Genomic DNA, 1,153,433 nt, shown 5'->3' on the forward strand with positions numbered 1-1,153,433 from the left:
TCGTGTCCGACTCTGTGCGACCCCATAGATGGCAGCCCATCAGGCTTCCCCATCCCTGGGATTCTCCAGGCAAGAACACTGGAGTGGGTTGCCATTTCCTTCTCTAATGCATGAAAGTGAAAAGTGAAAGCAAAGTCTCCCAGTCGTATGTGACTCTTAGCGACCCCATGGACTGCAGCCTACCAGGCTCCTCCATCCATGGGATTTTCCAGGCAAGAGTATTGGAATGGGGTGCCATTGCCTTCTCCACTAGATCATTTAGGTATGCCCAAAATCAAATCCCTTATGATTATACAGTGGAAGTAACAAGTAGATTCAAGGGATTAGATCTGATATATTGTCTGAAGAATTGGGGATGGAAGTTTGTGACATTGTACAGGAGGCAGTGATCAAGACCATTCCCAAGGAAAAGAAATGCAAAAAGGCCAAATGGTTGCCTAAGGAGGCCTTACAAATAGCTGTGAATAGAAGAGAAGCGAAAGACAAAGGGGAAAAGGAAAGATATACCCATTTGAATGCAGAGTTCCAAAGAATAGCAAGGAGAGATAAGAAAGTCTTCATCAGTGCTCAATGCAAAGAAATAGAGGAAAAGAATAGAATAAGAAAGACTAGAGGTCTCTTTAAAAAAATGAGAGATACCAAAAGAACATTTCATGCAAAGATGGGCACAATAAAGGACAGGAATGGTATGGACCTAACAGAAGCAGAACATATCAAGAAGAGGTGGCAAGAATACATAGAAGAACTATACAAAAAAGATCTTCATGACACAGATAATCATAATAGTGTGATCACCCACCTAGAGCCAGCCATCCTGGAATGTGAAATCAAGTGGGCCTTAGGAAGCATCACTATGAACAAAGCTAGTGGAGGTGATGGAATTCCAGTTGAGCTATCTCAAAGCCTAAAAGATGGTGCTGTGAAAGTGCTGCACTCTATATGCCAGCAAATTTGGAAAACTCAGCAGAGGCCACAGGACTGGAAAAGGTCAGTTTTTCATTCCAATCCCAAAGAAAAACAATGCCAAAAAATGCTCAAACTACTGCACAATTGCAGTCATCTCACACACTAGTAAAGTAATGCTTAAAATTCTCCAAGCCAGGCTTCAACACTATGTGAACCATGAACTTCAAGATGTTCAATCAGGATTTAGAAAAGGCAGAGGAACCAGAGATCAAATTGCCAACATCCATTGGATCATTGAAAAAGCAAGACAGTTCCAGAGAAATATCTACTTCTGCTTTATTGACTATGCCAAAGCCTTTGACTGTGTGGATCACAATAAACTATGGAAAATCCTGAAAGAGATGGGAATACCAGACCACTTGACCTGCCTCTTGAGAAATCTGTATGCAAGTCAGGAAGCAACAGTTAGAACTGGACATAGAACAACAGACAGGTTCCAAATAGAGAAAGCAGTATGTCAAGGCTGTATATTGTCACCCTGCTTATTTAACTTCTATGCAGAGTATATCATGAGAAACGCTGGGCTGAAAGAAGCACATCTGGAATCAAGATTGCCAGGAGAAATATCAATAACCTCAGAGATGCAGATGACACCACCCATATGGCAGAAAGTGAAGAAGAACTAAAGTGCCTCTTGATGAAAGTCAAAGTGGAGAGTGAAAAAGCTGGCTTAAAACTCAACATTCAGGAAACAAAGACCATGGCATCTGGTCCCATCACTTCATCGGAAATAGATGGGGAAACAGTGGAAACAGAACAGACTTCATTTTGGGGGGCTCCAAAATCACTGCAGATGGTGACTGCAGCCATAAAATTAAAAGACACTTACTCCTTGGAAGGAAAGTTATGACCAACCTAGACAGCATATTAAAAAGTAGAGACATTACTTTGTCAACAAAGGTCTGACTAGTCAAGGCTATGGTTTTTTGAGTAGTCATGTATGGATGTGAGATTTGGACTATAAAGAAAGCTGAACACCGAAGAATCGATGTTTTTGAATTGTGGTATTGGAGAAGGCTTTTGAGGGTCCCTTGGCCAGCAAGGAGATCCAACCAATCCATCTTAAAGGAAATCAGTCCTGAATGTTCATTGGAAGGACTAATACTGAAGCTGAAACTCCAGTACTGTGGCCACCTGATGTGAAGAACTGATTCATTTGAAAAGACCCTGATGTTGGGAAAGATTGAAGGTGAAAAGAGAAGGGGACAACAGAGGCTGAGATGGTTGGATAGCATCACCGACTCAATGGACATGAGTTTGAGTAAACTCCAGGAGTTCGTGACGGACAGGGTGGCCTGGTGCGCTGCAGTCCATAGGGTCACAAAGAGTCATACACAAACTGAGCGACTGAAATGAACTGATCAAATGGACTGAAATACAAATTATAGAAATTCCAGAAGGAGAGACAAAAAAGGACAGAAAGCTTATTTCAAAAGTAATGGCTGAAAACTTCCCACATCTGATGAAATAAACTGATGTATAATTTTGAAAACCTCAAAGACTCACTTGGGGTAAATTCAAATAGAACTGCACAGTTACACATTCATTTTAATAAACTACCAGAAGTCACAAAGAATCTTGAAAGCAGCAAGAGATAAGTGACTCATCACATAAAAGAAAACTTCCATAAGATTGTCGGCAGATTTCTCAGAATAAACTTTACAGGCCAGTACAGATTGGGATAACACACTTAAATGCTTAAAGACTAAAACTGTCAACAAAGAACATTAAATTCAGGAAAAAAATCCTGCAAAAGTGAAAAAGAAATTAACATATTCCTAGATAAACAAAAACTTAGGGAGTTTATTAACACAAGGCCAACTCCATGTGAAACACAAAAGGGAACCAAAGGATGCTAGATGGCATAAAGCTATAACTTGAAGCTAAACGAAAGTATAAAGTTTTGTAGTAAATTTAATACATGGATAGATATAGTAACCTGTGTTATTAAAACTTTGGTGCCTAGAATATGTGACAAAAATATTTTTTAAAACTGTAAGTCTATCTTAATGGGTACACAATATATAAATAAATGAAAGGGGGATATTACTACTTATGACACAAGAAGATAAATGAATTATAAGATAGTGTTATGAATAATTGTACACCAACAATTTTGATATCCTAAAAGAAGTGTATAAATTCCTAAAAACACCCACTTACCCAGACTGAATCATGAAGAAATAGAAAAATCTCAATAAACTAGTAACTGGTAAGTAATTTCAATCAGTAATCAAATCCCTTGTCACCCTGCAACCCAACAAAGCCTAGGTTCACACAGCTTCACTAAACAGATTTACCAAACATTTGAAGTAGAATTAGCACCAATACTCTTGAAACTTCAAAGAAATTAAAGAGGAAGAAATAAGTCCTCATTTTATGAGGACATCATTACTTTGATGCCAAAGCCAGACAAAGACAATACAGGAAAACTATAGATCAATTTTTCTTATGATTATTTGTGTAAAAATCTCAACAATACACTTGCAAACTGAATTCAGCAGCACGTTAAAAGGTTTATATTACATGACAAAGTGAGATTTATTCCTGGAATTCAAGTACAGTTCAACATACGAAATAAAAAATGAAAATCAACCAATGTAATATAGCACATAGTGGAATGGACAAAAAAAAAATTATATCAATTGATGCAGAAAAAAACGTTTGACAAGATTCAAGACTTTTTCATGATAAAAACACTTAATGAACTAGTGGTAGAAGAAAACTACCTCAACATAATGGAATCCATCTATAAACAGCCCATAGCTAACATCATTGTCAATGGTGAAAGACTGAAAACTGTGCAAATATGTATTGTTTAGCCATAAAAAATAAGAAAATGCTATCATTTGCAACAATATGGATGAACTTTGAGGGCATTATTCAAACTGAAATAAATATGAGAAAAACAAATATTGTTTGACCTCAATTATACCTCTAATCTATACAACCCAAATTCATAGAAACAGAGAGTAAATTGTTATTGCCAAAAGAGGAGTGAAGGTAGTCAAAGAGTACCAACTTAAGTGATGAGATGAGTAAGTTCTGGGGATGCAACACAAGGCATAGTGACTACAGTTAACAGTATTAGATTTTGTACTTGCAAATCATTAAGATAATAGGTATTAAAATTCTTACATGAAAAAAAGGTAACTATGTGAGGTAATTGATGTATTGACTACCTTCACTGTGGCAATACTTTCACAGTATGTGTTTATCAAATCATTGAGTATTATACCTTAAACTTACACAACTGTATATGTTAATTTGTCTCAATAAATCTTGAAAAAAATAAAATTAATACAATAACAGTAGCATTTGTGGTTATATGAATTAGAATTGTGTTCAAAACAGTCTAAAGAGTTTATTTTCCCTGAGTGGGATTAAATAAGAATGGCAACATGGAGCCAGAGGAAAGCAGTGCAGAAGGGTCTTAGATTTAACAGAAGTTATACTGATACAATTTAATTCATTAATGTGTGCATGAAACATTGGTAGGATATATACATTATTTGGGGGCTTCCCCAGTGGCACTGGTGGTAAAGAACCTGCTTGCCCATGCAGGAGACATAAGAGACATCGGTTTGATCCCTGGATCAGGAAGATTCCCTGGAGAAGGAAATGGCACCCCACTCCAGTATTCTTGCCTGGAGAATCCCCATGGACAGAGGAGCCTGGCAGGCTCTAGTCCATGGGGTCACAAAGAGTCAGACACAGCTGAAGTGACTGAGCACACATGCATTATTTTAGAGTAAAAACAGCTGGGTTTTGGCTAGAATACTTGCAGTATAAAATGGATACGTAAGAGATGTACTCTATAATGTAAGTATTCTATACTTGTTTGATTAAGAGATTTGAAAGATAGCATACATTGATTTACCAACTCATGTGTCAGATTTGCATGAGTTTTTCTTTAAAAGGCCACTACCTTACTGGGGAGTGGCTGAGTATGGATCAAGGAGAAAAGGGGTTCAATAGCAATTCTTTTGTTTAGATTATTGAAGAAGCAGAAAACTACTCATGGGTACTGTGGAGGACAGAGCAGAGACAAGGATCTTGACATCTCTTTTCTATAAGATGTAGAAATCAATAAAGGGTAAATAAACTCAGACAATGGCACCAACCTCCACAGAAACTTTAAACTAGACATCTTTGCAAGAATATACATTCACATTCTATGAATAGGTTAATATTAATTGATGAATTGCTAATTAGCAATTAACATTTAAACAAATAGAGAAAGCACTGTATTTGTCTTAATTCTAATACCTACCTGTCTTTTAGCTGTTCTCCTTTAGACATGTAATTCCATCATTTATGAACTTTTCTTAAAAAGTGAAGTTTCTTTTATTGCGCCACAAATATTAAACTATTTTTTGTGGTTATATTTTCTTTCTGGACCATCTGCCTACAAAGCAAAAATTCAACAAGTTTGAGCTCAAAATAGTACCACTATCTCTGAAATCTCTCACCTTTAAACTCAAATGTCCCAAATTAAATTCATCATCTTCCCATAGTTCCCCCTCCTCCCTCACCACCAGGCACGTTCAGGATGCCTTCCCTAGAGTTATCCAAAAACAAATCCCTTCATCTCGGGCCTCAATCTCCAATTTCTAAATCTCTGTCTCCATTCTGTCACTTTCTTTGCTGTAACTGTTCTCTCAGAATAATTTTTATGCCCAGACATCTAAAAAATTGCAGCAGTGCTTTTACTTTTACTTGTGCTTTTGCTTTTACTCCAGTTGTACCCTGCTCAAACCCATGCCCACAATGCCATCAAAATAATCTAATTACAAACCAAATATGTGCCTGTCTCTCCACTGTTTAAAATGACACTCTTTTAGCTTCAAGATGAAAGTGAAGCATTTAGGATAGTTTATAAAGTTTTCCATGGTCTCTGTCATTTCTTTAGCCCTGCTGCTCTTGCTCTCACTGTGGTAGTGATGATGGCCATAACATCTTTGTACTCTTCCCATTGAGAGGGGGTGTCCAGTCACTGTCACCGTCATCATAAACTTATGACTGAATTTCTCCTTTAGAATATGGTCAAAGTCATGCTGTTTACCTAATATCTAAATTCAGTTAATGGGTTTACATATATTACCCTGTGTGTCATCTCTATGATGTAAGCTTACTAGTACCATTCTATAGATGAAGAAATTAAGGCCCAATATGGTTTTTCCAGTGGTCATGTATGGATGTGAGAGTTGGACTGTGAAGAAAGCTGAGTGCCGAAGAATTGATGCTTTTGAACTGTGGTGTTGGAGAAGGCTCTTGAGAGTCCCTTGGACTGCAAGGAGATCCAACCAGTCCATTCTGAAGGAGATCAGCCCTGGGATTTCTTTGGAAGGAATGATGCTAAAGCTGAAACTCCAGTACTTTGGCCACCTCATGCGAAGAGTTGACTCATTGGAAAAGACTCTGATGCTGGGAGGGTGGGGGCAGGAGAAGAAGGGGACGACAGAGGATGAGATGGCTGGATGGCATCACTGACTCGATGGACGTGAGTCTGAGTGAACTCCGGGAGTTGGTGATGGACAGGGAGGCCTGGTGTGCTGCGATTCATGGGGTCGCAAAGAGTCGGACATGACTGAGTAACTGAACTGAACTGAACTTTACAGATGTGACTAAGATTCAAACCCGAAAGCCAGTCTTAAAGAGATTTGCTTCTGCTTTCACCCTTGTCAATAATACTCATTCTTAGAATCCAGTTTTAAGGTAGATCTTCTGGAGAGGTCCACATGGAGGAGAACCCCAACTTTTAGCAAATAACTTCAGCTGAGATGCCCCCAGTGACCAGCTCCAATGGCCAGTCATATGAGTGATGCTTGTGCAGCAGATGATGTGTCCCTGCTAAAATATGCCCTGATTATATAATCATCAACAAGGAAATGATTATTAGTTCATTTGCCAAGTTAACAAAAAATCAAAATACATATGATTAACAAATTATATATACATATATATATATATAATTTGTATATATGTGTGTGTGTTATTGTTGTTATTCAGTTGCTAAGTCATGTCTGACAATTTGCAACCCCATGAACTGCAGCACATTAGTCTTCTCTGTACTGCACTATCTCCCTGAGTTTGTTCAAACTCATGTCCATTGAGTCAGTGATGCCATCCAACCATCTGTCTTCTGTTGTTCCTTTGTTGTCTTCCTGCCTTCAAACTTTCCCAGCATTGGGGTCTTTTCCAATGAATCAGCTCTTCATATCAGGTGGCCAAAGTACTGGAGTTTTAGCTTCAACCCCCAGCCCTCCCAATGAATATTTAGGGTTGATTTTCTGTAAGACTGACTGGTTGGATCTCCTTGCAGTCCAAGGGACTAGTAAGAGTCTTCTCCAGCACCATAGTTTGAAAGCTTCAACTCTTTGGCACTCAGCCTTCTTTATGGTCCAACTCTCACATGCATACATGACTACTGGAAAAATCATGGTTTTAAATTTCTGGACTTTTGTTGGCAAAGTGGTATCTCTGCTTTTTAATATGCTGTCTAGATTTGTCATAGCTGTTCTCCCAAGGAGCAAGTGTCTTTTAATTTTGTGGCTGCAGTCACCATCCGCAGTGATTTTGAAACCAAAGAAAATGAAATGTGACACTGTTTCCACATTTTTTTCCGTCTATTTGCCATGAAGTGATAGGACCAGATGCCATAATCTTCATTTTTTTCAATGTTGAGTTTTAAGCCAGCGTTTTCACTCTCCTCTTTCACCTTCATAAAGAGGTTCTTTAGTTCCTCTTCCCTTTCTGCCATTATACACATGCTTTAGTTCCAAACACAAATAGTTCTTGTTTATACCTCTCTTATTCTATAGATTTTTCTAAAATGCCTTTCTTATCTACTAACTCATTTTAAAGATAAGTGAAGGAATAAAAAAGAAAAAGAAAAGAAAATTTTAAAAAAGAAAAAAAAGAAGATAAGTGAAGGCAAAATCTTCACTCAGATGCATTCTTTGACTCTACTATCTCATCCTATCTCACATTGCAAAGTTGGGCTTTGTATCCTTCCTTAGTTCTTCTCAATATCTATTAAAATGAAACTTTCTGAGAACGGGTGGTGTGTATTATTCACTTTCATTATATTTTCTTATCACCTAGTCTCCCTGTCACTTGTACATGCCCAGACAAAAAATCATCAGTTAAATATTGAAATAACTAAACTTTCTTATTGTGTTAGCTGCCTGAATTGTGAACAAACGATCTTTGCAATAAAATGAGAACAGGGAGTTAGGAGGAAGGTGGTGAAGGAAGGAGGAATTAAAATCTAAATGCAATGCACGTAATTACATGTATTTAACCCTTATAGGCCAATACTTTGGCCACTTGATGCAAAGAGCTGACTCATTTGAAAAGACCTTGACGCTGGGAAAGATTGACCTCAGGAGGAGAAGGGGGTGACAAAGGATGAGATGGTTGGATGGCATTAGCAACTCAATGGACATGAGTTTAAATAAAGTCTGGGAGTTGGTGATGAACAGGGAGGCCTGGCATGCTGCAGTCTGTAGGGTTGCAAAGAGTCAGACGCAACTGAGCGACTGAACTGAACTGAACCCTTATAGGATAATTATGAAGCAATGTTAGTCCTCTTATTTTAGAAATGAAGAAATTGAAGTTCAAAGAGTTTACAGAGATAAATGAGATTCAATCTCAAGTGTAAGTGACTTCAGAGTTCTTACTCTTTCTACTATACTGTTGGGCCTTGTGTTCCCATGCAGTCTTCTAAAATTATTAAAGTCATATAGAATCAGGAAATTTACTAAGTAAGTATATTGTTCAAGGTTGAACTTAGCACCATGCTGATGCCTGATGTTTCACAGTGTAGCGCTACAAAAAGTGTTTTCTGGAAAACCATTTATCATCATTACCAGGGTACTTGTAAAACATGTAAATTCATGACCCTCACCCCTGAATTACTAAATCAAATCTTTGATGTGGGGCCCAGGAATTTGCATTTAAGGAAGCCCCGTGAATGATTTTAATGTTTTCTTATTTGAGAACCACTATCTTTGAATATCACAACCTTTGTGATCATAGCCATTTAACATGATTTTCTCTTTTCAGAGATAAAGAAACAGAGGGTAACTATGTCTGGCCTTGTGAAGTCATTATGATTAACAAGTGGCAAAGCAAAAAAATCGAAGTCAGGATATCCTGATTACCAGTTAAAGGCTTTCATTGCATTTCAGTGAGATTTTACTTATAAACATGTCAAATTTTGACTATCAGTAGCATAAAAGTTTCAGTTTAAACAAAAGAAACAAAAGTACGTACATATATATAGTTATCTAAATGCACTGAGATGACAATTGCTCTCAGAAAGACATGTGCTGAAAAATGAATCTCAGCAGGCTCCCATAGCCAGCTGGAGTAGGGCAACGACAAGTGAGGTTCACAAAAGAAACACTCCAAGGATACACGGAACCAGCGTGAATTGATGAGGCATGATTATAGAGTGCTGAGACATAATCATAGCATAAAGAACAGGCTCAAGTACCAAAATCAGAAATGTGAGAAAAGCTCTGCAAACATCTGCTTTCACCCAACTCAAGAATACTAGTCACATTGCCTGGGGTAAAACAATCTGCTGGTCACACTTTGTCAAACTTAGATAGCAATTCTGAAACATGAGACGGCCAAGGAAACGGATCTGTGCCCAATGTACAGAAATACCCAACACAAAACTTCATAAATAAAAAAAAAAAATATATATATATATATATATAAATGCAGATGAATTTAGATACATGTCATTTTAGCACTCCCAAAGCCATAAAATATCTTTTCATATTTTGAAAAGTTTAGGGAAAAAACTGAGAATGATAATAGAGTTCTGCCAAGAGAACACACTGGTCATAGCAAACACCCTCTTCCAAGAACACAGGAGAAGACTCTACACATGGACATCACCAGATTTTCAACACCAAAATCAGATTGATTATATCCTTTGCTCTATACAGTCAGGAAAAACAAGACCAGAGGGTGACTGTGGCTCAAATCATGAACACTTTACTGCCAAATTCAGACTTAAATTGAAGAAAGTGGGGAAAACCACCAGACCATTCAGGTATAACCTAAATCAAATCCCTTATGATTATACAGTGGAAGTGAGATATAGATTTAAGGCACTAGATCTGATAGACAGAGTGCCTGATGAACTTTAAAGGGAGGTTTGTGACATTGAACAAGAGACAGGGATCAAGACCATCCCCATGGAAAAGAAATGCAAAAAAGCAAAATGGCTGTCTGAGGAGGACTTATAAATAGCTAAGAAAAGTGAAGTCAAAAGCAAAGGAAAAAAGAAAAGATATACCCATTTGAATGCAGAGTTCCAAAGAATAGCAAGGAGAAATAAGAAAGCCTTCCTCAGTGATCAATGCAAAGAAACAGAGGAAAACAACAGAATGGGAAAGACTAGAGATCTCTTCAAGAAAATGAGAGATACCAAGGGAACATTTCATGCAAAATGAGCTCAATAAAGGACAGAAATGATATGGACCTAACAGAATCAGAAGATATTAAGAGGAGGTAGCAAGAATACAGAGAAGAACTGTACAAAAAAGATCTTCATGACCCAGATAATCATGATGGTGTGATCACTCACCTAGAGCTAGACATCCTGGTATGTGAAGTCAGGTGGGCTTTAGGAAGTATCACTATAAACAAAGCTAGTGGAGGTGATGGAATTCAGGTTGAGCTATATAAAATCCTAAAAGATGATGCTGTTAAAGTGCTGTACTCAATATGTCAGCAAATTTGGAAAACTCAGTAGTGTCCACAGGACTGGAAAAGGTCAGTTTTCATTCCAATCCCAAAGAAAGGCAATGCTAAAGAGTGCTCAAACTACCACACAATAGCACCCACCTCACACGCTAGCAAAGTAATGCTCAAAATTCTCCAAGCCAGGCTTCAGCAATATGTGAACTGTGAACTTCCAGATGTTCAAACTGGTTTTAGAAAACACAGAGGAACCAGATATCAAATTGCCAACATCTGCTGGATCATTGAAAAAGCAAGAGAGTTCCAGAAAAACATCTCTTTCTGCTTTATTGACTATGCCAAAGCCTTTGACTGTGTGGATCACAATAAACTGTGGAAAATTCTTCAAGAGATGGGAATACCAGACCACCTGACCTGCCTCTTGAGAAACCTATATGCAGGTCAGCAAGCAACAGCTAGAACGGGGCATGGAACAACAGACTGGAAAAGGAGTACATCAAGGCTGTATACGGAGAAGGCAATGGCACCCCACTCCAGTACTCTTGCCTGGAAAATCCCATTGATGGAGGACCCTGGTAGGCTGCAGTCCATGGGGTCAGTAAGAGTTGGACACGACTGAGCGATTTCACTTTCACTTTTCACTTTCATGCATTGGAGAAGGAAATGGCAACCCACTCCAGTGTTCTTGCCTGGAGAATCCCAGGGACAGGGGATCCTGGTGGGCTGCGGTCTATGGGGTCGCACAGAGTCAGACACGGCTGAAGCGACTTACCAGCAGCAGCAGCAGCAAGGCTGTATATTGAAACCCTGCTTATTTAACTTATATGCAGAGTACATCATGAGAAACGCTGGGCTGGATGAAGCACAAGCTGGAATCAAGGTTGCCGGGAGAAATATCAATAACCTGAGATATGCAGATGACACCACCCTTATGGCAGAAAGGGAAGAACTTAAGAGCCTCTTGATGAAAGTGAAAGTGGAGAGTGAAGAAGTTGGCTTAAAGTTCAACACTCAGAAAACTAAGGTCATGGCATCCGGTCCCATCACTTCATGGCAAATAGACGGGATACAATGGAAACCATGACTGACTTTATTTTTTTTGGCTCCAAAATCACTGCAGATGGTGTTTGCAGCCATGAAATTAAAAGACGCTTACTCCTTGGAAGGAAAGTTATGACCAACCTAGACAGCATATTAGAAAGCAGAGACATTACTTTGCCAATGAAGCTCCATCTAGTTGAGGCTATGATTTTTCCAGTAGTCATGTATGGATGTGAGAGTTGAGCTATAAAGAAAGCTGACTGCAGAAGAATTGACACTTTTGAACTGTTTTGTCGGAGAAGACTCTTGAGAGTTCCTTGGACTACAAGGAGATCCAACCAGTCCTTCCTAAAGGAAATCAGTCCTGGGTGTTCATTTAATGACTGATGTTGATGCTGAAACTCCAATATTTTGACCACCTAATGTGAAGAGATGACTCATTTGAAAAGACCCTGATGTTGGAAAAGATTGAAGGCAAGAGGAGAAGGGGACGACAGAGGATGAAATGGTTAGATGGCATCACCAAGTCAATGGACATGAATTTGAGTAAACTCCGGGAGTTGGTGATGGACATGGAGGCCTGGCGTCCTGCAGTTCATGGGGTCACAAAGAGTTGGACACGACTGAGCGGCTGAACTGAATTGATGCTGTGAAAGATTGAGGGCAGGAGGAGAAGGGGACGACAGAGGATGAGATGGTTTTATGGCATCACTGACTCAATGGACATGAGTTTGGATAAGCTCCGAGAGTTTGTATGGACAGGGAGCCTGATGTGCTGTGGTTCATGGGGTCAAAAAGAGTCAGACATGACTGAATGACTGAACTGAACTGAACTGAATCTCCTCTTGGAGGTTTACATATGCTTTAGTGTATCAATACCCTTAGGTGTTTTAGAGGAAATCAAACCTTCTTTAAGTCTTTGTTACCCATTCTTCTTTGAACCAAGATTTATAAAACAAATTCTAGTAAGTGTACAGTCTTTTATTAAGGACTAACCCCCGTCCTCTTACTCTCCTAAGATATCATTGCCTCTGTTGCCTATTCTGTTGGAAAAGAAGCATAGGCTTTATATGTCAAAACTTTTCACTTTCATGCATTGGAGAAGGAAAGGGCAAGCCACTCTGGTGTTCTTGCCTGGAGAATCCCAGGGACAGGGGAGCCTGGTGGCCTGCTGTCTATGGGGTCGCACAGAGTCGGACACGACTGAAGCAACTTAGCAGCAGCAGCGGCAGCAGCACTAACACTCTTGTGGGAAAGAAATCACATGCTGAAGAGATTATATATAAAATTTTGGGGTTTTGCCTTCTCTTGGAAAAAAAAAAGTCTGAAAATATTTCGCTTACATTCCTACAAAGCAACAATTAACTCTTGAGACAAAGGTTTTTGTGTTTGTGCAGTGGAACCAGAGATGAAATTGCCAACATCCGCAGGATCTTTGAAAAAGCAAGAGTGTTTCAGAAAAACATCTACTTCTGCTTTATTGACTATGCCAAAGCCTTTGACTGTATGGATCACAATAAACTGGAAAATTCTGAAAGAGATGGGAATACCAGACCACCTGACCTGCCTCTTGAGAAACCTATATGCAGGTCAGGAAGCAACAGTTAAAACTGGACATGGAACAACAGACTGGTTCCAAATAGGAAAAGGAGTAGATCAAGGCTGTATATTGTCACCCTGCTTATTTAACTTCTATGCAGACTACATCATGAGAAATGCTGGACTGGAAGAAGCAGAAGCTGGAATCAAGATTGCGGGGAGAAATATCAATAACCTCAGGTATGCAGATGACACCACCCTTATGGCAGAAAGTGAAGAAAAACTAAAAAACCTCTTGATGAAATTGAAAGAGGAGAATGAAAAAGTTGGCTTAAAGCTCAACATTCAGAAAACGAAGATCATGGCATCTGGTCCCATCACTTCATGGGAAATAGATGGGAAAACAGTGGAAACAATGTCAGACTTTATTTTGGGGCTCCAAAATCACTACAGATGGTGTTTGCAGCCTTGAAATTAAAAGATGCTTATTTCTTGGAAGGAAAGTTATGACGAACCTAGATAGCATATTAAAAAGTAGAGACATTACTTTGCCAACAAAGGTCTGTCTAGTGAAGGCTATGGTTTTTCCAGTGGTCATGTTGGATGTAGAGTTGGACTGTGAAGAAAACTGAGCACCAAAGAATTGATGCTTTTAAACTGTGGTGTTGGAGAAGACACTTGAGAGCTCTTTGGACTGCAAGGAGATCCAACCAGTCCATTCTAAGGGAAATCAGTCCTGTGTGTTCATTGGAAGGACTAATGTTGAAGCTGAAACTCCAGTACTTTGGCCACCTCATGCCAAGAGTTGACTCATTGGAAAAGACTCTGATACTGGGAGGTATTAGGGGCAGGAGGAGAAGGGGATGACAGAGGATGAGATGGCTGGATGGCATCACTGACTCAATGGACATGAGTTTGGGTGAACTCCGGGAGTTGGTGATGGACAGGAAGGCCTGGCGTGCTGAGGTTCATGGGGTCACAAAGAGTCGGACATGACAGAGCGACTGAACCAAATTGAACTGAACCACTGTTTTATCAATTATTTTTAATAATTTACTCAGTTATTTTTATCTGCTTGACCCTCTAAGTTACAGAATTTGTTATCCTTCCTCTGGGACTTGGGGGGGAAAGGGTCATTCACTTTGGGTGACAGGATATTGCTAGTGATTTAAGTAGAGATTTGCCATTAGTTACTTTGCAACTTTGGCTTCCCTGGTGGTTCAGACAGTAAAGAATTTGCCTGCAATGCAGGAGACCCGGGTTCAGTCCCTGGCTCTGGAAGATCCCCTGGAGAAGGGAAGGGCAACCCACTCCAGTATTCTTGCCTGGAGAATTTCATGGACAGAAGAACCAGGTGGGCTACATACAGTCCATGGGGTTGCAAAGAGTTGGCCATGACTGAGCAAGTAACACAAACACACACTTTGCAACTTAGTGGATTTAACTTTTGCTTGAACTACTTGCTGATGATATTGATAGGTGAGAATGCCAACACTCACTCATGTTGTTTTCTTGCATCCTCACTCCCATTCTATCAGGTTATGGATGAAAATAATGAAGTCAAAGAACTATTGATAATTTGTGGCCTGAAATATGTGTGTAAATGAAAAAAAAAAAAGTCTTTTCCTCTACATTTTAATAAGATGATTTAAAAATCATCTCATCTCTGCTCTTTGGAAACCTCACCTTCATTAGTTAGCATTCCAGGCAGTGCTATTCCCATCTTCTCCATGTACATGAGGGAATCAGATTGCCATTTGCTTTTATTCTGTTTAAACATCTATGAGGAACAAGAGTAAAATGATAAATATGCTAAACTTATTTGAACTGTGTTTAGTACAATGCCTAGATTTTGTTATTTGAAGACTATTCCTCCAGCAATAAAATTATTTTTTTTTAAAGTGTGGAAATAATACATCATATTCAGCATTTCTCTCTTCTGGTTTCTAAGAGCTGCTTTTCTTCTTCCTTCTGGGCATGAAAAGAAGATAAGCCACTCTGACTTTCTCCTTCTGCTCACTTTTCGCTTCTGGTTATGTTTGTTCCTCAAGGGAATAGAAAGTGTCAGTGGGCTTAGGAAGCAGCTTAAGGGTTATTTAGGCTGGTTTGTCCATTCTCTGCCTGCTTAGTAAGGAACTATGGTGTATCTGTTAGCCTCCTCAGTATTGTTAGGGACTTCTTGGACAAAGGAGAAAAGGTAAGGTAATAGAGAGCATTAATTAAAAAAAAATCTTTCTATGACTAGATAATTTTACATTCACTGAAGAGTTGCAAAAATAGTATATATAATTTCTATATATATTTACACTAGTTTTACCTTATGCTAATACATTTATTTAACCATAGAATATTTATCAAAACTAAGACATTAACACTGATACAATGCTATTAACAAAAATATATAATTTACATGAAAATTTATGTGAATCTCATCTTTTTTTTTTTAACTATTGTCATTTTCTTTTCCAGGATTCAGTCAAGGATCTTGCATTGCATTCAGTTGTTATGTCTCCTTAGTTTCCTGTAATGTAGGAGAGTGCCTCAGAATTTTCTTTTCTTTAAAAAACCTTATGCTTTTGAAAAGTACTATTTGTTTTATAGAATGTCCCTTATTTTGGTTTTTCTGATATTTTCTCTTGATTAGATTGAGGTTATCTGTTATTGGGAAGGATATCTCAGAGATCACATGCCTTTCTTAGTCATAGCAGGGGTATATGATAAACGTATATCTATTACTGGTGACGTTAACCTTGCTCTTGACCACCGGATAAAAGTGGTGTTTGCTTTCATTTTGTAAATTTTCTTTGTTTTCCCTTTTTCAGTATTAATCATTTTGTAGGACATACCTTGAGACTGCACGAAGATCCTATTTCTGCTAAAAACTTTTGTCCACTAATTTCTGCATCCACAATTACTAATTTTCAAATTGCTATTTTCCTTCTGTCACTAATATTTGATACTCTTCTGTAGGGAATATGTGTCTTATCTCCTCTGCTTGTTACTTTATTTTGTTATTATTGTATCATATGGAATCATGCATCTTGTAAAGTGACTTGACAGTCGTTCAGTCATGTCCGACTCTTTGCAACCCCACAGACTGTATACTCCATGGAATTCTCCTGGCCAGAATTCTGGAGTGGGTAGCCCCTCCTTTCTCCAGATCTTCTCAACCCAGAGATCGAATCCAGGTCTCCCGCATTGCAGGCGGATTCTTTACCAGCTGAGCCGCAAGGGAAGCCCAAGAATAATGGAGTGGGTGGCATCTCCCTTCTCTGGGCGATCTTCCCAATCCAGGAATTGAACTGGAGTCTCCTGCATTGCAAGTAGATTCTTTACCAACTGAGCTATGGGGGAAGCCCTCATGAATCTTATTGCAGCACAAAAAAATCATATACACCACAGAAATGAATAAATGTGATTATGTTCTAATAAAACTCTATTTATGGACACAACTGAATTCATATGACAGTTATATGCTATGAACTATTATTTCTTTTATTTTTTCAACTATTAAAATGTAGGAATAATTCTTAGGTTACAGGTGGTTTAAAACAACCAGTGGATAGAATAAAGCTCACAGACTATAGTTTGACAATTTCTGGTCTAATTCATAAATTTAACCTTTTTGAAATACCTGATGCAACACTTGTGGAGGAAATCCAGAGTAACCATGCTAAAAGTATCCAAGGAAAGAGAACTCTGACTCAAAAATATAATATTTAATAGCTTCCAGAATGGGAACAGTGAATCTCACCAGTGTTTATTTGTTAGTTTGTCTTCTTTAACAGATTATTCTCACTGGAAAACTTTCTTATTTTTTTAATCAATTAATTTATTTGTCTGCAGCAGGTGTTAGTTGTGGCACGTGGGGTCTTCTAGTTGTAACACTTGGAATATTTAGTTGCAGCCTGAATACTCTTAATTGTGACATGTGGGAATAGTTTTCCAACCAAGGATAAGACCTGGTCCCCCTGTATTGAGAGTATGGAGTCTTAGCCACTGGATCACCAGGAAAGTCCAAGACTTCTTTATATAAAGTCTACTAGAATCACCTTCTGAGAACGGAGTTGTAGTTTTGTTTCTTATTTTCCCTGTTGTGACATTTATTTTTCAATAAGTCTACAACAGATATCTTTGTCCAGAACCTCTAATTTGCCAGGAATTTTTCTAGACTCTTGGGATATAACAGTAAACAAAATAGGCAAAAATCTCTGTATTCATAAAGCTTATATTCTAATGTGTCCTTTGATGAGAGAGGGTAGAGATAGACATCAATAAATAAAACCAATACAAAATTAAGTAATGAGATACCTGTGAAGGATTAAATAGTATTGGAAAAAAATGATCAAGGCAAAAGAGAAAGGAGTAATGAAGTTGGGTTAGTTCAATTTTAAATCAAACAGAGGAGATCTCACTGAGAAGATAACTTGAGAATAAAAGATTTGAAGGAGGTTAGTGAATTAGCCTTGGAAAAAGCTGAGAGCTGAGAATTCCCAGTCTTATGGACTCTGTGGGAGAGGGAGAGGGAGAGGGTGGGAAGATTTGGGAGAATGGCATTGAAACATGTAAAATATCATGTATGAAACAAAAAAAAAAAGAACCAATGGGAAACCTGTAATTTCCCAAGGCCTATACATCTGCAGCAGAGTGAGGCAAGACAGGAGTTGCTGGAACAGAAGATACAGGGTTGAAGTGGACTGTTTGTCTTGATTTAATTCTGTGAGGACAAATAGCTTAGCTAATTAGATGCATGTCAGAATTTAAGAGAGAGAAAGAAAGATCGAGAAGGGAATAAGAGAGAGAGGCAGTGGGAAGAAGTGAATGAGATGCTAAAGTAAAATGAAGGCCAGGCTTGAAAATCCCTCAGACAAAACCAATTAAACCATATAAGCAAAACTAAATCTAGTTTATGTTGTGACCAAGGAAAATTTAGGTTGTTTCTCCAATGATAAATAAAAGAAACTTAAGCTATCTTTCTAAAGTGGCATAAGATAGTCATTTTTTTTAAATTTTATTTTATTTTTAAACTTTACATAATTGTATTAGTTTTGTCAAGTATCAAAATGAATCCATCACAGGTATACATGTGCTCCCCATCCTGAACCCTCCTCCCTCCTCCCTCCCCATACCATCCCTCTGGGTCGTCCCAGTGCACTAGCCCCAAGCATCCAGTATCGTGCATTGAACCTGGACTGGCATCTCGTTTCATACATGATATTTTACATGTTTCAATGCCATTCTCCCAAATCTTCCCACCCTCTCCCTCTCCCACAGAGTCCATAAGACTGTTCCATACAACAGTGTCTCTTTTGCTGTCTCGTACACAGGGTTATTGTTATCATCTTTCTAAATTCCATATATATGCGTTAGTATACTGTATTGGTGTTTTTCCTTCTGGCTTACTTCACTCTGTATAATAGGCTCCAGTTTCATCCACCTCATTAGAACTGATTCAAATGTATTCTTTTTAATGGCTGAGTAATACTCCATTGTGTGTATGTACCACAGCTTTCTTATCCATTCATCTGCTGATGGACATCTAGGTTGCTTCCATGTCCTGGCTATTATAAACAGTGCTGCGATGAACATTGGGGTACATGTGTCTCTTTCCCTTCTGGTTTCTTCAGTGTGTATGCCCAGCAGTGGGATTGCTGGATCATAAGGCAGTTCTATTTCCAGTTTTTAAGGAATCTCCACACTGTTCTCCATAGTGGCTATACTAGTTTGCATTCCCACCAACAGTGTAAGAGGGTTCCCTTTTCTCCACACCCTCTCCAGCATTTATTATTTGTAGACTTTTGGATCGCAGCCATTCTGACTGGTGTGAAATGGTACCTCATAGTGGTCTTGATATGCATTTCTCTGATAATGAGTGATGTTGAGCATCTTTTCATGTGTTTGTTAGCCATCTGTATGTCTTCTTTGGAGAAATGTCTATTTAGTCATTTTTAACCAATCTCCTAATGTCTGGAACCCCTATTGTAACACCTCTCATTGTAAAGGTTAAAATAACTTCTTATTTTCACTTTATAAGCCATCCTGTAATATTACACTTCTAAGTTTGTATCCCTTTTAGATTTGAAAACTCCCAGTTTATGAGGTGTTCTTATATGTGCACTATACTCTTAACAAATACTATTTTACTCATCTGGTTTTAACATTTACTGTTCCTGGATTTTTGACAGAGGGAAGACTGAAGATAAGGAGTAAAGGTGGGAGGAAGGGAGGAAGCAAAGAAGGAATCAAAGAGTGAAGGAAAGAAAGGAGGAGAAATACATTAGTTGGCCAAGAGTACGTTAATCTTCTAGTGTTGTATACATTTTATTTTATTATACTTATTGATACTGTCTACTATTAATTGGAGATTTAAGAATTCTGTAAAGGTAGACATTGATTTGAATAAAATTGATAGTAGTGCACATGTTTCATGTCAAATAGCAATGCAAGTGAATGTTCATATGCAAATAGAAATACAAGCATGCTAAAGACCTCCCCACAAAATTTTACAAATTTTTATTGTCCACTAGGAAATCAGCCTCTTTTGTTCTTTTGTGTGTGATTCTGAAATGTTATTCTAGCATTCTATCTTTCTAAATAAAAATAAATACTTTGAATAGAAACACCTTTATTTTCCTCAAACTTCTAAAAGTAAGGTTTCTCATTGAGAAGTTTAATAGATTTTGACAATGTTTATTCCATATTTTTTATAAGAATTATCCTTTTAATCTTTTGAAAGAGAATTTAAATGACATGAGTCATTAAATGGTATTCCCCTGATAAAACCTAGATGAACAAAATAAACTCTCAAATGGCTGAAGCTGCAAGAAAGATTCTGGACCTGTTCTTGACCATATTTATTTCTGTGGACCAAAATCTGTAGAGAGTATAGTCTACAAAAGCAGAGAGATAAAAAAGAAGATGCATAAGGAAGATTGAAAGGATGATGTGGAAAGAATTTTGATATTGATCAAGTACTAAATTCTACTTTACTCTGAAGTCTAGCTCAGATCCTATCCTTGACTGTACAGCCTAGAATAATTATTTATAAGTGCACTATTCTTAAGCTAATTTAAGTGCTACTGTTATTTGGTTGTTTGTAATGCAAACCCATATTTTTAAAAAAAATGTAAACCATAGTTCAAAATGTAGAGGCCTGGGCAGTAGATTCAACTAAGGATTCTTTCACAGTGGGTTGACAGACACCAGTCATTTTGATATTATTTATTTACCCTAAGGCACATGCTAGGGAACCACAGGAATGGTAGAGTTAAGGTGATGTCAGGCTACCAGCTCACATATATTGTCTGATATGGGTGAGCTCTGGTCTAGAAACCATGGAAATATTACCCAAGTAAACTGACGAAAATCTTTTACCTCAGAGGAGCTTATATTTTGTTAAATAGTTGTTCACAGGGTAATTTTGTTATCTTTGGAATGGCCTGCCTGAAAGTAATTAAGAACTTACAACTGAAGCTAATTTTGTCAAAGGAAACTCTTTTTGCCTACCTTCAGATATATGTGGGAGAATGTGAGATTACCATGATCAAGAAAGACATTCTGGGAAATGGCAGGGGAAATTCTTAGTCTCTTGAGGCAATGCCATTGCTATGAATCCTTGCTAGGCAGCAAATGGCAGTGTATCTAAAAACAGAAATACTGAGTCTCCATGCTTATTACTAAGAAACAGAGCCAAAAGAGTGAGGTCCAAATCAAATAGCAAGATTTCACAAGATTTCTGGATTTTGGCTAGCAGCAAACAGAACTCCTTCAAATGAAATTGCTAATACCAAAGTTTTAAGGATTAAAAAGTTTAAAGTTAATTCATACAGTTTATATTATTTTTGAATGATAACTATTCTATAGAAGAATCCTCAATTTACTGAAAGCTTTAATTAAAATATGGAAGTGATTCATATGTTTGAGGAGTTCATAATTAGACTGTGCAAAGCTGTGAGGAAATAAATAACAGTCCAGAGTAGAGAAGAAAAAAGTCCAGAGGGATGTGCAAAATCATAGATACAGCAACTGCCAAAGGGCCCAGATTTACTCTAAGCCTGAATCTATACACTTGACATTCAGAGCAAAGCTGAATCTCACTTTAATGAGACAATTTTATCATCAACTTCTGCCTTCCTCATACAAGAAGCTAGCTGCTAAAAGCATTATGTTAATGATTGACTTTAAAACAAACCTTGAAATAAGAAGTCCTAAAACTACTACTTTATTCTTACAATTTTACATTTATTTGGTGGAAAAATTTTTAATCATTCTCTATGCATTCTACTATGAATGCATTTGTAAACAGTGCCTTAGTGTCTTGTGGAAAAATAAACACAAAATTCATCCAAGAATAACAACAATAACATAATAGAATAAGATAAGGAGACCTAATCCATAGAATCTCAGACTTTAGAGCTAGAAGATAATTGAGAGATTATTTAAATCAATTCCCTTCATTTTGAAGAAAAATAAAGTCCAGATAAGTTAAATGCATATACAGTGCCAGGAATAGATTCAGATATTCCAAACGAAAGTGGCAGCCAGACTTACAGAGGAGCCAGAGTCTATACAGTCTTACAGCTAAAGAAAACATGCATACACACACACACACAAACATACATGAGGTCCACTTTCAAGTGTTATTTGTTCTTATTTTTGTTTAATGCACAAAGCACTACATTTTATTGATTCATAAATATATATTGAGAACATACCATATACCAGGCTTTCTATTAAATGTTAGCAAATACAGTGTCTGCCCAAGTATTTGTCTTCTAAAACAAATAAACCTACATGACCATGCTTTGAAATAAAGGTTATATTAAATCAGATTTTATCTATGCCATGAAGCTATGACTCCTAATTCTCACTAAAATTATAATTCTAAAGGCATAGATATTGCTCGAAATAGTATTTTCAGAAAATTGCAGTGGATGACATAAATAAATAGCATGCCATGCTAAACTTTCCTATAAGAAAGAGCAGATCAAGTTATGATTGCCACGGGATGGGAATCTGAGAAGCTGATAAAGAGGTATTAGTCTCCCTGCAGGATCAAGCCATCAGTTCAAGAGAAAGGCATAGAGAATTCAAATACCATCCACACTTTTCCAGTGGCCAGCGATGTTCCCTCTGAGATAGTAAAGGATGACATGCATGGGTGGATTTCTGTAGGACAGTCATTTTCCACAGCAGCAATTTTTACAAGTTACCTAGTTAATTAGAGGGATACCAAAAGATGGCAGTATGATGGAAAGGTCCTGGAAAGCAGAGAAATATGTGAGGAAGTCAAAATTTCTAGATAAAATCTGCCTGAAGACCAGGTTCTATATAACATTCTATATAATCCTTAGGACATAGTAGGCACCTCATCAACTTGGTGAATTATTGACTAAATTAATGATATTATTATCATTTGCCATTGTAAGTAACATATTACATTCAGTCTTTCTTTGAATACATGTTGCTTTGATACCTATCATATTCAAAGTAATCTGATAAATTCTATTGATAATAAATACAAAGTAAAATGGACACAGTTCTGAACTCAAAGACTACAGAGTATAGTCAAGGACCCATAACAAGCTTACCCATATCTAATTTATAAAGAACTATAATGAATGCAAATACTTGACTGACGTAACATTCAAAGGAAAAAGTCACTATCATCAGAAGAAAAACCAGTATCTACAATTTGATTATAAGCAAGAAAGAACTGAGATGGAAAGAACAGAGGGGCATTGGCTTCTAGGAGAAACAGTGCAGAATATGGTTGGGCCAGATTATAATGTATAGAAACAATGAATAATCATAAAAGGGGTTACAATTTACACAAGATCAAATCTTGAAAGCTTTGTAAATTATTCTTAATTTTCACTTTACTTGATGGTATAAAGAATCTGAAGGTCTGTGAGCAGTAGGGTCAGAATTAAGTGGCTGTGTAATGTTTAATGCGACAGCCATTTGTGATAGATAGAAAAGGAAGAATTCAAAAACCACATGCATATAAATAAATTTGATGGCCTAACAGAGGCCCATATTAATAAACTTTTTAAAAACTATTATCTCCCATGAATTTTAATGTAGGAAGATGTAATTGCATAAAAATAATACCTTGGTTCATATAAATTGGATATTTTATAGTAAACTCTTTAAAGTCAAACATTGTGTGTTTTAGCAATGTCAAAGGAGTAATAAAAAATCAATGTAATATTAGTACTCCTACCTTACATTATAGCAAACTCATAGCTATTATCGACTAAATGCTTTGAAAGTTCTTTAAGGAACATTATAATAGAGTTTTTAATGGAAAAAAAGAAGGTCAGTTTCACAGCAAGAGAGGTCTGCATCAAATGATGGAAGAAATTCACAGTTCGCTGCCTTTTCTATAGTGCATCTTCTGTTTCTTGCTTGAGTTTGGGGCAGATAACAGTGGCAGGTGGAGGTGGCAAAGGTCGAATTGCTCTGAAGGTGTTGAACTAAATCATTATATATATACAAGAAATGATAGAAAAGGCATGAGCAGAATTCTCCAGGGAAAGAAACATTAAAATAAAAATTATTTGCCTCTGTCCTACAAAAAGCTAGATCTCTGTTGTCCTAATGTTGCAATCAGTTCTTGATTACCCACACTAATTGAGAAGTAGTGGCACATTAATCTCAAGTTCGTTTATATGTGATGACTGACTCAAGGACACTTGATAATATCCATGGCCTGTTGAGCCTCTTTGAGGACCATGTTCTAATGATCCAATACCAGTATTCTATCACCAATTCTTAGGACTTGTAGAGTACCCTTGAGAAGACTGAAAAGGAGTGAAAAAAACAGAAAAAAAAATGAATATTCCATTTTACTTCATTAACTATAGAGAACCAGGAAGGGCATAACAACAACTAAAATATAATTTTCACAGAATTCAGCTAAGATATACTGCCAAGGCAGCTGTGAATTTCATTCTATGATGGAAACAACGTTCTTTTCTAAAACTACAGAAAATAGAATAAAATCTAAATCTACTGTACAGTAGGTGCATTATGGTAGCATACTACCAGAGTGTGCTGCTTAAGTCGCTTCAGTCATGTCTGACTCTGTGCGACCCCATGGACTGCAGCCCACCAGGCTCCTCTGTCCATGGGGTTTTCCAGGCAAGAGTAATGGAGTGGGGTGCCATTGCCTTCTCCGCAGTTCTACCCAGTAGTTAGCAAAGCCTTGTGCTATGGAAAACAGACTGCCTCTGAGTGTGTCTGTCTTTCAGTATGGATGTCTAGGAAGTGAAAGTAATCATAGTCATACTCATAATTGTAAAAATAATAAATGCGACACCAAAATCTGAAGATTATATTTAAACTTCTTAATTTAAGCCCTTTGTTTAAAATAACGGGGAAACAGTTGCTTTATAAGTGATGAATAGGAAATCTCAAGATTTTTTAAAACTATTTAACCCAAGATTGTAAACTTAATTTAAACATCCCTTTAGAATAGGAAGTTCTTAAAACTGAACCTGTTCTGTTTTAACTAAAGCAATGCTTTGCCCATGATGCAGTTTTCCATTAAATCTTAACACATCTTTTCCTCTAAGTTTAAGTTCTTTATCATTTTAATATCTGGTTTTGATAGATATGTGGCTTTGTGATACACAGGACAGTTTTGTTATTTCTAGAAGAGAGTCATATAGCCCCAAAGCCTGTCAGGGAAGCCTAGGGGAGTGGTAAATGTGGTTCACTTTTAAGGGAAAATCTTCCAGTGTGCCTGGTGTTGCAACCACTGACTTGCTCAAGGGGCAGGTAGAGAGATGGAAAGCAGAGTCTGCAAACTGGTTGAAAGATAAGCAGTTGGGAAGGTAGAATCCCTGCTGTGAGAATGACAAGGCAACTTCTTGCAGGCTTGATGAGATTCTCACTTAATCAGGTGGCATCAAAGCACTGGGACCTGAAGACTAGGGAGCTTGTTCTCCCAGAAGGGCACTGCTGCATGTTATTTTCCCATGTATAAAGAAAATTGAAGCTTTTGAAATAGAAATGTTTAGGAATTTTGGAATCTTTTTTCTTAAACATTACCACCCTTGTAACAATCCAGTTACACATCTACTTTAATATGAATTAGAACAATATGGGAGAAGGAAATGGCAACCCACTCCAGTGTTCTTGCCTGGAGAATCCCAGGGACAGGGGAGCCTGGTGGGCTGCCATCTATGGGGTAGCACAGAGTCGGACACGACTGAAGCGACTTAGCAGCAGCAGCAGCAGAACAATATGGTCCCTCTGTACATATTTTGTTATTGTTCCTGTTGTTGTTGATAAAAGTATAGATGGCATAGAGATATGGTGAAAACTTAATTGTTTTAACTGAAGATACTAAATTTGGGAAAGTGATAAGGCATTTTTCAAACCAAGGTTACTCTTCTACTTCATCCATCACTCATATAATACCTTCTATATCCTTGATGGTGGCTTTCTCCCATTATCTGTCTTTAGCATACGTCTCAAGATTGTATCTTTGGTCCTATTCTTATTGTTCCATCAGTTCAGTTCAGCTGGTCAGTCATGTTCGACTCTGCGACCCCATGAATCGCAGCACGCCAGGCCTCCCTGTCCATCACCAACTCCCAGAGTTCACTCAAACTCATGTCCATGGAATCGATGATGCCATCCAGCCATCTCATCCTCTGTTTTCCCCTTCTCCTGCCCCCAATCCCTCCCAGCATCACAGTATTTTCCAATGAGTCAACTCTTCACATGAGGTGGCCAAAGTATTGGAGTTTCAGCTTTAGCATCAGTCCTTCCAATGAACACCCAGGACTGATCTCCTTTAGAATGGACTGGTTGAATCTCCTTGCAGTCCAAGGGATTCTCAAGAGTCTTCTCCAACACCACAGTTCAAAACCTTCAATTCTTCAGTGCTCAGCTTTCTTCACAGTCCAACTCCACATCCATACACGACCACTGGCAAAACCATAGCCTTGACTAGATGGACTTTGTTGGCAAAGTAATGTCTCTGCTTTTGAATATACTATCTAGGTTGGTCATAACTTTCCTTCCAAGGAGTAAGTGTCTTTTAATGTCATTGTTCCATACCTGGAGCCAAAACAAAACATGACATAACAAAACAGAAAAGAAAGAACAATAAAAAACATTGACTATTTGCTCAAAAAATGTGGATGAGTTTCCCATTTGGGGTACCTGCTATCCACATAAGCATAACCTCTCACTCAGATCCAAGCCCTGCCATCCACAGTGCCTGGAGGTCCACCCCTCTCCTTACTCCAGCCTTCAAGTCAGTCACTTCTTTGTACAAAAGCATCTAATAGCACAGAATGAATTCTAGAGGTTATAGCACACCTTGAAATATTCGAACTTTATAGCCCTTTCAATAAAAATATATTGATGATTTTCTTGGCATCCTGCATATTTTTATTTCCAAGCACACCTAGAACTCTCTTCTCAAACCTTGTCCTGCATTTTCGTCTTTGCTCCCACTTAAGATGCACAGTCTCCTCCCTCTATCTGGTGCATCCTCTATTTTCTTTCATGACTGATTCTTTCATTAATTCCTGCATGACTTTCTAGGTCATAAGATTCACTCTATTCTCAGTGTCCACAGTACTGTATTTAATTTTCCACTTCTATGTTCATTATGCATTAAATCTGCTTAGATTCCCTCCCCTTTTTGAAAGGCTTGCCATTTAAAAAAATATTTAAATTTGTGCCATTAAATTGGCATTCACATTTCTTCATTGCTCTTTGCTATTTTTACTTTCAACTTATCTTTTGTACCCCACTTTTTGTCATTACTTTCAGTCTCAGGATAATTAAAGAACTATCCAGTCATATTTTTTTCTCTTCCCTTTTGCTTGAAGGAGGAAAGTGCTAGTGTAATGAGAATGAATGTGGTCAAAACATTTTGTGATCAGACAGAGCTGGGTTTTACATCCAGTGCTATCTAGATATATAGACTTAGTTACTATTCTTATCACTTTCAGCCAATAGTTATAATACTTACAATTGAGGATTTTTAAAAGATAAATGTGTTAGGGGAAGCAAACCGACTGAAACCACCCACCCTGGCCAAGCACCATAGTAACCATTTGCATGAGTTGTTTTAGGACCGGAAGTCCTGGTAAGGAACATGGAACTAATAAGCCACCCCAACCAGAAGAGTTGAGGAAAGGTCAAAAGGAGACACCACATGTCCAACCATCTCCCAGAATCCTCCTCTTTGGCATCCATCTTGGCTGAACAAGGCATTAACCACCAGGAAAGATTCTGAGTCAGATGATTGGCTAAAGACAACCCGGAAACTAATCCCATCACCATAAAACCCAAGACTTCCAGCCACATGGCAGAGCTGTTCTCCTGAGTTCCTTTACCCTATTGCTCTCCACTCAGGTGCCCTTTCCCAGTAAAATCTCTTGCTTTGTCAGCAGATGTGTCTCCTCAGACAAGTCATTTCCAAGGGTTAGACAAGAGCCCAGTTTCAGGCCCTGGAAGGGAACCCCTTACTGCAGCAAATGCATTATTGCATGTTCAGTGCTTGGCCAATTAGAGGCATTAAAGTACATTATTTCCTTTCTTCTCTTGTTTATGTCTCAGTACAAGTAACGAAATAGGTAAACTTAATTATAAACCATGTAGAGAAAAACTCCCACTCTGGGCTTTAATTACAGCATTAAGAATATTATTTTATGATTCATACTTAACAATGTTAATATCCCACATGTTTGCTTGTGAAGAACAAGGCTGTATGATGTAAAAGACCTGAGTTCCAATCCCAGCTATGTCACTCCCTTGCTGTACGACTGGACAAGTTAATTAAACTGAATTTCAGCTTCAGTTCAGTTCAGTCGCTCAGTCGTGTCTGACTTTTTGCGACCCCATGAATCACAGCACGCCAGGCCTCCCTGTCCATCACCAACTCCCAGAGTTCACTCAAACTCATGTCCATCGAGTCGGTGATGCCATCCAGCCATCTCATCCTCTGTCGTCCCCTTCTCTTCCTGCCCCCAATCCCTCCCAGCATCAGAGTCCTTTCCAATGAGTCAACTCTTCACATGAGGTGGCCAAAGTACTGGAGTTTCAGCTTTAGCATCATTCCTTCCAAAGAACACCCAGGACTGATCTCCTTTAGAATGGACTAGTTGGATCTCCTTGCAGTCTAAGGGACTCTCAAGAGTCTTCTCCAACACGACAGTTCAAAAGCATCAATTCTTCAGTGCTCAGCTTTCTTCACAGTTCAACTCTCACATCCATACATGATACTGGAAAAACCCATAGCCTTTGCTACATGGACCTTTGTTGGCAAAGTAATGTATCTGCTTTTGAATATGCTATCTAGGTTGGTCATAACTTTCCTTCCAAGGAGTAAGCATCTTTTAATTTCATGGCTACAATCACCATCTGCAGTGATTTTGGAGCCCCCCAAAATAAAGTCTGACACTATTTCCACTGTTTCCCCATCTATTTCCCATGAAGTGATGGGACCAGATGCCATGATCTTTGTTTTCTGAATGTTGAGCTTTACATATCTGTAAAAAGTCAGTGTAATAATGCTTATCCCTCAAAGAATCTTTTGAAGATTAAATAAGATACAGTTTGATTCACATTCATACCTATGCATGTATTGATCACAATTCTTGAAGGAAATAGTCTATTGTTTGATTATTGCATAAAGTTGAGTAACATAGCATTCAGAATTAACATGAAATTTTGTAAAATAATCAAATCAGTCCTAATAGGAGTCTATAGAAAACATTTCTCTCTATAATGTGCTTCTCTTATAGAATAAGAAACAAATGGGGCGGGGGAGGCTCAAGAGGGAAGGGGTAATTTATATACATATATATATATATATATAAAATTATGACTGATTCACATTGTTGTATGGCAGAGACAAACACAAGAAAAAAAAAGAAACAAAAGCATAGCCTATTTAATATCTTACAATCTTGCACACATTCTTTTCTCTTCATTCTATTTTTATCCATTTTGCTCTAGTTCCTTGTGAATTTGACTTCACATAGGCATCTACTTCTTACTACTGTCTTCTGATATTTTCATGGTTTACAACTCTGACTGCACATTAGAATCAACTGAAGAACTGTAGAGAAAATATGAATATCTACATTTTAGATAAATTGGGGATCTCACCAAGGTTCTTAAACTTTATTATGAATCAGATTCATCTGGAGAGCCTCAGAAAACATAAGTTTCTGGGATTCATCCCGAGTTTCTGATTTAGTAGGTATTTCCAACAAATTCTAAGGTGATGCTGATTCTACTGGTCCAGGGAATGCTTTTGAGAACTACTGCACTAAGGGGTAAGACTCTGATGTTAATATTTTTATAAAAAATTCTCTCATGATCCTGATCATACCCAGAGATGAGAATTCCAGTGTTAGCCTTCACTTGGCTTCAAAATCTACTGATTTTACCATTCATTGCTGTGCCGACCATTACCCACAGCCTGGACCTGCTGTCTTTGGTTGTCAAGATAGTACTGTCAGCATATCATCCATGCATTAATCCACTCATCCATGCAACCACCTGTTCAATAAACACTTACAATGAAATAAACTTCTTACCATGAGAATTTCAGGAGCTGGTGAAGAAGACTAACAAATACAAATTTTAGTATAATATAAATGTGTTTAACTTGGGATATTGTTATTGTTGTTTAGTCACTAAGTCAGGTCCAACTCTTTGTGACTTCAGTGACTGTATCCCTTCAATCTCCTCTGTCCATGGGATTTCCCAGGCAAGGATACTGGAGTGGGTTATTATTTCCTATTCCACGTGATCTTCCTGACCCAGGGATCAAACCTGCATCTCCTGCATTGCAGGTGGATTTGAGCCATCAGCAAAGCCCCAATTTGAGGTGCAGGATTGGAGAAAAAGACTCTTTCTGACTTCATAGATCTCATGATGTTGATGTCAATTCTCAAATTATAAGTACAGATTCAACAAGTTAGCCAAGTAGGGCATGGCACTAAAACACTTTTTGGTTTTGTTTTAATGTTTATTTGCTTAGAAGAATGGCACAAATTAAATTATAAATATTTTATTCCTTAAATGATAAATTTTATGATGAAAGATGTTAACTATGTCATCTAGGCTGACTGTGAGATACTTGGGTGGGATATGGGTGAGAAAAGGAAAAATAAATTTTTTGAAACTGTACTGAGATTCAGTCCAAGTTTTAACATCTGTCAGCACAAATTCACATTCTATAACTCAGAATAATCCTTACTTAGCAAAAAGAACAATAGGACAGAAGTGCAACAGTTTTCATCTAAAACTTTATCATAGTTATTTATCACTGAGCCCTTCCAGTGCCCCCACTGTACTTGGCATCTGGAGTTACTTATGTTTGGTCAATGCTATGAAGATAGGCTGTAAATCAGCCTCCACTTTCTGACTCCACTGGTGCCACTGAAAAAATAATTAGCACCTGCACCCCAGGCTCAGATTGCAACTCCACTGCCTGTGTATGCATCATTCCAAGTACAAACCAAACTGTTTCTGCTGCCTGCTCTGACTACCTGCTATCCCGACCCTACACCATTTATCTAAACATATGGCTCAGAAGTCATCTAAGACGTGACAGACAATGTAACAGCTTTTTTGAAAGGTTCAGTTCATGTGCCTGTTCATTTGAATGCTCAGTGCCAATTCTGTGCTCCTTTGTAGTGCTGTCTGCCTACCTGCTAAATTGTTGCTGCCAGTTCCCATATTCTTGCTATTAACAATGGCTGCTGTTGCCATGTCTTCATTTTAAATATCTGAGGTGACTACACAGTTCAAATACACTTGTGACAAACATAAAAATGCTTAATTTGTTCCCATGACTCCAGTGCTGAAGTAAATAATATCTGCATTGCTCCTGTCTGACACCTGCAGTGAACATTCAAATGTTTCACCTGCTTCAGTTTCTAATTCCATTTCCCAGAAACATTTAACTTGTCTGTGTGTGCCAAGATGTTTTCATTAATAATCTCAAATTAACCTCAATTAATTTACAGTATAAGAAAATAATAGTGTACACATTTGTTTGTAATGCATGCAATGCAAACCAAGTATTTTGGGCATATATCTACAATACTAAGTGGAACACTTACAGGATCAAAGAATCACAGAGTTTTAGAAAGACCTTGAATATGATCTAGTAACTTATATACACATGAGGATATTGAGATGCACTAAAGTTATGTAACACAGACCTTTAATAGAACTGAAATTCAACATATTCCAACTTCGCATCCAGAAATCTTTTTATTAAGCTCAATTTTCAAAGTGCTTTTAAAAACAAAACCTTCCTAATATGGCAAAGTTAATGTGTAGAACTAACCCAGAGATTGAACCCAGGTCTCCTTCATTGCAAGCAGATTCTTTATCATCTGAGCAACCTGGAAGCCTAACATTGGCATGCAGGTTTTCCGGGGTCCAGCCCCGGCTGATCCAGGGTATTTGAAGGAGAGACGGTGTAGGCGACCTATTTATTTAAATATTTATCAAGGATATAAAGAGTAATAGAATGAGGATAGCTCAGTGAGGAAATTCAGTGGAGAAAAGAGGCTGAAATAAGGATAGCTCAGCAGGAAAATTCAGTGAAGAAAAGAGGCTGAATAAAATTCCAAAGCAGGGAATTAACGTCACCTACGAAGGCCACAGGCGTCCTCCTGTTCTCCCGAAGGAGAGGAGACACTAAGGCCTCCCCGGTCAGATCTTAGAAGCCCAGGCAAAATTAGTAGGCTTGACGAGCTTCCCCGCCTCAGAGGAAAAATTCAGCCAGAAGGTGAAAGAAGGAACGACATGGGGAGACCAAATTTTGGTGAACAAAAGGGTGTACTTTATTTTCCAAAGTAGTTTTATACCTTAAGTTGTGCATAGAGGATAATGGGGGAAGGGGTGGAGTCATGCAAGGACAGCAGTTCCTGGTCCTAATCGAAGCCAGGCTTTCAAACTTATCATATGCAAAAGTTCAGGTGATTTACATCATCTTCTGGCCAGGAGGCCTGTTAACATTTTAAGAAACTTATTTTTCTCTAAAGGTGATTATTCTAAAGTCAGGCGCCAGCCTCCAAAAAAGCACTGGACAAAGCTGCATTCCTATAGGGCAAAGGTGAGGTGGGCTCAATCAAGAAAAGAATTAACTCAAGGGTCCAAGGTTACAAACATTGAGGCTACTACTTACATTTCTATACACCCATTATATCAGTCCATACACTGCCAAGGACACAGTAGGTAAGGGGTATGGAGACTTGGCAGCAAACATTGGCCCAATAAGTGAAAAACCCTTCACAAATACAATTTCTAATCAATCTTTTAACTACTCAAAGGAATCTGTGTTTAGACAGTTTAGAACATCTCCTGCCTCTCACAGTTGGGAGGCTCTGAACAATCACATATGGCCGGAAAAACCTATTCAGGCAGGCTAGAGGATTTCCAAAGGAGTTTGTAGGTTGAAACACTGTCACACCCAGGAATTATTAACTGGAGCTGTAAGCTAACTCTTTTTTCAGAGAGAGGTAGTGGGGGACAGCCCCCCATAAAGTCAGAGGTGTAGGTGAAAGCACAAAGCAGAAAGTAGGCAGACTCTGGTTTGGGGGGTAGATGCTCGAGAATTTCCAGGGGGACTCCTGAGGCTTGATCCCGCCTTTGCGTATGCCAAGCCTCCTTCCTCATGACCTTTGCCACGGGCGGAGTTCCTCATGCTGGCTCCCGGCAGTGATAGAATTCCAGTTGAGCTATTCCAGATCTTGAAAGATGATGCTGTGGAAAGTGCTGCACTTAATATGCAATATGCACTCAATATGCAATATGCCGGCTCCCAGCATCGGTTCTTTACTACAAGTGCCAACTGGGAAGACTCAAAATAAAATTATATATTATCTAATTAAAATGTCTACTTCTAAAAATCTTCGATGCTGAACTCCTGCAAAATCAAAAGTGTATACTTTTAACTCTTATTCATGTTCATTTGTTAAAGCTGCTTGTATAAGGTCATTGTAATTTATTCATTCTGCTTTAATGATTCCATTTCTCCACTTTTTATTTTACAACAGTATTCACTTGTCTCTTTGGAGCATCACAGACAGCTGCAGAGGAGAAATCCAACTGCATATTGGCAGGAACCCACAGACATATAAGGCTGTTTGGGGTACAATCATAGTTTAATTTAGGTTAATGAGAAAACACATCAGAGTTTGCTTGTCAGGAATCTGGCCACCATTTTTGCTGAATATTTATGCCCTTTCAAATATCTACTATTCTTAAGAAAAAGAAGTTGTTTTTTTTTTAAATCTATTTAACACTATATATATTTAAAAAGTGGGAGTTTCCTCACTGTTCCTTTCCACTTTAGAGACTAAGGTTGTCTAGTTCAAGCAGAAATTTTGCAGATGAGAAAACAAATCCTGAGAGATTAGGGATACTGGCAAGGTCACACAGTTACTTCATTACAAAACTAAATTTCAGGATCCTCAGTTGATTCTGATTACCACTGGAATATATTGTTTTTAACAGGCATTATTAAGCAAAAATATTTCAAATTATTTTTTCTGAATTCGTAGACAAAGTAATGCAAAATCCATGACTCCTACTTCCCTCTCACCCACTCACTTCACCTAAACTACCACAATGCTCTCACAATATACTGTGATGATCTAAAGCCATTCAATAATTATTTTCTGCTCTATTTTTTTAAGGACAGAATGGTATGGACCTAACAGAAGCAGAAGCTATTAAGAAGAGGTGGTAAGAATACACAGAAGAACTGTACAAAAAAGATCTTCATGACCCAGATAATCACGATGGTGTGATCACTCACCTAGAGCCAGACATCCTGGAATGTGAAGTCAAGTGGGCCTTAGAAAGCATCACTACGAACAAAGCTAGTGGAGGTGATGGAATTCCAGTGGAGCTATTTCAAATCCTGAAAGATGATGCTGTGAAAGTGCTGCCCCCAATATGCCAACAAATGTGGAAAACTCAGCAGTGGCCACAGAACTGGAAAAGGTCAGTTTTCATTCCTATCCCAAAGAAAGGCAATGCCAAAGAATGCTCAAACTACCGCACAATTGCACTCATCTCACACGCTAGTAAAGTAATGCTCAAAATTCTCCAAGCCAGGCTTCAGCAATATGTGAACTGTGAACTTCCAGATGTTCAAACTGGTGGTAGAAAACACAGAGGAACCAGAGATCAAATTGCCAACACCTGCTGGATCATTGAAAAAGCAAGAGAGTTCCAGAAAAACATCTCTTTCTGCTTTATTGACTATGCCAAAGCCTTTGACTGTGTGGATAACAATAAACTGTGGAAAATTCTTCAAGAGATGGGAATACCAGACCACCTGACCTGCCTCTTGAGAAACCCATATGGAGGTCAGGAAGCAACAGTTAGAACTGGACGTAGAACAACAGACTGGTTCCAAATAGGAAAAGGAGTAGGTCAAGGTTGTATATTGTCACCCTGCTTATTTAACTTCTATGCAGAGTACATCATGAGAAATGCTGGGCTGGAAGAACACAAGCTGGAATCAAGATTGCGGGGAGAAATATCAATAACTTCAGATATGCAGATGACACCACCCTTATGGCAGAAAGTGAAGAGGAACTAAAGAGCCTCTTGATGAAAGTGAAAGTGGAGAGTGAAAAAGTTGGCTTAAAGCTCAACATTCAGAAAACTAAGATCATGGCATCCGGTCCCATCACTTCATGGGAAATAGATGGGGAAACAGTGGAAACAGTGTCTGACTTTATTTTTTGGGGCTCCCAAATCACTGCAGATTGTGATTGCAGCCATGAAATTAAAAGATGCTTACTCCTTGGAAGGAAAGTTATGACCAACCTAGATAGCATATTCAAAAGCAGAGACATTACTTTGCCAACAAAGGTCCATCTAGTCAAGGCTATGGTTTTTCCAGTAGTCATGTATGGATGTGAGAGTTGGACTGTGAAGAAAGCTGAGTGCCAAAGAATTGATGCTTTTGAACTGTGGTGTTGGAGAAGACTCTTGAGAGTCCCTTGGACTGCAAGGAGATCCAACCAGTCCGTTCTAAAGGAGATCAGTCCTGGGTGTTCTTTGGAAGGAATGATGCTAAAGCTGAAACTCCAGTACTTTGGCCACCTGATGCGAAGAGTTGACTCATTGGAAAAGACTCTGATGTTGGGAGGGATTGGGGGCAGGAGGAGAAGTGGATGACAGAGGATGAGATGGTTGGATGGCATCGCCGACTCGATGGACGTGAGTCTGAGTGAACTCCGGGAGTTGGTGATGGACATGGAGGCCTGGCCTGCTGCAATTCATGGGGTCACATAGAGTCAGACACGACTGAGCAACTGAACTGAACTGAATTGAATGTCATCACTCAATTGAGTGTCATCTTTGTTTTTCTAAGAATCTTAAAATTAGACTCTATTTCTAAGAGTTTGTCTTGTATGATCTCTCTCGTACTTTATTAACCTTCTGCATTTTCCACTGTATTATTCAACTAACCTCTCCTTGAACACTTTCAGTAGCAGGAAACTTTGTGAGGCAAGCTTTCCTTTGTTAATCAGCTCTAACAGATTTTTATTTTATTTATGCTTACTATGAGCAAGGTGATATACTAAAGCATTATGACAATTAAAAAGGAAATTACAGTTGGTGATATCAGTAGTTCATAGTCTAGCTGAGGACAAAAGAAGGCTTGTATGTACATAAGCCTGATATGAATTAAAACTGGTAAGTTCCATAAAGGATTTAGATGAAGTAACAAGAGCTAGAATTTCTTGAGTCATTTCTCTGTGCCAGACACTGTCCATGTAGCTGTGATGTGGTAAGTGCTCATGGAGATAAAGACAGCCATCCTCTAAATATTACTCATGAGGAGATCAAAGCTTGGAATGCCAGATGCTATCTCAAAGCCACACAATGTGTTATTGGTGGATCTAGAATCTAAACCAAAGAAAGAAAGAAAGAAAGAAAGACAGTCGCTCAGTCGTGTCCGACTCTTTGCGACCCCATGGACTGTAGTCTACCAGGCTCTTCTGTCCATGGGATATTCCAGGCTGAATATTAGAGTGGGTTGCCATTTCCTTCTCCAGGGGATCTTCCCGACTCAGGGACTGAACCTGGGTCTCCCACATTGTAGGCAGATGCTTTACCATCTGAGACACCAGGGAAGTCAACCTAAACCAAAGTCTGTGTCTAATCAACATTTTGGCACTAAGGTGTTTTGCCAATCTTAAAGGGAAAGGGTGATTAGTAGAATTGGAGGTGGGGTTAAACAAATTCACAATGAGAGAATAAAATCCACAAAAGCAGAAAGAAAGAAATATTTGATCAGAAACAATAAAAGTGTTTCAATTTCAAGAAAGATGAGTGTGAAGGGACAAGTAGGAAACATCGGCTGCTGTCAGATTACAGAGAACCTGGACCACCCACCCACAGTATGTGTTGGTTATTGAGGAGCTATTATAATTTTTGAGCACAAATGACATGGCAGAGTAAAATTCAGGGATAGTAATTTTGGGGGAGTTTAAGAAAAATGTTGGGTTAAGCCAGAGACAGAGAGGCACATAAATTCAGTGGTGGCAGGGACAATGAAAGTGATTTTTTTTTTCCATGGACCAACATATTTCTCACCACATTTTTGTATTCTTGATCATATTTATGACTTCTGGGATGACAGAGGATATGTGCTCTGATATTTTTTAACAACCTAATACAAGGTTATAAGAAAAACAATATATTTTAATGTATTTGTTCCAAAATGTCAAAGTTGTCTTATGCCCTACTTGTTAAATATTCTATTCTGGAAACCTGGCATATAAATGAATATGTATTTTATGTACTTTACAATAATAGCACCTAGAAAGCAACTATATAATAGATATGGTAATACTTTCAGGATTTATGCAAAGGCATGAGAAAATTTCCTAAATGCATAGGAATGCATGATTGCATTTGATTAAGTGATTTATGATACAGATATATGAAGTGTTTATGGTTTGACAACAGAAGTACAAAAATTTTTAAGTCCAGTACTATAGTTAAGTAATAGGAATGGATTATACCATTATTAGACAATTTATAATATTAAAATGGATATAAACTCTTATCCTTAACCTGTATCCTGAAACCACTTGTCAGAATACAATAATAAAACCATATATAATAAAAACTATATTTTGATGACCTTTATGTATATATATTTATATTTCACATGAAAGCTGGATGCTAAGACAATTGTTTTGTTACCAATTGATCCTTGTAAATACATTCAAGATTAAAGTCAAAATTCCTAAGAATGTGCACACTGCATGAACCATCAGGTTCCAGCCTTCTAAGTACACAATAACGACTATATGCCAGAATGTAGCTGCAAGCATGTTTGTCATACCTTTGCTAATATTAAAGAAAATTTGAGGATTCATTGAGTAAATGATGCTCTAACACCTTAGAGATTATTTTGGTTTGCACTTAATAAATAGGAAAGTATTTTAAATAATCCAAGTGAAGAATCTAGGCAGTAGGATAATAAATAGGAAACAATAAACTGTATCATTTCTAATGCATTTAATATGTTAGTACCAGTTTTCACTGTTTGGTAGTTTCATAGTTTTTTATGCTTTTATTCATTTAGCAAATTTTCTCCATTGGGACATATCTTGGAAAGGTATCTTTTAAGACTTTTTGTGTGAACTACAGTGAATCCTTTTGGTTTCCATCTTTGAGGCTATTTAGTTCACTGCAATTTTCTTCAATCATGTTACTGATTATCACTTTCACCCCAAATTTTCTATTTCAGATATTTGTTTTCTCCATATGTACCAGCTTCTCACTGGTTATTTTCATTCATTCTTAAGCATTCTGAAGAAATAAATTATACTTCTAAACTACTCATTTAGTTTTCTATATTGTTTACTTATCTTTATAAGTCCCTTGATAGTCATATTTCATTGTGATACATTTAGTTCCTTTCCGTCATCCATGCCGCACATATTAAAGTGGTATTTTTTTCATCTCCATGTATATCCTCTTCATGGTGTTTGTTTCTCTCTCAAGGTAGAACTTCTATGTGTTATTGAGGATGCTAGTAGAATTCTGAGTAATTCTCTGAGTCTTTAGTAAGTAATTTTCAAAAGAATATATGATCCTTACTATAAGTCTTCAAGATTATGTTTCCATTTTTAGATGCTCATTATAGTTTGTCAGTTGCTTTGCTTGTTTAAAAAAGAGATATGTATACTCCATTTGGCCTGAGTCCTTATTCAGTTGTGTCTTGATCACATCTTTTTCACAGACGCAGCTTAATAAGCATGTTTAAATGCATAATTTCCAGCTTGATCTCTAGTGTCTAATGAGCATTCTTGGATCAAGATTATCCTGTTAGTATAGTATAGTTGTTAAGAGCATGAATTTTGAAACCGGAGCTTGAGTTATTTCACTAGCTATTTGAACGTGAACAAGTTACCTGAACTTCTCATGACTCAATCTCCTCATTTAAAATAAAAATAATAATCCCTACTTTACTGGTTGTTCTGAGAGTTAACTATGTTAACATGCATAAAGTGCTTAGAATAACACTTGTCACACAGGAAACATTACAAAAAGTGTTGACTACTATTTTTACCCCACCCCTCATTCCTTGGCTCTCTAAAACTCTAATCATGAGTTAGAAAGGAGAAGAAAAAGGATAGTCTCAAGTATACAGTGATCTCTACCCCAACCTGTAGCATAAGGATTGCTGAGCCCAAACCTTTGGAGAAGAGACTTGGCCATCTCACCCAACACTTTTCCATCTACTGTACTATGTCTTATCCAGATGCATTTTGCTATGTAGCATTTTAAGGTGGTTATTTAGAGGTACTCATGAAGATAATGATGGTAGTATGAGGACAAAACACTTTGGGTCACTCAGTATGCAGCATATACACTATAGGAATAGCATGCATTTTAAATGTTTATTTCTTCTTCTTTTTTTTTTTTTTTTTTGAGCCAAAGACCATACCTGAGGAAGGAGTAGATCCATTTCTTTTTTTTTTTTAAATTATTATTTATTATTCATTTTATTTTATTTTTTTAATTTTTATTTTATTTTTTTTTTAACTTTACAATATTGTATTGGTTTTGCCATACATCAACATGAATCCACCACAGGTATACATGTGTTCCCCATCCTGAACCCTCCTCCCACCTCCCTCCCAATACCATCCCTCTGGGTAGTCCCAGTGCACCAGCCCCAAGCATCCAGTATCATGTATCAAACCTGGACTGGAGACTCATTTCATATATGATATTATACATGTTTCAATACCTTTTTCCCAAATCATCCCACCCTCTCCATTTCCCACAGAGTCCAAAAGACTGTTCTATACATCAGTGTCTCTTTTGCTGTCTCGTATACAGGGTTATTGTTACCATCATTCTAAATTCCATATATATATGTTAGTATACTATATTGGTGTTTTTCTTTCTGGCTTACTTCACTCTGTATAATAGGCTCCAGTTTCATCCACCTCATTAGAACTGATTCAAATGTATTCTTTTTAATGGCTGAGTAGTATTCCATTGTGTATATGTACCACCGCTTTCTCATCCATTCATCTGCTGATGGGCATCTAGGTTGCTTCCATGTCCTGGCTATTATAAACAGTGCTGCGATGAACATTGGGGTACACGTGTCTCCTTCCATTCTGGTTTCCTCAGTGTGTATCCCCAGCAGTGGGATTGCTGGATCATAGGCAGTTCTATTTCCAGTTTTTTAAGGAATCTCCACACTGTTCTCCATAGTGGCTGTACTAGTTTGCATTCCCACCAACAGTGTAAGAGGGTTCCCTTTTCTCCACACCCTCTCCAGCATTTATTGCTTGTAGACTTTTGGATCGCAGCCATTTTGACTAGCGTGAAATGGTACCTCATGGTGGTTTTGATTTGCATTTCTCTGATAATGAGTGATGTTGAGCATCTTTTCATTGTTTGTTAGCCATCTGTATGTCTTCTTTGGAGAAATGTCTATTTAGTTCTTTGGCCCATTTTTTGATTGGGTCATTTATTTTTCCGGAATTGAGCTGTAGGAGTTGCTTGTATATTTTTGAGATTAGTTGTTTGTCAGTTGCTTCATTTGCTATTATTTTCTCCCATTCTGAAGGCTGTCTTTTCACCTTGCTTATAGTTTCCTTTGTTGTGCAGAAGCTTTTGAGTTTAATTAGGTCCCATTTGTTTATTTTTGCTTTTATTTCCAATATTCTGGGAGGTGGGTCATAGAGGATCCTGCTGGATCCATTTCTTTTTTTTTTAATTTTATTTTTAAACTTTATAATATTGTATTGGTTTTGCCAAATATTGAAATGAATCCACCACAGGTATACATGTGTTCCCCATTCTGAACCCTCTTCCCTCCTCCCTCCCCATACCAACACTCTGGGTCGTCCCAGTGCACCAGCCCCGAGCATCCAGTATCGTGCATCAAACCTGGACTGGTGACTTGTTTCATACATGATATTATACATGTTTCAATGCCATTCTCCCAAATCTTCCCACCTCTCCCTCTCATAGGATGTCACTTTTGCCATTGTTGTATGTTTGTTGATTGAGTCCTGTTTTTGGTCATTTGTTGATTTTTTAATTAGATTCACCATAATTTTTATTAGTAGAAATGTTTCCTAAATATTATTAATAAGTTGAATATCAGGTCTAGTTTTGGAGTTTCATTCTTTTTTTTTATTTGTTCATGTTTTTATAAAATTTTAATGGGAATTTGGAAGAAGCAGTAGCAAGTGTTGCTAGTTAGATGCAAATGTAACAGGTTACCTATAAGGTATAGATTTATGCAAGAGTTTGGAATGAGATTTTCTTTACCCTCTCTCAAAGCAAGAGAAATGGAATGAAGTGCTAATGATTTATACTGCAAAACATTTCACACTCCTTAGGAATATTGCATTTCTGATGCTTATTAACTTTCTTGCCAAGAGTCCATTAATATACCCAGTATGAATTCTGTAGTAAGCTAGATGAAATTTAAGCAGATAGACGATTGATAGATAGATAGACAGGTAGATAGATGATTGATAAGATAGATACTTAATGACAATTGATTATAGATGATCTATTTATAATTAATAGATAGATATAGATAGGTAATTGATAGATACTTGATAGAATTAGAGAATAAATGAAGGAGGTGGCTGAGAAGGGGAAGAGAAGATTCCTGTGTTTTTAGTTTCAGCTATTGGGTCCTGCATTGTCATTTAGTGGGATAACAAATCGTAACAATCTGCACAGAGGTTTGATGATAAGTCAAATTTTGAATATTGGAGGAGGAAATGGCAACCCACTCCAGTGTTCTTGCCTGGAGAATCCTATGGACAGAGAAGCCTGGTAGGCTGCAGTCCATGGGGTCACACATAGTTGGACACAACTGAAGCGACTTGGCAGCAGCAGCAAATTTTGAATGTACTGAATTTGATATGCTAGTAGGGCATCTTATGGAAATTGGCAGTAAACTATTGGAAAGGAGAAGAATATGATCACATTAAATCACAAATTATTTAATAAATACTTACTATAACATAAATGTGTCAGACACTGAACCAAGATCTGTGATATGACAAGACCTAAGACAAAATCCACTCTTTCTCTTCTACTGGAGACTTATAATTCAGCAGAACAAGTCAGGACAAACTCTGCAGGATGCCATTGACAAAAATAACAACTTAGGTTTTACTGATTGCTTTTTTGTTTTTGCTTTGTATTATTTACTTGTTTGTTTATAAACCAGCGCAGAATATACCAGAGGTTGTAAAAGGATATGTAAGAGAAAGTGACAATCAGTTCCTTCCAGTTTCTTGTGGATATGAACTCAAAGTTCTAAATATGTGGAATGAGAGATAAGAAATCTTCTAGGAAGAACAACCCCAAACTGAGGACTCGCTGTGTTTTATAGCACTTTAGGCTGAAAGTTCTACATTAACTCTCAAGGGTCTATATAAGGGAATTTTTGTTGTATCACAGTTACACATTTGCATTCCACTTCTTAACATGTCACTATTTCTACTTAAAGTTTCAACAGACAGTCCTGGTCATCTAATCACAGACAGTCCATAGGCAACAAGCATCCTAATAGGTTATATTCTTTTATATGTTTCATATAAGACAGAGTAGTACAGGGGGCTAGAATCTAGTGCCTGGCTCTTTCCTTAACCCAATTCCAATTGGTTACAATACTTACTTATTGGAAGACCTCAAGGATCTGAAAAACTATATTGATGCCCTCTCTCTCTTTTTACTCTCTCTCTCTCTCTCACACACACACACACACACACACACACACACACACACACACACACTCACAACCTGGAAGTCTAAGCTCTTTTTTCAGGTCTTCCAACTGATTGTCAGACCATGCAAATGCAAATTATTCAGGATAATCTCCTTTACTTAAAGGCAACTGATTAAGGAGTACATTTACATCTGCAAAGTCCCTTCAGCAACATATAGATTGTTGTTGCTCAGCTGTTAAGTTGTATCTGAGTCTTTATGATCCATTGAACTGAAGCATGCTGGGCTTCCTTGTCCTTTACTATCTCCCAGAGTTTGCTCAAACTCATGTCCATTGAATTGGTGATGCTATCTAACCATCTCATCCTCTGTCATCACCTTCTCCTCCTGCTTTCAGTCTTTACCAGCATCAGGGTCTTTTCCAGTGAGTTGATTCTTCACATCAGGTGGCCAAAGTATTGGAACTTTAGAATCAGTTCTTCCAATGAATATTCAGGGTTGATTTCATTTAGAATTGACTGATTTGATCTCCTTGCAGTCCAAGGGACTCTCAAGAGTCTTCTCCAAAACCACAGTTCAAAAGCATCAATTATTTAGTGCTCAGCCATTTTTATGGTCCAACTCTCACATCTATACATGACTACTGGAAAATCCACAGCTTTTACTACATGGCCTTTGTCAGCAGAGTAATGGCTCTGCTTTTGAAGACACTGTCTAGGTTTGTCATAGCTTTTCTTCCAAGGAGCAAGCATCTTTTACTTTTGTGACTGCAGTTAACGTCCACAGTGATTTTAGAGCTCAAGAAAATAAAGTTTGTCACTGTTTCCATTGTTTCCACATCTATTTGCCATGAAGTGATGAGACTGGATTCCATGATCTTCGTTTTATGAATGTTGAGTTTTAAGCCAGCTTTTTCACTCTCTCCTTTCACCTTCATCAAGTGGCTCTTTAGTTCTCTTCACTTTCTGCCATAAAGGTGGTATCATCTGCATTTCTGAAGTTGGTGCTGTTTCTCCTGGCAATCTTAATTCCAGCTTGGGATTCATCCAGTCTGGCATATCACATGATGTACTCTGCATATAAGTTAAATAAACAAGGTGACAATATACAGCCTCGTGGGTCAGATGGTAAAGACTCTGCCTGCAATGTAGGAGACCTGAGTTCAATCCCTGGGTCAGGAAAACTCCCTGTAGATGGAATGGCAACCCACTACAGAACCTTGCTTAGAGAATTCTATGGACAGAGGGGCCTGGAAGGCTACAGTCCATGGAATACCAAAGAGTTGGGCACGACTGAGCTACTAACATACTACATATGTAAGGTTACCTGAAAACTTTACATGTTAATTCCACTAACTTTTCACTAGGAAAAATGTAATCATAAGACCCTACATTGTTACAAAAGATACAATGACTGGCAGTCTTCAACTGATAGTTGTGTACCCAGCTAAAACTCCATTACCTGCATTGATTATAAATTGCATATAAAACATTTTATAAAGTCATGTTGCTTTGTCTAGTAAAGATCCATCTCTCTTTTTTTTTTTTTTTTTTCCTTAATCTGGTTCTTCAATATAATCATTAGAATTTCTAATCTTTTCTATATAGTTTTCTGTATAACTTGCTTCTCCCCAGCTGCCATTTCTGGACTTCCTTCTTAGCCGTCTTTCACTATGCCTCAATTTTTCCCTTTCTGGTAATACAAATATTTCATTTTTTAAAACAAAATTTATAATGAAAGCATCCACATCACATATTTCAATTAATTTTGCCCCACATCCATCCTTCTATCATTTATATCCTTTAGAGCTCAGATAGTAAAGAATCTGCCTGCCATGCAGGAGACCCAGGTTCAATACCCGGATCAGGGAGATACCCTGGAGAAGTGAATGGCAACCAATTCCAGTATTCTTACCTGGAGAATCCCATGGACAGAGGAACCTGGTCATCTACAGTCTATGAGGTCACAAAGAGTTGGACACAACTGAGCGACTAACACACACATACATACATATATATGTATATATCATTTTAATTTTACTAATGTATTATTTACTTTCTTTTTCAAAGTTTTTATTGGTATTAACCAAATGAAATTTTCTCTCTTCTTCTTTGTCTTCATCTCTTTAGTAAGATAGAGTAAATAAAACAAAATTCACTAGTTTAATAAGATATTGAAGTTTTGCTATGGTAAACATCCTTAGCAAAACTTTATCTTATAGACACTTCATTAGAAAGCTAATTTAACATTTAAAGTTTCCTCTTAGTATAATATATCCAGTAAATACATGGTAATATCTTGCTGGATAGAATGAGTAATTACAGCCAGCACATCAGGATTTGTTGATACCTTTTTTCTGAGACAACTGGCTCTTTGAGAGGAGGATAAAAGATGAAAAAATACTGACATCATGATGGTGGAGGTAGGGGACAGGAAAGAAAAGAAATGAAAGGAGAAATCATGTAGAGAATGATTTTGCCAGAAGCCCATCTGAGATTTATCCCATTTGGACTCAAAGAGAACAATCCTAGAAGAACATAAAAGCCTTTGTAATAACTATTGACTTCTTTTTTATTAATGGTTTTAAGATTGTTTTTATATTGGTACCTCACCAAACTTTGATGATCTACCAAGAGAATTACATTAGAATTCTTCATCTTCCCCAGTGAAGTGTAACCTTCAGAAGAATAAAGAGCTCTCTTTCATTTCAACACTTAGCACTACTCCAGGCACTATTGTATGAAATATTTAATAAATAAATCATTCATGAAGTGGACCAAGTTTTGAGTCAGAACTCCAGGATGATCCTTGGCTGATATTTATCTCTCTGATGACTTGATTTATATAAACAAGACACTTCTTTCCTCCACTTGACTTCTCACAGTGTTCACCATAAGATGCAAGATTACCAGAGGCATTTTGGACTTTTTTTTCACATTTTGTTCCCCAATCACAAGGAAAAAGAATTGAGTCCCCTCTCCACATGAAAACTAAGTGCTGGAATACTGTGTCCTCTCCCCACATCTTTACTGGGCTTTCCTCAAGTAAGTAAAAATTGAACATCTTATTAGTCCAACATTCATGAAGTCATATATTACAAGTGTAGTGAAAGTTAATGCATATTCATGAATTCATTGTCTTCTGTTTCCTCAGTAAATAAAGGGCTTACTAATCAAGCTGGCTTACTCCAGTGTTTTAACTACCCTTGATCTTTCCAAAATCATACAGTGGACGCTCTTCCATTTCCTGCTCTTCATAGTAAGTACTCCCTTCTTAGGGTCTGGTTTCTCTTCAAGGAGTAAATGGACTTTAATTTGCAAAAAGGAGATCAATGAGATCTTAATTATACTCTCAGGAATCCATCCTACCTCCCAGAAAAATTGACCAGAGAAGGCAAGCCCTTCAGTAGGAGAGGAGAGAGCCTATCTGAAGATGTGGCATATCAATTGGTGTCCCCAGACATACTTTATTTCATATATCTCATGTTAGAATATATTTGATGTATATGGAAATCCTAAAGTAGAAGGATAAATTACTGGATTAGGAAACTAATTTTCTATCCCTGACACCTACCAGCAAGAGAAGTATAGAAGTCCTTTGATACAATTTACAAACTGTCAGAGATAATCCTCATCAATTTTTTTCCTACCCTCTTTCTGATAAAATTTTTATATAACCTATTGTCTTATCAGAGAACTCAATTAAGGGCCCTGCAAAACTGAAGTTATTTTTATTCTCACTGGCATGAGTCAATTATTTAATTTGATTGGTACCACAAGAGCCAGACATTTCTATCATAATATCCCTGCAAAGCTGTCACACTACCATTTTCATTATTGCACCAGTCTCTTTTATTCCTTTATCCCTCCCTACCTTCCATCTGCTTTCTACAAACTTCATTTTCTCTTTCCCCTGTGAATCTTTATACCTTCCTGGAGAACTCACAGGAACCGCTAAACTCCGTGGTTGCCTCTTAAGGATAAAGCAGGTGTGTACCTAAATTTAGCCCAAATGTTGACTGTACTTTGTGATTCTCAACTAGATGATTTTACATCTCATAAACACCATCCCAAATATTCTATTATTTGTGATCCTTTTTATTATGGCAACCACCGGGCAATAAATTGGCTATGTCAGTCCCCTCAGCGCACTTCAAATGAGGCTCCTTCAGCACTGTGCGTGAGTTGGCAGCACTTCAAGAGGCCAGTGATATGGCAGTGCTTTGCAGGGGGATTAGCAAGGCATGTCCACTGAGACTGAAAGATTCTTCAGAAATACTGAATGGAGAAAATTAGACATGAACTAAGAACCCAAAGGATCATGTTACTTAAGAGCCATGGCTGGGAAACTTAATTATGAAAAGGGATGAGATTATTCTAGGGCAGGAGGTCAACTTAGCCTCTGATTTTCAGTCTTATTAATATATGGAAGAAAATTCCTTTTATGTGAGATGAAATTTGCTAAGCAACTCCCTTAAGTTTCTTATTATGTATTTACTAATTAAAAGCCTTTTCTAACCTTTAAATGATGAATGACCAGTAAATACCTCTATAAAATTCACATACCTGCTGTAATTTCTTTTAGAGCAAAGGCAGCCTGCATAGCATTATTTGTTAAGAGGAGAAATTGAGCTCTTCACAAAGTACTGATAATGTGTTCCTCTGGCATAATCTAAACACAGATCCTTGAAAACACTCAATTAATAATGTGTTGAGATGTATCAGTGCCCTACCCACTAATCACAGGATGAAAACATACATTCTTTCAGTTTTTTTCATTTTTAGTGTTTAATCTCAAAACTTAAATTTTCCCCTACAGAGAACATCAAAAGACAAATTCCCTTAGTGGCATTTTACAATTAATTTTAATATCCGTGAACTAAGCACATAAATTTTTCCAGTCGTAGCATATGCAAATGTGTTTTTGCATATCTTTGAAGTAGCTGTTATTAAATGCAGATACCATCTCTGCTTGGGGCTAAGTATTAAAATAGTTTTTACAAAAATAACAAAATATGTTGTATGTTATTTTCTAGATGGTTTGTTTTAGTCAATAAATTTCCTTAGACAGTAAAAGTGAAGATGCTATAACTCAGATTCCATAACTTATACTATGGAATGCAAGTCTAAGTATTTATAAAAGCTTCAAAATAATTAAAGTCAACTCCTCAAACTAGAGAGAAAAGACACAATAGAGAGTAAAGCCTGGACAAAATCCACTCCAAACAGAAAAATTCTAGTTAGCAAATTTGAATTAGAAACATGAGGAAATGAATGATCCCAAGTTATGAAGAGCTTGTGGTATTTTATGCATCTCTGTGTCTGTATTTTGGTAATATCCCTATGTATTTAGTCAGGGTTCTCCAAAGAAAGAACAATAGGAGACCATATATGCATAAATGGGATTATATATATTAATAATGCTATCCAATTATATATTGTAGTATTTATTTACATAATACATTATATTTTATTTATATTACACATGTGTGCATTTATAATATGCATAGTTGTATTTTATATGTGTGTGTGTGTGCGCTCATTTTCTTCTCCAGGGTGTTGGGGGAGCATGTAATTTCCTCGGTTCTGTCTCATCACAACAAAAATTTGAAGTGACAGACCAGCATTACAGCCTTCGAATGGACCAGTGTTACAGCTCTCAGATGGACCGGTGTTACAGCTCCATGTTTCAGCTCAGTTTTATTTAGAAAGTAAAGGAAAATACATCCTTGAGGTATGAGGGCATGCTGACCCAAAAGACATGAAGAGAAGAGAGAGAGAGAGGAGAGACCCCCAGCCATTTGGCTCCTCTATTTATATATTTTTTCTTCTCGCCCTGGACCTGCTGTATGTAGAGTGGGCTAGTCAGGAATGCCGTTTGTTCTACCTGAGGTCCTCACTCCAGTCCTCAGATCTTCCTTTGTTCTATTTTCACGGGCTTTGCCCTTCCTTGTCTTTTAGCCACCAGATTCTGGACTGCTTTTCCTATTCTAACTACCTAACAGGGGATCTTTCCAACCCAGGAATCAAACCTGTGCCTCTGACACCTCCTGCATTGGCGGGTGGATTCCTTACCACTAGTGCCACCTGTATGCATATACATAAGTATAAAACAAGAAATTGGCTCACACATTTATGCAGGCTGGTGCATCCAATCTACAGAGTGTGTTGGTAGGCAGAAGACCTGGGGAGAAATGTTGTTTTACTCTGAGGGCTTTCAGTAGGAAAGCCCAATGTGATGTTGCAGATAAGGTTTAGATGCAGTCTGCTGGAAAATTATCCCTTACCCTGGGAGGACTTTTTGTTCAATTTAGGCTGTCAACTGATGGAATGGAATCAACTTGAGTTATAGAGAGTAATCTGCTTTAATCTACCAATTAAAATGTTCATCTCATCTGAAAATACTCTTGCAGAAATGCCCAAAATATTAAGGCCAACTATCTGGTCTTCCCAAATGAACCCATCAAGTAGACACATGAAATAAACTGCCATCCCCTCTAAGTCATTTAAAATAAAAAGTTGGTATTTAGCAAGTTAAAAATTGTGCAGATTTTCACATCAGAATGTCTATTGGAATAAAAAGTAATAGTCACATTGGTAAGTCTGATATTTTCTGTACAAAGGTCCATCTAGTCAAGGCTATGGTTTTTCCTGTGGTCATGTATAGATGTGAGTTGGACTGTGAAGAAGGCTGAGCACCAAAGAATTGATGCTCTTGAACTGTGGTATTGGAGAAGACTCTTGAGAGTCCCTTGGACTGCAAGGAGATCCAACCAGTCCATTCTAAAGGAGATCAGCCCTGGGATTTCATTGGAGGGAATGATGCTAAAGCTGCAACTCCAGTACTTTGGCCACCTGATGCGAAGAGTTGACTCATTGGAAAAGACTCTGATCCTGCAAAGGATTGGGGGCAGGAGGAAAAGGGGACAACAGAGGATGATATGGCTGGATGGCATCACTGACTCGATGGACGTGAGTCTGAGTGAACTCTGGGAGTTGGTGGTGGACAGGGAGGCCTGGCGTGCTGTGATTCATGGGGTCGCAAAGAGTCAGACATGACTGAGCGACTGAACTGAACTGAAACTTAAAAGTGTGGTTGCTTATCTAACCAAAGTTGGAAGAAACAGTCATTAATTTTAAATTGGAAATCTTGTACCATAGTCGGTGCACAATGGGGATTAAAAGTTTGATATTAATCTAGAACAGTGTTTTTCAAATAAGTAACTCATTCAAATGAGAAGTACTTGAGAGTTTTCAGGAAATCCTAAAATTCAGACTTTGCACCCTGAGTTAACGTAATGTGGTACACATGATGAGCTTGATTAATGTTGTTCTAGGAGAAGAGTTAAGATGATAATAGAAGTGTTATTGATAATCCTTGAGGAAAACACCTATGGACTAGTAGAGAAAGAAAGCATTGATGAATTTGAAAAATGGCTTGTCTTCTAAAATTTCAAAAATTCTAGAATTTGTTATCAAGTGGATGGACTGAAGGATACATTAGAAGCTGTTAAAGTAGTATTAAATATCCTTCTTTTTAAAGAATTAATAAATTAGTATAGCAAAACATTGCTGGTGTTCAGTCGTTCAGTCATGCCTGAGTCTTTGAGACCCACCCCATGGACTACAGTACACCAGGGTTCCCTATCCTTCACTATCTCCCAGAGTTTGCTCAAACTCACGTCCATTGAGTCGATGCTGAAATCCAACCATCTCATCCTCTGTCCTTGCCTTCTCCTGCTGCCCTCAACCTTTCCCAGCATATTATCCAATGAATTGGCTCTCTGCATCAGGTGGAAAAAGTGTTGGAGTTTCGGCTTCAGCATCAGTCCTTCCAGTGAATAATCAGGAATGATTTCCTTTACTATTGACTGGTTTGATCTCCTTGCTGTCCAATAGACTCCCAAGAATCTTCTCCAGTACCACAATTCAAAAGCATCAGTTCTTTGGTGCTCAGCCTCCTTTACGGTCCAACTCTCACATCTGTACTTGACTACTGGAAAAATCGTAGCTTTGACTTTATGGACCTTTGTCAGCAAAGTGATGTCTCTGCTTTTTAATACACTGTCTAGGTTTGTCACAGAGAAGGCAATGGCAACACACTCCAGTGTTCTTGCCTGGAGACTCCCAGGGACAGCGGAGCCTGGTGGGCTGCCATCTATGGGGTCACACAGAGTCGGACACGACTGAAGCGACTTAGCAGCAGCAGCAGCAGCAGCAGGTTTGTCACAGTTTTTCTTCTAAGGAGCAAGTGTCTTTTAATTTTGTGGCTGCAGTCAACACCCACAGTGATTTTGGGGCCCAAGAAAACAGTCTCTCACTATTCCCATTTTTTTCCCCATCTATTTGCCGTGAAGTGATGGGACTGGATGCCATGATCTTCGTTTTTTGAGTGTTGAGTTTTAAGCCAGTTTTTTCACTCTCTTCTTTCACCTTCATCAAGAGGCTCTTTACTTCCTCTTCCCTTTCTGCCATAAGTGTGGTGTTACCTACATATCTGTGGTTGTTATTTCTCCCAGCAATCTTGATTCCAGCTTGCTCTTCATCCAGCTGGGCATTTTGCATAATGTACTCTGTATATAAGTTAAATAAGCAGGGTACCAATATACAGTCTTGATGTACTTCTTTTCCAATTTTGAACCAGTCTGTTCCATGTCTGGTTCTAATCAAGATGAAGATAAGCAATACAAAGATATATAAATTTCTATAAAGGATACAGCAAGAATGTATTAGACAAGTGAGAATTAGACTGAACAAATATTCAGTTTCAACTAAGGGTAAAAAATTGGTGGAATCACAAAGATATTCTCCATGTCTCTGCTCTGTTTAGTATATTTGCAATGAATACAATACAGTTAAAGGGACAGCATTATGTACATAGGTAGCTTTCAAAAGAGTGGAAAGATTAATTATTCATTAGAGTAAAAAAAAGAGTAAACAAGGATTTCAAAATTACAGCAGCACATTTTAAATTAATTTTCACAGAAGTCAGATATAGTGTTTTTTTTTAATTGGTATATAACTGGCATTCAATAAACTGCACCTTTTTAAAGTATATGATTTTAAAACTTTTGAAAATTGCATAAATTACAGTTTACCACATTTAAAATAATGAATTGTCTATCTCTGTAACTGTTTCCCCATGACATTTTTGTAGTCCCTTCCTGCCCCCCCACCCAGGGCATCACTGATTTGCTTTGTCACTATAAATTCATTTGTTTTTCCTGGAATTTTATCCATCTTAAAGCATACATATGTACTCTTTATTTGTTTATTTGTTTGACGTCTTTCAGTCAGAGTAACTATTTTGAGATTCATCCATGTTGTGTAGTTCATTCCTTTTATGCTAAGTATTATCCTGTTGTAGAAGTATTCTATAGGTTGTTCACCCATTTACCAGTCACTAAACACTTGGGTTGTTTCCAGTTTGGCTCTTTTGCACACAGAGCTGCAATGTACACTCATGTACAAGATTTTGTATGAAAACATGCTTTTATTTCTCTTATGTAAACAACAAAAAAATAGGATGATTAAATCATGATGTAAAGGTATATTTAACTTTTTAGGAAACTGCAGAACTGTTTTCTAAAGTAGTTGCAACATTTTACTCTTCTAGGAGAAGTGATGCAAGCTTGATTTTCTCCACAGCTTTGTAAACACATTTATGACTACTCTTTCAATTTTTAGTCAGATTAATAGTTTTATAATGATATTTCTTTGTGGTTTTTGTTTTCACTTTTCTAATAATGGTGTTGAGCATCTTTTTATTTGCCTATTGACCAGCTGTATATCTCCTTTGATGACAGGTCTATAGTAGTATTCTTGATGAAGTGTCAAGTCAAAACTTTGACCCATTTTTATCAGATTGTTTTTCAATAATAAACTGAATTTTCAGAGTTTTAAAATTATATATACTGGTTATAGGAAAATATGGCATATGATGAGGAGAAAACTCAAAACTTAAAGATATTAGAGTTAATAGTTTTGAATGGTTGATTTTTCTCCTTCATGTATCAAAATTCCCTGATGTTTTCATGACCTGTTATTTTTTTTTACTGCAGTCATTATAATTTTACTCTTTCAAGTGTTTTATATTTCTGTATTCTGAGATTTTTCCTGTGATGCAGCTAAATTACTTGGAAGCCATCTGATCTTTTAAGATTTCTAAATGGCTGCTCAGTCTAGGAATATTTATTTCTCTCTGCAGAGTCAAGATCCTTCTCCTTACTCTACACAGTTTTGCATGAAATGGGACTTTTTTCAGGCTATCTGAAGGGAGCAGGCACTATTCCTGACCCTTCACATGCAACAGTGATTGCTGCCTCTAAACTTTAGAAGAGTTTTGCTTAGCATCAGATGTCCTCATACATATATACTGATCAATATTCAACTGAATGCTCAAGGGGAAGTCTTTATAGATCTCTGGAGTCATATCTCTGTGCATCTCCCTCTTGTTCAGCATTCGCTCCTGTGAATTGATAATATATTGACTTTCCCCAGATTCTCAGCTGCATCTCCTTGATTCAAAGAGTCCTCAAACTCTGCTTGGTTTCTCCCTCCCTACCCTATTACCTTGAAACTCTCTTAAGACGGTATGCTGGGATAATAGTAGAGAGCATTGGCTTTTATTCACAATGTCCAGCAGTGAATCAGGGATGTTTATCTTTATTGCTTGATCTTCATTGTTTTAAGCTTGTTGTTTCATATGTTTTGGATAAATATGGTCATGTTATCCCATATTGACTAGGACTTTCAATGGACTAATTGAGGGGACAAGAGAGAAACCAGTGTTTACACAAGGTCAGAAAGTCACAATGGAGACTTCTGCATAAAACTGGAACTCTTACAGCAAAATTCTGTAAAGCAATTATCCTTCAATAAAAAATAAATTAATTTAAAAAAATAGAGACAAAAAAAAATACCTGGGACTCCTAAATGCATATCCTCTGAAGAAGGCTAAAAAAAGACAATATATTGTCCTTAAGAGAGATGATACAGAAACTTGCCTCTTTGGATATTCTCTTAGATGAGAGGGACATAATTAGAACTGAAGTTATATTTTTATTAGCCATATTTTCATTATATTTTCAGAATCAAAACCCCTGGTTCAGAAAAATCCAAGCTAATAATTTAATCTAAAATAATTATCTAACAGTAGTGAGTTCAGATATTTGGAAGAAATATAAGCAAATGCCCTCAGGAGGAACATAGGTTTCAGTTGATGACATTTGACACCAAGACTAAACTAGATGAGCAAAGGATTTATTTGAGAAAACTCCTTTGAAATGTAAAGAATTTGGTAGGAAATTTATTTAGAAAGAAGAGTTTCCTGTTACTGAGACCTCCCACAATCTTGTGTAAAAATAAACACTGTCTTTTCTCTTGTTAAAAAAAAAAAAAAAGATGTTTAGGAAGAGATTTCAAATTGTGATGCAGGTCTGTCGCCTGTGAAAAGAGCACGAGACAGAAATATGGGGTATAAAGATTGTAGTTAAGCAATGGCTGGTTTGTGTCTGGTTGACTTCCTTAGAGAATAGTGTCCTACCAAGGGCTTAGCATTGTTCTCTGTTGCTCGTAGTTTGGATGTTGTGAGTCAGCAGTAGCTTCCTATTGGCATGTGGATTTTCACATTGATCAAGAGGAATAAGTGTGCGTCAGAGACAGAGTCTCATGGGTGGATTACATATATATAATGAGTCAGTATTTATGATCAGTAGGAAAGAAAGGTATTAAAAGAAGTGCTATAAATCTTTCATAATAAAAGTGTTGTCCTAATAAAACAAACAGAAAAGGAAAATTGTATCTTCTCTGACAAGGCTGAAAATTCCAGATAGATTTCAAGCTGAAATGTGGAAGGCAAAGGTTTAAAAGTCTTCAAGACAACATAGGAAATATATTCATGACTCTGAGGAAAGGGAAGATTTTTGCTTTGTTTTGTTCCATTTTATAAATAAGATAAGCAAACTATCATGGGAAAAGTGATAAATCACAAAATTATGATTGTGATACTGTTGTCTTAAGACACTATACTGTTGTCTTAAGATACTATAAGAAAGTGAAAAGACCAGTTCTCAACCAAGAGGCAATATTTCAGCAGACGTAACAGAAAACTATAAGGGAAGAGAAAATATACAAATTTTGCAAATCCATATGATAAAAAGAAACATCCTAATAGAAACTGAAGAAATGATATGAAAAGAAATTTTACTCAAAACAAAACACAACTGAACAATAAATATAGGGACTGATACTCAATGTCCGGAAATGCATAATAAAAGTACAATGAGGAAAGAATTCATAGTTAACAAATTTGAAAAATTTTTAAATATGCTACTGTGATTGTAGAGTAAGGTGAATCAATATACTTATAGTACAATTGGATATCGTGTAAGTACTTTGGAAAATAATTTATTATTAGCTCTCACAGTAGACTGCATACATACTCTGGACAGGCAGCAGTACAGGTACAGCACAGTGTCCAGAAGGAATGTGAAAACTCCACTAGACAAAAACAGAACCTGTTGATTAGAACCTGGTGGTAAAACTCAAGGATGACGACAAGTTGAAGAATAACAGCTCTCTATCACAGGCATAAAAAAGGAGCACCATCGTTACCACTCACTGTGCAAGAAACAGTGACAAGACCTAAAGAAGCATTTTTAAATGTTATTAAATGTTTTTAAAAATTAAGAGTGTTGTCTGTGGAAGAAGTATGTTTACTTTGTTTGGTCACAGCAGCAAAAAAAAAAGCCAGAAAATGAGTGTTCAAAATGTAATTTTTACCTAATTTGAAAAGAGAGAGAGAAAAGAAATATGTTTGTAATATAAATGTACATGGAGAGGTTTCTCTATGTCTTTCTCCATCTCCCTCCCTCTCTGTCTTTCTTTCTTTCTCTCTCTCTCTCTCTCTCTCTATATATATATATATATATATATATATATATATGTATATATGTTTAAAGAAATACACAGTATATATATATATATATATATATATATATTTATTTAAACAATAGGATGCTGAATAATGTGACTAGTTTTTTACCATATTTTAGAATAACCTTCCCTTGTCCCAAATGCCAAAATATATCTAAAGGGATAATATAATTTAGTGTTTCTTTTATCCCTCAGGCAGCCTTTATAACACATTTCCAGAATCACATCATTCCACATAAGACATTTTAAAAATAACCATTTCAGAGTTGCTCTAATATTCCATGCAAGGATCAAAGACTATGTGGTTCCAAGGATAACTTCTGCTTTAGCATGGCGGTTTCTGTCTGAATGAATTTATCAGCAAGAATGTGGTGTGGACAGGGAAGAATATAGACCCAGCTTAGACACTTCTTAGAGGTATCATCTTCTCTGAGCTTCTCCTTTTTCATCTGTAATATAGGATAATGGTATTGACTTCAAAAGACTGAGATGGATTAAATGATGATAGAAATCTTGGCATCTTGTGTATAGGACTTATCATAGAGTAAGCTTTTAATCAAGTTATTATTAACAATGCAAGAATTGAAATCTCTTTTTCCCCCCTTATTCACAGCATGAATCTTATGGAAAGTTTTATTCCACACTGAAAAATGTTAGGAAAGAAATTTAAACACCATAGCAAGAACTTAAATCAAAATATAAAATTCAGATCATTCCCTAAATTTTTAGGGAGTTTTTATAAAGAGCCATTTTTACATTTTATTGGCTAAATGAAGAGTTGATTAACACCTCCTATAAAGCATAGCAAATGTATCGATAGTGGAATTTCAAGTAGTAATGGCACATTGAGGCCAAGCAAGAGACATGCACTTTTGTATCTGTGGTAGGCAGAGAGACCAGGATTCCCACCCACTAGTGGGGACAGCTTACAAAATCCCTATGCCTTGAGTGTTGGCAGAATATGAAATACTGGGCTACTAATCAACTGACTTTGAGTTAGTCGAAAAGTAGATGATCTGGTTGTGCCTGATGTAATCAGGCCAGCCCTTTTTGAAGTCAGAAGATTGGAGGGAACCATATGGCAAAGACCTAAAAAGTGATAGCTAGCAAAAGAATGGGGATATCTATCTGGTCTGTGATTTCAAGGAACTGAATTCTGCTGATACCCTGTAGCTCTAAAAAGGATCCAAGCTTCAGTAAAGAGAATAAACACAACGAACAACTTGACTTTAGCCTTGTGAGGGGGACACTGAGCAGGGGCCCAGTGAACCCATACCTAGACAAGAGACCCACAGAAACTGTGAGATAGTACATCTGTGTGTTATTCGCTGTTTATGGTAATTTATTACCGCAGCAAGAGAACATCAATGTGACATTAAAGCCAAATTAGAAAGATGATTGATGCCAATGATCTTAAAGAGTTCAGTTCAGTTCAGTCTTTCTGTCGTGTCTGACTACTTGTGACCCCGTGGACTGCAGCACACCAGGCCTCCCTGTCCATCACCAACTCCCAGAGTTTACTTAAAAGGTAAGATTGTGGGAAATGGTTTGCATAAAGGAAGAACTTGGGCCTCTAGTGTCCTTGAGTGTCAGGTTTTATGGTTTGTTCTGATTCAAGTAGTGCTAGTATTAAATACAGTATGCCCATACAGTTGGCATAAGTCTTTCAGAATTTTTTCGGAGATGATCGTGTTTCTACCACCCTTTCATTTATATATAATGTCCAAAGACCCCCAAACCCTACCTACCCCTATAGACAGATCCTGCAGATAACGAAAGCACAGGCAAACTTCTCAAACTGAAAAGAAAAAGATTGTAGCTTTCAAGTAAGACTACTGAAATGAATGGTGTTTTTCTAGCACTGTACATCTTAAGAGTTTAAAATATGTCATGAAATTTAGATTTTCTGGTTCAATATTTTAATAAATAAAAAATGTACTTCCTAATGTTTCCTCCCCTGCAAATTTTTCATCTTTCTCTCTCACAAACAGTAATGACTTACTGCTGGATGGAAAAAAGTGAGCACTTCAAAGGACTTGTGGTGTATACAGCATGGTAGGAGGTACATGAAATCCAGCTACTTGAAAGACACAGTTTGTCTTTCATGTTAGTGGAAAACAAATAATTTTAACACACCCCATGGTAAGGCCAATGGGATTTTTATGATTATTACTGAAAGCATCACACTCCCCATTACCTTTGTTTCATTACAAATATTGTGTCTGGTTCTTAACTCCTTTCTGTGTTGATCATTTGGTTATGACACTGAAAGAAACTGCTTTTCATGATCCTCCCCACAAGCACTATATTTACAAATAATTTCATACAACAGTTGAGAAAGACCACCATTGATTTTTTCACATAGTCTTCATAGAAACTGCATATGGTTATAATCAGCTAAAAGAAAGTGTTGGAACCTACTTTTACAAAAACTTTCCCAGATATTTCTTGCTCCATTAAGAGGCTAGTACTGTTGCATGCTCATTTGAATTTTAGCAGATATCAAAGCAAATATCTGCTTGGAACTAGAGGCACAAGATATTGCCAGTTCATCCTTGAGAGAGTTTGTACAGTTTTAAGCTCACCTCAGCACTCAGAATGCAAATGTGTTGTTCACCATCAGCTTATAATTAATCTGCTTATCATCATTTTAAAAATTACTTCGTGAGGGAGTCCCCTGGTGGTCCAGTGGTTTGGACTTTGCTGTCCATTACAGGGGATGCAGGTTTAATCCCTGGTCAGGGAGCTAAGATCCCACATGCCTCACAGCCAAAAAACCAAAACATAAAACAGAAATGCTACTGTAAAACATTCAATAAAGACTTTAAAAATGATCCACATCAAAAAAATCTTACAAAAAAAATCACTTTCCAGTCTGATGAACAACACAGATCTGAAAATATTTTTAATTTTATATTTCTTTCATTACTAGTATCTGTATGCAGGTCAGAAAGCAACAGTTAGAACTGGACATGGAACAACAGACTGGTTCCAAATAGGAAAAGGAGTACATCAAGGCTGTATATTATCACCCTACTTATTTAACTTATATGCAGAGTACATCATGAGAAATGCTGGACTGGAAGAAACACAAGCTGGAATCAAGATTGCTGGGAGAAATATCAATAACCTCAGATATGCAGATGACACCACCCTTATGGCAGAAAGTGAAGAGGAACTAAAAAGCCTCTTGATGAAAGTGAAAGTGGAGGGTGAAAAAGTTGGCTTAAAGCTCAACATTCAGAAAACTAAGATCATGGCATCCGGTCCCATCACTTCATGGGAAATAGATGGGGAAACAGTGGAAACAGTGTCAGACTTTATTTTTCTGGGCTCCAAAATCACTGCAGATGGTGACTGCAGCCATAAAATTAAAAGACACTTACTCCTTGGAAGGAAAGTTATGACCAACCTAGATAGCATATTCAAAAGCAGAGACATTACTTTGCCAACAAAGGTTCGTCTAGTCAAGGCTATGGTTTTTCCAGTAGTCATGTATGGATGTGAGAGTTGGACTGTGAAGAAGGCTGAGCACCAAAGAATTGATGCTTTTGGACTGTGGTGTTGGAGAAGTCTCTTGAGAGTCCTTTGGACTGCAAGGAGATCCAACCAGTCCATTCTGAAGGAGATCAGCCCTGGGATTTCTTTGGAGGGAATGATGCTGAAGCTGAAACTCCAGTACTTTGGCCACCTTATGCAAAGAGCTGACTCATTGGAAAAGACTCTGATGCTGGGAGGGATTGGGGGCAGGAGGAGAAGGGGACTCCAGAGGATGAGATGGCTGGATGGCATCACTGACTCGATGGTCGTGAGTCTGAGTGAACTCCGGGAGTTTGTGATGGACAGGGAGGCGTGGCGTGCTGCGATTCATGGGGTCGCAAAGAGTCGGACATGACTGAGCGACTGAACTGAACTGAACTGTATATATATTTCGTATTCACTTATATATTTCTAGTCATTTATAGCTTCTTCTGCCATGTATATATCTCCTAATCATTTCTTAGTCATTTATTGTTCATAATATAACACATTCACCTTAATTTGATCACCCTGTAGCTCAGACAGGATTCTCAACATATTGCTCAAATATTTTCCTCTTTGTTTCTCCAAAAACATAACTCATAAAGGAATTTTTTTTGGTTTTCTCAGTAGGATCCATGTTAATACATTTGAAATAATAAAATGTTTTAAAATTTTTGTATTATTAAATTAATAACTGTTCATTATAGCAATTACCAATAGACAAAGGCTCATAATTTGTTCTTTTAAAAACACATATTACCTGAAAGCTATTATTCAAAAGATAAAATGAATAATCAACGTTAGTAGAAAGAACTGCTATATAATTGCAGGGATGATAAAATTTAGTATCAGTAAGATTTTTTCCATGTCTTAAAGGTAAAAATTGATTTTATTCAATATAAATTAGTTCTGTCAAATTTTAATATGTTTGTTCAATATATGAAAATAATTGCTATATTTTGTGTTTAGAAAATTCATTATTTTTATAGATGTATTTCTTATTACAGTCTTTCTCTAAGTTTCACTTCTTCCTCAATTTAGACATGCTCACAGTTGAAAAAAGAAAAGTGATTGAGACAAAATGAAAATGTTTTTAAATAAACAATTTGCTTTAATTTACTAGGAGTGATTATAACTAGATAACTCTAATCTATGAGATAAGTCAAAATAGCATATTTCAATGAGTGTGTTTATTAAGTTCATTAAAATTAAACTCTGTACAGTGCATTTTAAATGAAGCTATTTATATTCATCTCAAAAATAATATTTTTTAAGTAATACTTTTATCATAATGAAATGGGCTTTTAAAATGGTCTAAGTTTTACCTAAGCATAATGTATCAATAGATTACAATATTTTTATCATGCATATTTCAGCCTATTTATAATATATATTTTTCAGATTTCAGGATATATTTATAAAACAACTGTCCTATAGATTTTCACCTTAAATTACTTAAAACACTTAGATAAATAAACATCAATCACTTTTTTCAGAAAAAAGTATGTTAGTTTTCTATTGTTGCTGTAATGAATTGCTACAAATTTAGTGGATTAAAACAACACAAATGTTTTTTCTTTTATCAATTCTGAAGTCCTAACATTCAGAAGGTGTATTACAGGGCAGAAAACAAGAAGTTGGCATTCTTCTAGATGCTTCAGGGAAAAATCTGTTTCACATTCAGTTTGGATTGTAGTCACATCACCCCAGCATCTGCTTCTTTGGTCACATCGCCTTTTCCTTTCTGTGACTTCTCCTGCCTTCCTTTGAGGATCTTTACGACTACACTGTGTCCGTGGTTAAGTCACTTCAGTCACGTCCGACTCTTTGCGACCCCATAGAGTGTAACCTGCCAGGCTCCACTGTCCATGAGCTTCTCCTGGCAAGAATACTGGAGTTGGTTGCCATTTCCTCCTCCAGGGGATCTTCCCAACCCAGGGATCTAACCTGTGTCTCTTATGTCTCCTGCATTGACAGACAGGTTCTTTGCCACCAGCACCACTACATTGGACACACCCAAATAATCCATGGAAATCTTCTATCAAAATCGTTAACTAAACCACATAAACACCTCCCCTTTTACCACTTAAGGGGTAATGTAATCTGATTTTAGGGCATGGACAATATGTGGGGATGATTTAGCCTAACACAAAAAACATCTATTTATCTTTTTTAGTGAGGAAATATATAAAGCTGCCATCCAGAAATCAGTAAAATTTTACCTACTCTTTGAAAAAGGAATATTTTTGGAGGCAATAAGCCTGTATGAATTGTACATTGTACAAGATAGAATTCTGTGATAACATTTATTTTTACCCACAAGCATTACTGCCAAAGCACTATTAGTAACCCAAGAAGAGTTTGCTAGATTTATAATTGACATACTTTTGTTCCGTGCTAAATATGTATTATTCTGTTTCATATATTGAAATATGCAGAAAAATAAATGTTTTAATAAAGCAAATGAAGGAAATTCACCCTCAGCTCAGTATACATTGATTTTCAGCTTGAAGGCTATCTTGACCACCAGAAGAACTGTAAAGTGCACTTTAAAAGAGAGCTTATATATAGTATGTGGAATCCATAAAATGCGAGGAAAATACCTTAATCTAGAATTCGGGGATTTTCTACCTCTGCCTATGCTTATCATTCCACTTGGCTTTCAAAGAAAATTATCAGCAAGGTTCTTAAGCAGGTAATATTTCAAATAAGTTAATAAATGTTTATATGAGAATACTCTCAAGGCATTTGGATGCTTTCCTGTTGCACTTCTTAAATATCCCACTTTGCATTATTCTGCTCTGCCTTAGCTACTCTTCTGAGCCCAGAAGATGAATACAATTAATCATATTTCAGAGAATACAGTCCCTATTGTAACTCAGTGACATGATGTTTTTGGTATGAATCAACTGTTAATGTTTGCTCTATTTCAATATTACTATTTGCTCCATACTTGTAGAAGTTAGTATACTAAAGGAGAGAGGGAGAGAATAAATATAGGAGAGACAAAGAGACCTTAAGGAGTTGGTTCACAAGACTGTGAGGGCTGGCAAGTCTCAACCTGCTGGGATGACCATCAGGCTGGAAACTTGGACAGGGTTTGTATTTTACAGTCTTCGGGCATGATTCCCTCTTATTTGGGAAACATCAATTTTTTCTCCAGCAAACTGACTGGATGAGACTCATACATGTCATGGAGGGCAATCTGCTTTACTTACAGTCTACTGATTATAAATGTCAATCACATCTAAACAAGATTTCACAGTAGTAAATGTTTTGCCAAACAACTGGGAAGCAGAGTCTAGTTGAGTTGACACATAAAACTAACCACCAGAGTCAAAAACTAAAATGTCTATAGAATGAAGATGATAATGCCATGGAGGTGGGATATTGAAAGAAGAGGGTTAGCAGGTGGCAGGTCTAGACCAGGAGATCAGAATCTCAGTGCTGAGGAACAAACTTTCCATTCTAATTTCTAAGTGAAAGTAGCCAATCTGGAAAGGCTACCAACTGTGTGATTCCAGTCACAAGACATTCTGGGAAAGGCAAAAGTGTAGAAACAACAAAAAGATCAGTGGTTGTTGGTAGTGGGGAGGGGTAGGAAAAGGGGAGAGATGAATAGGCAGAACTCCGAGAACTTTTAGGGCAGTGAAAACACTATGATGTTATAATGATTATGATGGATATGTAATTATACTTTTATCCAAACCCACAGAGCATACTCAGTATGACTGAACCCTAAGATAAATGATGAGCTTTGGATGATTATGATGTATCAATGTAGGTTCATCCTTATAACAAGGTAAGATTTCTGTGAGTGATATTAATAATGGGCTGGACCCGTGTGTCCCAATGGAACATCAGAATCCTCTGAGGACATGTCCAAAATATAGCTTCCTGGGTCCCACCTCAGCCTCTGGGTCAGGAAGCTGTGTATCTAACAAACTGCCAGGGAGATCCTATTTACAAGTGCCACACCATTGATGTTCATGACCCTGACCGCTAGACCATCTTTTATTAACCAAACAATTATGATTTTTTATCTTAAAAAGAGGCCTGAGGTGGGAGTTAAGGGACCCAGTCCTCAACCCAGCTCTGATGTGGGTTAATTTTGCTGAGAATTTCCCATAAGCACTGAAGCAATTTACAATCTTATCCAAAAGTTCAGTAAAACAACAGGGAAAAAAAAAGTTAAAAAAGCAGGAGGAATTATCGTTCCCCAAATCTATCTGTCTTCCTAGGTGGCACAGTGGTAAAGAATCCATCTGACAGTGCAAGAGATGCAGAGACGTGGGTTTGATTTCCGAGTCAGGAAGATCTCCTCGAGTAGGAAGTGGCAACCGATGCCATCATTCTTACCTGGAAAATTCCACTGATAGAGGAGCCTGATGGCCTGCAGTCCATGTGGTCACAAAGAGTTGGACATGACTGAGCATACATTGATAATAGGGGAGTCTGTGCTTGTGACGGGGCAGAGGCTATATGAGAAATATTTGTACCTTTCTCTCAACTGTGTCATAGATCTTAAAATACTCAAAAAAAGTCACAAACAAACCAAAGAGAGAAGCAAGTGAGTATGGTTTAGACGTAGAAGCACAAATAAGAAGTAAGTAGATCAGTTAGTTGAATAGTACTCCATAGTTTACAGCTTGCTTTTAAATGTATTATTACTTTTAATTATATTATTGAAGCATTCCTAAAATTGAGGTAACTTACTCGTTACTCATTCACACCACACATTACTGAGTGACTGACATGTTCCAGCTCACATGGGAGACAGTAGAGAACAGAGACTCTGCCTTCTTGAAGATTGTTGAGGAACAAACTGACATACTAAGAGAAGAGATGGCAATTAAAAAGCTTTTCTATAATTAAAAACAATCCATCTCCTTTCATAAGGTGTTTTTATTGTTATCATTTCACAGTGTCCTATGTATTTTTGAGCCTATGTATTGTTAGATGAAGAACTGAGATGTACAGATTGTCACATTATAGACAGGCATTCTCAATTTACCAATCACTTTCTGATTTTATCCTCGAGGCCATGCATTGAGATGATTTCAAAATTGACAGAAAAAATTGCCTTAGGGATTCCAATAAAAATGAAAGAATTAGAATTCATTGTGATTATGGTCTATTGAGAATGGTTTAATAGCTAATACAAAATGATGTAGTTGTGGTTCAAGAAATTTTAGCATTTAGTTTTATGTCTGTAAATTTAGGATTATAGCACCAGAGTTTATACACAATTTTGCAGAAATGTCAACATGTTACTTTAAAATATACATACCCTGTGGTTTGGGGAGAAAAAAGTGACCCATGAGATCCATGAGTCCACTTTACCATTTTAAAGATTTAAGAGAAGTATAATTGAAATGTTTCTAGCTTGCATTATATTGAAGGGCAGAAACAAAATTCTCTGGGAATACTTCTGTAAAGTAAAACTTTCTCAATATCTGGATATTATTCTTTATTCTCAATTTTTGCTTAGTTTACAAAAGTGTTAGAAATAAACTAGGGCAGTAAAAAATTAAGGTCAATATAACTACCGGAATAATAAAATTCAATATGTTTTATTTTTTAAATTCAGTTCAGTTCAGTCGCTCAGGCATGGCTGACTCTTTGTGATCTCTTGGACTGCAGCATGCCTGGCCTCTTTGTCCATCACCAACTCCCACAGCTTACTCAAACTCATGTCCATCGAGTCAGTGATGCTATCCAACAATCTCATCCTCTGTTGTACCATTCTTCTCATGATTTAAATCATTCCCAGCATTGGGGGCTTTTCAAATGAGTCAGTACTCCACATCAGGGGGCCAAAGTATTGGAGTTTCAGCTTCAACATCAGTCCTTCAATTGAATATTCAGGACTGACTTCCTTTAGGATGAACTGGTTGGATCTCCTTGCAGTCCAAGGGATTCTCAAGAGTCTTCTCCAATACCACAGTTCAAAAGTAACAATTCTTCAACATTAAGTTTTCTTCATAGGTTAACTCTAACATCCATTCGGACTATTGGGAAAAAAACATAGCTTTGACTAGATGGACCTTTGTTGGCAAAGTAATGTCTCTCCTTTTTAATATGCTTTCTAGGTTTGTTATAGCTTTTCTTCCAAGAAGCAAGTGTCTTTTAATTTCATGGCTACAGTCACCATCTGCAGTGATTTTGGAGCCCCCCAAAAATAAAGTCTGTTATTGTTTCCTTTGTTTCCCAGTCTATTTGACATGAAGTGATGGGACCAGATGCCATGATCTTCGTTTTCTGAATGTTGAGTTTTAAGCCAACTTTTTCACTCTCCGCTTTCACTTTGATCAAGAGGCTTTTTAGTTCTTTTTCACTTTCTGCCATAAGGGTGGTGTCATTTGCATATCTGAGGTTATTGATATTTCTTCCGGCAATCTTGATTCTAGCTTGTGCTTCCTCCAACCCAGAGTTTCTCATGATTCACTCTGCCTATATGTTAAATACGCAGGGTGACAATATATAGCCTTGATGTACTCTTTTTCCTATTTGGAACCAGTCTGTTGTTTCATGTCCAGTTCTTTTTTTTTTTTTTTTTTTTAAGTCAACAAATATGTATTTCTCCAGTTTCTTTTTTTTCTTTTATTTTTATTATTATTTTTTTAATTTAAATTTATTTATTTTAATTGGAGGCTAATTTCTAACTGTTGAATCTTGACCTGCATACAGATTTCTCGGGGGGAAGGTCAGGTGGTGTGGTATTGCCATCTCTTTCAGAATTTTCCAGAGTTGTTGTGATCCACACATTCAAATGTTTTGACATAGTCAATAAAGCATAAGTAGATGTTTTTCTGGAACTCTCTTGCTTTTTCCATGATCTAACGGATATTGGCAATTTGATATCTGGTTCCTCTGCCTTTTCTAAATCCATATTGAACATCTTGAAGTTCACAGTTCACATACTGTTGAAGCCTGGCTTAGAGAATTTTGAGTATTACTTTACTAGTGAGTGAGATGAGTGCAATTGTGTGGTAGTTTGAGCATTCTTTGGCATTGACTTACTTTGGGATTGGAATGAAAACAGACTTTTTTCCAGTTCTGTGGCTACTATGGAGTTTTCCAAGTTTCCTGGCATATTGAGTTCAGCACTTTCATAGCATCATCTTTTAGGATTTGAAATAGCTCAACTGGAATTCCATCACCTCCACTAGCTTGGTTCCTAGTGATGCTTCCTAAGGCCTACTTGACTTCACATTCCAGGATATGTGGCTCTTGGTGACTGATCACACCATCATGGTTATCTGGATCATGAATATCTTTTTTGTATAGTTCTTATGTGTATTCTTGCCACTGCATCTTCATATCTTCTGCTTCTGTTAGGTCCATACCATTTCTGTCCTTTTTGTTGCCCATCTTTGCATGAAATGTTCCCTTCAGTTTTGTTCAGTTCATTTCAGTCACTCAGTAATGTCTGACTCTTTGTGATCCCCTGGCCTGCTGCTCACCAGGCCTCCCTGTCCATCACCAACTCCCAGAGTCTACTCAAACTTATGTCCCTTGAATCGGTGACATCATCCAGCCATCTTATCCTCTGTAATCCCCTTTAGCTCATGCCTTCAATATTTCCCAGCATGAGGGTCTTTTCAGATGAGTTGTCATTTTTAATTTTCTTGAAGAGATCTCTAATCTATCCCATTCTATTGTTTTCCTCTATTTCTTTGCATTGATCACTGAGGAAGGCTTTCTTATCTCTATTCTTGGAACTATTCTTTGGAACTCTGCATTCAAATGGGCATATCTTTCCTTTTCTCCTTTGCCTTTAACTTCCGTTCATTTCTCAGCTATTTGTGAGGCATCCTCAGACAATTATTTTACCTTTTTGCATTTCGTTTTCTTGCGGATGGTCTTGATCCTTATTTGGCAATAAGGAATTCATGATCTTTGCTACAGTCAGCTCCTGGTCTTGATTTTGCTGACTGTATAGAGCTTCTCCATCTTTGGCTGCAAAGAATATAATCAATCTGATTTTGGTATTGACCATCTGGTGATGTCCATGTGTAGAGTCTTCCCTGGTGTTGTTGAAAGAGGATGCTTGCTATGACCAGTGTGTTCTCTTTCCAAAATTCTGTTAGCCTTTGACCACCTTTGTTTTGTACTCCAAGGACAAATTTGCCTGTTACTCCAGGTACCTCTTGACTTCCTACTTTTGGAGGGATCCCCAATAAGGAAGAATAAAAGGACATGCACTCAGCTTCTCCTGTGAGAACTCTAAAATTACAACTCACTGCTGAACAGCCATAGACAGGAGAATGTTTAATCCCACCAAAAAAATTTATCTCATGTCCCAGGATAAAGGAGAGGCCCCAGCAAGACTGTAGGATGGGCAAAATCATGTTTAAAATCATGCAAGAAATTCTCAGAGGGCTCAAACAAACCTTGTGTGCACCAGGACCCAGAGACTCCACAGAGACTGAGCCAGAACTGTGTCTGAGTGTCTCCTGTGGATGTAGGGGTCAGTAGTGGACTGCTGCAGGGGCAGGGGCTCTGGGTGCAGTAGACCTTGGTATGGCATAAGCCCTCTTGGAGGAGGTCACCATTAACCCCACCATTAAGTTGCCAGAACTTACAAAGAATGCTCAAACTACCACACAATTGCACTCATCTCACACGCTAATATAGTAATGCTCAAAATTCTCCAAGCCAGGCTTAAGCAATATATGAACTGTGAACTTCCAGATGTTCAAGCTGGCTTTAGAAAAGGCAGAGGAACCAGAGATCAAATTTCCAACATCCGCTGGATCATGGAAAAAGCAAGAGAGTTCCAGAAAAACATCTCTTTCTATTTCATTGACTATGCCAATGCATTTGACTGTGTGGATCACAATAAACTGTGGAAAATTCTGAAAGAGATGGCAATACCAGACCACCTAACCTGCCTGATGAGAAACCTGTATGCAGGTCAGGAAGCAACAGTTAGAACTGGACATGGAACAACAGACTGGTTCCAAATAGGAAAAGGAGTTTGTCAAGGCTGTATATTGTCACCCTGCTTACTTAACTTTATATGCAACTACATCTGGATGAAAGTGAAAGTGGAGAGTGAAAAAGTTAGCTTAAAGCTCAACATTCAGAAAACGAAGATCGTGGCATCCGGTCCCACCACTTCATGGGAAATAGATGGGGAAACAGTGGAAACAGTGTCAAACTTTATTTTTCTGGGCTCCAAAATCACTGCAGATGGTGACTGCAGCCATGAAATTAAAAGACACTTACTCCTTGGAAGGAAAGTTATGACCAACCTAGATAGATGTTCAAAAGCAGAGACATTACTTTGCCAACAAAGGTTCATCTAGTCAAGGCTATGGTTTTTCCTGTGGTCATGTATGGATGTGAGAGTTGGACTGTGAAGAAGGCTGAGCGCCGAAGAATTGATGCTTTTGAACTGTAGTGTTGGAGAAGCTCTTGAGAGTCCCTTGGACTGCAAGGAGATCCAACCAGTCCATTCCAAAGGAGATCGGCCCTGGGATTTCTTTGGAAGGAATGATGCTAAAGCTGAAACTCTAGTACTTTGGCCACCTCATGCGAAGAGTTGACTCATTGGAAAAGACTCTGATGCTGGGAGGGATTGAGGGCAGGAGGAGAAGGGGATGACAGAGGATGAGATGGCTGGATGGCATCACTGACTCAATGGACGTGAGTCTGAGTGAACACCGGGAGTTGGTGATGGACAGGGAGGCCTGGCGTGCTGTGATTCATGGGGTCACAAAGAGTAGGACACGACTGAGCGACTGATCTGATCTGATCTAATATGACATCATGAGAAACACTGGGCTGGATGAAGCGCAAGCTGGAATCAAGATTGCGGGAGAAATATCAATAACCTCAGATATGCAGATGACACCACCCTTTTGGCAGAAAGTGAAGAAGAACTAAAGAGCCTCTTGATGAAAGTGAAAGAGGAGAGTGGAAAAGTTGGCTTAAAACTCAACATTCAGAAAACCAACACCATGGCATCTGGGCCCATCAGTTCATGGCAAATAGATGGGGAAACAGTGGCTGACTTTATTTTTTTTGGTCTCCAAAACCACTGCAGTTGGTAACTGCAGCTATGAAATTAAAAGACGCTTACTCTTTGGAAGGAACTACTAACTACTAAGGATTCCTTCAGTTGTGTCCGACTCTTTGCGACCCTGTGGACTGTAGCCCACCAGGCTCCTCTGTCCATGGGATTCTCCAGTTATGCCCAAACCAGAGACATTACTTTGCCAACAAAGGTCCGTCTAGTCAAGGCTATGGTTTTTCCATTAGTCATGTATGGATGTGAGAGTTGGACTATTAAGAAAGCTGAGCAACAAAGAATTGATGCTTTTGAACTGTGGTGTTGGAGAAGACTCTTGAGAGTCCCTTGGACAGCAAGGAGATCCAACCAGTCCATCCTAAAGGAGCCCAGTCCTGAGTGTTCATTGGAAGGACTGATGTTGAAACTGAAACTCCAATACTTTGGCTACCTGATGCAAAGAGCTGATTCACTTGAAAAGACCCTGATGCTGGGAAAGATTGAAGGCGAGAGGAGAAGTGGATGACAGAGGATGAGATGGTTGCATGGCATCACTGACTCAATGGACATGAGTTTGAGTAAACTCCAGGAGTTGGTGATGGACATGGAGGCCTGTCGTGCTGCAGTCCATGGGGTCACAAAGAGTCAGATATGACTAAGCAACTGAACTGAACTGAACTGAACACAGGACTGGGAAAAAGACTCATGGAGTGCACAAACAAAAGCTTGTACACACCATGATCCAGAAGAATGGAGCAGTGACCCCACAAGCGACTGAAGCAGGCTTTCCTGTTAGTTTCCAGGATTCTCTGCAGAGGCATGGATCAGCAGTGGCCTGCTGCAGGGATAGAGGCATTGAGTGAAGCAGTATCTTTTACACCCAATGATAAATCTGACTTTGGAAAAATACTTGACTTTTTGTAATTATTTTTCTCCAACTTAAAGGACTAATGTTAGAGCTAAACTTTAAAATATAATTTGTTCTGTTACTCAGACTATGTAATTTCTATTATTTCATCTTCTAGTTTATTTTGTCTTTCTATTATTTTGTCTCCTTCAAATCCTTTTCTCTGTATCCTTAATTCCACTGTTGAGCCCATTCATTGAGTTTTAATTCAGTTGGTAGTTTGGGTTTCTTATTTTTGTTTTTGCTTTCTCTTTAGTTGCATAATTTGGTTCTCCTCTATGTGTTCTATTTATTTGATGAGATTTTCTATTTCTTTGGTGGTGTTTCTATTTTTTTTTTCAAGCTGTTCATAATTCCTGTTAAAACATTGTTATCATGGCTGCCTTATTTATCTTTTTCAGATCATTCTAACATCACTCATCTCAGTATTGGCATCTTGTTGAGATCTCCCTGTTTATTGATATAAGAGACGATTTCCATTTCAAACTTGAACCATTTCATATTATGAGACTCTGGGTCTTAATTACATCTTTGTTTTCACTGGATTTCTCTGACACCATGCCAACAGGGGCAGGAAACTACCTTCTCAGAAGTCTTCAAGGAAACAGAAACCATTGATTATCCACTGTATTTCCCATACAAGCACATGTTTGTGCACTGGAGCCAGTCAGAAAATGTGTTATGTGAATGAGTGAAGGATGAGCTATTCAACTATAAGGAACATTCAGATAATTAAACTGAATGTCAAGTGGAGGTAGAAGCCCAGTTTTTCCAATTAACATCTTCTACCACCCTGTTATGGGAACAGGGTGGCACTCTTCAAAACTTCTAGAATAGGACGAGGGTTACAGCTTTTCATATGGTCTCCACAGACACTGTGGTGAAGGACTCCTCATTACAAGTGAGCAACAATGAAGGCCTTGATCATTGGACTAGGGCTCCTCTGATATCACCCCAGTGGGGGAGAGAGGAGGGGACACCTTGTGACTGCCAAATGGAAACCCAGGCTCCTCATATAGCCTCTACTGACAAGAGGAAATGGTGGCCTCATGATCAGCTGTCAGGGATGAAAAGTCCAGGCTTTCTCCTTGGCCTTCTCTGACATTACCATCTCCTCTCCTAATGTTGGGAAACCTCATTACAACCTTGCAAAGGTGGAGATCTGACTCTCCACTCGACCTTTGCTGGCACTGCATAACCACAGCTTTCCCTGTGGTGTTTGCCTGGAATACAAAGATAATTGTTTCATTAAGCTGAACCCTTTCCTGATCCTTTGGTGAGAGACAGCAGGCTTCTGTTTGGAATTTTGCTGGTCAGTGCCTGTCGAAGGTTCTAGGTTGCAGATCTTCAGCTCTGAGGATCCCAAGGTCTCAAGCCAGTCTGCCTTCTCTTCTTATGTTTATTTTTTATATAATGTCCAGGAATTTTAGTTTATTGTAGGTAGAAATAGGGAAAAATTGATCTTTCTCTTGATTTATTTTTATATTTTGATGTATTGTTGTTAGTGTGATAAGTACATTTTAATCTATTTTTTCTCTGGTCTGTGTTGCCAGTCTTTATGGGTCCACCTTTGCTTGTATGCAGAATGACAGAAATTTTTAGTTCTGTGAAATTATTAAATCTTGACAAAAAAACAAATGCTTGTTTGGCCCACCCCAAGGCGATCATATGGGGATAATGTATCTGGCTATCAAACAATAAAGCAGGGGCCTGTGATTAATATGAATATATTTTCATGCAACTCTATGAGAAATAAGCTGAAAACATTAAATTTTGGTGGTCTATTATTAGGAAAAACAAAAGTAAATTGCTCATATCATAAAGTATTTGCTTTTACCAGAGTTGTAAAAATCTAAAATTAAAGAAAAATAAAAAACTTACTTATATAATATAAAGGAAAAATGATTTTCATATTTCAAATAAGATAATAATGAATTTCTTTATCAAAGCCCTCAGCAAAAGACTCTGAAATGTTTTCAAGGAGAATCTCATTAGCAGTATAAGACTTTAGGGAAAACATATTCAAAGCCAGTCAGCCCAGATAATAGATTCTCATGCCTAAAGTAAACTGTGATATCAATTGCAAAAACAAAAGCAAAGCTGCTGGCCTGCACTCACACATGGAAAAGTCTGGTTCTTTACAGCCACTTGAAATATTTGCCCAAATTTGATAGTCTTATGATTCATAAGCCAAGTTGCATCTGGGTTAGACACTCACTTATGTATCTTTCACATCATAAATAAATTTTCAATCAAGATTTTTTCTAAAGATCAGATTATAAAATAGCCTTGATGCATATTCAGAATAAAATATGGTCTCTTAGTAACCTGAAAGTGTCAAGGCAAAAATAGTCAAGAAAAGAGGCTAAAGTTGTTTCAAAATGTTAAGCATGCATACTAGACTTTTAATCAAGAAAAAGTGGTTTAAGTTCTAGTTCTGTCATTGAATGAAGTCACTTAGCTATTCTAAGATTCCTGCTTCTATTTGGAAGAATAGTTTTTACTGTTATATATTGCAAATTGTTATCAGTCATGTCCAGTATGTCTCGGAGATCCAGTGAGAAGACCAAATAAGTTAATTTATTTTGTTTGAATACATAAATATATTTTCTCAAACAGATAAATATTATTTGCTCCTTACATGATGGACACTGGAAAATCAGAAGCCAGGTGAGCACAATCTGGGCTCTCAAGGTGATTTTAGTGTCAGAGGCAGTAATGTCAAGAGATGAAGGCTTCTCAGGAGGGTAGCACCCCACTCTAGGGGTAAATAGAGGAAACAATCTTCTATATAAGAGTAGGTTTATGGGGAAGATTAAGGCCCACAGTCTTTCTAAATATGGTGCAAAGTGCGAGTATACTTTTTCTTGAGAATGATCCCATAGCTTTTACCTGAAGAGCAAAATGTCACCAACTCCCAGCATGTCAGGAACTATTGCCTTAAAGGAAGAGTAGGATTTAACCTGAGCAGAGGGTGGGCTAGTGAGGTGTCGTAGGCAGAGGACCAACATGAGCAAAGATCCAAAGAATTAGAAATAGAGCTAGTGGGAAGCTATTGTATAACACAGGTAGCACAGCTCGGTGCTCTGTGATGACCTAGAAGGATGGGATGGGAAGCTGGGAAGGAGGCTCAAGAGAGGGGAAATATGTGTTATATGGCTAATTCATGTTGTTGTACAGCAGAAACTAACACAACATTGTAAAGCAATTATATTCCAATTAAAAAAGGAAATAGGTCCCAGAGCACAATGTGTTTATCTTTAAGAGGAGACTTTTTCTTATCATCAAAAAGGGAGATATTTAAAAGTTTTAAAGTAGAAAAAAATTCAGATTTAGAATTAGAAAAATCTTTCTGACAGTTGCATGGATGATGAATCCAACAACTAAACTAGAGGAAGAAGAAACCTAATATTCTATTCCAGAACAGAGAGGGTGATGGCTGTTATTAAAGCAGTGTGAGCAGGAGAGGAAAGGAAGAGATGGATTTCATAAAAATTTAGAAAATGACCAACGTTGATACGATTGATAAAATTAATTTACTGAAATGTTTAAAAATCTATATAACAGTGAAGCTTCCAACAGAGTTTCTCTCTTCTCTATGGAAGAACAGAGGTTCTATTTTTTGGATGGTTTCACTAGAAAACAGAACCTGAGGCGAAGCTTATATGCAAAGATTTTACTGGGCCCCTAGGCAAGGAAGACAATAATGAGAGGCAATTACTTGGAGGAAAAGCAAATACAAAGTGATGAGCTATTAAACAAGCCCTGGCCTCTTGGAAACATTACTGGTTGATCAGTCATGTGGCATGCATGGGAATACTGCACCTCAAACACCTGCCAGTGGGGAGGACAAGGCACTTACTCTCTCTTTCCGATCATCTGCTTTTTGTTGCCCACAGCTTTTCCCATGGAGCATTAACTCTCCTGTTCTTCCAAGAGTGTTACCCGGACACTACAGTCTGATGCTGGAGACTTCAGATGCAGAATGAGGCACTTCGTGTAAGTCCAAATGTGTTGGGAATTGTTAGAGTTTCCTTGAAGCCTGGTAGGTGTAGCCTGGGTACTGGAGTTTCTTGGGATCCGCCAGCAGACATGATGGACTTCAGACAACTACTGGGCTTAAGAGATGCAGCAGATTACCTCTCATATAGGTCACTGGTGGCTGGACAAGATCTGGATCTCTCCTCTTCTTTTCTCTCATCTCCTCCCTATCTACACCTTCAACCCCCAATCTCTCCTTTTCTCTGCTAGGTAGTTAGAAAGGGAAAAGGAGTCCAGAAAGGTGGTGGCTAAAAGACAAAGAAGGGAAAACCCTGCAAAAATAGAACAAAGGAAGGTCTGAGGACCAGAGTGAGAACCCCAGGTGAAAGAAAGAGCCCTCCTGGCTAGCCCAATTTACATATGACAGGCTTGGGGTGGGGGATGGGGACATAAAAAGAGGAGCCAAAATTGAGCCTCTGGCCTCTCTTCTCTTCACATCTTTTGGATCAGTCCGCCCTCATGCATCAAGGATGTATTTTTCTTTGCTTGCCAAATAAAACAACTGTAACACTGGTCCATCCGTTGCTTCAATTTTTTGCTGCAGCGAGACAGAACCGAGGAAATTACAAACTTCCCCAACAAAAATGGTGCCCTGACTCAGATTTAACCTGGCTGAAACAACCTCTGCTTGGCCCCTTTGAGGCTGAGGCCAAGCACAGCAAAAGCCCAACTTAGAGAAAGTTCCCACCATGGAAGCTGAACATGAAGAAAATCCAGCGCAGTCGAAGTGACAAGAAGCCCAACATGCTGGAAACCAGGACAACAAAAACAAACTCATCAGAAAGCTCACACGGTTCAGTCTCTGTTTCCAGGAGACCTCCGGTTAAGGTAGGAAGTCCTCACTCCTATGGTTGGAAGGACATTTGGCTAACAAAATCTTAATTCCTTTACAATCTCTCACTTCTTGTTTCCTCAACCCCCTCCCCCCAATAGGTGAACAGCAGTGGGTGCAATTGAGGGACTCTGGAGAGGCTACTCCCCAGTGTGTCCCAAAGGTTCCACTATCTTCTGCCCTCTTGTAGCTGTTGCCCAAGTGGGTGCGGGTTCTTCTGTCCTTAACTTCCTTTGTGCCAAGGATCAGGCCAATGAAAACTGTGAGCACAGGTCAGGTATTTAGCAGATTTTCTGGGAGGTTATAAAGGGGATTCCTCAGCACATTTTTCCCACTGATTTTTCCTCCTTTAGCTCCTCTCTCCATCTATGCCACTGCTTACAAAGTATTGGGCAAGTCATCATCTTCCCATTTCTGAAAGTTGTGCTTGAAATCGTTTATCTAAGATTGGGACTCAAACCCACGTGGCAGGGATTCTGTGCTATGCTGAGTCACTCAGTAGTATCAGACTGGGACTTGAGCCCGACAAAAACCCAAGGTGCCTGGTTTTAGGACCTAATGAAATTCAGGCTCTTGATGTCTCATTGCAAAATTTCGGTGAAAGACACAGCAATAGGTAAGAGTTGGATTTGTTCAGATTTGGAGAGAGGCACACTCCAGGAGTGTGGGCCATCACAGAGGGGAGTCCAGCGGCCATGGAATGTGGTATGGTTAGTTTTCAATAGCTGGGTGATTTCACGTGCTAATGAGTGGGAGGTTCATTCCAACAATTGGGGAACCATCCACTCCTTGGTCTTTTGACAGTGCCTTGAAACTGTCCTGGCACCTCTGGGTGTGTCATTAGCTAACAGATCAAGAATTAAGGTTTAGTTAAATTTGACTTGTCTGACATTTTGAACGCATTTGATTTTATTCAGTTTATATTATGCCCCTGGGCTATGTCATTCTTTCAAAAGTTGTGCCCTATCCCTTACCTCCTGTTTCATGCTCTTTTCCTGAGCCCTGTCTGGGCCCACAATGTTTCCTCTACAATCTTCTGGAGGGACAACCAGAAAATAGCTGGTCCTTGAGAGAAAAATACTGTATAATATCCAATCCCTCTAGATATTCAAGCCCTCATCTTCCAGGTTTCCTACAACGTATGCAACAACAGCATTTCTCAGTGAACCCTCTAGGGCAGGTGACAGGTACACAATGCCTGCTAGAAGTCCATCTGTTGGTGGCATCACGTCAAGGGCAATTGGGCTTCCAGGGATGTTTGCCACTTTAGGAATTAGCCCTGCAGGCTGCTTGGGCCCAAACCCTTACCACCCTTCTCCTAAAATTACAAACCTACCCCCAGATCAAATCTTCAGTCCACTTTTGTGGAACATCTGGCTTTTTTGCCTCTCACCAATTTGTTCTTAAGCCATTTACTAACTCCTAGAATCAGGACCCTGACCCTTTGTAGGCAACATCACTCCATTCCGTTTATTATTAAAATAATCTTAATGCCTCTAACAGGACCAGATAACCTATTCCTTTGTCATTACTTCTGCTATCACCTAAAATGGGTCTATGACAATGAAATATTTACATTGGAAACACCCTAAGCTGTTCTTATGGAGGACTAGCGGAAGAAATTGGTGACTTACTTTCCCTTAGAGCAATAAGAAGATAAACCATATGGCTGTTTCACCAGGATCCCAGTCTCAGGCCACAGACTTGGATTGCTTTACATCATGGTATTTATTCCCATCTGCGGTGGACAAACCAGCAATGAGTGCAGATTACAACCCCTTAATCCTATGCAGCACTGGTCATGCTGGAGACATTGGGGATGACTAACTCCAGTCCCGGGGTCCCAGGAGGTCAACTTGCCTTGACCTGCCTAGGAATCTGGTCCTCAGAAGGTTGTCACGCCTCAACCTGCTCAGGGATCTGCCAGTCCAGGGGTCCCCAGGAAGTCGACATGCCTCGACCTGCCCAGGGACCCAATTCTCGGAAGGCCAACCTGCCTTGACCTGCCCGGTGATTCAGTCTCCAGGAGGCTGTCACACCTCAGCCTGCCTGGGGGTCTGCACCCTGACCCAGGGATGCCTGGCTCTCAGGTTTCAACAATACTGGGTAGGTTAAGTCTCAAATAGACTTACCCCTAAGGAAGTCCACGCATAATAATAGAAGGAGGCCTATTAGTTTTTGTTTTCTTTTTTCTTTTCATCCCTGTTATCACTGTCTTTCAGATGGGAAATAACCAATCCACTTCCCAACAGATGCCCTTGAGATGCATCCTTGATAACTGGAAGATTTTTCATCCTCTAACTCTAAGGAGAAGTTGCTTAAAATTCCTTTGTGCCAGTGTGTTGCCACAGTATCCTCTGGGGGACAAGGAACACTGGCCTGAGGATGCGAGTTTAAATTACAACACCATCCTTCAGCTAGACTTATTCTGAAAAAGATGAGGGAAATAGACAAAGATCCCCTATGTCCAAATTTTCTTCTGACTAAGATATATGAAGGAACTCTATCTTAAGTATGGGATTGTTGTATGTCTTAAAAGTAAGCCTACAAAGCAAATGGTGTTAGGCACAGACAACCAAGAGAAGGAAGTCCCCCATGCAGGCTTACCTCCCATGGCTCCCGAGTTGCCTGGTGCTTCTTTCCTGTATCCAAAAGTGCCTCCATATCTGGGAGCACCCCCTCCACAAAAGCCAAATCAAGTAGGTACCTTAGTTGAAACTGGAGGAGAATTCAGACCAGCCGAAGCCCATAAGCCCTTCTCCCTCTTAGAACTAAGACAAATCCAATAAGACCTGGGAAGCTATACAGATGACCCAGGCAAATATATAGATACACTCCAACACACTATCTTGGCCTTTGACTTGATGCAGAAGGACACCATGGTCATATTTAGTCAAACTTCATCTGACCCTGAGCATGCTAGGGTCTTAAAGGAAACCCGAAGCTATGTTACAGGACTTCACATTTCAAGTGATAAATACCCAGTAGGGGAAACTGTGGTCCCCTCCTCAGATCCTAATTGGAATTGTAATGACCCTGAGCATATAATGAGAAAGGGATCATTTTCTGATCTGTGTAAAGGCAGGACTAAAAGTAGCCCAGCAAAAAGTAATCAGCTATGCCTGGCTCTCAGCAATAACTCAGGAGCCCAACAAGAACCCCATTGCCTTTCTGGAAAAGCTAAAAGAGGCCCTCCAAAAGTTTACCAATCTGGACTTAGACTCTTACGAGGGACAGGTGATTCTAAAGGACAAATTCCTGTCCCAGTGTGCATCGGACATCAGGATAAAGTTACAACTGCTACAGCAGCAGGATCCTGCTACCTCTTTAGATGAGATGTTCCAGACAGCCACCAATACCTTTTATAACAGAGAACAGGAGAGGGAAGCCAAGGCCCAGGAGAGGAAGAGAAGGAAAGAGACAAAGCATGCCCTGATCTAGCTGCCCTCCTGGGAAGCCCTATGGAAAAACCTGAGTCCTTAAAAGACAAGGCACGAGCAAATGTCTAATCTGTAGACAGGTGGGGCATTGGGCAAAAGAGTCTCCAAACCATGGCAAGTCTCCTAAAATGGCTTGCTACAAATGCCATCAATTGGGACATTGAGTGGCACTCTGCCCTGGGGACCCAGGAGCCTCAAGATCAAGTGTCAAGCCTTCCCTCATGATAGTTCAACAGGACTGAAGCAGCCCACTTCAGCCAGCCCACCTGTCACCATCATGAGGCTAGAGCCAAGGATGCAACTGCATGTGGCAGGTAGGCCCAAGAATTTCTTAGTTAACACAGGAGCTACCTACTCTGTCCTGCCTTCCTACTCTGGAGCCTTCTCCTCCCAAATCTGTACCTTTTGGGGTGCTACAGGAAAAACAGTTACAAAAAGATTCACCCAAGCACTTCTTTGTTGCTGGGAAAGACAAATATTTTCCCACCAGTTTCTGGTGGTCCCTGAGTGTCCTACTCCCTTATTGGAAAGAGATAAACTCACTAAACTGGGGACCACCCTTTTGATAGGAAGCTTTTTAGCCCCTGAAGTCCTACAGCTTCTGGTTACTACTGAGGAACCCATTATACCCTCTCCAATAGGGAGGGACCAAATACTATGGGAGAACAAAATTAACTCCCAGGTATGGGGCCAGGGGACTCCTGGATGAGCCCACCAAGCTGAACCAGTTGTCCTTGTCCTCCGAGATCCCACTCAGTTTCCAAACTGAAAAGTACCCCCTCAGAAGAGAAGTTCAGAAAGGACTACAGCCTCTAATAAATAAATTCCTTGCCTGTGGGCTATTGGTTACCACCAATTCTCAATGTAACACCCCGATCCTCCCTGTAAAGAAAAAGGACAGGACCTGGCAAATGGTTCAAGATCTCTGGGTCATAAATGAAGCTGTAGTCCCCCCACTCCTTCCCACAGTACCCAATCTGTATGTAGTCTTGGGAGAAATTCCACCCAGTGCAAAGTGGTTTACAGTCCTTGATCTCATAGATGCATTCTTTTGCATACCACTGGCTAAAGAATCCCAATCTTTTTGCCTTCTAGTGGGAAGCTCCAGGAGAAAAACACCAACAGATGACTTGGACAGAGGTTCAGAGATAGTCCCCACCTGTCTGGGCAGGCTTTTAACTGGGATCTCCTAGATCTGGACCTGAGACCTAATGAGAAAATATTAAAATATGTACATGACCTATTAATCTGCTCTCCAGATGAGATAAATGCCCAACAACCTGCAATTCAAGTTCTAAACTTCTTAGCAGAGAAGGGATTATAGTCTCTCATGCTAAGGTGCAGATGGTCGAGACAAAGAGCACTTACCTGGGAGTTCAGATTACACATGGGTCCAGGAGGCTGTCCTCTGATAGAGTCCAAGGAATCCTCCAGTTGTGCTCCCCCATGACTCAAAAACAATTGCGAGCTTTCCTTAGGCTAACTGGATATTGTAGAATCTGGATACCCAACTATGGGCTAATTGTCCAGCCCTTATGTGAAAGCTTGAAGGGATAGGATGATTCAATCCCACTGATGTGGGGAACTCCTCAAAACAAGGCAGAGGCTACACTAAAACAAGCCTTAACTCAAGCTCCTACCTTGAGGTTGCCAGACTCAGAAAAAGCATTCCAAATTTATGTCCATGAAAAGGAAGTAATAACCTTGGGAGTGTTAACTCAAAGGTTGGGACCTGAGCCCTAGCCTGTAGCTTACTTATCCAAGAGGGTCAACCCAACCGCCCAAGGCTGGCTTCCCTGCTTTCAGCATCTTGCAGCTATTACAATCCTGATAGATGATGCTTTAAAATTCTTTTTGGGGGGCAAACTAACTATTTTTACCAGCCACCAAGTGAAACAATTCCTAAATGAGAGGCCATTTATGGATGTTTGACTAAAGAATCCTCAGATATCAAGTAGTGTTGATGGAAAATCCAGGCCTGACTGTATCCCCTTGTGAGGTTCTTAACCCAGCCACCCTCCTGCCTACTCCTGGGGGCTCTCTCCCCTTTCACTCTTGCCTAGAAACCTTGGACCACCAGACAAAACCCCGAGAGGGAGTGTCAGAAGATCCTCTGACCAATCCTGAGGAAATCTGGTACACTGATGGAAGCAGCTTTGTCTTGGATGGAAAAAGAAGAGCCAAATATGCAGTAGTCTCCAATTTTGAGCCAATAGAGGCTTAACCTTTTGACACCATGTACTTCAGCCCACTTAGCTGAGCTCATAGCCCTGATTCGAGCTTTAGAGCTAGGAAAAGGAAAAGGAGTAGCCATTTACACTGACTTCAAGTATGCCTTTCTGGTACAACATGCACATGCTGCTAGCTGGAAAGAAAGAGGCCACTTGACCACCTGAGGGTCCCCAACCAAATATGGTGATCAAATCCTTTGGCTCGTGGAGACAGTTCATCTACCAACTGAGGTTTCAGTCTCCCATTGTAAATGACACCAAAAAGGGAGCATGGAAGTGGCATGAGGGAACCTGGCAGCTAAGAGAGCAGCATTACAGAAGAATGGCCTGACAGGGGATTCTACCTTAGTTCCACAGGCTAATTTGTCAGAAACTCCTTCATATACTAAACGTGAGACTTAAAGCCAAGAGTGGGGGCTTTCAAGATGATTATATGGGGTAGTTCCAAAAGGAGGGACTCCTTTTTCTGCCTGGGAACCTTCAGTGGAAGTTGGCTAACTGATTACATGCCACCACTCATTTAGGGGAGAAGGCCCTCCAAAGATTACTACAAAGGACTTTCAGAGGAATAGGCCTTCAAATGACTATAAGGCAAGAGATCTCCTCTTGTCCCACTTACCAATTAGAAAACCTCCAAGGAACTCAAAGACCCTAACTGGCTCAGCGCATCCAATGAAATAAGACCTATCCAGGAGAGGTAGGCAGATGGACTGGCAGATGGGCTTCATCCAGATGCCAGTTTTTCAAGGGTATAAACACCTGTTAGTCATGATAGATAACATTAACAGGAAGGATTGAAGGCTTTCCAACCTGGACTGAGAAGGCTGAGGAGGTGTAAAAAAAAAAAAAAAAAAAACTGCTGCATGAAATCATTCCAAGGTTTGGTCTGCCCAGGTCATTACAAAGTGACAATGGGACATCATTTAGTTCTAAAGTCACCCAAGAGGTCTCTATAATTCAGTTCAGTTCAGTTCAGTCACTCAGTCGTGTCTGACTCTGTGACCCCATGAATCGCAGCACGCCAGCCTCGCTGTCCATCACCAACTCCCAGAATTCACTCAGACTCACGTCCATTGAGTCAGTGATGCCATCCAGCCATCTCATTCTCTGGCGTCCCCTTCTCCTCCTGCCCCCAATCCCTCCCAGCATCAGAGTCTTTCCAATGAGTCAAGTCTTCTCATGAGATGGCCAAAGTACTGGAGTTTCAGCTTTAGCATCATTCCTTCCAAAGAAATCCCAGGGCTGATCTCCTTCAGAATGGACTGGTTGGATCTCCCTGCAGTCCAAGGGACTCTCATGAGTCTTCTCCAACACCACAGTTCAAAAGCATCCATTCTTCGGCGCTCAGCTTTCTTCACAGTCCAACTCTCACATCCATACATGACCACATGAAAAACCATAGCCTTGACTAGACGAACCTTTGTTGGCAAAGTAATGTCTCTGCTTTTGAATATGCTATCTAGGTTGGTCATAACTTTCCTTCCAAGGAGTAAGAGTCTTTTAATTTCATGGCTGCAGTCACCATCTGCAGTGATTTTGGAGCCTCAAAAAATAAAGTCTGACACTGTTTCCACTGTTTCCCCATCTATTTCCCATGAAGTGATGGGACAAGATGCCATGATCTTCGTTTTCTGAATGTTGAGCTTTAAGCCAACTTTTTCACTCTCCTCTTTCACTTTCATCAAGAGGCTTTTGAGTTCTTTTTCACTTTCTGCCATAAGGCTGGTGTCATCTGCGTATCTGAGGTTATTGATATTTCAGCCAGCAATCTTGATTCCAGCTTGTGCTTCTTCCAGCCCAGCATTTCTCATGATGTACTCTGCATATAAGTTAAATAAGTAGGGTGACAATATACAGCCTTGATGTACTCCTTTTCCTATTTGGAACTGGTCTGTTGTTCCATGTCCAGTTCTAACTGTTGCTTCCTGACCTGCATATAGGTTTCTCAGTAGTCAGGTCAGGTGGTCTGGTATTCCCATCTCTTTCAGAATTTTTCGCAGTTTATTGTGATCCACACAGTCAAAGGATTTGGCATAGTCAATAAAGCAGAAAGAGATGTTTTTCTGGAACTCTTTTGCTTTTTCCATGACCCAGTGGATGTTGGCAATTTGATCTCTGGTTCCTCTGCCTTTTCTAAAACCAGCTTGAATATCTGGAAGTTCACAGTTCATGTATTGTTGAAGCCTGTCTTGGAGAATTTTGATCATTACTTTACTAGGGTGTGAGATGAGTGCAATTGTGTGGCAGTTGGAGCATTCTTTGGCATTGCCTTTCTTTGGGATAGGAATGAAAGCTGACCTTTTCCAGTTCTGTGGCCACTGCTGAATTTTCCAAATTTGCTGGCATATTGAGTGCAGCACTTTCACAGCATCATCTTTCAGGATTTGAAATAGCTCAACTAGAATTCCATCACCTCCACTAGTTTTGTTCGTAGTGATGCTTTCTAAGGCCCACTTGACTTCACATTCTAGGATGTCTGGCTCTAGGTCAGTGATCACACCATCGTGATTATCTGGGTCTTGAAGATCTTTTTTGTACAGTTCTTCTGTGTATTCTGCCACCTTTTCTTAATCTCTTCTGCTTCTGTTAGGTCCATACCATTTCTGTCCTTTATCGAGCCCATCTTTGCATAAAGTGTTCCCTTGGTATTTCTAATGTTCTTGAAGAGATCTCTCATCTTTCCCATTCTGTTGTTTTCCTCTATTTCTTTGCACTCATCTCTGAGGAAGTCTTTCTTATCTCTTCTTGCTATTCTTTGGAACTCTGCATTCAGATGCTTATATCTTTCCTTTTCTCCTTTGCTTTTCGGTTTTCTTCTTTTCACAGCTATTTGTAAGGCCTCCTCAGATAGCTATTTTGCTTTTTTGCATTTCTTTTCCATGGGGATGGTCTTGATCCCTGTGTCCTGTACAATGTCATGAACCTCTGTCCATAGTTCATCAAGCACTCTATCAGATCTAGTCCCTTAAATCTATTTCTCACTTCCACTTTATAATCATAAGGGGATTTGATTTAGGTCATACCTGAATGGTCTTGCAGTTTTCCCTACTTTCTTCAATTTAAGTCTGAATTTGGCAATAAGGATTTCATGATCTGAGCCACAGTCAGCTTCTGGTCTTGTTTTTGTTGACTGTATAGAGCTTCTCCATCTTTGGCTGCAAAGAATATAATCAGTCTGATTTCAGTGTTGACCATCTGGTGATGTCCATGTGCGTTGGGCATTACTTATTATATCCATTGTGCCTGGAAGCATCAGTCTTCAGGAAGATTAGAAAGAGCCAACCATTTCTTAAAATCAGTGATAAAAAAGATAACCCAGGAGACGTCCCTGGGAAGGAAAGAGGCTTTACCAATAGCTTTCCTCTGTACCCGTATTTCCCCTAAGGAACAGGTTAGCCTTAGTCCTTATGAGACGCTATATGGGAGCCCTTTTGTTTATGTCAGTGACCTCTTCCTAGATCCCTCCAGTCTTATACTATGGCCATTGAGCAATTCCAACAGAATATATGCTTGTGGGGTATCAAAAAGGACCCACAAGTTTCTAAAAGCCACCACTATGTTTTCCAGGGGATCAAGTCATAATGAAAGTCTGGAAAGATGGGTCACCAAAGGCTCAACTCCAGCCCACGTGGAAGGGCCCCTACCCTGTAATACTTTCTACCCCCATAGCAGTCAAGGTAATAGGACATGACCCCTGGATTTACCACTCATGAGTCAAGCCATGGAAAAAAATAGAGGAGGACATTTGATACATCTGTGAGCCCCTGGGAGGTCCCAGATATCTATTCAGAACTACAAATCAGTGTCATTCTAATGAAACCCCCAAAATTAGTTTTCTGGGGATAAGGATAGCTCTAAAGAGGTAACACAGCTTGGCAGGAGTTGTACTCCAAAATAGACAGGAGATAGATATCCTGATCGCTGAACAAGGATGGACTGGAGCCATCTGGAATGAGATATGTTTTTTCTGGGTAAATACTTCCAGCTAAGTTAAAGAACGTCTCACAGTCCTTAAGAAAAACATTCAGATCCTATAGGATCTCAAAGAATGAGCTGGAGAGTTCTTGGGGTGACTACAACCTCTCTTTGGAGGATATGTCTCCCAGCAATGAGGAATTTCGAGTTGGCCAATGCCCCTACTAATCCATGTTATCATCATATTGATGCTGTTTATGATTGCTCCATGTATTACCAATTGTCTAACCCATTTTGTCTCTGCCCAGGTCAACAAGCTACAACATGCAGTGCCAGTTCAGCAAGGATATATAAAACTATACCCGACCATGGAAATTATCACTTACCCTTAGATGGACACTGCTATAAGGACTCTTAGGCTTGAGACTAGCAAGAGAGGGAGGTCCAATGCCCCTCGCCATCCCAGTTCAGCAGGAAGTAGCCAGAGAGACCTTTATACCCCTCTACCCAAAGAATTGGGCCTCCCATCTCTTGAGGAGGGAATGTTAGGTAGTTGTAATAGGAAAAAAAAGGAGTCCAGAAAGGGCTAAAAGTGGGGCCTAAAAGAAAAAGGGAAAAGCCTGCAAAAATAGGACAAAGGAAGGTCTGAGGACTGGAGTGAGAACCTCAGGTGAAACAAACAGCCCTCCTGGTTAGCCCAATTTACATAGGGCAGGCTCAGGGGAAGGAGAAAAAAACATAAAAAGAGGAGCCAAAATTGAGCCTCTGGCCTCACTTCTAATCTTTTGGGTCAGCCCACCCTCACACCTCGAGGATGTATTTTCCTTTGCTTGCCAAATAAAACTGAGCTGTAACACTGGTCTGTCCGTATCTTGAAATTTTTGCTGTGGAGAGACAGAACCAAGGAAATTACAAATTCCCCCAACACTTCTTTTTTTCCATGACCATAATGAAAATCAAGGAAGTCAAACTAATCACTATTATATTGAATCTTTGTCCACTAACTGAAAACTATAGACATAATCCCTACTTTTTCAACCATTTACCATAGTTACTTGGATCATTCATTTTTCCCCCTTTGATCTGGTTTTTATCTTAATTTTTAGATTTCAATGAATTGAATATATTCCACAGAATTTTTCTCTACTTTGATTTGGTATTTTCACTCTCAAAGTTTAATTATTTGAGGAAGGTGATTTTCTTTATTTTAATCTCAAACAGTGAAGAAAAATAAATGTTTAGTTGTACAGGATGAGTTTTGGAAAGTTCATGAAAGAGAGTTTATATGTGTGTGTGTGTGTGTGTGTAGGGGTATATTTGTTTTTCATTCCCAAAGCATAGGAAAGTAAAATAGTAATGGTGTAGGCAGAAGTGAACTAGAAGATATTTAGACACTGATTAGTTTGAATTTCATGAAGAAGAAAGAAAAAAAGTCAGTTATGACAACAGGCATTTTGAATTGATGGAAGTCAGAAAGATATTGTGTAAACAAACTAGAGAGCATTGTTGAACTTGGAAAATCAAGTAGAAATAGATTAACACTCTCCCTATTTCCAACAGAATTTGTGCTATTGTGGAAGACAACCAAATAAGTTCAAAAGAGGTCATATCTTGTGTATTTTTTAATGATATGATGCCAATTGTCTCAGAGACATACAGAATATAAGTACTTAATATTATGGTTGTTTATTTCACTTTGTTTTAAATATTCGTAATATTTGTCTATTTATTGTTCTTTTTTTTTTTTTCTTCTAAATTTGCTTGACTAAATTTTGTATTTTGCAATAGTGTTACCATGCACTCTTAAGCTCCCTGTGTCTTTTAAGGGCACACTGCTCTTAGGCTGGCATGTTGGGCAGGGATTCAGTTGGTACCACTGTGAATGTTCTCCCTCAGCTGAACATCAGTAAGGTGACATCTCACTTTGCCAAGCAGTCCATAAGCCATAAATAGGCTCATGTCTATTGTTCTGTCATAGTTATTAATAGCACATTCACTCACTCTCAAAAGTGTCCTGGTTTGGATGATAAATAAAAGAAGTCCAAAATGAGGGCAAGAAGACTGCTGCCAGGAAGTTAAAATAGAGATTTAATAGAAGGGATCCATTCAGAGACAGGCAAGTACATCTTCTGGCCAGAATTAAGGTCATTGGAAAGTAAGAGCATATCCAAAGAAACAGTATTTCAATCAGAGAAGAGTTAGTGAGTAAACTAAGTCTAGAAAAAAGAATTGTCACAGATTCTGCTTGTGCAAGCATGACCCAAGTGCAATGATATTGGGTCAGGATATTTCTATAACTGTTTTTGTTTTTGTTTTTTAGGCTATACCATTCAGCATGCAGGATCTGAGGTCCCAGACCAGGTATCAAACTCTTGCCCCCTGCATTGGAAGCATGGAGTTAACCACTGGAATGTCAAGGAAATTCCTGTATAATGTTTTAAGCACCCCAAAGTCCTCATTTTATTATGAACATGTGTGAATATGCCAATCATAGCATGATGACATTAATCATTTGAAATCTACAATTTTATTTCCTGTGCTCTAATAATGTGTCTATCAATCAGTCTTCTGGATTATCTTTTGACTTTTCTTGTAGAGCTATATATACTCATTCTTTTATTTAACTTTTATCTAGCATGTACCCTGTGTCAAGATGTGTAATGGTCAGTGGGGACACCAAGACAGATCATGCTGTCAAAAATCACTGCCATGATGAGAGAGAGAGTGAGAGACTGGAGGAGAGAAAAGGACAAGAGAGAGAGAAAGGTGAGGGGTAGGAAGACAGAGAGAGAACAATAAAATATTATTGTTTAGTGTGACAAACATGAGAGTATGGGAGCATCAAACCATGGGAACTGAGAATAGAGAGAGAAGAAAGTCAGGAAGGCATCCTAGAGAAGGTGACCTTTAAGTGAAGTTAAGAATATTGTTGTTTAGTCACTACATCATGTCCGATTCTTTTGCATCCCCATGAACTGTAGCCTGCTGGGCTCCTCTGTCATGGGATTTCCCTAGCAAGGTTACTAGAGTGAGGGGTTAGGAATAAAATGAATGATAACAAGCTGATCAGAGGAAATAAAACATTGTATGTTATAGGTAAAGGAGGACAAAAGAAGCAATTTACATTTGAAAATGCAGTAGCAATGGTTTTATTTTTTGCTTTTTAAAAATATTTAGATTCATTTCTTAGCTGATCTACATAGTCTAGTGAGGTTAACAACTATATTTCTCATGATAAACAAATTGCCTTTTTAGTGTTTTACAGCTTAACCTATGGGACCTTGGCTAGGGGGAAAATACCCTTGATTAGAATTTTATTGATGTAGAGAATTTTATTCTCAAAATGTGAGAAAAGTTAAATATGGATTTAATGGTGAAATTTTGAAAATATATCCACTTTCCTTATGAATAGATCCCTGGCATCCATTCCTATGTCATGGACCTAGAAAATGGGAGGAACAGTAACATGCAAAAAAGGAGTTTTAAATATTGGTTCCCATAAGGTGTGGAAGAGAGTCAGAATATTGCAGAAGCTTCATGAAACAGTAAGAAGACAGCTGATAGAATAAGGTTTACCTCTAGAAGAGACAAAATGTTTCTCACCAGACTAAGGATTAACATCAATCACAAATGTCTATGTTACCTACAACAGATGAAGTGGTACCAAGTGATAGGAAAAGACTAGTGGTCCTTAGCAAACCAAGAGAACAACTAAAAATTTGCCAGCTCTAGGCTCGACAGTGAGTAACATCTTAAGAAAGAGAAATCTGAGAGAAATCGAGGGCAGAAGGCGGGTATAAATCTCTGCCCGGCAGCATCATACCTTCTTTACTAATAGCTCATTGACATCTTGGGGAAGAAGAGGTGATGGAGAAGAGGTATGGAAGCCTGAACATATACCCAACAGTGATCAAAGAACCCTCTAAAAGATAATTTAGAGAATTCCCTGGTGTTTCAGTAGCTAGGACTCTCAGCTTTCACTGCTGAGGGCATTTTGATTGCTGATCAGGTAATTAAAGGACTTCTGTGTAGCTCAGACAGGTAAAGAATCTGCTTGCAATGCAGCAGACCTGGGTTCTATCCCTGGGTTGGGAAGATCCTCTGGAAAAAGGGAATGGCAACCTACTCCAGTATTCTTGCCTGGAGAATCCCATGGACAGAGGACCCTGGAAGGCTACAGTCCAAGGGGTCGCAAAGAATCGTACAACAAACTAAGCAACTGAGACTAAGCAACTAACACTACTACTACTACTAGGTAATTAAGATGCTACAAGCTGTGCCAAAAAAAAGACTATCTAAATCACAGCAGGGACTTTCCTGGTGGTCCAGTGAGGAATCTGCCTGTCAATGCAAGGGACACAGGTTCGATCCCTGGTCCAGGAAGATCCCACATGCCACGGGGCCACTAAGCCCTTGCACCACAACTACTGAAGCTTGTGTACCTAGAGCCTGTGCTCCCCACTGCAAAGAGAAGCCTTCACCCCACAAGTAGGGAGTAGCCCATGCTCACCACAACAAGAGGAAACCCTTGCACAGCCACAAAGACCCAGCATAGCCTAAATAAATAAATATCACAACACAAGGGTCCAAGGATAAATGAACAAGCACATGTCTGCCCCCGCCCATCTCTCATTACAAACAAGTGAATTACATGAGTTTGTATTCTTATGTCCTTCCATTCCATGAAGCATGGGACGGATGCAGAAATTCCTCCATATGTGACGGTGGTAACAGGTTGAAGTGTGGATTGTGGACAGTGGCTGAGCACAGAGCCAGAAGGCTCTGTGGAACTGTTCCACAATTGTGGAATTGCTCCATAAGCTGTTGCTACATTAAAAAAAATAAAATAGTAAACAAGGCACATTTATTACTTTTCACATACAGTAGCATTTTAAACAGTTCTATTGGATTTACCTGGGATTCCTCATGCACCTGAACTCATACCAGCTCTGTTGGGGTGGGAGGGTCCAAAATGTCCTCACTCACATGCCAAAAAATGGGTCAAGGCTGTCAACTGAGTATCTTAATTCTTTTCCACAATGTTTCTCATTTTGCTGCAGGCTAACCTGAACTTCACAGCATGGCGATGTCAGGATTCCAAGAAAGAAGTAAAAGCTGCAACAGTATTTTCACTGCATCCTATGGATCAAGGTTGGCCACAAGACCAGCCTAGATTAAAGAGAGTGGAGAAACTGTCTCTTGAATGGAGGCACAAATTTGTCACCTGGATGGCAAAGGCCTGTGGACACAGGAAAACAGACTTTGGGGAGGTTTTTATTAACTCTCTCCAAGTAAGGAACAAGGCGAGTGCATTACAGAAACTGTGGAGATTTTTAAAAACCTGATGGGGACCATGAAGGATCTGCCATACCCACACACCAAACAAGGGACTGATGAAGCCAAAAATACTGACAAGAACTTCTCTCAAAATGTCAGCAACAGTTGCACCTATGGGACTACAAAATACAGCTTCCTTGTTGGTGACAAGAAGAATCCCAAACCTCCTCTTTAAGCTTCATCTTGTTAAGTAAGTCTGCAATTCTTGCTCATGAGGGCATCAGTACTCTCATTCAGTCCATGCTTCCTCCCACCCTTTGTCCATTTCCCCTCACCAATTTCCCCTTCCCCTTCATTCCTTTGCTCTCTCTACTTCTCTCTCTGCCCTCTCCTACTTTTTTCCTGCCCTTCTGAGAGGGTGGATGTGGGGTAGTCACTGCATCACTCTTCAACTGCTCCCTCTGGCCAGCACCTACTAACCTGGATGCGTGAAAAACAGGGCAGGGAGAGGCTGGCCTCCCACCCTGAACATCTCAGTCCTACAGGCTCTCCTTGATGGGAGATTTCTGAGTGATAGAGGTTCACTCCTCATATCCTCTAGTAGCTGAAAGTCTTATTCTCAAAATATTATCATTTTTATTTCCCTGTGTCCAAGAGAAGTCCCCTTGGGAACAGGCGGAAGAGGCAGATATTCCTATATAAACCTGTGGGTCAGAGTTCAACAGACGACTTACAGAGAGCTGGTTTCTGGGCTTGATGCCCCTAGTGGGGAATGGACAGCATGTTCCTCCTTCACTGGCTCTTTCTGGAAGTGTGCAGACTAAAACTTGAATTGCCACTCACAGGGATAGAGTTGAAACCACAATCTCCCTCTTTCTCTTTTTCCCTCTTCTCTCTACCTCTCTCCCTTGGTCCTCACCTATACACTCTGGGCTCTTTCATTCTGCAGACTCTTCATCTATCTCAGTAATTCTGGACAGAGAATTCTGTGAACCTTTTTATCCTCACTCTGGACCTCAAGTAGCTAGTTTTCAGCTCCCAAATTTGTAAGTAAACCTGGAAAACACCTAGGGAATGTCCCAAAACTCCCCTCTGAGTTGGATTCTTGACAACTGAAGAAACTTTAAATTAGAAGATTTTAAAAGGAATAAGCTGACTTTCTGTTGTAATCAAGACTGGCCCCAGGTGACAAGGAGAAGTGCCCGTGGACTCGATCCCTTAACTTTAATACCATTTTACAATGATGGAATTATTTTGTAAGCAGTCCCAAAGATGGAGAGATGTCCTGAAGGTGCAGACCTTTAGGAAACTTTATCAAGACTTTGGTCTGAGGAATTCCTATAGTGTGTGTGTAGCCTCTATTCCTGTGTTGCCCCCAAAGGATTTGGAGCCAGACCTTTTCACAGATGCCTACTCAGCCTCCAGCTAGCCATGTGCACACCAAGCTTCAGTCACTGGCCCTGGGTTCTTCCCCTTCAGCATCATTCTCAGTCCCCAGACCCCCATTTTACCCTGTCAAGCAAAAACTCCAAAATCAGAGCCCCCAGTGCTTTCCCTAATGGTAGTCTGATCAAGTTCAAAGTTATCCCACATGGCTTTTACCCCCTCAGGAAGTAGCTGATGGGAATGGAGGGATTACTTGAGTGTAGGTCCCCTTTTTGATGGGGGACCAAGAAATCTGTAAGGAGAGGTTTGGCAGATTCTCAGAATACTCTGATAAGCTTAGGGATGTATTTTTCAGTCCGAGTTTAACATTTTACTTGATCTGACAAGACATTGTAGTTATTCCTGTTGCACCCCAAATGAAAAGGAGCTTATATTGAGAAAGATCAAAGGAGACATGAATGGCCTATTGGCCACCAATCCACACAACCAAATTTATCAGCCAGGTGAGGATGTAATCCCAGAACATAACTACACTGGGACTATGATGATCACGTAAGCTAGGCTAGGATGACATATTATATTACTTGTTTATCAGAAGGAATGAAAGGTGTATGGTGAAGCCTGTAATTTATAATAAGGTCTGAGAAGTTACACAGGAGAAAGATGAAAACTAGAGTCTTCCTGAGCCAGGTGACAGAGGCATTCAGGAAGGACACCAATACAGACCATGAGTCTGCAGAAGGGAGGTTGTTATGGCCAGGCATGTTTTCAGCCAGTTCATTCCTGATTTTCAGAATAGATTTACAAAATCTTGAGGCTGGGCCCCACCCGCCCTGCAGAGGGTAGATGTAGAGGAGGCCTTCAAGGTCTGTAATAGCCAAGAATTAACAGTGGTGGCTAATAAGGATAGGAGGCTAATAAAAAAAAAAATGCTGTTATTCACCAGCCACATTCATGGGACCCTGGAGTGCTGAGACCAAACACAGAGCCGAGAAGTTACATGGGCTAGAAACAGTTTGTCTTCTGTCAGAAGGAGGGCGCTGGAACATGGGGGGATATCCAGAGTGCCTTCCTGTGGAATGCCCACAAGATAACCCCAACTGGCCCCAGTTCCTCTTGAATCTCTAGGGTGAGAGGTTCCCTGCACACAGATTGATGGAGCCTCAGTGTCTGTCTGGCTTCAGATACTACTCAATCCACCCTCATCACATGGCAGAGCCTCCAGTCACCCTCGACGTGGCATGTAGGAGAAGGACACTGGAACCACCTACTCTGCTGTGACTAGGCTGGCTACCCCCTCGTCAACCATTAGTACTGTGAAGGGAGCTAATGGACAGCCAAAGGTAAGGCAAATTACATCTTCCCTTGCCTGCATGGTTGGTTCCATTATTATTATTATTATTACTATCATTATTATTACTGAAGTACAGTTGATCTGGGGACTTCCTACGGGGTGCAGTGGTAAAGAATCCACCTTCCAGTGCAGGAGACGCAAGAGACATAGGTTCAATACCTGGGTCGGGAAGCTCTCCTGGGGTAAGAAATGGCAACCTGCTCCAGAATTCTTGCCTGGAAAGTTCTATGAACAGAGGAACCTGGTGGGCTACAGTCCATGTGGTTGCAAAGAGTCGGACACAACTAAGTGACTGAGCACAGCAGACACATAGTTTATTTACAGTTTTGTTTTAATTTTTATTGTACAGCAAAGTGGCTAGTTATATGTTGTGTGTATACACACACACACACACACACACACACATATATTCTTCCTCATATTCTTTTCCATTAGGGTTTACTACAAAATATTGAATATAGTGCCCTGTGCTATATAGTAGGACTTTATTTATTTTATATATAGTAGTTTATATATATTGGAGAAGGAAATGGCAACCCACTCCAGTGTTCTTGCCTGGAGAATCCCAGGGACGGGGGAGCCTGATGGGCTGCCATCTATGGGGTCGCACAGAGTCGGACACGACTGAAGCGACTTAGCAGCAGCAGTTTATGTATGCTAAGTCGCTTCAGTCATGTCCCACTCTATGCAACCTCATAGACGGCAGCCCACCAGGCTCCCCTGTCCCTAGGATTCTCCAGACAAGAACACTGGAGTGGGTTGCCATTTCCTTCTCCAATGCATGAAAGTGAAAAGTGAAAGTGAAGTCGCTCAGTTATGTCCGACCCTCAGCGACCCCATGGACTGCAGCCTACCAGGCTCCTCCATTCATGGGATTTTCCAGGCAAGAGTACTGGAGGGGGTGCCATTGCCTTCTCTGTGTTTGTATATGCTAATCCCAAATTTCTAATTTATCCCTCCTCCACCCCCTTTACCCTTTGGTAACCCTAAGTTTGTTTTCTATGTCTGGGAGTCTGTTTCTGTTTCATAAATAAGTTCATTTGTATCATACAAGGAATATCATATAATATGTCTTTGACTTACTTCACTTAGTATATGATAATCTCTAGGTCCATCTGTGTTGCTGCAAATGGCATTATTTCATTCTTTTTAATGGCTGAGCAGTATTCCGTTGTGGTGTGTGTGTATAGTGTATATATATTGCATCTTTATCCATTCATCTGTTGATGGACCACTTTTGTATCTTGGCTCTTGTAAATAGTGATGCTATGAATATTGAGGTGTATGCATTTTTTCAAATTAGTTTTCCCTAGATATATTCTCAGGAGTAGGATTGCTACATGATATGACAACTCTATTTTTAGTTTTTTAAGGAACTTCCATACTGTTTTCTATAGTGACTGCACAAATTTACATTCCTTCCAACCACTTAGGAGAGTTTCCTTTTCTTCACAGAAATCATATCTGTTATTATTACTCACAGCTTTTTGAATATGCCAGAATGACCTGTCTCACTCCTTGGAAGATATTTGCTAAATAAATTAGGAGTTAGTATATTCTTAGGAAAAGGTGAAATCCAAAAATGAAGAGAATTCAGAGAACACATCTATTAGTAGCCCCAGATGACTTAACTGCTGGTCATCAAAATAGTCCCCAAGAAATTAGAGAACAGGTGGGTCCTGTAGTTTGGGACACCTCAGCACCAGGACAGAAAAATGTATACCCCCAAAAGAAATAAGATTAAAATCTAGGGTAAAATACTCTGGGAAGGGACAATAATGCTTAAAGGCCTAGGGAGATTCAAACACTGCTTACTAAATTCCTAAAAAACCTAGTCATTAGACTCTGCCAATCCCTGGGTAACACCTCAATTCCCCCCTATTCAAAATCTGACAGGAAGTATTGGTTTGACAAGACTTAGGAGCGGTAAGTGAGGCAGGCATCTATCCACCCAGTGGTACCAAACCATATTCACCCAAATGTCACAGAGGGACCCTGACACTCTGAAGCCTACTCCATGTATTTGGACAGTGCTTCCACTGGCTTGTAGGATAGCACCCATCTTTTTGGAAATGCCTTAGCAAGGGAACTGAGTCTTGCAAAGGGAATTCTGCCACACTACATCGTTGATTTATTGATAAATAGTGAAACAAAGCAAGATTTGCGTCAAAATACTTTTAAGGCCTTATATTTTTTGGAAGAAGAGGAATGTAAAGTCTGCCCAACTAGGCTCAGATCTCACAGCAATGGGTTAAGTATTTAGGATTCGTTTTAACCCAGGAGCAGAATCCTGGGCCAAGGATAGAAAATAATCTGTTTGTGCATTACCGCCTCCAACCACAAGGTGGCAACTCTGAGGCTTTCTCAGGATCTGGCATCATATTAAGTAATCAGCCCCCACACCCACTCAAGGGTGGAGCAAGGGAGCATGCTACTTGTTTCCACTCCCTTGTGCTGCAACACGGTTCCCACAGCCTTGTCTGAATGTCTTGTCTGGCCTTGTATTAATGTTTATTGATGAAATTGTCCAAGAACCTGGTGGGTAACACAACCACTTGTATATGTATATTAGAATGTATTCTCTTCCATCATTTTCATAATTACCTTATAGTCTTCTCCTTACAACTTACTTTAAAACTCTATATTAGATTTTTGAACTTACAGAAAATGTTTCATATTTGATGATTTTAAAATCACACTGTGTCTTTTTGGTCACAAGACAATCCAGAGCAGAGAACAATTTAAAGATACCATGAACGGTTTCTACTTTCAAAGTTAATTGTTTAAGCAGGAGGTTTTATCTCTATTACAGATAGTTCAATAATTGAAAGCTGTTTGCATTTCCCACTAGAGAGGTCAAGTTTATATTCACAGGAACATCTCAGATTAAGAAATAGACCAAAGCTGAAGAAAGAATTAACCTGGAAAATAGAAATTTGTTCAAAAGCACACTTTGTGATTTATTTTTTCTATTAGGTGAGCCTTAGCCTTTTAAAAAAGGGGGTGCAAAGTCAGCCTGAACACACACTCTCCCAAGCCAACTCTGCTGCTCTGCATTTTACACACACTCACACAAACACACGACCCACTGATTTCCCCAAGGCCTCTCTGATATAAAGGCAATTTTCTTCCTTTTCCCTCATGAAGTTTGTATTTTCCAACTGCTGTGAAACCATGCATTCAGTATAGCTCTTTTCATTTCTTTTTCAATTACCTAAAAGAAATCTCCATGTTTTAAGTGAATTTAGGAATGTATCATCATAGGTCTAATAAAATAGATATCTTGTACTGACTCCACTTCTTATAGTTAAGTTTGTAATTGATAAGCCAATATATTTACATTGAAACTGATTCTCAGATACTGGCAGTTCTATATAATTTTACTTATATTTACTCTGAATGTCATTTGTTTGTGCACAGATTCATCACCAACCTTAATGTAGTATTTACAAATAACTTCTGAGGTGATAATATTTTGCTAATAAATTCTCTTTTTAATCACATTAAGTATAGTAACATTTAATATAATTAATAGTGTTTACTGGGCTGTTTACATTTGTTGTGTAAGAAAATACTCTAGGTTTCTTTTTATGTTTTGTGAAGAAAAATATTTCAATTACATTCAGAATTCATATATTACAATATTTTATTTAAATAATTACATCATCTTTACATTCTGGCCCTGGATGATGATTCCAAAGTGAGTATCACTAGTTTAAAAACAAAATATAATTTTGATTATACAATTAGAAGTTGGACATTGACTGCAAATAGTAATTTACATGTGAAGAGTAATGCTAACATGCTAGTGTTTGTTGTTTTGATTTTTTTAAATCAAGTAACTTGAAATCCGTGTGCATTTTTTTCTCACATGAGGAAATCAACAACTCTTGAGTAGGATAATAATCTGATTAGGGTGGCACTAGTGGTAAAGAACCCACCTGCCAATGCAGGAGACATAAGGGACTTAGATTTGATTCTTGGGTCAGGAAGATAACCTGGGAGGAAATGGCAACCCACTCCAGTATTCTGGCCTGGAGAATCCCACAGAAGAGGAGCCTGGCAGGCTACAGTCCACAGGATCACAGAGTCGGACGTGACTGTAGTGACCTAGCACAGCAAGCAAAGCAAAGGAACCTAATTTAATCTAAAGGGTCCAGGAAGGATCTCTGGAGGAAGTGTAGAAGATAAAATGTGAATAGTGAGGGAGAATTTTTTCAGGCAGAGAAAAATCATTTTAAAGAAACTAGAGGAAGATATTGTATAGCATATTCTGAAGTATGTTCAGAGCTCAGCTTGCCATGGGTGGAGAAAAGGAATGAGGTGTTTCAGAAGATGGAAGTTAGATGCTAGCAAGAGATAAAGACAGAGATTAAACAATGTATGGACCTAATATAAGTCATTCTTAACCAGTTTGTCATGTAGAGTCAGTGAAAGTCTTAAAGTGGGGAGATGGAATATATAAACTGATATTTAGAAAGAAAGAGCATTCTGGTTCAGTGGTGTCTTAGCCTATTCAGTTTGTTGTAACAGAATTCCCTAGACTGGGTGGCTTAAGAACAGAAACATTTCTCACAGTTCCTAATTCTGTGAAGTCCATGATCAAGGTGCTGTCAGATTCAGTGTTTGGTGAAGACTTGTTTCCTGGTTTAGAGATGGATATCTTCTAGCTAAAAATTAGAACTTCAGGGCACCATCCCATCTTGTGAGGGCTCCACTGACATGATCTAATCACCCCAGGATGGCCTTACCTTCAAAAGCCATCACATGGAAGATTAGCTTTTTAACCTATGAATTTGGAAAGGGACACAAACATTCAAGCTACAGAAAATAGCTAGGGAAATTCTTGGACCTAGAATCCAGGATGACATTGTCCTTTTTTCCAGGATATATGTTATTTCTTCACTTCTTCACTGAGTAAAAATCTCAAGATTTCCTGAGATATGTATCACTCATATGATATTTTCCAAATAATATTTTTCTCACAATATAATTTAGATGCTGTGTGATATATAGATTCTGACAGCTTTTTTGAGGTATAATTGAAAAACAATAAACTGAACAGGTTTAAAGGGTATGATTTGACAAGTTTTGACATACATTAACACTTGCAAAACATCAGCACAAACAAAATATGATCATATCCTCCAGAAAAACGTATTGATGGTATAAAAGGTTGGAGAACAGATACCCTGGTTCTGTTGCTGATCTTAGGGAGAAAACATTCATTCTTTCACCATTAACTTTGATATTAGCTGTAAGTTTTTTGTAAAAGTAAATATTACCAAGTTGAACAACAATCTAGGATTCACTTCCCCTTACTACTGAACAACTATTGTAAACAAATTACATAGAAACATATTTATCTAAAATAGTGCATATTTTATATTTTGTGGGCCACACATGGTATCTGTCTCAAATTCTTCATTTGCGTGTATTTTGTTTATTTATATATCTTTAATATCAAAAAATCCATTTAGCTCAAAATTAATATCAAAATAGATCACAGGTCAGATATGGCTCACAGGTTGTAGATACTGAATACAGCTCTAACCAAGCACCTGAATTGTGATTTTCCTGTCTCATCTGTTGGAAACAGCTGCCCTGTGTGAACTTTATATATTATTTCTTCTAATTCTCTTTGGTGATTTTTTTCTCTACCCTTCGCTAGTTTCCTCATATACATTTTTTCATTAGTACTCAGCTGAATAATTGAAAAGCACCCTTTGTAAACATCTCTAATTTTCTTTCTGTGTGTGATTTTCTAATTTTTAGAACTCTGTCCTGTGAACTCTACCTGTGTTGGCATCTCCAAACTCTCAGTTCCAACTTCTCGACTCTGGGAGACTGTTGGGGTCTATCTACTCAGTTGCCACTCCCTGGGCCACAATCTTTTATCCTTCTTCAGGCAATAAGCTAGGGAAATAATACAATTCACTTTTGCTGTTTCCCTTCACTCAGTTTTCACTGTCATCTGCTTTTGATCTGCTTTTCAAGATCTTGAGTGTTATTATTTCATATGTTTTACCTATGTCTTTAAAGTAGGCAGGAAAATCTGATCCCTATTACTTCAGTTTTCCAGAAGCAGAAGTATAGTATTATAGATCTTGATATAGAATTTAATGAGTTTAGACACACAAACACACATATATATATCATATATGTCTGTATATATCATATATATATATATCCATATATATATAAACCTATGTAACTGCAACCTAAATAAAAATACAGATCATTTATATTGTGATGTAAAATTTCTCCTTGACTCCTTCCAGTTAATCTCACCTCCATTAGAAGAAAGTGTTAACATAAATTATTTTGCATGATTCTGTATGGGATTTTGTCTATTTTCCATAGTTATTTACTTATTTAATCATAAATTTATTTCATTTAGATGCATAAATTTTATTTAATACTTGGCATTATAATCCAATACTATTTTATTTACTTTGTTGTTCAACTTGTTCCAGTTTTGCTACTGTGGGCTCTTTTGACTTGCTTTTGTGTCCTTTGACACGCTGTGATCATTGCCCTTTTTTCCCTTTTGTTATCGCTGTTGTTTTCTCAACAACAATAAGTGTCTTTACTTTTTGGTACTCCAATATGCTTCCCAGTTTACCTTGTATATTCTTTGATCTAGTCCTAGAATCAGCCATTTCACCAACAATCCCTAGTTAATTTATTGGATAATGACATTAAAAACAAGATCTGGTCTCTAATAATGTGCTCATTATCATTGCAGTGCCTTATTTTCTAAATCTCTTAGATGGCAAATCTTGGAAATATGTGTGCATATTAAAGTAGAGTGAAAGTGAAAGTTGCTTAGCCATGTCCGACTCTTGAGACCCCATGGGCTATACAGTCCATGGAATTCTCCAGACCAGAGTACTGGAGTGGGTACCTGTTCCATTCTCCAGGGGATCTTCCCAATCCAGGGATTGAACACGGGTCTCCTGCATTGCAGGTGAATTCTTTACCAGCTGAGCCACCCAGGAAGCCCAAGAATACTGGAGTGGGTAGCCTATCCCTTCTCCAGCAGATCTTCCCAACCCAGGAATCAAACCAGGGTCTCCTGTATATTGCAATCAGATTCTTTAGCATCTGAGCTATGAGGGAAAATCTATGTATACTAAACTGTGTAAATAATATACATAAGCATAAATATGTCTTTACTGATCCTTCTTTATATGTATTAAGCTAAACATGCTACTGATGTCTCCAATTCGAATCTATCCACCACATAGATCATTCTAGCCCTTTGCGTCTATGAATAGCAAGGAGAGACAAAAAAGCCTTCCTAAGTGATCAATGCAAAAAAATAGAGGTAAACAACAGAATGGGAAAGAATAGCCATCTCTTCAAGAAAATTAGAGATACTAAGGGAATATTTCATGCAATGATAGGCACAATAAAGGACAGAAGGTATGGACATAACAGAAGCAGAAGATATTAAGAAGAGGAAGCAAGAATACACAGAAGAACTGTACAAAAAAGATCTTCATGACACAGATAACCACGATGGTGTGATCACTCATCTAGAGGCAGACATCTCGGAATGTGAAGTCAAGCGGGCCTTAGGAAACATCATTACGAATAAAGCTAGTGGAGGTGATGGAATTCCAGCTGAGTTATTTCAAGTCGTAAAAGATGATGATCTGAAAGTGCCGCAAATTGTCAGCAAATTTGGAAAATTCAGTAATGGCCACAGGACTGGAAAAGGTCAGTTTTCATTCCAATCCCAAAGAAAGGAGTGCCAAGGAATGTTCAAACTGCTGCACAACGGCATTCATCTCACATGCTAGCAAAGCAATGCTCAAAATTCTCCAAGCTAGGCTTCAGCAATATGTGAACCAAGAACTTCCAGTTGTTCAAGCTGGATTTAGAAAAGACAGAGGAACCAGAGATAATTGCCAACATGTGTTGATCATATAAAAAGCAAGAGCATTCCAGAGAAATATCTACTTCTGTTTCATTGACTACGCTAAAGACTTTGATTGTTTGGATCAAAACAAACTGTGGAAAATTTTTCAAGAGATGGGAGTACCAGACCACCTTACCTACCTCCTGAGATATCTGTATGCAGGTCAAGAAGCAACAGTGAGAACGGGACATGGAACAATGGACTGGTTCCAAACTGGGAAAGGAGAACATCAAGGCTGTATATTGTCACCCTACTTAATAACTTAAATGCAGAGCACATCATGAAAAATGATGAAGCACAGGCTGGAATCAAGATTGCAAGGAGAAATTTCAATAATCTCAGATATGCAGATGACAACACCCTTGTGGCAGAAAGCAAAGAACAACTAAAGAGCCTCTTAATGAAAGTGAAAGAGGAGAGTGAAAAAGCTGGCTTAAAACTCAGCATTCAAAAGAATAAGATCATGGCATCTGTTCCCATCACTTCGTCACATAGATGGGGAAACAATGGAAACAGTGATGAACTTTATTTTCTTGGGCTCCAAAATCACTGCAGATGGTGACTGCAGCCCTATGAAGTTTAAAGAGATTTGTTCCTTGGAAAAAAAGCTATGACCAACCTAGGCAGCATACTAAAAAGCAGAGGCAGTACTTTGCTGGCAAAGCTGGCAAAGCTATGGTTTTACCAATAGTCCTGTATGGATGTGAGAGTTGGACCATAAAGAAAGCTGAGCACCGAAGAACTGATGCTTTTGAACTTTGGTGTTGGAGAAGACTCTTGAGAGTCCCTAGGACTGCAAGGAGATCAAACAATTCAGTCCTAAAGGAAATCAGTACTGAATACACATTGGAATGGTTGATGCTGAAGCTGAAGCTTCAATACTTTGGCCACCTGATGTGAAGAACTGACTCATTAGAAAAGACTCTGATGCTAGGAAAGGTTGAAGGCAGGAGGATAAGGGGCTAACAGAGGATGAGATTGTTGGATGTCATCACTGACTTGATGGACATGAATTTGAGGAAGTTTGGGGAGCCGGTGATGGACAGAGAAGAGGCGTGCTGCAGTTTGGGGTCACAAAGAGTCAGATATGACTGAGCAACTGAACTGAACAACAATAATCAGTCTCCAACAATAATCAGTCTGATTCACAACATCCAAAATCCACTTACTTCCTCACTTAAACGTACAGTGGTTTCAGGATTGTTAACTAGTACTCCAACAAGTACCCCAATGTTACTTTCAATGAGAGGTAAAATTCAAAACTTCACCAGCTAGAATGAACTGAAGTGAAGTCGCTCAGTCATGTCCGACTCTTGTGACCCCATGGACTGTAGCCCTCCAGGCTCCTCTGTCCATGGGATTCTCCAGGCAAAAATACTGGAGTGGGTTACCATTTCCTTCTCCAGGGTATCTTCCCAGGGATCGAACCCGGGTCTCCTGCACTGGAGGCAGACGCTTTAACCTCTTTTGTATAATTCCTTTTCCCTTAATCTTACAGAATCCAATCATTTCCAAAGTCACATAAATGAGCAAGTTTTTACCAAACCCTGTGAAGTTATTTCATTCATTAAAACAGATTCTTTTGTCAGAGTCTGTGTTCCATCTTGGGACTGCAGACCGAATTAAAGATTTATTTAAAGCCTTTATATATTAAGATGTACTCTTTGTAGTATAAAGTTCTATGCATTTTGACAAACGCATGATCATGATACATGGTCAGGTTAATTTTACCCCCCTAAAGAATCCTCAGTGTTTGTTTAATTCTTCCCTTTGCCAAGTACCCAACAAGCACTGTTCTGTGTATTATCTCTAAAGTTTTGTCTTTTCCAAAATTCCATACAAATATGCATATCATATGATACTATACAATGTGTAGCTTTTAAGATTGGCTTCTTTTGCATAGCAATGTGCATTTAAAATATTCTCATTATTTTATGTGATTGGATATCTCACTCCTCTTTATTACTGAGTAATATTCCATTGTATGAAAGTATTGTTTGTCTATACTCCCAACTATTGAAGTGCATCTTGGCTGCTTCTAGGTTTTAGTGATTATAAACAGAGCTGCTATAAATATTTGTGTTCAGATTTATGTTTGGACATAAATTTTAAAATCAGTAGGGTAAATACTCAGCAGTGTGATTGCTGGATTGTATGGTAAAACTATGCTTATCTTTGCAAGAAACTATTGAACTCTCTTCCACAGTAACTCGAGCACTTTGTATTCTCACCAGCAATAAATGAGAATATCCATTGCTCTTCATCTAAATCAACTAAAAATTACTTTTGATTGCTATTGAATTTTAAATAAATAAGAAGCATACGGTATGTACTGTTTTGTGTCCTTTTTTCCCCCTCGCTTTAGAGTTTCAATCATGTTTTTGCGTACCAGAAGTTTTTTTTTTTTAATTAGTTTGAAACATTCTATTGTATAAATATACCAGACCTGGTTTATCTATCCTCTTACTGATAGATATTTGCATTCTTTCCAGGTTTGAACTATTCTGAATGAAACTGCTATAAACATTCTTATCCAAGTATTTATATGAACATTTTATACTTTTGTTTGTCTTATACTAATGTGTAATATTACTGGATCATAGGGTAATGTGTGTTTAAGTGTTTAAGAAATTTCCAAAAACTGATTTACTGAAGGAGTAAGTCTCTTACAGCTCTACCAACAAATTTTGAATGTTAGGTTCTCCAACATCACACTATAATTTGGTTTCTCAACATTTTAATTCTTTTAACTGTAGCTATTTTTATGAGTGTGATGTGTAAATTTTTAATTTCTGGACAAAAATGGATGATTTTCATGTACTTAGTCATTTTTATATTTTATTTATGATGTATGTATTTGATACCTTTACTTGTTCTTTTCTTTATCTAATTTTTGTTACTGATTTCTGAAGTCCTTTATATATTCTTCATATAAGAACTTGAATGATTTATAATTATTTTGCATATTTTACTCATAATCTGAGGTTGGTCTTCTCATTTTTCATTAGTGTCTTTTAATAAGCAGAAAACATTAATTTTGATAAAACAGCATTAATATTTTCTTTTACATATAGTTACTATTATGTTTGTTCTCTCAAATATAATCTTACATTTTATCTTAGAACCTTCATAATTTTAGGTTTAATGCTTAGGTTTGTGATAAATCTGTAATTAATTGTTGTGTTTGGAGTGAGTTAAGGTTTGACAGATTTTTAATATGGATTTCTAGTGATTCTAACATCGATTTAAAGAAATTCTTTTACTCCTCAAATTAACTAAGAAAATTGGTCCAAAATTAAGTTTAGATCTACTTCAAGGTTCTCAATTCTGTCTAGTTCATTCACTTGTTTATCCTTATGCCAATATCACATTATCTAAATTACTATAGTTTTATGTTACATCTTAAAAATTCTTCAATTTTAGTGTAAAGCAGTTTATAACATTCCTGTATTAACTTCATTGTATAAAAATCTAGCTATATTTTTATTTGTTTATTTATTTTTAGCAATATTTTTAAATCATGTATGTTCTTTCTTTGTTTTCTTGCTTGGTTTTAATTGACATATTTTATGTTTTGTCAAAGAATTTGCTCTTGGTTTTTAAATATTTTCCTAATGATTATTCATTTCTCATGTCCTCAATTCCAGTGTTATATCTCTTATTTTTAATTTTTTGGATATTATTTGCCCTTTTCCCCTTGCTTCTTAATGTAAATAGATCATAAGTTTATTTATAATGTAAGCAATTAAAATTGCAATCTTCCATAAAAGACTTTTTTAGATTTGTCCCAAAGACTTTGACATTTTGTTTTCATTTCCTTTGAATATAAAATATATTCTAATTTCTTTTGTGTTTCCTCCTTTAGCTTATGGATTATTTATACCTGTTAGTTAATTTTTAATTATTTCAGATTTTCTAGGTAATTGTCATTGATTTTTATTGGTCGTCTTGATTTCTAATTTAATACTCTTGTGATCAGAGATTACATACTTTTCATCTTATCAAAAAAAATTTAAGACCCAGCATAGAATCTATTTTAGTGACTGCTCAATATGCACATTTAAAAGAACATGAATTTTGCAACTTCTGCATGTAGTGTTAACAAAAAGGTCAAATGGATTGATAATGTTCACATTTTCTATGTCTTTACTGATTTATTTATTTGTTCTATGAGTTACCAGAAGAGGGCATTAAAATGAAGATTTTAGCTATGATATGCTTTTCAGTTAGATTATTTTCAGCTGTCATTATGGCCTAAATTTCTCTATTTTTCCCCTTAGTTCTAAGATCTGATAATATATACACATTGTATATTATTGTATCTTCTTAGTACATTCATCTTCTTATCATTGTGAAATACCCACCTTTTTCTTTGTAATATTCCTGTTTTGAGGGATTTCCCAAGTGGCTCAGAAGTAAAGAATCTGCCTGTCAGTGCAGGAGACCTGTATTCAATCTCTGGGTCAAGAAGATCCTCTGGAGGAGGGCATGACAACTGACTCCAGTGTTCTTGCCTGGAGAATCCCATGGATAGAGGAGCCTGGAGGGCTATAGTCCATAGGGTCACGGAGTCAGATATGACCAAAGTGACTGAGCAAGCATGCACATGCATTCCTGTTTTGAATCCTATTATCTGACAATAACATAGCCTCATCAATTTTTAATGTTATATAGTGTATATAATCAGAGAAGGCAATGGCACCCCACTCCAGTATCCCATGGATGGAGGAGCCTGTTGGGCTACAGTCCATGGAGTCGCTAAGAGTCGGACACAACTGAGCAACTTCCCTTTCACATTTCACTTTCATGCATTGGAGAAGGAAATGGCAACCCACTTCAGTATTCTTGCCTGGAGAATCCCAGGGATGGGGGATCCTGGTGGGCTTCCGTCTATGGGGTAGCACAGAGTCGGACAGGACTGAATCGACTTAGCAGCAGCAGCAGCAGCAGCAGTGTATATAATGTAAGGGTTTCCCAGGTGGCTCAATGGTGAAGAATTGCCCTGCCCAGCAGGAGATAAAGATTTAATTCCTGGGTTGGGAAGATCCCCTGGAGGAGGAAATGGCAACCCACTCCAGTATTCTTGCCTGGGAAATTCCATAGAAAGAGGAGACTGGTAGGCTACATACAGTCCATGGGGTTGCAATGAGTTGGACAAGACTTAGCAACTAAACCACCATCAACACCACAATATATAAGTATGTATGATACATATGTATTATATATAGTACATATATCCTATGTACGCTATGTACTTTATATTTCTCTTTAGTTTCAATTGAACCAATATTTATGTTGGGTTACTTATTGAAAAAAGAAAAAAAAAAACTTGAGGATTGCTTGTATATATCATGATAAACTTTGTTGTTAAGTGGAAAATTTGATTATGCTGGTATTATCAGACATCTTCCATGAAAATTCCTTAGCTTGCAGTCATGTGCAGTTTCAAGTCACAGTTGTATCACAAGAGTCTAAAAAAGTAGTTAGTAATCAAAGTAAAGATGGGCTCGATAAAGGACAGAAATGGTATGGACCTAACAGAAGCAGAAGAGATTAAGAAAAGGTGGCAAGAATACACAGAAGAATTGTACAAAAAAGAGTTTCACAACCAAGATAATCACAATGGTGTGATCACTCACCTAGAGCCAGACATCCTGGAATGTGAAGTCAAGTGGGCCTTAGAAAGCACCACTACAAACAAAGCTAGTGGAGGTGATGGAATTCCAGTTGAGCTATTTCAAATCCTGAAAGATGATGCTGTGAAAGTGCTACGGTCAATACACCAGCAAATTTGGAAAACTCAGCAGTGGCCACAGGACTGGAAAAAGGTCAGTTTTCATTCCTATCCCAAAGAAAGGCAATGCCAAAGAATGTTCAAACTACCACACAGTTGCACTCATCTCACAAGCTAGTAAAGTAATGCTCAAAATTCTCCAAGCCAGGCTTCAGCAATAAGTGAACCACAAAATTCCAGATGTTCAAGCTGGTTTTATAAAAGGCAGAGGAACCAGAGATCAAATTGCCAACATCCGCTGGATCATCGAAAGAGCAAGAGAATTCCTGAAAAACATCTATTTCTGCTTTATTGACTATGCCAAAGCCTTTGACTGTGTGGATCACAATAAACTGTGGAAAATTCTGAAAGAGATGAGAATACCAGACCACCTGACCTGCCTCTTGAGAAAACTATATGCAGGTCAGGAAGCAACAGTTAGAACTGGACATGGAACAACAGACTGGTTCCAAATAGGAAAAGGAGTCCGTCAAGGCTGTATATTGTCACCCTGCTTGTTTAACTTATATGCAGAGTACATCATGAGAAATGCTGGGCTGGAAGAAGCAGGAGCTGGAATCAAGATTGCTGGCTGAAATATCAATAACCTCGGATATGCAGATAACACCACCCTTATGGCAGAAAGTGAAGAGGAACTAAAAAGCCTCTTGATGAAAGTGAAAGAGGAGAGTGAAAAAGTTGGCTTAAAGCTCAACATTCAGAAAACGAAGATCATGGCATCTGGTCCCATCACTTCATGGGAAATAGATGGGGAAACAGTGGAAACAGTGTCAGACGTTATTTTTTTGCGCTCCAAAATCACTGCAGATGGTGACTGCAGCCATGAAATTAAAAGACACTTACTCCTTGGAAGGAAAGTTATGACCAACCTAGATAGCATATTGAAAAGCAGAAATATTACTTTGCCAACAAAGGTCCGTCTAGTCAAGGCTATGGTTTTTCCAGTATCATGTATGGAAGTGAGAGTTGAACTGTGAAGAAAGCTGAGGGTCGAAGAATTGATACTTTTGAACTGTGGTGTTGACTCACTGGAAAAGACCCTGATGCTGGGAGAGATTGGGGGCAGGAGGAGAAGGGGATGACCAAGGATAAGATGGCTGGATGGCATCACTGACTCGATGGACATGAATTTGAGTAAACTCCGGGAGTTGGTGATGGACAGGGAGGCCTGGCGTGCTGTGATTCATGGGGTCACAAAGAGTCAGATACGATTGAGTGACTGAACTGAACTGAATCGAAATAGATCTCCACTTGAATGAAATCTGAAGTTTGTCTTCTAGAATCAGAATAGAGGTCTTTCTGACCATCAACTAATTTCTTGGTGCTGATATTCAAACAACTTTTTTCCACATAGTAATATACTTTCTTATTAATGTCCCATCATAACATCCCTTGACAGTTTTCCATCTATACAATATGGCTTACAAAATCATCTTTAGTAAAAAAATTTAATCTCTTGTATGAATTTTTAATATTAAATAAAGCAATAGTCATAAAGTATTTTTTCATTACATATAAATTACAATGTACTAACAGTTAATTCTTAATAAATATACAAGTGATTTGAAGAAATTATAAGACAATATATTTTGTGGCATGTGAACAAGAGAACAATTGCTTTTACACATTTGACACTGTTGATACATGGCACTGTAATATTTAATATAAGAGTTTTGTCATAACTCACTCTGTTTTATTTTCTGATAAATTTGTAATTGATTAGACAATTTCATTAATGCCCTAGCAATAGTATAACATGAGAATTTGAATCATCTTTTAATGCTTTTCTGTAAGCAATATAAGTAATGCCTCTTTAACTCTATAGTGCCTGTTTGACTTTAAAGGAGAAATTAATTATAATCCATATTCTTAAAATGGAATTATTCTGAGTTTGTCATGACAAGCTATACAGTTTGTCTTACCTGCTTTCTTGCTCTGTCATACCTGATAGCTAAAATAAAATATTTGATGGCTTCAATATACTTCACAAAATATTTTATAATGGGCAATACTTCAGCTATAGGAAATTAAAAATTGTCAACTTTTTGACAATGAAATCTAGTTCTCAAATCCCAGGAAATCTAATTCTCAAATACTCATCAGTATATTTTTTTTTCTAACTCCCTGAGCAGAGTCTTTCACTTTTACCAGAATATACACATTTTCATTCTATATTTTTCCTGTTTAAGATTATGATGCCACTCTACATTATAATGTTTAATGACTATATTTATCACCATATTTATATGTCATTAAATAATTTTGGATCATTTACCTATTTCTGTGGAAGGAAATTAAAATTCTACACAATGATCACCATTATTATGCATTAAAAACAATTTGAAATTACCATAATTCACATAAGTCAAAACTGACTGTAAATTCTTTCCTGAATACAAGTATGTAGCAAATATTCAAACTTTTAAAACTTTTGTTGTTAAATATATTAAAAAGTTTATGGAAACTAATAATTAAAATTTTACCATATTTTGAAATTAATGTAAACTTTTAATTGCATTTCCTATGAAGCAGCTAAACTACTGAAGCACTACTGAGAAACACCAAGAATTGAATTTTAATAAGGGTTTATAAAGAATTCATTTCAGAGTAATGGCTCTAAATTTTTCATTGATTAAACACCTGAGAGTATTGCCATGTAAAATGTTTTCCCATGAATAGTTTTTTTTTTTTTTCAGCTTTATACAAGAGAGTTTGTGTACAAATTTCTCTGATCTAATTGTAATTTTCTTTCTCCAACCCAGTTGTGTCATGGATTTAGATGGTCATCATGGTTTAAAGAGTTATTGTATTTTGAAGATTAAGGTTAACATTTTCATTGGTCTGACTTTTTTATGGTATTCTTTTGAGATATGCCTTGGATTATTCTCTTAAAGAAGAGAAAGCTGGAAAACAAAGGTACTCCCTGAAAAGTTCTGAGAGTTTTATGCTAGGTAAGTTTAAAATGATTTATAGATTTGTCATATAAGCTCTGGTGTTTATATGTGTTCATTCACATGTTATTTATGATTTATTCACATATATTTACAAATAAGTAGCTGCCCAAACCCAGTTTAAATATGTTCACATTCATATATTTTATTTGTTTTATTTCATAATTTGTTGTTCCAAAATACTGAATTTTGGAAATTTATTGCAGTAGATTTCTAGGGAAATAACCTTATTACTATATTTATTAAATTCAAAATTCATTTTTTAATAATCTACTATGATGTCACTTATATTTGAGATGCATAATAATGATATTCTTCACCAATTACTGACCAGATCAATGTTAATTATTCTCAAGTGTAGATTTATGGTTCATAGAGAATTTGGACCATCTTGATAGAACTTAAAGTATTGCTCACAATATTGCATTTGATCTGGTATCTACAAATGGGAAAGGTAAATATGAAGAGGGTGAAAAGAAGTTCCCCACAGATGAAGCTTAATTTTCTGCTTATACTTCTTTTAAATCATTTGTTAAATCATTTAAGTTTACTTGACACATCAGGTAAACTAAATCTAGTGTCCTGTGATTTAATCACTCAACTAAGTTGAAACATTTGAGAAATGTTGTGTATGTAAGCACGACAAAAGCCATAGAAAAGCTTAAGAACTTGAAACTTGTAAATAAAGATGATACCTGACACCTTCTGGCATGAAAACGAGACTGAGAATAAACAGATGTGACAGTTGTTTTACCTCAAAGGAGAAAATATGTGTAAGAGAAAGGATTTTAGCAAAGCTGAACCATAGAAAATGGAGATTCCCAAAATAAGTTAAAATCTGTGTCCCTTAAGCCGTCTCCCAGGAGATGACCTGCTGTCTGCTAGTAGAACTCTATCTCTTCTGAGGCAGGCACACAGAGTGGAGATCTCTGATGAAGTCTGAGGAAAAGATAACCTGATACTCCAAGCTGCTCAGATTTACAAAACTCAGTACCTGTAATCTGAGTTTTGTATCAACAGCAAGTCCTGTATCACTTCCTTAAAAAAAAAAAAAAATTGGTTTCCTGTGTAGTTGTTCTCAAAGGGTAGAGAGTACCTGACAAACCAACAAATATTCTAGTTACACTTACAATTTTTCATTCATGTTAAAACATAAGTATATGCTTTATTGACTATGCCAAAGCCTTTGACTGTGTGGATTACTATAAACTGTGGAAAATGCTTAGAGATGGGAATACCAGACCACCTGACCTGCTTCCTGAGAAATCTGTATGCAGGTCAAGAAGCAACAGTTAGAACTGGATATGGACCAACAGACTGGCTCCAAATCGGGAAAGGAGTATGTCAAGGCTGTATATTGTTACCCGGCTTATTTAACTTATATGCAGAGTACATCATGAAAAATGCTGGACCTGATGAATCAAAAGCTGGAATCAAGATTGCCGGGAGAAATATCAATAACCTCAGATATGCAGAACACCACACTTATGGCAGAAAGTGAAGAAGAACTAAACAACTTCTTGATGAAAGTGAAAGAGGAAAGTGAAAAAGTTGGCTTAAAACTCAGTATTCAGAAAACTAAGATCATGGCACTGGGCCCATCACTTCATGGCAAATAAATGGGGAAACAATGGAAATAGTGACAGACTTTATTTTGGGGGTGGTTCAAAATCACTGCAGATGGTGACTGCAGCCATGAAATTAAAACATGCTTGCTTCTTGGAAGAAAATTTATGACCATTCTAAACAGCATATCAAAAAGCAGGGGTGTTATTTTGCCAACAAAGGTCTGTCTAGTCAAGGCTATGGTTTTTCCAGTAGTCAAGTATGGATGTAAGAGTTAGACCATAAAGAAAGCTGAGAGCAGAATTGATGCTTTTGAACTGTGGTACTGGAGAAGACTCTTGAGAGTCCCTTGGACTGCAAAAAGATCCAACCAATCCATTGTAAAGGAAATCAGTCCTGCGTGTTCATTGGAAGGACTGATGCTGAAGCTGAAACTCCAATACCTTAGCCACCTCATGCAAAGAACTGACTTATTTGAAAAGATCCTGATGTTGGGAAAGATTGAAGGCCAGAGAGAAGGGGATGACAGAGGATGAGATGGTTGGATGGCATCACTGACTCAATGGACATGAATTTGAGTAAACTCTGGGAGTTGGTGATGGATAGGGAGGCCTGGTGTGCTGCAGTCCATGGGGTCACAAAGAGTCGGACACGACTGAGCTACTGAACTGAACTGAACTGAAATGAATAGTCATTTTGGGGTAATGCTGACCAGCACACTAAGAATCCACATGTGGAAAAGATTTGGCTGCTAGGGGTAGGGTGATAGAGTTGAGAGCCAGATATGGAGCTTTGGACTAGACAATGCTTAATACCAGAGATTCTCTGTAACTGAGATTGGCAGCAGAGGCAGTGAAAGAGATCCAATTTCATTTTATTAGATATGATTTAAAAAAAAGACAAAGGCAAACCAGACGCATAAGCAAAACCTGAAGTGAAAAAATACATATAATTTTATACTAAATTCAGATAAGATTCAATAAATAACTTGGGAGAAAAATTTCACCTAATAAGGACCTACTTTATAGCACAAGGAACTCTTCTCAATATCCTATAATGACCTATATGAGAAAATAATCTAAAAAAGAGTGGATATATGTATAAATATTGCACTTTGCTGTAGAGCAGAAAGTAACACAATGTTTTAAAACAACTGCACTCCAATAAATTTATTTAAAGTTTAATTAAAAAAAAAGAAAAAGAAGAATTTCCTTATTCTAAAGTTGCACTGCACAATAAAGTCACCACAAGTTAGCTGTTACTATTTACACATATTTGACACGATTAAAATTAAATAAAATTCAGTTTTGTCAGTTGCACATATCAATGCTCAATAACCACATGAAGTTAGGGGCTACTGTGTGGCATGGTGCAGGTCTATGGCATTTCAGTCAATACAGAGAGCTCTATTGGACAGTCCTGATCCAAATGATGGCTTCATACATTTGTACATAGTGTAGCAACTTGTATTTGTAAGGATATGTCACCTTAGTTTACAGGTACCGCTTCTGAAATAACAACTCTGTGGAGATCTACAACTCTAATACAGATAAAATAAAATTCTGGACTTTCAAAACTTGTGACTAGATTTTGAACTGTAACGAAAAGATCAAAGTCTTGTGGAACCACACTTGTTCGTCTTTTCTCACTGGTGTCTCTAAAACTCCAACCGAGTGTATTTCTGTTAGTTATTCATGAATTCATTCATTCACTCACTCATTCAAATACATTTGTAGAAGTAACATTTGTCACTCCACAGCAGAAGGTCAAAATGCAAAGAAAACAGAGATACAGACTGTTGGCATAAGAATCTCACTGCCGAAAAGTGGAGAAACACTGTTAGTGTTATACTGGAAAATAGTTTTAGCTGCTTTCAAAAAGGTGATTCTCCCAGAAATTTTGAGTTATTTAAGGGAAGGTTAGTTTGGGGGCAAGAAAATAGTTAACATACCCAGTATGAAGTAAGGCAGTATTAAAGGTAGTGGAAAGAACATAAATTCAAAAATAGTCACGAGGACATTTGCCTACAAGTTTGTTAGAGATAGGGGCTAACACTTAGTATGTTAGCTCAAGTATATAGCTCTTAGTATGTTAGCTCAAGTACATTTACATCACTAAATAATCACTGGAGGAATGAAAAAAATATTCAGGGAGATAAGTTAATACAGTTAATAGTAGAGGTTAATATAATTGAGTATGAGGTAATGGAGAATGAGGTGTGAAAGATAAGTCACAAATCCCTTTGATCTTATGTTTTCTTATCCTATTACACAATCCTTGATGCTGCTACAAAGCCAGAAAGCTGAGAGTCATTTTTTGTTAATCCCTTACCTTTTCTCCACAGGCAATTATATCTTTTAACTTTTTAATTCTTTAATTTCTCTCAAAGTTGTTCAAATTTGGTCATCCTCATATCTACTGGGGTTTTTTGTTATATTGTGTTGTCCTTCCCCCCACCCCTTTCCTTACAGGGATTACAATCATCAATTTCTTTTTGTTGTTGTTTTCTTTTAAATATTCCAATCTAAGTTTCCTTCAGACCAGTTCTCACCCTGCCACTAAGGTGATGTCTTTTCCCTAAAATGCCAGTATACTCAAATCATCCCATTAATGTTTCAACGCCTGCCCATTGTCTAACAGGTAAGTATAAATGTCTCAGAATGGCATATCTTTAGATTCTTTCTTCCTTCCCTGATGTATTTATAGCCTGAAAGGTAACCTTTGAACACTTTTTTAAGCTTTCACAGTTTTCTGAGTGAGGTGAACTTTTTTCCTCTTTAACATCTTTAGCATCAAAAAGATGTTCCTCTTTTCCATATTTAAACATATCCCCCTACTGGCAAGCCTTCCCACCTCAAGCAACATACTTTGCCACAGAGGTTCCACTAGGCAGCTTATACCTGATCTCTTGAGGAGCCTTTCCCTATTCATTTTTCCCAACCTCCTAGGTCTTCCCAGGTGGTACTAATGGCAAAAAGCAGGAGACATAAGAGACCCAGGTTCAATCCCTGGGTCAGGAAGATTCCCCTGGAGGAGGGCATGGCAACCCACTCCAGGATTCTTGCCTGGAGAATCCCATTGACAGTGAAGCCTGGCTTGCTACAGTCCACAGGGTCACAAAGAGTTTGAAGCAACTTAGCACACACCCACACATTCTCAACAAGGTCATAAAATCCTGTGAAAGAGGACCCTTTACAAAGAATTTTGAACTGTTTGTTGTAATATACTTGATTTCAGTTTTTTAGCATCTAATAGGATGCTTAGCCATGATTCTAATCAGGATGTGAAATACAGAGGGAGACTTGGAAGAAATCTCTAGATGTTTGGTTGGTTACTTAGAGATGTCTGGCAACCAGAGAATTATTCTAGGCTCAATATAAATATGAGAGTCACTGAAATCTCATTAGTAACATAAGCAATGAGGTGGTTGTATAAAATATCCATGGAGGATGAGTGTGTGAGAAAGAAAGAAGAAAGGCAGAGTCTCTAGATGATTTCTTGATTTTCCTTTCAGTCCGTAGTTCAATATTAAAAGTTAAAAGACTCACAGTAACCCATGTTTTCTCCCATCTTTCTATATGATCTTATTACTAGCTTAGAATTTAATATTTTATATTTTCATAATACTATTTATTTTTAATGTTCAACTTGACTCTCCTAACATCTCATTATAATCAGATCTCCAAAACAGCTTCCTTCATCCTTCCAATCATTCTTTTCCAATAGATTTTTGATTATTAATTAGTACCTTGTTATTTTTTTGAGATGCATTATTTTTTTCAACAAATATTTATGGGAAGTCTAAGCCTTGAAAATTTTCAACAGACACAAAAACAAATAATGTGAAAGAGAACAAGACACAAGACATTGCCTCCTAGCTTCCTATTGAATAATCAGGAAGGATTTGTTCTACTAGTAGACATAAGATTTCTTTTTGTTTTTTTTTTACTGGGAAAATCAGCAAAGTAAGTCTTTGTGTATTTAGATCCATGAATTTTCTACATCTTAGTGTTGAAGGCTCATAAATGTCCTGAAGAGTCATTGGATAGTCTTTCAGGAAACACAACTGCCAATATTGTTTATGAAAATCTTGAATTTGAACACATAACTCCTCTATTCAAAAACTTTTAATCCTTCTGACTACTAAACATATACAATTCTTTACATGAGCATCAAAACCTCTAATGAGACAGTCTATGTTAAACTGCCAGTCTTACTCTCAAGTCATTCTTTTCCTTGCTCACTGTGCTTTGGTTATACAAGTCTTTTATCCTCCTTGCCTCAGTGTTTCACACATGCTACTTATTTATTTTTAATATTTTATTTTATTTTGTTATTTATTTTAAATTTATTTTATGTTAGAGTACAGTTGATTTACAATGGTTGTGACCCATGCTATTTATTGTTATCCTTTCCTAGAATTTTCAGCTTTACTCTCTTTTCTTATTCAGTTCCAATTTTCATAGTTTAACTTAAAATTTCATTTACTCAAAGACAATCTTTACTCATGAATGTAAATTACACTCTCTGTTATGTTCTGTACTCACTCTACTGGGTAATTGGTTTTAATATATAATAATATACTGATCTAATTATTTGTGCAACATTTGCCTATGCACTGTACCATAGCCTCTATCAGAAAAATCCAATCTCCTTGCTACCTGTTGACTCCTTAGTTAATGGTATATAAGAACTTTTGAGGAAATATTTGTGGAATTAACATGCTTCAAGTTATTTTCTTTAGAAGGAAGTCAATCATAAATCATGATCTATAGACTCTCAACTAGCCTTAACAGAAATATTACTGACACATATGACAAATAGGATTTACTTCAGGAAGGACTGAATAATTAACAAAATACAAACATGGCAATGTGGAAGCAAATCCCTAAAACATATCATTATGCACTTGAAGCTGTCATAAATGAACTATGTACGTGAGTTCTGTATCTGTTGCCAATACGGCCATAAGAATATTTTAAAATTCTAGTTTTATACTTCCCTTACTGAAATTTAGCTAACTTTAAAAAGTTATTTGTTTAATTTGTTCAGGCTATAAAATAAAAATTAAACTTTTTTCTGAAAGAAAGTTTATATATCTCAATAATTGAACACTTACTATGTGAAAGACACTAATGCTAACTCCTAGAAAACTTCAAAAAGAGATCTTAGATACATTTCTACTTGTGAGGAGACCATGAAAAATACGCAGAAACTTTTGTAGGGGGAGAATGAGATAAGAACTTTTCAGGTACAGCAAGCGTAGAAAATGAGAAATTTTGCAGCAAAATTATTAATTATTTGGTATGTTTGGAACATGGCTTCCCAAATGACACAGTGGTAAAGAATCTGCCTGCCAAAGCAGAAAACTCCAGAGACTCGGGTTTGATCCCTGAGTTGGGAAGATCCTCTGGATTAGGAAATGGCAACCCAGTCCAGTATTCTTGCCTGGAACCTACCAGGCTACAGTGTGTGGTGTCACAAAGGGTCAGACACGACTGAGCACGCACGCACCCACACAAATTTGGAACACAGAGTTTCTGGGTGCAGAAAGGAAAACAGAGCAAAGAGGACAGTTTAGAATCAGTTTATGTGAGTTCACAATGTCTAAATGGCAGGTCAAAAAGCTCCTGTTTATGTTGTAGGTTACAGAGAAAACAAAGACTATTTTGCTCTTTGCAGCAAACACATTATTTATCAGCTCTATTTTGTCAAACAAACAAACAAACAAAAACCAGACAAAAACTCTATTGGGAGTGTGAGGAGTGAATTAAAAAGCAAAATACTGGAGAAATGGAAAAGCTAGGTAGAAAGTACTCGCAAAATATAATAAGTATCCAGCTTCCGTGTGTGCACACACAATGAATTCAAAATATCTGAGGGCATTTACTTGTTTACTTTTGTAGCTCCACCACAAAGTCTGTCCCTGAGGACAGAATATAGTTCAGTTGGTATACTGTATCTTTGTAACTTGAACATCAACAGTCTTCAAAATGTAGGTGGAGATCTAGACAAATGGTAAGGGGAAAGGGAAATTTTTAAGTAGAAATCATGATTCAAGCAGCAATTTAGGAAGACTAAGGAAAAATGAATAAGGTCAAAAGAGGTTGGAAACATTTCCTTTAAAGTCAGGAAAACACAAAGATGTCTACTGCCACCTAGTATATTCAGCATTGTATTGGAGGTCATAGACAGCTCCATAAGACATGAAGAAATTGAAAAACAAAAGGAAGAGGAAGACACTCATTATTTGCATTTCATGTGGCTGTTTACATAGAAAATCCGAAACAACCTAGAATGAAATATACAGAAATTAAAGGAGAATTTAGCAAGGTGGTTGAATGTAAGATATATTGAATATAAGCTATATATATATATTATACATATATAATCATTTCTATGTACAAGTAACATACAGTATAATTACAACATTTTTAAAAAGACATCATTTATAATAGTTACAAAAACTATAATCCCATGGGAATAAATAAGTGTGTGAGAACTATAAGCAAAAGCTGTAAAGGACATTAAAGACAAATATATGTCTATGAGTAAGAAATAAATTCTTTGCAAATTGATACAAAGATTTGATTTCATTCTGATTAAAGTTCCAATGTGTCTATGTATGTTTATCTTGAATGGTTGATTTTGAAATTTATGTGATATGACAAGAAATTCCTTAAGATAAAGTATAAGAAAGAATTAAATATAAAATCCAGAAATGGATGGATGCTTATAGGAAATCTTAATATGTTCCAGATGCAGTATAGCAGACCACTTAGAGAAGACACCATGTAACAAATTTAGGAGTAAAATAGTTATACAGATGGGGATGGGGGGAAGCACACATCTGAATTTACTAAAAGTATAAAACAAAGCTAAAATTTTTAGAAAAACACATAGATGAATATGAACAATGATATTTCATTGTTATCACTAAAGAAAACATTTCTTAAACAGGGTACCACAAGTACTAACAATAAAGTAACAGAATGATAAATTTGGCAACATTAAGATTAGCAACCTCTTTTTATCAAACAGCCTTTAAGAAAAGTGAAAAATACATCAATAACAAATGGGAGGTGTTTCCAGAAAATAAAATCAAATAACAGATTAGATAACATCAATGCTATATAGACTTCTAGAAATCATTAAGAAAAATAATTCAATAGAAACCTTGGTAAAAGACCTGAGTAGCTAGACACTTCAAGGAATGTGAATACACATAGGGGAAGGTAAAAGTTCTACTAATCAAGAGGAAAATGACAATGACATTTGGCACATTTGAAAAGCGAAATTTTAAAAAAATATGACAGAATCCCAGAGTGTGAAAGGGAATGGATTATCAGTTTCTCTTACATATTGGTGATTAAGATGTTGATTGGTACAGTGGCTTTGGCAGTGTTGTAGAGCAGAACACTGACATACCCTGAGGCTGCTCAGATATGCAAATCCAAGAAAAAGTTTAACAGATCAGTACCAGATGACAATGCAAAAATATACATACTAGCATAATATGCAGATTAGAAAGAAAAAAAAACAATAAATACCTACTATCTGGACAGTAAATTATAGTAGGTGCTGTCAATATTATACAGTTAAAAAAAAAGGAAAGAGAAAAAGATGAGAAAGAACTCTTAGGAGAAACATAAAAATATCTTAGTAATATAAATTCCAGTTTAAAAAGAGAGCTTCAGAAGACATTCTGGAATGTCATCCTTGTTCTTTCTCTTTCTATCCCTCTGTCTCCCGGAAATTCTCACTTGCACTGTGTATTGATTGAATAGTGACTAAGAGTTATCTGCCCCAGTTCGACTACAGTAATTCTTTACAAATTTATTTAAGTTCCCCTGTCTGTGGTTTAATTGTCTATAAAGTGATAATAATATTAGCCCTAGCCCATAGTGTTAGAGAACTGGAAGAAATAATTCATATAAAATACTTATTATAAATTATGGCAAAAATATTAGCAACCTTTTCACTAATTATTGAATTTATAATGAAATTATGTGAATATTTGCCTAGTAAATATTTTTAATATCTCTGTCTCTTCTTTAGTATTTTTAATATTCTGTCTCTTTCTGTTGATCTTCATAGCAACCAATCGGGTTTAATCTAAACTAACATAGTATTTTACCCAGACTGCTTGTACTCAATCGCATGAGACTCTTTGCAGCCCTATGGACTGTAGCCCACCAGGCTTCTCTGTCCATGGGATTCTCCAAGCAAGAATACTGGAGCGGGTTGTCATTTCCTCTTCCAGGGCATCTTCCCAACCCAGGAATTAAACCCACATCTCCTGAGACTTCTGCAACGCAGATGGATTCTTTACCACCGAGCCACCTGGGAAGCCCATCTTGCCCAGACTACTTATTGATATTACTTCTTCACTAATTTCCTGTAACCACTGTGGTACCTACGTAAATCACACTGCCAATTGAAGCCTGAGTGTTCTTTCCAAAATGCAGATCTTATCCAACAATCTGGTTTCTGCTTAAGAGATGTAAGTGGTTTTCATTGCTCTTTGGATAAAGATCAAATTATTAAGGTCACTGACCACCTGGCTAAGGTCCAGCTTTGACCTATATTTTAAATGCATCCTGATACATATCCCTGTGCCTTCCCTGTGCTCATCAACACTGGCTGCTAATCAGTTTCTCAATGCCATGCCCTCTCCTATCACATGACTCTTACATGTACTTTGTCACAGGCGTGTAAAACTTTTTACTAAGTATGTGTTTCTCATCATTCATATTTCTGCACAATCACCACTTCCTCAGGAAAGTCTACCCCATTTCTCTAGTCTAAGTAAACGTTCTTTTATTATGAGCTCTCATAAAACACCATACAGTTTCTTGCCATAACCTGTGTGAAAGAGAGTGAAGTGTGGTTATGGGAAGGAACTGTATGGTCAGAGAAAAACTTAGGTAAAGTTATGGTATCATATTTTGCATGTGGGACATCACCACCCTGAGTAACAGGATGACAATAATGGTCTAATAGAGTTTACATCTCAGTTTTTGCTCTGCAGACCTGGAAGAATCCTACTTTGTGCCATGGTTTGAAGCCAACAGAGGCTATGTAGTCCTGGGAAGAAGACACAAACCAGTAGTGTGTTTCATGATACCAATAAATGCTTCCCTGTGCATCCTTTATACATATAATCCAAGTTTTCACATTTTCAAGTATTAAACTGTACCACTTGATATCAAGTGAGTGAACTTTCATCATTCATCTGAATCTGACAGAAAGGAACACTTCTTGGTGACAGCACTTTTCAGATTGTATTTACATATTTAACACATTTGATTAAGGTCAATCTCCTCTTCTAGACTTTGGGTTACCAAAGTAAGCACCATGTCTCTTTTTGATTATATTGCATACCCAGCATCTAACACAAATCTTAGTTTATAATGTAGATTTAATAATTATTAAATATAAACAAATGGGTGCATGTTTAATTGATTCATGGTAGTGGGGCAGAGAGTAACAAGTCAACTCTAATCAAGGTGTCTGGGTTTTTACAGAATGAGAAAGAATATCTTGGGAATCAAAGGAATGGTTAATGTAAGCTAGGTCTTTGTCTATAACTAAATGAAAGGTATTCTGCAAAGAAATTACCAAATGCTTCTTCCTTTGTTGACTGAGGACAAAAGATGTCCCTTCAAGTCTGTTTATACATTTTAAAAGTAATAGAACCCCTAGACACATGGCTGCCTACATTAGTCTATTTCCAATTCTACCTTGCAGCTAAGTGTGAACATATCATTATTTCTGCCACCTTAATGTACAACTTGTGGTATGTATCCTTACAAGGAAGGCACAAGACCTTTTAAATTTCCTTTTGTTCTTCCTCCTGGTGGAAATGTGATTATAGTGGCTGAAGCTACAGTATTTATTCTAAAGTATTAATATATGAAAACCCTAGATTATGAGCTGAGATACAAGGCTATAATTGTTGTTGTTGTTTAGTCCCTCAGTCACGTCTGACTCTTTTGTGACTACATGTAGCCTGCCAGGCTCTTCTGTCCATGGGATTTCCCAGGCAAGAATACTGGAGGGGGCTGCCATTTCCTTCTCCGGGGGATCTTCCCAACCCAGGGATCAAACCTGCATCTGCAGCATTAGGTGGAATCTTTACTGCTGAGCCACCAAGGAAGCCTTGATATACAAGATATATGTTAAAATGTAATTTAAATAGTGTGGAAAGAGCATTGTGTAGTGTGTCTTTTATTTCCCTTTTTAACTGATGAATTTTGATCAAGGTGAGTGGAATTTATGATTTTAGATTTTTCAGTATATCAATGATATTAGATTAGATATTAAGCTCTACAGACTGACCTTAAGGTTAACTAATTGGTAATTGAGAGTGTTATATTTTTGATGATGTGATATTATAGAAATATCTAGTTGAAAGGTATGAAAATAGCTATTCTCCTTTGTAAAGAGGCAGGGATATATTTGTTTATTTTTTTAATTACATTCAATAAATGTGAAAGCACAGTATTGTGTAAGGCAGTACATTAAAGTGGATTCTTAATATCTTACAGTTCATCATGGTTTGCTTAGAAAGTGTTCCTTATCTACTATATAACGTGTTTCTTGAGCTTTGTAAAATAGAAGTTGGAATGTTTTGAATTAGACCTAAGCCTTTGGGGTATAAATTACATTGGATTCCAAATTTAGCATTATTTGACAAGCACAAGGGGAAAATTAAAATCTTCTCCACCTCAGAAATATTATTGGGATCTATTTTGTGAAATTCATTTGTATTGTAAAAGTATCCCCTTAAAAAAAAAAAGTATCCCCTTTACATATTGAGTTAGAAAAAGCATTCGGTAAGAAGAAAACATGGGCAATATTACATTCTTTACAATGATAAGAGCAAAGTCTGTTCTACCTCCATTATCTTTGAACCAGAATAGTTCTGGTTTTTATTTGCTTCTATCCTGGATTTCGGCACAATATTTTCTTTAAAGACAGGGTTCTTGATCAAAATAAGAGTGAAGGGTTGAGTGCATGTATCAAAAATTGCTCCCTACTCAACCATAAAAATTACAGTAGAGAGTTTTTTGTTTTTTTAAGTATTAAACTCCAAGAATAAAGTGAACAAGAAAGGTGAAAGTTTCAACAACATTTTTGGAAGGAGAAAAGCATATGAACAAATGATGGGTAATCAAGCAGACTAGAAAAAGTAGAATTCCAAGTGGTCAGTGTGAAAAGCTTTGAACCAATAGGATGACATCACAGAATCCTCCAAGGCACAGGACCTAGCTGTGCAATGTGCATTAATAACTGATAATGCAGGAGAGCAAATACAACAAGGAGGGCCTCTTGAATGTAGTTGGAAAACAGTGGATCCTTGTATTCTTTTCCTTCTTCTCCCCTGCAAGACCATTCTTCAACCCATCAAAGTAATAAGGAATTATTCTCAAAAGGGAAAAAAAGGAAGGACTCCAGACTGGAATATGCTAGGTTCAGTTGAAAGCCTGAATGCTAAATTTTTTTTTCATTTATTTCTTTTTTAATTTATTTATTTTAATTAGAGGCTAATTACTTTACAATATTGTATTGGTTTTGCCATACATCAACATGAATCCACCACAGGTGTACATGTGTTCCCCATCCTGAACAGTGTGATTAAGTGACCTAGATCTCCTTGCATTTATGTTATGACTTTGTGTTGTGTCAAATTTGAATTATATGTACGCTTATTAGTGCTCAGTCACTCAGTCATGTCTGACTCTTTGTGACCCTTGGACTATAGCCCACCAGGCTCCTGTGTCCATGGGATTCTTCAGGCAAGAATACTAAAGTTGGTTGCCCTTTCCTCCTCCAGGGGATCTTCCCGACCCAGGAATCGAACCCTCATCTTTAATGTCTTCTGCACTAGCAGGCGGGTTCTTTACTCCTGCTGCTGCTGCTGCTGCTGCTAAGTTGCTTCAGTCGTGTCCGACTCTGTGCGACCCCATAGACGGCAGCCCACCAGGCTCCCCCTGAGCCACCTGATAATAAGTGACCTTAGTCATTTTGAATGCAGAAAGTAGCGATCTCAAGAGCTCTTAACAAAAAAAAAAAAAAAAAGCTCTTAACCAGTGATTAGCAGAACACTGGCAGTTGAGGCTTAATTTCCAGGAAGAAAATTAAAAGATACTCCTGGGGAAATCAAAGGAAAGATCCAAAGATAGGGATGTTTCAAAGTATTCATTAATAAATAGTCCATCTAGACTTATCTGTGGTAAAACTCTAAATAGACGCAAAGTCTCCCCTACCCTGTTGTGCACATAGAACTCCCAAATCAGACTTTAGTTCCCTTTTCTTAATCATTAACAGGTTGTGAAGAATTAATAAGCATCTGAAGAAAAGCTCTAATACAGAAGATAGAAATCCAGACAAGCAACTTGTTTGGAAAAAATGCAACTGGGAAAAAAAAAAACCAAAACTGAGGTCTTTTCCGGAAGAAGGAAATGTCTTAAGATTACTGTTACTTGCTTCAAACATATAAGAGAAATTATTACATTCATAAAATAAGAATTCATAGAAATTAAAATAATTTGGTAGAAATGAAAAAACTCAATTCAGTAATTTGGAATATAAAGATGACAGAAATGAGAAATAGGAAAGCAAATCTTATAGATGTACACTCAGGAGTTCAGTAGCTCCAATATTTTAGGGTAATCTGGACAATCAGAAGAAAAAAAATTTAAGAGAGAATAAAAAAAAAAAATCACAAAGAATTGGAGATCTGAATGCCTTCACATTTGCACAGGGTGAGTTGGAAGTAAGAAAACAGTTAAAGAAGGTTTTCAAATTTATCTAAGAAAATTATTTTCAACTTAGAATTAGACACCCCCAAAAAACTAATAATTATTTATATGAGAGTAGAATAAAAGCATTTTTTAGACTGGAATATTAAGAAATGACCTCTGAGGGAGTCCTTCTTTATAATTCATCAAAATTAGAGATAAACCTAGGAAAGGGAGAACATCTGTTAGAAGCAACAGGGGATCCAACATGGTAGAGAAATTAAGGAAATCCCCAGAAGGCAAGAAAATAGAGAAATCTCTCTATAATGATTGTGCTGCAAACAGAAAGGGCTCTCTGAGAGTAAGTCAATAGTATAGCAATAGGATTCAAATTACAGATACACTCAAGACCTTCAAGACCAGGTTCTCCTTGCCATTGTGCCTGTGTGCATGCTCAGTCACTCAGTTGTGTCTGACTCTTTGCCACCCTATGGACTGTATCCCAATAGGCTCTTCTGTCCATGGGATTCTCCAGGCAAGAATACTGGAGTGGGTTGCCGTTTCCTACTCCAGGGGATCTTCCTGACCTAGGGATCAAACCCACAACTCCTGAGTCACCTTCATTGGTAGGCAGATTCTTTACCCCTGAGCCAACTGCTATTGTACCATCTTTTAAACTGAGGACAAAATTCCTAAGTGAGCCTGGCCCATATTGTTTTCCATACCTTACTTGCCTTGATCAGAAACAAATGAAGTTATTCCTGTAAATTTCATGCTCTTTCCTGAAAGAGCTGGACACTCTCTTATCTCTATTGAAGTATTCTGCTTATATTTACACCTCAGTGTTGGAAGTGACTGTCAGTAAGCCTAGTCTTGGAATAGAATAGCCCACACCCAGTGACAATCTTTGCTGCACACTACAGCCTGATGCTATGATTCTATTGTACATCTGATGCCATGATTCCCTTTATATATATGCATTGTACACAATTGGCTGTATTCATATTTCATAATAAACAAACATTTAGAAGCACTGTGCTAAAATTCTTTAAAAGCATTATTGTTTAGTACATAAACTCATTTAATAACAAGAAACTTATTCTTAAAAATATACAACTGAAGTGAAAAATATTTGAAATATTTTAATTTATAAAATATCCTTATCCATTTTACATGTTTGTAAAATAGAATCTATTTCCTTGGTGCTCCCATAATTATTAGGGTTGCTGCTGCTGCTGCTAAGTCGCTTCAGTCATGTCCGACTCTGTGCGACCCCATAGACGGCAGCCCACCAGGCTCCCCCGTCTCTGGGATTCTCCAGGCAAGAACACTGGAGTGGGTTGCCATTTTCTTCTCCACATTATTAGGGTTATTCAGTTGTAAATATATAAATATATCTCTGGCATTCTCATAACTGTTAGGATTAATTATCTATGAAATATACTGAATATAAATCCTTGATGTTTTCATCTGATTGGCATTATTTAGTGGTGATATATATAAATATATCCTCCTGCAGTGTTCCATAGTGGCTACAGTTGTTTATTTGTGATGTATGTAGCTCCACTGATTATCCGGAGTCATCAGGTTATGTTGTCAACTAGAACAGGCATTTCCTCTTTTTCTTACAATTTGAGTGGTAGACACTGGAAAATAATCTTATGCCAATACACTGCTTTTCCACAGAGAAGAGATGTTCTTTCACAGGTTGAAATTATTTTGAAAGTAACCAAATTTTAATAAAATTAAGAATAGTACTCCATATATGTATAAGTACACAATGAATAGAGCAATATCTATTTTGGCAGTAATGTAGAAACCTTTCAGAAAATGGATAAAAGTTGAATATCATACATCATTTTTATATTCTAAATAAACTTTGGAGTTAAAATACAGCAGAATCTTTTATACTTTTTGAATTTTTTAAGTTAATTCTTAAATTATCAGATCATACCAAAGATATAAATAATTATTCCAGACTATTTAAAAAATAGTCATCATTTTCTGCCTATTAAGTTTGTAATATAATGAAGAATTGAAATTTAAAAGTGCTTTAAAATCTTATTAGAACCTAATTGAGTAAAAGCTTAATATTCAGACCAAAATCTGAATATTTTATGAGCTATGTTATTTGAGGTTATTTACCAATACAAAAAAAAATGTTGAGATTTGTAACAGCAACTTGTGCAACTTCCTAAAATTAAATTTTGGGACATAATTGTCCTTGAAATATAAAATTTAACTTAACCCTGACTCTAGAAATTTTGAAAACACTTAGAAATTGAATTTTTAAGTAATGGCTATTAGAAATTTATGTTGTTTTTTTTTTTTTTTTTTGGATAAGAGTTCTAGTTAAAATGAGGTGTTTTGTTTTGTTTTTAATTTATTGTTGATATTGAGCCTATCTCTTCCTCTCCCTTTGCTGAATTAAATCATCAATGTGCAATGAATTCGTAAATTGGACATGAGTTGAACTTCACATATAATATCATAATCACTATACTGTCTTAAACAACACTATGGACATAATCAATGTCCACTCACAAGAGCTAAGATCATGATTGTATCCTCTAAAGCTGTTCTTTTTCACGTTTGAACTGTCCTAAGCCTGAAGATTACATTTTATATGCTGGTCCAGCTTTTAGCCTGATCTTTCTTCTTCTTTTGTCCAGGCAGTTTTGAAGTGGTCATCCTTGATGACCTGGAAGGTTTCAGGAAGTGAACTTCCCTTCATGCAGACAACAAATAGTGCGCTCATTTACCCATACTAGAGAAAAATGAAAGTCAAAGCTGAAAGTAAAATGGACATAATTTTAATGATTTTTTAAATTTTGTGCATTGGATTCAAACAGCAAACTGTGTGCACTCAACTGTTATCACAATGTTGTCAAGAGGTCTGTGTCTTTTACCATTTTACACACAATTGTTCATTACAGTATGTTATCAGCCTCGTGGAAACCAGGGGTGTGGCATGGTAAGCACTGGTGGTAGTGCACCTAGCTTTTATATTATCTAACTTGAAAATATTTCTCTTCTATGACTCCTTTTTTTCTTGATAAAAATAGTTTTCACCAAACGTTGGTGGTGCACACGCACTACCATTCATGCTCGACATCACACCCCTGACAGGAACGCATGTTCTTATTTTGTTGATAAAAAGTATTACAAAAATTTCCATACAAAAACTATTTTCATAGAAATCTTGCATTTCCACAAATAAACCTGAACATTTTTTGAAAAAAACTGCTCAAGAATTTTGTTCATTTAACATTGTGACTGTATTGATAAATGCAGTCCACGTCAGAGTTCACCACACATACTTCTCTTTAGATGACCAGTCCCCTTTCTCCTTTCACTGAGATCTGCCCAGGCTCCATCAAGTTCATTTATAGCAGGAAGGAGGTTTTGGATTAACATGTCTGAATGTTAGAATGAAAGTTGCAGTCTTCCACAGAACTATCAATACTCAGCCCTCTTTTACAGCTTAAGAAAAAGATTGCAAAACATCATCCATTTTAATTCAGAATCTCTGAACCAACTGTTGCTTTTTTATTCTTGGTGTGAGGTTGGGGAAAGGGTGGCTGGAATAGGTAGGGATTTGGTAAAGATACATGTTAAATCTCCTGCCACAGTGAATATAAGAAAAAACATTATTGCCTTGGTAATTTGACACTTCTATTTCAATCAGTGACACAGACTGTCAAAAAAAAACAAAAAGAAAAGAAAGAAAGACACTGATGAAGATCTGCTTTATATTCCACTTGCCATGAAATTCAGATTTGTTTTGCTTTACATTTCTTCACATCCTATAAGCACATATTGTCTATTCAGATGACCATTATACTGAGTAGCTGGGGGCTAGTGACATCATCACCCTCTTATCTGGGTGTTCAGAAGACTTAACTGTGTCTTGTAACACTACAGTTTTTGCTGATTCCAAGTATTTTTATTCTTAATGATTTTTTTTCCTCTGGTTACCCTTGGGGCATTGATATTCCATCTCCTGGCAACAGTTGAACCTCAAAAGGAACCTGTAATTTCTTCCTGGACTGCATTTGAAACCAGCCACAAAATGGTTATGTAACATTCACTCAGAAGAAGGGAGGAACCCATGATAAACAGTGTAACCCCGTGTAACTTGGTTGATCCATGATGTTTATAAATCAAGTCTGATCGTTGTAACTGCTTAGATCACAGAGTCTCTAGTTCATAGACACAGCGGCATGAGGTAACTCATTTTATTTTGCACAGGTTGCATATTTCCACAGGAAACATTCTCGCTAAATTGTTTGGAAAAAAAGACGACAGTTTGTGCTTGGGTGTTTGGCCTCCCAGCTTTATGCCATGGTTTCTTTACCTGGCAACCGTCTGTCGTTAAATGTGTGCATGTTGATAACTTCTTCTGTTTTCACAATAACTGGGGCCTGTGGCTTGTGTTTTAACCGACGCTGGCACTTCAGGGACATCCTCAGTTCCTCTACCATGGCGCTACAGAAGGACCTCTACAGAATAACACAGAAAAGGAAATATTACAAACACATCAAGTGCAATGGTCCTGAAAAATATTAAATTCAGTTTCAACAGACTTGTCAACATAGCAGCCTTGAAGTTTTGAAAAATTCCATTATAATGGTTATATCAAATTATTCCACTTTTAATACTCAAAACATGATAATTAAAATATTTTATCAAAGTGGGCAAGTTTAAAGAAAATCTCCACCTGATAGTGAACTGCCAGCTAGGAATGCATACATTACACATAATTTGAATGAGGTTTTAAGATATATAATTGATTAACATGATAAGATATAATCTACCTTAAATTTAAATACAAGCACAAATAAATCAGTTACCAGAAATCCATCCATGCTATTAAAAAAAATTAGACAAAATATACTGGCTTTTAGATCATAATGTAAGATATGAAAATTTTCTTTAAACATGGATTCTTCATTTTGTCTTTCAAAACAGAACAAAAATAGCACTCACACATTTAGACATAAAATATGGAAAATTATTTTTGGTATTCATTATATCTTTTTTGTGATCATGCCTATAAAACTATTGGTGAAGATTACAAACACATATGACCTAATCATGAAATGACATTGTATCACATTTAAAAATCCATGCACAAATATTAACTACACTTTTGGTATCATCAACTTGGTAACTGAGACTGATAAATAATTTATTTCATGAAGAAAAAATGACCCTATATATATTTTTTAATTCCGATTTCATTGGCAATAGATTTGCCAGAAATTCTATATATCTGGAACTTATGACACACTCCTCAAATTCCTATTACAGAGTGAAAACATAAGACAGAAACTTGTTAGTCTCCCTTTCCATCTAATTGAGATACATGTGTTAGTTACATATAAATCAGATTCATGAGCTAGTTGCATATTGTTGTTAACATTCAGATGGTCTAAGACTCAGGCTATTTTTTTTGCAAGGACTAAAAATGTGGACAACAACTAAAAATGTGGACAAGAATGAAAAATTTACACAATTCCAAAAAGTGATATGAAAACATAATGAAATAAACCTAATCAAATATGCATGAGAAGTCTTTTTTGTTTTGCATTTTGTGATGCTTCTTTGTTGTTTATCATCTTAGGCTAATTCCAAAATCCAAAAGGAAGCTTCGGGAGTTGGTGATGTTCAGGGAAGCCTGTTGTGCTGCAGTCCATGGGGTTGCAAAGAGTCGGACACAACTGAGCGACTGAACTGAACTGAACTAAATTCCAAAATAATGTAGGATAAAAATGGTTAATACCATATACATGCCTTATACTTTTTAAAATACTTTTCATATATCACTTTTTGTGACACAAACTAACACTGAATTAAGTTGGGCATCTATATGACAGAGGATAACTCACTTTCTGCAGCTCACAACTGCACCTCCAGCAAGATATTCTGATACCCAATTTTATGTATTTTGATCCTGCACTGTTAGCTTCTTGTCCATTCCTGGCTATATTCTCATTTTTCTTCTTTAGGTTGCTGAAGAGTTTCCTTAGTGATCATCCCAAATCTATGCCTTGGCTATTGCTGAAATTCTCACAATTATCAGCAATAATCTATTGTTTTAAACATCAGTTATTAATAGTATTTTCTTGTCCAATAAACAGGTGAAATCCAAATCTCTTTTTTTCATCATGACCTCTCTGAGTTAATTTTACCTTATCTCTCCCCCAACCTATTCCTCTTCCTCTTCTTTTTTTTTTCTCTTTACACACATGCTTCTCTTTGGACCGCCAAAGTTTTTCTCCTTTGTTTCTTTTTGCTCTGGTACTTAGCAGAGTTCTTTCATCTTTCACATCAGTCCAGCTTTATCCCTTACCTCCAGACATGACTCAAATTTTAACTTATTCAGGAACTAGTTTCCAGTTGACCAGGCTTATTATTTCTACTCAGTTTACTACTTTCCCCTCACTATCATGTTTCTCTGTCTGACCTCCAGGGCTTCCATGTTTCCCTCTCATTGAATTGTAAAGAATAGAGATCAAGTGCTCACAACACTGTTGTACGCATGTTGACTGAATTAACAATAGCCATACATGACCTTAACATTTTAATTCTTTTTTAATAATGTTTGTAATTCAATTGCTTAAAATTTTTTTTCAGAATCTTAGTAAAATACATTGTGTACAAGTGAGCTAATTAATCAGATAAAACTTTGTTATTTGTTTAATAACATTAAATTCATAAAAATATTAATTTATTAGTGTTTGTCATGGGAGATGATTAAATGCTACACATGAATTCCAAACTAACTGCAAGTTATCTCTATGTATTATTTATTATGTGCTAAATTATACGGTTTTGAAATTCACAGATTCTATTTCTGTTAAAAGATTTATATGACACCTGATAGCCAGTATATGGACACAGTGTTTCTTGTTGCTTAATACCTACTATTAGATGTACTTATTAAGAACATGATGAAAATGATGATGAAGATGGTGATGATGACAACACTGTAGAAATGGAAAAATCTGACTCCAAAAGAGGGAGGAATACATAGTCTTGAGGTAACTTAGTCTTGGTTCTCTGTTGAAACATTTAACAGAAGAATTGATTAGATAATATAACAATGTCAGAGCTTGATGCCATCGACACTTTAAAAATGTTATAGGATGTGAATAATGTTGAATTGTTTGAAATAAGCCTTCATTTAAAATAACTAAATTTCCCAAATTTATAACATTCTCTTTGGCAAACTCAGTTTTTAGATATCATGATTATATTGATTTCACAAGTGATAAAATAGAGATATTGTTTTATCCATAGTAATAGAGTGGTCTAAACAACTGATTTTCTCAGGAAAAAAATCTCACAAATGTACATAACTATTCAACCATGAACTGATTCAGTTTTATTTCTAGTTAGTTAGGGCAAAAATTTGGAGACAATATTGACAAATTGTATTAATAGCCTATACTTAACTTCAGACTATAAATGCATTTAAACTCTTTTAAAGCAATTTTATGTAATATAACACTTGTAATACTGATTAATATAAATTATAAGCATATATCCTGCCCCAATCAAGCATAAATAATTTAAAATTATCTCAAGTAAATGATATTTACAAATTTATAAACTCTGAAAATTGTAAACATGTAATCCCACCATTATCATTTTAGGCTATCTCTATTTTCTTAAGCCATTAGAAAGTAAAAAATTTAATCAAGCAAGCTTTAAGCAGTCAATCAGTAGTTTTGGTTATAATATCATGTTACCACTTTTGTTAACTTTTTTCTCTAAATAAGTTGACTTTGACAGTTTTTTTTTATTTATCAATATGTTTTATCTAAAAAAAATAGTATTATCTTAGGTTCTAATACAGTCACCATGAAACTGTAGGTTCTTTTCTTACTTATATAATATTTCCAATCCTTCACAAAACTATGAAAATCTTTAGATTTGAGCAAAAATTTGGAGACAATATTGACAAATTTAAAAAATTTAATGATACCATAAAGTATGGTTCATTTGTATCACTAAAGAAAACACAGTTTTTAAAAATTTTTTAAAGCTTTAAAATGTAAATTCTGTATCTTGATCTCTGTAAGACCTGAAGTTGAAACTGTACAGACGATTGTGAAATACAGCTGTTTCTCTGTGTTGTACGTCGCCAAAAAATTACTATGTCTGATTTTTAAACTTCTAACTTGTCATTTGATAGAGACAAATAGTGTTTCCTAATTCATATCATGATCAGAATTTTTCACATGTCCTTTTATTGAACTATGGAATAAGATTTTGAAAAACCTAAATGCACTTGACAGGAATTTTCAGAGTTATAATGAAGAAGAAGGAAACTGAGGAGGAGCGAGGAGGAAAAGAAAGAATAAAAGAGAGAGGAAGAGAGGAAAAGGGGGTGGGGGACTTAAGGAAAGAAACAGCGAAGGAAAGAGGGAAGAAAATAAGGGAGAGAGGAAGTGAGAGAAAGATTGAGGGAGGAAGAAAGAGAAAGAAAACTACCATGCTTTTCGAATCACTTCTTAGGGACAGAAACACACAAATTGTGTCAAAGAAAGTTCCTTAGGGTGAAAACAACAACAAAAATGTTTCTGCACAATATGACAGACTACAAAAAGAAAAAAAGGTGCAAGGATACTAACCATTATTAAAAACCTCTTTTAGTAAGTTTCAAAAGTTTACTAAACAGTGTCTGGATTGTAGGGTGGCACTAACCAAATAGAAGATTCCTGAAAATGAAAATTTAAATCTTTGAGCTGTTAGCATGTATAATTGCATTTAAATTAGTTAAACTCATTATAAAATTCACTATATTTAATGAGGCAACCTGTATTACACATCTCTAATTCTTGAAACAATGAAGGTTTGGAAACCTTAAAAATAATGAATTTGTCTAAATGTACATTGCCTTTTAAACAAGCTATTTTTTTATGTATAAGACAACACATAAATAGTCCACAGATAAATGTTCTCAAGAATATCATTCGTGGTGTTATAGAATAATTTAATCTTAATAGCTTGACTTTCTAATTTATAAATATGTTTATATGATACATGATGTGACAGCACTTTGAGAAGCACATAAATTTTTTTAGTATTAGAAATCTAGTTGCAAACATGCTCCACATTAAACAGTGATATATTTAAACTTCATTTTTTAGTTAAATCCTTTATGTTTAGCAATGTCTTTAAAAAAATAGCAACTGATGAAAAATAAGTTTAATTTTTTAAACTTTGAAACTCATCACTTTCATGTTGAATATATAATAATATACCAATTGGAGAAATAATCATAAATATTATATGCTATTATTAGATCTCTATTTAGTACATATTATGTAAGGAGGAAACTATGCTATATATCTTACTGTCTTATTTTTTAAGGGTATGCTGCTGCTAAGTTGCTTCAGTCCTGTCCAACTCTGTGCGACCCCATAGATGGCAGCCCACCAGGCTCCACCATCCCTGGGATTCTCTAGGCAAGAACACTGGAGTGGGTTGAAATTAACTAAATGATATTCCAATATTCAGAACAATTTCCAACCATTTTTGTGTACAGTTTCTATTTGAAGCCTATTAAAACATCTTTGACTTCCCTGGTGGCTCAGAGGTTAAAGAGTCTGCCTGCAATGCGAGAGACCTGGGTTCGATCCCTGGGTCGGGAAGATCCCCTGGAGAAGGAAATGGCAACCCACTCCAGTATTCCTGCCTGGAGAATCCCATGGACGGTGGAGCCTGGTGGGCTATAGTCCACGGGGTCGTAAAGAGTCGGACACAACTGAGCGACTTCACTCATTCACTCAAAACATCTTTAAACTCACTTCACTCATTCACTCAAAACATCTTTAAACTGTTTATAAGAGACTTTGTAGTGCAATGTCCTAATATATACTAGCATCTCTCAACGAAAATGTTTTGTTTTTTCATTTAAATTATTTGTTCACTGATTATGGATACCTCATTCATTCTTAGACATTTTCTAATTAATTTCGGATGCTGTAGGCCATTTGACCAAGAATTCCAGATCACATGTAGTAGAGACAAATCCAGTCACTGTAATTAATCCCTGTGGAAAATTGCTCCACTTTAGGTAATACTTAAATTAACTAAATAATAACTAAAGGGAAATAAAAAGTATATTGGATGCAATATGCAACATTTTATATAAATGTTGGTGTTCTAAATAATGAAGATAAATGTCATTTAACAAGGCCCATTTCTTTTGATTTTACTCTTTAATTAGCAGTCTTTTAAAAATATCAAATAGCTAGTGCTATCTATCAGAAGTATAGATTTACCTAAAGCTGTATGAATGTAACAGTGAAGCAATGAGAGATGAAAAATGACTAGCCAAGGTACTCATGTCCAAAATATATATATATAATATATATATATTATATATATAAACTTTGATCTTGATGCTTAGTCTTAGAGCAGCACTCTTTTTAAAAAGTCCATATATACATATATATATATATAATTTAAATATGCTGTGCACTAGTCAGAGAGGTATGTACACATTGATATTCTAACTGAAAAAGGAATACTGTTCTCTTGACTTCCATTCTGTGTGTTATTATATTAGCCTGCCTCACTAACAGTGATTTGAATTTCAGCTAAGTTCTTTTACCTGGACTCTATTCTTAACAAATGGTAATTTTTGAATACTAAATAATAAATCAGACAGAAAAATTATGGCACTAAATTATTTTTTCTTAATAAATAAAATGACAAAGCTTCCTATGTTTTAGCCTGGATTATTTTACAATGATAAACAAAACCAAAGATTAAAATACTCTCAGAAACCTTGACTCTTACTGAATAACTTTATATTGCATTTTGCAAATAAATGAGACAGAGAAAAATGGGGCATCATTATACATTTTTACACTTCCCTTACTTAAGTTAGAAAAATCAATAAATTAGGTCTGACAAGCTTCAACACCATTTTAGTCAACACAGCTGTGAAATGAATTTTAAGAAAAAGCAATGTTAATCATATTCTTGCCAGTAGTCATAATAATAACAATTTTTCAACAAAGTATGTAACATCCAAATAACTAATGTTTAATTCCAGGAAAGCTCTCTTTCCTTTAAAATACAGCAGTTAAAATGTATCAGTTTTATAAATAAAAATAATAATTATATTATAATGAAAGCTTCTTAGTATATGCCAGACATGCAAAAAGCTCTATATATGTTAACTATATTAACTTCTAAAGCATTTTAATTTATGGTGTATTTGTAACCCATTCATTTATTTAAAAGATGTATAGAAAGATTAATATAACACAGAGTTGAACACACTTGAAGAATGATTCCAAGTCTTTTCTTTTTTTTTAAATTTCAAAACTCATGCTTAATGTCCAGGAAAGTGAAATAACTATACAGGGCTCACGATCAAAGCCCAGTCTGTTTATCTAACTCAAACTCCCACTCCATACATTTTGTCAATACAACATCAGGGATAAAACCTGCCAAGAAAAATAGCTAAATGTTCTCCTTCCATGTCCTGTAGTGTTCTGTGGTGTAAACAGAATAGGCATATTTCAACTTGAGAAACATACTTGACCCTTGATATACTTATCCTCTTCTGCTCAATATGGATAATAATCTTTGCATAGCTCTCAGAGTAACTTTGTACCACTTTAAAAATTCTAAAGTCATTTATGAAAACCAGCTATAATCTTGTTTTAAAACATTATGGGCATTAAAAGAGTATGAGTTATCATAAACAAATGACTTAAAACTCCTTTTGCTGATTTGTAACTACTTAGTGAGCAAAAGGAAGATTGGCAATTGAAGTGTTATTTTATATTTATTTATAAAAAGTTGTGTTTTTTTTGAGCCATCCAGTTAGTCCCTATAGAGGTTATTAGTGGAAATTGAGAGATGTTCTGCTTTCAGAGAAAGGCAGTAATATAAAAACAAGACAAAATACACTTTTGTCCAAAGTTTATTTGCCACTTTTAACTTTTGAGTAGCAACATGCTTTATAGCTAGATTTTAATTAAAAATGTACTTAGAAAGTTAACAGTTAAAACCCCATATATTAAATACAAACTCCCTATATGAAAAGTACAAATATTCCATGGTTTGTAAGTAAGTATTATTTGGAAAAATGTAAATATTGTAATAAAATTTTTACTGATAATTTAGGACAATGTTTGCTTTCATATATCTTCTCCAATAAATGTATTCTTTTATGAAGCATTACTTCTGTTAGAACTAATTCTTCAGCATTCTGGAAGCAATTTGTGCATAAGGATTTATGAACAACTTGTTTTAATTCTCCTGATTCCATGAAATACAGATTCAGCCAGCTTTGAAAAGTATTTTTCCTCTGAATAATCTTTCATACAGAATCTCTAGTCTTGCAAGTTTAAATTAAACCAATATGATTTTCTTCTTATTCCTCATATTGCCTTGTTTCATTCATTTGTCCTTCTATGAGTTACAACTGCCTTCTACATTTCCTATTCAACTATACACTGAAGAACATTCTATGTACCCACAACACTTTTTTTGAATTTTCAATGACTGAAAATCACCACATTATATAAAGATTATTGTTGATAAGATTAACCGGTGTTCTATAATACAAACAACTATGTACACTAAAATGTACTATGTCCTGAAAAACAACTGTACAAAATAGCTCTTAAAATGTACTTTAATCACCTTGCAGGAAAGCACATAACATGTATCCAAGACACGGAATGTAGCTTAGAAATTCAATATCCAGCAATACTTTATATATTTTTATTTCTAAGATATATTTACTGTATTTTCTTTATGCTTAAATAATAGAAAGGGAATATTTTATTATATTTTCATATCAAGAAATGCAAAGATTCATATTCAACCTGATGTTCAATAAGGAACAGTTTGTACAGGCAAATCTATTTCAGTTATATGGAAATAAATCTATTTATAGATGTATCACACAGAAACAAAAGGTGCAACTATGTAAGTTATATTACCATTCTCATTGGAAATCAAAAGAAGGCAGAATTATATATAGCTTTTAAAAGTGAAAATATTCAAAAATTTAAGAAATGATTAATAATTCCAACATAAATTAATAAACAATAATGATCATAAAATAGTATTATAAAAATTCTTACAGCAACTTATAACTCATACTTACAAAAATCAATGTATTATCATAAAAATATATTACCAGAGAAATTAAAATTACAAATATTAAGCAAGTTTTTTCAGTTATAAGTAAGATTTAAAGGTAAACACAGACTATTTCAAACAAATCTATGTTATCTGAAATGCATTGATAATTGCCTAAGATATGCAACAATTTTTTGAATTGCTTACTGAATGAACCTCAAGTACTAATGTTTTTAAAAGCAAGGAAAATATAAGGCAAAAAGAAAATTATAAAATGCACATGTTGATTAGTTGTTTTTCAAACATGTTTAAAATGGAAAAACATTTTAAGTAACTTTCATAATGGCCAGGTTATATGGTGAAAACCATCAAAAAAAGAAAAACAACTATTTAGTTTACAAGTTTGAATAAATGTGAAAAGCAATATGTCCTTCAGGCATTAATATTTGCATCAAAATTAAAACCACTAAGTATTTTAAAAATTATAATACACCATCTTGTGGTTATTGGAAAGGAATGCAACTTATAATTTTTATATTTTTATAAGGTCTACATATTTCAGCATTATATTCTCTTTTTAGTTTAACCTGCCCTCATTTAAAAATAACATTCTTATAGTACACTTAATTCTAAAATAGTTCAGAAATATAAAAACATTATAGTCATTAAGACTATAAAGTGTGATCCTTTAATATCTTACAAAATATATACTATAAAAGACATATTATTTTCACCTTTAATAATAATCACTAATTTATTATCATTATTAGAGATAAGACTTGAAAGGTAATATATTAATTATCCATAAACTTTATAAATAAACTTCATTTTCAACTAGATTGCATGTATATCATATCCACCAGCTTATTTAGATAAAGATAGAAATTTTCATTTGTTCTTTTTAAAAATACTAGAATATTATGAATTAAAGAAAGAAGAAATACAATGGAAAAAGAAAAAGAGGTAAGAGATAAAGTATATGGGAGCTGGAATTATGAATAATATATACTTGCGTACTTCCAAAGTGCAAATAAAATTCGTTGCACACTTGGTTCTCAATAAATAATTATTGACTAAATGAATAATTTTAAAAATATTTACTTTGGTTTTAAAATCCAAAAATCTCAATTAAAGACACAAATCCTAAGTGCAAATAAAATAAATTTCTGTATACTCACATGCATATTTTACAATAAAATCTAGGACTATTTCACAGCTAATTTTAATAAATTAACTAAGGTGTTAAACCATATTGCCCAACAAAGTAAAATATTTTTCTCAGGAAAAATGAAGAGGAATGGAGCTCAACAACATAATTTATCACAATAAATACAATATATAACATCTAATAAACCTATTATTTATTTACTTTATAAACATATTTCTTTTGAATTATGTGAAAACATAGCTCTTTTTTATTGTTTATGATCAACTTTCCTAAGTTTCTGGAATCAGTTTCATTATTTAACAGGTAAAGAAAGAAAAAAGGAAGGGAGGAGAAAAACAGAGAGAAATATAAAAGGAAGAGTCTTATGCCAACAGGAACTGCCTGAGATATGAAGATACATCAAACTCACTAGTCCTTTTTCCTAAAGGAATTAAGAGGTAAGAATCTAATACGGAAGGAGAGATTCCTCCCCCTACCCCCCACAGAAATCAGCAAATATGAATAAAATAGTGAGCAAAGTTTCCCTTATGGCCTAGATGGTAAAGAATCTGCCTGCCAAGAGGAAGACCAAGCTTTGATCCCTGGGTGAGGAAAATCCCTTGGAGAAGGAAAAGGCAACCCACTCCAGTATTCTTGCCTAGAGAATTCCATGGACAGAGGAGCCTGGCAGGCTACAGTCCATGGGGTCATAAAGAGCTGCACAGGACTGAGCAACTACACTTTCACTTTCACTTTCAATGGAGAACTCTCATCAGAGGCTTCACAAAGGAAAGAATGGACCTTGTTTGAAATGGATAAAACTCATTCCCAACTTTCTCAAGGGGCAGCAAATATTCTTTTTTGTTTGTTTGTTTTAGCAAATATTCTTGGAATGAAGATAGTTTCTGAAGTTAGCTAAGCTTTTTTAGCATCATTCCTTCCAAAGAACACACAGGGCTGATCTCCTTTAGAATGGACTGGTTGGATCTCCTTGCAGTCCAAGGGACTCTCAAGAGTCTTCTCCAACATCACAGTTCAAAAGCATCAATTCTTCAGCACTCAGTTTTCTTCACAATCCAATTCTCGCATCCATACATGACACTGGAAAAACCATAGCCTTGACTAGACGGACCTTTGTTGGCAAAGTAATGTCTCTGCTTTTCAATATGCTATCTAGGTTGGTCATAACTTTTCTTCCAAGGAGTAAACGTCTTTTAATTTCATGGCTGCAGTCACCATCTGCAGTGATTTTGGAGCCCCAAAAAATAAAGTCTGACAGTTTCCACTGTTTCCCCATCTATTTCCCATGAAGTGATGGGCCCAGATGCTGGGAGGGATTGGGGGCAGGAGGAAAAGGGGACGACAGAGGATGAGATGGCTGGATGGCATCACCGGCTTGATGGATGTGAGTTTGAGTGAACTCTGGGAGATGGTGATGGACAGGGAGGCCTGGCGTGCTGTGATTCATGGAGTCACAAAGAGTTGGACATGACTGAGCGACTGAACTGAACTGAAGCTTTTTTTAAAAAATGAGATGTACAGATAAAGTCATATGGTTTTCTTTTAAATCAGTCACTCAGTTGTGTCCAACTCTTTGTGACTCCATGGACTGCATCATGCCAGGCTTACCTGTCCATCACCAACTCCTGGAGTTTGCTCAAACTCATGTCCATCTAAACGGTGATGACTTCCAACCATCGCATCCTCTGTTACCCCCTTGTCCTCCCACCTTCAATCTTTCCCAGCATCAGGGTCTTTTCCAATGAGTCAGTTCTTTGCATCAGGTGGCCAAAGTATTGAAGCTTCAGCTTCACAACCAGTCCTTCCAATGAATATTCAGGACTGATTTCCTTTAGGATGGACTAATGGTTTGATCTCTTTGCAGTCCAAGAGACTCTCAAGAGTCTTCTCCAACAACACAGTTTAAAAGCATCAATTCTTCAGTGCTCAGCTTTCTTTATAGTCCAACCCTCACATCCATACATGACTACTGGAAAAACCATGACTTTTGGAGATGGACCTTTGTTGACAAAGTAATATCTCTTCCTTTTAATATGCTGTCTAGGTTGATCATAACTTTTCTTCCAAGGAACAAGCATCTTTTAATTTCATGGCTGCAGTCACCATCAGCAGTGATTTTGGAGCCCCCCCAAAAATAAAGTCTCTCACTGTTTCCACTATTTTCCCATCTATTTAGCATGAAGTGATAGTACTGGATGCCATAATCTTAGTTTTTTGAATGCTGAGTTTTAAGACAACTTTTTCACTCTCCCCTTTCACTTTCATCAAGAGGCTCTTTAGCTCTTCTTTGCTCTCTGCCATAAGGGTGGTATAATCTGCATATCTAAGGTTATTGATATTTCTCCCGGCAATTGATTCCAGATTGTGCTTCATCCACCCTGGCATTTCACATGATGTACTCTGATAACTGTTGTTTCTTGACCTGTATACACATTTCTCAGGAGGCAGGTTAGGTGGACTGGTATTCCCATGTCTTTAAGAATTTTCCACAGTTTGCTGTGATCCACATAATCAAAGGCTTTGGCATAGTCAATAAAGCAGATGTTTTTCTGGAACTCTCTTTCTTTTTTGATGATCCAGCAGATGTTGGCCATTTCATTGTAATAGAAAATAAAAATCTAACACCACCTTGTGGAAATAGTTGTGCCTTGTATGCAGGTCAGGAAGCAATAGTTAGAACTGGACATGGAACAACAGACTGGTTCCAAATAGGAAAAGGAGTACGTCAAGGCTGTGTATTGTCACCCTACTTATTTAACTTATATGCAGAGTACGTCATGAGAAACGCTGGGCTGGAAGAAGCACAAGCTGGAATCAAGATTGCTGGCTGAAATATCAATAACCTCAGATATGCAGATGACACCACCCTATGGCAGAAAGTGAAGAGGAACTCAAAAGCCTCTTGATGAAAGTGAAAGAGGAGAGTGAAAAAGTTGGCTTAAAGCTCAACATTCAGAAAACAAAGATCATGGCATCCGGTCCCATCACTTCACGGGAAATAGATGAGGAAACAGTGGAAACAGTGTCAGCCGTTATTTTTCTGGGCCCAAAATCACTGCAGATGGTGACTGCAGCCATGAAATTAAAAGACACTTAACTCCTTGGAAGGAAAGTTATGACCAACCTAGATAGCATATTCAAAAGCAGAGACGTTACTTTGCCAACAAAGGTTCATCTAGTCAAGGCTATGGTTTTTCCTGTGGTCATGTATGGATGTGAAAGTTGGACTGTGAAGAAGGCTGAGTGCCGAAGAATTGATGCTTTTGAACTGTGGTGTTGGAGAAGACTCTTGAGAGTCCCTTGGACTGCAAGGAGATCCAACCAGTCCATTCTAAAGGAGATCAGCCCTGGGATTTCTTTGGAAGGAATGATGCTAAAGCTGAAACTCCAGTACTTTGGCCACCTCATGCGAAGAGTTGACTCATTGGAAAAGACTCTGATGCTGGGAGGGATTGGGGGCAGGAGGAGAAGGGGATGACAGAGGATGAGATGACTGGATGGCATCACTGACTTGATGGACGTGAGTCTGGGTGAACTCCAGGAGTTGGTGATGGACAGAGAGGCCTGGCATGCTGTGATTCATGGGGTCGCAAAAAGTCAGACACGACTGAGTGACTGAACTGAACTGAACTGTACAAGATTCATTATACCTGTTGATTAGGAAAACCTTTCTTGGCAAGTTGATGCCTAGTCCTGAATCCCTAATCTAAAATAACTAGTAGGAATTTGCCAGGTAGAAAAATGGACAAAGGTTGCTCAGGTCAAATGGTAAGAGTATTTTAAAAAGCTGGCTGGCCTTGGAAAATAGAAAGCAATTTAGTGTGGTTATAGTACAAGCACAAATTGGAGAGAAGCAAAATATGAAACTACAAAGATGAACAGAGAGAGATCCTAAAATGTCTCCTCTGAGAAGCTAGAGAATTTGAACTTCATTACGGAAGCTTTGTGGAGACGTTGACATCAGAGGATGTGATTCATATGCTCATGTCCTATCAAAACAGCTCTTTTTTTCCAATATAATATTTTATCTGCTTCAGCCCAAATAGGTCAATTGATTCCAACTTTCTAATGTTTAAGAAGGTCATAGAAATCCACAGAAATTGAGAACTGGTTGATATGTGAAAAATTCAACTAAACTAGTTATTTATAAGAACAATAAAGGTGAGTATACAAAAAGTAAATCCCCATGTCCTTTAAAAACACCTTAAAGCTATAAAATAATTGTACATAGAGACAAGGCCCAGGGAAATCATACAAACAGGATACAAAGAGAAAAGGGCAATAGACTATCATATTTTAAATGTTTTATTTTAAACCAGAGCTATAAGTGAAAGAAAACTACTGCATATGGATGATGTGAAGTTCTAACTAGACAACCTAAGGTCCTTATACTACTTTGGGACTCATTTTAAGCATAAACTAACCAAATATCACATTTGTTGATAACTTATAGTAAATATGAAGACTGAAGACTTAATCACTTTCATCTTTGATTAGTTCTTAGGATTTGAGCCCCAAACTCATTTTGACATCGTAATAAAATCATAATATAAAAAGTGTACTTAGACCTAATTTTCAGTCACACCTGTAGCAAAAGATATTTGATTTAGTCAGATCAGCAGATACAGCCATTAAATAAATCATATACTTGTCCAAATTTCTCAAACTTTTTAATTGGTTATTTTACTCATAGAATGGTACTATCAGAATAGTCATTTAACACTATTTCAAGGAATTAATTACCTTTCTTAATTAAATTAAATGAAGTAAATTGAATTTAGTTATTAAGTGAAGTAAAATGTAAGGATGCTGTACCCAGAATTTTGATTTCAGAAAAGATAACTGTACCATAAATTATTAAATATGAAGGAAATATCATATTTCTACTTTTATATTTACCAATAAATGTTTATAAACCATTAAATATTTAAAGCAATATAATCTCACCTGATGCAGCATCTAAAAATTAAGATCTAAAAAACTGCTTTTCAGTTATAAACAGAAGAGATGTTTATATGCTAAAAGACTAAGTTCCAAAAGGCTTAAAAATTTTAAAGCCAAATTTTATGTTCCGAGTCATACATTTATATTAAAAGTAGCACATAATATCAGAAAGATTTCTTTATATTTATAGAACTAATGGAATTATAGCACTAGAAATGTATAATATGAACTAGGTTCAAAATTTTTTTAAAGAATAGAATGTAAAGATATTTGTTCAAAGATTAAATATATTAAAATCCTAAGGAAAATTGCAATAATCTCAATATTTTGAGGTTTATATATATTCTTCTGAAGACTCAAGTGCAAAACAATAAAAGATGCACTAAGAATAATATTAAGTGGCAAAGAAGAAACTCACAATATTCTCACATATTCATTAATGTAGAATATCCATTAAAATTTCCACAATGTGCTTTGAGATTGTTCAAATAGAAATGTATTGGCAGCAAAAATCTTCAAATAAAAATTATATTTACTTTCTAACTTGAAACTATTAATGAGTATCGTATCTTAAAGCACTTTACTGCAGAGAAAATTTATTTCTTCATATAACAGTTCCTGAGTTTTACTTCATTAATTATATTCGTCCAGTAAACTAATCTCAGTGAACTTCAAACAGCAAAAGTTTTTCCAATTTCAGACTTTAATACGAGGGAAAATAGTTGCTGGTTCTGAAACAGTTCAATTAAAAATATTACCTTTAAATTAAAAGCACAAAGTTAATCCTGAGTTCTATGAACCTTTGTATATAACGAGTGACAGAAGATCGTTAACAGTCACAGTTCTAAGTATTACCCTTGGTTGGCAAGATAAAAAATAGTTGGCTTTATTATAACAACAATTGTTTTAAGTTGCAAAAAAGTGACATTTACCTTTTCCAACTGAGCGTTTTTTTTGGATTTGTATAAAAACTCTCCCACTGCCACAAAAACAGAGAGCACCAAGCCGGCTGCCAGAACAATGAAGATGCCACCAATATTTTGAACCCCCAGGGCACTGGCCTCCTTGCTCTCCTCCTCTGGACACCCATTGCCCCTCCACCACTTCTCCTTCATCATGTGCAGCTTGCCTTCCTCTTGCAGCTGAAGAATTGCTATGGTGATTTTGTCTCTATATGGAGAACCTAAGAAAAGAGAGAGTTTGTTAATGCTTTCCAGGAAACCAGAATTTCATAATTAAAGGTTAACATGATGAAAGAACAGAGCTCTTTCCAAATACTGTGAAATATGCCACTATTTATTTTCAGCAGGAAAAATCAACTGGAAATGGTATAAAATACAAGCTTAACAAAATAAATAGAGGTGGTGGCCTTTCTGATTTTGAAGGTTAAAATACATTTTATTTTGAAAGAGGAAAATATCTCTTGCTAAATGCAGGCTCAACTCAGAGAATTGGGAAAATAATAAATGGTAAGTAGAAATCTACAAAAAAGAAATGCAGAGAGGGCAAGGATATTTAGTTAATGGCTAGGAATCGTTCAACACTGAAAACAGGGCTTTGATCAAATGGTAACCTTGGTTTTTAGGAAAGTTGTGCAAAAAATGGTGTTTCCCATGATTAAGTTGCAACAATTTGAAGCAGTCATGATTAACAAGTTCTGTTCAGTTCGGTTCAGTCGCTCAGTCATGTCCGATTCTTTGCAACCGCACAGACTGCAGCACTCCAGGCTTCCCTGTCCATCACCAACTCCTGGAGCTTGCTCAAACTCATGCCCATCAAGTCTGTCTGTCATCGGTCAACCACCTCATCCTCTGTCGTCCCCTTCTCCTCCTGCCTTCAATCTTTCCCAGCATAAGGGTCTTTTCCAATGAGTCAGTTCTTCACATAAGGTGGCCAAAGTACTGAAGCTTCTGCTTCAGCACCAGTCCTTCCAGTGAATATTCAGGGTTGATTTCCTTTAGGACTGACTGGTTTGATCTCCTGCCTGTCCAAGGGACTCTCAAGAGTCTTCTCAAAAGCATCAATTCTTTGATGCTCATCTTTCTTTATAGTCTAGCTCTCACATCCACACAAGACTACTGAAAAACCATAGCTTTGACAATATGGACCTACCTTTGTTGGTAAAGTAATGTCCCTGCTTTTTAATATTCTGTCTAGGTTGGTCATAGCTTTTCTTCCAAGAAGCAAGCATCTTTTAATTTCAAGGCTGCAGTCACAATCTGCAGTGATTTTGGAGCCCAAGAAAATAAAGTCTCTCACTGTTTCCATTGTTTCCCTATCTATTTCCATGAAGTGATGGGACTGGATGAACTATGGATGGAGGTTCGTGACATTGTACAGGAGACAAGGATCAAGACCATTCCCAAGAAAAAGAAATGCAAAAAAGCAAAATGGCTGTCTGGGGAGGCCTTAAAAATTGCTGTGAAAAGAAGAGAAGTGAAAAGCAAAGGAGAAAAGGAAAGATATAAGCATCTGAATGCAGAGTACCAAAGAATATCAAGGAGAGATAAGAAAGCCTTCCTCAGTGATCAGTGCAAAGAAATAGAGGAAAACAATATAATGGGAAAGAATAGCGATCTCTTCAGGAAAAGTAGAGATACGAAGGAAACATTTTATGCAAAGATGGGCACAATAAAGGACAGAAATGGTATGGACCTAACAGAAGCAGAAGATATTAAGAAGAGATGGCAAGAATACAAAGAAGAACTGTACAAAAAAGATCTTCACGACCCAGATAATTAAGGAGGTGTGATCACTCACCTAGAGCCAGACATCCTGGAATGCAAAGTCAAGTGGGCCTTAAGAAGCATCACTATGAACAAAGCTAATGGAGGTCATGGAATTCCAGCTGAGCTATCAAATCCTAAAAGGTGATGCTGTGAAAGTGCTGCACTCAATATGCCAACAAATTTGGAAAACTCAGCAGTGGCCACAGGACTGGAAAAGGTCAGTTTTCCTTCCAAACCCAAAGAAAGGCAATGCCAAAGAATGCTCAAACTCCTGCACAATTGTACTCATCTCACACGCTAGTAAAGTAATGCTCAAAATTCTCCAAGCCACGCTTCAGCTATACGTGAACCATGAAGTTCCAAAGCTATGTGTTTTTTTTTTTTTCCAGTAGTCATGTATGGATGTGATAGTGGGACTATAAAGAAAGGTGAGCACCAAAGAATTGATGCTTTTGAACTGTGGTGTTGCAGAAGACTCTTGAGAGTCCCTTGGACAGCAAGGAGATCAAACCAGTCAATCCTAAAGGAAGTCCTAAATATTCATTGGAAGGACTGATGCTGAAGATGAAGTTCCAATACTTTGGTCACCTTATGCAAGGAATTGAGTTACTGGAGCAGTCCCTGATGCTGGCAAAGATTGAAGGCAGGAGGAGAAGTGGATGACAGAGGATGAGATGGTTGGATGGCATCACTGATTCAATGGACACGAGTTTGGGTAAACTCCGGGAGTTGGTGATGGACAAGGAGGCGTGGAGTGCTGCAGTCCATGGGGTCGCAAAGAGTCGGACACGACTGAGCGACTGAACTGAACTGAACTGAACTATTAGGACCAGATGCCATGATCTTCATTTTTTGAATGTTGAGTTTTAAGCCAGCTTTTTCATGTTCATCAAGAAGCTCCTCAGTTCCTGTTTGCTTTCTGCCATAATTGTGGTGTAATCTGCATATATGGGGTTATTGATATTTCTTCCTGTAATCTTGTTTCCAGCTTGTGCCTCATCTAGTCTGGCATTTTTCATGTTATACTCTGCATATAATATAAGTTAAATAAGCAAGTTGACAATATACAACTTTGATGTACTCCTTTCCCAATTTGGAACCTGTCCATTGCTCCATGTTCGAGTCTAACTGTTTTTTCTTGACCTGCATGCCGATTTCTCAGGAGGCATGTAAGGTGGTCTAGTATTCCCCATCTCTTGAAGTATTTCCCACAGTTTATTGTGATCTACACAGTCAATGGCTTTAGCATAGTCAATGAAAGAGATGCAGATTTGGGGGGGAATGTTTTTGCCAACACATGTTGGCATCTTGATCTCTGGTTCCTCTGTCTTTTCTAAATCCAGTTTGAACACCTGGAATTTCTCAGTTCATGTACTGTTGAAGCCTAATTTGGAGAATTTTGAGTGTTACTTTGCTAGTGTGTGAGATGAGTACAATTATGTGGTAGTTTAAACATTCTTTGGCACTGCTTTTCTTTGGGATTGGAATGTAAATTGACCTTTTCCAGTCCTGTGGCCACTGCTGAGTTGTCCAAATTTCCTGACATATTGAGTGCAGCACTTTTACAGCAATATATTTTATAATTTGAAATAGCTCAGCTGGAAGGAGTGGTTAACATTTTGCAGATAGTAATGATTTATATTTGTTATTTGAGATGAATACCAGAAGTAATGGTTTGTACAGACTTGGATCATTCAAAAATCATCATGGTGACGCGTTGTAAGATTTTTTTTGGTTGTTTGTTTATCATTTTGCACTTTGGAAAGAAATATTTTAATTGTAAGCAACAGTATAAATGAAATTTAGTATATATGCTAATGGGGGTAGATGTTCATCTGCATTAGTGTTATATGATAAGTAATAACTTTTCTAATTGGTTGCCCCAAAGCATGCAATAATACTGAACTATATGCATCTTTCAACATCTGTCCCAAAGGATCAGTCTTATTGCTTTCTCTCCTCCAGAAAATAGTCTGTTATTAGTGTTTAATCATTCCTAAACTCTAATCTTTCCCTAAACACTGCACATTACAGTTTTCTGCACAAATTCATCCATAAGTGTTTTTTTCTGCTTGTAGAAACATACTGATTTCACCTTGCATTCCATGTTGTCTGTGATTTTTGTCTTGATTTAAATATTCCTGCATTTACACCTAAAGATTATTTTTGCTAAGAGCAATTAAAAACCTGATCTGGAAACTATTTTGCCCCATAAGGAACAGCACTATATGTCTTCTTTTTACTTGATTAGTATAACAGGACTAATTCAGCACTGCTCTTTTACCAAGAACAGGTAAGCTAAAAAGCAGCCATACAAGGAAAATCATGAAAAGTTAGTACCTAATTGAAAAGTTGGAGTGAAGATATACCAAGTCCAGGTAGAAAGCTGTTTCCTTAATGTAATCCTCAATTTATGTAGAAGAAATGTTTAAGTACATGGCTTCTATATATCTTTTTCACTATCTTCCTAAAAGGTGCATTATCCATTCCTATAATTAGAACTAATTTATTTTTTTAACTATGCAAAATCTAATTATGGTAGGAAAATTTATTCTCCTTAGTTTCCTTCCTCTGTCCTCTTCCAAATACTACTCTGATGAAGATGCTCAGTTTAAATTCTTCCCCTTAGCCCTTCAGATTTCAGTGGATTAGCCTAGTGCATACTATTTTCTACCTTGATCATTTACTGGAGACTCAGCTTAGGTCATTAAGTATCACTATTATTTACCTTTTAAGATGTGATCTATTTTCCTAAGTAGATTATAAATTCTAACAGACTGTAAGAGTGACAATGAGGTGTATTTAGTCTTCTCTGGCATGTATTTAAAAAATATAAATGAAGGTCATCTGGTTTGGCTATCCAGTTTTCATTAATTCATCACATCTAGTCTAGAACCAGCTTTAAAGTCACGTGTACTCTGAATTACCATTCTGATTAACCATGTATGTCCTGGGCAACATAAACATTGATTGAGAAAAAATCACTTTAGGTTATCAAATATATCCTTCCATTGGAAAAATAGCATCTGAAACAAATTTTGTACTTTTAGTACTTATAGAAATGACCATAGGTGGCTAATATAAAAATATAGCCTGAATATAAACAAATGTTTGGAGGATACTGACATGAAATGTAGACTTTGAAATATGGAAAATTCTTGATCTATTTAAGTAATATTTTGAGGCAGGTCATTTTTCATCCTGAGCAAAATTGAAAGAGTATTATTTTATTGCCAATTCACCAAAACTCCTGAATTGCATTATGATGTTTATTCTATATTTCAAACACCATATTCTCTACTACATTCTCAAAATAAGGTACAGATAGAAAAAAAAGTAAACCAATTTTCAACAAATGATGGACACATCTTGATTTCTTGTTGGTTGGGCTTATCCTCAGCACTTATTGTAAATATGAAAATGTCCTGTTGCTAGCACACCTCCCCACACTTGTTTTCCAATGTAAACACAACATGTAAATAGAAATCAGTTCAAATAAAAGCTGAAAAACTAATATACCTCAGTTTGAGTTTTTTAACAGGGTGAAATAATACAGTAATATCATTGATGACACTAAATCACTGCAATGCTTTGCCATTCTATTATTGACTTATTTTAAAAACTAATAATTCATCAATAATGACATTACTTCTTTGGTGTGTTATTTGATGCTCCTTGGGAAGCATTTCTAGCAGATACCAATAAAGTCAAAAGTGGTTTGAAACTTTATCTAGTTGAAAAATTTCAAGGAGATATTAAGATCAATGAATAAAAGCATATTTTATCTTCTTTCAACATGAATAATCATGCACTTAGCTCTAATAAAGTGAACAGCCATTAGTTAGAGTCTAAGTTTTGCTCAAGTATGAACCTAGCCTCAATCCATAGGTTGTCAAGACAAGAACTATGAGGCCATTGAGTGGCAGCTGTGAGAAGCTAGGGTTAGGTACCATAAGCTTGCCTTCAAGGAAGATGAGTACCTTTGCAACAGGGCTCTTAAATTGGATTAGAAAACTACTGAGGAAATTGTAAATATGTCTAATATAACATATGCTTTTGCATCTAAAAGTCAGTCCTCAAATGCTTAAGAGGGAAACAGGTAACTTGTGAAGAAACAAGTTTGACAAAAAGATCTGAAAAATTGTAACATCAAGTATGGAAAGATAATTTTCAGTTCAAGTTTTATTTAAAAATCTGTGGGAATTTCAACACAGGGTTCCCAGATACTTAAACCTTTATTATATCCCAGGAAATATTTTGTCTAAAATTCTCTACATTAAGATTTTGGCATATAAGTTACTTTTTAAAAAACACCATGTGAGATAAGGCAAATACCTCTTAAAGCTGAATTTAGCTCTCTGATTTTCACTATGCAATTTCTGGTTTTTATTTCATTTGTATTTCTGCTTACAATGAGACTTTCTTTGGTTGTTTAAACATATGCTCCATTCTGACAGTAAGGAACAATTATGTTTAAAAATGGTCTTTTTTCAAGTTGCTGAAGGATCCCATTTACCAGATAAAACCGTTTCTAGCTTACATGAAAGAAAAGGAGAGTGAGAGAGAAAGAAAGGGAAGGAGGAAGAAAGGAAGGAAGGAAAAAAGACATGTGATTACTACATAGTGAAGTCCCTCCATAAGCCCTGGGGCTCAAAAGAACACTCAAGAAGACATAAAGGCACTTTTGAGCGACAAACAGCAGCAATATGTATGTGTGCATAAATAAAACCTACAAACACACCTATTCAGAATTCATCAATTAAAAAAAAAATTACTCTCCAAATGTCCCCAAAGGTTAAATTTTGATCAAAGGACTTTACATAAAATTATAATTTCATGAACATTCCTCCTAACAAATAGACTAAAAGCTCCTTAGGAAAATAAACTGTGATTTGTTATAAACAATATAAATCTCACCAAGTAGTTCTGAGCCAACTTGCTGGGTTTACTGAATTGAGTTGACTCCCTTCTCTTACTTTCTTCCCTCCTTCCTCCTCCCTACCTCCCTTGTACCTTTCCTTCACTTTTTTTCATACATTGTCGCTTTGCTTTCCTTCTTCTCCTTCCTTCCCCCTCCCACTCCCTTTCCTTTTCTCTCCCTCCTCTCCCGCCTCCACCCCCTCCTTCCCTTCCTTTCAGTCCTTTGATGTTTCTTATAGAACAGAATACACATGTAGTTATACATTTTTGGTTCTAAAGTTTAAATCTGCTACACATAAATTATCGATTTGCTCATTTGATTGTTTTGTTCATGCTCTTTACAAACATACAAATTTAAGTGTGTACCAAACATTTTCCTTATCTTATTCAGGAAACATAATATAGAAAAGATTAAAGAAAGGGGATTAGCTTTACTTTTAACTCCTGAAGAGGCTTATTAATGGATATAAAGCTTTTCTTTAAAGGTTGCACAGCAAATTTTCTAATACCTATCATGCTTTAGTGAAATATTTTAAAATCACAATATCCATATACCAGCAATCTCCCATCCATCCTGCCAAAAATGTCTTTACTTTCAAATTAGGCTTCTGCATGCTTTAATCGATTACTAAGGTCAGGGGAAAAAAAAATCACTTTCTCTCTAAAAAAAATCTCTTTCTAAAACTTATTATAACAATATTTCTTAAACTGTCTTTTTCCCATACACTTCTTTTTTGGGAAGTGTACATCTGTGTTTCACTTTTAAAGAATTCATCGTTCAAATAAGCTTGAAGAATACCCCATAACAAATATATCTTTTGTATACTTTATACATTAGCAAAATAAAAGGCTGCTATCTCTCCAATGAAGGATAAAGTTTAAAAATGTCTTAAATTATTACATTTGTTTTATTGAAGAATTTTTTCTTCCTATCTATTAATGTTCCCATCAATTATTTTGTTTTAATCTCAATTTGAAAAGCACTGCCTTCAATAACAGTAATTACTACTGTTACTACATAAGCTCTCTCTGTCAAAAATAAGCTGTTTCTTGTTAGATCTTAGCTTTGAATTTACTCATCACAGGACTACTGATCAAGTCACATATTTTTTGTATGTTCTTATTCATCTCTTCATATGCTTCATGAAGCATCAGCTCATAAGAATCTACATCACAATACTTTAGGACATGTCTTCACAGCTGGCTTTTAAATCCCTTTACAAAATACATTTGAGTGATAATAGTTATGAGTTATTTAAATCTATCTGTATATCAAAACTGATGAAACCAATTCTGGGGGAAAATACACTGTCTTATTTTTCCTAATGGTACCCAGATCCTTTAAATATTTTGTTAAAATTATAATAGGCTGGCTAGGTATTTATGTTTCTCATAATAACAAATCCCCACTGTCCACTTCCTAAAGGACTTTAGTGTCCTTTGTTTTATATTTCATAGTTATTCAACTCATCATAATGATATTATGAGCTGTGTATTACAGAGATTTAGGTAACATCCTGGTATTTGTTCTCTTTGGGTCTGGGAAGATATTTGTACGAAATAGACTACTCATAATTTTAGGTTTCCTCTAGCATAGCATGTCATTTCTCCAAGATACTGTGCACTTTCTGAAGTGCTTACACATCTTATGGGTATGTGACTATACTATATTCACTACGTATATATAATTTCAATGATTTGACTCAAAGAGTTTCAATAATTCCTTAATTATTCCTCTTCTTTGAAGGTGTTTAATATGATAAATATTTCTAAGACACATACCCAAATACTTGAAGTGCTTTAAATAACGACTTAAAATCAGGCTACCTGTCAGTTATAGGTAATCAACCATCCATTATTCATCTTTTTTCATCCAGCATCTAGCACAGTACCTGTCACAAAGTAAGCATTTAACAATGCTTTTTGAATGAAACATTGAATCAATTATAAAAATCCATTATGATATAGTCAAAATATGTTAAGGTATAACTTCTGATATTGACATCTTCTCAGTTTCTTATTAAATTCAGTAGAACACAGAGTTCATAAACATATGAGTTTCACATTTTTAGTGTTGACCATCTAGGATAAGTTAGGATGATAAACAAGTTCATACATCTTTATGCCATCCATCAGCTATCAGAGGCGTCCCTTGGTCAGTGCCTTAATAAGTGAAAGAACTGTTAGCACAAAAGATCTGAGGCTATCTGCTGGAACCATCAACTTTCATTCTTAAATTACAGTGCTTCTGGCAATGTTATATTTTATGAAATTGCTCCCTGCTTCCTATGCTGAGATGAGAGTTGGGTGCCCTAAATGCACAACATATTTTGGGTGCTTTTAGAGCTTTATCTCTTTTTACCATTATTTCCATGATAAAATCTTCCAATAATATTGGAACTAGACCACATTTTCTTAGAGCCTTTTTTTCTCAGTAAAAGATGGGTTTTATTATCTCTTAGGACACTGCCTCTCTCATATTTGTTTTTAAGAAGTGTTAAGTTAAATTTTATATTTACATTTCAGATTCAATTTTACATTGCTATTCTCCAGTTTTATTCTGTATTCAGTCAACAGTGCTGTTAAACAATACCATAGCATCACTGTTCTTTTCCTCTATAGAACTTGTCTCAGTTTGTAACTAAAAATAATTTCTGGGACTATTTAATGTTCATTTACAGTAACAGGCTGTAAATTTCATAAAGACAGGGGCTATTTCTGCTTTGTTAGTAGAATACCTGGCACACTCATTTGTGCAAGAGTGTGTGCTTAGTTGCTTCAGTCATGTCTGAATCTTTGTGACCCTATGGACCATAGCCCACCAGGCTCCTCTGTTCATGGGATTCTCCAGGCAAGAATACTGGAGTGGGTTGCCATGCCCTCCTCCAGGGGATATTCCTGATCCAGGGAATGAACCTGCAATCTTGTGTCTCGCAATTGGGAGGTGGGTTCTTTACCACTACCACCACCTGGGAAGACCAAACATAATATTTACATACATGAATAAAATATTAATCACTTTACAGCTGGTCATGCATACCTGCAACTTTACCTTCAATTATTTCTTATGAACCCAAACTATATATCTTTAATCTATATGCAATAATTATATTTATTTCAAAGGAAAAATTTAATATATATAGCAACTAAACACTCCATGGGACCCATTTCAGATTTCCTATTAGATAAAAGCTAAACTAGCGTAAAGTTACGGTCATCACTCTTTGTATTTTATTTGAAGGTATTCTATCAAAAAAATCTCAATTTGATAGGCGTATGAAGAACTCACAAGTGATAATCATAAAAATTAAAGATTAATCTCATCTTGAAAACAAATTACCAGCTCATAACATAATCACAGAACAGTAAATGAGTGCTATACGTGATCATTTCTCCATGATAACTTATGATCTTTCCACACTGGAAATCTATGAACATCATTTTCCTGCTTAAATATTTTTAGTGGTGCTCTAAAGCTATTGAACAAGTTTCCCTGGTGGCTTACTGGTAAAGAATCCACCTGTCAATGCAGAAGATGCAGATTCAGTCCCTGGGTTGGGAAGATTCCCTGGAGAAGGAAATGCCAACCAACTCCAGTATTACTGCCTGGGAAATCCCATGGACAGAAGAGCCTGGTGGGCTACAGACATAGGAATGGCAAAAAAGATATGACCTAGTGACTAAAACAAAACAATAAGTCTATAGACTACAAGCTCAATTCGTAATTATGTCCATTTCTTCAACATATCACAGACTTCTCAGACTGTATACTTCTCAGACTGTATTTCATTAGTACAAACTATGAAGTTCTATTTCTCTGGAGAGCCCTGTTTTCATACTTTCTCCAATTTTCTGGTTGAACATCCTCAACCAGATAATCTGCTGCTCATCCTTCCCTAACTTTGTACACTTTTCTTTGGCTGTCACAGAGATATACAGGATCCTTCTTCTTTGGAGTCATAGCACATAGCAGATACCCTAGTACAACATTTGGTATGTGGTATTCTAATGTTTTGCTATATATCTTTTCCTATTGAATAATTATATGAGGGCTTCCCTGATGGCTCAGATTGTAAAGAATTTGCCTGCCATGTGGGAGACCCAGGTTTGAGAGCCATGTATGAATTTTTTTTATTATTAATTATTACATGTACCAAACACAGGTGATAGATTCTACTCATTACATATATATACACAGGTGCTAGTCATATAGGGATGAACAATGTAACATGAATCCTGCCTCAGTTGAGTTTTTACTGTAACACAAAACACATGTATTAAATAACCTTTGCAACTATGAGAATGACTATAATGAACACCATATTATAGAAACATGTGACAGATGGAACTATGTTAGTCTGCTGACTTTGTATGCAAAAAGGGTTGCATTATTTTGAAGATCATAGGGACAAAAACTCTTCTTTCTCTTTGGCTGCCTTTCACCTATTTCCACTGTTTCCCCATCTATTTCCCATGAAGTAATTAAGCTAAATACCTATATTCAAATTCTATAACTTGCTTAAATTGGATAGAGATTATTTTTTTTTTTCCCTCTGTTGTAGACCTCAAAATTCAAAGTGTTAAGACCTCTATGGAAAAGGATTCTACTTAAAGGAATATTTGTAGAATCCTCAGGAGAATATTTAAGCATCTAAGATCACAAAGGAGATGAGTATATGAGGCACACAAAATGTACCAATGCATGTGCATGCTGTCTCTCAATCACGTCTGACTCTTTGTGATGCTGTGGACTGCCATCAACCAGGCTGTTCTGTCCATGGTATTTTCCTGGCAAGAACACTGGTTGGGTTGCCATTTCCTACTCCAAAATGTATCAATAAAAACCAAACCTTCAAATTATAGAGTAGATATTCTATCCAGTTGCCTTTTATTACTATTCTGAATATTCTTTGACTTGTGTGAAAAAAGAATAAGAAAGGCAAATATTATCAGCACATAATGAAAAAGTAAACTATTACCACTTGTTCTGACCTATTTCGTGCTGCTGCTAAGTCACTTCAGTCGTGTCCGACTCTGTGCGACCCCAGAGATGGCAGCCCATGAGGCTCCCCCATCCCTGGGATTCTCCAGGCAAGAACACTGGACTGGGGTGCCATTGCCTTCTCCGGACCTATTTCATACATATTAGTTCAAAGTGACTGGTGAAGTAGATTTGTAGTCACATTGCTACATATTAAATCATGAAACTCTGATATAAAATATGAAAACAGAAATAGTTTCATTCTAGAAACCCTGTCTTCCTAAAAATTTTTTCATCTGCATGATAATCATTTGAATAGTGGTAAGAGCCATAATGTCAGGAATACTTTCCTCACTACGATGTTTTTGTTCCAAGTTCAATATTAAACTTTGATGAATGAATTATAATAGCTGGACAATCTGAAATAAAATCATCAACCATAGCCTTGACTAGATGAACCTTTGTTGGCAAAGTAATGTCTCTGCTTTTGAACATGCTATCTAGGTTGGTCATAACTTTCCTTCCAAGGAGCAAGCTTCCTTTAATTTCATGGCTGCAGTCACCATCTGCCGTGATTTTGGAGCCCCCAAAAATAACGTCTGACACTGTTTCCACTGTTTCCCCATCTATTTCCCATGAAGTAATGGGACCAGATGCCATGATCTTCGTTTTCTGAATGTTGAGCTTTAAGTCAACTTTTCCACGCTCCTCTTTCACTTTCATCAAGAGGCTTTTTAGTTCCTCTTCACTTTCTGCCATAAGGGTGGTGTCATCTGCATATCTGAGGTTATTTATATTTCTCCCAGCAATCTTGATTCCAGCTTGTGCTTCTTCTAGCCCACCATTTCTCATGATGTACTCTGCATATAAGTTAAATAAGTAGGGTGACAATATATAATCTTGACATACTCCTTTTCCTATTTGGAACCATTCTGTTGTTCCATGTCCTGTTCTAACTGTTGCTTCCTGACCTGCATATATGTTTCTCAAGAGGCAGGTCAGGTCTGGTATTCCTATCTCTTTCAGAATTTTCCACAGTTTATTGTGACCACACAGTCAAAGGCTTTGGCATAGTCAATAAGGCAGAAATAGATGTTTTTCTGGAACTCTCTTGCTTTTTCGATGATTCAGCAGATGTTGGCAATTTGATTTCTGGTTCCTCTGCCTTTTCTAAAACCAGCTTGAACATCTGGAAGTTCACGGTTCACGTACTGTTGAAGCCTGGCTTGGAGAATTTTGAGTATTACTTTACTAGCGTGTAAAATGAGTGCAATTGTGTGGTAGTTTGAGCATTCTTTGGCATTGCCTTTCTTTGAAATTGGAATGAAAACTGACCTTTTCCAGTCCTTTGGCCACTGCTGAGTTTTCCAAATTTGCTGGCATATTGAGTGAAGCACTTTCACAGCATTATCTTTCAGGATTTGAAGTAGCTCAACTAGAATTCCATCACCTCCACTAGCTTTGTTCGTAGTGATGCTTTCTAAGGCCCACTTGATTTCACATTCCAGGATGTCTGGCTCTAGGTGAGTGATCACACCATCATGATTATCTTGGTCATGAAGATCTTTTTTCTACAGTTCTTCTGTGTATTCTTGCCACCTTTTCTTAATATCTTCTGCTTCTGTTAGGTCCATACCATTTCTGTCCTTTATCGAGCCCATCTTTGCATGAAATGTTCCCTTGGTATCTCTGATTTTCTTGAAGAGATCTCTAGTCTTTCCCATTCTGTTGTTTTCCTCTATTTCTTTGCATTGATCACTGACATGTCTAATTTACACATGTTTGTGTGTGTCTAAATTTGAACTAAATGAATTGAACTCATATCATGCAAGGACAAATCAGTTTAAAAATATAAGCACCTTAATTCTCCATGTTGAAAATTAAGGGCAAGACCTTATTTCCCCCTTTTCTAGAGCACTTGGCTTGGAAGATTGTGTTTTATAAGTTTTCTTTCCCTATAGCTTCAAAATGTATATAAATCTTTTTAGGAGCTAAATAAGCCACTTTTCAGTTTTAAGGAATGTCTTCCTCAAGGACTTGGGACCTGTCTTTTTTTTTGGGGGGGAGGGGATTGGGGGGAGAAATACAATCATAAGGAATCTAATGTCCCATCTTCTAGTTTCTGTGAAAGAGTATCAGCTTACTTTGGTGGGACCTCACTCCAAACTGCAAACCCTCCTCTTGTCATAACAAAAGTTAACTTAATTTTTCTTTGGATGAATTCAGTTAGCTAACACAGATATTCAGTGCAATCATCAAATCAAATTATCTAATCCAATAATATAAACATGATTCTACCCATGTTGAGTCTTAGAGAGGCTTAGTGACTTCACCTATGACTCCTGGGACACTTAGGTGGAACAAAGATTTGTTTTAAGTCATGTCTACAATGGCCACATATTACAGAAAATATGGTAGGGCAACACATGCAAGGTACTCATCTTTGGAATTTAGTGCTTATACATTTTACTTCTGTGCTTTGACTTTTTTTCTTTTCCCTAATACCAGTGATTCATTGATCTTACTTAGTCATGCTAACCAAAGGATGACAGCCTGGCACAGTCAATCAGGCTAACTAATCTATAATGTAATTTGAATCCATGGCCTTGGAGTAATCACCACAAGGCACCAACAAAATAAATTCATGGTCTAATGTTTGCATATAAAATCTATCAGGACAAACTGTTTTCATGAGAATTATCCATGTATTTATTGTTTAGGGACCATGTGGTCAACATTTACAATATTAATGAAGGCTGCTCACATTGGTGCTCACAATTCATCAAATTCCCTCTGGAAACTTCCTAGATTCTAGCTTTCAGAGTTTGTTGATGATGTCTGTGGAGCACGCATAGCTTATTACAAAGACTCATCTGTTTTCAGTGACATGAAATCTAGGCTGTAGCAAATACACCAGGAAAATACAGGTGTATTTTGGCTTTTTGTTTGTTTGTTTGTTTAATTTAGGCTCTGAAAATTATTAGATCTCGATTGAGACTTGCAAAATCACTTCACCAACATTAAAATTATGCTGCTTGTGCAATGAAAAAATGGAATGCATTTTAATGGAAGGTTTGACCTGCAGAAAGATGAATAATTTGCATCAATTTTTGTGCATTATGTTCAACTAATGAAGACAAATGTATTCATTCATTTTAGTAAAGCTGAAGAACTAAAGACCAGCAATTTTATGCATCTATAATGATGAATATTACAGTACTTATTGTATGATGAATTGGGAATTCTAGAATTGGAAGGTGAGCAAAACAGGGGAAAAACATGCTTCTCATACTGATTTCTATTTTTATAAAATGGGCATCTGCCTTAAACAAACAACATGCCTCTTTTTAGTACTGATCCCAATCTCTCACTTAGTCAAATAACAAGAAATAAAGAAGCAGTGAAATCTCATGCATTTAACATTAGAAAATACAAGAAAGAAATTTTACATTGTTCACATGTCTAAGTGATATCCTTCTAACATAAAGAGTCCACGATACAACCTATTGTAACTTTAGGCTGATTATGTGGAAGGACATTATAATGAGATAAAAGTAACTTAAGAATTATTAATAGAGCTATAGCTATTTTATATTTGTTAATATAAAATATGTTAGAAAATAGTTTACAAAGGTAATATTAAATTCCAATTGTGAAGTAAGAATGTATCTTATTTATAATTGCATATGAAAGAAATAAATATATAATAGAAATAAGATGCAAATAATTTTGTGTAAATATAATAGAAATAAAATGTAAATATATTTACATAGAAAATTTAATAGAAATATAATGTATATAACAATTTTGTGTCTGATAAAATTGTCTTTAAATTTAACCCTAGTATTAAAGACATATATAAAAAATAAGAGACATTTATAAAGCCAGTATCTTTGCATTCATCTTTACTTTGTCTCTTTATTGCCTATTAAGTTCTGCATATATTACATATCAGTAGTTTTCTATGATATGAGTAATTTAATGTGGATTTAGTTCACAGAAATAATTATACATTGACTATTTAAACTTACTATTGATGTAACCCCACAAGTTAAGTAGGGATACATAAGGTTATAGAAAATTTTAGCATTGTGGATGATAGGCACATAAACAGTATTTCCTGCATCCCCTTTTCAGTTGACTGGTATTTCCCATATGTTATTTACTGGTGGAAGCACCAATAAATGGATGAACTGTACCACTAGCTTACTTTTAAAGATAGAAACAGTTTTAATGGGACCCTACAGACACTTTACAATATTTCTATCAAACTGAACACAGCAAAGCAAAATAACACCAACTGGCTCTAATGGATTTCTCTAGATTGCTGCTTTCCTACCAGCTCACAACTGCTGAGTCTGCCTAGTCCTCAAAGTGCACTATGCACTCAAAATTCCAAAGACAGAAGCCAAGAAGGCTTTTAGTATGGGTGGTCAGAAGGGAGACAAGGCAGCTGAAAATGCCATTAAGTAGAAATGCTCCCCATTCAACTTCATAGATTATAACCTATGCTGAATTAACAAGCAAGACTGCAACCTCTCACACACATTTTAGTATTCCTTAATGAAAACTGCTGTGATTTGTTTTTTGCTTTATCCAGTTTTTGTTGTTTTAATTTGAATGGATGAAAAGGAATTTCAGTTAACTTATTATAAGAACATCAAAACTTCAAAAATCTACCATACCATAAATATCACATTAAAATAGCACCACTGCATTCTGAAAAACTATGAAAGGGATTTAATGTCACCATGAGCTTAATTAAGCCAGCTTATGCTTATTTAGCATTTACCTTCGAATCATTGTTGATTGCTCCACTAAGGTATTTTGTGTAAACAGAGCTTCCCTAATTAAATAGCTTCTATCTGAGTCATTCAGTGAGTCCACAACATGCTTTGGGCGGTAATAATCACACTCAGAGTGATGAATGGTCACAGCAGGGCCCTAGATGAATCACAGGAGGCCCAGAAGGCTCAAAGGACACATGGATTTTTGGGGGAAAAAACGGAAAATATGCATGAGTTTTGAAATATTTCTCAATACTCAGTTCAGAAGAGACATAGTATTTCTCTTTAACCTCCTGCACTTAACCACACATGCCTCTATGACAGTAACTAAAAATCTGAGTAACAGTAAAAGCAAGGGAAAGGGAGTTCCTCTTTGATCACATTTACAATATTAATAAAAATAGAATTTTCATTTCAGTTTATGGCTCCTGCAGGTATAGACTCAAAATCCTGAGGAATTTCTGGTATCGATCTAAATTTCCAGAAACGGCCTGCATTGCTTTGCTTTGAACAGAGTATCTCCTTAACTTTTGTTGGGAAAAGAAATTCAAATACCCTTTTATTTTTCACACCTAAAAACATTAGTTTTAAAAATTTATTCCTTATAATTAAACAAAATTTTAAAATTAAATACAAGTTATCAAAAAATCATCACTATTCTTGAACAAGATTATATAAAAGGGAAATGTTAATTAATGAGTTGAGATATTCAGGTTATGATGTTGGTTGAAAGTTTATGGTATGTCAGAATCTCATTCAAGTACTAGAGTTGCATGTCATTTCATTTATTAATGACTTAAGTAATAATTCATGAAGTTATATTTTTGGCAGAGCTATGACATAAAAAATCATAAATTACTGCCTGATTTTTTTTTTTCCTCAGAAGCATTTGAGGGGTTAAAGTGTGAAATGCCTTTTTCTAGATTATACTACTTTGATGAATTTATATGAGTTAATAAGACTCATCATGTATTGGAGACTCAAAATCATTTAATTTTGTGCTATGCTTGAATGAATAAAATAAAATTTACTAAGTTAAGAACTTAATATTATCAAGTCAAACAGAAGAAAACAAGTTATCTGAACAAGAGAAAAAAAAGGATATCGTAATACCTGCAGGTGACTGATTTGAATATTTATTCCTTTAAGTGTAGTTATGTTATTCAGAATTAGGCTAAAAATAAAGTGTATATTGAATATATTAATTAAGAGACATTTTAATAAATTTAAATTCAATATTTTTTGGCAGTGAAAATAAAAATATGGTGAAATGTTCTTCCTAGTCTATAATTTTGCTATTTCAAAGTATTATTAGATATTTTGAATTTGTATAAATATATACTGATAATTTTATATTAAAATTCCAAGAAGGTCCTTATAAAAGAACTTTATCATGTGCTAGCTTCTAATTTTTAAAAATTCTCTATTTAAAACACTAATATATTACACTATTACACCACACTAACTACATACTACAAAGATGATTCCACATAGATATATAATCCAACTTGATTTCTATAAGTTTCTTGTGCAAGTGACCTGGCAAATATCAGTGACAATTTTTTTGCAATAACTAAGCTTTTTCAGAAGGGCAAAAGTTGATTTGATCAGCTGAGCTGAGTAGATAAAAAAAAAAAAAAAAAAGACTATATCCTAAGGCTTATAGCTTAATTTGTTTTGTTATCTCAATTTATCTATAAGGTTAGAATGAGAAGAAATAGAAATTCCAAATGTTGTGTATTTTTGTTAATTTAAAAAGTTACATTAAAACTAAAGTATATATATTATTTTAAATTGTTTTATATTTTGCTTATAAGTCAATATCTTACAGTAAACACTGTCAAGGGTAGGAATAAAAAATCTGCTCTTTGTATAGGTCCCATAAACTATCACAGGGAGCTTCCCTAGAACTGATTCAACTATTATCTTTCCTTTTTAAAATAGCTTTCACATCCGAAATATCCCAGTGAGTTTTTGAGAATTATATACTATTTTGATTGATTGGGCTTCCCTTGTGGCTCAGCTGGTAAAGAATCCACCTGCAATGTGGGAGACCTCGCTTAGATCCCTGGGTTGGGAAGATCCCTTGGAGAAGGGAAAGGCTACCCACTCCAGTATTCTGGCCTAAAGAATTCCATGGACAGTCTATGGGGTCGCAAAGAGTTGGACACGACTGAGCAACTTCTACTCACTTTGATTGATTTGTAGCAAGTGAAAGTGAAAGTGAAGTCGCTCAGTCGTGTCTGACTCTTTGTGACGCCGTGGACTGTAGCCTACCGGGTTCCTCCGTCCATGGGATTCTCCAGGCAAGAATACTAGAGTGGATTGTTATTTCCTTCTCCAGGGGATCTTCTGGACCCAGGGATCGAACCCCAGTGTCCCACATTGCAGGCAGATGTTTTACCCTCTGAGCCACCAGGGAAGCCCCTGATTTGTAGCAAGCATGTCCTCAAAGCAGAACAATATGATAGACACAGTCTTGGTACACTGATACATTGTATTTACAACTCAAACAAGCAAGTAAACAAAAAACTCTCAAGCTTAAGGTTTTATATTAAATATAAGTCAAATTTCTTTATTTTAATTATTTGAAATTATGAGTGTTATTGCGTAACTAACATTCATGAAAAATATCTGTGCTATACTCCAAAGAGAAGCAAGTTAACTCCAACAGTTAGAGTTACCCCAGGCGCCTGTACAGTGATGAGGACAGGAACCAAAATGAGATGTCCCAGGCCCCATACTCCAAAGAGGGCCTCCCCAGTGGCTCAGCCTTGAAGACTTTGCCTGCAGTATAGTAGATGTGGTTGAATTCCTGGGTTGGGAAGATCCAGGAGGATCCCCTGGAAGAGGGCATGGCAACCCACTCCGGTATTCTTGCCTGGAAAATTCCATGGACAGAAGAGCCTAGTGAGCTACAGTCCACAGGGTCACAAACAGTCGGACCTGACTGAGAGGATTTAGCACGCATACTCCAAAATCCTTATATATCCTCCCCAAATCTTATTTAATTCTCACTACCCTGAATCACTCTTGTTCAATGAGGTCATCACATTGAATAATGTAAGATGCTACACTGATCATTAGCTCCAAAAATTATTTGTTTTCTCTGTTTATAAACCTTGCTGCACCATCATATTTTTAGATGTAGAGTTCATTTGCTCAACAAATAATTGAAAGTCCACGGAGTGCAGGCAATAAACTTGTATAGGCTTACAACAACTAAAAGGCCAAAATCTCTGTCCTCCTCCACATAATGTAAACCAAAGGGGAAGGTATGGATATACAGGAATCTCACTCCTTTCAGAAACAAAATGAATTTATTTTCTTCAGTTCTTTCCAAATGAAACTGTGAAGCAATAGGAACCTATCAATCACTGCTTCCATTCTTCATATGTGTTTAAGGTGTTTGATTTTTAAAATTTGTTCTGAGACATCAGCAAACCATATTGCTTCACATAATAGTTTCCTGCCCACTTTAAATCAAACTCTAGGAATCTGTCAAGCATATTATCTGAAACACCATATTTAGCATTAAATAGACCTTAGGTTTTCCTAGTCTAACTCTCTAGTTTTACTAATTAAAAAAGAGAAATTTAGAAAATGTAAATTTCATGTCACTTGTCCAAGATCACAACAAATGATAAAACTAAATATAGAATATCAGTGTGCAAAATACTACGTGATGATAGTTTTGAGCATATAATCAGCCTCTTTTCTAACATATCATAAAGATCTGCCAGAGATTCTTGCAAGAGACTTGAGTTCGATCCCTGGGTCGGGAAGATCCCATAAAGGAGGGAATGGCTACCTGCTCCAGTATTCTTACATGGAGAATCCCATGGACAGAGGATCCTGGAAGGCTATACTCCATGGTATGGCCAAGAGTCAGACACAACTGAGTGACTAATATTTTCACTTTCACTAAGCTTGAAAATTTATCAAAGTTGTTCATCATAAACTCCAAATAAATGGTACATGAATGCATGAAACTGTTGAATTCTTGAGGGAAAGAACCATATGGGATCTAACTAGGGAGTATGCTAGAATTTGAACACATGATCAAGACAAAACTATCCCAATAAACTCAATCCTTATCATGAATATAAGTTAAAACATTTTGAAAAGACATGTTCCTTAAGCTTATTATAATTAGGATAACTCAATCATCTTTATATGTTAGAATTAATTATATATACTTTGGCAAAATAATGGCAAAGCTTTGGATGGTCTGTTCCCAGTGTGAGCAGTAAAGGAGGTTCATTTTGTGCAGAGAATTTTAAAACAACAGTAGCAACAACTATCACCCCACACTGGCAAGTCAATTAAAAAACATCCCTCCCTGTAAAATATCTTTTGTTCATCTGAGTTCTAAACACTTATTATAGAGTTTTAACAACCCTACTTATTGAACTTTGAATTAGCAAATATTTATTTTTTATTCTTTAATAGACATTGTACTCCACTTGGCAACTAAACTGGAGAATCCTCATTATACAGCTTAAAAGTGAAAATGAGACACTCAGTCCTGTCCAACTCTTTGTGACCCCATGGACTATACCATCCATGGAATTCTCCAGGCCAGAATACTGGAGTGAGTAGACTTTCCCTTCTCCAGGGGATCTTCCCAACTCAGAGATCAAACCCAGGTCTCCCATATTGCAGGCAGATTCTTTCTAGTTTTGTTTTGTTTTGCTTTCTTTATTTCAACAGTGACTGTGGAATCATTATTTTTAGTCTACCATATAAATGCTATGCAATGTTACAGGAGTGAATATCTCAAAATTCTCTCAGAGTCAGTTCAAACTATTTTTAGCTATAATGAATCTGAATAAACTTTTTGAAGTTATTATGGTGGAAATTTTTGGACTTCCTAGATTTTTGAAAGTTGTTAGAAATGATCCCAAAGAAACAAAAACATGGATAGTATTGCAATTTCTAAATTTATCATGAAATGGAATTTTTTATGAATCTGTGCCTTACTTTCTAATTATAGTATACATCTTTGTTGATTTGAAAGAAACTTTTCAAAATTAAAAGCAATAAAATTATGAATGAGGATACATTGAGAAATATGGCTATACCATTTATTAAACGCAGTTACATGAAAATCAATTTTGACCCAGTTGTTGAAAAATTTGCAGAAGTTTCAAAACTATTATAGTGTCATTGTTCACTACTGTTTTTCATGCACTCAGTCTCTGGTATTTTGTTTCAGCAGCCCAGGTGGAGTAGCATATGCACATTCATTTTCTCACTACTTCTGTTGTGGTATCTTCTTAATTCTGACTCTGACACCTGTGCCTCCTTCTTATATGGACTCTTTCAGTTACATTGGACCAACGTGGTTAATCTATGGATGTGTAAGTTGGACTGTGAAGAAAGCTGAGCGCCAAAAAATTGATGCTTTTGAACTGTGGTATTGGAGAAGACTCTTGAGAGTCCCTTTGACTGCAAGGAAATCCAACCAGTCCATCCTAAAGGAGATCAGTCCTGGGTGTTCTTCGGAAGGACTGATGCTAAAGCTGAAACTCCGATACTTTGGCCACCTCATGTGATGAGTTGATTCATTGGAAAAGACTCTGATGCTGGGAGGGATTGGGGGCAGGAGGAGAAGGGGATGACAGAGGATGAGATGGCTGGATGTCATTACCGACTCCATGGACATGAGTTTGGGTGAACTCTGGGAGCTGGTGATGGACAGGGAGGCCTGGCATGCTGCAATTCATGGGGTCGCAAAGAGTTGGACACTACTGAGCAACTGAACTGATGTGGTTAATCCAGGAAGATTTCCCAATTTTAAGGTCCTTAACTTAATCACATCTGCAAGGTCCTTTTTAGCAATAAAGGTAACATATTCATATGCTTGGGGGATTAAACCAGGGACATTTGGGGGGAGCCATTTTTATGCCCACAGCATGTATGTATGTACTCTAATATTATGTATTTATTCATTCATTAACTTATCATATAAATATATACATATCCATATATTATACATAAATATTAAGCTCAATAAATGTAAATTTTCATTGTCTTTTCCGGCAACTATTATTATTTCATTCCATGATTGTTATTGAAACTAGTTTTATCATATAGAAGAAAGAATGTTAAATAGAATCATTCCTAGTGTAAATTATTCTATGTATTTTACTGGTAAATCATCTGCCAGTACTCTCAAATAAAATATATTTCTCTTAAATAAAATGATTACTCACAGTAACCATTTGCAGCTCATTCTTTTAGTCAGCAAAATCAAATACTATATTCATATACCATTAATCCGAAAAAAATAAAGTTCCAAAAAATTTATTTTATTCATCGAACTTTTTTTTAAGTGTAAGATTAAAGAGAAGGTCCTTTATGGGGGGTGTTGTGGAGTTTTTCAACTCTGATATAGTAAAAATGTCTACTGACCATTTTAGTAGAAATCATTTTTTCTTTTGTAACTTATTCCTTTAGAAGCAGATGTCCAACTATTTTCCTGTTTTTATACAGTCACAGAATAGAGCAAGATACATTTGTTTGAAGCAAAATTCCTAACGGCATATGGAGGCACTGTTTTTTCTCCCTTCTCACAGCAACTAGGATTAATGAACAAAGAGCAAGCGGCTGACATGAAACCTACCCATGGGGGTGCCGACGCCATAACCTTTGGAGTCTATGAGGCCACCAATCTGTGTCAGGTTACAGTTCCGCTGGGTGACAAACTCGATGGTTGTTGACTCCATTAGGAAAGCATAATCAGAGGTGAGGACTCTCTGGATTCCTTCTTCATTACTTTTGACGAGCACAGACTGCCTCCTGCTACTCATAAAGGCCCACATTTTGTCATATGTGGAGATTTTTGATTTCTGGGGAAAAACAGGATACATAAGAAAGATATTCCTTAGTTTCCATGTGACCCTACAATATTTTGATGAAATTAACTATATTTAGTTTGCTCATAATACTGTATAATTGTATTATTAGTAACAGTGATACTAAACAACAACAACAAAAAATCAAAATCTGTGAAGAAACATTTCTCTGAGCAATTCCTCATCGTATTTCCAGGCGTGGAGCAGATTTATTTAGCAAACATATAAAAAATGCCCTAAGACTCAAAAGATCACAACTAGTAAATCATAGGAGGCAATAAAAAAGAGAGAATAAAACAGACTAGTAAGGGATTTTTGTGTTTGTATCTCACATGCGTATCTCATATGTACAATTTTATTTTTCAACATTACTATAACATCAAATTTCGAAAATGCAGACACTGGACACCGATTGACACTATAAAAGTGTAAGAGATTTTTTTCCCCCTGAATTCAGTTGTTGACTATAAGACAGATGTTACATTATCCCCCAAGGACACATACAAATATAAGTTGAAGAGACGAGAGGAATTTGTTACAAATAAGGATATTACAAGTAAGATGACTACATTTCTGCTGAGACACAATCTGGACACCATAGAACTTCTTTTAACCTGCCTCAGGACAACAGGAAATCAATCATCCAGGTCTTACTAACTAAGGATTCCTGGACCAAGAAAATAGAAGAGTTTTTATATCCAGCTGGAAATTCTCAGTAGGGCTTCAGTACGACTTATTGCTAAAGGAAAGGAATGGGTTTTGTTCAGAAGGCACTGGTAAAACATAAACAGGAAAAAGGTTAGCATCTGCTTATGGAAAGCTCATTTGTGAAACCCTTACCTTAGTTTCATTCTTATACCAACACAAAACATAATATTCCAATTATAAACACAAGGAGGATTTTCACCTCATTGGTTGTTCTGCCATAAAACATTGAAACTATTTTCCAATAAATAGGTATACAGTCTTTTGCAGTTTAAGCATGTATTTAGTCCTACATGTTCCAGGACATAAACGTGATATTATTCCTTCCACTAAAGGTTAGTACAGAATAATAGTTTTAAAAATTATGGCACTATTTCAATGAAAACATGGAAAGAAAAAATTAATTTGGAGATGGGGAAATATCTAATAGTGCATTATGTGCTTTATAAAAACAAGTATAGCTTTAGAGCTAAGAAGCAATAAAAATGTAAACCTCTGCTCTCCAATGAACGTTAAAACATGCTGAAAGGCCAGTCCTTGAAAGAAGGCAGCTAGAGTACCCAGAATGAGATTGGCATGATAACAAATTTGGGCAACAAATTGCAGTATGTCAGTTGTTTTTAAGGAAAATATTCAAATGTTTGGAGTAGAAATGGGAAATGAAAGGAATAGTTAAGACTATGGTGATATTCTTACTGGAATAATTATGACCAATAGTGAGGTTTTGCAAAGATACATCTTGCTATCCAAATTAGGAACATAATGAGGCTAGCTACAACAAGTTCATGTCCTTTCAAAGGTAAAAAATATTTTCTCCTAATGTTTTGGATTAAGTGAGGTCAAAATACAAAATAAAATCAAAATCAGAGCTTACCTTCAGGTTAAAGAGATTTTATGTAAAAAATAAAATTGGACACAGTTTTTGATTTAGTGAATCTGTGACTGATAATAAACACAATCCCATGGATGTAATACTAAAAATTCATGTATCAAAACTGCATGTTCATTACTTGACAATTTAAAATGTAACATCTTTGTTGTTGTTTAGTCGATAAGTTGTATCTGACTCTTTTGCAGCCCCATGGACCTGCCAGGCTACAGTTTATACTTATATACACTCTCTTTTAGATTCTTTTTCCATACAGGCCATCACAGAGTATTGAGTTCCCTGTGCTATACAATAGGTCCTTATTAATAACTTCCTATCTTCCATTTTTACTTAAATATCTCTTAATATACTTCTGGTTTTCTTGAATTTATTGTCTTTGATTTTTGTACAGCTTCAATCATCTTTCCTGTCTACAGAAAATAAACCTATTCCTAGTATTCTTATATGGGATAATAAGTTTTGATAGAAAAGTTACCCAAATTGTTTTGTTTCTCATAATAAACACCCAAATATTTTAATTTAGAAATATTGACTATCTGCTGCTCACTCACATTTTATATGGCTTGCTTGCTAGTTTGGCTGGCATTCTTTGACTACAATTTCCAACTGAGCACAGTCATCTATCAATTATGGCTATAAAACACAACACTGTGTAGCCAGATATGGGAGATAAGATTAAAGTCTTTGTAGATTGCATGTATGTATGTGTTGGTATGCGATGCCTTTAAATTCAAACTATTTTTATAGAAAGTTAAAATACAAAACTAGTCTTTAGGGTCACCTGGAAATTTTATTACTTTTATCATTTTCAGTAGTGAAGATAGTATAGTCATCACTAGTTTAAAAACAAAAGGCTTGAACAACATGAATTTCACTGAAACTCTTAAGTTTAAAGCAGCTAAGATTGCTTATAAAGTATACGAAGAAAGTATCTGAACAAAACACAGGCTGAATATGAAGTTTACCATGTACTTTTCTCTATAAATATGGCCACACATGAATAATTGATTACCTATACTTAACTAATATATAGATAAATTCTGAATGATGTAGGTCCAAGTCAGAATGATCACTAATTCTTTATCTCTTGTTAAAAAAGTATGTTCTTATGCAAACTAACTAATCTCTTTTTAGTTTATATGGTAGTCAAATATCTACCAAACTTCTAACGTTTTTGCGAGGATTAAATAAGACACTACATGTAAAAACACCATGCAGTAGTAAGACGTTTTTGTTACTCTATTTGTTAAAAAGAGCTTAATACTACCCAGTGCTTGTGTTTTATTTTTCTTAAAAAACACCAAGTAATCTGGTAAAGATGGAAGGTTGAATATCATCTTTGAACAAATATTCTCTCCTATGGCGTGAAACTACAAGGCAAAAGACAATCAGATGAAATGCAGCAGAAACAAAATTTTGGAAGGAGCAATGCAGATAGATGAATTGCAATTGAGCTAATCAACCTTTGAGGCCCCCTTTTCCCCTGCAAAAGTTTCTGAGATTAGCATTTCTATATCCCTCTCAAAGCCAGAATGATTAAAGGTCTAACAAAAGTAGAATATATTGGAAAACTGTCTTAAAAACAACTATCTTTGTGATTGCTCCATCCCACCCAAGCAAAGGCCAAGAGGTTTTATTCTGTGGGAAGCAAACAAGAGTACACTGGATGAGTTGATCTAGGCAAGCCACACTGAAACCAGAAGGAATATGTTGGAATCTATAACCAATGTTGAGATCAGTCAGCCCTCGTCTGTCTTCGATCTTTGAATTCCTCCAGGAAGATATTTTTAAGCAAAATTGAACTTCTCTAAAGAGATAATAATAATATTAATAAAACAATAACAACAGAAAAGGTAATAATAGCAGTTAACACATATAGAGTTCAGCATGTGCCAAATATTATTATACATTATTTATACATATTAAATCATTTAAGTCTTTTAAGATTTCTATTAGGTGGTAGATATTTTTGTCCCCATTCTAAAATTAGAAAATGAAAACACAGAGCAGTTAATAGTTCACCTAAATTCATGTGGCTTCTTCCTGGCAAAAGCAGGAGGAAAACTTGGGTAAATAGGCTACCAGTTCATAGTCTTAATTATTGTACTATAACAACTACATCTAAAGGCACATATCATGGATTTACAAAAAAATGAACCACTACATCACCCTAAAGTGAAGCTCATAGTTTTTCATCCTTAACTAAGCACCTGTGGCTTGCAATGAGTCTCTAACATAAAGAATAAAACATAAAGATAAATAATAAAACAAACAAAATGACATTAATGTCCTTAGCAAGGTAAAAGATATTGCATAAATTCAAAGAAAAATTCTAAATTGACTTTGTTGAAAGAAAACACATTCAAAGATCAGATACATATTAAAATCTGATATAAAAAAATGGAATCCTCAAGTGAAATGTAGAATAAAAGAGGATTTTTAAAACAGTGCGACTGACTTGACCTCTAATGGCCTATTTCAAAATATATATATTAAATACATATGGAATTGTGCTAATACTCTAAGATCTAATGCATAAGGAGGAAATAAGGAGACTCAGCTAGTTTTATTTCTAGTAAAATAGAAAATTGTTGAATACTTTCAAAGTAAAAAAGACCATAGGATCTCTAAGGTTAAAAATAGTATATGAAAGCTTTACAAGTGAAATACTAAGAGGAAGAACTCATTTAAAGTCAGTAAGCAGGTAATTAAAAACAAAAGTAATAAATATTTGTGTATTGTCTGAAAGTTTATGTTCACTTATTTAGAAATAAGGAAATATCAAGTTGCCATGTGAACTAAAGCTCATAGGTGGAAGATGGGGCATGTTAAATGATTGATCGTATATTATATCCTCTCAATCTCCTCTTAGACTAAGGTTAGCTTCATTCCACAAAGTAGCTGGTGATCATTGCCAAGGGACAAGATAAAATCAGGGATGGAGAATAAGCTGCTGAACCAAATGAAAACAGTCTTTGAAGGTCCTCCAGCAACAGTGACATAGAGAAGTGAAGACCTACACAGAGCACCAAAAAAGACTAAGGAATTGGAATATAGGTTGGCACCACTGATGCCAAATTTATTAGGAAGGATAGTCTAGAATAATGTATTATTTAAGAGAAACATGAAAAATGAAAGCCAGGTAATAAACTAAGCATGAAATATTATAAATTTTCCGTAAGGCAAGAATTAAGATAATGGCAAATTTGTCAAGTTAAAAAATGAATTAGTGAAAAAAAATTAAACATAAGAACATCTTGGAGAAATGTCTATTTAGTTCTTTGGCCCATTTTTTGATTGGGTCGTTTATTTTTCTGGAGTTGAGCTGTAGGAGTTGCTTGTATATTTTTTTTTTTTTTGCTTGTATATTTTTGAGATTAGTTGTTTGTCAGTTGCTTCATTTGCTATTATTTTCTCCCATTTTGAAGGCTGTCTTTTCACCTTGCTAATAGTTTCCTTTGATGTGCAGAAGCTTTTAAGGTTAATTAGGTCCCATTTGTTTATTTTTTATTTTATTTCCAATATTCTGGGAGGTGGGTCATAGAGGATCCTGCTGTGATGTATGTCAGAGAGTGTTTTGCCTATGTTCTCCTCTAGGAGTTTTATAGTTTCTGGTCTTAACGTTTAGATCTTTAATCCATTTTGAGTTTATTTTTGTGTATGGTGTTAGAAAGTGGTCTAGATTTGGGAGAATGGCATTGAAACATGTAAAATATCATGTAAGAAACGAGTTGCCAGTCCAGGTTCGATGCAGGATACTGGATGCTTGGGGCTAGTGCACTGGGACGACCCAGAGGGATGGTATGGGGAGGGAGGAGGGAGGAGGGTTCAGGATGGGGAACACGTGTATACCTGTGGCGGATTCATTTTGATATTTGGCAAAACTAATACAATTATGTAAAGTTTAAAAATAAAATAAAATTAAAAAAAAAAAAAGAACATCTTGTTTCACTCCTTTCCTTCACAGGTGAGTATACTAAGGCTACTTGATACCATAAAAAAAAAAAAAAAAATAGTAGTGAAGGCAGATTTTAAATAGAAACTTGCTGATAGGATTTATGACATCATGATTTTAATGAAGAATTTTAATTTCATAATGAGACAATAATGTCTTTAGCAAAAATGAAAAATATTTCTAAGTATTATCATTACAGCTATGTTGTACACAGTAATATAAAGTTAAGTACATAAATTAAATCAAGTCTCATAGATATTGTTTGAAATGAATAGTAAAATCAAAGCAATGAAAGGAAAAGTGTTAGTTGCTCAATCGTGTCCAGCTCTGCGACTCCATGGATGATAGCCCACCAGGCTCCTCAGTCTATGGAATTCTCCAGGCAAGAATACTGGAGTGGATGGCCATTTCTGTCTCCAGGGGATCTTCCCAAGCCAGGGACTGAATCTGGGTCTCTTTCATTACAGGTAGATTCTTTACTGTGTGAGCCACCAGGGAACTATATTTAAAATATTCGAAATAAAATATTCTGATTTTCTCACACAACTACACTGCCACTCTAAACACCAGAATAAATTTCTTTCTTTTGGGGTGTGTGTATATGTGTGTGTGTCCCATATTAAGGACACTTTTCCTTCTATATTACATTGGGCAGATTTAGGATGCCAACGTTTAGCAGTGTTTATTTTATCAAAATGCTGAGGCTTGTAAGTTGACTTGGTTTTTGCTATATCAGCATAAAACCAATAAAACAAATTCATAAGGCACTGTCTCTTTATCATAGCAGTTTTCAGAGGGTATGAAATGTAAACAAACCCATTAAAAAATTCTTGTTAAGAATAAGAAACAAAAGACTTTTAAAAACTTCACAGATGCCAAAAGATGTTGGGCTTTAAAAATAACATTCAGTATACTTAAAAGCTTTTAAATATATAGATGATGATTCCAAATGTAAACATATATAACTTTAGTTTCTGACAGAACTCAAGATAAACTATGCAACCTGAAATTACCTGACTCTTTGCAGATCTCCAATAACTAATGGGTTTTAGGCAACATTTTTCCTGAGCATTCTAGAGAGAGACATTTAGAACTGGTAAGATATTAGTGGAAGAATGTTGTTGTTGTTTAGTCGCTCAGTAGTGTCTGACTCTTAGTGATACCACGAACTGTAGCCCACCAGGCTCCCCTGTCCATGGAATTTTCCAGGCAAGATTATTGGAGCAGGCTGCCATTTCCTTCTCCAGTGCTTTGAAATTTTGTTTCTATCCCATCTAAAATGTTATGAAAGCCAATCAAGTAAGGGTTATTCTTGTACCACTGGCATAGAACTTTTATTGTGAACAACATATTTTACAAATTCAAAGCCATCTTTAAAAAAATATCTTTGACTTAAATTGTTTAGCATGCAAGTGAATTATTCTCCCCACTCCCTTTGCTTGATGTCAAATACAAATTAAAATTCAAATAAAGCACAAGGAGTTCAGCTGGGTGCTCTGTGATGACCTTGAGGGATCGGATGTAGGGATGGAAAGGAGGTTCAAGAGGGAGGGAATATGGCTGATTTATTTCATGGTACAGCAGAAACTAACACAATATTGTAAAGCAATTTATTCCAATTCATTTTTAAGTAAATGCAAAACCAGAAAAAAATAAAATTCAGAGACCATTTTGTGTTCATGGACCTATAAACCTATCCAATACCCTAAAAATGGTAAGAAAATGTTTATGAGACCCCTGGAAACAAGAATTTAAATTAACTTTTTATGCCTGTTCTAGAGGAAAGCTTATTTTATTGAATAAGACAAGAAATCTTTAATATTAATCTAGTTTGAACTCTTATGACCACAAAGCATCAATAATACAAAGAAAATCCAGTACTATTTTGTAATGTTTTTTAAAACATAATATTTGAGGTTTTGGCTACAACTCAGATTCTTTAAAAAAGTTTATAGAGTAGTTGTTGTTTAGGGCTTTTTGTCCAACTCTTTGTGACAACATGGACTGCAGCCTGCCAGGCTTCTCTGTCCATGGGGTCCTCCAGGCAAGAATACTGGACTGGGTTGCCAGTTCCTTCACCAGGGGATCTTCCTGATCCAGGGATCGAATCTGGGTCTCATATTGCAGGCAGATTCTTTATCCTCAGAGCCACCAGGGAAGCCCTTTTATCTAGTAGCATAGCACCTAAAATATCTTGAAGTAACTTTAAAGATATACTTCATTTATGTTAAGAACCTGTTTATTTTTATTTTAAAATATAAAACATTCACGAAACAATAATTTATCTCCTAAACCATAATGTATAGCAGAATTAGTTGAACTCTGATGTATGAATGGATATGATGAAGTACTAGAAGAAGAGGCAGTAATCTCTGATGATTTTTCAAAATTACCAAAGTAAACTTGGTGTCATTGGCACTTACTCAAAGTATTCCTTTTCAATAAATTCCACATTAGCAATTTTATTTCTAATATTAACAAATATTTGATAAAAATGCTATAATAACATTTTTCATATTGTTATGAAAAAGTCAGTATGTAGTCATTCCTAATATGTGATTTGAAAAAGCCCATACCAAGGGAGACCTTGGTAAAGGAGAATCTGGCTGAGATTTGCATTTTAATTTTTTATTACAGTAAATAAATTACCAACAACACTGGAACATATGTGCTAGGTAAGAACAGCTGAGCCCTATCTGGACTCATCTGACCTTGGTCACTAGGAAATTAGAGTTAATTCAGGAAAACAGGACTGAAGCCATATGTGGTTCATATCAAAGGTGGAATCTGAGGCAAATGCAGTGATCTGAAAGCATTTGGTTGTTAGCAAACCTGACAGTCCTTGGAATAATCCTGGCAGTTTTATCTCAAAGCATCTGCAATCTCTTAAAACAGGTTATTTGAAGGGAAAGACAATAAAACAGGGAGAACTGCTCTTCTTAACATTATTGAAAGTTAGCAGAGGAATAAGACAGAGAATTATGACTGAGCATAATACGATGTGCAGCAAGTTTAAAGTTATTTGGTAAAGTTATCCTTTAGAGGAAGATGAGTCAGGATTTGATAGTTCATTCTACCCTGTTTAGAATTCCCACTGATGATTCTTCTGACCATTGCATTTTATTCTTTAAATGAGATATCTTGAAATTTCATGGTCAAATATTTTATTCTCTCATAAATAAAAGCAACCAGAAATAGATTTTACTGTCATTTGGTCAAATTTAAATAAAACTAGAAACCATCTTCACTTGGTCAATGGAAGACCATGAACCACAATTTCTTGGCCATATTGAATAAAATGCTTAACAATTTCACAGAAATGTTAAGGAGGAATAAATGAGAAAATACATAAAGTCACTTTGATTAGCAATAAAACTCTCTAGAGATATCAGGATTTTATTCTTGCTGCAAACTTATATAATCAATCAATGGAGAAACATAACAACTTTCTTCTAGGATTGCAGCATATACCTATTACATTCTGATATCCATTCCTTTGCCTTTGGAATAATTTATAATTTATAGGAACATGGAAACATTCACTTGCTTACCCATTCATTCACTTGTTCTTTCATTCCAATATTTATTGAGTACCAGCTTAGTAAAAAAGACCATACCAAGCACTGTGGATGCAAAGCTTAATATCTCATAAATGCTGGAAAAGTAAACTAAGAATTATGAAATGGTGTGACAAATGCCATGACAAATGACAGATGAGGTGTAACCTAAATTGATGAGGGCATGTATGACAGGAAGTCAGAGGAAATAATTCCCTTTCTTTTAGGATTAAAATTAATTACAGTTTTGCTAGGTCTCTGCTGCTGCTGCTGTTAAGTCGCTTTTGCTGCTGCTAAGTCACTTCAGTCGTGTCCAACTCTGTGAGACCCAATGGATGGCAGCCCACCAGGCTCCCCCCGTCCCTGGGATTCTCCAGGCAAGAACACTGGAGTGGGTTGCCATTTCCTTCTCCAATGCATGAAAGTGAAAAATGAAAGAGACGTCGCTCAGTGGTAACCAACTCTTCGCGACCCCATGGACTGCAGCCTACCAGGCTCCTCTGTCAATGGGATTTTCCAGGCAAGAGTACTGGAGTGGGGTGCCATTGCCTTCTCCGACTAAGTCGCTTCAGTCGTGTCCAACTCTGTGCGACCCCACAGACGGCAGCCCACCAGGCTTCCCCGTCCCTGGGGTTCTCCAGGCAAGAACACTGGAGTGGGTTGCCATTTCCTTCTCCAATGCATGAAAGTGAAAAGTGAAAGTGAAGTTGCTCAGTCGTGTCCAACTCTAGGGACCCCATGGACTGCAGCCTACCAGGCTCCTCCATCCATGGGATTTTCCAGGCAAAAGTACTTAAGTGGGGTGCCATTGCCTTCTCTGTGCTAGATCTCTAGCTCCTCTCTAATTGAAACTCTGAAATATAAATAGGTGTGAGGAAAAAAAAAATCATCAACATTTGAAACTCTTAAAAGAACCATCATTTTCTAATACAATGGACCAGTTAGACCTAATTGATATCTATAGAGCATTTCACCCCAAAACAATGAATTTCACCTTTTTCTCAGGTGCACTTGGAATATACTCCAGGATAGATCACATCCTGGGCCATAAATCTAGCCTTAGTAAATTCAAAAAAATTGAAATCATTTCAGGCATATTTTCTGAACACAATGAGGTAAGATTAGATGCCAACTACAGGATAAAAAACTATTAAAAATACAAACATATGGAGGCTAAACAACACACTTCTGAATAATCAAAAGATCATGGAAGAAATAAAAAGGGAAATCAAAATATGCATAGAAACAAATGAAAATGAAAACACGACAACCCAAAACCTATGGGATTCAGTAAAAGCAGTGCTAAGAGGAAGGTTCACAGCATTACAAGCTTACCTCAAGAAACAAGAGAAACATCAAGTAAATAACCTAACTTTACACCTAATGCAACTAGAGAAAGAATAAACAAAAAATCCCAAAATTAGTAGAAGGAAAGAAATCATAAAATTCAGAGTAGGAATAAGTGACAAAGAAACAAAGAAGACTATAGCAAAAATCAACAAAACTAAAAGCTGGTTATTTGAGAAAATAAATAAAATAGACAAACCATTAGCCAGACTCATCAAGAAAACAAGAGAGAAGAATCAAATCAGTAAAATTAGAAATGAAAATGGAGAAATCAAAACAGACAACACAAAAATACAAAGGATCATAATAAACTACTATCAGCAACTATATGCCAATAAAATGGACAACTTGAAATGGCCAAATTCTTAGAAAAGTATAACCTTCCAAAACTGCACCAGGAAGAAATAGAAAACCTTAACAGGTCCATCACAAGCCAGGAGATCAAAAGTGTAATCAAAATTCTTCCAACAAACAAAAGCCCAGGACCAAATGACTTTACAAGTGAATTCTACCAAAAATTTAGAGAAGAGCTAACACCTATCCTACTCAAACTCTTTAGAAAACTGCAGAGGAAGGTAAACTCCCAAACTCATTCTATGAGGCTACCATCACCCTAATAAAACCAGACCAAGATGCCATCAAAAAAGAATACTACAGGCCAATATCACTGATGAACATAGATGTAAAAATTCTCAACGAAATTCTAGCAAACAGAATCCAATAGATCACATATCATGACCAAGTGGGCTTTATCCCACGGATGCAAGGATTCTTCAATACTTGCAAATCAATCAATGTGATACACCACATCAACAAATTGAAAGATAAAAACATGATTATCTCAATAGATGTAGAGAAAGCCTTTGACAAAATTCCATACCCATTTATGATAAAAAAAAAGAACCTCTGAAAAGTAGGCATAGAAGGCATATACAATATAATAAAAGCCATCTATGATAAAACCCACATCAAACATTATCCTCAATGACAAAAAATTGAAAGCATTTCCTCTAAAATCAGAAACAAGACAAGGGTGTCCACCACTACTATTCAACATAGGTTTGGAAGTTTTAGCCACAGAAATCAGAGAAGAAAAAGAAATAAAAGAAATACAGATTGGAAATAAAGAAATAAAACTCTCACTGTTTGCAGATGACATGATCCTCTGCATAGAAAACCCTAAAGACACCACCAGAAAATTACTAGAGCTAATCAATAAATATAGTAAATTTTCAGGATATAAAATTAATACACAGAAATCCCTTGCATTTCTATATACTGACAATAGAAAACAGAAAGAGAAATTAAGGAAATAATCCCATTCACCATTGCAATGAAAAGAATAAAATATGTAGGAATAAATTTACCTAAAGAAACAAAAGACCTGTATATATAAAACTATAAAACACTGATGAAAGAAATAAAAGATGACACAAATAGATGGAGAAATATACTGTGTTCATGGATTGGAAGAATCAATATAGTGAAAATGAATATACTAACCAAAGCAATATATAGATTCAGTGCAATCCCTATCAAGCTACCGACAGTAATTTTCACAGAACTAGAACAAATAATTTCACAATTTGTATGAAAACACAAAAAACCTCAAAGAGCCAGAGCAATCTTGAGAAAGAAGAAAGAAACTGGAGGAATCAACCTGCCTGACTTCAGACTATACTACAGAGCTACAGTCATCAAGACAGTATGGAACTGGCACAAAGACAGAAATATAGATCAATGGAACAAAATAGAAAGCCCAGAGATAAATCCACACACCTATGGACACCTTATCTTTGACAAAGGAGACAAGAATATACAATGGAGAAAAGACAATCTCTTTAACAAGTGGTGCTAGGAAAATTGCTCAACCACTTGTAAAAGAATGAAACTAGAACACTTTCTAACACCATACACAAAAATAAACTCAAAATGGATTGAAGATCTCAATGTAAGACCAGAAACTATAAAACTCCTAGATTAAAACATAGAACACTCTCTGACATAAATCACAGCAAGATCCTCTGTGACCCACCTCCCAGAATAATGGAAATAAAAGTAAAAATAAACAAATGGGACCTAATTAAACTTAAAAACTTTTGCACAATGAAGGAAACTATAAGCAAGGTGAAAAGACAGCCTTCAGAATGGGAGAAAATAATAGCAAATGAAACAACTGACAAAGTATTAATCTCCAAAATATACAAGCAGCTCATGCAGTTCAATACCAGAAAAATAAATGACCCAATCAAAAAATGAGCCAAAGAACTAAGCAGAGATTTCTCCAAAGAAGACATATAGATGGCTAACAAACACATGAAAAGATGCTCAACATCACTCATTATCAGCGAAATGCAAATCAAAACCACAATGAGGTACCATCTCACACCTGTCATAATGGCTGTCATCAAAAAGTCTACAAACAATAAATGCTGGAGAGGGTGTGGAAAAAAAAGGGAACCCTCTTACACTGTTGATGGGAATGCAAACTAGTACAGCCACTATGGAGAACAGTATGGAGATTCCTTAAAAAATTGGAACTGCCATATGAACCAGCAATCTCACTGTGGGACATACACACCAAGGAAACCAGAATTGAAAGAGACACGTGTACTCCAATGTTCATTGCAGCACTGTTTACAATAACTAGTGCATGGAAGCAACCTAGATGTCCATCAGCAGACGAATGGTAAGAAAGTTGTGGTACACGTACACAATGGACTCAGCTATTAAAAAGAATGCATTTGAGTCATTTCTAATGAGGTGGATGAAACTGGAGCCTATTATGCAGAGTGAAGTAAGTCAGAAAGAAAAACATAAATACGTATATTAATGCATATATATGGAATTTAGAAAGATGGTAACAATGACCCTATATGCAAGACAGCAAAAGGGACACATATGTAAAGAACAGACTTTTGGACTCTGTGGGACAAGGCAAGGGTGGGATGATTTGAGAGAATAGCATTGAAATCATATGTGAACTAGATGACAAGTGCAAGTTCAATGCATGAAATAGGGCATTCAGAACCAATGTACCGGGACCACCCAGGAGGATGCGATGGGGAGGGAAGAGGGAGGGCGTGTTTGGGATGGGGGGACACAGGTACACCCATGACTGATTCATGGTGATGTATTTCAAAAACCACCACAATACTGTAAAGTAATCAGCCTCCAACTAAAATAAATAAATTAAAAAAAAATAGTACCATCATTTCACTTTCATCCAATACCTTTTCCAGAATTTCTAAACTTTACTGGGAAATGATACAAATCTCATCAAAATATTTTAAGAATGATGTTTATATAATGTCTGTATTGCTGTTACCATATACATATATATGTGTGTGTGTATATATATATATATATATATATATATATACACAAAATGGATTATTTGTTTCTAACTTGTAGAAAAAAAAAAAAATCAGTCAGGCCACAGGGAGGAGAGAGAAACAACTTGAATTATTTCTCCATCTATTGGCTAATCAAGTCTACTTAATCACAATAATCATGAATTTAATATGTATAAGGTAATTACATCAATGATTATATAAATCATTAACCTGAGGTACATTTTAATTAGAGGAGCCATATCTAACCCAGATGCTTGAACTTGCCATTTTCTCTAATACTACGATACTTCCCTTGCATATCTGTGTGCCTCACACAGATTTCATACACACTTTCACTTCCTTTCAATCTTTGCTCGAACATCACTTTTTCAAAGGGACTTCCCTTATTTATTCTCTTTATAATGCCATTCCAAGATAACACAGATGTGCTTCCTGTTTTATTTTTATCCATAGCACTTAATCACTATGCTGTATGCTGCTAAGTCGCTTCAGTCGTGTCCGACTCGGTGCAACCCCATAGACGACAGCCCACCAGGCTCCGCCGTCCCTGGGATTCTCCAGGCAAGAACACTGGAGTGGGTTGCCATTTCCTCCTCCAATGCATGAAAGTGAAAAGTGAAACTGAAGTCGTTCAGTCGTGCCCGACTCCTAGCGACCCCACGGAATGCAGCCTACCAGGCTCTTCCATCCGTGGGATTTTCCAGGCAAGAGTACTGGAGTGGGGTGCCATTGCCTAGTATATTACATATTTCCTATTTTTTATTGATGTATTAGTTCTGTTCCTAGCTCCTTTTGTTATGAGATAAACTACACAAAGATGGAAAATTTTGCCTTGTTTTGTTCATCATTTTATCCCCTTCTACTTAGAATAGTGCCTGATGTACAGTAGGTACTAGAAGCTACTTATAGAAAGTGTGTGTGAGTGCATGTGTGTGTGTTAGTCATTCAGTCACATCCAACTCTTTGTGACCCCATGGACTATAGACTGCCAGGCTCTTCTGTCCAATCAGTCATTTCAATTATATGTTAGGTGTCTTCCTTTCAATACCAGTACTAGGTGTAGAGATACACTAGACACCACCACTCAACAAGAGTCATGAAGAATACAAAAAGCAACCAAATAGTCATTAAATAGAATATATACCTAAAAATTGCAAAGGTTGGCTACAGTGTTCTATTAGAACATATAATTATGTTAAAAGTTACTGGCTTAAATGTGTAAAGGAATATTGTGTGCATGCATGCTAAATCGCTTCTGTTGTGTCTGACTCTGTGACCTTAGGGACTGTAGCCTGCCAGACTCCTCTCTCCGTGGGATTCTCTAGGTAAGAATACTGGAGTGGGTTGCCATACCTTCCTCCAAGGGCTCTTCTAGACCCAGGAACTGAATCTGTGTATGTTATATCTCCTGCCTTGGCAGGCTGGTTTTTTACCACTAGCACAACCTGGAAACTCACCTAAGCTCCAATGGAAAGCTGCTGCTGCTGCTAAGTCGCTTCAGTCATGTCCGACTCTGTGCGACCCCATAGACGGCAGCCCACCAGGCTCCGCCGTCCCTGGGATTCTCCAGGCAAGAACACTGGAGTGGGTTGCCATTTCCTTCCCCAATGCAGGAAAGTGAAAAGTCAAAGTGACGTCGCTCAGTCGTGTCCGACTCCTCGAGACTCCATGGACTGCAGTCCACCAGGCTCCTCCGTCCATAGGATTTTCCAGGCAAGAGTACTGGAGTGGGGTGCCACTCAGCCATAAAAAGGAATCAATTTGAGCCAATAGATTTTTAAATCATTCTATGTTCTCATAGTACACTGTAGCCAACCTTTGCAATTTTTAAGTGTATATACTATTTAATGATTATTTGGTTACTTTTTGTACTCTTCATGATGGCTGTTGAGTTACAGTGTCAAGTGTTTCCCTAGACCTAGCACAGGTACTGAGAGAAAAGCATCTGATATGTATTTGAAGGAATGAATAGAGTGCACTAATGAAGTGGTGAGCAATTAGATATGAAACACCAGGTTATTATAAAAAATATAGTATTGCTGAAGAAGCATGCCCCCAAATTTAGAGAATACATTTTTATTAATTCTAAAGGTATTAACTACATATGAAGTTATTATAGAATAACTGAAAGAAATATTCAGATTGATCATGAAAATGTACTAAATCTAATCTTCATGCAGGTAAGTTTAAATAATGGGCTAATTACCATCAACATAAGGATCCTTTAAAGGAAGGCTCAAATTGATATTGCTATGTATTTTCTCTGCTACTTTTCTTAAAACTACTCCACTTAAAACTTATTATTGTGTGAATCCTATGCTAAGCATTTTAAGAACATAATGTTATTTAAATCTTCTTCATGTCCCTGTGATATAGGTTTTGGGATAGCCATCACAAAAATGAGAAAAGTGAGATTAGGGTAATTAAACATCTATCCCAACATTTAAGGCAGACTTGCAACTTGCATACTAAAGCAACTTGCTGTGAGTTTTAACAATGGACACAATTTTGCTGAAATTGCTTTTCTGTAATTAGTTGTTGGTATTATTTAAGGCAGTGATTTAGAGACACACCAAAATAAACTTTCCAAAATAAGTACTGTAGGATGAAGCAAAATAGATGCAAGACAAAATCCCATGGACAGAGGAGCCTGTCAACTACAGTCCATGTGGTCACAACAGTCAGACACGACAGCAGTTAAACCAACACCAACAGGTTAAACAATCAAAAGTTTAAAAGGAACACCATCTATTAGTGTCCTCTTTGATTTCTTTCACCAGTGTTTTATAGTTTTCTATATATAGGTCTTTAGTTTCTTTAGGTAGATATATTCCTAAGTATTTTATTCTTTCCGTTGCAATGGTGAATGGAATTGTTTCCTTAATTTCTCTTTCTGTTTTCTCATTATTAGTGTATAGGAATGCCAGGGATTTCTGTGTGTTGATTTTATATCCTGCAACTTTACTGTAGTCATTGATTATTTCTAGTAATTTTCTGGGATCCTCTATGACCCACCTCCCAGAATATTGGAAATAAAAGCAAAAATAAACAAATGGGACCTAATTAACCTTAAAAGCTTCTGCACATCAAAGGAAACTATTAGCAAGGTGAAAAGACAGCCTTCAGAATGGGAGAAAATAATAGCAAATGAAGCAACCGACAAACAACTAATCTCAAAAATATACAAGCAACTCCTACAGCTCAACTCCAGAAAAATAAACGACCCAATCAAAAAATGGGCCAAAGAACTAAATAGACATTTCTCCAAAGAAGACATACAGATGGCTAACAAACACATGAAAAGATGCTCAACATCACTCATTATCAGAGAAATGCAAATCAAAACCACTATGAGGTACCATTTCACACCAGTCAGAATGGCTATGATCCAAAAGTCTACAAATAATAAATGCTGGAGAGGGTGTGGAGAAAAGGGAACCCTCTTACACTGTTGGTGGGAATGCAAACTAGTACAGCCACTATGGAGAACAGTGTGGAGATTCCTTAAAAAACTGGAAATAGAACTGCCTTATGATCCAGCAATCCCACTGCTGGGCATACACACTGAAGAAACCAGAAGGGAAAGAGACACGTGTACCCCAATGTTCATCGCAGCACTGTTTATAATAGCCAAGACATGGAAGCAACCTAGATGTCCATCAGCAGATGAATGGATAAGAAAGCTGTGGTACATATACACAATGGAGTATTACTCAGCCATTAAAAAGAATACATTTGAATCAGTTCTAATGAGGTGGATGAAACTGGAGCCTATTATACAGAGTGAAGTAAGCCAGAAGGAAAAATATAAATACAGTATACTAATGCACATATATGGAATTTAGAAAGATGGTAACAATAACCCTTGTACGAGACAGCAAAAGAGACACTGATGTATAGAACAGTCTTATGGACTCTGTGGGAGAGGGAGAGGGTGGGAAGATTTGGGAGAATGGCAATGAAACATGTAAAATATCATGTAGGAAACGAGTTGCCAGTCCAGGTTCGATGCATGATGCTGGATGCTTGGGGCTGGTGCACTGGGACAGCCCAGAGGGATGGTATGGGGAGGGAGGAGGGAGGAGGGTTCGGGATGGGGAACACATGTATACCTGTGGCGGATTCATTTTGATATTTGCAAAACTAATACAATTATGTAAAGTTTAAAAATAAAATAAAATTGGAAGAATAAAAAAATAAAAAAAAAAAATAAATAAAAAAATAAAAGGAACACCAAAAAATACTTATGCAAATGAATATATGTAATGGAAAACAACAACAAAAATCCAGTAGAAATACTAAAAGAAGAAGAAAAAAAGCAGAATTATACGCATAAGATATAGTTGAAGAGTTTTCACGAAACATCCTTTGAAGTTAATTCAAAAAAATGATGATTTTAGGTATCTATTAAGTGATTCCTAAATAAAGCTAAATTTAACCTTAAATTTAAAAGGATGGTAAGAATATTTGTGGTTTGTCTGTGTGTGTGTGTGTGAGATAGAGAGAAAGAGAGAGAGATGTTGTCAACCTGTTCAATTCCCATTTTATCACCTGAGCAAACTTAAATCCACTGGCTACAAAAAGAATATTTTAAGCAGTTAGAGGCTAAATTCAAACCAATTCCAGGATAGTTTACAAGGAAAATGAGTAGGTATCCACCATTAACCAGCACATGGTTTCGTCCAGGAAGGAATGTCAATAACTACATGCTTTATTTAACACTGTCTATCAAAGGCATGGCATAGACAACTTGCATGTGTTCTCCCCATAACTCTTTTGTATTTAATTAAAATTACTTTTGTCAAGAATTCTTTGTTTTGATACAAATCTCTATTAGAATCTTCTGCATGTACCTTCAAGTAGAAATAGGTCACATGTGGCTATATCTCTGATTAATTCCTAGCATTCAATAATCATTTCAAGTTAGAAAAGCATAGATTTGGAGGTTGTCTTTTAGGAACTTTCTCAATAAAACTGATAATTAATTTTTATTTTTCCTTAGTCCAAACTTTATATTTGGTATATACCTTTTTTTTTTCTTTTTGTTTTTTCATACTGATCATGGAGTTCTCAAGGCCAAAATATTGAAGTGGTTTGCCATTCCCTTCTCCAGGGGACCTCGTTTTGTCAGAACTCTCCTCATGACCCATCCATCCTGGATGGCTCTACATGGCATGGCTCATAGTCTCATTGAGTTAGACAAGGCTGTGATCCATGTGATCAGTTTCTTCAGTTTTCTGTAACTGTGGTTTTCAGAGGCTTGTGGAAGCTCTCTGCTGGGAGAAACTGACCATGGGGGAAACTGGGTCTTGTTATGATAGGCGGGGCCAAGTTCAGTAAATTTTTAATCAAATTTTCTGTTGATGGGCAGAGCTGTGATCTGTCCCTGTTGTTTGGCGTATGGTGACCTCCAAAAAGCTGGCTTAAAACTCAGCATTCAAAAAACTAAGATCATGGCATCCAGTCCCAACACTTCATGGCAAATAGATGGGGAAACAATGGAAACAATAACAATAACAATAAATAACAATAACAACATTATTTTCTTGGGCTCCAAAATCACTGTAGATGGTGACTGCAGCCATGAAATTAAAAGACGCTTGTCCTTCTGGTTTCCTCAGTGTGTATGCCCAGCAGTGGGATTGCTGGATCATAAGGCAGTTCTATTTCCAGTTTTTTAAGGAATCTCCACACTGTTCTCCATAGTGGCTGTACTAGTTTGCATTCCCACCAACAGTGTAAGAGGGTTCCCTTTTCTCCACACCCTCTCCAACATTTATTATTTGTAGAGTTTTGGATCGCAGCCATTCTGACTGGTGTGAAATGGTACCTCATAGTGGTTTTGATTTCCATTTCTCTGATAATGAGTAATGTTGAGCATCTTTTCATGTGTTTGTTAGCCATCTGTATGTCTTCTTTGGAGAAATGTCTATTTAGTTCTTTGGCCCATTTTTTGATTGGGTCGGGAAAGAGACATGTGTACCCCAATGTTCATCTCAGCACTGTTTATAATAGCCAGGACATGGAAGCAACCTAGATGTCCATCAGCAGATGAATGGATAAGAAAGCTGTGGTACATATACACAATGGAGTATTACTCAGCCATTAAAAAGAATTCATTTGAATCAGTTCTAATGAGGTGGATGAAACTGGAGCCTATTATACAGAGTGAAGTAAGCCAGAAGGAAAAACACCAATACAGTATACTAACGCATATATATGGAATTTAGAAAGATGATAACAATAACCCTGTGTACGAGACAGCAAAAGAGACACTGATGTATAGAACAGTCTTATGGACTCTGTGGGAGAGGGAGAAGGTGGGAAGATTTGGGAGAATGGCATTGAAACATGTAAAATATCATGTATGAAATGAGATGCCAGTCCAGGTTCAATGCACGATACTGGATGCTTGGGGCTAGTGCACTGGGACGACCCAGAGGGATGGTATGGGGAGGGAGGAGGGAGGAGGGTTCAGGATGGGGAGCACATGTATACCTGTGATGGATTCATTTTGATATTTGGCAAAGCTAATACAATTATGTAAAGTTGAAAAATAAAATAAAATTAAAATAAAAAAATAAAAGACGCTTGTCTCCTTGGAAGAAAAGCTATGACCAATCTAGACGGCGTATTAAAAAGCAGAGATATTACTTTGCTGACAAAGGTCCATCTAGTCAAAGTTATGGTTTTTCCAGTACTAATGTATGGATGTTAGATTTGGACCATAAAGAAAGCTGAGCCCCAAATAATTGATGCTTTTGAACTGTGGTGTTGGAGAAGACTCTTGAGTGTCTCTCCCTTGGACTGCAAGGAAATCCAACCAGTCCATCCTAAAAGAAATCAGTCCTGAATATTCATTGGAAGGACTGGTGCTGAAGCTGAAGCTTCAGTACTTTGGCCACCCAATGCAAAGAACTGACTCACTGAAAAAGACCCTGATCTTGGGAAAGATTGAAGGCAGGAGGAGAAGGGGACAGCAGAGGATGAGATGGTTGGATGGCACCACTGACACAATGGACATGAGTTTGAGCAAGGTTCAGGAGTTGGTGATGGACAGGGAAGTCTGATGTGCTGCAGACCATGGGATCACAAATAGTCAGACATGGCTGAGGAACTGAACCATTATTTTTAAAATAAGTTCCTGACTTAGCATTCCATGCCTAGGTAGCTACAGATCTTATTCCATTTTATTCCTGCTTGCTAATGTTTAAGATTTAATTTGTTCAGTAGGCTCTGCAACAGGAGCTCCATTCCAGATCTCTCTTTCTCCACAGACACAATCACTCAAGAACAGTAGACCATGCCAAGCTTTCTATACCAGTGATCTAGGTTTCTTTCTAAATAGGTCCAATCTTAAACTTTATTTGATCACAGATAATCTATGTAATCTATGAAACTTCAACTATTTTTCAGAAGGAATATCCACATTTTTGAATGAATTACTAAAGTATAAGTAGTAATAGTATTAAAAATAAACAAGCACTCCAAGTAAGTAAGGTTTCAAAAGTGTAGTTACAAAAAAATATTTGTGGACGTGTTTGTGTTCATGTGTGTTCCTAATCAGTCAATTTTGTTAAAATTAGGAATAACTATTTAACTGAAAACCCTACAGTTGGTGGATCAGAGGGTAGAAAATCTGCTAGCCAATGTAGGAGACCTGGGTTCAGTCCCTGGGTTGGGAAGATGCCCTGGAGAAGAGAATGGCAACCCACTCCAGTATTCTTGCCTAGAGAATTTCATGGACAGAGGAATCTGGTGGGCTACAGTCCACTAGGTCTTAAAGAGTCAGACATGACTGAGCGACTAACACTACTAATACTTTTTAACTGAAAATCTGTTTTTCCTCTAATTCATTTAACAAAGTACATAAAATTATTTATCATGGTTTATGGACTTTATTTTGAAATGTTATCTATTTAAGTATATGTGAATGATTTTTGAAATTATTACAAATAGATTCATTCAAAATGAATAGAAAAAAGTTCACTTTAAAAGCTAGAGAGGAGAATTGTTCTTGACAATGCCAATGAAATTAAAGAACAATATGGATTGCTTGGATAAATATGTGAGTCTAACTATACTCATAATAAACGAGAAAATTTTCTGAATTGTTTGTATACAGAGCTTTAATCTTTAAATGTGGGAACACCACCTTGGCCACACTGTGGTTGTAACAAATAAAAAAAGGTATATGCTAGTATTTAAAACACAAACTTATTCACATTCACAAAACTCACTTTTTAAAATTTTGAATTAATTTTGGATGTGATTGAGGTTTCAAGGGCAATTTAAAAAATAACAACCATAATTCAGCCTTCTTAATACACAGGCATGGGAGTTCAGCTGTGACTAAAAATGCATGAAATTAGATATGGATGGATTTAGTTAAAGAAAAGAAACATCAAGTGAAAATATGGTACAAAATAAGAATATTAAACCTAAGGAATGTGATTAAGAATTTCAATGAACCTCTAAAAAGACTAAACAGTAAAATTTTAGGTCTTTATCTTCACTTTCATTAATAGGCATTAAAATTTTATTATAATATAAATTAGCAAATTCCTACCTGAAAGCTAATGAATATCATTAGGAAAATTGCATAATAAATAATATAAAAATGATATGAAAAGAAACTAAAATTCAGTAAATATAATGTAGATGGACTTTTTATTTCTAATATATATGTATGATTACTCACCCTCTGGACAGTATATTTTTAACCATGTAATCTCTATCAGGGAAAGTAAAACTGAAGGACTAGTTAAACTTCAATATGCATAAGTAATGATAATTTGGTACTCACTTTTGAATTCAAGAATTTTATGAAAAAAAGCACTTCTCTATTACAATAATAGCTGGGAAATTAATAACAACAATAATATTAGAAAATATAGTGCAATATTATTTCAGTATTTTCTGTTTAGCCATCTTTCTTTATCAGACATGCTTTCTATCATGCCTTAGAAAATAAAAAAGTTTTTTCATAAAGAGTATTAGTGTTTTCAATAGAATGAATTTGTCACTTTATTTTTACTTTCCATATGACTGTGTCCATGTACAGAAAGCACACAGTTCTCCATAAATAGAAAATGAATCAATAACTTATTAAATGAACATTATCCAATCAACAAATCCAGATGACTCTTGCATTTTCAAAATAGTCACTTTGTCTTAAATTTGATGAATTTTTAAAGTACTTTTTCTAGAAATGCCTTCAGATGTTATACTATGTCCTTTCAAATACTTTCATCATTAACAATGGTGGCTCAGCCAGTAGAGTCTTCCTTCAATGCAGGAGACCCAGGCAATCCACTCCAGTATTCTTGCCTGGAAAGCCCATGGACAGAGAACTACAGTCCATGGTGTCCCAATGAGTCAGGCATGACAGAGCAACTAAACTATCATACCTATTGGGATAAATTTTCTTTGGAAAAGAAGAAAACATATTTGGAGTAAAACAATGTTTAAGTGTAAGCTGTACACTTCCTTTGTTGTTGTTCTGAGAGCAGGGATAGTTTTAAAGCAACTATAAAAGGAGCTGGTTTTCTTGTGCTGTATATAACTGTGTTTTAAAAGTAACTCCAAAATGAATGCTCTAAGAATTTTTTTTTTTTTTTAGCAAACCGCAATATTGAAGATAATCTCTTGAGGGGTTTCCTTTGCTAAATGGTATTCATTTCATGGATACAGTCTACAGGATTTGCACATAATGTAGTCCTCTTAAAGATTGTTTTATTTATTTTTAATATTTTTTTATCTATTTAGAGGAAAAATATTTATATAAAAACTAAATCTGCCTACAATCTCTTTAACATCTGTATGGGTAACATGATGTTCAATTGGATATTTCAGTTGGACACCAAGAAAAAATTGACTTAAAACACAAAGTGTGACATATACAATCAGAGGGCATTTCATAGCACCTGTGTGTGTTCAGTCACTTCGGTCATGTCTGACTCTTTTGACTCTATGGACGGTAACCTGCCAAGCTCCTCTGTCCATGGATATTCACCAGGCAAGAATACTGGAGTGGGTTGTAGTGCCTTCCTCCAGGGGATCTTCCCAACCCAGGGATCGAACCTGAGTCTCTTATGTCTCCTGCATTGGCAGGCAGGTTCTTTACCACTAGAGCCACCTGGAAAGCCCGATTCATAGCATATCTAGACGCTATTGGGCTTCCCTGGTGACTCAGTGGTAAAGAACAGACTTGCAAAGCGGGAGACATAAAGACACAAGTTCAATCCCTAGGTTGAGGACGTCATGGTAACCCACTGCAGTATTCTTGTCTGGATAATTCCATGGACAGAGGAGTCTGGTGGGCTATAGTCCATGGGGTTGCAAAGAGTCAGGTGTGACTGAAGCGACTTAGCACACACACACACACAGAAGCAATTAGATGATTGATCTGCAGAGGATATAATAAGATAATGATAGAGATTAAGAACAGATGTTTTAAGGATAATTTAAGAAAGATTTGTGTTCTGACTAGAATTCTCAACACTCTTGCCCTGGTTTAAGTGGGATGTATCTCACATTCCCATGTGTGTAATGTACCTCATATTCCAAACTGGTTGAGAGGCAACAGTTTGAAGAGGTTGGTCAAAATCCACTACATCAATTGACGTGGAAAACTGGTGCCCTTCTAACAGTTAGGAAAGCTAAAGAATAAATGCCTATAGATGAGAAATAACCACATCCATTTCCAGGGTGACACAGGGGTTTGAAACTTCAGGATGCAATGCAGGTATCTGAGTAAGAATGTGAATCTTCTCCTAAAGGGGCAATTGCCATGGGAAGAAGTAGCTTGCTCTCCAGTTCTCTCAGACTGAGCACTTGCTGACGTAGGTGTCACAGCTACCCCAGCAGAACCCTGTTATTGATTCTAATGAAGCTGCAGATGTTGAGGAATGCCGCCTTTGCTGATGGCAAGTTTTTGTTACATCCATCAAAAAGATATTATGTCAAGACAGCATCAAACCAGATGGTAAAGACAAGTTTTGAGATGGCAGTTTGACTGACTCCAGTCCTAAATTTTGGCTGATGACATCTTTTTGACTTGATAAAACTAAGCAGAACTGCTAGCATAACCAACTAATTTGCCTGAGCAAATGCTACTAATGAAATATCCATTTTAATGATGTCAAGGAAAATTTTATCTTAAAAATTGATGCAAAAGAGCCAACTGGAAACATCATAAACCATTTCCTAAAATCCTTCTATAGGAAAAGAGAAGCTAAAAATGTTTGAATGTGTATTTTGAACAAAAGAAAATGCCATTAGAATGACTCATAGAATTTTTTAGAGTGTTGCTTAGTTACTTTTAGAAAAGGTGCATTATTAGTAAAATAATTAAAATTAAGTTTTATTTAAAGCCTTTCCTAGCAACGTTGCCATTTAAAAAAAAATGTTGCTTAATTTGTCATAAAGCTGTAGTTATTCACTACACTCAAGCTAAGTAATCTAATACACAGGCATGTGCCTTGCTCAGGACTTCCCAGATGGCTCAGTGGTAAAGAATCCACCTGCCAATGCAGGAGATGCAGGAAATGTAGGTTCGATTCCTGGATCAGGAAGATTCCCTGAAGGAGGTAATGGCAACCTACTCCAGTATTCTTGCCTGGAAAAATCCCATGAACAGAGGAGCCTTATGGGCTAGAGTCCCTGGGGTCACAAAGAGTTGGACATAACTGAGCACACAGGCATGCTTTGCTCTAACTTTTCATGATTTCCAAACTCTCCTATTTTTAATAATTTTATCTCAGGAGATTGCATATACATATTTAATTATGTATTTGACTTACAAGAATACAGTTTCCTACCTAAAATAATACACAATGTTCCTGAATTTGCCCACAAAACCCATATATAACAGACATTAGATAGTTGTGGGGAGAATGTTCAGAGAAGTAAAGCCAAGGACGGGGGAATAGGTCTAGGCAGAAGGACAGTCATTAACGCAGTAAAGGAACTTAAGACATCAAAAACATGAATATTTCTGTATATAATGGTTTACATAGTAATTAATCTGGAACTCATTATCTTCTATTCAAAGGCTTGGTCAATCTATAACTTTCCTTTACTGCTACCACTGGGGGAAAAAAGAAGTTTCTCTATGGTGTTGGTGGAAGGCATTCCAGAGAGTGAAGTGTACCATTATGTTTAAAAAAATCACATTGACCTAAGTGTTAGTAAACTAGGAACAGTAATAGTGTATGATTATAGAACTACTTTTTTTTTGGAGATGCACACATCTCTCAAGTAACTGCAAGTGGAGACCAAATACACTTAGAGTTTATATAAAAGCCCTGCCAGGATTAGCCATTACAATGAAGACAAAGTGGGGCAATGTTCAAAGGGATGGACAAAAGTAAGTCCATGATACTGAACTACATAATTTTAAAAGTGTTTCATTAACTGGATCTGTTAATTCTTTTTCATTTTGTGTATTCAGAGAACATAGAAGACACATCTACATGACCATGAAAATATCCAAAACAAAAACTGATTAATGCATGCTGAGATATACATTTGTTGTCAAAATAAATGATTGGACTAGTTTATTTCAATTAATTTAAACAATCCTTAGTGAGCTTACTTCTGAATAATTTGATCTAAGTACTCGTCTGTAACTTATAATATAAATCAGTTTTTCTGATATGTTTCATTATAAATATATATGTATACATACACATGCATGCATATGCTACTTAATATGTATAAAATATCATGCACAACACAGTATCTCATAATAATGCATTATTCTAAAAATTTTCTTCAGAAGTAATAATATGATAGTAATGGTTTTGACTATTCATAGTTTTACAGTAATTTGTTCTTTTTCAAAATCCTGAAGCACTCTCTTTCAGTAAGATTCACTACGATTCATAAGAAGTTTATCTTGGACTCAGAATATAAAATCATTTTTAGAAAAGAAATGAACCTTTAGCAGGGCTTCTCAGGTGATGCTAGTGGTAAAGAACCCTATGCAGGAGACATAAAAGACTCCAGTTTGATCCCTGGATGGAGAAGATCCCCTGGAGGAGGGTATGGCAACCCACTCCAGTATTCTTGCCTGGAGAATCCCATGGACAGAGGAGCCTAGTGGACAGTCCATAAGGGTCACTAATAGTTGGACGTGACTTGGAATGCATGCAAGCAGATGCCGTTAGAAAACATTTTACAATTGGAAAGCCAAAAGTAAAATCTTAAATAAGTCATCTAATATTTATATATCCTATGTATTTTATGTTTTAGAGGCAGCACTACTTCCAGAATTCAACCCCCCAAACTAACGGCCTCATTTTTAACCTATTATTTAACCTATCAGTAATAAATCTCAGAGTGTATTATTAATGATAGGTCACCACAAACAGACCTCACATGAGTCTTTTTTGTTGGTTATCATTTTTGTTAACCTCTTTCTATGGCCATAGAAAATGATTATATACTTCTAAATCATCAAAACCCATTCTTGTTTTTTGCATCAGATGACCTTGTCTCCAATTTTGCTGAAGCCATTCATGTCAGTTCCCTCAAATTCCTCTTGCCTACCTTGTGTATTATTAGAAATATGTTTCCCTGTATCACACCTCTATGCTGTTGCTTGATCATGAGCTATTATACTTCTCCAAGTCCTGACTTAAAAACTATGCTCTCTCTCCCTTGTCCTTCCCATCTCTACCTTTCAAATGTGTTTTGGTTGCTCAGTCTTGTCCAGCTCTTTGAGACCCCATGGATTGTAGCCCACCAGGCTCCTTTTTCCATGGAATTATCCAGGCAAGAATACTAGAATGGGTAGCCATTCTCTTCTCCAGAGGATCTCCCCAACCCAGGGATCGAACCCAGGTCTACCGCATTACAGGCAGATTCTTTACCAACTGAGCCACCAGGGAAGACCAAAGCCTTTCAAATAACTCCATCCTATTTGCACAGTAAACACAGCAATGGCTTTCTCACTTTCTTTACCCAGTCTTCTTGACATTCACTCTCTTCTCTCGTGTTATATAACATTATAGTTTAATGGTTCCACCTCTCTAATCTATTTTAAGATGTCATTTTCTTTCTTTCTTTTTATCCCTCCCTTCTGCTATTGCCTTTTCAAACTTTACCTTTGGTGAAAACTTTAAGAGTATGAATAACAATACATTAATGGAATGCTTTTCTCATCTAAGGTTCTCTTGGTAAGCCAAAAAGGAAAGAGTCTATTTATTTAACAGTGCCTATCACTTGTAGTTCCAGTCTCTTAAACTCAAACCAGTTCAGAGCCACTGAAACTTTTTCCCCAAGAAAATTTTGTTTTCCCAGCTTATGTTCATGCATATGGGATTACCTCTTTCTACTTTCTTCCCTCACTATCACCTAGAATCAAAACTGTCCATTCCATATATTTTAATAAAATTCAACTTTTAAATTATAGTAAGAATATTTTGTGTAAATTTTCTCATGCTATTTTCTGTGAGAAAAATAAAATACGTGCTACATATTCTGCCTCATACAGCTTAGATTCTAATAGGAGGGTCAAAAGAATACAGATTTTGATGATGCAAAGTAGATAAATAAAGCCACAAAGTGAAGGTGGAGGAAAAGGAATATTTTAGTAGATTACAAACTTCATTTCTAAATGTCTTTGTCATTTACCATTCCCTTATCTATTTCTCAAATGTTATTTGATTTCACTACCTTATTATGTCTCATTCAAACTCACACTATGAATTCTTAAATTGGTCTATTTCCCTCAAATAGCTCTCTTTTTCAATTATCTTCTTTAAATATATTTTTTGATCACTCCACTTTGCTCCAACAGTTAAGGTCATGAATTTCTACAAACCTCCTCATAGGTTGTAACCACACTTCATGGAGTTTTACCTTTAAGGAAACTTCCATATTCAAATAAGCATACAAGTTTTACTAGGACCAATTGTTTTAAAAGCCAGAAATAAGTTTTTCTCACATTTGTATCATGCACGGCACCCAAGGCAGTATTTTATACATCAGAGGGACTCAACAAATATTCATTGATTTCCACCAAATTCAGATACTGTATAATTTTCAAATTACTGAAAAGCCTTATGTAAATTTTCCCAACAAAATTAATACAACTTATTTTCATTTAAAATGACACATGGAACACATATTTCTTTTTTATCAAAAATGTGCTGTATGAACCTGAAGATAATTTTTAATAATGGTAGTGATAATAATAATGATTTAATATCAAATGATAATGTATTATTTACAATTATAGTAGAACTTGCATATACATAACTCAATTGATCTTTCCAAACATTGCTCTACTAAACATATTATGAGAAAGAATGACAAGACTTAGAGGACTCAGGAGCTTAATAAGGATCATTAGTTTAATAAGAAATGATGCTGAGCCTAGAAGTCTTGTTATCTGTTCCCAAATCAAATATTTTTTTCTACTAATATCTCTTAATTAGTTCTACCAAAGAATAATAGGAGCTAGATTTATGTATTTTCATGGAGTTGCTCAGTAATTTACTCTCCAAAATAAATGTTTTGTTTTATTCCTTAAGACATGATTCTTATTTTTTCTCTACATTCAGTTCAGTTCAGTTCAGTCGCTCAGTCCTGTCCAACTCTTTGCAACCCCATGAATTACAGCACGCCAGGCCTCCCTGTCCCATCACCAACTCCCGGAGTTTACCCAAACTCACGTCCATTGAGTCGGTGATGCCATCCAGCCATCTCATCCTCTGTCATCCCCTTCTCCTCCTGCCCCCAATCCCTCCCAGCATCAGGGTCTTTTTCAGTGAGTCAACTCTTCACATGAGGTGGCTACATTACTATTACCCAAAAACATTTACTTCACAGAAATTTTGGTATTATGGGCTTAATTTTGTAGCATCAAAATTTATATGTTGAAATTCTAACCCTCAGTACCTCAAAATGTGACTGTATTGGAGATACAGCCTTTAAGAAGTGATTAATGAAAAATGATTCAATTAAGTTGGGCCCTAATCCAATCTGACTGTTGTCCTTATAAGGAGAGGAAATCTGGACACAGGAAGACGCATGAAGAATGCATACACCCAGCGGGAACACTGGCTGAACACACAAAGAGAAGTCAGCCAAGAAAAAAGGCTTCAGAAGAAACCAACTCTAATAGCATCTTAAGCTAGAACTTCAGCCTCCAAAACTGTGAAAAAAATAACTTCTGCTGTTTAAGTCACTCACTCTGTGGTATTTTATTTTGGTAGCCCTAACAAATGAATAAAATTGAGTAAGATAGAAGACATTTTAATTTACTATATTTGAAGCTTTAAAGATAGTTGACTGAACTAAATGTAACGCTTTAGCATTCTAAACAATAGTCCAGTAGAAAGATTAATGTATCAGGGAAGTCTCTAATATATAAATTATAAAGCTTATTTATCTGAAAAGATTGGGTAAGTGGAGAGATTTATTCCTTTAACTGATGCATGCTGCTGCTGCTGCTAAGTCGCTTCAGTCGTGTCCGACTCTGTGCGACCCCACAGACGGCAGCCCATCAGGCTCTGCTGTCCCTGGGATTCTCCAGGCAAGAACAGTGGAGTGGATTGCCATAGGACTGAGTAAACCCTCTTTTGTTATTCCTGGTTCCAATACTTACTTATACTTAGACCTGGAGCTCATAGATTGGCTTGTGGAATTTCCCTAACTATTATAATAGAAATAAAATTATATGATTAATTTATAAATGATGCCATCCAAAATATATAGCAAAAAGACATATTACAATTTTAGATTATATATTAATCTTTCATTTAAAGATCAGCATTTTAATGAACATCTTTCATATAATTATATACTGTGGATATGAGTACGGTTATATGTGCGCATTATATACGTATAGATATGGTCATGTCCTAGAGTAAATTATAAGCCATTAACTATATAGTTAGTGGCCTACAATATAATGGGCTATACATATATATAATATTTCTATCTCTGACAATACAAATGTAACTATCAAAATGTCATAAGTAAAGAAAATGTAGAAAAAGGAGAACTTTCCTGGTGGTACATCAGATAAGAATCCATCTGCCAGTGCAGGGGACATGGGTTCAATCCCTGGTCCAGGAAGACTTTACATGCTGTGGGGCAACTGAGCCCATGCACCCCAAAAACGGAGCCGGTGCTCTAGGGCCCACAAGTCACAACTACTGAGCCCATGGGTCTAGAGCTTGTGCTCTACAACAAGAGAAGCCACTACAATGAGAAACCCATGCACCGCAACCAGGGAGTAGCCCCTGCTCACCACAACTAGAGAAAGCAGCAATGAAGACCCAGTGTAGCCAAAAATAAATACACACATAAAATTAAGATTCATAAATGTCCATATCCATATTCTTGAAAAAAAAAAAAAGAAAAAAAAACACATGAAAATCTGTTAGTTCTTGTCAAAAAAGTAGATAAACACAAGCTGTTGAAAATGTGCACTTTCCCATATAAGTTAAGAAGAGATTACTGATGCCATAAACTAATATTAAAATTATGATAAGCTGTTGGGTTCACAAAAAGAAGTGAGTTCTGTTATGGAGGGGAAAACTTGAATCTGAGAAAATGGGGTGGTGCTGTTTATCATCATAGGGTATAATATAAATACTTTATATTATGTGTGTATACATATATACACATTAATATATATATTCTGTTCCTTCATATTGACTATATCATAACATGCTCTACAAGGATTCTAAATAGGAGAAATAATGACAGCTGAGCAAGGTGAGATGGAGAAAACAACCCCACACCAGAGGCCAGTGGAATGAAGATGTGCAACAGATACAGACAGTGCTTTCATCTCTGAGAACTGAATTGCTTCTATTAATAATCATCTCTTCACTCATTATGTGGGATTAAAGTTACAACTTTGAAATGTGGATCTTAGAAATAGCAGGCCTTGAATGTAGGTATAGAAAGAGTCTCCCAAGGGATGCTCCACTGCAGTCAGGAGAAGCTGATGGACAAATAAGAACAGATTGCAAAGGCAGTAGATTTGTCCAGGGGTACAGCTCACCTTTCTCTAACCTCCTAAAAGACTCTGTACAATGTGAGCAAGAGACTACTCTTTTTTTCTTCCTCTGTTTCTTATTACAACTTGAGGCAGATAAAGTTTCCAGAAGAATATAAAATTACAGGAAAAAATATCTGCTCTAAAGAGAATAAGAAACACTGTTAAAGACACACTGAAAAGGAGAGACCAAAATGAAGAGAATTAGTGGAACAGACACATAAGAAAGCAAACAAAATATCAATATAATTAAATAAATAATTGATGATATTCACACAAAGCAAAGAAAGATTGACCAAATATAGGCAAATATAAAAAAGAAATTAGAAATAGTAGGTAGTATAATGTGATATTGATTTAAGGAATGTATAAATGTATAAAGAACTACAACTAAAGAATGCTTACATGATTAGAAGTCTTTGAGAACAGTTGGTTTAACTGAAAAAGGGAAGCAGGAAATAAGGGAAACAAAAAAATGTAATTCTAGTTAGTAGGATAAAAACAATGTCAGATTAATAGAGCTTTTAGAATGCTAAGCAGGATAAAAATTTTTAAATCTACTTCTAATTATACAGTGTAGAAAATTTTAAATACTATCAAAAAAGGAAATCAAATCAGTACAAAGAAACAACTATTTATAAGTTTTCACAACAGTAACCCTATATGAGAAGACAAAGGAATACATACACATATACTAGAAAAGAAAAACTAAATCGATCACTTCAATTTTTCCTGTAAGAAGTAGAAAGAGTCAATGAAATCAACAGTAAGCAGAGAAAGGAAATAATATATTGAAAAGAATTTGGTGAATTAGAAAACAGTAAATGATAGAAAAAAATCAATGAGATTAAAATCTAGCTCTTTTTAAAAGTCAATAAAATTTGTAACCTTGAAGCCAGAGTGATCAGGAACAAGAGAGAGATGAAGAAAATTCCCAGCATCAGAAATGAGACAATAGACACCACTATAGATTTTATAGATATAAAAAGAAATAATAATTAGGCAATATTATGGGCTATAGTCAATGGGGTCGCAAAGAGTCAGACACAACTGAATGACTCACACTTTTATTTCCTTAAACAATTTTATGCCAATAAGTTCAATAATATGGATTAAATGAACAAATTTCTTGAAGGCAAAAACTACCGAAGTTTACTAAAAATAAGATATCTAGAGCCCACATCTACGAAAAAATAAAATTAGTCATTAACATTTTTCCGCAAAGAAAATTCTATGCCTAAGTGACTTCACTAGTAATTTCTGCCATACATTAAAGATAGCACTAACATCAATTCTAAATACACTCTTCCAAAGAGTGAATATGAAATGCTGCTACTGCTTACATGCTCAGTCTTCCCTGACTCTGCGACCTCATGGACTGCAGCCCACCAGGCTTTTCTGTCCATAGGATTCTGAATACTGAAGTGGATTGCCATGTCCTCCTCTAGGGAATCTTCCTAAACCCAGGCCTCCCACACTGCAGGCGGATTCTTTACCACTGAACCACCAAGGAAGCCTAAAGATGTAATATTCTTTACTTATTCTCTAAGATCCTCATTACAGTAATATCCAACTGTAGACCAATATTCCTCATGAATATATGCACTAAAGTTCTTCAGAAATTTCTACCAAATATAATCCAACAATGTACAAAATGGATAAAACATAAAGAAGTAGGGTTTATCCCAAGAACAGAAGTTTGCTTTCATATTAGAAAATAAAAAAAAAAAAAGTTGTTCACCATGTTACACATATGATCATCTCAAAAGATGCAAAAAAAAAATGGGAAAAATTATTCCTAATTTTAAAAACAAAATTTTTGTAATAGCAGAGAAGTTCATCGACCTGATAAAAAGTTTTAATAAAACCCTGAAGATAATATACCACTGAATGGAAGACTGAATGCTCCCATCTAGGTTCACAAACAAGAAAGAGGTAATGTTGGCACTACTCTTAGTCACCGTTTTAGTGGAGATTCCAACCAGTGCAGGAAGTAATAAAATACATAAATAAATAAATTATACTCATGTTGAGTGAAAAGAACAAAGTAATAGAGACAAATTTCAAATATAAATTAAAACATATTAAAATGGAAAGATACACATAAAAACCACCATATATTCTTAAAGGTTATACCCACAATTAAATATAACTATTATATACATTAGATCTGCTTGTTGTGAGGAAAAAGAAAGAAAGGAATAGGGGCTTGGGGCTTACTGGAACTGAGAAGGTAACAAAATAAAATTAAAAGAGTATTTTTAAAACAAAGGGTCTGCATAGACTAATAATAGTGTAGCTGAAGAATGAGACTAACCTAACTTATGCTTTTAAATAAGAGAAAGAAACCCAAACTGTACTATTTCTTACCCTAGTTGTTTACTGTAGTTTCCCTTTAAATTCTTGCTTTTTACATAGATGAAATAATGAAACTAATGATTGTAGCATTACAAACACTTCTTAAAAATAGTACAGAAAGAAAGCACAGCTGACTCTGCTTAGTTATTTTTTGGTTGTGTGAGTGCTCAGTCGCGTGGACTCTGTGACTCCATGGACTGTAGTTTGCCAGATTCGTCCGCCCATGGGATTCTCCAGGCAAGAATACTGGAATGGGTTGCCATTCCCTCTTCCAGAGGGTCTTCCCAACCCTAGCTCCTGTATTGGAAGGCATATTCTTTAAGACTGAGCCTCCTGGGAAGCCCAGGAATTTTTTTCGGTTCAGTCGCTCAGTCGTGTCCAACTCTTTGCGTCCTCATGGACTGCAGTATGTCAGGCCTTGCTGTCCATCACCAACTCCCGGAGTTTACTCAAACTCATGTCCATTGAGTTGGTGATGCCATCCAACCATCTCATCATCTGTCGTCCCCTTCTCCTCTCACCTTTAATCTTTCCCAGTATCAGGGTCTTTTCAAATGAGTCAGCTCTTTACATCAGATGGCCAAAGTATTGGAGTTTCAGCTTCAACATCAGTCCTTCCAATGAATATTCAGGACTGGTTTCCTTTAGGCTGGACTGGTTGAATCCCTTTCAGTCCAAGGGACTCTCAAGAGTCTTCTCCAACACCACAGTTCAAAAGCATCAATTCTTCAGGGGTCAGCTTTTATTATGGTCCAAATCTAACGTCCATAAATGACTACTGGAAAACCATAGCCTTGACTAGACAGACTCTTGTCAACAAAGTAATGTCTCTACTTTTTAATATGCTGTCTAGGTTGGTCATAACTTTTCTTCCAAGGAGTAAGCGTCTTTTTATTTCATGGCTGCAGTCACTATCTGCAGTGATTTTGGGGCCCAAAAAATAAAGTCTGCCACTGTTTCCACTGTTTTCCCATCTATTTGCCATGAAGTGATCAGACCGGATGCCATGATCTTAGTTTTCTGAATGTTGAGCTTTAAGCCAACTTTTTCACTCTCCTCTTTCACTTTCAAGAGGTTCTTTAGTTCTTCTTCACTTTCTGCCATAAGGGTGGTGTCATCTGCATATCTGAGGTTATTGATATTTGTCCTGGCAATCTTGATTCCAGCTTCTGCTTCTTCCAGGCCAGCGTTTCTTATGAGGTACTCTGCATATAAGTTAAATAAGCAGGGTGACAATATACAGCCTTGACGTATTCCTTTTCCTATTTGGAACCAGTCTGTCATTCCATGTCCAGTTCTACTGTTGCTTCCTGACCTGCATACAGATTTCTCAAGAGGTATGTCAGGTGATCTGGTATTTCCGTCTCTTTAAGAATTTTCCAGTTTGCTGTGATCAACAGAATCAAAGGCTTTGGCATAGTTGATAAAGCAGAAATAGATGGTTTTCTGGAACTCTCTTGCTCTTTCTATGATCCAGCTGATGTTGGCAATTTGATCTCTGGTTCCTCTGCCTTTTCTAAATCCAGCTTGAACATCTGGAAGTTCATGGTTCACGTATTGTTGAGGCCTGGCTTGGAGAATTTTGAGCATTTCTTTACTAATGTGTAAGATGAGTGCAATTGAAGCAGAAGCAGAAGATATTAAGAAGAGGTGGCAAGAATACACAGAAGAACTGTACAAAACAAGATCTTCATGACCCAGAAAATCACACGATGGTGTGATCATTCACCTAAAGCAACAACTGGAATGTGAAGTCAAGTGGGCCCTAGGAAACATCACTATGAACAAACTAGTGGAGGTGATGGAATCCCAGTTGAGCTATTTCAAATCCTAAACGATGATGCTGTGAAAGTGCTGTGCTCAGTATGCCAGCAAATCTGGATTACTCAGCAGTGGCCACAGGACTGGAAAAGGTCAGTTTTCATTCCAGTCCCTAAGAAAGGCAATGTCAAAGAATGCTCAAACTACCACACAGTTGCACTCATCTCACACGCTAGCAAAGTAATGCTCAAAATTCTCCAAGCGAGGTGTTTTTAAAAGGAGTTCAAATATGAACAAACAAATATGTCTGAAAGTAATGTTTTCAACAGAGTTAAATCCAGGGTTTAAAGTAATTCAAGGTATTTGGAAGATTGGCAAATTCTACCACTGGCAACACTTATCAAAATAGCCCAGTGGTGGAGGAAACTGGGTTTCTAAGTACTGATTCATGCAACAAATCTTGCTGAGTAAGTGTAAGCAGTACAGGTCTGCAGGCGAGCGTATCCAAGCAACAAAACAAACCACGAGGCCAGCTAAAGAAGTCTATCGCTCTGTGTCTGCTTTCTGAAGCAAGGACATTCTGATGAGAGCATAAGAAGATGCAAATTACAGTGTCTAATCTTCAGCATTAATAACCTCTTTCTTGTCACTGATGAGGCTCCGTTTTATATTGGAAATTATGAAAAATAGCACTGTCAAGTTAACATCTCAAGCAAATGAAAGTACCTTTGTGCAAATATGAAGATTGTCCTGCTGAAAGATTTCAGTAGAAACCGAATTTTTTGACATCTTTTGGCTATATACAAAAACTGAACAACTGGACCATGCTTATCCAATATAATGGAAAAGAAATAAACGTGATTGTAGTAGTTGTAAAAGATTATTTTCCACCATTTGAAACATCTTGCCTTATTCACTTTGTTATCAAGTTTTCCTTTCAACTATAATGGCCTCTTCTGACAGAAAATCTAATGTAATATCAGAGAATAAGATTAAAGCAGTTTTGATTAAAAAAATAATTTTTGCCAAACTTCCCACTGACAGGATTATATAAGGTTTTAGAAGTGGACTTCAGTACAGTGAGAAATTTAGAATAACTCAAGAACTCAATTAATCAAGGAGTATTATGGTATTATAGCAGAATTTCCAATAATAGTTGAAGGAAACAAAGCTGAAAAAATTTTGTTCAAATAGCTAACTATGGATTTTTCTCTAGTCTAATTCAGTGATGATACATGGACACTATAGTTTTTATATTCTTCTTAAAATATCTTCTTGTATTAATAACACATTATATATATTATATAAAACATACTATGAACTTATCTAAATGGGTGTATAAATTTTAAGCCAATATAACTGGGATAATAGTTATGTTAATATCTTGTATTAAAACAAATATTTAAATAATTTCGTGAACCGGCACATCCATAGATTTGTTATTCTTGCCCTGTGCTTTCCATTATAGGATTTTCAGGAGCAATTTTCTCTATGTTCTTTGGAAGGATTGTGTGTCCTTTACACACACACACCCACACACACCCCACAAACACACACGCACCCACACACATAGTCCTTTCACATCTCACATATATATTACACACATACACTGGGCTTGAATAAATTTGAACAAACATCAACTTCTGTCAAATTGTTCAACATTTGGAAATCGGTTTCTAAATGACTTATTTTGAAAGGATGCTGAGCAGCATTAAAGCAGTCCACTATTTTCTATAAAATAGCAACAATAATTATAACTTTCTAAACCAAAAAGATCTTTGAAACTGGACAAAAGAGCCAAGTTCATTAATGTCAAGAGTTCATTTCTGAAGAGAAATATGTGAATTACAAAATAAGCATCTATCAAAAAACACCCAGTTTTCATACCACCAGTTTTAAAGTTACAAGATCAAAGAAAATTAGAAAAATGTTAGCTTAGTAGTCAATTATTAATTTATGTAGGGAACACAGACTAATGCTCCTTTAGCCTCTTGATGAAAGTGAAAGGAGACTGGAAAAGTTGGCTTAAAATTCAATATCCAGAAAACTAAGATCATGGCATCTGGTCCCATCACTTCATGGCAAATAGATGGGGAAACAGTGGAAACAGTGGCTGACTTTATTTTGGGGGGGCTCTAAAATCACTGCAAATGGTGACTACAGCCATGGGATAAAAAGGCTTCCTTACTCCTTGGAAGGAAAGTTATGACCAACCTAGACAGCATATTAAAAAGCAGAGACATTACTTTGCCAACAAAGGTCTGTCTAGTCAAGGCTATGGTTTTTCCAGTAGTCATGCATGGATGTGAGAGTTGGACTATAAAGAAAGCTGAGCACCAAAGAATTGATGCTTTTGAATTATGGTGTTGGAGAAGGCTCTTGAGAGTTCCTTGGAGTGCAAGGAGATCCAACCAGTCCATCCTAAAGGAGATCAGTCCTGAGTGTTCATTGGAAAGGACTGATGTTGAAGCTGAAAATCCAATACTTCAGCCACTTGATGTGAAGAACTGACTCATTGAAAAAGACCCTGATCCTGGGAAAGATTGAAGGCGGGAGGAAGAGATGACAGAGGATTAGATGGTTGGATAGCATCACCGACGCAATAGACATTAGTTTGGGTAAACTCTGGGAGTTGGTGATGGACAGGGAGGCCTGGCGTGCTGCAGGCCATGGGGTCGCAAAGAGTTGGACACGACTGAGCGACTGCACTGAACTTAATTGGAATTCTGTTTAATCAGAAAGAATCTCTCTGATTTCACTCAATCTGATTCAGCTGTTACATGGCATGTGACAAAATTCCCCATTTTGTCCACTGGATGGTATATCAAACTTGATTGGTTTGGATCTATCATGGGTCTATTTTCACATGTTGAAACATCTTAATATTGTTTAGACAACACTTAGAGCCACTGATGGCTCAGAAGTAGAGTCCGCCTACAATACAGGAGACCCCAGTTGGATCTCTGGGTCAGGAAGATCCATGAGCGAAGGAAATGGGAATCCACTTCAATATTCTTGCCTGGAGAATTTCATGGACAGAGGAGAGTTGCAGGCTACACATGTCGATGGTGTTACAAAGAGTTGGACATGACTGAGTGACTAAAACTTTCACTTTTTTCAGAGTTTGTCATAGATAATTCAGTAGTGTTTAAATAATAGATAAAACAATAATAGTCTATCCCAAAGTAGTTAAAATATTTATATGTTTTCTACCCTTTATGTCATTTAAAATAGAGTATTATATCATTAATGGTCATAATCTAATATCTGATCAACATTGACAGCAAAATAACTTTGGTATAGTCTAATCTATTTCTGATTTTTTTCTTATTTCTCACTGAGCAATAGTTATGATAACCTTATGATTTATTGACACTATTAAGAGTGAAAGAAGGCACAATTAATGATTGATTTAAGACATTAGATATTAGGTAAGACTTCCTTGGAGAAATTGGGGTATATTTTCATCCTAACTGTAATGAAAAAAGATAAAGAATTTTTAACCAAGAGTCCTGGATTTCATTGCTAGTTCATCATCTACTAGGGTAGGAATCTTAGGCAAATATGTTTATGGTAAAATTTCCCCTCTATAAATTTAAATTGTTTTCCTGCTGTGTACTTTCAAGAGTACTGTGAAGATTTAATATACATTGAGTGCTTTCTATCTTCCAAAAAATCAAAAGTGTATTTAAAACATTAGTTCATTTTTATCATGATTTTCTGTAATTCTGGAACAAGAGAATATACTTAGGGCTGATTCACTTTGAACAGCAGAAACCAATTCAACATTATAAAGCAATTATCCTGCAATTATAAGTTAAAAATACAAAAGCAAATAATTGAGGGTAGAAATGTTACTAAGTGTCCTAGCATGTGGGAAGCTCAAAAAGTGGGTGTTGTACCTGAGATCACTGACAGGTTGGGAATGATTATGGGCAGAAAGTCCAATTGGGACCACAATAATCCAGGTGGGTTAAGTGAACTAATTAGTGGCAATGTGAATATAGAGAATGGAACATTAGCTTAGTAGAATAAGATTTTTATATATATATATATATATATATATATATATATATACACACACACATATTTATATATTATTTCCAATATGATTCAGACATATGCCAGTATCAATATATTCAATTACATTTATTTTCAAGGAAAACTATCTATAGATAAATAAATATGTTGGTATTTCTAAAGGAAAAGGGTCAGGAATTGAAGTAATTTCAGTACAGAGCTATCTATTAAGTTTTAAGTAGCTACTTGCATGGTTACTATTTTATTCTAGATTCCAGAAAATGCCTGAATTTATGCTACACTTATTAAAGCTACCTTTAATTATAAAGCTATGAAGCACAGACCATATATATTTTATAATCCTTGAAACCTTTCTACTCCTTGAAATGTACGTTATCAAATAAGCTTTGAGTAAATAATTGAATTAAACAGTAGTAAATATATTTGAAAAGAAATCCTGAGATAAAATTGAAAATGCCTCAGCAAGAGAATTAACAAAGAACTATTTGTATCAAACAGCAAAATGTGTGTTTCTGTTCCTGTTTCCCTCATCCTCCTCTTCTTTTTTCTTGTCCTCCTTGTTTTCAAATGTGGTGTGGATTGCCTGATGGAGTCAATATGGTTAGGGAAAGAACTTAATTGCTTCTCTCTCAGAATTTGTCAAAAAGGAGACCTCTGAGGATACTATTTACAGAAATATTTTTAAAGCCTTATAAATATGTACTCAATTTAATTACAGAAAGTGTCATATCTCTAAAAATATATATGTACACATATTTACATATTGCATATTTGTAATATGAAATGATATATAAATTACCTGTACTAAGTAAAACTTGCACACATTTTAAACCCTTTTTACAAAAAAGATACTATAATCAAAGTAGCTAAATGCCCTCCATAAAGCAACTTATATAATTTCATTTAATCTTCAGAATATTCCATTTATTTTCCTGTTGATAAAAAAGTCTAGTTTGTCTGGACAGTTCAAACTGGAGTACTTCACTTAAAAGGCTCTGCTGAGAAGTCATTAAAACTTGCCCACTGTGCTTCTGCAAACTGAATCTGATTTTGCGACCTTTTATGTTTCACTTTTAAAATTTCAATCTGCCTGAAATCACTAGCTTGGTTTTTCTTTTTGCCTTTACCAGAATCCTCTCTATTGACCTCAGCTGCTTTGACCCTCACCCACATACAGTATAATTAATGCTGAAGTGGAGATGCATTAAGCATTTGCTTCGACGGGCTCATTATCGTTCCTTTTTGCTATTTTCCTTTGAGTCCTTTCTGATATGTATGAATTCTTTGGAAATTGACAAGAGGCTTATGGTGATCTTATGCCCCCCCCTTAATAGGCTTTTATCTATGCCATTTCAAATGCTCCAGTAATATTAGAATGTATCATCCTTTTTACTTTGAGGACATAGCACAATCTATTTATCCAAAAAAATCAAATAATAAGGAAGAGACTAATCTGAGGTCATGTAACTGTCTTTCCTTGGGAACAACATCATGAATCTCTGTGGAAAAGCTGTTTATGGCTGATTTCTGAAACTTCCTGATCTACTACTACTTTGCATCTACTTATTTTTCTAGAAATCGACTCCTAATTTCTTAGTTAACATAAAAATAACATTATTGATTATATGGACATCTGTACAAAAATAAGAAATTTTCAGTTACTGCAAATGTATGAATCTTATATACAGTAATACAATGCTAAATGACTTCAATGCAAAAATTTTTCTACCATTTCTACAAATTCAAAAGCAGTATAATTTCTATTAATAAATGTAAAATTATATGTTTGTATACATATATATGTATCCTCTTTTTCTTCAGTTATATAATTGGTGTTTATCATGTGCATAAATACTCCCAGAAATTAGATTACAATATTGAGTAAAATAGTCTGACTCTCTGATACATGATATATAACTTGATACTGCTAATTCTGTAAGTGCAAATTGATACAATTATTAAAGAAATATGAGGAGAATGTAGAGTTTTTAAGGTCAGTTATAAACCATGTTTACAGAGCCTTGTCTATTACTTCTAGCAATAATGACAAAATCAGACATACAGAATTTATTTTTATTATCATTAATCCAACTGCCAAAGTATAATTATGAATATAAAACATTTTTTAGATTTCTATTTCTCAGAGAATTGATTTGACATTAAATAGAACACCATGAATAATTACAATGACATTTGCTGTATATTTCTGAATTTCCTTTAATTTTCCATTGGTCCATTAAGTAGATAAAATAAATATATTATCCTTCTGAGTATTGTATTTTAGTTCACTAATATAGAAATCTGGGCTCAAAAGCAGCTATATATCAAAGTCCTCTAACATTGTCATGAAGTGATTCATATTTTTTCCTTATTTTTATTCTTTATAAAATAAAAGCAATGAGTAGCAAGCTATAGGAAACCACAGTAAATAAGATTTGGGGCTTTGGAGTCAGATGCCCTAGTTTCAAACTATTTGCTTGTCGTTGGGTGAATTATTAAATTTCTCCAAGCTTTAGTTCCATCATCTATGAAATGAGAATGAAGAACTAAGGAATATATATTATGCATTAGGCATTCTGCATGGTGCCTGGCACATGGGAAATACTCAGTAAAGAGTCCTATTAATAATCATTGACTAAGGACTTCTCTGACTTCCCTGGTGGCTCAAATGGTAAAGCATCTGTCTACAATGTGGGAGACCTGGGTTCGATCCCTGGGTTGGGAAGTTCCCTGGAGAAGGAAATGGCAACCCACTGCAGAACTCTTGCCTAGAAAATCCCATGGACGGAGGAACCTGGTGTCCATGGGGTCGCAAAGAGTTGGACACGACTGAGCGACTTCACTTTGACTTTGACTTTGACTTTTGAAGGACTTCTCTGGCAGTCCAGTGGTTAAAACTTTGCCTTCCAGTGCAAGGGGTATGGGTTTGATCCCTGGTCAGGAGCTAAGATCCCACATGCTTCATGGCCAAAAAGAAACTAAACAGAACAGAAGCAATATTGTAACAAATTCAATAAACATTTTAAGAATGGTCCACACCAAAAAAAAACAACAACAAACATTACTGAGATTCATTATCACCAATGGCTAAAGTGGGACTCCACAGAGAGGAAGAATGCGGTCAAAATTATTATTTTTGGCAATATTACTCTAGCATGTATCAACAAAAGCAGTTTTTAGAATGGTGGTTTACACTTTAGCATATGCATCTCACACCTGCAGGAGCTTCAGTGAAACATTTTATTGAATGTAGAGCTACTTCATTTTATTTAATTTATTATTTACTCACCATAGGGCATTTGGTGTGCATATTTACAATTGAAATGAGTGAACACTGTATTTAAAAACCTTCCATTTTATAATTTATTCCCTAAACTAGATAGATCTAGAAAAGAAATAAGAAATTAATTTCAATGAAACATGTATCCCTACATGATGATCATTTTTCAATAGTCGCTTACTTAACTTGGGCCTGAAGAAAATAATATTATTTCCTGAATAATATACTAAGATTTTATTGAAAATTTGGAGTAGACTTAAAAATCCCCTCTTTAGCTGTTATTTACTCAAATTAGAATAAGACTTTTGAAGCAATTTCTCTTCATAAAGCCATCTGAAACGGCATGCTTACATTCATATCATTTTCTAAGTCTGCATATACAAATCTTCCATTTCCTCTCAGAGGTAGTCAGACTTTAGAATGTGTTTAATATCATTTGTTAGAGTTACAAATGATCAAACCCATTGATTATTTTCAGAGAAATGAAATATTAAGTGGAAATTTGAGTTAGAAAATGAACAATTATAGCATATAGAAGTTTGAATTGATGGTCTCAGCTCAAATCTTAGCTCTGACAATTTATATCTGCATTTTCATCAATTTGTTAAATTTTATAGATTTTAAATTCCTTACTTTTATGTGTGGAAAATAAGAGCATCAAGATCAGAGCCTGATTGTAATAATTATATGAAATAATATCATGAAAAGGGCCTATCATCATATATATTCAGTATAGAGTGAATGCATATTAAGTTACTTCAGTCGTGTCTGATTCTTTGTGACCCCATGGACTGTAGCCGCCAGGCTCCTCTGCCCATGAAATTCTCCAGACAAAAACACTGGAGGGGGTTGCCATGCCCTCCTCCAGGGGATCTTCCTAACCCAGGGATCAATCCCACATCTCTATGTCTCCTGCACTGGCAGGCAAGTTCTCTACCACTAGTGCCACATACCCATTAGGTAATCTTACCAGTGTGGCAGAAATAAATCATTCCTACAAATGAGAGGCAATTCACATGTTGGTGACTCCTTACGACTAAAAATATTGTGATTAATAAATGTATTATTAATTAATTGCATTAATAATTAATTAAATTAATGAAAAAAGTGATAGTTTCCTGTTACAAAGAAGAAATACAGAGTAGGATAAATATCTATATATTTAGGAGAATGTTCCTGGAAGATGCCTTATTTCTTTGAATCTATCTCATATTTCCTCTAATAACTCAAGAGGAGTCATGAATTAAATTCCCTGTCTGTTGTAATCATATTTTTAGTGAATGTCTGTTTCTACAATCTAATAATCCAAAATAACAAATGTACTTTTAAAAAAATCATGGCTCCCACTAAGGAAATAATGACTCTGAAATTTATTGTGTATCAATAAGCAGCTTGACCCTCTATTAAGTGTGTTTTTTAACTCCCAGGTATAAAGAATCCTGCAAGGTAGAATTTCTTAAGTTCCATGATGTATTGAGGAAACTGAGGTTCAAGTGAAACAATTTTTTCCCAGGTAGGATCAGTGATAAACAAAGGCCTGTGAGTTCTTATGAAATAAAATGTTACTTACTTAAGATAATTTAATTTTCTTATTTGAACAAAGCCATTGTTAATCCAAAATTTATTAGCTAACTAATTTTCCTAACTCAGAATTCACTTGCATTCTTCTCCCAAATGAATTGACTAGAAGTGATATGAAATAAAAATGCCCTAAGTGATATGAGGAGTTAAAAAATCTGATGTTCTTAATCCATAACATACATAACACACTCAAAGACTCAATTAATAAATGTCTTTGATAAAGCAAGAATCTGAAAACATCAAAACCACTGTGAAGTATTCATGTAGAAAAAACTTTGAGGTGTGAGGTGTGCAACAGAGGGGGGCTGTTTGCAAGGACATCCAAAAATAATTAACAAGCTCCTTAAGGTTCTTTTATAAAAACATAAAAAGTCAATGTACTTTGATTTCAAAATTGGGAGTAAAAAACGCATGGTATTTATTCAGTGCACTATCTGATTTTATTGATATTTAACATGCAGATTATCAGTTTAGGATGTAAATTAAGTTTCTCTTCAGATCATCAGCAACGTATTAGCATAGGTTTTAACTTAAGTTTAAGATTCATTCTTTTCAAGTCAGTTGGTTGCATCTGTAATGTGATTTGGGGTTGCTAGGTGGATCAGTGGTAAAGAATCTGCCCGCCAATGCAGGAGATGTGGGTTTGATCCCTTGGTCAGGAAGATCCTCTGGAAAAGGTAATGGCCACTCCAATATTCTTGCCTGGGAAATCTCATGAACAGAGGAGCCTGGCAGGCTATGGCCCATGCGGCTGCAAATGAATTGGACACTACTTAGCGACTAAACAGCAACAAAGTAACATGCATTAGCTATATATTCTAGGTGCTTACAGGAATTAACTCATTATAACCCTATGCATGTGCATGTGCCATTGTGACTTTTTGCAGCCCTATGGACAATAGCCCACCAGGCACCTCTGTCCATGGGATTCTCCAGGCAAGAATGCTAGAATTGGGTTGCTTTTTCCTATTCCAGGGGATCTTTCTGACCCAGGGATTGAAACTGTCTCCTGCATTTACAGGAAGAATTTTTACCACTACCACCTGGGAAGTCCTATAAGACTATATTCAGTTCACTTCAGTTCAGTTGCTCAGTCGTGTCTGACTCTTTGTGACCCCATGAACCACAGCACATCAGGCCTCCCTGTCCATCACCAGCTCCTGGAGTCCACCCAAACCCATGCCCATTGAGTCAGTGATGCCATCCAACCATCTCATCCTCTGTCGTCCACTTCTCCTCCTGCCCTCAGTCTTTCCCAGCAGCAGGGTCTTTTCAAATGAGTCAGCACTTCGTATCAGGTGGCCAAAGTATTGGAGTTTCAGCTTCAACATCAGTCCTTCCAATGAACACCCAGGACTGGTCTCCTTTAGTATGGACTGGTTGGATCTCCTTGCAGTCCAAGGGACTCTAAAGAGTCTTCTCCAATACCACAGTTCAAAAGCATCAATTCTTCAACCCTCAGCTTTCGTCACAGTCCAACTCTCACATCCATACATGTGAAAAAAACAATAGCCTTGACTAGACGGACCTTTGTTGACAAAGTAATGTCTCTGCTTTACAACATGCTCTCTAGGTTGGTCATAACTTTCCATCCAAGGAGTAAGCGTCTTTTAATTTCATGGCTGCAATCACCATCTGCAGTGATTTTGGAGCCCCAAAAAATAAAGTCTGACACTGTTTTCACTGTTTCCCCATCTATTTGCCATGAAGTGATGGGACCGCATGCCATGATCTTAGTTTTCTGAATTTTGAGATTTAAGCCAACTTTTTCTCTCTCCTCTTTCACTTTCATCAAGAGGCTCTTTAGTTCTTCTTTGCTTTCTACCATAAGGGTGGTGTCATCTGCATATCCAAGGTTATTGATATTTCAGCCAGCAATCTTGATTCCAGCTTGTGCTTCTTCCAGCCCAGCGATTCTCATGATGTACTCTGCATGTAAGTTATATAAACAGGGTGACAATAAACAGCCTTGATGTACTCCTTTTCCTATTTGGAACCAGCCTGTTGTTCCATGTCCAATTCTAATTGTTGCTTCCTGATCTGCATACAGGTTTCTCAAGAGGCAGGTCAGGTGGTCTGGTATTTCTATCTCTTTCAGAATTTTCCAGTTTTTTGTGATCCACATAGTCAAAGGCTTTGGCATAGTCAATAAAGCAGAAATAGATGTTTTCCTGGAACTCTCTTGCTTTTTCCATGATCTAGCAGATGTTGGCAATTTGATCTCTGGTTCCTCTGCCTGTTCTAAAACCAGCTTGAACATCAGGAACTTCACAGTTCACGTATTGCTGAAGCCTGGCTTGGAGAATTTTGAGCATTACTTAAATAGCGTGTGAGATGAATGCAATTGTGTAGTAGTTTGAGCATTCTTTGGCACTGACTTTCTTTGGGATTGGCATGAAAACTGACCTTTTCCAGTCCTGTGGCCACTGCTGAGTTTTCCAAATTGGCTGGCGTATTGTGTGCAGCGCTTTCAAAGCATCATCTTCCAGGATTTGAAATAGCTCAACTGGAATTCCATCACCTCTACTAGCTTTGTTTGTAGTGATGGTCCTAAGGCCACTTGACTTCACATTCCAGGATGTCTGGCTCTAGGTGAGTGATCACACCATTGTGATTATCTGTTTCATGAAGATCTTTTTCTACAACTTTTCTGTGTATTCTTGCCACCTCTTCTTAATATCTTATTCTTCTGTTAGGTCCCTACCATATCTATCCTTTATGGAGCCCATCTTTGCATGAAATTTTCCCTTGGTATCTCTAATTTTCTTGAAGAGATCTCTAGTCTTTCCCATTCTGTTGTTTTCTTCTATTTCTTTGCTTTGATTGCTGAGGAAGGCTTTCTTATATCTTCTTGCTATTCTTTGGAACTCTGCATTCAAATGATTATTTCTTCCCTTTTCTCCTTTGCTTTCTGCTTCCCTTTTCACAGCTATTTGTAAGGCCTTCTCAGAGAGCTATTTTGCTTTTTTTCATTTCTTTTTCTTGGGGATCGTCTTGATTCCTGTCTCCTGTACAATGTCATGAACCTCCATCCATTATATCTACTACTGTGGGCAAGAATCCCTTAGAAGAAATGTAGTAGCCATCATAGTCAACAAAAGAGTCCAAAATGCAGTACTTGGTTGCAATCTCAAAAATGACAGAATGATCTCTGTTCGTTTCCAAGGCAAACCATTCAATATCATGGTAATCCAAGTCTATGCCCTGACCAGTAACGCTGAAGAAGCTGAAGTTGAATGGTTCTATGAAGACCTACAAGAAGTTCTAGAACTAACAGCCAAAAAAATGTCCTTTTCATTATAGGGGACTGGAATGCAAAAGTAGGAAGTCAAGAAACACCCAGAGTAACAGGCAAATTTGGCCTTGGAATACAGAATGAAGCAGGGCAAAGGCTAATAGAGTTCTGCCAAGAGAACACACTGGTCAAAGCAAATACCCTCTTCCAATAACACAAGAGAAGACTACATATGGACATTACCAGATGGTCAACACCGAAATCAGATTGATTATATTCCTTGCAGCCAAAGAATGGAGAAGCTCTATACAGTCAGCAAAAGCAAGACCGGGAGCTGACTATGGCTCACATCATGAAGTCCTTATTGCCAAATTCAGACTGAAATTGAAGAAAGTGGAGAAAACCACTAGACCATTCAGGTACGACCTAAATCAAATCCCTTATGACTATAACGCTATAAGGTGAGTACTTTTATTATGCCTCAGTTACAGAGCATTTAGTAACTTGTCCAAGGTCAAACAACTATTATGTGGTGGAACTGAGATGCAGATTGACAGTAGAGCCCCAACACCTAAATTATTTTTCATTGAATTATTTTGCAATCTCTTTGGCAATCTTAAATCTCAATCTGCAATCTCTCATAGTGCAGATTAGACTTAAAAATAACTGCAAACATATCATCTAATACAAACTATTATAATATTGCATATATCTCACTGGTGAAATACTACATACTATAGATTCAGATGTTAGAATACTCATAAGATAAATTTTCTCAAACTTCAATTTTTAGTCACATGATTAACTCTTTCAAATAATAATAGTGTAAAGCAATATATCATTAATATATATAATGTCATTATGCTCAAGTTTTATAAATCATCCACAAAACATACACATACACACATACACATAGCCGTAACACTGGCATAATCTCTGAGATTATCAGTTTCCACAACACTTAGTTATTTGAAGGAGATGAAGGAGAAAGAAGGCAGTTTTATGATCTGATAAAAACAAAGAATAAGGAGAATATATTCTTCAGATAAGTTTCCAAGGTAACTAGTTATGGACTTGCATCTATAAATCAGGGTACAGAGAATTTTAAGCCCAAGAACAAAAAGGAATTAATGCTACCATTTCACAGAAATGAATGTGAATCAAGCAATAGATTAAGCCTGTAGAAAACAGAAAACAAGAAATTAAAAAATATTTACACTGACTATATACAGACGACATAATGTACATTACAAATCTATACTGATTAGAACTTAGAAAAATGAATATATTAAAATGTAAATCTATAAGTATAATTTGATCAATATATACTTATGCAGTTAAATATACTATGTTATTACTTTTATATTTTATTGTGCTAATAATGAATATGTATCTAATAACTATAATACAGGAAGCTAGTGGTGTTTAATATGAATTCATTAATAGGATTTAGTATATAATTAATCCTGTATGTCTTATATTAAGTATCAAATACCTAATAGGAATTTAATAAGCAATTACATTTTCATTACATTTATATACAAGCCAAACTTACTATTAAAAGTTGTCAAAGATCCATCTTCATTATGCTTAAAATTTAGATGGAATAGAAATTATGAAGTCAAATTATGTGATTATTTTGGAGGAATTATTATTAATTATTGGAGGAGTAATCATTAATAAAGGATTACCACTTATCTGTTTTTATTTTGTTTCCTCACCATTATTATTCCATTTGCTATGATTATAAAGAGTCAACCTAATATACAGCCACTCTGAATGTAGACATCTGTCTTCACAATGTCTTATATAGAAGAGCTTCCCCAAATTAGTATAGAGTGAGTAACAATATACCTCTCATATAGTGATAAGCAGACTATCGTTCTTGAACTGAAAATGGCTTTTACGTGTTTTCATATATGTAACAGATTTTTTTTCACAGATTCATTTATTCAAGCAATAAGCATTGACTTTTTTTCATGCATGAATTGTAACAGAGTGATTCTTTGCTAATAGTCTGGTATAATATCATACTCAGGTCTAGATATAGTACTCTTCCACAGCCTCACCAGCTCAGGCAGCGAAGTGAAGTACCAATGAATCAAAACAAGAGAGAACAAACAGGCATATATGCTCAAGCATGTCTGATAGAGAAAGCAAATAAACCTCAAAAATTTTCATCAGGACATTATTTAAAACAGTTATGACTCCTTATGACATATCTCCTTATGACTATCAAGGCTAGTGTGATGACAAAAGAGAGCTGTCAAGTTCAAACGATGCAGAAAATATGAAAACTGACTAATGTGTGGTTTGTTCAGGTAAAGTATCCAGTCAAACCATACACATTCACTAACTGTTAATTCACTTTTATAATTTTGAGTATGAGGCATAATTCTCACACATACAGTAAAATATAATGAAAGTAATATTAAAATTATATTTTAAATATAAATCTCTATTGTAAATTCTGAGGTCTGTATTCCTTTGTCAATTGGAGAAATAAAAATCAAGTTTTCATTTTTTGAATTCATAATTGTAACCCACTAAAATAAAATGATCCTATTCATGAGTGCTCTGAAAAAGAATCAAATGACATTTAAATCATATCAGAAGTACGTTTAGTTCAATTTAATTGCTAATTTGTAAGACTGAAATCCAGACATTGAGATAAAAGTGCATAAATTCATATTCATATGCAGTTCCTCATAGCATAAAATGCATATGACATGAACCTTATAAGAGAGACACGTGTTTCAAAATAGCATTAGTATAAAATATGCAATAGAGTTTATATTACATCTTTTCAATTTTTAGACAGAAAGTGTAAGATGTAATTATATAATGGAGGCAAAAATACTACATACACCATACACTTTGATATAAATTAAGATACTAACATATGTGCACCTTAGCACTGCCTTTCTTTTCATTTTCCATTCTGTTTCATTACCATTTTCTTTTCCCCCTTTCTTCCACACTCTTCTATTACAATGGATGCTCTCTGCATTGATTCTAAGAACTTTCTTTTAAGTTCATCCTGGGCTATCACTTTGCATTCACATTTTTTTGGCATCTAATGATACCTTTTGGCTTCTTTTATTAAGGGATAAGAATATTATGCATATTATAGTCCTAGAGATTGGCTAATGGAAATCAGTCTCATTTATTGATTGGTTTTTGAGTGTAGCTAACATCTATGTTTTCAGAATAAGATCAAAAACCTGTCCATATATATCAGAAGGCAATCAATCTCCAAAATTCAAGAAAGAGTTCACATTTTATTCAAAGAGGATGCAAAAAGCCAGAATGTGACTGAGATGTGGAATTACTTCTCTAGACTGCTGGAAGGAGTTAGGACTTTATCATTTTATTGGACCTGAAATATTAAAGATGGTGGTGGCTTTTCAGATAAATGTTTCATTATAATAAATTAACAAAATTTCTTCTAACAATGTAACAATGTCTAATCTGGAATACAGCAGAAAAGCAGTCCTCAAGGACAAAATATTGGATAATAGGAAGTATCAAATTCATTTCAAACCTACCACTGCTGATTATCTAGGTCTGGCACAATTGACTTCAATTGCTTATTATCTGACTAGTCACTGAGTTTGACTTCTACCTCACAGCAATATATTTTCCATAGTATCTAAGGAGTCCTTGGGTTTAATAGAGACATCTCTTATGTTTCTGGAGAGGAAGGTGTGGAGAAGGTGGCAACTATGGGACACTGAAGAGCTCAACTTTCATACATTTTCTACATTAGAGAGTATGCTACTTTATTTGAAAAAAACATGTTGTTTCCTTCAAGAAAAAAAGATGCTTTAAAACTACTATTCTAAAAATGTAGTTTAATTTCATTATTGTTGCTATGTCGCTTCAGTCATGTCCGACTCTGTGCAACCCCATAGACAGCAGCCCACCAGGCTCCTCTGTCCATGGGACTCTCCAGGCAAGAACACTGGAGTGGGTTGCCATTTCCCTCTCCATTGGGGTCTGACTTTTGGATTGGCTTCTGGAAAATAATCTTATGAAAAGACACCTTCTTGCTTCCAAAACTAATTCTTTTTGAATTGATTCCAAAATGGAGTTGCCTTTGATCAAATCTCATTACAGAGAAGATGATGTTAAAAGTGAAAATATGCATGTGTGTGTATGTGTTTGATGTGTTTGCACGTGCATAAAACACAAAGATATCTGTGATTCTACTAGATTAATTGTTTCAGTTTAACTATTTCTAGATAACTGCTGAGCAATATTTCAACACTGGAAGTATCCTTTAAGATACACTGAGATCCAGAGAAAATAAATTAATAAGGGTTCCAATGTCCCAGTCAAGAGGAAAGCTATTAAAGACACATTTTGTGGGGGATAGTTCTTTGCTAGCCAGGCACTACCTCACACAGAAGAAGGGAAATTAGTACCCCTTGTCCTCTGTGTTAGGATGCAGCCAAACACTACATCTCATTTCACACATTTCCAAGTGACTTTTCTACTGGGGATGGTAAACTTGCCAGTTTAAAGTTAACAGATTACCACTTAAAACTGAATATGAGCCAAAGGTCTGTGATCCCTGTTCTGTTCTTTCCCCATTATATAAATACCTGTCAAATTAATACTTTAAAAATATTTGAGAAAATTTGGTAATTTTACTCATTTGAAACTTGACTATTTTTTCTAACTTATAAAAGGTTCCTTTCCTGTAGTTGTACTACAAGTAGAACAAACAAGATTTTTCTTTGAAAAATCCCAGTTTTGATCTACCTATGAAAATATTTAATTTGCTTTTATTTCACTCAAAATAAATGACAAAAGATGGCCATGTTATGAGCAATATAACAAACATGCCTTCCAAATTTTTAAAAACTATGGTTATTCTCAAGTTGATATTCTGAAAATAAAACCAGGATATGATTTGGATTTGACACTTGAAACCTAAGTTTTTTTTAAAAAATCAACAAACCTAATTTAAGGAATTGCAGGTAAATAACCACTATGCTTTCCTAAGACAGCATTATTCAACACAACCTATTCTCTTTGAGATTGATAGGAAAATGTAGGGTACTTTCAGATGAAAAAAATTTAATTTGTTTTAGCCCTGCTTTATATGAAATCAAAGAGTGATTTCAAGTAAATTTATCACCAAGCAAGATATTTTGATCATTAACCCAATAATTACATTAATATGCAAGATCATAATAATTTAAGCCAGTGTCTAGTAATATTAGAAACTCAATAATACTGAATTGCATTGACAGACACATATTAGTGCATAATATGTTAATCAGTAGAGAGATATCCTAGGTTTACAGTTGTATTAGAAAATTTTTATGAATACTCTAAAAGATGATGATGAGAAAATGACAATTAGAGACACAGCAGCAGTTCACACTGAACAGTCTACCCAAGGTTGATACAGAGGCTTAAAATTTAAACATTTAAAGTAGTGTGCAAAAATAACCTTGATTTTCTATAGTTAATTTTGATCTGAGTTTGAGTTTCCTATGATAGTGCAATATGCAGGAAATTTGGAAGGATGGAGAGAAAACCAACCAAAAGACAACTGCTAATTAACTTTCTCAAGTTTACTCTTTTCAGATTAAAACCATAACTTTAGTGTATATAGGCTTCCCAGGTGGCTCAGTAGTAAAGAATCTGCCTGCCAATGAAGGAGATGAGGAAGGCGTGGGTTCTAACCTGGGTCAGGAAGGTCTCCTGGAGAAGTGAATGACAACCCACTCCAGTATTCTTGCCTGGGAAATTCCATTGACCAGAGAAGCCTGATGGACTACAGTCAATGAGGTTGCAGAGTTGACACAACTAAGCGACGGAGCATGTAAGGGTATAAAAGTGGAAATGTTAGTCTCTTAGATGCATCTAAGCAACTTTGGGACCCCATGGAGTCTAGCCTGCCAGGCTTCTGTCAATGGAATTTTCCAGGAAAATACATTTAAGGGATTATACCTGATAGACACAGTACCTGAAGAACTATGGATAGAGGTTTGTGACATTATACAGGAGGGAGCAATGAAGACCATCTCCAAGAAAAAGAAATGGAAAAAGGCAAAATGGTTGTCTGAGGAGGCTTTACAAATAGCTGAGGAAAGAAGAGAAGCAAAAGACAAAGCAGAAAAGGAAAGATATACCCATTGGAATGCTGAGTTCCAAAATATCAAGGAGAGATAAGAAGGCCTTCCTCAGTGATCAATGCAAAGAAATACAGGAAAACAATAGAATGGGAAAGACTAGAGATCTCTTCAAGAAAATTAGACATACCAATGAAACATTTCATGCAAAGATGGGCACAATAAAGGACAGAAATGGTATGGACCTAACAGAAGAAGAAGATATTAAGATGAGGTGGCAAGAATGCACAGAAGAACTATACAAAAAAGATCTTAAGGACCCAGATAACCACGATGATGTGACCACTCACCTAGAGCCAGACATCCTGGAATGTGAAGTCAAGTGGGCCTTAGGAAGCATCACTACAAAGCTAGTGGAGGTGATGGAATTGCAGTTGAGCTATTTCAAATCCTAAAAGATGATGCTGTGAAAGTGCTGCACTCAATATGCCAGCAAATTTGGAAGGCTCAGCAGTGGCCACAGGACTGGAAAAGGTCAGTTTTCATTACAATCCCAAAGAAAGGCATTGCCAAAGAATTCTCAAACTAGCACACAATTGCACTCATCTCACACAATAGCAGAGTAATGTTCAAAATTCTCCAAGCCATGCTACAATAATTTATGAATCTTGAACTTCCTGATGTTCAAGATGGATTTAGAAAAGGCAGAGGAACCAGAGATCAAATTGCCAACATCCATTGGATCATTGAAAAAGCAAGAGAGTTCCAGAAAAATATCTACTTCTGCTTTATTGACTATGCCAAAGCCTTTGTGTGGATCACAACAAACTGTGGAAAATTCTTAAAGAGATGGGAATACCAGACCACCTGCCTCCTGAGAAACCTGTATGCAGGTCAGGAAGCAACAGTTAAAACTGGACATGGAACAACAGGCTGGTTCCAAATAGGAAAAGGAGTACATCAAGGCTGTATATTGTCACCCTGCTTATTTAACTTACATGCAGAGTACATCATGAGAATCGCTGGGCTGGAAGAAGCACAAGCTGGAATCAAGATTGCCGGGAGAAATATCAATAATCTCAGATATGCAGATGACACAACCCTTATGGCAGAAAGCAAAGAAGAATTAAAGAGCCTCTTGATGAAAGTGAAAGAGGAGAGTGAAAAAGTGGGCTTAAAACTCAACATTCAGAAAATGAAGATCATGGCATCCAGTCCCATAACTTCATGCAAATAGATGGGGAAACATGGAAACAGTGAGGGACTTTATTTTTCTGGTATCCAAAATCACTGCAGGTGGTGACTGCAGCCATGAGATTAAATGACATTCTTCCATGGAAGAAAAGCTATGACCAACCCAGACAGCAGAAAAAGCAGAGACATTACTTTTCCAACAAAGGTCTGTCTAGTCAAAGCTATGGTTTTACCAGTAACTATGTATGGATGTGAGAGCTGGAATATAAATAAAGCTGAGCACTGAAAAATTGATGCTTTTGAACTGTGGTGTTGGAGAAGACTTGAGAGTCTCCTGAACTCCAAGAACATCCAACCAGTGCATCCTAAAGGAAATCAGTCCTGAATATTCACTGGAAGGACTGATGCTGAAGCTGAAACTCCAATATTTTGGCCACCTGATGTGAAGAAGTGACCCATTGGAAAAGACCCTGATGCTGGGAAAGATTGAAGGTGGGAGGACAAGGGGATGACAGAGGATGAGATGTTTGGATGGCATCACCGACTCAATGAACATGAGTTTAAGTAAGCTCCAGAGTTGGTGATGGGCAGGGAAGCCTGGCATGCTGCAGTCCATGAAGTTGCAAAGAGTCAGACATGACTGAGCGACTGAACTGAACTGAAGCAACTTTGGGGCCCCATGGACTCTAGGCCACCAGGCTCCTCTATCTATGGAATTCTCCAGGCAAAAATACTGTAGTGGGTTGCTCCACCTTTCTCCAGGGGATCTTTCTAACCCAGGGATCAAACAGTGTTCTCCTGCTTTGCAGGCAGATTCTTTACTGTCTCAGCAGGCATATATTAAACCAATTAAAATTTCAAGCTTTTTGTTTGCAAGATGGCCATTTATTGTCCAGTGGAAAAGTTTTGAGACTGAAGAGTGGGTACTAAAGCAATTAAAATACTAAATTCATTTAAACAGGTGGGACTATCCTTGGACACCTTGGTATTTGGATTCTATCTTTTAGAGGTGTTTTTCTCTTTTCAAGGGAACGTCACTCTTCTTTGTTCTAAAAGCAACATCTGAGTGAATAAAGACATAGATTTATCTTTATAGACATAGAGTTAGGGGTCTGGTTCTCATGCTGACCCCAGGTCTTACATGTCACTGCTGAGATGCCATTCATTTTATAAGGTCATCAACATCTTAAGGTATGTGCACACGGTGCCATACGGATCTTTTGGAGCATTTTGCTGTATGTAATCTGCACTTTTTGTAATTCTAGGCACCTTTTATCACTGTAGCTGATTCCTGTACACAACATAAAGGGTGATGATAGCAGTTAATGATAAGAAAATGGCCATGGCTTTTGCATTTCCATTCTTGCCCTTTTCAAGTTTCACTTCCCAAGACGTACTTCTCTCCTTCCTGCCTTAAATTACATCTACAACTTATATGAGACTAAAGAGAAGCCACCCTTTAACTTACCTTCCTTCACATTTAGATTAAATGGATGATTATTCAGTCTATCATTCATGATCTTGTATATATGGTACAAATAACCATAAATGCAAACATCATGGTGTTGTAGCTTAACTCCATACATTTCATTTTTACCTATGTGGTAGCACTAGTGGTAAAGAACCTGCATGCCAGTGCAGGAAATATAAGAGACACAGGTTCAATCCCTGGGTTGGAAAGATCCCCTGAGGAGGGCATGACAATCTGCTCTAGTATTCTTGCCTGGAGAATCTCAAGGACAGAGGCAACCATTGAGAACCATTTGGAAAACAGAGTCATTAGAGAAAGACACAGAAGAATGACATGAGAGTTATTTTCACCCTAAGAGAAAGAGAGTGGGCCCAAGTTATATGAATAGGCAAGGCTAAGGATCAAAAAGACCAGTCACCAATCATTTTTGCTGAACTATGATACAAATTAATTATAAATGGATATTCCTAACTTCATTGCAAATTCTAATATTCCAGTTCCCTTTTGTTCTTTCAATTTGATTTGAAATTGGGGGTGTGATAATACACTGCCTGGGCAAAACTAAGAATTCAATAAATATTTGCTTCCATAGTTTCTATATTTCTTTGTTTCCATCCATCCATCCATCCAAACATTCACCCAACTAACCCTCCTAGTTTTGATCCCTACCTCATTCTCACTAACCATACAAATCTGTCTTCTATCTACTCACCTAAGAAAACCAAGACAATTTAAGTGAATTCTATTTTCTCAATTCCATTTCAAAATACTTTTTAGCCTCCACTTTTCTTCTCTTTCCATTTCATCCCAGAGGAAGAAGAATTTTCTTTTCCATTGTTCTTTTTTTGAAACTTTTGTTCAAGGTATTGCTTAAATGATAACTCCACTGTAAACTTACTGCCATATCCCTCCTTTCTTGACTTACCATGATAGAATGAACCATCATTTCTTTGAATTCCTAAAGAACTCTGGGTGTATTATCATTATAATAATTTCCCCTGTCATTGTATGTTAATCTAAAAGACTGAACACTTCTACTACACTGTAAAAGTTTGAAGTCAAGGATCATTTACTTCTGTATATTGACTATTAGTGTCTAGTAGACTTTGAGCATTAAAAATGCTCAGTTGATGATTTTTGAGCTGAGTGATGTTGATGATGTAGATACTGTACCATAAGTTCTTCTAACCTTCTATATCCCTGTACCTCCAAATAAATGCCTGGGCTAGTCTTTCTCAGGTATCTAAGATGTTAAACTTTAGTGAATCTGTTGTATAGAAAGTATTTTTCTTAGATAAGAATATAAGTTAAGAAACATATCAGGATTTTCTGGCAATGCTGATATTATAAAAACAAAATTCTAAGTCCATGATGCTAAGAAAAGAGAGATATATTAATAAAGTTGAAACAAAAAATATAAAGCAGAGTAGAGAGGGTGGATTGGTTGATTCCACCAGACTGGTTGAGTTTGCATCAGGAATCAGGCAGGGATAGCTGAGAATTCAGCTCATGTTGTAAGTGGAACACAAGTGTTTCAGGCAAAGTGGAAAAATGGAGCTTGGTTTGCTGTTTGGCATGATAGATTAAGATGCAATTCTACTGCCTAAAGGGTATGGTTTATAGAAAGCTACCTGACTAAGGACCCAAGAAGATGTAGAGACAACCAGTTGGCCAGGAACTAAGCCAAACCACCTGTCCCGAAAAAAATGAGAGGGTCATGATGAATTTGCTGCTTATAATCTTTTATTTTTATAAATACAATTTTAATTTATTTATTATATGCTCTATGTTATGGACTGAATGTTCATGTTCCTGCAAAATTCATGTATTGAAACGTTAACCCCCAATGTGATGGTATTTGGAAGTAAGGTCTTTGTGAGGTAATTAGGTTTAAATGGTGCTAGTGGTAAAGAATCCATCTGCCAAGGCAGGAGATGCAAGAGAATTGGTTTCAATCCCTGGATCAGGAAGATCTCCTGGAGTAGGAAATGACAACCCACTCCAGTATTCTTGCCTGGAATTCCATCTCTATTTTTATTTTCTGTGTGAGGACATAGAAAGAAGGTAGACATCTGCAAGCCGAGAAGACAGTTCTTACCCAGAGCTGAACTGGCCAGTAGTTTGATTGTGGACCTAGCCTCCAGAATTGTGAGAAATAAATATCTGTTGTTTAAGCCACCGAGTTTATGATATCTTGTTAAGGTACTTGGACTGTAAGGAGATCCAACCAGTCCATTCTGAAGGAGATCAGCCCTGGGATTTCTTTGGAAGGAATGATGCTAAAGCTGAAACTCCAGTGCTTTAGCCACCTCATGTGAAGAGTTGACTCATTGGAAAAGACTCTGATGCTGGGAGGGATTGGGGGCAGGAGGAGAAGGGGACAACAGAGGATGAGATGGCTGGATGGCATCACCAACTCGATGGACATGAGTTTGAGTGAATTCTGGGAGATGGTGATGGACAGGGAGGCCTGGCGTGCTGCGATTCATGGGGTCGCAAAGAGTCGGACACGACTGAGTGACTGAACTGAACTGAACTGAACTCTTTCTACTTTCTTTTAACTAAGGCAAATCTTTTAAAAAATTTCAGGTAGCATTACAATTATTTCAGAGGAACAAGAGTAAACTGTATAGAAACATGATAGATCTTTTTTATATACTTAGAAACACAAATGGGGTAAATTCAGAAATCCTGATATTATATAAGCACACATATCATATCTTTGAAAAAGTGATATTGACCAAAAACAACATGTATTTTTTTTGGTGGCACAGAGTAAGGGATAGATAAATATTGCCGACTTACTATTGTGTAAAGATTGTTTACCGTACAGAGTCTATTATATGAAAAGGAGCAAATGGTTTTTAAAAGACCCGAGTAAGTCTTGCTATTGCTTTTATATTTCTTCTCAGTTCTTTGAATTCTTTTGCCATTAAGATAAGAAATTACTTTAGAAATATAGCAATCTCCAGTTCTACTTAGGGACCTCTAAGATACTACTTCACTCAGAAAGAAATTTCCATTTTCTTCAGATTCAAGCAAAACAGTTAGAGAAGTGTGAACAATGGTAAAACATTCTTCATTCTGCTGAAAATAATCATTTGTGAAGTTGCCTTATAAGGTTTCAAAAGACATTTGCTCTTTTCAACAATCTCAGAAGCTACAAGCATAAGGAGAGTGTATGCAATTTAATGGGAAGTTCAGGGGAATTTTACAGAGTGCATGAAAAATACCAAGCTTGGGGCTGCCTCAGTTCCATAATTTCCTCCTGCCTGACATGTTTGCCTACCTCACCGGAACCCTTTCTAAAAATACTAAATGTCATTTTTTTTTTTTTTCAAAGAAACCCCTCTGACAACAAAAAACAAATCTCAATCTCCAGCTATATGCTTTTCTGACAAATGCAGTTTTCCTCTCTGGAAACTGGTATAGCTTTAATTGGTCATTATTTGTGAAGTAACTTGTTTGTCTCTCCTCTGCTCTTGACTGCAGCAGGACAAAGACTAAGCACTCACTACGGCCTCCGATGCTTTGGAGCGATTCAGTGAATATTTACTCAGTGAATAAGGAGAAGGTAAAATATTCAGAGGAGTAAGAGACACAGAATATACAACTTAGACAACCACATATACTTTTTAGGGTTTCCTGTCACCAAAGAGAAGTGGGAGTCCACATTCTGCCAGATTGCTTCAAATATATGACACAAAGATATTGAAGACATAATGAGCTTAAAGAGAGCAATAGTTAAAGAGAAAAAAAAATAAGATAAGTGTAAGTATCCAACAGCTGTCAATCAGAATTAAATACCCTATGATTACTATCTGAGTGACAAGAAAAAAGGAAAATTCAACAGCAATGTATAATTCTATATTCATTCAGGGTCATTTGAAAAGATCCTGATGCTGGGAAAGATTGAGGGCAGGAGGAGAAGGGGACAACAGAGCATGAGATGGTTGGATGGCATCACCGACTCAATGGACATCAGTTTGAGTAAACTCCAGGAGTTGGTGATGGACAGGGAGGCTTGGCGTGCTGCAATCCACGGAGTCGGACTTCATGAGACTCCAGAGAGTCAGACACGACTTAGTGAGTAAACTGAACTGAACTGACTGTAACACATGACATTTTTTTAAGATCTTGGTAATACATGACAGACAAGTGGGCATACTATTCCTAAACTTTTCATAATTAGGGGTGGAAATGTGTAATCAAGTATATACATCTACCATCAGTTCTCTAATTAAGAGAGTCTTGTCCCCGTTAAACTTGAAACACCTGTGATGTATGTGTAGAATTTCAACTCATCAGATTTGATCCTTAACATGCTGACATCTAAGTCATACTCTGCATGAAGATAGGAAGCTAACTGGTAACTAAGCTTATGGATTTAAGTCTTGGAGGATATAAATACTTGGGACTTAGAAAATGTTTCATCTGCAGGAATGCAACTGTCATGATTTTTAAAAACATGTTTAGATCCAGAAAGGGATTACAATCATTTTCTACTACGAGCAACAAATGCATTTAACTCAGAAGAATAAATCTGTCTAAGCCATTTCAAGTATATCTATCATCTAAAATGTTCTCCTATTTAGTTCACACTATGAAAGTCAAAGTTGCTCAGTTGTGTCCGACTATTGTGATGCCATCACTATACAGTCCATGGAATTCTCCAGGCCAGAATAATGGAGTGGGTAGCCTTTCCCCACTCTAGAGGATCTTCCCATGCCAGGGATCAAACCCAGGTCTCCGACATTGCAGATGGATTCTGTACCATCTGAACCTCCAAGGCAGCCCAGTTCACATTATAAGGTTTATAAATTCCTCTCTCTCCTCATTACCATCTCTACCTAATTCCTTGTAACTCCTTCACTCATTTAAGATACTATGACCTATGACACAGTGCTCTCCATTCTTTTTTTATTATTATTTTTATTGAAAGATAATTGCTTTATAGAATTTTGTTGTTTTCTGTCAAACCTCAGCATGAATCAGGCATAGGTATACATCTATCCCCTCCCTTTTAAACCTCCCTCCCATCTCCCATCCCATCCCACCCCTCTAGATTGATACAGAGCTCCTGTTTGAGTTTCCTAAGCCATACAGCAAATTCCCATTGGATATCCTTTTAACATATGGTAGTGTAAGTTTTCCTGTTACTCTTTCCATACATCTCACCCTCTCCTCCCCTCTCCTCATGTCCATAAGTCTATTCTCTTTGTCTGTTTCTCCATTGCTGCCCTGTAAATAAGTTCTTCAGTACCATTCTTCTAGATCCTGTACATATGTGTTAAAATACAGTATTTATCTTTCTCTTTTGGACTCACTTCACTTTGTATAATAGGTTCTAGGTTCATCCACCTCATCAGAACTGACTCAAATATGTTCCTTTTTATGGCTGAGTAATATTCCATTGTGTATATGTACCACAACTTCTTTATCCATTCATCTGTTGATGGACATCTAGGTTGCTTCCTTGTTCTAGCTATTGTAAATAGTGATGCAATAAACAGTGGGATACATGTGTCTTTTTCAATTTGGTTTTCTCAAGGTATATGCCTAGGAGTGGGATTCCTGGGTCATATGGTGGTTTTATGCCATTTTTTAAGGAATTTCCATACCATCTCCCATAGTGGCTGAATCAATTTACATTCCCAAACCAACAGTATAACAGGCTTCCCTTTTCTCCACACCCTCTCCAGCATTTATTGTCTGTAGACTTTTTGATAACGGCCATTCTGACAGGTGTGAGGTGATATCTCATTGTGGTTTTGATTTGCATTTCTCTAATAATGAGTGATATTGAGCATCTTTTCATGTGTTTGTTAGCCATCTGTATGTCTTCTTTGGACAAATGTCTGTTTAGGTCTTTTTCCCACTTTTTGATTGGGTTGTTTGTTTCTCTGGCATTGAGTTGTATGAGCTTCTTGTATATTTTGGAAATTAATCCTTTGTCAGTTATTGCATTTGCTATTATTTTCTCCCTTTCTGAGAGCTGTCTTTTCACCTCATTCTAATTCTTGAAATGATACCAGCAGCTATACAGAAAAAAGGTTAAAGATCTAACTTGTTTTCTGAAAAATCTTATCCACTCCTCTACAGCAGCCTCCATTCCTTTAGTAAGTTATTCTACTGCACAACTACAAACTTTCACCTTTCTTGCTTATCTGCTCAATTTAGTCTACTGCACCTTTTTTGGTGAGGAGTACTGACTACTAGCCTTTCTTTTCTCACCCTATCTTCTAACTTCTAATGTCCATTCCAAATCGTGATTCCACAGAGCATTTGGGAACCACTATTATTTCTCTTATTTTTTTTTAAAGAAACACAAACTCATCTTCTTCATTATCTACATATAATTTTTTTCATTCTCTGGAGAACCTTAACTGATACAGCTATTATAGCACCTGCTATTTTTTATTGAGCATTAAATACATATCTAATTGAATCTCTCTCTCTCTCTCTCTCTCTCTCTATATATATATATATATATAGTAATGCTCAAAATTCTCCATGCCAGGCTTCAAAAGTACATGAACTGCGAACTTCCATATGTTCAAGTTGGATTCAGAAAAAGCAGAGGAACCAGAAATCAAACTGCCAACATCTGTAGGATCATAGAAAAAGCAAGAGAGTTCCAAAAGAACATCTACTTCTGCTTTATTGACTACGCCAAAGCCTTTGACTGTGTGGGTCACAAAAACTGTGGAAAATTCTTAGAGATGGGAATACCAGACCACATGACATGCCTCTTGAGAAATCTGTATGCAGCTCAGGAAGCAACAGTTAGCACTGGACATGGAACAAGAGACTGGTTCCAAATCAGGAAAGGAATATATCAAGGCCATATATTGTCACTCTGCTTATTTAACTTATATACATGGTACATCATGAGAAATGCTGGGCTGGAAGAAGCACAAGCTGGAATCAAGACTGCTGGGAGAAATATCAATAACCTCAGATACGCAGATGATACCACCCTTATGGTAGAAAGCAAAGAAGAACTAAAGAGCATCTTGATGAAAGTGAAAGGGGATAGTGAAAAAGTTGGCTTAAAACTCAACATTCACAAAACTAAGATTATGGCATCTGATCCCATCACTTCATGGCAAATAGATGGGGAAACAATGGAAACAATGAGAGACTTTATTTTCTTGGGGTTCCAAAATCACTGCAGATGGTGAGTATTACCATGAAATTAAAAGACACTTCCTCTGTGGAAGAAAAGCTATGACCAATCTAGACAGCATATTAAAAAGCAGAGACATTACTTTACCAACAAAGGTCCATCTAGTCAAAGCTATGGCTTTTCCAGTAGTCATGTACAGATGTGAGAGTTGGATTCTAAATAAAGCTGAGCACTGAAGAATTAATGCTTTTGAACAGTGGTGTTGGAGAAGACTCTTGAGAGGCCCTTGGACTGCAAGGAGTTCTAACCAGTCCATCCTAAAGGAAATCAGTTCTGAATGTTCATTGGAAGCTCTGATGCTGAAGCTGAAAGTCCAATACTTTGCCCACCTGATGGTCAGATGGGCAGATGGTCAGATGGTCAGATGAGTCAGATGCAAAGAACTGACTCATTTGAAAAGACCCTGATGCAGGGAAGATCGAAGGCAAGAGGAGAAGGGGATGACACAGGATGAACTGGTTGGATTGCATCACCGACTTGATGGACATGAGTTTGAGTAAGCCCCGGAGTTGATGATGGACATGGAAGCCTGGCATGCTGCAGTCCATGGGGTCACAAAGAGTCGGACATGACTGAGTGACTGAAACTGAACTGAACTGATATATCTAATTGTGTGTTTAATATTTATCTTCTCTTCAAAGTTACTAATCTCCAGGAGGGCAGGATATAACTCTCTTATTAATCAGTATCCCTAGAATCTAGCACATTTTCTAGCACATACTGTATATGCTTAAAAAACATTTATTGAAATAAAGTATAAATAATGTTGCATGTCTCATTTATTTTAATTCTTTGTAATACCCTTTGGTATCACATATATTTTTAAAAACGCATTTATTATGCAAAATTCTTTACAAAAAGTCAAGTTTGATACATTTCCCTAGACGCAAGTAATCAAAGTTATAGTACAGAATCAATAACTAAATAAAACTTCCAGAATTTGATTTGGTATAATTTAAATATGGTATCTTAATGGCTAATTTAAAAAATAATTAATGATGCACATAATTTAATTTAGTTTTATATTTCTTCAAGCTCCATTATATTAAGTGACCTTGGTTAGGTTAAATAGTATTGGAACAGATTGCACTATGGCATTTCAGGACTTCTCAGAGGACTTTTCTGGGGGTCCAATGGCAAGACTCTGCCGGCAAATGCAGGGGTCATGGGTTCGATACCTGGTCTGGTAAGATTATACTGCAGAGCAACTAAGCCCATGTACCACAAATACTGGGCGCATGTACGTAGAGCCAGTGCTTCACAAGAGAAGCCACTCCAAGGGGAAGTCTATGCACCTCAATTAGAATGTAGCCATCCTCCCGGCCACAACTAGAGAAAATCTGTAAGTCTATGCACAGCAATGAAGATCCAATAGAGCTAAAAATAAATAAGTAAATAAAATAAAATAACTTCTCAGAGCCTTTGATATGTCAACATTTACTGTGACACTGCACTGAGAAGTGCTACACAATGCAGCACTTCTCACACTTGATCACGATAAAGTTTTTGGTTCACATTGTGTCCTAAGGAATGGTGTTCTGAAAGTTTGCTTTGAGTAAAACTGATGATTTAAAAGCCACTTGGGAACGATTTTATATACTCCAGTCTTATCACATTCTTAATTCTTTAAAAGCATTATTTAATGCAAATAATGTTATAATTGGAAAACATGATCAAATGAAATAAAAACCAGGACACAGCTTAAGTCTGACAAACAGTTTGAAAAATCCTACTGATTTTAAATTGCCAAGAAAAGTCAACAAACAAGTTTTTCCAGATAGAATTTTTCTGAGTATACATCTTTCATTACAAAAGGCACCTAAGTTGTTGGACTTTTAGATATTATATTTGCAACTATAAGCACAAATGTATTTAAAAGTAGGTGTCTACTATTAAAGAGTTCTGGTTTTAAAATTAAGAATTCATAAGCATCACTCGGAGTATTTGCTAAAACTGAAAGCTTCTAGATCCAAAGATAAGAGTTTCTGATTCAGTAAACTGGGGAAACGGCCCAGATTTTTATCTTTTTAATAAACTTACACTGGTGATCTTGCATCTTTTTTTTGTGCCCTAAGAAGATTATAAACATAGAGGTTCTATTACAACTCTAGTCTCTCTCTTCTCATTCTCACATCAAGAATTTACTGTCCAAACCCTGATGTCACTGTTTACCATAACTTTAATTTACATTTCACTTGGGCTTGCATGAGACACATTTATTAAAATTACAACTGGAAAGACTATGTATTGGATTAAAGATATGCACTAAGACCAAATGTATCTTACAGATGCAAGAAAAGAAATAATTCTACTAGAGAGTAAAACTTACATTATATTTTTTGAAATAATTATTTATGCCATTGAGGTGACCATATTCTCTACAATAGTTTTTAAACAATAATAATCATTTCAATACTACTCTTTGCTGTGTCTCCCATTAAGAAAGTTCATGACTTCTACCTTCAGAGGGTATTGAAATGGTATTGATTCAGTGTTGATAGTATAAAATAGCATCTCTTAAACTTAAACAAACACTATTCTGATGAGTTTATAGAAATAAATAAGTGCTTACATAAAACAATATTCTTAAATACTCAGAAAATAATAAACAGAATATCTAATGCATGAATTGTGATAATCTAAAAGATGCTTATTCAAAGGTCATTTTCAATAAAAACCCAAATAAGATTGGTTTAATAATTATCCAAACAAAAATGGTTATCTGATTTTACGTAAATTGTCAATGTGATATAATATACAAGGACATAACTCACTGTTATAAGATTTAGGTTTGATTTCTCAAGAAAAATTATATTTAATATAAATTTATGAAGTTATCATGGTTTACTGATCAAATAAACTAAATTCATTCCTATATAAATGCTTAATATTATTAAAAATATACTTTTGAAAATGAATTATGACTCTCTCAAACTTTGTATATGAATAATTTTATATTCTGTAGTGTGTTTGACAAAATTTCCAAGATATTTAGGTAACTTAAACCTTAGATTAATATTACTGAGTTAGCTAATGGGTATTATTGAGTACAGAAATAATTTCTAAGATAAAATAATGAAACATTTAACACTGAATATAATAATGTTGTGGTTTAGTTGCTAAGTCATGTCCAACTCTTTTGTAACCCCATGGACTGTAGCCCGTCAGGCTCCTCTGTCCATAGGATTTTCCAGGCAAGAATACTGGAGTGGATTGCCATTTCCTTCTCCATAGGATCTTCCCCACCCAGGGATGGAACCCATGTCTCCTTCATTGGCAAGTGGCTTCCTTACCATGAGCCACCGGGGAAGCCCCATGAGTATATTAATTAAGCATTATTTTTTTTTCTGATATAAATGTAGCCACTCTAGGTTTCATTTGCTACAAGAGATATTTAAAGTAACATTTAATATGTATGTACTTATTGATATTTTGTTAATTGTTTACTGGTTGCTTTTATAGTTCTTGTTTCTTTCTTTTTCTTTTGCTCAAGAGAAGATTGAATATATTAACCCCTCTCACACTCTTCAAAGAATCGAAGAAGAGGGGACTACTCCAAACTGACACCTGAATGAACCTTGAAAACATTATGCTAAGTGATAGAGTCAGTCACAAAAGGCTGCATGTTATGACTTGACTTGTATGAAATGTTCAGAACAGGCAAATCTGTAGAGATAGAAATTAGATTTGTGATTACCAAGAGCTAAGGGAAGAGTAAATTTAAAAAAAAGTAGGAAATGATTAGTTAGGCTTGTTTCATATATTCCGTATTGCTTAATTAGTTAAGCACTGAGTTGACTGGGAAGAGCTAAACAGCAATGGGTTTCAAATTAAAGAGGCACTCATCCTTAGTTAAGCTATACTGCTTCAATCTTATTAGTGTAACTATTAAAGTGATTTTAAGTTCCATCTGAGTCCCTGGAGCATTCACAGTGCCCTCATTATCTATGTAATTTTGTTACCTTCAGGAGAAATAGTGATCAAATTTGTATGAAATAGCTATGTATTGGACCCTAATAGAGAAATTTTATACCTCTCCATTTTTTTTAACATAATTGGTTACTAAAACAAATTATTCAGACTCTGATGCATATCTAAAGGCTCTAATATAAGATATGAGATGAAAATTTTATCTTTAACAAAAGGCCTTCACAGAGCTTCATGAATAAGTTCTACAATGTACTTTGAATTCTTAACTCATTAAAGAATAGACTCCTGGATATAGGCTTTGGGTTGTCATTACTACAAAATATTCAGACTGTAACAGTGAACTGAGTCAGAATTTTTATATCTCTTCTATCTATCCCAGACAGGCATATTTCATGGAAATAGATCAGAATTCCATAATTAAAAGGTATAAAAATTGGTTACAGAAGAATGAATGAACCAGTGAAGAAAATTTAAATGTGACTGTTCAGCATATTGTCAGTATTGTCTTTTTCCATTTTTGTGGCTATATAAGGAAACCCTTTCTCTTCCTTCAGTAGTTTCTCTAACATTTGATTTTTTTAGACTTTGCTTTCATAAACGGACATGAAAATATTTAAATATTATCTGATCATGACTTATCCTCTGAAATTCTGAAACTCCTTTTAAGTCCCCTTTGTGTGTGTTAGTCACTCAGTCATGTCCAACTCTTTGTAACTCCATGGACTGTAGCCCACAAGGCTCCTTTGTCCATGGAATTTTCCAGCCAAGACTACTGCAGGAGGTTGCCATTTCCTATTTCAGGGGATCCACCTGACCCACAGATTGAACCCATGTCTCTTGTGTCTCCTGCACTGGCAGGCAGATTCTTTACCACCGCACCACCTGGGAAGCCTCAAATTTGTCCATATGCATTTTTTAAACTAAAAAGATAATTTCATTATTTTTGTTTAAAATAATAGCATATATTTCAATTTAAATACCAGATGGATTATATGTCAGTGTAATTTATGCCATCTGCATAAACTATTCAAACAAGTATATTACAATGTTATACCAGTACACACAAGAAATCATTTTGAACTGAGTCACTCCATTGCTGCTGACTGTATCACTGCTGTGTTAATTTGCAATAAAAATTACACAGGTGCTAAATCACTTGCTGTACAGTACAACATCATTCATGATACAAAGTTTAAAATAAAATATAATGTTGTATTTAATGGGAAAATATACAGCCTCAGCTTCATTGTTTCGATTAAATTAGTTACATTAAAAAAATAAAATTATATTTCTCAGTTCCACTAGCCACATTTCAGGTGATCAACAGCCCTGCAATTTTATGAAAAACCATAATAAAAAAATCCAGGCCTATTTCTTAGCCTGAGACAGTAAAACTTATTTGAGGAGTTTCATAACAAACTACTGATACTGTCAAAATATTCCTAAATTCAAGAAAGAATCAAGGACAAAATACTCAAGTGTTTCTCTAATGACTGCCGCTGCTACTGCTGCTGCTGCTAAGTCACTTCAGTCATGCCCGACTCTGTGTGACCCCGTAGACGGCAGCCACCAGGCTCTCCCGTCCCTGGGATTCTCCAGGCAAGAACACTGGAGTGGGTTGCCATTTCCTTCTCCAATGCATGAAAGTGAAAAGCGCAAGTGAAGTCGCTCAGTCGTGTTCGACTCTTAGCGACCCCATGGACTATAACCTACCAGGCTTCTCCATCCATGGGATTTTCCAGGCAAAGTACTGGAGTGGGGTGCCATTGCCTTCTCCTTCTCTAATGACTACTAATAGTAAATCATTGTATCATTATTTTCAAGAAATATCATTAGCAATGTATTAGGCCTGAGATTTGGAAAGAAAAAAAAACTCTGATAAGGATGATTTAGGGTTCAGTTCAGTTCAGTCGCTCAGTCGTGTCCGACTCTTTGCGACCCCATGAACCGCAGCATGCCAGGCCTCCTTGTTCATCACCAGCTCCTGGAGTCCACCCAAACCCATGTCCATTGAGTTGGTGATGCCATCCAACCATCTCATCCTCTGTCGTCCCCTTCTCCTCCTGCCCTCAATCTTTCCCAACATCAGAGTCTTTTCAAATGAGTTAGGGTGAAATTAGTGAAAGTCAGGGAAGCCTGGCTTGCTGCAGTTCATGGGTTGCAGAGTTGGAAATGACTTAGTGACTGAACAACAACAATAAGGATGGATAAGGCAGCTACTGTGGGTCTACTGGCAATACAAAAAAAAAGTAACTAGGGTTTGGCTATCACTTTTATTTTCAATAGACAATTAATTTTGCTTTTCTAACCACAAGAGTTTTACACTAAGAATGGCATACATTACTGTATCAGTGTAGAAATAAAAGGAAGCAAAAACTTGCAATGGTTTGACCCCAAAGAGCAGCACTGAAAGTGAAGCCTGGCAGACTTGATGCTTCCTCAACTGCTTCATTTAGACAAAGTCTTCATAAATTGATCTGAAGACTTTGGTTTGCATAATATTAGTTCTCAGACACCTTCAAATGCAGATACAAGTCTTTTTGTCTTTGGAAGATCACCCTTTACCTAAGGCTAGTTTATTTAGCCTCTTGAGAAGGAATGTTGTTGTTGTTTTTTTTTTTTCCCTTAATTCTTTTTTTTTTTTTTTCTTACAAATGTAAATAGTGTTTTTCCTGGATTTCAAGGGGATCTATGTCAGATATTCAACACCTTCAACATAATCATTGGAATTGTCACCAACATATTTATTTATGAGATCTTTTATAAAACATATGCCTAAGGGTTATAATATTCCAGGCAGGCCTGAAAATGGTTGTATTTAACCATGTTCATTTCTTAGTCATGGCCAACTATGCCATCACTTCATTCCATTTTGATAACATGGATTCTGAATTTGCCCAGTGAAGTTCTAATTATTTGTTGGCGTCAGGCTGGGGTCCCTGCTGCTAGCATGTCCTGAGCAGCCGAGTATCAATGAGAAACTGAAGTCCAACCCAAATGCATTCAACGTTAACTCTGTGAGAGGGGCACAGGCAAACAAGCGATCTTTCTGATTCATAGAAATGGAAAGGCTGGATAAACTACAGCTAATAGACAAAGAAAAATGTTTCTATGATCATTCCTCTAAATGTTTATTAATATAATTTAACTGAAGAACGTTAACGATTATTTCTACTACATATCTTTTTTCCTCTTTCGTCTGAAGACAAGATTATATTAGGAAGCCTAAACAGATAACTTTTAATATCATCTCTCTACTGATGTTACTTTAAGTTTTGTTTAAAAAAATTATTAAATTTAAATATCTTAAAGCATTGAATTTCTAATATTTTAATGAAATGAACATTAAAAATGAACATCCCAATTTCTTAAATATTTCAGTTAAAAATGATTTCTCTGCTGTATATGTGCATTTATATATGAACATTCTTCACAATTATGCAATGACTAAATTGGGTGGGTTTGGAAATTAACAAAAGACTATTTTTTGTAAACTATGCCTCAAGAAAAAATATTTCTATACATATCATAAGAACATTCTCATAACCTTATTCTACTAAATCTTTAAAGTGTATTCCTGAAAAGAGCACCATTACCTGTGCTCAGTAAAAATAGAAGAAATTGTGTAGCTGTATTAGTGCTAAAATCTTTAATATTGAAATAAGAGGAAAGCCAAGAAGATCAAAATATATCTATAGAAAAAATGCTGGAGGTCATTGTGACAGGATATTAAGAATTGTCTTTGGAGGTTGGACTTGGGACATTTTCCCCTTCTTTTACTAAAATTCTTATGAGTCATATACATTATTTTCATAAGAGAAAAAGAAATTTGTTAAAAATACAATGACTAAAATTTATAGAGAAGAACAATTAAAAATGGGAGTTTTTCTTCTATATAAGCAAAAATTCTGAACATGAATTTTTGTCAAAGCAAATCTCACATGTTAATTAAAAAGACCATTATTTAAACTATTAATATAAACCATTAATTAAAAAGCTATATGTAAGTTATGGATGGAAATGCATTCATGATTAGTTTTATTTTTTAAGCAGTACAAGAACTGAAATAATAATCCAGAAGATTATCCTTAAATAAGTATTTGAAAATAATCTACAATCAAGATTAAATTATTAATGAAACAAAAATGCAATGAAGTGTCAGATCCTAGCATTAACAGTAGGTAAGTTGGGTATATTTCCAGGAATTCAAACATTTATATTCGGGGAAATCGTTTCACCTGCTACAGAGTTTAACAATTCAACTATTAAATTCCATACATAAGAATTGTAGTAAGTACATAATGGGAATTTGTCACATGTTCAGGTCTCTATGTAAACAATCTATGAGACCCAAATTTACACCCCTAGTTTAACCTATAAGAACATAGAAACCTGGAGAGCCTGGCTAAATAATCCCAAGTGGGAGGCAGATGTAGGATTTCATGCCACAATCTAGACTATGCACTTAATCATTATGTTAAAATGCATTATAGTGGCTCAACAACTCTTTATATACATTATTAATACTGTTTTCTGTTTCTTTGGTCTGTACTTAATTGTTTTTGTAGTAAATTAAAATGAGGCACAAATTCACAGTGTTCTGAAAACAGTCAAGGGACCTACAAAGCAAACTAATTTATGGTGTAGCCTCTAATTAGCTATAATTACAATATTTAATAAATGAAACACCTACTTTTAGAGATAATCAAATCTTTTCACTATACTCCACTAGTATAGGCTAATAACAATCAAAAGCATTATTCAAATGCTGTCAGGAAATATAAAAGTACAATTTATCGCCAACCCTGTTAACATTTCCTACCAAAACAGATTTCATATGGAAACTGGTTATAAGAAAAATAAATTATGTAATCATCAATAATTTAACTTCAATTAAGCTGGCATGTTTTATTCCTAAATAACTCATTCATTCAAATATGTTTGCACATATACACATACATTCACTCATCAGAAATGTTCTTTATTTATTACCATTAAAGAATTTCTCTGAATATTTGAGTCCAATAAGAGTGCTCACCAGTAAGCATTAGAGATTTTAACAATTGTAGACACTGCCAGGATCATTAATATTAAAGAAAAAAAATGAGTTGACTAAGACATTTAATAGTAATGTTTAATCCAGTTTTATTTTTAAAACAATATTTTTAGGACACTATTATTCAGCTTGCAGTTACCAATGCCTATTAACAAGTTCTGAAGTTTATTTTGTCCTTTTTTTCCAATCTATGTGTGGGTTAAGCAGAAGGATATAAAAAACTAGGAATGAGTTATGACTTCTTTACTCCTTGTGAATATGCATGATAATTGAGTATCAGATCACTGAGTGTCAGAATGACTCAAAACCATACATTATGTTTGCTTCCAAAGGGGAATAACCATTGGCAGCAGCATTAATAGTAAACTTCATTTTACTTTATGATATAATGAAAGGACTAACTTAACAATCATGTGATGTCTTAAATCAGCTCTTAATGTCAAAGAACAAAGTGATATTACTGTTATTCAGACTTTGGGAAAGGAATAAGGTACAAATGAACAAAAGAAAATTCAGCTGACCAAAAATCTAATTAGTGTAAATTCCATTTGCAGGGAAAGAACAGCTTCTCTCCAAAGAGACATTACAGTGCATGCAAAATCAAGAACATTAACTGCCAGAGATATTCTGGATTTAGTAGAGGTTTCAGTGTTGTCACTCTAATTAACAGACAATCCAGAGGACTAGAATAATATGTCTTTTATGATATTTTAAAGTTGGATGCCCCCCAAAAAACCCATAAAAAAGTAAGCATGATTAATAGATCTTAGCCTCAATGCCAATAAATGTAATTTCCTAAAAAAATTTACATAACAGAGTCTGGATTTTTTGTTCATACATTTGTTTTCAAATCATTCTTGTATACGGTTATGTATGTATATGAAATCATCACTTTATTTTTAAGAAATAAAACATGATAGTTTTTTTTATATTTATCTCAAGCCTAGTTTTTGTGTGTCCAGAAATGCGTCTTTCTTGAATTTCTTTCAAATTTTTGCCTAACCAGTGGCTATAAACTCTTACAGTGACAACTATTATCCATTATCCAGCACTTGACATGTCAGCTCGACATCACTATATTAACTGATTTTCAAGTTTTCTCATTCCCTGGGGGGGCCTCTCTCCTACGATTGATGAGGTACAAGGCAGTGTTTGAGCTGCCATCCTGACCTCACAAACAGCAAGAGTCGTCCCTGCACAGAGCAGAGAAGGGAAGGCAAAGGAGAGAGAGAACCACAGCTATCCTGGAATAACAGGAGATCCACATACTTGCTTTCCAAGGCAATTAAAACATTGTTTCTCAAACTTTACACTTCAGTGGAATACATGACTTCTTTCTTTCATTCAAGTGCTGCAAGTCCTCATTGGTACATATTGAAACTGTAACAATTAGAGACTAAATTTTTGTCTCTGATATTTCACAGAAGCTAGAATAAAAGTGGCCGCTCCTTCCAAGTTTAAATACATTGAAACTCTAATCACTTATAATTCCCAGAATGGTGTTATGGCTTACTTTTTAACTACTGAATTCACTCTGGCAGAACTTGGGTAATAAAAACCATCATATTCTAATTTTCAGACAGCTTGATAGAACCTCTCTTCTTAGTATAGATAAAGTGTAATGGAGCACTTTCTTTCCCATAGGAAAGTCTTTGACTCATATGCTCTGATGCCAGCTAGCCTTCACATCTGCTGTTTCACAATTGATAGCTGTAACTTGGCATGCTAAACTAGTGTCTGATGAAGCAGCTTTCCTCAAAGGCACCATTTTATTTCTTGCAATGGGAACATAGTAAAATGGTGTTGGTTTTCTGTAGGCCTTATGCAAATCCCTGTAATAAACATAGGATTGGGCCTCACATACAATAAATTGTGTGTTAGATGAGGATGGGGGAAGGAGACAACCTCTTTGGGTAAAAATCACTTCTTTATTCTGCCAATAAATTAAATGCATCATAAAGACTTGGTTTAAATATTTCAAACTTGACTAATTAATATCAAAGCCATACTAGACACTGAAAAGAATACAAAAACACTTCAAAAATACCAACCATATAATATTAAACAAAATATTAGCATTTAAACTAATGTGATCCATTACCTATAATCAATATCTTGATATCATTAATAGACAAAAAAATAATTTTGGAGAGTCAGAGAAATAATATGGCTACAAAAATCTGTGTTGAGTTTTTTTTTTTTCCTAGAAAAAAGTATCTGATGAAAAATACATCAACATGAAGAAATGAACATTTCAGTAATAGTATTAATCACTAATCTAAACTGACTACTCAGATATGCTGGTCTTCAATCATACAAAACTTCTAAGTTTTGTTTCACTCTTCTAAGCTTGTAGAAAAAAATTCAAAGTAAACTAAATTATCCCCAAAGTTGAATACCCTAAGTAAACAAAAAATTTAAAATGAAGTCTCTATTTATTCTGAATAACCACAGAGTAATTGCCCAGGTAGGACTTGCAAGCAAGTTATCAAGAATAGATTTCGGCCAAGATTTAAACTATCTGGTTTTCCCATTTCCCAAGATAAAGCAGAATGTCAGGTTTGAGAAACATTTTGCTTCAGTTTAGATCCATAGGGGGATACTGAAGAATTATAGTGACACAAAGGAAGACTTCAATTTTAATTATGTAATAATTTATTCCCATCCATTAATGTAGGTACATTTTTTTTCCACAAGGAAAGGAGTGACAGTGGCTCACCAAATATTATAGAATTGTACAATAAGCTCAGGCAAGAAAACTGCATGAGCCTAAATTTCAAATGGTTCAGGTTGGGAAGTTCCCCTGGGGGAGGGACTGACAACCCACTCCGGTATTCTTGCCTGGAGAATCCCATGCACAGAGTAGTCTGGTGGGCTGTAGCCCATAGTGTCAATAAAGAGTCAGACACAACTGAGCAGGCACACACACAGTGTGAAGTATTTCATCTCTTCTTAATCTCCTCCCCATTCGGAAAACAGAAAAGTCGCATGTATTAACACAGTCCTTTCAAGACTCTAGTATGCCCTGTTATAGGTCTCTTCTTTAATTGCCCCTCCATCCCCGCCTTGACAGAAGAAACTGCAATAAAGGTCTATAAAAGAAAGGTGAATATATTCACTGCTCAGTTCCCATAAGACATATGCTTTCTCAACTTGTTAGGGACACAAACAAAAATCAGGATTTACCCCACCATATTTCTTTGAGCAAGGAGAAAGTTCTAACCTTCTTCATCCAGCTACAAGACAGTTCTTATGCACACCTATCAAGAGCCTCCAGGAATTGTGTCAAAAGTGAAGATGTAATTATACTATTTATTCTCAGCAAACCTGTTGAAAAAGGCTTTAAACAGAATTCATGTAAATAATCTAAAAGAAGTAAGAATGTGGTCAGCAGAATTACCATTTCATGCCTTTGTCTGATATTTTGCAATGTCTGAGTTGCAGAAGAGAAAAATGCCAACTGTAAAATGAAAGAAGTAGAAGTGGATGCAATTAGTTAATAACAAGTATTACCAATAAACAAGGGGCTATTTAAATATCAAATTAACTCTTTCTGCACATTAGAATCACCAGTGGAGGTTATAAAAAAGATGCCCAGGATCCTGCCTCAAGGAAGTTTAATCACTTGGCTTGGAAAGAAGTGCTCTTTGAAAGCTCCCCAAGTGATTCTAATGTTCTAATGTGCAGATAGGTTGAGACTAATGATGTACACGAATGGATATTTTAAAGATGTTTACAACTTAGAGGATTGTATATCCAATAGAACAAAATAGTGACACTATCCTTTGTAAAAGAAAAATTGATAAGAAAACCAAGACTATTATTCATCAATGATATGATTGTCACAGACAAGACCATATTTCCATATGCTATGCATGTGATTTAGTCCTATAGTTTGCCATATTTTCTAGGACTTCATTAGATAAAAAAATAGCCCCATGATTTAAAGTAGTGCTTTAACTGGGGGTTCTAATAAAGTAGTCAGTATGACTAACTTTACTGGGCTATGGTCTAGAACAGGGGTCCCCAAACTCTCGGATCTAATGTCTGATCATCTGATGTGGAGTTGATATAATAATAATAGAAATAAAGTGTACAGTAAATGTAATGTGCTTGAATCATCCTGAAAATATCCAGACACCCCAGTCCGTGGAAAAATTGTCTTTTGTGAAACTGGTCTCTGGTGTCAAAAAAAGTTGGGGACTGCTGGTCTAGAATTTTTGATGCATACATAGGGAGGCATACTCTTATCAATGAGTCAAACATTTTTATCACAAAATTTGCTGCCAATATAACTATTCTCATATTAATATTTTATCTTTAAATTATTTTATAGTTATAGAGAAAATATTTCCCATGTGAGACAGAAAAATAACATTTGAGACCTTTTTTGCTAGGAGGAGAAAGGGGGCTATCATTACTAAGCATAAATTGATTCCAAGTAGGTTAAATTAACTGTGAACAAAGCTGTATGCTGGTTAGTGATACCTAAATAAAGGGGGAAACCCTTAGATTGAGCAAATATTTAAGAAATAATCCCTGTACTTACTAAAGTACCATATGAATTTTCCAATTATTATATTGTCAAAGAATCCTTTCTGGATAATGGTAGAAATCATTAGAATATATTAAATAGTAAATCTGGTACATAATGAAAATCATACTCAATTTCTATCCATGTGCAAATAATTATTGAACCTTTTTTTTGTGATCACCATGCTTAATTAAGAATTTGCCATATAAAATACAAAGTCATTAAAGAATAAGTTCTGGAGATATAATGTGAAGCATATGATTATAGTCAACAGTACTGCATTATAAACTTCCAAGTTGCTAAGAAACTAGATCTTGATTGTTCTAACCACAAAAAGGAAATGATAATTATGATGTCACTAAGATGTTTTCTAATGCTATAGTAGTAACCATACTGCAATACATATGTCTCTCAAATCAATAGGTTTTTCACCATAAACTTACACAATGCTGCATGTTGATTATATAAAAATTAAAAATAAATAAAATAAATTCAAAACTAATGTTAAATACCTTTGCCACGTCCAAAAACTATTCTAGGTCAATTTCCTGAATATGCAAAATGGAAATTCCCAAGTATTTTACCATCAACTTATGGGGAAAATAAGCATTTATTTCAGAAAACACTTTTTGATCTAAAAAATAACTATAGATGCCATGTTAAGAATTTACTTTTCTAATGTATAAATCTCTTTATAGTAAATATATTATAATTCCATTAGCACCACTATTCTCAATAAAAATAACAGAATTTATGTTCTGCAGAAATTAAGATCTATGAATAGTATGCTTCTAAATCCATTTATTAAGTGCATGCAGTAAACTGTCAACTTTTTACATTCTATCCCTTGACTCAGAAACTACTTATGTTCTTTTGGCATTTAAGAAGCAAAAATCAGTCAAGCTTTCAGAAAATCATTACAGGCATGCCACACAAGCAATTCAGCCTTAAAAACCTGTACTGTCACCCCAGCATAATTTAATTTTAGAAGACCATTGAACTGATAAGCTCAGAATAAGTAGCAGACTATACAGAACATGCTATAGTTGTATCTGCCCCAATGGTTTAAGGCAAATATTTTAGAAACTTAATATGATCAAACAGTTGAGGTCATGTGGGTTAGCCCAAATGACTAATGTATTTAGCTCTTTTGAGTAATGATGGTTATGCCATGATGTCTTTGGCTATTACTTTTATTGTCAATATTATGAGTTCCTTGGTTATTGGTTTCATAATTAATAAGTCACTTAACCTCTCCATGGCCCAGTTTCCTCATCTGTTAAATGAGCATAATGATAATTGCTTCCTACCTTGATAGGGGTTGCTGGCAAGATTAATGAGTTGGCATTTAGAATGTACTTTGAATTCTTCTAAAGAGGGAAACTATGCATTAAAAAAATGAAACTAAATAATATCTTCTTTTTTACTAAGTAACAAAAGATAAAACTACCCTCCCCAGATGGATTAATCCATTTGCTTGCATTCCTAACTCTGTAACCTTCATACACTCTTGAATAAATTGATTTTTTAACCTAAGGTTAAAATGAAAATACTATGGAGGGCTACATATTTTGAAGAAACCTTTCCAACTCTCTACAGAATAGAAAATTTTTCAAAGTAAACGCATATTCTAAACATAGCTAAAATCCTTCATCACAGGTGTTGCATCAATGAATGCAATTTTCATTGTTCCAAAAGATAACTGTACAGAATTTGGTTAAAAAAAAGTGAGTTGTGCCGTAAAGGAAACCTAACTATGTAACACTGATAGTAGATGGTGGAGTTAGGAATTAAGCTCAGGTTTCTCTGATTCCAGTTTCCTTCCCTCTTAACTATTCTAAATTGTAGAATATAGGTTCAGAAGTATTAAGTGATTTACATTAGATATTTGATACTACTTAAATGTTCTTTCAACATACGGCAGAATTTATTAAATAACTATAAAAGAGGACATGTATTTCCTGTGATATCTTTAGGAAAGACAGACTATATTAGTGTATGTAACAAAACCAGAGATTTCAGGGAGACCAAACCCAGAGAGAAAATTTCAGAAATTGAAAAACCCGAGTCACGAGTTGCACAGAAATGTGATTTCAGCATCATTTGTAAAACACATGATTCACTTTGAAAATCTAGGGATTCTCAAAAGAGATCATAATACCTACCGGCTATAGCCGAGTTATTTTTGAGCTGATAATCTACATGTACTCATTCTCCTAATCTTTATACTTCAAGGAGAAAAGCATTTGCTAGTTGCTTGGTAACATTCTGTACTGTGTTGGGGTGAGGTTTCAGTTTGGCTGCACTAAGTGCCTAGATTCTGAGAAGAATGGTTTGACTCCTACTTTATTGTTTTTCAATAAGATCCCTGGGCCCTCAGCTATTTTATTATCTAAATATGACTGTGAACATATTGACGATGTCATATAGCTTTCTATTGTTTTACATGAGATTACAATGAAGAACCACCGTCTGCTCAGTTTTGAATTATTTTCCCAGCCATTGCTTTACATTTATCCCTGGAGAGAATATGTGTGGCGTGTAATGGATATAGGGGAAATGAATGAAATCTTCTTGACAACAGTATACATGTAAGGTCAATGAACAAAGTCAGGCATGTTCTTTGGAAAAAGAATTATTCAGTGCTGTAGAATGACTGTGTAACTCTGTTTCTGCAATACTGAACACTCACCCCTCCTTTAAGCCCAGATATCTTAAGCCAGCTCTTGCTTGTAGTAATACATTTTTACCATTCTTTAAAATAATTTTTGGAACTGAGCTGTTCCAGAACAATTAGCTAACAGCAGGGTCTTATTCAATTAGTAAAAACAGGATGAAAATTCCTTTAGAAAGTCAATGCCTTAAGGGTGCTTCCTAGAGTGTTTGTATGCATTGCTGTTAATTAAGAAATAAAATAATGGTATCAGATGTAAATTGACTATACACAATAGTCTCTGATTCATTGTAGAATTTCAAAATGGGTGTGCAATTGCTTAAATTCCAGATTGGTAGGGATTTTTTTTTTTTTAATTCATACTAATAGCTGGTATAGAAAGTGAAAGTGTTCATCTCTCAGTCATGTCCAACTCTTTGGGACATCCTGGACTGTATCCCGCCAGGTTCTTCTGTCCATGGAGTTCTCCTGGCAAGAATATTGAGTGGGTTGCCATTCCCTTTTCCAGGGGATGTTTCCAACCCAGGGATCGAACCTGGGTCTCTGGCATTGCAGACACCAGGAAAGGAGCTTTCATATGAAAAAAAATTCATACCAATAGCTAGTATAAGCATATAGTTTAACAAGCCAAAATATGTAGCTGAAATTAGTATCATTTAGGGATACACTAAAATAACTAAAGAAAAATCAACATTTACTAAATACTGTATCCTTTTAAATTTTAATGCCTTTTCAAGTTTCAACAGTAAGATGTCAGCATGTGATAAAACTATCAACATAATTGTCACCTTAGTGATTATCACTGTATGGTTTTTATTGTGACTACTGCACATTCCCAAAGGCTTCAATTTTACAGAAAGAAAGTCTGTGCTGCTAGAAACAGAAAGTTGTTTCACATCAATTTTCTCTGGGTGCTAGAGGCACTCCCATGTATGAGAAAGGAAAACTAGAGATGAAAGACTAAGAAGAAAACTGAAAAGCAAAGAAAAGTGAAGTTAGGTAAAATGACACTGCAAGAGAGCAACTAAACTAAAACAACAGCAGCAGCAACAAAAAGCATAGCAGAAGACTAGAAAGATTGTAAAGAAAAGAAATGGAGAAATAAGCTCAAAGATGGGGAAAAGGTGAAAATTTTCAGTGATTTTCCCAGAGGTGTATCTTGCTATAATACACAAGAGCTTTGAAACGTGATATATGAGCAATCTAGAAAATAAAAACAAAATTTGAAGTATTTGTGAGGCTAAAATAATTACTTCTGGTATCAGACCACTTGCATTAGTACTTATATTCATTATTGTACAAACTCAACTTCAAAAGTCCCTCGAATACTGTGATAATTTAAATGCACCACATATTCACTCTCTACAAAGTTACTAACACTGATGATATACATTTATAATTTTAAACAGCTAGTCTCTTTTTTCATTAAAAAAGGTTTTTTTAATAAGAAAAACAATATTAATATGTAATACTCAATTGGGAAAAATGATCAATTGCAATTAACATAATCAAATAGCACCATATTGATCTCAATGACTTGCTCATACTTGATTATTCAATAAATTTAATTAAATGATAATAATTTTCCAATTAAATGTAAAATATGCATTCAATCTTTAAGCTAGCCATTAAAAATATTCTCTTTGAAAGCAATTTAATTTCAAGAATTATGTGTATTTGACTAAAACATTCAATAAATCTCATTCTTTAGGCATTGGTGATCTCCAGAACCCCCTCAAAAGCTGATTTAATTTGGTAAGAATTTTTACAAAGAAAATTATATAATTATTTGGCAAGTTAACTCATATTAAATCCTGTTATATGATCACTGATCCCATCTCCAACAAACTATAAGTTTCTTAAAAGTGAGAATTAGATATCATTTGCTCTAGAATACCCAATGTATAGCACAGTTTCTGGTACTTGGTAGGTGCTTCCTGGAGGTTTGTTGAAATAATTTATTTTATAGCTTGAGTCAGTTATTTTTTAAAGAGAAAAACAATCTACCACTTCTGCACACTTGAACTGCCAATTGCATTTGTGTGAACAATGACGGAAACTACCAAGGCTTAAAAATTTGCTAAATTTCAAACAATATAAAAATAATAAAATAGAAAATAAATTATGACATGATACTGATTCCCTAAAGTGGAATCTCCTCATTGGCTCTACTCTGACCCAATGAGATCAGTGGAAGTAAGGAGACAATCTGAATATTAAAGAGGAGGACAAGATGCTATGCGCCTGGAATTTGGTGCCACCATAATTTCCGTTAAATGTTTAACAGACTTCCCCACTGGAAACCACTGCATGCCAATGGGGTAGCCCATTTTGAGATTCTTCGCCTTCCAGAATATTAGATGGATGATTGTCCAGCGAATAGGAACTGTTTGTGCTTATTTTCCTTGTTTTTCTGTAGGCTCTCAACAAGTAAAACCTGTTTCATCTTAACAGAAAGAAATGCCTATATGGAAAACATTCTTACATATAATCATTTTATTCTTCTGGAATATCCACACCTTGTAGAGTCTGAATCTCCCACTATTCAATTTTCAGTAGATATAGTACTTTGTCTAGTTACATTCAATGACAAAACCTTGGTGGGGAAAATAATGTTACTTCTGAACAGATTTTCCTCCAAACAAAGATGAAATACTTATAAAGCAACAACTCCTTGCCATTTGCAAGTATTAAAATTATTTGCCTTGATGACCATATATTTAGTTGAATATGTCTCCAACCCATGAGAAATATGCTATTGATTATTCTCTACAAATAACAACGTTCCTATGCTCTTACATTCATTAACAAGAAAATGTTTGTTTGTATTCTATCATTTTAATACATAAATTTTAGATAACCAGTAGGACTTACCTTGAAAAAAGTCATGGTTGCACCATCCTCTACTGCTCCATACTCTATCTTGGTTTGTTTAGCTAAATCATCAGCAGAGTCAATAGGGGATTCCATGCGCTCCACTGTCAGAAAGGCGGCTAAGTTAGCAGTATACGAAGAAATGATGATAAGTGTGAAAAACCACCAAATGCCTCCCACTATCCTGGTGGAGAGCGCTTTGGGCATGAGCTCAGAACCTAACAAAGATTGGGGGGAAAAGGTAAGACGAATACAGAGAATTTGATCAGCAGTCAGGTACTTTTGGTCACAGTGGAAGAATGGAATCACTGTGTAATAAAAGCTTAAATCATAGATTTACATATCACTTTAGTAAGCAAGGAACAACCCCGTGGGAGAGCAGAGGCTAATTTCAGATAGCATGTCTCTTAGGACATCTGTGTTTACATATAGTGACAGGAGACTGGAGCTCTACCTGAGACAGTACAAAATAAGAATCACATATTAATGACTGGATAGCCTTTATAAAAATAGCATTAGAATGGAGAATATCTCTCCTGTTTATAAACTACTGTTATAGATTATCACATTCTTGTTAGTTAAGTAGGTTTTAGAAGAAATGATTTAATGTACATTTTGATCCATTTCTTAACAAGCTTTATTTATGAGAAGTTTCATTATTCATGTATATGAAGCCCAAAAATCTTGTCTATACTGCCATTTTAAAAAGTAATGTACGAAAACAATTTCAGTTATCCACATTTTTTGAGCCAGGGGGCTTCAGTCCAGTTTTTATTTTAAAATAGGTAGTAAACTATTTTTTATGCATAAACAAATGTCTCCTGTCACTATAGTTAGCTTCAGTGAGGGAAATCAGAATAAGAATAAATAGTTAAATTGGCATAAATTTATTTTTACACACATATACAAATTTCATAGTTATAGTACAATATGTGGCTGGAGTTGCCTGCTCATGGTATTAATAAGAGAATGAGATCTGATCATTACATATTGCTTTTGATTATTACTAATTTTAATTAATTTAGATTATACATTAAAATTCTAACACTTTTTAAGTTGAGTCTATTAGTTTTACCATGTTATTTATAGCCTTAATATGTAAATGTATAAATATCAGCATGTATAACTTTTTAATAAGAAAAGTATACAAAATTTATGTATATATATTACTATTTACCCTTCAACATTTTGAACCTATAATCAAGAAAGCACTGTCTACAAATAAATTAATTTTAATAAGGTTTGAGTAAAATGGAATGAAGCAAAGATGGACTCCATGTTTTATATATTTTTAAATATAATAATGAATCCAGTAAGATAACATATCTCTATATGCATTAAACATACAACAAATTATTCATGCTAACATTGAAAAGAAGTGGTATCATGACTTGGTTCTAGCAAAACAGCCCATCTTATACTGCAGTTCATCTTACCCTTCCAATTTCAAACAAACAAACAACATTTTAGAAAGCAGACAGACTTGGACATGACAGCCAACTCCAGCTCCAGACTCTTGCCTACCACTCTGTAAGAAAAGCAAAACAAAATAAAACAGAAAAGTACCTTTCTGATGTAGTTGCTCCTAGGCCCTGTCAGACACACACTTGGACACTGAAACACTAAAATATTCCCACCATGATCAGCAGCTTTGGCTGCCCAGTCTACCATTTCTTTTCTTTTTTTTTTTTTGAACAACACCACCAATAAAGTCAAACAAGACTGGGAAAGAAAAGAACAGTGGAGACATTCGACAAAAATGGCCCAATTACCACAAGTTCATATCTTACCCAAGGACTTAAAGTGAATACCTCTTAGGCTAGTGAATCAGAGCCTGGTTAGGGGCTGACTGTCATGTACTCAAGGTAACGTCATGTCCAGCACTATATCCCACTAATTCCTGGGGAGCTGGGCATCAGCCAGAATAGTATGGGTTCCTCTTTCATGTATCCACCAGCAGTGAAGTAGTTATGTGGCAAAGCAAATGTACATTTGAATTTTTCATTGCTTGGATTGCTTGTCATCATTTTTAGAGATATTAGATATAATTTTATTTCTTATTGCTAGATTTTATAAATATCAAGTTATCTCACCAATATAGAAATTCAAAAATATCCAAATATTTTATAAATTATACATAAAAATAATATCCTATTTTTTCAAAGTGGTAGGAAAAATAATTTTAAAAACTTTATTATGGTTAGATCTTTACTATGAGAATAATTCGTTCCAGGCTATCAAAGTTAGTTATTAGCAGGTTACTAGCAATGTGCCTGGGTAAATCACATAATCCAGTGCTACTTGGAAGAGATTCCTGTCTCATGTGATTTATTTTTATTCACTTTTATATTTTTTAAAATAACTCCAATATTATCTTCCAACTGTAAATAAATTAAGGGGAAAAAAAAAGCCACTGAACCCAAAATGTAGGAAAGGGCAAATACAGTTATTGATTATTCATTTTATTTGGAAAGAGATGCCACACACTTAATTAGTTTATGTAAGAGTTCTCTGAACTTTCAAGTTTCAGATTTAAATACGTATATATCTGGATGTTCATATTTTTAAAAGCAAAAATTATCTAATTAGTAGGACTGCTTGCAACATGAATTTAAGTTAATTTTTTCCTTTTAATATGCAATATTTACTTTTAGTTTAGGAAGTAGTTTATAAATGAAACAGTCAGAAATAATGGATTTATGCATAATATTAAACATGCAAAAGGAAAGTATCTATTTTATTAACAACAGCTTATAATTCAACAATAAATTTTCTCTTCTTCAGTGCTGTAATGCAATTGCCAAATGAATTTCTTCAATGTGGATCATAAATATACCAGTAAAATTTAAGGTAAACCCTTATATGGGTGTAGTAACCCTTATAAATAAGTATGTTTTCTTTCCTTAATCCAGTCACTGTCAGTTGTTAAAGGGCATTTTGATTTATTTACAAAATTTTAAAACTTAAAAATATTACATTTTAAATGCATAAAATAGTCTGGTTTTGAAATCTTTTATATTGAGTAGTAGATCTGACATATTAATTTACTGAACTTTATATAAATATTAAAAGATTAATAAAAGAAATCACAGCAGCAAAAAAAAAAAAAATCAGCTTGGGAGAACTGAGACTAAAATAATAAATTCATAATTATAAATATACCATTAAAACATATTGCATGTATTATGTCATTTTCTAAGAAATGTAGCCTTTACTTTTAACATTAATATTATAATTTTTAAATAATTATAAGAGTATTTTTGCATGCACTTCTGAGCATGCAATACTTTATATTCTTATATACTATCAGATGCAGCTAATATTTTACTTGTAAAGGTAACTCTAAATGGTTAAATATTTTATTTTTACAAATTTATATGCAGTAGATTTACTAATCATGCAATACAAAGGCATCTAATCATCAAGAATTGATAGGAAAGGGAATTTTTTACATCAAAATGAAACAGGAAACAGGAGCAATACACTGTATTCTTGTCTCAAGAAGATGCAGTCTTAGTGGTGCTTTAAACGCAGCTTCTAGCTAATGGATCAGGTTAGCTTGGTTATCTATGAGATAATGTATCTACTATAGGTTAAGAAAGTTAGATGATATACTTTATGTGCAATTGCAAAAGCTAATTATTTTCTCAGAATCTCCCTTGGATGGGATTTGAGAATGCCTAAATGCATCAGATAGATGGAGAAGCTGGATTATGGTTACATGCAGAGAGGCACCCATGCAAGCGACTTGTGCCAGCGAGAGCTGTCACCCCCAGCAAAGAGTGGGACATGGTGCCCAAGGGAAATAGCAGGCTGAATCGTATACCTTGCTGCATGAGAGCTCCAACTCCAAACCAGAAACTATTTAGCAAGGTGAAATTGTTTTCCACCACGTCTGAGTCAGGGTTGCAAGGGTGTGGGTTATACCACTCATAGGGACTAAACCTGTGGTAATTGACAGAAGAAAAGAATATATTTAAATGGCAGTAAGAAGACATTCTATCCAGCATTTTTGCTGCAAAAGAAACAGAAAGACAGGTAAGATTAAGCAGAAACCAGAAATCAGCATTTTTATAGTACAATTTCATATTCATGACAGCAAATTCTAGTTTTTAAAGATACCTATCCTTATCAGCTGATTACATATTAAGATGACTAGTAGCATTTCTTTACCATATATGACATAAGAGAAAAATGTGTATCAGTAAACAAAGATTTTTAAGATGTAGGCTTATCAAGAGAAGGATTAACAAAATTTTTTTTAAAAACTAGAAATTCATTAAAGAAGAAAAACAGGTATGAAATAAACATTTTTAAAACTGGAAAAATTGTTAAAGACAGGAGAAATGATACAAAATCACTTTGAGAATTTTTATGTTATAATAGAAACTACCAAAGTGAAAGAGATTAAGTAATCAGTGAATAATTATTTTTCATATAAGAATACAGTACCATGTATTTATATCTTTATGTGTGACAAACTCAAATCCAAACAGAAAACCAAATCAGAATGAACTACACTCTTATATATGCTTCTGACTTCATTATGTGTTTCAGAGAGGCTGGCTATATGCAAGATATCAAAGCAGTGTGAGAAGCAGGAATACATATGGAGACTGGGTGTCCACATATTATTTGTTTTCAAATCTACAATTAATTTGAATCACTGCTTTAAGAAAAAGAAAATTAATCTAATTTTTGAGACCAATTATAGATGGTTTTAGAAATATAAACAAAATCTCTTAAAAAATTTAAATTAAGAACTTTATAAATTGTCATGTGTACACATAATTTATCCTAGTTATAATCCAGATATAATTTTCAATTAATGGTACTATCAAAAAATAAACTAACAAAATATTTTCCCTAATATCTCAAATTTTAAAGCCACTCTTTTACAAATCAAAATTAGTGTGCGTGCCCTTTATGAAAGCATTAAAAAATCTTGCATTCAATCAAAGTTACTTGAATAATGTATCTGTCACTTCAGAAAGCCCAATTTTCTTCACAATAATCTTTCTGACATATTAAAATTCAGAAGATCAAACAAACCATTTACATCCTCCTAATGCAATTTTTAGAACACCCTTGTTTTAATAGCCTATCCTTGACAAACGAAGGAATGTTTTGTTTGGTTCTCTAAGTTAAACTGACACACTGAACAGAAAGGTTGATTGGATAGTAATTAAACATTCTGATCTGATTTTTTATGTCTGACTGAAGTAGAACTAGCTTTGGTTGTAAACATTTTATTTTTATTTAAATGCCTTTATTACTTGTACCCTAGTAAAAATAGTTATATACATTTTTAAAAGTACTTCAAAGTATTAGAATGTTGGTCATCAAACTTTATCCAAGACTGTCTTTTTTAAAAAAGAAAAATATTATTAATTTTCAATTAACTATCCATAAACAATTCGCTGTTCATCAGAAGAAAAGTGATCTAGTAATCAGATCACAGGCTCTGAAGCTGAACCATGCATCTCCATGGCCTTGGACAAGTTCTATAAACTCTATTTTTAAACAATAAATATTTTAAAATGTGACTTTGCCTGTAGATACATATTCTGACTCCTATTCTGATTCCTGGAAAATTAAACTTTTCTTTTCCTACTGTTGACAGTATATCAGCTATAAACACAAAGCTGGTCTGTAAAAGCTGAATTTAGTTTTTGTACATAACAAATCCTAAAAACATAACCACAGAGATTGAGCATGTAAAACCTGGCTAATCAAGATCTCTGATTTTTACACAGAATCCCATGAGCCCTTGAATTTTATAAGTGCTTCAAGGGATTCCATTCAATGGGGAGAGGGAGATGTAGTTTTGGGGGTTGCAGAAATGGAAGTATAAATATGGAGGATTTTGCCCTTCCTCTCCATGTGTGTATGTATTTATACATGTGCATATAAAAATATACATATATTTTTCATTCTGAGAAGGTAGGAAAGGAAGGAAGGAAGACAGGGAAAGAGAAATGAGGGAGGAAAGTGGAAAGAGAAATGGCAAAAGTAGGGGGGAAAAATCTGGAAATACACTGGTTTCAAGAGACTAATAACTACCGCAGTGAGTGATTCTTATATAATTTAATTGAAAGAAAGGAAAAAATGTATGACAAACTAATACTTAAATTCAAATTATGTACACCTTTCACCTTCTCCACTCTGTCTGCTTTTTACTTTAGCATGAAGATCTCCAGTGGCCCCAAATGAGGTAGAATTAGCTTAACAAAAAATGCTATCTAATTGAATTTGCAATTTATTCTTCATGGTGACACTCAGAAAGCTTTTCTTCTGTCTCCATTTGATGCAGTAACATTCTTCTAATGGTGTGATGTAAGTTATCCTTCAACACATACACACACACACACACACACACACTTCACTGGCCTTCCACTGTCCTTTATCTGCTTATCTCCCTCACACTCAAGTCAACACAGCTCTGATTCTAGTTCCAGTGTGTTTTGTTTTTTTCCTAAAGTGAATTACCTCTCCCATCTAAGATTAACTGCTAGCTTAACTCTTTCCTTTGTATTTCCAACAGATCTTGAGTCAATATGGATTAATATTTCTTCCTTCTAATTCTTCTGATTCACCATTTTTTAAAATTCTATTGACTTCCACACTTTTTTCTGCCCATCAGAAAAATTTCAATCACCTCAAATCTATATTTAACCCTAATCACTTCCTAGATCTAAAGTGAATTTCCAGTGGCCAGATAATTGACTTTTCAATGCTAATATGTTCAATACAAACCCACAATCTTTCTCCCTAATCCTTCCCTTTTATTGTCTTCTCCATCTTTGTCAATAGCATCACCTGCTGGCATTCCCAAATCAAGTTACAAAGGTCCTGCTCTTAGTCCTTAGTTCACTTATCCTGAACACTTTAGAGTAAACTTCAGTTCTTTACATTCCTTTTCTCCTAACACTGACCTCCAGACAGATGTCAATTTAAATCAGTCTACCTACAGAAAGACTTTCATTTCCTCCTCTCCTCCTTCCCTGTTTATTTCCATTGGCATTAATGCCAGTTCAGGTTGTCAGATTCTGTAGCTATAGTCTCCGAGATGGTCTTTCCACCTTGCATTCCAAATTTAAAAGCTCTAAATATTGCTTCCCAGTTTATTGTCATGTAGAATAATTTTTTAAATGATACAACCCTATTAAAAACAAAACTTCAATCATGTCTACAGCCTACATACAAAATACCAGACATTTAAGCATGGAATTTAAGATCCTCTGCATTGTGCTCCATAATACCATTCCAAGATTGTGTTCTACTGCTTTTTTTTCCTACTCGCCAGCCTCCGGCCACTTTCCCCCAAATCCTATATTGATTCTTACCCATTTCTTTGATCATCTTGTCCTTTAGCCTGTAATACCCTCTCTACTCCCTCCACTATTCAAACCCTATTCCCACCCTTCAATTCCAACTCACTGCCATCATTAAGTTTGACCTTTCCTGATCTTTTCTTGGAGTATCTAAGGTAGACACTGGTTCACTGTCCTGCCTGAGTTTTACTAGGGACATTGATGCCCTCCTAATGAAACTATACTTTCTTCCCTTGAAAGTAACTAAATAAGAGCCTTTGCAATATGAACAGACGTGATGTATATAACTTCTGAGAATTCTTTTTAAGGATATTTGCCTTGGACTTTCTTTGCCTTCTTCCTCTTTTAGGAAATGGTGATGACTACAGATTATTAGAAGCCCTGGCTTGAGGAAGACAGAGATGCCCCATGACCCTTATACTACACTCCTCTAGGCTGCACAGTAGGAGAAATAAATGCTTTCTGAATCAAGGCACTGTATTTTTGGCTATCTTTGTTAAAGAAGGTTCACCACTACTTGAATGACTCAAGTACTCTGCTCATTTTTACATATCTATAGTTCTAAAAGCTTCAAGTTACATTTATGATAGCCTGGTTTCTTCATTATAATTTAATATACATATCTCCCCTCTTTTATTAATTGTGAATGAGTACATACAAATGCAGTGTCTGATTAATCTTGTGTCTCCTACAATTTCTAGCACAAGGTGTTAAACCTAGTGGTCATCTAAAGCATATTTGAATTATTCTGAAGATCTTTTTACCTCTCTTTCCTTTTCAATCTCAGGCTATACATCTAAAATTATAATCCTCCTATTTCTCTATACCTAATATCTCCTTCACCCTATGCTTCCATCTCTGTAAAAGTCTTTTTGAATGCATCATCTTTTTCCTTAAGACTATCACTTAATCATTCTGCAGCTTCTAATGAAATTCTCACTGAATGCCAGCCCTTTGATATCCTCTCTTTTAACTCTGTGATGTGTTCTTCTGATTATTTGCTCTCTGCTCCACTAACAGAAGATCCCTTTTGGCTAAATCATGGCTCTCAGATCTTTCCTCCCTCTTTAATGACTTAACACACTCACTGCTTGAACTCCTGTGCTGATAATTACAAAATCTTCTTAATTTATAGCCATAAATTTTCTCTCAAAGCATTTCCATCCATTTTTGTATATTCCAACTTCGGCAGCTCACCATTACCTTACACTTAAAATGCCTAAAACAAAACCCAAAAAATTCAACCATACTTTCCTTCACATTTTTTTTTTAGCTCTATAATGATGCAGCACTTCTCTGAGTTGAGATTAAAAGCTTATTTCCATTTTATTTTAATCTATCTCCTTTCTTAAATACAAACAAATGTGATACACTTAAGCCATATCAACTTTTGTTTTATAATGCCTCTTTGTTTTATTCCATCCATGCACTTTCACCTCAGTTCTGAGTAGATGGTTTTAGGACTCAGTTCCTATGTGTTTCCTATTTTCTCTATTTTGTTTTGCAAACTGTCTTCACGTTAAGTTTTGTACCTTGCAACTCCAGTTGTCTAGAACAAATCAATTCTATTAAATACTGAATCAGGTTTAACCTTCTATGCCTCTGAATTTCAGTGTTCTATATAATATGACTCAATGTGTTTAACCTTATTCAAACTATTATGTAGACTGGCCAATTGTCTCACTGTCTTTGTATATCCTGTTCTTGTTAATAGAAAAATCCTCTTCCCTTCAGTCGATTCACTCAGCCGTGTGTCTGTGCTACTCCTTTCTGAAATTCCATAGTGCTTACTTTTCTCCCAAAGCCTAGTTATTTCAAATCTCTATATATTACATATTGCCTTGTGCTCTACTATTGGCATTTTGTATACTAATTTTGTATCAAAACTTCATGAGGCCTTTTAGATAGGCTGTTTATCAATATAACTATCATTATTAATATTTTATTTATTTTAAAATAAAATATTTTAAAATAAACAAAATATTTTTAGTGCCTAAAATTGCCTAACAGAATGCCTACAGGATTGGTGACTATAAAACTTGAGTTTCAGCCACATGTATATTTTGTACTTGATGACATATTGCTAAATCTCTCTGAGCTGAAGATTTATTTCTAAAGAAGAGCAAAAAAAACTAAACTAAGTATGAGAGATAATATATGCAAAGCACTTTGCAGACTATACAGTGCTACAAAATGTTAACTAAAAGTGTATAATCTTTTAATGATTTCTTACTCTAGAGTCTTATATCAAAAATAATTTAGATTATATATGAAATAATCTGCTCATTGAGGAAATACTTTTACCATATTATGCAAAATGCTAATTTAACATTTATTTGAACATCTTTTTATAGCAGAGGCAAATTTTACCACAACCAATATGGAGAACACAACTAATTTTTATATTACATATTATTTTGAACCAATGAGCTATATACTTTCACATATATGAATACTATTTTTGTGCTGCTTCTTTAAGCTGCAGTGACCTTTCTGCAAAGTGTCTCATTTATATTTCAGGATTTAAATTCAACTAAAGTTCATCATTGTTATAATAATCCTCAGCTTTCATCTGCATCATAAATTCAAAACAAATCTTTTTTGAAAATTCACCAGAAGTAACTGTGATATTATGAATTTTTTGCTCTTCTTTACTCTGCTTAATTATCTACTGAGATGGCAATTCTTCACCTCATTTTAAACTTGGGGTTAAACTGGTTGTAATAGGGGAATTAAACAATGTTCTAACTGAAATTTTTTTTAATAAAATAGACATAACCATTTCCAAAATCAAGTATAAATAAACATTCTAGCATGAAAATACAATGTTTTAGCACTATATACTATTTACATATTGACTATGCTTTTTTTTTTTTCAGGGGCATATAATTAAACTGAGGATGTAATAACAAATGATCTTTTGATACTTTTCAGTTTAATACCCAAATAATTTGAAAATCTAAAATTTGGTATTCAAATCTTCAATATTACTTCTTTGATTAGTGGGGAAAATAGACTATTTTAAATGATGGTCCAAGGATTGATACATTTTACTGAATAAAATGTAGAATTCTCAAGAGGACATAAAATTATCCTTTTGAATAAGAAAGGTTACAGAATCCAAATTTGTTCTCCTTTTTTTTTTTAAATAATCAAGTGACAGGTGATGCTGGATTGTTTAGACAAGAAATGAGAAGCAAGTAAATGCTATATAAAAAATCAATATACATTAAAACTGTTCACAGAATAACTATAGCCCATGTTTTCAGCAATAATTCTGAATTTTCCAAGAATCACCCCCCCCACACTTCAGCTATGTTCAGCTATTCACTGCACATAAATGATATAATTTATTGAAACATTTAAATGACATACTTGGTAAAAAGAGGTGATTAGGATAGGTTTGCACTAATACAGGTTAGCATGGAGCCACCAGTGTATTTGGTACTTACTTGAGAAGCAGAACATGGAAGTGGGTGTCATAACCATCCCCAGCATTAAAGCAAATAGCCATAAATGTGAGAATATTTCTAGAAATTGGATCTAAATGGACTGAGAGGTGCTAAGGTCACTCCATTTCTAGGAGTTGAAGGCACCATTAGTTTAATTCAGGAATGCCCTGAGGAGAGCTAGCTATAAGAGAGCCCATACTTGGGCAGAAAAGCAGATTATAATCCAGGAAAGGGATAAAGCATGTGTATTTATTGAAAGTATGCCATTTTGATGACATCTCCTGTGGGAGCAGGCATAATGTGGGAACTTTTAAAGTCTCTGAAAAGCAAGGTAGCCTTGTAGTAGGAAGAGTTTAAAGCAAGGCACCAAAGAACCACTTGATTTACTTGAAATAAGTCAAGGTTAAATAAAACACTATTAGAAATGAAATATAGAATTAATAGCAATAATATCAGTTTGTGTCATACTTGCCAATTACAAAAACAAGCGCAGCTATATTCTGAACTGCCACAAATGACCAGAGAGAATGACAATGTTATTGTCATTATTATTATTAAAAGCTGAGATTTAGATAGATCAGGGATCTTCCCAAGATACAAAGAAGGCTAGAGTCAGCTGTGAAATCAGGTCCCTTTTACCTCATTTTGCAGTGTCCAATCGTTATCATATCTCATCAAAAAGGAAAAGGGAATTCTTATGTTCTAATTCAGTTCCCTGTGATAGCAGTGAGAAACTGCTTGATTTGCGTTAGGGATAGAAAAAGACTTTTTATTTTATTACTTTTTAGCATACTTATATCTTGCACTCTGTAAAGTCAATTCTTGCACATTCAGAGCATTTAAAAATTAATATTTAGTTAATGGCTTGATATCACTGGAGCACAAAAAATATTCCCAAATTTCTCAACAAAAGATCACATTTTGATTAACAGAGGCATTAACTACTCTCTGATTTCTATTCAGAAATATTGAAGAAAGAATGTCAGTTTTTAAATTTGCCACCCAACTAAGCCTGATAATACACTATAAATGTTAAAATGTAATAATATGTGCATAAATATGAAATCCTTAAGGAAAGTTGAAATTCACCTAAATTTAAAGTACTTTTACAATACTATCTTTTCTCTATAATTTTACCATCACCACTTGAATTCTAGCTATTTTGAACACGAAATATAATATTGCTTGTCTTACACTGTCAGGGAAAGATATATTTTTGAATCCATGAAAAAACACTAAAAACAGGAGCCTCAGCAATTTTTGTGAACCATCACAGTATCTTTGAGATGACATAAATCAAGTTAAGGGAATTTAATTTAGCATATTGGAAGAGGAAAAAAATGTTCTAGGGTAGATGCTTATTTTTCAAAATAATTTATTTTTAATTAACTTTGATTTTGGAAAAGAAAATGTCAAGAAGTAAACTTAAAATATTTTTGTGTGCATATTATCAATCATTATGGCATTATGATCAGATAATGCCATATGACTTTGGGAAAATACTGCATCCAACAGTGCTGTTAGGTTCTCTTTCTGACATCTGTAGAAAACACAGGGCTTCCTGACAAGAAACTTCTGTAAAAATGCACATGTCATCCTAAAATTCAACCTGCCCATTATCTTTTATCGTCCTGAAAGTCTAAGATAGAGACAGTTTCCTCAAACACTAACAGTTTTACTCCACAGCAAACAAAACAGCAGTATCTTAGTAGTAGGCTCCACCAACAATCAAAACTGATTCTGACCAATTGCTTAAAGGGCGTGATCTACTTATATTCGAGGAGTATCATTTTACTTTCAGTTTTTTTTTTTAATTTATTCAATTGCTTTTTGCTTTCTGAATCCTTACTACCAAATAGGCCACTTTAGGTGCATAATTAATTCTAAACACTATCTCTTGCCAGAAAAGTAGTTTTGTGATCATTCCAAATATATAGTTTATATAAACTAAATAATTTATTTTGACAAATACAGATGACTGATATCCTATAGCAGTTGATACTGTATATTTTATGTTGATAGCCATCAATAACAAACACATATCCTGAAATAGTTCTTATTATTCATTAAATTAAATTTGTTTTACTTGAAGTGACTGTGTGTGCATTGGATTATGAATCATACAAGCTCATACTGGAATATTTTAATTGTGCATACATTAAGGACTACAAGAATTGGTTTTTAAGGAAAAGACTTTCATGGTTATAGTTAATTTTAGTTACCTTCCAAATCATTAATGAGCAGGATATTAGTTAAGGTTGTATTGTGTTTTCAATGCTCAGATGTAAAAGGTTTCATAATGTAATATGATGTGGTGAGGGTTTGAAATTGGATGGAGTTACACTATGATTAAGAAAGAAATGAAAGGAACAAAACATTTGGAAATCATTATTACATAAACTAGGAGGTAATATGAGTGGGCAATTTAGAAAGATGATTTTAAAAAATAAACACAATTCAACAAAATATACTTAGTTCAATTAAATATATCTTAAGGAGTAAGAATTAGCTGTTATTCTTATATTCATGATCACATTTGATAAAAGTAGATAAATTCTATTTTAGTATATTAGCCAGTTAGCACTGTGTCAGAGGATGCCCAAATAGAGTGATGATCAAAAAAAAAAAAAAAAATGAGAGCAATAACATGACTTCACACTCCAAACCAAAGTAACTTCCTTATTGCAAAAATTATAATGTCGAAGATTCTCTGTACAGTCATTATACTCCAGTCCTGTGCTCTATTCTTGGTATAATCCTATATTGACTTTAAATTAACTTGAACATCTATGTATCTGATTCTCAGTTAAATCTCATCAGCTCTCTATCCTGTATTTCTAGCTGCCTATGGGAGATTTCCACCTGGTTGTAAAGCCATACCTCAAACTCAGCACAACTAAAATCATACTGGTCATCTTTCCCATACCAAAACAACCCAATGTCTATACTCAACTGATTTTAAAAATAATCTAGGCATTTTCCCAAGCTCGAGATGAATATTCTTGAAGTCATCTGTCATCCCTTCAATGTCTTTATTCAGCATATCACCAAAGTTTACTGGATTTTTCATCAAAATAACTTTTGAATTTGTCCTTTATTTCCATTTTGCAATGCCCTATTACTAAAATTTTAGCTTAGGCTTTATTTATCCCTAATGCAATAAGTCTTCCTGACTTTTGATTCTCCCAACACCATCTCTCTTGTCCATCCTACATATAATTACCAGGTAAATCTTCCTGGACCTTAATATTGTTAGTTCTGTCATCAAAAACCTACAAGAAATCAATATTGCTTTCCAACCTTTTCTGTCCAATTTTCACAGCTTTAGAAAGCTGAGCCTTCTCACCATGTTTCCTATCGCTGTTGGTTAGTTGCTAAGTCATGTCCAACTCTTTTTCGACCCCATGGACTGTACCCTGCCAGGCTCTTTTGTCCATGGAATTTCCCAGGCAAGAATGCTAGAGTGGGTTGCCATTTCCTTCTCCGGGGAATCTTCCTAACCCAGGGATAGAACCTGCATCTGCTGCATTAGCAGGCGGATTCTTACTATTGAGCCACCAGGGAACCCCATGTTTCCTATTATATCCCAACAAAAATCTTATAATCTATTCAAATAAACCAATAAATATCTCATATAAAACATTCATATTAACATCTCCACATTTTTGCTATTGCTGTTCCTATAGCTGAAATATTCCATTACAGTCTGTTAATTAAAACATACTTTTACTTAATGGACAATAAATCTTTTCATAGGAGAAGACATACTATGTTTATTTTAATCTCCTCCATCTGAACTTTGTTCAGTATTACTTACAGTGTGTGATACCATCACTTCAAATGTCAGATTCTGAAGAAAAATGACTTCCATTGGGTTAGATTCAAGATGAAATATAAGGTCAATGTAAAAAAATCAATTATCTAAATATATTTATTAAAATGTTTAAACAAAAAAGTTGCAAATAATGATCACTTTAAAGGATGTCTAGGTCAATCTTTAACTCAATATCTCATAAAATAGCACATTCGAAGTCAGTAGCAGATAGACTAAAACTATCCAGATAGCTTTTATTACATTTATAGGAAGAGAAATATTTTTTTCCTAAACTCTTTAAAACTTTAAATAAAATTTTATGTGTATTTATGGGTCTTTTCTTCAGTCAATACAGTGAGTCCTACTTTTATACTCTACATGGTATTAAACTATTCACTGAAATATTTACAAAATACTGCCACAGGGGTGCAAAATTTATGTATATTAACTCCTCAAGAATCAGAAGTCATTATTCAACATCATCCTTTGCAACTCTAGAAGTATGTTATAGATTATTTAAAGTTTTAAGAAAATCTTAAAATTTAATTGCATTCAATTTTATCATTTTAATTTTATTATTCACAAATATTTTGCCCGTTAAATATGGACATCAGAAACATTTTAAATTTAAAATATATGTCAAATACATAAGACTGTATGTGTGCAGACACTGTTGAACAAATAGATAAAGAAATAATTATTGCAAAAAATTTTCCATTACTATTAGTATTCTTATCTGTCACCATCACTACATCTTATCTTTCAACTTCAGTGTCTTTATCTGTAGAGTTAGGAGGCTGCCCCAGGTCATCATTACAGCTTCTTTCAATATTAATAGTCCAGGATTTCATTATTCTTTCAAAACTATGTCCATTAACTATCTACCTATTTGTACATATTATATGAGTAGTTGGGGCTTCCCCAGTGGCTCAGTGGTAAAAAATCTGCCTGCAATGCAGAAGGCTTGCAGAAGAGACGAGGTTTGATCCCTCAAGTAGAAAATGGCAACCCACTCCAGTATTTTTGCCTGGAAAATCCCATGGGCAGAGGAGCCTGGAGGGCTTCAGTCCTTGGGGTCACAAAAGAGTCCAACACAATGGAGTGACCAAACAACAATAATGTAAGTAATTATTCAAATAGGACAAATAGGTAGTCTTTAAATATATAAGCAAATTTGTGTAAAAACTTTACAAAGTAATGCAATTTAGGCACATTTCTTTCAAAATGCATATTTAAATTATGATCTAATAACATAATTGCATAAATTTGATCTAGATAAGAACTTTGAAAACTGTCATTCTCCGAGTATAATTTAGTGCAGATTTGTCATTTACTACTTATGGTTGTATTTTAGAGGAATAGAAAACTGGTTTAGCTTGCACAAATTTTTACTGTGATCAAAATATAGTTATTTTCCTTTGTTTACTTAGTGGATATATGGATAAATACATAAATATCTGAAAATATCAATATATAAGGAGATATATACATATATAGGAAATAAACAGAACTACAATAATGAAATATATTTAATCAAATAAATACAAATAAAACACCTACTGATGAAATATCATTATAATAATTAATTAGATCTGAACACTCGACCCATAGGCACAGAGACAAATGGTTTTGTGGTTGTGGCAGGCACCCCACATTGGCAAGAAAGGGGCAACTCCAGTTAAAGCACTTTGTTACAGTTCCAGCCTCCTCATGAGGGTATTAATTACTACTTCTACCTTCCTGTCTATTTTTTTTGTATGATCAACTCCCCTAAACTGGCTCTGATTTTTCTGGATACAGTTTGACCTCTCCTTTCCAGCTCATTTCTTCCTTGTTTACTATAACCCTGATGGAAGACAAAATAGCCCTCACATTTAAATGGCAGTGACAAGAGGGCAATAATGCAAAGACAGTGATTGGCTGCTTCTCTAGCTCTAAGGGACCACTATACTTACAGGTGAAGTGAATCCCCTAAAGGGCAAAACAAAAATGCCATCTAACAACGCATAAAGATACCTGAAAAATCATTAACCTGGTAACGTGTGTGTGCTGTATATGGGTGTGTGTGTGTGTTGTGAGTCTGCAGTATTTTACTGTTATTCTCTTTAGTTATGGTTATCCAATCATTTCGCTAGAATGTTTACAGCATTCTTTCACCTCTCAACCATCTCATTTGTTTAATTATGACTCTTTGTGACCCTTTGGACTGTAGCCCACAAAGTTCCTATGTTCATGGGATTTTTCAGGCAAAAATACTGGAACGGACTGCATTTCCTTCTCCAGTGTATCTTCCCCACCAAGGGATCAAGCCAGTGTCTCCTGTGTCTTCTGTATTGCAGGCAGATTCTTTACCTGCTAAGCCGTTGGGGAAGCCCTCAAGATAAATGGCAAAATCTATTAATTAAAAGGCAAGCCTAGGTGGTTACTGTAATTTTTACAAAATTAAGAAAATGAAAACATCTGAAAGCCATGTTTTTTCAATATATAATATGCTCATATATACATATACAACATGATTTAGAGCTATGTGCCTTATGTATAAAACCGTGCTACATATTTATCACCAAAAAAAAAAAAATCTCACAAAATTACAAACTGCTTAATTCAATAAGAGCTGATGACATGCCATCTTTATCTATTTGTCTTCTATCTGTTATCAATTTAAGTCTGGAAGAATAAATTTAGTTTGTTATGTTTTCACTTAAGGCCAAAACAAAGCAAACATTAGATTAGTTTGGGTTTTGCACCTGGTTAACTTACTTTATGCTCTAATGCATGAATCACTAATATGTTTAGAGCTTTTATATTCACAGTAAAATGCTGCCAGTGACTCAATCAAAATACCTTTTCATAAATATGAATAAAACATTCCTTATTTTAAAACAAAGAGAGTTAAGAATTTAGGACTAGGAATATACAGCAACATTGATTCATAGCCACTGTGAGATTATCTGAATATTGTAAAAAATATGGATACATTTAATGGATTTGTATGTAAACAATGGTTGAGAAAACTTAAAACATTAATGATATAACTTATTATGTAATTTGAATATCAAGACTTAAAATAGCATTTGGCACGTTTATTTAATGCCAGAAAAAGAATCATTGCCTTAGATTATTTTATAACATTGGAACAAGCTCCAGAGTATGATGATATTCTATTGTTTGGATAAAGGCATTTTATAAATTTAATACATATAAGAAGGTGGATCATCTTTCTAATTACCTTTACACACATAACATAATGTGAACCTTATCATTAATAGATACCTTCATACCTATGTTTAAAAATTTACCCTGTAGCCCTCCTTATGATTCAACCTGCCTATTCAAGTTTGCTTCTTGTTTTGGGCATTATAGTAAGCTACACTGATTTGGAAGATCACCTATGAGTTTCTACTATTTTTAAAATCAATTCATAGCATGAGTGTGCAATTATTTTAATAATTTCTTAGAATCTGCCATTGGATATAAACAGGAGGGATAAATTCAGATTATGGATACATTTTTTGTTTGCTCAAAACAATTCCTTAAACCTTTTCTTAAACTTGAAACTAATATTGTCCAGCCTTGTTCCCTAAAATCATTTCTTTCAACTGTACAATCAGAAAATAACTATCCATGTCTAATATTACTTATATATTTATTTTAGCTCTACTATATTTTATTATCTCTACATCTATATCAATGCAATATGTGGTTGTTAGAAATGTTATACAAAATACATACTATATAATGAGATGTATTTTGTATAAAGCCAACCTTTACTTTATTACCACCTATCCTGTATGTGATTTTTGTCTTATTTTGTGGGCAGAGGAAGCAGCTTTAACTTCTAAAACTGTATGCTAGAATAAAATCCTGGAGTCAGAAAGGCAAAACAGAGTATTAGTTAACTTTAACTAAGAAAGCATGCATTTAAAAACATCTTATATTTGTAGGACACAAAAGTAGATTAGTAGAAAGTAGCAATAAACAGTAATAGTAGATTAGTAACTGTTCACTAAAATATAAATCAGGTTATGAATTCTCTATCACTAAATTATGAAATTATTTTCCTTTATATTAGTTCCTTCTATGTTATATGTAAAATTTTAGAACACATTTTATAATTTTAAGGAAAATTATAATATTTTCTAAAATATACTATTATTTTTTCCAGAGAAAATTCCTAAGCATTTGGATTTTGAAAATGGCATAAGAATTATATTGGCCAAGAGTTCTGAAAGTACCGTTAATTCACAATATTTTAACTTGTATATAATAATTTTGAGTGCAAACAGGGACTTTAAACTATTTAACAAATACAAAATACTTATGTATTAGATTAAAATAACGTCTTTCTTTTGTTCTTTGATATAGAAAAATATACTGCTTTTTTTATTCTTTGCAAAATACTAAAGTTTAAATAATTCTGCTTAATTCTCAAATTCTGTAACTGCATATAACAGGTGAGTTTTATACAATTCACATCTTAAAAATAATCATATCTGAGCTTACAAACTTTATAACATTTATATTAGTTATGTGTTCTCAAAATTTTAAACATTTCTAATTAATCAGAATTTTTTCTCTCACTGCTTCTTATATTGCATTTATATAAATAAGATTTTGTTTTGTCATGCAATTAAGAATTGTTTTTAACTTGCGGCAAATGAGAATGAATATATACTTGCATGCATATGCATGCCTGCATGTGGGCTAATTCGCTTCAATTGTGTCAGATTCTTTGTGACCTCATGAACTGCAGCCCAACCAGGCTCCTCTGTCCATGGAACTCTTCAAGCAAGAATACTGAAGTGGGTTGTATTCCCTTCTCCAGGGTATATATGTGTTTATATACACTCTTCTACACACATATATAGCCATTTATTTTTAGAGAAAACTGTATCTTTCCAAACGATGAATTTTTCTTCTACATTTTTATTCATTTAAATATATTTACTTATTCTAAGCCAATAAATTAGGAAATATGCTCATGAAAGGTGGCCAAGAAGTCCATCTGTCTGTTCATTTATCTGAGCTATCAGTTCTTTAATTTCTCAAAATATTTTTTATCTTAAGCTCAACTATCTGATTCATCCAATAAACTGTTCCAACTTCTAGCAATAAATAACTTTTAAACTCAATCCCAAGTGAACTTTTTAAAATAAGAAACTAGCTTCCTCCTTCAGCATCTGAAAGTTTTCCACTCAATTTGAAATCACTTTAGTATATATTTAAAGCACTTAAATTATCAATTCATACCCCTCTTTGTAGAAATTTCAAGTACATTAGCTCAACTGAATTCTATAAACTACATAAAGCTAGTTCAGTTCAGTTCAGTTGCTCAGTTGCATCCAACTCTTTGCAACCCCATGGACTTCAGCATGCCAGGCTTCCCTGTCCATCACCAACTCCTGGAGCTTACTCTAACTCATGTCCAGTGAATTGGTGATGCCATCCAACCATCTTATCCTCTGCCGTTCCCTTTTCCTGCCGCCTTCAATCTTTCCCAGCATCATGGTCTTTCCCAAGGAGTCAGTTCTTCGAATCAGGTAGCCAAAGTATTGGAGTTACAGCTTCAGCATCAGTCCTTCCAATGAATATTCAGGACTGATTTCCTTTAGTATTGACTGGATGGATCTTCTTGCAGTCCAAGGGATTCTCAAGAGTCTTCTCCAACACCACAGTTCAAAAGCATCAATCCTTAGGCTCTCAGCTTTCTTTATAGTCCAACTCTCACACCCATACATGACTCCTGGAAAAACCAGAGTTTTAACTAGACAGATCTTTGTTGGCAAAGTAATGTCTCTGCTTTTTAATATGCTGTCTAGGTTGGCCATAGCTTTTCTTCCAAGGAGCAAGCATCTTTTAATTTCATGGCTGCAGTCACCATCTGCAGTGATTCTGGAGCCCCCAAAAATAGAGTCTCTCACTGTTTCCATTGTTCCCCCATCTATTTGCCATGAAGTGATGGGACCAGATGCCATGATCTTAGTTTTCTGAATCTTGAGTTTTAAGCCAACTTTTTCACTCTCCTCATTCACACTCATCTTCGATTTCTGCCATAAGAGTGGCATCATCTGTGTACCTGAGGTTATTGATATTTCTCCCAGCAATCTTGATTCCAGTTTGTGCTTCATCCAGCCCAACATTTCTCATGATGTACTTTGCATATATGTCAAATAAGAAGGGTGACCATATATAGCTTTGACATACCCCTTTTCCAATTTGTAACCAGTCCATTGTTCTATGTCTAGTTCTAATTATTGCTTCTTAACAGGCATATAGGTTTTTCAGGAAGCATATAAAGTGCTCTTGTATTCCCATCTCTTGAAGAATTTTCCACAATTTATTGTGATCCACACAGTCAAAGGTTTTTAGCATAGTCAATGAAGCAGAAGTAGATGTATTTCTGGAATTCTTTTGCTTTTTCTATGAGCTAATGGATGTTGGCAATTTGATCTCTGGTTCCTCTGTCTTTTATAAACCCAGCTTGAACATCTGGCAGTTCTCAGTTCACATACTGTTGAAGCCTAGCTTGAAGGATTTTGAGCTTTACCTTGCTAGCATGTGAAATGAATGCAATTGTGAAGTAGTTTGAACATTCTTTCGCACTGACTTTCTTTGGGATTTGAATGAAAACTGACCTTTTTCAGTTCTGTGGCCACTGCTGAGTTTTTCAAATGTGCTGTCATATTGAGTGCAGCATTTTAACAGCATCATCTTATAGAATTTGAAGTAGCTCAGCTGGAATTCCATCACCTCCACTCGCCTTGTTCATAGTGATGCTTCATAAGACCTACTTGATTTCATACTCCAGGATGTCTGGCTGTAGGTGAGTGATATACCATTGTGGTTATTCCAGTCATTAAGATCCTTTTTGTATAGTTCTTCTGTGCATTGTTGCCACCTCTTCTTAATATCTTCTGCTTCTGTTAGGTCCATACCATTTCTCTCCTTTATTGTGCCCATCTTTCCCAATATGGTATTACTTATTAATAAATTGATGGACATAGAAAGAGTTTTGATAGATCTACCTGGTATAATTTTCAGACAATGAAAAGACCACTGAACTTAAAATCATGGTGGATTGTTGTTTAGAACCTATTCTGAATTTATATAACTTCAATCTTGTTATAAATTATGACCATAGACTTTTTTGTATATATATCATCATATGATCATAAAGTAAATAAATGTTATATTTGCATTGATTCTAAAAAGCAAATAAACAATACTTGGTCTAAATTAGATGGTGTAGCTGCCATTTATGAAGCTTTTATCTAATAGCATTTTTCATTTAAACTAGGCTAAGACCTAACCTATAATACTTTCTATTAATATAAATGAGAGTGTGTAAGAGGAGCTAGAAGGCTGCAAACAAAAGATTAAAATGAGCAAATATCTTGCAGGATGGACCATATCCTTTAATAATTGCATTCATTTTAAGATGAGCCATTCAAAATTGCTACCTGTCCAACCTGCATACAATGAGAAAACTAGAAGCATGTAAAAAAATTGCTGTTTGTCCCAAGACAGGTCATTTTAATATCACTGTAGCTGAGTTTTAAACACTTCAGGCTCACATGTCTGCTAAATTAACTACTTATTTTCTGGCTTTCTGCACATATGGTACTTGTAATCCATATTAAATTAGAGCCTTAACAATTATTTTTGATGTTGTCTAATATGTAAGTTAAATTTAAAATACAGTGACCATTCAGCCTTGTTTAGAATATAGGTCATAAGCTAAACAAGTAAAATTTTAAAAAGGTTTTGCCCTCATAAAAATATGTAGCCTCAAAAGTATGTCTCAAGTTAAAAATCTATATAATTCATCTACCTCGAGAGTGCTGGTCATTTATATACAAAAATAGATAATTAATTCTATCCTTGCAATAAATACAAAATAGACTATCAACTATTTTATAAAAATACTTTCTCCTTAAACACATGAAGTAATATTAACAAAGCTGGAATATATTTAAGATACATGTTTGCACTCAACTCACAATTTCCCAGAATAAAAAACAGAGTTTGTTTGGTAAATTTATCATTATTCCAAATAAAAAATTTTCCCAATTACCTAATTATTTTATAACTTTTAACAAATGTAGGGAACTATTTTTTGAAATTCAATGAGTATCTTTCTGATAATATAATAGAAAAACTTGATTTTCTAATCAAGTTCACAAGTAATAATGAGTGTCACAATATCAGACATTTTTAAACTGAAGAAAAAGATTTTAATTACCTAATAAAACTTAAAATTTTCACATTTATTATATGACTTTTAAAAAGCAGAATATTAAAAAATGGAAAATTATAAAAATAATTTATAAAACTTTCAATGCTAATTATTAATATAATACATTTCCACTTAATAGATGTGAAAAAATCTTATCTTTATAAATAAGCAAATGAGAGCTGATAACAACTCCTTGAGGAATGGAGCATGGATACTAAATCAGTCTGGTAAAGGTGATTCAATCTATACAGAATGGGTATGATAAAAACTAAAAATTTAAATACACTTGTACATTAAAGCAATTCTTCACACCTTTCATTCAGCAAATTAATTGTCTGGCTATTAATGGAGAACATATAATAAGAGAGAAGGTAGAGATTAAAAGAAGAAAAATGTCCACGGCCAAAAATATTTGGAAATGGCTTAAACTAACACAATGTAATTTTTTTTTTTATTGCAACCCTTTTCAGAGCCTTTAATTTGCTAATAGCAAATCTCCAAGAAGAGGATGTAGTACACAATTCTCCTGACCTTACTCAGTTGTAGAACGCTCTTGGGTTCATTTTATTCCCTCTAGAAAGAGTTTAGCGCCTAAGATTTTGTATTATCCCTAAAATATTGTATAATACATTTATATAGTGTGCTATGGAGCCTACACATTTTTTAAGGCTCCAACTTCTTCCTTTGTTAGAAAATTTAGGGAAAGCACTGATGTGCTGGAATATTCTGTATCAATAATAAAGCAGAGTATTTTCTATAGGAATGAAAATTTGCATAGGGTAACAATTCATGCTTCCTATACAAAATTAATTTGGTGATTTCATGTATCAAGAATATTTGCCAGGAGAAGAGAGAAAGTATATGGGACCTCTAAAATATGAAATATTTACACTTCTTTTTCATACATCTAAAGACAAGCTTCATTAACTTGTGTAAAAAAAAGAAAATAACAAAACAGGAAGGAGATAGTCAGGCTGGTTAGAGACAGGCACCCTGAAAACAGATGAGAGCTTCAGTCTAAGAATAGTGTAGCACAGAGATAAAAGGTACCAAGTTTCCTGATACCACATTTAAGCAGCTGTTTCAATCTTGCCCTTCTTGTAGAACAACGATTCTATTTATTTACATAACTGTTTCATCAGATTTCCCATTACCCACACATGAAATAGTTCCTACTAGCATAGGTCTGAACCTATTACTTAAATTTTCAGAGGATATTATTGATGTTTATATTAGTACTGAATACTCTTAGAAAATGTATCTTTTAAGATTTTTTGATTAAAAATTATAAGCAAGGAAGACCATTTTTATGATCAAACATTTTCCATGTAAAGAGTTAAGGTTTTCTAATAGGATGATAAAATTGGCACCCACAATAACAAATTCCATGAGACTGTCAGATAGCTAACATATTCCTCAGTGCATTTTCTCTTCTTAGTTATTTTAATATGCAGTTGACTTTAAAAATTATGCAAATGGTTTTGATATCAAACCAATCATAATTAAAGGGATAAATTGATATTTAAGTTTAGAATTACTTCAAAGGTTCTAATATATTAATAAAAACCCAACTGTTAACTTTTTCTTTTGAAGTTTTTTGGTGGTGGTTTAGTCACTAAGTCCTGTCCAACTCTTGCGACCCCATGGACTGTAGCCCACCAGGCTCCTCTGTCCATGGGATTTCCCAGGCAAGAATAATGGAGTGGGTTGCCATTTCCTTCTCCAGGAGATCTTCTGGACCTGGAGATTGAACCCCTATTTCCTGTATTACAGGCAAATTCTTTACTGACTGAGCCACCAGGGAAGCCCTTTGCAGCTAGCTTTATAGTCTTGTGTTATTGGGAAGATTCTTGAGAGTCCCTTGGACAGCAAGGAGCTCAAACCAGTCAATCCTAAAGGAAATCAACCCTGAATATTCATTAGAAGGACTGATGCTAAAGCTGAAGCTACAATATTTTGGCCACCTGATATGAAGAGCTGACTCATTGGAAAAGATCCTAATGCTGGGAAGATTGAAGGCTAAAGCAGAAGAGGGTGGCTTCTCCTTTAGCCTTCAAAAGGAAAAGAAGGGCAATGATGAGATGGTTAAATAAGGATCACTGACTCAATGAACAAGAATTTGAAAAAACTCCAGGAGATAGGGGAGCACATATGAGCCTGGTGGGCTACATCTGTCCACTGGGTTGCAAAGAGTCCAACACAACTTAGCAACTGAACAACAAAATCATCCTCATCTTTCTGATACACCCTGCATATATCTATAAATACATTCCAACCAGATAACTTGCTATTAATTTTTATGACCTTTGCTTCCCCCTTCATTTGAACCTGGTACATACCTAGCAGTATGCTGAAGGCAGCTCATACTGGCTTGTGAGACCTATTAATTTTCCACCTGTCTTCCCAACTCCATGTTCAGTGAGACTCCACTGGTAACTTGATATTAGCCACAGTGGTAGTATTTAATACCATGAAAATTGGCAATAACTACAAATCAAACGGAGAAGGCAATGGCACCCCACTCCAGTACTCTTGCCTGGAGAATCCCAGGGACAGCGGAGCCTGGTGGGCTGCCGTCTATGGGGTCGCACAGAGTCGGACACGACTGACGCGACTTAGCGGGACAAATCAAAGCCTCTCTCATTGGTGTAGTCAGTTATTAAACAATTTTTATCACACCACTGAATAATACAAATCATTCATGTTAAAATTCTACTCCTTACATTTTTCCTTAATTAATTTTGGCACTGAGTGAAGCACAAGGATTATCTGTACATTAATGCTATAATAATATGTTATTGAACATATTATTTACTAGATCTAAATGGTTTGGAAGGGTTTAATGAAATGGTAACAATGATCAGTTTCATTGATTTGTAATTTAATAATGACAAATTTAAATTGTAATTAGTTGTATTAAAAATGGAATCAAGAAATACTAAATATCACTATCAACTATAAAGGGATTACTAGAAAAAATAAATGTTTTCAAAATGCAGGACTTCCTACTGATTTCCATTTGAAATTTATATTTGATGTAGGAAATTAACTTCAACAATAGGCTGATTTCAGATTCTTATGACCTACATTTATTCTAAGGAATATTTTTTAAGTAAACAAGTCATAAGGATGTACAACAACTTACTTGTATTTTAAACTATCTCAGACTGTTTTTATTATGTGGAATAAGAAAATACCTTATTATAATCACCTATGGGTTATTTTAAGATTTCTGAAGGAAAGGCATTATTTTGGGTTTCCATAAAATCCAGACTTAATTTTACAAATGTAAGATTAAAAATATAGATTTCTACACTTAAAGGTGGAACCTTTATTTTTTAATTATACAATGGCTTTTCTGTTGTCTCATTAAATAGTTAAAATGCCATTTTTCAAAAAACAACTGTTCAATCAAATTAAACTGAGTGGCTTTAAACTGAGAATAAAAAGGAAAATATCTAACATGTCAACATTGTATCAGAAAGTATGTTTGTTCTATCAATATCTTACTAATATAGCTATATGTTTGCAAGTGAAGTACCAAATATTAAAAAGTAGTTCTATTAAAATCAATATGAGCATAATTTACAGTTTAAAGATTCTGTCTTAGATTTACACATCAGAAGCAAGTGTTTAGCTTGCAATACACTTGCTAAAGATTTTAAAAGAAAAGTCCTGTATTAAAAAGCTCAAAGCAGACTGTCCTCTGATCAGTCTCATGGTTATGTGGATCCTATACTGGAAAATGAAACAGACTATGCATTTTTTTTAAAGGACATTCAGTAAATGAAGTTATCAACAAGAGTTAACAAGAATTTGAAGCCAGCATTAAAATGGTAGCATTTTATTTTTTAAGCATCAATTGAACATTTAAATTGCTTTAGATAATATGCAAATATCTGGAATATACCAAAATACCAAATAAGCTACCATAAACATGCAAGGCTCACAAAGCTTGTTTTCTCATTGAATTTTTAACTATAAAGTGACTTTAAATAAAATTTCACAGGTGGGCTTTCTGTTCTTCAATTAAATATCTTTTGAAATTTAATCTAGTGTACCAACTATATCAATAAAATATTTTAAACTTAAGTGTATGCACCATATACATAGTAGAGTATCTAAAACAACTGAAGTATGTTTGGAAAGCATTCACTATCTTTCTTTTCAGCTCAAATATCTGAATTTTTAAAAATCAACATAAACATTTTAATTTTTTTGGCAGAAAGAAGACTTAAAACATTATCTTTAATATCTTCCTAATTTAAAAATTTTGAAGCCCTATTTGAAAACTGAAGCAGTAATATGAACATTTCAAAATCAACATGTTTCCCTGAATGTAAATTGTTTTTGCATGTCCTTCTACAAGCAAAATTTTCATAATTTTCCATTTCTTTTGGTAAAATCACCTTAGTAATATCAGTTTCCAAAACATACCTTCAGTCAGTCTAATGAATTGCTAAACTTATGTTTAACACACCTCCCAGCACCCCCATTTTCAGTACCAGTAATAGTAAGGGAAGCAGGGAAACACTTACCTAAATTTTATTATGTTAAAATAATATTCAGGTGCATATTCTGAACCAACTTAGATGACAGTTGTAGCCCTATTCTGTTTATAAAGTTTATCATGCCAGTAACATTCAAAGCCTACAATTTCACCTTTGCTTCAAATATCAAGTCCATTAAATTAAAGGGAAAATCTATTTTAAATTTATTCACCTCATTTTATCATCTCAGGAGTAGTCAGGCCACATGACAATGGGTAATGTTTTAAAATAATTTAGTGTTAAGCATCTCTCATAAAGAATAGCAGGAAATTAAGTTATATCCAGATTTGGGGGTGGAAGAGAAGTGGGAATGATTTTTATATTTGTTGTAAAGTATTGAAACTGAAATTCTGCTTCAATTCAATGTACATTAGATAAATAGAATTATCACAGTTTTAAAATGCAAATGTGTATAACTTGTATAATTACTTCACTAATAAGGTTTTTTTTGGGGGGGTCATAAAGTCATTAGTTTAGTTTCTGGGGCTTCCAAACAAAATTTTTAAAATAGATATAAAATCCACATATTTCTAACAGAGATAACATCACATTTTTACAGTGTACCTTAGTATGCAATGGTTGAGCAAAAATATTTAAAACTATAGGTGTTGAAAACTAACAGAATAGTTTGTGTCGTCACTTGTTTTACAAATCCTATTTTTATATAAAATAAATGATTTCAAGCTCATTCCATTCAAATATCACATTGAAATTCCTATTGCTATTTGAAAGAGCAATATTTTGTCTTAAAAAATATACATATATATACCCAACAGGATTGATATGAAAACAATTTAAGTTGAATGATGTAATTATGTAATGGAATGTAAAAAAATTATAGCAATTAAAGTGTTGTGACATGCTCTAATGAATGAAGTTACATTGGTTGATGACACTATATCTCCTACTCATTAATTATTTGGATAGAGTGCATTAGGTTACATAGCATGAAGAAATAAAGTCATAAATTACCACTAAAAATTGCATCCATACATTTTCATTTAATATTGATGATATTTCTCAAACATCCATAAATTATTTTAAAAAATCAAAACAATATCAGTAGCACTTTGTATTCTCCAGGAAAGCTCGCAACATGGTTCAGTTCTTCACTGTAGGCAGCTAGGGATTTTCAGGGGAAGAAAGTTCGCATTTCTAGAGAGTAAGTTTATAAAGCAAATTTACACATGTATGGCCTGTGTCTCCTGCTTAGATTCCCAAGTGACTGGAAATATTTTGAAAGCTTTCTTATTTTCAGATCTAAAGAGAAAATACATACTTCTTACATGTAGGGTGTTTTTCACCCTAATTAGAGTGACATATTTAAGGAATCACCCGTTATTATAAAGCAATATACCACTAACAAATAGTGCAAATGTTAATAATAGTATTTTAAATATTTTTAAAAGTAGCCAAGGTCTTCTTTCTTTTTCGGAAATTTTAGAAGGAAAAGGTGGAAGATGACTTTAATGTGATAGGCAGATAGACCCAAGTGATAGAAGTACCTTTTTTAATTTTGTTTTCTCATTTCTTCTAAATCTGTTTTCTTTTCTCTAGAACTTCCTCTGTATAATAAATTAGAATTTTTAAAGTATAACAGTAATAGTATTAAACAAACAGAAAACATCTCTAATCTAATTTTTGAGAAGCATGGGAGCAGGAATGATGTATACCTATTTATTTCTTAAGCCGTAGAAATATTTACTGAAAAAAAGCTAATAAATTAATCTCTTTATGGTTCTCAAATTTGACTATTGTTGACATGTAGTATTTATTAGTTTTCCTCCTTTTTCTCTCTCAATTACTTCCTTCACATCATGCACCAGCCCAGTACAAGACTATAAAAGAAAACATCCATGTAAAAGAACTCTTACTCCAAGGAATTGACAGCAAAGGGACAGCTTCATCCAAGTAAAAAATGTGACTAGTTCAGATGCCATGCTTATGATTAAAATTTAAAAATATTTATTTCTCTGCACTTAAGACAACTACCTTTTTGAGCTAGTAGTCTCAGTCATTGTACAAATATGTAGAAAGAAACAAGCTCCTAGAGAATATTTCCTTACTCACTATCTTTGTTTCACTGGTGTCCTGCATAGCCTCTACTGTTTCAAAGTATGTGTGAGAGCTTTGATTTGACAAGACATTGTAGTTTAAAATATTTTATAATGAATATCATTAAATTATTTTAAAAAGATACTGACTTTTCTGGGATAGTTTCAGATCGTGAAGACCTGTCTGAAGTGGCTGAGAAACCTCCCCAAAGCCCAAGGGGACCACTGGAAAGAGAGAAGTGCAATTTTGTTTGGAGAATTAACACAGACAAAATGTGCCTGTGAAACAGCTTCTCACAAACAATTACAGTACTTTGTGGCTGTGGGAGAAGGAGCTATTGAGAAATTGCAAAATATAGAAGTGTATTACTTGGTGAAATTCTGGGTTCTTTTTATCTTGTAGGCTCTTTCTCAAGAGTCATCTCAAAGAATTTCTTTCTAATGGTCATAAAAGGAAAGAAAAGATAAGAGAGCAAAGAAAAAATAAAGAGAAAGAAATAAGCCAAGAGAGTATTGTTCTTCTCCTATTAGTTTTTTTTTATCTGAATTAGCTAATGAGAAATGTACAAGGGACATGGTAGCAACTGCCAAAAAGCTACCATACTCCTTTTCCAAATATTTCAAAGAAAAACATAATTTCTTACAAAGTACTGCTTCTCATCAGGATGTGTGCATATATGATAAAGTATCTGTGTGTGCATGAGTATACAAAATATGATTACATGTTCCATAAAGGATTCATTAAGAACAGAGATGTGCTATTTTTGGCAGCAAATAAAATAATTTAATAAACATCCAATTCTGAGTTTGTTTTTTTTTTTAGCATTCTTAAGTTTCTTAATGTGAGTCTATACGTTGTAACTTATCGAAATAAGTTTCTATGATTTACTGAGATAGGCACTGTTTCAACTGCTAAATTGAAATAAATCACCATAGGGTGACCAGAGTTCTCAGAAGCTTATTGTCTGAGATAGGTATTGAATGGACACACTTAAGCGACTAGACAGAGGGAGCTTTTTTGCTTTTAGGGGTATTTGAATTCAATTCAGTGATGGAGGCAAGTAAAGACACAGAGACAAATAATTTATCCATAGGATACAAAAAGTGTAAATAGACTACCAAACATCTTGCATTTATACTTAATTTTGTCCTAACAATCAAAAAAATGTGAAAAAATACTTTGGGAAGAGATATGGAAATTGTAAAAGATAGTCAAGCATAATTATCTTTAAAAGAAAATGCCATCAAGCATTTGATTACAGAAGATTACCAAAAAATCACTTTAATTTTAAATCACTTTTGTCTTTATCAACTTTTTATCGTATCTTTTATCCTTGTAAATGTCTAGCATAATTATGAAATTGAGAAGTAGAAAATGTTTATCTTCTTTTATGATGATTGAGAGTCTGTTCTTTATCTAATACAGATAATTTCAGTCAAAAGCTCCACTGTGTCAATTGTCAAGATACAATATTCACCATAGGTAAAAAAAGTCACTGATTCAACTTAATTTCAATTGATTTTTTTCTATCAGTTTCAAAAACTATTTTTTTTCTTCATTAGTGACTTCATTTATACTTTAAAACCATGAATATTATTGGAACCGTTAAAAATAAAGAGGTAAAGTATTTTATAATTAGTTTACCAAATAGCAATTGTGAAAAAAAGGCCTGTTAACACAGAAGTAGCCCTAACTTGTATGGAAATATAATTTGAATGTGCATTTAGTTTTATTCAATGTGACTTATAGGTTCATAACTGACATATTTATTAGTATAATCAACTATAATAATAACTTCACAGGTGTAAAAGGCATACTAGCAGAAGAGGACTACTTCAAGCCAAACTTTCATTAAATTCTAGAAAAAAAAAATCTAAATAGGAAGAGGAACAACAGATAGGCTTCTCTGCAATTTACTTAAGTTAAAAATTACTGAAAAATAAAAGCAAAATATATCTAAAATTATGGAGAGGTAAACCTGAAATGATATTCTAGTAAGAGGTGGGAGAGTTGGTGGCAAAGGCACGCAACAAAATTGGCATTTCATTTCAGTGTGACAACAGTCTTTCTGACAGCAGGTTAGTTTAACATTGAACATCCCACCAAAACAGTAATCCATTTCCAAGTGCATAATAATTCATTGTTGCCCTTCACTGTATATTAAATGTCACCCATCATTGTGACAGGAATATAAAAGCTACTGCACACTAGTCAGGAGCCAAAATCAAAGCTGTTAATGCAAGCACTTTGGACAGGGTTTTCCAAACCCAGTTAAACCATCAAAAACCCCACTAATGTTTACAACATCTTTACCCCTGAGCTCCAGGAGAAATACAGACTATTTTTGCAAGTATGAGGACTCTCAGTAAGGCAATAGCCTTGTCATCTTGTGACTGCAGACCATGTTAGAGCCAACACATATATCAAGACTGTCCTGGCAGTCACTGTAATAATAACAACAAACCCTTGAGCAAGTTCTAGGCAGACTAAACCTTGCTCCCCTGCAACCTAACCCAACAATACAATAGTTAATACTCTAATATCATAAAAACCATGCAAAGTAATTCAATACAAAATTATATAAGAAATTCCTATATTCTTTTTTAACTAAGAAAATCTAATCTTATGTATTTAACAGTTTGAGTGTCCCTGATTTGCTACTCTTGATAAGAAGGCCAGGTTAGTCAATATTGCTTGGTTTCTTTTACTCTTTCTCCTATATTTGTCCTATTCATTTGCTCATTTAAGTAACCTAAGAAATTTTTCTGTATAATAATATCCTTACTACCAAATTTGGTATAGTATTATTTTTCTTCTTCAGAATGTATTTGTATCTAATTTTAAAATGCCAATTTCAGAATAAAATATGCAATGTTCTTATATACTTAGTGAATATTATTAAATTTACATCAATCCTGTTGGAAGGAAATGTATATGCCATTATTACTTTCTTTTAGGTTCAATTTTTAGTTCTTAATATCTATATACCAAACTACAAAGGACCTCAGACCAAGATTTACATGCTAAATTTCTAAACAGCTCTAGTTTTCTTGGAAACAACTATAGCTAAAAGAAAATTTCAAACTCTCTAATATTATAGGGATTTAAATTGACTCATTTTATGAATAGGACCTATCATATCAATACTATCTATATTTTTTAAAAAGGAAATATTTGAAGCAAGGTGAAAAATAATCTCTCATTAGTGCAAAGGGTGGGTTCCCTAAGTAGGCTTATTATATGACTAATTGCCATCCCTATACTAATATACCTAGATTAAAGAAAACAAAAGAATAGAAAGAAAGAGAAAAAGATTTAGGGGCACATATGATTAAGTGCAAGTCCATCACGGACAAGATTTCTTCCTAATCCTCTGTCAGCCAAGAACTATTGTTAGAATACCTAGGGTAAGGCCATTGTATGGCTAGAATGTAGTAGCTCATCATTTTTACTCTTTAATAAGAGTTCTTACTTAATTAAGATAAGCATGCTGATTATGCCATTATGCTATAAACAATAATGCAACTGTGTGAGAGATCATGGACTATAAAGCCATTCCAGGACAAACAAATAAGATCATATATCTTGATTTTAATACTAAAATAAATTTAGAGAATTTTCAAGTATTTCTTAGAATTTTTCTTATAAAAAAGTGTAGGGAAATATTAAAATGGTATCATGATTTACCTTTAAATTTAATTTTAAAAATATAAAAATCTAAGAATTATTATCATTTATCAGTTTATCACAAATTTAATGTTGTTAATACTGTGATACAACAGATATTCAATAAGACTCAAATCTAGTATTCTAATGATAAATAACAAATTTCTTTATGTCTTATTTCCTTTATAGTTGTATATTTTTCAGTGAAACATACATTAACAAGTCATCTTTAGATAAACATATATAAAATATATGTAATCATTAAAATGTTGGATAACTATAAAATATTTTCACCACTTTCATTCAAACCCAAAATATATGTGTCAAATAAACACGTTGGTTAAGAGTTTTTAGTCAATAAATGTATCAAGTCATGTTTGTTCTTGGATTTGAGCATCTGGTACAATTCTTAGAACATTATAGGTATCTAGTAGATAATTGCTGAATAAATTAATCTATAGATGAAGGGTATAAATTAATGTTTAATACTTTATGGAATCCTAATTGTCCAGTGTTCACTACAGGTTTAAGAGATATTTGACTAATCGAGTGAATGATTGATGGAATAATTAAAGTGGAAACAGAAAACAAACTGAAGGTGTGGCTTGATAGCTAAAAAGATAAAGATTAATTACAACAATAATAACTGGGACACTGTCATCTGGTGACTGAGAAAAGTAAAGTAATGCCAATTAAAAATTATAATGATATTTCAATCATTTATTATATTTTAATTTTGAGATAAAATTATTACATAGTTTCTCAAAATATCATATAAAATAATATTCAATAATTATAGAAATATGAATTCTGTTGAAGTAATATTACTTTAGAACTTTGCATTTTTGTGAATTTCAGTGGAAATAAAATGATATCTGAGAATTTTTAAATGTAATTTGTCTTTCTCTGTTATCTTATGAGGATAAGGACAAAGAATATGCATAAAGAAAATGTGATTTTAATTTTGACATCAATAATGATGTTAACTTCATCAGTGATCTCTATATAGCATAAGATACAGTGCTTATTCATAGATAAAATTAAAATGCTATGCTTATTTTGAATTGATAATAAATGATTATAATGCCATTTTGGTTAGAAAGGTAATTAAGTTCTTTGCAATTGAAATTCAGACATTTTGCTGTTATTTGTACATCGTGAACTTCTTTCACAGTAGCAGGAGTTCAATACAATGTCAAAGTGGATTTTAGTTATCCAAAATCATTTCGTTTTGGAGGTTCAGTTTAGAATTTAAACTGACTCTATTCATGAAATTTTCTTTTCATTTGAGTTTTAGTGTTTTTTTTTCTAGTTTGACAATATTTATATGAGATAACAATGTTGAGAATTGAAGGAAATATTCTGAGATAATATGTAAAGAATTGATTTTCACTATGTATACTTTTTTTAAGAACATCAAATATATTTCTTAATAGAGGATACCCTATATTATTTTAATAGAATATTTGTTAATTTACCCATAAATGAAGATATTAAACTTAATTTTTCAAACTATATGAAACTGTATCTCACTATTGAATGATGTGCTGAAATAGAATCATTTTCAAGTCCATTCATTTAATCACTGACAAAATTCAGCAGTATATTCTAAAAGTCAAAGACACTAAAAAATGGCATACCAGTTAATGGTATGTTTTCAGATAGAAGGACATAGATGGATTTCTTTTGTGTAAAATTTGTATAGCTTATCATAATTCTACACATATTATATGATTTCATGTTTATCAAAGTAAGAGCTATAGAAAATTTTAGAAGTGCAAATCAATATCACATGATTCTATTTGCTAATACACTTTTAAGCTGGAATTATATTCAGATATCTCCGTATTTGCTTTTGAACCTAATTTTAGAAGATTTAGGCACAGAATATTAGGAATACCTAAAATTTCTAAGTTGATTTTAAAGTAATTCAATAGTCTCTGCTAAGATCCCCTGGAAACTGATATTAGAACTTAATTTAGCTTGACTGATGCCCACACAATTGCCTCATAACTATCTCAGGACATTTTCCTCTAGGCTTTGTTTATATCCTTCCTGAGAATTTTGTTAATTTGATTACGAGGGAACAGGTGTACCTGCAGACATCAAAAAAATTTTTTTCTATACTTCAGAATCTTTGTTTATTACTGTTTGTTCTGTGGGTGGGCTGCAGAGTTCTTTACTCATTGAATTATTTAAGCTGTAATCCATGAACTCATTTCTCTGAACACATATAAACCAGGACGGCTTGTGTTAGACACTATTAAAAAAGATGTAATTGGTCCAAAGAATCTCAAACATGAGGTTGGGTTTTATTTGCACAAGATATGGAAAAAACTGGACCTAAAAATTTATGAGCTTCATACTCCAAATTCTCATTTTGGGGGGAAACACTCTAAAATTCAAATAAAAATTTTAACTCAGTCTACCATATAACTACATATGTAATATGAATATATGATTCTAATACAGATTTTCAGTCAAATACAACTAATAATTTTCTGAAGGACTCATATATTAATACTGAAATTATTAGGTGGAAAATTATAAGTCTATATAACATTTATATGTAAATATATACACATATATTTCAGATATATATACACATACATTTCATAAATATGTGTATTATAAAAATATAAATATATGATAATAATTTTATTCTTTTCTTAACTGAATAAGCTAAGCATTTTTCATTGCTAGGAAAAATATATGACTTTGTTAAAAAATGTTCAAGGAATGACAAATGTTCTTAGTGATAATTGATCAGAAGACTCCTACATAATGTAATTGAAAAAAAAATAACCCACATATTTAATACTTAAATTTGGATTTAAGCAAAAATATTTATAGTTGTACTTTTTAAGTGTTATTATCAATGTGAAAATTGGATTTAGAGTTCTCTTTTTGATATCTGGTAGAAAATAAATATTCAAAGACTACACTAAGTATTGACTTTGAAAGTCATTTGAGTAACAACGGAGCTCTGAGTCCAGGGATAGTTTTAATCTCCTTAATCAAGACCAAAAAAAAAACAAAACTAAACTAAACCATATCAAAATAATCTATCTGTTGAAAATTTGATAGTAAGGTAAACAGAAATAAAAAATGACCATAAATATTCATTTCCAGAGTGACAACAGAGTAGCAAAAACCACATATAGTGAGGTATATCATAGACTTTAAAAGTCATTATAAGATATAAACATATGCATTTTTCACTTAGGCAATTGAGTTTCTGATCCTGTGGCTTAAATATACCCTACATGTCAACAAATACAATGTAATTTTTTGTGGTGATGTGTTTATTATGTGCAAAAAATATATACATTTTATATAGAAAATCATGACAGGTTTTTATACTTAAAAAGCTTATTTTTAATCAGCATCTTTTTTTTAAAAACCTCCTTTTAAATTTTATTACTTTGGTTTTTCTTATAAGTATTTCATTAATTTAAATTAGTAAAACATTGTTTTGCTCTCTGGTCCAAGATAAATTTTCAAAATGAGGAAATACTTTTTATATCATAGTGATCTGAACTGCTTTTAGTTTCTGATTAAGAAGAGTAATCTCTAATGCATCTATAGCTTACTGACATAACCAGCATGCTTTCTGCCCCAAAAGGCATCACAGTACATTTTAATAAGCTATATGACTTAAAAGTTCATTATTCTACAGCACTCCATGGGAAATAAAGAAAAAGAAAAGTAAAATTGATTGTGACTTTTGACAATTATTAGTTAGAAAAAAGAGGTAACAATTGCCAAAAAAATCACAAAAGTGAGCATGTTACCTGGCTATGACAAAGAGCACACAACTGACACCCAAGTAAGCCAGCAGAATATACATCCAGATATCAGGGGAGAGAGGATTCAGGAAGGAGAAGACGCCTGGGTTTGTACCATTGGGCTTGCGGTACAAAATACTTATTCCAAGTGTCATAAAGGGCTTGGAAAAGTCGATGACCTTCTCTCGAACGTAGGTAATAGCCAGTGGAGCAACTGCAAGGTCAGCTTTCTGTAGAGAGAAACATAAAAAAGGAAAAAAAATTGCTCTTAAGTCATAAGAAAGTAGCAATCATATTAAATAAAACAAAGACTTTACACTTCAGAATTGTCTCAAAACAGTCACATTAACATTTAAAACATTCTTCACTCTGAAGTGAAGTATTTGATTTACTCTGCTACTCATTTCTATGATTCTAGATTAGCAAATCCGCAGTTATGGCAAGTACATATAGAAATAAAAACTGTATAGGATGAAAAAACTGAAAAAACTATCATACATTTAGGACCTGAATTATTATGCTATTAAACTAGCTCATAATACTTTTAAATTGAACTTTATAAACAATATCAATTGTGATTTTCCAAATACTATGGTCAAATTGTAAACAAGAATAATAACTACCTCAAATTGTTTGACTGATAATCAGGAAACATTTCTTTTACTGGTTTTAAAACTATTTAGTATGGTTAAAATGTTTTAGTCTTTAAACAGTTAACATCGTGAAAATCCTCTTTTAATATGATTGTGTTTACTGCCTCTGAGTTTTGTTTCTATCTCTCTAATTTGTTTTATATTATTTAATGAAAATCCTTGCAGCCTTGCCTAAATCACATTAGGAAATTAGTTTTTCAATTTTCACAAAGTTGCTAATTTTCCACGGTAGCTTAAATATGTTAAATTACTAATGCTTTTCACTCACCATGTTATAACCATCTGTCAGGGATGAACTTAAGCTCTAACGTGTTTCAAAAAATAATTATAATATTTTGAAATAACCAAAGCATTTATTTCAACCTATGATGGGAACCTATATTTCTATATTTCTTTTATGTTTATAAATATATGGAGCTTTCAGAGAATATATAGAAATGCTCATCTGAAAGAGCTATAGAAAGGTGTACAACAAAATGAAATTGGTTGGCCCTTTACTGTTTCCTTTTCTCAGGGATTGTTGGAGGACTTAAGCAAGAAATTTCTCTAAGAGGCTAAGTTTGTTGACAATATTATTCTGAGTATGCGTTTGTGTGCATTTGTGTGTTGTGGGGGGCCGTGGGAGATGCTTGGATAGAATACCTTTGACAGTAGCAATGAAGAAAGACAGACATTTCCTAACAACCAGAAAGGAAAAACAGATCTTCAGGGTCCTGGGAAGAGTACAATCATATTTCACATCCATAAGTCAATGAATATCAACTTATCCCTGGAGCATTTGCCATGCAACAGGCATTGTGCTAAGAAGGCTCCTTGAAGTGTTATATTTAATTTTTACACAATCCTACTATTAGTCCCAGTTTCAGATATGGAAAGTGAAACCGCAGATGTTAAAAACTTGTTCATTGTCATAGTGCGAATTTAGCAATGGAACCAAGGGCATAAAACTAAGCTTTTGGAATCTGTACTAAAACTAACTAAGACGTGCATCTCAGAAACTGGAAATGGAACCGTGGAGACATCATTCATTCATTCATGATAGAGTTTGTAGAACTGGAAAGGAAACAAGAATGCACAGAAGCAAGGGTGGGAATTGATAGATTATAGTGTCAGAATTTAGAGGGTCAGGTGCAGAGTTCAAGAAAATAGAGTGTTTTCCACAAAAGAGATAGCACTTCCTCCAAGACAGAAGAAAAGGAAGTAAAGATCATCTGAAAAAATAAACAAGTTAGGAAAGGAAAGTGATAATTACAAGATTTATATATATATCTATATATGGTTTTTAAAAAAGGACAACATAGAGTGGTGGTTTATTCCTAATTTGGTGATTGAATTCAGCAGTTTTATCATGTGTCACTTAACTTCATAACCTGCCCTCCTCCTAGGCACATAGAAAGCAAAATTTTGTCACATATAAAATGTGTAAGTGAATATGCTTTAAACTTATAAAATACTTTTTAATTCATAAAATATTACCAAAAGTTAAGAAACAATTCAAGTAACATATATTAAGACAAATTTACTACATTATTCCAAAGATGTTGTTCCATAGGCTTATATTAATATGATTGACAAAGCATACATCAAATTTCAAAATTTATTCAGCACTGCCTAAAAAAAGTTATATTCCAATTATTAAAGGAAAAAAACCCACAAATATGTGTAGTATGCTTTCAATTATAAAATAAATCAATTATTTGAAACAAAAGATACAGATACTTTTAACCATTTAATTAAAAAAAATGCAGAGTGGTACATGTGTAGAATAGAATATTATCCAGCAACTTAAAGAAATGTGCTGTGTGTTAGTCACTCAGTTGACTCTTTGTGACCCCATGGACTATAGCCCACCAGATTCTTCTGTCCATGGAATTTTCCAGGCATTAATATTGTAGTGGATTTCCATTTCCTATTCCGGAGGATCTTCCCAATCCAGTGATCCAACCTGCAACTCTTGCATCTCTTGCATGGGCAGGTGGACTCTTTACCACTATGCCACCTGGAAAGCCCTCAAGAAATGTGCTATCAAGCCACAAAAAGACATAGAAGGCCCTAAATACAAATTGCTAAGTGAAAGATGTCAGTCTGAAAAGACAACATATTATATAATTCCATACATATGACATTCTGGAAGAGACAAAACTATAAATACAGTGAAGAGATCAGTGAGTACCCAGATATCCAGAGATGAGACAGTAATGAATAGGTAGAGCACAGAACATTTTTAGGGCAGTGATGCTATCCTGTATGACACTGTAATGATGGATATATGACATTATGCATTTATCAAAATCCATAAAACTAAAAGGAATCCATAAAATGGAAGATCCAAAGAAGAATGAACCTTAGTGAAAAATATGGATTTTAGCTAATAATATCAATAAAAGTTCATCACTTGTAACGAAAGTACTACACTCATGGTATCTGATATTAAAAGCAATTGTAGGGTTAAGGGAGTAAGATAGAAGAAGATATATGGAATCTCTGCTTTCTGCACAATTTTACAATAAACCTAAAACAGATTTTAAAATGCCTATTAACTATTTTTAAATAAGAGAGCTTTTAAACCATATCCTCAGTTAGTAGAATTCATGTTATATGTTGATTAATTAAAACTAGGTTGTTAACTATTAAAAATAAAACACAAAATTTACTGAACATCACTTGTCAAAAATAAGCCATATCTAATGCACACCAATAAAGCAGAAATAGATGTTTTTCTGGAACTCTCTTGCTTTTTCCAAGATCAGCCCTGGGATTTCTTTGGAAGGAATGACGCTAAAGCTGAAACTCCTGTACTTTGGCCACCTCATGCGAAGAGTTGACTCTTTGGAAAAGACTCTGATGCTGGGAGGGATTGGGGGCAGGAGGAGAAGGGGACGACAGAGGACAAGATGGCTAGATGGCATCACTGACTCGATGGACGTGAGTCTGAGTGAACTCCGGGAGTTGGTGATGGACAGGGTGGCCTGGAGTGCTGCGATTCATGGAGTCGCAAAGAGTCAGACACGACTGAGAGACTGAACTGAGCTGAACTGAATGCACACCAAAGATATGTTAAAAATCCATGTAAAAAATGAGACCTCAGAACTATCTTGCAGCAGTAAAGATGACCACTTACTTATACATTATAGCATTATCTGTTAATAAGCTCTGACCTCATTAGAAACCCATTAATAATATAATAATTTTGGAATCTAATCAAGATGTTATTATATTAAAGATGTTTATAATGAGAGCTGTGGTATTTTTCCATCAAACATCATGTTATTAAAGATTGAGCATTTGGAGAAAAGACCTTGATGGTAAACCAGAATCACCCCAGAACTTTCAATCTCTGTAGAGAGAGGTTAATATAATTTAATGAAAATTGATTTAGTAATTGATTTTATTTTAAAGAATAAAGTATTCCTGGATTAGCAAGAGCCAGTAGTCAAAATTGATTTTTAAAAACAATTTCATCACAAGAAATATAAATAATTAAATTGTTATGTGTCACATGAATAGTACAAATGAAAGGGAGAATTCACTTCAACCACCAGATTGGGTCACAGAAGACCTTTCCAAACAATTATACTTGCATTACAGCTTGAAGAAAGAGCCTGAGATGACAAAGGTCTGAATTAGGAGGGTGATAATAGCAGGAAAAAGGAATATGTTAGCAGTAGCTAGCTTCAGATGGATTCATCCTGGGCCAACACTATACTGCATACTTTGCCCATAATAGTTACATCAATTCTCACAACAGATAAACCAAATTTGTAGTGTGATTTCTTTTCCATGGATGAAAAAAACAGAACTGTGAGAGTTTCAACAGTTTGATCCCAAAGATGATTTAACCATATTAATTTCCCACCATTTTCTGTACAATTATCCAAATACATCATGACTAATTCTTCTGCTACAGTTCCTATATTCCCATACCCCAAATGATCTCCCCATTTCTCCACTATACAAATTCTATGACACGTCTCTGATTCTTTTCCTCCAATGTAGGCATCCCTGAACATTCTGTACACATTAAGTTATCCTAAGCAAATATTTATGCACTTATAAACTTATCCATGCAGTTTAACATGCAACAATACTTTGTTGTGTTATTTCTGAGTTTTTCACAGGTAAGTCACCTAATATGAGAGTTTTGAATGCACACATTGTTGCCATTGTATTATCAGAATGTAAGCACTTTGAAGCCTGCAGGCATTCTCTTCAATCAAAGCACATCGCACTGAACTGAGAGAATGGTAAAGTAGCTCTCCCTGGAAATTTCACAAAGATGTCTAGGCAGTACTATTTTATTAATTTAATAAGGATTAATTTACTATCATTCTATGTGAAACTCTTCCAAACTGTCTTATTTAGCCCTTGATCATAATCAATCTAACATCTCTAGGGTACTGGACAAATCTGACACCAAGGAATAGCTTAGCAAATGTTTGCTGAACAGTTTCAATTTAAGTTACTTAAATGTTAAAAGAAAATTAAAAGGAAATCACTCAGAGAATTTTAAAATTAAACTTTTTTCTGATCTCATACTAGAAATGAGATTTATTTGTACATTAATATAATTCCTAGTGAACTAACCATCTAGGGAGAACAGAATAATTCTTTTTGTGGAGTTATATAGCTAATAGCAGTCCTTTGATTAATGTCTCATTAAAGATCAAAGAAGAATGGTAGAATTTATTGGTGTAAGTTCTAATTCCATAATACAAAAATTCGATAATGAAGTATATCTTCATGAATGGTACAATGACCCCAAATTTGATCATGTTAAGGAAATTTTTATTATGAAGTCCAAGAATCAAAAACATAACAATGTTATGTTATTTGTGACCTGATCAGTGAAACATCTTATGCATACTTCTGAAAGTTCTTGCAGTTTAACAATGGAAAACCAGTTCTAAACATTTTCTTTTCCATAGTTTTCTGAAATGCTTAGTAAAAGGGTAAAATAACTAAAGTAGTAAGTGCACATGAATAAATTGGAATGTTTTTAGTTAAGACATTTAAGCTAGTTAAAAAATGATGTGTATTAAGTTAAATGTCACTTATCAGTGGTAGCACACTTTCCCAAATTCTTCACAATGTATAAATGTGAACAAATGCTTTGCCTCTGTGTGTACTTTCAGAGAAACAGTTCATTTTCTGTAAATATGGTAGAGAATCCTCCCGGTCAGAATGTTGCATGATACCTGCTTTCAGTCTTGCGCAATTAGTATCTGTTCTTCATCTGAAAACCAGAAAGGTTTTTAGATTGTTTTTTCCAGTTGTTTCTTTCTTTTTTTATTGAAGAATAATTGCTTTACAGAATTTTGTTGTTTTCTGTCAAACCTCAACATGAATCAGCTATAGGTATACATATATCCCCTCCCTTTTGAACCTCCATCTCCCTCCCCATTCCACCCCTCTAGGTTGATATAGAGCTCCTGTTTGAGTTTCCTGAGCCATACGGCAAATTCCTGTTGGCTATTTTAAACATGGTAATATAAGTTTTCATGTTATTCTTTCCATACATCTCACCCCCTCCCCACCTCTCCCCATGTCCATAAGTCTATTCTCTATGTCTGTTTCTCCATTGCTGCCCTGTAAATAAGTTCTTCAGTACCATTCTTCTAGATTCTATATATATGTATGTTAGAATACAATATTTATCTCTCTTTCTGACTCACTTCACTCTGTATAATAGGTTCTAGGTTCATCCACCTCATCAGAACTGACTTAAATGTGTTCCTTTATATGGCTGAGTAATATCTCATTGTGTATATGTACCACAATTTCTTTATCCATTCGTCTGTTGATGGACATCTAGGTTGCTTTCATGTTCTAGCTATTGCAAATAGTGCTGCAATGAACAATGGGATACATGTGTCTTTTTCAGTTTTGGTTTCCTCAGGGTATATGCCTAGGAGTAGGATTGCTGGGTTGTATGATGGCTTTATTCCTAGTTTTTTAAGGAATCTCCATAACCACCTTCCAGAGTGGCTGTATCAGTTTACATTTCCACCAACAGTGCAAGAGTGTTCCCTTTTCTCCACGCCCTCTCCAGCATTTATTGTTTGTAGACTTTTTGATGATGGCCACTCTGACTGGTGTGAGGTGATATCTCATTGTGGTTTTGATTTGCATTTCTCTAATAATGAGTGATATTGAGCATCTTTTCATATGTTTGTTAGCCATCTGTATGTCTTCTTTGGAGAAATGTCTGTTTAGGTTTTTTCCCCACTTTTTGATTGGGTTGTTTGTTTTTCTGGCATTGGGTTGTATGTGTTGCTTATACATTTTGGAAATGAATCCTTTGTTAGTTGTTTCATTTGCTATTATTTTCTCCTCTTCTGAGGGTTGTCTTTTTACCTGCTTATAGTTCTCTTTGCTGTGCAAAAACTTTTAAGTTTAATTAGGCCCCACTTCTTTACTTCTGTTTCATTTCCATTACTCTAGCAGGTGGGTAATCATCCATTACTCTAGAGATCTTGCTCTGATTTATGTCATCAAGTGTTCTGCCTACGTTTCCTCTAAGAGTTTTATAGTTTCTGGTCTTACATTTAGGTCTTTAATCCATTTTGAATTTTTCTTTGTGTATGGTGTTAGAAAGTGTTCTAATTTCATTCTTTTACACATAGCTGTCCAGTTTTCCAAGCACCATTTATTGAAGAGGCTGTCTTTGCAACACTGTATATTCTTGCCTCCTTTGTCAAAAATAAGGTACCCATAGGTGCATGGGTTTATTTCTGGGCCTTCTATCTTCTTCCATTGGTCTATATTTCTGTTTTTGTGCCAGTACCATACTGTCTTGATGACAGTAGCTTTGTAGTATAATCTGAAGTCAGGAAGGTTGATTCCTCCAGCTCCATTCTTTTTTCTCAAGACTGCTTTGGCTATTCGGTGTCTTTTGTGTTTCTATATGAATTGTGAATTTTTTTATTCTAGTTCTGTGAAAAATGCCATTGCTAATTTGATAGGGATCACATTGAATCTGTAGATTGCATTTGGTAATATAATCATTTTCACAATATTGATTTTTCCTACCCAAGAACATGCAATATCTCTCCCTCTGTTTATGTCATCTTTGATTTCTTTCATTTAAAAGATCTCTCTGGTCTTTTTCTTTTTCAAATGTGCATTTCTTTAATTTTGAAAAATATACACAGGAGAAGCCATGTGTTTTACATAGGAATACACACATTAACAAAGCATTTCTTGTATTTTCCCAAAACTCTATTATATCTGTCTGAAATTTAAATTAAATATATCAGAACCTTTTAAGTTAAAATGAGATCCCTGAAACTACTGGATACACTCAACTTTTTCTCAAGATTAAATGAACAGAGAATGTGAATATGGTTTATGTTAAATAAGGTTTATTGTTAGCTTTATTGCCTATAGACTATAAGATGCAACTTTATTGCAGCTTTGCAAACAGGATACATTTCTTAAAAAAAAAAACTGATCAAAATTTTCCAAATACATATAACTCTATATGATAGAGTGCAACACTGTTGTTACATAGTTATAGAAATACTATAGAACCCAAGAGCATAGGGTAAGCAAAAGAAATGCAATCCTGAGGCATTTGAAAAAGATGATTTGATGAATCCTTTTAAGTGTAGGTTTAGAAAACATGGAGGAGGGGGAAAAAATACATGCACACTGCAGTCAGGAGTGAAATACATTAAATACCTATTCAGCAAGACACACGTGGGGGCAAATGGTGAATTTCAGACACAGGCACACTCACTCATTCTCCTGTTTCTTCTCCTGCTACCAGAACGACCTTTCTGGTCTTTTACATGTACAAACCAAATTATCATTTCTTGCTCAGAATCTTCTACTGACTTCCAATACACGGAGAATAAAATCTAATCTCAGCCTACACCACACTGGCTACCTCATCAGTATCAGTTCCAGTCACCTGCTGGTCTTAGTCAGATTACTCTTGTTCCAACAACTCTGGTCCCCATGCTAATTTTCAAACCTGTGCACACATTTCTGTTCAAGATCTTTCTACTTGCTATTCCTTCTGCCTAGAAATCTTGTCCCTTACACTTCCACATAGCTTATTCTCTTCTTTCATGTATGTGCCTGTTCTGATGTCAGTCACTCAAAGGGATCTTTCCTGACCATTCATTCTATCACATTTATTTACTGACCATGAAGCAGAGACATTACTTTGCCAACAAAGGTCTGTCTAGTCAAGGCTATGGTTTTTCCTGTGGTCATGTATGGATGTGAGAGTTGGACTGTGAAGAAGACTGAGCACCGAAGAACTGATGCTTTTGAACCGTGGTGTTGGAGAAGACTCTTGAGAGTCCCTTGGACTGCAAGGAGATCCAACCAGTCCATTTTGAAGGAGATCAGCCCTGGGATTTCTTTGGAGGGAATGATGCTGAAGCCGAAACTCCAGTACTTTGGCCACCTCATGTGAAGAGTTGACTCACTGGAAAAGACTCTGATGCTGGGAGGGATTGGGGGCAGGAGGAGAAGGGGACGACAGAGGACGAGATGGCTGGATGGCATCACGGACTCGATGGACGTGAGTCTGAGTGAACTCTTGGAGTTGGTGATGGACAGGGAGGCCTGGCGTGCTGCAATTCATGGGGTCGTGAAGAGTTGGACACGACTGAGCGACTGAACTGAACTGATGTTTTCATTTTCTTAATAAAACTTATCATACCTGCAATTATGTCACTCATTGTCAACCGGTAATAGAATAGAAGTTCCTTTAGAATAAGGAGTTTCTTTTATTTTGTACAATTCTGTATGTCCAGTACCTAAGTACAGTGCCTGACACAAAGTAGTCATTAATTAACAAATTAATTAATCAGATCAGATTAGATCAGTCGCTCAGTCATGTCCAACTCTTTGCAACCCCATGAATCGCAGCACACCAGGCCTCCCTGTCCATCACCAACTCCAAGAGTTCACTCAGACTCATTCCACTGAGTCGGTGATGCCATCCAGCCATCTCCTCCTCTGTCATCCCCTTCTCCTCTTGCCCCCAATCCCTCCCAGCATCAGAGTCTTTTCCAATGAGTCACCTCTTTGCATGAGGTGGCCAAAGTACTGGAGTTTCAGCTTTAGCATCATTCCTTCCAAAGAAATCCCAGGGCTGATCTCCTTTAGAATGGACTGGTTGGATCTCCTTGCAGTCCAAGGGACTCTCAAGAGTCTTCTCCAACACCACAGTTCAAAAGCATCAATTCTTCAGCGCTCAGCCTTCTTCACAGTCCAACTCTCACATCCATACATGACCACAGGAAAAACCATAGCCTTGACTAGACGAACCTTTGTTGGTGAAGTAATGTCTCTGCTTTTGAATATGCTATCTAGGTTGGTCATAACTTTCCTTCCAAGGAGTAAGTGTCTTTTAATTTCATGGCTGCAGTCACCATCTGCAGTGATTTTGGATCCCAGAAAAATAAAGTCTGACACTGTTTCCCCATCTATTTCCCATGAAGTGATGGGGCCAGATGCCATAATTTATAATAAATAAATTAATACACATTTTAAATGGATGAATAAATGGATAAAACTATAACTATTGTTAACTCTACCCCCAGCACTCCCCAAACTTCTTTACAGAAGATAATATTCTTGAGGTTCATCTTTTGACTGATTTTTCTCCTAAAGAATTCTTCTAGATTGGTTTTGTATCATTGTTGTCATAAAGACCATACAGTAATAAAAATAAAAATATTTAGCGAAAACACCTGCTTCCTTTTCCTTCAGACCACTGATATTTCTAGGTCTCTATTTCTGGCAGCATGAAAGAGAGATGTATAATTTGTATAAATTTCATATCAAAGTTTAAACTTCCATCAACTGTATATATAACACACTGTATACAACCTAGTATCCAATTTTTAGATTTACAAAAAAGCTTATATTTGAAAAATATGCCTTATAGTTGCTTTTCACCGAAGTAGCAACCACAAGGTCCACAATGGAAAGTAAAGTAGTCAAATGAGTTCTTAAAATAAGGATCATTTCACACCTGAAGATCGGACTAAGGACAACAGAGAGAGAATTAAGAGAATTCTGGTTATGCAGTGGCTAGGACATTGCACTTCCACTGCAGAGGGCAAGGGTTCAGTCCCTGGCTGGGAACTAGGATCTCAGGCTGTATGGAGCAGCCAAAAAAAAAAAAACCCTGCAAAGTCAAAAATTAAACCGTAACAGTAGTAGATTCAGCTGCTGCTTCAGCAGCTGTCACTTTATTAGTGCTTAAGTAAGCCTGCTGATAATTTCAAAAGATATTGAAACCTAAAGATACCAACCTTGCCACTAATAACAGAATGAAAAATGAACTTCTCAACCGATAATTCTTTAGAAGAGCCATGACTCCAAAGCAATGATTTTTCTTTTGGTGGTGAGAGATAGGTGGTTAATTTTCTAAAATTTTGTTTTCCATTCATTCCCATCCAGAATCTGATTTCATTGTAAGCTCTCAATTGAATGGTTTAGAAATTAATATTCCTATACTAAAATTGTTACCTCTTTTCTCACTGCAATATTTCCATGAAATTTATGTATTTATGGATTAATTAAGCTTTACTTAGCTCCCTCAGGAAAAAAAAAATAGGTTCACAGAAATTGAAGTTTTTTTTTTTCACATTGAGAGTTTCAAGAAAACTAAATTTCTAATAAAAAGAGTTGGAAACATGCATATTAATATTTCAAAGTGGAATTTAGTATATGTATTATATACATAAGCAAAGCACTGAATGATGGTGTCTCTGACATTTTCTTTCTGCATTTTTGGTATTACAGATTTCCTGATTTTAAAATAATATCTTTTAAAATTATGATTTGAGTTAAAATATTTTATTCTGCAAAAGACAATCACTTAAGTAGGAATGACATTCTATTACTTTCTACAATTCCTAAGGTTATATTTAAACATACAGTAAAAACAACACAAGGGAAAAAATCCTAAAATATTATTCAAAATGTTATTCTATATTCATCCAACAAGTACTTGAGAAGTGAGAGATGTTGAATTGCAGCTTTGACACAAATTTATATGGAAGTTTCAAACCAGAAACTAGAAACATGTCAACATGACATTGAAAATCTCAGGTTAGTTCTTTAGCCTATAAAACATTCATACAATTCATTTTTATTGATTTAAGCTAATATTTCCCCTACGTATCTTCAGCTAAACTTGTTTTCATACCCCAGTTTAAATGCTCTGGGAACAGAACTGGTGGACCAAGGAAAAAGTACCAGCACTAGAATGGATGACTATAAACTACAAGGAGCCGTCTTAATGGAACTGTGAACTTATAATTCTGCTCTAGTAAACCATTCTTCAATGGACAATTGATTAAGCACGCAGACTTTCCAGGATCTATTTTAAAATAATAGATAAATTATAAAAGTTGTAAATAAACAATATTATTAAATTTCCCAGTTATGAGCAGTTAGTGTTAAAATGGACATTACTTAGTTTAAAATATTTAGAATTAATTTATTCAGACTATTTCTTGCAATAACATTCCTTCACAAAGGATTATCAAAACCTGACTATGCACCAGGCCTGAGCAAAGTTTAGGATACAAAGGTGTTTATGACAATCTCATTTCTCAGGTGACAGCTGCACAGGAAAGATTAACATAGAAACAACTGGAAACATATAATAACTTCTTCAGTTAAAGTATGTATACGGTGTACCTGTACTATAATTTTACTGACTTGCCCCATTGTTACTCTAATGGGTTAATATAAATGATATTCATTACCAGAATTTACATTAATCCTGTAAAACCTGGAGTTGAAATTGGACGGATACATAAATGCTCCATCAGTAGTAGTATTAAAGGAAGTGGGATGAACTCAAAAAGGAAAAGTGAGGGGCATTATAATCCATCTTAAAGCTCCTACGGAGAAGGCAATGGCAACCCACTCCAGTACTCTTGCCTGGGAAATCCCATGGACAGAGGAGCCTGGTAGGCTACAGTCCATGGGGTCTTGAAGAGTTGGACACGACTGAGCGACTTCACTTTCACTTTTCACTTTCATTCACTGGAGAAGGAAATGGCAACCCATTCCAGGGTTCTTGCCTGGAGAATCCCAGGGACGGGGGAGCCTGGTGGGCTGCTGTCTATGGGGTCACACAGAGTCGGACATGACTGACGTGACAGCAGCAGGAGCAAAGCTCCTAATAATTCATTCTCCATCACAGGATTAACAATAGCTATGCTGAGGAGGTTAAAAATTAAAGTGATCTTTATTTTTTTTGAAGTGATCTTTAAAGAGATTCATTCTTCAATACATTTGTTCAGTCACCTCAGTTCAGTTCAGTCGCTCAGTCGTGTCCAACTATTTGCGAGCCCATGAATCACAGCATGCCAGGCCTCCCTGTCCATCACCAACACCCGGAATTCACTCAAACTCATGTCCATTGAGTCGGTGATGCCATCCAGCCATCTCATCCTCTACCGTCCCCTTCTCCTCCTGCCCCCAATCCCTCCCAGCATCAGAGTCTTTTCCAATGAGTCAATTCTTTGCATGAGCTGGCTAAAGTACTGGAGTTTCAGCTTCAGAATCAGACCCTCCAATGAACAGCAGGACTGATCTAATTTAGGATGGACTGGTTGGATCTCCTTGCAGTCCAAGGGACTCTCAAGAGTCTTCTCCAACACCACAGTTCAAAAGCGTCCATTCTTTGGCACTCAGCTTTCTTCAGAGTCCAACTCTCACATCCATACATGACCACTGGAAAAACCATAGCCTTGACTAGACGGACCTTTGTTGGCAAGGTAATATCTCTGCTTTTGAATATGCTATCTAGGTTGGTCATAACTTTCCTTCCAAGGAGTAAGCGTCTTTTAATTTCATGGCTGCAATCACCATCTGCAGTAATTTGGGGCCCCCCAAAAATAAATTCTGACACTGTTTCCACTGTTTCCCCATCTATTTCCCATGAAGTGATGGGACCAGATGCCATAATCTTCGTTTTCTGAATGTTGAGCTTTAAGCCAACTTTTTCACTCTCCTCTTTCACTTTCATCAAGAGGCATTTTAGTTCCTCTTCACTTTCTGCCATAAGGGTGGTGTCATCTGCATATCTGAGGATACTGATATTTCTCCCGGCAATCTTGATTCCAGCTTGTGCTTCTTCCAGCCCAGCGTTTCTTATGATGTACTCTGCATATAAGTTAAATAAGCAGGGTGACAATATACAGCCTTGACGTACTCCTTTTCCTATTTGGAACCAGTCTGTTGTTCCATGTCCAGTTCTAACTGACCTGCATATAGGTTTTTCAATAGGCCAGTCAGGTAGTCTAATATTCCCATCTCTTTCAGAATTTTCCACAGTTTATTGTGATCCACACAGTCAAAGGCTTTGGCATAGTCAATAAAGCAGAAATATATGTTTTTCTGGAACTCTCTTGCTTTTTCGATGATCCAGAGGATGTTGGCAATTTGATCTCTGTTTCCTCTGCCTTTTTTAAAACCAGCTTGAACATCTGGAAGTTTGCGGTTCACATACTGCTGAAGCCTGGCTTGGAGAATTTTGAGCATTACTTTACTAGGGTGTGAGATGAATGCAATTGTGTGGTAGTTTGAGCATTCTTTGGCATTGCCTTTCTTTGGATTGGAATGAAAACTGCCCTTTTCCAGTCCTGTGGCCAATGCTAAGTTTTCCAAATTTGCTGGTATATTGAGTGCAACACTTTCACAGCATCATCTTCCAGGATTTGAAAGAGCTCAACTGGAATTCCATCACCTCCACTACCTTTGTTCGTAGTGATGCTTTCTAAGGCCCACTTGACTTCACATTCCAGGATGTTTGGCTCTAGGTGGGTGATCACACCATCGTGATTATCTGGGTCATGAAGATCTTTTTTTACAGTTCTTCTGTGTATTCTTGCCACCTCTTCTTAATATCTTATGTTATTGTTAGGTCCATACCATTTCTGTCCTTTATTGAGCCCATCTTTGCATGAAATGTTCCCTCGATATCTCTAATTTTCTTGAAGAGATCTCTAGTCTTTCCCATTCTGTTGTTTTCCTCTATTTCTTTGCATTGATCTCTGAGGAAGGCTCTCTTATCTCTCCTTGCTATTCTTTGGAACTCTGCATTCAGATGCTTATATCTTTCCTTTTCTCCTTTGCTTTCCACTTCTCTTCTTTTCAGAGCTATTTGTAAGGCCTCCTCAGACCTTTTGCTTTTTTGCATTTCTTTTCCATGGGGATGGTCTTGATCCTTGTCTCCTGTACAATGTCACGTACCTCCATCCATAGTTCATCAGGTACTCTATCTATCAGATCTAGTCCCTTAAATTTATATCTCACTTCTACTGTATAATCATAAGGGCTTTGGTTTAGGTCATACCTGAATGGTCTAGTGGTTTTCCCCACTTTTTCAATTTAAATCTGAATTTGGCAATAAGGAGTTCATGGTCTGAGCCACAGTCAGCTCCTGGTCTTGGTTTTGCTGACTGTATACAGCTTCTCCATCTTTGACTGCAAAGAATATAATCAATCTGATTTCAGTGTTGACCATCTGGTGATGTCCATGTGTAGAGTCTTCTCATGTGTTGTTGGAAGAGGGTGTTTGCTATGACCAGTGCATTGTCTTGGCAAAACTCTATTAGCCTTTGCCCTGCTTCATTCTGTATTCCAAGGCCAAATTTGCCTGTTACTCCAGGTGTTTCCTGACTTCCTACTTTTGCATTCCAGTCCCCTATAATGAAAAAGGACATCTTTTTTGGGTGTTAGTTCTAAAAGGTCTTGTAGGTCTTCATAGAACTGTTCAACTTCAGCTTCTTCAGTGTTACTGGTTGGGGTATAGGCTTAGATTACCGTGATATTGAATGATTTGCCTTGGAAACGAACAGAGATCATTCTGTCGCTTTTGAGATTGCATCCAAGTACTGCATTTCAGACTCTTTTGTTGACCATGATGACTACTCCATTTCTTCTAAGGGATTCCTGCCTGCAGTAGTAGATATAATGGTCATCTGAGTTAAATTCACCCATTCCAGTCCATTTTAATTCACTGATTCCTAGAATGTTGACATTCACTCTTGCCATCTCCTGTTTGACCACTTCCAATTTGTGTTGATTCATGGACCTGACATTCCAGGTTCCTATGCAATATTGCTCTTTACAGCTTGGGACCTTGCTTCTGTCACCAGTCACATCCACTACTGGGTATTGTTTTTGCTTTGGCTCCATCCTTTCATTCTTTCTGGAGTTTTCTCCACTGATCTCCAGTAGCATATTGGGCACTGACAGACCCAGGGAATTCCCCTTTCAGTATCCTATCATTTTTCCTTTTCATACTGTTCATTGGGTTCTCAAGGCAATAATACTGACGTGGTTTGTCCTTCCCTTCTCCTGTGGACCACATTCAGTCAGACCTCTCCACCATGACCCTCCCATCTTGGGTGGCCCCACATGGCATGGCTTAGTTTCACTGAGTTAGACAAGTCTATGGTCCATGTGATCAGATTGGCTAGTTTTCTGTGAGTATGGTTTCAGTGTGTCTGCCATCTGATGCCCTCTCGCAACACCTATCATCTTACTTGGGTTTTTCTTACCTTGGACATGGGGTATCTCTTCAAGGCTGCTCCAGCAAAGTGCATTTGTTAGACTCCCTTAAACATTACAGAGAATAAATGATAATAAGATCTTCTGTATATCTTCCATCAGAAGAGAGACAGTTCAGTTCAGTTCAGTTGCTCAGTCACGTTTGACTCTTTTGGGCCCCATGGACTGTAGCACACCAGGCTTCCCTGTCCATCACCAACTCCAGGGTTTACTCAAACTTATGTGCATTGAGTTGGTGATTCCATCCAACCATCTCATCCTCTGTCATCCCTTTCTCCTCCCACCTTCAATCTTTCCCAGGATTAGGGTCTTTTCAAATGAGTCAGTTCTTCACATCAAGTGGCCAAAGTATTGGAGTTTCAGCTTCAGCATCATTCTTTCCAATGAATATTCAGAACTCATTTCTTTAGGATAGACTAGTTGGATCTTCTTGCAGTCCAAGGGACTCTCAAGAGTCTTCACCAACATCACAGTTCAAAAATATCAATTCTTCAGTGCTCAGCTTTCTTTATAGTTCAACTTCGCATCCATACATGACTACTGGAAAAACCATAGCTTTGACTAGATGGACCTTTGTCGGCAAAGTAATGTCTATAACTTTTAATATGCTGTATAGCTTGGTCATAGCTTTTATTCCAAGGAGTAAGTGTCTCTTTATTTCATGGCTTCAGTCACCATCTGCAGTGATTTTGGAGCCCCCCAAAATAAAGCCTGTCACTGTCTCCATTGTTTCCCCATCTATTTGCCATGAAGTGATGGGACCAGATAACATGATCTTAATTTTCTGAATGTTGAGCTTTAAACCAACTTTTTCACTCTCCTCTTTCACTTTCATCAAGATCCTCTTTAGTTCTTCACTTTCTGCCATGAGCGGGGTATACATATACATATGTATATGTATACATATATATACGTATCTGAGGTTATTGATATTTCTCCCGGAAATTTTGATTCAAGCTTATGCTTCATGCAACTCAGCATTTTGCATGATGTAATCTGCATATAAGTTAAATAAGCAGGGTGAGAGTATACAGCCTTGATGTACATCTTTCCCGATTTAGAACCAGTCTGTTGTTCCATGTCCAGTTCTAACTGTTGCATCTTGACCTGCATACAGATTTCTCAGAAGGCAGGTCAGGTGGTCTGTATTTCCATATCCTGAAGAATTTCCCACAGTTTTTTGTGATCCACATAGTCAAAGGCTTCGGTGTAGTCAATAAATCAGAAGTAAATGCTCTTCTGGAAATCTCTCACTTTCTTGATGATCCAGCGGACATCGGGAATTTGATCTCTGGTTCTTCTGTGTTTTCTAAATCCAGCTTGAACATCTGGGTGTTCATGGTTCATGAACTGTTGAAGCATGGCTTGGAGAATTTTGAGCATTACTTTGCTAGCGTGTGAGATGAGTACAACTGTGCAGTAGTTCAAATATTCTTTTGACATTGTCTTTCTTTGGGACTGGATTGAAAACTGACCTTTTCCAGTCCTGTGGCCACTGCTGAGTTTTCCAAATTTGCTGGCATATTGAATGCAGCACTTTCACAGCATCATCTTTCAGGATTTGAAATAGCTCAACCGAATTCCATCACCTCACTAACTTTGTTCGTAGTGATGCTTCCTAAGGCCCACTTGACTTCGCATTACAGGATGTCTGGCTCTAGGTGGGTGATCACACCATCGTGGTTATCTGGGTCATGAAGATCTCTTTTGTATAGTTCTTCTGTGTATTCTTGACACCTCTTTTTAATATCTTCTGGTTCAGTTAAGTCCATATCATTTCTGTCCTTTATTGTGCCCATCTTTGCATGACATGTTCTCTTGGTATCTCTAATTTTCTTGAAGAGCTCTCTAGTCTTTTCCATTCTATTGTTTTTCTCTATTTCTTTGCAATATCACTGAGGAAGGCTTTCTTATCTCTCCTTGCTATGCTTTGGAACTCTGCATTCAAATGGGTATATCTTACCTTTTATCCTTTGTCTTTAACTTCTCTTCTTTTCTCAGCTATTTGTAAGGCCTCCTCAGACAACCATTTCACCTTTTTGCATTCCTTTTTCTTGGGGATGGTCTTGATCACTGCCTCCTGTACAATGTCATGAACCTCTGTCCATAGTTCATCAGGCACTCTGTCTATCAGATCTGATCCCTTGAATCTACTTCTCACTTTAACTGTATAATCATAAGGGATTTGATTTAGGTCATACATGAATGGTCTAGTGGTTTTCCCTACTTTCTTCAATTTATGTCTGAATTTGGCAGTAAGGAATTTATGATCTGAGCCAAACTCAGCTCCCAGTCTAGTTTTTGCTGACTGGATAGGGCATCTCCATCTTTGGCTGCAAAGAATATAATCAATCTGATTTTAGTATTGACCATCTGGTGATGTCCATGTGTAGAGTCTTCTCTTGTGTTGTTAGAAGAGGGTGTTTGCTATGACCAGTGTGTTCTCATGACAAAACTCTATTAGCCTTTGACCTGCTTCATTTTGTACTCCTAGGCCAAATTTGCCTGTTACTCCAGGTATATAATGATTTCCTACTTTTGCATTCCAGTCCCCTATAATGAAAAGGATATCTTTTTTGGGTGTTAGTTCTAGAAGTTCTTGTAGGTCTTCATAGAATTGTTCAACGTCAGCTTCTTCAGCATTACTGGTTGGGGGATAGACTGGGATTACTCTATTGAATGGTTTCCCTTAGAAAAGCGATCATTCTGTCGTTTTTGAGATTGCATCCAAGGACTGCATTCTGGACTCTTGTTGACTAGGATGGTTACTCCATTTCTTCTAAGGTATTCTTGCCCACAGTAGTAGATATAATGGTCATCTGAGTTCAGTTCAGCCATTCCAGTCCATTTTAGTTCACTGATTTCTCAGATGTCGATGGTTACTCTTGCCATCCCCTGTTTGACCACTTCCATTTGCCTTGATTCATGGACCTAACATTCCAGATTCCTATGCAATATTGCTGTTTTCGGCATTGGACTTTACTTCCATCACCTGTCACATCCACAGCTAAGTGTTGTTTTTGCTTTGTCTTTGTCTCTTCATTCTTTCTGGAGTCATTTTCCCACTGATCTCTAGTAGCATACTGGGCCCCTACCAACCTGGGGAGTTCATCTTTCAGTGTCATATCTTTTTGCCTTTTCTTACTTTTCATGGGGTTCTCAAGGCAAGAATACTGAAGTGGTTTGCCATTACCTTGTCCAATGGAGCATGTTTTGTCAGAATTCTCAACCGTGACCCATCCATCGTGGTTGGCCCTACCTGGCATGGCTCATAGTTGCATTGAGTTAGACAAGGCTGTGGTCTATGTGGTCAGTTTGGTTAGTTTTCTGTGATTGTGCTTTTCATTTAGTCTGCCCTCTGATGGATAAGGATAAGAATCTTATGGAAGCTTCCTGATGGGAGAGACTGACTGAAAGGGAAACTGGGTCCTTGTTATGACAGGCACAGCCATGCTCAGTGAATCTTTAATCCAATTTTCTGTTGAGGGGCAGGGCTGTGTTCCCTTACTGTTGGGGCTTCCCTGGTAAAGGCTCAGCTGGTAAAAAATCCAATTGCAATGCGGGAGACCTGGGTTAGATCCCTGGGTTGGAAAGATCCCCTGGAGAAGGGAAAGGCTACCCACTCCAGTATTCTGGCCTGGAGAATTCCACAGACTGTATAGTCCATGGGGTTTCAAAGAGTCAAACACAGAAGATAAACTCTATTCTTATCTAAGAAGAGAGATAACATTTTGCTAGGTAGAACATACCTCTCTCCCAGAACTTACTTTACAAATAGATTTACCTCATATGCTGAATTACTAAGCAAACTTAACTAAGTGGGTCAAATCTAAATTATAAATTTACTTAACTCCTTACATTTAAAAGTCTGTGTTATATGCTTAGAACAAATACAAAGCACATATTAGTATTTGTTAAACAGATAAACAGGGCTTCCCTGGTGCCTCAGTGGTAAAGAATATGTGTGTGTTAAGTCACTTCAGTCATATCAACTCTTTGTGACCCCATGGACTGCAGCCCTCCAGGCTCCTCTCTCCATCGGACTTTCCAGGTAAGAAAACTAGAGTGGATTGCCATGCCGTTCTCCAGGTGATCTTCCTGCCCCAAGGATTGAACCCACATCTCTTATTTCTCCTGCATTGGCAGGTGGGTTCTCATCATTAGTGTCATCTGGACACAACTTAGTAACAACAACAACAAAACAGTTAGACTGTTATAATAATATACACAGTAAGAAAGAACTTTGGGCAATAAAATATTCAGATATATCTAAATAGCTAGCCTGTATTGCATGTAGACGGAGAAGGAAATGGCAACCCACTCCAGTGTTCTTGCCTGGAGAATCCGTGGGACGGGGGAGCCTGGTGGGCTGCCATCTATGGGGTTGCACAGAGTCGGACATGACTGAAGCGACTTAGGAGCAGCAGCAGCAGCAATGCATATAGATATCTTTATAATTGATACTCTAATAAAAAATACTTTGTAATATGTTTTCTCTGGTTTCCATGACTAAGGAAATTCCTTTGTTGCTGTTGTTTAGTCGCCTAGTCATGTCTGACACTTTTGCAACCCCACAGACTTTAGCAGGCCAGGCTCCTCTCTCCATGGAATTTCCCAGGCAAGAATACTGGAGTGGGTTGACATTTCCTTCTCCAGAAAATCTTCCCAGTCCATAGATGGAACCCATTATCTCCTGCATTGGCATGCAGATTCTTTAGCCACCTGGGATTTCCAGTGAAATTCTTTAAATCTGCATTACTTAATTGCTTTAAAGGTTTTAACTGTTTATTTGATATTTGTTAAAATGTTTGATGGAGAAGGAAATGACAATCCACTCCAGTATTTCTTGTTTGGAGAATTCCACAGACAAGTCTGGTGGGCTACAGTCCATTGGGTCACAAAGAGTCAGACATGACTAAGTGACTAACTTTCACTTTCACTTTCAAAATGTTTGAGGTATGAGGGAACTAGGAATCCTGAAATCTATCTGAAATCATTCACTCAATTATTTAACAAGTTATTTTTGAGCAATTCACCAATTTATTTAACAAATATTTATTCTTGAATGACTGCTTTGTAATAGGAACTGTTCTAGATGCTCATAGTACTTCAAGGACAGACAAAGTGAAGAAAACAGCCACCTATCAAAAAACAATTAGACGCGATAATGTCAGAACATGAAGAGTGCTGAGAAGGAAGATAAATCAGGTTAAGAGGATCAGAGTGTGACTAGGGAAGAAGGGACTAAGATGAGCAAAGGAAATCTCCCCAAGGTCCTGAAGTTTGAGTCCAGACCTCAGTGAAATTGGGGATAAAGCCCTGAGATATTCTGATCAGAGTTCCCTGGCAGAGGGACTTATAAGTTACAAATGCTCTGGGGTAGGTAGGATCTGGGTATGTGGAAGGAGTAGTATACATGTCTCCACTTCCCCCCACCCCCCACAAGTTTCTCTCACTAAATCATCCTCTTGAGAAAGTCCCATGGAAATATAGAAACATCACATGACACACACTTCAAACCCTAAACAAAAGGTGTCAGATTTAGAAAACTTTTGTTATTGCACCTCTCATTTCACTCTTGTTTGGTTTTACCAATAAAAGGAAATAATTCCATTTATATTTATGCTCTTCTATTTATGCTATAAATGTGGTTCTATAAATTCTTTTATTCAAATTAACTGCAAAAGAGCTGTTTAGTTGTGCCTTAGAATTTGTTAAAATATTATAATACCAATTAAATATTTAAGAAAAACCTTATGTTTGTGGTAACTCAGTTTTATATAAATAATACTAGAAAAATAGGTCAATAATACTATCCACAGTAATTCTGAATCTGTGACATGACCTTACTCCTATATCCACCTATGTGATCACGGACGCCCTATAGAAATCCGTCAATTAGTAAAAATAGCTTTATGATTTTCTGTAAATATCACTGAGGAACAGCAATTTCCTTTCAGAATAGTTGATTTTCCTAATAATCCAGGTGTAATGATTGAGCTGATACCACTTCCCCGTGTTTATTAATAATAATTGAAGCTATTCCCATATTTGTTAATACAAGTTAATAACATATTCCCATATATTTAAGGATGCTTGAATAACTCACAGTTAAGTCTGAACAAAAAGGTTAAATAAGAAAAGTCCTGTAAAGCAGCAAACAAAAATCTCTCTAATACTGCTATAGTTGCAGTAGTGTTTGATAGTAGAAAACTGAATGCAATATTAAGAAATAGATCCATAAAACAAAGGTTAGAATTTTCCATTTATTGTTTTATCTAAGCTCCCGCCACTTTGGTCCTTCTTTGTCTTCCTTTCTTCTTTCCTAACTCTTTCTCTTTCTTTTTACTTCCCTAAAACCAGAACAAATGACTTTTTGTGTGTTGCCAAAAACTTTATGCAATAGAATTAAATGTCTAATTTCAGATGTAGAAGAACTTGATGGAAATCATAAGCAAAAATGTTTGTATTGAATGAAAAACAGGCTACTCTTCCAGGCTGCTTAGATCTTATATCTATCCATTGTACTAGAATTTCACATCTCAAATTTTTAGAAAATTTCCAAATTCAGAAACAGGCTGATACATAAAGGTATTTTCTCAAGATCACCTGTAATCTGGGACTGTGAGTAGCTTTCACGCCTTATAAGGGAATAATTAATAAATTAGAATATAACTAGAAAGAATTACTATACATTATTAAGCAGCATTTTACAAAGTTTCCAATGAAACTGCCTGAACACTGAGAAAGTGAAAGTGAAAGGCGCTCATTTGTGTCTGACTCTCTGCAACTCCACGGGCTATAAAATCCATGGAATTCTCCAGGCCAGAATACTGGGGTGGGTAGCCTTTCCCTTCTCCAGGGGAAGAGAGCCTTTCCCAACCCAGGGATCGGACCCAGGTCTCCCACATTGCAGGCAGATTCTTTACCAGCTGAGCCACAAGGGAAGCCCAAGTATACGGGAGTGGGTAGCCTATCCCTTCAATGGTCAATGAATATAGAAACACATATTAAACATGAATTCAACTCAATAAAAACATAGTAAACGTAAAACCTATAGATTATATGCATCTTGAGTTATACCAACTAATCACAAATTATAGAGCATTTTAGATCTCAATTTAAGTAATTACGATAAGACAACCAGGAAAATGTAAATAAGTACTGATTGTTGGGTCCCTGATGTCATTAAGGAGTCATATTTTTCTTATGTGATAATGAGAGTGTGTCCATTTTTTTTTTTAATTTCATTTCCTGTCTTTTAGTGGTAAATACCAAAGTGTACATAACATGATATAAAGTCTTAAGATTTGTTTCAAAATAATGCAGGTGGCAAGCAAGTGTGCAGGAGCAGAGATGAAATAAAAATGGCCATGTGTTTATAATCCTTGAGGCTTGGTGATGGGTACATAAAACTTCATTTTACTTTTCTGTTTGTACATTTTGAGAAGCTGTACAAAACAATGTTTTGAAAGTATAGAATCAATGTAAATAAACTGAGCAAAATGTTAATAATGCATATTCCATGTTAGAATAACAGTTTTTTTATATTGTTTCTCAATTTTATAATTTTTATCTACTGAAAATATATTTATTCCAAAGAGAAATAAAAATATGTGTCATTTAAATATATATGTATCCTTCCTTGAAAACTTTTACTAATCAAATGAAATGCAACTATGAATAATAAGTTAAATCTAGAGAATTTTTGTTGTCATTTTATTTAAGAATATAAAGACTGAGATACACATGAAAAGTTCTACCTGACCCAACTTACCAGTTAACTTTAGTACAAATACAGCTTTCTTTTGATAGTAAATAATTTTAAAACATGAAATGTGTAAATAGTTAAAGGACTCTTTAATTTTAATTTCTGAAAAGCAATCAATGTATTTGAGGGTAATGAATAATAAGCTCCCCTTTCATAATAAGTATTTTATCCTGAACAATTCTGATGAAGTATCCGATATCAAATATTAAATAACATGTTGAAGAAAGTACTATTATATATCATAGCTACTGATTCTTAGCTTTATATATATATATATCTCCATGGAGTTTTTCCAGGAGTAAGAGGGAACAATACTCAATTTGATTATATTTCTGAATCTTTCCATATCTACATAAAAACTCAGAACAATGACTAAATTATAAAAACATTAGATATTCATGACTTCAGAAGGTAATTACTATTCATTCACTGGTTTAAAAGTTCACATAAATATATCTCATAGTAGAGTAAAATAAGTTTCTATTTTCTCATCTGTGAAACAATATGACAGGCTCTATCAATCACTATTTACTGGTAGACTAGGCAGAATGGGGATCTCTCCCAGAATTTATATAAGATTCCTTGAAGCAAGAAATACCAAAGGAATGATAAAAACATAATGAATTGTATGAAGAAAAGATCAATGGAGTTGTTAGGAGAAGATGCGGGGAATACTTTGAGACTTAAACTATGAGCAAGAAAGACCAATATAGCAATTAATAACCATAGATTCTGGATTTATTAGTGACCCAAACTTCCTGATCAGCATCCAGAATCTATGTCCATGGCAGGTAGCTGAAGAGAGGGGTATATTTAGTCTGCCAGAATATAGTTTTCCAAAATAATGGACTAAAACATAGGGCACTGGCAATAGTGGGGGTCATACAGTTATAAAAATGACCTTGACTTTTGCCCACTTATAAGAAAGATCACATCCAGTTTGGGTTCTATTTAGCTAGCACTAATAATGGATATTCACAGGAGCCCAGCAGACAACATCACGTTTCAACTTGTCAGTGAATCAAGTCTAGGCATTTAGAAGAACTGCTATGAATCGAGGGCCCTGGTTAGTCAGCAGCTATTTTAAGCTGTGAAGTGGAGGATAAAATTTCCCCCAAAGGTATAGTTACCTCTTTTCAGATAAAGCCAAGATGTCACTCCTGCCTGGATGGCTGAGTTCTTCAATACGTTATTTCCACTTGATAAGTGAAACTTTCAGTCTTCCCATATTGTTAGTTACTAAAGCCTAAGTTCCCCTACCTCAAAATAGGACCATCAAGCCACAGAGTCACAAGGTTTCTATGGATCAGGCATTCATTTTCATCAGTGGTCTAGCTGCAAACTAATAGCTGCTTTTAAAAGGATGTAGATGGTGGCCGTGTCTAGAAGATGATGAGTTCAGAATTCTAAGGCAAAACTTCAGGTATACAACACCAAGAGGCAAAAGCATCAGCCACCAAGACTTACAGTCTAAAGGGGTCACTAGGATCATGGGATTGAAAAGTACTAGAACTTTTCTACATGTAACTTTTTATGATTGGGAAGATTCCCTCTGGGCCTTAAGAAATGACATATTACAGGCAAACTCTTTTATTACATACATATGTAGAAGCAACAAACACACTATGTTGAATTGGTCCAAAGGTCCCTTAACATAAGGCCATGTTAGATTCCTTCCTTTATTGTGGATCCTGACACTGATCAGCTGCATGTGGATGACTCATGATACCAGTGAGACTAGGCAGTATGGTGCCTTGGTCACCTGTATCCAAATAAGCCATACAAATTTTCTTACCTGACCAAAGTTCTCAAATATACACGAACAGGTGTTTGCAGTCTTTAGTCTCTCTGGAAAACAGAAAGACTTTGTTCCAATCTCTGCCAATTCTTATTCTTGAGTAAACTGGGATTGAGAGAGATGGTGAGAGGGATCAGGGAGAATGGAGGTGGAGAGCAGCTCCCCATCAGGAAGCAAGACTCATTTATCAATACTTTCAGTTTTGAGCAGTGTGTTGGTTGTTTGCTAATCACTCAAAGTTCCCATGTTTTTGGCCAGTCTAGTGATCTATATTAGATAGCAAGATCCTTAGTTTGAAATTATCTTTTTCACCAATGAGACCCGTTAATGCAGCAGCCACAGATACATTCATTGCCTTTCAGCTAGAACCATGGGGATTTCTGTATTAAATTCATGATAATGCACTTTCTTCTACCTGATCAATTCACCCTTTGGACAGTATACCTCAGTACTATTTCCTGCTTTCTAGGCTCTAACCATTCATCAACAGCAAAAGATAGCCCCTTAATCTTTCTTCTTGCCCACTATTTGGATAAAAGCATTTGCTCCTAGATCCTAGGAATTGGTCTCAAACCATTAAACCCAGCTCATAGAGGCTGTGGCCTTGAAATTTTAGAAACACATATCTCTATTCTTATCCCATTCTCACTGCCTATTCGCAGAAGTTCCTGTAGTCTGAATACTTAAATTCCTTTGTCAGTTACATGCATTAGAAATCAGTCTGTTCTTTAATTTTTTTTCTCTCTGTATTGTTCACAATGGGGTAAATTTATTCATTTTTTTAGCCTATCCTATCTCTTAGAGTATATTTTTTAATTTATTGGTAAATATTTTACCAAAATTCCAGCAAATTCTCAGGTATTATCTTTCTAAATATTGCTTCTTTGCAATTATTTCCATTGTTTTCTTCTGGAACTCCTACTCAACATATGATGAAACTTCTCAATTTATTCTCCATTTCCCTTATCTATTCTTTCAAAAAGTATATATTTTTTATTTATCTATGGTTTTTGTGTTGATTAAATTAATCACTATTTTTAACTCATTCTCTTTTCATGTTCAGTATACGTAGTCTCGGAGAAGGCAATGGCACCCCACTCCAGTGCTCTTGCCTGGAGAATCCCATGGACGGGGCCTGGTAGGCTGTAGTCCGTGGGGTCGCTAAGAGTCAGACACGACTGAGTGACTTCACTTTCACTTTTCAGTTTCATGCATTGGAGAAGGAAATGGCAACCCACTCCAGTGATCTTGTCTGGAGAATCCCAGGGATGAGGGAGCCTGGTGGGCTGCCGTCTATGGGGTCACACAGAGTCGGACACGACTGAAGCTACTTAGCAGCAGCATACCTAGCCTACTTTTTTTAATGACATTTTTGCTACTTGTTAAACATTCATTATTTTTATTTTTCATATTTTCATATATAATTTTACTATATAATTTCTTTTCATGCATTGTATATAATTTTAAAAGATATTTTGCCTTTACTTTTTATTTATAAAATATTGACAGTTGTACAAAATGTATTTTGCAAGGATAAAACCATGTTCTATTGTGTTTTTTTCAATATAAGCTTGCATTTTTTTTGGGTCATTTTTACCTATTTCATTCCCTCTCTCACTCGCTCAAGTATCCTCACAGATTCCTTTCAAGTGGTCCTATTATTTCTTTCATTCTGTGATCCCTTTCTCATCTTCCAATCCATAGCAATGTTTCAAAAGGATAGTTTGAGTTTCACATCCCCTGGTGATATTGGTGTTTGAATCTAGTTCTGAAATAATCAGGTAACTTGACAGAGTTCTTACTTACCTGACAGAATCTGCGCCTTTCTGTTTACCTAGGATCACAACTTTCAAATAAACCAAAGCCTCCAATAGTAATGGAGAAGGAAATGGCAACCCACTCCAGTATTCTTGCTTGGAGAATCCTGTGTACAGAGGAGCCTGGTGGGCTGCTGTCCATAAGGTTCCATAGAGTCAGACATGACTGAAGCAACTTAGCATGCTCGCATGCATTGGAAAAGGAAATGGCAAGCCACTCCAGTGTTCTTGCCTGGAGAATCCCAGGGACGGGGGAGCCTGGTGGGCTTCCATCTATGGGGTTGCACAGAGTCAGACATGACTGAAGCGACTTAGGAGCAGCAGCAGCCAGAAGTTTAATGCTGCTTTCACAATGAACCACATCCAAGGTTCTGGTTTCAAGCAGTAAATATGTCTTTACACTTAGATTTCACACAAAGTACTCTTGTATTGTTGATCCTGTTCATGATGCCAATTGTCTTGTTGTTCACACTGTTTGCTGAACGCAGGGTAGGCAAGGCATGAACTAAGAGGCTGGAAGAAGACGTGAGGAGCCATAGGAACTGCAGGCATGTCTATTCTCTCCTGGCTGGCACAGAAGCCATAACACAGCCTCTATCCTGGCTGACACAGCAGCTTTAGAAGCAGCCATAACATAGCCATTATATAACCTCATATACCACAACCATGATGTGGCTCCAATGTAGTAGCCCCAATGCAGCAGCAGCCAGGGCTTTCATGGTGAAGCTCATACAGGCATACTGCACAAAGTAGCCCATGACCAAGCAAATACCTTGTGATGCACATGTGCAATGCTATAAGTAATCTCAGCTGTTACATAACTGTGCAAAGTCATTGTTACAGAACATGGGGTGAGAGCGCATGAGAGCATGGGGTGAGAGTGTCTGACTGGCAACATCTTGTTGATTTCCTCACAATTTTTAATCAATGGATAATTCTAGACCAACAAGCTCTACTTATGCATCAGGGCCCTGGGGTTGATAGCTTTAGCTGGGTTTATTCTGCTTATTTTGCATGGATTTTTGTTTTGGGTATTAATCAAGGAGGAGGCTTAATTAGTTTTGGGGTCTTAGAGGAGTCTTCAAAGCCTGATATTTCTACATCATCTTGACAAGAAATAAAGGAGTAGGGTTTTTTTCCCTAAATTTATTATAATATACATTCTTTCTGGCAAGATGGTTCAAAGAGGTAAAGATAGCAAATAGTAACCTAAGAGGGAAAATGAGGAAAATTGTATGGAAACCAGTGGCAAAGAATGCTTCAGAGTAGGAAGTTGAATAAATAGCTTTTTACAGATCAAATAAGACAAAGCCTGACAAATATCTATGGGATTTAGCAACTTGGCAACATTAATAAGAGCAATTTTTGATGACATGTTTGCTCAAAAACAATTATTGGTGAGATATGAGATGCACTGTACAACCAAATAAAGAAGGAAAGGTAAAGATGATAAGGACGTTTGCCTCAGAGGGTAACTTGAAACATTGGGTGACTGCTGAAATATATTTTTCTTAATGAGAAATCATGGTCCTTTAAAAACACAAATGTAAATTGATCAGAAGTGAAAGGCTTAGATGTCTAAAGCAGAGAAAGAAACTTAGATCTAAAAATTCCTGAACACACAAGCTAGAATGGAAAAGAAAGATGGAAAGATAATCCTTGAGAAGGACCAATCTCTCCATCAAACCCACAAGAGGACAAAACAGCTGTTAATGAGCAGTGCTTGTAAATTTGATGATCAGCATTGAGGTAGGACATTCTTATCTAATGATACTATTTCTCTTAGAAGCAGGAGAGCAGGTTTTCTGTTTAAGTTGGAGAGGGACTGGTAGACTTGAGAAGCAGAAAGAAACTTTAAGAACAGTGTTGTAGAATGTAAGAGAATGTGGTAACTACAAAGAGTGTGTAGCAGTTGTGACAGAATTGACAGCTCATTTGGGATTACTATCAGTTATAGAGGCTCCACTTTTCATGATGGGTTGATTTTCTCCAGCTGAGTTTATTTTTCTGAGTCAGGCCCAGTGGAGAAGATAATGACACAAATACAGGGTCAAGTTTTCTGTAAAACAACAGAGGAAAAATAAATTCAGTACTAGAGAAGAATGTCTGTGACAATAAAAGAGAGAAACTAAGCTGGATATGGAGAAATACAATGAAGGAAATAACTGATATATGAAAAACAAATAGATGATTAATCAACTCATAGGTTCGAGAGGGTCAAAATCAAGTGTAATGGGGTCAAATTTATCTAAAAGTAAGAGGAAAGGAGTTAAATTTCTGAATTACTGATCTAAGAGTTAGTGTACTTTGAGTCACAATAATGATTGTGATGCAATTGTGTCCAAGGGGACACAAAAAGTTGGACACGACTGAGTGACTAAGTACAGCACATAGGCATATATAAAACGTGGCTAAAAGGCTCCTGGAAATGAACAATTCAAGAAGTCTGGGTCCGTGGTGATGAATGGGTCATCTATAAAGACATTGAAGACATAAAGACATAAAAACAAAACAAAAAAAAACAAGACAAAAAGAATTTATATAAAGACATAAAATCAACTATCTTAAAGTGATCCAGTGGTTAAAGTTAACAGTGGATGAGTAACTGTGATTAAGAAGTGGGTGGAGGATAACTTAAAAAAGAGAAGGAAGAGTATATCCAGGGACATGCACCTCAGAGAAGCATGGCTTTCCTGGAGCTTAGAGAATTCATGAACTGGGAACAGCAATAAGGAGAGTGGTATTGGGTATTGAGGTATTCAATTATATTCTGGTTTTTCTTTTTCTGAGCACATAGTTGACTATACTCCTTTCTTGCCACAAGGTTGAGCATACTCAAATGCTACTTTGGTTAATGGAATAAAAGGAGAATCAGTATGCTCTCATTTCTAAGAAGAAACTTTTAAGAGACAGTGTCCAGTTCACCATGTTCCCACTCTTTGCCTGATGTGATCAATCAGCAATGCTCACATGGCAGTGGCCCCATCAGCTTGGCTTCTAATGAGAAAATATGGAGCAGAATATTCAGCTGGCATTTAATCCATACATAGTTGAAGTGAGAAACAATTTCTGTAGGTAAAAACTGCAGACATTTGTGTTTAGCTCGTGATGCCTGATCCAGTCTTTCTTATCAATCTGACCCAGCCTTTTGTACTGGAGCACCAAAGAACTGAGTCTTTCAATTTGTGGTGCAGAGGACTCTTGAGAGTCTCTTGGGCAGCAAGGAGATCAAACCAATCAATCCTAAAGGAAATGAACCCCAAATATTTACTGGAAGGACTGATGCTAAATCTGAAGCTCCAATACTGTGGCCACCTGATGAGAAGAGCCAGCTCATTGGAAAAGACCCTGATTCTGGGAAAAATGAAGGGCAGGAGGAGAATGGGGTGACGGAGGATGAGATGGTTGGATGGCATCACTGACTCAATGGACATGAGTTTCAGCAGATTCTGGGAAAGGGTGAAGGACAGGGAAGGCTGATTTGCTGTAGTCCATGGGGTTGCAAAGAATTTGACATGACTTAGTGACTGAACAACAAAAATAGCCTCTCAAGATAAGTGAGGTGAGACAGAGTAGCCATCATGGACAGGGCTACAGAGAGAGAGCAATTTGAACAGGAGAGAGGCCAAACATTGTAGGAAACAGCCAAGGAAGAATATAGAAATGAAGGAAGATTATTAATGATGGAGGGGTAGGGATACAGAGAATATAATAAATGGCTTGTGAGAAAGGAAACAAGGGGTAACATAGGTCAGAGCAAAGTCAAAATATCCCAGCACATTGTACAGATAAAAATGCAGGAATAATTAAATAGACCAGTTAGTCTTAGAGTGTTTATAACGTCTGATAATAAAATCGTGTGGTACATTTTGTTTAAAAAACCTTTTCATGTTTAAAAAATACACTATTAAGGACACAAATTGCAAGTTTTCATGGTTTTCCACAAAATTCTGACACACACTGCTTGTTTTAGGAGTAGGATCCGGTGCCAACCCTCTCCTCTTCCTTCTCTCTTGTCACAGATGTATTAGGTGAAATAGGCATAAAATTTGACATTTGGATGGTCCTGTCCATAGATTCCAGAGAAGATGTGGACTTTTCCTTATTTGTTTATCCTATTGATAATTTCAATAGGAAGCAGACTGAGTAGAAGAGGCAGTGAGATGTCTGGGTTTATGTTTTCATTCATTTCAGATACTTGCTATCCTTTCTAGCAGAAAAAAAAAAAAAAAAAAAAACTACTAATGACAGGTAACACTTACTGAAAGCTTATAATACACCTGGCCGTATTCTTAGAGCTTAGGATGTTTTATGTCATTTAATTTTTAGCATGAAGTTTATGCTTTGTTAATATTCTTTTTCAGGTTAAAAAAATAAAATAAAAGTGAGGCTCAGGGACTTAGGCAAGTTGCTCAAAATCAGCCTATGATAATAAATAGAGGGGGATTTGGAAATCTGGCCCGTTGCAGTTATTCTACTGGTTGTAATTTTAAAACATTTTTAATACAAAAATATATTCGATGGACTGATTATCTTTCAACATAGAATGAAAATGTATTAAGGAATAATGAATTGAAGAATAGATTTCACTGAGGATAGCAAATGAAGCCATGATCAAATCTCCACTAAATTATCTAAGTTCGTATTGAACTTTAACCATGAGAAATTGTCCTTGACAACAACACTGAATCTTAATTCATTCAAACAATACCTATTTTTTTACTCAGATATTTTTATTCCTTTAAAATTATTAATATACATATACATATTTTTATACTGCTTGTATAAATTAATAGACATATATACCACATGCCTATAAAATATATGTAAACATGCATGTTTGCCTATGTGTAATTGTACTATTACAACAATTACTTTAAAAAATTATGAAGGTCAAGTTTACTTGTCTTAAAAAACACTTAAACAATACACCATGACTTATACAGAGACAAAAAGAGAACACATCAAAACATTAGTATTATTTGTATGCATATTACATATTCTGTTTTAATTAGAAAATTCAACCTTGCCTGCTATGACAAACTACAACATAAATAATTTATGTAAAGAGATGCATGGGAATGAATCTGTCTACCTTAGCAAATACATAAAAGCAACGTCATTTACTTCAGGTCTTAGAATGACCAAGTACTGCCTGGCAACAAGATTCATCATAATTCAAAAAAATTCTTTAAACCGTGAAAGATTGATTTGAAAACAGAAGGACACTAGTTGTTTGGTTACTATGGCTTTTCCTGGCAGGAATCCAGGTATTACAACTGCACAGCCTTACAAACAGCATAGGAATTGACTGTTTTAACAAAGGGTCTCAGCTGGGTCATGAGTGGTGCACATTAATTCTCACTGTGCATTGATGAGCTCTCTTTGAACTTTGCCAAGGTTTAAACAATGATGACAGGCCTCTGGCACTGTCCGAAAAGATGGGCCTTGAACTATACTTCAAGAATGAAGCTTTTCGTTTGTTTTTGTAGGAAACCACATTTTGGTCATTTAGACCAGTTATCAGTTTTCATTAGATCTAGAGTCTTAAGGAAACTTGAAAGTATCAGAAAAGAATTTTTTGCCACATCCATCTTCTAAAGCAAAGAACCTAATGTTGTTTTTAAATTAATCCTTAAAGGTTATATATTTAAATCCCATGGTAAGAAAAGTGTCTGCAAACCTTTTAATGGTATGATAATAAGATGAAATGTATAGATGGAATCAAATGAAATCTGTGGCATTTCATTTTATGTGGTATTTCATTTTAATGTATAAAAATACCAATTTTATGTTTCAACCTAATATTGCTAGTTACATAATTAATTGATTTGCCTAAGCATTTTTTCCTTACATTTTGACTTCTAAATACTGACACCTGATTACATTTTTATTTGTAATGTTGATCCCAAGGTAAGAGATCATTATACCCTATTTTAAAACATTAATTAGCTTTTTTAAGCAAGGAAAATGAAACAAAATAGTTACATGTGTATGTGTGCACACTTGCATATACATATTCCTGCAACTGATTCATCATAATTGTTGACTGATAGATGTTGTTGACTAGTGAATAATATTTTAGGAGAAAGTGATAATAAATAATTTATACTGATTTGTAAACATTGTTTTCTTTTACAATGGTGACTGGTGTTTATACAAAAACATTTCTTGAACACATTTTCTGATTCACAACTCTGATCATGTTAGATCTTTCATGACGCATTCACAATGCCATCTCACCACACACTTTTAACATGCTTCCAATCTTAGATATTCTCTCTTTGCGCTGGATTTACTCCCCAGCCCTCCTGGGTGCATCATGACATCTGATTCTTTAATCAGTCGCTTGTGGTAATTGTACATTCATATCTAGTTTCTGTACCACATTACACATTCTAAAGGGAGGAGTGTGACACACACTGTGACACACAAGTCTATCTCTGTGGCACTGATAGTGACTGGCACACAGAAGAGAAAAAAGCAGCAGTCCTTCAATGAATAAATGAAATAAAACTCCTTTGGGCTTCTTCTTGAATATGTTTATTCTCAATGATATTAACAACATTGCTCTTTCTTATAACTCCTATGGTTTTGTTTAATTAAATATTATGTATTTAATTTTGATGTTTTCTCGTTTGGGAATGGGGTCGGGAAAATGTCATTTCCCAAAGAAATAAAATCGACAATACCGAAATCCAATATACAATGAAAAGGACTAAGTGTTTGTGGAGATATCCCTCCAGTTGCATTTCCAGAAGGATTAAATGATCAGAAGAATAGTTTTAATTCTGAAACTAAAATGAAGGAAATACGAAGCCAGAGATTTTGAGCTGGCATTTGCTGAGTACACTGCCAACTCTATCATCCTCATAGTCTAGCTCTGAGGTAGACTTCAAAGCTAAGAAGCCCAACTTCAAAGATAAGGCCTGGGTCTCAAACAAAATGCGAAATGAAAGATCAGATGTGAGCCTTTTGTATAAAAGCAACATGCCCTAGCACACTCATACTCAGTGGGTCAACTAAAATAAAGACCATGCCAGAGTTTAACCTTTCTAAGGTCCTTGCACAGTTTTGATATTGGCAGCTTGTTAAGCATGCTTGCTAAAATAGCCACTAAAATAATAAAAAGTAAATAAAGGTTATAACTTTAGACTAATAGAGGAAGAAAGGATTGAGACCAAAGAAAATCCATTCAATCCAAAATAAATCAAGTAAAAAAGAAAAAGGGAGCAAATTTAGATGATAAAAATGAAATTGTCTTGAGAGATTATCATTGTGTCTTAATTACTTATCCATCTAATCAAGAAGCTACCTACTTTTTCTAAGGTTCTTATCATAACACATGCCCTCCTACTATTTCATCTTGTATTACCTGATATATCTGACAATATTTGCTTGAGAAACATTTAAAACTGACATTCCTATGTGCCTACATTTGGGATACAAAGTATTTCAGAATGCTTTTATCTATTACTCTCTAGCTGTGACTAATTTCTCCATTTTTAATTTCTCATAAATTCGACAATCTTACCCCAATTTTTTTTTCCTTTTCAGAAGGAATCTGTGATGATAGGAGAGCTATGGCTTAGAATAAAATCACAGGTATGATGTGAAGTTTATTACACTTCGCTAGTGTACTGAGGTGGAGAAGGAAATGGCAGCCCACTCCAGTGTTCTTGCCTGGAGAATCCCAGGGACGGCGGAGCCTGGTGGGTTGCCGTCTATGGGGTCGCACAGAGTCGGACACGACTGAAGCGACTTGTCGCACAGAGTTGGACACGACTGAAGCAACTTAGCAGCAGCAGCAGCAGTAGCAGTGTACAGAGGAGTAGAGGCAAGACGGACCATTTATACCCATCCATCTATTCTATGAATATTGTTTAACCATCTCTACTCTGTGTGTTGAGTGTTATGGGACGTACCAAGAGGAAGATGAAATCATTCCTGCCTCAGTGAAGGTACTGACACCTGCATGGTGGAAACAAGGCATGCAAGTTGACAGCCAGAATATGAGTGTTGGGGAAATTAATTTGAGGCATATCCCTATTTATAAGTAGTTTTGTAGGTGGAGTTGGTCAAACTGACATGGATGGGAAAATAGGGTTAATTTATTTAAGAAAGCCTCATTAAGAATCTGGCAAAGGACAGGGAAGCCTGGTGTGCTGCAGTCCATGGGGTCACAAAGAGTCATGAATGAGCAACTGGACAACAACATTAAAAATCTATTTTGTCTTAGGCACTGTGTTAAGTCCTAGAGATACAGATTATCCCAAAGCTTATATCATAAACAGAGAGAAAAGCCTGAAGATATATCTATTGAATAACAGAAAGTGACATCAGAGAGAATATTTGGAATCTAAATGTTGCTAAAAAAAATTAATCTCAGGTGAAAGAAAAAACTATAGTGCATCATAAGGTATCAAAGATAATCATTTCTAAAGAGAAGAAAATATAAGGACTAAATATTTTATATTGTCTAATACTAAACAATTGACACATAAAGAAGTATAGATTATACATTTGTACTTGAATACATCCCATATACAATATCTTTGATATTCCAAAATCCAACTTGAATCTTGATTTTAAAAATTTGACCCAAAATATCATCCTAATTAAATATGTGAAAAATAAACTTTTCTCTTCAACGACTTTAGCAAACTGAATGTCCTTGAGGAACCAGAAAACCTTAAATATAATTAAAAATGACTAGGAAATTCTATGGGTGAAGACACATGCTTTAGCATAAAACAACATTGGTTAATGTTAGTGTAATTACATACTAACAAATAAATGCATTCTCAATAGGCTGTTCTTAATTAATAAAAATAAACCCATCTGGCAAAGAGATATAGAAATCTTTTGTTAACCCTGTCTTCAAAAGTATTCTTAATCAGATCAGAGTTATCTTAAATTGAATTGTTTTTCAATGCACTTAAATGAACCTGACCAAGTTCATTCTTTTAGTCATGTGTGATGTTATATAAACTAACATCTTTTAGGTAGAACTACATTCTAAAATTAAATTAACTGCAGTGCTAAATATAGTATATTGGAAAAAGCATCTGTCATTTTCTCACAATTTAAGCTTAAAAACTTCCTTGATCCTTCTCCTTCCAGGTAGGATTAGATATATACCCCTCAATTTTCCCAAATATCTTGCAAATATCTCTATTATTGTATTACCTGAAGTATATAAAATGTATTTATGTGTCTATGTCACCTAGGATTCATACTTATCTTTAGTCTTCAGTGGCTAAAATTAGGACAGACTGAAAAATGCGGAGTTACTAGTACTGAATTATATTTTTATTTAGGGCAAAGAGTCGGACATGAGTGAGAGACTAACACTTTCACTTAGGGATATACTGAAGAATATCATTTTTTGGCCATTGCATTATTTCCACTATTCAAGTTTACTTTGAAAAGCAATTCCACATAACTCCTGTGGAAGGAAAATCCAGGCACAGTTAAAAAAATGGTATTTATTCTATTAAGAAAATTCATTCTATGGTTGTATTTTTTAAATTATTTTAACTTTTGTTTAGAACTTTGTTATTGTTTAGATTTGTTTTATGTTCTAAAGAAAAGGTCACCTTAAAAAAAGTCGCATTTATTTAAAATAGAGAACCAACAGGGACCTACTGTATAGCAGATGGTACTCTGCTCAATACTCTGTAATAACCTAAATAGGAAAAGAATTTGAAAAATTATAGATACGTGTATATCTGTAACTGAATCACTTTGCTGTACACCTGAAACAAACACATTGTTAATAAACTATACCCTAATATAAAATAATTTTATATCTGTTTCAGTTACATTTATTCTGCTTTTCTTATAATAGATGCAAGTCAGTGATTATGATTAAATAACACCTTATACCACAGACAAATGAAGTTTTCAGTCTACTGCTTCAACAGTGTCACTGTAAATTCACTCTCTGAGTCAAATATAAACTCCTTATTATTGAATTCAAATAATTCTAGATTTTTGATCTGTTCCTGTGGGCAATTTTCTCCCAGAATACCTTTGCCCTTATTGTTCTACTTTCATTTTTATATAGTACTTACTTGTTTGAGTCATCATCACATCCTCAGTTTCACTTTTTTCATTCTAATCTGTTTTCTCCTGTTCATTTAAGAAGCTTTTAAAAAAAGTTTTCTTTCTTTTTTAAGAAGCTTTTCCTGACTATGTCAAGGAAAAGTTTCGATGCCCGGCAGTGTGAGACTGATTAGCTATGCACTGTTTTGTCAGAGGCAAAATTATATATAGGAGTGTATAGAAGTCTCCATAAATCTATAGGAATCTCTATAATCCCGAGTTAGCTTTTTACTTCTTCTAAAGTTTCTAATTATGTCTTATGGTATTTTTTCTGATAATATTTATATCTAAAATATTCATTTTACCAAATTTTAAGTATTATAAGTTCAACAATCTTGTTTGAAGAAAGTAGTAATAAAAAGTAGTAAAGTAAAGAAAGTAATAATAAATGGGGGATATTTATTCAATAATATATAGTTACAAAATAAAATAATCCTTAAGACTGGTTTTTACTATAATATTACAACCAAATAGTAAATTGCCAGGAGTTCATTATTAGGGAAATAATTAGGGAAATTTAAAAAATCTTGAGAATACATCAAAATTTTTAATTTGTTTTTAAATTTATGTTTAAAAAACACAAATATTTCTAAAGATAATGTCAATGTTACTGCAAAAGTAAACAGAAAAGATAAAATAGAACCATTATATTTAAAAGATACTATAATGCTGTAGTTAACACTCTTTCCCAGGAGAGATATTCAATAAGCAGTTGCTATTAAGTAAGTATCAACTATGGGATAATTTCTTGTGAATAGTAATCTATTATACAGTATAAATCAGACTTGTACTAATCTATGATCTCCTGATTGTGAAGTAACTTCCTCAATAGTTTGTCTCTGAACTACTTAACAGTACATTTCCACTTTCAACAACTTGCTGTTTTAATCACTGAGAAAATAGTTCAGTTACAGAGAACTACATTAGTCCTTCTTAACATGTCATGCACTCTTCCAAGTACTTAGTTCTAATGTCTGAGTTAACAGAAGATTTCTCATTTAAAGTAAAAATCAATTTTTTACACTGCTTTTTTTTTTCCAAAGGAAAATTATTAACTAATATGTCTGACAGAGGATGAGATGGCTGGATGGCATCACTGACTCGATGGACGTGAGTCTGGGTGAAATCCGGGAGTTGGTGATGGACAGGGAGGCCTGGAGTGCTGTGATTCATGGGGTCGCAAAGAGTCAGACATGACTGAACGATGGAACTGAACTGAAGTCTGACTTAGACTATTTGGTTGTATATCTTCATGAAGAGAGTGGAAAGAATTCAGACTTTTACTTAAGTATAAGTCCAACCAGTGTGGACTTAAGTCCATATTGGTAGACTTACTGAACAAACTGCATGTGGTAAAACAACTAAATATGAAAAACAAAAATGTTAAGACTCTTAAATAATAGAATATCTTAATGAGTACCTAAGGAAGGATTTCCCCAACAAAGAAAGGAAAACATCATAACTCTGGGAAAAAATAAGTAAATCAACAAACTCAAACTTTAAAAAGTCTATTCCAAAATTCACACAAACACAAACACATACTTTAAACAAATTAAAAGACAATATTCTAACCAGGAAAAATATTTGCATTATTAGTATACAAAAAGTATAACAAATACTATATATCAAAAAGGAAAGGTGAAGGAAGTAAGTGGGAAAATCAAAGGAGGAGAAACTAACTAAAAAGTCAATCAACATGGAAGGAGTGGGGGAAGAGACTACTAATAGAGGAATTACAAGTTAAAGCAATGGGATTCCTTATCTCCTGACTGTGTTTTAGTCCCTTATTTTTGTCCAATTCTTTGCGATCCCACGGACTGGAATCCACCAAGCTCCTCTGTTCATGAAATTCTCTAGGCAAGAGTATTAGAGTAGGCTGTCATTTCCTGCTCCAAGGGATCTTCCTGACCCAGGGATTGAACCTGAGTCTTCCGCATTGCAGGCAGATTCTTCATCATCTGGGCTTCCTTTGTGGCTCAGGTGGTAAAGAATACTCCTGCAATGGATTCAATCCCTGGGTTGGGAATACCCCTGGAGAAGGGAAAAGCTACCCACTCCAGTATTCTGGCCTGGAGAATTCCATGGACTACAGTCCATGGGGTCACAAAGAGTCTGACATGACTGAGCTACTTTCACTTTCACTTTTCTTTATCATCTGAGCCACCAGGGAAGCCCTGACTGACCAAATTAAAATAGTGTGAATCTCAAGTTAGTGATTTTGCAGAGAAACAGAAACGCATAAACTACTGGTAGAAATGCAAATCGGTAAAACAATTTGGAGAATAGTATTTTCAGTATCTAATGAAATGTAAAACATAGGTAAACTCTGACAATTCCTTTCTTAGTGCATCTCTTAGAGCAGCTCTTGCATAGGTGCTCCAGAAGACAAGACAGCAAGACAAGACATGGCTCTTCTGACAGCATCCATTTTCACAGCATAACACTGGAAATAACTTGAATCTCTCTCCACAGGGACTGGTTAAATAAAAATGGTATGTTCCTAGTATCAAATATTAAAACTATTAAAAATTTATACATAATGACCTGAAAGAATATCAAACAAGAATAACTGCATGTAAGGAGGAATGAGGGAAATGTAATTATATTTTTGTAATTGATTTGGAAATCACTAAATTGACAAATTTTATGGTGAGTATATGAAGAGTCTGTGTGTGTGTGTTAATTGCTCAGTCCTGTCCAACTCTTTGTGACTCCACTGACTGTAGCCCACCAGGCTACTCTGTCCATGGGATTCTCCAGGTAAGAATACTGGAGTGGGTTCCTAAGCCCTTCCCCAGGGGATCTTCCCAACCCAGGGATCAAACCCAGGTCTCCCAAACTCTGGGCAGCTTCTTTACCGTCTGAGCTACCAGGGAAGCCCAGAGTAGATCACACAAAATGCAGGGCTGGATGACTCACAAGCTGGAATCAAGATTTGTGGGAGAAATACCAACAACTTCAAATATGCAGATGATACTACTTTAATGGCAGAAAGTGAATAAAATCACCTTACCTATCTCCTGAGGAATCTGTATACAAGTCAAGAAGCAAAAGTTAGAACAGGACATGGAACAACAGACTGGTTCCAAATAGGGAAAGGAGTACATCAAGGCTGTATATTGTCACCCTGCTTATTTAACTTATATGAAGAGTACACCATGAGAAATGCTGGGCTGGAAGAAGCACAAGCTGGAATCAAGACTGACGGGAGAAATATCAATAACCTCAGATAGGCAGATGACACCACTCTTACGGCAGAAAGCAAAGAACTAAAGAGCCTCTTCATGAAAGTGAAAGAGGAGAAGTGAAAAAGTTGGCTTAAAGCTCAACATTCAGAAAACTAAGATCATGGCATCTGGTCACATTACTTCATGGAAAATAGATGGAGAAACAGTGGAAACAGTGGCTGACTTTATACTTTTGGGCTACAAAATCACTGCAGATGGTGACTACAGCCATGAAATTGGCTGACTTTATACTTTTAGACAGCATTAAAAGCAGAAAGTCACTGCAGATGGTGACTACAGCCATGAAATTAAAAGACATACTTACCTTGAAGGAAAGTTATGACCAAACTAGACAGCACAGTTTAAAAATAAAATAAAATTAGAAGAAAAAAAAAAAAAGCCAAAAAAAAAAAAATCAATCAATGGGGAAACATTGTAAAAAATAAAATAAAAAAATAAATAAATAAAGCAGCAGAGACATTACTTTGTTGACAAAGGTCTGTCTAGTCAAAGCTATTGTTTCCCAGTAGTCATGTATGGATGTGAGAGTTGGACTGTAAAGAAAGTTGAGCGTCAAAGAATTGATGCTTTTGAACTGTGGTGTTGTAGAAGACTCTTGAGAGTCCCTTGGACTGCAAGGAATCAAACCAGTCCATCCTAAAGGAAACCAGCTCTGAATATTCATGGGAAGGACTGATGCTGAAGCTGAATCTCCAATACTTTGGCCACCTCATGCAAAGAACTGACTCATTGGAAAAGACCCTGATGCTGGGAAAGATTGAAGGCCGGAGGAGAAGGGGATGACAAAGGATGAGATGGTTGGATGGCATCCACCGATTCAATGGACATGAGTTTGAGTAAATTCCAGGAGTCGTTGATGGACAGGGAAGACTGGTGTGCTGCAGTCCATGGGATCGCAAAGAATCAGACATGACTCAGCAACTGAACTGAACTGAACTGACGAAGAACCAAAAAGCTTCTTGAAGGTGAAAGAGGAAAGTGAAAATGATGACTTTAAATTCAACATTCAAAAAACGAAGATCATGGCATCCGGCCCTATCACTTCAAGGCAAATAGAAGGAAAAAAGTGGAAAGTGTCAGAGTTCATTTTCTTGGTCTCCAAAATCAATGCATATGGTGGCTGCAGTCTCGAAATTAAAAGAATCCTTGGGAGAATAGCTATGATGAACCAAGACAGTGTATTTAAAAGTAGAGACATCACTTTGCCGACAAACATCCAAATAGTCAAAGCTACGGCTTTTCCAGTAGTCATGTACAGATGTGAGCTTGCTTGCTTGCTTAGTTGCCCAGTCGTGTCTGACTCATTGACACCCTATGGACTGTAGCCCACTAGGTTCCTCTGTCCATGGAATTCCTCAGGCAAGAATACTGGAGTGGGTTGCCATGCCCTCCTGCAGGAAATCTTCCCAACCCAGGGATGGAACCTAGGTCTCCCACATTGCAGGAGGATTCTTTTACTATCTGAATCACCAGGGAAGCCCAAGAATACTGGGGTGGGTAGCCTGTCCCTTCTCCAGGGGATCTTCCTGCCCCAGGAATTAAACTGGGGTCTCCTACATGTGCAGGCAAATTCTTTAACAGCCTAACTACCCAGGAAACCCATGGATGTGAGAGTTGGACCATAAAGGAGGCTGAATGTCAAATAATTAATGTTTTCAAAATGTGGTATTGGAGAAGACTCCTAAGAGACCCTTGACAGCAAGGAGATCAAACCAGTCAATCCTAAAGGAAATCAACCTTGAATATTCATTGGAAGGACTGGTGCTGAAGCTGAAGCTTCAATACTTTGGCCACCTGATGCAAAGAGCTGACACACTGGAAAAGACCCGGAGGCTGGGAAATATTGAGGGCAAGCAGAGAAAGGGCCAACAGAATATGAGATGATTGGATGGCATCACTGACTCAATGGACATGAGTTTGAGCAAAGTCAGGGAGATAGAGAAGGACGGGGATGCTGGAAAGCTGCAGTTCATGGGGTTATAAAAAGTCAGATACAACTTAGTGATTGAACAACAACAGCGACTTCAGTACTATCTGTTATGTTTTATAACCTTTATGCTAAAATAAACTTAAAACAAAGTCAACAAACATGTGAACAGTTGCCACTTTGTGTCATGGGAAATTATAAATAAATTTACAGTTCTATGTTTTAGTGATTTTCCTCAAATTAAAAAAATAATAACAATAACAATATTACCCTTGCCTAACTTTTTAAAACTGAAATACCAGAATGCTTCCAGTAGAATGCAAACTTGAGGCATCATGCTATCAAAATTCAAAAGCTATGGTACAATTCCCATTTAGTAGAAACTGGCTTGACTTAGGCTTCCCATATCTGTGATAATACCTGGAGACTTCTTAAGTTCCTTGATAAACAAATGTTTGACTCCCTCCCTGGTATATAATAAAAGAGCAATCAGAAGGCAAGGCAAAGTACAGTGAGGTCCTCTCAGGCTCATTTATGAAGTATAAAAGCCTTGATAGTGTTAAACACCAATTGTGTTGTTGAGCCAGCATGCAGGGAAGCATTCAGGCAACTGGGAACCATTACATCACTGGTCATAAAAATTATGGAAAAGAAGAGGGAATTAGGTCCTAAAAGACTACCCACTTTGTAATACTTGTTTTATAAACTATAACCTATTTTTTCTCATCCTTTTCTTAATCTGTCAAATGCTTTCAAGTTTTGTTTGCTTTTAAAATTTCGGTGGGCTCTTTAGAAGTGTGAAATGATCGGGAAAAGCCTTGGTGATCAGAGTTCCAACATGGAACCCTGTAGGCAAACTTTAAACAGGGAACAAGGTGAAAGAGCTTAAGGACTGCATGAATCATCAGGTGTCAGGGGACAGTGAGAAATAAATTAGATGTCAACACGTATATTTAACATGTTGGGATTCCCTGGTAGCTCACTGGTAAAGAATCTGCCTGCAATGCAGGAGGCTCTGGTTCAATTCCTGGGTTAGGAAGATCCTCTGTAGAAGGGATAGACTACCTAATCCAGTATTCTTGGGTTTCCCCGGTGGCCCAGCTGGTAAAGAATCTGCCTACAATGCAGGAGACCTTGGTTCGACCCCTGGGCTGGGAAGATCCCTTGGAGAAGGGAAAGGCTACCCACTCCAGTATTCTGGCTTGGAGAATTCCATGGACTATATAGTCCATGGGGTCACAAAGAGTCCGACTCTTTGTTGGACTACTGAGCGACTTTCACTTACATGTGTATTTGAAAGTTTATACTACAATCTATCAGTATCTCTGCAGTACTTTGAGTGACCCGGCTTTGAGAAAACACTGGTGATTAAAGAAGAATATGACTATAATGTGTAGGTACATTCCTAAAGAAGAGGCAGGGAGTACATAATAAAGACATTGTAAGGTGGCAAGTGTCTGAACTAAGTTGGCGAGTGTAAAACTGGAAGATAGGGACAGATCTGAGGCCTATTTTTAGCCTGCACAAAAAGAGACTTGACATCCTGCTTTATTAGCTTATGTATGGATATTTACCAGCACATCTTCCTAGATTCCCACTGCTAAGGCAAACATCATCCAAGATTGGAAAGTAATGCAACTGCCCTTGCCTCCTTTAAGGAATCCCATAATAATATGTGCTGCTAGTTTATTGTAGCTTAGATGTTTCCCTTCAAACTTATGAATAACTCTAGCTGGATTTATGAATAACATACAGCAGCTGTCTCATGAGCCCACAAATGAGTTATCAGCCATAAGAAATTCATAGCCCAGAGCTACAAGTAAATGTATGCTCAACTTATTACAATAGTTGCATCACCAAGTTTCTGTGTACTCATCTCTACTGCCAGGTTCAATAGCTAAGCTTGATTTTAATAATGAAAAACTTGATCAAATATTTCATAAAATATTATACAAAAAGCTGTGATGCTTTAATTTCCTGAGGAAAATGTGTCACTGTTTATTTTGTTCCTTGGAGCTTGAATAGACACTCTCACTGGGGCCCTTGGAAGATAATATAAGAAGAAAAGAATTTGGAAAATACATTGCATATTCTCTAAAGAGCAAGGTGTTTGAGCGTAACATTTGTTGTGGCACACTATGGACTATTTATGTCATTCTTTCATTCTTGAGTACTAAACACTTTCTCTCATCCTATTATTTGTGTCTCCTAGTTATTTTCAGTATATTTGAAGCACATGAATACTACCATGCATGTACCTCAATACCAGAGGATTTACGGAAGCAATGAACCGATACAGTAAAAGTGTCCTGATGTAGATTTTAATCAGTTTGGTGACTCACAAAATTTTCAGTTTTTATAGCTGCCCAGCACATTTCAAATAGAATGGCCCAACAATCATCATAAAAACTCAAATGATGGCTAACTTGATGAATATTCCTCTTAGCATTAAAATACTAAAAAGAGTAGGTCATCTATGTTAATGAAAAACTGCATAGATTTTACTTCATTTTCTCTGCAATAGTACCTACTATTAATATATTCCATGAAACATTCAAATAATATGACTCTGGAAAATTTTTATTTTAAAAATATATATTTGAGAAATGTCTGTTTAAAGGATTAAAGCAAGGAAGATAAACCTTTTAACATTCAGTCATACATTTAACTCAAATTTGACACAAGACCAAATTATACAATAAATATAAGAAGATCCAAAAACATTTTGACTTTTCCAATAATGATTTATTTGTTTTAAAAATAATATTAAATAGAAATTTTCAAAAGAATTAGGTGTCCCTGCTTTGCTAAACATTTCTCCCCTTTATCCTACCTATTAGTAATCTAACATTGGATTTTATTTCCTATCAATTCTTCCCTATGTTTAATTAATTCTAATATAAAACTACCATTCACAAGACATGGATCATTTAGGTAGGAAAGCACGGAGATATTGGAACATTGAAGGTTCCAATGAATAAATTTTACATTAAAACAACACTAATTTTACTATGATTTAATATAACACTAATATCAATAGCAGCTATAATCCCTACATCTTTCTCATTATATAGTGCCTAAATGTTATGCTTTTTAGTCTTCAAAAGTAATACTCATAACTATAATAAAAACAGAATAAGAAGAGACGAACTTTGAATTTATTAGTTCAAACTTATATATCTGTTTCTTGATTATCTATTATTTGTCATATACTGCATTAGAAAACATATGTGTGTATATAATTCATAATTATTAATATGATATTATAACTATTTTCTTTTTGAGAAGACTAAGGCTTAGAGAGTTTGAAGCAATGGGACCAACGCATATATAGTGAAAAAATTAGGACCTGAACCAACATCTGTCTCACCAAGTACTTACTAGGACACTTTCTGTGCAGCCCTGTTTTGGAAATGATGGGGGAGGAAGGTGTTTTAAGGGGAAAAGCTTATCATTTTCCAAAGACTAACAAGGCTTCAGGGAGCCACTCTCTCCTAATAACTTTCTGAGGTTGTCTTCATATTGCACCATCAAGAACGGTCCCTGGTTAGATTAAAATAAATTTAGAGATCATATCAAACCCTATACATTGAGGATCCTCTCAAGAATGAATGAGAGAGAAGAAGTGGGTAAAAGCAGTTATTACCAAAATAGACTTTCAACTGTCAGGGCAAATTAAAATTAAACATAAGAGACTCAATCCTCTCTACTGAAAATTATCAGAGACCCTTCCCCTTTTCTTAGAATATTTACTTAAGAAAACTTATAATTTTAAGTCTTATCTCTCTCTCTTTTTAACATTTATGAAAAAGTGAAAGTTAGTCAATCAGTCTATTAACCTTTGTTGTTTTTCAGTGCTGAGTTGTGTCCAATTCTTTGCAACTCCATATGTGTGTTTGTCATTCAGCTGCTTCCAGCTCTTTGTAACCCCATGGACTGTAGCCTGCCAGGTTCCTATGTCCATGGAGTTCTCCATGCAAGAATACTGGAGTGGGTTTCCAGTTCCTTCTCCAGAGAATCTTCCCCAGCCAGAGATCCAAACTGTGCTGTTGCTGTGCTTAGTCATTCAGTCATGTCCAACTCTTTGCAACCCTATGGACTGTAGCCCGCCAGGTTTCTCTGTCCATGGGATTCTCCAGGCAAGAATACTGGTGGGTTGCCATGTCCTCCTCCAGGGATCTTCCCAGCCCAGGGATTGAACCCAAGTCTCTGGCATTGCAAGCAGATTCTCTACCGTCTGAACCACCAAGGAAGCCCTTGGAACTCCATAGACTGCATTAATCTTTACAAGTCAGGTAAGCCTCTTGCCAGGTTTCCCACTAGAGGATGCCTTTTTTAAGGACCTTTGAAGTAACTATTTGAAATAGAATCACCAGGGATGGGAGAGAGGCTCAAAAAGGAAGGGATATAAGTATATATATACATATTAGATTCACTTTGTTGTACAGCAGAAAATAACACAACATTGTAAAACAATTATATTCCAATAATAAAAATTTTAAAAAAAAGGAATAGAATCACCCAGGAGGAGTGCATCCTAATTCCAAATTTCTGTGGAAATTTCTGTGGATGAGTGCCTAAAATCTACCTGCTGTCATAAAGGTATGAGAAGCTCGTTCTTCTACAGTATAATGATCTAACACAGATGGTTAGCCCAGTTTAGTGCAGTCGCTCAGGCATTTCTGACTCTTTGCGATCCCATGAACTGCAGTACGCCAGGCTTCCCTGTCCATCACCAACTCCCAGAGCTTGCTCAAACTCATGTCCGTCAAGTCGGTGATGCCATCCAACCATCTCATCCTCTGTCATCCCCTTTTCCTCCAGTTACCAAACAAATTTAATATGAACTATGTGTGATGAGTAGTACTTTCAAGGCTTCTTGAGGACTAATTTTTTCTCTTCAGAACACATATGTACTATAATGGGTTGCGTCTGCTTGGCTATATAAAAGGCTGATTTTTTTTCTGTCTTTGCCATCTCTTAGCAAATTGCCTACAGTGCACATCACATTCCAGTTTAATGTTTTTCCATAATATTATTTTCTTTTTCTTCTATCTTTGTGAAGACATTTTCTGGGTTGGAAGAAGATATTATTTGTAATTACATTTCTTCATCACAACACCTAAATAAATACAGCCTCTTTATGGTTATGCCCCCTCTACTCGACCATAAATTCAAGAAAGTCTACAAAACTGGATTGGCACATATCCCGTATAATATAAATATCACTTGCTTCTGCACCCCAAGTTCACATACAAATGATAAGTACCATAATTCAGATGCGGCTGACTCTAGCCCACAATTCTAGATGTGGACATACGATCCAGGTGGGGCCATTCCACTAACCACCTCTGTGGTCCCAGCCTTATGGCTTAGTTCACAGATGGGGACATGGTCCTAGTTGGCCCAGTGACACCCCTCCCCCCTCGCCCCAACAAACTAAAAATAGGTTTTGCCGAAACTTTGGCTAAAGGAGATCACTCTCTTTTTAGAAGGAGGACTCTAAGAAATAGATAAACCTAGATTTCTCAGCCTCAATACTACTGGTATTTGGAGCAAGTAACATTTTGTTCTGAAGGCCTAAGTACATTATTCAGAGGCTAGTATTTCTAGCCTCTACCCCTAGTGATAGCAGCAACACCCCTCCCGCCTCCTTAAATTGTGACAATAAATATGTCCCCCAACATTGCCAAATGTCTCCTGGAAAAAAAAAAAAATTGCCCCGAGTTGAGAACTACTGGCCTAGCACCAACTTGAGCCACCTTTTTGTCACCATGTAGAAAGAAAGTGTTTAAGAATAAAATCAATAAAGAGAGTAAAGCCAAGAGATAACAAGGCAGTGAAAGAGAGACCAATGTATGCAATGGCCTGCTTTAAGCCCCTGGAAGTGAAGTGAAAATCACTGTTGAATGTTTTTTGTAATGCAGGGCTTTAAAAAAATATGTGTTTGTATAAGCTCTATTTAGCCAAGGTTCATACACTTGCAACTCATATAGCCCCAATTGATATTAAAACTACTGTACAACTTTGTTATTGTTTAATCTCTAAGCCATGTCTGAGTCTTTTGAGACCCCAAGGACTGCAGCCCACAGGGCTTCTCTGTCCACGGGATTTCCCAGACAAGAACACTATACAAATTACATGCAAGTAAATAGTATAGATATTAAGTTGGTAATTAAAATGTAATGGTGTTATACAATAAGAATTATGTGGAAACTCATTGCAGGTGGAATTGCTGGAGTCAAGTGAGGAAGCCTCACTGGTGAAGTGTTTCTGAAGCTGAGCAAAAGTAGTTTGGATCAGGTGAGCTAGATGGGAGTTGAGAGGGCTCTGGAGACAGAAAACTAGACTGGAGGCAAAGGAGAACAATGAAAAAAGCCCACATGTGGGTGGAGAGAGCAGAGCAGATGAAAATATACAAAGGTGTGTCAGTTAGAATTTCAACAGAAAATAGGTGCACACTCATATGAGGATACATGAGCAGGATTTATTTACAAAAGGACTAACAGATTCTCAAACTTCAGAGAACATCAGAATATCATCAGGGAGGCTTGTTAAAATAGAGAGTGCCAGATTTCACCAGTTTCAGATCAGGTAGGTCTAGAGTGGGACCTGAAAATGTGCATTTTTCAACACGTTTGAAAGTGATACTGATTCTGCGGGTCTATGGAATATACTTTGAGAACTATTGGTAAAGGGAATTTTAAGGAATGGTGTAAGAACCCAAAGCCATTAGCAGCTAAGCTGTAACCACCGCTAAGATCAGAATAAACACAACTATGTAGGGTATAAACTGGAACTGAGAGCAGAACAGAGATTTGTGTAGAGCAGACATGATTGCAAGAAACTGGCATACAATGTGAGGACACAAGCCAATCTAAGACACTATCTCAGAGAATGGAACAAGGAGCAAAATAAATACCCTAACCTTACTCTCCTCTCTGACTTGGACCTTTGGTTGGGAAGCTCTGTTGATTTATTCTATATGGAACAACCTCCCAATACAAAAAGCAGGGTGGAGAAGGTCTGAGGGTCTGTCTGAAGGGTCAAAAAGATTTCTACAGGAGATAAGCAATAATCAATGCAGTTCAATTCAGTCGCTCAGTTGTGTCCACTCTTTGCAACCCCATGAACTGCAGCACACCAGGCCTCCCTGTCCATCACCAACTCCCAGAGTCCACCTAAACCCATGTCCATTGAGTCGGTGATGCCATCCATCCATCTCATCCTCTGTCGTCCCCTTCTCTTCCTGCCCTCAATCTTTCCCAGCATCAGGGTCTTTTCAAATGAGTCAGCTCTTCGCATCAGGTAGCCAAAGTACTGGAGTTTCAGCTTCAACATCAGTCCTACCAATGAACACCCAGGACTGATCTCCTTTAGGATGGACTGGTTGGATCTCCTTGCAGTCCAAGGGACTAGGGCTTGTAAATATATTATATAGTTGGTTCTATATCCTTCGGACAGTGAAAACTACTGAGAGATTGTGTGCAAAGGAGGGGCATGATCAGATTTCTCTTTCTTAAACAAGACTAGTTGAAAATATGAATAGATACCAGATTAGAGAGCTTCCTTGGTGGCTTAGATGGTAAAGCATTTGCCTGCAATGCAGGAGACCTGGGCTTGATCCCTAGGTCAGGAAGATCCCCTGGAAAAGAGGATGGCTATCCACTCTAGTATTCTTACCTGGAGAATTCCATGGACAGAGGAGCCTGGCAGGCTATACAGTCCATGGGGTAGCAAAGAGTGGGACACAACTGAGTGACTAAAGACACTTTCACTAGATTAGAAGGAAACGATTCTCATATGGGGCTCTTAATCCATGTAATAATGGAGCTGGAGAGAAGTGGGTAGCTTTCAGAATCATTTAAGAAGCACACTTAATATACATTGCAAACATGATACTAAATTTTTGGCTTGGGAAAACTATTGAACTGTTCATGCCACTTATTGATATATGAAACTCTTCAGAAGGAACAGATTCAGAAGAAATGAATAATACCTTTAGCCTGGAACATGCTTCCTTTGAGATGCTTACGAGACATTCACATGGAAAATATACCAGAGGTAGTTAGATATATGGGTTGAAAGCTCAGGGCTGAAGATATAGAATGGAGAAATTTCAGAATGAGAATGGTAATCAAGCTCTGAAAGAGGATAATTTTATCTAAGAAAAGTAAGGAGTGGGAGAAGTTCAGGGTGTTGATTAGTAGTTCAGTTACTACTTTACGTTGAAATTAGCATATTCATGAACATGCAAACTAAGTTGAGGTGGTACAAGGAAAAATACACTGACTACAGTCATCATTCTAGTTTAATGTGACATATGCTAAACATTAAAAACTAAGGCTAAGCCAACAGTATGTGTCATGAGGAAAGTATCAAGAAAGGGTATATTGAAATAGGATAGTACTTTAGCACAGAAAAAAATAGAAAGTGAAGTGACAGGTATGACACTGAGAATAAAATGATTAAATAACTTAAAAGCTTTATCAATGGTCTCAACTCAATACCAAAAATACTTTTTGAGAAATAAATATCAAATAATAAAACCTTCCTTACTATCCCTTCATTTGGTGTATAGTTATCTTTTATGCTATAGCTCTATTCATATAACCTAACCTTCATTTTCTACTTTATAGTTCTCTTAAAGGAACATGCAGGTACAAAATCAAGAAAAAATAAATTCTAGAAACATAAAACTTCTAATCAATTTTGAATCTCAAAAAACTTAAATAAAAGAACATTAATTAAGCACACATGACAAATATAAAGCATAAAGGGATTGGTTTGGCATAAAGGCATTAGTGATATAATATTTTTGTGTTTTGACTAAAATAAAAGTCTCCCATAAGTTAGTTATTCATATAACTCTATAGTGAATATTCATTGTATTGGTCTGTATAGCATCCAGTCCACTTTCTTCAAGTATAAGCAACCTAATTTTCCTCTAAAAACCCAGTTTCCCAACTCCATATAGTTTTAATCTTCACTGGTGGTCCAGTGGTTGAGAATCCACCTTCCAATGCAGTGAAAGTGGGTTTGATCCTTTGTCAGGGAACTAAAGTCCCACAAACCCCAGGGGGAACTACGAAGATCCCTCATGCTGCAACTAAGCCCAGTTGCAGCCAAAAAATTAATTAATTAATAATTAATTAATTAAGGTATTGACCCTACCTCCTAGTTTCTTGTGAGTATATTCCTAGAATAATCAATGAGAATACCATTTCCCTCTGAATTGGATAATTGGCACAGAATTTAGTTTATGAAATGGCAACTCACTCCAGTATCTCTTGCCTGGGAAATCCCATGGACAGAGGAGCCTGGTGGGCTACAGTCCATGGGGTCACAGAGAGTTGGGCAGAATGAAGTGACTTAGCACTCACAAAGGTCAGGAAGGGGCTTCCCCAATAGTTCAGCAGGTAAAGAATCTGTCTGCAATGCAGGAGACACAGGAGATGTGGGTTTGATCCCTGGGTTGGGAAGATCCCCTGGAGAAGGAAATGGCAACCCTCTCCAGTAGTCTTGCCCGGAGAATCCCCCAGACTGAGGACCCTTCCAAACAGGTGTAAACAATTGGACATGACTAACTACCCACACACACATAGGTCAGGCAAATAAAACTGAATTTGGAGTTTTTGATAAAATTATACCTTCTGGGTGTTCTATTTCTACCTAGATGGTTAATCTAGAACTGCTGGTAGCAATTGTTGTTGTCACCTACTGAGAAGCCCATGTCTAAGAGTAAGACAAATATAAGGAAGTGAGAACTAAATTGAGGCAAAAGATAAGAGAAATGAACTATTAATATTCCAAATCTAGCCACACTACCTCTAGACTTCACAGAGATGCAAACCAGTAAATTACTTAAACCATCTTGAGTTAGGTTTATGAAAGTAATTGTTATATTAATATAAACTAATGGAAGGAAAGTTATGACCAACCTAGATAGCATATTCAAAAGCAGAGACGTTACTTTGCCAACAAAGGTCCATCTAGTCAAGGCTGTGGTTTTTCCAGTGGTCATGTATGGATGTGAGAGTTGGACTTTAAAGAAAGCTGAGTGCTGAAGAATTGATGCTTTTGAACTGTGGTGCTGGAGAAGACTCTTGAGAGTCCCTTGGACTACAAGGAGGTTCAACCAGTCCATCTTAAAGAAGATCAGTCCTGGGTGTTCATTGGAAGGACTGATGCTGAAGCTGAAACTCCAGTACTTTGGCCAATCATGCAAAGAACTGACTCATTAGAAAAGACCCTGATGCTGGGAGGGATTGGGGGCAGGAGGAGAAGGGGATGACAGAGGATGAGATGGCTGGATGGCATCACCAACTCGATGGACATGAGTTTGGGTAAACCCAGGAGTTGGTGATGGATAGGGAGGCCTGGCATGCTGCAATTCATGGGGTCGCAAAGAGTCGGACACAACTGAGTGACTGAACTGAACTGAACATACAGTTTAAGGTTTTATATTTGATCCCAAATCATGTATATGTTCATCATCTTTCAATGTATTTTACAAAGTTAAAACATAAATGTCCCATATAAGGAGAATTTTTGAGAAATAACTGATCAAGTCTAGGAGTTCAGGAACTTACAGAGTAAATTCCAAGTCATTAGAAGAAATATACTGAAATTTTGAAGAAAATTGGGGTTTCCTTGTGGCTCAGCTGGTAAAGAATCTGCCTGCAATGCAGGAGACCTGGGAAGATCCCCTGCAGAAGGGAAAGGCTACCCACACCATTATTCTGGCCTGGAGAATTCTGTGGATTGTATAGTCCATGGGGTCACAAAGAGTTGGACACGACTGAGCAACTTTCATTGACTTCACGTTGAAGAAATTTTAAAATGGTAATCTGTTCCTAACCATTGTCTAATATCCCTTTCTTGACAGATAGATAGGTAGATAGCTAGACAGATCTCCTTTATTCTTTTTCTTGATGATGAACTTTGTAATTACTGGCAAAGAATCTTCAAAATGTTTTGAAAATTGCCTATATTTGCTACTTCCATTAAGTAAGAATTTTTATTTAGGATACAACTCACAATGTTTTTTAAAAGAAAATTATTTAAATAACTTTGCAGAATTCTTTACAATAATTATGTGCCTTAATATTAAGGAAAATGTCAAAATATGCTTAAATGCTACAAAACACATAGTCAAATATTATGTTATGATGTTTAAAAGAGTTTTTTCAAATAGACGAATTAATTAACACTGCCAACTGACAAATTATGAAATAATGTTTTCCTGACCAAGAATAAATGCCTGAATTATTTCTTAAAAAATAAAATATCTAGGGGGGCTCAGGATGGTGAAGACATGCACACCCATGGCTGATTCATGTCAATGTATGGCAAAAACCACTACAATATTGTTAAGTAATTAGCCTCCAGTTAAAATAAACAAATTAAAAATAAATAAATAAATAAAATATCTGTCATTCTGCTCTAATATGCTTAATATTTTTGCTTTATTTTTATATAGTATTTGATTCTAGATTTTTTTGTACAGATATCTTTCATCTTTAAAGACAATAAATATCTTATCCTAGTACAGAAAATTTTTATCATGAAATTTAGAATTTGTACCACCTATTCTCTCCATTGATTAGAAAGCTAATATTATGAAAGTGAAAAAGAAATTTATTATTAAAAAACTGAATTCCATCTTATAAATCAAGACCAAAACTTCAAGATATTAAACCACTAACTACTAGTTAATTTAAGATAGACACATGTCTCTAATAGAATTATATTCATCCCTTATATTCTTTATGCTTGACAAAAATAATATATACTTTGAATAACATTATCAAAAAAGTAAATACATCACTGTTCTTTGACTTTATTAACCCTTGACCATCAAAAAAAGGTAAATCTAATAAACATCTTCCAAAGGTAGTAAGAATGAGAAAAGGGACTTACATGATCAATTAGTTCACGGACCATTCCATTCCATTGTCCATTGGCATCATCCTGGGCTCCATATTTTCCATCCTCCACAAGTCTAATTTCATATGTAAAGCCAAGGATTGTAGATAGCTCTCTGAGGAGGTCAATGCAATAGCCCTCAAATCGATCATTTCCATAAAGAGGTTTGTCAGACTTTTTAAACAGAACATAGGGTTCCTCCTGGAAATAGTGAACATGAAGGTAGGAAGTGTCAGTTAATCATGAAACTATTACAAAAATTATAATTTTGGTAATAAGTTGGTAAAGAGAAAAAATTCCACATTAATTTAAAGCAGTCAATTTTATTTTTTTTCTCATTGTGATTAGCATAGGTTGAGACACTAAGAAGGCATATTACTTTGAGAACACTTATGTCTCATAAGAGATATTTTAATATAATAACATCAACACAATTATATAATAAAATGATATGTTATATATATTATACCACATCTTATATCACATATGATAAATAATATATAAAATGATTACATACTATATAATATATACCAAGATATAATTTCAATATATTATATTTAATTACAATATATGATTACAATATTCCAATTTGAATTATACCAAATAATTAATTTCAAGTGCACTGTTTTAGTGAGATTTATTGATAAAAGAATGAAAAAAGTCATTATCTAATTGCCTACCATGTGCTAATAACTGAATTAGGCACTTATATATACATTATCTCATTCTTTATCTCATTCTGTTCTAAGAACTATCAACATTACAACCATTATAATTATAAAAGAAAAAACAATAGCTTACTTTAGAGGATAGATGAAGAAACTAACACATATCAAGTGATTATGCATTCATCCAACATTTTATTGAGCACCTAATATAATTCCTGAATCATGAAGTTTATGGTATAGAAGAAGAAACCAATAATAAATGCCTAAATGAACAGAACCCATTACTTCTGATGCTGATCAATCGTATAAAAACATAAACTAGTACAATAAGACATTGAATGAAATATCAAGGTACTTGCAAGATAAGAGAAGACAAAATTGACTAATATGTCTGGAAACCTTTTCTGAGGAGATGAAACATGCACTAGAACTTAAAAGACGAGAAGGAGTCTAGCCATTTGAAAATCTGAAAGAAGAGCATTTCAAGCCAAGGACACAGCAGTAAAAACCTGAGATCAATATGACACTAGAGTGTATCAGGAAGAGGACAACAGCTATCAATATGATTGAAGTCACATGTAGTAGGTGAGGGAATTAGTTGAACAAGGTAAAAATGAAGAGCAAATGAAAGTGAAAGGCGCTCAGTCATGTCTTACTGTTTGCAACCCCATGGACTATATATTCGATGGAATTCTCCAGGCCAGAATACTGGAGTGGGTAGCCTTTCCCTTCTCCAGGAGATCTTCCCAACCCAGGGATGGAACTCAGGTCTCCCCCATTGCAGGTGGATTCTTTACCAGCTGAACCACAAGGGAAGCCCAAGAATCCTGGAGTGGGTAGCCTATTCCTTGTCCAGGGGATCTTCCTGACCCAGGAGTTGAACTGGGGGCTCCTGCATTGCAGGCAAATTCTTTACCAACTGAGCTATGAGGGAAACCCAATGAAAAGCAAGTGAGGAGCCAAATCTTATAAGGCTTTACAAAGCAGGCCCTATCAAATACTGTATGTTTAACCAAGCACTAAGAAAATCCACTTATCAGCATATTTTATTGGAAGTGGGTGGAACATGATATGACAGATTGTCCTATAACTAAACCAGGGAAGTTTAGTTATTATTCACAGGTCCACCTATTTCACAGTGGACAAAGCCTCTGGAAGTTTCTCTCTAGAGTAAGATGTTGCAAAGTGAAAAAGTTTAGGAGACCCCCATGCCAATCCATTTAGCAAGCAATCACCCTCTTCCCAACCCCTGGAGAATATCAGTCATCTCATAAAGGCCATCACACCAAAAGATGTTTTGGACCAACAGCAATGTGTCAGCTTGCCCATACTCATCTCAGAAACAAGACTAATTCCATCTCTCTTCCCATCTCCTTTGACCTGGCTTATCCCTACTGTTTCTTGCACACTCTAACTTTCCTGCTCTTCTGATACTCCATTGTGTGAAAGAAGTCCTGCTCAAAGACCAGCACCTTATTCCACATCTCACTTCCCTGGAATATCATATGCACATTGATTCATTATAGTATCTCCATGCTTAATACAATACTTGGCACATAATATGTGCAAAGAAAATATTAATTGTATAAATGATAAATTAACTTTCTGACTCAGTTTTCTTGTCTCTAAGTTGATTCAACAATGCTTTTAAGTTGTTTTGAGAATTCAACAAAAGGAACATAGCAGATATAGCTTAATATTATTTCATTATTTTAGATGCAATAATTTTCCATGGAGTCTAATAGACTTTATTTCTATAGCAGTTTTAGATTTACAGTAAAACTAAATGGAAAGTTCAGAGTTCCCATATACCCCCTGCCATCATGCATGCCAAGCCTCCTCCTTTACCAGCATCCCCCACCAGATTGATACACTTGTTATTTTTAATGAGCCTACAATGATACATAATTATCAGTGAACACACATAATTTATATTAGGATTGTATTTTCTATAGGTTTTATCAAGTATATAATGACATGTAGTTCACCATTATAGCAACATACAGAATAATTTCACTGCCCAAAAAGTCCTCTGTGCTCTATCTATTAATGCCTCCCTCTCCTCCAAACCCTGGCAATTGCTAATCTTTTTTGTCTACAGTTTTCTCTTTTTCAGATGTCATATAATTGGATTCATACTATACTAAGTATGTAGCCTTTTCATATTGGCTTTTTTCACCTAGTAATATACATTTATGTTTCTTCCAAATCTCTTTATGGTTTGATGGTTCATTTCTTTCAAGTGCTGAATAATATCCCATTATCTGAATGTACCACAGTTTGTTGATCCATTCATCTACTGAAAGACATCTTGGTTGCTTCCAAATTTTGTCAATTATGAATAAAGCTGCTACAAACATTCATGCGCAGGTTTTTGTATGGATATAAGTTTCAACACATTCGGATAAACAGAGGTGCATTCAATTGTTACATCATACAAGAGTATATTTAGTCTTGCTAGAAACTGCCAAAATGTCTTCCAAATTAGTTGTACCAGTGGAGTTCGCCACCAGCAATGAATGAGAGTTCCTGTTGTTGTACACCCTCAGCAGCATTTGGTGGTGTCAGTTTTCTGGATTTTATTCATTCTAACAGGTATGTAGTGATTTTTCAATGTTTCCTTATTTCACAATTCTCTACAGAAAGATGATATTGAGCATCTTTCCCTATGGTTCAACTGAGTTTCATTAGGACTCTTTTACAATCGTCATTTTTCAAAGAGGTTAATTTTCCCAGGCCACACAGCTGATAAGAAATAAAGAACACCTAAGAGGAGTCAAAAGATAGATTTGCACTCAGGTTTTCTAAATTCTGAGATGCATACTTTCCCACAATCTCACATTTCTTTCTAAACTATTTAGGTAATTTGTGGAACACCCACATATGCTGCTTTCCTGGTGTCTTAGAGGGTAAAGTATCTGCCTGCAATGCGGGAGACCCGGGTTAGATAGGAGACCCAGGTTAAATCCGAGAACCGGGTTAAATCCCTGGGTCAGGAAAATCCCCTGGAGAAGGAAATGGCAACCCACTCCAGTACTCTTGCCTGAAAAATCCCATGGATGGTAGAGCCTGGTAGGCTACAATCCATGGGGTCGCAAGGAGTCAGACACAACTGAGCGACTTCACACTTTCATATACGCTGCATTTTTAAATGGAATTAGTTAAAACACATAGAAATCAGAAATTAATATGTAATTAAATTCAAAGTTAGATATTTGGGCTTACCAAAAGGTAAAAAGTACATTTAGGATCCTGTCTAATTTTTATATGGGGTTACCTGGTGGCTCAGTTGTAAAGAATCCACCTTCAATGCAGGAGATGCAGGTTACCTTCAATGCAGGAGATGCAGGTTGGATCCCTGGGTTGGGAAGATCCCCTGGAGTAGGGCATAATAACCCACTCCAGTATTCTTGCCTGGAGAATCGCAGGGACAGAGTCCCTCGAGGGCTACAGTCCAAAGAGTTGGACATGACTAAAGCGGCTTAGCATGCACACACTAATTTTTAGGTACTATGTGATCACGTATAAAATGTATTTCCCAGGGATACAGAGTGCTGCAAATCTGACAGATATAGTCCTCTTGCACCCTTAGGGATATTATACTCATTTTCCTCTCTACACTTCCTGGCCTTCTAATCTTTAAAGTTGGATAACACATGTTCGTGGATCATAAGTTAAATGCCCTTGTTACCTGGGGAGAAGAGGGAAGCCCTGCAGCTGAACAGCTTTCTTGTGCTAGGTATTCACAGTTCAGGCACAGTCAGTTAGCTCTTTTTCTGCTGCCCCACAATAATTTTTACCATAATATTTATCATATTGAGTAGGGAGTGCTGATTTACATATATATCTTCTGAACTAGAATTGAGCCATTTATATGGCAAGATAGGAGCCATTTATACAGCAAATTTGCATCAAAAGCACCAAACATCACCAGGCACATAGCAGGGTTGCAAATAAATGACTGTGTAATGAACTGAATGGAAATGGACTGCTATGGTCAACTGCAGAAACCAAGGCAACTTGAACTTGAAGGAAACATTTTATAAGACAGCTAAGTTCTATGGGGTTTGGGGATGGTGGTAACAAATCCTCAGGTTCCTAACCAATGGCCAGGGGTTTAGGGACTTGAGAAGAACATATCATGTTCCCCTTAAGAGGAAGGAACAGCGAGAACATTTCTGGCTGGTGGAATGCGGGACAAAGAAGCATTTTGGTACAAAAATTATCAAATTCATATTTCGGTTGCAGTCAGTTTCTGATTTATAAGTAAACAAATGTGTATTATTTTTATTTAAAAGTCCACAGGTTGACCATTTTTCAAGCTCCAGACACTAAGTAACAGCACTAACATTTTCCAAGTGTTTAACTACTGCCCATTCCTGTTCTAAATGCTTTTCCTTGGATTAATTTATTTATTTCTCATTACAGGCAAGTGAGGTCAGTGATATTATTATTAATTTTTATATTTTACAGATAAATAAACTAAGGGCTGGGGTGCCAAGTGTTTTGCCTAAGGTCAACAGCCAGCATACAACCTAGGCAATTGGACTACTGAATCACTTACCTTTCTACTATACTTCCCACATTAAATAGTTCCTAGTGATGGTTTCCAAACTGCATATAAATGCATAATTATACAGGGCTCATTAGCTAACTTAACTTGTATGGTCTGGTTTTATTATTACTTTTTCCATCAACTGGGATTAGTCATTAGTATACTGCATGCAAAATGGTAATACATTTATTAATTGTACAATGCAATCAAAATGAAATTGGTGAACAATAGAAGTAAATATATAATCCTAAGACTTCATTTTCTACATAATAAATTATTTTCTTTCCAAATAAAAACACATATTTTTATCATAATATTTGAAGAATTTGTAAAAATAGGGAATTCCCTGGCTGTCCAGTAGTTAGGATGCTCTGCTTTCACTGCAGAAGACACAGGTTCTATCCTTGGCTGGGGAACTAAGATCCTGCATGACAGTGCAGCCAGATAAACAAATAAAAATAAAATATAATAATTTGTAAGAATAGCATATCTTCAGCCCAACAGATTTAGGAAGCAACATATTAGTGTCTAAAAAGTGTTTTCCCCCTATTTACACTATTAAGTTATGATTGTCTCTATTTAAAAATTTTGCTCCAAAATATTTATACTTTTCATACAACCTTACCTGAACATTGGAGAAAATATGATAAACGTTAGTGATTACTTAAAAGTGCATAAGGCAAAAAGACATACATGTACAAGGTACAAAAGCAGAGCAAAAATTCCAAAAATTATTGTGCTATTTAAATGTCACCCATCCAGCTTTTTGTAGTAACCATCCTACCTATTAATTTGATTTCCTTCACTTATCAGAATAAGAAAACCTCTGTCATAGGCAAATAAATGTGTTGATCTGTGTGAGATTAAAAAGCCTATTTAAATGTATATTTTAAACAGGTTTTCATATCACTAGGAAAAAATATGTTGTCTGAGTGCATCTTTTTAGTATTTATGTGTCTCCACAGTGTCTAATATCATTCTTCCCGTATTTAATTCTGAGAAGTAAGACACTCTTTTCCAGCTGTGATTCCTATCTCCAGCTACACTGTGTCACAAGATAGTTTACATCGAGTTATGACTCTCCTTTAGACTCTTTCTCTGTTTCACACAGCACAAGGATAAATAATAACCTCGTGTAAGAAAAGAAAAATGATACCAGAAGCAATTACTGTACCACATACTGAGTTCAATGAATAATATGATAAAACTCTCCTGGGCAACTTTACTGGTTTTTCACATAGTCTTAAATCTCCACATCAGCATTTGCCAGAGGTAAAGGCACTTCATTCCACTGGCATCTGTAATAAGGATTTGTCAGCATTTCTACTATCAACCCCAGTTTTAAGGAACCTAATAACTCATGTATTTTTATCTGTATTAGACTGGGATTTGACACAGAATAAACCCAAAATGAAGTTCTGAAAAAGTAAAATATGTTTAAGGTTAAGGGTAACAAAATGTTTTATTTAAATATAATAAAATTTTATACTTTTTAAATGTATAACTCATATATCCCTCAGCCCTTGTCTAAAAAGATATAAATGATCTTTTTCATGTGTGTTAACCCTTGATTATCATTGTCTTAAATAATTTAAAAACATTAAAGATACTAAGATGCAAATTAATTTTCTATGATATGTATAAAATATCCCCTACTATTACAATGATAAGAATAATAACTAATTTATTTATTTATTCAAACATATATCAAACTCTTATTGTGATACGTACTCCTTTAGGCTCCAGGCTAACAATGAAAATCAAAACAAAACAATACCTAAAATCCCAGCCCTTATGGAACTCTCAATCTAGTGATGAATTTAAAGTTTTTATCTATTTTAAATAATTTTGTATTATTTAGTGGCTACTTTGATTCGTTAATTACCAGAAGAAAAATATCACTAGAGAGTACGTTTTTGAGAAACATGACTCTGTCTTAGAACATTCGAGTGTGTATCAGGATCTATGACCCTCAATTCATTTCTTTGGAAAGACAGAAATGGATATTTGGTTAGCCCCAATCAGGTTTGGAATTTACCCTTATAACCAAAACTCTTTTAAAATGTGTTTGCAGAAGCCAGCTAAAACTGCATTTGTTTATGGGTAACAATATCCTTGCCTATGAAGTATTTATATTTTATGAATTTATATTTATATTGTTAATGCCACTTAAGGGCTAGCAAAAAATACCTTTTTAATAGTATTCATATGAACCAAATGAAAAAGACACATGTTTATACTAGTAATATCATGTTAAACTTATGGAGATTAAAACTTAAAACTGAACAGTTTATATTTTCCCAAGGAATCATTTATTTCTTTCTATTTTCTGACCTCTATACTCTTTGTGTCCTATCACTGCCCTCATACTGAAAGAATTACATAATAAATAATAAGAGAACAACCTAATTAACAGAGTGTGGAAATCAAGTAGGTGCCACAAAGTTGATTAGAAGTAAAAGGCAAATGACTGGGCAGCATGAACAGTGGCGGAATGATGCTGATGAAGTTGAATTCTGAGGGCGGTGAGTCAGTTCTTTGAAAGTGTAGAAAGTATAACTTAATATAAGAAAAAAAAAAAAAAACTCAACATCTGGCCCTGGGAAGCTCGAAGAAGGCAAATGAAGAATCATGCTTTCAAAAGGGAGATTAAGGATGAAAAAACACTATCATACACAGCAATACCAAGAAGATGGATATTTCTTTAACAAATAAGTTATCAACTCACTGTAACTATCTGACCATGACTTATCTCATTGCTCAAATAAACAACATCCATGGATAGAGTAAGAACACATAATAAATAATGCAAACATGTGAAGAAAATGCTTATGATAACAGTAAGGATGTTTTCTCATTACTAAAATATGCTCTCAGTTGGCATGTTTTGATTTTAACTGGCTATCACCATTCTTAAATGGAATAGTGACCTAGAAGTAAAAATAGCAACTCTGAAGATGATCAATGAATGACCATGCTTCTCTAACACAGTATATTACACGTTGTTAGATGACGTTTAACAAGATGCATGTAGATATCTACATTTAATAATCTAATGTTAAAATATAAATGTAAAATAGTTTTATTGTTCATCCATCCATTCATCCACTAATGCATCAATCATGCATGCACTAATGAAATATTTGTATGCAAATTTTGTATACCAATTTTCAAAACAGAGGTCAGCAAAGAGTCTCTTAAAAAACAAATAGTAAATATCTTTGGCTTTGGGAGTAATACATTTGTAACCATTCAACTTTACCATGGTAGAAAATCAGTCATAGAAGCAATGAATAGGCTGGCAAAAAGTGTCAAAAATCTTTTAAAATCAATTTTTTAGACTCTGGAATCTAATAAAAACTCACAACAACCAAGAGAATGCTTTGTGAAGAGGAAAACTCTAGAATTTTGATGGGAGAGCTCTGTGGCATATCAATTTACCCAGTTACTACTGACACTCCCCAGCGCTGCAGCAGCCTTGAAAATGGAAACGTATTCCTGATGCAGGTCGTGCAGCACCACAGGGAACACTGTGGACCTATTCTCAAATAATGTAGTAGTTCTGTGTTTTTACCCTTGTGGTGGTTCCCTGAAGAATCAGCTCAAAGATTTGTCTTTGTTTTGCTACATAGCAGCTTCCTAGGGTTGAAGCTGCTTCCTGGATGTTTTCATAAGCATTAAAGATGAATACACTTAGCCACTACCTTCTGAGCAAGAATAAACTGCAGGAGCAAGAGATAAACTAAAAAGCCTGGGATAGAAAGGACAGAATAGGCTCAGGAAAGAGATACTTGGGACAATTAGGGTTATGAAAAACCCCAGCATATTCAAGGAAACCTAGAAAGTCACATATGTGCCTGTGGAAGGGTGTCGGCTCAGAAAAGACCTTAAAAGACTGAGCATTTTTACCTCTGGCTGGACTTCAGTCTCTGTGCAACCAGAAAGGGAAGAAGGCAGAATTGTAAACTGCCTGGATAGTTACCTTTATTCTATTACTTTGATCTAACAAACAGCTAATAACAGTTCATTACTTTACGACACTAGTTTCACTAACAAGCTCTACAGTACGTTCAAGAAAGAGTCCTCCACCACAAATACATTCCCTTAATTCTCAACTATGATAGATATATCTCAGGAGTGATTACTTTTTCTTTAATTCTATCAAAAATTCATATATCTCCTTATATTTGTTTTTTTCCCTCAACACTGAAAGTTTAATGAGTAATAGTATAAATAAAATAAATTTCCCACTAAGCACAGCATTACAGGGCCTATTGTGTGGGTCAATCACCTTGTTTATAAGAAGATTAATTATTAGATATAATTTCTCAAATCTCGTATTTTACTCCATTCCAATCTCTTCAAAGACCCTGATACTGGGAGAAATAGATGGCAGGAGGAGAAGGGGATGACAGAGGATGAGATGGTTGGATGGCATTACCTACTCGATGGACATGAGTTTAACAAGCTCCAGGAGTTGAAGAATAGGGAAGCCTGGCATGCTGCAGTCCATGGGGTCACAAAGAGGTGGACATGACTGAGTGACTGAACTGAACTGAACAGAATCTCTTCAAAGAGCATGTTTTCTCTTTTTATTTTTAAATTATCACCAATAAGTCTGTTTTTATCTTACTTTTTCCTTATTATCTATAAAATGAATAAACAAGTCATATCACTCTATCCATTCATTTATTCAGTCACTCAACAATCACTTAATAGATGTCTATAAAGCTGCAGGCATTGTTCTGTGTCATGAACATAAGACTAAGAAAACATGGTACCTATTCCTAAGAAACATTACAGTCTAGTGACAGAGACAGAGACTAGGACAAATAAACAGATAAGTAAACGTGAAGTCTTATGGAAATAGCACTTGAATTCAGTTCTCAGCCGTGATTGTACATAAAATTTAAATTAAATATTTTACAATTAAAATTATAATACTGATGTCTGTGCTCCATCACCAGAGATTCTGAAGTCAATTATCTAGGATGCTACCCTGGCATTATTACTTTTCAAAAACTTTCTAGATGATTGTCATGTATGGCTGGGGCAGTTTATGAATGTGTGATCTGTGTAGTTTCACAGGACCCAGAACTCTGAAGATCTGTGCTAGGTTTAATATTCTGCTGGTGCCCTTTTGAAATTCTTATCAATTTTTAGTAAGAGAGTCTTGTTTTTGTTTTGTATTTTGGGTTGAAATGTGTAGCTAGTCCTATATGCAGTAAGCATTGAAAACTACTGTCTTAAACTGGTCTAGATGGTAATATTTCAGAGCAAGAAAATTGTTCATGTAGATGCTGAAAAGAATAAAGAGCTTTGTATGATTTAAGTAAAAAGAGAGTGTGGGACAAGAAAGATACAGGGAATTAATATCATGAGAGTCTCAGTAAGGAAGCAGACTTTATTCCTATAAAATTCTGAAATACAACCTAACTATAATCACTGTTGATCATCAGTGCTTGAATTTATATCCTGCTTAGAATGGCATTTTCTTTCCTAAGATTATTTTTAAGCATCTACCTAAAACAAATTTTGATGCAGGAAATTAAGTTGAGGGTTTTTTTTTTTCTTTAATAGTCTACCTTTAGGTAATTTCTTACTATTTAGACATTAGATGAATTTGGATGAATGTTTGGGAGATAGAGAAAGCAAACCAAAAGGAGGAAGATATGATTTGCTAAGTGACTGCAAAGTAGAGTTTTCAAACCTTAGGATTTGGTTTCTTATAATTTAGTGAAATGATTAGAGGTTAGAGACTTTTTGGTTTTAGAAAGGAGGACCCAATGTTAACCATCCACTAACTCTACTTATGCTTCTCCAAAAAAGGCTGAAATACACTGATAGAAAAAATGAATTAGAATGAAGAACTAATACTAATTGGGTTTCTACCCTTATCCTATCCAAAGTTGATCAAATACTGACAAACCTTTCAATGTTTCTGAATATGCATGCAAAACATGTACAATAAGGATTAATCATCAGTGATTAACAGTAGTTAGCATTCATCTGCTGAAAGTTATTCTTTATACAATAAACAGTGAGTATAACTTTCAGCTGCTGCCTTTTGTAATCAATAAAATCAATAAATGTTTATTGAGTATCCATCATTTAAAAGAAAATACCCTGCTTTAGGAAAATGGTGCATCTCCTAAGCACCTTTTAATCTAATTGAAAATACAGAACTTGTACAGGAAAATGCAAACTAATAATACAAATTTTCATGGAAGTGCCTAAGAAATAAGTTGTACAGATAAAAGGACCATTAGGTGTGCCCATTAAAGGGACATAAAAATGTCTCAAAGTAGTCAGATAAATCATCCTAGAGAAAAGGGCAGCAGAAAAATGGACTGTACAATGAGTATAAATTAGATAAATGTGGAGAAGAAAAAGTTGTTCTCAGGTGGTGCAGTGGTAAATAATTCTTCTGCCAATGCAAGCAACACAAGAGACACAGTTTCCATCCCTGGGTTGCGAAGATCCCCTGGAGTAGGAAATGGCAATTCACTCCAGTATTTTTGCCTGAAAAATTCCCTGGACAGAGAAGCCTGGTGGACTATAGTCCATAGCGTTGCAAAGAGTTGGAATGGACTGAGTGACTGAGCACAGCACTTAAGAGTTGTTCAGGCAAGAGAAATGAAGAAGAGGAATGACAGTTTCTAAGAGGAAGATATTCAAAAACATGCTAGAAAGCCTTATGGGAAAATAGTAAAATGAGAACTATTCATTACTTACTAATTTTTGAATTACTTTATATCCATTGAAGTTATCACTTACTGATAACCTTGTACCAGGAACTATGTTCATATTTTCCAAATTTTTATCTCTACTACACACTTTAATTTGCATACTATTTTATTATCCTCATTATTAAATTATGGTAACTAACCCAAGGTAACTCATCTACTAAGTGGCCAACTCAAGATTCAAACCTAGATTTTCTGACTTCCATTTATCCCTTCAATCTGCAGAAAAGCCCTTTCTTAATTAGGTATTAAACTCAGTTACCCAGTGTCAACAAGCCATAGAAACTGTCTGCTCCTCCGCTGAGGATTGATGGGGTAGGTAATTTAAGGATTTTCATACATAAATAAATTTCATCATAAAAATCAACAAGTACCTAAAAATCATTATGATTAAACTTAAATATAATGTATTTGTACACAGTGTATTCTTCTGGAAAATTATCCCACAAGTTTTATTTTCTAGAAAAGACTCTGCAATTTAAAATATTTAGAAATTCTACATAATCACATCCCTTTGAGATATCCAAGATACATATGAATTTATTAAAGACTTGATGATAAGGAAACCTAGCGAATTTGGCTTAACTAAGGAAATGGCAACCCACTCCAGTGTTCTTGTCTGGAGAATCCCAGGGACGGAGGAGCTTGGTGGGCTGCCGTCTATGAGGTCGCACAGAGTCGGACGCGACTGAAGCGACTTAGCAGCAGCAGTATTTCTGAAAATCTATGAACCACAGAGTCGTTTTAGGGCATGCCTGTATCATATACCTATCAGAATTGTGGAGTATAGTCCAACATTCTTATGTAACCAAATGTGTGTGTGTGTGTGTGTGTGTGTGTGTGCTCAGTCATGTCCAACTCTTTGTGGCCCCATGGACTGTAGTGTCCCAGGCTCCGCTATCCTTGGAATTTTCCAGGCAAGAATACTGGAGTGGGTTGTCATTCCCTATGCCAGGGATCTTCCCAACCCAGGGATTGAATCAGCATCTCTTGTGTCTCCTGCTTTGGAAGATGGATTCTTTGCCACTAACACCACCTGGGAAACCCGATGTAACAACAAAAAAAAAATTCTATTGCTACACACATAGAAAGTGTAAGCTATAATGTAAAAGCAGTGCTTTGTTTCTAAGGTCAGACTGTATCATATTTGTCAAACAATTGCAAATGTAAAAGTTCCAAAGAGGAAATATAAATTTAGATTTTCTTTTTAAGAGCACAAAGCTATGACAAACATGATCAAATGTATGGCCTTTGACTCTAATTACACTTGAACGCAGTATAAAAAATTCTCCATATAATATGAAATGCTTTCCAAACAGCTATGTGAAAAAGGCATTTTTTTCCTATTAGTTCTGAAATGAAGTGGTTAAAAAAAATATCCGTTTAGTTGGTTTCTTTTACCAATATGGGTTTAACTCAAACAAGGTGATGAAATTCATGAGTTATTTCTTTTAATTAATGACCACATAGAACTAAAACTAAGAGAACTCAGAACATAAAATTTATAAGATCCTAGTTAATGGTATTCATTTTTATTTAGGTGACTAATTAGTGGCATAAATGCCTTATGAGTAGTAGACCTAATAAAATACATTGACTGATAAATGGGTAAGAACTGGGGGAATCAAGTGTTATCCTGGATTTTTAGGCAAAAATTACTCACTCTAGTGATGCCAGGAAAATGAAACACGTGTGTGTTTTATACCATGGAAAGAGTTCTGTATCTTTCTTTCTTGAGTCGCTGTAGTAGAGTTAATTGGAGTTACGATATAGTTTGTCACTAAGAGTACCATTTAAATCTCAAATAAAGAGAAGTAATTAGGAATCAATGTCAAGAAATCAAGTGTGGTTCAAAACCACAGATATCAGGACCTGAGTATCAGATACTAATGATCAGAAAGGGAAGTTAAGTTGGAAGTATCTGCCACGATTCAGGACTTAACTGGTCTTGAAGGTCTCATGATTGTCATCTGACAACCACAATTTCCAAATATGTGTAACGTATTCTTGAGTCTGACTCAAAGGATAGTATATTTTTTTCTCCTAGACTGTTTATATTCCTGGGAAGTCCTGAATTTATAAATATTTGTCAAGCCAAACAGAATACAGCAGGTGTCAGGACAGAAGCAACAAAAGCATCAGGAAAGAAAAAATGTTCAGTGGTATAGATTCACCAAAAACACACACGAGTTCTCTACATGAACAGTATCACCAATATTCATGATTCAAACCACCCTCTATTTTGATAACTCCAAATATGATTTCTAATCCAGACCATTCCTTTTAGGTATGGAACTACATGTCTAACTGCCAACCAGATCATATACCATAGAAAAACTAAATGCTGTATGTTCAAAATTAAAATTCAATTGTATTATCCCAATTTGCTATTTTATGTCAATTCTGCTTCCAGCCACATTTACCAGAAAAATAAAGGTGCTCTTAACCTCTGACCTCTTCTTAAACTCCAATTTGCAAACCATTACTCCCCTTTATCCCCCTTTCTTCACCCTATATGCCTTGGAAATTTCATTTCTTTCCCCCATCTTTGAACAATGCCATAGTTTGAAACTTACCATCTTTCACTCTAGCAATATTCTCTTGGCTGGTCTCACTAAATTCTATCTCATGAACTACACACAATTCTATCTCCAATACTAAGAAGGATTTTTTAAAATCTCAAATTGATTATATCAATCATGCACTTAAAATCCTTCTAAATTGTCTCATTGTGAATAGCAGACAGTCTTAACTCCTTTAGGAGGCCTACAAGGCCTTTTCTCTGCTGTTGCCTGCCTTCTACCTTTCCCACTACTTCTTGAGAGAGTCAGTTCCTAGGCAGGTTGATAGGGAGTCTAGGGGTCCCCAAGGAGAGAGGGGTCTGGAATTCTCAAGGAGGAAGAAAAGACAAACTTTTTTTCTTTCTCCACATTCCTTAGGATTATATAACAATAATGTATCCTGCCTAAGGACAGTCTTGGGATTAAACCTTCTGTTATCTTAAACTGTAAATTATGGGAGTAGACCTGGTCTTTACAAGGATGTATCCTGCCTGAGGACAGTGTTATCTTAAAATGTAAATTATGGGAGTAGGTCTGATGAGGTCTTTACAACCTCCAGATATTCTTTGGATTATATAACTTCATTGTTAACACTAGCAAGCGGGTACTCTTTTTGCCCCCTTCTGATGCCTATGTCAGAAGCTTTCTCTCTCTCCTTTATACTTTAATAAAACCTTATTACACAAAAGCTCTGAGCGATCAAGCCTTGTCTTTGGCCCCGGATTGAATTCTTCTCCTCCGGGGGCCAAGAATCCCGGTGTATTTGCATGATTCAACAACAACCTTTCATTCTCTCACACACTGGCTGTGCTCCATCGGGAGTGGACTACTTACAGGGAGTTATTCATATGCTCTAAGCTCTTTCACATGTCTGCACCTTCAAACATAGGCTTCCCAGGTGGCTTTCCAGCTGGCTTCCCAGGTGGCTCAGTGGCAAAGAATTTGTCTGCCAATGCAAAAGATGCAGGAGACACAATACCTACCCGGGTAGGTAAGATCTCTTAGAGTATAAAACGGCAACTCACTCCAGTCCTTGCCTAGAAAATTCCATGGACAGAGGAGCCTGGCGGGCTACAGTCCATGGGGTTGCAGAGTTGGGTATGACTGAGCACAAAGGTTTACAGTTTTCTGCCTTCAAACATACTTTTCCCACAGCCTGAAATATCTGGTATTCTTGACCTACTAGAGCCCTACTCCCAAAGTAAATATAGCTCAAGATTTGTGGAAAGGAGGCAGTGGCAGCCCCTCTCCTAATTCTTTACCAAAGTAGTTATTAGGTTTTGGGCAAATATAAAAACTCCCAACAGTGAAAAGTAAGAGTAACAAAGTCTCACTAAACGTTGGAACCTAGATATGTACAGAAAATTACATATGGAAGATAATTGCTAGGTTGCAGACAATGTGTAGGGCTTCCTATGTGGCACTAGTAATAAAGAACCTGCCTGCCACTGCAGCAGATGTAAGAGTGAGATGCAGGTTCAATCCCTGGGTTTGGAAGGTTCCCTGGAGAAGGGCATGGCAATCCACTCCAATATTCTTGCCTGAAGAATCCAATGGATAGATGAGCCTGGTGGACTACAGACCACAGGGTTGCAAAGAGTCAGACACGACTGAAGCGACTAAGCACACACACACACACACACACACAGTAAATGTTGTAAACACAGTAGGGCAAGAGCGTGAACATGTCATCAAAAAGGGTTCCTTTCTACTTGAGAGATAAAGCATGTTCTAGATGGCTCCTAAGAAATAATTTGTAGAAAAGCAGAGTGAAAAGAGAGGACTCGTTTTTGATGATGAATTCTATTTAAAAACAAAGAATGGATTCTTGGAAAACTGTATGTAGATCCAAAATTCAGTGTATTTTCTCATTTAGATGTAGAAAATGCATCAGTATGTTGCTAGGGCAAGCTGTCCTACTCACATGACTAGAATTCATGACTTTTAAAAAATAATTCTTGAAAATATATGCTTATAAGGCAATTGATGAGGAAACTTGACTATCATTTTGAAAGAACTGACACTAAATGTAGACTGCAGGAAACCAAGAAGCTTTGGTCTCCTAAAGGCAGCTGAAAGGAATGCTTTGTTTTCCTCATCAGAAGTTCTTGCTCAGAGGTCCATACTCCATGCCAACCAACTAGGTAGATTCTCCAACACATTTCTGGGGAAACTACCCACTTCCCTTGCCCTGACCCTAGCAGAAAACTGAAGGAAAATTGAATTAATGTGACTCTGGATTAATCATGCTGAAATCTAGAGAACACAATTAAAGTTTGCATCAGTCAAAAGTTCATTCTACAGCTTGCTTTTCCTTCCTGATTGAGAATGCTAGCACCGAAGATGATGTCACCTGGACTACGGGTTGTAGGATTTCTTTCAGAAATTATATAACATGGAGAATAGATATATAGATGTAAGTGTTTATTAGACCCTCTAGATAGAAAGTCACATCCCCTCAAACAGTCCTTTATTATCTGAATTTCAAGCCTGATGTCATTTGAGAGATGATGGTTCTGCATAACTTCAAAGCACTCTGGTAAACATTAAGCTGTATGATGCAGCTTCTATTTTAAAAGTGTCTTCAAAGCACTTTTCAGAGAAAAGCTCAGCCTTATATAAATTTGTCATTAAACTATTTAAAACAAAATAAATAAATAGAACACTTAAATAATAAGAATAATAATGGAAGACATTATGCAAAACATAAGAAAAACAGGAAATAAAAGAAAAATAAGTGAAGTAAAAAACAGGAAAAAAATGGCTAAATTATAAGCATGTATTTTAGCAAAAATAATATGTCTTTTGGTAAAATTTAATGAACCAAATTTAAAAAAAAAAGAAAAGATGAATAGAACTTTACATGAGAAAGTGACTCAGTAGACAAAGTTTATAAAATTTATATGATGATCATATTTGAATACCTGATATGCATCAATGCACCATATAAAATTGACTCAAAAAGAGGTGACAAAATGAATATGTCAACAACTACAAAATAAACTGTATCAGTTATTAAATAAATCTTCCCAGAAAAAATCTAAATACTATAGTATTTTTAGTTTTGACCTAATATGAAACAAATAACCTCAATATATGGACTGCTTTAGAGCACAGCAAATACTGTGGGCCAGTTACTTTCTTTTTAAATGCAGTTAGCATAACCTGACAAAAACAGCCAACAAAATAGTGAAATACTGTAACTAAGGGTCCTAGTGAAGTCGTAGTGAAGCCGCCCAGTCATGCCTGACTCTGGACCCCATGAACTGTAGCCTGCCAGGCTCCTCTGTCCATGGGATTTTCCTGGCAAGGATACTGGAGTGGGTTGCCATTTCCTTCTCTAGGGGACCTTCCCAACCCAGGGATTGCACCCGGGCCTCCGGCATTATAGGCAGACGCTTTACCGCCTGAGCCACCATGGAAGCCCAACTAAGGGTCAGTCACTATCAGATGTTCCTAAAAACAAGATATAACAAACAAACATAGCAGTCCATTGAAATAATTTTTCACCATATCCAATAACAGTTTATGTCTGGAATATAAATATTTTAATATTCAGAAATTGACTAACACATTCATCAGAAAAGTACAACTAGAAAAATTAATAATAATCTCCACAGATAACTAATGTATTCAATAATAATTAGCATTCAATCCCAAGTGGCCCTAGTGGTAAAGAACATGCCTGCCATTGCAGGAGACATAAGAGACACAGGTTCAATCCTTGGATCTGGAAGATCCCCTGGAGGAGGGCATGGCAACCTACTCCAGTGTTCTTGCTTGGAGAATCTTTTGGACAGAGGAGCCTGAAGGGCTACAGTCCACAGGGTTGCAAAGAGTTGGACACGACTGAAGTGACTTAGCACAGCACAGCACGATTTTGAAAAATAATAATATTTTTGAATAAAAATAATTTTTATTCATAGTTGGAAAACTATGAATAAAAAGTATTTTTGAGAATACAGCTATATTGTAGTTAATAATAAAAAGTACAATTGAAACAAGGAAAACAGATAACAAAGTTCTCATCAAATACAAGTAAAAAATAAAACAGATAAAGGCAATGAAAACCAGTAAAGGAAGAGATGAAATTAGAGCTCTGTGTAAGAAGCATGATAAAATAGCTAAACTATCAAGAAATAAAAATAAATTAAAAACTACTAAAGAAAATTAACTGTAAAACTCTTAAATACAGGAATATTTCAATAAAGTGACTCAAGTTAAGGAAAACCTTCGAAAATAAATTATTTTCCTATATTTATATCATAAAAAACATAAAATCACATTGAACTCATAAGTAGAGCCCACTCAGTTCAGTTCAGCCGCTCAGTCGTGTCCGACTCTTTGTGACCCCACGGACTGCAGCACTCCAGGCTTCCCTGTCCATCACCAACTCCTGGAGTTTACTCAGACTCATGTCCATTGAGTTGGTGATGCCATCCAACCATCTCACCTTCTCCAGGGGATCTTCCCAACTCAGGAATCGAACCAAGGTCTCCTGTATTGTTGGAGAATTCTTTACCAGCTGAGCTACCGGGTAAGCCCGTAGAGCCCACTAATGCTGTTTTAAAAGACAGTCAACAGTCTGTCCTCACAAGCTCTGTATAACAGATATTCTATTGAAATTATGGCATTTGGCCTTCTATTAACTTTAGCTTATTCTATCACTGTTTTTATTGCTTTTTGTGTTTTTTTTTTTTAATATTCAATGAGAATTTTATTGAAATGCTAAGAAAAAACATATCTTTTACAGTGTTAATCAGAATAACTTCTATTATGAACAGAATCTAGTGAATACTTTGATTATAGCTTTGCAGACAATTCTAACTGTTAGCACTGTAAAACTAATACCAGAATAAATAAAAATGAGCACTAATACTGAAACAGTAGATTAAAGATGAAAAATAGAGAACATGTTTAAACAGAAAACAGGCTCTGAATGAAGAGGACTTTTATGCTTTATTCCTTCAGGTCTGTTTTTATTTAGATCTGACTTGGGAACATCGTAAGTAGCTTTCCTAAAGTAACTTCAGCTCTGTCTCCTGCTTGACAGCTGGTATAGGGGCTCCAGACCATCTGCCAAGTGAGGAGCCAAGTCATGGTCAGACATCTCCAAACAGAGAGAACCAATATTCTCATGTCCTGATTTTTAAACAGTTTGCATTTTTTCCCACTGAAAAACGTTGGTTGTTCTTATGTTTATCCTAAATTGCTTCCAACATATATATTATATTTTATTATTTAGGAAAATTTCATGGAAACATTTATTATGACAGTAAGAAAAAATACAGATTTATAGAGCTTTATTCTAACTTAGCTAACTTTTGGTTAATGGGTATGAAAGAAATTATGTATCTCATAATTGGAAGATGATTTAAAAAGAAAAGAATTTTATGTTTATCAATATTATACCAAATACATATATAAGTGCTAATTTAGTTGATATGTTTTATACATTCTTTCAAAATAAATTCAGAAGGTTGCTACATTATATATAAATGATTCATTTTAAGGTATTTATTTGCATTCATCTTGTTACTTTATTTATTTATTTTTTTTTACTGTCTCATCTTAAAAGACTCTGATGCTGGGCAAGATTGAAAGTGCTAGGAGAAGGGGATGATAGACGATGAGATGGTTGGATAGCATCACTGACTCAATGGACATGAGTTTGAGTAAACTCTGGGAGTTGCCGATGGACAGGGAGGCCTGGAGTGCTTCAGTCCATGGGGTCACAAAGAGTCGGACACGACTGAGCGACTGAACTGAACTAAACGGAAAGACTTGCCAGAATTGGAATCTACATTCCAGAAAAGGAGAAGAAAAGATGATCTTTCAGGAAACAGTCTTCAAAGATCCTAGCCTATTTTCATGGCAGGGGGTACAAAAAAGGGGACCACAAATCCTAGGGAAGTTAGGATTTGTGAAGTTAAAAATTGTGAGCTATTTAATGCACAGTTTCTTTTATATAAAACTACCTATTGCACATTTTTTTTAATCAGACAGTTCAATTCAATGTATGTTATTATAGCTTTTCTATAATAGAAAAGAACCCTTACAACTGTGTTAAATATAAACACCAAAAAATGGCTCTTTTCATCCAATTGTTATTAAACTGTTTTTAAAAGTGTTAATGTAGTCAGCCACAATTACATTTTATTGATTTACATTTTTAATTACACATTGCATGACTAAAAGTTAATCTGATGATGATTATCCATTGAGTAAATATTGGGGAGTAATTAAAAGATTAGACTTTCTCCTCTGTAGTGGCAGGCACGGAAGGAATATTATATACCATTATAAATGTGTAATCGCCATAAAGACTATGAAGATTGAGCAGCATTTGTTAGCAAGCATACAGATCAGGCCAGGTCTGTGTTTTCATCAGGAATCCTGAACTTAAAGCTGTAGCTTGACATGCTGAAGAATATAGAAGAAAACGTCTGATTGATAGGAATTGAGAACTGGTGTAGGTAAACCTAAAAAAATAGGACTTGTATTTGCCTTTAAGTCAGAAAATCCTTTTTGATTAAAGGCATTGTCTTCCTTACCCTTTTTATCTGGTAATCATGAAGTCAGCTAAACTTGTTATTTGGCTCATATTTTTTTTTTAATTTTATTTTATTTTTAAACTTTACAAATTGTATTAGTTTTGCCAAATATCAAAATGAATCCACCACAGGTATACATGTGTTCCCCATCCTAAACCCTCCTCCTTCCTCCCTCCCCATTCCATCTCTCTGGGTCATCCCAGTGCACTAGCCCCAAGCATCCAGTATCGTGCATCGAACCTGGACTGGCAACTCATTTCATACATGATATTATACATGTTTCAATGCCATTCTCCCAAATCTTCCCACCCTCTCCCTCTGCAACAGAGTCCATAAGACTGTTCTATACATCAGTGTCTCTTTTGCTGTCTCGTACACAGGGTTATTGTTAGCATCTTTCTAAATTCCATCTTGTTACTTTAAAACAATAAGATTTAATCAGAATCCAGTATCATTAACATCTTTGAAGTTTACTGAGTACTTGGTTTTATAACTTATATTATCTAAGGCCTGCAGACAATGTCACTTTTAATAATACCACCACTGGTCTAAACCACATTTTAGTCATTCTAAAATAATTGTGTTATTTTTTTCTTAGCTCAATTAAAGAAATGTTATAAATGCATGTAATAAACTTTGATCTTAAAAATGGAAAGGGGTCATATTTAAGGGAATTATTTAAGAATAAACTTAACTATTCTTTCATTACATTTTAATAATTCAGATTACCCTAAATGTAGTTGGAAAAATACATAGAAGCCTAACAGATCAAAAAAAATGTTCCATTCTTTAGGCAAGAAATGACCAATAACAACTGTAAGCAACAGATAGGCATAAATAATAATTACACAGTTGAATGTTATCAGTCCATTGATTGGACAGTATTATTTATTTCTTTTTTTGGCAGACTCATGCTTTTACTGCTGTAGGGCTGAGAAATCTTCCACTGTCTGAGTCCCAGTCTTTAAATTTCCTTCAATTCATCATGGCTTCTAGAATCTGAACTCTGCCATCCCTAATTAACATGCATGTCAAAAGCCAATGTGCACTACAGGCTATCTCAATTGAAAGTGAGAATACCAGGAGGGAAAAGTGAAAACCCTAGCAGCTACCATCAAAACAGCTTAATGTTTTCAAGAAGAGGCAATACTAAAGATGACTGGCTTGTTAGGATCAAAGAGTACTGATAAGAGTCTCCATCTGAGCTCATACAGTGTTCTCTCGCCTGGGAAGCAAACCTGCTTGTGACATCTCAAGACATTATAAAGGCACTTTCACATGAACATGCTGGATTGAAAATAAATAACTATCATAATCTGGAGCTTTTGTTTTAAAGAAACAACAAAATAGTGCAGCAGGCATATAGAGCATGCCTATTGAGGTAGAATTGTTACCTTAATTTTTAATAAATTATGTTTATTATTTACCTTTTATTTTTTTTTCAAAATTCAAGTGCATTCTGAGGCAAACTACAAAGTTATTCTTTTATTTTGTTTTGCAAATCTACTAAGGAAAGGCATGCTTTTTAATGCCTGATTCTCACACAACCACACAAACACACAGACACACACACATCCCTTTACTACACTACTGCAGGCACAATCATCACACTCTTTGCTGCTGCAAACTGTGTTTACCTCTTTGCAGAAGAATAACTTCAGAGAACTTACCTAATGTTCAAAAAATCTAAGTTTTATTGGCCTTAATTACCATTCTAGAGAGTTTTTGTTTTTAATCGGTCTATAGAAAATCTCCCAGAATTTGGAAAGGTGAGAAGAATATCTTTCTCTCTGAAATGTAGTATTCAACCACCTGAAACTGTAACTGACAGTGCAGCTGATTGAAACGAACTGTCAAGAAAAAAGGACTAGAGTTCTGCTGGTTGTGCTGTTCACCAACATTTCAGGAAGGATGCTTCTGTCAGAGCAAAATGGATTTAAAGGAGGGCTTGGCTTAGTGATTATCATTCATTTTATAAAAAAAAAAAAAAAAAACTGGTATGCTATTTAATTCTTACACTTGACTGATCGGTTTAGATTGGAGATCTGGGTTGTTACTGTCTTTCTGCTGGAATTTGTATTTTAGCCATTAAATATTTCATCAGCTTAATTCACAAGTGAAAGAAGAAAGAGGGAAGAAAAGAAAAGCCAAAGCTCCAATCAATCAAATGTGCCATTTCACCGCTCTTCCAGTAAATGGTTTGATGGGAAGGGAGACTGCACCTATTAGCTAATCTCCAAACTGCATTTCATTTCTGAATCTAATTTATTATCCCCTTACATGAATAATCAAGATTTGACTACACAAAATTACTGCCAACATCTCCATTCAGATAGGACTAAATAGAACTCATTATCTCTCTTTCCAACATCCTTATCATGCTTTGTGGTAATGCTAATACTCCGCCTCATGGGCTTTTAACCTTGAAGTCCTTGTTCACCTTTCTCAATTGTTTTTGCCCCACATGTAATGCATTCATGATAAATCTCATACATGATATTTTGACGTTGTCTTCTCTTTCCTGTTGCACCTGGATACAATATCTCTCAAATCAGACTCTATAAATATCCTATTCATCAGTACCCATGAACAAACCATACCTCCCTTGTTCAAAATGTTCTTTGACTCAATTCTTTGTTAAACTGTCTTAGAAAAGGACATTCATGGATTCATCCTGTCTTTCTTTTTAGAAAGAAATTTCTAAAAAGAAATTATTAATTATTAATGTCTAAATTATAAATATGGGATTTAAAGAGACTAGGGTATCCACTCTGGCTGAGTAAATATAAAATTACTGGAACCATAAACAGAGCTTGGAAATATAGGAGAAACAGATATAATGAGGCCTGAATTGAAGAAAGATGTTTGAATCGTGTTGAGTTTGATCTTTAACATGCAGCTAGATATATGTCCTGAGTAGTTACATCTGAATCTCAGATCAAGGACATAGTTAAAATTTAGATTATACAATTTTTACAAGGTACTATCATGATGACATCTTTGAGAAAATTAAAGCAAAATTATTTCATTTCCATGTAGTTTTCTGTGGTTAAACTGAACCAAAAATTCATATTTCTCCAATCATTTCTTCTAGAAATATACATGTTATTTATAATAAATATATATGAAATATATATGTTATTTATAATAAAATAATCTCTAACAAAATTACGGTATTGATAATATGTTGACAACTGAAAAGAATATAACAACAATGAAAACACTTAAGGGTTTTATTATGGTAGCATTTTAAAATTAGATTTAATAAAGAAGGATGAAGGAAGCAGATGTGTGTATGTGTGTGTATGTGAGATTATGTGCTAAAACAATGAGGTTCTGGTCACTTACAAAGCCCTTAAAGATTGAGACCCTAAGATTTTTAAAAGTATGCCTAATTTCACATTAAAACAAATAAAATAGTCACTGGTGCATTAAAATACTACTAGTCATTAAGGGAAAGAACATGTTTCTTTCTCTGTGATATAGCTACTGATAGTTTTATGTTAATCTAGCTAATCTGGATGTCTAAAGAATATGAGAATATATTTGAAATAAAATACAACAAGCTACTAAAACAAGAATGAAAACAAAAGCACAATCTCTGAAACAGAAGACAAAAATATGATGAAAAAAGATTTGCTTCCTTTTGAATATGGTATGAGCAGCCTGAGTTTGAATGAGGCATTCATCTCACATAAACATTTAAGTAATACTTGTACATGCATATCTACTGTATCTCCCTTAAATTATGTTGATCTTACCATCTCCAGAGCACATCATTAAAACTGCTTAGAAACTGTATAGGGATTGATAAAAATGAAAAACCTTTTTCTTTGTAAAGCACCAGTGTCTGGGTTTCCAAGCCTGAATGCTAGTAACTCTCTAAGAAGAACTACATGCTTGGCAGTCACCCTGTGACAATGGGAAGATAAGAATCAGAGGGAAAACTCTATTGCAGGGACAGATGTGAAGCCTTAGAAAACTTCTTTTGTTGATATGATGGAATAAACTGCAGAACCATTTAGGGGATATCTGGTCACTTCTCTCTTTTGTACTGTGCTTCTTTCCATTGTTCTTGGGAGTTTGCTTCCAGATAAGCCACCTGTAGGCTGTGTATTCCAACAATAAAGCTTAATAAGCCTAAGCAAGTAAACTCAGCACTGAAATACACAACTTTTTAGGAAGTGCTAGGAAAATACAAAATAAGACTAAGTTGCAGATGCAAGCACATTTGTTCAATTCATTGAGCAACTGGGAAGAAAGAATCTCCTTAGAAGTGATTTTTCTGAAAAAGTAACCAAATTTCATAGTCATTGGTATGCTTAAGTGCTACTAGTCGTTCAGGGGAAGAACATGTACAGTGGCATTTAGTGCTAGTAATCTTTTGATGGACAAAAATCAATTATTATAGAGGAGCCACAGAGTGGGAAGCACTCAACATATTTAAACAGGCATGAAAAAATCAATTGAAAACCCAGAGCACAGAGGGGAAAATAAGCATTCCCTCTATGAACTTAAATAAATATCCAGCCACCTGATACTGTCCCTTGCTAGTGTACCCAAGGTAGTAAGGCCAACAGGATGAGGCTGAGAAGCTGAAAATAGAGCACATATTGGTCTTCAAAAGCTCTCTATATCTCATCCAGAATGAGTATTTTTGTTATGATTTTGGTGATTATAAATTTATATTTTAATAATTGAAAGTGTTAGTCACTCAGTCATTTCAAAGTCTTTGCAACCCCGTGGACTGTAGCCTGCCAGACCCCCCTGTGCATGGAATCCTCCAGGCAAGAAAACTGGAGTGGGTTGCCATTTCCTCCTCCAGTAGATCTTCCTGTCCCAGGGATCAAACCAGGGCCCACATGGCTGGTGGATTATTTATCGTCTGAGCCATGAGGGAAGCCATTTTACAATTTTATGCTCATTTATGCTCATCTATGAAATCACCATAGATGAAAATGTGATTCTAAGGTTGAAATTTTAAAATTCCATTTGTAATGATACAAGAAGCAAGGGAATTTTAACAACGACTGAATTTGAAATTCTAAAACCAGAGAGGTAATATGAGGAACATTCAGAAGATCGCATGAGTAGACTAGAGTTTTAGGTCTAGCCCCCTCCTGCAGAAGAGGCTATATAATTTCCAAATTATATAGCACCATATAATTAAAAACTAAAAAAAAAAGGAATTACAAATTTAAAAATTGTTTAGAGCTTCTGAAAATGAACACTTTCTATGAAATAACTATATTCTATACCCATTCAGTGTATTGGGCATAGATTATGTTGTTGAAGAGGTGTAAAAAATATTTGTAAACAAGATGCTTAATCTCAATTTTTAAGAGAAAAAGTGAGTTAAGCGCCTTTACTCTTGATTGTCCAGAAAGATCTGAGATTATGGTTTAAAGAAGCTGAAAAAAACCCAAGTGCCAAATTAGGAGAGGAGAGAAACAAGAAGATCAAGGCATCCAAGCGAGAGTAACCTAAATCTCGGTCCCTGAGGAAATGTCTAGATGTCTGGGGACACACCTATAATGGTATCGTGGTACTTTAGCATATGTGGTATTTCTGGAAGAGAAACTTTCTTTGGGTGAACAATTCTCAGTCAAGATACTATTTTGGTCATAAACTATAGCTGTTAGACTTTTCCAAGCTGGGACACTGGAGATTTCATTTTACAGTATTGGTTCCTCAAGGAGGCTACAGATTGGTTAAAAAAACTACTGTTCTACTTTCTAGCTCTGTGGTCATGAGTTGGTTACTTGGACAATCTGAATACCAGTTTTCCTACCTGTGAAAGAGTATGGATAATGGTGTCTAACAAAAAAGGTTATTATGACAATTAAATGAGTAAATCGATGAGTAGTGCTTTGAACATTGTCAAGTACCTAGCAGGCATGCCAAAGATGTGTGTTATTAATTTTTGGTAATGAACCATATTCATATAGCAGTATTTCATGAAGCTGAGAAGCATATAGAAAACTGGCCTCAGTCATTATGGTCTTCTTTGAATTTTGTAACTTTTTCAAGATCTTTCTTGCTTCAGGGCCTTGCATATGTTGTTTTATCTGCTGAGAATACTCATTCCCCCTCCCTTTACTTTGATAATTTCTTCTCAAACTTCAGCTCTCTATCCTTCTGCAGTGAAGTCTAACCTGATTCATCCTTCCACACCTGATCCTTCATGTCATTCTTGATCATTCTGTAAAAGGCAGCATGCCATGCATCTTTATTTCATATCTAGTCACAAGGGCGTATGTCTCTGTGTGTGTGCGTGTATGTGTGTTTAGTTCTCCTTATGAATTCTACCATTTTCTAAGTTTCATAAAGGCAGAGACCATGTCTATTTTGTCCATTAAATACAGTGGTTAGCATAAACCCTGGTATATCATTATCATTAAGTACATATTTGTTAAATACAAAAAGAATGATAAAAAGTAAAGTAAATAAAATCTAAGAGAAATGGAGCTAATTATGATAAGCACATTGATAAGGTCAAATTTTAGAATATTTCACTGTTTGTTTTTTTTTTTTTTTGACACATAATAAAAATGTCAAACAAGAAGCATTAAATGAACTTCTCTTTTTGAAGATATCATTATTTACAACATAGCTAGAATCTCCTCTGAGATTTTCGAAGAGAGAAAGGGAAAAAATAACCATAAAATAAATCAAATGATCATACTTCTTTAAAAATATAAGTTAAGCATCAATAAATTATATCAAGCTAGCTTATAAAAATAAGGGAAATAATCTCCTCAAATCTTTTCCTAATTGTGGCTACTCAGTGATCAGACTGTTCAGAAAAAGATTTTTCAACTAAGTGATATAAAATAATAAAGTACCTTTTCTTTTGAAGAAAATCACAATAACTTTGAAACTAACACAGTGACATAGTCTAAAATATAAGTGACCTACTTATTATTTGTAAGCTTAGAGTCCTTGGAAGGAAAGTTATGACCAACCTAGATAGCATATTCAAAAGCAGAAACATTACTTTGCCAACAAAGGTCCATCTAGTCAAGGCTATGGTTTTTCCAGTGGTCATGTATGGATGAGAGAGTTGGACTGTGAAGAAGGCTGAGTGCTGAAGAATTGATACTTTTGAACTGTGGTGTTGGAGAAGACTCTTGAGAGTCCTTTGGACTGCAAGGAGATCCAACCAGTCCATTCTGAAGGAGACTAGCCCTGGGATTTCTTTGGAAGGAATGATGCTAAAGCTGAAACTCCAGTGCTTTGGCTACCTCATGTGAAGAGTTGACTCATTGGAAAAGACTCTGATGCTGGGAGGGATTCAGGGCAGGAGGAGAAGGGGATGACAGAGGATTAGATGGCTGGATGGCATCACTGACTCAATGGACGTGAGTCTGAGTGAACTCCGGGAGTTGGTGATGGACAGGGAGGCCTGGCGTGCTGCGATTCATGGGGTCGCAAAGAGTCAGACTCGACTCAGAGGCTGAACTGAACTGAAGCTTATAGTGTATTTCAGAATTGATCTTACATGTTGGTTATATGGAGTAATGATCTGAGGAATATGTCTCAAACATCATTATAGATCAAAAAAAAAAAATGTCCAAGATCCAAAGCCTGATAATTTTTAAAAAGTTTTCTCTGGCTCTGATATTAAGATTTAATACCACTTGTTTATGAACAAATATAAAATTGTTTATTAGTGAGAAAGATATTTGACTACTTCTTACAAAATAACTCTTGAGTAATCAAGCAAAACTGAGAAATTGTATGGGTAGTCTAATCACCTGCTTTGTTTGGACAAGAAGTTTGCAATAACCTGCACACTTGAAAAAATATTTAAATACAGTCATTTGAAAAGTGTTTATGCTCTCTAATTTTCTGCTTAATTAAATACCAATTTTTAAAATTTAATTTGACAAATATTATTGAGTGCCTGCTATGCCCCAGGCACTTTTCTCTGACACTGAGATCTAAAAAGTGTAAAATTTGATTAGATTTGTATAGATTCTTACCAAAATCTTGTATAGATTGTATAATCTTACCTTGTATATATTCATACCAAATAGAGATCAGATAAACACAAAATTTCTAACATTAAAAAAAGTAATGTATGGTAAGTAAAATGATAAAGTATTATGATACACATGTACACTTCCCTGCCTGCCCCAAACATACACAACTGAATGGAAAGATCAAAGAGTTTCACAGAGTGCATGCAAACTGAGGTGGGTCTGGAAGGATGAAAAACTTTTCACAGGAGAACATAATGAAGTGGGCAAAGATTTGAAGCCATAAAATAAGTGATGCATTTGAGAGTTTGGCTGTATCAGGGAGAACTGAGAAAGTAGTACAGGGGCTAGTTGCTGAAGACAGATGCCCTTGCCCAGCACACTTTATTTTGTGAGCATTGTAGAGGCATATATGGTATAAAAACAAGAGACTTAGTCAGATCCTAATTCTCAAAGCAGTGGTCAGTGATGTTTGGAGAAATATTGTACACATGAAATAATTCAAGAATAGTATAGTGTTAAGCTTAAATATGAAGTACTGACAAGTTCTATATTTCAGGAATGGAGAGAAACATATTGCAAACAAAGGGAACGGGGCTAACACAATCACAGTAGTGAGCTAACTGGTTACCCTAGATCAGTTAAAATACAGGATTTCTGAAAGGGAGAAATGGGAAATGAGGATAGAAAGATGAGAGAAGACAAGACAGTAAAAGGCTTTGAATAACAGGGTCAAGATTAGGGGACCTTTTTAATGTCCGATATGGACTCAGACAAGAATGTGTCTGCAATACAGGAGACACAGGAGACACGGATTCAATCCCTGGGTCGGGAAGATTCCCTGGAGGAGGATATGGCAATCTGTCCCAGTATTCTTGCTGGAAAAATCCTATGGACGTAGTAGGCTGGTGAGCTACGGCCCATGGGGTCGCGGAAAGTCAGACACAACTGAAGCGACTGAGCGCAGCACAGCAGCAGGGACTCACTAAAGACTTATAAGCAGAGAAGCAGGGAATGACAGAATTAGATCTTCACAATGGACAGTGAAATATATTATAAAGGGGAAAGGTTGTCAGCAGGAGGAAGTTACACTGTTACTGTAACTGTTCCAGCAGCGGGTTATGAGATCCAAGATATACTGGCAGAAAAAGAACGTAGTAGTGTCCTGTGCGTACATCCATCTGAGGAGCACGGCTGGTGGATTTGAGAGCTAGCTTTGAAAAGAGATGGGGATACAAAATTAAGTTAAAGGGGACCAGAGAAGTTTGGATATAGTGGAGCAGGTATTCACTGAAGTTCTTAGCAAAGGAGTTATTAAAAAACACCTCATGAACTTCTATCACCATCATTTCATGATCACCAGCTTGCTTCATTATCAAGAGTCTTTAACCCAAGCTGTTTTGTTTGGACATGTTTTGATCTAACATCCTGTATTGCTAGTAAAAGGACAAGATTATGAATTCCTCCTGGCTTGATGTTCTACCATAAATCAAATTTAGAAATCATGTAAATGCTAAAAGTATGTGGAGGTTTGTTTTGGACATTAATCTCACATTCTTACTGGCTACCTGGAGAAATCAACATTGATAAACTTATTCTGTAGGTGAAAGTACTTACTAAATTATATAAAAGTTCCTTGCTTGTCCTAAAATTAAAATTCTTATTTGCAAATGGCATAGTAGGCATACATGAACATTATTGTGATTTAATTAAAACATATAATTGCAAGAGGGGTAAAAATATCTAGCTTATCAGTATTAATTTAATTCTGTTGGTAGTGAAAATATTTCTGACTTAAAACAGCACTTGTCATTTGATTTCATTAGGGAGATTAGTAAAGTAAAAGTGATTTGCCATGATGAAAACAATTAAATTGAAAGCAAGGTTAAAACATAATTATAATAGAAAAAAATCTCAAAAATAAATGGCATGCCCTCTGAAATTTATTTGCAGGAAATGAAAATGAAAGCAGAAGTAAAGTTCACATGCAGCTCCTCACATAACTATATTTATATAACTGCTTGTCCATGTATTTTTAAAATGTTAGCATTCACAATTTTTCAACAGCAACTAATTTTGTAGAAACATAAAGATTCCCAGTAATAGATAAAGCTGTATTATTAAGCAACACAAGCAGCCCAAACATTAATATAATTTACATCATTAAAAGCTAACAAAATAAAACTGACTAAATTAACACTGACTCATCCATTATACAGCAACTGCTAAATAACTGTAAAATATATTACATTCTGTTCATTACTACTCTAATTATAATGTCTTTTTCTATCCACTTCCATGTTTGTCTGCATTTATCTAAAAAGAATGGGAAAACTAATACTTACCAAAATGGTGGTAACGATCAAAGAACGATTGGATAAGGAATCTGTGATGTTGGCTGGCTTTCCTTTTTGACTTTCTGTCATATTCAGGCCACTGGCTGGATCCCAAGTTCCAATCTATAAAATAGCATATGTACTCTGTAAATCATCCATCAGACACCTGGAGAGAGCACTGCAGAGAAAGTTAAGACTGCTAACACTTATTATTCACCTCTGCTACATTATCTGCTGTTGCTGAAGTAAAGGCTGCTTGTTTTAAGCATGATTCACTGCTTTGTGAAGTGTGTCCAGCGAAGTGTGACATTAAAGAACAAAATGATCCATTGCACTTCTACAGTCAGTGTGGGAGCTTAATTTTCCATTCAAACTTTCATTCACCAAGATAAACTACAGTTGATGATACCTTGATAGTTGGCTGGAAACTCATTAACAGCATATATCTTTTATAGTAATGGATCTATCTTATCCTCTCATTATGATGGTAACATGCCATATTATATGGACAAAGCTAAAAGAGCAAGACCTGGGGATCCAGGATAAATTAATAGGTAAAGGCAACTTAAAAGGGGCATTTATTTGTATTCACAGCACCCCCAGTAAGGTGAAATCATACCCCAAATTACCTCTGGAAGTTTTAAAAATATACCTTTGAAGCTTTTAAAATACTCCAAGAAAGGAGATTACAGCAAAATCTCATCTGGATAACCTATTCTAATACTATCACTTGTATTCTACACTCACTACACTCACTACACACAATACACTCACTTGTATTCTACTATCACTACACTTCTGTTCAGTGTATATTTTAACTATTAGGTTGTTGCAAAAGTAACTGTGGTTTTGGACCATGAATTTTAAATCATTATAACAGGTTCAAACACATCTTTAATAATCAAAATAGGAACCATTACAATCAACATATTTTTGCCAGCAATATGTTGGTTTATTCCTGTAACATAAAAATCCATGCTTCAGAATTCTATGAATTCTTAGAAAGCATTTTCAACCTCCTGCTCATTGTGGAAGCATTTTCCCTGCAAAAAGTTGTTGAGATGCTTGAAGAAGTGGTAGTCAGTTGTCAAGATGCCTGGTGAATATGGCAGATAAGGCAAAACTTCATAGCCCAGTTCATTGAACATTTGAAGCACTGGTTATAAGATGTGTGGTCAGGCCTTGTGGAGAAGAATCAGGCCCTTTCTGTTGACCAATGCTGTCTGCAGGTGTTGTGGTTTTGGTGCATTTCATCCATCTGATGAGCATACTTCTCAGGTGTAATGGTTTCGCTGGGATTCAGAAAGCTGCAGTGGATCGGACTGGCAGCAAACCACTAAACAGTGACCATGACCTTTTTTTGGTGCAAATTTGGCTTTGGGGAGTGCTTTGGAGCTTCTTCTCAATCCAGTCACTAAGCTGGTCATTGTGGGTTGTTGTATAAAATTCACTTTTTGCTGCGTGCCACAATCCAATCAAGAAATGGTTCAAGATAAGACAACACTTCAAAATGACTTTTTTTTTTTTTTTTTTTTTGCCAGCTCACGAGGCACCCATTTATCAAACTTTCCAATTTGCCTCAAATGCCAAATAACCATAGAATGGTCAAGGCTGAGTTCTTCTGCAACTTCTCGTGTAGTTATAAGAGGAACAGCCTTCAGTGATTGCTCTCAGTTGGTCACTGCTGACTTCTAATGACCAGCCACTACACTCCTCATCTTCAAGGCTCTTGTCTCCTTTGCAAACTTCTTGAACCATCACTGCACTGTAATACTGCACCTAATATTAATAATGCCCTCTGAAAGGTTAAGCCAAATGCTGTGTTCAGATATATTATACTCAGTGAACACAGTTTATAAAATGACCTCTGGAGATACATAAAAGCATAAGATACAACTGTATATGTAGATTGGTTTACAGACAGTAGTTACGTAAGTGGTTTACATATCTGCACTATTGCATGCCATGTAATAATAGTGACCACTAACAGAAAGCAGAAGCAAAGGAGACACAGAGTCAGTGTTTTCATCAGCATTAACTTTTCCTCACCCTCTCAAACCTGGGAGTCACCAGTAATGAAATTTGTCTTTCTTATGTCCCTAGCCAATTACCCAAACAAAGCTATAAATTATTAATTTATTTTAATATAAAATTTTGTACATAAAGAGCTTTCTCAATTACAGATGAACCCATCATAAGTTGAAATATTAAGTCAAAAATGCATTCACTATAACAACCTACCAAACATCCTAGCTTGGCCTCAGTCTTGTCTGACTCTGTGCGACCCCTTAGATGGAAGCCCACCAGGCTCCCCCGTCCCTGGGATTCTCCAGGCAAGAACACTGGAGTGGGTTGCCATTTCCTTCTCTGAAGCATGAAAGTGAAAAGTGAAAGTGAAGTCACTCAGTCATGTCCAACCCTTAGCGACCCCATGGATTACAGCCTACCAGGCTCCTCCGTCCATGGGATTTTCCAGGCAAGAACACTGGAGTGGGGTAGTTGGGCAAAATCATCTAACAGAAACCTTGTTTTATATAAAGTGCTGAATATATCATATAATTTATAGAATACAGTATTGAAAGTGAAAAACACACTGGTTGTATGTCCAACAGGATGGTTGTAATGGTACTGGTTGGTTATCCCAGTGATGGAGTGGCTGACTGGGAGCTGCAGCTCAATGAGCTGCCAGCATTACAAGAAATTGTCATACTACACATCACCTGCTCAGGAAAAAAAGATCAAAATTCGAAGTATGGTCTCTACTGAATATGCATCACTTTTGCATTATCACCATTATAAAGCCAAAAAATCATAAGTTGGGAACTGCCTGTAAATTAAATTATTTTTAAAGTGACATTGATTTGAAAGTGAAAGTGAAAGTCACTCAGTCATGTCCAACTCTTTGTGACCCCATGGGTTACAGAGTCCATGGAATTCTCCAGGCCAGAATACTGGAGTGGGTAGACTTTCCCTTCTCCAGGGGATCTTCCCAACCCAGCAATCAAACCCGTCTTCCACATTGCAGGCAGATTCTTTACCAGATGAACCCCCTACCTAAATATGCTAATAAAGATCTCATTGGTTTAAATCCAAATTAAATGTTATTATCTTTTCTATTTTCTTTACATTTTACTGTATGTGCTCTTTTGGATCTCTCCATTTGTATAGCTTTATCAGTAACTTTTTAAGGTGTTTATCTTCCTTTAATTGGAGTAGTACAAGAGTAGAAATGTTAACAATTTCTGTTCTTCATAAAAACAAATGTCATTCTAATAGTTGTATATAAATATAGACCCCCATGTATTTTTTTTCAACAACTCATTTGGGGATTCAATGTAAATGTATTTAATAACGTAAAAAAATCTTGTCATATTTTCTAATACTTAATTTTCTTCTTACCACCTAAAACTATATATTTCTGGTATTTTTGTCAATAAAACAAAAAAGTCAAATAATACAATAAGGGGAAAAAAGAAAACAATCTTGATTCAGCATTCTTTCCAAAGTAAATTACATACTGGTCAATTAAATTACTTTAAAACTGTGACTACCTTGATGTCATAAAGAGACTAATTACAATTTCGATTCAATAATGAAAGGTTTTCAGGGGCCAGACGGGTAATATCAATGTGTAAAGTGAAAAGGCATAAGCCAGTAGTAAGAATTTCTAGGCTAAAATGTGAAGTTTCTAAATCTCAAAAACATCTCAAGGCAGAAAAGTAACTGCGGCCCACTAACCCAACCTGCTCGGCTGTGTGCCTTGGGCTGCACACCCAGAATAAGTACTTTTTTCAAATCTCTAACAAGGCATCACCAGAGTTAGAAGAGGCCCTGCTGAGGACCTGGGTGGAGGACAGAAGGGAGGTCAAACCTAGAATTCCTGCTGACCTGCTTAAATTGTTTCAAATTCAAAATCACTAAAAAAAAAACAAACCCAAACAAAAATGCCCTGTTGGCTAAATAGACATCTGCAGACTGTATTTTGCAGTGACTGGTACTTTTCTGATCCTGATCTATGATTAATACCTATTACACATTTGTCCCTTAGATTTAATTGTCTTTTTCTTTCCCCACTGTTGGCTAAATAGTTAGATTTTTTCAGACATAATTCTGTTAGCAAAGCACTGGCAGGCATCATTTGCCCAGTGTCATCTGCCTAATGACAAGCTTGACCACTAAGTTTTTCAACTTTCTAACAAATCACTAATACAAAACATTGTCCATTTCACTTACTGTTATCTTCCAGGATTACACTTACAAAAAATAAATTAGCTAAATGTTTACTCATCTAAACCTACTAATCTAGGTTCATTTTCTATTGGTTGTTTTTCTAGCACTCTTTGGATGAAGGGGTTCTGGCTCATGAATCCATGATCACCTATAATCACAAATATTAGGTATCCCTCTTTATAAGTCTCAGGTTTCTACACAGAATATTAGAATATTTCAGAAATTTCAGTGGCATAACAATTTAAATCAAATAAAATTTTGTGTGATTCCCCGATTTTTAAGTTTCTTAGAACTATATGATTCAAAAATTTCTATTGATTGAAGAAATTGCCACCTGTGGGGCTTTTTGTTTTGTTTTAATCACAAGAGCCATAGACTAAATCAAGACAATCCTTTTTCTTGCAATGTATCTTCAGAACCATAATTTTTTCATTATATTATTCAATCAAGTCATTTAACATTATTTTCAGTTTCAAAATGTAATAAAGATATCTAAGTACTCTTGACCTCAAAGAGTTATGTTAAATAGAGTGAGTCTATCTGTTGGTTTATGTGAATACTTCAAGTTTACAGTTATCTTCGTGGTATAGCAACCCTCTTTACAATTTAAAATGTCATGGTTTGGATAAGTCATAAGTTCACTTTACTTATAAGCATAAAATTAGATAGAAGTAATACAAAAGTACTTCAGAAATCACAAAGAACAATAGAAAATCATAGTATTACTCATTTTTCTGTTTTATGTTCTGAATAGTTCTTAAATTTGCTCTTCTTCATAAAATGATTGTATATTATTGATATCAAATTATAAAACATACAAATAGAAAGGAGAACGTCAATTTAAACTTTGAAGCTAAGCACATACCCATGTCAATCATAGCTAATGATTTAATGTATTTTCTTTAATTCTTTTATCTTTATATGTATTTTCCTTACATAATTTCCAATACAGTCTTGTAGGTAATCTCCCAGACTCGGAAGGGTGTGTCAGATCACCAGGATCCTATTACATCTACACAATTATCACCAGGGGACTGGGGCACATTACTTCTCTCCGACTCAATTTCCTCATCTATAAATGGGGATATAACTTTGTCTACCTCAAAGAGCTATTGTGAGGATCAAGTGATAAACACTGTAATGTGTTATATAGTGAAGTCCCTCAGTCGTGTCCGACTCTTTGCAACCCCATGGACTGTAGCCCAACAGGCTACTCTGTCCATGGGATTTTACAGGCAAGAGTACTAGAGTGGGTTGCCATTTCCTTCTTCAGAGGATCTTCCCAACCCAGGAATCAAACCCGGGTCTTCCGCACTGTAGGCAGACACTTTACCATCTGAGACACGAGGGAGTCGCAATGTGTTTATAAGTGGGCTACAGTTCAGTTCAGTTCAGTCGCTCAGTCCTGCCCGACTCTTTGCGACCCCATGAATCGCAGCACACCAGGCCTTCCTGTCCATCACCAACTCCCGGAGTTCACTCAGACTCACGTCCATCGAGTCAGTGATGCCATCCAGCCATCCCCTTCTCCTCCTGCCCCCAATCCCTCCCAGCATCAGAGTCTTTTCCAATGAGTCAACTCTTTGCATGAGGTGGCCAAAGCACTGGAGTTTCAGCTTTAGCATCATTCCTTCCAAAGAAATCCCAGGGCTGGTCTCCTTCAGAATGGACTGGCTGGATCTCCTTGCAGTCCAAGGGACTCTCAAGAGTCTTCTCCAACACCACAGTTCAAAAGCATCAATTTTTCGGTGCTCAGCCTTCTTCATAGTCCAACTCTCACATCCATACATGACCACTGGAAAAACCATAGCCTTGCCTAGACGAACCTTTGTTGGCAAAGTAATGTCTCTGCTTTTGAATATGCTATCTAGGTTGGTCATAACTTTCCTTCCAAGGAGTAAGCATCTTTTAATTTCATGGCTGCAGTCACCATCTGCAGTGATTTTAGAGCCCAGAAAAATAAAGTCTGACACTGTTTCCACGGTTTCCCCATCTATTTCCCATGAAGAGATGGGACCGGATGCCATGATCTTCGTTTTCTGAATGTTGAGCTTTAAGTCAACTTTTTCACTCTCCACTTTCACTTTCAAGAGGCTTTTTAGTTCCTCTTCACTTTCTGCCATAAGGGTGGTGTCATCTGCCTCTCTGAGGTTACTGATATTTCTCCCAGCAAAATTATTATATAAATTAATATATCCTATTTCCATACTATTATGAGTATTTTCTTCTGGCATTAAAAATTAATTACATTCAAAATTTTAATGATTATAAAATAGGAACATTATATAAACATATCACAGTTTACCTAAGGCTGTTGATGCTTGACAGAAAATCACAAAATTCTGTAAAGCAATTATCCTTCAATGAAAAAATAAATTTTAAAAATAAGTCTTTAGTAAAACACAGTTATTTACAAATATTTGCCCACATATTTTAGTATTTTAAAAACAGATTCCTAGAATTGGAATTACTAAGCCCCCCAAAAAATAAAAATGAGTCAAGATTGTTAGTACATGTTGCTATATAGCTTTTCAAAACTATTACTGTGTTCATTATGATCCACCTGACCATATATAGCATAATAAAACTTCCTCACAATTCATTTTCTACTTTTTTTTCTGATATACAATGGGTTCTTCATTTCTTTTTTAATTGAAGTATAATTGCTTTACAATATTATATAAAGCAATTGTATAAATTGCGTAGTTTCTACTGCACAATGGAGTGAATCAGGTGTATGCATGCATATATACCTTCCCTCTGAACCTCCCTCCCACCCATCATGTTAAAATATATATTCATAAGAATTTTATATATACACAATGTGCTTTACTTTTTATATTTCTCAGGATTTAAAAAAAATTCTTCATATAATTTTGTGTGGTAAACTACATTTTATCTTTTGTTGCTTTGATTTATTTTCTCATGTAGAAAAACATTTATTTATTTTTTTTTTAGAAAAACATTTATATTCAGATGATTTTAAAGTTATTTATCTGAGTATCTCATTAATTAGTTGATGCTTTACTTATTTATCTTTGTTTCTGACAGTTTTCTCAGCATAAATTTTCTTTGTTTTGTACTTTATATTACTCCTTTGGCTGAGATAATGTTTTCTTTCCTCTCCTGAGATATATAATTGTTTGCCTCATCTGTAATTAGCATTTTGACATTTCTTCTAAACATGTATGTTAGTACTTTTCCTTGTGAGCAGAATCAGTGGGACAGGTTTTTTAATTGTCTGTGGAATTTGAAATAATAATTTTTGACAAGTATACCAAAAACTTTCTCAGGTAGAAACAAAACAAACACTTCCAGCAGGGTGTAAAATATTAGTTATATATGAAGTCAAGCTCATTTAAGGTTAAGAAATAATTTATCTACTAAAAAACATTTGGCATCATAGAATCTATTAAAATTCTATTTACACTCTCCTCTTGGCATTTGCTAACAATATAGTCATGGATGTTGGGGAATAAGGAAAAGAATGATACAGTTTTTCATCACAGAACAATATAAAAAGGAAAACTTCTCTGATTATACATAATTTTTACTTAATTTTAGACAAATATGTCTTGAGCAAAGAGCATAACTGGCAATTTTCTAAAGGCCTGTTTGGTGATCATGAGAAACCACACTGTACATTATATACAGTCTTAGCACAATGTGGAGTCTCTATCAAAAAATAAGGTTGCTTTAAAAAAAAAATTCTTCCTGATTTATAAAAGAATGATATTAGAACATTCTCTAACACCATACATAAAAATAAATTAAAATAGACTAAAGACCTATATACAAGACCAGAAACCATACAACTCCTAGAGGAAAAAATAGGTAGAACAATCTTTGACATAAACATAGCAATATATTTTTGGATCTGTCTCCTAAAGCAAAGGGAATAAAAGTAAAAACAAATGAGTCCTAATTAAAATATTTTTCATAGAAAAGGAAACAAAATTATCAACAAAACAAAAAGACAACCTACTGAATGGAAGAAAATATTTGCAAATGATATGACCAATAAGGGTAGTTAATATATATGTGACATATATAAGTGTTAGTTCTCAGTCATGTCTGACTCTTTGTGACCCCATGGACTGTAGCCTGCCAGCCTCCTCTATCCATGGAAATCTCCAGGCAAGAATACTGGAGTGGGTTGCCATTCTCTTCTGTAGGGACTCCTGACCCAGGTATTAAACCCATGTCTCCAACATTGCAGGTGGATTCTTTACCTGCTGAGCCATCAGGGTTCCTTAAATAGCATGTTCAATTCAAAATCAGGAAAATAAATAACCCAAATAAAAACTGGGCAGAAGAACTGAACAGACATTTTTCCGAAGAAGAAATGCAGATGACCAACAAATATATGAAAAGATGTTCAACATCACTAATCATCTTGGAAATGCAAATCAAAACCACAGTGAGATACCAACTCATACCTGTCAGAACTGCTATCATCACAAAGAACACAAATAACAAATGTTGGTGAGGATGTGGAGAAAAGAGAATTCTTGTACACTTTGGTGGGAATGTAAATTGGTACAGCTACTGTGGAAAAGCTATGGAACTTTCTCAAAAAAACTAAAAATACAACTACCATAGAATGAGCAATTCTGCTCCTTGGTATATATCCCAAAAAAAAAAAAAAAAGACCAAAAAAACAAAACAGAAAACACTAATTCAAAAAGATAAATGCACCTCAGTGTTCACCGAAGCATTATGTACAATTGTCAAGACATGGAAGCAATCTAACTGTTCATCACAGATAAATAGATAAATAGATTATATTATATATATATAAATACATATATAATTATTATATATGTACATATATATATATATTTACATACTCTCTCTCTCACACACACACAGACACACACACAAACATGCAGAGACCAAACCTGTGTCTCCTGCATTTGCAGGCTGGTTCTTTACCACTGAGCTACCAGGGAAGCACCAGTGTAATTGGTGGGCTGCATATTTCTCTGTTAACTAGTGCATCTATTCTTTCTAGATAACTTGCAAACTCAGGTTTCTCAAGCCTACATGGAACATGAATAGTGGGCACTGAGTTTTTTCAATATAGCAGTTTTCTTACTATGTATTAACAGGTAGGTAATTGGAGAAGGAAATGGCAACCCACTCCAGTACTCTTGCCTGGAAAATTCCATGGACTGAGGAGCCTGGTAGGCTACAGTCCATGGGGTTGCAAAGAGTCGGACATGACTGAGCGACTTCACTACTATTAACAGGTAGACAGTTTTTGCCTTCATTTACTTCACCCCTTCCAGTGTTAGGGCTTCCCAATGGCTCAGCGATAAAGAATCCATCTGTAATTGCTGGAGACACTGGTTCAATCCCTGGATCAGGCAGATGCCCTAGAGAAGGAAAAGGGAACCCACTCCAATATTCTTGCCTGGGAAAGGCCATGGACAGAGGAGCCTGGTGGGCTACAGTCCATAGGGTCACAAGAAAGATGGACATGGCTTAGTGACTAAACAAAAACAGTAACACAATGCAAAGAACTCCTCAGTTAATGACTTTTCTAAAACTATCAACCAGTTAACATAAGTCTGGAATTTCACCATTTGAGAACTATAGCATTAATATGAGAACAGGAAATCAATGAGTATATAATGATCTTACAGAAAGGGCTGAATAATCTAAACATGGATTTTTTTTCACCACTGATTTTTATTTTTGTTTAAGACAAAGTCTAAACATAATTAAAGAGTTAAGAGACAGGTGATACTTTTGATTTTTAAAATACAATTTGAATCAATGAATTTACTCAAATATAACTGTGATAACATTCAATTAAGGGTCATTGTTTTGCAAGGATAAAAAAGTACTTCAGAGATGACTTTGAACTCAAATCAATGCATTATAATTATGTTTAGTACACATGCATGCTATTTGCTAAATTGCTTCAGTTGTGTCCAACTCTGCGACAGTTATGAAGCAAAATAATAACTATAAATACACTGACACAAACTGAAAAATATCAGTACAGTTATGAAATTTGGCATGTAATGATTCTTTGTATAACTCAGACAAATTAAACAGTAAACATCTTCAAAGACAGACACTAAGTTTGGGTCCTTCCTAGGATCAATTTTTGCTTTTCAAGAAGCAAATGACACATTTACCACAGGTGTAGAGATTGTTGGTCAACATCATCATTATCATTGCTTTCCTAAAGACAGGAAAAAGAAATCTTAGCTCCTAGGAAAGTTAGGGGTCATTGTTGCCATGGAGACCAAGGTGTATGTACCAAGAGTCATCAAAGAGAGAAAGATAAAAGCTGCTATGCATTATGTGAAGTTGCTCAGTCGTGTCCCACTCTTTGCAACCCTATGGACTGTAGCCTACCAGGCTCCTCAGTCCATGGGATTTTCCAGGCAAGAATACTGGAGCGGGTTGCCATTTCCTTCTCCAGGGGATCTTCCTGACCCAGGGATCGAACCTGGGAATCCCGCATTGTAGGCAGATGCTTTACTGTCTGAGCTACCAGGGAAGCAAATGCTATGCATTAGGTGTTTTAAAAAAAAAAAAAAAAATCCTCAGTGATCTAATGTAGATTTTCAGATTTAGATAAATTTTGGACTGTAAATCCATTCAGATATCTTTTCAGAGGGGGTTAATGATTCTTCTGACAAGACAAAGATCAACAGTAAAATTTTATGCAGAAATTACCACTCTTTCTTTAAATATATATATATATTGTACAAAAAAGTTTCTTTAAATGCACTTTGAAACATGTTCTCTTTCTGGAACATCAGATCAGATCAGATCAGTCGCTCAGTCGTGTCCGACTCTTTGCGACCCCATGAATCGCAGCACGCCAGGCCTCCCTGTCCAACACCAACTCCCGGAGTTCACTCAGACTCACGTCCATCGAGTCAGTGATGCCATCCAGCCATCTCATCCTCTGTCATCCCCTTCTCTTGCCCCCAGTCCCTCCCAGCATCAGAGTCTTTTCCAATGAGTCAACTCTTCGCATGAGGTGGCCAAAGGACTGGAGTTTCAGCTTTAGCATCATTCCTTCCAAAGAAATCCCAGGGCTGATCTCCTTCAGAATGGACTGGTTGGATCTCCTTGCAGTCCAAGGGACTCTCAAGAGTCTTCTCCAACACCACAGTTCAAAAGCATCAATTTTTCGGTGCTCAGCTTTCTTCACAGTCCAACTCTCACATCCATACATGACCACAGGAAAAACCATAGCCTTGACTAGACAAACCTTTGTTGGCAAAGTAATGTCTCTGCTTTTGAACATGCTATCTAGGTTGGTCATAACTTTGCTTCCAAGGAGTAAGCGTCTTTTAATTTCACAGCTGCAGTCACCATCTGCAGTGATTTTGGAGCCCCCCAAAATAAAGTCTGACACTGTTTCCATTGTTTCCCCATCTATTTCCCAGGAAGTGATGGGACCAGATGCCATGATCTTCGTTTTCTGAATGTTGAGCTTTAAGCCAACTTTTTCACTCTCCACTTTCACTTTCATCAAGAGGCTTTTTAGTTCCTCTTCACTTTCTGCCATAAGGGTGGTGTCATCTGCATATCTGAGGTTATATGTTTGTAAACTCAGACAGGCACAGTCTCACTACTAATCCTCACTCTTTCCATATATTATCAAAATATTTGAGTTTTTAGCAAGAAGTCTATGGATTGTTGATAGCAGTTCCTCTACCAGTGGGTAAAAATGCAAGTAGTGAATATTCAGAAAGCACAGATTTTAGAAGTTGAATCTTTATTTGATAGTAAAATATAATGAATTCAAACTTTGGCTATACTATGCTAAGTCACTTCAGTCGTGTCCGACTCTGTGAGACCCCATAGACGGCAGCCCACCAGGCTCCCCCGTCCCTGGGATTCTCCAGGCAAGAACACTGGAGTGGGTTGCCATTTCCTTCTTCAATGCATGAAAGTGAAAAGTGAAAGTGAAGTCGCTCAGTCGTGTCCAACTCTTAGCGATCCCATGGATTGCAGCCTATCAGGCTCCGCCATCCATGGGATTTTCTAAGCAAGAGCACTGGAGTGAGGTGCCATTGCTTTCTCTGTTCAAACTTTTACAGGTTTGCAAATATGGGTCATCTTGATTTATGCTATTTATATAAATTTTTAGTTTTGTAGAAACTGGCAAACATATATTCCATAAGATGGCTCTTGATAGCCACTTTTCTTTCTCAAGATTGTCCCTAAGGGGGCTAATTTTATTCTAAAAGCATGCTGAGGCTTAGTTTGATCTTTGTGTTTTTTCTAGATTAATATAATATTAATAAAACAGCCACATTTCAATAAGGATTTATTAGGCCTTTGCACTGAGAAGACAGAACATTCTATTCTCTAAGTTCTATTTTACTATATTAAATATCACATTTAGGAGACTATCAGAAAAATAACCAGAATAGATAGGAAATTCTGATGCTACACAAAGGGCAAGAGACGTACACAATTATGATTTTAGTTTAACATTTCTATTTAGATGAAAATTTTAAAAAATCCATTTAAATAACAAATAAAATATAATAGCAAGAGATTGATTTTTTTTTTTCTTGGAAAGCTCATGATGTACATAGTTGTCACAAAGAACATTCAGTAAGAAAATTCAATCAGGCGGTAAAATAAAGCAATTTTATTATTGTACTTATTATTGTACACAGTTTCTTGGAAGGAATTGTTTTTAAAGTCTAAGTGTTTTTTTAATGGCCTTTAGATAGCTCATTTTGCAATGGAAATGAACCATTATCATGTACTGTCATCAACTCAGTTCAAACCTATTTGTGTAAAACCCTCCTAACTGTTTTTGCTCTAAACAGAATCTTTTTGATATCATATTCTAAGAACCACCTGAATATTTCTTAATATCTATTGCCATTAGTCATGTTTTTGTTCCATCTGAAACTGGTCTTTCCTAAAATATAGCTAAGTCTCAGAGTACAAGATAAGTAAAGTCAAACCATTTCCAATGGTAAATCATATCATAGTTACATATCCTTTAAAAAATCTATTAATTTTATTGTCAGTTATAAATAAATTTGTATATCTCCAATGTAGTACCCAGGTGAAGGGTCTCCTGGTTATAATTATAGCAAAGGATGTGGAGGGAAGTAGATGGATTCTAAATGTATTTTGAAAGTGAAATATACAACATGATCTTTGGACAATGATTCAAGCTGGGAAAATCATTTATTGTAATTTTCCTTTTTGTACTGTTATTAATCTCAATTGTTGTTCAGTCACTAAGTTGTGTCCAACTCTTTGCAACCCCATGGACTGCAGCATTCCAGGCTCCTCTGTCCTCTTATCTCCTGGAATTTGGTCAAATTTATGTCTATTTAGTTGGTGGTGCTATCTAACCATTCATCCTCTGCTGCCCTCTTCTCCTTTTGCCTTCAATCTTTCCCAGCATTAGGATCTTTTCCAATAAGTCAGCTCTTCACATCAGGTGGCCACAGTAATGGAGCCTCAGCTACAACATCAGTCCTACCAATGAATATTCAGGGTTGATTTATTCAGGATTGACTGGTTTGATCTCTTTGCTATCAAAGGGACTCTCAAGAGTCTTCTCCATCACCCAATCCCAAAGCATCAATTCTTTAGCACTTAACCTCCTTTATCATCCAACTTTCACATCCAGACAACACTACGGGAAAAACCATAGCTTTGACTATATGGAACTTTGGAGGCAAAGTGATGTCTTTGCTTTTTAATATATTATGTAGGTTTGTTTTAGCTTTCCTTTGAAGAAGCAAGCATCTTTTAATTTCATGGCTGCAGTCACTGTCTGCAATGATTTTGGAGTTCAAGAAAATAAAATCTATCACTGCTTCCACTTTTTCCCCTTCTATTCACCATGAAGTGATGGGATCAGATGCCATGATCAATACCAGGCTCTTAAAGAAAGAAACTGTCTTAGCATTGCCTGAGGAAAACAAAGTCATTTACTGTCTTATATTCTTAATCTTCTTCCTCTGTTTCAGAGAAAGGACTGCCATGTCCCAAGGGCTTTTTTGGACAGACATGGTTGGATGTGTATGCAATATTCTTGACCTTTCTTATACCTGACCAGGTACATCTGTGAATGACTACAGGAAGGAAGAAATTAGCACCTCCCCTCTGGAAGCTGACCCGATCCAGGAAATATTTGACTTTAGCTCCTCCCCTTTCAGTACAAAAGAAGTCTGATCTAACTCCTGGCTTTTTGAGTAAAGACATTATTTCTTGCCCCAATTAAACCAATAATAATAATAGATGTGACTGCTTGTTTATGCAGCATGGCTGACCCTTCTTAGACCATGACTAACTGGGGTGGGTTCTTACCAAGGTCCCTGGTGAGCCAAAGGAGAAGGAATTCACTTTGATTTATGATTCCTAGCTAAGTGGAAAGCTGTATCCAGAGTAGCATTTTAACCCCAAGTTCAGTTCCATGAATATGTCCTACTTCTATTTGTCAGAAGTATACAGGAAGCTCCACAGTCACAAATATCAGAAGTATGTATTATACTGTCATTAACTGTTTTAATCCTAAGATTAACATTTGAGAAAACAATTCAAAATATATCTGTTTACTGTACATACAAACAAGAGGTCTTTATTTTAACATATATGACTGTCCAATCCTTTGTTATAATTTTATGCATTCATTTATTATTGGCAGGTTTTCTTCACTAGAGTATAACCATTGTAAAGGCATAAAATAGATGTTTATCGAATATTTGTTAGGGAATTAAATGAATAAATAAAGTCAAAGATGATAAGAATCAAAAAAGAGGCAGTAGCATGAGCAGATAGGATTGAGGATAGTTAAAATTCCTAGCCTTATTCATATTAATGTAGTATTTTTAGGTTCTTTTAGAGACCACGATATCTTTTTCTTCAGCCAGTACAACAGGGAAGTCCATTTCTCTCAGCTTTTTTTGAGATGGGGAATTGGGCATAGAGAAGTTGGGTGGAAGGATGAAGTTCATACACTTGTGATAGAACTGGAATTGTAATTTAAGTCTCCTGAATTACCATTTATTGAACCTTTCAAAATGTGAACTCTATCAATGTAGGAACTCTGTCTTTTCATCTATGAATTGGTAACTATACTATTTAGGAAAAGACAAAGGTAAAATCAGCAAGACTTATGAGCCTTCAGGAGGCAAATATTGCTATTACCCATGATATAGTTGGAGACACTGTATTTTGAGGGAATAAGAAACCTGTTTGTAAATAGTAAATGGTGGAACAAGGATTTGAGCCCAATTCTGTTTGAATTTAGTCCTTGATCTATTAATCAGTCTACTAAATTAAAAAATGAATATATTTCACTGGTTTCTCTGGTGGCTCAGATGGTAAAGAATCTGCCTACAATGAAGAAGACCTGGGTTCAATCCCTGGGCTGGGAAGATCCCCTGGAGAAGAATGGCCACCCACTCCAGTAGTCTTGCCTGGAGAATTCCATGGACAGAGGAGCCTGGCATGCTACAGTCCGTGGGGTCACAAAGAGACACACAACTGAGCAATTTTCACTTTTCATTCCTACAATTTCAAAGTCAAGTCAACCATAATGGCATTTCCAAAGTATTTCCACTATTTGGAAAATAGTGACTAAACTAAAATACCGACTAAAGTAAATTCCACTTCCCTTTTTTAGCTGATGACTAATTTTCAAAGGTTCTGAAACAGTTTGATGTGAACTCTAAGTTCCTTTTCCCTATAGCTTACCTTCACCCACTCTTAGGACTTTGTCTTCTCAGGAGATTTGTGCCAATTTCATTCTAAAGTAAATTTCCTTTCCTATTTTTTTTTTTTTTTCTCCAGTGTTTGATTTCTAGCTCTGTAACTAGCTCCTTCCACTTTTGCCATATAGGCACCACCATTATCCCTTAAAAACAGAGTCCCAATAGTCTGCTCTTCTTTAAACTAACACTGATGAAGGTTCAGTTAATACCATCTGTCACTGTTTACTCTAAATTATACTCTCAGAAGAGTTTCATGGCTTCATAGTAAAGTTATTCCAAACTATATCTTCCCAAGCAATCCACAGGACTCCAGGCTATTCTGTCTTTGAAATCACAATGTATACATTGCAAATATGATTGCAAATATCTTGACAAGGTGTTCACAGTATGACACAAACCAGCATTTTAGCTCTATTTCCCACTTCTACAGTATGTGAGAGAATGTGTGTGTGTATATAATATGTATGTGTGTGTGTGTGTGTGTGTGTGTGTGTATATATATGGCTCATGCTTGGTCATGTCCAACTCTTTGTGACCCCGTACACTGTGGCCCTCCAGGCTCCTCTGTCCAGGAGATTTATGAGGCAAGAATACTGGAGTGGGTTGCCATACCCTTCTCCAGGGGATCTTCCCCACCCAGGGATCGAACTCAGGTCTCCTGCATTGCAGGCAGATTCTTTACCACTGAGCCACCTGGGAAGCCCTATGCATATATATATATACATATATAAATCAAATAAAATATTAGTGCATATAAATTATCAAGTGAAAATATATGCATATGTGTGCTCAGTCATATTTGACTGTTTGTAGCTCCATGGACTGTAGCCCATCAGGTTCCTCTGTCCATAGAAATTTCTAGGAAAGAATACTGGAGTGGGTTGCCATGTCCTCCTCCAGAGGATCTTCCCAACCCAGTGACAGAACTCAGGTCTTGTGCACTGCAGGCAGATTCTTTACCATTTAAGTCACCAGGAATCCCAAGAATGCTGGTGTTGGTAGCCTATCCCTTCTCCAGGGGATCTTCCCAACCCAGGAATCAAACTGGGGTCTCCTGCATTGCAGGTGGATTCTTTACCAGCTGAGCAACCAGGGAAGACTGTGTATGTGTACATATATATGTATAAATCTATATATATCTATGGGAGAAGGCAATGGCACCCCACTCCAATACTCTTGCCTGGGAAATCCCATGGACAGAGGAGCCTGGTGGGCTAAAGTGCAGGGGTCACAAGAGTGAGAAATAACTTAACGACTAAATAACACCAGCAAGTGGATCAAAAGGCCTGCGTAATATGGCAATGGCATCCCACTCCAGTACTCTTGCCTGGAAAATTCCATGGACGGAATAGCCTGGTAGGCTGCAGTCTATGGAGTCGCTCAGAGTCGGACACGACTGAGCGACTTCACTTTCACTTTTCACTTTCATGCATTGGAGAAGGAAATGGCAACCCACTTCAGTGTTCTTGCCTGGAGAATACCAGGGACGGGGGAGCCTGGTGGGTTGCTGTCTATGGGGTCTCACAGAGTCGGACACGACTGAAGCGACTTAGCAGCAGCAGCAGCATACATATCTATGATCAAATGAAACATTATGCATGTCTTTCCTATATTGTTACATCTTTTAGAAATTATTCAATTCCTACTAATCTATAAATTCTCTATTATTCTAAGATAATTCTAAGAACCTTGTATGCTGTAATATACTTAATTATACTCTTATCAGAAATATTCTTTTATTACTCTTTTGAAACTTGAAACAGATTTTCCATTGTATTTACTTACAAATGTGTGTTACCTGATCATTCTATAGAAAAAGCCTCTTGAGCCTCTTAAGGATAAGGACTATGTGTAATTAATTTATCAAAACAAATTTTCAAATTTCAGTTAAGAACACGAAATATCGATGAAATGTTAAGGCAACATGTATAACTCACATTATTATACTCCGCTTACCAATAGGATAGATCATAACATATACCTGGTAACTATTACATTCAGGGTATTTCTGTAATTCACATTTCAGCCTGAAGAAACCTCTAATATTTTCTTTATTTTGAGTCTAAGATAGGACTGGGTCTATGGTAACATGAAGAGCATCACCATTTTTATGTTAATGTGTTGACAAGCAGTGCTTGAGGCTCATCCTAGTGACCTGAGTACTTTCAAAGAATAAGGTAATAGGATTCCCAGTAAATACTGAGATTAGTCCATATGAGCTGACTGAACTTCACCATTATCAATTCCAGCCTTGGGTATCAAGTAATGTTCTCAGTCTTGGAAGCAAGGTAATTAGGAAGTGACAGTCTCACGAATATTTTAGTTTCAGTTTATTATAAGATTCCTGATTTTGCATGGTCTTGACAAAGGATACAAACCAAACTCTCAATGAAAAGAGGTAATACTCCTATTAATTTTACTCATCAATTTGTCATGATATACCTCTTGTCTTGTACAAGAGGTATATACATATGAACACATACAAATATGTGTTTTCTCTCTCCTGCATCATTTAATCAACATTTATATATATTTTGTTTCATTTCAGGCTAAAAGACCCCTTATTTTGATTCAATTTCCTTCTTTAGTTTCCATCTATGAGTGATGTTCCATGTTCAATTGTTAGATGAAATATAACAATATCTTTAAAGTCATATTATCGCAAACTTGTTTCCTAAAGTTCTTATCAAAATATCTATTTTAATTTGTAGCTTTCAATAAATCCATCAAAAATATCTAAATACATATATTAAAAATATAAGCAAACTTCTATTAAAATGTTCTAAAAGTAGCACACACACCCAAACTCTGTACATCACCTCAGTTGTATAAATAAAATCAAGGGAGACAGAGTCAATGTAATGTGTAGCATTCATGTTCATATCTAATTTACTTGAGCAGATTAATTCAGACATTTCTCTTGAATATGGCCCAGCAGTGGAAACATGTTTTAGTATTTAATCGTTTTATATGGTCTGCTATAAGTGGGAAAGTCTATGCAGGCACATGTGATTATAAGTTACATATATAAAGACTCATACTACACCAAATATCTTCTAATTATATCTTATAGCTAATTAGGATTATATTAATACATTAATATACCTTACATTAAATGAAGATTACATACATTATATGCAAAGAATCAGAAAAACCTGATGAGAAAATAAAAACATAAAATATCTTAAAAGACATCTTTATCCTTGAGTTCTAATTGCCAATTATTATGTCTAATGTAATGAATTGAGAACACATTTCTTAGAGTCACTGAATAAATTTAAAAGTCAATGAAATGTGGCAATAGGAAATATTTACTTCTTCATTAGGATATGTTTATTTAATAATTAAAGTAAATAAACTGAATGTTTCAAGTACCTTTTCCAGACCTTCTTCCTTGAGGCTGATCACATCCAAATCAAAATCTGTTCGCAAGCCATTGGTTTTGTTGAAAGTGATTCTGCCTGTGAGGCCTTCCCAATGTGCCTGTGGGGAAAACCAACAAACAAACAAAAACCATAGATTATTAAATATGTAAAGGATGAGAAGATAAACCGTTTTTGTACAAGGAAAAAGAAACACTATTTTTGTTACTTCTCATAAATTTACATTGCTGTCCATTTTTAGTATTTAACATTTTATTCTCTTCTGAACTTCGAAGGATGTTTTTTCCAAATATGCTATCCAAGTCCCAGGGAAAATTTATTGTAAATTTTTCATTTTAAATACTGCATTTGCCAGGTATAACCTTCCTTTATGAGAAACTTGTGGCTTATGTTTTAAATAGCAAAGCTCTTTCAGCAAAGTAAGAACTTAAAATAGTAAATATCTCACTGGGGATTACAACTAGAAATACTATTATAAAATACCACTCCTAACATCAAACTAATACAAAATAAATATTTTATTACAATTAAAGAAACTGAATCTAGGATACATTTTGTTACATTACTTCAATCATACACTTTATACTTAGAATAATTAACATTGCTTTATTTTACGCTGTGTGCTATTTGTGCTTCATTGACTATGCCAAAGCTTTTGACTGTGTAGATCACAATAAACTGTGGGAAGTTCTGAAAGAGATGGGAATACCAGACCACCTGACCTGCCTCTTGAGAAATCTGTATGCAGGTCAGGAAGCAACAGTTAGAACTGGACATGGAACAACAGACTGGTTCCAAATAGGAAAAGGAGTACGTCAAGGCTGTATATTGTCACCCTGCTTATTTAACTTCTATGCAGAGTACATCATGAGAAATGCTGGACTGGAAGAAGCACAAGCTGGAATCAAGATTGCCGAGAGAAATATCAATCACCTCAGATATGCAGATGACACCACCCTTATGGCAGAAAGTGAAGAGGAACTAAAAAGCCTCTTGATGAAAGTGAAAGTGGACAGTGAAAAAGTTGGCTTAAAGCTCAACATTCAGAAAACAAAGATCATTGCATCTGGTCCCATCACCTCATGGGAAGTGAAAACAGTGTCAGACTTTATTTTTCTGGGCTCTAAAATCACTGCAGATGGTGACTGCAGCCATGAAATTAAAAGACGCTTACTCCTTGGAAGGAAAGTTATGTCCAACCTAGATAGCATATTCAAAAGCAGAGACATTACTTTGCCAACAAAGGTTCGTCTAGTCAAGGCTATGGTTTTTCCAGTGGTCATGTATGGATGTGAGAGTTGGACTGTGAAGAAGGCTGAGCGCCGAAGAATTGATGCTTTTGAACTGTGGTGTTGGAGAAGACTCTTGAGAGTCCCTTGGACTGCAAGGAGATCCAACCAGTCCATTCTGAAGGAGATCAGCCCTGGGATTTCTTTGGAAGGAATGATGCTAAAGCTGAAACTCCAGTGCTTTGGCCACCTCTTGTGAAGAGTTGACTCATTGGAAAAGACTCTGATGCTGGGAGGGATTGGGGGCAGGAGGAGAAGGGGACGACAGAGGATGAGATGGCTGGATGGCATCACTGACTCGATGGACGTGAGTCTGAGTGAACTCCGGGAGTTGGTGATGGACAGGGAGGCCTGGTGTGCTGCGATTCATGGGGTCGCAAAGAGTTGGACACGACTGAGCGACTGAACTGAACTGAACTGATACTGGGAGAAATGTATCGAAATTACTTCACATCAATGTACACTTCCTATAGGAGCATTTCTTCAGGTAGAAAGAGGTGAGAATATAATAATCTAGATACACAATGGACTATCCCTCAAGAGTGAGCAAATATCTAGGTTTTTTAATACAAAAAGATTTCTCATTCTGCTGGCTATATAGCCAAATTAGATGTTATATATGTTATTTGCAAATAGCTTGGAAAAATAGTTACATGTGAAAATTTTAAATAATGTAACATATACTCATAATTATGTTTGAATATATACTGAGACTCAAAACAGGTAAAACCCAGTAGATAAAGGGTAACATTTCAAAAAGTATTACAAATGTATATAATTATTACTATATTTCTAAGCTCCCTGTGTTCCTTGGATACTTATGTGTAGAAATTCTAAAACAATTTTAGGCTAATAAATTATAAGTAAATTTTTTAAAAAACTATAGTAGATATCTCAGTGCATATTGCAAAAGGGCATCCTTGAGGTTACCATGTGTCAACAGTTGTCCAGTAAGGAAGGAAAACATTTTGAACTTAATTTTTTCCAAAGAAAATAACTGTGGGCAGTGAACAAAAATCTATAGTAGTATAAAAATAAATGGGATCAAGAAGTACAGAAGTAGAAGTACAGAATAGTCAAAGAAATCTGGGTTAAAGACAGCACAGGGAAATATACATCAAGGAAACTGTGCAACTAATAAAACCAATCACAAATTGAATTCTGAACTTTCCAGCAACCAAAGCAAAGAAGAAAATATGATGAAAATACAAGATACAAGACCCATAATTTAAGACACATCAATTGCCCAGGAGAAACTCAGATTTTCCTGGTACTGAAACCTGACAGAAATCTTTTTGGTCTTCATAAGAGAGACCCTATGTGATTTAGTGGACAAGATCCTCAATAACACCCTACAATGAATACAATAGCGAATTCAGTTTCTTACAGGGCTGTTTGACACATGTCTCAATTGTCAAGTGCTTCATTCAGAAAAAGCTCTTCTTCAGCTAGCCAAACCAATATGCTCTGTTAGCAATCCTCTGAGACTTAGTTTTACACCAGAAGTAAATGCAGAATGTGGAGTAATAAGAGAACAATATGCTGTTACAGGACTATCATTCCACCTATCTCAGAGTTCAGTAATAATTAGACAAGGAACTCATGAATATTCTTTGCCAAGGTCCTGATGATTCTTAATTATGATTCTGTTTGCACTTTTATTTTCATGATAAATAATTTATTCTATGATGAGCTGATGATTTCCTTTAAGCAATAAATGAAAAATCTTATATATGGTAATAACAGCTGTGACTTTGCATAGTGAAGATTAAATATTCATAGTTAACCTTTCATATAAAAACTCATAAATCAAATGTACTTTAATAAAAAATAAAAAACTCCTGCTGTATCAAATAAAAAATATCCTTAACTGACAAAGGTATTTCCTTCATGAGAAGATGAATAGAAAGAATATGTGTGTGAAGTAAATGTGTGAGTTTGCATGTTTGTGTATGACATTTAAAAATTCTCCATTTTTATCCTTACTATGAGCATACGTGGTGTTAAACTGTAATAATTAGAAATGATACATTGCCAAAAAATGGTTATACTATGCAACATGAAGTAAACTTTGGACTTTTATGACTCTATATATTTTGTTTTATGTTAATGCTAATACAATTAAAATAACTAGATGTTATACTTAGCAACCATAGCTCTATAAAGTAATTCTTGAAAATGTACAAATTGGGTGTAATTTAGTGTAGTGCAAAGGGCATTCAAGTTAAAAATTCATTGCATATTTTGTGAGCTATGCTATAAATATTCTTTAAATATCTATTTTTCCACATAAATGAAAAGTAACACAATTGGATATGACTGAGCAACACAACAACAACATACATAAAGATTCCGAAAGGTGAGGGGCAAAAATGTCATAAATCATATGTCACTGGTTCTCATCTGTACACACAATCATAGATATTTTGTAGAACTTCATTTATTTATCATGGAATTTTTCCCTTTCTTCCATATTATTTAGTAAAAATGCTAATTTTGCTTGTATGGGAAAAATAAGAAAGTTTAATTTAAAAGATACAAGTAAAAGATTACCTGTGAGGGAAACTGTAATAATCTCAATTCATTCAACTTGAGGACAAGTGAGACAGAGCAGAGGTACTTCTCCTGACTCACCTCTTTAATTAGGCTCATGAAGCGGGTCCCAAAGCGCCAGGGTTTGTGTCGATTGCACTGTAAGGAGCTGACTGTCATCTGGGGAAACTGCTGGACGCCCACAGACACCACGTGCACAGCATCATACATGAGAGCAGCATCAGTCTTAAAATGAGACAAAAGGAAAAGCGGCATCAATACATGTGAAACCCAGGATAGGAGGTTTGTAAGTAGAGATAAAGAGCCAGTGAGAGAAATAAATACCCAGTTTTTCTTCATGTAAGGGAGAAAACAATATTTCCACATGCTGTGTTTCTCTTAAAGAAGCTACTGTGATTAGATCCCTTCATGGGCTCCATTAGCACATCTGACCTACCCTCCCTTTCCTGAAGTGATAACAATTTCATATCATCCCACTATCTCTGCTTAAGTAGGAAATGTGTGCAGACATGCATTATTTAATTTTTTGCCCACCCTTTGTCTCTAGCTTTCTTTGTTCCTCTGTACACATGTGTGTGTGTGCGTACATACACAAGGAATGCAAATATGAGCATTTTAATGGTTCCTTAAATTACATATTGTGTATAAAAGTAAATGAGTAAATAATTTCCTTTCATAGAAAGAAACAAGAGATTTGAAGAGATTTACCTAAAAAGCTTAAAGATAAACCCTAATTTTTCCTGCAATTCAGCTTTTCAAAAGGTTCAGTCTCAGAAATGATGATACAGTTTTGAATCTCAATACATGTGTTAATCCCTTTTCAAGAAACTAAGCTTAATCCCCTGTACTGTTTTCTTTTCCCAAAATTTCCATATGAATAAAAGTTCATTTTGGCTTCTCAAGCAAAATGAATATGAATTCTACTGTGTTTGCACCTGCTCAAATGACTGGCCACTTTAGAGGTGAATGATAAAAAATAAACTGTTTATAAGTCATAGCAAACCAGAGGCTCAGTAACTGTCAAGCGCTGTGTTAAATGGCCCCTCACATTGTGTTTGACGGATCTATGCCAGGCTCACTACCTACAGAAGAGAGCCACTCTGACAATGAGGGTAGCAATGAACTTTGGGCCATCTGCTTGGCATGCTTTGGAATAAAAGCATATATTTCCTCTTCTCATTCACACAATTAGTGAGCTGTGAAATGAATTCCAAAATGAATAGGAACCCTGTAGATTATAGCATTTGCCACAATGCAATACGAAATGAGTACACACAGTAGCTTTCATGCAAATGGATCCTCAGGAACTTAACCACATAAAATGGAAGGCGGCTAAAGAGCCCAGTGCAATGACAGAACATAATAATAATACCATTTTATAGTTCATAAATCTTTGGGGAATATAGCTCAGATTCATAACCTTCGTTTGGTAAATACCAGCTGACTACTTTCACACATTGATGGCTGCAGAGTGAAAACTAGAGAAGTGGTGTTGATACAGGCACATATCATGAGCCTGAGGATCAGGCTGATATTTATCTTGGCCTGAGTTAACACTCAGAGGACATATCTCATACACCACACTGGTGGTTATAAAAAAAAGTTAACAAGATATGAAAGATATGTTTGACTTAAAAATAAAATGAATTTTTTAAAAGTCACTATCAACAAATGTATAGAGATATGAACACTTTAAGAGACTACTAGAGAGAAGATAAAGGGCAATTTTGCAAGTTGCACCACAAGGGAATTTTTTAAATATTCATTTCTTTTTTTTAGCCCAGTAATTTCTCTTTCTGGAATTTGCCCTGAGAAAATAAAAGATAAGAACAAAAGCTACACACAGTATTTGTTTTAATAAATAACAAAGAGTATAAATCAATAAATGTTCAAAATAAGGAAACAGAAAATCACAATGATACTTTATGTAAACATTAAAAATCATGTTTTAAAAAATAATCATTTAGATGAGAAACTGCATGTGATATAAAGCTAAGTGTAAAAACAGATTATACAGAACTGTATTTCCAGCATTTGTGTACTTAACATATATGCTATTGAACTTATTTCTCACAATAATAATTTAACAAAAATACTGATATTGTATCCATTTTACAAATGATGAAACCAAGGCTGAGAGATGTTATGTAACTAACAAAGTCATACAACTAAGAAGTCGAGAGGCCCAGATTCAAACAGCCTCATTGGTCATAGAAAGTATTCTTAAACATCATAACAATAAAAAAAATTTAAAGTGAAGAAAATACACTAAAATGATACTACTGATTACTCTTGGGAGATAGCAGTGAATAAAATTTATATTTTTATTGTTTTTCTTTATTTTTTACAGTTTTTTTTTTTTTTTTTTAAGATGGAGGTTTACTAAATACCATTGCAATTATTTCCAAGATGAAACTGTCATAAAATAGCTAAAAGAACACAATCTATGATATTCCTGCTATCCTGCCAGGACTTACTGCCTTATATGATCTTATGTGACCTATTTGAAAATTTTAGAATTAGCAACCTTATCTATTAATGACAACACTAGGAAAGAATTTTACCTAATTAAAAATTTGAAAATGATTTTTGGTACATAATTTCAGCTTCTGGATCATAGTGTATACTAGATGACAATAAAACCATTTAAGATCTGTGATTTTAAATGTAATTACAAAAGGGAAACAATATTTATTAAGCTATAAGGTAAAGATAGGAGAGAAAAATTATAGTTAAAAAGTTGCTGTTTAAATATCTTCTTGAATTTCCAGTTTAAAGTATGTTGATTTATTATAAAATAATAACTTTTATTTATTATATTTATTATTATTTTTATTTAATATTATATTAAATAATAAAAATAAATATAAAATAAAATAAAAATAAAAATAAAAATAAAATTTTATTTAATTTTATTTATTTATTATTATTATATTTATTATAAAATAATAAAAACAGAACTTCTGAAACTACTCTCTATGATATTTTCATCTGCTTAGGGTGCTTTTTTCATCTTTTAAACTAGTTGCTTTATGTGATAATATGGAATTGTTTTCCATTTAGACTTCATATCCTGTCAGACTTAGCTTTACTATCTTCACAAAACTGTACATATGTCAATTCTTTCAACTTTGAAAAATTTTGAGAAAGCTCCAGCTTATCAAAAATGTTTTTCTTATTTTCACAAGAATGCATATATGCTTGACAATTTGCCTTAATTTAGTAACATTAGTAATGTTCATTCAGTATTTACTTTGTGTGAGGCACTTGCCCTAAATCATTGCCTTTAATTCTTATGCCCATCATGCAGTTGGAAATTCACTGATGAATTTAATTCCTGTATAAAATAGGAAGTTAACTCAGAAGACAGTTAAACAACTGGTTTGAAAATCAGAGCATGTAGAGATGGAGCTGGATCTGAATCCAAAAATACTACCCAGAGTTTACATCCTTCTCTCTGGTTTTTGTTCAGTGTTCAACTTTTAGTAAAGGAAAACAATTTAAAGTTTCAAAACATAAGAAATATCAATAAGTACTTGAATACATTTTTATATATAATTTTTGATAAACAGTAAATATTTACATAATGAAAATTCACTATAAAGTAAGGAAATTAGATTGTGGAGAGTTGGTAAATATAAATTCACAAAAAATAAATACAATGATGTATGAGATTGAGTCAATAATAGGTTAGTGAGAAGGTTAGTATTAACCAGGAACGAGGTTGTGAAAGAGGTAGATTTACTCTATACAGTTGCTGCTCAGTAGATTTTCACAAGGCAAAGGTCCAAGACTATCTTTTAAGATCACGCTGAAGAGGCATCTCTACTTCCAACTCTAAACTGTAGAGTTTTATCGAGCTGTTCTGGCTAAGTCTTCCACTCTCTCATATTGACTCTATAATCCTTTGCCTTGACTCTTCTCTAGAGGGAAAATATGAGGAAAGATGGGAGGATTAGAAGAGAACAGGAGAAAAATGAAAGAGATACATGGGTTCATTACTTTGTCAATATCTTAATAATATTACTAACAAGCTACACTGCACACTTACTCTATGCCACACAACTGTCAATTTCTTCACACGTATTTCACGTAGACCCTATATTTTAGTTGATACTACTTTTATCAGAGAAGAGAAAACTGAAGTTTAGCAAGTTTGAAATAATCCTCTCAAGGTCTCATCACCTTGAGAAACAAGACTCAGCCAAAACTTAGCTCTTAGAATGACTCTCCAAAGTATCATAACAAGACTGGCAGAACTAAGACTCAGACAAAGATTTTAAAAACAAGATTCAGACACAGTCCAGTTCTTAAAACCACTGTCCTAACCACCATAACCAATTACCTCCCTTAAACCAGATTCCCACTGAAACTATGACAGGCAATGGAAGGCAAAGTGACAGCAGTGGATCTCATATTTCTGGAGACTCTGCTGAATACCAGAAAATGATGTCCCATAGAACACGTCTCTGAGCTGAGATTCAAACAAAAGTTCATTAATCTTCCAGGTTAATTTTTTTTTCCTTACACATCATAGTACCTCTAAAAAAAACTTCAGCTACATAAACATAAATGTGAATTAACCAAATCTATACAGAGTATGTGTACAATCTGGTTATTAAAATCCATAGGAGGGGGTTAGAAAAAGTTGTAGTTATTTAGATCCTAAACTGCTAAGACAAAAGCTAAGCAGAGAAAAAAATAAATAAATCAGCAAGGAAGAGAAAACAGTTTATCCTATTTTCTCTCTTTCAAGTATAATTGCTGCTGCTGCTGCTGCTGCTAAGTCGCTTCAGTCGTGTCCGACTCTGTGAGACCCCATAGACGGCAGCCCACCAGGCTCCCCCGTCCCTGGGATTCTCCAGGCAAGAACACTGGAGTGGGTTGTCATTTCCTTCTCCAATGCATGAAAGTGAAAAGTGAAAGTGAAGTCGCTCAGTCGTGTCCAACTCTTAGCGACCCCATGGACTGCAGCCTACCAGGCTCCTCCGTCCGTGGGATTTTCCAGGCAAGAGTACTGGAGTGGAGTGCCATTGCCTTCTCCGTCAAGTATAATTACTTGTATATAAATAGATCATACTTATTGTGTGGAAAGTTAGAATATCTGTTCACCCTGGGAATATACCCCAGAAGGAAGTGCAGTCTAGGAAAGTATAGTCAGATCCAAGTGCAGCCCTCCCTATTTCACTACTAGGTCAAGCATCTATCAACAGCTATATGAGCCCTCTTGAGACCCTATCTCAGATTAGACTGGAGTTGGAACTTTTTCTTTCCAAAATAAGTTAGTTAACCTACAAAGCATGTCCATCAGCCAGAAACTTGTTTTGCAAACCTTTAAAACTGTGCATTATAGCCCTACACATTTCAGTAAAACAACAGTGATCTTTTTAAATGGATGGCTTGAAGAGATCACAAGTGCCTTCTCATATATTATAAATATGCATTAACCATCTCCCTAACTTATTGCTGGGTTTATCTTATACCCAGTCTAATTACTTTTAGGCATGGAGTATGTAACGGGGATGCAGGTGGAAGAGTGATGAATGCTAATTTCTATGGTTGAGCTATTGCCACAGAAACCGGTTTAGTCACCCCGTACTTTTTTCATCTATTTCAAGTAGCCTCATGTCTGATGAGACTGTAAAGCATTGAAGGAACAGTGAATGTATGTACGCTTACATTTCTTTTATGCTTGGAAAAAGTCCACTGCATATTTTTAAATAATTGAAAACTCAGAGAGATTAGATGCTCTCAAAATGATAAGAATTACCATTGCTAAATACTTTTGATTTACGATATATGATTGAAACATTTCAAATAGTAAAAACAGGAATATTAATGGATTCCGTGAAAAGCTAAAATATTTCTATGCACTTAAATTTCATTTACAGAAGAATCTGGTACTAAGTGCTAATTACCAAGCATGTCCAGGGGAAGTGCATATGTTATTTCAGTTTCTGATCACTATAATCATCATCATTAAACATTTTCTTTGTAAAGTTCTGGGATAGATGTTCTAGAGTTATAAAAAATTAAAACAAAGCTTTTATTTGCATGAGGGATGAAGCAATTAGTTAGAAATGAGCAGTTTTGAACTATACAGGATCACAGAAGCAAACATCACTGTATTAAATCTCTTCAGTACACTAAATACACTAAAGACTTCTCTTCACAAAAGCTATCAAAGGTATTTACCTTTCTTCCCAGTAGGGAGGCAGCCTTTTGGAATGCTCTGTCCCCTAGGATATAACGCTTTTGGGCATTCCATTGAGTTTTGCCTGGGAGAAGTTGTAAAACAGCATTTTCCAATTTATTTTCTCTATTATGCCAGCAGATTTACATTTATACAAATGTCTTTCTGCTTAAGCACTTTTTACATACTTGGGCTCTTGATCCGGGCTTCAAACACACCCAGTATTGTATTTAATAATTTACATTTAAATGTAACTAAAGAGTGATGTGATACATGATATATATAAAGTATATATATATATATGTATTAGTTACATAAATAATATGTGACTAATACTAAGAATTTTGCCATATCTTGATTATAGTGATACTTATATGAGTGTATCAGATCAGATCAGTAGCTCAGTCGTGTCCGACTCTTTGCGACCCCATGAATCGCAGCACGCCAGGCCTCCCTGTCCATCACCAACTCCCGGAGTTCACTCAGACTCACATCCATCGAGTCAGTGATGCCATCCAGCCATCTCATCCTCTGTTGTCCCCTTCTCCTCCTGCCCCCAATCTGTCCCAGAATCAGAGTCTTTTCCAACGACACACTCTTCCCATGAGGTAGCCAAAGTATTGGAGTTTCAGCTTTAGCATCATTCCTTCCAAAGAACACCCAGGACTGATCTCCTTTAGAATGGACTGGTTGGATATCCTTGCAGTCCAAGGGACTCTCAAGAGTGTTCTCCAACACCACAGTTCAAAGGCATCAGTTCTTCAGTGCTCAGCCTTCTTCACAGTCCAACTCTCACATCCATACATGACCACAGGATATACTTAGGTCAAAACCTATCAAGTTGTACAGCTTAAATATGGCAACTATAATACATTAATTTTACTCTAATACAGCTATTAAAAAACTCATAATGCATTTTTCTGGGAAGACTGTAGATTTCATTTTATTCTATAGATATCTAGAATTCTCACAAATGAAGGATCATTGATCTGTATCTTCTTTCCTTCTTGACAATTCTACTTTTAATAAAATTCTTTACACTTTTCCACATTTTATCTTCCTTTCTAGACACAAACATCTTTTGTATAATAATCACACCTCTCTTCATAAAACTGTGCACAGTATTCCATATATTGCTTCGCCCACGCTTTTTTACTATGGGCATGTATAAAAGGATTTTTCAATAAGTTGATGATTCAACCCAAAAGTTCATTTACACCATAAAAGAATAGGCTTTAGGAAGCTCTGAATAACAATCACACTTTGCCATCTAGCTAGAATGTATTCCCTCCCAGAGGTACAGTGAACCAAATCTGCCAGCAGCTCAAATCTGGGAGGAATGTGAGTGCAGCCTCTGTCCCGTTTCTAAATGAATTTATAGTAACAGCTTCATGAACACATTTATCTTTCCATTAAATAAGTGCAGGCAGGTCCCCTTTGAGATCTGAATACTAGCTGGCAGGTGGCAGATCTATTCTGGAACTCCTGCATCTCAGATTTTGCTCATTTCTAAACTCCCATCTGAAGTATGGTGCACAGCACAGACAGCAGCCTGGTTGGTCTAATACATGGAGTTTAAGTTTATGAATCCTGGCTATTTCATTGTCTTGATCTTTTATCTAAAACAAATAATAAAAAAATACTTAAATCCCCATTTGCCTTGTTTCCTCATTTTATAATTGGAAATGAAAACTGATGATCTGCCATATCTGTCTCTTGTTGGGAAAAAAGTCACTTTTATAAACCAGATAGTTCCAAGAGAACAGTTACAAATATTGATTCTTCTATTAGAAGATGTGACTATTAAGGGTAGTGGAGAAGGGACTAGACTCTGACCTCTGGAGCTCCCTCCCACAATCAACACAGGCCTAAATGAGACAGAGAATCACCCACCCCTCTGAGCAAGGGTGAGGGTCACACATGGAAGGCAGGATGGTGTTCGCTCATTCAGCTGGCACACTGCAGCCAGCGCTCTGCCCGGCACAGAGCAGGTGCACAGTGGCTGGTAACGAAACCGAGGGATGGAAGAAGAAATGCCCTCAGACCCAGTCGGGAGCCAATTGTCAGAGACAATTCTCCCAGTTACATTGCAGCTGCCATTATGCTTACTGTGTTGCCGGCTCTTTGTACTGCTCTGAAACGGAGTTCTTTACCAGCAGCTGCCTGGACTACACAGACGGCATGAGATAATACATTAAAGCAGTTTGCACAATCCCTGGCTCGTGGTGCATAGGCAGGTGTTAGATGATGATGATGACGATCGCCAGAAGAGCGGTAATCTCATCAAGATGGATCCTATCCAGAACAAGGAGCCGGTTTAGAAAGTAGAATGTTTCAACCCTTCTGCACCCACTGTTAGCCTAAATGAGGGAACAGGCCTCATGCTGTTCAAGAGAGCAGATCAAGTTCTGGAGGGAGAAGGAGCAGGAAGGAAATTAACACACAACAACATGATCCCTATAAAATGTGGTGTGTACACAATGCCACAATTCAGTGCTCAAAAAAAAAAAAAAAAGTTCCTAAACACACACAATATCTGATAAGTCTGGAATTTAAATATAAGTGGTGAAATATTACAGCATCTTGAATTTTGTTGCTAATTAAAGGACTGCTGTTGGACAGATAATTACCCACCAGCAATGTGAACCTGGACAAATCTGCCTTGCAGTTTTTTCTAGTCTCAGTTTCTTCATCTGTAAAAGGAGGGCAGGAACCAGGGAATTTTCGGGTGCCCTGTAGTTTACATTTGCACTCCTAGAAAAACTCATCTTTTATTTTGATTTTATATTGGCCTTTATAATGCAATCATAATCCTAATTTATCCATCTCCTCCCCATAATTCTTTATGCTTTCTGTACTTTTTCAATAAACTTTAATACTAACATTTCATACACATATATAAATAAGGGAAATCAAAGTTAACTTTTCTTCAATCATTTGTCTGTGTTCATACTCTATCCATTTCCTCCCTGATCCAACAAAATCTGCCAATACTTGTATTATAGTTTCTCTGTTGTTTCAACTTCACTGTTAAAACTTATGCACATTAAACCCAGCTTGGTTTCCTGATACTCTGCAGAGAAAAACTAAAGCCCCTTCTGTTATTCAAAGTCATTTACTAAACTATCCCAGGATTTTATCATGTTTTGTTCCTCTTTACAGTTAGGATATAGATAGATATGCCCGTTCTTCATGTTTTTTAACTAACCAGAATGATGCCTGTATTACAGATTAGTTGAAAAAAAGGAGGTTCCAGAAACTGCATGGTAAACGACCTTTAAAAGGAATATGGATTTTTGTAGTTACCTGTATGGCATTTGGTACCCATGAGGGCTAAAACGGAATAAGAGCTTAAAGGAAATATAAAGAGAAGAAGGGAAAAGAATAGAATGAGTTCAGTATTACAGTCAAATTGATGAGTTAGGAAGAAAATTCAAGTTCAGCAAAGCTTTGAAGATTAAGAAAAGGAAACAGTATTGGATGATAGTGCTGCTGGGATTCAGGTAAAAAAAAAAAAAGGCCTGGTCTAGGATTAGTGCAATGAGTAATTAATGGATCTGTTTGTTTGGTGTTCCTGTAAATTTGTGAATTTAAATAAGTGTCTATGTTTTCTCAAACCAATACTCTCTGTCTTAGGCTTTAAAAGCTACCCCAAAAACTGTGGCAGCAATTTCACCTATTTTGAATAGGCAATCTAAGTGTTAATTTTGAGAGTAAGAGTTTTCGTTGGCTCTTAATGTTTCCATTACAAAATTTTCTATTATACAATTTCAATCTTGCAAGAACTCTTGCCGGATGCAGTTTCTTTAATAACAGTCAACAAGATAATTTTACAAAACAACATTATTTCTCTGTAAGCTTTTATATCTTTATAAGGTACGAAATTCAGTCCATGGAATTTTAACGTTAGAATTCCGAAAGCTTTAGATGACTACTTTGCATTCTTTCCAAGAATTATATATATCCATCTCAAATATTTTCTATATAATTTTCTTTCTTTCCTACACATATCTTTAAAATGCACCATTTCCCAAGCAGAAAATCCTATTTGTTTTTACTGCCACACTCTCTAAAGTACTTTAAACATTTATATACAAATTCCAAGATGTTTAGATGTTTCTCAAATACCATGTAGAGAAACTTTTCATTTTTTGAATATAAATGATTAACAAACAGCTGTGAAGCAGGTTAGAAAATGCCAACAGGTTTTCAATTAAAAGTTTCATTTAACTAATGTAATTATTCTTACCTAATTAAATTTTTCCACTAAGATCAGTCCATTGAGATATCTCATTCTCTTTTAAAATGTTCCACGAAGCTCTTACTAGCGCCCATGAACCACACTGTATTGATGGGATTCTTAATGAACTCTCTAGCAACAATGCACTGGCCTTAATAATTTAGGTCCTGTTAAATCGTGTCTGCTTCTTTACTACATTTGGAACTGCTACTGATCTAGAAAAGAGTCAATATCAAGGGGAAGTATTCTCTGCACTTCCAGCATATGTCCAGTACATCCAATTATCCTGATATTTGGAGCTCAAATTAGCTTCTTACATTAAAAAATTTATATTCCTCAATATTGTTTATATTTACTTTTCTCAATGTAATGAATTAAAATTGATTTTATACTGTTAACAGACTGATTCTTTCTAATTTGAGACCCAAGACTACGCAAACCAAAAATATACCAGAAATTTGAGTTCATGTAAATACTAGTTCCAAATGCCTACAAAAATTGAGAACCTGATACTTTATATATTATTTACCCAAACCAAAAATTAAATGATAGTTAAGATCTATTTTAAGCATGATTTGAAGAATAAAGTTGAAGTTTATATCAATGTGTGTATGTTAGTCGCTCAGTCGTGTTTGACTCTTTGTGACCCCAAGGACTGTAGCCCCCCAGGCTCCTCTGTGCATGGAATTCTCCAGGCAAGAATACTGAAATAGGTACTAATTTGCTTCTCCAGGATATCTTCCTGACCCAGAGACTGAACTTGGGTCTCCTGCATTGCAGGCAAATTCTTTACTATTTGAGCCACCAGGGAAGCCCTTGGTATAGATATTTCTGAATAAATAAAATGATATCCAAATAAATCATACCAATATGTGTCCAAAACAAATTTTATGCTCTTCTTGTGAGTCTAGCTTTTTACATTATGCTCTGTATATAAAATTGTAATAGTAAATTCTCATAGGGGCTTCCCTGGTGGCTCAGTGGTAAAGTCTTCTCATAGAAATGTGAAAAAAAAGTAAAGTTTCACAGAAATTTAATGGGACTTACAGCTTTAGCTTTGTAATGTATTAGTCCCTATTGTAAATCATGCAATCTTTCTTAGCTTCATTTTTTTCATCTTTAAAATAAGTAGAATAATGATGTATCTCACATTATAAGGATCAAATTAGATAAATTTAGAAAAGTGAGAACTATAAAGATTTTAAACGTGTCATAATTACAGAGTGGGGTAAGTGAGAATCTCAAGAATGTTAACACTAGTAACATCAATTTAGAGTAGGATTCAGTCTTTGAGGAAAAAAAATAATAAATTGATTTGCATGTTCACATTTCAGTGTACCTTAGATCTTAACGTGAAGATTTCCTATCTCTTCACTACTTTTAATAACCTGGTTGATTCCTACTCTAAAAGTGCATTGATTTAACTAATTATTGTTTTTTTTTTTGCCAAGAGGAAATGTCTTTGCTTGCCCACTCTTGGGTCTCATGAATATCCCTTTTCCCATATAAGCATATGCTTTTGCAATTACATTTTTTAATTTAATTTGTCTTTATGTGATTTTTAGTTTGATTCACTCATTCAACATTTATAAATATTATTGTGTGATTAACATCAAACACAATTATGAGTTTGGATAATAAGACTGAGAGGTCAATTATTTAGACAAACAAATCAACATTCTTAATATACTGCCCCATGGTGGGTAAAGGAGAGGTATCTGATTTTGTCTGGAGCAATGCCTATCTATTGATATGTTAGAAAATAGGTATTGTATGAAAGATTTTCCTATTAGCACTTACAGCTTCAACAAACAAAAGGAGTGGAGAAAAGCTTAGAAAGCAGAAGTTGGAAAGGATAGTAGGATCAAGGGAAAAAGTCAAACCAGAATTCTCACTAGTTTTTTTTTTTTTTAATATTATTTGTTGTTGTTTAGTTGCTATGTTGTATCTGACTCTTGCGACCCTATGGACTGTAGCCTACCAGGTACTCTGTCCATGGGATTTCCCAGGAAAGAATACTGGAGTTGGTTTCTTTCTCCAGGAGATCTTCCCAACCCAGGGATCGAATCCACATCTTCTGCACTGCAGACAGATTCTTTACCCCTGAGCCATTGAGAAGTCCTTTTTAAGATTATACTTTGTTCATATCCTGGGATTCCTAACATCTCCTTTCAAGACAATTAAAATATGCTTGTACTTTAATGAAATAGATATTAAAGAGTTCTCCTAAAGTTGAGTCGTTATATATCAGTTCATTTTATAACTGATCTAAACAGGAGATTGAAAGAATAGAGAATGGAACTCGGAAGACCAAGAATATGATTTTATTAAAATAATGTAACTATGTTGATGGGATTCTATTGTTATGCATTCTCAGCATCTCTTCCTATTACAGCAGAATATTTTTCCCCTCCCAGTTTTTCCGTGACCCAGTCTCCTAGCCCTATGCACTATAGGCCTTACTGATAATTACCACTGCTTCAGGCATGGCCAAGTTAAATCCAGGCCTTTTGTGGGAACCATCGGGAAAGAAACACAGTCCTCCTCCTGAAGCTCTGTCCCTGTGTTTGAACTTTCATGGAGCCTCTGCACCCTCTGTCTGAGAACGGAACCAATGCAAATGAATAAGGGGGAGTGATGGAGATTAGCTTGTTTATGACTTTATGACCTGGAACCAACTGGATTCAACTGTATCTGAGGACAGATTATCTTGTACTTCTGAGCTAGAGATTCAACATGCTTTCCTTTTGCTATTAACTAATTTTCAGGGAATTTTAGGCAATCAGAATTGAAAGAATCTTGAATAATGAAGGTCTAGGCTTTGGTTTCCTCAAGGCAAAATGTGATTACTACTTCTATCTACTCACAGCGTTGGGATATAAATTTAGAAAAATAGGAAGATATATGCAAAAGAGGCCATATGTAATATTACAGATGCAAATACTAGAAAATGTAATAATCATGTTAAATAAATACACCAAATGTATAATTACTATCTTCTATTAATAATTCTTAATGCTTTGTAGAGAAACATTTAATATAGTAGGAAATTTGGGGGTAACTACTAAGATATCTACAGTATTGGGAATTGGTTACACTAATAAAAACACAAAATGGAGCAACTGTAAGATGTATACACTCTGCCTGCCAAAATTTGTCTCAGTCATTACCATTCCTACTGTGAATTATACAGGTTCAGGGACAATCAGAATGTGAACTGAAGCAAAAAACTTTAATGGTACACTGCTGAGAACATTATTAAGAAGGAAATCATAGAGGACTCTAAACCAAATGTAAACTAACCCTCTGCAATGCCCTTTTAGTCAGTAGGTTAATAGACTGACATCAAAATTGGAAATGACCGATTAAACTGTATCAGTTAACTCTTGACATTTATACTTTTGAGTTTTATACTTGATGAAACAAATTATAAATCACAAACCTGGACATAAAATACTTTCATTACAACCTTTTTCTGTGTATGCTGAATCCTATGCCATTCAGGAAATTAATTCAAAGTAGACAAAGAGCAAGAGGTGAAGGTGATATCACTCTACTCAGAAGACAGTTTGATAAACTTCACCTGATGGATTTTACAACTGAATAATGGCAGCCAAAGTAAGACTAGAGGGTGAGAGGCAGAGACTCAGAGGAAAACCAGAAGTAACAACATTTCCACAGAGAAATTAGCCGCAAAAGGATGCTACAAATGTCTTATAAGGCATAAAAAATGATCATCTGAAGAAACAAAAAGAAATTTAAGAAGTGATGAGGCAGTAAAAAAAGAATAGCCTAAGCATTCTGAAAATAAAAGAGCTTAAAATGGTTTTCCTTCTTAGTTGAAAGAGAAACTTGATAAATTTGTGAGGAAAAAATTTAAATAAAAAGACATTCCATATTTAACTTTCTCCTTGAGCTTAGCTCATTTATAGGAGTTCTATAAAGCATGCATTGACTCAAAACTCACTGTCGGCATCTGAGTAAGTACAGTGAGGCTCAGTGCAAGGCTGTTAACCACTGAGTAGGCTCCTGTGTTTCCGGAGTTCATAGCATCAGATAATATTTCTTCTGCTCCTTTGCAATCCTAACCCCGAGTCCCTCCGTCCCTCTCTTCCCCAAATGTATATCCTTCAGGGCCTTCTCTTTTCTTTCTCACCTTGTAAATACAAGCCACCTAATGAATACCCACAGATACTTTGAATGAATACCCACAGATATTTTGAAGGGAAAATTACTGCAATTATAAATATAATTCTATGTTAAATGTTGAACAGAATTTGACAGACTTTTTTATAATTAGATATTTGCAACTACTTTTGTTCTCAAGGAAACCAATACAAAGGTATTATACACATCATCATGCAAAACAGAAGAATAAAATTTACTTTATTTCTTTATTCTTTGAAATTAGGTGAAGCACAAGGACAATCCTTGACCAGAATGTAAAAGAGAGAAATTTACTATAGATATGAAAAAACTGGGTAATAAGCATATCTGTTATGACATTGGCATACTATGTCGATTTTTAACTATATCCCATGAACGATGTTTTGCCTTTTTAAGTTAGAAAGTAAATACTTCACAAAGAAGTTATTTAATTACTTTCTACAACTCCTACCATATGGCATTGTGTAGGCACTTTTCAGATATGATTTAACTTAATTTTCTTTAACAAGCTAATGGTGTGGGTAAAAGATTCTGAAGAGTTGAGGCTTAAATCATCCAGTAAGGGGCACACTTGAGAGATTCTGCTTTTCTGAAGCCATGATACATTATGACAACATCAATTGTGGCTATTTATAGCAGTGGCTAGAGAACACAAGTTAACATCTATTTTAGAGACTAGCTCCACTCCTCTTAAGCTAATGCAGTGTGCTCTATGAAACAAAGATCACTGAAAAGATAGCTTTTATCCAAAGCTTTTCATCATTGAAAAGTCAGCTTTCATTTCTTGATGACATGAAGTTATTTTTTTCAATCCAGAGGTGAGAAAGAGTCAGTAAAATTTCTAGGTAAGAAAAAAATCACAATTTCCTCATGAGACATAGGTGCATAAAGATGTGCTAGTACCTATAGTTGAGTGCTAGAAAAAACAGTTAATACTATTCCGGAAAACAATCTGGAAATCAGTGTCAAGCATAAACTGGGACATTACAATTTCTCTTTGGAAATTTTACTCCACTGAACAACAATACAAGATCACACAGATGTATATACAAATACATGCATAACACACGGTTTATACTTTTTTTTTTTAATATAGCAGCCTGAATTTCAAAGCTAAGAAATTAATGTTATATAACTGAATATTGTAAAACTATTAAATTATTATCTAGAGCTATATGTATTGACATTTAAGTATAGATGTTAAAATTTAGATATCCATGCTATAAAATAATATATTCCTCTTGTAATGGATTATAGCATATAGCCTTACATTCAGTAAAACAATTTAGAGTCTGCCATCCATGCTCCAAACTTTGAGGTAATTATTCTCAATACCATTGATGTATAAACACAAACCCACATATTGCACTTATTTCTATTGTTTTAATCAAAAGTGGAATAGTCTCAAGTTTCTTTAAAAAGAAAAGAAAAAAAACAAAGCTAAGAATATACCCTTCCAAGTTAGTGTTAGGTTCTGCCTTATCATTTTCAGCTACTGAATAAATTTCAATTATGGATACTCTTAAGATATAAATTGTTTAAGCATAGAAAAATATAGGTTATACCTCTCATAAGGCACAGTTGTACTCATGCATGATAGTGGATAATTATGTGTTGTGCCTATAAACAGCAGAATTTTAGGCATATTTTACTTTATTGTACGTTGCAGATACCATGCTCTTTATACATTGGAGGTTTGCGGCAACCTTGTATCCAGAAAGTTTATTGGTGCTATTTTCCAAAAGTATTCACTCGCTTTGTGCCCGTGTTGCATTTACATAATTCTCACAATATTTAAAAGTTTTCCTTATTATTACTTGCTATGATAATCTGCAAAAAGATTAAAATCTTCAGTTTGCTGAAGATTCAGATAATGGTTACTATATTTTAGCAATTAAGTGTATTTTGATTAAGGTTGTGCCTTGTATTTTTAGACATAATGCTATTGCACACTTAATAGACTATAGTATAGTAGAAACATAACTTTTATATGTACTGGAAAATTTTTAAATTCCTATAACTTTTCTTTAACAGTGGTCTGGAACTGAACTTGCAATAACTTTAAGGTATGATTTACTGAAACAAATTCAAATTTTATGTTTTTATTAACAGTAGCATGTTTAATGAACTTATTTACAAAACAGAAATACAGTCACAGATATAGAAAACAAATACATGGTTACCAAGGAAAGTGGGGGGTGGGGAGGGATACACTGGGAGATTGGGATTGACATACACACACTACTATGTCTAAAATGGATAACTAACAAGGACCTGTGGTATAGTACAGGAACAACACTATTAGGTACACTGTAATGATGCTTTCGAACTGTGGTGTTGGAGAAGACTCTTGAGAGTCCCTGGGACTGCACGGAGATCCAACCAGTGCATTCTGAAGGAGATCAACCCTGGGATTTCTTTGGAAGGAATGATGCTAAAGCTGAAACTCCAGTCCTTTGGCCACCTCATGAGAAGAGTTGACTCATTGGAAAAGACTCTGATGCTGGGAGAGATCGGGGGCAGGAGGAGAAGGGGATGACAGAGGATGAGATGGCTGCATGGCATCACTGACTCGATGGACGTGAGTCTGAGTGAACTCTGGGAGATGGTGATGGACAGGGAGGCCTGGCGTGCTGCGATTCATGGGGTTGCAAAGAGTCGGACACGACTGAGTGACTGAACTGAACTGAACTGAACTGAATGACTTACGTGGGAAAAGAATTTTAAGAGTGGATATACGTATATTTATAACTGATTCACTTTGCTATACAGCAGAAACTAACACAACATTTTAAATCAACTACACTCCAATAATTATCTTTTTTAAAGCGTATTTTCTTCTGAATTCTAGGTAACTCACTGTTTACACGAGCCACTTCTAATTTCCCTAACGTTTTCCACTACAGATTTTTCATCTTCATGCATGTAAACTCAACCAAAAGTAAAGGTCAGGCCCCAAGACTGTCAGGTGAGAGCTGCCTGGATGACTTGTCATTGTTTTGGACAACTTGCCCGTTTTGGACAACTACAAACAACCGTCAGGCCATCATCTGCATCAGTGGACATAAAGAATTATTTTCTAAATATGGACATCAAAAGGAAAAAGTGATTAATCAAGTCATATCTTAAAGCTTTCCTACAAGCATTGTGCTGTTAATTAACATGGTATCTGCTTCCTGCAAATGAAGCCCCAAGCTATTAAATAAAATTACTGTGGTGCTCCCTAAGTGTGAGGCTCATTTGGAAAAGCACTAATATGCATTTTTTTCTGTCTTGAGCTAAGTGATTAGCAGGCAACTAGCTCTGGAAGATGATACTCCCGGAAGTCATCTGATCTGAAAGACATGCTGTATTTACCTAAAAAACAGTTTGACAATTATATGCCATGACTGCTGCTGCTGCTGCTGCTAAGTCGCTTCAGTCGTGTCCGACTCTGTGTGACCCCATAGACAGCAGCCCACCAGGCTCCCCCGTCCCTGGGATTCTCCAGGCAAGAACACTGGAGTGGGTTGCCATTTCCTTCTCCAATGCATGAAAGTGAAAAGTGAAAGTAAAGTCACTCAGTCATGTCTGACTCTTAGCAACCCCATGGACTGCAGCCTACCAGGCTCCTCCATCCATGGGATTTTCCAGGCAAGCGTACTGGAGTGGGGTGCCATTGTATGACTAGATGTGTTCAAACAAACATAGTAGTTTTATGTATAGCTGACTTTGTTATAAAAAATATTTGAGGTAAGCACAGCCAATCTTTTTCTCCCAATTGAATTTTACATAAATCCAAATGTGCTCATTTATGTCAAATATGAGGGCTTCCCTGGTGGCTCAGATGGTAAAGAATCTGTCTGCAATACAGGAGACCCAGGTTTGATCCCTGGGTCGGGAAAATACCCTGGGGATCAGAATAGCAACCTACTGCAGTATTCTTGCCTGGAAAATTCCATGGATAGAGGAGCCTGGTGGGCTAGAGTCCACAGAATCACAAAGAGTTGGACACAACTGAGTGACTAATACACATACACAATATGTCAAGCATGACTTTGAGGAAGGTTTTAAATATTTCAGGAGCTGTTTAGGACCATTATTTTGATATTATCAATGATATCACATATTGAACCCTAAGATTTATAAAAAATATTCAAGAATAATTATTAAAATTTATAATTAATACTATAGCTATTTGGTCTTAAAATTATCTACTAATATTGATTTTCTCAGTTTTCTCTAAAATCAAGTCCCAAATCAGTGAGCTATCATTTTAAGCATAAGTGGAATAAGTACATAAATTTTACCAGTAAAATGTTGTTTCAATGATGCCAGTCTTTATCATTTCCTTAAAATAAGTGATTTCTTGATATTGAAAATGCTTTACATTTATAAATTAATATTTGGTGACTTATTCCAATCAATGCATCTTGCAAAACAAAGATAGCTTAAAATGTTGTTTTAATCATTTAATTTAAATTTTAATGGAATTAAACTCACATACAACATTTTGAAATTTACCCTCAATATTTGTAATGCAAAAAAATGGATTCCATATAAATGTATTATAGAACCTTTTTGAGAAATCAGACTTCAATAGATGTATAGGAAAACGCAAAATTGATATGTTCCTAATTTCCAAATAAGAGGTCACTTTAATCATTACACACCCAGATTAACTTCATTTAAAGGTAGTACCTGCCATTTCTATAGACTCTGAAGAATGGGTTACAAGATTAATTTCTGTTCCATGGAGAGGAAGCAAGAAGGGCTAATTTCCTAAGAAAACACTTCCTCCCTCAAGGAAAAAAATATCTTGCTTCTGTTTTCATGTGCCTTCTTTCAGCAGTATATGAAGTCTCTACCTCTGGGTTAGGCAGAATAACTCTAAGACTAACCAAAGTAGCTTTTGCAAAGAAGGACGCCAATGCACTTTCTAAAACTGAAACACAGTCTGAAATAGTTGAATCATTCACTCCACTATTCTTCCTAGAAAATATGCCAACTATTAAAATCCAAATGATGTGCCCAGTTCTATTTGTATTTACATAATAGTGCTTCCCTGGTGGCTTAGATGGTAAAGCCTCTGACTGCAATGCGGGACACCCAGGTTTGAGGCCTGGCTCTGTAAGATTCCCTCGAGAAGGAAATGGCAATCCACTCCAGTAGTCTTGCCGGGAAAATTCCAGGGATGGAGGAGCCTAGTAGGCTACAGTCAATAGTGTCACAGAGAGTCGGACACTACTGAGTGAGTTCACTTTGACTTTTACATAATAGGGCATGGTTGTTTAGTTGCTAAGTCACATCTCACCCTTCTGTGACCCATGGACTGTAGCCCACCAGGCTCCTCTGTCCATGGGGTTTCCCAGGAAAGAATACTGGAAGGAGTTGTCCTTTCCTTCTCGAGGGTATCTTCCCAAATCAGGAACTAAACCCATTTCTCCTGCATTGGCAGGTGTATTCCTTACCATTGAGTGACCATGGAAACCCAATAGTACATTAATACAGTCATAACATATTTAGAGTCAGAAGAAAATCAGAGAGGATGGACAGCAATACACACATGCATTTCATAATCAGCTACCCTATGGTAGACAAAGAGAAAAATGAATTAACTCATGAAATACTTAGATGTAGACTTTACCATTGATTGATTATTGAGGAGATGAAAGGAGTGATGACAAGAAGAAAGGAGGTTACAGTAACTCTCAGGTTTATTATTATTGAGGCTAATAGAAGATGATTATGATCAGATCAGATCAGTTGCTCAGTCGTGTCCAACTCTTTGCGACCTCATTAATCGCAGCACGCCAGGCCTCCCTGTCCATCACCAACTCCCGGAGTTCACTCAGACTCACGTCCATTGAGTTGGTGATGCCACCCAGCCATCTCATCCTCTGTTGTCCCCTTCTCCTCTTGCCCCCAATCCCTCCCAGCATCAGAGTCTTTTCCAATGTTTTAGCTCTTCCCATGAGGTGGCCAAAGTACTGGAGTTTCAGCTTTAGCATCATTCCTTCCAAAGAAATCCCAGGGTTGATCTCCTTCAGAATGGACTGGTTGGATCTCCTTGCAGTCCAAGGGACTCTCAAGAGTCTTCTCCAACACCACAGTTCAAAAGCATCAATTCTTCGCGCTCAGCCTTCTTAACAGTCCAACTCTCACATCCATATATGACCACTGGAAAAACCATAGCCTTGACTAGACGAAACTTTGTTGGCAAAGTAATGTCTCTGCTTTTGAATATGCTATCTAGGTTGGTCATAACTTTCCTTCCAAGGAGTAAGCGTCTTTTAATTTCATGACTGCAGTCACCATCTGCAGTGATTTTGGAGCCCAGAAAAATAAAGTCTGACACTGTTTCCACTGTTTCCCCATCTATTTCCCATGAAGTGATGGGACCAGATGCCATAATCTTCATTTTCTGAATGCTGAGCTTTAAGCCAACTTTTTCACTCTCCAATTTCACTTGTATCAAGAGGCTTTTGAGTTCCTCTTCACTTTCTACCATAAGGGTGGTATCATCTGCATATCTGAGGTTATTGATATTTCTCTCAGCAATCTTGATTCCAGCTTATGTTTCTTCCAGTCCATGTTTCTTCCAGTTTCTCATGATGTACTCTGCATATAAGTTTAAATAAACAGGGTGACAATATACAGACTTGATGTACTCCTTTTCCTATTTGGAACCAGTCTGTTGTTCCATGTCCAGTTCTAACTGTTGCTTCCTGACCTGCATACAAATTTCTCAAGAGGCAGATCAGGTGGTCTGGTATTCCCATCTCTTTCAGAATTTTCCACAGTTTATTGTGATCCACGCAGTCAAAGGCTTTGGCATAGTCAATAAAGCAGAAATAGATGGTTTTTTGGAACTCTTTTGCTTTTTCCATGATCCAGCAGATGTTGGCAATTTGATCTCTGGTTCCTCTGCTTTTTCTAAAACCAGCTTGAACATCAGGAAGTTCACGGTTCACATATTACTGAAGCCTGGCTTGGAGAATTTTGAGCATTACTTTACTAGTGTGTGAGATGAGTGCAATTGTGTGGTAGTATGATAGTGACTTATAATTATACAATGGAAGTGAGAAATAGATTTAAGGGACTAGATCTGATATACAGAGTGCTGATTAATGATGGACAGAGGTTCGTGACATTGTACAGGTTACAGGGATCAAGAACATCCCCATGGAAAAGAAATGCAAAAAAGCAAAATGGCTGTCTGAGGAGGCCTTACAAACAGCTGTGAAAAGAAGAGACCCAAAAAGCAAAGGAGAAAAGGAAAGATATAAGGATCTGAATGCAGAGTTCCAAAGAATAGCAAGGAGAGATAAGAAAGCCTTCCTCAGTGATCAATGCAAAGAAATAGAGGAAAACAACAGAATGGGGAAGACTAGAGATCTTCAAGAAAATTAGAAATACCAAGGGAACATTTCATGCAAAGATGGGCTCGATAAAGGACAGAAATGGTATGGACCTAACAGAAGCAGAAGATATTAAGAAGAGATAGCAAGAATACACAGAAGAACTGTACAAAAAAGATCTTCACGACCCAGACAATCACGATGGTGTGATCACTGACCTAGAGCCAGACATCCTGGAATGTGAAGTCAAGTGGGCCTTAGAAAGCATCACTATGAACAAAGCTAGTGGAGGTGATGGAATGCCAGTGGAGCTATTTCAAATCCTAAAGGATGATGCTGTGAAAGTGCTGCACTCAATATGCCAGAAAATTTGGAAAACTCAGCAGTGGCCACAGGACTGGAAAAGGTCAGTTTTCATTCCAGTCCCAAAGTCAATGCCAAAGAATGCTCAAACTACCTGACAATTGCACTCATCTCACACGCTAGTAAAGTAATGCTCAAAATTCTCCAAGCCAGGCTTCAGCAATACATGAACTGGGAACTTCTAGATGTTCTAGCTGGTTTTAGAAAAGGCAGAGGAACCAGCGATCAAACTGCCAACATCTGCTGGATCATGGAAAAAGCAAGAGAGTTCCAGAAAAACATCCATTTCTGTTTTATTGACTATGCCAAAGCCTTTGATTGTGTAGATCACAATAAACTATGGAAAGTTCTGAAAGAGATGGGAATACCAGACCACCAGACCTGCCTTATGAGAAACCTATATGCAGGTCAGGAAGCAACAGTCAGAACTGGACATGGAACAACAGACTGGTTCCAAACAGAAAGAGGAGTACATCAAGGTTGTGTACTGTCACCCTGCTTATTTAACTTATATGCAGAGTACATCATGAGAAACGCTGGGCTGGAAGAAGCACAAGCTGGAATCAAGATTGCCAGGAGAAATATCAATAACCTCAGATATGCAGATGACACCACCCTTATGGTAGAAAGTGAAGAGGAACTCAAAAGCCTCTTGATGAAAGTGAAAGAGGAGAGTGAAAAAGTTGGCTTAAAGCTCAACATTCAGAAAACGAAGATCATGGCATCCTGTCCCATCACCTCATGGGAAATAGATGGGGAAACAGTGGAAACAGTGTCAGACTTCATTTTTCTGGGCTCCAAAATCACTGCAGATGGTGACTGCAGCCATGAAATTAAAAGATGCCTCCTCCTTAGAAGGAGGGTTATGACCAACCTAGATAGCATATTCAAAAGCGGAGACATTACTTTGCCAACAAATGTCCGTCTAGTCAAGGCTATGGTTTTTCCAGTGGTCATGTATGGATGTGAGAGTTGGACTGTGAAGAAAGCTGAGCACCAAAGAATTGATGATTTTGAACTGTGATGTTGGAAAAGACTCTTGAGAGTCCCTTGGACTGCAAGGAGATCCAACCAGTCCATCATAAAGGAGATCAGTCCTGGGTGTTCATTGGAAGGACTGATGCTGAAGCTGAAACTCCAATACTTTGGCCACCTCATGGAAAGAGCTGACTCATTGGAAAAGACTCTGATGCTGGGAGGGATTGGGGGCGGGAGGAGAAGGGGACGACAGAGGATGAGATGGCTGGGTGGCATCACTGACTCAATGGACATGAGTTTGAGTAAACTCCAGGAGTTGGTGATGGACAGGGAGGCCTGGTGTGCTGCAATTCATGAGGTTGCAAAGAGTCAGACACGACTGAGTGAGTTTACTGAACTGAAGATAAAATAATGTACATAAATGCTATCAAAAATATGCCCTCACAATCATCTTATTCTCTTAGCTTGTCTGGTTTTTCTTCAGAGCCCTTGTCATGATCTGACTACACACACATGTGCACACACAGAGTGTAGTTCTCTTTCCCTCTGTTAGAACATAATCTCCATGGGTACAGAGACTTCACTGCTTATATCCATGAGTAGAGAAGAGGTTTCAGGTTGGATGATAAGGTTGAATTGTTTCTGAAACCTACAAGTAGAAATGTCTGACAGATGAGTTGGACACCTGAATTTGTTTCAAGTTACAGGTATGAGCCAGGGATTTAAATTGGGAAATCACCAACAAATGGAGAAAGATTAAATAAAACCTAGGAGCAAATACTCTTGCCTGGAAAATCCCATGGATGGAGGAGCCTGGAAGGCTGCAGTCCATGGGGTTGCTGAGGGTTGGACACTACTGAGCGACTTCACATTCACTTTTCACTTTCATGTATTGGAGAAGGAAATGGCAACCCACTCCAGTGTTCTTACCTAGAGAATCCCAGGGACGGGGGAGCCTGGTGGGCTGCCGTCTATGGGGTCGCACAGAGCCAGACACGACTGAAGCGACTTAGTAGCAGGAGCAAATAACATTCAGAAAAAAAGTAGAATAAAAGAAAAGCATCCTGATGTTCAAGGATATTTAAGGACTGAGAGAAGTATCAGAGGGAGACCACAGGTAGAGAGAGACAGGAAATAGTGGTGTCAGGGAAAGCAAGTTCAGTTCAGTTTATTTGCTCAGTCGTGTCCTACTCTTTGCAACCCCATGGACTGCAGCATGCCAGGCTTCTTTGTTGGTCACCAACTCCCAAAGCCTACTCAAATTTATGTCCATCGCATTGGTGATGCCATTCAACTTTCTCATCCTCTGTCGTCCCCTTCTCCTCCCACCTTCAGTCTTTTCCAGCATCAGAGTCTTTTCTAATGAGTTCTTCACATCAAGGGGCCAAAGTACTAGAGTTTCAGCTTCAATATCAGTCCTGACAATGAATATTCAGGACTGATTTCCTTTAGGATGGGCTGGTTGGATCTCCTTGCAATCCAAGGGACTCTCAAGAGTCTTCTCCAACACCCCAGTTCAAAAGTATCAGTTCTTCGGCACTCAGCTTTCTTTACAGTCCAACTCTCACATCCATATATGACTACTGAAAAAACCATAGATTTGACTAGATGGACTTTGTTGGTAAATTAATGTCTTTGTTTTTTAATACGCTGTCTAGTTTGGTCATAGCTTTTCTTCCAAAGAGCAAGCGTCTTTTAATTTCCTGGGTTCAGTCACCATCTGCAGTGATTTTGGAGCCCAGAAAAATAAAGTCTCTCACTGTTTCCCCATCTATTTGCCATGAAGTGATGGGGTCAGATGCCATGATCTTCATTTTCTGAATGTTGAGCTTTAAGCCAATTTTTTCACTCTTGTCTTTCACTTTCAACAACAGACTCTTTAGTTCTTCTTCACTTTCTGCCATAAGGGTGGTGTCTTCTGCATATCTGAGGTTATCAATATTTCTCCCGACAATCTTAATTCCAGCTTGTGCTTCCTCCAGCCCAGCATTTCTCATGATGTACTCTGCATATAAGTTAAATAAGCAGGGTGACAATATGTAGCCTTGATGTACTCCTTTCCCGATTTGCAAGCAGTCTGTCGTTCCATGTCCAGGTCTAACTGTTCTTTCTTGACCTGCATACAAATTTCTCAGGAGGCAGGTCAGGGGGTCTGATAATTCCATCTCTTTCAGAATTTTCCACAGTTTGTGTGATCCAATCAAAGGCTTTGGCATAGTCAATAAAGCAAAAGTAGATGTTTTTCTGGAACTCTTGCTTTTTTGATGATCCAGTGGATGTTAGCGATCTGATCATTGGTTCCTCTGCCTTTTCTAATTCCAACTTGAACATCTGAAGTTCACTGTTCATGTATTGCATTGAAGCCTGGCTTGGATAATTTTGAGCACTACTTTGCTAGCATGTGAGATGAGTGCAATTGTGCGGTAGTTTGAACATTCTTTGACATTGCCTTCCTTTGGGATTAGAGTGAAAACTGACCTTTGCCAGTCCTGCGGGCACTGCTGAGTTTTCCAGATTTTCTGGCATATTGAGTGCAGCACTTTTACAGCATCATCTTGATACAAGAATTAAAACTTTTGTAATTTTCCAAATTTGCTTTGACCTTGCTTAAAAGTAAATGTTTATCTCTTCCCCACTGTCAAGTCAGACAAAATTCCTAAGTTGTTTTTGCTTTCCACTGTGCAAGTGACAAGTCTGTAGCAGTACTAGCAGCAATCAGGACTGGTTATATGATTTGTGGGGCCCAGTTTGACATAAAAATAGATGGCCTCGGGGCGGGAGATGGGAGGAAGGTTCAAGGGGGAGGGGATATATGTATACTTATGTCTGATTCATGTTGAAGTTTGACAGAAAACAACAAAATTCTGTAAAGCAATTATCCTTCAGTAAAAAAAATAAACTGAAAAAAGAAAAGAAAAAAGGCATATACTCAAACACTAAAATTGCATGATGGCAACAGCATAGCATTAAAACAAGCAGATGTCTCTTCTAATAATTGGGTCCTGTGTGACTGTAAAAATCACATGCTCAAAAAATCGGCTCTGGAATCAACCTTCATCTTTTAGTTTCAAATGGGTTCAGGTGAATGAAACAATAATATATTATTTTCCACAAAAGACAAAACATTTCATCTGGAAATTTTCTTAAATCTTTAGTGGGAAGAGAAAAGAATCCTGTGATGTTTGAGAGTTATTAGCAACAGAGATATATGACTTCTCAATCAAAAAGGATTGATTTGAGTAGAAGATACTGATGATTTTGACTGGTTGAATAAACCAAGCATGATCATAGGGTGGTAATTTCCTTCCATTAAAAAACTGGAAATGAAATGTTTATCTTCTGGGATACATAAGCATTAACAATATATCCAAATAGCCAGCTAATTTGAGTTATTTATTCAAATAACTGACAGTGATCAAATAACAGACAGTGACTAAATAAGGCCGATATTCCATTTCTAGAAACCTCTGATTCAGTCTCTTTCAGGATTGAGTGAATTAGGACAATTACACCAGCCCAGAGCTTTGGTGCTGAGGGAATCACTCAGTTGTTAAAAACAAATCCTGTGACTCCAATGTTCTTACCACATTGTCAAGGAATCAAAGTAGTAGGCACAGCCCTTTGATTTTCTGCCAAGACCCTCGATCTTTACATTGTCCTTTTGTCATTATTTGTTTCTCAGGAGGATGGCCTTGATGTTCTTTGAAACATTATTTCATTTGTACATGAGCGTCTCCAAGGAACCCCCAGCATGATTTGTCCTGGCACTGCAGCCTCTCGCAGACAGTGCTGGGATCAGTACCTGCTGCTGAGACAGCCCGCCTGACTCTGGGAGATACAGTTAAAAGCCAGTGTTTTATGTCTGATGATTCAGTCATAACAAAGTTTCTCATCCAAATGATTATGCCAGAAAAGAATAGCAGAATGTATGAAAAGATTAGACTTTGATGGTGACTCTAGTTAGCTGTTAGATTAATCTCAGGGGTGTCTGAAACTGCCCCATAGGACATATCTACTTTTTAGCTGAATATTAACCAGATCTGAAAGCTGTAATTAGCGTCTTGAATTTGGACAAACCTCAAACCCTGTCAAGTCAGGTACCTAATGACACCATTTTAGACTAAGTCATTTATCAAACTGGACCCAGGAAACACTGGTCTTATTACTCTGAGTACCCAGATTCAGAGGCATATATAGACCTAAATCATCCCCTCTCCTTCTGAGGAAGATTAGGAGGTACCCAATTAAGAAACGAAATAAGAACATCATGGAAAGATGTGATTAGGTAAAACCTTTGCATCTGGTTTTGTTAAAAAATATAACCCTGAAATATTCTGGCCACAAAAATTTTTACTGTGAATCTGAAGAAAAGCAAAGACTCTTAGAGTCCTATTCTAGTGAAGTACTTTACAAGTTTGCTGATTTTAGAGTCAGGAGAGGAATACTGCAGAATGACAATGAGACTATAAGCATAGCCACCAGGGAAAGAGCATGTGTACTGTCAGGAACTCTGAGAAAAATGAAGGGGCCACAATTACACAATTTTGTGTTCTCATCATTTTGCTAAGTTCCCTGTGGGGACTTGTTTTAAAAAAAAAAATAGTTGCTTGAACAACAAAAAGAAGGGCAGATGAAACCATCAGAGTCACATAGATGTAAATGCTCCTGCTTCCTTTTACAAATGATGTGTGTGTGTGTGGTCAGTTGCTCACTCGTGTCTGACTCTTTGTAACTCCATGCCCTGTAGCCCACCAGGCTCCTTTGTCCACAGAATTTTTCAGGCAAGAATCCTGGAGCAAGTTGACATTTCCTACTCCAGTGGATCTTCCTGACCCAGGGATTGAACCCACGTCTCCGGTGTCTCCTGCATTGTTAGGCAGATTCTTCACCGCTGAGCTATCTGGGAAACCCTTACAAGTGATGAGTATCAGTCAAAACAAAAAAGCCACCCAACAGTTGACATTACTTCTCTTTGTAGCCAGAAAATATAGAGATGCTGGCCCTAAGGTGATTTTCACATGCAAGTGAGCTTGAAAAGATTAATGGGTGATCCACACTTCTCTCCAGACTGATGGATATGATGTTTCTAAATGGAGTCAAAAGAAGACATTCAGTATATGAATTCTAGGGAGGATTTAACTAACTTAAGAGAGTTTACTCAGGTTCACTACTAGCACATCACTGAAACTGTGGCATCCATCGACTAACAGCTGACCCTTGATTCTCATTACTGTTTAACATATAGTAAGTATCTCATATGAGACAGATACTGTACAGATGATGTAAACACATGGCTATCAAAGTCAAGAGAGGAAAAGTTAACTTTGGCTGACAGTGTTAACTTTCTCAAAAATTATACTCACTAAGCAAGTATCTCAAAATGATGCACAGCACAGGAGGCATTGTTTGTGTTAACCCTGTTATGTATATTTTTAATTCTAAAATCTCACTCAATTTAGACAATAATCTATAAAAACTTTCATAGGTATCTCTTCACTCAAGGATGTTAAACAATTTAAAGTGTTTTTGTTTAAAAATTAAGTGTGGTGGTGATCTAGCTAGTAGTCACTAAAAGAGAGACCTTATTCTAATGAACTGAATATTGTTGAAGTTGCTCACAGATTTTGAAATAACTACTAGGGAAATTATAATGCAAATAAAAGTATCTAAAGCCTCAAATATTAATGATATTAATTGTTGCTGTTTAATATACAGCAAAGGACCCTAATAGTGTTTTTACAACTTTAACCCAAATGACCAGCACCGAATCTGTTCTGCAGTTAATAGCCCTATGTCCCCTGGTAAACTGTAACTTCTCCAAACCCCATCTTTCTCAGCTATAAACTGGGAGCAATAGTACCTGTTCCACTTAGTAAACCATGGTGTAAGGGAGCTTAAAGGACATAATGTATGTAAAAGCACACTTAAATGTCTATGCAGTCATTAGCTGCTTCTTTTGTTATTCAAATCTAGATACTTCCATCTTGGGGGAAGGCTCTTTCTTTTAATCATAATTTTTTTTTCCGAACCCCAACAACAATAATAAAAAACACCAATTTTAGGTCTTACATTGAAGGAACTCATACAATTGTAACTTGTATTCTTTAATATCATATTCAGATTTTAATACTTCTTTAAATAACATCAAAGTTAGGGAAAACAAAGTATGTATTGTCCGTTTATCACAAAGCTTCAGTGGAGTTGATCATTATAGATGTAGAAAATAAGCCTAAGAATTTTTTAGTATGCTACTTGATATGCAAAAATGAAATTATCTGAAACTGCAGTGTTGTCAAGCATCATTTAGTTTGGGGGCACTGTAAATGGACTTAAAAAAAAAGAAAAGAAAATCAGTCAATTCTACTTGAATACAGAATACTTTAACTTATAATTTAAAATATTTCTGCCACAACCTCCATATGATTTCAGTGGGATAGTTTTATTCTTTTGAAATGAAACAAAGTTAAACAAAAGCTTTTATTTGTTCCCAATTTATTTATCTTGTTTGCTAAAAGCTTTCCTATGTAAGCCAATTATTTCCAAAGAATGAATTAAGAAGAAATAGCTTGGAAAAAAAAAAAGAATACTCCCCCCAGTTTATCAGGTAATAAAATCTATTACCCCTGAAATCATTTGACTTAGTTCTCACTTGCTCTTGTATCCCATACTCCATTTTGCTAAGTGAAATTTAATAAATCTCTCAGTCCAGGATTAAATTTTACTGTTTTATGAACTGTTAAATTGCATTGTATGCTTATTAAAGCTGGCGTTCTCTCACTCCTAGATCCTAGACACATTCTCGTCTCTACCCTATGGCACAATTAAACAAACAGCAGAGATTTTGTTTTCACCAGTGGAGTGTCTTCCAACAGGGAGTAATACATGAGCATCAGCAAGTCATTTAACTATAAACAATGTGCACTTAATCTGCACATGCCTTGAACTACATAAACTGTATTTTAAGGAGGATAATACATCAAATGAATAATAGTCCCCACATTATGGACTCTGACTAAAACAAGGTAGCTACTAAAATACACTGTAATATTAAAATACTATATATTATCTATATAGTATACTTTTTAAGCAACCTACTGAAGTTTAGTTACATTTTCATATTCACACAATGGGTTTACCTATCAACTCCAGGGATGAAATTGGCATGTACATTTGAGGTGCCAATTATAAACATATTGCTGTATTGGAGGCTTCCCTGGTGGCTCAGTGGTAAAGAATCTGCCTGCAATGCAGGAGATGCAGCAGGACCTGTGAGTTGGATCCCTGGGTCTGGAAGATCCCCTGGAGTAGGAAACAGCAGCCCGCTGCAGTATTCTTGCCTGGAAAATCTCATGGACAGAGGAGCATGGTGGACTACAGTCCTTGGGGTCACGAAAGAATCAGACATGATTTAGAGACTAAACAACAGAAACATAGAGTGGAGTAAGTAAAGGATAAAACTTTTAAAGGAGATACATTCAAAAAAGAAAACGCTTGAATGCTCTTTTCAATCTGTAGACCATGAGTTGTCCTACCAAACTATACATGGGGAAACGTCAATTCTCTTAATGCATGGTCTCCAGAGCTTGTGCCTTGACTTAAAAGAGGCCCTTAGAATTCAGATGGTGAGATAGAATGGGAAACAGACTTCATTGTTTGAACCTTGAACTATGCAACCCTAGGCAATTTGTTCCCTTCTCAACCTCAATGCACTACCAATAAATAAGAAAATTGTGTTTACCTCAAGCAGATGTTGGGAAAATAAGTTAATTTTGATCAGTTTGAAAATTTAAAGGAAATAATGCTTCATTGGACTAAACACTCATGAAAGCTTCGCTGTTATTATCATCATCACTATATGTAATAGGATAAGAATCATCTGATTCTTAATGTTTACATTTTAATAATTAATACATTCATGATTTTCCATACTTACTATATTTTATGTTCCAGGAAGAAATTAATATTTTGAACCTGTTTATTTTCCCCATAACATAGATACTATATAAATGTCTATTGGTTTAGTTAGAAAATTGTAGTCTAAACCTGTTTCCCTGTTTGAAAATGCATTTCTTTTGATAAATGATGTAAAAACGTACTTGAACATATACTGAGCCAAAGGCAAGAAGAGCATGATAACCCAGCAATGTGGTATCAATAACTGGGTAAATATTTTCTGTTCTCCTTCCCTGATGGCCTGTCCCATCAGCTTTTTAAAGCAAACTTTTTTGAAACTTGAACACCAGTCACTTGAGTTCCTTAGCAAGTAATTATAAGATTTCAGGATCTTCAAAATTAAGTGCATAGATACAAAAAAAAAAAAAAAAAAATCTTTGCCCTTAAGAACAATCTACTTGATTTAAAGATTATGGGAATTGAACTCTTTATAAGTGCCATAGCAAAAACTATGTCTAACAAGTTCTAATTCTCTGGTATTTTCAGTTAACTCAGGATGGAAGTTGCAACCCACTCCAGTATTTTTCCCTGGAAAATTCCATGGACAGAGGAGCCTGGCAGGCTATAGTCCTTTACAAATATACATTATGTGGGAAGAGGAAGCTTATTTTCCTAAGAAAAATTATCTCCATGTTTCTTTTAGGACAGAGACACTAGATTGCCAGGTGGGCTCCTGGTAAAGAACCCACCTATCAATGCAGGAGAGGCAAGAGAGGTGTGTTCAATCCCATGGTTGGGAAGACCCTCTGGAGGAGGGTATGTTAACCCACTCCAGTATTCTTGCCTGGAGAATCCCATGGACAGAGGAGCCTGGTGGGCTACAGTCCATGGGGTCACAAAGAGTCGGACATGACTGAAGGGACTTGGCACACATGCCACAAAGGGCACACAGCAAACTTGGTTCTCCCCTGCTTCTTGCTCATTTCTGTTCTCGCCTGTGTTTGGTCTTGACTCTAATTTCTTTTCTAAATAAGCCAGTGCCTTCCTCCATTTAATTAATTCTCTAACTACTCCCTCAGGGAAACTTACCTCTTCTGCTAGTCTTGTCTGAACTGTGCAGCAGCTGTACTAACTAGGAATGGCATCATGTTAGCCTCAGATGTTATTAAGGAACACAAAACCTGGAGGGAGAACGCTGTACATCACCTATAAATGGCCTCTAGTATAAAAACTTCCTAGTGTGGTATTACTTGCCCTCCCTCACCAGAAAGTATTTCTTACAAACACTTTCCCCCAGGTGTTCAAAGCTTCAGGTTCAACAACTAATTGAAACAGTATAATTCCCTTATAACAATGTTTCTAAGCCGCTTTCCTAGAATAATATTCACTGCATACATCAGGTTTTCCAATAGGTCAGGTATACCTACAGGTATACCTATAAGAGAACAGAATACTTCACAATCATCAGCGCATGCTCAGTCATGTCTGACTCTTTTGCACCACCATGGACTGTAGCCCTCCAGGCTCCTCTGTCCCTGGAATTTTCCAGGAAAGAGTACAGTAGTGGGTTGCCATTTCCTTCTCCAGGGGATCTTCCAGACCAGGGAGTAAACACGCATCTCCTGCATTGGCAAGAGGATTCTTTACCACAGGCCCACCTGGGAAGCTCAAATTTGCAGTAATTAGCTACTATTTTTGCATATTTTATATGATCTATATGACAAGCGACAGCAAATGACACACGAGTTTACCTGGAAGACAGAACTAGTTTCCTTTCATTATGTCCCCACCGGGGGAAACCTTGAAAACTCTGTAGCCTCAAGACTAGGTAGAAGAGATTTGAGATTCATATAGTGTTAGGAGTGATTTTAGAGACGATTTATGCTAGCTCTGTCATGAGGGACAGTGAGTTTAAACCAGGTTTTCCTGTATCTTCCAGTGTTTCTGGTATCAATTTGTTGAAATCTATTCTCCAGACTTAAGTCTGAATTTTAAAACTTTTCAGAAGAACCTCATTACTGACTGGATCAAGTCCACATCCTCCATGTGGCTTATGAGACCCTTTATGTTCTAGCCTCTTCTCATCCGGTTTTTACCATGTCCCACTCTCTCTATCCCCATGATTTCCATGATCCAGCCATACTGAATGATGCTTTATTTCCTCACAGGACCTACATTTTCTTACCTCTGAGCCTTTGCCCATGCTGCTTCCATCAAACAGATCATCCATCCTTGTTCCCCATTGCCCAGTTCCTAGTTAATAGAGGTTTCATCTCCCTGAGAACTCAGGGTATCAACCTGAAGCCTCTGCTTTCTGCTCATCTGGCAACCTGTCCTCCCTTGTCACAGTACTTGCCACACTGTATGGAGATTAATCATGCATTTGTTTGTTTCCTTCAAGAGACCTTAAACGCTGTGAGAGAAAGATCATGACTCCTGTGGTTGCTTTTATCATGGTGGCTATCATGGGTCTGGTGTATGGTACTGCTAAATCACTTCAGTCGTGTCCGACTCTGTGCGACCCCATAGATGGCAACCAACCAGACTCCCCCGTCCCTGGGATTCTCCAGGCAAGAACACTGTGGATTGGAGTGGGTTGCCATTTCCTTCTCCGAGGTGTATGGTAAGTGCTCACTAAATTAAATGTTAGTAGCTAACTGAATGGGCTTCCCTGGTAGCTCAATTGGTAAAGACTCCATCTGCAATGCAGGACCCTGGTTTGATTCCTGGGTCGGGAATATCTGCTAGAGAAAGCACAGGCTACCCACTCCAGTATTCTTGGTCTTCCCTGGTGGCCAACTGAATGGCCCCAGGTCAGCGAGAAAAGTGGGTCAGATAATCTGAAATAGATCCCATACCCAGTGTGTTGTACTGGCTCTTATACTCTAGTATCTTTGTTTCCTTAAGCAAATTTGAGATGGGACAACCAATCATATACAAAACACAATTTAGACAGCTATTTTATACATTGTGTATATATATACACACACACGCACACAATGGAATACTGCTGCTGCTGCTAAGTCACTTCAGTCGTGTCCAACTCTGTGTGACCCCATAGATGGCAGCCCACCAGGCTCCCCCGTCCCTGGGATTCTCCAGGCAAGAACACTGGAGTGGGTTGCCATTTCCTTCTCCAATGCATGAAAGTGAAAAGTGAAAGTGAAGTTGCTCAGTCGTATCCGACTCCTAGCAACCCCATGGACTGTAGCCTCCTCGGTCCATGGCATTTTCCAGGCAAGAGTACTGGAGTGGGGTGCCATTGCCTTCTACCCAGCCATAAAAAGGAATGAAATTTTGACATTTACAACAACATGGATGAACTTGGAGGGCAGTATACAAAGTGACATAAGTCAGACAGAGAAAGACAAATACCGTATGATATCACTTATATGCAGAATCTAAAATGTACAACAAATTAGAAAATAAAAAAAAAAAAGAAGCAGACTCACAGAATATAAACTAGTGGTTACCAGTGGGAGGATGGAAGGGGGAAGGTTTCAATATAGTTTCTGAGATTAATATTTGAATATGTAGAATAAAGTAAGTGATTTGCTATGGAATAGTCTTTTTTATTGGTTTATAACATTATATAAGTTTCATGTTTGCATTATTATACTTTATCTTGTGTTTACACAACTGTGTGCTCACCACCAAAAGTTTAGTTTCTATTCATCACCATAAAATTGAACCCCTTTACCCCTTTTGGCCTCCTCTCACACCTCTTTCTACTCTAGTAGCTACTACTCTGCTTTCTCTATGTATGTTTCTGTTTAGTTTGGTTTATTTATGTGGTGGTGGAGAGTTGTGTTTTATATTTATATATATATATATATATTCCATAAATGAGTGAAATCACATGGTATCTGTCTTTCTCCCTCTGACTTATTTCACTTAGAATAATACCTCCAAGTTTCATCCATGTTATGGCAGCTGGCAAAATTTCACCTCTTTTTATGGCTGAATAGCTGTGAAATTACAATTCTATAATTTCTGGTAATATTAAGAAACTAGATTCTCACTTTCAGGAAGAGAACAAAAAGATATAAAATAGAAGAAAATAAATAAAAATACTGTAGTTGTAAATTTGAATTCTCAAAATAAACATATGGTAGGTTTCATAATTTTAAACAAAATAAATATTTCCCAGTTCTGTAGTAGACAGAAGATACTTATAAACAATAGTACTTCAATAGCAATGAGTACCACCAAAGTCCATAATATTCTTGATACACCATTTCCTACTAAAAGGAATCAGACTCCTTGAATAAACTGCTACTTTTAGGACTGGGACAAAATAAAATAAGATAAACCTGGAAAAGCTTGTTATTGCTCAATAAAGGATGTTGTAGATGAAAAATAAGTCTGACTCAAAATTATTTAGAGTCTTCTCTTGAAGTAATCACAATTGCCAAAACAAAATAACTTGAAAATTAAGAATACTGAAATAGATTGAAATAGTAAATATAATTAATTATAGTTGGCAATAGTATAAAAAATAAGCTAACTGATTAGTATTGATAGATGATAATGAGATAATTTACTAATTTGGAAACTGATAAGTAAAAGGAAATAAGTAAGCAACTATTATTTTCCTTTCCTCCAGAAAATTGCATGACTAGGAATCCAAATACATAAGCAAGGTTCTTCTTTCAGAAGCATTCCAGCTAATAAATGATGAAGAAATGAAAGAACTAGAATCTCTTGATCTTACCTCTCTGAATTAATGGATCTTGGCACTGATCATTCTAACACTGCAAGAGGCAATCAAACATCAAGTGCTTTCTGATGGAAAACTACAATATTACCTATGAAGTAATTTTGTCCCCAAAACAAACTATCTGACCTAAATATAATTATCTATCAATTTATAGAAAATACAGAGGACAAATGAATATGTCAGAGATTATCATGTGGATGCAATCAGTAAAATTCAGACTGAAATAATGTCAGCCTATTATAATGAATGGATCTTATTTGGACCCCAATCTAAAAACTCATCTGTAAAGAAAAATGTATATAGAATTCATGAGGCAATTACAAATTAGAACATTGTGTATTCGATGATTATAAGAATAATTCATTAATTTTAGGTACTAAACTGTTAATTAGATCACATTTTTAAGAGTCCTTAATTTTTAGTGATATATAATATAATATTTGTGAATAAAATGATGTGATATTTAGGAATGAGAAATAGAAAGGGATAATGAATTAAAATAACATAGTGAACTGATAATATTTGTAGTTACAGAGAGTTCATGAAGATTTGCTATTACTAGTTTGCCTATTTCTGTATATATTTACCATTTTAAAAAAAGTAAAAATGAAAAAGAAAAGAACATAAGATGTTTATAAAATAGAAGTGACTTTGTGTATTTACAGATAGTAAGAAAGGGATTGCAATATTTTGCTTCTGAATCTAGTACATTTTTTCACTGTTTCACAATATTTTATAATGGTGAAAGAACTTTAAATTAACTTGAAATTAATGACAGTATCCTTTGGAGAACAGTCTTGAAACATTTGGCCTGTTAAGTCTAGTAAAGTCATAAAAAATAAATGAAAAAGCAGTGAAGGAAATAGTCAGTGGGCTTGTGTGAAATAGAGCATGGGAAGTCCACCATTCTAGGGATCATATGTCCACAAGCCTTGACCAAACTATTTGCAGTTATAAAACTACTCCATCTTGGATCATTCAGTTGTTAACATTCCAAAAACCAGAAGCCTGGCAATATAGAGAAATAATTGCATCATTCTTCCTGAATGCTTTTTCTTGCCATAGCATTGAGACATTGATAAATCTTGTTACTATAGCTGATGCTATAGATATGGGCAACAGCCATGCAACTTGTGTGCTATTAATCAGTGCCCGTGGAAGAAATATTGGTTATGCCATTGAGAAGAGAAAGGATTCTGATAAAAGTTTGATACTTTTACTATCTATTCAATTTCTGATGAATATGATTGAATGGTTTTCACACCCATTTATCTGAGCTTCTGGGGTGGGCTAAAAAAAAGATGGCATCATGGACACATCACAAAATTTGGCTCTTATAAGGAAGGAAGCATTATTTATTGTGATTATGGAATATGGGCTTTGGATTTTAAGAAACTTATGCTCAAATTCCAGCCCTACTACTCACCTACTATGTGACTCCACCCTACTTAGCCTCTCTAAGCTTAGACATATTCAACTGCAAATTGGTGAACATAATACAACTAGAAAACTATGGGTTAAATTAAGCAATTTCAGTAAAACATTTCACAGAAGCTGGAACATATAAATGTCCAAAAAACAATAATCTGTGTTGCCATTGATGTAGCTATAGGAAAAAAAAAAAAAAAAGTCACATGTGAGGCTTCATTATCAGCCCAGGTTTCAGGCCAGTTTCTGGACATAACCTCTCAGTCTCAGCTTGAAATCTATTTACTAGAAATACACTTGCTTCCTTAAACAAAATTAGAAAAACAAAAAAGCCAGATTTAAATTAGTCCACTGGTTATTTTTAAGCACTTATTGCAAATTTAACAACTAGTTTTAGACTAAAATTTTGGAATTTTTCTAAACCATTGTCATCTTCTTAGACAAAAAAAAAAAAACTTTCAAAATTTTCAACATATATGTGTATGTTTTTATATATATGTATAAAACATTGTAGCGAATTGGAACATAATCATAATTAACATTTTTTAAAGTTTTGGAGACAGTTACCCTGAAGAAGAGTCTCAAGTTCTTATCCAACTAATACCTTCGATTCAACATTTTTTATGTTTCATTTTTAGTATCTACAGGGTGTCAGGTTCTGTGATAAATTCTGGCAATAGATACATCAATAATTCTGACCTAGTGGAACTCATAGTCTGGCAAAAGGAATAAATTTACATAAACATTTATGATGTAAATAATGTATTAAAACTATTTAACTTGAATCATTAAATTATAGATACCAACCATTTTTGACTTATAGAAATGGCAATTTCATATGGTTTAATTAATACATTTAATGTCCTCCTTAAAGTCTTTAGTTGTACAAGAATTTCCTAATTCTGTACAAGAATTTCATTAATTTGTCCATTAATTGAGCAAGAATGATTAACTCCCAGAATACAAATTTTATCACTACTAAATAATTTTTATTTAATTATCTGCTTTGTGCTAAATTGATCAGAGTGGTAGAACCTAATTAATTATGACTGTATTCTATGACCTTTTCTAATAGAAAACATATAATAATCTATTTTATTCTAATAACTTTTAGCATAAGAAATAGCTATGTCCAAAGTATTTACTTATTTTGCCTATAAAAATATTATACACTTTCCATTTTCACATCATCCGATTACCTACGTTAACCCAACCAGAATTTGTTCCCAGTTTTACATGGTAGCTGCTATGGTATATAATTTTATTTATTTTTCCTAAAACAATTGCAATGCCAGGTCCCTTTGGCTGGTATATCTTTCTGACTTGGCAAAATTTGAAATCTCCCTGCAGAGACTCTGGCTGCTGGCCTCTTCAGCACACGATCTGCCAGCCACAGAACAAAATAAGATATTATTGTTGTTTAGTAATATTCAAATATAAATTCTGTATCACAGTTCTCTCTTTTGTGCCCTGTGGCCTCAAAAAGCCATAGAAGTAGTCTTTTTCTCTATTTTCATCTGAATTTAATTAGTATTCAGATATAATTTAAATAACCCAAACAACAGTGTGTTATGTGTCTATCAACACTAATGTCTATATTGTTATTACAAAAGTGTTATTAATATTAATTTTCAGATTATTTTTAAGTATACTATTAACTCAATAAAGACAGCCATACATTGATGAATCTACAGACATCAAGCACAGAAATTTCAAAATATCCAAGAAACTAGGTATTAATGACTTAGGAGAAAGTAAAGATCTATTTTTCAAGAAAGAATGAGGGCCACAGATAAAGGCTGTCATTCACCAAGGAGAAAGAATACATTTTATGTAGACTTGACACGGCCAAATAGAAAGTGCATTCTTTCTGGAATATGTGAACAGGACATAATAGAAAAACTGCCAAGATTTATCACACCTGCTGACAACTACCCATGCTCGCTGGTTCTGTGGGTATGAATGATGTCATCATGAGAAATATACAAATCATTCATCATGAGAAATATACAAATCATTTCTAGAAGCCATAATATCTTAAGCAGGAACTGAAGGGATCCTGGGACCCACATGCTGTTTTAAACTCTTTCTCCAATTTAATGTATGATTTCAGTTCAGTTCAGTTGCTCAGTCATGTCTGACTCTGTGTGACCCCATGAATTGCAGCATGCCAGGCCTCTCTGTCCATCACCAACTCCCGGAGTTCACCCAAACTCATGTCCATCGAGTCGGTGATGCTATCCAGCCATCTCATCCTCTGTCGTCCCCTTCTTCTCCTGCCCCCAATCCCTCCCAGCATCAGAGTCTTTTCCAATGAGTCAACTCTTTCCATGAGGTGGCCAAAGCATTGGAGTTTCAGCTTTAGCATCAGTCTGAAAAAATGTTGAGTTGCTAGTAAAATAGGTGGTGACAAAATCATGGCAAAATCATGATTTAAGATGCCAAAATTGGTGGGTCTTGGCCAAGAAAATAATAGAGATTATTATTTCTCTGGTGAATTGCTGATCTAACTCAGAGTATTTTGAAGTAAAATGTACAAGGAGAGGAAAATATTATCAAATATTAATAAGGATTATAAAAATTATAATAGATGTGACACAGAAAAAAAAAAATATTAGGGAGCTTCCCAAGGTGTACATTTGTTGTTTAGTCTCTCAGTAATATCTGACTCTTCATGACTCCATGGACTGAAGCCTGCCAGGCTCCTCTGTCCATGGGATTTCTCAGGCAAGAATATTGCAGTGGGTTACCATTTCCTTCTCCAAAGAATTTTCCTGACCCAGGGATTGAACACACATCTTCTGCATTGGCAGGCAGATTCTTTACCACTGTGCCACCAGGGAAGCCCAAGGTGCTCATAAAAGAACATAATTGGATATAGAAAATATCTGTGTCCTCAGATAGCTATGTATCAATGGCCAGAGTGTTATAATAAAATGGATATGGTTGGTTGTACATGTCCTTTCTCTTGTGTACATGTGTATTTGCCAAGGGAAATTGAGGGATTCAATATTAGAATGCCCCAGTGCAAGTGTATATTTTAATTGAAGAAACTATTTTATTAGAAGAATGAAATCACAAAATCTATCTTATCTGCCTAGATAGAAATTTGAAGGCAGCAGGACTTTACAGTAAAAGAAGAGTGAATTGTACATGGTACCATCTGTGAGACTGATATAGATTATTTGGTTTGATGATTGAAATAGATGATTATTTCACATTTACATCCCCCAATACTAAAGTGGTTAGTTATACAAATGATCAGAAAGGGTGCTCAACTCTCCTTGGAGTGTCATTTAGCTGAACAAATTATTTTTTTGTTTGCTGTCAGCATAGCAATTTAATGCCTTAGATGTCAGAGGAAGGAGTACAGTCACTCTGGATCAATAAGAAGAAGCTGGTGGGAAACCTGGAAAGATGAGATTCCATGAATATTACTTGCCATCATAAAGTTCAGATTAATGTTCAGAAAGGGTGGCTAGGAGGTGAAAATTACAGGATACAATGAAAATTTAGTCTACGTTTTAACAAGCCAGATTTTAAAAATTCAGAAAATAGGAAGACCTAAGATTTTTATATGGTGAAATAGCTCAATCAGAAAGGATTGAAAAGAAATTACGTAAACGTTGAAATTAAAATGTTATAATAGTAAATGATCCTGATGAGGAGGGAAATTGGGAAACATATAAGAATTATAGCTGCCTGGGAAGCACGGTGAAGAGCTAAGGTTTAATAAGACATTTATAAGAGAAAAAGAAAAACAGGAGATATGGCTAAGAAATTGTTCTTTCCTTATTTTCAGTTTTGCAGGTGGTACCATCAAATTTGAGACCAGTTTAAAAAAAAACCTAAATTTTACATGTAACTTCCAAATGCCCATCTATTCTTAATAAAATGTGCCTCTATCCCCCAGGGTAAGAATACCAATCAGCTTTTTTAATGTCCATAACTTTTCCAGGTGCTTTTTAAGCACTGACCCTCTTGGTAATCAGCAGTAGAAAAGCAGATCCATCATATTCAGCTGTTTACCATGTGGGTGTTGTCAAACACAAGGAGGGGAACTACATGACGTGGCAGCTAGCCACTCTGATATATTCTCTAAATTGTACGTTTGAATTTTAGATTTTGAGCAATTTTCTGCTAGAGTGTAAGATGAGTGCAATTGTGCAGTAGTTTGAACTTTCTTTAACATTGCTTTTCTTTGGGTTGGAATGAAAACTGACCTTTTCCAGTCCTGTGGCCACTGCTGAGTTTTCCAAATTTGCTGGCATACTGAGTGCAACACCTTAACAGCATCATATTTTAGGATTTGAAATAGCTCAACTGGAATTCCATCACCTCCACTAGCTTTGTTCGAAGTGATGCTTCCTAAGCACCACTTGACTTCGCATTCCAGGATGGCTGGCTCTAGGTGAATGATCACACCATCGTGGTTATCTGGGTCATGAAGATCTTTTTTGTATAGTTTTTCTGTGTATTCTTGCCACCTCTTCCTAATATCTTCTGCTTCTGTTAGGTCCATACCATTTCTGTCTTTATTGAGCCCAGCTTTGCATGAAATGTTCCCTTGCTATGTGTGATTTTCTTGAAGAGATTCTAGTCATTCCCATTCTGTTGTTTCCCTCTATTTCTTTGCATTGAGCACCGAGGAAGGCTTTCTTATCTCTCCTTGCTATTCTTTGGAACTCTGCATTCAAATGGGTATATCTTTCCTTTTCTCCTTTGCCTTTAGCTTCTCTTCCTTTCTCAGCTATTTGTAAGGCCTCCTCAGACAACCATTTTGCCTTTTTGCATTTCTTTTTCTTGGGGATGGTCTTGATCACTGCCTCTTGTACAATGTCATGAACCTCCATCCATAGCTCTTCATGCACTCTATCTATCAGATCTAATCCCTTCAATCTATTTGTCACTTCAACTGTATAATCGTAAGGGATTTGACTTAGGTCATACCTGAATGGTCTAGTGGTTTTCCCTATTTTCTTCAATTTAAGACTGAATTAATTACACTCATCTCAAACGCTAGCAAAGTAATTCTCCAAATTCCCCAAGACAAGCTTCAACAGTACGTGAACAGTGAACTTCCAGATGTCCAAGCTGGATTTAGAAAAGGTAGAGGAACCAGATATCAAATGGCCAAATTCTCCTGGATCATTTAAAAAGAAGAGAGTTCCAGAAAAACATCTGCTTTTGCTTTATTGACTACACCAAAGCCTTTGACTGTGTGGATCACAACAAAGTGTGGAAAATTCTTCAAGAGATGGGAATACCAGTCCACCTTACTTGCCTCCTGAGAAATCTGTATGCAGGTCAAGAAGCAACAGTTAGAATAGGACATGGAACAACAACTGCTGCTGCTGCTAAGTCACTTCAGTCATGTCCGACTCTGTGCGACCCCATAGACGGCAGCCCACTTAGCTCCTCTGTCCCTGGATTCTCCAGGCAAGAATACTGGGAGTGGGTTGCCATTTCCTTTCCAATGCACGAAAGTGAAAAGTGAAAGTGAAGTTGCTCAGTCGTGTCCAACTCTTCAAGACCCCATGGACTATAGCCTACCAGGCTCCTCTGTCCATGGGATTTTCCTGGCAAGAGTACTGGAATGGGTTCCCATTTCCTTCTCCGATAGAATAACAGACTGGTTCCAAATAGGGAAAGGAGTACCGTCAAGGCTGTATATTGTCACCCTCCTTATTTAACTTATATGCAGAGTACATCATGAGAAATGCCGAGCTGTATGAAGCCCAAGCTGGAATCAAGATTGCTGGGAGAAATATCAATAACCTCAGATATGTAGATGACACCACCCTTATGGCAGAAAGCGAGGAACTAAACAGCCTCTTGATGAAAGTGAAAGAGGAGAGTGAAAAAATTGGCTTAAAACTCAACATTCAGAAAACAAAGATCATGACATTCAGTCCCATCGCTTCATGGCAAATAGATGGGGAAACAATGGAAACAGTGACAGACATCATTTTTGGGGGGGGTCCAAAATCACTGCAGATGGTGACTGCAGCCAGGAAATTAAAAGACTCTTGCTCCTTGGAAGAAAAGCTATGACAATCCTAGACAGCATAAAAAGCAGAGACATTACTTTACCAACAAAGTTCCGTCTAGTCAAAGCTATGGTTTTTCCAGTAGTCATATATGGATGTGGGAGATGGACTATAAGAAAGCTGAGCGCCGAAGAATTGATGCTTTTGAACTGTGGTGCTGGAGAAGTCTCCTGAGAGGCCCCTGGACTGTGAGAAGATCCAACCAATCCTAAGGGAAATTGGTCCTGAATATTCATTGGAAGGACTGATACGAAGAACTGACTCATTGGAAAAGACCCTGATACTGGGAAAGATTGAAAGCGGGAGGAGAAGGGGATGACAGAGGATAAGATGGTTGGATGGCATCACCGACTTGATAGGCATGAGTTTGAGTAACCTCAAGGAATTGGTCATGGACAGGGAAGCCTGGCGTGCTGCAGTCCATGAGGTTGCAAAGAGTCAGACGTGACTGAGTGAGTGAATTAAACTGAACTGAACTGAAACTTTAGATCTCCAAAATCTAGCTCTTATTTGACACTTTTCATTACCAGTAGATATTCTTTAATTGAGTAACATGTCGATATATTCTTATCTTTTATCAAAAGTTGAAAAAAGATAAATTCTATAAAGAATGTTGCATGTACTCTTTTAAGACCATGTTGTTTGATGTTCCTTATCTAAGCACTAATTTAGTACATTTCTCTTAGAGCATGAAATTCTCTTTTCAAATGAATTAAAGAAATACTTTTCCTTTAATTATAGAAATTGCATAAATCATTTTACCTGCTTTTTGCCCTGCCTACAAGGAGACTCAGATTAAAGCATTGTTTAAATAAAGTAACTATAATGTCTACTGTAAAATTTGCCTTAATTGGCCTTTTTTATCACTAAAAATAATGTATTAATTTTTAAAAGTAAATTAACATTTACAAATAGAATACCAAATTAAATTTAATCTAATATACTAACAAAAGCATGATAAACTTTAATAAACAAGGATTCTTCAATTTATGGTATAGCTAAATGAGAAATAAGTCAATTAAACACTTGGTTTAGCAAACATCAGCCACTGCTACCTGATTGCATAAATCCATGCTGTTTCACATTTAAGAGGAAACTCAGCTGAGGGACCTCCTTGTCCTTTCCGTTAGAAGTGCCCTTAAGAGTGACAAGCCCAGAGAATAAAAACGCTATTGTAGCAAGTTGGAGCTGAGGTCAAAATTTACTCCCCTTACCTTAGGGGAAGTGGAAGGGATGTGTTACTTCACCAGGCCTACATGGAAGACAGTTTGATCAAAACAACCCAGGGTAAGATTTCTCATGTGCAATATGGTGAGCATGATCATGTCATAATTCTGAAATTCAGGAAGAACGTCTGTCATGTACCCATATTGAGAGTTGACAGAGATGCTTACATTTAAGTGATAAGGGCTAGGCTCTACTTAAGAGCCACTTAAACTTTGAATTTATTTTTTGAGAAAGGAAAAAGTTATGAAAATTATAGAACCTACCACATAGGACCCATTGTATCAATATTAAAGGAAAGGTTGATGTTGATAGGATTCAGGATATGCTACCCCCAAATACAACTTGTCCTTTCTATATTTTAAGCTAAAGGAGTGTGAGTAAATGTGTGACTAAATGGCAGAAGCAGGAAGGATACTCTGACTTCCTCCCCTCACCTCAACCTTCTTCCCAGAAACAGGATATAAAACTTCCATGGAAGAGGTGCCCTTCTTCTACTTGGAAAGAAGGAGCATCCTTATCTCTGAAAAGAAAAGGATGCCAAGAAGAAACCTAGTGAACAGGCCTTGCCAAGTCTCCCTCAGTCTGTTGCAATTACCTCATACTTCTTAACCTATCATATTCCTCCACAACTGCCCACTCTTCATCAAACCAAGCATAAAAATACTCAAGTCTATTTCTTAGGTCTTCATTTCCTTATGTAGGCTCCCATGTCATGTAAAACTTTTATTAAATAAACGTGAATGCTTTTATCCTATAATCTTTGTCCATTTAATTTTCAGAACCTGTCAGAACCTAAAAGGGCTGAGGAAAAAACATGTTCCTCCCCTACAGTATTATTGTCAGGGAATAGACAGAAAGAATAGAAAACCACGGAGTTCCAATTTTATTTCTTTTTTCCTTTGGCAAAGAGAAAAGCATTTAGATGGGAAAAGATGAAAAAGACTATGGAAAGAGGCCTCTGAAGACCAACATAGAGAGTCATTAGGAAGACAGCACTTGGCTGTCTAAATTCAATGTTTCTGCACTCAAGTGAACTTCATCCCAATGTACTGAGAAATTTTTCAAACAAGATGTTCAAGCCCCTCTAAGATACTGAAAGCTGTAAAAAAAAGTCAATTTGCTATTTCCAGATATAGAAGAAGGTATACTCTAATAATCATCCCAAGTAAAATTTTACAATGCATTATTAACCCAATTAGAATCTAACATAAGCAGAAGGAAATGGCAACCCACTCCAGTATTTTTGCCTGGAGACTCCCATGGACAGAGCAGCCTGGCAGGCTACAGTCCGTGGGGTCTCAAGAGTTGGACATGACTTAGCGACCAAACCACCACTACCAGCACCACCTCACCTATTCAAGGGTGTAACTCTAGAAATGTTCCCATGTAAAGAATAACATAATATAATAGAAAATGTTGACCTTGAAGTCAGGTAAACCTAGAGTTAATCCTGTCTCTGCTGTTTATTAGCTTTTGACCTTGGATAGAATATTTGTCCTACCTGAACAAAAAATGGGACATAGTAAGCATTCAAATATGACATAAAATTATATAATTTTTTTTTGATGCAGCTGTGGACCATACTATATTTGTCTGGTTTTAAGAGCTATCAGATGAATGCATCAGAGTTTAGGCACAAAGATTATTTTAAAGTGAAAATAAAGTGAAAAATATACACAAAAGATATGGAAAGAAATTTTTTCTGAACTTGCCTCATTTGACTACAGCCAAGTCTCCAGAAAACACAGCTTCCATTAACCCCTTTCTATGGGAGTTTCCTGTGAATTCAGCTGCCTTGGAAAAAGACTTCCCACTCATTAGCATAAAAAAGCCCAATAAAACCCTAAATGATTTCCCACTGAAGCTCTAAACCTCTCTACCTTTTTTCTTGTGATGGTATATAAACCTCTGGACTTCCCAGGTGGCATTAGTGTTAAAGAACCGGCCTGCCAATCCAGGAGACTTAAGAGACACAGGTTTGATCCCTGGATCAGGAAGCTCCCCTAGAGGAGCCTGCGTCAGTATTCTTGCCTAGAGAATACCTTGGACAGAGGAGCCTGGCGGGCTGCAGTCCATAGGGTTGCAGAGAGTTGGGCACGACTAAAGCAACTTAGTACACATGCATATAAAACTTCACTTCTGGCCATTCATCAAGTTACTAATCATAATACTTATAGTCTCATGTGTATATGTTCATGTGAGAGTATTTTTTTCCTATTAAACTGTCTGCTGCTGCTGCTGCTGCTAAGTCGCTTCAGTCATGTCCGACTCTGTGCGACCCCAGAGACAGCAGCCCACCAGGCTCCCCCGTCCCTGGGATTCTCCAGGCAAGAACACTGGAGTGGGTTGCCATTTCCTTCTCCAATGCCTGAAAGTGAAAAATGAAAGTGAAGTCTGACCCTCAGTGACCCCATGGACTTCAGTCTTCCAGGCTCCTCCGTCTATGGGATTTTCCAGGCAAGAGTACTGAAGTGGGGGTGCCATTGCCTTCTCCGATTAAACTGTCTATTGCCAGTCAATTTGTGGGTTCCAATCTTTTAAGCCTAAAGGTAATAGAGGAAAAAATTTCTTTCTGATAGATAAAATCTGTAGACAAGTTATATCTGGATTTCAACAGGAAATTATGTGAAAAGTCTAGTAATACCCTTGTAAGGAGAAGGAGAAATCTTGGCGAAATGGCCTACGTTATTATTGGATTCCTTACTATTGAAATATACAGTGTCACTTGACCATGCTTCACATTCTGATCACCTGGTAAATATTTCACAGTTTCAACACTGAGGTCACTTCTCAGTCTAATTTGTATAGCGGAGGTTAAGAACCACTGTCCTAAGGGAAATCTCTAGTTGGATACTTGTGTGCTTGTGCCTTGCCCTGACCTTGCCTTCCCCAAAGTTCTAGTTTGTTTATTTCATCTTGGATGAGAATCACAAAAGTCAATTAAATTTTCAGATGACAGGCTAAAACATGGGGTCAAATCTAACAACATAAAAGAAAAACAAGAGCAAAGGTTAAGTTCTCAGCCTAGTCTAAAAAATAAAGTAAAAATCAGCACTGCACAAGTATAAAACACAGTAGTCTGATGTAAGAGCACTAGCCTCCTACCCTTTTCTGTTTCCATTTTGTTTTTAGGTATTAGTAATAAAGAACATTTGTGTTTATTGTGTGCCATGCACTGTCCTAAGAGCTTTTAGGTGTGATTTCACCAATCCCACTTCACTTAATCCCCGCAAAAACTCAGAAGTAGTGAATATAATGCTGTTTTCCAGCCAAAGAATCTCTCAGAGACATTAAGTTCATGAAGTTATGACCATTCTCTAGCATAAAAAAGTCCAATAAAATCCTCAGTAATTTCCCACTGTAGCCCTAAACCTCTCCCTCTTCTTTGTTGGGATAGTATATAAGTCTATACTTCTGGCTATTCATCAAGTTACTCATCCCTTGAGAAGGATAAACCCACCTGGAGTGCAGGGGTTTAACATGAGATCCCATTAGATGAGCCACTGTCCCATACTATACAGCCACAGTGGATATGGACTGGATTGAATCTTTAAAAAAAAAAAAAAAAAAGCTCCTGGGAATGTATATTCCAACTTGGAATCTAGAAACACTAAAGCATGTCTTCTCAATGAGGTGGGGAAGGAAGGACTTTGCCACATCAAGCCCAGGAGGCAAAATTGGTTGTTGAGCTGGAACAAATGTGCAGCATTAACATTTCATGGGGTGAGCAGTTAGGAAAACAATGTCTAAGAAGGCTCCTGGGGGGCTGAGGTCTGGTAATGAAAACGAGAATCACTGCCCTAGAACAAAAGCTGTAAGAGTCTTATTGTAGTTTGTTAGGTAGGGCACAAGTAACGGAAAATTATGGTAAATTTCCTGTGGAAAAGGTAAACATGGCAGCTGCTGCTGCTGCTGTTGCTAAGTCGCTTCAGTCGTGTCCGAATCTGTGCAACCCCATAGACAGCAGCCCATCAGGCTTCCCCGTCCCTGGGATTCTCCAGGCAAGAACACTGGAGTGGGTTGCCATTTCCTTCTCCAATGCATGAAAGTGAAAAGTGAAAGTGAAGTCGCTCAGTCGTGTCTGACTGTAGCGACCCCATGGACTGCAGACTGGAGGTAAATTTACCAGATAGTGCAGGAGGCTGAGAAAGTTAAAGATGCTGATCCAAAGAAACATTGAGTAATATGAATAGTGACATTTGTTCTCCCTTGGTTTCAGTAGTATCTGAGAAATACAAATTACCTTTAATATATTTGCCTGATTTTTAAAAAGATATACATGGAAACTGAGGCCCCCTAAAAGTGTATTTCCCTTCCAAGTTTATAATTAACCTATCTAAAATCTTATTCCTTTTCTTGTCCTACTCCTATTCCCTTCAGGATTGAGAAGTACCAAAGAAAAGGAGGGACTAAAACTAAGCAGACACTGCAGGGCCCTCCTGGGTACAAAAACTCCCCTTATACCCTGTTTATTGTTTGTAGAAGGTTTTAGTCTCCTAAGCCTTCTTTAAGTTCCAAAGAGCAGTCACTCATTAGGGAAGTGAGAATGAAGAAACAAAGAAAAAACAGTCAAGAATTTATGATAAAACAGAGCTCTTCCTCAAGGGATATACATAACCCTCTGCCAAGAAATTTGAGCTATTCTGCAGAATCTAAGATCCTCACCCAGGTAGAGGATGGTGCCTACATGCTGAGCAGAAGTATGTAGATCCCAGATTAGTTGGAACCAGAAGTTTGATAGTTAAGATTCCTGAAACACCACCACCTCACCATCTAGCAATCAGAAGAAAGTCATGCACCCTGCAACCCTCACCCCAAATGCTGCCTTTACAAGTCCTTCCTTGAAAGCCACTGAGGCTTTTTGAGGGTGAACTACACATTCTCCTTGCTTGGTATCTATATCTATATCTACATCTATGTCTGTCTATCTGTCTATCTATATCTAGTCACAATCTTCTACCTTGGTAAGGGTCTTAGATCCTGCAGAATAGCTCAAAAGTTTGTGGCAGAGTGTTATGTATAATCCCTTGAGGAAGAATATATATATATATATGTGTGTGTGTGTGTGTGTGTGTATATATATAATATTTTATATATACATATAAAATATTTCAGTATATGGACAGAAGAGCCTGGTGGGGTATAGTCCATGGAGTCGCAAAGAGCCAGACATGAGTGAGCAACTAACATAGTCACTTTTTCACTTTTTATTATATATTAATATAACATTCAAAATGCTCTTATATCTACTACATCATTTTTCATAGAAAACTATGAAGTAAATTTCTTAAATATGTATAATAGTTCCTTTGAAGGGAAGATACCCAAAAGTAAATCGATTTGCTCAAGGTCCCCCAGCCAGTTAATAACAGAACCTGAACTGGGATTTTCATGTGCTACTCACAGACACTGCTCTTCACTTACCACAGTGTCACAGCCTAATTCAGGATGCTGACAATTGTGAGATTCATAAAAATGACAGATTAAATAATGTAACAAATTAAATTAATTATTTAAGATAGATTAAATAATGTAACAAACAAAAATTAACAGAACAATCTCAAATAAGTATACCTTCCAACCACCCACTGAGAGCCTATGTGACTTATTGATCTTCGTGTTTCCCATGGCAGAAATAGGACAGCAAAATCAATAGAATGTGATAGTGTATTTGAAGTTATAAATGTTCTATTCAGTGGAAGAACTTGACATATACAAAAAAAAAACACTTACTGTTGATTGTGGCATTTTGTAAATGGTCAAGAATCAGAGATAATTCAATCATATAAATAATATATCAGGCTGTTGTTTTGTTTAGTCACCAAGTTGTATCTGACTTTTTGAGACTCCATGGACTGTAGCCAGCCAGGCTCTTCTGTCCATGGGATTTCTCAGGCAAATACTGGAGTGGTCACCATTTTCTTCTCCAAATACATCAGGCACTTGCCCTAATTGACAATTCTATAGGAAGGCTCTCAGTGAATGATAAGCGCCTATGAAAAAAGAAATAAGCCTTCGTGTGTCCATGCTGCACGTTGCCTGCTGTCCTTGATGAGAAACCTTTACAGTTCTTGCCCTGCTACCTCTCTTACCACAATCCCAGTTACTTGTACTTCATAGCACTGATCACCACTAATATTGTGTTTTCTACTGTCTATTTCTTCAATCTAGAACTTACAATGGTGATTCTGCCACCAAGGGGACATTTGGCACTGTCTAGAGGCATTTTTGGAAGGCGCTAGTGGGGTCGCACAGAGTCCGACACGACTAAAGTGACTTAGCAGCAGCAGCAGTGGCATCTACTGGGAAGAGTCCATGGATGCTGCTAAACATCCAACGTGACAGCCCCTCTAAGCAAATAATTATCTAAATTGTCAAGAGTGCCAATATCGAGAAACCCTGCTCTAGAAGGTAACCTTGAGACTCTTTTGCTTAATAAATATTTACCAATGAATTAATAGACAGATAAATGAGTGAATGGTGCCCACATCTCAGAGGATAAAGACAGTAGCAGACCAGCAGGCTGTGAAGATAGGGCAGGTAAGAACATCAGAACAATTTCCAGGGGAAAAATACAAAACTAAAATTTGAACATCATCAAAGCACAAATCCTAAAGATAGTAGAAAATCGCACCACTAACTTCTTAAGAATTTACATAGCTTTACTGTATTTTGTCTATAATGTTTTGATAAGTTTCTGATTCCTCCACACGACCATTTAATTCTAAGTTACAGAGGAGTGGAGTCGTCTGTTACTTTTTACTAGGAAAAAAAAAGTCATACATCTAAATCTCTATCTTCTTAGACCTGATATTTCTGAGTAATCAATAATTCATTTGCCTCCAAAGCTCATTTAATTATTCTCATCCTAAATATCCTGTTGAAACCAGAAGTTTTTCCTGATTTTAATCAATTCTGAAGTAGATTGATTTTAGCTCAACCTCTTCCTTGATGTATCATCCACTTCACATCTACAGCCAAAGTAGACCTACAGCCTACAAAGGAATTTTGCTGACAGATGTGAAAATTAACATAAAAGCAATAAAAGTTGAAACTCTTATTAAAATATGACCCAAACCTAGAGATTAAATGGAGTCATGGTTTCTGCACATTTTACACCAGGGTACTATTTTTTTCTAGATCCTGATATTTCTGAGTTAATGCATGAATGCTGATATATTGAACACAACAGGAACAAAGGACAACTGAGAGTGACTTCCTCCTCTATCTGTTAAATGCTGGTGCCTTTTCATTAAATCCCCTATTCTTCTCTATCTCTACAAGTCTTTCTCTAAAGGACTCATGACCACTCACAATGAGTACAATCACCCCAGACTGCACATCTGAACATCAGACCTGCACCACTCAGATGAGGTCACCAGGCCCTCAAGCTACAGATATTAAAGCTACAGTCATCATCTCCCCCCAGCCTTTCTCCTTCCTTAATTTCCTCTGCCTTGGTAATTATGTGTGCATGTGTACTCAGTCTGGAGAAGGCAATGGCAACCCACTCCAATACTCTTGCCTGGAAAATCTCATGGACAGAGGAGCCTAGTAGGCTGTAGTCCATGGGGTCGCTAAGAGTGAGACATGACTGAGCGACTTCACTTTCACTTTTCACTTTCATGCATTGGAGAAGGAAATGGCAACCCATGCCAGTGTTCTTGCCTGGAGAATCCCAGGGACGGGGGAGCCTGGTGGGCTGCCGTCTATGGGGTCGCACAGAGTCAGACATGACTGAAGCGACTTAGCAGCAGCAGTGTACTCAGTCATATCTGACTTTTTGTGACGCCACAGTCTGTAGCCCGCTAGGCCTCTCTGCACATGGGATTTTCCAGGTAAGAATATGGGCCAGCATTAGGTAAGAGAAGAGACTCTTAACAACTGGATGACAAACAGAACAAAAGCAAAAATGGAGGTGGAAAATAGGGGAAGGAGAGTCCGATGAGGCCAAATGGATCCGAGCCTAGTAGACCTCAGTAAGGGAGGTAACTGTAAATTTTCAGCAAGGACATGAAAGTCCACATTTGGTTGACTTTTTTAAAAGAGTAATTTAAGACAGATGGTTGCATTTAGACATGTTACTTTCCAAAGTAGAAAGATAAACAACTGTTATATTCTAATCAGATTCCCATTATAAAGATAATGAAAACACAGAAGCAATCAGAATATGAATATTTTCAATTCTGGACTTGGCATAAAGTCCCTCAGGCATTATTTGATTTGAAGTTAAAAGAAATTAAACCACAGAATAAATACATATATGCAGGTGATCTGTTGATATAAAACCAGACCCCCCCATAGTATCTTTAAACTATTACTGAAAAACAAGTATCTACTCTATTGCAAAGCAAAAAAATATATATATATATATATATAAAATTATCTAATGCAATCTCAATAAAATGATAATTCCTAAAAATAGAGTGTAATTAATTAATTATACCATTTCTTCTGCTTCAAAACAGACCCTGTAATTCCACCATTAATCAAACCTTTACATGTTTCTATTCGAGATCCAAACAGGAGGTTAATTTGTTTCATCCATAGAACACAGAAAAACATAATCCCAGAAGACTAGATCAACTAATTAGACCATGTGAAACATTAAGTTCTATGTAAAAGGAGTAACCAAAATATAAAGCAGTGATATCACTCTAGGAAAACAAAATTGTGTGTGTACAAACACCAAGAACTGAAAAATGTTTTATACAATAATTTGTGTAATCAAGGTATTTATTTTTTGTAATGTTCATGATAGGCTACTACTCATCTGAAGATGATGCAATTAGTGTTATTATGGTTCTTTAGGTTCTTAATGTTACTATTTGAGAGAAAACATCTATAATTCAAAGGAAAATGTCATATTGTTTATGTTGTTGGTGTTCAACTGCTAAGTCGTGTCTGACTCTCTTCCTAGGCTCCTCTATCCTTCACTACAACCTGGAGTTTGCTCAAATTAATGTCGACTGAGTCATTAATGCTATACAACCATCTCATCCTCTGTCACCCCCTTCTTCCTCCTACCCTCAATCTGTCTCAGCATCAGGGTCTTTTCCAATGAATCAGCTCTTTGTATCAGGTGGCCAAAGTACTGGAGCTTCAGTATCAGCATCAATCTTTTCCACTGAGTTGTTGTTTCCATTGAGAGTTGATTTCCTTTAGGATTGACTAGTTTGATCTCCTTGCAGCCCAAGGGACTCTCAAGATCCTTCTCCAGCACCACAATTCAAAAGCATCAATTCTTCGGCCCTCAGCGTTCTTTTTGGTCCAACTCTCACATCCCTACAGGACAACTGGAAAAACCACAGCTTTGACTATACAGACCTCTGTCGGCAAAGTGATGTCTCTGCTTTTCAATACACTGTCTACATTTGTCATAGCTGTCCTTCCAAGAAGTAAGCATCTTTTAATTTCATGGCTGCAGTCACCATTCTCAGTGTACTGTTTATAGCACTCTTGGCTTTGGCAGGTCAAAATTATAATTCTACGAAAGATAGTTTAAAACTTTGCAAATTTATAGGTGTTTAACACACATACAAATTATGTCTTGTTTGGTAGAAGATCCTTTTGACTTCACTTTCCTTCCTTGTTGAATAAAGAACTTGGCCTTTATTTGCATATTCCTGGTCTATAAATGTATGTTCTTTGGATTCTCTTTTTAATTGATTTTAATACTGCCTGGTTCCCTTGCAAGTTAAATAAAATGTTTAACAGGTGTTCAATTTTATATCAATGTGAGGCTCATGATTTTTACCTCTATATTCGAACACCATTATCTATTCTGTGGTTTATATAAGAGGTGAATTTAGGTTCTTTTCTATCAAACTTCCTAAAAGAAACCCTAAACAAGAATGTTTTTGTCATGTGTCTATCCAGATTCCCATTCTAAATTCTAAATTTGCACTGTACTTAAATTTTGCATTTACAACAGGCTTTGAAATTGTCATGAGTCATATCATTGTATCTACCTTGTTTTCCTAAGTACAGTGAACTTGGCAGAGATTTTGTATACATTTAATTCTTATTCCTTCCTTAAGTTCTAGGTGGTAACACAAAGATATTTTCCTGGTAGTCACCTCCATTGTTGCGTTGTTTTAGTTGCTAAACCGTGTATCACTTTTGAAACCCCATAGACTATAGTCTGCCTGCTTCTCTATCCATGGAATTTTCCAGGCAAGAATACGGGAGTAGGTTATTTCCTTCTCCAGGGGATCTTCCTGACCCAGCGACTGAACCTGTGTCTCCTGCATTGGCAGGAGGATTCTTTACTGCTGAGCCATAAGGGAAGACCACCAGACCCTTTGTGACCCTTTCATATATAGATTCTGATCCTAACCTGGTTACCAAAATAAGTGTTTTGTTCCCTTTACTTGTTTCTCATCTCTGCCCTCCATAAATATGCAGTCCCCTCTCCAGAAAAGCTATTCAGTAATGCAGGGCAGGGATGATAAACAAAGGAAACAAAATACTTATTTTGGTAACCAGGTTAGGGTGGGAATTATCTATTAATAAAAGAGTCACAATTCACTTTTAGTTTAAATTCGTTTCTTCCTTAAGATATGTCATGCTCTCTTCACTGCTGGGATAATTTCTAAGACTTGTTAGCTACACAGACTGAAACTGCATAGAAACACTTGACGAAGTAGCTTGTAAAGAAAGTTGAAAAATGATGAATAGTAATCAATCATCTGCTTTGCATTTCAAAGAAATGATAAGATATGACAGCACTTTGAAGAGGAACATTCAAGTAAATTGCAGTATGTGAGGAGCATAGTTTACTAACACTTCAGAATCCGCTTTGGGCACCCTCCCTTTCCCTCAGTCTTCTTAATATAAGACTTTCCGTCCGTCTTATTCTCTCGAGTGCTGATAGATTCTCTCATTTTTACTCCTTTTTACATGATTCTGTCCCTGCAGTGAATGATCGGTTTTTCTTTTTTTCTTGATGTTCATCTTCCTGTTTTCTTCTTTCTCTCTGTTTTTCTCTCACAATCTCATTTTCACTTGTTTCTTTTCTTGCTTTCAACTCAAAATAAGAATGGAGGGGAAAAAAAGAATGGGGCAAAGGCAGTTGGGACACAAATGCACATATCAAGGTATTAATAACAATTATTATATAATAATTTTTTTGTTGGGTGGTAAAAGTATCTTTCCGAACTTTTTTTTTTAATGTCACTAGTCACTGTGGGAAAAGAGAATGCTACATAAACATCTGGTGAGGAGGTAAAAGAACTCCCATCAAGACCAACTGACTTTCATTTTGTTGTACAGCAGAAAACAACACAACATTGTACAGTGACTACACTTCAATTTAAAAATAATAATACTAAAATAAAATAATTTTTAAAAAAGATCAACTGAGCTTAAACTTATGAGACCACCTCTGGCTGCCTGACAAGGTAGAACTGAAGTAAGTTTTATATTATGCGTGCTTCTCTGGTAGTGAAGCTGCCTTCAATGCGGGAGACAGGGTTTTGATCCCTGGGTCTTCAAGATACCCTGGAGAAGGAAATGGCAACCCACTCCAGTATTCTTGCCTAGAGAATTGCATGGACAGAGGAGCATGGTGGGCTACAGTCCATGGGGCATGGGGTCACAAACAGTCACACATGACTGAGTGACTAACACACTTTTTGTTATATTCTTATTTTGTATGTACATATATATATATATATACACACACACACACACACACATACATATAGTCTCAATCTCATTGTTACATACTTGCTAAATGTTTTAACATATTGAGTTTTACTTCCACTTGACTGTTGATTTCTTCACTCTTTGGAGATCAGGAGTTACCAACAGAGACTTCTTCACTGTCTCACAATTACACCTGATATAGTATTTCAGCATATTGCGATCATACAGAAGCAAATAAGTTGTTGTTTCTAATAAAATTAAAAAGAACCTAATACAAGACTTCCTAGTTTATATTTACCTATTAGTTTAGTTCAGTTCAGTCACTCAGTCATGCCTGACTCTTTGTGACACCCTGGATTGCAGCACGCCAGGCTTCCCTGTCCATCACCAAGTCCTTGAGGTTACTCAAACTCATGCCCATCAAGTCGGTGATGCCATCGTCTCATCCTCTGTCATTCCCTTCTCCTCCCACCTTCAATCTTTCCCAGCACCAGGGTATTTTCCAATGTGTCAGTTCTTCACATCAAGTGGCCAAAGTATTGGTGTTTTAGCATCAGTTCTTCCAGTGGCTATTCAGGATTAATTTCCCTTAGGATGGACAGGTTGGATCTCCTTGCTGTCCAAGCGATCTCAAGAGTCTTCTCCAACACCACAGTTCAAAAGCATCAATTCTTCGGCGCTCAGCTTTCTTTACAGTCCAACTCTCACATCCATATATGACTACTGGAAAAACCTTAGCTTTGATGAGACGGACCTTTGTTGGTAAATTAATGTCTCTGCTTTTTAATATCCTGTCTAGGTTGGTCATAGCTTTTCTTCCAAAGAGCAAGCATCTTTTAATTTCATGGCAGCAGTTACCTTCTGCAGTGATTTTGGAGCCCCCCAAAATAAAGTCATGGATGCATGGAGTGTGGATGCATGCATGTACAGATGTGAGAGTTGGACTATATATAAAGAAAGCTGAGTACAGAATTGATGTTTTGAACTGTGGTGTTGGAGAAGACTCTTGACAGTCCCTTGGACAACAAGGAGATCCAACCAGTCCATCCTAAAGGAGATCAGTCCTGGGTGTTCATTGGTGGGACTGATGTTGAAGCTGAAACTCCAATACTTGGCCACCTGATGTGGAGAGCTGACTCATTTGAAAATACCCTGATGCTGGGAAAGATTGAGGGCAGGAGAAGAAGGGGACAACCGAGGATTAGATGTCTGGATGGCATCACCAACACAATGGACATGGGTTTGGGTGGACTCCCAGAGTTGCTGATGGACAGAGAGGCCTGTTGTGCTGTGTTCATGGGGTTGCAAAGAGTCGGACATGACTGTGTGACTGAACTGAACTGAACTGAAAATAAAGGCTGTCACTGTTTTCATTGTTTCCCCCTCTATTTGCCATGAAGTGATGAGACCAAATGCCATGATCTTAGTTTTCTGAATATTGAGCTTTTCACTCTCCTGTTTCACGGTTCATCAAGAGGCTCTTTAGTTTTTCTTTGCTTTCTGCCATAAGGGTGGTGTCATCTGCGTATTTGTGGTCGTTGATATTTCTCCCAGCAATCTTGATTCCAGTTTGTGCTTCATCCAGCCCTGCATGTCTCATGATACGCTCTACATATAAGTTAAATAAGCAGGGTGACATAATATAACCTTGACATGATGTTTTCCCAATTTGGAACGTGAACGTGAAGTCACTCAGTTGTGTCCGACTCTTTGTGACCCCATGGGCAGTAGCCTGCACCAGGCTCCTCCATCCATGGGATTTTCTAGGCAAGAGTACTGGAGTGGGTTGCCATTTCCTTCTCCAAGGAATCTTCCCGACCTAGGGATCGAACCCAGGTCTCCCGCATTGTAGACAGACGCTTTACCATCTGAGCCACCAGGGAAGTCCTAAGTTCCATGTCCAATTATAACTGTTGCTTCTTGACCTGTATACAGATGTCTCAGGAAGCAGGTTAGGTTGACTGGTATTACCATCTCTTGAAGAATTTTTCACAGTTTGTTGTGATCCACACAGTTAAAGGCTTTGGCATAGTCAATAAAACAGAAGTAGATGCTTTTTCTGGAACTCTCTTGCTTTTTGATGATCCAACGGATGTCGGCAATTTGATGTCTGGTTCCTCTGACTTCTCTAAATCCAGCTTGAACATGTGGAAGTTCTCGGTTCATGTACTATCAAAGCCTGGCTATGCGAATTTTGAGCATTACTTTGCTAGCGTATGAGATGATTGCAATTGTGCAGTAGTTTGAACATTCTTTGGCATTGCCTTTCTTTGGTGTTGGAATGAAAACTGACCTTTTCCAGTCCTGTGGCCACTGCTGAGTTTTCCAAATTTGCTGGCATATTGAGTGCAACACCTTAACAGCATCATCTTTTAGGATTTGAAATAGTTCTACTAGAATTCCATCACCTCCACTAGCTTTGTTCAATGTGATGTTTCCTAAGGACCACTTGACTTTGCATTCCAGGATGTTTGGCTCCAGGTGAGTTATCACAGCATCATGGTTATCTGGGTCATGAAGATATTTTTGCATAGTTCTTCTGTGTATTGTTGCCAATTCTTCTTAATATCTTCTGCTTCTGTTAGGTTCATACCATTTCTGTCCTTTATTGTACCCATACTTGCATGATATGTTCCCTATCTCTAATTTTCTTGAAGAGATGTCTCGTCTTTCCCATTTTATTGTTTTCCTCTATTTCTTTGCATTGATCACTGAGGAAGGCTATTATTAGCAGAGCTTCTAACTGACATTTCACTTATTGAAATTTATGCATCTAAAAAAAAACCCTAAGGCTATTTACAAATAACTTGTAAATAATCATGTATATATGAACTTCATAGTCAACTAATTGCAGTTCACATAGCTCATTATTTCTGGTAGTAGAATTGTAATATAGATAATAGCCAGACCTTTCAAAGGTTTTTAAAATACCATTATTATTATCTTAAAAATAAAATATCTATACATTTGAAACTTCTGTTTCTGAACAAATGTTTATTACATAAAACTATTTTTACAATATGAAAAACAGATCATACTACCACATCAAAACCATGCTTCAGTGATCTTTTATGTATGAGAGATATCAGAATTGCTTCCTTTTTTCTCTTTCCACAGTCCTATTTCAGTGATTGGTTAAAATCAGTAGTTCAGAATTTGACAAGTATTTCTCTATTTTTCAATTCTTTGAAATGACAATCAAGAAACAGTATCATAGTTAGTGAACAAAGACATTTATTAAGGTGAAATATTAATCTAGAAAAGTTTATAAACAGGAAATCAATTCCTATATGTATATTACCCAGTCTACTTGGATTAAATAACATAAGTTTTATAATTTTATAATTAGTACTTTCTATACAAGCTCAGTGGAACAATTAACCAAGGAATTTTAACTCTTTCAAAGCAATAAAATTTAATATTGAAGAAAGGCTTTGTATAATTGTGTGGGAATGTGTGTGTGTGTATATGTGCACATATGTATGTATAGACCGAGGCATAAATTAATTGAAAAATTAGAAAAGTGTGAAGAACATACCTCTTTAATTAAATGCATAATCATGGATGCTGGTCCATGTTATTGATGCTAAATAGTTTCTACTTTAATGAGCCATTTAAAATGAAATGGTTGCTTGCAATTAGACATCTGCAATCCAAGGAAAGCAAGCCAACTCTGTAGTCTGGCTGCCAGAATTACAGTACATTCCTCAGCAGGACAATGAAGAAAAAGAATAATTGTAATTATAACATATACATCTTTAATGTTCTGTGGCTAAAAGAATGGGCAAAACAAGGCTCAATATATTTAATTGCTGTTAATAAAGGACTATCACCAAGAGTTGGTTTTAATGTATTCATATTCCATTAGCAGTATTACTACCCAATAGATATAAAGTACCTGTTTTTACATAGGAACTTTCTTAGAAGAAAGGATAATGGACTCTTACATTTTATGAGCTTCTACTTGGGATCACAAAGAAAAGATCAGATAGGTTATGATATTATTGAAGACAAAACATCACTTAAAATATTTGGGTGAATATCAACAGTTATATTTACCATAGATAACTGAGTCAGTTAAAGTAACGCATCTATCTTAATAGTATTAGCAATATTGAGTGCTTACTGGATGTGTTGTTAGCCCCATGTCATAAATGTGGGAACCCAGGCACAAACGGAATGAGTCCACAGAGCTACTATGCATCAGTGGTAGTCAGAATCTAAACCCAGGTCTGACTTTCTTTAAAGTCCATGATTTCAATCACTCTATTAACTTAGTTAACTTAATTTCATTTTTTTTAAAAAACAATGCCTGGTGTCAGGGATGTGGATGAAGATCTTTGCTGTGCTGCTTCATTATGAAGACTTGCTAAGACTTGCTAAGCAACTTAACGTTGCTTTCCTATCTAAGCACTGGTTTCCTCAAGTGTCAAATGGAAATACAAATAATATTTCTAATGCAAGGTTGTTTATACAATTCAATGACATAAGGTTTGTGCTGTGTCTAGCACATAATATGTATTCAATGATCTGAACGTTAACCCATGACAGTTCTCTGACTCATATCATTTAACTCTTATACTTGCCATACTTGTGCTAAGTAGAATAATTTCAAATATCTTTGGATTTCAGGTTAAATATTTTTATAATCTCAATTAAATAATTCATGAAATTATTTTTAAACCTAATTCAGCCACATTTGAGAAAGTATCATTTGGCAATTTATTCACAACTGTGTACACATGGGATATTTTATCATTTTTGCTTTAGATATTAGTTTGTTTACAATTCTTACCATTAAAACAACACACACTCACACACACATGCTCCACATGTACATAGATAACTCTCAATTATTTATAGGCTGTAACTTGGGTTTATATTTCTAAGCTATCCATTCTGGGCCTGGAGCCACAGGGCCCTTTTTCTCTATTACCTTCTCACTTCACACTCTTACCTCTTCTCTGCTGCTGCTGCTGCTGCTGCTGCTGCTAAGTTGCTTCAGTACCTCTTCTCTAGCGATGCTTATTTTGTATTCTCTGTACAACTCAATGATAAATGGACTGGGTTCTCACTATAGGGTAGTTACAAGGAATAGCTCTGAAACTGAGCTTTCAAACAGCATTATTTTACTCAGAAAAATAGAAATCAGCCAGACAAATCATTAAAATATGAATGAAGTTGAAAGTGACATGCCTATTGTGTACTGGTCAAGCAAGTGAAGCCAGTGGAGGAGTGGGAAGCTGGACCAGAAGCCGAGGAGGGCCAGGCCAAGCCATTCACATGGAATCATGGCAGACTGACTTTCTTAATAAGGTTTTTACGCACTCCAAGAATTCAGACACGCCACTATTGGGCTTTATTCTTTAAACTGCATTCCCATATCAAATACTTCGTACTATTTTTTATTACCTTTGCATTTTTCGATTCATTGGTGGCTCAAACAGTAAAGAATCTCTCTGCAATGCAGAAGACCCAGGGTTGACCCCTGGGTTAGGAAGATTCCCCTAAAGAAAGGAATGGAAACCCATTCCAGTAGTCTTGCCTGGAGAATTCCATGGACAGAGGAGACTTGTGGGTTCCATGGGGTCACAAAGAGTTGGACACGACTGAATGACTAACACACACTGCATTATTCAGGATTGTATTAGTAGTATTACTTGAAAGATGAAATAATATCCATTCTTCTGTGTTTTTTCCCTAAAGGGCTACCTGTTTCTTTGAATAAATTTAAAAAGCATGTAAATCAGAATTAGTTGTCTCATTGTGTTAAATAAGGCATATCTGGGAAAAATGATGCAGTCACTTACTATATAGCTTAATGCTTGGTATTTAATAGATATTTAAGTAATTGTATATAGCTGAATGAATTCATAAAAATAATATTTACATTTTACCATATATAAGATAATATTTAATCTGAGAAATATAAAATGTCAGATACTAAAAACAAAGATAAAAACAGTTTAAATAAAATATTTTTAAAAATTAATACTTGTGATTGTTTCAAGCAAGTAGCAGTTTTCTGTCTAAACAAGTTGGCAGGCAGGTCAGTAAATATAATAGATTCAAAATATAAAATTACTTTGTCTCCTTTTCTAACTTGGTTCCTATGCTGTGGAAATGTTATAAAAATAAAATTATTAACCATATAGGTTTTCATGTCAAAAAACAAACTTATTGTTTAGTATCATCTATATCTTTTCATTTAAAAAACATGTAATAGGCAAACAATTTGACCAAAGAGAAGACAGTTGTGCACACAAAATGCTAAATATACACAGCACTCAAATAATTTTATAGGCTCTGTATGTTGCATATAATCATTACTTGAAATATTTGACTATATGTTACTTTGGATATATGTTCCAATTTCCATCAATGTAAATTCTTATATCCATTTGTAGGTACTCCAGTCATCAGTGTAACTGTCATAGGTTTGGTTCCTATCCCTCTGCTGCTGCTGCTGCTAAGTCACTTCAGTCGTGTCCAACTCTGTGCAACCCCATAGATGGCAGTCCACCAGCCTCCCCCGTCCCCAGGATTCTCCAGGCAAGAACTCTGGAGTGGGTTGCCATTTCCTTCTCCAATGCATGAAAGTGAAAAGTGAAAGTCAAGTTGCTCAGTCATGTCCGACTCTTTGCGACCCCATGGACTGCAGTCTTCCAGGTTCCTCCTTCCATGGGATTTTCCAGGCAAGAGTACTGGAGTGGGTTGCCACTGCCTTCTCCTCCTATCAAAGCAGGTGATTATAAATGTTCACGCTCCTTCCTGTCACACTTGATTCCTGCTTGTATGCATATCTGAATCACAAATTTTTTTATCAAAACAGAGCTATAACCAATTCATATGTATATTATGCATTCTAGTTTTCTTTAAGCATTTAAAACATGTAGCAATAAGATTATTGATTCACTTTAGTACCTTTCATTAGCTTCTAGAAAAATCACTGCTATAATCTTCTGAATCAACAGACACTATCTTTGCACCAGCAAATCTTGATTTTCTATTAAATGTAGAGGCTAACCAAGCATAGCCACTTTTAATGAGGATTAGATCTTTTTTCTGGACACTGTTTGCATAAGAGGTTATCCAAAACACAAGGATTATTATCCTTCAAATCCTCCTATGAAGAGAAAATTACAATAATTATCTAAGGCATATCTTAGTGTTGTTTTAAAAATCCTGAAAAACTAATGGCTGCATTTAAAATTGACAAGTTGACTTTAAGATTTAGCTTTGCTAATCAAACTTACCAAAAAGCATTGCTACAAATAAGCCTTAGTGAGAACTCGTTATGTAATCATTATGTAGTTGACATGCAAACCAAAAGCAAATATCATTTACCTTAAGAATGTATGGAATAAATTTTGTTTGCGGGTTGGATAATCAGGTGAGTGCAATATATCCTGTTAAAAAATATAAAAATCAAAACACTTTTTGGACTGTCAGTGACAAGTGCAAGGTGACACTCTCTTGAATTGTGATCAGAGACCTGGGGGGCCTTATAAATATTGAAGGTGAAAGTTGTACATTTAAGAAATAATGATATAACTAAGGTAAACCTGCATTAAAGCCAAAGTTAATCATTGAGTGATTCTTATGATTTTACTACCTGAACAGCAACTTAAAAAGATTCTGCATCTTTTCTCAGATGATTTACTCATGGACATAAAAAAGTCTTCTGTATAGAAATAAGTAAAAATTAATCAAAGCATCCATTGCCTCATAGATGTATAAGGCAAATACAGATAAACGATCACTTCCTACTTCAATTTCCTGAGAAATTTCTTCTAAGTCATTGTCAGTTCAAATTTAGTGGAGGTGGTTTAGATAAAATATTTTAGAAATAGTGATGACTCTAGATTTAACATTTTATGGAATTCCCATGGTACTAAAACCAGATAACCTTCAAAATATGAGCCAATCACTACTCAAAAAATCTTCCTAACAGTGTTTCTTTGGGAAAACCCCACTCTGGGAAAAGTTCAGACCAAATTCACTTTGAAGGGCCACATATTTTAGATATAAGAGCAGCAGCTTAATATATGAACAATTATTATCTATGAAAAGCCTTAAGCCTGGATCATTGTCTCAAAATAGCCATTAGATACATTAAATTTACAGTAAGGTTAAAATAACTTTTATAGAATTTAATGCTAGAAGAGATGGGAGCATAGCAGATATACTAATATACAGAGAAGAAGAAGATAAAGATAAGATAGAACAGGCATGCTCAGTTCACAGGGGTCCTTAATGAGATTATCTATAGGATAAGAAAATGTCAGAGTGGAGAGAAAGGGATGGCTACTTATCATTTCAGCCACCAAATCTGCCACTTCTCTGAGCTCATGTTAATCGGTCACATTACTTACTCTCTCACTTTATTAGATACTGACTTAACTATCTGAAGTGTTTATTCTCTCTCCAGCTAGGCAACAATTTCCAAATATAGGAATTATGTCTTGATCATAGATGTGATGTCAAGTGGTTCAGAGGTAACATAATCTGCCTGCAATGCAGGAGATACAGGAGACATGGATTTGATCCTGGATTGGGAAGATTCCCTGGAGGAGGGAATGGCAACCCCCTCCAGTATTCTTGCCTGGAAAATCCCATGGACAGAAGAGCCTGATGGGCTACAGTCCACAGGGTTGCAAAGAGTCCGACATGACTTAGTTACTGAGCACAACCATTATAACTGTTATATCTCACCCATCCAAATCCACCCAGGCATTTTATGCATCCAATAAATTCCATTATGCCTGGTAAATAAAGATTATACATATGACAAGGGTGATCACATAATTTACCACCTAAACTGAGGCATTTTTTTGAGAATAGTAGAGAACATTATGAACTATTACACTATAATAACTAGGAATTCTAGGACACAACAGAATATATGACCACCTGACCTAAGATAAAGGTGGCTACTCTAACTTATTGAGGGTTACTATAAAGTAAAGACAGTCTAAATAGGACAACAGCTACTGACCTATATGAAGGGTACACATGCTCTCAATTTTTTTCTTCATAAAGGACTGTGCTGTCCTTAACTTCAGTGGGAATGTAACTTGCCAGTAGCAGGACATTTTCTCTACTGAACGACATCTTTAAACTGATTAAACATGACATTGATTCTTCTACTCCTAGAACATATTAAGCACTAAATGATTCTAGAATTGCTTTTAAGCTGTTCCAATTTTCTCTAAGTTGACATTGGCCCAGACTTAGTATTTCTCAAGAGGATCAAAATATTGTAAATGAGTTTTTGCAACAGATATGGTAATGATCTTTATGATTGCTGAAAGTGCCTTCCAAGTGTTTAAACCTGAAACAATTATTGGAATTAAAAATGCTAATTTAACAGAAAATAATAACATGCTCATTTCTATTCTAAAAAAGCAAAGACTACATTGTGAGTAGTTTTAAGTCAGTAATTACCATGTCTTTAGAAGATTACAATTAAATGATACAGGTATTTGAAATGTAATTTAGAAAGTTTTTTAAAGATAATTTATAGTATTAATTTTAAAGTGAATATTCACTGCTTTATTCACTTTCTTCCTATTTTAACTAATTTGACTTTTTCTACTTTATTTTTTTTTCATCTCATTTACCTATTGATAATATACAATATTGTGTTAGTTTCAGGTATTCAACTTCAGATTCTTTTCCTTTATAAGTTATTACAAGATATTGAATATAGTTCCTTTTGCTATACAGTAAATCCTTGTTTATTTTATATATATTGGTGTGTCTCTGTTAATCCCAGACTTCTAATTTATCCGTCTCCCTTCCCTTGACTTTCTCCTTTAAATTTCACCATAACCATTTCTTCTCAAATCAAACCAATTTTCTAATAGTCAGAGTTTTGTCTTTAGTATTTTAAGTGAAAGATTTACTTAAACTATGACACATTAACTCAATTCCCACATGTTTACATCCAACTGGGTAAAGCAATAATTTAAAAAAAAAAAAAAAAAAGAAAGGAATGATGCTGAGAAAGGAGAGAGAATACTGTCAATTTTATCAAAAGTATTTTAACATGTCAGTGGTTTTATAGACACATTTAATAACTGTACAATGTGAAATAAGAAAAAGACAGTGAGAAGTGTTAGAGAGGCTTTTTAATAGCACATAGTAAAATTCTCTATGTATATTTTCTTCATAAATATTAAATTCACTAAGAAGGAAGAAATTTAACTTCTTAACTTAGCTCTCTTATATTGCTCAACATTTAATGTCATATTTTAAATTTATATCTATTAATTATTTATTATAAAAGTACTGTTGAGTTTTTCACATTTCACTGGATTTTATTTACTAATTATTCACTTACTAGTTTAGTTTTTAGCTTCCTGAGCTATAATAAGAAGGAATCACATGGATTGATCACTAGATTTTGCTCTGCTTTAGGATTATGATCTGATAATTATGGATATAACAGTATAGTAAAAAAATCTACAGCCTGGGAGTACAAATATCTTCTTGGAAGCAGGAAGTTGCTAGATATTTCTGAGATAAATACATCTTCAAGATTCTGGTAACTGGCTTACTCAAAAAATGTTGCTAGGCACTTTGCAATCTAGTCTTATTTTTGTGATTTCTAAAATAATTTTCTTAGATGCTACAGTGGAAAATTTTGTCATTTTGCCGATATGACTCATAGTTGAGTGCTAATATGTCTAGAACAGAATGGTAAACACTGTCTCTGTGTGTATATGAAAATTTTACTTTTGCAGTTTACATAGATTTAGTTTCTGTGAAACAATAGACTTGTAAAGAAAAAGATAAATGTTGAATATGAGTCATTTCTTTCTCAGTCTTGGCTGTCTTATTATCCTTTGTACTTGAAGATGACACTGCTGACCCCACTCAAAATAGTGCCTTTGAGTTCTTTTTTCTAAAAGTGACTAGGAATTTAAACTACCTACCCACACTTTCCGTCTTACCTGTAACAAGGCATGACCAAGCACATCTTTTTATAAGTATTTGGTATAAGGATAAAGGTTCTAGATATGATCTCTTTATTATGTGCAAGGTATATGTACCCCTGAGTAAGAAGGTCTGGCCCCTTACAAGACCTAGTAGTAAAAATGAGTGCCTCCCAAAATTATTCTGTACTGATCACATCTTAGATTGCTAGTTCTCACATATTGTTTATTCTCTACTGTCGGTTTTGGCCCCACACTTTCTTGGTATCTGACTCTGAGGTTACCATCCTACTTATTTCTTTGAATTAGGAAACTCCTTTCTCTCCCCCATCTTGTTTCAAAGCATTTCATTTCTTTGGTCCTCAATTTGCCTAACAATAAGTGATTCCAAAAGTAGCTTTTAGAGTAGGCATCCATTCCACCATACACATAGTCCAGGTGAGCTACTTGGTTGAAGAAGAGGAGAAATCTTTTAAATGAAACTAAAGATGAAGTTTGAAACACTGGCCTTGTGATTCATTAACATCATATGTAATTTCCATAGGTATGAGCTGTTACCACATCTAGTCATTTTAACTATTCATATAAATGATATTATCAGTAATAAAAATGGTGAAAAGCATAAAACACAAACAGGTGATGTAGAGTCAAATGCACAACTTGTACTTAGATCTGAAAATAAAAAGAAAATGGAAAAAAAAAAAGGCAAAATTAGCATAGTTCAAATGTAGCCCTCTGTAGGTGAAATAAAGTTGTTGTGTGTGTGTATGTGTGTTTTTAATGGACAAGCTAATAGAAAGATCTACTAAATATAGGTTCTAGTCTAGTTCTGCCGTCGATAAACAGTAAAAGCTTGAGATAGTCACTAATCTCCTTGTACCATAGATGTTTTCTATTTAAAAGAGGAATGCTACTAATTACTATATATCTTTCAGAAATATTCAACATGTAGATAACACCAACAACTATAACATCATCACATTTATTCCTTACTACTAATACTTTTAATGAAGTAAAAACATTACTGACCCCTCCTCTTAATAAGTATACTAAAACAGAAATGGATTCAAATCATATTTTTAGAGATTACCTAGGTTTAATTTTTGTGAAAAAAATAAATCTGAAGAAAATAGTGAGTGAGTGAGTGAAAACTTTGAGTTCCTTGAAAAGCATACAACATAATACTAGACTTTCTTTAAGGCTAGTAAAATAGATGAAAAATGAACGTTTGGTATTAGCCAATATATATGTTACATATAAAAATGTCAGAATTCCATAGCAAGTTACAAAAAGTTAAAGATAGGAAATTAAAATAATGGAAAGGCCAGTGCAAAAAGGCATAATTTATAAAAAGAGGATAAGGAAAACCGAAATGTGGGCAAAGGAAATGAGAACATGCAACAAAAATAAAAGTTTGTTTCTGTGAGGCTGTTGTAAAACCTGCCTTAAAATAAAAGGAGACATTCAAATGTTTGGACAACAAAAAGTGAACCAACAATAAACAAGCTAAATTGTTGAGAGTACCTGTAAATTGAAAGAAACTTCCTGGTTTAAAAAACGACATTATTAAAACTTCTCATTCTGAAAAATAAATGGGCATATTAGATATAATTGCCTTATCCAAATGGTTAATTCTGACTTTTCAATTTTGCTAGTAATTTAAGAAATTACAAGACTTCTTACTAATCAACCTCTACTCAAGTCTTAGCATGAGTGGTATTTTTAAAGCAAAGGAAACTAGAAAGACAGCGCTAAGTTGTGTCTGACTCTTGCAACACATGGACTGTAGTCTGCTAGGCTCCTCTGTCCATGGGATTCTCCAGACAAGAATACTGGAGTGGGTTGCCATTTTCTTCTCCATGGGATCTTCCCAACCCAGGAATCGAACCCAGGTCTCCAGCATTGCAGGCAGATTCTTTACCGACTGAGCCCACATACAATTATAAATTCTTTTTCTTGTGATGAGGACTTTGAAGATCTATTCTCTTAGCAACTTCCAAATATGCAATACAGTATTGCTAACTGCAGTCACCATGCCATATATTATATCCCCAGGGCTTATTCATTTTATAATTGGACGTTTGTATCTTCTGACCATCCTTCATCATTTCACCTCCGCCTCCTGCTACCCCTACCTAGGTGTATAAACAATTTATTTTCTATGTAAGAAATATAAATACTAAGATTGAGCCTTTAGAGATTTTGTAGTACAATCTGAAAATAATTCTTAATGTGACCCCATTTTGTCCAGCAGCAAAATAAGGATGAAAACATAGTTTTGCATTTAATTATATTTTTATTTGTGTGCAAATAGAGCTCAACACATGAGAAGGCAATGGCACCTCACTCCAGTACTCTTGCCTGGAAAATCCCATGGACAGAGGAGCCTGGTGGGCTGCAGTCCATGAGGTCACTAAGAGTGGGACATGACTGAGCAACTTCACTTTCACTTTTCATTTTCAAGCATTGGAGAAGGAAATGGCAACCCACTCCAGTGTTCTTGCCTGGAGAATCCCAGGGACGGGGGAGCCTGGTGGGCTGCCGTCTCTGGGGTCGCACAGAGTTGGACACGACTGAAGCAACTTAGCAGCAGCAGCAGCAGCAGAGTTCAACACACACATGTTCCCTCCCTCTTTTAAAGTTGTTTTACTAGAAGGCCATTTTAAGATTGATTTTTCCATATCTATGCAAATATTAGATGACTAACATTATTATTTTCAAAAGTACATGAAAATAGATATACACTGAGGAAAGTGATATCAGTAAATAAATACAAAGAGTCTAGAATGTTTAGCAGGACAAATACCAATACAGTGGCCCCCAAAAAATACTTTTAAGACCTAGGGCAGAAATACTAGGAATTATTAATAGATAATGCTACAATTGTACATTCTTAAGTCTAATGTAAAATTAGTTGAATAGAATATTTGGTTAAGTTCAGTTCATTCAGTTGTTCAGTGGTGTCCGACTCTTTGCGACCTCATGAATTGCAGCACGCCAGGCCTCCCTGTCCATCACCAACTCCTGGAGTTCACTCAAACTCACGTCCATCGAGTCAGTGATTCCATCCAGCCATCTCATCCTCTGTCGTCCCCTTCTCCTCCTGACCCCAATCCCTTCCAGCATCAGAGTCTTTTCCAATGAGTCAACTCTTTGCATGAGGTGGCCAAAGTACTGAAGTTTCAGCTTTAGCATCATTACTTCCAAAGAACACCCAGGACTGATCTTTAGAATGGACTGGTTGGATCTCCTTGTAGTCCAAGGGACTCTCAAGAGTCTTCTCCAACACCACAGTTCAAAAGCATCAAATCTTCGACGCTCAGCTTTCTTCACAGTCCAACTCTCACATCCATACATGACCACAGGAAAAACCATAGCCTTGACTAGACAGATCTTTGTTGGCAAAGTAATGTTTCTGCTTTTCAATATGCTATCTAGGTTGGTCATAACTTTCCTTCTAAGGAGTAAGCGTCTTTTAATTTCATGGCTGCAATCTCCATCTGCAGTGATTTTGAAGCCCCCAAAAAATACAGTCTGACACTGTTTCCCCATCTATTTCCCATGAAGTGATGGGACTGGATTCCATGATCTTAGTTAATAAGATACAAATTAACTGCCATGCTTAAACAAATGAGGAATTAAGATACTTAGGTATATTCCACCTGTACCCTATGTGACTATAGAACACATAGAAGATATGAGAAAAATAATTAATGGGAAAATGTTTTCAGTGGGAAAATTACCTTAGCTATTTCATATACAAATGGCAGTTTGAGTTGACAAAACATCAACTTTCTTGAGTTGGGTGTGGGGGTGTCAAGCTGGGCCTGTCTCAAAATGATATTGAGAATGCATCCTATACAGTGAGTGTCTTTCCTGCTGCAGCTTCATGGAGTATGAAAGATTCAGGTGGCAAGGGTGGGGAGGGAGGGAGAACAAAGAAAATCATTCTGAGCTACAAGTATTCAGTGAAAACAAAACCAACACAGAAATATCTTGCTTAAAGCAAATCATTGTATTAATTGCATTTGCATTAATTGCACTCAATCTTTCTTTCCTTTTTTCCTTTCCTTTCTTTCTGGACATGTATGAGCTCAAAAATATCATAACAACTTGTGCTTCTTTGTGAAATGAAAATAAAGAGCAGCACTATAACCACAGTGGCTCTAGAAGTAGAGTCAATGGACTATTAAATGGGAAATCATCTGTTTTTCAGATTTTACTTCACCACCATTACATTCCTCCAGTGGGCTGTTATCTGGTAGAGGGAGCCTTAATCGCCTCCTATGCTGGCAGAAAACCTCCATGCATTTAGCACAGCTATTCATATCGTAATGTGCAATCACCTCCACGCAAAAATTCCAACTAAAATATATGCTTTCCCAGCGCAGCACTGACATTAGTGCATCTAACTGCCCACTGAACTCCAAAGACTTAATGTAACTCTATTCCAGCCTGTTGAAGGCTCATTATTTAATCTGGGCTATTTGATGGTTCACAGTTACTTAGTTAATTTTTCCCCATTTTCTTTCTCTTATTGGGTGTTAGTCCCTTGGTGTAAGACATACACAGATATAAGTAAATGATATAAAGTCAAATATTACCACTAGGTCATGTATATGTTTAGCTAGCAATGAAAATACATTTTGTTAACAACTCCTCTGCTCTAGCTGCCATATAGTTTATGGTGAGAAGATATGAAAGCAAAACAACAGCCAGTGGGCCTGGAGAGAATGTGTTTAATACTTTCCCCAAACAGCTGCTATTTGATTCCAGAAATCTGCCATGCAACAAATTAAAACTGCTTGAGACAATATGCAGTCATGAAAAGAAAGGTCTTACAGTATATTGCACATTTCAGAATGCACATTTATTTACACAGCTTGTTAAGAATATATTCAATTGAAAATATTATATATACACATATGTATTTATACTGTTTTGGGAAAGTCTAGAGAAAAAATCATGGAGCTGAGGGAGAAAAGATGGAAATATTGAGAGAAATATATGCTTTATAGATTATTGTTTATATTTTACATGCTTAATCATTATAGATATGCTCATCAATTTGTATTTTCTTTAGAAGTATTGTCTTATTAGACAAATTATATAATTAAATGAGGACTTTAATCACAGCATGAAAATAGATTGTCAGTGTTGAAATTCCTCTCTTGGTTGAGGATTGTGTATCAGACTTGGCATCAAATCTTTGCTTCTAAACACTATAAAAGGACAAACTCGAATTACCTCTCTGGGCCTCAGTAACTTATTTAACATGGTGAACTGGATCATCTCAAAGTCCCCTCCTGTTACAAAACAGTAGAACTCTCCACTGGCAGTATGATCTAGGAAGGACTTTTCTCAATACACTGGGAGAGGCACAGCACAGGGGAGGGAAGGATGGCCATGGTTGGAAAATGAAACTCACAATCTTTTCTCCTTCTTCACAAAAATTTTTAGCTTGGAGATAATTTGTAATACTTCTGTGTTTTCAATTGTTCTCAGAATTCAGGAATTGTATTCAGGAATAGTAAAAAGACTACTTAACATTTAATTTAAGACTTGTATGTCTGACCTTTTCTCTGATGTGTGATATTTTCACTATTATCTATAGAAATGCTTATAATAAAATTGTTCTTCTAATTTCTATGGTAAACGTGAATCTGACAATTGTTTTCTAGCTGTTTTACAGTGCATTCTCCCTCCCCATATGTATCATAATATCTTAGAAAATTACAAACAAGATTTCTCTTTATTTTTCTTAAAGAGCACACAGAATAAGATAAGTGAATTTGCCAACAGGAGAGTTGAGCCTTGCTGGAATATTCATTAATATCAGTTTGCAGTTGTTTTTATTTTGTCTTAATGAATGAAACATAAAGTAAACACTGTAAATCCAAAAAAGAATTGAGTGGTCCATACAAGATAACAATACCTCATAAAACAATATGGGCAAGAGGATAAATAAGCCATGAGTAATGCATTATTAAGAATGGCTAATATAAGTTTATATAACATTATATGAGTTATAGAAACCAGATATTTATGAACCTGTATAGCACAGTTTAACAAAGACTAAAGTCTTTCCCCAGATATATACAGTATTTTGCTAAATCCATATCCCAGTTTTTAAGGATTATTATGGATTTAAAGTATGATTATGAATATCAGTTGATTTATTTTCAATGATAAATTTAAATTTGTATTATTTATTCATATATTTCATATCCTAAAGGAAATCAATCCTGAATATTTACTAAAAGAACTGAGGCAGAAGCTGAAGTTCCAATACTTGACCACCTGATGAGAAAGAGCCAATTCATTGGAAAAGACCCTGAAGCTGGGAAAGATTGAAGGCAAAGGAGAAGGGAAGGGGTTGGCAGAGGATGAGATGGTTAGATAGCATCACTAACTCAATGGACATGAATTTGAAAAAACTCCGGGAGATAGTGAAGGACAGGGAAACCTGGCATGCTGCCATCCATGGGGTCACAAAGAGTCTAACATGACTTAGTGACTGAACAACAACAACAAATTCACATATTTAAATATTCAATACAAATGTACCAAATTCTTCTTTAGTATCAAATACTGAAGATAACAACATTCAGGCAAATGCTTCAGTACCATTATGGAAGGAAGCTATATAAACACACACACACACACACACATTCACACACACACACACTCCTCGCTCCTAAACTCACTAAACATATATAAGAACAGAGTTTTATCCTATTGTGTTAAAAACAAAACAATAGGCCCAAAATGGAGTCACTTATGCTAAGTCCCACCACACCACATTGAGGCTTAATTACAGTTTTGACTCTTCCAGAAAACAAATCTTAAACCAGTGAATCAGGAATTGCCTGATCAGCACTAGTTAGGTAATCTGCTTAACAGGTTCCTGCCACTCCCTAATAGAAAGTGAATGAAAATTGAAAGTTAGTCACTCTGACTGTGTGGACCTATGGACAGAAGAGCCTGGAGGGCAAGAAGAGCCTGGCAGCAATTCTCCAGGCAAGAACACTGGAGTGGATTGCCAGTCCCTCCCTTCTCCAGGGTAATCTTCCCCACCCAGGGATCAAATCCAGGTCTCCTGCATTGCAGGCAGATTCTTTACCTTCTGAGCCACCAGGGAAGCCTTCTAAGGGAAAGCCATAACCAAACTGTCATTTTGCCTAGTATAACTTTCTTGTTCCTGCTCCCTTCTGCCTACAGAAGTCTTTCATTTTGTACAGCTCCTCACATCTCCTTTCTATCTGCTACATTGGATGCTGCCCAATTCAAACTGATTTCTGCTCAAATAAACTACTGAAAATGTTAACACACCTCAATTTCTCTTTTAACAAGTTTTGTTGTGATAAGTTACCTTTCTTCTAAGGAAAGTCCTTGTAATACACTTAAGGAATCATTTTTTTCCTAATTAAAAGCACACAGGTTTTGAATCTTTACAGTTTGTAATTTAAGCTTGAATATATCCATTTCCAATGTATGATATGTCAGTGTTAACACTCAGCAGTATGAGTGGAAACTGAACTCAGTTAGTATTAAAGTTTTATTTTACTTTTAAAAAATGTTACCATTAGGAAAAGGATGAAAGATGAAAGGCAGTTTACTTTCCCATGAAGGTTTGTCAGCCATTATGCTTATATTTTCTCATCTCATCTTACCCTCTTGTCTTTTCTTCTCTGCTTTCATTGTGTGCTCCCACTCACGACTCCTTTTTCTATACCTCTTTTACAAGGCTTGCTAAACCAGAAACACCCCTAGAACAAATCCAAACACTTTCCATTCTTCTTTCAAAAATCCATTTCCTCCACAAAGCTACTTAATTAGATGGAAGTAAAGTGCTAATTTGCTAAGGGGAAAGATCATTTGCATATCAATTTACACACTTTTCTCCAAGTATTTATAATTAGAGAGCAATCAACAAGCTTTTGAAGGCTGATAGAAAGGGGAAAATGATTCCTGTGGAGATTTAGGAGGCAGTAAAATACAGAGAGGAAAGGGCACCGGAGAAGAAGCCAGATGTCCTCATGTTGAGCAATTAATTTAACCTTTTGGAATCTCAATTTTTCAGCTATAAAATGGGAATAATTGTGCCTACTTTAAATGTTTCATAGGCTATGAGTATTAACTTTAATATGCATGAGGGCCCCAGTACAAAAGCATTGCCTCTCCATAGGTTGTCAGTAGAATCCATAAGTCCATTTTTTTAACCTGCTTTCTCACATTGCTTTCTCTGCAAATAGGAACTCATGTATCTACCCTAGGGAAGGTTGGATATTTAAACAAGACCAAAATATTTTAAATATCAGGAATATAATAAGTAATCAATGAATAGGAATTTATGGCTACTATTTTGGTTCCATACGGTGACTCAGATGGTAAAGAATCTGGCTACAATGCAGGAAACCTGGGTTCAATCCCTGGGTCTAGGAAGATGCCCTGGAACCCATTCCAGTATTCTTGCCTGGAGAACCCCATGGACAGAGGAGCCTGGAGGGCCACAGTCTATGGGGTCACAAAGAATCCGACATGATTGAGCAACTAACACTTCATAGTATTTCAATGACTTTCTAAATCATTCAGAATATCAGAACTTCTAAACTTACCTTGGCTATTGCCCTTTCCATTATTGTCTATCTCTCCTCCCTCTGCTGAAGGGAAACAACTATTTGAACTCAGATGTATTCTTTGTCACCGCCCCCAAATGATCTCTTTACATTATTCCCTTCTCCCCTTCACTATTAATTAATTATTATTTAAACACCATTAAGGTATGAAACAGATTGTCTAAAAGAACATTAGAAATGATCTGGGCAAATAACTTTCAAACTGCATTCATAAAGTCTTAGCTCTATCCATATGAGCTCAGGAGTTTATATCAGAAAGAAAAAGTAGAAAGACAGCAAAATGCGGGTAGAGAAGAGGAGCAGGTGGAGAGGCTGGGATAGGGAAACAATTGAGTTAGGAGAACTGGTTTCAAGAAGTCTTTCAAAATTTCCAACAAAGGCAATCAATTTTTAACTTGAATAACACAATTTTGTTAAAACACACACTCATGTTATATACAACTTACTTATTTTAGATCAAATATTGTATATTTAAGAAACATAGGAACAAGCATGATTTGTTTAAGAACACAAAGTTGGTTTATGAATAAAATTGAAATAACAACCAAAGTATCAGCACTCCCCTTCCATGGTTCTCTCACACTCATTACTGAATTTCAACACTTTATTTTCAGACTTTTCCCAGCTTCCTTCCTTCACTTGCTACTGTGCTGGTTTGGCAGCTACATTAGAAATAATTTTCCTTCATAAAGGAATTTTTAAAACTTCTACATATCTTAAACATATATGGACAGTTTTCAGATTATATTTTATTCTTGGTAGAATTAAAGATGCTGATTTAATCTTAAATTTCTCCATGTAAATCATTGTAAACTACTGGCAGTTTCCTGAATATGCTGCACTGTTATACATTTCCATGACTTCTGATAAGTCACTTTCTCTGACTAAAACACTCCTGCTCAGTCTTGCCTTTCCTCTTTTCAGCCAGGAATTCATCCTCCAAGTCTCAGCTCAGCCTCAGAGCACATGTGAGGGCTTCCTTCAGACCAGACCAAAATCTCTGGAAGGGCCCTCCTTATCTCCCTGTGCTGTGTGCTCTATTTCCATAAGCACTTAACACCATAAATGACAGTGATAGATTATAGGACCATTTATTGGAGAAGGAAATGGCAACCCACTCCAGTGCTCTTGCCTGGAGAATCCCAGGGACGGGGGAGCCTGGTGGGCTGCCGTCTATAGGGTCGCACAGAGTCGGACACGACTGAAGCGACTTAGCAGCACCAGCAGCAACTGGTATATATACTTCTCCATTTGGTGTGTGCTTACAAAAAGAGTCTAGCAAATGTCAGAGTTACAGTGATATTTCTGAAGTGAAACAGAAAATAACAGGAAACTTAAAATTTTTATAAAAATTCCTAAACTCCACCTCAAACGTTTCAAGCAAAGCCCATATTTATGATATTTTTGTCTGAAATTATATTATTCATTTTCTGTAAGTAAAATCTTACAGGGAACCTTTTCTATAAGACCCTGTAAGTAAATATAAACATTGAAATACAATAATATTAGGGTCAAGAGTGAAGCCATTCAAAGTATGCTTTAATATTAGTTTTGAGTTACATGGGTCAGACATTTGGATCTTAATGTATTACTTTACAGGATAATTGCTATCTAAACTTTGTAAAATATTTCAAATTAATATAATGGTTTGTATTAATATCATATTGCTTAGTTTGATGTATATCATAGGTTATTTTAAAATCAATTCATGTGATTTGGTATTAAAAATGATAATAATCATTTGTATAAGAATTTTAAGTGCAGAGGTGAACCACACTAAGGATAAAAAGAAACAAAATGGAAACAAAACACAGGACTTGTGACACAGTGAAAAGAATTAAGACGAGTTAAAGTGAAATTAGACATCGTGTATGGTAAAGATCAAGCTTGAGAACAGATGCTGCACCAAAACGAAACAGCAGTCGTGTGTGACCACCCCTAAACTGAGCATCCAGCTGAAAACCCCGATGGAGAAGAGAAATTGAAAAGTTAACATCAAATACTATTTTTGAAAGTATTCCTCTAAAATAAATTCTTAAAGCCAATTAAAAAAAAATCAAAAGTGCTAATTAAACACTCTTCTTTAGAGAAAGACATGTGGAGTAAGATCAGTTTATTAAAAGTGTGGGAGTCAAGACATCAAAAAGGATGTTCATTCCCGGTTACTAATGACTCAACAAATAAAAGTCACGAAAGTCTTATGGAAAGTATTTCCAATAGTTATTGTCCAAGTTTATTTTTTAATTCTTTATTTTTGGAGATGATTTTCCTCATACTAAAAATAACTTTCCAACAGTTAAGAGAAACATCTCAGGAAACTGGGCAAAGCTAAAGTGCTTTTCAGCTTAGAAGGAATGCCTTGGCAACCTACCATGATTCCATACTGACCTCTGTAAATAGCAAACAAATATTGTAAAATACATCAGACATTTCTTTGTGTTTCAATGTAAGAAAAGAAGGGGGATTTATTTCACTAAGAAGTAAGCTTATTTTGAAAGAAATAAACTTCATCTGACAGCTTAAATAAAAAGAGATTTCTAATTTTAACTTAATCTAGTATAAAGGAAAGAGAACAATCCTTAAGTCAAAGGTTTTTAGGGTACTCTATAATTCATCCTCAACCCATTTTCACTTTTTAGAGAAGAGAAGATAAGGTGACAAAGGACAACTAAGTTGTTCTCTTTGCTTCAAGACAGATATTATAAAAGACAAGGATAAGAGGGCTTAACTCTCTCTGTCACAAGTGTGACCATAAGTTTGCTTATTTCTAATCATAATCACTAGGAAAAAAAAAAAAAGTAAAAGGTTCCGATTACCTAAGAGATGGTTTAAACACCAATATGGACACTAGAAAGAAACAGCTGCTCAGATGGCACCCCACTCCGGTACTCTTGCCTGGAAAATGCCATGGACGGAGGAACCTGGTAGGCTGCAGTCCACGGGGTTGCTAAGAGTTGGACACGACTGAGCGACTTCACTTTCACTTTTCACTTTCATGCATTGGAGAAGGAAATGGCAACCCATCCAGTGTTCTTGCCTGGAGAATCCCAGGGACGGGGGAGCCTGGTGGGCTGCCATCTCTGGGGTCGCACAGAGTTGGACACGACTGAAGCAACTTAGCAGTAGCAGCAGCGTGCAGCCTTAGACTGAGAAGTAGCTGGAATGAAAATGTCAAAGTAGCTTCAATGAAAGGAAATGGATTTCTCACCTTTCACTGAGTATCTATTCAACTTAACTGGTCTCATTCTAGAAGATAATAAAGTCCATTTTGAGATTTTCTTTTTTTAAAACATATTAACTGAGTAACATCTATTTATTTTTACTAAAAAGAACTTACACTATGACATTGCATATTTGTACATAAAGTATCCCCTTGACCTCAGTTCAGTTCAGTTCAGTCACTCAGTTGTGTCCAACTCTTTCCAACCCCATGAATCGCAGCACGCCAGGCCTCCCTGTCCATCACCAACTCCCGGAGTTTACCCAAACTCATGTCCATTGACTCAGTGATACCATCCAGCCATCTCATCCTCTGTCGTCCCCTTCTTCTCCTGCCCTCAATCCCTCCCAACATCAGGGTCTTTTCCAGTGAGTCAGCTCTTTGCATGAGGTGGCCAAAGTACTGGAGTTTCAGCCTCAGCATCAGTCCTTCCAATGAACACCCAGGACTGATCTCCTTTAGGATGGACTGGTTGGATCTCCTTGCAGTCCAAGAGACTCTCAAGAGTCTTCTCCAACATAACAGTTCAAAAGCATCAATTCTTCAGCACTCAGCCTTCTTCACAGTCCAACTTTCACATCCATACGTGACCACTGGAAAAACCACAGCCTTGACTAGACGGACCTTTGTTGGCAAAGTAATGTCTCTGCTTTTGAATATGCTATCTAGGTTGGTCATAACTTTCCTTCCAAGGAGTAAGCGTCTTTTAATTTCATGGCTGCAGTCACCACCTGCAGTGATTTTGGAGCCCAAAAAAATTCCACTGCTTCCCCATCTATTTCCCATGAAGTGATGGGACCAGATGCTATGATCTTCGTTTTCTGAATGTTCAGCTTTAAGCCAACTTTTTTCACTCTCTTCTTTCACTTTCATCAAGAGGCTTTTTAGTTCCTCTTCACTTTCTGCCATAAGGGTGGTGTCATCTGCATATCTGAGGTGATTGGTATTTCTCCTGGCAATCTTGATTCCAGCTTGTGCTTCCTCCAGCCCAGCGTTTCTCATGATGTACTCTGCATATAAGTTAAATAAGGAGGGTGACAATACACAGCCTTGATGTACTCCCTTTCCTATTTATAACCAGTCTGTTGTTCCATGTCCAGTTCTAACTGTTGCTTTCTGACCTGCATATAGGTTTCTCAAAAGGCAGTCTCTACAAATTCCATTACCTGGAGGAAGTTAATATTCTGAGTTATCAAGAAAGAAATAGCTCCAATTAATAAGTCCTTAAAGAAACAGCATTCACATGAGTTATAAAAGTTAGAGAAGAAAAGGTCAGGAGGTTTTTTTTTTCATGCATACAAATCAGCAGTGATGACAGACATCATTACTCTCAGTAGAAAAGTGGTGTAATTTTTATTTTTAAATGGATAGTCTCACAACCTAAAAGATAGTGGCCTTTAGTCACAGCCATATTTTTTTCTTACAGCCTACCTCCCACACTCAGAGGACTGCATCCACACTCCCCTTTTCTTTATTCTTTGTAACAGGTTTCCATTGCAAAATGGAAAACTGAAGGACTTTTGTTTTCTACTCTTTACCAAACATCTTAGAAATATGTTCTTCTTATATACTCAGCCCAATATTAGCATAGAGATAGGCTCAGTTTTTCGAAGAACTCTATTTTTAAGAGAAAGCACATAAAATATCTGAGAAAAAGGAGTTCTGATCATAAGATTAACTTAATTACTGTGTCTTTTATGTGAATTGACAACAGCCCTTACTCAAAGTCCAGTTGGAAACTGTAAATAAGATGTGAACAATGTGCTGCTGAACAGTGTGGTTTGAGTAGGAACGTAGTCAGTTAGTAGCATCAGAGGTATGACAATATTGTGTCATGGTGATAAAAATAAAAATTCAGCCCTGATACCTTATTGTCCAAAACCAGTTTATCACCTGAACAAAGCATTTAGTTTTAAATGTTTACTAGTAATTAAATATCAACACCTCGTTCGTAGAAAATAAAATATATATTACATAGCTCACTTTTGGGAATTTGGCTTTCTCATCCTCAGATAGACACAGAAAGTCTATTGGATATTAGATATTTCATTACAAAATTTAATTGCAGTCCACCTGTTAAGTAGTTTGTGTCTATTACTTGTAAGAAAAAAAAATGAGAAAATATATAGTGATATTCTAAATCTGTACTTCTCCAAGCTTAGTGGGCATACATATCACTGGGGATCTTATTAGAAAGGTAGATTCTGATTCAGTAGGTCTAGGGTGAGGTCTGAGATTCTATCTTTCTGCCTTGATACTAAGGCTCCTGGTCAGTGAACCACACACAGAATAAAAAGATTCTGCTGCTGCTGCTAAGTCACTTCAGTCATGTCCAACTCTGTGCAACCCCATAGACGGCAGCCCACCAGGCTCCCCCGTCCCTGGGATTCTCCAGGCAAGAATACTGGAGTGGGTTGCCATTTCCTTCTCCAATGCATGAAAGTGAAAAGTGAAAGTGAAGTTGCTCAGTCGTGTCAGACTCTTAGCGACCCCATGGACTGTAGCCCGCCAGGCTCCTCCATCCAAGGGATTTTCCAAGCAAGAGTACTGGAGTGGGGTGCCATCACCTTCTCAGAAAAAGATTCTAAATGATAGCAATTAACTATAATCCTTTGGCCTAAACAAAAGAACTTCACTGTGTTGAGGAGCTAAATATAATTTTTTCTATGATTGACTTCATTCAGTTTCAATTATGTTTCTAATCATGATTGAAAATTCTAATTTCAGCTTGGCTGCAAATTTACTCAGTCATTTGGAGTGATTAATCTGACCTATCCAGGGGATAACTTATTTATAGTTCATATCTTAGCAGTTGAAGAAAATTTAGAAAGCAAAATAAATACCATCTTACTATCAAATTGCTGTAGAAATATTGATAGAAACAACTATAAGAAGCTTTACTAAATGTCAAGTGTAATGCCATAGTCTAGTATTTTTTTTAATTTTATTTTATTTTTAAACTTTACATAATAGTATTAGTTTTGCCAAATATCAAAATGAATCCATCACAGGTGTACATGTGCTCCCCATCCTGAACCCTCCTCCCTCCTCCCTCCCCATACCATCCCTCTGGGTCGTCCCAGTGCACTAGCCCCAAGCATCCAGTATCGTGCACTGAACCTGGACTGGCATCTCGTTTCATACATGATATTTTACATGTTTCAATGCCATTCTCCCAAATCTTCCCACCCTCTCCCTCTCCCACAGATTCCATAGTCTAGTATTTTTGAGAAAAAAAAATCCTGCTTGCTAGCTTTCATCATGTAATATTTTGGCCAATTGTTGTTGATATGCATGCCCAGAATACATGAAAATGCCACCATACATTTTTAGTTATGATACTTTGAGCTCAGGCCTTAAGTAGGAATTTTCTACTGATTCTGATTTAGCTGACATAACACACTTCCTCTTTTGATCTTAACATGTAAGTCAATAGTGTACTTTGACATTCAAATTCTCATCACAGCATTAAAGAAGTTTTATCTGGATGCTTTGCTTCAGAGGTTTTGGATGTAAGCTGCCACCTTCCCAAGGAAGTAAAGTATAAATAAGGAAAAAGGTATCTAATTTCAATTTTCTTGTTTAATGCAAATCAGTGCATTATGTAGTTTATTAATAATTACTATTACTACCACATATTTAGAGAGAGCATTTATAAGCATATGGTCATGAATATTATTCTCCATATTTTATATTAAAATTATAAATTTTCTTGTATCTCAAATTATGGAACCAAATTTAGGACACAGATGGACAAAATGTAGGCTCAGGATAATTTTAAAATATTCTTTTGTGGGTTTTTTAAAATATATTTGGCATCATATTTACTATACAGTCAGAATTTCATCATCACACTGAATTTATTGTAAAGAATGTTTTAAATCTTTCTAATGTTAGTCATAAACATTCATAGTTTATCTTCTAAAATTCAGCAGCCAAATAAGCTGCCAATGCAAAAAAAAAATAGCAAAAGGTGGCAGAGTGGTAAAGTATCTGCTTGCCAATGCAGGGGACGCAGGGATGTGGGTTTGATCCCTTGGTTGGGAAGATTCCCTGGAGGAGGAAATGGCAACACACTCCAGTATTCTTGCCTGGAAAATCTCATGAACAGAGGAGCCTGGTGGGCTACAGTCCATGAGGTTGCAAAGAGTCAGACACAACTGAGCACACATGCATAAACGCGATAAATAGGTGCAATCATAAGAGCCAACTTAGAAAAGAGGTGTATTTCCCTTGTGAATTCCTAACATTGCCCCAGTTATTCCTACTGTTTCAGAGAATTCCTACAAATATGACACTCATAAGGGATGGGTGGCCATCTGAGGCTGTCCACATAGCCACAGCAGCAAGGCTACATGCATTGACTAAAATCCTCAAGGTGACTAGAACCTCAACCAGGTGCCAAAGTCAAGCTAGATAAAAACAGCATAAGTAAAACAAGGCAGTTTTCACAATCATCCTAAGGCTAAGAAACTGGATACAAGTCTAAATACACTCATTTAAATCATCCTTACCTTTTTTAGATCAATTTCTGTCACTTCTCCCACAGAAAGTAAAATAACATTTTTACTCTGATGCTCCAACATTTCTCTTCTGGATAGATGTTTTAAAATATGAGTCTACATTTCTCTCAACAATCAGCATTTATTGAGTGCTTCCAAGGCACTGTATGTTGCTGTGCTTAGCTGAGTCTGACTCTTTGAGACCCTGTGGACTGTATCCCACCAGGCTCCTCTGCCCATGGGGATTCTTCAGGCAAGAATACTGGAGTGGGTTGTCATGCCCTGCTCTAAGGGATCTTCCCAACCCAGGGATCGAACCCAGGTCTTCCACATTGCAGGTAGATTCTCTACCATTTGAGCCAGGAAGGAAGCCCTATGAGGAACTGAAGTAAACACTTTACACAGCTTCCTGTTCCATGGTTTCACATACTTATTTTAAGAAACTTATGAAGTTGATGTTATCTTTATTTTTCAGATGATGAAACTGAAGTTCATTCACTCATTTAATAAATAAAGTTTTTTCTAGAGATAGGGGCTACAGTGATAATCAAGACAGGCAAGATCCTTGATTTCATGGATCATCCACTGAGAGGAGAGGCATCAAACAGTAAACACACAAAGAAACATTGTGAGGATAGTGAAGCAGGTGATATTACAGCGACTAAGAGGGAATATGTCTGCAATGCAGGTGGCCAGGGAGTGTCTGAGGAAGCATGAGACTTAAGATGAGACCTCGCTGACAACAAAAGGGATTCACCAGATATGGAGGTTGAGGCAAAGGAATAGAAATATTCCAATATTTCTCCACAGTAAATAAACTCCAAGAGAAGAAGTATTCTCCTAAAATATCCACAGCCAAATGCCACAGGTGGCTAACTTGCTTACATAACAAAGAAAGAGAAAAATATCAAGGTTTATTTACAATAAACATGCAGATAGCCCATATAAGACAGCAGTGGGTCTCCTAATATATACATATGTACATATGTATATATTAATGGTTTACCAGTGTTTTTTGGAAGAAATGATGCTAAAGCTGAAACTCCAGTACTTTGGCCACCTCATGTGAAGAGTTGACTCATTGGAAAAGACTCTGATGCTGGGAGGGATTGGGGGCAGGAGGAAAAGGGGACTATGGAGGATGAGATGGCTGGATGGCATCACCGACTCGATGGACATGAGTTTGAATGAACTCTGGGAGCTGGTGATGGACAGGGAGGCCTGGCGTGGTGATTCATGAGGTTGCAAAGAGTAGGACATGACTGAGCGACTGAACTGAACTGAATGTTTCATCTTAGTTTCTAGGTAGGGAAATAGATATCGACAGTTTCTATGATCTTCATTAAAAGAGTTACATGGTTTAGAGTTTTGGTACCTGTTATGAGTTAAGTAGGAAGTGGCATATAACCAGGAACTTTAAAATTATCTTCCCCATTCACAACTAACCAGAACTCTCATCAGCAGACTGAACCTCCCCTTAGAAGTCTACATCTGTGATGGCACTGATATACTTCTTTTCTTTCTGGTTTAACATTAGGAATAGAAGGCCAAGTGGCACAAAATTGTTTCAAGTGTCAACTCAACTGTCAAAATGCCTACCAATTTTCAGGCAGTATATAGGGTCCTAGTTGACAACAGGTAGATCAAGGCAGATTTACACTTAGTTTTTCCAGCTATCAAATCTGCATGGATAATTTTTTCAAGAATATTACTTGTCAGTTTGGCTCCCGTGAATGCATTGACCCCAGGTTTAGAATGAGCCCACATGGAAATTAAGGAATTCCATGATGGGTGGGATGGTTGAGTCATAGGAGGGGCTATGAGCCATCTTTAATAATAATACTCTTCTGCCTAGAGTCAGCCTCAATCAAACAAAATTTTAGTTATTAAAGAGCTTTATTTTATTTTTTCATCTATAGATTAAGTATGGCTCAAAGGTTTATAAAGAGAGAAGAAATAATTACAGATCACAAAGTTTAATTACCCCTGTAATATATATATGTTACATACATTTAGCTGTGTGTGTGTGCTCACTCATTCATGTCTGACTCTGAGACCCCATAGACTGTAGCCCACCAGGCTCCTCTGTCCATGGGGTTCCTCCAGGCAAGAATACTGGAGAGGGCCACCATGCCCTCCTCCAGGGGATCTTCCCAACCCAGGAATCGAATCCAGGTCTCTCATGTTGCAGGGAGATTCTTTAGCATCTGAGCTACCAGGGAAGCCCAAGAATACTGGAGTGGGTAGCCTATCCCTTCTCCAGGGGATCTTCCTGACCCAGGAATTGAACCAGGGTCTCCTGCATTGACGGTAGATTCTTTACCATCTGAACTACCAGGGAAGCCCTTATATCTAACTATAGGTATTCCCAAAACGTTTGCAGAAACGTGGTCTCATTTGGCCTTCACAGTCAGCTTTTGTGGTGAACTTTATAAGCCCATCTGACTGATGAGAAAACATAGGTTCAAGTCACCTTTCCAATAATACATTGCACATAAGCAGCAAAGCCAGGACTAGAATCCAGGTACCTGATTGCAAATCCTGGGCTCTTCCATTTCACCATTACTGTCTCACACTCTGCACTGTCTCATCATCCCAAGAGAAGGCATTTAAAATACTCTCTGTCTGAAAGTACTTTGAAATGAGGATTCCACAGTGGGCTCTTCATATGCTTAAAACATAATAAATGTCATCCTGATCAAATCAACTTAGGACCAACTCTCTCTGACAGTGGCATTGATTAATGTTTTGTAGAAAATTTTGCCTCTCATGATATAATCCCCAGAGGCTAAGGATAAACCCAGAACATCCCTGAATTGACACTGTCAGGCAGCTCTTTCCCTTCCAGAACTAACTCTGCATATTTTAGCTCTTTTGAGAGAAAGGCTGAACATCAATGACAAGAACTCTCTGCCTTATATCCCATAGAAATAGCAGATGACTCTTTGCCATCCTAGGTCTTTGCCAAGACCTGAAGCAAAGAGATAAGAGGTTAGCCAGAAATCACAAACATAAGGTTTGCACCCTACAATCCAGTTACTACTTGAGCCATCAGCTTAAATACCTAGACCTTGCCAGTTATTCAGCTGAGAGGATGATACATAAGCCTATTTACTTAATGGAAATTTCCCTTCCTTCAAATTTACAGCATTTTTTCTATACTAACTGGAAAACAGCTGCTTAAATCTTTTTTACTAAACAAAGAAAAGGATTAAAGGTAGGTTAATTGGTAGATATTTAGATAAAGTATAAATAAATATATACAGAATTCTCCAGGCAAGAATACTAGAGTGGGTAGCCATTCCCTTCTCTGGGGGATCTTCCTGACCCAGAGATCAAACAGGGATCTTCCTGCACTGCAGGCATATTCTTTACCATCTGAGCCACCAGGGAAGCCCCTATAAATAAATATGTGGGCTTCCCAAATAAATACATATAAATGATTGGTTTCCCCAGAGACACCTGGTGGGGTGCTTGGCCCTTATGGTCCATGGGGTCACAAAGAGTTGGACATGACTGAAGCAACTGAGCGTGCATTCTTACATACTCTTATATTATAAATGACATAATAATTCTCTGTCTTCTATATAATACGTTTCATGAAGTCTCTTTTAAATTTTATTTTTCTGACTGATGAAAGGAATAAAATAGTAAGAATGCTCAATCTAAGAAGAATATGAATAAGAATGAACTCTCAAATATTATCAGAGGTTGTATGAGTTTCCTAGGGTTACGTTAACAAATTACCACAAACTGAGATGGCTTAAAACAACACAAGTTTCTTCATGTGATGTTCTTCTCTATGTGTATTTGTGTTCAAATTCTCCTGTTCTTACAAAGACATCAGTCATATCAAATGACTGCCACCCATCCTCAGTGACCTGATTTTAACCTGATTATATCTACAAAAACTATTTCCAAATAAGGTCACATTCAGAGGTACTAGGAGTCAAGACTTCAATATATATTTTTTAGGAGACATAATTCAATCCATAACAGAGGAAAACTGGAAAACCATTATATGAGGTTTGAAGAGTTATGTGGACATACACATGGAAATTTTAAAAATGTACATACTTTGATTAAGTGTACCATTGTTAAGAATTTATCCTAAGGAAGTAATAGAAATGTTTATAAAAATTTATAAATAAAAAAATTTTTTTTCCATAGGAACATTTATTAAGTGGCTGAAACAACCTAAATACGATCAATAGATTCTGTACCTATATATAACACTCTGTAGTAATCAAGAAAGATAAGGAAAATAAAAGAAAAAAAAGAACAACAAATTGATAAATATTAAATGAAAAAGCCGAGCTACTGAATATCATGTATAGGTAAATTAAATTAATGTTAAAAATATATCTGTGGGTGAGTTTATGACTATAAATTATTGAAGAATATATATCAAACTGTTAATGAAACTAATTTTAAAGATTTGTATTATCCAATTTATATCTTATTTTAATTTCTTAAAATAAAAATTTTAGCAGGAAATAATTAAGATAGAATTTAAAGATATAATTACAAAGTAAGAATGTATAATTATTCTTATCTCAGCTTATTTTTCAATAATATTTTCAGTAATAGAATTCATCAAATAAATTAGATTGACTTTATTCTTTATGGAGATCTAAGTTGACTTTTAAGCATTCTATATCTCAAGTTGTAGGATCTACAATAAACTTTATTAAAGAATTTAGTAGCGTTAAATACAGAATAAAAGATTCTGTCTAAAAAGGGATATTACACAATTGTTGGTTCTATTTTGGGGCTTGTTTATTTAATTATTCATTAATTTATTTTATCTGCTTTGTCTACCTATTGCAGTATCCCCAGTATGTAGAAAAGCAATAGAAAAACACATATTCTGTTTTTCTAGGGCGTGAATAAATGAAATTTCAATTAACCAACAAAAGAAGGGATAACATCTGTTTTGCTTTCCTTCTATTTTGGCAGTTCCTTTGAAGGACAATGCCTGGCACATAATCAACACTCACTATAACTTATTAAGTTTTAAGAAACATAACTGCACAATGATAATTTTAAAGTAACTATAATAAATTATCATCTAGGAATACTTCAATCTTTGTGAATTTTTGTGACTCAAAGACTGTTGGCCAAAAACTAAATTCTGGCCTATTAATTAAGATAAAGTAAGTTGAGCTCCTTTCAGGGCTCAATGAGAAAGCCTGTTCATCTTTCCCTGTGCTGTGGAGTTTCAATTTCAGAGATGTGATATTATCACAATTCTTTGAATTTATTTAATGTATTTGTAAGTAATATGGCTATTCTCAATTAACTCATTAGTATATATATGTGCCTTCTAATCTGATTGCACTATTTTCCCTGCTTACTTACAAGTTTTCCTGTTTTATGACCACAGCTGGGCATTCCTCATTAAAATATAATAATCCTCTTGTGCTCACGCTCAGTCATTTCAGTCATGTCCAACTCTTTGTAACCCTATGTACTGTAGCCCGCTAGGCACCTCTGTCCATAGGATTCTCCAGGCAGGAATACTGGAGTGGGTTGCCACGCCCTCCTCCAGGGGATCTTCCCAACCCAGGGATCAAATCCCATGTCTACTGCATCACGTTGACCACACTGCAGACAGATTCTTTACCCCAAGCCACTGGGAAAACCTGATAGTCATCTTACAGTTTTGAATTAGTTTGTTCATAGTATTATGTGTCAAATGAAAACACATTTATTGATTTGCAAACACATAAAAGCTTATATTGTCCTATAATCAGGACGTATGTTTAGAGATTTATTTATTTATTTAACTGTTGCTGCTTTTAATCTAAGACTATGATGGAGCTACACAGTTCATCCTCGGTCTCTCACCTGATAACATGTATGTGTATGCATGCATGCATCCTCAGTCGCTCAGTCATGTCTGACTCTTTGTGACCCTATGGACTGTATCCCACCAGGTTTCTCTGTCCATGGGACTCTCCAGGCAAGAATACTAGAGTAAGTTTCCATTCCCACTCCAAGGGATCTCCTTGACCCAGGGATCGAAACTGAGTCACCTGCATTGGTAGGCAGATGTTTTACCACTGAGGCACCTGGGAAGCCCGATCACACTCCCAGCTCATAGAGTTATGGGTGGACATTACAAAGCAAAGAAACCAAGGAAGAAAACCTATCCCTTTGGGAATAACTCCACTAAAAGGCCAATATCTGTATGTGTAAGGCAGTGGAGATGCCCTGCTCAAATCTCCCTTCAAGACAAAATGCTATAGGGAGGATAGCTGATTAACAGCCTTCAGGTTCTGCACCTTCTTATGCAACACTTTGTTCACCAGAACATATTTCTGCTGGACTGCTCACGGCCAAAGACTGAGCTTGGCAGGCTTCATAGACCCACACCATTCCTGCATGATGTTCTTCTAGAGGGAAATTCGGACTAAAGAAATCCCCTTCAGGATGGCTAAGAGACTGTGCATTGCAGTGTGAGCTTCTTCCAATCCAATTCTAACTCCCTTCTCTCCTTTCATAGTTTCAGACCTGCATCTCAATCTGAAGACTCAATCTGAAGACTTCCTTCCTTTTTATCCTTTACTCACATATCTGCCAATAATCATCTAATCATCTTGTTTCATAGAGGACCAAAACAGAAACCATATTGGATATATTTTTAATTATAAAATTAAAAACTAATTTTTTGTAATATAGGTACATGTTTGCAAATATATAACAATATGAGAAAACAAAATTTTTGAATAATAAATATGCTAACAGACAAGTCTTGGGGTGGTATTATATTTTTTAGAGGGTGGGGATACCTACTTTAATGTTACATTCTGGTTAACAGTCTCTAATATATTAAAAATGATTTATTAATTTATAACTATCATGCATAGGAGATATTCAGTAGAACAAAAACAAGATAATTCAGGTTCTACTATAGGAGATCTGAAACAAAACATGATAACTCACTCTGGGTGGTGTCCTCATGGTGTTCATCTTTGAACTAAAAACAAAAATCAAAGCCTGAAGCACATTCACTGATTTGTAGCTGAGTCATTTATGGGGTACTACAGAGCCACTAAAGATCATAGAAAGACATTCTGTCCAGCTGTGTTCCTGTGGGTACATCCTGATGAAGGCAAAATATTGAATAAAACACCAGCAAGAATATTAGAATTCTGCATATCTCCTTATATATTCCCTAACCCTGTTGATTTCTTTTTCTATTATTGTACTTCTTAACAAATTTATTTTAAATAGCTCATTAAAGAAACAGAAACAATGCAGTTTAAAGAACTGCATATTCAATATTTAATATTTAAAGAGCATCAAAGTAGATGGTAAAACTAGTTGATATGCAAGATATTTTTTACTGCATTTAACTTTGTCATTTGTTGGCAATTATAAATGATTGCTGTCTTACACTGGTAGCATATTAAAACAGCAAATTCTTATATTAACTGTCACTAGTTCTATTTTACATACAATTTGATACATTTTACCAAATTTTATGTTTCCTTTGTCACCACTTGAAACATATGCACAGTCTATAAAGATTTTTCTGTTCCTTCTAAAGTAATGGTTCATGGGGATCTCAAGGCAAGAATATTGGAGCAGTTTACTATTGTATTCTCCAGTGGACCGTGTTTTGTCAGAACTCTCCACCATAACTCATCCATTTTGGAAGGCCCTGCACAGAATGGTTCATAGCCTCATTGAATTAAACAGGGCTGTGATCCATTGATCATTTTGGTTAGTTTTCTGTGATTGTGGTTTTCACTCTAGAGGTTGTAAGATTGTAATTCTTGCTTCTTCTGTCTGCCCTCTAATGGATGAGGATAAGAGGCTTTTGTAAGCTTCCTAGTGGGAGGGACTGGTTGTGCGGAAAACTGGGTCTTGCTCTGGTGGGCAGAGCCATGCTCATTAAATGGTTAATAAAGTACCCTGCTGATGGATGGGGATTTGCTCCCTCCCTGTTAGTTGTCTGGCTTGAGGTGACCCAGTTCTGGAGTCTACAGGCTCTATGGTAAGGCTACTGAAGACCTCTAGAGGATTTATGCCAACACACACCTCCTAGGACTGCTGCTGACAGTTCTCTTGTCCCCATGGCAGGACACTGCTGATACAGGCCTCCGCAGGAGACTCTCAGACACTCACAGGAAGGTCTGGCTCAGTCTCCTGTGGGGTCACTGCCCTTTTACCCTGGGTCCTGTTGCATACAAGGTTTTGTTTGTGCCCTCCAAGAGTATGCAGAGTTAGTACATCATTCAAAATGCTGGGCTGAATGAATCACAATCTGGAATAAAGATTGCAGGGAGAAATATCAGCAACATCAGATATGCAGATGATAATGGCAGAAAGGGAGGAGGAACTAAAGAACCCCTTGATGAGGGTGAAAGAGGAGAATGAAAAAGCTGACTTAAAACTCAACATTCAGAAAACTAAGATCATGGTATGCAGTCCCATCACTTTAATGGTAAATAAATAGAGAAAAAGTAGAAATAGTAACAGCTTTTATTTTCTTGGGTTCCAAAATCACTGCGGATGGTAACTGCAGCCATGAAATTAAAAGGTGCTTGCTCCTTGGAAGAAAAGCTATGACAAACCTAGACAGCTTATTGAAAGCAGAGACCTCACTTTGCTGACAAAAGTCCCATAGTCAAAGCTATGGGTTTTCCATAGTCATGTATGGATGTGACAGTTGAACCCTAAAGAAAGCTGAGTGTTGAAGGATTGATGTTTTTGAACTGTGGTGTTGGAGGAAACTCTTGAGAGTCCCTTGATCAAGGAGATCAAACCAGTCAATCCTAAAGGAAATCATCCCTGAATATTCATTGGAAGTTTTGATGCTAAAGCTCCAATACTTTGGCCACCTGCTGTGAAGAGCTGACTCACAGGAAAAGAACTTGATGCTGTGAAAGTTTGGGGGCAGGAGGAGAAGGGGGCAACAGAGGATGAGATGGTTGTATAACATCACCGACTCAATGGACATGAGTTTGAGCAAACTCCAGGAGACAGTGAAGAACAGGGAAGTCTGGCATGCTGCAGTTCATGGGATCACAAAGATTCAGACATGACTTAGTGACTGAACAACAACTCAAGTAACACTATTCTATTATGAAAAGAGACAGACATGGAGGTTCAAGAGAGAGGGAAGATATATATAGATATGCCTGATTCATGTTGTCATATGGCAGAAACCAAGACAACGTTGTAAAGCAATTATCTTCCAATTAAAAAAAAATAGATAAATTGGGCTTCCTTAGAGGCTCAGTGGTGGAAAATGTAGGAGACATTCTCCTTGCCAATTGACATCCTTGCCAATGTAGGAGTCATGGGTTCAATCCCTGGGAAGACCCTACATTCTGCAGAGCAACAAAGCCTGCACAGCCTGCTTTAAAAGCCTGCAAAGAAGACTCAGCACAGCCTAAAAAAATAAATAAAAAGTTTAAGATAAAAACATAATAGCAAAGAATTTTTAACGCAAAAAATAAGAAAAATTCCCAGCAACTAGTGATCAGTTAAGTCAACACCCATTTATAAAGGTGAGTACATATGCATTGCACCTAATGAACAACTCTAAACTCATCATACTTGAACAGTGTCAGGAGCATCATATGACACAATTGACCATTGTCATTCTCAAAATGCTTTCTTCTCTAGGCTTCCAAGAAATCAGATTCTTCTCTGTTTTCCTTCTACCTTCCTATACATCTCTCTTGAATCACCTTTACTGGTTCCTTACTTTTCAGATCAGTCTTTGATACTTTTCTGTCTACACCATCTTCCTAGATGATCTTATCCAGCCTCTTGGCTTTAAGCATTATTTATGTCCTGTGGCTCAGACGGTAAAGTGTCTACCTACAAATGCGGGAGACCTGAGTTTGAGCCATGGGTCGGGAAGTTCCCCTGGAGAAGGAAATGGTAACCCACTCCAGTATTCTTGCCTGGAAAATCCCATGGACGGAGGAACCCAGTAGGCTATAGTCCATGGGGTCACAAAGAGTCGGACACGACTGAGCGACTTCACTTCACTTCATGTCCTGTTGACCACAAATCTGTACTCCAATTCTGACTTTTCACCTAAGTTTTACCCTCATAATACATCTGCCATCCCCAAATTATTTATTCCCCCAAATAATCCTTTCCTTCATTACATAAATATTGAGTGTCTTTTATGTGTTTGACACTGTTAAGGCACAACGAATACAATGCTGAACAAAACAAAATATCACTTGACTATCTAAAATAATTCAAACAATGCATCAAAAGGGTATTCTGATTATTTCACCCTCAAATCAGCTTTTAAATATTCTCTATTTTCCATGAAAGTGAAAAGTGAAAGTATTAGTTGCTCAGTCATGTCTGACTCTTTGCGATCCCATGGAATGTAGCCCACCAGGCTCCTTTGTCCATGGAATTCTCTAGGCAGGACTACTGAAGTGACTAGCCATTTCCTTCTCTAGGGGGCCTTCCTGACCCCGGGTCAAATCCAGGTCTCCTGCACTGCAGGCAGGTTCATTACCATCTAAGCCACCAGCTGCTGCTAAGTCACATCAGTCGTGTCCAACTCTGTGGGACCCCATAGATGGCAGCCCACCAAGCTCCCATCCTTGGGATTCTCCAGGCAAGAATACTGGAGTGCGTTGCCATCTCCTTCTCCAGTGCAGGAAAGTGAAAAGTGAAAGTGAAGTCGCTCAGTCGTGTCCGACTCTTCTTGACCCCATGGACTGTAGCCTACCAGGCTCCTCCGTCCAAGGGATTTCCCAGGCAAACTGAGACAGAGGAACTCTAGGTTTTGAAAGTCAGAGGGAGTTGATGGAAATGGAGCCATATATGGAAAATAGAGGGCTTCCCTGGTAGCTTAGGGAAGGAAGGAAGCCCTCTATTTTCCATATATGGCTCCATTTCCATCAACTCCCTCCGACTTTCAAAACTTAAGAATTTGCTGTCTCAGTTTGGGTTCCCACAGAAGCAGACTCAGGGATAAAGATTCAGTACAAGTGGCTTACCTGGGAGTTGCAGGCACTACCAGTAAGAAAGGGAAGAATGATATATGATATATGATATATGATAGGGAAGAGAAAGCAACTAATAAATGGCAAGTAAGTCAGCTACCATATATGCAAATGGAGTTCGATCTCACAGGGACGTTTTGAGAAATTATAAAAAGGATTTGTCTCAGAATTATCTTGTTCCAAGACTGAAGAAGCTGGGATATTTATACATTCATTCTCACTGGTTAAGAGTTTATTTGGGCCATGGGGAAAGGGAGTAACTGCCCAGTATTAGACTGCTAGACACAAGAGTAGAGATTCCTTCTTGAAAAAGTCCTTAGACACCAAGAAGCAGGTACTGGCAGCTACAAGTCTTATGGGTACCCTGAACCATAAAGTCAGAGGGATATGGGTCTTAGTAGGACACAGAGCAGCTGCTACTTCCTCCTTACCTTTGCTGCTTCCCCTCATTTCCCCATGAATGAGTCCTGTTGACATCACTCCAGATTTTAACTCAAATTCTATCATTTTATCTCTACAGCTCAAACCTGAGCCCAAGTCATCAGCATCTTGCATCAGCAATACTAACACAGATGTCTAACTCCTCCTACTTCAGTGTCACACACACGCCACAGGCATCATCTCAGTGCCTGAATCATATCACCACCTTCCCTTCCTTGAAGTCTTCCAGGGCTTCCACTGCAATTAGATCAAAATCCAAACTCTCATGTCCTTCAGTGACCTGTTATGTGTCATGACCACTTCTCCAAATCTTCTATCATTTTCCCTGTTACTTGAAATCATCCAGCTTACTGAAATGTCACCTTTCTTTTCCTCAAATACAACTTACTGTTTCCATCTCAAGGAGTTTGCACTTAGTTTTCCTTCTGCCTAGGATCTGCTTCTCAGAAATATCTGCATGGTTCCCTATTTCTCATTATTTAGGCCTACCCCACACATCATCTCCTTCCAACACCCTAGCTAAAGAACTCTCCACAGCTCTCATCACTCCCTGCCCCCGTACCCTAGCTTGTTTTCTTTTATGTAGTCTCTACTTTGCCAAATAGAAGGTAAACTCCGTCTTTATCTAGTTTATCACCATATTTATATGTCAGTAACAGTGCCTGACACATAGCAGATTTTAAATAAATACTAGTTCAACTCTAAGAAAATATCATGCAAACATATACCATATGATCTTATTTCTAATAAAGTATGTACAACTTCACAGGAAAATTAAGAAATAAGTACAGCGATGGCCTCTTTTCCAAAGTAAGCAAAGCTAATATTTGGCCAGTTAATTAAGATGCTTGATTAAATATATACTTAAATATATAATTTAAAATTCATTTTTATGTAAAACACCTAATTATACATTTATCCGTAATATATCAAGGTAGAGTTGAGGTCATTTTCTTGACTGGAACCCCTCTTCTGATTTGCATGAACCCCAAATATAATGGATTATTCATGATTTCCAGTTTTGGTTTCTTTTAATTGAAAATGCCCTTGTGTTTTATTATTTTAGATAATATTTAATTGAATTATGTCATTAATAAGCATGGCAAGCATAAATTGGCTTTGGAAGAAACACTAATGACCTTTTTATGAATACCCAACTGTGGGAGGAAAACACAGAAGCAGAATTAGTTTCTAGGATGCTATGAACATCAGTTCATTTTAGCCAATAGATATATAGAAATCTTTGGTTACTCCCCTGAATCAGTTAAGGGAAGGTAAGTTAAAAGAGTTTCCCACCCCAAAAATGTTGGTTGTCATTCTCTTTGCTTGGTGTGTTAATGATCAGGATATTTCAATTTTCTTCCGTATATATTTTTTAAGTTTATACATTCTTTACAGCATGCATAATCTATTTGATAAAAATTAAATAATGTTTAATATTCAAAATATTCATTAATACTTTTAAAAGTGAACAACATTAAAAGTGAGTAACACTTGTATTTATCTTATTGTGATTTTGATTGTTCAAATTTACTTAAATTTTAGTCTAGCAGGCTCTCAGACCTGGAAAACTGGGCATGACTTTTTGTCAGTTAAATTCATGTGCACCTGCCTTAGGGGCTAGAGAAGTTCATATTTGAAAAGCATTTCACAGTCTTTAATTTATCACTTATTCATTTCCCTTTTCCCTTTGATAAAGTAAAGGATTTAGAGAGAGGAATAAATATTTAAAGGCTGAGAATAGAGTCTGAAAAGTTGATTTTTAAAGGCAACATTTAGCAGGAGTAATATTTTCCTTGAAAACCAGGACCAGAATTCAAATTAACATCTTTTTTCCCAAGGCACATTGCCGGAACCTGAGATGTATTCGCTGTAGAGCCTCAGGCTATTCTGGCAGAACTACTGAGAAACAAAAGCACTAAAAGATGCAGTAATTCTTTACTGATATTCGATATGACTTAAATTTTCTCACCTCCAGGGCTGCTTAGTCTAGATGGCCAAAAATTTTGGCTAGATCATATCTTTAGGATTGCAAACATCTACCCATAGAACTAGGATGTTTCCCTCTATTTCTGAGAAAGAAACTGAGGCATTACCTCAATAGGAAACAATATTGTGGCTTCTAACTTTCCACCAGGTCCTCCTCCCATTATCTCAAATTCTATAGGTCTGTAGACAATGCCATCCCCTTTCGAAGCCAACTTCCCCTACAGATGGCCCCATTTTTGTTAAAAACTCTATTGTTCTCCCAGTCACCTAAGTTGAAAAGCTGAAAAGCATTTTTTGTCTCCTTGTTCTTACTGACCTCAAAAAGGCATCTCCATTCACTTGTTCCTTTGAAATCTCGTTGCTCTACTTTTTAGTCACTATTACTGCTGACTTGAATTACAGCTTCCTGCCTAGTACTGTGTTAAGTCCAATGCACTCCCTCAGAGCCACCAGATGAGCCTTTTAAGGTGGAGCAGGAAGAGCACAAGCTATCAAGTTAGAAAGGTCTAGACCTGAGCTCAGTGTCCTTGGACAACATATTAAGCATATCTGAGCTCAGGTCCATCATCTATAAAGCGAAAAACAATGCTTATCTTGCATGACTTTGGTAAGAATCAGAGAGAGTGTGAGGCAAGTATGCTGCTGCTGCTGCTGCTGCTAAGTCGCTTCAGTTGTGTCTGACTCTGTGTGACCCCAGAGACAGCAGCACACCAGGCTCCCCTGTCCCTGGGACTCTCCAGGCAAGAACACTGGAGTGGGTTGCCATCTCCTTCTCCAATGCATGAAAGTGAAAAGTGAAAGTGAAGTCGCTCAGTCATGTCCAACTCTTAGCAACCCCATGGACTGCAGCCTACCAAGCTCCACCATCCATGGGATTTTCCAGGCAAGAGTTCTGGAGTAGGGTACCATTGCCTTCTCCAATTACCACAAATAGCATAATGTTTAACAAAGAATGGATATATAGTAAATGTAAATATTACTCTTATTGCACAGTCCCATTCTAAAACATTTCATGACTTCCCATTCTCTTCTTCTAACATGGCTCTCCTGCTCTCATCTAATCTTATCAAAATGCTATTTGTGTTCAAATTCACATTCAAGATCCAGCTCAAGCACCACCTCGTTCAAAACTCCCTTCTCAACATCACCAAACTTCCCAAAGACACCACTGTTACAGATTCTTACAACCATGCAGCAGGTGTGTCCACTACTTGTCGTGATGGAATAATGATATAATAACTATTAATCTAGCTCTATGTTGAATGATGGAAACATCAAATTCTCTTGGTATAGGTTTTCTGTTTCTGAGTAGATCCACTGAGTGACTTTTTAAAAGAAAGGTATTGAAGTAGACGATAGCCCACTCTGCACTATCTCTGTGGCAGCCATAGCAACTGTGCATTTGGTTTTATAGAGACCACTCTTTTCTCCATTCCTTAATACTGAGGGTTTGAAAGTTGCTGGGAAGGAAGTGGGAACATTTGCAAAAGAGTCAAAGAAACTCCTAGGAGAAAAACAATCAAGATCACAATCTAGAATACCCTCTGAGATGGAGGCTACCCTAGTGCAGTCAGATGAGAGGAAACACTCGCAGCTGAGAGAGGCCACAGTCCAGACAAGGCCTGGAAGAACTGAAGGAGGGCTGGTGACTATTGACAGGGGCTATAAATTCAGCCACCCTGGCAATATAGGCAGGTTCTCGGGTACAAGTTGTTGCATAAATTAAAGAGTTAAGTAACTGAAAAGCTGAAAGTGGGAAGGCAGGCCAAGCTGAGAATGAACTTGAGCCCTAGTTCCAGAGGTGAGTGACCAGACAGGATGGGGAGAGATTATTGGCAAAAATAGCCCCTAACACATGAGGCGATAGACTCATGAGGGAATAGAGATGATCATTTGCCAGCCTCATTTTCAGCAGAAATACAAAGACCCCAAAGACAGCAGCAGCACCAGGATTGCTCTACTACTTTCTGCAGTGCCTCAAACGGGGAGCAGCTATGGAATGCTCCAGCCTGAACAGGGCCCATGTGAGTGGGGCATCCCACAGTGGAGCCTGTGGCTCCATCAATTGGATTGATCAGCCTGATCAAGTCTCTCAGTTTCCTGAGTTCATCACAAGATGGTGGTTTTTTGACAACGTCCAGTGAGGGGACTGCAAAGAAAGAGAACAGTTCTTCCTGTTAACTTGGGTATGTAACCCTTCTGAAGCTGTGATTTTATGTGAAGTTTTAATTACATCCTTAACACAAGGTAGATTAACTCCCTTCCAAACACACAGTTTTCTGAAAAATATTCCTTATTATATGTCAGCATTTTTTTTATTATTTAAGGCTATGTTTTACTTCTCTTACTTAGTTGATAATCCCTCAGGTGCATATATCGTATAATATATAATACATTTAAATATAGACATTTTCTTATCATCCACATGATTTATTAACACAAATCACATATATAGGTATGCAATAACTATTTGGAGAATGTATGAATGAGTAACAATATACAGGACTTTCATGAAGGATCAATTTGGTATCATTTCAACATCTGTGTCTGTTCAATAATTTCACTTTTCCCTTCTGGTTCAATTTGGTCACAGGGTATCTGAAGATTAATGAATAAAATATTTATGAATTCTTTTAGAAAGGCAAATGAAAGATCAACATAATATTTCCTCTCTGCATAATAGAGCAAGAGAATTCCTAATATCCCTTAGGCATATTCACCCTAAAACTCTCATTTCATTTTGTCTGAAATATTCTTTTGATTTATTAATGTTGATTTAAAGAGTTGGCTAAGCATATCTTAGAAATTAGTGCTTCAGAGTAGATCTTTGACCATTTCTTAGGCTTTTATATCACAAAATTGTATGGACTACACTTTAAAAAAAAAACTTTCTAATTTAAACACAAGTACTTAGGTAGCAGTGAGATGAAATAAACATCAATAATTTGGTAGAAAAACTGGTGATGATACATGTCATTCATTCATCTCATCCAGAGCATCAAAGTAAGCAGCTACCTACTCCTAGATTTTTTTCAAAGTAGTATTTAGACTTTTTGTTTGTTGTTTTAGCCACTGAGTCCTGTCCAATTCTCTGTGATCCCATAGGGATTTCCTAGGCAAGAATACTGAAGTGGGTTGCCATTTCCTTCTCCAGGGGATCTTCCCAACCCAGGATCAAATCCCCGTCTCCTGCATTGGCAGGTGGGTTCTTTACCATTGACCGACCAGGGAAGCTGCTAGTATTTACACAGTTGAATCCTAATTCAATTGTTATATATGTACAAACAGGGAATCAATAGACTTTGAGAATGTGAGTTTTACCCTGAATAGAAATAGCACTTATGTTAAAGTGCAGAGATAGTATTTGCCTTAAAGTAAACAAATAACATTTTTGGAGGACTTACTATGTACTAGACACTGTCTTTGAGCAGTAGAAAAGTTATATATTTAATTTTAATAGTGATTCTCTGATGTAGGCATTACTGTTTGCTTTAAATAGATAAGGTAATTGAGGCTCAAAGATGCTAAATGGTTAGCAGAAGTTTACAAAGGAAGATTTAATAAGCAGACCTTGGTATCAATAGACAGATGATTCTGATTCCAAAAATTTTGTCCTAAAATGAGAACAGAAGTGATTTCATAGTCTTCTATAATTGGCATAAAAATCTCAAGTAAAAACCCATCCTTTAATTCTGTGCTTGACAAGCCATCTTCTCAACCTAAAAAAGAAGTGACCTGACATAGGAAATAAATGGCACATACAATTTCATAAACTTCTAACTAGATATTAAAACATGTTAAATAAAGATGTATCATTCAAATAGAGCATTTTAAATTTTCACAATTGGGCTCATTTTTTTGAAAAGACTAGTAGATTCTAGTACTAAGAAGATTCTGTGTGAATGCTTCTCAAGGTTTCCATGCCAATTAACCATCCAACAGACACACACACACACACCACATATCTATTACAGTGCTGCTGTATATAAGAGATAACAAAAGATGCTGAAATAATATGATTGAATTAATTAAGCTATAAGCACTGTTTCAAAATTTGTTTTATATTTGTAAGGCATTGAGATTTTAAGAGGAAGCAATAATACAGCTTATACTTATAAAAAGTTGGATAGGTTTACAATATTTTTCTATGTTAATTCATTATATCTTCGATCCTTAGGACAACACACTAAAATTTATTATTTCTATTTGACAAGTGAGGCTCAAAGAGGTTAATTAAGTAACTTGCTTAAAATAACAGTATTAGATAGGGTTAGAAATTGGATTCAGATGTTGGCTTCTGTTCTCTCTTGGTTTAATCTATTTGTGAAGGAAATGAAAGAATTTAGTTGACCAACTACATCATCTCAACCCGAAGTGGTATGTAGCACTATATATTAAAGTTTAAGAATAAACAATACATGTAACATTCTTTTCTGGTTTTGACTTAATCATGCCTAACTTTTAGCTCCGGGCTTCTCTGGTGGCTCACATGGTAAAGAATCTGCCTGCAGTGCAGGAGACCTGGGTTCGATCCCTGAGTTGGGAAGATCTCCTGAAGAAGGGAACAGCAACCCTCTTCAATATTCCTGCGTGGCGAATTCCATGGACAGAGGAGTCTGACCGGTGCAGTCTACAGGGTCACAAAGAGTCAGAGATGACTGAGTCACACACACACACACACACATACACACAAAACTTTTACCTCTGGATGCTTAAGGATTCTTTTATATGCTTCTGACTATAGTCTTGGGATGTTCCTTTGTATATAATCTAATATTCTATGTATATGCATCTGTAAAATGAGGATTACAACTGTCCCCATGACGTTGTTACAAGGCAATAATAGCCCTAGGATGTAGTAAGCACTAAATAGATTTCACAATTAGGCTATTTTATAACAGAGATTGTCAATACAAATGATACCATGCAACAGGAACTAGATTCAAAGTTTATATGCAAAGTCATTGCTTGGATCAAATTTCCTAGGACTCTTATACTTCCTACGGTTCTTAATATTCACACTTTAATATGTGTATGCTCTTATTTCTACTAACAGAATCAGGTAATTTTTTTGGATTAAGCAAGAGAATTTCTGCATTGGTAACGAACCCATGGACTGTAGCCTCCCAGGCTCCTCCGTCCATGGTATTTTCCAGGCAAGAGTACTGGAGTGGGTTGCCGTTGCCTTCTCCAAAGATACAAAGCAGGGTAATTTAAAAACAAAAAAGAGGGCAACATCTACTATGGTATATATTTATATGGAAAATATCAGTTATAATAGTTGTTTACTATATACAATGTAAATTTTATTATATAAGGTTGTCAATTTCTTTGCAATATTTTCCATCTATCTCAATTTTTAAATAAAATCCTCTAAAATTGAGCATGACACAAAAAGCTGAAATTTGTTTCTTACAAATCACAGTAGTGAAGAAGGAAAATCAGTTAAAATTTGGCAGAAGTATTGAGTCCAAAGGCTTCCCTGCTGGTTCAGATGCTCAAGAATCCACCTGCAATGCGGGAGATGTGGGTTCGATCCACAGATTGGGAAGATCCCAGTATACTTGCTTGGAGAATCCCCATGGACAGAGGAGCATGGCGGGCTACAGTCCATGGGGTCCCAGAGTTGGACATGACTGAGCGACTAAGCACAGCACATTGAGTCCAAAACTAATGAATTTTATAGTTAAATGTGTTTTTTATAAACGAATAGTTTTACAGTTATGTTTAGTAGACTGCCTACTCATTGGTAAAGAATCTGCCTGCAATGTAGGTGACCTGGGTTCAATCCCTGGGTTGGGAAGATCCCCTGGAGAATGCACTCCAGTATTCCTGACTGGAGAATATGATGGACTGAAGAGCATGGCAGGTTATGGTTATAGTTTAATGTGTCAAGTATTTATAAATAAATAGTTTATAGTTAACATTTCATAATGAAAATCTAGCAAAATTTTATATATATTTAGTATCTTCAGGTAATACATTATAAATGCTAATTATACTATTAATATTTCAGCCAGTATCACTCTTTCTAGTAAATAAATAAAAATATATAGCTTACTATATATATACTAGATTCAACAGCATCTAGATAGAAATTTATATAAATCCTTAATATACATGTTATATTGTTTTTATATAAGGCATATAAATATGAGCACTTAAATAAATGAAAATTTATATTACTATTTATTATTTTTAAATCTTTATTGTGTAAAGATTTAGTAAGGCCAAGATATCTTTTATCAATATTACATTTAACATTTATTAGAAATAAATTCCAAAATTATGAAAAGGAAAAATAAAATGCCTAAAATAAATTCCTAAAATTATGAATAAAAATGGAATAATACAGGAAAACATAGTTTTGATAGTACTTATGACCAGTCTCCTACCTCTCATTCTGTACTCTATACTCAATTACAGAATGTAGCGAGTATTTTACTCTCAAAGCAAAATAGCCAGAAAACATATTTTGTACATTTTATAAATAGATCCACTCTGTCTTTCCATTTTAGAAACAGATCCAGTGAAGAGAAATACTGTCTTTTATAACAATTACCCTTGCTTCCCCAGGAATTTTCTGCAGTTTATTAGGAATATGTATCTGAGTAATATTTCTTATTATTTATAGGCCCTCAATGTCATCTCTTACTTTCTGTTTTTAATAATTTCAACTACTATTTTATGTTGATTTTATTCTGAACTCCTATATGGTAAATAGTGTACATTTAAAATAATTGATTAATTGATACGTAAAACTTTTATTCCAGCTTTATCTTCCACTGTTTTCCAATCCATTTCTCTAATCCAGGACACTTAACAATATGTTAAACTTGCTGTTAGCCTTATTCTAACATGAGGACCAACTCCAGTTTAAAAAAAAAAAAAAGCAATTGCTTATTTTCTTCAGTTCAGTTCAGTCGCTTAGTCGTGTCCAACTCTGTGCGACCCCATGAATCGCAGCACACCAGGCCTCCCTGTCCATCACCAACTCCCGGAGTTCACTCAGACTCAATGTCCATCGAGCCAGTGATGCCATCCAGCCACCTCATTCTCTGTCGTCCCCTTCTCCTCCTGCTCCCAATCCCTCCCAGCATCAGAGTCTTTTCCAATGAGTCAACCTTTGCATGAGGTGGCCAAAGTACTGGAGTTTCAGCTTTAGCATGATTCCTTCCAAAGAAATCCCAGGGCTGATCTCCTTCAGAATGGACTGGTTGGATCTCCTTGCAGTCCAAGGGACTCTCAAGAGTCTTCTCCAACACCACACTTCAAAAGCATGAATTCTTCGGCGCTCAGCCTTCTTCACAGTCCAACTCTCACATCCATACATGACCACAGGAAAAACCGTAGCCTTGACTAGACGAACCTTTGTTGGCAAAGTAATGTCTCTGCTTTTGAATATGCTATCTTGGTTGGACATAACTTTCTTTCCAAGGAGTAAGCATCTTTTAATTTCATGGCTTCAGTCACCATCTGCAGTGATTTTGGAGCCCCCAAAATAAAGTCTGACACTGTTTCCACTGTTTCCCCATCTATTTCCCATGAAGTGATGGGACCGGATGCCATGATCTTCGTTTTCTGAATGTTCAGCTTTAAGCCCACTTTTTCACTCTCCTCTTTCACTTTCATCAAGAGGCTTTTTAGTTCCTCTTCACTTTCTGCCATAAGGGTGGTATCATCTGCATATCTGAGGTTATTGATATTTCTCCTAGCAATCTTGATTCTAGCTTGTGTTTCCTCCAGCCCAGCGTTTCTCATGATGTACTCTGCATATAAGTTAAATAGGCAGGGTGACAATATACAGCTTTGACGTACTCCTTTTCCTATTTGGAACCAGTCTGTTGTTACATGTCCAGTTCTAACTGTTGCTTCCTGACCTGCATACAGATTTCTCAAGGGGCAGGTCAGTTGGTCTGGTATTCCAATCTCTTTCAGAATTTCCCACAGTTTATTGTGATCCACACAATCAAAGGCTTTGGCATAGTCAATAATGCAGAAATAGATGTTTTTCTGGAACTCTCTTGCTTTTTCCATGATCCAGCGGATGTTGGCAATTTGATCTCTGGTTCCTCTGCCTTTTCTAAAACCAGCTTGAACATCAGGAAGTTCATGGTTCACATATTGCTAAAGCCTGGCTTGGAGAATTTTGAGCATTACTTTACTAGCGTGTGAGATGAGTGCAATTGTGCGGTAGTTTGAGCATTCTTTGGCATTGCCTTTCTTTGGGATTGGAATGAAAACTGACCTTTTCCAGTCCTGTGGCCACTGCTGAGTTTTCCAAATTTGCTGACATATGAGTGCAGCACTTTCACAGCATCATCATTCAGGATTTGAAATAGTTCAACTGGAATTCCATCACCTTCACTAGCTTTGTTCATAGTGATGCTTTCTAAGGCCCACTTGACTTCACATTCCAGGATGTCTTGCTCTAGGTCAGTGAGCACACCATCATGATTATCTGGGTCTTGAAGATCTTTTTTGTACAGTTCTTCTGTGTATTCTTGCCACCTCTTCTTGATATCTTCTGTTTCTGTTAGGTCCATACCTTTTTTGTCCTTTATCGAGCCCATCTTTGCATGAAATGTTCCCTTGGTATCTCTATTTCTCTTGAAGAGATCTCTAGTCTTTCCCATTCTGTTGTTTTCCTCTATTTCTTTGCATTGATCGCTGAGGAAGGCTTTCTTATTTCTTCTTGTTATTCTTTGGAACTCTGCATTCAGATGCTTATATCTTTCCTTTTCTCCTTTGCTTTTCACTTCTCTTCTTTTCACAGCTCTTTGTAAGGCCTCCCCAGACAGCCATTTTGCTTTTTTGCATTTCTTTTCCATGGGGATGGTCTTAATCCCTGTCTCCTGTACAATGTCATGAACCTCCCTTTGTTGGCTTCCCAGGTGGCTCAGTGGATAAAGAACCTGCCTGGAATTCAGGAGATGCAGGAGATGTGGGTTACGTCTTTGGGTCAGGAAGATCCTGTGGAAAAAGGAATGGCTACCCACTCCAGTATTCTTACCTAAAGAATCCCATGGACAGAGGAGCCTGGTGTACTACAGTCTATAGGGTCATAAAGAGTTGGACACAGCTGAGCAGCTGAGCATGCACGCACATTCCCTTTGTAGTGGGCACTGTATTTGCTTTCCCAAATTGGATGACTCCTTACCTCTAAGATCTGCTTGGAAGTTCTTGTTCTTTGTTCTTTTTTTTTTCTTAATTTCAAGGTTACATTCATTGCTTCAATTCTATCCTGATGATCAGTACAAATGTGAAGTCATAAATCTCAGAATGTTGCAATTTCCAGACTCTGGAATGTTGAACTTTGCCCTCTTGTCAGAAAATTGGCCATCATCTTCTCTAGGTATTCTTGTCATTGACTATCACTTGAGGGACCCTCATTCTGAACAACACAGACTTTTGTTTAAATACACTTCCTCATACCCTCTGTGATTATTTACATACATAAGTAACTATGTAGCTATTAAATATACAATAAAGAGCTGAGGAAAACTGTGAACAGAAGTCTATTAATCCTTTACAAGTTTGTAGTACGTGATCTCAGATCAATGCTTTGAAGATAAATTTTGATTTTCAGGATAGCAAGTCTTTTGATTCAATCTTACTTTTTCCAAGTGGAAGGTTTTAAAATTGACCTAAAAAATAACACAACTATGAAGGAAGTGCATTACTGCCATCTTTCATGTAAAAAACAGTTACTTAAAATGGAAACTTCATCTCTCTATCAGCTGTATATAAATGCTGATTATTTAATGTGCCAGTGAACAAAGGCAATTAAATGGAATCTTCCATGTTAATGGAAAATGGAGGTTGCCAAGTCATCTCAATTATTTATATTCAGATTCAACTTGCAGCTTAGTATATAAAGGAAGATTAATAGGTATATAAAGTGAAGAAATACAAGACCATTCTCTTATTCATGCCACATACTCATGTCCTTTTATTATTCATTAAATCAGTCATATACAAATGTAAATGTGTTGTGCTTATGACTTCATTACATACCCTGAAACATCTTATGGAAATATTTTCTGCCATATTCATTTATAATACAGACCACAAAACATTTCTTCTGTGGTAAAGACCAGAGTGAAAATATCAGTTATGCAAATAAACTTTGTGAAATGTTACACATTTTCAGCAAAATGCTAAGAAGTTATCTAAAGTCCCTGGTAAATATATATATTTGTCCTTGCTGTCACAAAATAGTGTGGAAAACAAGGGATTTTAACAAGAACTTGAAAGAGAATTTAGGAACTAGAACAACTAAAGAAATACAGTTTGAAATTAAAAATTAAAGTTGGAATATGATTTTTGTACTGATAAAGATACGAGATGCGATCAGTAAGACATCCACAGTCTTTTGATTTTGTCAGTTCCCTAAGTTCTTTGAGGAAACAGAAGTACTGACTTCATTACTACCCTGAGTTCCTGGTATAAAATCCAGAGTATTGTGTACAACATACTCATGAATAAAGCTGATCAAAGAAAGGATAATTAATTCACTATTGTGTTACTTTTTATACTTTTGATATTGTAGTGGCATATGAAATAAAACCACCCTTTTGAAAATGTCTTCATTGATTAAAAAATGGCAAGTTAGTTTGACCCATTGTCTGGCAAAGTCCTGTATTTATTCTCATTTCAACTGAATCAAATAAAGTAGCTACAACTAATTAAGACAAGCAGACAACAGCTAAGGCAGATTGTAATTCTAGCAACAAAGGACAGCCTGCCATTCATTCTTTATTTCTCTGCAGTACTATTTTCATTGACTTTTCTAAAGGTAAATCTTTGTACAGCAACAGAGTGATCATTTGTGCCCCCTTATTTCATGACCTAACTCCCTGCTGTGGAGGTATATGCAGGTCATTATGTTTTAAGTAAATCAAATGATGAAAGAAATAACAGTTTATGGATCATGGTCTGTTTTTATAAAGAAATAATGTTTAATTAGGAGGACACTGGAATTTAAATACATAAAGACTCACCTCCCTTCTAAATATCCTCCCTTCTTTTGTAAAAGAGAATGGGAACTACTCTAACTCACTAAATTTTCACTATTTAATCAAAAGCACTTCTAATTTTTTGTCTTTTCAAGTATTATTCTAGCAAATAATTGAGACTAGCCTAATTGGATTTTCTAAGTGATTGTATATCTTGATAATAAAATACTAGTAGGTAGATTAAAAAAAGCTCTCCAGAACACATTTGGGGAAATGATTAGAATACATATGCAGCATGATTAAAATAAATTAACCTACACATTTATTCAGGCACACAGTCATCCCTCATGATGAGCCCCTGCTTTGCATTGGTTACTGAACTTAGTCTAGGGCCTTCAAGAATGACAGACAAAACCTAATTCTGGCCTTGAAATAGCCTACAATCTATTGAGAAAGGGACTTGAAAACAAACGAAAGTCCCAGAGTTAAATTTTAACATGAAGTTGTATATCAAATGCATAAATAAAGGTGCACATGCTTGAAATATCTAGAGGACTCAGAGTAAATTCATAGAAAATGCTACCTAAGTCCTGAAAATTACAGCGTGAGGAGGAATACACCAGACATTCAAACAGGGGTAAGTGGTTCAGATGATGAGGATATTCTGTACTAAAATAAGGAGGTGTATCAGCACTGCTGATTCAGCCAGGGTGAGATGGTGAGATGGAAGAACAGAGAGTAGGCAAATATGAGGCTGGACAAATAGCAGAAGCCAGATCATGGAAGGCCTTGAAGGCTTGGCAAATGAGCTCAAAATTTCACCTAGCAAATGACAAGGAGTCACAGGTAATGTTTTGGTAAGATCACACTAGGAAAAAGGTAAGTGTAGGAGAGATGTTAGGAGTGGAATTCAGTGAGGAGACGACTCCAACAGCTAAGGGAGAGACCATCGGGTCCTTAATCAAGGCATAGCTCCGGGGGTGGAAAGAGAATACAGTTAAGAAAGATATTGATACAATAAATTTGACAGTGTTTGATTGTTGGATGGATGTGAAGAGAAGAGAAAGAAAATGAAGAAGTAAATATCTTAGAGTTTCAATTTCCAAAATCAATAACCTCCCTATAGTAATTTGAATGACAAAGCCAATCAACAGTCATTATTGATATGTGTTGCAATAATAATGTATGTGTTGCAACCTTGTCAAGGAACACATGTAGTATTATATATCAACATTAAGAATGGTATTTGTAAGCTACCTGGATTACAGGTTTGTTAATTATTAAGATTCATGGCGTATTCACGAGGGAGGGGACATATGTATACCTAATGCCAATTCATGCTGATGTATGGCAGAAACCATCACAGTATTGTAAAGTAATTATCCTCTAATTAAGAAACAAAAAAAAGATGCATGGCATATTGGGAGCACTGGGAAGGAGTTCCAGGATATAGCTGAATTTAAAATTTACCTTGAGGTGTTTGTACTAGATTTTATTATCTTAACCTAAGATTGCTGGAAACTCAGTAAATCAATGATGAATGTAACCATTGCCAAACTCTGATGAGTTCAAAAAAGTGAATTCCCACCCTATGGTAATTGTGCCTGGGAAAATAGACATCTGGTCAGAAGATGGGGTGAAATGCCATTTGATTATGGGGTAAAGGACAGTGATAATGTTCACTGAAGGGGACTTTCCCACTCCCAAGGGGATGGATATGTAAAATAATTAATAAAGGATGAGCAGTAGAGAAAGGGTTTTAGGATGTGGGTTCATGTCTGTGTTAGTTGCTCAACTGCGTCTGACTCTTTGCAACTCCATGGACTGTAGTCTGCCAGGCCCCTCTGTCCATTGGATTCTCCAAGGAGTTGGTAGCCATGTCCTTTAGGGAAGATCCTTAAAGCACTACCTGGCTGGCAGTTTGTGGGCATGGGGAAGAGTGGAAGAAAGGTGATGGGAGTTAAAAACAAAACTCTTATCTGTGTGAAGGAAGAGGGTTGGGCTTCCTTCCTTCCTGATGAGATCAGGCTTGGATGTACTATGTGACTTGGTTTCCTGATTGGGTTTATACCAAATAAAGATAAAGTTCTACTGAGCTACTACTAACATTAATACCTTTAACAAGATGTCCCAGACCATTGAAGAAGGAACTACAACTATGGGAGAAATAGTCTTGTATTCAAGTCACTTAGCAGATAAACACTTAGCCCAGGGGTCAATTAAGGTGCTAAGTCAACCAGAAAAATTCTTATGAATCTCATTCATTGTTCCTTTTTATAGCTCACATATAAAGAAAGTGAAAGTCTAAGCACTGTGATCTTACATAGTGACAAATGACTATGATACTGATAATAATAGGTCTTGCTCCAACTCTAGGGATTTTGCTGATAATCTATTTCTTAATGGGACCATAGGGGGAAAAAAAAGAACAAGGGATATATAAACACTGAGATCTCATGAACTGACTAAAGGGAATGTTGCCAACTTTACAATACTAGGCTATAATTCTTCTCTTTTCTAACTAGAATCCTCTTAATTTCCTTACTCTGTTCACAGAGCAAATAGCTTATTAATTTCTTTTCCTTTAATAACTAGGACAATGCTTACAATATAAACTTAAATGGAAAAGAAAAAGAATACTCATACAAGGTATAAATATACCAACATTTTTATACAGATCTCATACTGTTTTTTTTTTTTTAATAAGCCTGCACTATTTATAATTAATTAATTTCATATAATAAAATATCTTATATATAATCTTTTATATTATACAATACTATATAATGAAAATATTTTTTAAAGATAATGTCAATTTTCCAAAAGGAAAACTGCAAAAAAAAAAAAGTCATCAGTCTGCATCCATTTTAAAAGGTCTTTATTTTGATAGCAAATTTTATGTTTATTTCCAAAATACTTTGTGTTCCATGCTCTATTTATAAATATAAAAACATAAATAGCTGGCAGACATTTTTAGGTAAAAAATTTCCAGAAAATACTCACATAGGGAAATTTATCTTCAGTCATTCATTTAAAAAATGTTCTCCTTTAAGCCTTCTGATGAAACTTATATTTTCCAGAAACTCAAATAAAAATATATAAATAAAGAGGCAATTATCTCTTATACTTTCTTTTTTTTTCTTATTTAAGATCTATTTGAAAAGTTATTTCATGACTACAACAAAGAAGAGAGTGTTGGCATTAAAAATTCTTCTGAAGATGTCAATATCTATGGATTATATACAATGCCCAGAATTTTCAATAAATAGGCTAATAATTTTCTCATCAATGCATTTTTGTTCTATCACTTTTCCATTCCCACTAAATTACTTGTCAGTACAGAAGAAGGGCAGAACTGAGGAATGGACTAGAAAGAAAAAACCCAAACTGCATTCATCCTAACACTCTTGTCTTTTTGATCCATTTTATGAAAATCAATTCTCTCTGAGAGCCCTTACCTTTCTAGACAAGAAATTAATTTACCTTCCTTTGAATTTATCTTCTTTCAATAGTCTACTTAAGTTATTTGAATTTTCAGGGGATGACATGTAGCACCATACAGGAATCACACAGAAATACAGAGAGTACAAAAGTAAGGCTGGATAATTTTTGTGATTCTGATATATATAAAAAAGGACACTAATTCTTGGACACATCAGTGGAAGTCTTAAAGTATGAAAGTGTTAAGACTGTCATGATACTTATTAATATACTTTACCTAAAACCATTCAACAACATTTTGAATAATGAATAACAAAATCCATCTTGAAATTAAAGAAAGGTAAAAGGAGTTAGAAAGCATATATGGAAAAATATATACATGATTAAAATAATATAAAAGGTAGTATATATTTTAATTTTTAAAAGTAACATTGTCTATTAGGTGCCAAAAGTTTGATTCACCATCTTAAAACTGGGGATAAACTATAATATTTGTAATTAATTCTTAGTTGTATTTTATTTTTAATCTGGATGTACTTCAGAGGAAAAATACCTTCATTTTTAGGTTATGTATTTTCCTCCCAATAAAGTCTCTCAAATATAACTTAAGATAAAACCAAATACTAGAACTAGTCAATCACCTATTTTTATACAAAGGAGTAGAATTCTCCTCATAAGTTTTTTTTTTTTAATTAATGTGGATATAAGACATTTTCAAATTCTAGTAGTTTATTTTATTTATTTTCACAGTCTCTGTGAAGAAACTCAGTTTGTATTACTAAATCTTCTTCAAAGGGAAAAGAAATAACAAATTTTCCCTTATTTTGCTACAACATTAAAAACATACTTTGAAGCCCCATTGAAACAATTAATGGGAACATTGCAACTATAATAGAAAAGGCTTTTCCACACATCAGGATAGAGGATGTTTCTGCTTACAAAGTTTCCATTTAGAAAGATACTTTTTAATGACCTAGGAAATACAAATATTGCCAAAGTACTGAGCTATTTTCTAAATTACAGCGGTAACTTTGTCTAAAGAAAATAGATTAATGAGAATTTATCAGACATTTAGAATTTGTTAAATAGTACAGTATAAAATTACTTGGTCCTATAAGATAGCCAGTAGCTACATTTGGCTATTGAGAACCTGAAGTGTGACTAGTCAGAACTAACAGATAAAGTGCCAAGTACAAACCAACTTTCAAAGACTTAGTTAAAAAAAAGAATGTAAAATATCTCACTCATAATTTTATATTGACTGTATAAACAATGACATTTTTTGGTATAATGGGTTAAATAAAATAAATTAATAATATTGAAATTCATCTTTTGTGTATGCTTTTTAACATAGCTATAAGAAAATTTGAAATTATGTACCTATATTGCATTAGATTTTCATTGGGAGAACTGGTATAAGCAACTAAAGTTACATAAGAATGTATCCTTTTATGGTTTATGCATTAATGTAGATTTTAGGTTTAAAACTAAGACTTGAAAATAACAAGTGTGATTACTGGTTAATCTGGAAACTTAAACAGTAAGTTCAGGGGAAAATTTTGTCATTTATATGACATCAGATATCAGAAATCAACATGGTGAAGAGTAATTGTATATTGGTAGTTAAGATTAGAGGATAACTTTCAGGTTAATATCTTCTTTTCAAGTCTCTAATTTATCCTATATATGGCACTAACTAACTAGAGAAATCCCTTACATTGTAGTATTTTAACAGTAGTTGTAATGCTTTTTGAGATACATGGATAAAAGTCTAAATTACCATGTAAAATAGATTAAGATAATTTTTGTTAATAGAATTATTTGCAACTGTGTTTCTGATAGCATGCCTTTAACACTGATAACTAAACCAAAGTTTGGATCCAGAGGATTCATAATTTATGTAATATTACTTTGAATTACACAAACTTATCTTTAAAGTGGGTATTCATACCGTCATAAATCCATCCAGCAAACCTGAATCGGGTTTCGGAGGTGCCTGCAACCGTTCCATGGACCACTTTTCAATGATGGAGGAGACTTGTGTATTTTCTGTATTTAATATTCTGAACCCTGTCATGTTAACACCACTGTATCGATAGGGTTCCACATCAAGAGCAAAGAGGTCCTAAAAGAAAAATTTCATTGTGTTAATATCAAGAGAAAATATCCATAGGCAAGTATAATTGAAATAATCATATATTCTTGCTCCCCTTAGGATAGTTAACACCACAGTGCTTCAAATGATGTTTAATGTCACAAATCACCAAGATTTAAATACACTTATTGTCATGTTTTGTCAATGTGCATATACATATATATACTCTACTTAAACATGTACATATATATATATTATTCCAATTCCATTAATGGAACAATAGGCTTTTCTACAAACTTTCTGTAAAGTTTGCACAAGCTTTCTTCTTTATGTTAGGGATAGCTTGCCCTTAAATTTTATGCATTTGTGTTTTGCATTTAACTGACTATAAGTATGCAGAGTACATCATGAGAAACTCTGGGCTGGAGGAAGCACAAGCTGGAATCAAGATTGCCAGGAGAAATGTCAATGACCTCAAATATGCAGATGACAACACCCTTATGGCAGAAAGTGAAGAAGAACTAAAGAGCCTCTTGATGAAAGTGAAAGAGGAGAGTGAAAAAGTTGGCTTAAAGCTCAACATTCAGAAAATGAAGATCATGGCATCTGGTCCCATCACTTCATGGCAAATAGATGGGGAAACAGTGGAAACAGTGGCTGACTTTATTTTTCTGGGCTCCAAAATCACTGCAGATGGTGACTGCAGCCATGAAATTAAAAGACGCTTACTCCTTGGAAGGAAAGTTATGACCAACCTAGATAGCATATTAAAAGCAGACATTACTGTGTCAACAAAGGTCTGTCTAGTCAAGGCTATGGTTTTCCCGTGGTCATGTATAGATGTGTGAGTTGGACTATAAAGAAAGCTGAATGCCGAAGAATTGAGGCTTTTGAACTGTGGTGTTGGAGAAGACTCTTGAGAATCCCTTGGACTGCAAGGAGATCGAACCAGTCCATCCTAAAGGAGATCAGTCCTGGGTGTTCATTGGTAGGGCTGATTTTGAATCTGAAACTCCAATACTTTGGCCACCTGATGCATTTGAAAAGACCCTGCTGCTGGGAAAGATTGAGGGCAGGAGGAGAAAGGGACGACAGAGGATGAGATGGTTGGATGGCATCACCGACTCAATGGACATGGGTTTGGGTGGACTCTGGGAGTTTGTGATGGACAGTGAGGCTTGGTGTGCTGCGGTTCATGGGGTTGCAAAGAGTCGGACACGACTGAGCGACTTAACTGAACTGAACTGACTATAAGTGTATTTCCATAACTTACTTCTTTGATGATTGTCATTTTTGTGTTATTTGCCTTGCCTTTTATTTTTAAGAAATAAGTTATGATATATGGCTTCTAGCTTATTATATCAAAGCTGAGGGAAAAAAGTCACCAAAACTGGGCTTATCGGTTAGAGAACTCTGATAGTTCCACTCTACTCAGCAACTGCCCTACAAATAACCCTTTAGATTGTGGTTGCCCTTTCCACTCTCTATACAGTGAATGCTCTGGATCTGCCCTTTGGGTTCCCCAGGAGACAGAAGGTTAAAGCTGTCAGGGCAGTCAGATGTCACTGGGAGAACATTCAAGATGTGGGACTTCTGCCCTCTTTGACTTAGCATTAGTCATCCTTAGATATTGAGGACAACAATATCAATAATGAGAACCACTGAGAATTAGGCAGGGCAAGATCAATGCCATCGGGCCTGGGCTGGGCATAGCTTGCCTTAGACCCAGACAACTGTACAGACTAGATGAAGTTAAGTGAAGTGAAAGTTGCTCAGTTGTATCTGACTCTTTGCAATCCCATAGACTATACAGTCCACAGAAGTCTTCAGGCCAGAATACTGCAGTTGGTAGTCTTTCCCTTCTCCAGGGGATCTTCCCAACCCTGGTCTTCCACATTGTGGGTGGATTCTTTACCAGCTGAGCCACAAAGGAAGCCCTAGACTAGATATAGGAACTAAATTCACTGAAGAGAAGCTGACACTAGCCTGAGTTCTGCTGTGTGCTGTGAAAAAAATAAGGAACTTTCAGGTTTTTAATATTCAAAGTTTGCAGTCTAGCCAAGGAGAGTCTCTCTCTCTTTGGCTATATATACGGCTATATGTATGGCTATATATATAGACACACACACAGCAATGCAATATATGCTAAGGGACAAAAGAGCACAAGTGCAAGCAGTCAGAAGCAAGACAAATGATTTTCAATCAATTTTTATAGTCAGGAACAGCTTCATAGAGCAGATGGGATCTGAGCTGCCATTAAAGAATGGCCATGCTTTTGATAGGCAAAAGGAGACCAAATGTCAGTAGAGACACAAAAATTAGAAAATATAAAAGTTACTCAGGAGACTAAACCATTTTTGTCCATAAGAGAATCATAAAGGAGAACAGCAACAAAACAAAGTAGGGAAGTTAGGTTAGATTCAAACTATAAAAGGCCCTCAATTATAAGCTAATGAGTTCTATATATACTAGTTTTTTTTTTTTACCCATTTTTTTTCCTTTTTAAGAGATATTTTTGATTTCCCAAAATCTTATGATTATGGTATAACTGAGTTCCAAAGCATTGAAATATAATTTGCTGACAAGTGAAGGCTCCTACTCATTCTCCATCAGCCCATGACTAAGTTTCCCATGGGCTGCAAAAAGCCACCTGGTAAGAAGTAATAAAGAGATACAGCAGAGTTAACCTTAGTATTTACGGTAAAATACAACCTACTGTGTGAAGCATCTTTATTGGAGAAGAATTGTTTTTATAAGAAGCTACTGTGGTCAACTAAATTTTAATAATTTGTTCTGATAAATTTAAGACTCCTAAAAGCAAGAAGATCAACTGGAAAACTTTTGAGTTAACAATGAAAGAGCATTGGTGATACTAGTGATTGCAAGAAGATGCAGACTAGAGACACTACCCTAAGCCTGGCATGCTGCAGCCCATGGGGTAGCAAAGAGTCTAACATGACCGAGTGGCTGAACTGAACTGAACTGAGAGACACTACAGAGGAAAAATCAGTAGAATTTGTTGGGGATACAGGAGTCAAAGATAATAGAAGTTTTGAGAATTCAGAAGATGAGTCAATTGAGAGGACAATGCATTAAGGTTTAAATAACTTGAAATTATATTAAAGCCACAACAATTAGGAATGCTCTGCAATGCAGCAATATACAACAATTCGGGAATGTTACAGATGGGCATTTAGATCTCAGCTGAACAAAGGTAATGATTAAATCTATAAAAACATACCACTTTTGAAGAAAATAATTGAAGAAGATAAAAGAAAATAAGATACAGGCCCAAACTTGGAATACTCTCGTACTGGGAGGCGGGCAGGAGAGAACTAGGGACAGAGACAGACACCAGTTTCACAGTGAATGGAAAACCAGGTAATGTGTTGGTAAGAAATAGAGCTAAGAGTAAGTAGGTTTGATAAAAACCAAAAGTCAGGTTTGCATGCATATTAAGAAAAAACTGTGTAGTGAGTATTAAAGACAAAAGATAAAGGTAATATTCAATTTGCTATGTGCAAATTAGCTCATATATACTTAAAAAATCCAACTTAACATATGCAAAAACAAAGTAGAAATTTAATCTACTAAAGGAGCAGCTTAAATAAATGTGATTTTTGTTAAGTCAATAGAGCTAACAACATAAGAATTTATGCTTTTCTAAAACATTGATTTCTCAGCAAACTAATCTTAAAATCCATGATGTCCTGAAAGTCTTCTAAGCAATATAAAAATAAGACACATTATTTTGAATTGATATCTGAAATTATATTATTTTAAAATCATCACCTTCCCACCAAGAATCATTAGTTATCTGTGATGATAATTCCTCTTGGGTTTTATCAAAATAAAATAAATTCTAACTATAAAAGTGCTGCCATTATATTACTTCTTCCCACTCAAAACCCATTTTTCAGCCTGAAATTCATTATAAGAAACTTTAGAATATTATGTTTATATTTTTCAAAAATTACTTACCAGTGTGGTAAAGATATAATGGTAGTATTCTGTCATCATTCCCATAGCTAATGCCTAAGAAGTAAAAAATTAAATATTAAAATATTAACATTGAAGGTACATATTACATGAAATACATTATGTCAATAAGACAAATGAGAAGAAAACAGTTAATATATAATGAAGAATCAGTGTATAATATTCAGGTTACATTAAAATTGGGTCAAATTAAGTCTTTTTTCCATAGTTAAAGAAGATTAGTGGTTAGGAAGGAATTTCTGAACTAGTTCTCTTGATAGAAAAGCTATTATTTGAATATTTGCAATTGTAAGGCTTATAGCTTTACATATTAAAAGAGGCATTAAATTTGAAACAAAACCTGAAATTAGCACGTCCTAGTTCGTTATGTTTGTAATGTCCCTACTACAAATATCATAATAAGGAACACATTTTATTTTGTTGAAAAGTGTTACTCGGTAAGGAAAAGAGTGTTTCAAAGTACAATACCAACAGAATTTTTTTTTTAGCATTTTAGACATTTTCTTAGTATTAATGAAGCAAAGGTAAATCACCACTGTACAGATAAAGTGTTTTTTTTTGCTTTTAATTAATAGACCAATTGAAATTTACTATATTTTATTTCACACTTCTACAGCCCTTGTCAATTTTAGGCCATCATTCCTAAAACAAGGGCTTCTGGAGTAGAACTTCCAGTCATAAGCGTCAATTTCCTCTCTGAAAATAGAGAATGCATTTGAAATAGCTGTTTTATCAGTGAACAGTATTTGGTGATGATAGTTGAAAAATGATGCCTTTTTGAGCTGAATGAAGAGCTCTTAGTAAACAAGTATTCTCAGGTGCATCTAACACTCTTCTACAAACAACTAACTACTCAAATTGGTTTACTAAGTGGCTGCCCTAGCTACATCCTCTGCATTCCATGTTCATAGGTGCGTATTAACCAATTAGGTCTAATAAAATTTGTGTTTCTACAAATTAATATCTATCAGTCAAGAAAAGATAGATGCTTTTTGAAAATTTGGGGGGACATATAAAATCTACTTTTTAAAAAGGGAGAAACATTTGTTAGTGAAAGTTGGCATCAAAGAATTTAGCAGAGGAAAGGAACTTAGAAAGTGTGATATTGTGATTTATAATAAGAAAATATGTATTTAGTCTTCATTCCCACTTCTGGCACAGAGCTCCAGAAACTCTTGGAATTTCCCAAATGATAAAAGCAATGGGAACAACTTTTGTTATTATAGTTAGTCTTTTTTCTTCATTTCCTGAAATTACTTCAGAGCCATAAAAGTGAAATGAATGCCTTGTTATTTTTGACAAGCACATTTAAATCACAACTGAGTTTATGTGAAAAGAGGTGATTTGGGGAAATCCCCTAAAGATTGCAGGTGCAGGAGGGGGTTGCTTATTGTCAGGAAAGCAACCTTGTTAAAGGAAAGTAGGAACTTTCAGTCCTGTCCCCCTCTACCCCCTTAACTCTTGGAAGGGAAGAGGGGCTGGAGATAGAGTTCAATCACCTCAAGGCAATGATTCAATCAGTCATGCCTATGTACTGAAGAAGTGAAGTCGCTCAGTCGTGTCCGACTCTTTGCGACCCCATGTACTGTAGCCTACTACTGCTCTCCATCCATGGGATTTTCCAGGCAAGAGTACTGGAGTGGGTTGCCATTTCCATCTCCAGAGGATTTCCTGACCCAGGGATCGAACCCAGGTCTCCCACACTATAGGCAGACGCGTTACCGTCTGAGCCACCAGGGAAGTCTCAGGAATGCCTATGTACTGAAGCCTCCATAAAAACCTAAAGGAGAGGATCTGGAGAGCTTCCAAATTGAAGAACATGTGACTATGCAAGGAGAGTAGATTTTTCAGATGTGGCATGGAAGCTCCTTTTCCTCTCCCCATATTTTGACCTATGCACTTTTCTATCTGCTTGTTACTGAGTTATATCCTTTCATAATAAACTGGGAATCTGGTAAGAAAAATGTTTCTGTGAGCTGCTCTAGCAAGTTAAACAAACCTGCTGCTGCTGCTGCTAATTCGCTTCAGTCGTGTCCGACTCTGTGCGACCCCACAGACGGAAGCCCACCAGGCTCCCCCGTCCCTGGGATTCTCCAGGCAAGAACACTGGAGTGGGTTGCCATTTCCTTCTCCAATGCATCAAAGTGAAAAGTGAAAGGGAAGTCGCTCAGTCATATCCGACTCTTAGCGACCCCATGGACTGCAGCCTACCAGGCTCCTCCATCCATGGGATTTTCTAGGCAAGAGTACTGGAGTGGGGTGCCATTGCCTTCTCCTAAACAAACCTAAGGGGATTTTAGAAACGTCCAATCTGTAGCCAATGGGTCAGAAGCATAGGTGATAACCTGGATCTGTGGTTGGCATCTGAGGTGGTGGGGGAGGGGGGAGAAAGACGGTCTTATGTTAATAGAACTAAGCCCTTAACCTGTGGAGGCTGATGCTATCTCTGGATAGATAATGTCAAAATTGAGTTGGATTGTAGGACAATGAGTTTGTGGTGTGGGGAACACCCTCCCCTACCCTCCACAAGCACAGCTGAATTGGATGTACAGCCTTTAGGAAACAAATAATGTTTCCTGAATTGATCACAATAAACTGTGGAAAATTCTGAAAGAGATAGGAATACCAGACCACCTGACCTGCCTCTTGAGAAATTTGTATGCAGGTCAGGAAGCAACAGTTAGAACTGGACGTGGAACAACAGACTGGTTCCAAATAGGTAAAGGAGTATGTCAAGGCTGTATATTGTCACCCTGCTTATTTAACTTATATGCAGAGTACATCATGAGAAATGCTGGACTGGAAGAAACACAAGCTGGAATCAAGATTGCTGGGAGAAATATCAATAACCTCAGATATGCAGATGACACCACCCTTACGGCAGAAAGTGAAGAGGAACTCAAAAGCCTCTTGATGAAAGTGAAAGTGGAGAGTGAAAAAGTTGGCTTAAACTCAACATTCAGAAAACGAAGATCATGGCATCCGGTCCCATCACTTCATGGGAAATAGATGGGGAAACAGTGGAAACAGTGTCAGACTTTATTTTTTGGGGCTCCAAAATCACTGCAGATGGTGACTGTAGACATGAAATTAAAAGACACTTACTCCTTGGAAGGAAAGTTATGACCAACCTAGATAGCATATTCAAAAGCAGAGACATTACTTTGCCAACAAAGGTTCGTCTAGTCAAGGCTATGATTTTTCCTGTGGTCATGTATGGATGTGAGAGTTGGACTGTGAAGAAGGCTGAGCGCCGAAGTTTGATGCTTTTGAACTGTGGTTTTGGAGAAGACTCTTGAGAGTCTCTTGGACTGCAAGGAGATCCAACCAGTCCATTCTGAAGGAGATCAGCCCTGGGATTTCTTTGGAAGGAATGATGCTAAAGCTGAAACTCCAGTCCTTTGGCCACCTCATGCAAAGAGTTGACTCACTGGAAAAGACTCTGATGCTGGGAGGGATTGGGGGCAAGAGGAGAAGGGGACGACAGAGGATGAGATGGCTGGATGGCATCACTGACTCGATGAACGTGTGTTTGAGTGAAGTCCGGGAGTTGGTGATGGACAGGGAGGCCTGGCGTGCTGCGATTCATGGGGTCCCAAAGAGTCGGACACGACTGAGCGACTGATCTGATCTGATCTGATCTGATATGAGCCAAAAATAAACAATTATATGAGCCAGTAACACTGATAAAGTTTGCATTTAAGCAAAATGAGAGAAAATGTTTATAAATAAAAATTTACAAGATTATCTTTGTAGAAGGTATTCATTGTTCCTGATGGATATGCAGTAAAAGTTTCTCAACTTCAGAACTACTCAGTGATAGCTCAGCATCACCCATGTCAATATTTTTTACTTTATGAATTCAATAGTCATAGAAATATATAGAGAGATATATGAAAGAAATAGCAATTCAGATGTATAACTATAAATAACAGTTACATAATGCCTAAAAAGTGTTAGGTACTATTCTAAGCACACTGCATATTTTAATCAATTTAAGCTTCATTAAAAAACCTATGAAGTAGCTCCTATTATCATACTTATTTTACAGGTGAAGAAACTAAGACATAATAAGAATGAATAAATTAGCCAACAAATTGAGAGAGCATGTAAAGATGAACTCCAGGTCTTTAACTCCTGGAGCTGGTATATGCGGTGTAATCTATGCCTTTTATAAAGTAGTATATTTTATATTCCCAAAGATATAGATTCATTTTACAATCTATACATTCTAAAATTTTGGCTGTTTCCTCCTTGATAATTTGAAAACCTGGGAATCTCAGGCCAATATTGGAAATTGTGTTTTGGAGGAGAGTGGGATACAGTTAAGGAGACAGTGTTCTGCACCAGCTGGAGGTTTCTTCCTCGTCTTCTTGAGAAGAAAACTGTAAGGAATAACTGAGGACTGTGTGTGCCTTTCATTGATCTCCCTTAAGTCTTTGATACTGAAAACAAGAGTCAGTTATGGACTTTGAACTAAGATCTAAGTAGAGAAGTTTAGCTATAACATGAACAAAAGTGAACAACTGGGATACTCTCTCGGAAGGTGAGCTAGTAATTTCCAACGGGAATTTAAAAAGAACTTGCACTCTATCTTCTTTTATTTAAAGCCTTTAGGTCTTGTTAGTACTATATTTGAATGAACTATATGCACACTTCAGATCTCATGAAAAAGAATAAAATCATCTTCTTCTTATGGATAAATAAGAGAGACCACAATAGAAAATTGTTTGAGCCATGTCACCCTCTTGGAAAGAAACACCACAGATTAACTTTTCCAAAATAAAAATATTGTTAGAATTCCCCAACATTTAACTGATGTAGTGTTAACAATATCATATGACAAATTAACACACACAGTTATTCAGGCACACAATTTGCAGCCAGTTTATCCTTCACGTTATATCTGGACATTAGTGTCATCATTGTTTAGTTGCTCAACCATGTCTGACTCTTTGTGACCTTATGGACTGTGGCCCTCCAGGCTTCCTCTGTCTGTGGGATTTCCCAGGCAAGTATACTAGAATGGGTTGCCATTTCCTTTTCCAGGGGTCTTCCTAACCCAGGGGTAGAACCCATGTCTCCTGCTTGGCAGGCAGATTCTTTCCCACTAAGTCACCTGGGAAGCCCATGAGTTACATAGCTTAAGGTTAACAATTGCAGTGGTAGACTTTATACATCTTTCTTGAAATTTTATTTTATTTTACTTCTTGCTGCTGCAGCAGTTTCTTTGCTCCTGCTTTTACATTTTCCAGGCTAAAAAATTTGATTTCACATTCTCTGATATAGACTTCAAAGTTCTTGGTTGCTATTTCTTTTTGTGATAGAATGTCCTCCTGAGATTTTACTGCACATCATCTTGCCCCTACCATAGAGGATTCTCTTTGGCAAATCTGAGAAGACTGGAATCTCTTGCTATTAACGCATGTATAACAATGAGTGCCCTGAATCTGCCTCAGAGGAAATCTAGCCAGGCCCAGGCTTCACTCACTTTTAAAGCTTTAAGGCAGGAAAACTTCAAATTCAAAGTTGCTCCAAATTTAGTAAGAGCTATGTTAGTTTAAATTAAACAAACAAAAATCTCTTTGTATGGATATTCCTAATATTTGTTCTTGGAGTAAACCAGACAAGCTGAAAGTTCCATTTATGCCTGTTATTCAACTCTTAAACCATTTCTTTGGAGTTCATCATTAGCCAGTGTTGAGGAATCTCAGAACAATTTCATAAGTCATAAAGTGAAGTCCTATTAAATGTACTGCTACATTTACAAAAAATAAGCTATTTACTTTCTTTTTGAATTGGTTTCTAGACTAACTGAGATCCATATATGAGACAAACGCTTTCTGGGACAAGGTAAGTTTTTAAAAATAACCTCACCATATGTGATCTGCCAGTGTTATAGAATCGAAAAGCATGCTTTCTATGTGAAAGTGTTATTCTGACTTCAACTTAACTTTCATATTCTCATTTTACTTTTGTTCTGATTTTTCACCTACTAATCTTGTTAAAATTACATAATTTTACTGTTTAATATATTTTGAATACAACTTTAATTTTGTTTTCATTTTCCAAAATAGCAGGTTACACATCAGAAAGCAAATATAAAATAATGGATAAATCAATAAAAGAAAGAATGGAAATTCTGTTAAAAAGTGATGGATATTCTCACCTTTCAAACACCAAAATAAGTCAGAGTTAATTACTCTAGAGAAAAGACAATTGATCATCATAGATACTTGTTGGAAGTCTAGAGAAAGCATACTATCTGTCACTGACAAATAGTACAGTGCTACCCACTCCAGGCATAAAGGAAAGGTATTCTTTCCAAGTCTGTGTATTATGAACATGATCAAGATTTTTTATTAAATGAAAAATAAATTCCTACTCTAAATTCCAGTGCTAACTTTATTATATCATTTTATTCCAAAAATCCCAACCAAACAACCACAACCATGCTTACATTCTTTATTACTCAAATATAACACTAGAGCAATTTTCCAAATCCAATTAAATATTTTATTATAGTGAAATCAACATCCATATTGGAAGATTGGACAAACATCTGCTTAATAAACTAACCATGTTATAACAGGCATTTACTATTGGTAGTTATATTTTATGAGATATAATTTGACATCTGAATCTGCATAACCTTCTAGTAGAGATATTCTATCCTAAATTTTATCAAGGCAGTTGACTTATTTCGGTGCCACCATGTATAAAAGAGCTTAAAAACAAAGTCCAAAGACATGTGTTCAAATTCAGATTCTACTAGATAGTACAGCTTAGTACTAGCGATTTAACCCCCTACATCAATCCCCTTATATATGAGCTAATAATAACTATTTTTCAGTGGACTGTAAGGTTTGAATAGTGTTGAAGTCATAGTAAGAAGTTTTTACTGCTATGAATTGTTTCCTTTAGTTGATTTAGTATTATCTTTTTAGGTAGGCAATGCTTTATTCTGGAAAGAATAGTTCTTAACATCACTAAGGAGAAATATAAATCCCTCTGCTATACACTTGCTAATGGAATTAGTAAGTTACTTAACCTTTATGAGACTCAGGTTCTTCATCTGTAAAGTGGAACTAGTCACCATCTTTACAGATCACTTGTTTTTGTTTTTTTTTTTACATAATTATTTGATTATTTTCAGCATAATCATTATATAATCACTTTTTACATAAGCCTTTGATTATGATGATGATTAAATAAGATCAAATGCGTAAGGCATCTCAGCATAGCATACATGTCAGGTAAAGAACAATGTTTTTTCTCTTATTTTTGCTTTGAAGTTTATTCCCTCATTTCAGCACAAAATAGAAATATCTATTGCTTTAATCAATATTCACAATAACAAACAGTATTTTAGCCATTTGAAACTAATCTCAGAATTTCAATCTGCTTTGAAGATCATCACTATCTATATTACTTTCCTTTAAGACAATTACTTAAAAGCATTTGTCAGATTTTTTTTATCAGAAAATTTATATCAAAGTGACTTCTCTGACTTTTTTATAAACTGACCATGTAACAATAACAACTTCATTTAAAAATCAAAAACCAGGGGACTTCTCTGGCAGCCCAGGGGTTAAGACTCTGTGCTTCCACCTCAGGTGGCACAGGTTCAACCCCTGTTTGGGGAATTTTCAAATGCCATGCAATGTGGACAAGAACAAACAAACAAAAAACATACTTCAAACTCAAATGTAATAAAGAAATTAACTTAAATAATTTAGCAATTACCTGTTTCAAAATGCCTGCTGCCATTTCATGGCTACAGTCAAAGATGACATGGAATTCCTTGCCTCTTTTCATCTCTTTCAGTAAGGGTTTTGCATCCTTTGTATCAGCAGGTAGTTGACGGATCTTAAGTCGAAGATTGTATCTTGATGGAGCTTTGATGAGCTCCTGCAAGCGAATGAGACCTTTAATGAAAAAAAAAAAAAAAGAATGTTAGAGAAAAATCACAGTGGATCACAGAAATCACAAAACACACTACAGTGATGATTTTCTTGACCATGTACATTTCATGACGTGGCCACTGAAATTCCTGCTTCAGAATTCCTAATTGCCAGTTGTTTTTGTTAATGCATCATGTGCTCAGTCATGTCTGACTCTTTGTGACCCTATGGACTCTGCAGACTCCTTTGTCCATGAGATTTCCCAGGCAAGAATACTGGAGTGGGTTGTCATTTCCTCCTCCAAAGGATCTTCCTGATCCAAGGATCAAACCTGCTTGTCCTGATGCTCCTGCATTGCAGATTCTTTACCCTCTGAGCCATCAGGGAAGCCCCATTTTTGTTAATATTACTTCTCAAAATCTTAGGGTATATCTTAAAGAATGAAAGACATACATGACTATTAGTTAAATGTAAACAATTTAAATACACAAAAGACTATAGAATAAAATGGTCTCTCTTTGTACCCTAATTCTACTCCCAGTGGGTTGTCATGGTTGATGGCTTAAAATATTATCTTCCATATATTTTCTTATGTATTTGCATATATATATATAGAGAGAGGGCTTTATTTTACATTAATAGTTGTTTTGTGAGAATGTCTTACAGGTTATTATGTCAGTGACTACTGTTCTATTTTGTCTAATTAATTAAACACTGTTTTTTAGTAGATATACTTAATGCAGTTATTCTCTGTTATTAAAAACTTCGATGGCTTCTTTTTTATTTATTTATTTTTTTACAAGTAGTGGTCTAGTAATTTGGTGTATATGTATAACTTTGTTTAGAAACAGGAATAAAAAGTATCTTATTATGACTTCCCTGGTGGCTCAGACAGTAAATCATCTGCATGTAATGCGGGAGGCCCGGGTTCCATCCCTGGGTCGGGAAGATCCCCTGGAGAAGGAAATGGCAACCCACTCCAGTACTCTTGCCTGGAAAATCCCATGGATGCAGGAGCATGGTAGGCTACAGTTCATGGGGTCACAAAGAGTCAGACATGCCTGAGAGACTTCACTTTCTATTATGACAAAAATATACTGTATATTAAAATAATGTAAGAGATATAAAGAATAAAATCTAAATTTTGGAATTTTTTCATTCAGTTTTTAATTAAATAATACATCCTCTTAGATATACAATGCTATATACATGTTAACATGTTTCAACATAGTTAATAAAATTAATATGACTAATTTTAAATATTTTCATCCTTAGGACATGAAAGATAAAAAATATATAAATTCATAAATATACCTAATAACTTTTGATTTTAAAGTATTGTCCCATAAAATTTACTTTATTGTAAGTTAGTTTAGAATTTTGATATTTAAAATTCTGCAAATAATATTTGCATAAATTACACAATATAATTATCTTGTTTTACAAGTTTAAGTATTTACTAACAATAGTAAAATAAATACTATATAATTAATTGACATCAAATGTACCCACTGAACATAATATAATTCAGTGTAGGGAATCATGTATGTAACGAGTACAGGTGTTAACACTGAATTGTACAAAGGTGAAAACGAATATTTGAGTTTATAACACATGCTTAATTGTATTAGTGTTTATTAGTGGACTTATAAAATTCTCTAAAATGTGTATAAAATGCTATGCATTTCTTTGCACATAAGGTTACTTCACAACTAAGTTATAATACAAATTTAAAGGATAGTAATATTGTTTTGGGTTTCCCAGGTGGGATAGTGGTAAAGAATCCACTTGCCAGTGCAAGAGATGCAAGAGACACGAGTTTGATCCCTGGGTCAGGAAGATCCTCTGGAATAGAAAATGACAACCCACACCAGTATTCTTGCCTGGAAAATTCGATGGACAGAAGAGCCTGGTGGGCTACGGTCCATGGGGCCGAAAAGAATCAGACACAATTGAGCGACTGAGCACACACACACAGAGTAACATTGTTTAACAACTTTTTATAAATAGAATAGACTTGCTCTAAGGCAGTGACTTCCAAACTTTGGAATGAATGACAGTAATCTGTGAAGCTGAGTACAATCTAAATAACAAAGTCAGAATCTTCAGGGGATACAACTCATGCATGAGGATTTTTAATAATCGCTCCAGATGATTTTCTTGGTTATCAAAGAGTGTGGTCAATTTCCAAAGTTAGATCCAATTTTTGGTGTCTTTTGAGAGCCACCCTTTGAACCACTTTGGCAGAGCAATTTAATAGAATATAAGTATTTTATATTAACTAGTAGCATAAGACAATAAAATAATTTAAAAATGATTTCCAACTAGGCAGAATGAGTTAGAAAACTATAAATACAACTGAGTGTAGGAATAAGAGAGAGAAAGAAAAAAAAATTCATTCCTCATGCATCAAATAAATGTTTATTGGATTACTTCTAAAATATTCTTAGTTCTACATTTCTATTATTCTCGTTATTTATATAAACACAGACAGATCTAATACCAACATTAGGTGAATAAAGAAAAGAAAGCTACCCTTCGCTAACTTATCTCACAAGATTTTGAGTGAGTCAAATGTAAATTTGGGATATTTAGTCTATCAGAGTAGGAATACCCTGAGAGTTGAGTGTGAATCTCAGTTCAAAAAATCTATATGTGAATCTTTATGCAAGATATCCAAGATTTGTTTTGCTTTCCTCTTCTCTACTAGAGGGTAAAACCATATAACCTATATCAATATATAAATTAATACATAAAACACCAAAGGGGAACTGGCTTATATTAGACTTTCAATAAGTAGTGGGTTTTTATTATTGTTATCTGGGCTAAGAAGGAAAGAATATAGTTATTTTTTAAATGTGCTGGTTACTAATCTATTCTTAGAAGTTATTTTGACACTGATATAGACTGAAAACCTAACAACATCAAAATATCAATCAAAATTGTTGAGATAAACTCATTATCAAAGAAAAAGCAGCTATACAGTTAGAGATTAGCTCAACAGTTCTGAATTGAAAAAGCTCAACTGACTTGGAAGTAGAAATTTTCAGAAGTATTAAATCCACAAATAGCATCTGTAGGGCTCACCTTAAGTATAAATAGTGCCAACTATTTTCAAGTGTCTTGAGAACTCATGTGGCTAGGCCACTGAGCCACCAGGTACAATGAATGTTTACTTCTCTTCACACATATACATCCCTGCTAGCATGAATGTAACAGATTTCAGTTTGCCAGCTTCCCTGAAGAATAATATTCAAGAGATAATTTTTTTAAAAAAATAGCTGTTGCTAGTAGGACTTGCCATCTCCTTCTTAAATTCAAGAGAATTATTGTCTTCATTTATATATACAACATGTATTTACTGCATGTCTACTATGTGCAAGACATTGTTTCATGGATAAATATAATGATTAGATTAATAGTATTTATTCAGTCTTTAACCACATGACATACAGTTTGAGATACAGTTGAGATACAGAGATTTAACCACATGAGATACAGTTCTATAATGCTTTTCACAATCAGTTTTTGGAATAAAAATGGTTCAACATTTTAATCAAAGAGAAGAAATCCAGAGAGTTGTCTGAATACTGAAAGAAGAATCGCGATTTTTATTTATTTTTTTTTCTAATTTTATTTTATTTTTAAACTTTACATAATTGTATTAGTTTTGCCAAATATCAAAATGAATCCGCCACAGGTATACATGTGTTCCCCATCCTGAACCCTCCGCTTTCCATCATCTCCTGAATAGGTGCGTAGAGATCTCTCTTGGCTTCTAAGATTTCATTACTCTGCCCAGTGCTATTGTTTCTCTTTTATCCATATCTCCATTCTAGATCCTCTGCCTTCCTTACTATTTGACATTTAGGTACAAACTCCTCTGTGAATTCTATTATTCAGAACACCTTGAAAGAATAAGAGAGTTGACAAAATGGGAGATGTATTCAAGACATCTGAAGAGTGGATTTTTACTTGGGAACTTAATATGAATTATTTGATGGCATCCCTCTAAGTTAATATACGTAGATGAGCTTTTTATTGAAAGGAAAAGGGGCTTAAACAATAGGAATGTCTTTTAATTAAAATACTGGTCATGTATTTTCTGCTGTGGATCCCTATTGATCTTCCTACCTCCACCAGCATTCCTATGCAACATATCACAGTCTAAAACTGCCAATTTCAGAAAGGATTACCTTAATCAATCCATCATACACAAGTTAATACTATTTTGTTGTAAAACAAAAGAGTTCCCTATTTAGGAAAAAAGTAAGCTCTTCAAAATAATTGGGATAGTTTATACGTGATAAGACAGCACAGTAATGCTCAAAATTCTCCAAGCCAGGCTTCAACAGTACATGAACTGAAAAGTTCCAGATGCTCAAGCTGGATTTAGAAAAGGCAGAGGAACCAGGGATCAAATCGCCAACCTCTGCTGAATCATCGAAAAAGCAAGAGAGTTCCAGAAAAGCATCTACTTCTGCTTTATTGACTACACCAAAACCTTTGACTGTGTGGATCACAATAAACTGCGGAAAATTCTTAAGGAGAAGGGAATACCAGACCACCTTACCTGCCTCCTGAGAAATCTGTACGCAGGTCAGGAAGCAACAGTTAGTACTGGACATGGAAAAAACAGACTGGTTCCAAATAGAAAAAGGAGTACGTCAAGCCTGTATATTGTCACCCTGCTTATTTAACTTCTCTGCAGAGTACATCATGAGAAACGCTGGGCTGGATGAAGCACAAGTTGGAATCAAGATTGCTGGGAGAAATATCAATAACCTCAGATATGCAGATGATATCACCCTTATGGCAGAAAGTGAAGAAGAACTAAACAGCCTCTTGATGAAAGTGAAAGAAGAGAGTGGAAAAGCTGGCTTAAAACCCAGCATTCAGAAAACAAAGATCATCGCATCAGGTCCCATCACTTCATGGCAAATAGATGGGGAAACAATGGAAACAGTGAGAGACTTTATATTTCTGGGCTCCAAAATCACTGCAGATGGTGACTGCAGCCATGAAATTAAAAGACGCTTACTCCTTGGAAGGAAAGCTATGACCAACGTAGACAGCATACTAAAAAGCAGAGATGCTATTTTGCCAACAAAGGTCCATCTAATCAAAGCTATGGTTTTTCCAGTAGTCATGCATAGATGTGAGAGATGGACCATAAAGAAAGCTGAGAACCAAAGAATTGATGCTTTTGAACAGTGGTGTTGGAGAAGACTCTTGAGAATCCTTTGGACTGCAAGGAGATCCAACCAGTCCATCCTAAAGGAAATCACTCCTGAATATTCATTGGAAGAACTGATGCTGAAGCTGAAGCTCCAGTACTTTGGCCACCTGATGTGAAGAACTGACTCCTTAGAAAAGACCCTGATGTTGGGAAAAATTGAAGGCAGGAGGAGAAGGGGACGACAGAGGATGAGATGGTTAGATGGCATCACCAACTCAATCAACATAAGTTTGAGTAAGCTCTGGGAGTTGGTGATGGACCGAGAATCCTGGCATGCTGCAATCCATGGGGTCGCAAAGAGCTGGACATGACTTGAGTGACTGAACTGAACTGATATGTGGTCCTGGCTTCCCGTGTGGCTCAGTGGTAAAGAACTGCCTGCCAAGCATGAGATGTGAGTTCAATCCCTGGATTGGAAGTATCCCTGGCAACCCACTCCAGTATTCCTTCCTGGGAAATCCCATGGACAGAGGAGGTTGGTGGGCAACAGTCCATGGGGTCACAAAGAGTCAGACAGGACTTATTGACTAAACAACAACATATGTGATCCTGGCCTAGGGTGCTCTGTTCAGAAGAGAAATAAAAGGGCCCAGCTACTAGATAAAATAAAAGGGCAAAATCTACTTTGTTTAAAATATGGTTAACACAAATAATTTCCAAACAACAGTTTTCATAAATGTAGTTTACTTTAACAAATTTGGCACCTGGTTCAGTTATTTTATGGGAGGGTAGAATTGCAACGCTTTAAAACAGTCTTTTAATTAAAATATCCCCTTTTCCCTAATGTAATTAGTTGATGTAATGATAATAAAATAGAAACAATTTGCACAGATGGGTTCCTGAAAATCTTCTAACAAAGAAGAGCACCACATTGCAATTATCCCTTTATTTTGGTAGATGAGTAACATTCTATCCCCTCTAATTCCTTCACTGAGAGTACATTTTTTAAAGCTTTTTCTACTTTCAGCTATTTCACAGTACTTAAAATCAAGGTTTATCTTAAGCTTACAGGGGACAGAGGTTTGAGATGCTCTTTTCAGAAGTTGCCATCAATTTAATTCTTAAGGAGAATCCAGAAGGAGCATTTATGCACACTCCAGCTGGCACTTGCTTCTAATGACATCAATCACATCCCTTCCCTGCAGGTCCAGCCTCCCTCAGCCCCAGGAAGGGAGTCCCAAGTTTCCGCCTGGACTGACGTATCCATTTCAGTAGCCACACAGACTAGAGCTTTGCCACCTGGCTTATTCATCACGCCTATTTATCATCTCAGTGAATGTGGTCTGTGTATAGGCCAGACTCCCCTCACCCAAAATGCACTGCATAGAAATGATTCATCTATGTCCAATCACCACTAATGTGTTTTTCAGTGGGGAAAAGACCATTTATGGAAAGGCCAAGTGTAACATTTCAGGGAGTTATTGTTATTGAATGTTTTGTGGGTGCTACAGACTGTTTAAAAAAAAAAAACTAAATAGAATATGTAAACCAGATGTGGACCTTGTAACGTATGTTAATGTTGTAAGTATAAAAGAAGGAAGCCAATCATTGTAAGAAAATCATAAATGACTTTGACAGGAGAGGTAGATTGACACTGAAAAAAACACTGTCTCCAAATTTTTGTCAGCCCTTCCCTCCTTGGGAGTGAGGTGAATTTGTTCAGCTCAGAGACTCTAGAAAATAAGGAAAAGGGTGGTCTAGAAAAACAGGGGGGTCTTGAAAAGATGAGAGGAAACTTCAAGTGTGGTTTTCATCTTCTTAAAAAAGGGAGAGAGCACTATGGAAGCAAAATTAGAGCTCTGGTTTCCTGGAGGAAAAACTCTTAAATCCTAACACTAACTTTACAGGGGCTTCCTGGTAGCTCAGACAGTAAAGAATCTGTCTTCAATACAGGAGATCTGGATTCAATTCCTGGGTCAGGAATAAGAACAAGTTCAGTCCCTGGGTTGGGAACATCCCCTGGAAAAGGGAATGGCTACCCACTCCAGTACTCTTTCCTGCAGAATTCCATGCACACAGGAGCCTGGTGGGGTCCATGGGGTCGCAAAGAGTCACACACGACTGAGGGACTAACACTTTCACTTCGCTTTCACTTTCAACCATACAGACAGCTATTTACTTCTCTCTTTTTGAAATTTGCTATATTTTTAAAGAATGACAGAGCTGATGTACAAGCATCTTGCACAGCTCAATACCAGAAAAACAAACAACCCGATCAAAAAGTGGCAGAAGATCTAAACAGACATTTCTCCAAAGGAGACATACAGATGGCTAATAAACACATGAAACTATGTTCAACATCATTCGTTATTAGAGAAATGCAAATCAAAATGACAATGAGGTATCACCTCACACCAGTCAAAATGGCCAGCATCAAAAAATCTACGAAGAATAAATGCTGAAGAGGGTATGGAGAAAAAGGAATCCTCTTGCACTGTTGGTAGGAATGTAAATTGATACAGCCATTATGAAGAACAATATGGAGATTCCTTAAAAAACTAGGAATAAAACTACCATTTGAGCCAGCAGTCCAACTACTGGGCATATACCCTGAGGAAAACATAACTGAAAAAGACACATGTACCCCAATGTTCATTGCAGCACTGTTTACAACAGCCAGGACATGGAAGCAACCTAGATGTCCATCAACAATGACTAGATAAAGATGGTAGACATATACAATGGAATGTTACTCAGTCGTAAAAAGGAATGCATTTGAGTCAGTTCCAATAGGTGGATGAACCTAGAGCCTATTACACAGAGTTAAGTAAGTCAGAAAGACAAAAACAAGTATCATATATGAATGCATATGTATGAAATCTAGAAAGATAGAACTAATGAGCCTATTTTCAGGGCAGCAGTGAAGATGCAAACATAGAGAACAGACTTGTGGACACAGTTGGGGAAGGAGAAGGAGGGACAAATTGGGAGAGTAGCACTGAAAAGTATAGTTTCAATGTAAAATCAATAGCCAGTGGGAATTTGGCGTATGACTCAGGATGCTCAAACCCATGCTCAGTGAAAATCCAGAAGGGTAGGATGGAGTGGGAAAATGAAAGAGAGGTTCAAGAGGGAGGGAATGTGTGTAAACCTATGGCTGATTCATGTTGATGTATGGCAGAAACCAACACAACATTATAAAGAAACTATTCTCCAATTTAAAAATAAATAAAATTTTAAAATATTAATTAAAAAGAGTGACAGAGCCTTATAATTCAAGACTGAAAATATGTAAAAACACTTTTGCTTGATGTACTAGAAACCAACTGGTAAATGGTTTCAATTTACATTCCAGAGTCAATTGATTATCAGTGGCTACCTTGAGCAGTGTGTTGAGAAGGTGCACGAGACCACTTCTGTGATCAGGGACATGTATCAGGAAGGGATATGAACCTTAGTGGTGGGGTAGGCAGGCATGGTGGCATCATGCATCAGTCTTCCCTACATTACAATCTCTTTATTTATTAGTGTCATCAAATCCTATCCATGATATTGTTTTATGAATGGCAAAAACTTTCTATGCTTCAGAATGGAAAATAATACACGGCAGATCATACATTTTAGGCACCACACTCTCTACTGAAGCCAGGCCTCTTACGGTTCAACCCTGAACCAGGTATTCAAATGTGTAGAATCCAAATAGTAATTCTGATACTTACAGTCCCATAAACACATTTAAGAATTTTGTAAATACATTGCCAGAAGCAACTCATTAAAATGCTATATTGTTTCTCTACTGAAACCTCCAAATCCTGAAAACTCACTTTGACATATATAAGTGTGCACTTGTGTATAAGCACACACAGATATACATGCATACACACACGAAGTTCAATTCAGTTCAGTCACTTAGTTGTGCCAACTCTTTATGACCCCATGGACTGCAGCATGCCAGGCCTCCCTGCTCATCACCAACTCCCAGAGTTCACCCAAACTCATGTCCACTGAATTGGTGATGTCATCCAACCATCTCTTTCTCTGTCATCCCCTTCTTCTCCTGCCTTCAATCTTTCCCAGCATCAGGGTCTTTTCAAATGAGTCAGCTCATCGCATCAGGTGGCCAAAGTATTAGAGTTTCAGCTTCAACATCAGTCCTTCCAAAGAATATTCAGGACTGATCTCCTTTAGGATGGACTGTTTGGATCTCTCTGCAGTCCAAGGGACTCTCAAGAGTTTTCTCCAACACCACAGTTAAAAAGCATCAACTCTTCAGTACTCAGCTTTCTTTATCGTCCAAGTCTCACATCCATACATGACTACTGGAAAAACCATAGCCTTGACTAGCAAAAACAAGACTGTGAGCTGACTGTGGCTCAGATCATGAACTCCTTATTGCCAAATTCAGAATTAAATTGAAGAAAGTGGAGAAAACCACTAGACCATTCAGGTATGACCTAAATTAAATCCCTTATGATTATACAGTGGAAGTGAGAAATCGATTTAAGGGACTAGATCTGATAGAACAGAGTGCCTGATGAACTATGGACAGAGGTTCGTGACACTGTACAGGAGACAGGAATCAAGACAATCCCCAAGGAAAAGAAATGCAAAAAAGCAAAATGGCTGTCTGAGGAGGCCTTACAAATAGCTGTGAAAAGAAGGGAAGCAAAAAGCAATGGAGAAAAGGAAAGATATACCCATCTGAATGCAGAGTTCCAAGGAACAGCAAGGAGAGATAAGAAAGCCTTCCTCAGTGCTGAATGCAAAGAAATAGAGGAAAACAACAGAATGGAAAAGACTAGAGATCTCTTCAAGAAAATTAGCAATACCAAGGGAACATTTCATGCAAAGATGGGATCAATAAAGGGCAGAAATGGTAGGGACCTAATAGAAGCAGAAGATATTAAGAAAAGGTGGCAAGAATACACAGAAGAACTGTACAGAAACGATCTTCACAACTCAGATAATCACAATGGTGTGATCACTCACCTAGAGCCAGACATCCTGGAATGTGAAGTCAAGTGGGCCTTAGGAAGCATCACTATGAACAAAGCTAGTGGAGGTGATGGAATTCCAGTTGAGCTACTTCAAATCCTGAAAGATGATGTTGTGAAAGTGCTGCACTCAATATGCCAGCAAATTTGGGAAACACAGCAGTGGCCACAGGACTGGAAAAGGTCAGTTTTCATCCCAATCCAAAAGAAAGGCAATGCGAAAGAATGCTAAAACTACTGCACAATTGAACTCATCTCACAAGTTAGTAAAGTAATGCTCAAAATTCTCCAAGCCAGGCCTTAGCAATATGTGAACTGTGAACTTCCAGATGTTCAAGCTGATTTTAGAAAAGGCAGAGGAACCAGAGATCAAATTGCCAACATCTGCTGGATCATCGAAAAAACAAGAGAGTTCCAGAAAAACATCTATTTCTGCTTTATTGACTATGCCAAAGCCTTTGATTGTGTGGATCACAATAAACTGTGGGAAATTCTGAAAGAGATGGGAATACCAGACCACCAGACCTGCCTCTTGAGAAACCAGTATGCAGGTCAGGAAGCAACAGTTAGAACTGGACATGTAACAACAGACTGGTTCCAAATAGGAAAGGAGTACATCAAGGCTGTATATTGTCACCCTGCTTATTTAACTTATATGCAGTGTACATCATGAGAAACGCTGGGCTGGAAGAAGCACAAGCAGGAATCAAGAATGCTGGGAGTAATATCAATAACCTCAGATATGTAGATGATACCACCCTTATGGCAGAAAGTGAAGAAGAACTAAAGAGCCTCTTGATGAAAGTGAAAGAGGAGAGTGAAAAAGTTGGCTTAAAGCTCAACATTCAGAAAACTAAGATCATGGTATCTGGTCCCATCACTTCATGGGAAATAGATGGGGAAACAGTGGAAACAGTGGCTGACTTTATTTTTCTGGGCTCCAAAATCACTTCAGATCGTGATTGCAGCCATGAAATTAAAAGATGCTTACTCCTTGAAAGGAAAGTTATGACCAACCTAGACAGCATATTAAATAGCAGAGACATTACTTTGTCAACAAAGGTCTGTCTAGTCAAGGCTGTGGTTTTTCCAGTGGTCATGTATGGATGTGAAAGTTGGACTATGAAGAAAGCTGAGTGCCAAAGAATTGATGCTTTTGAAGTGTGGTGTTGGAGAAGACTCTTGAGAGTCCCTTGGACTGCAAGGAGATCCAACTAGTCCATCCTAAAGAAGATCAGTCCTGGGTGTTCATTGGAAGGACTTATGTTGAAGCTGAAACTCCAATACTTTGGTTCCCTGATGCAAAGAGCTGACTCCTTTGAAAAGACCCTGATGCTGTGAAAGATTGAGGGCAGGAGGAGAAGGGGATGACAGAGGATAAGATGGTTGGATGGCATCACTGACTCAATGGATATGGGTTTCGATGGTCTCCAGGAGTTGGTGATGGACAGGGAGACCTGGAATGCTGCAGTTCATGGGATCAAAAAGAGTAGGATACAACTGAGCAACTGAAGTGAACTCAACTGACTAGATGGACCTTTGCTGGCAAAGTAATGTCTCTGCTTTTTAATATGCTGTCTAGGTTGGTCATAACTTTTCTTCCAAGGAATAAGCGTCTTTTAATTTCATGGCTGCAGTTACCATCTGCAGTGGTTTTGGAGGGCCCCAAAACAAAGTCTGCCACTGTTTCCCCATCTATTTGCCATGAAAAGACCCTGATGCTGGGGAAGATTGAAGGTAGAAGGAGATGTGGACTACAGAGGATGAGATGGTTGAATGGCATCACCGACTCAATGGACATGAGTTTGAGTAAACTGTGGGACGTGGTGATGGACAGGGAGGCCTGGCATGCTGCAGTCCATGGTGTTGCAAAGAGCCAGACATGACTGAGTGACTGAACTGAATTGTTTCCCTGGAAATCTAATTTGTCTCTGTCCTGATGTATCCTCCAAGGAGTATCTGGCCATGATGTTTTTTTTCTTTATGTTCAGCTCCCATTTGTAAAGCTCATAACACAAAGGCTCATAAAACATTAATCTAGCAAAGCAGAGGCCCAGGAAGGCCTAAGTGGTAAATCACTAGCTAGAATACCCTGAATATCCTTTAGCAGATAGGCTTGAAGAAAGGTTGGAACCATTTCAAACACTTTTGAAACCCTTTCATAGGTTTAACATTTATTTATTTATTTGATTGCACTGGATCTTTGGTTGCGGCCTGTGAACTCCTAGTTGCAGCATGTGGGATTCAGTTCCTCAACCAGGAACTGAATCCAGGCCCCCCTCATTGGTTGCATGAAGACTTAGCCACTGGACTACCAGGAAAGTCCCCCATAGGTCAATCTTATATGTGACATCATGATGCCAAATTTCTGAACTGTATTGTGGCATGGAAGTCTGCATCAAGCAGACATGGGTTGAATCTTACATCATTAACTTTCTACTGAATGACTGTGGACAAAGATATTTAAATTTTTTAAACATGCAATTTTTCATCTGTGAAAATGAGATTATAGTAATTATAATCATATTAAAAAATCAAATGAGCTAATGAACAGAGATCACTTATCACTGTGCCTGTAGCATGTTAACACTTCTCACTGGTTTCTGGTAACCACTTTCTTGGAGCTCAGAGATTCCTGCTACATGTGTGCCTCAACAGGCCATCTTTGCACTCAAAACTGTGCCTGTTATGTTGTGAGTGGTGTCTATCAAAATCTCTTCATTTCAAGCATGTAAGGGAAGTTTGCTTCCTGCTAGGAACCTAATTAATACTCCATCTATATGCTGATGATTTCTAAATTTATATCTCTTACCATTTCCTTGAATTCTAGACTCCTAAATTCACTTTCCTATTTGACAACTGCATAATAAAAATATTAACATTACCCACAGAGAGGTCTGGCCTTTGCAATTAGCTCCTGGGTGGTAATCTCTAAGCCCCAAGAAGAGTATCTTTGTTTATCCAGAGGACTTGAGCCACACAGGATATATAACAATGTAATTAATTTATCTTAAGGCCTTTGGGTCATGAGGTATCAGCAAACCCCTAGAAAGGCTGGAGACCTACAGGTCAGTCAAGCAGGTTGTTGGCCATGTATACATGACCAAACCCCAATAAAAACTCTGGACATCAAGTGTGAGCTTTCTTGGTTGGCATGACTCCATGACTATTACCACTCATTGTTTCCTGGAAAAGTTAAGACTCCCTACAAAACTGTTGTTGGGAGAAGACAACTGGAACCTGAAGGTAGACCTTTTGTGGACTCTGCCCCATTTGCCTCTTCTCTTAGCTGATCTTATTCTGTATCCTTGTCATAAACTGTAATGGTGAGTATAACAGCTTTTGGTCATTCTGTGAGTTCTAGTGAATTATCAAACCTGAGGGTAATCTTGGGGACTCCTAAAACGGCACTTGGTATCAGAAGTGAAGATGATCTTGTAGACCCTCAAACTTTGAAACTGATGTTAAAGGTAAGGGTGTTCTTAGAGACTCCTGAAGGAAGCAAAATCTCTACCTTTATGTATACTGCTGCTACTGCTGCTAAGTCGCTTCAGTCGTGTCTGACTCTGTGTTACCCCAGAGACAGCAGCCCACCAGGCTCCCCTGTCCTTGAGATTCTCCAGGCAAGAACACTGGAGTGGGTTGCCATTTCCTCCTCCAATGCATGAAAGTGAAAAGTGAAAGTGAAGTCGTTCAGTCGTGTCCGACTCCTAGCGACCCCATGGACTGCAGCCTACCAGGCTCCTCCGTCCATGGGATTCTCCAGGCAAGAGTACTGGAGTGGGTTGCCATTTTCCTTCTCCAAACTTGATGTATAGTAAATACTAAAAAACATTCCAAACTTGGTTCTTCATCTCTTCCATCTCTAAAACTGTTCGTCCTCCAATTGTCTCCACTTATGATGATGGCAACTCTTTATCATTCCAATTACATAGGACAAAAACCTTGATGTCATCCTAATCCTTTCTTTCTAGCACACCTCACATTCAATTTATTAGATATCTTATCAAGTTGACCATATAATATATATAAAAAGCTGTTAACTCTTACTATTTCTAATAGACTGAATTGAGCTATTGTCTATCAAATGGATTATTATAAAATAAATGGCAGTTCCCTTATATATTTATATATCTAGGTTTAGCCAGTAGCGATTCATACCCTATGATATGTATTTAATAAATCTTGTGACTGACTTATGAATTTTAGTTAATATAGAACAATTTTAGTTAGCACAGCTGTGGATACTATGAGGGTAGGTAAGAGGAAATACTCTCAGAGGCCACTGAAATTTGAAGTCCTAAGGCTTGACTCAATACTTAAAGGATTCTAAAGCATGAGGCAAATGATATCAGTGGCTTGTGATCCTCCAGGCAAGTAAAGGGAAATATTATACCTCTACACAACCAGTTCATCTAGAGAAAATTGTTTCAATAAGAGTAGAGAAAGCACAATGTAATCCTACTTGAGTCTCAGAGCTATACACAGAAGTCTCAAGTTCAAAATGGGGGACACAATTATCAAGGGATAATGGGGACAAAGTGGACAGAGAATGCCAGAACCCCTACCATGGGCTTGAGGCTAGATCTAAGCTGTAAGACAAGCTCCATCACACCCACAGGGCTTCTACCTGGTAACAGCCTATCTTAGAAAATGGACTGAACTGAAGTGTTATATGTAGTGTATCACTGCTCCCTGGAAGGTAGGGGCTGCAGCCTATTACTCTTTTAGCTGATGCCAGAATATGTTTTTCCTATTTCTTCTTTTGCTGCTAGGAGAAAAAGCAATTATGTCATTATTAAAAGGCAAACAGTGCTTTTGACCACATCAAAACTAAAACCCTTTGGTCTCTAAAGCCTTTTGGTATAAGTTCAATATGTGCAAAGGTCAATTTTCTATTTGGAATGTTCCAGTTTGTGGAAGCCAATAGAATTAATGTTGCATTTTCATTCTTTCTTACTGCTATTAGAATTTGCTTGCACCAGTTCATGAGAACATAAGCACCTTAGAGGCTGATTTCCAGCAACGGTAGCAAGTGCTGTGCTCACTAGCAGGTACAAGAGTCATGATAAGTGGCTTTGTCCTAGGCTCACCGAGCTCTAGATCTATCCTATCATTTAATTTTTCTTTTTCCTCTTCATATGCCTGCTGCATGTGGGTCTCTGCCTGGTGTAACGAGATAGGGCAGGTAAAAAGCTGGACAGTTTAATGAGAAGGCCGTTGTATTTGTCAGGAGTCTTTTGGTAATATATGCAGATCTAATTCACACTATACTGAGCAAAAATGAGACTTAACTGCCTCTATAACTGAAAATAAACTCTGGGCCTGGTTGGAGACAGGAATTCTTTCTTTATTGCTCAGTTTTCTCTTCCTCTATGTTACTTTTGTTACCACTTAATAAACATGACCAACAGAATATCACACTCAAGAAAGAGATCTGCCTCAAAAGTTCTATCCAAATCCTACGAAGGACTCTGTCTGGCCTGCACTGGGGTTATTTGGAGGGAGTAGGAGGGACAAAGGAAGGATGCACTATTGGGTTATGGGGAAAGAAAGCCAACCTTGTCTGAACCAGAGGCTAGGAAGATGTCCTCAAAGGGATTCTGACTGAACAACACAAATGAAGGCAACCCAGAAATGTCACAGCAGTGTTTTAGAAATTCTTTAAAAATGATGACTGCACTTTGGTTTGTGACCAGTTTGGTGTTATTTTGATTCAGTGGTTATTTACAATTAAAAGTCACTTTATAATTTTTTAATCAGACTGGGGCCCTTTTAATCTAAGGGGGGTAGTGGTGAGTGCATAGTAATTAGTCCAGGATAATAAGCATTACCCAGGATGTCCTGGGCAAACCAGGAGTTCTGAGCAGTCCTCCTCTTACTTCACAGCATCATTCATTCATCCTTCATCATGGATATTTGACTGCCTGCTGTCCTGACAATGTTACTGAGCCACCCCTAGAGAGACCAGCTCACCTCATTGTTCATTTCTGATGGCCACATTGCAGGTTCCTTTGTCTCAAGATGATCCTGCTTAGATGTGCACCATCCTTCTGTCTCTCTACCTGTTCTCTCAGCTTGTGATATCTCAACTTCAGCTCTCTAGACAGTGGCTGATTAGGTAGCCTGCTGTTTTTTCTAATTCCTACTTGTGTCCAGGTCAGTGAGGTTATAAAGCAGCAAATGGTCCTTCATAGTTCTTATTTTGGCTCTGTCCCAGGATGCTGCTGTTACTGATTTTATCCTGCCACTTTAAAGTTTTTATCCTGCCACATGACTTAAAGTTAACATGATGAAACAGCTTAAGAAACTTTATAAGGTGGGCCCATGACTAACAATAATTACCTGAACTATTGTGTGCTGCTGGGAATGCCAAGTTGAATGTGACTCTGGAGAAGCTCAGGTTTTATCTTTTTGCCCCAGAAAAGAATACCACTAACCACCAATGTCTCCAGCAACTGTGTTCACTGAACATCTTATGAAAGACTGAAACATGAGAATATATCAGAAATATGGCAGCACTTTTTTTGTGCTTTGAATTGGCAGAAGTGAAATACCAAACCATATACAGTAGATATTTGCCATCTCAGAGATTATATGATAGTGTCTATCATCTATAGGATGATAGACATGCAAATCATTTTTCTACAATGAATTTTATATAATAATATGACTCTAAAGTATAATGGAAGTGGTGGGGATAGCCATTTGTCAGGTGCAAAATGATGGATTACTTGTAGGAAGAGGAAACTGCAAGTAGAAAATTTATGAAAGTATGGAAAGTGTTATGAGAGTATGGGCAGTTCAAAATCCATGAGTTATTTGGTAGCTGCTACTAGAAAACTGAATATGAGCTGTAACCTAGTGGGAGGTAAAGCCGGACCAGTAATAGACAAAAACCAGTTATGAAGGGCACCTTTTAAGAATGTACTTCCTAAGTAAAGAAACTTCACAGTTTCGAGTAGTAAAACAACAACAATTCAGGCTGGCTTAAGCAGAAATGGAGATTTTTTAGAAAAATTTAGGTAGTTTCATGAAACCCCCAGGTGAGAAATCAGTCATTCCTCAGAATCAGAAACAAGTAGAAGCAGGGTTATTAAGATATCATCTCTCACTTCTGATATTTTTTGTGCGGGTCTGCTTCATTCTGATCTTTCCAATGAGACCAGCTTTCTCCTCTTCACAGTTCACACAGGAGACATGGCCACGCTTCAGATTTACTCCTGAGTTTACTTGTTATATATACAGCAGCTGGCAGAGACCAGCTAATCTCTCTTGGTTCCAATTCAAAATTCCTGGAGAGAGGATCTAATTGGCCCAGCTGTGTTAGCCCTTGATCTAATGAACTGTAGCCAGGGGCACTGACTTACCATAAAGATTGAATATTAGCCTTGACTCCACCTCTGAGGATGAGGAAGCTAGGGGAATCACTATGGAAACACTGAGTAAAGTAAGGCAAATTATATAAATAAAATTTGAGGTTAAAACATCACTTTGTCTACGCAAGGATGCAATTGTGTGTGATATACTAGGGAACACTGAAATAGTGAAAGATATTAGTGGAAAGGAAGTTGTTTTGTGTTTTGGCCTCTATTAGCATAAATGAGAGAATAGCAGGAGACATTTTTTTCTCTACACTCTCCCCTTTTCCTTGATTTTGGTAACATCTTGCCATGTATCTGTAAGCATTCTCTATTATCCACTTCTCTGGAGATAGAATTTCTTATAAAGAAGAATTGTCACTGAATTAAACCACATCCTTAACTGAGGCAATATATGTTGAAGTTTTGAAATTGACTTTAGCTCAAAAGACCTTTAGGTTGCTCTGAAACAAATGCCACGTTGCTAGCATAATGCACTCACATTAATCAAGATCATGAGAGTGAAATATAATCCAATCTATTAATTTATAATGAGAAATGTATTTGTCACAGGCATGGCAAAACTTGAATTGCATAACCCAAGCATTCTCAAATTACATGAAAAACCATACAGCAATCTGAAGTTTACTTAATATCACTTTGGGATCAGAACAAAGGTAATTGGTCCAATGAATGTAATAATCATAGATAGCACAATTGCAGGTTTGTGTTTTATCTGTAAGAACTCTGAAGAGGTACTGCTGTCAGTCCCAATTTGCAGATGAGATGAAGACACTGAAATGTGGGTTATTATGTTCAAATCCCATGTCTAGTAAGTCAGAAAACCAAATTCCAACCCTGGAATCTCTCTCCAAAGTCAGTACTCAAACTTTACATCCAGAGTGCAAGATGTCTCATCTTCTTGGTAGTAAATCAACTAACAATCTATTTTCCATTAACATTTTTTAGGTGTGTCATCTGCATTTTCCTGTTTTTGTCTAAAGAATGCAAATGTCTAACTTATCTTCTCTCTGATGGCCATATTCTTTCTTCAGATGTATCAGGTACCTTCAGACAGGATATAATCAAATCTTGCTAACTAGGAGCCATTCTGACTTCTAAGGTGGCTTTGCAAATTTTCATTCTCATTCATTATGTTTTGATTTCATAGTTTTAATTCTTAAAGTGTGACTTAATTTCCAGGTATTTCCAAAGTACTTTACTTCCAATTTCAATGTGATAATGGTACCAAAGAATCCATCAAATTGTTCTGCAGGTTGAATTTTATTTGCCCATAATGAGTTTGATGAGTAAAACTATTCTATTTGCCATTTATTTGTTATACAAACATAAAATCTGCCTTGGTACTTAAGTATAAGTCTATTTTAAAATTTCTATACCAAAATATTTTTAGAATTTAAACTTTATATTTTCTTTCAGTTATTATCTTAAATGTATATTTTTGCCTCTGATTATCATTTGTCACTTCTATTATTTTTCAAATCCTTCCCACTTCCCATAAATCATCTAAGAACTTTTTGGTCTTAATAAGATGAAGGAGAACTTCATCTTAATAAGATGGGAGACTCTTCTATTTCTTTCTCAAATCACAAGCATATGCATGACACAGTCTCTTTTATATCTGTTAGTAAGCAGTAGTCCTAGACTGTCATTCTATGTGGAACTCCTAAATACAGAGTCTAGTTAGTACCCCCACACACACCAAAAACACACACACTTGGATATTTATACAGTGTTCTTTGTCCCTACTCTTTATCAGTACAATGTTATCTTGATATCACTACTGGTTGCTCCTTTATTTGTGTCTCTATGGCACATTGGGATTCATTCTAAACATAAAAAAGAAAATAAAAAATAAACTATACATTACTATTTTCATGCTTTCACAACTCAGAGGAGTTTTGATCATGATATTTGATAATGTTTATAATCACTTACTATTCACAAAATTAATGTTTTACTAATTCTTCACAAAAATTCCGAGAGGTACTTTTATCCTCTTACACATGAAAAAGAGGCACAGGGATTTGAGCCAGTTGAAAATGGCTTAACTAATAAATGACAGAGCTGGAATCTGTACTCAGTACAACTATATTTTTCTCATGAGCAACTGTTCTTAAGAATAGTTGGTAAAATGAGCTCAGTTAGGTTGGGCTGTTCTGTTTCTTTTTGCCAAACCTGTCAAAATACATAGATAATGATTTGCCTTAAGAAGTATATTTAGCCATTTACATGAAAGATGGAATCAGTTTCTACCAAAAATTCCTACTCTACCAGAAATTCATGTATCAGACTTCCTGGGAAGAACACAGACTCTGCAGTTTATGTACTCAAATCTAAAATGTTCTTAGCATATGAAATATGAAAATGTGTTTGGACCTTTTGGGACAATTGAAGGAAACCTATGAACTTGAGATGTGACAGAAGAAATGGACATTAAGTAAGCACCTTGAAGTCAGAGGCAACCTGAAAACTGTTAACTTTTTATAAGAAGTAGGAGTGAGAATCACTGATTTGTCATACAATGTTCCTTAGGCACAGTTTTCATACTAATCAAAGATCAAAGTTAGTGACATGCCTGCATGCTAAGTCACTTCAGTCATGTCCAACTTTTTGCAACCCTATGAACTGTAGCCTGCCAGACTCCCCTGTCCATGGGAATTCTCCAGGCAAAAATACTGGAGTGGGTTGCCATGCCCTCCTCCAGGGGATCTTCCTGACCCAGGGACTGAATGCACATCATTTATATCCCATGCAGTGGAAGGTGGGTTCATTACCACTAGGGTCACCTAATACTAAATAATTAGAGCTGAGCCAAGCAATGATGACAGGATTCTGGCAGAAGGAATTCACTATGTAACCTGGATGTGGTATCCTTCCACAGGTAGGTTCTGCTTTCATTCTATAAATCTGTTACAATTTTGAGGCAACTCTCAGCACATTTTTGTAGTTTCAAAAGAAAACCTGCAAGTGCAGATTCTACTGAAAAGTTATCAGGAAAGACAGTAGAGAGGTTTACATCACAAGACAGGCCACACTCCCCAAATCCCCACGTCTCTCTTCTTGGTTATGTAACACGGAGTCTCTTCCTCAGTACTTTTGGCTCTTACATTCATTCACTGTCTATTTCTCTCCTTCATCCCCAGGACAGACATAAACTCTATCCTAAGGCTCTCAATCATAAGAACCAGCTGACGTAGTAGAGCTTCATGAAGAGTGCCTTTTCCTCCCACTCACTCACTGTATGGAACTTGGAGGGAGACTACTGTCAGGCAAGGAGTCTCCCCCATTCTGCTGTATTGTAACTGATCAAAATCTTTTTCATGCCAGCCATTTAAAGAATTGGCTTTCTCAGACTTCAATTCATGATTCCTGGGAGAGCTGTGGGGAAAAAAACCCTAGATCAAGCCCTGAGCATTTGGAGTGGGAGCACTGACTCCAACACCCTAGACTACCAGAGAACTAACCCTAGGGGTATCAAATAGTGAGAACTCACACAAAGATAACCACTGGAATACAAGAGCTGGTATCACCCAACCATAGTCCCTGCTCAGGACATCATCAGTCCTCATCTAAACAACAAACAAAACAAAAATAAAAATCCAATCATCAGCAGATAGGATTACCACTTCACTCAGCCTTGCCCATCAGAGGAAAAACAAACAAACAAAATCTCATCACAAATCTCACCCTGAAAGAATCTTACACAAACCACTGGACCAACCTAAGGAGGACAGAAACAAAAAGGAAGTAAGAATTCAACCTTGAAGTCTTGGAAAAGAAGACTTCAAACACTTCAACCCCACATTCCTGGGGCTGCAAAGAGTCAGACACGACTGAGTGACTGAACTGAACTGAACTGAACATACAATTCAGTGCCCAAAAAACAAACAACCCAATCAAAAAGTGGGCAGAAGACCTAAACAGACATATCTCCAAAGAAGACATACAGATGGCTAACAAATACATGAAAAGATGTTCAACATCACTCACTCATTTTTAGAGAAATGCAAATCAAAACCACAATGAGATATCACCTCACACTGGTCAGAATGGCCATCATCAAAAAGTCTACAAACCATAAATGCTGGAGAAGATGTGGAGAAAGGGAATGCTCTCACACTGTTGTTGGGAATTTGAATTGATACAGCCACTGTGGAAAATGATATGGAGATTCCTTAAAAATCTAGGAATAAAACCACCATTTGTCCCAGTAATCCCACTCTAGGCATATATCCTGAGCAAACCAGGGTTGAAAAGACACATGTATCCCATTGTTCATTGCAGAACTATTTACAATAGCTAGAACATGGAAGCAACCTAGATATCCATCGATGAATTAATGAATAAAGTACTGGTACATATACACAATGGAATATTACTCAGCCATAAAAAGGAAAGCATAGAGTCAGTTTTGATGATGTGGATGAACCTAGAGCCTATTAATACAGAGTGAAGTGTGTCAGAAAGAGAAAAATATTGTTTTCTACCACACATATATGGAATCTAGATAAATGGTACTGATGAATTTATTTACAGGGCAGCAATGGAAAAACAGACATAGAGAATAGACTTATGGACACGGAGAGAGGGGAGGAGAGGGTGAGATGTATGGAAAAAGTAACATGGAAACTTACATTACAATATGTAAAACAGATAGCCGATGGGAATTTGCTGTTTGGCTCAGGAAACTCAAACCAGGGCTCTGTATCAACCTAGAGGGGTGGGATAGGGAGGGAGATGGGAGGGAGGTTTTAGGCAGGGGATACACGTATACCTATGGCTGATTCATGTTGAGGTTTGACAGAAAACAATAAAATCTGTAAAGCAATTATTCTTCAATAAAAAAATAAATAAAAAGAACCAGCTGACAGTGAAGGCCTGGAGGTCTAGCTGCCAAGTGGGTCATCAAAGGAATCACAAATCTGGTCTCTTCTGGGAGACTGCTATGCTTCCTGCTAGGGAAAATCACACTTCCTTCATATCATTATTATCGGCCACAGTTCTCCTCTCAACTCTGCATCATCAATTCTCTCTTCTCTACTGGCTTATTCTCTGTAGAATACAAGTTGATTGTTATTTAACTTTAAGTAAATATTCTCTTGACACTAATTTCCTCACCAGGTATCATTTCATCCCTCTGCTTTCTTTTATAAGAAAGCTCCTAGAAAGGGCTAACTCATTAGAAAAGACCCTGATGCTGAGAAAGATTGAAGGCCGGAGAGGTAGGGAATGACAGAGGATGAGATGGTTGGATGGCATCACCGACTCAATGGATATGAGTTTGAGTAAATTCCGGGAGTTGGTGATGGACAGGGAGGTCTAGCGTGCTGCAGTCCATGGGGTCGCAAAGAGTCATACACAACTGAGCAACTGAACTGAACTGAACTGAAGAGCTGCCTATATTCACAGCCTCTGATTCCTCACCTCTGACTTTCATGCAAACTCACTCTAATCAGGTTTTTATTCCCACTACTCCATGGAAACTATCCTTGTCCAGGTTGCCAAGGATCTCCAGGTTGCTGAGGTCCCCAGTCAAGTTTCAGCCTGCATTTCACTTGATATATCAGCAACATCACTCCCTGCTTCCTTGATAGGATATCTTTACTGATTTCCAGGATATTCCATGGTCTTGGATTTCCTCTTGTCTTACAAACCATCTTTTGTCATCTTCTAATGTCTTTTTACTGATCTCAGTTTTATGGCTTTAATACTACTCTCAAATGAACAATCCAGTGAAGACCCTGTTGGACTCTTAGTCTTCTTTATCCCATTGCCTACATCATCACATATCTGGCCATTAACAAACCCCCAGAACTTGACTTATCCATAGCCATACATACTGTCCCCTTCACAGTCTTCCCAGAGTTAGTTGATGGCAACACCTTTCTTCCAGTTCCTCTGTAGAATATGTCCTTTACCTGTAATGCTCTTCTCCTACTTATTTGGATGGCTTACTCTCATCTGCTTTGACAACACTATTTTTAAACTGTAGTCTTCTCTTTTTATACTTTCAGATTCCTCTTACATTGTCTTCCCCCCTCTGCTGTACTTATGACCTGCTAACTTACTCTATAATTGACATATTTATGATACTAATTACTTATTCTCTGTCTCATTCCACTAGAATACAAACTCCATGGAGGCAGGGAATTTTGTCTGATTACTTCTTGGATGTAACTTCGGTAATTAGAACATGTCTAGAACTTGGTGGATGTTCAAAAACATTCGTTGAATGAATGAATGATCTTTATTCTTGAGAAGCTTGCAGTCCGTTTGGGAAAATAAATTATATGTTGAAAAAAAGAATGTCTGCCAGGACTAGGCAGAATGTGCCAAGTGATAAGTGAGTAGGACCCAAAGTGCTAAGACATTGTCTTTTCTAAGGATTCAGAAGACTGGGCTCAATTTGAATAATTCATTCTGGAAGAAAATTGATCATAATCTCTGAAAGTGAAGATGGGAGTAAAACATTTTAGATGAGAGCAATTTAGGGCTTCAATGACACTGCATTTCTGAATTTAAAAGGAAGCTATTTGTTGCCAAGAAGAAATACAAAAAGAGTTCATTCCAACTGGAGGTCTCTTTCTTCTTTGTCTACAAAAGTGCAAAACAATGTCCCACTAATGGGCCTTTTGGTTAATGCATATGCAGTGGCTGTTACTAAGAGCTAGGGCTGGCTGCACAGAAGGAAAAAGAAGTCAGTCTGTAAGCCCCATTACAAATCAGATTTTTTTCAAGTCAGTCCATGGCAAAATAAAGAGGGAAGGGAATTAAATAGTTACCTAGAAACGAAAAAAAACTGAAGTGGGCCAAGGGAAAAGCTTTTAGTAAATGTGAAAAAAAATCATGCTGACATTGATGATGGGCCACTTAGAAGTGATTATTTCTAATGGAGCAAAGAAGGGCAGCGGGTGCTGTGAGGTGCAGGCTGGAGTCTCCTCAAAGAGACCCTTGGCTTCCCAACTGTCAATTTGTCTTAGGGCTGGAGCTGGCATTCCATTAATGCATCCTGCCCCTGCATCAGCTGTCCCTAAGCACATCCACTTAGGAGATGAAACAATTTTTGGTACAGCTTCTCTTTGTCTACTGAGTATTTTTTTCAGGGGGCAGTTGAAGGCTAAACTGAAAGAAAAATGGATAAAATTTATCTGTGCCCAAAGTCTCCCCTCCTGTCTTTTCCCTCTCATTGATGACCCCTCCAGTGCTTCAGGAACCAAGGGGACTGTAGGCTTTTTCTTCTTCTTCTAGCTAAAGAGAGGAAGACATATTTCTGGTCATTTATACTGACATCCTTACTAACTGGTTTCTAACATGTTTCTCCTGGTGGGATTATTGGTATATTAAGCCTTTTCTCCTCAGTTGTGATCTGAAAAATTCTGCCTTCCAAGGAAGGTTGAAGAGAATTTAAGTATCTGAATTCAGCTAAAAAAGGGGGCCCAACCTGCTTTCAGATTGCTTTGGTCAAAGGAAACAGTCTGGATCTCTCAGGAAGCCCTGTTGCAATTTTAACTGCAGGAGACTTACTTCCACAAGACTGAGGGATGTTAAACGGATTTTTTCTGGACTTGCTTGCTCTCACCTGAAGCCCTAAGGCATGGTCTCTGCTCAGACGTGATACTGAGGACCCCCTTGGCTGGCTATTTCCAGCTCTCTATACCATCTTCTTATGCAGGTGACAACACCCTTATGGCAGAAAGCAAAGAAGAACTAAAGAGCCTCTTAATGAAAGTGAAAGAGAGTGAAAAACTTGGCTTAAGACTCAGCATTCAGAAAACTAAGATCATGGCATCTGGTCCCATCACTTCATGGCAAATAGATGGGGAAACAGTGGAAACAGTGACAGACTTTATTTTCTTGGATCCCAAAATTACTGCATATGGTGACTGCAGCCATGAGATTAAAAGATGCTTGCTTCTTGGAGGAAAAGCTCTGACCAACCTGCTGCTAAGTCGCTTCAGTCGTGTCCAACTCTGTGCGACCCCATAGACAGCAGCCCACCAGGATCCCCCATCCCTGGGATTCTCCAGGCAAGAACACTGGAGTGCGTTGCTATTTCCTTCTCCAATGCATGAAAGTGAAAAGTGAAAGTGAAGTCACTCAGTCCTGTCCGACCCTCAGCGACCCCATGGACTGCAGCCTACCAGGCTCCTCCGTCCATGGGATTTTCCAGGCAAGAGTACTGGAGTAGGGTGCCATTGTCTTCCCCATGACCAACCTAGATGGCATATTAAAAAGCAGAGACATTACTTTGACAACAAAGGTCTGTCTAGTCAATGCTATGGTTTTTCCAGTACGGATGTGAGAGTTGGACTATAAAGAAAGATAAGCACCAAAGAATTGATGCTTTTTAACTGTGGTGTTGGAGAAGACTGTTGAGATTCCCTTGGACTGCAAGGAGATCCAACCAGTCCATCCTAAAGGAAATCAGTCTTGAATATTCATTGGAAGGACTGATGCTGAAGCTGAAACTCCCAATACTTTGGCCACCTAATGCGAAGAACTGACTCACTGGAAAAGACCCTGATGCTGGGAAAGATTGAAGGCAGGAGGAGAAGGGGACAACAGAAGATGAGATGGTTGGATGACATCACTGACTCAATGGACATGAGTTTGAGTAAACTCTGGGAGTTGGTGATGGACAGGGAGGCCTGGCATGCTGCAGTCCATGGGGTCGCAGAGTCGGACACAACTGAATGACTGAATTGAACTGAACTGATACCATCTACCTCCCACATGGTATAAACTCCTTTTCTTCCCTTTCTCGGCCAACTAGTGTCAGCTGTAAGTGATATAGGGCTGGTACTGTGGGTTTTATCTTTGACTATTTTAGCCTTGACTCTTGGCTGACACGTGGTCTGGTATCCTTGACCCTACCCTAAAGCATGGTGACTCCTGCCTTGTATATCGTAAATGTATTTGCTTGTTTGCTATAAACTTTAATTACCCAAAGTCATTATGGGGCGGATGTCCAGAGTGGTTTAGGAAGGAGACTCAGTTCTAACAATGTAGGAAAATATAGGCAGAAGCTTGAATGTGGATTGTACGTGTATGTGGACTAGGGTCAGCTATGAAATCCAGGGCTAATTATCAGCTAGTAAACATCTCCAATTTGTACCAGCTGTTGGTTACTGCTTGACGAAATTGGTTGTTAGACATTTTTAATATCACCTCAACCTACTGTGGCCCAGAGGCAAAATGGTAAAATGGCAAAGCATGAATTTAGATCCAACCAGACGTGAGTATTAATTAATGTGTGACCTTGGGCAAGCTACATAACTTATTTACACCTTCTATGAGCCCTGTGATTTCCCTATGTTGCCTGAAAGGATTAGACAAGATGACAGAAATAAAATATGTATCACAGTTTCTGGCACAATTATTCTTTTACTTACTTGTTTGTTTATATTCCCAGACCTGACCTACTGTCGGGGAAATGAAAGTTGGGAAGAAGTTAGAAAGGAGCTTCTGGAAAGAGAATGATTCCAGCAATTATTTAGAATGTTTAGTCCCTTCTACAATTTCTCTAAAAATAAAAATGATTCTGAAGTATAGTTATTATTACCTCAAATAGCAAATACATAGGATCACATGGTTGATAATATTTATAGCATTGAACTCAAGTCTTAGTTTATCACATAAGTCTGTGTTTGCATTAAGGATATTGAACAGCATGGTGTATGGTATCTTGGCTCATAACTTTAAAAGAAAAAACACTAAAAAATAGTTTTAAAGGCAATGCTCAAATATATTTCTCAGTGAAAATATATCTATATAGATGCGAGATAATAAAGTCCACAATTTGTGATTTCTATTACTCTAAGAGAATACAAGAGTAGACATGGGAGAATCTGGATGGATGAATAGTTTATGTAATTCTTGGTCTAATTCAGATCTCAACTATGTCCTTTATTTTTATACCTCCAAAACCTGAAACAGTGACCGGCATTTAGTTGGTGATTAACAAATGTTTATATGACCAATGAATAGAGACACTGTTAGCCCAATTCTAATTATCATGAGCTATGTATATGATTAGCTTCTCAGTTATAGACTTCTAAGCCATAACTAAAATTGAAGCCTATCTTTATTGCAAGTCTGCAATGTATTTATGTAATAATGTATTATTATTAATAGTAATAAAGATTAATTATATATATAATAGTAATAATAATAGTTTTACATTAATGCAATATTGTGGGGAATGTATTCCAGGCCAGAATATTGGAGTGGGTAGCCTTTCCCTTCTCCAGGGGATCCTTCCAACCCAGGGATTGAACCCAGGTCTCCCACATTGCAGGCAGATTCTTTACCAGCTGAGCCACAAGGGAAGCTCCACTAAATGATGTGGGGGAATGTATTAGGAGAAGCCAGCAGGTCTTCATCAGGGGTGATGTTGCCCTCAGGGTGTGTGTATATGTGCATGTATAAAATTTGGCTGCCCAGGTCTTAGTTGCATCACATAGGATCTTCCATCTTTGTTGTGGCGTACTGGATCTTTACTTTCAGCATATGAATTCTTAGTTGCAGCATATGGGATCTAATCTCCTGACCAGGGATTGAATCTGGGCCCCCCTGCATTGGCAGTGTGGAGTCTTAGCCACTGGACCACCAGAGAAGTCCCTAGAAATACTTTTGCTAATCGCAACTAGGGGGTGGGGAACTCTACTGACATCTAACAGGTAGAGGCCAGGGATGCTTCTAAACATTCTACCAGGTGCAAGACAGCTCCCCACAACAAAGAATTATCTGGTCTCAATGTCAACAGTACCAAGGACAAGAAACTCTGGCCTCAGCAATGGATATTTGAGAATGGCACTTAGCACATCGCAGTGATGGGTAATTCCACCTTCTTCTTCTCATGCTGAATGCCTTCTGTCCTCATCCATAAGATGTGTATTCCAACCATTTAGGTAGATTTTCCATTATTTAACTTTACTTTGCCTGCCCTTTTATAATATGGCAGAGACTATTCATCTTAAGTTAAAAAAAAAAAATGACTGAGTGAGTTGTTACAGGGGCATTATGCATCCCTTTTATAGTGACAGTCCTGGTCACTATCTAATCTTTATCTGCTGTAAAACAGAGATACTATATATCATTTACTCATCTCTGCTTATCTCCTATTTTTGTTTGTCTGACAAAAGTTTCTTGGTCACATAAAACAAAATCATGATTTAATGTACACATTCTATAGCCTTGGTGAAAACTTTCAGTTCAGTTCAGTTCAGTCACTCAGTCGCATCTGACTCTTTGCGAACCCATGAATCGCAGCACGCCAGGCCTCCCTGTCCATCACCAACTCCCAGAGTTTACCCAAACTCATGTCCATCGAGTCAGTGATGCCATCCAGCCATCTCATCCTCTGTCGTCCCCTTCTCCTCCTGCCCCCAATCCCTCCCAGTCTCAGAGTCTTTTCCAATGAGTCAACTCTTCGCATGAGGTGGCCAAAGTATTGGAGTTTCAGCTTTAGCATCAGTCCTTCCAGTGAAAATTTTGGGTCCTCAAAAGTGTATACAGTACAACAGTTACAAAGATCATATTATTATTTCAGTTTAGTAATTTCTGGAGGTCTTAGTACTTCCCTGTCTGGAGAAAACTGTCTACATTGGAGCTTTGCCATGCAGAGATATTCAGAGTTAATTATGGACCCCAGATAGCTCAGTTGGTAAAGAATCTGCCTGCAATGCAGGAGACCCCAGTTCAGTTCCTGGGTCTGGAAGACCTCCTGGAGAAGGGATGGGCTACCCACTCCAGTATTCTTGGGCTTCCCTTGTGGCTCAGCTGGTAAAGAATCCGCCTGCAATGTGGGAGATCTGGGTTGGGAAGATCCCCTGGAGAAGGGAAAGGCTACCCTACCCACTCCAGTATTCTGGCCTGGAGAATTCCATGGACTGTATAGTCCATGGGGTCACAAAGAGTCAGACACGACTGAGTGACTTTCACTTATGGACCCCAGACTCCTATTTAGCTTCAGATGCCAAGTCCCTTCTCACATGCCAGTATGTACAGAAGTTTGTTTCTTTCATTGTCAGTCACCCCTCACTTGTGGTTCATTGATTTTTCCTTACTTGTGACTGTTGTGAGAAGGTAGGGAATTGTAATGAAGAACCTGAGTGCTGGGTTCAATACTTGGAATTCAGATCCCCAGTCTGACACTTAGTAGTATTTTACCTTAGAAAGTTTCTTAATGTCTTTATGACTCAGATTCCACACTTGAATTCATGGGAACAATAAAAGAGAGTTGTGAAAGTAGAAAATGAGGAATGTGTGCTAAGTACGCAGACCATAACACTCATGCAGCAAGTTCTCAATAGAAATTTTGTCATGATGATCAATATTGATATTTATCTCTCATGTGTCAGATCTTCCCTGTCTCTTCTCTGTGTTAATGGTGATGGAATAATTTCCCTTCTAAATGTCTCTGTTTCACTCCTTTCCATATATTCTTGGTTGAAGATTAGGAATTTTAAGATAGCACTGGCAGAGACAAAATGTAGCATGTTTAATTTCTCTCTGGCAAGAAATGTAATATATTTTGCTTACAAAGAATTTCAAAAGTCTTTCTCAATTTTCTATAGTGATATCTTTCACAAATCTTAAATGTAGGGGCAGAATATCTACAAAAACATTGTAGTTATTACAGAAAGCAGTTTGATATGTTATTCTTGTTTTGTTTTCTGTTTTCAATTTTTTTCTGGTATAACTAAAGTGAACTAAAGTACATATATATAAAGTATGAAATTTGATCAGTTTTGAATCAAGAAATCACAGCTACCATCAACATAAATATTTCCATCACCCATGAAGATTTCCTTATGCCCTTTTGTAACTATGTTTACTTTATACTTTTTCATATAAGGCCAGGAGGTAAGAACAAGAACAAGAGGTAAGAACAAGGAGGTAGATTTAAGCAAATCTTATTTTCTGAACTAGACATACAGAATTATAACTGAATTATGAAGAAAGTAACAAAAGCTTTTCCTTTGAAATCCAAGTGGGACATGGAGTTGTGTCACAATACAGATTCTTAGATCCCATGACTGTATAGTATTTACTCATTTGATCATTCAACAAATATACCTATAACCATCTACTAGGTTCTGTTCCATGTGAAGACACGGGGCTAAAGAAGATAAATTCCCTGGAAAGACTTATTGAGGAGAGAAGCAATAAACTAAAATCTTATGAGATGAGTAGGAAGTCCCACATTACTTTTTTTTAATGCAATTTGAAAAGAAGTGGCAACAACAGAAAAATACTGTTGAAAGCACTAAGTTGTGAGATGTCTTATCACAAAAAGAATTTGCAAATATCATTAATATGTAATAAGGCTTCCATAACAAAGCTGAATTTTTCATACTGGGCCCTAGTTTTAGGACAGACAGTGAAGAAGAAAAGCATGACCCATGTTTAAAATCAGTATATATTAATGCAATTTAAAAATACTGAATTATGTTCAAAATTCTTAGAGGGAAAATCAGACTAGTCAAGAGCAGTAAAGTTCAGGATGATTTATAGATAATGGTGCAAAAAAAAATCAGCAATTTATCAAATCAGTTCTATAAAGAGAATTTTCAATAAATCAAGTTCATAATTTCTTAAAGGACAACATAAAATTTACTTGCTTAGGGAATGTATATAGTATGCTACTGTGCTCCAGTTTTCTTTGAAAATAGTTTATATCTTAAAGTTAATAGATATTTAAAATGTTTAATAAACAAACCTTCAGAAAGACAAAATAGCCCCTCTAGTATTTATTGTTGAGCTTACTATGTGACACTTATTTTACTCATATTGTCTCATGTGAATTCAAAACAACTCAGTTATGTATCATGTCTTCCATTTAAGGGAGAAATTGATGATAGCCAGTTGACACACTTGCAGACAAAAACCTACAGCTTTATGATGACAAGCTGGATCCTAATCTAACAGTTACTGACAGAAAAGCTAATCTCCTGGAAGGGAGACCAGTAGTATATAACTTTAGAAGAGTGAACATCTGTCACAACTAAGTTTATAATTGAAGTGATGAATTAAGCTTCTACATAATAACAAATATAGTTTAAGAGGTAAATACCAAAATAGTTAATGGCCCTTACCTCTTTTCGGTAAGATTGTGGTGGTGGATTTTGACTCTTTTTCCTTTTTTGCATATAATCAAGTCTTTCTGCAGTCAATATGTCTTATGTTTTCTAGTAGTCAGGATAAACCAAATGATTTTGTGATTAAAAAGAAAATCAGCACCTGAATCTCAGCAGCTTCACAACATGCAAGTTTACTCCTATCTCCTACAACTTGTCTAACATGGATTGGTAGGGTGGCTCGGTACATTGCATTTGCTCTAGGACCTCTGTGTGGACATTGCTATCATCATCATTATGGCATGGGGAAGAAAATGTTACAAACTGATCATTAAAGCCTCCTGTAAGAAATGATTCAGTATTCTTGCTCACATTTCACCACTTAAAGAAAATCACATGACTTTGCTTAGCTTCACAGTTTGTGAGAAAATGCAATTCTGATTTGTGCCTAAAACCAGAGCCAAGTACATTTGGTGAATAGTATTTAATAACTATAAAACTTAATAACTTTTAATGTTCTAAAATATATTACATAGTTTTTAAAAATCTACTTATTTAAAAATTAATTACACCAATTCTCCTGGAAAGTTTATTGACTATTAACCAACATTATGATGCTAAAACCAAGATTATTTCTAGTGTTGCTCCTGGGAAACTATTTACACCTCAAACCTGTCCAGTTATATTCAGTCATTTCAAGTTCCAGGGTTGGCTGTCTCCACAGGGTTACTTCTTAAATGGTTATTTGCTGAGGTCAGGGCATACTAGACTCTTCATGATCTTTTCTGACCTACTTGTTCTTATTCTTAGACATTCCTAGCTGACATACTCTCTGTTTCAAACACAGTAGACATGTCACCATGCTACAAATTCACCACACTCATTCACAGGTCTGTACCTTTGGAATTTCTTGTCCTACCTAACCTTCATATATCTTGAGACTCAATTTAAATGTCAACTATATTTACTATCTCTAACAAGCTGATCTCCTTGCTCTCACTTCCTGTTTTGTCATAATACTTTTTACGTGACATTTTTAGCACTTAACATACTGCCTTGTAATTTACTTTCAATACCAGATTTTAAATATTTGAAGAATAGGAAATGTTTTACTCACATTTGATTCTTCTTTGGCCAATAAAGGGCTTCATTAGAAATTAATTTATTTAATCAGTATGTATCATCAGTATAAAGTAAGTTTACAAAGAAAAAAATGACTTTAAAATAATAATTTCCTTCAACTATATCTTCAAATGAAGTATGATGTTATAGGAGCTAATGTAAAATGACTTCCCTCGATCTAACACTGAGAAGTGATGAAGAAGTTAGCCCAAATTAAAGAAGAATGGTGAAACTTAGCTGAACCACCACATGTACTGCTTTGAAATCTGAATCCATAAAGAGTCTGTGTTAGTTGACTGTCTATCAACTAGGCCAATATATTTAAAAATCAATGTGGTATCATCAACAAATATATTTTAATATAACTCAAATTTGCCTAGATTTAAATTTAGAAATTCCAAGTATATTATCCAAAGCAATCTACAGATTTAAAGCAATCCCTACCAACATCCCAATGGCATTTTTTTCAGGACTAGAAAATTCCTCCTAACATTCATTTGGAATCTCAAGAGATCAAAAATGGCTAAAACAATATAAAAAAAAATAAACCTAAATTGGAGATCTCACACTTCCTAATTTCAAAAGGTATTACAAAGCTACATAAATCAAAACAATATGGTAGTAGCACAAAGACAGACAAACGAAATAGAATAGAAAGGCTAGAAATAAATTCTCACATATATAGTCAAATGATTTTCAACAAGGATTCCAAGACCATTCAGTAGAGAAAGGATTCTTCTAAACAATTAGTGTTAAGAAAATTGGATATCCACATGCAAAAGAAGAAAAGTGTATGGATCCTCACCTTATACAGCAGACAAAAACTAACTCAAAATGGAGAAAGATCTAAATTTAAGATGCAAAATTATAAAAACATAGGTAAAAAGCTCATAACATTTGGAGATTCGGCAATGATTTCTGGTATGTGATACAAAAGGCACATAAAACAAAAGCAAAAATAAATAAAACTACAAAATCAAAAACTTCTGTGTATCAAAGAATACAATAAACAGAGTTAAAAGTCAACCCATGAGTTGAGAGAAAATCTTTATAAATCATGTATCCAATGAGGGGGGTAATCTCCAGAATATATAAAGAACTCCTATAGCTCAATAACAAAATTTCAAACTATCTGATACAAAAATGGGCAACAAACTGAAATAGACATTTTTCCAAATAAAATATACAAAAAGCAAACAAGAATATGAAAAAAAAATGTACAACATAATTAACCATTCAGTTAAGTTCAGTCACTCAGTTGTGTCCAACTCTTTGTGACCCCATGGACTGAAACATGCAAGGCCTCCCTGACCAACACCAACTCCGGGAGTTTACTCAAATTCGTGTCCATTGAGTTGGTGATGCTATCCAACCATTTCATCCTCTGTTGTCCCCTTCTCCTCCTGCCTTCAATCTTTCCCAGCATCAGGGTCTTTTCAAATGAATCAGTTCTTCACATCAGATGGCCAAAGTATTAGAGTTTCAACTTCAGCATCAGTCCTTCCAATGAATATTTAGGACTGATTTCCTTTAGGATGGACTGGTTGGATCTCCTTGCAGTCCAAGGGAATCTCAAGAGTCTTCTCCAACACCACAGTTCAAAAGCATCAATTCTTCGGTGCTCAGCTTTCTTTATAGTCCAACTCTCACATCCATACATGACTACTGGAAAAACCAGTTTTGACTAGACAGACCTTTGTTGGTAAAGTAACATCTCTGCTTTTTAATATGCTCTCTAGGTTTGTCATAACTTTTCTTCCAAGGAGCAAGCATCTTTTAATTTCTTGGCTGCAGTTACCATCTGCAGTAATTTTGGAGCCCAAAAAAATAAAGTCAGCTACTGTTTCCACTGTTTCCCCATCCATTTGCCATGAAGTGATGGGACTGGATGCCATGATCTTAGTTTTCTGAATGTTGAGCTTTAAGCCAACTTTTTCACTAGGGAAATGTAAATCAAAACCACAATGAGATATCAATAAAATATTAGCTCATACCCAGCAGGATGACTACTATCAAAAACAAAAACAGAAAATAATGTGTTGGTAAGGATGTAGAGAAATTGAAACCTGCATTCACTGTTGGAAGGAATGTAAAATGGTGTATTCTCTATGGAAAACAGTAGGGTGTTTCCTCAAAAAATTAAACACAGACTAATCACCTTTTGTTATTCAGTCTCTAACCATATAATCTATTAATTCAACTTCTGTATATATAACCAAAAGAAGGGGTCTTGAAGAGATATTTATAGACTCATGTTCATAGAACATGTTATTATTCACCATAGCCAAATGAAAGAAGTAACTAGAGTATCCATTGACAGAAGAATGAATAAACAAAATATAGAAACCACGAATGATGGAATATGGAATACTATTCAGCCTTAAAAAAGGAAAGGCATTCTGCATACTGCAACATGAGTAAACCTCAAAGATACTATGCTAAGTGAAATATGCCACTCACAAAACTATAAAAAGTATATGATTCTACTTATATGTGGTATCCAGTGTAGTCAAATTCTTAGAAACAGAAAACATAATGTTGGCTGCCAGGGACTAAAGGGAGGGGATATGGGGTATTGTGACTTAATCAGTATAGAGTTTCAGTTTTGTAAGATGAAATTGTTTTGGAGATTGGTTTACAGCAATGTGAATATACATAATATTATTGAACTGTATTATTATAAATAGTTAAGATGGTAAACAGTATGTGTATTTTATCACAATTAAAAATTTTACAAGTTTTGACTACAATACTATGGTGTTACATATGTGTATTAAGAAAACTATAACTAAACATTGCACACATGTTTCAAGTCTGTCTCTAACAAACAACAGAGTTGCAAAAAATATTAGTTCTACAAAGTCTTGTAGAGCCTATCCTAATCTCCAAACCAGTGGCAATAAGTTACACAACAATAAACAGTATTGAGAAAAAATTAATATATACAACTATATAAATGATATCACATTTGGTCAATGCACATGTGAAATCTGTCCAATATAACTTAGATTTATTCCATTCTAACAACAACAACAAAAAACCCAGACTTTGAAGAATTATTGCTTTAACAGGCAGAGAAGATACCTGTGGTGGATTCATTTCGATGTTGGGCAAAACTAATACAATATTGTAAAGTTTAAAAATAAAAAAAGAAAAAAAAGAGAAAAAAAAAAAGAAAAATATTTTGTGTATCTCTCTTACCAACAGCCTCTGTAAATACTCTCTGATCTTTATATAAGGTAAGGACATAAAGAATTCTTTGTCAAAAGTGTAAAAGCTAAGATCTGGACAGTGTGTGAAAGGCCTTATAGATCTGGCTTCTTTAGATTCATGGGATTAGATATAGTAGACAAAGACAAAGCCTGAAGAACTATGAATATAGGTTAATAACACTGCATAGGAGTCAGTGACCAAAACTATCCCCAAGCAAAAGAAATGCAAGGCAAAGTGGTTGTTTGAGGAGGCCTTACAAATAGCTGAAAAAAGAAGAGAAGCAAAAGGCAAAGGAGAAAGGGAAAGAAATACCCAGCTGAATGCAGAGTTCCAGAGAAGAGCAAAGAGAGATTTTAAAAAAGCCTTATTAATATGAACAATGCAAGGAAATAGAGGAAGACAATAGAATGGGAAAGACTAGCAATCTCTTCAGGAAAATTAGATACCAAGGGAACATTTCTTGTAAGGATGAGCACAATCACAGAAATGGCAAGGACTTAACAGAAGCAGAAAAGATAAAGAAGTAGCAAGAATACTCAGAAGAACTATACGAAAAAGGAGTTAATAACCTGGATAATCATGATGGTGTGTTCCCTCACTTAGAGCCAGACATCCTGCAGTGTGAAATCAAGTGGGCCTTAGGAAGCATTATTACAAACAAAGCTAGCTGAGGTAATGGGATACAAGCTAAGCTATTTCAAATCCTAAAAGATGGTGCTGTGAGAGTGCTCCACCCAATATGCCAGCAAATTTGGAAAATTCAGCAGTGTCCATAGGACTGGAGAAGGTCAGTTTTCATTCCAATCTCAAAGAAAGGCAATGCCAAAGAATGTTCAAACTGCCATACAACTGCGTTCATTTCACGTGCTAGCAAGATAATGCTCAAAATCCTCCAAGATAGGCTTCAACAGTACATGAACTGAGAACTTCCAGATGTTCAAGCTGGATTTAGAAAAGGCAGAGGAACCAGGGATCAAATTGCCAACATTCACTGGATCACAGAAAAATAACAAGGAAGTTCCAATAAAACACCTACTTCTGCTTCTTTGACTATGCTAAAGCTTTTGACTGGTCTGGATTACAACAAATTGTGGAAAATTCTTAAAGAGATGGGAATACCGGACCACCTTACCCTCCACATGAGAAACCCATATATAGGTCAAGAAGCAACTGTTAAAACCATACATGGAAATATGGACTGGTTCAAAACTCTGAAAGAAGTATGTCATGGCTTTGTATTGTCACCCTGCTTATTCGACTTACATGCAGAGTACAATATGCAAAATGATGGGCTGAGTGATGCAGAAGTTGGAATCAGGAGTGCCGGAAGAAATAACAACCTCAGATATGCAGATGATATCACGCTAATGGCAGAAAGTGAAGAGGAACTAAAGAGCCTCTTGATGAGGGTGAAAGAGGAGAGTGAAAAAGCTGGCTTAAAACTCAACATTCAAAAACTGAAGATCATGGCACCAAGTCCCATCACTTCATGGCAAATAGATAGGAAATAAGTGGAAACAGTGACAGACTTCATTTTCCTGGGCTCCAAAATCACTTCAGCTGGTGACTGCATCCATGAAAGTAAAATATACTTGCACTTTGGAAGAAAAGCTACGACAAACCTAGACAGTGTATTCAAAAGCAAAGACATAACTTTGCCAACAAAGGTGCATATAGTCAAAGCTATGGTTTTTCCAGTTGTCATGTATGGATGTGAGAGTTGGACCATAAACAAGGCTGAGTGCCAAAGAATTTACCCTCTCAAATTCTATGAAGAAGATTCTTGAGAGTCCCTTGGACAGTAAAGACATCAAACCAGTCAATCCTAAAGGAAATCAACTCTGAATATTCACTGATGATAAAGCGGAAGCTCCAATACTTTGGCCACCTGATGGAAAGAGATGACTCATTGGAAAAGATACTGATGCTTGTAAAGATTGATGATAGGGGATGAAATGATTGAATGAAATGAGTTTGAGCAAACTCTTGAGAGACAGTTAAGGAGAGGGAAGCATGGCATGCAGCCGTCCATGGTGTCAGAGAGTCAGACATGACTTAGTGACTGAACAACAACATATAAATACAAATATCTTTTCTATATACTTCTTTCTGTCCCCAACTTTATTGAAATATAATTGACATATAACTTGGTATGAGTTTAAGCCATACAACATGATGACTTCATACATGTACACATTGTAAAACGATGATCATATTAGGGTCATTAATACCTCCATTACCTCTCAATTTTACCATTTTTTCTTTATGGGGGGGGTGGGTGGTGAAAACATTTAAGGTCTAACTCTTTTAACAACTTTCAAAAATATAATACACCATTGTGTAGATCAGTCATGATACTATACATTAGATCTCCAGAACATATTTTTCTTATACCTGGAAGTTTGTACACTTTTGCCAATATCTCCCCATTTTCCCTATCCCTCAACCCCTGGTAATTATCACTCTATGTTTGTCTGACTTTGGCTTCTTTAGATTCCACATGTAAATGAGATCATATAATATCCGTCTTTCTTTGACTTATTTTACTTATTATAGGGGCCTCAGGGTCCATCCATATTGTTGGAAATGTTAGCATTTTCCTCTCTCTCAGGGCTGAATAGTATCCATGTGTATATTATTCATACATACATATAGCTCAGACAGTAAAACGTCTGCCTACAATGCAGGAAACTTGGGTTCAATCCTTGGGTCAGGAAGATCCCCTGGAGAAGGAAATGGCAACCCACTCCAATATTCTTGCCTGGAAAATCCCATGAACTGAGGAGCCTGGTAGGCTACAGTCCATGGGACATGACTGAGCGACTTCACTTTCACTTTCATACATCTTTTTATCCATTTATCCTTAGACAAACACTTAGGTTGTTTTCATTTCTTGGCTACTGTGAATAATGCTACAATGAACAGCAGATATTTCTTTGAGATAATGGTTTCATTTTGGGGGGTAGATACCCAGAAGTAGGATTGCTGTATTATACAGTATTTTTATTTCAAGTTTTTTGAGGAACCACTGTACTGTTTCTTATAGCAGCTGTGCCAATTTATATTTCCACCAACAGTGCACAAGCATCTCTCTTCTCCAGATCCTCACCAACACTTATTATTTATTGTCAACAGATGTGAGGTGATATCTCACTGTGATTTTGATTTTAATTTCCCTGATTGTTAGTGATGTTGAGCATCTTTTCATGTAACCCTTGGTTATTTATTTGTCTCCTGTTCAGGCCCTCTCATCATTTTTAATTGAATTGTTTGTTTTTTTTTGCTATTGAGCATCAGGTTACTTCTTAATATATAATAGGTGGTGTTTCCTTTAAAAACAGATAAAAAACAAATTTTACAGATTATGCTTAAACATTGATCTAGTTCCTTGGCTGAGTTTCCAATGACATCTGATTGTATTTATAAGAAAAATATTGCATCATTTCCTTCGGTCTCTCAATATGCCAATAAGAGCTCCTTGACCTTCAACCACCCTTTAGAAAAGGGAATTATAACTTTCATTTCTCATTGTGTTGGAGAAAGCAATGGCAACCCACTCCAGTACTCTTGCCTGGAAACTCTCATGGAGGGAGGAGCCTGGTAGGCTACAGTCCATGGGGTCGCGAAGAGTTGGACATGACTGAGCGACTTTACTTTCACTTTTCACTTTCCTGAACTGGAGAAGGAAATGGCAACCCACTCCAGTGTTCTTGCCTGGAGAATCCTAGGGACAGGGGAGCCTGGTGGGCTGCTGTCTACGGGGTCGCACAGAGTCAGACACGACTGAAGCGACTTAGCAGCAGCATTTCTCATTGTGTAGTTATAGGGTAATTAACAAGTTAGTATTAAGCTTTCAAGGGCTGACTTAAGTTTCTTTCTTTAATGCCAACACTGTTATTGCAATTGGATAAAAGCATAAAAAGTTCATTGTGAAAATGGAACAGGAGATTTTTAAAAACTGCTTAATTGACAAATCATACTCATCAGTCCTGCAAATATCACTTTATACAAAATCTTTTTAAAATTAAATTAAAAAGCAAAACTATTTGTAAATTTTCTGAAATAGATATTATAAAATATTTTATCTATCAGTGCTTGATTATTTGAAATCATATTAATTTACACTTGAAAATTTTTATCATATTTATGTTACAATATCCTTCCTCCATATTACTTCATATTAATTCAAAGCCGTTTAAAATATTCCAAGGACAAACATATTTAGCAGAATTAAAACTACTCAATGTGGAAGTTCAGACAATGAATATATATTTTTAATAAGTGATTAATAATTTTTGTCAATATTAAATCACTACAAATCATTCTAGTTTTATTTAAAATTTTAAAATTTGTTTTTATCTACAAAATTATGACTTTGTTATACTGACAAATTTGACTTACTATCAATTATTTTTCAAAATATGATAATTTGCATAATATTCAAGATTAGATGGATCATGTTTCTTATGCTGATCCCAGCAGGATCACTTGGGTACTTATTAGGAAAAAACTCTCAGGCCACATCCCACACCTACTAAATCAAAAGCTGGGAGTAAAGCCAGCAAGTAGTGGTTTAGCACATTTCCCTAATGATTTTAATACACACTAAAGTTTGAGAATGACTAGACTAGGTTATGGTATAGGAAAAACTATCTCCCAAACCATAGCAATTTAACAGAACAAGATTTTATGTCACATAAAAGCAAGGTCTGCTATAGATCTAAATAATTTCCCAAGGCAGGTCTCTTTGATATTTTAGCTCAGTATTTTGAGATACTTCAAACAGTACAGGCAATTAAACGCTTCCACCCAGAAATGAGGAACACTCCTGCCCACTTTCCATCACCTAAAACAATCCATGTGGTCACACCTAAATCCAAGGATTAGGTGTGAGACTTCAATCTCTCTCTGTCTATAAGTAGAATTAGTCACATACTAATAAACATTAGTAATGCCTATCACAATTAGTTATGTGTCCTATTCCAATTGAAAGTCCTTGAGTACAACCCTAGAGTTACTGAGTAATAGCAGTTAGCCTAGAAATCTCTAGTTTTAACAGTAGCCCTGGAAATCCCATTACTTGATATCAATTAAATTTAAGAACCAGAGCTTTGGACTTTAATTTTAATATCTGTTATACAATAAATTTTCTTTTATCAAAAGGAAGATGACTGAGTTTATAGAAATGCAAGAACTTGTGATGAGTAAAATAATACCTTTGGTTATTATATGAAGGCAAGGAAAGGTGTATATTAGTTTTGCATCATCATTAGCTTCCACTAACCAAAGCTCTATGTATGACAGGATAGATTTAGTACATTTTTAATGCATTTATACAAAAAATTCATTTCTCAAGGTTCGTTTTATATCACTGAAATACAAACAGAGTGGACACTATGCCACCTCCAAATTGGAATAATTCTAAAATAATGATGCACAATTAGCCTGTGTAGAACTGGGGTGTGAACTCTTTTTTGCTTTTCAAAATGTTTGATTCTAGAGAACTTTGCCCCCAAATACAGTTTATATACCTTATATTTAAAACAAGATAAACATTTACAGAATGTTGAATAGGAAACAAAAAACTATTTCAGAAGGCAGTCATGTTCACCTGATGTACAATGAATATCATTGTTTTAACCCATTCAGGATCTCAATTTTTAAAAAGTATTTCTGATACAGAACCAATTTATTTTAAATCAAGTATCTGATAAACGATCTATTACACCTTGCAGAAGCGAATATGTCAAACTTACATTTTTTTCTTCTTTCCCTGAAGTCTTATTACAATTATAAATGAATCCTATCACTATTTTAAGGGTTAGTGCTATGGACCATGGGCTTCCCAGGTGACTTAGTGGTAAAGAATCTGCCTGCCAATGCAGAAGATGCAAGATGTGGGTTCGATCCCTGGGTCAGGAAGATCCCCTGGAGAAGGAAATGGCAGCCCACTCCAGTAGTCTGGCCTGGAGAATCCCATGGACAGAGGAGCCTTCCAGGCTACAGTCCATGGAGTCTCAAAGAGACACAACTGAGCAAATGAGACCACAACACAGCTCTGGGCCATAACCACTACTAACTAACTCATATACAAATAAGCTTGTATGTGGGAAAGTCTCTACAATGAGTTATCTTTAAATAAATAACTTACCACTGCTAAGACATATGGAACATGTCATAATGGAACATATACATATGTAGCCATATATGTACATAAACACATATACACACATTAAAAAATGACAGATGTCATAAAAATCTCCTTCAGTTTTCAGTTTCTGAAAACATCCTTCTCTAAACTAAAATTAAAAAAACAAACACACACAAAAAAACCCTGCTTTATTTAAAATTCTTTATCTCTTCTCCCTTGGTTATTTTTTTACCTTCTTGCTTTTTACCTGAAACACTCTTTCTTCAGACACTCCCATGACATATTTCCTCAGCTCATTCAAGCCCAAGCTCAAATTTCACTTTCTAAATATGATCTCCTCTGACAATGCAGCTTAACATTGCAATACTCCCTACATGCCTCCATTGCTTTATTTCTCTCCATAACACATCACATTTGATCCTATATACAGACATATTTTGTTATTATCACTCTACACTAGAATGCAAACTCCACAAGGCAAAGAAGTTTTGTCTGTTTTGTTCACTCTTGTGTCTCCAGTACCTAGAACAATAATGACACATAGTAAATGTTTGATAATTACTTGTGAACTAAATAAAGAAATAAATTATTTTTAAAAAATGAAGAAGTAAACAAATGATAAATTAAACATAAAATACATGGGTCATGTGAACATGTTGATAATTATACTACAAAATTGATGATGAACTATATTATCAACTAAACTCTTGCATCATATGCACAAAGAATAGAATTATGAACTCATGTCAGGAAAAGTTAGGGATGGTTACTTCACAAATTTACTTTGTAAGAATATTTTAAGGTACACCTGGAGGTGGTGAATAGATCACTGAAAGAGAAGAGCATAACAAGCCGAGAGAACAATTTGTGCACAGCAAAGAGATTTGACAGAACAGAGGATGATTGTTAAGGGTGAACTACAATTATTCAGGGAGAGCTGCAGCATAAGTGTGGAGAAAGGAAAGACCAGGGAAAGAAAATCAGAGGCATGAGAGTGCCAACGAGAAAGCCTTGCATGCCATGCTGTGGATCTAGAACTCATCTTTCCCAGAAAAGAGGAACCACCAAACAGCTTTATGCCTGGGCATGACAGCACCACACTGTCCTTTTTAAAAAGGCCATTTTGTCTGCATCAGAGATATGAACTTGAATAGAGGACAGAACATAGTCTAGGTGATTTAGAATAAGGATATTAACTAAGACAGCTGGTTGGGATGGAGGAAGAGGTAAATTTGAGAAATGTGAGATAAAAATGAGAGGTATTAAGTGATCAGTTAGAAATGAGGCTTGAGAGGACAAACAAGAATCTAGAACGACCACTAGGAATCTAGCTAGATGAAGACAGAAAACCAGGAGGAAAAGCAAGTTTGGGAATAAAGGCAATACGTTTGTTTTTGTTATGCTGGGTGAGATATCCACAAAAAGATGACCAATGGGTGACTGGATCTATGAGTAGGGCACTTGCCAGAAGCTATCAGAGGTGTCCAGTGGTGAGTCTATAGCATACAGGCAAAGAAAGACATGAGCCAGATGGAAGGCTTCAGGGAGAGCGAGGTAAACAAGTACAAAACAGGAACCTGGGAATAAAACCTTGAATGACATGAGCTTTTAAGGATCAGAGAAAGAAAAAAAAGAGTTTAAGAGTATGAGAATGGGAATAAATAGCTGAAAAGAAGCAGATAACAAGGAGAGAATGATGGCACAGAGGCCAAACTAGGAGAATTTTACTCTTCCACTAAAGAAAGGAGCAGTCAAAATTGTCAAATACATCAGAAAGATAATTTAAGTGCTATCTTTCTCCTACACAGAATAGAGAGAGAGACAGATAAGACCAGAAAAAGGCTAGGAGAAAAGTAACTACCAAGATGCTCATGCCAATATGTTCCAGATTTAAATATAGAAAACTGGCAGTGTTTGGCTATCACCAGGAAATTATTCTTATTTTATGTTATTCTTTTGTTTATTTTCTAATACTGGCAAATATTAATGATCATTGTAGACACTGTAGACATACATGTGTATTTACTCCACTATTGGCAGAAATATGAAATGTATGATGGTTATGGATTAGAAATTGTATACTTGTCTTTTAGAGTTGGCAGTACTTTAAAGATTTTAAAACTCAGAGAAAGAATTAGTTCTATGAACATGTTTTAAAATACTACCATGTAACCAAAGTTTAATAATAATATTCCAAATAATTTCAAGGCTTGCTTAAATAAAGCCTATATGCTTTATATAAAGCTTAAACAAAGAACCTATGTTCATACAGAACCAACTTGATGGAAGCAGTAATATGCCATGCTATGTAATCACCTATATCCAAATAATTAGGTTTAACTCATAATTGCTAATTGTATTTCCACTTGAAACTAAAGAACTTGAAGGCTCTGCACTTAGAACATATAACATATAGTCAATCATCTTAGGTTCAAATTATCCCGGTCCTTGAAATAAAATTAAATTTATTTGGTTATATGTTTTATAACAGGCTTCCCTGGAATTGTTATATTATTCAAAAGTTAGTAACTTCTAAAAACATATTCTTCACATTAGCATCTATTGAATTATTTAATTTTATTTATTCTATTTAAACAAAGATAGCCCCCAAAATAAAATAATTTTTACTGTTAATTGACTTCGTGCATGCATGCTGAGTCATTTCAGTCATGTCCAACTCTTTGTTCTCCAGGCAAGAATACGGGAGTGGATTGCCATGTCCTTCTCCAGGGGATATTCCTGACCCAGGTATTGAACTGCTGTCTCCTGCCTCTCCTGCATTACAGGTGGATTTCCACCCAGTGCGCCACCTGGGAAGCCCCATTAATTGACTTCACATTTTTCTTAAACTAACTCTAATCACACACAGGAGTATCTTGAACATAGTCTATAAATAAAGTTCATTCAGGTCAATAAAGTTAGTAAAGAAATCATTTCTGCTTTTGCTTAGGATAAAGGTCCTGACCTTTATTTCTATACTCATATCATAAAATTAATGAAAGTTAAGTTTGTTAATGTTAACATCTTAAAAATTTACTGATTTTCCTCATTAATTAAAAAATTTACATTCTGTCTCCTAAATTGTTTTCAGGTCTCTATGCGTCTTCATGACTGCCTACTCAGTAGCACAACTCTGAACTTTCTTGTACCATGACTCTGTTTTTCGTCAATTGTCTTCATTTCCTCCTATCACAAAGTAAAGTCCAAATGGAGAGCAGAGGAATGCCAATGGGAGCATTATATGCCCATACTAAACTTCTATTTTTCAAGATGGATTTCTGTCTCCAATATAACTGCATGATTCAAAGGTGCTTCAAGTTTAATGTGTTAAAAGTAAGACTTATTATACCTTTTCCCACATTTTTTTTTCTTGTTTTCCTCTTTTAGGTAAATGTGCCATTGATGAGTAGTCCAGACCAGAAATGAAGTGGTCATTCTTACCATCTCTCTCTCCATTCCTTCTCTGTGTACTTACATACTAAGTCCTACAATTTGTATCTCCTAAATCTTCCCAGAATTCTATTTCAATAGCCTTCCATCAAAAACTCTTTAATTGAGACTTATCTTTTTTTCAGCTTGACTAATTCAGAAATTCTCTTGCTTCTGGTCTTATCCTATTCCCCATATTATCTGAATAGCCCTAAAGCATTCTCCACACTGTAATCAGAGAAACTACCAAAAGAAGTTCTGACTATGTCATTCCTGTTCTTAAAATAAAATAGTAACAACAAAATGAACCAAATAAAAACATAATAACTATCATTATGTCACAATATTTAATAAAGTGAGTTCTGCACTTGATAGCATTGGGTCAAAAATCCAGATCTACCATTTACTTGGGCTTCCTTGGTGGCTCAGTCTTTAAAGAACCTGCCTGCAATGTGGGTTCAAACCTGGGTTCAATCCCTGGGTTGGGAAGATCCCCTGGAGGAAGGCATGGCAACCCACTCCAGTATTCTTGCCTGGAGAATCCCCATGGGCAAAGGAGACTGGCGGGCTACAGTCCATGGGGTTGCAGAGTAGGACATGACTGAGCAAGTAAGCATAGCACAGCACCATTTACTTGCTGTGAAACCTTGGGCAGATTAATCTCAACTTTCTACATCCAAATATCCTCATATTTTAAAATGTAGGACTGACGATAATTTCTTTTTCTTATAGTTAGGAATAAACAGAACACAGCACATGGCATTTTTTTTTTTTTTTTCCCGTGGCTGCCCAGGTCTTTGGTTACCTCACAGACTTCTGTTTTTGCCCTGCGGCATGTGTGGGATTTTCATTCCCCGACCAGGGATCGAATCCATGTCCCCTGCATTGAAAGACAGATTTTCAACCCTGAACCATAAGGGAAGTCCTCAAGGCATTTCTACTGTTGACATTTTTAAGCTCCTGCTAGGCTACATGGGAGCTATAAAGCACTTTGCATACCTCACTAGTCATGACAACAATCCCTTGATGTATGCATCATCTTCAATTTACAAATGTTGTCAACTCATGTCTTTAAAATCAAGTAACTTGCTGAAAATTACACAACAGAACCAGGATTTCAATCCAAAGTCCAGTCTATGGATATTTCTCTCTCTGTGTCCTTTTTGATTGCCTCCAAAAGGTACTGACTGAGTGTCTATCCCTGAGGCACTCGATGTGGTTTGAAAAGCAGGTTCACATCAGGCAGACATGACTGATACTGCTATAACATGCAAACTCCAAAGTACAGTAGCTAGGAAAAAGCTCTTCTTGATTTCTCCTACATTGGCCTTGTATACATTCTCCCTCATTCTTCCTCATCTTCCTTTTCCTGATGATCCATGTAATGAAGTGCCTGCAATTCCCTGACAAACCAGCTTCCCAGGCATTCTCACATTTACACGTTACGCCCTTAAGCCCCTTCTCTAGTTGACGCATTTCTTCTTGTGCTTTATGATAATTTCAAAATTATCTCACCTTCCCCAAAATCTCCTCTGCCTTTAAAACCTTGAAAGGCAGCTTTAAAACCTTCCACTCCCCTAAATTCTTTTATGTCTATATTCATCTCCTAAAATGTCACAATATTATTTTCTTGTCTCTATCTGCACTTGTTACACTATAATAGTATCCTGCTCACATGCTCTGTCTCCCCCTCACTCAACTCTGAGCACATAGAGACAAAGTTTTACCTATAATCCTGTCTCTCATGCTGAACACAGCATCTGTACCTGGTATACAGAAGATGCTTGATAATGATTGTTCAAATAAGTAAACAAGTAAATATATTTTAACTGCTGTTAACATATAAGCACAATTCATTCCAGATTACTTATAAAATTTTTGAAATGATAGGGGAAATCAGATCTATATATCTGAAAATTATTGTTGAATCTACTTATTCGATGGCAAAGTATTAAAACGCTGTCAAACTGAGTCGACCTTGGAGAGATGACTTAATCCATTGGAGCTTCTTTGTCTAAACAATGGATATGATAATACCTTTTCATGCATTCATTCCTTAAATATTGATTCAAGTATTTCCATTAGCCAGGTAATACCTAGGTGCTAGTGATAGAATGGTGGGCAGCCTTAGATTCCAAGCTATTCAGATTTGTATTTGATCTAGTGGAAAATTCAGTCAAGAACAGTCATCTGTAATGTAATGATGTTCTCATGGGGAGGGTCACAGGAGAACCACAATGCTATGGGAATGTATTGAGGGACACCTATTCCTGCTTGGGAGTTGGGGTCAGGACAGCCTTTCTTTGTGACATCTAAGTCAAATGGTGCAAATGAATGTGTGGGTGCAAATACACAAGTTCATGTGTGTGAGTGTTTACTGGGAAGGAGGAGCAGGAGTCAGAATGAGAGAAACAGGCGGACAGGACAGTATTTTTCAAAAACCAAAAGAAATTTAATAGCTCAATTTAAAAGACATAAGTGAAGGGTTTAGATTCAAGTTTACACTCAAATGTTGGAGAGCTACAGGAACTAGATTACATCAGGTCTTGTAAGACTTTCAAAAAAGCTTTGACTTTATCCTTAGACCAAGAGAAACTATTAATAGGATAATGAGTCAGAATTGCATTTTTAAAAATTACTTTTTACTAGATTAGCAGGAACATCAGTTAGGAGGCTGTTAGTAATAATCCAGATGAAATACTTTGACTTAAGAATTAGTTAGAAAGCATGAAAGAAATGAACAGATTTAAGAGTTATCAGAGGTATAGAATTAAATAACCATTAGAGGTTGATTGTGGGGCTGAAGAAAGGTTAGAATCAAGGCAGATGCTCAGGTTTCTACCTTGGGCTACTGGTGGGCAGAAGAGCCAACTACCAGAGGAAGCAAGGATAGTGAGCTGATAACCTATATCCCTAGAATTGTGCTGTTTTAATAGAATTGCTCTGAGGATTAAGTGTCATAATTTATGTACAATAACAGCTACCTCAATGCCTAGTGCATCATAGCTGTTTTCTGTAGTCATTTCAACTTCCTTCTTCCCTTTTCCAAAGTTGTACCAGTAATTTAGTAACAAAACTGGGACTAGAATCCCAGGCTTCTGTTTACCAGTTCAGAGTTCTTTGTTAATGGACTGCTGATCTATAAACAAAGATGAAACACAGGAATTTTAAAGCAAATATTCACAACTTATCTTGGAATTGCTTACAAGCTGAGAGCCATCCAACTTATTTTTAGTTTATATTTAAAATGAATCATATGTTCCAAAATGACTGACAGAAACACAGCTTTGTTTCTGAAGCCAATTCTCTTCCATCATTTTGGACATCATTCAGAGCTATAACAGACTTTCAGGGTGTTTAAAAGCATTCATCCATGACAACAACAAATGCTAATTATCATAAAAAATAAACAGCTCCTGTTAACATCGTTCTAAGAATTTCTCCTACTCCAGCACTATATTTCATCTATCATCCCATCTGTTTTGGGGGTGGGAACAAAGACTGGATGAAAGTATAATTATCATGTATCAAACTGGACAACACAACAAAATAGAAATGAATATAAATGGGAGGAAGAGCACACATAATAAATCTGGAAAGGGAAAAAAGAAACATAAATAAAATACACATTTCATGCTGCAATGAACAGCAGATATATAAGTCCATAATGAAGTTTGTAATGTTTATCTCATTGGGTATAAGGTGTATGTTCTCCCATTTCAGTTCACAGTCCTAGCTGTCATCAGATTTTCTCCCACATGATCAAATAGTCATCTTGTTCACTTGGGATGTTTACAGATTTTCTCTGTTGAGTTCTATTGTTAAAATTCCACCTTGAGACTTCTAAACATACCAAAACAAACAAAATAAGCCTACTTCTATATATTTATTAACACAGTTCAAAGAGAATCTTCTATGTATCTTTGATTCAGCTCTAGTCTCTAAAAAAACAAAAAATCAAGAATAGCAAAGTTCTCAAAAGTCTGTTAAATTAAAGGGAAGAGCACACATAATACAGAGGCTACAGAGGCAATTATTTCACTACAAATAATACTAAAAACATGAATAATTTCATGTTCTGAATTAGAAACTAGAAATTCAAGAAGGGCCAGGAGTTTGTTTCTTTTACTGGCATATACTCACACCTGGTATTGTCCCTGGCATGTAGCAGATGTTTAATCAAAATTTGTTGGATTAAATATTGCATAAAATGAAGCATTAACATGCTTTTTTTCCCCTCAGATGATTTTTAAGGATACCTATTCTATGAATAATCCTATAATGACTCTTAGCATTCATATTGAAATAATCAAAGACTTTTGGAATATGTAAGTATTGATATCAACTTAAAGTGTTAGCTGTGGTAAAGTTTCTTTTAAATAGTAACTAAATTTTTTAATAAGTTTAATCTCCAGGTCAAGTTTCCATTAAAAGTCTATATATCTGATTAACTGACTATATATATCTGTTTAAATTTGTCTCAATGAAGTAAATATTTAGAATAACACTCAACCAAAGGATCAATTATATATGAAACACTGCTTTGCCAGACTATGATGTGACCTTGATTACAAATCTTATTATCCCTTTTTTCAATCACTCAAGAACCACATATATGAAATAAAAATGTCAAACCCATACGCATACACACAGAATAGTAAGGAAAGGTGGTATATCATAAATATTTCAGACATTTGCCAACCCTCTTTCTACTATGAGGGGCTTTAAGATAATAAATAAGTATAAAATATCACATCTAACATACATATATATGTATTATATATGTGTGTATAGACCATGTGTATGTGCATGTGCATATGAGGATATATAATATTTAGTCAGAATTCACCTGCATTATAACAGGAAGAAAAGGAGAAGTAAATCAACAATGGATTCACAATGAATTTATATTCATATTTTGTATATCTCTATATATGACCATTCATAAACATAAGTGGAGCTTTCCAGGTGGCACTAGTGGTAAAGAGCCTGCCTAGTTTTGCCTGGCGAATCCCATGGATGGAGAAGCTTGGCAAGCTACAGTCGATAGGGCTGCACAGAGTTGGACACGACTGAAGTGACTTAGCACACATGTAAACATAAGTGGACCAATTTGCAACTGAGCTAGCCCTGGAACATCATGTTATACATGCTCAGAGAAACCATTCACATAGAACCTGCCATTCATAATTTGACATGTATAACTTTATCAATGACAGAAAATAATGATTTAGAATAAAACAATGCAATAGATTTAGTAACTCTATTTTATGCTAAAAACCACATCAAAGGTACTTAGGTTATTTTAGGAATTTAAGTATTCTTTCTAAAGTTAAGTTTTAAATAAAAATTTTACTTTTTTAACTAACAAGTGCAAAATTACACTTGTGTGTGTGTGTGCACATGTGCTCTGTTGTGTCTGACTCTTTGTGACCCAGTGGACTGTAGCTGCCAGGATCCTCTGTCTACAGAATTTTCCAGGCAAGAATATTAGAATGGGTTTCCATCTCCTACTCCAGGGAATCTTCCTGACACAGGGATCACACCGCACCTCTTGTATCTTGTGTCTCCTGCTGTCTCCTGCACTGATGGGCAGATTCTTTACCACTGTGCCACCTGGGGAAAGCTCACAAAATTACACTATTAATGTATATTTAGACTTACTCTTTCTTATCCCATTTAAAAAAAAAAAAAAACTTCAAATTATTTACATTGTTTCTCCAACCCTGTAACTCCCTGTAGACCAGTGATAAACATCTTAATGTGAAATTTCTTATCACTAGGTAATAAAATAGTATGCAGTTTCTTCACCAATATAACTTACAAGGAAATTATTACTTTATTTTACTTTTTACTTTCTTTGTATTTCTGAGACTTATTTTTATTTGACACTTCAAGATAACCATTCATGTAAAAATAACATGCATTACAACAGGAAAGCACAGACAACCTCTAGCCAGCAAATATTCATTTAAAGACACAAAAATAAATACTATGTAGTAAGCCCTTATGTATGCATATAAACAGTTCCCAAAACTCTAAGAATTTCAATGGGTATTTTAACATGCTATACAGATAGAAAGGTTATTATTTTTTATACACATTCTTTGCACATAAATAATTACAGAAAATGTTAAGGCAAAATTCTGAATTTCTTTATTTCTCTAGATTTCTTGATAAGCTTCAGTGACAGCTCATTATAAGGCTTCACTTTGGGAAAATACACTGAAACTGGTAGAAAAAAAATGTTTGAATAAATGTTTCAATGCGATATTTCATACTATCTCTATCCTTCATCCAACACTATAGTTCACAGTAATTAATCATTTCCACAACAAAAGTGCTTATTTTACACATACACAGGAAAAAAAATGTATGATTTAGTTGTTCTTTATTTGGATATATGAAATTAGTGTTTGATTACAAATGTTTTTCTATCCCTTAATTTTAAAACAAAAAACAATAACACAAAAAGAATCTCAAATGAGTTTCAGAAAATTATCTATATTTAAAGCATAGCCCCAAAGGCTACTGATTTTTTCTTACCAGTGCTGTCATCATAGACAACTGTGACAGTTTTCCACTTGAAGAACTGCACCAAGTCCAAAATGGCACGGCTGAGTGAAGAGAAGTCTGGGTAGAGACTGACATAGAAGGAATCTTTGTTGTCTGACACCTGGTGCTTCCAGCGGGTCTGGATGTGGGGAACCCCCAGAGCATTGCAGATAGACTGAACTGCATTTGCCGAAGAGCTGTGTGAAGGCCCGAAGATGGCAGCCACCCCAAGAGACAGCTGATCACAGGCTGCAGAGGAGACAGAAGTCTGTCAGTAATGAGAGGAGATGCCAGTGTGCCAACAGTACCACATTATCATTGTCCCAAAGGCATCATCCTGAAGGACGATTTGTTTGCCCTTAATATAACATCTACATCTAGCTGATTTTACATTTTGCCTAACTCCAAATATTCTCAGTCTGTTAGAAGGGAAATTCACCTACACACCTACAGCCTAATGTTCAAATATAATAACTCCACAAATAATGTCAAGGGAAGAGAAGGGGAAGGAGAAAGAGAGAGAATATTTTAGAATTTAAGGGGTGAATATTCATTTTGCAAAAATACTTCATATCCAGGGGATACTTCAGGGAAATACTTCAAATCAGGGGAATAACGTTCCTTCCCAAATTCTCTGGTCATCCTCTACAATTTCAAACTCTGAAACAGAATCCATGTATTTTTCATGGCCCATCTAAAAAGCTATGGATGGGCACATGGTTTAGTATCTGCAATATCTGATGATATAGGTCAAGCTGTGCATACAAATGCCCATACAAAACCTGACATGAGTCACAGAGGGTGAGTCCATAGGGATTAATCTCATTGAGTAGGAAGAACATCAAAGTATTTAATTAAATACAGAAATATCTAATCATCTTTATTTATTCGGCTTTTGGATACTGTAAGACTTTTATGATGTACTAAATTAGTTTTAAGTTTATATTTATGTGTAGAAAATTTTATTCACATAAATAATAATTATAGTAATTAAGAGACACATAAACAAATTAGAAGGTATTTAGACAGAAACAGCAAAACTGTGACAGGACTTTAAATTGTGTAAGGTATATTAAAGCAACTGGTAAGTCTGGGTCTAGAAAGTCAATAATTACTGGAAACATGAAACTCATCTTTAAATACATGAAGAATCTGATCTGTGAAAGAGGCTAAAATGTGTTTCTTTTGACTGGAAAAGGAGGAATTAGGGCAAATGTATAGAAGTGTCTCATGAATTCTGACACAACTTAAGAGAAGAAATGTTCAAATATGGAAGTCTGTTCCAAGAAGCAACAGTCTGTCTATCCCTGAAAATATGTAAGGATGACTAAAATATATAACAGATGACTATTGTTACTGGAATTTAGGGATCAATTAGATTTTCAGTCTTAATTCTTTCAAAATAATTTGTCATTCTACTGTGCAAAATTTACTGATTTTTCCTTCAGAGATTTTGCCACATAAAATGCAATTTGATGGATGGATTCTTAAGCACAGACATATTTAATAAATAAATTTTAGGAAAAAAACACATTTGTTTAATCTTTTTTCAAAAATTCAATTCGATATAAATATATAGTTTTTGAACACATATAGATTCTTACTTTTAAAGTAATAATCAGAATTCTGAATCAGTAGAAAGTTTGGAGCCTCAAGTTTTTCACTCACATAAATTTTAATTCACATACACTGAAAATAAAAGATCTTCCTTCTCTAGATTTTTGACAAGTCACAAATCAAGAAAAGTTAAAAACATTATTTTAGCTTATACAGAGCTTCTGAAGTGTGTTTCAAAGAAAAAATAGAGTTTTGGGGTATCAGAGGAGTCATTCAAAAGCAATATATGATTCAAATAATAATTCAAATTCTAATGCATCAGAGTTTATTGAGCAAAACAGTATTATCTATTAAAAATATAAGATCATTGATCAGTGAAAATTTAAACATTGAACATACATTCTTGGAAAAATAAATTTTAAAAAGTTTAACAATGTCCAAATGAATTGGTATTTTATAATAAATCATATCAGTATCACATATATTATTGAGGTCTCATAAGATTCAAAACTATATTAGATCTCTCCTTTTTATTAGTGGGCTTCTCTGGTAGCTCAGCTGGTAAAGAATCCGCCTACAATGCAGGAGACCGCGGTTTAATTCCTGGGTTGGGCAGATCTGCTGAAGAAGGGATTGGCTACCCACTCCAGTATTCTTGGGTTTCCCTGGTGGCTGAGATGGTAAAGAATCTGCCTGCAATGTGTTGGGAAGATCCCCTGGAGAAGGGAATGGGCTACCCACTTCAGTATTTTGGGATGAGAATTCCAGACACGACTGAGCGACTTTTACTTCATATTCTCTCTTTACATATTGCTGTGCCACCCAAGCAGTCATAGGTCAACAAGCAAGTGCTTCCCAAGACAAGATCCACACCATGACATCCACCATTTAAGTATCTCACAAAGAAAGTTATTCATACACTTATTTGAGCTTTTTTCAGCTTCAGGCAAAAGTCACTTCAGGAATTAGATTCCCAATGGATTTTTAATGAGTGAAAAATTTGTAAATATTTTTTAATATTCTAAAAACCAAATGAGTTTACCACCTCATAGTTTTGCTAAGATATTCCCAAGGTAGTAAGATGTTTGTTATCAGAACATTCTAGTCTACTTTTTTTTTATGTTGCTACTTTGAAGTCACCATTAGGAAATCTATTAATATTTTATTTATACTGTACTCATATTCCATATTCTTTGGTCTAAATTATTTCATTTGAGACAGAGCTTCTTCTTCCTAATGGAAATAATCATGAATGATGTCACTAATCAAATACTCTTGTCTTGCAGCTAATGACTTATTTTGCCATTATGATGACACATGTCGTATTTCACAATAACCTTTACCCCCTTTTTCAGCCTTCAAAACCTTTCATCACCCTGACATGGTTCTGAAATGTGGAAACTTATTTTTATTCATAAAGATATGAATTCAAAGGGCAGGCAGAACATAGGCTTTGATAAACACTAGTTAGCTGGGGGAAAAGAAGGATACTTTCATCTTAAGAAATATTATATCTTATCAACTTCTATTAATATTAATGAATTTAGAAGAACTCTGTACTGAGTTAGAATTATAAGTAATTATGTACATTTCTATCAATGTAAGGTAGCTAATAAAACAGTATTAGCATTACAGAATAGCAAGTACTGTCTTAAAAATAAGAATTTAGAACAAACGCTAAGTCTACTCCTTTGAGAAAATCTACCTTATGGAATTTAATTTCATGAATGCTAACTATGCAAAAGAAAAGATCACCTACTTAGACAAAGTAAGCCAATGAAAACATCTCTCAAAACATATTTATTTCTAAACTGTTTGGTTAAAATAATGTCTTGACAGTAGTTTCTCTATTACTTTCTTTAATATATGTATTAAACTCATATCTCAGAAATTATATTTCTACTCATATTGAAAATACAGCTTTATAAAATAACAAATAATATTCATAAGGTATTTTTGTTATTTCTTCATGTAATCCAATTTTTATATCATTAGCCATTTATTCTCAGTTACAAAAAGAAATATCAAGTGGCTAAAAACTAGGCAACATAAATGAAAGATTGATCCAATTTTTCCAAATAAGTTTTAAAATTGGGCTGACATTTTTAAGTCACTTGGAACCATAGAACTTTCAAGACACTCAGTAAATTAAGACCACAGCAGTAAAGTAGAATTAACCCATAATGCAAATAAACATGTAAAATTGGATTGTAAACCTTGGTAAAATCCACTGATGGTATTTTTTTTATTTTAGTAGGTTCTTAAAATAGGAATAGTTTAGTAGTAAAACAAAAGGATTACTGGGGGAAAAGAAAACAACTTCACTAACCCAGATGTAACTACATTTCATGTTATAAGCAAATTCTTTCAGCAGGTAATCATATCACTTTACCCTTTCTGAAAAAAAAATGTAAGTGCAGCTCAAAAAGAAATATTTGCATGAAAATATTTCTAGTGACTTATTAATTACTTTGTAGATTAAGAAATCTCTTAAGAGTAGCTAAAAATTTGAATTTCAGAAAACACACTATTAAATATGTATCACTTACCTTTCTTGGATGCTTCAAAACTGTCATAGAGGTTTATCTTCTGGGTGTCATAGGTTAGGGTGGTGTTGGGCAACAAGGTTCTGTTTCTGTTGATTGTATTCACAGCAAATCTGAATGCAAGTTCCTCAGCTCCCATTGGGCCAGATTCCACATATTCAAAAATACCACCTGGCAAAGAAAGGAAAAATCACACAGTTCTTACAAGATGGAGAAAATCTGTACTTTTTTTATCTGTACTTTTATGTATGTATTTGGGTACTTAATTTGTGTGAGTGTGTGAGAGTATATGTGATTTGTCTAAGAATGTGGAGTATGAATACTTCAAATATTCAAATAAAATTTTTAATTTATGCCCTTTAACATAAATTCACACTGGCAAAATTTCTTTGATACTGATATCAAAATTTTATATGATTTGAATACGATTTTGCCTTTTTATTTAGTAGTTGCTTCTTTTAGGGCCTAGGTATATATAGGTCCTGCATTAAGTACTGAACTCTTGAAGATCTGCACACAGTTCCAAAATGATCAGTCCTCTATACTGATACAAAGCTATAAGGTTAGCATTGGGAAAACTGTATTAAATTTGTCTCTGTTAATTCAGACATCTGAATTCCTTAGCACAATTTTTAATAGTTTTAAGTTTAATAATAACTTACCATGTTAAAAACCCAAAATACTTATTCACTTGCAAATTGCAGCATTTGACTTGCAAGAAAAAGAACAAAGTAGCATTTTCTATGTGTTTTACTCTACATCCTGTTTCAGAAAAGACTTGACATTTTTGAAAGACAGCTCTCCCAAACCATGAAAATTCCTTAGGCAGTGAATAACACTGTAGCAAATAATTTTGGTCATAAAATGTGGAATATAATTTAACCATGTGTTCTTTCCATTTGGCACCTTCCACCAGCTGCATCTCAGACCAGTCCCCTCAGCTGTGTCCCAGCCTTGATATCCTCTTTCTCTCTCCAGTTGTGAGTGACCGGAGACCTTTGTCTCCAAGAGAATCTCTTCCTTGTTGGTTTGGTGAATGAAATGAAAGGGGGAGCACCTAATAGCTGACATCCTCCAACCTCTGTCTTTAGGAAACCAAAACATTAAAAATAATGAACATTTATTTTTCTCCCTTTCAAACTTCACACCATGTGCTCTCAGCACAGTCATTCACAAATAAACTCCCTTGAATAAGACATTTCCACAGCTTGCAATTCATCCCTCATCAAAAGTCTTTTGACACATGAATGTCAGGAGACATCAGCACACTACCTATTCTAAATGAGTAAGAAAGTCATGGTGTGGTAATAATTTCTCCAAATATGAGGAATTAGGACTCAGAAGATACCGCAGTGATTGGACAAATTTATATTCAGGAAGAATTGGAAATATTTCATTTTACAGCATATTAGTTGGAAATATATCGCTTATTTTTTCAACTAATTTGATGGTATGGTTACAGAACAGCCAACTTACTTATTGTGAAATTATACTCTGAATATGTTTTAAATCATGGTGGGTTATGCTAAGCAGAAGGATAATAAGTATTTATTGACATCCAAATACTTAATGGGTGTCAAGAACAAAATTAGATGTCATGTATGTGGAGAACAGTGGTATGAGCATGGACTCCAGAGCCAAACTGTTTTACATTCTGGCTCTGCCACTTGTCATCCCAGGCATAGTGGGCAGTTGCTTAAATCTTCAGTCTGAGTTTCTTCATCTCTAAAAAAAGAGATGATGATAGAGCTAGTACATAGAATTGTTAATAGAGAGCAAATTGTGTCATAACAAAGCACTTAGAATCAGTGATGACCATAGAGCAAACACTACATAAGTGTTTAAGATTTCACTGAGTTTTCAAAGCAATCCCAAGTAGTATAATTTTACAGAAAACAATCTTGTGACTAAAGATCATGCAGCTATCAAATGACAGAGGCAACATTAGAATCTGTTCATGCCTGACTTGAAAGCCCTTGCCTATTCCACTACAAATTAGTAATTTTCTTCAAAATTTCATTCAGGCAAAATACACAAAAATTCCTAATTCCTAAAACGTGAGATAAGATGACTTCACTAAAAATATGCAGTTAGAAATGTAAGATCATATATATGGAACATAAAAATAATTGAGTAATTGAAAAGTACTTAAGCTTAATTAGGAACACAGAATTGATTCCAGAAATGCAAACCTAAAGTCATTTAACAGCAAAAAAAAAAAAAAAAAGAAAAACTGAATCTTCTACTTTTCTCTGTTCAAATTTTAATTTGAATGTCATATAAGTGCAAAATGGGGGAAATCCCCTGGAGGAGAGCATGGCAACCCACTCCAGTATTCTTGCCTGGAGAATCCCATGGACAGAGAGGAGCCTGGCAGGTTACAGTCCATAGCGTCGCACAAAGTCAGATATGACTTAAGCAACTTAGCATGCATAAATAGAAAATAAGGATACAGAAATGGTCAGCACATGATGATAGCAGGTTACAACTTTCCTATCCTTCACCACTCTTCAAAATAACAATCTACTTTGAAAATTATGTGTCAGAGTCTTCTAATATTGAGACTACACCAACTCTGTGGCCCAAAATTTTGCTCCAGGTTTTATGTCCAAGAAAAACTGTATATCTATGTTCATCAAAATAAGAAGAAATGTTGTATGACATCTCTTATATGTGGAATCTAAATAGAAATGATACAAATGAACTTACAAGACAAGAAACAGACACACAGACTTTAAGAACAAGCTTATGGTTGCCAGAGGGAAGGATGGTGGGAAGGGATAGTTAGGGAGTTTGGGATGGACAGGTACACACTGCTATATTTAGAGTGGATAATCAACAAGGACCTACTATAGAGCACATGGAACTCTGCCCAATGTTATGCAGCAATCTGGATGGGAGGGGAGTTTGGGGGCTAATGGATACCTGAATTGGAGAAGGCAATGGCACCCCACTCCAGTACTCTTGCCTGGAAAATCCCATGGACAGAGGAGCCTGGTAGGCTGTAGTCCATGGGGTTGCTGAGGGTCTGACACTACTGAGCAACTTCACTTTCACTTTTCACGTTCATGCATTGGAGAAGGAAATGGCAACCCACTCCAGTGTTCTTGCCTGGAGAATCCCAAGAATGGAGGAGCCTGGTGGGCTGCCGTCTATGGGATCGCACAGAGTCGGACATGACTGAAGTGACTTAGTAGTAGTAGTAGTAGGATACATGAATTTGTATGACAGAGTCCTTTCATTGTTCACCTGACACTATCACAACATTGTTAATTGGCTATACCTCAATATAAAACAAAAAGTTCAAACACCTTAAAAAAAAAAAAAGAAGAAGAAGAAAGAAAAACATGTACAAGAATATTCATAGTAGGGCTTCCCTGGGTAGATCAGCTGGTAAAGAATCTGCCTGCAGTGCAGGAGACCCTGGTTTGATTCCTGGGTTGGGAAGATCCCCTAGAGAAGGGATAGGCTATATACTCCAGTATTTGGGGGCTTCCCTAGTGGCTCAGATGGTAATGAAGCCACCTGCAATGTGGGAGACCTGGGTTTGATCCCGGGGTTAGGAAGATCCCCTGGAGGAACACATAGCAACCCACTACAGTATTCTTGCCTACAGAATCCCCATGGACAGAGGTACAAAACAATAAAAAACTGAAAGTTTAGGGGGAGAACACGATGGTGGAAAAAATAGGTGGATGTGGAGTACATCTCCCTTCATGGATACATCAGGAATACACCTTCAGACACAGAAGTGCATGCAGAACACCAGCTGAGAGTGGACAAGAGTACTTGACGAATGGAAAAGAATATATAGAACCACGCCATACTTGGTAGGATGAAGGCAGTAAGGGGAAAGCAGGAGTGTTAGTAGGACCGGACCTGTCCTCGGCAGATGAGGGAACTGAAGCAGGGGCCCAACCCCCAAGTCAGGGCAACTGTCTGAGTCAGAGGAGAAACATTTAAGGCTGAGAGTGAACAGCTGATCTGGAGCAGTCTAAATGGAATGAGAACAGACACTCCTTGCCACAGCCATACATACCGCAGGCAGGAATGTGGGTTTCCTGGAAGAGGCAGCAGCTGGGAACTGGAGTTTAGGGATTGTGGAGCAATCCCAGGGCGAGGGCTGCTGTTGACTGTAGAGAGATGGATTGAGGTGATGTGAGGGAGGAGATTGTGGTGGGAAACACCTGTAGAGCAAACCAGGTAGCCATGGAAGTAAGGCACTACTGCTGAGTCATGCAGCCATCACCATAGCCTCTCTCTTCACACACCAGCATCAGCAGCTGAATAGAGAGGCTGGCCCATCAAATGCCTTATGCACTGAACTACAGAGTAGGATCCCACCCAAGGTGCTCCTTTCAGTGACTGATGCGTGGAACTACGAGTAGGATCCCAACCAGGGTGCCCCCTTTAAATGCCTGTTGTGCCAAACAACAGAGAAGGACCCCAGGCAAGAGATCCCTCTAAGTGCCTGTATGGGCAGAGCCATGGAGAAAGACTGGCCAAAGAGGCCTTCTGATCGCCAGCTACAAGAGGCTCAAAAAAGGACTCTGATAGGGCCATAATTCCTGCTGCGGAGGCAGTCTGAGTCCTTGCACATTTGGTGCCACCAGGGTCCCTGCAAGCCAAGCAGCTGCACCATCTTCACACTCAACTCTCACTGGTCAGAGCTGCCACAGGCCAAAAAAAAAAAAGTCTTGTGTTTATGCTCACAAGGTCGCTTCAGTCCTGTCTCTTTGCAACCCTGTAGACTGTGGCCTGCCAGGCTTCTCTGTCAGAGAGGGGGGTTCTCCAGGCAAGAATACTGGAGCCATACCCTTGGCCAAATATTGGCCAAAACTGGTTGCCATACCCTTCTAGAGCGCTATATTTCCTGCTGCCCTAGCCGCCAACCCCCCTGAATACCTAGTGCTGCCAGAACCCCTGTGACCCAAGCAGCTGCACCACCTCCACACCTGGCCCTCACAGGGGCAAACCCAAGCCCTCCAGGGAAGCCTCAGGAGCTAAAGCCCATGGATGACACACATGTACAGGTGGAAATAAAACCACACTTGAAACCCAGGGGCAGTGTGGCTAAGGAAAAAGACCTAAAACCTTTCCACCAGCTGTACAAGCTGCAGATTAAATCCACACGATCAACTAAGAAGACTGTGTCCATGGAATATATAAAAGGCCATTGAGAGTGCCCACAAAAGAAAACGCACTAGCTCTGATAGCTGTGGACATTGGAGGCAAGAACACAGAGAGTAGGACCAGATTAGAATCTGAGCAGCCTCCACAGCAGGTCCAGAGATCAGCACAGTATTGGAGGGCATCCTAGGGAGGTAAGGTGAACTGTGATTCCTGGTATGGGAAAGGACTCTGACAGCAGTGATTCAAGAAAAACATTTATTATTCTTCTTTTTTGACTTGTTCTGTAGATTCTTTGGATTTTTTTTTTTTCCTTTTTTACCCCTCTGTTGTAGTTGTCAATTTTATTGGCACTAAGAAATCCAATTAAACTTTTGAGCTTTTTTTTTTCTTCTTTTTCCTCAGACATTTTTTTTTTTACTGTCATAAACCTCTACCTCTACATTGGGCTTTTGCAGTTCTGTGGAGTTTTCCTCTTTTTTTCATTTTCCTTTTTTTCATTTTTAATTTTTTAAGCCTATTATTATTTTTTCTACATTTATTCCTTTGTTTGCTTTTCCTTTCCCCTTACAGTTAATCTTTAATGTATATAAATCATCTTTATCTACCTCTATTTAACTTTGTATATATATTCTTTCTTTTCTTTCTCTCCTTTCCTCTTAACATATTGGTTAGTTTTAATTTCATTGCTTTATTCCCCACTTGGCACCTTGCTTTAGTTTTGTTATCCAGTTGTGCTTTACTTAGTTTTGTTCTGGTAGATATACTTTTTGCTTTTCTTTGTTTGTCAGGTGAATCTATTATACTTAATTTTTGTAGGACTATTTTGATTTTGATTATGGGTGTATATGTGTATATATGTGTATATACATATTCAGTCACAATTTCTGCTGTTGTTATAAACCTCTGCCTTGACATTGGGCTTTTGCAGTTCTGTGGAGTTTCCCTCCCCCACCTTTTCTTTCTTCTTCCATTATTACTCTTTTCTCTTTTATATAATTTTAATTTTTAATTTTTAAACCTACTGTATTTTTTCCACACTTATTCCTACTACACTTACACTTATTGGTTTGCTTTTCCTACTGTTCTTTTCCCCTTGCAGTTAATCTTTCTTGTATATAAATCTTCTTCATCTACCTCTCTTTAACTTTGCATATCTATTCTTTCTTTCCTTTCCTTTCAACATATTTGTTAGTTTTCTTTTCATTGCTTTACTCCCCACTTGGCACCTTGCTTTAGTTTTATTTTCTAGTTTGTGCTTAAGTTAGTTTTGTTCTTAACTGGTAAATATAATTTTTTATTTCCTTTGTTTGCCAGACCAATCTACTGTATTTTATATGTGTTGGACTGTTTTCACTTTGTTCATGGGTATATATGTATATGTGTATATTCCATTATTTTAATTATTATTTTCCTGATTTTGTAACTTCCATTTGTCTGGGGTTCATCTTTGGTTTCTTGTTTTCAGATATTTGCTTTACTCTCCCTTAATGCCATAACAAACCACTTGTGGAATCTTCGTTCCTGACCCCAGAGATCAAACCCTGAGCCTTTGGAGTGAGAGCACTGAATCCTAGACTATCAGAGAACTAACCCTAGGGAGTATCAAATAGTGAGAACTCACACCAAGAAACCACTTGAATATAAGACCTGGGATCACCCAACCACCAATAGCACCCTGTGCAGGACGCCTCATCTAAACAACAAACAAAACAAAAATACAAACTCAGTCATCAGCAGACAGGAGAACACCTCACTCAGCCTTGCCCATCAGAGGAAAAACAAACAAACAAAAACTCAGCATAATCTAACCCTATAGGAAGCTCACACAAACCACTGATCAAACTTATGAGGGCAGAAACCAAAAGGAAGAAAGAATTCAACCTTCTTCAAGGAAATAATTCAACTTTCCTTGAAGCCTGAGAAAAGGGGACTTCAAACACAACACTTAAAAAAAAAGTCAGAGAAATACAGTACAAATGAAGAAATAAACTAGAAACACATACGTCCAAATAAATGAAGAGGAAATAGGAAAATTAGCTGAAAAAAGAATTGAGAATAATGATAGTAAAGATAATCAAAAACCTTGAAAGCAAAATGGAGACAATGCAATAATCAATTAACAATGACCTAGAAGAATTAAAGAATAAGCATACAGAGTAAACAACACAATTACTGAAATTAAAAATACTCTAGAAGGAATCAATAGCAGAATATCTGAAGCAGAAAAACAAATCAGTGAGCTGGAAGATAAAATGGTGGAAATAACTTCTGAGAACAGAATAAAGTAAAAAGAATGAAAAGAACTGAGGATAGGCTCAGAGACCTCTGGGACCATATTAAATGCACCAACATTCAAATTATAGCAGTTCCAGAAGAAGAAGAGAAAAAGAAAGGTATGAGAAAATTTTTGAAGAGATTATAGTTGAAAATTTCCCAACATGGAAAAGGAAATAGCCAATCAAATCCAAGAGGGACAAAGAGTCCCATACAGGATAAACCCGAGGAGAAACACACCAAGACATATACTAATCAAACAAAGACTAAACACAAAGAAAAAGAATATTAAAAGCATCAAGGGAGAAGCAACAAGTAACATACAAGGGAAACCCCACACACTTAAAAGCTGATCTTTCAACAGAAACTCTGCAAGCCAGAAGGGAATGGCAGGACATATTTAAAGTACTGAAAGGGAAAAATCTAAAACCAAGATTACTGTACCCAGCAAGGATCTCATTAAAAATTGATGGAGAAATAAAAAACTTTTAAGACAAGCAAAAGTTAAGAGAATTCAGTACCACCAAACCAGCTTTACAACAAATGTTAAAATGGACTTATAGAAAAAAGATCTATAAAATCAATACCAAACAACTAGAAAATGACAATATGAACATATATATTAATAATTACTTTCAATGTAAATGTACTATATGCTTCAACCAAAAGACACAGAGTGGTTGAATGGACACAAAAACAAGACCCATATATATGTTGTCTACAAGAAACCCACATCAGACCTAAAGACACATATAGATTGAAATTGAGAGGATGGAAAAATATATTTCATGCAAATGGGAAGCAAAAGAAAGATGGAGTAGCAATCATATCAGACAAAACAGATCTTAAAATAAAGAAGTTTACAAGAGATAAGGAAGGACACTACATAATTATCAAGGGATCAATCCAAGAGGAAGACATAACCATTGTAAATATTTATGCACCCAACATAGGAGCACCTCAATACATAAGACAAACAGTAACAGACATAAAAGGAGAAATTGACAGTAACACAATAATAGTAGGAGACTTTAACACCTCACTCATGCCAATGGACAGTTTGTGAAAACAGAAACTTAATAAGGAAACACAAGTCTTAAAGGATATATTAGGAGAGATGGATCTCACTGATAACTTCAGGACGTTCCACCCAGATGGAGAAGAACACATGTTCTTCTCAAGTGTGCATGAAACATTCTCCAGGATCGAGCACATCTTGGGTCATAAATCAAACCTCAGTAAATTTAAGAAAACTGAAATTGTATCAAGCATATTCTTCGACCACAACACTATGAGACTAGATATCAATTACAAGAAAAAAACTGTAAGAAACACAAACACATGAAAATAAAACAATGTGGTTCTAAATAACAAACAGGTTACTGAAGAAATCAAAAGGGATATCAAAAGATTTCTAGAAACAAATGACAAGGAAAACATGACAACTCAAAACCGATGGGATGCAGCCAAAGCAGTTTTAAGAGAATATTTTATAGAAACTCAATCCTACCTCAAGAAACAACATGTTTCCCTTGTAGCTTGGTTGATAAAGAGTCCTTCTACAATGTAGGAGACCTGGGATCAATTCCTGGGTTGGGAAGATCCCCTGGAGAAGGAAATGGCAACCTATTCCAGTATTCTTGCCTGAAGAATCCCATGGACTATAGCCTGCCAGTCTCCTCTGTCCATGGGATCACATGAGTCAGACATGACTTAGTGACTCAAGAAACACAACCTCAAGAAACAATAAAAACATCAAATAGATCAACTAACTTTACAGCTAAAGTAACTGGAAAAAGAAGAAGAAGAAGAAGAAAAAAAAAACTAATTAGTACAAGGTAAGAAATCATAAAGGTCTAAGCGGAAATAAAGGAAGGAAACAATAGTAAGATTAATAAAACTAAAAGCTGGTTCTTTGAGAAGATAAACAAAATTGACAGGCCTTGAGCCAGACTTATCAAGAAAAAAAGAGAGAAGAATCAAGTCAACAAAATTAGAAATGAAAAAGGAGAGGTTACAACAGACAATGCAGAAATACAAGATTATAAGAGAATATTATGCACAACCATATGGCAATAAAATAGATAACCTGGAAGAAATGGACAGATTCCTAGATAAGTTCAATCTTCCAAGACTGAACCAGGAAAAAATAGATATTATGAGCAACCCAATTACAAGCACTGAAATTGAAGCTCTGATCAAAAATCTCCCCAAAAAACAAAAGCCCAGGACAAGATGGCTTCACAGGAGAATTCTATCAAACATTTAGAGAAGATATCATGCCTATTCTCCTAAAACTCTTTCAAAAAATTTCAGAGGAAGGAACACTTGCAAATTTATTCTGTGAGGTCACCATTACCCTGATACCAAAAGCAGACAAAGACAAAACAAAAAGAGAAAATTACAGGTCAGTATGACTGATGAACATAGATGCAAAGATCCTCAACAAAATTTTAGCAAACAGAATTCAGCAAAACATCAAAAAGTTCATACACCATAATCAAGGTGGGTTTATTACAGGGATGCAAGGATTCTTCATTCGAAAAGAGCCTGATGCTGGGAAAGATTGAAGGCAGGAGGAGAAGGGGATGACAGAGGATAAGATGTTTGGATGGCATCACCGACTCAATGGACATGAGTTTGGGTAAACTTTGGCAGTTGGTGACAGACAGGGAGGCCTCACATGCTGCGGTCCATTAGCAAAGAGTCAGACACAACTGAGTGACTGAACTGACCTGAAGGATTCTTCAATCAATGTGATACACTGTAATAAACAAATTGAAAGATAAAAACCATGTGATAATCTCAATAGATGCAGAAAAAGCTTTTGACAAAATTCAGCACCTACTTATGATTAAAACTTTTCCAAAAAATGGTCATAGAGGGAACTTACCTCAACATAGTAAAGGCCATATATGACAAGCCTACAGCAAACATTATTCTCAATGGTGAAAAACTGAAAGTATTACCCATAAGATCAGGAATAAGACAAGGGTGTCCACTTTCACCACTATTATTCAACATAGTTCTGGAAGTCCTAGCTACAGCAATCAGATAAGAAAAGAAATAAAAGGAATCCAGATCAGAAATGAAGATGTACAGCTCTCACTGTTTGCAGATGACATAATACTGTACATAGAAAATCCTAAAGATGGTATCAGAAAATTACTAGAGCTAATCAGTGAATTTAGCAAGGTTGGGGAATATAAAATCAATACACAGAAATCACTTGCATTTCTATATACTAACAATGAAAAATCAGAAAGAGAAATTAAGGAACCAATCCCATTCACCATTGCAACAAAAAGAATTAAATATCTAGGAATAAACTTACCTAAGGAGACAAAAGAATTGTACACATAAAATGATAAGACACTAATGAAAGAAATCAAAGATGACATAAACAGATAGAGAGATATTCCATGTTCCTAGGTATAAAGAATCAATATTGTGAAAATGACTATACTACCAAATGCAATCCACAGATTCAATGAGTTCCCTATCAAATTACCAATGGTGTTTTTCACAGAACTAGAGCAAAAAATTTCACAATTTGTATGGAAACACAAAAGACCCCAAATAGCCAAAGTGGTCTTGAGAAAGAAGAATGGAGCTGGAGGAATAAAGCTTCCTGAATTCATATTATACTACAAAGCTACAGTCATCAAGACAGTATGGTACTGGCAGAAAAACAGAAATATAGACCAGTGGAACAAGATAGAAAGCCCAGAAATAAACCCATGCACCTTTGGGTACCTTATATTTTGCAAAGGAGGCAAGAATAGACAATGGGACAAAGACAGCCTCTTCAATAAATGGTGCTGGGAAAACTGGACAGCTACATGTAAAAGAATGAAATTAGAACTTTCCTAACCCCATACACAAAGATAAACTCAAAATGTATTAAATACCTAAATATAAGACCACAAACTACAAAACTCTTAGAGGAAAACATAGGCAGAACACTTAATGACATAAATCAAAGCAAAATCCTCTCTGACCCACCTCTAGAGTAATGAAAATAAAAAAAAAAAAAAAAAGGAAGCAAGTGGGACCTGATTAAACTTAAAAGCTTTTGCACAGAAAAGGAAACTATAAACATGGTGAACATACAATCCTCAGAATAGGAGAAAATAATAGCAAATGAAATAACTGACAAAGGATTAATTTCCAAAATATACAAGAAGCACATACAACTCAATTCCAGAAAAACAAACAACCCAATCAAAAAGTGGGAAAAAGACCTAAACAGACAGTTCTCCAAAGACATACAGATGGCTAACAAACACATGAAAAGATGCTCAACATTGTTCATTATTAGAGAAATGCAAATCAAAACTACAATGAGATATCACATCACACAGGTCAAAATGGCCATCATCAAAAAGTCTACAAACAATAATGCTGGAAAGGGTGTGGAGAAAAGGGTTATACTCTTGCACTGTTGATGGGAATGTGAATTGATACAGCCACTATGGAAGACAGTATGGAGATTCCTTAAAAAACTAGGAATAAAACCACCATATGACCCAGCAATCCCACTCCTAGGCATATACCCTGAGAAAAACAAAACTGAAATAGACACATGTATCCCATTGTTCATTGCAGCACTATTTACAATAGCTAGAGCATGGAAGCAACCTACATGTCCATTGAGAGATGAATGGTTAAAGAAGGGGTTGTATATATATGCAATAGAATATTACTCAGCCATAAAAAGCAATGATTTGAGTAAGTTCTGATGAGGTAGATAAACCTAGAACCTATTATACAGAGTAACATAAGTCAGAAAGAGAAAGATAAATACTATATTGTAACACATATATACAGAATCTAGAAAAATGGTACTGAAGAATTTATCTACAAGGCAACAATGGAGAAACAGACAGAGAATAGACTTACGGACATGGGGAGAAGGGAAGAGATGGTGAGATGTATGGATAAATTAACATGAAAGCTTACATTACCATATGTTAAATAGATAGCCAATGGCAATTTGCTGTATGGATTAGGTAACTCAAACAAGGGCTTTGTATCAACCTAGAGGGGTCGGATGGGAGGGAGATGGGAGAGAGGTTCCCCTCCCTTCCCCAAAAGGGAGGGGATATATGTATACCCATGGCTGATTCATGTTGAGGTTTGACAGAAAACAGCAAAATTCTGTAAAGCAATTATCCTTCAATAAAAAATAAATAAATTTTTTAAAAAGTTTAAACAGTAGAAAAAAATATGTATAAGAATATTCATAGCAGCATGGATAAATGCATCAGTGAACAACTACATTCAACACCAGGAGATGAATCTCATGATCAAAGTGCTGAAAGGAGTTATCAAGCACAAGAGAATATTGCTGTATGATTTAATTCTTTTAAAAGTTCAAAAAATGGTGGTGGGGGTTAGGTACAGGAAGAGGGTATGATGTGCTTCTGGGTGCTAGGGATATTCTGTTTCTTATCCTAGGTTCTTGGATATATATTATTAAGACTTAATGCTATGATTTCTGTAGGTTGACATGCATAGATCATTGTTGAATAAAATTTTATGTTAAAAAGCAATTGCATAAAAGTGTGAAGACTCTTCTAAGTTTGATAACACAGGCAGTAAAAATAAGGGCAATATTGTTGACTATAACTTGAATATTTGAAAAAATTCATAATAAAACTAATAAAAATGATTAAAAGAAAATTAAGAAAATACATCAAAGTTTGTTAAACCAAATACAAACACAGCATATGCAAAAGGGTTGGTATCCTCAATATAAAATAATAACAACTAAAAAATATAATTACACCAAAGGAAAAATTGGCAAGGAGTATGAATAGATAGTAAATATTACATAAAAATATTCAATGAGTACACAATGTTCAAAATGTTCAAAAACAGAGAAAAAGAAAGGTTAAAGCAATGAGATGGAATTTTTACAGGTCAAAATTACTGAGGTATAATTAAAAAGTACAGTCAAAAGAAAGCTAAACTGTTACAAACTTTCTTGAAAACTATTTTTTAGTTTATCAAGCTTTAAAAATACCTACTTGAATCTGCTAATTCTATTAATAGGATACAACCTTAAGGAAAATGTGGGGGGTTTATCAGCGAAGAGTTGACTCATTGGAAAAGACTCTGATGCTGGGAGGGATTGGGGGCAGGAGGAGAAGGGGACAACAGAGGATGAGATGGCTGGATGGCATCACTGACTCGATGGACGTGAGTCTGAGTGAACTCCGGGAGTTGGTGATGGACAGGGAGGCCTGGCGTGATGCGATTCATGGGGTCGCAAAGAGTCGGACACAACTGAGCGACTGATCTGATCTTATCTAGCAGCAAGAGTACTCATTTTGTTCATAAGAATAATATTAGAAGCATTCTAAGTATCCAATGGGACCAAATTGTTTTCATAAATATGGTACATATAATTAATAAAATACTATGCATTTGGCCATTTTACTCTATAGCAAGTATCTGATGACAAAAATGTTTTATAAGAATGGAGATTCCTTAAAACACTGGAAATAGAACTGCCTTATGACCTAGCAATCCCAGTGCTGGGCATACACACCAAGGAAACCAGAACTTAAAGAGACACATGTACCCCAATGTTCATCGCAGCACTGTTTATAATAGCCAGGACATGGAAGCAACCTACATGTCCCTCAGCAGATGAATGGATAAGAAAGCTGTGGTACATATACACAAAGGAGTATTACTCAGCCATTAAAAATACATTTGAATCAGTTCTAATGAGGTGGATGAAACAGGAGCCTATTATACAGAGTGAAGTAAGCCAGAAAGAAAAACACCAATACAGTATACTGCTGCTGCTGCTGCTAAGTCGCTTCAGTCGTGTCCGACTCTGTGCGACCCCACAGACAGAAGCCCATCAGGCTCCCCCATCCCTGGGATTCTCCAGGCAAGAACACTGGAGTGGGTTGCCATTTCCTTCTCCAATGCATGAAAGTGAAAAGTGAAAGGGAAGTCGCTCAGTCGTTTCCGACCCTCAGCGACCCCATAGACTGCAGCCCACCAGGCTCCTCCATCCATGGGATTTTCCAGGCAAAAGTACTGGAGTGGGGTGCCATTGCCTTCTCCGTACAGTATACTAATGCATATATATGGAATTTAGAAAGATGGTAACAATAACCCTGTATATGAGACAGTAAAAGAGACACAGAGTCTTTTGGACTCTGTGGGAGAGCGCGAGGGTGGGATGATTTGGGAGAATGGCACTGAAACATGTATAATATGATATGTGAAACAAATCGCCAGTCCAGGTTCGATGCATGATACAGGATGCTCGGGGCTGGTGCACTGGGATGACCCAGAGGGATGGTATGGGGAGGGAGGTGGGAGGGGGGTTCAGGATGAAGAACACATGTACACCCATGGTGGATTAATGTTGATGTATGGCAAAACCAATACAATATTGTAAAGTAATTAGCCTCCAATTAAAATAAATAAATTTATATTAAAAAATTACAATTTGCACTTACATTTAACAGAGTATTAGTGTGGTTTATTTTAAACGATAGACACTTGATTAATTTTCGTCTTTGTGTACATTTTAAATAGTTAACAATAAACCTGTGTTAATCTTACAATTTTTAAAAAAGTGGATAAAATACATTTAAAAATGAAGCTGTAATATTAAATGGCAGCAGAAAACATAACAATAACGAGAGATAGTATGAAATTTCAGGACATTTATGTATTTGTTATTTTTCTAATGAGAAAGACAATATATTTATGTGATGGGGGAAGAGCCAAAACAAAAAGAAAGTTAAAAGGCAGAGAAGAGAGGGAACTGATGAAGTAGGTAGCTCAGGAGCAAAAGAGGATCAAATTCAAAGTATGGGAAGTAGGCTAGGCCTTGGATAAAAGAAACCTTACTTACTCAAGCACAAGGCAATTCTCTGTAATCTGCTGATGCAGAGTTGAGCAACGAATTGAAAAATTAAATATTTTATTTATTTTCTTTATGAAGTAAAAAATAGAAGTTTACAAATTTGATTCTCTGTGGAAGAAATCAGTTATTTTTATTCTAAAAGTATATCTTTGATCTTAAAACTTGCTAACAAGAAATTGAAAGGTGAAATATTTTCTCCATCTGTTCCTAGACATACAAAAGGGCAATTTTTCACATGATCTGAACAGGGCCTTTTCTCTTACCATGCAAAATAATATCCACCTTGTGCTATGCACCAGCTATAAAAGATGCTTGGTCCTGGACTTATTCTTTTTATTATGAAGTATAAGAATTATAGGCAGCATTTCATAACCATGTGGTAATGAAGACAGAATTGCTACCCTAAGGAGTTCACAGAAAAGTATTTGGTGAATAAAATACATTCCACGGTAATAAAGAACATAGAAGAACTATAAGATCCTGAAGCAGCATCTTAGCAATCTGTAATTAAGTGCTTTCCACAGACTTGTACCAAGATTCACACAGTTTCATGAACCTAGAGACCACTATTTTATCACAATCAAATTCCCTATTCCTTTTTTCACTGTTTTCTTATACTTATGTTCGGCTTTCTGAAATTAAAAAAAAAATCTAAGATAATCATTCTCGTGGTTTTGTTTTTGTTTGGTTTAATTATTTTGTTTGCTTGTATTAATTTAGGAAAGGCTGCTGCTGCTGCTACTAAGTCACTTCAGTCATGTCCTACTCTGTGCGACCCCATAGATGGCAGCCCGCCAGGCTCCCCTGTCCCTGGGATTCTCCAGGCAAGAACACTGGAGTGGGTTGCCATTTCCTTCTCCAATGCATAAAAGTGAAAAGTGAAAGGGAAGTCGCTCAGTCGTGTCCGACTCTTAGCAACCCCATGGACTGCAGCCTACCAGGCTCCTCCATACATGGGATTTTCCAGACAAGAGTACTGGAGTGTGTTGCCATTGCCTTCTCTGTTAGGAAAGGCTATCACATCTCAAATAACCTCAGCATCAAACAGTATGTGTGTTAGTCGTTCAGTTGTGTCCAACTTTTGTGACCCCATGGACAGTAGCCTGCCAGGCTCATCTGTCCATGGAATTTTCCAGGCAAGAATACTCAAGTGGGTTTCCATTCCCTTCTCAGAGGATCTTCCTGTCTCACGGATTGAACCTGGGTCTCCTGCATGGCAGGCGGACTCTTTACTGCTGAGCCACTAGGGAAACCACAATCACAGAAAACTAACCAAACTGGTCACATGGATCATGCTGTCGTCTAACTCAATGAAACTATGAGCCATGCTATGTAGGGCCACCCAAGACGGATGGGTTGTGATGGAGAGTTCTGACAAAACATGGTCCACTGGAGAAGGGAATGGCAAACCACTTCAGTATTCTTTCCTTGAGAATCCCATGAACAGTATGAAAAGGCAAAAAGATAGGACACTGAAAGACGAACTCCCCAGGTTGGTAGGTGCCCAATATGCTACTGGAGAAGAATGGAGAAATAATTCCAGAAAGAATGAATAGATAGAGCCAAAGTGAAAACAATGCCCAGTTGTGGATGTGACTGGTGATGGAAGTAAAATCCGATGCTGTAAGGAACAATATTGCATAGGAACCTGGAATGTTAGGTCCATGAATCAAGGTAAATTGGACGTGATCAAACAGGAGATGGCTAGAATGAACAGCAACATTTTAGGAATCAGTGAACTAAAATGGAATGAAATGGGTGAATTTAACTCTGATCACCATTATACCTACTACTGAGGGCAAGAATCCTTAGAAGAAATTGAGTAACCCTCATAGTCAACAAAAGAATCCAAAATGCAGTATTTGGGTGCAATCTCAAAAACGACAGATGATCTTCGTTTGTTTCCAAGGCAAAACATTCAATGTCACAGTAATTCAAATCTATGCCCCAACCACTAATGCCACAGAAGCTGACATTGAAAGGTTCTATGATGACCTACAAGATCTTCTAGAATTAACACCAAAAAAAGATGTCCTTCCCATCATAGAGGACTGGAATGCAAAAGTAGGAAGTCAAGAGATACCTGGAGTAACAGGTAAGTTTGGACCTGGAGTACAAAATAAAGCAGGCAAAGACTAACAGAGTTTTCCCAATAGAACAACAGAGTTTTGCCAATTCCAACAACACAAGAGAAGACTCTACACATGGACAATTACCAAATGGTCAATAACAAAATCAGACTGATTATATTCTTTGCAGCCAAAGATGGAAAAGCTCTATCTAGTCAGCAAAAACAAGACTGGGAGCTGACTGTTCCTCAGATCATGAACTCCATACTGCCAAGTTCAATATAAATTTTTTAAAAAGTAGGTAAAACCACTAGACCATTCATATATGACCTAAATAAAATCCCATATGATTATACATTGAAGTGAGGAATAGATTCAAAAGATTAGATCTGATAGACAAGTGCCTAAAGAACTATGGATAGACGTTCATGACATTGAACAGCAGGCAGTGATCAAGACCATCCCCAAGAAAAAGAAATGCAAAAAAGGCAAAACAGTTGTCTGAGAAGGTCTTATAAAAATAGTTGAGAAAAGAAGAGAAATAAAAGGCAAAGGAGAAAAGGAAAGATAAATATATTTGAATGCAGAATTCCAAAGAATAGCAAGGAGAGATAAGAAAGAATTCCTCAGTGATCAATGCAAAGAAATACAGGAAGACAATAGAATGGAAAAGACTAGTGATCACTTTAAGAAAATTAGAGATACCAAGGAAACATTTCATGCAAAAATAGGCATGAATAAAGGAGAGAAACAGTATAGATCTAACAAAGCAGATGATATTAAGAAGAGGTGGCAAGAATACATAGAAGAACTATACAAAACATATCTTCATGACCCAGATAACCATGATGGTGTGATCTCTCACTTACAGCCAGACATCCTGGAATGTGAAGCCAAGTGGACCTTAGGCAGCATCATTACGAACAAAGCAAGTGGAGGTGATGGGATTCCAGTTGAACTATTTCAAATCCTAAACAATAATGCTGTGAAAGTACTGCACTCAATATGCCAGCAAATTTGGAAAACTCAGCAGTGGCCATAGGACTGGAGAAGGTCATTTTCACTCTAATTCCAAAGAAAAACAATGCCAAAGAATGTTCAAACTACCACGCAACTGCACTCTTCTCACAGGCTAGCAAAGTAATGCTCAAAATTCTCCAAGCTAAGCTTCAAAAGTGCATAAACTGAGAAGTTCCAGATGTTCAAGCTGGATTTAGAAAAGGCAGAGGAACGAGAGCTCAAATTTCAACATTCACTGGATCATAGAGAAAGCAAGAGAATTCCAGAAATACATCTACTTCTGCTTTATTGACTATGCCAAATCCTTTGACTGTGTGAATCACAAACTGTGGAAAATTCTTAAAATCATGGGAATACCAGACCACCTTACCTGTCTCAAACAATATGCCTGAGATTCTTTCTCCAAGCTTATACTAAAAGTTAATAGTTTTCATCATTTTATAAGTGGCCTGTTAGATAAAAAAAGAAACAGGATAGAGTAGAATAGGCTTCTTTTTCATGAGTAGTTGGAAAAGTTTTCCATAGCTGTCCCACTTTGTTTAGCAGATATAGAGGACCAAATGGTAAGGAATCCCTCATCTGCACAGAACTCACAATACAGCAACTTTCTCCATCACAGACTATGACTCACAAAAGAACATTACTCAAGACTTGAAACAAAAGATTTATATTAGTCAACTGCTGAAGCTGATCCAAACTGTTTGTCATTTAGGTCAATTTTAACCACTACTGAGGATTGTATGACTCATAAACCTGTGATAAATGTGTCAGCCAACGTCACATCTAACTTCTATGACTGTTCAAAAAGATCCAATCTTAAAGTAGGTACAATCAGTGTCTTATACTCATTCACTTTAATAAAGGAATTGATGTTGTGAATGACACATCATTTGTTATCCTCTTAGAAGATATGCCAGTTTCTAGAATTTTTATTAAAAGAATGTTGGCCTCATCTAAGTCACAGAAGTAGCAGGTCCAAGAAGAGGGTGGTCTAAGGAATAAAAACCCAGATTCCTGTTCAACAACTTTAGTAAGAATGGTCCTTAAGAGTCTTCTGTGGGTACTGGTTGAATTGATTCCTGAGTAGCTGCAGCTTAGGGAATCTGCCACGGGATGTGGCATTACTTCAAAGTTAGATGGATCCTGTCCTGCATGCCCCAGACCTCACCTATCCAAAGTTCCAGAGAGAATGATGAGCATCTGTATTACCACTGCACCAACTTCTCAACATCCAAAGTTTGGAAGACACAAAACCATCCCAGAGTCAAATGCAGTCACTAGAACAGCCTTCCCTCTGAGCCCCAGTGCCCTTTTGTCTGGGGCTGCAAAGTTAAATGCCTATACTGGAGAGACAATAAGAAGTGGTGCAGACTAAGGAATATATTCTCCATCAAAAAGGAAGTTTAATTTTTAATGCCCTGCTCCCTAAACTCATCAGAATATGCCCAGTTCAGTTCAGTCGCTCAGTCATGTTTGACTCTTTGTGACCCCATGAATCGCAGCACACTAGGCCTCCCTGTCCATCACCAATTCCTGGAGTTTACTCAAACTCATGTCCATCGAGTCAGTGATGCCGTCCAGCCATCTCGTCCTCTGCTGTCACTTTCTCCTCCTGCCCCCAATCCCTCCCAGCATCAGGGTCTTTTCCAATGAGTCAACTCTTCGCATGAGGTGGCCAAAGTATCAGAGTTTCAGCTTTAGCATCAGTCCTTCCAATCAACACTCAGGACTGATCTCCTTTAGAATGGACTGGTTGGATCTCTTTGCAGTCCAAGGGACTCTCAAGAGTCTTCTCCAGCACTACAGTTCAAAAGCATCAATTCTTCAGCACTCAGCTTTCTTCACAGCCCAACACTCACATCCATACATGACCACAGGAAAAACCATAGCCTTGACTAGATGGACCTTTGTGGGCAAAGTAATGTCTCTGCTTTTGAATATGCTATCTAGGTTGGTCATAACTTTCTATCCAAGGAGTAAGTGTCTTTTAATTTCATGGCTTCAGTCATCATCTGCAGTGATTTTGGAGCCCCCAAAAATAAAGTCTGAAACTGTTTCCACTGTTTCCCCATCTATTTGCCATGAAGTGATGGGACCAAGATGCCATGATCTTAGTTTTCTGAATGTTGAGCTTTAGGCCAACTTGTTCACTCTCCTCTTTCACTTTCATCAAGAGGTTCTTTAGTTCCTCTTCACTTTCTGCCATAAGGGTGTTGTCATCTGCATATCTGAAGTTATTGATATTTCTCCCGGCAATCTTGATTCCAGCTTGTGCTTCTTCCAGCCCATCATTTCTCATGATGTACACTGCATATAAGTTAAATAAGCAGGGTGACAATATACAGCCTTGATGTACTCCTTTTCCTATTTGGAACCAGTCTGTTGTTCCATGTCCAGTTCTAACTTGCTTCCTGACCTGCATACAGATTTCTCAAGAGGCAGGTCAGGTGGTCTCGTATTCCCATCTTTTGAAGAATTTTCCATAGTTTATTGTGATCCACACAGTCAAAGGCTTTGGCATAGTCAATAAAGCAGAAATAGATGTTTTTCTGGAACTCTAGATGTTTTTCTGGAACTCTCTTGCTTTTTCTATGATCCAGAGGATGTTGGCAATTTGATCTCTGGTTCCTCTGCCTTTTCTAAAACCAGCTTGAACATCTAGAAGTTCACGGTTCACATACTGCTGAAGTCTGGCTTGGAGAATTTTGAGAATTACTTTACTAGCATGTGAGATGAGTGCAATTGTGCGGTAGTTTGAGCATTCTTTGGCATTGCCTTTCTTTGGGATTGGAATGAAAACTGACCTTTTCCAGTCTTGTGACCACTGCTGAGTTTTCCAAAATTTGCTGGCATATTGAGTGCAGCACTTTCACAGCATCATCTTTCAGGATTTGAAATAGCTCAACTGGAATTCCATCGCCTCCACTAGCTTTGTTCATAGTGATGCTTTCTAAGGCCCACTTGACTTCATATTCCAGAATGTCTGGCTCTAGGTCAGTGATCACATCATCGTTATTATCTGGGTCTTGAAGATCTTTTTGTATAGTTTTTCTGTGTATTCTTGCCACCTCTTCTTAATATCTTCTGCTTCTGTTAGGTTCATACCATTTCTGTCCTTTATCGAGCCCATATTTGCATGAAATGTTCCCTTGAATTTTCTTGAAGAGATTTTCTTGAAGAGATCTCTAGTCTTTCCCATTCTGTTGTTTTCCTCTATTTCTTTGCATTGATCGCTGAAGAAGGCTTTCTTATCTCTTCTTGCTATTCTTTGGAACTCTGCATTCAGATGCTTATATCTTTCCTTTTCTCCTTTGCTTTTTGCTTCTCTTCTTTTCACAGCTATTTGTAAGGCCTCCTCAGACAGCCATTTTGCTTTTTTGCATTTCTTTTCCATGGGGATGATCTTGATCCCTGTCTCCTGTACAATGTCACACACCTCCATCCATAGTTCATCAGGCACTCTGTCTATCAGATCTAGTCCCTTAAATCTATTTCTCACTTCCACTGTATAGTCATAAGGGATTTGATTTAAGTCATACCTGAATAGTCTAGTGGTTTTCCCTACTTTCTTCAATTTAAGTCTGAATTTGGCAATAAGGAGTTCATGTTCTGAGCCACAGTCAGCTCCCAGTCTTGTTTTTGCTGATGTATAGAGCTTCTCCATCTTTGGCTGCAAAGAATATAATTTCTGATTTTGGTGTTGACCATCCGGTGATGTCCATGAATGCTTACTACGTACTAAAGTTGTACCATTATTTGTAAACGTAAAGGATATAGGAGTCTAAGAATGATACAATTGATAAATTATCTCATCTATCCATCCTCTGGATACTCAAATTGCTTCTAATACTACATATAGTGAAAGTGAAAGTAGAAGTTGCTCAGTTGTGTCTGACTCTTTTTGACCCCGTGGATTGTATCCTGCCAGGCACCTCCGTCTATGGAATTCTCCAGGCCAGAATACTGGAGTGAGTAGCCGTTCCCTTCTCCAGGGGATCTTTCCAACCCAGGGATCAAACCTAGGCCTCCTACCCTGCAGGCAGATTCTTTACTATCTGACCCACCAGGGAAGCCCAATACTACACATAGGTCTCTAGGAATCGCAGACTTGCTGCCATCTAAAGCTTCTTTCTTCTCTTGGAAAGTTCTAGCACAAAATTCTCTCATTAATCCATCTGTTTTCCAGAAGCTTCTAACCATTTTTTTCTGATTCAAGAAATTTAAAGCCCAGCTTTCATGTGATCAGCTTTCAGAATTTGAAAATAGATACCAACTTCTTATTGTGTTTCCTTCTAGCCAGGTTAAAACTTAAATCTTTTAATTGTCTGTCATATGACTGTTATGATTGATTCATTTCTCTAGTTATTTTTTTCTGTAAACATACTCTGGTGTATCCACAGCTCAATGTAAGTCCATTTCTTAATCACATTCCTGTGAATTCAAGTAAAGCAAACTATAATGGGACTGCCAACTCCCTAAATTAATGTCTGTGTGTGCTCAGTCACTTCAGTCATGCCTGAGTCTTTGTGATCCTATGGACTGTAGCCTGCCAGGCTCCTCTGTCCATGGGATTCTCCATCAAGATTACTGGAGTGGGTTGCCATGCCCTCCTCCAGGGGCTCTCTCCACCCAGGAATCAAACCTGTGTCTCCTGCCTTATAGGCAGATTCTTTACCACTGAGACACCAAGGAAGCCCAAATTAATGTAGCATATATAAAAAAAGAGTGTTTTTTTTTTTTAAGATGCAATATCATACTGCTGATTCATCTTAAGTTTGCATTAAAAAGGTTGTTTTGGTGATGCATTATTTTTTTTTTTTAATTTTCATGTGTCCCTGATTAACATCATCTACTTATAGCTGGTCTAATTCTCTAATTAGTATTATTTGAATGCTGATTCTATCAATGCTTTCTTAATATTAATTTATTTAGTTTCTAATGTGCCAAGACAAGTTATTAACACTACAGAGATATATGAAGTATGTTTCTTTTCCCTTTACCTTTAGGTCACGTTCAGTTTTGTTCTATGTCTAAGTCAGTGGTAAAAATGAGGAGTGGGAGGGAGAGTTAAAGAGGAAGACTCAGATCATAAACAAATGAATACTTTCACTGGAAACTCTGACTGTTGTTAAGCTAGCTAAGAATGATCTTCTTAATCATTCCAGCTAACAGTTGGTAGGTCTCTGGCACCTCTAAGAAACATCACTGTAAACCTTCTCATAGACTTTGTTTGACTCAGTCAGATACATGATGCCTTCCACGTTGTAATCCTGCCTCTCTACTGGATCCTCCACAGAGCTCTTCCCTGACTCTGGCTTTTTTCAGTAGTTTCTCCACACTGCAACAATAGCAGCATTTCTAAAAGACAATTTTAATCTTGCTATTTATTTTCTAAAATCTTTCAATAACCACTTTTTTAGCTCCATGTTAATTACTAACTTCTTCATAATCTATCTTCTATCTTTCATAAGACAAAAGAAATAAAGAAAAAAATTAAAAACAAAAAAGGACCTAAAAAAAATAAAAGCCTTTGTACAACAAAGAAAATCAGTAACAAAACAAAAAGACAACCTACTGCATGGGAGAAAATATTCACAAATAATATGACTGATAAGAGGTTAACATCCAAAATATATAAACAGCTCATACAACTTAACATTAAAAAAAAATGAAGAATTCAATTAAAAATGGGCAGAAGGCCTCAATACACTGTTTTCTAATAAAGGCAGATGGCCAGCAGGCACATGAAAGGTTGCTCAACAACATTAATTATAAAGGAAATGCAAATCAAAACCACAATGAGGCTTCACCTCACACCTGTCAGAATGGCTGTCATCAAAAAGAATACAAATAACGAACGTTGGTGACGATGTGGAGAAAAGGACACCTTCATACACTGTTGGTAGGATTTTTAATCTGTGCAGGCACTATTGAAAACAGTATGGTGGTTCTTCAAAAAATGAAAAATAAGCCTGCCATATGATCCAGTAATTCCACTCCTGAGCATTTCAACAAAGAAAACAAAAGCACTAAATTTAAAAGGCACAGTCAGCGTAAGGTTCATAGCAGCATTATTTAAAACAGGCAAGAAATGGAAGCAAACTAAATGTCCATTAATAGATTAATGAGTAAAGACAAGTAAAATAGATAGATAAATATGGTTTCCCAGGTGGCTCAGTGGTATGGAGCTTCAATCCCTGGGTAGGGAAGATCCTCTGGAAAAGGTTTTGGCAATCCACGCCAGAATTATTGCCTGGGAAACCCCATGGACAGTAGAGCCTGGTGGGCTATAGTCCATGGGTTTGCAAACGAGTCAGACATAACTTAGTGAATAAACAACAGCAACATACACACACAATCTCTCTCTGTAGACTCAGACATAGAGAACAGACTGATGGACACATCAAGGGCAGGAGAAAGTGGGACAAATTGAGAGAGTAGCCTGGAAACAAATACATTATCATATGCAAAACAGATAGCTGGTGGGAAGTTGCTACATAACACAGGGAACTCAACCTGGTGCTCTGTGACAACCTAGAGGGGTAGGATGTGGTGGGAGGTGGGAGGGAGTTTCAAGAGGGAGGGGACATATATATATATCTGTTGCTGATTCATGTTGATGTATGGTTCTACTTTATTGACTATGCCAAAGCCTTTGACTGTGTGGATCACAACAAACTGGAAAATTCAAGAGATGGGAATACCAGATCATCTGACCTGCCTCTTGAGAAATCTGTATGCAAGTCAGTAAGCAACAAATAGAACTGGACATGGAATGACAGACTGGTTCCAAATAGGAAAAGGGGTATGTCAAAGGTGTATATTGTCACCCTGCTTATTTAGCTTATATGCAGTGTACATCATGAGAAACGCTGGGCTGGGTGAAGCACAAGCTGGAGTCAAGATTTCCAGGAGAAATATCAATAACCTCAGATATATAGATGACATCACCCTATGGCAGAAAGCAAAGAAGAACTAAAGAGCCTCATGATGAAAGTAAAAGAGGAGAGTGGAAAAGTTGGCTTAAAGCTCAACATTCAGAAAACGAAGATCATGGCATCTGGTCCCATCACTTCATGGGAAATAGATGGGGAAACAATGGAAACAGTGTCAGACTTTATTTTGGGGGGCTCCAAAATCACTACAGATGGTGACTGCAGCCATGAAATTAAAAGGTGCTTACTCCTTGGAAGAAAAGTTATGACCAACCTAGACAGCATATTCAAAAGCAGGGACATTACTTTGCCAACAAAGGTCTGTCTAGTCAAGGCTATGGTTTTTCCAGTGGTCATGTATGGATGTGAGAGTTGGACTATAAAGAAAGCTAAGTGCAGAAGAATTGATGCTTTTGAACTGTAGTGTTGGAGAAGACTCTTGAGAATCCCTTGGGCTGTAAGGAGATCCAACCAGTCCATCCTTAAGGAAATCAGTCCTGAGTGTTCATTGGAAGGACAGATGTTGAAGCTTAAACTCCCAATACTTTGGCCACCAGATGTGAAGAACTGACTCATTTGAAAAGACCCTGATGCTGGAAAAGATTGAAGGTGGGAGGAGAAGGGGATGACACAGATGACATGGATGACGTCACTGACTCAATGGACATAAGTTTGAATAAACTCTGGGAGTTTGTGACGGCCTGGCATGCAGCAGTCCATGGGGTTGCAAAGAATCACTGACTGACATGACTGAGTGATTGAACTTAACTGAATGGTAGATACCAATACAACATTATCAAGCAATTATCCTCCAACTAAAAATAAATTAAATAATCTCTCTCTGTGTTTATATAAACACACAATGGAATATCACTTAGCCATAAAAAACAATAAAATTCTTCCATTTGCAACAACATGGGTGAATCTGGGTAATACTATGCTTAGTAAAATAATTCAGACAGAGAAAGACAAATACTCTATTTTATCAATAATACATAGAATCTAAAAAAAGAAAACAATGAATGCATATAACAAAACAGAAACAGACTCACAGGTATAGAAAACAAAATAGTGGTTATCAGTGGGAAGAGGGAAGGGAGGAGGAGCAAGACCGGTATATGGGATTCAGTTCAGTCCGACTCTTTGTGACCCCATGAACCGCAGCATGTCAGGCCTCCCTGTCCATCACCAACTCCTGGAGTTTACCCGAACTCATGTCCATTGAGTCGGTGATGCCATCTAACCATCTCATCCTCTGTCGTCTCCTTCTCCTCCAGCCCTCAATCTTTCCCAACATCAGGGTCTTTTCAAATGAGTCAGCTCTTCGCGTCAGGTGGCCAAAATATTGGAGTTTCAGCTTCAACATCAGTCCTTCCAATGAACACCCAGGACTGATTTCCTTTAGGATGGACTGTTTGGATAGGGACACAAACTAACATGTTAAATAAATAAGCAACAGGGATATACTGCAGAGCACAAAGATACATGGATATTATGTAGTAATAACCCTGAAAATAGTATAACCTATAAAAATGTTGAATTACTATGTTGTACATCTGACACTAATATAATATTGTAAATCAACTATACTTAAATTACAAAAGAAAGAAAGTTAAATCAGTATGAAACATGTTAAACCCATGCTACTCTGAAGGGTGAAAGCGTTTAATAGTCAACATTCATTAAGATTATATTTTATATCAGGCATCATGATAAATAATTTGCAAACATAAATAGAATGACATCAAGAAATGTAGCTGAATCACATTTTCTGTCTTCAGTGTATTACCCATTGCTCTAATATGTTATATTTTAATTCTGAATATAACTTTGATATTTAAGTCTTTCATATTGGTAAGCCTAAGAATTCCTTCTCTTTTATGATCCATTGCCTCACAAGGTATTTTACTTTTTTAGGCCAAATGACTTACTTTAATGCGTCTAATGTCCTCTACTTTAGCAAGACCTTGGAGCAGGTCCAGCATCTTAAGAATCTTGCCTAAGGTCAGTTGCATGGTCTGAAAGTGATGGATACTGGATTCAGTCACAGAAGACCTTAATCTAGGCTCCAGCTTTTAATCACTATGCTGTACTGCTTCCTGCTGGGTGAGATTGCCACTCTTTATCTTCAATTTCTGGTAGTTTTCACAACAGCTTTCCTTTTTCTGAATGATAAACACTTTTAGTTTTCTAAGACAGATTCTTAAGAGTTTTTCACACCCATATGAAATATGACTATAACAGTCTGAAACTGATTTTGTGTGAAGTTGATAGATACCACCCAGGTTGCTTAAGTGTGTGTAATCAGAAGAACACATGCATACATGGACTTGAATGACTGACATGCCATGGAAAAATTAATAAGTAGGTCAAAGGTCCCGGAAAAGGACTGTGTGGAAAGCGTATGGTATAATGAATGAATTTTCCAAGAGGAGGAGCAGTGATTCATCTCTTCCCTCACACTGAGAGACACTCCTTACTTGTTTTTGACTCCCTTGAGCCATAAAGCAGTGGGTATTTCTAATTTAATTACAGGACTGGCTTCAGAATTTTGAGACATCATTTATAGCGACAATAACATTGTGAATTGTACTGTTACTAGTGTAATTTCATCTAGGCATACAAGTTCACACCTTTGTCAATATTTCAAGTAAACAAAAAATATACAGACATGTGACCAGTGAAAATGTTTTCTTTAAAATGTCCTGTACTTTTCTGCAGTTTTAGTACTCTGCAGTTCTTTAACTATAGAAGCTATGAAAGTTAATCTTGCATATCTCTTCCACATCTATCATAATCAATACAACTCAAATCGGTAGTGGTCATTTGGGGAAATGAAGCTGCTGATAAGAATAAAGAACATGAGTTAGATGGCTCATAAAAACTGAAATCACATTGAAGGAACTGACATTATAGTTCTATTGGACAGAGATTGGTTATGCTCAGGCATGTAAATGTGCTTCCTGATTTTAAAAATAAATATGCTTTTAACTTTACAAATCTCCTACTGTTTCCAGCATAATTTTTGCTAGTGTATAGAAAATAGGTGTTGATTTTTTTTCCTTTCTACAAATGGATCCTTTAAATGGTAGGGAGGACCGCAGAGTTACACATTCAAATAATATTAATTTTAAAGTAGATGTACTACATACTGAGAAGAAAATTGGGAAATGGCTACTTAAATGTTAGCAATTTAGGACCGAGAAGGAATACACACTGATTGGGAAGGCAGATGCTGGAATAATATCGAGATATAAATAGAGCAGATCAAACTGAGATAACAGGGAAGGCAACCACATGAACAATCACCAGATAAACAGTATGAATAACACCAATGATTTGAGGCCAAAGCACACACTTAATTATATTGATTTTTAAGAAATGGGTCAGCTAAAAGAAAAGGCAAAAGTGACTGAATGAGCAAACCCCATTCACTATCTAAACAAATGTTTGCTTCTCTGCAAAATGAAGGGCTGGGTGAAATGATCTTGAAGATCAGAGGTTCAGAAAACTTTCCTGATTCTAAGATTGCTTAAGAACTGCTCAGTAAATTGAGAAGCAATACTGATTCTGTCAGAAGTTAAGGACTGGTTACATGCTAGCCTCACTTTCATTTGCAAAAAAAAAAAAAAATTGATTTGAGAAATTCTGCATCAAAATATTACTGAATCCAGTCAATAAAAATATAGATACAAGTATGTTTTGAGTTTACAAAGAGCATTTGAATGTTATAAGGCTAAGTTAGAGGTATTAAAATAAATTTCCTTAAGTTTTAATCTAGAAATAGTAATAAAATAATGGCTAGCAAATTATTTTTAAAACTCAGAAATCAATTTAATAATAATAGTATAACCCATGAAGCAGCCTAAATATGTAATTTGATATTACATGCAAAATAATTTACATTATTTATCTGGACTATAACATTAAGAAAATCCCTCCATTCTCCTTTACATATTTATTGTGCATAATTTCCTAAAAAATCTTCTTTATGCTATTAGCTGGACTATCAACTGTTATGTATGAGCTGTGTGTTTTTGCATTTATTATTTTCTTTTAATTGAGAGGATTAACAAATAATAAAGAAAAGAATTGTTTACACATTTGGGGCAAAGTTTCTTAAATCCTTAAAAATATTTTGTTTCTCTTTTAAAAGCTATAGTATTAATCCAATATAAAATCTTTGGAGATTATTAAAAATTTTAGGATTCATGTTACCATTAATAAAACCCCATCATCTCTGTTGTAAAGCCTACCTCTCCACAAACTCCCTCAGTTAGATTTATAGTCATAACCTTCTGTTCCTGTATATGGTTCAATGTGTATGGAACTCACTCATTTTTGACTCATTGGACTTAACTCTGTGCTAGGCATACATGTGTGTTTAATATATGTTTGAAGAATAAACCACTAATGTGAGGAGAGAATATGAGTATTGCAAGTACTAATGCAATATGTATATCAATACAATATAAAAGAAAAATTAAAGAAATTGACCAAATGCACAATACTTATTTTCCTTTTCTCAGGCAACTACAAGAATAATGTGGATCAGACTGTGTCCCTTCCCCTGTGATTCTCTTAACATAACCTAGAAAGCCTCTCTTATTTGCCAAAGCCATTTATAAAGTAGTCTTATGAATTATTTTTTATAATTAGGACAGCCTGTGGAATAGAAGCTTGTATCTCTAAGGCTAATTGGAAATTATATAAAAATTATAATTTTTCAGAACTAGTTTCAGTATTCAGTAATGGATTTAATTTCCTGACAAATTTAAAAACTGAAAGAATTCAAAGCAGATGTAGAAAGAAAATATTGCAGACAATTATACGTCAAGGAAAACGTAAATATGTAAATAGAGTATTAAAGTTAGTAAGTTTCTTTTTCCAAAAATCTAACTTGAGAGATCACTGTGGAAATTTTAATTGCAGATAATGTGACTAAGCTCATTGATAATGAGATCTAATATAGAAACAATGTTCACATATGTGGGTATGCATGCAAAACTGATACACGCCCACAAAGACTTATACAAAAGCAGGATCTGAAGAAAAGCCAAGCAGCTACTTAACCTAGAGGCAAAGTAGGGGAGAAAACATAGTGACCTGCTACTGTCAAATAATGCCATATGTCACTGACAAAAATGTTTACACTGACTCTATGTAGCCTAAACTGACTCTATAGCCTAAACAATGTGTCTTATGGTCAAATGAAATGACCCAGCTGTAGATTATTCCGTTTTGGGTGTTCAGAATGGAGAGTCAGTCAAAACATAAACACACTGTCCATGGGATTTTCCAGGCAAGAGTACTGGAGTGGGGTGCCATTGCCTTCTCCCTAAACACACACACACACACACAAACACACACACGGGCAAAAATTTTTCACTGAAAACTGTTACAACTCCTAAACATACCCTGGTAAACCATCAAGTAAAGCTTTTTAAAATTGTGTCTAAAATTATTAAGTTAGTGGGAATAACTAGCCTATAAACTCAAGCAATTGCTAGAGTTGAATCCTCAGCTCTTAGCTGAGTGCCTGTCACATAGTTCATGCTCAATAAATAATTCCTTCACTAATATAATTTTATTGACCTGCAGAATCAAGGAATAATCTTTGATCAGATAATTCTGTAGGGCAAATTTTATCAGCAGAAAGGCAAACTGCAAAGATATTTAAGAGTTAGACAAATTATACTAGAAATTATACATGTTCAAAGAACTTCATAGCAATATCATTTTTAATAAGGAAATAAACTAAAAACAATCTAAATGTACATCACCAGCAGAGTGGTTCTATATAGTACTATAAACCACCAATGTAATAGTGTGCAATCATTAAGATTCTTGGGTAGATGTACATTTATTGACATGGGAAAACATTCAGGATACATTGCTAATGAAATAGCAAGTACAAAATCAGCAAGTTTTTAAGAAGCAATATTATGTAATGGTTCAAAATAACATCTCTAGTGTCAGCCTGGAGAAGGCAATGGCACCCCACTCCAGTACTCTTGCCTGGAAAATCCCATGGACGGAGGAGCCTGGTAGGCTGCAGTCCATGAGGTCGCTAAGAGTTGGACACTACTGAGCGACTTCACTTTCACTTTCCACTTTGATGCATTGGAGAAGGAAATGGCAACCCACTCCAGTGTTCTTTCCTGGAGAATCCCAGGGATGGGGCAGCCTGGTGGGCTGCCGTCTATGGGGTCGCACAGAGTTGGACACGACTGAAGTGACTTAGCAGCAGCAGCAGCAGTGTCAGCCTGCTTGGATTCATAGCTCAGTTTAGCCCATTGGAAAAAAATATTATCTTATTGGCTTTATCAAGTACATAGGATTTCAGAGAAAATTAAGTGAAAGGATAAATAAAAACTCTTACAACAATGATTCTCAATAAAACTTAGCTATGCTATCAATAAGTGTTAAGTGTTAGTCACTTTAGTCACGTCCGACTCTTTGTGGCCGAATAAACTATAGCCCACCAGGCTCCTCTATAAATGGAATTCTCCAGGCAAGAATACTGGAGTGGCTTGCCAGTCCATTCTCCAGGGGATCTTCCTGACCCAGGGATCAAACCCGGTCTCCTGCAGCTCCTGAATTGGGCAGGTGGGTTCTTTACCACTAGTGCCACCTGAGAACCCATCTAGATTTATATCTAAATATTTATCTGCAGATCCCTATTTATTTCCAAGGCAAACCATTCAGTGTCACAATAATCCAAGTCTATGCCCCAACCACTAATGCCAAAGAAGCTGAAGTTGAACGGTTCTATGAAGACGTACAATACCTTCTAGAATTAACACCAAAAATAGATGTCCTTTCATTATAGGGGGCTAGAATGCAAAAGTAGGAAGTTAAGGGATACCTGAAATAACAGACAAGTTTGGTTTTGGACTACAAAATGAATCAGGGCAAAGGCTAACAGAGTTTTGCTAAGAGAACACACTGTCATAGCAAACACCCTCTTCCAGCAACACAAGAGATGACTCTACACATGGACAATCACCAGATGGTCAATACAGAAATCAATTGACTATATTCTTTGCAGTTGAAGATGGAAAAGCTCTACACAGTCAGCAGAAACAAAACTGGGATCTGACTGTGGCTCAAATCATCAACTCTTTACTGCGAAATTCAGATTTAAACTGAAGAAAGTAAGGGAAACCACTAGATCATTCAGGTATGACATAAATAAAATCCCTTATGATTATAAAATGGAAGTGACAAATAGATTCAAGGGATTAGATCTGGTAGACAGAGTGCCTCAAGAACTATGGACAGAGTTTCATAACACTGTACAGGAGATGGTAAGCAAAACTATTGCGATGAAAAAGAAATGCAAAAAGGCAAAATGGTTGTTTAGGAGGCCTTACAAACAGCTGAGAAACGAAGAGAAGCAAAAGGCAATGGAGAAAAGGAAAGATATACCCATTTGAATGAGAGTTCCAAAGAATAGCAAAGAAAGATAAGAAAGCCTTCCTCAGCAATCAATGCAAAGAAATAGAGGAAAACAACAGAATGGGAAAGACTAGAGATGTTTTTAAGAAAATTAGAGATACCGAGGGAACATTTCATCAAAGGATGGGCATGGTATGGACCTAACAGAAGCAGACAATATCAAGAAGGGGTGGCAAGAATACACAGAAGAACTAAAAAAAAAAAAAAAGCGTAATGACCCAAATAACCATGATGGTGTGATCACTCAACTAGGGCCAGATGTTCTGGAGCATGAAGTCAAATGGGCTTTAGAAACAAAGCAAGTGGAGGTGATGGGATTCCAGTTGAGCTATTTCAAATCCTGAAAGATGATGCTGTTAAAGTGCTGCACTCAATATGTCAGCAAATTTGGAAAACTCAGTAGTGTCCACAGGACTGGTAAAGGTCAGTTTTCATTCCAATCCCAAAGAAAGGCAATGCCAAAGAATGTTCAAACTAACACAGAATTGTACTCATCTCACACGCTAGCAAAGTAATGTTCAAAATTCTCCAAGCCATGCTTCAACAGTATAGGAACTGAGAACTTCCAGATGTTCAAGCTGGATTTAGGAAAGGCAGAGGAAAAGGAGATCAAATTGCCAGTATCTGTTGGATCATTGAAAAAGCAAGAGAGTTCCAAGAAAACATCTACTTTATTGACTATGCCAAAGCCTTTGCCTCCTAAGAAACATGTATGCAGGTCAAGAAGCTACAGATAGAATCGGATATGGAACAACAGACTGGTTTCAAATTGGGAAAGAAGTACCTCAAGGCTGTATATTGTCACCCTGCTTATTTAATGTATATGCAGAGTACATCATGTGAAATGCCAGGTTGGATTAAGCACAAGCTGGAATCAAGATTGCCAGGAGAAATATCAATAACCTCAGATATGCAGATGACACCACCTTTATGACAGAAAGCAAAGAGGAGCTAAAGAGCTTTTTGATGAAAGTGAAAGAGGAGAATGAAAAAGCTAACTTAAAACTCAGCATTCAAAAAACAAAGATCATGGTATCTGGTCCCATTACTTCATGGAAAATAGATGGGGAAACAATGGAAACAGTGACAGACTTTATTTTTTTGGGCTCCAAAATCACTGTGGATGGTGACTGCAGCCATAAAATTATAAGGCGCATGATTCTTGGGTAAAAAGCCATGATCAACCTAGACAGCATATTAAAAAGCAGAGATAGGATTGATGCTGAAGATGAAACTCCAAAACTTTGGCCACCTGATGCAAAGAACTGACTCACTGGATAAGACCCTGATGCTGGAAAAGACTGAAGGCAGGAGGAGAAGGGAACGACAGAGGATGACATGATTGGATGACATCACTGACTCGACAGACATGAGTTTGAGCAAGCTGCAGGAGTTGGTGAGAGACAGAGAAGGCTGGCGTGATGTAGTCCATGAGGTTGCAGAGTCAGACATGACTGAGTGACTAAACTGAACTGAACAGATAAATAAAGACAAAAATACATATATATAAGCCTGGAAGGATATATACCAAAATATTCATGGAGAATATCTATGAATAATAGGAATATAGATAATGAATATTTCCCAGACTTCTTGAAATAAAAAGAATTTTTATATATCTGAGATACCTTTATAGAAGAAATGATTTTTGAGGATGGAGTAATTTAGGACATAAGATTATACAATTTTGGATTCTTAGGACTGGATAGAACCCAAGCTAAAGGGAGAACATTTCCAATCATAGGAAATTATCCAAATATAGATTTAGCAAACTTAGCCCTTCACTACAGAGATGAACCATTTTATCTCTACAGAACAATGACCTTGAAAACTGAGCCTGAAAATGCCCTGTTTTTAGAAAAATGATTCCGACCAGGCACTGGCAAAGCTGCACCCACTGCATCTGCCGGATTCCCTAGTGGCTCAGTGTAAAGAATTTCTCTGGCAATGCAGGAGACATGGGTTTAATGCCTGGGTCTGGAAGATCCCCTGGAGAAGGAAATGGCAACCCACTTCTGTATTCTTGCCTGGAAAATTCCATGGACAGAGAAGCCTGGTGGGCTACAGTTCAGGGGGTCACAAGAGTCAGACACAATTTAGCAACTAAACCACCACCACCACCTGCATCCCTCAGAACAGCACTTTCCAATATGTTTTTGAGTAGTGACTCAGTTGAAATTTTGTCCCCAGCCTCAAATATGCTAAGCAAATTCAAAATCAAAATTGTTCCTTTTTAATGAGAGGACAACTGTAAACTAAATGGGAAAAAAATATATTTAAAAATAAGTGAAAAACAAATACAGGAAAAGTAACTTTAAAAAAGTCTTCTAGTTGTAGCCAAGATGATAATAGGAAAGATAACTGATAATTCTCCTGAGACTGGCTATCACAATGTAGTGAAGGTTTGTAAGGAGTCAAAAGAATGGGCAGAGGTTCTCATGTAAGGTAAGCTCTTTATCTGCCACTGAACCTAGAGTTTTCTTTGACTGTTCATTTTAGAAGAATGATAATGAGAGTAATATTCATTTTATTAATTTTTATCCCATGGCTCTTGGCTTCTTAGCCCAAAATTGACCAAGGACATATGGAAGTAATGTGGATTGTACCCTGAAGGACCTTTGCCAAGAATATCTTGAGGTTATCCCAACATTATTGGTTACTTTAAGGTAGCACTTTCCTGTAGGCTCTAGAATGCTTAAACTGCTATGTAAGTTGCTATAAAGGTTAACTTAATTGATTCCGAGAAAGACAAATACTTCCCTAGCCGGGCAGCAGCCATGTGAGAACAATACAAAGCAAACTCTCTATCTCTGGTAAGTTAAAGAATGACAGGTTTCAGCAACATTTTCAAACATTATCATTTGCATAAAGCCACAGATCAGAAGAGTGACTTTTAGTACTTTACAATTCAAAAATCAACTCTCATTCACTGTTCCATTTATCATAACAGATGTTCTGATCAGCATTCCCAGGTCACCATGTACAGTGTACATGTTTATATAATTACAAGAGAAAAGAGGTTAAAACGTTGTGCCTCATTCAATACTGTCAAAATGAACCAATACAACAATTCACACAGGGGAACCGCAAGCGAGTAAATGCAAGCACTATAAATATACATAAGCCACAACCTAAACTGTTTCCCAGCCCAACATCCAAAAATGGATTCCTCCCCATAGACACATAAGAACCAATATATATGCCTAACTGCCTGGTATGACCTAGTTGAAGGTAGTCTAGAGGCAGAGATGGAATTTCCACTATGCTTGTAGGATGCTATGAATATGTATTTAGCTTTTGTCAGAGGATAACAAAATATCCCAAAGTCCTAATCTGAGTAAAAGTGCCGTTTATTTTTCTTCTCACATACCTGTTTCTGATGCATAAAAATGTGTCACAAAGTACACTTCAGAGGAAAGAGACAAGGTTATTTATGGGCAGACTCACAGAATGAAGATACAAAGAAAATGGTACAAATGTAAACAAAAATGTGCCTGCATGCTAAGTCGCTTCAGTCGTGTCCAACTCTTTAGGACCCCATGCACTGTAGCCTACTAGGCTCCTCTGTCCATGGGGATTCTCCAGGCAAGAACACTGGAGTGGGTTGCCATGCCCTCCTCCAGGGGATCTTCCTGACCAAGGGATCAGCATGCGTCTCTTACATCTCTTCATTGGTAGGTGGGTTCTTTACCACTAGCAACACCTGGGAAGCCCATAAACAAAGATACCCTTCCTCTAAAGCAAGGAAAGATTTTCTTGGGCTGTTAATTTACACTGCCTGCAGATAAATGCACCTACATTTCCCCTGGTGTCTGCTGTTTAAATTTAATTATTTATGTGCAGTACAAGTATAGGAAACCTAATTATACTACATCACGCTTCTGTGAATTGACAGAAAAAATTAAAAAGCATCATAGTTATAGTAAGTGCCAAGCCAGGCCATGGCTCAATCGGAGATGCTAGTTATGGACTTGGCAATTACATGTTCTCTGCCTCAATTTACCAGGTTGTGAACTGAGGACTTTCCAGGACCTGAGTGATGTCAAGGCTGATGCTGTTCTTTTTATCTCCTTAATCCCAATGCCCAGCACAGTGCTTAGTTCAGAACAGATACTCAGTGACTATTTGTGGAGATGAGTGAATCATGTCATGAATCAATGAATAATAAAAGTACCCATGAAATCCTTGCCACCTAAATTACTCATGACAACATGTCATTAATTTGCATGACAAACAAAACTTTACAAATCCTGGTTCTGAGGTGAATGTGCATTTTCTGAAATGATATCTAGAAAGTAATATTACAACCTCACATCCTAAATCCCCTGCCAGTTTCCTCTGAATCATGTACCCGTCTGGAGGAAGCAAAGTTAATATAATGACTTAGCTGCGTCATCCACTGAGAGCCCAGTAATACGGGTAAAGTTAGAGACCTCATCCATGATCAAATTTCCACTGGTGGTGACTTAATTAACCATTGACCCTGTACTGAACAGCATAAATCATAACTGTGGATTTCTGTCAGCCTGCTGCCTTTCCTGTTCATGCCACATCCACAAGAAAATTATTATCTTCCCCAAGAATAAGAATTGAGCTCTCCTTTATAGAAAGAGGTTATGTATTTGAAATAATCCAATCATTATATTTCTACCCTATGAAATTATTATGCTAATGAGCTGCTCTACAAAATCATTTTCTATGACTTTTGTTCAAGCTTGGAGGAAAAGGTTAGGAATAAATAATTCTGATTTCAACTTATACCAAAGTAATTATGCGAGGTATCTAGTCATCCTCTAGTTAGAGGACACCTAAATATCTGCACAAACAGTGAAAATTTGAGTTAAAAGACATTTTAATGTTTTACCCAATGTTTAGCAATTTAAGAACACTATATAAGCTATTTTTTTTTCTTTTAGAATCTTCCCCAATATGGATAGCTATTGGAAGGAAAATGAAAGAGAGAAGGAATGGAGGCACAGAGGGAGGGAGAGAGGGAAGAAAAGAAAGGGAAAATAATACAAGAACTAATGACTCCACAGCACTTGATAAAGGGTACACTGTTCTCATAATCAAGCACATATTTACTATGAGTGAGTAAAGTATTAATACCATTCCAGTTTTCAAATGAAAAATTAGAGTCTCATTCAGAGAAATTAAGTGACTTGCTCAAGATCACACAGGAGAAAGGTGATGGATTTAGGACTCAAACTCAGGTCTTCTGCATAAAAATATCAAACCTTTCCATTGTATTTCAGCCACAACATATGCATTTTGCTCAGAGAGAATGCAAGATAGGAATTCATTCAAAAATGTAAATCGTGACACCTTATCTCTGACAGAATGGTACACAGCCAGAAGGGAGAGGACAAATCAATGGGATTGTTTCATCCAGTAACTATACAAGATTCCAAAGATCATTAACAATGGTGAACTTCTCCCCTTTTACTACATATTATTCTTTTCATTTCTTCAAATTTGTAGGGTTAGCTTAAATATCATGGAGAAGGCAATGGCAACCCACTCCTGTACTCTTGCCTGGCAAATCCCATGGACCGAGGTGCCTGGTAGGTTGCAGTCCATGAGGTCGCTAGGAGTCGGACACAACTGAGCGACTTCACTTTCACTTTTCACTTTTCACTTTTATGCATTGGAGAAGGAAATGGCAACCCACTCCAGTGTTCTTGCCGGGAGAATCCCAGGGACGGGGGAGCCTAGTGGGCTGCTGTCGATGGGGTCGCAGAGAGTCGGACACAACTGAAGCGACTTAGCAGCACCAGCAGCAGCAGCAGCAGCTTAAACATCAAGGTTCAAGCCACACATTGTTTTGAAAACTTAGTATGCTTAATTACATGCTAAATTGCTTCAGTTGTGTCCAACTCTTTGCGACATTGAGTTTGAGTTTGAGTAAGCTCTGGGAGCTGGTGATGGACAGGGAAGCCTGGAGTGCTGCAATCCGTGGGGTGGCAAAGAGTCAGACAGGACTGAACGACTGAACTGAACTGAACTTTGCTACCCTATGGACCATAGCCCACCAGGTTCCTCTGTCCATGAGATTCTCCTGGCAGGAATAATGGAGTTGGTTGTTGTGCCCTCCTCCAGGGGATCTTCCCAACCCAGTGATCAAATCTACATCTCTAAAGTCTATTGCACTGGCAGACAGGCTCTTTACCACTAGCACCACGTGGGAAATCTGCACATAATTATATCAATACCTAAAAAAGGAAGCTATTCAATATTATTTTTAAATGTTATATATTATCATAAGGAAATTAAACTATCATACAGTGCTAAGTAAAGAGCAGGGAAAATGTTCATTATCAAATAGGTCATTACATATTTAAATAAATTATTGGCTTTTTAAACTATCATTATGTGGCTAATTAAGCAATTTTCTTATCTTCTAACAGCCCTTGAGATGGCATAGTTTATCATCCTCCTGTCTGAAACTTCCCTTTGGCCACTGACTAAAATGAATAAAATGAGCGTTAGAAAATTTGGAAAATCTCTATTCTTCTTAAAGGCAATATTTACATCTGCGGTGACTGCAGCCATGAAATTAAAAGACGCTCACTCCCTGGAAGAAAAGTTATGTCCAACCTAGATAGCATATTCAAAAGCAGAAACATTATTTTGCCAACAAAGGTTCATCTGGTCAAGGCTATGGTTTTTCCAGTGGTCATGTATGGATGTGAGAGTTGGACTGTGAAGAAGGCTGAGCGCCGAAGAATTGATGCTTCTGAACTGTGGTGTTGGAGAAGACTCTTGAGAGTCCCTTGGACTGCAAGGAGATCCAACCAGTCCATTCTGAAGGAGATCAGCCCTGGGATTTCTTTGGAAGGAATGATGCTAAAGCTGAAACTCCAGTCCTTTGGCCACCTCATGCGAAGAGCTGACTTATTGGAAAAGACTCTGATGCTGGGAGGGATTGGGGGCAGGAGGAGAAGGGGACGACAGAGGATGAGATGGCTGGATGGCATCACTGACTCGATGGACGTGAGTCTGGGTGAACTCTGGGAGTTGGTGATGGACAGGGAGGCCTGGCGTGCTGCGATTCATGGGGTTGCAAAGAGTCGGACACGACTGAGCGACTGAACTGAAATGAACTGAACTGAACTGAAACCTTAACAACACTTAAAATCTGTGTCATGTATCAATTATACATTGTCTTGCCTTGTTCTTTATTTCTGCCATAACTTTATGTATATTAAACTAAGTTCCCCTAGATAATGGGAACCTACTGTACAGCAGAGGAAACTCTACTCAGTGCTCTGTTGTGACCTGAATAGGAAGGATATCAAAAGTGAGGATGTGTATATACATATAGCTGATTCAATTTGCTGTACAATATTGTAAAGGAACTATACTCTAATAACACTTTTTTAAAAATAAAAAGCAACTGTACTCATATTAAGAAAAATAAACTAGGCTCAAGAAACAGCATGGCTCTAGGAAAGCAACTGGGAGATGTCTGAAAATTTTAATTGATTTACTGTCAGTTACCAATACATCCGTTGGATTTTACTGCGTTATCCACATGCATCTGGTGTCATATTATAATTACACATTACATATAACATTGTTTTCACTTTAAAATACTTATATTTTAATTTTATGAACAGGGAGATTCTAAGACAAGTTTTCAAATGGTAGCAATTAACCTTTTAATGAGAAGCAGGGGCTTCAAGGGTTTATAAATTTTCTTGGGATAATTTGTAACTAACCTTTTCTACTAACAAAGATACATCCTTAAAAGGATTTCAATTCCAATTTTAGTACAATGCTACTATATCTTTTCAGGACATTTAGTTATAGATAAGTTTTTTAAAGTTTACATAAGTGCTAAAAAACTAATTATTATACCTTATGTTTACATTTTATACAACATAGCATCCCTTGACAACTATAATGCACTCTGAAGAGAAACTACAATTGTAAAACTTTAAAAAATGCATGCACACAGTTTTTTTTTTTTTCTTATTCTTGGCAATTATAAAAGTAATTATGAACAAGATTGCTGGTCAGATGTGTGAAATTCCTGGTTGTTAAAACCCCAGCTCATAGCCTATGCTTTAATGAAATATGTCATACAATGCACAGTTCTCTAATATCATTTAACCTATAAATTGTGCTTCTGACCCTTTCATCACTCAAATAGAGAATACAAAGAATAGAATTCATTATAAATTCATGGAGCTTCTAAAACATGAAGAGATACTGGCTATAATTCATTCATGAGTTATTTTCAGTTTATGAAGGAAGGTCTTGCCAAAAGAGAGTAAAAGCAAAGCACATTAAAATATAAAATTATATGCAGATTTTGCTGAGCATGGTGTTTAAGTTTCTCCACAAATAGTTTCAGCCTTATTCCCACTCAACCCCCCAAATTAAACCACTCTTTCTTTCCTATCATATGCACATTGGTATCCCAATCAAAAATTCTGCTTGCCAAAATTATGTTTACGCTATTTTTCTGTCCCACAACAGTCTACAAGATCCTGTCTTATCTACAAACTTATGTTTCTAACCCTTTTCCTCAGATCTTTAATAAAATATCCACTTTGCTTCTAAGGTAGCTGTGATTAAGCCAGTTAAATCAACTAACTCTGTCTACTTTGGCTTGATGTGAACATATTGGAATTTATGAAATTCTGCTCCATTCAGTTGATAATGATGAGCTATATGTTGAATATCTGCACTGCACTCTTAGGTTCACATCCATTATTTTTCAGTTAAATGGTAACATCATTGAGATTGGGGGATTGTATTATTGATTTGACTTTGGTTAGCACAAATGGCACCCCACTCCAGTACTCTTGCCTGGAAAATCCCATGGACGGAGGAGGCTGGTGGGCTGCAGTCCATGGGGTCGCTAGGAGTCGGACACGACTGAGCGACTTCACTTTCACTTTTCACTTTCATGCATTGGAGAAGGAAATGGCAACCCACTCCAGTGTTCTTGCCTGGAGAATCCCAGGGACAGGGGAGCCTGGTGGGCTGTCGTCTCTGGAGTCGCACAGAGTCAGACACGACTGATGTGACTAAGCAGCAGCAGCAGCAGCACAAAGGAAGTTAATATATTGAAATAATGCTCTAGACATCTATTATGCAAATGAATATAACAGTAGAATATATTCAACAAGAAGGAGATTGAGCATTTTTCATAGGAAATACGATAGCCATCTTATTCTGGAAGATAATTTCCTTTGAGTGGAGACTCAACCAATGTGATGTGAATCACTTAAAAATTCAAATTAGTAATAAATTCACATTACTGTTGGATATTCACTTTGGGAGACATGTGAAAGCAGGATTGTTCTTTCTATACTGATTCTGTATATAAGTAAACACTACTGGTTTACCTTTTTTTGTTTTTTTCTAGAGTTACATAATATTAATAAGGAAGAGTACAGAAACAATAGTATTCAGAGGTGCTTTATTCCAATCCTATTGCAGAGACCCAAAACCTTCTGTAAATCATCTAACGAATGGACCCCAAATATTCATGTTAAAATGTAGAGACACACTACTGTATTATCTCTAAGCTACCCTCCATCTCTAAAAAAGCCTAGCATTCATGATTCTGCCCCTCTGAAAATCAGTATAATTCAATTTTTTTAGATGAGAGAAAGAATGAAATAATTTCTGTTTATGAAGTATTAACTGATGTCTTAAGTCATTAGAAAAACTTAAGAAAAATTCTTATTCTACTCAGTTGTCACTAAAATCCTATAAGCTGCCTACATACAATAAAAGTGAGTTTAACAAGCTTCCACATTTAGCAATAGAAAATCTAAAAGATGAATTCACCCATAAAAAAATAAATATATGATGATCAGTTTCCCCAGGAGAGAGAAAACCAACTGATCAAAATGAGTGAATAATGGCTTCTGGTTTTAGAGTAAAGAAGTACAATTTGCTTTCTTGAGCAGAGAGGAAATAATTTTACATTAATGTTGACTACTGGTGGTGGGTATATCTGTCTCTGTTTAGTGAAATACATTGACAAGGTACTTTGTTTTTTTATTTTTTTTTTCCTTTTAAGAAAGATCTTGAAGCAAGATAATAATAATAGCTAACATTTAGTGAAAGTTTTCTACCATACCACACCTTTCTAAGTGCTTTGCATTTATCAATTTGTCACAGCCTTGCAAACATCATATAAGAAGTTAAACCAGGACACAGAAAAATTAAAACTATTTCCCAGAGTCAGACAGCTAATGAAAAGCAGAGGAAGACCAGAACCAATGAGATCTCAGTCCAGAGTTCACATCCTTAAACACCAAACTATGTCACCACCAGGATGAGCAGAGACAAAGCTATTCTGCTTAAGAAGTAAGAAATCAGGGTTGGAGACAAGGACAAGGGAACCAGGAAAAAAGGTTGTAAAAAAGGCGCTTAGAACAATTAGGAAGCCAAGTGTAAGCCAAGTTGATATGATACAAACAGGACAGAATAAGTGAAAATGCAGGAGGACAGAAAGAGAACATTATCCACATAACTTAAAAATAGGGAGATGCAATATTCTATTCTGCAGTCCATGGAGTCACTGCAGTCCATGCAGTCCATGGGGTCGTAAAGAATTGGATATGACTGAGAGACTGAACTGAACTGAATATTCTATTCAAATTTACTACATGTGTTTTACTCATTCAGTTTCAGTGAAAGTCACTCAGTCCTGTCCGACTTTTTGCAAGCCCATGGACTATACAGTCCATGGTATTTTCCAGGCCAGAATACTGGAGTGGATAGCCATTCCCTATACTCATTCAAGCACTCAGTAAATTCAGTTATACTTTCTGTCTTTATGTGGGTGGTATTTTGGGGTGATCAAAGAATGGAGACTTTTTTTTTTTCATATTAGAGGAATGCAGTAGCAGCTGTAACACCTGAGAAAAATGGGAGAATTCAAAGGAATCAACTATAGCCAGAGATGACTGGGTAAAATGCCATCCCCACCCCTGCCAAAGAACCCTAAAGTTATTGGAAAAGACCAAGTGGCCCTGATGACATCTTTGTTACATTAATACTTAAATACTATCTCTTTAATAGCTCTTTAACAAATCTTATACTGAAGATGGAAAAAATCTTTGCTATAATATGGATCTAAGGATAATGCCAGTGGAACAACAGATAGGGCAGGTGTGGGAACAGTGCAGGAAACTAAACTTGCTCTGAAACTTATAATGCTTTCTCACTTTTCTCACTTTCTCACTTTTCTCACCAAAACAGATCCCATTGCCTCCATATTGTTTTAAAACTGAGAATGTTCTAAATCATTTCATTCAACAAACTAGTATTCAGGATCTACTTAATGCCAGGGACTAGAGCACTGTATAAACAGTCAAAAGAATCCCTGTACTCATACACTTTACCTTCCAATAGCCTGATATTCTAATTCAGTATTCACTACTATGATAGTGATTCAACCACTGTCTTTTTTATACATACACTAAAATCAACACAAGGTTTGATAGAGATTTGCTTAAAATCACCTAAAGACTTTTCAAGAAAGAGTCATCCACTTTAGTCATTGCATTTCAGAAACCACATGCATTTTTCTTAAGGAAAGCCCTCCTGAGACTTAAAAGAGCCTTAATCACTGTTCCCACCTCCCTTACAGTTAAAATATTGCCTCTATTTAAGGGTTTTTGTGAGTACTTTTATAGTGAGATGGCAGAAGGTGAATTGGGTATTATTAATTATCTCTTATCTTAACCTAGAGTATCATCAAGCCCATCTCCCAGAGACACTGAATACTAAGTTCCACTCACTTACTTCTAAAAATATACTTTTGCTCTTCATTTCAATCGCATCACTTGATCCACCTCAATTATCCCTGTCATTTTTTTTTTTTTAATGGAAAGGACAATACCAACCATAGAGAGCTGTGGTAATCACACAGAGGAACATAAATCAGATGTCTAGCAATCCAGAACCTAGTTTAAAACAATAAAGCCTGATACTGCTTACAATAAATTAAGCCTCTCAAATGAAAAGGTGAATTTCCAGGAAATGGTAGTTGATAGAAATGAAAATAATGAAAAAGATACCCGACTCTCTCTCTCTGCAACACAATTATTTCTTCCTTCACTTATTTTGCCTGAGAGTGAACAGAAAAGACACAGACAAAAAGGAAAAAAATAATCAGTTTAAAAACAATGCTGTCTGGGTCAATTGGCCACTGATTTGAGAAGCTCTTGGTGGCATGATGACAGAAGGCCTTGTAAGAAGATAAATGTCTAAAATTAGTTAAAAGTTTGAAATTGTTTGCTATGTGAATCATGATGCAAGGACTTGAACAGATTCACAGACCTTGAGTGAAAGAAGAGTAGTGTTTCATACAATGTTTTCATATTCATGGATTTGGAGCTCCAGTGTGAAGGAAAAGAAGTTGTGAATTCCAGTTAGGCTGACCCCAGGGCAGAGGTAAAGAAAGGAATGCAAAACACAGAGGGAAGAAATTGGTAGACAGAAAATCAGAGATAACCAAAAGAATAGAAGGCCTCTATAACAGGCCAATCTTATTCAAATTCAAGAAATTAGAGATTCCAGATGACTTCTGGTATGTATACATGTGTATGAAAATACATATGCATACATACATATAAATATTTACATACATACGTACATAAATCTAAGTGTGTACTCTTGTTTTTATATCCAGGAAATTCCTGTTTGTACATTCAGGGATGCCATAAAGTCATGTTAGTTTGGTAACCAAATAGGCTGGCATCATCTGGATCAACAAACCATTTCCCTTAGGTCAAATCCAACCTGCCATCTGTTTTTGCAAGAATATAACATCAACTTTTGGCTTACATATTGTCTAAGGCTTTTTTATGCTACAAAGCAGAGTAAAATAGTTGCAACAGAGTTTATGGCTTTCAAATTCTAAATTTCAAATTCTAAAACCTGGCTCTTTATAGGAAAAGTCCCTTGCCCCAGATACCAGCCTCCAAACCTCTTGCCTATTAGAGAACATTACTGAGTGTCAGTCATTATTATTTTTTCCCTATATTTAAAGGCTATTTTCAGAGCAGTTCTAGGTTCATAGCAACATTGAAAGGAAGGTCCAGGTGTACCCCCTATCCCCACACATGCATGCTGCTGCTGCTAAGTCGCTTCAGTCGTGTCCGACTCTGTGCGACCCCAGAGACGGCAGCCAACCAGGCTCCCCTGTCCCTGGGATTCTCCAGGCAAGAACACTGGAGTAGGTTGCCATTTCCTTCTCCAATGTATGAAAGTGAAAAGTGAAAGTGAAGTCACTCAGTCGTGTCCGACTCTAGCGACCGCGTGGACTGCAGCCCACCAGGCTCCTCTGTCTATGGGATTTTCCAGGCAAAAGTACTGGAGTGAGGTGCCATTTCCTTCTCCACCACACATGCATAGCCTCCTCTATTATCAACATCCCTCACCAGAGTGGTGTTTGTTTTGTTTTGTTTTTACAATTTATGAGCCTACATTGACACAGCATAATTTTTCAGAATCCATAGTTTACATTGGGGGTTCCCCAGTGGCTCAGCAGTAAAGAATTCGCCTGCAATGCAGGCAACCCAGGTTTGATCCCTGGGTTGGGAAGATCCCCTGCAGAAGGGAATGGTAATCCACTCCAGTATTATTGCCTGGAGAATTCCATGGACAGAGGAGCCTGGCAGGCTACAGTCCACAGGGTCGCAAAGAGTCGGACATGACTGAAGCGACTGAGCATGCACGCATAGTTTACATTGGAAATAATTTTTGGTGGTATACATTCTATGGGTTTGGACAAATTTATAATGACATGGATCCATCACTATTGCATGATACAGAATATTTTTGCTGCCTTAAGTGTCCTCTATACTCCACTTATCTATCCCTGCTACCCTGCTAAGTCACTTCAGTCGTGTCCAACTCTGTGCAACCCCACAGACGGCAGCCCACCAGGCTCCCCCGTCCCTGGGATTCTCCAGGCAAGAACACAGGAGTGGGTTGCCATTTCCTTCTCCAATGCATGAAAATGAAAAGTGAAAGTGAAGTCGCTCAGTCGTGTCCGACTGTTAGCGACGCCCTGGTCTGCAGCCTACCAGGCTCCTCCATCCATGAGATTTTCCAGGCAAGAGTACTGGAGTGGGGTACCATTGCCTTCTCCGCCCTGCTACCCTACCCCTCTCTATAACCCCTCACAATAAGTAATATTTTACACAGTTTCACCCTTTCCAGAATATCATGTAGTTGAAACGATACAGTACATAGCCTTTTCAGGTTGACTCTCATCATTTGGTTAATAGACATTTAAGTTTCCTCCATGTTATTTCATGGCTTGATAGATCTTTTTTTTTTTTCCTAACCCTGAATAATATTTTATCATCCAGATGTACCACAGTTTATCCATTCCACTATTAAAAGGACATCTTCATTGCTTCCAAGTTTTGACAATTATGAATAAAGCTGATATAAGTATCTGTGCACCAGCTTTTGTGTGGACACAAGGTCTCAGTTTCTTTAAGTAAATACCAAAGAATATGATTACTGGATCATGTGGTAAGACTATATATAGTTTTGAAAGAAACCACTAAATTGTCTTTCAAAATGGTTGCTCCATTCTGCATTTCCACTAGCATTGAATGAGAGTTATTATTGCTCCACATCCATATCAGCACTTGATGGTCTGGTGTTCTGGATTTTGTCCATTCTAATAGGAGGGTTATGGTATTGTACTGTTGTTTTAATTTGAATTTCCCTAATGTCAAGTTATGTGACAGATTTTTTTCATTCTTGTTATCTGTATGTTTTATTTGGTAAGGTGCCTCTTAAGGTCTCTGCTGCTGCTACTGCAGCTGCTAAGTCGCTTCAGTCATGTCCAAGTCTGTGCAACCCCAGAGATGGCAGCCCACCAGGCTCCCCTGTCCTTGGGATTCTACAGGCAAGAACACTGGAGTGGCCCTTCTTAAAATTTGGTTGCCTGCTTATTTTTAAGATATATTAGTTCTTTGTCTGATTTGGAAAGCAGTTCTCTCTCAGATCTGTCTTTTGCAAATATTTTCTGTCTGTGGCTTATCTTCTCATTCTCTTGACTTTTCTTCCTTTTTTCCCTTTTGTTTCCTTGTTTTTAGCTCCCCATCATGTTCTCTAAAATAACTATTTCAAGCTTTTCCTGATTTTGAAAAGTCTGTTGATGTTCAAACAATACTTTGTTTCTCTGCATCTTCACCTTCCTCTTTCTTTCACTTCTATCTTCCTCAAGCTTAACCACTCAAGTTTGCCCTGACTTAGCTTCCAGACATCATTATGTTGCCCAAATCTATTCTCATATGCTTCTTTGTCTACCAATATTTTCTATTTTCCCTTCAAAACAACATAAAAATGTTCCTGCCATTCTGTAACTCACCACCCTATTTTCCTTGACCCATGTTTATAAACTACAAATATTTCTTTAAACATAACCCATATGCCGCTGCCTATACTTTATTACCACCGACCTACACTGTAAATTTCTTCAATCTGGCTTTGCCTTGCTACTGCACTGAATTTTACTCAGAAGACACCAAGGACTAACTGATAAATCAATTTTCTGTTTTCTTCCTCTTTAAGATCTCTTTGGTAGTGGATTTTGTTGTGTCTTAACTGAAATTCTTTTCTGAGACCTTCTAAACCAGTACCCAAGTAAAATACACTGCTAACTTTTCCTCAAACATACGCTATACTTCCTAGCCTCAGGCCAATTTTCATAGTTCTGCTTTTTTTTTTTAAATAAACAATACTTGTATTGTAAGCACAAACTCTATCTACTTCAAGCTGTAATACAACAAATCAGTCAAATACACAATACCAGTATAAAAGATCCAGAAGGACAAATATCTTTCTTATTCTCTGTTGTGTCACCAGTATCAGCTATATATTAAATAATAACTGAACAAAAAGTATTTAATATTTTAAAGAAAATTCAGAAATCACCTACTCCATCACTGTTTGAATTTCTCATGCTGTTATGAAATAAAAAGGTGGAACATCAAAGCTCATTCCAATGCTTGTTTCCATACTTTCATCTGCCTCTATTATTATTACTAAATTGTCATCTAATTGTTTTCTTCTCAAGGTATCTTTAAAAAAGTGCATGTGTGCTAATTTGATTCAGTCATGTCTGACTCTTTGCAATCCTATGGACTGTAGCCTGCCAGGCTTCTTTGTCCATGGGGATTCTCCACCCAAGAATACAGGAGTGGGTTGCAATGTCCTCCAGGGAATCTTCCCGAACCAGGGATCAAACCCATGTCTCTTATGTCTCCTGTATTGGCAGGTGGGTTCTTTGCCACTAGCACCACCTGGAAGTAACTTACTAAATTAAGAAAATCACCTATTATGATTATCAGAAACTATGAGCTAGTTAATGTATGCTCCCATGTAATGTTACTCTTACATATATGCCTTACCTCCCTGAGATTTGGTTCATGTGATGAGAGTATATAGAAATATAGATATATTTTTCTTAGGAGAGGGCTGTATTCATTTTAGAGAAATACTTATATAGAGCATTCCATCTGTATTTTCTGTAATATTTTCCTATAGCATGAGAAAAAAGGTTTCCCAAATGTGATATTACACCTGCTGTAACATATGAAGCTGTCATCTATTCAAAGACTAAACCTTGCTCATTCGGAAGTAAAAAATGAAAAAAAGTCAACTTTAATATTACTTGGAGTCATCTCTTGGCAGCATATTCTATAATACCTAATTTTATGAGATCGTAGTGCCTCAAGTATGAGTTCCCACTCTTCCCACTAAAATCTGTTGACGGCTTTTCATATTTAAGACACTATCCTAGGATAGAAATGAGCTTTGTAGCTTGAAGAAGTTTATAGTGTTGTAAGAAAGGAGTAATAATATTAAGCAACTGGACTTTACTTTTCATATGTAAAAATGGTGATAAAATTTCCTGTCCTGCCCACCTCATGGTATTCTTGGAAGAGTCAGATGAGTACTGAAAGCAATCTGTAAGATGTGAATAAATATACAAACCTCAATTATTGTTGTTATGATGAGTATATTATAGCAAATTATCAAAGACCAAAATATGTTGAGCAATAAGGCCTGGGGCAGATGAGAAGGAAAAATCAACATGAAGCAGAGAATTAGGAAGTTCCAATAAAGAGAGTTGCTTCCATTTCCATCTCTCCTCTGTCACCTAAGTCTAGACTTTGAAAATTGCCTATTAGTGGTCTACCATCCCCAGTATCCTACTTTAAGCTACTACACTACTGCCAGCCCAATTTCTCACTAAGGTCTTCACAATACTTCTGTCAACACCTTCAAACATTTCTAGGATCCTGGAAGAAACGGTTTAAATTCCTTATTTATAAGCCTTTCAACCTTACCTCCAACTGCTCAGTTTTCCCAACTTTCCACTCCAACTAAACTCCTGTAGCAATAATTGTCTATATCATTAATTTAGTAATTTATTTTTATTTGTTCCAGCAAAGATTTAATGTGGCTCATTTGGTGATTAATCATGTAATATAATTCCTTGTGGCATCTGTTCTGCTGCTACATCAAACTGTTACTTACATTTTCTTTTCACTTATACTGTTTCCTTTTAAAACTTATAATTTGGTCTCCCAGTCTGACACTAATTGTCATTAAAAACTGATACCATGTCTTAATCTTCTCTTTATACCCACTATCCCAGGATCATGCATATGATTTTGCTTCAATTCTACAAATTTATTGATGGACAATGCTGCAAAGCAGGGTCATTCCTGCTAAAAAGAGATGGATGATACAGTTTTTGTCTATGAAACACAAAAAATATATGTATTACCAATTCTGCTCTGTGTGTTCTAGATTCCTTTTCAAGACTTTCAAGACTAAAGGACTTATTCCCTTGGTTGCTGGAAAGGTTGTCTACTAGCCTTCCCAGTAACTGTCTCTGCTGATGAGTCCTTCCCCCAAAGCACACCTCCTTAGAAAATCAACTTTCTGAAATCTACACAAATAAAAAATTTAGGGAGAAAGCTCTACATCTAGGGCTAATAGATAAAATCTAAAAAAGGGTCCACATTGTAAGCTCTTCCATTCCCTTGCCACAAGACTGATATTCAGACTTCTAGGAAAGGTCTGCCTGGGGTATCCCAGCTTGGAGCTGGCTCATTGGAAGCCACAATCTGTGTTGACATCAGAGTTCCCTTGAGCATTGTGGGCCAGAGCTGGTACACAAGAAGTTACCTGCTGGGTGGCATAGTGTAGAGTCAACCCACAACCACTGGTGTGCTGGAGAAGTTCTCCAAAAATTGAGGGGGAAAAACTCACTGAAGGGCCAGCAGCGTTGGGTTCCTGCATGCCTATGCCCACATGCATGCTAAGAAGTGTCATATTAGAAACAGAAAGAAAAGATCTAAATAGACTTTTCTCCAAAGAAGACATACAGATGGTCCCCAGATACATGGAAAAGATACTTAACATCACTGATTGTTAGAGAAATGCAAATCAAAACTACAGTGAGTTATCACCTCACACCAATCACAACAGCCATCATCAAAAATATCTACAAACAATAAATGCTAGAGAGGATATAGAGAAAAGGGAAATATCCCATACTACTGTTGTAAATTTGTATATCCACTCTGGAAAACAGTAAGGATGTTCCTTTAAAAACTAAACATAGAGTTTCCATATGATGCCGCAATCTCATTCCTGGGTATATATCTGGAAAAGATGAAAACTCTAACTTGAAAAGATACATGCACCACAACAGTCACTGCAGCATCGTTTAAAATAGCCAAGACATGGAAGCAACCTAAAAGTGCCCATTGACAGACAAATGGATAGAGAAGATGTGGTACATATTACTCGCCCATAAAAATGAATGAAATGATGCCATTTGCAACAATACAGATGGACTTAGAGAATATCATACTAAGTGAAATAAGTCAGAAAGACAAATATCATGATATGCCATATATGTAGACTCTAAAAAACAGTACAAATGAACATGTTTACAAAGCAGAAACAGGCTCACAGACATAGAACACAAATTTAGTTATTAAAGGGGAAGGAAGGAGGGATCAGTTGGGAGCATGGGATTAACAAATGTACACTGAAAGTGAAAGGAAAATGAAGTCGCTCAGTCTTTTCAGACTCTTTGCAACCCCATGGACTGTAGCCTACCAGGCTCCTCCCTCCATGGGATTCTCCAGGCAGAAGTACTGGAGTGGGTTGCTATTTCTTTCTCCAGGGGATCTTCCCGACCCAGGGATCGAACCGGGGTCTCCCCCATTCCAGGCAGATGCTTTAACCTTATAAAATAGATAAAACACTAAGGATTTACTATGTAGTATAGGAACTATATTCGATCTCTTGTAATCATTTGTAATGGAAAAAATTCAACATATATACATATAACCAATTCACTTTGCTGTACACCCAAAAATAACAGTATTGCAAATTAACTATATTTCAATTTAAAAAAAAAAGTAGAGAAGCCCTTTCCTGTGCTCTAACTTACAATAGTCCCCAGTGTACTCTATTGACAAAATCTAACACCGAGTTACTTGACAAAGGAGAAATATTTATAGGGTCCAGCTTCAGTATCACAAAATGGGGAGATGAGGGAGATGGATTTGGAGCTGATACCCTCCAATGGCAACCCACTCCAGTACTCTTGCCTGGAAAATCCCATGGACAGAGGTGCCTGGTAGGCTGCATTCCATGGGGTCGCTAAGAATCAGACGTGACTGAGCGACTTCATCTTCACGTTTCACTTTCCTGCATTGGAAAATGAAATGGCAACCCACTCCAGTACTCTTGCCTGGAGAATCCCAGGCAGAGGCAGGGAAGCCTGGTGGGCTGCCGTCTATGGGGTCGCACAGAGTTGGACACGACTGAAGTGACTTAGCAGCAGCAGCAGCAGATGATAAGCTAATAACTAGTATAGTCTATCACAATTTACTTGATATGATAAGAAGAATTTGTTAGCCTCGTGGGTTAAGTCAATGAGGTCATAGAGTGACTGGATGATTAACACTTTCACTTTTTCATATGTTTCAAAGCCAAGGAAAAATCAGTCTACCTTTCTGAAGCACTAAAAATATTAACAAGTTACCATGGTCCAGGTTATTGTGACTATTCTCTTCAAATATGTAAACAAATTCAGTTAGTAAATAAACAACTCAGTTACCCACAAGATCCAAATCCGAAATCTCTGTCTCCAACATACCTTTCTCCTGAGTTCCAGACACATTTAATCTGCTATCTACCAAACACTTTTATTTGGATGTCTTATCAGTAGACATCCAAATAAAACTAACTAGAAATAACATCCAAATCTCAGTCAGACACTTGAAAATAAAAACCAAGCCTGAATATACTTTGTGCCAATTCCTGGAGTGTAAATGTTCCCAACATGGCCTCACAAATTTCTGACAAGTTAGCAGCCATTAAAACAAGTCCTAATTACCTGTTTGGTGTCTCAGTGAATCTTCACTATAATATTCAAACCAAAAGCCTTGGTTCCACCTACTATGTCTCCTCCCTCTTTACCACCCACTTCATTTTCTGCGTTATATCAGTTCTTCAGCTTTGTTTGTTTCTCCAACCTGTAACTGCCTTTGTTCCCACAGCTACCATCTTAACATCAGGACATTTTTGTTTCACTCGGCTAATTGGTATTCTTGCTTCCAGTCTCTCTTTTCCAAGGAGTATTTACTGTGGCAAGAATGATCTTTATTTTTTTAGTTGACATATAATGGACATGTAACATTATGTAAGTCTGAAGTGTACAATGCTGTTGCTTTAATTCCTTTATTTATTGCAATATGATTATAGCTGAAGTTTTAGCTAACACCTTTATCATGTCAGATAATCATAGTTTTCTTTTTTGTGGTAAGAAAATTTCAGATGTACTTTCTTGGCAACTTTGAAGTATATAATACAGTTGACTATAATCATCACACTGTATATTAGATCTCCATTAACGTCTTATTAATATTTATTAATACAAGCTGTAAGTTTGTATCCTTTAACCCAAGGGTTCCCAACCTCCAGGATCTAATGCCTGATGATATGAGGTGGAGCTGATGTAATAATAATAGAAATAAAGTTCACAATAAATGTAATGGAATTGAATCATCCCCAAACCATCCCTCCACCCCCATCTGTGGAAATATTGTCTTCCATGTAACAGGTCCCTGGTGCCAAAATGTTGGGAACCGCTGTGGTTTAACCAGAATCTCCCTAATTCCCCATACCGTAGCTTCTGGTAACTATTCTACACTTTGTTTCTATGAATACAGGTTTTTTTATATTCCACATTTATGTGGTATCACACAGTGCTTATCTTTCCCTCTTTGACTTTTCTGTCTTAGCAAAATACCCTCAAGTTCCATCCATGTTGCTGCAAACAGCAGGATTGGTCTTTCAATGCACATGAATCTGGTGGCTTCACTTATATTAAAAAAAAACAAAAAAACAAAAAAAACTCGTGTGGCTTTTGAAATGGAATATGATGATCTTTGGGCTTCCCTGGTGGCTCAGTCAGTACAGAATCTGCCTGCAATGCAGGAAACCTGGGTTCAATCCCTGGGTTGGGAAGATCCCCTGGAGGAGGGCACAGCAACCCACTCCAGTACACTTGCCTGGAGAATACATGCCATGGGATTGCAAAGAGTCAGATAATGACTGAGCGACAAAGCACACACACATGATGACTTTTATGACTCCCGGTCAGCTTTCTAACCTCATCTTGCCTTACACCCTAATCCTTTTCCGACTGTGTACCCCAAACAACCTCCTTTTCAGCCATGTAGAACTATTTACGGCTCCAAACATAACTGCTTTCCCTGACATTCAGGCTTTTACATACACAGCATTTTCTGCTTAGATTGTTTTTTAATTTATACTTTTTTCTACATATTTTTTTCTTATGAATGGCCTGATTAATTTTTTAATCAATTTTTTTGTTCATAATTTAACAAATTAGTAAATTCATCTACTAATTTTAAAGATGTACCTATTTACAATCTAATTGCTCTTTTATTTTAGTGGAAGTTGCTCAGTTGTGTCCGACTCTTTGCGAACCCATAGATAGTAGTCCATGGAACTCTCCAGGCCAGAATACTGAAGTTGGTACCTGTTCTGTTCTCCAGGGGATCTTCTCAATCCAGGGATTAAACCCAGGTCTTCTGCACTGTATGTGGATTCTTTATCAGCTGAGACACCAGGGAAGCCCTTCTATTTTAAGTTGCATGCATATTTTACCCTAACAAAATAGTAAGTTAAGGAAATTTCTACTCTGTTCCACTAAACAAAAACTTGAGAATGCCTATGCACAGGTCTTCCCCCTAACAATACCCTTATACCTGTCTTATATTTTATTTATACCATTCTGTTAGCTGCCCCAAAGTTATTTTTAAAGCCATCAATTATTTACATTTGCCTATTATGCTCACCAATTCTTTGCTCACCACTGCTTATGTCTCACATTTTTTCTACCCAGTTTCAATTTCTTCTTTCTGAAGTATACTCTTCAGTAGATCAGAGAGTGTCTTTGCAAAATAGAAATGTCTGCAGTCTTTGCCTAAAAATGTCTTTATTTTAGCCTCAATGTTCATTACTAATTTAGCAATTTTGAATTAGAATTCTAGTCTGATAATTATTTATTCTCAGCACTTTGAAGATGACATTCTCTTGTTTTCTAGCCTCCAATGTTGTTTTTAAAGTCTCTGCTGTCCAACTAATTCTAATTCATTTGTTCATTATGTCTAAAAATGGATTTATTTGTATGTAATCTGATCAGAACTCTGTGGATTTCAATCTGGGGATTCATATATTTCATTAACTCAAAATCCATCGGTCATTAGCTTCTTAATTATCTCCTCCCTATTCTATCAACTCCTTCTAGAAATCTTATTTCAGATAGATAGATTCTATCATTTCATTCTCCCATATTTTCTATCTCTTTTTCACTTGTGCCTCATTTAAGGAATTATTCTCAGATCTTTCTTCTTGAGCATGATTTTGTCTAATTTTCCCTATACCCATCTCCTATGTCTTTAAATTTTAACATCTATAATTTTCCTTTCCAGAAAGTGTGACTTCATTTTTTTCCACTTTGCCTGTTAACTTTTTGTTTTCTCTTCTTTTTAAAAAAATTACTACTAATAACTCTGTTTTCCTTTGAATCTCTTTGTTTTAAACATAATAATCCATCCATCAAATTCTAGAATTATCCTCAACACTGACAATACAAAGGTAAATAAAGCACACAGAGTTTTGCCATTATTTTGCTTATCTCTGTATTTTATGGAGATAAGCCAGGAGAATATCAATAACCTCAGATACGCAGATGACACCACCCTTATGGCAGAAAGTGAAGAGGAACTCAAAAGCCTCTTGATGAAAGTGAAAGAGGAGAGTGAAAAAGTTGGCTTAAAGCTTAACATTCAGAAAACGAAGATCATGGCATCTGGTCCCATCACTTCATGGGAAATAGATGGGGAAACAGTGGAAACAGTATCAGACTTTATTTTTGGGGGGCTTCAAAATCACTGCAGATGGTGACTGCAGCCACGAAATTAAAAGACGCTCACTCCTTGGATAGAAAGTTATGACCAACCTAGATAGCATATTCAAAAGCAGAGACGTTACTTTGCCAACAAAGGTTCGTCTAGTCAAGGCTATGGTTTTTCCAGTGGTCGTGTATGGATGTGAGAGTTGGACGGTGAAGAAAGCTGAGCACTGAAGAATTGATGCTTTTGAACTGTGGTGTTGGAGAAGACTCTTGAGAGTCCCTTGGACTGCAAGGAGATCCAACCAGTCCATCCTAAAGGAGATCAGCCCTAGGTGTTCTTTGGAAGGAATGATGCTAAAGCTGAAACTCCAGTACTTTGGCCACCTCATGCGAAGAGTTGACTCATGGGAAAAGGCTCTGATGCTGGGAGGGATTGGGGGCAGGAGGAAAAGGGGATGACAGAGGATGAGATGGCTGGATGGCATCACCGACTCAATGGATGTGAGTCTCAGTGAACTCCGGGAGTTGGTGATGGACAGGGAGGCCTGGCATGCTGCAATTCATGGGGTCGCAAAGAGTCGGACACGACTGAGTGACTGAACTGAACTGATATTTTATGGCCCTTTTCAGATTGTCATTTTATCTCAAGTTCTCATGGATGCTGATGCTCCTATTTGTTATAATGTATGTCACTCAAAGAGGATGATTTTTATAGTGGTGGTGAGAAGAGTCACAGAGCTCATCACAAGAGGGGTTTTTTCCTCAGTGGGACGCTGTGTACAGCAACTGGGCTGGAAGTATTCCTTCAGAGTAGTTTTGCATCTGCATTTGATTCTACCAGATATCCAAAGGATTTTATCATGTAAGGTCAATTTTTATGATATAATGTCCAGGTCAAAATTCCTGCACCATGAAGACAGTGAAATTTGTATATCACGTCCTGTATGAAACAAGCTTTGAGCTTTGATTTCTTTTTTTAAAAAATGCTTTCTTTTTCCCATTTTGTTTTGTTTTCCATTCAGAGCCTTGGACAGAGCTATGTCTCCTACTTCTTTCTGTGATTGCACAGGTAGAGATTTTAGCTCCTAGTCTATGGAAGATTTAGCCCTTCCAGAGTTTAGCTTTATGAGGAGATCTCAGTTTTAAATTCATGAACTGACCTGATCAATTGTTTCCTATTCCAGATTGTGAATTAAAACCCAAGTATCTGATTGTTAGGGCCTAGCATTAGCACTAATGACTTAAACCCCAACTCTAAAACCCTCACTGCATTATCACAGCAACTCACATTGTTATTGCTTTAGGTGTCTTTTTCCCCCCTTGATATTATTAGAAAACAAAAACCAAATTTATCCTTTTTGCTTGAATGTTATTTATCATTTTCTGTCTACCACATGGATGGGGCCATTTACACTGTCTGCCTGGAGCACCCATTTCACTAGGTACTCAATACCAGACAGCACTGTGCATGTTCTACTGCAAGCAGGGCGTGTGTGAGTGCTCAGTTGTGTCTCTTTGTGACCCCATGGACTGTAGCCCACAAGACTCCTCTGTCCATGGGATTCTCCAGGCAAGAATACTGGAGTGGGTTGCATTTCCTCTCCAAAGCAATTTCCTGACTCAGGGATTGAACCCATATCTCCTGCGTCTCCTGCATTGGCAAGCAGATGCTTAACCCCTGAGCCACCTGGAGACTATCCTATGAGGATCTTATGTAATATTTACCTTATTATACTGTCTGTTTCTTTATTTGAATTGTGTCCTCTTTCATGAGTTGCATGAGATTAGGATACATACCTCATTCATCATTATGTGATAGCATAGTGCCTGGGACACAGTAGACACTATTTGTTGAATGATTATATAATTGAGTATATAAATGCAGGAATTCATTTTATCATAGTGGATGAGGAGATTCACATTCTTAGACATTCAACATACATACATATATAAACACAAACAATTTTGACATTTTAAAATTAATTTTATTTAAAAACTGCATTTGAGTTTAAATAAACACAGAGCCCTGTAATCAACAAATTATTTTAAAATGTGATGGCAGTTATGAAATAAATTTCTGAAATTCCAAGATCTTACTAATTTATTAATGCTGATTATTTTTGAAAAAAACTCCATTTTTTTATATTATAATCATGCCTAAGGATTATCAGGATGTTACTATAAGCCTGTTAAATTAGTTATGTAGATGAGAAATAAGTAATTATAATGGAGGATTTCTCTACTTCACTTTTCAAATGAAAAAGATCCTTATTAGAGCTTAGGAAAATGAAAAATGTTGGTTTACTGATCATACTCATTTTTCATGTAGTAAGCTCCCCATCTATTGAAGTTTGGGGCATGTAACTTATTATATAAAAATCAAGCCCCATGGTCTTGCATTTTTGCAACTTCTGACATATAAGTGCATGTGTTTCTAAATTGTTATTGCATTAAACATCTTTGAACACCCTGTTAAATGGTCCATAATGTCAATACCCTTTCTCTTTGTGTCTTCCAAGTAACATTGTTATAACTTTAAATGATTATGTTGATTTTGAATTTTTTCTGCTATCTTCTTTAAAACTATGGTAAAAATTTAAACAACAGTGCAGCATAGAAGCAGCTCAGAATAGCTTTGATGCTGATTCACTTGACAAAGAGGAATTATTCCTCTCTTTGACTTTGTCTGGATTGTGCTCCTCAAGCAGTTTCCTGTATCTGGATTTATTATGGCATGTTTTAAATGTTAGTTTTGCTACTGTCTCCTGATTTAAGAAAATATTTTCTGATGTTGAGCAAAGCAGCAGACTTCATTAGTATCCTTATTAAAAAGAAAAAAAGTGCTGTGAAATTACATTAACGTAGACTGTTTTTATTTGAAAACTTGAGAAGTATGGGTTGCCTTATAGAAAAGTCTTCATCTAGAGAAAGAGAAACAAATCCTACTAATGCCAGAAAATAGTTTGAATTATATTTGAGTAGATGGGAAAAACCACTGAGAGTTCAATTTATTTTCATATTGCATTTAAGTGCCCTGCTTTGCATCACCAAGTTCAATAAAGCAAAAATATATATTACAAATGAAGTAGAATTAAGATATTCCTCTACATTATAAATACAGATTTATGTCAAAATTCTACAATATTTTATATTTTTTTCTTTAAGAGAAAATTTGGAAAATACAACAGGCATTCAAAAAAGATCTATTTATCATTGCATTTATGCCTATAATAACATCAGCTGCAACTATCATGCCAATATTCAATGACAGATGGCATATGATATAAAGAAATCTAGTTATATACATCTACATCATATAAAAATCTGCCATATAAAAAGACTTTTGCTCATATTAAAACTACTTCTAATTTCCTGTGCCAGAGTAAGCAATTTATTAGGCAGCATGTTTGATGAGAGCAATTAAATGCTCATCTTTCTAGGATGGTAGCATCTTTCATGGATGAGACATACAACATCAAACAAAAGAACCAAATGAAATGAAAGGAGAAAAAAGTCCAGTTGCATACGTTTTCACTAAACTAGTTTATTTTTTTTTTCTGTCTCCAGCTGTCCAAATAAACAATGGTCTACTTTATGATAATACTATTCTACATGGAAAACACACAAGTAAATATCTAACAGAAAAAAATCGTAGGTTCTTTTCATTGCTATAGAGATCCTTGAAAGCCATCTAGGAAGTCCACTTCATTTAGTACATCACAGTTCAGAAGAGGAAGCTGATGACAAGAGGGCAGATTGTATAAGGGCATTTGACTTGCAAGGATCAGCAATGCACTCAGTTGATTGTAAATAATAGGTCACAAGAAGCATCTATGATGGTAATAAGGCAGAAAAGACCCTCATAGGAATCTAAGAAAAGATATTTTATTCATCCATTTTTAGAATCCAATGTAAGTTATAACATTATTTGTGATTTTCTGTCTGACTTATTTCACTAAGCATAATACCCTCCAGATCCATCCATGTCACTGCCAATAGTAGAATTTGATTCTTTTTTATGCCTGGGTAATATTCCATTGTGTGTGTATATCCATACTACATCTTCTTTATCCATTAATCTGTTGATGGACACTTAGGTTGATTTCATATCTTGGCTATTGTAAATAATAAGTCTATGAACATTGGGGTGCATATATCTTTTTTAATTAGCATTCTCATTTCTTTCCAGATATATACCCAGGAGTGGAACTGCTAGATCATAAGATAGTTCTATTTTTAGTTTTTGAGGAACCTCCATACTGTTTTGCACAATGACTGTACCAGTTTACATTCTTACACTGTACTAAGGCTCCCTTTTCTCCACATCTTTGTCAGGGTATATGAAAAAGCATCTACTACACATAACTGACATCTCCCACTCCCTTGATGTGTATATTCCACACACTTCTCAAACTGAAATGCATACTATTCTCTATATAATCTACCTTTCCCATTGTTATATCGATTTGTTCATGTCATTCCTTCTGTCTTAGTAATCCTTTAATACCCATCTCATCTCTTCTAGCTGAAATCCTGCTACATATTAAGGGTCCATTACATATTAAAGGACAATTTCTTTAAAAAGCGTATCCTATTCCCCTTAGCATTTTACTTCTATTTTTTATGCCCCTGTATTGTTTTATACTGCAGATATTTGCATGCTTTATTTATCAACTTTGATTTTAAGTTTCTTGAAGGTATACAGTATTTTTATCTTCTCTTTATTCTAAGCAGCACCTAATTCAATGCTGTATGTTTAGTGCTCAGAAAATTCTCACAGAATAAGTTAACTCAAACAGTCAACAAATATTTGTGACATGCCCAATATGTCCTGGGCAGTACTGTAAGCTCTTAAGATAAAGCAGAGAACAAAAAAACAAAGGCAAAGATCCCTGCTCTCTTGGAAGTTACATTCTGCTGGAGGAAAAAATAAGTGTACAAGGAAAATATACAATATGTGAAAGGGTAGAGATTGTTATGAGGGAAAAGAAAACAGGGAAGAAAAATTTGCAGTGCTAGGAGCTAGCTGGTAATTTTAACAGATGATCAGGGAGCTGCTGACTGAGAAGGTGACAGTGGTACACAGACCTGGGAGAGGTCCCAAGAGGGAGCTATCCAACTGTCTGAAGAAAGAGCACCAGGGGAGAGGAAACAGCGAAGTGCAAACACCCACAGGCTGGAGCATGTCTGGCATGTCCAAAAATGAACAAGAAGGTCATGGAAGCTGAAGGAGGAAAGGAGAGAGGAGTCATTGCCGAGGGCAGAGAAGTCATGGAGGGGACTGATGCTAAGGTAGCGCCTTACAGGTGGTTGTAGGGATTTTGTTTTTTGCCCAGCTGACTAGTACTCTGATTTTAATTACACTTTGGAAAAATTATTATGTTGTGTTCAGAAGAAACAGAATGGGGGCAAGAGTAGATACAGGGGGACTAGTAGGAGCCTCTTAAATCAGTTCAGTTCAGTTCAGTCACTCAGTTGTCTCCGAATCTTTGTGATCCCATGGACTGCAGCACGCCAGGCCTCCCTGTCCATCACCAACTCCGGGAGTTCACTCAAACTCATGTCCACTGATATCATCCAACCATCTCATCCTCTGCTGTCCCCTTCTCCTGCCTTCAATCTTCCCCAGCATCAGGGTCTTTTCCAATGAGTCAGTTCTTCACATCAGGTGGCCAAAATATTGGAGTTTCAATTTCATTCCTTCCAATGAATATTCAGGACTGATCTCCTTTCGGATGGACTGGTTGGATCTCCTTGCAGTCCAAGGGACTCTCAAGAATCTTCTCCAACACTACAGTTCAAAAGCATCAATTCTTCGGTGCTCAGCCTTCTTCCCAGTCCAACTCTCACATCCATACATGACCACAGGAAAAACCATGGCCTTGACTAGACGGACCCTTGTTGGCAAAGTAATGTCTCTGCTTTTGAATATGCTATCTAGGTTGGTCATAACTTTCCTTCCAAGGAGTAAGCGTCTTTTAATTTCATGGCTGCAGTCACCATCTGCAGTGATTTTGGAGCACAGAAAAATAAAGTCTGACACTGTTTCCACTGTTTCCCCATCTATTTCTCATGAAGTCACGGGACCGGATGCCATGATCTTCGTTTTCTGAATGTTGAACTTTAAGCCAACTTTTTCACTCTCCACTTTCACTTTCATCAAGAGGCTTTTTAGTTCTTCTTCACTTTCTGCCATAAGGGTGGTGTCATCTGCATATCTGAGATTATTGATATTTCTCTCGGCAATCTTGATTCCAGCTTGTGTTTCTTCCAGTCCAGCGTTTCTCATGATATACTCTGCATATAAGTTAAATAAGCAGGGTGACAATATACAGCTTTGACGTACTCCTTTTCCTATTTGGAACCAGTCTGTTGTTCATATCCAGTTCTAACTGTTGTTTCCTGACCTGCATACAGATTTCTCAAGAGGCAGGTCAGGTGGTCTGGTATTCCCATCTCTTTCAGAAATGTCCATAGTTTATTGTGATCCACACAGTCAAAGGCTATGGCATAGTCAATAAAGCAGAAATAGATGTTTTTCTGGAACTCTCTTGCTTTTTCCATGATCCAGCTGATGTTGGCAATTTGATCTCTGGTTCCTCTGCCTTTTCTAAAACCAGCTTGAACATCAGGAAGTTCATGGTTCACTATTGCTAAAGCCTGGCTTGGAGAATTTTGAGCATTACTTTACTAGTGTGTGAGATGAGTGCAATTGTGCAGTAGTTTGAGCATTCTTTGGAATTGCCTTTCTTTGGGATTGGAATGAAAACTGACCTTTTCCAGTCCTGTGGACACTGCTGAGTTTTCCAAATTTGCTGGCATATTGAGTGCAGCACTTTCACAGCATCATCTTTCAGGATTTGAAATAGCTCAACTGGAATTCCATCACCTCCACTAGCTTTGTTCGTAGTGATGCTAAGGCCCACTTGACTTCACATTCCAGGATGTCTGGCTCTAGGTCAGTGAGCACACCACTGTGATTATCTGGGTTGTGAAGATCTTTTTTGTACAATTCTTCTGTGTATTCTTGCCACCTCTTCTTGATATCTTCTGCTTCTGTTAGGTCCATACCCTTTCTGTCCTTTATTGAGCCCATCTTTGCATGAAATGTTCCCTTGGTATCTCTAATTTTCTTGAAGAGATCCCTAGTCTTTCCCATTCTATTGTTTTCCTCTATTTCTTTGCATTGATCGCTGAGGAAGGCTTTCTTTTCTCTTCTTGCTATTCTTTGGAACTCTGCATTCAGATGCTTATATCTTTCCTTTTCTCCTTTGCTTTTCACTTCTCTTCTTTTCACAGCTATTTATAAGGCCTCCCCAGATAGCCATTTTGCTTTTTTTGCATTTCTTTTCCATGGGGATGGTCTTGATCCCTGACTCCTGTACAATGTCATGAACCTCATTCCATAGTTCATCAGGCACTCTATCTATCAGATCTAGGCCCTTAAGTCTATTTCTCACATAGGAGGATAAAATCAGGAGTTCAGTTTGAAATGTCATGTAGAAAGTTGAGCATAAGAATCTGTAATTTGGAGGAGAAATCCATAAATTGATATTTAAATTTTGGAGACATTAGATTTATAGTATTTAAAGTCACAGGTGTTAGATAAGATAACCTCAGAAAAGAGTGTAGAAAAAGAAGTGAAAGCTAAGGACTGGGAATACTGGTGCCTTCCAAAACATGAAGTTACTTCTTTCATTTAACACTCTGCATCATATTAACATGAATCACAAGCTGGAATCAAATTTCTGGGAGAAATATCAACATCCTCAGATACGCAGATGATACCAGTCTAATGGTAGAAGGTGAAGAGGAACTAGGGAGCCTCTTGATGAAGGTGAAAAAATAGAGTGAAAAATCTGGTGTAAAATTCAACATTCAAAAAAATTAACATCATTTCATCTAGTCCCATCACTTCATAGCCAATAGCAGGGGAAAAAAGGAATACAGTGACAGATTCTATTTTCCTGAGCTCCAAAATCACTGAAGATGGTGACTGCAGCCAAAAAATAAAAGAGATGCTTGCTTCTTAGAGGGAAAGCAATGACAAACCTAGACAGTGTATTAAAAAGCAGAGACATCACCTTAATGACAAAGGTCCATATATATAGTCAAAGCTATGGACTTTGTCGTCATGTACAGACAGCTCAGTCTAGCTGAGATTCCCCTGTAGCTCAGTTGGTAAAGAATTTGCCTGCAATGCAGGAGACCTGGGTTTGATTCCTGGGTTGGGAAGATCCTCTGGAGAAGGATATGGCAACCCACTCCAGTATTCTTGCCTGGAGAATCCCACAGACAGAGGAACCTGGAGGGCTATATAGTCCATGGGTCACAAGAGTCGGACATGACTTAGTGACTAAACAACTACTACTACAGATATGAGAGTGGGACCAGAAAGAAGGCTGAGCACCGAAGAACTGATGCTTTTGAATTGTGGTGCTAGAGAAGACTCTTGAGAGTCCCTTTGACAGCAAGGAGATCAAACCAGTCAATCTTAAAGGAAATCAACCCTGAATATTCATTGAAAGGACTGATGCTGAGGCTGAAACTCCAATACTTTGGCCACCTGATGCAAAGAACCAACTCATTGGAAAAGACTCTGATGCTGGGAAAGATTGAAGGCAGGAGGAGAAGGGAAGAACAGAGGATGTGATGGTTGGAAGGCATCACCAATTAGATGGGCACGAGTTTAAGCAAACTCCAGGAGACAGTGCAGGACAGGGAAGCCTGGCATGCTTCTGTCCATTGGTTCACAAGGAGTTGGGCACAACTAAGTGACTGAACAATGAACAACAATCATGCTAGCTTCTATTAAGGTGCCCAATGACAGATGAGGAAAACAAAGCACATAGAATCTAGATGCCTGCAGTTTAACTCATTTTCTACACTGTAAATGGCAGGAGTTGTCATTTGAACCTGTGTGATCTGGCTTCAAAATTGCTCTTACCCATTATTTTATTTTGTATCTCAATGAATATAATCCATATGTTGCCTGATATACAGTTATAGTCAATAAATATTCACTGAATGTGAATGCACTATATCAGTAACAATTTTGTTCCAAAACTAGAAATAACTCTTCATCAAGTAACTTTTAAGAAGTTTGGAAAAACATCCAAGAAGCCAAAGATGAATTTTCACATGGGGAAGGTGGGAAGACCAAGCAGGTAATTTAGCCCAGTTACAGGTAGAGTGGCCACAGCTGTTCTCTTTCTGCTCCCTGTTATCTCTAAGATTACCAAGCAAAATCCACCAGGTTCTGAAGCAGTCCAAACACAGAACCAGATACTTAACACCAATTTTCTTGTTCAAATGCCCCATATGCCAGACTCTGATTAGCTCTTCTGGCATCAGTGCACAAACCAATCCATGATGGTTTGGTTTCTAGCTTATCATGTTCTATAATAGAGCAGAGACTCAAACAAAATGAAATACTACAGTGCCAAACCTATTCTGGGGGCTTCCCTGGTGGCTCAGAGGGTAAAGCGTCTGCTTGCATTGTGGGAGACCTGTGTTCAATCCCTGGGTCAGGAAGATCCCCTGAAGAAGAAAATGGCAACCCACTCCAGTATTCTCGCCTGGAAAATACCATGGACGGAGAAGCTTGGTAGGCTACAGTCCATGGGGTCGCAAAGAGTCAGACAAGACTGAGCGACTTCACTTTGACTTTGACTTTCACTTTGAAACCTATTCTGATCCTCTCATTTTAGACAATAATGTAGAAAATGCATAGGCAGAGTTCAGATACAACTTGCTGTTGTGGGATGTTTCCTCAGTTCAGTTTAGTTCAGTCACTCAGTCGTGTCCGACTCTTTGGGACCCCATGAATCACAGCACGCCAGGCCTCCCTGTCCATCACCAACTCCCAGAGTTCACTCACACTCACGTCCATTGAGTCGGTGATGCCATCCAGCCATCTCATCCTCTGTCATTCCCTTTTCCTCCTGCCCCCAATCCCTCCCAGCATCAGAGTCTTTTCCAATGAGTCAACTCTTTGCATGAGGTGGCCAAAGTACTGGAGTTTCAGCTTTAGCATCATTCCTTTCAAAGAACACCTAGGACTGATCTCCTTCTCCAACAGCACAGTTCAAAAGCATCAATTCTTCAGCGCTCAGCTTTCTTCACAGTCCAACTCTCACATCCATACATGACTACTGGAAAAAAAATAGCCTTGACCAGATGGACCTTTGTTAGCAAAGTAATGTCTCTGCTTTTGAATATGCTATCTAGGTTGGTCATAACTTTCCTTCCAAGGAGTAAGCGTCTTTTAATTTCATGGCTGCAATCACCGTCTGCAGTGATTTTGGAGCCCCCCAAAATAAAGTCTGACACTGTTTCCACTGTTTGCCCATCTATTTCCCATGAAGTGATGGGACCAGATGCCGTTCCTAGCATATCTTCAATTAATACACAGGGCATTTATTTCAGTTCTCCCAAGTCCTCCAGCTTGTTTCTTCTAAATTAGGCATACTTTTATATAAGCCTGGGACTTCCCAGGTGGCAAACTGGTAAAGAATCTGCCTGCCAGTGGAGGAGATGCAGAGACGTGGGTGAGGTCCCTGGGTTGGAAAGATACCCTAGAAGAGGAAATGGCAAGCCACTACAGTATTCTTGCTTGGAAAGTAGGACAGAAGAGTCTGTAGCCTGGTGGGCTACAGTCTATGGGGTCGCAAAGAGTCAGACATGACTAAGCACACAGGCAATGCCATAACAATGGACTTGTAAGTCAGTGAAACAGAATACAGAGTCCAGAAGTAGACCCACACATATCTTGTCTTTATATCTTATGTAAGCCAAGAAAAAACAAAAAGAGGGAAAGGAGACTATTTAATGTTGTGGAGAAATGAACCAGTGTATCCCTTGGCCCTAGTGAAATGCACTGTTGGATAAAAAACAGGTCCCAGTTTATCTTTTTAGGGAGTACCTGAGGTGAAGAGTAGGATTAAGAGGTGTCATTCATCCATACTACACGAACAAGTTGTCAGCTACAGCAAGTCAAGTTCATGATCAAGACTCAGACCTTTTGTAACTGTTCCCACTCTAGCTATATATCCCAGCCCACACACAGGAGCTTTCTGTCCATTCATCACATTAATGGTAGCTTTCCTATGGTCCTTCTCTCTCAAGGCTGCTTCATTACAAGCAAGAGATTAAATATATTACATTGACTTATCTCTTTCTAAGACAAAATGAGATCTAATTAACACTTTACTAACTTCATTATCATATAGCAGGAAACAAAGTTTAATAAATCATCCATTCTTCTAATCAGTTATATTGACCTATGTTTTTCATTCACAATACAGTTTGAGACAGACTTAGTCACATGTACCCTAAACAGCCAAGGCTCCTGTTTTGCTGAATGTTTTTATATAACATTTGGTTTTATTTTGTAATTTGAAACTTTATCTAGGTTTAGTTAAAGGCTCATCGAGTTATTATATATGTTCTAATTTGAGGTTCACTTGTGGATTATCATTTGGACTGCAAGATCAAACCAATCAATCCTCAGGGAAATCAGTCCTAAATATTCATTGGAAGGACTGATGCTGAAGCTGAAACTCCAATACTTTGGCCACCTGGTGCAAAGAACTGACCTCTTGGAAAAGACCCTGATGCTGGGAAAGATTGAAGGCAGGAGAAGGGGATGACAGAGGATGAGATGGTTGGATGGCATCACCGACTCAATGGACATAAGTTTGAGCAAGCTCCAGGAGTTGGTGATGGACAGGGAACCGTGGCATGCTGCAGTCCATGGGGTCACAAAGAGTCAGACATGACTGAGCAACTGAACTGAACTGTGGATTATTGTCTTATTTAAAAGGAAAATTATGCTTTCTGTGAATATGTGGATTACTTGAAATATTATTTGATTAATATTTATGATCTGGAGACTCTTTTCATAAAAAATGTTATGCTATTAAAAGCATACAATATCATGTTACTTGCTATCATTTATATGGATTTTTAATGACATATTGCTGACCTATACTAAATATATCAATTTAATTAAAGCTATTTCTTTACAGTGCAAAACAGCCAATTAAATAGCTTCCTTTAAGAACTCCTTGAGTCAGATGCAAAGTTACATTTAGCCTCATTTTTTGTTTACCCATATGTAACCAAGCAAACAAAATCTAATCAGCAACCTATTAGTTGATTTTTAATGACACCTTTAAAACACCTATATTCTAATCCCAAACATCATTGTAAAGACATTTCTTAAGCAAGGCTGAAATTCTCATCATTTGATTCCAAAAACAAGCTGATTAGACTGCCAGATATAAAAACAGGATGTGTTCATTATATATTTATAGAATGTAGTTTTTTTTCATATAGCAGAAGGAGATTTTTTTTTGCAATGACTCTTGTTTGTGACTCTCTAGTACTATACCTGCCCAACAAAACTCTTAGATAAAAGCCAAACTTAAAAACAAACAAGTAGCCAAAAATTTTAAGTTCAGGTACTCTAAATATGAGGGCTTCCCAGCTGGCTCAGAATAAAGAAGCTGTCTGCAATGTAGGAGCTGAGGAAGATGCGGGTTCAATCCCTGGGTGGGGGAGATCCACTGGTGGAGGGCATCGCAACCCTCTCCAGTATTCTTGCCAGGAGAATTCCATGCACAGAGGAGCCTGTGGGCTACAGTCCTTAGGATCGGGAAGAGTCAGACACGACTGAAGTGACATAGCACATGCTGTCTGTTAGGCAGCAATCCTCCTCATTTGCACAGTAAAATAATATATAAATGCTATTTTTCTTAAATACCTTGTATTTCTCATGTCCTGGTAGGAAAATAGCAAAAGAGTTTAATTTAGCATTAGAAAGTGAAAGTGTTCGTCACTCAGTGGTGTCTGACTCTCTGGAGACCCCATGGACTATAGCCCACCAGGCTCCTCTGTCCATGGGATTCTCCAGGCAAGAATACTGGAGTGGGTTGCCATTGCATTCTCCAGGGGATATTCCTGACCCAGGGATCAAACCCAGGTCTCCTAAATTGCAGGCAGATTCTTTACCATCTGAGCTACCAGGGAAGTTAACATAAAAATTAATTTCTGTGCATTACATGACAGGTATTTGCCCAGTGTGTTTCACCCTGGAGATAAATATAAAAATCTTGATAAATATGTCAATTTCCTACACACAAATACCAGGGGTGAAGCATACTTACCCAAGCTAAATAATTCCTCTGGGGCAAAAAAAGAAGGCAAAAATGGTGATTAATTATAATTCATACTGATCCTAGTGGTATATCAGGTTTAGATGTCTTAACAATTATCACTGCATAAATATTACAAATGCTACCATGATTACAGCAATAACTGAAGATTTCCTACAGATTACAAGTTCCTTCAGGTTCACAAAATTTAGAGCAAGAAGCATGGTTTGAAGTACTCCCTAGAATTACTGATTCCCTTGTAAACCCTGCCAATGCCTACTGGCATTACCAGTACAAAGTGAGACGTTTTTGTATTCCTTATCAGTGGTAACTGAGCACCTTGGAGAGCATGTGTGGATATTTGATATGCTCAACAAACCACCTGTGTTTATTATACTGTAATTTGCCCTACTAAAGCACAAATTTTAGATTCAAATACTCTGGTTGTTTAGCAGAATGACAACTGTTTATTAGTTAGCCTTTCCAGACAAATCTCTAGATTGAAAGCAGAGGAGGTGGAAACATAGAAATTCTGACATAGGTTACACAGAAAAGGAGCCTTTAATGCCAAGTGAGGCCATGAAATGAAAATGATAATGAAAGGACACACAGACTAGGCTACAGATGTTAATTTAAGACAATATAATGCAAAATGTGGCCAGCTGCAAAGCCCATAATCAATCGTTTGCTTTACTATGTGACGATTATAAAGCCAGAGCTTAATGGTTTTAATAAAAACAGAAACAAAATTACTGTGTCTTTGAGAAAGCCTCAGAAATATGTTCAATTAATGGAATTAAAGAACAGGATACTGTTTATATTTTCTACATGAAATCATGATTTGACTAAAAGCAAACCAACCAAAAGGAAGGAAAAAAAAAAAGCCACATACTGTTATGTTTCTTCTCAAATTACCAGCAAAATAAAGACCTATTTACTAATATGGAATGGTTACTTCCCAAATGCACCAAAATTCCTGAATGGAAATAATATACAGCTTATGGGCTTATAGTATGATCATTTACATTTTATACTACTGTACACATTTATTTTCTTTTATTTAACTGAAACTTTTTTTAGATATTGTCTAATTTTTTCACCTGTATTTAATTAAAAGGCTGGTTTGCTAACAAAAAACTTAGAAAAGTATTACACACATATATACTGAATTAACCTAAGACTACCTAGTATAATATTGTGTTGTCAACATCTATAATGAGAGAATTTAATTGGTTGAGGCTTAGGGACAATTTCTTTCTGCTCTCTCATCTTTGAAAATAATAAAAATATTATAACATATATTGCACATAAGAAATAATAAAATTATCTAAAATATGAATAAATTATGTGATAATATTAACTAATGATAGGTGCAACATATTTGTCTTTGAAAAGTCAACTCTTCATATAACAGAGGTATTCATTTCAATCTTATTTCCCCCAGTATACAATAAAGAACAGCATTTTCAAGAAATTAATATAGGAACTGTTTGTAAAGATAAACATATCCTAAATGACATATCTGAAATCCTTTTGTTAGCTAATTTAGTAGCTGTTTCGAAAAATGATAGTATTTAATATGATTATCTGACGTACAATTACATCTTAGATTATAATTTTTTAATTTAAAGTTGGCATTCTAGATTCACATTGTTCTCCACTAAAACATATAGTAAACCAGGTTTTATAGTGCGACACTAGCAGTGTGCTTTGTATTGTTTTTACAGAACTAAGCCCTGTACTGCTATGGAACTACGCAGTCCTAACATATGGTGATTAAGATTTAATAATGACAGTGAAACACTTCAAGTATACATTGCCTACTTTCCAATTCTTCACTGTTCTGTAATGTTTCTATCCAAAAATTTAGCATGGAACTCTTTACTTACATGTTTTCTTTTCCTTCTTAACAAAATAAAGAGGTAACACTTTTACATTAGAACTTATCAGAAGCATACATATATTTTAACAGCTTATTCATACCACAGTTGCCCTGATGGGATTTAAAACACATCTTTGCTGTTATTAAATCTGCAGTTACTTCTTATTACCCCTTTATTTTTTTAATAAATGGTTTCCATAACATCTATTATTCTTCCTCTAAAATAATATTCCCTTTCAATTTATGTTCTATGATATAGTTTTATACATAATCTTAATAACAGGAATAATCAAAACCTAACTTTCACAGTACAAACTAAAAATTCCAGTATATTCAGAGAAACAAACACAGCATGATGGGAACTGCCTGTAAGTTACACGACTTTCTTTAGAGGAAGAAACTAACTACTGAGTCCAGTAAGAGTTTAGCTTTATTGGCAAAATACTTTTATAACTTAAAGGACATTCTTCTAGAGCCAGCTTTTAAACTCTACCAAGTTAGGAGGTAGGACATTCCTTAGCTTTTGTTGTTTCCTAATTCTCAACTTAAATTTGATAAATGCTGTTTGTATTGAAATGTTATTTGAATCTTTGTCCTGTCCCACAAAGTTTAAAGTGATCTATAATAAATGAACACCCTGAAAAAAGATAAATAAATAAAATATAGAAGTCAGGTTTGGCAAAAATACCTCCACCACAAGGTTATCACACATTATGGCATAATGTGCCAGGAACAGTGCTAAGCTCTAGAGATTAGAAATAAATAAAACTAAGTCTGCAATTTACTCATGTGTGAGTGAAAAATGATAGAAAAACTCTAAAAGGAAAAGAAACGGATCACGGAACAGAGTGAGTACTAGAGCTGATTCTCACCACAATTATCAAAGAGGAATATACATCTTCAGAATTGTGGCTGCCTTTAATAGCTTTGTTTCCTTGAACTGTCTTTGTCCCCATCAAGTTTAAAACATACACATGTTCTACAGAAGAGGATTAGAATAAATTTTGAGGTCTTCCTACTCTCTTCATGTCATAATCCTTTAGTAGACAAGACTTCCACCACCATTACCAGAGCAGTACCACCACCACACATTAATCATCTAACTTAAATGATTCTAAAAGAAGAAACTGAGGCCAAGTAAAACGACACAGTTGCTACAGTAGAAAATAATACAGATTCTTTGTGAGAAACATCTTGCAATAAATTTTGAATTGCATTGAATAGAATCTTGACCTTCATTTATGCTTGAGTGACTCCAAAGGAAACACATAGAGATTTTAATTACTAAGCAAAAAATAAAACAACTAACCTTGGCCTCCTCATATGGCATCTCCTATTCTACTATTTAATCATAAAATGAATTCAGCTTCAGTTCAATGTTAATGTTTAAAATGTTTATGCCACATTATATTATGAACATTTAAAGTAAAATATTGGCTACAACAAAACTATGGATATCAGAATGGTTTCTAACTCTTTATGGTAGAGGAGAGAGTGCTGGTATGCAGCAGGGGAATAAACATATTTCCAGAGCTAAAAACAAGAAAAATAAAATCACTGAACAAACCATTTGCTATACTATCCAAGAAAAAAAAAAAAAGAGGACTCAAATTTTAAAAAAATTAATAAGGAGACATTACAGTTGATACCACACAAATACAAAGGATTGTAAGAGACTAATATAAATAATCATGGAATTCTCCAGGCAAGAATATTGGAGTGGGTAGCCTTTCCCTTCTCCAGGGGATCTTCCCAACCCAGGGATCAAACCCAGGTCTCCTGCATTGAAGGCAAATTCTTTACCAGCTGAACCACCAGCTAAGTCCAATATAAACAATTATATGCCAACAAATTGGACAACCTAGGGAAACTGATAAATTCTTAGAAATATACAATTTATTAAGCCTGAATTGCAAGGAAATATAACACCTGAACATACCAGTTGTTAGTAAGGAGATTTAATCAGTAATCAAAACCTCCCAATGAAGAAAAGTCCAGAAATAGATGGCTTTCCTGGTGAACTCTACCCAACATTTAAAGAAGAATGAATGCCAGTCTTCAGGCTCTTCCAAAAAATATAAGAGGTGCGAAATTCCTGAACTAATTTTACAAGGCCCGCAATACCCTTGTGCCAAAACCAGATAAGAAAAAATTCAGTTCAGTTCAGTTCAGTTGCTCAGTTGTGTCAGACTCTTTGCGACCCCATGAATTGCAGCACGCCAGGCCTCCCTGTCCATCACCAACTCCCGGAGTTCACCCAAACTCTTATCCATCGAGTCATTGATGATATCCAGCCATCTCATCCTCTGTCGTCCCCTTCTCCTCCTGCCCCCAATCCCTCCCAGCATCAGAGTCTTTTCCAATGAGTCAACTCAAAGAGAAAATTACAAGTCACTATTCCTGATGAAAACAGATGCAAAAATCCTCAGCAGAATATAAGCAAACTAGTACAACTGTACATGAAAAGAATCATACAAAATGATCAAGTGGGATTTATTCCAGGGATGCAAGGACAGCTCAAAATATACAAACCACTGTGACACACCATGTTAGCAAAATGAAAGATAAAAATAATATAATTATCTCAATAGATACAGAAAAAACACGACAAAATTCAACATGTTTCATGATAAAAACTTAACAAACTTGTTATAGAGGGAATGTATGTTAAATGATAAAGGGTATATATGCAAGCCCACAGCTAACATTAGACTCAACAGTGAAAAGCTGAAAGCATTTCCTCTGAGATCAGGAATAAGACAGGATAGTCTTGCCATTTTTATTCAATATAGTATTAGAAATCCTAGTTATAGTAATCAGACAAAAAATAAATAAATAAAATAAAATAAAAAGGAAACCAAACTGGAAAGGAAGAAGTAAAACTTACTGTTCGCAGATGCCGTGATGTTATATGCATAAAATCTTAAAGACGCCACCAAAAAAAAAACTTTTAGGACTAATAAACAAACACAGGAAAGCTTCAGGATACAAGATTAATATACAAACATCAGTTGCACTTGTATATACTAAGAACAAACTATGAGGAGGGGAAATTAAGAAAACAATCCTGTTTATAATTGCATCAAAAAGAATAAAATACTTAGAAATTAATCTAAGAGGTGAAAGATCTTTACACTGAAAAGTATAAGACATTCATAAAAAAAATATGAAGACAAATAAAATGGAAAGATATTCTATGCTTATGAATTGGAAGAATTGTTATTGTTGAAAGGTTGATATTTCAAAGCATTGGACAAACTCAATGCATCCCCATTAAAATTCCAAAGGCATTTTTCATGGAAATAGAAAATACAGTCCTAAAATATATATGGAACCATAAAAGACCTTGACTAGCCAAAGCAATTATAGAAAAGAAGAACAAAACTAGAGGCACTTCAGCCTCTTGATTTCTAACTATAATACAAAGCTTTACTAATCAAAACAGTATGATATGAGCATAAAAACCGATATATAGATTAATGCAATAGAATAGAGATCCCAATAATGAATCTACACATATTTAGTCAATTAATTTATAATAAAGGAGTCAATAACATACAAAGGGAAAAGGATAGCCTCTTCAAAAAATGGTACTGAGAAAACTGGATACACATGCAAAAGAATGAAATTGGACCCCTATTTTACACCACAAGGAAGAATCAACTCAAAACGGATAAAAGACTTTCATTTTTTTTTTTTTTTCTTCTTCAAAAATTTTATTTAAAAAAAAATCACATGCTCCCCATCCTGAACCCTCCTCCCTCCCAACCTCCCCATACCATCCCCCTGGGCCTTCCCAGCGCACCAGCCCCAAGCATCCAGCATCGTGCACTGAACCTGGACTGGCATCTCGTTTCATACATGACATTTCACATGTTTCAATGACATTCTCCCAAATCTTCCCACCCTCTCCCACAGAGTCCATAAGACTGTTCTATACATCAGTGTCTCTTTTGCTGTCTGCAAGTACACAGGGTTATCGTTACCATCTTTCTAAATTCCATATACATGCGTTAGTATACTGTATTTATGTTTTCCTTCTGGCTTACTTCACTCTGTATAATAGTCTCAGTTTCATCCACCTCATTAGAACTGATTCAAATGTATTCTTTTTAATGGCTGAGTAATACTCCATTGTGTATATGTACCACAGCTTTCTTATCCATTCATCTGCTGATGGACATCTAGGTTGCTTCCATGTCCTGGCTATTATAAACAGTGCTGCGATGAACATTTGGGGTACACGTGTCTCTTTCCCTTCTGGTTTCCTCAGTGTGTATGCCCAGCAGTGGGATTGCTGGATCATAAGGCAGTTCTATTTCCAGTTTTTAAGGAATCTCCACACTGTTCTCCATAGTGGCTGTACTAATTTGCATTCCACCAACAGTGTAAGAGGGTTCCCTTTTCTCCACACCCTCTCCAGCATTTATTATTTGTAGACTTTTGGATGCAGCCATTCTGACTGGTGTGAAATGGTACCTCATAGTGGTTTTGATTTGCATTTCTCTGATAAAGAGTGATGTTGAACATCTTTTCAAGTGTTTGTTAGCCATCTGTATGTCTTCTTTGGAGAAATGTCTATTTAGATCTTTGGCCCATTTTTGATTGGGTCATTTATTTTCTGGAGTTGAGCTGTAGGAGTTGCTTGTATATTTTTTGAGATTAGTTGTTTGTCAGTTGCTTCATTTGCTATTATTTTCTCCCATTCTGAAGGCTGTCTTTTCACCTTGCTAATAGTTTCCTTTGATGTGCAGAAGCTTTTAAGTTTAATTAGGTCCCATTTGTTTATTTTTGCTTTTATTTCCAATATTCTGGGAGGTGGGTCATAGGATCCTGCTGTGATGTATGTCAGAGTGTTTTGCCTATGTTCTCCTCTAGGAGTTTTATAGTTTCTGGTCTTATGTTGAGATCTTTAATCCATTTTGAGTTTATTTTTGTATATGGTGTTAGAAAGTGTTCTAGTTTCATTCTTTTACAAGTGGTTGACCAGATTTCCCAGCACCACTTGTTAAAAGATTGTCTTTAATCCACTGTATATTCTTGCCTCCTTTGTCAAAGATAAGGTGTCCATATGTGCGTGGATTTATCTCTGGGCTTTCTATTTTGTTCCATTGATCTATATTTCTGTCTTTGTGCCAGTACCATACTGTCTTGATAACTGTGGCTTTGTAGTAGAGCCTGAAGTCAGGTAGGTTGATTCCTCCAGTTCCATTTTTCTTTCTCAAGATCGCTTTGGCTATTCGAGGTTTTTTGTATTTCCATACAAATTGTGAAATTATTTGTTCTAGCTCTGTGAAGAATACTGTTGGTAGCTTGATAGGGATTGCATTGAATCTATAAATTGCTTTGGGTAGTATACTCATTTTCACTATATTGATTCTTCCAATCCATGAACATGGTATATTTCTCCATCTATTAGTGTCCTCTTTGATTTCTTTCACCAGTGTTTTATAGTTTTCTATATATAGGTCTTTAGTTTCTTTAGGTAGATATATTCCTAAGTATTTTATTCTTTTTCGTTGCAATGGTGAATGGAATTGTTTCTTAATTTCTCTTTCTGTTTTCTCATTATTAGTGTATAGGAATGCAAGGGATTTCTGTGTGTTGATTTTATATCCTGCAACTTTACTATAATCATTGATTAGTTCTAGTAATTTTCTGGTGGAGTCTTTAGGGTTTTCTATGTAGAGGATCATGTCATCTGCAAATAGTGAGAGTTTTACTTCTTCTTTTCCAATTTGGATTCCTTTTTATTTCTTTTTCTGCTCTGATTGCTGTAGCCAAAACTTCCAAAACTATGTTGAATAGTAATGGTGAAAAGGCACCTTTGTTTTGTTCCTGACTTTAGAGGAAATGCTTTCAATTTTCACCATTGAGGATAATGTTTGCTGTGGGTTTGTCATATATAGCTTTTATTATGTTGAGGTATGTTCCTTCTATTCCTGCTTTCTGGAGAGTTTTATCATAAATGGGTGTTGAATTTTGTCAAAGGCTTTCTCTGCATCTATTGAGATAATCATATGGTTTTGTTTTCAATTTGTTAATGTGGTGTATTACATTGATTGATTTGCGGATATTGAAGAATCCTTGCATCCCTGGGATAAAGCCCACTTGGTCATGGTGTATGATCTTTTTAATGTGTTGTTGGATTCTGATTGCTAGAATTTTGTTAGGATTTTTGCATCTATGTTCATCAGTGATATTGGCCTGTAGTTTTCTTTTTTTGTGGCATCTTTGTCAGGTTTTGGTATTAGGGTGATGGTGGCCTCATAGAATGAGTTTGGAAGTTTACCTTCCTCTGCAATTTTCTGGAAGAGTTTGAGCAGGATAGGTGTTAGCTCTTCTCTAAATTTTTGGTAGAATTCAGCTGTGAAGCCGTCTGGACCTGGGCTTTTGTTTGCTGGAAGATTTTTGATTACAGTTTCAATTTCCATGCTTGTGATGGGTCTGTTAAGGTTTTCTATTTCTTCCTGGTTGAGTTTTGGAAAGTTGTACTTTTCTAAGAATTTGTCCATTTCTTCCTCGTTGTCCATTTTATTGGCATATAATTGTTGATAATAGTCTCTTATGATCCTTTGTATTTCTATATTGTCTGTTGTGATCTCTCCACTGTCATTTCTAATTTTATTGATTTGATTTTTCTCCCTTTGTTTCTTGATGAGTCTGGCTAATGGTTTGTCAATTTTATTTATCCTTTCAAAGAACCAGCTTTTGGCTTTGTTGATTTTTGCTATGGTCTCTTTTGTTTCTTTTGCATTTATTTCTGCTCTAATTTTTAAGATTTCTTTCCTTCTACTAACCCTGGGTTCTTCATTTCTTCCTTTTCTAGTTGTTTGAGGTGTAGAGTTAGGTTATTTATTTGACTTTTTTTTCTTGTTTCTTGAGGTGTGCCTGTATTGCTATGAACTTTCCCCTTAGGACTGCTTTTACTGTGTCCCACAGGTTTTGGGTTGTTGTGTTTTCATTTTTCATTCGTTTCTATGCAAATTTTGATTTCTTTTTGATTTCTTCTGTGATTTGTTGGTTATTCAGCAGCGTGTTGTTCAGCCTCCATATGTTGGAATTTTTAATAGTTTTTCTCCTGTAATTGAGATCTAATCTTACTGCATTGTGGTCAGAAAAGATGCTTGGAATGATTTCTATTTTTTTTGAATTTACCAAGGCTAGCTTTATGGCCCAGGATGTGATCTATCCTGGAGAAGGTTCCATGTGCGCTTGAGAAAAAGGTGAAATTCATTGTTTTGGGATGAAATGTCCTATAGATATCAATTAGGTCTAACTGGTCTATTGTATCGTTTAAAGTTTGTGTTTCCTTGTTAATTTTCTGTTTAGTTGATCTATCCATAGGTGTGAGTGGGGTATTAAAGTCTCCCACTATTATTGTGTTATTGTTAATTTCTCCTTTCATACTTGTTAGCATTTGTCTTACATACTGCGATGCTCCCGTGTTGGGTGCATATATATTTATAATTGTTATATCTTCTTCTTGGATTGATCCTTTGATCATTATGTAGTGACCTTCTTTGTCTCTTTTCACAGCCTTTGTTTTAAAGTCTATTTTATCTGATATGAGTATTGCTACTCCTGCTTTCTTTTGGTCCCTATTTGCATGGAAAATCTTTTTCCAGCCCTTCACTTTCAGTCTGTATGTGTCCCCTGTTTTGAGGTGGGTCTCCTGTAGACAACATATGTAGGGGTCTTGTTTTTGTATCCATTCAGCCAGTCTTTGTCTTTTGGTTGGGGCATTCAACCCATTTACGTTTAAGGTAATTACTGATAAGTATGATCCGTTGCCATTTACTTTATTGTTTGGGGTTCGAATTTATACACCATTTTTGTGTTTCCTGTCTAGAGAATATCCTTTAGTATTTGTTGTAGAGCTGGTTTGGTGGTGCAGAATTCTCTCAGCTTTTGCTTATCTGAGAAGCTTTTGATTTCTCCTTCATACTTGAATGAAATCCTTGCTGACTTTCAAAGTAAGACAGTAAGTGGCAGCAGAAAATAAGAAAAAGACAATAGCAGACTTTTAAGCATCCAAGTGTAACTTTCCATCTTCATTTATTCTGACCTGTCCTTCCCTAATTCTCACATTGCTATTTACAGAACATCATAGTTTGTCTAGTATTTATTACATACCAGTAAGTGAGTTTAACTGATTTATACAGATCATCTCATTTATTCCTTATGCCTACTTTACGAGGTTGATATTATTACTCTAAGATTACCATTCAGAAAACAAATTTTGCAGAGGTGAAATAAGCTTTCTTAAACCACAACAGATTGTGGAAGTGAAAGTCTCAGATTCAAACTCAAATCTATGTGTTTCAAAGGACTCTGTTCTGAATCACTACACTATATTCAACGACTGAGGAAGAACATAATTAAGCAGTTTCTGCAAGTCTCAGGCATTGGATCCATTTGGCTACATTTTCCACTCCATCTGTATCACTACCTGTAACTGAAGTTTTATTGCTTCACAATAAAGTTCATGAAGGTTATTCTGAATCAATAAGAAATGTTTGCCTCAAGCTCAGTATACTATTTATTTAAGAAGGCAAGAAAGAAAGTAATTCAAAAAGATTTCCAACAAGGATATTTAAAATAAGAATACCCAGGCTTATGGGGTTAATCTTTGTTATCTAACAATTTACTCGTCTTTCTAGAATTATTCCTTCTGAATGGGTATAGTTGAAGATTTACTCTAACACTTTTTAAAGATAAGCAGTGTTTTTTGTTTAAGTACAAAAATATTTGATGATTCTTTGGACAGAAATGTCAGCACACACAAGAATATGAAGAATTCACTGGAATATTCCACCTATTATTTGGGTAACAATATGGGATAGAGTAAGACAGTACATATAAAGATTATATAATTGCAGACATGTATCACTATATCATCTATAAACACACTGTGTGTGTATGTGTTTAGCTGTTCAGTTGTGTCTGATTCTTTGAGACACTTTGGACTATAGCCCTCCAGGCTCCTCTGTCTATGGGATTTTTCAAGCTAGAATACTGGAGTGGGTTGCCATTTCCTCCTCCAGGGGATCTTCCCAACCCAGGGATAGAACCCACATCTCCTCTCTCTCCTGCATTGCAAGCAGACAATAAACACACTAAATACATTTAAAAGCATTCAGCAATAATGTTAAGCTAATCAGATCTATACCATTTGTATTTTATGAATTTACTAAGGCTATTACTTGCCATATATATTTCAAGGTAGCATCCATAAAATAAACTGTGATTGGAATGCAATTCCATTTGAATCATAAAGTTAAATATCTACTTATTTGGAAAGCTTTATTTATAACACTAAGAGTGCAGCTTCTTAAAAATCATCTTATTATGAAGTTTTAAGCATTTTATTCAGTATTATTTTTCTCTTACTTTATGATTTAAATATCTTTTAAAATAATTTCCATTAATGCCAAAATGTATATTTTTAAAGGAAAAATTAAAACTGAGAAGCTAAATTTGATGTGAGCTAGATCTATTACAAAAGGCTCAGAAACAAAAAAACTATGGATATTATGCAGAATGTATGTTCCTTTCACATTAGAGAAGCTTTTCCTTCACTGGTACATACTCATAGCTAGTAACAGTTGTGAATATCAGGGCTCTCAAAGCAAGGCCTTTTCCATGGAGGGCCCTTGTCTTTGTAATTACCTCCTACTCCAGCTCTGTAAGAGTCTGTTGAAAGACAGAATTCCAGGAAAATTGATTTTCATTTTGAGAAAGAGCATAGTTGATGTATGAGGAATTTCATTGCTATAGAATAATGTAGTTTTGTGCTACAGTGTTTTCTATAGACTTTCATATGTGAATTCATGGGCTCGTTATCAGAGTAATAAACAAATCTTTAAAAGTAATTATAAATAATTGAAAGCAATCTCCTAAACAAAAATGCCCTGAAGGAAAATTTTAACCTATTCTAAGAGTGATAGAAATGATCACAAGGTTATAAAAAGAAATTTTATGGTTGGCATTTGTATTGCACTCTAAAAGTTCCAAAAGATTAAAATTCTTAGGAGCATTATTTATACCTTCAAATTACCTTTATTAAGCATCTCCTTTAAAACATCTGCAATAATAAGACTTCTGTGTAATAAAGGTAACAGGTGGAGCCTTTGTCGTAGAGGATAGTCTAGTAAAGTACACAAACAGAAGAAGGAATTGTCATAAAAGCAGTCTGAGCTCAAACCAGGATTTATTGCTACAATCAGTATTTTTTAGTAAATAGTGAAAAGCAGTATCTATGTAGGAGTGGAACATAGGCCAGATGACCTAATGACATAAAAAAGGACAGGAGAAGTTGGTCAATAACAAGGAAAATTTTTCACATTTGGTTTAAACCTAGCCTTACATGTAAGTAAAACAGAAACTAACAAGTACAAATAATAGTGGGCTGTGTACCACAAAAGCATATTTTAGCAAATATACTTTTTTAAAGCTTTTGTTGAACATAGTAGCTATAAATAGCATAGAAGTATCACTATGCAACATATGTTTAAGAAACAGAGACTGCAAGTTAGGTACCTCTGGGATTCATAGTAACTCAAAGACACTTAATACCATTTAGTAAATTTATTTATTTCTTAATTTATAATCTAATGAGCTACTTTTCCCTCCAATATAGAAAAGGGAGACTAGCCACACTCATTTTAGAGGAGTATACTGCTTCTACTTTCTCCTACTCATGAGAAAGGTTTTCCTCAAAGAAACTTTACTTCTACATGTAGATAACCTTAGCATTAGTCTTTTCTGCCAAACTGAATATAGGATGAGTAGAAACATGCCTCACAATACAGTACTGAGAGCTAAAAAATCAAAAGAAAAATAACATAAAATAGTCTGAAAATAAAAAATTAACATATATGTATAGGTTTATTAATATGACAAAAAACGATAGAAACAAAAGTACTTCTTTTTTGGTCTATTAAGATAGAGGATGTATATTCTGTAAAATTTGCCCAGATTCCTTTACAACTGCAAGAGAAGCATAAAAGTTTTTACCTGTAAGAGATAAAGTTTTTTTTTTAATTATGCTTCACAGTTAAATATTGAGTTGAACGAAAGAATGGTGATGTTCAATAAGTAGATATTATGAAAAGAATATATCATGTTCTTCCACAAAATATCTCTGGGTACCTTTCGAGCAGGTAGAATTGTAACTCTATTGAAGAAATTTTTTTTTCCAAGTAGGTAGCTATCTCAAACACCAACTTTGTTTCTAAATTGTGATAAATGCAACAGAAGTGATGGGAGGAAGATCATTTGAAGTGTAAATAGTTTAAGTGTAAGAAGTCTAAGCAGGTCTGAGTCCTACTTAGAAAATTCAGGAATTCTCTAAAGATGGCAGCATTACAATTGGACTTAAGATGATTCTGGAGAGTAAGATCATGAAAACAGAAGGTTATTTCACTAGCCCAAATGTGAGATTGATGAAGAAAATATATGTTATAAGGGGAAAACATAAAACAATTAAGCAATAAAAAACAATGCCACTGTTGAGATTTGATAGAAATGGAGAACACAATAGAGTCCCTGAAGTCTTCGGATAAAGATAGTGAAAGGTTGTGTTTATGAATATTAATCTGGCATTTATTTTATAGGATGGATTGAAAATAACATTTTTGAGGTAAAAAATAATTTATAAGGTTATTACAATATGCTAAGAAAGAAGGTAGAAATTTCAAGTAAGAATGTGAATGAACAAGAACCTAGGTATAAAGAATTTATAAAGTGATTCATCACTATTACCATCAATAATATCTAGGGTCCCTAGTACAGAGCATAGTGCAATATGCTCACTCAGAAAGTACAATGAAATATATGTTCCTAGGTAAACAATTTCTGCCCTTCAAGTTGACAATATACCAAAAATCATAGACATAGATGATTTTTTTTAGCACCCAAGCAAAAAGAGTCTCCCAAGGGAATTTTTTATGTAATACAGATAGATAGATACACACACACAAACATATATATATACATACAAATTCACAGATTTGAAGACAAAAAATTCTTGTGCTATTTATTCTTATTGGTAAATAAAAGACTGATTTCAAAGTGGCAAATAAGAGCAGGGGATAAAAATAATCAGATGATTTTGATTATGTCACAGATAATTGAAAGGAGAAGGCAATGGCACCCCACTCCAGTACTCTTGCCTGGAAAATCCCATGGGCGGAAGAGCCTGGTGGGCTACAGTCCATGGGTCGCTAGGAGTTGGACACGACTGAGCAACTTCGCTTTCACTTTTCACTTTCATGCATTGGAGAAGGAAATGGCAACCCACTCCAGTGTTCTTGCCTGGAGAATCCCAGGGACGGGGGAGCCTGGTGGGCTGCCATCTATGGGGTCGCAGAGAGTCGGACATGACTGAAGCGACTTAGCAGCAGCAGCATGTTAATATATTACCTTCTAATTTCTTCAAATAAAAATTACGTGGCCCTAAAAAAGTTCTAAGGAACGTATGATTTACTTTTTAAATGTTTAGGAGAAAAAAATCATTCAAATGTGTAGGCAAATGGTATACCTGTTAAGGGGGAAGGAACATAGAGGTGGATGTTTTAATGTGAAAGCAAAGGAATATAGGAAAGGTGTTTGTAGCATTTGCTGCAGTTCCAAATAGCATGTAATATTATGCCCTCAGAAGATATTTATTTTAATATATTTGAAGTTTAATTTAGTAATCATTCTGCCATCAGATGAAATTTAAAGACTTCAAAATATACACTGAATGATTATGATTTGTATTACATACAGTTACAAACATTGGCATGTTTTCATGTGACAGGACATTTGTGTTTTGATTTCTGACACAGGTAGGAACTGATTAAATCTGATCCCTTAAAGAAAGTAAAAGATAGATGTTTTAATATTGGCATAAAAGTCCTTTCAAGAGTTCCTTTCATTACATTTTATGCATTCAATGTGATCATCTTTATTAAATGATTTTCTTATTATAGAAGGAGGTGCAAGATTGAATGTACGTCACCATTGTCATATTTGACAGATGAACTGAATATTCCAAAGGACCGATACACGAAAAGCATATTTTTTCAGAAAAAATATCCATGTAGAAATTCTTCAAAGTAGAAACATCAGAGAATTATGTTAGAAACATATTACACTGACTAGCAAAGTCTGAACCCAAAACTTTCTTCACAAAAACTGGAACATTTGTGTAAGAATTACCAGTACTTTCTGCCTTCTAGGATAGAAATTGGCAGAATTATATTGGGAACCAACTAATCTTTTGTAGTCAGAAGGACCATGCCAGGAGACCCTACTTTTTATTCAGATATTCATATACATCCTTTCGGGGAGGCCTGAACACTGTAGGCAAATCAAGTGCAGATACTCCAGATGGAGATGAAAAGTGTTCTGTTTAGTAATGTAACTGGTGTGTCCTTCAGAATAATCCAGACTCTATAAACTCTGTTAGCTAGAGTCCCCCTAAATCTTAAAGTCCTAGATTTAGGTAGCTTCCTACATGAAATAATATATTATTGAGAGAATAGAAATCAGGAGGATACTGAGAATGGAGATGACAAAACTGCAGGAGGGAAAGGACAGTCCCAATACTTCCCTTCCTCTACAGAGTAAATGGAATTAACAATGTTGGGTAAAGTACAACATGGATCAGAAGGCTATTGTCCCAGGCATGTGTCACTTAAGGTTGAACAATCAAGAGTTTAGGAAATATTTTGGACCAGGATTTATCATGTTAGAACTATGGAGGTGTGGGCTGAGAAATCTTCCTGAAAGTAACCTATCAGAGGAAGAAGGTAATCCAGGGGATCAAGGTCATGGGGGTTAGACAGATCAAAGGTGCTGTCTTATCTCTTTCCAGTAGCTAGTAATAAATGTGGCAACAGTTTGGTCAAATCTCCAAGGCAAGCAGATGTCTGAAAAACATTTAGATTGAGGAAAAAATTGACTCCTGCCAGTGGGGAGGTCAGTTATTACAGAAGCTAGACAAAGAGGCACAGGTAGGGAATCTGAAGTCAACTTGGGGCTTTTGGCTCTTAAAAAAAATCACTCCAGTTCCAACTGATGCTACATTTAAGTATTCCACCTCATATTATCCTAGAGGTTATGCCCCAACCTTACCTAAGTCTGTGATTTTAGTTTAGTTTTGTTGTGAAGCAGTGGGAAAGACACATGCAAACTTGTCAAAGTGGCCAAGAAGGAGCCAGAGCCATTCTACCCTATGGCTAGCATCCATCAGAGGTTACCGTGACGGAGAGTTGTGCAAAACAGAAAGCATTCCATGGGGGTCACTGCAAGTGGAGGAGCATTGCTGTAATAGGTAAGAAAGACACTGAAATACCTACACCAAGGCTTCATGCGGGAGAGCACTAGAAACTTCTCCAAAGGAGCTCAGAATGACTCAAGGGGATACAATTTCTAGCAATTAGCCCAATGAGGGGCTCGGTTTTAATCATTTAGATATATAAAATAAATGTGTCTTATTTTGTATTCAGGCTGGAAGGGATCCAGGATATCTATGTTGAGCAAATAATGAAGTTTTTATGGTAATATTCATAAATAGTAGATTAAAATAGAAATATTGAATATTATATCTCCTGCACTGCAATTTTTATATTGTTAATTTTACGTTTTCCTTGTTAAAGCTTAAGCTTTTTGGCTTGTGATAAAAGGAAATGTTCTAAAGGCTAAAATTTGCTAAAATCATACAGTCAAGAATAATAACTCTCCAAGTCAGCTGCATAGGATTGATGGGAAAGAGGGGTGCTTAGACAATGTAAGTAAAAATGCATTCTAAACTTTACAATTTATATAAGATAGTATACGATACATTTTAAATTCTAAGATTTTTTTTAAAAACTTATTTAATACCTTTAGATTTGTTCATTTATAATTTATGAAACCTCTTTGAACTTTAGAAATTTCGATCTTTAGGCTTTCTTAACTTTTATTTTTTTTGTTGTTTTTTTTTTTTAATTTTATTTTATTTTTAAACTTTACATAATGCAAAAGTCGTATGGAGGGGAAATTGTGTGAGAAAAACATTTTCAAAAAACACTAATTCTTCTGATAATGTTAAGTATTTAAGTACAACCTTGGAAAACATTCAACTGAGGTTTAATTGTTAAAACCAGTGCTCTACACATCACAGTACAGGACAGTGCAGGTTTCAACAAAGCTAAATTATCAAGATGTTTATTGGAAATATGTTCTTCCCTTCATTATAAAGAAAATTATCTTGTCAGTCAAAAACAAATTATTTTTCTCCTCTCAGAACATGTGTTTGAAGCTTTTTAAAGTCAACAATAATTTATTATTGATATTTTAAGCTACTTAGTGGTACCAAAAAATACAGTTAATGATAGATGTCCTGCCTACTAGTGCACTGCCCTATCCTTCATACCTAAGATTCTATTATTCTATTCTATAGTGTTTAACAGTTGCATATAAGCAGATGGAAATTATGGATATGGCATTATTGGGGGAGGGAGGGGAAAGGACCAAGGATGAAAATCAACGCAAGATTTAAAGACCTAGTAGGAACAGCTGCCCTTAAAAATATTTTTGACTGGGGTGAAATGGTACCTCATAGTGGTTTTGATTTGCATTTCTCTAATAATGAGTCATGTTGAGCATCTTTTCATTGTTTGTTAGCCATCTGTATGTCTTCTTTGGAGAAATGTCTATTTAGTTCTTTGGCCCATTTTTTGATTGGGTCATTTATTTTTTTGGAGTTGAGCTGCAGGAGTTGCTTGTATATTTTTGAGATTAGTTGTTTGTCAGTTGCTTCATTTGCTATTATTTTCTCCCATTCTGAAGGCTGCCTTTTCACCTTGCTAATAGTTTCCTTTGTTGTGCTGGAGAGGGTGTGGAGAAAAGGGAACCCTCTTATACTGTTGGTGGGAATGCAAACTAGTACAGCCACTATGGAGAACAGTGTGGAGATTCCTTAAAAAACTGGAAATAGAACTGCCTTATGATCCAGCAATTCCACTGCTGGGCATACACACTGAGGAAACCAGAAGGGAAAGAGACACGTGTACCCCAATGTTCATCGCAGCGCTGTTTATAATAGCCAGGACATGGAAGCAACCTAGATGTCCATCAGCAAATGAATGGATAAGAAAGCTATGGTACATATCACAATGGAGTATTACTCAGCCATTAAAAAGAATATATTTGAATCAGTTCTAATGAGATGGATGAAACTGGAGCCTATTATACAGAGTGAAGTAAGCCAGAAAGAAAAACACCAATACAGTATACTACCACATATATGTGGAATTTAGAAAGATGGTAACGATAACCCTGTGTACGAGACAGCAAAAGAGACACTGATGTATAGAACAGTCTTATGGACTCTGTAGGAGAGGAAGAGGGTGGGAAGATTTGGGAGAATGGCACTGAAACATGTATAATATCATGTATGAAACGAGTCGCCAGTCCAGGTTCAATGCACGATACTGGATGCTTGGGGCTGGTGCACTGGGATGACCCAGAGGGATGGTATGGGGAGGGAGGAGGGAGGAGAGAGGAGGGTTCAGGATGGGGAACACATGTATACATGTGGCAGATTCATTTCGATATTTGGTAAAACTAATACAATATTGTAAAGTTTAAAAATAAAATAAAATAAAAATTTTTTTGGCCTTGAGACCTGGTAGGAGTAGCTACCCTTAAAGATATTCTTGGTGAATTTGCTAGGAGAGAGGATGCAGCCACAACTGTGGTAGTCCAGAAAGCTTTACTGCCCCTTTCTTATTTGTACTAGTTTTATTTTAAAATCATGATTACACGGAATAAAAAAATAAGCACAGAGACCAGAAACTGACATTTGGATTCAAATAAATAGAAAGGTAATTATCAATATGATACAGAAAGCACCATCTTCAAAACAAGATGGAAAATATCATTTATTAAGTGTACAGCACTCAACATTTTATCTATTTCATTTGATAAACAAAAAATCCAAAAGACAGATATGACAGTTCCCATTTAACAGATAAAAAAATGGGCTGAGAGAGGAAGCTTGCCCAAACCAAACAACTGCTAAGTACTTGAACTATTTGATGTTCTTTCCATTATGCCAGAGATACTACCCTGGAGAATACAGCACTAAACACAAAATAAAAATCAGAATCATAGCTTCCTCAAATGTTTTCTTAGGAAATTATATCAGATCTAAATCATTTTAGTTTGTGGATACTTCTGAAACCTGTTTTGTAAGGAACACAAGACAATAGAACAGACACTCTCCCTTCCACACTGAGCTGGAAGATTAGAATAAAACAGGTACAAAGCTATGCTATGACTTTTTGCACTTCTTCCAGGCTAGTGGGGATGATATCTACTAAATTCAAGGTAAGGTGAACCCCTGCTAGTGTAACTTAGTTCAAAAACAGTTAAGATAATTAATACAAGGAAAAAATATATGCACAAACAATATTATCTTTAAAAAATTATGTTCTTCACCATTTATCCTTATGTGTGTATTTAGTCAGTCAGTTGAGTCTCTTTGTGACCCCATGGACTGTAGCTTGCCAGGCTTCTTTGTTCAGGCAAGAATATTGGAAAGCGTAGCCATTCCCTTCTTTGGAGGATTTTCTCAACCCAGGGGCTACTGTGAAATACATCTCTCTGTTCTTTCATAAACAGATTTCTTCTAATAATATCCCCATGTGTATTCCACTCGAATTTCAAATTTTCTAATACCAAAGACCAAATTGTCTTCACTAAGGTCCTAATGATTACCAAGCTGCTAAATTCATGGATAGTTTTCAGTTCTCATCTTTCTTGACTGTACAGCAGCTTATGATATTGTTGACTGTATATTCCTTCATGAAACCCACCCCTGCAATGGTTTCCATAATATCACATTTCACCTTATGCCTCCATCTTCTATGACAAAGTTTTACTAACTGCAACATACTCCTCAAAAGTAACCAACGCCACGGATTCTCAAGGCTTAGCCTTAGCGCCTCCATCTGTCCTGCACACAAAGACAATCTAATCAACACTTGTAGCTTGGCAACTGTAGAGTTACCAAACCAGCATATTAAACTGTCTTAACACTGTTAGCATAACACACAGACACCTCAAATTCTAAATGTCAGAAACCAAATTGACCATCTTCTTCCAAAAGTCTGCCTACTTTCAACCCTCAACCAGTGCTAGTGACAATCTAGAAATCATCTTTGGTACCCTTTTCTACCAATTGCTCTTATCCAGTAAATCACCTTTCCATTTTGCCTCCTAAAATATACCTTGAATCCTTCAATTTATCCCCAGTTCTTCAACCACCACCCAAATAATAATCTACCATCATCTTGCACCTAGAATACGGATTGCCTCTTAATTGGTCCCCTCAGATCTATTCTTTCTTCCTTCAATATTTTTTACAAAATGTAACAAGGGTGATCATTTTGAAACTCAATGTGACCACGTCACTCTGTTGTTTAAACCATTCAGCAATGCATCTTCAAGCTTGGGATACAGGACAGGATTCTGGCACTTGTGTTGATCATATTCTACATATCTGACTTACCCCACCCCTGATTTCCACCACTCCCTCCTCACTCTCATTATTTCATCTCTCTGGCTTACTCCTGGCTCCTCAAATGCCCCATACTCTCTCTCCTAGAGCAGTCACACATCCTATCCTTTCTGCAGGATATTCTTTCCCCTTGCTTTCTTATATAGTTAATTCCTATCTTTCTTTTCATGCTCAGCCCAAGAAAGTTTTCTTTAAGAAAGGCATCCTAACCTCTAAGACTAAATCAGGTCCCTAGGTACCCACTCTTAACAGTGCAAAGCAATACTCTCTTATAACATTAAAATTGTAAAAACTAACACAATAGTGTAAATCAACTCAACTGCAATAAAAATTATAATTGAAATTTAATAGGCAAGCAGTTATTTAATTACTGTCATTCCTACAAGCCTAAAAACTTATTGACTTAAGGACTAGATCATCCTCATTACTGTACCCCAACACAATGCTTTACACATTTTATTTACAACAAATTTATGTTGAAGAAATGAATTGGCAATAGTTAACACTCATCTTTATTCTTTTACTTCTAACCAACACACCAACATATTTTACTCTGGTGTTTGTTCTCTACCCACCTCCCAGTAAAATTATTTTACTTCCAAAAAATATCACCCATGACCTTTAGTTGTCAAATATGGAAGATATATATGAGCTTATAATACTGAATTCCCCACATCCTTTAGCACTTACGATTATTTTCTTATTCTTGAAACTGTATTCTAACATAATGATCTTCTGTTTTCTCCAGTTACTGTTCTTTCCTTCCTGGTCAATCTTCTTGGCACACTGTTCATCTGCTTGTTCCCAGGGTTACAGCCCCAGCTCTCTTCGCCTGTGCACTCTCCTCAGGAATATACTACTTTTGTTACAAAATTTCACATTTTTACTACTATATCATACACATTTTACTGATGAAGACACTTATATATTAAAAGATTAATTGAATTTCTGAGGTCACAGAGTAATTAAGGAATTGGGGATTTGAATCCAATCAGACTCATTCAAGAACAGATTTATTGCCCTCTTTCTGCATTATAATTCAAACCATATAATTGACTATCCCTTTACCATGATGATTCTCAAATCTTTGTCTCCACCTCAAGTAACTCTAACTATTCTGATATCCACCTGCTAACTGAACACCTCCACTTAGTGTCACACAGCATTTTAAAAGCTGCTGCTGCTGCTGCTGCTGCTAAGTCACTTCAGTCGTGTCCGACTCTGTGCGACCCCATAGATGGCAGCCCACCAGGCTCCCCCGTCCCTGGGATTCTCCAGGCAAGAACACTGGAGTGGGTTGCCATTTCCTTCTCCAATTCGTGAAAGTGAAAAGTGAAAGTGAAGTCGCTCAGTTGTGTCTGACTCTTCGCAACCCCATGGACTGCAGCCTACCAGGCTCCTCCATCCATGGGATTCTCCAGGCAAGAGTACTGGAGTGGGGTGCCATTGCCTTCTCCGATTTTAAAAGCTACATGACCCCAAAACTGAACTCTTACCTTCACTCAGTATTTTTTTTTCTAAATTTCTTGTAAGACATCAAGAAATCAATCAAAAATCAATTAAAATCTTGTAAAACATTAAGACCTGTGATGACCCCCACACAAGTCTCAAATACCCAAGTCCAAGTCCTCCCTCTCCCTCATCCCTACTGATACCAGTTTCAGTCCCGAAGTTCAAGAGGTTTTTCCATCTGTATATTCTTATACACATTCGTTATTTTGCACTTACATCAGTGCTCTGATAGTCCATGTTTTCTTTATTATTCATTTGTACGATACTGCCTTCTCAACTGGTCTATCTAAACTTACTTACTGATTTTGCTTATATTCTTACTGCTGTCCAAGTGAATGTTCACGTACATTGATTTGACTGAGACATTTCTCTATTTTACAGCATTTAATGACTTACTGTCATTTTCAAAATAAGAGCTTAATTATTTAGCAAAAAGTATAACGGTTAACATTTTTGTCTGCCTCTTGTGTATATATTTATCCTTCCCTCCTATCAGTTTGCTTGCATCCTAAGTTCCAGTCATACTAACCACTTAAAATTCCTCTGAAGTGCCACTCTTTCCTCATGATTTCCTTTGGACAGAACCCTCTTAATCTCAACACAAACTATTCATACTTTACAGCCAGCTGAGATGTTGCATCTTTCAAATGAGTTTTCCTTGATCTTCACCCTGGGCCTAGTTATCTCAAATACCCAACCCACAGTGTCTTTAGAATGCTTACATCCTTTGGCAAAAGAATACCCACACTTTAATGAAGCTGTATACAAATGATCTGTTTCCAGGTTGCTATCTTTGTTCTTTTCTCACTTAGTCCAGTGCCTGGCTCACAGCTGAAATCTTCAGTGAATGATAAGTAAAAGCTTATATAACTAAAGTCCACATTTATTTCCTATTTCCTATAGAATGGACAGTATTACTTTCCAAGTTTACATTCTTCAGAATACTACATAATAGATATTTTTCAAATATCCTTACCATTTTTATATAAAGAATAAAATAATGCATCCTTAAAACAGATTTTTCTTTTAAAAACCATTGCTGAACAACATCCAAATAGCCATTCGGTTTTCTTATCACAGAAATACTATCTTCAAATTCCTAACACACTGATGATAAGAAATGAATAGAAATAATAAGCATGAGACTGCTAGTAATAACAACATGACTTGAAATGAATTTTTTAAAATAGTGAAATTTCATGGGGTATTTTTTTTCCATTTAAGACTTCTTTTTTCATTGCTTTGAGAAAAGAAACAATTTTACTGCTGCAAAGGGTATCAAGTTATCTTACCAAATTAGAGATGTCTGAATGATTTATGTTAGAATTAAACAAAGTCTCTTAAATCATTTGTCAATAATCACTGTGTTCAGTTTTAAGAATTTATCTGGTTGTTTAACTACCACTATTTTTTGTAATATCCAGTCTCTAATTATCTACAGTGTGTTTCCAAATGATAAACCAAGTTAAAAGATGGAACTAATATTGTTTAGATCATGAAAATATTATTCCTGCATGAGAAATAACATATGACCTGAATAATTACAGTCAGATGGAAATTTTTTAGTGACCCTAAAAACCTAAAAGACATTCTTACTACAAACAAGAGTAAGTACTGATATGCCCATAAATTCATTAAATAGCAAAATCCAATTCAGTAGCATGTAATATAAAATTATAAGTAAGAAATATTACTAAGGTAAAATCCACAATGGACCAATAAATAAATGTGGAATATTGAAGGAATATATCCCAGTCTTTTGACACTTACCCAATGAGGGTGAGTCCTGCTACCCACAAACTGTCTAAATATTGGGCTGTGAGGACTAACTCTGAAGTCACAATCTGTAACCAACTTTTCTAATAGTGTATCCAAAAAACTGACCTATTCCTTTGCTATGAAGCAACATCAAGTTGAAAAATCCTTCCAGAATTCTTGCTTTGTTCACAGGCTTTGTCCATTTTTCCTTTGAACTCCTTTTTTTAGACTCTCCCTCATCTCCCTGACTCCTGTCTCCTGCTCCCTCTTGCTTTCTCATGTGGTGTTTTGAGAGCATTCTCTGGTGGCTCAGTTGGTAAAGAATCTGCCTGCAATGCAGGAGACTCCAGTTTGATCCCTGGGTTGGGAAGATACCCTGGAGAAGGAAACGGCAACCTACTCCAGTATTCTTGCCTAGGAAATCTCATGGACCAAGGAGTGTGGCAGACTGCAGTTTATGGGGGTACAAGTCAGACACAACTTAGAGATTAAACCACCATACCACAGTGTTTCGTACCTGGTAACTAATGTGGTTACCATTAGGAAAAAAATGAAAAAGCTGGCTTAAAGCTCAACATTCAGAAAACTAAGATCACGGCATCTGGTCCCATCACTTCATGGGAAATAGATGGGGAAACAGTGGAAACAGTGGCTGACTTTATTTTTTGGGCTCCAAAATCACTGCAGATGGTGACTGCAGCCATGAAATTAAAAGACGCTTACTCCTTGGAAGGAAAGTTATGACCAACCTAGATAGCATATTAAAAAACAGAGACATTACTTTGCCAACAAAGGTCCATCTAGTCAAGGCTGTAGTTTTTCCAGTGGTCATGTATGGATGTGAGAGTTGGACTGTGAAGAAAGCTGAGTGCCAAAGAATTGGTGCTTCTGAACTGTAGTGTTGGAGAAGACTCTTGAGAGTCCCTTGGACTGCAAGGAGATCCAACCAGTCCATTCTAAAGGAGATCAGTCCTGGGTGTTCATTGGAAGGACTGATGCTGAAGCTGAAACTCCAATACTTCGGCCACTTCATGAGAAAAGTTGACTCATTGGAAAAGACTCTGATGCTGGGAGGGATTGGGGGCAGGAGGAGAAGGGGACGACAGAGGATGAGATGGCTGGGTGGCATCACCGACTCGATGCACATGAGTTTGGATAAACTCTGGGAGTTGGTGATGGATAGGGAGGCCTGGCGTGCTGCAATTTATGGGGTCACAAAGAGTCAGACATGACTGAGTGACTGAACTGAACTAAACTAATGTAGTCCTTTAGTCACTAACCTTTGTTATAAACTGTGCTTTATTCTCTATATCTATTCCCTCACTCAGTCCAGGACACTCCTGCAGAGTACCATATTAGTCCCACATTTCATATATTAATCAAGGTAGGCCATGCTGAGCTGTAGTAATAAATTTCAAGAAATCTGTGGCTTAAAACAAAGTCTCTGGGCTCACTCTAAGTCTGCTGCAGGTCCAGAAGCTCTGTAAGGCAACATCAATCCAAGCAATGATTCAGAGGTTTGGATGGGTCCATTTTGTGGTTCTACAATCTTAAGAAGAAGCTTATGATCACTGTGGCAGGAGAAAAAAATAACTCAGGAGTCTCACAACAGTTTTTAAATGCTCTGTCCTCAAAAAAACAAAGGTTACTCTCACAATCTAGTACCTTGACAATTCACATAGTCCCATCTTATTTAAAACTAGATTACAAATGTGAAGACACATACACATTTGGTAACCAATACATATCTCATCCAGATAACTTAATACCTTTTTCCACTTCAAAATATAGTAGTAGTCCCAATTAAATTAGCTTTATACTCAAATTAAAAGAGAATTATCAAATTTAAGAAAAATGATGAACTTTAAATGACAAGTTTACTTCTGAAAAATCACATTTCTGATTTTTTTTTTATTAAATGAGAATGAGAGGCTTAAAGTTTAATAAAAATTTTCAAGGATGGCATAAGCCAAGATTGTGTTGTTCACATGAATCCCTTTGTCTTCTATGAAATGACAGAAGAATGGAATGGGTGATTATTCAGCAAAAATAACATGCATTATAGGTATTTTTAAAGTTTTAAAATGAGCAACAGAAGTTCAGAATTTCATCTGAACATCATAAATCACATCTCTCATTGTTCATATATACATGTGTATGCGTGCATGTGTACACGTATACACACACACGCACAAACACGCACTGAAACTACTGACTAGTGATGTCTCAGTCTAATGAAGGAGATTCTGAAGCACATAGGTAAATTCCAGTTCAAATTAAGAAACTAGTGTGGTAATAAAAAAAAAAGTCTACTTTTTTTAGAGCTTTTTTTGTAGAGTCAGCTAAATCAAATAGATTATTTGGTGGAAAGAGGGAAAGAGATTCAAAAGAATCATAAATATGCATGGTTTACAAAGAAGCTGTATCTTCCTCATCGTTACTGAAATTATAAGGCAGTTAAGGATGTAGGTATTAAACAATAAATATTTGAACAGTATTACATGTCCAAAATTCTTGGGAGTAGTTGATTGCGAATATAGCTATAAATAAATCCCCGTCCTTGAAATGCTTACAGTCAAATAAATATACCACATTCACTCTTAATCTCTAAATAATTGAAATATGTATGGTCAACACAAAGAACACTAAAACTTGAATAGGATGTTTCATTTCAATTCACATTATAATGTTCAAGTAGTACAACTACTTGGTATCATTATAATACCCCTGCTGCTGCTGAGTCGCTTCAGTCGTGTCCGATTCTGTGCGACCCCATAGACGGCAGCCCACCAGGCTCCGCCATCCCTGGGATTCTCCAGGCAAGAACACTGGAGTGGGTTGCCATTTCCTTCTCCAATGCATGAAAGTGAAAAGTGAAAGCGAAGCCTCTCAGTCGTGTCTGACTCGCAGCGACCCCAGGGACTGCAGCCTAAGGGGGCTCCTCTGTCCATGGGATTTTCCAGACAAGAATATCCCAAATATAACTAAAAATATATGAAATATACACTTAAGAAATTGAAGTATCATTAGAGAAACAGATAAACTAACTACTTTAAAACAAAATAGAATACATCGGTATTATCAGAGGTCCAAACCATGCTAAGTAAATGCAAAAAATCAAGTGGTTCCAATTTGAGCTATGAAATAAGGTACACAGAAGAGGTCCTAAAAACACTGGTCCTTAAAGGAAAATGGGAGTTCAGTTCATGAGCAAGTGAGGCAAGGAGATGGACCTACTAAATATTGAGTGAATCCTCAAGAGAGTAAAAAAGAATATTCAGTGAATTGATAAAATACAGAGTAGGGTAGTCATGCAAGGGATTTCAAGACCAAAAAGACAGGTGGCAGAAAAACTATTAAAGAGCCTCTGGACTGGAATGTCAAAATTGGGTTCTATTTTGTACATAATTGAGTAATATGCAAAACTTTAGAAAGAAAATAAGCTAATTGATTTAAACCATACTGTATACAGTTTTACATTATTTACTCCAGTATAAAAGACAAATTGAAGAAGAGGCTTCAGGTAGTGAAACAATGATTAAAATACTTAGAAAATTGTTTAGAAAATAATGACACAACTAAGTGAAGAAGAAAATAAGGAATCAGATACAGCAAGTATTTTAGTAGTATGACTGATTAAAATGAACACATGTATACCTGTGGCGGATTCATTTTGATATATGGCAAAATCAATACATTATTGTTAAGTTAAAAAATAAAAATAACCCTATGTACAAGACAGCAAAAGAGACACTGATGTATAGAACAGTCTTATGGACTCTGTGGGAGAGGGAGAGGGTGGGAAGATTTGGGAGAATGGCATTGAAACATGTATAATATCATGTATGAAACGAGATGCCAGTCCAGGTTCGATGCATGATACTGGATGCTTGGGGCTAGTGCACTGGGACGACCCAGAGGGATGGTATGGGGAGGGAGGTGGGAGGAGGGTTCAGGATGGGGAACACATGTATACCTGTGGCAGATTCATTTTGATATTTGGCAAAACTAATACAATTTTGTAAAGTTTAAAAATAAAATAAAATTTAAAAAAAATGTTATACAACCTAAAAAAATAAATAAATAAAATAAAAAAAGTTTAATCAGTTATCCAGAGGAAGGAAGGAAAATGAACATGGTCCTTCTCTTGGAAACCAAAAGGAAGCTGGAAGCCAACAATCACTGAATGAGATAAAGGATACAGAAAGAACACAAATACTTTAAATATTAAGTATACGTTGATATTGACCATGGGGCTTCCCTGGTGGCTCAGGTAAAGAACCTGCCTGCAATGCAGGAAGCATGAGTTTGATCCCTGGGTTGGGAAGATTTCCTGAAGAAGGAAATGGCAACCCATGTCAGTATTCTTGCCTGGAAAATACCATGAACAAGGAAGATGGGTGGACTACAGCCCATGTGGTCACAAGAGTTGGACACGACTTAGTGACTATACCACCACCACCCACTGACCATATTTAGTATGTGATAAATTTGACATACAACAGAAGATTAACATTCACATCTGTGGTCAGAAGAGAAGTCAGCGATAGAGATTACAGATGCTAGTAAGTGGCATGTACCTAATATAATGGTTGAGGACATGATGTACAAAATGTTACCTGGGCAAAGATATAAGATGATCCTGTTAGGTAGTTAGAATAGGAAAAATGAGTCCAGAATGGCGATGACTAAAAGCCAAAGAAGGGGAAAGCCCACAAAAATAGAACAAACGAAGGTCAGAGGACCGGAGGACCTCGGGTAAAACAAACAGCACTCCTGGCTAGCCCGATTTACATAGGGCAGGCCCACGGGGAGGAGAAAAAATATATAAAAAGAGGAGCCAAAATTGGGCCAGGGGCTTTCTCTTCATGTCTTTTGGGTTGGTCCGCCCTCATACCTCAAGGATGTATTTTCCTTTTCTTTCTAAATAAAACTGAGCTGTAACATGAGGTTGTAACACTGATCCATCTGAGGAAATTACACGGGGCTGTAACGCTGGTCCGTCTGTTGCTTCAAATTTTTGTTGCAATGAGACAGAATCAAGGAAATTACAAACTCCCGCAACAATACTATATCATGGAAAAATCATTTTTGAGGAGTAATCTAAAAAACTGGGAGTCAACCAAGGAAAGGAAGAATCAAAGAGAAAGAACAGAGGCAATAGAGAAAAGCTTCAAATCTATACAGTCTGTCCCTGAACTGTTTTCAATTTCCCAGTACTATACACAGTCCCATACCATTCCCAGGCATTAAAAATTTGAACCACACTGTTTCCAAAACATGCTATGCTTGTCCCCAACTCAGTGTTTCCTTGTACTATTTAAATAGCTTGGAATTCCCACCCACTAACCCTTTCAAATACCACTTACCCTGTGAAATTCCCCTGCTCTTTGTCCCACAATGTTTTACTCAGCAAACTTCATTAGAGCACACATCACCCTGTATGGTAATTGTTTTTGCGTCTGTTTCCCTCAAGTAAATGGGAACTCCAGGTGGGTCAAGGAGGACCTTATTCAACTTCTAAAGTCAAGGCTTTGCACATAACGGGCATCTAAAGAACACTTATTGAATGCAGAAGGTTTAGTGGATAGTAATGCTATAGGATTTTCAGCAGTTAGAATTAGCACAGAGAATAGGAAGTGGTATTTGCTATTTAGAAGGAAGTGATGACCTTTGTAAGAATGATTTCACTGCAGTACTGTGGGTAGAAGCCAGATAATAAAGGATTAAGGAAGGAGTGGGTAGTAATTAGATAGAAAACCTACTGCTATAATTTGCTACTAAAGGGCAATTGAGAGATGAGAGAGTAACTTGACAGGGAAGAAGTGTTGAGGGATGGAATTTTAAGGATAAGGAAATCTTGAGTACATTTTTAAGCTAAAAGTAGATATTTAAGAAATCAAATAATAGAAGTAACTGTGTGATGTAGAGAGGGATTAAGAGAGAGAGAAATCAGGGGTACAGGAACATGTGTGCTTGATCGTTCAGTAATGTCCAACTGTTTGCAACCCCATGGACTGTAGCCCTCCAGCCTCCTCTGTCCATGGAATTTCTCCAGGCAAGAATACTGGAATGAATTGCTTTTTCCTCCTCCAGGGGATCTCCCAGACCCAGAGATCTAACCCGCGTCTCCTGTGTCCTGTGTCTCCTTCATTGGCCGGCGGATTCTTTACCACTGAGCTACCTACAGGCACAGGTATGTGCATGCTAAATCGCTTCAGTCGTGTCCAACTCTGTGCTACCCTATGGACATCAGCCTGCCAGGCTTCTCCGTCCATGGGATTCTCCAGGCAAGAATACTGGAGTGGGTTGCCATGCCCTCCTCCAAGGGATTTTCCTGACCCAGGGATTGAACCTGAGTCTTTTAAGTCTACCTGCCCTGGAAGCAGTTCTTTACCATTAGCAACACCTGGGAAGCCCAAGGGCACAGATAGCTGAAAGCAAATGGGAAACATTCCTCTTCTGAGATTAGAAGGGAAAGGAAAGTTAGTGTCCCTGTAGAAATCTTCTATTGTAGATGAGAAAAACTGAGAGATCTCTCTTCTTACTGTATGGTTTCTCTGATTAGGTGGTGAATTATTCTGCCATCTTCCATGAGTGTAGGAGTAAGGAATGAAATATGAAAAACTGGATATTGAATAAAGAAAGGTAGCATAACTATATAATTTAGTAACAAACAGAAAAATCCATTTTATTTGAACTGAGGCTAAATATTTAAAAGTCCCATAGTTAAGTAACTAATTAATAAACTTTAACATCCTTGTCATACGTAATAAATATGAGCCTGGTTAACAAAATACCTCAGTTAATAGAGAGTTATATAAACCATGAGCTAGCTTGATAATTTTGACAGGTATATTTTTCTTAAATTGCCCTTAGTACCAAAATTAGATGACTCCTAACTTTGACTCTATTACCTATTTGCAATAGAAAATACTTCAGGATCCTACTCTGCCTTGGAGTCAGGAGAATCATCTCTAATTTTCATGGTACTTGTAGTCTAAAAATATAAATCAAGAAATTTAAGGTCAGTAGAAATCTAGAAAAAATAATTAACAGTGTGTGTTTTGTTATATTATATACATATTTCTTACATTAGACTGCACTAACTCCAAAGTCAATTTTTCAAGTTTTTAAAACTGTCTCCTTTAGAAAAATGTGGCTTAAAATAGACTAAAACAATTTAAAAACACAATGCTTAACTCAAAAATTATTTAGAGATTCTACATTTTTTTCCAAACCCTAATGATACTGGAATTTTTCTTACTTTAATCCACTGTAAAGTACCACACATTCATTGTGTCATTTATCATCCTCAAAATATCACCCTGAAGCAGGTTCCTGAAACAGTACTGTGGATAAGAGGCTGAGGTTTGACATCAAACAATCCTATTTAAATACTCAATCCACCATTTACTAGTTAAGTGATCTTGGCGAGAGCTTTAAACTATCCACACCTGTTACCTCTTTTGTGCATTGGGGACACCACCACCAATCTCATAGGTTTGTAATGAAGATAAACAATTGGCTGCACATAAACCATTTAAAAAGGTGCCTGGCACAGAATAAGCTCTCAGTCAATGGCAGCTGGACTTTCCAGGTGGTGCTAATGATAAAGAACCCTTCTGCCAATGCAGGAGTCACAGGAGATGCAAGTTCGATCCCAGGACTGGGAAGATCTCCTGCAGCATGGCAACCCACTCCAGTATTCTTTTCTGGAGAATCCCATGGACTGAGGAGCCTGGCAGGATATGGTCCATAGGGTCTCAAAGAGTCGGATATAACTAAACAGACTTAGCAAGCACACAATGGCAGCTATTGTTATCAGTGATAGCCTTCTTCAGTTCAAGCATTTTCCTTCTGACATTTTTCCTTTCTTACTGAAACAAAGGTTTTTTTTGTTTGTTTGTTTTGTTTTTATCATCAAATACTTCTGTTCTTTGGAAGGACTGATGCTAAAGCTGAAACTCCAATACTTTGGCCATCTCATGCGAAGAGTTGACTCATCGGTAAAGACTTTGATGCTGGGAAGGATTGGGGGCAGGAGGAGAAGGGGACGACAGAGGATGAGATGGCTGGATGGCATCACCGACTCTATGGACATGAGTTTGAGTGAACTCCAGGAGGTGGTGATAGACAGGGAGGCCTGGCGTGCTGCAGTTCATGGGGTTGCAAAGAGCCGGACATGACTGAGTGACTGAGCTGAAATGAACTGAACTGTGAAGGAAGAGTTGTTAATCTATTAAACAAATTTTAAAGTATTACCAATATATCACACAGTGTAATAGTAGTATTTCTGGACAAATCAACTCTATAAAGAAATATATCATATTAGATAAATATGCTAATTAAAATATGAAAACTAAATGCAGAGATTAAACTTTTCTTATTAAAATGCTTTATAGAGAACAGACTTTTGCATAACTTTCAAAAGTGTCATGTTTTTATGATTAACATTGGCAATTTGGAGTTATATCTGCTATATACATATTATTAAAAATAAAGATGTACTCAAGTGCATTCTGATAAAATATTAACATGAAATATTATAATCAATTACTAAAAACTTCAGTGTTTAATATTCCATTCATAGCATTGCTCCTATTTTCTCTCTTCTTCCTCACTAATTTATTTTTGTTTTCTTTGTTATATTAATACAGTGTTCCAGTGGTTGGTCAGATATTTATTACCCATATGAAAGACACTTTCCCAAAATTCTCCGTTTGTATTTACCTCAGTGGAAATAGCTGAGTGAAAATTAAATCAAATAATGCAGCCAAAATAATAAAGCATTTTGTGATGTTTATTTCCACATGCATGAAAATATAATTGAAAAAGTAACACTATTGAGGTAATTAATATTGAAACTTTTACAAAATACTATAATGCTGGATTGAATGAATATATACTCTAAATACTCTTAGCACGAAAAAGAATGTACTCAACAAAAAGAAAATCACATTAAATTTTAGATGAAAATCTGCAGTTATGGATGTGACTTTCTCTTGACTAACCCTGAAGTCCAAATCCCTCCAGACATAGAAGTTACTCTAATATATCTATGTGTCTCATAATGCAAATAGGTCAAATTGACATTGAAAAGAGGAGCCAAGAACTACTGAGCCAGATGCTTTTTTGAAAATTAAGAGAGCCATGATATGCATACTGTTTGCCATAAGAGGATCCATAAGAGGATCTGTTCCACTAACCTTTCTTTTGTGTGTCTGTGTGTGTGTGTGTGTGTGTTCAGTTGTGTCTGACTCTTTGCTACCCTGTGGACTGTAGCTGGCCAGACTCCTTTGTCTATGGGATTCTCCAGGCAAGAATATTGGAGTGGGGTTGCCATTTGCTACTAGAGGGGATCTTCCCAACCCAGGGGTCAAACCCACATCTCTTGTATCTCCTTCATTGACAGAGGGATTCTTTACCACTGAGCCTCCTGGGAAGCTTCCTTGCTGCTGCTGCTGCTGCTGCTAAGTCGCTTCAGTCGTGTCCGACTCTGTGCGACCCCATAGACGGCAGCCCACCAGGCTCCCCCGTCCCTGGGATTCTCCAGGCAAGAACACTGGAGTGGGTTGCCATTTCCTTCTCCAATGCATGAAAGTGAAAAGTGAAAGTGAAGTCGCTCAGTCATGTCTGACTCTTAGCGACCTCATGGACTGCAGCCCACCAAGCTCCTCCATCCATGGGATTTTCCAGGCAAGAGTACTGGAGTGGGGTGCCATTGCCTTCTCTGGGGAAGCTTCCTTAGGACCCTGTAATTACAGTAGAGTGGGGCTGGGAACTAGTTCTATTTACGACACAACACAGCACACCTCTGCAGAGCCCAGTTACTGTGTAAGAAGCTCATTTATTTTGAAGACTAAGAGGGCTTTTGCTTTGATTCATTAGCATAAAAGTTAAAGAGGTTACCACAACAGAAATAGTAAAATCCAAATTAGCAATTAATGAACAGTAAAAGCAGAGAAGGCAATGGCACCCCACTCCAGTACTCTTGCCTAGAGAATCCCATGGATGGAGGAGCCTAGTAGGCTGCAGTCCATGTGGTCGCTAAGAGTTGGACACAACTGAGCGACTTCACTTTCACTTTTCACTTTCATGCACTGGAGAAGGAAATGGCAACCCACTCCAGTGTTCTTGCCTGGAGAATCCCAGGGACGGGGGAGCCTGGTGGGCTGCCGTCTATGGGGTCACACAGAGTCGGACACGACTGAAGAGACTTAGCAGCAGCTGCAGAACAGTAAAAGACAACAAGCAGCACACTTTCAGTATTCAGTATTGAAATTTTTCTCAATAATGCTTCAACAATTAGTATTACAAGATGGTCAGGAATGAGTATGGAAGTTCAGTTGCAACTCATTGTATTCTCTTGTCTTTTCTATTCAGTTATTTGATTACCCAGTTATATCATAGTGCTACCACATAATATCCTTTCACTTTGAGTGACTACATATAAATACAGTTGATTTGGGGAAAGATTCAATAGTTAAGCCTGCATATTAAATAACAAAGTGTATTCTCTCTATATCCAACTACAGATTTTTTTCAGCAATCGTGTGTCAAGAATGTATTCAGTTTGGGCATTTTCATGGCACTATGGGACACTGGGTTTCCCTGGTGGCTCAATCAGTAAAGAATCTGCTTGCAATGCAGGAGATTCAGGTTTGATCTCTGGGCTGGGAAGATCCCCTGAAGAAGGAAATGGCAATCCATTCCAGTATTCTTGCCTGGGAAATCCCATGGACAGAGGAGCCTGGAGGACTAAAGTCCATGGGGTTGCAAAGAGTCAGACATGACTGAGCAACTAAACCACCACCACCATTGTGGACACTGAAAGAACAATAAATAATTCAAAACCTTAATCCTCAAAGCTTACTATCTAGTGGAGCATGCAGAGTCTGATTAAGAAAGAACTGTGAAGCTATATTTATTTCCATGATAGTGACATATATATATATATATATATATATATATATATATGCTGCTAAGTCGCTTCAGTCGTGTCTGACTCTGTGCGACCCCCATAGTAATTGCCCTCATGTCTACCCCTGTCTGGGTTAGCTGGCCTCTCAGACTTGCCCTACAAACTCTATTATATATATATATACATATATGTATATGTATATTTGTGTGTATATATATATACATGTGTGTATATATGTATACATATGTGTGTATATGTATATATATACATATGTGTACATATATATGTGTGTGTGTGTATATATATATATAATAGAGTTTGTAGGGCAAGTCTGAGAGGCCAGCTAACCCAGACAGGGGTAGACATGAGGGCAATTAGGAGATTTGAATTGTTTTCATTCAAATACAGTGATGGAAATGTTCTGTCCACACAGTTCTCTTAATCCCACCTAACATCTCAACAACAACAAATTAGCATTTGTGAATAATTTAATTGGCTTTTTGCATGTGATGGAAAGAACAAAATCCTACCTTAGTTACCTCTAGCAACAACAACAGCAATAAAAATCTTGGATGTGTGTGGTGGGGAGGGGACGGCGGGGGGTGAACAGGTGTGAAATTCTAAGGACATGAGTACCAGGAATGAAAAGCCTTCAGGAGATTTGGCAGTCCTCTCCCTCAGTGTCTGTCTCTCAGGGGCTGTCTGATCTCCTTCACATGGGGTCTCTGCATAACTCTGTTCTTTGCCTTGTGACTTCTCCCTCATAATTTCAGCCATGGCTTTCCTGATTCAGCTCCTCCCACTAGCAGATTTCGTCTCTGCTCCATAGATATACACACCTCAGATTCTTAAGCCAGGTAAGGTGTAGAAGAATGGGTTAGCTGTCTGTTGGTCAGGAGCCCATCCAAACCTACCAGTTTGAGACAAGAAAATGGCCCAAACCATATGAGTCCATTGAGGCAGCTGTGCTGTCAGCAGGCAGATTGGAGGCAGGCATGAACTGACCTCTGAGATTTAGGGTATCTCCTGACAAGGTTTAAGGCACTTTCTGATTTTTTTCTGTTTTAGCCTTTCTTTGTATTACTTTGACTTTTAGAATCCTGTGGCTCCTTGCAGTTCTCTAAAATTTGATCTATGGCTGCAGAACCTAATTGCTTTAACTCAATTCCCAAATATCTTTGCCCTGCTGCCTTCCATGACACAAATTTTAACTTGTTCATACAAGAAAGAAAACTTTGTCCTTGGCCTTATTAGTTCTGTGCACAGACTAAGGCTTTGAGTTTAAACTCCCTATGGCCATTTCTACTATGATTCTCTAATCAAACTCTGATGGTGGTATTTTTTTCATTTCAGGATAATTCATGCATTCATTAAATATTTATTTAGTTTGTACTATGTGCCAGGAAATGTTGTAAATGCTGAGGTTATAGCCAGATACAAGCAAAATAATTTTTCAATCATCAGAAATTTTTAGAAAATAAAATATTCAAAATAATGACAAATTCTGCAACCAATATATAGTCCTTTGATTAACACATTTTGAATTGTCTATGATAAATTTCAACCTTTTAACTAAGAATTTTGGAAACATTTAGCCACTTCCTAATGATGAAGGATAATCATTATAAGCATCTATTGTTATATGATACCTATGGTACCCTGCATATAATTCAATTATAGTGCTTACAATATCATACATCAATTATTTTCTTTTTCTCTCTCCTTTCCAAAAACAGGAGCTCCTTGAAGACATCTTGTATTTCCCTTCAGTGCCTGACAGATAACTGACCTTGACTATTGAATGGGTGAGAATGAGCAGTTCACAAGGATAGCATTGAAGGTTTAAGTAATTTGATCATGTACATTTCCAATATGATTATAAGTGGAAGTTACAGAGTGTGCTTCTGTGCAGGACTGCCCAGACTTACCAGAGTCCAGTTGTTTGAACTCCAAGCAGAGTGTTTTGAAAGTATTTCCTATTGATCATCTTGGAACACCAGTGAAAGAGTAGAAGGAAGCCTCAGGTGGCAGGAGAGGCTTTTTCATTAGAGGTTTTTAAAGTTCCTAGAGAAGTAAGCTTACAACAGAATGCTGAGCACATCACCTTTCCAATTCTCAGGTGTACAGACAGCAGGTTAGACACATCTGTGCCGGGCAGAGCATCCGATTAGTGCCGCATCATGTGCAATGAAGCATGCCAAAGGCCAACAAAGCTAAATGTACACACTGGACATTTCCCACCCATACGTAATGCCAAAAAGGAACAGGACCAAGTTTTGGATGGGAGGAGCCACTCTCTAAGAATTTCATGATTATCTTCTCTAACCCTTTTATTGTTTTCCCTCTAGACAATAAGGAGAAAATATGGGGATGAAAGGGGATTCCTAAGTTTTACTTCAAAAAAAAACCCAGCCAAGGCATATGCAGAAGATGATGCTGCATGAGACACATAATATATTTCAAGAGAACCAAAAAGTAAAGAACAGACATCCTCTGGGTGAAAGCTCAGGACTATCCTCTCAAAACCAGAAAGAAGAGAATGCTAAACTTCATTGCCTCAAACCTTCTACATCTAAATGGTTGATTAAATTTCTCTATAATTCAGATCATTCATTTGAAATATACCAGCTCAAATTTTTTCAACTGTCAAATGAGATGAACATACAATTTGTGCCATGCACTATGAATTTATTCCCACTTCCAAGCACTTCTCTTTTCTAAAACACAGTAAATAGTCTTTCTTTCCTCCCCTCCAGCCATGGCACTGAGAAAAAATTCCATACACCTCCTTTCCTCCCAAGTACTCCCCAGCACAACTGACCTGATGATAGACCAAACTAAAATTCACCCAATATTTTTCATTTATGATTCACTAATTACCTTAAGTCAGCTCTGTGCTTGATGCTGAAGCTTTACATCAATCTTAACAACTCATAATCCTTGCCACAGTATCAGAAAGTTAGAGGCCACCACATAATCACATTTTGTCTATTACATTGGAACAATATGTTTGGCTTTTGTGACAAGACAGCATTCCAACAACCAAAAAAGAAGCAAAATAAAGACCAAAAGAATTACATCAGTAGGCATAACAATGATGCCTGGGTGAAAGTCAGCTCATATCTCATTGTTGAACTCTTCCTGGTGTAAATCTTATGAGAGCAAATGTTTTTCTCTGTCTTGTTCACATTTGTGTCCTCAGGGCCTAGAAGAATGCCATCATATGATGGGTGCACAATAAATTCTTATGTATGAAATGAATGAATGAACATAATGGGGATTCAGCCAGATCCAGATATAAGTATATCCAATGACTAACTGAAAATGATTTAGGCTTCTGGATTATGAATGTCCCACCCTGTCTTCTTACTCCCCTAAAATTTTGTGTACCCCAACCCTAATCTCTTCCCTCATGGTTCAGCTGGTAAAGAATCCACCTGCAATGTGGGAGACCTGGGTTTTATCCCTGGGTTGTGAAGATCCCCTGGAGAAGGAAAAGCCTACCCACTCCAGTATTCTGGCCTGGAGAATTCCATGGATTGTATAGTCCATGGGGTCTCAAAGAGTTGGACATGACTGAGTGACGTTCATTTTCACAACCCTAATCTCTAGGTCTCCCATGCCTGTGGATAGTGATAAAAAGGAATAGCATAATAAATTATGCATAACTTAAAGTGGCATTCAAAGATGAACTAAGGCACACCTTATGGACTTAAGAAAGTGAACACAACCCATCATCTTATTCTCTACAACCAGGAATACCACCTAAAACACCCAGTTGTAGATGCTATGGGAAGTTCTTCCAAATGGGAACAACACATTTAACAATCAGCTAGAAATTTACTGTTCACCAATCTCAAAAGGAAATTCTTATACTCTGATTACATTTCATTGTGAATGTTTCCTGGACAAGCTGCCAAGAAACATTATATTACCCCTAATGGGAACAGGGTAGGGAGAAATTTGAGATCACAGTGATTTAGCTACAGTTGTCTGTTCTCAAGAAAGCTATAGTGTCATGGGTGAGCCTTAGGTGGGTGCTGACCTGAGGCTTCCCCAGGTCATTGGAGCAGGAACAGTATAGAGGTGAGACTAATAAAATTCCCAAGATCACAAAATACAACTCAATCCCAAATGGCTTCCAAAAGATTTAGATAACCCCTTCCTTTTAGAGGGAAGGAAATAAAATCCCAGAGAGGTAAGGAAACATACCCAAGGTTACTTGACTTAGTGGCAGATGGGGGTTCTCTCCAAACCATAAATGCTTAGAAAGGGAAATTGTACCCATAGCACATTTGCACGCACTGCATCTGTCTACTTTCACTGCACAGGCAGGCACATGCTATTCACTTTTAACTAGAAAGGTAAAATTGGGCCAAATAATATTTAATTCCCCACTGTAAGAGTAGATTTACATTCCATATTCAGACAGCTGGCATAATTGAAGACAGCTCGGAACCCCTGAGGATATCCAAACTGTCACAATTGGAGAAAAGATTGACGTATCCTGCAGTGTAAGACCTACTCAATGACATTACAAAGCTGATTCAAAATATCATCTTTGTAGGATCCTCAATATCCAATCTATGAACAATAGACATAATTAAACATAAAAAGCTGTAAATTAAGCAGACTAAATGATGAAGCAAATCATTTCATTTTTGCACCTGTGAAGTACAGTATGCCATTGTCATTTTCCTCAAAGAAGACAGCATAGATACTCACATGGACAATTATCAAAAGAGTTCAGAGCAGTAGCAACTATAATGGACAATAGATTTCTTTCCCAAAAAAAAAAAGACTAAAAAGATATCAATGAATGTAGTTTTCAAGTCACAGTGTGAATACACAGCTGCCGCCACAGATTCTATTTAATGTATTTCAATATGACTAATTAAAATAAAAAAACTTAGGTCTCCTATTCTGAAGCCGGTAAAAGCAGAGAACACAGAAAAACAAGTTCAAGTTATCGTTTTGTATGTCTCTGCAAGAGAGTTTTTGGCTCGCTTTGTGCTTGACAGCTACAGAAAATAGTCTGTACAAAGAAGCACCTTGCCTGGAGATGACTGTCCAAAAGGCAGTGTCTTCATGGTTAAGAGTATGGGTTCTGAAGACATAGACCTGGCTACAAATCTTACTTGGCCACCTCCTGAGTAGCCTCAGGCTAGGCTCCTCTGTCCATGGAATTCTCTAGGCAAGAATATTGGAGTGGATAGCCATTCCCTTCTCCAGGAGATCTTCCCAACCCAGGGATCAAATCCAGGCCTCCTGCCTTGCAGGCAGATTCTTTACCCTCTAAGCCACCAGAAAAGCCCAAGTTATTTAACCCCTCCATATTTTATTTTCTCCATGAGTAAAATGAGGATATCTATAGTTCCTCCCCCACTGGATTGTTGTGAGAATGAAAAGCTACAGATTAAGTAAAGCACTTGAAACACTGATACTCAGTGACTACCCAGCAAGTGTTAGCTTCTATAACTGCAGTCTAAAATGTTGCATCTGGGATTTTAAATGAAACCAACAAGAGCAGGTATTTAAGAACCTATTCTCACTCTAGCCTTTTAAGGGAAGATTCATACGGCAATCAAGGCAGTTTCATCCATAAACTGGCTCTCTAAACATTTAAATTGAAAAAAAAACTTACAGTATTAAAATCAGAAAAAAAGCAGATAAAAAATATATTTTAATGTGAGCTGGAAAGATACTGGTAAGGTCATTGAACATACATTGCAATCAGAGACACACAGTGTCACCTCAAGCCCGGATTGAGCTAAAAGAGCCAAGGGAAAGATCTGCCAAAGAGCCCACCATGAACTAGCATAAAACCACCTGCAAAATCCGTTCAAGCATCTGTCTCTGTGAAGTGCCAAGCCTTCTCCTCCCACCCCACCAGGCTGGCCTCATCTACCAGAGAGCAATACTAGAGGCCCCCTTTTTTTTTCAGTTCAGTATTTCTCCATTTGATCAATCCAGGAGGCATTGCATGAAACCTCACACAGCAACTCATTTTCCTTCTTTGTCACAATTTATTCCAAATACCCTTGTCCCTCTAATTTTAGCACCTGCCAAAACCAAATCAGGCTGACCCATGTATTCAAGTATTAGACTTTTATTTTGTACTGGAGTACAGCTGATCAACAATGGTGTGACAATTTCAGGTGGACAGAAAAGGGACTCAGCTGTACATATACATGTATCCATTCTCTTTCACACTCCCCTGCAGTTTAATGTTCCCTAAATGAATCCTCAAAACTGTTATAAGAGAAACGAGAAACACATCATCCACTCAGTGGTCATTTGTCGTCTTATAAGGGTTCAAAGCAGGGAAGGGAGGGTGGATCACCAATGTGAGGGTGTTTCAGCTGTAGCGGTTCTCTGAAGCAATGCAAAGGTAAAAAAGAAGCAGGAGAAATGATGACACCACTACAATATTTCGTATCTGTAACTAAGGATAATATTACCTACCTCCTGGGACTCTTATGAAGATTCAATAATTCAATAAGTGTAAAGTGCTTAGATTAGTTCCTGGCATATCCTAAGCATTCAGTAAATGTTAGTTATGATGAAATGATGATCATGATCAAGATGATGGTGATGCTGAAAGAAATTGCTAGTAGGCAATACATACCACAAACCAATAAGTGCAATTTGGAGAGGATGATTAGAATACTCAGCTCTCCCTCTGCTTTCAATAATTTCACATATTACAGGAGAAAATTGGAAATATCATAAAAGAGATGTTTATTTCCTAAGTAAGACATGAGCTAGAGATGCAAAAATTGATGAGAGTTAAAAACAGAAAAGCCACAAGATATGAAAAAGATGCCATGGAATTGTTAAGTTCAGCTCAGGAGATAACAAAATAATATCCCTGAATGATATTAATTAATATGCATGAAAGCAGGTGCAATGAGTCAGGCATTGTTCTAAATTCTTTAACATATATCACTTATTTAATCCACACAACAATCCTGTGCAAGGAGGCTATTATATTCTGAAGTAGGGCACAGAAAGATTAAATGATTTCCTCAAGGTTTCACAGCTGATAAGTGGTGAAATCAGGATTGTACACCTTTAGTTTGTCTCCAGTCTTTGCCCTTAATTGCTGTACTATAATCCTTCTCAATACATGAAGAAGATCTTTTGAGAACTTTAACAATCAGTAGAAAAAAAAAAAACTATGAGTGGAGATATGAAAAAATTCCTAAACAAAATACCAACATAAAACATCAACATTTCTTAAAGTATGATGTTAATCATTAGAGGTGATTATTACGTAACAGGTAAAGTAAGTAAATTTGGTTTAAGACAAATGTTTATCATGTTTTTTCCTGATTGTTATTTGAGGAAATTGCATTATTTTATATGATTGTTTTTAATGATGTGATGCTTATTCCATATAAGATTTTTCTCATGTTTATTATTATCACAATGTGATATCCTTCTTGTCCATAGGATAAGTGAATGGAAGTAATCTGTGCCTTTTGAGAGCCTACAATCCAGAACTGAATAACCATGAAAAGTATGTGCAATACATTTAAATAAGGTAGAGGCTTTGCTTGATTCAGCAGCATGAGAGAGATGGATGGGGCATCAGATACAGGAAAATGAGAAAGCTGGAGAAATTAATTCAGAAAAAAATATTGAGAATTAAAGGGTGGTATAGATAAACAAGAATTCTGATCTCATGAAAATAGGAAGGAAGAGGAAAAGGAGTAAAAACTGCAGATATGTAATCAGGCTAATGATAGAAAGGAACACAACATAAATTCTAAATAAATCTTTAGAGGTCTCTTTGAGAAACACTTCAAGGTTTCTTGCTTAAGAACTGAGTGATATGGTTATACTATCTTAAATTAAACCCTAATGAAAATCTTAGCCAAGTAAAAAATTGCTTTATGAAAGACTATTATACATATATTAGCTCTATATTTATGTAACAAACTCATGGTCTATTTTTCCATATCCTCCAAAATTGAGCCAAGTGTCGATGGAGTACAAAGATGCACACACACATTTTATATTGTTCAGTGTCATGTGTTCTCAGAAGGCTTCCATAATTCAGGTGTGCAGCTTCTGAGATGAAACAGAGCTCTTCTTAAGGTCTGTGTTTCTAAGTGGGGTACTTCTACCCCTAGCACATTCAGCCTTGTGCTGTGACACATTATCTGCGGGATAAACATGGTTCACAGATCTGGTTAGGCACATTTCCTGGAAGGCTTGAGGAACACATTATTTTTATATTTCAACAAAAACATCTGTATTATTAAGTAAAGTGGAAAATATACATAGAATTTTTAAAAGAAAACAGTAAACTTTCAAGAAATCTGTTCTTAAAGTAAGCCACTTTAGGCAACTCCAACTGAAAAAAAAAAAATGCAAATGGCCTATAGGCCCTTAGAGACTCAAATGACAACATGCAGGAAGCACTGCTTGGCTTTGTTTTGTGAGATGATACATCAGAGTCTCTGTATACCTGGGAGGTAGGAAATCAGAGCAGCACTAACCTGCTTAGTCAGGAAAAAGGCCAGTCATCTGTGAATATCTCCCCAGTGACACAGCTAAAGATTCCAAGACAGAATACAGAAATTATAATCTAAATTAAGAAACAATTTGAAAGGTGTCCTACTTAAAAAATTCAAGAGGAGAGAAAATTCAAGTGGAAGGAAAAGCAAAGAAATAAATGTTAATTTAGCTTTGAACAAATTACCTAGAAAAACAGGAAACATCTGTGGGATCTACCATAGGGTGACCTTTTTTTTTTTTTCCCTAAAAAAGAGCAAACAAACCCTCTATGAATTGATGTTGAAGCTGAAGCTCCAATACTTTGACCACCTGATGTGAAGAGCTGATTCACTGGAAAAGATCCTGATGCTAGAAAAGACTGAGGGAAGGAGAAGAAGAGTGTGACAGAGGATGAGATGGTTGGATGGCATCATTGGCTCAACAGACATGAGTTTGAGCAAATTCTGAGAGATAGTGAAGGACAGGGAAGCCTGGCTTGTTGCAGTCCACGAAATCTCAGAGTCAGTCGGACACGACTTAGTGACTGAACAATGAACACTCTATATTTGGAGGCACTTTTTCATACTTACCCCTTGAGTGCAACTCAACAGGTTTGGAAGAAATGTGCAGGCTGTACAGTGAGAAAGCCAGGGTTTGAACTTCAGCTCCTCCACTGCCTTGGAAAGCCTGGAGCAAGATAACTTTTCTGAACCTATTTTGCCAATCAATGAGCAGCATGATAGCTATATCAAAGATCCAGTTTAAAGATTAAATTATTTGAAATGTATAAAAGCACAGAGCATGGTGTAGAGGAGGCCACTCAAAGAAGGCAAGTTGCTTTGGAAAAAAAATCCATAGCGCATCGAAAGAGGGAAGTATATCACGGGTATGAATCCAAAATAAAATAATAACTGAGAGGAGATATTATAGAGCGAAGCACTTCAGTGGTGATTCATACAGGATCCTCAACAATGGTGCAGGTCTTACAGGGTGCAACAAATTGACTTACACACACTTTACTTCCAAGGCAGGATAAAAGTGTTCCTTCCCCAGGGTGCAGTGCAAGCCTATTCAGTGGAACACAAACACGGAAGTTCAGTGAATCAAAAGGCAGAGCCCATCCTGCATTGTCATCAGTGATGACATGTAACAGGAAAGCTTTAAACTTCTGTTTAGAATACAATATATCCTATTCAGAGAGTCTAAACTCTGTTAATTTTCTCCAGCATATTCTTCAAAAATAAAGACACTGTTATTGTCTTTCCCAGGTAATCTCATTTTTCTCCAAATTATTTTTTAAAATAAAAGAAAAGGGAAAAAAAGAAGAAGAGAAGGAGGGAGGTGAGAAAACTAAATTAGTTACAATACACCGAAAAGAGGTGAAAGCACTTAACCCAGTGTCAAGGCTGTTTTGACACTTTTCTATCAACACAACCTAGTGTGTTTATTTTAAGTAATTACAGCACTGTGTTCTTGACATATGCTTCACCAATGTCCCACTGAGATCACAGCACTTCTTCTGCTATATTATACTCTGCTTACTCAATCATTTTCTATCATTGAGTATTGTTTGGAACTCATCATGAAAAGCAGTATTTTCGCTAACTCCTTACTAAGCATTATTCTGTTTGGGTTACTCTTTTATTTAATTAACAATGCTTGTAGCATGGCTGAGGATCAGCCATTGTTTAATCATTTTACCAAAGATAGCCCACCTAATGCTTACAGCAACTCTAAAGACTAGAGATTATTATCAACAATTCTTGCCTGGGGAATCCCATGGACAGATGAGTCTGGTGGGCTACAGTCCATAGGGTCACAAAGAGTTGGACACGACTAATTGAGCACACATGCACAGGTGTGCACACATACACACACACAAACACACACGAGGAATCCTAGGCACAGAGAGTGGTATAATTCACCCAAAGCCACAAGTTAAATGGTATAACTAGAGTATGAATCCAGACTCTGGAGTTCCTGACTTTAAACATCACCTAATGCTTCTTCTTGAATAGAATAACTGAGTTAATATATGCAAACACCATGGAATAAATAACACCTCGAATATGATAAGGGCTGAATAAATGTCAGTTACACTTTATTATTTTGATGGTGGTGTTGTTGAGATCATATTTAGATTATATTAGATGATCATTCTGGTAGGTTTTATTTGAAATGTTCCCATTGGCCAAAACTATTGCCGTTCTTTTGAATATTGGTAGAAAAGTTTATGTTTTTCAGATTGTTAATTGGGAATAGTTCAGAACAGAAGAAAAGCCTCACTATATCAAGTTACATTGATACTTTGACTTTAGGTGGGTTTACTAAGTCTGTCACTCTGGCACAAAAGAAAATTAGATTAATCCAACAAGAAGCATTCCTCATGGAGTCACATTGATTTTTGCCTGCACTGGATGTTCTTCTTTGCACTTAGAGAATTGATTTATTCCAGGTGAGCAGAAAATCTATCATTTTGGGAGTTTGTTTTCTGTCTGCTTGTTTTTCAAATGGCTCTGAGCTTACCTATTTCTAAACATATATCCCATAAGGACAATCAGAAGATAATCCAATTCTCCATATAATACAATTTTTTCTTGTGTAGCTTAACTTCATTTATGGACAGTATCATCCCAGTGATTATTTGTATTTTCTTACCCTTCCTATAACAATGTGTTTTGAGTAAATCAGTAGTTACCTAAACATATGACAATCTGTAAATCAAACAGCCACTGATGATATTCTAAAAATAAAACAGGAGTATAGTTACTAATGCAGCATTCTTGATATCACTAAATTTTTATTTTATGTGAAGACATTAATGTTTCATAGTTTACTTAATTTTCTGCTTGAGTTTTAAGGTCATTTACACTCTTAATAGTTATTGTATAACAATGTAACTATTTTAAAAGCTTCAAATGCCTCATGATCCCAAACAGCTATTTGCAAGTAAGGTCTAAAAATGGCTGACTTGTAAATACTTTGAATTTATGCATAATACTTGAAATGTATAAACCATTATCTTTTGTGTACATTTGCTGACAGAAAGAAATGTGTTTTAAAGGAAGATGCTACTGCTTCTCTAGATTCTGTACATCAAACACAATCTTCGTGCTATGGTGACTGTTCTTTAGGTATGTTTGCTGCTGATATGGAAGCATTTATACAGATTATGTGCCTGTAAAATCCAAAGAACTCTGAGTTGCCAGTAATATTTATTCAAACATGGATACAATGAACATTATAAATATGCAATTTATTTTAAGATAGCTATTTTCTGATTTCAACAATTATTCCAGCCTCGTTAACAGCATTTGGATTTCTCTTATGATTCTTTTATTCCTCAAATTTACAAGAAAAATCTCCCAAAGCTCATTACAAACTGTGATTACATCTACTTTTGAACTGGATTTCATCAAAGCTTAAAAAAATTAGATGAGAGGCTTGATTATTACAGTTTCCTTAGAAACATGGGAAACAGTAAAAACACCTTAGAATCGAAGACTTTTTGGCAAAGACTCTAACAGTCCATCTGCTGTGTTCAACTATTAAGATAATACAAACAGAACAGCTATATTTCAGATATCATTATGTATAATTAGATTTTGTTAATAAAGGGAAAGAATTTACATTGTCTTTATGATATGTAACTATACAATGAGTATATATTAGAAGACTATACAATGAATATATACTAGAAGAAAGCAAGAAAGAAGAAAGGAGGGAGGGAGGGAGGGAGGGAGGGAGGAAGGAGAAAGGGAGAGAGCTATGAAGAAGACATAAAAGGAAATAAAAGGAAAAGGGAAGAAGACATTAAAGCTTGAACTTCCTTCACTATCCAGTGTGGTCAACATGTATTATAATAGCCTCTGAGGGTCTCTGAGAAAATAGTTTGCTAAATTGTATTCTTTTCACCTACTGAGAGTGGACCAGTAAATTTCTAAGCTATATCACTTAAATTAAGTTAGCGACCCACTCCAGTATTCTTGCCTGGAGAATCCCCATGGACAGAGGAGCCTGGCAGGCTGGAGTCCACGGGGTCGCAAAAAGTCAGACACAGCTGAGCAACTAAGCACAGCACAGCATTCATTTGTTTGTTTAACAAACATTTACTACACAAAATCCTATGCCCCAACAACTGGTGTAGGAGCTGGGGTTTAACAGTGAAAAAGACATAATCCTTGACTTCAAGACTTGGATGTCACTGGGAAGACAGAAAAAGAACGAATTCTTTAATAAAGATCATATCCTTTCTGATAGGGACAGAATGAAAGGACAAAATAGGTGGTTAAATAGTTAATTGCACTAGGAGATTGTAAGTATAAAAACATGGGAGACTACTTTAAGTTAATGATTACTTGAGCAAGCAGGTTTGTTTAACCACAAAACCAAGCAGGCTTGCTTAGCAATAAAACCATGCAATAGAAGCACAAAATAGGCCCCCAAACAATAAAACAATGGTGGCATGAGACATATATCCTGCCCAGTGAGCTCAGTGAGTTAGTAACCCCCAAAACATGTTCTTTGGCCCCTAAGACATGTTCTTTGCACAATGCCCCCCAAACAATAAAACAACAATAGGAAACAAGGCCTACAATCTGCCCAATGGTGTTACTAAGGGCAGATGGTTAAAAACAGGCTCTGGGCATGCACGCACGCACACACACACACACACAATTATTTATGGAAAGGCGACTTTTCAGAATGGAAGATCTTCATTGTACTGAAAATATTTTTCCAACATGCTATGATAGTCCTAGCCTGACCATATAGGTGATGACAAGGAGACTTCCCTGCCCAACCTGGGGGAGGAAATGATGATGGAAATGGGACGTCTACTCAAGGAAGACAAAGAAGATCTTCTCCTCCTTCCCTCTCTTTCTCCGATTATAAAAATGTAAACTACTAAGTACTCAGGGTAGTGCAAAGCTTGGCTGCTGCTTATGAACCTTACAAGTGTTCTGTTCTAATAAATCACTTCTTATCTATCACTTTGCCTCTCTGTGAATTCCTTTCTGCATTGAGACATAAAGGGCTGTGGTGTCAGAGCACTTCAGAGCCCCCAAAAAGACACCAATTGGTTTCATTTCCTTTTGGCAACTCTTAACACATCCCTGTCTCCAAATACTACTTTCAATCAATATTCTTACTAGATCTTGATTCTGGTGTGGGTGGCAGTCACAGTACCCAGGATTTCTTCACCTACCAATCTCCTTCCCACTCCCTGCATTCACAACAGAGCATTATAACTTAATTTAGGTCCATCGATTTTCTCTTGAAATTTGAATCCAAACACAGACACACAGGAACAGAAGAGTTTTGAAACTGAGGCAGAGCTGCTGCAGTTTCCACCTTTGCCCAAGGTTTGATTTCAATTCCTCATTCAATTCTGCAAACCAAAGATATCCCCCAAGAATCTCTTTTTCTTGCTTATGCTAGTCAGCTCTGTGTTGAAAACCTGGCTTATTAATGACTCTAATATATCACTGTAGAATATCAGGACAACTTACCTAATGCATTAGCTGAAAAAGACAGATGTTCTGAGTCTAATTCTTCATGGAATCCTTACTCAAGCAAAATTCCCAGATCAACATAATTATGTTTAATTTGGGACTCATAGAAACTTAAATTGAATTTTAAGTCAAAACTAAAATTAAGAACCTCAAGACAAGGTCATCTAGTCTCCCACTCACTAGTTTTGACAATCTCCATTATGTAACCATTCAGCTGCTCCTTGAATACACCCACTGATAGGGAATGCACACCACAAAAGGCAGTTAGTTTCCTTTTAGATGATTCCAGTTGTCAGAAAGGCCTGGCATTTACGCTGTCTCATAAATTTGTATCATAACTTTTCAAACATTAAATTCTTTGCCATTTCCTTAAAAAAAGCTCTTAATTTGACACTTGCACTATCAACAGACTTTCTTATACGCTCCAATACAAATTGTCAGAATAGACTCAAAATCCAATAAAATGGAGTTTAAAAAAGGGTGTACATATTCACAGACCACAATTTTGACCACAGAAAAATAGCCATGCTTGAATGAATATTAAAAGATCAGGTGAAAAAAATGCCAAGAATCTCTGACCTTTCATGACAAGCTGTCAAGAAAATAAATATTTCTTGGCAGGTAGACCAGATCCAAAGGCCAAATATCAATGGATGCACACTCATCCTCCAATCTTTAATATGACTCAATGAATCTTAGCATTGGCAGGAACTTTAAAGATCATGTAGCTAAAATTCTGTAATTTATTGCAAGGAAACTGAGGCATAGGAATTAACTACTATTTTCTAAATAAAGCTGCTGCCACTTTTTGAAATTCAAAGCTCTAAGAATTTCTTGTGTTTAAGATATGAGGAAAAACTTACAGCTAAGACATTATTATTTTTATGCACAGACATGACTTAGGACATTGAGAATTTTTCTTTATGGGTTTCTCTGCAACTCATCCATCTAGAATGCAGAGTGTGAGACAAATCCTTACTGTATTTGGGAGATAACATTAGGGAAAAGAAAAGGATGACCACCAAAAACCTACTTAAAGAAATGGAGACTGTTTGTAACTTATTACTACCCCTCCTAATAAGCAAATGACTTTGTTGCTAAGACCCCAGAATTAAATTTAAACCCTATGGTAATTAATCTGAGATGATAAATTATAGTCATTGCAGAATTTCAATTTCCTTCTTAGTTATTTAAAAACTTTTAAATAAAAGGCTTCAAGTACTCAGATTATTTCCTTTCTTCCATTTTCATAATAGCTTTATTCATGTTCCAGAATTTGGAGTTGATTTGCAATAATTTGTATTTAATATATGTGCCTATCAGGGATGTATTTTTCTGTATAGAGCCTATTTCACCAAAGATTTATATATTTCTGTTATGTATGGTTGCTATTACAATTTAGTGTAATAAAAAAAGTAAATAAAATAAAAGGTTATATTTACTCTCTAGAACACAAGTGAATTGCCCTTCAAAAACTCTCATTTTTAATTTCAAGAGTCTCTGTTAATAATTATCTAACCATTAGTATGAAGTGACAGTTCAATCTCTGCCTCTAAGTAATGATTATTTGTTGAATGACTCAATATTATTTAATTGACTTGCTAGATGATCCCTGAAACTCTTTTTTCTACATGTCCGATTTTTCATTTGTGCAATATTGTATCTAATACTTTTCAAAACATAATAACTCTACTTATCATTAAGGTAGCCATCCAGCATTCTCAATCACATGAAATTCATCTGGAATTAGAAGTTGATAAAAGAGACCTTCGGGCACCAGAAATAAATTTTATACAACATTCGTCAAGACACCCACATTTTAATCACAGAAAAAGTCTTAGATGTTTGCTCAGAGCTTGTTTGTTCTTGTCCTGTAGACATTTCTAATATATTCAAACTGATGGGAAATACTAAGTAAATGGGAGCTCCTCTGGTGGCTCAGAGATAAAGAATCTGCCTGCAATGCAGGAGACCCAGGTTAGATCCCTGGGTCGGGAAGATCCGCCAGAAGAGGGCATGGCAACCCACTCTAGTATTCTTGCCTGGAGAATCCCACGGACAGAGGAGGCTGGCAGGCTGCAGTCCATAGGGTTGCACAGAGTCGGACACAACTGAAGTGACTAAGCAGCAGCAGCAGTAAGTAACTGAATAACATGAAGAAGGAGCACTGGCAGCAATTGTATTACCTTTGATAGGAGGGATGCACTATGGCAGTCTGGAATTATTTAGAGTAAACACGTGCATAAATGCATGCTTAGTCACATAGTCGTGTCTGACTCTTTTCGAGCCCATGGACTGTAACCTCTGTTCATGGGATTCTCCAGGCAAAAATCCTGGAGTGGGTAGCCATTTCCTTCTTCAGGGGGTCTCCCCAACCCAGGATTGAAGCTGGGTCTCCTGCACTGCAGGCAGATTTTTTACCTGCTAAGCCAACAGGGAAACCCAGAGTAAACACAAGCAGGGCTAAATAAACAAAATGTACTGAGGATATCTATGGGTCACAGTAAATTACTATAATCAATAGTCTTAATTATAAGCCCAGACTGTCAAGAAAAATGTTAAGTGTGCTTAATGTATCATGTCTAAAAAGTCAAGAATATATTTGTGCCAAGTCATTTCAGTCACGTCTGACTCTTTGTGATGCTATGGACTGTGTGGCCTGCCAGGCTCCTCTGTCCATGGGATTTTCCAGGCAAAGAATACTGGAATGGGTTGCCATGACATCCTCCAGGGGATCTCCCCAACCCCGGATTACTCATCACAAAATTTTCTATTATGACTGGTGAAAACTTTAAAATATTAAAATTGCTGAAAATGATTTTAATTACATGAAAAATTAAGCCAGGGAGATAGCATATTCTCTGCTGTTGTTTAGTTGCTAAGTTGTCTCTGACTCTTTTGCGATCCCATGGTCTATAGCCCACCAGGCTCCTCTGTCCATGGGACTTCCCAGGCAAGAATACTGGGTTGCCATTTCTTTCTCTGGGGGAATCTTCCTGACCCAAGGTTCAAATCCCTGTCTCCTATGTTGCAGGTAGATTCTTTACCACTGAGACACCTGGTAAGCCCAGCATATTCTCTAGCATTGTCAAATAATATACAATGTCACAATAACAACACAGATCAGTGTAATTTTTACTCTATCTATTTGTACATCTGGGAGTCCAGTTCCTGTCACTAAGCTTAGATTAATCGATTCTGAATATAAAATATTTCCTGAATAATCTAGCTGAGCATCACAGCATCTTGAGAGAATCCTAGTTTTGCAAACAAAAGCCACTAGTATGTTTTTCAGTAAAAATACAAAACTGAAATTATTCTGTAAGCAAAGGATGCTAGGTTATAATGTGCTGTTATCAAGAGTCTTGTTGGTTTCAAATACTGTTGATCTTGTGCATATCTTCTTGTTTCTATGGTAATAAGTAGTTCCTTTTATTGAAGCTTTCATTGCAGTAAGTCTAAACCCGAACATTTCACCTCTATTATATTTCAGAAAATACGAAGAAAACAATATTATGCAGATGGTTTCAGGAAAACCTTAGTGTGACAGGCATGTGCTTAAAATGACTGCTCATGGTAAGGTATTCCCTCTAGCATTGCTGAAATGTTTTGTTCAATGGCAGTGGCATATGTAAAATAGTGCACTTGAAAATACGAGTCTTTAGTTCCTTCTCCAGCTGCATGACTGATGATTTGTGGAGGTCAGTCAATGACTCTAGGCATGTTTCTTCAATCAAACAGCAAACTAGAGACATAGTAAGTGTGTTTTAAAATAAGTTTATAGGACAATTTGAAATCCTCTCAAGCGATTCTACCTTGCCAAGATGATAACCCTCTCTCCGAGACACAAAGGCCCATCTGGCCACAAATTATGAAAAATAGATAAAGAAATCACTAAGAAGGCATTGCTTTCTGCCTCTGTCACTCCCTGAAATACTGTCTCCCTGATTTGCTTAAAAAACCAAACACCAAACAAAAACACAACTACTCTCATTTTGTGACATAAAAACAAGTCACAGAATGCCCATTAGTTTTTGTTTGCTGGTTTTTGAGGAAATAGCAATGGACTCACTCTAGCTACAACCAATATTCATTAAGCAAAACAAAACTGTCTCTGTTGATTTGCCCCCCAAATGGAAATAAGAGATATTATAAATATCTTTTATAAATATATATATATATAAATTATATAATATCTACTATAAATATCTTTGGAGAAGGCAATGGCACCCCACTCCAGTACTCTTGCCATGGACAGAGGAGCCTGGTGGGCCGCAGTCCATGGGGTTGCTAGGAGTCGGACATGACTGAGCGACTTCACTTTCACCTTTCACTTTCATGCATTGGAGAAGGAAATGGCAACCCACTCCAGTGTTCTTGCCTGGAGAATCCCAGGGACCAGGGAGCCTGGTGGGCTGCCGTCTATGGGGTCACACAGAGTCGGACACGACTGAAGTGACCTAGCATAGCATAGCATAGTATAGCATTATAAATATCTTATTATAAATATCTATAAAGATATTATAAATTCCTTTTTAGTTCTTACTGAAAAGAATGTTCATATTTAACCTGAATTTCTTTGTTATTGTTGAGCTGCTAAATCATGTCTGACTCTTTGCAAGCCGATGGACTGCAGTCCTCCAGGCTCCTCTGTCCATGGGATTTCCCAGGCAAGAATACTAGAGTGGGTTGCCATTTCCTTCTCCAGGGATCTTTCCAAACCAGGGATCCAACCTGCATCTCCTGCATTAGCAGGCAGATTCTTTACCACTGAGTCACCTATAGCAATTGGTCAAATGTGGGGAGCCAAAAGTGTTTGACAGGAATAAGCACATCTGTTTCAGAAGTACTGTAACTTCTCTGGCCTACTTGGATATTGTTTCAAGTTCTATCAGAATAATATACCAAATAAAACTCCAGGAACCTAAAAGAGATACCTCCATGTATTTTGATCCACTTCTACAACAGACCAACAGCATACCACTCATTTCCAAAGCCATGCATTTAGAATTTTATCTTTTTACTCTTCATTATGAAGATAAAATTCAATAATGCTGAACTCACTTACATTGTAGTAATGTGGCATTGATTAAAACTAAAATAAATTTTTGGCCTTTTAATTAAGAATCATTACCCATTGGAAGAATCTAGATGAATGTGTATGAGTGACTTTTCATGGAAGAAAAATTTTGATATTCATAATAATAATAATCTGATTATAATCCAGAGACTGATAAATATCTAACCAAAAGCATTAAAGACAATAAACCAGAGTAAAAGCATGTTATATCTTAAAGCAAAATATAAATCAGAATAAATCTAATAATGAAAAAGATAATTATAATCAAAGGAATTATAATTTCTATAAATGTCTTCTCTAAGGTTTTTTCCTTATTCATTGGTGTGTTTCTTATCCCACTCCAACTATGCTGGATTCTGCACCTAGAGAAAATTGAATGTATAGAGCTCCTTCAGGTAAAACCTTACATACAGAGTGAATTAGAAGATGGGCATACTAAAATGAAAAGGAGATGTGCCTGATGGGCCTAAAATCATTCTTGAAAATTGAATGTATTTTTTTCCCTAGTATAATAGCATTTTATCTAAGGCACTGCAAAAATCAGGTCATCTTTGATGCACAACCTGAATAGAGTGTTGAAGCAATGAACATCATTCCTGAACACCTTTCAATATCGGAAAAAAAGTAGGGGGTTTAAAAGCCAGCTCACAAAAAACAATCCCGTTTACCCTTTCAAAATGTCAAGGAAACAAATGGGAAATGGAATTAATAACAGGTTATTAGTATAACTTATCTTAGATGACCATGTTATAGTTTGTCCCTCAAACTATAGTAGTTTGTCCCTACTTCCATGCAACTAGGGAGAAATAAATCCATGAATGTAACTGGGGGAAAAATATATTAAAATCCAACAGACTATATACTTTATCTCTGAAGTATGGCTTACTAATTGGTTTGATGTTTTGCTTAAATACTGAAGTATGTGTGACCAAAACATTTACACAATACTTTATTTAGGTGCTTACTTTCAGTAAAAGCAGTATTTTACAGTAACGAGATATTCTGTCTTCATAAAATATGTCAGCATTATGAAAGAAAAGGGAAAAAATCATAGCAAGTCAGCTGTCCACCATAGTTCATCCATGTCATATGCCACTATAATACTACAATTGCTTTTTACATAGATGAGAACCCAACAACAATTGTACAATGTGGCCCTATTTATTTTATATATTAGAGTTAATTCAGTAGAGGAAAGATGGGATGTGAGCAAATATACTGAAAAGTGAAATAATAACATTGGCAATTATTTGATCTCGACTTTAATTAAAAAATGATCAGCACTTTGTTATTCCCTAGGTTCCCCAAACAAAGCCATCTTGCAGTACAGTTGCCTGGCTCTTAGTTTCTTTACATTAAAAACAAAAAGTTACCCAACACACACAGGAAATGAATTACGCTTTAGTTCAAAAAGTGAATTTTCATTTTCATGTGGTACAACAAGGCAGTTATATTCCTTTAGTTGACAAGTATGATATTGCTACCATACTGATGTAATCTCAGTTTAAGCCCAATATTTCATGAAAGTTTCTCATTTCTAGCCAAGATTTAGAGATATCAACAGTAAACACATCATGCTTTTATGGAGGTTTTCGTTCTCCTCTGACACACCATTTTAGTGATACATTTGTTACATTAATAGAATTCTGTTTTTTTTTTTTTTTTTCTTTTACAACACTGGAGCAATACCTAGTTATTTTCAGAGAAATCATACTTTTTTGCTACTTGTAGAAAATGTGGGGTATTAGGCTACAAAATGAAACTACTTCACTTTTAGTCATAAGCAATATGTTAATGATGTAGCTCAGAACCCAGCAAAATAATGTCAAACTAATCTGCAATCTGCCCAGAAAAAATGAAATGTCAGCCAATTCTACCAAATGGCAAATCGTTTTGCTGTTCAAGTATATGGCTTATAAATCCGCTGGTTTAGAGTAAGGGGTAAAAGGGAAAGAAAAATGAAAAGCCTTGAAAAAAAAAAAAACAGCACTGTAATGGCAATCTTTTACTCTTCCTGATTATCTAAAATTTTGTTGGTCATGTTTTAATCGGCAAGTTTTGTTTTGTTTTCAGTGCTTTTAGAATGATTTAGTCACTCAAAGATTTAAGCTACCATTTTTCAGGGTCTGTAGAATAATATGCTTCAAAGGAATTTTTATAAACAGAGACCATCTCCCTTGAATATTATTAAGAATAGCCCTTATAAATAAAATCATTAAGTGGAATTTTATATGTAAAGTCATCCATCTGTGTCAGTGTTCACAAGGATTTCCACAGATTGTATTGGGTGGGGATCTTTTAAAAGTAAGACCAGCATAAAATACAGATGCCTTTTACATATGGTTTAGATAATTTGAATTGACTTCACAATCACTCATCTTAGTACTGGCATGTAGAGTTAATGTTTTTTGGTTAAAAAACTAAACACTGTATCTAGAAACAGCATCTTAAAAGTGATTCCTTCCTCAAACATGTGAACACTGCAAACTGCCTGAACTGAACTGTATTAAGGCATAAATTGAAAGCATTCAGTAGTGCCCTTGAATACCAGTGTCTAATCAACCAATATCAAAGAAATCTTATGTCAGTCATTAATAGCAGGAGATACAAAATTGTGAGGATATGTCTTTCAAAGCAAGTTATTTTCCTAAGACAAGAAGTACTGCTAAATAATTGTGTAAATTATATTTGAAAAAATTTAAACCTTGATTTATATCACAGCTTATGCTTCTGATTAGCTTACCACCATCAACTGTTTTTAGATAATCAGGAAAAGTGAATCTATTTGATCTGCATGAGGTCTTTTTATAAGAATTGCCTCTTGAATCTGTAAATTCTTTTCCTTAATGTCAATGAGTCAAGAAGGTATGAAAAGAAAGAGAAGCAATGATATAAGAATATAAAAAATATAAAAGCAGAACTTCTAACTAAGAAAGGACAAATGCAAAATAAACACAGAAATGCCACTGAACTATGATAAATAAGTTCCAGTGGCAGAAACAACTTGATAGTAACAGATTATGATTAACTGTGAGGGCAGATGTTTAATTTCCTTCATGATGGAAATAAGTGGTTCAACAGCTGTCATGTAGTAAAATCACTGAACTCTTATAGTTAGACACTCACACTCAAAACCAGAGCACAATTCACATTATCTCTCCAGTACCGTACATGGATGCATGAACGGCCTAACAGCACTGTCGGCTGGCAAGTTGTGAGGTTTAAGATTTACTTCTTAAATCTCAGCTATTTAAGAAGCCCATATAAAGTCTTCAAACGGGTTTGCCTGTTCTCAACCATTTCGTGAACTAAAAATCCTTTCATATGCACTATGCTACCTTCCAGAGTAGAATAAAAGACATTCAAAAGGGTGGTTATAACAAGGTAAAAAAGTACCATCCTCTCCTTTTCCTAGACTTGACTGAAGCCTCCTGTCTAGACTCCAAGCTAAATAGTCTTCAATTTCTATTTCTCCTCTGATAAAATTCACATCAATGCTTCTTTTTGTTCTCACGATGAATTAGTCCCTACCCAGCAGTTTCTGCTTGGATACTTGTATTTGCTTCTTAATTGCTCTTCCTGGAGATTTTCTCACTCCCTATATCCAGGTAAACTTAATCCAACTCAGGCATCACTTGCAAGAGGACACTCAGGGAATAGGAAGTGCTCTGCCTTACAGAACAGACTAAAGCTGAAGTGCTTATCATAGCATTTAAAGCCTTTTACAATCTGACCTCAAATTAATAAATTAGTTTCCCAATGTGGTTATGGATGGTAAGTGTGCTAAAATCAAGGATGAGGAAAGATCTGTGTTGACAATTTCATGGAAAGGTTTGAGATAAGCTGGACCTAATTGTGGGAGAAGGCAATGGCACCCCACTCCAGTACTCTTGCCTGGCAAATCCCATGGATGGAGGAGCCTGGTGGGCTGCAGTCCATGGGGTCGCGAAGAGTCAGACACGACTGAGTGACTTCACTTTCACTTTCCATTTTCGTGCATTGGAGAAGGAAATGGCAACCCACTCCAGTGTTCTTGCCTGGAGAATCCCATGGATAGAGAAGCCTGGTGGGCTGCAGTCCGTGCGGTTGCACAGGGTCGGACACGACTGAAGCGACTTGGCAGCAGCGGTGGACCTAATTGTTCACTTTGTCTTAAATATTAATTTATTCAGTTTATCCACTCTTTAAAAAAAACTTTAATTTTTCTTTATACATTTATTTTGGGTGTGCTGAGTCTTCATTGCTGCATGTGGGCTTTCTCTAGTTGTGGTGAGGCGGGGACTATTCTCTAGCTGTGGGGAGCATGGACTACTCTCTAGTTGCAGGACACTCTCTCTACTCTTCTCATTGTGGTAGGTCTCCTTGTTGTGGACCATGGGTTCTAAGGCGCATGCGCTCAGTAGTCGCAGTGCAAGGGCTTAGTTGCCCCTTGGCATGTGGAATCTTCCCCAACCAGGATCAAACCCATGTCCAGGGCATTGGCAGATGGAGTCTTAACTACTGGACCACCAGCGAAGTTCAACTGAACTCTCAAAATATCTTCTCTATGTTTTTCCCATGCTTTCTTCCTTTCCTCATATTAACTCATTCCTCTATTACAGTTCTATGTAAATACACTGAGTAATATAATCTGAAAAACCTTAAAAATACAAAGATATAAGACAAAGCCCTGGGCTTCCCTGGTGGTCCAGTGACTAAAATTCTGTGCTTTCATTGCAGGGGATGCAGGTTCCATCAAGTTGGTTGGAGAACCAAGATCCTGCACACCCTAAGCTGTGGTTAAAAAAAAAAAAAAAGAAAGAAAAAATTCTCTCCTTCTTCACCTTCATCCTTTCTTCCTCATGTATAATCATATTTCCCCTTACATAGAGCTATATTCTAAAAACTCAAATATATTTTCATATTGGTTTCTTTCCAACAGCCCATACTCTCTTTTACATTTTCCCATTCAAAATATCTTGGGACTTGGAACTCTGATACTCCTTTGAAATTCGATCCTGTTCTTTTTTTAAACTACAGTTACTGACTCTGAGTCTTCTCACTCTAATTCTTTAAACTACTAAAGTCTATTACCTCCCTTTACCTATCTCCTAAAAGCATTATATTAAGGTCACAAATAAAAATTGAATTAAAAAAATAACAATAATCTCTAGTCATCAGCAAACTTCTATGCAGAAGCTGATAAATATTTATTGGGTGTTCAATATCTGCCAGGCACTGCACCTGGTGCCTGACTAAAAGATGACTAAGATAGTCTCTACTTTCTGAAAATTCACAGTATAAACTCCTCTCTGATAGGCATGTAAATGCAATAATGTATGATAGAAAATATACACGGTATGAAGTACATTCAGGGCATAAGAGAGTGGTCAATTCTATCAGAAGAGGTCAGAGAACATTTATTCAGAAGAGATGGTAATTAAGCTTGTTTTTGAAAAAGAAATAAGAATTCTTCAGAGTAGAAGAGAGAACATTCCCAAAGAGAGAAATTAATGAGGTACAAAATTGCAGTGGAGTGTTTGAGCTGTGATTAGGTTAGTATAGTTGGAAAGGTGAGTAAAAAATAGTAATGAAATTAGAGAGACCAAAACATAGCAGGCACCCTGCCACAGAGGTGTGTGATTTGTCATCTGAGCAACTGAGAACCATTGCAGTATTTTTTAAGAGATAAGTAAAATTATATTTGTGTTCTATAAAGATAATTCTGTTCTCTAATGGTGGGGGTTGAGGGCACAGGTAAAACTAGAGGCAAGGAAGACAAGTTGATGGGTTACTGCAATGTTCCAGCTGATCAGTTATGAGAACTGGAATCAATGAAAAGCAGAAGGAGAATATGAAGGCAGAGGGAGGGATACAGTTATGAGATGGTCAAGAAGTACATTTAATAGAAGAATCAGATTAATGTTTATGAGGAAATGTTGACTGCTAGCTTTCTATTTCATGGTGGTGCCAAGAACCAAAACAGGACTTGGGAAGAACAGACTGAATAGGGAGAGGCATGATTCATTCAGTGCTGGAATTTTTGACTTAGGGGGCTATTTAGAATGCAGTTTGGCTTATCTCTAATGCAGGAAAGAGATCAGAGCTATAAATATATATTTGGAAGTCTCCACTAAATCAGTAATATACCTCTATACTTATACACATGTGGGTGGGAGAGCTCAACCAAAGGAAGCTCTTTTACAATTATATGGTTTTACTTGAGTACTTTCACCACATAGGTTCTATTACAACTACTAGTTATTGTTCAATCTTGTCTGACTCTCTGCAACCCCATGGACTATAGCACACCAGGATTCCCTGTCATCACTGAGCTTCAGCATCAGTCCTTCCAATGAATAATCAAGGTTAATTTCCTTTAGGACTGACTGGTTTTATCTCCTCACAGTCCAAGGGACTCTCAAGAGTCTTCTCCAACACCACAGATTGAAATCATAAATACTTTGGTGCTCAGCCTTCTCTATGGTCCAGGTCTCACATTCATACATGACTACTGGGAAAACCATAGCTTGACTATGCAGACCTTTGTCAGCAAAATGATGTCTATGCTGTTTAATACTCTGTCTAGTTTTGTCAAAGCCTTTCTTCCAAGGAACAAGGGTATTTTAGTTTCATGGCTGCAGTCACTATCCACAGTGATGGAAGATTCTTGAATCTATATGTTCCTTGTTTTCTTTCTTATTTATTCATCTAAACAATTCTGAGTGCCTGCAGGACTGGCAGTGGACTAAGAACTATATACATTTTCTTAAATGAATAAGGTATGGTCCCTTCCTTCCCAAGGTATACATATAAATAGAAGTCAATAATATGAATAAACAAAATACAATTTAGTAAAATGGCATACCTATGCATAATTCTATGGGACCACAGAGAGGTCATTAATTTTTACTAAAAGGAAATACTGGGCTTGACAGAGCTCTCAAACTATATTTCTAATGGGTTTATCAGATGTCCCAATTGAATTTCCTATGGCACTTCAAACTCAATGTATTTAAACTCAGCATTTAACTGTGCAACTTTTGATGAGAGTCACCTAACCTCCCTTTCATTTTCCTACATGCAATTAGAGAGAAGAAATAAATGGTTACTTCCAGATGTAACACTCTAATTTCTCTGAACTTTTCTCATAAACCTGTAGCTTTTTGTACTCTTTGTTTAGGCTGACACCAACAGTCTTAGTGGCTCCTTCCTTTCCTTTGCTTTCCCGACATTGATAATGGGTCAGTTCCCTTCATCCTCTCTCCAAAAATATTGTAGTATCCATATCTCTTTTGCGTCTCTACTACTACTACTACTAAGTCACTTCAGCCGTGTCCGACTCTGTGCGACCCCATAGATGGCAGCCCACCAGGCTCCCCTGTCTCTGGGATTCTCCAGGCAAGAACACTGGAGTGGGTTGCCATTTCCTTCTCCAATGCATCTTTACTATCCCTGTCAAATTCCATGTCCTTCAACCTCCCTGTAGGTTTCTGCATTAACCTCTTAACTACCCCTTTTAATTCCAGCTTTGCTCACCAAAAATCTCTTCTAAAGACTGTTTTTAGAATAACTTTTAAATGAGGAATTTTGTTCCTGCATTGCAGGAAGATTCTTTACTGTTTGAACTACCAGGGAAGCCTTAGTGATCATGACTCAGCTCAAAACATCAATTTCCCCTTTCTGCATTTGTCAGTCACATAAAGTCAAATCTGTATTTTTTTAAGGCTTTCTAGGATTTTCCAACAATTAGTTTTCCAACTTCATGTCACTTATATTTTCTTCATCATTTTTTTATACTTTTTCTGCTTTCACCAAACTGGATTCATGAATATACAAATATAGCCATAATTTCCTTGTAATTGCTGTGTTCTTCAATTATTTATCACTGATGGCTAAAACAGTGCCCATAATGACTTTTGACAAAATGACTTTTAAATTACTTGTTTTTTTTTTTAAACTGATTCATACATGCATACATCCTATGTTACTTTAGTCATATCTGACTCTTTGCGACCCTAAGAACTGTAGCCTGCCAGGCTCCTCTGTCCATGGAATTCTCCCGGCAAGAATACTGGAGTGAGTTGCCATGTCCTCCTCCAAGGGATCTTCCCAACCCAGGGATCAAATTCAAGTCTCTTATGTCTCCTGTGTTGGCAGGTGGGTTCTTTACTACTAGCAACATCTGGGAAGCCCAATAATTCAAAGAAAATAGATAAACACAAAGTGTACATAAAAATCATATGAAATAATAGTCAACTTTTGTTGAACATCTTTCAGATAATTCTCCAGTTATAAACATATGTATATAATTTTACACAGATAAATCATGCTATGTATGCTGCTGTTTGACTTGCCTTTTTTTATGCAACAACATGCTGCAGGCATCTTCCATTATTTATTTTAATTATATATTCCATTGTAGATAAGGTTCACATTCAGCCAGTGTCACACAGAGGATGGCAGCTGTCCGTTCTAAAAAGTCAGACATCTATTCTGAATTGTCAGTGTACACATTACACTGGTCATTGAATATTTTAATATCAATCTGATTATAGAAATGTATCATTATTTCTGTGGTCTTCCCTGGTGGCTCAGTGGTAAAGAATCTGCCTTCAGTGCAGGTGATGCAGATTTGATCCCTGGGTCAGGAAGAGCACCTGGAGAAGGGGATGGCAACTTACTCCAATATTGTTGCCCAGGAAATCCCATGGACAGAAGAGCCTGGTGGGCTGCAGTCCATGGGGTCACAAAGAGTCGGATAGGACTTAGTGGCTAAACAACAACAACATTATTATTTCTTTGTCTTCTCTGGATAGGCAAATAAAGATAATATTTTAATTGACTTTTTAATTTAAAAAATGAGTTGCACTTATCCTTTGATATGCCACTTAATGCATTTTACTCCATTAAACCATTTTTAAAATCCCAAGCCAGAAATTATCTCCAGCCTCCTGAATTCCCATGGGACTTTGCCCAGTCCTTGTTTGTGGGGTTGCACAGAGTCGGATATGACTGAAGCAACTTAGCAGCAGCAGCAGCTGCACTTATCACTTTCAACCTTGAATTCTAATTATTTTAGTCTTCTATCACTAATAGAATATAAGCTCCTTCAGGACAACAACTCTTTTAATATATTCCACAGTACTTGGATCAATGACTTGCTCATCATAAGCATTCAAAACTTGTTGAATAAATGGTTGAAATAATTAATATCAAAAATATATCAACAAAGAACACTATATCACAAGGGCAATTCAGAATTCAGCATGTTGAAATTATTAGTGAATGCTCAAATAAATTATGTAAATTATACTAAATTATCTAGTAAGCAAATTACCAACTGTCAATGACTTTAGAAAGAAAAAGGAGAAAGTCCTATCCAACAACAATTTCTCATAAAGCAATTAAAAAAGCAATTAATGAATGGTGAGCCTTGGAGATTATAATGGAATTATTGGGTGGGAATGCCTTCGTTTAGCCATTGTTTTTCTAAACATCAAAATTTTACAAAGTTAATTCGCTGATGGTGTTCTTCTGTAAGGAGGCTTAAAAAAAAAAAAAAAACAGGAGATAAATTGAATTGTGTGAACTTTGAGTTTTGCCATCCTCAGTAAACCCTAAGAGAACTGTGAAATTTATGGAGAAACAAGGTAAATGAATAATAATATAAGTTCAATTTAAAAAGGCATGGGGCTCCTAGGCACTCCACTTATTGTTGATGAGAAAGAAATCTAGCTTAACATTCCATCTGTACCATTAATCAGACCAAGTGAAATGCATGAATTTTGCCCTTAAGAGAAAATGTTCAGAGACTAAGCCATAGCATCACCCAACCTCATGCTTTAGCAAACTAACTATTCTCAATGCTAGCTGAGTAGTATAGAAAGTTCTTTCCATAGCTTAAATTTCATAACCAAAAAATGCCATGAATTAGAAACATCATCATAGAGTGAATATTCAGAATAGAGGAAAGAAAATGAGTTATGGTTTCTGGACATAACAGAATTAGGTAGTTTGGCATTTTGTTATCTACTTTGACTTTGAATCAAATTTTCAAATAAACCTCAATTTCTGCATAAGCATACATAGGCATTACCTTAGCCTATGGAGAGCAAGATGGGACAATGTGGGACCTGAAATGTAGGCATGGAACCTTGGGCATGGGTATCAGTAGAGCCCAGAAGCTTTCTGAAAGAAAATGGGATGACCCAAAGCAAGATGCTTCTGTGAACATGAGATCCAGCTGGAGGCAGACCTGCCTGTCTTTTATAAAGGAAAATCTCTGAAGTAGTGAAGCAAGACCAGATTGTAAGAATGTATTTCTGAAAATCCAGCAGAGAGGTTTTAGTAAAGGATATTTTCATTCCAGGTGTAAGTTTTTTTCAGTCCTGATTGAATATTAAGACCCTCATACAGGCCAGCTTTACCCTACCAAGAGGCCTGAGTCAGCAATAGTTTAAGAACCACAGAAAATGGTTCTGTCCATGTCCTTTCTAGGATGCTTGCCATACTGTTGTTGGATCTGCTTTGGCTAAGGAATATAAGAAAATACAATATAGATCCACAATTCCTTTTTTAAAAATTGGGGTATAGTTTCTTTATAATGTTGTGTTAGTTCCTGCTATACAAAAACATGAATCAGCTATATGTGCACATATATCTCCTATCTCTTGGGTCTCCCTCCCTCCCCCCATCCCACTCCTCTAGGTCACCACAGAGCACCAAGCTCCCTGTGCTCTCTATAGCTCCCTATGCTATATAGCAGCTTTCCACCAGCTGATTTACTCATGGGAGTGCACACAGGTCAATACCAATCTCCCAGTTCTAACCCCTCTCCCTCCCATGTCCACATGTGTTAAAATTCGATATTTGCTTTCCTCTGACTTACTTCACTCTTCACGCAGATATCTACATCTGTACATCTACATCTACAGTCCATCTACATCTCTACAAATGACCCAATTTAATTCCTTTTTATCACTGAGAAATATTCACCTGAAATTAAAAAATCTAAAACAATCTCTAACAAAATACTTTCTTGGTAACTTTAGTAGCAAAATGAAGCTTGAACTGACACAAGACTATTTATAACTTTTATTCATCGCATGAAGCATGAATATTGTAGAGATTCTACAGCAGAAATATCAAAAAATGTTTAAGAACCACTGTCCCAGAACCTAAAGCGGGTATTCCATAATACAAAGTATATGTAACTTACAAAATCTAAAATATTCTAATTTCAAAATCTATAGCCCCACAGATTTCAAATGTAATTAGGTAATAGTGTCATAGTTAACATTTACTAGGTGTGAGCTAAGTGCTTCCTATGCACTCCCATATGCATTAGCTCATCTAATCTTCATCACAAGAACTCTATGATTATTCACATTTTACAGCTGAAGAAACTGAGGTAAAGGAGGGTTCAGGAAGGTGTGCAGAATGACCCATCACACTGAGTGGTACAACTGGGACACCAAATCAGTGATCTGATACCATAGCCCACATACCTCCCAACTCCATATCACCTCTCCATGTTCTGTTGGGAGACATTGTCATTAAAACTGCTCTTTGGAAGAATTAACTACTTAAAGGATTCTAATAAAGTCTTGTTCTACAGGGAAAGTTTAAGCACATAATTACCCACCAGTCTTACTTGCTAAATTTTCCTTAGAAGAGAGTGGGTGAATGAGGAAAACAGCACCTCTTTTTCTATTATTTTCTACAGAATGTTATTGGACTGTGCCTCTAAAGAATGAGAAATCCTGTCCTTAAATGAACTCTTAAGATGGTCACCACTATTGGCATTTATTCCTAATAAAATCTGAAGAACACCAGAAATACCTCTGTGCACAGCCTGACATTACCCACAAAGTGTCGGAAACAAACAGGCAAGCCTGGCCTTCATCAAAATTACAAAATCAAAGTGGTTGACATGTTCTGAGAAAACATACCTATGATAATTGAAAATTGAGTAAAAATTGACTTTTTAGTCCATTTCCATTCCAAACTGCAGTTCTAACTCTATTGTCACTGTAATAGATCTGTCTTGATAAAAGATCGCTGAGACCACCCTCTTTTGCAGAGCTTTAGTGAATTCTTAAGCAGACACCATTTTGTAAGGAGACTTCCTTTCTTTTCTTGTGAAGGAGGTAAAGTCTACGGACCTCTAAGCTAAAATCAGTCTATTGAGTTTGATCATAATACAGTAGTTTTCAGTGTGTGACTGTTTTACAGTTAACTGTTCTGAGAAGCTGAGCAGATTGTTTTTGCTTCAGATTAGAGAGTGAGGGACACACTTGGCCACTCTGCCGTCCTTGATGTGTCAGATATCTGGTGTCTTTGATCTGTCCACTTGAAAAGAGTGGAGGCCACACTTTGCTGACCCCAATAGAAAGAGAGCCGAAAGCCTTTACTCTGGGACCGCCTGAGGCAACAGGACATAGGTCAGGTCTGTAACACCAGCAGGTACCCACTGGAACGTACTAATAGAAGCTGCCTTCTCTGAACCCCAGGAAAGGACTCAGCCTTCTACAGGGCCCACAGCCTAAGGAGGGTCACTCCTCCATTTACTCCCTGTAAACCATTAACTTGTGCTAAAATCCATGTGTAGGGATGAAAAATTGCAACACTTTACCTCTCTGCTCAGTACTTATCCTTTCTGGGTGTCATGAGAAGCTACAGGGAGCATTAAACTCTGAGTCTATGTCCCCCAAATTAAGCTCACCCACTTCCAGACAGTTCCCTATTTATATTGGTTCAACTGAATGATTCTTCAACTTTACGATGGTGCCAAAGTGATTCATGATCAGAGGAAACTGTACTTAAAATTTTTAAGCCTGATCTTTCCCCAGACTAGTGATATACAGTGTGATGCTCTCTCACGATGTTAGACAGAAGCAGGGACTTGAAGCTCCTGATCAGCCATGCAATCCTGAGGATAAACAATCGCTATACTTACATCCATTCTGCCCCCACACAACCATTCTGCTTTTCGCCTTCAATACAGTATTCATAAATCACATGAGAGAGCCAACACTTTATTCTAAACTGGGCTTTGTGTTAGATGACTTTGCCCAGGTGTAGGCTAATAGTGTCCTTTTAAGGTAGGTGAGGCTAAGTTATGATGTTGGGTAGGTTAGGTATATTAAATGCATTTTGACTCATATTTTAAATTTACAATGGATTTATCTGGACATCAACCCATTGTAAGCTGAGAAAGGTCTGTAGAGAAGAATGATTTTCTATAGATAAATGTGTGGAATTAGAAAATTAGTACTAATAAATATATAGGCCATTATTTATTCTGCTACATGTAAGGTGAGAGAATGTAACAGAGCATCTCCCTTCATGTTTTTGGATTGCAGGTCAAGAAGCAACAGTTAGAACTGGACATAGAACAACAGACTGGTTCCAAATAGGGAAAGGAGTACATCAAGGCTGTATATTGTCACCCTGCTTATTTAACTTATATTCAGAGTACATCATGAAAAATGCTGGATTGGATGAAGTACAAGCTGGAATCAAGACTGCCAGGAGAAATATCTATAACCTCAGATATGCAGATGACACCACACTTATGGCAGAAAGTGAAGAACTAAGAGCCTCTTGATGAAAGTGAAAGAGGAGAGTGAAAAAGTTGGCTTAAAACTCAGCATTCAGAAAACTAAGATCATGGCATCTGGTCCCATAATTTCATGGCAAATAGTTGGGGAAACAATGAAACAATGACAGACTTTATATTTTGGGGCTCCAAAATCACTGCAGATGGTGACTACAGCCATGAAATTAAAAGACACTTCCTCCTTGGAAGAAAAGTTATGACCAACCTAGACTATTAAAAAGCAGAGACATTGCTTTACCAACACAGGTCAGTCTAGTCAAAGCTTTGGTTTTTCCAGCAGTCATGTATGGATGTGAGAGTTGGACTGTAAAGAAAGCTCAGTGCAGAAGAATTGATGCTTTTGAACTGTGGTGTTGGAGAGGACTTTTCAAAGTCCCTTGAACTGCAAGAAGATCCAACCAGTCCATCCTAAAGGAGATCAGTCCTGAATATTCATTGGAAGGACTGATCCTAAAGCTGAAACTCCAATACTTTGGCCACCTGATGCAAAGAACTGATTCACTGGAAAAGATCCTGATGCTGGGAATGACTGAAGGCAGGAGGAGAAGGAGATGACAGAGGATGAGATGGTTGGATGGCATCACCGACTTGATGGACATGAGTTTGACCAAGCTCCAGGAAGTTGGTTATGGACAGGGAAGCCTGGCATACTGCAGTCCATGGGGTCACAAAGAGTCGGACATGAGTGTGCAACTGAATTGAACTGAACTGAACAAGATTATCCAGCAAATGAGTTGAAACATGTTGATTTATGCATATTTTCTTTCTTGTTTAACAATAAGCAATTGTGCATAGTTTTATATATATACCCTGATTACTAGAAATTCTAGCTTAATATGACCACATAATTTGCTGTTTTTAAAAACCCTGTCAATAAGTATCTGTTTGTAAAAGTATATAAATTTGTTGAACCAAAAATTAGAAGAGTGAACATTGAAGCAATCATTACCCACTAAGAATAAAGATCAGAGTTAATAAAGCTCTCTTTTCTGAAATAAAGTCAGGGATAATGTTGGAAGGCAACAGGGACTGAGTCATATGCAGAGACTGGTCCACAAGAAGGTCTAAGAGAGGAGTCAGTCTATGCACACATCTAGGGAATCACTTCTACTCTGCTGCTTTTATAGCCATCATCCCAGCTTCAACTTCTGGCTATGCACATTAACCTCCACAGTCTCAGTGCATCTTGCTGTACTTTATTTTACTCTATCACACTTTCTACTGCACTGGTGGTATTTGCTTTCCTCTCTTTTATTTATCATATTATATGGTCCTTAAAACAGTGCTGATGCTCAAGAAAAGAAAGTGGAAAACTGTATACCTGATTAATATGTGAATTTGATAGTCCTCCCGGATATAACAGAATTGGCAGCATGTAGTTACACACACTGGAGAAGGCAATGGAACCCACTCCAGTACTCTTGCCTGGAAAATCCCATGGATGGAGGAGCCTGGTGGGCTACAGTCCATGGCGTTGTGAAGAGTCAGACACGACTGAGCAACTTCACTTTCACTTTCATGCACTGGAGACGGAAATGGCAACCCACTCCAGTATTCTTGCCTGGAGAATCCCAGAGACAGAGGAGCCTGGTGGCTGCCGTCTATGGGGTCACACAGAGTAGAACACAACTGAATCAACTTAGCAGCAGCAGCAGCAGTTACACACACATATTATTTTCATAAAGTTGCTCACTCATGTCATATTTGAAATTCACAATACACATTTTGTATAAAGTGAGTGTAATAAAACAGGGAATCTTGACCCATCCTAAAGCATAAAGAAATCAAAACTGGAGAATGAAAGTATATGAATGATTTCAACAGCTTGCTCTTCTCTGAAATTCAGAAATTGGCACTTTAAAGGTATCAGACATTTAAAAAGCAAAAGGGTAATTATTAACTAAGCTCTCTGAATTAGCCCATGGGTCTAGCTGACACTAAAAGAGTTTTTAAAAAAACACATTATTTTCTGTTTTTACAGCAAGAAGAAAAGAACTGAGAATACTGACGGGTATTACCCATGTTTATCTCAACTACTGAATTAATGTGTTTATAAAATAGCATTCATATTTTCTCCATAGTTGGAATGGCTTTCTGTCCTGCTCAAGAATTTAAGGCTCAGATTTAATACTACTTTCTCCATAAAACCCCTCCTAATATTCTTAACTTGAAGATGTTGTTGATGGTTGATCTAAGAATCACAGTCCCAGCCCTTATCACTTATGCTATACTGCTTTTTGCAAGTTTTAATTGTATTTACATCTTAGTCCCAATCAATGGTCAGAGATCTTGCCTTATTCATCTTTGAATCCCCTTCTCTGACTTCCCTCAGCAAGTTCCTAGTATAGTTTGTATCACAGTAGATCTACAAAAAGTGCCTTGCTAATTGTGGCAAAGAAATGGGGACAACTTTTCTGGCTACCAGACGTTAGTTTCTTTTTACTTGCACTCAAATAGAATTCTATCCTCAGATTTCTTCAAATAGTGTTACAAACATAATATTTATAAAAATATTTGATTCATCCATTAAGAAAGAATTTGCCTGTTGCATACTATCAGATATGAAACCATGGGAGAGTGAAAAGAAATTAACACAGACCCAACTTAATCACTTAGCATTCTAACTGGAAGACTGCACATCATGGAAAACTGTTAGTTCATTAATTCAACAACATACATATGCAGTTTATCATATGCCAGTTATTGTGAATAAAATTGTTAGCAAAAATTGATGAAGTCTTAGAAGGTCACGGATCTTGCAGTCTAGATAGAAAAAAAACAGACAATGAAACAATTTGTTATGGTAATGGAAAAATAAAGGACAAATGTTAAGAGCTTCTGGAGAAGATCAGGGGAGAGTTCGGTGGTCAAGAAAAGATACACAGCTTTTCCGGTAAGCTGCCTGAGGTGACCCCTAAAAATGGTGCACTATTCACTTGACCCAGAAAACCCCACAAAATCATGCAAATCAAGAGGTTCAAATCTTCGTGTTCACTTTAAGAACACTCGTGAAACTGCCCAGGCCATAAAGGGTATGCATATCCAAAAAGCCACCAAGTATCTGAAGGATGTCACTTTAAAGAAGCAACGTGTGCCACTCCACTGTTACAGTGGTGGAGCTGGTTGGTGTGCAAAGGACAAGCACTGGGGCTGAAGGCAGGGTCGGCGGCCGAAAAACAGTGCTGAATTTTTACTGCACACGCTCAAAAATGCAGAAGGTGATGCCGAACTGAAGGACTTAGATGTAGGTTATCTTGCCTATCGAGCACAGCCAGGTGAACAAAACCCCACAGTGCGGCACAGGACTTACAGAGCTCAGGGTCGGATCAACCCCTACATGAGCTCTCCCTGCCACACTGAGATGATCCTTACTGAAAAAGAACAGATTGTTCCTAAACCAGAAGAGGAGGTTGCACAGAAGAAAAAGATATCCCAGAAGAAACTGAAGAAACAAAAACTTATGGCCCGGGAATAAATGCTGCAAAAAATAAATGCAAATAAAAGTAAAAATGTTATTTGTCTTAAAAAAAAAAAGAAAAGAAAGAAAAGATACACAAATGTTTTATTTAAGCTGTGTTTGGTAGATATTACTAATGTCTACCAGCATTCTCCTTCCTGGATATGTGAGCAAATTAACACATCCAGAAAGAAGTACTTAAAAGCTTTTGCCTAATTTCTTATGCATTCTTTCTTTGTAGTCCTCCTACTGCAAAATCATGTGTTTAGATAGAAGTACTATAAGAATGCAAGCAACTAAAAGACAAAGACATCACATGAAGGACACGACAGCCCATGACAGTGACCTCTATCAACAGCAGGCTTGCATGACTCAGAAATAAAAAACTTGTTATGCTAAGCCGCTTAGATTTGGTCTTTCCTTTTTTTAATGAATCATAATCTAGCTGATCCAGACTAATACAAAGCTATCTAAGGGATGAACAGTGATTAGGTAAATGAAAGTGGTGGGAAAGGGGAGAGAACCTGGTGCTCCAAGCGGGAAAATCAACTGGGACAAAGCCCTGACATTAGAGATGACAGGTGCTTTTAAGAAAGTGAGCAAAATGAACTTTATGGTTTAAATTGCTGCAAAAGATCCTAAGTAATTCGTTTTTAGGGAGTTTTTTTCAAACTGGTCTTTTAGCCCTAAAATTCTGATAGCTCCTAAGGACATATGAGGTACATATCTAATCAACAGTGATACAACCAAGGGGATACTTTCTCCATAATACCTTCAGAGTATTCATAAAAAAAAATGCCCAACACAATCACTAAAATCTCATTAAATATAAAATATACTGTCTTACTTTAAATGTCTTACTTTACCTTTGATTTAAATAAACCAAAATTAAATAATGCATCTTTCAAAAATTTTTTGATTCTTTTTTTATATGTAGATTAAAACAAAGCTGAGCTCTTTTTATGTGGTTATTTCCTATCATCTCCCTGAAATGCATAATCCAGAAAAAAAGAAAGGGAAGTAGTAGTTATTTTACCTCACATGACAGCTTATTTCAGGAGAACTCTAATGTACTATTAGGAAAGCTAGAGAATTCCTTGGTGGTCCAGTGGTTGGGCCTCCATGCTTACACTGCCAAGGGCCTGGGTATCCCAGCACAGTCAAAAACAAACAAACAAAAAGAAAAAGAAAACTAAACAACATTTATCCTCTGTATAATAACTGCTTTAAATTAAAAGTACCTTAGTTACTTTATTTCACTTAATTTTATCTTAAAACAATTCTACTCTACTCAATTTCTGATCAATATATTATTCATTTTTTTTACCAAATTTTTAACTTGGTTACACTTCAATTTGAGCAATTGAGAATTAAAACTTCACTCATGGAAAACAGTTTTGTGCCGCCAATTAATGTAGTAAAAGATTTGGGAACAGAAATACAGTAAGTAATCAAAAAAACCCACAAAGGTTTACATGAAGACACTTGTAATGGTTCTATAAAATAATACTTCTGGAAACGCACAGGAAAAAAAATCTCATAATTGTTGATTGGCTAATAAAATTAATGATTTGTCTAGATAATTTTATTTTTAATAAATCCCAGTAAACTAGTTTGAAATTAAAACACAAAGCTTATTATAGTAAAACTGGATGATGTTTTGTCTATACAAGTTTCCTTTTCTCATCCAGAATAGATGTGGCAACTCTAGCTACTACAAATTGAACTTTTATCTTTGAAATGTAATTTTATGCTTTCATTTCTTTAGAGAAACTACAGAAATTGGGTATATATCTTTTAATCTAGAAGTTTTATTTTTCTGAAAAACCATATGAATTATGTGAAAAATGAAAAACTAGCATATCAAATATTACAGTTTTGCTGCTTTTATTTAAGCTTTCTTTCTAAATTTGAAATTTTTTTTGCTAAAAACTAAATTTCTTTGATGTAAAATATGGTATAGCAATGCATGGCACATCATACATACATTAATTAGTAATTATGAAAACTTTGACCATAACAACATATTTCCCATGAAAACAATCATAAAACAGCTTTGTATAAGATTTCAAGACATTGCTCTGCAGTGGTACTGTCATAATGTCATTTCTCATTGCACAGTATGTACACTGAGAATATCTGGGAGGTTGTGTTTTACCCTTAGTCTATGTGATCACTTGGTTGTTTGCATTTTTTAATTCTTATTTCGACTGTTCACTAGCAGATATACTTTCTCTCAAAGGAGTTGTAAACAAAATGCCAAATGAATCTGGATACCAGATAAATAAGACGCCTCTGATCTTTTTAGTACATCCAGTGAGATTTGAGAATTGAAGAAACATAAAATAACCAGTATTTCAATTGTACTGTCTTCCCTGAGTTCCTTTTCCTTCCTGTTCTTTTTTAAAATTTTGTATTTATTTACTTAGGGCTGTTCAGGGTCTTCTTTGTTGCATGGACTTCTCTCTCGTTGCTGCAAGAAGGAGCTGCTGCTGCTGCTGCTAAGTCGCGTCAGTCGTGTCCAACTCTGTGAGACCTCATAGACGGCAGCCCACCAGGCTCCCCCGTCCATGGGATTTTCCAAGCAAGCGTACTGGAGTGGGGTGCCATTGCCTTCTCCAGCAAGAAGGAGCTACTCTCTATTAATAGCAGTAGTCTGAGGGCTTCTCATTGTGGTAACATCTCTTATTGTGGAGCACAGACTCTCAGGCATGTGGACTTCAGAAGTTGTGGCACCTGGGCTCAGTAGTTGTGGCTCCCAGGCTCTAGAATATAGGCTCAGCAGCTGTAGCACACGAGCTTTGTAGCCCTGTAGCATGTGGGATCTTCTGGACAAGTGATCAAACCCATGTCGCCTACACTGGCAGGTGCGTTTTTTACTACTGAGCCTACTACTACTACTAAAGCATTTTTTACTACTGAGCCTACTACTTTACTACTAAAGAAATCCCCCTCTTATTCTTATTTGGTTATATAACACCTATAACATTAAACATACATGTACTAGCAGTTTATTAATTGCTACTCCATCCTTTGTACATATTATTTCTGGTGCTTATGAGCTCATGTATTAATTTTGTGTATGAAACAATATAGAAACATTAAAAAATGCTTAATGTTAGAGAAAAAATTCTTTGCAAAACAGCAGTTATCCAATTAACTCTGAAAATTCAGAAAAAGTGTGAAAAATATTGATACCTATTTAGAATTTGGTAGGATGAAAAAAATCTTTCTTCCATTTATAATAATATATTATAGAAAATAGTAACTTCAAAAATTCTCATTATTTTAGTATTCTAAACATGGTACTCATCATTAATAGTTTATTAATAACGTTGGACTTAAAAGACAGAATAACTTTGGAATCCTCATAGGCTCCTTGACTTTTGAGGCAATTTATGTCTTTCAGTCATTGTTTTCAGACAGATATCTGCCGGGAGCCGGTGAGGCATTCCGCTCGTGACAAAGGTCATGAGGAAGGAGGCTCGGCATATGTAAAGGCGGGATCGAGCCTCAGGAGTCCTCCCGGATATTCTCGAGCATTTTCCCCCAAAAAAACCAGAGTCTGCCTACTTTATTGCTTTGTGCTCTCACCTCTGACTTTACTGGGGGCTGTCCCCTACCACCATCTCGCTTTCTCTGTCAAAGAGTTAACTTACAGCTCCAATTAATAAAGTTCCTGGGCAATTAGGAGTGTTTAAATCCAAACCCCTCAGATGGCTCTCTAACTCGCCTGACAAGTTTACCCGGACTCCTACAGCTATGCATACAAATTGTTTACAGTCTCCCAGCCTCAAGAGGCACGGGAAGCTTAAGATATTCAAATAGCTTAGAGCCTCTCAGAGAGTTAGAAACTGTCAGAATAAACTAGTAAAGGATTTCATTGATGAGCCAATGCTTGTTGCCAAGTTTTCACATCCCCTGAATTGTATCCTTGAATGTGTATTAATTAATATAGTTGGTATGTAGAAAAAATAAGTAGTGGCCTTGGTGTTAGTAACTTTAGACCCTTAAGGTAATAAATTCTTTCCTTTGTTGTAAACCCATTACACATCCGCCCTATAGGAATGCAATTTTATCTTCGGAAGATGGCACCAAACCTTAAAATAATTACTCTTAGAGAAAATAAGTCTTTGTTGATAAGTCCTTGTCAAGAGTCATAAAATGTTAGTAGGCCTTCTGGCCAGAAGATGATGTAAATCACCTAAACCATTTGTATACGATAAATCTGCAGGAAAGAAACCCTGGCTTTTGATAAGAATCAAAGACTGCTGACTTTGCATCCCCTATTATCCTCTATGTGTAACTTAGGGTATAAAAGCCCCTGTTAAAAATAAAGCTACGGGCCTTGCTCACCAATGCTTGGTCTCCCCATGTCATTCTTTCCTTTAACTTCCGGCTGAAGTCTCCATCTGGAGCGTGGATATCCTCTGCGACCACTTATTTGCCTGGGCTTCTAAGACCCACTCGAGAAGGTGTATAAGGTGGGGCACCTTCCGCTATTCGAGAGGGCGCCTGAGGCCTCCGTGGTCAGAGCTAACCTGGTGTCACGGGTTATATTGATTTTCCGCGTAAACCAAGCTACTCAGCCTCTTTTCTCCACTGAATTTTCCTACTGAGCTATCCTCACTCTATTACTCTTTATATCTCTAATTACCATTTGAATAGGTCGCCAACGCTGTCTCCCCTTCGAATACCCTGGATCAGCCGGGGCTGGTCCTCGGCAGATATCCTTCTCATATATTCTGCTGTAGAGAATACAGAGCTTATCTTGTATCACAAACCAAAATTCAATATCAATTCTAGCTGATTGCACTAAAAGAAAAACATAGGCAAGTCATCAAAACTGTTCCAGATGCACCTTACAGAAATAGGAATTTCTAAAATTCCTTACGAGAAAGTCAAATACAAAGGTTCAGATAAGCATTATGATTGGTTCCATTGTGAATCAAAAGAAGTTCAAAATTATACAAATATTTTGATAATTTTTACTCATATCTACTATTGCAACTCAAGTCACAGGGGTGGTTCATAATTTTTATATGATTTTATATCCTATCAATAACTCAATCAAAGAATGTGGGTTGCAGAAAATAAATCATACTTTCCCTCAAGAATGAGACAGAGAAAGTATTTTGTATTCTGGAGCTTAATTAGATGAAGTTTCTTTACCAATACAACAAAATGACTAAAATGCGGTCTGAGATGGCATTTTGTTTCTGTTCTGGAGAGGGGCATACTTTTTATTTTTCATAATTTTATTTCTTTATTGGAGCATAATTGCTTAACAATATTGTGTTAGTTTCTGCTATACAATTAAGTGAATCAGCTGTATGTATACATATATCCGCTCCCTCATGAACCTCCCTCCCTCCCCCTATCCTACCTGTCCAGGTCAGGAGATGGAGTTTTGAATCTCCAACATACATTAGCAGTGTAACCCAAGGAAGATTACATGAAATCTCAGTCTTCCTATATACATTTAAAAAGGAAATAGTAACATTCATAGCATGCAATGATTTTGTGGAATAAGTTGTAATAAAATTCTTAGAATGCTTCATATTAGCACCATTAGCCAAAAAAAAAAAAAAACTTTCATTAACTTCACAATGTGCCAACTGCTCATTTTGGACTTGGAGTTTAGAGTATCAACTGTAGAATGATATCTCTTCTATCAAAATATTGCCCATCCACTGAGGCTGATTTAAGTCCCACCTGCTCCATGAATCTTTTTCCAACCTTTCCAGTCTCCATAAATCTGTCTCTACTTTTCATCTCAGCAGCACATCTCGTGTATGCTGTTATATCTCAAGGTGCACTGGGAAATGTTGTGGAGGATACTGAATGGCATGCTGATGAGATTATCCTTAGTTCAGAGGCAAGGCTTAGCCAATTAAAAACTCTCAAACATGGGTAAATGTCTAGAAATATATTTCCAAAGGGCATTAATAGTTTATATTTTAGCATGTTTTGCCAAATTTCCCTCCCAAAAAGTTGTAACAATTTCTACTGCCCTCAATAATGCAGTTTTTAATATGATTGTTTTAAAATCTTTCATTATAGAAAATAAGCTTTCCCATCCTGCAAGGGGATGCTCTGTTGGATTAATTAGATTCTAAATCAAAGAGTATTTTCTAAAGTGGGCTCCTATAGGAGATACTCAGGACATGCTCAAAATAAGCTTGGAAAATTGCTTATCCAAATAATTTTTACTGGCTCCTTTATTGCAGGGCTTCTCTATTGCACGGCTTCTCAAACTCTTTAATATGCTGAAGTATATACTGTAAATCTCTAAAAGAGATATATATGGGGCCACATTTCCCAAACACATTTGGCCATAGAATATTTTCCTCATAGCATTTCAAGGAAATAACATTTCATAGAATACTTTGGGAAATGCTGTTCATTACTTACTCATATATCAGCCAATATTGCTATCTGTTCTTTGCAGAGAATTTATTGCCTTTCCAATGTGATGGGAAGCTACTTATTTTGCCTTACAATCTTTGTGCTCTGCATAACTACCATAACATATACTGCAAAAAAAGTGTGAAATATATCTTTGCTGATTAGCTGACAATATATTTAACAACAAAAAGATTATATACACTAAAAGTTCAGAGTACATGGGAAAGTAATGCTCCTAAATAGTAAGTAGGACTCAAAGCCATCTCCATCTTTTTAACTAATCAAGATACTTTAGGCTTTCATCACACTCAAAAGTATCATTAAATGCTGGAGTACATAACAGTAACTATTTTCTCTAACAACAATTAAACAGTTGCTATAGTACTTTTTAAAAACTTTATTGCCAACATATTTATCTTAACAAGACAACACACTCCAATAAAAACTTTACCTTGCAATCTTAATAACTCAAAACACTTGTTGTCTAAAAAACACACATAATGGCTCTTTTTAAGATATTTAAAATTTATCTTTTTATGTGTAAAGAAGATTAGCTTTAGGTTGAAAAGGTTACAATTTAAAATAATCACATAATTATATAGAAGATAACAGACACCAGGAGTCAATTCCTAACTGTGAGAGTCTTACATGTACTATGACTATTGGAATCAATATTCGGAAGCATCACTATGAACAAAGTTAGTGGAGATGATGGAATTTCAGTTGAGCTATTTCAAATCCTAAAAGATGATGATGTTAAAGTGCTGTACTCAATATGCCAGCAAATTTGGAAAACTCAGTAATGGCCACAGTACTAGAAAAGGTCAGTTTTCATTCCAATCCCAAAGAAAAGCAATGCCAAAGAATGTTCAAACTACTGCATAATTCCACACATCTCACATGCTATCAAAATAATGCTCAAAATTCTTCAACAGTACTTGAACCAAGAATGTTCAGATGTTCAAGCTGGATTTAGAAAAGGCAGAGGAACCAGAGATCAAATTGCTAACATCCATTGGATCATCGAAAAAGCAAGAGAGTTCCGGAAAAACATCTATCTCTGCTTTATGGACTACGCCAAAGCCTTTGACTGTGTGGATCACAACAAACTATAGAAAGTTCCTAGAGATGGGAATACCAGACCACCTTACCTGTCTCCTGAGAAATCTGTATATAGATCAAGAAGCAACAGTTAGAACCGGACATGGAATAATGGACTGGTTCCAAATTGGGAAAGGAGTATGTCAAAGTTGTATATTGTCACCCTACTTATTTAACATATGCAGTGTAAACCATGTGAAATGCTGGGCTGGATGAAGCACAAGCTGGAATCAAGACTTCCAGGAGAACTATCAGTAACCTCAGATATGCAGATGATACCACCTTATGGCAGAAAGCAAAGAAGAACAGCCTCTTGATGAAAGTGAAAGTGGAGAGTGAAAAAGTTGGCTTAAAACTCAGCATTCAAAAAACTAAGATCATGGCATCTGGTCCCATCACTTCATGGCAAACAGTTGGGAAAACAATGGAAACAGTGACAGACTTTCATTTTGGGGGCTCCAAAATCACTCCAGATGGTGACTGTTCAGTTCAGTTCAGTCACTCAGTCGTGTCTGACTCTTTGCAACCCCATGAACTGCAGCACGCCAGGCCTCCCTGTCTATCACCAACTCCTGGAGTTCACCCAAGCTCATCTCCATCGAGTCAGTGATGCCATCCAGCCATCTCATCCTCTGTCATCCCCTTCTCCTCCTGCCCACAATCCCTCCCAGCATCAGAGTCTTTTCCAATGAGTCAACTCTTCACATGAGGTGGCCAAGGTACTGGAGTTTCAGCTTTAGCATCATTCCTTCCAAAGAACACCCAAGACTGATCTCCTTTAGAATGGACTGGTTGGATCTCCTTGCAGTCCAAGGGACTCTCAAGAGTCTTCTCCAACACCAAGGTTCAAAAGTAGCCATGAAATTAAAAGACGCTTGCTCCTTGGAAGAAAAGTTATGACCAACCTATAAAGCATATTAAAAAGCAGAGATATTACTTTGCCAATAAAGGTCTGTCTAGTCAAAGCTCTGGTTTTCCCAATAGTCATGTATGGGTGTGAGAGTTGGACTATAAAGAAAGCTGAGAACCAAAGAATTGATGCTTTTGAACTGTGGTGTTGGAGAAGACTTTTGAGAGTCCCTTGGACTGCAAGGAGATCCAACCAGTCCATCCTAAAGGAAATCAGTCCTGGGAATATTCATCGGAAGGACTGATGCTGAAGCTGAAACTCCAATTCGGCCACCTGATGCGAAGAATTGACTCCTTGGAAAAGACCCTGATGCTGGGAAAGATTGAAGGTAGGAAGAAAAGGGGACAACAGAGGATCAGACGGTTGGATGGCATCACCAACTTGATGGACATGAGTTTGAGCAAGCTCCAGGAGTTGGTGATGGACAGAGAAGCCTGGCATGCTGCAGTCCAAGGGTTTGTAAAGAGCCAGACATGACTGAGCAACTGAACTGAACACATATCTTTTGGCTTCCCAGGTGGCTCAGTGGGTAAAGATTCCACCTGCCAATGCAGGAGACATAAAGGATGCCAGTTTGATTCCTGTGTCTGGAAGACCATCTGAAGTAGGAAATGGTAACCCACTCCAGCATTCTTGCCTGGAAAATTCCATGGACAGAGAAGTCTTGTAGCCTACAATCCATGAGGTTGCAAAGAGTCAGACATGACTGAGCACATCATCATTTTTAAGGTATCTTTAGCCTGTTAATAAGATTCTTCATTAAGTAGCCAAATATTGCTTGAGGAACAGAAAGGCACTGGGTAAAATCACAACCAGTAACATGCGATACTTCAGAGGAAGCTAATAAGTATGACCTGATATCTGCTAGAAGGCAACACATTCTCAGTAATTAAAGTGGAGACTTAAAAGTCAAAATTGTATTTGCCCACTTGAATGTTTCTTGACTAAAATTCATCATGCTGCCCATTTTAAAGTACAATATATTGACAACTGGAAACCTTTTTTAGAATGCTTGGATTTAAAGATGAAGATAAATACCATATTTAATATTTCAATAAATATTTAAAAAGGTTAAAATTTTCTTTGAATTTATAACAGAGTTTATAACAGTAAGATACATAATTTTTAGACTATCTCCTATGAAGATCCCTTTTCATATACTGTAAGTAGTTCCTTTAACATTTAATCTCACTTCTCAGATGTGCAAACTGAGACTTACTCAAGGTAAGCAACTTTCTTAAAGTTTCACAGGTACCAAGTGATAAGTTCAGGTTTCAACTTTCAGTCTATCTCATTTTAAACCTGTTCTCTTTCCCCTGCAGCAGGCTGGCTCTTCATCGTATCTTCATATACTCCAACAAAATCTCCCATATAGTATTATAACATATCCTATAATAGATGCAGATTTGTTAAATAAAAAGCAAAAAATGATAAAAGTAGGTGCCTCATATATTTTCAGTAAGAAAGGACAGGGGATAAAATACATATTCCAGGAAAAAGCAATTGGCCTTTGCTTACATAGTGAGTTAAGAATCTGTCCAATTTGTTCCATAAAAAAGGTTAGCTTGGAACACAAGACTACATAAAATAATTATCAGAGTCAAAACATATCTTGTTCTTCTGCATGTGAATTTATCAAATATAGTAAAAAGATGTTATCACTGAAATATATACATATATATTTTAAGGGTTGAGAAGGCCAACTTGCTTAACATATGAGGAAATTCAGTTTTATATACTTGCCTTTTGCTGGGAAGGCAGCCAAATTTCTAACTGAATCTAAGAAAGTCTATATTTTATTATAGCTATATCCATATAAATGAACAGCATATAAAATATAGACAGCATCCTTTCAGGTTATTTAAACTATAAGGGATCAGTGTACCATTAAGAAAACATTCCCTGTTTCATCTTTTTCAGGAACTAAAGATTTCAAGATGTCTTCAAAAAATATGTCATTTCAGAATTTCAATGTTTCTATGAATCTACCCAGAAAAGCTGAAAAACAAAACACTGAAAAAGCTATGTGACCACTGCCTTATGTGATTCTATACTGTGTATCCTTGTTAGAGACACAATTTATCATCATGATCTTGTTCCCCTGAAAAAGACCTGTATTCTGTCACCACTTTCATTCTTTTTTAAGTGGTAGGATTGCTACTACAGCTGACTCAAACATAACTCTAATATGTCTCAGATTGGGATGTTACACTATTTCAATAAAATACAGCATGTTCTAATTTCGAGTATTAACCATTAAGAGAAAATTGCATTAGAGAATTTATAACCTTAACATTAAATGAGTTCCTTAAAAAAATAATACTCTATGTAAAGACTATATAACAAATGAAGGTATGTTAAGTCTGAATAGAATATAAAACAAAACTAGAATTAGCAAAGCAAGACACATAAAGTCATTGTTTACATTAATCACAGTCAAAATATTATGACAAAGAATTTGAAGCCAGAAGTTTTCCAAGTGTGACAGAATGTTGTCAAAACAAATAATTATTTGAAAACAAGGCTTTTAAAACATAGTGAATATTTATAGTATTTAGTTTTGAGGGGCATGATCACAAATACCACCTGTGTCTCACAAAGGTTTGCTGATTATGGCAAAATGAAAAAAATGGTGGTTTATTGAAAACAGTTATTACTGTGAAGAGAATGTAGTAAAACTGGATGTTTCGAAATATTTTCATTGTGTGAAATGTTTCACAGGATTCTGAACCAGTTAGTTAAGAATATGTAAATCTAAACACAGCTGTTCATTAGAAACATATCTGGAGCATTAGAGAAACAAAGCAATACCCGAGCATTTGTATTTTTAAAAAATTCCAAGATAATTCTGATATGAATCAGAAAAAACAACTGGACTCTATGATGAGCTTTTCCTTTTATCTAGTTTGTTTCTGTTTAATATTCAGTGCTCCAATTTCATTTAGTTTATGTTTTCCAATTTCTCCATCAGTTTTAAAAATTCTTTTCAAGACTTTATTAAGTGTAGTAGAAAAGCTTTTATATCAGTTCAGTTCAGTCGCTCAGTCGTGTCTGACTCTTTGCGACCCCATGAATCGCAGCACGCCAGGCCTCCCTGTCCATCACCAACTCCTGGAGTTCACTCAGACTCACGTCCATCGAGTCAGTGATGCCATCCAGCCATCTCATCCTCTGTCATCCCCTCCTCCTCCTGCCCTCAATCCCTCCCATCAGAGTCTTTTCCAATGAGTCAAGTCTTCGCATGAGGTGACCAAAGTACTGGAGTTTCAGCTTTAGCATCATTCCTTCCAAAGAAATCCCAGGGCTGATCTCCTTCAGAATGGACTGGTTGGATCTCCTTGCAGTCCAAGGGACTCTCAAGAGTCTTCGCCAACACCGCAGTTCAAAAGCATCAATTCTTCAGCGCTCAGCCTTCTTCACAGTCCAACTCTCACATCCATACGTGACCACAGGAAAAACCATAGCCTTGACTAGACGGACCTTTGTTGGCAAAGTAATGTCTCTGCTTTTGAATATGCTATCTAGGTTGGTCATAACTTTCCTTCCAAGGAGTAAGCGTCTTTTAATTTCATGGCTGCAGTCACCATCTGCAGTGATACATATGTATAAATAGTATACATACACATATATGTATATATATAAATGGCATCACCAACTCAATGGACATGAGTTTAAGCAAGTTCCAGGAGTCAGTGATGGACAAGGAAGCCCGGCATGCTGCAGTCCATGGGGTCACAAAGAGTCAGATATGACTGAGCGATTGAACTGAACTGATATAAATAGTATGTATGATATACATATTTTAGAAATCTTATGAATTTTTGCCTAAAAATTTTGTGACATTTTGATTTCACTTGTTTGACTTTGTATGAATAGAATGCTAGATTTCTAATTTTAAAAGTAGATATTTTTAGAATTAGGTTTACTATAATTAAGGTTTACTGTATAGCACAGGAACTATAGTCAATATCTTGTAATAAACTATAATGGAAATAACTTCAAAAATAATATATGTATACTGTATTATATATATATATTATATATGAATCATATATGCATGTATTATTTTTGCAAGATCAAACCAGTCATTTTAAAGGAAATCAACTCTGAATATTCACTGGAAGGACTGATGCTGAAGCTGAAGCTCCAACACTTTGGCCACCCATTGTGAAGAACCAGCTCACTGGAAAAGACCCTGATGCTGGGAAACATTGAAGGCAGGAGGAGAAGGGGACAACAGAGGATGAGATGGCTGGATGGCATCATCAATTCAACAGATATGAGTTTCAGCAAACTCTGGGAGATGGTGGAGGACAGGGAAGCCTGGCTGCAGTCCGTGGCGTCACAAAGAGTCAGACACGACTTAGCAACTGAACAAAATAACCGTAACTGAATCACCTTGCTGTGCACCTGAAATACTGCAGGTCAACTATACTTCAGTAAAATATATATATTAAGAAAAAAAGAATATGTAAATCTAATACTATGTGATTAGTTTACAAGCATAGTTGATTAACTTCAACTGAGACAGAAATTCATCAACTGGATTTCAGTAAAAGCCTTGGTAAATTTTTGGCCAACAAATTTCTTTCTTCATTTGGATCTATATATCGTTGTGAGGAATCATTTTTCAGTTTTGAATTAGCCATTAAAACAAATACACTTTAGAACTAGACTTTCAATTTCTGTATTTCAAAGTATTAATTTTCTAAAAAGTAATGATTCATCTTCTAATGCATTATTTCACAAAAATGTTAGAATTCTTTCATTTCTATATTTTAGTCATAACAAAAAAAAGCTTATATCATGAATGAGAGTACTCGTTTTAAAAAATCTGTTTTTTCACCATTATCTTTTCTTTTATATTTCTACCTTGCAAATTTTATACCATACACAATGTAAGACAAGCATATATTACTCATAAATAAATGTAATTATACCCTTAAAGATATTTTATGTATGCCATGTGTTATATATGCAGTTTTTACAAACAGACATATTCAACAAAAATAATTTTAGGAACCACAGCTTTAGCAAATGACCCTTTTATTTTGTTTAAGTGTATTCATTATTTATTTATTTATTTATTTGGCTGCACCAGGTCATAGCTGCGGCATGTTAGATCTTTAATCTTCCTGGCAGCACATGGGATCTTTAGCTGCAGCATGTGGAATCTAGTTCCCTGACCAGGGATGGAATCTGGGCCTCCTGCCTTGGGAGCATAGAGCCTTAGCCACTGGACCACCAGGGAAACCCCACAAATGACTCTTTAAAGGCCCAACTTTTTATAGACTCCTTTTCTTGGGCAGTTACCCAGTTCCATTTTACTATTTAACCAATAGTGTTTACATCTCTCTGTTATATGTGTCCAAAATGTCAGGAATTATGATACTAACCCAATCATTGATCAGAGGTGGTTTCATTAAGAATTCACTACATTTTTCAATGAAACATTTTAAACGAATCTATAAGCTAATCATGAGTAAGATTACTTTAAAATATCTCAAGGTCATTTCACCGTATAACTATTCAGAAATAATAAGAAATGAGCACTGCCATTTTCTATTCCATTTTGCTAATTTCAAAGCAGAGAAATCTTGAGACAATAATTTGTTTTTTTATTTGTGTCTTTCTAACCATAAATTTAAATTATTAGAATGTATATATATTTTGTAAACTTCTTGGAAATCAAAAATGCTTATTAATAATACATTGAGCTATGCCACACATATACATTTTAAATAAACATTAAATAATGATTACATTAATATTTCTCTATATAAAGGGAATTTTACTGTACTTAATATTAACTTCACAAGTGCCGCTTGAACCAATTTGATCATAAGGTTTTACAGAATTGGAAAAGATCTTAAAGATCTTCCCCCAGAGCTTCCTTTAAACGACAGCAGAAACCAAATAACTCGATAGTTAAAGGTCAAGGAACCAGGTCATGTAAATCTTTATCCAGTACATCCCCATTAAACTACATAAATGTACGCATGAGGCTTACTGTGAATTAAATTGTAATGATATCTTACTTGAATAAATAATTTCTGATTATATGTAAACCATTGTTGCAAGGTAATTATAATCAGTATTCTTAGCCCCATAAGGTATTTACCCAGAGCCAGAGCAACTTTTCAAAGGCCAAGTAACTGGATGTTTATAAAAAGTCCTGCATATTTCCAATAATGTTTCCACTTAGTACATAAGCTGCTTTGAGAAGGTCATGACATCGTTTGCATTACTGTTGTTGTTGTTTAGTAGCTAAGTCGTGTTCCACTCTTTGCGATCCCATGGACGGTAGCCCACCAGGCTTCTCTGTCCATGGGATTTTCCAGGCAGGAATACTGGAGCGGGTTGTCATTTCCTTCTCCAGATCTTCCTGACCCAGGGATTGGACCTGTGAACCCACGTCTCCTGCACTGGCATGCAGATGCTTTTACCACTGAGCCACCAGGCAAGCAGAGTATTGCATTTTTTAGTCAATTATTTTATTTTATTTTATTTTTATGAATCCTACTCTACTGGGTAGTTTATGTTCATTGCCTGCCTGGAATTCACTATATTTTTTGTTAACACCAGCCCTATTTTATTGCTGTGGTTTAAAGATCTACTCTTCCCCCATTTCTCAGATTATAACCTTACCTAACCAAACAAAAAGACTGTGAGCCAATAGGATACAAGGGCACTTATGCTGGGGAACAAAGAAGCTGGAGAAGACCTTCAGAGGATGATGAAATTGGAACTGCTGCAAACTATATTCCCACCCCCTGAATCCTGAGAATATTACAATCACACCCACTCAGGTGCAGTCTTTCAGGATAAACCTCCTTTTTTCCTTCCAGGCCAGAATCCTTTCTTTTTGCGGGTCGGGGGAGGGGGGTGGGCCATGAGGCGTGTAAGATCTTAGTTCCCTAACTGGGACTCAAACTCAAGTCTCCTGTATTGTACTAGACCACCAAGGAAGTCCCAGGGCAGAATCCTTGACTGCACTCTTTGTTAAACCTGAGAAAAAACTCGGTCATGCCAGGGGTTGCATATAGCACAATAAGACTAACATGTCATGACTGTTAGCCTTGTTCACCTTTTTCTTTATATGCACAACTCTGCTAGTTCCATATACAGCTAACCCATTATTCTCATTTCCTTAATGATATTATCATAATAGATGAAATGAGACATAATTTCAATTGTTACGGCAATATTCCATTTCCTTTCACATTACTTCATCAATAGATTAAATACAGTTTTACCTGTCAATTTTAGCTAAAATATTCCCTTGTGGCTCAACTGGTAAAGAATCAGCCTGCAATGCAGGAGACTTAGGTTCAGTCCCTGGATTGGGAAGATCCTTTTGGAGAAGAGAAAGGCTACCCACTCCAGTATTCTGGCCTGGAGAATTCCATGGACAGTATAGTCCATGGGGTCACAAACAGTTGGACACAACTGTGACTTTCACTTTCAGTTCAGTTCAGTTCAGTCACTCAGTCGTGTCCGACTCTTTGCAACCCCATGAATCGCAGCATGCCAGGCCTCCCTGTCCATCACCAACTCCCAGAGTTCACTCAAACTCATGTCCATTGAGTTGGTGATGCCATCCAGCCATCTCATCCTCTGTTGTCCCCTTCTCCTCCTGCCCTCAATCCCTCCCAGCATCAGAGTCTTTTCCAATGAATCAACTCTTTGCATGAGGTGGCCAAAGTATTGGAGTTTCAGCTTTAGCATCAATCCTTCCAAAGAACACCCAGGGCTGATCTCCTGTAGAATGGACTGGTTGGATCTCCTTGCAGTCCAAGGGACTCTCAAGAGTCTTCTCCAATACCAGAGTTCAAAAGCACCCATTCTTCAGTGCTCAGCTTTCTTCACAGTCCATCTCTCGCATCCATACATGACTGCTGGAAAAACCACAGCCTTGACTAGAGTTGGCAAAGTACTGTCTCTGCTTTTCAATATGCTATCTAGGGTGGTCATAATTTTCTTCCAAGGAGTAAGCATCTTTCAATTTCATGGCTGCAGTCACCATCTGCAGTGATTTTGGAGCCCCCAAAAATAAAGTCTGACACTGTTTCCACTGTTTCCCCATCTATTTCCCATAAAGTGATGGGAACAGATGCCATGATCACACCAATATAAATAGGTACCATTCTGTATCACAGACTCAATGGACATGAGTTCAAGCAAACTCCAGGAGACAGTAAAGGATAGGGAAGCCTGGCATGCTGCAGTTTATGGGGTCACAGAGTCAAACACAATTTAACACCTGAACAATAACTATGTATACAGTTTTAGTTCTCATACCTGGAATTATTATTGAATGACTATTAAATCAATTATTATTGATTTTCACATAGTTTACAGTCTGTCTTTTCAAATATTAACAAGAGTCAATCTTGAATAAACTAATACATTTTTATTGTACATTTTATCAGTTTAAAAAGTTTGTGCATAGCCCATCTTAAGTAATTGTCCAGTTTGTAAACAATATAACTTGTATATACATGTTTTAATGTGGATATTAATTACGCTTTTAACATTTAAATAATCTTCACATTTCTTGAGTAACAATTTTGTGCCACAAAACCTTTAAGTATCTATAAGAACAGTGCTTCTCAAACCTCTTTGCACATATGAATTAACTGGGGACCTTGTCAATTCAGATTCTGATTCAGTAAGTCTGGGTGGGAACCAGAGAATCAGTGTTTCCAGCAGCTTCAAGGAAACATCACTTCTCCTGGTCCAGGGAACACACTGAGGAGTAAGTTAGTAGGTAATGAAATTAGTATTTTTAAATAATTTTATTTATTTATCTTTGCGTGTGCTGGGTCTTTGTTGCTGTTTGGGCTTTTCTCTAGTTGCAGCAAGTGGGGTCTACTCTCTGGTCGTGGTGCACAGGCCTCTCATCGCAGTGCTTCCTTCTCTCGTTGTGGAGCATGGGCTCGATGGCATAGGGGCTTCAGTTGTGTGGGGAATGGGCTCAGTCGCTCTGGAGTATATGGGATCTTCACGGAACAGGGATCAAACCTGAGTCTCCTGCATTGGCAGGCAGATTCTTTACCACTGAGCCATCAGGCCAGGGATTGAATCTGAGTCTCCTGAGTTGGCAGGTGGATTCTTCACCACCGAGCCATCAGGGAAGCCCTAAAACTAATATTGATTGTACTACTAAATAACTTTGCTCCCATGATTTTATTTGGAATTTAGAGTTGAACTAACTATTCCTTCCTCTTAACTGCAAGGGGCCTAGATATATGTACAAGTTTCTCCATGTATGAAATAATAATATATTATCATATGTTATATTCATGCATCAAATGGCTTGATAAATATGTTGAAAGTTCATTTTCAACATATATTTTTCCCTGCACATGCACACATCCATAGATTATGAATTGCTGGGTAACATCGAAATGTCATTTTCTCTAGGCCAAGATAGGTAATCTACAGAAGATATCACAGGATTAAAGATGCAATCTTTGATACCCAAAGGAATCATATAAGTCAATATAGCAATGCCATAGCTAATTAAGTTTCTTTTACAAAGAGATAATATTTAATACAATTTTTGAAATTCAGCTAAAGTATGCCAGATAATAGAGAAACAACCCCAAACTTGTAAGTTCTGCGAATTAGTGGTGAGATAAGTCTTCCCTGCTCCTAGAAAGCAGGTCTGAAAAGAAAAGATTTAAGCAACTTCTCAGGATGTATACCTCTTTCACTTTTGGCTAAGTTCCAGATAACTGCAGGATTACTTTCTTTAAAATCATAGTTTGTCTATTATCAATATTCCTTTAAAACATTTAGATGTTTACTTTCCAAATAACCTAGGATTAAAATTCTCAGGTCTGCCTGAGCAATTCTAAAATAACTTTGCTGTTAAAGAAGCAAACCACTGTTACAAACTATGGTGTAAGTAGAATTATAAGCTATTATTTAAACATGTGAAAAAAAGTTGTAAAGCTAAATTTATTTTTGAAAAATCTTTTTCTTTCACCATCCCCCTCCTACCTCAAAACAGCCAAATAGTTGTCAAAACCTTCTAAATATTTGCTTACAAAGACTCAAAATAGCCTTGATGTTGTTCAGACATTAAGTCATATCCTACTCTTTGCCACCCCAAGCACAGAAGCACACCAGACTCCTCTGTCCATGGGATTCTCTAGGCAAGAATATTGGAGTGGGTTGCCATTTCATTCTCCAGGGGAATTTTCCAACCCAGGGATAGAGCTCACATATCTTGTGTCTCCTGCATTGCAGGTAGATTTTTTACCACTGAACCACCAGGGAAGCCTAATGCTTCTAAGCACTAGGTCATGGGTATTGATTTTAAGAAATTATAAATAAAAAGACACGTTAATGTTATTGAAAGAAGTTTACCTATTGCTTTTGTTGTTTAAGTCACTAAGTCATGTCCAACTCTTTGCAGCCCCATGGACTGTAGCCTGCCAGGCTCCTCTGTCTTTGGAATTCTCCAGGCAAGAATACTAAAGTGGGTTGCCATCTCCTTCCCTAGGGGATCTTCCAGTTGCAGGAATCAAACCAGCATTCCTGCTTGGCAGGCAGATTCTATACCACTGTGCCACCAGGGAAGCCCATAAGTTTACCTCTACCTCTTTAAAAATTGAGATAGTCATTTATTTAATAGGAATTAAGTGCATGGTTTTTCCTGTGGTCATGTATGGATGTGAGAGTTTGACTGTGAAAAAGACTGAGCGCCAAAGAATTGATGCTTTTGAACTGTGGTGTTGGAGAAGACTCTTGAGAGTCCCTTGGACTGCAAGGAGATCCAACCAGTCCATTCTGAAGGAGATCAGCCCTGTGTGTTCTTTGGAAAGAATGATGCTAAAGCTGAAACTCCAGTACTTTGGCCACCTCATGTGAAGAGTTGACTCATTGGAAAAGACTCTGATGCTGGGAAGGATTGGGGGCAGGAGGAGAAGGGGACGACAGAGGATGAGATGGCTGGATGGCATCACTGACTTGATGGACGTGAGTCTGAGTGAACTCCAGGAGTTGGTGATGGACAGGGAGGCCTGGCGTGCTGCGATTCATGGGGTCGCAAAGAGTCGGACACGACTGAGCGACTTAACTGAACTGAACTGAAGTGCATATTTATAAATTAATAAAAAAGATTATGAGAGAAAATTTAGCCAGCTAATTATAAATAAATTATAGATTTGGAAGAGATTTGTAAGTGTTTCTAAACAACTAGCAAAGCATTGCAAATTTCAAATACTTCATGAATGGTTCCTTTTTGGAAACTTGGTTGAACAGAATAGACAGGATAAAAAGATTGAAATGTAAACTATATTCTTTGCACTTTGCTGTACACACAGTAGTGACATTTCTACAGTTGACTCCTATAATTCATTCTAAGAGAGCAAAGCAATAGAGCAGAAAATACCAAATTGCAAATAATTCAAATATCATTTGGAATGCATGCATTGCTTTCTATTTGATTATAAGTACCCTTGATGTTTTGGAATTTACAGGCAAGACTTCAAACTAAATAGCAAAGCCAAGGTTAATATCTAATTCAGAAGCAGATGGAAAGTTTCCCAGATTCCTCTACCTGGATCATTTCCCCTCTGGGCCCATTCCCCCTAGACTGCAGATAAGGTAGTCAAAGCTTCTCTATAACTTCTTCCTAAGCTTTCAGTTCAAGGCAGAAAGATAACTGCACATTTTTATTTAAAAACTTATTTTCTCGTGGCTGAATTAGAAAGTCTTTCAACATCATTGACCTTCATCTTTTTAACGGTTAATTCATTTATTACTTCAGTCCACTAGACACATATAATGTTCCAGGACTAGAGAATTCATAATTCAGTGTTTAAAAAAAAAATAGATTTGCATACACTGAAGGCTTTATCTTTAAGAGGCTTTAAGTCCTATGTGGCATTATGGTGGATATAAACAAGTAACAGCCACTGTGGTCAAGCTGGCTAGGTGCTTTGTATACATCATAAAATGCAGTCCTCATAGCTCTGACTGGGAGGTGTTACCAATTCCACTTTGTTGGTGAAGAAACTGAAGCTTGGGGAAATTAAATCATTAAGTCATACAGGAAGAAAATGTCAGAGATGGAATTCAAAAAAAGTCTCTCTAAATCTTGATGCTCTTTTCAACATACCAAACTGATTATTAGAGAAGAAAAAGGATCTGTAAAGTGATAATAAATTATAATGGCTTCCAGGCCAAGAGTCTCTGCTACAAATGTACCTTTGGGATAAGCTATATCACAGTTATTTCATGGAATTAAGACATTTGCCCCTACTTACATAAACTTGGCTTCCGTGGTAGCTCAGTTGGTAAAGAATTTGCCTGCAGTGCAGGACACCTGGGTTCGATTCCTAGGTTGGGAAGATCCCCTGGAGAAGGAAATGGCAACCCACTCCAGTATTCTATCCTGAAAAATTCCATGGACGGAGGGCTACAGTCCATGGGGTCACAAGAGTCGGACACAACTTAGTTACTAAACCACCACCATCTAAAACTTAGGTTTTAATAATTTTGTTAGCATTTTAATAACTTACAAAAGAAATTCCTAAGAAAGAGGACTATTCAAGCTTATGAAATAAAAAAAGCTGACAATATTAAAAAGCCTCATGTTCTCTATACAAGCTCTGATATAAAGCTTTGCTTTATTCACATTTTTTTAAATAATGGTAGTCTCAAGAACTCCTTTCATTTAAATTTACCTAAGATTTTGTGTTTTCAGAAGTTGTGCTAATTGGAATTATACTCAGATACATTCAGTCTTTTGTACCTACTGAACTTCAAGATCCTTAAATGCATCATCCTCATTCTGGGACGTCATAGTATCCAGTGTCATCTGACAAGTAATGTGAGAACTCAGTAAATATTTGTTAAGTTTAGTTTCCTCTTACATGCTTTAATTTTCTCTGATATGGTCTTCCATTTGAAAAGAAGATTAAATAGTGAAGCAAACTATGAAGTTTTAAGACAGGATGTTGTATCCAAAAAAAAAATTCATGTCAACATAACAACTTAATTGCCTAAATACTCCACTTCACTAGTTTCTTCAAAGGCAAATACAATGGCAAACAGGTAGAAAATTAACTATTGTCTTTCAGGTTTTTCTTATGTAGTATTTGGTGGTTCCAAAATAATGCATGCTGTTAGTTATAAACCATGATAATAAAACTAACTCTTGTGGTCCCACCATTAAGTTAAATCCTGGGATGGTATCATTACCTTTCCTTTCCCCTAAACCCAGCCTTCTCACTAGGGGTATTATCTTGATTTTTGTATTTATCATTTTTCTTGCCACATTTTTGAATATCATTTCACACTTATTTGTGTGTTACTAAATACGCAGAGGTTAATTTTGATGGTATTCAAGCATTGTGTGGCTCAGCTGGTAATGACTCTGCCTGCAGTGCGGCAGACCTGGGTTGGGAAGATCCCCTGGAGAAGGGAAAGGCTACCCACTCCAGTATTCTGGCCTGGAGAATTCCACTGACTGTATAGTCCATGGGATCGCAAAGAGTCGGACATGACTGAGCGACTTTCAATTTCACTTTCAAGCATTATAATAATGGGACTATACACTGTCCTTTACAACTTATATTTTTCATTTTACATAATGCCCAATAATTCTATTATTCATCTTTATTTTGCCTGCAGTCCATTCATATTTACACCCAGTGAACCATATTCCATTGTATAAATTAGCCATATCTTCATCTTTTTCAGCTTTAAAACATTTTTTAAACCTAATTTCTCAATCTTTGACATTTCAAAAGAAACTTGGCCTTAATTCTGATAGGAAAAATCTGATAAAGCTTTTATTAGGAAATATTTCTAATATATGAATAGAATAATATCATTAGTCTGTATAAGCATACATGAACAAATAGATATGTCTCTAAGACAATAAGTTATATCTCTAAAACCAACTAATCAAGAGCCTCTTTTGCTCTTTGGAGTTCCATAATTTATTAAAACAAAGACCTCTAAAGCAGTTGTCCACAACCTTTATGGCATCAGCAACCAGTTTCATGGAGGACAATTTTTCCACAGACCAGGAGGGGGCAGGGTGGTTTGAGGCTGATTCAAGAGTATTACATTTATTTGCACTTTATTTCTATTATTATTACATCAGCTCTACCACAGAAGTTCAAGTATTAGATTCCAGAGGTTGGGGACCCCTATTCCAAAGCAGTTATTATGTGTAGTTTCAAAGAAGATATTTTTCAAACTAATTAATTATAAACATAAAGAATGTGAATTTCTGAATGAATTTTTAGGATCAGTGTATCATTTCAAGATCCCTAAAAAAGTCATATCAAATTCTCAAAGTCAGCCATGTTTAACTGGATATACTAAAGAGTTCATGGGAATGCAGTAGTCCCAGCTGCTTCCAAGGTCTGTAGAAAGTTGCATGGCTGTCTGTACTACTTTCCATACAGAATAGTCTGAAGAATTCAAGTGAATATCATTTTAATGATAATAAGGACATAGGTTTTCCACTAATGATTCCAACCTTACTTAGGTAAATCTTGAGTTAGTAAAGTGATTTATTTGGTATGAAAGCTTAAGATGCACTTTGTATCAGATTCATTTCTGCAAAATATTCCTCATGTCTTTACCCATAGCTCTTATAAAATATGCACATAGGTGTGCATTTTGAGACTTTAAAATGTATGAAACTCTTAGTAACATTTAAAATATATCAGGAGCTAATGTTATTGGCAGCTTCTTTCCAAATTAGAAATAAAAGCTCTATTGAGGTTTATCAATCACTAGTCTTTCCAGTCAAGAAATGAAAATGAAAACATTTGTAAGTGATAGTTTTAAATGCATTTTCATGGAACTTTCTTTTTGAAAGTATATATTTATCTAATGTACATAAAAATAAAAGTTGAAAATGTCAGTTCTAAAATCACATATTTCAGTTCAGTTCAGTCGCTCAGTCGTATCTGACTCTTTGCGACCCCATGAACTGCAGCACGCCAGGCCTCCCTGTACCGCAGCACGCCAGGCCTCCCTGTCCATCACCAACTCCTAGAATCCACCCAAACCCATGTCCATTGAGTCGGTGATGCTATCCAACCATCTCATCCTCTGTTGTGCCCTTCTCCTCCTGCCCTCAATCTTTCCCAGCATTAGGGTCTTTTCAAATGAGTCAGCTCTTCGCATCAGGTGGCCAAAGTATTGGAGCTTCAGCTTCAACATCAGTCCTTCCAATGAACACCCAGGACTGATCTCCTTTAGGATGGACTGGTTGGATCTCCTTGCAGTCCAAGGGGTTCTCAAGAGTCTTCTCCAAAATCACATATTTAGAAATATTAATATTTGAATTCTTTTAAAAATTACTTTAAATAAATATTGTTGGAATCATTCAGACATACAATAATACATATGAGAAGAATATGGATTTCGAATTTTCATATGAAAGTAAGATTTAAAAAAAAAAAAAAAGAAACATTAAGCCCATTTTCTCTCAATTGGAAAAAAAAAAAATCCCACTCATTGAACTGAGTCCTAATTCCCAGGAAGAATGTTCCTAACTAGACAGCAGCCGCAGGAGAGTTCAGCCCATGGGGCATGGGATCGGCTGCCCCAGCTTTTACCTCAGTTTTCCCTCTTCATGGCTGTGTGACCAAGGAGAAGGCAATGAATTTCAGTACACACTATCTTCCTCATCTGTAAAATGAAAATAATTATAATACATGTTTCATTGTACACTGCTGGCTCAGCTGGTAAAGAATCCACCTGCAATGCAGGAGACCTGGGTTTGATCCCTGGATTGGGAAGATCCCCTGGAAAAGGGAATGGTAACCCACTCCAATATTCTGGCCTGGAGAATTCCATGGACTATTCCATGGGGTTGCAAAGAGTGGCAGGACTGAGTGACTTTCCATTAATGAGTCAATATTTTAATGTTTTATTGAATGAAAATGCACATTAAATTGGTTAGTTTGGACAAAGGGCTATTACAATATTTAGCACATAGTGGGTACTCAAAAAAGGTTTGTATTTTGATTATTAACTTATACTGTGCTATTTCCAATAACAGGATATTGTATCCTAATTTAAAACCTTTAAGTGCTTTTTTAAAATTTTATTTTTAACATAGTTTTTTAAAAAATTATCAAGGGAGTGATTACAGATTGCCACTCATTTTGCTCTATTTTTCAGACAAAAAATAAAGTCTTCTGCTTTTTAAGTTTTTCAAGTAGTCATACAGGAGACTGTGTAAATCTAATTTTCTTTAAGGTCTTATGTTAGAGAAGTGAGAGCTGACTGTCCTTCCCTCCCCTACTTCTCTCTTTAAATTAGTACATTAGCTACTATTAATACATTGGTTACTAATCCACTTGGGACTTTGTGAAGTTGGATCAACAAATTGTGGGGACTCACATGCATTTAGTAAGGAAATGTCTATGGAATATGAATGATATTGTTTTGGTACCATTATTTTGGTTTTCCATGTCTTCTACAATAAAGTCAATCACATTTTCAGTTTAGTGCTATTGCTAATAACTTCAGAAGTCACAGAGAACAGAAGCATTGAAGGAGAGAGAGTCAGCAGGCTAAGTCAAGGTTTGAAAACACTCTTCACTTTCTTATAAGGAAGGACAAAACAATAGCCAGCTGATTAATGTAGAAAAACTTCCATAAGTCAATGGAAAAGGACATCAGTTTAAGCAACATTTTCAAAGGCAGCAATAAATGAACTTCTCTTGGCATAAAATGTACCAGGTACTAGAAGACATCAAATCAGAATGGAAAACTTGTACAGAAAATAAAACATGAAAATGTATGCTAACTGAGTGATATGGGTAATAAAAACAATGCAGTCCTAAGCAATCTGAGATATCAAATCCACCAAAGATTAAATAAACATAGTATTTTTAAACTTAATGCTAGAGCTGCACTTTATCGAATGAGGTTGGTCCCTAAAGCAAGCATATATATGCCTAGTATACCAACTTAAGAAAATACTGACTTAGCAAGTATGACATTTGAATTGCAAAAACTAATCATTTCTCGTTCCTCTCTGGAACTCACTATGATTGTGTCTAGAGACACATTTTTTTTATGCAAATTTCTGATGGTATAAGGGAAATATATAGCTTACAGAAGGGGTATCTTGGGCTATGAAACTAATAGGCAACTTCTTGCTAGATTTACCTTATTTTTTTATGCATAACCTCCTAAACTCCACAAAGGATTTAAGATAGTTTACAATGCAACATACAACAAAACATAGTACTTTTATATAATATCTGTCTAACTAAAGATTCAGTTGCTAAATCCAGGCTTTCAATTACTGGCACAGTGTATAAAAACAAAACTAGTATAATCCATTTTGTTATTCTTGTCCTGTGTATGACCAACACAAATAGAAATTTTCCTTTTAGTTTAAAGGCATTTCAAATGAAAAAAGTCTAAAAGAAAACTTTACTAAAAATTGTTATAATAGTAAAGTCTCAATTATGGAATAATGGATTTTTCTTACTTTTCTACAGTTTCCAGGTTTTCTACAGTGATGTCTTAAATCACACACACATAAACATACACATATTGAAGTATAATTCACTCACCTGGTACATGATTCATATCCTTATAAGTGAGTAAAATACTTATGTAAAATAAATGATCCCTTTGCTAAACACAACCTTTTAAATGTATTTTGTCTGTGTCTCAAGGAAGTGTATAAAAAACCATGCAATATTTTGAGTTGTTCCATGGATCAATGCAATAATTTAAATGGGACCAGATAAATAGGAAATTTAGAATTTATATCCCATTTTAAAATTTATACACACACACACACACACATACACACAACACACAATCCCTAATTTGTTCATCTCTGAAATAAAGAGAGTAGTATTTAGGCTTATCTGGTTCTCATTTTTTTTTATAATTTATAGAAGTCTCTAGGTTAAACCATGATGTTACATACTGCTTTCTTCATGGCTTCCAGATATCCTCCATCCAGCATTTCTAGATAAGCCTATCTTCTCCTCCTCCCTTCCTCCTCCCACAGCCTACTGCTAGCCTAGAACTCTAGGATGGGAGAAAGTATAGAGTTTGACAGAAAGCAAGTCCTAAGCAAGGCCAAAATTTTACAAATTAAACACTGAGGAGAGTCAAAGTACATAGTTTCCTACAAGTCATGTAAAGAGAGGGAACACTTTATCATGAAACACAAATGCAACAAATTTAAACTGGGAAAATATATAAATTACTAAACACCCCCCTTTGCATCAAAAATCTCAGCAAAGTGTCCAAGAAAAAAAATGTCAAAATTAGAACAATATACTTTGTTGGGTCACCTTTCAAGAAAAACTAGTTGTAAAATGTATTATCCGTAAACAATAGCACTGATTTGATTTCCAGTTAATCATTTGAAGTTGGGATTTCTACCAAAAATGATGACTTAAATTATCTTCAAAACTTGATAAGATTTTTGGACAACAAAGAGCCTCCTTCCTTTTATTCCTCCCTCTTCCCCTCCCACTGATACCCATTGATAATACTGTGCCTGTTTTCTCACCTTCTACTGATCAATCTTCTTTGGACTAGATCGTACTTTTCCCCCAAACCCCCAATCTCCATTGAAATCGTTCTCATTAGAGTTGACAATTATCACTCTATACTTTTAAAAAGAATGGCAATACCTAATGAAGCTGACTTTCCTATAGATTTTGACATGTTTGATCACTCTTTTCCTTTTTAAAACTTGGTCTTCCCCAGATTCCAATAATGCTACAAGCTCCAGGCTTTCCCCTATGTTTTGACTCCTTCTTCTCAGGGGCTTTTTCCGACACTTGCCCCTTGGATTTTGGGTTTTAATTTTCTTAGCACTTTTCTCTCCTATGTGTGTATGGTATCACCTAAAGCACACAAGGCCCTTCTGTGAGTTAGGCCTCACTTGTCAATTTGATTGTAAAGCCCATCAGAATATTGTCTAGACACAATGAAGTGTGGTCATTGAGTAAATAAACATGACATACGTTGTACTGAAGTATCTTTGCAGTAATTATGCAATCTAAAATTACAAGCAAGATAATTGGTATTAAGTAGTTTGATAAAAATCATTGTCTACTATAATAATTTCAAATTTTATATTATATGCATAACATTAACTGATCTCTTAATTTTTAATTAACAGCAGAGTCTAGAAAAAATAAAACAATAAAACTACTTCAGTTCTCAGGCTCCCAAGTTAGCTCTTTAAGTTATTTAAAAACAGATGTCTAGAAAAGTAGTACTATTTAATGGAATAAAAAAAAATTCATTTCCAAATACATTTACACAGAATCATATGCTAATGCTGAGATGCAGATTGATGTGTTTGAGATTTTTCCCCGAGTCTTCCTTTATTAAAATTGCTTTTTTATGATTCTGAATCTGTTTGGGCAGTTTTGTTTACCTTTAAATCTGTACTTACATGATTGTCAAGAGAATTGGTCCTTAAGCTGAGAAAACATTCCTTTTATTAACACTAAAAGGTAACTCAACATCATATTTATCTCAAGATATACAAAAATCTCTAATTTTTAAAATGGTACTGATTCTTTAAAAAAAAATTCTTTTTTTACTTATTTATTTATTTGGCTGCACCAGGTCTTAGCTGAGGCATGCGAGATCTTCCATCTTCATTGCAGCTGTGTTTTGCTATGCTCAGTCATGTCCGGCTCCTTGCAACCCCATGGACTGTAGCCCAGCAGGCTCTTCTATCTATGGGATTTCCCAGGCAAGAAAACTGCAATGGTGACATGTGGGATCTAGTTCCCTGACCAGGGATCATACTCAGGTGTCCTACACTCGTAATGCACTCTTAGCCACTGGACAACCAGGGAAGTTCCAACAATCTCTTATTTTTTGATAAAAGAACACTCTAGAACAGTTGTCAGAGCCTGTAAAGTATTGATAACAAGAACTAGCATTTATCAAGCAAGCACCTCACCAAGCAGTGATCTAAACATCTGATATATCTTGTTTTACTCTACATTAAAACCTTGAAAGTTAGATACTATTTTACTCAATTTACAGATATTTTCAACCTGATTCAGTCATACAGTTGACATGATCCAAACCCTGGCTTTGGATACTAAAAACTATACTTCTTTACTAAAATATGCAGCATGAATCAATAACATGAAGAACCAATTACCTAAATGCCAATAAATATGAATAAAAGCATTTGAGGGACAACGATTTTCAAAAATACATTTTAGTGTTTCAGAGATGTGTTTTTTTTTTTTTTCTATTTACTCTCTTACCATCAATCATACAGGATAAGGGTACTGTTAAGAAAAGCAAACTCTTATTTTTCTAGCATCTAGTTTACCCATCTAAATTCATTCAGAATTATGCAGAGGGAAGTTCATCAAGTATATTAAAATTCATCAAGATCAGGTTGAAAACCGATCACCAGAAGTGGTGGTTTTAGGTGTTAGTCGTGTCCAACTCTTGCAACCTGATAGACTGTAGCCTGCCAGGCTCCTCTGTCCATGGGATTCTCCAGGTAAGAATACTGGAGTGGATTGGATTGCCATTTGCTTCTTCAGGGAATCTTCCCAACCCAGGAATAGAACCTGTCTCCTGCATTGCAAGCAGATTCTTTACCAACTGAGCTATGTATAATCATTTTTTTGCAAAGTTGCCTTAACCTAAAAGTCAGGTGTCTCTTCCAAAAAATGTAGTCCTTCACAAAAACAATGATGTTACCTAGAAAACTCAGATCACTCCAAATCTCAACAATACAAATAAAGACCACGAAAAAAAAATATTCCTATGAAAATCCCATATATTTTTGAGTCATAAATTCCAATTTATCATATATTCACAGAGCTACAATTAGTTAAGAATTTAGAATTCCTAGACTTATTCAATTTTTTAAAAATTCATCATGCAAAGATAATTGGCTTTCTTGGGGAAAAAAAAAACATAACTCTTTCTATGCATATAAAGCTAATTCATATTGACAGTTTGACAGAGGACAGAATTTACTTGAAGGCCTTTAATCCAAAGTTTACCATGACATAGATTATTTGCTAGGTAAAATTATTTCACTTCACAGGGTTCATGAAAATGTAGAATACTCAATCTGGTCCTTCCCTGATACTTAAAGGAAATACCAGTTCACTTTGTCCCTTCATTAATTAAGAAAGGAAATAAATATTCACTGAGCACAAACTAAATGCCAAGCACAGTTCCAACCCCAATGGATCTTAATATAGAGTATATGCTTATACTATGGCTGTAAATCTACAAGCATCAAAAAAATAGTTCAATTTGAAACCAAAAAGTTTTAGGACATATATGAGAAGAATTATCAAATACTGTGCATGAACAATACATTTCTGTAAAATTAATTGATTTTCTCAGGAAAGAAACAAAAAAAAAGAAAACATAAAAATAAGGGAGGAGACTTAAAGCAATCACAGAATCAAAGTACATTAAAATGTATGTAAATATCATTGCCACTTTTATAAACAATACAATCCTGTTTTATTTGCTACAAAATTAATTGAATATTCTAAAACAAATAGAGCCTTTATATTACGACAGCTATAAAATGTACTAACATATCAATAAAAATGCATGAAGTCTGCTAAAGAAAACAGAATATTTTACTTTTAGATTGACCAAGACATTTGCATTTGGTAAGTGAAAGAAAATAGTATTGCTATTTCAAATACCACCAAATTTTTCTAAAGCAAATTTTATCATCACGTATCAAAGTCTTTTGTAAACACATTCCATCTTTACAGTGCTTATTACAGTGTTTATTAATAAAAATGAACTTATAAAAATAACTAACATTTAACATTTAAATTGGAACATTCAATTAGCATAACTTAGAACACTTTAGCCATAAATTTCTATTTATTTGAAAGTAAAATTTCATAACATTTTTAAAATGCAGAATATAAAGTTAACTTTCAATTACCTATGAATGTGAACATATGGAACTTTTAGATAAGGATAAATCTTTACTATTAAGTATGAAATTTTATGATATTAGGTACATAAAAAAGAATAAGCAATAATACACTCAGCATTCTTTTCAACTTCATACACCCATCTGGTGGGACAAAAATGTTATTACTCCATTTTAAAATGTGAAAACCTACGGTGTAAAACCTTTTATTTCAACAAAGCTCAATAAAATGTGAGTAGAATCAACCCCCATATTTATATATTTCTGATTCATTCATTTACTCATTCATTTTACTTTGTTATTTACATTACATTAAGCCAACAAAATATTTATTGAGCATTTACTATATGCCTGGCACTATGGTAGATGTTATAAGAAGATGGTTAAAAAGTTAAACATGATCTCTGACACCATGGAACTTATAATCTAATGCAGGAGGTGCAGACTGAATAAGCAAATGGAAAGGTGAATACAGACTCCCAAGTTGAGGCAAGGTGTATGAAGGAAGCAAAATGGGGGGGTATAAGGAGAAAGAACAGAGTGGGTAGCTTTCTTAAACTGGCTCACACAAGGAAGCAAATTATTGGAAAATAAAAAGTTGAGTGAATAAAAGAAAACACACTGAGAAGAAAGCAGCACAGATGAAAGCCTTGAGGAGGAAAGGAATTGGTATACTTGAAAAGCAGGGAGTTAGCTGGATCAGTGAGTGAGAAGGGCAGAAGAGAGTGAATTAGCTCCATTTAGTACTCTTGCCTGGAAAATCCCATGGACGGAGGAGCCTGGTAGGCTGCAGGTCCATGGGGTCACTGAGGGTCGGGCATGACTGAGCAACTTCACTTTCACTTTTCACTTTTATGCATTGGAGAAGGAAATGGCAACCCACTCCAGTATTCTTGCCTGGAGAATCCCAGGGACAGAGGAGCCTAGTGGGCTGCCGTCTATGGGGTCACACAGAGTCAGACACGACTGAAGTGACTTAGCAGTAGCAGCAGCAGCCTCTTGAAAAATGTGTGGTTTTTACTTTAAAAACATTTTAACCTACTTGGTCCCTTTTACCAAACATAAAACCAGGGGCCATCAAGTAACAAAGCTATTTCTTAAAGCATGATTGAAGCTATTTCAAAGGTTTATTTGATCAATCTCTCTTTAAATTCTTACGTTATCAGCTAAATTAAGTTGGGAGGAAAAAAAAAAATATATATATATATATATGCCCAAATTGTAAGTGATCTCCAAGCTCAGGATAAGTACAGATCTTTTTTTGAAATTGAAAGTGCACTCATCATTTGGGCACTAATGATAGTGAATGATCACTTAAAACTTAAAAAAAAAAAATTCCAAAAACACACACTTTTTCATTGATATTAAAAATGATAAATTATATTTCATGGGTGTTCAGTTTTTCTCCAAACTGTGTTACTTTAAAAGGCACAGATTTTGTTTTTCTTAGGCACTGAAAGGAAGCATTTTTCTAGATGCCAAGTTAATCCTTGTTGGCAAAATACATACCGTGTATAATGTTTGTGCAATTTGTAATTACAAACTGACACCCACTGACAATACAAAATAGCTTCTATCCCAGCAAGTAGCTACAAATATTAAAGACCATTGTCTGATCCCATAACGCATGTCATTAACTTTCATTATTACTAATGGGAGCTACGGGCACACTTCCAAAGTAAATCATAGACACTGTGTCACAACACTGTTCCCAAAACTGCTTTATTTTCAGGTTGAATATTTTTGGCCATGCAGACACTTCATTATTTTATTTTTCTACTTAGAAAAGTCCAGAAATACAAAATACGAACAAACATCTTTTCTTTCCCATCCTATTTTGCCTCTAAATCAGTATGTAATATAGAGGAGAGAATAAAATCAGTAAAAATATTTACTTAGAAAAATGTGATCAGAAAAAAATACGTTTTTTTAAAAAAAAAAAAACTCCCAGTATTTGCAAGTGAAATGTATATTCACTCTATTTGAGATATAAACTTCCTGACCCAGGAACCTGGGTCTCCTGAACTATAGGCAGATTCTTTACCATCTGAGCTACAGGAAAGTCCCAGACTGTTAAAACCTTTATAGTAAACTGGCAATGTGAATCAGAAGCCTTAAAACATCCCCAAACTTTTATTAAATAATCCCACATTAAGATATTTGTCATAAGAAAATAATCAGAGATGCATACATGCCCAAGACTCAAACACCTTGGGGAAGTCAATGAACTTTCCATAATGCATGGAAACCAATCCAGTATTACCTGCATCTTAAAGGCTGAATAATACAATTAATAAATGGGAATTCAGATAAATAGGTATATAGATAGGTAGATGTGTAGGTGGTAGACAGCTACATGATAGATTATATAATACATAGTATATACAAATATATTAATATGTTTATATATTATAAACTACATAATAGATAAATTAGGAGAAAGCCTGAAAGAAGGTAAATCAGAACATTAACAATTTCTGTGAAAGTGAATGTGTTAGTCACTCAGTGGTGTCTGACTCTTTGCAACCCCATGGACGGTACCCTGCTAGGCTGCTCTGTTCATGGGATTCTGTAGGCAAGAATACTGGAGTGGGTTGCCATTTCCTTCTCCAGGTCTTCCCAACCCAAGAATTGAACCCAGGTCTCCTGCTTTGTAGGCAGATTCTTTACTTTCTGAGCTACCAGGCAAGCCCAATCAGAATACTGACAATTACTAAAGAAACAACAAGATAATTCTATTTTTATATATTTTATATATATTTATAAGGTATTAAATAATATAGAATATTATTTGTTTTAAAATGTATTAAGATGTATTGTGAACTATATAATTTGGTATATCAAATTCTCTATATTGAATACTACTTAGTCTTACAGACAGTATAATCTGTAAAGGTAATAATTTTTAGTTTTTAAACCTCAGAGGTTCTAATACATATACTTTTAAAGAATATGTTGTGCACAAGCAAGGACCGAAATCCCCTCAACCTCCTGACTAGATGCCTGCTTGTCCCTATAGATTCACTTCGTCCATTTTTCCCTACGTACTTATTTATATTATTTTCATACTTTAGAAATTATAGCATATATGTTGATATAATCTAGTTGTAATCAAACAATATGAAGATAATAGATGCTTTAATTTCAGTCACGATGCCTCAGGTCTAAATGCTACTTTTGTCTAGTATTTTAGTTCTTGTCTATACCTTTACAAATTAGACCTCCTGTGCACATGTTGACCATTTTCTATAATTTCTTTTTGCATCCCGAACTTCACTTTAAGTCTCTTTTTCCCTAAATTACATTCATTAAAATTTCACTGCTGCTGCTGCAAAGTTGCTTCATTAGGTGATGATTAATAGGTCACAGTAGAAATGTCTCAATTTTTGTGGCCTGAAAATATTTTTGCTTTGCCCATGTTTCTGAAGAGAAATATTACAAAGTATATGATTCTCTGTTGAGAGTTACTATCTATTAGAATCTGATGATATCAGTTCGTAAACTTTTGGTTCCCATTGTTTCTATTCAGAAGTTATCAGTCAGTTGAATTTTTTTCATTTGTAGATAATCTTTTTTCTCTGTCTGGTTGGTCCTAAGATTTTTCTGGTCTGTCCTTGATATTGTGGAATTTCACTATATGTCTAGGTATGAATTTCTGTTTTGTTGGATTTCTTGAATCTAAGGATTTGTGTCTTTAATATTTCCAGAAACTTCTTATCTATTACCTTTTTGCCTTTCTTCTATTTTCTATAATCTCACCTTCAAGCAGCCTGATGAAATGTATATTATACCTTTTTAACCAGTTTTCTATATCTGAAATTTTCTAACATCTGTACTATATTCTGGATAATTCTGCAGATAATTTAGTTTACTAATTCTCTTAGCTATGTCTAATCTACTATTGAAACTATCTATTGTACTTCTAAATACAAATACACATATTTTATTCTAAGAAGTTCTCCAGAAGTTCTATTTCTTTTCAAATCTACCAGTTTATTTTTGATAGTCTTGTTTTACTAAACCATCAATCCTCACTTTTATTTCTATTAATACAGTAAAAATGTTTGGTTTTATGAATATGATAATTATAATATTCATATTATTTGAAATTCTGATTCTAGAATTTGTTTTCTCTGCTGTCTCCAGTGATACTCATCTTATCATATATGTTGTCTATTTTTTATCCAAAAGAACTGTCTGTCTTTAAAGGACATTACTCTGGACTCCCTGGAGAAGTGCCTAATTCCAGGTCTGGGGAAGAGAAAGTACAAGCATAGCCTAGGACATGTTGTGCTATACAAATAGGAAAGTTAAAAAAAAAAAAATGAGGGCAGGTCAAGAAGACAGAAGACAAAGCTTTGGACAAAGTGGCCTTCAAAAGAACAATAACTGTAATTTATTATAACTCATAGAATAAATTTTTAAAAATGAGTCCATAGTGATGCTCAAGATAGGAAAAAAAAAAGGCAGAAGAGGAGAGATTTATTACTTGTCCTTATTGGAGGTGACTCTTTTGTCAATAATTTTCTCTAAGAACTGGCAACAGAAAAGAAAAAAAATCATTTACCTTTTAGGACAAATGGCAGTTCATTCTCAGTTGATAAACGAAAAGTCAGCATTACAGAAAAACATCAGCAAATGTTAAATATCAGCTAATTAATATCAACTCTCAAAGTAATTACTTCAGTTAGTATCATTTTAGGATGCTGAAACTAATAAGTAAAAAGTCCTTTGGAATCAAGGTATTCAATATGGGGCAAAGTACCATCCTAAGGATAATTTGCTAATGGCAAAGATGAAAACAATTACAAGAACATCTGGTAATCACCACCTTAAATAAGTGATCAATCTTAGTCTAAGGGCAATATTTTAACTTCTTGTACCTCCTAAAGAAATGCAATATGAAATACATAATAGAAGTAATTTTTTCCAGTAAAAGTTTTTTACCTAATATGCATTTAGAACTTACTTTCAGTTAATACATGTATATATTATACATATGCATATATGTGTATAATATGTATATGTGAACTATGATAGAAGCCTATGAAAATAACAATGATAGAAATGATTTAGCATCATTCATGGAAATCTGAATATACACTAGGCATGAGATGATATTACAAAATTATTATATCTTAGAAATAGTGAAGATAGTAGTGTTGTATGTATTTGGGGGAGATGTATGCTAAAATATTTATAGGTAAAGTGTTATAATATCTGTAATTTACATTCAAATATTTCAATAATGAGACAGAAAATGGAAAAGTAGAAACAGAGAGAAAAAAGACAGATATAGAGAAAATTTGGCAAAATGCTGACAAATGTTGAATCTAAGTGGTAAGTATATGAGTAGTCCCAGTACTACTCTTTCAATATTTGTAAGTTTGAATTTTTTTTTAATAATTAAAACATTTTGGAATCATTGAACACATTAGACTACATAGAGCAGGTCTGTATCTGCTTCCTCCATGTGCCTGGGGAACAGTGCAGAACAACTTAACTGTAGTCTGAATTGATGATTTTCAGGCCACAGAGACTGTCAGTATAAATCCCAGCCCCAGAGGATTATGAAACTTTTCTCCTTTTCCCTGTTGTTTAGAAACAAGCTTTAAAATGATACATTACCATGTGTAAAACAGCTAGTGGGAAGCTGTTTTATAGCACAGGGAGCTCAGCTCCATGCTCTGGGATGACCTAGAGGGGAGGGGTGAGAGAGGGTGGGAGGCAGGCTCAAGAGGGAGGGGACATATGTATACATACAGCTGATTCAGTTTTGTACACTAGAAACTAACACAGTGTTGGAAAACACTTATACTCCAATTAAAAAAAAAAAAAAGACATGCACATTTCTTATGTGGACAGAGGTTTTTTGGAGTTGGTTTTCCTTTATTTCCTAAACTTTCCAAGAAAGTAGCCACTGAGGTTCACAGGTTTTGGGTGACATTTTCCATCCAATCCCAACATTACTAGTGTCCAGATTCTGTCCCCCTGACCTTCACACATGTGACAGCGAAGTGAGAGGGTCCCCGGAAGTGGCAGGCCTCTCTAGATGCCAACTTTCTTACTCTGTTTGATTTCTGAAGATTTCTCTTACTTTTCCACAATCATGTTTTTGTTTTGGGGTTTACATACACACACACACACACACACACACATTTATTTATTTATTTATTTGACTGCACCAAGTCTTAGCTGCATCGTGTGGGATCTTCGGTCTTCGTTGCGTATGCACGTACTTTAGTTGTGGCATGTGGGGTCTTTCATTGCAGTATGTGAGCTTCCAGTTGTGGCATGTGGGATCTAGTTCTAAGACCAAGGACTGAACCCGGGTCCCCTGCATTGGGAGCGCAGTCTCAGCCACTGGACCACCAAGAATGTCCCTGGTTTTGTTTTTTAAGATGTGCATTTGGGGTATATGAATGTGTGGCTAATGTTTTCTTTCTATCAGTCAGTTCATCCTATTACTAGAAATGAAAGTGAAGATTAAAAAAAACCTTTTATAAGAAGCACTTATCACAGTGCCTATATTAATGATGTTCTTGTTTTTGTTGTTTTTGTCATTGTCACCACTTTCCTAAGGGTGCCATGCTGTAGTTTTCCTATTCTCCTTGGTAGAAAAGTTACACTAGAGGCAGGCCAAATATCAATAAAAAGCAGTATACCTAGTGCCCTTAAAAATAAACTGTTAAAAATCAGTGTGACCATGATCTCCGTCAACCTTTATCTTATAGTAATCCTCTATTCAAGACAAACTGAATGCCAAAATTCATATGTTGAAGCCCTAATCCCAAATTTGATGCTATTTGATATTTTATATGGAGTCTTGGAAGGCAGTGGGTTTTAGATGAGGTTATGGGGGTGGACCCCATGATGGGATTGTTGCCCTCATAAGAGGCCCTACGCTATCCATCGCTCCCCTTCCCTGTTAGGACACAATGGAAAGGTAGATGCTTACAAGTGAGGAAGAGAGCTCTCACCAGGAACCAAACCTGCTAGCACCTTGGCCTCAGAGTCCAGAACTGTGAGAAATAAATGCCTGCTGTTTAAGTCACTCAATAAATGACATTTTGTTATGGCAGCCTGGGCTGACCGATATAAAACACATTTCTAAGGTAAGGTCTCATTCCTCTACAATGCCTTCCTGAACAACCACTGCCTCCTCTGAACCTCTGTAATAAGTCTTGTCTGGAGCATACTCCTCGTGGGTTCAGGTTCGTGGGAAGGTTAAAAGCACAGACTGTCTGGAGTTTGACTCTTACCAATATGAGTCTGTCCTATCATTTTGGAGATCTACATTAAGCTTTCTATGTCTCTTCTTTCTCATTTGCAAACTGGAATTATCAATAGTTACACTTCACAGGACTCTTGATTATTTAATGAGAGATGACCCATAAGATGTTTAGCATAGCTCATAGCATGTTGTAAGTTCCAAACACATTACTATTTAATGCTTATTTTGTTAGTCATCTCTGCAAACATCCTTTTTTTTTTTCCTTCCATATAGAGCAAAATTTCCTTGTAAATGAAAACCATGCTGCTATTGTTGCTCTATGTCTCTTCATGGAAATTGCATGTCGCTGAGCATACTGTTAACCAGATTGTCATATTTATATTCAAGTTTCAGTTATAGCAATGTAAGAATATCATCACCCTTTAAAGATTTTTCCTCTCGAGTAACTATAACACTGAAACTGAATCTTTCAGAGGAAAAAATACTATATTTTCAAAATTGACAAAATATACTTCCAATAGTATATTCACTTAGAGAACAAATGAATGTTCTCACCTTCATTTAGAGAACAAAAGCCCTAAGGAGGGTATTCCATAGTCCATAACACTGTCCTGATGGGTAGCTGGGTTTATCTGGAGTCTTCTAAAATCATACCACATATTTGGAAAATGAGAACTTTATGAAAGAGTACCACATGCCTGAAGACACATAGCCAGTCATTTGAAGAGCCTCTAAGAAGACTTCTTTGACTTCAACAATTTAATTACAAAAGAGAATAACTTAGTAAGTTTAGCAAGAAAATAAAACAATATGTTATCATAATAGGCAAAAATGGTGATTTCACAATTTTGGTTTCTACAGAAGTGTCTCAAAATACCACCAATATTTGGAACCGCAGCTGAATGGGGATATTCTGTAAGTAGGTTTATATTTAAAATCATATCCAGTGGTGGTAGTGTTCAAAATAGTAACAGTCGTATAATTCTAATTAAAATATAGATACTCAACATTATTTTAGACAAATTTGTGCTAAGCAGATTTAAATTTAGCTTTCTAAAAACTAATCACCTCTTGAAATACTAGTTAGCTTCTCTTTTCTATAGCCTGCCAATTAGTTTTTCTTCTAACTCTCATTATAAAGGAACATTCAGCAATTATATTTACATATTTTCTATACATATAAAGAGCTATACATACAAGAGCTAAAGAGTCTCTTGATGAAAGTGAAAGAGGAAAAAAAGAAAGTGAAAGAGGAGAGTGAAAAAGTTGGCTTAAAAATCAGCATTCAGAAAACTAAGATCATGGCATCAGGTCCCACCACTTCAAGGCAAATAGATGGGAAACAATGTAAACAGTGAGAGACTCTTTTGGGCTCCAAAATCACTGCAGATGGTGACTGCAGCCATGAAATTAAAAGATGCTTGCTCCTTAGAAGAAAAGCTATGACCAACCTGAACAGCATACTAAAAAGAAGAGACATTACTTTACTGACAAAGGTCCATCTAGTCAAAGCTATGGTTTTTCCAGTAGTCATGAATGAATGTGAGAGTTGTACTATAAGGAAAGCTGAAGGCTGAAGAATTGATGCTTTTGAACTGTGGTGTTGGAGAAGATTCTTGAGAGTTCCTTGGAATACAAGATCAAACCAGTCAATCCTAAAGGAAATCAGTCCTGAATATTCATTGGAAGGACTGACGAAGAAGCTGAAATCTAATACTTTGGCCACCTGATGCGAAGAACTGACTCCTTGGAAAAGACCCTAATGCTGGCAAAGATTGAAGGCAGAAGGAGAAGGGGATGACAGAGGATGAGGTGGTTGGATGGCATCACCTACATGATGGATATGAGTTTGAGCAAGCTCTAGGAGTTGGTGATGGACAGGGAAGCATCCTGGTGTGCTGCAGTCCATGGGGTTGCAAAGAGTTGGGCATGACCAAGTGACTGAACTGAACTGCACTGATCTCTTGTGAAAGAGAAAAGATAAATCCACCTATTATCAGGAACATAATATTGAGAAAATCATTTTGAAAATTAAGCAGAAGGATTTTTAAAAGTTTGTATAAGTGTGAATGTAAGAGCTTAATTCAAAATATTTAGACATTATTTGCTCTGATCATTTTATTTTAGATGAGGAAATACAAGCCAAGAGAAGAAAAAGTGGCTTCTAAGTTGCATATAATAAAACCAAAATTAGAATTCAGGTTCCCCCAAAACTAATAAGACATCCATCCATCAATAAATGTATTAACTGAAACAAGCACTAAAAGTAAAAATAATAATTTTCCCAACAATAATTCAGATTAAATTCATGCCGAATTCATCTCTACCAACTGAGTAAACACCTGCAACAAGTTGGCTATATTATAATAACAGGCACTGTTTTCTTCTATTGATAAAGATATTTTCCCACAGAATGAAATCAAAAGCTTTCTAAATATCATGATCCATGACCTCTTTCACATCCTCTGCCCACATGGCCTGTCAAGAGATTACATAAATTTTGTGGGTCATAGACTATAGAAGTTATATGTCTACTACTGGAGAAGACTTTAAAGATTTTCATATGCATGCTTTACATTCCTCAACCAAAGTTAAGTCAGAATAATTTGGCTAAATACAGGGCAGGATGATTATTTATAAGGACAAAAGATATTATAAAAATATTACTAGGAGCAGTAACTAAGCCTAAAATATTTTAAGACTCATGTCTATTTAGAGCTCCCTTATATTTGGCTTTCAAATACAGTCTAAACAGAAAGATGAGAACTGATGCCTTCAAACTGTGGCACTGGAGAGGACTGCTGAGAGTCCCTTGGACAGTAAGGAGATCAAACCAGTCAATCTTGAGAGAAATCAACCCTGAATACTCATTGGAAGGACTGATGCTTAAGCTGAAACTTCAGTATTTTGGTCACCTGATGCTAACAGCTAACTCACTGGAAAAGTCCCTGATGCTGGGAAAGATTGGGGGCAGAAGGAGAAGAGAGCATCAGAGCATGAGATGGCTGGATGGCATCACCGATGCAATGTACAGGAACTTGGGCAAACTTCAGGAGATGGTGAGGGATAGGGAGTCCTGGCATGCTGCAGTCTATGGGGTCACAAAGAGGCAGACATGACTGAGCAACTGAACTGAACTGTACATTCCTTGGAATTAAAAGATCCAAATCAGACTTTCTTAAATAGTATTTTGCCTACTGTAGTTAAATGATAACATTTATCACTGTTAATGTGTCTTTTCCTATATAATTCTGAAAAAAATTCTCCCTAATTTTGCTTTTTCCCTACCAAAAGGCAAGCTCCATGAAAGCAAAGAGTTTTGTCTTTTTTTATTTAATGCTGTATTCCCAAGCACCTAGAGCACCAAATAGTATAGTTAGCATAAGAAATAGTTAAGTGAACAAATGAAAGATCCAAAACAGGAGGGGCTACTATGTGTAAGTTACATGACAGGTCACAGTGTGACTGTTACTATGTGTAAGTCACTTGTATTTTTCAGCAGTTTATGTTGTATAACTCATGTGATTTACTATGTATACCTCACAATGTATTTTTTCAGCAGTTTATGTTTTACATGTTGCTTATTATCAGATAGCTTTCTAATATTATAAAATAATGTGCTCTTATACAAGTAAAAAAATAATGACAATCCCCACTAACATGCATCATCCCATTTTATATTTACAATAATGCTATGCTCCAGGTAGGACTGACATTATTACCTCCAGTTTGTAAATGGAAAACTGAGGCTCAGGAGGAAGGGAGACAAGCACATTGTAAAGTCAGTCAGAAGCAGAGTCAGTCCTAGAATACTCAGTGTCTTTGACCTCTTGGACCAGAATTTATTTCCATGAAACACTCTGGTTCTTCCTGGCGTACTATAACCCAATTCTGGCAAGAAATATTAAGGGTGACTGCATTGTGAATGCTAAGTTGCTTCAGTCACGTCCAACTCTTTACGACCCTATGGGCTGCAATTCACCATGCTCCTCTGTACATGGTATTCTCCAGACAAGAATACTGGAATGGGTTGTCATGCTCTCTTCCAGGGGATCTTCCCAACCCTGGGATCAAACTTCTGTCTCTTACGTCTCCTGCATTGGAAGGTGGGTTCTTTATCACTAGCACCCCCTGGGAAGCCCGAGCATAACTACATTACTACTGTAGTAAAAGACTAAAGCATTACTGGTTAAATGTTCAATTACATTAAATTTACTAAGCATCTGGGGAAAAAATTACTTCGTCAGAACCTAAGACTGACTTTACAAAGTCAGAATAAGCAGTCATCTGTGCAGTTTGAACTTCCTCTCCAATTCACCCTCATCTATGAAACTGCCTCTACAAATGAAAGGGAATTAAAGACAAACTCCATCTCCTCAAAAAAAAAAAAAAGCCCTGGGTGCCTGATTTTGGAGTCTAATGTGTTATAATCAAATATCTAGACAGAATATTTAGAGACTTAATCTAATTCCACAGAACTACACCCTTCTCAGGATTTGGTGCTATTTTATACTTACAGTCTTTGAGAGAGGAATCAGTAAATTAAAATATCTCACAACCACTACTAAAAACCATGTATGCAAGGATTATAAGCAGATTACCTACACATAAACTCTGGCTCCTATTTTTCTTGAGGGCTTCATAGTTAGTAGACAAAGCTATATTTTGATTTACTACTAGCAAAACTTGGAAACAGAATTGATGAAATGGATTTTGGAAGTCCACTTGTAGATTCAATAAACAAAAGTACAAGCAAAGATCTAATAGATCATCAGGGTTCTTTCCTAATCTGTTTTTCTTTCACCACCCAAAGAGTTGGTCAATGTAACTCCAAGGATAAAAGTAGAATAAACGCAAAAAGTATCTTCTGGGCAAACTACCTTATTCAAGTTTCTGGCTTAAATGCCTTAGTAACTTCCTCTTACTTGTAGCTTGGAGTAAAAACCTTTTAATTTGGTAGGCCTTCCACAATCTGCTGATTTACCTACCACACCTCAAAATTCCATTCCCATCATGCTAATCCAGTGGTAATACTTGCATGCCCCACAAAGAAGCCAGCCTCATAAATAAATATTCAGTCACTGCTGATCCATAGACTTCTTTCCTCCATACCCACTCAGGCTGAAAATTTCCTTGGTGACATCACTTTACCTTTTACCTCAAGGATATTTTTATTTATTTATTTATTTTAACATGAATTTTATCTGTTAATTTTTTTAGGGAAAAGGAGACTAAAAACACTAGGGCGTAGTTTTCCCCAAGCAACATCTCTCTCGGGGGAAACTTTGATACAAGAGTAAAGCTCATCAACATGCATAAGTTTTATTACCAAGAGCTTGATAGACTGAGTTCCAGATAATCATAAAAGTCTTAACTAGCAATCCATGTATTTCATATCATAATGCTTTACATACATATCACCAGCCCCACCCTCAAATAAAGTAAAGCTATTTTACTAAATACAAAGTAGCATAACAGTTGTCTGCTAAAGACATTTTTCTTTTTTACCAATCAGATAAATGGCAGCATAAATTGAAAATATAAAGCTCCTCTGGATCACATATTATAGTTCAAAAGAACTATAGCTTTTCTTTGCCTATTATGCAGAAAAGGAGCTGTAACTGTGTTATTTTTCTAAAACAAATATTCATATTAAAGACTTTCTTTTTATATTCATGTTTTATCACCTAAGTATATTTCAACATAATTGGCCTTATCCCTATAAAACCTCTCTGACTGTTATAATCAAATCTACTAATATTTATGATGCAAATCCTTCTCTAAATTCCATAAGAATTACTTTTCAGAATTAATGACCGAAACAAAATGACTAATATACAAGGTTATTGCCATATTTCACATAAATATCACAGAGCAAATTCTCCCAAAATGCCACAAGTGTATTCTTCACTAAATGATTCAATATTTTAAAGATACACAAAGCTCCTACAAAAGGAAAGTACTTATGTTTGAAAGATTAAAGAAAAATTACCAGTCTTTCCAATTAGTTTACTATGCCTAAAAATTAATTAAGTTTAATGCAATGCAAAACAATACTAAACTAGCCTGAAGTTATGCATCTTCAATTACATCCCTATGCATTATAACCAACTTAATCTTAGGAAGATCATATAATTTCTAGGGACTTGAATGTTCTCATCTATAAAATGAAGAAACTGAATTATCTCATTGCTAAGTTACCTTCAAAATATATGTTTCTAAAACTATAACTAGTTTCCATAATTTAGAGTAAGATATAAGATTTAGTACATGGATATTTAGACCTATTCTTTTTGCTGAAGCAAATGATCTGTGTTTAGTCAAGGTTGTTGTCATCACCCTATGTAAAGTCAAGGTTATTTGATGCTATTTCGTTTTCCTGATACGAGATGTGTGTTTCAATTGAATTATGACATGCTTCTGCAGCCTGATTCCTGCAAGACAGCAACAGTCTGCTGTCTGTCAGCCACGCCAATAAAAGTGATAAATGTTCCCAGTGATTAAGTTATTTGTCAATAATAGAAGAAGCATTTTGAACTCATAAATTCTGCACCTATAATTTCATACTTGTCTAAAACTGTATAATCTATTTAAGCATTGAACTCTAACAGAAATAGTCAAGGAAAACCAGAAGTACTTGTTCTAGGTTAAAGAAATATACTTTACTTTAAACTTCTCTGTTGCCTGAGAAAATCCCAATATGGGAATTTTACTGCCCCTTTAAGACAGTTGCTTGAATGTTATCTTAACATTATCTAACCAGATATCATTAACTGATGTCAAAGACTTAAATACAAACTTCTCATGTCCTATACATTTTATATATATATATATATATATATGTGTGTGTGTGTGTGTGTATTTGTGTGTGTGTGTACATACACACACATATATATGTACTTTAAATGTCATAGTAATATAGTGTAAAAATTAATTAGCATAAATAAAAAGCATAAAGTATTTAAAATTATTTTTAAAATCTGATGATTCCCAAGGAAATCTTTTCAGAAAATACAATGGAGGATAATATGCTAAAGTAGTAATATTCAAGCTGTAGTAGGTCTTCTGGGAAATATTCAATGCTCTCTTCAGCTTTTATTGAAAAACTAAACAAACCACAGGCAGCAGGACAGTTTTCCCTCTGGAAGCGGATGGTTATAGATGCATTAAGGAGTATAACATATGCTATTAAATATGATGGTGAATAATTCATATGTGCTATCAAAAGAGCCAAGCAACTGGGACTAATATCTACGCTGCTAAAATTCTCATTTTGCTCTTTGTTGTCTTTTGCAATCAGTAGGCTCATGGAATATCAGATGTAAATGATATAAGGTTGACTGCAAAGCTATAAAAAATAAACAAATTAAACTCAGGTTATAAGCCAATGCTGACACATTCTCCTTTACTTGAGAAAATCCTCAAAACACTCTAAATAGCTGCCCAATATATCTTATTATAACCTAAGTAATGTGTTGGCAGAATGTCCATATTAATTTCTTATTTTAAATATTTCTTTGGTTGAAGAGAGAAGGAAAGTAAACCAACAAAAAATGATGCAAGGAAACAGTAAAAAAAACAGTCATAGAAATCATATCAGTTCTGTAGGGTTTTTTAAGGTGGTTATTTAAAGGTGACACTCTGCTTAAAAGGCATATCTAAATAGGCAAGAATGACACTTAGGAAAGCATCTCAGCTGGTATGGACTCCCGAGGTTCAGAAGTGGCATTTCTACACCTACTGCTAATTGTATTGCAGAAATAATCTTAAAGAAGTGACGGTTTGCTTACTTAACCAATTTTCTTTGATAGATGTTCCATAAGATGTTATGGAAAAATCTGAATGAACTTTTTGATCAACCCAGTAAAAATCACTGAAAGTTATGTCATTGCCTCTTGCCCAGCACAGCCTTTGTCACAATAAAAACTCTGAGGACAAGCCTCAGAAAGTAGAATTTCATAAAAAATTAAATGTTCACTCTGAACTCTGTAACAGTTTAAGATCTATTTAAAAAAATAAAATTTTAAAATTATGACTACTGCTTTTGAAAAATAATAAAAAAACATAATATAAGAATTGCTGTAATATATTTGTAAACCTATTTTTCTTTAAACATCTGTATATGACACAGCTAATATACAAGAATTACATATTGGGTGTAAATAATTGTTTATTGAAACTACTAAATACAAAATTATTCTTGGTGTTGGTTGTACACTTTGTTAAAATAACAAGCAAAAACTTCTCTCATGAACATTAAAAACAGCTTTATACAAGTAATAAATAAAGAATAATTTTAAAGTCTTGCTTTCCCATCTTTTATCACTTTCCACTTAGTCCCTAAGTTATATTGAGTCAACCATCCCATTCATTACTTCCCTATTCCCACTCCAACTACCTTAGTTCAGCCTTCTTATTTTTCATCTAGATTACTCTCACAGTCTCCTAACACATCTCTCTCTGTTTCTGTATTTCAAGTGTATCTAAACCCCCATAACTTCACTTCAACACTAAAAACATACATAAGTCCATTGCTTTCAGAGTGATCTTCCTAAAATACAAATCAGATACCATTCCTTTGCTCAGAACCCTTCAAAGATTGTCCATAAATTTGGTGCTATAATTCACAGTCCTTAGTTTAAATCATAAAGCCATTCCTAATCTCATTCCTTCTTATCTCTGTAAACTGATCTGTTCGGGCCTCACACACTCTCCTCTGATAGGACCTGATGCTGCTGTGTCCTACCCTCAGACCTTTGCTCATATTGATTCCTCTGTATAAAAATGCCTTCCCCTTTGTTCCATTTACAATAATACACACCTTTAAACATCCAGCTGACACCATCTAATTTCGGAGACCTGAAGTGCCCAGGCTATTAGGATTTGCCCATTTGAACCCCAATTTACTCAGGGCAGCATATGTCAACCAAAGAAGTATCACTGACAACCCCTGCCTTGCTTGTTGATAAAACTGGGGAATCCATTGAGAAGACGGAGCACAATTCATTTTATTTGTTCAGTGCTGAGTTCAGGTGTGCCAATAGTACAATGGGTGCTCAATTATCTTTGTTACTTGAGGGTATCTAAGGAAGGAAGTTTAACTAGCTGAGGGGAATAAAAATATTAGTACTTTGGCTTCACAGGTGCACATAATAAAGACCTATATCTACACTCATTCACCTATTAAACTCCAAACCAAGCACTTCTAAATGGTGAAACGTTTTAGAAACACATTTTAGGTTAATTTGGCCACCTGTAACTGAAAGAAATAAAATTGTATTTACCTGAAAATATTGTATATTTAATACTCAAAAATAATTTGAAACAAATCTGTATGTACAAAAAGTACAAACTTTAATTGAATAGTAAATAATTTTTTTAATTTCTATAACTTGTAACCTGTCCATTTGTAAATAATCTGTAATTTGTAAAGTTGTAAATAAATTATAACAGCACTGTTTTATGAATGTTGCCTTCTTGGTAGCAACGCCTTCTAAGATTTAGTTTACCAATAGCTAGAGATTTCTCTCTTTGTCTCCAAGGATAGACTCCAAGCTTCTACTTGTGGAATAAGAACTAATTAATTGCTAATTGACAATTATGACACTAATAATAGCAAAATAGCCTTATGCATTCATTCCCAGCATCAAAAACAGCTTACATACTCCCTTTCCTAAAATCAATAAGGTTTCAAAAATTATGCTATTAGTTTCTCAGCCCAACTAAAGACAGTTCTTGAAATATACAAGAATGATATATTTCCTCAGTTATGTTAAAGAAAATCAGTGTGTCACTAAGTTTATTTTTTAATTTCATGAACTTTAGAGTCAAATAGAGCTATTTGGACATCAAATTATCTCAAGGTTAAAAACAGACTTGTCTTCTAATTTGAAAATACATTTTCACAGAGAATCATTTTATATTTGCCAATGGCCATTCCTGTTTGTCAACATACTGTTCATTCATGTGATTAATGGAAAGGGGGGAAAACTATGTATTTCAATCTAAATACATATATGTGTGTGTGTGTGTGTGTGTGTGTGTGTGTGTATGTATGACACACTCAGGATCAGGGAGTTATCTATGGACTGTGGGATTAAGAAAGGTTTAAGTTTTCTTTTTTTCTGCTTCCTTGTCTTTTCATTGTTTTCTATTTATAAAAAATATTCTATTTCTAAAAAGCAAGTTGTACTCCATAATCAGTTGGCCTTTGTAGAAGGTAGGAGAATGAGCTTTGTTTTATAATAAGAAAATGAGACTGGTTTTCCCCCTGGCAAAAGAGAAAGAGGACATTAGATAGGAAGACATGAAGATGAGGAAAGGGGAGCCCAGTGGAATGCTATGAAGTTTGGAAAAAACAAAATTCCTGATAGATAGATATTAATAGCTAAGGTTCCAATTTAAAGTCATTTGTAATGATGTGATATAGACCCTCCTTTCCTTCCTGTCCTAAAATCAGCTTACGTTTACTACTATTGAAAATAACTGGTTTAAATGGTTGGTTTGTGGACATTGATGAAGAAGCTTAGTTTCCCCTGTGGGTTCATACTTTGTAGAAAAGAAACTTCCATAGAATAAACAGAAATCCTTCTATGGGATGACCTGGAGAATAAAATCTTTTCTATACTCATCTTTATAAATTTGGCAAAACTACCTGGAGGGGATTGAACCTGCCTGGGGTATGGTCAGGAAGGATTCTCTGTTGATGCCTGTTGGATTCTCTGTTGATTCTCTTTTGATCTACAACTTTAATAGATTTGGCAAATTCTACCTTTCTCTCTGTTGAATACAATATGACTTTTCCCCTCAAAATTGCAATATTTTGAAATAAAAAACTTCAGAATATACAATTCAAGGTACTGTCCACAGAAATAACCTGAAGGTCAAAAACATTCAAAATGAAAAATGTTTGAGTTTCATTCACAAAGTGAAACATTTTTCAGTGTCTAAACATAAAAATTAAAAAGACATGTAAGTGTTGACAGTTGACATTTGTTGTGGATAAATGAATTTCATAACATATTTCATTAAATAGTTAATTTACATATTACTGTTAATTACTTATTACTTTAACAAGCAAGAAAAGAGTCAAAGTTAGCCAAAGATAAAATATGTTGAAGTTAGAATTAAAATAATTTTTTCAGTAAAAACTGGAAACTCAAAAATACTAGCATTATTTTTTCAACTAATTTTTGAAATTGTTATTTTGCAGAACCCAAACTTTTGGTCTTCTAATCTGTATGCAGACCTCTGTACAAACACATGTTAAATATCTATGATGAATATAAATAAATAAATATCCATGAAGATAAATGACTTACTTGGCTAATTTTTCAACTATGCCAAAGTCATATCAACCTTAAAATATAAAGAAAAAATTCTCACTCACCAAGAAGGGAATACTTATATGTTATAACCGTCCAGCAAATACCACTTAAGAGCACCTTTGAAACAGATATCCACAAGATGACTGCTAATAAAATTAGAACAAATGGTACAGACTACTAAGTAAAGGTTACAGAAAAAATAAGGTCAAATAAATGAGATTAGTGACCACAACAACGAGTGAGAGGTTGGCTCTGTCTAGACATTCTCTCTCTAATTTTTGTAATTCAGATCAGATCAGTGGCTCAGTCGTGTCCGACTCTTTGCGACCCCATGAATCGCAGCACGCCAGGCTTCCCTGTCCATCACCAACTCCCGGAGTCCACTCAGACTCACGTCCATCAAGTCAGTGATGCCATCCAGCCATCTCATCCTCTGTCATCCCCTTCTCCTCCTGCCCCCAATCCCTCCCAGCATCAGAGTCTTTTCCAATGAGTCAACTCTTCGCATGAGGTGGCCAAAGGACTGGAGTTTCAGCTTTAGCATCATTCCTTCCAAAGAAATCCCAGGGCTGATCTCCTTCAGAATGGACTGGTTGGATCTCCTTGCAGTCCAAGGGACTCTCAAGAGTCTTCTCCAACACCACAGTTCAAAAGCATCAATTCTTCGGCACTCAGCCTTCTTCACAGTCCAACTCTCACATCCATATATGACCACTGGAAAAACCATAGCCTTGACTAGACGAACCTTTGCTGGGTAAGTTCAAATTTTTAAAACCAAAATAAAATGAGGACAAGATACTATCAGCTTTCTCATTCATGATTACACATGCTTTTAGTTTGCTGGTTGTTTACATGCCCTGTTGTATCTCATTTTTCTCAACTGAAAAAGTGCTGATTTTGTAGCAATGGACAGTATAATCCATTTCAATAAAAACACCAATATATGTTTGCAAATTTAGAGTATACTGCTTCAAGTAACATACAAAAGGCTAACCATGACCAAATTAGTTAAAGCAGGTAGAATGAGGCAAAATGTGTTACATTCATAAATATTGTACTCAGGCTTCAATTTTTAACACCACCTTTAAAACAGAAGTTATAAAAACACAATTTTTTTAAAAGATTATTCCTTTGCATATAATGTAATTTTTAAAATAAATCTCAACATGTTGACTTTATTTAAAATCATTTTAATTATTCTTCCAGTCTTGTGTTTTGTTCATAGAAAATACTGAACAAATAAAATACACTAAAATACACAGGATATAAAGATAAAACAGAGTCTCATTTAAATATTCTAGCTCTCTTCTCAATTAAATTCTGGTGATAGAATCAGAGTTTTGAATTCATTGAAATTTTTAAGGACTCTAAAAACTGTAAAAATCTGGGTTAAAATACTACTTTCATTAACTTTTCCTGATTTTCATTGGACTTATTAATTATAAAATCCCATCCACATTATACAGCCCCATTTAAAATGTACTTTTTTAGTAAAGATTAGTTCATAGTCCATAATCTACCCAAACTCTATGATACAAAAATCAAAGATGCTCACTCAGCCATCTCAGCTTAAATTTCAAGCAGTGTCTGGCACAGACGGTAGGTATTTGATTTTAAACACATTCATATTTTTTAAAGCCACCTGTTATGCTATTTTCAGGAATGGCAAGCATGATACACTGATAGATTCTACAGCTATTATAATGCAATTGACAGTATAAAATGCAAATTATGGTCTAAACTGGTAAAGAGGGGAATCAATTAGTGCTTAATCTATTTGAAGTTCTTTCTGTGAGTCCCTAAGAATGGAAGACTCCTTCCCCCTGTTGCTCGTTTAATATTAGCATTTCTATGTGGCAGATGGTGACCTTATCCCTGTGCTTCAGCTAAAAAGATTTTTATTAAGGCTAAACAAGTGTGAACGGTGCTAATTTCTTGCAGCAGGCCAACATGAATAAACCTCTAGAATGAGTGTAAATGCCCTGCCTCACCATATGGCTAGGGTTCACATACTGCCAATAGAATGGACTGAAAAGTAGCCAACATGCTTGAATCCTGCCCTGAGTCTGTGTTTCATCATTAGCCACCCAATCAAAGAACAGCTACAGAGGAAGGGAGATCATAATGGATGAGAAACATAATCTGAAGAATTGTTTGGTGGGCCAGGCTCTGAAGAAGGGCCAGCTGTGGGCAGATTCTGAAATATAAAACATTCACCTTTTAGTAACCCTCATCATTCATGATTCTCCCTCATCAATGCCAGCATTCTGGCAACGCTCTTGCCACTTCTTTCTCTATTATCCCCTGACTCTTCCTTCTAATAATCCAGAGCCCAGTGGTGACTGGTATTAATCATTACTCTGAGCATACCACTATAAACTGTGCCCTCTAAGTGTGAGTTCCAAGCTCTCAAGGGTGTCTCAAACTTAAGAACTGCTATCACTTCCTTTAAAGAACATTTTCACAGACTCCTAGTCTTAATTTATTTTACAAGTTTACTTAAACACATACAAACATAAACCATGTGGAATCTTGGTAAACTTTTAGTCTATAGGAGTTAAAAATTTTACAAAATAACATTTTAAAACCTCTACAATTAGTAAATAGTAAATTTTAATTAATCACAGTTTGCTGCTTTGCTGTGATAAATTGCTGGATATTTGAATATGGAATGGTTTCTTCTAGGTTGATTACACTACTACACCTTGGGTGGGGATCTAAGATCTCAGCACTTTGTCTTCCTGGAACCACTGTAAAACAATTTACTCATACAGCCTTGACTTGACATCACTTGGTTTGAAAATAATGTGAATGAGATTCTGTATGTTTAACATCTGGTCATCTCAGTGGTTAATCAGGTTAAGAGAGGGAATTATTTTTATAGATCATCAAAATAAACATTAAAAAATTAAACACTCTCAGGAGTGTTTAAGAGCCACTATTCTAAAGTTTCACCTCTTCTTTCCTCTACCAAAGTATAATTACCATATAAATAAGATTAAATTTAATGAACTCTTTCCATGTGCCATGCTCTTTATATGTCTTATCTCTGGCAACCCTCCTAACAGTCCTATAAGGAAGCTACTACAATCATTCACATTAAAGATTTAAAAACTAAGGTTATACAATTAGGATACAAATCAAGTTTTAGTGGACCCCAGAGCCTTTTTCTTTAATTACTACAATATGCCTTCTACAACTTGTTCTCAGCTAGTTGTCCAGCGGAAAGGTCCCTACCAGTTAACTGTTCTTAAAAAGCTGACTATCTCTTCTAAGATTTGCATTTCTCTACTTCTTACTGCCCTCAAAGTGAGTGAAGTCACTCAGTCATGTCCGACTCTTTGCGACCCCATGGATTGTAGCCCACCAGGCTCCTCAGTCCATAGGGTTTTCCAGGCATGAATACTGGAGTGGGTTGCCATTTCTTTCTCCAGGGGATTTTCCTGACCCAGGGATCAAATCCGGGTCTCCCGCATTGTAGGTAGACACTTTACCATCTGAGCTACCAGGGAAGCCCAAAATCCAAGTGAAAGTGAAGTCACTCAGTCATGTCCAACTCTTTGCAACCCCATGGACTATAGCCTACCAGGCTCTGAGGAGCCTCTCAGTCCATGGAATGGGTTGCCATTTCCTTCTCCAGGGGATCTTCCCAACCCAGGGATCGAACCCGGGTCTCCTGCACTGCAGGCAGACGTTTTACCGTCTGAGCTACCAGGGAAGCCCTCAAAATGAATAAAAATAAAAGTAAAAATAACAAAAGATTGGTGTGGAGAGGAACAAATCATTCTGTAACAGAGTATATTTCAAATGGAAGATGAATGAAAATAATATAACTATATAGATAGCTACTTATTCTCTAAGAGTTCAATCTAACTCTACTGGAGAGCACATAATAGCTGAATCCATTGTAGTTATGTTCTAAATTAATTGTTAGGTATTCCAGGGGTTAGTTGTAATATTTGTTGGATGAAAGAAAAAGATAGCATGACCTTATATATTTTGATGATTTAAAGAAAGTTGAAATACTTCATTTATGACATATCTATTTTGTCCTTCTGCAAAATCTTCCATATTAGGCAGATCAAATACAGTACTGTCACAACTCCTTTCTATATATTTCACTCTGCATCTAAAAGTATCTATCCTTTATATTCTCCTCTAAGATTCAACTACTGTTGTACTCAATCTGTATAGACAACAAAATTATAGTCCATTTATTTAAGTATAATGGTTTTCATTCTCATATATCTTCTTCTCACAGTCCATTCATCCACATAAACATTGCCTTTTTTAGATTTAAATTCCAAGGCTGTATAAATTTTGTCAATAAGATATTTCATATCCACAAATAGTGCCATATATCAACAGAAGATTACTGAATACTTTCTGCAACTCTCTCCTTCCTTTTGCTGATAGAAAGAAAAGTGATAGGAAGAGAGGCCCTGAATTCTTCAAATAGTATAACACAAAATCTAACAGAAACATGGCAAAACAAAGCAAAAACAGAAACAAACGTTTTCAAAGGCACTAAAGTGATGAAATCGCTATTTATAAACGTCTTAAATGTGTTCCAACTTTTAAACTGATTAAAGGTTAGAGTCTACAACTTCCTTTTGTCTCAGCCAAAATAATTCCTTTTAACTACATCTAATACATTTCACAAGCAATTTTAACATATCATTTTGATGGACTCAGGCAAATACAGTATATTTTTGATGTTAAAAAAATAACACATTTACTTATGTGTTTGCCCATTAAGTTGGCTTTTCTAAATTCACTAGACACAAGAGGATGATAAAATTCTAGTCAGTGAAGGAAAGCATCAACTCTCTGGGGCACAATACACCTTCCCTAAATGTGTGTCAACTTCAAACACATATAAGGCTTTAGATGTGTTATCAGTCATCAGAGACATCAGGCAAAGCAGATAAGAATGTCTTTCAAGAATTCTTTTTCTAAGGCCTCAAGGGAAGTCTCCTATAATTGATCAACACAAATGTTACATCTTCTGGTTATCTAGGAAGCACAAATGATTCATGTAATGAAGCACTCAAGTGTTTGCTTGCACAGGACTATGGGAAAAAGAAAAATCGGTCAGTTGCAAGAGTAGGAAAGAAATAACTGATATGAAGATTTATTTTTCAGGTTTCCCAAAATTTATAATTGTGATACTGTGATAAATAGCATCATGTGAGCTTTTTAAAAACAGTTTTAAAGAAAGCTTTACTTTTAATTGCATTACCTACAAAAGTTATCTAATTTCCAATTTGCACAATGCAATTTAGGCAGTGAAAGCACATAGTGAAGAAAACGTGCCACTCTTCAATTTTTCTCCTGTGGAATCTGAATTTATTTCACTGACTCAGATGTAACAGTGATATGTGTAAAAGCTTAGTAGGAATATGAAATAGAGGGTAAGGGTCTTGGAACATGATTATCATAGAAATAAGATTTTTAGAACCATAATGCCTTCATAGTATATTATCAGAAAAATCAACAGCAAAATGCAAAGCACAATATTCAAGCCAAATTTCTCATAATAAGTCAAATATTTTAATTGACCAGATAAATCTTTAGGACATTTATTATATTAAAAAAAAATAAGACTAACACTAGGTAAGAAATATGTACTAAAAGTTTCTCCATATTCTGGTCATCATGGTCCTCCTCAAACAGGCATCCCATTTAACACTCTGCATGGCTTAAGAAATAAAGCCCTTGCAGTTTGAAATCTTCATTTCCAGATGATTAGGACATTTCCTTTCTAATTGTAAATAAATTTTAAAGGTCCTAATCTCAATTTTTTTTAAATTATTTATTCAGTCAACTAGATTATTTTAAATGAACAGTCCAACAGTAACACTGAACTCAGTTCCAAATAATCACAGATCTTTTGGGGGTGCACTGATGCAGCAAAGATGGTTTTGCTTCTTTTTCACTATGCCCTCATGTCAAACCCACTCTGCAACCACCTTTTCTGCAAACACCCCATTCAGGATTCATTAGTAGGACAACGTAGGGAAGAGGAGTCATTGAAAGAACTGGACTATTAGCCATTTAGCTGATAAGTAAAAAAGAGTTCTGTGATGACCTAGAGGGGTGGAATGGTGGGGGGTGGAGAAATTCAAGAGGGAGGGGCTATATTTTTACATATATCAGATTCACATTGTTGTACGACAAAAGGAAACAAAACAATGCAAAGCAATTATATTCCAATAAAAACAAACAAACTAAAAAAGCTAGACAGCAAGGTTTGGTTGTTTTGTTTCAGTTGTCAAACAGTGGGAGTATATGTAGCCCAATATTCCTACAAAATTGTATATAAGTTTAATCTGTTCTGTGGGAGAGGGAGAGGGTGGGAAGATTTGGGAGAGTGACATTGAAACATGTAGAATATCATGTAAGAAACGAGTTACCAGTCCAGGTTCGATGCGCGATACTGGATGCTTGGGGCTGGTGCACTGGGACGACCCAGTGGGATGGTATGGGGAGGGAGGAGGGGAGGGTTCAGGATGGGGAACACATGTATGCCTGTGGCGGATTCATTTTGATATTTGGCAAAACTAATACAATTATGTAAAGTTTAAAAATAAAATAAAATTTAAAAGAAAAAAAAATAAAAGCTCTGAGAACCACACACACAAAAAAGTTTAATCTGTAATACGGAAAAACAAGGCAACATGAGAAAGGCAACATCTGCTGCTTACTTTTCTATGCCTTCCATTTAGTGATCGATCACATCTATTCCTCAAAGCTATGAATGTAAGTGCTTTCTTTCCTTTATGACAGAGCAGACAAATAAAATGTACTACAAACCTAAGGGCATTCAGTAGGTTGGAAATACGGGCAGAAAAAAAAAAAAAAAAGAATCACAACTAGTAACAGAACCAAATGATTTAGTTGTTATTTGTTTCTGAAACAAAAATACAAGCTATCTCAAAGATGGGAAGTAGAGTATACCAAAACCAGTCACTGAAATCTTTTTAGTTCAGTTCTAATTCCGGTTTTGTTTGCTGAAAGAAATGTATAGTGCCAGACGAACCAGAGTGCTATCTATGTTGCTCAAAAATAAAGAAGCATTCTAATTGTTTACCAAATCCATGTTGTGGGTAGGGAAACAGGAAGACAGAAAAACTGGGGTGCTACTTGTCTAAAAACCTGAAAATTCCTAAAAGAAACAGTGAGTAAATGAAACCTCAAAGCTGGAATAAATTATTTAATCCACTTTTCTGAGGTAGTATATCAAATTCTTAATTAAACACGTTTTTTTTTTTTATTAAAAAATTTAATTGTTTTTTGTCTGCCTCAAACTCTTTTTTAAAAGTTCTGTTTAATTATAGGACTGAAGTTTCAGAAATAAAACCAAGAAAATCTGTTGTAAAAAATCATGCAGAAATGAAAGGACTTCCTTAAAATGGGCTGAATAAACACAAGATATGATCAATTAGAGGCAGTTTCAATTTTAGTTATTAAACCTCTTTCTCTTTCTCTTCCCTCCTCACATCTATTCTGAAATTTCTATTAAACTAAAAAATTGAAAATGAATACAATTTGTTGCTTTCCATTTTGAATATATAACATTTCTTATCTTGAAATGAATATCAATCTTTAAAATTAGCAATCAAAGAACTTTGAAAGCAGACAGTGCAACAAACTGCATAATGATTTAAAATCACTAGAAGGAAAAGCTGCCAATCAGCTAATTGTAATTATGTATTGTGCCTGCTCAAAAAGAACCTGAAATGGAAACTGTTTCTTATTCACACACTTAAAATAAATTTTGGTCTGCACAAACTTCATGAATTTTGAATAGACTTTAAGCCATATATTTTGTCAGTCAAGCTATAGGAGACTTTCCTGTTTTAAAGGAAAAAAACAAAATAAAACAAAAAACAGTAGCTTTACATTTCTGTAAATATGTTACAGATGCATTTATTTTAAATGCACGTATTCAGTATGGAAAATCTGTGATGTGTCTCTAAGGACTCTATACTGAATACTGAAGTCAAAATAAATAACCCTGGATATTTTGAAAACTACCAGAACAAAATCTTCAGTATCAATATTTCCAAACAGTATTGTATCTCTATAGCAAAAACAAATTAAAACAAAAAAATAAAGCACAAAGGAAAGGATGTCTTTGAAAAGGCAATTTTGGGTGCTAAAATTTCCAAAAGGAGAGCTATTCCTAAAGAGAAGACTTAGGAAAAATCTAGATTACAGTAAAAAAAAAAAAAAGATATTAATAAAGAGCAATTACCATTGCTATATGGAAAACATATCCTGTAACTAATAATCTAGGATAAATAACAATAAATATGTTTAGCAATATAAACCAAATATCTAAGTATCTTCAGAGAAAACTATATTTCAAATGTTATATGATAATAGGGAAATATTCTTTATTGGAAAAAAATATCTTTATAGACACTATGATTCTGTATGGATGTGAAAGTTGGACCATAAAGAAGGCTGAGTGCTGACGAATTGATGCTTTTGAACTGTGATGTTGGAGAAGACTCTTGAGAGTCCTTTCAATTGCAAGGAAATCAGACCAGTCAATCCTAAAGGAAACCAACCCTGAATATTCATTGGAAAGACTGTTGCTGAAGCTCCAATACTTTGGCCACCTGATGCAAAGAGCTGACTCAGTGGAAAGACCCTGATGCTGGGAAAGATGGAGGGTGGGAGGAGAAGGGGACAACCGAGGACTAGATGGTTGGATGGCCTAACCAACTCAACGGACATGAGTTTGAGCAAGTTCCAGAAGATGAAGGACAGGAAAATCTGGCGTGCTGCAGTCCATGGTGTCACAAAGAGTTGGACACAACTGAGTAAGTGAACAACAACAAATGATTCATATGGAACACATAGCTAAACTTGAATGCTTACAATATTGGCCTCTTTTCTGCTCATGTATATACAAAATAAACTAAATTTGTATTATTAATGAAAAAGAAACATACTAAGTAAAAAGAATTTCTCTCAAATTAATACAAAACTAAATAAAGCAAACAAACAAAATATAACAAAACTAGAAACAAAGTCACAGGTACAGATAACAAACTAGTGGTTACCAGAGGGGAGAGGACTAGAAAAGGGCCAGAATAGGTGAAGAGGATTAAGAGGTTAAAAATTACTAGGTACAAAATAAAGAATTTACAAGGATGTTTATGTACACCACAGGGGATATAGCCAAAACTTGTATAATTTCATATTAAAAAAATCAAATCACTGTTGTACACCTGAAACTAATATAACATTGTAAGTCAACTACATTGTTGCTGTTTAACTGCTAAAGTCTTGTCTGACTCTTTGCAAACCCATGGACTGTAGCCCACCAGGTTCTTCTGTCCATGGAATTCTCCAGGCAAGAATACTGGAGTGGGTAGCCATTCCCTTCTTAAGGGGATCTTCCCAGTCCAGGGATCCAATCCAGGTGTCCTTAACTGCATGTGGATTCTTTACCATCTGAGCCACCAGGGAAGCTATGAGTTAACTATACATCAATTAAAAAAAAAAAAACCCACAGATATGCTTATGCTTGAATTACATTAGCGACTTTAAAGTTTTAATGATCTTTAAGCTATCGAGTTAATAAATTAAGAACTAAATACTTTCAAGAAAGATATCACTTCTCAATAACTTTAAGACAGAAATCTCAATGCCAACTTCAATTTTAGAAAGAGACATAGAGACTTAAAATTCAAAACATCTCAGTTTCATATAAACTACTCTGTATACTATTTAAAGTCATTGTTGTGATTGGTATTTAGCTGTAAGATATGTTTACCACTATATATCTAAGTTGTTGTATGACAGTAATCAAAATAATTAGCTGAAAGAATCTAAAGGTCTATTTTAACATAGTCGTGTAAAAGTCATAGACATCAAATCATTATGAAATTATCAGGCTACTAGGGCCATAGTAAAATCAGGTGACCATTCACATTAAGTCATTAAGTTTTCATGCTTATTTTTATTTATTTATTTATTTGGCTGCATCAACTGCATTGAGTCTTAGTTGCAGCATGCAGGCTTTTTTTTTTTTTTTTTCAGTTGTGGCATGAGGTCTCCTTAGCTGTAGAATGCAGAATCTTTAGTTGCAGCATGGGAATTCTTAGTTAAGGCACGTTAGATCTAGTTCCTTGACCAGGATCGAACCCAGATATGCTGAATTAGAAGAACCAAATTTCAGCCAAGGGAACCACTGAGGTTTGAACTCTGGTTTGAGATTTGAACTCTGGACTGATGTCAAGTCCAGGCCTGTTTCCAGTGCACATGCAAACAGGACATGCTGGTTATACGATAGAAGAAAGTGAAAATATGGGACTGATACAGCCATGTCTTTGTGCAATGAAAAGAAACCAGTTGCATCCTTGTACTTAGTTATTCTGTTGTGTCTGACTTTTTGCCGCCCCATGGACTATAGCCTGCCAGGCTCCTCTGTCCATGGGGATTCTCCAGGCAAGGATACTGGAGTGGGTTGCCATGCCCTCCCTCCATGGAACCTTTCCAACCCAGGGATTAAACCCAGCTCTCCCACATTGCAGGCAGATTCTTTACTATCTGAGCCACCAGGGAAGCCCTCGGCTATCACTTTGCATTATGATATAAAAAGAATACACCCAAAGATAGCATTTATATTTGAGTTTTGGTAGTCAAATTAATAATTTCTTCCCAAAAGCATACTGGTCTTGATAACATCATGGTTGTGCTATAGATCATGCAAACCACTAAATGTGTTCACCTCTATAAAATTCCTGATAGAAAAAGATGTTGAATATTGGCTATTGTCGTTTAATAAAAAAAGTTGAGAAGTTGTTGTTTTCTTCCTATTTTTCTTGTACAGTCTAGTATCACTGTGCAGGAGTGTAGTGAATAGGGAATCTCCTCTTTATCTGAAATTGATTACTAAATTCACAGACTGAGAACAGACTCACTGAGTCTGAAGACAATGACCTTCCTGAATGTCTTTTTTTTTAATATGAATGTGGTTTTATTACTTTTTTTGGCTGTGTTAGGACCTCATTGCTGCAAGCAAGCTAATCTCTTGCTGTGCTGTGTGGGCTTCTCATTGCAATGGCTTCTCTTGTTGTGGCACGTGGGCTCAGTATTTGTGGCTCCCAGGCTCTTGAACACAGGCTCAACTGCACAGGCTTAGTTGCTCCAAGGCATGTGAGATCTTCCTGCACCAGACCTGCACATGGGATCAAACCCATGTCCCCTGCATTGACAGGCAGATTCTTTACCAGTGAGCCATCAGGGAAGTCCTTCTTGCAGGTCTTGAACCCATCTTTCTATTCCCCTACTCTTTCCCCCTCCTTAGGATACATAAGAAGAGCAGTTGGGAAGAAAGGAGGTTTTCATAATCAACATGATGAGAGGGCTTCTGAAAAAGGAGAATTCCCCTTTCAAAGCAAGTGCTTACATGTGTGAGGGCTATTTTAAACAGAATGACACCTAACAAAAGAAGGCTCCTCCAAGAAGTAAAATTGGTATTTTTCAGTTTAGTTCAGTCCAGTCACACAGTCCTGTCCGACTCTTTGCGACCCCATGGACTGAAGCATGCCAGGCCTCTCTGCCCATCGACAACTCCCAGAGTTAACTCAAACTCATGTCCATTGAGTTGGTGATGCCATCCAACCATCTCACCCTCTGTCGTCCCCTTCTAATCCCACCTTCAATCTTTCCCAGCATCAGTTCAGTTCAGTTCAGTCGCTCAGTCATGTCCAACTCTGCAACCCCATGGACTGCAACACACCAGGCCTCCCTGCCCATCACTAACACCCAGAGTTTACCCAAATTCATGTCCATTGAGTCAGTGATGCCATCCAACCATCTCATCCTCTGTCGTCCCTTTCTCCTCCTGCCCCCAATCCCTCCCAGCATCAGGGTCATTTCAAATGAGTCAGCTCTTTGCATCAGGTGGCCAAAGTATTGGAGTTTCAGCTTCAACATCAGTCCTTCCAATGAACATTAAGGGCTGATCTATAGGATGGACTGGTTGGAGCTCCCTGCAGTCCAAGGAAGTCTTCTCCAACACCACAGTTCAAAAGCATCAATTCTTTAGTACTCAGCTTTCTTTATAGTACAACTCTCACATCCATACATGACTACTGGAAAAACCTAGCTTTGACTAGACAGACCTTTATCGCAAAGTAAGGTCTCTGCTTTTTAATGCTGTCCAGGTTGCTCATAACTTTTCTTCCAAAGAGCAAGCATCTTTTAATTTCATGGCTACAGTCACCATCTGCAGTGATTTTGAAGCCCAAAAAAATAAAGTCTGACACTGTTTCCACTGTTTCCCCATCTATTTGCCATGAAGTGATCAGACCAACTGCCATGATCTTAGCTTTCTGAATGAATTTTAAGCCAACTTCTTCACTCTCCTCTTTCACTTTCATCAAGAGGCTCTTTAGTTCTTCTTCACTTTCTGCCATAAGGGTGGTGTCATCTGCATATCTGAGGTTATTGATATTTCTCCTGGCAATCTTGATTCCAGCTTGTGCTTCACATTCAGCCCATGTTTCTCATGATGTACTCTGCATATAAGTTAAATAAGCAGGGTGACAATATACAGCCTTGATGTACTCCTTTCCCTATTTGAAACCAGTCTGTTTTTCCATGTCCAGTTCTAATTGTTGCTTCCTGACCTGCATACAAATTTCTCAAGAGGCAGGTCAGGTGGTCTTGTATTCTCATCTCTTGAAGAATTTCCCATAGTTTGTTGTGATCCACACAGTCAAAGGCTTTGGCACAGTCAAAAAAGCAGAAGTAGATGTTTTTCTGGAACTCTCTTGCTTTTTCGATGATCCAACAGATGTTGGCAATTTGATCTCTGGTTCCTCTGCCTTTTCTAAATCCAGCTTGAACATCTACAAGTTCACAGTTCACATACTGTTGAAGCATGGCTTAGAGAATTTTGAGTATTACTTTGCAAGCGTGTGAGATAAGTGCAACTGTGAGGTAGTTTGAGCATTCTTTAGCATTGCCTTTCTTTGGGATTGGAATGAAAACAGACTTTTTTCAGTCCTGTGGTCACTGCTGAGTTTTCCAAATTTGCTGGCATATTGAGTGCAGCACTTTCACAGCATCATCTTTTAGGATTTGTAAGAGCTCAACTGGAATTCCATCACCTCCACTGGCTTTGTTCGTAGTAATGCTTCCTAAAGCCCACTTGACTTCGCATTCCAGGATGTCTGGCTGTAGGTGAGTGATCACACTATCGTGATTATCCGGGTCATCTTTTTAGTCTGCTTGGACAACAAACTTCCTGATTGTTCCCATATATAACAGAGCAAGGAAAAGAGACATGGAAAGAGATGACAGAGCAAAGAGAGAGGGGCTAGAGTAAAGCAGTTCCCAATCCACCCATGTCCTGCAGGCATGTAGGAGTGTCCCTCAGGTCAGGAGAAAAGAGCCGAATTCAAGTCATTTTGCTGATACTCTACTCAAGAGAGTTATCCACCAGTAAGGGGACCCTAGAAACAAGCTGCTGTACTGCTGAGACAGAGCTAACATGGGAAAGTGGAAGAAGTAAAGCCTCCCTTGCTAAGGGCCTGTCCAGTGGGAAGGCTCCCCTGAGCCTCTAAAGAACTTGAGTGTGGACCGGCCACACAGAGGGCATGAGCACCCAGCTAGTGTTAGCCCTAGAATCACTGATCATCGATCAAAAAACAAGAACAGCAGTGACCTAAGAACACACATATACCTGTGGCGGATTCATTTTGATATTTGGCAAAACTAATACAATTTTGTAAAGTTTAAAAATAAAATAAAATTTTTTAAAAAAAGAGAGTATTCATCATTTTGCCTCTTGATCCTTTGAAGCCTGGAGGAGCCAGATCCTAAAGAGAAGTGTCTAGAAGCAAACTATACTCTCAGTAACTGTGCTACTCCAAGAAACCATGAGCCTCCTCAAGTGTGCAGCTGGAAGATGGCACAGGATAAAATGAAAGTGACTATTAAACTGGATGGACTTTAAGGAATTAAAATGACTGGAAAGTTGTAGAATCTATTCAAGCTATTAGTAAAGGATGGAAAGTGAACACAATACTGAATGGTTAAAACAAGAGCATTCTAGGTTTTATATCCCACCATGTACTGAATTCAGAGATGCTGAACCTGCTTTTATAAATGTGTAACTCATTGGTTTTTATTATATATCAATCACATCAGTTCTTCACCAGTAATAACAGAAATTATGTTTGGACAGTCTATTAAGCTAAATGGGCCTAGTGAATTTACATCTTCTAGAAAGAAAAAAAAATAAGTGATATTGTCTATTTTAAGTAATTTCCTTGGCTGGCTTGGGTCTTGCATTAAGGAGTGTGAGGAAGATAGTTGTTCTGTCTTGCATGCCAGTAACAGTTTTCCCTTTTTTTCATTTTCACATTATTTCAATCTTATAAAAATGATAAATAGCATCCCATGTGTTAAAATAGGGTAGGTCATGGATCAAGAAATCTGAAATCTTAAGTTCCAATAGTCTTGACTAAACCTCATTTTCTCCAGTATGGGATTACAACCATAGAATGTGCTAGTTGGTGGGTGATCAGAGAACAGATGGTAAACTTCTCACTCGTGGTAAGATCTACTTTTCAACACTTCTGAAACTGGGCTATCCAAATTCTATTTAAATATTTCCAGTTATTGCCTTCCAATGGCATCACTGTGACTGGAGCAGTCCTCTGGCATATTCACTCCTCACCCCAGGGTCTGCATTTCACTGTTGTTCAACTAAAGGAATGTAAGTGATTTGTGTAGGGAGGGGGAGGTAGAGAGAAGGAGCAAGTGAGGAAAGATGGGTTTATTATATACAGCACCTTAGTACATATGAAGGTTTCCTCTCCATGAACTTGAAAGAGCATATTACAGTTTGCTGGATTATTATGGTTCAAAGACATCTCCTTGAACCTATCTGCAAAAGGTCTCCACCTTGTCCATTTCCCGTTCCATTACATTGGCAACAGGAAGGGCAGTTGTACAGAGAAACATGTCCTATTACCTGTTCAAAAAGGAATGGGTTTTCACACTTGTTTCCAAAGCAAACTAAAAACCACAAGAGGTATCCATCCACCATTTAAAAGATTTTTTTGTCTAGAACATTTTCAACAATTTTTAAAATTAATTTTTTTTTAAATTTATTTATGGCTCTGCTTGGTATTCATTGCTGCACGGTCTTCTCCCTAGTTGAGGTGAGCGGGGGCTACTCTACTGCAATGCTCTGGCTTATTATTGTGGTGGCTTCTCTCATAGTGGAGCATGGGCTCTGGGGCACACGGGCTTTGGTAGTTGCAACACATGGCCTCAGTAGTTGCGGCTTCTGGGCTCTAGGACATGGGCTCAATAGTTATGGCACATGTGGGATCGTCCTGGATCAGGGATCCAACCCATGTCTCCTGCATTGCTAGGCAGATTCTTTACCACTGAACCACCAGAGAAGCACAACATTTTTAAAAAATATATATATGCCAAAATCTGCCTAGAATTTCCATTGTACTTCACATGAATAGCAACTGAAATTCTTGGTCCAAGTAAAGCATACTATAAAAAGGTATGGAGTAAAAAGACTATAAAAAGTTATCTGGAATTAGAACTCAGAGTTGTATCTGATCTAGTCCTCCAGTATAAACAGAAATTTTTAAATTGACTGTATTCATGAAAAGTTAAGCTTTAGTAGAGGAAGAGAAAGTGAAACTGAACTAAAGGAAGGAATGTAGAAAAAATGAGAAAGGATTATGGGAGCAGCACATACTGGGGACCATATAAGAAATAATAATCTAGATTACTTTTCACTACAGAGGGTTCCTATGTATATTCAGTATGTAAACTAATAGCCTGATGTTTATATGTTTACATTTTACTTTGTTGCTGAACTTGAATGATACATAAAGGAACAGAGAGTTAGACATTTTTAATAATTTTTACATTTATTTGTTTTTATTTATATTTTTATTTGGCTGCACCAGGTCTTAGTTGCAGCACTCGAAATCATCCGTCTTCCTTGCCGCATGTGGGATCTAGTTCCCTACCAGGGATTGATCCTGGGCCCCTGCATTTGGGAGTGTGGAGTCTTAGCCACTAGACCACCAGGGAAGTCTCAGGAGATAGACATTTTTAAATGTTATCATTCAGGGTAAAAATGTTTCCTTGGCAGTGTCCTTCCTGCCATCCAGAGGAATTCCCCTGCCCCTTTCCCACTATACCAGGTAAGGTCAATATTAGGTAATGGGAGTGAGAACCCTGACTTTGTCAACTAGTAAAATAAGGATGAAAGACTCCAGCTTGCCCAACTCTACATATGAATCATTGTGCATTTTACCAGGCTCTTCAGAGGCGCTGAAAACCTTGTCTCTGATCCAAACCTTGAAAGCTTTTTATCTTTTATAAAATTTTTGATTATGTTAATAAAACACAATCCATAATTGGCCCATCTATGCTATTTTAGCATCTGGCAATTTTACAAACTTGACTAAAAATATATGTGTAAAGCCCACTGCTATATAATTAAATGAAAGTTTGGCTTTATTCAAACATGTAAATGAATTCTTGGCTTCTTCTCTTATACACTTTTAAATTATTTATATGTATTCCCCATCCATAGCATTTTCTCTGGTCCAGAAACAATTCAATTTTAACAAATTTCCAATTTGTTTAAAATTTTACAGTAAAAAATGACTTTATACAATAAAAGCACATTTCTATTGCTGGAAAAGGGTATAAAATACATCTCGTGATATGCAATTTGCCAGATCAGAAGTGAATGAACAGACATTTCATTTTCTTGCATTATCTAACACAAGTAGTGTGTATGTATAGTATAGCAAGTGCTCAGATCAAATCTCAAAAGAAAGGAAATTATTTTTATACGTTATATAAAAGCAATTAATGCTTTTAAAAGCACCTTTACATTTCATCCATCTTTTAAATTCTAATCAGTTAATAAGTAAATCTTTCCAATTGCATAGTCAACAGCAAGTAGCCAACAGTGAACATTTCTAGATTTCACCTTCATCATCTGCAAGGGTTTTCTTCTAAACATTCTGAAAGCACACTCACTCTTTCAGAGTTTTTGCAGTTGCCTAAAATAGTTTATGCCTCCTTTGTTCTCCATAAAGTTTGACATCTTGAGTTATATTTTCAAAAATGTACAAATGAAAGATGATATACATGGCATGATAAGTTGAGCTGATGATGCGGATTTTATTTTTTAAATATTAATATTTCAAAGTAACCAACAAAGATGTTTCTACTAACTCTAAATGGTTTTATTTATGCAGAAACTTCTACTAATTGTGAAGTCAATGGATGCTACAACCTGCAGCACACAAAGAACTTCCTATTAAATTTTGGTTATTTTTAGGGTTGTTCAACTCACTGAAATGCTACTAATAATAATAGCATGCCGATATTAATCAAGTTATAAAAATATAGTACAAATTGCACATTAGCTGTTTTCCTTTTATGCAAAAGTAAATAAAATAGAAGCATAATAATCAATATTGTATTAAATCTGATACATTTATGAAGTACAACTGTGCTTCTCTGAGGTAAACAGAATACATTTAATAACAGGTCAATTTAATTTCAATGAATAGATGAAGTTTGAAGAGCTTTCAAGGTGATGAAACCATGACCCAGAAAGACATAATTTGACAAATTAAGAACACTGGCAATGACAGAAGCAAATATTTTGGAAACAACTGAATAAGTGTGAACCATAACAACAGAGAGTGTCAATGACAACAACATTGATTGGAGGCCAAGATTTAAATAAAACCTGTCTTTGATTTATAGTTGTTGTTCTTATTTTTGAGATCATTTGGGAAGATGATCTGACCTCATGCTTTTAGATATCGTCTCCCTCTAGTCAAAACAGCACTCAGCCTCCATAAGACTTGAATTAATCTCATCTTATTCTCCAAATTGAGGACAATTTTCTTGCTGAGAAACGTTGCTAAATACTTGACCTGACTGGAATCTTAATGTCTGAATTTCTTTGATTTAAATAACCCAAGTATCTGGCTTGATATTCCTCAGTTATAGGAGGGATATTTTTCTTATCCCAAAGGTTTTAGGACAGTTTCCTCTGTGGTGGTCTGAGTGATCCTGGGCCTCCTATCTCAATTGTACTAGTAGCTAATCAGAAGTGGAGAGCCCTGAATCCCACTGCAGAACTACTAGGTCAGATTCTCTAAATCTGAAGTTTGAAAATATACTTTTACAATAAGTTCTCCAAGAAAATCCAAGATCCATTGTTCTCAGACATCAACGCTTGACCATTATGCATTTCAGGACAATAAAAATGCTATAGGTAATGAAACAGTGGAGAAAGAATTTAAGAGTCTTGCTATCAAAATTGGCTTACAAAAAGCTAATGATCTAACATCCCTACATATCCCATCTCTAACAGGTGTCCACCCTTTAAAAGACCTATGCTGTTCTACCTTGAAGAAGTCACCAAAAACTATTTTTTCCAAAAGGGTGTGGTAAAAATTTTTAATACAGTTCGATGCAATTGCCTTTAACTACAGGCAAGGTTTATATCTGTTTCACTGACACTATCTTCTGCCTAAAAAAAAAACACAAAAAAGTGTCTGAAATCTGGAGCACTAAATTGCATCGTTTTCTTCATCGGGCTTCATGCATCCATCCCTGTACTGCATATGACCTACTAACCTCCACCACCAGGTGAGGACACTCACCTTCTCTCTAGGCTGACCTGATCTTGTGTAGGATATCTCTTCTTCCTGAGAGTCTGCTTTCTGCCTGCTGTCTTCCTTGCCAGCTTCCAAACTGGTGCTGGTGCTCTGTCCATGCGTGCTCCTTTGCTAATCCTATCCACAGACACCTCACCTAAGTGGATTCCCAGTAAAAAAAAAAAAAAAAAAATAGAAACACCCTCACAAAAAAATGAGCGGGTAATATAATAATCTTGTGAAACATTGTGTACCATCTAGCTTACCTCCTCTGAGAGATGTACTCTACACATTAATGCTTTGAAGGAGATGAGAATTCTTACATGAAGGAAAAGTCATAATCCAATTCAGTATCCCAGGTGAACCCTTTTTTGGACTAACACAGCCATATTCAGTGGGACTACTGCTCCTCAGAACCAACCTTAGAAAATACTGTTCTCTATGGATGTTGGAGTCTCTTTGCCTTGTGCCCATAACCTGACTCCATCTGTATGCTGAAGGCTAGAATCCTAAAGTCCTTGAATGGAGGCAAATTCATGGAGGTACCTATAAGAACCTTCCTATCTTATGTGTATGTGAAGTGGTTCCCTGAGAAAGAGATATGGAATTTTAAACCATTCTCTCAAAAATTATTTTAAGAACTACTCCAAAAGCCCAGGTATATATTTCCAGTGGAAACTGAGTTTTCTAGTTTGATATAAAGACAAGCAATGTCAACATGAAATACAATTTACATTCTTCTAATTTCATTCTGATTCCAACCATTATAACTGGCACCAAGACAGTCTACAGTTCTTAATTAGGAAAACCAAATGACTTTTTTCCATCACATATTTTTTTTTAATTTGCATTTATTCATTTGTACTGGGTCTTAATTGCAGCATGTAGGATCTTCAATCTTTGCTGTGGCATGCAGGATCTTTAGTTGTGGCAAGTGGGATCTAGTTCCCCAGCCAGGGAATGAACCTGGGTCCCATGCATTGGCAGCACAAAAGTCTTAGCCACCAGGGAAGTTCTACAAATTTCTTTAAAGAGATAGCTTCTTTTAACCATCTTTAAAGACAAATTTCTTTTAACCATCACAGACATAAAAAGGTATTTATCAAGTAATACTGTGATCAACAAATACCAAACAAAAATATTCAGAAATAGATTATGGCTTCTTTTTCTAAAATTCATACACTTTATGTGACTTCTGTGGAGAAGGCAATGGCACCCCACTCCAGTACTCTTGCCTGGAAAATCCCATGGACGGAGGAGCCTGGTAGGCTGCAGTCCATGGGGTCGCTAAGAGTCAGACACGACTGAGTGACTTCACTTTCACTTTTCACTTTCATGCACTGGAGAAGGAAATGGCAACCCACTCCAGTGTTCTTGCCTGGAGAATCCCAGGGACAGGGAAGCCTAGTGGGCTGCCGTCTATGGGGTCACACAGAGTCGGACACGACTGAAGAGACTTAGCATGTGACTTCTTACAGATTGTGGAGACTTTGTCTCTAAAACATTGCTTTTAAAATGTCATTATTTAAGTTCTTAAATTATGTTAAAAGAATAGTCATTGAAAGGATTTGTCATATTGCTCTACTTCATTCAAATTTCAAACAAAATATTTTGATAGCTATTTTACCAAAAAGATAAATGTCTGAAATATTTAAAACACCCAACTGCTAATCTATGGTGTTTTAGGGCATCAATAAAAAAGAAGGTATTTGCTTATTTTAACACAATAATCTTCAACATTATTCAACTCTTCAACTCTTGCTTATGTAAGAGAGTCCTTTCCTTAGTTAACCCAGGTGTTCCAAGTTGCTAGACATCTTCTTCCCCCTAGGACCCACTTATCAGTTCTCCCGGCCCATCCTCACCTTTCACTGACCATGTCCCCCACGGTTGTGGGAATCACTGTGGGATGTATGCTGGGCTGTTAAATCAGGGACAAATGTTAACTATCCCCTTGGGCAGAAGCCCAGTCCAATCCCTGACCCTGCTCCTCTGCACTAACCCCTTGCTTCTCCATTCTGCACTCACCTGGGCTATACTAGCTAACTTCCTCATAACAAATTCCTTAAAAACACAGAAAGGTGGATGCACCTAATTGCAGAGCAGGAACAAAGATGCAGATGTAGAGAACAGACTTGTGGACACAGTGAGGAAAGGAGGGGGTGGGATGAATTCAGAGAGTAGCATTGCCATATATACACTACCATATGTAAAACAGATAGTGCAGAGTTGCTGTATAACACAGGGAGCTCAACCCAGCATTCTGTGATGACACAGAAGAGAGGGATGGGGGAATTGTGGGAGGGAGGCTCATGAAGGAGGGGTTATAGATAGTTACGACTGATTCGCATTGCTGTATGGCAGAAACCCATACAACACTGTAAAGCGATTATCCTCTAATTAAAAAAAAGAAACTCTGGCAAGGGCCTGACTTTAATTCCCCAGAGCACAGACAAAAAGTACACCAGAGTGTAGAATGAGACATTTCTCTAGTCTTTGGGAAATTTCAAATCATAAACAGAGACTGAAATTGGACTGCAGATATTAATGTCCCCAAGCTCTATAGGCTCAGACTCCAACCATTTCCTCAGTCCCAGCTGTCCCAATGATGCACAGACAGGCTAGCCATTCCCCATGTCCCATCCAGTCCCCATTCAAGTCACAAGCCCTTCATCATGACTTTCTTTACCGAAATTCTGGTTTCCTATTCATGGAGAGTTCTGGAAGAGAAAGTCTTTTTTATTTCTTAACAAGAAAGATAATTTCTTAAAGAGATTGTCTTTAATCCATTGTATATTCTTGCCTCCTTTGTCAAAGATAAGGTGTCCATATGTACATGGATTTATCTCTGGGCTTTCTATTTTGTTCCATTGATCAATATTTCTGTCTTTGTGCCAGTACCATACTGTCTTGATAACTGTGGCTTTGTAATAGAGCCTGAAGTCAGGTAGGTTGATTCCTCCAGTTCCATTCTTCTTTCTCAAGATAGCTTTGGCTATTCGAGGTTTTTTTTATTTCCATACAAATTGTGAAATTATTTGTTCTAGCTCTGTGAAGAATACCGTTGGTAGCTTGATAGGGATTGCATTGAATCTATAAATTGCTTTTTCTCTTTAACAAGTGGTGCTGGGAAAACTGGTCAACCACTTGTAAAAGAATGAAACTAGAGCACTTTCTAACACCATACACAAAAATAAACTCAAAATGGATTAAAGATCTCAACATAAGACCAGAAACTATAAAACTCCTAGAGGAGAACATAGGCAAAACACTCTCCGACATACATCACAGCAGGATCCTCTATGACCCACCTCCCAGAATATTGGAAATAAAAGCAAAAATAAACAAATGGGACCTAATTAAACTTAAAAGCTTCTGCACAACAAAGGAAACTATTAGCAAGGTGAAAAGGCAGCCTTCAGAATGGGACAAAATAATAGCAAATGAAGCAACTGACAAACAACTAATCTCAAAAATATACAAGCAACTCCTACAGCTCAACTCCAGAAAAATAAATGACCCAATCAAAAAATGGGCCAAAGAACTAAATAGACATTTCTCCAAAGAAGACATACAGATGGCTAACAAACACATGAAAAGACGCTCAACATCACTCATTATCAGAGAAATGCAAATCAAAACCACTATGAGGTACCATTTCACACCAGTCAGAATGGCTGCGATCCAAAAGTCTACAAGCAATAAATGCTGGAGAGGGTGTGGAGAAAAGGGAACCCTCTTACACTGTTGGTGGGAATGAAAACTAGTACAACCACTATGGAGAACAGTGTGGAGATTCCTTAAAAAACTGGAAATAGAACTGCCTTATGATCCAGCAATCCCACTGCTGGGCATACACACTGAGGAAACCAGAAGGGAAAGAGACACGTGTACCCCAATGTTCATCGCAGCACTGTTTATAATAGCCAGGACATGGAAACAACCTAGATGCCCATCAGCAGATGAATGGATAAGAAAGCAGTGGTACATATACACAATGGAGTATTACTCAGTCATTAAAAAGAATACATTTGAATCAGTTTTAATGAGATGGATGAAACTGGAACCTATTATACAGAGTGAAGTAAGCCAGAAAGAAAAACACCAATACAGTATACTAACGCATATATATGGAATTTAGAAAGATGGTAACAATAACCCTGTGTATGAGACAGCAAAAGAGACACTGATGTATAGATCAGTCTTATGGACTCTGTGGGAGAGGGAGAGGGTGGGGAGATTTGGGAGAATGGCATTGAAACATGTATAATATCATGTATGAAACGAGTCGCCAGTCCAGGTTCGATGCACGATACTGGATGCTTGGGGCTGGTGTACTGGGACGACCCAGAGGGAGGGTATGGGGAGGGAAGAGGGAGGAGGGTTCAAGATGGGGAACACAGGTATACCTGTGGCAGATTCATTTCCATATTTGGCAAAACTAATACAATATTGTAAAGTTTAAAAATAAAATAAAATTTAAAAAAAGAAAGATAATTTCTAATACGCACCTCTACCTACAATTAAAAAAAAATTCTAATATCCATTTGTTCCTACAATTTACACAATAAAGCAGAGAAAATTTATTGCTCAAGATCTTGAATATCTCTATTTCAGAAGAGCATTTTGACTTTACTTTTGCCAAAAGAAAAAGCCCAGTGACCTTCTATTCTAAAAACAAAGGGGCATTTTGCCCTCTTAGGTGAATTCAACCTTCTCCTGAGAAATAGAAAATATGCTGTCAACTTCAGAACAACAATTTCTCATGATTCTCTCCAACCAGCCATCAATAAAAAAAAAAATTACTTGGATGCAGTTTCAGATAAAGCACGTTGTCATATCAGAAAAAAGACATTAAATGATGGGCATTGGGATGACTTAGTAGCAATGTATGGTCCTACAAAAATTATACATAACTTCTATACAATGCTAGGCACAAATAATTCTAACTGAACAATATATTAACGTTAAACATCCCCAAATATATATTTTTAGTATGTCAAGTTTACCTAAGTGAAATTAGGCATAGAAAGGTTACAAGGTTACAAGATTCCCCACTATCACACAGTTAGGAAGTCAGAACTGAGATTCAAAACCAAACAGACTTGAGAAGCAATTTTCAGCCTCTTGAGAATAGCTAGAAATGTCAGGAAACAGAATACTCTAATATGTTGGTTCTGTAGAAAAAGTATTAGAATTTCAAAAGATTTGAGCTTTAGTACTTGCCAAACTAAGTTTTAACTCAGTCCTTTTTTTTTAAGCCCAATTTAACCCAAACTGGTATTATCCCAGTAACCCCTAATGCTAAGTAGTGTTTGGCAACTGATAACTATTAAGATCATTTTCTTCAGCACTGTGGTCAGTAGAAAAATGGCCTCCCAGAGATGTCCATGTTTTAATCCCTGCAACCTCTGAACACATAATGTTTCATTGCAAAAGGGACTTTGTAGACATGATCAACAGTGTGGACCAGGAGATATGGAAGATTATCCTGGTGCCCCTGGTGGGCCCGTCTAATGACACAGATCCTTAAAAGTTGAGAACTTTACAAGGTTGCATCAGAAAAATGCAATGTGAAGACCTGATCAGCCATTATTGGCTTTGAAGATGGAGGAGGAGACTATGAATCCAGAAATGTGGCAGCATCTAGAATCTGGGAACAGCCACCAGCTGACAGCTTGCAAGTAAGCAGGATACCCCCACAACCACACGAAACAGAATGCTGCCAACAACCGGCATAAGCAGGGGAAGCATTCACCCCTAAAACTTTGAAAAGAAATTCAGTCCTGTTGAAACCTTCATTTTCATCTGGTGAGACCCATAGCAGACTTCTGACCTACAGAACTGTAAGTTAATATACCATGTCAGTAACAGAAAACTAATATAAGCACCCAGAGACAACATGTGTGAGTCCACATGGCTTCATCTCCAGGATTTAGTAACTGAAAAAATTCACTACCTTTTGCCCTAATTAAAGAATATTTTTTTTAAAAAGCTGTCATTTCATCTCTACATTGTGTTATCCAGTTATATTTCCATGCGGTATCATCCTGTTAAATGTCTACAGTAATCCATAGAGTGGGCACCCACACACACTGTTACTAAAAGTACTGCTGTTAAGAACAGTTATATGTTGCCTGTAACTCTCATCATAAAATGAATACCTACATAAATTGAATTACAGGAGTCAATTTGTTGTGAAATCAAAATTTTTAAAAACTTGACTTTTCTTGGAAGGAAAAAAAAAAACTCAAAAAACTGACTTGTCAGAAATGTCCTTTTGCTTTCTCTCAGGCTCCTAAGAACACAAAATTTGATCTTTGAGAACCCAAATTTAATACTTTGAGGTATCCTTCCAGAGAATATGAAGGAATTGAATGGTGAAAATTGAAGATTCTCTACATGGAGATAACCCCCTACAGTTCAAAGATTAAATGCTAATTTCTCCAGGATGGTGTTGTATTTAAATAGAGGTATTTACCTCTCTATTTAGATGAATTGGGCCAAAGCGTTAATCTGCTGTTATCATTTTTATTACATCAAAAAAGTAATCCAACTGCAAAGGAATATTCTAGTTTATTTGCAGCAGTTCCTGTCAGTATTAAGAATGCTTGTTGCTACAAATTTGATTTTAAACCGGTGTTACATTATGAATATAATGTTTATTTGGGGATTTATTCTTCTACTCAAAAAGAAAACTTTCAGTTGAGGGCTTACACCTATTCTCTACATTAATATTACCAGAATGTTCTATATAAGCTCTTAGATCTACAAAATGGTTGCTCTAGAGGAATGCCTCTCCTTCTCTGGGCATGTGTCCATGTACAAACAGACCTGAAAGGCCCCAGGGAGAGCACAGTGACACTCTGCTTTGGGCATACAAAGCTGGAGGGAAGTTAGGAAAGGCTTCACAGAGGAAGTGATATTTTAACTATGGTTTTGAAATTGTTACAGCAGCACATCTAGAAAACTGAGAGAGAGAGAGAAGGAAGTGGCAGAAGAAAAAGTAGGGGCAGAATCTGGAGGATGGCAGGAGAGGATAAGAGCAGGCAGTCTGTGATCTCCACACTTCAAAGCAGAACACCCCGCTAAAGTTCAAGAATACAACAGGCAGTCATCAAGGATGCCCTGCAGGAAGCCTCTATATTTGGGGACTTGCTCATTGACCACCAGAAATGGTCCAATATAGTTGAAATTCATAGTTCAATTCACCTGAAATTTCCTGTAAAGTTCCCTTTTTGCATATTTAAGAGCCATCTGTAGGAGTAATCATCAGTATTATGCCCAAATAAGCTATGCCTTTCAAAAAAATGTTTAGTCTCTTTATGAATAGAACTATAATATGAATTTCACTGACAAAGATTAGGAAAGTTATTTCAGTAAGAATATATCATGATGGATTTTCTTAACATGTGTAGTAAATGTATTTGTGACTTCTAAATGGAAGACTAAATGGTTTCTTCCACATCAACAGAAATGATAATATATGGCTATTACTCTTTTTCCTCTTTGGACTGAGTCTCACATGCTTTTAAAATGACAACATTTAAAGGTTCAATTCAATTTAGGTGATCATCAGAAATGTCAGCTGCCTTTCAAAGGACCCTTGAAGTCTGCCAAATTGGGCTAGAAATCATGCATGGATAGTTTTCATTACATGTGAGCTGACAGTTTCTGCTTCTGGTCAAGAAAAATCCATTCCTGCAAAGAAGGTTTATTGGGTGGCTTAGCCCGTGTCCAGGAAGAGCACAGAGGCTCTATTATCAGGGCTCCAACTTTAGAAAAAATAAAAAATGAGAATTGTGACACTTTGTACTTCTGTACTTTTTAAAAATTAGGGTTTGTAATTTCAAAAAAGATTCAGTTTACATTTTTTAACCAATATCAACCATATTCTAGCTTTTCATGAGTAGTTCTCATAGGGAATTGACAAAGACCTACCCCTACCTTTTGTTTAAAGGCTGCCACCACCAGGCTCAACCTAGTTACAGAGCAGAAGTGAGCCAGATTTTACCAAATGATCACCACAGTGGTAGGCATAGAATACAAAGGTCCCGATCCTGATGGAGCTCTGTACCCACACTGCCAAGACCCAGGCCTGTCAGCACTGAGTGAGTGTCAATTACATCAGAGCCTCTCAACTGATGCACAGGGAAGGGGTGCCCTGAAGGAGGCAGGGGCACTGTTAGGCCTGGGCCAGCTATCTCAATCTACCAGCATCCTCATCTTTCCATTTATCCCACTCAGGCATAGGTAATCTGATCATTTTCTGTGTGTTAAAATGGAGAAATATCAGAAACACTGAATTAAATGAATGAAGAGCCCTATCAAGGAACTATCTAGCAAACCAGGCTAAAATGAGACTGATTTACAACTTTTCACAAACATAATTTGATAGGATACGTCAGCTGCATAATCAAAATATGAACAACATTTATTTTAATGTTAAGATTTTTTGGTGGCTCAGCTGGTAAAGAATTTGCCTGTAATGCAGGAATCCTGGGTTCGATCCCTGCGTTGGGAAGATCCCCTAGAGAAGGGAAAGGCTACCCACTCCAATACTCTGTCCTGGAGAACTACATGGATTGTATAGTCCACAGTTTTGCAGAGTTGGACACGACTGAGTGACTTTCACTTTCACTTTTCACTTCACTAAGATTTTTCTGGAATTTTTCTTAAAAAAATTAAATCTCCTCCCAGAAGGGAAAAATGATAGAGTATAGAACAAAAATAATTAAATCTGATCACTTCAATAATAATCCTTTATATTTAAATAACACATCTATATTTTAATTTTTAAAAATATACAGTGTGTTTTTATGGAATACTTATTTTTCATGAAAGGCTTTTAAATGCTGGTTTAAGTGTTTTTGCTTTTTTTTTTTGCCTTTCAAAATAAATTAATTTCAAGTTCTATCAGTTTCATCATTTAAATAAATGTGCTACAGAAAGGTTTGATGGTTTAAACTTATTGTAAAACACCTTGCTCTCACATTGGGTGTTCTTCACCTTTGCTTTCATTCAGAGTAGTAGCCACAGGATTCTGTGACATCCCAGAAGTTGCTATTTAATCAAGCAAGGAAATTATAATAAATTCTAATTCCAGGTCAGCCTTGTCAAATAGGATAAAACATTCAAAGGAATAACCTTTCATGAAGCACAAAAACCTTAAATGTTAATGTACTTAAAATTCCTCATTCACCAAAAAGGATGAAAGAACCCATTGGAGCATTTAGCAAGTAACTCTAACTAAAATTTGGTTATGTTCAAGAGACCAAAGAGTCTATTCAGAGACCAAAATGAGCATTTATTTCTAGAAATTGAAAGGCAAAATGTTAATTAAGATAGGATTGGCTATGAAAAAAATTAAATATTCTGCAAGAGTAAAATATGGATAGACTATGTTAGCTAATAAAGATTATACACAGATCTGTATATACTGTAGATATAATCTTACATGTATGTATAAACCTCAGAGGATCTAAGTGCCATACTGTTAAGTTATATTTGATACCATCCTACAGGAATTTCCAAAAGCAATTTCTCTATTAAATATGCATTACAGATATCAAGATTTGTTTGTAATCAATAAATGACTCCAAGAAGTACAAATTGATTAACATGTGCTGATGTCTCATCAAGTTGCCCATATACTATTACAATTAACTAGTTTATAATAGTGGTGACATTAAAATTAGGTACACAAGGTAAAAAACAGATATACACACAGAATATAGTCATAAATCCCTGTGCATGGCTTAATTACTGACAATTACATATCTGCAGTTTAATGTTGTTGTTGTTCAGTCACTAAGTTGTGTCCTATTCTTTGTGACCCTGTGGATTGCAGCACGCCAGCCTCCTCTGTACTCCATATACATGTACTCATGTCTCCCAGAGTATGCTCAAACTCATGTCCATTGAGTTAGTGATACCATCCTACCATCTCATCCTCTACACTCCCTTCTCCTCTTGCCCTCAATCTTTCCCAGCATCAGGATCTTTTCCAATGAGTCGCCTCTTTGCATCAGGTGGCCAAAGTACTGGAAATTCAGCTTCAGCATCAGTCCTTCCAATGAATATAAGGGTTGATTTCCTTTAAGATTGACTGGTTCGATTTTTTTGCAGTCTAAAGGAGTCTCAAGAGTATTCTCCAGCACCACAATTTGAAACCATCAATTCTTTGGCATCCAGCCTTCTTTACCATCCAACTCTCACATTCATACACCTTAATAAGCATGTCATTTTACTCACTCATATACTTTGCTTCTCCTAAGCATACATATATAAACAAAACACCAAAGTGTTCCCTTTAGAATTGTTTAGCAGTTAGCTAATCCAACAAATCAGCTAAGCCAAAAGCCACATTTTTATCATAGCTTGCTTCAGTTAGATGATTAAGTTCACTATGTTTTGGGTATTCCCCAAATAATCCAGCAATAATCCTCTAAACTCTGAGCTTGTTCTCTAACACTGTGTTTGTTATATTTATATCTATGAAGTTCATTTTCTTTCTTATCTGATTCAAAGCCCAAAAAATTTAAAAGCTTTTAAGATTTAGATTTAAATATATACATAACTGAAAATAAAGTCTCATACAATAATGCAAAACCCAAGATCTATAAAATAAGAACGACACTAGGTAACTTTTTTGTATTTTTTTGTAATCTGTCACCAGTCGTGTCTGACTCTTTGTGACCTCATGGACTGTATAGTCCATGGAACTCTCCAGGCCAGAATACTGGAGTGGGTAGCCTTTCCCTTCTCTAGGGGACCTTCCCAACCCAGGGATAGAACCCAGGTCCCCCACATTGCAAGTGGATTATTTACCAATTGAGCCACAAGGGAAGCCCAAGAATACTGGAGTAGGTAGCCTATCCCTTCTCCAGTGGATCTTCCCAATCCAGGGGTCGAACCGAGGTCTCCTGCATTGCAGGTGGATTCTTTACCAACTGAGCTATGAGGGATTCTTCTTTCAGTTCAGTCGCTCAGTTGTGTCCAACTCTTTGTGACCCCATGAACTGCAGTACTCCATGCTTCCCTGTCCATCACCAACTCCCAGAGCTTGCTCAAACTCAAGTTCATTGAGTTGGTAATGCCATTCAACCATCTCATCCTCTGTCGTCCCCTTCTCTTCCTACCTTCAATCTTTCCCAGCATCAGGGTCTTTTCAAATGAGTTAGTTCTTTGCATCAGGTGGCCAAAGTATTGGAGCTTGAGCTTCAGCATCAGTCCTTCCAATGAATATTCAGGACTGATCTCCTTTAGGATTGACTGGTTTGATCTCTTTGCTCTCAAGAGTCTTCTCCAACATCACAGTTCAAAAGCATCAATTCTTTGGTGCCCAGCCTTCTTTATGGTCCAACTCTCACATCTATACATGACTACTGGAAAAATTAGAGCTTTGACTATATGGACCTTTGTCAGTAATGTCTCTGTTTTTTAATATGCTGTCTAGGTTGGTCATAGATTTTCTTTAACCTCAATTTTTTTCCAAATTAAGGTTGTATTCACACACAAATGCATGTATTTCACATACCAAATACACATTTGAAGTTGAATTATTATTTGCAATCTCTCAACAAAATTTTGAACATTTACTATGTGCCAAATACGGGTCTAGACACAGTGGATACAATGCTTATTTAAGATAACTGACTTGACTAAACTTAACTCTTCTGCTTATTGGAATTTGATATTCTGAACAACTGTAACTAAGGAGCCTGTATCTCCACTCCCCACACAGCTCCAGTATTAAGTAGCTTCTTGGACAAATAATATTCAGCCTAGGCAAGTTTGAGTATAAATATTTCCACAGGCAATATTCTTCCTCAAATTGAAAATATATCAGTATCTAATTCTGGATTCTACTAAAGCATTTCTGGGTTCTAGGCATTCATGACAGTCTTTTCTATCAGTTCAGGCCATATACAATCAAAAATCATGATGTTAATGAAGATTTCCTTTATTATCTTGTCAAATGCACATGCCCCCTTAAGCATCCCTCTTTTCCTTTTAAAAATATGCAACTATTCCTGCCAATATTCAACAAGTTAAAAGTATCTAAAGCCCCCAAGACCTACCCTATATTAGAAGTATCTTGTATTCCAGATCAAGTTCATGAACATACCAAATTATCTCCTCTTTCAAATAATGGGAGTGTTTCTTAAGGGTGTGTTCTGTGTCAGGCCCCACACTAACACCCCTTTGGGATATCCTCTCTGATAAATGGCAGCCAGCTCATCTGATAAGCTGAGCTAATGTGTTAGTGGGTCCTACTGGGATAATAGACCACTTTCACAGAAATATGTTACATGCTAATAAAAGCTTCCTGAAGATAATACCTTAATCCAGAGAGATTATTACAGTGGTTGAAACTTCAGGTACCAGGGTAAGTCTGCATTTAAAAATCATTTCAGATCCAGAACGGGTTTTCAAGACAGTCCAGTCAAACTCCATTTACAGAAACCCAAAAGCGTTACATGACCTCTTTAAAATCGTATATCTGGTTCCTTGAAACAATCAACATTTAGGTTTCAGTTGTCTTGTGCCCCAGGCTTTAAAGTTTTCATTTCTTAATCCAGGATAAACTACCAGCTATTTAATCAATTATATATTGAGCATATCCTGTGCTTACGGAATTGCAATTCTGATTTTGTTGAATCACATCCAAAATCAGAAATAGTATAGTACAAGCGGATCACACAAACATAAATTATCCTATTAAGTTATAAATAGCATAATTTCTTTCCTACTAAACCCTTAATATATATACAGGGGACTGCAAGATTAATGTGGGCTTATCATGTTTATATGAAGCTTTCAAATCAAACTATTACCTACCTGTATTATCCAGGCAGGTGGACGACTAAACAAGAATTCAGAAAAATTATTGAGCCCTCAATTTATAAGAATTCCACAAATGTCTATATTCCACTGAAATTAACTTGGGAAGTATAAATTTAACCACAGTTCAGTTCAGTTCAGTTGCTCAGTCACGTTTGACTCTTTGTGACCCCATGGACTGCAGCCCCCAGGCTTCTCTGTACATGCGGATTCTCCAGGCAAGAATACTGGTGTGGGTTGCCATGCTCACCTCCAGTGGGTGTTCCCAATCCCGGGATGGAACCCACACTACATCTTCTGCATTAGGCAGTTAGGTTATTTACCACTAGTGCCACCTGGGAAGCTCCCTAAGAGAGTATAACTAAGCTTAAAACAAACCATTTAATTATTCAGACATCCTTGAACATCCAGTGAGTCCAGTAATTTCAATTTGCAGAAATAATTTTAATTTTAAAATATCAATGCCAATTATCACTGATACCTGCTCACTGATGAACTGACATACCTAGGGCTGCTCCTCCTCCATTTATTAGCTTTCTGTTAGCTTTTTGGACAGCTTCTTTCCTCATTCTGTTTTTATATAGAAGAGGTTCCATGGTTAGAGCTATATCCTAACCTTGGAGTGAATCCTGGACCTCTAATCATATGGAACTGACCACAAATTTAAAATAGCCATAATATTTTTAACTTAAGAAATAAAACCAAAAACAAATGGCTATAAAGACCTTGTGGTAACATGGGGAAATGTGTATAATCTTATGTGAAAAAGCTGAATATAAAATTGCTTATAAAAAATAAATGCATGAAAAAATTGGAAGAAAATAAACTAATTTACTAATAATTATGTTAAGGGGTAAAGTTATAGATGAAGTTTTTTTTCTTTTTTTTGTTTCTATTTTCCAAACTTTCTGTGATACCAATATTTAATTTCTATAATGAAAATGTTTAATCAGAAAAGTATACTAAATTATTAATATATTATTAAAACCAAAATTTCCTTTAGGTTACCTTAAAGTGATCCTTAGGTTACCAATGCATTTTTTGTTTCAAACTTAAACTTTTTATTTTGCATTGGGGTATAAACGATTAACAATGTTGTGGTAGTTTCAGGTGAACAGCAAAGGGACTCAGCCATACATATACATGTATCTATTCTACCCCACACCCTTCCATCCAGGCTGGCACGTAGCACTGAGTAGAGTTCCATGTGCTATACAATAGGTCTATACCGGTTATCCAGTTTGAATACAGCAGTCTGTACATTTTGTACAGAGCATTTTCATTCTGACTTAGCAGTGTCACCATATTATTTTAAGAACAGAGCAATTGTTCACTCTTGTTCACAAGCAGGGAATGAGTTCACACTTTAAAAACATATCTTCTAATTGAAAAAGCTAAAAATAGTTCTGATGATTGTGTGTTGTTGATCTGATTTTGAATTCTAAGGTAGAATAACACTGAATGTCAAAAAAATGTAGATTAATGTCTAAAAATCTTCAGAGCTCACCAAATTTATATCTCCTTGGCTATCATCAAATTCCTCCTTGGCTATCATCAAAAAGACTACAAAGAACAAATGTTGGTGAGGATGTGGAGAAAAGTGAACCCTTGTACACTGTTGGTGGGAATGTAAATTGATACAGCCACTGTTTTTTTAAGAAACTACGGAGATATTTCAAAAAACTAAAAATAGAACTACCATTAAAACCAGAAATTCCACTCCTGGGTATTAATTTGAAAAGAAAATGAACCACTAATTCAAAAAGATACATGCCACCCCAGTGCTCATAGCAGCATTATTTACAATTGCCAATCCACAAACATACACAGTGGAATACTACACAGCCATTAAAAGAATGAAGTTTTGGCTTTCCCAACAACATGGATGGACTTAGAGGGAGAGGGTAAATAAGTCAGACAGAGAAAAACAAATATTGTATGACATCACTCATATGCGGAATCCAAAAATTAAAACTAGTGAATACAACATAAAAGGAACAGACTCACAAATACAGAAAACAAACAAGTAGTACCAGTAGGAAGAGAGAGGGAGGGAGGGCCAAGTTACGGGTAGAGGATTAAGAGGTACAAACTATTATGTATAAAATAAATAAGCTACAAAGATATACAGTGCAACACAGGGAATACAGCCAATATTTTGTAATGCTTATAAATGAAATATAATCTTTAATTGTGAATCACTATGCTGTACATGTGAAACATATAACATTTATACATAAACTATGAAAAGTGAAAGTGTTAGTCACTCAGTTGTGCCCGACTCTTTGCAACCCCATGGACTGTAGCCTGCCAGACTCCTCTATCCATGGGATTTCCCAACCAAGAATACTGGATTGGGTTGCTATCTCCTTCCCCAAAGGATCTGCCCATTTGCAGGCAGATTCTTTACCATCTGAGACACCAGGGAAGACACATCAACTACACTTTAGTTGAAAAAAATTCAAATTCATCCTCTTTACGAAATACTAAAGCTGATGCTACTGTAATCCTTCCAAGCTCTGCCTCAGTAGAGCTCATGGAAGAAAAAAAATACTAGTGGTTTCTCCATAGAGAAATGTATTAAAACTTCTCTAGCACTACGACATATAGAGCAGAATTCAGTAAAACCTAATGTTTGTACAGCAAATTCCCAGTGGCTATCTATTTGACATATGGTAATGTAAATATTTCAATGTTGTATGATGCAGGGAGCTCAGCTTGGTGCTCTGAAACAACCTAGAGGAGTGGAATGGGGTGAAAGTGGGAGGGAAGTTCAAGAGGGAGAGGACATATGTGTATCTGTGGCTGATTCATGGTGATGTATGGCAGAAACCAACACAACATGGTAAAGCAATTATCCTCCAATTTGATTGGGTTTAGTTTTAGAAATTCTCAGTATCAGGCACATTACACTGAGCATTTTCATGGCCATGCCCACTGCCCTTAGCTGGTTAGTCTCCTGTGTTGAAATGCGGACATTTAAACAGAAGGCATCATTCAGCACCAGTGGTTTGTCTAGGACAGCTACACTAGCTTTCCAGGCCTCCCCCTGCCGGGAAGAGCTAGCATGTGAGGAGCTAGCATGCATGGCCATACTTATGTGACAGCTAGAGGTTGGACACTGGCAACTCTCACTGGTATCTCATGAATTTATATTGGATCTCACAAACTCCTTTAAAAATGCTCCCTCCCATAAATCATAGGCTATTACACTGTCATTAAAATCTATGATTATAAACAAATAGCTTTTGGTATCCTGGACTTTTAAAATTCTGCAGTGTTTTTCTGTCTTGAAGGAAAGTCAAAGGAACAAATCTATTTTATGTAAAATCAGATGCTTTAAATCTGCAGTTGGTAATGCTATCAATCTGAGAAGACATGAAGGAGGAGGAGAAGGGGCAGGGGGAGGAGGCAGCAGTGAAATATGTCTGCTTGCTTCAGTGTGCAATAGGAATAACTCAATTTTGCCCCCTCATACAAAGGTGAGTTCAGCTTCTCCTTGACTTACTTTATTGTTTCAGGTAATGATGATTTGGTGTTGAGTATCTCCTAATAATGTCCCATTTTAGATCTTATGCTTTGTTCAAACAATTGGGACTCCTCTAAGCCTGTTACTGGGAAGTAAGTTGATGTTTTAAAGATTTCTCAGTTGTATATTTTCAAAGAAACATGTGAATGAAGGAAAATTCAATGCAATAAAATTAACATATATGTGCTAAAGGGGTGCAGATAACATCAAAGTATAGACATAGAGCACATGGACTGGAAGGTTACACATTTAATAACATAACCTTTTGGGGGCATTCCCAGTATGTATTTCTGATGAAAAAGATTACATTTGTATTGCTCTAGTGACTGGAAAATCACAAACAAATTAGACATTTTGAATGCATCACAACTAATAAGACTGTGGAAACCTTTCCTTATTAAACTAGGTTAACATTATCAATTTAAAGCATATTTCTGACAGTTCAAATACATTTTTTGGCCATGTAACAGGTTTGCAAATCTTAAATGGTTTCACATCTCTCTAAACCATAATAAGAGCATAACATGAATATTTAAGCAGCTTAGCTTTGATTTAAATATATTTGCTCAGGATATGCTGGCAGCAACCCAAAATGTAATGTAATACCCTTAAAGCTGGCAGTTCCAAACTCATTTAAGAAAGCAGATAATATGGGTTGGCAGCATTAAAGCAAATAAAGTCAATTAATTTTTTTTCTTAATTTGTTTTTTTCTAGCTTGAAATTGCCAGGGATGGATAAATCTGAAAATGAATAAAAAAAGAAACTGCTGAGAAGGGACCAAAAACAAAAAAAGGATTAAAAGAAATCTAAAGCTCCTATTTCTTATTCTGATCTTAATAGCAGGTTACAGTTGAATAATAACATTGTCTATTGGAGATCACTGAAATGTAGAGAGGGAAATAGATTTTGAAAACTTTAATATGTAGAAAGTTGGTACATCAGATCACAAGCAGGATCCTAAACAGAAAGGGTTTTTAGCACTATGTTATAGAACACTGCATTGTTATAGTAACTGAAAGATGCAAACTTACTGCAAAAATAAAACTGTCATCTTTTATTTTCATTAATCATATAGTTTGAAGTGCAATCTCTTGTTGAAGCTGAGGCTATTAAGCGGTGAGATTTCTACTGACCACACTCAAACAGTATTCTCAGTGTTGCACCACGTTCTTCAGCCCATTTTGTTTTACTATGGGACTATAACACCATTTTTCAGAAATGGGAAAGCTATAAAGAAGCACATTGAAATGGAATCCTAACCTGCTTTCCAATAAAAAAACAGTTTGCATTATTTAGTTTCTGCTTGAAGGCACTTCAATTTTTGATGCTTAGATGACTCAACTTAGGTGTTGAGCAAACGTATCTTTCATACTATCATTGCCACCTTTTTAGGAAAAAAAAAAAATATATATATATCAGAGAGTAAAGCTATCTTGGAGGAACTTAAAAGCTGTGTCTTATTTGATATTTGAGAACAATAGTTCTCAACTCTGGCTACACTTTGGAAAATTAAAAAAAAAATCCCAAACTCTAGTTTGCACTGAAATCCCAAATCAATTAAATAACAATGCCTCTGGGTGAGCCCTCAGGCATTGGAAGTGTTTCAAAGTTCCCCAGGTGATTACAAGGCCAGGCTTAGAACCACTGCTTTAAGAAAAAGTTATTCTTAAAGCATTAGAAAGGTTTCTACTATTGCTAATTAGTAGTTTAATCTTTAATTAAACCAGGGCATCATACCACACTGATTATCAATACTATAGCCACGTTTTTGAAGAAAGCGTTTTAACATATGGAAACCCGTATGCTATGCTTGCATATCCATATGCTCTGCTTCTATGTATATTTTTCAAAATACCATTTTATCCTTTGTGTCATTTTCTTAAGAAACTTGTCCTCCATTTTGATTAATAGGAGGGTATTTATTACTATGGACTTCCCAGATGGCTCAGTGGTAAAGAATCCACCTGTTAATACAGGAGATGCAGGAGACTCAAGTTTGATCCCTGGGTTGGGAAGATTTCCTTGAGCAAAAAATGGCAACCCGTTCCAAGAATTTGCCTGGATAATTCCATGGACAGAGAAGTCTGATGGGCTACAGTCCATGGGGTCCGCAAAAGGGTTGGACGTGACTCAGCAACTAAACAACAATTTATTTTTATATGCATAATGTTCAAAATTAATAAAAATATTATTTCAAGCTATAATTCATAGTAAAGTACTGGATAGTAGTTTGAATATTAGTGAATACTTTGTCTTACACTTTAATAGGTAATATTGGATATCATGAGTACCTCCATAGGAAGGAAGAACTAACCTAATAACAGTGAAAAATAAAATTTCTAACATTTACTAAAAGAGTAATAAAAATAAAATTGATATCTGCAGGGCAAATCCTCTGGTCAGTCACATTAAATATATTATTTTTTTCTCTTTTAAAAAAAATTCCTGAGAGGTACATAGCACTCATCATCAGAGTCAAATAATGTGATTTCAGAAAAATTAATAATTTATCCAGACTCATCCAATAATTAAGTTAAAATATGGAATGCATTAGACTCAATGGACATGAGTTTGAGCAAATTCCAGGGGACAGTGAAGGACAGGGAAGCCTGGGGTGCTGCAATCCATGGGGTCACAGAGTTGGATGTGACTTAGCAACTGAACAATGGAGTACAAATCCAGATTTTATTCTGTACTTTTTTCCAACCATTCCATGCAATCTTTAAGAAAGACAGTTTTGTTTGGCTAACTACAAAACAACTGAAACACATATCTCAAAAGAAATGACTAATTCACTAACTGTGTGATACAATCAAGAGCTGCTGCTGCTGCTGCTAAGTCACTTCAGTCGTGTCCGACTCTGTGCGACCCCATAGACGGCAGCCCACCAGGCTCCCCCGTCCCTGGGATTCTCTAGGCAAGAACACTGGAGTGGGTTGCCATTTCCTTCTCCAATGCATGAAAGTGAAAAGTGAAAGTGAAGTTGCTCAGTCGTGTCTGCCTCTTAGCGACCCCATGGACTGCAGCCCACCAGGCTCCTCTCAAGAGCTGCTAGCAGCTATCAAAGAAATAGGAATGAAACTCATTCTACCACTGTCTTCAAATATATCATCACACAAATAATAAGTGATGATAAGAATATAGAAAGGGCTATTAGAGAAGTATAAACCAAGAAGTACTATTGTAGAGCAGACAGAGAAGAATTTTTCTGCATCAGGAATTAAGGAAGCAATGAAAGATGACTGAGCTCAGCCATGAAGGTTAAGCAGAATTTCCATAGGACAAGTGTGTGAAAAAATTGCACAATTAATCTACAAAGGGAGATGGTTTATAACGGTTTAGAGACTGGTAAGAAGTAGAGAAATCTAGCTGAAGTATAGAATACACAAAAAGATGGAGTGGGAAAGGAGACAGATCTTGTCATGGGATCAAAACCAAAATCCTAAAAGCCACTTTAAAGATTATCAAGTAGTATATCCTCTCTTTTTATACTGAGAAAACTTCAGCCCAGTGACACTGAATGCTTCATCAAACATCACACCAGTAATAAGTAGCAGTGCATGCATGCTCAGTTACTAGGTCATGTTCAACTCTTTGAGATCCCATGGACTGTAGCTTGCTGGGTTCCTCTGTCCATGGAATTTTCCAAGCAAGAATACTGGAGTGGGTTGCCATTATTTCTCCAGGGGATCTTCCTAATCCAGGGGTCAAACTTGCATCTGCTGCATCAGCAGGAAGATTCTTTACTGCTGAGCCAAGTGGGAGGCCCCATAAATATTATTACATTAACCCAAATGAAACTAAACTCCAAGCCATTACGTATCTTACCTGAGTTCCAGGATGGCTTTCAATAGACTCAGAAATATTATGGAGTCTATTAGTAAATGTACTGAACAGCGAATTTACCAGAGCAATTTATAAAGAACAGAGTGAAAGTCATGATAATTGTAATTTCCCTAGACTTTTGTCCAAACTAGAAAATGTTCTCATTTTTCAGCTCTTTTCCAAAGTTTTACCTGTGTATTAGTAGTCTCCATGCTTCAAGAAAATCATGTTTGGATTTCCCTGGTGCCACACAGTAGGTAAGAATCTACCTGCCAAGGCATGGGACAGGGGTTCAATCCCTGGTCCAGAAATATTCCACATGTTGCTGAGCAACTAACCCAGGGCACCACAACTACTATCCCTGCACTCTAGAGCACCCGAGCCGCGACTACTGAAGCCCGCTCACCTAGAGCCTGTTGCACAGCAAGAGAAGCCACCACAGAGAGAAGCCTGCATGCCACAACAAAGAGTCAGCTCTGCTCCCGCAACCAGAGAAGCCAGGGCAAGCAACAAAGACCCGTGCAGCCAAAAATAAAATACATAATTTTACAAAGAAAATCACGTTCACAGTCTTCCTATCAGATAGTTCTTTTCCACATTTTGAAATATTTATTAAAGGCATCTGAAATATGGAAAGAATTATTTGATTAACGAATATGTTCAAAGTGGTAGAACTATCACTGACATTTTAAATAAATTTTCAAACAAAAATACTAAAAGCCTCTCAGTTTATATAATTCAACTTAAAACAGCCATTATTTTCATTGATTAATTATACTTTGCAGAAAATTTATTATTTTTATTCATTCAAAAAATATTCATTAAAGCAATTCATCTTAAATCTAAATATACATTATAATAAGTGTTAATCAATAACATAATTTTTTAAATTTCCTCACTTTGGCATTGTTGATATACTAAACATCCAAGTAAAATGACAGTAATTCAACTTCCTGAGGACCTCAAAATACTCAAATGTGAGGTATGTTGACAAAATATTTGTATATGTAATAAGCCTTTTTTGGCATAAGCATTGAAGCAAAAATGAAGAAATTCTGAATGTTATATATAAATCATATGAAAGCAAAAGTGTGAGTCACTTAGTCGTGTCGACTCTTGGGACCCCGTGGACTGTAACCTGCGAGGCTCCTCTATCCATAGAATTCTCCAAGCAAAAATACTAGAGTAGGTTGCCATTTGCTAGTGCAGGGAATCTTCCTGATCCAGGAATCAAACCCATGTCTCTTAGGTCTCCTGGATTGTCAGGCAGGTTCTTTTTAAATCATATACATACACACAAACATTCAGCACATAATTTCAAAATTCTTAAGTAAATTTTCACCATATTGTTAGGAAGTACATCTTTGCATGACTGAATACAAATTCATAATGTAGGACTAGATAGAATATGTCAACCTTTTCATAATCATAACAGAATTAAAACTCCCTCAATCTGTTCAATCAAATTGATCTTCCTTCAATGTCAGAATATCTGTATTCTATGCATTTACCACAGGTAGCTCAGATGGTAAAGCGTCTGCCTGCAATGCGGGAGACCTGGGTTCGATCCCCGGGTTGGGAAGATCCCCTGGAGAAGGAAATGGCAGCGCACTCCCATACTCTTGCCTGGAAAATTCCATGGATGGAGGAGCCTGGTAGGCTACAGTCCATGGGAGTACAAAGGGTCGGACACAACTAAGCAACTTCACTGACTGACTGACTGAAGCATTTACCCCAAAGATTTACCCCTAAACTGATCATTATCCAAGCTTTGTAAACAGTGCTGCTAAGATAGCTGGTATGTCAAAAGGCTGAACTAGCCACCCCAAACTGATATTTTCAGATAATTAATACTGTTTTCACAAAATCCCAGCCACCCTGCTTTTTAATATTAAATCCTTGAATTATTACAGTGAAAAATCTAAAAATAACCAAAAGTGTTCCCAATAAGGCCACTAAGGCCACCGTCCATTCTGTTATTACTATTTCTTATAAAAAACCCTTTTAAAAAGATGTCTTCATTTATCAGATTATAGTATTACTGCTAAGTGTTTCTTGTTGCCCTGCCTTCCAGGATGCCTAGAGCTAAATTATGTTTTATGTTGATTTCAATTATAAAGTAATACTCTAAAAAATTAAATATATAGAGTAACATTAAATAAAAAGTAAACATCATTTTATACTCTTACAAACAAGGAATGCACTCATTACCACTTCATTGGGTAAATAATTGTATTTTGTTTTTGTTATTGGCATTTATTTGATTACTAATGAGATTTAAAATATTATAGTAAACCAATGTCATTTTTATTTCTTATTAAAAGAATTTATATTTCATAGTATGTGAGTTCTCTTTCAGGTCCTTTGTCGATTTTTCTAATTAATACTTAAAGATTTCCCTTATGAGTTTACGAAGCACTATACTAATGATGATATTTAATGTATTTCTTTCAAGTATTTGCTCTGTTTGCTTATATTTTAACAGGCATTCAAATATCTGATAAACAGTTATTTAATAAGTAAGCCTCCATTTTTCTCACCAAATAAATGATGCAACTTTCTTATGTATTTTCTTCTAAAACTAAGATGTTTTGATTTATTGTTCAGTTGTTATGATATAGCATTAAAATAAAGGTTTAATGGCCAAAATATGTGAACATGGATGATTGGAATAATTATTTATTTTATTTCCTAGGCAAATTTTAATATTTACTTTCATACTTAAAAAGTTACTATAAAAAAGGTAATTTAGGAATTCAAAAAAGTAAACTTATATTAAAATATCCTATTGTTGCTTTTGCTGTTGTTCAGTCACTGAGTTGTGTCCTACTCTTTGAAAACCCACGGACTATAGCACACTGAGCGTCCCTGTCCTACACCATCTCCCAAAGTTTGCTCAAAGTCATTTCCATTGAGTCGCTAAACCATCCAACCATATCATCCTTTGTCAGCCCCTTCTCTTCCTGCCCTCAATCTTTCCCGCATCAGGGTCTTTACTGATGAGTTGGCTCTCTGTATCAGGTGGCCAAAGTATTGGAGCTTTAGCACCAGTCCTTCCAATGAATATTCAGGGCTTATTTCATTTAGGATTGGTTGATTTAATCTCCTTTCAGTCCAAGGGATTCTCAAGACTGACTCAAACACCACAGTTTGAAAGCATCGATTCTTTGCTGCTCAGCCTTCTTTACGGTTCAACTCTCACATTGATACATGACTACTGGAAAAACCATAGCTTTGACTAGACGGACATTTGTTGGCAAAGTAATGCCTCTGCTCCTTAATATGCTACCTTGGTTGGCCATAACTTTTCTTCCAAGGAGCAAGTATCTTTTAATACCATGGCTGCAGTCACCATCTGCAGTGATTTTGGAGCTCAGAAAAATAAAGTCTCTCATTGTTTCCACTGTTTCCCCATCTACTTGCCATGATGTAATGGGACCAGATACCATGATCTTAGTTTTCTGAAAGTTGAGTTTTAAGCCAACTTTTTCACTCTCACCTTTCACTTTCATCAAGAGGCTCTTTAGTTCTTCTTCACTTTCTGCCATAAGGGTGGTGTCATCTACATATCTGAGGTTATTGATATTTCTCCCTGCAATCTTGTCCAGCTTGTAATTCATCCAGCCCAGCATTTCACATGATATACTCTGCATATAAGTTAAATAAACAGAATGACAAAATACAGTCTTGAGGTACTCCTTTCCCAATTTGGAACCAGTCTATTGTTCCATGTCCGGTTCTAAATGTTGCTTCTTGACCTGCATACAGATTTCTCAAGAGGCAGGTAAGGTGGCCTGGTATTCACATTTTAAGAATTTTCCACAGTTTGTTGTGATCCACACAGTCAAAAGCTTTAATGTAGTCAAGAAAGCAAAAATAGATGTTTTTTCTCGAACTCTTTTGCTTTTTTGATGATCCAACAGATGTGGGCAATTGGATCTCTGGTTCCTCTGCCTTTTCTATATCCACCTTTAGCATCTGCATGTTTACAGTTCATGTACTGTTGAAGCCTGGCTTGGAGAATTTAGAGCATTACTTTGCTAGCATGTGAGATGAGTGCAATTGTGTGGTATTTGGAACATTCTTTGACATTGCCTTTCTTTGGAATTGGAATGAAAACTGGCCTTTTGTCGTCCTGTAGCCACTGCTGAGTTTTCCAGATTTGCTGGCATACCGAGTGTAGCACTTTCACAGCATCATCTTTTAGGATTTGAACTAGCTCAACTGGAATTCCATCACATCCACTAGCTTTGTTCGTAGTGATGCTTCCTAAGGTCCACTTAACTTCACATTCCAGGATGTCTAGCTCTAGGTGAGTGATCACACCATTGTGGTTATCTGGGTCATGAAGATTTTTTTGTATAGTTCTTCTGTGTATTCTTGCCACCTCTTCTTAATATCTTCTGCTTCTGTTAGGTCCATACCATTTCTGTCCATTATTGTGCTCATCTTTGCATGAAATGTTCCCTTGGTATCTCCAATTTTCTTGAAGAGATCTCTAGTCTTTCCCATTCTATTGTTTTCCTCTATTTCTTGGCATTGATCACTGAGGAAGGCTTTATGTCTCCTTGCTATTCTTTGGAATTCTGCATTCAAATGGGTATATCTTGCCTTTTCTCCTTTGCCTTTAGCTTCTCTTCTTTTCTCAGCTATTTGTAAGGCCTCCTCAGACAATCATTTTGCCTTTTTGTATTTCTTTTTCTTGGGGATGGTCTTGAACACTGCCTCCTGTACAATGTCACGAACCTCTGTCCACAGTTCTTCTGGCACTCTATCAGATCTAATCCCTTGAATCTATCTATCATTTCCACTGTATAATCGTATGGGATTTGATTTAGGTCATACCTGAATGGTCTAGTGGTTTTCCCTACTTTCTTCAATTTCAGTCTGAACTTGGCAATATGGAGTTCATGATCTGAGCCACAGTCAGCTCCTGGTCTTGTTTTTGCAGACTGTTAGAGCTTCTCCATCTTTGGCTGCAAAGAATACAGTCAATCTATTTCAGTGTTGACCATCTGGTGACATCCATGTGTAGAGTCTTCCCTTGCATTGTTGGAAGAGGGTGTTTGCTAGGACCAGTGTGTTCTCTTGGTGAAACTCTGTTAGTCTTTGTCCTGCTTCATTTTGTACACAAAGGCCAAATTGCCTGTTACCCCAGGTATCTCTTCACTTCCTACATTTGCATTGCAGTCCCCTATAATGAAGAGGACATCTTTTTTGGGTGTTAGTTCTAGAAGGTGTTGTAGGTCTTCATGCTGCTGCTAAGTTACTTCAGTCGTGTCCGACTCTGTGTGACCCCATAGACAGCAGCCCACCAGGCTCCCCCATCCCTGGGACTCTCCAGGCAAGAACACTGGAATGGGTTGCCATTTTCTTCATAGAACCATTCAATTTCAGCTTCTTCAGCACTGCTGTTCGGGGCATAGGCTTGGATTACCATGATATTGAATGCTTTGCCTTGGAAATGAACAGAGATCATTCTGTCATTTTTGAGATTGCATGCAAACACTGCATTTTGGACTTTTTTGTTGACTATGAGGTCTACTCCATTTCTTCTAAGGGATTCTTGCCCACAGTAGTAGATATAATGGTCAACTGAATTAAATTCGCCCATTCCAATCCATTTTAGTTCACTGATCTCTAAAATGTCGATGTTCACTCTTGCCATCTCCCATTTGACAACTTCCAATTTACCCTGATTCGTGAACCTAACATTCCAGATTCCTATGCACTATTGTTCTTACAGCACCAGACTTTACTTCCATCACCAGTCACACCCACATCTTGGCATTGTTTTCGCTTTGGCTTCATCTCTTCATTCTTTCTGGAGTTATTTCTCCACTCTTCTCCAGTAGCATATTGCATATCTTGAGGCTATCACCACATTAAAGCATCGACCACAAATAATTATTCAGAATAATGAAGACAGTCAATACTCATAATCTTTTATTTCTATAAACTGACCTACTCTTTCAGTCTTTTTCTCTCATATATCATGCACCTGAGTAAGAACTGTGTATTTTATAACTGGAAAGGACTTTGAATCATTTATTCACAGTATCATTTTTCTGATGAGGATTTTGAAATGTTGCAGTTGAATTAGTCACTCTGGTAGAATAATAATCAGAATGAGAACCCACAGTTTCTCTAGACTCAGTACTCTTCCCAATCTACCATTAGCCCTTTGAATTCTACAAAAACAAACAAACAAGCAAACCATTTCCTGTGTTAAATTTCCAACTGAATAATTTAAATTGCTGCTTTATATGTAATTTCTCTAACTGCTGACATTATATGAATTATGGTTAACATCATTAATATAAAAATGACATCTTTCTCAAGAAATAAGTATGATTCTTTACATATCAAGAATAATATTTATTCTGAACATGGTAAAAAAAATATATTAATGTGTCAGTAAACTACCCTAACCTAGGAGATCTCTTTCAGGTTCAGTTGAATCCTGATTGCCAATGTCATGTATATGATATGCAATTACTTATCCAAATCTGACATTGTATTTATATTTCAATTCTTTTAACTCTTGTTGTCACTGCAAGAGAGTAATTTCTCTTTGATAGCAGTGGATTAAAACATATCTGACTTGTTTTCTATTGTAATATCAACAATTAGAATAGTACACGGTACACAGTAGGTGCTAAGTATTCACTAGATAAATTGTTAAAACTTTCAGCTTTATTTTCCTCCTTGAGTATAAAAAGCATAATCTAATATATAATTTTAATCATAATTATACTGATTATAATTATACTGATTTTAATCATAATCATTTATCTTAAAAATCATTAATTTCTCTATTTTGTTTGAACCTTATGAAATTTATTTTCATATGTCAAAAATGGCCAAATATTAGTAATTACACATGGGTCAGTCAAATATAAACATGCAAAGGAAAGTTGGTTAAAATTTTTGGTACCCTTGATGTAAGCAAATATGCACTTATTTGTCAGGTATTCACAGGAATTAAGTATAAGTGAAAATCAAACAATTTCAAATCTAGTTTTTTAGTTGGTTGCTTGCTTTTGCCTTTAGAGTGTGTGTTTGTGTTAGAGAGAAAGAGAAAAAAAAAAGAGGTTTGATTATCTCCATAAATAAGAAAGTTATATATTTAAGTCTTCCAAAGCTTTAAGAAGCTTAAGTAAACTTTAATTCTTAGAATATACAACTTTAAAATAATTAATGAAATGTAAGCACTTGGATGCAAATATTTTCACAGTACACTTCCCACTCTGCACTGTACCTTGGTAATCTATTAACCCTAGCTCTCCTTTTCTGATTATTTGGACCATTTCATGAGGAACCTGAGAAGTCAGACCATACTATGAGCCAGGGATGTCCTCAGGCTCTGCTGAGACTATGAAGAGCTTTTAGCCTTAACTTCTAGCTGAAGTCCAAGCTATTGAGTCTTACATCTCTTTGTTTAAGTGAGTACACAACTGTATGTCTGGGGGAAGAGAGAAATTATGTCTGCTCCCTTCTCTCAGGATATCTCTGTAACTTCCTGATAATCTTTCTGTAGCTATCTGCAGAGCCTGTTTCTTCCCCTGCCCATCTCAGACTTCAAACTGGCTCATAAAACAGAAAAATCAGGTTTAAAAAAGTAAATACATTTTGGAAGTGTTTCTCTACTATATAAACTTTATACCCAGCCATGTGATTATACAGATAAAGAAAATGATGCTCAGAAATGAATTTATTCCCCAAAGATTACTTTACTGCCTACTAACTTCTGGTTAGTACAATTTGGGGGAAAGGACTGGTCCATGCAGTTCTGATTAATTAAACATCATGGATATTTAACTCCTTATTTATAAATCACTTACTAAACAGTGCTTCAAATCTCAGGCTTAGATGTTCATGCAAAACACAGTTATCAGTTTATTTTGGTGCTGATATATGAAAAACTTAATACTTAATATAAAAAATATATTTGACTAGTGAGCTATCATAAAATATAAAATATTCACATTTTGGAAATAGAGAACAATGTCCAAACTCTTGTTAAGGAATTTGAGGATGAGCTATGTAAGACAAAATAACCACAACATATTGCACACCAGGTAAACTAAATCTAAACCATGCCTCTTGATGACCACAAATTCAATGAGCCAATGCTTGATCAGGCTCCCTAAAATAATAGAAGCCTAAAGTATAGTACATACAGCCATGCTCACATCATGGTCACATTATATACTTTGTGCCAGATTACTGGGTTCACTTCTAAGAAGTCCATTTTTAAATGGGACATTGAAAAAACATTTAAAGGCAAAAGATAGGATGATAAGAGGTCTGGGAACTATGCTATCAAATGGTTTAATTAAAAAATCTTAAGTAATTAAAGAGAAATGATATTTAAACAGCTGTTCACATGCAACTGGGATTAGTCTTATTTGGTCAGATGTCAGTCTGGGGATTTAGGGAATTTTGTAACAATATGAATTGCCAATAAATAATGGGCTCTAAAAAATAAGTAATGTCCCATCCATAGATGTGTACAAGATGACCTCAGATGAAAATCTATCTGTGAAAGGTTTCCTAGAGAAGGTATCAGAACTGAACTACATGGCGGGAAAGTTTCTTCTAATTTTTATATGCAATCTATAGATTTCTAGAAATATGTGAAACTTACATTTCTACATATGTTTTAAAAGATCCAAATATGTTAGGTAATCAACAAACCTAAACAAGTAAGATATATGACTACAGCTCCCAAATTATCTATCTATACTATTACTAATCAGAACTCCCAAGAGACTTGTTGTCTCTTGAATATCTCCTCAAGAATATCAAGAGAGTAAATACAGATCTCTTGGTAAACCTTTGTTTTGAAATGGATGTTACCTAAAGAGCAAAAAATTGGACTCTTGAAGAATTACTGGGTCAGATTAATTCAAATATATTTACCTGGGAAGAGATAAAATTTATAACTAATAGTTTTCCACTGGAAATTTGTGTAAAGGGGCACAACTTCTTTGGAGGACATTTGAAAAGCTTTTTTAGAGAATTTACCTCCAAGTCTCTAAGATTCTGACTCTCCTTTGGCCCTCTTCTACAGCAGTGAGAAATCGCTGCTTCAGGAAGCTACTCTTATTGAACATAATGTGTTAGATCACTCAGATGTACTGAGGAGAGAATGAAGGTAGCAAACCACTGTGGCATATGTATAAAGTATTTTCCATGTGTAGTGTGTCTGGCCAAGAGCAAAGAAACTAGGTGACTGAAGTGACTCTATAACTCTAGTAAGACATGGGTGGCATTTCCATAAATTCCCCACAAAAATACTAATATTGTCATGTGTGTAGAGTGTTTTTAAGTGTTTTGACATTTAATCTAGTTGTCCTTCAAGGTTCAGGACTTTTAAGGACAATTTTTAAAACACATGGTTAGTTTAAATGAAATTATTCTCCCTCATTGGAAAAGACGCTGATGCTGGGAGGGATTGGGGGCAGGAGGAGAAGGGGACAACAGAGGATGAGATGGTTGGATGGCATCACCAACTCGATGGACATGAGTTTGGGTAAACTCCAGGAGTTGGTGATGGACAGGGAGGCCTGGCATGCTGTGATTCATGGGGTCACAGGGTTGGACACGACTGAGTGACTGAACTGAACTGAACTGATTCTCCCAAAGAGATAATGAGAAAAATGATCTGTAAAAAAATAAATAAGTAAATAAAGTCAACCTTTCTGGGAGCGAGGGGAGTGATCTATCATCTGTTTTCCTTTCCCAGTGCTGATTCAGAAATATGCCTTACCAACAAGGAGCTTGATTACCGAATATGATTAAGCTCTTTTACAAGTCAGACCATCTTATGCTTTTAAAACCATAAGCTTCTTAGTGTACAAAAGAAAGATATCACCAATGATGAGGACAAACATCAGTGCCACTTTATATCTGTTATTATCATAACACTGTATAATTTTATTCTATGTAAAGAGAATTGTATTCTTTGTAATGAAGTATAATAATGAACTGCTGTTGCTGCTAAGTCGCTTCAGTCGTGTCCAACTCTGTGCGACCCCATAGACGGCAGCCCACCAGGCTACCCCGTCCCTGGGATTCTCCAGGCAAGAACACTGGAGTGGGTTGCCATTTCCTTCTCCAATGCATGAAAGTGAAAAGTGAAAGTGAAGTTGCTCAGTCGTGTCTGACTCTTAGCGACCCCATGGACTGCAACCCACCAGGCTCCTCCGTCCATGGGATTTTCCAGGCAAGAGTACTGGAGTGGGGTGCCATTGCCTTCTCCGTAATAATGAACTGAATATATCAAAAAGATGAGAATTTCAAAAAAGTCCTATGAATAACTACTAAACCCACAACCTTGTGCTATAAAGAGCATACTTCTAAATTTGCAAAGCTTATCATTCATTTGAATTTGGTTCAGCAAAAATACATTCTACCTAATTACACACAGATCATTGGGTTTAGTACTATCGAAGATGCCAGCACCATAGAATCTCTTAGGACAGATTATCCAAAATAAAGATTCTACTCAGCAAAGCCAAAAGAAACAAGCTGAGTGCTAAGTGGAAAGATGTCACAAAGAAGAGACTAGTATTGAAATGTGAGCAAGGAGATTATAGTCGGAGGCCAGGTTAAATGACACAGAGGAAGTGGTAAAGTATGAGATGTGCCCGTGGAATGAAAATAATACCAAGATCTTACAAATGTAAAACTGTGTTTATATATGTTATTCACTAAGTCTTTAAAAGTCCAGAAATTTAAAGAAAGCAAATACTTCTGCCTCATTCAGAGACAGAAAAATCACACCGCAATAGTTTCTATGTGTGTTGTTACAGGAAAAACCCCACAAGCCTTGAACTCTGGAGAGGTTTATCACAGCTACATTAGTGAATGATTCAGCTAGAGATGGAAAAAGTGGCTATGACCTGACTGCCAGAAAATTACAAGAATTTGTTGTAGAATTAGTCAGTCAGCACTCATGTGGTCCCCAGGCCCACATCAACTAAAATTTTTGGCCCGTTACAAAAGAGAAAACAGACACAGGAGAATAACTAGTGCTTTGGAAAGATGAAAGGAAATTGGTAAAAAGATCAAAGGAACAATGGATTCTAAAGTGGTGGCAAGTGCCCTTCTGATACGGCTGTCCCTGGAGTACAAGCTGAACATTTAAGCAGATGAACCAGAATGAATAAGACGTAGAGGGCATATGAGAAGGACAGAAGGACTCGGGGGAGGAGATAAACAAGAAGTTCATTATGGGGGTGGAAGAGGGAGAAGAGAATGGAAAAGAAGATGGGATAAGATGTAGTGTTCACAGAGAGTATGTTCTGGAAAATATATTTTCATGTAATAATAGAAAATATAATCACAATGATAGGCAGGTCAAACGGGCTAAAACTGAATAGAGACAAATGCCACTAGGTTGTAGTAGGTGAAAACAATGCAATATTAATACCAGGTTAGTCAAGGGTCATCATTTGAGTATTGTCTCCAAATAAAATGGCAAGAGAAAGACAATGAAGAAGACTAAACCAAATTTTAAAGTTATGGAGAGGAGAGCAAAAGAGTAGAGATCAAGGATTATGCTGAGCTTGCTTCCTAGTTCCAAGATTTTTAGGGACTTGATGGAATGGTACCCTGCACTAGAAGGAATTCCAGGGATGCTGTCACATTTGGGGTAATATAAAAAGCAGAAGAAGAAATGTCTGAGAAGTTCAAGTCTCAGGATTAGTGTGTTCCCAACAGGATGAGAAGTGCATACAGCAAAGTAGAGGCAACTGATACATAGCAGATAGGGTGAAGGGATCCTGAGGGCTTACTGCAGGGTAAGAAAACAACAGAACGTTGAAGAAAAAAGTTCCATCCACGAGGGCCAATGCTCAAGGTTTGAGCATTGACATGAGGAGTGGTGAGTTAACTGACAAGAGTTAATGAAGATTTTAGTAGCATCGATCATGTGGGTCAAGTTGGCACCTTTCTTTGGAATCTGAAAAAGCAGAGATTTTCAATAAGAAAGAAGGACCAAAATTCCCAAACTGGAAATTCTTAGTGAGCAAAGCATGTGGTTCCGTAAGAAAACGCAATTAAGATAAACTTCACATAAAAATGGAAGGGATTTTGTAAATTTGGATCATTATCACCTTTTCCATACAGTAGGAAACCTTCTCACAGGCAGGTTTGTGGGGAGTTTTGGAATCTCAGAAGGCACCGTTAAAAAAAAAAAAAACCACACAGAATACACATCTAACCACAACTGCAGAAAAGAGAACTTTCCTGAAAAAAGCTCTAACCTAACAACCTAACTAACGCACAGCCTGGCCCCCACACAGCCTGGCTCACAGAACAAAGGATTGAGCTAATACCAAAGGAGAGCTAGCCTTCTGGGTTCCGAGCCCTCCCCGCTCAGAGGCAGAGAGGCAGGCTTGCTAAAGCCAGAGCCAGAAGGCAAGGGGCTGCTACAATCTCAGCCGCAAAGACAGCAGCATCTTCCAGCAAACTGTGAGCAGGCTCCCAGCTGCTAACCATGTCTTCCTAAGAACCTAGATGGTTGACATCCCTAGGAGGGTCTCAGCCTAAGATCAGCTCTCCAGAGACATACTGCACACCTGAGACAGTGCTCTCCCTGTATACCCAGGAAACCGAGTGGCTGGGACAAGGGAGGTGATTAAGATACATGGCACACCTGGGACAATGAACTCACCAAGCACCTGGTCACCTAGCTGCTCAGACCTGGGAAGGGCAAAAAATGCATGCCCAAACCACAGAGAGTAAACCAGAACTGTGTCTCCTGTGGAGGTATGGGTCAGCAGTGGACTGCTGCAGGGGCTCTGGGTGCAGCAGACCTGGGTATGGCATAAGCCTTCTTGGAGGAGGTCGCCATTAACCCCACAATAGAACCACCAGAACTTACACAGGACTGGGGGAACAGACTCTTGGAGCGCACAAACAAAACCTCGTGTGCACAAGGACCCAGGAGAAAGGAGAGGTGACCCCACAAGAAACTGACCCTACATGCCTATGAGTGTCCAGGAGTCTCGGGCAGAGGCATGGGTCAGCAGTGGGCTGCTTCAGGGTTGGAGGCACTCAGTGCAGCAGTCCCTGCATGGGACCTTTTGAAAGAGGTCATCATTATCTTCATTACCTCCACCACAGTTTGGTCTCAGGTCAAACAACAGGGAGGGAACACAGCCCCACCCATCAACAGAAAATTGGATTAAAGATTTACTGAACATGGCCCTGAACATGGAACAACAGACTGGTTCCAAATAGGAAAAAGAGTACGTCAAGGTTGTGTATTGTCACCCTGCTTATATAATTTATATGCAGGGTACATCATCAGAAACAATGGGCTGGAGCAAGGACAAGCTGGAATCAAGACTGCCAGAACAAATATCAATAACCTCAGATATGGAGATGATACCATACCACCCTTACGGCAGAAAGTGAAGAACTAAAGAGCCTCTTGATGAAAGTGAAAGAGGAAAGTGAAAAAGTTGGCTTAAAGCTCAACATTCAGAAAACGAAGATCATGGCATCTGGTCCCATCACTTCCTGGGAAATAGATGGGGAAAGAGTGGAAACAGTGGCTGAGTTTATTTTTCTGGGCTCCAAAATCACTGCAGATGGTGATTGCAGCCATGAAATTAAAAGATGCTTATCCTTGGAAGGAAAGTTATAACCAATCTAGACAGCATATTAAAAAGCAGAGACATTACTTTGTCAACAAAGGTCAGTCTCGTCAAGGCTATGGTTTTTCCAGAGGTCATGTATGGATGTGAGAGTTGGACTGTGAAGAAAGCTGTGTGCCGAAGAATTGATGCTTTTGAACTGTGGTGTTGGAGAAGACTCTTGAGAGTCCCTTGGACTGCAAGGATATCCAACCAGTCCATCCTAAAGGAGATCAGTCCTGAATACGCATTGGAGGACTGATGCTGAAGCTGAAACTCAAATACTTTGGCCACCTGATGCAAAGGGCTGACTTATTTGAAAAGACCCTGATGCTGGGAAAGATTGAGGGCAGGAAGAGGAGAGGATGACAGAGGATGAGATGGTTGGATGGCATCACTGACTCAATGGACATGGGTTTACTTGGACTCGGGGAGTTGGTGATGGACAGGGAGGCCTGGTGTGCTGCAGTTCATGAGGTCGCAAAGAGTCAGATATGACTGAGCGACTGAACTGAACTGAACTGAACATGGCCCAGCCCATCAAAACAAGACCAGTTTCCCCCTCAGTCAGTTTCTCCTATCAGGAAACTTCCATAAGCTTCTTATCCCTATCCCTCAGAGGGCAGACAGAATGAAAACCACAATCACAGTAAACTAAGCAAACTGATCACATGGACCACAGCCTTGTCCAGCTCAATGAAACTATGAGCCCTGCCACGTAGGGCCACCCAAGAAGGACAGGTCCTAGCAGAGAGTTCTGACAAAATGCGGTCCACTGGAGAAGGAAATGGCAAACCACTTCAGTATTCTTGCCTTGAGAACCACATGAACAGGATGAAAAGGCAAAAAGGTATGACACTGAAAAATGAACTCCCCAGGTCAGTAGGTGCCCAATATGCTACTGGAGAAGAGTGGAGAAATACTTCCAGAAAGAATGAAAAGACAGAGCCAAAGCAAAAACAACACCCAGTTGTGGATGTGACAGATGATGGAAGTAAAGTTCAATGCTGTAAAGGGCAATACTGCATAAGGGCCTGGAAAGTTAGGTCCATGAATCAAGGTAAATTGGAAGTGGTTAAACAGGAGATGGCAAGAGTGAATATCTGCATTTTAGGAATCAGTGAACTACAATGGATGGGAATGGGCGAATTTAATTCAGTTGACCATTATATCTACTACTGTGGGCAAGAATCCCTTAGAAGAAATAGAGTAGACCTCATAGTCAACAAAACAGTCTAAATTGCAGTTCTTGCGTGAAATCTCAAAAATGACAAAATGATCTCTGTTCATTTCCAAGGCAAAGCATTCAGTATTACAGTTTTCCAAGTCTATGTCTCAACCAGTAATGCTAAAGAAGCTGGAATTGAACGGTTCTATGAAACCCTACAAGACCTTCTAGAACTAAAAAAGATCTCCTCATTATAGGGAACTGGAATGTAAAAGTAGGAAGTTAAGAGCTACCTGGAGTAACAGGCAAATTTGGCCTTGCAGTACAAAACAAAGCAGGTCAAAAGGCTAACAGATTTTGCCAAAGAAACACACTGGTCTTAGTAAACACCCTCTTCCAACAACACAAGAGAAGCCTCTACACATGGACATCATCAGATGGTCAATACCAAAATAGATTGATTATATTCTTTGCAGCCAAAGATGGAGAAGCTCTATACAGTCTGCAAAAACAAGACTGGGAGCTGACTGTGGCTCAGATCATGAACTCCATATTGCCAAGTTCAGACTGAAATTGAAGAAAGTAGGGAAAACTACTAGACCATTCAGGTATGACCTAAATCAAATTCCATACGATTATACAGTGGAAGTGACAAATAGATTCAAGGGATTAGATCTGATAGAGTGCCTGAAGAGCTATGGACAGAGTTCATGACATTGTATAAGAGGCAGTGATCAAGACCATCCCCAAGAAAAAGAAATACAAAAAGTCAAAATGGTTGTCTGAGGAGGCCTTACAAATAGCTGAGAAAAGACAAGCTAAAGGCAAAGGAGAAAAAGCAAGATATACCCATTTGAATGCAGAGTTTGAAAGAATAGCAAGGAGAGATAAAGCTTTCCTCAGTGTCAATACAAAGAAATGGAAAAAAATAGAATGTGAAAGACTAGAGATCTCTTCAAGAAAATTAAGAGATACAAAGGGAAAATTTCATGCAAAGATGGGCTCAATAGAGGACAGAAATGATATGGACCTAACAGAAGCAGAAGATATTAAGAAGAGATGGCAAGAATACACAGAACTATACAAAAAAGATCTTCATGACCCAGATAACCATGGTGGTGTGATCACTCACCTAGAACCAGAAGAACTATACAAAAAAGATCTTCATGACCCAGATGACCATGGTGGTGTGATCACTCACCTAGAGCCAGAAGAACTATACAAAAAAGATCTTCATGACCCAGATAACCACAGTGGTGTGATCACTCACCTAGAGCCAGACATTCTGGATTGTGAAATCAAGTGGGCCTTAGGAAGCATCACTACGAACAAAGCTAGTGAAGGTGATGGAATTCCAGTTGAGCTATTTCAAATCCTAAAAGATGATGCTTTGAAAGTGTTGTACTCAATATGCCAGCAAATTTGGAAAACTCAGCAGTGGCCACAGGACTGGAAAAGGTCAGTTTTCATTCCAATCCCAAAGATAGGCAATGCCAAAGAATGATCGAACTACCACACAATTGCACTCATCTCACATGCTAGCAAAGTAATGCTCTAAATTCTCCAAGCCAGGCTTAAAAGTATAAGAACTGTAAACTTGCATATGCTCAAGCTAGATTTAGAAAAGGCAGAGGCACCAGAGATCCTATTGCCCATATCCGCTGAATCACTGAAAAAGAAAGAGAGTTCCAGAAAAACATCTACTTCTGCTTTACTGACTATGTCAAAGCCTTTGACTGTGTGGATCACAACAAAATATGGAAAATTCTTAAAGAGATGTGAATATCAGACCACCTGACCTGCCTCTTGAGAAATCTGTATGCAGGTCAAGAAACAACAGTTACAACTGGACATGTAACAACTAACTGGTTCCAAACAGGGAAAGGAGTACATCGAAGCTATATATTGTCACCCTATCTATTTAACTTATATGCATAGTACTTCATGAGAAATGCTGGGCTAGATGAAGCACAAGCTGGAATCAAGATTGTCGGGAGAAATATCAATAACCTCAGATACACAGATGACAACACCCTTATTGCAGAAAGCCAAGAAGAACTAAAGAGCCTCTTGATGAAAGCAAAAGAGAATGAAAAAGTTGGCTTACAACTCAACATTCAGAAAACTAAGATCATGGCATCTAGTCCCATCACTTCATGGCAAATATTTGGGGAAGCAGTGGAAACAGTGAGTGGAGCCTTATTTTCTTGGGCTCCAACATCACTGCAGATGGTGACTGCAGTCATGAAATTAAAAGATTCTTGCTCCTTGGAAGAAAAGTTATGACCAATCTAGACAGCATATTAAAAAGTAGAGACATTACTTTGCCAACAAAGGTCCATCTCGTCAAGGCTATGGTTTTTCCAGTAGTCCTGTATGGATGTGAGAGTTGGAACTATAAAGAAAGCTCAGCACTGAAGAATTGATGCTTTTGAACTGTGGTGTTGGAGAAGACTCTTGAGAGTCCCTTGGACTACAAGGAGATCCAACCAGTCCTTCCTAAAGGAAATCAATCCTGGGTGTTCATTGGAAGGACTGATGTTGAAGCTGAAACCCCAATACTTTGGCCACCTGATGCGAAGAGCTGACTCATTTGAAAAGACCCTGATGCTCAGAAAGACTGAAGGCAGAAGGAGAAGGGGACAACAGAGGATGAGATGGTTGAAGACATCAACAACACGATGGACTTGAGTTTGAGTAGGCTCCGGGAATTGGTGATGGACACGGAAGCCAGGTGTGCTGCAGTCTATGGGGTCACAAAGAGTCAGACATGACTGAGTGACTGAACTGAACTGAACCACCCTTAAAAGAAAATTAAAACCCTAAAGACACCAGAGGTTAGTACAAAACAATGTTTTCTTTTCTAGTTCAGAAACCTTAACACATATTACAAATAACCCATAATATTCTATAATCATAACCTTGGTCAAACTGCCAAGGTTTCATTTGAAATGAAACATTTTTACTCAATTGAATACATTATTTAGTATAAATGTAAAATATTTGTAAAAATTATAAAAGTAATAACTATATGAATAAAACAAGTAAAACTTTCATCTGGAGGACCTTATCTCAGAACATAAAATATGTTCTTCCATGAGGTGGAAATAAAGTAATTCAAACATGATATTATACATGTTTCAGTGCTATTCTCCCAAATCTCCCCCACCCTCTCCCTCTCCCACAGAGTCCATAAGACTGATCTATACATCGGTGTCTCTTTTGCAGTCTTGTACACAGGGTTATTGTTACCAGTCCAGGTTTGATGCATGGTACTGGATGCTTGGGGCTGGTGCACTGGGACGACCCAGAGGGAGGGTAGGAGAGGGAGGAGGGAGGAGGGTTCAGGATGGGGAACGCGGGTATACCTGTGGCGGATTCATTTAGATATTTGGCAAAACTAATACAATATTGTAAAGTTTAAAAATAAAATAAAATGATTAATTTATTTAAAAAATAATAATAAAGTAATTCAAGAATGAATACATTTTCAGCCTGAGATACTAAAAATTGTCATCCTGAGTGATGTAAGTTTGACAGAGAAAGACAAATATCATACAAAATCACTTACATGTGTAATGTAAAAAAGAGATACAAATAAACTTACGTACAAAGCAGAATATTACAGATGTGGAAAACAAACTTATGGCTACTAAGGGGTAGTAGGGGAGAGATAAATTGGGGGAGATAAATTGAGACTGACATATACATACTACTATATATAAATTAGATCAGAAGCACCTACTATATAGCAAATGGAGCTCTATTCAATATTCTGTAATGGCCTATATGGGAAAAGAACATAAAAAAGAGTGCGTATATGTATATGCATAATTGATTTACTTTGTTGTACATCTGAAATGAACACAACCTTGTAAATCAATTACACTCCAATAAAAATTAAAAAAATAAAGGAAAACACAATTTAAAAAAATATATAATGAATACATTTTCAGACTGAGATATTCCAAATTACACTTGATAAAGTATAAATCATTCCTGACAGCAATCACATTTCTAGAGCAAGTAATCAAGAAAGAGGGAAAACTATTATATGTCTTTAGTTTGGAATTTTCCAAGAATATGCACATATTCAAACAATTCATCCTATTAAAATGTCGGGAATAATTTTCATTGACATATAATAAATAATAATCACTTTTAAAGTGGTTGTCAAAAATATTTTCCATGTTTCCAAAATTTACTTGCCCATTTTAGCTTTGTTTTCATCTCAGAAGATAAAGCTGAACAACATTAAATTCCTTTATTAAAACTCAGAAACACATATTCCCTCATTTGTCTTGAGGAATAATCATAATACAACCACATAATTTGTTTTGATAGTTAATATAATCTGCTTTTTTCCATCAATCATTGGATATTTTTAGAACTTTTCTATATGATAGTATTTCTCTATGTAAATTGGAATTCAATTATTTCATTTTTGTGACAGTATTTTCCATATATAGAGACATTTTTCCTCCTTTCATTTTCTGTCAAGTGAGCTGTTTGATTCTTAAACACACACACACACACACACACACACACACACACACACTACTGATGCTATTCACTTTTTCACCCCACAAAGAAAGTTACTGGCTCTTATTCCTTATTCCTTAAGTGCACTCAACTGTGCCTTTTCTTGAAGGCCTATTTCCAACTTTAGATATTAAGACATGGGACTAATAAATCTCAACCTGATCACTCTGTGATGCATCCTATTACATCAAAAAGAGTGATGAAAATGAAACAGTATAATGCAAAATTGAAAGTATTCATGTCCAATTCAATTATAAACATTCAGTTCAGATCAGTTCAGTAGCTCAGTCATGTCCAACTCTTTGCAATAAGAAAATAAAACTGGAAAGTATCTTGTGTAGTTTGCTAGTTCATTCATGACCTGCTAATACCAGGCATGGTAAATATTCTTAATATCAGAAATCTTGGAAAGTAGTCAACAGAAAAGGTAAAAAGTATCATTCTCAGGCCAAATCTATCTACTATCTGGTTTTGCAAATAAAGTTTTATTGAAACTCAGCTGTGTCTATTCATTTATGACTTTCACATACAAAGGTAGAGTTGAATACTTGCTACAGAAATTGTATGTCCTAAAAAGTTTAAAATATTCACTATCTGGCCCTTTTCAGAAACAGTCTGCCAACCCTAGTTTTAGGTTCAAAAGAGTTCTCCTTTAATTGTCCTTTCAGCACTCTTTTTGTCTTATACTTCCTTCTAAGTCTAATGGTACTATATAGAAAACATAAGTTTCTGGTATGTCTTTCAAGAAATCTGGCAGTGTGTCAAGCAACTATCAAGCTTCAAGACAGATCGATGGTTAAACCAGGCTCCATGCCATCCTTGTTTGTCATCCAGCAGACCCTGGAATCTTAACCAATGTTGCTTTCCTCTTTAAAATTATCCTCACCCACTCTTACCTCTTGAAGTCACCCTTCTCCCAAGAATTAGAAAAACTCTTCTCTGCTCATCCTTGTCTTGTATCTCCTAAGAGACAAGTATTGCCATCCTTTTACTATAAGAAGTTTCCCAAATCACTTTTGTGCACTCAGTAGTTTCGGCAACAAAATGAGGCCATAGAGACTTCTTAATTCATAAAGCTTTCCCAGGTCTTATACCCAATCAGGCACAATTACTGGTGACCCGTTGTTGTAGGAGTAAATCACTTCCTCAAGTTGGTAACACCATGTGGCACAGGCATTTCCAGTGTTAAAATGAAACAGAAACAAATTGACAAACAAACCAAAATGATCTTGTTCTCTCACTATAAAAACAACCTGGAGACCTTCTAGAAATACAGAAAACTATGGCCACTTATTTTTCTTTTCCCTAATTTTCCAGTATAGAAATAGAATCTGATTCACCAGCCTAAGGAACTGCCAGGGTCAATTCCCTCAAAAGCAGAAATCCTGTAGAGACAGGAGACAGACACTAGACTACACAGAAAGTGTCACTTGGTGAGAAGCGCTATGTGGGGAGAGTGCTTTTGGAAAGGGCTGAGTTTAGAGGCATATAAAGGTATTAGGCCTGAAAAATAGAAGACAACTGCATGTCCTGCAGTCTAACACTCTCCCCACTGTGAATCTTTGGTAAAATTGAAAAACCAAACCAAAACACAGAATTTCTTATAGAATCTGGCAAAGAAGATGAATCTTTAGGTCTGAGTCTGATGACCCCTGGGTCTTAAAGTTCTTTGGAGATTTGGGGGTTGGAGGGAGGTTGGGATAGACAACAGAAGTAACACATTATAAGTCTATGAAAACAGCTTTGAGCTGTTCTAGGCTCTCATACAGAAATATGGGTAAATGTGTCAATATGTCCTATTGCAGAGAAGGGCCCCCATTTGGAATCTGATCATCGATTTCAATTTCTTAAACTGAAAAGAATTAGGAAATAGAGTTGTTAGACAGCCTGCATGGGTTCCAGTTTTATTAAACAGGTAGAAAGATGTACAGCTTTCAGTTCCTCAGTCCAGTTACTTCCAACTGGGCATAATAATCTTCCTCAAATGATTTTCCTTCAAAGTTGACCAGTCTTAGAACTGGCTGATTAACCAGATCGACTGTGCAAGCATTTGTCCTAGGGTTCTTGTGGCTTCAAACCACTGGGTAAAGAAATAGAGATTCGAGTGTCTCAGCAGGATTATTTTAATTACTGATTAACTTAATGTACTGAGCCAAATTGCAACTTTGTTCATTTCTTCATAAAATCTAGTTTTTCCCTCCAGTTTCTGTTGACATCAGTTGACCCCTGTCAAATAAGATTTGCTCCATGCTGTGTCTTGTACATAATTCTGTTCAATTTCTCTGTATCTAATTTCACCTTTATTATTTACTATTGTTTTATAGAGTCTTTTTCAAGGACTTTTCCATTAAAAGGTCATTTTTATTTGTTATTCCATTGTTTTTCCTGCAATTGTATATGATATTATATATATATATATATATATATATATATATATAAATCCAATGTATTTCTTGAAGCTGTTTTTTCCACTGGCATTGACTAACATTTGTTCATTCCATAGCATTTTCATAATCTCATTGAAATGTTCGTTTTTTCAATAAAAACATTATTGCCATAATTGTAGTTTTTAATCCCAGAGTTTCACTAATTTTCATGAACAAAATGAATGATAATTCATTTATCAAGAATCTTTTTTACTCAGGACTCTTCTAAATCTTCAAGAATCTTCTTTACTCAAGACTCCACCTAAAGCAGAATATTGCTTTTCATTACAAATTGCCTTTAACTCAAGGTAACTAGGTATAACCATTTAACCCAAAATTTTGAGCCAAATTCCCATCTTAACATAATCTCATAATAGATATAACTACATAATATAAGTTACATTGCAGAAATTTTTTTCTTCTTTTTGTTATTTAAACTATTGTATATTTCCATTTTAAAATAAATGCATATTCACCTGTATAATAATTTCAACAAGGAAATTTGAAAAGAAGAGTAATATCTATTACAGTCAGTAGAGCATAATGGGAAAAGCCCAAGTCTTTGGAAATCAGAAAATCATGTATTCAAATGTCTATTTGCATGAATTTAAGTAATATGGCTTTAAAATTTAGTTTCTTGATCTAAAATATGAGATTAAGGATAATTTTTTTATAGGGTTGCTGTGAGGATTAAATGAAATACATATCTAATGGAGCCTGTCGACATTAAGTGGCTGCCAGAACTATGGCTTCCTTCTAAGGCTAGAAGTCCCAAGATGTTCCCACTGCATAAAGATGTTACTTTGCTCTATGGGTATCCAGTGAAACCATCACTGCTTTCTAGAACAAAATTAACTGGGTAAGGGATTGGTAGCCAAACTATAAACAAATATAAGTGAGCCCATCTCTGAGATAGGTTCCATGGAGCAATGAACAGTAGTAATAATGCATATGATATAAACATAAGAACCCAATGAGACCCGCTTTCAGGAAGTAAACACACTCAGTTCAACTGACAAAGTGGTTACCAAGCTCCAGCTGTATGCTGAAAGTAACAAAGCTTAAGATACAATTTTTGTTTAAGATATAAATGGCCTATTTTATATCACAGGCTTAGATGTTCTGAGACAAAACTGGGACTCAAGGCAAATGAAGCCAGGATGACAGATATGTCAAACCTCATTAGTTCTATCATCAACCTCAAGAGTCACTGTTATTTTCACAAAAATCAATAAAACTACTAAAGTGTATACATTCTTGTAATCATAGATGTGCCCTCTTTAAGCAATTGAATCTTTTCCCAGGGATTCAATTTCTATCTGTGTGTGACAACTCTCAAAGTGCCCTTATTTGTGACTTTATTTTAAGGCATAATTTATTCTATCAGTTTACTGAGAAAAACACTAATAACATATAACATGTCACTTTTAAATGTTACTTTATATATATTTACTGGAAAGCAGTGATGTCATATACCTATAAATCACAAATATGGACTCCCTGTAAGAGTGTGCCAGGGACAAAAAAAGATGCTGATCACATGTTTGTGGATGGTGATCTCACAAAGCAGCTGCATTATTTTGGTCTTTCCAGAGGACCCTGTATTGGAAAGAGCTATGTTCCATCCAGGAGTTCCTAACAAATATTTATTTATAAGTGCAATAATGGACCTAATCACAGGATAGATCAGCCTTTGTAATCTCAAATCTCTCAAATAAAACTTATCTAAAGAATTAAAGCAATTTTATTAATGGCCAGTGTCACTTCAGAATAAATTGTTCTGACCAACTATGTCATTCTGTGAAAAACGAAAACCTTTCAGTTGGCTAAGGTCAATACAACAGCAAATGAGTGCCTTCCCTTGCACTAGCCACATCCCCATCAACCTTGAAAGCTCATTTTGTGTCCCTCTTCTTCCATGATACCTTCCTAATCACTTCAATCCACAAGGGCCAGTAACTTATTAGAATTACAATAATCCTTACTGCCTCTATAACAAATTTGGTACTTAATCAAAGCCAGGTAAACTTTCACATGATGGATAAATGGAGACATGGAAGTGATCAAACAAACCAAGGTCTTACAGCTGTTTGTGTCAAAATCAGAAAACTACTAGAGTTTATGGGGTTTCATGCCAAGTTTTTCCCCACTACTTTATATGTTCTCTGCCCACGGCTCTGAATTTTATTTCCTTTTCAGAATGTTTTTGTCTCTCACAATGAAAACACAAGCTATTTAAAGAAGGATGGAACTTGGGAGGTGAGCTGGAAAGGAAATAAAGGGGAAAGTTTCAGGCACGTTGCTAACTTCTTTACTTCTACTATTTATTCTACTCAATACATTATTCCTATAAACATCTTTCCTTATTTTACAGATAAGAATTTGAGACTTAGAAAGATAATGTTAGTTGGCCAAACCTACTCAGATGGCAAGATGGAGAGTTTAGACACTTTGGGAAAATGGGAAATCATTGGGCTGGGCTTTTCCTTATTCTCTCACATATTAAGTATGTGTACCCATTTATTTATAGCAATCTCACATTCCTAAGAAATGTCCTATGAAATTACAATTTCCTGAAGGCATAATAACAGAAATAACAGAGAAATGGAGTAGGAAATTTTTAATCACAATATTTACTGTATAGCAACAGAGAATATTAAAAGGGGCTTTGAAATCAATAGAAATGGAACAATCTTTTTTTGCCCTTATTGGCATGGGTTTCGGCAGTTGTGAAGTACATCAGATGCTCATCACATTATGTTTCTATTATGCAGCTAGACCATTATCAATAAAAGGAAAAACAACCTATTTGCTAAGACTTCCATTAACTAAATAGGTCTCAAGAAGGAATGCAAAGTGACATTTTTGCTAATGCCTTTCCTTACGTGAGAATGGAATCAAGCTGAAGATTTTTCTGAGAATGGAAATAAGCCAGTAAATGTGGTCTGTTTACTCCCTACCAGCATTAAGAGACAGTAGAGTGATATGTATCTCCTTCAGTCCTATGTAAGTTTGGGAGATTTCTTTGCTAACTATTGGCTACAATAATGACACTGAGTTTATTTTTTAAATTTTGTTCAAAAAATATAATATATATGTTCATATAGGTAGCTAAATCTGAAGTATTTAATTGTATAATTACATGCGATATATAGTACAATTATAAACTATATGAGAAACTATACACTATACAACTATAAACTACAGAGAAACTACTAAACTTTAAAACTACAATAACCCATTTATAATCTCAATTTAGAAAAAACTCGGAATATAATTTTAAATAATCTGGGACTATTTTTACTTTAAATTACTACTGATTTTTACTCCCTGCCAAAGGTCTCTAATTATTAAAGAACAAGAAAAACTAAATCTTAAATCAGGTTATTTAGTTCTAGGAAACGATTATACATGATGAACCAAGAAGAATCTGAAAATCTGCAGAAGATACCAATTCTCCAAATTACATACTCTTCATGTAGACTAGTACTTGCTCCCACATAAAAATCTTGCTCCAGTAAGAGCTAGGATAACATAAATCATAGGCTCTAAATATGGAAGAAACCTAATTATTCACCACACCCCCACTCTATTCAAGCTTTGCCACAGAACTTTTTCTCACAAGGCAAATGCTAAAAGCCTCTGTACATAGCCTTGCAGCTGAAAAAAAAAAAGTAACAATGTCACTAAGAGTTCAGTACAGAGAAAAAAAGCCATCATCATTTCAGCCAAGCTTTCTGTTTGTGAAATGTTCTGACACTCAAAAAATACTGTAGGAATATAAGATATAACAGCCTTCAAAAACACAGCTTGAAAATAATTATCTGATAAAAATGAATAAATATTAATAATTAGAAAAATTTGTTCATATACATTTAAGTATTATATAAAAACATCAACTTGTTCAAATGTTTTACTTCTGAAGAATTCTGCATAGAATCTATTAACAAATCTTATTTGAAAAGAACCAAGCAAGATCATACTTACAAAGAACCTTAAGTTGAATCCTGAAAAGGATAAATAATAAATCCTAACATTAAAAAAATCAAGTGCAACACATTTTAATATTTCTATATGAAAAAATATTTCTATATGAAATAAGATTGACAATAAACAAATTGGGAGCCAACTCTAATCATCCATGTGAACAAAAATAATGAGTACCTAACTGTGACTAAGCCAGATCCAGGAGGCTCTGAGAATCAAGTCTTCAAGGCTTGGAAAAGGTTTAGCCTTGAGACTACGGATAGGAAAAAACATAAAAAGGCAAGTCCAATATTCTGAGTCCGAGTAACTGGAGAATGTCACTGGCATTAATAAGAATAACGGGGATTCTTGGAAGAAGAAAATGAATTTGGTTTGGACACGTGACTTCTGAGGTTCCAGAGGAAATTACGATGGCGTGAAAAGCAGACAGGACTAGAGACAGAGATTCAGAAACCACGCATGTAAAGGAAATTGTTTGAACCATTGGTACAGAGGCGATGGAAAAGGGAGACAGTAGAAAGAGAGGCCCAGAAGGCCCCAGCACGCTGGGGAGAAGTGAGCACAAGGAGAAAACTGTGTGAGCAGCTTATTTGGCGTAGGGGTGGCTGGACCAGTGCTACACCCTGATTTAAAACATCTGTTTTCAGCCCTCCTCTGCTGCAAAAATAAATACATAAATAAAAATCACTTGTGTACCTTCAGAATGAAATTGGAAACTGTCCAGTTCTTGGCACAGTTCAAGCAGGATAGGTAAAGACAAGAATCCTGAAGGGAACGATCCCTGCTCTGAACAGTAGGAAGTATCAGCATCAGACAAAGCCCAGAGTGGTCCTACGGTGCACAACAGCTATTGGGGCGATAAGCACAAGGCATCATTCCTGCTGCTGAGTCACACTATATTTATTCAAAGAGAAAAAGAATAGGAAAGTACATTCATGGATCTGGATGAAAGCACTCAACAATCTGATCTAGAAACTGTTACACAGGAAAAAAAAATGCACTGATGAAAAAGAAGAAACAATTTTAACTCTAAGAGCTGGGACTATGTGATCTATTATTTTCTTTGAAAATGCAAGCTCAGTTTGAACCTAAGTCTCTCTGGACAGAATTTTCTTTTCTCCTCAGATTCCTCCTCAGGAGCTAAAATAGATTTGCCAAGTACTCAGGGTCCTCACAGGGTAGTTGCAGAGAAATAAGCAAAATATTGTTTATGTCCTGTGGTTTCTGTTTTCCCTTCAGTGATCACAATGACCAGCTGGGGAAAGAACTATGCCCTCTGTGGTGATGCCTTCAGACTGACACATTGGACAGACCCTCGAGAAAAAGGACAGCTCTCCACAAGGATCAAGCATGTGATAAATTGAATAATTGCAGCGAGGTTAGGAAAATCCCCTTCACCTGGGAAAGGCTTTATCTCATTCCAGAAAGTGGCAGGGAAAGAATACATTTTAAATCTCCACATCCAGAAGGTGATGATCAAACCACTAGGCAAAATTCAACAGAGCTGTAACATTTTACCCAAGGTTCAAAAATGTCTCAGAAAGAAAAATATATAAATGACTCATTTTTTTCTTGTCTCTTCTCATTAAAAAATCAAATTAGTGGCGGGGGGTGGGGGGTGGAGTCTACACATTAGCTCTTCCATTTACAGAATCAGCCACCTACAAGGTACTTGATGTTTGAACTATCTGTCCGCTGATACCCAAATTCCTTCCAGCTCTAGATTCTATTATTTCGAGTTTGTCTGAGAAAAGGGAAACTTCTCTGAGAATCCAAGTCTAGGGAGGTGCCCAGGGCTATTATAGGATGTCCCCCACAAATGATCCCAGGACATGTATTGTGTGGCAGACTCTCTGAGTTCTTGGAGCTTCTGCTGAAGCCTCTAGAATTCTGTGGCCAGTGGCCTATCTCACCCACTTGAATAAGGAGCAAGCATAGAAAACTAGCTTTGTGCTGTTTGCCTGCCAGTGTCTAAAAGAAACCCCACAGACAGATGTTATTCCATATTTAAGGGTGATCTACAAAACACCTACACACCCCTGTATCAGTGGGCCACAGTAAAATGTGGGGCCACGGAGCTTCTGTGATTGGTCATGCACTGTTTCTTCCAGCATAGTAAAGAGGGACTTGTAATCTCTAGTCACAATTTTAAGATCTATTCCTGGCCTGCACGACTCATAAAGTGTTCCTTAAGCTTCTCCAGGGAGTAATTTACATAGGCAACTGGTAATCATTAACTGGGCGACTGCAAATACAGGCAATAGAGGATAAATGAATGTAGAGCTTTCTCTTTTAATCACACAGCTCACCTCTAGATTCAGAGCGAAAAAGTTCTCATCCCCAAGGACCCCCTGCTCTGTTGTAGAATTCTAAACAGAAAGCTGTATATCTTGTTCTTCAGCATACCAAAACCAGTTAAAACAGTTAGGAAAAAAAAAAAAACCTTAGATATGTACTTTCTGATGAAGAGAAAAATGAAGCTAAGTTTCACACACATAGAAACACAGAAGAAACAAAAATATAAATTTCTATTCTCAGGCATAATAAACATTTATTACATCCCTACTGCATGCAAGTCACTGGGCTAAGCACACTTTATACGTTGTCTCTTTTAATCTACATAACCATCCTACAAGGTAGCTGCTAATATTATCCTCATTTTAGAGATGAGGCAGTTGAAGCTAAAGAGGTTAAGCAATTTTCTCAGGGTCACACAGCTAGAAAAACAGCAAGCAGGGACAGTCTTTATTCTTCTAGTCTTTTTAAACCTCAAGAAGTTAAATGATTCAATCTTGTCAGAAGACAAACTGGTTAAGAATTAGAAGCAACATGTACCTCCCAAGAATTTTCTAGATGCCAGGTACTTCACTGGACACTTCACATACTTTTTTCATGTGGCCCATATAACAGCACCCAGAATAGTTATTATTGCCTCCAATTTACAGGAAAGATCACTGGGGATTCTGCCAGCCCCATGATCCATCACAGCCTCTGTCTCAGGTCACCTCACCCTGTAAGCAAAGACTCTCAGCTCTCAACTTGGAGTCCGTTGAGAGTCTGTGCCCCTGGCTCACTGTGTCATACAGTTTTCTCTCTCCTCCTCCACCACATCCTTAAAATAATAGAGTCTGGAAAGCGGGGTGTCTTTTTTTTCCCCTCTGTTTCATATATTCTTCTCTGGCTCATCAAAGACTTAATAGTGGAGAAATTTCTCTCCTCCTTTTGTTGGGAAGAAAAAGATACTTAGAAGATCTCGTCTCAAGAAAATAGCCCAGGTTGTGTGATTATAATTGCGTTCTCTAATCCTACTCTTGAATGACAGAAACTGAATATTCTCATGGTCTTTTCTTAACAAATTCTAATCATCACCCACTCCTATCACCCCAAGCAGATGGATCTCGTCATAGACTAGGATGAGTTTCGTTCCCAAAAAGGCAAAAGAGAAGTGCACAATTATTTTTAAATCTCACCCTCAATACATAGGTACCAATCTCCTCACCAATATTATCAGAATATGGAACTGAAGCTTTTCATCTTTGTGTTACTGCATTACATTAGGTGTTGAATTAATGTTTACAGAGTGAATTTTTGTTAAGTGTTATCTGGGCACGAAATGTTGAGACTGACACCACAATACAAATTAGTTTATCAGAACAATTAAAGAAAGGCCCAAGGGATTAGGACACCAGGATATAAACTCTAAGAGAATGAGGACCTTATCTTTCTAATAAGCACCTAGGACAGGGACAATAGAGCAGGATCCCCATAAACATTAGCTGAATGAATGCTTCATAAAGCAACTCTTCCTAGAGGAAGCAGAAGAGAAAAATCTTAAAATGTTGGAAAAATAGGCCTGATTCAATTATAGGTAAGGAGCCCCAGAAGGAGGCTCTGGGAAAGTGGGGAGAATTATGAGAGTATGGTGTGTCTGGAGACAAGCAGGACAGGATCAAATGAGAAAAATTAAAATTACGTGGACACAAGATTCTTAATTGTGAATGAGAGTTTTAATTCCTTAACAGTTGCTCAAGATGAACAATTAGCTTCCTGTATGTGGAAAGTAGATGAGAATGGAGATCCTGATTTTGATAAGGAATTGTATTTTGTTGAGAATATGAACATGGTGCAGTTACAGGGCTCCTAGTACCAGCTGTCCACATTTGAGAAAACATACATGGGATACACGTAATGGGCAGTGCTGGCATGCGCAGGAAGCCTTACGCCCCTCACCCTGATTGAGTGTTGGAAATTGCTCCTCTTTATAAGGAATATTATATCAAGAGCTATCAGGTATCCATTGCAGGCCAAGTAACAAAGCAATGACATGTGTTCTCATTTTTCAAATGGCCAAACTGATGCTACTGACAAGCTCTACCCTGGAAAATAATAACACAAGCTTGTTTAGGTCACATACACAAACACTCCAAGTGCACACACATAAGGCAAAACTCTCCTTATAATAAAAGGAAGTTTATTATCTTTGTCTCCCTTTTTATAGACCTGAGATCTTTTTATGGCTCCTGACCAAGAACTTTTCCAGGTTGCCACTGAGAGGAAAGATGTTAATTATCTACTTAACACTTCCTTTTTAGACTCTCAGTAGTATCCACTCTTCATTTCTCTGCCAAGGTAATTCTTGGTCTATTATCAGAGCTCTGAGCTCCTTATGCAACCATTCTGACTTGAAGCTGTGAACTAACCTGGTCAAGATATAAGGGAAGAAGGACGTGCATACATAGTTAGGATGGGTAACACATCTCTCTTTAAAGTGTTAATGAAATATTCAGGAGTAAGCAGGATATCATTTTACCTGATCTTATATGAATTCTCTCCTTAACCTGCGCTACTGCCATCTTCTTAACATGCTACTTACAAAACCAAGATTCCTGTGGGGCTTAAATTAGAAGTAACAGGCAAATAACTACTTTTAAAGCATTTCAACTAGAAAAGATCTGATTCTGTCCATATGTGTCATTCCCACTAGTTGCTGTTGGGGTCAACAAGATCAGCCTGACTTTTACTGTTCCCAACATGACTTAAAACAAAATGAAAACACACAGAGAAATTAGTATTTTAGATGCAAACTGAGCTTTGAATATATACATTTAATTTTTGGTAAGTAAGAAGTCACTTGATTTTCCACAAGGTTATTCTTGGAATTTCAATGTAGCAAATTTTAATGAGAAACCTAAGAATTTGAGAGGAGAAAGAAGAATCATAAAGTAAATTTGAGAGAATGACTTTGTGATGTGTTGGAAGAACACAAGACTGGGAAGTAGGAGACGCAGTCCAATGCAGACTAACTCCAGTCAGTGACTAACATTCCCATTCCTTATGAGCAGAAATGATGAATGTATTGGAAGTAACGATTTTTACATTACCCTCTATTTTTAAATTCTATGGTTTTATGGATTCTCATTATATTTGCTTTTTTGTTAAAAAAAAAAAAAAAACACTAACACATGGATTTTTATTCCTGCTTGATTCTTTATAAAAGTGGAAGTTTTGCTTGATCATGTTAACAATTTTCTTTTGTAAGTACAAGAAGCTCTTCAATTTCAATGTACTTTCTTGTATCTTATCAAAGTCACCATAAGCCTTTAAAAATCAAGAAATCAATAAAAAGTGATACTATCAGCCTACCAATATTTTAAAAATTATTTTCCAAACATTAATTTTTTTTGTAGTGACCCAAGCTTTAAGCTTTTTCTTTTGTGTTGACAATCGACTGACAAAAGGCATTCTCAGCTTTGCTCTTCTTATTCAATGCTATAAAAATAGTGCATCGGAAGTGAAATGCATTCTCCTCACTTCAATATGGAGGGAAACATAAAGCTGCCTGTTAACAAATGAAAACCGTATGAAAGTATTTTCAAGGCATAACTACCAACAGAGTTAACAACAAGGTAATCACCAGGCTTAAGAGAACCCTTGATATTTTTTTTAACATTAGTGATTCATATTCAGAAATCATTATTGTGTGTAGGTTTGGTTCACACAAAAGAAAATCACTGACTTTTTAAAAATTATTTATTTTCTTTTTTTAATTTTTATTTATTTATTTATTTGGTTGTGCCAAGTCTTGGTCTCAGCATATGGGAATTTTTAGTTGTGGCATATGAACTCTTTAGTTGCAGCATTTGGGACCTAGTTCCCTGACCACGGACTGAAACCTGGCCTCCTCCATTGAGATTTGGGAGTCTTAGCCACTAGACCACCAGGTAAGTCCCAACATTTTTGTTTATAGATGATAAAATACAGACTGAGTATCACTTCCAACAGAAGTACTAATTCCTAATGATCTAATTAAAGAAAACTGAATCATGGCAGAATGTATTGAGTGAAAGATGTCTCTAAAATCACATCCTAGGTAGATAACCCTAAGGCAGGAGTCCTCAACCTCTGGGCCACAGACCAGTACCTCCTGTCAGATCAGCAGCAGCATTAGATTAGAAATAAACTGCACAGTAAATGGAATGCACTTTAATCATCCCGAAACCATCCCTGCCCACTTCCTCAGTCCTTGGAAAAGTTGTCCTCCATGAAACAAGTCCCTGGAGCTGAAAAGGTTGGGCACCACTGCCCTAAAGGTTAAAAATACTATATATTTGCCTCTACATCCTATTAGATTATCCCAGAAATTGTACAACAGATTAAAGACAATAAATATTTTTTTAATTACAAACTGTTGGCATTCATTGAATGAATGAATGAACGACAGATGAACTGACTGGCTGATAGACTAAAGACAACCTACTAATAGACTGATCAATTAACTTTAAATGAATCATTTAATTTTACAAAACATTTCAGATCTATATTTCCTCACAGAATTCAAAGACAGAAAATACTACTGTAACTCAAACCTGGTCATTTATTTGCAATCAGTGTGTAAAAATACTTGGGAGCTCAGGTACATTCTTTTCCAGGGGAAAAAAAAAATATTGAATAGTGCTGGTTCAAAGTTATTCACTCAGCAAATATTGACAGACTGCCTACTAGGATAAGAGCACCAGGGTATGGAATCATAGATGGAAAGCTTAGAGTCTGCCTACAAGTTTGTTTTCTAGCTACTCAGATAATCATACATAATTATATGTGTTCACATACAAAAAAAGAGCAGACAAATAAGTGACTTCCAAAATAGAGAGTTATTTAGGAGTGCAATGAGATCTCAAAAAGATGAGTGAAGGTGGTATTTCATCTTGAATATGCAGGGATTTCAAAAAAAGCTCAATGAGCAAGAAGAAGAAGGATCAAGAGGCTGACATTCAGTCAGTATGCTTCAGTTTGAATATGGAAGTTGTTAAAATGTTGAGATAATTGCATGCTAGGTGGTAATTGGGAATATTTTCATTTCTCCATTTTTATTTTCTCACGTATAGAATGACACATAATTTTACAAAAATGCATTAAGTATGCTCATGTTGCTTCTTTCATTTTTCCTCATTTCCTTTTTTGTCTGATTCCTCCCTTTGGTTTTCCCATTCACATCCATATTTCCCACATATATCCATGCCTTTTCTTTTCCAGGGATCTATCTCAACAATCAGTAGTTCTTCTCTGGAGTCATATAATCTCATACAGAGCTATACCTAACAAGGCGTGGGCACACATATACACACAGACTCATTCAGAATACTCACACAGACATAACATGCATACACATATTTACACACGTATTTTATATCTATGTTTTTACTTATTGTTTTCTTGTTCAACAATATCTTTTAGAAAATCCTCTAAATCATCTGCTATAGTCCCACTTTGTTTTCTTAATATAGATAAAATGTTACATGGCATGAATATATAATTTATTCAATGATTCTCTTAATAGAAACTTACTGTATTTCCTTTTTTTTTTTTTTTGCTAAAACAAACAACACTTAAATAAAGAACCACTTACTTATGTCTTTGCACATAGTGCTTTTATGTATATGGGATAAGATCTTAGGAGTATACTGCTTGTGTGTATATATTTAATTTTAACAGATTGCTTTCCAAAAAGGCTGTAATGCTTCTCATTTCCACCAGCAATGTATGAAAGTACCCTTTCCCCCACAGCCCAGCCAACACTATATGCAAAAGCTCTATTCTATTTCTGCCAGGCTGATGAGTGTGAAGAGATAGATCGCTTATTTTCAAATTGCCTTTCCCTGACTGAGAGTAAATGTGAACATCTTTTCATATGCATATTGGCCAAATGCCCTGAAAAATGAAGAAGTTTAGTTTTTCTTCTTTTTAGGGATACCCCATAGGGCTTTTTAAAGTATACCTAAAAACAAGTTTATCTAGCATACCCATGTGAGTAAAATGGGATTCTCTCTAGATATTCAAAACTAAGCCAGACTGGAAAAGATACTCAGCTGTGCTCCCCAGAGTCATTGAGGAATTCTCTAGTTCCAACCTGAAGTATCTAAGAGCAGCGGTCCCCAATCTTTTTGGCACCTGGGATCAGTTTCGTGGAAAACAAATTTTCCACAGACCAGAGTGGATGGGTGGTTTCAGGGTGATTCAAGCACATTATACATATTGTGCATTTTATTTCTATTACTATTATACCACCTCCACCTCAGATCATCAGGCATTAGATCCCAGAGGCTAGAGACCCCTACTAAGAGGGTTCAACATGGCCAAGGGTTTGTCTTGGGGGTTGTGGACTGAGTAAGGCACAAAGACTTAAGTCCATTGGTGGAGTTAGCTGGGCAGTCAGCACTGCCTTCAGACTTTTTATATTTAGCATGTGCTGTAGTACACAACAGAGAAGGCAATGGCACCCCACTCCAGTACTTTTGCCTAGAAAATCCCATGGACGGAGGAGCCTGGTAGGCTGCAGTCCATGGGGTCTCTAGAGTCGGACACGACTGAGCGACTTCACTTTCACTTTTCACTTTCATGCATTGGAGAAGGAAATGGCAACCCACTCCAGTGTTCTTGCCTGGAGAATCCCAGGGACAGGGGAGCCTGGTGGGTTGCCGCCTATGGGGTCATACAGAGTCAGACACAACTAAAGCGATGCAGCAGCAGCAGCAGCAGTAGTACACAAGCCCATCTGCTCTCTGGCAGGACACATCCCATGTAGTAATAAAACCAAGAGACACTGAGGTACTACGGCAGCATGACGGTTCATATGAATTCCCATAAGAGTCATATGAAAAACAATTCAAGGAAAATACAGAAAGACTCCATTATGAGTTCTAAGAGGTTTTCCTGGTCATGTTCTAATGTTGAAGAATTCAGGGAGAAATATATACCTGACATTAAAATCATGTCCTGTGATTTTCAATGGTAAAGAAATATTTGTGAGCACTATATTGAATTTATATTCAAAAGCACCTCTGTTATTTTTTTCCTTTTGTCTTTTTACTCAGGAGTAAGGGTGGAGTAAATATGGAAGGCTGAGGTTCTTTCTTTCCAAGAATATACTCAATGAAATTTTAAATGAAGTGTTTCTCTAAAAAGACTGAAAAAGAAAGGAGGACTTCATCAGGTAGGTCATAAAAGTGCTAAACATGGAGAAGTCAGAGCCATAATGATGCTCCAAATTAGCTTCCCCGAGGAGGGGATTCTGGCCATAACCTTTGTTAAGTGCTGTAATGTGTAGTAAGTAAAATGCATTATTCATGTAATACTTGAACATACTCTGGGAATTTCTGAAGGACTCCAGGAGGAAAATACGGTTTGTCTTTCAGGTGATGAGAAGAATCTGGATCCTGATTTCAAGCAAATAATACAATTCAAGAGCAGCTTGCATTGATTTCATAATCTTTAGACTCTCCCTTCCCTCCCCAGTAAAAGCAGAGGAAATATAATTTAATCAGTTGGGTAAGAGCCTGTGCTGATTATCTGAGCCCTCTCCTGAATTCTCAAAGGTGGGACTGCCATTCCTAATGCAGGATTTGCATTCAGCCTGCCTTTGCTAAGTACACAACTGCTGTTATTTGTGTATGCGAATTATTTCTTCTATAACAAGGCTGGAATTACATTCAGGAATTTAACTCAAATTAAGTATTCATAACAGGAGCAACTTCTTTTAATGTCATATAAAGCACCATTGATACTTAAAACATAGACTGTCACAAAGTATCCTGCCTCTCCCTGCATACCTTAGGTTCTAACCCCATCATTAAATTTTCTGTCAAAATATTTTCTAAGTTATTACCAATGGAATGAAGGGAATTCAGGTGAGAGTCGATGCTTATTTCTTAAAAATTCTGTTTTTTTAAAAAAGAATATTCAGCAGATATTTACTCCCTTTTCTTTGGAAACTTGGTGGCACAAACGGCCCAAGGATGCTTTCAAAAAGAACGAGAATGTATTTAGGACACATTACTTGTATTTGTGTGCTTACATGCTAAGTCGCTTCAGTTGTGTCCAACTTTTTCAGACCCTAGGGACGGTAGCCTACCTCCAGCCGGTTCCTCTGTTCATGGGATTCTTCAGGCAAGAATACTGGTGGATTGCCATGCCCTCTTCTAGGGGATTTCCCAACCCAGGGATGGAATCCATGTCTCTCATATCTCTTTACCACTAGGCAGGTTCTTTACCACTAGTGCCACCTGGCAAGCCCTACTTGTACTTAAGTGTTACTTACTGAAGTTGGATACTCAGTAATCAGAAAATATACCCAGGATGATACTAATAACTTCAAATATTACTCAGCAAGGTAGTGGTCTTTAAACTTTCAGAACTCATCCTTGGAGCCTCAGTTTCTTATCTCTAAAATGGAGGTGATGCCTATGGTAAACTAAATTATGACAAAGGAGGCAAGAATATACAATGGAGAAAGGACAGTCTTTTCAATAAGTGGGGCTGGGAGAACTGGACAGTTGCATGTAAAATAATGAAATTAGAACACTCCCAAAGACCATGTGCATGTGTTCATGCTAAGTCATGTATGATCTGTGCTACCCTATGGACTGTGGCCTGCCAGGCTCTCCTCTGTCCAGGGGGATTCTCCAGGCAAGAATACTGGCGTGGATTGCCATCTACATGAAAATAAACCCAAGATGGATTAAAGACCTAAATGTAAGGCCAGATACTATAAAACTCTTAGAGGAAAACATAGGCAGACCACTCTCTGACATAAATCAAAGCAAGATCTGTTTTGATTCACTTCCTAGAGTAATGAAAATAAAAACAAAAATAAACAAGTGATACCTAATTAAACTTAAAAGCATTTGCACAGCAAAGGAAACCATAAACAAAAAGACAACCCACAGAACAGGAGAAAATATTTGGAAATGAAGCAACTGACAAGGAGTTAATCCCCCAAATTTTCAAATTTTTTGAGGCTCAATATGAAAAAAACAAATAAGTCAAAAAATGGGTGGAATATCTAAACAGACATTTCTCCAAAGAATACATACAGATGGCCAAAAAGGACAAGAAAAGATGCTCAACATCACTGATTATTAGAGAAATGCAAATCAAAATACAATGAGGTGTCCACCTCACACCAGTCAGAATGGCCACTATCAAAAAAATCTAAAAAAATAAATGCTGGAGAGGACGTAGAGAAAAGGGAACTTCCTTCTCTGTTGGTGGGAATGTAAATTGGTACAGCCACTATGGAGAAGAGTATACAGGCTCCTTAAAAATCTTAAAATGGAGCTACCATATTATCTAGCAATCCCATTCCTGGGCATATATCTGGAGAAAACCATAATTCAAAATGATCATGCACCCCAATGTTCACTGCAGCACTATTTACAATAGCCAGGCCATGGAAGCAGCCTAAAGGTCCATCAACAGAGGAATGGATAAAGAAGACATGGTACATATATACAATGGACTCAGCCATAAGAAGAACAAAATAATGCCATTTACCACAACGTTCATGGACACAGAGACTGTCATACTGAGTAAAGTAAGTCAGACAGAGAAGGACAAGTATTGTATCGTATCACTTATATGTGGAATCTAAAAATGTGGTACAAGGGAACTTACCTACAAAACAGAAACAGAGTCATACATACAGAAAACAATCTTACGGTTACCAGGGAGAAAAAGAGGGAAGGATAAATTGGAAGATTGGAATTATATTCACAGTATTACATATAAAATAGATAAGTAAAAGGAACCTACTGAATAACAACAAACTCTACTCAATACTCTGCAGTGACCGGTATGGGAAAAAAGTGGATACATGTATATGCACAACTCGTTCACTTAGCTGTACAGCAGAAAATAACACATTGTAAATCTACTCAAATGAAAATTTAAAAAATAAGTACAATAAAATGGGGGTCTTGGACCCGCTGTGAGCTTAAATGAGATAACATAGGAAAAGTACCTCTTCTGTGTCTGACATGTAGCAGACATTAAATAAATAATAACCATCATCACTATTTTTAATTTCACCATTATTATCTTAACAAGGGTCCACACTCTAGAAATTAGAATAACTCATGTTCTTCTATGCATTTTCTCTCCATAAGAAGTAAAGCAGAGCTGGGAAAGGCTGCTTGAGAGTTATTGCAGAAGAGTGATGGTTCTTCATGCTGAAGGAAATAGTCTCATTACAGCATGTGTTGCCTGCTCTAGGTCCAACAGTGGGCTTGGAGAATCCATATCTCGATCACAGAACCGCAAAATTCAACTAAATTCTACCAACATCTACTGAAATGAAAGAATCAGAAGATTTACTGTCAGAAGTCTAAACCAGCTTCAAACTCCTCATTATTTGGACCATTTGGGAAAAGCTATTTAACCTTTCTCAGCGTGTTTCCTCATCTGTAAAAGGAGACTAAGAGTCCCTACTTTTTAGGCTTATGATAGGAATTAAATAAATATGGTGTGTGCAAGTGTACACAAAATGCAAACCATTAAACAAGTGTATTTATTTGTGCAAACTGCAGTGAGACATGTCCCAGGTTCAACCACACTATTCCATGGTCCCTCTAAGTCCAAACCTACCTGTCACACCTGTGTATTGATTCAGAACTTATAAAATGTGTTCATGGTACCTGTATGATCTCTAATTATCTCAGAACTTAAGCCATCCTTCTATGTTACTGGTGAGCCTAAATACCCTCCCCACCACCCCAGCCCCATCGCACAGGCATGTATGAGATTTTGGTAATTTAGTAGAGCCATTAACTAGACAAAGAGTGAAAGAGATATACAGAATAGAATAGGATGTTTATCAGAAAAAGGAAATGGAAGTGAGTCCTGTAAAGGTGGGACGGTGATAGGAAAAGATCCTATACTACTATAAAGAATAGATCATGTGATAGAACAAAGAAAGAGAATGAGTAAAAACAGTTTGCTGCCTAGGCTGAGGAAGAAGAAAAAAGATCAGGCATCAGAGCTGTCCACAGGGAAGGAACGAGTCAGAGTAAGGTAAGTCAGAGGAAAAACAACGTAAGTTGTATGAGAGGATTTCTTCTTTCTAGCTTAGGTAACTAACTGAGACTCCTCTCTGCTCTTAAAGGCTAAAGAAGTCTTATAGACATGAGTACATTATAAATGGCACAGTCAAGATTTTTCAGTAAAGATTTGAAACTTCCTTGGCATGTCAGGGTGACCCTGTTACTGAAGTTCTCAAATGAATAAGAGAAAATGGAAAATAACCTGAGTTTGGGGGCTCATTCTCTTCTAGATTTCATAACTGTTATTTTGCAGATGCTGTTTAGCGTAGCTATTTCTCATTCAATTGATATTGAAAAAAAGCAAGAGAGTTCCAGAAAAACATCTGCTTTATTGACTATGCAAAAGCCTCTGACTGTGTGGATCGCAACAAACTGGAAAATTCTTAAAGAGATGGGAATACCAGGCTACCTTAGCTGCCTCCTGAGAAATCTGTATGCAGGTCAAGAAGCAATAGTTAAAACCAGACATGGAACAACAGACTGGTTCCAAATAGGGAAAGGAGTACATCAAGGCTGTATATTGTCATCCTGCTTATTTGACTTATATGCAGAGTATGTCATGTGAAATGCTGGGTTGGACGAAGCACAAGCTGGAATCAAGATTGCCAGGAGAAATATCAATAACCTCAGATATGCAGATGACACCACCCTTTTGGCAGAAAGTGAATAAGAACTAAACAGCCTCTTGATGAAAGTGAAAGAGGAGAGTGAAAAAGTCAGTTTAAAACTCAACATTCAGAAAACTAAGATCATGGCATCTGGTCCCATCACTTCATGGCAAGTAGATGGGGAAACAATGGAAACAGTGACAGACTTTATTTTGGGGGACTCCAAAATCACTGCAGATAGTGACTGCAGCCATGAAATTAAAAGACACTTGCTCCTTGGAAGAAAACCTATGACCAACCTAGACAGCATATTAAAAAGCAAAGATGTTACTCTGCCAACAAAGGTCCGTCTAGTCAAAGCTATGGTTTTCCCAGTAGTCATGTATGGATGAGAGTTGGACTATAAAGAAAGCTGAGTGCTGAAGAATTGATGCTTTTGAACTGTGGTGTTGGAGAAGACTCTTGAGAGTCCCTTGGACAGCAAGGAGATCAAACCTGTCAGTCCTAAAGGAAATCAACCCTGAATATTCATTGGAAGGACTGATGCTGAAGCTGAAACTCCAACACTTCGGCCACCTGATGTGAAGAACTGACTCAACAGAAAAGACCCTGATTCTGGGAAAGATTGAAGGTAGGAAGAGAAGGGAACAACAGAGGATGAGATGATTGGATGGCATCACTGACTCAATGGACATGAGTTTAAGCAAGCTCTGGGAGTTGATGATGGACAGGAAAGCCTGGCATGCTGCAGTCTATAGGGTCGCAAAGAGTCAGACACAACTGAGCGACTGAACTGAACTGATATTGAGGACATGGCCATTTCCATTATGAGAATTTGAAGAAAGAGGAACAAATGGTTATTGATGAAAGGGGATTAGCAGAAGGAACAAAGGAATCTCCTCCCCCTCCTTCCCTCATTCCCCTGACCATCATCCTCAAAGAAAGCCCCAACTGACTCCATCATGCCCCTGTGGAAAGACCACAGGGACAGCTGCCTTTCTGGCTAACCCACATGACATGAAACTACAAGAAAGGAAAAGAAACACGACAGACAAGCATTTGCACTGCTTTCAGTCTCAAACTTCCATAGAGTAATATTTTGATTCATGGAAACTTGAATCTACAATTTTACAAACATCAGTGGAAAACCTATCTTTATCCTACCCTCCATATGTAGTCTGGTACCAGTCCCTAACAGGGCTGTTAAACTCTGCACAGACCACTTTATAAAAATAGGCCCTTTTATCTGCTGCCAGAGAGTAACAAAAGAACTCTTGTGTGTCTGTGGAGATTCTAGGATTATGTTAGAATGGATAATAGAAAGACAAATACTTGCTAAAATATTGTCTGTTACTCCCAGAATCGCTATAGCAATACCCAAGCCAAGCAGCTGAGAAAAGCCTTAACACGCTATGCAATTCAAATGCAGCCCATCACTGCTGCTATAATTACAGGTGCCTCCCTTCCTCCTCTCAGATCTGTGGATAAAAACCTAGGGCTGAATTTGTATCTCAGCTGCACAGAAGCTGAAACTAGTAGTCAATAAACACAGAGAACTCTGCATTTGACAGACAGGCTCTTGTAGGACAGAGCTAACCTATTGTTCAACTGTTCTTCCACACTCACATTATCGGGATGACAAAAAAAGGGAAGGGATGTTTTTGGATGCTCCCCAAATCCAAGGACTTTATTTCATTTAAGCCCCACAAAAATCACATGAGGTGTTATTACTCTTATTTCTATATTTTAAATAAGAAAAATGAGACTCAAAGATTAAGTTATTTCCTTAGGTTACACACCTTTCTAAGTAGTAGAATTGGCCCTGGAATTCCAGTCTTTCCAACCACATTGTCCATGGGAAAAACACATGCCTTTTGCAGATCAGTGTGGAATCAGGTTCCTGTCAATAGTAGGTTATTAGCGATGGGTTTCCCTGGTGACTCAGTGGTAAAGAATCCACCTGCAATGTAGGAGAAGTGGGTTCGATTCATGGGTTGGGAAGGTTCCCTGGAGAAGGAAAAGGCCAACCCCTCCAGGATTCTTGCCTGGAAAATCCCATGGACAGAGGAGCCTGGCAGGCTATAAAGTCCATGGGGTTTCAAGAGTTAGATGTGACTTAGGGACTAAACCACCATCACCACAGCAATGGGCCATTGTTCTTATAACTTGTAAACTCCTCCCAAAGGCTAATACATAACAATTTTTAAATTAGAACTCTGCACCTCCACGCTTTTAGGGGAAGGTGGAATGATCAAGATTTAAAATTCACTGAAGCTGTATCTGTGTGCAGACAGATAAGAATATTGAACTTATGGGCAACCTAAAAGATTAAAAAGAGTACATCAGGGTAACTAAAGAAGCAATATTTGGGAAGACACAGAGAGGCAATGCTTAGAATCTCTAGAATCTCTGCCTTATTAAAATATTTGTGCCAAGGTTATAAAGGTTCTATTAAAGGAAATGGACAGTGTCCACTAGCCATGTGAAAATTCACCTTCTTACACAGTGTAAGCTGTTCTCAGATTTTAGCTGTACTAACATTGAAACCACTTCTTTCTCTCTGAGCAGGCCAAAGGGATCTCCTTTCAGTGCTATAGGCTCCTCTCAAATAGAGAACCCAGGATAATTACTTCCAACGTCCCACTCTGTAGATCATACCATTAATCTATCTCAAAGGCTCCAGCCACACATTTTTATATACCATTTACTAGAAATTTATGAAGCCTTAACATGTCCAGTTTTTAAAAATATGATCTGAAATACATAGAAAAAAAAATAATCGACAATTTAAAAGTATACCCTTTAAAGAAAAACCTGGGTAAACCTAGCAACAAACCCTGAGGAATTACCCATTTCAGAATGTTAATTGCTATGTGGAAGTGACTTTTGAAGTTCAATTTAATTTCCTGAAAACCCCAAACAACTCTATTTCCCTACAGAAAATAATTAAGCATCGGGGATGATAACGTGATTAGAAAGTAAAACACCTGGAATTTGCTTAGCGAATCAGAATGCAAAGAGAGGACTGCTGTGCAACTGCGGCTGCTCCTCTCCTGCCCAACCTCATCACCACTGCTGAAGAGCCATTATCATCTTCAGAAGGTGGTGGGGGTGGGGGAGGGAGGCCTGCCACTGTAGAGAAATACTCCACTATTTATTCACCTCTCTAAAGGTCTACTGGGTCCTGGCTGATCATCTGGCCCTGCTTGTTCCTGAAGGGCAGCCCACTGGCCTGAAAAAAGCTCCATAGAACTCTGGGGTAGGGGCGGGGGATCATCCTTGTGAGAGTAAGATGCAGAAGCATTTGATCTAAATGAGCCTGAACCAATTACAGAAATCAATAGTCTGTGTTGCAAAATCAATTAAATGATTGACCAACTGATTGATTATATTAACACTTAGGTTCTTATACAGCAGATACTTCACTAAGCACTATATGTGTGTTATCTCTTTTAATCCCAAGAATGACTTTATAGGTGAATACTATTATCATGCCCATTTTGTAAGGAGCTAAAACTTAGGAAGATTCAGCAGCATATTCTAATCACACAACTCAAAAACAGCAGAGCCAGGTTCAAACTAAGATATGCTTAGTTCAAGCCCAAATTCATGACCCTATAATAGAGCTGGTTGATTAATGACAGACATCTATACAGTGGAAAGTCAGACACTTAAAAATTGGATACAAAAAATACTTGAAGATAGAAAAATGTTCACAATAAAGTGTTGTGAAAATAAATTAATAAAACATGTACAGTAAAGAGTCAAGGAGATAAATCTCAGAATGACATTTATGGTGAAATAATGGGTGATCTTTAATCCTTTTATATATATATATATATATATATATATTTCTATTTTCTACAATAACTATGCATCACTTTTATACTCAATCCAAATATTTTCATTTTAAAAGGCGAGCAAATAGAAGCAAAATTACAATAGTGGTTTTAGGTGAATGGCACAATTATGAGAGATCGTTTTCACTTTTCCATATTTTCCCAAATGTACCACAAAGCATTACTCCATAACTATACACACTCACACAGTTAAAAATTCTAAAGAGCTGAGCTGCTTTCTAAAATGTATAATTGGACGCCTGTGGCAGAGACTATCAGTGGTTCTTCAATGTTCATTCTCCATGTCTTCCACAGGAATAGACCCTGAGATTTTCAACTGGGCACATTTCCTGTAATATGGCTTCAATCCCCAGCCTCCTGTGCACACAGATGTAGCCATGTGCCTAAGGTCCTGTCCATAAGTTATGAGATCAAATGGAGTGTGCAACATCCAGGACGTGTCCATACTGCTTTTGGGAAGGTGCACAAGATGGCTAGACTATGAGAAAGGCCACACCAGATGCCAGATATAGATGCCAGAAGAGACAGCTGGAAGTAACATAGACCCCAGCAGGCTGCAGATGGCATGGCAGATCCACCATGCCATCCCTGACTTGAATGTGAGAGCCAAGAGAATATCTCTCATTTAGTTTTGTCTTTCTAGAAGGTAGGGTGAAGTTTATGTTACTGAATCTACATTCTAACTAATATAGTACTGAAACACTTAATTTACACTAGTTCTCTCTCTCCCTCTCTCTCTCTCTCTATACACACACACACACACACACACAAATGTGTATGTGTAAGTGTCATGCATATATGTGTGAGTATATACATGTGGGTATATGTATATATATATATGTGTGTGTGTGTGTGTGTGTGTGTATATATATATATATATATATGAAAAACATTAATGGCATCACTATGATTTGAGACAGGAGGCCCAGACCAGCTGAAGACTTCTGATGGAGCAGTGGAGAGAAGGAACACATACAACACAGCCACTCTAATAGCTAAGCTAATATCAAGAATGGAATGTCCAAGTAAATGCCTTGAGTGAGTGAATGAAGTCACTCAGTCATGTCCGACTCTTTTTGACCCCATGGACGGTAGACAACCAGGCTCCTCCATCCATGGGATTCTCCAGGCAAGAAAACTGGAGTGGGTTGCCACTGCCTTCTTGAGGGGATCTTCCCAACCCAGGGATCAAACCCAGGTTTCCCGCATTGCAGGGAGACGCTTTACTCCCTGAGCCACCAGGGAAGCCGCAGTAAATGCCTTAGTAGATCACAAGTCTTAATGAAAGATGCAAACAACAGGTTTTAGAAATCTTTCCCTGCAGATGTAGTCAGATTCCTCTCTTCATGTTAGATTATGTATTTACATATTACTGTGTGCATTTGTCACATCGTTTGCAATTTTCTTTTAGGTGGCTACCTATACCTGTAGAATATGAGATCTACATAGACTTTTTTTTTTTTTGGACGTGTCCATGGCATGCAGGATCTTAGCTTCCTGATAAGGGACTAAACCAATGCCCTCTGCAGTGCAAGCACAGAGTCTTAACCACTGGACCGCCAAAGAAGTCCTGATGCAGAGACTTTGAACTTCTTAGTGTCCTAAAGCCAATGGCATAAGGTAAGCAGTGAAATGTTTGCTAAATGAATGATTCAAAGAATGAATGAATGAAAAAATAACAAATAGGATTACTGGTTGCTTGTACAAGTACACAATTAAATACCAAGGTATTTATTACAAATAGGCAATAGATTACATGATATATATTAAAGTACAAACTCTAAATATTAGCAAAAAAAAAATCTCCAAGCGTATACATTTTGGTAAGTTATATCAAACTAAATGTGAATTTCTTTGTGTGTGTGTGCTCAGTCATGTCTGAGTCCTTGCAGCCCTATGGACTGTAGCCCACCAGGTTCATCTGTCCATGGAATTTCCCAAAGAATACTGGAGTGATTCCCATTTCCTACCTAGAGGATGTTCCCAACTCAGGGATCAAACTTGCATCTCTTGCATCTTCTGCATTGGCAGGTGAGCTCTTTACCACTGTGCCACATGGGAAGTCCCGAATTTCCTAAAGTCAATACAGTGGATTCTTCAAAATTAACAAGGTAAGGAGATAAAATATTGAAACACAGCCTATAGTACAGAGTTTTAAAAATATAGATCTTGCTGCCTATAAGAAAAAAAAAACAGTATCATTAGGAACCTCCACATAATGTATTTTGTAATAACTATATTTGGGGGAAATTTTCATATTTTGAAGCTTCAGTTATATCTCGCTTTTCATTATTGTATTATGTCAATAATTGAAGAACTGGATTAGATACCAATGCTGAATAAATATTTGTTGAATATCTGAATCAAAAATAGAAGCAAAATTGAAAGAGTTGATAGGAAGCATTTGGCTTCCTCCTTACAATTACAGTATAAAGCCTTACTTTATTTTCTGATAAGTTTAGCTTTATCTCTTTCTTGAACAATAGCACCAAAAGAGAGAGATTACTTATACTAAATACAGCTTTTTCTTACTAATATGTAGAGAATTTTTTGTATTCAAGTTCAGTGCCCTTATAACATACACAGTACAAGAGAACAATAAACAAATTTCAGCGTTAAAATTCTATCCACACTTCACTTAGAAAATATGGTACTTTGAAATCTTAGCTAAGATTCTATCCTTGTTTATATTCAAAATGCTAATGCAGTTTGGCGACCTGCTAGGCAATAAAAGATGTACAAAATTCAAAGAACTTTGAGCAGTTCACTTCCCTTACCACTTTCTTGTGGCTGTAAAGTTTAGTAAAGTCAGAAACCCCTATTTAAAGCCAATAAATGAGTATCCTTGAATAAATATAAATGTATTATTATCTACCATATGCATTTTTTCATATCCTGTGTGTGTATGTATATATATATATATTTATACTCCACAAATGGAAAGATTAAAGACAGAATAATTCTAGACTTATAATTGTATAAATATACATATGAAAACCTATTCTATCTCTGTTTTGTAAATAATTTCATTTATATCATTTTTTTCAGATTCCACATATAAGTGATATCATATGACATTTATTTACAAAACAGAAATAGACTCACAGACATAGAAAATAAACTTATAGTTACCAAAGGGAAGCAATGGATAAATTAGAAGTTTTGGTTTAACAAATGCACACTACTGTATATAAAATAAACAAGGACCTATTGTATAACACAGGGAACAATATAATAACTCATAAAGGAAAATAATCTGAAAAATAATATACATATACAAATGTAAAACTGAATCACTTTGCTGTACACCTGAAACTAACACAGCATTGTAAACCAACTATACTTAAATTTAAAAAAAAATTAGATAACAACAACAAAAAAATCTGTGAAATTCATACCATATAAAAGGGTTTTTCATTCTTCTTCCAGAGAACTACACACCACCAAATACAAGTTTTTGAAATTACATGTTTCCATTAATTAAAATAATTGACAATATTTAAACATATAGTGACAAACACAGCTAAGTCCAAATAAAAACTTCTGAGGAATACTAAAGTTAACTCAATGAGCTTCCCCAATTCATATCCTAAAATTATCATTAGCATTTAATTATGATGATTTCAATACTTTAAAATCTCTAACCAATTTATAATTGTGCTACTATTAATGGTACCATCAATAAGGTATCTCCTATACATAATTCTGTATAAAGTCTCCCATATTGCAGTTTAAATTATTGGAATATACGTAATAAACTTGTGTCTTACCTAATTGGTAATTAATATGAAAAGCTCTTAGTTACCAATAATTTGGACAGATACAAATATTATCAGTTTTAATACTAAAGAAATGTATATAATTGACAATGTCCACCTGAAACAAATATACAAGCACTCTGGTTTCATTCCAAAAGCAGTGTACAGATTTCAGCTCTTGGCACCATGACCTAGCAATGACACGGACAGTATAGTCACAGCAATGGGAAGGTGGGGTAAGGGTGGATGTAGTTTAGTCCAAGAGATTTCTAATGAACACCATCTAGGCTAGGCTCTATTTTCTGCCCAGATTCTGGGCCATTTCCATGTACTCATTCATGGCAACTAAGTTAGGGTCTTCTTAACTAGAACAGATGCCTGCTACAATGTTTTTCTGATAGATTTTTTGAAAACAAAATTTTAAAAGGATCTGTTAGGGATGACTGTAGTAGGAGGTTGAGGGGGAAAGGTCCCACAACTATTCATCATCTTAGACATTATTTGTAAAACAACACCTGCTTAAGATCCCTTTGGGCTGTGGGGTTGGTTATGTGAATGTGAAGATCAGTCAGCCCATCCGTGGTGTGCTGGGAGCCCAACACTGTGTGTTCTGCAAGGAATGATAAAATATCCAAGCCGCACCCTTATCTACAAAACTCACTCACTGTTTTTCACAGCCTGGTCATGATTATTGATTACCAATCCAGAAAGTTAATGTACCCACCCACTATAAACAGAGGAATTATAAATTTTAAGGTTAAAATCTCTTTAGGATTATCTAGCTCAGTGATTGATTTTCTACCTGCCTGGGAGTTTTATTTTGTGTGTGTGTGTGTGTGTTTTTTTTAGTGTATCCCTTAAGAGTTTTCTTTAAAAATATATTTTTAAAAGTGAAAGCACAACTATCCAGTTGTGAAACTATGCGGTTGTGAAAAATGAAACATTTTAAATCACAGTATCTCCAGGTTTGGGAATCAAGAGTTTAAATTATTAAATGTTTAAAATTATTATTATTATTATTATTAAATTATTAAATGTGAAACAAGATTTGGGAATCATTTATCTGATCAAATTTCCTTGCCAATGCTTGAATTTATTGTGCAGAATCCCCATCTAAGATAGACCCTTTGGAGGAGACAAAACGATCCAGATTTTTAAAAGGACAGCTGATGCATGGAACAGCAAGAGGAAGATAAATGCATCTTAGAGAACAAGCTGAGGATGAGTGATTGAAACATCAGCCCTAGTCTCCAGGCAGGCTCCCTAACAGATCAACACAGAACCCTCAGGGAAAGGTTACAGAATAGAATAGTGCTCAGTCCTTCACCCACCAGAAGCAGGAATTCAACTGCAACTTCACATACTCCAACATCATTTCCACTACCATGCAGATGTGCTTCCAGAAAACACACAAACAAGACTTAAGACATTTTTCAACCTGCATTCAGTCCATTTTTCCTTTAGGTTATCATAAAATTTTGAGATTGCCCCTCCTTTATTCCACTCCTGTCAGCTGAGAATCACTGCTCCAAATGGATCAAGTACAGTCACTTGTGTATCTACAAAGCATGAATAATAGCTAAAAGTTCTTTATAGGCAGATGGATAGAAGGAAAAAAAAATTAAGTATACATAAAAGCAGGCACAGCTTTTCAGAAAATGTTTTGAAACTTAAACGAGAAAAAATACACAGCTGTGGAAAAGTGAACTAATCTTAAACCACTGGATTTAACATAATTTCTTTGCTTATTACAATATTTTGGCTTTTAAGTGAAAGAAAGTGAAAGTTGCTCAGTCGTGTCTGACTCTTTGCGACCCCATGGACTATGCAGTCCATGGAATTCTGTAGACCAGAATGCTGGAGTGGGTAGCCTTTCCCTTCTCCAGGGGATCTTCCCAACCCAGGGATCGAACCCAGGTCTCCCACACTGCAGGTGGATTCTTTACCAGCTGAGCCGTTTTTGCTTTTAGTGGTAATTTATTTCCTACTTTTATTGTGGACATTGGATAATGCCAATTAAATACCTGATATACAAAAATGAAAAAAGAAACTGTGGACTTTCTCTTCTATCTAACTACCAACATAGTAGAAAGTTGGTTCTAAAAGTCAATAAACCTTTTAAACATGTTTATGATCACTTCAGGTGCAATGCAAGGAAGTCTTAGAAAAGACAGACTATCACAAACATTTTATGCACAGTTTAAGAAGTTGAATGAAATGCACATGAGTAATAACAAATTTGACTTTGCTCTACCCATACACAGTAAATGAATGACTACACCCTCAGTCCCCAAAGTCCTTTTCTACCAATAAGCCCAGGGTTCTATGCATCTTTCTGTTAATTCCAATATTATCCTTGGAAGTTAGATGGAAACCAAGTACCCATTCTACAGAAATATAAATCAAGGCCTAGTGAGATTTAATTATTTTTCACTAGATGACAAAGTAAAAAGTAAAATTCATAATTCAAATAGGTCTGGGGTCCTGAGTTCATGTAGAATTAGAAAATAACACTACAATGAACGCATTCTACTAAAATTGCTTTAAATTTTAATTTAATTTTAAATTCTGATAAATAATTTTATATTGTATAAAATGATACAATGATTACACACACACACACACACACATATATAATTTCAGTAAAGGAAATCTCTTAAAATTAGAAACACTATGAATGCCTTGGAGACAATATACTATATTCCTCAAAGACGCTAATGGTACTTTTAAGGTGGCTTCCAATGCATCTCCCTTAGATTAAGGAAACTTTTCTCTGCTTAATCATTTGATATGGCCATGTGTTAAAAAAAATACCCCTTTATTTCATTTCAGAATTTCACTTAAGAAGTACTCGTGATCCCAGGCAAAGAATTTTTTCAGAACTTCAATGATCAAGGACAAGGGTGGGTTCTTTGCTTTCATTTCAATAACACAGAGAAAAGAGATCCACTTCTTCTTCATAAAATGTAAGCTGCAGACTGAGAAACCACTTGACTGCGTGTTGCAGACCAAGTCAAGCCCATCCTTTCACTTCAATGGCTTTCTAGGGGTAACAAATAGGAGTACAAACCCTGTAACCTAAATATTAAAGCTCTGAAAAAGCAAGGCCTTATCTATCCTGTGACAGGGCCAGTCTACTCCTTGTCCCAAAGCTCACCTTCTTAACTTCTGCCTAAACTATTTTCTTGTTCTGAGTCTTCTGCCAATGATACATTTCCCTCTCTTCTTCCCTATCACACTTTTTTTTTTCCTTTAACAGGTCTCAGCCAGCATCTTATCCCGCCTTTAAAAATACAAACCTATAGAAATCTCCTTTAAACAACTATTGTATATATTTTCTATATCACTCAAATGACACTTTAATATGTATATGTCTTTTCTCTTTAATGGGATTACAAAATCTTTGAGGTCAGAATCTGGATCTTAGACTTCTATTGATATTTGCCTGGTACGTCATATGTACTCAATTATTATTTGCTAAATAAATGGTGTGGTGAAAGTTCTGGACAAGGAAGAAGATGACTTCGACTTTGGCAGGTATGGGAGAAGGGGATGGAAGGAGCTACAGAAAGAGATAAAGAAAATGGATAACTCATGGGATACTGTTCTTTGAAACAAAAGGTAGAAGAAACAAAGCAGGCAAAAGTCTTGGGGAAGTGACAGGAACCAGTAACTCTTCCTAAAACTAATACAAAGCAAAGAGAGTCAGAGGCTACCCTAGAAAAATAGCACAATTCACTAAAAAACATTACTTATCCGGCAGTCAGGATATTCACATTTTGATCTAAAATCTGACATTAACTAGCTGTGACCAGAACAAGCGATTTCATTGCCTTTGGCAACTCACGTCTAAACCTTAGATACCAGATCTGATCTCTAAAGACCCCTTTAGCTCAGATATTATACAATTCTATAGTTTTCCTTCATCTTGAGAGAGTTTTCATTTCATTTCTTCTGGACAAAGCGGGGGCCTGAATGCACTAAAAGGTATAATAAACAATACAGAATTATTTGTTGCTAAAAAGATAAGCGGGATATAAAAGACAACATAAAATAAACCAAATGCCTATGGTGACACTGAAGCAGAACTTTTCTTTAACATCTGCTTTGCTTATTTGATCACTTTAGCTGAGCAATATTTCCATTGTAATAGGTCGAGGACTCAAGAGTGAGGCAGAGCTGTAGACAGAAATGGGAATTAGAGACAACACCTTCCAAACACTTGCTTTAGCTCAATGATGGTAAAGTGCCTTGTTGATTTAAAAGGGTGTGAAAAGCATTTAAAGATCCTTTTCACTGGGAGGAGATATGCCAATATAAGAATATCACTGACATCTTATTTAAAACCATCGCGTATGCTCAAAGATTTGGACTAATACAAGCAAAACGATTAATTTACAAATCACCGAGATGTCTGGCATTAATCTAAAAATGACTGTGTATAAGATAGTATTTGACTTCCCTCTTTTTTCAGCCTCCCCTTCAAATCAGTGCTAATCACTCAGCACTCCCTTAGGCACCTGGAATTCTCTTTTGTATCGGAGTATCTCTGCCACAGACAGAATCGATTGATCTAATAAACTCATCCTAACTTTACAGTCTAGGGACCATGTGCTCTCCCGTCCAGAATATACTTATCTTAAAACAAGGCCATGGGAGAGGGCAAATGCTAAACCAAAAAGACTGATAGATAGAATTACATGTATCAGTGAGGAAAATATCTGAACCCCACAACCTCCTAGATCCTTTTAGATCTTTACACATAACTCTGCTGTCCAAGTAACCTGTCTCTATTAAAAGAATGTTTAGTTTTAATTAAGAAAATGAAGGGCTCAAATCAATAAATAGGGAAATGCTATATTTGAATGTTGCGGTAAATGGAGAAGAGCCTCAAAGCCCAAATAGAAAATAAAAATGGAAAACGAAAAATCCTGCAGAAAAAATTTAAGGGTCTTCTCTAACCTCCCACTCAGTTTTACCGTATTAGTTTTATCTGATAAGCTAATTGTCACTTTGAAAATACAGCAATATGAAATGTTTGGCTCTAAAGGTGTGAGGCAGAAGACAAATAAGCCAGTAATCCAGGGATGAATGAGTGGGAATGTGGAGTAGGCAGGAGGGTGAAAACTGGTGACTTTGAGGCCACCTCCCATCTAGCTGAGTGCTTTTGATTTGGTCAACTTGGAATTTTTTAAACAATTTTTTAAAAATATGTACAATCTAAATTGGGGAGATTTTTAAGTAAAAACTTGGGTTTCAGGTTTTTCTGGAATAATCAAAGGAAAAGGCAACTTTGGGAAGACAATTTCACAAGGCAAGAAGCAGTTGGAAGGGACAATCTCATAAGAGACTGAGGCTTGACTTTCACCATGGTACTGTCACTAAACGTGTTCTCAGTGTAAACCAAAGAACTGTCCTTTTCAGGGGCAGAAGGAACCTGAATGCACTAAAGTATGGTAACCTGAACAGAGAAGTTTCATTAAGAAAAACAAGGGAAGAATTAAAAAGACAGCATAAGACCAAGGTCAAGTATCCAGGACTCCACTGAAACTGCAGAAGAACATTTTTTTAAATTATTTTTGCAGTTTCTCTAGTACAAATAAGTTCTGTTTAAAGAAAAAAAAAGTTTAAAGAAAACTCAAATTTGCTTTTTTCAGTTAGTGAAATGAAAGGATTCATCATCACTTACCCTCAACACCCTGGATCCTCTCAAAGAATTTTAAATGTCTTTTACTTTTGAAATAAAAATCACATATAGTTCCATTTATAAAGTGAGCTCTTAAAGGTATTTCCTTATTAAAACTTGGTCCTAAACCTAGGTTCACAGTACATGGTGAAGGTCTGAAGAAAGCTTATTTAACCTACATTAAATCTTGAAAATGCATTAATGAGTCTTTTAAAGGTATAATTTTAACTCCACAATCTTCAGCTATAAAGACTATATAGAGCTAATCTGCCTTGCCCTTTCGATTAAACTTGTTAAGGGCGTTCTATTTAGTCAGCACCCAGAATGGGCCATTAAAATTCTTGTTCGGTAAGAGTTGTGTTCAGTGCTCTGTTGTTTTAAATTCCATTAAATCCAAATGGTCTTTATCACCCCATGACCACCCCTGACTTCAATCAGCCAATTTAATTACCTTACAAAATTGTCAGCAGAAGCAGCAAGGAAAAACAGGAAGCCTTATGACGTTATCAAACTGAAATCTTCCTCTTCAGTGTTTAATCTAGACCAGTCAATAAGGATGATGAGCACCTACTTCCTTCCCTTTCAAGGGCTTTTGACCTTACCTTTCATGCTAAGATTTAGGGTTTAAGTTTCATTTCAAGCAATTCTAGTACCTTGAGAACTGGATTACAAATTGAAAACCCATTTAGAAGATAAAGCTTCACCACCCAAATGCAAAACAATCAACAATTCCATTTCAATATTTCAGACCATCCTACAGAGGAAAACCGAGGATCTTTCAGAAACCCCAGGTATTATGGATGCAGTAGATTAATGATTTAATGCAGATTAATGATGTAGTGACCTAAGGATAGTACAGTTCAAAGACAGTAACCTACTTTCTATTCTGATATGTCAAAATGGACATCGATAATTTCCAAGGAATAAACGGAACTGGAGCTAAAATAACACAGTAAAATCCTAAGAACAGAAGGAAAATAAATTTCTCTCACTTGACTTTCTACCACAAAAGAATAAGGCATCTTCTTTATCAGAAATTTTCATAATTAAAAGAAAATCAGAGATTATGTCATCATTATCATAGGCAACCCTTTATTTAAAGGTGAATAGACTTGAAAAGGCCCTGATAATCAATGATGCATCCCATGCTTGGTCTATATTACGCTCCTCCTTTGTGTGGGAGCATTAACTTCCCTGTGCTGAGTAAATGTTGAAACAGTGTCATTTGAGAATTCAGGGAATGAACACACTGCAATGACACTTAAGTTAAAAAGCAAAAGGTGGTCTTTCTGGAGAAATGCCTACTGACATACAAACCCCTGCATAAAGACAACCTCACAACGCCAGAAAACGTGTTGAGTTCCACATGTCTGGGTGGAGAAGGGGTGCTATTTCTAGAGGACGGAAAGATCATTTTTCAAAGTCATTTTCTGAAATGAGTGTGCCTCTGTTGATGGATCACATCAGAGCTATTCTTTGAAGCTTTAAGAATAAGTGGGAACTTATGTCAAAAACAGGTTTTTTGGTTTTTTTTTTCTTTTTAGTGCGGCAGTAGTGTTGGCGATTCTTGGAAAGATTCCCCTCCCCTGCTTTCCAGAGCTCAGCTGAGCAGGTGTTCGGGCTTTATCTGTTTCACTCAGTAGCCGCTGTTACTCCCCCATCCCCGCCTCCCAAGAGCGTTTTCCAGCTTCCAGATGTAAGGCCACTCCTCCCTCCCGCCCACCTCACCTCCCAAAGGAAGAAAAATCTCTTTCAAAGAACTTGTAGAGAGTGGCAGCTTCCAAGCCCAGCCAATTCGCTTACACTCCTCTATGATGTAGTACATCTGCTGCTAATTATTATATCTGGGAGCACATGAACTAGCCACTAAGTAGGGGGATTTCCATAGGAATCCATTCCGTTCCCTCTCACCCTGTGGGCTTTATAACCTGGGCTGTCCCTGAGCTGGCGGCCTTCACCTTCGGCCTGGGCACAAGGAAGACGCTACGCGTGTGCATGGACGCAGGGCCAGCGCACAGTGTGCCAAGAAGTCCGAGCGCGTCCTGGGAAGACCTCAGCTGGGAAAGCCTTTTAAGAAAGCCGCCCTACTAACACGCCAAAGAGAAAAGCTAGGTCGACATCTGAAGGGAATTAGTGGCCTACCACAAACCAGCTCAGCTCTTCCTAGAGAAGTCTTGGAGAAGCTGCCCACGAGTTTGGGAGAAAGTTTGGGTTCACGTTTTCGTTCTTGGCATTCGAAATGCCATTTCAGATAAGGAATGTGATCAACTCGACCTCAAAGATCCTAAACAAGTGATGGTTTGGGGACTGATTCCTTAGAGGATACCAAAGCTCCCTGCCCCCCACACTCCGGACGGGACTGCTAGCCCTGCGCGGAGCCCAATCCCGAGCTGGCTTCTACTCCTCCCCTTGCTTTCCGGGGAGCAGAGGTCGAGCGGACCCGGAAGAGAGGGTGGCGAAAGTAACAAAAGAAACCTTCAAGTACCTCCGAGCCACTGTCATTTCGGGAGAACGAGGCAGTGGGGCCCACGCCCCCGGGGACGGAAGGATGCCGCCTGCGCCCCTCCAACCGCCGGCTGGGCCGGGCCGCAGCTGCGGGGAGACAAAGGTGCCTCGTTTACATGGCCCGCCCCCGCCGCCGGCTGCGGGGCCGAAGCGCACCAGAGAGGGCCCGCGGGGGCGTGGCAGTTCCGCGCATGGAAACGCCGACCCCGGAACGTTAGACCTAACCTGGAGCGGGGAAACTAACCCTCTTAACTGTCCAAGCTCCACCGTGTGCACGCGCCCGCTGGGTGGTCGCCCAGGAGAAGGCAGGCGGGGCCAAACCAGGATCTTGGGAGGGGAATCCGCCATGACCCACCCGAGGCGCAACGCCGGCCCGCCCACGGGCGAGGAGCTGACCCTAGGCTGATCCTCAGGTTGCTCCCCCATCGCTCCGGGCTGCCCGAAAGCTTCGGGAAAGCTCCCTGGAGTCGGCGCTCGGGAGACGGTCTCCCAGAGGTGTTTGCAAAGCATCTTCGGAGAAGCAGGCCCTGGTGTGCCGCCCTAGGTCAGGCGAGGGGGAGGGGGCGCCGGGATACAGGCGCTGGCGCACGCGACTGCAGGAAGTTTTTCTGGGAACCAAAGAGGAGTCATTGTGCCAGAGTGGTGGACGTGCCTCCCGAGAGTGCATTTGTCGGCGCGCGAGCGAGTGTGTTTGTGAGAAAGACAGAGAGCGAGCGAGCGAGAGAGAGACTGATCATCCATCCAGAAGATGGGCGGGGGTAGCGAGGGACTTGGCAAGTAACACAGTACCCTAAGCTGCTCCCCTATCCACACCCGTTGGTAGGAGGATGCAGGGTCAAGTCACCGTCATAGTGGGAACGGGGAAAACCGGGAAAGGACTGCTTAAAGCCCACGAAGGTGGTTTTCCACCACCTACGGGAAAGGGGTCTGAGGATGGGGCGGTAGCCGAACTGGGCCCGCGGTTGCCATAGTGCCGCTGCAGAGGCGCCGAGCGGCTGGCAGAGGCCACACCAGGGTCGGAGGGGGAAGGGGCTGGAGGCCACCTTCTCACCCGCGCCCCAGAGGCAGCTGCTCCACTAGCGAGTCCCTTCCCTTCCAAGGCTCCGGGCCAGTGGTGAGCCTCTGGTTCACCTTTTCAGCTGAAGTTGAAAATAACATTTCTCAAGAGTGGCTCATACGCGCGCAACCGACCTCCACTTCATTCAGAACATGTTTTTCCCAGAAGAAAATAAAACTCCCGCCATTGCATCAAAATATCTCCATCAGGGAAATGTTCCAATGGTTATAATGTACACAATCCTTCACCACTCAACTCGAGTCACAAACCAGAGAAAATGGATCTCCGCGTGGAAGATGTTTGAAGTTAATGGAGAAAATAACAGGTTATCTAGAAACTGGTCAGTTGGTTTAAGGTAGCAAGGCACAGGTGTGAAGGTGTTTTCCTACTCCCCTATTTCCTACGGACATTCTTAGTAAGCACTGGTCTAGGAAAATGTATTTTTGTGTGTGTGTCAGCTCTTTTGGAAAGCTGCTACACAGTCTGCTACAGTCGCCAAGATTTTTAATATGAAGATATGAAATGATCAGCGAATGTAACAATCTAATGATTCAGCAAATATTATGCTGCAAGACCAGAGCAGCAATAATTAAATCTTTAGAGTATTGGTGGTCGTTTTCCGGCTCCCAGCTTTCTTCTTTCCCCACCTCTTAGTCCTCAAACACACTAACTCATTCACAAACACAGTTCAGAAGACACCTCAGTATTCCAAATAAGTAGGTTGTACTACTCAAAATATTGGGCAAAACTACCAAACTGTGGCACTTACAATGCTTGAAGCAGAGCAACGGAACACACGTTTCCAATGATACAGGGACCCATTTAATTTCATCCAAAGAAACAAGCATTCCTGTGGACTCTTGTTGCTAAGAGCAACGTGCTTAAGTACCATCTAAAGGCATGCAGAAAGCAGGAAAACTACAACAGTAGGAATCCACTTATTGTCTTTTCTCATTATCAGTCCTGTGGGCTCCAGGTGTGTCTATGTATTGGTGGGGGAGGGAAAGAAGGGTTCCCTTTCTCAGTATGTGAAAGCATTCCTACCCAGGTTCCACAAAGCCCCAGATAGATGATAAATTTTATCCTTATAGAAAAAGCGTATAAGAAACAGACAAGAGAGAAGATGCTGCTGACATAATGGGAAATGCAGGCAATCACTCTTTGATTTAAATTTGAGTGACTTAATGTATCTGCTTTTATCTCAAAGACACATACTCAGGATTATATGGTTTCCTGCACTCTTTGGTCTAAATCCACTTGAAGTGTCAGAGGAGGTGCCCACAGTGGGAGCCTTTACCCTGTTGGCTTTCTCTTCTCTGGCTCTTATCTACTTAAGGAAACTTTTCCTGACTAGTTCTACTGAAACTCCATTGGCCAGTGGAGAGAGGCTGAGTGTTGCCCACGCTTCATTTCCTCCAAGTAAATCTTCTGGCCAACCTTTCCACTGGAGTCTCATGTTTAGATTTTACTTTGAGCCCTAAAGAAACCTGATTCCTTAAGAAAAACAATGGATTCCCCTAATATATAATTGCCATTTTAGCTTTTTCTTTTTTGTTTAAATCATGCTACAAGTGAAATAAAGGTGCAGACTTAGGCTCCCATACACAGATTCCCTCGGCCTTTATCATCACTGTTTATCATGTATTAGTCCGGGAGGCACAGCGAGCAAGATGTGAGAAGACTCACAACTTAAAAACAGACAGAAACCCTTCCTTATGACGCTATTTCACTCAAACAGCAGCCTCCCTGTGTTAAGTACCTTTCAACCTTACAACAGTATTTTTTAAAGCTCCGCGTATCCATAAAGGCACCAGGCATTGAGAAAATGGAGAGATTAACCGAAAAGGCTGTCTCTGATGACAAATCAAAAAGATTAGCGCCCTTCACTTGCGGACCTGTCCAGGTCCCACGCGGAAGCGGACAGGCGCCAACTTGCCAAAGAGTTACCAGATATTAACTCATCAGCTGGGGCAATCCGAGAGGCGTGTAGCCCCAGCCGCTCACGTTCTTGGGGAAGGAACTGCGAGCCAAGCCCGGAGGCTCCCGGGGAGACAAGCGGGAGCAGCGGCGGTGGCCGTACCCCCAGCGTCATTACCGACTCTGACACTGGCTACCATGGGGAGGTAACGCAGCGACCACTACCACACACTGACACTCGCCGCATCCTCCCGCGGCTATTTTTTTTTTTTTTTTAAAAAGGGGGAAATAAATGAAATGAAAAGCACAAGTGGGTCCTTTCAAACCTCGGAAAGCCTCGGAGCAGGGAACAGGTCGAAATGCACCGAGCCCACCCGCCTAGCAGAGCCAACACGCCTGTTTACATCCGGCTGCCTCTGAGCCGGCAATGGAGAGGGATGGGGAATCTTACCAAATCTTAATACATGTGTGGTTCCTTGAGAATATCCAATCCACAGTAAACAGAGCAGGAGTTTAATGGTGCGCCTGAAGACTGGATTACTTAGAACCGGGGAAATAATCTTCATGGTGTTTCTGTGTCCACACGCGCAGCACCCACTTCCCCGATCTAGCGTTAGGCTCCCGGTTTGGGTAGGAATGAGGATGCGTCGAGTGGTGGCCGCAGACACGATCACGGCATGGTCACAGAGAGGAAGGAGTCTCCGCTTCCCAAACCCATTAGCAATCGCTGCATGTTCTTCACTCACTGCGCCAAGGAGCAACCTTCCACTGCAAGGGATGGTGGGACATCCATGTTATTCGGGGAGCATCCGGGAGAAAGCCAGCACGCACACCCACAATGTCCGGCCGCGCGAGCCTGGGGAAGCAGAGGAGGAGGAAAATCAATAGGAAATCCAGCCTTGGAAACCGCCGAGGCGCCGGGAGCGATCCACGGTCCCAACACAAAAGGCGCTTTGCTCGCAAAGGTTTCGCCAGGCCCTATTCCACTGCACTGCTGCACAGCTTCTGACGTGAAGCCAAGATTAAGTGAGAAAAATTGAGATAGCTGCTTGCCTCTTAAGGCTTCCTGCCAGTGAGCTTCCCAATATCTATTATGCAACCAGTCTGGTCGCCCACCTTGAGTTGCAAGGAGGAAGTTGGATTTATTTACGTGGGGAAAAACAAGTGCTTTTATTTCCAGTAAAAGTCTTTACTAAGATAGTGACTGAGCTATGCAAGTGGACTTCCTACATCAACTGATGAATTTTAATAAATGACAACCTAAGTCAAAGTCACTTTGCCTAGGAGTCGTGAATAAAGAAGTGGTCTAAAACAGAGAAATTTACTGCAAATGTAACTTGTTTTTAGGCTGAACAAGGGTCTTTTTATACTTTTAGAATTTTGCCTAGGCATTAATATAGATTGAAATACTATTGGAGAGGTAAAGATAGTCTTTAAAAACTTGAGTGAGACATTCTTTGATTACTACGCAGTAATAAAAATACATTTCTGCAAGTGGACTTTTAGGGAGGAAATGTTAAAATGAAGGAATCATATTTCCCCACCCATTTTTTACCTTATCTTAAAATAATTGTGAATATATTAAAATACAATGATATTTGAAAAGGTGCAGCAAACTCCAAAGGCTTCAATAATTTATGCCCAAATTTCCTCTCACTTTGATTTTCTGAATATCTTTTTCTTGAAGACATGAAATATGGAATTGTAGCTTAAGTGGCATTGAGTGTCATGGTTTTGTCTAAAAATGCCTTATTTTTTAGTGTTCTGATCAGAATAATCAGAGTCCCCAGACAGTGACTATTGTCTTGGCTTTCACAATTTATTCAAGGAAAAAAGTACATAATTATATTTTCTTTTGTATTTTAGCTGTCCTCTATGATGCATATAGGTAAAATATCCAACCATAATAGTTACATTAGTAAGTGAAAATAAATTGGACAGTGATAAATATATTACTATATATTAATATTTTTAAGTGGTAGGAAGCCCAAAAGGCAAATTGCTGAAACTGTATCTTAAAAGTAATATCTTTTTCATAACCAACTAAGAGGACATAATGTTAACCCTTATGAAAAAGTTATCAGATCATATCATATTTGAAGAATACCTAATTTTTAAATGAGTGATATGAGAAGTATTTCTTCTAGATAGCAAGATTTCTTAAATCTATTTTAAATCTATTTTTCTTAAGATAGTATAAAATGCTGATCTGAAAATAAAACTACATTCTGCAAAGGCATTAGGTGGGCATTGATTTTTTTTTTTTAATGGAGGCATATCTGCAGTGTCAAAAATAAATATCATGAATGGCTAGTTCTGCAGTGTAGCAGGCAATTCAATCAAATAATCTGACTATTTGAGCACTTTAAAGGGAACACCTTGTGCTAAAACCAAGGGTATCTAGCGACTCCTTCAGTCCATGTTTAAAATATCTCTTGTAAAGCATGTACAGCCTAACATACCCTGTCTTGTATTTGCTGTCTCATTTATTCCATTCTATTTGTCCTTTTTATTTTTGATCCTAGGAGAGATAATAATGATTGCCAGGGCAAAAATAAATATTCTTATTTTTTATGTCAATATAATTGATATCTTCTACCTAAAAATAGTACATTTTGATGTGGCTAATCAAAATACTGCAGTTTTGCAGTATAGTTAGCATTTAATGGAACTTGCGAGAACAAAATGTACCATAACTCCTTGTTCATATATTCTGTTAACATAATGGCATTTGATATTACAGTTGTAACTTTTCTACTTAAAACTAGCATCCGAAACTATTTAGGTTTTGTGAGATTATTTATTGGGTGTCTAGCTGTACTGAAAGATCAAGCTTCCAGATTCATGAAGTTCTTACATAATAAATTAGGCAGTAAAAAGTCTATCACAAAATTTTCTTACCATTAATTGGTCCCCAAAGAACCAGTTTTGCACATATGCTAAATTAGGTTCATTTACATCCATCAGCTAATCTGAAAGATTTCAACACCACAGACAGCAACTCCACCTGTCCAATTGAACTTCTGCAAGACAAGAGACGACCTTTCTTCAGTACCGCGGACAGCGCTCCAGACGTGGATTTCTTTTGGAGCAGTACAGTGAAAGTAGTACATTGAATGGGTAATGTACCATTGGAAGCGACAGTGTGCGTATTTCCACTATACAGATTCTGGGAGTTTGAATTATTACATTGTTCACATTGTCAAGAAGACTATTTTGTCAACTGTGTTGTGTGTATATTTCAGTGTGACTTAATGGGGATTGCTTAGCATACCCAGGATGTGCCAATAGCCATCCCTTTCCAAAGCATACTACTACAAAAGCCATTCATTTACATTAACTGTGAGTCCCCTCATGAGCACTAAACTACTTGCTTCTCAGTACAGAAAGTTGCCTGAAAGACCACCAAAATTCAGAATACTGAATAATTCTGTCAGTGTTCAGTGGCTAAAGACATTTCTAAAATGTATAATTAGTTATCGCTTTCGAATTTGTCACCTTCAGATTTCCATCCGTTACAGGGTCTAACTGTCATTCTTTCTCATTAAACTTCACTTGCTTCCGGGGCAAAAACAACAACAACAATAAAACCCCTACAATTACCTCCCCAATATTAGAACAAAATGATTTGATGGTGTAGAAGATGTGGTATGGCAATTCTGAAGTTATTACAAGTTTCTCCACAATACTGATACCATGCATCATAATGTTGGGTCTATATGAAGGATTGATAGAGTCATTATATAGTATTTACTGATCATATTTAACTCTTCTTTTAAATTTGTAATTTGCTCCTCAAAAGAAAAAAAAAAAAAAAAACCCTAGTGGTGTCAGACAATCATATATATTTAGTAGTTCTGAGGTTCATACACCTTATTCCATGGTTTTGATTGCTTTTTCTCTCATTTTAACCATATGGCAACCTTTACTTCCAGGAGCCAAAGCTCTGTAGGTTCCAAGGTCAAAGCAGTGATGACAAACTGCAAACGCACACACATATATACACACACACACAGAGCAGCTGTGTCTAAAAGTAAGCCTAAAAAAGAAAAGAAAAAAGAAACCACACAGATAGAAGGCTGACATGAAAGATATCAAGCCCATGATAAATTAGCAAAGAACAAAATGCATTCCATGTTCACCCAGAGCTTGTTCCAATAACAACAATAAAAAGCCATTAGCTTCATCTTTTACTCTATTTTTATATTTACTGACACTAATGACCTCTTATTCTTGGGCACTATTACTTGAGAAGCAATTTTAGTTTTCTATTCTCCCAGTGAAAATGAATCTTATTCTAGTTAGCTGCCACCTGCTGGGGCATGTACAAATGTGTAATAATCCTTACAGCACAAGGTTTTAAAAGACAATGCCTCTACCTTTTGCAAGAAATAGCAAATACATATCCCAGGATAACTTGAATTTCAAAGGTGTTTTTCAAAGGTTCTTTCATGTTATATCTATATTTCATTTTTCACATGGAATTTTTTCTAAGAATTCCACTTGACTTGTCACTGAAGTCCTGCTGATATGTGACATTTGAAAACCCTCATCTTATAGTAACACCTGACCTATTCTTCCATGCATGTGGCCTGTTGTATTGCAGCTAAGCTAAAATAAACAGCCTGTTCATCCATGGCATTAGAGGTGCCAGAGAATAATGTCAGAGCTGATATCAGTTAAAACCACACTGTTGCATATTTGCACTTCACCCTTCCTATGAGTGCTATGCTATGCAATCCCTTGTGATTCTGAACACATTTCAGCTGTTACACCAACATTCTGCTGCATTGATGATTAATGATATTTAGAGCTTAATTAATTTTTAGATGAGAAAAGAAGTGTATCTTAATTAAGAAATTGAATTGGAATAGAGTCACATGACCTGAAACCTTTTTTAAAAAATTTCAGAACTGTGTAATCTTTAATGGGTTTAAATAGAAGAAAACAGGTAAGATTTCTAGCATCATTTATTTGTCTAACACCTTCCCTCTGTGTGTTTCATTTTGTTTGTTTAATAAATTCCTAGGGCCACTGGAAGCTGCTTTGGTTGTTACAGGAATGATTTATATAAAAAGTTACAAGGTAATGAACTTATACAAATCAAGATTGAAATATCAGTGCCTATCTTCAGCAGCTAAACTACAAACTAAGATTCAAATGAATCATGATCTGTTGTGAAATTAAAATAACCATCAATCCATAAGGTAATTTCTGCTGACATGATACTTACAGCATGAAGATGAAGAAATGAGAGAAGATAATCTGTGCGTTACCATCAGGATAGTAGTAGTTAAGTTTTCTAACCTCTCCTAGTCCCTAAATTGGAAATCATTTTCTAAGGTGCCTCAGCTAGGTCCCCTGGTTTAGTAAAGAACTCTTTGAAGGTAAAAATATCAGAGAATGAGAGTCATTAAAAGTTCTTGACGTTTATGATCCACCCTGGTAACACCACTCCCCTCACCCTAATGGGACACTCTCCGAGTTTTTTTCAGAGGCTTTTAGTACTGGCACCGGTTAAAATCAATGTCTGTACTTCCTCAGCACCGAACTAAGGAGCAGGGTTAATAGATGAATGGGCGGATGGAAGGGAGGCTGGGGAGTTGGTCAGACCCGCAGGCGGACACACAGCTTCTTGCCATCTGTCTCTCTTCGCCTCGCGTGAGTCCCAGTAGCTGAGGCCACTTCCTGACACGTCCACTTATTAAATTATTTTATGGGGAGAACGCGAGCGCCTGCAGCCAACCGAGCCAGTTGCATCCTTGACGGGAATTGGCTGAGGCGAGCGGGACAAAGCCACTCGCAGCTAGTCGGTCCAGCGGGTGCCCCGAGAGCACCGGGCTCCACCGCGCCTTCTTCCTCTCCAGGCGGAAAATGCCCCTCGCCCACCCCAGGTCTCTCCTGTCCTCGTGGGAACAGACGTCTCCGGAGGCAGCCCGGAGCGGAGCCCACCCGAGGGAAGCCCTTACCTTTCGCTGGGGTGAGGTGGGCGGGGAGGGGGAGGGGTGGTCCTCGGGGAGGAGCAGCCGGAGGAGGTCGGGCGGGAAGTCCCCGGTTCCCGGACAGAGTAGCGCAGCCGCGGGCGCCGAGCGCGAGTGACGGCGGCGGCGGAGACGAAGACCTCGGAGCCGCGGCAGCGGCGGAGACAGACACGCCTCCTGGCGGGGGTTCCTCGCCTCTTGCTTTAAAGGCGCCGCGCTCTATTCCCCGCGGTCCCTACACGCTCCGGGCCGCCGCGGCCACCAGGGCGCAGCGCTCGCCCCTGGACCGTAGGAGCTAAGGTGAGAAAATTCTGGGCGCGCACACACACTTGGACATAATGAACTCCCCGGCCTGGACTTCCCCCACCATATACGCCTGCCTACTCAGATGGGGCGACTGGAAACGTGATGCTTGGTTAGGGAGTGATGCAAATCGCCAAGGGATTTGCCTGGCCCTGGGTGGTAGACAACAGGTAGAAGGAGCTCGCGCGCGTTTTGTTCTGGGTGGTGGCTTTTATACCTCTCCGAAACCATAGCAACGGATCTACTCTGCTGCCAGGATTTGGGGAGCAAGCTGGTAGTCTCCAAAGTGGCCCTCTTAGTCCAACTTTTGTCATTTCCCTATGAGAAAAACCTTGACCTGCGCTTCACCCCCACCTCCACCTCAAGTGCACCCTGCCAATGGGCTTCCCCCGGGTACCCGTACGGGTACCTGCCGTCACGGCGCCCATTTCCCTGCCTCCATCTCCAAAAACAGAGACAATCCCGAGAGTCAGGGGCTGGGGGCAGAAGAGTCAGCGGACAGTCTCTGAGCCCGTCTGGAGCCTCAGTGGCAGACGACTACTTTCCTCCCAGATCCCTGACCTCCCAATCCAAATCGCAGAAGGAAGTTGGGCTCGAGATCTGGTGGGCGCCGAACTGTTGGTCTCAGACGCAAAGTCTGGCGAAAGAAGCCAAGGGGAGCCTTCCAGGCCTGGCGGCCGCCGGTCTAAAACCTCCAGTAGACTTCTTAAATAGGCTCGAGTTGGGGAGGGGGTGCCTAAATTTCCGAGACTTCTCGAAGCCCGGCGTCCAGGGACGGGCAGCCGGCGGCGAGCAAACCCGGCTCCCCCTGCTTCTGAGTAGAAACGATTAGCTTCTGCAAACAATCCCCGATTTCCACTCCTCTGGGTCGGAAAAGTCAACATCTATTCAATACCGTCGCTATTTTATCCTCGGCCCTACAATATTAACTAGAGCAGAGACTTCGCAAGTTGCCCCCAGAGAAACTTGGCAAGCAGCCGGGATTCGCTGGGAAGTTTAAGTTGAGGATGAGCGGCAGCAGGCCGGGCGCGCTGAGCCGGGAGACAGTTTTCAAACTGGCTGTGTAAGGAGAGGGCCTGGTGAGAACCCATGGAGCTGCCCTCATCCCTGGGGACACTCCAGTCTCTGATTCCTAAGCTCCGGAAGTAGAGAGACCCTGCACCCCCAAGGGACTGGCTGTCTGAGCTGGAGACAAGCCTGTGTCCTTTTGTTGCTTCCTTTCTTGCAGTCCTGGTAGAGTTAAGTCCTTGCCTGTCGGCTCCTGACGCGGCCTTGTGTCCCTCCACACCCTGGGGTTAGCGCCTGATTCAGACTAGCCCTGAAGCTCTCAAAAACTTACTCCCGACAAACGCTATCCGGTTCTCAAGCAAAACCACCAGTCTACTCGGTGGGTCACCACTCCAGGCCCTCCTGTTTCCTGCATGCCTATTGCCCACGCCCAGGCAGGGAACCCTCGGGTTTTAAAGAAGTTAAGGAGAGATGAGTTAGTGGCAATGTAGCGTCCAGTTAGTCATTTAAAGATCCCTAGGGTGAAAGGCAGGCTCCCGTAATTAAGTCAACAGCGGCCTTGTTGTACGGAGTAAATAAATAGTCAATGACTCCATTGTGCCTCCTGGAGCGGGCAGCACAGACGCGTGACCGGCTCTGGGCGCCTGGGCTCCAGCTGCTGTGACCTGCAGCCTAATGGGCCCTCGAGGTACAGCCAAGTTCGGGCCAGGCCCAGTAAAATATCCCATTCAATCCCACTGCCTCACAGGAGTAATGAAGACAACTTGTCTACTGGCCAAAGACACTTTCCTTGTCATCACAGGACTGGCCTCCCCACTTCCAGGGGAGGGAGGAGCGAAACACTGGACACAGAGTAGATTCTGCAGCAAATCCCTGGGCGGAAGGATCCAGCCTTGTTTTGTTGTGACTCTGAGAATGCAGAGTAGGGAGTGAGCCTCATCTGACTGTGATAAGCATAGGCTCTGGCATGTAGTAGGTGCTGAATGAAAGAATAATGGATTCCTGGGCTCAGGCTCCCACTTCCACCTTGTTGTCCCCAAGACCACATTGTTTCTGGGGAAGGAGAGGTGGCATCAGACAACGTCCTCTAAGTGCTATGTGTGTTCTTAGAAAGTAGTTGTAAATTTCTTTTCCAACCTGGTCGTGAATTTCTTTTCCAGAGCAAACAGGACACACTCATGAAGACAGAAATAACAGGCACTGGAAAGGGAATGAGGGGCAAGAGGAGAGAGCTGTGAGAAAAGTGAAACAAATCAAAATTATGCAAGTTGTGACAAATTCATTTTCTAAATAAAATGTTATCTGGATTCTAATGAGAAAAGCGGACTCACAGGGGAACTTTAGCCTATACACACCCATTTAAACCTTCAAAATAAATTCTCCAAAACTGTAAAATCTTTTCCATAATCTATGTCAGGATTTATGAAGTTAAACTTTAAGTTATCAGATCCCAAGTCTCTCTGAAGAAAGTCATTCCCAGTCATCCTGAAGCCCTGATCTCCCGTCTTTGAGAAGGTAGCTGAGTCCCTCAGCTTGAATTGAATGAAGAAACCGCTTCTCCATCTTCCTTCTCAAAATGCTCTTAGCACATTAGCATGTCTGGGATTTTGACTCCTGAGGACTCAGCAGAGATCACTGAATTTCCAAGCTTTCTACCAGGTTTTGTTTCTTTGTGTTGATCTGGTTTGTTTGAATTACATGTATTCATTCAATTGGAAGACACTGTTTGAATAATCTAGTTCAGTGCCTTCATTTTACAAGCAATAATAAACCAAAGTGAGAAAAGAGGAGTGAACAACTGGGATGTGGCAGGACTAAGACTGCCTCCTAATTGTGGCAGGGCAACATCAGCCTGTCTTCTGCCATCCACCTTCAAAACTTAGAATCATATGAAGTTAGGACTGTAAGGAACTTCAAGGACTTCTACTCCATTTCAGGGTCGCAGATCTTGGTATGCGGAAAAAAATGTACACTTGGGCACATAGCCTCGAAATCTTGCATGCAATATAAGAGATGCACATAGTACCTGAAGCCCACTGAAGGCTTATGAGTCCCTCAACCCCAGGCTAAGAACCACCAACGTAGTCCAACAACATAATTTTTCAGATGATGAAATCTAAACAAACATACTTACTCAGAGTCACATTGTGGGTTAAGGATCGTTCTACATCTGGATACCTAGAGTCCAGACTAAGAGTTCCAAGGGGAACAGTGGAAATGTTTGGGATTTGGAGATGAACACAGCAATGTAGAGATGAGAAGTGATACAGAATAACCTGGAAGCCCCAGGCTTCTTGCAAAGACGCTATAAAAAGGGAGAAAAGGCAAATGGGAGTGAAGCCTAATGATCTCCAAGGCATAGTATGGTGCTAAGGTTGTGGTAAGTGTGTGGGGTTGTTCTGGATGCCTGTTTTAACTTCTGCGTATGAAAGTGTGGGTCAGAGAAGGTCATTATTGCCAGACCTCTGAACTCTCAAGGCTTTTGCCTGCTATTTTTTTCTGGAGAAGATACCCCTTCACCCCCCAGAAAGGAAAAGGTGGCAGAGCGATCTAAATACCTCCTCCAATGCACTTTTCCATCTCACTAGGCATGTAAAACATACAACTGATCCTCTTCATTCTGGATGTGACCATATCCAGACTCAACACATCAATGAGACTCCAAGTCACCTGCAATGACTCATTCTTCTACTTTTATAGTCAGTTTATTACTTCATGTGTAAATCTATTTCCATTTAGCATCTTCTACACATAATGCATTCCAACTTTCTCAGTGTCAAAATTTGCTCACTTAGTCATTTCACTTCTGCCTGGACTACTGAAATAGTACCAAGACCAAAGTATTCCTCAAGTACTCTACTTAGATGACTATAAATCTGTGAGAATTCCAAGGATTCTCATGCACCCTTCCTACCAATTTAAGTTTTAGGTTCTTGAGGTTACTTTGTACTGTCTCCCCTCATCTTCCTCACTATCATTGTCCCCTCACCTCTCCAATCTCTAACTGGCCAAGTCCTTCTTCAACTCCTAGCTAATTTACTTATTTATTAATTATCTTAGCATGTATTTGTATATGTTTTAAGGAAATAAAGACAAAACAATGAGGAAAAATGTAGGCAATATACTTTGCAAGATATTTCTAAAGGCACACAGTCACTTCTATTAGCAAGACCATGACATTCTTGCTCCTTCTTTTGTAGAAAGCACTGTTATAAAAGTTGGAATATGTTGGCACACAACTGGCATCTAGTAGAGAGGCTTTGTACTAGAAAATATTTCTTATTAGACTCCCCATCCCACCTGCAACTAAGGAGGGAAGAAACTCTGAAGATCCTTAGGCATACGGACAGGTAGAGAGGGGGTCCCACTCTGGGTGAGACAAGGCACGCAGGGACATGCTTCTTCAAAAAACAGCATCTTAATTGGTCATATCACGAAGGAACTGCCAACACAAATCCTCAGGACTATTCCCCACCTACCATTAATCTCTCGTGTTTCTTGGAAGCTTAATAAAAAGTTTCAGAGGGGAAAAACAGCTATTTATATAAGTCCTGTGCACATATGCGTACATGCTAAGTTGCTTCCGTCGTGTCTGACTGTTTGTGACCCTACGGACTACAGCCCACCGGGCTCCTCTGTCCATGGGATTCTCCAGGCAAGAATACTGGAGTGGGTTGCCATACCCTCCTCCCAGGGATTTTCCTGACCCAGGGATCGAACCCACTTCTCTTACCTCTCCTGCGCTGGTAGGAAAGTTCTCTACCACTAGTGCCACCTGGGAAGCCCATATAAGTCCTACCCTATTCCAAAATGTTTCACATAAAATATCACATATGGACTCTGTAAACAATCTTGTCAAAAGTATAATTACTATTTTAAGGATACTAAAACTAAAATATAGAAAGGTATGTGACTTGCCTATGGACAAACAAATAGCGAAGGCAAGACTGGGATTCACAACATTGTAGTTTATTGTTCTTGCTGGTACAAGAAAAGAGGCAGCCAGAACAAAGCAGTATCTGCCCAGCTCACTCTTATCCTGAGGGTTTCAGATGTTGTTACTAAGCTGTGAGGGGTAAAGCCCAGCAGCTTAGGCTGGGAATATGGAGGGCTGGAGAATACGCAGCAACTCAGATTGAGCAGATCTGCTTCCTCAGCAACCCCCTGAGTGAAGGATTCATCTGGAGCCAGAAACCAGAAGCAGCTGCCTCTCAGAGGGGAAGCCAGCTTAAAAGCAAGCAGAGGGCATTTCTCAGCCTTTGTTAGAGTCCAAGAAAAAAAAAAAAAAACAGAATTTGATCTGATCCCTTAAGAGTGTTCTCAACAGAAACTAAAGGCTATCCTTTGCCAAGAGAGTAGTTCTTGCAATTAGTGAGAACTAAAAATAAAGACACCCCAATCCAGTACTCTTGCCTGGAAAATCCCATGGGTGGAGGAGCCTGGTAGGCTGCAGTCCATGGGGTCCCTAAGGGTTGGACACGACTGAGCGACCTCACTTTCACTTTTCACTTTCATGCATTGGAGAAGGAAATGGCAACCCACTCCAGTGTTCTTGCCTGGAGAATCCCAGGGATGGGGGAGCCTGGTGGGCTGCCGTCTGTGGGGTCACACAGAGTCGGACACGACTGAAGTGACTTAGTAGTAGTAGTAATAGTAGTAGTAGTAGTAGTAATAACCATTTGTCCTTAATGATAATACCTTCCTAGCTGTTCCCTCTATGAAAGAAACTATACCTTCCAGAGCTTATACTAACTTTCTGACTGTATAGCAGTCCAGCACTCTCCAAGAACTTTGTGTTCTTGGCTTGTTCCAATGCTAGGATACTGTTCACTTGTATGTTGGCTTGTATTCAAGCAAACTTTGTAAACTAGGTTCAGAATGTTGAATAGGGCTTTATATTTAATTTTCATTCTGCAGTGAAACATTCTGATTAATTCAGTTCATCACAAAAGAAGTTGTTAGATACATAATTATTGTCTCCATAACGGGCCCTGTCTAGAGAGGTCATCCAGGCTGTAGAAAGCTGTTGTAGAGGAACTGACCAGGATTCCAATAGATTTTTCCTCTTCTACTTTAAAGTAGTGATGCTAATTAGCAGCTTTTGAATCTCTTATTGCAGGTGAGCCCAGCTTCAAGGGCTGACATTCATTAAGAATATGGACACTGCTGACATCCTACCTTTCACATTCCTTCCAACCCAAGGGTCACACAGACTGTTGGTTTGAGTTGTTGGGATTGTTTGGACATGCACTGTAGGAGAGAACACAACAGAGGTAATAGAATTCGGTTTTTAGGATCTGTAAACTATATTGTTTTTAGTTCTGTAAATTAAGCTTAAAATGGAAAGAAAATAAATAGCCTAGAGGCTAGAATCAAAGTGTAGGTCCAAACTCTGTATACAAATGGAAAGTGTGGAAAACAAACTTATTTTGCAATCTGTTGTACCAAAAACTTTTAATATATTAAGATAACTGTCTTGATCTGCTTCCAAATCAGTGTCCCTTTGTAAATATACATGAAATTTGACTACAAAGAGATGAACAGCAATGCATCACTTAACTGTATCAATATTTTATTGATACAGTTGATCATGTAAGAATCAGAAGCAGATTTAGTCTTCTCTGTGGACTGTAGGGACTAAGAGTCTGTTGACCGTATTTCTACTTCACAAACAGAGCTATCCAACCAAGACTTGCTTACAAACTGGAAATGTGCTCAAACACACTGTCCCTGATATTCTGTTTGCTATTCTAGGCTGACAAATTGCTAACTTTCTACAATACTATATATATATATACATACTGTAATTAGGAAAACAGAAGAAGAGACTCTGTGATATGGAAACATTTCTGATGATAGCTGATAATTAAAATTGCTATTTTGGGGGATAAAACAGAAGAAATGTAGTAATTTCTATAATATTTTCCACTATTCACTAATTTTAAATTAAGACATAGATTTCATGTTTATATGTACTTTACTAGGGACTTCAGAGTCAAGGTCCAAGTGTCAGAAACCAGAATTGTTGGAAAATGGTCTCAGCCATAAGGGAAGAGGATCTAGAATTCGCAAATATTTTTCATTTATTTCTCCTCATTCTATACTTATAATAACCATTAAAAAGAGTTACCACTTCCCAGGTGGCTCAGTTCAGTTCAGTTACTCAGTCATGTCTGACTCTTTGTGACCCCCTGGACTGCAGTAGGCCAAGCTTCCCTGTCCATCACCAACTCCTGGAGCTTGCTCAAACTCATGTCCATCAAATTGGTGATGCCATCCAACCATCTCATCCTCTGTCATCCCCTTCTCCTCCCACCTTCAATCTTTCCCAGCATCAGGGTCTTTTCCAATAAGTCAGTTCTTCCATCAGGTGGCCAAAGTTTTGGAGCTTCAGCTTCAGCATCAGTCCTTCCAATGAATATTCAGGACTGATTTCCTTTAGGATTGACTGGTTTGATCTCCTTGCAGTCCAAGGGACTCTCATGATCTGATTCTTACATGATCCCAGGTAGCTCAGTGGTAAAGAATTCTCCTGCCAATGCAGGAGGTGCAGGAGACATGGGTTGGATCCCTGGCTGGGTTGGGAAGATCCCCTGGAGAAGGAAATGGCAACCCACTCAGGTATTCTTGACTGAAAAATCCCATGGTCAGAGGAGCCTGGTGGGCTACAGTCCATGGGGTTGCAAAGAGTCCAACGTGATTGAGCAGGCACAAGAACAATCACAGGATATATTTTCCTCATTTATAGAAACAAGAAGCAAAAGTTTTAGAACAATTGTATGCATAGCAAAAACAACACTGAACTGAGTTCCACCAGCTGAACCTCTATTTAAATATAATGTCTTTGTAACTCAGTTAATTCCTATATGCTTCTGTCTACTTATTTGTAAACTCTGGAGGAGAGATTTATTAATATTTTGAAATCTGTGAGGAGATGAAAAATTTAAAAACCTGATGGTTTCTTGACAGACCCAGGATCACATCATAGTCACTGGTGAAATGAGAGCAGTACCCAGGCCTCCAGAGTTTGACCATTATCCAGACGATGAAATGTTTCTGAAATCAAAAACTGAGCTGCAAAAAAATATAGTTCTTCGTGTTTATCTTTCATTCAAAATCATCAGAAACATTCAGAACTCATAATCTAACTTGAAAACAAATATTTCTGTAAAAAGAGATAAATTTTGTTCATTTAGCAAAAATCACTAAAAACACTAATCTAATAATTTGTGTCTAAAGTTAATGTGTACAGGAAGTGGTACCATAAAAATTTTTATGACTATCACCCTGATTAAACTCATTTAGCATTTGGACCCAAGTAATAAACATTTCTAGAGAAAATCATAGAACTGGGATATATGGGTTGAATAAGTTCAGTTCAGTTCAGTTGCTCAGTCATGTCCGACTCTTTGCAACCCCATGAATCACAGCATGCCAGGCCTCCTTGTCCATCACCAGCTCCCAGATTCACTCAAACTCATGTCCTTTGAGTTCGGTGATGCCATCCAGCCATCTCATCCTCTGTCGTCCCCTTCTCCTCCTGCCCCCAATCCTTCCCAGCATCAGAGTTTTTTCCAATGAGTCAACTCTTTGCATGAGGTGGCCAAAGTATTGGAGTTTCAGCGTTAGCATCAGTCCTTCCAATGAACACCCAGGACTGATCTCCTTCAGAATGGACTGGTTGGATCTCCTTGCAGTCCAAGGGATTCTCAAGAGTCTTCTCCAACACCACAGTTCAAAAGCATCAATTCTTCAGCACTCAGCTTTCTTCACAGTTCAACTCTCACATCCATACATGACCACTGGAAAAACCCTAGCCTTGACTAGACGGACCTTTGTTGGCAAAGTAATGTCTCTGCTTTTGAATATGCTATCTAGGTTGGTCATAACTTTCCTTCCAAGGAGTAAGCATCTTTTAATTTCATGGCTGCAATCACCATCTGCAGTGATTTTAGAGCCCAGAAAAATAAAATCTGACACTATTTCACCTGTTTCCCCATCTATTTCCCATGAAGTGATGGGACCAGATGCCATGATCTTAGTTTTCTGAATATTAAGCTTTAAGCCAACTTTTTCACTCTCCTCTTTCATTTTCAAGAGGCTTTTTAGCTCCTCTTCACTTTCTGGCATAAGGGTGGTGTCATCTGCATTTCTGAGGTCATTGATATTTCTCCCGGCAATCTTGATTCCAGCTTGTGCTTCTTCTAGCCCAGTGTTTCTCATGAGGTACTCTGCATATAAGTTAAATAAGCAGGGTGACAATATACAGCCTGACGTACTCCTTTTCCTATTTGGAACCACTCTGTTGTTCCATGTCCAGTTCTAACTGGGTTAAATAGTATCTCCCTAAAATTCATATTTACCTAGACCTATGTATATGACCTTATTTAGAAAAAGTCTTTGTATATGCAATTAAGTTGAGATTTACTGAAGAAGTCTTATTATCCCACAAGTATTTTGAAAAATATAAATAATTTAATTGTAAAAATTATAATTTCTAACATCTAAAGCACCACATTATATAGTATACTATGGATCACATATTTTTTGTGTCCATGCATAATTACTAGCTAAAATATTACAAAATTATTCCCCAGACTTATAAACTTTAAAACTGATTTTTTTCTTCTGAGATAGAATTTAATAATCAGATACAAGGAATGATCACTGCAGATGGTCAAGTTTCATAAGTAAGCCTCTATTTTGCTAGTAACTGGACGATTCTAGAAGATAGTGATTCCATCTGACTGTGCTCAGAAGAGCCAGGGCTTTTAATGCATACATCAGCAGTGCATCGACCCCTTTGCTGTCACTTAAACAAAATTATTGGAACAGCTCTTACATTCTAATTATTTCTCCTTTTCCCCAAGATTACTCATTTATCACTGTGTAACCCTGGCAGGAGTTCCATATTCAAGTTTCCCCTATAAAATCTGATGGCAAACTTACAGTATTACTTTTTTTTGTCCTTGTACTGGTTTTTAGATTGAAGAAGGTTTAAAACATTTTTTTTTGTTGTTAAATATTGCTTTGGCCAAAAAGTTCATTCACTTTTTTCCATTCCATCTTATGGGAAAATCCAAACTTTTTGCCCAACCCACTATATGTTATATGGAGACACTCCAATAGGTGTTTTGCATATTTATCTCACTAACTCTTCCTAAAGCAATCCTGCAAAGAAGTTATAGCGACTGGCATTGAAGGGTATTCAGTTCCTCAGTCTACTCATGTTTGTTGAGCATGGTTTTGCTTACTTTTGAAGTTCAGACTCTTTCACTCTACTCCCTAGGAGTGACTTTAATAAGAAAGAAATACCATTTTGCAAATGAAAGGTACTAGGTCAAAAGGAGGCCTTCTCCTGGCCAAGTGTATATTTTGATAATATGCTTGGTTTCACATCAGTACCATCAGTGCATCTTCAAAATAGTGTTGCCCTATTTTCTATAAAAGTAGTTTTTTTTCCAGAAGGACAACTCTGAAACATTTTGAAACTAAACTAATTTTCAAAGCTTTATCTCACATATTGTTGAAATGTCTTATTTATATGTCAGTTTTCTTACAGTGTTTCATGCAGAAAACAAATAAAACAATTGCTGATTCTTGTATTTTCCTGGTTGACATAGCTTTTAAACAGAAAAGAATCCTAACTTTCAACTCCACTGACCCTATGAAAACTCTTCAAGTTCAAAACTTGATTTTAAGTTTGACACTTTCTATTGCCTGCAATAGAATAGGTGAGGGAAATCTAAGATTAAACTGTCAAGTGTGGAAAAGAAAGATATCATTGATAGAAAAAGGAGATGTGTACCCTCAATTCACTTCTCTGCAAAATGAGATATTCTTAAAGATTGATGAGCATTGAAGAAAAAAAAAACTAAGACTGTGGTGAAAGTCCTCCTGTATATTTAACATGTTGATTAATTTATATGCATCTAGCTATTCCTTCAGAGAAGGTGATGGCACCCCACTCCAGTACCCTTGCCTGGAAAATCCCAGGGATGGAGAAGCCTGGTGGGCTGCAGTCCATGGGATCGCAAAGAGTCAGACATGACTGAGCGACTTCACTTTCACTTTTCACTTTCATGCATTAGAGAAGGAAATGGCAACCCACTCTAGTGTTCTTGCCTGGAGAATCCCAGGGACGGGGGAGCCTGGCGGGCTGCTGTCTATGGGGTCGCACAGAGTTGGACACGACTGGAGCGACTTAGCAACAGCAATTCCTTAATGTAGAATTGGAACACATGATCTCAATATAAAACAAAATAACTGAAATCTGAAACTTTCCAGAAAAAAATAAAGCTATATTTACAGAAGAATGCATAGTGTTTCCTAATTAAAAAAAAAAAAAAAGAAAGGGATATTTCATAGTATGGGTGCTTGTTACAAGCACATAACAAATTTCTGCATCTACTTCTCAACCTTCTCTGTCTCTCTTAAGAGTACACAGACATACAGTGATTTTTCTGTTTGTCAAAGAAAGTACTACAATTTCTAAAGCTGCCCATTGAGTGGTTCTGAGCCATAGCCAAAAGCTATTTCAAAATGAGGACAGATTTCTTTTCTCCCTGGGGACAGACAGCATGCTGCTTCCTCAGCCCTGCATTCGAAGCCTTTTCTCCCCCAGATCTTGTTTAATTCTAGGTGTAAAAAGACATTTCTTCCACTATTAAAATGCTGAGCGCAATCAAGTTGGGAGTATGTCCATTTTTCATTCATTTCATGTTAAATTAAATCATCTGTAGTTCTATAACAATGAATTCAGCCATACACTTAAAGAAAAAAAAAAAAAAAAAGATTTCAACTACTCCTTTGGAAAAGAAACAACTACCAAACTGTTCTCAGATATGGGTCAAGAACAGATTATTGTGAGTATACTCAAATGTAATTATGACATACATTCATAAAATCCTGGCACTGTCTCCACTTTCATCAAAGAGGGAGCAAAGAGGTTGCTTTAGACATCAGTGGTTAAAGCCATCTCCTTTACCTGACCCGTCACTGTGCTTTCTTAAGTCCGCCTTCCCCCTCCATCGTATTTCCATCTGTTAAACAATACATTTTGTTACCATTGCAGTATTTCCCCAATATAGCGCCTTTTCATATATCCATAGAGCTTAAACAACCTGCAGATGAATTCTCACAACATTCCTTCAGACTTCCCATGTGGATTCAAACACAATATGCAATTATGTCATTTATATCAGTACAGGGAAACTAAGAAAAAGTTAATGTTCCAGTGCTTTTAACGGAGTTCTTTCTGCATCACACCATTTTATTTCTCTGTGAGGAAAAAAAGAGTACAATTACAGATGGTGATAAAAGAACTGAACCAAATAGGCCCGGATCATGTTAATGATATTGAGTCAAGCCTTGGCTCTCAGAAATATCCCTGATTTGCTACATTATAGGCACCCATGAAGCTACCAGCTTTCTTCCTCACTGTTTGGACTTTCTCCTGTTTAACTTCCAGGATGGGAGGGGGAGAGAGAGAAGGGAAAGTAATACATTTTGCATGTAAATCATTTGTTTTATAAAGAGAAACAGTGTTAATTTATAAGTTTTAAAAATTTCTAACAATCCCATTTTGAAAAGAAAATAAGAAAAACATATTTTAATAACTTACCTTACCTAATATATTAGTTTTTTGGTGTACACATACGTGTGTGTGTTTATGAATTTTTTTATTAGAGTCACATGCCATTGCATATTTCTCTCCCCAGGGTCAAGATTCCAGTTTGCTACTTAGAAGAGGCTTGAGTTTTGCCAAGGGCAAATGCATAAATATTTCTATAGCATTACTGCTATTCCCTGCCTGTCAACTGCCAAGGGCTCTGGCAAAGATAAGACTTCACACAAGGGAAGGCCAACCAAACTGGTGGGTTTAGCAGAAGCCAGGGACCTACCCAAGGACAGCTGTCAACGAGATACCAAGCTATACAGTAGAAAGGAACATGGATCTAAGATGGGAGACAAATGAGTAAAAAGAAGAAGGCTGACAGAACTCAAGTTCTGAGGACCAAGATCTTAGTAGCAGAGATGGAGACTCTGGCACTTCAAGAGAGAACACCTGGGGCTATATCTAGGCATAAAGAGACTCACAGTCAAAAGGAGGAATCCAGACAATTATAGATGGTACCCTCTTCAGCAGAAAAAAAAAGAATTATGAAAAGACGTGGAGGAGTGGTGATGCTTTTGAAATGTGTATAAATATCAAATCACAATAATGTGTCCCAGGAATGAACAGAATGCTGTAGGTGCATTATATTTCAGAAACAAACTTGTAGAAAATGAGAGTAGATTTGTGAGGCAGGGGGGAAAGGGAAGGGGAACTGGATGAAGGTAGTCAAAAGGTCCAAACTTCCAGTTATAAGATAAATAAATACTAAGGATGTAATGCACAACATGATAAATATAATTAACACTACTGTATATTATATGTGAAAGTTGTTGAGGGAATAAATCCTAAGGGTTTTCATTACAAGGAAAAATGTTTTTTTTTCTATTTCTGTAAATTTACATCTATTTGAGATGATGAAGGTTCACTAAACTTATTGTGGTAATCATTTCATGATTTTGTGGATACTATAATGGTGGAAATGTGTCATGACATGTTTGTCAAAGCCCATAGAATATACAAAACCAGGAGTAAAGCCCAATGCAAGCATGAACTTTGGACGATTATGATGTGAATGCAGGTTTATCAGTTGTAACAAATGTGTCTCTCTGATGAGGGAGGTTGATGGTGAGGGTAGCTGTGTGTGTGGAGAGAGTCAGGGAGTATATAGGACCTCTGTAGTTTCTGCTCAATTTTCCTATTAACCTAAAATTGCTCTAAAAAATAAAATCTCTTACAAAAATATTCAGAAGAGAACCAGCAGCAAGGCTGCTTCAGCATTGACCCAGAACACCAGGCAAAAAAGAGTCCCGAGCATGCCTTGCTCTCCAGGGCCAGGCTCAACTTTAGGGACAAAGGGACATGATTGAACCTAGAGCTGTATGACACTGCAGACTGAATTGTGTCCTCCCAAAGTTCGTATTTTGAAACTGTAACCTCTATATACCTATTGTGATGTCATTTGCAGATTGCACTTAAAAAAAAAAATTATTTGGCTGCAAAAGTTCTCAGTTTCAGCAGGCAGGATCTTTAGTTGTGGCATATGTGATCTAGTTCCCTGACCAGGGATCGAACCTAGGCCCCTTGCATTGGGAGTGCAGAGTCTTAGCCACTGGATCACCAGGAAAGTCCCCCTGAAGACTAGACTTTTTAGGAGATAATTATCAGAGAAGGCAATGGCACTCCACTCCAGTACTCTTGCCTGGAAAATCCCATGGATGGAGGAGCCTGGTAGGCTGCAGTCCACGGGGTCGCAAAGAGTCCGACAGACTGAGCAACTTCACTTTCACTTTTCACTTTCCTGCATTGGAGAAGGAAATGGCAACCCACTCCAGTGTTCTTGCCTGGAGAATCCCAGGGATTGGGGAGCCTGGTGGCTGCCATCTATGGGGTCGCACAGAGTCGGACACGACTGAAGTGACTTAGCAGCAGGATGTTTGGATGAGGTCATGAGAGTTCTCATGATAGGATTCATGTCCTTATAAGGAGACACAGAGCTAACCCTCTCTTTATCTCTCATGTGAGGACACGGTGAAGTGGCTGTTTGAAAGTCAGGAAGAGTTTTCACCAAAACCCAACTATACTGGCACAGTGACCTCAGACTCCCAGCATCCAAAACAATGAGAAAATAAATCATTGTTAAAGTCATCCAATATATGGTATTTTGTTATGGCAACTTTAGCCAACAAAAACATTCAGGTCCCACTTCTCCTGAACCAACGTTTCTAAAGACCAATATAAACGGGGAGGGGGATAGGGAAACATAATCACTGCTTCTGTTTAATCAGGTATGTTTATCCAATAGGCATAGCTATCCAGACAGAGAGCACATGAAGGAAAGGGAAGGGCTTTCTCTGAGAGGCAGCTGAAATGAGGGTGGGGGATTTGATTCTGTGGTTAAGTTAGGATTTTCCTTCTTGGTAGGAAGTCCCACTACTTACAAGGTTATGACCAACTTTCTATTAAAAGTAAGAATTAGGGGAGAAGGAAGGGTGGGAAATCAGGTAGGAAAATGCCCTGCTGGTGGGTGCCTCCTGGATGCCCTCCAGGTAGATCTCCTGGTGTAGTGCTTCCCTTGCTTGGGACTAAATGCACTGACAAGCTCAGTATAAATGGATGAATATGCTGTGTTGCGCTTAGTCACTCAGTTGTGTCTGACTCTGCAACCCCAGGGACTGTAGCCCACTAGGCCTCTCTGTCCGTGGGGATTTTCCAGGCAAGAATACTGGAGTGGGTTGCCATGCCCTCCTCCAGGGGATCTTCCCAACCCAGGGATTGAACCTAGATCTCCCACATTGCAGGCGGATTCTTTACCATCTGAGCCACAAGAGAAGCCCAAGAATACTAGAGGGGGTAATCTTTCCCTTCTCCAGGGGATCTTCCCAACCCAGGAATCCAACCCAGGTCTCCCGCATTGCAGGGGATTCTTTACGAGCCGAGCCACAAGGGAAGCCCATAAATGGATAGTTAGCTCTACCTTAAAAGAAAAGGTTTTGCAAGGTGAAAAGACAGCCTTCAGAATGGGAGAAAATAATAGCAAATGAAGCAACTGACAAACAACTAATCTCAAAAATATACAAGCAACTCCTACAGCTCAACTCCAGAAAAATAAATGACCCAATCAAAAAATAGGCCAAAGAACTAAATAGACATTTCTCCAAAGAAGACATACAGATGGCTAACAAACACATGAAAAGATGCTCAACATCACTCATTATCAGAGAAATGCAAATCAAAACCACTATGAGGTACCATTTCACACCAGTCAGAATGGCTGCAATCCAAAAGTCTACAAATAACAAATGCTGGAGAGGGTGTGGAGAAAAGGGAACCCTCTTACACTGTTGGTGGGAATGCAAACTAGTACAGCCACTATGGAGAACAGTGTGGAGATTCCTTAAAAAACTGGAAACAGAACTGCCTTATGATCCAGCAATCCCACTGCTGGGCATACACACTGAGGAAACCAGAAGGGAAAGAGACACGTGTACCCCAATGTTCATCGCAGCACTGTTTATAATAGCCAAGACATGGAAGCAACCTAGATGTCCATCAGCAGATGAATGGATAAGAAAGCAGTGGTACATATACACAATGGAGTATTACTCAGCCATTAAAAAGAATACATTTGAATCAGTTCTAATGAGGTGGTTGAAACTGGAGCCTATTATACAGAGTGAAGTAAGCCAGAAGGAAAAACACCAATACAGTATACTAACGCATATATATGGAATTTAGAAAGAGGGTAACAAAAACCCTGTGCACGAGACAGCAAAAGAGACACTGATGTATAGAACAGTCTTATGGACTCTGTGGGAGAGGGAGAGGGTGGGAAGATTTGGGAGAATGGCATTGAAACGTATAATATCATGTATGAAACGAGTCGCCAGTCCAGGTTCGATGCACGATACTGGATGCTTGGGGCTAGTGCACTGGGACGACCCAGAGGGATGGTATGGGAAGGGAGGAGGGTTCAGGATGGGGAACACATGTATACCTGTGGTGTATTCATTTTGATATTTGACAAAACTAATACAATTATGTAAAGTTTAAAAATAAAAAAAAATAAAATAATAAAAATTGAAAAAAAAAAGAAAAGGTTTTGTTGCTTGGTCCTCCATTATAACACTAAGCAGAGTAGTATTTTAATGTTTTAACATAGAAACAAAAAAAGTATTTATATGGATATGAAGATAAATGTGTATTTTTTTTTCATTAAGAGAAAAATACCATTCTGGTCACAGGGAGTCAAATTTGGGGTGAGTAGTCTGGGTAGAAATAAGCATCTTCTTTTGAGTGGGGGTTGGGGAGGTGGTGCTTGAAAATTTGGCTATTTGGGGCTGTTATTCCCTCACTACCACTTCAGGGCTTCTATGTGCCCTGCTCACCCTTCTGGGGAGACTGATACTGGTTGGTTTAACAATTGAAGCCCGTGATGGCAGTAGTAGTCACCTGAACCCTCGAGCTTTGGTTTAAAAGACACACATATACACACAGGGGTTTGGAGATATGTTTGCTGGTCAGCTTGAGTATGTTACCGATAAGAGGGTATAGGGGTTGGTATAGGGGTTATTTATTGGTGGGATTAGCATATCACTGAAGCAGGTCATTTGACATATTAAAAAATTTTTAAAGCCAAACATAAGTTTAGATTATAATCATATTTGTAGGGTTTCTAAAGTGTTTGTTTCTCAGAATGGCTTGTTTGCTTCAGTTGTCTCTTTCCCATCTCTGGTCTTGGAAGAAATGGGAACAGTATTGGAGTCAAAACACTTGTAATTTTGTATTCTGCTATCTATTCCCTGAGTGTGAGATATTCACTTCCGTTGTTAAGATTCCTAAGGAGTTTTTTTTTTTTTTTCTTTGATAATAAAATGAAACCCCACCTCGTCCCTACGTTTCCCCAACTGTTTCTGGCTGTCTTTGTGTTGGTTGCAGCAGGCAGACTATGGTTTTCTCAGACAGTTTCTAATTACCATGTACAATATGTTCAGAGTTAGGTAACTCCTCACTGTAAACAAACTGTGTTCACTGTCCAGAGCAGCTCTAATAAGTCAAATAAATTCAATTTGTATATGGCTAATTTTGACCAAACTCTTCAGTCCTTGCAAGCTTCCAAGCCTTTCTATTTTTGCTTCATAGCTGCTGCTAAGTCACTTCAGTCATGTCCGACTCTGTGCGACCCCATAGACAGCAGACCACCAGGCTCCCCCATCCCTGGGATTCTCCAGGCAAGAACACTGGAGTGGGTTGCCATTTCCTTCTCCAATGCATGAAAGTGAAAAGTGAAAGTGAAGTCGCTGAGTTGTGTCCGACTCTAGCGACCGAATGGACTGCAGCCTGCCAGGCTCCTCCATCCATGGGATTTTCCAGGCAAGAGTACTGGAGTCGGGTGCCATTGCCTTCTCCGGCTTCATAGTTAGATGCATTTAAATCTTTTACTAGGCACAGAAGAAACTGCTGAAGGCAAGAAAACATATTTAGATGTCTACAGTCCAACTTGCTTTGTGAATAAGTACTATGTTACTTTGAATGAATACCAAGTCGTGTCTGACTCTTTGCAACCCATGGGCTGCAGCACCCCACACTTCCTGTCCTTCACTATCTACTGGAGCTTGTCAAACTCATGTCCATTGAGTCAGTGATGCCATCCAACCATCTTATCCTCTGTTGCCCCCTTCTCCTCTTGCCCTCTGTTTTTCCCAGCAGCAGGGTCTTTTCCAGTGAGTTGGCTCTTTGCATTAGGTGGCCAAATTATTGGAGCTTTAGCATCAGTCCTTCCAATAAATATTCAGGGTTGATTTCCTTTAGGATTGACTGTTTGATCTCCTTGCTGTCCAAGGAACTGTCAAGAGTCTTCTCCAGCATCACAGTTCAAAGGCATCAATTCTTGACTGGAGAACAACAAAAGTATAAAAGATGTGAAAAATCTTTAAGATTATAAAAGGAATTAATGTGGTGAGTGTACCCACAAATCTTCTTGGCCCTTCTTTGTTAGGTGAAAAGGCAACGGAAATAGAGGAAATATAGATAAATATGATGCATTTTTGGTTTTTAAAAACCCCATCATTAAAATCATCTCAAACAAGAGTTGCCCTTTGGCTTTTCCATTCTTGTATTTGCTGAATAGTTCCACACTCATCGGAGCCATTTCCCATGTACTCTGACTCTTACTTCTAGAATAACACATCCTCATTTTCAACTTATATTCAAAGGCATCCTAGTGTTCTTTTTTTTCCTCTTCCTTCAAGGGACAATTACTAGAATCTGGTGAAGTGCCCCATAACAGCACACTGAAGCTTAGTGAAGGGTCAAAGATAAAGGTTTCCCCAGCCCTTCTTGGCTCAATGGTCAGAGAGTGAAGGTGGGGGTAGGCTCAAGGTCCTACCTCTGTGAATCTACCCGTATATACAAAGTAACATAATAACCCCTGTGCTTTTGCTAGTTGCAGTAAGAAAATTAAGCGCTAAAAATTTATTTATTTTTTTTTTGGATGTGATGGTGAAGATGACAATAATAGAAGCTAAAAATTTACTCTTCAATTAGAGTAGGACCTCAAAATTTTCATAGCCATTAAAAGATGAAAATCTGAGAACACTCTAGCAGAGAAGGGAAGGTGGGCAAAATAACATGTATGGGCAAAGGCAGAAGTTAGAAATTATATTGGTTCCTGTGTGTGTGTGTGTGTGTGTGTGTAAGTCGCTCAGTCATGTCTGACTCTTTGCATCCCCATGGATTGTAGCCTGCAAGGCTCCTCTGTCTGTGGAATTCTCCAGGCAAGAATACTGGAGTGGGTTGGCATTCCCTTCTCCAGGGGATCTTCCCAACCCAGGATCAAGCCCAGGTCTTCTGCACTGCAGGCAGATTCTCTACCTGAGAACAGAATTAGCCTAATCTGTGGATATCATGTTACTAAAGTGCCCACCCACAGCTATTTGACTGCCATATCCTCCCAGTCCCAGATTGGCTGACATTCTGCCCTCCCAAAATACCCTGTTGTAGAGATAGTAGTCCTCCCCAGGAAGGAAGCTCATTAGAATGACTTCTAGTACTAGGGTCATGTGTTGAGGGCCTACTAAGTGCTATAGACATTTTCTCATTTAATACTCAGAGCAAACTTCAGAAATGTCCTTACTCTGACTTTTTTATTCAGGACATAGATTTAGAACTGGTAAATAATTTGATTAAGGTCAGAAAACCAGAAGGGATAAAAGATGAAATTTTACCCCATGCTTGTAGAACTATAATCCATGTAGCCAGAAGTATGTGGTGCTGTACTGGGATTATAACCAGGAGAGGAAATGGCAACCCACTCCAGTATTCTTGCATGGGAAACTCCATGGACAAAGAAGCCTGGTGGGCCACAGTCCATAGGGGCCACAAAAAAGTCGGACATGACTTAGCAATTAAACAACAGCGCAGCAATGTGGTGCTGTGTTGGGATTATAACTGGGAAGAAATTTGACACATGATTTTATATTAAAATAAGCATGTATGACTATTTAATATAACATAATGTCAATTTTATAAGGACTTTAAGACATGGGACTTCAAAGAAACTTTTGGGTGTATTAAGTTTATTAGTCCACCATGGGCTCTGTCCCAGTCCTCTTTCAGTTTCATTCTCTTGTATCATTGGATTGAAAAGTGGAGAGTACACTCCTTCCATGCAACTTCTTAGATAACAGAGTTTCAGCTTTTCTAAAGTATTTTGAGGACAAGTGGAAAAAAGCATGACAAATTAAAATGCAAAAGCTTAGACACAGAAGAATAATTAAAAATATAGAATCCTTTGTGTTTGGGTTGACATCAACTCCGTGATCTCACTTCATTCCTATTTCACTGGGCACCAGACAAGACAACCAGGCCAGCCAGCCTCATGTGGAATTGAGTCACCACTGTGCTTAGGTTTGGAGGCTTTCTTGGGTTCCCCCCACAACCCCCTTCTTACCTTTTTTTTTTAATGTTTATTTACTTATTCGGCTGCATTGGGTCTTAGTTGTGTCATTTGGGATCTGTTGTTGCAGCGTACAGACTCTCTAAGCTGTGGCACACGGGCTCCAGAGCATGCCACCTCAGTAGTTGTACCATGGGCTTAGTTGCTCCATAGCACATGGGATCCTATTTCCCCAACCAGGGATCAAACCCGTGTCCGCTGCATTGCAAGGTGGATCCTTGACCACTGGACAGTGAGGGAAGTCCTGCCTTCCCCCATTTCAAGGAAGAGCCCCACATCTGGCCCTGGCTCCACTCCACCTCAGCTCTGAGGAACCACCTCATGATCCAGTTTCATATATCCCTCCCACTACACAACAACTCTATGGAGGACTTCGCCATCTGAAAGCCAGGAACACGTGCTTGCAGATTCCGCCCCAAGACTCCCTCTAGCACGTGACTCACCCCTTTTCACTTTCTTCATTCCTTTGAACCATAACTACTACTAGTTATTATTACCACATAATCCCCATTTTTAGTTGAAGATGAGCTCACATTCCAGCCTAAAGGAGCACAAGAAGCTCATCTCCTGAGCATTCCAATGGTTTTGATGTCTCCTGACATCACCCAATCAGAGTCATTATCTCATGACACTCCCCATCAGGCTATCACTACCTGGCAGGAGTGTTTCTACCCAGGTAGGAAAATTTGGCAACTATAGCTGAGAAATCACAGGGTTGTATCCTAGGTTTCTATAATCCCAAATCAAGGAAAAGCCTATTATATACAACAGACAGTTTTTTAAATGGAGACAAGATCTGGGAACATGTGTCTGAGCCACAGGTCTCCAGAGGCACAGTCTCCTTTACCTCGTTTTCTGTTCTATCTACTGGGCTCCCATCAAAATGTCCAGTCACTGAAACAGATCCCAAGGCAGTTTACAGGAAGTGGTGAATGAACAGTGAGCCCAAACCTCCCTCCCCAAATTACAACGAATTCACTCAAATGAATCTCCTGTTGGTGAAGTACCTGGAAGAGCCCCCAGGGCAGGCAGATGGATTCTGCTCTATTTCCATCACTGCCTTGCACACTAGTAAGGCCAGCAGCAAAAGTCATGGAACCACACGGCCTAATGCCATTCACCTGCTGTCCTTTTTACCTTTTGAAAAAGGCTTCGTTCTCATCAGTAAAACAGTGAAAGCAGTCTTTCAATAGCATATATTTTTAAAACTATAGTGGAAAGTATCCAAATATAGAAGTTTTCTATCCTGCTTTCCCCCATTTTTGCTTTGCAGCAAATTCTATAATGAAAAACCAGAAAGAAATAACTCTTTATTGTCCTCATGCCTTTCCAAACGAATTTGCAAATTTTCTGGTCTGTCCTTCCATCAAAAAATTTCTAGTTTGGAAAGCCTGCAAGATATGACACAAATTCACCCCATTCTGCCTCCACACGTGACCAATCACAAAAGCATAAAGCTCTTTCATTTTTCAAATGAACATGACTTTGGTGGAGAAGTCCTTTATTTTGATATAAATCTCATTTTGCAAGAAAACATGAATAGTCAATATTTCCTGATGTATCATGCTGTTCATCTACAATAACCAATTTATTCAGAGATTTATTACCTTACCCCAGCCCACTGCTTAGCACTGACAAAGCTGATAAGAAATTCACTATATTTATGAAACTACAATCCTTTTGGTTAAATGAAAAAGGTACACATAAAGATGTGCAATAACTATGTTTTCACATAACTAGAGATAGATTCAGTGTGTTGAAACTGGCAGAGCCACCTTAAGGAGTTAAGTGCTGCTAAACCCGGCTGAGGGTCTCCTGGGTTCCCACTTAGGAGAGCTTCTATTAAGCAGAAACTGTATTATAAAAATGCCAGCTCCTTCATATCTCTGACAAGTATGTGTCAGTGTTAAGATTCCATTAAATGCAAATTTGATCTTTTATAAAATCATGTTTAAAGCTAATATCACAGAGCATCAATTAGACTTCTGTATGCTTTGAGGAGGCTGAAAACTGCATTTATTTTGAAGGTACCTTGTGATAGGTATAAAACAGAAATTTAATCAAGTTTAACTAATTACAAGTCAAATTCCATTCCCAATATGTAAATAAAGTCATCCCCCTGTTGTTTACGTATTTGGTTCATTTTTCCTTTGAAGAATTCTGGCCCCTGAAATCAATAGTAACTGATTTATTCTTCAGTCATGCTTTATTTACCAGGCATGAGAAATGAGGTTTTTGGAAAAAGGGAGGATTGTCTATCTTTTAAGCTATACTTTCAAACCTTAAAAATTTTAATTATGATAACATAATCTTACAAATATACTTTATACATTTCAATTACTCAAAGAACCTACATTATTCAATTAGATTTGGACCCTCTCCTTCACTCTGCAAAGTCTGTAAAACAAATATTTTCACTAAACAGAGGGGGAAAAAAAAACGAAAGCTCAGAGAAGTTAAATGACTTTCAAAGTTACTTAACTTGTAAGTAGAAGACACAATATAAGAATCTTCAGACTCCACAAAAAGTGTTCTTTTCATCAATAATGTCTTTTGAAAATATACTTAGCTCTCTGCTTTATAAAATAGAAGTTTCTCAAAATATTTTTAAAATTTTCTTGATGAATCAAAATTTTTTATGAACAACCAACAAACTGAACCATGCAGCAATATATTGCTATTTTTGGCTCTTGGAAGTAAGAAAGATTGCTTTCCCCAACACTGTATAATTCCAGAATGCTGTGCTGTTCTAATTGGTGAGCTTTAGTCTTAAATTGGCACTAAGAATCCCTAGAGGGTTACTGAGTCATGCAGAACCTAACTTGCCCTACACTAAGTGTCCTCAGAATACTGTAGTGTTTGAATGGGTGTTTCTCTCCCTCTCCTCATTGTTATGTGGGGACGCTATCATCATTGATCACATGTCAGTAAATTATCCCACTACCATTTTTAATCTCCAAAGGTAAATATCATCGTCTTCTGCTATTCCTATTTTTCTCTGTCTCCTGCAGTCTTGCTAAGACTTAAGTTATTACATTTGACATCCACTGTGAGTGGATAGTTCTTCAGTTTGATGAACTAAATGGTTACATTGCATTTCCTAGTGTCTCTTTGTTAAGCACTTATTTACTTGGTTGTGTCAGGTCTTAGCTGCAGCACACGGGATGTTTTACTTGTGGTATGTGTGATCTTCAGTTGTGGTATGTGGGATCTAGTTTCCTAACCATGGATGGAACCCGTGCCCCCTACACCGGGAATCTGGAGTCTTAGCCGCTGGACCACCAGGGAAGTCCTTCCCATTGTCTTTTTCTTTGTTTTGGTGACTCTTTTCAGCAATTTTTATCACTGTTCACACTTAGAATATACGCACACACACACACCACACACACAAATAAGTGGGAATGCTGCTGTTGTAAATTTAGAACAAATTATTCCAAACATTTAACACTTACATTTCTTTTGAATTGGGCTTCCTTTGGTGGCTCAGATGGTAAAGAATCTGCCTGTAATGCAGGAAACCCAGGTTCAATCCCTGGGTCAGGAAGATCCCCTGGAAAAGGGAATGGCTGGCTATACTACAGTATTCTAGCCTGGAGAATTGCATGGACAGAGAAGCCTGGTGGGTTTATGGGGTCACAGAGTCAGACATGACCAAGTGTCCAACACTTTCACTTTTTTCTTTTGAATTAATAAAATGAAATAAAGTGATAACTCTCAGTAGTAGATGAAGTAACCCAAGAATATTTTATATCCATTTGGTTCCTGAGTGAAGACTGGAGAACATCCCTAGTGGAATAATGGGATCATGGAATGTTATGGAGCAGAGAGCCTTACAGACCACCTGAATTAGGCCCTGAAGTACTCAACCTCTTTTTTGGAATTCACATATAAGTCTCACAAGTGTGAACTATTTCCAATTATTTCCAGCACATAAGCCACAAATCTATCCTCTTTCTGTCCTACTCAAAATTAGCACATAGGAATGAAAATTATTGTGAATGTAATATTCAAGGCATAGCCACCCTAAAATCACATGTTAATCCTTGGCAAATCTGACATGTTCTATACCCCTTTTTTTGTTCAGTCACTAAGTTATGTCCGATTCTTTGCGACCCCATGGACTGCAGCATGCCAGGCCTCCCTGTCCTTCACCATCTCCTGGAGTTCACCCAAGTTCACATCCATTTAATCAGTGATGTTATCCAATTGGTGATGCTCATAACCTCATCCAGACCTAATTACCTCCCAAGGGCCCCATCTCAATACCATTACATTAGTGGTTAGAGCTTCAGTATATAAATTTTGAGGGAACAACCATTCAGTCCCTAACAAGACCAAAGTGTTAGGTTCTGTGATCAGGCAGAAGTAGATTTTATCATCATCTAATAATTAGCATACTTACAGTATCTTTTTTTTTATATATATATATATATATATTCAAAAACACTACTTCTAATTCAATAGAATGTGCCTTGCCTTTCCTTGAAAGTGAAAGTGTTAGTTGCTCAGTAGTGTCAGACTCTTTAGCCCGCCAGGCTTTTCTGTCCATGGAATTCTCCAGACAAGATACTGGAGTGGGTTGCCATTCCCTTCCCCAGGGGATCTTCCCAACCCAGGGACTGAATCCAGGTCTCCTGCATTGCAGACAGATTCTTTACCAGCTGAGTCACCTTATAGGTGATTTAATTTCATTAGGCTATCTGAAAACAAACTGCTTGTCAGATACATTAATAGCATCTACCATCTATTTCGCACACAGTTCACTTACCTGAGTGATAAAACTGTATTCCACATATTCTTTGGGGGTGAAAAAAAGTCACATTCTACTCTTCGCTTGTTCCTGAATCACTCCTCTATGCTTTGTTACCCTTTATCGGTGATGATGCAGATTATACATACGTATATTACACCATAAAACAAGATGCACTTACTTGAAACCATTTTGGCATCAAAGCAATGGTTTAATGTTGCTCAGTTATCTGCTTTTTGACGTAAGATAGAACAATCCTGTAAATGAGCCTAGCCCCCATTTAAAGTGCAGGAAACCAATATACCAGTGGAAAACAACCAGGACAAATCAACAAATTTTGTATTGCCAAAAAGGAGCATGTGATTTATCTTGAACAAAGATCATGAAGGCAAAAAAAAAAAAAAAATCCACCAAATCGAGAGTCACAGACTGTAATGGTTGTTTGAATTTGCCCTCACCTAGCAAAGGGAAAAAAAACCTTTAGACATGCTAATAAACATTTTCTCCAAAAGTGAAAACCAAATTTTATAAAGATAGTTGAAGATGAATGATTAAATGATTTTTGTAAATCCTGTAAATCATTTTTAGCAACCTTTGTCTCTCAGTGCACATTAGGAAATTCAGAATGCATTTAGTATAAATAGATTTAAATGTAGAATGATTACAAGTCCTAACTGTGCAGCTGAAATATTTAAAGCTTCCCAGTCTCTATATGTCAAGCATTTGAACTTACAACCATCAACAAATAACCATTGTCTTTCATCTGTGGGAAAAGAAGGAAAAGAACAACAAAAAAAAATCTAGACTGTTCAGTTTCTTAAAGATATGAATCTATTTTAGAAAGAGTTGAGGGTAATTGAAGATGTTAAGTAAATGGTAAGAAAACATGAGTATCAAACTGTTTTGTTCTAAAGTTTAGTAGAATAGATTTTATTCTTTATTAGTTTATATTAACTTGTGCTAATCTGATTACAAAAAAACAAGGTAAACCCTAACCACCTCTGCATAGAAGCCTGAGAAATTTAGTTATATTTTCATAAAGTAATTGAAGCATATTGACCAAAAGGACATGTTAGAAAATATTCCTGGGGCTTCCCTGGTGGCTCAGTGGTAAAGAATCCGCCTGCCAATGAAGGAGACATGAGTTCGATCCCTGGTCTGGGAAGATGCCACAGGGCACAGAGCAACTAAACCCTGTGCACCACAACTGTTGAACCTGAACACTAGAGGCTGGGAGCAGCAATTGCTGAAACGCCAGCATGCTAGAACCCATGCTCTGCAACAGAAGAGGTCTCCTCAATGAGAAGCCCATGCACCTCAACTAGAGAGTAGTCCTTGCTCGCCACAACTAGAAAAAAGCCCATGCAGCAATAAAGACCCAGCAGAGCCAAAAGTAAATAAATAAAAATAAAAACAAAAATGTTCCTTTATTAAAAATCTTTGAATTTCAAATTCCAAACTTAATGAAAAAACTCAATACCTTAAGAAAATTATTCTTATATGTATATATAATATATGTAATACTCTAATAATATTAGGTATTTTAAAGGTATGAATTCTGTAATTTTCAAATATATTCAGTTCAGTTCAGTCGCTCAGTCATGTCTGACCCTTTGTGACCCCATGAACCGCAGTACGTGACATTGTACAGGAGACAGGGATCAAGACCATCCCCATGGAAAAGAAATGCAAAAAAGCAAAATAGCTGTCTAGGGAGGCCTTACCAATAGCTGTGAAAAGAAGAGAAGCGAAAAGCAAAGGAGAAAAGGAAAGATATAAGCACCTGAATGCAGAGTTCCAAAGAACAGCAAGGAGAGATAAGAAAGCCTTCCTAAACGATCAATGCAAAGAAATAGAGGAAAACAACAGAATGGGAAAGACTAGAGATCTCTTCAAGAAAAACAGAGACACCAAGGGAACATTTCATGCAAAGATGGGCTCAAATCAGGACAGAAATGGTAGGGACCTAACAGAAGCAGAAGATGTTAAGAAGAGGTGGCAAGAATACACAGAAGAACTGTACAAAAAAGATCTTAAAGACCAAGATAATCATGAAGGTGTGATCACTCACCTAGAGCCAGACATCCTGGAATGTGAAGTCAAGTGGGCCTTAGGAAGCATCACTATGAACAAAACTAGTGGAGGTGATGGAATTCCAGCTGAGCTATTTCAAATCCTGAAAGATGATGCTGTGAAAGTGCTGCACTCAATATGCCAGCAAATTTGGGAAACTCAGCAGTGGCCACAGGACTGGAAAAGGTCAGTTTTCATTCCAATCCCAAAGAAAGGCAATGCCAAAGAATGCTCAAACTACCGCACAATTGCACTCATCTCACACGCTAGTAAAGTAATGTTCAAAATTCTCCAAGCCAGACTTCAGCAATACATGAACTGTGAAGCTCCAGATGTTCAAGCTGGTCTTAGGAAAGACAGAGGAACCAGAGATCAAATTGCCAACATCTGCTGGATCATGGGAAAAGCAAGAGAGTTCCAGAAAAACATCTATTTCTGCTTTATTGACTATGCCAAAGCCTTTGACTGTGTGGATCACAATCAACTGTGGAATATTCTGAAAGAGATGGGCATACCAGACCACCTGATCTGCCCCTTGAGAAACCTCTATGCAGGTCAGGAAGCAACAGTTAGAACCGGACATGGAACAACAGACTGGTTCCAAATAGGAAAAGGAATATGTCCAGGCTGTATATTGTCACCCTGCTTATTTAACTTATATGCAGAGTACATCATGAAAAACGCTGGGCTGGAGGAAGCACAAGCTGGAATCAAGATTGCCGGGAGAAATATCAATGACCTCATATATGCAGATGACACCACCCTTATGGCAGAAAGTGAAGAGGAACTCAAAAGCCTCTTGATGAAAGTGAAAGAGGAGAGTGAAAAAGTTGGCTTAAAGCTCAACATTCAGAAAATGAAGATCATGGCATCCAGTCCCATCACTTCATGGCAAATAGATGGGGAAACAGTGGAAACAGTGTCAGAATTTGTTTTTTTAGGCTCCAAATCACTGAAGATGGTGACTGCAGCCATGAAATTAAAAGATGCTTACTCCTTGGAAGGAAAATTATGACTACCTAGATAGCATACTGAAAAGCAGAGACATTACTTTGCTAACAAAGGTCCGTCTAGTCAAGGCTATGGCTTTTCCAGTGGTCATGTATGGATGTGAGAGTTGGATTATGAAGAAAGCTGAGCGCTGAAGAATTGATGCTTTTGAGCTGTGGTGTTGGAGAAGACTCTTGAGAGTCCCTTGGACTGCAAGGAGATCCAACCAGTCCATTCTAAAGGAGATCAGTCCTGGGTGTTCATTGGAAGGACTGATGCTGAAGCTGAAACTCCAATACCTTGGCCACCTGATGCCAAGAGCTGACTCATTTGAATAGACTCTGATGCTGGGAGGGATTGAGGGCAGGAGGAGAAGGGGACTGCAGAGGATGAGATGGCTGGATGGCATCACCAACTCTATGGACATGAGTTTGGGTAAACTGCGGGAGTTGGTGATGGACAGGGAGGCCTGGCGTGCTGTGATTCATGGGGTCGCAAAGAGTCGGACACGACTGAGAGACGGGACGGAACTGATCTGAACTCAACCGCAGCAAGTGAGGCCTCCCTGTCCATCACCAACTCCCGGAGTCCACCCAAACCCATGTCCATTGAGTCGCTAATGCCATCCAACCATCTCATTTCTGTTGTCCCCTTCTCCTCCTGCCCTCAATCTTTCCCAGCATCAGGGTCTTTTCAAATGAGTCAGCTCTTGGCATCAGGTGGCCAAGGTATTGGAGTTTCAGCTTCAGCATCAGTCCTTCCAATGAACACCCAGGACTGATCTCCTTTAGAATGGACTGGTTGGATCTCCTTTCAGTCCAAGGGACTCTCAAGAGTCTTCTCCAACACCACAGCTGAAAAGCATGAATTCTTCAGCGCTCAGCTTTCTTCATAATCCAACTCTCACATCCAAACATGACCACTGGAAAAGCCATAGCCTTGACTAGACGGACCTTTGTTAGCAAAGTAATGTCTCTGCTTTTCAGTATGCTATCTAGGTTAGTCATAATTTTCCTTCCAAGGAGTAAGCGTCTTTTAATTTCATGGCTGCAGTCACCATCTGCAGTGATTTTAAAGCCCCCCAAAATAAAGTCAGCCACTGTTTCCACTGTTTACCCATCTATTTGCCATGAAGTGATGGGATCAGATGCCATAATATTAGTTTTCTGAATGTTGAGCTTTAAGCCAACTTTTTCACTCTCCACTTTCACTTTCATCAAGAGGCTCTTTAGTTCTTCTTCACTTTCTGCCATAAGGGTGGTGTCATCTGCATATATGAGGTTACTGATATTTCCCCCAGCAATTGATTCCAGCTTGTGCTTCCTCCAGCCCAGCGTTTCTCATGATGTACTCTGCATATAAGTTAAATAAGCAGGGTGACAATATACAGCCTGGACATATTCCTTTTCCTATTTGGAACCAGTCTGTTGTTCCATGTCCTGTTCTAACTGTTGCTTCCTGACCTGCATAGAGGTTTCTCAAGGGGCAGATCAGGTGGTCTGGTATGCCCATCTCTTTCAGAATATTCCACAGTTGATTGTGATCCACACAGTCAAAGGCTTTGGCATAGTCAATAAAGCAGAAATAGATGTTTTTCTGGAACTCTCTTGCTTTTTCCATGACCCAGCGGATGTTGGCAATTTGATCTCTGGTTCCTCTGCCTTTCCTAAGACCAGCTTGAACATCTGGAAGTTCATGGTTCACATATTGCTGAGCCTGGCTTGGAGAATTTTGAACATTACTTTACTAGCGTGTGAGATGAGTGCAATTGTGCGGTAGTTTGAGCATTCTTTGGCATTGCCTTTCTTTGGGATTGGAATGAAAACTGACCTTTTCCAGTCCTGTGGCCACTGCTGAGTTTCCCAAATTTGCTGGCATATTGAGTGCAGCACTTCCACAGCATTATCTTTCAGAATTGGAAATAGCTCAGCTGGAATTCCATCACCTCCACTAGCTTTGTTCGTAGTGATGCTTCCTAAGGCCCACTTGACTTCACATTCCAGGATGTCTGGCTCTAGGTGAGTGATCACACCATCGTGATTATCTTGGTCATGAAGATAATTTTTGTATAGTTCTTCTGTGTATTCTTGCTACTTCCTCTTAATTTCTTCTTCTGTGGGGTCCCTACCATTTCTGTCCTTTATTTAGCCTATGTTTGCATGAAATTTCCCTTGGTATCTCTAATTTATATACTAAACAAAACTCAAATATCAATTAAGCCCATATTGAGTCTAATTTTAATCATATCATATATATTATTCTTTTAATTTCAAAAGTTATTAATGTTTTATTTCTAAAATATTTAAGAAACTTTCATTTCAGAGGAGTTCAAAGATCACTCAACTCCAAGATTTAATCTATCCCTTTAATAGGAGGATATTTCTAAGCAAAACAGTTTACAAACTTAGCCCCTGCCACTTGTCTAAGTCTAAAATTAATTCATATTTTAGAAATGGTGTCACTGTGGTTTTATTTCCAAGAGTATAAACTCTAAGAGGGTATTTTTGTCTATTTTGCTCAATACTGTATTTCTCACATCTTGAATAATGTTGAGCACATGATGAGTACTACAAGTTTTGGTGTATGTTGAATAAATATATTGCATTCTGAGAACTACTCCTGGAGAAAGTCTGTTACTCTTTTCTTTGGAAGACAAAGGTCTGCAGGAAGGAAGATATGCAATTTGACTTTTTCATGTGGTCTGGACTTGTCTCAGTCTCAAAGTTAGTATTTTCTCAAATAATTACCTGCTGTTATTTTCAGGAATAAGATTTTAGTATACAATGTTGCTTTTAATCGTGTTGAATTGCAGGATCTTTTAGAATGCATAAAGTCACTTGGGTATACTTCAAGAAATAGCTCCTTGCTAAGCTTCCTCCTCAAGGAAGTTAACTGGCTAAGTGCAAATGTTCCAATTTATTCAGTGTAACCAGGAGACTGATGTGAGCCATAAATTTTTTAAATGTTCCAATGATTAGCATTTCAAAAAGACATATTACTAAATTCCTTTTTTAATTCCTTATACTCAATTTACTTTGAGAACATTTCTCAAACATTAGTAGAAATAAATGTTTCTAAAGATAAAATAAAGACAATCACAAAGATTAGAAAAAGTCACTTTTTAAAAATAAAGGCAAATCACAAAGATTAGAAAAAGTCACTTTTTTAAAGCATATCCATTGACAGAAGTTAATAAGTAAAATACTTTTTGAAGTTCATCTCCTTCAAGGCAACATATTTCAGAGCTCATATAAGAGAGATCATATTGAACATTTTGCTATCTATTATCCAGAAATAATTTATCATTTTTTACTTCCTAGAAACTATAGAGATACTGTATACACTCTTCAGCCTGTCTTGTAGTCCTGGATCTCTGTTATACGGAACCTAAAGTATGTGTCAGGAATATGTTTGCACTGCTTCCTATTAATCTGTTTAAAATTTTATTTTTACTTGTGCTTAAAATAAATACATTCTCTTGTTAAAACTACAAATATTAATAAAACATGTGAGGTAGAAATTGAAAATACCCAAGCCTCAAAATTAGTAACTATAATGTAGTCATAATACTTTTGCCAAAAGCCTGTCTAGTCAAAGCTATGGTTTTCCACTGGTCATGTGTGGATGTGAGAGTTGGACTATAAAAGAAAGCTGAGTGCCGAAGAATTGATACTTGTGAACTGTGGTGCTGGATAAGACTCTTGAGAGTCCCTTGGACTGCAAGGAGATCCAACCAGTCCATCCTAAAGGAGATCAGTCCTTTTATTTTTTTGAAAAAAATCTATTTTATCCAGAACTTTCCCCTAACTGATTAATATGGAAATATGCAAAGAAATCTCTTAACATTTAAAGTATATACTACTACTACTAAGTCCCGTCAGTCGTGTCCGACTCTGTGCGACCCCATAGACGGCAGCCCACCAGGTTCCCCCGTCCCTGGGATTCTCCAGGCAAGAACACTGGAGTGGGTTGCCATTTCCTTCTCCAATGCAGGAAAGTGAAAAGTGAAAGTGAAGTCGCTCAGTCGTGTCCGACTCTTAGCCACCTCATGGACTGCAGCCTTCCAGGCTCCTCCATCCATGGGATTTTCCAGGCAAGAGTACTGGAGTGGGGTGCCGTTGCCTTCTCCCCTCAATTAAGAGAATATTACCTTTTTTCATTCCTATTTGTGTTTTGCTTTCCTTTTTTTCCCTTCATTGAAGTATCTACTAGCTTAAATTTTTCAACCAGATTTTTTTTTCAAGCTAGCTCTCTGATTTATTTATACCACTGCTTTCTTTTCTTCTAATACTTTTATTTTAACATTACTTTTCCCTGTATTTTTTGAGTATATTTTTATTTTCCTAATTTCTTGAGTTTGATATTTAAGTAATTCATCTTTTTAATTTTGTATTTAATAAGTTAAATGTTTAATGCTGGTATTTTTCTCTGAGTACATTCTTAGCCATATCCTTTAACTTTTGATTTATAATATAGTATCTTTATTTCTTAGAAATCCTACAACCATTTTGTTTTTGATTCTGTCTTTCAGCATGTTTTGATATTTTCTTTGATCTAAGAATTGAATTGTGAATCTGACAGAGATTATTTTTAGGAGGAGGAGAAAGGTTTAGTTGTATATATGTGGTTTTTTTTTTTAATGTTTTCAGTTTTTCTTGATTTCTTTTTTTTTTTTTTTTTTTTTTTAACTATAACCTGTTTTATGGCTCTTGGTCAAAAATGTTTGTTTTTTACTGATTTTACTTCTTAAAATCTTCAGGTTTTACATTTATGGTCATTATGAGATTCTTTTAAAAATTTTAATAGGTACATTTACAGTTAATAGTAAATGAATTTAATATTAAAATTTATTCAAATACTCTTTGTTCTTTCTTTGATAAAAAATAAGCTGAAATCACTACTTATCATTCATAGAATAAACTGAAATCACTACTTGGCATTAATGCTTTGATTCTATCAATGTAATTAAATCCATTCACCCAATCCAACTGAACCCCAACAATGCGTCAAGCATGGAAATGATTTTATGAATGAGAAAACTGTGGGCAATTACAAAAACAGACAGAGGGCCACACACAAAGTCTAGTGAGAGAACATAGTAGGGAGAAATTAATCCTGGGAGAACGATGAATGAAGGCAGTAGGAAATCATTGCCTTTCCTAACAGGGTCTCCAATATACATTTTTCAACATGTCAGCCCATGACAGAAATTTAAAAAGACAGGATTGTCATTATATATATATAGTCTTAAAATACCATGAAGTCTGTGCTGTAGATGTCATGGTTTGGATCATAAACCCAAAGTCAGAAATATTTCATTACACATCTTCCAATGCAAATTTTCTGGCAAGATTTGCTAATCTGTTTTTCAGATAATAGCAACCCCCTACCCTGCTTCAACCCACACAATTGAAAAAGATATGTCTTAAGGGAATTTATATTTGAAAGCATGAATCTCTGAGGCCATACTAAAAGCTAGTGAGGAAAAAAAACAAAGCCCATCAGAAAGGGAAAATAGGTTTTATAAGACAAAATGGGACATTTTTCTTATTATTAAAACATACCATGGAACTCTAGGGATTGTGGTGCTCAGGTGCAGAATAATGAGCCTTGATTTGGCAATGGAAAATTCCATGAAGGGTCCAATAATATGTTATGCTTCATTAATATAAGAATTTTTACATTTATCCTGTGATTTTCACCCTTCATTATCCCAAAATGCTTTATTAAATGAAGCCACGATGAAGAAAATCTCACCACCACCTTGGGAGAAGTTCCTGTGGTATGTTTTTAAATTAAAATATCAAAAAACAATTTTGTTTAAGATAGGGAGAACAAAATGATACCTAAATAGAAGTTTCAGAAATATCTTTAAGCCAGTAAATATTAGCACCAATCACATTTTAAGTGTAGATTTGTAGAGTCATTTATTTGCACTGAGAGTAAGGACAAAGGACTGGCCTGAGATGATGGTTTGCGTTTACTTGGACACAGACCCTTTTGTCTGGCAATACCCTTGAGTGACGATCTCTGAAAAACCAGATGTAAAACTGCTACATGACACTTATGCAATCTCTGTATGAGCACAGTGATACAGAGTGATGAACAACTCTTCAGTCTGCCCATTCCCTTGCCCCTGAGAAGTATGATTTAATTCTCACCAGCCCCCTTCTCTTCTCATAAAGTTCTTTCTGATGCTGCTAATAGAAGAAATGTGGATAGCTAACAGAGAAACAGCAGAGTCCTTGGCCTTGCCCTGGGTGTGCTAATAAAAAGATCTCTCACCTCTAGCAGAAACACAGACTCCATGAACTAAGGTTGGGGTTCCCTATTTTGTTCCGAGCAGTCAGAGTCATGGAATCACACCAGTGCTCTTGGTTAGACTTCACTCAAGAACACATGGGCTATTTCCCAAGGTGTCCTCCCCAGGACAGAAGAAGCAGCAGCATCCACAACAGGCTGTCAGGGAAGCTGATGGCTGGTGGTCGGCAGTGGCCGGGGAAAGTGGCCAGAAGGAATGGACTGAGTTTCCTAGCCCTGAGAGTGTCTCTGTGATCACATCACCTCTCCAGGCTTCTGCTTTGAAGTAGCATAATAGATGTTGAAAAATAAAAGTGTTAGTTGCTCAGTCGTGTCCGACTCTTTGAGAGTCCATAGATTATACCCCATGAGGTTCCCCTGTCCATGGAATTCTCCAGGCAAATGTTGGGAATTCCCTGGTGGTCCAATGGTTAGGACTCCATGCTTTTACTGCCAAGGGCCCAGGTTCAATCCCTGGTTGACGAACTGAGATCCTGTAAGTTGTGAGGGATGGCTGAAAAGATAAATAAAAATTAATAAAGAAAGCAAATGTAAATTTTATTCATCAAGGGGAAGAAAAAGCAGATCATATTTGATCTCTAAAAGCCCTCTACTGCCACAGAACTCTAATTTATCTAGACCCTGGGTGGACTCTGTCTAGTGTGGTTTCTTACATACTTTTCCTCAGAACCAAAAACTGTTCCCTGTGTTGACTTTTTTAATTGTGTAGAAGTATGAGCTCTCAAGCTTATGAGCTGGGTGACCTTGAGCAAACTGCCTAATCACTTCTTATCTAAAGTCCCTACCTGTGTACTTCAAAGCTTTACAAGGAAAGTCTTCTGAATAGAGTCTTCACATATAGAACCTACTTTACATAAACTGTTATTATTACTGGCCGGATTGTATATACAAGGTGTAATCAGATACATACTTCTGAAAATACAAAGGAACAAACTATAAAAATAATTACAAATCAAGCTAACCACCCAGCAATGCTTTACAAATTTACATATTTAAAAGCAAGATGCCTGGCATTTTATTATAACCATTTCCCTTAATATAATGGGAGCATTTTTTCCTATCATTAATATTTTAACAATGGCTTTATTACAGTCTTTCCTATGAGGATCTATTATGATATAGTTAAATGCCTCTATTTAAGAAACAGACTGTTTCCAATCTACTATTTGAAAAATGCTGGGATAAATGCCCTTGATTACAAATATTGGGTGAAACAATTGATGTTTATTTCCTCAAGATATATCCTATGAATGAGATTTTTTGGTCAACAGGAATTATCTTCCTCAGGGCTCTTTATATGTAGCTCCCAATTGCTTTCCCAAAGGGCTGCACTAATTTGGAGTGTGAGGGTCCTTATCAAACTACACCCTATTCAGCAATGAATATTACTTTTATGTAATCTTTGTCAATTTGATAAAGTGAAAGTGAAGTTGCTCAGTCCTGTCCGACTCTGCGACCCCATGGACTGTAGCCTACCGGGCTCCTCCGTCCATGGGATTTTCCAGGCAAAAAGGTACTGGAATGAGTTGCCATTTCCTTCTCCAGAGGGTCTTCCTGACCCAGGGATCGAATCAAGGTCTACCTGCACTGCAGGCAGACGCTTTACCCTCTGAGCCACTAGAGAAGCTTATATAAAACTAGAGACTTCCCTGGTGGCTCAGAGGGTAAAGCATCTGCCAACAATACGGGAGACCTGGGTTCAACCCCTGGGTCGGGAAGATCTCCTGGAGAAGAAAATGGCAACTCACTCCAGTATTCTTGCCTCGAAAATCCCTTGGATGGAGGAACCTGGTAGGCTACAGTCCATGGGGTCGCATATATAAAACAAATATAAAACTAATATGTTAATTTAAATGTTTGCTTACAATGAGATTAAATTTTGTTTTCTCATAGCTAATACATTTTATATTTCTTCTTTAAATTATCTGTTCCTGTTTTTTGACTATCTTTTTACTATTTATTTTAGTGTTTATGTTTTAATATGATTTGCTTTATTATATAACCCTTGGTCATATTTAGACAAAGTTTTCCTCACAATCTCTATTCATCTCTTATTTCTGTTTCTAGTGATATTTTAGTCATTCAATGGTTATTTATTGAGCACCAACTGTGTCCTGATCTCTGCTCCCTGTTCTGGGAAAACTAGACAATATTTGCTGGGAAGCAAATAAAATAGAGAAGCCCTTGATCTCATAAAACTTTTACGGTCTAGTTAGGACAGATATTAATGGAGAAAATAAGTAAGTAAATAATGTAATAAGAGTGATGTTCAAATGATATGGCTCATTTTCACCTGCCAGAATATCACAATATAAGAAAGAGCCTTCCTTTTCTTCCCCAAAGAGGATTCACAGTTCTAGCTGCACTTGGAAGCACCAGCATATTAAATACCCACACCTGCCCAACCTTCCTACCCCATGAATTGGTCCTGGGTGTTATTGATATTTTTTTTAAGCTTGCCAGGCAAGTCTGATGTGAATTCAGTGGATGTGTTTGTGAAATCTGTGTTGAGAATAAAGGGTTGAAAAGGAATTTACTAGTGCCTTCCTGATCTCTCAGCTTGACTACAAAGAGACCAAGACCTGGCTTTCATGTTACAGCTAAAGACACCAATCTAGCTCACCTTGGGACAATGCTGAGAGACACAAGTCTCCTCATTCCTGAGTGAAATCCAGATGACTTGGAAATCAGACCTCAAATCATCCACGAATAGTTAAAGGGAAAGACTCTGGGAGTATGATGAACCACATACCCAAAGATAAAACTAAGAGACACACCAGCAGTGTTGAGGGAAGACCGAACAGCAAGAAGAGATAGTTGCAGCACAGAGGCTGTACCAGGACAGGAGTTAATTATAGCATGATAACTAGAAATCTAATTATTATTGGCTAAAAACCATATTTCTTGCTCAGGGTAAATATCCTGCAAGAGCTGGTAAGGAGTTCTACTTCATAGTCACACTTAGGATTTTAGGCTAACACATGAATTTAAACACAAAGAAATAAGAGAAAATGAAAATCAAAGTACCCTCTCTTTCCAATCTGGGCTGATGCCAATAAGATTACTGCTTTTTGCTCTACATTCTTTAAAAGAATGGTAAGTACCCTCCATATTTATTATTATTATTAACAATCAGATTATATCTCAAGGAAAAACCAGGTTTATTATTTCCTATCCAAAGCTGAATTCCATAAGGAAAAGTAAATCCGAGTTCATCAGTTTTTAACATATGTTGTCCCTGCTCATCAAGGATATGGTTTAAAAATTTACCCGCTCAATTAGCAACGTCTCACATCTGGATGGATGTAAGGGTGGCTGGAATTAAAGAAGATAGAGACACAAAGCCATTTACTGCTCATAACATAGTTCCTGACAATTATGGATAATGAAGTAGCATGGAGTATATTCTACTTTTCTAAGCTGCTACTGTGTAGTGTAGTTTGTGGAAAAGACAAGACCCCACAAAGTCAAGAAATAAAGAGTGTCACTCCCCCAAAAGAAAACATTAGGTAAGACTAAAGAATGAAAAAAATACCAAAGAATGTATTTTTTTAAATATAATCATCACCTGATCTATGCTGACTCAGGTGGATGGTGCAGTATAAGGCATTAGTTCAGCTGATTGAATGCCCATGTTCCTGAAAAATTAGTCAATGGTGTGACCCAACGAAACCTCTTCTCCAAATCCATGTGACTATCCACCTCTTGGAAATAAGATGGGGTGCTATGAAAGAGGATGGGTGGATTACTTCAAATACTTCCCCGTAACCAGGAAAGGAAGTCAGAGTATGGGTCTCTTTTAACTTCAAAAACAACACTGCAGGGATAAAACAGTAGTTCTTCCTCGACTTCCACTGTGTTCTTGAAATACTCTCATGTGAAAAACTTACTGCTGAGGAATTAAAGACTCTGTAGGAATGAGTTTAGGGAATTGATGACATGAGGGGACCTGTGAAAGCCCTATAAATATTTTTGGCCTGTGTGTGCTCAGTTGTGTCTGATTCTTTACAACCCCATGGACTGTAGCCCTCCAGGCTCTTTTGTCCATGGAATTCTCCAGGCAAAAGTACTGGAGCGGGTTGCCATTTCCTACTCTAGAGGGTCTTTCTGACCCAGGGATAGAACCCCGGGTCTCCTGCATTGGCAGGCAGATCTTTTACCACTGGGCCACCAGGGAAGTCCTCTCTGACACTTTTTAACTGCTTCCTACCTAACAGGGAAGGCTTAGGGTTGTTTGTCTCATCTTCTTATATCTGTTTTAAGGCAACACTGAAAAATCCTCTCCCATGCATTGCTGATTACCATTGTTTTATCTACCTCTGTGTTATAGAGCTGAAAAAATAAAACTTCCCTTCCTATAATGTGGTGTTAGGTGCTTCCACAAGTGACGAACTAGTCAACCTGTGTTTTTTATCTTCTGCTTTGACTAGGAAATAAACATATAAGAAGAAATAAAAGAAAAAAATATATGGTCTGCTATCAATTGAATTGTGCCCCCAAGCTGAGGTTCTTTCTCTCTCAATCTCTCTTCATTTGTCAGACGATGACAGGACAAGAAGATGACTGTCTGCAAGCCAGGAAGCAAAAGCCTTCACTAGGAATCAAGACAGCACCTTGATCTTGGACTTGCCAATCTCCAGAAATACGAGAAATGAAGTTTGGTTGCTTAAGCAACCCAGTCTATGTTGTTTTTAGATAACAACTGAAGAAGATGTTACTGTCCCAGAATGATGATTATCTTTCATAAATCTGTGGACAATTCTGCCTTGTCTCTAAGGGTTATCATTTTTTTCTTCTTATTCAGAACCTGGGACACTACACTGCGATAGTGAGGAGAAGCAACAGGTCTACGCTCCTCTCTGGTTTCTTCCATGAACTTCCCCTGGGGCTTATTTTGTCTCCTAAATCTCACCCAATTTTCTGCCACAAAATTGCTTCAAAATCCACATCTCCTAAAACTGAAATTCTCCATGTTGAGGAGGCACTTTTTGAACCCAATTCTCAAGGGAAAGAAACTTGTATGAGAACAAACTAAATTAAATTTCAACTCAAAAATCTGTTGTGGTATTTTTTTTTTGTATTATACATAAGGTACTGAACATTAATAAAGTAAAATTTAATTTAATAAAATTTTCCTCAAAGGAAACCATTTGGTCTTTCCCTAAATTTAAGTAGACTTCAAAATTATGACTGATTCCTTTTCTTTTTTTGACTGATTCCTTCTTAATGCTTGTTATGTTTGAGAGGGTGAGGGTGTAAAATGATCTCACATTTTGATTTTAGAAGAAAAATTATTATTTTGTGTAGAAAGCTCTATAGCCTAAATGTCCAGGGCTTTCTCAAACACAATTCAATGACCACTGTAAAGATATGGTCTCCTTTGGGTCTGGATCTGATAGCTGGCCCTAGGGAGAAATGGACTGTTTTAGGATAGCCACATGTGGTTCTAAGCTATGCTGTTACACTAACCTTGGTGCCTTAATACTTCCTCTTCAAAGGAGTATTGGGGTCTCAAAGGACTTCAGTGTTGTCCTCATGTTTCATGGGTTCCCTGGGCTATAATATCCAACCTGAACCTGTAACAGAATTCCAAGGGAAGCTTAGAGAAAGTCTGAAGCTTAAGTTGGAGGCTCACAAAATTAATATGCATTTATTAAAGATGTGCTGTGTTTCCCTCCCAGTTTTTCTTCTATTTTCTGTTTGCAGGTAAATGCTCAGTTTACCAATTTATAGGTTCATTTTTCTTCAAAGGCAAATACTTTAGCAAAATGATTTTGGTACTCTTCCTCTTCTAATAAAATAAAGCAACATAATTTAAAACTTCTAATCCACTTGCAAGACTCTCAGAAAATACTCAGCTTATAAATCATCATTATTGCTAATTATTTCAAACTTTAAGGACTACCATTATGTTTGCTTCTGTGTCTTTCTTTATGTTTGTTTTCCATGTGTTTAAAGTGCTAATGACATTCATTGCTTTTGAGATTTATCAGATTAGCACTACCATAACAGTTTATGGTGTTAGATTTTACAAGATTCACTTAATATAATTTTAATTATCACTGAAAAATGGCTTCTAGTCATAAAAGTGCTTTAAAAATTATAAGCTAAACCCACGCTAAATTAAAAGTCAAGGCTTGTGCTGTTAATAATAATTTTATAAAAGGAGAACATCACATGGCACAGTAGCTTAAAATTGAAATATTCACATTTTAAAAAACAAAGTACATTTAGAAATATAAAACTGCCAAATAAAATGGGTTCTTTGTGATAATGCTTTATGGTATTGTACAAATTATTACTGGTGTGACAATCACAGGTTATTAGCAATGTGTGTTATTTTAAGAAGCAAGATTTAGATTGGAATCTTGGCATTTAATCCCTAAATTGTGCTTCCAAAATACTATAACGTGATAGTGAAAACAGTGCAAGAATCAATTCTATGCTAAGCATTATGAGGACTGTACTTGCATACACAATATACCTAATTTTGAATCACCTACAAATAGAAACTCAATAAAAGCTTTAGATATTGACTCTGAGGAAACAATATTGCCAAAGATCTCTAGAGATTTTGCAAATTTTAAAAATTTTAGAAGCTCCATTTAAGAGGATATTATAAACAAAGTATCAACACTTTATTCCAATCAAAACCACTATCTAAAAAGGATATTTATTATTTCACATAACTGCTTCATCTTCCCCAAACTTGCTCTAGGATTACCTCTCTAATTTTCCTTAAATTTCTCCCCCTACCTCTAATTAGGATATTCTCCATTTTTCAATAACCTCCTACTTCCCACCTCAATTTGCACTAGGTCTTATATTAATTTCAATACTTTGTTCAAGTCTAAGAGTCATAAACAAAACAAAACAAAACCTTCAAGATTACTTATACTTCTTGTCTAGGGTTAGACAAGCGTTGAATCCTAAAAGGTTGCACAATGATGGCAGGGAATAAGAACATTAGTAACTCAAAGCATGAGACTGTGGATCCAGAGGAAGATATCAGATTTGTAAATGAGTTGATCAAGGGGAAAAAACAGATAGAACCAGACCAGTCAAAAGTTCTAGACCATACCTGAATTTCAAGACATCCTTTGAAGCTGGGTGTCAGGCAACAGCGTAAGAGCAGGGAGACAAGTGGCCAGTATTTGAAAATCTGGAAAGAGATACTAGAAAACTATCTTGGAGAAGTTTATTTAGCAACAGAAAATTCTTTCTCTGGAGGGGTAGGGAAGAGATGGGTAGCTGGGAGGGATGGATACATCCACATAAGCCCAGGGGAAGCTTGATTATTGGAAACTCGAGGGTGATCGAAGCAAGGTCCAATGCTGTGAAGAGCAATACTGCATAGGAACCTGGAATGTTAGGTCCATGAATCAAGGCAAATTGGAAGTGGTTAAACAGGAGATGGCAAGAGTGAACATCAACATTCTAGGAATCAGTGAACTAAGATGGACTGGAATGGGTGAATTTAACTCAGATGACCATTATATCTACTACTGTGGGCAGGAATCCCTTAGAAGAAATGGAGTAGCTATCATAGTCATCAAAAGAGTCCAAAATGCAGTACTTGGATGCAATCTAAAAAACGACAGAATAATCTCTGTTCGTTTCCAAGGCAAACCACTCAATATCACAGTAATCCAAGTCTATGCCTTGACCAGTAACGCTAAAGGAGCTGAAGTTCAACGGCTCTATGAAGACCAACAGGACATTTTAGAACTAATACCCCCAAAAGATGTCCTTTTCATTATAGGGGACTGGAATGCAAAAGTAGAAAGTCAAGAAATACCTGGAGTAACAGGCAAACTTGGGCCTAGAGTACAGAATGAAGCAGGGCATAGGCTAATAGTTTTGCCAACAGAATGCACTGGCCATAGCAAACACCCTCTTCCAACAACACAAGAGAAGACTCTACACATGGACATCACCAGATGGTCAACACCAAAATCAGATTGATTATATTCTTTGCAGCCAAAGATGGAGAAGCTCTATGCAGTCAACAAAAACAAGACCAGGAGCTGACTGTGGTTCAGATCATGAACTCCTTATTGCCAAATTCAGACTTAAATTGAAGAAAGTAGGGAAAACTACTAGACCATTCAGGTATGACGTAAATCAAGTCCCTTACAATTATACAGTGGAAGTGAGAAATAGATTTAAGGGACTAGATCTGATAGACAGAGTGCCTGATGAACTATGAAGGGAGGTTTGTGACATTGTACAGGAGACAGGAATCAAGACCATCCTCAAGAAAAAGAAATGCAATAAAGCAAAATGGCTGTCTGAGGAGGCCTTACAAATAGCTAAGAAAAGAAGAGAAGCCAAAAGCAAAGGAGAAAAGGAAAGACATACGCATTTGAATGCAGAGTTCCAAAGAATAGAAGGAGAGATAAGAAAGCCTTCCTCAGTGATCAATGCAAAGAAATGGAGGAAAACAATAGAATAGGAAAGACTAGAGATCTCTTCAAGAATATTAGAAATACCAAGGGATCATTTCATGCAAACATGGGCTCAATAGAGGGCAGAAATGGTAGGGACCTAACAGAAGCAGAAGATGTTAAGAAGAGGTGGCAAGAATACACAGAAGAACTATACAAAAAAAGATCTTCATGACCCAAATAATCACAATGGTGTGATCACTTACCTAGAGCCAGACATCCTGGAATGTGAAGTCAAGTGGGCCTTAGGAAGCATCACTATGAACAAAGCTAGTGGAGGTGATGGAATTCCAGTTGAGCTATTTCAAATCCTAAAAGATGGTACTGTGTAAGTGCTGCACTCAATATGTCAGCAAATTTGGAAAACTCAGCAGTGGCCACAGGACTGGAAAAGGTCAGTTTTCATTCCAATCCCAAAGAAAGGCAATGCCAAAGAATGCTCAAACTACAGCAAAATTGCATTCACAAGCTAATAAGGTAAAGCTCAAAATTCTCCAAGCCAGGCTTCAGCAGTACATGAACTGTGAACTTCCAGATGTTCAAGCTGGTTTTAGAAAAGGCAGAGGAACCAGAGATCAAATTGCCAACATCCACTGGATCATGGAGAAAGCAAGAGAGTTCCAGAAAAACATCTATTTCTGCTTTATTGACTATGCCAAAGCCTTTGACTGTGTGGATCACAATAAACTGTGGAAAATTCTGAAAGAGATGGGAATACCAGACCACCTGACCTGTCTCTTGAGAAACCTATATGCAGGTCAGGAAGCAACAGTTAGAACTGGGCATGGAACAACAGATTGGTTCCAAATAGGAAAAGGAGTATGTCCAGGCTGTATATTGCCACCCTGCTTATTTAAGTTATATGCAGAATACATCATGAGAAACGCTGGACTGGAGGAAGCACAAGCTGGAATCAAGACTGCTGGGAGAAATATCAATAACCTCATATATGCAGATGACACAACCCTTATGGCAGAAAGTGAAGAAGAACTCAAAAGCCTCTTGATGAAAGTGAAAGAGGAGAGTGAAAAAGTTGGCTTAAAGCTCAACATTCAGAAAACTAAGATCATGGCATCCAGTCAATCACTTCATGGCAAATAGATGGGGAAGCAGTGGAAATAGTGGCTGACTTTATTTTTGGTGGCTTCAAAATCACTGAAGATGGTGACTGCAGCCATGAAATTAAAAGATGCTTACTCCTTGGAAGGAAAGTTATGACCAACCTAGATAGCATATTCAAAAGCAGAGACATTACTTTGCCAACAAAGGTCTGTCTAGTCAAGGCTCTGGTTTTTCCAGTGGTCATGTATGCATGTGAGAGTTGGACTGTGAAGAAAGCTGAGTGCTGAAGAATTGATGCTTTTGAGCTGTGGTGTTGGAGAAGACTCTTGAGAGTCCCTTGGACTGCAAGGAGATCCAACCAGTCCATCCGAAAGGAAATCAGTCTTGGGTGTTCATTGGAAGGACTGATGTTGAAGCTGAAACTCCAAAATTTTGGCCACCTGATGTGAAGAGCTGACTTATTTGAAAAGACCATGATGCTGGGAAAGATTGAGGGCAGGAGGAGAAGGGCACGACAGAGGATGAGATGGTTAGATGGCTTTACCGACTCAATGGACATGGGTTTGGGTAAACTCCGGGAGTCGGGGATGGACAGGGAGGCCTGGCGTGCTGTAGTTCATGGGGTTGCAAAGAGTCAGACATGACTGAGCGATTGAACTGAACTGAACTGAGGCATCAGAATTTACCTCCTGATTTACAAAACAGGAATTCAAGAAATGGGTACAGTGCTGAGGCCAGAGTGGAGGCAAACACCCTAGGAACTAGAGTGGACTAAGGTCTTGAGCAGGAGTAATCCTACACTGGGATTAGGGAGCTCCAGTCATAAACAGGAGAAAAGTTTTCCTTAACTCAGTAAAAAACTAACTCCCTAGGAAAAATCAGGACAGAAAAACAAAAATTCCCCAGCCATTTCAGGTGACCCTTGTCATTTCAGCATTGGAAACATGAAGTCTTACTCACTGGACTGCCAGGGATGTTGCCTTCCTTGTCATTTCTGAAATCCATGTGTGGATCCTTTAGTGGTGGATAGAACACTTTCACAATAACTGGGTTTCCATTTGTGAGGCTGAAGCCTAGAAGACCACTGCCCTCCTTCCTCATGGAGCTTTCCACTTGCCCCTATCTTTCCTTCTGAACTCCTGCAGTAATTATTATTTCCCTCATTAATTTAACATTTAGAATATGCTACCAGTGTATGACTTTAAAAATATATTCATGTTCATGAACTCCCTTTCCTCTGAAGTCTGAGACAATACTGTAAATCTCTTTACCCTTTATTTCCCAGGAGGCTGGCACACTGGGTATTGATAACAGTTTGCAGATGATGATGAGTTTATAAAACTGGATAAGGGGAGTTGGCAAAGACACTGATTTTGAAAATTCAAAACGTCCAAAACGTCCGACAACTCTGAGGCAAAGGGGTAAGTTTATTTACCTTGAAAACCGGATATTGCTCCAGTGAGCTTCCAAATATCAGATTAACAGCTGTTCAGATTAACCAGATAAACTTTAAATCATTGCCAAGAGAATCTCACAGTTCTCAATATGATGAGAGAGGGAGGGAGGGCGGGAGGAGGGGGTAAGAAAAAGAAAGTGTGCAGTATGATTAACTTAAAATTGTTTAAATGAGTAGAGTTTTTATAATCATCTTTCAAATACTTATAGAAAAAGTGATTAAATGCATTGAAAAGAGAACATTTTAAGAGGCTTTAAAAGTGTATGATTAAGATGAAATGAATGGAAAGAAGAAAAAGGAAATGAGGCTCAAAATCAGGAAAGATTTTGGTAGCAGAGCCATTATCCTGGAGTACATAGAAGCAGAGAGCAGGATTAAAGATACTGTGAACAGACAAACTTCTCATTGCCCCAGAGAACAGACTAGATTTCTGAGTCAATCTTTTCCCATCCGACTAGCGAGATACTTTGTGAACTAATTGGTACTATTGTGGTTCTGAAAACACTTGCTCTCGTCTTGCTTGTAAGAGTGTCTGCATTTATGAAAGAATTGATGGTTTTCTATCTCAGGATCATATCTTCATTTCTTTTCTGCTGGTAGTGGCTCATACACTCAGAGTCATTCAACAAGCAAACATGCATACAGACAAACACTTACACAGCAGGAAAATGAGTAATCTGTGTTCCATGTAGCTTTGAGATATGGACTGAAGAGATACCTTATTTGCAACTTCTTGAATACTGACATGACTTACCTATGATCTTGTCGACACTAAATGGAAAGATAGTCACCAGCCCCATAGTTGTCTCACCCGCTGGCCTCAGTGATTGACATATCTGTGCTTGTGGGAATGGAAGCTCCACCCACCTCAATTCCCAGTTGAGGAGGGGCAGATGCATGACAATGGCAAGTTACTAAGGGGAAAAGGGAACAAGAGACACACTTGTAAAATACACTCAAGTGTGACATAGGCATATAATCTAGACTGCAAGCAGCAGTGAAGGTAGATCTTAAAATGTAAATTCATAGACTATTATACTGGAAGGAACCTTGGCGCTCTCCCAGAACACCCTAACTTGCCCTCCTTGTATGAAGAATTTGAGGCCCCGTGAAGGTAAATGAATTGCCTAGGGTCATATGCCTACTTAGCAATGGTGGGTCAAGTAGCATTACAGATTTGTGGAGCCAAGGCTCGGAGTGACGCAGTCTTAAGGGCAGTTTGCTAACCAATCCCTGCAAAAAATTTCATGTAAAAACAAGGGTAAGACTTTATGCATGAATAATGGAAGTGTGCGTTAGCTGCCAATAACTTTTTAAAATTCCTTTCAGTTATATAGATGCTGGTAGTGACATCTTCTGGAGAAGGCAATGGCACCCCACTCCAGTACTCTTGTCTGGAAAATCCCATGGACAGAGGAGCCTGGTAGGCTGCAGTCCATGGGGTCGCTGAGGGTTGGACACAACTGAGCGACTTCACTTTCACTTTTCACTTTCCTGCATTGGAGAAGGAAATGGCAACCCACTCCAGTGTTCTTGCCTGGAGAATCCCAGGGACGGGGGAGCCTGGTGGGCTGCCGTCTATGGGGTCACAGAGAGTCGGACATGACTGAAGTGACTTGGCAGTAGCAGTGACATCTTCAAAAAGGGGAGAGTATCACATAACAGCTCATAAACTGAGTAAAAGCACTATTGTCTTCACTCAAATCTCTGACCTTGCAATAGTCGCCCTAACAATTGAACTCAGCAGCTTTGATCTACATAGAAGAAACCCTGGCAAAAGCACTGTGCTTCCAGTTTAAAAAATCACCTGCCTCCACTTCATTCTGTTAGTCTCCTAAGCACACTTTTATTAATTCATTCATTCACCCTCTCATTCAATGAACATGGTGTTTCAGACACCATCCCAGGTTACAGGAATAAGGAAGGTAACAAAATAGAAAAATTCTTTTCATCACTGGATTTAAATTTTGGTGGATACAATAAAGCAGAGTAGACAAAATATCACATGGTTTTATGAGGATGCACACTTATTGCTTAAACTATCTCTTATAAATGGAAAGAGAGGTTCTCTTAAATGATCTTCTACTGTCTTTTAGAACCTTATTGTTTTCCATCTGTCAGATTAATTGCTAGATATTAGAAATATAATCTTAACTGAGATTTTAAACATCTCTGATATTACAAACTCCCATCCAAAGAGCGAAACCATAATATCCAAGTATGGTGCTTTTCCTCTTTTTTCACTGGGGAGTCCCATTTCCATTTTCTATAAAGAATCACCATTCCTGCCTCTCATCTCAGAATAATACATTTTTTTAGGGAAATGTGTAAAACAATTCATTCAGTAATCTAGGAACTAGTCAGTCCTTACCAAGTTCAAGGTGAGTTTAGTTCCCTTCTATCCTCCTTCCCTTGCTCTCTTTCTCATGTTCCTCCCTCCAGCACTTGTGTGACAGCTAGGGCTCTGTAAATGAAGGACTTACTTTGATGGGGACAAGAAGACACCTTCCTCTCGACCCCTTCCCTGGAACCCAGCAGATGGAAAATGTACCAGTTTTGTTTTCTGAAGCTGATCAATATAGATCCATACCCTGAATGTAACTTAGATCAGGTAAATGTGAAAATAAATGAGAAAATAAAATACTATAATCTCAAATACTCCATTCCTTGCCATTTGGGTATAAGTGGTCTGGTGGACAAAAGATTGAACACAGAAGAAACTAAGATAAAAATGTGTGATACAATCAGTAAATAGGTTGCTTCACATTTATTAGCGTTGTTATTCTAAAATACAATTACTAGAATTTTCTGTGCCCTCCAATTCTACTCTGAAACTTGATTTCCTGAAAAATATTAATATTAAATCACTGTGAAGTGGCATATTATTCATAGGAAATGTAGTTGCCAACTAAACACCTTATCAATATTCAAGTTTAATTTTTTTTTAATTTCATGTTTTTATTTATTGCTCCTGAGAAATACTTGTGTGCTTCTGAAACCATAGAAGAATGTAGGGGCCTGTGCTTTTCTTAATCAACAAATATTTACGTGGTAAATAGAATGCCTTTGGCCAAGAACTTGCATGTTGACTTGCATGCTGATGAAAATTTAAATAGCTGATTAAACTCCTCCAACACAGGATTTATAATGGATGCCACTATCATTTTGCAAAGTAATTTAATGCATATTTAGTACAATTTTATGTGCTATCTTTTCAGAAGGAGACCCAGCTGTGATTCTGCAAGTGTAAGAAAGAGAGCAGTTGATATAAGGGCAGCAGTTTGTTGAGATTTGTGTGAAGGTCTTCTGATCCTTGCTTCACTAGAAAGACATAACTGTAGATTTGGAAAAACTTCAAGATGTTGCTACTAGATATTGTATGCATTTTGAGTACAGCAGACAAACAAATATAATATTCAGTACTCAAGGACTTAAAAAATCTATTTGGAAGTTTCTACTGCTAATTCTTCCTTGGTAGCTCAGACGGTAAAGCATCTGCCTACAATGCGGAAGACCCGGGTTCAATCCCTGGGTCGGGAAAATCCTCTGGAGAAGGAAATGGCAACCTACTCCAGTACTCTTGCCTGGAAAATCCCATGGACGGAGGAGCGTGGTAGGCTACAGTCCACGGGGTCGCGAAGAGTTGGACACGACTGAGCGACGTCACTCACTCACTCACTCACCGCTAATTAGATAAACACATCTAAAGGAGGACACACACCTATGGCATAGCCCTAGACTAGGGAGGAGCAAGTGAGCCTACAACTCAAGACTGTTGCCTGGAAGAGTCGCACCTTATAATGTGCACATGTGTGCGTGCATGGCCCCGTGAAGACTAACTAGCATCACTGTTTTACCGCTGTGTGAATGAACCATAACATTAAGGTCCATCTTAATTAAGTCAAACAAAAATTCTTCTCCTAATTTCCAAAGATTTTACTTTCATCAGAAATTATCCCTGAACTCTCTTAATTCTCTATATTAACAATAATTGACTTGATTTTAATAATAATTTGCTAAAATTATTATAATTTCTCACTTTATGTTCTCCTAAGGTAGTAGAAGGTTCAGATCAGTTTTTGCCTGGAAACCATAGAAATCACATACTTCACAGAGAGAGAAAAGGAAGATAGAGAGAAACCAAAATAAAGGATGGAAAATATATTTTCAGATGAGAGTTAAAATGAACCTAACTAATGTTGTCCTATAATTTATTTCAAGCTGTCTGAAGTCTGCACCAGGGATGTATTCTCAATTTTTGTGGCCTTTTATGAGGAGAAAAGGCTTACTCAGTGTATCATATTTTGCATGTTTTCTTTCTGTTGCTTTTAATGAAAATGTTATCAAATTGTTGCAGTGCATTCTGGCATCACTGACTCATGGTGTTTGGCCTGTGTGTGCATGCCTGAAGCAGCCTTCTTGTAAGCACCTGAAATCTGTTAGCACCAATTCCCCACCCAAGAAGCATAATAAATACGTCAGTCCTCTCAACCTCATTTAGGCTGACGTGTTTAGACTATTAACTAAAAATATGCCATTTCTTTGCTCTTTTTAAATGAAATCCAAGATTAGCTGTAGAAATGGAAAATAATTGGCAAAAACTGGTCTAGAAAATAATACTGTTTAACAAAATAATATTTGAGAAACATTAATACTTGGTAATAAAAGGAGTGTAATAAAGGTGCCATGTGCTATCTCTGTCATTCCTTCAATCTGATGCTCTGTAGGGAAAGACAGAGTTGGGAGGAAGGAGAACCTCACACATTCACTTTTTAAAATGGGAGAATGAGCTATAAAGAGAACGAAGATATATATATGAATATATTTTTAAGTTGGGTTTATATTACTATAAGAAAATGCACTCAAGCCTTGGGAACTTCCACAAGAGTTAGTGAGTTTAGTAATCTGGATATCTAGGAATCAATCCTTTCAGTCTAGTGCTTGAAACCAAAAGGTAACCAGAGGGAGCCAAGGGAAAGGTCTAGAGCTTCAATTTATCAAATCTTAGCTAAACTCTCAGAGGAGCTCCAACATTATAACTTTGGAGTCTATACTTAATAACCACTGTTCACTTTTTCAGTGTTTGTGTACTTGTTTATGCTTTTTAAGCAGGAGCCAAGAGGGAAGAAAAACATTCTTTCAATAGCCCTCTAACTGAGTTCAGTTTTACTGGAATGAAGAGAAGGAGCAGGGGAGAGCAAAAAAGAGGGACAGACCTAAATAACTTTCCTTCCGGAGAAATCAGGAAATTGAGGCAGAATCTGGAGAGTGTTGCTCAAAGTACATCAACTTTAGAGACTGATGTAGAGATTTCCACCACTGAGATCAAAGAGTGGTTAAAGACTCTTAAAAGCACTGAGGTAAGAAACTGAGGTCATTGTTTTTCATCTCTGAATTATGTTTTCACAGATTAAATAATATGCACTCTTGAAATGTGGGCTTCTCCAGTGGCTCAGCAGTAAAGCATCTGCCTGCAATGCAGAAGACCTAGGAGATGCAGGTTCACTCCCTGGGTAGGAAAGATCCCCTGGAGAAGGAAATGGCAACCCACTCCAGTATTCTTGCTTGGAAAATCTCATGGACAGAGGAGCCTGGTGGGCTGCAGTCCCCAGGGTTGCAAAGAGTCAGACACAACTGAGCACACATGCACATATCTTGAAATGTATATACTATGGAAATGTCAGATACAGGCGAATTCAGAACTCAAAATAACATTAAATTGTTTAGCAGTCCATATTTGCAATTTTGCATTACAAGCTTCACTGCTCCATTTCACCAACCAACTTCAACCCACAGCTTAGCAAGTATCTCTTGAAGCTCTACTATTCATCTAGCTTTGAACCATGAATACAGGCAATAGATAAAAAAATAAAAAATACACAACTGTGAAACATGGTCTACACCCAAGAGAAATCGACAGTTTTAGTTGACGTCTATATCCAGAGTTTCCCTGCTGATTACAAGAAAGTTTGTTCCCTGTTCTAAGTGGACATGAAATAGAGCTTTATCAAAGGGATTTTTATGAAGAGTACAATTCAGCAGCAGGCTGAACCAATTGAATTGACTTTTTTAGTTTTGAATTCATGTTAATAAAAAGACTTTTTATAGTTATTAAGAATTAGAGTAATAGATTGTTTTGTGCCCTCTTGAGCCACAGATTCAGACAATGAGTTTTCTACTCTAAATTGAGTGAGTCCTACAATCGACATTATATCTCTGCTGTTATCCCTATACCTGTCTTTTGTTTTGTTTTCTGACAAGCAACTGTGATTGAATAAGGCAGTTAGCTGGTGTGTGAATACTACTGCTGGAAATGCTACATAGACACAAGGGAGGATTATCAAACTAGAATTGTGATGTAAGTTTTAGAACAGCTTGAGGAATATTCAAGACAAAGGTCAAAGAAACAGGCAGTGAAAATCAACATGCATTTAGGGATTGGAGGAAACCTAACTTACTAAGGGCACTACATAATTATTGCAGCTGGGGAGGACACATCAACAAACGTGCCACCAAGAGTAGCTGGAAGAATGTATGGTTGGAGGTGTATCAGGACATCAGGGATTTGAAGAGAAGAGTAATTACTAATGTGAGCTTCCAGGAGCAAGACTCAGCAGACCTTTACTATAGCATCCCCATAGAGAAAGGATATAATTTAAGTTCCCACCACTAGGGCCTGACTGCATTTTCTGAGCAAGTTTATAACTAGGCATTCCCAGTGGTTGGAGAAGGAAATGGCAGCCCACTCCAGTATGTTTGCATGGGGAATCCCATGGATAGAAGAGCCTGGTGGGCTACATTCCATGGGGTCACAGAGTCAGACATGACTGAGCAACTACTGCTACTACTACTATGCTATGCTATGCTAAGTCGCTTCAGTCGTGTCTGACTCTGTGCGACCCCATAGACGGCGGCCCACCAGGCTCCCCCGTCCCTGGGATTCTCTAGGCAAGAACACTGGAGTGGGTTGCTGTTTCCTTCTCCAACACATGAAAGTGAAAAGTGAAAGTGAAGTTGCTCAGTCGTGTCTGACTCTTAAGAGACCCCATGGACTGCAGCCTTCCAGGCTCCTCCATCCATGGGATTTTCCAGGCAAGAGTACTGGAGTGCAGTGCCATTGCCTTCTCCGATGCTCAATCGTAAAAAGCTTTTCAACATGTATTCTGCATACATGTAGATCCACTTCTTAACACAGAACACATTTTAAAGGATGACATAGAGATTAAATGTTCCTATCTTTTTTCCTTTTCATGCTGTTAGATAGGAACATTTAATCTCTATGTCATCCTTTAAAATGTGTTCTGTGTTAAGAAGTGGATCTACATATATTCTGCTTTATTGACTATGCCAAAACTTCTGACTGTGTGGATCACAAAAAATGTGGAAAATTCTTAGATAGATGGGAATATCAGACCATCTGACCTACCTCTTGAGAAATCTGTAAGCAGGTCAAGAAACAACAGCTAGAACTGGACATGGAACAACAGCCTGGTTCCAAATAGGAAAAGGAGTATGTCCAGGCTGTATACTGTCACTCTTCTTATTTAACTTATATGCAGAGTATATCATGAGAAATGCCAGGCTGGGTGAAGCACAGCTGGAATCAAGATTACTGGGAAAAATATCAATAACCTCAGATATGCAGATGACACCACCCTTATGGCAGAAAGCAAAGAACTAAAGAGACTCTTGATGAAAGTGAAAGAGGATTGAAAAAGTTGGCTTAAAGCTCAACATTCGGAAAGAAAAAAAAAAAAAAAAAAACTCAACATTCAGAAAACGAAGATCATGGCTCCGGTCCCATCACTTCATGGCAAATAGATGGGGAAATAATGGAAACAGTGAGACTTTATTTTCTTGGGCTCCAAAATCACTGCAGATGGTGACTGTGCCATGAAATTAAAAGACAATCCTTGGAAGAAAAGTTATGACCAACCTAGACAGCATATTAAAAAACAGAGACATTACTTTGACAACAAAGGCCCATCTATTCAAAGCTGTGGTTTTTCCAGTGGTCATGCATGGATGTGAGAGTTGGACTATAAAGAAAGCTCAGTGCAGAAGAATTGATGCCTTTGAACTGTGGTGTTGGAAAAGACTCTTGCAGGTCCCATGGACTGCAAGGATATCCAACCAGTCAATCCTAAAGGAAATCAGTTCTAAATATTCACTAGAAGGACTGATGCTGAAGCTGAAACTCCAATACTTTGGCCACCTTATGTGAAGAACTGACTCCTTGGAAAAGACCCTGATGCTGGGAAGATTGAAGGCAGAAGGAGAATGGGACAACAGAGGTTGAGATGGTTGGATGGCATCACCGATATGAGTTTGAGTAAGCTCCAGGAGTTGGTGATGGACAGGGAAGCCTGGCCTGCTGCAGTCCATGAGGTCATAAAGAGTTGAATGCGACTGAACAACTGAACTGAACTGAGAGATTAAATAATTATAAACATTAATTTTAATTAATAAGATAACTTTTATTGTTCCTTTTACACTATTGCGTAAATAAATATGGTAAAATGTTTTATTATTTTTTAATTGGCTTCAACTTTATGATTCAGTTATTTGAAGAAGCTCTGGTTTTTTAAGTCCAGTTTATGAGTACTTGATTTTATTTGCTATTTAGTTGAAAAGATATCCCCAAAGTATACACAGTTTGATAAAAGTGCATCACTAGCTATGTTTACAAAATCATAAAACTCACTGCCACCCACCAATTACATAAATTTTTTTGCCAAAATTCAGATAGCAAAATGTCCATCTTCCCTGATGGTAATCAGATGCTCTTACATACAAATTGGAAGGTATTTCCCCTTATTTTTTAAAAACAAAGTAGTTCAAAATTCACTGAATAACTTTATTTGGAAGATTTTAAAAACAGGTTAAGAAATTCAGTTTTCCTGTTTTGTAAGTACGTAGAGTTTATTAATACAAGAGTTTTTATAGGTGACACATTACTTTCAGTAATAAAATCACACAGCAGTGGAAACATTTGCAAATATTCATTTTTGAAGGACTCTCATTGTAGTGAGTTTTTTTTAATACGTAGCATTTTCTTTCTCATTTATTGTTTAAATGTCATCTTTACCTTTGAGAGGGACAGATTTGGTGGTTTTTTTGATAGCTCCTAGACAGCATACTGTTGAAAGCCATTTCCCTCACAAAAATATTTAGCAAATTTAAAATATTTATCTTTTCATGAAATAAAAATATATAGCTTTTACACTTCAACAACTGTTGTAAAGATTTTACTACAAGATTAATGGCAAACTTCTGTGGGTAATAGATTTTTCCACTTCTCACTGCAAAGTATTTAAAAATTATAAAATTTCCAGCTCTTGCTTTTATTAAAATAATCACCTTGGTGGCAGTAAACGGCAAATAGACTTTTGTCACGAGATGGTAAAATCAAATGAGTGAGGGCAGCCCTGTCAACACCTCCACCTTGAGAAACTTCCATTTCTCCTTCAGGAGGCCTCAAGGGCCTGGGTTACTGGCTGAGATGTCAAGGGTGTGGGATCCAGTGTTAATTCACATATGGATTATTAGAAAAGCTTTATTTTTGTTTGAAAAGTAATAAAGAAGGGCTCTACTTACTTTTTGTCTGCTCTGCTGACTGTCCTTGCACACTCCAGGGAGCATAGGCAGTATGAAGACCACATGGCACTTGTCCGGATTTTTCTAGAAAATGGCGAGCAGAGGAACTGTAGAAGTACAGATCTGGGACTTGAACCCAGGTATTATAAGCTTCAGACTCACTTTTAACCATCTTACCCACAAGCCTTTACAGTGGGTGTGAGAATGATTGGCTCTTGCGTTGCCTGCTAAGTCATTTCAGTCATGTCTGACTCTTTGAGATCCTATGGACTGTAGCCTGCAAGGCTCCTCTGTCCATGGGATTCTCCAGACAAGAATACTAGAGTGGGTTGCCATGCCCTCCTACAGGAGATCTTCCCAACCCAGGGCTCAAACTCACATCTCTTACCTGTCCTGCATCGGCAGAGCAGTTCTTTACCACTAACACCACCTCACTTGCCCAGATGAGTGTATGACAAGATGAAGTTAGAAAAGACCAACCTCCTGAGAACCCAGATGTCAAAGAGGAAAGTGGGCTGCTTGTTTCTGCCCCTGGACCACAGAGACCTTACTATTCGTATAAGGACCAAGGAGAATACCAAACATTGACCGGAATATCATGTTCTTCCGTGAGGTGTATGAAGGAGTGAATGGTTTCCACGGACACTCTCCCAAGTTGAAAGAATAAAGGGTAAAACCTTCCCTGTGATCTGAGCTTCCCAATCACCTCTTGACAGTCAGGATAATTTCCTTCAACCCCTTTGAGCCTCTGTGTCCTTCCTCTGTAACACAGAGATTAGAATTCCGGCTGCCAGGATTCAGTTCAGTTCAGTTCAGTCACTCAGTCCTGTCTGACTCTTTGCAACCCCATGGACTACAGTACACCAGGCTTCCCTGTCCATCACCATCTTCCGGAACCTCGCATCGGTGATGCCAGTGTATTTAATGAAATGTAAAATATTAAAACCATGGGGTTGGATCTGTTGAAAAGGAATGGAGAGGACCTTCACTATCCTCAGTGGTTCCAGACACAGAAAACATCCAGTGCCTGAGGCTGACTGGTGGGTGAATCGAGGAAGAGAATCCTTTCTAACTAAGGCAATTTCAAAAAATTGGTCTTCAGTTCACAGCTTGGGTGGGTACAAGTGATCCACCCACTCCCAGCTGTGCACAGAGAAAACCTAGTCCTGGATTGGGTGGCACCTGGGCTGCCTAGAAAGTTTGAGAAACAGTTCTATTTCTGGGCATCTCAAAACTCCCCAAGCACTCCTCCACAACATGCAATTTACTCAATGCTTTCCCTGGACAGCCTGCCTTCTCTTTATTGTATTACATGTTATAAAGCCTTTGGAAATGCAAAGAATTCTCATTAGCACAACTTTTTGTTTTCCCAAAACATGACTTCCTCAAGCTGTGGAAACCTCATCCAGCAAGGAATGAAAAAATAAAAGAAGATATCCTTGTCTAAAAATGCTTTATTTTTGTCCCATAAACCCCTGAACTTTATTCTGATAGAATTGCTTATGAAAGCTTCTTTCAATCCAGTATTGGGTATAAATGAAAGAGGAAATGAATAGCATAATTCATAATGAGATATTTCATAGGTCCTTTGCTAAAAGTCAGAACTCTGCTATGCCTCCCTTTATTGAAAGCTCCCAAATAACGCATCTTATTATAATTTTGGTGTTGTGTATGTTATATATCTGAAAGGCAGATATTATGTAATGGATCTGAAAATAAATTTCAGATGCAATTATGAACCAATTTTCTTTCTTCTAAAACTACTACCCTGAGTTTCTTCTTCTCTTTACCATTGTACTTCTAGAATGAGAAGTCCATCTCAATCTGACATAGCCTGCAGCCTGCCTTCCTCTCTCATCACCAGACTGGAGCTGCTGTCTAGGAGATCATCAACTGAAATTTTATCTATTTTAAAGTCACGGAACTGTTGACATTAACATCCTCTCCTAGAAATCCTCCCCTCCACTGATATCAAGCTCGTTTCTTCATTCCTCTCAACCCTTTGCCTGTTCCTCTCCGTCAGCTCCCAGCCTTAGATGATCCATCCACAAGGGCTTTGTTACGTTGTGATTCACTTTGTAAATGCTCCCCTGGTTTGGCCTTCTTTATCTCTAACCAGCAGTCCTTGTAGATTATGACTACCATGTAGGGTAGACGTAGTCCTTCTAACTCTAACCTCGTCCTTCTGACTTATCTGTCAGCTTTGAGGCTGTATTTTATTTTAATTCTTTAAACTTTTTCAATTGTCTACCCCAAATACAGGCTAAATCACAGCATTCACCCCCTTAGAAAACCTGGTGGCTTCCCACTCCTTTCACGACACTGTGTACATTCCCTGGCAATGATGGCTCCCTCAAGGTCTGATTCCAGCCCTGCTTGCAGCCTCATTTCCCAGCCATTCCTGTGAGAATTCCTCTCTCCGGGGATGGCAGATGTCTCATTGTTCTCTGAGGGCACTCTGCAGTTTTCATATCTCTGTTCCGTAGAATGCTCTACCTGAAGAAGGAGATTTCAGTTAAGTCCAATACAGATGGCCCCACCTCTGAGAAACCTTCCAAAATGCCCAGTGAAATTCCACCTCTTCTCCCTTTGGCCCTCCCCTCCTGCTACACACACAGCATAGAGTCTGTCCTTGATAAAGCATTAGGTGACTGCAGCTTGTGTTAATTGTCCACATGCATGTTTCACAAAGAGATTTTAAAATGGAAAATTCACAATAAATATCTAATACAGGATATTAGATTGTCCTGACTTGCTATAGATGAGGGAGACCAGTGGATAATTTTTTAACTTATATAAAATTCTAAAATAAAGGGCAAAAATATTGTAATGAACACTAAGCCACTAATGTACTAAATGTAGATTACATGTACACTAATGTTCTAAATAGTCATCCAGAAATAAACAATAAATGTTGACATTTTATGTTATTTACCACAGAGTTTATTTTTAATTTAACAAAATATTTCTGATACAGTGCAGTCCCTTTAGTATTCAATCTATAGTTTCATTTTCTCCTCTCTCTCACTGGAAGTAACTTCTCATGAAATCACTCTGTATCCAATTCACCTGAGTTTTTCATTTTTAATATTATTTATATGCTCAGTAATACATAAGCGATGTTAGTATTGTTTTATGCATTTTAAAAGCTTAAATAAATGGTAAAACCATGTAACTTGCTTTTTCTACTCAATATTATACTTTAAAAATTTGCCCATACTGGTACATTTGAATCTAGTTCATTCATCTGAATTACTATGTACCTCATTTGATAAATATACCATGATTCATTCATTCTCCTATTAATGGATATTAAATATTTATTTCCCCATCTTTTTGGTGAGGAAATAGTCATGCAATGAGCATACTTGTATCTGTCTCCTCTGCTCATTTTCAAGTGTTTTTATAGAGTATATGTTTAGACACAGAATTATTGGGTATTGTTTGTTCATTTTCATTTCCAAGTTTGATAGATATTGCCAACTTAATGGAGAAGGCAATGGCACCCCACTCCAGTACTCTTGCCTGGAAAATCCCATGGACGGAGGAGCCTGGTGGGCTACAGTCCATGGGGTCGTGAAGAGTCGGACACGACTGAGCGACTTGACTTTCACTTTTCACTTTCATGCATTGGAGAAGGAAATGGCAACCCACTCCAGTGTTCTTGCCTGGAGAATCCCAGGGATGGGGGAGCCTGGTGGGCTGCCGTCTATGGGGTCGCACAGAATCGGACACAACTGGAGCGACTTAGCAGCAGCAGCAGCAGCAGCAGCCAACTTAATCCCCAAAATGGTGGTTAAAGACGGAGGCACGTTAATGAAATGTGAATGTAACCGAAAAAGAAAGACTTACTTATGTCATCCATGATGTTCAGAGCTAACTAAAACACTAGGAAGTAGAGGAATATATAAATTTCAGGAATTGGCCATTCACTCATTGCCAGCCAATAATCAAGTAGGCCTAATTTATTAAGACAACAGTGTCAGCAGTTTCTGTGATCTTTTTTTTTAACATTTTTATTTTATATCGGAGTATAGTTAATAATGTTGTGTTAGTTTCAGGCGTACAGCAGAGTTATTGTTATGCATATACATGTATCTATTCTTTTTCAGTGTGATCTTTTCTAGTATACAAACGTTGCCATTCTTTAGCAAATATGAATCTTGACGAAAATCTCGAGTAAGCAAAAACTAAAGCACTTCTCTTTTTCCTTTAAGTCAACAAACTTTGACTAATATCTCTATTCTTCTTTCGCACCCCCAATTCCCTGAGATATGCAGAGTTTCCAGGAACTTACATAACATCCCTGGTGTCTCAGATGGTAAAGAATCCACCTGCAATGAGGGGGACCCTGGTTCGATCCCTGGGTTGGGAAGATCCCCTGGAGGAGGGAATGGCAGGCCACTCCAGTATTCTTGCCTGGAGAATCCCCATGGACAGAGGAGCCTGGGTGGGCTACAGTCTATGGGGTCACGACATGACTGAGGGACTAAACACAGCACATGACATTAGGGATTTCACAGTCCTCTTCAGTGACTGCTTCTGCCTATGACTGAAAATGGGCATGCAGCCCATTCAGATATGGCAGCTTTGCTTCTCATTAGTCACATGTGGAGTGCAGAAATCTTTGTTGAAGCAATGAGTACCTGTATGTAGGGTCCAGAGGACTCAGTAAACAGTAGGCGGGCTTTTGAGGTGTTTGCCCCTCTGCGGGCCACTCTTGGGCTCTAATCTTGAGACTTCCCCACTTTTGTCCTTTTCTTGAGTCTTCTGGAATCCAACACCTCTCTTTCTCTCTCTCTCTCACTCACAGTCACACTCTCTCACTCATACTCTCACTCACACATACACACAAACACACATACACAATCTCCCTTCTCATTATCTTCAAAGATAAGATAATGAATCTCTTCTTTCCATTCTAAAATATTTAAAACATACCCATGGTTTATGATAACAAAAAACTTATTTTGCGCTATGCTCTGTGGGATTTTATAAAATTGCAACTTAAGTCCTAGATATTTCAGGGTCAATTACTATTTTTTGTTGATTAACACAAGAGGTAATTAGGGATACCAATTATCCAGAAGTATTACTTTAATTAAGTGAAGTAATTATTTTCTATAGGACTTGGAAGAAACATGAGTAACCACAACTTAAACTATTGAGCAGTTTGGAGAGGACAGTTTTGGAACTACCAATTCTCAATTCTCATTTCTTCCTGTGCATGCTCAATCACTCAGCTGCATCCAGCTCTTTGTGACCCTATGGACTGTAGCCCACCAGGCTTCTTTGTCTGTGGAATTGTACAAGTGAGAATACTGGAGAGGGTTGCTATTTCCTCCTCGAGGAGATCTTCCTGACCCAGGAATCAAACTCGTGTCTCCTGTGTCTCCTGCATTGGCAGGTGGACTCTTTACCACTGTGCCACCTGGGAAGCTTTCATTTCTTCCCAGTTTTTCTCAAATACTTTGGGCACAGAGTGTTCAAGCACAGTGAGTCCAGTGCTGGACCATTACCATCTGACACCAGCTGGCAATGCTCTACCAATTATAAAGAAATAAAAATGACTGGGGCTTAGAGCTTTTGTGTGAAAAGGTGTTTTCAAACCACTAAACTGCTCCATTATTTAGTTCTGTTTTATTAATGAACAGTTGGGGAAAGCCAAGGAAATCAGAAGAAACCCATTAGGTGATTAGATTCCCAGCCCAAGTCACCTCCAGGTCTCCACATTTTCTTAGAGCTCAGGGTGCACACCTTGAACAGACTGTCAAGACCTAGACTCTCCAGTGTGAACCCTGCTGTAGCTTCTGCTGACCATACTCTGCAATGTTCTTATTGACCCAGATCCCAGGTTTGGGAGTATAGAGATTGAGTCAAGACAAAAAATAAGTATAAAGGCCAAAAGCTTTGGTGAGGCCATCTGATTGAAAGTGAAAGCCTGAGTTTCCCATACAAATTAGGACCTCTGGTGTTAAGTCATCACTAACAATGAATATGCATGTGGATGGTCATACTCTAGTCACAACCTCCATACCTGAGCCAAATTCCATATATCAAAGGGCAATGGCGGGTGATCTTACTAGCTGACTCTATTATTTAACTTATATGCAGAGTACATCATGAGAAACGCTGGGCTGGAAGAAGCACAAGCTGGAATCAAGATTGTCGGGAGAAATATCAATAACTTCAGATATGCAGATGACACCACCCTTATGGCAGAAAGTGAAGAGGAACTCAAAAGCCTCTTGATGAAAGTGAAAGTGGAGAGTGAAAAAGTTGGCTTAAAGCTCAACATTCAGAAAACGAAGATCATGGCATCCGGTCCCCTCACCTCATGGGAAATAGATGGGAAAACAGTGGAAACAGTGTCAGACTTTATTTTTGGGGGCTCCAAAATCACTACAGATGGTGACTGCAGCCATGGAATTAAAGATGCTTACTCCTTGGAAGGAAAGTTAGGTCCAACCTAGATAGCATCTTAAAAAGCAGAGATATTACTTTGCCAACAAAGGTCCATCTAGTCAAGGCTATGGTTTTTCCTGTGGTCATGTATGGATGTGAGAGTTGCACTGTGAAGGAGGCTGAGCACTGAAGAACTGATGCTTTTGAACCGTGGTGTTGTAGAAGACTCTTGAGAGTCCCTTGGACTGCAAGGAGATCCAACCAGTCCATTCTGAAGGAGATCATCCCTGGGATTTCTTTGGAAGGAATGATGCTAAAGCTGAAACTCCAGTCCTTTGGCCACCTCATGCGAAGAGTTGACTCACTGGAAAAGCCTCTGATGCTGGGAGGGATTGAGGGCAGGAGGAGAAGGGGACGACAGAGGATGAGATGGTTGAATGGTATCACTGACTCGATGGACGTGAGTCTGAGTGAACTCCAGGAGTTGGTGATGGACAGGGAGGCCTGGCGTGCTGCGATTCATGGGGTCACAAAGAATCGGACACGACTGAGCGACTGAACTGAACTGAACTGAAGTTTCACTGCTTTATCTCATAATAAGTCTAAGCAACCAAAGATGTAGGTGCATTTTTCAGCAGCTCTGTTTACAGGCCATTAAAAATAATCTTGGTGGGGTAGGGAGTCAGTAGAATTTGAGGAAGAATATAACCCTGAAGGAATTATAACCCAGAAATTTGCCTCAGCTCTCTTGCCAAGGCAGTGGCTTGGGTAACCATAAACATATGGAAGTAAACAAATCAGTATATCCTCTGTTGGTGAGGAATTCTGGAGAAAAACCCAATAATAGGTATTTAACTAAGGGAAGATCTCATAGAATTTACGCTACGAGAGTTGTTTCTCAGCATATGGTGTTTAATCAGGAGTGGAACTTTAAAAGCCTTTTGTTCAGCAGAATGACTTGAGGTTACTGGAATGAAGGAAATCAAGATACTAGCCTTTTATTTTTTCCAAGATGACCATTCAAGTAGAGAGATATCACTGAATTATGCTAAATATGACAGGAAAACGTTCCTGTGAACAGAAGAGACAATGAAGCCAGTACATGACTTCTTTAGCATTTGACAAAAATGCACCTCAGTTGCCCTTAAATACATTGAAGATAGGAAAAGGGGCCAAGAGAACTGGGATTAGTGTTCAGTATTCTGCTCAGTATTCAGCTAAGGCAAAGGAAAAGAGAGCCACTACTGCTTCTCACTCCATGGGATGGAATAAACAACACTACGAGGCCAGAGTTAAGGTGTGGCCAGGTGCTCAAAGGGAAATCCACAGAACTAGAAAATTCCTGGAAAGTTGGTAATAACTGACATCTGCAAGTCAACTTCTTATCCACTGGAAAGAAATCCCAGGACTGTACCTATGTATATAAGAAAGAAGAGTGGGGCTAGGATTTAAAGCAGCCCACAGAATAATATGCAGAATAAGGACAGGAATGTTAGAAACTGGCAACTAAATAGAGTGAAGAAAAGTCAAGCATTGAGGCAGAGTGGAAGATAGAGTGTCTGTATAAAAACAGGTCTTAACACCTGTGCAACACTGTTTAAAGTGGAAAAACCATTAAGATCACTGGGAGACTGATGGGGATAAAGAGTTAGGATATCTAATTCTATAGGGAGGAGAAACTGTCGAAGAGGAATAAACTTGAATGAATAAATGAACACCAAGTACCAGATAAGAAAGACATTAGAAATAAAAAAAAAAAAATGCTGGAGAGGGTGTGAAGAAAAGGGAACTCTCTTACACTGTTGGTGGGAATGCAAACCAGTACAGCCACTATGGAGAACAGTGTGGAGATTCCTTAAAAAACTGGAAATAGAACTGCCTTATGATCCAGCAATCCCACTGCTGGGCATACACACTGAGGAAACCAGAAGGGAAAGAGACACGTGTACCCCAATGTTCATCGCAGCACTGTTTATAACAGCCAGGACATGGAAGCAACCTAGATGCCCATCAGCAGATGAATGGATAAGAAAGCTGTGGTACATATACACAATGGAGTATTACTCAGCCATTAAAAAGAATACATTTGAATCAGTTCTAATGAGATGGATGAAACTGGAACCTATTATACAGAGTGAAGTAAGCCAGAAAGAAAAACACCAATACAGTATACTAACGCATATATATGGAATTTAGAAAGATGGTAACAATAACCCTGTATACGAGACAGCAAAAGAGACACTGATGTATAGATGAGTCTTATGGACTCTGTGGGAGAGGGAGAGGGTGGGGAGATTTGGGAGAATAGCATTGAAACATGTATAATATCATGTATGAAATGAGTTGCCAGTCCAGGTTCAATGCACGATACTGGATGCTTGGGGCTGGTGCACTGGGACGACCCAGAGGGAGGGTGCATGGAGGGAGGAGGGAGGAGGGTTCAGGATGAGGAACACAGGTATACCTGTGGCAGATTCATTTTGATATTTGGCAAAACTAATACAATATTGTAAAGTTTAAAAATAAAATAAAATTTAAAAAAAAGAAATAAAAAAAGTAGCAACATTTTTAAACAATTTATGAGCAAAAAAGTAAAAACTGTAACGGAAATTAGACAATACTTGGAAAAGAATGACGATAAACTTACAACATAGCAAAACGATGGAATGCAGGCTGAATGTTCCTGAAAGTCTGACCTATTGCCTTAACTGCTTAGAGAAAAAAAGGTAGAATAAAATTTGTTGCGTTAAGAACTATATTTATAAAGCTGAAAAAATCAGTAGACTAAATTTGAACCATGTGTATAGAATGAATCTAAATTATATTTTTGAAAAATCTAAGGAAGTTGACAAATTTATAAGATTTATTAAGAAAAAACAAACAATATTAACAATGATAAAAGAGTCATAACTACAGAAAGTAAAAAAATTAAATATAAAAGAATACTATTAGTGACTTCCTGCTAAAAAATGTGAAACTCTAGACAAAGTTTTCTGAAAAAAACAATTTACTAAAATGAATCTAAATGAAAGAGTAAAACTAACCATTCAATAAGTCATTAAAAATCTATCAACTTTAATGCAGTTTGTGTTTATTTTACATATGGTATTAGAGAATTTTCTAATGTCTTTCTTTTATATGTGGTTGTCCAGTTTTCCCAGAATAGGCTGTGTTTTTCTATTGTATATTTTTGCCTCCTTTGTTGCAGATTAATTGGCCAAAACTGTGTAGGTTTATTTCTGAGCTTTCTATCCTGTTCTGTTGATCTATATGTTTGTTTTTTTACTAGTACCATACTATTTTGATTACTATAACTTGGTAATTATTCTGAAAGCAAGAATTTTCCAGCTTTGTTTTTTTTTCTCAAGATTGCTTTGGCTAGTCATGGTCTTCTGTGTTTCCAAACAAATTAAAAACAAAAAATTGTTCTAGTTCTGTGAAGAATGCCATTGGTAATTTATTAGGAATTACATTGAATCTATAGATTGCTTGGGTAGGAGTCATTTTAACAATATTGATTCTTCTAGTCCAAGAACATTGCATATCTTTTCAGCTGTTGGCGTTATCTTCAGTTTCTTTCATCAGTGTCATAGTTTTTGGACTACAAGTTTTTTGTCTCCTTACATAGGTTTATTCCTAGGTACTATATAGGAATAATACTATATTCTTGATGTGATGATAAATGGGATTGTTTCCTTATTTCTGTTTCTGATCTTTTGCTGTTATAGTCAACTGATTTTTGACAATTGTCACTACCATTCAAAAGGGAAATAATAGTCTTTTCAATAAATGGTGGTTGTTTAACTGGATATTAAACATGTTACAAAATGACTTTGGATCCCACACCATATTATATAGTCCATACCATATACAAAAGTTAACTTAAAATAACCTTGTTTTCCAGAGCTTTATTGACCTAAAGAGTTAATTTCTTTTATATTTTTTAAAGAAAATGTTAAAAATAAACTGTTTCAGGAAAAAACTCAAAATAGATCAGATAGCTAAATATAGAGCTTGAAGAAACTCTTAGAAAATTTGGTATAAATCTTTGTAAATTTTGGATTATCAATATTTCCTATGATTTGATAGGCCTATCAAATTTTCAATCCTACTTCATTCATTGCATTCTAATTTCTCTTTGGATTCATTCATTAAATTTATTCATTTATTCAACAGATATTTTGAAATGGAAGATCCAAAAAGTCTTGAAAAACATGAAGAGTATACAATATAAATGTAAGTGAAATAAATTATCAGTCTTGATAGATTCAAGTAGAAAAGAACAAAAGCACAGAGAAGGAATGGTGAGAAAGAAAAAAAATCCATGGTTATTTTATAGTTGGTTTAATAAAAACATAACAGAGAAGAATAAACCTGACTCCATATTGGATCTATTCCTGTAGCTCTAACCTTTGTGCTCTATTACCTGTGCTTAGTCATGTTGGCTTTGCACTCTGTAAAAATGCAAATATTCTGTAAAAGAATATTACCTATATACATGACCTTTAAAGGGATAACACTTTTGCATTCATATAAAAAGTTACAGAACAGAAAATAGCATTTGTCCTGTTGGAGATTTATAGGACCATTGTAATCAGACCTACATAGACAGCTACAAGAACGAAGGATTATTGCAGCAAGAAGTTTGCAATAACCAGCCATACCTCTCCCCCTGTTAGTACAAGGGAAGCTTGGAATCTAACCCAGGCAAGGTGGTTCTTTGGGACACTAGCTCATCATGTTTTCAGTCTGATGGCTTTCTGAATAAAGTTGCTTTTTATTTCTGCAATACCTCATCTCTCTATTTATTGACCTGTTATACAGCAAGTTTGGATTAACAAAAAGAGTGGTAGAGGCCTAAGTTCTAGTCTCAGCTCTGCCTCTGGCTTGGACCAGAACTTTAAACAACTGTATTAGTTTCATTGGCCCCTTGGTGACCACATAGAACTTTTATAGATCCTTCCAGATTTCAGACCAGTAAAAGACAGACAGGGGCAGGGGATGAGACAAAGAAGATAATTGAGGAGTGCTTCTCTGGAAAAAAATATTATTGTATTCATGAAGTCCTTCTCTTTGACATCATTACTATGGACTTAAAGAATTTCAGAATCTCAAATAGTGCCATGACTTCCTGTGGGGGAGGGACGCACTTTCAAAAGGCAATTATGAAAAATTTAGAGAAAGCTAGGCTGTTTTCTGTGAAAACAGTAAGTGACTGTTTAAGACAAAATTCTTTTTTAAGGGACTGAAGTGATACAAATGAAACCTAACTAGACAATCATGAATATGATCTTTTTTCTCCAGCAAAATGATAGCTCTCTGAAGACTTAAGAACTTAGGAAATTATTGAAAATTGAGTTTAAACAGAAAGTTTCACCAGTTTGTTCTTCTGTACTGACATCTCATTCAATTACACTTTTAATTTAACTGTTATTGAGACAGTCGTAATGCTAGCAAGTTGACAATTTAGTAGGGGTAACAAGGGGAATTCATTTTGGCCTTTAACTGCTCCCTCAAGGTTTCCATCTGAAGGTCACATCTCATTGTAACTGAAACTAAGGTTGTGTAAAAATTACCATAAGAGGAACCATTGCAGGATTCTCTGTTTCTCTTTTTCTTTGAAAAGTTGGTTAAGGTGGCATTGGCAATGAGTGGGAAACACAATAAAGTCAATTTTTACTTAATTACTATCATTATAAGCTTTAAATGAGAAACATGAGATTATGTTGAAATTAAGGCTGTGTACATTGTTGTCTGAGGTCTTGCCAACTTCAGAGGAGAGGGGCTTCTAACAGGCTGGGAAAGTGAGTTTTCTCCAACTGTGTGAGTATAAAAGGGTTACAAGGTCTTCAAAGATCCATTATGCTAATGGAACCTGTGCTTGAATAAGATGTAAACTGTATGTACATTACAACTTGAACATTTCTGGCTTTATTCACATGATTTGGAGTTTTGGAAAAAACTGAAGTGACTGAATAGGAAAAAGAAAGCCCAGATCAAGGACACTGAATAGGAAATGGAATGTATAAAGGGAAAGCAATTGAAGTTATTTTTGCTTGTTGCCTTTGCTATTTGTGTCAAATGCAGAAAATCTTTGATGGGCATCAAGTTGCTTTCTTCCAATGTTTTCTTTAAGAAGTTTCATGGTTTCGGGTCTTATGTTTGAGTCTTTACTTTATTTTGAGTTAATCTGTGCATTGTGCATGGTGTAAGAGAGTGGTCCAGTTTCATTCTTTTGCATGTGTTGTCCACTTTTCCCAATATTAGTTTTAGAAAAGACTATCATTTTCTTGTTGCATATTCTTGGCTTTCTTGGTTCCTTTGTCAAAATTAATTGAGCATCTACTGATGGGTTTATTTCTGGGCTCTCTGTTCTGTTCAGTTGATCTACATGTCTATTTTTGTGCCAATGCAATACTATTTTGATTACTATGTCCTTGTAATATGGTTTGAAATCAAGAAGTGTGATGCCTCCAGCTTTGCTCTTAAGTCTGCTTTGGCTATGATGGGTCTTTTGTGATTCTATACAGAATTTTGAATTATTTTCTATTTCTGTGGAAAAAATGCCATTTAAATTTTTGTAGGGTTTTGCATTGAACATTACATATAAGTTTAATATTTCTTAGAGTTCTACATTTAACAATATTAACATGTGAATCAGCAATAATAAAACGCTGAATGTATGTATCACTATGGTATCTATAAAAAATTTTCCATATATAATCTATTATTTCATCTTCACAAGAAACTTGTGAGATATTATAATGCTAACTTAGTGGCCCATTAATTAGCTATCTCAATTATTCAGAGTATGATCAAGCATCTAGAGAGAAGCAAAAAACAAAACATTTTAATCAACTCAAATCAGTAATCTATTCTACTATTACGAGTGCCCCTCAGTTTTACTCTGAACCTACCTATTTTCACTTTCAGTTCAGTCGCTCAGTCGTGTCCGACTCTTTGCAACCCCATGAATCGCAGCACGCCAGGCCTCCCTGTCCATCACCAATTCCCGGAGTTCACTGAGACTCACGTCCATTGAGTCGGTGATGCCATCCAGCCATCTCATCTTCTGTCGTCCCATTCTTCTCCTGCCCCCAACCCCTCCCAGCATCAGGGTCTTTTCCAATGAGTCAACTCTTTGCATGAGGTGGCCAAAGTACTGAAGTTTCAGCTTTAGCATCAGTCCTTCCATTGAACACCCAGGACTGATCTCCTCACTTTAGGCATCTCTAAGAAAAATGGGCACATGATTAGAAAACAACTAGTAAAGGTATTCAGTAAAGGAACAACATGGTGTTATGATGTATATGATTTTTAAGAATAGTAGTAAGTGATGTCTAATATTTGAAATACAGACACATTATTTTTACTTTAAAGCAAACTTATAACTACAAAATGGGATCATTTAAAGGAGGCATAAATGCCTCTGAGTTATTTTATCAAGTATAATGTATTAATTCTAGGTATTCCTATTTATTGACTGGGCTTCCCTGGTCCGGCTGGTAAAGAAACCACCTGCAATGCAGGAGACCACGGTTTGATTTCTGGGTCAGGAAGATCCCCTGCAGAAGTGATAGGCTACCCACTCCAGTATTCTTGGGCTTCCATGGTGGCTCAGATGGTAAGGAATCTACCTGCAATGTGGGAGACCTGAATTTGATCCCTGGATTGGGAAGATCCCCTGGAGAGTGCTGTTCAAAGTACTTTATATTTACATTAGGATGTAATGCTCACCATAGTATTATGACATGGGAACTGTTAGTATCTGTATTTTACAGATGAGAAAACTGAGACACAAAGAATTTAAGTAAACTGTCCAAGGTCTTACAGCTAAGCTTGGATTCCTATCTAAGTGGTTGAACTCCAGAGCATATGCTTTAAACAGCTCTATTCTATTTCATCGGAGAAGGCAATGGCACCCCACTCCAGTAATCTTGCTTGGAAAATCCCATGGACGGAGGAGCCTGTTAGGCTGCAATCCACGGGGTCGCTAAGAGTCAGACACGACTGAGCGACTTCACTTTCACTTTTCACTTTCATGCATTGGAGAAGGAAATGGCAGCCCACTCCAGTGTTCTTGCCTGGAGAATCCCAGGGACAGGGAGCCTGGTGGGCTGCCATCTATGGGGTCGCACAGAGTCGGACACGACTGAAGTGACTTAGCATAGCATAGCATAGCATTCTAATTCATACAATGACCCTACACAACCAAAGAACAAATCTACTATATACAACATACATGTTTTTAGAAAACAGGGAAATGGTTATGTTTTCAAGAAACATTTTCTACAAAAATATTTTCACATTTTTAGTTTGTTTTTTTACATTTATACATTTGTTATTTAAGAAAAAAATCATTCTTCAATAATACTTGGGGTTTTGTTTAGTTGGTTGGTTGTACAGTACTTAAAATTTTTGGCTACCTATAGCCTAAATGTCTCACTGGAAAGTTAAATAACTAGAAAGATTCAAGTGAAAACTATCTCTGACTACTTTATTTGAGTAAAGAAAGGGGAATGGAAGAAAATAATAGGCATTTCAGATGAATTTGAACTGACTGTCTTCTATATGCTGAGGGCTTCCCTGGTGGCTCAGACAGTGAAGAATCTGCACACAGCATGGGAGACCCAGGTTCAATCCCCGGGTTGGGAAGATCCCCTGGAGAAGGGAACGGCAACCCACTCCAGTATTCTTGCCTGGAGAATCCTATGGATGGAGGAGCCTTAAGAGCTACAGTCCGTGGGGTCACAAAGAGCTGGACACGACTGAGCAACTAACACAATACCCCAAGTTTTACACATCAGGTGGCAGAAGGAGAGTTTCCCCAAACTCATGGAGAAGCTGGAGGTGTGCAGGTTCTTAGGTGTGCTAAGTATAGAAGTCCCACCTTAGTCCCATCTAGTGCCTGGAGATGCAACTGGACTTCAGGAGTAAATGGCTACAGGAAGGTGACTACACAGTCCGGTTGGCCTAGAGAGGCCCCCTTATCAGCCAGTTAGGTCAGTATGGCCCTTGTTCACTCTCAAAATGTATTGATTTGGATCATGAATTTGGTGTAGCTAAAAGGTTGAATGCTAGGCACCAAGTGCCCAGGCAAGTCAGGTATCTTTGGCAACAGGAACAGAAGAGAGGCCTTGGACCAGAAACATTTCAGTGACAACCACTGCAAATTACAGACCAGGAGCCTTCAGAGTCTATGAGACCTCCAACCTTTAAACTGGGGAGCTAGAAGAATGTGGGCTTCTCCATCATCTAGTAGAATGGGATTGGAGGAATCATTTTCATTTTTTTAATTTATTTATTTTTAATTTTATTTTCTTTTTAAAACTTTACATAATTGTATTAGTTTTGCCAAATATCAAAATGAATCTGCCACAGGTATACATGTGTTCCCCATCCTGAACCCTCCTAACATAATGTGAGATTTCTACACTCTACACTTGAGACCAGGGGTGGCTTCATAGGCACGCATTAGAGATCCATGGTCAAAAAGGCTTTGTGCTTGGTTTAAAGCTTTGTTGTTGCCATACTGAAATTCCTGGTTTATGAACAAGGGACCCAACATTTTGATTTTGTACCAGGCCTTGCAAACTAGTCCTGTTTGTGAATTTGCAGAGTTAAACTCATACCTACTACATATTACTTTGGAGACTTTTTACATCTCCATTCCACCTAACTTGAACTTTAATAGCAAACCGTCAGTAAATCTTAGGACTGAGTTAAAACTGCACACCAAGTAAAATCTCACACCAAAGATAATTTTTCTTTTGTTTCACAATTCAATAATCTTGTTATCAAATTAAATATTAGACCACAAAACCTTCCAGGCAAAGTGGCTTAAAAAAAATCCTCATGGAGATGTATATTTTAAAGCCAAGTAATAATTGAATCCCTGCAGACTAAACAATATCACTTAGCAGCCTGCACAATGTGAAAGACTAAAAGCTTTTAATTAGACTTTTACTCAATAGGGGAGGAAAAAATAATTTAAAAGACTCAGGGCTAAAGCTGAATTGTTAGTTTTAACTTTGAACACAATGAAGAAACAATTTGACTAAATTAGTTTAGCTGTGCATTCATTAGCCTTTAATAGAAATGTGAATGCAAACTGACTCCAGGTTATTGTACTTAGAGCCAGTGTTTTAATTAGTGATTGGCAAAATGTTTATCTAGTTTGTTGTTGGAATGTTGAACCATTTACACAACAGGACTGTTGTAAACCTTTATGTAATCTTAATTGGATCTTTCAGGAGAACAAGATTTCATGTACATAAAATCACAAACTGTAGCGATAAAGTTAGCTAATTTATATCAAAGTTGGTACTTAAAGAGAAGAAGTTGTGCTATTTGGCTCAATGAGGTGGAGAAATGGTTAACATCTATTTAAACTTAGTTAAATGTGATGCTCAGTTGAATTTGGCCAAACCTTGGTTATCATTGACTTTGAAGTTAGACAGACCTGGTTTCCAGGTGGTAAATGAGTTACTGATCCTATGGTACTGGGCACATTAGTTAGCCTCTCTGAGCCTCAGTTGCCTTATCTGTAAACTGGGTATTATATCATGGATTTCAAGTAGTCATTGTGAGCATCAAATATTCAAATGTTACAAAATTCAAAATGTACAAAGCACATACAGAGAAGAGTAATCTTCCATTCGCTGTGAATAACGTGGCATTATGTGCGTTGTTCAACAGGTTGCTAACATGTCATAATAATAATATTGCATGATTATATAATAATAATTTATCCCAGAGTTCATTCTATTTCAATATACATAAAACCGTTTCATCTTCTTTAATGGCTACCTGGATATACAGTAATTAAAATAAGTAGTGTCTTATTATTAGAAAATTAGCTCATATCCACCCTCTTGAAGCAGTATCACTGAAGAAAATATCCTTAGGCATAGATTATTTTGACCTGTATGAGTATAGCCTGAGGATGAATTTCAAAGAAGCAATATCAGTGGTGAAAGCATATATGTATTTTTTTTCACTTGGATAGACAGTACAAATTGCTCTCCACAGAACTGTCCCAATTTATATTTTTAACAATAACTGTAAGTCCTTGTTTCTTTGCACTCTCATCTACAGCATATCCATTTTTTAAAAAAAAATCTCTGCCAATCCTACATATGAACATTTTCTCCTTATAGTAAATTTAGGCCCTTTTATATATTTAAGATTAATTCTCATGTATCCATCTATATACTGTTTCTTCATGGTCTTGTCTCACATTTACTGATTAATGGTCTTTTTCTAAAATTTATTTTTTAGGAAAATTATATGTACTCAGAAATTCCACTCTTTGTCTATTGTATTTATTTTAATCCATTTAATCTCCTCATATTTCTTTTATTTTATATAAAGTCATATATACTTTCTTTTTTGGTTTAAGTGTTTTATATTATCTGTAACAGACTCTCTTCAAGAATTTTTAAAAAATCTTTCATGGTTCTTCTAGTGTATTTCTACTTTCACTTTTTATATTTAAATCTTTGAAAAATTTTAAGCTGGTCATTTAGCTGCTCCAGCCTAATCTGTTCACCATCAGAATACAATATGATTTTGATTATATGCTAAAATCATTTATTAATAAGTTGTACCTTTTTCTAGACTCTATTTAGTCTTACTGGTCTATTTGCCTTGCCAACTGTTTTAAATTCTATTGTGTTTATGCTATTTCAATATCTGTAACATAACCAGTTCACTGTTACTCTCTTATCTGACTAAAAATCAGAATCATATTTTGCATTCTAAAAAGACAATTGTTAGTATTTTATTAAAATTAAATGTTTCCCATATTAAGTTAGAGAAAGTAATACTCTCATGATTTTGCCTTTCCATACAAGAACCAAAATGCCTTTTCTTTTCTCATTTATAATTTTGGTATCTTATTAACACCTGAGAGCTTTCTTTGTCTATGTCTTTTATATTTCTTATAAGTTTGTTACTAAATATTACATTTTTTTCTGTAATTAAATCTTTTTCTCAATTATATTTTCAAATTGGTTTTTGTGTAACTACAAAAAAATACTATTACTTTTTGTTATTATTTTTCTACAAAAACAATCCTCAGCAATATTGTTGGTTTTCTTACTTGTTGAAAACTATTTTGATTCTTTGGATTTTTCAGGTATGATATCAATACACTATTTATTGAGAAAAGGAATTATTTTACCTTTTGCTTTTCAGTTTTATATCTCTCATTTCTTTCTCTTACCTATTCATTGAGCTTGAAAACTTCAGACTAAGTTAGATAATAATGATGAGAGGGGTCAGTAATAGACATATTAATTATTTCACCGGTTTGGAGGTTGAGATAAATTTATTTTATCAAGTTAAGAAACCATCTACCCAATCTTACTGTATTTTTAAAGATTAAATAAATATTGATTTTTTCAAACACATTTTTATTATCTTTATAAATAATTATATGCTTTATTTCACTGGAATTATTCATTTAGTGAATTTTATTGAATAATTCTTATATTACAATATTAACATAATAGAAATGTTGGTCAAGACCCTAAGTGAGAGACAGCAACTCACTAAATGTGTGGTAAGATGGAACACTCAGAAGAACTTGCAAAAATTTAGTGGCCTGCAGCTAGCTATAATAGAAAGACATTGGCCTCCTCCTCTTCATTGCTTACAATGAAGCAATGGCTATAGCCAGTGCAATAATGCAAAAAAGGGAAAAAAAGGAACTGAAGAGATGGAAAGAGGTAAAAATATGTAAAAACCATTCATACTATAAAACAACAATAATGGTTGTGCACACTGAAAGTCCTTAAGGATCTACCAAAAATTATCGGTATTATAATTCACAAGCAAAATAGCAAGTTCACGGGATACAAGGGGACTATAAAAAATTGACTGCATTTGTATTTGTTGATAATGAAAAACTAGAACTTGAACTTTTAATTTTTACTATTTCATTATATTTAAACATGAAGTAATTAGAGAAATTTTAATAAAAATACTAATTCATGCCATATCTGTACACTATAAACAGTAAAACATTTTGGACAAAACTTAATGATCTAAACTGATATAAATATATGCCAAATTTATGAATCAGAAAAACATACTGCCTCCATCTCATCTTCTGTCGTCCCCTTCTCTTCTTGCCCCCAATCCCTCCCAACATCAGGGTCTTTTCCAATGAGTCAACTCTTAGCATGAGGTGGCCAAAGTACTGGAGTTTCAGCTTCAGCATCAGTCCTTCCAATGAACACCCAGGACTGATCTCCTTTAGAATGGACTGGTTGAATCTCCTTGCAGTCCAAGGGACTCTCAAGAGTCTTCTACAACACCACGGTTCAAAAGCATCAATTCTTCGGCGCTCAGCTTTCTTCACAGTCCAACTCTCACATCCATACATGACCACAGGAAAAACCATAGCCTTGACTAGATGGACCTTTATTGGCAAGGTAACATCTCTGCTTTTGAATATGCTATCTAGGTTGGTCATAACTTTCCTTCCAAGGAGTAAGCATCTTTTAATTTAATGGCTGTAATCACCATCTGCAGTGATTTTGGAGCCCCCCAAAATAAAGTCTGACACTGTTTCCACTGTTTCCCTATCTATTTCCCATGAAGTGATGGGACAAGATGGCATGATCTTAGTTTTCTGAATGTTGAGCTTTAAGCCAACGTTTTCACTCTCCTCTTTCACTTTCATCAAGAGGCTCTTTAGTTCTTCTGCATTTTCTGCCATAAGGGTGGTGTCATCTGCATATATGAGGTTATTGATACTTCTCCCAGCAATCTTGATTCCAGCTTGTGCTTATTCCAGCCCAGCATTTCTCATGATGTACTCTGCATATAAGTTAAATAAGCAGGGTGACAATATACAGCCTTGATGTACTCCTTTTCCTATTTGGAACCAGTCTGTTGTTCCATGTCCAGTTCTAACTGTTGCTTCCTGACGTGCATATAGGTTTCTCAAGAGGCAGGTCAGGTAGTCTAGTATTCCCTTCTCTTTCAGAATTTTCCACAGTTTATTGTGATCCACACAGTCAAAGCAGGAGGAGAAGGGGACAGCAGAGGATGAGATGGCTGGATGGCATCACCAACTCGATGGACATGAGTTTGAGTGAACTCCGGGAGTTGGTGATGCACAGGGAGGCCTGGCGTGCTGCAATTCATGGGGTTGCAAAGAGTCAGACACGACTGAGTGACTGAACTGAACTGAAGATGTAATTTCTACACATATTGGTCTATACATTCAACACAATCTCAGTTAGAATGTCAGAAAGCTTTCTTGTAGAAATCAACAAGTTGATTCTAAAATGGCAGAGGAACATTCTTTTCAAAGTTAACTCTGGTAGCCAAGAAATGAATGGACTGAAGAGTGACGGGTCTATACACAAAGAGAACTGTAAGTTCAAAGTTGAGGACTTATTTTAGAAGTAGAGTAATTAAGAAGGTATGATACTGGCATAAGAACAAACATACAGAATAATAGAATAGAATATATACTACAGAAATAAACTCATTAATATAACACCAAGTGATTTCGAATAAAGGGGTCAAGGTAATTTAACATGGGAGTGGATACTCTGTAACCAATGCTGTAAATATTTTTACATTTTACAATTTTTAAAGTTCTAAAAGAAAAAGTCTTTGTTCTCGCATAGGCAAATATTTCTTAGGTCAAAAAGAAAAAACTGATAATGGGATTGTATCAAAATTTAAAACTTTCTTTTCAAAAGTCATTATTAAATATATATTGTGTATATGACTAAAGATTTGTAGTCATGTTAATAACTTACAATTTGTGAAATAATAAATATGTATGCATGCATGTGTGTATATATATATATATATAATACATATATATTGGTCTCTGCCCCCCGTTTCTGTTCATATATGATCTTTGATCCCAGTTTCTGACATTGAGCTTCTAAATTATTTGAAATTTGTAGGTTATCGGGTCAACTTTTGTTCCAACGAGGTGACTCTTGGTGAGCTTCTGGATGGGGGTTTTAGAAAGAACCAAGACATGATTAGAAGCTTGGAACTTTCAACTCTGAACCCCATTCTCTGGAGAAGGGAGAGGGGTTGGAAATTTAATTAATAATTGATCATGTCCATGTGATGAAGTCACCATTAAAAATTCCAAAAGTACAGAGTGGGTGAACATACCCTTGTGCCAGGAGGATAGCACACCCCAACTACAAAGAGACTGAAGCTCCTACATTTAAGACCCATTCAGATCTCCACCTATGTATCTCTTCATCTGGCTATCCATTTGTATCCTTTGCTACAAATAAGCAATAGTAAGTAATCTGCTTACCTGGGTTCTGTGAGCCACTCTAGCAAATTACTAACAGTAAGAAGAGGATCATGGGAACTTCTGATTTGTAGCCAAGTGAGACAAAAGTTGCAGGTAACCTGGAACCCACTGATTGTGATTGGTATCTGAAGTGGGGAGCAGTCTTGTGAGATTGAGCCCTTAAAATGAGGGGTATTCATTAACTATAATTAGTGTCAGAATTGAATTGTTAGGAAACTCAGCTGTTGTCACAGAACTGGTCAGTGTGGGGGAAAATCCACACATATCACAAGTATTCCCAGTGGTGAGTAAAGAAAATAAGTGTTTCCTATATAACTTGATAGGTAAGCAACCTAGTAGAAGGTAAATAAAGGGCCAAAAAGCAAAATAAAGATGCTCAACATCATTCTAAGGAGATGAAAAATAAAGCTATAATAAAATTCAACACAAACTCACCAAGATGGACAAAATTAAAAAGACTTTTGCTACCAAGTTTTGAAGAGGAACTCATATATTGTTACTTGGAATGCAAAATGATACAGCCACTTTAGAAAAGCTGGGGCAGTTTCTCATAAAACTAAACATGCCATAAAACACAAAAATTCCATCTCTAGGCACTTATTCAAGAGAAATTAAACATATGTTCATAAATATCTTGTTCCAGAATATTCACACAACTTTATTTGTAATAGCCACAATGTGGGAATAAACTAAATGTCCATCAGTAAGTAAATGGGTAAGCATATAGGGCCATACAATGGATTCAGCAAGAAAAAGAAACTAGTTACTGATACATGCAACAACATAATTTAATCTCCAAAGGCAGGATGCTGAGCAAAAAAGCCAGATATAAAAGAATACTATATGATCCCATTTATATGAAAGTGTCAACACAAGAAATTTAGTATATAGTGGCAGAAATTATAGTGGTTGCTAGGGACCAGAGAAGAAGGTGAGGACAGACAGGATAGGGGCATAAGGAACCCTTTCAAGATGATGGAAATTTTCTATATCTTGATTGTGGTGATGGCTATATTTGTCAAAATTCATGGAATGCTACACTTATAATGGATCTTTTTTCACAAAAATTATACATCAATTAAATTGCTATTTTGAAAAGCAAAAGCTTTAGTTAGATATATTCCTAAGTATTTTATACTTTTTGTTGCATTGGTGAATGGAATTGTTTCCTTACACTGATGTATTTTGGACTCTGTGGGAGAGGGAGAGGGTGGGTTGATTTGGGAGAATGGCATTGAAACATGAATAATATCATATATGAAACGAGTCGCCAGTCCAGGTTTGATGCACGATACTGGATGCTTGGGGCTGGTGCACTGGGAAGACCCAGAGGGATGGTATGGGGACAGAGGAGGGAGGAGGGTTCAGGATGGGAAACACATGTATACCTGTGGCGGATTCATTTTGATATATGGCAAAACCAATACAATATTGTAAAGATAAAAAATAAAATTAAATTAAATTAAAAAAAAAAGACCCGACACAGCCAAATGAATGATAAAAATAAATAAATATTTTTTAAAAATAAAATAAAATCTGAAAAAAAATGAAAAGCAAAAGCTGATTTTTGTTTTTTATACTGGTGGTAAGTCTGCATGTGAGTGATGGATTTTATATGAGCTGCTTGGTTTGCAGTGAGAGATTTTATAGAGCAGATTCTAAGAGAAAATAGATTCTGGACTTTGGATTTGGAAGGCTGAGTGCAGAGTACTTTAACTGATCCTGAATTAAGCTCACTGACTTCCTCTCCCCACACATAATTGTAGAGTTGGACAAAAGAGCTCCAAGCTTTCAGCATAAGACAGAGGAAGTTGTTCTGAGGCATCCTATAACAGGGATCTCGAAAGGCTGCCTGATTTCTGTATGGAGACTGAGATGGTTAATTTTGTGTGATCAGCTTGACTAGGCTAAGAAATGTCCAGATAGCTGGCAAAACATAATTTCTGTAAGAGTGTTTCCAGAAGAGGTTAGCATTTGAATCTGTAGACTGAGTCCAGTGTGAGTGGGCATTATTCAATCTGTTGAGGGCCTGACTAGAACAAAAAGACACAGGAACAGTGAATTTGCTTGAATTGAGCTGGAACACCCATCTTTTTCCGCCCTCAGACATTGGTGGTCCTGGTTCTTAGGGCCTTGAAGTTGCTTTGAATTTGCCCTGAAACAACAACACTGGCTTTCCAAGACCTCCAACCTGCAGAGGGTAGATGGTGGAACTTCTCAACCCCCGTAATGGTAAGAGCTAGTCTTTCATTATCAATTTCTTTAGATCCATATCTCTACATATCCTGTTGGTGCTATTTCTCTAGAGAAGACTGACTAATATCAAAATAAAGGAAAGAAATTGAGCTTTTCAATTCAAAGGAGCCAGTTTATTCCTGTGGGAAAATTGTGCTGTACATTTTATCCTTTGCATATGTATGCACGTGTATCTATTTCTCTGTTTAATTTCACCTTTTTATTGTTTTGTCATGTTATCTTTTTAGTGTATCCCTTAATTTTATTTATTTACTTTTTGCTTAGCAAAGACTATGGCTGGCAACACTGTTGAATGTAGTTACTATGATTCTGTGTCCAGATATATAAAAAGACACTGAATGTTATGGCTCTAAGTTCTCCTCATGAAAGAAAATGTTAGTTGCTCAGTCCTGTCTGAATCTTTGGAACCCTATGGACTGTAGCCCTCCAGGCTCCTCTGGAGGGATTCTCCAGGCAAGAATACTGGAGTGGGTAGCCATTCCCTTTTCCAGGGGATCTTCCTGACCCAGGGATCAAACCTGGGTCTCCTGCATTGCAAGCAGATTTTTTACCATCTGAGCCACCAGGGAAGTTCTCCCCATAGTAATTGATAAATTACCCAGTTGAAAATAGAATATCTCAGGTTATGTCATTATAAAAAGTGAAAGTGAAGTCACTCAGTCGTGTCCGACTCTTTGAGACCCCACGGACTGTAGCCTACTAGGCTCCTCTGTCCGTGGGATTTTCCAGGCAATAGTACTGAAGTGGGTTGTCATTTCCTTCTCCAGGGGATCTTCCCGACCCAGGGATCAAACCCGGGTCTCCCTCATTGTAGACAGACGCTTTACCACCTGAGCCACCAGGGAAGTCAAAGTTATTACTAGGCTTCTACTTCTATAACACAAGAAACAGAGGCTTGGACTTCTTTTCCTTGTTTTCCTCAGCTTATTTCTTATGCATCACGTGTAAACAAAGAGTGTGTATTATTTCAACAAGGAAAGATCTAGGCTCAGGGACTTCCCTGGTGGTCTAGTGGTAAAGAATCTACTTTGCAATGCAGGGGACATGGGTTCAGTCCCTAGTTGGGGAACTAAGATCCCACATGATGAGGAGCAACTAAGCTCATGTACCACAACTGCAGAAGCCTGTTCACTCTGGAGCCTGTATGCCACAACTAGAGAGTCCGTGAGCTGCAATGAAAGATCCCACATGACGCAATGAAGATCCCACATCCTGCAATGAAGACCCGATTCAGCCAAATAAGTAAATATTCAACAACAAAAAGATCTAGGCTCAAATCCTATCTTTGTCAGTGTCCCTGACCTTTGAGTGACAACTCTTCAATTAATTTCTTAACTTCCTCCTTTATTAGGTAGGAATGGTAGTATCATGGGAGAGAGACTGGGCAAATCAGTAAGGTTTCATGGTGTTAGTGACATTTAAACTTACTTTAATCAAGGTAGGTCATCAACAGATGGAAGAAAGAATGCAACATCTGAAGTAGAACACTGCCTTTAGTGAAGGAACAGAGACAAGACATTATAGCATGTACTTGACAACTACTCCAGTTTGCATACGAAATGGCAAAACTATTGGAGGGATGTGAAGATAAGATGTCAAGAGGGCCTTGAATGACAAGACACAGAATTTGTATAATTTCTAATGGGGATAAAGAAGTTCTTGACAAGAGAGTGACTGATCAGAATTATATTTTAAGGAGAATATTCTGGTGCTGAAAAGAATAAATGGAGTTTGAGAAAACAGTTATCAAAATTCAAGAGAATGGTAAATAGGAGTTTATAAAAAGTAGGACATCAAGTCAGTTGTAAGATACATCATTATTTTATGTGCTATTGTGAATTAACAAAGCATGGCTAATTAACACAATCCTAATACTATCAATTGTATGCCACATTCTACTTTCAGAGATGTTAACATTTGAACAAATATGGATGTTAGAATTGATTAAATATAGTATAATGACTATAATGAAGAGGAAAAGATTAAAAGTTTTGACAGAATATGATAACTGAATAACTGAAAGTAGAGTGGAAAAAGAAGGAATCAAGTATGGAACTGAGATTTTGGGTTTTAATTCTTAATGCCAGTATCAAAAAATGGAAATGATTTCATTATGGTGCCACTGGAACTTCTGGGGTATTGTCAATCAAAGAATTGGATATGTGGACTAGAACTGGAAAATGGTTGATATTTGACAGTGATATTTGAAAATCAGTACTTAGAGATGATCATTGAAGTCATGTGAAGATGTGAGCTCACTAAAGAACAGAGGATGCAGAAAGAAAAGAATAGGATTAAAGACACACTATGACCCAGAGGGATGGTACAGGGAGGGAGGTGGGAGGGGGGTTTAGGATGGGGAACACGTGTACACCCGTGGCAGATTCATGTTGATGTATGGCAAAACCAATACAATATTGTAAAGTAATTAGCCTCCAATTAAAATAAATAAATTTTTTAAAGAAGACACACTATTGGAGAAGGAAAAATGAACAAAGAAAACAGGTCAGAGGAATAGAAAAAGAGCCATGCTAGGGTAGAGAACCCAGATCAGGGAAGAAGAGAGCTTTCAGAAGAATGCGTTGGTTGTTAGTGTTTGTTAGTGGCTACAGATGACACCACCCTTATGGCAGAAAGTGAAGAGGAACACAAAAGCCTCTTGATAAAAGTGCAAGTGGAGAGTGAAAAAGTTGGCTTAAAGCTCAACATTCAGAAAACGAAGATCATGGCATCTGGTCCCACCACTTCATGGGAAATAGATGGGGAAACAGTGGAAACAGTGTCAGACTTTATTTTTTGGGGCTCCAAAATCACTGCAGATGGTGACTGCAGCCATGAAATTAAAAGATGCTTACTCCTTGGAAGGAAAGTTATGACCAACCTAGATAGCATATTCAAAAGCAGAGACACTACTTTGTCAACAAAGGTTCGTCTAGTCAAGGCTATGGTTTTTCCTGTGGTCATGTATGGATGTGAGAGTTGGACTGTGAAGAAGGCTGAGCGCCAAAGAATTGATGCTTTTGAACTGTGGTGTTGGAGAAGACTCTTGAGAGTCCCTTGGACTGCAAGGAGATCCAACCAGTCCCTTCTGAAGGAGATCAGCCCTGGGATTTCTTTGGAAGGAATGATACTAAAGCTGAAACTCCAGTCCTTTGACCACCTCATGCGAAGAGTTGACTTATTGGAAAAGACTCTGATGCTGGGAGGGATTGGAGGCAGAAGGAGAAGGGGATGACAGAGGATGAGATGGCTGGATGGCATCACTGACTCTATGGATATGAGTCTGAGTGAACTCCGGGAGTTGGTGATGGACAGGGAGGCCTGGTGTGCTGCGGTTCATGGGGTTGCAAAGAGTTGGACATGACTGAGCGACTGATCTGATCTGATCTGATCTGACAGAGCATGAAGGAAGCCAACTACTGGAGGAAAAAGAATGGTTTTGTCTCAACCAAAGTTAATTAAGTGAAGTTAAAATTTTACACCCTGAAAAATATTCTCAAAGAAACATGCCAAACAGATTTTATGTTCCTGTCTTTTTTGAGAAATTTCCAGCATTTAAGAGGGACATATTTTGTTTTAAAAGCTACTGCATAGGTGTTTAGAATCTGCCCCACATTTTTAAAAGCTAATGCATGCACTTTAGCAGTAATCTTAAGTGAATCTGAAATATAGCTGTCATAATAACTTCTCTAGTTCCCAGTGCTGCAGATGGTCATTAGAATTTTCAAAGAGAAAAAAAATATATGTAGCATCCAGAAATATAAAAACAAAGAGCAAAACATTTCTCCAAGTGAATAAATAAATATTAATATGAATCATACTATAAGTACTTCCTAACAGGGGATAAAGATGTCTGGTGTGCATTCTTCTAGAGCCAGGAATTCTACCTGCTGACATCATCTCAAAGACAGCATATTTTTACTGGGAGAAAGCACCTTATCCTATGCCAAGCTTCTCTCTCACCCCTAAAACAAGCTGCTTATGTCACATGAAGAAAAACTGGGATTTTCTAGGTCCTCGTGTGTGCATTGATCTCTCTACTTCCATTCCATTTTTTTCCCCCGGTTCTATTGTGTTCTTCAGTAAGAAGAATAACCTAGCCTCCCAATTAATCTATTGCTGGATATTATGAAATGGCAATCGACTCCAGTATTCTTGCCTGGAGAATCCCATGGACAGAGGAGCCTGGTAGGCTACAGTCCACGGGGTTGCAAGAGTCAGACATGACTTAGCAACTAAACCACCACCACCATGGCTTCTGAGGAAATGTTATCGCTAAACCCATTTTTAAGACTATGCCTGGGGGAAAAAAAAGGGGCTAGGGAGAAGCAAACCATTTTCTTCAGCAACCCCCACTCTGAACATTTCTATACTGGCAAAACTGTAGTAAAATGAGCATCATGGAAAGCCCTGATGTAGAAAATGCAGGCTCAAAAAGTAGGGATGGAAACTAACATTTGTTAAGCATTTTACTACAAGCCAAATCATCTGCTAGCTGCTCTAGTGATATTTTAAATTTTTATTCTCAAAACTGCACTGTGAGATATGTATTATTGGTCCCATTTTACAGGTTCTGATACTGAAGACACAAGAGGTTATGTGTACCATCTGACAAATCAGGACTCAAATTCAGGTCTGACTCCAAAATGAATGACTTTTCCCCAACACAGTTTTGCCTGCCTGAATATGAGAAGATGTGAAAACCAAGACCTAACACTATGTTTGGAGCAAGGTGACTGTGTACATGAGGGCTCAGTCCTCTTTTTTGTCATCAGCTTAAAGAGACATCATCTTCCCACTACATGTTCCTGTGTCAGTGCTCACCTGTCACAGAGAGGCAGCGAAATTATCCACCCTAGATCTAAACCCAGTCCACACTCTTAAATACTATATAAAATGCTGCTTCTATAAACTAGATAAATGTAGTGTGTTATTACCTATTTCTACCTGCATATAAACAATACCCTAAAAGTCTTTTCAAAAGCTCTTTTTAATGGGATAAATGTATTCCACCAGACAATTTTTCTAACTAGAAAGCCCCTCCTTTTTCTATTCTAATTTGTTATATACTACCTTTTGACAAAGAACTAGGAATACAGCTGTTGTGATTTAGTTGCTGAGTCCTGTCCGACTCTTTGTGACCCCATGGATTGCAGCCCACCAGGTTCCTCTGTCCATGGGATTTCCCAGGTAAGAACACTGGAGAGGGTTGCCATTTCCTTTTCCAGGGAATCTTCCCAACCCAGGGACTCAACCTACGTCTCCTACATTGGGAGGTGGATTCTTTACCACTGAGCCACCAGGGAAGCCTATAAATGCAACTGGTAGGCATTTGAGACACAGAAATACAGCTGCTGTATCTCAAATGCCCACTCAAATCAATGGTGTTAGGAAGTGGGACCCTAACGTACACATAACAATATCCACCTTCTAATATTGTTATGAATATTAGGGATCATTTATTTATTCAAAAATATTTGTTGAGCACCTGTATGTGAAGAATACTCCTGGTTATGTAACTCACCCAGCACTATGCATGGCACATACTTGGCACATACTTGGGGCTGAATACCTAAGGACATAGGCCTCATCCCATAGGATCACAGAGAATAGAGAAGCAACTCTGACTAAAGGGACAGCTCCTGACTTCTGAGAGGTGGCCCTTTTCTTTTGTCCTCTGGCAGCACAGTGATTGCTGAAGAACAGGTAGTATTTCATCAGTGGCTGCTGAGCCCTGCTTCCTTCCCTACAGCTACATACCTGGGTAACCACTGCTGTATAAACTGGCCAAAGATGACCCTTGTACATTGGCTTCTCTGTTGTTTACTTCTTCACAGCAGGCTAGGACTGTTAAATGCCAAAGCCTGCCAAACTCAAATTCTGACACATGCAGTGGCTTTAAACATAGCCCAAGGAGGCATATTTTTAGCCACATAGAGTCTGCCTGCTTTGCCCACCCGGTGGAACTGCATCCAACATGTGTTAATCATAGATAAGCCAAATCAAATATGAAAAAACAACAACAAAAAAAACATGTGTAAGAAACTAGACAGTTGCAATTCAATGGATATAGAGTTTCACTTAGAATCTAGAGATTTGCCATCCAAAGCTGTGCCTGTGGTTAAGAACACTGTATCGTGCCCTTAAAGATTTGTTAAGAGGGTAGATCTTAAGGGTTCTTACCAAATGTTAAATACAAGAAACTAGTCATAAGGAAAGAAATGTGTTTTTTCCTAAAGCACAATGATACCTCACATACACATACACACACACACACACACACACACACACACAATCTCTAATAAAGGACCATCAGTGAAATTTAAGCTTAAGACTAAAGGAAATAAATTATTTTACAACCTTATATACAAAGTTAATTCTACCTTATTAATATGTTAATTGTGGGCATTTGAGATACAGTAGCTGTATTCTACACTTCCTTGTCAAAAGTTAATATACAGCATTTTAGAATAGAAAAAGAAGGGGGCTTTCCAGCAAGAAAAAGTATGTGGTAGGGCATATTTAATCCATTAAAACTACAATTTGAAAAAGTTTTGGGGTATTATTTACATGCAAATGGAAATAGCTGATAATAAACTATATTTATCCAGCTTTTATAAGCAGTGTTTAATATAGTATTTTAAAATGTGGACTGGTTTAAATTCCAGTGGGCACTTAGTAGCTGTGTAGCTGGACAAGTTACTTATCTTCTTGAGGCCTCAGTGTTTTGATCTGTAAAATAGAGAGAATAACATTTAGGATGGCCCATATGGCACTGCTGATATTCCACAGCTTTTTATCTATAAAGATGGCAATTTCATGTGGTTTAAGTTAATAACAAACTCTAATATGTATGCTGAGGGGATTATAGAAATAATATGTGAAGAGCATCCTACCCACTTCCTGGAGTATATTCAAGCCTCAGTAATGTTTTCTCATATTCCCCTCAATTCTCCATGGATGCTGCTGACCTTTACATATAATCTGTTCTCAATTTTCTGTGTTCGTGAAGATAGCCTTGGGATGGGAAACCAAATACAGCAAGTGATAATCATACACTCTAAAGAGCTGAATTGGACCTCAAATAAATTGCTCCATCGTGCTATTTTTTCAGATGAGGAATCTGAACTTAGTCACTCACAGAGAATCCCCATCACCATTCTATGTTAGGATCATATTTTTTCTGCAATTTTTCTAATACAGCCAGTCCATCAGGATATCACAGAATGCCTCTCAACCCAAATTTTAAATGCCAAACATCTAAAAGGGTCTCTTCATGATCATTTTAAACTTTAAAATGGGATTTAACATCAGTGGCAATTTAGACTGACATGAATATACTAAACATTACAAACTGTAGTCATTTTGATCATCAAGAACATTTATTAAAACACTTACAGAAGAAAATCCTTAAAATAGACCCCAAAATACTGGAGTAGTTTACCATGCCCTCCTCCATGGGATCCTCCCAACCCAGGGATCGAACCCAGGTTCCCCATATTGCAGGTGGATTCTTTGCCATCTGAGCCACTAGGGAAACCCAAAATATTAAATTAGCTCTAATTAAACAATGTGGATTTAATATAGCTTCCATGCTACTTCCTCTGAATTTCTTCCCCGTATGTCAACTAACTATTCATGTATCTTTAAGGCCTCTCAGGTTTACTTATTTCACTCAGACGTTAACACTACAACAGAATAGTTACAGGATTTTAAAAAGAATAAGCTACCTTAATTTTAGGTGTGCTGTTGGCTTACATACCGTCACAGTATATATATATATATATGCTATATCCAAAATAAGAATATCAGCTGCTGGAAATAGCGGAGTGTCATGACCATTTCAGTTAGGAAGTGTAGTGATTTGTTAGCTTGATTAAGACTCTAGGCTTTGATTCAGAAAAGTGTTGAATAGAGTTCAGTCACATCTAGATTCCAAGCTGGCAAAAAGCAAACATGTTAATAAATGGTCACAAATGGCTGATGGTCTTGGAAAAGTCTGGGAAGAAAAGAAGAAGATATTTTCTAGTTATGAAATGTAAGCATATCATAATCAATTTTCTTGCTTTTATACTGTCCATGACATTATTATATTACCTATGGAATTCAAATTGCAAGGCAATCTTTTTTTTTTCTGTGTTGTACTACTGTGCCAAGTGGGCCAACCACTCAGAAATATAAAACCTCAACTACAGCCCATCTTCAATAAAGAGAAAACAATTGGCTAGGTTTGCATTTGGTATAGTAGTGTTGCTATCCATAGACAAGTGGAAAAGTAAAATGGATGGAACATATTAAGAGGAAGAAAATAGAAAAGAAAAAATGGCCTGGAAGATGACTCAAGTTAACAAGCCACCAAAGAGTCAGAATCACAGAACCTCTTTGTCATTTGTTTTCTCAAAGTGTAGTCAAAGGTTGCTTCTGAGTTAAGACCCTAAAGCAATCCTGGCAGTATTTTTCTCTGTACCAACGATGCTATGCTCACTCCCTAACCTTGCTGGATATTAGCTCTTTCTTTTTTTCTTCCTGATTACATCTACAAGAATGATGTAAAAACAATTGTATTGTGAATTTTGCTTTTCATACCCCAATCAAGCAAATGTAAAAGTGGCATATGGCACAAAAGCAAGCTGCAGATGGCTCAACAGCAGCCATGCACATCTGGCACATGGCTGTTGGATTTTGTATTTGCCAACTTGCCAGATGACTCTTTCTGGGAAGAAGCCCAATAAGAGAAATTCACTCATCTTCCTTCTACAGACTCAATGCTTCAGCCACTCTTCTCAACCTCATCAGTACAACCCCAAACAATCATGGATTCTCAACCCTTCTAAAAGAAAAAAAGAAAAAAAAATTCTGGAGCAGTATGATGGGAAAGAGTACCTAAGTTTTCTGATTTTACAACCTCTGTAACTATTTCAGTGCTTTATCTTTGGGAGCTGGTTAGATAGCCTATAAAATGGAAGAACATGTGGTGCAATGATTATGCAGTGGTAAGAATACATTGATAGAAATTCAGGAATACCAGTCTCCCTCCAGAAGTTTTCCTACTAGATATTAGAATCAAGCTGCCAAGATATTTTAAAGTTTACCCAATTTGACACCAGGGGTCCAACTGAAATATAATGTGAAGAAATCACTCTTTGTTACAAAAAATTATGCTATATGATAACTTGTATGTTCTAGGGAAAGAATGCATACTCTTTTTATGTATGAACAATCTGTAATTTCTCACATAATATACAGAGAGATTTAAGTTGTCATCACTACAGAATTATACAACCTTCCCTCAAGCTCAGTTCCCTCCCAATACAATACTTCACATGTACCTAAATTCTACTCCTCACCCAGGTCCCAGAATAGATACACCACCTACATTAACATGCTGCTGTCTGCACTCAGAGCTCTCAACTCGCCTGATCTTTGGAATTTCCCCACTTACGTTACCACAGACATGACTAAATCAGGGACTATATTGTTAAGTGCTATAACCTGAGCATCTAGCACATCTGTGTACTAGAGCACATGTGCTAAGTCGCTTCAGTCATGTGTGACTCTTTGCAACCCCATGGACTATAGCCTGCCAGGCTCTTATGTCCATGGGATTCTCCGGGTAAGAATACTGGAATGGGTTGCCATGCCCTCCTCCAGGGGTCTTCCTGACCCAGGGATCAGACTCATGTCTCTTATATCTCCTGCATTGGCAGGCAGGTTCTTTACCACTAGCACCACTTTGGAAGCCCCCAGTATGCAGCACATGGTACTGACCAAGTAAATCTGTGTTGAATGAGAAGGAATGATATCTCTGGTTTAGAGACCAGCTTCTCAGATTTAGGGGTAAATCTAATCCTGGAGAGGCAACTAGAGTAACTTTAAGTTGGGTCCATAAATTTTGATGAGACGGTATTACTGGACCTTAGGAAGATGTGAGAGTGGATCTTGCATTGCAGTGAATAGGACTCTGAAAGGATGGGTCACAAAGCCTCTGGGTACAAAGTGAATGCAATGATGATTCCATTTTAGGTTCATATTTGGGCTCTTCTGGTCTACAGAATAAAGCTTTTTTTCCATCATTATATATCTTTACTAGAGCACATAAGTATTTCTTCAGGATGATATTTTTGGATTTGGGACCTTGGGACCAGAATATGTAGGTTAAATTCACTTTGGGGAGGTCAGAGAAAAGTCTGAAACTGAATGCAAGTATCTTGTTAGTAACAGAAATCCTTCTGGCATTAGGAGTTAACTCAGGCCTATGCCTGTAGCTTGAATGCTGATCTTCTGTGTACCTGAGGAACCAAGAGAGACCACGGCACCTGGTCTCTCCTGTGGCCAGGAAGAAAGGTGTTGATGGTTTGGAGGAAGGAGGCTAAGGCACTGGGTCCCTTAGGTGAAATCAACAAGGAAACACTTTTAATGCTCCTAAATTTGCAACATTCTTATATAGTAGGTTATTGAAAGCACTAAACTAATGAAGGGCATATATTAAAACCACAATGGTATTTCAGTTTTTACCCTCCAAAAACATTGTTAAAGGCTTATTTAAAGATAATGCAAAGTTTGAATTGATTTTGAGGTGATCGAGAGCAACTTAATTAGGCAGCTGGGTATAAACCATCCAAACACCTCATCACAGGTTTCAGGGCCTTGGCCATCTGCCCTCCCAGCCTCCCCAGCCCCTTCTCATCCCAGAAGCATCCTTGTTCCCTGTGGTCTAGATGCTTCAATATTGATTCTAAATCTCTAAAACTCAAATGTACCAAACACTTTCTCATCTATTTGCTTTTATTTCTACCATTTCCTCCACTTGGAATTTTTTCCTAAAAGATCTTCCTGTGACATCTTCATCTCCTCATTCAGTCTCTGTTCAAACATCATCTGCTGAGAAAGGCCTTCCCTGAACACACTCTCTATAGAACAGTCTTCCCCACCCCACCAACCTTTGGTTCCTTCTCCTGATTATTCTTCATAGTACTTATCATTCAGCCAAATTATCTTCTCTGTTGATATATTTTTTTGTTTATCATAATATTATATACTAGAATAGAATTCCTCAAGGACAGAGAGTCAATAAACATCTGTTGAATAAATAAATGCATGAATAAACAAAATAAATCAAGCAGAACCTGTAGTTAGACTGATGCTGAACTTGAAACTATTGATAGAGGTTTCCATATCAGACAACTGCCAGCTCTTGTTATAGGATGGATGCCAAAGCTTGATGTGGGACCAAGTTAAAATGATTAGAATCAAAATAATAACTATTAATAAATATCAATTCACATATATAGAACATTGACCAGATACTGTGTTAAGCACTTTATATGCATTAACATTTAATTTGTAAATAACCCCATGAGATAGGTAACATGTTTATCTCTATTTTACAGGTAAAGAAACTGATAATTATAATGGCTAAGCTACTTGTTGAAGAACTTTTGGAAAGTAAAGGGCACAGAGATAGAGATAGAGTCTATAGATGTATTATTTAAAGCAGAAGAACAATGCTGCATCACATTGCTATATACATGCATCCCCTTTGCTTTTCTAGCAATTATTCCACTGAAGTATTTATGTAATTATCTCACAGGTTTGTTTTTTTTTTTTTTTGCTTGCTTATCATTCCTTCTTTCCCTCATGTCACAGAGGACATGAAATATAGAATAAATCTTATTCGAACTCTCTACTTCTATCCTGGATTGTCATGACCTTGCTGACCCATGAGGGTTCCACAAGTCTCTCCTTACGGGTCCCTAAGTTCTTGCAACATGGACATTTCCTTTACTGTTTATTTTGGTTGTGTCTTGGCAATCATTCTTTCCTTGCCCATTACTCATATCTTCTGCTCTCTGCCACTGACTACTGAATTTCATAGGACATTCTAAGGAAATCTATAATCTCTTAAGGGCATAAAATTAGATTGTTCACACAATTTAGAAATTCCGATTTACTAGTGAATTTGCCTTCCATTTTAAGGATTCTAAGATTTCCATCAGAGTTAGAGCAGTTCAAATAGAATTTCCCAGGTAACTTCCAAGATTCTAATGTTCTGTTTTTATTCCTATACCTGGCATAAGCACAGACATTTAAATACCTAAATTCTATAGGAGATAAGCATGTTTGTGATTAAAGATTTGGAACTAACAGCTTCTTTTCAGTGTATCCACAAAAACAACAGAATGATGAGCAAAGAAATAACTGGCACACCAATTATCTAAGCAGAGATAGGGATTATACTTAGTGGTAAGGGCAGCAATCTCAGATATGCAGATGATACCACTTTAATGGCAGAAAGTGAAGAACTTGATGAAGGTGAATGAGGAGCACGAAAAAGCTGGCTTAAAATACAACATTCAAAAAATGAAGATCATGGCATCCAGTCCCATCACCTCATGGTATATAGATGAGGAAAAAGTGGAAGAAGTGACAGATTTTATTTTCCTGGGCTCTGAGATCACTGGTGGATGGTAACTGTAACCATGAAATTAAAAGATGCTTGTACCTTGGAAGAATAATTATGACAAACCTCTACAGCATATTAAAAAGCAAAGACATTACTTTGCTGACAAAGGTCCATATAGTCAAAGCTATGGTTTTCCAGTTTTCCGGTTATATATAGATGTGAGAGTTGAATCATAAGGAAGGTCAAGTGCCAAAGAATTGATGTCTTTGAATTGTGGTGCCAGAGAAGACTTTTGAGAATTCCTTGGACTGCAAGGAGATCCAACCAGTCAATTCTAAAGGAAATCAACCCTAAATATTCTTTGGAAGGACTGCTGCTAAGGCTAAAGAGCCAAAATTTTGACCACCTGATGCAAAAAGACAACTCATTGGAAAAGGCCTTGATGCTACGAAAGATCAAAGGCAAAATGATAAGAGGGTGGCAGAGGATGAGATGGTTCTATAGCATCACTGACTCAATGGAAATGAATCTGAGCAAACTCTAGGAGATAGTGAAAGACAGGGAAGCCTGGTGTGCTGTAGTCCATGAGGTTGTGAAGAGTCAGACGTAACTTAGTTGGACAACAAAAAGAGCAACATTGGAAAACTGAGCTGAGATTGGTCAAAACTAGGCTAAGTTCCTAGGAATTATCAATCCTGGCCTTAAACAGGGTACCATGGGATATAGTTTTGCTTTAAAGGTTTACTTTCCAGTGCAGTTTTCTTTGTATGGCTATCATATCTTAATTTATACAACAAAAATATATCATTTATTAGGCAATACAGTTGAGACTCAGCTCAATGTTAGTGAGCTGGTTTAGCAATTGGACAATCAACATGATAGAAATTCAAGTAAATACTAGTTCCTGTCTATGTATTTTTTCTTATAATAGATAACTCTAAATGTGGCCCTGTCCTTTAATTTTTTATTCTTTCACATGGTTCCTTTCACTTATGTTTTCACATATGACTGATTAAATATAAAATGATGTGAAAATCAAAGTTAAATAATCATCAAAGGAAAAACAAAAACAGTCCACATCAATAGGATTTTGAAAGGAGAGGGTTTAGTGGTAATTGAGACAAGTATTTGAGAACTGCTTTTGCAATCAATACCTCTGGAGAAACATCTATGTTCTAATCAGATTGTATCTTAATAGGAAATACCATACACGAAATACCCATGTGTAAGAAGGTCTAAGGTCATGGCTCTGGAATTAATCCCATACTAAATCCACACATCAAACTCCATGAACTTTAACTGAAGTTGAGAAAGACAATTTCAGGACCCAGCTGTAGGTGGATAATTTACGAGGTAGTGTGAAATAAAGAACTCTCTATACCTGAGCAATACAAAGGGCTAAATTTACTGTCGTCAATTACTTCTATACAACAGCAGGGTCAGCCTCTGCCCCCAATTACTCATGTGCAGAAACAGAGCTGGTAGCAAGGAAATCAACAGATCCTCAGAGGTTGTAAAAGAGGCCTGGAAGTGGATTGAGCAGGTAACACTGGTCTCTTCACCCTCTGCCTGGGCACCAGGCAAGAAAGCTGTGTGACCCTAAGAAACTCACAATAAGACTTCCTGAAATTCTCATTCTTAAAGAATGCCTTTGGTTTGATTCTCCTTATGGTATGTGTAAGGATACAAATGAAGGAGGAGCTGGAGCTTAAATGGAGTTTTTCACGTCTCGTTTTTTCTCCACCATTGACTAAAGCAGGCCAGGAGTGCTATCTAGATACCAAAAAGCTACTGAATGAAAATATTTTATGCAGAGGAAAAATATTTCACACCTCTGTAGGATTTAGCCTCTGCCTACACATGGTACATACCAATTCTATCAAAATGAGTAAGGCAAAACACAGCTGCAGACCTACCAAAGATCAGGTCCAGTCTTCTCTCCATCCCCACGACTTATTTCCTATCTGCATGTTAGGCGTATGGGCCTGGACAAGGAGATATTGGTCACATTTTCTAATCTCTAGGTCAGTTATTTCCAACAGTGCTCCAATATCTAGGGTACCACCTACCCCTTTATTCAACAAGAGAATCTCTGAACTTATTCAGTTCAGTTCAGTCGTTCAGTCGTGTCCACCTCTTTGCAACCCCATGAATCGCAGCATGCCAGGCCTCCCTGTCCATCACCAACTCCCAGAGTTCACTCAAACTCACGTCCATCGAGTCAGTGATACCATCCAGCCATCTCATCCTCTGTCGTCCTCTTTTCCTCCTGCCCCAAATCCCTCCCAGCATCAGAGTCTTTTCCAATGAGTCAACTCTTTGCATGAGGTGGCCAAAGTAATGGATTTTCAGCTTTAGCATCATTCCTTCCAAAGAAATCCCAGGGCTTATCTCCTTGAGAATGCACTGGTTGGATCTCCTTGCAGTCCAAGACACTCTCAAGAGTCTTCTCCAACACCACAGTTCAAAAGCATCAATTTTTCAGCGCTCAGCTTTCTTCACAGTCCAACTCTCCAACATCCATACATGACCACTGGAAAAACCATATCCCTGACCAGACAGACCTTTGTTGAGTTATATAAATGGGATACTAGGCAAGTTTTTTGGGCTTCTCTGGTAGCTGAACTGGTAAATAATCCACCTGCAATGCAGGAGACACCAGTTCAATTCTTGGGTCAGGAAGATCCCTTGGAAAAGGGATAGGCTACCCACTCCAGTATTCCTGGACTTCCCTGGGGGCTCAGATAGTAAAGAATCTGCCTGAAATGCTGGAGACCTGGGTTCAGTCCCTGGGTTGAGAAGAAAGAGATGAACACAATGCAGCTCTAAGGAGACCATGAGGCCAGATTGTAAGGAAGTACAGCTTTTAGTAAGTGGAATTACACACTGAACTTGAATGGAAGCACTCTTTGAGAGGGACTTGTTTCTATCTGCCTCTGCAGAACCCTCTCCATTCACTCCCATTTAAGATGGAGTTGAGGAAGTTAAGGAGGAAGATGGAGTAATAATACCTTTTAATGAGGAAGACATGGGACTAGAGTGGTGTTAAGGCAGGAGACACATATGGGGTACTTCTACCAGTGGGAGATGAAGTCCCTTTTTTGGTCTTTCCCAAATTTCTCTTCCTGTTTTTAGAGTAGAAAATAAAGGCAAAACCATATATGTATCTAGTGGAAGGAGATACCCTTTTTCTACTTTTAGTCTGGTCCCTTTACAGAATGAAGGTAAAAATGTTCTTGAGGCTCACTTGTAGTTTAGACCAGCTTTACTGGAGTAAAAGATAAGATAAAGGTTGGAGTTCAATGCTCTAGCTAGTGATCATGTTTATATACATTGCTTGGTGTCTTCTGAGGATATATTGCAAGGATGGCACAGCTATGATAAATTCAAGATTTAGATTGAAGTTTCATGACCCGAGAGATCTTCCTTTAGAAGAAACATGAATAATAGAGTGGTTTAAGGGGCAGAGATCAGGTGTTTACAGAAATGAGTTACACCCTTTTAAAATGCTCACAATGGGTAGAGTTCTCTCCAGAGGACTAACTTGAAAGAACAGTCACCAAGCAGGCATAAATTTTCTGAAAAGATAGATGTCTGAATACTTTTTCTTGTCTTCAGCAATTTCTTCTGCACCCAGTGAGAGATTTAAATTCATCTGGCTATACAGCAAAGATAAAAAGGCCTGGAAATCTCCAAGGACTGAAGAGTATAGTCAACATCTACTATATCCAAAGTTGAGGGTGGGCTTTGGCGACACTAATGCAGGAACAGTGGGACCTGGCCAGTATCACCTGTCTTAGTCTGCTCAGCTGTCATAACAAAATACCATAGACTAGGAGATTTAAACAATAGAAAATATTTCTCACTGTTATGGAGGCTGGAAGTTAAGATTAATATGCCAGCAAGGTTGGGTGTAAGTGAGAGTTTGCATCCTTGCTTGCAGACAGCCACCTTATTATGATGTCCTCACATGGCAGAGATGGGAAGCCAGGGGAGAGAGAAAGCAAGACAGAGAGAGATTGCTCTCTGGTGTCTCTTTTTATAAGAAGACTAATCCCATCATGAGGACTCCACCCTCATGAAAATAAAAGTGAAGTTGCTCAGTCCTGTCCGACTCTTTGCGATCCTGTGGACTGTAATCTACCAGGCTTCTCTGTCCATGAGATTTTCCAGGCAACAGTACTGGAGTGGGTTGCCATTTCCTTCTCCAGGGGATCTTCCTGACCCAGGGATCGAACCCAGTTCTCCTGCATTGCAGGCAGACGCTTTATCTTCTGAGCCACCAGGAAGCCTCTTATAACCTCATCTAAAAACCTAATAATTTCCCAAAGACCTCATCTCCAAATGCCATCACATTGGGAGTTAGGGCTTCAGTTATGTGAATCTGAGAGAGACAATTCAGTCCACAACATAGAGTTTCTAAATACTTAAACGCTATTGTTCTGTATCTATAAACATACAAAATACCAAAATTATCATGATGAAGCACTAAGAAGGAAGAGGATTAAGAAGCCCTCAAGAACAGGACTAAACCTTTAAGAGATGCAGCGTGATTTAGTGAAATAAATATGGGCACTTGGAACCCAACAGATTTGTCCTGAAATTGTACTCCAGCACTTGCTATCTCTGTGACAGGAGAGCTCTGGACAAGAGTAATACTAATTCCTTCCTAACAGAAGTGCTGTGAAGATTAGTGAAATAATGTAAAAAACATCTTATACCACAGCTGATACTTAGTAACTACTCATAAATATTAATATATCCTTTTGCCTTTTATCATTGGGGATGTTTTGAGCACAAATAATAGTAGCTTTGTTGGTAAACACAATTGTCTCCTAAAATTAAGAAGTCTGGAAGTACAAAGATCTAATCCTGACACAGTAGCTCAATAATGCCCTCAAGGACTGTTTAAATTTTTTCTCCATCATCTTTTTGTGTATTGTTTTTATTGTTTTATCAAATAAGAACATCATCAATTGATCATCAAAAGAATCATGTACATGCTTGTACACAGATGGCTTGTTATACATGGGTGTCACTTCATGGTCATCAGGTGGCCAGTGCAGCCCCAAGCATCATACCTACATTCCATACAGGAAGGAAAAGTTCCGAAGTACCTATTTATCAGCAAAGCAAAGGTTTCTCAGCTGCTTTTCAGCGAATTCCCTCTTAACGCTCCATTGGCCAGGTCAACCAGTTATCCTACCTGGAAGGGAAGCTGGAAAAGAGTATGTGGCTGTCCAACTTCTATACTGCACATAGTAGGAGAGAATAAAATTAGGTTATTCACCCATGGCAGTCAGAATTCTAAGACAGTCCCCCAGACTCTCAGCCTCCCGTGTGGACATACCTCTCAGTTACACAATCAAACTCTAGTGTAAGTACTGCTATGAAGGGATTTTTGCAGATGTGATTAAGGACCCAAATCAGCTGACTTAAAGGAAGATAATCTGGATGGTTTTAACTTGATCATATAGCCCTTAAATACCAGGTCTAAATGTCAGAAACTGAGAAGTCAAGGAGAGATCAAGACAATTTTCTTGGCTGGATGATGGAGGAGGACACTAGGCAAGGAAGGAGGTAACCTCAGGAGATTAGAGCAACCCCAGCTGACAGGTGAGGAAATGGGGAGTTCAGGCTATCGCCTCAAGGAACTGAGTTCTGTCAAGAGTTGAGCTGGGGCCACTCTTCGTTGTGGTACACAGCTTCTCATTGCAGGGGCTTCTCTCATTGCCCAGCACAGGCTCTACATGCATGGGCTTCAGTCGTTGCAATACGGGGGCTCAGTAGTTGTGGCCTGTGGACGTTAGGGCATGTAGGCATCAGTAGTTGCTGCACAGAGGCTCAGTAATTGTAGCGCATGGGCTTAGTTGCTCCAAGGCACGTGGAATCTTCCCAGACCAGGGATTGAACCTGTGTTCCCTGCGTTGGTGGATTCTTACCCAATGAGCCACCAGGGAAGCCCTCAGCTGATGTCTTGATTTCAGCCTGTGAGACCCTGATCACAGCTACCCTGAGCCAGAATGCTAACCTACAGACATCTGAGCTAATAAATGGATATTATTGCAAAGCCACTGAGTTTCTGGTAATTTGTTACACAGTATTAGAAAACAAATACACCATCCAGCACTGCCCACCACATCCTTGATTTTACTATTAAAGTATTCTTATAAAATGTATAGCAAGTCATATTTACATAGAGTAATTTAGGAAAATAGTGCATAGTGAGGAGGTGAGAAATACTTTGATTTCTACTGAATCAAGTGGAAATGATTAATTTCTGTAGAATCAGATGATCTATTGAAGTCAGCATAATGAAAAGAGGCAGGAGCAAAGAGAGCTTTGACTGAAGTCTCTAGACAGGAATAATTGGAGCTTTAAACTTAAAGTTCCAGGAAAATTAGATAATTAGTAAATTAAATTTTCTTAAAACAAGGAAGTTTTAAAACTTAATCCAAAGAATAACAAAATTAGCATTATTTTATAAAGCAATGACACTATCACTTGTTCCAAAGTTAAAGAAACTTGGACATTAAACTAAGATATGAAATTGTTTGTATTTGATTTTACTAAAATGGTAAAAAAAAGGCCTACTCTATGTATCTTAAGAGGCACTACCATGAATTAAATTTACTTAGATTCTGAATAAAATAGTTTCAAAAGTCACAACTGATTACCCAACAAATACACATTTAATCTAAATACATAAGGGTTTCCCTTGTGGCTCAGCTGGTAAAGAATCTGCTTGCAATGCGGGAGACCTGGGTTCAATCCCTGAGTTGGGAAGATCCCCTGGAGAAGGAAAAGGCTACCCACTGGAGTGGGTATTCTGGCCTGGAGAATTCCATGGACTGTATAGTCCATGGGGTTGCAAAGAGTCAGACATGACTGGGCAAATTTCACTTTAACTTTTCACTAAATGCATATAACATCACTTTCCCAATATTCAATTTATGTGAATTAAAATATTGAGTGAAACGCCACCAAGATAAACTTGTAGTATCCATATCTATGTCAGATAAGGATAGATATGGGAGCCATGGGAGCCTCTGACACTTATTCAGAAATGGAGAACTACTTGATTTGAAAGGGTCAACCAGAATCCTGAACCCATACTACCTGGGATAGGTGAAAACTTACCAAACCTTCCCCTTCGCTGGAAAAAAGAAAATTAGCCAGAAGCACCCATGATCCAAACCCTGGCATCTTACAGAAGACATGGTCATTTGTCAGACTGACATCAGGATACTTTAAGGAATGTGAACCCTAAATATCATTCAGCACATTAGGATTCTGGAAGAGAAGAGTAAAAATCACCCTGTCACTTGGTGGAACTGAAGGCTAGAAAAATTAAACTTCCTCTTGATTAATGTGAGTACCTTCAGCTTCCGCTCCGTCACCTACTTGGATGGAATCTGGGTTTACGTCGTGGGCAGGAAGAAGCAGTTAAAGCAAGCATCAAGGCAAAAACAGAACCAGCTTTTAAAGAAAGATTGCTTTAACTCTTCAAAGAACCTCCCCTTTCACATACATCATGTCTCTTCTGGTGGCTGGCTCAGATCAACGAGTATAATTAGACTGAATCTCTGGTGGCAGGGCAGGTGGCAGCTGAATGGCTAGAAAATTACACACTTTGCTTCTAGGCTGCCAGAAGCTCCCGTTTTCCTGTTTCTGATTTTGTTCTTAAAAAGAAAAAAAAAAAAAACTTTTTTCAAAGAACAAATTTAAAGAGAGCTACATTCACAATCATTATAAAATAGCTAATTTCATGGGAAGACAGTCCATAAACATAAAATCTTCTTGAAAATGATCAGTAAGTTAATAAAAAGTAATATTAATACTAATCAGACAGGGTAAGGATAAAAGGAGCAATAGCAATTATACACAACTACTTTAAGTTCATATAAAAATCTAACTGAACTTATTCCTTATAGAGGCTGAAGGTAAGATCTTGATCCTTATACTCTTAAATAAGCTTGTTTATTTTCATCTTAGAGTTCTACAAGAAATAGCTAAAATTATGAATCCTTTCCACACGACAAATGTATATGCACATATGGTATAGTATCAGGACCTATAAGTTCGACAAATATTTTCAATTAGAAATTGAATGGTTTCAAACCTTTTCAATTAGAATTCTATTCATGACAGATAGAAGAGTAGAAAATGGCAACCCACTCCAGTATTCTTACCTGGAAATTCCACGGACAGAAGAACCTGGCAGGTATAGTCCATGAGGTCGCAAAGAGTCAGACACAACTGAGCGACTGAGCATGCACACACAATAGATTAACAGATTTTAAAAATCAAAAAGCATGAGAAAGATTTTTGAATATGACAGAACAACACTTTCTTTTAAGTTAAGAACATCTCAAACTAGACAAATGTCCAAATATGACATTTTCTCAGAAGTGACTACGTTCTCAGAAGTAGTATCTAAGATTGATAAAGGTGTGCTAAGAGATAAATTAAGGAAGGACTTCTTTCAAAGTAAGCTTTAATCTTAAAAGGAGACTTACAGAGGCCAGCAAATTACTTAAGAAAAGGAATAGTGGGAAAAGTGTTAGACAAGGCTTTACTAGAAGGAGCAAGAAAAAGGAGGGGATGGTTATTTGGCTGGAGGCAAGGGAAAGGACAGAGCATATATAAAGATATACAAAAGGACACTGAAAGAATGCTCTGAAACCAGGAAAGGAATCTTCTGCAAAGAGCAACAGATGGACATGTGAAAACTATAAAGGGTGAAGATCCTATTCAAAGTGATGTCAAAAGAAAAAAGCAAAGGAGTTAGAAGAAATAAAGTTGATGGGAAAGAATGTTTATTATGTGACTAAAGAAACACAAGGCAAGAAATTAAAAATAAATGACAAAGTTTAGAAATAACAAAAAGAAATGAGTGTCAGAGGTCTGATGGATTAATCAGATGGATTAATGATGGATTAATAGCTAGAATGACAATTTTTACAGCTAAAGTCATTATACTGTTTGACTTATATTTGCAAGTCTGTAGTCCAAACATGACCCAGGAGTTGTGGGGCAAGAGGTGGAGAGAAACTTTCCTGGTTTTTCTCACTTGGTTGGAAGGCTTACCTTTCAACAGGACACTTGTGGAGATTTCTAGAATATCTGCTTTGCGTAGATAGTCCCTATATCTATTATATATCCTTTGGTGTCTAAATTCATTCCCAAACAAGAATCCATGACCACACCAAGGGAAGGATTCTTGGCCTCTCTGAACCTCTTTACTTCTGTATCTAACTGGCTGTCTCTGGTTGGAATCAGCTTCAGTGATCTATGATTTCTCCCAACTCCATGTCTCCAGCTCTGTCTCTCTCTCAATTTCTAGCTCTATTCTTACAACTGCTTCCATTAGCCTATAGGAAGAGGTCAAGATCCTTCATCAGCATGGAAAAGATCCTTTAGAATCACCTGTTGATCTCTCTTCTCTCATCACCTTTATCTCCTGTTGTGCATCCCACTTACGGCCAAACTCAACTCCCCCAAACACATGAGCAGTGTGCTCCATCAGTCTTACTGTCAGACAGGAAAATTCTACTTGCTTTTTACAAACCTCAAATATGACTTCTCAGAAGCCTTTGCCCTCCTTCCATGATAGCTGAAAATCCACCTCTTCCATGATACTCTGAGTGCCAAGACAAATATGATGACATGCTCACATCTGCTTCTAATACAGTGCCTGGTATATCTCATAAATTAGTAAAATGCTGCAGCTCAAATTGCTGCTTTAACCTCTAGTTTTCCTTAAGTACATTATTTTACCCAATGTACAAAGTACACTTAGGCCTCCAGAATGTTAGAATATAATATTAATAGGAAAGGATATTTGCCAGGTGCTTAGAAGTAGACATGAGACAGATTGGAAGCACATATAAGGAGATCCAACCAGTCTATTCTCAAGGAGATCAGCCCTGGGATTTCTTTGGAGGGAATGATGCTGAAGCTGAAACTCCAGTACTTTGGCCACCTCATGCGAAGAGCTGACTCATTGGAAAAGACTCTGATGCTGGGAGGATTGGGGGCAGGAGGAGAAGGGGACGACGGAGGATGAGATGGCTGGATGGCATCACTGACTCGATGGACATGAGTCTGAGTGAACTCCGGGAGTTTGTGATGGACAGGGAGGCCTGGCGTGCTGCGATTCATGGGGTCGCAAAGAGTCGGACATGACTGAGTGACTGAACTGAACTGATATTATTTTCAGAGCAAAAATAAAAATAATAATCTTGATATAGCATGGCATGCATTTAAAAAATACAAATCTGTATGTGATCAAATGGATGGTTATCAAAGTCATCTAAGAACACAGAGGAAAAGAAGGGTAGTTGGGACTTTCCTCCAATAATTAAACTAAGAAAGCAAATACAGAAGATATAAAAACAGTCTTTGGCTAGCAGACAGTAAAAATCTGCCTGCAATGCAGGAGACCTGGGTTTGATCCCTGGGTCAGGAAGATCCTCTGCAGAGGGGAATGGCAATCCACTCCAGTATTCTTGCTTGGAGAATCCCATAGACAGAGAAGCCTGGAGGGCTACAGTTTGTAGGGTGGCAAAAGGTTGGATACGACTGAGGGACTGACACTTCCTTACTTACTCATCTGGCCAGCAAGAATTGAGCATAACCTAATCAACATTATCGATATAACTGAGCTTAGAAAATGCCATTCAAGGTTAAGACAGCTATAAGAGCACAAAAAGATTGTCACAGAGGTAAACATCCACAATGATAATACAAACACTTACCAAGAGACAAAAATACCTTTCCAGGCAGGCATAAACATAGATCTGATCTGGATAGAGTATTTCTGTTATATAGTTGGACACTATTAGCTTCCAAAGATGGTTGCTGTTACACATCAAGCCCATTTAACTCATACCCCTTGCTCTAATTATACCATCACTAATCCCAAGTTGTTTGTCTATAGAGAGAGAGGGGCTAGTCAGGCCCAGAGATATACCCGATTTTTTGAATAGTTATATACTCATTTTAAAGTAATATAGCTGTATTCTTGCTTTATATACTGGTCTTTTGTGAGGTCTGTTTACATGATTCAACATGCCAGCTTCTTAGCACTTTGGAATACAGATATGAGACTGGATTTCTAACTTTACAAGGCTGAGTGCCAGATTCACTAGTCATATCTAAGACACACCCTTTACAATCATATGCTTTCTCCCAACACAAATTACCCCATAAAAAAGAGGGAAAAATTGAACAACTGGTAGCAGTCTTAAGAAAACAACCTCCCAGAAAATGGCAGTAATTGGGATGTACTATGTGCTTAGTCTCTCAGTTGTGTCCAACTCTCTGTGACCCGATGGACTGTAGCTCTCCAGGCTCCTCTGTCCATGGGGATTCTCCAGGCAAGAATACTGGAATGGGTTGCCATGTCCTCCAGGGGATCTTCCCAACCCAGGAATCGAACCCAGGTCTCCTATACTGCAGGTGGATTCTTTACCATCTGAGCCACTAGGGAAGCCCAGTAATTAGAATAAGTTAAAGCAAAAAACCTTTAGACAATGGTCAAAATATCCATCTAAAATAAAGCACAAGAATGAGGGAATAAACTATACCTCTAGTTCCTGAAGTATGATTTCAAGGGAGAAAAAGAAACAAAGTCAATGAGGAACACCAGAAGGATAAGTAAAAGAGATTATACACTTAGAACTGGTAATAAGGACATGATTTTAATGGGCCAGAAACTAGACTGCTGAGAATCTAAGAGAAGGCAAGAGAAAGAAAAGGCGATATATAAATCTTGTAATTCACAAGGAAAAGGAACGCAGTAAGATTCAGATCAGATCAGTCGCTCAGTCATGTCCGACTCTTTGCGACCCCATGAATCGTAGCACGCCAGGCCTCCCTGTCCATCACCAACTCCTGGAATTCACTCAGACTCATGTCCATCGAGTCAGTGATGCCATCCAGCAATCTCATCCTCTGTCATCCCCTTCTCCTCCTGCCCCCAATCCCTCCCAGCATCAGAGTCTTTTCCAATGAGTCAAGTCTTCGCATGAGGTGGCCAAAGGACTGGAGTTTCAGCTTTAGTATCATTCCTTCCAAAGAAATCCCATGGCTGATCTCCTTCAGAATAGACTGGTTGGATCTCCTTGCAGTCCAAGGGACTCTCAAGAGTCTTCTCCAACACCACAGTTCAAAAGCATCAATTCTTTGGCGCTCAGCCTTGTTCACAGTCCAACTCTCACATCCATACATGACCACAGGAAAAACCATAGCCTTGACTAGACGAACCTTTGTTGGCAAAGTAATGTCTCTGCTTTTGAATATGCTATCTAGGGTGGTCATAACTTTCCTTCCAAGGAGTAAGCGTCTTTTAATTTCATGGCTGCAGTCACCATCTGTAGTGATTTTGGAGCCCAGAAAAATAAAGTCTGACACTGTTTCCACTGTTTCCCCATCTATTTCCCATGAAGTGATGGGACCTGATGACATGATCTTCGTTTTCTGAATGTTGAGCTTTAAGCCAACTTTTTCACTCTCCACTTTCACTTTCATCAAGAGGCTTTTGAGTTCCTCTTCACTTTCTGCCGTAAGGGTGGTGTCATCTGCATATCTGAGGTTATTGATATTCCTCCCGGCAATCTTGATTCCAGCTGGTGTTTCTTCCAGTCCAGCATTTCTCATGATGTACTCTGCCTGTAAGTTAAATAAACAGGGTGACAATATACAGCCTTGATGTCCATATAAATCCAAGAGCCTATATAAATCTGGGATTTTGCTCTCAGATCAACAGCAAACCATTTTGGTCATGTGGCTGCAGGCATAATAGTCAGTAGATTTCAGAAAGGCAGTAGACCAAAAAAGAAGATGGTGGTCAATGCTAAGTATATAACATAAGAACTGAAGTGGCTTTGACATCCTGGCTTCTCATACCAAACCAACCCCATGAGGAAAAGATAAAAGTTTAGATGACAGTAGAGAGGATGCTACATCCATTGTGAATAGCAACATCAGGTTCCTGCTACTTTCCTGAAACAAAATCAAGACTGTTGTGGCCTGTTTTGAGCTCAAGTACAGATTTTGCCACCAATTTATGGGCAATTCAAGGGAAATTCTCAAACCAAATTTTAAAAAGTTAAGAAGCATTTTTTTTTTGTACTTCAAATACTTGTGGATTCCTCTTATGTAGAGGGATAACATTTATTGCTTTTGAAATGAAAATTTGAAGAGTAAGAGGATCAGTAACACAGTTGGCCAAGATAATCTAAGCTACTGATGTTGATCAGGATTTATCTAGTCTTTAGTGCTTAGAATGCTTTATATGATAATTTAAATATAGAACTGGGATAAACCCAAGCAGTTATTTGTTCTCTGAAATGGTCTCCTAAGGCAAGTAGTTCAAGTTCAGTGATTTAACACTTCTAAAGTTAAAGTGAAAATTATTTCCAGGGCTATTGAGAAAGTAATCCTTCATTCGCCCAGGACCAGGCTGCCAAATGGGTCTTTTCCATCTTTTATTTCTTCATGTACAGTAAAATTCTGAGACCTTTCAGCTCTTATGGGATTAGACAAACATGAACAGCAAGTTTTCTAAAGGTTTATGAAACTCCCCTTAAAGCAAGGCTCTATGTTGTGACACATTTCAGCAGTTCGAGCAAAGCTCAAGCTTTGGAGCAAATTGTGTGATGTTGAACAGGGTCAGTGCTTTTATTTAGTTCTGCAGGAAGCTAAAGTAATGAGAAGAGAATGAAACACACTACAAATTTAAATTATAATTATCTAAATTTTTGCAAATTTTGATAAATTGCTCACCCAATATTAAAAGTATGTATAAAAAATTGGAAACAATATTCCCAAGCATATTTTATCTACTTAACCATTTTTTTCCTGCAGATCATGGACCACTTTTAGACTTTCATGGCTCACTCTCTAGTAAAAACCACAAACACACATACACATAGACATACAAAGATACATATATAGAAACTGACACAATTCTTGATAATACAATGAATTATCCAGACAAATATGTCATAGATCTGCATGCAGAACTCTGTCTTGCATATTACCCAGCTTTTACCTAGATTTTTTAAATTGAAGTATAAGTGACTTACAATATTATATTAGTTTCAGGTGTATAACACAGTGATTTGATATTTTTGTACATTACAGAATGATCACACAAATAAGTCTAGTTACCATGTCCCCATACAAAGTTTTTACAATATTATTGGATATATTTCCTATGATTTCACCTCTTTAATCTTAGATATTAATATTTCCTAGCACTTGCCTCTCTGGAATTTAATCCTCGGCATGTAGCTCAGCCCCATGGTACTCCCAGAAGATAATGAATCCTTTCTCCAGGGGATTTTCTGAGAGTCATCATGCCTCTTCACTTTAGTCTTCTCTCACCCAAACTAGGGCTTCCCTGATTGTTCAGGTGGTAAAGAATCCACCTGCAATGCACGAGACCCGTTTGATTCCTGGATCGGGAGGATCCCCTGGAGAAGGGATAGACTACCCACTCCAGTATTGTTGGGCTTCCCCTGTGGCTCAGCTGGTAAAGAATCTGGCCACAATACAGGAGACCTGGGTTTGATCCCTGGCTTGGGAAGATCCTCCAGAGAAGAGAAAGGCTGCCCACTCCAGTATTCTGGCCTGGAGAATTCCATGGACAATATAGTCCATGGGGTCACAAAGAGTTGGACAGGACTTTCACTTTCACCCAAACGAATATGTGTCAGTTCCTTACTTCAGTTTATCTATACCCAGCATGGAACCCAAGGTCCTTATCCACTCAGATCTCTCTCTTTTTAATCAAAGTTCAAATTAGCATTTTTTGAAAGTCGTGTCACTTTTTCAAATGAACTTCTAGTAAGCCATGTCTCTCCTGTGCTATGCATGGGCAGCAGATCAAAATCACAGAATGTTAAAGGCAGAAGGTATCTCAAGAACTGCCCAGTCCATACTACTTCTTCAACACATGAAGAAACTGAGATTTGTTGAGTGATCACCCAAAGTTTTCAGCAAGTTCATAAGAGAATCAGACAGGCATCCTGTGCTTGCTCCCTTGTACTCTAACATCTTCTGCTGCCACGTGTGTAGTTTCAGGTCTCTAATCTTCAGAACTTTGCTCTTGTAAAACTGGCACTCTATACTCATTAAACAATTTCTTAATTTGCCCTCTCTCCAGCCCCTGGTAACCCCCATTCTGTTTCATTTTCATGACTTTGACCATTCTAGACACCTCATAAGAAAGCCATTTTCAGTGATCAATGCAAATAAAGAGAGGAAAACAACAGAATGGGAAAGACTAGAGATCTCTTAAAGAAAATCAGAGATAGCAAAGGAACATTTCATGCAAAGATAGGCTCAATAAAGAACAGAAATGGTATGGACCTAACAGAAGCAGAAGATATTAAGAAGAGATGGCAAGAATACACAGAACTGTACAAAAAAGATCTTCATGACCCAGATAATCACGATGGTGTGATCACTGACCTAGAGCCAGACATCCTGGAATGTGAAGTCAAGTGGGCCTTAGAAAGCATCACTATGAACAAAGCTAGTGGAGGTGATAGAATTCCAGTTAAGCTATTTCAAATCCTGAAAGATGATGCTGTGAAAGTGCTGCACTCAATATGCCAGCAAATTTGGGAAACTCAGCAGTGGCCACAGGACTGGGAAAGGTCAGTTTTCATTCCAATCCCAAAGAAAGGCAATGCCAAAGAATGCTCAAACTACCACACAATTGCACTCATCTCACACGCTAGTAAAGTCATGCTCAAAATTCTCCAAGCCAGGCTTCAGCAATATGTGAACCGTGAACTTCCTGATGTTCAAGCTGGTTTTAGAAAAGGCAGAGGAACCGGAGATCAAATTGCCAACATCCGCTGGATCATGGAAAAAGCAAGAGTGTTCCAGAAAAACATCTATTTCTGCTTTATTGACTATGCCAAAGCCTTTGACTGTGTGGATCACAATAAACTGTGGAAAATTCTGAAAGAGATGGGAATACCAAACCATCTGATCTTCCTCTTGAGAAATTTGTATGCAGGTCAGGAAGCAACAGCTAGAACTGGACATGGGACAACAGACTGGTTCCAAATAGGAAAAGGAGTACGTCAAGGCTGTATATTGTCACCCTGTTTATTTAACTTATACGCAGAGTACATCATGAGAAACGCTGGACTGGAAGAAACACAAGCCAGAATCAAGATTGCTGGGAGAAATATCAATAACCTCAGATATGCAGATGACACCACCCTTATGGCAGAAAGTGAAGAGGAACTCAAAAGTGTCTTGATGAAAGTGAAAGTGGAGAGTCAAAAAGTTGGCTTAAAGCTCAACATTCAGAAAATGAAGATCATGGCATCTGGTCCCACCACTTCATGGGAAATAGATGGGGAAACAGTGTCAGACTTTATTTTTCTGGGCTCCAAAATCACTACAGATGGTGACTGCAGCCATGAAATTAAAAGACACTTACTCCTTGGAAGGAAAGTTATGACCAACCTAGATAGCATATTCAAAAGCAGAGACATTACTTTGCCAACAAATGTTCGTCTAGTGAAGGCTATGGTTTTTCCTGTGGTCATGTATGGATGTGAGAGTTGGACTGTGAACAAGGCTGAGCACTGAAGAATTGATGCTTTTGAACTGTGGTGTTGGAGAAGACTCTTGAGAGTCCCTTGGACTGCAAGGAGATCCAACCAGTCCATTCTGAAGGAGATCAGCCCTGGGATTTCTTTGGAAGGAATGATGCTAAAGCTGAAACTCCAGTCCTTTGGCCACCTCATGCGAAGAGTTGACTCATTGGAAAAGACTCTGATGCTGGGAGGGATTGGGGGCAAGAGGAGAAGGGGACGACAGAGCATGAGATTGCTGGATGGCATCACTGACTTGATGGACATTGAGTCTGAGTGAACTCCGGGAGTTGGTGATGGACAGGGAGGTCTGGCGTGCTGCGATTCATGGGGTCGCAAAGAGTCGGACACGACTGAGTGACTGATCTGATCTGAGACACCTCATATAAGTGGAACCAGACAGTATTTGTCCTTTGGGGACTGCTTATTTCACCTAGAGTAATGTCCTCAAAGTTCATCCACGGTGTAATATGTATCAGAATGCCCTTCCTTTTTAAGGTTGAATAATATTCAATTGTATGGACATCTTACACTTTGTTTATCCATTCATCTGCTGATGAATACTGGGTTGCTTCCACCTCTGGCTATTGTGAATAATGCTGTTATGAATATGGGTGTGCTCAAATGAAATAATTTAAACTGTTTTTCTTAGCATCTATAAATGATAACTATATTAAAGTTAACAAAACTAGAAGCCAATAAATCAAACATTATGCTCTTGGCAATAGACTAATAAAAGTTTCCATATAAAGTAAAAATAGTCAATTTAACAACCAAGTTCAAAATGAAAAAGCCTGTACTTGCCAAATACATAATTAGAAGAAACTCTTAGAAAAAGAAAATAATATGCTTTAGTTTTACATATATTATATATGTAAAGTCTCTAAATTTTACTAAATTCATTGAATAATTAAAAGCTGAAAGCAGATATAAAGCCATCGCTTTAAAATTATTCAGTGTAATAAAAGAAGATATTTCCTTACTGATGACTACAACTAAACTCCTTCAAAATAATTATCCTTTGTTATTAAGAAAATACCTTGGGATACATTCTGCAGGGTTTTTGGACAACAGCAGCTAAAGACTGTTTTTAAAACTATACACACAGAATAAGAGAAATGACTTAAACATATGGCTAGTTCTGCAGCTAACTTACCAGATGGTTAATACTAAGCTTGAAAAACTAAAATGGAATTTCTTAACATCTTAATACACCACGTGATCTTACTTACCTGTTTAATGACAGTTATACCTTTCTATGATGTAGATTGTTTACATCTTGGCTGTATGAGACAAGATTATAAAGAATACTTGTTAAATATAAAAAAAGGAAATGAAATAACCATAACAATTTACCTCAGGAATAGTAACACTGATTTACTCATACAGTCTTTAAAAAAAAGTATAGTAAAACTGATCACCTTATTAGCAGTTAGACTAAATCACGTTCCTCACATTCAACACATATAAATCTTACTCTAATTCAAGAAGTCTCTGACATTAGTTTTAAGTGTTCTAGTTCTTTCAAACCCAAGTATATGATAGAATTCTATGCCTCTAAAAATAATACAGTGTTTACAAGGACAACCCCCTCCCCAAGCCATGTTCCTGGGTTACTAGAAACACACCTGGTTGGATTGGAATATGGCCTTAGAGAGGAAATGTTTAAATCTTAACTACCTAATAGTCTGTGTATTTTGATTTTTTCATGCATTGAGTCTGAAAGTATCCATTGTTTCTGATTATTTACACATGGAACTGACTAGAGTTGTACAAAAATTTGTTTAGGGAAATAAATATCTAATAGTTATAGAAAGGATTACCCACTGACATAAAGTAGCAAAGAAATTCAATTTGGTAGGAGAAAAAATAAAAATGATTAAATACATACAGTTGATTCTTACTATTTACAGTAGTTATATTCTGTAAGGGACCACACAGAAGCGTGGTGGCTGCAACAGACCGCACAGAATATTCTTGCCTTGAGAACCCCATGAACAGTATGAAAAGGTAAAATGATAGGATATACTGAAAGTGGAACTCCCCAGGTCAGTACGTGCCCAATATGCTACTGGAGATCAGTGGAGAAATAACTCCAGAAAGAATGAAGGGATGCAGCCAAAGCAAAAACAATACCCAGTTGTGGATGTGACTGGTGATAGAAGCAAGGTCCAATACTGTAAAGAGCAATATTGCACAGGAACCTGGAATGAATCAAGGCAAATTGGAAGTGGTCAAACAGCAGATGGCAAAAGTGAACGTCGACAGTCTAGGAATCAGAGAACTAAAATGGACAGGAATGGGTGAATTTAAATCATATGACCATTATATCTACTACTGTGGGCAGGAATCCCTTAGAAGAAATGGATTAGCCATCATGGTCAACAAAAGACTCTGAAACGCAGTACTTGGATGCAACTCAAAAACGACAGAATGATCTCTGCTCGTTTCCAAGGCAAACCATTCAATATCACGGTAATCCAAGCCTATGCCCCAACCGGTAATGCTGAAGAAGCTGAAGTTGAACAGTTCTATGAAGACCTACGAGACCTTTTAGAATTAACACCCAAAAAAGATGTCCTTTTCATTATAGGGGACTGGAATGCAAAAGTAAGAAGTCAGGAAACACCTAGAGTAACAGGCAAATTTGGCCTTGGAGTACAGAATGAAGCAGGCAAAGGGCTAATAGAGTTTTGCTAAGAGAACACACTGGTCATAGCAAACACCTTCTTCCAACAACACGAGAAGACTCTACACATGGACATCACCAGATGGTCAACACCAAAATCAGATTGATTATATTCTTTGCAGCCAAAGATGGAGAAGCTCTATACAGTCAGAAAAAAAAACAAGACCAGGAGCTGACTGTGGCTCAGATCATGAACTCCTTATTGCCAAATCCAGACTTAAATTGAAGAAAGTAGGGAAAACCACTAGACCATTCAGGTATGACCTAAATCAAATCCCTTATGATTATACAGTGGAAGTGAGAAATAGATTTAAGGGACTGTATCTGATAGACAGAGTGCCTGATGAACTATGGAATGAGGTTCGTGACATTGTACAGGAGACAGGGATCAAGACCATCCCCAAAAAAAGATATGCAAAAAAGCAAAATGGCTGTCTGAGGGGGCCTTACAAATAGCTGTGAAAAGAAGAGAAGTGAAAAGCAAAGGAGAAAAGGAAAGATATAAGCATCTGAATGCAGAGTTCCAAAGAATACCAAGGAGAGATAAGAAAGCCTTCCTTAGCGATCAATGCAAAGATACAGAGGAAAACAACAGAATGGGAAAGACTAGAGATCTCTTCAAGAAAAATAGAGATACCAAGGGAACGTTTCATGCAAACATGGGCTCGATAAGGGACAGAAATGGTATGGACCTAAAAGAAGCAGAAGATATTAAAATGAGGTGGCAAGAATACACAGAAGAACTGTACAAAAAACTATCTTTACAACCCAGATAATCACGATGGAGTGATCACTGACCTAGAGCCAGACATCCTGGAATGTGAAGTCAAGTGGGCCTTAGAAAGCATCACTATGAACAAAGCTAGTGGAGGTGATGGAATTCCAGTTGAGCTATTTCAAATCCTGAAAGATGATGCTGTGAAAGTGCTGCACTCAATATGCCAGCAAATTTAGAAAACTCAGCAGTGGCCACAGGACTGGGAAAGGTCAGTTTTCATTCCAATCCCAAAGAAAGGCAATGCCAAAGAATGCTCAAACTACTGCACAATTGCACTCATCTCACACGCTAGTAAAGTCATGCTCAAAATTCTCCAAGCCAGGCTTCAGCAATATGTGAACCGTGAACTTCCTGATGTTCAAGCTGGTTTTAGAAAAGGCAGAGGAACCGGAGATCAAATTGCCAACATCTGCTGGATCATGGAGAAAGCAAGAGAGTTCCAGAAAAACATCTATTTCTGCTTTATTGACTATGCCAAAGCCTTTGACTGTGTGGATCACAATAAACTGTGGAAAATTCTGAAAGAGATGGGAGTACCAGACCACCTGACCTGACTCTTGGGAAAGCTATATCCAGGTCAGGAAGCAACAGTTAGAACTGGACATGGAACAACAGACTTTCCAAATAGGAAAAGGAGTACGTCAAAGCTGTATATTGTCACCCTGCTTATTTAACTTTATGCAGCGTACATCATGAGAAGCAATGAACTGGAGGAAGCACAAGCTGGAATCAAGATTGCCGGGAGAAATATCAATCACTTCAGATATGTATGTGACACCACCCTTATGGAAGAAAGTGAAGAGGAACTAAAAGGCCTCTTGATGAAAGTGAAAGAGGAGAGTGAAAAAGCTGGCTTAAACCTCAACATTCAGAAAACTAAGATCATGGCATCTGGTCCCATCACTTCATGGGAAATAGATGTGAAACAGTGGAAACAGTGGCTGACTTTATTTTGGGGGGCTCCAAAATCACTGCAGATGGTGACTGCAGCCATGAAATTAAAAGACGCTTACTCCTTGGAAGGAAAGTTATGACCAACCTAGATAGCATATTAAAAAGCAGAGACATTGCCAACAAAGGTATGTCTAGTCAAGGCTGTGATATTGCCAGTGGTCATGTATGGATGTGAGAGTTGGACTGTGAAGAAAGCACAGCGCCAAAGAATTGATGCTTTTGAACTGTGGGGTTGGAGACTCTTGAGAGTCCCTTGGACTGCAAGGAGATCCAACCAGTCCATCCTAAAGGAGATCCGTCCTGGGTGTTCATTGAAGGATTGATGCTGAGACTGAAACTCCAATACTTTGGCCACCTGATGCAGAGTTGACTCATTGAAAAAGACCCTGATGCTGGGAGGGATTGGAGGCAGGAGGAGAAGGGGACGACAGAGGATGAGATGGCTGGATGGCATCACCAACTTGATGGACATGAGTTTGGGTAAACTCTGGGAGTTGGTGATAGACAGGGAGGCCTGGCGTGCTGCAGTTCATGGAGTCACAAAGAGTTGGACACGACTGAACGATTGAACTGAACTGATGTTCTATAAGGTTGCTGGGCTTCTCTGATGGCTCAGTGGGTAAAGAATCTGTCTGCAATGCAAAGTTATGGGAGACAATGGTTTGATCCCTGAGTCAGGAAGATTTTGTGAAGGGGGAAATGGAAACCCACTCCAGTATTCTTATCTGGACATGACAGAGCGCAGCACAGCAACAACTAAGTTGCTACCAACACTGAACTATCTCTCCAGGGAGAAATACAAGGTTAGCCTCCTGTGAGCCTCAGATCACAAAATCTTTGTCAACCCAAACACCACTTTTAGAGGTTAATTTGCCAATGTCCTTGTTAAATCAGCAAGCATCATCCATATTGAAAACCTGCTCTTCCACATAACCCTTTCTCTGTAACACTTTAGAGATACTTTTAAATTCTTTGGCAGCATCCTGATCTACAGAACCTGCCTCACCTTCAGGTTTAATGTTTCTCACACCATATCACCTTTTGAAATGTGTGAGCCAGCCAGCACTAGCCAAGAAAGGTTTAACATTTTCCTGACCCTGAATAATGTGACCATAAACCCCTTTGGCTTTCAGCCTTTCAGCCTCTCAGCCTCATGACAGTGCTGCTGCTGCTGCTAAGTCACTTCAGTCGTGTCCGACTCTGTGCGACCCCATAGACTGCAGCCCACCAGGCTCCCCCATCTCTGGGATTCTCCAGGCAAGAACACTGGAGTGGGTTCCATTTCCTTCTCCAATGCGTGAAAGTGAAGAGTGAAATGGAAGTTGCTCAGTTGTGTCCGACTCCCAGCGACCCCATGGACTGCAGCCTACCAGGCTCCTCCATCCGTGGGATTTTCCAGGCAAGAGTACTGGAGTGGGGTGCCATTGCCTTCTCCACATGACAATGCTACCCACTGCATTTTGAAAATCAGTTCTCGTCTCACAAATCCACCAAACGAGCCACTTCTCCCATAATTTAATCACAAACCCCAGGTGTGACCTTAGCACTGGAGCAGCTTCACCTATGGACTGGAGACATTTCCTCTGTTTACACCACTCCCAGACTGAGATCACCATGGTCCAGCTACAGCCCCCAGGTTAAGTGTGGTCCTGAGGCATTTAATCACTGTGGCCTTTATAATCTCCCGTACAGTAGAAAAGACTATTTCATGTTCTTTTCTCACTCCATGTACACATAAACCAGAAATTGAAAGAAATAATTTTTAAAGTTTAGAGGAGCTGGTTTTTCAAATCTTTTCAACTGTACCATGGTAAAACATGTAATAAAAACTTCACATACTTAACTTGTATAATTTTATAGTTTTTGAAACATGGATAAACCCATAAAACCATCACTACAATCAAAATAATGAGTATAGGGACTTCCCTGGTGGTCTGGTGGTTAAGACTTTGTGCCTCCAATGCAAGGTGGCACATGTTCAATTCCTGGCCAGGGAATTAAGATCCCACAGGCTGCTCACTGCAGCCAAAAAATAAATAATAATGATAGTTTCCTTGTACTCTTATAATCTTTCCCTTCTATCCATCGTAGTCTCTCTCCCCATGCAACACTGATCTTTTTGTTTCTATAAATTAAAATGCATTTTCTATAATTATATATAAATGAAATCATCCAGTATGATATTTCTGGCCTGACATTTTTCACTCAGCACAATTATTTTTGAGATTCATCCATGTGGCAGTATATTTCAGTCATTCGTTTCTTTTTATTATTGACTGATATTCCATTGTGTGGATGTATCAAGATTGCTGTTCACTGATCTGTTGATGGACGTTTGTGTCCACTTTGGGGCCATGAGCATTCAAATACAAGTTGTACATGGACATTGTTGGGAAACAATGTTCAGTGAAAAATTTCACTTGTCTGTGAGCTAAGAACATTGGTATTTGTATTAAGAGATAATCAAGTAGCACTACTGGGGATATACCCTGAGAAAAGGATAACTGAAAAAGACACATGTACCTCAGTGTTCATTGCAGCACTATTTACAATACCTAGGACATGGAAGCAGCCGAGATGCCCACCAGCAGATGAATGGATAAAGAAGCTGTGGTGTATGTGTGTGTGTGTGTGTGTGTGTGTGTATACATACACACACTGGAATATTACTCAGTCATAAAAAGGAATGCATTTGAGTCAATTCTAATGAAATGGATGAATATTTTGGCCACCTGATGCAAAGAACTGACTCATTTGAAAAGACCCTATGCTGAGAAAGACTGAAGGTAGGAGGAGAAGGGGATGACAGAGGATGAGATGGTTGGATGGCATCACCAACTCAATGGACATGAATTTGAGTAAACTCTGGGAGTTGGTGATGGACAGGGAAGCCTGGCGTGCTGCAGTCCATGGAGTCACAAAGAGTCAGAAACGACTGAGTGACTAAACTGAATTGAGAGCCTATTATAGAGAGTGAAGCAAGTCAGAAAGAGAAAAACAAATATCATATATTAATGCATATATATAGAATCTAGAAAGATGGTGCTGATGAACCTATTTGCAGGGCAGCAGTGGAGACACAAACATAGAGAACAGACTGTGGACCTGAGGGGAAGGAGAGGGCGGGACAAACGGAGACAGCAGCATGGAAACACATACACCACCATATGTAAAACAGGCAGCCAGTGGGGATGTGCTGTATTACTCAGGGTGCTCCAACAGGTACTTTGTGACAACCTAGAGGGGTGGAAGGTGGTTGGAGGGAGGAGGAGGGCCAAGATGGAGGCGACGTATGTATACCTATGGTTGATTCATATTGATGTATGGCAGAAACCAACACAATATTGCAAAACAACTGTCCTTCAATTAAAAATAAATTTTTAAAAATGGAGACAACAAGAGAGATGTGAAGTCTTCTCTTTCCCTGCGTGTATGCATGCCCAGTGGCCTCAGTCATGTCTGACTCTTTGCAACCCTATGGACTGTAACCTGCCAGGCTCCTCTGTCCATGGGATTCTCCAGGCAAGAATATTGGAGTGGGCTGCCATTTCCCTCTCCAGGGGATCTTCCTAACCCAGAGATCGAACTCGTGTCTGCTGCATCTCCTGCATTGCAGCAGATTCTTTATCCACTGAGACACCTGAAAAGCCCCTTCTCTCTCCCTAAAGACATCATTCATTTCCATTCCAAACAATAATGACCCTAGAGACCTTCCCTCCCCTCCTTAGAGAGGCTTCACTTACATTCTATATACTCCGGAGCAAAGCTTGCTTTCTCTTTCTGTCTCTGGAATAGAAAAAGGGGTATATTTGCCACCTGTTCTCTATACAATCTGAAATACATAATTTTAGAATCTCTCTCCTATGGTGCAAATTCCTTCCCATGCATAGGACTATTAGGCCTTTATTGTATTAGCCTGTGGATTACTGAAACTTGAAGAAATGGCACTAAGATGCTCCTTGAGTAAATAATTGATATGTCCTTTGACCCAGGAAGATAAAGACAAAAAAACTTTAACTGACATATGCTTTCATTTCTCTTGGATAAATACTTAAGGGTGGAATTACTAGATCATATGGCAGGTGGATATTGCACTTTTAAAGAAGCTTCCCAACTGCTTCATAAATTGGATATACCACCTTATATTCTCATAAGCAATATATGAGGACTCCCATTTCTTCTCATTCTCCCCAACACTGGATAACCATTCTAGAAGATGCACAGTTTCATCTCATTGTAGTTTTAATTTGCATTTCCCTAATGATTAATGACAAGAAGCATCTTTTCATGTATTTATTTGCTATCTGTAAATCTTCTATGGTGATATGTCTGTTCAAATTTTTGGCCCTGTTTATAAATTTTTTCAGGCTTCCCTGGTGACTCAGATGGTAAAGAATCCACCTGCAATGTGGAAGAACTGGGTTCGATCTCTGGGTTGGGAAGATCCCCTGGAGGAGAGCATGGTAAACCATTCCAGTATTCTTGCCTGGAAAATTCCATGGACAGAGGATCCTGGCAGGCTACAGTCCATGGGGTTGCAAAAGTAAGACACAACAGAATGACTATGCACACACATAAATTAATTCTCTCATTCAGTATTATAAATGCTCTCTGTTCAAAGTCATAAGCAAAATACACTTTTATTAATACAATATTCCAAGTGCAGAGAAAATGCTAAGAAAATGCTGAAAATAAAAAGACTTGCCTTTACCTTTAGTCTATATTAAACGTTTGCATCACTTTTTCAATTATTTAACTTTTCAAGATATCTTTTTGCAATTCTGTAAAATAAAAACTTTCATGATTCATTTTTTATTAAAGACCAGAAATCTGCAAACACATAGCGATTGTTAGTAAAGATTTTGAAAATTTATCTTTTCTTAAGTTAATTTAAATAAGGTGACCTATCCCTTGTTGACCAATGGATTTCACACTGCCTCTTGTGAACAGAGCCAATGAGGTGAAAGTACACATTTCTTCCCCTTTTATTTGTATTTCTAAATGACTTATGAGTAGGTAAATATATCCTGGGGAAGAAAACAACATTATCATCAAAGCATATATTACTTATTTTTCAATGATCTTTTCCACACTTTCTAGGGTTTCTTTAAAAGTAGGATTACCATTAAAACTAATTAAAAAGTGTTATTCAATAGATCTTTCACTTTTTTTTTTACTATGAATTAGTAACAAGGAATCAGTTTATATCAGAATCCTTTCCATTTTCCAACTCTATTTAAAGTGGTATTAAATTCATTTTAAAACTTTTAAAAGTAGTAGACTAAGAGTTCTTTCAATCAACACTTTGTGACATAAATTAAGGTATATCTGCCTACCCTTCAGAACAATGCAATGCTTATTAGGAAGTGCCAGCTGGGAGCCACTTCACTGGACACATTTAATTTACACTTGGCCTACTTCTCCTCACAAACCACCCCTAATTGAAGTCAGGTATAATTATATAAAGTTTGAATTATTTTTTGGCATGCGCCAGTTCATCATTTCAGATATACTTAAGCTCTCCATTTGTCTTCCATTATTTTTCTAAAATGTTAGTTCTTTGAAGAAAATGATGTAGTAGCTCACCAAGTTAAATTGACTAATCCTTTTCACTCCGAGGACTATGTAAAGGTAATCCATATGACTTTATTATTTATTTCCCTTATTAACTGGATGGTGTTGATTTGTCTTTACTTAAATCCTAACACTACCTAAAACTCTTCTCAAAGTTATAAAAGAGTTCTTAAATATAGGACTCTTTCTGACTAAATTTTAAAAAAATAATGACTTTGAATGATAGTTGGTGAAACAATTAGCATTTTTTCTGGTTTCTTTTAGGTGGAGGCATAATATAATTTTATTTTTCAAGATATTAATACTTTTACAATTTCCTTGTTTACCTTATCTCTATATAGTGTCATTTGAGTTGGGTAGCAGCTACGCAGAAACTATCACATAACCTTAAATAGAGTATACTAATTTGTGGCACAAATTCATCACCCAGCATGTTTTAAAATGACCAGCTGTTAAAACATTAGTTGTTTGTTTAGTTGCTAAGTCATGGCCAACTCTTTTGCAACCTCATGGACTATAGCCTGCTAATCTCCTCTGTCCATGGGATTTCCCAGGCAAGAATACTGGAGTGGGTTGCCATTTCCTTCCCTCAAACATTAATAGATAATTCTTTAATACATTCACTTAAAGATAAAGTATTCAGACTCCAACATCAAAAACCCCAAACTTCCTCCAATGGGTTAGATCTAAATATATTTTGTTAAAAAGCAATCATAGAACTGACTTTATTTTTTTTTTATTGGAGTATAGTTGCTTTACAATGTTGTGTTAGTTTCTGCTGTACAGAGAAATAAAATAGAATCAGAAGAAAAAAAGCAAAGCAATCATGAAACTGATCAGGAATTCCAACTGTGACCAATATGAAAATATAGAGACTGAATCTGAAAGAACTGAAACCAGTAAAAACAGATATCAGGCAATGAAAAAAAGTGATGGAGTTAGGAAACAAAAGACATAAACCTTACTACTGCTCAAACTACTGTCTTCACAACATTTCTAGGCTGTGACCTAGAAAGGGGAACCCAGACAGAGTCTGGAAGAGTCTATTATTAAGGAGATGGAGTTGAGAGTTCATGGAGACCAAAGCAGCTAGAATTCACAGCACAGAGAACCAGAGATGAGAGAGCTATGAAGAAAAAGAACTCCAGAGTTCTGAAGAGGATTCCTCTCAACTTTTCAAAGTACTGATGAGTTCATGTAGGCTAAGCTGAGCGCTGAAGAATTGATGCTTTTGAACTGTGGTGTTGGAGAAGACTCTTGAGAGTCTCTTGGACTGCAAGGAGATCCAACCAGTCCATTCTGAAGGAGATCAGCCCTGGGATTTCTTTGGAAGGAATGATGCTAAAGCTGAAACTCCAGTACTTTGGCCACCTCATGTGAAGAGTTGACTCATTGGAAAAGACTGATGCTGGGAGGGATTGGGGGCAGGAGGAGAAGGGGACAACAGAGGATGAGATGGCTGGATGGCATCACTGACTCGATGGACGTGAGTCTCAGTGAACTCTGGGAGTTGGTGATGGACAGGGAAGCCTGGTGTGCTGTGATTCATGGGGTCGCAAAGAGTCAGACACGACTGAGTGACTGAACTGAACTAAAGAAACTACCTGAATCTAGAGAATAAATTATCTGAAAACAACAAACAGACAAAGCCTTAAATAAATGACTATTCCCACAAGTCAAGTTGGGATACTTGGTAATTCACAGGATATTTGGTAGATTTACTTGAAGGATATTACCTCCTTAAAGTAAATAATTAGCCCTAGATGAAACAGTGTTTGACCTCACATAACAAATCTTAAAACTAAACCAGAAAAATCAAAGTGTTCTCAAATAACTTAACCTCATTTTTGAACAAAGCTCAAGAATATTCATATTAGTAATAATAGAAAAAATATTTAGTATAGGTAATATTACAAGGTCTATTATGCAATAAAAAGTTATGTATATACAAAAGCATGGGAAAAAATGAGAAAAAAAACCTAATAAACTCAACCCAGAACTGACACAGATGTTAGAATTACTGACAAGAACACTAACAGAATTATCAAAACTTTATTCCACATGATAAAAAGCTACATAAAGATTTAGCATTTCAAACAGAGACACAAAAGATATAAAAAATACAAATTAAATTCTAGAGATAAAAACTTTAATATATGACATGTAAAAAATGCACAGGATGAGAGTAACAACAGACTAAACTTTTCAAAGAAAAATTTAAAGAAATAGCAATACAAATTATTGAAAATGAAAAAGAAATCATAAAAAGACTCAAAAACAAATGAGAGAATTAGTGATCTGTGGTACAACTTCAAGTGACCTAATATCTCTGTAATTCAATTGTCCAACCATTAATAGAGAGAAAGGGCAAAAAGTTATTTGAGAAAATACTGGAGAAAAACTTCCCAAAATGTATTAAATGTATAAACCTACACATTCAGAACATCTATAATGTTCAAGTACGTAAGAGACAAAGGAAAACTACAGAGAGTCACATCATAATCAAACTTTAGAAGAGCACCAAATAAATAAATTAGGGATCAATAGAAGGCAGAGCACCAAAGAATTGTGCTTTCAAACTGTGGTACTGGAGGACTCTTGAGAGTCCCTTGGACAGCAAGGAGATCAAACCAGTCAGTCTTAAAGAAAATCAACCCTGAATATTCATTGAAAGGACATATGCTGAAGCTGAAGCTCCAATACTTTGGCCAATTGATGCAAACAGCTGACTCATCAGAAAAGACCCTAATGCTGGGAAAGATTGAGGGCAGGAGGAGAAGAGGGCGAAAGAAGATGAGATGATTGGATGGCATGACCTATTCAATGGACATGAACCTAGGGGAACTCTGGGAGATGGTGAGGGACAGGGAAGCCTGGCTTGCTGCAGTCCATGGGGTTGCAAAGAGTTGGACACAACTTGGCAACTGAATAACAACAGAAATATTTCTTTAAAAAACTATCAATTTTTTAAAGTAAATAATGTATCCACACAACCATAGGTCAAGAAGAAATCAAAAGGCAAATTATAAATATTTGAAGTGAGTGAAAATGAAAATATATAAAACCTGTGAGATGAAGCTAAAGCAGTACTAGGTTAAGAAATTTATACAATGAAGTATCTTTATTAGAATAAATGAAAAAGTTCAAATAAATCTCAGTTCTGTCTTAAAAAACTAAAAAAGCACAGTAAGCTCAACCTAAAGTAAGCAGAAGAAAAGATATAATAAAGTGAAAGTGAAAAGTGAAGTTGCCCAGTAGTGTCTGACTCTTTGCGACTCCATGGACTGTAGCCTACCAGGCTCCTCTGTCCATGGGGTTTTCCAGGCAAAAGTACTGGAGTGGGGTGCCATTGGGGATCTTCCCGACCCAGAGATTGAACCTAGGTCTTCCGCATTGTAGGCAGATGCTTTAGCTGCTGGGCCACCTGGGAAGTCCTAAAATATAATAAAAATTAAAGCAAAAAAAAAAAAATCAATGAAATGGAAAACAGAAAAACAATAATAGAGAAAAATCAATAAAACCAAGAGAAAGTTCTTTGAGAAATAGATTTAATCAAGTCCCTAGCAATAATGATCATTTAAAAAGGCCATAGATTTCTAATATTAGTAATGAGAGATATGTATCACTACATATTCTCTGGATATTAAGCAGACTATAAAGGGATATAGTGAATAATTTTATGTTAATAAATTTGACAATTTTGATAAAATGGACCAATTCTTTGAAATATACAAACTACCAACAATCTATAATAGGACTTGAATATCCCTAAATCTATTAGAGAAATTGAATTTGTAGTTAAAAACATTCTTACAGAGAAAATTCCAATTCCTAATGACTTCATTGGTGATTTTTTTTTTTGCACATTTTAATTTTTAATGTCAAGCTTAAAGAAAAGTTCCAAAAATAATACAAATAATATCCATATAACCTCTGCCCAGATTTTTCACTTGTTCTTATCATTTCACCCCATTTCTTTATTATTTGTCTGCTCCCCCACCCAAAAAGGTTTTTTTCTAAACTCTTGAAGGCCTGCTGCAGATATCATGGTTTTTATTCCCATGAAGTATCCCACATACTTCAGTACATATTTCTGAATTTCCTAAGAATAGGGATATTGGTTAATAACTGTAATAGTACAGTTGTCAACTTCAGTAATTTAACATGGATAAAATACTTTTATTAAATCTACTGTCTGTATTCTAATACTGTTAACTGACCCTCAGTGTCCTTTTTAGCACTTTTTCCTTCTAGTACAAGATCTAGTCCAGGATCAGATATTGCATTTCATTGTCATGTTGATAAAGTCTCTTTTAATCTGGAACACTTTTTACAGCCTTTCTTGTTTTTTTATGATATTGTCATTGTTAAAGAATACTGCCCCTACTTTGTTTTTTTTTTTTTTTTTTTTGACAGCTTTAATTTTTCAGCACTTTATTTTTTTTTTTATTTGATAAATTTAACGCCTTTTATTGCCATACCTCATTTTACTGTGCTTTGCTTTAGTGAGCTTTATAGATACATGTTTTTTTTTTTTTTTTTCCTTGTTAATTTTCTGTTTAGTTGATCTATCCATAAGTGTGAGTGGGGTATTAAAGTCTCCTACTATTATTGTGTTATTGTTAATTTCTCCTTTCATACTTGTTAGGATTTGTCTTACATATCTGCGGTGCTCCCATGTTGGGTGGATATATATTTATAATTGTTATATCTTCTTCTTGGATTGATCCTTTGATCATTATGTAGTGACCTTCTTTGTCTCTTTTCACAGCCTTTGTTTTAAAGTCTAATTTATCTGATATAGTATTGTGACTCCTGCTTTCTTTTTGTCCCAATTTGCATGGAAAATCTTTTTCCAGCCCTTCACTTTCAGTCTGTATGTGTCCCTGTTTTGAGGTGGGTCTCTTGTAGACAACATATGTAGGGGGTCTTGTTTTTGTATCCATTCAGCCAGTCTTTGTCTTTTGGTTGGGGCATTCAACCCATTTACGTTTAAGGTAATTACTAATAAGTATGATCCCGTTGCCATTTACTTTATTGTTTTGGGTTTGAGTTTATACACCATTTTTTGTGTTTCCTGACTAGAGAATATCCTTTAGTATTTGTTGGAGAGCTGGTTTGGTGGTGCAGAATTCTCTCAGCTTTTTGCTTGTCTGAAAAGCTTTTGATTTCTCCTTCATACTTGAATGAGATCCTTGCTGGGTACAATAATCTGGGCTGTAGGTTATTTTCTTTCATCATTTTAAGTATGTCTTGCCATTCCCTCCTGGCTTGAAGAGTTTCTATTGAAAGATCAGCTGTTATCCTTATGGGAATTCTCTTGTGTGTTATTTGTTGTTTTTCCCTTGCTGCTTTTAATATTTGTTCTTTGTGTTTGATCTTGTTAATTTGATTAATATGTGTCTTGGGGTGTTTCTCCTTGGGTTTATCCTGTTTGGGACTCTCTGGGTTTCTTGGACTTGGGTGATTATTTCCTTCCCCATTTTAGGAAGTTTTCAACTATTATCTCCTCAAGTATTTTCTCATGGTCTTTCTTTTTGTCTTCTTCTTCTGGAACCCCTATGATTCGAATGTTGTAGCGTTTAAATTGTCCTGGAGGTCTCTGAGATTGTCCTCATTTCTTTTAATTGTTTTTCTTTTATCCTCTCTGATTCATTTATTTCTACCATTCTATCTTCTAATTCACTAATCCTATCTTCTGCCTCTGTTATTCTACTATTTGTTGGCTCCAGAGTGTTTTTTAATTTCATTTATTGCATTATTCATTGGTGATTATTTTCAGAAAACCTAAGGGAATATTTTCCAACTCATACTATAAAGCCAACATTGACCTAAAAGCAAAACAAAATATTATATGAAAGTACAAGAGAAAAATACCCCTCCTGAATATAGACATAGTGTTATTTACAAAATTTTAGCAAACGAAACCCAAAACATAAAAAAGGAATAATACATTTTGATCAAGTGGGATGTAAACCAGAATGCAAGGTTTGTTTAACATCTGAAAATCAATAAATATAAAACATCATAATAGAAAACTAAAAAAGAAAAATATCATATGATCATAATCCCTATTAATACAGAACAACTTATTCAACAAAATTCAACCATCATTCAACATTTTTTAAAAGCCTCCAACAAGCTAGGAATAGAAGGGAAGTTCTTCAACACTGATAAATAGCATCTACAAATAATCCTACATGTAGCATCATTCTTACTGGTGAAAAACTATATGCTTTCTCCTCTCTCAAGAAAAAGAAAAAAATTGTATTCAGGTTTGAAAAAGGTAAAGTTTCCTTTATTCACAGATGACAGCATCATTCATGTAAAAAAAATCCTATAGAATCTAGAAAAATGGGAACTAATAAGTGAGTTTATCCAGGTTGGAAGATACAAAATAAATATGGAAAATATAATGTATTTATATAAGCAGTGAACAATCAAAAACTTGAAACTGGAAGAGATATAAGAAAATTACTGCTTTTTCCCTCAGAAAATTTAGGAGCTTCTTTCTGGAGCATACATTTTGCTCAAAATAATAACTATTTTAATAATTTAACTAAAGAGACATATTTTGGAAAAAATTTTAAAATTGAAAAGCAATACTGTAGTAATAAAAATGTGAAATAATTAGGGATGAACCTAACAAAAGATGTGCATGGGTTATACACTGAAAGCAAAAACACACTGCTGTGAGAAACTGAAGATTGAAATAAACAGAATGATAAACTATATTGATGAATTATGAAACCCAATATTGCTGAGATATCAATTTTCTATAAATTGACATGTAGATTTGATGTCATTTCAATTTAAATCTCCAGACACTTGGTTTTAGAAATTGACAAACTAATTTTAAATGCACAGAAGTAACAAGCACTTATAATAAGCAAAACAACTTTGGTAATGAAAACCTAGAGGACTAATACTATCTAATTTCAAGACTTACTTTAAAGCTGTAATAATCAGAACAGTGTGATTTGGTATACAGATAGAGAAATAGATGAATAGAACAGAATGGAATAGAATAGAATAGAGTGCTATCATAGAACCACAAATGTTAAAAAAAAAAAAAGACAGCTAATCTTGAATAAACATTCAAAGATAAGTGAAAGTGAAAGTGAGTCGCTCAGGTATATAAGACTCTTTGTGACCCCATGGACTATAGACCACCAGGCTCCTCTGTCCATAGCATTCTCTAGGCAAGAATACTGGAGTGGGTTGCCTCTTCCTCCTCCAGGGGATCTTTCTGTCCCAGGGATCAAACCCTGATCTCTCCCATTGCAGGCAGATTCTTTACCATATGAGCCATCAGGAAAGTCATTATATATAATGATTTTTACAAATGGTGCTAGAACAACTGGATATTCATATGAAAAAAAATTAACATTGATCCACATCTTTCACTGTACACAGAAGTTAGCTTAAAATGAATCATAGGCCTAAATGTAATACATTAAACCATAAACCCCTAGAATGAAATATAACATAAAAAAATATTTTTTCTTCGATTGGGCGGAGACTTCTTAGATAAATTAACAGCATGATCCTGAAAAGAAACACTGATAAACTGGACTTCCTCAAAATTAAAAACTTCTATTCCTTGAGAGACACTGAAATAAAAATATAAAAACAAATCACATATCAAGAGAAAAATACTAAAAATCATAAATCTAATAAGGGACTTGGCTTCCCTGGTAGCTCAGCTGGTAAAGTATCTGCCTGCAATGCAGGAGACCCCAGTTGCATTCCTGGGCCTGGAAGATCCCCTGGAGAAGGCACAGGCTACCCACTCCAATATTCTTGGGCTTCCCTGGTGGCTCAGATGGTAAAGAATCTGCCTGCAATGTGGGAGGCCTGGGTTTGACCCCTGAATTGGGACGATCACCTGGAAAGGGCATGGCAACCCACTGCAGTATTTTGCCTGGAGAATCCCCATGGACAGAGGAAAATGGTGGAGGCTACAGACCATGGGGTCACAAACAGTCAGACACAACAGAACGACTAAGCACAAACCCAATAATGGATTTGTATTTACAATATATAAATACCTCTCAAAATGTAACAAACAATCCAATTTTTTAAAATGGGTTGAAAATTTGAACAGAGATTTTTACCAAAGATAATAATCGAAGATAATATATCAACAGCTGATAAATATATGAAAATATGATCAACATGATTAATCATTATGAAAATATAAACTGAAATGACAGTGAGATGCTACTTAATATTTATTAGATACAGTGGAAGTAAGAAATTGATTGAAGGGACTAGATCTGATACACAGAGTGCCTGACAAACTATGGACAGAGGTTTGTGACATTGTACAGAAGACAGGGATCAAGACCATCCCCATGGAAAAGAAATGCAAAAAAAGCAAAACAGCTGTCTGAAGGGGCCTTACAAACAGCTGTGAAAAGAAGAGAAGTGAAAAGCAAAGGAGAAAAGAAAAGATATACCCATTTGAATGCAGAGTTCCAAAGAATAGCAAGGAGAGATAAGAAAGCCTTCCTCAGTGATCAGTGCAAAGAAATAGAGGAAAACAAGAGAATGGGAAACACTAGAGATCTCTTCAAGAAAATTAGAGAAATCAAGGGAACATTTCATGCAAAGATGGGCTCAATAAAGGATAGGAAATGGTATGGACCTAACAGAAGCTGAAGATATTAAGAAGAGGTGGCAAGAATACACAGGAGAACTGTACAAAAAAGATCTTCATGACCCAGATAATCATGATGGTTTGATCACTGACCTAGAGCCAGACATCCTGGAATGTGAAGTCAAGTGAGCCTTAGGAAGCATCACTACAAACAAAGCTAGTGGAGGTGATAGAATTCCAGTTAAGCTATTTCAAATCCTGAAAGATGATGCTGTGAAAGTGCTGCACTCAATATGCCAGCAAATTTAGAAAACTCAGCAGTGGCCACAGGACTGGGAAAGGTCAGTTTTCATTCCAATCCCAAAGAAAGGCAATGCCAAAGAATGCTCAAAACACTGCACAATTGCACTCATCTCACATGTTAGCAAAGTAATGTTCAAAATTCTCCAAGCCAGCCTTCAACAGTACATGAACTGTGAACTTCCTGATGTTCAAGAAGATTTTAGAAAAGGCAGAGGAACCAGAGATCAAATTGCCAACATCTGTTGGATCATCGAAAAAGCAAGAGAGTTTCAGAAAAAAAAATCTCTTCCTGCTTTATTGACTATGCCAAAGCCTTTGACTGTGTGGATCACAATAAACTGGAAAATTCTGAAAGAGATGGGAATACCAGACCACCTGACCTGCCTCTTGAGAAATCTGTATGCAGGTCAGGAAGCAACAGTCAGAACTGGACATGGAACAACAGACTGGTTCCAAATAGGAAAAGGAGTACGTCAAGGCTGTATATTGTCACCCTGCTTGTTTAACTTATATGCAGCACATCATGAGAAATGCTGGGCTGGAGGAAGCACAAACTGGAATCAAGATAGTCGGGAGAAATATCAATAACCTCATATATGCAGATGACACCACCCTTATGGCAGAAAGTGACGAACTAAAGAGCCTCTTGATGAAAATGAAAGAGGAGAGTGAAAAAGTTGGCTTAAAGCTCAAAATTCAAAAAACTAAGATCATGGCATCCGGTCCCATCCCTTCATGGCAAATAGATGGGGAAACAGTGGCTGACTTTATTTTTGGTGGCTCCAAAATCACTGCAGATGGTGACTGTAGCCATGAAATGAAAAGACGCTTACTCCTTGGAAGGAAAGTTATGACCAACCTAGACAGTATATTAAAAAGCAGAGATGTTACTTTGCCAACAAAGGTGGCTATAGTCTTTCCAGTGGTCATGTATGGATGTGAGAGTTGGACTGTGAAGAAAGCTGAGCACCAAAGAATTGATGTTTTCGAACTGTGGTGTTGGAGAAGACTCTTGAGGGTCCCTTGGACTGTACGGAGATCCAACCAGTCCATCCTAAAGGAGATCAGTGCTGAGTGTTCATTGGAAGGACTGATGTTGAAGCTGAAACTCTAATACTTTGGCCACCTCATATGAAGAGCTAACTCATTTGAAAAGACCCTGATGCTGGGAAAGATTGAAGGCAGGAAAAGAAGGGGACAACAGTGGATGAGACGGTTGGATGGCATCACCGACTCAATGGACACGAGTTTGGGTAAACCACAGGATTTGGTGATGGACGGGGAGGTGGCATTCTGTGGTCCATGGGGTTGCAAAGAGTCAGACACGACTGAGCAACTGAACGAACAAAACTGAAAATTAAATATACCACACCAAGTATGATAAGTACACTGCTGGTGAAATGTAAAATGGCACAACCTCTTTGAAAAACAACTTGGCAGCTTATTAAGAACTTAAAAATATACCTATACTGTGATCCAGCTATTTCACTAATAAGTATTTACCTAAAAAAAATGAAAACCCATGTCCATACAAAAGCTTGAACATGAACAGTCATAATGGCACTTTTTTTTTTTTTTTTTTTTTTTGCAATAGTTCACAACTAGTAACCACCCAAGTGTCTATCAGTAAGTAAACGTATAAACAAAGTGGTGTGGGCACACACTGGATTACTTACAGCAATAAAAATGAATTAGCATTTGATGCACAGAACATGATGGACAAAAAATAATTATGCTGAGTAAAAGGACCTATGCTCACTGTCCAGTTCCTTTTGAGTGAAAGCTAGAAAATTAAAACTGATCTATGGTGATAGAAAGCAAGAAAGAAGTTGTCTGGGGATAGAGGGGAAGGGGCAGGATTATAAAGGAACTAAAGGAAGCTTTGGGGGGTGATAAACGCATATATTGAAACTGTACCTATTTGATGCATGCACTTTATGGTGTTCCAATTTTACATTAATAAATTGTTCTAACATTTAAAAAAATAAACAGACAAAAGTCAGGTAGAGACAGGAAATGATCAGGTCTCCTTAGCATGAAAGTGAAAGTGAAAGCGAAATGGGCTTGGGTCCAACTCTTTGCAACCTTATGGACTATACAGTCCATGGAACTTTCTAGGCCAGAACACTGGAGTAGGTAGCTGTTCCTTTCTCCAGGGGATCTTCCCAACCCAGGGATTGAACCCAGGTCTCCTGCATTGCAGGCAGGTTCTTTACTGCTTAAGCCACCAGAGAAGCTCAATGAGAGATATGGCAAACACTGAGTATTATTTAGGCAAATATTAAAGTTCGTTTGCAAAGCTCTGAAGTGATCTAAGGAGTCTCTGTAAATGATGAGAACTGGGGGAGCTGAAGAGGCAAAGGCAAGAATACTGGAGTCAGTTGCCATTTCCTTCTCCAGGGGATCTTCCTGACCCAGGAATAGAACCCCTGTCTTTTATGTCTCCTGCATTTGCAGAAGGGTTCTCCACCACTAGTGCCAACACAAATCAGCCATAATTACACATATCCTCTCCCTCTTGAGCCTCCCGTTCTTCCCCTGATCCTACCCCTCTAGGTCATCACAGAGCACTAGGCTGGGTACCCTGTGTTATACAGCAACTTCTCACCACCTGTTTTACACATGATAGTGTATATATGGCAATGATACTTTTTCTATTCATCCCATTCTCTCATTCTCCCTCTGTGTCCACAAGTTCATTTTCTAGATCTTTGTCTCCATTCCTTGACCCCAGCCTTTTTTAGTTAAGTGTATGAATATACTTGATGATTCAGGAAGTTGTTTCAGGTTGGATTTACTGTCAATAGAAACAAAAGAAATTTTAACTGATATAGTGCCTTTTTTTTTATCTTATTCTATGGGGTGAATTCTCAATCATTCAAAATTACAGCAATTACATGGAAAATTGAGATTTGACAAAACCATTAAAACCCTACTTGGTCTCCCAAGACCTTGCCTTCATCTATGCTTCACTCTCAGAAACCACAGGGAAACAAAGGGACTGTATTTTCTCTGCATCCCATGAGCTGGTAGTATCTATTGATAATAAAGTATCACTGCTTTTTTCCTAACTAGGTTTAATTAGGGCTGACAGGTTTAGCCAATAAAAATACAAAGATTGTATGGGATGTGTTTGTACTAAAATATTATTTGTTGTTTATCTGCAATTCAAACTTAACTGGGTGCTGTGTATGTTATCTGGCACCTCTAAGTGAGATAAATAATCTCAGATTTCTATCTCTGACATCCTATATCCTGGAACCATTTCTGTTAACAAACAGAAATCATTTTAGGCATTTCAAGCAGAATGAGATTAAACAGAGAATTCTATACTTAAAACTACACTAGAAGGAAGGAAAATAAAGGTCATGGAAATTTCCTTCTACATCTCATGTGTACTACTAGTGCTCACTCAGAAACTGCCAGAAAGCAGTTCCACTGGTCATAGCTATCTAAAGGCTAGGCAAACCACATGTCTGATAAAGGGTTAATGTCCAAATATACAGAGAACATATATGACTCAGTAGCCAAAAAATAAATGAGTAAAGGATGCTGAATAGATGTTTTGGGTTTTTTTTTTTTCCCAAAGAAGAGAAACAAATGGTTCAAAGGTACATGAAAATTGCTTACTATCACTAACCTTTGGGGAAATACAAGTCAAAGCCACATGAACAATCACCTCACACCATTAGGATGTCTATTATCAAGACGATGAGATAAATGCTAGTGAGGATGTGGAGAAAAGGGAGATCTTGTACATAGCTGGTAGAAATATAAACTGGTATAGTCATTATGGAAAACAGTATGGAGAAAGTTCCTCAAAAAGTTTAAAACAGAACTACCATATGATCTAGCAATCCCACTTCTGGGTACCCACCTAAAGGAAATGGAGCCAGGACCTTGAAGAGATATATGTGCTCCTATGTTCCTTGGAGCACATAGCCAAGGAATGGAAACAACCGAAGTGTCTGTTGACAGATGAATGGATAAAGAAAAAACGGTGAATATAAAATATGAAATATCATTTAGCCTTAAAAAATAAGAAAATCCTGCCATTTACAACAACGTGGATGAACATGGAGGACATTATGCTAAGTAAGTCAGAGAAAGAAAAAGAAAGTACTAAATGATCTCACTTATATGTGCAATCTACAAAATGAAAGAAGTTGAACTCAGAAACAGAGTAGAAAAGTGGTTGTCAGGGGCTGGCAGATTGGGGTAATAAGAAGTTGGTAGGAGAAAACAAGATGGCAGAGGAGTAGGTGAACGTGGAATACATCTCTCTCCACAGATACATCAGGAATACAGCTTCAGACACAGAAGTGCATACAGAACACCAGCTGAGAGTGGACAGGATTACCTGACGAGTGGGAAAGAGTATATAGAACCAAGCAAAACTCTGTAGGATGAAGGAACTAGGGGGAAAAACAGGAGTGTTAGTAGGACTGGACCTGCCCTCGGTGGATGCGGGAACTGAAGCAGGAGTCCAATCCCCACATCAGGGCAATTGTCTGAGTCAGAGCAGAAACATTTAAGGTTAAGAGTGAAACAGCTGATATGGGGTGGTCTAAATGGAATGAGAACAGACAGTCCTTGCTGTAGCCATACATACCCCGGACAGGAACACTGTTCTCTTGGAAGGGGCAGCAGCTGGGAGCTGGAGTTAAGGGATTGTGGAGCAATCCCAGGACAAGGGCTGCTGTTGACTGAGGAGAAACGGATTGAGAGAATGTGAGGGAGGAGATCATGGTGGGAAATGCAGATGGAGGAAAGCCACGCAGCCAGAAAGCAAGGCAATACTGCTGAGTCACACGTAGCAGGTGGGGCCATCACCATAGCCTCTCTCTCCCCACATGCCAGCATCAGCAGCTGAACAATAGAGAGGCTGGCCCATCAAATGCCTGATGCACTGAACTACAGAGTAGGACCCCACCCAGGGTGCCCCTTTAAGTGGCTGATGCTCTGATCCACAGGGAAGGACCCCAGTCAGGGGGTCCCCTCTATGTGCCTGACCCACTGAACAATGGAGAATGACCCCAGGCAAGGGAGCCCTCTAAGTGCCTGAATGGGCGGAGCAACGGAGAAAGACTAGCCAAAGAGGCCATCTGATTGCCAGCTATAAGACACTTGAAAAAAGACCCTGATAGGGCCATAACTCCTGTGGTGGAGGCAGTCTGTGTCTCTGCACACTTGGTGCCACCAGGGTCCCCACAAGTCAAGCAGCTGCACTACCTTCATGCTCAACTCTCACTGGGGCAGAGCTGCCACAGGAAAAAAAAGGCTTGCGTTTATGTGCACAGGGTCGCTTCGGTTGTGTCCGACTCTTTGTGACCCTGTGGACTGTGGCCTGCCAGGCTTCTCTGTTAGAGAGTGGGTTCTCCAGGCAAAAATACTGGAGCATATTGGCCAAGACTGGTTGCCATATCTTTTTAGAGCACTGTATTTCCTACTACCCTGGCCACCAACCCCCCTGAGTACCTGGTGCTGCCAGAACCCCTGTGACCCAAGCAGCTGCACCACCTCCACACCTGGCCCTCACAGGGCAAACCCAAGCCCTCCAGGGAAGCCTCAGGAGCTAAAGCCCATGGACGACACACATGTAGAGGTGGAAATAAAACCACAGTTGAAACCCAGGGGCAGTGTGGCTAAGGAAAAAAAACCTAAAACCTTCCCACCAGCTGTACAAGCTGCAGATTAAATCCACACAATCAACTAAGCAGACTCTGTGCCTATGGAATATATAAAAGGCCATTGAGAGCTCCCACAACAGAAAACGCACCAGCTCTCATAGCTGTGGACATTGGAGGCAAGAACACACAGGAGTAGGACCAGATTAGAATCTGAGCAGCCTCCACAGCAGGTCCAGAGATCAGCACAGTGTTGGAGGGCATCCTAGGGAGGTAAGGTGAACTGTGATTCCCAGCACAGGAAAGGACTCTGACAGCCGAGACTCAAGAAAAATATTTATTATTCTTTTTTTTTTGACATGTTCTGTAGATTCTTTCGGACTTTCTCCCCACCCCTCCCCCCATTGTAGTTGTCAATTTTATTGGCACTAAGAAATCCAATTAAGCTTTTGAGCTCTTTTTTTTTTTTTTCCTCAGTCACATTTTTTATTTGTTGTCATAAACTTCTGCTTCTACTTTGGCTTTTGCAGTTCTGTGGAGTTTTCCTCTTCTTTTTTTCTTTTCTCTTTTTTTAATTTTAATTTTTTAAACCTATTATTATTTTTTCCACATTTATTCCTTTGTTTGCTTTTCCTACTGTTCTTTTTCCCTTGCAGTTAATCTTTATTGCCTATAAATCCTCTTTATCTACCTCTATCTTTGCATATCTATTCTTTCTTTCTTTTTTTTCTCTCATCTCAAAATATTTGTTATATTTATTTTCATTGCTTTATTCCTCAATTGGCAACTTGCTTTAGTTTTGTTTTCCAGTTTGTGCTTTAATTAGTTTTGTTCTGGTAGATATAATTTCTGGTTTCTTTTCTTCGCCAGGTCAATCTACTGTACTTTATTTTTGTTGGACTGTTTTGACTTTGCTTATGGGTGTATATATATGTGTGTATATTCAGTCACATTTTCTATTGTTATAAACCTCTGCCTCTACATTGGGATTTGCAGTTCTGTGGAGTTTCCCTACCACCCCCCACCTCCCCGCTGTTTCTTTCCTCTTCTGTTTTCTTATCTTTTCTCCTTTTTATGATTTTAATTTTTTAAACCTATTGTATTTTATTCCTTTGTTTGCCTTTCCTACTGTTCTTTTCCCCTTGCAGTTAATCTTTAATGTATGTAAATCTTCTTCATCTACTCCTATTTAACTTTGCATATCTATTCTTTCTTTCCTTTCCTCTCAACATATTTGTTAGTTTAGTTTCCATTGCTTTATTCCCCACTTGGCACCTTGTTTTAGTTTTATTTTCCAGGTTGTGCTTAAGATAGTTTTGTTCTTAACTGGTAGATATAATTTCTGGTTTCCTTTCTTCGCCAGATCAATCTACTGTACTTGTTTTTTGTTGGACTGTTTTCACTTTTCCCATGGGTGTATATGTATATGTGTACATTTCATTATTTTAATTATTATTTGCCTCATTTTGTAACTGCCATTTGTCTGGGGTTCATCTTCAGTTTCTCACTTTTGGATATTTGTTTTAATCTCACTTAATGCCATAACAAACCACTTGTGGAATCTTCATTCCTGACCAGAGATCAACCCCAAGCCTTTGGAGTGGGAACACTGACTACCAGAGAACTAACCCTAGGGAGTATCAGATAGTGAGAACTCACACAAAGGAAACTACTTGAATACAAGACCCAGCATCACCCAACCACCAGTAGCACCCTGCGCATGACACCTCATCTAAACAACAAGCAAAACAAAAACACAAGCCCAGTCATTAGTAGACAGGAGTACCACCTCACTCAGCCTTGCCCATCAGAGGAAAAACAAACAAACAAACAAAAACTCAGCACAAATCTCACCCTATACGAAGCTCACACAAACCACTGGACCAACCTTAGGAGGGCAAAAAACAAAAGGAAGAAAGAATTCAACCTTCATCAAGGAAAGAATTCAACTTTCCTTGAAGCCTGGGAAAAGGAGATCTCAAACAAAATAACTTCAAAAAAAAAAAAAAAAAGAAAAGAAAAGGCAGAGAAATACTGCACAAATGAAGGAACAAACGAGAAACACAGAACTCCAAATAAATGAAAAGGAAATAGGAAAATTACCTGAAAAAGAATTTAGAATAAAGATAGTAAAGATGATCAAAAACCTTGAGAACAAAACGCAGAAAATGCAAGAATCAATTAACAAAGACCTAGAAGAGTTGAAGAAATCATATAGAGACAAACAGCACAATCACTGAAATTAAAAATACTCTAGAAGGAATCAATAGAGCTTCCCTGGTGGCTCAGATGGTAAAGCGTCTACCTAAAATGCGGGAGACCGGGGTTCAATCCCTGGGTCGGGAAGATCTCCTGGAGAAGGAAATGGCAACCCACTCCAGTACTCTTGTCTGGAAAATCCCATGGATGGAGGAACCTGGTAGGCTACAGTCCATGGGGTCACAAAGAGTTGGACATGACTGAGTGACTTCACTTCACTTCGGAAGGAATCAATAGCAGAATATCTGAATCAGAAGCACAAATTACTGAGCTGGAAGATGAAAGGGTGGACATAAATTCTGAAGAGCAAAATAAAGTATAAAGAATGAAAAGAACTGAAGACAGTCTCAGAGACTTCTAGGACCATATCAAACACCCCAACATTTGAATTAATTATAGGGGTCCCAGAAGAAGAAAAGAAAAAGAAAGGGTGTGAAAAAATTTTTGAAGAGATTTTTTTTTCGTTTTTTTTTTTTTATTATTTTATTTTTAAACTTTACATAATTGTATTAGTTTTTTGCCAAATATCAAAATGAATCCATCACAGGTATACATGTGCTCCCCATCCTGAACCCTCCTCCCTCCTCCTCCCCATACCATCCTCTGGGGTCGTCCCAGTGCACTAGCCCCAAGCATCCAGTATCGTGCATTGAACCTGGACTGGCATCTCGTTTCATACATGATATTTTACATGTTTCAATGCCATTCTCCCAAATCTTCCCACCCTCTCCCTCTCCCACAGAGTCCATAAGACTGTTCCATACATCAGCGTCACTTTTGCTGTCTCGTACACAGGGTTATTGTTATCATCTTTCTAAATTCCATATATATGCGTTAGTATACTGTATTGGTGTTTTTCCTTCTGGCTTACTTCACTCTGTATAATAGGCTCCAGTTTCATCCACCTCATTAGAACTGGAGAGAGGGTGTGGAGGAAAGGGAACCCTCTTACACTGTTGGTGGGAATGCAAACTAGTACAGCCACTATGGAGAACAGTGTGGAGTTTCCTTAAAAAACTGGAAATAGAACTGCCTTATGATCCAGCAATCCCACTGCTGGGCATACACACTGAGGAAACCAGAAGGGAAAGAGACATGTGTACCCCAATGTCCATCGCAGCACTGTTTATAATAGCCAGGACATGGAAGCAACCTAGATGTCCATCAGCAGATGAATGGATAAGAAAGCTGTGGTACATATACACAATGGAGTATTACTCAGCCATTAAAAAGAATTCATTTGAAGAGATTATAGTTGAAAATTTCCCCAACATGGAAAAGGAAATAGTCAACCAGGTTCAAGGGGCACAAAGAGTCTCAAACAGGATAAAACCCAGGAAAAACACACCAAGACACATACTAATTAAACTAACAAAGACTAACACAAAGGAAATTAAAACTAAAATTAAATTAAATTTTAATTAATTAAATTTAATTTAAAATTTTAATTTAAAATTTAATTAAATTAAAAACTAACACAAAGAAATCATATTAAAAGCAGCAAGGGAGAAGCAACAAGTAACATACAAGGGAAACCCCATGTGCTTAACAGCTAATCTTTCAGCAGAAACTCTGCAGACCAGAATGGAATGGCAGGATATCTTTAAAGTGCTGAAAGGGAAAAATCTACAACCAAGATTAATGCACGCGACAAAGATCTCATTCAAACTTGTAGAAAAATAAAACTTTTCAGACAAGCAAAAGTTAAGAGAATTCAGTACCACCAAACCAACTTTACAACAAATGTTAAAATGGACTTAAATAGTCAAAAATACAACAGAAGAAAAAAGATCTACAAAATCAATCCCAAACAATTAGAAAATGGCAATAGAAACATATATATCAATAATTACTTTAAATGTAAATGGATTTAATGCTCCAACCAAAAGAAACAGACTGGCTGAATGGATACAAAAACAAGACTCATGTATATTGCTGTCTACAAGAAACCGACTTCAGAGCTCAAAACACATATAGACTGAAAGTGAGAGGATGGAAAAATATATTCCATGCAAAGGGGAAGCAAAAGAAAGCTGGAGAAAGAATCCTCATATCAGACAAAATTGATCTTAAAATAAAGAAGGTTACAAGAGATAAGGAAGGACACTACATTATGGTCAAGGGATCAATCCAAGAGGAAGATACAACAATTGTAAATATCAAAGCACCCAACGTCAGTTCAGTTCAGTTCAGTTCAGTCACTCAGTTGTGTCCAACTCTTTGTGAACCCATGAATCGCAGCACACCAGGCCTCCCTGTCCATCACCAACTCCCAGAGTTCACTCAGACTCACATCCATCGAGTCAGTGATGCCATCCAGCCACCCCATCCTCTGTCGTCCCCTTCTCCTCCTGCCCCCAATCCCTCCCAGCATCAGAGTCTTTTCCAATGAGTCAACTCTCGCATGAGGTGGCCAAAGTACTGGAGTTTAAGCATTATTCAGCTTTAGCATTATTCCTTCCAAAGAAATCCCAGGGATGATCTCCTTCAGAATGGACTGGTTGGATCTCCTTGCAGTCCAAGGGACTCTCAAGGGTCTTCTCCAACACCACAGTTCAAAACCATCAATTCTTTGGCGCTCAGCCTTGTTCACAGTCCAACTCTCACATCCATACATGACCACAGGAAAAACCATAGCCTTGACTAGATGGACCTTTGTTGGCAAAGTAATGCCTCTCTTTTGAATATGCTATCTAGGTTGGTCATAACTTTCCTTCTAAGGAGTAAGTGTCTTTTAATTTCATGGCTGCAGTCACCATCTGCAGTGATTTTGGAGCCCAGAAAAATAAAGTCTGACACTGTTTCCACTGTTTCCCCATCTATTTCCCATGAAGTGATGGGACTGGATGCCATGATCTTCATTTTCTGAATGTTGAGCTTTAAGCCAACTTTTTCACTCTCCACTTTCACTTTCATTAAGAGGCTTTTTAGGTCCTCTTCACTTTCTACCATAAGGGTGGTGTCATCTGCATATATGAGGTTATTGATATTTCTCCCGGCAATCTTCATTCCAACTTGTGCTTCTTCCAGCCCAGCGTTTCTCATGATGTACTCTGCATATAAGTTAAATAAGCAGGGTGGCAATATACAGCCTTGACATACCCCTTTTCCTATTTGGAACCAGTCCATTATTCCATGTTCAGTTCTAACTCTTGCTTCCTGACCTGCATACAGATTTCTCAAGAGGCAGGTCAGGTGGTCTGGTATTCCCATCTCTTTCAGAATTTTCCAGTTTATTGTGATCCACACAGTCAAAGGCTTTGACATAGTCAATAAAGCAGAAATAGATGTTTTTCTGGAACTCTCTTGCTTTTTCGATGATCCATCAGATGCTGGCAATTTGATCTCTGGTTCCTCTGCCTTTTCTAAAACCAGCTTGAACATCAGGAAGTTCACGGTTCACCTATTGCTGAAGCCTGGCTTGGAGAATTTTGAGCATTACTTTACTAGCATGTGAGACGAGTGTAATTTTGTGGTAGTTTGAGCATTCTTTGGCATTGCCTTTCTTTGGGATTGGAATGAAAACTGACCTTTTCCAGTCATGTGGCCACTGCTGAGTTCTCCAAATTTGCTGGCATATTGAGTGTAGCACTTTCACAGCATTATCTTTCAGGATTTGAAATAGCTCAACTGGAATTCCATCACATCCACTAGCTTTGTTCGTAGTGATGCTTTCTAAGGCCCACTTGACTTCACATTCCAGGATGTCTGGCTCTAGGTCAGTGATCACATCATTGTGGTTATCTGGGTCATGAAAATCTTTTTTGTACAGTTCTTCTGTGTATTCTTGCCACATCTTCTTAATATCTTCTGCTTCTGTTAGGTCCATACCATTTCTGTCCTTTATCGAGCCCATCTTTGCGTGAAATGTTCCCTTGGTATCTCTAATTTTCTTGAAGAGATCTCTAGTCTTTTCCATTCTGTTGTTTTCCTCTATTTCTTTACATTGATCACTGAGGAAGGCTTTCTTATCTCTTCTTGCTATTCTTTGGAACTCTGCATTCAGATGCTTATATCTTTCCTTTTCTCCTTTGCTTTTCACTTCTCTTCTTTTCACAGCTATGTGTAAGGCCTCCCCAGACAGCCATTTTGCTATTTTGTATTTCTTTTCCATGGGGATGGTCTTGATCCCTGTCTCCTGTACAATGTCACGAACCTCAGTCCATAGTTCATCAGGCACTCTATCTATCAGATCTAGGCCCTTAAATCTATTTCTCACTTCCACTGTATAATCATAAGGGATTTGATTTAGGTCATACCTGAATGGTCTAGTGGTTTTCCTTACTTTCTTCAATTTAATTCTGAATTTGGTAATAAGGAGTTCATGATCTGAGCCACAGTCAATTCCCGGTCTTGTTTTTGTTGACTGTATGGAGCTTCTCCATCTTTGGCTGCAAAGAATATAATCAATCTGATTTTGGTGTTGACCATCTGATGATGTCCATGTGTAGAGTCTTCTCTTGTGTTGTTGGAAGAGGGTGTTTGCTATGACCAGTGCATTTTCTTGGCAAAACTGTATTAGTCTTTGCCCTGCTTCATTCCGTATACCAAGGCCAAATTTGCCTGTTACTCCAGGTGTTTCTTGACTTCCTACTTTTGCATTCCAGTCCCTTGTAATGAAAAGGACATCTTTTTTGGGTGTTAGTTCTAAAAGGTCTTGTAGGTCTTCATAGAACCGTTCAACTTCAGCTTCTTCAGCATTACTGGTTGGAGCATAGACTTGGATTACTGTGATATTGAATGGTTTGCCTTGGAAATGAACACAGATCATTCTGTTGTTTTTGAGATTGCATCCAAGTACTGCATTACAGATTCTTTTGTTGACCATGATGGCTACTCCATTTCTTCTGAGGGATTCCTGTCCACAGTAGTAGATATAATGGTCATCTGAATTAAATTCACCCATTCCAGTTCATTTGAGTTCGCTGATTCCTAGAATGTCGACATTCACTCTTTCCATCTCTTGTTTGACCACTTCCAATTTGCCTTGATTCATGGACCTGACATTTCAGGTTCCTATGCAATATTGCTCTTTAAAGCATCAAACCTTGCTTCTATCACCAGTAACATCCACAGCTGTGTATTGTTTTTGCTTTGGCTCCATCCCTTCATTCTTTCTGGAGTTATTTCTCCACTGATCTCCAATAGCATATTGGGCACCTACCGACCTGGGGAGTTCTTTTCAGTATCCTATCATTTTGCCTTTTCATACTGTTCATGGGGTTCTCAAGGCAAGAATACTGAAGTGGTTTGCCATTCCCTACTCCAGTGGACCACATTCTGTCAGATCTCTCCGCCATGACCTGCCCGTCTTGGGTTGCCCCATGGGCATGTGTTAGTTTCATTGAGTTAGACAATGATGTGGTCCTAGTGTGATTAGATTGACTAGTTTTCTGTGAGTATGGTTTCAGTGTGTCTGCCCTCTGATGCCCTCTGGCAACACCTACCGTCTTACTTGGGTTTCTCTTACCTTGGGCGTGGGGTATCTCTTCAGGGCTGCTCCAGCAAAGTGCAGCCGCTGCTCCTTACCTTGGACGAGGGGTATCTCCTCACCGCCGCCCTTCCTGACCTTCAACGTGGGATAGCTCCTCTAGGCCCTCCTGCGTGCACGAAACCACTGCTCCTTGGACGTGGGGTTGGTCCTCCAGGCTGCCGCCCCTGGCCTCGGGCATGGGGTTGCTCTTCCGGGCCACCACCCTTGGCCTTGGGTGTGGGGTAGCTCCTCCTGGCCGCCGCCCCTGGTCTCTGGCATGGGGGCATGGGGTAGCTCCTTCTGGCTGCCGCCCCTGACCTCGGACTTGGGTAGCTCCTCTCGGCCGCTGCCCCTGACCTCAGATGTGGGGTAACTCCTCTTGGCTGCCGCCCTTCGGGCATGGGGTCCTCCCAGCTTCTTCCCTGACCTCGGACGTAGGGTAGCTCCTCTCAGCCGCGCTTAAGTGCGCCAGTCACAGCTGCCCACACTTAACATAGGAGTACCCAACATGGGAGTACCTCAATACATAAGACAAACACGAACAGACATAAAAGGAGAAATTGACAGTAACACAATGATAGTAGGAGACTTTAAGACCCATTCACACCAATGGACAGATCATCAAAACAGAAAATTAATAAAGAAACACAAGTCTTAAATGATATATTAGGTGAGATGGATCTCATTGATATCTTCAGGACATTTCATCCAAATGCAGAATAATACACCTTCTTCTCATGTGCACATGGAACATTCTCCAGGATAGACCAGATCTTGGGTCACGAATCAAACCTCAGTAAATTTAAGAAAATTGAAATCATATCAAGCATCTTTTCTGACCAATGCTGAGACTAGATATCAATTACAAGAAAAAAACTGTAAGAAACACAAACACTTGGAGATTAAACAATGCTTCTAAATAACCAACAGGTTACTGAAGAAATCAAAAAGTAAATCAAAAGATTTCTAGAAACAAACTACAGTGAAAAGATGACTACTCAAAACCTATGGGATGCAGCAAAAGCAGTTCTAAGAGGGAAATTTATAGCAATACAATCCTACCTCAAGAAACAAGAAAAACATGAAATAGACAACCTAACTTTACACCTAAAGCAACTGGAAAAAGAAGAACCACAACAACAAAAATAGAACCAAAATTAGTAGAAGGAAAGAAATCATAAAGATCTGAGCAGAAATAAATGAAAAATAAATGAAACAAACAATAGTTAAGATTAATAAAACTAAAAGCTGGTTCTTTGATAATTTAAACATAATTAACAAACCCTTAGCCAGACTCATCAAGAAAGAAAGAGAGAAGAATCAAATTAACAAAATCAGAAATGAAAAAGGAGAGGTTACAACAGACAATGCAGAAATACAAAGCATTATAAGAGACTATTATGAACAACTATACGGCAATGAAATGGATAACCTCGAAGAAATGGACAGATTCTTAGAAAAGTTCAATCTTCCAAGACTGAGCCAGGAAGAAATAGAAATTATGAGCAACCCAATTACAAGCACTGACATTGAAGCTGTGATCAAACATCTCCCAAAAAACAAAAACCCAGGACCAGATAGCTCCACAGGAGAATTCTATCAAACATTTAGAAAAGAGCTAATGCCTATCCTAAAACTCTTTCAGAAAATTTCAGAGGAAGGAATACTTCCAAACTCATTCTATGAGGTCACCATCACCCTGATACCAAAACCAGACAAAGACAACACACAAGAAAGAAAACTACAGGCCAATATCTCTGATCAACATAGATGCAAAAATCCTCAACAAAATTTTAGCAAACAGAATTTAGCAATACATCAAAAAGCTCATACACCATGATCAAGTTGAGTTTATTCCAGGGATGCAAGGATTCTTAAATATACAGAAATCAATCAATGTGATACACCATATTAACAAATTGAAAGATAAAAACCATATGATCATCTCAATGCTGCTGCTGCTGCTGCTAAGTCACTTCAGTCATGTCCGACTCTGTGTGACCCCATAGACGGCAGCCCACCAAGCTCCTCTGTCCCTGGGATTCTCCAGGCAAGAATACTGGAGTGGTTTGCCATTTCCTTCTCCAATGCATGAAAGTGAAAGTGAAAGTGAAGTCGTGTCCGACTGTTCGCGACCCCATGGACTGCACCCTACCAGGCTCCTCCGTCCATGGGATTTTCTAGGCAAGAGTAGAGTGCCTAGAGTGCCTGGAGTAGGGTGCCATTGCCTTCTCCGAATCATCTCAATAGATGCAGAAAAAGTATTTGACAAAATTCAGCACCCATTTATGATTAAAACGCTTCAAAAAATGGGTATAGAAAGAACTTACCTCAACATAGTAACGGCCATATGTGATAAGCCTACAGTAAACATTATTCTCAATGGTGAAAAACTGAAAGCATTCTCCCTAAGATCAGGAACAAGACAAAGGTGTCCATTTTCACCACTATTATTCAACATAGTTCTGGAAGTCCTAGCTACAGCAATCAGAGAAGAAAAAGAAATAAAATAATCCTGATCAGAAAAGAAGTAAAGCTCTCACTGTTTGCAGATGTCATGACATGTACATAGAAAACCCTAAAGATTGTATCAGAAAATTACTAGAGCTAATCAGTGGATTTAGCAAAGTTGTAAGATACAAAATCAATACACTGAAATGACTTGCATATCTATATACTAACAAGAAAAATGAAAAAGAGAAATTAAGGAATCAATCCCATTCAGCATCGCAACAAAAAGAACTAAATATCTAGGAATAAACTTACCTAAGGAGACAAAAGAACTGTACACAGAAAATTATAAGACACTAATGAAAGAAATCAAAGATGACATAAACAGATGGAGAGATATTCCATGTACCTGGGTAGGAAGAATCAATATTGTGAATATGACTATGTTACCAAATGCAATCTACAGATTCAGTGCAACACCTATCAAATTACCAAAGGCATTTTTTTTTCACAGAAAAATTTTACAATTCATATGGAAACACAAAAGACCCTGAAAAGCCAAAGCAGTCTTGAGAAAGAAGAATGGAGCTAGAGGAATCAACCTTTCTGACTTCATATTATACTACAAAGCTACAGTCATCAAGACAGTATGATACTGGCACAAAAACAGATATATAGACCAGTGGAACAAGATAGAAAGCCCAGAAATAAACCCATGCACATATGGGTACCTTATTTTGACAAAAGAGGCAAGAATATACAATGGGGTAAAGACAGCCTCTTCAACAAATGGTGCTGGGAAAACTGGACAGCTATATGTAAAAGAATGAAATTAGAACACTTCCTAACACAATCAGTTCATTTCAGTCACTCAGTCGTGTCTGACTCTTTGCGACCCCAAGGACTGCAGCACTCCAGGCCTCCCTGTCCATCACCAACTCCTGGAGTCCACCCAAACCCACGTCCACTGAGTTGGTGATGCCATCCAACCATCACATCCTCTGTCGTCCCCCTCTCCTCCTGCCTTCAATCTTTCCCAGCATCAGGGTGTTTTCCAAGGAGTCAGTTTTTCACATCAGGTGGCCAAAGTATTAGAGTTTCAGCTTCAACATCAGTCCTTCCAATGAACACTCAGCACTGATCTCCTTTAGGATGGACTGGTTGGATCTCCTTGCAGTTCAGGGGACTCTCAAGAGTCTTCTCCAACACCACAGTTCAAAAGCATCAATTCTTCAGTGCTCAGCATTCTTTATAGTTCAACTCTCACATGCATACATGACTACGGAAAAAACATACCCTTGACTAGATGGACCTTTGTTGGCAAAGTAATGTCTCTGCTTTTAAATATGCTGTTTAGGTTGGTCATAACTTTCCTTCCAAGGAGTAAGCGTCTTTTAATTTCATGGTAGTAGTCACCATCTGCAGTGATTTTGGAGCCCCCAAAAATAAAGTCAGCCACTGTTTCCTCATCTATTTGCAATGAAGTGATAGGACCGGATGCCATGATCTTAGTTTTCTGAATGTTGAGCTTTAAGCCAACTTTTTCACTCTCCTCTTTCACTTTCATCAAGAGGCTATTTAGTTCTTCTTCACTTTCTGCCATAAGGGTGGTGTCATCTGCATATCTGAGGTTATTGATATTTCTCCTGACAATCTTGATTCCAGCTTGTGCTTCATCCAGGCCAATATTTCTCATGATGTACTCTGCATAGAAGTTAAATAAGCAGGGTGACAATATACAGCCTTGATGTACTCCTTTTCCTATTTGGAACCAGTCTGTTGTTCCATGTCCAGTTCTGACTGTTGCTTCCTGACCTGCATACAGATTTCTCACGGGGTTGGTCAGGTGGTCTGGTATTCCCATCTCTTGAATTTTCCACAGTTTACTGTGATCCACACAGTCAAAGGCTTTGGCATAGTCAATTAAGCAGAAATAGATGTTTTGTTTTGTTTTGTTTTTCTGGAACTCTCTTCCTTTTTCAATGATCCAGCAGATGTTGGCAATTTGATCTCTGGTTCCTCTGCTTTTTCTAAAACTCGCTGGAACATCTGAAAGTTCACAGTTCATGTACTGTTTAAGTCTGGCTTGGATTACTTTGCTAGTGTGTGGGATGAGTGCAATTATGCAGTAGTTTGAGCATTCTTTGGCATTGCCTTTCTTTGGGATTGGAATGAAAACTGACCTTTTCTAGTCCTGTGGCCACTGCTGAGTTTTCCAAATTTGCTGGCATATTGAGTGCAGCACTTTCACAGCATCATCTTTCAGGATTTGAAATAGCTCAACTGGAATTCCATCACGTCCACTAGCTTTGTTCATAGTAATGCTTCCTAAGGCCCACTTGACTTCACATTCCAGGATGTCTGGCTCTAGGTGAGTGATCACACCATCGTGGTATCTGAGTCATGAAGATCTTTTTGTACAGTTCTTCTGTGTATTCTTGCCACCTCTTAATATCTTCTGCTTCTGTTAGGTCCATACAGTTTCCCATCCTTTATTGAGCCCATCTTTGCATGAAATGTTCCCTTGGTATCTCTATTTTTCTTGAAGAGATCTCTAGTCTTTCCCATTTCATTGTTTTCCTCTATTTCTCTGCATTGATTGCTGAGGAAGGCGTTCTTATCTCTCCTTGCTATTCTTTGGAACTCTGCATTTAAATGGGTATATTTTTCCTTTTCTCCTTTGATTTTAGCTTCTCTTCTTTTCACAGCTATTTGTAAGGCCTCCTCAGAGAACCATTTTGCTTTTTTTGTATTTCTTTTTCTTGTGGATGGTCTTGACCCTGTGTCCTGTACAATGTCATGAACCTCTGTCCATAGTTCATCAAGCACTCTATCAGATCTAGGCCCTTAAATCTATTTCTCACTTCCACTGTATAATCATAGGAGATTTGATTTAGGTCATACCTGAATGATCTAGTGGTTTTCCCTACTTTCTTCAATCTCAGTCTGAATTTGGCAATAAGGAGTTCACGATCTGAGCCACAGTCAGCTCCTGGTTTTGTTTTTGCCAACTGTATAGAGCTTCTCCATCTTTGGCTGCAAAGAATATAATCAATCTGATTTCAGTGTTGGCCATCTGGTGATGTCCATGTGTAGAGTCTTCTCTTGTGTTGTTGGAAGAGGGTGTTTGCTATGACCAGTACACTCTCTTGGCAAAATTCTATTAGCCTTTGCCCTGCTTCATTCTATACTCCAAGGCCAAATTTGCCTGTTACTCCAGGTGTTTCTTGACTTCCAACTTTTACATTCCAGCCCCCAATAATGAAAAGGACATCTTTTTTGGGTGTTAGTTCTAAAAGGTCTTGTAGGTCCTCATAGAACCATTCAACTTCAGCTTCTTCAGCATCACTAGTCAGGGCATAGACTTGGAATACTGTGATATTGAATGGTTTGTCTTGGAAATGAACAGAGATCATTCTGTCGTTTTTGAGATTGCATCCAAGTACTGCATTTAGGATTCTTTTTTTTCCTTATGATGGTTACTACATTTCTTCTAAGGTATTCTTGTCCACAGTAGTAGACATAATGGTCATTTCAGTTAAATTCACCCGTTCCAGTCCATTTTAGTTCGGAATGTTGACATTCACTCTTGCCATCTCCTGTTTGACCACTTCCAGTTTGCCTTGATTCATGGACCTAACATCCCAGGTTCCTATGCAATATTGCTCTTTACAGCATCAGACCTTGCTTCTATCACCAGTCACATCCACAGCTGGGTGTTGTTTTTGCTTTGGCTCTGTCTCTTCATTCTTTCTAGAGTTATTTCTTCACTGATCTCCAGTAGCATATTGGGCACCTACCGACCTGGGGAGCTCATCTTTCAGTGTGTTATCCTCTTGCCTTTTCATACTGTTCATGGGGTTCTCAAGGCAAGAATACTGAAGTGGTTTGCCATTCCCTTCTGCAGTGGACCACATTCTGTCAGAACTCTCCACCATGACCCATCCATCTTGGTCGGCCCTACCTGGCATGGCTTAGTTTCATTGAGTTAGACGAGGCTGTGGTCCATGTGATTAGATTGTTTAGTTTTCCGTGATTGTGGTTTCAGTCTGTCTGCCCTCTGGTGTCTCTCTCAGTGCCTACCATCTTACTCTGGTTTCTCTTGCCTTGGACATGGGATATCTCTTCAAGGCTGCTCCAGCAACTCCTTACCTTGGATGCGGGATATCTCTTCTTGGCTGCTCACCACTCCAGAGCCACGCAGCCATACAACAATGATAAGCACCATACACAATGATAAACTTAAAATGGATTAAAGACCTAAATATAAGACCAGAAACTATAAAACTCTCAGAGGAAAGCATAGGCAGAACACTCGATGACATGAATCAAAGCAAGATCCTCTATGACCCACCTCCTAGAGTAACAGAAATAAAAACAAAAGGAAACAAGTGAGACCTGATTAAACTTAAAAGCTTTTGCACAGCAAAGAAAACTATAAGCAAGGTGAAAAGAAAACCCTCAGCATGGAAGAAAATAATAACAAATGAAACAACTGACAATGGATCAATTTCCAAAATATACAAGCAGCTCATACAACCCAATACCAGGGCTGATTCATGTTGAGGTTTGACAGAAAACAGCAAAATTATGTAAAGCAATTATCCTTCAATAAAAAATAAATTAATTAAAAAAGAAAAAAAAGAAGTTGGTAAAAGGTTACAAGGTTTTAATTATAAAATGAATAAGGTCTGAAGATCTGATTTATAACATAGTGACAATAGTTGATAATACTGTATTGTGTAAATTTCCTAAGAAGGAATACAAGTGTTTTCACCAAAGAAAAGTAAATATGTGAAGTGGTTGATGATAACACATACATATATCAAATCAACACTTTAAATATATTATAATTCTGTTTGTAAATTATATTTCAATTAATCTGGGGAAGAGTAGATACTGTGTGTATCACTTTATATGAATTCCAAAAGCAAACAAAGATGATCTAAGGTGTCAGAAGTTGGAAGAGTGGTCACCTCAGAGATGAGAGAGTGAGACTGATTGACATGTAACAGGAAGGATTTTTCTTGGGTGTTAAAAATATTCTGTGTCTTTAACAGGGTGTTGATTACATAAATAAATACACATATAAGTAAATATTCATCAAGCCATAAACTTAATATTAATGCACCTTACAGGATATATGTTATATCTCAACTGAAAGTTTTCTCAAAAGTCATATTTACTGAAGCACACATATCTATTTATTACTATTAGCAGAAGAACAATATTCTCTACTTTCCTTACAACTTTCAAATTTTATCAAGTGACTTTCATTGATAAAAACTGGAATCATACCAACAAAAGAATTAGGGGAGTTTATTTCCCAGGATTCTGGGCCCACAAAACAGGGAACAGTGTAAAATGAAGTAAGAATAAACACTGAATATCCCTCTCAATACACTTATCTTGTGAGAATTTAATTAAAAACAAAGAATAAAAAGAATCCTAGAATATTGCGCTACAGATGATATTTTAAAAATATTCCTTTTGGAATATCCTAAGATTCATAATTAAAATCCAACAGGTGTGTGTATATTTTAACCAGGATAGCAATATGAGGGAAACACAGTTATCTAGGAAGTACAGTATTAAAAATAAGTCCCTATACAATTGCATGATTAAAATCTAAATGTTCTTAGAATGTAGGAATGACAGTTTTAATTAGACTATACCTTAAGAGAACGAAACACAAGCACTGATTCTCTAACAAAAGAATTTCTACTGAAATGATAGAAAATGCAACAAAATAAAAATAGCACATTTCAACTTTCTTAACATAATACATGATATAAAAATATGAATACCTGATCTATGTTTTCATTTTCTTTGTTGCATTTACTTTACTTAGAAACGTAATCTTTAAACGTACCATGTCTAGCTTCAAGCTTAATCCAAGTTTATGATTTTTTTTAACTAGCATGTTTTACTACAGAGAGAAATATTTTGCATATTGTAAAGTATGTTGTCATTTGTGGTGGACTTTTCTATTTTTTTCAAATTAAAAACCTGTGATTATACCTGCCATAAATCAATAGCTCAATGTTTTATCCTACCACATTATAACTATAAAACCCATGTTATTATTGAGACTAGTAAGTTATAAAGCATGCAAAGAACAATAAAAGTATTTTTAAAGATTTGTTGCCTACTGCTCTACTAATTTTCATCTTTAATACTATCCCCATTGCTACAGTCTGTCACATGCTCTCGTCCATCCTTCTGTAGCTGCCCAGACAACGTCATCTGACAAGCAAAGCCCATACAACTGTTTTTTTTTTTTTTTTGAAAGCCTCTCACTGTAACTTAGCTTAGCATAAATGTGACAGGTCTCCTTATGAGGAGGAACATAGGGCCACCCACTAAAGAAAGATCATTTATCCCACTCTGCCTATCATTTTATCTTTTCCCACCACTACTGTGTGGGAACCCTGGGTTCATTTGAATGTCATGTTCTCACGTATCTCAGCATGGTCCTGAGGAGAAAAGCACAGTCTCTCTAATCTAAAGTGTTCTCCCTACCTTCCTCAAATAGCATATTTTGCTACTCACTGATCATTTCCTTCTGATTTATGGTATACCACTGTGCTGCATGTGTCATCCAATAAACTATTCATGAGAACATTTGCAGCAGGATTACTAGGAAAAAAAAAAAAAAGACGACTGGAAAATTACATTTACCAACATCAAGGTTTTCTCTCCTGCCATATTCTTTTTAAAATAACGTTATTATTTCAATAGTCATTTGACATTTTCCATACATCGTTGAAGATTTCCATCTGAGTTAGATAAGAATATTTTCAAACATCCAAAATTCAGCATATCTCTGACCCACCATAACTTCTGTAATTTTTCAGTGAAAACTTTTTCTTCTTCCATTGCTTCATGGACTTTGACACTCTTCTCCCAATTCTGTTTCTTTAGTGATCTCTGAACTCGTTTTATGTAATGTTTTCAATGCTTTCCCTCTTCTTTGGTGCATTGATATAAGTCTGACCACGGTTCTCTTACAACTGTCAATATGCTTTACTTGGATATGTTTTCGTATATGTAAGTTGCATCTACTCTCTTGTTTGTTTCTGGTTTTCCTTTCTTAGCCTTTTCACCATCTCTTAATTATATTCTTTAACTATTTATGTTTTATTTTTCACCCTCATTTTTTTTCTATCTATGCATACAGGAGGCCCCATGATACAAGGGAAAAGCACTGGAGAGGCAAGAGATTTGGAGTGAATTCTTGCATATTAATTCTCTCTGGCTTTAGGAAAACCACTGCCCCTCCATGGGCCTCTCTTTCCTTCTCTGTAAATAAGAAAACTCATTGGGGTTGCTGTGTGAGGTTATAGCCCATGCTAGAAATTTTATAGTTCTGAGAATCAGTAACGGTATCTGTGCCTATATGGCCACATCTATATCTAGCCATCTTGTTCTCCGTTTTCTGTTTTTACATAAGACTAGAACCAAACTTTTCTCTGAGTTTCCAGTCCTAAATTCTGCAATATTATTTTTCTTCTCCTTTTTACTTTAACTTCTACTTTATTTGTTGTCTATTTCTTCTTGTTTTTGGTCTGAACTCCAGAGAAATCAGATTCCAAAATCTGTAAATGTTCTGCTCTATAAGTCTCAAATCTGGCAACATTTGTTAAGCTGCTTAGTTCGTGAACACATGAGCACACATACACACTCACATACACACACTTTGCCACTTCTGAAATCATACTGGTCTAAGTTCAAACCCTAGCTGTACACGTCCCTTGCTAAGCCATAGTTTCCTCAAATGTGAAAAGAATATAATATCCTTACCTTGTTGTCGTCATTGTTTAGTCATTCAATTAGGTCCAATTTTTTACCACCCCATCGACTATAGCCTGCCGGACCCCTCTGTCCATGTGATTCCCTAGGTAACAATACTGGAGTGGGTTGTCATTTCCCTTTCCAAAACATACCTTAGAGCTCTGTTATGAGAATTACATAGAATACTGGTTAAACAGGGTAGTGTTCCACACAGTGCCAGTACTTAGTAAGTTTTAAGCTATTCTTCTTCTCCACCTTCTATTTTAATATTATTTCACATGCAAAATGTAACTCAGCTCCTTGAGACAAGTCAACTTCCTTTGTCATCCACACCAGGACAGAGGACCTCCACACCTCCACAAGAACCTCCACTCCTCCTGGCACCTCCTGGTGCCACCCCATGACTCCAGCGGAAAGATGGGAGTCCTTCAGATCTCTGGATCTATTTTTAATAATACATAGAAGAGTTCTTTATTTGGAGATTTTCTGACAATGATAAAAGGATTTGTTGGCAATGACTAAATTGACTCTGTAAAGAAACTACATAAAGTGTATTCTAAGGTGTGAGCATCAGTTCCAGGTCACCTCCTCTTCCCTGAGGAACTGGCACGTCACTTGGCCAGTGTGATCAAAGTGACATTTGCCTGGAACCTCTTCTGGATTTTGTCACATGCAGATTCCCCCCTCTCCCCCATAGGAACTCCTTTGTCTTCTCATAATGAAATCAATGAATCTAACTGTATCCTTACCCTTATTTTTTACCTTGTCTTCTGTTATAATGGAAGACATGGCCTGCCAATCCTTTGCTTGTGCTCCAGATCCCACTTCCATTTCCCTTCTCAAAGGCTTTTCCTCTGCAGTCATCTCTTTCTCTCCTGCATTATTGATTCCTTCTTCTTGACCATGCCATTCCCATCTGCCATTGATATGTTCTAGGACATACTTTCCTTAAAACATAAACTTTCTCCTTAATCCGATAGCTAACGTAGCTAATATTCTATCTCCGACCCCCACTTCACAGCAGAACTGCTCAAAAATCTGCTCTCCTTTTTATTCCCTCAATTTTGATTCATTCTTCAATCATTCTGGTTTCCTTCACAGTGGAATCAAAACTGTTCTTTATATGGCAACCAATAAACCATCATCTGGTCAAATCCAAGCCCATCTCTCTGGTCTTCTCTTCCTTAGCCTCTTAGTAGAATTCACAGAACACTCCCTTTTTTATTAAAATACTTTTCCCTTTACCTCCATGTTGTCACACATTTTGATTTTCCTTTTATTCTATCTTCTATCTCCTTTGCTGCTTCATCCTTCTTCCAAACATCTAAATATTGGAGAATCTTAAGGCTCAGTCCCGAGAGGTTTGTTCTTAATCTTTCTGTATTTAGCCTCACCATCTGTAATCTATTCCAGCTCCACAGATAGAATTGATGCTTTTGAACTGACTTCCAAAATTTTATCTCTGGCACCACGCTCTTCTCATAGACATCCTGTATTTCTAGTTAGATATACAACAGGAATCTCATACTTGACATGTTCCAGACCAATCTTTTAACATAACTCCCTCTCCTAATCTTTCCCATCTCAGTAAATGGCACCAACCCCTTTCCTGTTACACAGGCTAAACATATAGTCTTATGTTGGATGCCTTTCCTCCCCTCTCCCAATTTAGTCTACTTAAGACCTGCCTATTATTTCCACCTGTAAATTAGATCTCAAAATACCCATTTTTCTTTGCCTCAGATGCCCCTTTACCCAGTTAAACCATCATCTTTTCATGTTACCTGGGCAGAGAACTTGGAGCAAAGGAGAATTAAAGCATAATGCTAACATATTTACATGGCAAGGAATTTCCCCATTCTTCAGCCCTGTCTTTTCAAGAAGGAGTTTCAAAGGGAAGGAGAGGCATATTGTGTATACTTACTTCATTAGAAGAATTGGGGTGAAGAAGAAAAGGGTTTACAAGTACAAAGAGCACATGGATGAAACAGATATTACTTTTTGGGGAGGTCCTTAGGCACCCCACTCCAGTATTCTTGCCTGGAAAATCCCACGGATGGAGGAGCCTGGTAGGCTGCAGTCCATGGGGTTGCGAAGAGTCGGACACAACTCAGCGACTTCACTTTCACTTTTCACTTTCATGCATTGGAGAAGGAAATGGCAACCCACTCCAGTGTTCTTGCCTGGAGAATCCCAGGGATGGGGGAGCCTGGTGGGCTGCCCGTCTATGGGGTCGCACAGAGTCAGACATGACTTGACGCGACTTAGCAGCAGCAGTTAGTACTGACTGGGATTCCCTCATGGAACAGTGGTAAAGAATCTACTTGCAATGCAGGAGATGCATGTTTGATCCCTTGTCAGAAAGATTCCCCTGGAGGAGGAAATGGTAACCCATTCCAGTATCCTTGCCTGGGAAATCCCATGGACAGAGGAGCCTGGTGGGCTACAGTCCATGAGGTCATGAAAGAATTGGACAGAACTTAGCAACTAAACAAAAAAAAACAGTACTGACTAGTAGAAAAGCATAATAGTAATAGCTTAAATATTAAATTAGAAATAAATCCATGTTTTGAATGTGTAAATTCAAAATGATTCCAAAATGCATCAGCTCTGTCATTCTAAACTGAATATATTAAATAGGCAACTTTTCCTAAAAGCTCAAAATATTTGTGTTTTTAATATGCTGTGGCCATAAAGGAGATTTCATAGAAAATATATCTTCATGTGTGAAGTTAGAACTTAAAATAATTCTCATTTATTCTTCTTGTATCCCCATATCCCCACTTCTCATACAACTGAGAAAACAGTCATGCAGACATTGCTAAGTAATTCCTTCCTGCTCTAATGTAATAAATTAGTGACACTTATATGTATAAATTAACACTGACTCAGTTTTTCTTATGGGATCTAGAAATACCTCTTTCCATTTGAGTTACCTTCCAGTTCTCTGGTCTCTTCACTCTGGAGAACAGGAGTTGCTAATTTTTTTATTTGCATGTTTATATAGCTCTATGCTACCTTTCTGGAGAAGGCAATGGCACCCCACTCCAGTACTCTTGCCTGGAAAATCCCATGGACCGAGGAGCTTGGTAGGCTGTAGTCCATTGGGTCGCTAAGAGTCGGACACGACTGAACGACTTCACTTTCACTTTTCACTTTCATGCATTGGAGAAGGAAATGGCAACCCACTCCAGTGTTCTTGCCTGGAGAATCCCAGGGACGGGGGAGCCTGGTGGGCTGCCGTCTATGGGGTCGCACAGAGTCGGACACACCTGAAGCGACTTAGCAGCAGCAGCAGCAGCACGCTACCTTTCTGAAGCCTAGAAGAGGACAGATGATGAAATGCAATGGTGGAAGGACTGCTACACTCCGACTCTGTGTTCTGTTTCTATTTACCTCAGTGACTGGCTTTCCCTGCTCTCTAAAGAAAACAAGAGTTGCTGCTGTGGTCTTTCAAATATCTTAAGAGAACTAAAATCTTACTTTGGCTTCTCTCATTGCCATTTTTATTCTTTTGGCTTCTTCTAAACAACCATTTTTCTCTTGTCCTCCTCTTCCCAAGATGACACTCTTGTCCTCAGCTATTCCTTTAAATCTCTCTCTGCCAATCAGAATAGCAATGCCACCCTACTCTATAGTATGTTCTCACTCTCATTTTGTTAATACAGTGTGTTTAATTGACTCTCCCAAGACATCCTTTGAATTCTCCTCTTGATCTACTGCCATTCTGACCATAGTTTTCAATTCTATTTCTTCCCTATTTCTACTTCTAGCAAAGTCACAGTGTCTCTCAGCCACAACTTTTCTGACCTTTACATTTTTGTGTAGCATTCTTTTTTCTTAACTTATTCAGAGGAATCACTAAAATCACTTCAGGGTCCTGGCTTCTCTTCCCTCATGCATTCTCCAAAGTCTGATCCATTTTTTCTTTCCCCACCAATTTGAAGCTTACAGAAAATCCATTAATAACAAGGATTTTAATTATCTCAAACATGCCTCTTGTGTTCAATCCAACTGAGTTTCTAATCAGTGTTCCCTGGTTGAACAACTCGGCTCAACCCCCTGTGGCAAATCTTCGCTGCAATTCTTCCCTCCAAGGCATTGCCAGCAGCATCCTTTTAGAGCCTCAACAACATCTTACAAGCTTACTCTAAAACTCCTTCTGAAACTGGTCCTTATCTTTAAAAAAAAATCTAAGCCAACAAGGTGAGCTTGTTTTCCTTTTTCTCTCCTTCTTTTGTTTCTCTTTCCACACCAGCTCAGCTTCTCACACTACCACTTCTCACTTTGAAATTCCCCATTTGCAGGAGACAGGCTTGGCTGAGCTGAGGACCTCCGTTGACAGCACAGCACAAGCAAGCGCCCCCTGGTGGGCACCCGCTGTACCTTTCCCCCTCCACAAGGACCACAGTAGCCTGAGCAAATGGCTCAACTGTTGCTTTCCCCTGACTCCTCCAACACCTGAACTAGTGATACCTGAGCTCTTAGCTGTAGACCGAAACTGGAAGCAGTGAAAATTGCTTTACGAGTTTGGGGACCTTTCCTCCTGATATTTTCTGTAAATTAAATGTGCTTTGCTTTCTTCTTTATTCTTCCTTTACCCCTCATCCCAGGGGCAGTCTCGCTGCCTCATCAGAAATACAAGCCTCTCTCACAGGTATAAGAGGGTCCACAAACTAACCTTAATATGAAGTCTATTTGAACTGTATTTCCTCAAGTATTTATAATTACTTCTAACCTGGAAATTACAGCGATCTGCTGTGATCTCGTCTAGCAGGGTGCCACAATCAAAGAAACATAGGCAAACAAATAAAAGTAAGTAAAAGTTATTTCAAATCTGTATTTATCCCTTAAGAAAGCCCAAAAGGCATAGTGAACCAGCCTTAAAAATCCTTTCTAGCCATCATTGCTACTCTCAATATTCTCTACACAGGCAAAGATGCTCTCAAAAATTCAACCTATATTTTCCTTCTCTCCATATTTTCTCTCTAATGTTAATGGTTAAAAATCACTCTTCCTTTTGTTCATGAATGCAGCTCCCCTGGTCTGCACACTGCTTTCCAATTTCCCTCCCTTCACCCTCAGGCCATCACTCCATCCACCAATCTTCTCCAGAACATTCCAAAGTGCAGAGGAAAGAGGTGCAGTGAATCTGCTTCTCTCACAAGAATCAGCACATCAGCCAAACTCTGCCATACTCTGTACAAGAAAGGAATTGGAAATTGACCCATCCTTTAAATTATCCCTCCTTTAAAGTCGGCACTGGAGTGAGAAAAATTATGACTGTGCTGAATATCTTATTTTCTTTTTATAAAGTTCAAGTCCATAGTACTTGACTATCTCCTGCACAAAAAAGCATATATCCCAAGAAAAAGACGGTTCAAAAGAATACATGCACCCCAATGCATTCACTGCAGCACTATAATAGCCAAGATATGGAAGCAACGTAAATGTTCAATAACAGATAAATGGATAAAGAAGATATAGCACATACATATAAGGGACTATTACTCAGCCATTTAAAGAAATGAAATAATGATAGTTGCAGCAAAATGAATGGACTTGGATATTACCATATAAAGTGAGGAAAGTCAGAGAAAGACAAATATATGATATCGCTTATATGGGGGATCTAAAAAAAGGAATGATACAAATGAACTTACTTGCAAAATAGAAACATACTCACAGACTTGGAGAATGAACTAATGGTTACTAGGTGAGGAGAGTGAGAGGAAGGGGTTGATTGGGAGTTTAAGACTGACATGCACACACTGATATGTTTAAAATAGATAATTAGCAAAGACCTTCTGTATAGCACAGGGAACACTGTTCAATATTCTGTAATAAATGGGAAAAGAATTTGAAAAAGGATACATGTATATAAACTGAATCACTTTGTTGTACACGTGAAATTAACATAATATTGTTACCTAATTATGCTTCAATATAAAATAAAAACATTTATAAAAAGGAGTAACAAATTATGAATCAAATTATCATTGTGGGCAACTGGGCTATTTCCTTCTGGAACTCAGAGAGACTGTAAAGAAGATACCCTCAGAGTTACCTCATTCCAGGATGAGGAAGACGGGGTATTTAAACAGCAGTTTCTATCAGACATCGATTGGGAGTTTTTTTATGGAGGGAGGAGATGTTAATTCTATGATAGTGTTCCTCTAGAACAGACAGAGAAGGATCAGTTGATCAGAGTAAACACTCAGTCAAAGAGCCACAAATCCTACTAGTTTGAAGATTTTGCAGGGTGCGTGGAAGTAGTGATCATCAAAGGGCTATGAGTATGACACCTGTGGTATCTTGCTATATTCTGTCCCTTGCACCATTCAGATTCTCTCATACATCATGAAGGTCACTCCATCATATCACTGGTTCACAATTTCTTTTGTAAAATGACTTTAGGAATATGAGCAGTTCCCACTGCTCCAGTTGATTCTGAGACCATAATTGATATGCCCTATGTACTTTATCATTCTTGCTACCTTTTTCTTCCTTTTCATCCAGCACTTCAGTTTCTCTAGGTTGCTTGCCTGGTAGGGCAGCCCAGACTCTTATCCCTGAGGGGTCTGAGTCCTGATTCTCATAACCGTGTCAGAACGTGACTGCTGCAGTGTATAATCAAAGTTATCAGGCATGGGAGACATCTCACTGAATCCCCTGGGTTTCAGACATGCTCTTTCTTTTCCTCATTAGCTACCAGCAACTCTCTCCCCTCTTGATAATCAGGGTATGCTATCCTGCCAGTATGGTAATTTCTTTCTTTGCCTGCTTGTCAGGCTCCAGTACTTTGGCCACCTGATGCAAACAGCTGACTTATTGGGAAAGACCCTGATGCTGGGAAAGACTGAAGGTAGGAAGAGAAGGGGACGACAGAGGACGAGATGGTTGGATGGTATCACCGACTCAATGGACATGAGTTTGAGCAAACGCCAGGAGATGGTAAAGGACACGGAAGCCTGGTGTGTTGCAGTCCATGGGGTTGCAAAGTGTTGGATGCAACTGGGCGACTGAACAACAACTACTACTGCTGTGAGAAGCGCAGAATTACCAGATGGTAGTCCTGGCTAAGACTGAATGGAACACTCACCACGTCTGTTTTCAGAGGACTTACTTCCCATTCTGGAAACCAAGACCTCTAATCCAGCAGAGTTTAAAGTTGTGGAGAGAGGAATCACAAATTCCGCAATCAAACTGATGGGCCACTCTGACTTACATCCCTCAGTTCTTTTTCTGTCAGGGACACAGAGTCATACAATGGCAAGAAAGTCAAAGTACATAATACCTCTTGAAAGCAGCACCCCACCTCCTCAAAGCTTCATCCCCAGCTGGCTTTATAGCCATGCCTTTAAAAACTAAAGAACAGCATTCCATTAGGCCAGCATCTTCTGGGTGATGCATTAATAGTAGAACTAATGGGTCCCTAGGTCATATATTCATTGTTGAACCTCTAACCCTGTAAGTGCTTCCCTTGATCCAAGCAATGTCATGTGGGATTCCATTATGATAAATCAGACATTCTGTGGGCCCTTTGATTGTGGTTGCTGGAAAGGCAAAAGGTCACATTTATTGTCAATCTGAAAGCAAGCTGGCATGCACAGAAATGATAAAAGCCAAAGGGATACAAGTGGGACATTGACATTATCTGTAAATTCCCTGAATCTGTCTCATGTATCAACTGGACCAAATAATAATATCTCATAGGATTTCTATGGGAACTTACTTTTGAAGCAGTATAGAGATGTATGCTATAAATATTCAGGTTTTTTTTTTTTTTGAGAAAATCTACAAATATCATTACTCCAACCTCCAGAAAATGAGAACCTATTTTGAGTTTTCTTTTGCATTATATTTCATACTTACCCACCTGTGGTTAATAAATCTAAGATATAAAAATTAGGCAACTAAAAAGAAAAGTGATATATGTTTAACTTATATATGAAAAACAAAGATTTCCATTTCCAAAAGGGTTGTTGCTACTAATAATGTATACAAAAGAAATTAAGAATAATTAATCTTCTAAAATAAAATCTGAAATTAAATATTTGGGTAGTTGATGGAGGGGAAGGTCATTTGCTTGATTATCTCAAAAAATATAATCAGTGAATGATACCCTTATTTCAAAGATTTAAGAAGAGTAATCATTGAAGTAGGTTTTTCAGTATTATTTCAAAACTTATTACATTCCTTTAAATGTATCAACGGTATTTTGTTTCTATGAGTATCAACTAAAACTATTTTATACTCAGTAAGTACATATCCATTTTTGTGAAAATCTAGTTTCTGCTAAGCTGCATTAATTTTTGTGGACTTTATAAGGAAAAATGATGGCATAGCCTTCAGAACATGAGGCCATATTGTAAAATGCAAGAGCCAAGTCTAATAAAAAAAAAAAAGTTTACTAGAAAAGAAAAGGCATGAGGCTGAGACTGTAAGAAGAATGGAAGTTTAATCGCTCAAAGAGAGCATTTTTGTACAAAGAAGTTGTTTTTAAGAGAAAGAGCAGATCTGACCTAGTTGGTCCAAATAGTAATGTTGATGAGTGAGATAACCTTGGAGAGATAGAACAAGTTTTCTCAGAGGAATGAAAGTGTCAACTGTCAGACCTGGTAATCAATTAAATCTTTAAAAACTACTGTTATATTTAAAGAGAGACAGATGCCATTTGCAGAAATTTTGTTTTTCCTTTTTCATTTGTTATTATGGCTAAATGTAGTTGCCTTATATATACATATCTTATTACAAATAAATATCAACATGAACTTTTCTGAGACCACGGTGAAATCCGTTTGCACATTCCTGAGGCTGCTCAGTTATTCACACATAACTAAGGAATATCTAATATCTCTTCTCACCCACTGCCAATAACATATGAGTGAGCACAAAATCTTAGCTACAGCTGAGAAATCTAGTTAGATTTGTCTCAAACCTCAAAGTAATAAGAAAAATAATGGGCAAAGTTATACTCAGTAGAAAGACACGGTGAGATCCCTCCCATCCTTTCACAAAAGGCAAACGTGAAAAGAAAAAATTCATTAATGACAACAAACACCTGTCTCAAGGCTTCAGGCTGGACAAATCAGGACTGATATCTATACCAACATCCAAAATTAATGTTCTCTTTTGTTCACATGGAGAACCCTAGACATGATTAAAGGTCTGTCTCTGACCACATCTCCTCTTGTATTCTTTCCACAAACACAGAAATGCTTTCCTTCTCATCAACCTGAGAGACAGCTGTACCACATTCTCAAACACACACTCAGGAAAAATGCATACAATATTATAAAGCAGATTGACTTCATGTATTTTACCACCTGTGACATAAACTGGTACATATGTATATATGTATATATATTCATATACACATATATATTTATAATATATACATTTTATATATGCAGTAAGTTTTATTCTTAACTTCTTGATGAGTTAAGCTTTTCTTCTATTAGCATAGAAGTATCTCCATGAAATATTTAAAGCTGATGTTCTAGAGGAAATAATATTTTTGGCAATCCCGGGGAGTGAGGAGTTTATTTTTTCCATTATAATGCACAACTGCAGAGAAATTTGTTTTCTTTACATCTTTACACTTGGATGACATTTTGGATATTATTTTTCAGGCTACCTTAAAAGAAATGTGCATTTCAAGGTATTTAACCATGAGTGCCATTCCCCCAAAACAAGGATATATGCAAAAAGGAAAAAATGAAATGTTTAAGAAGAAAGTTACATGATTACCAGGACAGAAATTATTTTTAATCACAAGGTAATGATTTGAATCAAAATTCAAGCCCTTGGCATTAAAATTTATAGTAGCATAGTTTTCTGTCAAATTTCAGTTCAGTTCAGTTCAGTCGCTCAGTCGTGTCCGACTCTTTGCGACCCCATGAATCGCAGCACGCCAGGCCTCCCTGTCCATCACCAACTCCGAGTTCACTCAGACTCATGTCCATAGAGTCAGTGATGTCATCCAGCCATCTCATCCTCTGTCGTCCCCTTCTCCTCCTGCCCCCAATCCCTCCCAGCATCAGAGTTTTTTCCAATGAGTCAACTCTTTGCAGGAGGTGGCCAAAGTACTGGAGTCTCAGCTTTAGCATCATTCCTTCCAAAGAAATCCCAGGGCTGATCTCCTTTAGAATGGACTGGTTGGATCTCCTTGCAGTCCAAGGGACTCTCAAGAGTCTTCTCCAACACCACAGTTCAAAAGCATCAATTCTTCGGCACTCAGCTTTCTTCACAGTCCAACTCTCACATCCGTACATGACCACTGGAAAAACCATAGCCTTGACTAGACCGAGCTTTGTTGGCAAAGTAATGTCTCTGCTTTTGAATATGTTATCTAGGTTGGTCATAACTTTCAAATTTAAATATGTATAAATTAGATTAAATTCTGTCAAAATGGAAAACTAGATCAAATATTTTGTCAAAAATGGATGTTCAATTTTTTTAACTGACTACATTACATTATACAAATGAAACACTTTTGTTCTATTCAAAGGAGAATACAAGAGTTAAAAGACAGAGTTCCTGATTATTGCAGTATTTATAGTATTATATTAATATATTTATTCTATTATGCTTTTTTGCTTGACAATTTTATTTAGATTTAATTTATATTAGTGCTGAGATATTCAACTAATCTGATCACCATACCAAAATTCTAAAATATTAAATAAAAAAAAGATTTAAGACAAAGTTGAATTTCCATATTTGCCTCAAATACTTGGATTTTCAAAGACAGCAAATTTTAATGCAAGGGAAATTCTGTGAACTGAAGATGTCACCTTTATGTAATACTGCTATTAAACGCCTACTACAACCATTTTATAAATTTACAACAGTCTGTCTTAGAACACTTTTATATACTTAAGATGTTTAACAAAAAATTGTGATTCTAATCCAAATTCAAATATATAAAGCTCTCCTAGTAAGTAAACATAATAAGCAAATGTATTTGAATTCAACAGTATGAGTGTGCTCTGAATATTCTGAAATCTCCTCAAATGACTCTACAAAAACATGAAAAATGATGGAGAAAAGGATGGGAAAGGAAATAATATTTCCTGAAGGCCTTTCTCTGTGTCTTTTTTGTTTTCAGCATATTACTTAGATCATCCTCAATAGCAATTGACTTCCCTTCTGTACTCTGAATCAAGGGTCGGCAAATTTTTTTCTGTGAAGAGCTAGATAGTATTTTAGACTCTACCTATCTCTGTCACAACTACTAACTGTCAACATAGCATGAAAGTAGCCATGGACTGTACATAACTGAAGTCCCTTGTTCCAATAAAACTTTATTTGTTTAGGCTGAAATTAGAGTTTCATAAAAATTTTTATGTCAAAAATATCCTTCTTGTAACTATTTTTGAACTGTTTTCAAAGGCAAAAGTTATTCTTAGCATGTGAGTTTTACAAACAGGTGTCAGACTGGATTTGACCTACAGACTGGAGTTTGCTAATCTCTGCTCTAAATTTACCCCAGTGTGATCTGTACTTTAACAAACTAAAGTAGTGGTATTTTAAAAAATTAAATTAAACTGATGGTTTAATGAAAGATCCACTTACTTTTATTCACTTTTATGCCTCTATGGATTCCATTTACTTATGTGTTTATTTTTTAGCATCCAAACAATCCCATAAATTTAAGTAGAAATTTATGGCTAAAATCAAGGTGATTATTCCAATGTTAAATTTTTTAATTTCATTAATTTGAAAATGAAGTCTGATGGATACATGTATATGGATGGCTGAGTCCCTTTGCTGTTCACCTGGAGCTATCACAATATTGTTTATCAGTTATATCCCAATACAAAAAAAAAGTTCAAAAGAAAAAAAATGAAATCTAAAAGTTAATGCCTATGCTTTGTAATGAATGCTGTGTTACCTTTTAAAACATAAAACTGTAAAAGATACTCAGTATAACAGTTAAAAACTGTATTTCATAGTATATAGTAAAGTACATTCATTTAGATAAATTGTGAAAACAACTATGAATTCAAATCATATAAGCTAAGATTCAGATCAAGGAGATGGACTAGGAGGACACAGAACTCATTTCTCATCAAGAACACATCAAAAATACATCTACATGTGGAGCAACTCTCACTGAACACTAACCGAAAACTGGTTGAAAGACTTGGTATGACCAAGACTGTGAAAAAGATCCACATGGACTTGGGTAGGAGCGGAAGAGGAGTGATCAGGTCAGGACCCGTGCCCCTGGGAATGGACTCAGAGGAAATAGTATACATGGGTGGAGGTCCTCCCTGGGAGGATCTTTGTGACCCCATGGATGCAGCACACCAGGCTTCCCCGCCCTCCACTATCTCCTAGAGTTTGCTCAAGTTCATGTCCATTAAGTAACAGGCATCTGTTAGAAGTGCTCAACCCTTTCAGTCTTGGTGGGGCCATATGACTAGTTCCTCCTCCCCCAAAGGAACATGAACAGAGGGAACTGGAAGTCGTTCTGTTCTAAGAGTAAGAAGAAGCAAGTGTTCATTCTTTCTACTCTCTTTCCTTTTCCACCAACTGGTAATTCAAAGGAATTTAAGGACTTCTATTATGGAGAGATTTAAGGTGGAAATAGCCTGAATCCTTCATTCAATGGACAGACAAAAGCCACCAGGAAAACAACCTTCTATGTTTCTAAGCCAATGAAATTTGAAGTTTAGTTGTGATGACAGCCAGCATCAGTCTAATAAGGATAATGTCTCAAGGGTTTTGTTGTTCAGTTACTCAGTCGTGTCCAACTCTTTGCAACCCCATGGACTGCAACACACCAGGCTTCTGTGTCCTTCACCATCTCCTGGAGTTTGCTCAAACTAATGTCCATTGAGTCGGTGATACCATCCAACCATCTCATCCTCTGTCGCCCCCTTCTCCTGCCTTCAATCTTTCCCTGCATCAGGGTCTTTTCCAGTGATTTAGCTCTTCACATCAGGTGGCCAAAATATTGGAGGTTCAGCTTCAGCATCAGTCCTTCCAATTCGTACTATTCAGGGTTGATTTCCTTTAGGATTGATTGGTTTGATCTTCTGAGTATAATGTCTCAAGGGTAACATATCCAAAGTAGAACTTTCCATCTCCAGGACATTCCTTGCCCACTCTTGGCCATCTCTATAAATGTAGCACCAACCACTCAGCTTCTTGGGACTAACACCTTGGTGTCATAAGCCCAACATCTACTTCTGAAACATAGATTATGACAATCCCCTACCTAAAACCATTCAAAATGTTGTCTGTGAACTTAGACAAAAAGTCCAAATTTCTTATTATAAGCCCTCCAGGATCTTTAACCTCACTTATCTGCCACACATACTCTCAGTACTTGTGTTCCAGCCAAAGTGACTTCTTTCAGCTCCTCAAATGCACTGAATTCTTTGCTACCACAAGAAATCTGAGCTTGGGTTACTGTCATCCTGGAATGCTCTGCCCACCCTACTTGACTTGGTTAATTCTGACCTTTGCTCAAATGTGTCTTCCTCAGAAGACACACTTCCTCTTTCCAACATTACTGTCTAACTTAGATCTCCCTTTTATCCCTTCCCATAACACTGTATTTTCTTCACAAACTTGTTATATTTAAAATTATACAAACATTTTTCTTTCTAATGATTCAATGTCTATCTCACCTACTGGGCTGAGATTCCCACAAGGGTAGCAGGTTGACATGGGCTGTATCTGAGGTTCCATTATTAAAAATGTTTTTTTTATGTTTCTTTTTATTTCATCCCATCAAAATGTATTTATTTTATGCACTTGGTAAATTAGTAAAATAGTACAGGCATGCAATTTTTTTGAACTGTGGTGTTGGAGAAGACTCTTGAGAGTCCCTTGGACTGCAAGGAGATCCAACCAGTCCATTCTGAAGGAAATCAGCCCTGGGATTTCTTTGGAAGGAATGATGCTAAAGCTGAAATTCCAGTACTTTGGCCACCTCATGCGAAGAGGTGATTCATTGGAAAAGACTCTGATGCTGGGAGGGATTGAGGGCAGGAGGAGAAGGGGATGACAGAGGATGAGATGGCTGGATGGCATCACTGACTTGATGGACGTGAGTCTGAGTGAACTCTTGGAGTTGGTGATGGACAGGGAGGCCTGGCGTGCTGTGATTCATGGGGTCGCAAAGAGTCGGACAGGACTGAGCGACTGAACTGAACTGATGCATATGCTAATTGTTGCTTCTAAAAATATTTTTCTAATAAAGCTATTCAATCAAACATTAAAAACATTGCAGTAGACCATAAAGTCCACAAGAGGAGGGATTATGTCTGTCTCTGTCCCCTTCAAATGGCCTTGCACATGATTACACTCTATAAATACTATTAATAGATAAGTGAATAATAAGCATCTACAATTTACTGTCTTTAATAATTAGTTGGAATTATTATATGTATGCTAAAGTAACTAAATCTATATTTGTAAAAACAAATTATTCTAGGCTTGCTTTAATAAACAGACAAAAATCAATTCATAAATAATAGCATGCATTTACATATGAACAATGTTCTAAAGTCTTCTAAAATTATGTTGTCTCTTTCATAAAGGTTAAATACCTCCCATCATCTTCTTTAAGCTATTCATCTGTTCAGTTAAAATTTTCTTCAATGTAATACGAAAGGAAATGTCAGTCTTGGCAAATGATCGCCAATTCCAAATTAAATAGACTCTGAATTAATGAGGTTTTATGGTATTTTCAAAACAACAAAATTCACTCACCATGCTCAAGGTCATTGCTTCCATTTTTAAATGATAAATTTAACTTTTATGTCAGTAGTGATTCTCAAGCCCTATGGTACATTCGTATCTTGCAATCATGTCTTGGGAAACATTAAAATAATTATTGCTATTAAACTTCATGTCTTCAGTATAAACAACACTATACTTTTACAGCTTTTTAAAATCACATAGCTTCTTTACTATTTCTTAGACATATTAAAAATATAAAAATTTTTATATTTTTAATGTAATCTTTCTATATAATATAGTTTATTGTTTATAGCATTTCCAATTATCTGCCCTAATTTTTCCCCCCTTTGTCTAGTTCCTTTTAAGCTGAAAGAACTCACTTTCTTCCTACTGGTAAGTTATCAAAATGAAGTGACAGAAAGTTTAGCAGGGCCTTGATCTCTGATATATACCCAGTCTGTTTTTCTACAGTCAAAGCTGGAAGAATAAGTTAAGAATTCAATCAGTAGTGAATGACAAACACTAACCTCAACACACAGTTAACAGTAGTATTTCCTCTCATTCATTTATTCATTCAATAGTCGTTATTTATGAAACCCCCTTATAGGTCAAGTGTTATAGATTGATGAACAAAACAGACTTACACTCTGTCTTCATGGAGTTCACTGTTCAGCAAGTGATCAGTGTTATACCATGAAAAGATACGTGAATATATTCTTGCAAATTGTGATAAATGTTAAAAATCAAAAGAACAGATATTCTAATTGCAGTCTACTCACAAACTGGTGATCTGATAAACAAAATAACTACAATATTGAAAAGAACATTTTTAAAAAATCCCACCCTGTGTACTGGCAAATAGATGAGCATTAGCCAAGATTTTTCTGGTTAAAATTCACACACTGCTGTGATGATTCACTCTTGTTGCTGTAATCACATCATACCTTGCTTTTCCCACGAGCTTTTATCTCAGTATTCTTGAATCTTTCATGGTTACTCTGTATAAAAAAGTTATGAAGAGCAAGGTGGGACGTGAAAGAAGAAGTCAAACTCAATTTTTAAGATATATATGTAAAATAATAAAATGTCTACATGGTAAACATTAAGGAACATTGAGATAAAGGCAAGGAAAATTTAAATATCTCAGCAAAATAGAATGTTGGGTATAATAGTGATAAAAAATGATGAAAATAAATGATGATTTTTGTCTCCAGGTGATGAGTACATTGGAGATAATTATATAATACTGTGTTCTCTATTTTTGTGTATATTTTAAAGTTTCTATAATATAAAGATTTTTTCTAACTTTAAGAAGTAAATGGATTTAGATGTAGTGGAAGATTTTATTTAGTAATGTATGGTTTGTAGAAAAACTAAAATACATAGATAAGCACAATTAAAACTGAAATTACAATGTCATTGTGATAAACACCATTCCAAATCTTTTTCAAAGTATGTGCATGTATAAAAAAGTGGTGGTTTGTACTTGAAGAAATATAATTTATCCGTAGCAATAGGAACTAAGTGCTGGACAAAAGTGATGAGCTGATTTTACAGTTGTGACAACTTGAAAAACCCTCTGGACCCAGCTACTGTGGATTTGCCTTGAAAACAGGGCTATGAGTGAACATTAAAAGGATCGGAAGTTTGTGAGCAGAACCAACCTTCCTGTTGAGAATTTCTGGCTGAAGAAAAGAACACTGAATAAAGACTGTTCCTCCCTCACACCCAGAGGATCCTTGGGCTGAGCAGGGATGTGCACCCATGGAGGGAGCGGTGAAAGAGCAGGAGGCTTGGCCCCAACCCTATCATTTCATGCTGACAAACCACAGGGGCAACACCTGCTTCCTGCCTTGTTGGAAACCTGGTAAAGCAACCAGCATTCAATGCAGAGTGGCTTAATTCTGACTCTTGCAACATGGCTAGTAATAGCAGGATGGGTCCTTTCAACTTGAGAAATCATCCCTAGGTGTTCTTGGAAATATCAGTGAAGAAGGAACCAAAGTGAAAAAAAAAAAACATTTTATTACTATTTGTAAGAAGATGTTCCACGGTCATAACATAGATGTTGGGTATTACTTATTGAAAACCATTATTTTCTCCCTAAATAATTAAGGAGAGAATCACAGCTAACTATGTATTAACATAAATATGACCATTTGTACATTTTCTTTGCTTTATTCCACTTACTAAATTGTGAACATGTCAATAAACAAACCATAATATTATCTTGCTTGCAAGTATTCCATGACAGTACTAAACTTCAGTTTGCTGTTTACCCTCTATATCTAAATATTTAGCTTGTTTCCCAATTTTTACTATTATAAAAAATGACCCATTGAGTATTTTTATAGTTAAATCTTTGTACTTATCCTTGTTTTCCTAGGATGAATTTCAAGCAGTGAAATTTCTGAGTCAATACAGTATTGCAAATGGGCAAACAAAATGAAGCACTTCCTTGATGGCTCAGTGGGTGAAAAATTCACTTGCTATGCAGGAGACACAGGAGATGTGGGTTTGATCCCTGGGTTGGGCAAAAAACAAAATGAAGGGTGTCCCAGGTGGCTCAGTGGTAAACAGTTTGTCTGCCAAGCAGTAGACCCAGATTCGATCCCTGGGTTGGGAAGATCCCCTAGAGGAGGAAGCGGCAACCCACTCCAGTATTCTTGCCTGGAAAATCCCATGGACAGAGGAGCTTGATGGGCTACAGTCCAAGGGTCACAGAGTCAGGCAGGACTTAGCAACTAAACAACAACAAAACAAAATGAACTGCCCTGAACAGAGCTCAGTATATGAAAGTATTAAATATATGATAAAGTAGACATCATGGATTAAAATAGAGTGGAATTATTTTATGATAAATACTACTAGGCTAATTGCTTAGCTATTCACTAGATTTATTTTTCATACCCCTCTTTGTTCTTAAACAGTTTAAGATGGTTTACTAAGGTATGTATCATACAGCAAGATAAGACGAATTGTAGACGGGAAAACAAAGTAAGGAAGAAACAAAGAAAATGAAAGAATGCATGTTTTTTTAATGCATGTCTTAAAATACTATATATTTATTACACATAAACCACAAACCTAGCATCAAATGAGAAGACAGAAAGTAGTTGTAGTTATTTAATTGACATAGATAATGAAATAAAGACAACCTAGTTGATAGGAAGAAGTACAAATACTTGTCCATAAACCCTGCAGGAAAATCCCCCTGGGCTTTCTTGGAAGACAAGGTATAAATGAAATGGACAACACCCTCACAGTGCATAGCAATGCATTTCATCAGGCTGTTTACTGCAACATCCTTCAACATAAGTTAATGGCATTGTGCCGAAGTGAGAATCAATACAAACTCCACAGGGGAAGGTGAGCAATAAAATGCAGTCCACACAGACAGCAACCTATTGTACTGATTCCATCCAAGACAGGGTATATAAAGGATGATAAAGAGCATATTTTTTAACTCAATCCCTCTTAAATACAGTTTCTTTCAACCAAAGCTTTGATAGATAGTGAGCATTAGGGAGTTAATACTTCCTGAAACGTGCTGTGAGCATAGCCATGTTAAACATGGTGAACAGACCAATGAATCCCCTTACAAGGACATACAATGGACTTCGTGTAAGTCCATTTCATCTCTCTGAAGTAAGCAGAGCAAGTAGCTTTAAACAGTTTAAATGGAATAACTAGTCAGTTAATACGGAGAAGGCAATGGCAACCCACTCCAGTACTCTTGCCTGGAAAATCTCATGGGTGGAGAAGCCTGGTAGGCTGCAGTCCATGGGGTCGCGAAGAGTCGGACACGACTGAGCGACTTCACTTTCACTTTTCACTTTCACGCATTGGAGAAGGAAATGGAAACCCACTCCAGTGTTCTTGCCTGGAGAATCCCAGGGACGGGGGAGTCTGGTGGGCTGCCCGTCTACGGGGTCGCACAGAGTCGGACACGACTGAAGCGACTTAGCAGCAGCAGCAGCAGCAGCAGTCAGTTAATGGGTCCATAATCTTTCATGGTTGTAACCAAACCTTGATGTCAAGATATATTTAATATTCCTGGCTAGACTGTAAGCTCTGAGGATAGGAACCATAGCTATCTCACTCGTTGTTGTTGGGGCTGTTTAGTCTCTAAGTCATGTCTGACTCTTTGTGACCCCATGGACTGTGGTCCACAAAGCTCTTCTGCCCATGGGATTTCCCATGAAACAATACTAGAGTGGGTTGTCATTTCCTTCTCCAGGGGATCTTCCTTACTCAGGGATGGATCAAACCCAGGATCATCTCCTGCATTGGCAGGCAGGTTCTTTACTGCTAAGTCACCAGGGAAGCCCGTCTCACTTGTACAAAACTCAACTATCATAGGCATTTACAACCCACCACTACCACCTCCTTATATCTCACATGGAATATTGACCAATAACTTCAGGTTTGTCATTTATAAGCCAAAGAACGGCACACATTTTGGAGAGATTGTTCAGTAAGTTAACAGTATTTGGGAGGGATTAAAAGAGCTTCTGTTTTGAAAAGGGATACACTAAAACTTGGGACCTCAAATCACTTGATTTTACTTGTGTTGATAAACATGTAAGCAAGAAGTAAAGGCTAAAATGAAGAGAGGTTTTTGACCATGTTAATATCAGAAATTCTTTCCCAGTTGCTTCATTTAGCTTAAAACTTTAATCACATTCTGTGTTCTGCAAAGTTTGAAGCAGGGGACTTTGGTTTATAAACTGGAAAAGATAAATCTTCCAGGTAGTAATTTCCGGAAGTATTATAATCCTTAAACAAACAAATCCCTAATTGATGGTGATGTGGATAGCGGTGGAGCTCCTATTCCACAGCTTTCTTTCTTAGGATACACTCTGCCTCTTGAGTTGAGGGTGAGGGAGAAATGAAAGAAACATATGAGCTTTCTTTTCTTCATTCTTAATCCTTGTTTACTTCATATATGTTTTGCTAGAATGTAGGCTACTTTGTAATAACGTTTTTTTCTGTAAGACACTTGGATCATACATCATATGTAGTCCATAGTTTTAAATGAATTGTTATGAAGTTTTTAATTATCCAATAGCATGTTTTTCCTAAATAAAATGACAAAAATAACTCTCCCTGAGATTCCAAGCTCTTTCATTCATGAGTTATCAAGAGTCCAGAGAAATGTATGGTGATATCATGATGAATTCTGAGCTTAGAATACTGGCTCTATGAAAATGTTTTCTTTGTATTTTTGTTTTTGCCCTGGTTCAGTTCAGTTCAGTTCAGTTGCTCAGTCGTGTCCGACTCTTTGCGACCCCATGATTCACAGCACGCCAGGCCTCCCTGTCCATCACCAACTCCAAGAGTTCACTCAGACTCACGTCCATTGAGTCAGTGATGCCATCCAGCCATCTCATCCTCTGTCATCCCCTTCTCCTCCTGCCCCCAATCCCTCCCAGCATCAGAGTCTTTTCCAATGAGTCAACTCTTTGCAGGAGGTGGCCAAAGTACTGGAGTTTCAGTTTTAGCATCATTCCTTCCAAAGAAATCCCAGGGCTCATCTCCTTCAGAATGGACTGGTTGGATCTCTCCTTGCAGTCTAAGGGACTCTCAAGAGTCTTCTCCAAAACCACAGTTCAAAAGCATCAATTCTTTGGCGCTCAGCCTTCTTCACAGTCCAACTCTCACATCCATACATGACCACAGGAAAAACCATAGCCTTGACTTGATGGACCTTTGTTGGCAAAGTAATGTCTCTGCTTTTGAATATGCTATCTAGGTTGGTCATAACTTTCCTTCCAAGGAGTAAGAGTCTTTTAATTTCATGGCTGCAGTCACCATCTGCAGTGATTTTGGAGCCCCCCAAAATAAAGTCTGACAGTGTTTCCACTGTTTCCCCACCTATTTCCCATGAAGTGATGGAACCAGATGCCATGATCTTCGTTTTCTGAATGTTGAGCTTTTAATGTTGAGCTTTTTCAACTCAACATTGAAGCCAACTCTTTCACTCTCCACTTTCACTTTCATCAAGAGGCTTTTTAGAACATGTAAAAATAAGTTATCTTATAATACAGTGGTGAACCATGCATAGGAGTGGAAGTCTTACTTTTTGCTAATATTACTTTACATAATATACATAGAAAACCAAAAATTTAAATTAAATATTTAAATAATTTAAAATCTATCCTCAATCTCAGTATTAGGAGAAATACAAATTTCTATAATGATGGTTGAACTTTACAAAGCTTGCGCTTAATCTAGGAAACCAAACTAAACTCAACTAATATTTCATTTGCCTATAACCTCAATAATCAAGAAAATTTAATTTTTATTGAAGATAGACAAAATGAAATTCAATATTGAAACACAGTTTGCACAAATACTTGAAATGAAAAAACAGTAGAGCTGCCCTACGCTAAGTAAAACAGAGAGCAGGGTAGCACATATGTGCAATTATCTGGAAGCCCCAGTCAACACTACCCATCTCTGGAACATTGATGACTTGCTGAACCATCTGTGCAGAGAATTCTAAAGTAGCAGGGGAGAGGGGATGTTGTGATGGAGCAGAAATTGAGAGGGAATAGGGAGAATTAACGATCTAAGGATTTTTAAGGGACAGGCAGGGTCCCTGGGAGATGGCTAGAGAGAAAGAAAGAGAACTGAGTCAACAGACACGATTTGATCCACTAAGTAAAGAAGCATCTGAATGCTTACAACATGCCAGACAATGGTCCAGGCATTAATGACATCAATTTCAAATACTTGAAACAAAATCTTCAAAGACATAGGATGCGGTAGTTCTTGCCAAAGTATTATGTTACTGAAGCATAATAAGAAACATGAGTACCAAGAAATGTAGAGCAAATGGAAAGAGTCAACATGAGCAAATGAGTAGGACCAATATCTTCCAGGCTTGACCATCTCGACTAGAACACATCATCAGTTGAAGGATGCTAAAGCACCTGGGGTCCCTTTGTTTTATTTTCTCTCTTGATGGATAAATATGTTTCTTACCAGCTTGTATATTAGAATTCTTTTTTTTTTTCTGGTAGCATACATGGAACATATGTGGTCTCCTCAACTTCAACACACACTCCTGATATTCTTCTTATTTGGACTTATTTGCAACTTGGAGCAAGATTTATAATTGCAAAAACCCTAAACATAACAGTGACTAAAATTTTATTTGCTTGACAAAATTATTAATATTGTAGATATAAAATCATTACAGATCTATAGATCTAAGATCAAAGCTTACTTTGAAACATATAATATTTCAAGGCTCCAGGGCCATACATGTTCTTACTGTGTCAGCTGCTTTCTTTTGACCCAACTCTATTTGAAAAACTGCTGTGGTGTCTTCTCTCCTTATCTGAATTAAGGATCACATTTATCCTCTGGCCTTGTCCTCACTGAGAATCACTTAAAGACAGGGTGCCCTTCTTCTGTCAGCTGCTCACTGCTCTTCACTCACTGAATAACAAGACTCAGAGAAAACCTTAGTCTGCTCTACCCCTATTCATCTAAGGGGAAACTTTTTAGAAAAATACCAGATGCTGTGTGTAATTTTATAAATGGCAACCCAGTTAAAAAAATAAAAGCTAAATGATTATTACTACCAACATCCAAAAGATACATTCTAACATCTTAAGCACAATAGAAGTTCAATAAGTATTTGCCAAATCAGTGAGCAAATTAATGATAAAGAAAATCATCCTATCTTTATACTCATTATGGAGCTGAATTATACATCTAGTCAAGGCTATGGTTTTTCCAGTAGTCATGTATGGATGTGAGAGTTGGACTGTGAAGAAAGCTGAGTGCCGAAGAATTGATGCTTTTGAACTGTGGTGTTGGAGAAGACTCTTGAGAGTCCCTTGGACTGCAAGGAGATCCAACCAGTCCGTTCTGAAGGAGATCAGCCCTGGGATTTCTTTGGAAGGAATGATGCTAAAGCTGAAACTCCAGTACTTTGGCCACTTCATTTGAAGAGTTGACTCATTGGAAAAGACTCTGATGCTGGGAGGGATTGGGGGCAGGAGGAGAAGGGGACAACAGAGGATGAGATGGCTGGATGGCATCACTGACTCGATGGACGTGAGTGTGAGTGAACTCCGGGAGTTGGTGATGGACAGGGAGGCCTGGCGTGCTGTGATTCATGGGGTTGCAAAGAGTCGGACATGACTGAGCGATTGAACTGAACTGAACTGAATGATATGATATTCCATTTACTTGTTCTATATAATATTCTCAAAGATTTTGATCTTACTGCTCTCTTTTCTAATCTATGAAACACTATATTCTACAACTTACATATATAAAAGTTTTAATTAGGGGTGGCACATTTGTTGACCAGAGTCTTTTCTTCTCAATAAAAACTATTTTTGACCCAGAAGATAATAGAGCCAAGACTACCTCATCTATTTGGTCAATGATGACTGACCTCAAATGTCTTAAATTAGGTCAGAGCACAGGAGACCATACTGACTGAATGAAACAAGTCATTAGGCTATTTCAACTTCTAACTTCTTCAGATCTTTCTAGATGATTATAAAAACATAATTTTTTTAAAAAAAGAAAAAATAAGTGGAACACTTTTTGTACCCTCATACAGACATGACATTTAGACCTCCAAAGTTCATAATTTCCACAAAAGTTAAATGACTATTGCCAGTCACCCAGAGCTGTCATAGATTATAAAGCAATTAAGACCTTTTTAAGAGTTCATAATGACTATTTTTTCTTAAAGCACTATGGCAAGCAACAAATGACATTCAGCTGCATTTAAGTCATTTTAATGGTTTGATTGGATCACATTTATCATTAAGGCGAAAAACTCAGAAGGCACATTTTTCATAATCGCTTTGTACAAAGTACTGCTGCACATGCATTACTTAACAGACTCTTTTCAGTTCCTGAATACAAGAGCATAAAGGTAGTCTGGAAAATTCAGCTTTACCTCTATTAACTTGAGTTGGTGCATTAATACTAGACTGTATCCTCCGCATTTTATGGGCACTCTTTCTGCTGCCATAGGGCCTTCATGTCCACATATTTTTTATGCATGAGAAGATATAAACAGCTATGATCAGAAGGAAGTGTTTTTGAAAGCAAGCTATAATCATAGCTAAGTCTTTTAAATGATACGACAGACAAGTGTAATGAGAAAATCTGTGTACTGGCTGGAGTGACAGGTGCTGATAAAGTCAAGTTCTGGTTATCAGGAGAGGACAGAAAGAAGCTCAGTGCTTAAGAAAAGTGAATGGAAATGTGCTGCCTGAAGGCTCTGAAGTAGACACTGAGGTCTGGATGACAGCTTCCACTCTCACTTACTGCTTACAAAAGACTGATGGCAAGTAGTAGACAAAGGAATAAAGATAGCCCCGATCCTACATACACACACACAGCATCTTTCAGCAGTTTACTTGGGAATATTAAAATTATTGTTTTTATATCCTAAACCCAGATAGAGTTCTAAAGAGTAATCAAGAATCTAACCAAAATGGCATTAACCCACAGGATTTGAAAGCATGGAATAATGAAAGCTAAAAATACATTTAAGAAGATAGGTTTGAAATTTAAACTAGTCTCTCATGATATTCAATATATAATTGATCTGATGCATGCACTTAACTGTATGGATATAAAATAGCATTCAGTGACATTTTATTTTTACTAAACTTAGGCAACCACACTTTTTTGGAAAGCCATCCATGAGTCATTGTATGAAATCATTCCTCTTTGGTAGCACGAATATATAGGCCTTTAACCAGTCAAAAATTAAGCTATCTCCTATCATTTTTGAAATAGAGTAGATTGATGGATGGTGTATGCATGCTCAGTCATGTCTGACTCTTTGTGACCCATGGACTGCAGCCTGCCAGGCTCCCCAGTCCATGGAATTTCCCAGACAAGGATACTGGAGTGAGTCACCATTTCCTCCTCCAGAGGATCTTCCCTGAGTCTCCTGTGTCTCCTGAACTGGCAGGAGGATTCTTTACTGCCGCATCACCCAGGAAGCCTAGACTGAAGGACAGAGTCAGATAATTATGGTTTACTGGGTTTGAATGTGTCAACTTGCAGGTATATCATCCCTTTTTTCAGTCATGGTGTCAATTGTCATTATCATCATTGTCATCATCCTCAAAAATGATAGAATGTTTGTACTAGAAGGAATATTAGAGATAAAGCTGCCAAACTGCTTAATTTTCAAGAAACTAAGGTCTAAAGAAGCTAAACAATACTGGCAACCTGGCAAAACAGCAGGAACTCAAGCATCACCACACTTGCCAATACTTTGTAAGCCAATATTTAAGCCAATACTTTGCTACTAATTCTGTGCTACTCTGGATGTCTGCTTCTATTATACTGTATCTCACTGAATGTAAGGCACTATCAAGTATATGGCACACAATTATTTTATATGCCATTTTAAAAACAGATATTGGACATTAAACTATGCTATGCCATCAACTATATGCCACATTTTCACTTCAAAGGTGTTAATTATGAAAAAATGGGAATCTTAGAATTACTGAAATATGCTATCACATACTAAACATGAAGGAAAGGATCACTTCTTGGTTCAATAAAATTCATAATTAGATACTAATTGATGATTATCTAATTCATACAACAACTTTAATTCTATAAGCAATTGGGATCCAGAAGAACAAGTGACTTTCCTTAATCACACAGAGATCTGATACAAATATTAAGACAAACACAAATTTGGTCCAGCAGTGATGGCAGCTTACATAACTTGAGTCTTGTCTCAAATAGCAGGTCACTATGTGACTGTGGGTGAGTCATACGGCTCTCTCTCTGGATTACTGGTTTAAGACAAGACATCTGCAATAAGAAGGCAGCGCCCAGTGATTTGTGCGATTCTTTCCAGACTTAATGGTCTTTAATTATTCATGTATGCAATAGTATATTCTACACACACTAAATCATGGTTCTTATTAATAACTTGCAAGAGAAATGCAAAAATTTACTGACATCTTTTCTGTACCTTATACAGAACTCAGTAAAGTGAAAGTGAAAGTCAGTCATGTCTGACTCTTTTCGACCCCAAGGACTTCTCCAGTCCATGAAATTCTCCAGGCCAGAATACTGGAGTGGGTAGCTTTTCCCTTCTCCAGGGGATCTTCCCAACCCAGGGATCAAAGCCAGGTCTCCTACATTGCCATTGCAGGTGGATTCTTTACCAGCTGAGCCACAAGGGAAGCCCACAGAATTCAGTAAAAAATCTATAAAACAAAAATTCAAAATGTTTATAAAGGATCTGATTCTCGTCATGTCTACTATAATTACCACTTTCCACTCTTCCATTTCATGAAAAAGGTTATTGAAACTTCAGATATATATTGGACATCAGTATCTTTGTGATCAAAATTTGTAGGTTGTAGCAGACTTGAATGTTCCTCTTCACATCTAGATCCAACATATTAGGATTTGTTAGACATAACAAACCCTGAGCATTCACCATTCATTACATCTGCAGAACTGCCTACTGCCCTCCCACTCTCCCGAGACTGAAGGTTGAGACTTGACACAGCTCTGGACCCTGTTATGACCAGATTTCCTGATATTCTTACTCACAGTGATCATCTAGGCAGTCAAATGGGGGAGACACTCCCAGAGGACTGAGGGACCAGCACAGAAACCAGATTGAAGTTGATGTCCTGAAGGCGATGCTTTGGTATCCCATCCAAATCCATTTAGGACCAACTGAGACACTTACTTCTACAGCTGCCAGAAGTGCTCATCAACAATGGTTCACAGCTGAGTCTCGCTATAAGTAAGCATTGAAAAATGTTAACTGCTCAGTTGTGTCCAACTGTTTGTGACCACATAGACTGTAGCCCTCCAGGCTCCTCTGTCCATGTGATTTTCCAGGCAAGAATACTGAAGTGGAAAGCCATTTCCTTCTCCAGGGCATCTTCTGGACCCAGGGATAGAACCCAGGTCTCCCACATTGCAGGCAGATTCTTTACCATCTGAGCCATCAGGAAAGCATTACCCTCAACCAAAGAGAGTGTCTTCACCCAACCTTATGCCCTCACTGGGGGCAACCTATTTTCAGTGATTAAGCAGTGTGGGGATACAAAAGCCCAGCACCCTTGACTCAAGGTAGGACAACTCTGAGCGTCCATGACAGTCCCAGAGATCCCCATGGGGCCCACTGAGTGTTGCAACTTCATGATAGTTCAGCTCCTCCCTTGCCCAACCCATCTGTCCTCTCTCCCTCACAGGTGTTTTCTCCAAAAGCACTCCCAATACATCACTTGCATGCAAATCTCTGTCCCAGAGTCTGATTCCCAGGGAAACCTACATAAGAAAGGAACTGTGGCCTTCTGCCCATTCTACCTCCCCCCAAAAGTGTTGGGGAGCAAGATTTAATTTATATAAATTAGATAACCTTATATTGAATAATCTCTTTGTTGCATCAATAATTATAAGTATTTTTGAAAGGCTTAGTCAGTGTGCACATTTTTACATTAAATCCACTCAATAGAATATTTTACACTGTGGGTTTTAGACCTGCAGTTGTTTTGTTACTGCCCTCATATATTTTTGTAAACCAATTGCTGGATACTATTCTAATATAGAGAAATCTATCAGTACATTCATATTCTATTCATATAAGTGTTTTTAGACTAGGTTTTATATAATGAAGGCTTCCCTGGTGGCTCAGACGGTAAAGCATCTGCCTGCAATGAGGGAGACCTGGGTTCGATTCCTGGGTTGGGAAGATCCCCTGGAGAAGGAAATGGCAATCCACTCCAGCATTCTTGCCTGGAAAATCCCATGGACGGAGGAGCCTGATAGGCTACAGTCCATGGGGTCGCAAAGAGTCGGACACGACTGAGTGACTTCACTTCACTTATATAATGAATATAATTTCTACATGATAGAAAAAATAATTACACAGAAGAATATAAAATAAGTAACATCTCCCTTTACCCTTTTTTCTGAAGTCTAGGTCCCAAAAATGACCACTTTATATTGTGTGTGTTTTGGTTTTTGGGGAGACTGCCATCACAACTCTACATAATGTGACTGAGCTTCTTTTTTATAGTTTATAAATATAATGTCTGATACTTTTTATTAAAGATGAATTTATACTATATTCTATAATTCCTGCCACTTCTACACTTTGTTTCATTATATTATTATATGTAGTTCTTCTAATGGTTTCTCTTTTAAGTTTAAATAGCACACTGAAGACTCAAATTTTTGATTCACACTATGAGATATTGTTCATTACCTTCCCACTATTTATGATAGTAGTAAGTGGTGTGACTGGACCTAAGGTGAAATAATTATAATTCCTTTCCCTTAAAAGACAAGCAACTGGCATCTTATTGTTCTGAATTCTCTTTCAACTTTTTCCCGAATTTCACTTTTCTTAGATATAATTGCCTACCTTTATTTATTGTATCCTGTTCCATCTTTATTGTATTCATTTTATTGTTTTGATCATTTTACTGAAGTACTTACTCCCTGAGAATGATACTTTACAGGTAGAGTATATGAACAGTAAGTGTTCCAAGTACTATTGTGTTCAAATTATTTTTTTATTTCTCTGATAATTTAGCTGGATATAAATTTCTGGGTTTAAAATACACTCTTCTATACTTAAAATGGATAACCAACAAAGACTTATTGTATAGCACAGGGAACTCTGCTTGTATGTGGCAGCCTGGCTGGGAAGGGAGTTTGAGGGAGAAAGGTTACATGTATATGTAGGGCTTGAGCACCTTTGCTGTCCACTGAAGTTGTTAATCAGCAGTACTCTAGCATAAAAAAAATTTTTAAGAACCCTCAAAACTTTGAAAAAATTGTTCCGTGATCATCTGCTTTCCATTGATGCCAGAGTAGTTCTCATCCCTTTCAAGTGACCTCCTTTTTTTCTCCAAAAGGCTTTTAGAATTTTCTTTGTCCTATGGGTTATAAATTTCACCAGATTGTATCTAGGTGTGGTTTGGAGGTTTTCCTCAGTTTTGTTTTGTTTTGTTTTTTATTAAACACACTTGGAATTTAATGGACTTTTTCCATTTAAAAACTATCTATTTCTTCAGACCTGCACTGATGTTTTGTTTTTTGTTTCATGGCTCATTAATATCCTCTCCTCCCTCAACTTTATTTCCTATTTTTAAACTTCACATTAGAAGAATATCATATCAGTTAAAATATTCATTGATGTATTTTAGCTTTTCTAATATTTTGTTCAACTTTTTATTGCCTAGCTCTGTGTTCTCAAGTTTATCTTCCAAATAATAGGCTTAGTATTCACACAAGTCTATTTTACTCTTCAGTCATCCAATGAATGGTTTTTATTTAAGTAAACAATTTTAAGTTTTTTCTTGTTCTCTGTTTCTTTTCCATTAAAGCTTATTCTTGATTCATGGGCAAACATTCTTCTGAGGTTAATAATTAGATTTATATATATAATTTATATATATATATGTGTGTGTGTGTGTGTTTTTAACTGAAATATCTTTCTAAGAGGGATTTTGGGTCTTTATGGTGGATACTGTGGTGTGCTACCCTGATTCCTATCCAGGAAGATCCTGTTACCCTAACTGTGAGCATATTCCACTGTCAGCCCCATCAGCTGCAGAGAGTCCCCTGGGCGATACCTCTTCCCTGGATTTCTGACATCTAATGGGGGCTTGACATGGCCTAACCTGGGACAACTGTGAACAGCCACTTCAGTCCAGAGCTTCCCTTATGATTGGCTGAGGTTCTTATTACGCCGACATCACAGTTCAATTTCTGCCTATGCCATGAGAAAGAAGGAAATCGTGGAATTTATTCAGCCATGAGAAAGAAGAAAATCTTGCCACATGAAACCACATGGATGGGGCTTGAGAACATTATGCTAAGTGAGATAAGTCAGACAAAGAAAAACAAATACTGTTTGATATCATTTATACATGGAATCTAAAAAAGCTGAACTTATAGAGACAGAGATAGCATGGTGGTTGCCAGAAACTGGGATTGGGGAGAACTTGTCTAAGACTACAAACTCACAACTAATAGATAAATTAGTTCTGGATACCCAATGCACAGTGTAGTGATTATATATAGCCAATAATACTGTATCCTTCACACTGCTAAGAGCATAGGTCATAATTATTCTCATCACAAAAAAAAGAAATAATTATGGGATGCAATAGAGGTGTCAGCTAATGCTTTGGTGGTAATCAGACTGCAGTGTATAAGTGTATCAAATCAATACTTTATATCTCCTAAACTTACAAAATGTTATGTCAATTATCTCACTTTAAAAAAGAATGAATGTATCACTTCTGTTTCTTAAATGGCAAAAGGATTCAGAAAAGAGATGAGATGTTATAGATGCCAGAACAGATGATATTGACTTTGTCTCTAATGCATTCTGAAAAAGGTGGATAATAGCAGATCTCATGTTTTGTATATTACAGCAACATTAAATGAAAGTAACAGTTTCACTTTCACCCTCAATACTTTATGCCACCAAGAAAATCGCTCATCCGAGAGTGGTTTTGAAATAAGTATTATTGACTGACAAAACCAGAAGAAATTTAAAATATTTTAAACCATCGCCTCATTTCCATTTTCAAAAATGAGAGAGAGCTCATTGAGCTCCTCTGAAGTCAAAGCAGCTTGAAAAGTATGTGATAATTTGAGGGCAGGCCAACAACCTGATCCAAAACATTTCAAATGCCTAGAATAGATGTAAAATGCATCTCGACACTATAAAGACATGGTTAATCCTACTCACACAGAGTGGGAAATGCGAGATCAAATTTACTATAAATTGATTATCTTCCTTCTTTCCCTGAATTCAAGTTTTCTAAATTTCAAGCTATGAGTAATGACAAAGAAATGAACTAAATCCTATGTTTTCTGAATCTAACCATCTGCTATTCAAAATTATGTTTAGAAAAGGACACAGAGGGACAAAGCAATCAAAATCTCTTTTACTGTAAACATTCTTTAAATTAAAGAAAGAAAAATTCCTTACATAGCAAGAATCTCACATGAAAATAAACCTTGAAAATTAAGTCGTGAAAATTTTTGACCTTGAAAAACAAAGCATTGAGACATTTTTAATAAAAATGGTATATCAGTTTCAGATTTGAATCCAGGGCTTTTAAAATATAAGGTACTTAAAATTGTTTATAGTGTTATTTTGGTTTGTTTTAACAAGACTGATTCCATATATGTAGCTTTTTTTAGAATCAACAATAGAGTAGTAAAAATTTGATACTTCTAGTCTTTAAAATACATACACACAGAACAACTTCACAGCAATTTACAGATAAAAGTAAAATTTTAAATGCATTATTTCTAGTACTTATCTCTTGTGAATATGGCAAATTTTCTGGGTATTCCCATAATTATGTAGTGGTGTTTTCTATGTCTAGCTTAATTAGTTCTTATTTTTTCATATTAATGAAATAAATCACAATCATAGATAAACCAAAATAGAATACTACCCTCCCCTCAGCAAGAAACCAAAACATTTTGTTGGAAAATAATTCTGTCCTTTAGTATCAAGAGGCAGAATGTGAAATGGCTAAGAATGTGTGCTTAGAATCAGACCCCCTGGGATGGATTCCAAGCCTCTCTATGCATGATTCTATAATTTTGAGCAGATTTCCAAACCTTTCTAAGCCCTAGTATCCTCATTGGGATTCTGATTCATGTTGGGCTCTTCTGGTGGCTCAGTGGTAAAGAATCTGCCTGCCAATGCAGGAGATACAGGTTTGATCCCTGGGTCAGGAAGATCCCCTGGAGAAGGGAATGGCAACCCACTCCAGTATTCTTGCCTGGAGAATTCCATGGACAGAGAAGCCTGGCATGCTACTGTCCATGGGGTCACACAGAGTTGGACACGACTGAAGCGACTGAGCACACACACATGCATATATATATATATATATACACACATAAATTATATATATACACATATTATATATATAATCTATATACACACAATTATTATTCTCAGAGGAATTTTTACCTTGTAAATCAAAACTAAGCTTTAATGAAAAAGGAACAATCAGGGAACAAGAGCAAATTTTAAAAATATGCTTACTTTAAAAATAATTCAGTGGATGACTGGAGAGAAGCTGAGAGTTGTAAGAATAAGTATAAAATGTTAAAAATCAAACAAATTCAGAGTTTAGAAGAAGCAATAGTCTGGTTTCATGCTAAAGTACCTGTTTCCGTAAGAAGCTGGGAAACTGAGAAGCCTAAACAGTGAAATCAAAGCAAGGCAAGAACGTCTGTAACAACTTCAGGGCAGTTACTTTATCATTCCTGTTAGTCCCCTTGCTTGAAAGATGAAACCAAGGAGTTTCAACAATAGAAAGAGATAAGAGTACCCGTGCATAATTTTTCTCCATCTTTCTACCCTGATTTCACTTGGAAGTAGGAAATGTTAAATGATAATGAGAAACTAAAAGCTAATTTGAAGACTCCCCTCAACATAAATATGTAATGAGCAATGGGCCAAACCTATGATGTCCCATCAGTGGCTGTTTCAAAGAACAGAACCTGAGGGTTGAAGTGACAGCTTCCTACATAATGAGGCAGCAGTTCAGGGAGAAGGGCTGCAGGGATTTTAGGCCAATGCACCCAGCTGCCAAACAATGGCAGAGGTGCCCTCACCAGCTGACCCGCCAACACTTCTGCTCCTAAGAAAAGCAGCTTTGGAATTAATGCCTCTAGCACCTATGCAAAAGACAGTGAGAATGAGTGGTATTAAAAAGCAAAGACATTGCATTGAGTTTCTTGTCTCTTTCAACTCTTGTTCCCTGTATATGTTTATATTTATCAGCTTCATGTAGCAGTGATTATTTTAATCATATTCATTTCAGAAGATTTTTAAAAAATATTTTATCTGTATCTGCTTTAATACATTTCTATCTTTCTGCCTGTAAGCCCCAGTCTGCACTGCACCACCAAGTATCTTCTCTACCTTGTATCAGTTTCTTCAATTTGCAGAAACGAGCCTGAAGACAGTAATGAGCCTAAAGAGGGCATGCCTTGCCAACATCATATGATTTTAGTGACAGCTCATAAGACTTGGAACTGAGAGAGACATGCACTACCCCTCATTTTAGGTAAGGACTCTGAAGCCAAAAAAAGATTTAAAGAGAAAAAAAGTGTCCAAGGTCACATGGCTGCTTCTGCACCACACCTTGCCCTGTGTTAGGGCTGGGCTATGCCGGCCTCTGCTCCACCACTGAGGCAGCAGCTGCCACAGCTCCAGGCCCCAGGCCCAACCCAGGATTCTGACTTTTCCCACTCTTCCATATTCATGTAAAGTGCCGTGCCATGGGACATATGATCTAGCTTCTAAGAGGCAAACCCAGAAGTGCAGAAGATGACAATAAGGAGCTGCCAGATTCCTGTCCCTTCCTCCCTCTCTGAGACTGTTCTGAAGTGCAATGGGCTCCACAGCTCGTCTCATCCACAACTCGCTGTGGTTTTTCACTGTCATGCAAGTTTGGTAATGAACCACCCCGCACTGACTGATTCTCCTCCCTTGCCTCTCCTTCCATTTTGCCTCACTACTGCCCCGCTTCCTAGAATGATGTTACGGCAAAATATTTCACTCCGGGCTCTGTTTTCTGGAGAGTCGTGGCTAAATATTTTGAGTCACTCCTCTGGGAGAGGTACTCCACAAACCGGAACACATATGTGTGCTGCTTTCCCTGAGTTTACCACAAAAAGTATACCACGAACTAAGGGCTATATTTCAATACATGAGTGGTACTAGTTTATACCTGCAATAAAATAAAAATATTTAACATCGCTCTACTAATCTTTGTTCTTTTATAATTTCCAGATTTGCATTCCAAAGTGTACTTGAAAGTCTTTTTCTCCCAGTTATTTTACTCTACCAAGCTCTTCATGGGCTTCCCAGGTGATGCTAGTGGTAAAGAAACCCCCTGCCAATGCAGGGGATGCAGGTTTGATCCCTGGGTCAGGAAGATCCCCTCCAGAAGGAAATGGCAACCCACTCCAGTATTCTTGCCTGGCCAATTCCATGCACAGAGAAGTACAGTCCATGGGGCTGCCAAGAGTCGGACTCTACTGTGTGACTGAGTACACAGTGGTGAAGAATCCACCTGCCAATGCAGGAGACATAGGTTCAATTCCTGGGTGAGGAAGATCCTCTGGAGGAGAAAATGGCAATCCACTCCAGTATTCTTGCCTGAAGAATCCCATGGACAGGGGAGCCTGTCTGGTTACAGTCCATAGTGTTTCAAGGAGTTGGACATGACTGAAGCAACTTAGCACTAGCACAAGCTTTTCATAAGCTTTCATTTGAAAGCGTATTGTTTAAGCTTGAAATATTTCCACAACTTACCAAAGTTTTGATGGTACAGATTTAAAAAAAATTTTCCCCCTAAGTCAAAGTTTTAAAAGGGAGGAGTGTTGTTCTTAAAAATGCAGAGCATGAGTACGTACAAGAATAGAAGGCTTAATATTTTACCAGTTCCTCCTCTATCTAGAGTAGACATGTAAGACACACATTTTCTGGAGGATACAATATAAAAAAAAGAGATAGTTGTTAAAATACTGTTCCATCACCTCTAGATTACTGACTGGAGAAAAGGTTACACCATCAAAAGAAGAAAATTAATGCATTAGCAGGGAAGACTGAAAGGATATCAGATTATAAATACCTAACTTACAGGAAGTATAGGTTTTGGTAGTTTCCATTGAATCAGTTGATTCAACTGAAGCTTTCAGATATATTTATAATTAAGCTCAATGATAGTGATATATTGGAGATGAATTATGTTTTCATTAATAGGATGTTCAAAGGATGTGGAGAGGCTATACTAGGTCCTAAAGATCCTGAATATTGTAGATACGCGGTCCAACTTGAGGACATTCGAACAATGGCATCTTGTCATAGGCCATTGGAGAAGGCAATGGCACCCCACTCCAGTACTCTTGCCCGGAAAATCCCATGGACAGAGGAGCCTGGTGGGCTGCAGTCCATGGGGTCGCTAAGAGTCGGACACAACTGAGCGACCTCACTTTCACTTTCACTTTCATGCATTGGAGAAGGAAATGGCAACCCACTCCAGCATTCTTGCCTGGAGAATCCCAGGGATGGAGGAGCCTGATGGGCTGCCATCTATGGGGTAGGACAGAGTCGGACATGACTGAAGTGACTTAGAAGCAGCAGCAGCAGCAGCAGCAGCAGCAGCAGCAGCAGCAGCATAGGCCATTACAACCAAACAAAGTCAAAGAAGAATTCACAACAGTATAGGCTCTCAAAAAGGAAAATATTAGACTCCCTTGCCTTTAAAAATAAACTTTCTTTTGGATATTTTAAGGTTGTTTTCCCTGAGATACAGTGAAAGCTAAAGAGTGCTTGCTTTCATTAAGCAGGTTCCAACATAACACCACTCAGAGACTATCAACTGAAATCTCAGCACAGGGGTGGCAGTGTCTTACCACAACAAATAATAGACCAAAGACTGAGTGAGCAGATGTCTACCACTTTAGGGAAGTAGCTACACATCCATCTTGTTTTCCTCTGTGGAAAGCTGGGTGGATTATAGTGTATGCTCTTCTTTTCAGCTTTTAACACACTGGCCTTTGAGAAAGTCATCAAATCCCTGAGAACATGAATTTCCCTTCTGTCAAGGCAGCCTTCATTTAAAAGAGGCAGTGATAGTAGAAATTTATAAAACTCCTCTAAATGTGATGGCGGCTTCCTTGGCTGAATTGAGTACACAAGCCCTCACACATCTTTTTCAGAATATCAGGTACCCCTGATCTATACAATTGGTGAATAGGGATCATAATAAAAAAGCACTTCGAAAAGTATGCTTTTTGAACAAAATGTGTTTGGTATATTAAAAATGTGTTTGAAAGGGTAGGGAAGAAAGAAGCAACTTTGAAATCAGTGGTCCACTTGCTTCAGTAAAGAAAACCTTATCTTTAGGAGCTAATGATCAGGAGCAAAAAAGAAGGGAGGAGGGAGGCGCCAAGGAGGGTAGGTGCCTTAGCTAGAATAAAAATAAAAATAGCCACTGACAGAAGCTGGGAAAGATATAACTGTTGCTGATTGGAAGGTGAGCATCACAGGGAGACAGGAGAGAAAAAGAGAGAAAAGGAATAGCATATTTTCTATTTTTATCTGAAACAGGCAACATCAAGCAGTTGTCCTTCTAAGGAATATGCTATAAACTAGCTTCCTAGACTGTGAGCTCCTGGAGAACAAGGTCTGTGTCTTCTTTATATCTTTTAGCCCCAACAGGCACATAATATGTGACACATAGAAGGTGTGCAATAGATGTTTACTGGATGAATAAATGACCAGGCAGCTCTGTAGTAAGAAGGAAGCATAGCCAAGCAGGATACAGAAACACAGGAAGTTAGCTCATGGAAGATGTTATCCATCAGTGACCGCCACACACAAAGGAGCAGAGAAAAATACAGCATGAGAGACCCCCTGTCTTTTATCTTCTGTCTCTACCATTCGAGTTTTATGAGGTTCCTGAAGGAAGCCACCCTGGGCAAAGAAGTTGACAGTATCTTTTTATATTTTAATCACTGCTGACACCTAACATCCTTTCTTGAAATATAACATTCTCTTCTGAAATGGTACTATTGAGGCTAGGGCATCCCCTAGTCACCCCCTGTCTCACCTTCTTTGCCAATTTGCTCTACCAACAGCTCAGTTTTACTTCTATATCACAGACATGCATATTCAGAATCACATTTACTTTATTTACTTGTGAAGTTCACACATTCATGGCACCCATTTGATTGTGGAATAGCTTGAGAATATATTCTAGTCACATTTTATGTTTATAATTAAGAAAAATATTGGCTCAAATACCGATCTGTAGAAATAACTCGTCTTCTTCTACCACCAAATGTATTCCATGGCTATTTGTTTGGGAGGTTTTAATGTCCCCAAACACCAATTCAGAACAGAACATAGGATAAGTCATTACTTAAAGCACAGCTACACTTTAAATTGAGTGTTTAAGTGACTTTGTGAATTTGTTTTTTCTAGGTGACATTCACTTTGTTTATTGTTTGACACACCCATGTGTGATTCTCCTGAATACTAACATTAAAAAAAAAACACTGCTGAATTCCTGGGACATTCCCCATGATGTCTCTTTATAGCAAGTGCGTCTGTCCCAGGAGCATATGCCACTGAGGACATACCGGGCATCCAGACCCAAGTTCTCCTTAATGGGTGACTCTCATGAACTAGCTGACACCTTGGTTTGACACACAATCCTGTCAATCCTAGTTTTCTGACCTTGGCTATTCTCTTGCTTATGGCTTCATCTCTCCATTTTGGCAAATACTCCCAGAAACAAAGCCCCTTTGTTTATACCCACTAGAACTCTAGACGCATATACCACCCCAGGTGGTAGTTTTCCTCTGTTTGTCCCCAGCTTAGAGAAAGAATTCGTACAATAGTTTGGGCTACAATAGAATATATCATGCAAACCATACATTATTATACGTGCTGATACATTATGTTTAACATAGACTTTCTCAGCATGACAAATTATCAGATACATGAAGCTCATCTTTTCAACTCTCACCTTTTGCCAGTTTTAGCAACTAAACATTGTAGCCATAAAAATAAACACACCCACCTGTGACCACGCCTAGCCTGACTTACTGTCATTCAAGGATTGGCAGACCTTATCTCAATCCAATGACCTCACAGCCCAACTCATTGGGTCACTTTCCCTCTCCTGAGCCTCACTTTCCTTGAAAGTTCCCTTTTGCTTCATTTTGACCATTTTTGTCTCATTATTCTACTGACATCTGCTTATCCTCTCAAGGAGAGACTTTCCCACCAAAACTAATACACACTAAGTTGCTAATACTAGTAAAGCTTATTACAAAATCAAGCTTCGAGTAGCTTCATTCTAGCAATGAGCAACTGTTCACTAGTGGTCAAATCTCAGTCATCAGCAGCAAAATTAAGAGGAGATATTCCAGGGAAGAAATCTTTCTCACAGGAACCTACATATCTCTTCTACACAAAATGGACTGACCTCCTAACCTCAGTCCTCAGCCTTCCAAAGTGTAAATGAGCAACATGACTAAACTCTAAGCATCCACTGAAGACATTAATTAAATGACAGCCTCTCCTATCACTGCCAATAATTAGATTTCCTATCAGGTTCTATTGTTTCCTATTAACCAAATGTCAAGGTCTCTAATTTAATAAAATTGATATATCATCATGTCAGGATGTTCCTGATAAATTCTACAGTGTTCTTCATTCAGTAAAATATCTTTCTTGATCTCTAGAGTCAATGACTTCATAAAGGAAAACCTGAGATTTAATTGAGCAAAATTTAGCAAATTCCATTGCTAAGAGCTTTATTTATGTGCTGCTAAATGATCAGACAATGATATCAAACTAGAAGTTCTCGTGTCAGAGATGACCTCCACACCACAGGCCAGAAAATATCTCTCAAGATTAAAATAGTAAACTTTCTCCATTAAGGCATAAAAAAGAAAATTTTATTATTAAGAGTGACTTAAATAGCAAAATCTATGTTTAGCAAGAGTGCAGAATGTCCCAATCTCAAAAGTAATTATCCTGAAAGTAATGGTGAATGAAATTGAGTTTAAAATTCAATCTTAAAATTGAAAGGCATTATCAATTCTAAATCTGAGATAAAAAGAAAAGCAGAATTTGCTAGTTTTCACATCATGCCCTTGTGTGATGATTTTAAGCTTCTGTGTTTGCTTTTCCCTTCAATTGGGAAGAACCCACTCTCCTTGACCCCTTGGCCAAGGCTCTTTCAAGACTCTTGTTCAAATGAAACCTCCTCAAATAAATCTTTCCAAATATGGTGGGGCATTAATGATGGAAAAATCAGACATTACATGCTTCATGATATGGATGTGATACATTAGGAAATATTCATCTCTGCCTATAAAATATAATTGCAAAAAAGTAGAAACTCCATCTAATCAAGCTCCTCAATCTAACAATCAGTTTATTGGAAACATATGAACAGAAAAACCAGCTAAATGACACCCCAAAGAAGCAATTAACCAAAGGCAGAATATGGGACAGAATAAAAGATACATCATAACCAAATGCAATAGGTTGATCTTATTTTGCTCCTAATTCCAACAAAATAACTCTAAAAAGATATTTTTGAGATAATTAGGAAAATTTGAGTATGTACTGGGTATTGGATGATATAAAGAAATGATCATTAATTAGTTAGATATTATAATTATGTGGCTCTTGTATTAAAATATTCTTTTCAGTCAGAGATTCATGTTAGGTGAAATGACATGGAATTTGCTTTAAAATACCTAAGCAAAAAAAAATGAGTAGATTATAGTTGAAATAAGATTGGAAAAATTATGGAAATCATTGAGGCTGGTGATAGGTACCTGAGGGTTCACCGAACAACATTCTCTACTTTCTGTATCTTTGAAAATTTCCATAATAAAATGTTTTAAAGTGCTGAATATATACAGTGTGGAGTAAAATCACAGAACTCTGTGTATATGAAGGTGAACAAAAGCTCCAGAGGAGCTTACAGTCTCAAGCAGGAAAAACAATTTTAAGAAATTTAATTTTATGAATAGTTAATAAATTAGAATTTGTTAGTGCTCCAGAAGAAAAATACAATGTGTCGTGAGAATGAGCCTCTGTGCTTTCGTCAACACTCAGCTCAACCACCATACCAACTCTCAGAGTTCTTATGTCCTAAGACATTCAATTTCTCTCTCCTTTGTCCCTTAAGTCTTATATCATACACAGTTTTATTCATAACATCTATTATAATTTACTGTACATATTTGACTCATATCTGCCTAACCCATGCCCACCTCCCCTCGCCTTCAAGTTTATAAGGGCTTTAATGATAGGGAACACTATTTAATCCAGGTCTGGGTTAACTGGGCCTGTGTGGACATTACCTGGTCCCAGTACAACCAACTTCTCACCTAATGGTTGGGCTGTACACTGGTAATCATTGCTCAGATACATTACTGGAGCAAAGTTTTGAAATTGTTTGATAAGGACACAGACTTCTGATGGGCAGGCCCTCTACCTGCCACTACACTAAAGCCACATCAGGCCAAATGCCAGGACCCAGATGGACAGAAGGACTTTAGTCTGACCTCTGACACCTCAACTTCCTGACTTCACAGCTCATGTCCCCTCACTTCTGTTCACCCTAAATTGGGGTTTGAGTTTTTTTTCTGTCCTTTGGAAAACCTCTCATTGAAGGTAGAAGAACCTAGATTCAGAGCAGAATGAAGCCAAAACTCTTCAAGAAAACCAAGTATCTTCTCTCTCTCAAGTGTGTGTTGTGCTAAGTCACTTCAGCCATGTCTGACTCTTTGCAACTCCATGGACTGTAGCCCACTAGACTCCTCTGTCCTTGGGATTTTCCAGGCAAGGATACCAGATTGCATTGCCACTTCCTATAACAGGGGATCTTCCCAACCCAGGAATCAAACCCAAGTCTCTTAGGTCTCCGGCATTGGCAAGCAGGCTCTTTACCACTAGCAGCAGCTGGGAAGCCCGCTACACACCCTAATGTAATCATGGAAGAGATTATATTACCTAGTACATCCATTACCATTGCCATATTCTATTTTTAGAAGCAAGTCAAAGGTCTCATCTACACTCAAGGGCCAGACAGAAACATGGTAGTCATCCTAGGGTCTGTCTGCTACATGTATGAACAACATTTGCACTATAATATTACTATACATTAATTTGCTTTTGAAATTTCAGAATCAACTTACAAAGAATAACTATTAATATTCATTATAAAGTTCATAACAGGAGAGATGAAAAATATTAAAAGATATGTTCTAAAGTGGTTAAATGAATAAATGGAGAATATGTTATTGAAAGTCATAAAGGTGACCACTGGAAAAATTAAAAATAAGACATAATTTAAAAAAAATAGGAGGAAAGTGAATAGTTTCCTGGTAGCTTTTTAAAAATTTTTTGAATTTTATTTATTGTATTATTTATTTTTGGCTGTGCTGGGTCTTTGTTGCTGCACAGGCTTTTCTCTAGTTGTGGTAAGTGTGGGCTACCCTTTGTTGCATTGCTGGCTTCTCATTGTGGTGGCTTCTCTTGCAAAGCACGGGCTCTAGGGCACATGGCGTTCAACAGTTGCAGCTTCCAGGCTCTAGAGCACAGGCTCAAGAGTTATGGCAATTGGGCTTAATTGCTCCACTGCATGTGGGATCTTCCCAAATCAGGGACTGAACCTGTCTCTTGCATTGGCAGGCAAATTTTTTACCACTGAGCCACCAGGAAAACCCTGATATTTGTTTTTTGACTTATGTTTTCCCTTCATCTTTTATAAAGGAAATCAATACTTTCTAGTAGTCAAACTAGAAATCAACCTACAAGTATATTGTTTAAATGGTAATCACTGAAAGAAGTAAAAAACAAAAACCACTGATGCTTGCTTGTGTGGCACAGACCAGTGGTGGAAACAGGCAAGAAAGGAGACTCATCGTTGTTTTAGACTCCTGTGTATTATTTGATTTTTTTTTTTTTTTTTTACCCATCGCATTATTTTCCAAGGGCTTCCCTGGTGGCTCAGACGATAAAGCGTCTGCCTGCAATGAGGGAGACCTGGGTTCGATTCCTGGGTCGGGAAGATCTCCTGGAGGAGGACATGGCAATCCACTCCAGCACTCTTGCCTGGAAGATCCCATGGACGGAGGAGCCTGATAGGCTACAGTCCATGGGGTCGCAAAGAGTCGGACACGACTGAGCGACTTCACTTTCTTTCACCTTTATTTTCATATTATTTTTAAACTTGCTTTAAACATTAGACATTTTAGGAATTGGGTGACAATAACACTGATGTTGAAGCTGAAACCAAGGCAGAGCCTTGGTCTTCTGATTCTAAAGCCATTCCCCATTCCCATACAACACAATGCTCAAACACATTTAAACAAAAGGCAGGAATTCTGGGTTCCAGTTCTGGATTTGCCATAATTTGTTTGGGGCAAGTCATTCACTGAACTTTAGTTTCCTCATTTATAAGTTGCATAATCATGTATACATTAGTGATTTTTAACTTTTTTTTTAAGCAGCAAAATGTACTGTTCAAGTGAAATACTGGAGTCTCAGATTTGACAAAAGCTTGAAATGAAAGGGAAAAAAGTCAAACCTGAGCTTCTTTGACTAAAAAGGGCAGAATGAACACTTCAGGCTTCAACAGCCCAGGCAGACTCTTTCAGAGTCTAGAAATTTATGCAGTCCAAGTATGTGAAAACCATCAAATTAGGTTCTAATTGAGAGGCTGGTTGGGTGGGGAGGCAGAGAGTTCACAATTCCAACAAACTTCCAGGTGGTGCTAATGTCGCTGGCCTTTTCATAAGTCACTAGATGCTCTCAAGCCCCTTTCTAAAGCCTTGATGGATTTTATCTTATCTTCATTTCCTACTTAACATCCGTCTTTATGAGCCCACTGACAACAGAGATCAATCTCAAAGAGCATCACCAGCTCTCGATTTACCAGTGAAGTTTTCTAGTGAAGGAGCAGGACCATCTGAATCTGCAGTGAGGTACCAGAGCACAGTGACAGAGGACATAATCTCTGGGTGTTACAATTTCAGGTCTTAATTGTCCCACTTACTGGTTAGGTGACCTTGGCAAGTAACTTCACCTCTTTGACTATTAGGTTTCTCATCTGTAAAATGGAGATAAAAGTAGCTGTCTTCAAGGCTGTTGGGAGGATTATAAATGGTATTTATCTTTAAGAGCCTTAGCATGATGCCTTGAATGCCATGAAAAATGTGAAAATGTGAGTCACTCAATCGTGCCTGACTCTTCGCGATCCCATGGACTGCAGCCCACTAGGCTCCTTTGTATATGGGATTTTCCAGGCAAGGATTCTGGAGTGGTTTGTCATTTTCTTCTCTGAGGGATCTTCCCCACCCAGGGATCAAACCTAAGTCTCCTGCCCTGCAAGCAGATTCTTCACAGACTCAGCTACCAGGGAAGTCAATGGGCAATCAATAAATGTTAGCCATTAAAGGGGCATAGGGGATATTTTAAAGAATTGCTTGCAAAGCCTTAAATCTAGTATCAAAGTACCTGTGCATAAAGAATTCTAACCTGTGGTTGGTAGACTCACGGCAAAGGTACGATGTACAGGGCAAAAGCACATGAAGGGTTCAGTAGCAGAAATAAACTGCTGTTTTCACCAGGGCCCTACTGACTATTTACAGCCTATCAGGACAACAGTGTCATGATTTCATTACAGTTACCCAGTGTATCACCAGAAAGTATTGTTCACATAATGTGTCTCTGTAAGAACAAGTTATAAACAAAATACAGACAAGAACAGATCTTTCCTGTCAAAACTAACTAAAATCTGCTCTGAAACTGATTCCACCTCCTTAGCTTTTCTGCATTTTTTCCTGATAAAATCTCTACTGTTATAAGAATATGTATATATACACACACACACACACATATATATATATCTTACAATTATCCTCAAAACCAAGAATTAACATTCTTTCTATCATATCAAAAATATTCCCTCTAATATTTTCCCCCAGCTCACAACAGACAAGTTATCAAAATAAATTTTTGTGAAGATTCTACACCACAGAATTCTAGATTTAAAGAGAGGAGGTCATACTACATTACTGGGAAACTTACTCAAGAATGCTCTGGCTCTTTCTGTTTTTCTCTGAAGTGGCACTCCCTATGACAATATAATCCATTGTGTGGGATAGCCTAGGAATTCAGTGATTTGGGGCTGAAGCATCATGCTAAACTTTGGCAGAGTATTGTGCAAAGATCCAGCCTCAGTCAAAATGCAATTCCAGAAAGCTTAACCATGAATAGACAGCTAATTTAGAAAATAATTGAAAACTTAATCTGTCAGTAGAATATGAAAGAATAAATGCTAAAGCTTCATCAAATGATTACTGACTAGAGGCTGCACATATTTTCAAAAATAAAACAATTTATTAGAAGCACAGACATTGCAGAAGGGCAACTACACAAGGCAAAAAAGGAATTTGTTGAGTCTTAGTGAGTCTCCTGGGGGCTTCCTTGAGGGCTCAGTTGTAAGGAATCCGCCTGCCAATGCAGGAGACACAAGAGATGCAGGTTCAATCCCTGGATCAGGAAGAACCCCTGGAGTAGGAAACGGCAGCGCACTCTAGTATTCTTGCCTGGGAAATCCTACGGACAGATGAGCCTGGTGGGTTACAGTCCATGGGGTTGCAAAAGGGTCGAACATGACTTAGGGACTAAACAACAACAACAAAGTGAGTCTCCCAGACAATACTAAAGAAAAGAAAGTGAAAGTGAAGTCTCTCAGTCGTGTCCAACTCTTTGCGACCCCATGGACTGTAGCCCACCGTGGAGATAAAGCTCACCTACATGTTCCAATATGATATATTTTGTTTTCTCAAATTAAAGAAGCAACATTGTCATTTTTATAACCTCTAGATTAAAAAGCAAGTGAATTGACTTATTCCCCAATTTTACCTCTAATGGGTTGTATGACCTTGGGCAAGTCATTCAATTTCTCTGAACTTTGACTTTTTATTGAATGAATGGATCGATCATTTCAATTATAATTTTATTACAAATATAAATATGTTTATTTTATTAAAATATATAGAAAACTATATAAACTTCTAATTTTTCTACATTTGTTCTGTGTTTATTATTGCAACCCTCTCAATACTCATTGTTTACTTTGTTCCAACCTTTCAGAAACTTAAGAGTAACAAATATCAAATGGTTAAAATAAATTGTATTTGAGAAGGAGGGGTGTATATGTGAGAAAAAGAGACAACGAGTTCACACCTAAAAGAATACATATGTGTTTAAGATAAATGAATATCCCTTTCTAAAACAAACCTAGGTTTTAGTTTTATTTGACTTGTGTATATACACTATTGCCTCCTGGAGAAGTTCAGCTTCAGAAAGAATCTGCACAGTGTGTGTTACAGTCTCTCAGGCATTTAGGGAGTTATGAGGCATCATGCCCATTAGAACTGTTTCTTCCCCATAGAATTACTCTTCCTTCTTTTCCATGACAGTTCTTCATATTATTTCCCAAAAGGCACAGAGTCTTATATCTGGTAGCACTCAATAAATGCTTGCCGAATAAAATTGAATGCTAGCCGATGTGAAAATAGAACAAAAGAAGTGGTGTCTCCTTCTGAACTTCTTTCTCCTGGGTCTATAAGTGCCTTTCTCTTACTTTGAGGTCTCAGTGTCCATCCCACCAAGGAAGTCTGCCCTTTCTCTAGTTCTCTAGTTCTCTGTAAAGCTCCTGCAGCTCAGCCACCTGCTTCCTGATGGAGTTAACCAGCATGTACCTCCCACACCAGATGGCTCCCCTCCTTTGCCTTTGCTTGGCAAAAATTTACAAACATATTTCTACGTGTCCACACCGGGACATGCATGGACACATTCAAGGGTCAAGAATCTGTATAAGCATCAGCAGAAGCAGCTCAAAGAGCCCCCAGTGAACTTGAAAGATTTGTATTGTTGCACTATTTTGCATTCTTTTCTTGTTTACACTGTTTTTTGTGTGTGTGGTATACACACACTTTGTTTTAGAAGTTTTCTTTCCCCCATCTATCATCAGAATTCCTCACAAATTTTTCAAGTTTCACGCAACAAGGCCATATCAGAGAACTGAAAATGATTTCCTTAGTCTCAGTTTCCTATCTGACCTCACAATTTTATATACCCTGATTATCAACCCCAACACCATGAGGATCGTGAGAGGAAGACTGGAGTACTTCTTTAGTGCAGCTAGAATTAGAGGGTTGGGAGGGGAAAATGCGTGGAGGAGGCAGACTTTAGAAGCTGTTTGGAAACCAAACTGGCAGATCACATATACAGGCTGAAAATTCAGTTTTCAATCCACATTTCAGAGAAGCCTATCATGGCTCTCCTTCTTTTTGACTTAAATAGTTCAAAAGTGAACCCAGTTGTCAAAATGGAACTAGAGATACTACAGAGATGAAAGTTTTTTGTTTCCTCCTGGTCCACCTGTTATGGAGCTGAAGGAAGGAATCAAATTTCACTTCTACCTCAGTTCCTCCTCTTACACTGTACAAACTAATATAAAAAGTAAGAACATAGTGACCTTAGAAAAAAACCAGAAACAAGAATTTAATTCTCAAACTCTTTTACAGCTACCTCCCTTCACTAAAAATCAGTGAGCTATCTGAGCTATATAGCTCAGTTGGTTAGTTCCATGGTCTCAAAATACAGGGAAGGACCAGCAAACCCTTAAGGTATACCAGATAAACTACAGTGGGGTCATAAATCATGTCATTTATGATATTGCTGAGCCTAAGCTTATAACTGTAAATGAATAATTTCTCTCTAAATTTTAGAAGAAGACTTTTGCTGATAACATTTTAAAACTGTCAATTTGCCCCTTGTGTCCAGTGAAATTCTTTGGCTGGTCTGTTTGGTTGGGACGTTCGTTGTAGTAGAAGTCAAAACTTGGTTTGAAAGGTCCTGGGCTTCCCAGGTGGAGCTACTGGTAAAGAACTCACCTGCTCATGTGGGAGACTCAAGAGATGTGGTTCGAACCCTAGGTTAGGAAGATCCCGGGGAGGAAGAAATGGTAACCCACTCCACTAAGCTTGCCTAGGAAATCTCATAGACAGAGGAGCCTGGCGGGCTACAGTACATGGGGTGGAAAAGAGTCAGACACAACTGGGCGCACAAACACGCACACATACATATGGCTGATTCTAGACATTATCAGGGCCATTGCATATATATTCCAACTTCCTCTGTTCATCTTCACCACTGTTCAGTAGTGTGTGTAGTGTAGTGTAGTCGCTCAGTCATGTCCGACTCTTTGCGACCCTGTGGACTATATAGCCCACCAGGCTCCTCTGTCCATGGGATTCTCCAGGCAAGAATACTGGAGTGGGTTGCCATTTCCTTCTCCAGGGGATCTTCCCGACCTAGGGATCGAACCTGGGTCTCCCGCATCACAGGCAGATGCTTTACCCTCTGAGCCACCAGGGAAGCCCTATATATTTACTTGCATGTCTCCCAACTTCACAAACTCATCCTCCACCCACCTGGAGAAAGAAATGAGAAAAATCAATAAAAGCTGATGTCCTTGAGTAATTTCCACTCCCAATTTCTTCTTGAAAAAGCAATCAAGGCAAAAACTTTATTAGTTTCACAGCCAATGGGAGGGAGAAAAATCCATCATTTTCTTAAACATTTTCCTTTAGTTGAAGGAAATCCTTCCATTAAGAGCTGTCAACTCGGAGCCACACAGTGTCGTTAAGCCACACAGAGGGTTAAAACAAAAGCACAGTGCAGGTTCCTAATATCTACAGCTGCTTCACCCCTGCCCTCCCACTGTTGCTGTCTGTCTCCATTCCTCTTCATTGGAACCAGTCTAGCATAATGCTTTTCCTGTGGACCAAAGGTTCTGAAGCCAAAAGCCATCATTTTGAAAAAAAAAAAAAGAGAGAGAGAGAAAGTAATGAACATAAACATCACTTCTCAATCACTTTGCTTGCTTCCAAAAGCATTGGTGCATTCATTTTTATTACTTTCCTAACGACACTTTCCCTAAATTGCTCTCAAGAAATAGCTGAGGAAAGAAGTTGGGGAAGGAGAGAGAGAGAAATAAGAGACCAAAGTTAAGGGCTGGCATTCTGAGTGGGCGCTGTGTGTAGCTGTCTACCTCCTGTTCAGAAAGGCTTCCCACCTCACCAATTTCCTTACCCGACCAACTTTCTAAGGTTGAAAATGCCATCATTAGACTTAGAAAAGAGTTTGAATTAAAATGCTAGCTCCTACTAAATTACAATTGCAAATTCTGAGAAACCTTAAGTGATGTATGAGATCATTTTTAAGACTACAGCATGATAGCAGTAATGGATGACAAACATGAGAAACCTGAGAACGAATTTAAACAAAAGAGAGAGAGAAATTATTTCCCAAAATGATACAGAAAAATTATTGTTCAACATGATACAGATAAACTGCAAGTGACTAACTTTGAAGTCAGCATTAATTATGTTTTCAGTAACAAGAAAGAGAATCACAGGTTCTTGCGGTAGATTCACATTATTTGCCTTCTCTCTCATAGAACAGTGGTGAAATGTGCAGACTCTGGCATCAGAATACCTTTTTTGAAGCCTGGCTCTGCCACTTAAAATTTATGTAACTTTGTACATATTGCCTTACAGTCTCAACCTCCCCATCTGTGAAATGGGTATAATAATAGTGGCTGTGCATGTAAAGGTTGATGACATGTTACAAATAAAATGTTTCATTCAGTGTCTGCTACATTAGGGAAAAAACCTAAGTGTTTTCCATCATCATCATCATTTATATAGGAATAATGGTTATTCCTTATTCCAAGAAGAACATGGACTCTGTGTAAGAAAATTAGATAGTAAAATGGTTAATTTGAAAATAATTCCCATTTTATGCAAATATTCCTTATAATTAAGTTCAGTGTCATATTACAGTTTGCTCATCTTAAATGATAATAGTTATCATTTGTTGAGGAACTACTAAGTACAAAGCACTGTGTTATTTACTATATGCATTCAGATTTAATCTAAAACTTGGTACCTCCTACAAAGTTTCAGTTACACTTGATGATTAGCTCTGGATAACATAAGGCCTATAATTAACAACACAATATTACATACTTAAAATTTTGCTAAGAACATAGATATTATGCTAAGTGATCTTCCCACAAAAGAAAAAATATTTCAAAAATAAATAGCAGGGGCAGGAGATAATTTTTGGGCGTGATGGGTAAGGTTATGGCCTTGATTATAGTGATAGCTTCATGGTCCAAACTCGTGACATATTAAACAGTAAATATGTACAGCTTTTTGTATGTCAACCATAACTAAACAAAGTGGTTTCAATAAAAAAAAAAAAGACACAGTACCCTGGAGAAGAGCCAATTTTTCCCAAATAAGCAGATTAAATTTTAAAATTTCTTTTCATACAGCAATTTATCTTCTAAATTTTTTTCTAGGGGAAAAGTATCATGCACAGAAATTTATATGCAACATTTAGAGCAGCATCACCCATAACTGTCAAAACAGTGGGAAGAAAACCTGGATGCCTAAAAATATAGAATTGGGTAAATACAAAATGTTCACCCTTTTGACAAAATAAGATTAAATTGTTTCAAAAAGAAATATTTAATACCCTGGGAAATTATCCAAAAAATGTAAGTAAAAAGAGCATTTTACAAAACATTATTTATAGTATATTTTCACCTGTATAAATATTAGTACAAAGTATCTAGCACAGAGCATAGATCAAATGATACTTGTAAAACACATGTAAATCCAGAGAACAAAGACAGTAGGTTGTGTAATGTTGTCAATGGTTATGTAGAGGTAGAGAGATTACAAGTGATCCTTGATTTCTGCTTTATATTTTTCTGATTTCTCTGAATTTTATATAATAGATATTATTATTATAATTTAAAACAACAACAACAAAACCTCATTCTGACTGTCTCAGAAAGTAACCAATAACTAAGAAGCTCAGCAAAGGAGAAGTATGTATAGGAGACAAGAATGAAACCCTATAGGACAGGTAAGCAAGGGCTTTAAAGACTGAGTGTAGGAAGAACCTGGACAAATTTTCTTAGCAGACACTGGGAACTGCAGCTGCTGTTGTTATAGGCAGCAGGTAAGAACCAGAACGTAGGTGTTAAAATTCCAATCCACCTCGATATTCATTAGTGTAAGACCCCACGTGACCAATTCTTTTTAGAGTTTAGAACCAAAAGGAACAGCCATCTTCTCTAAAAGAAGCCATTTAGATGTACCATCTTTCGGTCGGAGTCCACATGCAGAAAATGAATATTATTGTAGTAACTAATTTATGGGCTTTGAATGCATGTGTGCTCAGTTGTGTCTGACTCTTTGCAACCACATGGACTGTAGCCCACAAGGCTCCCCTGTCCATGGAATTTTCCAGGCAAGAATACTGGAGTGGTTTGCCATTTCCTTCTCCAGGGAATCTTTCTGACCCAGGGATCAAACCTGAGTCTCCTACATTGCCTGTTTATTGAAGATTAAGTGAGACACTACACATGTGACAGAAATCACTCATTAATATTAGTTGCTTTTATAATTACTATCAGATTTCCAGTAGTCATGTATGGATGTGAGAGTTGGACTATAAAGAAAGCTGAGTGCCGAAGAATTGATGCTTTTGAACTGTGATGTTGGAGACTCTTGAGAGTCCCTTGGACTGCAAGGAGATCCAACCAGTCCATCCTAAAGGAAATCAGTCCTGAATATTCATTGGAAGGACTGATGCTGAAGCTGAAACTCCAATACTTTGTTCACCTGATGCGAAGAACTGACTCATTGGAAAAGATCCTGATGCTGGGAAAGAAAGAAGACAGGACGAGAAGGGGACAATAGAGGATAAGACGGCTGGATGGCACCACCAACTCAATGGACATGAGTTTGAGTAAACTCTGGGAGTTGATGATGGACAGGAGGCCTGGCGTGCTGCAGTCCATGGGGTCGCAAAGAGTCGGACATGACTGAGCGAGTGAACTGAACTGAATTGAATGAAGCATATACATATCACTGTCTTTCCCTATTTGCCTAAGTATCTGGGGAGTCCTGAGTAAAACTTAACTTTCAAGTGTACTAACTAAATTACCCCTCATGAACAGACTATTTTCTATCTTTGCTTTTACAAAATTTTGCTTTTTTATTTTGTTTCAGTTGGTCAGTTCAGTCATTTTGTTTAGACAGTATTAAATATTTAATATTTTTCACAAAGTTATACAAATTACCTTCTATAGGAAGTAACCTTTTGGTTTTAATCTCTTCATTCTACTCCTCTTTCTAACAAACAGCTTATCTCATCTCCTTCATACTTCATACTTAAGAAGCTTCATACTCAAGCTTCTCTTAAGGATTTTCTAACTCACTGATCAATTTCCTTTCTCCTCAAACTTCTCTAATCTGATTTTAATCTGTTGTGGCAAAATCAGACCACTGAAGTGCCACCTTCTAAGGTCTGCAATGGCATCTGAATAACTAAATTCACTGGATATTTTCACGGCTCCCACTCCAGTATTTTTGCCTAGAGAATCCCATGGACAGAGGAGCCTGGCGGGCTACAGTCCATGGGGTCACAAAAAGTGGACACGACTGAGAGACAAATACTTTATCTGACACTCAACAGTGCTTGTCACTATTCCTTTCTCTTTGATTTGCTTCCACGACACCCCTCACTTAATTCTTCAAAAACCTCTGGCCCTTCCTTCTCTTTCTTAACTCACTGGTTCCCTCTCCCCACACTGGCCACTACAGTCAATATCTTCACATGCCAGGCTTAATCCCTCTCTTTGCTCTCTATAGTTACATATTTGTTGATCTTCCTGGTGATTTCACCTTACTCATGCTATAATCCATCTGATGATTCTCAAATTATCTCCAGCTCTAGGCCCAAATAACCAGAGCCCACCAGCTTTCTCCACTTAGATGTCTCAAAGGACATTTATGTTGTCATCTGAAATCCAAAATCATAGTTTTCCCCCCTAATTGTTTGAATGGCTTTATAAACCCCAACAGCAACAACAAAAATAATTCCCTTTCTCTAACCCCACATACAGTTTATTAATTGGTCTTACATGAGCTTCCCTCATGGCTCAGATGGTAAAAGCATCTGCTTGTAATGCAGGAGACCCGGGTTCAATCCCTGGGTAGGGAAGATCCTCTGGAGAAGGAAATGGCAACCCACTCCAGTTCTCTTGCCTAGAAAATTCCATGGATGGAGAGACTTTGGGCTACAGTTCATGGGGTCGCAAAGAGTCAGACACGACTTAGCAATTCCACTTTCACTTACATAAGTTACTAATACTTTTCTCTTCTGCCCTGCAACCAACCTGGCCCAAACTATCACCTCACTTGTGTAATACCCTTCAACCAACTTTGTTCAAACTATCACCTCACTCATGTAATATCCTCTTAATCAGTCCCCAGGTCTGTTTTACCCACCACAAGACCATTCTCCATGTTATCTGACAAGAGTATTAAGTTTAGATCATAACCAAATGTCTGTTGTTGTTGTTGTTTTTTATTTGGAGGAAAATTGCTTTACAATGTTGTGTTGGTTTCTGCCTTACAACAATGCAAGCCAGCCATAATTATACATAAATCCCCTCCCTCTTGAACTTCCCTCCCCTCTCCCATCCCACTTCTCTAGGCTATCACAGAGTGCCAGGCTAGGCTCCCTGTGTTACATAACAACTTCTTATCAGCTATGAATTTTACATTTGGTAGTGTATATATGTCGATATCACTTCCTCCATTCATCCCACTCTCTCCTTCCGCCATTGTGTCCAACAAGTCCATTCTCTATATCTGCATCTCCATTCCATCCTTGCAAATAGGTTCCTTAGTACTATTTTTCTATATTCCATATATATGTATTAATATATGATATTTGTCTCTTTCTGACTTACTTCACTCTATGTGAAGTAAGCTAGGTTCATCCTAGCTTACTTAACCTAACAAGCTCTAGGTTCATCCACTTCACTAGAACTGACTCAAATCCATTCTTTTTATTGTTGAATAATATTCCATTGTGTATATGTTCCACAAATTCTTTATCCAGTCATCTGTTGATGGACATCTAGGTTGGTTCCATGTCCTAGCTACTGTAAATAATGCTGCAGTGAACACTGGAGTGCATGTATCTTTTTTGATTATGGTTTTTCTCAGGAAACCATATTCCCAGTATTTCTCAGGAAACTATTCCCAGTAGTGGGATTGCAGCATCATATGTCTCTACTGTTTTCAGTCCTTCATTCTTGGGGTAAAATGCAAAGTTTTAATCTGACCTCTGAGACCTCGAATGATCTGGCCTCTCCTTTCATACTGCTCTCCCTCTTATCCTCTGCTTCAGTTTCACGGGTCTCCACCCAGTTGCCTGAATATAACACCAGTTTCTCCCTCACCTTGAGCTTTTGAATAAGCTAGTCCTTCTGCCTAGAATACTATTTCATTCTCCCCCCTTATTTTGTATGTACTTCTTACCCTTTTATCTAATGTTACTTCCACAGGGAACCCTTCCCTGGGTCAGATCATCTAATCCATGATCTTGTAGCACCAAGTTTATTCCCTTCATAGCCCGGTGATTGCAATTACATAATTATTTGCAATTGTTTGAATAGGTCCTTGCCCACTAGTTAAGTAGTTAGTTCAGTCCCTCAGTCATATCCAACTCTTTGAGGCCCCATGGACTGCAGTTTCTTGCTCACTACTATGTCATAAATCTTATGAAGTCAAAGTCAATTTCTGTTTTGCTTGCCAGGGTTATTTCAGAATCTAGCAGAATCTGGGGTGTCCAGTACATATTAATTGAATGAACACACAGTATATTTGACTTACCCACTTCTCCCCATACCTAGTGCCTCTCCCAAGTCAGATATGCATCATCACTTTCCTAGGTTACTGTAATACTCCTTAACTGGAATCCCCACCTCCCAGTCTCTCCCCCTTTTAGCACACTATATGATTCACTGCCAAATGAATCTTCCAGATGTAGAACCCTGATCATTTCATTCCCAGCTCAGGAACCTTGACTGGTTTCCCACTGCCCACAGAATAAATCCACATTCCTGATGGCCTCCAACCAACCTTTCCAATCTTATTTTCCCACTAATCTTCACAGGCCCTGTGCCCTGGTTAAACTTCACTGTGTGTGATCTGAGACTTTTTGTGATTTTCTTGCTGCACGTGGGATCCTTATTTTTTTTTCACAGTTTCTTTCACCTAGAATATTTTAATGATGCCCCTACCATCTCTACATATTCAAATATGTGAAATTTTCCTAATTTAGCCAAAGCCTAATTCCTCCAAAAAGCTTTCTTTGATTTCTTCTATCTAGAAATAATCTCTCTTGCTTTTGAATTCCCATCGTTTCTTTCCTATATCTCTTGAATCAAGACTATCGTTTTCTAGCATTTATTAGAGCTATTTATTAATACTATGTGAAGCTCCACATCACTGCAAATTCTTTGGAGGCAACACTCAATCAGTGCCTCATGCAATGGAAGAGCTACACAAATATTCACTGAATTTTAGGCTTGGGTAAGTATATGAATTATTCTAGTAAGAGGCTCATTAAAGATTATTTCATAATTAGAAAGGGAAAAAACTCATCTACATTACCATTCCTTTGAGGAAACAAGTTGATTTTCATTGACCCAGTAGGTAATTTTCTTTGTTCACTTGCTTAATTTATTCTAATCACTAAAGTGGCAAAAAAATGATACAGGAGAAAATTACACTTTTAGCCTTTTCCTCCTTTTTTGATGATAACTTCAGGAAATGTCTGCTCGAGATCTTTTTGATAGAATATAATTATTATCTATAGTCTTTATCTGTTTCTTGCTAATTCCATTTGGGTGCTCCAGCAGACAACTGAAATTCTTAGTTTTTCTTTTTGCCTGAACTGCTGCTTTCAGCCAGCTTAGACAGCTCATACTGTGTTCAGATCAGTCACTCACTCATGTCCAACTCTTTGTGACCCTATGAACCACAGCATGCCAGGCCTCCCTGTCCATCACTAATTCCCAGAGTCCACCCAAACCCACATCCACTGAGTCAGTGATGCCATCCAACCATCTCATCCTCTGTCGTCCCCTTCACCTCCTGCCCTCAATCTTTCCCAGCATCAGGGTCTTTTCAAAATGAGTCAGCTCTTCACATCAGGTATTGGAGTTTCAGCTTCAGCATCAGTCCTTCCAATGAACACCCAGGACTGATCTCCTTTAGGATGGACTGGTTGGATCTTCTTGCAGTCCTAGGGACTCTCAAGAGTCTTCTCCAACACCACAGTTCAAAAGCATCAATTCTTCGGCGCTCAGCCTTCTTCACAGTCCAACTCTCACATCCATACATGACCACAGGAAAAACCATAGCCTTGACTAGACGAACATTTGTTGGCAAAGTAATGTCTCTGATTTTGAATATGCTATCTAGGGTGGTCATAACTTTCCTTCCAAGGAATGAGCGTCTTTTAATTTCATGGCTGCAGTCACCACCTGCAGTGATTTTGGAGCCCAGAAAAATAAAGTCTGACACTGTTTCCACTGTTTCCCCATCTATTTTCCATGAAGTGATGGGACCGGATGCCATGATCTTCGTTTTCTGAATCTTGAGCTTTAAACCAACTTTTTCACTCTCCTCTTTCACTTTCATCAAGAGGCCCTTTAGTTCTTCTTCACTTTCTGCCATAAGGGTGGTGTCATCTGCATATCTGAGGTTGTTGATATTTCTCCCAGCAGTCTTGATTCCAGTTTGTGCTTCCCCCAGCCCAGCGTTTCTTATGATGTGCTCTGCATATAAGTTAAACAAGCAGGGTGACAATATACAGCCTTGACGTACTCCTTGTCCTATTTGGAACCAGTCTGTTGTCCCATGTCCAGTTCTAACTGTTGCTTCCTGACCTACATACAGGTTTCTCAAGAGGCAGATCAGGTGGTCTGGTATTCCGATCTCTTTCAGAATTTTCCACAGTTTATTATGATCCACACAGCATATGGTGTACCTAAGCCATTTATCTCAATGGGTTCCTGCTTCATCTTCTGAAGTAAGGAGGCAAACCAGGGAGAGAAAGTGCCTTTCCTTACAAATCTAAAGGTAGAAAGAGGAAATTAACCCATCAGCATTGCAGTGTGGACTGTTGTCACAACTTTATCCTCAAAAATTTAGAACCAAGTGAATTTTAGGAACATGAATTCAGATTAAGAGATCTCATAACAATGTCTTTAAACTTGCTTTGTACATTTAGGGTGATTATACAAATATAAGGCATTGTTAATACTAACCAGGTGTGATCCAAAAGATTGATATAAACGTAACATTTAATTGTGCATGAAGCCATTGCATGTTATTTGAGAACCTAAAGTTTTTAGACAAGAAGTGACTCCATTCTTACCTTTCAGGCTGAGTGACCTAATGCAAAGGATATTACGGTGAACTCAGGAAATGTGTGTTCTGGTTCCATCTTCCCCTTGCTTATCATGAGTCCTTGGAAAAAGTGCAAAACCTCTCTGAGCTGCAGATTTATTTTTCCTGAAATGAAATGAGTATCTATTCTACCTGTCTTTCTGGATATTTTTTGAGAATCAAAAGAAAACAAATGAAATAATAATTATGAAAGCATGGTGTAAACTGAAAGCACATGATTTTAGTGACATATTTTCAGCCTAATGAATTAATATATGACATGAAATTCAAATCATTTCCAAAAATATTTACCATTAACCAAATTTTAACTTTGCCCACCTTTATAAAAGGTGATGAGAGCATGCCTTCACACCTAATTGAGTGTAGTCTATCCTTATTTCTTCAAATAATCTGTTCTTTTTTAGGTAATGCCATCACCTTGAGATTATTCTCACAAAGCCTATTCCCTCAAAGCTGAAATCAGTCCTCTTCTTCTCTTCATCTTTTCCAAATTTCCAAAACCTGATTTAAAATGCTGATCTTAGCAGTAGACAGACTGAGATGATGGATATTGATTTATGTTTTACCTCATTACCCCACAGGTCTTCCTTCAAGCTATATTCCAATACCAGTTCACTTACCCTAGCATCATTCATTCAATCATATTTGTTGAGCATGTAATATATGGAAGGCAGTAGAGAATGCAGCACTGTAGAGAATACAAATCTGTGTTTGGTTCTAGCTTGTCTTTCCAGGAGTTTACACTTCCGATAGAGGAGACAACATGCAACAGGTAATACTGTCAGAGAATGCTTTGGTGTCAACAAAAAACAGAATATTTTTTAATTTGTGGAAGCTTTATTATGAGAAAGTAACTTAGACATTCAGATTGTCCCAGAAAGTTGACTTGAAACAATATTTTTACTTCTCTCAGGGCGAGTTGTGTATTTAAATGCTATAAGTCCTAGGCTAGCAGCATTTGCTAATTTTCTTCACATGTTTAAGTCACAATCTTCTTTACCAGGACCAGGGGACCTCCTGAGTCTAATCAAATCCCTCCCACACTGTGTTGCTGATTAATTTTTAGGTAAACATTTTAGGAGACAATGATGTTTTTTAATGCACAACATTACTGACACCAAATAAAAACATAACTCAATGTGGCATTTTTAAGTGAAATAGAATGTTAGAAATCTTCTAATTCAAGCTCTTATTTTACAGATTTGTAAAACTGAAGCCCTTCAAAATTCAGAAACTAGTCTGAGGTTCCATAAGTAACTAGTAACTAATGTGTGACTGTCTCTCCTCCCAGGCCAGGGTCTGATCTACATTTCAAAAGAATATTTTGCACAGCCAGAACCATAAACAAAATGAAAAGGCCACCTACTGAATGGTAGAAAATATTTGCAAGTCTTATATCCCAAAAGGAGTTAATATCCAAAGTGTGTAAGAGTATAAAACGTATTAGAAAAAAAAAAAAAAAAAATCCAGTAAAAAATGGACAGAAGATTTGAATAACATGTATCCAAAGAAGACATACAGAGGGCCAACAGGTACATGAAAAGATGCTCATCATCACTAGCCACCAGGGACACTAACACCACAATAATGTATCATCCCACACCTGTTAGAATGGCTATTATCAAAAAGGCAAGAAGTACCCAGTGAAAGGGAGGGTGTGGAGGAAAAGGAACCCTGTGCACTGTTGGTGAGAATGTGAATTGATGAAGCCACTAAGGAGAACAGTATGGAGCTTCCTCAAAAAATTAAAAATAGAATTATCATGTAATATAGCAATTCCACTTCTAGTATTATCCAAAAAAATGAGAACCGTAACTCAAAAAGATATATGCACCCCCATGTTCACTGTAGCATTATTTAAAATAACCAAGATATGGAAACAAGCTAACTGCTCATTGATGGATGAATGGATCAAGAAGATGTGATTATATAGGCTATTATCCAGTTAAAAAAAGAAGGAAATCTTACCATTTGCAACAACACAGACAGAACCTGAGGAGATTATGCTAAGAGAAGTCAGTCAGACACAGAAAGACAAATACCATATGATCTCATTTATATTTGGAATCTAAACAAAAATATCAAGCTCATAGATACAGAAAACAGATTGGTGGTTGCTGGAAGTGGGTGCTAGGAGTTGGGCAGAATGAGAGAAGAGGATCAAAAGGTACTAATTTGCAATTACAAAATAAATACATCATGGGGATATAATGTACAGCATGGTGACTAGTATAATTGATAATACTGTATTAAAAACTTGAAAGTTGTTAAAGTAAATCTTAAAAGTTCTCATCAGAAGAAAAAGTTGTAATTATATATGGTGATGGATAATATCACACTTGTGGTCATCATTTTGCAATATGTATAAATATCAAATTATTGTGTTGTAGGTAGTACATCAATTATACCTCAATTTAAAATTTCTTAAAAAAAAAAAAAAAGGAACACCAGACACTTTTTGCAGAGCTGAACCTCTAATTTGGAATTGAATGTGGTTAAAGAATTAAAGGCATGCTTGTAGCTTAAAATAAATTTCTTTTTCATTTAAAAATTTTAAAAAAGACTTTGTCTTTCAGAGATGAAGATGCAGAAAGAGAAAATAAATCCCATGAAAAGATGGAAAGGAGCTCTGTGCTCCATGATCCTAGCTATTTAAAGTTTCTCTTCCCTCAACACTGCCTCTGCCAATCACTGTGAAGGGCAGTGTGGTCCTAGAACAGACACGGTATTCCCATTCCTGAGACCAACACTCTGGTCCCACCTCCATTTAATTAATTCTGATCATAAATACGTTGCCCTTTTCTGTGAAATTAGAAACCAAGTCCAGTTCAGTTCTGTTCAGTCGCTCAGTCATGTCCAACTCTTTGCAACCCCAGGAACAGCAGCATATCAGGCCTCCTTGTCCATCACCAACTCCCGGAGTCCGTCCAAACCCATGTCCATTGAGTCGGTGATGCCATTCAACCATCTCATCCTCCATCATCCCTTTTTTTTCCTAGCCTCAATCTTTCCCAGCATCAGGGTCTTTCCAAATGAATCAGCTCTTCGCATCAGGTGGCCAAAGTATTGGAGTTTCAACATCGACATCAGTCCTACCAATGAACACCCAGGACTGATCTCCTTTAGGATGGGACTGGTTGGATCTCCTTGCAGTCCAAGGGACTCTCAAGAGTCTTCTCCAATACCACAGTTCAAAAGCATCAATTTTTCTGTGCTCAGCTTTCTTTATAGTCCATCTCTCACATCCATACATGACTACTGGAAAAACCATAGTCTTGACTAGACAGACCTTTGTTGGCAAAGTAATGTCTCTGTTTTTTAATATGCTGTCTAGGTTGGTCATAACTTTCCTTCCAAGGAATGAGCATCTTTTAATTTCATGGCTGCAATCACCATCTGCAGTGATTTTGGAGCCCAGAAAAATAAAGTCTGACACTGTTTCCACTGTTTCTCCATCTATTTCCCACGAAGTGATGGGACCGCATGCCATGATCTTTGTTTTCTGAATGTTGAGCTTTAAGCCAACTTTTTCACTTCCCTCTTTCACTTTCATCAAGAGGCTTTTTAGTTCCTCTTCACTTTCTGCCATAAGGATGTTGTCATCTGCATATCTGAGGTTATTGATATGTCTCCCGGCAATCTTGATTCCAACTTGTGCTTCCTCCAGCCCAGCATTTCTCATAATGTGCTCTGCATAGAAGTTAAACAAGCAGGGTGACAATATACAGCCTTGACATACTCCTTTTCCTATTTGGAACCAGTCTGTTGTTCCATGTCCAGTTCTAACTGTTGCTTCCTGACCTGCATACAGGTTTCTCAAGAGGCAGATCAGGTGGTCTGGTATTTCCATCTCTTTTCAGAATTTTCCACAGAAGAAGTTTTAAGACTAGAGTCCCTAAACCTCTGTGATATTTTTCTTCCCTTGCCACCTTAACCCTACCCACAAATGTAAACTTCAGTAATAATAGATGTGCTTTAGGTCACTCACTGGCTCTAGAATGGAATGCTAACGGTCTAGGCAGATGACGCTTTCACAGTGTGTTCACTCACACTGTGAGTGGACTCACACAATCCCTTCCCTTTGTCAGGCAAGTGTATGCTCCTCAGTTCTGTCTCATAACAACAAAGATTTGGAGTGACGGACATTAAAGCCCTCAGCCTGTCACAGCTCACAGGTCTTGGACAGACTGTGTTATAGCTCTTAGACAAATCAGTGTTACAGCTCCGTGTTACAGCTCTATTTTATTTAGAAGCTAGCAGGAAAACCCATCCTCGAGGCGTTGAGGGCATGTCGACCCAAAGATGCAAAGAGAAGAGCACCCCAGCGCGGGAGAGAGAGAGAGACTTCTGGCCCTTTGGGTCCTCTTTTTATGTGTCTTTTCCTTCCCCCTGGGCCTGCCCTATGTAAATTGGGCTAGCCAGGAGTGCTGTTTGTTCTACCTGAGGTCCTCACTCGGGTTCTCGGACCTTCCTTTGTTCTATTCTCGCAGGCTTTTCCCTTCCTTGTCTTTTAGCCACCACCATCCTGGACTCTTGTTTCCTATTCTAACTACCTAACACCTTGATCCTGAGGTAGAAGAGGCAAGTACTGCTAGTGAAGAAACCACACAGAGAAAGCATGTGCAGAGGGTACTTCTAGAATCTTCCAACCCCCAATCAAATACATCTCCAAATTATTCCCAGAAAAAAATAAAAGAACTTTTCAGATAAAATTTCAAGTATCTCTAAGTTTTTGTTCCTCACTTCTTTTGCAATTCAATTTTCTTTATGTCAAAATTTACATTGCTCTGCATCTTGTCCAGAAAGACCCATAGATTGTTAGCTCAGGAGGGCTAGTAGCATGAATTGAATCTCCATGCCAAACACAACAATTGGGCATAGAAGGCACTTAATTGTTTTTTTAATACATCAATTAACAGCTTCAAACAAGCAGATAATTGCCACTATTTCCAAATGACGCATGATAGTTGAGAGAAATCATCTGCTTTTTAATTCAATGTATATATATGATGATAAAGACTTCCCTGGTGGCTCAGACAGTAAAGCATCTGCCTACAATGCAGGAGACCCGGGTTCAATCCCTGGGTTGGGAAGATCTCCTGGAGAAGGAAATGGCAACCCACTCCAGTATTCTTGCCTGGAAAATCCCATGGACAGAGGAGCCTGGTAGGCTACAGTCCACGGAGTCGCAAAGAGTTGGATACGACTGAGTGACTTCGCTTCATTTACATGATGATAATAAGCCTGATATATTAAGAAAATACTGACTCACCCAGAAATAACAGTGATATCACTATGCTCACAAAACAAACATAGGATTCCCAAATTCTCCTTTTGTCTGGATCCCAACTAACCATCCAGTTCACTATGTCTGTGTTAGATACTACATTAAATAATCATAGCTTCTCATTGAAGATAGAATATCCCAACACAAACCCTTTAAAAGCTATTTTTGCTGAATAAATAAGCTGGTTGGTTACAAAAGTTATTCATGTGGATAATTTAGGAGACTATGAGGTCAGGAGAAAATAAATTTCATTTTACGTACTCTAAAACCTTTTACATTAACATCTTTGATCAAATGAATGGATTTCTTTATCATGAAATGAATTTAGGATCTACTACTTCAAAGACATCATTTTCTTATTTCCTTGATATTTTAATCCCTGCATTAAATTTGTCATAATCATTCAGACTTTCTTTGCATTTTCATTTTTCAGTCATATGTGAACATTATTTGCTTGAAAAATTTGCTCTCACTTGATTCCTAACACTTCCCTCAAAATTCATCATAGATGAAAAGTTCTAAAGTAATACTGAGTTTTTCATTTTTAGCAATATGTAGAATGACTTCATTCTTGCCTTGAAGGAGCTTTTTTTGAAGTTACTAAAAGATATGCAATAGAAGAAACAGAAGGGAATTAAAATCTAACTGTGAAAGTGTCTGTAAATGAACACAAAAATAAGATGAGAGATCCAGAAGACCTCAGACCTTTTCAACTGCAGAGCTGCATCCATTTTAACCAATGGATTGGTATGTCCAAAAGTGGGTGAATATTCTATGGAGAATATTCTATGGCTGTAATGAAAGAATATAGTGCTCTGAACATAGATTAATTGGTGAATTTTAGAGAATTGGTGAGAGACTTTATTTTGGGGGGCTCAAAAATCACTGCAAATGGTGACTGCAGCCGTGAAATTAAAAGACACTTGCTCCTTGGAAGAAAAGCTATGATCAGTCTAGACAGCATATTAAAAAGCAGAGACATTACTTTGCCAACAAAGGTCTGTCTAGTCAAAGCTATGGTTTTTCCAGCAGTCATGTGTGGATGTGAGAGTTGGGCTATAAAGAAGCTGAGTGCAGAAGAATTGATGCTTTTGAACTGTGGTGTTGGAGAAGACTCTTGAAAGTCCCTTGGACTGCAATGAGGTCCAACCAGTCCATCCTAAAGGAAATCAGTCCTAGTATTCATTGGAAAGACTGATAATGAAGCTGAAACTCCAGTACTTTGGCCACATGATACAAAGAGCTGACTCATTGAAAAAGACCCTGATACTGGGAAAGATTGAAGGTGGGAGGAGAAGGGGACAACAGAGGATGAGATGGTTGGATGGCATCACCGACTAGATGGACATGAGTCTGAGTAAGCTCCAGGAGTTGGTAATGGACAGGGAAGGCTGGCATGCTGCAGTCCGTGGGGTCACAAAGAGTCAACCACGACTGAGCGACTGAACTGAGAGCATTGGACTTATTATTTGGACACTGGGTCATTCTTTGCACCCCACTAATTCCACATTAATCTCAATGTTAAATAAATCATTTAACATATCTAATTATCATATTCTGATTGTGCTATAAGGATTATAAAAACATGTCACTTTTCTACAAGTGTGAGGGGATGTTAATTATCTACAATATGTCTCAAGTAGTCTGAGGACAGCACTATGGAGAACTACACAAAACTGAAGGGATTTCTAAAGAGAAACAGATTTATGGAGGGGAAAAAATGAGAAAATGTATATACTGGCTGAATTACAAGTTTTAAAAGATGATCAAGGTATTTAGCCAATAATTTCTGTCATTTCAATGCATTTGATATCAAAAAAATCACAGACTCATTACAAAATGTTATATGGTAGACAGACGGTGTTCTCTTGACAATATAGCAAAAGTTCATGAATGGAAGGCTAAGTGTTAATTGTGTTGGCGGGATGCTAAAAAAAAATATGGACACTTCCTATTTAAGGCAAACATTTCAAGAACAGACCAGATTGCTCAGTTCTGATTTTTCAGCAAAGAGGAAGAGCAGTGGGTGCTTTCATTTTTCTTTTGAGGAAGGGCATTAGTCAGAGGGCTCTCATCATTTCCTATTTGCACAGGATTCTGAATTATCATCTGGCCTGAACTCTTAGATGCCACTGATTTCACAACAATTTACTATGATCACATTGTGAGTAATTGGCAATATCTTGATTTATATACTGTAAACTGAAAAATGGACATGGCACATGACAAAGCATCTAGAATTATGTCATCCATTTCCTTGAGGCAAAATCAGTAACAATGACATGATAAAGATATTGTACTTTAAAGATCTTACAAAGAAGATATTTAATCCACCTCCAATATTTGCATTATGGAAAATATTCATGATTCATCTAATATTTACATAGTAGCTTTCTCTAAGGAAAGTGTTTTCATGACATGATTATTCTCAGAACAGTTAAAAGCAAGTGTTTGAGGGTTTTTTTTAAACAGAGAAGTTGCATTGTATTTAACAGCATTGCTAGCACTGGAAACCCAGGTTGCTTATCTCTTAGGCAGTATTCTATGCCACACTTCATTCATTCCTTCTTCAACCAATGGATGAATAACTCTTATGTGTCAAATACAGTGCTTGATACCATGAAAAGAGTACACAGGTTTGGAGCCCAAGTGTTCTGCTTTTGAAAATGAACTTCAGTTCAGTTCAGTCACTCAGTCATGTCCGACTCTTTGCAACCCCATGAACCTCAGCACGCCAGGCCTCCCTGTCCATCACCAACTCCCAGAGTTTACCCAAACCCATGTCCATTGAGTTGGTGATGCCATCCAACCATCTCATCCTCCATTGTCCCTTTCTCCTCCTTCCCCCAATCCCTCCCAGTATCAGGGTCTTTTCAAATGAGTCAGCTCTTCACATCAGGTAGCCAAAGTATTGGAGTTTCAGCTTCAACACTAGTCCTTCCAGTGAATATTCAGGACTGATTTCCTTTAGGATGGACTGGCTGTATCTCCTTGCAGTCCAAAGGACTATCAGGAGTTTTCTCCAACACCACAGTTCAAAAGCATCAATTCTTCAGCACTCAGCTTTCTTTATAGTCTAACTCTCCGTATATCCATACATCCATACATGACCACTGGAAAAACCATAGCCTTGACTAGACAGACCTTTGTTGACAAAGTAATGTCTCTGCTTTTCAATATGCTGTCTAGGTTGGTCATAACTTTCCTTCCAAGGAGTAAGTGTCTTTTAATTTCATGGCTGCAATTACCATCTGCAGTGATTTTGGAGCCCAGAAAAATAAAGTCAGTTGCTGCTTCCACTGTTTCCCCATCTATTTGCCATGAAGTGATGGGACCAGATGCCATGATCTTAATTTTCTGAATGTTGAGCTTTAAGCCAACTTTTTCACTCTCCTCTTTCACCTTCATCAAGAGTTGTTACTAAATGCATGACAATGAGCAAATTGATGAGCTCTTTGAAACTTTCTTTCATGTATGATGTGGGTATCTACTTGACTCCGTTGCTTTGAAATGGGATGCTGTAAGTTAAGTGTCTAGTATATTATAGATGCTCAATAAATGCAAAGGAGGAAAAAAGAAATAAGAGAAGTAGTGAGACTAAGAAGAAAACAGAATCAAATGGAAAAGGGAGGATATAACTATTCATTTTTAGCTTCAACTCCTTCACTTTAACCACAATCATTGATTGTTATTCTCTTTCATATCTTCCCAAATTCAAACCACAACCACAATGGAAGTTCTGGGCATCAGGAACAAAGCTGACTGTTTACCTTACACTGGCAAAGAGCCAATGGCAATATTTCTGCAAAACATGTCTTTAAAATATTGTCTGCCCCTGGCTTCCTTTCTGCCTCTTTCTGCTGATCCCCCCCTTTCTCCTGATTCCCATTCTTCTTTCCTCATGGTTTTGTTTCCTTTCAATCCTCATCTTCTTCACTCTCTCCTCTGCAAAAATATAGTTTTTCCTGAAAGTTTTATCCTGTGAATTTATTTCATCTTTCTGTATATTCTCCTTCCCCATGATCTCATCCACTCTCATAACTTCAGCAATTCAAACCTCTCCTCCTGAGCCCAATGTTACCATGTGCTCCAAATAGCATTTTCAACTCTGCTTGACATCTCAGCTAAAGTGCCCGCATTGGTCTATAACTACACAGGACAGCTTTCAATTGCCCTCCAGATCACCATCCATCCTGCTGTGTGCCCTGGAGGCTGACCCAAATGGAAGACATTAACAGCTCTGTTGACCTTTGGCTTCCATTCATGCTTGGTCAAGATGGGAGATCTCAAGAGAAAGCAGAAGTAGGGAGGAGAATAAGGTCAGGATATTTTCCCTAAAATTACTCTGAACTGGCTGCCTCTTTCTCCCAAAGGCTTTCTGCTTTGCAGAGTTTTCTCCTGGTCCTGATAAAGCTTCTGTCTCATACCACTTCAGACCTAGCAATGGTGATGGTTTGTGCTTTAACAAGGCCCAAAGAACTGTGTTATCTATCCTTTATGGTTCCCCCCACATAACTAGTCATACCTTTGAAAACTACTTTTATTAAATTCTCCTCCATGATCCAAATTGAATGTGTCATTTGTTTCCTATCTGGACCCTAGGTAATACTTCTTACATTCTTACTAAATCTCCAATCCTCTCTCAATAATCTAGGTGCCAGAGTACTGCAATGATATAATACTTCTCAACCTCTCACCTCTTATCTTTCCCCACCATCATATCTGCCAGACCACATTTCTTATACCATGGCACCAAACCTACTCTTCTTTTCCTCAGACTCTTTCAGTGGCTCCACATTTCCAGTTAAATGAAGTCTGGGATATTTCACCTAATATTTCAACTAATATTTAGGCCCTTCTGCAGTAAGGCCACCCTGTCTAACTTCATCTTCCACCACTTGTCCAAGTGAACTTAGATCTAGATGCATTCAACAATTACAAAATAGTGAGTATTCAAATATTCACTATTTCAAAACATAAGAACACTTCCCCACTAGCAAAGCTCTGCTCATGCTCTTCTTTCTCCAATCCCTTTGCTCCCCACCAAACAAAAGCCTACCCTTTCATGTCCATCTTAAATGTCACCCTTTTCATGAATTTCGGTTACATGAACTAGTTTCTGCTCTTCAATTCCATATAAACTATTGGTATTTTTCTTATTTGTTCTTAATTATAATTATTTGTGTTCTATTAATACCTTGAATTCCAGGGCCTCTTGAACACAAAGTGTATATCTTAACCCATTTTTCATATTTGACCTACACATAGTGGTCTGTTAAATAATTGTTAATCAAAATGGAAAATAAAAATTGTCATATCATATTATCATACATTATATGTATATTTTATATATATATTATTATTATTTAGTCACTAAGTCATGTCTGACTCTTTAGCAGCCCCAAAGACTGCAGCCTGCCAGGCTCCTTGGTGCATGGGATTTCCCAGCAAGAATACTGGAGTGGGTTGCCATTTCCTTTTCCAGAGCATCTTCCTGACCTACAGATTGAACCCACATCTCATGTATTGGCAGATAGATTCTTTACCACTGAGCCACCAGGGAAACCCTATATATATATGTATATATACACACACATACAGCCAAAAGTTATGAAAAATACACCAGTTCTCGTTCTTGATATGACATATACCTCCTTGGCAGTTGTATAATTGCGTTATTCTTTATCTCTCTATTTATAGTTTTTATAGTTTTGCGCCTACACATAGTTAAAAGAAAAAGAGTAATTTCCTCACCAATTCTATTATTGCACTCACAACAGGCAATCAGATGGGACTCTGCTGTACTAGATTTTTGTCCCATGTATCCTGTAGGAAGCTACAGTGAAAGCACGGTCACAAAGACTAAGCTAAATGTCAAAAATCCAAAAATGCTAACTTTTATAACAGAAGATGAAAGGGTAATATCTCCCGGCCTATTTGCTACCCCATGTATACTAGTCCATTGATGCTCAGAATCAGGGCAGAGCAAGAATAGAACTTCCAAATTCCCAACAAGACAGGAGAAAGTTGCAACTTTAGTACAGCTCAACTTTAGTACAACTCTCTTATTTCCATATTAGCTGTCTTGTCCAAAGTCAGGCTGTTTGCGGCCAGTCGGCCACCAAAACAAAATACTACAGGGTCTTTGCTTGTACGTTTATTGGCCCATATTCACCAATTCATTCAATTACTCATTGAATACAAATTTATGGAGGCCTACAATGTGCTGGCCACAGAGAATCAACAAATAACAAAGAAAAAAGTAATAAAAATTATAAAGAAATGTTTCAGGGAACTTACAAGCTGATTGGAAAGGAACAGATTTCATCTCTTTCCTTTTCAAAAAGATGTCTAGGAGAAGACCTTTTTGCTCTCACCCCAAAACATTAAGGCACATATATGATATAAACATTCTTAGCAGTTAATTTTTTATATTTCAATATAGAATTCTATTATATGACACATATTTATAACATATATCATGTAATGTACTTGATATACATCATTATACAAAATGGAAAAAATGGTGAGTTCTTTGGGCAGTTAAAATTTTAACTATTGGGTGGCGAATACTTTGCTATTTCACCATCCTGAAGCATCCCTGTGGAGCCATTGGGATCTCAAGAGCAGGATTTGAAACCTCCCCTACTTTTCCAATGTGCCTCTTTGACATCCTCTCGAGTGGGGATAGGGGATTCTTCTTCATCACTAGAGGAAGTCTTCACTAACACTTCAGTGGTTTTTGACTTGTTTTTTAAACCAAAATACAGAAGTGGATAAAGATCTTGAATAAAGAACCTCACAGTCAAATTCTACTGAGTCTATGTGAATAAGGAGTCAAACAATCCAGAAGAATGTGAATTCCAGAACCAATGGTTAATTGTTTGATCTAGTTCTTAGAGGGTTAGGTGCCACATCAAATTAAAAACTGCATGGTTCTTGTTCTCCAGGAAACTAAAGATCTATTTTGGCCTTTGTTTTAAAAGAGAATCCATGAGACTTCCCTTGGCTAAGACTCTGTGTTCCCAACGCAGGCAGGTGGGGTTCGATCTCTAGTCAGGGAACTAGATCCTTTATGCTGCAACTGAAGATCCCACATACCCCAACAAATATCAAAGATCCCAGGTGCTGCAACTAAGACACAGTGCAGTCAAATAAATAAATATTAAAACAACAACAACAGAATCCTCAAGTGGACCAGCGTTCATTTAGTTTTCTGTTTTACACGGAAGCAATACTCAGCTTCCCTTTGCGGGGTGGACATTGTGAATGACCTGAATGAATGCTGGGAGCAATGACTCCTTCTGTTTCAGTTGAATGATGTTTAGTGACTTTCTAGCTGTCTGACTACCAGACCTAAAACAGTGAAAGATCCTGTTTGTGCCTACTTTCTGAAAATAGCTTCCCCAAACCCTCAGTTTTGATCTAACACAGAGAGTAGTAGAGTAGTCATTCCTGTCTGAAGTTACATTGTAACCGAAAGTAGAGGTCAGTTCCACCTGAAAAACTGAAGAAGTCTGAAAAGAGTAAAAGAAAATATGTGCAAATAGATAATAGCAACATATACAATGAGAACATGGAGGAAATATTTTTAACTAATAATTCTGAGTAATATAAAATGAATAAAGAAACAATATTTCTAAATATTATATGAAAAGAGAATTTTTAAAAAGAGAAAATGTCTACTATGAGAATAAAGAAATAAAAGTAAAATAAAAGCAGTGAAATAACACCCAGCACATTGACTGAAAAATGCCAACCAAAGCAGGGGGTGCAAAAGTGTGGTTGACATTTTACATCTAGCATGTGAGCTTTCCTAAATTTTTCTTTCCTATATTTTTTCTCATCAAACCTTTATAGTCAAGGACCAAGACTACATCATGCTGTGAAAATGAGAGAGGAGAAAAGATTTAATGACCAGAAGCTAATAATAATAACTACATGGAATGAAAAGGAATTTGGACAAAGCAAACTGTTATATGACAAAATCATCTTCTAAAGGTATAAGTTAATCTTTTTCATCATTTTGTTGGAACAAAGGACAAATTGAAACATAAGCATTAGCTACTAACCTTCTGTCATAAAGATCTGATCTGTCTCTGTAATTGCTTTAAGAACAGCTTATTTCAAAGAGAGTAAGAGGAATATAATATCACAAACCACAAAAATCAAAGTAACTTATTTGTTAAGCAGGTATGCTAACAAAAGAAGTTGGAAAGACTCCTCTAAACACTAAAATCAGTGGGGTGGCCTTCTGAGCCTTTATCCAAAGAAAACAAAAACACTCATTCAAAAAGATATATGAACTCCTATGTTCACTGCAGCATTATTTACAAGAGCCACAATATGGGAGCAATTGTGTCTATCAACAGATGAATGGATAAAGAAAATGTGAGATGGATAAATACATAGAGGTTGAGAGGGAAAAAATTTTTTAATGAATAGTCATAAAAAATGAATGAAATCTTTTGGACATAGAGAGTATTATGTTAAGTGAAATAAGACAGAGAAAGATAAATAGCATATGATCTCTCCTATGTGTAGAATCTAAAAAACAAAACAGAAACAGACTCTCAGATACAAAGAATAAAGAGGCAGTGGCCAGAGAGGAGTGGATGGAGGGTTAGGTGAAACTGGTGAAGAGGATTGAGAGATACAAACTTCCAGTTATAAAATAAGTAAGTCATGGGGATGTAATACATAGCATAAGTGAAAGTGAGAGCAAGAGTGGACTATACACTCCATGGAATTCTCCAGATCAGAATACTGGAGTGGGTAAGCCTATCCCTTCTCCAGCGGATCTTCTCAACTCAGGAACCGAACCAGGGTCTCCTGCATTGCAGGCAGATTCTTTACCAACTGAGCTATCAGGGAAGCCAGCATAAGAAGTATAGTTCATAATAATACTGTAATAATTTTGTATACTGACAGATGGTTACTAGATTTATCATGGTGATCATTTCATAATATATTTACATGTCTAATCACTATATGGCACACCCAAAACTAACATAATATTGCACATTAACTATACTTCAGTAAAAAGTCAACTCAAATGAAATCAAATCAAATCAGTGGAATGGCCTGCTACTAATGTTCATTCCTTACTTTTTACAATAGCCTGCAGTCATATTATGGAAATCATATGTCAGAAGAGCTGGCTGGCCCTTCACTGAAACCTCTGTCTCTGACATCAAGTGTCAGAATACAGGTGTATAAGTTGAATTGTATCTTCCCCACAAAATTCATATGTTGAACTCCTAACCCCCAGTATCTTAGAATGTGAATTTATTAGGAAATAGGGCCATTGGCGATATAATTAGATAAGATGAAATCATACAGGATTAGGTAATCCTTCTACAGAGAGGAAATTTGGATACAGACGTGCACACAGGGAGAACACCATGTGACAATTAGAGTTATGCTGTCCCAAACCATGGCAACTTCCAGAAGCTAGGAGAGAGGTCTGGTACAGGTCCATCGCTGGAGCCCCCAGAAGGGAATGCAACCCTGTAAACACCTTGATCTTGGATGTCTAACCTCCAGAACTGTGAGACAATAAGTTTCTTCCATTTATAACACTGAATTTGTGGCTTGTTGTTGTTGTTCAGTAACTAAGTTGTGTCCAACTTTTTGCAATCCCATGGACTACAGTACACCAGGCTTCCCTGTCCTTCACCATGTCCCGCAGTTTGCTCAAACTCATGTCCATTGAGTTGGTGATGCTATCCAACCATTTCATCACTGTCATTTCCTTCTCCTCCTGCTTTCAATCTTTCCCAGCATCAGGCTTTTTCTAATGAGTTGGCTCTTCCCATCAGGTGGCCAAAGTACTTGAGCTTCAGCATCAGTCCTTCCAAAGAGTATTCAGGGTTCATTGCCTGTAGGATTGACTAGCTTAAATTCCTTGCTGTCCAAGGGACTCTCAAGAGTATTCTCCAGCACCACAGTTTGAAAGCATCACTTCTTCAGTGCTCAGCCTTCTTTATGGTCCAATTCTCACATCAATACATATCTACTGGAAAAATCATAGCTTTGACTATACAGACCTTTGTCAGCAAAGTGATGTCTCTGCTTTATAATACACTGTCTAGGTTTGCCATAGCTTTTCTTCCAAGGAACAAGCGCCTTTTAATTTCATGGCTACAGTCACTGTCCACAGTGATTTTGGAGCTTCAGAAAATAAAATTTGCCACTGTTTCCATTTTTTCCCCATGTATTTTACACGAAGTGATAGAACCAGATGCCATGATCTTAGTTTTCTGAATGTTCAGTTTTAAACCAGCTTTTTCAGTCTCCTCTTTTACCTTCATCGATTTATAACACTCAATTTGTGGTACTAGAAACTAATGAAACTGGGCTATAAATACTCTATTAGATTAATTAATTCCTATAAGTTGTTTCCCTCATGGGCTTCTCTCATAGCTGAGTTGGTAAAGAATTCGCCTGCATTGTGGGAGACCTGGGTTTGATCCCTGGGTTGGGAAGATCCCCTGCAGAAGGGAAAGACTACTGACTCCAGTATCCTGGCCTGGAAAATTCCATGGACTGTATAGTCCATGGGATCACAAAGAGTCGGACACAACTGAACAACCTTCACTTTCACTTTCAGTCTCACTCCCATGGTAGAGAAGTCATGAGAACTGGTCAAGTTTGTTGTTAAAGATAATCTGTCTCTACTTTAAATCAGAACCTACGGGTGAAAAATTGTTCAATTATCAAACCACTTATGGTGAAACTGAATTGCTGAATTAGAATATTAATGGGAGATATAGATTTAGAAAAGTCTTGATACACCCTAAAATCATAGAAAAAGGAAAATTCAAGTTGCTTTAATCCTTAACTACTCTACAGGTACATGCATTTTTTTTTCTCCCCAAAAGAGTCATCGCTGTATCATGAAGTTTTAGAATTACAGAACTAAATAAAAGGCCCAATAGATTCTACAGTGCTTTTTCACACCCCTGGCTTTAGAAGTATGATTTAAAAATTACACACATGAAGCCCTAAAATAATGCTTCCTGAATAAAATAGTAGAAGCAAAATAAATGGATGTGCATTCTCAACGTTATAGACACTGGGCATACAGAATCAAGTCTGTCTTGTTTCATGGTTAATTTGAAATTATAAACCTAGAACCATGTGAGACCATCATTATTGTTCAGATAGATTATAGCAGATGAAATCTATTAATACATATTTACTGTAAATTTCATTAATTAAAAAGATCCTGATATGCTGCTATATTAACAGTTCTTTAGTAAATATCATCTCTTCAAATATGAAGACTGGTGGCATTACAAAAGGGAGAAAAAGAACCCCATGAATTACATGTATAAAATGTGTTGCCCTAAGGACAATACTTGGAAAATAAAGATGATAAATAGGGTATGATGTGTTGTTGCTATTCTTCAGTCAACAGCAACAATCACACATCAGGATATGATGTGTATTTTATACTAAAATTTTTTTACTAACTCTTGGCTTTAATTTCATAGATTGTTTACTTCTTTATTTCAGTCATATTTATTGATGTACAATTTACACATATAACAAACTTCATACTTTATAGTGTTCAGTTCTGTAGGCAGTTCTGGTAACTGCATAGAATTATATAACCCTCACAGAACCAACAAACAGGTTCATCACTCCATAAAATTCCTGCTATAGATTGAATGTTTGGATCCTTCCAAAACTTGTACATTGCTACCAACTTGATGGTATTAAGAGATAGGGTATTTGGGAGGTCTTAGGTAATGAAGGTGTGTTTTTCATTAACAAAATTAGTGCCCTTATAAAACAGAACCCACAGAACTCTCCAACCACTACCACCATGGAGAACACAGCAAAGACACTGAATCTGCTAGTACCTTGATGTTCAACTTTCCAGCTTTCAGAACTATGAAAAATACATTTCTTTCATTTTTAAGCCACCCAGTCTATGGCATTTTTGCTATGGCAGCCCAAACATATTAAGACTCTCCTTCTACACCCATTATTATCTGACAATCACTGATCTGTTGCCTGTCTCACACTTTTGCCTTTTCCAGAACATCATACACATGGAATCATTCAGTGTTGTTGTCATTCAGTCGCTCAGTCAGGTCCAACTCTTTGCTACCCCATGGACTGCAGCATGCCAGATTTTCCTTTCACTGTCTCCCAGAGGCTCCTTTTACCCAACACATTAGTATTTTTGAGAGTCAGCTACGTCATTGCCTGTATCAGTAGTCCATTTCATTTTATGGCTTAGTATTCTACTTTATGGATGTCCCACAGTTGATATATACATTTATCAGCTGCTAGATATTTTGGTGGGCTTCCCTCATGGCTCAGATGATAAAGAATCTGTCTGAAATGCGGGAGACCTGGGTTTGATCCCTAGGTTGAGAAGATCCCCTGGAGAAGGCATGGCAACCCACTCCAGGAGAATCCTCACGGACAGAGGAGCCTGGTTGGCTACAGTCCATGGGGTTGCAAAGAGTCAGACACAACTGAGTGACCAAGCACAGCACAGGCATTTTGGTTGTTACTAGTTTAGGAGCTATTACAAATAAACCTGCTATAAACATTAGTGTATAATTTTTTTTTATTTCTTTTAGGAAGAGTACTAATGCCAGACCTTATTTTAAGTGCTATATTAAACTTCATAAAAAACTGGAGAACTATTTTCTACAGTAGCTATATTATTTTATGTTCATATCAGTAATGCCTAAAGACTGATGCTGAAGCTCCAATACTTTGGCCAGCTGATGCAAAGAGCCAACTCATTGGAAAAGACCCTGATGCCGGGAAAGAGTGAAGGCAAAAGAAGAAGAGGGAGGCAGAGGATCAGATGATTAGACAGCATCGCTGACTCAATGGTATGAATTTGAGCAAACTCTGAGAAACAGTGAAGAACATGGAAGCTGCTGTGCTGCAATCCCTGGGAAGACGAAGAGTTGGACATGACTTCGCGACAGAACAACAACAATGCCTAAGAGTTCCAGTTGCTCCACATCCTTGCTAGTACTTGGTAATAGCAGTTTTATTTTTGTATTTTAAGCATTTTAACAAGTGTATGGTGTTATCTCTTTGTGGATTTAATTTGCATTTTTGTCAAGAAAAATGCTTATTTGCCATCCATCTTCTTGGTAAAGTGTATATTCAAATCTTTTACTCACTTTTAAATTAATTTTTTTAAAAAAATTTATGATTATGTTATGAGATTTCTTTCTATATTCTGGATACTGTTGTTCAGGTGCCCAGTCATGTCTGATTCTTTGTGACCCCACAGGCTGCAGCACACCAGGCCTCTCTGTCCCTCACAATCTCCCAAAGGTTGCCCAAGTTCACGTCCATTGCACCAGTGATGCCATCCAGCCATCTCATCCTCTGATGCCCTCTTCTCCTTCTACCCTCAATCTTTCCCAGCATCAGGGAGTTTTCCAATGAGTTGGCTTTTTCCATCAGATGACCAAAATACTGGAACTTCAGCATCAGTCCTTTCAATGAATATTCAGGGTTGATTTCCCTTAAGATTGACTGATTTGATCTCCTTGCAGTCTAAGGGACTCTCAGGAGTCTTCTCCAGCATCACGGTTCAAAGACATCAATTCTTTGGCTCTCTGCCTTCTTTACAGTCCAGCTCTCACAACCATACATGACCATTGGGAAGATCATAGCCTTGACTATATGGACTTTTGTTGGCAGAGTAATGTCTCCTCTTTTCAATACACTCTCTAGGTTTGTCATAGCTTTCCTGCCAAGAAGCAATCATCTTCTGATTCTGGATACTAGTTCTTCATAAAAGATGTAGGGATTTGAAAATATTTTTACTCATTCAGTGACTTATCTTTTGATTTTTCTAAACTGTGCCTTATGGAAAATAAAAGTTTTTAATCTTGATGAAATCAAATTTTTCTTCTATTCATCAAGATTTGGATATCATTTCTAAGAAAATTTTGCTGAACTTGAAATCACAAAGATTTTCTCCCATGTTTATTTCTAGAAGTTTTATAGTTTTAGGTTTTACATTGTGGTCTATGATCTACTTTGAGTTAATTTTTAAATGGATGCAAGGTATGAATCAAGATTCTTTTTTGTTTCACATTGATATTCAATTGTTCCAGCACCATCTGCTGAAAAACAATCCTGGATTTCCAGCTTCAGTTCCAACATGCAAAGAGCTTGGAAGTCATCACTCCCATCCTTACAAGAAAAATACCGAACAAACTGAAAATCTATGACTTTTCTTGGACCCAACAGAGAAATGAGATTGCAGGGCAAACTGCCACCCCCTGAACCTGGAGAGACAAGTGAATGTAAAGAATCGCAGCTTAATCTTTTAATCTAAGAGTAGAAGCCACTAAGCATTCCAGGTGGCCAAGTAGTGAAGCATCTTCCCAAGTAGTGAAGAATCTGCCTGCCAGTGCAGGAGACAGAAGAAATGCAGGTTTGATCCCTATATTGAGAGGATCGCCTGGAGTAAGAAGTGGCAACCTATTCCAGTATTTTTGTCTGGGAAACCCCAGGAACAGAGGAGCCTGGTGGGCTGCAGTCCATGGGGTCACAAAAAGTTGGGCACGACTGAGTACACACACACACACACACACACACACACACAAAGCCACTAAATAGTGGGAGCACATAAAGATAATTTAGACATTATTAGAAGTTGAGTGTGGATTAGTATCAAAGTAAGAAACTCCTCAGAGTCACAGTTTTAGGAGGGCTCCCAACCACAGTGGGATTAACCTTCAGAAATCCCACCAAATTCAAGTAAGAACAGAGCACTAGGATTAGAGAACTTTGCTGAACATAGTACCTCTTCATCTTTACATCTTCTGAGATACTTTTTTGCATTTCTCAAACTTGGGGTTGTATTATCTACTTTTGGACTCATACCTGTTTCTTATAATTAAGATGCCAAATAATTACAATGTTAACTACACTTATTTGGTTTATAACTACAGGTGAAACATCTATCACAAGTACAATTATTAATAAAATACTTGTGAGGCATATAAAGATAAATGGAAATATAAGCTATCATAGCCATTAGAATTTATCAAACAGTAAGCCATCTTTTAAAAAGCAAAGTCAAGTCACTCAGTCGTGTCCAACTCTTTGCAACCCCGTGGACTGTAGCCTACCAGGCTTCTCCATCCATGGGATTTTCCAGGCAAGAATACTGGAGTGTGTTGCCATTTCCTTCTCCAGGGGATCTTCCCGACCCAGGGATCAAACCCGGGTCTCCTGCATTGCAGGCAGACGCTTTACCCTCTGAGCTACCAGGAAGCATCTTTTAAAGGAATATATTATTAAAATGTAAATTGAAAATAATAACCTGCTAATAATAAATTCAAAAGGCTTTTTAAATTTGGTTGTTTCTGAAATGTTTTGTACAAAGGAAAAGTAGAAATCAGTACATCCAGTAAGGTAAAGACCAGATTGGATAAATGCAGGAGCACATAAAAACTAATAACAAATGAAAAGCTGAATCACATTCACTGATAAGAACATCTTTCAATAATGTGGCTTGAAAACTTGGAAGGAACTAGAAAAGGAATGATACCACAATGCTACAAGGCCAGTAAGAATAACATATAAATATGCATGAGGAGTAGCTTGATTGATGGAAGAAATGTCTGCATTTTTCCAAATAGAAAAAGGAGCTAGGCAGAAATGACTTAAGTGCTTCCTTATTGTAGAATTTAAGAATAAGATCAAGAAACACTGCAAAGAAGAATGGATGGAGTAAAAATGAGCAGTGCGAATTGGAGAAAATAAGCATGCAGGCACTGATAAACCCAGATCACACATACAGAAATAAGGGGGGAAATTTAAGCAGAAATAAAAGATTTGGAAAAGGTCACACAGATATGGGATATACCAAAAATAAAAATTAACAGAGGCAATGTGTTTCAAATATTGAAGCACAGACATAAATGTCAGCCACATGCCAAGAAAATAAAAGAGATTTAAACAATAAAATCTCACTTGAAACTACAGAGAAGACTGCAAACAGCTAAACAGAACACCTAAAGGTCATGAAAGTATATAATCAAAAACGCATTTGAGTCAGTTCTGATGAGGTGGATGAACCTAGAACCTATTATACAGAATGAAGTGAGTCAGAAAGAGAAAGATAAATATTGTATTCTGACACATATATAGGGAATCTAGAAGAATGGTACTGAAGAACTTATCTACAGGGCAGCAATGGAGAAACAGGCATAGAGAACAGACTTATGGACATGGGGAGAGGGGAGAAGAGGGTGAAATGTATTGAAAAACTAACATGGAAACTTACATTACCATGTGTAAAATAGACAGCCGAGGGGAATTTGCTGTGTGGCTCAGGAAACTCAGACCGGGGCTCTGTATCAAACTAGAGGGGTAGGATAGGGAGGGAGATGGGAGGGAGGTTCAAAAGGGAGGGGATATAAGTATATCTATGGCTGATTCATGTTGAGGTATGACAGAAAACAACAAAGTTCTGTAATTATCATTCAATAAAAAAAATAAATAAATAAAAGGATTAACCCACAATAGGTTACCACAATAGCTAGTGTAAACTTTTTTTTTTATAAAACATGATTGTTGTCTCATTTCTTTCATGAATTTGAAAGATGAAAAACACTAAAGAAAAGCCAATGATCTGGAGTGTAATTGTTTTTTAAATGATTGCAGTAAATAAACTATGCAAAAAAATACAGGAAAAAGTACATTTACGTTTATCTAGTGCTTACTATCAGAGAAGGCAATGGCACCCCACTTCAGTACTCTTGCCTGGAAAATCCCATGGATGGAGGAGCCTGGTAGGCTGCAGTCCATGGGGTTGCTCAGAGTCAGACACGACTGAGCGACTTCACTTTCACTTTTAACTTTCATGCATTGGAGAAGGAAACGGCAACCCACTCCAGTGTTCTTGCCTGGAGAATCCCAGGGATGGGGGAGCCTGGTGGGCTGCCGTCTATGGGGTCGCACAGAGTCAGACACGACTAAAGCGACTTAGCAGCAGCAGCAGCAGTGCTTACTATATACATAAGCTGTGTCATTTGAACTTCACAGTAATACTTTAAAGTCAGTATTAGTATTCACACTTTATAGTTAAAGAAACTAAACTCAAAGAATTTAAGAAATCAACTGTAGGAATATATCTCTAAGCCAAGCAAAAGGACTCAGATATAGGTCTCTGAATGTAACGTTCATCCTTTCCCACTTTCTATGTTGCTCCTCTAATACAACTAAATCTAATGATGAACAAAATAGAAAAAACGTACAGTGTAGATTCTAGGAATCTGTAGTAGAACTAAGGAATTCACTGCAAAATTCATTCGACTTGGTTTGGTGTTTGAAAATTTTCAAAATAAAATGTTACCATCTGGGGTTAACGAGATACCTAGAAGTTTAAAAGATCCAACTAGAAAGGAAACTCTTAGACATTACGTTGCTTACAAAGAATACCAAAAGGCTTAAAGGCCCATGGGCACCTTCACTGGGGTACCAAAAAGACATTAACATCTCTTTTGGATAAGATATTTATAGCTCTATAAGGCTCCCGTGGAAATAGAGACATGTTTCCTGGAAGAAGACCACAACTTAAACCATTTAAATCCATGAACACATGATGCTAAGGACATCCTCCTAATACTTCAGAAATCAGAGACAGAGGCTCTGGAATAATGGGACTGAGAACAGATATACTTTGATACTGAAAATAGTAATAATAACAAGAGCAGCTTCACACCTACACTGTGTATGCTGTGTTACAGCCACTGTTCTAAATACATAATAAGTAATAACTCATTTAAACTTCTTAAAAACCCAATAAAGTACTGATACTAGCAGTTTTATCTGGAGGAGGGCATGGCAACCCACTCCAGTATTCTTGCCTGGAGAACCCCATGGACAGAGGAGCTTAGCAGGCTATGGTCCATTGGGTCACAAAGAGTCGGACATGACTGAAGTGACTTGGCACGCATGCAACAGTTTGATTCCAGAGGACATGCTCTCAGTCATGTACTCTTTCTGAGGTTAACTGCAATCTCTTTGGAATCCCTGGATATCTGGGAAATAGCAGAAAATATTGAAAGTGATAACGGTCAAAGTCAGGAGATGGGGAAAGGGTTAATGGTGAAGTGGGATTGAAAATAAACAGAACTATTGATACATGACTTCAGTTGTGTGCTTACCAGTACATTTCTTATAACAGTATAAGAAAGGAAAATAAGATATCAGCAAGATGTTTTCAATCAAATAAGTAGGGAGAAAGAGGATATGAAGTCAATAAGAAATGAAGTGAAAAAAAAAGGAAGAAAAGAAATGCTTACACACTGGAAGAAATAAAAGTTGAGCAAGAAGAGCGGAAGATGATAAACAGTGAAGAACTCTGAAAAGTTTTATTTTTAAAAAGGAGAATATTTCCAAGTCAACAGTAATAACATTTTAAATAGAAAAGTATCTGAGGATAGAGTACGGAGTGAGTCTGTTAGTGCAAATGTAAGGCATATCCAAATCATTATGCATTGCTATGCAAATGTATTTCCTTTAAAATGTTTCCAGTTGCATTATTTCATTTCATTACTATGTTTTGCTACCCGGCATCCAAATACTTTCTTATGGAGGAAAATCCCTCATTGTACCTTATGAGGGAAGTCTCCTCCTCTGATTCCCAGGAACTTCACGCCCTCAGAGAGAGTGAATGTATATAATCTATGGTTAGCCAACTGGTGCTCCCACTGAGGACTGGAAGTCTTGTGGGTGTGATGCACACTCCAGTGACTGGAGTCTAATGCAGAAACTCAGATTAGAGCCATGTCAGCTCCAGTCATCAGGCAGAATATAGAAGTCTCCAGCAGGAAACCCAAACAGACTGCTCTGACACGTGACCTCGGCTGCACTGCCTGCTACAAATGCCTTGTTGCTTGCTATTCCTAGGCTAATCCTTTAGTGTTTTTGTCAATTCGTTTTCAGCTAAAATAGTCAGATTTCGTTTTGTTGCTTGAAACTAGAAAACTTCATGAACAACAACAACAGGAACAACAAAAATGGTCCCCTGGAGGAGGCTGCAGCAACAAGGGCAAGATATGGAAGGCCACACAGCAAGAGAGGAATTGTGAGTGTCAAGACCTACTGGTGACCCTTCTTCCAGCGGTACTGAACAGATTAAAGAGAATGACTAGTTAATATCCCTAAATGTTTGCCTTAAGAAACAAACTAATACATAGATATTAGGTCAATAGGAATTAGACCTTCTCTGAATAGAATAAAGGATTTCTTAAATCTTGAAACTTTAGGGTTGAGGTGGCCAAAAGCTGCACTAAGCTCTGGATGAGTGACTTATTCAATTATGTCCACTGAAATTTAGAGCTTCTTCAGGTTTCTTTCACATAAAAGTTACAGTAGCAGTGAAGAAAGAATAGTACCCTATAAACTGTGATGGAGTAAATAAAAGGCTTTAGGAGACACAAAGCATTCTGAACCCCAACTTTCATTCTCACCTCTGTGAACTATCAGTCCCTCACTGTCTGTGAGACTATTCCTCCTTACCTGGGGAGTTACCTTTGCATGTTCAAATCCTGCCCCTTCTGGCTCCTTCTGCTTCAATCCCAGTGTGCCTGGAAGGTCAGATGCATCACTGTCTGATTCACTGTGCTGCCTTGAGCAGCTGGGAAGGATTATAATTGATTGCTCAGCCGATAATTAGAAACTCGGAATCACTGGTAGACTAACAAAAATGAACGTGCTGAACAGTCCTCACTGACTTCCATTAGGAAATCCTGTTGGCTCTACATTCAAAATAACTTCATGATATGACACTTCTGATCATCTCAGAATACAACACTGAGATGATGAGATGATGAGATGATGGTAGCTCATCACAGTCTGAGGCTCCATCATCTCCCGTCAGGATTACTGCAAAAGCCTCCTAACAAGTTTCTTGAACGCTACCCTTGCCTCCTCCACCTTCATCCCTGTAGAGCAGGAGTGCTAAATCTCTGGGGTGTAATGACAGATGATCTCAGGTGGAGATGATGTAATAATAGAAATAAAGTGCACAATGAGCGTAATGCTCGTGAAGCATCCTGAAACCATCCCATCTCCCCCTCCCACCCTGGTCTCTAGAAAAATTGTCTTCCATGAAACTGGTCCCTGGTGCCAAAAAGGTTGAGGACCACTGCTATAGATTATTCCTGGCTCAGCAGCCAGATGGATCTTTAAGAAATTGAAGTTATGCAGTGTCCCTTTCTTCAAAACCTTGCCAAGGCCCTCCACTCACCAGAGTAAATCCAAAACCTTTATACTGGCCCATAAAGCTCTACATGACACAGCTCCAGCTGGCCCTCTGAACCTTTCTCCTACCATCCTCCTCCTCACCCACTGCTTTGTCCACACTGGCCTCTGCTGGTCCCTGAACTTGCCCAACACACCTTGGGGCATTTTTCCATTTACTGCTCCTTCAACCTAGAACACTCTGCCCCCGAAGGCTGTGTGGTTGGTTCCTCACCTCTTTCAAGTTTTTCTCACCTTCTCAAGGAAACATATCCTAAACATCCTGTTTAACTCTGCAACCCGATCTTTTCATCCTATCTGGCAATCTCTGTCTCTCTCGACTTCCTCTACTTTTTCCCCCATTGGCTCTCATCCTCTTCTAACACAATATGAAATAATTTATATGTTTACCATTGATCTTCAGTCTTCTTGTGGTAAAAGATAAGTCTTCATGTGTCAGGCTTCCTGTGCTGGTTTTTGGCTCACCTAATTTGCCCTCAAATTCCTTCTGAGCCCTTCCTCCACTCAGCTCTGTATCTAAGAGATGGTGACCTCTACAGGCTGCACTCCCAGACACCCAGCCAGTCTGGACCAAAGGGAACCAGGAAACATGAAATTGGTTAGTAAAGTAGATATTATATCTTTCACCAACCCCCAATCCCGCCCCACCACACCCACTATACCATGGCCAGAATCCTGATGTTTTTAGAAAGATCTTTAACATCAGTCCCCTAAGATTCTATTAACTGCAGTGAAGATGTGCAGTTTATTAAATAGGAACCTGAAGGTTTTAAAGAGTTAATGTCACTTTAAAATGAGCTGAACATAATCAGGTCAAATCTTTAGGGAAAGAAATGAGGTTTTGTTTAATTTGCTCAGGTATTTGTTTTGCTCTGTACAGTTTCCCTCAAAATTTTAAAACTATCACATTCATTTGAAAAGGCATATAAGTTGAAAATTATTACAGAACACTTCTAAAGCTAATTTGTCTTCTCTTGATTATTTTCCATAAATATTCCCTGATGGCTCCTTCTGTCTTTTATGTTTTTTGGAGTAGTTTTGAAGTGTCTGAGAGATAGTCGTGGTGAGCTAGCTGCATGCGAGCGTTCCAAAGTCTGTTTCCATATTTCCACCCGACAGTAGGCTATTTGTTCTTGGATATGTCCCGAGGCAATCTTGACACAGAAATGCAAAGTAATCACAGTTATCCAGAAGCTTTGATTAAAACTTACAGTGATAGCTTTGGCAGCAGAAATATTCTTATACACCAAGGTGTCATAAAGCTTGATTTTTAGACTGTGATTAGATAATGAATCCACATAATCCTGCAAAAGCACTTTTAAATTTATTGCAAAGGAAGCCATTTATTTAGCCCAGTTCTGACCTAGCCATTTTATAAATATTATCTTTTTTAATTTTTACAATCCAGCTAAGGCTATATTATCATTCCCACTTTACAGGTGAAAAACTGAACTCATATAGCTATATGTGGCTATATGTGAGTCTTATAGCTATATGTGACAGCAGTGAGATCTCCGTACAGCTCTCCCTGATTCCAAATTCTCAGATTTCCACTACTCTGTCACCTTGGTGTTTTTTTTTAATAAAAGGTAGAATGAAAAGAAATAGGGTTATATAAATATCTACAAAAATTTTATGATCCCCAAATAATATTAGCTCATTTCAGGAAGATCTCAGGAGAATGATGTGTAAAAATTCTAGCTCTGCTACCTAAGTTCTCTTGCTCCTAAGTTCTCTTGACCTAATTTCTCTTGGTCCATTTCTTCTGAAAAAAGAGAATAATAAATCTTTTCTATGATTGTTCTAAGGGCTAGCAAATTCTGGCCCATCAGCCAAATCTAGCTCATCTCCTGTTTTTGTACAGGCTGTAAGCTATCTCTAGTATATCCTGCAAGGGATATAACATAGGTTTCTCTACGCAAACCAGCAGATACAGTGGGAAAGGGAGCCAACTGGAAGTAAACTGCTTGTTGTCTTTTGTGATGGTGGCACCTATATATAATATGTATAACAATAATTTCATTATTTCTAAATTGGTAAAGAAAAGACTAAGCAGATACATGGATGATGAGTTATTGAAGAATCCAGGTTGAATACACAGTGAAAATTTTCTCTACTACTATTAAATAATAATAATAGATAAACTTTTTATGATTTAATATGTACCAGTCACTGGGAAAAGTATATGTAAGGGCCCTTTAAACTCTTACCATCAACTATTATGGCTGACAAAATTTAGAGAGGCTTAGTTTGTCTGATGTTCGGCAAATGGCAGAGTTTGCAATTAAAGCTCACGGTTTTGGGGGGTGGTTCAATTTTTTGGCTGTGCCATGTGGGATCCTAGTCCCCCAACTAGGGATTGAACCCAGACCCCTTGTATTTGAAGCACTGAGTTCTAACCACTGGACGGCCAGGGAAGTCCCTTAAAGCCCATGTTTTTAACCAAAATTCTCCTAAGCAGTGTGGAGCATCATAGTATACTGCTGAAATATAATGTAGCTTCACTCCATGTCCTCTACCCTCTTGCAAGGGCACAACATCTTAGGAAAATAATTTTAATTGTTCAGAATGCCATAGCACAGAACATTAAACAGAGCAATACTTAAAATCAGCTATATAAAGTTGTGAAATATCCATTATGGATCATTTGTTCTGCAGTAGTAAGAATCATCAACTTTTTTCAACATAACATTTTGGAGGGAGATCTTATCTCTACCATAAAACCCCCTAATAAATTCCCCCCTCCCGGTAGCCACATCTTTGTGTAGTCTGCTCCCACACTGACTCTCAGTATGCCCACATGCCTTTCTTTGGCCAGTAAGACACAGCAAATATAACACAAGCAGAGGGTTAATAAGTGCTAAAATGTTGGTGCATGTTCTTGGAAGACTCCCATCAAATTATCCTGCTGGAGAAACTACATGGAAGAGAACTAAGCAACCTCGGCCAAGAGCCCCAGACATGCAAGTGATATACTGTGGACCATCCAGCCACAAGTGAAACCCCAGATGACTGCAGACACAGGAATGACTCCAGACAGGATCAGCAGAAGAATCACTAGCTGAACCTAGCCAAAACTAAAGAAGCATCAGTGTATAAATGGTTGTTATTTTAATCCAATAATTTGTGGGCAGTCTGTTACTAACAGTAGCTAATTGATGTGATACAGTGTCATTTTTCTACACACATATAAGCATACACGTGCACATGTGTGTGTGCACACATACACACACAGACACAGACTATCCTCCTGTCAGCATACTTCCACATATTACCTCTGTTCTTGACAATGGGAAAGTAAATGTTATAAAATGTCTGGGTGATATTTCTCTACATTGTGTGAACCATTGATATTTCTGCCTTTTAATTGCACTTTTATTGATCTTATGAATTCTTCATAGATGTGTTTACTGTACGATAGTATAAAACTAGCAAATATGATGCTTACTAAAATACAAACTATTATGCCATTGAAATACACACACACACACACACACACTTATATATATATATATATATATATATATATATATGTTTAGACCCTACCTTTTTTAGTGATAAAAAGATTAAAGACTCCAGCAAGTTGGGAAAGAGTTTAAGAGTAAATTGAGGAATAGTTTAAGGAACATTGGCTCATGTCAATTTCATGACAAGATATAAAGTATGGACATCTGTTTATGGGGCCCACAAAAATATTCTCCATACCTACATTACCCATAGATGATAGATATAGCATTAGGATATTAAATATTGTGATTCAGGGCTTTGTCCCAAGTAAAAATACAAATCCTTGAGAAGGGGAACATCACTAGCCTCCTCATTCATTAACAATTTAGTATAATGATATTTCTCCTTAAGTAGGGATTTACCAGGATATTAGAAAGAATATAAAGAATCTAAGAACCCAAAGGTGGCTGACTAACAAGAGAAAAGGGTGTGGGAGACACTCACTGCATTTCAAATACATTTCATACTCTCAAGATCTAGAATGGAATCAGCCTGGCTAGATATGCTTTCAGGGAGGTAGGGAGGTACCAGTCACATGAGTCACCAACTCAAGAGAGGACCAGGTTTTATAGACACAGGATTTTAAAGACATACAGATGTCATTTACCTTAGGAGTCCCCAATTCCCCAACTTTCCACATAACGCTGCAGTCTATGTCCCCATACCTCCTAGGAACCTGTACAACTGAGAAAGGGAGAATCACAGGCTTTTGTGAAATAAGAGAAAAAATTCTAGCTCTGCTACCTAAGTTCTCTTGCTCCTAAGTTCTCTTGACCTAATTTCTCTTGGTCCATTTCTTCTGAAAAAAGAGAATAATAAATCTTTTCTATGATTGTTCTAAGGGTTAGCAAATTCTGGCCCATCAGCCAAATCTAGCTCATCTCCTGTTTTTGTACAGGCTGTAAGCTATCTCTAGTATATCCTGTAAGGGATATAACCAGCAATGTGAAATTATTTTCTTCTGATCCCTACTAAAAATTTAACCTAATAATTCATACCAAAATTTAAAGATGATAAAGATTTAACAAATATTTCTTTTAATAAACTCTGAAAAATACAAAATAGTGTTTTTGTTAACTACTATGAAGGAAAGATAGTACTTAGTACTTAGATGATGCTCATGGAAAACTTTTATATTAATAAATTTATTTAAACATTTTTATCCATTATTAACAGCTTAATTAGTTATCTCATTTGCTTATATACAGCCAGCAAAATCCCCCCAAATTCAGAGAATACTGGGTAAATTAATACAGACAAGAAAACCAATTTGCAAGATGGAATTATTCAAACTGGCTGGCTTTACTGCTCTAATTACATAATAATAGCTCTGTTCCTGTCTGTTTTGACTTGTTTGTGTGGACCTTGTCTTAAACTATAAAGTGGAGGATATGAGGCTACAGAAAGAAGAAGAGGGAATATTCTAAGAGAAACAGAGGAATCCTGGGAGCAGATGGGCAGATTAGAGAAAGAACAGCAGAGCCGTGGCAGTAGCTGCACCTGTCAAAATTTGGCTGGAAAGTATGCTCCCAGTTGATCTGATTTTAGAGTAACAGGATGGGTCCGTGAAATACTTATCCTGACACTTTAAAATTGTGGATTTTATGGTTTGCTGCTGCTCCTGCTGGGCTGCCTATTCTATTCAGCTATGCTGAATCCACATATCTGGAAATGGCACCTCCTGTCAGAGGTAGAATGGCTTCCAAAAAGGCCAGTTGAGCCAAAAGAGACCCAAGATTGACACAAGGTATTATAAGCCTGGAATGTAATAAAGAGTCAAATATTGGAGAAAATATTGCAGCTTTCTAGTAATCAGTGAAGTTGATAAATCATACCAAGATTTATTACCTGGCTCTGAATAAATAAATTAAAAGAATAAAACTTGGTTTCAATGGGCTCTAAAAGTCCCTTAATGTTTGAATCTTTAATTAATTCAATTTATTTGAATCTTTTATGAATAAAAGACTAAGATTGTATAATAGATACTGTGGCCCCCATCCTGGTAGAGCTCTGAGATGTGCACTGTGTGAAAGTGAGCAAGAAAGAGGGGACCTGCTGCTGCTGCTAAGTCGCTTCAGTCATGTCCGACTCTGTGGGATGAGCCTAAATAGAGACTACAGTTCTGGACTCCTTCCCTTCCCACCATGTAGCCTCACCCTCTGCTCGCTCCTTAATCTGCTATCACCTGGCTTAAACCACCTACCAATCCTCTGAAATACTCTCTCAAGAATGCCCCTAGTTACTGATACCACAACTCACTTTTTAGTAACAATCTGGTGGACTCAGTACCCTGATAGAAACTCTAACCAAAAAAGAGGGGGGGAAATGAAGAAAAAGTATGGATCGAACGTCTTTTTAAAATCTTAAATTTATCTATGAGTTGAAAAGAAAGTAGGAAATACTGGAGGGAGAAAACCAAAGTGATAAAACTTGGCTTTCACCTTGTGAATATTTGCCAAATTGTGATACATTTTCTGCTCGGTTTCTATGACTTTGAAATTAGAGAATATAGACAGAAGAAAAAAACTCAGGGTCTCCTAACTTGGAGAATGTCAAAAGATCTCCCACCATAAAACTGGACCTCAAATGGCTATAATCTCAGGGGAAAGGTGAGAGTGAGCTTGAAACAATTCTATCCAACCACCTACCCCTCAGAGAGTGACTGCAAAGAGAGTTGCCTTGGTTCTGAGCAAAAGGTTAACACCCTTGAGAACTTTTAACCATAATCCAGGCCTCACATGGGTTTTACTTAAATGCATACTGCTCATTTAATCTGAAAAACCTCAAGATGAGAATTTCAAGTGTTTCTGGGCTAGAACTAGCAGAAGAAAATACAACTCTTCTTTGTATGAACATACATTTATCCTGGGTCTCAAATTATTCCTATAGATTAAACTCCAAGAAATACTATCAGCCAAAATCAGAAAACACAGGAATAAATTGCCACAGGAAAAACATAGGACATATCAAACAAGTACACAGTTCAGACGTTGAAATTATCATATAGAATATAAAATAAGTATGTTTATTATGCTTTCAAAAATAATGAAGGAACAGTAAAGTAAATAAAGAACAACAGAGTATAAAATGGCCAGTCATATTCGAAAAATAATCAAAAAATTTCTGCAAATGAAAAATGATTGAAAGTTGAAACTCAATAAATGGATTTAATAGATGAGTTTAATTGGACAGTACAATACATCTGAAAACTGCAGCACAGAAAGACAAAGAGACTTAAAAAGAAATTTTTTTTAATGTAGAAACATGGAAGAGAAAATAAGAAAGTCTAACATTTCTCCTGTCTTAATTTATATCAAGCAAGATGAATAAAAAAGATACCAATTCCCTAGTGAAATGACTGTAAATCTGCAAAAAAATTAGACAATCTTAAAACAGAAGGAAGAGATAGGCTGAATTTTAAAGAAAATACAATTATACTGATAGCAGACTTTTCAATGGCACCAATACAAGCCAGAAGCAAGTGGAATGCTTTCAACATATTGAGAAAAAAATGCAAACATCAGTCTAGAATCCTAAATCAAGTAAAAATATCTTACCAAAGAAAAGGACAAATAAGCCACTATTATATAATGAAAACATGAGGGTTTGCTTATCTATAGAAACTTACTATAGTTAAACATAAATGATACACATTAGCCAATAGGAAATTGATTCTTAGATCAGAAAAAAAAAATGATCTGAGTAACAAGAATAAATAAGATTGAGAAGCAAGAGAAAATAAAGAAGAGAGACACACTGGTAAGTATTTGGATAAATCTAAATATATATAAATATATAGATTTCCTGGTGGCTCAGACAGTAAAACATCTGCCTGCAATGCAGGACCCTGGTTTGATCCCTGGGACGGGAAGATCCCCTGGAGAAGGAAAGGCAACCCACTCCAGTACTCTTGCCTAGAAAATTCCATGGATGGAGGAGCCTAGTGGGCTACAGTCCATGGAGTCGCAAAGAGTCGGACACGACTGAGAGACTTCACTTTACTTTACTTAAAATATATACTGACTGAATTAAACAATAATAATGTTTAACAATAATAATCAAACAATAATAATGTTAGCAGCAGCAGCAGTGGCATAAAAAGATAAACTAAAATAGATGACAATAATAACATAAAATTAGGAAAGAAGTAACTGAATTTAAGGATTTTAAGGCCCTTTTTTTTTTTTTTTTTTTGAGGGGGAGCGTAAAACTGATTAAATTTAGACTTGAAAAATATGCATGCTAAATTTTCTGGGATAATCATTTTAAAGTAATAAACTAATCCAAAAAAAAGCAAGAATCAAGAAAAAATACAGAATAAGCAAGGTAATAAAAAAATACGGCTGTAGAAATAAAATCAAATACTTTAATAATTGCAATAAATATAAATGAAAAAATGTTCCACTTAAGACAAATATCATGACTAATTTATTGGATGTCTATCTTGGCTCTCTTAAAGAACATCTAAGATACAAAAAAAGAAAAAAGATACAGAATTCAGATATATTGAAAGACAAATGATGGAAAAAGATAGATCACTCAAACACTAACCAAAATAAATTGGTGTCCCTCTCTTATTATAACACAAAATAGATTTAAACTCAAAAAAAATTTTTTTAAGATAAAAGGTCACTACTTAGTAAGATTCAGAAACACATAAAAATTCAGAAAATATATTAAAACGTATAAATATATAATTATAAAACTTTATATATTTAAAATATATAAAAATCCTGAAAAAACAGAGACATTGTCTTTACATATAATGAGAAAAATCAAGGCAATTACAGGAAAAATTAAGCAGACAAGTAAGTCTAAATAAGTCTAGTAGAGATACTGAAAACTTTAATTCATGTAATTAATAAGCTTTATATACATAAACATAATAAATAACTAGATTCATCATTTGCAGAATACATATTAATTTCAAGCTCACAGAGAACAATTACAAAATTTATCAAATAAATGTAATGCTAGTCTCAATAAATTTCAAAGAGCTGGGATTATAACCATTACATTTTCTGTAAAATCTGTGAAATCTTCAATATGTACCTCTAAATTATAAAGACTTTTTTCACCATAACTACATCACTATTTTGTATTTTAAAAATTAATTAAAATCTTAAACTATCCAGGAGAGATCAAGCATCCAACTGCCTCATATTTTCCATATATGTAAAATTATTTATACTTATAATTCCTTTATGTGACTCAAGAGCCACAGAAGTTTAGTACATTGTGATAAATTGATACAGCTCTGAAGTCTTTTTTAATCTCAGATAGCTCTTCCATATTTTGCAATTTATTAATTGAAGAAAATGGGTTGGCTGTCTAGCAGAGTGCCCCACATTCCGAATAATTCTGATTGCATTTTTGTTGTATCATTAACATGATCCTCTGGCTTCCAGGGCTTCCCTGGTAGCTCAGAGGTTAAAACGTCTGCCTGCAATGTGGGAGGCCTGGGTTCGATCCCTGGCTCGGGAAGTTCGATCCCTAGCTCGGGAAGATCCCCTGGAGAAGGAAAAGGCAACCCACTCCAGTATTCTTGCCTGGAGAATCCCATGGATGGAGGAGCCTGGTAGACTGCAGTCCATGAGGTCGCAAAGAGTCGGATACGACTGAGCGAATTCACTTTCACTTTCTGGCTTCCATGTTTGCTGTAACTGGGTAATTGGATCTAAAAACAATAAGAACCAAGTGTTTATTCCCCCAGGACTACCTCATAAGTTGTGCTTTATTCTTCACTCAAAGGATGTATAATATTGGTTTGTCCCTCTTATTGTAATGTAAGCAGTCGATGAATATCAGTGCTTAAATCCACTAATGATTAAAAATTGGTAAATTGCCTGACTAGTGTCTAAACATCTTATTCACCTTTCATGTCTGAATGTAATACACTCCTCTTTAAGGGCACTCTTCCCTCACTTTTCCCATCAGTCTCTACTTCCATATAGACGATATCATACTCTACCTTGCATTGCTGTTACTTGTTAAAATGAGTATCTGCCCCGAAAACATGGAAGTCTAATGTGGTGGGGAACCACATCTGCTTATTTACTATCAAATCCTCAAATCCTTGCATAATATCTGACATACAGTCAATATATAAAAAGTGAAGAAAGAGAGAAAGAAAGGGAAAGGAAGGGAGGAATCAGAGGAGAGAAAAAGGGAGAAAGACATTTCAAAAGGTTGGTGATTGGAATGGATCGCAAAACATGACCACTGACAAAAGACTACATTCGTGCATGAACATAATAGAAGCAGAAAACGGGAGCAGATACAAGGTTACCTGGATTTATTCTTCGTGCTAGAATTAGGCCATTTAACAAGCATGTCTCAGCAACTTTCAGACATAGATTGATGGATTTAAAGTTCTAAGTTCCCTCAGAAGAGATAAGAATAGTACAGAAAATAATGCATTATTCTCGGAAAGCTGAGATACTAAGAAATACTCTAGAAGACCTATAGTGATTGAACTGAAAAAACAAAAACCAAACGATAATGGGCAGAAATGTCAGAAATGTTTTGCCTAATGTCCTTCCCACACTCCCCACTATGCTGGCTTCCTTTTTGATAAGTATTTTCAGCTTGGAGAAAAAAATAAAAAACTTCTCTCTTCTCCTATCCCTGCCTTATACCCTGAAATAGAGATATTTGCACTCGTTCTGAGAATGGAATGTAACTAGGAGTGACTAGTAGCTTGTGTTCCTGTAGGTAAGAAGCTAACTCTATTGTACCTGGGTATCATGTTTTATTGGAAATGTGAACAAACAATGGATAAGAAAAACAAATAAAATAACCCTCCTTATTTATATAGAAGGAAGTAAAATGTCATGTTTCCATAATAATTATCTTTGTTGATAAAAAACTTGGCCCTTATGATCCTTTAAAATTCAGATGTCCAGGAAGATTTTCTGAATCCTTAGGATGGACAGAGGTCCCACCTCACCATTCTGACTGCACTTTGGGTATATCATCAACAAACTCTATTAAACTGAAATTTTCTGACAATCTCATTTCACCTACTCCTTTAGGGCAGGGGTAAAGTTGCTTTCATCATTATATTCCTGTACTGTAGCACATGCATGCATAACATATGTGTTATGGATTTTTTGAACAGTGGCAACAAGATGGTCCCATGTAAAATGACACATATGCTTCCCTTCATGTAATTATCACCTAAAGTAGTCCTCCAACACAGTGAGAGACACTATTCAATCTGCTGTCACAGTAAAAGAATAAACCCAGCAATCTTAACAAGAAAATTTTCCTTATGCAAGTTTCATCTCCACTGAAATTAAACTTCAACTGATGCCACTGATATGTAATGCTGATGCCTCATGCCAGGTAGAGTTCTCGATACAGAAAAACAGTGGATATGATGGTTCATGTTCATATTTGAATACAGATATCCTCTCTAAGTGCTGAGCTTTTATATACGCCTCCCTTCCTTTCTTGGCAAGGTTATCTCATCTCCTCAAAACACTTTCAAACATTGAAGTTAATAATGTAATATGACGTAATATAATGCCCTCAAGCAATCCCACAGTGTCTGAAAGACAGGTTTATAACACAATAAAAGAGTCCCTGCAATAACTTCAGGACTCTATATCAAATATAATCCATTTGTCCTATGTATCTGTTTCTCAGATTTCATGAGAAACAGACTTTCAACATCACTATAAAAATAACCCTGTTCTCATTGAGAATATTTTGCAGTGGAAAATAAATAATGTTTTCCTGTGAACTGATTTTGGGGGCTTGCTTTTAAATGAACAACTGGGAGGGCTGGAATGTGGGGATGTGTTTGTTTGTTTGTTTTTAATGGATTTTAAGTATTTGAGATTTTATACAAGTTAAAACAAATGAAATAACTCATTCATATATTGAAGTAGAAGTATGGGATACAAACTAGGGAAGATATGACTAATGTGTCTTGGTCAAATCGAAGCATATTAAGAAAATATAAGAAAATATATATCATTTCTTTTATCCCATTCTACTGACATTTCTCAATGAAATAGAATTTGTTTATGTATGGATCCCAACCAGATCCAGTTTTTTTTGTTGTTGTTGTTTGTTTTTGCTTAACATTTTAGAAAGCAGTACAGCTTTGACAGAATACTCTTTTTATCCTAGGAGGAAAGGTCTCAAGTGTAACCTTGTCAGGACTTTTTCTTTAGTCACAATTTTAAGAGCCCAGCAAAATTTGCACCCTCTCCCTACAGAGGTTGCCTATGTGGGCTAATTACAAAACTGAACCCCAAATCTAGTATCATGAAGTCTGATTTTTGAGACTCTAATGATTATTACTGGGAGTTTACTGCAAGTCTGGAAAAATCAACAACTTTATCATTTCAACTCTTTTGGGAGAGGATCAGGCAAAGGAGAAAAGGAAAGATATACCCATTTGAGTACAGAGATCCAAAGAATAGCAAGCAAAGATAAGAAAGCCTTCCTCAGCGATCAATGCAAAGAAATAGAGGAAAACAACAGAATGGGAAAGACTAGAGATCTCTTCAAGAAAATTAGAGATACCAAGGGAACATTTCATGCAAAGATGGGCTCGATAAAGGACAGAAGTGTTATGGACCTAACAGAAGCAGAAGATATTAAGAGGTGGCAAGAATACACAAAAAATCTATATGAAAAAGATCTTCATGACCCAGATAACTATGATGGTGATCATCCACCCAGAGCAAGAAATCCTGGAATGCAAAGTCAACTGGGCCTTAGGAAGCATCACTATGAACAAAGATAGTGAAGATGATGGATCCAGTTGAGCTATTTCAAATCCTGAAAGATGATGCTGTGAAAGTGCTGCACTCAATATGCCAGCAAATTTGAAAAACTCAGCAGTGGCCACAGGACTGGAAAAGATCAGTTTTCATTCCAATCCCAAAGAAAGGCAATGCCAAAGAATACTCAAACTACCGCAAAACTGCACTCATCTCACACGCTAGCAAAGTAATGCTCAAAATTCTCCAAGCCAGAGTTCAGCAATATGTGAACCATGAACTTCCAGGTGCTCAGCTGGTTTTAGAAAAGGCAGAGGAAGCAGAGATCAAATTGCTAACATCCATTGGATGATTGAAAAAGCAAGAGAGTTCCAGAAAAACATCTATTTCTGTTTCATTGACTATGCCAAAGCCTTTGACTGTGTGGATCACAACAAAACTGTGAAAAAGTCTTAAAGAGATGGGAATACCAGACCACCAGACCTGCCTCCTGAGAAATCTGTATACAGGTCAAGAAGTAACAGTTAGAACTGGACATGGAACAACAGACTGGTTCCAAATAGGGAAAGGAGTACATCAAGTCTGTATATTGTCACTGTGCTTATTTAACTTATATGCAGAGTACATCATGAGAAATGCGGGGCTGGATGAAGCACAAGCTGGAATCAATATTGCTAGGAGGAATATCAATAACCTCAGATACTCAGATGATACTACCCTTATGGCAGAAAGCAAAGAAGAACTAAAGAGCCTCTTGATGAAGGTGAAAGAGGAGACTGAAACAGTTGGCTTAAAACTCAACTTTCAGAAAACCAAGATCATGTCATCCGGTCCCATCACTTCATGGCAAATAGATGGGGAAACAATGGAAACAGTGAGAGCCTTTATTTTGGGGGGCTCCAAAATCACTGCAGATTGTGACTGTAGCCATGAAATTAAAAGATGCTTACTCCTTAGAAGAAAAGTTAAGACCAATTTAGACAGCATATTAAAAAGCAGAGACATTAGTTTAGCAACAAAGGTCCATCTCCCAAAGCTATGGTTTTCCCAGTAGTCATGCATGGATGTGAGAGTTGAACTATAAAGAAAGCTGAGCACCAAAGAATTGATGCTTTTGAACTGTGGTGTTGGAGAAAACTCTTGAGAGTCCCTTAGATTGCAAGATCAAGCCAGTCAATCCTAAAGGAAATCAGTCCTGGGTGTTCACTGGAAGGACTGATGTTGAAGCTGAAACTCCAATACTTTGGCCACCTGATGTGAAGAACTGACTCATTTGAAAAGACCCTGATGCTGGGAAAGATTGAAGGCAGGAGAAGAAGGGGACAACAGAGGATGAGATGGTTGGATGGCGTCACCGATTAAATGGACATGAGTTTGAGCAAGCTCGAGGAGTTGGTGATGAACAGGGAGGCCTGGCGTGGTGCATTCCATGGGGTTGATTGAGTCAGACACGACTGAGCGACTGAAGTGAACTGAAGTCAGGCACTGTCCTAGGTGAGCATGGTGTCTAAAATGTGGAATGTTATCCCTGCCCTCAAGTAGCATAGAGTGAGACTTGGCATGGCTTTGAGTAGTTTATGAGCATTAAAGGAAGGAGTATACTTCAGGGCAGTTGTGCACATGGGGTTAAAAGGTATAGACACTGAATCCTAGACAGGGTCCAGATACTAAGTTGCTTATTTTCAAAGGAGTTTCTGCTTCTTTTTTTTTTTTTAATGTGGACCATTTTTTAAATTGTTATTGGATTAGTTATAATATTGCTTCTGTTTTATGTTTCAGAAGCCGGTAGGATTTTAGTTCCCTGACCAGAGATTGAACTTGCACCCCATGCACTGGAAGGCAAACTCTTAACCACCAGACCACCAGGGACGTCCCAGTTTAGCTTCTTAAAGCCTCAGTTTCCTTAACTATAAAATGGAGCTAGTGATGCTTACCTCATGGGGCTATTTGAGAGATCAAATTGGATAAGGTATACAAAATGCTTAGCACCGTGACTGGCATGTGAAAAATAAAATAAGAGTTAACATAATGCCAAGAAACAATAACTAATTAGTGTGTGCAAAAAGAATAAAATATTTTTACACTCTTTGACTTTCTTCCCAATGAAAACCTTTTATTTTCTGTAATATCCACAGGTAAGAATTTTTGGCTTGACTGTCATACTCACTTTCTGTAGATGGTAATCCTGGATTCTTCTTCTCTAATTTGTACTATACTTTGATCTTTTTTCAAAGGAGGTCTATTTGAGGTTGACTCTTTGGATTTTCTCTGTACAGCATACTTACAAACTACAGAAATGAATTTAGGCTTGTTAGGTATGAGCTGAAGGAGTACTGAGGGATCCTGGATAGGATGAATCTACTTTTCTTAGTATCACGTAAGTTTCATGGATTCTACTGTCAAGTGGGGCATAAATAATTTGTGAATCCAGTCTCACTAGGTCTAGATTATACTGAGTGCCCTTGTTGGGACAAGATTAATGCTTGGTTGCTTCAAGTAGGTTTCTTTTTTTTAATGCTATTACACTTCCTATAATGCCTTTTGCTAACAGTTACAGTTTCCATAACATGTAGCACTGTTAATTTTACTATTTTGTCTGTATTTTTAATAATGGCATTTAATTCATTTTTTATAGACCCAATTTGACTAGCTTCTATCACATGAGAATAAACACTGCAGCAAAATGACAGTGAACGTGTTATATTAAAAATTTCATGTGGCCTTTTGCATGTCCTCTGGTCTTTGTGCTTTTAAAGCTAGAGGGGTAAATGCTAAAATTACTGCATGAATTAAAACTTTGCCACATCAATTTCATCATGGTACTAATAGGTTGGCAGGATAGGTTTCAGATTATGGTGATACAAAATGCTTAATTTCTGAGCAAAACAATAAAATTCAAAAACATAACATTCCTTTGCGAGGAGGAGTTGCTCTTGAATGAGTTCAATTAACAAAAAATGCCAACTGATTACTCCAAGAACACTGAAAATTAGACATCGCCAGAAGGAACGTGTAAAAGGCTTTCTGATGGCTTGGATTAGAGACAACTGTTCCCACAAAGCCTATCAGAGATAAATGAAATAAATGGAAGGAAGACGCAGACGCGGTCTTTGTTCCAATAACTGCTGAATGTCATATTGGAATTCTCAACACAAAACCCAATGGCTGGCAAGATCATCTGTATGCAAATGCAGAGTGAGTGACCCCTCCCAGCTCAGCAGCTATTTTGAGATAATCGAAATCTATACTATATAGGAAAGTAGTTTCTCTCCAGAACTATGTTGCCTTTTCAAGAAACCTGAAAAATTCTATGGGAGCCCTTAATCCTAAAATGTTACTTTTATAGTTTAATAGATATATACCATTCTTTTAACTGTCCAGCATCTGAAACCCCTTCCTATAACTGGTAAAAGGCAACTCTTCATCTTTCTCTGAAAATCCTAGCAGGTGAGAGACTGCCTCTGTCTGCCACAGACAGGTAGGACAGGTGATCCAGCCTTGGTCAATCTGATGATTTTGCCTGAATTGTGAGCAAGTGAAAGAAAGAAACAGGGACAGGTTGGAATTCATTCCAAGAGGTGTCTCCCAGTGCCAGTAGCAGCATCCGCTGTCTGGGGTGGTGGCCAGGGGAGGCGTGGTAGTCAGCAGAGTTCAGGGGGAATGTCCTCACCAGGCTATTTCTGCAGCATGACCTTGGCCTTGGTTCCTCCTGCTTGAACCTGCATTCCTGCAATTTACACGGTCTCTAGGCATCTCAGCAAACAAGTGAGCTTTCTGATAGCTTGCCAGCAGCTCTCTCTTTGCTGAAGTTAAAGAGAATCAGCTTCCGATGCTTACAACAAAGAACACTAACTGATAAAAAGAGGGTTTACTTATTGTTAAGTGCTGTCAGCGCTGCTCCAGTAGTTTTGTTCTAAGTATGAACAAAACTTTACCCAGTCTTTCATGTGACTATTTGTATAATAAATAGCCTCATAATTCAAAGTCACCAGTGTAAAATATCACTTTAGAGATAGATTAGTCAGAATTATTCAAAATTAATATTGTGGTTGTGTTATATGTCATATAGTAGGCATAACAGAAGATTAGCTACTAAAAATCATGGAAACGAATACTTTCAGCTCTTAAAGCTTTGTTTATAGAGACTAAACAGAAAAATTCACAAATGTCCAACTGTATGTAAGTAAAAATGTCACTTGAGAAACCCATCACTAGCAAAAAACTTTAAGAGGCAGCATAGTATAATTATTAAGACTAGGGACCTGGATTTCAAGTCCTTTTTAAAAAAATATTTATTTGAGTTTTCAAGGGCTTTGTTGGATCTTTGGTTGTACCATGCAGGATCTAGTTCCCTGGCCAGGGATCAAACCTAGACCCTCTGCGTTGGGAGCAGAGTCTCAGCCACTGGACCAACACAGAAGCCCCTGGGTTTTAATTCTAATTTGCCGCTTTCTAGTCATGTGATTTTAAGTGTTCTACATCACACCCTTCTTCTTTATGCAATGTGTGTTCTGATACCACTGAGTTCACAGGACTAACATGAGAGTTAATCTCAGAATCTGGGAGCACAGTACTAACACATAAGAAGAGCTTACAAATGATGGAGGCCTATATGTCAGTAAGTCTATTATCTGATGATACATTTGTCCCCACTTATATGTGTGGCCCCAAAGCACCACTCATCACCACAAGCCTCTCCTGTATTCCCACATGTAGATTTGTTGGAATTTATGTTGGAAAGGTTAACACAGATCGGATTATCATTCTCTCCCCTGGTCTTTCAGGGATTTCACCAAAAGACCCAGTCATTCCCCCTAGGTATCAGACCCTGGAATCTCCCGGTGGCAGTGGTGCTGTCGGCATGGTTGTTTTCCGGCCTCTGTCACATTAAATGAAAGGAAAAGCAAAACACAAAACCTCAACTCTGCCTTGAAAACAGTATCAGGAAGTTTATTACAAGATGCAACACCCTCATCATTTAGACAAGGAGAGAAGCAACAGAGAAGCACCACTGGATTCCCCCGGCTTCTTCCGGACGATGTTTTCCTCCTATTCCTCCTCCATTGCTGCATTGCCCAGCCCTACCCCCATTCCTCACCTTAGACCTGGAATTGACTGAAGACAGAAGCATCCTGAAGGTTCAAATTATTGACTTGAAAGTAGGGTTGACAGTCCAAAGCTGCCCATTGCTAAAGGGCTGACCCACTGCATGCTGGCCCATCCAGCCTTCATTCCCTTCCCTGAACAAGCCACCAAATTCCCGCTGTAGGACCTCCGTGTCAGCTTTCCTGCGGCACAAACCACCTTCAACCCTCAGATCATTTCCTAGTTATGTCCTGAGTCAGTTCTCAGCTTAGATGTCACCATCACCCAAGGACTCTCAATCCCATCACTCTGCTTTATTTTCTACAAAGCTGCTTTCTGGAAAAAATTTGGCATGTTTGCTTCTCTCTCCCCCAGGTACCAGTGAAATTAAGCTCAATGCAAGCAAGAACCAATCCAGCTCTGTAGATGTTCCCAGTGCCTTAAGCCACATTTGACACGTTGAAGTTACGCAGTAAATACCAGTTATCTGCCTGCCTGACTGAAGCAATGGATGCTTGGTCTGCTTTGGAAACCCAAAAAGATAATGGTCTCTCCCAGCTACACCTCATTCCTCTTTCTGAAAGTTCCTCTCATTTCTTGAGTAGGTGCCAGAAAGAGAGAAAAAAAAATGGCTCCACAGTTGCCAGCAATTTCTGGTTTGGCTAATAAAAGGGGCTTACAAGTGAGTGTATACAGGGAGCCCAGCCTGGCACTCTGTGATGACATACAGGGGTGGGATGGGAGGGGAAGGGAAGCTCAAGATTGAGAAAATTATATATATATATATATATATATATATATATATATAATGTATATTATTAAATATATAATTATATATATATATAAAATTATGGCTGATTCACATTGTTGTACAGCAAAACCAACACAACATTGTAAAGCCATTATCCTCCAATAAAAAAAAAAGTGTATAGAGTCTGCCATTTTTCCAAACATCAGCCTGGACTTTCTTTTGCCAACAGGGTCTTCTGTGCTCCTCTCTGGACTAAGAAACCAGCCATCCAGTGCTGTCCCCCTAGATCAGACCATCAGCAGACACCCTCGTGTGGTAACACCACACCCAAGGTCAGGACAAAATATTTCCTTAGTGCACATCAAGGTATCAGAAGTACCTGAGGACAATTTCACGGCAGGTTTCCAGCTCCCCACACCAGAGGGTGAGGAGGCAGCTCATTAACCAAATTTGAATGTAAGTGCGAAATGCCATATTTTCACAGGAGGAAGTAGATGTGTTTTCTGCAAAGAATTTCAGTCTAATTTCTTACTCAGTCTTTTAATTCCTAAATGCAGGGGGGAGAAACAACTAAATAATAAGCCTGTTAGAATACACACAGAAGAAGCTCTGTTTAACCCTAAGCTATTTAACATCTCAGTGGTTTTGTAAGCACCAGAGTCTTATTAAATCTTATGTGTGTCTGTGTGTGGGTAAGGCACGGGGTGGCCCAGGAATGATCGCTGCCACCCTGACGGTCACACTGAATAAGCTGTGGAAAGACGGAAATGAGGAGGCGAGCAACAGTGACATCTAGTGTGGGGAAGCAATGCCAGTATGTCACTGCAAACTCCAGGTCTTCCCCTAGCAAAAGGGAAGACCTAACAGAAGCAGGTGGCAAATTAGGGTCGGAAAAATAATGCTGAGGGCAAATAGGCAACCAGAATGCAGATATAATGGACGACTATAGAAAAAGAGGATCTTCCCTGGTGGCTCAGACGGTAAAGAATCTGCCTGCAATGCAGGAGACCTGGGTTCGATCCCTGGGTCAGGAAGATCCCCTAGAGAAGGAAGTGGCTACCCACTGTAGCATCCTTGCCTAGAGAATTCCATGGACAGAGGAGCCTGGTGGGCTACAGTCCATGGAGTCTCAAAGAGTTGGATACAACTGAATGACTATAACATACACACATAGAAAAAAATCTACTCACGTAACATTGCCACCAAATTCTCTCCCCAATTCTACATTGTTAGGCATTTTCTCATCCCACAAAGTCCCTAAGGTGATCCAATCTCCCATCTCTGCTTCCCCCCACCCCATCTCAAACCCTCCCACTTGTGACCCCTGGAGCCATCCAGCCCCCTCATCCTCAGGCTCTTCTTGCAACACTCCACCTCTTGTTAAAAATCTCTGTTTGGAGAACACCTGCTCTGAATCCCTGTTAAGGAAACGCTCTTTTATTTATCTTACCCTGTGCTCCTCCCCAGCAACTTTCACTTCCCCTCACTCATCTCTTCCTGACTCTTAACAAAAATCCTTGCTCCTTTGAGCTCCTGCTAACCAGATATATCACTCTATCCCCACACTGGTTGCAATCATCTGCCAAAGCCCTACTCATGCACAATCATTTATTGACTATTTTAACTCTTAGCTCACAACTTTCCCTCAACCACACACTTATCATCATTTTCAGTGTCACCACTTACTTCATCTTCCATCAGTCCCCTCCTACATTTGCTGCCCTCCTACCCAGCCCAGGTACTCAAGATCCAATATTTATTCCCTGCCTTGCAAATACTCTCAATTCCCTTACTCCTTTCTCCCTCCATTAAACTGATGGATAAGCTGGCTTATCTATGCCTACAGATAAGCAGCTGAACATTCCTCAAGAAAAATTACTCAACCCAGCTGACCGGTTTCACTTTAAATTCATGACCACAGACAGGTGGGTGCTCACTAATGCCTGACAGTCCTACCATGTTTCTCTCAAGGAGTATTACTTCTAATTCACCAAGAACTATTTCATACATACTTCATCCTCCCTCTAGTATGAGGGCTTCGCCTCATTACTCTTTGAAAATAAGAAAGTCAATGATCTGCTTCATCTTCTCAGCATGTGCACAATTTTTCCTTCTTGCTTCCTATCAAGTCCTGGTCCCTCCTTGTGTGATCAGGTTCCCACCCTCTAGCTGGTGGATGTCACTGCTTTAGTCAATTCCTCCCTGTTCTATGTTAGCATTTCCCCTCTGTACGAAAGCAGTGCTATCTTTATACAAACATGCTGCAGTATCATGGATCTAAAAAAAAAAACCCAAAAAACAAAAAACACCAAAACTCTCTCAATCCCAAAATATTCTGTTACCTCCTTCATAGCTGAATTCCTCTAAAGAAGCACTACCTGTGCTGCCTCCACTCTCTCACTTCCCTTTCACTCTTCAACCCACTTCAGTCTGGTTTCTGCCCCCACCATTCTGGTGAACACCTCTTTTTCCCAAAGCTCTCAGGAGCATTCATCAGAGGTGACAATTCCATCCCCCCACTGAGCACGGGACTCTATACTCTTTGAGTTTTCTTCTACCTCCCTGGTCACTCCTTCTCAATCTCCTCTTGAGATTTCCTCTCCCCCAAACTCAACCTATAAATGTTGGTGATTCTCCACACTCTGTCCTGGCTCAAGTTTCTTTCCCACCTTATGGGATCTTGTGTATTTTGACTTAAAATACTATTCATGTGTGCTGCCCTGCAAATAGGTTCATCATGAACCCAGGTCTCTCGTATTGCAGGCAGACTCTTTCTTATCTGAGCCACAACGGAAGGCCACCATCTTTCGACATTCCATATATAAGCACTAATGTACGATATTTGTTTTCTCTCTCTGACTTACTCCACACTGTATATAGGCTCTCGGTTCATATATGTCATTAGAACTGACTTGTGGACACAGTGAGGGGAGGAAAGGGTGGGATGAATTGAGAGAGTAGCATTGAAACCTACACATTATCATGGGAATTTGCTGTATGATGCAAGGAGCTCAAACCCAGTGCTCTGTGACAACCTAGAAGGGTGGGATGGGGTGGGAGGTTGAAGGGAGGTTCAAGGCTGGGGTGGGGGACGTGTGTGTGTGTTAGTCTCTCAGTCGTGTCCAACTCTTTGTTATCCCATGGACTGTAGCCCACCAGGTTCCTCTGTCCATGGGATTCTCTAGGCAAGAATACTGGAATGGTTTACCATTTCCTTCTCCTGGGTATCTTCCCCACCCAGGGACTGAAGCTGAGTCTCCTGCATCGCAGGCAGATTCTTTACCATCTGAGCCACCAGGGAATCCGGGACATCTGCATATCTATGGCTAATTCATGTTGATATATGGCAGAAACCAACACAACATTGTAAAGCAATTATCCTCTGATTAAAAATAAATTTTAAAAAAGAAAAAAAAATACTATTCATATGTTTTTCTCCTGGAAACTTAGGTTTCCAGCATGAATCTTTACTGAGAACCCCATGCTCATATATCCAGCTGCTTTTTAATATTTGTCATATCCATTTAATACTTGGATATTTCACAGAAATCTCAATCTTAATGTGTCTAAAGCTAAACATTTATCCTCTCAGTGTCGCCCCTCCTTCTTTCTTTCTGATCGCAATAAACAGCAATAATACACAACCCATCATTCTTCCTTTCCTTCCCTCCCCATATCTAAGTATTAATAGCAATGTCTGTATGCTTTTATGGAGAAGGAAATGGCAACCTACTCCAGTGTTCTTGCCTGGAGAATCCCAGGGATAGGGGAGTCTGGTGGGCTGCCGTCTACGGGGTCACACAGAGTTGGACACGACTGAAGCGACTTAGCAGGTGTGCTTTTATCCTTAGTGTATACCTTGAGTTACACCACTTCTTCCATTTTTATTGCAATCACCCTATTAATGGCCACCATTATCTCTCAGGAGGTTTCTGCAAAAGCCTCCAAAATTAGTCAAGATAGGTAACGCTGTTGCTGCAATCAATCATGACATCTGAGTGACGGAGAAGAGAAAAGAACTAGAAATAATCGGTATACAGCACTAATGACTAAAGACTGGTTCCAAATAGGAAAAGGAGTACGTCAAGGCTGTATATTGTCACCCTGTTTATTTAACTTATATGCAGAGTACATCATGAGAAACGCTGGACTGGAAGAAACACAAGCTGGAATCAAGATTGCCAGGAGAAACATCAATAACCTCAGATATGCAGATGATATCACCCTTATGGCAGAAAGTGAAGAGGAACTAAAAAGCCTCATGATGAAGGTGAAAGTGGAGAGTGAAAAAGTTGGCTTAAAGCTCAACATTCAGAAAACAAAGATCATGGCATCCGGTTCCATCACTTCATGGGAAATAGATGGGGAAACAGTGGAAACAGTGTCAGACTATTTTTCTGGGCTCCAAAATCACTGCAGATGGTGACTGCAGCCATGAAATTAAAAGACGCTTACTCCTTGGAAGGAAAGTTATGACCAACCTAGATAGCATATTCAAAAGCAGAGACATTACTTTGCCAACAAAGGTTCGTCTAGTCAAGGCTATGGTTTTTCCTGTGGTCATGTACAGATGTGAGAGTTGGACTGTGAAGAAGGCTGAGCGCCGAAGAATTGATGCTTTTGAACTGTGGTGTTGGAGAAGACTCTTGAGAGTCCCTTGGACTGCAAGGAGATCCAACCAGTCCATTCTGAAGGAGATCAGCCCTGGGATTTCTTTGGAAGGAATGATGCTAAAGCTGAAACTCCAATACTTTGGCCACCTCCTGCAAAGAGTTGACTCATTGGAAAAGACTCTGATGCTGGGAGGGATTGGGGGCAAGAGGAGAAGGGGACGCCAGAGGATGAGATGGCTGGATGGCATCACTGACTCGATGGACATGAGTCTCAGTGAACTCCGGGAGTTGGTGATGGACAGGGAGGCCTGGCGTGCTGCGATTCATGGGGTCGCAAAGAGTAGGACATGACTGAGCGACTGATCTGATCTGACTAATGACTACCACTCTCTGCCCCTCCTGTAATCAAATATTCTATTCATCATCTTTCACACAGACCCTGGGCTTATCCATCATGCTATGGAAGCTACTCAGCATTGCACCTGGCCCCAGTATCAAGCTCAGTGTTTAGCATTTCCTGGTGATGTATAATAAGCTCGAAACACTAAAAAGTTTAAAAATGAACTGTCTTCACTATATATTCCCTGCAGACAGTAGTGGAACAGGAACAGAGTAAGTGCAATAAACACTCTCATTCAGAGAGCAAAAGAATGGGAAAACACAAAGTAGTCAATATTCCACAGTAATTGTGAAATCCCACCTGGGGCTGGAGAATGTTCTTTGATGAGGCCCAGATTCTTGTCCTGGAGAAGAATTTCACATTCTCCACCCTCCCCTCTTTCCTTTACTAAAATTTTAGCTGGATTGAAATAAGCAACTCTATTGATTACTGCTGTATATAGAACACCAAGCTCAGTGCCAGAATTATGTATAGTAGTAGGTGCTAGTAAATAGTTGTTAAATGAATAATTAAATGAACCTTACCTAAGTTTCGATGATGATTCTGCTTTCAGCTGCACATTCTACTCTCTTAATTTTCACTTTTTTCTTATTTTTTTCTTGGTAAAAATGCTGTGCTCCCAGTCTAAGTGGCTTCCAATTCTAGTTTTCTATTTCCTTCTCTGTATATCCTTACTTTCCTCTCTCAAGTACTTTTTGAGTCCTGACAAGGTGCTGAATTCTAACTAATATTCTTCATTTGTTTTCCTAAAACATTATCTTAGCCTTCTCTCTTTTTCTGATGCCAAACTCTATGACTTTATTTAGTTAAAAATGACACACCAAGAAACAGCAACTGAAGAGCCAAACTGCATAAAATAGCCAATCTTCGAAACAAGGTCTCGCCCACTGCAGAGTCCTCAGTGTTGATCACTGGGTCCTGTGGAGCCCAGAGGCCACTGGGTAAGGACTAGCACATATCCCCGTGGTCCCGATTCCACTGTGTCCTGAGAGTGGCACATTTCAGATGTTCCTCCCCAGGGCGTGCGTGCATGCTAAGTCGCTCAGTCATGTCCGACTCTTTGCGACCCTATGGACGGTAGCGCATCAGGCTTCTCTGTCCGTGGGATTCTCTAAGCAATAATACTGGAGTGGGTTGCCATGGCCTTCTGCAGGACATCTTCCCAACCCAGGGATGGAAATCGTGTTGCTTAGGTCTGCCTGCATTAACAGGCGGGTTCTTTACCACTAGCGCCACCTGCAGGGCTGGTACAAACTAGAGCAGTGGTTTTCAATCTTAGCCGCACAATAGAATGAGTTGCAGTTTTTGAAACTCAGCCCAGTAGGTGAGTCTTAGGGGAAAGGAGGGGGGAACCGAAGAATCAGTAATGTATATAACTCCGCATGTTACCCCAATGTGTAGCCAAAACTGAGAACCACTTTTCCAGAGTGAGCTTTCTCTCTTTCTCCTTCTTTCCTCCATAGCTCTGAACCCTAACACTGATTGCTCAACCTATGGATCCACCATCATTGCAAACAGCAAATCAACAAGTATTGAATTCCCTAAGTACTCACATCTGTGACTAATTTTACTTCCTCCTCACTCTTTTTCCCCCCTCCCAGCTGTATTTCTCCATCTCTATTCATGGCACTAAATTCTTGATTTTAACAATTGCACTTTAATTTCCTTTTAAATCTGTTTCCATGTCGTCTCTCCTCAATTGCAAAACTTTACTTAAAATTTCAACTAAATCTTCTACATTTTCTCATTCAGCACGTGTGCTGATTTTCTCTAGCTTTCATTTCTTCTCATCCACCTGTCTTTGTTTTGTATTAATCATAAAAGGAGTATATACAGATTTTTAGTGACTCAACATATCCCTGTTATGTACTCTCATCTCTACTGACTCTTGCTTTTTTAATGCAATTGCTGATCATAACATCTTCCTAAAAGTGACATTCTATAAGAAGGATACATTGTTACTTACTGTCTCAATGTCCAAAAAAAGTAATAAAAATGTAAATCACTATTTCGTGTTTTGGTACCAGCCTAGTGGTTAACAAATAGAGTGTATTTGAAAAGAGAAAATGTTTGAAGATCCATAATTTTAACATACACACATCAACACAAAAATATATGAAGAATGAAAACACCCTTCAACATTCCATCATCTTTCTTTAACATATCAAAAGGCTGTGCAAACGTGTGTGTAGAATAGCAAACTCTAGCTGCCTCTGAAGCTGGAGATGGAAGATGGTACTGCTGGCCAGATGCATTTAAACTTCCTCTGTAGATTCTACCACATTCTAAGTGGGACAGAGCAAGTCATTGAAAACTGACTGCAGAAGTGTTTTTAGTGCAGAGTATAGCTGGGTCAGATCACAGGTACATGCAGTGGCTGAGTTCAACCACACCCGCCTGGAGACAAGAGATTAACGGTAGAAACCATCATGATCAGACAAAGACCATTCACTGATCTGCTTAGCAAATTCCTGTTGATTTCTTAAACCTCCACAGGCACAGGGAATACTACTGGAATTAAGAAAATCAAGGACAAGAGAAAGGTAAATATGCTAAAAAGTGGTACTACAATTCAAAAACTGAGATGCGTACTGAGTGGAAACATGACAGGAAGGAGTGCTTGAGTAAGTCTCCAGATCTACTGGGAATCAGGAGCTAGAGATCACAGAATTAAACTAAATATGCAGAAAAATGTTGCAACAAATAATTGACAAATACAAAGTTAGTAGGCCTTTTTGACGAGTAATGAACTTCCTTCCCATCAAAAGAAGCCTGGTCATACCTGAGAGAATGCTGGAAATTTCTTCAACTAGTGGTAAAGACAATCAAGATACCTTATTGAGTACCCCTTCCCTATTCTTCTCTCTGCAGTCCTGGATAAAGCTAGATAAAGATGCTAGACAAATAAAATGAGAACTAGCATATAGAAGAGAAAGATATGACAAACTTAGCTTAATACACAGACTTGGAAAGTTTCAAAGGAGAATCACTACTAGCAAAACCAATGAAGTCAAATGGAACAATTTCACTCGCAAAATTTTTCCAAATATACTATCCTAAAACAACATGAAGAACCTCATGATTGAGACCTGTGGCTGCCATACTAACTTGTACAAACATTAGACATTTTCAAATAAACTATATCATATAGCAATCCAACCAGCCAATAGACTCCTTTCATCTCAGTACCGACATCACTATTCTAATCATTTTCCTACATGATCTCCTCAGGCTATTTCCCATTGAACTGATTTCTACTCTGGGATCCCTATGTTATAGGCCTCCCCAAAGCTTCTTATTATTTTACAGACTGCATCTCTAATAATGTCTTTGATTATGTTTTAAATACCTTACTCTATAGTATTGCATTGGTTATGTCAGCAGAATGTGATCAGAAAGCCAGATCCCATAATACTGAGGAAGAATGGGTTAACAATTTTTCAGCTGCACTTCTTGCTGGTGAATATGCCACAGATGAATATTTTCAAAATGAACATGAGCAGTTTTAGATGAGTGCTCCTTAAATGTCACTGTGTATTAGTCATGCAAGGATCATTAAGGGGCATGAGAGGAGGTAGACATGCACATTTCATCCGAGACGTAGATTCTAGCTGTAGACCGGAACTGTCAGAGTTGCCAGGTTAGATTCTGCTGCTAATGATTATTAATGCAACTGAAGCATTAAATGGTTCATTTTTCTCCATGTACAACAATATTTCCAAAGTATACAGAAAAGAAGAACATTTTCTGCATGAGTCCTTGGGGATGGCAAAGAAGACAAGGTAAATGAACCACTAAAAATTCCAAAATAAATTGATAAATAGGAAATTATCTTCTATTATAATTTAACAATATGTTACTATGCTTATTTATAGGTAGAAAACATATTTCTGCAATGAACCACCTTAGTGGTTCCTTAGTTCTTTAGGAAAACATACATGACTGAGTGTCTTGAATGCTTCTCCTCCTCCTCCTAAGTCGCTTCAGTCGTGTTCGACTCTGTGCAACCCCATAGACAGCAGCCCACCAGGCTCCCCCGTCCCTGGGATTCTCCAGGCAATAACACTGGAGTGGGTTGCCATTTCCTTCTCCAATGCATGAAAGTGGAAAGTGAAAGTGAAGTCGCTCAGTTGTGTCTGACTGTTAGCGACCCCATGGACTGCAGCCTACCAGGCTCCTCTGTCCATGGGATTTTCCAGGCAAGAGTACTGGAGTGGGGTGCCATTGCCTTCTCCGTCTTGAATGCTTAAATGCCAGTAAATCTGTATGTCTCCTTCCTTTTTGATACATCAGATATCAGTCTCTTATAAGTATATAAGTATATATAACTAAACTTCAGTTGATATCTGTGCTTCTTAGATATTTATATGACAAATAGGAAATGCTTCACAATCTCTTTTCAAAACACACTTGGTGACCTATCATTTAGATTTTATTGGGATGTCAATTGTTTGACCCTTGAGGCTGATCAAAGAAGAGACCCTTTGAAACTTGCCAGATTGCCTCTGACAGCACATGTAGACCAAGGCATTTTTATGTAGGAAGGTAGGGTAAGTCTGGACCAATAATCTGAGTCAAGTCCTAGAAGCCTTTCTAAGAAATAATATCTCTTCTCAGAAGGGAACCCTCCTACACTATTGGTGAGAATGTAAACTGGTGCAGCCACTGTGGAAAACAGTATGGAAGTTCCTTAAAAAACTAAAAAATATAACTACCATCAGTTCAGTTCAGTTCAGTTGCTCAGTCGTGTATGACTCTTTGTGACCCCATGAATCGCAGCACGCCAGGCCTCCCTGTCCATCACCATCTCTCAGAGTTCACTCAAACTCACGTCCATCGAGTCGGGGATGCCATCCAGCCATCTCATCCTCTGTCGTCCCCTTTCCCTCCTGCCTCTAATCCCTCCCAGCATCAGAGTCTTTTCCAATGAGTCAACTCTTCACATGAAGTGGCCAAAGTACTGGAGTTTCAGCTTTAGCATCATTCCTTCCAAAGAAATCCCAGGGCTGATCTCCTTCAGAATGGACTGGTTGGATCTCCTTGCAGTCCAAGGGACTCTCAAGAGTCTTCTCCAACACCACAGTTCAAAAGCATCAATTCTTTGGTGCTCAGCCTTCTTCACAGTCCAAATCTCACATCTGTACATGACCACAGGAAAAACCATAGCCTTGACTAGACGAACCTTTGTTGGCAAAATAATGTCTCTGCTTTTGAATATGCTATCTAGGTTGGTCATAACTTTCCTTCCAAGGAGTAAGTGTCTTTTAATTTCATGGCTGCAGTCACCATCTGTAGTGATTTTGGAGCCCCCAAAAAGAAAGTCTGACACTGTTTCCACTGTTTCTCCATCTATTTCCCATGAAGTGATGGGACCAGATGCCATGATCTTCATTTTCTGAATGTTGAGCTTTAAGCCCACTTTTTCACTCACCTCTTTCACTTTCATCAAGAGACTTTTGAGTTCCTCTTCACTTTCTGTCATAAAGGTGGTGTCATCTGCATATCTGAGGTAATTGATATTTCTCCCAGGAATCTTGATTGCAGCTTGTGTTTCTTCCAGCCCAGTGTTTCTCATGATGTACTCTGCATAGAAGTTAAATAAGCAGGGTGACAATATACAGTCTTGACATCCTCCTTTTCCTATTTGGAACCAGCCTGTTGTTCCATGTCCAGTTCTAACTGTTGCTTCCTGACCTGCATATAGGTTTCTCAAGAGGCAGATCAGGTGGTCTGGTATCCCCATCTATTTCAGAATTTTCCACAGTTTATTGTGATCCACACAGTCAAAGGCTTTGGCATAGTCAATAAAGCAGAAATAGATGTTTTTCTGGAACGCTATTGCTTTTTCCATGATCAGGATGGAAATTTGATCTCTGGTTCCTTTGCCTTTTCTAAATCCAGCTTGAACATCTGGAAGTTCACAATTCACATATTGCTGAAGCCTGGCTTGGAGAATTTTGAGCATTACTTTGCTAGCATGTGAGATGAGTGCAATTGTGCAGTAGTTTGAGCATTCTTTGGCATTGCCTTTCTTTGGAATGGGAATGAACATGGACCTTTTCCAGTCCTGTGGCCACTGCTGAGTTTTCCAAATTTGCTGGCATATTGAGTGCAGCACTTTCACAGCATCATCTTTCAGGATTTGAAATAGCTCAGCTGGAATTCCATCACCTCCACCAAATTTGTTTGTAGTGATGCTTTCTAAGGCCCACTTGACTTCACATTCCAGGATGTCTGGCTCTAGGTCTGGCTCTAGGTGAGTGATAACACCATCGTGATTATCTTGGTCGTGAAGATCTTTTTTGTACAGTTCTTCTGTGTATTCTTGCCACCTCTTCTTAATATCTTCTGCTTCTGTTAGGTCCATACCATTTCTGTCTTTTATTGTGCCATTTTTGTATGAAATGTTCTTTTGGTATCTCTAATTTTCTTGAAGATATCTCTAGTCTTTTTCATTCTGTTGTTTTCCTCTATTTCTTTGCATTGATCGCTGAGGAAGGCTTTCTTATCTCTGCTTGCTATTCTTCAGAACTCTGCATTCAGATGTTTATATCTTTCCTTTTCTCCTTTGCTTTTCACTTCTCTTCTTTTCACAGCTATTTATAAGGCCTCCCCAGACAGCCATTTTGCTTTTTTGCATTTCTTTTCCATGGGGATGGTCTTGATCCTTGTCTCCTGTACAATGTCACGAACCTCAGTCCATAATTCATCAGGCACTCTATCTATCAGATCTAGGCCCTTAAATCTATCTCTCACTTCCACTGTATAATCATAAGGGATTTGCTTTAGGTCATACCTGAATGGTCTAGTGGTTTTCCTGACTTGCTTTATTTTATGTTTGAATTTGCAATAAGGAGCTCATGATCTGAGCCACAGTCAGCTCCTGGTCTTGTTTTTGCTGACTGTATAGAGCTTCTCCATCTTTGGCTGCAAAGAATATAATCAATCTGATTTTTGTGTTGACCATCTGGTGATGTCCATGTGTAGAGTCTTCTTTTGTGTTGTTGGAAGAGGGTGTTTGCTATGACCAGTGCATTCTCTTGGCAAAACTCTATTAGGCTTTGCCCTGCTTCATTCCGTATTCCAAGGCCAAATTTGCCTGTTACTCCAGGTGTTTTTTGACATCCTACTTTTGCATTCCATTCCCCTATAATGAAAAGGACACCTTTTCTGGGTGTTAGTTCTAAAAAGTCTTGTAGGTCTTCATAGAACCATTCAACTTCAGCTTCTTCAGCGTTACTGGTCGGGGCATAGACTTGGATTACTGTGATATTGAATGGTTTGCCTTGGAAATGAACAGAGATCATTCTGTTGTTTTTGAGATTGCATCCAAGTACTGCATTTCGGACTCTTTTGTTGACCATGATGGCTACTCCATTTATTCTGAGGGATTCCTGCCTGCAGTAGTAGATATAATGGTCATCTCAGTTAAATTTACCCATTCCAGTCCATTTTAGTTCACTGATTCCTAGAATGTCGACATTCACTCTTGCCATCTCCTGTTTGACTATTTCCAATTTGCCTTGATTCATGGACCTAACATTCCAGGTTCCTATGCAATATTGCTCTTTACAGCCTCAGACCTTGCTTCTATCACCAGTCACATCCACAGCTGGGTATTGTTTTTGCTTTGGCTCCATCCCTTCATTCTTTCTGGAGTTATTTCTCCACTGATCTCCAGTAGCATATTGGACACCTACTGACCTGGGGAGTTCCTCTTTCAGTATCCTATCATTTTGCTTTTTCATACTGTTCATGGGGTTCTCAAGCACAAGTGTGGGCGGCTGTGACGGAACACAGGCACGGCCGAGAGGAGCTACCCCACTTCCAAGGTCAGGAGCAGAAGCTGGGAGGACCCCAGGCCAGAGGGGCGGCAGCCAAGAGGAGCTACCCCACGTTGGAGGTGAGGGGTGCCAGCCGAGAGTGACAGGCTGCAACAGCACAGGAGCAGCCGAGAGGAGCTATGCCCCTCCAGAGGCCAGGGGCAGAGGCCTGGAGGAGCTACCCCATGTCCAAGGAGCGGTGGCTGCGTGGGCACAGGAGGGCCTAGAGGAGCTACTCCACATTCAAGGTCAGGAGGGGCGGTGATGAGGGGATACCCCTCGTCCAAGGTAAGGAGCAGAGGCTGTGCTTTGCTGGAGCAGCCGTGAAGAGATACTCCACATCCAAGGTAAGAGAAACCCAAGTAAGATGGTAGGTGTTGCAAGAGGGCATCAGAGGGCAGACACACTGAAACCATAATCACAGAAAACTAGTCAATTTAATCACACTAGGACCACAGCATTGTCTAACTCAATAACTACCATATGATCCTGCAATCCCATTCCTGGGCATATATCTGGAGAAAAACATGGTCTGAAAGGACACATGTACACCAATATTCATTGTAGCACTGTTTACAATAGCCAAGACATGGAAGCAACCTAAGTGTCTATCGACAGGTGAATCCATAAGGATGTAGTACATATATACAATAGAATATTACTCAGCCATTAAAAATAATGAAATAGTGCCATTTGAAGCAAGATGGATGGACCTAGAGATTGTCATACTGAGTGAAATACGACAAAGAGAAATATCATATGATATGGCTTATATGCTTAAAAAGCAGAGACATTACTTTGCTGACAAAGGTCCATCTAGTCAAAGTTATGGTTTTTCCAGTAGTCATGTATGGATGTGAGAGTTGGACTATAAAGAAAGCTGAGTGCCGAAGAACTGATCCTTTTGAACTGTGGTGTTGGAGAAGACTCTTGAGAGTCCTTTGGATAGCAAGGAGATCCAACCAGTCCTGTTTATTCATTGGGAGGACTGATGTTGAAGCTGAAACTCCAATACTTTGGCTACTTGATGTGAAGAACTGACTCATTGGAAAAGACCCTGATGCTGGGAAAGATTGAAGGTGGGAGAAGGGGACGACAGAGGATGAGATGGTTAGATGGCATCACCAACTCGATAGACATGAGTTTGAGCAAGCTCCAGGCGTTGGTGATGGACAGGGAAGGCTGGCATGCTGCAGTCCATGTGGTCGCAAAGAGATGGACGTGACTGAGAGACCAAACTGAACTGATGGCTTATATGCAGAATCTTAAAAAAATAATAATATAAATGAACTTATTTACAAAACAGACTCACAGACTTAAAGAACAAACTTATTACCTGCAGGGAGGGATAGTTAGAGAGTTTGGGAATGACATGTACACACTGCTATATTTAAAATAAATAACCAATAAGGACAAAAATAAATAAATATATATACATTTAAAAATGGTACCTCTTCTCAATACCAGGTCTCACATAATCATTTCCCTTGACTGAGTAAATCATTTACCTTCAGTTTCTCCATCCATAAAGTGAGAAGCAAACACCTCATGGGATGACAAGTCTGCTTCAGGCTTTTAATAAGGTTCTTTAAAGAAAGTTAATACAATTTACTTATAATTACAGTATAGCAATTTGAATTTAAAGAATATTTTTCTCCTGAGTGATTCCAGTTACCGAGCACTCTTTGTCAATGTAGTAAATTATTCTAACTAGGTAGACGTAGCTGGCAAAGTGTGAAAAGTTACTATCGGCATCTTCATTCTGCATTTAAAAAAGCTCTCATGATAAAATTGCAGAGTCTTTTATCTGGTTGAAATATGAGTAAGACAGCAAATAAACGTGATTTTAAGCCTCATTGTTAAACAATGAGTTCTTAAATTGAGCAGAAATCCCTATGCAAGAAAGAGAATTCAGTGGTGTCTATTGTTATTACTATTATGCTTTGAGAATCCAAAGTTTTATATTAAAAGCTATAATTAGATTTCTAAATATTAAATCATTTCATAAACAAAACTTCCTTTTATCTCAGTAGAATAAAAATGATTTTCATTTCCTGACAAAAATATGATTTCTCCGAGAGAGGTCATTCTTGTCTATCTAACTCTATTTATCTCTCTCCTGTGCATAATCAAGAAAAAGTCTCCCAAGGCAACTCAAATGATTCAATAAAGCAGCCTTACATATCACAACCTCATTAACTGAGCTTAAGGTAGAAGTAGCAGGACATACACACATCTAAAACATACTTAGGCCAAACAGGAGGAGGGAAACTATTAATATAACTTCCCTATTACTTCAGACAATTTTCACTAAACAGTATGCTCCATTCCCATTTGTATTATTCTAAGTCTTGTATTAGAAGTATAATTGTGAACATAATCATTGATTAGGATGCTAGGGATCAAGAAAATTAAATGATCGGTCCAGGAATCTTAACAAATCAAAAAGACACACACACACACATAGGCTTGGGACCAGTCCCTCACTTGGTACCCTGGGCTTGCAAAGAACTGTAAACATGGTTTCCCAGCATCCTTGCCTCAGTCAATTCACCCTCCATACTCCTTGCATCATCAGGATGAAGCATAAATATCTTAGTAGCACCCATACAGCCCTTCTGACTTTGTCCTCATTCTCTTTATATCTTCAGATTCATTTCTTGCTACTCCTCCATGTACATTTAATGCTCTTTCACATCTTTTCCTGACATAGTATACACATACAAATGTACATATATGGTCACAGCACAAAGACTTTTCTATGTCTTCACACACTTATCTTTCACTACCCAGAACTCATTTTCATCCTTTAAAAATCCCTGTGAGGACCTTTCACCCAGGAAGTTTTTCCTGGCACCAAATCCCACTCTATATTCCTCTAGTACTCTGTTTACTGCTGTCATAGTGCTTTCTATAGTCTGCCTTTTCTCTATTTTCTCTATAAACTGTATGCAGCTCAAGAACAAGGGCTTTTTATTCCCATGGCCTTGGAGCCTAACACAGAGACTGAGTCATACTGAGTGTTTGGATCTGTACTCTTTTAGTGCTAACAACCTGGTGAAATAGCTAAGACATGCATGTATGATGCAGTTAAACACAACATAAGGCATGTCAAACTGAAATATGGAATCTGGTGCTGATTGATATAGGGAGACTTTTTAGAGAAATAAGAATTTAGACAGAGTTTTCATGAACAAAGAAATGGAGGTGAATAAAACAATATGATAACCAGGAAGCCAAAAGGGAAGTCTAACAGCAGGGGAATGAAAAGAAAGAGACCCAAATCCAAGCAACAGTAAAATATAATAATGTATTAATATTACGCAGTTAAAAATCTGTTAAGACAATAGATCTCTTATTAAGTGTTCTTTCCAAAATAAAATAAAAAGCCCAATGTCACTTTTATAAACTAGTGTTGGAAATGTTAAAGTTGTATAGGCTTTCTAAAAGGCAGTTTTTCACCAGGAATGCCTTAAAATATACCTATCAACATTGTCACCACTCTCATGACAATATTCTTTTCCCTACCTACTGATACAATAATTCCATCTCTAGCAACTTTCTTAAAGAAACGATTAAGAATATGTGAAAAGATATGTATGAAGCTGTTAATTAGAGTATACTGAAAATTAGGCAAAAAAGGAAACTAATAGTTTCCCATTAATAAAGGACTCCTTAAATAAAGCATCACATTCTATGTAATGAAATATATAGCAATTATCCAGTTGACACTTGACTATCCATGTTATGTTGTTATCATGTGATAGTAATAATAGTACTAAAAGAAAATGCTAGAATATTAAAGGTATTGACTTAAAAAGACTCTAAGTTTATAAAAAGCATTTACATTGTTATTTTATTTAAAAGATACTGACAGGAAAACAACTGAAAATATAAGAACATGTCAACAATGAAGGAGTTATAGAACTTTTTTATTTCTTTGCATTTTGTGTATTTTCTAAAAGAATAGTCTATTTCTAGTAATAATAAATTCATCTCAATTGACATAAAATCTTTACTGCTCTAAGAAATGAAGGAGAAAGGATATGTTAGGATAGGAAGATTATTTGGGGGATTGCTGAGGTTATTTTAGAATTATATCTTATAGAATGATTGATAGAATCCAATGCGATCAAATATGAAAGAAGTTTGAGAACTGAGAAGCATAGTGATTGAATTTCTTGAAGCCTCTTCTCAGGAATGCATAGAGAGTTTATGTCAAAACATTGCACTGATATAATAAAGCTAGAATATTATGAGTGAAGCAATGTTATAGTGATTTTCACTGCAGGACATATCAGAGCTTTTAATATGCTGGATTTTGCTGAGGAACTTTCAGTTCAGTTCAGTTCAGTCACTCAGTTGTGTCTGACTCTTTGTGACCCCACGGACTGTTAGCACACCAGTCTTCCCTGTCCATCACCAAATCCCAGAGCTTGCTCAAACTCACGTCCATCGAGTTGGTGATGCCCTCGAACCATCTCATCCTCTGTCATCCCCTTCTCCTCCTGCCTTCAATCTTTCCCAGCATCAGGGTCTTTTCCAATGAGTTAGTTCTTTGCATCAGGTGGCCAAAGTATTGGAGATTCAGCTTCAGCATCAGTCCTTCCAATGAAGAACACTAAAAGGGCACTATAATATGCATTGTTTCCCAAGCATATTTGGCTGTTTCTTCACAGAATATCTAATAGGACTTATGTTTCACAGAACACAGTTGGGTAACATGTTCTCATTAAAAAATACAACGTAATGTTCATTTTGAAGTGATTACAAACACCTGGAAATACAGAACTGGCACAATCAATGTTAGAGTCATCACCACAAGTCAGATTTTCTCAACCTGGCCTTATTGATAGCCGAGGGCATACAATTCTTTGCTGTGGGGGGTAGACCAGTGCACTGTAGCATGTTGACAGTACTCACTAGTGAGCCCTAGTGATGCCAGTAGCAACCACCATCTCCCCCCAACCCAGCTATAACAACCAAAAATGTCTGTAGATATTGTCAAATGTCCGCACCAGTGGTAAAGAAGACTGATTTGAGAAATTAGGCTAGGCAGCTTTGACTGAGGTCAGAATTCCCAGGCTCAGTTCTTCAGTATTTTTAAATATAAGCTGCCTTAACATTTGCAAAATGTCTGTCTGCTCCAGCAAATGCAGAATGTCATCGTGTTACTTTTCTAACACACTATGTCAAAAAGAACCATCTGTTAAAATGCTACATTGCGCATCTTCATCATTTTATCTATGTAACATTTTGATGAATTCTTAATTTTAAAAAGTTATGAATTTTACAAACAAATGAAAATATCCTCTTTTCTATATGTTAACTCTATAGGTGTGTTATTGGGCAAATCAGTTACTTAGAGGCTTGGTTTCCTCATAAACACACACACACACACACAAATGGTGGGTAGGCCATTGGCCAACATGATTTCTAGAATCCCTTCCAAAGATAAAAATCAATAAAAGCTGACTTTTATTTTTCATTTTGATATAAAACATTTTACGCATTAAACTTAAGTTCTGGTTGTCACAATACTTTTAATTGGGGAAATGCTACATTCAGACATTGGAGTGAATTATATTCAAAAGAAGCCAGGATGATAACCTTCTTTATACTTTGGAAACCCAATGTGCAGCTGGGGAAATAAGCTATGAGTTCATCAAAAACAATAATACAAACATTTAACATAAGGAATCAGAAGAGAGATTTAACTTCAGAAACAGATTTTTCAATTATGAGCAATACTATGATAATATTAAAATTAGAATCATTGATGAAATAATTTTCTAGGATAAAAGCTGAAAGAAATTGAACAAGATGTCCAAAGAGAAGCCAAACTCAGTTTTAGGGAAGAATTTTTTCTTCAAAATACAGATCATTCTCTAGACTATTTTAATTCCTTCAGTGTAGAAAAATCTTGAAAACTTGTTGATTGTTTATAAAAAGCTATTATAATGATATTAGAACCAGAGTAGATGTATCACCCCCCCTAAATATATTAAAATAGCAATCTCACGGACATAAATACAATAATCCAAAGCAAAATGTTAGTAAATCATATCCTGTAATTAATCAAAGAAAGTATCTGACATAATTAAGTGGGATTCAATACATCTATTAATTCATTCAACAAATGTTTATTAAGCATTTATAATACAATCATAATTCTCAGTGTTTGGAGTATATCATCATAAAACAAAGATATTTGTTTCATGGAAATTACTTTATGCAGGGGATTCCTAAAGGAAATCAACCCTGATGGAAGGACTGTTGCTGAAGCTGAAGCTCCAATATTTGGCCATCTGATGTGAAGAGCAACTCATTTGAAAAAGCCCCTGATGCTGGAAAAGATTGAAGGCAAAAGAAGAAGGGGGTGGCAGAGGATGAGATGGTTAGATAGCATCACTGACTGAATGGATATAAATTTGAGAAAACTCAGAGAGACAATGAAGGACAGGGGAGCCTGGCATGCTACAGTCCATGTCACAAAGAGTTGGATATGACTTAGCAACTGAGCAACAGCAACACACTGGTATCATTAACAGGTACATTGCACAGTACGTTAGTGACAAATGAGATAGGAAAAGAAAAATTAGAGTTGGATAAAGGGATTAGGGTGATGAGAACAGGAGTGGATTGCCATTTTAAATAAAATGTTCAGGAAGAGACCTCCACTGAGTTGATAGCATTTGAGCAAAATCATAAAGAAGACCTGGGAGTTAGCTTTATGGACACTCTGTGGAATAGCATTCTAGGCAGGGGATACAGCCAGAGCAAAGGCCCTAAGGCCAGATTATGCTTGGGAGGCTCAAGGAACAACAGAGGCCAGTGGAGTGGGAGGAGAGTGAAGTATGGGAGGAGTTGGAGACTGGGCTCGGAGAAATAACAGGGCCAGATCCTCTAGGGTTCCAGGCTAAAGGCTTTAGCTTTTACCCCAAGTGAAATGGGGAGACTTGAGGGACTATAGCAGAGCAATAACATAGATGATCTACATTGTAAAAGAATCTCTCTGGCTGTTGTACTAAGAGTAGACTGTAGTGGGAAAGGATGGGATCAGGGAATACAGGAGATCATTGTGTATTCTGGGCAAGTGAGTGGCTTACATCAGTGTGGTACCTGGCTTGGTGGTAAGAAGTGGTTGGAGTCTGGATATATTTTGAAAATACAACCGTCAGACATAGCTGATGTATTGGAGAGAGAGGAGGTGACAGTGACTGTGTGGTTTTTGTCCTCAACACCTGGAAAGATGAAGCTACTATCAACTGCAATTGGGAAGGCTATAAACTGAGCAAATTTGAAGGGGAAGATCAAAAAATGTTCTGAACATGTTGCACACAAGAGGAATTTAGATGTCTAAGAGGAGACAAGTAGGCAGCTGGAGAAACATGTTTAGAACTTGAGAAAGAGTCAAAACTAGAGATACAAGGTTATAAATCTTCAGCATTGTTTCTTAGTTGCTCAGTCATGTCCAACTCTTTTGTGACCCTGGGGACTGTAGCCCGCCAGCCTCCTCTGTCCACGGGAATTCCCAGGCAGGAATACTGGAGTGGGTGGTCATTTTGGAGCTTGAGAAAGAATCAAAACTGGAGACATAAATTTATAAATCTTCAGCATATTTATAGTATTTAAAGCCATGAGACTACATAGGTTCAAGAGTAGAAAGCAATAAATCAGATTTATTTGTAGCACTTAAACATTAAGAGATTAGAAGAAACCAACAAAGGAAACTGAGAGGGAGAGAAAAAAAAATAGTAAGCAAGCCAGAAGTGAATGATGTTCTAGTAATAGTATTCAAGCTCTGTAAAGTAAGTATGGGTCAGTTCAGTGAAGTAAGAACATAGAGATTCTATTAATATAATTATTAATTACATTACACATAAATGTTATTATATTAATTATATAATTAATTATATTACTATAGTTATATTAACAGAATTATTTTGATGTAACTAATGAAATATAATAAGTCAAAGAAGAAAAATTATATCATCATCTTAATGGATCTACCAGAATGCTAACTGATAGAACTGAAGGCTATTTTAAAAGGTATGTGATCAACTAATAGCCAATATAGGGCTTCCCTGGTAGCTCAGATGGTAAAGAACCTGCCTGCAATGCAGGAGATCCAGGTTTGATCCCTGGGTCAGGAAGATCCCCTGGAGAAGGGAATGACTACCCACTCCAGTATTTCTTACCTGGAGAATCTCATGGACAGAGGAACCTTGCAGGCTAAAAGTCCATGGGGTCACTCTCAACTGAAATGGTAGTAATTCTCATTGAATCCAGGAAGAAAAACAGCATGCCTACAAGTAACACCATAAATTTTTTTGTTTTTTTTTTGAAAATTCTCATGAAGGAAATAAGAAATGTCTCCATAAGAAAAAAAGGAAATAATGAGTTATATGTATGTGAATGTAGGATACAATATGATTACCTATTTAAACCTTCTGAAAAATCAACTCTAAAATTTTGTAATAAGAGAACTAGTGAGATTAGTCACCAAGTAAATATGAAAAAATTACTTTTTACTATAAAAAAACAGTAAAAATTATGAAGTAAAGATCCCATTTTCAATAAGTTCAAAAAGATAAAAGATCTAGAAGTAACAGTCAATATGATTTTAAAAACATGGCTACTGAAAGTGTCAGTTATAAAGCATGTAACTTTAGCCAAAAGGATGCAAGAACACTAACCTGTGTTATACAAGATATCAAGCATAATAGCCTGCATTACTCCTTTCCAGTATCTTTATTAGACCCATAACTGGAGTCACTTGCCTTCTCAGCTTTTCCTTAGGCTATCTATGGAACCAATTTTATTTCTCATCGGTGACAATTTTGCTATCTCCAGCCCAGACAGTAGTCATTTCTCTGATCAAACTAGAAGTTCATAATTGTCATCATTATTTCCCACCTGGAATATACTGCCTTATGACTAGAACCATGCTTTTCAAAACTGCAAAGTTTCTTGTCTCTTAGCTCCTTTCTATTTAGTATATATTTATTATTCAAGAGAGAATAGGAAAAAGAAACTTTTGTGCTAAGTCACTTCAGTCATGTCCAACTCTTTGCGACCCTATGGACTGTAGCCAGCCAGTTCCTCAGTTCATGGGACTCTTCAGGCAAGAATAATAGAGTGGTTGCCATGCCCTCCTCCAGGGGATCTTCCTGACCCAGGGATCAGACCCGCATCTCTTAACATCTCTTGCATTGGCAGTCAGGTTCTTTATCACTAGCGCCACCTGAAGGCCACTGAAACGCTATGGCCACTGAAACGCTATGGGAATTTTAACTTTGGTACAATAAAATACAAAATAGCTCCCAAAGAACTTTACATGATAATAGGTCAGATTTAGAAGAATGAGCCATAGAGAGCATCAGAACCTTTCTCTCAGACCCAAACAAGTATTTGAACCTCTAAAAATATTTCCAAAAATTGTGATTGAGGCCTGTCAGAATGCTTGACCTAGCAGGATGGTTGTTTACACACACACACACACACACACACACAAAAGCTCAAAAAATAAAAAACAAAAACCACATCTCCTGTGTATCCTGCATTGGCAGGCAGACTGTTTCCCATCACCTGGAAAGCCCTAGGTCATGAAGATAGTTAGCAGCAAAGCTCAAACTTGAACCCAGGCCTCCTGACAACAAATCCACTACATCTGTATAGCCCTGGACCAACAGTTCCCTTCTCTACAGACTCAGTTCTCATCACTATACTATATAACTACTAATTCCTAGCCCTTCTGGGTCTAAATTCTTTGTGTTTTATAGAAGTTAAAAAAGAAGATGTTCAAAGTAACTGAAAAAATATATTATAAATGAAGATTTATATCCTATGTCTGATCAGTGAAAATCTTTTATTGAACTTTTATAATCTCATACACATCCCTTCTTAATTTTTGACACCACCAGCCAAATCTTGGTCCTCTAATTTCAATTTTATGTTGCCAAAACCTAGCTAGTTTTACTGCTAGACTAATTGTGTGATGTAGATGGTACCACACACAATACTTGTCTACTCAAGCACTTTTTATTATTTCCTCACATTTTCTAAATCTCATCTCTTCTGTTTGGTGTTCAGGTTCTCTCTGATTTATTCTCATCTCATTTATTTAATCTTACTTTCCAACTTGAGTGCCTTTACTTGTGAGACCAGTGTCTTTGCCAACCAAAGATGTCAAAGTTCAGTCCCACTTTCGTGTCTTCAGTCACACTGTTCCCTCACCTGGAATTATTTCCTGACATTCCACATATTTCAGTGCTATGTCTCCTGAAAGACTGCTCACTTTCTGCTATCACCTCAAAACCTCTTACTGCTTCAAAACTACTAATACCTCTTTGGCCAGCTTCTCCTCAAAAAGCCTCAAAATGCCCAGAGAACTCATGGTCTCCTCTTAAAGGTCTTAGTTATATTTAGTACAAAGTAGATATTTTTCCATTTACAACCACAGAGAATTGCTCACACCCACCTATGTTCAAAAGTAAAGAAAGATCTAGTTTGTGTTCAGTGTGCTACTTGAACTCTTGGTACTGATACTTGAGACTCTTGATACTTGAACTCTCAGTAAAACAAACATTCAGTATATTACTAACTGTGCCCTCAAATTATTTTATATAAATCCTATTATCAATATTTTATATTGTTCTGGATGAACTACCTCAGCTTTCATTGAGAAATGTCTCCTCAAGCACAGATCTTAAAGGAAAACTAACCAAGTTGACTAACCAAATTTCTCATATATTGCTAGAATCTAATATACATATCTAATATAAAACATCACTTTAGTAAAAAATCACAAGACATATTGAGGCAATATAAAATTTATACATAAAATGTTAAAAAGTAGAGATTCTTAAGTTCTTTAAATTGCTACATTATGAGCAAGATGTAATATTCAAAATATTCTAATAGGTGAGTTATGAAATATACCTTACAGTTTCTGGAAAAACTTAACTTTATACTTCCCTGAAGACTTAGATCTGAGTTAACTTACTTGGGAAAAAAGAGTCAGCTGAATTTAATGAATATTCTTGCCTGAATAATTTTCTGCTGACTGTTGTAACCATGGGTCTTTTTAATTTTTTAAGTAGGGAGAAGATAATCATGCTACATGTGAAACAAACCAAGAAGACTGTAAATCTATTAAAAATGTATCTAATAGTTAAAATAATAAGAATACTAATTACTGTGATGTATGACAGTTGGAGGGAAGAAGGATATGGTCCTTCTGAAAAAAGCACTGGCTTTGGATGTATAAGACCCAAGTTATAGGACAGATCCTAACAACATAATAGTAGAGTGAACATGTATGTGAACTTTTATGAATAATCAGTTTTCACATCTGCAAATTAATCCCTGTAAGTCCTTCCATCGTCTGACATGGTAAGAAGTTAAATGGATTACATGTAATAATGTATATACTATAAAGTACTATACAATTTTCAACAATTTTTCTTGCTTATTTATGATTATAAAAGTTTTTCAAATAAAATAAGAAATGCAAGCTTTATTTAAAAGTAAACATTTTCAAATTACTAATAATTTTTATCATACAGTTATAATTACTTTTCACTGTATGACTTTCTAGTTTTTGTTCTATGCATATATATATGTGTATATGTATATAAATCTTTTAAAATTTTGCATTATGCTATGCTTATTGCTTTAAAAGTTGGTTTCCTCATGTAAAAAATAGTACACAAATTTAAATCGTCTTTAGGTGTATGTGACAATGAAGATACATAAATGTGGGGGGAAAGAGTTTTCCACAATCAAAACCAGTGTTGGGAGACTTGGGTTAAAAAAAAAAAAAAAAAAAAGATACATCTGTATGTATGGCTGAGTCCCTTTGCAGTTCACTTGAAACTATCACAACATTGTTAATTGGCTATACCCCAATACAAAATTAAATGTTCAAAAAAAATGTACTTTCTATAAAACTCATTGGCATAAAATTATCCAAAATTTTCTTTCAAAAACCGTTTAGTAAATTTAAAAAGCAAAGATAAAAAGTGAGTAGTAAAGAGACAACTTGGCATTGAAAATCTCTCTGGGAACCCCTGAATGTATAACACAAAGGACCCTCAAGATTAGAGTCTCCCTGATTTTTCACTGAGGGCTACCCTGAACATCCTCTAATTGGGAGCCCTATATTTTCACAAACGAAGAAGCTTACACCTCAGACTTCACCCTGGAAGCAGATGGAGGAAGAGAATGTGGGTGTGAGCTGCGGTGCACTGACCAGATACCCTCTTCAGTCCAGAGGCATCATGTCCCGGCTGCTGGGGTTGTCACTGATGCTGCAGAGCTGCAGAGCTCCCTGCTCGCTTGGAATGCCTTTGGCTGGGAGGGTGGGAACTGCCTCAACCAGAGGCGGCTCCCAGCCTTTGACTCACTGATGCAGGTACCAAGGGTTGGCCTGTTGCCTCAAATGGGAACAAGTCTGAAGGGCCTTTCTCACTTTCCTATAAAGTATCACCACAGAGATTTCCCCATGAACCAACTTTTCCCCAATATACCCAATCTCAGCATCTGTTTGCAGAGCACCAATAACAATTCCTTCTCCAGGAGGGAGGTGTGGGGAAAAAAAACCCTGAAAAAGACTGTTACAGAAAGGGAAAAATGAAGATTTATAGCAAGAAATAGAAAGTCAGGATCCAGGGCCACTTTAAATAAAATACCATTAGGAGACAGTACTTTGCCAGTTACTAAAGACTTTCACATATATTCTCATTTGTTCCTTACAATAGCCTGGTGAGATATGTTTTATTACCTCCATTTTATAATTTAAGCATCTGAGAAAAGTAGACTGAACAGTATGATTTATGGAGAAATAGTCCTACTGAATGATCCCTCTTTTAACCCATTGACTCTGAAACTCTAAGATTTATCAGATAGATACCTAAAGAAGAGTTAAAGAGATGTCTATTAATTTCTTTAAAGTAAATTGTGTTGCTTTCACCACAGTTTCTGAGATGTAGTTTGAATGGGAACTCGGAGGAGATGAAATGGTGGTGGAAGAGATAGGGATAAAGGTAATCTTAAAGGATAATCATCTCTTCCCCAATCCTCACACCTCATAAACTGGCACATCCTACATCTTCAATCTCAGCCTCTCACTACTCCCCATCTCATGGCTCATCCTTTAGCCAAGTTAAACTCTGTTCCTCAAGCAGATCCTATTCCTCCACTTTTTACACAGGACTTTGGTGTTGTCTGCCTGGACTGCATGTCATAGCCCTTTGTGCTTAGGAAACTTCTATTCATCCTTCAAGATACATTTTGAGTTCTCTGGAGTACTCACTTTTTCCTATATTGCCCAGATGCAGTTGATCTCTAATTTCACTACTCCATTTTCTTTCTTCTATGTCCCTGTTCCATGTTCATGCTCTGTTATGGCCCTGAAAGCATGGTCTTTTAATTATCTGTTTATATGTCTAATTCAACCATTAGACTCTGAGGGGGCAGAATTGCATCTAATTCATCTTTTGATTTCCCAGGGCTTTGTTCATTTTCTGGTAGGTCAGTTCAGTTCAGTTCATTTCAGTTGCTCAGTCATGTCTGACTCTTTGAAACCCCATGGACTGCAGCACGCCAGTCTTCCCTGTCCATCACCAACTCCTGGAGCTTACTCAAACTCATGTCCATTGAGTCGGTGATGCCATCCAACCATCTCATCCTCTGTCGTCCCCTTCTCCTCCCACCTTCAATCTTTCCAAGCATCAGGGTCTTTTCAAATAAGTCAGTTCCTTGCATCAAGTGGCCAAAGAATTGGAGTTTCAGTTTCAGCATCAGATCAGATCAGTCACTCAGTCATGTCCAACTCTTTGCAACCCCATGAATCGCAGCACGCCAGGCCTCCCTGTCCATCACCAACTCCCAGAGTTCACTCAGACTCACGTCCATCGAGTCAGTGATGCCATCCAGCCATCTCATCCTGGGTCGTCCCCTTCTCCTCTTGCCCCCAATCCCTCCCAGCATCAGAGTCTTTTCCAATGAGTCACCCTCCTCTTCGCAGGAGGTGGCCAAAGGACTGGAGTTTCAGCTTTAGCATCATTCCTTCCAAAGAAATCCCATGGCTGATCTCCTTCAGAATGGACCGGTTGGATCTTCTTGCAGTCCAAGGGACTCTCAAGAGTCTTCTTCAACACCACAATTCAAAAGCATCAATTCTTCAGCGCTCAGCCTTCTTCACAGTCCAACTCTCACATCCATACATGACCACAGAAAAAACCATAGTCTTGACTAGACGAACCTTTGTTGGCAAAGTAATGTCTCTGCTTTTGAATATGCTATCTAGGTTGGTCATAACTTTCCTTCCAAGGAGTAAGTGTCTTTTAATTTCATGGCTACAGTCACCACCTGCAGTGATTTTGGAGCCCAGAAAAATAAAGCCTGACACTGTTTCCACTGTTTCCCCATCTATTTCCCATGAAGTGATGGGACTGGATGCCATAAGTCCTTCCAATGAACACCCAGGACTGATCTCTTTTAGGATGGACTGGTTGTATCTCCTTGCAGTCCACGGGACTCTCAAGAGTCTTCCCCAACACTGAAGTTCAAAAGCATCAATTTTTCGGTGCTCAGCTTTCTTTATGGTCCAGCTGTCATATCCATACATGACCACTGGAAAAATCATAGCTTTAACTAGACAGACTTTTGTTGGCAAAGTAATGTCTCTGCTTTTTAATATGCTGTCTAGGTTGGTCATAGCTTTTCTTGCAAGGAGCAAGTGTCTTTTAATTTAATGGCTGCAGTCACCATCTGCAGTGATTTTGGAGCCCAAAAATATGAAGTCTGTTACTGTTTCCATTGTTTCCTCATCTATTTGCATGAACTGATGGGACCAGATGCCACAATCTTAGTTTTCTGAATGTTGAGTTTTAAGCCAAACTTTTTCACTCTCCTCTTTCACTTTCATCAAGAGGCTCTTTAGTTCTTCTTCTCTTTCTGCCATAAGGGTGGTGTCATCTGTGTATCTGAGGTTATTGATATATCTCCCAGCAATCTTAATTCCAGCTTGTGCTTCATCCAGCCCAGCATTTCTCATGATGTACTCTGCATATAAGTTAAATAACCAGGGTGACAATATACAGCCTTGATGTACTCCTTTCCCTATTTGGAACCAGTCTGTTGTTCCAAGTCCAGTTCTAACTGTTACTTCTTGACCTGCGTACAGATTTCTGAAGAGGCAGGTCTGGTGGTCTGGTATTCTCATCTATTTAAGACTTTTCCACAGTTTGTTGTGATCCACACAGTCAAAGGCTTTTGCATAGTCAATAAAGCAGAAATAGATGTTTTTCTGGAACTCTCTTGCTTTTTCAAGGATCCAAAGGATGTTGGCAATTTGATCTCTGATTCCTCTGCCTTTTCTAAATTCAACTTGAACATCTGGAAGTCCACAGTTCATGTACTGTTGAAACCTGTCTTGGAGAATTTTGAGCATTACTTTCCTAGCATGTGGGATGAGTGCAACTGTGGTAGTTTGAGCATTCTTTGGCATTACCTTTCTTTGGAATTGGAATGAAAACTGACCTTTTCTGGTCCTGTGGCCATTGCTGAGTTTTGCAAATTCGCTGGCATATAGAGTGCAGCACTTTCACAGCATCATCTTTTAGGATTTGAAATAGCTCAACTGGAATTCTGTGGGTCCTCAATAAATGTTTACAAACATATGAATGAATAGGGAATGGATGGGGTAAAAAGCCACAGAAGAGTTGCATGAAGGCAGTTTAAAGCATTAAAATGGGTTTTGAAATGTAAATATGAATGTTAGAGTAATTTAGAAATTTTTATCATGTGATTTATATTATCACATTTTACTTTATCAACTAAGAGTTTTGAAGTTGCATGCGGAAAACCGTAATGCATCTAAATTTCATAAAGTAGATAGGAGAAGGAAAGGAGGATATGGAATGCCAAGACAGATAACAGCTGAAGGTACTTTTGTCAACAGGACTACAGAAACTCCATCTTATATGTTGTTGTTGCTCAGTCACTCAGTCGTGTGTGACTCTCTGTGACCCCATGGGCTGCAGCACTCCGGGCGTCCCTGTCCTTCACCAGCTTGTATACCCATAGCCCAACAATAGCAGTGGCTGGTTTATCAGAAATTACTTCATGTAAGAATGATTGTTTTTAGAAGTTTATCAAAAATTTGACTATTTATGATTACAAAAAGGTTAGAAAAATACAATACTAAAATCTACCTCAGAGGGAAAAAAATAGTTGTGCTCAAAGGAAAGAAAAACTAAATAGAACCTTTAGAAAAGATTTATAATGATTTCCTCTTGCATTAAAGGCAGAAGGAAAAAAATTACCATTAACTCTAAACACATAAAAGTATGCTTTTCATACCTTTGAAAGCATTTAAAGTGTTTTTATACTGCTAGATTCTATAGACAAAAAAATAGTTTAATGTATAAATGTATTGCAATTCCCTGAAATATTGAATTGCATATGCAGTGTTTTTCTAATCTGCAAATCAACTTGTCCAGAAAAATACCAGGGAAATTCAACAATTGATAGTTACAATTTTCTCCTGAATATTGTGTTAAGTGTTGCTTGGATAATACTTTATGAATATTTTAGTAATAAAATTATTACTTGTTCTTCATATTGAAAACATGAAAGTTAAGTAAAATATCCATTTACTGCTATCAATTAATGATTTCTAAGTAAAACAATTTCAAGTTCTAAAATTAAATTATAGAAGGAATGTGTTCAATAATTAAAGAAACATTTGAAAACTAACTATTAATCTGATTCTCTTGAGCATAGCACTAACTCATTTCTATAATCTAAGATTTGTCCCTTTGTTTTTAATCACAATTTGCCAAGTACAACTTAAGACTGCCATACAAGCCAATCCAAAACAAATTTTCTGCACAACACTGCATAATAATTGAGGCATGCCAAACAGTTATTGACCTTGGAAATGGTGAGTTGTATGAAATATGTACCTGTAACACTCAGTCTTTACTAGTGTTAGTAAAACCCATAAAACCCTAACCCTGGACCCCACTAAATCTGAGGAGCTGTGTATGAGTTTGCCCCAAAAATGCTATGGTTCTTAAGTTAAAAATCACAGTAACTCATGAAAATTGAAGATCATTAGTGAATCAAGTACTACTCTCTTGAGTGTGTAAAACACAATTTATGTCTTATTAGGACATTATTCTAAAATACAGTTGACCCTTGAACAACATGAGTTTGAACTACTTGGGTCCATGCAGATTGTCTTTAATAGTGAATACTACAGTGCTACACCATCCACAATTGGTTGAATCCAAGGATGGGGAACTGAATATACAGAGGGCTGACTATAAATTATACATGGATTCTAATTGCAGGAGGGTGGGTGCCCCTAACCACAGCACTGTTCAGTGTTCAAATGTAGCTCCAGAATTGCTTGAACAAGTTAATATTAAGCCATTTACATTTGAACTATGTAATCTTGTCAAGTCCATCTTATTTACTTCATGGAAATACTAAGGAACCTTATTACTTTTGTAGTATCTCAACATTTATGGTCAAATTGTAAATGTGGTCCTGAATCTGCTCCATTTGTTCTCCCCTCCACCCTTCACCAGACATGTCTTCCATCCTTCTCCACCTGTGTGCTCTTCCTGTGTGCTCAGGAAGCTGACCTCTATGCCTTGCCTTCTGGATTCTGCTTGGGTTTGGCCAGTGAGAAGCACCAACAGGCTATCGGAGGGTGGAAGGAAAGAGAGATGCGGGTATTTATTTCCCTGGTCCCCCCTCTGCTAAGAACCTATTAGCAGCAGCTACGTTTTTCTGTCTAAGCCCACAGCTCCTGCTGATCCCCTTGTCTTTCAGTTATAGTTCTCCTAGGATTTTGATAATCACTCCTCTTCACATGGATCCCTGTGGTGGTTAGCATTGCTGAGTTACCTTAATTCTGCCCACACGTTACAAACAGTCTGTTCATTAACTGCGCCTAATTACTAGAGTGGAGTGTGCCATTTATTTCCTGCCAGGACCCTAAGTGATGAAAGTAATAAAGAAGAACATGTATTATTTTAGAAAAAATAAATATTTTCTTCCCTGCTCTCTTCCTGCTAAGCTGATTTACCACTTTAGATACTATTAATTAGGGGAAAACAGTTCTTTTGAGAAGAAACTGTATTTCTCAAACATAGGGGACCATGAATTATCTTTCTATAGTACCCACCAAGCATCACAGTCCCTTGATTCCTAAAGATAAGTATAGTAATATGTATCTATTAAGCAATTAGCAAATGGTCAGTAGTTTTGAACATTGAAATCTAACCTAGGTAATTTCTATAAATGATTACTTTATGATCCCATCTGACAGTAATGTTACCTAGGACAAAATTAATCATTTGGCAAAAAAAAAAAAAAATCATGTCAATCAAAGAAGAAAGAGTACAGAGTAGCTTCAAACTCAAAAACTTGTGAAATTTCCAGGACCACCTTTGGAAATTATCAGTGAAATTGAATAAAGCGGGTGGATAGGAAAGAGATCATAGTTTGTAATCAAATACAAGTCTAGTAACTGTATATATTTCCTAATGGACAGAATTTAGCTTTTACTTAAGGTGTGAAATAACTTTATACGTGTTTTTAAGAAAATTTCTTAAGAAGCAGGTGGATCTATTTAATTATATAAAACAGAGGCTTTCCATCTCCTGAATTTTCCTTATCATTACAAAATTACACATGGCCATCTTATAATATTTCAGAAATTACTATAGATAAATAGGGAGAAAAAATAATACATGAATATGACAAATAGGGTTATTTCATAGCAGATTCAAATAAACATTGAAATGTTTTTCTTATTCATCATTCTTATCAAGTAGGTTATAAAAAGTTATTTGCACAGCCTAAAAATAGAAAATTTGTAGAAACTGAATCTTGCAGAAATTTATTAAACTTTTCATTATGTAAATCGAAGAAGCAGAGCACCCACAGCTTTGACAAATGAAGATTAAGTACCCTATTTGTTTTGGTTAGTTCAGTCTCTTTCACAAGTCACAGTTCTACAAGTGAGAAGGGCCCCATTCCAGGTGGAAAGACAGACATTTTTAAGCCCAGAACAAGCCAATCTGCCCATCGAAACAACCTTGCCTCACAGAGGAGGATCAAAGAGACAAAGGGATCAGTAAATCTAGGCTATGAGGACTTGTGTTACTTCAGGCACATTTGAGGAAGTCAGGGACATAAATCTTCTGAGACTACAGAAATAGTTCATAACCTTCTCTATGCATAACTAGAAATTATATTTAATTACTTTATGATAAAATACTCAAGGCTCAGCACCTTAGAAATGTGATGCTCTAGTTTACAAGTATTGTGCCATGGAAAATAAATATAACAGAAAAAAAACTTCAGAATGACTAACAATGTTCATTTAGGAGTCACTAAAAAGTAGTTTTCCCTATCAAGTGAAATCTACCTCATCATACAAAAAATCAGTAATTTCTTACATAAAAAGCCATCATAGTTCTCAAAATCCTATAATATGAATTTTAAAGGTAGATAATTATATTACTAAAGTTTATGAATATTCATGTAGAGAAACATTTCAAATAGCAAATGGGAATAGCATTAATTCTAAAAGAAAGTTTGCTTAAAACCTTGTAATTACAATGTATTGTTCACTTTTTCTCAATCTATAATCCTGGAAAGCAAAGTTCTTGGTTGTTTTCTTTTAGAGGTTTAAGTCAATAAAATTGTTTT

At 37.0% G+C, this 1,153,433-nt stretch overlaps 1 protein-coding gene across 5 annotated transcripts; it reads right to left on the reverse strand.

The window, feature by feature from the left end:
• Positions 1–126,191: 126,191 nt before the first annotated feature.
• Positions 126,192–865,297, reverse strand: GRIK2 (glutamate ionotropic receptor kainate type subunit 2). Of its 5 annotated transcripts, none has more exons than XM_070377121.1 (17): positions 864,886–865,297; positions 577,865–578,032; positions 573,750–574,007; positions 521,492–521,673; positions 513,728–513,781; positions 509,603–509,776; positions 396,358–396,501; positions 392,427–392,534; positions 373,102–373,215; positions 341,685–341,891; positions 286,887–287,110; positions 253,812–253,930; positions 249,986–250,203; positions 166,656–166,881; positions 143,543–143,793; positions 130,304–130,438; positions 127,737–127,875 (listed from the first exon to the last, which is right to left on the reverse strand). In XM_070377121.1, the coding sequence occupies exons 1-16, from the start codon at positions 864,998–865,000 to the stop codon at positions 130,319–130,321; spliced, it is 2,682 nt and encodes an 893-aa protein (XP_070233222.1). In that variant the 5' UTR covers positions 865,001–865,297; the 3' UTR covers positions 127,737–127,875; positions 130,304–130,318. The 5 variants fall into 5 exon arrangements, with proteins under 5 accessions (XP_070233226.1, XP_070233222.1, XP_070233224.1 ...); XM_070377123.1 differs by lacking the exon at positions 864,886–865,297 and adding an exon at positions 861,441–861,617; XM_070377122.1 differs by lacking the exon at positions 127,737–127,875 and adding an exon at positions 132,016–132,102 and having other exon boundaries at positions 130,309–130,438.
• Between the last annotated feature and the right edge of the window lie 288,136 nt (positions 865,298–1,153,433).

The sequence above is a fragment of the Bos mutus genome, chromosome 9, assembly GCF_027580195.1.
Source record: "Bos mutus isolate GX-2022 chromosome 9, NWIPB_WYAK_1.1, whole genome shotgun sequence".
Classification (NCBI taxonomy): Eukaryota; Metazoa; Chordata; class Mammalia; order Artiodactyla; family Bovidae; genus Bos; species Bos mutus.

Coding starts and splice junctions, on each gene's coding strand:
- GRIK2 (XM_070377125.1), bottom strand. CDS start 865,000: ATGAAGATTATTTCCCCGGTTCTAAGTAATCCAGTCTTCAGGCGCACC. Junction 341,892..373,101: donor TGATCGTTACCACCATTTTG/GTAAGTATTAGT, acceptor CACTATTTCCAG/GAGGAACCCTATGTTCTGTT. Junction 127,876..143,542: donor AAAACGCTCAGTTGGAAAAG/GTAAATGTCACT, acceptor GTTATTCTGTAG/AGGTCCTTCTGTAGCGCCAT.